This window comes from Bubalus kerabau, chromosome 11 (assembly GCF_029407905.1).
Source record: "Bubalus kerabau isolate K-KA32 ecotype Philippines breed swamp buffalo chromosome 11, PCC_UOA_SB_1v2, whole genome shotgun sequence".
Lineage (NCBI taxonomy): Eukaryota > Metazoa > Chordata > Mammalia > Artiodactyla > Bovidae > Bubalus > Bubalus kerabau.
In genome coordinates, this window is record NC_073634.1 from 14527820 (window position 1) to 15681252 (window position 1153433).

At 40.5% G+C, this 1153433-nt stretch overlaps 5 protein-coding genes, 3 long non-coding RNA genes and 1 pseudogene across 14 annotated transcripts; 3 read left to right on the top strand and 6 right to left on the bottom strand.

Annotated features, from left to right (window-relative positions):
- Positions 1 to 6386: 6386 nt before the first annotated feature.
- Positions 6387 to 23514, bottom strand: EMX1 (empty spiracles homeobox 1). 2 transcript variants are annotated; one of them, XM_055539072.1, is made up of 3 exons: positions 23001 to 23514; positions 16985 to 17169; positions 6387 to 6935 (listed from the first exon to the last, which is right to left on the bottom strand). In XM_055539072.1, exons 1-3 carry the CDS (start codon positions 23512 to 23514, stop codon positions 6768 to 6770), a joined length of 867 nt encoding a protein of 288 aa, XP_055395047.1. In that variant the 3' UTR covers positions 6387 to 6767. The 2 variants fall into 2 exon arrangements, with proteins under 2 accessions (XP_055395047.1, XP_055395048.1); XM_055539073.1 differs by having other exon boundaries at positions 16985 to 17165; positions 22997 to 23415.
- Positions 23515 to 48935: 25421 nt separating this feature from the next.
- Positions 48936 to 57617, bottom strand: SPR (sepiapterin reductase). The gene is made up of 3 exons (XM_055539075.1): positions 57054 to 57617; positions 56149 to 56439; positions 48936 to 49751 (listed from the first exon to the last, which is right to left on the bottom strand). The coding sequence occupies exons 1-3, from the start codon at positions 57373 to 57375 to the stop codon at positions 49561 to 49563; spliced, it is 804 nt and encodes a 267-aa protein (XP_055395050.1). The 5' UTR covers positions 57376 to 57617; the 3' UTR covers positions 48936 to 49560.
- Positions 57618 to 122469: 64852 nt separating this feature from the next.
- EXOC6B (exocyst complex component 6B) lies at positions 122470 to 844058 on the top strand. Of its 5 annotated transcripts, none has more exons than XM_055539668.1 (22): positions 122470 to 122735; positions 214918 to 215083; positions 227672 to 227719; positions 229399 to 229489; positions 229600 to 229645; positions 247081 to 247285; positions 437474 to 437650; positions 465470 to 465538; positions 507999 to 508082; positions 510961 to 511007; positions 512332 to 512452; positions 527775 to 527846; positions 528523 to 528620; positions 530089 to 530194; positions 531243 to 531352; positions 541090 to 541201; positions 567863 to 567997; positions 587711 to 587890; positions 653733 to 653874; positions 684471 to 684544; positions 836428 to 836540; positions 840675 to 844058. In XM_055539668.1, exons 1-22 carry the CDS (start codon positions 122623 to 122625, stop codon positions 840799 to 840801), a joined length of 2436 nt encoding a protein of 811 aa, XP_055395643.1. In that variant the 5' UTR covers positions 122470 to 122622; the 3' UTR covers positions 840802 to 844058. The 5 variants fall into 5 exon arrangements, with proteins under 5 accessions (XP_055395643.1, XP_055395648.1, XP_055395646.1 ...); XM_055539669.1 differs by having other exon boundaries at positions 122494 to 122575; XM_055539673.1 differs by lacking the exons at positions 653733 to 653874; positions 684471 to 684544; positions 836428 to 836540; positions 840675 to 844058 and adding exons at positions 595558 to 595676; positions 601687 to 601840.
- On the bottom strand, positions 307600 to 308007 carry LOC129622674 (ferritin light chain-like). The gene has a single exon (XM_055539256.1). It carries the CDS (start codon positions 308005 to 308007, stop codon positions 307600 to 307602), a length of 408 nt encoding a protein of 135 aa, XP_055395231.1.
- LOC129622675 (heterogeneous nuclear ribonucleoprotein M-like) lies at positions 393267 to 395222 on the bottom strand (annotated as a pseudogene).
- Positions 844059 to 874153: 30095 nt separating the features above from the next.
- LOC129622871 (cytochrome P450 26B1) lies at positions 874154 to 893085 on the top strand. The gene is made up of 6 exons (XM_055539674.1): positions 874154 to 874357; positions 877818 to 878042; positions 886951 to 887226; positions 887496 to 887651; positions 889024 to 889308; positions 889664 to 893085. Exons 1-6 carry the CDS (start codon positions 874154 to 874156, stop codon positions 890054 to 890056), a joined length of 1539 nt encoding a protein of 512 aa, XP_055395649.1. The 3' UTR covers positions 890057 to 893085.
- On the bottom strand, positions 881432 to 890740 carry LOC129622872 (uncharacterized). Its single transcript, XR_008700158.1, has 3 exons — positions 890642 to 890740; positions 887088 to 887241; positions 881432 to 881709 (listed from the first exon to the last, which is right to left on the bottom strand). It is a non-coding gene; the product is annotated as an uncharacterized LOC129622872 (long non-coding RNA).
- Positions 893086 to 961613: 68528 nt separating the features above from the next.
- On the bottom strand, positions 961614 to 964552 carry LOC129622358 (uncharacterized). Its single transcript, XR_008699923.1, has 2 exons — positions 964422 to 964552; positions 961614 to 961873 (listed from the first exon to the last, which is right to left on the bottom strand). It is a non-coding gene; the product is annotated as an uncharacterized LOC129622358 (long non-coding RNA).
- Positions 964553 to 1097249: 132697 nt separating this feature from the next.
- On the top strand, positions 1097250 to 1127565 carry LOC129622359 (uncharacterized). 2 transcript variants are annotated; one of them, XR_008699925.1, is made up of 3 exons: positions 1097250 to 1097831; positions 1108071 to 1108325; positions 1127455 to 1127565. It is a non-coding gene; the product is annotated as an uncharacterized LOC129622359 (long non-coding RNA). The 2 variants fall into 2 exon arrangements; XR_008699924.1 differs by lacking the exon at positions 1127455 to 1127565 and adding an exon at positions 1112965 to 1113100.
- The last annotated feature ends 25868 nt before the right edge of the window (positions 1127566 to 1153433 follow it).

Consider the following 1153433-nt stretch of genomic DNA (forward strand, 5'->3'; position numbering starts at 1 on the left):
GTGCCAGCGAAGGAAAGCAGTGATGAGCGACACTTTCCAAAGCACTGGGGAGCCCAACCTCATGTTCAGGATGGAGCTTCCCTCCTGCCATCTCACCCATCCCACTGCCCTTGATTAGCTCCCCAAACAAGAAAGACTCAGAGTTCCCTGAAAGGCCTCACGCTCCAGGACCTTGCTTCCCTCAGCATCAGGTGTGTCTCTTAGGCAATAGCCCAGAAGTGTTTGCGTTCCACTCCTAGGAAGCTGCCGGCAGTCTGTCCAAGGTCAGAGCCTGGCTCCTTCTCTACAAGGACAGCTCCTCAACCGGAGCTAGAATCTGGAGACCCCACCTCGCTCCAGTTCCCTGGGCCTTGCAGAGGGGAGAAGAGAAGGAAGGAGAGAACAACATGGGGAAAGAGAAGGTGTACAAATGAGGAGACAGACCGAGGCACCAGACACCCCTTGAAGACCCCCACACAAATCCAGCGGGGAAATGAGGGAAGGGTGCTGCCGTCAGCCCCCGGCCGCCCGGGCTGGCTCTCAGCCTCTTCACATGTGTGCACGCAGAGGGACGGACAGTACAGCAGGGCCCTCGCTCTCTTCCAGAGGCTAGTTGCAGGAAGACACTGGAGATGTCAGTGAGCCGGCAGCTGCAACGCCGAAGACAGCTGGAGCCACTAGAGGCTTTAAGTAGGGAAATGGATTTCAGCCGTCAACAGAGCAGAGGGTAGTGTGAACAGGCAAGACTGCTGGGGAGACAGGGGAAGAGACCTCTGTGGCAGTCAAGGTGAGGGAAGATGGACCCTGGACCAAGTGATGGGATGGGGATGGAGAGAAGTGAGGAGGTTCAGGACTGCTTAGCTCCTGCTGATTCATGTGGAAAGGACGGCAGAGGACAGTCCAAGATGGCCCTGGATTCCTGGCTTTGTCAGTTGAGGACATAGATGGTGGTGCCATTTCTCAGAACTAAGGACAGAGAAGGAAGAACATACCTGCAGAGACGATGATGCACTCTGTTCTGCAAGTTACTAGAGGTTCCTGTGAGACAACCAAGTGAAGATGCCAGAAGTCAACTGGGAGTGCCTGTCTGGAGTTCAGGAACAGGGTGGGGTATCCAATCCCAATCGATGCAGATTGGCATGTTGTCCATTATATTGATTCCCTGGAGGCTCAGATGGTAAAGAATTTGCCTGCCAATGTAGGAGACCGGGGTGTAATCCCTGGATCGGGAAGATCCCCTGGAGAAGGGAATGGCAACCCACTCCAGTATTCTTGCCTGCAGAATTCCATGGACAGAGGGGCCTGGTAGGCTATAATCCATGGGGTCACAAAGAATCAGACACTACAGGGGAACTAACACTTTCACTTTTCACCTGGGGCTAAAGGAACAGAGGCAACCACGGAGGTGGGGGGAGGTACGTAGAGGGAGAAGAGGAAGACCTGGGCCAGAACCTCCAGGGGTCCCCATCTGTGAGGACTGCACAGAAGCTCAGCCCCAAGAAAGGTGTTGTGGGCTGAACTGTGTCTCCCCAGTATGTTGAAGTCCCAACCTGCAATATCTCAGAATGTGACTCCATTTGGAGGTACAATCCTTAAAGAGGTAATTAAGTTAAAATGAGATCAATTAGGATGGGCCCAAATCTCACCAGTATGACTACTGTCCTTATAGGAAGAGGAAATTCAGACGTAGTCACGCATAGAGGGAGAGCACCAGGTGAACACGAAGACGGCCATCTGCAAGCCAAAGAGGGAACCCTCAGAAGAAAACAACCCTGCTGGCACTGTGCTCTTGGATTTCTAGCCTCTAGAACTATGAGAAAAAAAGACAAAAACCCTACTGTTTAAGCCACCCAGTCTGTGGTGCTTGTGGCACCCCTAACAGACTAATACAAGAAGAAAGAGGAAGATGAGTAGAGTGTGGCATCCCAGATGACAAGAGATGAGGATGCTTCAAGTAGGAGAGGCTGTCCGGGTATTTAATAGATGCTGAGAGTTGAAGGAAAATGAAGACCGAGGTGTCTCTTGGAAAGACCTGGAGAGAATGGTCTCAGTGGAGTGTGGTCATGGCCACAGATCTCCATGGGTTGAGAACTTAGCAGGACTCCCAATGACTGCCAGTATCACATGGGGTTAAGCGAGGGCTCTAGGAGGGAGACTCTTGGGCAGGTCTGCACCTCTTGGGCAGGTCAGACCCCACCCCAGAAGTGGGGTCCCCAGGGTGGCAGGGAGTGGTAACAAGAGGCAAGAGGAGAGAACAGGTTGGATGCAGGAGGTGTGGGTCTGAGGGCGGGAAGCTGGTGGGGCATTGAGGCTAGCTTCCCTGGCCCCTCCAGATCCACTCTGCAACCGTCTCCCCCCACAGTCCGTCCCAGGAGGCTGACTCATATGGACTTGCTCTCTGGCTCCCGCCGTTGGGAGTCACCGGAAGGAGACTGGAGGATCAGAGGAGAGTGAGACTGGAGCTCTCCCCTCCGAACCCCCCTGCAGTCTGTGGGCTTCATGCTCCTAAAGTCTGTAGCTCCTGTTTGGGGCCCCCTCCATCCAACTGTCCTCTTAGGCCCTGGCACTTGCTCCTGCGCTTGCTTGGCCTCTTCAGGCCTGAAGGCCACATGGGTTCCCAACTGTTGCTAGTCCTGGGGTCCTGCAACATCTCTTGTTGGTTTCCCAAAAGGTGTTGATTCTCCTTTATTTAACTCTCTTCAAAGTGCTCAGTTTGAAGAGACCCTCTCTTTCTACTGGGCCCCTGGCTGATATGAAGGTGCTCCCTTCTACCGCTTCTAGATGGAAGTAAGTTCCTCTGCTGAGGGTAAGGGAGGAAAGGGGTTTGGGGGAGAACCCTGGGGAGAGGTTTGAGACACCCCATGGAGAACAGGAATGGACCTATAAATGGGGTGAAATCTCAGCAGAGGGGCACCATGTAGCTCGCTGGTCTGATGGTCTCATGGACTCAGCTGCCAGGGCAGGTGGGAAAACGGGTTCAAGCAAGTGTGTGGTTTCTCCAGGTGCAACTAAGGAATGGCAGGACCAGGGGATGTCAGAGGATGGAGGGGCCCATGAGGTGAGAGCACAGATGGAGAGGAAAATCACATGAGTGACAGGAAAGAGCATGTGGTCTGAGAGGAACGGACATCTGAACGTGGGATCAGAAAGCAGGTGGGATTCTGGGCTCTGATTTGCCCAAAGAGTGGGTGGTGGTGAGGGACAAAGCGGGTGAGAGGTTGGGGTGCTGGATGGGTGTAGACCCTCAGGTTTTGAGAGGAGCTTCAGGACATCTGGGAGGACCGGGAGCCAGGAGCCACAGTCTTTGACAAATGAGGGGGCTGACTGGGACCCACAGCCACACACCCACACACACCCCCATGGTCACAGTCACATGCAGCACGCCCACAGCCCCACCAGACACTCCCAGACACCCTCACACGCACTCACCCTCACACGCGCCCCAGACAGCAGATGGGGCGCTCGGGTAATTGGTTAAACCTGTTCCGATGTCTGGCTCCGTACTGGCAGCGCCTGTCTGACAGGAAAGCTGGCTGGGCCCTGCACGGCTCAGCCTGCTGGCCTTCCTCCCCTCCCCCGGGGGCTGCCCTGAACAGCGCCCCCAGAGAAGCCTGTGGGCCCCGGCCCGGCTCCCTCCCAGGCAGAAGAACCCAGTTTGTGAGTGAGGGTTCCACGAAGCCCCACAGGAAGAGATCCCAGCACCTGTAGGGAGGAGCCCAACCATGGCTGCAGAGACCGAGGGACCAGGCCTGGAAAGTCCCATGGACAAGGGGACGTGCCAAGATCATGCCCTGGGCGGGAGGCACGCCGCACAGGCCACTAGGCCTGAGGACAGCTCCCTGTGTCCCTCCACCTCAGCCATGTGCCCCTGGGCTTCTCAAGGTGCTGTCAGTAGCTCAGCCTGAGGAACTCCGTGGGCCCCGGGAGGCCAGCCTGACCGAGGGCTGCGACTGAGTCGACTTGCCCAGGGAAGGCCTGCTGAGCGGTCCTGTCTGGCCGGCGGGGCTCGACCTGGTCCTCACCTCCACAGGGCCCTGATCTCCAGCGAGAGGCGTGGTTGGGGGAGGGAAGGGAGCATCATTCCTCGCTGCTTCTCCCCTTCCCGCTGCATCTGTGTCTCTTCGAGAGAGACTTTGGTTTGTTCCCTGGAGAGGGCCCAAAAACTCCCAAATTAGCAAACCTGGCAAGCCCACAGCTCAGAAAATAGTTCATCCTGATTCCATGTTTTTCAGGCTCACAGAAGCCTTTATTAATGAAGTCACAACACCAATATTTACCGTCTGTGGGGAGAGGCACAACATGGGGCATGGATGGGAGTGCCGCGGGGACTCCCGCCCCGCCCCCTGCAGGCCTGGCCCGGGAAGATGGGCAGGTTTCCTTGAGTCCTTTCCAACCCTTTATGGGGATGACAGGGGTGCTCTGCTGTGATCGTCCTGCATCCCCTCCCCCACCAAGTGAGAGAGGAAGAGTTTCCCCATTCCTCCACCCCTGGTGGGGCAAAAAAAAAAAAAGCCTTCTCTTCTTACCTTCACCCCTTCAGCGCATACATGCTCCCCAGAGGTTATCCTGCCTGTCTGGGAGCGAGAGTTCACTGTGAGATTCAACTTGGACTTACCCAGGTTAGGACTTTCAGGCTGTGAGGGAAGCATTTTCCTGGTTGATGTTTGGGAGGGAGGCATTGGGATGGAACACGGCCCTTAGGTTTCTGGCATTGACTGGACCCCCAAGACACTGACAGGCCCCAGCAATAGGACCTTCTGTGCTTAGATCGCTTCGTGTGCCTCAAGCAACAAAGCTTGGCCTTTGACATCTTTTCAACGATTTCAACATTGGTCAACCCCCCAGGACATTCAAGGTACCAAGAATAGGCTAAGGAAAGGCACAGCACAGGCAAAACCCCTCGCTCACTGGGCGACAGGGATGACGTGGGTGAGACGGAAGCAGAGGAAACCAGGAGTGAAGGAGGAGAGGCCAAGGGCAGGAAAGAAGGGAGCAGAGTGGGGGCTGAGCTCGGGGGCGGTGTGCTCCTATTTGGGCTTGGGGAAGAGAGCCCTAGGCACAGCACAGCTCCTTTGAAGTGGGCCTCATCCCTGACATCCACACAAACCTCATTATGCCCTCCTCTCCTCCCCTCCCAACTCAAACCCCTGGGATCCATTTACATTGCTTCCCAAGGTAGAAGAAACCTTGGTTGTTGGCAAAGGTGGGCAGTCCTAGAGAACAGGTAGGGCAATGAGTCAGCTGGGCATGAGGTGCTGGGGGGCATGGGGTGCCGCAGGCAGCCTGCGCGTGGGTCTGCAGCTCAGCAGAGGTCAGCTGGTGGCATTGACCAGGAACCAAAGAGAAGTCCTGGAGGTGGGTGCGAAGGCCCAGGCAGAGGGCACAGCAAGGGAGGTGGTTGGGGCACAGACTGACCCTGGGGTAGACAGAGGGGACAGGACAGGGATAAGGGTGGGGAGGACTCAGAAAGGCAGGAACAGCCATCAGAGGCACTGGGATGAAGGTAGGGAGGGGTGGGGGCGCCTAGGAGGGAATGGCCTAAGATGGAGAGCAGTGAAGCCAGATGGGGGGCATTGAGTTGGGCCAGGGGTGGCAGTAACCATGGGTGGTGACAGTCTTCAATTCCCGCCCAGTGGGGAGGCAGAGGTGGGGAGCAGGGGTGTGGATCACGTGCGAGATGGAGCAGTAGAGGCAGGTCTGGCCATGGTAAGGGCCAGAGGCATGGGATACAGGTTACGAACAGAGGTTTTCTTAGGATGAAGGAAACCTTGCTGCATGACAAGCAGGAAAGACAAGTAAACAAATTGGAGGCAGATGAACTAGAGATCGGTGGGCCCTGCCTCAAGCTCTTGCCCAGGCTGGAAGGCCCTAAGGTCCCAGGAACCAGTTGCAAGCTCAGCCTGAAGCCCTGTCTCTGAAGATTTCATCCACCGAGGGGGGCTTTGCAGGGGCAGGAGAGCATCCTGGTGGGGCAGGACTTGGGGCAGAGGTGGTCACCTCTGGGAAGGATGCCCCCTCTACCCAGCCGCATTTTTCCCTTGACTGGAGAAGTCACCAGAGCTCCATGCATGGAGAAGTATGGATGCTGTCTCCTCCATGAACCACCTGGGCCTGATTCCCACCATTCATTAAGTTTGGGAAGACTTGAGCATAGCCTCCCTCAGAATACAGAGTGGTCCTTCCCTATGTCTAGCCTCAGTTTCTCTTGCTGTGGAGTTGGAGCTAGAAACCAGGGTCAAGCACCATCAAAAGAGAAAAGTCAGTGGATTGAGTCTCCAAGGCCCCGTCCAGATTCCCAGGCCCTGAATAAGCTTGCTCAGCCAGTTCCCCCTGTGGCTCTCAGAGCCAGAACCCACCACCCCAGGCTCACAGGCTCTGGGGTTGGAGCTGGATGCCCATGTCATTAAGAGAGAGACTTTTATTGTTCCCATAGGGAAGGGAGACACAAGGGGATCACTAAGAACTACAGCGGGTGCCTGCAAAATAAATTAAAACAGAAATGCGTCAAAACGAAAAGGAGATAAGAGAAATGGAGAGTGGCTGGGAGGCTGCACTGCCCAGGCGGGCAGGCTCTCCAAGGAGAAGGTCGAGCAGTCCTGGGCCTCAGCCAGCCCATGTCTAGTCCCTCTGTCGGTGGTGGCCCCAGGCTCCGAGCCCTCCGGGGCCGTGACCTGAGGCCTCCACGCAGCCCGGCCGAGGAGTGGCCAGAGTCCTGCTGGGCCCACCGGTGGGGGGGCCTGGCCAGCAGCGCGTGGCACTCTGCCCTGGTGGGGTTGCGGCTGCCCACCCTAGTCATTGGAGGTGACGTCGATGTCCTCCCCGTTGGCCTGCTTCGTGGCAATGCGCCACCGGTTGATATGGTGGGAACCCTTCTTCTTCTGCTCCGACTCGGGCCCTTCCTCCTCCAGCTTCTGCCGCTTGTACTTTGTCCTCCGGTTCTGGAACCACACCTTCACCTGGGCCAGGGAGGGAGGGGCACAGGTGAGAAACACCCAGGAAGCCCCCAGCAGCCACTCAGCCTTCAGGCTGGGCTGGGAGCCGGATGGGGAAACCAAGACCAGGGTCGTCTCCGCTGGCCGGTGCCACCTGATGGGTCTGGAGGTCTTCCCTTCCAGATGCAAATGAGGGGCACAGTGGGCCTGAGAGGGGCTGTTTTGCTGTCCGCTCAACAGAGGGGCAGAAAAGGCAATGGCACCTGACTCCAGTACTCTTGCCTGGAAAAATCCCATGGACGGAGAAGCCTGGTAGGCTACAGTCCATGGGGTCACTAAGAGTCAGACATGACTGAGCGACTTCACTTTCACTTTTCACTTTCATGCATTGGAGAAGGAAATGGCATCCCACTCCAGTGTTCTTGCCTGGAGAATCCCAGGGACGGGGGAGCCTAGTGGGCTGCTGTCTATGGGGTCGCACAGAGTCAGACACGACTGAAGCGACTTAGAAGCAGCAGCAGCAACAGAGGGGAGGGAGGGGGTCTTGGAGCTGCCGCGCATCATGGTTCCTGCAGCCATCACATGGGTCTGGATGGTTGGGGTGAGCCCCACCCCAAGGTCAACCCTGTACTCAGAGCAGCACGAAGAGGCAGAGCGGACACAGCTACTTAACCCGGAGGCGCTGTCCCTGCCAAGGGCAGTGTCCAAGACAGCGGAGCACTCTGAGGCCCACAGACCGCACTGCTGAGGCGCCAGCCTCTCATACCATCAGGTCAGTCTGTCTCACAAGAGGAGCCTGTCTTAGTAACCTCAGGTAGAATCCTCCATCCCGCCTCAGAGGTGGAGCTGGATGGGTGGGGGGTCCTGGATCCTTGGGTGCCAGCTCCTCAGGGTAGTCTGAAATCCACCAACGGAGGCCTCATCCTCCTTACACATCGGGGTGTCTGCATCTCCACCCAGTGCTCTGGACTTGCTGCCCCCACATCACCAGCCCCTGCAGCCCATCCAGATGTGGGAACAGGTCACACAAGGAATAGCTGGGAGAAATACTAGGGGACAGAAGTGAGCTCCTTCTTAAACACAGAGAGCCTCCCAGCTCATGTCAGGCAGTGAGAGCCCTGACAAGGGGAGGGGTCGGAGCCCAGCAACTCTCCTGTGTGATGTGGAGGCAGGGCGGGCCCATGATGCTAAGCCCATCTCCTCTAAGAAGGCTCCCTAGACTCGGTCCCATCTCTCATCATCCATCCCTTCTCCCGCCTCCTCCAGCATTTGCTCAGTGCCCAGCCCACAACAGCCCTTAACATCCTCTCCTGAATGATCTGGGAGGATCGTCCTGGTCCTTCACTAGCTTTATAGTTTTAGTTCTTGAGGACTGTGGAGAAAACCTCACTTTGTCAAATCCTCCTGACTACACAGTCCTTTTCTTGGCCTTGCAGCACCAGGCCAGACCAGATCACCCTCAGAGTTGGTGAGAGGGGTTGAGTGCTGATCATCTGCTGTGTTCCCTCCCCTCTCTGGACTTAAGTCCCTCATGCATAAGAGAGATGCTTTCTGGGGCCCTTTACAGCTTTAGGGCACCTTCTGGGCTTTCGTTCCACAGGATACCTGGGGAAGGTGGTGCCAAGGGGGCAGGGTTATGAGGCATGGAGGGTTTCCTGAAATAATAGCACATTTAAAAAGCAAGTAGATGGGCTTCCCAGGTGGTGCAAGTGGTAAAGAATCCGCCTGCCAACGCAGGAGACATAAGAGACGTGGGTTCGATCCCTGGTTGGGAAAATCCCCTGGAGAAGGGCATGGCAACCCACTCCAGTATTCTTGCCGGGAGAATCCCATGGACAGAGGATCCTGGAGCACTACAGTTCATGGGGTCACACAGAGTCGGATACGACTGAAGCAACTAAGACAGACGCAGACAATTGCAGTTGGAGTGACCCGTGGCGCCCATACAGGCGGTGAGCGGTAGGTCATGTGTGTGGGACAACCGTGAGCACCTCGCTGCAGCAACAGCAGTGACGACTAAAGGGAGAGCCTGGAATCCTGGGGTGGGGGGAAGCTAGAGGCGATCCTCAGAGACACTACACAGATCTGTCCCTGCTCCCTGAGAATGGGTGAAAAGCACAGGCCTTAGCCACAAAGCCCGGAGCTGCAGCCAAAGCTGGGCTGGCATGCAGGCCCAGGGGGCAGCTTCATGCTCAGGATGCCCCGCCTTCCCATCCTGCAGACACTGCCCCCGTCCCCTCCGTGGAGCCCGCCCCCCCAGGGCTTCCATGGCACCACTGGTCCTGCCTGTCAGTTTCCGAGCACCAGGGTGGGTGTGAGGGCAGTCAGTGCTCCGTGCTACACAGAACAGCCACACAGACAGGAAGAGATGACTGGCCTTGGTGGACGGAGTGAGAGGAGGCCTCCTTCCTTCAGTTCCAGGGCTGGATTCAAACCCATTGCCTGCATGTCCCAGCTCAGATAGATGGAGATGGCAGATGCTCCAGGGGCAGGGCTTCTGGATTCCGTGCCCACCTTTCCTCAGGCACAGGGCTGGCTGGGCCCTGGGTGGTTCTCGGCACAACCATTTGGCAGCCAGCCTGGCCCCTGCCCCCCACCCTGGAGCCCACTGTGACTGTGCCAGCCCGTAGGCGGGTGAGCTCGCCCAGCCTGTGCAAGGCGTGTGTGTGACTCAGGCCTGGATGCAGGGCTGGGGCGGTATTCCTGAGAGCCCCAGGGGCTGGCTGAGGGCTAAGCATGGCCAGCCTGGTGATGTACCATCTGGGGCAGCACCAGGAACACAGGGCCCTTTCTGCACCTTCTCCCTCCCCCATGCATTCCCAAGTCTCCTTCCAGAAAGGAGACTCATCTCTAGTGGGATGGGCCTAGCCTGCTACCCTTGCCCAGCATCACTGGCCCAAAGAGTGAAAGCTTCAGTGGTGGAACTTGGGGCACAGAGTATGTTTTCACACCAGGGACAGCTTCCTGGCCAACCCAAATGAAGGGCAATTCTGAATATTTTCTCCATGAAAACTACTAGGGTCAAGGAGGCAGCTCTCTAGAAACGGGGATGAAAACTCTTCCCAGGCAGCCTGGCTATCTTCCGGAGAACAGCCTTGGGCTGAGTGTCCAGATGCTGTTTACAAAGACTGTCATAGCAAGGGGATGCTCATGACTTAGTAATATCAGTGAAAACGGCAGGATGCACAGTTTGGGCACAGTGTGATCACAACCATGGAAAAACAAAGCCTATGCATGGGGAAAAAAGACTAGAAGGAAATATACCCAAAGTATGGGGGACTTGTCTTCTTTCCACACTTCCGACTTTTCTTTAATGCTTACTTATAACAATTAATAGTAATTTTTTATTTGGCCAAAGAAAAGGAACTGGGCCCAAGTGTGGGAAGAGTTAAGAATGACACCCCATGAACTTTCCAGTCCAGCCAGGCAAATCTGGGGTCATCCCAGAACTCCTTCCCTAGAGGACAGAAGACCTAGAAAGGAGCCAGGTCACATAACGTGGCTACCAGCTCAGTGGCAGAGGCCTTGGGAGGCTGCCTGCCCCCAACACTGGCATGCTACTCACCTTTCTTTAAGCCCAAGGCACACTTGGCTTTCTGACCGGGGAAGCCCTCACACACGTCTGAACCCTCTGGGTTTGGAGAGAGGTTCCTTGTGGCCTTCTAAGTCCCTACCACACTCAATGTCTCTCAGTCTTTCTGATAAGCAAGATCCTTCCAAGAGTCTCCACTTTTGTCCAAATTACACCACTGGGATCACTCTTACTTAGCCTTTGAAACTCTGTTCCCTTGTCCCCGGATGTGGCCCGCTGCCTGTCTGTACTTCCTTAGTGCGTTTCTCTGTCTCAGCGACAGTGACTCCAGCAACGTGTTAATTTATTTGCTCAAACCTCTGTCTCCTCATCAGACAGTATGGGAACCTGGAGAACAAAAGTGATGTGTTAGCTGGCTTTGGAGGCCCAGTGGGCATGTTCCAGGTATACTCAGCTGGCAGGGCAGAGGTGAAGTGACTGAGCCCTATGCTCTAGGAAAGAGGCACTTGTGCCAACCTGGAAAACAGGGGAAAATCAATGGTAGAGGGATTGGACTCTTAACTGGAAAAGGGGTTTGGAAATTGCTGACTGCTAGAGAGATGGGATCCTTTCTTGGCTTACTTCAGTGGCCACTTCTTTAAGAGGGTCAATTCCTAATTCTTTCAGCTGTGGACTGGATTAACCACTTCTAGGGGGAAGGTGGAGAGGAAGATCCATTGTTGAGGGGACAAGGGTCAGCTTGAATTAGGCTGACTGAGTGAAACCTAAATTCAGGTATGGATGAATGAATGAATTAATGAATGAATGAAGGTACCAAAGCATTAGTGGACTGATCACTGTATACACTGATGAATGAAGATGTGCGTGAGTGAATGGACAGATGAACTTACAAACAAGCAAACTATAGCTCCAGCCAATGTTTCAGACTACCTTTGAATGAACCAGGTCTGGATCCCTTCTTTTCCTCCACTCCCCAGTCTTAGCCCGTCCTATCTGGGCCCCTGCACACTTTCAGGTGAATACCTGTCCTCTCCTCAAAGAGTTCAAAATCCTCTATCAGGGGCATTTGAGTCTTGTAACTCTGATACAAGAGGTTTCTCCTTATGTCCTACTGTTATCGCCTCTGTTTTAATTTAAGCCCGTGTCCTTCTATTCTGTCTCCCTCAGACACAGAGACACACCACTCTTTCTGGTCTGTCATCCCCAGACTAGACAGATGCTGGGAGGCATTAATCAAGCCACTCCTCAGCGCGCCTCCCTGCCCTCTCCACTGGGGATCCGCTTCCTAACATTTGACCACGTGAACTGCTCCCACTCTCAAGGTCAAGCCCAATGCCATGCTAAGCTCACCCCTCACTCCCCCAAACTGATGTTGCCTCTGGCTCCTCATCAACCAGAGTCCTAATTCTTCCTAAGCTTTCTGGTTTCCTCCTCTCTCAGTCCACCCTGGATGCCTTCACTCTCAGGGAGACATCACAAGATTTGCCTATCTTCTCAGGACCACAGCCTCAGAGAACCACTCCAGCCTCCCTTATCTCTCCTGTCCTCTCCTGCCTCCCACTGGACTCCTGGACTTTCAGAGGTGCAGAAGTTCTTGGAGAAGAGCCAAGACTTAGGGAAGGGATGAATCCATCTCAGAACACACGGTGAGCCAGTAACCTTTCCTAAAAATTCAAGTTCCTTGGATATCTCCCTTTTATCCTTCCCCCAAAGGGAGATATTCCAGGTGGGAAGTCTCTTTACCATGCCCTTCTGGGGAAAACCCACAGGCAGGTGACCACAAACTTCTGCCTCCTAAGATCGCCCCCACCCACGCTCTTGGGCCCTAAGAAGGCAGCCACACTCGATAGCTCCCACACCATCTTAATCCCAAATCCTCCCCCTTTCTTCCCACCAGTCTAGACGGCCCTCCTGTCTCCATGGCTGTGGTCTTCCAGGAGCCTTCCACCCATGTAATCTCCCCTGACCTCCTCAGTCCACAGCTGTGGCTTCAGTAGGACTCTAGTCACTCACCCCTTGCATGCCCTACCACTGTCTGAGGAATCTCCAAGGCCAAGAGACCACATTTCTGCATCCCTTTCCCTCACAATTCAGCTAAACTCAGCCAGGTAGGTCAAGAAACACCTCCTGAACTGTCTGGAGTTGGAGGAGCAGCTAGAAATACTGACAAATCCATCAGCTGGAGCAACCAAATGCTTTCTCTCCCTCCCCCTAAAACTAATGTGCCCCTCCGCCCATGCACAGAAGCACACAGAGGCGCTCCATGCCATGTGTACCTATGACAGTACCTGACCTTTGGGCGCTGATCACACTCAGCCCACATGTCCTCCACATTACGGGCACACATATGTTCGTGCATGTGTGCTAAGCTGCTTCAGTCGTGTCCAACTCTTTGCAACCCTATGGACTGTGGCGCTCCAGGCTCCTCTGTCCATGGAATTCTCTAGGGAAGAATACTGGACTGGGGAAATGGACTAGGCAGAGCTCCCCAAGCAGGCAAATGGGATTTTAGTATTTGTCTCCCTGCTAACTGACTGTGTGACCTTGGGCCAGTTACTTCATGCCATGCCCTCCTCTAGGGGATCTTCTCAACTCAGGGATCAAACCCATGTTTCCTGCATTGAAGGTGGATTCTTTACTGCTGAACCACCAGAGAAGCCTCACACATATGTTACATATGCTCATTACACACACACACACACAAGTTCACTCAAACTCGAGGGTCTGATCTAATCCAGGCCTGAGTCTGCCCCACCGGCCACCAGGATTGAATCTTAGATGGCCTTCACCCTGGTCAGACTGCTGGGCTACGCTACAGCAGAGAGGAGCAAAGGGCTAGAAGGAAGAACTAGCCCTTGCCCAGGGCCCCTCCTTCCTCCTCCTGGATTAACTCACACCATTAATTCCACTCTCAACCAATTTAAAGCCCTATCCCAACTAAAAAGCTCCGGTTGCCTACCCACAGCATCCCATGCTAGAGCTTTGGGCATACAGATACCCCTGAACTCTGAACCCATACACCGATCTGCTTAACCCTCCCTGAAGTTTTATCCATGAATTGGTCAATAAAACTCTATCACCTATGACTGATCAACAATCAGCTATGAAAGTGCAAGGGAATCACAGAAGCAGAGGGACAGAAAGGGAGCAGTGATGCCAAAGAGTAAGGGGAATGACTGATAAAATTAGCATATGGATAAGTATACAAGTCAAGAGAAAACTGCCCACTCATTCAGTACATGTTTATGGAACATCTACTCCTCGCTGGTCACTGAACTGGGCCCTGGGGCACAGCAAGAAAAAGGAAGGCTTGCTCTCTGTCTCCCAGAGCTGAGATGCTCAGGCCTATTGTTCATTAGGATCACCCAGAGAGCTACTTTATAAACTTCCCTGGGTCACACCCTGGAACTCCTAAGAGAACCTCCTGAGCAGGCTCTAGGAATCCGTATTTTAAGATTTCTTTGAGAGATGAATGCAACCAGTGTATATATAGTCTGACAGTTGGCATGGCAGGTTATTAAACAATAGCAAAATCCTACATATATTGTGATATGCAGGAGATATGCTGTGAGTCCTGAGAATCTGGAGGACAGATTATACAGAAATACAGAGAAATAGAATATAGATAAGCCAGATGCTCAGGGCTAGAAAGAACCCTGGAGTTCATTTTATTCAACCTTACAGATCAGGAACTGAGGCCCAGAAAAAAAGACAAAGCAAGAGTTGATGAGATGATAACCATTATAGACGTATGCATATACTGTCAGCTGCTAAAGATCTATAGAGATGGAAGTTTGACATGGATGGTAGATATATAGAAGGTAAAATAGAGTAGATGATAAAGAGATAATCAACAGTTGGGTAAATAGGAATTGTTGTTCAGAGGAAAGATAGAATTAATAATAAATAGGAAATATAAATTAACCAGCTTTGTGGAGGTAATTTAATGAGAGTAGACAGAAGTATATGGCTAGATATAAAATAGCTATCTGTGAGGGACAGAACAGAGAGCTCTGAGAGACAAATATAGATATTGACAGTAGAAATAGATGGCAGGGGGCTGATGGGAATGACTGAAGCTTGACAAATAGCTGATAGCTAGATTTGACAGGTAAGCTTGCCTGGCAAATACAGCGAGATGGATAGATAATTAGTTAATTATATAGCCTAGGTCCAAATAATAGTTACAAAAGGGACAGAAAGCAGCTCTGCTGATGAAAGAGACTGAACTAAGAATCAGTAATTCCAGGTGGAGACCTTATTATAACAATAACTTGACATATTACTTTCAACAAAGGGGAGAGAAGTACTGGGGATGCTAATGAATATTATTTGAGTTCAAGTTAGGTATCTTTGATCCTTAAACCTATTTTCTGAACGATGAAACCAGAACTCAGAGAAGTTGAGTAACTGGCCCAAGGTCACACAGTTAGCAGGGAGGCAAATACTGAAATCCCATTTGCCTGCTTGGGGAGCCCTGCTTAGCTCATTTCTCCATCTTAAAGGCCTCACCTGGAAAGATGGGATTCTACAAGGAGGTTTCTCAGGCTCAAATATCCCACAGTTCTATTATTTTGTTTGTTTCATATGCTTAAACCAGCTCATTTATCGATGCAACAAGATTAGCCATGAGTTTTGATAGTTAACAAAGCTGGATCCATTTTATTTTCTATCTGGTTTTCTTTTAATTTTGTAAAGTTTAAAAATAAAATAAAATTAAAAATAAATATATGTTTAAGCACCTTCTAATAAAAATGAGAGGAAACAAGCATTAGGTTTACTAACTGGCATTGTTAGGCCCAAATATTGACAGGCAGATAAGTTCAGTTGAAAGAAGGTCAATTAAAAATGCTCTCAATTAAAAAAATGGAGGTTTAAAAACAATGACATTATTTCAACAAGTGTTAATCTGTGGGTGGTGGACATAAATGGTTTTGTTTTCTTACACTTCTGCAATTAAATTTAATAACTAATAATTTTAAATGAAGGTAACTATAAATACCATTCTTAAATGACACCTTGTTTGAAACAAAAATTTTAAAACGTTTGCGAAGAGGGAAAAGTGGGTGTTATTTTATTAACTTGTTTTTTAAAAATACCTTTAAAAAAAAAGTTTTTAAAATTTAAGTCCGTTTTTTTGTGAGCTTTGTCTTTGCAGTTAGAACAGACCGGCTAGCAAATCTGAAAAAGCCCGGGTCGTGCCGCAGAGATGGGAGCAATGCATTGATGAAACAGGGCATCAGACAGGTAGGACATGCGTCGTGAGCGGCAAAGAGTGAGGTCGGGGCTGGGGACGAAGTTGGGTTTGGACTCCCACATGAAGCCTTCTATCTAGCCTCGCTACCCAGGAGACCCCAGGCTGCACACACACACCCCAACCCCGCCCCCAGCCCGGCACCATCTCTCTGTCGGGACTCGGGTGGAAGATGGTGGTGTGAGAGGCGAGCAGAAAAAGGAGCGGAAGATGAAATGCCGGCCGCGGGCGAGAGCCGCTGGGCCGCCAGCCGACCTCTCTCTTTGCCAGTATGGAAGCTGTCGGGGACGCGAGGGAGTTAAGGTCTCCCAAAGCCTACCCAGTTACAGAAATTCGCCTCCAGGGCAGCAACCAGCCACCCCAGCGCGCTTGACTCCGGGGGGACCGAGAGCTTTAGCGGTGCTTCCAGACAACATTTATTTATGCCAAAGTCTTTACTTACAATAAGGCCAGATCTGCTTCCCTATACTTCCCTTCTAGTTCTTTAATTCTTTAAAATCAATTACAAAAACACTACGTAGTGATTGTAATTTCATCCAGTTCAAATCCCTTCAATGCCATCGCAGTTTATTCCCTCCCCAACTCAACAGCCCTTCAAGTGATGAAAACAGGCCCTGAATACCAGAATCTACTTTCCCACCCTTTCCAGGTCCCGCCGACGCCCGCACACACACATCGCCGTTTGAGCGTGGTGCCAGTCCGCCTGCACAGAGACCAGGGCCGGCCTCGGACCCCGGGCAAGGGCGCGCACTCCCGGCTAACCTTCTGCTCTTTATAGCCCGGGGACCCGTGGTCTTTCTCCCCACAGCGAGGCCTTCGCCCCCGTCGCCCCTGCATGGCAGCGGAGCCAGTACGGGACAGGCCTGGGCACCGCACACACCTCCGAGCGCCCCCAGAACAGTGGCGGGAGAAGGGCTGCAGTCACCGCAGGGCTGAGACGACACCAGAGGGCCCGGGCGGGCGCGGAGTGACCGCGGCGTGGGTGTTCCGCGCCCGGCCGGCTCCCGAGGGCGCCCGCCGCCTCCTGACAGCTGGCACCTCCCGTGGGCTGTGTGAGCCGGGCCGGAATAAGGTTTGATCCCAGCCTCTGGGTAGGTCCTTAGTACTTAATAAAAGTCCTGTGGCCCCTTAGAGGCTGTACGCAGTCGGAGGGAAGGCAGTCATGGCGGGGGCGCCGCAGGGGTGGCAGGAGGAGCCGGGGCCGGCTGGGGGGCGAGGCCGGCCTCTCCGGCACCCGCCCGGCCCACCTCCACCTGGCCCAAGGGTGCAGCGCGGACCATTCATTACCTGCGTCTCGGAGAGGCTGAGGCTGCCGGCCAGCTGCTTCCGCTCGGCGCCCACCACGTAGTGGTTCTTCTCGAAGGCACGCTCCAATCGCAGCAGCTGCGAGGGCGAGAAGGCCGTGCGGATCCGCTTGGGCTTGCGCGCGAAGGGGCCGTGCAGAAGCAGCCCGTCCTGGGGCACGTCGCTCGCTGTGGCCGCGTCGCCGACGTTAGATACAGACAGAGAGAAGGGCACCGTGAGCTGCGGCCCGTCCGCCCGCGAAGCCGGCCAAGCTCGGCCCTCGCGCCTCGCTCGCACACGCCCGGGAGCGCTCCGTTGCACTCTCCAACCCTTGACACACGCACACCCACGTCTAGGCTTTCCCCTTTGCCGCCCTTTCTTTAAGTCCACTCCTCTCCCCGAAACCTTCTCCTGGCTGAGAGCTATCGGGTCAGGGGACGCCCAGAATCAGCGCTGCGGATCACTGTTGGGCCAAGAGGCAGGCCGGGGTCTGGAGAGGCACCCACACAGGGCCTGAGGAGCCTAAGAGGCCAAGGGAAGCTCTCTTTGTCTGGTATGCCCAGTCGAGTCTCCCTCAAAGTGGACCAGGGGTGGAGACAGGGTTGGGTGTCAGGAAAGTGGCAAGGGGCACAACCTGGCTGTCAGATGTCCCCGTACCAAACGCAGATTCAAGAACTGAGGGTATCTTAGGAACTCTCCCTTCACACCTGCTTAAACCAGCCTTGCAACTAAATGCTCAGGCTACTAGCCCATAGAAAATTCCTGCCAACAAGCGGAGGCTCTGCCTTGCAAGTGGTAAAAATAGGCCAGGGGCCAGGTCAAAATCCAGACAGCATCTAGAGGTCTCCAGTTAGGTTACTTCTTCCCAATAACCCACCTCTTCCCCCCGCCCCCACCAGGTCATCAGATAAAATCCTCTTCCTGCAGACTTACTGCTCTCTGGTGGAAAAAGACCTTGCTTCATCCCTGAATAATCTTGTGCTGAAGAGACATGTGTATAAATAACTAGATGTCATCTTTCTCCCTAATAGATATAGATATATTGGTTTCTGCATGGGCGTATGTAAATATATGCTCCAGCCTCCCTACTGTCTTTTTCTCCTAGAGTGTAACAGTCCCTTGGCAAATGTTGGCCATCATGGGGACTCAGCTGCTACATGCAGGACGAGGGCTGACATTGGGCTGAATAGGGCTGAGGTAGTAGGGTCAGGAACTACAAAAGCTGGAACAAGCTTCCATCCACAGCCCCAGTCTCAAGGAATCCCCCCACTAGGCCCTCACACAACCTCTGGCTTGGTTGCACATGCCAACAAGACTGGAAACAGGCCCTGACACCATCCATGGATTCCCATGCAGTGACACATACTAGTACCCTAACCCACCAAGAATGCAGAGCACTGCACGAAATGTTTTGACAGTTAGCATTTGAGATTGACTGATCCAATTAATTTCTTCAGAAATGGCCACTGGTTTGACTCAATTTGATTTGTTGTTTTGTTCTTAAGACAATTGTTTGGATAATTCAGTTGAGCTCTCCCATCTCTGGAAATATCTCTGTAAGTGAGGCAAGGGCACATAATTGAGATGCTGTTGCTACAACTCTCCAGGTAACTGTTCATGTCCCTCTGCTGGTGGAAACTGCCTGACCTGATTTTCTCCAAGTCTATGGGCTTTGGACATCTACATAGGAAAACTTGATTGCTGGGGTTTTCTGGGGAACAGCATTGCCTAGGAATGAGTGGCTAATGCCTGGGTGGGTGGGGGGAGACAGAGTCCCCTGAGAGGAAGAAGCTACTAACTTCCAGTTGCCTTATCCATTCCAAGTGACTGGATCTATGCTGCTACAAAAGTGAGTGGGATCACATCACAGGAAGATGGAGGGGTGGGGACACCCTGCCCACTGGGTCCTTCAAGGTGGGGGCAGAGCCTCAGGCCTGATAGAAGGAAGAGTTTAGCTTGTGGTGATGGAGGGGACAGATGATTAGGGGAGGTGGTCTGGCAGAGAGGGGTAGGAGGGAGAGAAAGGAGGAGAAGGATCCAGGTGCGGAAAAGGATTACAGCCTCAAGTGGGAGCCAGTGTGATGAGGCCAGAGAAAGGTGGGAGAGGTGGGTGGGAAGCAAACACTCCTTGTTGATGTTAAAATAAATTGCTTCAAAAAACAATAGCATTCCGAGCTCAAGTCAAATACCAACAGTGGTTTTCTCTGGACAAATGAGCTGGAGAGGGAGAGAAAGCCTAGCACACCCCTGTGATCACAGGCTTTGGCCTCAGCAACTTGACGGGGCCCAGGCTGGTCAGAAATGATGTGGCAATGTGGAGACACCCTCGATTTGTGAGTGAATGGGATACAGAAGTGTGAAGGGTAGTGTGGGGCTGAGAAAACAGGACTGCAGCCTGCCTCAGTGTGTGATTTGATGGGTGTTTTATAATTCCGTGCTGTGTGTTGGTCACTTGTGCGGTAGAGTTCTCTGTGTTTGTCTTTATAAACCCAAAGTGGAGGATGGAAACAACAAGCTTCTCTGTCCTGACATACACAGGACCATTTGGCTCAAGTCTGGCTATTTTAGGGGAAAGATAGACTGCTTGCGGTCTTCTTCAGCTGGGGAGAGAATAGCCATTGTAAATTCATTGTAATCCCCGAAGGGGCAGATAGCATGTGTCCTGTAATCTGTGTGTGCATGTGCAGAAACACAGAAGTCCTGACCCAACCAAGAAGAAGCAGAGACCAGGAAAAACTACTCAAGAGGCTGATTACTGATGAAAGCTATGATTTCAAAAGAAGCAAGGGCTTTTTCCTGTAAGGAAGAGTATGTTTAGTACAAAATTAACCATCCTGAGAAATTGATTAATAGTTTCATGTTTCTATAAGAACCAGGGTGGTGCCTATGAGCCTGTGCCACTCTCACTCTGATCTATGGAGAGGGGACCTCAACCGTCCCTACCATGGCTTCAGTTTGCCTTAACTGGACCACAAGGGCAGAACACGCTCTCGGACTGGGGTTGCAGTGTGGCCTGTTTAGAGACAGTCTGTGAGAGTAGGCTGTCAGTTTCAGGCAAGGACAGGTGGGAAAGTGGAAAGGGGCTGGCTGAGTCTTCCCTGTAGCTAGTAACTGAACCCCCCTCTGCCCCGTTTTCCTCCAGCCTCTCTCTTTAAGGCAATGTCTGGGAACTAGCAATCGACGTTCCCAGGACTGAGGTGGCAGGAACTGGGAACTAGGGATTCGAAGGCCTGGGGCCTAAGCTGCAGTGCCTCCTGGAGATGCTATGGCAAGCTGGGGGCTCTGGGCCGGTTGGCGAGGCGGAGAGGCCTGGGGCTACGAGAAGGAGAAGCCCGCCCGGGAACGGAGATAACCTATTCCCCCCTCCTCCTGCCGGAACAAAGGCTCCCTTTGAAGCACCGGCCCATTACCACCACCAGTCCCGAGGGCCTAATCTCCCACGGCCCCCTCCCGACTCAGCTTCCCGGCCTGGAAAGTTCCTGCTGCCCGAGGGAAATAGCATCGATGTGCGGCTAACTCGCTGTCTCCTCCAGCCCCTCCTCTTCAGGCCTCGAAAGCCGCCTTCGGCTTCGGGTTCCCGCCGCCTGGTCCCGACCATTCCGTGCTGACTTTTCTTCTCCCAGCGCCTTGCTCAGCGGAGAAGCCCTACCCTGCGCGCCGGGACCGCACTGTTGGAGAGCGCTGCGCACAGAACGCAGACGTTTTCCTTTTCGTTCGTGTAGGGTTTTGCTTCTTGCATTAAAACGGGGCTGAAATGAGCATCGCAGAGACCCGGTTCTCTAGAAAACGCGGCGCCGGAGGGCCTGAAATGACTCGGCTCACATCCCCGAGGGCCCCCGAAGACGCAAGGACGCTGGGGCCGCAAGGCGTCTGCCCCGACGCTGACCAGCCCTGAAGCCAAAACCTCTCAGAATTAAAAAAGTCATTCCGTGCCCAACGGATTCTCGTGTTCAAAAATGAGACCACATTTGGCTCCATCTCCGCGTCCAGACACAGTTCTTGGGAGAAAAATGCAACCGTTTTTGCAACTAGACAACGTGCCCGCCGGTGCTGAAGGCTCAGGGAGCGGCGGCAATTTCCGAGAGGATTTTGCCGAGGATTTATTCAGCCTCGCCTGACTGGGGATGCTCAGAGCCGGAGCTGGATCTCTTACAAGGCGTTCCCGACCTTTGGTGCCACGGCCCTCGAACCCTAAAAGCCGGTGTCGGCGAGGTCAATGGCGGGAAAGGAAGCGCAGAGGGCATGGGGCGCCCGGTCTAAAGCCGAGGGCGTCGCCGGGGAGGCCATCTCCGAGTGAGCAGAGTCTACAGGGGTCAGGACCGGTTCTGCCCTCTTCTTCGAGCTCCTGTCCCTCCTCTGGCCTGCTAACCTCCGGTCCCTCCGCCGCCCCAGCCCGAGGGTTTACAAACAGCCGCGACTTTCAAATTGGCCTGCAGTCGCCAAGTTTTAGAGACCGGGGACCCAGCCCATGGAGGACCGAGGTGGTTTGCTCAATTTAAAATAATACTTAATTTTATCAGTAAACATTGATTTTAATTGACAGACTTCTTTCCCATAGCGGCTGACACCATAGGCATTTTTTGTTGTTGTTCCGGATGATTTGGGCAAATCTTTGAAATCCCCAGAGCAGACAAGACTTCCCACAAAAATTCTTGCTCAAACAATTACATTACCTTATTTTGTGGGATCTGCTGGGTCAGTATCTATTAGCCAGATGGGACTCAGAAAATTGTCTGACAAATTGGGGTGGGGAAAGCGGCTTTCCATGATACAGTTAAGCATCTATACCCAAAGCTTCAAGAGGTAATTTTCTTCTGTTATCTAGATAATTGTACCAAATACCCAATTTATTTTGACTGTGTAGATCCAGTTTACCACCAGATCAGCCAAAGCTCTAATCACGTCCTTTTCACTTGTTTTGCTAAGAGCCAGTTTACCTAGCTCTGAGTCAGGAAACCTAAGGCTGAGGTCTGGTCTACACTAACAAAACTGAAAACTAAACCAATTACTGCACAAATTAAGACCACTCCAAAAAAAGTGAGGGGGGGGGGAGCAAGAAGAAAGAAAAGAAAAGAAAAAACCAATAAATGCAAAGAAGAAAACGAACTCCAACTAATGGAACTCTTTGCTTGGAGCAAGTCAGACCACTGAAACCTGTGTGTGTGTGTGTGTGTGTGAGAGAGAGAGAGAGAGAGAGAGAGAGAGAGAGAGAGAGAAAGAGAGAGAGAGAAAGAGAGAAGTGGGGGATCTTCCTTACCAATCCCATTGCCCAGTGCAGTGCCTACGACCTTAAAAGCCCTCTGCCCCCGCCCCCTGCCTGGGAGGACTTCAGTCGGTACCCTAGCAGCCTGTCGGTTCCCGGAGTCCTCGAGCGTCGCGGGAAGCCGGTTTGCTTTGGCAAACCTTCCCACCCTGGGTCCGAGAGGCACGTGAGACTTGGAGAAGTCGGGCCGAGGTTGCTGAGAAACATCCCCAAACAGAGGAGCACTGAACACTGAACATTAACTCTCCAGTTCTCCCTCCCCTCTGCCCCTTCTTCTCACAGAATCGGGGCAAGCAAGTGGACTTTCCCCTGTCTCCTTGCGCCAGCGAAGGCGGATCCCTGGGAGTTGGTGGTGGAAGTGCGAACGTAGTATGGTCCCAGGTCCACCTGGGTCGGAGGGAGGGCGGCCGACGCTGAGTTTTCTGGGATGGGGCTGGCTCAGCCTGGAGACATTAAGGCAGGCCGCAGGGAGGACCAGGAGAGGCTCCAAGGATGCGCCCGGGCTTGGCGTCCGGACCGGCATCATTCCTGGAAAAGCCTGGAGGTCCCAACCTGGTTCTCTGGGAGGGAACCCAACGCGGCAGAAGAGCGAATGGATCTGGCGCGGCTCTTCCCTGCTTAGGAATCGGCCTCTGTGGACCTGCAACCTTTTCTGACACAACTTCTGAATGGCCCCGGACTCCCCCGAGCCTTCCCCGCGCCGCCGCAGCGCGGGCGCAGGCCCGCCGCCGAGGCGGGCACAACGTGGGCACTCACCCTGAAAACGGTGGCCGAAGAAGCGGTTCCGCAGCACCCAGGGATAGAAGTGTAGAGGGTCCCGGTGCTGGGCGCCGAAGAAGGAATGCGGGGGCTGCAGCGGGGAGGCGCCCAGCTGGTGCGCTGGGTGCACGGTCAGCGCGTGGTGGTTCATGGCCTCGGGGAATACGAGCTCGGGACCGCCGTAGAGCGAGCGGCCGGCGCCCGCGGCGGCGGGGAAGCCGCTCACGAAGGCTGCTTCGGCTGCGCTGGGGTGAGGATAATTGAGCGCCGTGGGCCGGAGCGGCTCCTCCGAGGCGGCCGCCGCCAGGGGATGGGAGCCTGCGCCGCCGCCGCCAGTGCCCCCTCCAGTGCCGCCGTCCTTGGCCACCAAAGACTCGATGGTAAAGCCGCGCTTGGCTGTGGGCTGGAACATGGTCGCGGCCGCCAGAGCCGAGCGAGGCACCCGGGCTCTGGGGAGCGCTCCGCGTCCTGGCGCCGCCGCCGTGCGGGGTGTGCACCCAGCCAGGCACATGCACACACACCAGCACCCTTCACCTCCCCCGCCCGCCCGCCCGCGCTCAGCCCCTGCCCACAAGCCAGGCGCGGAGCCGCGAGGGGCGTGCGAGCCAGCGAACGCAGAGTCGGGCCACGGCGCGAGGCTAGGCGCGCCGGCCTCTGCGGCCAAGCGGGCAGCTCCCGGCGCCGGTACCGGCGCGGGCTCCGAACGAAGCTACGAGCTGCTTCTACCGCCTGGGGACTGAGCCCGGCCCCTTCCCTTCCGAGTCCAGCCAGGACCGACCCCCGCCCCCGGTCCTCCCAGCAATGTCCTGCCCGGCCTCGGCCACCGCGCTGCTAGGCGAGAGTTAGCGGGCACCTGCCCCGCGCTCGCCCATTGGCCGCCGCTCACCTGCCCCAAGGTGGGGGGCGGGGCGGGGCGGGGCGAGGGACCGCGGGAAGGGAAAGGAGCCAGCAGTCGGAGGCAAAAACCGGACTGGAGCTTGTGCCGGGCGAGCTAGGCCTCCTCCTGCTCTCCCGTCTTTTCGCATCTCTGCCCTTTAGCTGAGTCTGGCGGCAGCCGCAAGCGTCTCCACCCAGGCGGGAGCCGAAGGAGGTGTGTGAGGGGTCTGGGGCTTGGGAGAATCTCCAGCCCCACTCCCCAGTGTGTAAACCAGTTGAACCCTCTCCAGTTCGTCCCGGGATGTCGTTTCAGTTCTCAGATAACTTGAATTCGAGTGCAATGTGGGTGTTTGGGGTCCAACGAATAGATTTCTCCTGAGAACTTGCTCCCCTGGCCGCTAGGACCCTCGGAATCTCCCATCGTCCGTCTCCTGGGACGCAGTCCGAAGCCGCGGCCTTGTTCCTGAGGTTTCTCGTTTTCTGGGTGGTAAGGGGGACAGCTTCGGAAAGCGGACGCGCAGTTATTTTCAGAAGAGGCCAGGCCAGGGAGAGCGCTGGAGGAGCTGGCGGAGTGGTCACCCAGACGTCTCAAGCTGCAGTTCTCCGGGCTTGGAAGCAGGACCTTGGCCCAGCTACGGGCATCGCGACCGGCCCGCAGGGCCATCTGCTTTCCTTGTCTTCTCTGATTGTGGAGCTCAGGTGCAGGCAGTCCAGGACAGGCCCGGGCCTTGAAGACACTGTCTTACGTTGGAGGTGGCCGAACAGTCCACAATCAACGCCTAAGACCCTCCAAGAAGACACACAGATCATCCCGGGAACGTAGCGGCCACCTGGCCTCCTCCGACTCTCACCTTCCACTCGCCAACGCGGAGCAGCGGACTACTCTACTCCAGCCAGTTTCCATTTCGTGCACTAATTCGTCGGGGATGAGAGGGCAGTTGGGAAGGAGAACAAATACTCAGCAAACTTTTCCACCGGGGCCTTCCAATATCCAGGCCTAAGAGGACACTAGGCGGTGATGGGGAGGCTGGGACCCGCACCCTGCCAGTGCACTGCGAGAAGCCGACCTGCTTCCTCGCTGCTGCCCGGCTTAGTCAGAGCGGCCTGGCCGCGGCCCGGGTTCGCGGATCCAGGCAGTGCGTCCCGGCGCCCAGAGGCCAGAAGGTCCTCGTGCCGCGAGGCTCTGCAAGGACTCCAGGCCAGGTCTTGAGAGTGGCCTGCTTGAGCGCCCGCAGTCTCGGCCAGGGAGAGCGCTCCGGGCGCCCTTGTTGCCACAAAGCGGGTTAAAGTCTATTTTCCACTCGACTGGTCCGAAAAGCCCCCGCGCGCCGAAGCCGTTCCGGCCCCCATGGGAGAGGTGGGGAGGAGACGGCGAGGGGGTGGGGGGAGACTGCCGCACCCTGCAGCCGGTCGCGTCCAGAGCAGACCCGGGCGGAGCACCTCGGAGGCGCCCCAGAAACACCTGAGGAAGGACTCGTTACTGAATTCGTGGCGAGGGCTTGTGTCTCTTGCTGGCCCCTCCAGATCTTTCTGGCTAACTGTGCTGGTCTCTCCGTTTCTGGCTAAGGCTGTCTGTCTCTTTCTCCCTTTCCTGCCTCTTTACCGCCCTCTCCCCCCACCACCGCTTTCCCTCTGTTTCTTCCCCCTCTCCCTTTGCCTCATCCTCCGTTCCGGGTAAGGAGAAGCTCCCCTGAGTGGGGATAAGGACCTAACCAGGCCATATCGCTGGGGTGGTGAGGGCGCGAAGCTGGGCAAAGACATGGAACCGAGATTTTCGTTCTATGTGGAAGGAGATAACGTGAATTTTGCTGGAGCAAGGTCCCCGCAGGGAGCCAGGTTTAGCTGGATAAGCATCACCCGGGCCTGTTCTCTGAATGTGCCGAGGAGGGACTAAGTGCTTGGGCCTGTGACCGAGAAGACTGGAGCCGGATAGGGCTGAACTCAGCCCCAGGCTTTGTTCCCCTAGCCGGTGGTGAACCTCACCGGTCTAGCTGCAGGCCCCCACCTCCTACCTCACCGCAAGGCCAGACATTGACCCCTGAACTCACTAAATTGGGCAGGTAGAGGAGCTTGGAATCTACTGGGCCATTCTGGACATATCTACACTGGCCACAAGGACTTTCCTCATCTGGCTCTGGGTATACATCTCCCTGTGTAAATCCATAGACTTTTATAGTAACAACTCCTTCCCTTGTTGTCGCGCTTTCCAAATACTTGGACATCAGTTGCCTGTCATTAACCCTGTTTACAGATGAAGAAACGGACTACACGGGACCAATGACTGGAGTCTGGTCCTGGTCTGGGTTGAGGTGGGACAGTTCAGTGGGCCTGGCCTGGTTCAGGTTCTGCCCCCATTCTACCCCAGCCCCCGCCACTGCAGCTGGACTCTCACAGGATCAGTGATGGGTTACCCAGTGCCTTGGGTGAAGGGGGTTCTACCTTCAGTTTCCCTCTCCTTAACCTCTCCCATTGTGCCTTTCTCTCACTTTCCTTTCCTGTAATTTCATAGTTTCCTTCCTTCCCTTCCCTCCCTCGGCAGATATTTATCTCTTACCTGATTTCCTCTATTTCCATGGCTCTTAGGGCCTCTTTTCCCTTTGTTACCTCCCCTGCAGTAGGTTAAGAGAAGAATTTGTTACCTTCAGGAGGTCTCTAAGTCTCCCTCTGTGTTCTGGATCCAGCATCAATGCGCCCCACCACGCCCCAAGTTTTTCTTTTGCCAGATTCCCTGCTTGGTCCCTGCCAAGCTCCCACAGGTCTCCCATTGCTGACCATGTGCTTGCTTCCTCCCCTCACCAGTGGACAGAAGCCCACCTTACCCCCAACCTGCGGCCCCTCCTCCACCTCTGCTCTCCAGCCCTTCCCCTCCACTTCCCCGTCCTCCCTTTCAGGCTGCTGAGTTCTGCAGGATCCCCCAGGTTGATCATGCCTCCCTCATGCTGGAGCACCTTATAGTCCCACGCATCTGCAGGCTGCTTGCCTTTCACTCTACACCAGCCTTCCCTGGGTTCTCATCTCCCCAAACCCAGCACTTCGCTTTATTCAGAGGAGAAGACCTGAACCATCTGTCCTGGTTCTAGCCCCACATCAACTTTTCTCCCCTCTCCATCTCTGGAATAGACTGGGCTCAAGTCCTGACTCATCCATTTACTAATGGTGAGCCCTGGGGCCAACAATCTTGCCTCAGCTTGCACATCTGTGAAATGGCAAGCCTTTAGTGGGACCTCTGTGGGGATTAAATGAGATAAGTTTGTGATGTCCAGGACCAGTGTCTGACTCCAGAGAGTCACTCAGTGAATGTTGCGCTGTCTGCCTTTGCCTATGCAGGAAACCTGGGACTCATCCTCAAATCCTCATTCTTTCCCATCCTCCTTATCCTACCAGTCACCAGGTCTTGAGGTCAAGTACTTCTCAAATCTCTATCTTCTCCCTTTTTGCTTCTTTGCTGGCTGATTTCATTCATCATAACTCAGTTCAACTTCTCCCAGAACCATCCCCTATCCCCCCCACCCACCTCTCACCACGGGTCATAGCATTCTCCTGGAGAGTGGAGCTGTCTGTGGAGACATTGGTCCCAAACATCCCCAGTCATCTCCCTTTGACCTTCCGTCTTCCTCTTTCCTCTTCAGCCTCCTTCATCTTCATGTCTCCCTGCCCTTGTGTTTCCCTCACCCTGTTAACTTTTCTTCTTCACCACCAGCTAAGTTTTAAATAACGTTTTGTCCCTTTCCGGCTCCCTCATCTCCTTCTTGACTCTGCAAGCCTTTACGACCTGGCTTCCATCCCCATCATATTAGGAATAAGGCTTGTAAAAGCTCCGAAACTTGCATCACGGTGCTATTAGAACAGTAATGTGTGCTTACAGAGACAACAATAAGCACGACAACCTCATCATGTTACTGTCAGATTGAATTAGTTATAATCCCCACCCAATGGGCTTGAAGCAGTACATGTAGTAAGCACTTGATAAATGTTAGCAATTATTTTATAGAGCTGTGTTTTCTAATACGGAAGCCATGTGGCTGTTGCGTGCTTGAAATGTGGATGGCTTCAACTGAGATATTTTGTAAATATAAAATACACACTAGATTTGGAAGGCTGAGTGTTAAAAATGTAAACAATATTAATATTTTCTATGTTGATTACATGTTACAATAATAATATTTGGGATATTTGGGGGTTAAATAAAATATATTATTTTTATCAATTTCTTTTTACTTTTTAAATGTAGCTACTAGAACATTTTAAAGTGCTTATGTGTCTCACATTCCTATTGGACAGAATTGCTGTAGAAAATGCAAGTAATCCAAAAAAGAGAGGAAGAGTAAATGGGTTTGGGGGAAGGGAAAGCAGAGGTCTTGTAATTGTCAAGCCCTCCCACGCCGAAACAGCGTTATGGGATTCTTGCAGTATATCCTTCCAGTTCTTTCTGTCTCTAAGTGTCTCCCTTCAAAAGCAGGGAATCATACTGTACACACTTCTGTAAACTGCTTCTTTGTAACCATCACAAGCATCTTTGTATCCATTAAATATTCTCTATTGTGGGACATTTACGCTGTTTACAAAGTTTCGCTATTTTAAACAAAATTTTGAGCCAGTCTTACTATCAATACATGTACATGGGTATTACTTTTCTATATATTTCTAGAAGTATAATTTCCAGATGTATCTTGATGGTTTGGGGGAAGAAAATGGACAGAATAAACAAGATAAATTTGCTCTCATTTAATAAGTTCTATATGAAGTGCCATGTGCTGTGCTATGTCCATTGTACATTAATTTCCAGATATGCAGTATTTTGATTCTTTTGAGCCACGTTGCTAATTTGGCCCTGAAAATGTTGTACCCATTTATTCTCCCATGAGAGAGTTTAAGGATTTCTCTTCATCCTCTGAAATACTAATCAGGACTCCTTCTTTCCAAACCCAAGTCTTTTTCGTTATAGTTGTCAGTGGGCTCTTCAGCATTTGACTACCTTCAACTTCTAGTCTTTTGGAAATTCTCTCTCCCCTTCATTTTCCTAACAAGTAATTGCCTAGATATGCAGCCTCTGGGAATAGCTCCTTCATGGACTTCCCTTTCTTTTCCTAACAGTGTGTGTCCTTGAGACTTCCCTGTCTATTTCAATCTTCCGATCTACCCATCTATATACCATTATTTACTCCTGCAGCTTCAACCAATAACTGATACAGACTCCTTTATGGGTTTGTAATACCAGCTCTTTATTTTTCCCCAGAGCAAGTCATTAATTTTTCAGATATTTGTGAGATGCCTTCCCACAGGCTCCTGAGACACTCACAATACCCTCAAACTGAGCTCAATTTGCCCACCGAATCTGTGCCCCTCCCTGGCTCAGCTTCCTCTGAAACAGCCCCATCTTTCTCCAAGACATGGAGCAGCTAGGAAGCATCTGTGATGTCTTCCTCTTGGCCAGCACCCTGCACAGCCAGGCTTTGCATCCCTTCCTTTCTTTCCGTGCCCTCTGCCACTGGCGTATTTCCTCCTTGTTACCTATCCCCAGTGATCCTCCTATAGTAATAATTTGTGGTCTCTCCTCTCTATGATTCATATCATATGTGGCTGCCAGATTTCTACAACACAACTCTATCTCGGTAAGATGTTTTCACACAACTGTGGGACGCAGGGCAGCTTCTTTACCTCTCTGTGACTCAGTTTTTTCACCTGCAATCTGCAGATAATAATAACACCTGGAGAAAGAATTAAGATGAGGTGATTCATGTATAGCTTTGCAAACTCAATAAACACCAACTGTTGGTGTCAGTGTCTCCAACAGAGTTCAAACCCCTTAGCTGGGCATTCAAGGACCTTCATGAACAAGAACCTACTAGATCATGTCCTCTGCTCACCTAGGGATAAACTGTGCTGCACAATACTCCTGCCACCCAAGGCATTTATCCAGAGACCCCTTATTCTCTGCGGCATGCTCTACGCATTTCTCCTCCCAAAAAATGTTACTCTAGAGCATATGTCCATCCCTTTTCTGAGAGGAGGAAAATTGTCAAAAGTGCATGAAGTCAACTGTATAGAATGCCAGCATCATGAAAACTGTCATTTATTTTGTTCATTGCTGTGTTCCCAATACCGAGAATAATTGCCTGGCATATATTAGATGCTTATTCAAGACTGTTGACTGAATATAGCAATTTGAAAAACACAATTTAAAGTTATGTTTGTTCTGAGACAGTGTAAAAGTGTAAATTTTCATCACCATAGAACATAAAGAAAAGATGATCCCAACCACTTCAATGGCTGCCTCACTCTTGCAAGGACAAACAAAAGACTAAATTCTTTTTTTTTTTTTTTAAGACTCAATTCTTAAATGGAGCAATTAGAGATCCCATGACTCAGTGTTCTGCATAACGATACAAACATCTTCTCTCTAATAGGATGGTATCTTTGTAGATTACTATTACTTCAGGGAAATATTTCTTTTCAACATATGGATCTAGGCTGCTCTCTCCCTGAAAATTAGAACTCCTTCTTAGGAGTATAGATGTGCTCTTATTCAAATACTTCTATGGAATTGAAGGGCAGGGGAGGCCACACTCTTCACCTCCCACTGATAGTGTGGTCTGGACCAAAAGTGCCAAAGCCTACCCCAAGTTATTGATTCTGGTGAATATCACTCAGAATGTCAGTCCAGAAGGAATATTTTTACTTCTTATTTTAAAAACTTGCAAACATACCCTAAAGTAGACAAAAGTGTATAATGCCTATCCATATTCCCTGTTGCTTAGATTTTATAGCCACTCACATTTTTCCATTTTGCTTCATTCTTTTTTCTCTGGAGTATTTTAGAGTAGATTACAATCATCATGATATTTCACCCTAAATACCTCACTGTGAATCTCCTTCGGGAATTCTTTTTGAAAAACCAATACTTTTTACCATGTGAAATTTCAAACATACTTTTAGAGAGAATGATATGATGAATCTCCACACGTTTATCATTCAACTTCAGTTATCAGTCTTTTGCCAGGCTTAAAAACATCTTTTTGAATGATTGCTGAGTTGGCACAAAAGTAAAGAAAAATAATTGCCCATAAATTATGGAACTTGAATTGAGACAAGGAAGTACATTTTGAAGTTAGAGTTTGTGTTGGAACAAATCCTAGCTCACTGGTGATCCAGAGTTTGGGCTTTAAAGGGCCACAAGTTCGAAGGACAGGGGACAAAGAAGGGGACAGGAAGTCAGATCAAAGACTTTTTTTTTGAAAGGTGACATCTTAGCTGAGTGAATGAGAAAATAATTCACCTGCCACAGAAGGAGGTGGTGGACATATGATTCTGGCTTAGCTTTGGCTCTGTGTGGAAGGGAAAAAAGAAAACATGTTTTCTTGAGAGTTCCTAATCATAGCCCGGCTATACTTGGATTAGGGGCCAGAAATTTTAGCAAGCCTAAAAGATTCCAAGCTGAAATTTAGTATCCACTGGAAGAAGCAAGCAAGCTTCTTTAGAGGAATACACTTGAAAGCCAAACTTTAAAAAAATTTTTTTTATTTTATATTGGAGTATAGTTGATAAACAGTGTTATGTCAGTTTCAGGTGTACAGCAAAGTCATTCAGTTATACACATACATATATATATATATATTAATCCTATTTGGGTTATTACAGAGTACTGAGCAGTTTCCTGTGCTATACAGGAAGTCCTTGTTGGTTATCTGTTTTAACTATAGTGGTGCGTACATGTCAATCCCAAAGGCCTAATCTATCCCTCCCCCTGCCCCTCCCCCCTTCCCTCCCAATCACAGATTTGTTCTCTAAGTCTGTGAGTGTGTTTCTGTTTGAAAGACAAACTTTAAATAACTTCCCCAGACAAAGTTCCAAGGAAGATAAACTCACAATCAAAAATCACAAAATACACAGGGAAATAAACTACCATGAAAGTCAGCAGATACTATAAACTATGAATCAGACCTGTAGAGGCAGCGTATATTAGAACTACCAGGTACAGAATATAAAATAATTATGTATATTATGTTTTTAAAATAAAAGAGAGTATTAAAAAGAAACTAAAAATACCTAACATGGGTGTGGAAATGGTACAACTTCAGAAATTACTTGGCAGGGTTTTGTTTGGTTTTTTTTTTGGCCGTGCCATGTGGCTTGCAGGATCTTAGTTCGCTGATCAGGGATTGAACCTGGGCCCTGGCAGTGAGAGCACTGAGTCCTAAACACTGAACTGCCAGGAAATTCCCTTGGTGGTTTTAAATAAAATTATGATATACCCATTCAGCCATTCTACTCCTGGGTATATATCCAAGAGAAATGAGTGCATATCTACAAAACTTTATTCATAATCATCAAAACCTGGAAACAATCTACATGCCCATCAACAGTAGGGTGAACAGATAAATTATTAGACTCATACAATGAAGTGCAGTAAAAATGAACAATGGATCAGGCAACAACATGGATAGATCTCAGATGCACTATTGGGTTGATAGAAGTCAGAATAACGGTTATCCCTGAGGAATTCTCCAGTAGACTGGAAAGTGGAAGAGTGGAACATGCTGAGGTCCTAGGAACGCTCTATATTTTAACTTTGGTGGTGTTTATACGGATACACACAAACATAAAGGTTCATCATGAGTACACTTATGATTTATGCATTTTACTATGTAAATTATACCTCATATAAACAAAAGGGACAAGCCAATTTGGAAAAGTACCAGGGAGAGATATAAAGTAAAATTACTGAAACTAGAAACTCAATAACAGAAAGTTAGTAGAACAGACATAGCACAAGAGAGAAATTATAACCTGAAAGATCTGAAGAACTGAAGAAATACAGCACAAAGAGAGGCAAAGATGTAAAAACTTTTGAGAGTTTAAGGGATATGGAGGGTTGTCCATTAAAGATTATATCTAATCAAGATTCTGAAAGTAGAGAATAGAGGTCATAGGCCAGAGGCATCATTTGAAGAGCTAATGGCTAAGAATTTTTCAAAATCGATGAATGACACCAATCCTTGGCTTGGGGAAGTCCACCAAATTTCTACAAGATAAATAAAAGAAATCCACACATAGACAGTGTAATTGCAGAATACGTAAGGAAAAGAGATCTTGAAAACAGCCAGAGAAAAAGGACAGATTATTACAAAGACTGACAAGCGACTCTCAGCAGTGGATACCAGGAGTGAGTGGAATGTGTCTCCAAAGCACTGAAAGTAATGTACAATATGGAATTGTGTTGTTAACAAAACGGGCTTTTCAAGATAAGAGTGAAATAAAGACGCATTTAGGCAAATCAAAAATGAAAATTTATACCAACCCATCCTCCCTGAAGGAATTTCAGGCAAAAGAAAAGTCTGAGATGAAAAGATAAATGGTGAGTAAAGTTAATATAACAAATATTGACTGATTCAAAAATGGGCAAAGACTTGAACAGACATTCCTTTAAAGAAGATATATGGATGGCCGAAAGTACATGAAAAAATGCTTAACTTCACTAATCATTAGGGAAATGCAAACCCAAACTGTAATGAGACAGTACCTCATACCCACTAAGATGGCTTCTATCAATAAAACAGAAAATAACCAGTGTTGGCAAAGATGTGAAGAAATTTAAAGGCTTGTGCCTGTTGGTAAGAATGCAGAATGGGGTAGCCATTGTGGAAAACATAGCAGAAGTACTGTATGATCCAGCAATTCTACTTACGGGTATAATACCCAAAAGAATCGAAGGCAGAATTGTGAAGAGATATTTGTACATCCATATTCATTGCAGCATTATTCACAATATCTAAAATATGGAAGCAATTCAAATATCCATCAACAGATGAATGAATAAGCAAAATGTGGTATGTACATATACAATGGAATATTATTCAGCCTCAAAAATGAAGGCAATTTTGCAATATGCTATGATATGAATGAACTTTGAGGACATTATGCTAAATGAAATAAACCAATCACAAAAATTAAATATTGCATGATTTCACTTTTTGGGGGTACTTGGAACAGTCAAAATGATAGTGACAGAAAATAGAATGGTGATTGCCAGGGTCTGGGAAGAAGGGGGAATAAAGAGTTATTTTTTTTAATGGGTAGAGAGCTTTAGTTTTGCAAGATGGAAAAAGTTTTGCAGATGGATGGTGGTAATGGTTGAACAACAGTTTGAATATACTTAATACCACTGGAGGGAAAAGGCAATGGCAACCCACTCCAGTACTCTTGCCTGGAAAATCCCATGGACAAAGGAGCCTGGTGGGCTGCAGTCCATGGGGTCACTAAGAGTCAGGCACGACTAAGCGACTTCACTTTCACTTTTCACTTTCATGCATTGGAGAAGGAAATGGCAACCCACTCCAGTGTTCTTGCCTGGAGAATCCCAGGGACAGAGGAGCCTAGTGGGCTGCCGTCTATGGGGTTGCACAGAGTCAGACACGACTGAAGTGACTTAGCAGCAGCAGCAGCAGCAGCAATACTACTGGAGAAGGGAATGCTAATCCATTCCAGTATACTTGCCTGGAGAATCCCATGGCATAGAAGCCTGGTGGGCTATAGTCCATGGGGTTTCAAAGAGTTGAACATGACTGAGTGACTAACACATAATACCACTGAACTGTACACTTAAAATGGTTAAGATGGTAAATTTTATGTTATGTGTATTCCACCACGATAAAAGTAATTTAAAAATGAATACATAAATAAATAATAAGTAAACGATGGCAATAGTAAGAAATATGTGTATATCCTAAAATATATCTTTCTGGCAAAGTAAAAACTCTGCAACACATCCATCTAAAATATACATATTGATTACAAAACCTCAATGTCCTTGTATAATTTGTAGGACCAAAAAACCACTAAATATTGAACAACAGCACATTAGTTGGGGTGGAGTGGTGACCAGATAAAGCAGTAGTCCCCAACTTTTCTGGCACCAGAGACTGGTTTGTGGAAGACGGTTTTTCCATGGACTGGGGTGGGGGGGTTTGGGATGATTCAAGTGCATTATATTTATTATGCACTTTGTTTCTGTTATTATTACATCAACACCACCTCAGATCAAGGCATTAAATTCTGGAGGCTGGAGACACCTGAATCAAAGCATATTTGAATTGCATATTTTTCTGAAGGAAAGTAAAGATAGTGATTAACGATTTTTGGAAGTTACATGTGCCTGATAAGATGTCTAGGGTAACGCCCCAAAGAACAAAAACAGGATATTATTTCCACGTTACTAAAAAAGGAAAAAATTGAATTTTAAAAATCTAGAATGAAAGACAGTTAAACAACAATAAAACATCTTCTTAATAAAAACTGTAGTCCAGTGGAAAAATCTGAAATTCATGGTTTCTATACTATACAGTAGAATGCCACTCGGCTGAAAGAGCCCTGCTTTGGGACATTAATCTGGTTAGAAAATAACTGAGAAAACATGGAAAGTGTCATAACAAGAAGTGTTAGAGAATCTGTCATTGGCATTCTCTTCTTGGAGATGGAACACAATCACTGAGCAATTCTAAATAAATACTTAAATCACAGGAATTTAAAACATGATGTCAAAACAAAAGTTTGAGTTTCTATTTTTCACAAAAATTTCGAAGAGTTTACCATCAAATTATGATGCCAAATAGAATTGTGAGGAATAATCACATATTTCACCATCAAGAGTTAATCAGGGTTGATGCGAAGATTGGTATAGAGAGTAACACATTTCAAGCCAAGATTCTCTATGTGGTTTGAAATTTATGAAAGAAAGTAATAGGCCTTATCAATCTGAACCTACCTTCAAACTATTGCACAAAATCTTCAAGAAGAATTAAAATATTCTTTTAAAACCTTTATATTCAGATTGATGATGGATGAGACAGAGCATTCTAAAAGAGGTGCTGTTTTTTTAACCCATTCTATGGAATGGGCATTTTGTTATTCTGCTAACAAGAATTCAGGACTGAAAGTACTTGAAAAAAATTACTGGAAATTTCAGGCAACCAGAAACAACATGAAATACATTTATATTGGTATAGTTTTGTAGAAAACATCTACTTTTTGGTGACATTGTCTTTTGTAAACTATCATAGGATTAACTGAAACCTATTGAGGAAAGCAGACTTATCTACAGCTGAAAATGAAAACTGTGTCTATCAGGGGGATAGGGAATCTAATTTGTGAACAAAAGGAAGTATCTTGCATTGGAAATCAAAGAGAAATATCAACTAATTTAAGTTGGTTTCTACAAATTGTTCACACAATATGGATCTTTCAGTGCCAGTTTCCTTTTCTGAAATGGTAATATATCATAGAACCTGCTTGGAGTATATAAATGCAAAGCACATAAAATTGTGTTCAGCACATAGCAAGTATTTAGAATTATTAATAATATAATATAGACATTGTTTCCTTAAACTATGCATGAGATACAAAAAGACAACTGATGGCATAATAACACTAAACTCTGTGCAAGTTTTTTTTTGCAGAAAATGTCCCAGACCATCCTAATTAAGCAGATGTTCCTGGGTGCCATGGCTATGGATGAGCTCACGGGGAGGCTCTTATGTGAAATTATTATGGAAGCTGATTTTAATAAAATGCATGCCTCTATCTACATGGGAGCTGCTGACACAAGTGAAAGATTTAATGTTGTTGCTACAACGTTTACAGAGGATGAGCCAAGAGCTTTATACACACATTGTCATGCACATCTTGGGGATTTAATGGTGTTGAGGTTTGTTGGGATATGAAAGAACTCCACAGTGATCTCAGTACTGTCAATTCTTTGTATGACACTATTCATGCATCTCTGAAAAGCTGGCAAATTTTCAAAACATTTGTAAGTGGAGTGAAGGCATAACATACAGGAAGCTCCAAGGTTGTTGAAAACATCTTGGATTGTTGGTTGTGTCTGAGGGACTTTGCCGATTATTCAAACATGGGAAGTTCTATCAAGCTATTCTTGAAATGCACAGGTGGCTGGTGCGGTGAGGCAGACTCTGGTTTCCAAATTTGAATTCACCTTTGTTTACAAATTTTAACAAATTTTAAACAAAAGGATAAGCATTGCAGGCATTTTTTTTTTTTTTCCTAAAGAGCTTCCAAGGAAGCTATAGACATTTTTCTCTTTGCCATCAAAGTTAGAAGCAAGATTTTATGGTTTATCATCTGAAAGAAGTGATAACTATTTCAAAATCATTTGGGACAGAATAGGGAAATTATGCCAAAAAGTAATCCCTAACGATTTCAAAGTGGGAAAAAATTGTTTTAAGAAAAAAAAGTTTTCATGTTAATTCAGATAAAACATTTCCCCTACTACATAGAAAAGGTATAATAAACCTTTATTTTGAATAAATAGTAGTCATATTGCTAAACTTGTATTTTCAAAAACCAGTAATAGCTGGTTAATAAAATGAAAGAAATTTCAGAAACACTATCTTGTGGAACAGTAGATTAAATGAAGTGAAACATGTACAAGAATTTTCAGTGTTCCTGCCTGCCATGCCCAGAGTTCCACACACCCCAACTGTCCTGGGTGAACCAGGGCCCTCCTCCTGGCCACAGCTGATTGGACTGCGATGGGCACCATAAGCTTGCCCAACACCTTCGGGCTGGGCTCAAACAATGGGATTCTCTCGCAGGCATTAGAGTTAAGTGACTTACAGTGAAATGATGCCTGGTAGTGGGCAGAGGGGCAGAGAGCACTGCAAACCAGGGAGCTGGGGATGGTGGAGGCCCTGCGGGCTGGGCCTCCATGTGAGCCCAGGGAAGCCCAGTCCATGCAGAAAGGCCATCCCGGCTTCCGGCCAAAAGCCTGCTTGCTCTACTGAAGGTCGGGAGCGCAGCCCGCAGCGTGCAAGTGCTCCCCACCCCTGTCTGTCTCCCCGAGTCTTTGAGAGCAGTCCTTATATTGCCTCCTGTCCCCTACAGTAATGTTTGCCAGACTCCCTGATAAATGGATTAATTAGGATCAGAGGACAGGTAGAAAATATCTGCTGGGTGACGGATGTGATGAGCATGGTAGATCTGCAGGAGAGAACTCTTGGCCTCTTACTGGATCTCCTGGAAGGTGGCTGAAGTATTGGTGGGGAGAGGCCTGAAGAAAACTGTGAGAGAGCCTTGAGAAGTCTCAGCAGCCAGGGGCTGAGGACAGGGGCCTGTTAGTGTAGACAGTCATCCCTAGGAGAGCATCCCATGGGAGCCCAGTGCCTCGGCCCCAGTGCTTCAAAGACTCCTGCCGTCCGGCCTCATCCACTCCTGATAGGCCTCGGGACACCCGGCTGGCAGGGGTCCACGTCCTCACACACCACACCCCTCGCTGCTGTGCCGGCCACCGCTCACCAGAGCCAGCCCTGCTCAAGCCTCAAGGCGTCTTCTAACCTCACTTCTCCCAGGCAGCCTTCCCCACCTTTGGAGGCTTCAGGCCTCCATTCACACTTGCATCTGTTAACTCAGGAGAGGCATGTGGCTGGAACCCAGGACTCCCTGGGGCCACAGCACGAAAAGAACAAGACAGCCACTGCCCTTGATTCCCACAGCAGGCATTTAGGCCCTCCTCACCCCTCTTTTGCTTCATTCCATGACCATTCTCCAGTGAGAGAGGAGAGCCACAAGAAGTCTTTTCTCACTCATCCATGCCTGAGTTTCTGGTCCTCCTCCTCCCGTGTCCAGGAAGCCTGCGGTTTCAGCTATTCTCTTTTGTTCTGCCTCCACATAGGTACAGGATGCTTCTCACCTCCACCCACCCCGGGGGCACTCCCTGTGTCTCCCCCAGGTGGCCAACCACCCTTAATGGCACATCACCGCTCAGGTGTGGCGAGCCCGTGATTCTTAGTAAGCTTGGCAGCTCTCCTGGAGACCCCTCTCTTTCTCAAGGGATCACAGACTTAGTGCCCCCGGTTACCGCCGAGTCTACACTGCCCTTCCCACCCTGCTGCCCCCTGCCGCTCAGGCCTCAACCTTGCAGCCCCCTTTCCTGTAGTCTGAGAGGCTGCTTCCAGGCCTTGACTAGCCTGATGTTCTCAGTGCCATCACTGTGATGGGTGGAATTTCTGATTGCTTAGACATGAACCACGAGGAAGGCCAGGACATGCTAAGCCAAGCTGTCCCTTGCTGCAGTGGAATCCCTATCTTACTGCCTTCGGTGCAATTTGCTCTTCCTTCAGGAAGCCTCCCCAACTACTCTAAATCTAACTCCGCTGGATCTGCCAGTTCTCTTCCAGAGAAGTTTGAAGCGCACAAGTGATTTTGTAACATGTTCAACTTTTGCCTATCTATAAAACCTTTGTAAATGTATAGAATGGTGTGGTTATGTGTTTTCCCAGTATTCAACAGATATTTCCTGATCACCTGCTACGTGCCAAGCATTGTACTTGGTGCTGAGGACAAAGCAGTGAGCAAAACGAAGCATGGTTGCCCTGCCATGGAGCTTACCTGGTAGCATGTTGGGTGAGACAGAACGAGCAACCAGGCACTCATGGTGTGAACGGTGTGGAGTGGGTGGCAGGAGGTTTTAGGAGCAACATGGCAAAAGCACAATATCAGAGATGCCAACCGTTTATTGTTCCACCCAAACCCTAATCTGAGGAATCTTTGGTCCAAACAGCCATATTCTGTGTGAGCCACACGACCCCAGAATAAAGAAGATCTGACAAAACAGGCTCTTAGGTCAAGCTTAAGCAGGGAGTGGGATTGGCCAGGGGAAGCCACTGGGGATGTGAGGGATCCAGCAGACTTCACCACCACGAGAGGAGCAGGAGGGAGTCTCCTGGAGGTAAGAGTGCTTGTCCCCATGTGATGAGACTTCCAGGGGGCTAGGCCCGACAGCTGCACTCACTGGAGCATGAGCAAAGCAGTAGGCATTTGAGAAAAAAAGCAGAAGGGCTACATTTGGTTTGAACAGTGTACATTCTTCTATCCCGCCTTCCTTCTTTTTATGTCTCAGCTTATTCTCTCTCTTATTAAATTTTCTTCTAATTGCCAAGGAAAGGAATTTTCATGACAGAAAAATTTTCAGAACACTATAAAGCAAAAAGAGGTACATAAAAATTCTTCAAAGTTCCACCACTCCCATATCATTATTGTAAAAATCTTGGTGTTATTGATTACAATGAATACTTGTTGAGCTCTTTCTAGATACAAGGCACTAAGACTTACCAGGCGTTATTTTATTTAGTTCTCGTGACACTAGGAGGTGAGTACTCTTTGCAACTCAACCTGGCAGATAGAGGAGGATGTTGAGACATGGTCTAAGTAGAAGACAGACTGCAGCATGAATCAGGGCAGGTGACAAGCAAGCTGAATGATAGGCGGTGTTCAATTGTTGTTGTACATATTTATGGTCTTAAAAAAAGATCATAAACAAATATGGACTCCTGTTTCTTTTCACAAATATACTTTGAAGAAATTTTAAGTAAAATATAGTCATACTTAATATACTTTATACAGGTCAAGTCATGTATTTGTGCTGGAGAAAGTAAAAAATACAAGTGCTTGTAACAAAGAAAACAAAAATCATCTGTGATCCTCCCACCCGAAAGACCACCGTTTACATTTAGAATCTTTCCTCCATTCCTGGAATGAATTTAGAATTAGGGACATAGCTGCAGCTCCTAAACAGGCAACATCACCCAGGGAGCCTTTTAATGAGCTGGGAAGCCACATGAGCATGCACTGGAGGGTGTGAGTTACATTCGAGACCCTGAAGAACACTTGTCTGATGGCAGATGAGTTTGTTACAGACTGTAAGGTTAAACACTGCTCAAAGTCTTTACAGACACTCCGGTGGCAGCACAAGGGAAGCTGTACTTTCTCCCCAGAGATGCATGAGCTGGAGAAGTCATTTCCTGTCTGAGCCTCAGTTTCCTCATCTGTACAATGAGCTGCTACCTTTCGAAGAATGAGTGAATGCCAGCAGGGTTTCATTTCTGGGTTATCTGCTGCATTTTGGATGATTCCTGACACAGTTCCCACCTAGCTCTGGCACGAAAAACAAGAGGGCTGGTATTAATGAAAGAAGCTGGGGTCAGGGAACACCAAAGGCTTAAGGATGCCCAAAGGAGGGTGTGAGCGCTATTTCCCTGGAGGGCTGGGCCAGCCAAGCCGATTAGGGCCCCAGAGCAGCTGTGGGCAGAGGGAGGCCGCTGGGAGTGAGGGGATTCAAACAACTCTTTCCCACCCTCTCCCCCACCAGCGTGCTCTGTGTAAAAATTCCAAACTCCCAATCAAACCCCCATCTCTTTCTTCTTTCATTCACCTGCCCATCTTCCTCTCCTCTTCTCTCCTTTTCTATCCAAACTCATAATTAATCGCTCAAGGCAAAAGTAATGAATGTTAATTGGCCATCTGTAGGAAGACTAATTAAAATCTACCACGCTGGGGTTTCAAACATACCTATAGCAACGGAGTGAATCGGGAATGAGGCGACGAGGGACTGAGGTAACAGCTGAAAGACTGCAAAACACCATTGGGCTTAGGTGTGAGGGAACAGCGCCAGAGAGGGGCCGAGACGCTGGAGAGGGAGAGGGGAGAGAAACTTGCTTGATTTGTTCTTACCACTGCAGGGCCTGGCGTTTTGTGGCTTTCTGTTTTGTATTTAACAAACACATGTACACATTTCCTTCTCACCGGACGTGGTTTAAGGGGTGGCTGGAGTTTGTCGACACACGGTTGTCGTTCCTCGGCCCCAGGCCTGAACACACCCCTTTTTCCAAGTACACTTGCCCCATGTCAAAATCACACACACACACACACACACACACACACACCCCACACTCCCACATATGCTGGCTGGTTAAATCTCTTGCACAACTTTGCACAGGTTCAGGCTTGTCACATTATACACGTGCACATTCAGTTATAACCTGAGAGCAACCCAGCGACATGTGGTGACGCATAATCACATGTCATCATGTCTGCACACCGCTCTATGCATGTACGCTTTAAGTGTACAAGCCAACTGTCACACAGATATGAAAGTGGGTGTGCACTCACAGTAGTTTATACCTACACTCAGATTCACGTAATCGTCTTCTAGATACGTGCAGATAGATACCCAGGCCCACAGTTGCCTGCATATACTGTTACGTGGCAAGTTTTACATCAAGAGTTTTATACACAGGTATACTATGGTGACTTAGATGGTAAAGAATCTGTGTGAAATGCAGAGACCCAGGTTCAATCCCTGGGTTGGGAAGATCCCCTGGAGAAGGGAATGGATACCCGCACCAGTTTTCTTGCCTGGAGAATCCAATGGACACAGGAGCCCGGCGGGCTATAGTTCATGGGGTCACAAAGAATCAGACACGACTGAGTGGCTGACATTTTTCATGCATCAGTCAGTCAGTCAGTCAGTTCATTCGCTCAGTCGTGTCCGACTCTTTGCGACCCCATGAATCACAGCACACCAGGCCTCCCTGTCCATCTCCAACTCCCAGAGTTCACTCAGACTCACGTCCATTGAGTCAGTGATGCCATCCAGCCATCTCATCCTCTGTCATCCCCTTCTCCTCCTGACCCCAATCCCTCCCAGCATCAGAGTCTTTTCCAATGAGTCAGTTCTTCACATCAGGTGCCAAAAATATTGGAGTTTCAGCTTCAACATCAGTCCTTCCAGTTGAATAGTCAGGACTGATCTCCTTTAGGATGGACTGGTTGGATCTCCTTGCAGTCCAAGGGGCTCTCAAGAGTCTTCTCCAACACCACAGTTCAAAAGCATCAATTCTTCGGCGCTCAGCTTTCTTCACAGTCCAACTCTCACATCCTTACATGACATAAGCAGAGCCAAATATTAATACTAAGGTGGCAAACAGGGACCCATACATACTTGGCTGGGGGCCAGGGCAGGCCTATGTATGATTCATATGTATCCACATATGTGCATACAGAGGCTCCGGCCCCAGGAAAGAACACACCCTGAATGATGACCACTCGCCTTCTTGGGAACACAGGGCTGGAGCCACAGATGCAAGCACTCAGGCCTCATGTCCTTTTTCACTGCTTTGAGCAATGTAGGCACCTACAACCTGCCTAGAATGGCCCATCCAACCTTCGGGCAGAAAGGATGGTAGATCTTGGGAAGGAGGGAGAGATGACTTGGGAGTCGGGACTGGCTTTGAGGAGGCAGGGCAGAGGTGGGGCTGCTGACGAGTGGGATGGGTGGCAGGGCCTCTGGACTCTCCCTGTGTTGATGGGGTCAGTTATGTGGGTGTGGGGAGGCTTCCACCTCTGGGCCTGGCACTGTGGGAAGAGCTCTGACCTGGGGCGGGGTGCCTTCCACCAGGGCTCCTATTCACTTAGACTCAGAAGGCTGCCCTCCTTTCTGAACGGATTTGGAGGACTCTTCCTCATGACTGTAAAATCCCTTTATGACAAATGTAGATAAAAGCAGAAAGGAGTGCAAATGCACAGAAAAGAACTTCCTGACCCAGGGGCCAGAGTAAGAGCCTGGAAAGGGTCAGTGAAGAGAAGGGGGCCAGCCTCCCCTGCTCCCCACCAGAAAAAGGTAAGCACCCCGGGCCTTAGCCCACGCTCTCTCCTCAGGATCTGAGATTCTCAGACCTCTATGGCCCAGAGTCAGTGTCCCAGCACATCCCTATGCCCAGCGGGGAATCCAGCTGGGAGAAGAACCAGCCAGAGGAAGGCCACGGCTTTGGTGCTCCCAGAGGGAGCTGCAAGCTGGGTGCGTCCCTGGAAGTCAGGAGTCAGTCACTGAAGGGATCCCGGCTCTAGCAAAAGGCTGCGAAGAACTCCTGAGGTCCAGGAATGACGGACATACAGGAGGCCAACACTCACTACCACCCCTGTGGGATCCAGGGGGGTTTGGCCACCCTCCCTCCCTACCGACAAGTAAGGACACCCAGTGGCTCCAATTGCCTGGGGCCGCATGGCTCTAAGAGGCTAAACCAGGCCACAGAAGCCAAGCCCGGTACTAGGCCTCTCGGTGTGCAGGCCGGGAGAGAGTGGGCCTGCTTCCCTGGGTGTGGACTTCCTGGAGAGCCTCCGGGTCCTCGGGGATCTCCCTCTGCCAGGCTGAGGGCCTCAGCATTCTCTGGGAGGAATAGGCACACACATGCACACACTCTCACACTCACACACACAACCCTACGACAGCTTCTACATTTGGAGCTGACAGATGTGCAAGGTAACAGCTCGGTGCCGCCTGTGCAGCTGAGGCCCCACGTCAGAGTGGGATTATTTCCAGCGAGGCTCAGGGCGGCTGCATGAGCGCAGGCCCGGGTGTGTGTGAGTGTGTGACTGCGTGTGAGGGAAAGACAGAGAGAGTGTGTGTGTGTATGTGGTTTCTCTTACTCTCTCCTTCCATCTAAATCTGTCTCACTATGTTGCAAACCTTTCTCTGTTTTCCTCCCTGTGTTTCTGTCTTCTTCTTCTGTCCTGTTCATGCTGTCTCAGCCATTCACCCTTGCCGTCTGAGTTTTGTCGTCTCGACCTGGATGCTTCAGAGAAGAGAGAAGACATGCCTCCCCTCGACTCCCTCACTTAGCCCATCCCTTTCCTGTCACTCCCAGCAGGCCCCGAGGACGGAGTCTTAGAGAAAGCCCATTTCGTCTCAGAGGACGATGCAGCTGTCCCTGCCCTGCGCACAGGGCGCCTGCCTGGGGGACAGGGTGGTGGAAGCTGGGGTGGTCATGAGGCTGGGAGCAGCTCCCCGCCTGACTCCTTGCCTCAGGCACTGTCTTCAGGCTTGGCCTTCTTCTCTACTGAGCCAGCTCACCCCACTGCTCGTCACTTATGTGCAGGCCTCCTTTGCTTCCCAAATGTTCTATCTCCCTCTTGTTATTCCCAACTCCCAGCATAAGCTCAGCCTACCCATGGCCCTGGGCTGACCCCAAACCTGGACTCACAATGACCCTGACCTTGGCCACATATTAATCCTTAATTCTGACCTAGACTAACCCCAACTCTTGAGCCTGACTTTGTCTCTTGAACTTCCCCTTCTTTGAGGGGTTAGCTCCTTTGATCTCTGCTAGTATCACCTGAGTTTACAAGGTTCACAGCTCACCTTTTAAATTAATTAATTAATTTTCACAGCTCATTTTTTAGTACTGTAGCATTGGAGTGGGGACATACTTGGACCCACTGAATTGGAATCTGTAGTAAAGGAGGAACAATGGAGGAGTGAATTTTTTTTTTTTTTTTTTTTACCTTTCTTGGTGATTCTGACCCAGGCCAGTCCTACCCATGTCCGCAATACACACATGAGGTCTTGCCTTTAGGGATTCCAAGGGGGAATCCAAGGGGGTGGGGTTTAACCCCCACATAGGGAAGGTTGGGGTGGGTGGAGGCTTGACTGCCAGGCACCAGTCATCACACCCAAGCCCTTTTAAATGCTTCACTCTACCCCTGGCAGCGGGCCACTATGGCATTCACTTGCTCACTCATTCATTCATCCATTCACTCATTTATCATCAAAGACTCAACAAGGCCTCAAAGAATTAGGTCTGTGTAAGGTCTCTGGGATACACATAGCGCCTTGAGCCTTGGATCCCTGGGGTCAAACTGGGCCTTGGAAGGGCAGGACCTGACAGGAAAGGACTCCACAGCAGCTGGACCAAAACCTGAACCAGAGTATGGACCAGACAGATTTCCGCGGCCCCAAGAGGAGGCACGGGTCTCGAAAGTGGGACCCAGGCCCCTCTCTTCCCTTGTCCTGGGGTTGGGGATGGGGGACATGGGCCTGTGGGCTAAGAGACCACTAGACAGCTTGCAGGCCGGTCAGCTGAGGAATCGTCTGAGCCCCTGGAATCAGCTGGAGGTAGGCCTGAGAGGTGGATCCCTCAAAGGAAAAAAGAGGCTTCCTTTTCCCTTCCTTCCTTTTCCCAACCGCTTCCTGAAAGTCAAAGGTCAGGACTCTCTCAGCTCACACTAAGGGCAGTTAGAGCTGTGGGGTTGGGGGAAATGGGAGACAGAGGGGAGGGTAGGGGAGTCTTGCTGGAGTGGGATAATTTGGGGTGGGAGTGGGAAGGTGGGCTTTACTTCAAGTCTGGGGGATGTCCAGCGTTTAGCCCTGCCTCCCAGCACTGCAGGCAGAAGACCTTGGGGCTGGGGCAGAGAAGCATCGACAGCTCACTCGCTCCTCTGTCCAGCTACCCTCTAACCCCATCTTCAGTGGCCCCAGAGGCTCACAGTGAGTCCTCGGCTAACCTCCCCGCAAGCTGCCTGGTGTCTTCAGGCCCACGCCCCTCTCCGCTACCCCATCACTGTGTGATGCTGCGGGGGCCTCACCCCGGTGACTGGCAGTGCGTTCACCCCCATCCCTGCCACTGCACAGGACCCCGGTCAGGTCCTGTGGTGAGGGCGCAAGGCTGGGCACTGGGAGCGGGAATTACTGCACACACGTCTGCACAGGAGGCTGTGTTCTGCGGGGAGAGGCTGGGCGAGAGGAGGCTGGAGGCAGCAACCCCGAGCCCAGCTCTGAGGTGAGACCCCGGGGAGAGCGGGTGGCACCTTGCCCTAGGAGTGGTCCTGAGGCCAGGTAGGAACAGCTGCTCACATCCAGCCTTGGCCAAACAGTGGACTCAGGCACTAGGCTGAGTGCTAGGGGACGTGCTTCGCCCACTCAGGGGACAAAGGAGAGGAATTGGGGGTGGACAGGGAGCTTCTGACCAATCCAATCCCTGCTGGTCATGCTCATGGACAGAGGTGGGTGCTGGGGCTCCCTGGGGTGTGCCTGGACTATTCCCATCCCCCACTCCCACAGGCCAGCTGCTGGCCTCAAGCTCAGGGGTATTAAACACAAAACCGAAAAACTACCAGCTCATTCAGGCCACAGACAAAGAAACCTTGTTTGTCTTTAGGCTAATCTGAGGCCCGCCGGCCAGCAGCTGAGCTCTGGGCACGTGCAGGCATGTATTGTGTGTGTGTTCGAGTGCGCTCATGTGTGTGGTAGCCAAGGACAGGCCGTGTACTCTAAGAACACACATGGCTGCCCCTGAGGTGGCAGGAAGGCCTCCCTGCCCCAGGGGTGCAGGACCTGGGAGGCTGAGTCCAGCCCAAGAAGCAAGGCCTGGGAAATCCCTATGGTCAGAGCACAGGGATCACTACAGATGCCAGGAGGACCCACCGGGGAGAGTGATCCCGGCTCTTTTTGCCTCCCCAGCTTCCTGGGGGCCCCTGAGAGTCCAGAAAAGTACAGGCAGAGAGAAAGGTCTAGGGTTTCCAAGGCTCTCAAATCCCCCAACTCCGAGCTGAGAGAGGATGTCAGGCGTGGGAGTGCGTTGCCACCTTGTGGGCACATGTGGTACTTCTCCCTGAGTCTTGGTCAACCAGCTTCCTGGGGAGGGAGACAGCCCCACCACACATCATACATTTTGCTGGTGCCCACTGCCCTTACATTCCCTTGGGAGCAAGAGGCCAGGCGAGGAGATCTGTCCCACACTCACCAGACAGAAGTAGCCCAGGCTGGCCCAGCCCCAGCCCCAGCGGCCAATCTGAGAACTGCAGATGCAGCCTGACCACATTTGAAGCACCTTAGAGAAGAGTTTGCAAGAAAGAATTTTAGAGCTCATGTACTCTAAGGAAACTGAAGCCCAGAGACAAGCCCCTGCCCAAGGCCCACAGCATCTCTATCATAGAGGGAAGCAAGACTGAGGGTTCGACTCCAAGCCTCAAGCATTTTCCTGAGGGTCCGGTGAATCCAGGACAAGCTGTCCAGACAGAATCCTAGCCCGAGAGGCCGGGATTACAGGGGGTGCGGTGAGGGCTCTCGCCACAGGCCAGCAATGGAAGGGGCATCTGAGCCACACGATGAGGCTACGCGTGCTCTGGATCTTGAGTTGCTCAAGTCATGTCCGACTCCTTGTGACCCCATGGATTGTAGCCTGCCACGGTCCTCTGTCCATAGAATTCTCCAAGCAAGAATACTGGAATGGGTTGCCATTTCCTTCTCCAGGGTATCTTCCTGACCCAGGGATCGAACCCAGGTGGCTCCTTTACTGGGGACCCATTAGGGACACCCCATCTTGATATTAAAAGGCAATAAATATCAGCTTCTGCGGCCACCTAGTGCAGCGCCAGCACTGTGCTGAACAGTTACAAACTTTAGGTCATTTAATACTCATGATGCCCCTTTGAGGGAGGCACCATTATAATCCGCTTTTTTCAGATAGGGAAACTGAAACAAGAGGAGTAACCTGCCCTGGGTGGCAGAGCAGGGATCTGAGAACAGTGCCTTTGACTCCACTGAGGGCAAAGGCTCAGCTGGGTGAAGAAAGCGCATGAGTTGCTCCCTCCCTCCTAGGGAACCCAGCAGGCCGCTGCCAGCTCTAGCTCAGGGCCTGCCTCCACAGGGACCTGGGCAGCCTCTGGTTCCCCAGGAGGCATGGCTTCAGTGCGCCCTCTGCTGTGCACGAGGAGGAACAAAGAGATCTGTCCAGCAATCAGAGGCAGGGCTGAGGCCCGAGACGGCTGGCAGGGACCATGGTCTCTCTGACCGAACAAGGAGCAGGGACAGAGGGCTGCCTGGCTGTAGACCACCACCACCGCAGAGCTCTCAGCCTGGCCCACACCTACTCATCTGCAGAAGCACACCCTTGGTTTCTCAGGGTTTTTCCCTCTTAGAATCTTGTCTACCTTCCACAAAGGCATGTTGGTCCTATGTCCAATCACCTGAGGATCAGGTCTGTGGGGCAGATGAATGTTACCAGGAGGGCCCATGACAGATCCACTGAAGATCTGGGATCCATCCAGAGCACTGCCATGTGGGTAAAGGGCAGAGTTGGGAATCTAAGAGAGCCAGGGAAACCACCTTTCCCCAAGGGCGGGGGAGCTCTGAGTCAGGCCCTAGAGGCTGGATACCCTTTGAATAGGTCAAGGGTGAGGAAAGGGTAAAAGACTAGGGTAACAATAGGCATAAAGGAGGCACAGGTGTCTGGGCCAGTCACCTAGGACAACTTTGTTTGAACCTGGGTTTGCTACTGAGGGGCGCTCTGTGAGAAGAGGCAGACAGCCCCAAGACGCCCCAGGACATGAGGGCAACACCCCAAGTTTGGATTAACTGCCTCAGGAACACCCCTTGGGTCGAGGAAACCAGGGAGTTAGTCATAGGACCTGTATCAAAACAGAAAGCAGGTATTAACAAAGGACAATCCACATTTTATTTGTATTTGCCTTTAACATGTACAAAACTCTCAGGCTCCTTTCCCCCATCTGGTGGATAGACAGCAGATTCTGGAGGGAGGAAGCATCAGAATGAGGACAGAGAGTTCAAGTGAAGGTCTTGCTACCCTGGGCAAAGAGCATCCCTGTGGGCTGGGACTTGCGCTGTCCTCCTATCCCTCCAGGCCATCTGTCAATCTACGTGGGTCCTCCTGTTTGACACTAGCTCATCCCTCCTTCCCCATGGACTGTCATGGGCCAGAGATCCATCCTTCTTTTCTCAGTGTTTTTAGCTTCCTGTCCTAGTTTTCCCATCCTTAAAACTCTATTTCTAGGGAGAAAGAACACCAACAGCCATAACTTGTCTCTCCCAAGTTCACTCCTAACTCAGGGTGGTCAATACAGATATCTGAAAACTGGGAACTGCAGCCACCCAGGGCTCTCACAGTTGGTTGGATCTGAGGGCAGGGCAGTAAGCACAAGTGCTTATCTGTGTAAGGCAGGGTTGGCAGCGCCACTGTGGCAGCATGTAGGGAGGCACAGGGCTCCTGGGTGTGCCTGTAAGAGGGGGAAGAGAGCCCCTAAAACCAAGGGCATGGTCTTATTCATCGTAGAAGTCAATATGGGCTCCAGACTTGAACTTGTCATTTTGCAGCAAGCTCACAAGTTTCTGGGCTGATATCTTGCAATCCACAAGTTCCCCCTTTCTCTTCAGCTCCTGCAGGCTTTTTCGCAAGTCTGGGTCCACAGAGGTCTCCCGGGCTAACTGCTGCATGTCAGTGTCCAGGGGACCTAGGGGATGAAGAGCAGAAGATGAGGGGACATGGCTGAGGCAGGGGCCCCTGATCTATGTGTGGAGTTGGGTGGAGTCAGGTCTGGCCAGAGGCAACACCTCACCTTGGCTGACACGTGGTCAGCATCACCAAAGGCTCCACACTTCATTATCGAGCTCCAGACTCATCCTATGTCCACTGAACACGGTCCCCTTAGACTACCAAATCTACAGATTCACGCTACCCCATCACTCCCCCTCAAAGTCCCAGAGCAGAGAGAGACACCCTCCCTGTGGGAGGAGAATGAAGTGAGCAACCAACTTCTCAAGGGCTCCCGAGCCAGCCTGCTCCAGCACCAGGTCAACTCCCATGGCTGTAGGTGGTTCCCTGTGCGTTCCCAAAAAGTCTACAAACAATAGGTGCTGGAGAGGCTGTGGAGAAAAGGGAACGCTCTGCACTGTTGGTGGGAATGTAAATTGATACAGCCACTATGGAAGACGGTGTGGAGATTCCTTAAAAAACTAGGAATAAAACCACCATATGACCCAGCAGCTAAAGTAATGCTAGTAAAGTAATGCTCAATATTCTCCAAGCCAGGCTTTAGCAATACATGAACTGTGAACTTCCAGATGTTCAAGCTGGTTTTAGAAAAGGCAGAGGAACCAGAGATCAAATTGCCAACATCCGCTGGATCATGGAAAAAGCAAGAGAGTTCCAGAAAAACATCTATTTCTGCTTTATTGACTATGCCAAAGCCTTTGACTGTGTGCATCACAATAAACTGTGGAAAATTCTGAAAGATATAGGAATACCAGACCACCTGACCTGCCTCTTGAGAAACCTGTATGCAGGTCAGGAAGCAACAGTTAGAACTGGACATGGAACAACAGACTGGTTCCAAATAGGAAAAGGAGTACATCAAGGCTGTATATTGTCACCCTGCTTATTTAACTTCTATGCAAAGTACATCATGAGAAACACTGGGCTGAAAGAAGCACAAGCTGGAATCAAGATCGCTGGGAGAAATATCAATAACCTCAGATATGCAGATGACACCACCCTTATGGCAGAAAGTGAAGAGGAACTCAAAAGCCTCTTGATGAAGGTGAAAGAGGAGAGTGAAAAAGTTGGCTTAAAACTCAACATTCAGAAAACTAAGATCATGGCATCTGGTCCCATCACTTCATGGGAAATAGATGGGGAAACAATGGCTGACTTTATTTTTTGGGGCTCCAAAATCACTGCAGATGGTGACTGCAGCCATGAAATCAAAAGATGCTTACTCCTTGGAAGAAAAGTTATAACCAACCTAGATAGCATATTGAAAAGCAGAGACATTACTTTGCCAACAAAGGTCCGTCTAGTCAAGGCTATGGTTTTTCCAGTGGTCATGTATGGATGTGAGAGTTGGACTGTGAAGAAAGCTGAGCACCGAAGAATTGATGCTTTTGAACTGTGGTGTTGGAGAAGACTCTTGAGAGTCCCTTGGACAGCAAGGAGATCCAACCAGTCCATACTAAAGGAGATCAGTCCTGGGATTTCTTTGGAAGGAATGATGCTAAAGCTGAAACTCCAGTACTTTGGCCACCTCATGCGAAGAGCTGACTCATTGGAAAAGACCCTGATGCTGGGAGGGATTGGGGGCAGGAGAAGGGGACGACAGAGGATGAGATGGCTGGATGGCATCACTGACTCGATGGACGTTGAGTCTGAGTGAACTCCGGGAGTTGGTGATGGACAGGGAAGCCTGGCGTGCTGCGATTCATGGGGTCACAAAGAGTCGGACACGACTGAGTGACTGAACTGAACTGAACTGATGACCCAGCAATCCCACTCCTAGCTTGGTTTCTTACCCTGAGGAAACCAAAATTGAAAAAGACACATGCATCCCATTGTTCATTGCAGCCCTATTTACAATAGCTAGAACACTGAAGCAACCTAGGTGTCTATCGGCAGATGAATGGATAAAGAAGTTGTGGTACATATACACAATGGAATATTACTAAGCCATAAAAAGGAACGCATTTGAGTCAATTCTAATGAGGTGGATGAACCTAGAGCCTATCATACAGAGTGAAGTAAGTCAGAAAGAGAAAGAGAAATATCGTATAATAACGCTTATGTATGGAATCTAGAAAAATGGTACTGAAGAATTTATTTGTAGGGCAGCAATGGAGAAACAGACATAGAGAATAGATTTATGGACATGGGGAGAGTCGGGGAGAGGGGAGGAGAGGGTGAGATGTATGGAGAGAGTAACATGGAAACTTCATTACCATATGTAAAACAGATAGCCAACGGGAATTTGCTGTATGGCTCAAGAAACTCAAACAGGAGCTCTGTATCAACCTAGAGGGGTGGGATGGGGAGGGACATGGGAGGGAGGGTCTAAAGGGAGTGGACATATGTATACCTATGGCTGATTCATGTTGAGATTTGACAGAAAACAACAAAATTCTGTGCAGCAATTATCCTTCAATTAAAAAATAAATATATTTATAGAAAAGTCTACAAACAATAAATGTTGGAGAGGGTGTGGAGAAAAGGGTTAGAATCCTCTTGCACTGTTAGTGGGAATGTAAATTGATACAGTCACTATGGAAGACGGTATGGAGAGTCCTTAAAAACTAGGAATAAAACCACCATATGACCCAGTAATCCCACTATTAGGCATATACCCTGAGGAAGCCAAAATTGAAAAAGACACATGTACCCCAATGTTCTTAGCAGTACTATTTACAATAGCTAAAACATGGAAGCAACCTAGATGTCCATTGACAGATGAATGGATAAAGAAGCTGTGGTACATATACACAATGGAATATTACTCAGCTATAAAAAGGAATGTATTTGGGTCAGTTCTAATGAGGTGGATAAACCTAGAGCCTATTATACAGGGTGAAGTAAGTCAGAGAGATAAAGACAAATATCATATATTAATGCATATATATAGAGTCTAGAAAGATGGTACCAATGAATTTATCTGAATTTACCAACAGAGAAACAGACAGAGAGAACAGACTTATGGACATGGTGGGGGGAAGGAAGGAGACGGTGAGATGTATGGAGAGTAACATGGAAACTTACATTACCATATGTAAAACAGATAGCCAATGGGAATTTGGTGTATGGCTCAGGGAACTCAAACAGGGGCTCTGTATCAACCTACAGGGGTGAGATGGGGAGGGAGATGGGAGAAGGGTTCAAGAGGGAGGGGATACGTATATCTATTGCTGATTCATGTTGATATCTGGCAGAAAACAACAAAATTCTGTAATTATCCTTCAATTAAAATTAACTAATAGAAAGAAAGAAATGATAGCTGACAACTTCCCAAATCTCTGAGGAGATTTGTACATCTAAGTTTATGAAGCTATTATTTCAACCCCAAATTATCTTCTCCAAGACATCAGGACTAGATGGTTTCACTGGTAAATTGTGTCTATCTTTTATGCCAATACCATACTAGTTTGATTACTGTGGCTTTGTAATATAGTTTGAAATCAAGCAGCATGATGCTGGGGATCTTTGCTCTTCTTTCTCAAGACTGCTTTGGCTATTGAGAGTTTTCTGTGGTTCCATATATATTTTAGAATTGCTTGTTCTATTTCTGTGAAAAATGTCACTGGAAATTTGATAGAGATCGCATTAAATCTGTAGATTGGGTTGGATAGTATTGACATTTTAACAATATTAATTTATCCAATCCATGAACATGGCATCTTTCCATTTTATATCTTCTTGAGATTCTTTCATCAATGTCTTATGGTTTTTGGTGTACAAGTCTTTTATCTCCTTCATTAAATTTGTTCCTTGGTATTTTATTCTTTTGGATGCAATTGTAAATGGGACAGTTAATTTCTTTTCCTGATACTTCATTATTAGTGTATAGAAATGTAACTGATTCTTCACATTGTTTTCTCTATTAAGATGATCATACAAATTTTATCTTTTGTTATTGTGGTATATTACACTGATTTATTTGTAGATGTTGAACCATCCTTGCATCCCTAGGATAAATCCCACTTGATCATGGTATACAATCTTCTTTATTTTTGAATTTGGCTCACTAACAATTTTGCTGAGTATTTCTGCATCTATGCTCATCAAGGATTTTGGCCTATAATTTTCCTTCCTTGTAGTGTCCTTGTCTGATTTTAGTATCAGGATAAAGTCAGCCTCAAAAATTGAGTTTGGAGAGTGTTCCCACCTTTACATCCACTTATCCAGCATGTCTTCCACCTGCTGATATGGAAGCAGCCCTCAAGATCAATGTCCAGTTTAGCTGCCTCCAATAAAGCCATCCCTGGTCACACCACCAGAAAGTGCTTCCTTCTTGAACTCTTATAAGTTCACTGATTTTACTTTTAAAAAACATTTATTTATTTATTTGGCTGTGTCGGGTCTTAGTTGTGGCATGTGGATTTTCAATCTCCACTGCAGCATGCTAGATCTTTTAGTGGTGACACGTAGGATCTTTTAGTCATGACAGGTGTGGTCTTTAGTTGCGGCATGTAAACTTTCAGTTGTGGTATGTAGTATCTAGTTCCTGAACCAGGATCAAACCCAGGCCCCCTGCATTGGGAGCATGGAGTCTTAGCCACTGAACTACCAGAGAAATCCCTGTAAGTACTTTCTCACCTGGGGAACCACAGCACCCCAGAATTTGGAGTCAATGGACCTCATGGGCAGAAAATCAAGGAATCTTGGACTTCGAAGAACCACCCTCCTGATCCTCAAATATCTTTCAATCAAATATCAGTGCATCCCCAGTAAGAAGGGATTTGGTCCCTTTCCAAACAGCCCATTCCATCTTTGGACACCTGTTAGGACCTTCTTCCAGAGACTTAAACAAAAACTCAACTGGTCTCTGCCTTCATTCAGGCCCTAAGAGCCCCACAAAAAAGTTCAACTTTCTCACAATGTCCAAGGGAGCTCCCTGAGACGTAAACCAGTCACATGGCATTCTGGAGTTTGTTCTGCTCCTGACTATGGTTTCCACTTGCTCTCTGTTGCCTGAGTCTGAGGCTGAGCTCAGAGTGGGTGCTACGTTGAATGTCAGCTGCAAGAATAACCGTATGTATTTGGGAGGAAGAGAGGGAGGGCTGGGTCCTAGAGATCATGAGGAAGTAGACATGGCACCGATTAGACCTTGGAGGTGAGGCTTGATCGGGCTATGCTGCATCTGGGTTTTGATCAGGTTAATCTACCTCTTTGCCCCTAGGGTTCCTAGGGGAAAAGACTACTGGATCTCCACCTAAATTGCTCAGACAGCATAAACCATCTTCTAATTCCAGCAACCTCAAGCCTAGAATAGAAGCCTCACTCTTAAGTAAGGGGTATAGTAGCATCACGGTAGAGAGATGAGAAACCAGGTCAACTGTCACAAGGCACCCCCCTCCTTTAAATTTCATGAGAATGGGGTTCTATCTTATTTATCACAGCATCCCCCTGTGTTCCAGCACAGTTCAGCATGGGATGGTCAGCATTCAACAATGTCTGTCTGCTCTGCATTCAGCTAACATTCACTGCAGACTGGCTTAGTGGAGTGCTTTGTGAGAAGCTGGGGACAGAAAGATGAATAGTGCATAATCCCTGCCTTCAAGGCTTTCCTATGCAGAGAGAGACTAGACACATTAAGATAATACAGTATGATAAGTCCTATTTAACAAACGCTAACAATTAGATAGTCCTTCACAGTTTGGGATCACTTCTACAAGTTTGACCTCATTCAGTCCTACAAACGGCCCTGTGAAACAGGTAACATCTTCCCTATTTCACATGAAGAAATGAGGCACAGGCCTGGAATTCAAATCCTAAAATCCTAATCATCTCTCAGACTCTAATATCTCAGACTTCCTGTCCCCATCCTCAAGTCCAGGCAGCTCCCCACTCTCAGTCCATATCCACTAACTACAGCTTCCTGCCCGCCCCCCCCCCCCCGCCCCCCACCCCTCAGCCCTAACTTCCTTGGAGCCTGTATTTCCCTTAAGGAGTGATGGGTCATGATTCAAGGACAATATACTCTAAGGGGCCTTTCCTGGAGAAGACAGAGAGGGCTCCTAGCCCAGTCCCCAAAGGGTAAGCAGCCAGTTCTGAGAACAAGCTACTGCTGCTGCGAAGTCACTTCAGTCGTGTCCGACTCTGTGTGACCCCACAGACGGCAGCCCACCAGGCTCCTCAGTCCCTGGGATTCTCCAGGCAAGAACACTGGAGTGGGTTGCCATTTCCTTCTCCAATGCAGGAAAGTGAAAAGTAAAAGTGAAGTTGCTTAGTCATGTCCGACTCTTAGCGACCCCATGGATTGCAGCCTACCAGGCTCCTCCGTCCATGGGATTTTCCAGGCAAGAGTACTGGAGTGGGGTGCCATTGCCTTCTCCGTCTGAGAACATGGATGGCAGTAAAGCCTCACCTACCTGGGCCATAGCTCAGCACCCTCACGCTAGGTTCTTCCGCCGCCAGGACCTGGAACATCATGTTACGGGCAGCCTTGCCAGCACAGTACAGTCCCCAGCCCTTGAAGGGCTGCAGGGCACAGATGGAGGAGATGTTAACCACAGTCCTGCTGAGGCCAGGACTGTCCGGGAAGGCCTTCAGGACACTGGAAGTCAGGCAGAGCGTGGAAGTCAAGTTCAGAGTCCAGTAGTTGGTCACTTCAGTTGGGTCAGTCAGGTCCACCCAACGTTTGGATACATCTCCAAGAGTGCCTGAAAAACCAGACCTTACGAATCACCCAGTGCCAGGAGGGGTTTTCTGTTCTCCCAGCCCTTTTCAAATTCATTCAGATACCCGCTTCCCAACCACAGCTAAAGGAGTCTCTCTAGGGCTCCTGAAGATGGCTCCCTCTTCCCAGCCCTGCAGAGCGACATACCTGGGGAACCCCCTTACCCGACGCCTCAAACTGAGAACGCGCATGCTCTGCTCTGGGGCTGGGTTTAGGGGAACTCTGGGGGCCATTTGGATAAGTGGGGGAAATTTACAACTGCGGAGAGACTCCATGCCCTAACTCAGGTCTCCGCCAGAGGGCGCTGAACAAGAGGATCAGAAAAGTTCTACAGGCATTCTGGAACAAATGGCGCTGAAACAGGAAGGGGAGCGGGGTCGGGGGCGGGGGGGCGGAGTGAGAAGCGGGGAGAATGGGCCGCCCAGGCAGCAATAGGTCTTCCTCCACACCTCGCTGAAACTAGGACTTCCAGGCGTCTTTTCTGACTCCTAGGAGTCACCTTTAAAGTTCCAAGAAGCGAGGGAGATGAAAGAGAGGGAAAACACAACGGGACGCTAAGCAGTATTCCAAGCGATCACGGGCCAACGGGCGTCTTACCCGCATTGTTGATGAGCAGCACTCGCTGCAGGCCTTCGGGCCTGGGGAGGTCGCACAGAGCACCGACCAGTTGCTGCAAGCCGGTCTCGGCGCCCAGGTCGGCGGGCACCCGCACGATGCGCAGACCCGGCTGCTCGGCGCCCAGCTCGGCCTCCAGCTGCCGCAGGGCCTCGTCATTGCGGGCGCTTAGGACCAGCACTGAGCGAGGCGACATCAGCGGGGCCAGGACTTGGGCCAGCGTCCGTCCGAAGCCCCGAGAAGCCCCAGTCAGCACGCATAAGGTGCGCCCCAAGCCGCCCACCTTGCCGACACTGCCCTCCATGCCTCCTACCTGCTAGCTGGAGCCGCTACCGTGACCCGGCAGGGGGCGGGGCGGCCGCGGAGGGAGGAGGAGGAGGCAGCGCCCGGCGAGGGCGGGAACCTAAGGAGAGCGCAGGGGCACGCTTTTCCTTGGTAGCAAGCGGTTAAAGTGGAGGCGACTGCAAAATTAGAGCGCGAAGAGACTAAATCTGAGGCAGGCCCCCCACAGGAAATCTTAGCCCAATGCGGACCGCGGGCCTCATCCTTTGCCCTGCAAACCCATCAGTGCCCCTATGGAATTCATTCTCCTCCCGAGTTCAGACCTAACTTCCTTGTGTAAGTGATTAAGTGTTAGTCGCTCAGTCGTGCACGACTCTTTGCGACCCCATGGACTGCAGCCTACCAGGCTCCTCTGTCCACGAGATTTTCCAGGCAAGAATACTGGAGTGGGTTGCCATTTCCTTCTCTGGAGGATCTTCCTAACCCAGGGATCGAACCCAGGTCTCCTGCACTGCAGGCAGATTTTTTTTACCGACTGAGCTACATGGGAAACCCAGTTTAAGTGATTACCTCCAGGTTAAGCCATCTTGCTTCTTGCTAGACACCTCTGCACGTGCCAGTGTAGGGACTGGGGTCCCTACTAATGTTATAGCCACGCGTTTGCAGATAGAGGAGTGCAGCTTATTACACCAGCGGGCCCAAGGCCGAGTCTCCTCTTAGCCAAGGACCCCGACCAGCATTTGTGAAAATCTTTTATACCCCATGTGTACGTTTCCGAACCCACCACCCCAATTTCCTTGAGACTTACATATAACAAAGGAAGGGTAAATATAATCACAATAACCCCATTATTCAAGTGTTATCAAGTGTTAGATGTTCAAACAGTTAATAAGCCTGCGGTTACACTCCGATAGATACAGAAAGAACTTACGACCTGTCCGGAGGGAGGGGTGATTAGAGTATGTTTTCTCGTAGGGGATGAGTAACCTGGATGTGATCTTCAAGGTTCCCCTGTCTGGAGGGGGTCTTATCCTTCTATTGTAGTTTCCATAGGCACTAAACACAGAGTTCAGAGTCCGTTGGAGAGGTGGCCGAGCATGATCAGCGTGAACAGGCCTAAGATGGGGTCCAGGCCCTATGAATTCCTTCTTCACTATAGGGGAAACTCGCCACCCCAGAACAACCTTTGGGGGAACAGAGTCTTCTCTGTACTGTGTTCACACAGATTCCCCTTGCCTCTCTGAGATTTCTCACTCCTTCTGTCCCTAAAGTTCTGCGTTTGCTGGGATCCTGCACCCACTCATGCCACACTCTTCCTCGTAGGAAATTCTATCCACTCCCACATTCAGGTTTTCAGAAATGAACAGGCCTGTGGTTCATAAAACCCACATTTCTGGCTTTTTTTCACAGAAAGGTCTCAACTTAAAAAAAAAAATTCACAACTTATTATAAGTTTTATTTTATTTGGTGGGAATTTTTAGGACTTCAAGCCAAGGATATAGCATTTCAAGAAACCCTGAAAGAACTCCAAGGAAGCAAGGAGAGGTACTAGGTTATATAGAAGTTTTTGCAACAAATGACAGGTCGTCTAAACATCAAAAGATTATTGTTAATTAAAGAAAACCAGATGACCCAAGTCAAAGAAGTTAGCACTTTTCTGTGTATGGGAAGCTGCAAAAGTCTGGGTTCACTGAAATAATTCCTTTGATACATGCCTTAGCTTTCAAGGGCCAGTATCCTGTTTTCACATCCCTAAGTTCCTCAGGGCTCGCCACAGGGAGTGGCTGCAGTCTGATGGCCACTAGATGGCAGGTATTCTTTCCTTAAACCCTACCCCTAACCCTGAGTTCCCTCAGGGCTCACCAGCTCACATCTGTGGTGGCTGCTGGTGACTATGACGTCCTTGTTTACTGATACGGCAGGAAGTATTCCATCTCTTAGAGGCAAAACGGGAAAGTTGGCAGATGGCCCCAGATCTCCTTAAAAAGCAGTCTCCTGAGAGTTTAGCAAGCATGGTAGACAACCCTCATGGCTCAGCCCAGGTCCACACAGGGCTCTTCCCTGCCCCAGGGACAGACAGCAAAATCGCCTTTCAAGGCTCCTAGAAAAATGCACTTTGCTTCCTTGTTCTTTGGGCTGTCATTGTGAACATCAGAACAATTTGGAAGTTTTTCACTTTCCACTTAGGTGCCTTTACCACAGACTTTTTGTAAAATGTACACCCCAGACTGTAGTACATTACTGTGGACATTATTCTAAGAACAAATGAAACTGGAAAATTTAGTAGATTTATTTGTTTATATAGCATAGCATTATTTTGAAACATGTTAATGTAAAATAGGATAAAGAAAATAAGTATTTATGCTAAGTGATGTTGGGAGTCAAGATTACCAGGTTAGTTAAGGGAATAATCTCTAAATTGAATTTGAATTGGAAGCCAGAAAATGGTAGAATTTACTGCAATTACTTTCACATTTATACAATAACACCAAAAACCTTTTTCCCTTTTGATGTATTCATTTTCCAATACCTGTTGCAACAGAGAAAAACAAACCTGACTCCATATTGAATCTATTCCTTTAGCTCTAACCTTTGTGCTCTGGTGCCTGTGCTTCTGTCATGCTGGCTCTGTACCTTTTGTAAAAAGTGTTGCCTATAGCCTGAAATCGGAGAAGGCAATGGCACCCCACTCCAGTACTCTTGCCTGGCAAATCCCATGGACGGAGGAGCCTGGTGGGCTGCAGTCCATGGGGTCGCTAAGAGTCGGGCATGACTGAGCGACTTCACTTTCACTTTTCACTTTACTGCATTGGAGAAGGAAATGGCAACCCATTCCGGTGTTCTTGCCTGGAGAATCCCAGGGATGGGGGAGCCTGGTGGGCTGTCGTCTCTAGGGTCCAACAGAGTCGGACATGACTGAAGTGACTTAGCAGCAGCAGCATAGCCTGAAATATGTGGGATTGCGCATTCTCTAGACTCTGACTTTTAAAAGCATAACACTTTTACTCATATAGAAACGAAAAGTTGCAGAACAGAGGATAACATTTGTCTTGTTGGAGGTTTATAGGAACATTTCGACCTTATCTACTGGAGACCTACAAGGACAAAGGATTCTAGCACCAAGAAGTTTGCAACTAGCCATACCTACCTTGCCCCTTTTAGTATAAAAGAAACCTGAATTCTAACTTGGTAAGATGATTCTGTGGAACACTCCTCCACCGTCTTCTCAGTCTGCTGGCTTTCTGAATAGTTACCATCTCTTGCCCAACACCTCCTCTCTCAATTTACTGGCCTGTTGCACGGTGAGCAGCACAAGCTTGCACTCAGTAACGCTATGACGCTCCTTTTTAAGAGTTCTCCCTGCAACAGTGGCAGAGATTAAAGCAGTGCCCAGATAAAGTCTGCGCTTGTGTTTTGTTTGGCCAATAGGGCTTTTTTTTTTTTTTTTTTTTAATGTGAGGTGACATTTCTAAAGTGGAAGATTTTACATAGTATCAGAATTTCCAGCTTCTTTGGAGTAATGGGAATGCCTGGCAAGCTGGGTTCTGATTGAGGTGAGCCAATAGCACCTCTTGGAAAGAAGACTGTGCTCCAGTTTGCCAAGATTTTCATCACTCACAGGTGTAGGGAAACATTTCTTTCCCACTAATGGCACATAGCTGAATTCTTGGTTAGTGGTGATGGTCAAAACATTAAAAGCCAGGGCTTTGTGCTGGATTGTGGAGAAGTGGATCTCAGGATGAGATGAGGAGGCTTTTGAGGCTTTAACAAGGACAGGACTCTGTATACCTGTATATCATTTGAAGCTCCCCTGTTTTTCACTTATCTATTAAGGATGGAAGATACAGAGGTTAGATTTGATCACTTCAAAACTAAACTGTCTTGTACTGGGCCAAAGGCCTACTCTTTAAGTAAATTTTAATAGCTTCCCCCGCTCTCCTGGCCTCAGAAAACAGGTTGGTGAAAGCACAGTCCCATCCATCCATTCATTCAGCATTTATTGAATTTCTACCATGTGTGAGGCTTTGAAGAAAGGAGGGAACAATAAAGGGATGGCCTAACCTCTTCTAAACTTAGCAGCTTCTGAGAGGAACTATTTGGAAATAGCACCCAAGGAGAGTATGGTTTGCTTGACTGGAAGAGAGCCTGGAAAAATTTTCTTTTCTGAGAAAAATTGTTATCTGCTGTACCTGTCCTCCCACCTGTCTTATTTCAAGTAATATTTCAGTAATTTATGAATAATATTTCATGGGCAACACAGCTCATAGAATTCGTTTAATAGTAGCACTGCTGCTGCTGCTAAGTCACTCAGTCGTGTCCGACTCTTCACGACCCCATGGACTGCAGCCCACCAGCCTCCTCCGTCCATGGGATTTTCCAGGCAAGAGTACTGGAGTGGGGTGCCATTGCCTTCTCCTAATAGTAGCACAGTGGTTTCCAAATTTGTTTACACACTGGAGTCACTGGGGAACTTCAGTACACTTATGCCTCTATCCCACAGGCCTCGGTTTGGGAATTTTTTATTCTGTTTAAACTAAAGCAAACAAACCCAGTTCACCCATTTCTCCCACCTACACCCCCACCTCTTACTACCACCAATCTGTTCTCTGTACCTCTGTGCTTGGTTTTTGGGTTTTGTTTTTAGATTCCACATATAAGAGAGATCATATGGTGCTTGTCTGACTAATTTTGCTTAGTGTTAATATAATGTCCTCAAGGTCCATCCATGTGGTTGAAAATGCAAGATTTCACTCTTCTTTTTTTATGGCTGAATGATATTCCACTGTATATATATGCTGCTGCTACTGCTAAGTCGCTCCCGTCATGTCCGGCTCTGTGCGACCCCATAGACGGCAGCCCACCAGGCTCCTCCATCCCTGGGATTCTCCAGGCAAGAATACTGGAGTGGGTTGCTATTTCCTTCTCCAAGGCAAGAAAGTTAAAAGTGAAAGTGCAGTCGCTCAGTCGAGTCCAACTCAGCCACCCCATGGACTGTAGCCGACCAGGCTCCTCCATCCATGGGAATTTCCAGGCAAGAGTACTGGAGTGGGCTGCCATTGCCTTCTCCGTGTATATATATATATATATACACCACAATTTTTGTATCCATTCATTCATCCTTTGACAGTTAGATTGTTTCCGTATCTTGACTATTGTAAATAATGCTGCAATGAACACAGTCAGTTCAGTTCAATCACTCAGTCGTGTCCAGCTTTTTGCAACCCCATGGGCTGTAGCATGCCAGGCTTCCCTGTCCATCACCAACTCCTGGAGCTTGCTCAAACTCATGTCCATCGAGTCAGTGATGTCATCCAATTATCTCATCCAATGAACGCAGGGGTGCATATATCTTTTCAAATTAGTGTTCTTGTTTCCTTTGGATAAATACCAAGAAGTAGAATTGCTGGATCATATAGGAGTTCTATTTTTATTTTTTTGAGATACCTTTATACTATTTTCTATAGTAGCCGCACCAATTTGCATTCCCACCAACAGTGTACACGGGTTCTCTTTTCTCCACATCATCACCAACACTTGTTTCTTATCTTTTTGATAGCAGCAGTTCTAACAGGTATGAAGTGATATCTCACTGTGGTTTTGAGTGGCATTTCCCTGATGATTAGTAATGTCAAGCATCTTTTCATGTGTCTGTTGCCCATCTGTGTGTCTTCTTTGGTAAAATGTCTATTCAGATCCTCTATCCATTTCTAATTGGATTGCTTGGCTTTCTGCTTCTGAATTGTATGATATTGTTTGTTTTAGTCCCTTATCAGATACATGATTTGCAGTTATTTTCTCTTGTGCAGTGGATTTCCCTTCTTGTTGTGTTGATAGTTTCCTTTACTGTGCAGAAGTTCTTTAGTTTGATACCCTCTCATTTGTTTATTTTTGCTTTTGTTGCTTTGGGTGTCAGATTCAAACAATCATTGCCAAGACCAATATATCAAGGAGCTTACAGCTTATGCTTTCTTCTAGGAATTTAATGGTTTCAGGTCGTATGTTCAAGTCTTTAATCCATGTTTAGCTCAGTTTTTGTGTATCATGTAAGATAGTGGCTCAATTTCATTCTTTTGCAAAAGGCTGTCCAACTTTCCCGGTACCAATTATTGAAGACACTGTCCTTTCCCTGCTTGATATTTTTGGCCCCTTTGTCATTTTTATTTTATTTTTATTTTGTCATAATTATTTAGCCAAATTTGTGGGTTTATTTCTGGACCCTATTCTGTTTCACTGATCTATGGGTCTGTTTTTAATTCCAATACCATACTGTTTCAGTTGCAAAGCTTTGTAATATATTTTGAAATTGGGGAGAATGATGGCTCCAGCTTTATTTTTTCTCAAGAATTTTCTCTAGGAATTTTCATCTCGCTCCAGATGATTCTAATGTGCAAACGAGCTTGAGAATCACTGCAGTAGCAATTGGCAGTAACATTATTTTAAGGGTATAAACGCCTGAAAGGAAAGTCATATGTTAAAATAGGTTTAAAAGCCTAAACCTGATAAAGGCATTTAAAGGAAAAATTAGTGAAATTTGAATAAGCTCTGTAGGTTAGTTACTGATATTGTATCATTTCCTGATTTTGACTCATTTCTCAGTCAACTGGAGTACCTTGAATTTGTTTTTTTCAGAGAAGATATATAAGTTGTTTCCTTTTTGAGCCCTTAAATATATAAAAGTATCTTCTGTTACATTCTCTTATGAACAAGAGAAAGATATGACATAGAATTATTGACTCATTTTTTATTTGATATTCTGAAATGATACTCTATCACCTTTTAATATTCAGTGTTACCTGCTCCCCACCCCCCACATAAGCCTGGTGTTAATGTTTTTTATTTTGTAAGTAACTCATTCTATCCCTGACTGGGTTCATACAGGATTATTTATTTACAAATTTTGAGTCTATTCGGTATCTTTAGGTGTAGGTCTCATTTTTAATCATTTATTAATCTATTGCACAAAGATTTATCAGGCATCTACCATGTTTCCATGGTAGTTTAGTGGGCACTTTTGTTAGGAAGACAACTCTTTCATCAGTTTAGGAACATCTTTCTCTAACTTATCTCATTACAGTCTTTTCAAGTAGAATTCCCAATGTTTGGTTCATTTAATCTGACTTGTACTCCTTTCCCAATTTGAACCAGTCCATTGTTCCATGTCTGGTTCTGTTTACTTCCTGACCTGCATACAGGTTTCTCAGGAAGCAGGTCAGGTGGTCTGGTATTCCCATCTCTTGAAGAATTTTCTCAGTTTGTTGTGATCCACACAGTCAAAGGCTTTAGTATAGTCCATGAAGCAGAAGTAGATGTTTAACTGGAGTTCTCTTGCTTTTTCTATTATCCAATGGATGTTGGCAATTTGATCTCTGGTTCCTCTGCCTTTTCTAAATTTAGCTTGTATATCTGGAAGTTCTCAGTTCACATACTGTTAAAGCCTAGCTTGAAGGATTTTAAGCATTACCTTGGTAGCATGTGAGATGAATGCAATTGTGTGGTAGTTTGAACATTCTTTGGCATTGCCCTTCTTTGGGATTGGAATGAAAACTGCTATTTTCCAGTCCTGTGTCCACTGCTGAGTTTTCCACATTTGCTGGCATATTGAGTGCAGCACTTTCACAGCATCATCTTTTAGGATTTCAAATAGCTCAACTGGAATTCCATAACCTCCACTAGTTTTGTTTGTAGTAATGCTTCCTAAGGCCCACTTGACTTCACACTGCAGGATGTCTGGCTCTAGGCGAGTGACCACACCTTTGTGGATATCTGGGTCATTAAGACCTTTTTTGTACAGTTCTGTGTATTCTTGCTACCTATTCTTAATCTCTTTTGCTTCTGTTAGATCCTTACTATTTCTGTCCTCAAGATTGCCAGGAAAAATGTCAACAGCCTTAGATATGCAGATGATACCACCCTAATGGCAAAAATTGAAGACAAACTAAACAGCCTCTTGATGAATGTGAAAGAGGAGAGTGAAATAACTAGCTCAAAACTCAACATTCAAAAAACTAAGATCATGGCATCTGTTCCCATCACTTCATGACAGATAGATGGGGGAAAAATGGAAACAGTGACAGACCTTATTTCTTGGGCTCCAAAATCACTGCAGACAGTGCCTGCAGCCATGATATTAAAAGACACTTGCTCCTTGGAAGAAACATAGGTTTCAAACCTAGACAGCATATTAGAGAAGAAACCTGGGTGATAAACCTAGACAGTGTATTACAAAGCAGAGACATCACTTTGCTGACAAGGTCCATATAGTCAAAGCATGGTTTTTCTAGTAGTCATGTAGGGATGTGAGAGCTGGACCATAAAGAAGGCTGAGCATTGATGCCTTTGAACTGTGGTGCTGGAGAAGATTCTTGAGAGTCCCTTGGACAGCAAGGAGATCAAACCAGTCAATCCTAAAGGAAATCAATCCTGAATATTCTTTGGAAGGAATGATGCTAAAGCTGATGCTGGAAAAGATTGAAGGCAGGAGTAGAAGGCAACAACAGAAGATAAGATGGTTGGGTGGCCTCCTCAATGCAATGGACGTGAGTTTGAGCAAAACTCCAGGAGATAGTGGAGGACAGAGAAACCTGGTGTGCTGCAGTCCATGGGATTGCAAAGAGTTGAACACTACTTAGTGATTGAACAACAACCATCATATTGATGTCTTTTATCACTTTTATGTGAACTAATTAAATATTTCTTAAATCAGCCTTTTAAACCACTGTAGCATCAGTCTGTAAGTCATTGCCTCCTTAAGTTTACCTTGTTGAATACAGGGCTTCAGACTGCTTTAAGGTATAAGGACAGAGCTCTGTGTAGCAGTCAAGCTCAGTGCTTTGCAGAATGGATTATTGTCACCTGCTCCGTGTACAGAAGGGTTATAAGTTATATGTGTGTGTGTGCACCTGTGTGCATGAATGTGTGTATGTCTAGAAGGTGGTCTCTAAGTCTGTTTTTGTTGTCCATGGAGAGAAGATGCTGATTGCTTGCAAAGGCATCTGGCCCAAGCACTCCATAATCCTTTGACTTAATAGCAAAACACACAGATATAATACGTGTACAAGGAAGCATTCCGAACCTCTGAACAAAAAGTGGGTTAAGCACACACATTTAACCTTGCTTCCTCCTGAAACAACAACAATAAAGTTGTTATTGTTGCTTTTAATGATACAAACATACTTGGTTTGGGAGATCGGAAAGGAGGTAATTACAAAATTTTGGATGCTAGAAATAACATAGATAACTTAGGAGACTCAAAGACCCCAAATTATTGGTAGCAATGGGGAAAGCTGAGATCCAGCTTAAACTACTGGCAAAATTCTAAAAAGGATCAGAAGTTGGCAACACCAACTATCTCTAAATGAATGATAATGAGGAAGGCTATGATAGCAAGTGAGTAAAAGCCAGTGAGAATCTAAATCCCCTCCTTCGGTCTACACCTGTGGTTGATTAATCCTCTCTCACCTCAGATTATCTGTAGGCTGTTATGGACTAAATATTTACCTCTAAAATTCATATGTTGAAATCCTAGCCCCCGATTCACGGAGAAGGCAATGGCACCCCACTCCAGTACTCTTGCCTGGAAAATCCCATGGACGGAGGAGCCTGGTGGGCCGCAGTCCATGGGGTCGCTAAGAGTAGGACAAGACTCAGCGACTTCACTTTCACTTTTCACTTTCATGCATTGGAGAAGGAAATGGCAACCCACTCCACTGTTCTTGCCAAGAGAATCCCAGGGACAGGAGAGCCTCGTGGGCTGCTGTCTATGGGGTCGCACAGAGTTGGACATGACTGAAGTGACTTAGCAGCAGCAGCAGCAGCCCCTGATTCGAGGTGGGAAGGTAATTAGGTCACGGCAGTGGAGCCCTTATAAGAACGCGAGAGCTTGTCCTTGTTCTCTGCCCTGTGAGACACGATAAAAGAGGGCTGTTTGTAAACCCTCACTGGACATTGGATCTGCTGACACCCTGATCTCGGATTGCCCAGCCTCCTGAACTGTTTGTGGTTTAAGCCACCAGCCTATGGTAATTTGATATAGCAGCCTGAACTGTCAAAGACAAAGACTAAAGGTTTATTTTCCGGAAAGGGAGAAACATAAGATCTCTGGGCTAGAGAATACCAAGTACAGGTGAGGCCATGAACACCCTCATAAATGGAGACGAGGGAATGAGAAGGCAGGGTTAAGTGGACAAATAAGACTGAAGGCTGGGACACCACCCCCCGCCCCTGCCAGGCTTCTTCACCCACTGAGCCCTAAGAATCATGGCAGCAAGATCTTGAACCTTCACACTGCACATTAGAAGAATCTGACCATCCCAAGAGGAAAGACCTAACATCGGGAGTTAACCATCAAATGGTTTAATGAGATCACCTTATAATGAAGTCCAAAGTCAACAAGCTCCATTCACTTACTCAGGGCTTTCAAATAAATTTTTAGTTCCCTCACCTCAAATAGAAACTATCTTATGAATGAAACAAGAAGATACTATGTGAGAACAAAAAAGTTGCTAGAAATTTAAAATAGGATAGCAGAATAGTTATAAAAATTAATAGACTGGTTGCTGTTGCTGCTGCTAAGTCGCTTCAGTTGTGTCTGACTCTGTGAGACCCCATAGACGGAAGCCCACCAGGCTCCCCCGTCCTTGGGATTCTCCAGGCAAGAACACTGGACTGGGTTGCCATTTCCTTTTCCAATGCATGAAAGTGAAAAGTGAAAGTGAAGTCGCTCAATCATGTCCGACTCTTAGCGACCCCATGGACTGTAGCCTACTGGCTCCTCCATCCATGGGATTTTCCAGGCAAGAGTACTGGAGTGGGGTGCCATTGCCTTCTCCTAAAAGACTGGTAGGAAGATAAATTTGAGAACATTTTTCCAGACAGTAGAGCAAAAAATATAAGGCAAAAAGAAAGCTAGAATCCTAGTGGACCAACTCAGGAGATCCAAAATCTGGATGAGAGCAATTTATAAAGAGAGATAGAAAACAAGGAAAAATTAAAAAAAAGTAAATCGATAGTGAAACAATTCTAGAAAAATGTTCAGAATGAAAAGGCATGAATTTCTAACACAAAAAGGACACAAATTTTTACTGTGTACCCAGCACAAGGGATGAAAATTGCCTACACCAAGGCTTATCATTATAAATTTTGAACAATGGAGGTAAAAAAAAATCCTACTAATTTCTAGAGAGAGAGGTAAAAACAAAAAATAGATTATATAGAAACAAAAGATGGTAATTAGAATGTTGTTGGACTTCTGGACAGTCAAACCAGAAATTCTGTAGGAAAATTATTTCTAACCTTGAATTCTATATTCACAAAAACCATTAATTATGCATGAGGGTAGAATCATATGCTTTTCCAGGTACACGTGCCTGCTAAGTCTCTTCAGTCGTATCCCACTCTTTGCGACCCTATGGACCATAGCTCTCCAGGCTCTCTGTCCATGGGATTCTCCAGGCAAGGATACTGGAGTGAGTTGCCATGCCCACCTTTTTTCCAGGTATACAAATCTCAAAATATATCTCTTACATACTCTTGAATATATCAATAAATTAACTGAGGATTATGACACTAAAATAAGACAAACCAATGAAAAAAAGGATTAGGATATAGAAAAGAAGAGCTAAAACACAGGAGAGGAGCAATAGCATCCCATGATAATGGCTGGACTACTTGATGGCAGGTGCAAGTATTTCTCTCTGTCAAAGTAGGTGTGCTCCCCTGGGAAGGTCAATCACTCTGTCTTCCATAAGACTGTTCAGGGGTCCAAATCCTTCTGTCCTATTGGTTTGCCATCAACTAGGATGTTGTCCTTATCTATATGGTCCAGTCTAGCTCACCAACACACCATTTACATTCCAACTTTCAGGACGAAGAGGGCAAGCAGCTTCCACTCATATCCCATTAGCCAGAATTGACTACATGATATATATCCTGGGAAGGGTGGAAACCACGTGCTCCTGAGCTGGGTTATGGAAGTGGATTTTCCTTCCCTACAGCAACATTCCAACTTCATTGCTGTCATTAACAGATAGCTCCTGCCTTTCTTTAGTGGCTTGAGAAAAAAGGGAAAGAAATCAGAGCCAGTCCTCTTGCCCTCATACTTGTCATTACTCCTCAATACTCACCTTTTCTAGACCAATATCATATGATATAACTAATATATGGAATCTAAAAAAATGATATAAATGAGCTATTTACAAAACAGAAACAGACTCACAGACATAGGAAACAAACTTATGGTTACCAAATGGGAAGGGGGAGGATGGATAAATTAGGATTTGGGATTAACATATACACTACTATATAAAAACATATAGTGGACAAGTGCCTGCTATATAGCACAGTGAACTCTCTTCAATATTCTGTAATAACCTAAATGAGAAAAGAATCTGAAAAAGAACAGGTCTATGTATGCATATAACTAAATTGTTTTGCTGTAGACCTGAAACTAACACAACATTGTATTCCAATATAGAATTTAAAAAAATTTTTAACTTACTTTTTCTTTATTGCCTCCTTTGACCTAAGATTCCTCAATAGTTTGTCACCTGGTGACAGTTGCCTTATTTGTATTCTTTGGTTTCTTTCATTCATTTGTACATTCATTCAACAGCTATTTATTGAGTACCTATGAAATACCATGCTTCCAGGATACCATATCCACCCTACATTTAGGCACTGGGGAGACCTCAGTGTAAAAAATAGGTTGAAACTAACATTGTAAATCAACTTTATAGCAACTATACTTCAATTTTTTTAAAAAGGCAAAAATTCTTGTCTTCCCAAAACTTCCTGCAGGCTGGTAGGGAGAAACACACACATTACACGCACACACACACACACACACACTCACACAAAGTAAAACCTGTAGTATGTTGGGGATGGTGATAAACTTCAAAGGAAAATAAAACAAAAATGGTGAATATGGAGTGCTAGGCTGGAGGGTGCTTGCAATTTAATTTAGAGTGGCCAGAGAATGCCACACTGAAAGCACAATACTTGAGAACTGTAGGAGGAGAGAGAGTGATCCATGAAGATAGCCAGAGAAGGAATATTTCAAGCATAAGTATTTCCAAACATAAGTGTTAAGGCTCTGAAGTGGGAGTGTTCTTGGCTTGTAGGAAGAACAGGAAAAAGTCAGGGTAGTTTTATTAATGTTAGAAAGGCAGAGGGAATTTGGAGCAGAGATCAGAGAAATCACGGAAGGCCAGATTTGTATAGGATCTTGTAGGCTTTTCCTCTTATTAAGAGAACTTTGGATAAGCATTTGAGGAATCTGAGCAGAAGGGACCTGCTTAGATTTAGGATCATTGTTGCTTCAGTTTTTAGAATAAACTATCTTCTAGGGAGAAGCAGGAAGACCATTTAGGATATTATTTCTGTAATACAGATGAATGACTGTGGAGTTTTGGGCCAGGGTGATAGCAGGAAGGTCATGAGAGGTGATCCATATGGGGATGTATCTTGAAGAAAAACCCAAAAGTATTTGCTGAGGAAGTAGATTTGGACATATGAAAAAGATAATAATCAATAGTGACCCTAAGGTTTGGGGCCTGAGCAACTGGGAGGATAAAAATTTGCCATTTCCTGGGATGGGGAAGACAGCAGAAGGAACAAGATTCTTCCAGGGGAAATCAAGAGCTTGGTTTTGCATCTAAGTCTAGATGTCTACTAGACATCCAAGAGGTAGAGATCAAGTAGTGGATAATGTTTGGAGTAAAGTAGAGAGGTCTGCATTGGTGATATAAATTTAAGAGTCTTTAGCAGAGAGTTATAAAGCCTTAAGGCAGATTGAGCTCACTTAGAGAGTAAGTATGGATGAACATGGATGGGCTTCCTAGGTGGCACTAGAAGTAAAGAACCTGCCTGCCAATGCAGGAGACATAAGAGACATGGGTTCTATCCCTGGGTCAGGAAGATCCCCTGGAGGAGGGCATGGCAACCCACTCCAGTATTCTTGCCTGGAGAATCCCATCGACAGAGGAGCCTGGCGGGCTACAGTCCATAGGGTCACAAAGAGTTGAACACAACTGAAGGGAATTGGCACATGCATATACTCTAGACCTACTGAGGGTAGAATTCAGCAGGCTAGTTCAACCGATGACTCTTTGACTCTCTAAGGCATTTTGAAGCATGGTATCTGCAATAGGGAACCCCTGCAATAGAGGTGACATCAACCATACCCACTCAGGAAAAAAGTAATAATAAAATTTTTTCATACAATAAAAAAACGAAAGCTTGTAAACTGTAGACAGTCATTTTTCATGTCTTTCTTGGTCAAATAAAATTAGTACCCTAAGTATATATACTCATGGACATCACCAGATGGTCAACACTGAAATCAGATTGATTATATTCTTTGCAGCCAAAGATGGAGAAGCTCTATACAGTCAGCAAAAACAAGACCAGGAGCTGACTGTGGCTCAGATCATGAGCTCCTTATTGCCAAATTCAGACTTAAATTGAAGAAAGTAGGGAAAGCCACTAGACCATTCAGGTATGACCTAAATCAAATCCTTTATGATTATACAGTGGAAGTGAGAAATAGATTTAAGGGCCTAGATCTGATAGATAGAGTGCCTGATGAACTATGGAATGAGGTTCATGACATTGTACAGGAGACAGGGATCAAGACCCTCCCCATGGAAAAGAAATGCAAAAAAGCAAAATGGCTGTTTGGGGAGGCCTTACAAATAGCTGTGAAAAGAAGAAAAGCGAAAAGCAAGGGAGAAAAGGAAAGATATACCCATTTGAATGCAGAGTTCCAAAGAACAGCAAGGAGAGATAAGAAAGCCTTCCTCAGCAATCAATGCAAAGAAATAGAGAAAACAACAGAATGGGGAAAGACTAGAGATCTCTTCAAGAAAATTAGCGATACCAAGGGAACATTTCATACAAAGATGGGCTCAATAAAGGACAGAAATGGTAGGGACCTAACAGAAGCAGAAGCTATTAAGAAGAGATGGCAAGAATATACAGAAGAACTGTACAAAAAAGATCTTCACGACCCAGATAATCACGATGGTGTGATCACTGACCTAGAGCCAGACGTCCTGGAATGTGAAGTCAAGTGGGCCTTAGAAAGCATCACTACGAACAAAGCTAGTGGAGGTGATGGAATTCCAGTGGAGCTATTTCAAATCCTGAAAGATGATTCTGTGAAAGATGATTCTGCACTCAATATGCCAGCTGCTGCTGCTGCAGCTGCTAAGTCGCTCCAGTAGTGTCCGACTCTGTGCGACCCCATAGACGGCAGCCCACCAGGCTCCCCCGTCCCTGGGATTCTCCAGGCAAGAACACTGGAGTGGGTTGCCATTTCCTTCTCCAATTCGTGAAAGTGAAAAGTGAAAGTTAAGTCGCTCAGTCGCAATATGCTAGCAAATGTGGAAAACTCAGCAGTAGCCACAGGACTGGAAAAAGTCAGTTTTCATTCCAATCCCAAAGAAAGGCAATCCCAAAGAATGCTCAAACTACTGCACAATTGCACTCATCTCACATGCTAGTAAAGTAATGCTCAAAATTCTCCAAGCCAGGCTTCAGCAATACATGAACCGTGAACTTCCAGATGTTCAAGCTGGTTTTAGAAAAGGCAGAGGAACCAGAGACCAAATTGCCAACATCCGCTGGATCATGGAAAAAGCAAGAGAGTTCCAGAAAAATATTTATTTCTGCTTTGGTGACTATGCCATAGTCTTTGACGGTAAACTGTGGAAAATTCTGAAAGAGATGGGAATACCAGACCATCTGACCTGCCTCTTGAGAAACTTGTATGCAGTCAGGAAGCAACAGTTAGAACTGGACATAGAACAACCGACTGGTTCCAAATAGGAAAAGGAGTACGTCAAGGCTGTATATTGTCACTGTGCTTATTTAACTTATATGCAGAGTACATCATGAGAAACGCTGGGTTGGAAGAAGCACAAGCTGGAATCAAGATTGCCAGCAGAAATATCAATAACCTCAGATATGCAGATGACACTACCCTTATGGCAGAAAGTGAAGAGGAACTAAAAAGCCTCTTGATGAAAGTGAAAGAGGAGAGTGAAAAAGTTGGCTTAAAGCTCAACATTCAGAAAATGAAGATCGTGGCATCCGGTCCCATCACTTAATGGCAAATAGATGGGGAAACAGTGTCAGACTTTATTTTGGGGGGCTCCAAAATCCCTGCAGATGGTGGTTGCAGCCATGAAATTAAAAGATGCTTACTCCTTGGAAGAAAAGTTATGACCAACCTAGACAGCATATTAAAAAGCAGAGACGTTACTTGGCCAACAAATGTCCATCTAGTCAAGGCTATGGTTTTTCCAGTGATCATGTATGGATGTGAGAGTTGGACTGTAAAGAAAACTGAGCACCGAAGAATTGATGCTTTTGAACTGTGGTGTTGGAGAAGACTCTTGAGAGTCCCTTGGACTGCAAGGAGATCCAACCAGTCCATCCTAAAGGAGATCAGTCCTGGGTGTTCATTGGAGGGACTGATGTTGAAGCTGAGACTCCAACACTTTGGCCACCTCATGGGAAGAGTTGACTCAGTGGAAAAGACCCTGATGCTGGGAGGGATTGGGGACAGGAGGAGAAGGGGATGACAGAGGATGAGATGGTTGGATGGCATCACCGACTTGATGGACATGAGTTTGAGTGAACTCCAGGAGTTGGTGATGGACAGGGAGGCCTGGTGTGCTGCGATTCATAGGGTCGCAAAGAGTCGGACACGATGAGCGACTGAACTGAACTGAACTGAAGTGAAGTATATCTATATCCCATGTATATTATATAATATGTCAGGACAACTAGATATCTTTCTGGGAAAGATAAATTTGGATCCATACCTCACACTATATACATCAATGCTATGCTATGCTATGCTAAGTCACTTCAGTCGTGTCCGACTCTGTGTGACCCCATAGACAGCAGCCCACCAGGCTCCCCCATCCCTGGGATTCTCCAGGCAAGAACACTGTAGTGGGTTGCCATTTCCTTCTCCAATACATTAATACAAACCCCAAATACAGCAAAAATTTACGTGGAAAAATAAAACTATTAAAGGAGTCGAAGAAATATGAGCAATTTCTTTGTAACATTGGAGTGAAAGAGGCCTTTCTGTGATTCAAAGTCCAAAAGCAAATAAGAGGAATTGCTATATTTACCACCGAAAAATCTGATGGCAAGAAACATAGTCAAAGTTGCTGCATGCTCAGTTGTCTCCAACTCTTTTGTGACCCCACGGATTGTAGTCATCCAGACTCCTCTGTCCATGGGATTTTTCATGCAAGAATCTTGGGGTGGGTTGCCATTTCCTCCTCTATGGGATCTTCCTGATCCAGAGATCCAACCCCTGTCTCCGGTGGCTCCTGGATTGGCAGGAGGATTCTTTACCACTGGGTCACCTAGAGTCAGTTACAAGGCAAAGAAATAGGAAATATTTGCAACTCAGAAAACTGACAAAGGGATAATCGCCTCAATATATAAAAAATTTCTTGTTATCAAGACACGAAAGAACACAATATGAAAATAGGCAAAGCATATAAACAGATAATTACCAGAAAAAAGAAATGTAAATGATTTTAAGCACATGAAAGATGCTCAATTTCACTTATAATGTGAGAACTGAAAACTAAAACAAAATTGACCCCCAAATTTGAATTTTAATAACATATTTTTGGCAAGGAACTCTTATGCACTGCTGATTGCAACCCTATGGAAGGCAATTTGAAAATATCTTTCAAAATTACAAATGTTTTTATTCTTTGACCAGTAATCTCACTTACAGAATTTTACCTCAGACTTCCTATGCATTAAATAACTTATGTTAAAGGTCTTGTATTGCTTATAACAACAAAAGGTTAGAGAAGATCTAAATGTTATAAACAGTGGCCTCGTTAGGTATGTTATGGCACCTCTACAAAGTGGAATAGTACACGTGTGTAAAAATGAATGGGACTCTATGTACTGATGTGAGAGGATCTCCAGACTATACTGACTGGAAAGGCAAAGTGAGGATCAGAAAAAAAGTGCATATTATGCTACCTTTTGTGCATTATAAGGGGAGAATAAAAATATACACTTAGATTTTCTTACACTCACGTATTAAATATTAGAAAGATCCCCAATAAATTATAAAATTAGTTAACTATCAAAGAAGAAGAGGAGACTGTGAATATACTCACAGTGTACCTTTTTGTATTATTTTGATTTTTTTAAGCCTTGTAAATATATTCTCTATTCAGAATTAAATTAAATGATTTCAAATGAAAACAAAATGTACTAAAAGAACAAAGAAAGATTATATCAGAATTGTAATCTTTGTAGACTTTCTTGGCATTTTAGCATTCATAACATGAAACAAAATAATCTTTAAGAATTTAATTTTTAGTTATTAAATTTTATTCAGCTTTGAGTCTTTCAAAAAGCTTTGATAACTATTTGGGAATTCTTCACAGCTTGTGAGAATGACTTACAAGGAGAACATCAACTTGGCCATCATAAAAGTTTGTAAGAAGGAAAACTCGAAAATCCTGTAAAGCAATATCTATGCTGAAATAAATCTGACCCAGATAGAACAAAGAATATAGACTATGAATAAAAGGAGAAAATTTCAGAGAAAAATGTGATATCCCACACCCATTCTTCCTTAACTAATTGAATTTCAAAACAACAGACTTTATAAAAACATTTCAAGAAAATAGGTCCTTCTTCTTTTGAGTCTACGCAAAAATTTAAACAGAAAGCTTGAAAAATATTGCTATAGACTACAAACTATTTTTAGTGCTAGAAGATGAAGGAGTTTTGATGTTTGATGAAGAAATAAAATCCTTCTATAAAATGTTACTAAAAACATTTCTTAGAATTAAAGTCTGTGGTGTGTAAAAATGTTAATGATATTATTAAATGTGCTACTTGTGTATCCTGTACATATTCAAAATGAAGAAACTTGAAAACATTTGAAAATGCAGAAATAACTAAAATTCTTTCAAAAATAAGAACTATGGATTTCTGGAAATAAACAGAGTAGACCTTTTCCATACTCTTCTCCAGACAAAGCAAAAATATGATACAGAAGATATTTGGAATTGCTGTTGGACCAAAAGAAAGCCTTGACATTTTCTTTGCAGATAACAACAGCAACACAGCAACAACTCATGGTAGCTTCAAGATAAAGCAGTTAATTTGCTGGACTAGCTGAAATAATCAACTCAGTTGTCTTGTGAAGGCAATATTCCTTTCTCTGTCTGAATTTAACAATAAACATGAGCAGGAAGGAAGGCTAGAATGACCCATGTGATAAAGGATTGGCATTGGAGGTATCAATATGAATTCATATTTAGATTAATATAGACACAGAAGAATAGACAAATAATAATAGATATGTGCTCACACACACACACATATATACATATACACATACACACACACACACACACACACACATATATATATATATATATATATACAATTTATAAGCTGTCTTTTGAGAGGGTCAGAAGCAAAGATTACCCCAGTGGCAGTGAGTATAGTAAGTGTCCAGATCTTGGCTTGTAAAACCATTCTCTGGTAAAAAGAACCAGGGCTCCTTGGAGGAATGGCTGATTTTAGAACTGGTACAAAAAATGGCTTGGAGCATGTAGTAGTGCCAGAAAGTAAAAAAGTGCTTAAAAAATAAAAGCATCCAAAATGACAGGGGTATGTGAAAGAGATATGGGAGCAACTGCAAGTGCTCACAGTTGCCAAAATGGAACAAAGTAAGCAATAAAACCAAGTAGACTGGATTGTGACCCAAAGCATGAAATAGTTTCCCATGAATCTACATGCTATAAACAATTAAGTAATAAACAGAAGGAGTTGAATAGACAAACCTCTCATACAAAACAATTCCAAAGAATTCATGTAGATACTATCACCATAAGGAGTGCAGCATGACTCCCCATTTCTTAACTGTGGCTGTGCATAGTGAATTCCTTCAAATTGTATAGTATATAAGGGCCAGGGGTGAGGACATCACAGTGGAGAAATAATGATGTGATGAGAATGTCACTTTACCACTGAGATCTTCCTCCCCCAAACCCATAATCCCAGAATAATCATGAGAAATATATCAGTCAAACCCATATTGAAGGACATTCTACAAAATATTTGACCAAAACTCCTCAAAAATATCAAGACTATTAAGAACAAAGAAAGTCTGAGTAACTATCATTGTCAAAAGAACACTAAGGAGACATAGCAACTAAATGTAATATTTTATACTGGAAGAGATCTTGGAACAGAAAAAGAATATTAGGTAAAAACTAAAGAAATATGAATAAAGTGTTGACTTTTTAGTTAATAATAATGCATCAATATTGGTTCATTAGTTGTAAACAAATGTACCACACTAATCTAGAATATTAGTAGGGGTAAGCTACATCTAGATATATCATCAAAATATTTTTTGTCAATCTAAAATTACTCTTAAAAAAGAGCCACTCAAAAAATTTCTCTTCTTTTAAAAAATTATCAAACTTAGGTAGATATATTTAAAAATTATTTTATTATTCTTATCATTATTTTATTTATTTTTATTTTTTGGCTGTACCATGCAGCATGTAGAGTCTTAGTTTCTTGACCAGGGATTTAACCTGTGCCCCCTGCGTTGGAAGCACAGAGTCTCAACCATTAGACCACCAGGGGAGTCCTGATAGATGTTTTTAAGTCTATAATTTATTACTTCAAATGCATGCAAAATATTGGATGGATTAATGGAAGGATAGAGGGCTAACTAGATAGACAGGCATGTGATTAAATAAAAAAAGACAATAGTGAATTGTTAATAGTAAAATCTAGGTTGTTGACCAGTAATTCCATTTCTAGGTATTTACTCAAGAGAAATGAAAACATAAGTCTCTGTAATAACTTGCATACAAATATTCACAGTAGCATAATGCACAGTTGCCCCAAAGTGGAAACATTTTAAATGTCCATCAACTTGTGAATGGGTAAATAAATAAAATGTGGTATACATATAAACTGGAATATCACTAAGCAACAACACAGGTAAACTTTATGAAAGAAGCCAGACAAAAATAATTACTTATTATATGAAACTTCTAGAAAGAACAAAACAGACAAAAAGCAAACCAATGGTTACCTAAGACTGAGGGTAGAAGCAAGAATTAGCTCCAAATAGGCACAAGGGAACTTTTTGGAGTGATTGATATGTTCTAATCAAAACATCTATTTCTGCTTTATTGACTATGCCAAAGCCTTTGACTGTGTGCATCACAATAAACTGTGGAAAATTCTGGAAGAGATGGGAATACCAGACCATCTGACCTGCCTCTTGAGAAACCTATATGCAGCTCAGGAAGCAACATTTAGAACTGGACATGGAACTACAGACTGGTTCCAAATAGGAACAGGAGTATGTCAAGGCTGTATATTGTCACCCTGCTTATTTAACTTATATGCAGAGTACATCATGAGAAACGCTGGGCTGGAAGAAACACAAGCTGGAATCAAGATTGCTGGGAGAAATATCAATAACCTCAGATATGCAGATGACACCACCATTATGGCAGAAAGTGAAGAGGAACTCAAAAGCCTCTTGATGAAAGTGAAAGTGGAGAGTGAAAAAGTTGGCTTAAAGCTCAACATTCAGAAAACGAAGATCATGGCATCTGGTCCCATCACTTCATGGGAAATAGATGGGGAAACAGTGGAAACAGTGTCAGGCTTTATTTTGGGGGGCTCCAAAATCACTGCAGATGGTGATTGCAGCCCTGAAATTAAAAGACGTTTACTCCTTGAAAGAAAAATTATGACCAACCTAGATAGCATATTCAAAAGCAGAGACATTACTTTGCCAAGAAAGGTCCATCTAGTCAAGGCTATGGTTTTTCCTGTGGTCATGTATGGATGTGAGAGTTGGACTGTGAAGAAAGCTGAGCATGGAAGAATTGATGCTTTTGAACTGTGGTGTTGGAGAAGACTCCTGAGAGTCCCTTGGACTGCAAGGAGATCCAACCAGTCCATTCTGAAGGAGATCAGCCCTAGGTGTTCTTTGGAGGGAATGATGCTAAAGCTGAAACTCCAGTACTTTGGCCACCTCATGTGAAGAGTTGACTCATTGGAAAAGACCCTGATGCTGGGAGGGTTGGGGGCAGGAGAAGGGGACGACAGAGGATGAGATGGCTGGATGGCATCACCGACTAGATGGACATAAGTTTGGGTGAACTCCAGGAGTTGGTGATGGGCAGGGAGGCCTGGTGTGCTGCAATTCATGGGGTCGCAAAGAGTTGGACACGACTGAGCGACTGAACTGAACTGAACACTGGATTGTGATGATATTTGCACAATTGTAAGAGTTCTCTAGTTTTAGTTCTTAAATTTAAGTTTTTGATCCATTTAGAATTGATTTTTTTGTATGGTGTGAGGTGATGGTCCAACTATGGTTTTTTTTTTTGCCTGTAGATATCCTGTTTTCAGGCTTCCCAGGTGGTGCTAGTGGTAAGGAACCAGCCTGCCAGTGCACACACAAGAGACACAGGTTCGATCCCTGAGTTGGGAAGATCCTCTTGAATGGGACATGGCAACCCACTCCAGAATTCTTGCCTGGAGAATCCCATGGACAGAGGAGCCTGGCAGGCTACGGTCCATAGCATTGCAAAGAGTAGGACATGACTGAAGGGATTTAGCACATGTGCACACATATCCTGTATTCACAAAAATACACTGTTGAGAAGACCTAGACCTGTCTCCCACTGAATGGACTTGGTACTCTTGTCAAAAATCAATTGACCATAGATACGAGAATTTGCTTCTGGGCTCTCAGCTCTATTCCACTGCTCTATATGTCTGTCCTTATGCCAGTGCCACACTGTATGACAACTATAGCTTTGTACATTAGGAAACTAGGAAAGTGTGAGTTCTTCAAGATTGCTTTGGCTCTTGAGGGTCTTTTGAAATTCCGTATGAGTTTTAGGATGGGCTTTTCCATTCCTGAAAAAAAGAACAAGAAATGCCATTGGAATTTTGAAAGGAATGACATTGAATCTGTATATCAGCTTTCCAATCTATGAACATGGGGTATTTTCCCATTTATTTAGGTTTTCTTTAATTTCTTTCAGCAACTATTTTGTAAGTCTAACCTGGGTAAGATAGTTCTTTGAGACACTAGTCCACCATCTTCCCAGTCTGCTGGTTTTCTAAATAAAGTTACTATTCTTCGCCCCAATACTTCTTCTCTTGATTTATTGGCCTGTGGTGTGGTAGTACAGCCTTGAACCTGGTAACCTTTTCTTGCCTAATTGCTCTAGCTAGAACTTCCAATGTAGAAAAGAAGTGGCAAAAATCAACATCTTTGGTGTTTTCCTGATGTTGTTCAGTTGCTACGTCATGTCCAGCTATTTGTGACCCCCACGAACTGCAGCATTCCAGGATTCCCTGTCCTTAACTGTCTCCTGGAGTTTGCTCAAACTCATGTCCATTGAATCAGTGATGCCATCCAACCATCTCATCCTCTGTGATTCCCTTCTCCTCCTGCCTTCAATCTTTTCCAACACCAGGGTCTTTTCCAATGAGTTGGCTCTTTGTATCAGGTGGCCAAAGTATTGGAACTTCAGCTTCAGCATCAGGACTTTCAATGAATACTCAGGGTTGATTTCCTTTAGGATTGATTTGTTTTATCTCCTTGCAGTGCAAGGGACTCCCAAGAGTCTTCTCCAGCACCACAGTTTGAAAGCATCAGTTCTTCAAGGAAAATCTTTCAGTTTTTCACATTAGGTTTTTTTACATGGCCATTATCATGTTGAAGAATTTCCCTCTATTTCTATTCATTGAGTGTTTTTATCTTGAAAGAATATTGGATTTTGTCAAATAAATTTTATGTATCAGTTCAGATATTGATGGTCATTTCCCCCCTCATTCTATTATTGAGATATATAGAATTGATTAATTTTATATGTGAAACCAACCTTCCATTCTTGGGATAAATCCCACTTGGTAATGATTAAATTAATCCTTTTATATTCATAAAGAAATGTTGGTCTGTAGTTTTCTTGTAGTGTCGTTTGCTTTGTTCTTAGGGTAATAGTAAAGGAGATTTGAACAACGCAGTTACAAGTTTGACTTAAAAGATATATACTGTGAACCTGCATGTGTATATATGTGTGTTTGTGTGTATTTCTTTGTGAAGAGAGAGAGAGAATATTTTGTATCCACAACTAAACAACGTTAATCTTTTAATTACCCAAAGAACATAAACATAGAGATTTCTATAAATCCCTCAAAGTCTCTTACCACAATGTATTCACTTGAATTTCTAAAACCATCTTTCCAGATAATTCAGTTCAAAGTAGAAATAAAAATCTGTTCATTAAATAATAACAATGACAGCCCTACTTTGTACACTAGCAAGACCCTTCTCTGAGGAAAATTTACATTACTATGTAGCTTTTATTAGAGAGCAAAAAAGAAAAGAAATGAATGAAATGAGTTCATTGAGTTAAGGATCTTTGTTTGCAAACAACAGAAATCAACTTGGACAAAATAAAACAGAAAAAAATTTGGTTCAATTCAGCACTGAAAGAAAAAGCTAAAAAAACATAGGTCTATAAAGGGCAGAAATCACAGGTGGCTCTGGAGTTGTTTTCTGAACCAGGAAACAGAAAGCAATGAATCAGTACAGGATGAATCAATTACTAGATGAATCAGCTACAGCTGTTCCAAGTCTTATGATTTTGCTTAAGATTTAGTTGCCATGGAGAGAGCATAAAATTAGCCTAGGTCAGGTTTCATGTCTATTTCTTAATCTAGAAAAGTTCAGTGTGTCTTCATTGATGGTTTCACCAAGTAGTATCTAATGGGGACATTACTTCCTCAAGAAAAATTGGAATGGTGCTATCAGAGGAAGGGGCAATGAATATGGTATGACAAAACAGCAAATTGTCCATTATGCACCATTTGATGCTAGATTTTTGCTAGGATGTTCACTACAGCATTTATTTATAGTACCATAAAGTTACTTATCTTTATGGTAAAAAGCATTTATCTCACCATAAAGTTATGAGATCTCAATATTAACTGAACTGATAAATATAGAGTATTTAAGATCATCTATGATACAGCCATTATAACTATGTTTTGGACAAATATGTAAAGAATAGAAAAAACTTACTATGGATAAGTAGAATAAAATCTGTTTGTGAAAGTGAAAGTCACTCAGTCGTGTCCGACTCTTTGTGACTCCACGGACTATGCAGTCCATGGAATTCCCTAGGCCAGGATACTGGAGTGGGTAGCCTTTCCCTTCTCCAGGGGATCTTCCCAACCCAGGGATTGAACCCAGGTCTCCCACATTGCAGGCGGATTCTTTACCAGCTGAGCCACAAGGGAAGCCCAAAATCTGTTTAGAGTCTATGAATTAAATTTAGTTAAAGCATTTTATTTATGCATGTAACTAACTCCTGAGAAAAATATGAAATATGTGTGTGTGTATCCATAAACTAACATCTGAACCTGTAAAGATAACCTTATTTGGGAAAAAGGTCTTTGTAGATGTAACCATAATTAAATGAATGACCTTGAGATCATCTTAGATTATCCTCATGACTTAGATCTAATGACCAGGGTCCTTAAAAGAGACAGAAGACAAGACACAGACACAAAGAAGACATGGCCCTGTGAAGACAGAGTTTAGAGTAATGCGACCACAGGCAAAAGAATTACTGGAGTCACCAGAAGCTGGAAGAAGCAAGAAACTCTTCTCTTCACTCTTGAAAGGAGTGCAGCCCTGCTATAGACAGAAAAAATACACTGGGATCTTACTCAGGACTGTAGCCCAGGACTGTAGCCTTTCAGATAGCCCTGAGGAATTGTTTCTAAGAGGGAAGGGAGGAACAGGATATTTAGGAGTTTTTACTTAAAAAGAATGTATTTGGATGTCGAAATATTACTGCTAATCACAAAAAAAAATCTTAAAGATTATAGTGCTTTTTATGCAAAAGAAGATGCAAGAGTCTGAGCATATTGAAATTATGCTTTTGATATGCATCTTAAGATGCATATCTTGATAGTTAACTATCAAGGACCAGTATTCTGGTTTTTTCTCCATCCTGGATTTCCCTCAGGGTGTCTGCAGTGGCTGATGACTGGATGACTGACAGCTTGACAGTGGACAACAGTCTCTGTTTACTAAAATGTCAGGCAATGTTTTATGTCCACAACACCTTGTCTTGGTCATAAATCCAACCAAAGATTGGGGAGCGTTTAATGACCAATTTGTCCCATGGTGCTAGAAAGACTCACTCCTAGATCAGCAGAGAAGTCTGTTCCTAATCCACTTAATGTGTTAATTTTTGGATTAGACCCTGTTAATAATCTAAAATTCTCTGGATTACTTGTTCTTCTAGTCTACTATGATCCAGGAAATGTTTTCCTTTATTGCTTCTTCCCATGGCTAAAGTTGCTTAATAATATTATAATTATTCTATGTAGAGTTATATATCTGATCAATTGTCTCAAGATATTTAGACATCATCAATTTTGTCAGAGGCTCAGTTACATACTGGGTAATGCAAGAAACAGCAACCTTAGAAAACAGACAAGATATAAGTAATACAACTAGCAATATTAATAAAGTCATATATAACACACAGAGAGATACAAGGCATGAATAATTGGAAAACAATGAAGGAACAAATTAAAACAAGGGTTAAATAGTTGTAATCTGGTTGCAATAAGCCATCAATTCCACAGGTGAACCAACTGGAGAAACCAAATTCCAGAGGGATCAGATATTGAGAAAAAAGAGAAATGCTTCATCTTTGTTTACAAATGTATGTTTTATCAACTGGTTGTAAGTCATGGTTAGCATAGGTGGAAATGTTTTTTGGAAAACAAACGTTTGCTGTTGTTGTTCAGTCACTTGGTCGTGTCTGACTCTTTGCTGCCCCATGGCCTGAAGCACTGCAGGCTTCCCTGTCCTTCACCATCTCCCAGAGTTTGCTCAAACTTATGTCCATTGAGTCAGTGATGCCATCCAACCATCTTATCCTCTGTCATCCCCTTCTCTTCCTGCCTTTAATCTTTCCTAGCATCAGGGTCTTTTAAACAAACCTTAAATACCAGTATATTTCAGAAACAAGTCATAAAATTATAAATCATCTCTATCAGTTCATTTAGTCCCATGTAGCTAATTTCTGTTGATCAGGGAAGTCATCAGACTTTCCATTAGAGTATTGTAATTTCTTACCCAGCTCAGTGCTGTGCTTAGTTGCTCTGTCATGTCTGACTCTTTGAGACCCCATGGACTAGACCACCAGGCACCTATGTCCATGGGGATTCTCCAGGCAAGAATACTGGAGTGGGCTGCCATTTCCTTCTCCAGGGCATCCTCCTGACCCAGGGATTGAACTGGGGTCTCCTGCATTGCAGACAGATTCTCTACCAACTGAGCTATGAGGGAAGCCCACCCAGTTCAGTGATATGATCTAAAAGTCAGAAACTTGTATTTGTCAAAAAGTCCTTTTTATGAATTTTCTTGAAAGTCTTCATTTTATGAAAGCATCAGAGTAAAACAACGACTGATTAAAAATGACAAAAGACTTAAAATGGCCCAGATAAAGATGTGATTACAAAGCAATTGACAAGAAACTTGCTTATTTCTATGACATAACTTTTTAAGTTGATAACTAGAATTATGAATATGTGTAATTAGTATTACACTAGGACATAACAGATTTTTTAGGAACTCCATGTAAATTTTGGGGTATTTACCCACACAGTATAACCTAAGATGATTTTATCACCACTTCTTTGACAATGTTTCCCATGTAATTTAACGTACCAAATAAGCCTAATTAGTTTAAAATCTCTCTTCAAGGTGTTTCAGAGCCCTTTGGAGCATCCCAAAGTTAGATAGAGAACTTTATTAATAAAGAACTATATTTACAATTTGGCTTGAAGAAATTTTTTAGAGATATCAAAGATTTTAAAACACTTGGTCAAGGGAATTCCCTAGTGGCCCAGTGGTTGGGACTCAGCGCTTTCAGTGTCCAGGGCTCAGGCTCAGTCCCTGGTCAGGAAACAGATCCACAAGCCATGTGGTACAGCCAAAACAAACAGAAAAACCTTTGTCAAAAAAGATCATAGGTCTCTGTGAAACAACACTTGTTCATTTAACCAAAGTGGCAATAAAATAATTTAAAGGCAAATACAGGTCATTTAGAAGGCAAAGAAACGCATAATCTATTATCAAACAAAGAAAACGTTCGCTTAACAGAGAGAGAAAACCAAACTTCTGTCCTGCACAAGCTCACCCTCAATAACAAAATTTATTTACTTAATTAAATTAAATTCAGTTCCAACCTGACCATGCACAAAACTCTTTTCTCAGAGCTCCCTTTCTACAAACTTTCCACAACTTTCTATATCTATATCTAATCTATATCTTTATCTGTATCTATATTAGATATATCTACAAAACTTTTGTCTTTTCCAGCTTTAGGACAAAAATCACTTTTCCGCCATAACAAAATGCACTTACATTGCTCATATCTTCTTTTGTTGAAAATACACATCCTACTTTTTGTTTCATACTGAAATGTTTCCTTTATTATTGCAGTAGCTTTCATGGCATATATTACAATTCTAACCCTTTAAAAAACCTCACTATCTAATGAAAACTGAGAAGCAAGTAATGGTGAACTGCTTGCCAAACTAGCATTTCTTGATTGGAAAACTTAGAAACATTCATAACCTCTAGAAATATTGACCTTCTCAGAGCATAATTCTTTCCTCAATGTGGTACAAGCCATATGTCTAGCAAACCCAAACTTTTTTCCTCTCATGAGAAAAAAGTAGGTAAACTTAGACCTGTTTAGTAATTAATGTTCCAATATTTTATCCTAATTGAAATTATCTGGATATTCAGTGAATTCTCATCATTTAACTTAATATGGCAAAACTTTGTAATTTTAACTTACAAAAAATCTGGAGCAAGTATTTTGGTAGACATACTTACACCAGGCCTCCCTGTCATCACCAACTCCCGGAGTTTACACAAACTCATGTCCATCGAGTCAGTGATGCCATCCAGCCATCTCATCCTCTGTCGTCCCTTTCTCCTCCTGCCCCCAATCCCTCCCAGCATCAGGGTCTTTCCAATTAGTCAGCTCTTTGCATCAGGTGGCCCAAGTATTGGAGTTTCAGCTTCAGCATCAGTCCTTCCAATGAATACCCAGGACTGAACTCCTTTACGATGGACTGGTTGGATCTCCTTGCAGTCCAAGGGACTCTCAAGAGTCTTCTCCAACACCACAGTTCAAAAGCATCAATTCTTTGGTGCTCAGCTTTCTTTACAGTCCAACTCTCACATCTATACATGACCACTGGAAAAACCGTAGCCTTGACTAGACGGACCTTTGTTGGCAAACTAATGTCTCTGCTTTTCAATATGCTATCTAGGTTGGTCATAACTTTCTTGCCAAGGAGTAAGTGTCTTTTAATTTCATGGCTGCAATCACCATCTGCAGTGATTTTGGAGCCCCCCAAAATAAAGTCTGACACTATTCCCCCATCTATTTCCCATGAAGTGTTGGGACCGGATACCATGATCTTCGTTTTCTGAATGTTGAGCTTTAAGCCAACTTTTCCACTCTCCTCTTTCCTTTCATCAAGAGGTTTTTAAATTCCTTTTCACTTTCTGCCATAAGGGTGGTGTCATCTGCATATCTGAGGTTATTGATATTTCTGCTGGCAATCTTGATTCCAGCTTGTGCTTCTTCCAGCCCAGAGTTTCTCATGATGTACTCTGCATATAAGTCAAATAAGTGGGGTGACAATATACAGCCTTGACGTACTCCTTTTCCTATTTGGAACCAGTCTGTAGTTCCATGTCCAGTTCTAACTGTTGCTTCCTGACCTGCATACAGATTTCTCAAGAGGCAGGTCAGGTGGTCTGGTATTCCCATCTCTTCCAGAATTGTCCACAGTTTATTGTGATCCACACAGTCAAAGGCTTTAGCATAGTCAATAAAGCAGAAATAGATGTTTTTCTGGAACTCTTTTGCTTTTTCCATGATCCAGTGGATGTTGGCAATTTGATCTCTGGTTCCTCTGCCTTTTCTAAACCTAGCTTGAACATCTGGAAGTTCACGGTTCACGTATTGCTGAAGCCTGGCTTGGAGAATTTTGAGCATTACTTTACTAGCATGTGATATGAGTGCAATTGTGCTGTAGTTTGAGCATTCTTTGGCATTGCCTTTCTTTGGGATTGGAATGAAAACTGACCTTTTCCAGTCCTGCAGCCACTGCTGAGTTTTCCACATTTGCTGGCATATTGAGTGCAGCACTTTCACAGCATCACCTTTCAGGATTTGGAATAGCTCCACTGGAATTCCATCAACTCCACTAGCTTTGTTCGTAGTGATGCTTTCTAAGGCCCACTTGACTTCACATTCCAGGATGTCTGGCTGTAGGTCAGTGATCACACCATTGTGATTATCTGGGTCGTGAAGATCTTTTTTGTACAGTTCTTCTGTGTATTCTTGCCACCTCTTCTTAATATCTTCTGCTTCTGGTAGGTCCATACCATTTCTGTCCTTTATCGAGCCCATCTTTGCATGAAATGTCCATTGGTATCTCTAATTTTCTTGAAGAGATCTCTAGTCTTTCCCATTCTGTTGTTTTCCTCTATTTCTTTGCACTGATCGCTGAGGAAGGCTTTCTTATCTCTCCTTGCTATTCTTTGGAACTCTACATTCTGATGCTTTTATCTTTCCTTTTCTCCTTTGCCTTTAGCTTCTCTTCTTTTCACAGCTATTTGTAAGGCCTCCTCAGACAGCCTTTTGCATTTCTTTTTCATGGGGATGGTCTTGATCCCTGTCTCAGCATTTAATTTCTAAGTGCTTATTTTTAAATCAGTTAAATAGAGCCCTTTTATCATTTAGTTTTGATAATACTATTCATATCATATGTATTATGTATACACAGACATATAAACAGATACAACTGGAGATCTCATAACTTCATCTTAAAACTTAGTTTTGAATCTAGTATTACAATATAAACCCACTAGTTTATAAATAACAGAATAAGTGAAATTTATTTGCTCAGATGACTAAAGTTTTACTATCTGTGGAAAAGACTTTTAAAATTTGTGTTGGTCTTGATACATCCTTAAAGGGGCAATGAATTAGCCTTTGGAACAAGGAGTGGCTTGAGTTTTAATGGCGTTTTCCCCTCAGTTCCAGGTTTCCATGGTTGAACCAATGAGGCTCGGTTTCAGGTCAGTCTGTGGCTGCATTTACATTTCTGATTTGGGGAGATTTGCAAGACAAAGATGGCTGCTTTTAATTTTATAAAAAACTCGTCTCCTGCCTAAATAACTTTAAAAGATTGATTTGCCTAACTATATTTTCTTTAATTTGCTTTTTTTTTTTAATAAAGTAAGAAGATTTCCAACTAAACTAAAAATCAAGAGTTCCATGTTCTACCCCATACATGGTTGGTGGGAATGTAAATTGGTGCATCCAGTGTGGAAAACAGTATGGAGGTTCTTCAAAAAACTAAAAATAGAACTACCATATTATCCAGCAATCCCACTCCTGGTTATATATCCCAACAAAAGTATAATTCAAAAAGATACATGTACCCCTATGTTCATAGCAGCACTATTCGCAATAGCCAAGACATGGAAATAACTTAAATGCTCAACAGATGAATGGACAATGAAGATGTGGTACATATATACAATGAAATACTACTCAGACATAAAAAAGAATGCCATTTGTAGCAATATGGTTGGACCTAGAGATCATCATACTAAGTGATTTAAGTCAGAAAAAGAAAGACAAATACCATATGATATCGCCTGTATGTGGAATCTAACATATGACACAAATGAACTTATTTATGAAACAGAAACAAATTCACAAATATAGAGAACAGACTTGTGCTTGTTGAGGGGTGAGGTGGGAAGGGAAGAAGTGGGAGTTCGGGATTAGCAGCTGCAAACTATTATACATAGAAGGCATAAACAACAGAGCACACTAGTACAGCACAGGAAAATATATTCAATATTCTGCAATAAACCATAATGGAAAAGAAATGAAAAAGTATGCAAATATGGGTATAACTAAATCACTTTGCTGTACTGCAGAAATTAGCACTTGAGTGTAAATCAACTATGCACGCATACTAAGTCACTTCAGTTGTGTCCGACCCTGTGACCTTGTGGACCATGGTCTGCCAGGCTCCTCTGTCCATGGGATTCTCCAGGCAAGAATCTTGGAGTGGATTGCCATGTCCCCCTTAAAGGGATTTTCCCAACCCAGGGATCAAATCCCTGTCTCTTGCGTCTCCTACCAGCACCACCTGGGAAGCCCCAAATCAACTATACTTCAATATGATAATTTTTTAAAAGAAGAGTTCTATGTCCTAGAACTTTAGCGTTCAATATATCATGCATTGAGAAATTTGCTCCCTTCATTAATCACAGCCTTGTTATGATGAAGGGGCTTAGCTTGTATAATTCAATGAAGCTATGAGCCACACCATGCGGGCCACCCAAGACAGACAGGTCACAGTGAAGAGTTCTGATAAAACATTGCCCACTGGAGGAGGAAATGAAAACCCACTCCAGTATTCTTGCCTGGAGAGACTCATGGACAGTATGAAAAGGCAAAAAGATATGACACAGGTCGGAAGGTGTCCAATATGCAACTGGGGAAGAGCTGAATATGATTACTAATAGCTCCAGTAAGAATGAAGTGGCTGGACCAAAGCAGAAACAGTGCTAGGCTGTGGATGTGTCTGGCAGTGAAAGTAAAGTCTGATGCTGCAAAGAACAATATTGCATAGGAACCTGGGATGTTAGATCCATGAATCAAGGTATATTGAATGTGGACAAGCAGGAGATAGCAAGATTAAACATCAATATCCTAGGGATCAATGAAGTAAAATGGATAGGAATGGGTGAATTTAATTTAGATGACAATTATATCTGGGCAAGAATGCCTTTTAAGAAATGGAGTAGCCCTTGTCATCAACAAGAGTCTGAAATGCAGTACTTGGGTGTAATCTCAAAAACAACAGAATGATATCAGTTCATTTCCAAGGCAAACCATTCAGCATCACAGTAATCCAAGTCTATGCCCCAATCACTTTGCCAAAAAAGCTGAAGTTGAATGGTTCTATGAGGACTTACAAGACCTTCTAGAATTAACTCCAAAAAAATATGTACTTTCATCATAGGGGATTGGAATGCAAAAGTAGGAAGCTAAGAGATACATGAGGTAACAGGCAAGTTTGGCTTTGGAGTACAAAATGAAGTAAGGCAAAGGCTAACAGAGTTTTGTCATGAGACCATGCTGGTCATAGTAAACACTTTTTTTTACAACTGAAGAGATGAATTTACACATGGACATCACCAGATGGTTAGTACTGAAATCAGATTGATTATATTGTTTGCAGCCAAAGATGGAGAAGCTCTATACAGTCAGCACAAACAAGACCAGGAGCTGACTGTGGCTCAGATCATGAACTCTTTATTGCAAAGTTCTGACTTAAATTGAAGAACACAGGGGAAACCATTAGGCCATTCAGATATGATCTATCAAATCCCTTATAATTTATACAGTGGTGATGACAGATTCAAGAGATGAGATCTGAGAGAGAGAGCGAGAGAGAGTGTCTGAAGAACTACGGACAGAGGTTTGTAACATTGTACAGAGGCAGAGTGACTAATACCATCCCAAAGAAAAAGATATGCAAGAAGGCAAAGTGGTTGTCAGAGGAGGCTTTACAAATGGCTGCGGAAAGAAGAAAAGCAAAAGGCAGAAGAGGAAGGGAAAGATACAGCAAACTGAATGCAGAGTTTCCGAGAATAGCAAGGTGATATAGGAAGGCCTTCCTAAATGAACAGTGCAAAGAAATAGAGGAAAACAATAGAATGGGAAAGACAACAGATCTCTTCAAGAAAATTGGAGATACAAAGGGAACATTTTCATGCAAGGATGGGCACCATAAAGGACAGAAGTGGTAAGACCTAATAGAACCAGAAGAAATGAAGAAGAGGTAGCAAGAATACACAGAAGAATTATACAAGAAAAGTCTTAATAACCAGGATAACCACAATGCTGTGGTCACTGCCCTAACGCCAGATATCCTGGATTGTGAAGTCAAGTGGGCCTTAGGAAGCATTACTACAAGCAAAGCTAGTGGAGGTGATAGAATTCCAGCTGTGCTATTTCAAATCCTAAAATATGATACTGTTAAACTGCTGCATTCAATATGTCAGCAAATTTGGAAAACCCAGCAGTGGCCACAGGACTGGAAAAGGTCAGTTTTCATTCCAGTTGCAAAGAAAGGCAATGCCAAAAAATGTTCAGACTACCATAGAATTGGGCTCATTTCACGTGCTAGCAAAGTAATGCTCAAAATCCTTCAGCTAGGTTTCAGCAGTATGTGAATCAAGAACTTCCAGATGTGAAGCTGGGTTTTGAAGAGAGAGAGAAACCAGAGCTCAAACTGCAAACATTGGTTGGATCACACAGAAAGCAAGGGAATTCCAGAAAAAGATCTACTTCTGTTTCATTGAGTATGCTAAAACCTTTGTGTGGATCACAACAAACTGTGGAAAATTCTTAAAGAGATGGGAATACAAGATGACCTTACTTGCCTCCTGAGAAACCTGTATGCAGGTCAAGAAACAATGGTTAGAACTGGACATAGAACAGCTGACTGGTTCTGTCAGAAAAGGAGTACAACAAGGCTCTTGTCACCCTGTTTATTTAACTTATATGTAGGGTACATCATGAGAAATCCCGGGCTGGATGATTTACAAGCTGGAAAAACATCAACAACTTCATATATGTAGATGATACCACTTTAATGGCAGAATGTGAAGAGGAACAAAACAGCCTCTTGATGAGGATGAAAGAGGGAGTGAAAAGGCAGCTTAAAACTCAATATTAAAAAAAAACTAACATCATAGCATCTGGTCCCATCACTTCATGGCAAATGGGGAAAAAGTGGAAGCAGTGACAGATTTTATTTTCTTTGGCTCCAAAATCACTGCAGACGGTGACTGCAGCCATGAAATTAGAAGATGCTTGCTATGACAAAACTAGACAATGTATTAAAAAGCAGAGACATCACTTTGCTGACAAAGGTCTGTATAGTCAAAGCTATGTTTTTTTCCCACTAGACATGTATGAATGTGAGAGTTGGACCGTAAAGAAGGCTGAGCGCCCAAGAACTGATGCTTTCAAATTGTGGTGCTAGAGAAGACTCTTGAGAGTCCCTTGGACAACAAGGAGATCAAACCAGTCAATCATATAGGAAATCAACCCTGAATAATCATTGGAAGGACTGATGCTGAAGCTGAAGCTCAAATACTTTGGCCACCTGATGTAAAGAACAAACTCACTGGAAAAGACCTGATGCCGGGAAAGATTGATGGCAGATGAAGAAGGGGTCAACAGAGAATGAGATGTCTGGGTGGTATCGCCAAATCAGTGGAAATGAGTTTCAGCACACTCTGGAAATTAGTGGAGGACAGAAGAGCCTGGCATATTACATACGGTCCATGGAGTCGCAAAGAGTGGGACCTGACTTAGCAACTGAGTAACAACAATAAAAATTTGCACAAGGCATTATTCAACAAAGTTCCTCTTTCCAAGGGTACAAGTTAGATCCACAGGGGGAAAAAATCTCTCTTATTGTTTGTATTAGTCCCTGAATATTAGCTCCCAGTTTTAACATCATTACATGTGGACTGAGGTAACCCTACTGATTTTCTTTAGTACATTTAATAAATATTGTCTAAGAGGCAGTTCTATATGCTCTGTCTTATAATACAAGGCAGAGGAAGCATTCCCCAGTGAGACATAAAGTTTATTCCATAATATATTTAGGCAAAAGAGATGTAATCATCTTATATAAAGCCCATTTTAATAAACCAATTTTTACAAAATTTCATCTCAACTGTATTAGCTTTTATACCTATAACTTTAGTTTCTATTAGGATCCCATCAGTAAGCCTTAGCCTTACAAAACCCTCCAAAAGTCTTTTTTTTTAATCCCTTGGCCATTTTATCTATTTTTATAAAGGCTTTGGGGTCCCCAGTGAGAGGTAGAGCTGAGGGACTCAGGCCTTTTTGTTAATCTCTTAACTTGATTAATTGGTCAGGTATTTCACTGTAATTTCACAAGCAATTTCACAAACAATTTTTGGCAAGATATTTCACTGTAATTTTCTTCCAGCCTTTTAAACATATATAAGTATATTTTCAATATACATATATTGAACAGGGGTAAATAAAGTGGGACTTGTTTGGGGCCTTTTAATGTTGGGATCAATGAAGATCCTTTAAGCCCATCCAATCTCTGGTAGTATTGTATCAAAACCTTTTGTTTTAATTCCATTAGTATCCACTTTATTTTTTCCCATTTCTTAATAAACATCTGAAAATCTCTATCCTATTGGGATGAGTTCCTTTAAAATCTCCATCTTCATGGGAAGAAATCTCTATTTTCCCTCAGCTTCTTCTTATATCCTTGTTAATCAATCTAATTAACACTTAAAATATATATATTTTATTGAAATATAGTTGACTTAACAATGTTTCAGGTGCACAGCAAGGTGATTCAATTATAGATATATAGATATATTATTTTCAGATTATTTTCCATTATAAGGTATTAGAAGATGTTGACTGTAGTTCTCTGTGCTATACAGTAAACCTTTGTTGCTTGATGATTATCTATTTTTTTAAATTGAAAATCTAGCATTCTAGTCACACTAAGCTAAACAAGTGGAATCAAAATGTCATAAATTCTTACAGTAGGCCAAATTTCATAAGTTTTCTAAAGTATATATATTATACATACTATATACATATACACATATGTATACAAAAGTTTTTCTACAATGCTTGATAAAGGCTTGAGAAAGAACATCAAAGGGAAAAAAAAAGGAAGAGCTGGAGAAATTGGAAAACAAGTGGAATGAAATGGGAGCACTGAATATGAAATAGAAAAGGTGTAACAAACTAGATGAAAGTAAAAGATCAGCATATAGTCCAGTTGTTTTTAAACATTGCTGCTCATTAGAAACACATCAGGAGCTTTGGAGAAAAGAAGCATTAATATTTTTTAAAAAGTTTCAAGATAATTTTGATATACATATGGATTTTAAAAAGTGATTACAGGTTTTTGTATTAAATGGCAGTTTTGGTGATATAAAATTCTATCATTTTCTATTGACCAATCATGATAAAATGGTGTTGAATGAGTAATAGTTACATAATCACAATAGTAAAAGATGTTTATTAATTTTCACAATCAATTGCCAGACAAAAATTAAAAGATAATCATATTTGCAAGGCATAATGGAAGCATAATTAACTTAACAATATAAAATAATTACATACAATTTGGGGGGTTAAGTAGAGTGATGTGGTAAGTGAAGGGCAAACATACACATGTTTTCATCTGCCCGGCAGTCTATGTCTTTTGGTCAGTGCATTTAATCCATTTACATTTAAGGTAATTATCAATATGTGTGATCCTATTGCCATTTTCTTATTTGTTTTGGGTTTATTTTCTATAGGTAAGTCTTTTCCTCCTCTTGTTTCCTGACTAGAGAGAAGTTCCTTTAGGATTTGTAAAGCTGGTTTGGTGGTACTGAATTCTTTTAACTTTTTCTTTGTCTGGAAATCTTTTGATTTCTCCATCAAATCTGAATGAGTCTTGTTGGGTAGAGTATTCTTGATTGTAGGTTCTTCCCTTTCATTACTTTAAATATATCACACCATTCCCTTCTGGCTTGTAGAGTTTCTTTTGAGAAATCAGCTGATAATCTTATGGGAGTTCCCTTGTATGTTATTTGTCTGATTGAAGGGCCTCAGCTTGAGCTGAGAATTGAAGGCTGATCACCTCTGCTTGGCAAAGAACTTGAATTCTGGTTCTGTTCTGGTCTAGTCTGGTTTCTGGTAGGGCCAAGTTCTGGTTCTCCCTTCCCTGGAGGCCCAGAGGAGAGCCCCGTAATGCCTGGGTGTCTGCAGGTGGCAGGAGACCTTATAGACGTCTATGAGGTCTCCTGCTTCCTTCCCCCTCTTCTTTCAACCTGGCCTCCTTCCCTCCCTTTGAAATATTTGAAGACCTGAGATATTTCTGTACTTGGATCTGAAGTTCTGTGTCTCTATAGGAGGTTTTCTGAGAGACTGCAATCTTGTATTTCAGGGATTGTCTGATTAGGATGGCTGGGCATGTGTATGTGTTCTATGTTGTGATTTCTGACGGCCATTTTGCTTTGTGTGGCTGCCATTTTGTTTAGACTTGCAGCCATTTTGGTAGAACTTGATTTTCCTTCCCTGTGCCTTGAGACCAGGGCTCTTGGGATCACTTATCTATGACCATGACTAATTCCTGAGACTGAGGGAAAAACAAGACTTGGATCTGAAGTTCTGTGACTCCATAGGAGGTTTTCTGAGAGATTATAATCTTGTATTTAAGGGAGTGTCTGATTAGGACAACTGAGTCTATATGTGTTTCATACTTTGTGTTCTGGGTTGTGGTTTGTGATGGTTAATTTGCTTTGTGTGGCTGCCATTTTGTTTAGACCTCAGTGAAAGTTGGTTTAGGTACAAAGCTTAAAAATTGGTTCGCAAACTGGTTCTTTTTGCATATACATTTAGTAAAAACAAGCTTGATCAAATGGCTTTTTAGAATTCTGACCCTGACTTCAGGGTCAAAATCAAGTAAAACTTGATTTTCTCTCTCTATGCCTTGAGACCAGGGCTCTCAGGAGCACTAATCTAGACCATCTTTAATTCCTGAGACTGAGGGAAAAATAAGAAGAAGCCTTTAAATTTTTATTTATCCCAATTGTTATTTACAAACTAGTGAATTTTATATTGTGATATCCAATTCATGACTAAGTTGTGATCTCGCATTTACCTGTCTGGGTATGTGTATGTCTTAGTATGTGTCTTTGTTTTTGGATAATATTGCTGAGATTAATTTATAAATAAGCTCTAATCTCATTGGGTTAAAGAAAATTAAGCACTTACAGAGCAAACAATTCTAAATACAAGAGAAATTATCCTAAATGAATTTCAGGATTCATGTAGGATTATCCTAAATGAATTTATCCTAAATGAGCTGTCAAATATTCAGTGTCAAATGAATACCTGGTAGTACAGACATGTCTCTAGAACCATCAGTAAATGTAATACTTCAGTTGTACCTAGGTTTGCTAGAGGTCAAATAAGACCATAGTCTACCTGTTACAAATTTGCCAACAAGAAAAGGAACTTGATGTGGAAAAAAATTAAGGGAGTGTTTTCAGTAAAAGAAGTTGTGAGAAATAAAAAGTAATGAAAGGAGTGAGTTATGCATGATCAGGATTTTCGAAGGCTGGATTTCATTTAGTTGGGTAAATGGATTTTGTTAGGAATGACACAACCATAGGAAAACTGGTTAGAACCAACTAGGTCCAAGACGGCCAACTTTCACTGGACTTTGAGCCTCTGTATATACACCCACATATCAGCAAGCTAAGTGACATGCTCACCTGCGTTGGCTGAATCTGACTGAGTGTCCTAAACCCTTTTAATTTTTTGGACAAAATTTCCTAAATCGAATTCTGTTGAAGTTCTTTTGACCTCTAGCTAACTTTGGGATGCTTAAAAGGGCCCTTGAAACATCCCAAAGAGAGCTATTAAGCTAACTGTGTTTATTTGGTTGGTTAAATTACATGGGAAGTATTATCAAATGAGTGATACATCCTCTCAGGTTATATTGTATATTAAATATTACTAACATAGTTATTCTAGAGGTTATGTGGAATTCTTTAAAATCTGATATATCCTGGTAAAATATTATGAGTCATAATTCTTTGAAGGACTGTCTCCAACTGGATGGAGAGACCCTTGTCAGGGCCCCTGCACTGGACTGGCCTATGGAGAGGGTGGCTGACCTCAAAATTACCTTAAAATGACTCTTAAATAGAAAAGAAACTACACAAAGATGATATCAGAGAGAGACAGCTTGCCCAAAATCCTTGATGTGACTCTTATGATCTTTTATAATGTTTTCTTGCCTTTTGGACTTGCATATAAATCAAGTGTATTTCTATCATAGGCATGATTTTCACTTTCATGCAACGGAGAAGGAAATGGCAACCCACTCCAGTGTTCTTGCCTGGAGAATCCCAGGGACGGGGGAGCCTGGTGGGCTGCCGTCTGTGGGGTCACACAGAGTCGGACACGACTGAAGCAACTTAGCAGCAGCAGCAGGTGGTGCTAGTGGTAAAGAATCTATCTGCAATGCAGGAGACATAAGAGATATGGGTTCGATTCCTGGGTCAGGAAGATCCCCTGGAGGAGAGCATGGCAACCCACTCCAGTATTCTTGCCTGGAGAATCCCATGGACAGAGGAGCCTGGCAGGCTACTGTCCTTGGAGTTGCAGAGTTGCACATGACTGAGCAACTGAGAGCAGCAAGGCTCTAATTAGTTGGCCCGGAGGAAATTTACTTTAAAAGGAAAATTACAGTCATGTTCATGTCACTATTGATATTACTAGATGGGAATCACCTCACTCGGCCAATTAATAATATGGGCTCTGACCCTGACCATAAATATGAGTTTTTCTTCTGTTACTCAAGCTCAATCAAAGCAACAAGCTAAGTTTCAGGCAAGGAATAAAATCTCCCACAATTATGGGATGGATTTATGTAGATAACACCAGGCTATGGTAATTTAAGTTGAAAGTCTCTTCTATGTTGGGAACAATTAGATCATACTAAGGATAATCAGTCTAGTAATACCACCAAACTGGGCTATGTGCCTTATGGACAATGCTATTATATAATTTCTCTGAAAGATAATGATTGGTATGGAATAGTCATCCTGGGCTATTACTGGGCTGCACCTAATGGAAGTTCTTGGCTTGATTCTTACTTATGACTTTAATAATACTACTAGCTATGTTATTTGTGTTTCACCTGTTTCACTAAATTGCTGTTTCTTATATTACCAAATGTGTGACTGAGCCTCTGATAAAATAATACATAGGTCCATATGAGATAAATGTTGATAATGGTGTAACTCTAGATATGGGAAGAAGCAACAAGAGGGAATATTTTCCTGGACCAAGAGGCTAATATAGACAGGTGGTCCAGAGAATTTTGGATACTGTTTTATGGCCTGGTCCATAAAGTGGACATTGAGTGGCCTATCAGCAAGATCTCTGCCAGACCCGAGGATGAGCATTCTCAGCACCATGGGACGAAATGATCATGAAATGCCCCCTCAAAATCATGGCCAAGTTTGTAACTATGAAGGGGACCTGCCAACAGGAAACAGGCACTTACCATTTACCTCTACAAAGATTAAATCATGGCCACTGCAACTGCTGACCTTCAACACCCGTGAGAGGAATTCAGGGCAGAGATCAGGAATGAAGCACAAAGTAAAAAGGCCATTTAATTCTTGAAAATATCTCCTAGAACGGCAAGACTCAGGCAGCGGATGTGTTAATTTCTTCCTTTCTTCCATCTACAGGAAGACAGGGTTTTCAACAAAGGCACTTTAGCTTAATAGTCAGGCAAGAGGGGCAGGATTATCTGAGGCAGGCCATTATGTATGAATATAATAACAAAAGCAGCAATAAAACAAGGGTTAAAGTCAAAGAAATGGATCTAGCATGGAAGAGTAAAAATGGACTCTTCTCTGTTACATTGGCTCCTGCCATCCCCATTTGTCTGCGAAGCCAGAATCGTATTTACAAGGAGGGGCTCTTTATACCTTTCCAGTGCCCACAGCACGTGTGGAGGGAAGGCAAGGAAACCCCCACAGTAATGCCCTAGCACTACTATATGATTTACAACACAGAGCAATTGGTGAGTGCTTTTTATTCTCTAAATGCCAAGGTGGGGAGTAAAATTTCTTTTTTTGTGGGGTATGGGGGCAGCCAGGCAGTAGGAACACAGGCCACCTTATTTTTAGAAACTGGGAAGTGGAAACATGTCTTCAGTATTCTAGGTGCCCAGTGCCCCAGATCACCCAACAAAAGAAAGTAAAGAAAGTGAAATCACTCAGTTGTTTTCTACTCTTTGTGACCCCATGGACTGTTCTCCAGGCCAGAATACTGGAGTGGCTAGCCTTTCCCTTCTCCAGGGGATCTTCCCAACCCAGGGGTCGATCCCAGGTCTCCTTCATTGCAGGCAGATTCTTTACCAACTGAGGTATCAGGGAAGCCCAAAGAAGGCGCCATCTAACCCAGTGGATTCTAGGAAGGGTGTAGCTCTCAGTGGTGTGACAGGCAGGCGGAGGATCACTTGCAGAATCAGCATCCACCAAGGAGGGGTTTAAGCCCAGCCTGTCACACCGCCACCAGGTGGCACCAAAGTGCAACCACACCTCATGCATTCGGATTTAGCGGCCTCAGACTGGACAGTTAGGAAAGCAGAATCAGATACTGAGGCAGGTCTCTTGAGAAAGGGTCTTTTCTGTCCTCTGCCCCCAATCCTCAGGGTTGAAACTTCCTTTAGGGGATATGAACCTCTCCCACAAGCCCCCAGTTAGGGCTGTGGGATCTCAAAGTGGATATTTTCTGGGGAGAAGAGGGAGGCAGCAAGTCCTGCATAAGTGAGTCCAGGAAGCCTGGCAAGGTACCAGGATCATCAAAGGACTAGAGGGCCTGAGAACGCAAAGGTTTCACAAAAGTGGGTGGGAGAAGACTAGCAGAATAGAAGTGACCTTGAGCCCTGGGCCAAGAAGTGCAGGTACTAAAACTATGAAGTGTGGGAAACAGTCCCACATAGTCCTGCGTAGTCTGTGGCAGGTGACAGGCTGGAAGGGGAAGTTGATTTCCATCTCAAGGGATGCCAAAGTTGGCTGGTGATGACCACAGGACATTCAGATGACTCTCCCTTAATGCTGCAAAGACTCCCCCTGACTTAGATGTAACCTCCTGTAAGAAGATGGGAAAGGGGAAATTATAATTCACTGGGAAAATCCTGAACAGGTAGAAATGGCTTAATTTATCTGGAAGTGACTAATATTCATGTCTGGTTGTGGGTTTTGCTTTTCTTGGCCATTAGGATTAAAAAAATAACTCAAAATAGAGGAAAAATTGTGTAACAGAAAAATAAAGCTACATTTTGTTTTACAAAACCTGAATCTTCAGCCTGTGAAATGTGTATCAGTTATAAATACTCATAAAAATTGAGTGCATATAAAAAACCTTAATACATTCCAAAAGCAGAAATTGTACAGATTACATTCTGTGGCCATGATATAACCAATAAACATGCCAATACAAAACAAGAAAACCCAGTCACTTGGAAATCATAAAAAGGGGAAAATTATCCTAAACAGCACTAGAGTCATAGAGAAATTAAGTTTACAATATAAGACTCTTTAGAGAAAGAATAAGTAAGAAAGCACAACATATTAAGCCTAAGGTATATGGGCAAAGCTGTGTTTTTGTAACATGCTAGATCTGTTTATTTGACTTGAATTATTCTAAGTTGTTGAATCCAGATACTCTCAGCATCCAATCCCAACACAGAAATACATTTTTCACGTGTCCTATCACCACTGATGAACCCATATTTTGGACCAAGGATTTTGATTAATTCTAACTGTGCATCTGAAATTAAAGGAACTACTCTGATTTCCTGGCCACCTATATCAATCATTTGTAACAACTGACACCATATACAAGGACTCAGTGTCAAACAATCATTGTCTCTGTTAACCCCTTAGCATACAAGCCTAAATAAAGTTTGTAAGACTCTAAAGATACTGGAGTTATCATTGTGCTACAAAAAGTATTATAAATATTTTTGTAATAAAAAGTATTTTAAAGTGATTTTCTCCTATGCTTTTAAAAGTGTTTTTTCTCCATTCTTACTGTATGTATATAAAAAATAATATGTATATCTACCTTGGTCTTTTTAAACCTAAAATCAGGACCCTAGCACTAGAGCATGTGACATCATGTTGTGGTCTGACAGCCATAAGGTGGCAGCAGAATCTGAAGCTTTTTCACTGACATGCAGTCCAGGCTTTCTTGCCTTGTCCAGGTACAGTAGCCCTCCTTGTCCTTTAATCCTTTGGTCTCTAGTCTGGTTTTAGAGCTTGCTTTTCATTGTCTTGCTGTGCTGCTTCTCACAAGTGAGCAAACACAGCACTTGTATAGTCACTGAGTCATGTCTGACTTTTTGGGACCCCATATACTGCAGCACGCTGGGCTTCCCTGTCCTTCACTATCTCCCCGAGTTCATTCAAACTCATGTCCATTGAGTCGGTGATGTCATCCAACCATCTCATCCTCTGTCATCTCCTCCTCCTCCTGCCTTCTTTCTTTCCCAGCATCAGGGTCTTTTCCAGTGAGTCAGCTCTTCACATCAGGTAGCCAAAGTACTGAAGCTTCAGCATCAGTCCTTTCAATGAATATTTAGGGTTGATTTCCTTTAGGATTGACTGGTTTGATCTTCTTGCAGTCCAAGAGACTCTCAGGAGTCTTCTCCAACACCACAATTCGAAGCATTGGTTCTTCGGCTCTCAGCCTTCTTTATGGTCCAACTCTCACAACTGTACATGACTACTGGAAAACTAAAGCTTTGGCTATATGGATCTTTGCCAGCAAAGTGATATCTCTGCTTTTTAATGTATTATCCAGGTTTGTCATAGCTTTTCTTCCAAGGAGCAAGTGCCTTTTAATTTTAAGGCTGCAGTCACTGTCTGCAGTGATTTTGGAGTCCAAGAAAATAAAGTCTGTCACTGTTTCCATTGTTTCCTCATCTATTTGCCATGTAGTGATGGGACTGGATGCCATGATCTTTGTTTTTTGAATGTTGATTTTCAAGTCACTTTTTTCACTCTCCTCTTTCACCTTTATCAAGAGTCTATTTAGTTGTCTTTACTTTCTGCCATTGCCAGGAAAAATATCCATAACCTCAGATATGCAGATGACAGCATCCTTATGGCAAAAAGCCAAGAACTAAAGAGCCTCTTGATGAAAGTGAAAGGGGAGAGTGAAAAAGTTGGCTTAAAACTCAACATTCAGAAAACTAAGATCATGGCATCCAGTCCCATCATTTCATGGCAAATAGATGGGAAAGCAATGGAAACAGTGACAGGCTTTATTTTTTTGGGCTCCAAAATCACTGCAGATGGTGACTGCAGCCATGAAATTAAAAGACGCTTTCTCCTTGAGAGAAAAGTTATGACCAACCTAGACAGCATATTAAAAGGTAGAGACATTACTTCACCAAAAAAGGTCCATCTAGTCAAAGCTATGGTTTTTCCAGTAGTCATTTATGGATGTGAAAGTTAGACTATAAAGAAAGCTGAGTGCTGAAGAATTTATGCTTTTGAACTGTGGTGTTGGAGAAGACTCTTGAGAATCCCTTGGACTGCAGGGAGATCCAACCTGTCAATCCTAAAGGAAATTAGTCCTGAATATTCATTGGAAGGACTGATGCTGAAGCTGAAACTCCAATACTTTGACCATCTGATGGGAAGAACTGACTCTTTGGAAAAGACCCTGATGCTGGGAAAGATTGAAGGCAGGAGGAGAAGGAGATGACAGAGGATGAGATGGTTGGATGGCATCACCGATGCGATGGACATGAGTTTGAGTAGGCTCCGGGAGTTGGTGATAGACAGGAAAGCCTGGCATGCTGCAATCCATGGGGTCTGAACTGAACTGAACTTTCTGCCATTAGGGTGGTATCATCTGTGTATTTGAGATTGTTGATATTTCTCCCAGCAATCTTGATTCTAGCTTGTGATTCATTAGGTTTGGCATCATGCATAATGTACTCTGCATATAAGTTAAATAAACAAGGTGACAATATACAGCCTTGTGGTGCTCCTTTCCCAATTTGGAACCAGTCCATTGTTCCATGTTTGGTTCTAACTGTTGCTTCTTGACCTGTATATAGGTTTCACAACCACTGTTTGGTGGTCTGGTATTCCCATCTCTTTAAGAATTTTCCACAGTTTTTGTGATCCACACAGTCAAAGATTTTAGCATAATCAATGACACAGAAGTAGATGTTTTTCTGGAATTCCTTTCCTTTCCCCATGATCCAAAGAATGTTGGCAATTTGATTTCTGGCTCGTCTGCCTTTTCTAAATGCAGCTTGTACATTTGGAAGGTCTTGGTTCACATGCTGTTGAAGCCTATCTTGAAGGATTTGGAGCATTATCCTGCTAGCATGTGAAATGACTGCAATTGTGTGGTAGTTTGAACATTCTTTGGCATTGCTCTTCTTTGTGATTTCAATAAAACTGACCTTTTCCAGTCCTGTGACCACTCCTGAGTTTTCCACATTTGCTGGCATATTGAATGCAGCACTTTAACATCTTTTAGGATTTTAAATAACTCAGCTGGAATTCTATCACCTCCACTAGCTTTGTTTGTAGTAATGCTTTCTAAGGCCCACTTGACTTCACATTCCAGGATGTCTGGCTTTAGATGAACGATCACACCATCATGGTTATCTGGGCCATTAAGATCTTTTTTGTACAGTTATTCTATGTAGTCTTGCCATTTCTTCTTAATCTCTTCAGCTTATGTTAGGTCCTTGCCATTTATGCCCTTTATTTTGACCATCTTTGCATGAAATGTTCCTTTGGTATCTCTAATTTTCTCTAAGAGATCTCTAGTCTTTCCCATTCTATTTTTCCCTCTATTAATTTGCATCGTTCACTTAAGAGGGCTTTCTGGTCTCTCCTTGCTCTTCTTTGGAACTCTGCATTTAGTTGAGTATATCTTTCCATATCTCCTTTGCCTTTCACTTATCTTATCTTCACAGCTATTTGTAAGGCCTTCTCAGACAACCATTTTGCCTTCTTGCATTTCTTTTTCTTTGGCATGGTTTTGGTTACCGCCTCCTGTACAATGTTATAAACCTCCATCCATAGTTCTTCAGGCATTCTGTCTATCAGATTTAATCCCTTGAATCTATTTGTCACTTCTGCTGTATAATCATAAGGTATTTGATTTAGGTCATACCTGAATGGCCTAGTAGTTTTCCCTAAGCCTCAATTTTGCAATAAGGAGCTCATGATCTGAGCCACAGTCAGCTCATGGTCTTGTTTTTGCTCACTGTACAGAGCTTCTCCATCTTTGGCTACAAAGAATTAATCAATCTGATTTCGGTATTGACCATCTGGTGATGTTCATCTATAGAGTCATCTCTTGGGTTGTTGGAAGAGGGTCTTTGCTATGACTAGTGTGCTCTCTTTGTAAACTCTGTTAGCCTTTGCCCTGTTTCATTGTGTACTTCAAGGCCAAACTTGCCTGTTATTCTGGGCATCTCCTGATTTCCTACTTTTGCATTCCAATCCCCTCTTATGAAAAGGACATCTTTCTTTGGTGTTAGTTCTAGAAGGTGTTGTAGGTCTTCATAGAACCACTCAACTTCATCTTCTTTGACATCAATAGTTGGGGCATAGACTTGGATTACTGTGGTGTTGAATGATTTGCCTTGGAAACAAGCCAAGATCATTCTGTGATGTTTGAGATTGCACCCAAATTCTGCATTTCAGACTCTTTTTTTGATGATGAGTGCTACTCCATTTCTTCTAAGGGATTCTTGCCCACTGCTGCTGCTGCTGCTAAGTCGCTTCAGTCGTGTCCAACTCTGTGAGACCCCATAGACGGCAGCCCACCAGGCTCCCCCGTCCCTGGGATTCTCCAGGCAAGAACACTGGAGTGGGTTGCCATTTCCTTCTCCAATGTAGGAAAGTGAAAAGTGAAAGTGAAGTCGCTCAGTCGTGTCTGACTCTTAGCAACCCCATGGACTGCAGCCCACCAGGCTCCTCTGTCCCTGGGATTTTCCAGGCAAGAGTACTGGAGTGGGGTGCCATTGCTTTCTCCATTCTTGCCCACAGTAGTAGATATGATGTTCATCTGAATTAAATTTTCCCCTTCCTGTCCTTGTTGGAGAGTTCTGACAAAACATGGTCCTCTGGAGAATGGAATGGCAAACCACTTAAGTATTCTTGCTTTGGGAACCTATTGAACAGTATGAAAAAACACAGTCCTGGCTTGCGTTACAATACCACTGTTGCTAACACAGAGTGACTTTCGTAACTTATATAAAACCACTATAATGAGTGTTGTTGAAGCTTAATTCTTTCATAATGTGTTTATTTTGATTTGTTAATACTATAAGTTTCCTAATTTACCACTTCATCGCTTTCTTCAAATTTTGGCAGCTGGTCTTAAGTGAAATCCATGGACTCCCTAGTATTAGCTAAACCTAGGATTGGGAGAAGGCAATGGCATCCCACTCCAGTACTCTTGCCTGGAAAACCCCATGGATGGAGGAGCCTAGTGGGCTGCAGTCTATGGGGTCGCACAGAGTCGGACACGACTGAGCGACTTCACTTTCACTTTTCACTTTCCTACATTGGAGAAGGAAATGGCAACCCACTCCAGTGTTCTTGCCTGGAGAATCCCAGGGACGGGGGAGCCTGGTGGGCTGCCGTCTATGGGGTCGCACAGAATCGGACACTACTGAAGCGACTTAGCAGTAGCAGTAGCAGGATTGGGAGAGCATCCCAAGGGTGAGAAGACTAAAATTCCTGGAAGCTGTCTTGGTGTTGCTGAGGTCTTTCCTCTGAGACTTGGCATGAGTTTTCAGTAGTTTGTGCCTTTTCCTTTTGTTGTATGTTTCATAGGCATGTTGTTGTTGTTGTCATTTAGTCATCAAGTTGTGTCTGACACTGTAGTGAGCTACCATTTCCTCCTCCAGGGGATCTTCCCAACCCAGGGATTGAACCCGTCTCCTGCTTGGCAGGTGGATTCTTTGCCTCTGAGCCACCAGGGAAACCCTTGTTATGGGGAAGTTAAAAGAAGCTATATTGAAGACCGCTAGCCAGAATATCCTTATAACACACAATGGGGCTGAACCTTTGACAGTCCTGTGGAACAACCAGATACTGAATTTGAAGGTTCCTGGAGCTGGCACCAGGGGCAATGGAATGCTCCCCCTCCTCCAGCCCTCCTGACTGTACTCACTTCTCACCATCTTCAGGAAGAAAATGAGGTCTGGCTAGATCAAATGTCTGTGGCTCTGGAAGAGCTACACTCTCAGGAGTGTAGCACCAGGAGGAAAAAAAGCCAGAAGCGTTATCTAGATTTGTTTCTTTTAAAAAAAATCTGTGTAATTCCCTGGCTGTCCAGTGGTTAAGATTCCGTGTTCTCACAGCTGAGGGCCCAGATTCTATCCTTGGTCAGGAAACTAAAGTCCCACAAGCCATGAGGTATGGCCAATAAAACACAATATTTGTTGCTTTCCTGGTGTTCAATTAGGGCAGAGGGTGAGTCTCCTTGTGGCCCCTTCTCACTCATGGTGCTCTTACTGACCAGGGCCCCTTTAGGTCTCTGCTCCTGACCACGATGCTTTCACAGCTGGGTGAAGCCAGCACCCTACAAAGGTTCTTACTGTTACTGCAACCATCCTCTCGTGACATCTCAGACAAGTATTTGGGAACTTATGCTCTGCAGTGTGGGCTTGACTGAAGGGGTGACCCCGCTTTGAAGAAGGAGGGTCCCCACTATGGCAGCCCCTTCTACCACCATAATCTCCCCATAGCCAATTGTCCCAGCCCCTGACAAGCCTCTAGGTTTTTTCCTCTCTGAATTTGTTTATATATATATATCCAGTACTCTTGCCTGGAAAATCCCATGGATGGAGGAGCCTGGTAGGCTGCAGTCCATGGGGTCGCACAGAGTCGGACACGACTGAGCGACTTCACTTTCACTTTTCACTTTCCTGCATTGGAGAAGGAAATGGCAACCCACTCCAGTGTTCTTGCCTGGAGAATCCCAGGGACGGGGGAGCCTGGTGGGCTGCCGTCTATGGGGTCACAGAGAGTCGGACACGACTGAAGCAACTTAGCAGCAGCAGCAGTAGGGTGCCATTGCAGCAGCATATATATAATTATTTTAAAAAACTTATTATTTCTGGCTGCACTGGGTTTTCATTGCTGCATGCAGGCTTTTTCTAGTTGTGGCAAGCAGGGCCTACTCTCTAGTTGTGGTATGTGGGCTTCTCTTGCTGCAGAGCGTGGGCTCCAGAGCATGTGTGGGCTTCAGTAATTGTGGCTCTCAGGCTTAGTTGCTGTGTAGCATATGGCATCTTCTGGGACCAGGGATTGAACCCATTTCCCCTGCATTGGCAGGTGCATTCTTAACCACTGGACCACCAGGGAAGTTCTTTCCTCTGAATTTGATGGTCAAGGCAAATGATCCCAAAACATTACATTCATTTAAAAGACCCCTTAGTTGGTCTAACAATGGCACCCCACTCCAGTACTCTTGCCTGGAAAATCCCATGGATGGAGGAGCCTGGTAGGCTGCAGTCCATGGGGTCGCTAAGAGTCGGCATGACTGAGCGACTTCACTTTCACTTTTCACATGCATTGGAGAAGGAAATGGCAACCCACTCCGATGATCTTGCCTGGAGAATCCCAGGGACGGGGGAGCCTGGTGGGCTGCCGTCTATGGGGTTGCACAGAGTCGGACACGACTGAAGTGTCTTAGCGGAGTAGCAGAGTTGGTCTAAAGGATGAAAAGGAATGAAGAGATAGGTGTTGCAGTGGAGGGAGGAACATCCCACCGTAAGGGGCCAATGTGAGGGACAGCTGAGGTGGCTGGCCCTTGGACAGCGAGGAGTGCCAGTGCAAGATAAGGCAAGGGATTGCTAGGGTTAAACATTTTGATCTTTATCATGATAGTGATGGAGAGCCATTCAATATTTTGAAACAGATTAAGTGATACAAAGTTTGTGCTTTAAAAAATAATCTGCAAAATAATATGGAGCAAGTCAGAAGGATATAGCTATGGCCCAAGTGAGAGATGATGGTGATGGAGAGAAGACTTATTTAGAATCTGGGGGGAGAGGAATGAAAGATGTTCACAGCACAAAGGTAGGGTTGTTTTCCTGTGGCCATGTCTACCTTTCTCTACACATTCACACCTACATTCATACTTTCACTTCACTTTGGAGAGACGGTTTTCTCTGTTAATCATCTCGGAGGGAGAACTCGGGGAACTGGGAGCTTTGGGTAAGGAGATAAACATACAGTAGGTGAGATGGGGAGGGTGAGATCCCAAGGTGTGGATCACTCTAGGTCAACAAAGCTGTTCAATTTCATCTAGCCAGACCCTCACTGAGAACCCTGGAGAAAAGCTATCCAGCTGCTTCCCTGTAGACCCAGAAGCTCCCTGGGTCCCAGTCTCTAGAGAAGTTGCACTAGAGTGCCATGGCTACCGTAGTCATGTGACAGATTACCTCCACCCCCATATCCCTAAGGACCTGGTGCACCACACTTGGAAGGAGTTTTGGGAGCAGGACCCCTGGGTTTTCACACAGGGCCTCTTAATTGTCTTGGTGACAGACACAGCTGAGGTGTGGTGTTTTCTGACTTTAGCCCTCCACAAGGGGCTGGTCTAGCCCAGCCAGAGGGAAGAGTTGATGGGGGCGACAGGCCAAAGGTCAGAAAAAACCTGGAGACCTTGGAGGAAGAAGCCAGGCACCAAGAGAGGGAGATTGGCCACTGGCCTCAAGGTAATAGAATCAAAAGCAAGAAAGTACTCAAAAAAACAAGAGAATGAGAATGTATCAAGAGAACACAGGAGTTGATCTGAAGGAGCTCCCAATGGTCAAAGCTGGAACAATCTGAGCAATAAAATGAATATTTTATTATCCGAAAACATTAAATATATGTACATGCATTCATAGTCAGGAAAATATGTCTGAATAAATAATTAAATGGGGATGGGAGAGAAATCTTGTCTCCAAAAGTTCTTTTAACTTATGTCAATAGTCCCTCATCTAGAAATCGGAGCTTAGTTCCCTTTCCACACCTAAGGGTGAACTTGATACTGTCTGTATTCCAAAGAGAGTTTGGAAAAGGAAAAATAGTAACATTACTATTAGTGGAAGAGTCTGGCAAACACTGCCTTAACCATGTGATCAAAGTAAACATCACAGGTGATGTTGTGTGGGTTTGTTGTTGATTCACTCAGTCGTGTCTGATTCTTTGAGATCACATGGACTGAAGCACACACCAGTCTTCCCTATCCTTCACTGTTTCCCGGAGCTTGCTCAAAGCCATGTCCATTGAGTCGGTGATGCCATCCAATCATCTTGTCCTCTGTTGTCCCCTTCTGCTCCTGCCTTCAATCTTTCCCAGCATCAGGGTCTTTCACAATGAGTCAGTTCTTCTCATCAGGTAGCCAAAGTATTGGAGCTTCAGCTTCAGCATCAGTCATTCCAATGAATATTCAGGACTGATTTCCTGGTTTGATCTCCTTGCAGTCCAAGGGACTCTCAAGAGTTTTCTCCAACACCACAGTTCAAAAGCATCAATTCTTTGGTGCTCAGCCTTCTTTATGGTCCAACTCTCACATCCATACATGACTACTGGAAAAACCATAGCTTTGACTATATATATGGATCTTTGTTGGCAAAGCAATGTCTCTGCTTTTTAATATGTTATCTAGGTTTGTCATAGCTTTTTTCCAAGGAGTAAGCATTTTTTAATTTCATGGCTGTAGTCACCATCTGCAGTGATTTTGGAGCCCAAAAAAATAAAGTCTGTCACTGTTTCTGTCGATTCTCTATCTATTTGCCACGAAGTGATGGGACCGGATGCCATGATCTTCGTTTTTTGAGTGTTGAGTTTTAAGTCAGATTTTTCACTCTCCTCTTTCACCTTCATCAAGAGACTCTTTAGTTCTTCTTCACTTTCTGCCATAAGGATGGTGTCATCTGCATATCTGAGGTTATTAATATTTCTCCTGGCAATCTTGACTCCTGCTTGTGCTTCATCCAGCCTGGCATTTCACGTGATATATTCTGCATATAAGTTAAATAAGTAGGGAGAATATACAGCCTTGAAGTACTCCTTTCCCAATTTTGAACTAGTCGTTGTTTCATTTTGGGTTTATGTTCCCCCTAATGTGATGCAAAGAGAAATGACTTCGTCTCTGTGGTGTTCTTTCCTGAAACTCACAACTCCAGTCTAGTTATGAGAGGAACATCAGCCAAACCTAAATTGAGTGGTATCCTGTGAGATAACTGACCAGTATTGGGCTTCCCCAATACTGCACTATTTTCACAATTTTTTCTGTAAATCTAAAATTATTCCAAGTTATCATTTTTGACTAATTCAGTGAAATTGCCTTCCTAGTTGTTGTTGTTGTTCAGTCACCCAGTCGGGTCCAACTGTTTGCGACCCCATGGACTGCAGCTCGCCAGGCCTCCCTGTCCCTCACTATCTACTGGAGTTAGCCCAAGTTCATGTTCATTGCATCAGTGATGCTGTCCAGCCATCTCATCAACTGACACCCTCTTCTCCTCAATCTTTCCCAGTATCAGGGACTTTTCCAGTGAGTTATCTATTTGCATCAGATGACCAAAATACTGGAGCTTCAGCTTTAGCATCAGTCCTTTCAGTGAATATTCAGGGTTGATCTCCCTTAAGATAGACTGGTTTGATCTTCTTGCTGTCCAAGGAACTTTTAAGAGTCTTCTCCAATGCCCACATCCGAATCCCTAGAATCTGTGAGTGTTATCTTATGTGACAAAAGGGACTTTGCAAATACTATTAAGGGTCTTAGATAGGAGGCTGTCCAGCATATCGCAGGTGGGCCCAGTGTGAAGTTGAGACTGAGCAGGGTTCTGTGTGGCCTTCCTGGGTACAAAAGACCCTCTGTGTTTCCCTGTCTTGTCTGTAGGAAACAGGCTTTAGTCTCCTGGGTCTTTCCTGAGTTCCAAAGGCTACTCCATTTCTTCTAATTGATTCTTGCCCACAGTAGTAGGTATAATGATCATCTGAATTAAATTCATCCTTTCTCATCCATTTTAATTACTGATTCCTAAGATATCTATGTTTAATCTTGTCATCTCCTGCTTGTCCATGTTAAATTTACCTTGATTCGTGGACCTAACATTCCAGGTTTCTATGCAATATTGTTCTTTTCAGCATCAGACTTTACTTTCACCACCAGACACATTCACAGTTGAGCAATGTTTTCACTTTGGCCCACTTGCTTCATTCTTGCTGGGGCTATTAATAATTGCCTGCCTCTCTCCCCCAGACATCTTATGACCTAGGGATTCATCATATCTTTTTGCCTTTTCATAGTGTCCATGGGGTTCTCTAGGCAAGAATACTGGAGTGGGTTGCCATTTCCTCCTCCTGTGGATCACATTTTTTCAGAACGCTTCACTATGACCCATCTGTCTTGGGTCCTCTAGTTTGTCTTTCATTTTTCTGATTATTTTTTTCTCCCATTCCAAGGGTACCTCTCTGCCTTAGGGCCATTTTCATGTCAAGACAGAAATGAAAGTAGTCAGAGGGAAGGCTAAGGTCCTTGATGGGTTGATACTGGGATGCAGAAAGAGTAGTAGCAGTAGCAGTAGCAGCTCAGTCGTGTCCAATTCTGCGATCTCATGGCAAGAATTCTCCAGGCAAGAATACTGGAGTAGATTGCCAAGCCCTCCTCCAGGGGATCTTCCCTACCCAGAGATCAAACCTGAATCTCTCGCATTGCAGGCAGATTCTTTACTGTGTGAGCCACCAGGGAAGCCCTTAGAAAGAGAGAGCATACATCTGAAGGGATAAGACTGAAGTGGAGAGGGCAGAGGGGAGGGAAGAGTTCTGTAAGATTAAGACAGTAACTTAGGGGTTCCCAAACATGTGAGAACCCTGTCCCATTGAGTCATCCGGCAGAAGTGGTGAAATGGTAGAAAGCAAGAGCCACACAGTACCTCCAGGCTCCCTGGTTGCCGTCCCCACCATGCTTCCTAGGGGAAGGGTGGTTTGGAGGCTGTGGCGCTACTTCACACATCCCCCAGGGCTGGACCAATTAGCATCTTACTGCTGCTCCTGAAAGACCTCCTGGGCCTTGCTCAAGCCTGGACTGAACTGAATTTTTATTAACTGGATGGCTGAGGATTTGGAAGTAGATTTAATTTGACTGGAGGGAATTAAAGTAATGCACCATTTCTTGCATATCCAGTTTGTGAAGCAAAATTTATAGCTGCTTTGAGTGTGCTAGTCAACTTTCCTAAATAGATGAGACACTCTCTATATGCAGAGCTTACCTTTTATCATTCATTTGGTCAACAAAGATTTATTGGGAACCTCTATGTGGTAGGCACTGATCTAGGTACCAGGTATACATGAAATAATTCAGACACGGTCCTTGATCTCTTGGACTTACAGATTCATCAGGGAGAAAGAAAATAAACAAAAAAACCAAGCAAGTATATAAGTGTAAATTGGGATGAATGCTATGAAGGAAAAGAACCAGCTGTTCATCTTATAGCTGAGGACATAACACAGAAGCTGGCCCTGAAGCCAGCGCTATCAGGGAGGGGAACCTGAGGCATTAATGTAACCCACGCCTCAGCTCCTCTGCTGGAGCATCACCTCACCAAACTCCAAGTCCTTGGGTCTGATGTTGCTTTTTGTAACGGCCGCACTCGCCTGATGCGAAGACTCATTGGAAAAGACCCTGATGCTGGGGAAGATTGAGGGCAGGAGGAGAAGGGGGGGCAACAGAGGCTGAGATAGTTGGATGGCATCATCAGATCAATGGACATGAGTTTGAGCAAATTCCGGGAGATAGTGAAGGACAGGGAAGCCTAGTGTGCTGCAGTCCATGGGGTCGCAAAGAGTCAGACACAATTGAGCAACTGAACACCACCACCACCTGCCAGATCTTTTCAATTTGAGTGTTTAATATTCAAATACCATAATCAAATCGTCAGTCACATTCTGTTTGCTAATCTGAGGAGTAACTACTGAATCTGACTCATCATGTGGGTCTCAGACATAAATTGCAAACCCTGAAGTTGTCAAGGTTTCGGTTTTTGAGGGACTGAGAAATGGCTGATGGTGCTGGAGGGAAGAACAGGATATAACAAAACTGGGTGCTAACTTTGGGGAAGTTGCGCCTGGCCATGGTTTAAGTTCAAATTTTGTGCTAACTGCAACGGGAGTCATGTGCGGATTTTAAGTTGACAAGTGTCCGTCTAATTTTTCTTTTAAACCATATCACATAGTGCTAGGTTTTAGGAGAAAGGACCATCTATTTGCTTTTGATTTTTTGATGATTCCTTGCCATACTGAATTAAACTAGGAGTTGGTAGATGCAGGGGGAAAATTACTTTATGGAGATGACTTCCTTATGGTTAGTAAAGACTGGTAAGTGAAAAAGTTCCGTGTTGGAGCCTTTTTAAGTTTCCCAGTCTGTGAGAGTCAGAACCTGGAAAAGCTAAGTTGTCCTCGTTTCCTCTTGCTCAGCTTCTCCCTTTTTCAGTCTGAAAAAAACCACTGAGGAACGTTTTTTTTTTGGATAATTCCCGATGTTTCCTTATTTATATTGGTGTGTCAGAGATTCCAGGCAGTGCATGTGTGTGTGTGTGTGTGTGTGTGCGCGCATGTATAGCAAAGTAATGAGTGAGGCTTATGATTTTAGGGGAAAGGCAAGTTATGGTGAAAAACAAAAAGAAAAGGAAGGGACTTCTGGGCAAAGATTAGGACCTCCAAAATCACGGTTAGAAATTGTTTAGGCAGGGGCATGTAGGTCTGAGTTTCTGTGAAGCTCCATGGAACCAAGGGTGACGTCAGTGTGATGTGGCCTCTGGGGCCTGGCGGAGCGGGAGGCTGACATCACTGCCCAGGGGATCTAATGAGCTCAGACTCCAGGGAGGCCTCCTCACAGCCCCCAAAGATGCTGGAGCAGCAAACATGACCCAAACGGACCCTGGGGACTGAGCTGCTTCCATTTGCTATTCAATTATTGTCCTTTCCTTCACAGCTCCACTAGCATAGAAGCTTACCTCAGCACTGGTGAGGGAGAAGGAAGGAGTGTTGATGCTCTGCTCCCAGTAAACTTTAGACCTGTGGGGAGACATATTTTTTCCCTTAAAAGAGAGCCATCAGCTGAGTCAGGCTCCTGCCTGCAAGGAGCTCATGGTATAGATGATGAGACAGAATGAAAACTAATTAAAGCAATAAAGGAAAGCGTATGAGCTCTGAGGTGGGGCCTGGCTTCAAACCTCAGTCTGTCAGTGACTAGCCCTCTGAGTCTGGGCAAGTTATTTAACCATACTGAACTTCAGTTTTTTCCTCAATAGAATGGAGACAACAACTTTTGTCTTACAGCAGGGTAACTGTGACAATGAAATGAGAGAAATAGAATTATGTTCCTGGAACCTAGCAGGTCTTAATAAGCAGAAGCTGATGTTATTGCTACTACTTGAGGTCACATCATGTGACAGGGACAATATCAAGTCATGTAATTAATGCAAGATAGAGGTGTTGATAAAGGATCTACTGTTCAACTGCCTATGTTAGGAAAGAAAGGGTTATCTTCACAGAAGAAGGTCACACAAAGCTGGATCTTGAAGTATAATTTCAGCAAGTGAGGAAGGAGGAGGAAAGGGAAGAGTATTTCATTCAGAAGGAACAGAATAGCATAAGCAAAACCCGAAAAAAGCAACCGGTAGTTCATTTCAGATCAGTTCAGCTCCACTCAAGCTACATGAACTAAGTGCTGTCTATTCTAAGCCATTAAAAAAAAGTTTTTTTTGGAGTATAGTTGACTTACAATGAGTCTGAGTGAATTCTGGGAGTTGGTGATGGACAGGGAGGCCTGGCGTGCTGCAATTCATGGGGTCGCAAAGAGTTGGACACGACTGAGCGACTGAACGGAACTGAATGTCAGGCAGGCCATCTTCACTGGAGTTTTCTACACTAGTCACTCCAAACTCACACTGTTGCTGGTAAAAACTCATGCGAGCTCTCTGGCTGCTGAGTGGGGGCTAGAAATAAAACCTGCTGACAGTAGCAGAAGCTCATTTAATCACTACTGTACATATTTAGTCTACATACCCATCTTCTTCCTGTGATGTATAAAAAGCTTTTTGCTTAGTTAGATGTTAAAATTGATGATTGAAGGGACCAGAGATCTTTAGAAATATGAAAGCCTTCATACTCTTCCTGCCCCTCCTACCTGTGTCGGAAATTGTTTAAGCATGAGTAATGAAACAAGGTGAGACAGCCAGAGATTGCCTAGAAACAGACAGGTTTAGCAACCTTCTCAGTTCCTGGTAAACCAAGACTTGTAACCCATTCTCCTCACTATTGCTTTGTTTATTTATAAAATGTGTTTTTAATTAATAATGACTATTCTTTATTAAAAAAAAGCAGTACATACACAAGGGAAAGAATTCCAAAACTGCATGCATAATAAAAAATATCTTCCTGCTACTTCATGCCCCTTCCTCCCAATATCTGTCCTGGTTGTCACTAATGTTTACAGTTTCTTGGATACCCTTTCAGAAATATTCTGTGAAGTATTTTATACATATATAAGCATATATATGAATTTTTTCTTTGTGACTTTTTATTGAGGTATAACTGACACACAGCGTTACATTAGTAATTTCAGGTATACAACATGATGATTCGATATTTATGTATGTTGTGAAATGATCACCACAAGTCTAGTTAGCATCTGTCACCGTACGTATTTATGGAATTTTTTTTCTTGTGGTGAGAACTTTTAAGACTTAGTCACTTAGCAATTTTCAACTGTGCAATAGAATAAAATTTTTGTTTTTGTCTTTTGTTTTTCATCAAATATTTGTTGTTCAGTTGCTAAGACGTGTCTGACTCTTTGCAAACCATGGACTGCAGCATGCCAGGCTCCTCTGTCCTCCACTATCTCCTGGAGTTTGCTCAAATTCAGGTCCATTGAGTTGGTGATGCTATCTAACCACTTATCCTCTGCTGTCCCCTTCTTTTTTGCCCTCAATCTTTCCTAGCATCAGGGTCTTTCCCAGTGAGCCTGTACTTTGCATCAAGTGGTCAAAGTATTTGAGCTTCAGCTTCAGCACCTTCCAATGAGTCTTCAGGTTTGATTTCCTTTAGGATTGACTGGTTTGATCTCCTTGTAGTCTAAGGGACTCTCAAGAGTCCTCTCCAGCACCACAATGTGAAAGCATCAGTTATTCAGTGTCCAGCCTTCTTTATGGATCAAATCTCACATCCATACATAACTACTGGAAAAACCATAGCTTTGACTATAAAGATCTTTGCCAGCAAAGTTATGTCTCTGCTTTTTATATGCTGTCTATGTTTGTCAGAGCTTTCCTTCCAAGAAGCAAGCATCTTTTAATTTCATGGCTGCAGTCATTGTCCGCAGTGATTGTGGAGACCAAGAAAATAAAATCTGTCACTGCTTTCACTCTTTCCCCTTCCATTTGCCATGAAGTGATGGGACCAGATGCCATGATCTTAGTTTTCTGAATGTTAAGTTTCAAGCCAGCTTTTTCACTTTCCTCTTTCACCTTCATCAAGAGGCTCTTTAGTTTGTCTTCATTTTCTCTATTTGGGTTGTATCATCTGCAATCTGAATCTAAGATTGTTAATATTTCTCCCTGCAATCTTGATTCCAGCTTGGGATTTACCCAGCCCAGCATTTTGCATGATGTACTTTGCATATAAGTTAAATAAGCAGGGTGACAATATACATCCTTGATGTACTCCTTTTCCAACTTTGAACCAGTCAGATGTTCCACGTCTGGTTCTAACTGTTGCTTCTTGACATGCATACGGGTTTCTCAGGATACAGGGAAGGAGTCTGGTATTCCTTTCTCTTTAAGAATTTTTCACAGTTTGTTGTAATCCACACACTCATTGAAACATTCTATCACCTTTTAACACAGATAAATAGAAACATAATATTTAATATAAATAGAATTACACTGAAGTTGAGGTAAAAAAACAAAAACATAACTTTCCTTGGAAAACTATAAATAAGTTGATAATTTCCCATCAGTTTTGCATTAGCCTTCTCTAACTACGTCAAGGTTTATGCTCTTTTAGTATTGTATTTTTTATGCTGATCACATGTGATGTAATTTCTTAGCCAGAAAGAATTCAAAGCAAAAATCAGATTTAGGGTCTCAACCTGTTCTAATTGGTTCTTCAGTTCAGTTCAACTCTTTGAGACCCCATGGACTGCAGCACGCCAGGCTTCTCTGTCCACCACCAACTCCTAGAGTTCACTCAAACTCATTTCCATAGCATTGGTGATGCCATCCAACCATCTCATCCTCTTGTCTCCTTCTCCTCTTGCCTTCAATCTTTCCCAGCATCAGGGTCTTTTCCAATGAGTCAGTTCTTCGCATCAGGTGGTCAAAGAATAGGAGTTTCTTCTTCAGTATGAGTCCTTCCAATGAATATTCAGGACTGATCTCCTTTAGGATGGACTGGTTGGATCTCCTTGCTGTCCAAGGGACTCTCAAAAGTCTTCTCCAACACCACAGTATAAAAATATAAATTATTCGGTGCTCACTTTTCTTTATAATTCAACTCTCACATCCATACATAACTACTAGAAAAATCATAACTTTGACTAGACAGACCTTTGTTGGCAAAGTAATGTCTCTGCTTTTTAATATGCTGTCTAGGTTGGTCATAATTTTCCTTTCGAGGAGCAAGTGTCTTTTAATTTCATGGCTGCAGTCACCACCTGCAGTGATTTTGGAACTCCCCAAAATAAAGTCTGTCACTGTTTCCATTGCTTCCCCATCTATTTGGCATGAAGTGATGGGACCAGATGTCATGATCTTATTTTTTTTGAATATTAAGCCAACTTTTTCAGTCTCCTCTTTCATGTTCATCAAGAGGCTCTTTAGTTCTCTTTGCTTTCTGCCATAAGGGTGATGTCATCTGTATATCTGAGGTTATTGATATTTCTCCCAGAAATCTTGATTCCAGTTGTGCTTCATCTAGCCCAGTGTTTCTCATGATGTACTCTGCATATAAGTTAAATAAGCAGGGTGACAATATACAGGCTTGATGTACTCCTTTTCCTATTTGGAACCAGTGTGTTGTTCCATGTCCAGTTCTAACTGTTGCTTCCTGAACTGCATACAGATTTCTCAGGAGGCAGGTCAGGTGGTCTGGAATGAATTTGACCTTTTAAATATGATATAATTGTTTATGAAAAGTTGCTTTAATAAGTAATAATTAAAATTCTATTGCCTTTTTAAAACTTGAAATAACTTTTGTTTAAAAAAATACAGCAGTAAAGACCGACACATAAACTTTTCACAAAACATACTTAGTCTTTTTACACTGAAAATGTTTTGCACTGAAAACATATTTTGTATTGTCCAGGGACTTATAACGGCCAGTTTCTTTCTCATTTTCACCTTTGTTCCCAGTAAATGTTCTTTAGGTTCCATATTCTGACTGTAAACACCAAGTTCATATTTACTTTCTTCCTGTGGATGGACGGAACCATGTATGAGAATTTTATATCCAATTTGCAACAGTAAATCTTTTAAAGGGAAAATATCCTAATTGACTTGGGCTTCTCTGGTGGTGCTAGTGGTAAAGAATCTGCCTGCTAACCCAGGAGACACAAGAGACACTGGTTTGACCCTTGGGTTGGGAAGATCCCCTGAAACAGGAAATGGCAACCTGCTCCACTAGTCTTGCCTGGACAATTCCATGGACAGAGGAGCCTGGTGGACTACAGTCCATGGGGTTGCAAAGAGTCAGACAGGATTAAGCACACACAGCCAAAGGCTTTAGCATAGTCAATGAAGCAGAACTAGATGCTTTTATGGAACTCCCTTGTTTTCTCCATGATCCAGTGAATGTTGGCAATTAGATCTCTGGTTTCTCTGCCTTTTCTAAACCCAGGTTATATATCTGGAAGTTCTTGGTTCACATACTGCTGAAGCCTAGCTTGAAGGATTTTGAGCATAACCTTGCTCGCATGTGAAATGAATGCAATTATACTGTAGTTTAAGAGACACTGATGTATAGAACAGTCTTATGGACTCTGTGAGAGAGGGAGAGGGTGGGAAGATTTGGGAGAATGGCATTGAAACATGTAAAATATCATGTATGAAACGAGTTGCCAGTCCAGGTTCGATGCATGATACTGGATGCTTGGGGCTGGTGCACTGGGACGACCCAGAGGGATGGAATGGGGAGGGAGGAGGGAGAGGGGTTCGGGATGGGGAACACATGTATACCTGTGGCGGATTCATTTTGATATTTGGAAAAACTAATACAGTTATGTAAAGTTTAAAAATAAAATAAAATTCAAATACAAAAAAAACCCAAAAAACAAAAAACAAACATCCTTTGACATTGCCCTTCTTTGGGATTGGAGAGAAAACTGACGTTTTCCAGTCCTGTGGCCACTGTTGAGTTTTCCAAAGTTGTTGATATATTGACTGCAGAATTTTAACAGTATCATCTTTTAGGATTTGAAATAGCTCAGCTGGAATTCCATTACCTTCACTAGCTTTGTTCATAGTAATGTTTTCCAGGTGGCTCAGTGGTAAAGGATCCACCTTTCAAGCAGGAGATGGAAGAGAATGTGGGCTCGATCCCTAGGTTGGGAAGATCTCCTGGAGAAGGAAATGAAATCCACTCCATAATTGCCTGGAAAATCCCATGGACAGAGAAGCCTGGCAGGCTCCAGGCAGTGGAGCTGCAGAAGAGGGGAATAAGACTTAATGACTAAACAAAAATAAATGCTTTTTAAGGCCAACTTGACTTCACACCACAGGATGTCTGGCTCTAGATGAGTGACCACACCATCAGGGTTATCTGTGTCATTAAGACCTTTCTTGTGTCAGTTCAGTTCGGTTCATTTCAGTCGCTCAGTCTTGTCCGACTCTTCGTGACCCCATGAATTGCAGCACTCCAGGCCTCCCTGTCCATCACCAACTCCTGGAGGTTACTCATACTCATGTGCATCGAGTTGGTGATGCCATCCAGCCATCTCATCCTCTGTCATCCCCTTCTTCTCCTGCCCTCAATCCCTCCCAGCATCAGGGTCTTTTCCAATGAGTCAACTCTTCGCATGAGGTGGCCAAAGTATTGGAGTTTCAGCTTTAGTATCAGTCCTTTCAGTGAACACCCAGGACTGATCTCCTTTAGGATGGACTGGTTGGATCTCCTTGCATTCCAAGGGACTCTCAAGAGTCTTCTCCAACACCACAGTTCAAAAGTATCAATTCTGTGGCGCTCAGCTTTCTTCACAGTCCAACTCTCACATCCATACATGACTACTGGAAAAACCATAGCCTTGACTAGATGGACCTTTATTGGCAAAGTAATGTCTCTGCTTTTCAATATGCTATCTAGGTTGGTCATAACTTTCCTTCCAAGGACTAAGCGTCTTTTAATTTCATGGCTGCAATCACCATCTGCAGTGATTTTGGAGCCCCCCAAAATAAAGCCTGACACTGTTTCCACTGTTTCCCCATCTATTTCCCATGAAGTGATGGGACCAGATGCCATGATCTTCGTTTTCTGAATGTTGAGCTTTAATCCAACTTGTTCACTCTCCACTTTCACTTTCATTAAGAGGCTCTTTAGTTCCTCTTCACTTTCTGCCATAAGGGTGATGTCATCTGCATATCTGAGGTTATTGATATTTCTCCCAGCAATCTTGATTCCAGCTTGTGCTTCTTCCAGCCCAGAGTTTCTCATGATGTACTCTGCATATAAGTTAAACAAGCAGGGTGACAATATACAGCCTTGACGTACTCCTTTTCCTATTTGGAACCAGTCTGTTGTTCCATGTCCAATTCTAACTGTTGCTTCCTGACCTGCATATAGGTTTCTCAATAGGCAGGTTAGGTGGTCTGGTATTCCCATCTCTTTCAGAATTTTCCACAGTTTATTATGATCCACACAGTCAAAGGCTTTGGCATAGTCAATAAAGCAGAAATAGAGATGTTTTTCTGGAACTCTCTTGCTTTTTCGATGATCCAGAGGATGTTGGCAATTTGACCTCTGGTTCCTCTGCCTTTTCTAAAACTGGCTTGAACATCAGGAAGTTCATGGTTCACGCATTGCTGAAGCCTGGCTTGGAGAATATTGAGCATTACTTTACTAGCATGTGAGTTGAGTGCAATTGTGCAGTAATTTGAGCATTCTTTGGCATTGCCCTTCTTTGGGCTTGGAATGAAAACTCACCTTTTCCAGTCCTGTGGCCACTGCTGAGTTTTCCACATTTGTTGGCATATTGAGTGCAGCACTTTCACAGCATCATCTTTCAGGATTTGAAATAGCTCAACTGGAATTCCATCATCTCCACTAGCTTTGTTCATAGTGATGCTTTCTAAGGCCCACTTGACTTCACATTCTTGTATAGTTCTGTGTATTTTTGCTACTTCTTCTTCATCTCTTCTGCTTTTGTTAGGTCCTTACGGTTTCTATCCTTTTCATGCTCATCCTTGCATGAAATGTTCCTTTGATATCGCCAATTTTCTTAAAGAGATCTCTAGTCTTTGATTTGTATGCTTTTGATGCAGGTGGTTGTTAGCCCAGTTGAGCCATTAGAATAAAGTACAAATTTCTGTTCCTGGTATTCCTTTTCCAAGATGCTTTTCTAGCACCATCTCTTGTTGCTAATTCCCTATACATCAGTGCAAATGAAGTTCTTCCTGGTTTTCTAGGTGCTTCTCACATCTTCCTATCACACCTTTTGAAATGTTCGGGCATAGTCTGTCAATGAATTCTTTACTGACAAAAGTGCTTGCCCTGTTTGATTCTCAGAACTTGCTTAGAGGTACATTACACCTTATCTGTTAGTTTTGGGATTTTTAGTTTTGGGCTTTTACCCTTTCATAACTTGTAAGATATCTGTTCAGGGAAACCTAGTTAATCCTTCCTTAATATTCGTGCCTAAAGAGGCTTTTGCACTTTGAGGCAAGGGTCTTCAACAAGAACTGCCTGACAATCGCCGTTGCATATGAAGTTCTTAATTGTTCTTGCCTTACAGTAGAACTTTTTTTTCCCCTGAAAAACAAGTTTATTTATTTCGCTGCACCAGGTCATGGTTGCAGCACATGGGATCTAATTCCTTGACCAGGGAGTGAACCCGGGCACCCTGGCTTGGGAGTAGGGAATCTTAGCCACTGGATATAGTGGAGCTTTTAACACAAGTTTGTGGCTTCAATGAATAATATGTGAAATCAGGCTATTTTTCCCAGAGAACTACAAATCCCAGCGGGCATCGCGCGGAACGTCCGCGGACGTGGTGATGCTAGGGGGCGTGCCCAGTCTGAGGGAGGGGTCGTCCTGCGGGTGGCCGGAGGCTTAGGATCCTTGGGAGCCTGGAGTGAGAGAGAGAGATTGAGAGCGAAAGGTGAGCGGAGCTGAGGGAGGGGACGCGCTGCGGGGCTCCCCGAGTCTATGGAGCGGGTTAAGATGGCGGAGGCGGAGAGCCTGGAGACAGCGGCGGAGCACGAACGGATTCTTCGAGAGATCGAGAGCACCGACACGGCCTGCATCGGGCCCACGCTCAGGTACCCTGGGTACCGGGGCCACAGAGGGGTGGGCACGGGCGGGACCCGGGAGCAGGCTCCCTCGGGACTGTGCGCCTGGCCGGCCTCCTGCAGGGCGAGCGCCGGCCCCTCCCTTCGGAGAACCGGGCAAGCGACCTCCACCCTCGGCGAGGCAGGTCCCCCTCCGTAGCCCCGCAGACCCGACGTGGGGTTCCTTCCCGACCGTCGGCGCCGGCAGCCCCGTTACCCTGTAGGCTCCTTCTGCCTCCCTCAGGGCTGGGGCAGCCTTCGTTCTCCCTCCGAGGCTGGCCGGCGCGGGCAGCCGGAGCGCGCCCGACAGATGGTGGCTCTTAGCAGAGGGTCCCCCTGAGGACATCACCCTTCTGCCCCAGACGCAGGTCCTGCTCTTCAGGCAAAACAGAATTCACCCCACGGTCTGTTGCTCAGGGAGCAAACTCTTGCCTCTTTAAAAATCACAATCACTTCTCAGAAACGAGTTCCTGAAAATCCTAGGCCTGGAAGGAAGGAAGTTTCCTTCAGCTCGCGCGCCCCTCTCCTGGGAGCGGGTACTTGCCGAGCCCTGTCAGGAGGACGACCTCCCCAAAGGTCAGATTCCTGGTGCTCTTCGCCAAAAAGAAGTTATCTCCCTCCGTTCCCCGTGACCCTTACTTTGCCCACACACCCCCATTTCACTTGGAGACGTCAAACTAAGCCGCCACCCACTTCAACTTATTTAACAAACTTAGCTACAACTTACTGTGTACAGCGCAAGATATTTATTAAGAGATTTACAAGTATAACTTATTCAAACCGCAAAACAGCCCTATTAGGTAGGTACTGTTATTACCCTCATTTTACAGATGAAGCCCAAAGAGGTTAAGTGACTTGCCCAAGGTCACAGAGAAAAGTAGGGGAGTCGCGATTCCTGCTCAGGCATTCTGGATCCAGAGTATGCATTCTTAACCCCTCTTGTTCTGCGTCAGTTGGGGATCACCATCTATCCGTACTTTCTGCTAATTACTCAACCAAGCGCAAACTACCTTTCTTTTTCCCCTCAGTTTATTAGTGCCCTAGAACCAACGCATCGTCCTTCCTGTGGCACCTTCTGATCTCCATGCAGCCAACAGAGAGAATGATCTTACCCACCTTGTACAGTCTTGGGAAGCTATTCCTCCCTTCATAAAGATTATTACTCACTGCTTGTTTTTTTCATGGGGAGAAGTTGCCTCATGAAAGTCGTTGAAAGAGGGGGCAGGCTGCAGACTTGGCTTCTCATCTCCACCTCCAGAGCTTCCTTCTCCAGGGCACATGGTTCTCCCAGTGCCATCCCTGGACATGGGACATGACCATCCTTAGTAGTTTGCTTTTTGTCCCTGACTGCGCTATGATCATGACTGTCACGATCCTCTTTTTTCATGTTTTCTTGAACTCTTAAAGGTAAATGACCCTTATTTCATTATCTTTACTTTTATAAAAACTAAGACTACTTACTGGTATTCTATGTGCATTACTATTGGTTATTAATATTTGGTTTTTGTAAAACAAAATATTATTAGACTTACAGAGGATGCTGTTTGAGTATTTTACTAAGAAATTTGGCTGCTGAGCTATATAGCTGGCAGCCAAGCAAAGCTCCCGCTGGAATAGTTGGGATTACCAGAGTTTTTAGGAAGGATTTTTCATCAGAATACCATTAATATTGTCTTGAGTTGGTTGTTTTCAGTTGCTGTTGTTCTTGGTTTATATGATAAATGACTTAATTTAGTGTTATCAATTTAGTTTGTTGTGATTTATTATGTTAGCCCTCCACTGAATAATAATGCATATTTGTTCAGCTGAATTTTAGCCTGTAATTTTCCATTATATTGACTGAAGAATATATACATGTTGTTTAAAATGTTATCCATTTTCCCTAAAATTTGCTGCATTATCACTGAATTCATTGGAAAGTGGGGATTTTTTTGGGCTAAATGAAGTAGAGATCTTTTGTCCTAAGGGGACAGGGTAAGAAAAGTTTTGAGAACTGCTGCACTATCCTACTAGTTTAATTTTCTTTTGTTGACTCCCTTTTTTCCTTATCAGGGGCTTTTCATTTTTGGTGTTGTCCTGTCTTTGATGGATAACCCTAAATCTTAACTATCAGACCCAAGATTCAATCATGTGAACATCCTATAATACAAGTAATATCCACTGTCTTTGTCTTCAGTCTAGCCTGTTCCTGCCTGTATTCATAGGAGATGATCTCATCTTTCTTCCTTATCCCATGCAGAGGCAGCAGCATGCATAGACTTGGTGTTTCAGATCTCATGCTTTACCCTGGGTGCGTGTTCATAATCATTATCTCTTGGTTTTCCATCACAGTCAGTAAACAGGTATGATAAAGGCAATAGGCTCTTCTTCCTACCGTTACCCTCAACTGTAAATCTCAGCCTCTATCCCTCTTCATAGTCTTTCCTATTTCTTCTGTCTTTTGAGGCATTTTTAAGGCTCTTGGTTCTTACCTGTCCCTGAGACAGGTGTTCTAACTGAAGAGGAATTAAATAATAATAATTTGTGGTACCAAATTATTCTTCCAATTTTATCCCTTTTTGTTTGAGGAACCCCAATGGCTTGACTTTTTCATTATATAATTATCCTTATTTTAATCTTGAAACAGTACTTGCAATATTAGTTGATTACTGTTTATCATAAGGAGTGACTTTATTTATTTATTGTAATTCTAAAAGTCCCAAGCTTATCCATACATACAGAGGCTGTTGCCTAGAAGATTCTTTTGGGGAAGTGGCCATCTCTTCTCTGTCTTCATCTCAAAAATTATTTTGTTAGCTACAAGTCCTAATTTTGCAGATGAGGAAAGAAGCCCATTAGATGTAAGGGCATGTCTTGTTTTTAAAATAATATTGATTCTTGCTTTGTAGTGCTAATGCATTACAGAAATTGATCACAAGATATTGTGCTGCTAATACACTGCAAAAATTGATCACAGAATATTGGTCACAAATCACTCATGAACAATAGCTCTATATTCTCATTTTTCAAATCATATCTATGTATCACTAGTCTTCTTTCATATCAGTTATTCAAAATAAGTTGTTTCCTCACTTTGCTCTCTGGGTATTAGCAATTAAGATTCAGTCTTAAGTGTTATTTAAGATTTTAAAAGAGACTTTTAAATTTAGCAGTGAAGTACCTTGCCTTTAAAACAATAGCTTTATTGAGATATTCATATACTGTACAGTTCACCAATTGAAACTGTACAATTCAATGTTTTTTTTTTTAGCAAATTCACAGAATTGTGTAACAGTTACCACAATCTAATTTTAGAACATTTTCGTCAGCTCTGAAAGAAACCCCATACCCATTAGCAGTCACTCTTCATTCTGTCCCTTCCCCAGGCAGTCACTACTTTCTGCCTTCATGGGTTTGTGTATTTTGTTCACTTCGTATAAATGGAATCGTAGAACATTTTGAGAAACTGCCAAACTGTGTAACAAAATTTATGCACCATTTTTTAGTCCCACTCCAGTACTGTTGCCTGGAAGATCCCATGGACAGAGGAGCCTAGTGGGCTGCAGTCCATGGGGTCTCGAAGAGTTGGACACGACTGAGCGACTTCACTTTCACTTTTCACTTTCATGCATTGGAGAAGGAAATGGCAACCCACTCCAGCGCTATTGCCTGGAGAATCCCAGGGACGGGGGAGCCTGGTGGGCTGCCGTCTATGGGGTCACACAGAGTTGGACACGACTGAAGCAACTTAGCAGCAGCAGCAGCAATGTATAAGGGTTCTAGTTTCTCCATATCCTTGTCAGCACTTGTTGCTGTCTCTTTATTTTAGCCATCCCAGTGGATATGAAATTGCATCTCACTGTCATTTTGATTTGCATTTCTATAATGGTTAATCTTTTCATGTGCTTATTAGTTATTTGTTTATGTTATATGTTTTTTGTTTTGTGTATTATGTTTTTTGGAGCAGTGCCTTCAGTTCCTTTGCTCAGTTTTTAATTGGATTATTTTTATTGTTGAGTTATAAGTGTTCTTTATATATTCTGGATATATCTTCTACCAGGAATAGGATTTGAAAATACTTTTTTCCATTCTTTTGGGTGGTTTTTTCATTTTTCTTGATGGTATCACCTGCTGCACGAAAGTTTTAAATTTTGATATGAGGCCAGTGTATCTAGTTTTTATTTTTTTGCTTGTGCTTTTGGTGTTGTATCTACGAAACCTCTGCTTAACCCAAGATTATGAAGATTTGCTCCTAAGAGTTGTATTTTATTTCTACATCACGGTCTGTGATCCATTTTGAGTTAATTTTTGTCTATCATATAAGGAAGGGTGTCCAATTTCATTCTTTTGCATGTTGATGTGCAGTTTTTCCAGCATCATTTGTTGAGTGCCATTTTTTTCTTATCCAGGTATATTTCTGGTTGACTTATTTTGTCTTTTTATCATGAAATTTATGTTCTTTATTTGTAGCAGCAGTGTAACCTTCAAGACCTTGTCATTGTATTTATTGGACCTCCCTTGCTGTTTTCACCTGGGAAGAAGTTTGCTCTATTGTCTTCAGCTAACGATTTTCTCTTTTTAGCTTAGTTGCTGCCTTCCATTTCTAAGGGGTCGGTGTTGTAAGAATGATGTGATTGCTATATTTGATCCTGGTAAAGCACTTTACTGTAGGGACTGAACCTTGTCTTACCATATGGAGTGGTTTTGTTTTATACTGCTTAGTTTTAAGATTAACAAAGGGTATTAATGATAGAATCTTATCTATTTGATCTTTATCACTATTAAAACATTAAAAATTCTGTCAACATTATAAAAATTTTGGAAGCTGTATTAAGAATTACTTGTACTATTGTGACATAGCTGCTGTTGTTTTGATGCATTTCCTTTTAGATGCTTGCTTTATTTATTCTGTTGTTAAAAAGTTGTATTTTTGGTATAGCAACAGTTTCTCTCTTGCTTATTTGGTGGTGGAGGTGGTTTAGTTGCAAAGTTGTGACCTTCTCTTGTGACCCCATAGACTAACCCACCAGGCTCCTCTGTCCCTGTTCATGGCTCCTGCATTGCAGGCAGATTCTTCACTGCTGAGCCACCAGGGAAGCCCAAACTGTGTATAAAGCTGCCTCTTCCAGAAAACAAATATGGGGAATATTTTCAAAAGCTCTTTTGCTGAATGTCATTTGATAATTAAATATGGCGAACTGACCTCCCCACTTACCGCTTCTCTGCCTTTGGCCACATGGCTTTGTTTTCCATCCTTTGGCCTCCCATTACCTGCTACTGCTAAGTCACTTCAGTCATGTCCAACTCCGTGTGACCCCATAGACAGCAGCCCACCAGGCTCCCGCCCCTGGGATTCTCCAGGCAAGAACACTGGAGTGGGTTGCCGTTTCCTTCTCCAATGCATGAAAGTGAAAGGGAAGTCGCTCAGTCATGTCTGACTCTTTGTGACCCCATGGACTGCAGCCCACCAGGCTCCTCTGTCCATGGGATTTTCCAGGCAAGAGTACTGGAGTGGGGTGCCACTGCCTTCTTCACCATTGCCTAAGTTGTACAAAATCCAGATAATCCTTGGTTGATGACACTTTCTCATTATTGGTCCCTGTATGGACCTCTTTAAGCAGTTAATTATTTTTATAAGCAACTTACCACCTGAGTGGGCAATTTTTTTTTCATCTTTAAATGGGGATACCACCTACATTGCAGGAACAATGTTAAAAAAAAGGAGATAAAGCATTCTTCATGGTACCTGCTGCTGCTGCTAAGTCGCTTCAGTTGTGTCCAACTCTGTGTGACCCCATAGAAGGCAGCCCACCAGGCTCCCCCGTCTCTGGGATTCTCCAGGCAAGAATACTGGAGTGGGTTGCCATTTGTAACTCCGATAGTGTGAGTCATATTCTGCCTTTTACCCTTGAGTTTGTAATGAGGACTTAGGTGTTTCATTGTTGTTGTTTAGTTGCTAAGTCGGGTCTGACTCTTTGTGACTCCACAGACTGTAGCCCGCCAGGCTTCTCTGTCTGCAGAATTTCTCAGGCAAGAGTGGGTTGCCATTTCCTTCTCCAAGGGCTCTTCCCCACCCAGGGACTGAACCTGTGTCTCCTGCTTGTCAGGGGGATTCTTTACCACCAAGCCAGTGTTAATTACAAAACTTTGTGTTTGGAGTGATTCTTGACTTTGTTTTTTTACTTCTACTCATATATCTGAGGGGTAAAATATTCATCAATAATCAGACCCTGGAAGTGGTTATTTTGAGATAGATGGAGAACGGAGGAGGAGATAGGAAACAATTTTATAAAAGCAGTTTAGGTGACTCTGATATTCTCCCTCCTTGACATTCAATGAGGGGAAAGAAATGATCTCCTATTTCTGATTGTTTATTTTTTAGTAGTAACTACCCATTCATGAGAAATAGATGGGGATACAGTGGAAACAATGTCAGACTTTTATTTTTTTGGGCTCCAGAATCACTGCAGATGGTGATTGCAGCCATGAAATTAAAAGATGCTTACTCCTTGGCAGGAAAGTTATGACCAACCTAGATAGCATATTCAAAAGCAGAGACATTACTTTGCCAACTAAGGTCCATCTAGTCAAGGCTATGGTTTTTCCAGTGGTCATGTATGGATGTGAGAGTTGGACTGTGAAGAAAGCTGAGTGTGGAAGAATTGATGCTTTTGAACTGTGGTGTTGGAGAAGACTCTTGAGAGTCCCTTGGACTGCAAGGAGATCCAACCAGTCCATTCTAAAGAGATCAGCCCTGGGTGTTCATTGGAAGGACTGATGCTGAAGCTGAAACTCCAATACTTTGGCCACCTCATGCGAAGAGTTGACTCATTGGAAAAGACCCTGATGCTGGGAGGGATTGGGGGCAGGAGGAGAAGGGGACGACAGAGGTTGAGATAGCTGGATGGCATCACCGACTCGATGGACATGAGTTTGGGTAAACTCCGGGAGTTGGTGATGGACAGGGAGGCCTGGTGTGCTGCAATTCAAGGGGTCGCAAAGAGTCGGACACTACTGAGTGACTGAATTGAACTGAACCTTTTAAAAAAATTTTTTATATTTTAATTTATAACTGTAATGTAGTGACTTTTAAAAAGAAGAAACAGACAACAACAATCTTAATCCTACCACCCTGTCACAACTCTTATTTTTGTATATTTCTTTTAAACTTTTTCCATATTAATTTTATTATATTAGAAGAATAATGTCACGTTATATGTTGCTTTTTCAGGTAACGGTTTTATACATTGCTATATATCATTTTAGTGGCTTCATTCATGAATTAATTTATTTGTTTATTCAACAGATATTTATGAAACAACTTCTGTGTGCCAGGTATTCTTCTGGACTCTGGGGTATAATAGAGAACAAAATAGATATGTCCTTGCCCTTTTGGACCATGCATTCTACTAGAGCACTTACAGAATAAACAAACACATAGGCACATAAAATAATAGTGCTATTTAGTGGTTATGTTACATGTGATGGGGTATTGTTTCTGACTTAGGTGTTTAGAAAAAGTTGTTTGAAGTAGAGAGCCATATATCTCTTCCAGACAGCAGGCACAGTATGAAGACCCACAGGAGAAGCATAGTGGGAGGTGATGGCAGGAAATCAGTGAGGATCCAGATAGCATAGACTAAGAAAGAGACTGTTTTTATTTCTAAGTGTCATGTCAAAGTAGAGAAGAGCATTGAGCAGGGAAGTGACATGCACTAACTTAAGTTAAACAAAGAACATTCTGGCTGCTATATGGAGATTGGAGTAAGAGAAGAAACAGGAAAACCAGTCAAGAAAGTGAAAGAAAAGTGAAGGTCGCTCAGTCGTGTCCAACTCTTTGCGAACCCATGTACTGTCCGTGGAATTTTCTAGGCCAGAATACTGGAGTGGGTAGCCTTTCCGTTCTCCAGGGGATTTTCCCAACCCAGGAATTGAACTCAGATCTCTTGCATTGCAGGTGGATTCTTTACCAGCTGAGTCACAAGAGAAGCCCAAGAATATTGGAGTGGGTAGCCTATCCCTTCTTTAGGAGATCTTCCCGATGGGAAGAACTGGGAAGTCTCCTGCATTGGAATGGAACCGGGGTCTCCTGAATTGCAGGCAGATTCTTTACCATGTAAAGAATGACAGGCATCAGAGGCCAATTACTTTAGGTTATGCTTTCAATGAAGAGAAAAAGAAACTCTAAAATTATATATAATTCCAAAAAATAAAATCTTCTGATATGTCAAGGTTTTCAAGATTTTCAGCAGTTTTATACAGTGAAGCTATCAGGGAAGCTTTAACCAGTCAAGGGATATTTGGAATTATAAGAGATGGTTGTAGCATGCAGTAAGCTATTGGGGAGAAGGTGATGAGAAGTAGTTGGTTATAGAATATTATTTTGAAAACAGAGTCAAACTTTTGGGATTACTTATGGGGGTTAAAGAAAGAGAGGAACCAAGCATGATTCCAAGGCTCTTGGCCTAAGTAAATGGGTGAGTAATGGTGGTGCCATTTGTTGGAGTAGAGAATAAAGGGGAAGGAACTTTATTTTTCTTCATAGCACTTCTGCCTGACATATATTTTTGATTGTCTCCTCTATTGGAATTTGTATTCCAGGAGGGGAGGAATTTTATTCCTTTTGTTTGCTACTGTATCCTGGGAACCTAAGAGAGGGCCTGGCAAACAGTTGGTGCTCAATAAATATTTGTTTAATGAATAGAAGAATAAAATAATTGTACCATGAGCTGTTAATTATCTAGGGGATTAATTAACTGATTTGCAGATTAACTGTCTTTAAAAAAGTATGACTAGGCTTTTGAGCTGGAGAAGGAAATGGAAGCCCACTCCAGTACTCTTGCCTGGAAAATCCCATGGACAGAGGAGCGTAGTAGGCTACAGTCCATGGGGTTGCAAAGAGTCAGACACGACTGAATGACTTCACTTCACTTCAGGCTTTTGAGAAAAAATAAAACTGCTGAAAATCTTGAAAATCTTGACATATCAGAAGATTTTATTTTTTGGAATTACATATAATTTTAGAGTTTCTTTTTCTCTTCATTGAAAGCATAACCTAAAGTAATTGGCCTCTGATGCCTGTCATTCTTCAGTATTTTTGCAGTGTTGTTAAAATTTTTCAAATTTAAGTATAACTCTTGAGTAAAATATTATTTTCTAAGTTAAAATATTTATAGATTTGGGAAAAATGGGATAGAAATAAGTTTCAGTTACACTATGGAATTGTTGTTCAGTCACTAAGTTGAGTCTGACTCTTTGCAACCCCATGAACTGCAGCATGCCAGGCTTCCCTGTCCTTCACTATCTCCCTGGTTTGCTTGAACTCATGTTCATTGAGTCTGTGATGCCATCCAACCATCTTGTCCTCTGTTGCCCCGCTTCTCCTCTTGCTCTCAATTTTTTCCCAGCATCAGGGTCTTTTCCAGTGAGTCAGCTCTTCACATCAGGTGGCCAAAGTATTGGAGCTTCAGCTTCAGCATCAGTTCTTCCAATGAATATTCAGGGTTGATTTCCTTTAGGATTGACTGATTTGATCTCCTTGCAGTCCAAGGGACTCTCAAGAGTCTTCTCCAACACCACAGTTCAAAAGCATCAATTGTTCAGTGCTCGGCCTTCTTTATGGTCCAACTCTCACATCCATACATGACTACTGGTAAAACCATAGCTTTAACTATATGGACCTTTATCAGCAAAGTGATGTCTCTGCTTTTTAATATGTTGTCTAGGTTTGTCGTAACTTTTCCTCCAAGGAGCAAGTGTCTTTTAATTTCATGGCTGCAGTCAGCATATGTGTGATTTTGGAGCCCAAGAAAACGAAATCGGACACTGTTTCCACATTTTCTCCATTTATTTGCCATGAAGTGATGGGACCGGATGCCATGATCTTCAGTTTTTGAATGTTGAGTTTCAAGCCAGCTTTTTCACTCTTTCCTCTTTCACCTTCATCAGAGGCCCTTTAGTTTGTCTTTGCTTTCTGCCATTAAAGAGTATTACCTGCATATCTGAGGTTGTTGGTATTTCTCCCTGCAATCTTGATTCCAGCTTGTGCTTCATCCAGCCTGGCATTTCACATGTTGTACTCTGTATATAAGTTAAATCAGCAGGGTGACAATATTCAGCTTTTACATACTCCTTTCCCGATTTGAAACTAGTCCATTTTTCCATTTCCAGTTCTAACTATTGCTTTTTGTCCTGTATTCAGATTTCTCTGGAGGCAGCTAATGTGTCTGGTATTCTCATCTCATTAAGAATATTCTATAGTTTGTTGTGATCCACACAGTCAAAGGGTTTAGCATAGTCAATGAAGCAGAAGTGTATGGTTTTTTGGAATTCCCTTGCTTTTTCTATGATTCAGCATATGTTGGCAATTTGATCTCTGGTTCCACTGCCTTTTCTAAATCCAGCTTGTACATCTGGAAGTTCTTGGTTCACGTACTGCAAAAGCCTAGCTTGAAGGATTTTGAGCATAATCTTACTGGCATGTGAAATGATTGCAATTGTATGGTAATTTGAACATACTTTGGCATTGCCTTTCTTTGGGATTGGAATGAAAACTGACCTTTTCCAGTCCTGTGGCCACTGCTGAGTTTTCCACATTTGCTGGCATGTTGAGTACACCATTTTCACAGCATCATCTTTTAGGATTTGAAATACTCAACTGGAATTCCATCACTTCCACTAGCTTTGTTCATAGTGATGCTTCCTTAGGCCCACTTGACTTCACACTCCAGGATGTCTGGCTCTAGGTGAGTGCACCATTGTGGTTATCTGGGTCATTAAAAGCTTTCTGTACAGTATGAAGTAGGATAATGAATTTTTTTATAGTTTGATAATGTTAGCTTTTATTTTAATAACTTCATTGAATTGTCAGGCAAATTGGAAAAATGAACAAAGCCGTGTAGCTGGTAAGACAGTGTTGGTTTGGTTCTATCAGCAGTGGGCTCCAACTTTGATTTTATTTGAGCTAAACACAAATTTTCATTGCAGCTTTTCCAGTGGAAGGTTATTCTAGTGTGTTATCTGATCAATTAGATTCAAGCCATAGGAAAATTAGTAGTCACAGAGGGAAATTAAATGGGAGAGTAACATTTGGCAATCATTCCTATATTGAATTTGAAGAGTTTATTAGGTATCATCAGATCAAATATGTGATGCTGGTCAAACTCATGTGGAAGTTTTACCTAGTATAATTCTGCAAATAAAAAAACGAGTAGGTAAATTATTTCTGTGGGTTAGAAATATTTAAAAAGTGAAAATAAAAAGGTATGAACCATAAATCTAGTATGTTTCCTATTCTCTCTGTTTTATTAGTTTGTTGCTTATTCTTCCATTGTATTTTATTACAAATATAGGCATATATGATTTTATTTTCTCCTCCCCTTTTATATAATAAATAATATACTGTATATACAATTATGTAGCTTAGTGTCTTGTACTTTTTGTATTATTTCATCAATATATTTTGGAGATCTGTCCATATCAGTATGTAGAGATTTTCCTTATTCTTTTTTATAGCTGCATAGTGTGCCTGGAAAATCTCATAGGCGGAGGAGCCTGGTAGGTTGCAGTCCATGGGGTCGCTGAGGGTTGGACACGACTGAGCGACTTCACTTTCACTTTTCACTTTCCTGCATTGGAGAAGGAAATGGCAACCCACTCCAGTGTTCTTGCCTGGAGAATCCCAGGGACGGGGGCGCCTGGTGGGCTGCCGTCTATGGGGTCGCACAGAGTTGGACACGACTGAAGCAACTTAGCAGCAGCAACAGTGTGACTATATTATGGTTTATTCATCCAGTCCCCTATTTCTGTATATTTGGGTATTTCCAGTCTTCTGTTGGACAAAATGATGCAACTGTGAATAACCTTAAATATCTGTCATTTCTTATTGTACACATTGTACCGTATCTGTAGGATCTATTTTCAGAAGTGTGATTGCTAGATAAAATGATGAATGTATTAAATATTTCTGTTTTCATAGGTATTACTCTCAATAGAGGTTATATCATTTTGTTCTCCTTCTAGCGGCCTATGAGATTGCTTATTTCTCCATAGCTTTTTAAACAAAGTATGTGTGTTAGACTTGAGATTTTTCCAATGTGATATGTGAAAATGGTATTTCAGTGAAGTTTTTATTTGTGTTGTATTTCTTTCTATGAGTGAGGTTTTAATGTTTCTTCCTATATATAAAGGCTGTGTGTGTATGTGTGTGTTTTCTGTCTGTCCGTGTCCTTTGCTTATTTTTCTATAAGGTTGGCTTTTTTTCTTTTTGATTTGAGCACTAGTGAAGAGCCTTTGGACATGAGTTTGAGTAAACTCTGGGAGTCGGTGATGGACAGGGAGGCGTGGTGTGCTGTAGTCCATGGGGTCACAAAGAGTCGGACACAACTGAACAAACTGAACTGAACTGAAGAGCCTTTGATAGGTATACTTTGCTCAAATGCATTAGGAGTATACAAACGAAAATGGGTTGTGATTACTAAAACAAAGAAACTGTTGTTTTTTTGTGGAATGAAATTTTCAAACTTTCCTTTTTATTGTTTTAATTATAAAGGAACATGAATAAACAGACTGTTTAAAATTACAAAAATCTTATACCTGTAGGCTATGATAATTTGAAATCAGAAGGTTTTGGGGGAATGCAGTAACATTATTAGATAATGCTGCTTCATATACAAATGAAATTCTTAGCAAATCAGAGGATGTCAACATTTTAATAAATTCTTTACTTTAAAATGTTATGGTATATATTAAAATGTTTACATAATTTCCAGCATCTGCATAATTTGTATATGAATTAGTTGCAAAAAATTATTGAGAAGGACAGTTGTGTAGTGTGGACAATTATTTTGAAGGACAGTTATTTAGTATGGACATTTATTTAGAAGGACAGTTATTTCGGAAGCAGTTTAGAATTTTAGATGACATTTATGATTTTGCTTTAGTTTGAAATATGATATGTGTAGTTTAAAATATGAATATAGTTTGGAATATGAATATTTTTATGTCATTGAGGAAAATAATATTTTTATTCTTTCCATCATTGGATTTGATAGCTTTTAGCATTTGCTAATGATGTTATAATTGATTGAATCACATATAGGGTTTCAGCTTCCTGCTGAAAATAGCCTGAAGAAATTAAATTGGTGAGTAGCTTCCCTATGAAATGTGTGAATCTAGGTTGAGATGCTGAGCATCTATGATATTTAATATTTGCTTGGAGGAAATACCAAAAATAATAAGGGGGGATGAGTTAGTAAAAACTGAGTTAAAAACAGAGCTGGTCTTAAACACTTGTGACCTGTTGTGACTAAGAACTTAGTTTTTAGAGATAACCTGCTAAGGCTATGAGAAAAAAGAGTAAAGCTTTTTTTTTCGTAGTGTTGTAGTACCTGCTGGAGTATGTAATAGAAAACAAAGAAGACAGTTTGCTGACTAACTGATGTTGCACGAACTTTGTTCGAATATTTGAAATAAGCAGAGGTCAGCTAAGAAATAGAAAATGATAATGAAATATTTTAATATTTTGGCTATTTTAAAAAGCAATTTGTGATATAAATTTGTAAGTTATATTTATGTTATATTTTACATTTATAGATATCCTAAGGATGTTAAATGTTTTCTTTCAAATTGCAGGTAACTTAGCATTAATATTTCCTTTACGTTTTGACTGATTTTTTGAAAGGTAATTAATTTTGTTTTAACTTTGTTTTGTGGTTATTCTCAGTCTCCGTCCCCTCTTATTCTGGTTGACAGATGACTGTTCTCCCCTTCCCTCTCTTTTTCTCTGATTTTCCCCTTGCCTTGTTGTAGAGAGGAATTAGATGGTTTCCAAAAATATATGTGATTTACAAAAATACACATAGTAGATACAGTCGATGGTGGTGAGCAAATTAAGGCAAGGGAAAGCAAAGGTAGGAAAGAATATGAAGTCAAGAGAGAGCTGTAAAAAGATTATGTTTGTTAAAGTAGCCATCGGTTTGGCTCTAGGGTTTCCAGCAGCTAGTGCAAAAATGAGATATGCTTCGTTGTTTGAGTTATGGTGTAAAATTAAAAAGTAGTTACTTTGGAGAAGCACAGCTATTCTTGGTTCTGAATAAGACCAGAGAGCTGTTTATACCATGTGTCCTTATAAAGAAGACCCTGTGTAATGTAGCTTTAATATCCGTATAGGAAATGCAGCAATATGTGACAGGCTGCTTCTTGTATTGTCCTCTAGTGAAAACATACGGCATAACCAAAGCACAATTTAGTAAAAGCAGTTCTGCAGGGAGTCAAGGGAATGAAGGTGTCTGCTTGTCTTGCCTTAATCAGGGCATAGATTTGACAGTACCTACAGTGAAACTTGTGCACTTACCTCCTTTTTTTGATTGTTGATCACTTTGAGAATCTTGGAATGCTATACACCCTTTCCTTAGTAAAATGCTTGTGACCAGTCTTCATAATTTCTAATCTAGAAGAGTGTATGCGTTGCATGTACATTAGTTAATTCTTCCTAAGTACTGCTTTTAGTAGTCAAGGTTTTTGACAATGACAATTATCAATGAGTTCAAGATTATATATATATATATATATATATATATATACTTGCCTTTCTTTCTGAGTGTATCACTTGCCTGTTTTCTTAGTTAAGTAAGACCCATGTGTGCTTTAAAAGTAAACCATCTGTGGATTGGAGTATTTTTATGAAAGTTGAAGAACCTGAATAAGCCACTTTATTCCTTCAAAAGAAATACAGTGAGAGAGAGTACTTAAGGATAGGGCCAAAGGTCTTTGGAAGTTATTTGGGTTGTGTTCTAGAATGACATAAATGCTGTTAAAGCCATAATAATTTTATTCCTAATAGTCTTAAATTTGGTGTTAAAAAAGACCAACCCACCTTGGCCATTTAAAAAATTGCCAGCAAATAAAGTAATCGTAGATATTTTGTCTTAAGTTGTGTAATTCAGAATATACTCTCGGGAAAAGGTATGTGCTATTAATTAATGGAGGCTATTTACCTACAATGTCTGGAACCTAACTTACTGTCAGTTCAGTTCAGTTGCTCAGTTGTGTCTGACTCTTTGGGACCCCATGGACTGTAGCAAGCCAGGCCTTCCTGTCCATCACCAACTCCTGGAGCTTACTCAAACTCATGTCCATAGAGTTGGTGATGCCATCCAACCATCTCATCCTCTGTTGTCCCCTCTCCTCCTGCCTTCAATCTTTGCCAGCATCAGGGTCTTTTTCAGTGAGTCATTTCTTTGTATCAGGTGGCCGAAGTATTGGGAGTTTCAGTTTCAGCATCAGTCATTCCAATGAATATTCAGGACTGATTTCCTTTAGGATGGACTGGTTTGATCTCCTTGCAGCCCAAGGGACTCTCAAGAGTCTTCTCCAACATCACAGTTCAAGAGCATCAATTCTTCAGCCCTCAGCTTTCTTTATAGTCCAGCTCTCACATCCATACATGACTGCTGGAAAAACCATAGCTTTGACTAGATGGACCTTTGTTGGCAAAGTAATATCTCTGCTTTTTACTATGCTGTCTAGGTTGGTCATAACTTTTCTTCCAAGGAGCAAGCGTCTTTTAATTTCATGGCTGCAGTCACCATCTGCAGTGATTTTGGAGCCCTCCCAAAATAAAGTCTGTCACTGTTTCCATTGTTCCTCATCTGTTTGCCATGAAGTGATGGAACTGGATGCTATGATCTTAGTTTTCTGAATGTTGAGTTTTAAGCCAACTTTTTCACTCTCCTCTTTCACTTTCATCAAGAGGCTCTTTACTTCTTCTTTGCTTTCTGCCGTAAGGGTGGTGTCATCTGCATATCTGAGGTATTGATATTTCTCCTGGCAATCTTGATTCCAGCTTGTGCTTCATCCAGCCCAGCATTTTGCATAATGTGCTCTGTGTATAAGTTAAATAAGCAAGGTGACAGTATACAGCCTCGATGTACTCCTTTCCTGATTTGGAACCAGTCTGTTGTTCCATGTCCAGTTTTAACTGTTGCTTCTTGACCTGCATACAGATTTCTTAGGAGGCAGGTAAGGTAGTCTGGTATTCCCATCTCTTGAATTTTCCACAGTTTGTTGTGATCCACACAGTCAAAGGCTTTGGTGTAGAAGTAGATGTTTTTCAGGATCTCTCTTGCTTTTTTGATGATCCAGCAGGTGTTGTCAATTTGATCTCTGGTTCCTCTGCCTTTTTTAAATCCAGCTTGAACATCTGGAAGTTCACGGTTCATGTACTGTTGAACCTATTCTAGATTTATAATTAAAAAGCTGAGATGTATAAGTCTAAGAGCACAGTGATTGATAAAATAAATTTAACCATGTGATATCTATTTGCATAACTGTGGACTGTGACTTAGAACTTTGAAAAACATGTATTGCCCAATTAAACATCTAAGTAAGCAAGAGCTATCACAGTACATCCAGCTAGATTACCTTGATGTGATTTGTGATGATACATATGGACTAGGACTCTGTTAATACATGCCTCCCATTCAGTTTTTTTTTCTTTTTTTAAGATTTTTTTTTTTTGGATAGGCACCATTTCTAAAGTCTTTATTGAATTTGTTATAATGTTGCTTTTGTTGTTTATGTTCTGTTTTTTTGGTTGTGAGGCATGTGGGATCTTAGCTTCCCCACAAGGGAATGAGCCTGCACCCCTGGAATTGGAAAGTGAAATCTTAACCAGTGGACTCTTGAGTCCCCCATTCAGAGAGCTGATGATCATCTCATTGACATGTATCTTGCACTGTAATGAATTTACCTTCAGTTATACGGTAATTTGATAATCAGACTAGATAAAAGCAAAAGCAAAAACAATGACAGTAATAACAGACTTTTAAAAAGAGTAGTTCTATAATTTTTTGAGTTAAATTTAGATGTTTCCTGTGTGGCACCCGCTCCAGTACTCTTGCCTGGAAAATCCCATGGATGGAGGAGCCTGGCAGGCTGCAGTCCATGGGGTTGCTAAGAGTCTGACACAACTGAGCTTCACTTTCACGCATTGGAGAAGGCAGTGGCAACCCACTCCAGTGTTCTTGCCTGGAGAATCCCAGGGACGGGGGAGCCTGGTGGGCTGCCATCTATGGGGTTGCACAGAGTCAGACACGACTGAAGTGACTTAGCAGTGTTTAGGATGCTGGATAAATATTCTTTTGTGTATTAGGTAAGTGATAGGCCATTTGCCAAAAGTGATAATTTGGATTAAAATGAGACTCTTTTGCTGTAGTTGTTTTTGAATAAAAAGCTGTGGAGTAACACAGACTTTCAGTTTTGTTGTTTTTATGCACTTGGAACACGACCGGCTGGGATGAAGCTACATCTCTTGGCACTGTAGTTTTGTTTAGTGAAGCACTGACATCTTATTTCTTGTCCAAGCCTTTGCTCTTATTGTTCTCAGTATCTCTGTATTTTTTTTAATGTTTTTCTCCTTTGCATATTTTGGTTTTGTTTCTTTCCCTATATTTGTGCTTATTTTTTGTATCTCTCTTCTGCTTCCTGTAAACATCAAAGCAAGCAAGAATCATCACAATGCAACTAACTTTCACTTTCTGGGGAAGCTCTGGTGCCAATAAACAATAAAATTTTAAGGGTATTGATATGAAATGTGATCTTGCCAAGAAATATGAATGAATAAGGCCTTCCCTGGTGGCTCAGCAGTAAAGAATCTGCCTACAATGCAGGAGATGCTGGTTCCATCCCTGGGTGGGGAAGATCCCCTGGAGGAGGGCATGGCAACTACTCTAGTATTCTTGCCTGGAGAATCCCATGGTCTGAGGAGCCAAGTGGGCTACAGTCCATAGGGCCGCAAAGAGTTTGACATGATGGAAGCAGCTGAGCACACACGCACGGATGAACAAAAACAGCAGACATTGAGCTTGACTGAATCCATGTTATGAAACATTTTTGGTATGGAGTTTGATTTTTGAGAAAGACGTGTTTGTATAACACATTAAAAAAAAAAGGAAATAAGGGAGCTAGCCAAACATTTTTTTTTGATGAGATAAAAGAATTACTTGACATTTATAAGGGAGAAGTGTACAACAAAGATCTTTTGGCATTGGAGTAGCAAAAGAAAGAGGAAAATGGGATGAGAACAGCCCTGGAAATCTAAAGTAAAATAGGCTATTGGAAGCATTTTAAATGGTAAATGTGGATCTGACTCTATACATTTATTATTTGCATTTTTAAAAAATGTAACTTTTTGTTTTGAGATAACTGGGGATTCAGTTCTAAGAAATTATACAGAGATCCCCTGTACCTTCTACACACTTTCCTCCACTAGTAGCATCTTGAAAAACTGTAGCACAATATATCAGGAGCAAGATACTGGCGTTGTTACAGTCAGAGTACAGCACATTTCCACCATCACAAGCATCCCTATTTTCCTTTTGTCCCTATATGCTCTTTAATCCCTGACAGCCAGTAAACTGTTCTCTATTTCTATAATTCTGTCATCTCAAGAATGTTATATAAATGGAACCATACAGAATGTAACCTTTTGAAATTGGCTTTACTCACTCAGTATAATTTCCTGGAGATTTCATCCAAATTGATGTTTTATATCAAGTTTGTCCCTTTTTATTGCAGAATAGTATTCCATGGTATCGCTGTACCACAGTTGTATAATCATTTACCCATTTAAGGACGTCTGGCTTGTTTACAGTTTTTGGTTATTAAAATGAAACTGCTATAAATAAATCTGTAAAGGTTTTGCATTTTAGTTGAACATACATTTTCACTTCTTTGGGGTATATAACTGGTAGTGGAATTGCTGGGTCATACAGTAACTATGTTTAACCTTTTGAAGAACTACTAAACTTGTTTTCTAAAGTGGTGATAGTATTTTACATCCCTACCAGCAATGTAGGTGGGTTCCATTTTTCCAGATCCTTGCTAGCAATATGAGTGTAAAGCGTCTGTCTACAATGTGGGAGACCTGGGTTCGATCCCTGGGTCGGGAAGATTCTCTGGAGAAGGCAATGGCAACCCACTCCAGTATTCTTGCCTGGAAAATCCCATGGGCAGAGGAGCCTGGTGGGGCTGCAGTCCATGGGGTTGCTAAAAGTCAGACACGACTGAGCGACTTCACTTTCACTTTCACTTTCATACTGCATCGTGGTTTTAATTTGCATTTTTCTAACTGCTAATGATGCTGAATATCTTGTTATGTGCGTATTTGCCATATGTGTATATACTTTGTTGAATTGCCTCTTCATGTGTTTTGCCCAATTTCTAATTAGATTTTTTTTAATTGTTGAGTTTTGAAAACTATATATCCTAGATACTAGTCCTTTATTGTATGTGTGATTTATAGACATTTTCTACCACTCTGTGACTTATCTTTTCACCCTCTTAACAGAGTCTGTTGCAGAAGTTTTTTATTTTGATGAAGTTCAAGTTACCATTTCTTCTTCATATAGAACATATTTTTGGTGTCAATTCTGAGAGCTATTTGCCTAGCCTTAGATCTTGAGGATTTTCCTCTGTGTTATTTTTTAATCCTAAAAGTTTATAGTTTTACTAAAATGTAAAGCGTGTGGTTCACTTTGAGTTGATTTTTTTAATTTTGTAGTTTTTGTATAAGGAGTGACACTTCAAAATTTCTCTCTCTCTCCCTTCTCTCCTCTCCCCCCCCACCCACCATTGATATCCTGTTGTTCCACCTCCTTTTATTGAAAAGGCTCTTTTTCCTCCTAATGAACTACTTTTGTACCTTTGTCAAAAGCCACTTGTGTATTCTGGGGCCTCAGTTTTTCTGTTGATCTATATGTCTATCCCTCTGCCAGCATCATAGTCTTGGTTACCATAACTAAATAGAATAAGTCTTGATAATGGGTAGATTGATTCCTCCCACTTTAATCTTTTTTTAATCAAAATAGTTTTAGTTCATTTATTTCCTTTGCCTTTCCAAATAAATTTTAGAATAATTTTGTCTACATTTATGAAAGTAACATGCTGAGATTTTGATAGGAGTTGCATTAAACCTGTTATCAATTTGTGGAGAGTGGACATCTTTACTTCATGAGTCTTCCAGTCACAGACATGGTATGTCTTTCAATTTGTTTAGCTCTCTTTTCATCACCATTGTGTAATTTTTTGCAAACAAATTCAGCCTATATTTTGTTAGGTTTACACTTCAGTATTTCTTTTTAAAAAAGTGATTGTAAACGGTATTTTTAATTTTAGTGTCATTATGTTCATTGCTAACATGTAGAAATATAATTAATTTTTGGATGTTTACCTTGTATCTTTATAACTTTCTTTATTATTCTAGGACCTTTTTTGTAGATTCCTTGGAATTTTCTATGTGGATAATAATGTCATGTGCAATATGGACAGTTTTATTTTTTCTTTCTAATCTGTACCCTTTTTCTTTTAACTTTTTTTTCACTGTCTAGAACTATGCTGTCAGGACTGTCCAGGACTGGACAGGACTATGCTGAATGAGACCAGCGATTGTGGACATCTTTGTCTTGTTCCTAGTCTTAGAAAGGATCCAGTCTTTCCCCCAAGTATAGTGTTTAAGTTAATACGATTTTTTGCAAATACTCTTTATCATGTTGAGGAAGTTTCCTTATATTCCTGTTTGCTGAGAGTTTTTAATCTTGAAAAATTGTTGAATTTTGTCCAGTGCTTTTATTTCATTGGTTGATATGATCATATGGTTTTTCTTCTTTAGTCTTTTGGATTACATTGATTGATTTTGAATACTGAATGAACCTGCCTTCCTGAAATAAACCTAATTTAGTAATTGTATATATTCCTTTTTATATACCTACTTGTCCATTTTTTCTTAAGAATTTTTATGTTTATATTTATGGGGGATATTGATATGCAGTTTTATTTATTTTTTGTTGTCTTGATTTTGATGATAGGGTAGTTTCAGAAAAATTAGGAGGTGTTTCTTCTTTCGTCTGTTTTCAAGAAGAGGCTTTAGAATTAATTAATTCATAATTAGGTTAATTCTGGTTTAAGCATTTTGTAGAATTCTCCAATTAAACTATCTAGGCCTGGAGACTTATTTTTTGGGAGATCTTATATCAATATTACAAATTCTGGGCTTCCCTGGTAGCTCAGTGGTGAAAAATTCAGTGCAGGAGGTGTGTGTTTGATCCCACGGTCCAGAGAGGCTTTCCTGGTGCCTCAGACAGGAAATGGCAGCCCACTGCAGTATTCTTGCCTGGAAAACCCCATGGACAGAGGAGCCTGGCAAGCTACAATCCACGGGGCACAAAGAATCTGACATGGCTGAGCAGCTGATGCTTTCACTTTATGCAAGAGTGTTGAGAAGATCCTCTGGGAAGGAAATGGCAACCCACTCCAGTATTCTTGTCTTGAAAATCCCAAGGACAGCAGGGCTACAGTCCATGGGGTTGCAAAAAGAGTCAGATATGACTTAGTGACTAAACAACAAGTCGATGGACATGATTTTTTTCTTTTTTTTTTTTTTTTGATGGACATGACTTTGAACAAGCTCTGGGAGCTGGTGATGGACAGGGAGGCCTGGCGTGCTGCAGTCCATGGGGTCACAAAGAGTTGGACATGACTGAGCGACTGAACTGAACTGATTACTAATTGAGTTTCCTTCATAGTTGTAGGGCTAAATTACTGTTTTTTAGTGGGTAAATTGTGATAATTTGTGATTTTTGAAGACTTGGTTTATTTCATCTACATTATCAAATTTATGTCAAAAGAGTTTATAGTTCTCTTTTATTATCCCTTTGATGGCTACAGGGTATGTAGTGATATCTGTGGTTTTATTCCTTACCTTGATAACTTGTTAGATATCTGTTGATTTTGTTGGTGTCTTCAAAGAATCATTTTTCCATTGATTTCATTGTTTTCATTGATTTTCTGTTTTGGTTTTCTGTTTTCTTTTATTTATTTTATTTTTAAACTTTACATAATTGTATTAGTTTTGCCAAATATCAAAATGAATTGTATTGATTTCTGCTTGCATCTTTACTATTTCCTTCCTGCTGTTTGTCTTTTGTTTTTGCTCTGCAGGCTCTTGAGGTATATAGCAGCTTCAAATACCGGTTTGAGATTTTTCCTTTTTTCTAATGATATAAACTGTCTCTCGTGCTGTGTGCGCTCGGTTGTGTCTGACTCTTTGGGACCCATGGACTGTAGCCTGCCAGGTTCCTCTGTCTTTGGAATTTTACAGGCATGAATACTAGAGCGGGTTGCCATTTGCTTTTCCAGGATATCTTCCCAACCCAGGGATTGATCCTGCGTCTCTGGCATCTCCTGCATTGGCAGGCAGAGTCTTTACTGCTAGCACCACCTGGTAAGCCCATCTCTAGTGCTACCTATCTCTATATTTATAATACTATAAATTACCTCTGGTGCTATAAATAGCTCAGCTCTGCTTTACCTGTGGCCCACAAATTTTGATATGTTGTGTTTTCATTTAGTTTAGTGTATTTTTGATTTCCCTTTAGACTTCCTGTTTGACCCATGAATTATTTAGAAGTGTGTTGTTTAGTATCTAAGGATTTGAATATTTCCTGTTATCAATTTCTAGGTTGATTCTATTGTAGTTGGAGAAGATACTGTATTGATTTCAGGTCTTTTGAATTTGTTGAGGTTTGTGTTATGGACTATATGGTCTTTCTTGATATATATTCTACAAACTTTTGAAAAGAATGTGTATTTTGTTGAGTGTGTGTGCTCAGTTATGATCAACTTTTTGCCACCCTATGGACTGTATAGCAAGCCAGGCTCCTCTGTCCATGGAATTTTCCAGGCAAGAATACTGGAGCGGGTTGTTGTTCTGTCACTCAGGCATGCCCAGCTCTTTGTGACCCCATGGACTGCAGCACGCCAGGCTTCCCTGTCCTTTGCTGTCTTCTGGAGTTTGCTCGAACTCATGACCATTGAGTCAGTGATGCCATCCAACCATCTCTCCCTCTGTCATCCCCTTCTCCTCCTGCCTTCAGTCTTTCTCAGAATCAGGGTCTTTTCCCATGAGTTGGCTCTTCACATCAGGTGGCCAAAGTATTTGGAGCTTCAGCTTCAGCATCAGGCCTAAAAGATGATGCTGTTCAAGTGCTATACTCAGTAACTGGAGCAGGTAGCCATTTCCTACTCCAGGGGATCTTCCTTACCCAGGGATTGAACCCATGTCTCTTGCATCTTCTGCATTGGCTTCTTTACCACTGCACCACCTGGGAGGCCCATTCTGTTGGGCAGAGTATTTTATAAATGTTCATTAGATTTCTATTAATTTGTGTTTTTATATATCCATGCTCATATTCTATTTCTCTTAATTGTTGAGAGAGGGGTATTGAAGTCTCTTAATTATAATTGTGGAATTGTCTATTTCTCCTTTCAGACCTGTCCATTTTTGCTTCATATCTTTATCAACTCTTTTGTTTGGTACATATGAATTTAGAATTGTAATGTCTTCTTAATGGACTGAGAATTTCATTGTTTTTTCTCCTGGTAATTTTCTTTGCTGTGAAGTCAGCTTTATCTGATGATAATATTAAATATTAAATTATTAATTAATAGTAAATTAATACTTATTGAAATATTAAATATTAAATCTGATGATAATAGATTACCCATTTTCCTTTTTTACTGTTTACATGATATATAATTTTCCATTCTTTTATCTTTGACCTGCCTCACTGCATTTTAATTTGTGCTGATAGCATGTAGTTGCATTTTTTCACCTGCCCTTTCTGTCAGGTATAATTAGAACATTTACATTTAATGTAATTATTGATATGCTAAATCTTAATTCTGTTGTTTCATTGTTGTTTTCTGATTATCCTCTCTTTTGTTTTTCTGTTTTCTTTTTTATGCTTTTCTTTGAATTACTTGAACATTTTTAGAGAATTTCGTTTTGATTTATCTAATGTTTTTGAGCGTACACTTTTTGGTGGTTTCTCTAGTGTTCATGTTGTTTTTATTTAACTTCCTAACGTTTTACTAGTGTCATCATTTTCTACTTTGAGTGAAGTATGGAAACCTACCCCCCCACACACACCATGTCCCTTTATTTATCACATTTTTGCTTACTGTGTCCTTTCTGATACTCCAAGCTTTCCTTTTTTTTTTTTTTAAATCATTTCCTTTCTGTTTAGAGAACATCCTATAGCCATTCTTTTAGAGTAGGCAAGCTGGCAACAAATTCTCTTTACATGGGAATGGCTGAGTTTTCCTTCACATGAGAAATGTTTTGATTTTTCCTTCATTCCTAGAGGATATTTCTCCTGGGTGTAGGATTCTGGTTGAAAAGTACTGTGCCACTTCTTTTTAGCCTCCATGGTTTCTGATGAGAAGTTTGTTGTCATTCAAGTAATTTTTCCCTTAGAGGAAAGATGTCATTTTTCCTCTGATTACTTTCAAGATTTTTTTTTCTGTCTTTAGTTTTCAGGAGTTTAATTTATAATGTGTCTTGGCGTGAATTTCTTTGGGTTTATCCTGTTTGGCATTTGCTGATCTTTTTGAATTGGTAGGTTTGCATCCCTTGCCAAACTTGGGAAGTTTTTAGCCATTATTTCTTCAAGAACTTTCTTGCCGCATCATTTTTCTACTCTCCTTCTGGGACTTTGGTAACATGGATGTTAGATTTTTGGTACAGTCCAACGGCCCCTGAGGCTCTGTTCGTTTTTTCAGTTTATTTTCTCATGTTGTTCTAATAACGTGATTTCTCCTGTTCTTTTATTTCACTGAGTCTTTTCCTCTGTCCCTTTCACTCTATTCTTGAGTGTAGCCACTAAGTTTTTAATTTCAGTTATTGTATTTTTCAGTTCTAAACTCTCAATTTGGTTATCATTTCCTGTATTTCTTTGTTGGGGTTCTCTTTCTGTTTCAGGCATGTACATAATTATTTGTTGAATCATGTTTATCATGGCCACTTTGTAATCTTCACCAGCTAATTCTTTTCTGTTGTCTCGGTTTTGGCACCTAATGATTGCCCTTTTCATTAGTTTGGCAACTTCCTGGTTTTGGTCTGAAGAATGATGTTTAATTGAAATCTGTACATTTTCGTATTGTGTTAAGCAGCTCTGGCTCTCATTTAAACTTGTTCTTTTAGCTGGCTTTCTTTGATACCACTTGGGTAGGAGAATGTGTGGGTCACTGTTTCAGTACTGCTAGGTAGGGTGCCCCTTGGTTTCTGCTGACATCTGAGAGCGGTTTCTCATCACTGCCGGAGATGGCAGTTCTGACCCTTGGTCTCTGCTGACACTGTGGTGTGGGAGAGGGGGTTGTAACCATTTGGTGGGGATGAAAGTTCCAGATCCCTTCTTGGCCTTCTCTGACGCCCTGACTGGGGTGTTGGGTGCTTTGTCATCACTGTGAGGGTAGATTTCTAGGTTTTCTTTCTGACTGTGGTGGTCTGGGTTATGGGTGGGTCACTTTCCCCTCCCTCCCTTCCCCCCAGCCCTGTGGTGTTTATCTTGAATAGAAGGGTGATTGTATAAATGTTTTCTGTCTTGACTGACTGCCTCTTTGGTCATCTTTTGACTAGAGAGAGCAAGCGTTTGTGGGGGCTTTTTAAAATTTGCACCTGGTTGTGTTTCTGGGTTGCCAGTCTCTTTAGTTCCAAGTCTGAGATATGAGGCAAAAAGAAAGCACAGGGGACTCATCATTGTGTCATGCTTTTTGTTTTGAGATCCAAGCCAGTTTGCTGCCTTCTTTCCGCCTTTCATATTTTCTTATTTTGTTTTACATGTAATGTCTAGAGTTTTAATTATACTAATTGGGAGAAATAGAAAATACTATGTCTGCTACATCTTTCCAGAAGTGGAAGTCTTATTATAAGCCTTTTGATTCTCAGTTTTTTTTTCTTTTTGTAAGTATGATGCATGCTTATTAGTAAAAATAAAATTAAGCAGTAGAGAGAGTATAAAGATGATACAAGTATATATCAGGCAGAAATCTATTTATGAGATATAACCATCATTAACTTTAGGTAAACTTTTTACTTAAGGTGAAAAGTTAGTTTCCATATTTTAGGCAAATTGAATTCCATTCAATTTTAGGCACTATTAATTAACTTCCCATTGTGGAAGAAAAGGGAAATTAGTGCTTTTTTTCCCCCCAGTGGCTTTATTGAAAATAGTTCATGTACTATACAATTTACTTATTTAAACTGTACTATAAAGTGGTTTTTAGTATATTCTAGGCTACATAATTTCTCCAGAAAAGAATCCCCTGATATCTTGTTAGGTGTTTGGCTGCTGGGATCTCCATGTATGGGGTACATGTGTATGGGTTTGACTGTTCTGTATTAACTATTTCAATTCATCTGTTTGTTTTCAGTGATTCCGTTATTCATGGCATTCTAAATCCTGACCTTCTCCATGGTTATGGTTGGTACCTAGACTCCCTTTTGGATTTCATTCCATTGGCAAACAGACTCTTTTTTGTACTAATCTGCTTCATCCTTATTGCCTTTTAGCAGCTTTTCTTCCAGAAAATGTTGCTATATCTTGTTAGCTGCAGGTTCTTTCCTAGTTCTTTTTGGAGTAATAGGCTTACCTTTTCCTTTGGTGGAGTCTTAGGAGGGAGGAAGATAAAATGTATGTTGTTGTTTCATTGAATTGAAACAGAAGTCTGAAAGCCAGAGTTAACTCACACTGCTCAAACTGTTACCCTCTAGGCTGACGCCAGTATACATTAAAGAGTGGATATTCACTAGGGTTTTAAAAATGAAGGAAAGCTCTAAAGATTTCTCATGGCTACTAACTGGCTGTCTTGCTCCCCATCCCTCATTTATCAAGGCTGTTTTCATGTGACGTGATGACCCTCTCCCATGTATGGAACTTTTTCACTATCTCCTAATTTTCTTTTCACATATTTTGCGTCTTTTTCTCCTCTTCCCTTGTTTTACACTGCTTGTCTTTTCTCATCCAGTGTACCTTGGTTTTCTCTGTCAAGATTATCCTATAGAAACCTTATTTATATATGTGTTCCAGTGTTTGCATTTCTTCTTTTTCTTTCATATTTTATAAAAAGTGTATTGGTTGAAGTGATTTTCCTTTAAACTTTATTGTTTTCTATTTTATGTAAAATTTTATGTCATATCTGTGATTGTGTGACAGCCCCTAGGCAATTCTTTAAAATTTTTCTTTTGTTAATCGAGTAACCTTTATGTTCCAGGTACTTTATTTTTAAACAGTAATGACTTTTAAATATTTAAAAATTTTATGTTTATTATAAAAAAGAAACAATTTAGAAGTATAAGTAAAATTCCCTCTCTTCCCCACTCTAAAGTTGTCTCTTCAAAGCATTATTAATTTGATGTGTAGTTTTCCAGACTTTTTTCTATGATTATATAAGCATGTGTATATACATTCTTGCATTCGTATGTACATACACAGTCTTATAGTTTTCTTTTTAGCTCGGAATTATCATTTACACTTTGTTACATATCTTTTTTTTCTATTTAGCAATATGTAAATATGTCAGGTATATTTATGAATTGAAACTTCTAATTCTACTTTTGTTCTTTTTAATGACTGCAGAATACTTTGTTGTAGAATTAAATATTCCTCTCTTGATGGACATTTAGATGGCCTCCTTTTTCTCCTTCCCCACATTGTTTTTACAAAAATTTTTGTTATCAATATCTTTTTATATATCAGTACTATAGAATAGATTCTCAAATCTATTTGAGAATAGATGTGGGATTGTTGAATACAAGCTTTGTAAATTTAAAACTTTGATAAGTACAGCCAGTTCTTGTCATATTCTTTTTTCTTTCCAAATGAATTTAATGTGGAAAATTTAAAGGGTACAAAATTGAAAAAAGCAGTATAGTAAATTCCTGCGTACCCTTCTCACAGTCTTAACAGTTATGAACACACAGCACATCTTGTTTCTTCTAATTCTCTAACTGCCTACCCCTTCTCCCCATCCCCACCCCTTCTCCCCATCCCAACCTTTGCTAATTTTGAAGTAAGTCCTAGACATCATATCAATTCTTCCATAAACATTTCAGAAACACCTGTATTACTTCTGGAAAATTTTGGTTTGATTGATAAATATTTGCTTTGTATATAGACTCCTAGGAACTTATTTATTGAATGAATCAGGGACTGCCTGTAGTTGGTCTGAAATTATCCTTTCTGGCAATAATTAGGCAGCAAGGCCAGTTGTCTAAGGTCATACCTAAAACTGTATAATCAATATATAAGATGTAGCTTTTGTTTCCATTCTCTGCAGGTAGGCATGGGGAGGGTAGAATGAGGAAGAAAAGCATACATTCAGGTCAACCAAAAGAGTTTAAATCTTTAGGGTATAAGACTAAACAACAATAAAAGAAATCTTTGTTTATCTCACCGAGTTATCATCTGATCTTTCAGAAGAGTTTGCCTATAGTTCCCAGCTCCTGCACCAGATTTTAGGAATTGACTCTAAAGAGTTTGAGTTCATAATTTTTTTTACTGAGAATCTTAAGTAAGGAAGCCTAATGCAGTTGATATTCTTTGTTATGATTCATTGCATTCATTGAGGATGCTGGCATGTAATTATAATGGATTACTTAGTATGTACTAATGGATTATGTAGTAATGTACTACTTTTTTTTTTTGTAAACTGAGGATGAGCAAAAGGTTTTTTAAAATAATGACTCAATAAGAAAAATAAAATAAAAATAAAATGAAATAATGACTCAGGCCCTCCTCTCCAATCAGAAAAGACATTGATGTGGAGGAGGTAAATTGGCAAAGTGATTCTTAAATACTGCTGGAGTGAGGAAATCTTTCTAAGGCTTTGTTTAGTTTGAACTTTTAAATCAGTTGTACAGTATGGGGGCCTGTGATCAGTACTTTAAAGTGGCCTTATTTCAACACACAAAGTTCTGAGAGTTTATAAAGCTGGGAAAATAACCTCCCAAAGGTATACCAGACTTAAAATGTTATCATCTCCTTTGTCACATTTGGACAGCATGACCCAGAATTTGCCCTTGTTAACCAGACTTATTAAAAAAAGAATTTATAATAATTAATTCTTAAAATAATTCCCAGGTCTCATTTTCTTGTGGTTTTATTTCCTATGTTATTACATAAACTTGGTCAAGAGTTTTATTTTTTGCTCTCTCTCAGTCTTTGACAAAGTAGGAGGACAGATTCCACGTCACTTCCAATCAGGTTTCTTTTTTTTGTTTTGGCCGTGCTGTGCAGCCTGCAGGATCTTAGTTCCCTGACCAGGGATTGAACCTGTGCCTCCTTTCTTGGGTGCACAGAGTCTTAATCAGTGATCAAAGAAGCAGGGAGAAATTTCTTAAGATACTTGAAGTAGAGTTGTAAAAGTATATCACTGGATTACAAGTTGCTAGAAAGGCTTTGAAATTCCTTTAATCTTTCTGGTTCTCCTCAGTTTGCTAGTCTGCAAAGGCCAATCATACACGGAGATGGCTCCTTAAATAGCTCTTTTAAGTGTTAAATGAAGGAGAAATTGTCATCTGTCTGGTCCAAGAGTGACGAGGGGCTGCAGAATGCTACAAATTGCTTGTATACCTCAGCAGATTTATTTCTGGTATTACTATTTTGCACCATCCCAAGTTAGTAGGTTGTCAATAAAATGATTAGTTGCTAGTAATCAAACCACTTATTTCACCATGGCCTTGCGTACGTGTGTGCTCAGTTGTGCCCAACTCCTTGTGACCCCATGGACTGTAGCCTGCCAGGGTTCCTTTGTCCATGGGATTTTCCCGGCAAGAATACTGGTGTGGGTTGCCATGCCCTCCTCCAGGGTATCTGTCTGCCTGTATTGCAGGCACATTCTTTACCACTGAACCACCAGGGAAGCCCCTCTTCATGGCCTTAGGATGGGCTGTATCAGACCTTTGTCTATTGTGGTGTTTTTGTTTTAGAGATACAACAGATAAAATAGGAAAGCAGATCTATTAAAAAATAGATAAAAATTAAATTGACTCAGAGTCAAATGAAGGATATTAATCTGCAGCAAAATTCTTAAACTAATTTTGCTTTCCTATGTACTAGATCCATAGTCAAAGCAGCATCATCCTGTTTGCTGGAAAAGCCAAGAGTCAGAGGACAACCTGCTGGTCTTTATGTGCTTGAGGCTGCAAGCACAGAGCTATATAGTTTTATCACTAGTTACTTGGAAAGATGAGGTTATAGGTTATGTATGTAGCAGGGAGACTCCTGTCAGTCTAATGTCTTGTCAGCTTTATGATCAGACCTTTTAAAGATTTCTGATTTACTGGGAGGTTCATGTATGGTCTGCTGCTCTAAGTCACTTCAGTCGTATCCGACTCTGTGTGACCCCATAGATGGCAGCCCACCAGGCTCCCCCATCCCTGGGATTCTCCAGGCAAGAACACTGGAGTGGGTTGCCATTTCCTTCTCCAATGCATGAAAGTGAAAAGTGAAAGTGAAGTCGCTCAGTCGTGTCTGACTCTTAGCGACCCCATGGACTGCAGCCTTCCAGGCTCCTCCATCCATGGGATTTTCCAGGCAAGAGTGCTGGAGTGGGGTGCCATTGCCTTCTCTGATGTATGGTCTAAATTAGGTTAATTCTTAAGTGTGTTTGCTTTGTACGTTTGTGCAGGTTGTATAGTGCATAGCTGGGCCATATCAATGATGATGCCATTCATAGCATATGTAATGTAGGTTTGTACATTGATTAGGACAGTTTTCCAGCAGATGGCAGGCAAGTATCTTGAAGAGGAGAAAGATACCATATGGGCAAATGTTTTTTTTTTTTGAGTGTATAAAAATTTCTTGCAAAACTGTAAATGAGAACTTTTTTTTAAGTTGTATTCATAGATGGAGTAATTTTAAGTGCATTGTTCATGTAGTTAACGCCTCTTTCCTGTATTTATTATGTCTCTCACATTTTCCTTATTTTAATACTATGTATTTTTTTCCACCTCTTCCCCTGGACCCCTGGAGAAATGAACTCAAGTAAATGTGCTATGAAAAACTTTTGGACTTATTTTTGGCATATTTATTTTGTTCATAATTAAGCAACTCTGAGCTTTAACATGGATGCTCTTGACATTTTGAGATGACTTAATGCTTGGATCCTGTTAATAGTTCCATTGTATGTTGTATAAACTGCACATCTTTGCCAGAGGTTTGTTCTGTCAGTATGTGATCAGCTGGGATTCTGTTTGTTACTATCTAGAGTTTTCAGAAGGTTGCCCTGGGTAGCACCAGGCTTTTGATAGGATTCACCATCTGAGCTGTTGTTTGTAATGTTAGGCTTGGCAGTTTTGTTATTTGTTCTCTTTGCATCAAGATTAGTCACAGGTCAGGTGGGATTGCTTCTTCATTAATGATATTTTGAATATTTTTGAGGCCTTTATCCCCTACATTTATCAGAAAGAAGGCTCTCTTAGTGGAGATGTCACCTACATTTGTTTGGATTTATGTGGCGCCAACAATACCAAGAGGCGTTTAAATTGGTCTTTCAGCTCACCAGATTGTGAGTTCATCTTAAACAGTGGTCCTCAAACTGGAGAATGGATCAGAATCAACTGGATACAGGTTGTGGGCTCCACCCTCAGATTTTCTAGTTCAGCAGGTCTGGAGTAGAGCCTAAGATTTGTATTTCTAGCTAGTTTTTGGTGATGCTGATCAGCTGCTGGTCACTTTGAGACCATTGCTCTTAAGATAAAATTATCTTATTCTTCTCTAAATTAACAATACTTAGCATCTGTCATGAAAAGAAATAGGTTCATGTCTTTGATAAGATGATCCAAATCTTAGAATTCTTTGTTTTATAGATGAAAAGGGATTTTTTTCCTCTGCGATTTTAAAAATTATATATATATAGTAAAAAAATCAAACTAAGAGGAAAAGTTTAAAGATAAAAGTGAAAAATACTTAAAATCCCATTATCAATACCCAAGCTAATTTTGGTATACTTCATTCCAGATGTTTTTCAATCCATTTACATACATTTATGATCTTACTTAAAACAATTCAGTTTATACCTGACATTTTGTAACCTATTTCTAAAATTCAAAAATATTCATTGACTCAGAAGTACATCAGATTGGTATTCCATTATATAGATTACACAATTTATTTAATCAATAATAATGATAAACATTTAGATTGTTTCAATTTTCTAGCAATTATAAGTTCTTATATTACATCTTTGTACATATGTCTAATCATCTTATGAATTACAAGAAATGGTATTGCTGGATCAAAGGAAATATACATTTAAAATTTTTATAAATATTGTCAAATTGCCCTCGAGTTAAGGTAGTGAATTAACACTTCCAACAAGCTTTCACAGATTTTTCCTGGGAAGTGAAATGGTTTTAAAGATATTAACTTCCTTTATTCTAAGTTCCAATCTTTGTATGGTAGAAAATGTTTTTTCTAAGATAAGTGTTAGTCGCTCAGTCGTGTCTGACTCTTTGCAACCCCATGGACTGTAGCCTGCCAGGCTCCCCTGTCTATGGGATTCTCCAGGCAAGAATACTGGAGTGGGTTGCCATTCCCTTCTCCAGGGGATCTTCCCAACCCAGGGATCAAACCTGGGTCTCCTACATTGCGGCAGATTCCTTACCGTCTGAGCCACCAGAGAAATAGACTTTCTAAAATGAACAGTGTCTATTCTTGGAGCAAATAAATATTCTAATAGTTCTGGGATTGAGAGTCTTTAGTTCTCTATCCCTTCAAATTTCATCATAGTTCTGATTAGATTATTTAATCTTGGTGAGCGTCAAAACACTGTCCCAGACGTTACCTTTATATTCATGATACTGAAAGGACCTTCTGGGATGACAGATGCATTATTTGTCCTTCATTCAAGTTTTGTTGAAAGTTTCTGAGAAGGACCTTTATTGCAGGGTAGGAACAGTCAACATGGTGTTTTTGGAATTCATCTGGTGACCAGTTAAACAGCTAAAAATATCCTGAAACTTTAGGGTGTAAAAGGAAACCTTTAAAATAAAAGTCAAACCATCTTTATAGTGATGTAATTTTTTTTTGCTAAGTTGTCTATATTTTGACCATGTATTCCTGTCAGTAAACAATGAGCACACTTACCCTCTTTAAAGTATATTTATTTATAAATTATGTGCAAGTACTAAAATATTATATATTTTATAAAACATACATTGGAAAATAGAAATTTAAATGGATGAGATTAAGAGATTGATAGTAAGAATGTAAATGTTTTCTTTCTGTACTTCAGTAGAAACTATTGCTCTGTTCAGGCTTTGTTTCTTAAGCATCATTTTCTACAGAGAATAAGGGGGCTTCCTGATTTGAGGCATCTGTATGAGCTTAATTTTTATATCTATCACAGTCCTACGAAGCCCAAGTACCTATTTTGCTAGTTTGTTCCTGAACCTGATGATGCACTTTATGTTTCTTTAGCAACTTCTGGAAAACTTAAGTTACTTGTAATCCAACTCAAGTTACTCATAATCTCCACCACAGTGGAGAATGAGAAGAAGAGGATTTTATTTGATCCTTTAGGTAGATGGAAAAATTCTTTTTAAAATCATTTATAGAGCATATATTACTGTGACTTTAGATCCAGTTCTATTCAGAATCATAGAATTTATAAAAATTATTGTAGGGACTTCCCTGGTGGTCCAGTGATTAAGACTGCCTTCCAGTGCAGGGTTCATGGGTTCAGTGCCTAGTCGGACAGCTTACAATCCCACACACCTGGGAACCAAAAAATAAATCAGGAGCAATATTATAACAGATTCAATAAAGACTTGAAAATGGTCCACACCAAAAAAATCTTTAAAAAAAGTACTGTAGAAATCATCTCATCTCATTTTTCTTTATTATCTAGGTTTTAGTGTGGTAGTTTAGAATCCAGTCCTAGACCCTGGGGTTAGCCTACTTGGGCCCCATTTCAGGCTCTGTTCCTTATTTACTGTGTGATCTTGGGTGAGTCACTTTACCTTTTTGTGTCTTATTTTCCTCATCTGTAAAATGGGGCTGTAAGAGCATTCATCTTATGAGGGCTATTGTGAGAAACAATGTCTCTCTTGTAGTCAGAGCTTCTACTAAATGTTGGCTATTATTACTACTATTCACTCATTGTTATTAATTTCAAAGAAATATGAAATGGAGTATTTAAATTAAAATTAAAACTGAAAAATTTCACTTGTAAGTCTCCTATCAGCTATTTTGGTATTTTATGACAAAATGAAATATCTTTCTGGAGTTCTACTGCTTGGGTTTGAACTCTGGTTTTATTACTTACTAGCTATGCCGCCTTGGTCAAATCAACTTATATTTGCCTCTGGTTTCTCATCATTTAAATGAGTGATAATAATAGTGCCTATCCTGTAAAGTTATTGTAAGAATTAAATGAATGTGTAGGGGTTAGGAGAATGCTTGGATATAATGAGTGGTTATTTTATCCTTTACAGATAGTTAAAAATATATTTGTAAAGTTTAATTTTTAAAGTGGCGGTGGCGGTTTAGTCGCTAAGTCATGTCTGACTCTTGCAACTCCATGGACTCTAGCCTGAGACTCCTCTGTCTATGAGATTTCCCAGGGAAGAATACTGGAGTGGGTTGTCAGTTCCTTCTCCATGGTATTTTCTGACCCAGGGATTGAGCATGGGTCATAGGAGGGCATGGCAACCCTCTCCAATATTCTTTCCTGGGAAATCCATGGACAGAGGAGCCTGGGGGGCTACAGTCCACAAGGTCTCAGAGTTGGACACGACTAAAGTGACTTAGCACTTAGCTCTCCTGCATTGCAGGTAGATTTTTTACCTTTATGACCGACTGACTCATCAGGGCAGCCCTTTATTTTGTTTTAATTTTTAATGTCTCTGATGCTGGTTCAGTCCCTGGGTTGGGAAGATCCTCTCGAGGAGGGCATAGCGACCCACTCCAGTATTCTTGCCTGGAGTAGTGACTGAGCACACACGTGCGAAGGTATTCTTGGTTACCACAGGAAAGAGTTGTTTTTATGTCATTCTCCTATTTAAAAACTTGGTTAAATTATTGCTAACAAAAGAGATTTTTTGGGGGGGGGGGCAGAACCTGAATATGATGAAAGGTATAGTTCCTTTCCCAGTAATAACAACCACGTAGAAATTTTGTAATAGTTTTGGAATGGCCTTTTAGAGGGCTAGCCTGACTTTGAAGACCTTTTCAGTCTAGCCGTAATCTAGCTGTCCTTTTGTTCTGACCCTGTTTCCTAACCCAATTACTCTGTTTTTTTTTTTTTTTTTTAGTTATTGCTTCTCAAACCTGGCTGTACCTCAGAAATGTACATAAAATTATGTATCCATAATTAACTCCTTCCCTTTCCAGGCAAGGTTGAGAACCACTGATACAGACACATTGGATTGTTATATTCCTGGAGAATTTAATCTCTTCCTTTTCTTTTACTCACCTCCTCTAGATAAATTCCTAGTATTTTTTCAAGGTCTGAGTGAGATGGTACTTATTCTGTTATATTTCCCTGACTCAATTCCTATTAGAACTTTTCTGTTATTTCTTTACACTTAGATTTCACACTTTTTATTATTTCTGTTATAACAGTTAACTCATTATGTTTAGTTGTTCACATTTGTATTCTGAGCAGGTTATGAATTCCTTGTTTCTAGCACCTGCTACACTCACTGAGTCATGTTAGGTCAGTTCAGTTCAGTTCAGTCGCTCAGTCGTGTCCGACTCTTTGTGACCCCACGGACTGCAGCATGCCAGGCTTCCCTGTCCATCACCAACTCCTGGAGCTTACTCAAACTCATGTCCCTTGAGTCGGTGATGCCATCCAACCATCTCATCCTCTGTCGTCCCCTTCTCCTCCTGCCTTCAATCTTTATTAGCATCAGGGTTTTTTCCACTGAGTCGTTTCTTCACGTCAGGTTGCCAAAGTGTTGGAGTTTCACCTTCAGCATCTGATGCTGAAACTGATGCTGAAACTGAAAGCTGAAACAATATTCAGGATCGATTTCTTGTAGGATGGACTGGTTTGATCTCCTTGCAGTCCAAGGGACTCTCAAGAGTCTTCTCCAGCACCACATTTCAAAAGCATAAATTCTTCGGTGCTCAGCTTTCTTTATAGTCCAACTCTCACATCCATACATGAGTACTGGAAAACCATAGCTTTGACTAGATGGACCTTTGTTGGCAAAATAATGTCTCTACTTTTTAACTATGCTCTCTAGGTTTGTCGTAGCTTTTATTCCAAGGAGTATGCGTCTTTTGATTTCATGGCTGCAGTCACCATCTGCAGTGATTTTGGAGCCCCCCAAAATAAACTCTGTCACTGTTTCCATTGTTTCTCCATCTGTTTGCCATGAAGTGGTGGGACTGGATGCCACATGATCTTAGTTTTCTGAATGTTGAGTTTTAAGCCAACTTTTTCACTCTTTTCTTTCACTTTTATCAAGAGGCTCTTTAGTTCTTCTTCACTTTCTGCCATAAGGGTGGTGTCATCCGCATATCTGAGGTTATTGCTGTTTCTCCTGGAAATCTTGATTCTAGCTTGTGCTTCATCCAACCCAGCATTTCGCATGATATACTCTGCATGTAAGTGAAATAAGCAGGGTGACAATATACAACCTTGATGTACTCCTTTCTCGATTTGGAACCAGTCAGTTGTTCTATGTCCAGTTCTAACTGTTGCTTCTTGATCGACATACACATTTCTCAGGAGGCATGTCAGGTGGTCTGGTATTCTCATCTCTTGAAGAATTTTCCACAGTTTGTGGTGATCCACACAGTGAAAGGTTTTGGCATAGTGAATAAAGCAGAAGTAGAGGTTTTTCTGGAACTCTCTTGCTTTTTCGATGATCCAGTGGGTGTTGGCAATTTGACCTCTGGTTCTTCTGCCTTTTCTAAATCCAGCTTGAACATCTGGATGTTCACGGTTCACGTACTGTTGAAGCCTAGCTTGGAGAATTTTGAGCATTACTTTGCTAGCATGTGAGATGAGTGCAATTGTGCAGTAGTTTGTTCTTTGGCATTGCCTTTCTTTGGGATTGGAATGAAACTGAAATTGACCTTTTCCAGTCCTGTGGCCACTGCTGAGTTTCCCACATTTATGGCATATTGGATGCAGCACTTTCACAACATCATCTTTTAGGACTGAAGTTCCATCACCTCCACTAGCTTTGTTCGTTGTGATGTTTCCTAAGGCCCACTTGACTTCGCATTCCAGAGTGTCTGGCTCTAGGTAAATGATCACATGTTAGGTACTCAGTGTTTATTTTGATCATTTGTCAAGTAAACTCACTGAACTCATTCATCTGCTTATGTTTAGACCGTAGCATTTCAGCACCTTCTCTAAGAAGTGAGTAAAGGAAAGATATGTATAAAGTGGTAGGAACTGATTAAAGTGTTTTTGATTATTAGTGTACTTTATATGAGTGAACTTTCTTTTTCTGTTTGTAGCTCTACATCTCATCCAAGTATCTGGGTGATGTTCACCAAATTTCAAGGTACCTTTAGGATTGTTTGACATTGTTTTGGGGGAGCTCTGTAGGGAGGATTACCCCAAAACTACACAGTTATCCTTGCAGAGCAGCTGATAGGGAGTTAGGTTAAGAGTCCCATGTGGCTGCCAGTTTGGAGAGTCATGCCATACATAGTTAAGCTGCCATAGATGGAGAAACAGTAGTTTCAAATGTTGGCTCCAAATCAAAGGTCAAATGATGGGTAATATGTGTGTTTTATCAGAATTGAGCTGCTCCTAACAAGGGCAGCTCTATATTGCATGAAACAGAATTTCTCTGTTTATATAATTATTAACGAGTATACTGAGCAATATGGCAGTGGTTAGTGCGAAGGCAATTAGTTGTTGATAAATCAGTATTCATCTCTCATCCCTAATACCACGGAGCACTTCGCTTTTAAAATGAGGTTTAGAGCAGTTCTTGCTGGCACACCATGGCTCCACTGGAGAGACTGAGGCTCAATTTAGTTTTCTCAGCATTCTTTCTCTTTCATTTTATTAATGTGTCTTACATACTGTCTACCAGCTCTTTGCCCATATCGTATTTGTTGTTCTAGGTACATATTATTCCAGTATCTTGTTTTCTAATATACCTTTTTATTTCTAGTGCATCTTAACCTTCCCAGGGGCAAAAGGGGCTCATCTCCCAGTTGAAGTATTCCCCTTTATTAGTTTTTTCCTGACGCTGTACCTAATGATTTCTTTTTACATCTCATTGACCTGTTTGTAAGGGTTGTCCTTTCAACCATTTTCCACCTCAGAGCCAAACCTACTCTTCAAGGCCCACTTGAGGTGTCTTTCATCTCTTTTCTCCTAACTCCTTCAGGTAGTTAAAGTAGTTCATTTTCTTTGCTTCAAAACAACACTGTTCATATCTCTGTTATGGAATTTATAACATTATTCTTGCCTGTCAATTCCTTCTTTCCCCTCAAGACTGGATATTTTACCCTTCTGTGAATATTTGGGATGGGTGAGGCATAAGCCTTTATCTGTGTTACAAATGCAGCCTGTTCTTAGGCAGATCAGTTTTAGAAAGTAGTATATACAGGAGTTATGGGTCTGAGTTGAATTCTTGAGAAACCATATGCCTATTTACTGTTTGGAAACTCTGTGTATGTTCTTTGTGTACCCTTTGTGTAGATATGTGTCTGTTTGAAGATCACTTCCCTAAAGAAAATCTTTAGCTTATACATCAGATTACATGTCAAGGAAATGGTCACATCACCAATGTACGTAATAGTTAAAACATGGAAATGATTCAGATGTACAAAAACAATAGGATGGATGAATATTATATGTTCAGATTGTAGAACAGTATATAATAATGAAAATGGACGACTCATAGGTAAGGTAGAACCACATGGATTCAGCTCATTATTTATGTAATACTGAAAGAAACAGGGCACAATAGAATGTCTTGTATTCAGTTTGTGTAGTATTCCAGAATGAGCAAAGCTAACCAATCTTGTTTATAGGTGCATATGTATATGGTAAGATATAGAAGAGAACAAGAAAATGATTATCACAAACTCGGGGTAGTGGTTACCTCTGGGGAAGGAAAGTGAGATAGTGATTAGGGAGTGATTCTTGGTAGGGCAAAAGTAAGATTATAAGTGACCCAGTGAGTTTGGGCATATTATCTAACCTTTTAACCTCAGTTTCTTTAATTGGAATAATGTAACTACTTTATGAAGATTGTAAGGATTAAGAGAGATAACCTATATAAAGCAGTTAGCTTAGTGTCTGGCTAATAGTTAAAACTAAATGAATGATAATATTTTCCTTATTATATTGTTTCTCTCACCATGACTTGAAGTAAATGCTATAGACTTTTGGTACGGAGGATAAAGTTCAAAAAAAGTGGATGAAATTGAAATAAGAAGAAAATCTAGAAATAATGAAAAGGACAAGGAAACTACATTTAGGAACTACTGAACTACTGTGTCATATGTCTTGCTAGGTGAGTACATTATTTAATCTTCAAAATAACCCTGAGGCCAGATTCAGTTATATTATAATAGCCAGAGTTAACCCGTATCTTGTGGCTTAGGTGTCACTATTACCATTTCATGTCAGATTGGTTAGGTAACTTTCCCAGGGTTCTACAAACAATAAGTAATAGAGCTGGAATGTTAAGCAAGAAATTTCCCCACTGTGCTGTTTTAATGATTAAGTTTAACTTGTAAGTTGCCAGAAGATAGTCTACATTCGTTGTACCTGTAAATGCTCACAGAATTATTTAATGAAGTTTATCCTGAGAGATTTCTCTTGAAGAACATTAGAGTATATTCATTTCCGGAGAGGGACTCCATTTTTCTATGGCTGTGCAACAGAGTCTGGTTAAACTACTGTAGTTTATTCTGGACTTCCAGGATTAATTCTGATTTAATAGGATCAATTCTGGAATGCTGAAGCTGAGTTTTGAAGAAATTATTTGGAATCTAAATTTCAGTGAATTCAACATTAGAAGGCAGAAACTTACAGGGTTGGTTGCTAAAGAATATCTCATGTTGAATTATTGTGCTCACTGTTTTGGCGTTTACTGCAGTGAAGCCAAGTGTGATAGTGTGATATATATACTCCAAGGATTAAAAAGATGACTTAATCAAGAATTGCTTATCTACTAGGGATATATCCTTTGGTTATTGACTCCTTCCCAGTTGTGTTTGCTCTCTTCATTATTATTTCCTAATAAGCATTTATATAGCCCTTAGTTTTAAATTTATTTTTAATTGGCCTATTTTCAGTTCAGAAAGCATGGTTAGTGTTGCTCTCAGTTTAAGTAGATAAAGTTAAGTGGCTTCCAAAAACCACCCAGAGAGATTGTAGTGATATCAAGATGTATATCCCCAGCTCCAGATTGCTTTTAGTGCCAGTAGTAATCATCTCATCTAATTTTCTAGACTCTTGTTTTCTACTGAGAAGTTTTGAGTTAAAATGGGCCACTTTTTTTTGATTGGAGGATAATTGCTTTACAGTGTCGTGTTGGTTTCTGCCATGCAACAGTGTGAATCAGTCCCAAGTGTACACATGTCCTCTCTCGAGACTTCATAAAATGGACCACTTTTATCTTGTCTCCTACATTACTTAAGAAAGGAGCTATGAACAGTTTGTTCCCTCTTTAGCTTAAAAATTTTTGGAGAACAGAGGAAGCTGAAAGCATAGCTTTGTGTCCCAGAAACTATCCGAGAGACCTTTTAATAAGGTGGGACTTCTCTGTGTCCCAGAAACTATTTGAGAGAAATTTTAATAAGCTAATTATTGAACTTTTTAAAAAAATCCGTTTTCGCATTATTTTTGTTTCCTGTTGAAGAGCATATTGTGGATTAGGTCCCCCCTGAAGTTGTGGCATTGATGGCTACTAAATACACAGTTCTTTTCTTACTTCTTTTTAATTGAAAAAAAAAATCTCTCTTTTGCTACTTAGGTTATAGAAACTCACTGCTTCTATGTAACTGCTTTTTCTTAGGCTTATTTAATTTAACTTAGTATTTTCATTCTTGGATTTAAAAATTAAAAAAGTTAATAAAGGTTTGTAGTGTTTTATTAGGAGAAGGCAATGGCACCCCACTCCAGTACTCTTGCCTGGAAAATCCCATGGATGGAGGAGCCTGGTAGGCTGCAGTCCATGGGGTCGCAAATAGTCGGACATGACTGAGCGGCTTCACTTTCACTTTTCACTTTCATGCATATTGGAGAAGGAAATGGCAACCCACTCCAGTGTTCTTGCCTGGAGAATCCCAGGGACGGGGGAGCCTGGTGGGCTGCCGTGTACGGGGTCGCACAGAGTTGGACACGACTGAAGTGACTTACCAGCAACAGCCGCAGCAGCAGTGCTTTATTGGAGTTTTTGTGGTAGAAGCTGGGAATACACTCAATAGACCAATCCATTTCAGCTGACTGTGTTAGAGAGTAAGGGGATTTTTATGGCTGCCAGGTGGAAATTCCTTTTCCTAGTTAGCCTTGTGCTATTCCTCTGAGTGTGGCCTTCTTAAGGGGGTCTATGAACATTTAGGTAGATTGGTATAAGACAACAACATTTATAAAAATAGAAATCAGAAAGATTTTTGCTTTCTATTAGATGGCATAGTTTTCCTCCCCAACTTCAGGGACTGTTAGTGTATGAGTGTGTTAAGTTCTGCCACTCTGCCCTTTGCTGCCCTTTTTTTAAGCAAAAGACCAACCATGTAGATTTAGTAATTAATTATTAGCATTTGCCATATTAACTCTACACAGTTTCCTCTTTGAGCATCAAATTGGCTTTTTATTATATAGTTGAGAGAAAGTTCAGGTTGGTATCCACTAGGTAGTTAGTAGTTCTGATTTTCACATTCTTCCTGAAATGTAGAACATTTTGACTTCTGAATCAGAAAATAGAGCAATTTTCTTTCTGATGTTAATCATGACATAAACATTAAACATATAATCACACCCACAGTTTAGGAACTTGGGAGGCACAGCTAAAATGAGGAAGTTGGAGATGGATATCATTAATTTACCTTCAGCTCAGAAGATACTGAGTTGTCAAGAACCCTAGTGTCTCCAAGCTGTGCCTCAGCAAGTTAAGCAGGCACACCCATCCTAGTCTCTCCAGACTTTTTCATTGTATACTCCTTGGAGGTTGGGATAAAGTAGGGCGAGGAAGGTTAGAAACTAGCATTTATTGATTGGTGCAAGATGTATTATGTATCTTAAGTCATTTAATAATAACAGCAATGTTCTTATAGATATTAGTATCCCCATTTTATAACTGAGGAGACTGAGGTTCAGATAAGTTAAATAATTTGCCCGAAGTCACATACTCATAGTAAGTAGAGGAGAAGTATTTTTGAATTAAAAAAACAACTATGTTGTTTTTAGGTCACTGTGATGACAGTATAATCAGGTACATTTGAATTAGAGATCTCAGATGAAAAATGGTTCATTTAGCATCTTGTGGGGTTTCCCAGGTGGCTCAGTGGTAAAGAAAATGCCTACCAACGCAGGACGCACTGCAGACTTGGATTTGATCCCTGGGTTGGAAAGATCCCCTGGAGAAGAAAATGACAACCCACTCCGGTATTCTTGCCTGGATAATCCCATGGACAGAGGAGCCTGGCGGGCTACAGTCCATGGGGCCGCAAAGAGTTGGACACGACTGAGCACACATGCATGAGCATCTTGTAGTTGGGTAAATTGTTTGTCTCACATGATTGGCAGTCTGGGTGGGATTTGTTATTACTGCTTCGTAGAAGGTAGTTGACAAAGGTCTTAGTTCTTTTGGGATTTGATAGTGCTAAGTGAAGAACTTGTTGACATGTTTTGTGCGTTTCCTCACCCTGATAAAGAAATGGTGGAAAATTACAAGTTAAACTAGTCTTAAATACAGCTGAATTCCATCACATCAGCATTCTCAGAGGAGATGGCGCCAAACATGGCACCACACCCAGAATCAGCCAGGCACACCCAATTAGAGAGTCTAAATCAAGAATTTAGTGGAGAGGTTGTGACTCATCCCAGGATCTTGGAGAAAAAAGCTGACATTAAGCTCTCAGGAGGAAACTCAGGAAAAGAATGGGATTCTTGCTCATTTGCTGGTGGTAGCATTAGTAATATGGGACAGTCTTGATACTACTGAAGGATATATGTTAAGAATCTGCAGCTTCAGAACACTGCTAAATGTTGATGCAGGGTAGTTTCCTGGGCTCATGCACGGGCTAAATGACTAGCCTTCACGCTTATGTTAATACCGACTCATATCAATCTGGTTGGTGATGCCATCCAACCATCTCATCCTCTGTTGGCCCCTTCTCCTCCTGCCTTCAGTCTTTCCCAGCATCACGGTCTTTTCCAATGCGTCAGTTCTTTGCATCAGGTGGCCAAAGTATTGGAGTTTCAGCTTCAGCTCCCGTCCTTCCAATGAATATTCAGGACTGATTTCCTTTAAGATCAACTGGTTTGATCTCCTTGCAGTCCAAGGGACTCTCAAGAATCTTCTCCAACACCACAGTTCAAAAGCATCAATTCTTCCACATTATCCACCCCAAATTTCTCTTTCTTTTCCCAGTCACATGTTATGATTACATGCCCTTGGTCCTTGGAAGTTAGATGTGGCCATGTGAGTTGCTTTGACCTGTGATGTGTGAGCTGAAGTCATCTTAGTCTCTGCCACAGTGACCTGCAGCTCTCTGATAAGGCTGTGGGCCAAATATGGTCTGTTGTCTGTATTTTTAAATAAAGTTTTATTGGAACATAGCCATACTTATTTGTTTATGTATTATCTGTGGCCACTTTTTCACTACAATAGCAAAGTTAAATAGTTGTTATAGAGACCATATGTCCTATAAAGCTGAATATATTTACTATATGGCCATTTACAGAAAAGTTTTGTTGACAGCTTCTCTGGATGTTGGCTCCTTCTTAGAATGAGGATTTTGTAGAGCAGAGACTCCTGCTGACCCACAGTGGAGATATGCATATGCCATCAACAAGAAAAAATCTTTATTCTTTTAAGTCACTGACATTTGGGAGTTGTTTGTTACTGTGGTGTAATCCAGCCTATCTGACAGTTGGGCTGTTTATAGGAAAAATGTTTCAGTGGTTCAGAGAGGAGGAACCCTTATGGATAGTAGCAATGTGGAACAAAGATGGATAGCAGTGTTATGGTAATGTTGTAAAACTGTGAGACTGTTAAGCTCAACTGTTTAGATTTTGTTTAGAATCCTCAGTATGGAATCAAGACTTATGATTTTTTTCAATGGACAGAAGAATAGTATGGTGGGAACTTTATGGTAAAAAGCTTAATCTGTGAATAGTTATCAAAAGGTTGGGAGCCTTTGTTGAATCAGGAATTTGATCTCTGTAAAACGAATGTTCCTGCAAACTGGACTGACAGTGGTTTAAATGGAGTTTTTTTTCTTTTTAATTTAACAATTTGCAGTGACGTAGTTTCTTGTCCTGTTTAATGCTTAATAGCAACCTCAGATTTTCTGAAATTTGAGCTGTTACACAAGTGAGGAAGCCTCACTGTAAAGAGAATTGTGATAATTTAGGGCAAGTTTTTTAAAAAAAAATTTCTTCCTTTTTTCTTTCATTTCCTCTTTTTTAGATAAAGCAAAACATCAAATACTGCCATCAACTCAGTGAACTTGGTGTCACTACCTAACTTGGTGTCAGGTAGCCAAAGGTAGTTTAAATGGAAAAACAGTCACTTTAGAGTTAGATCTTACTGCATCTCCTGTAACTTCATCTGCTATATATCTGCTGAAGGAAACCTTTGTCAGTTTGCCATGTTACATGAACACAGCTCAAGGTTGATGAGTCTAGCTAATGGTTTGTCGATTTGGTTTTTCTCAAAGAACCAGCTTTTAGTTTTATTGGTCTTTTCTATTGTCTTCTTCATTTCTTTTTCATTTATTTCTGCTGTGATCATTTGATTTATTTCCTTCTACTGTGGGTTTTTTTTGTTGTTGTTGTTTGTTCTTTTTCTAGTTTCTTTAGGTGTAAGGTTAGGTTGTTTATCTGTCTCTTGTTTCTTGAGGTAGGCTTGTATTGTATAAAACTTCCCTCTGCATTGCTTTTGCTGCATTCCATAGGTTTTGAGTTGTATTTTCATTGTCATTTGTTTCTATGCATATTTTGATTTCCTTTTTGATTTTTTTCAATGATCTGTTGGTTATTCAGAAGCATGTTGTTTAGTCTCCATGTATTTGTTTTTCATAGTTCTTTTTTTTTTTTTTTCGTGTAGTTGGTGTCTAATCTAGGTTAGAGATTATGCGTTGTGGTCAGAGAAGATGCTTGAAATGATTTCACTTTCTAAAGATTTACCAAGGTGTGATTTGTGGCCCAAGATATGATCTATCCTAGAAAATGTTCCATGTGCACTTGAGAAAAAAGTGAAGTCTATTAGTCGTTGGATAAAGTGTGCTGTAGATATCAATTAGGTCCAACAGGTCCAATGTATTATTTAAAACCTGTGTTTCCTTAATAATTTTCTGTCCAGATGATCTGTCTGTTGGTATGAGTGGGATATTAAAGTCCCCCACTATTACTCTGTTACTGTCCAGTTCAGTCACTCAGTTGTGTCTGACTCTTTTTGACCCCATGGACTGCAACACGCCAGGTTTTCCTGTCCATTACCAACTCACAGGCTTGCTGAAACTCATGTCCATGGAGTTGGTGATGCCATCTAACCATTTCATCCTCTGTTGTCCCCTTCTCCTCCTGTCTTCAATCTTTCCCAGCATCAGGGTCTTTCCAATGAGTCAGTTCTTTGCATCAGGGGGCCAAAGTGTTCGAGTTTCAGCTTCAGCATCTGTCATTCCAATGAGTATTCAGGATTGATTTCCTTTAGGATTGACTGGTTTGATATCCTTGCAGCCCAAGGGACTCTCAAGAGTCTTCTCCAACACCACAGTTCAAAAGCATCAATTCTTTGGCACTCAGCTTTCTTTATAGTCCAAGTCTCATATCCATACATGACTACTGGAAAAACCACAGCTTTGACCATATGGACCTTTGTTGGCAAAGTAATGTCTCTGGTTTTTAATATGCTGTCTAGGTTGGTCATAGCTTTTCTTCCAAGGAGCAAGTGTCTTTTAATTTCATGGCTGCAGTCACCATCTGCAGTGATTTTGAAGCCCCCAAAATAAAGCCTGTCACTGTTTCCATTGTTGCCCATCTATTTGCCATGAAATGGTGGGACTGGATGCCATGATCTTAGTTTTCTGAATGTTTAATTTTAAGCCAACTTTTTCACTCTCCTCTTTCACTAAAGAGGCTCTTTATTTCCTCTTTACTTTCTGCCATAAGGGTGGTGTCATCTGCATATCTGAGGTTATTGCTATTTCTCCTGGCAATCTTGATTCCAGCTTGTGCTTCATCCAGCCCAGCATTTCACATGATGTACTTGGCATATAAGTTAAATAAGCAGGGTGACAATATACAGCCTTGATTACTCCTTTCCCGATTTAGAACCAGTCTGTTGTTCCATGTCCAGTTCTGTCGCTTCTTGACCTGCATACAGATTTCTCAGGAGAAGGTCAGGTAGTCTGGTATTCCCATCTCTTTAAGAATTTTCCACATGATCATGATGGATATTTGGGTGTTGTTCATAATCTGCTTTAGTTCAAGGAGTCAGTCATGCCACATGCTGGACCAGGTAGAGCGATAAGCAACAGGGCTGGTCTGGGGAGGAACAAGTGAGAGGGTAACAGATAGGAAGGCTAGGGGCCCCCAAACAGAGGACATAGGCTGCAAGTGTCAGATTTATCTCTCTCTTAAGCAGCAGGAGGAAGCAAACTACAAGTGTCAGATCTTTTTTCCCTTTCATATACAAAATTAAAAGGAGATTTCTTTTAAAATTCTGTGCTGCCATGACGACACTTGGTTCCACCTGAGCTTAACTTTTCTCAAACCTTGAGCTAACCAATGCATTTTTCTTACATAAATATTTTTTAAGCTATGTTAATGAACTATGTATTTACCCTAGACTCTGTCTTTCTTCAAGTCAATTCCACCTAAGACTCAGAACTGATAATGGCTCAACAAACCAATATGTTTTACTGATACAATTGTTCTTCAATGTATTTTAATAAGACTATGTATTTGCTTGGAAACCTGCCCTTCTTCAAGATTCATGTCAATTGTTTTATGGCCTGTGATGACTCACCTTGTGCCAATGTTATCTCAAAATGCATGTTGTGGGTGAGGGGCCTGGTGCCACTCTCTGAGTTTTGAGACATTTCCTTTCTCTAACTAGCAGCCTGCTAGTAGGTATATAGCAGGGCCCCACCCATCAGAAAAAGACCCAGTTTCCCCCACCGTCAATTTCTCCCATCAGGAAGCTTCTATAAGACTCTTATCCTTCTCCATCAGAGGGCAAACAGAATGAAAACCACAATCACAGAAAACTGATCACATGGACTACAGCCTTGTCTAACTCAATGAAACTATGAGTCATGCTGTGTAGGACCACCCAAGACAGATGGGTCATAGTGGAGAGTTCTGACAATAAGTGGTCCACTGGAGAAGGGAATGGCAAACCACTTCAGTATTCCTGCCTTGAGGACCCCATGAACAGTATGAAAAGGCAAAAAGATAGGACACAGAAAGATGAACTCCCCAGGTCAGGAGGTGCCCAATATACTACTAGAGATCAGTGGAGAAATAACTCCAGAAAGAATGAAGAGATGGAGCCAAAACAAAAACAACACCCAGTTGTGGATGTGACTGATGATGAAAGTACAGTGTGATGTTGTAAAGAACAATATTGCATAGGAACCTGGAATGTTAGATCCATGAATCAAGGTTAAGTTGGAAGTGGTCAAACAGGAGATGGCAGGAATGAATATTGACATTTTAGGAATCAGTGAACTAAAATGGACTGGAATGGGCGAATTTAACTCAGATGACCATTATATCTACTACTGTGGGCAAGAATCCCTTAGAAGAAATGGAGTAGCCCTCATGGTCAACCAAAGAGTCCGAAATGCAGTACTTGGATGCAGTCTCAAGAAACAGAATGATCTCTGTTCATTCCCAAGGCAAACCATTCAATATCACATTAATCCATGTCTATGCCCTGACCAGTAATGCTGAAGAAGCTGAAGTTGAACAGTTCTAGGAAGACCTACAAGACTCTATAGAACTAAAACCCAAAAGAGATGTTCTTTTCATTATAGGGGACTGAAATGCAAAAGTAGGAAGTCAAGAGATACCTGGAGTAACAGGCAAATTTGGCCTTGAAGTACATAATGAAGCAGGGCAAAGGCTAACAGAGTTTTACCAAGAGAATGCACTGGTCATAGCAAACACCCTCTTCCAACAACACAAGAGAAGACTCTATACATGAACATCACCAGATGTCCGAACACTGAAATCAGACTGATTATATTCTTTGCAGCCAAAGATGGAGAAGCTCTATACAGTAATCAGAAACAAGACCGGGAACTGACTGTGGCTCAGATCATGAGCTCGTTATTGGCAAATTCAGACTTAAATCGAAGAAAGTAGGGAAAACCACTAGACCATTTAATTATGACCTAAATCAAATCCCTTATGATTATACAGTGGAAGTGACAAATAAATTCAAGGAATTAGATCTGATAGAGTGCCTGAAGAACTAGGGATGGAGGTTCGTGACATTGTACAGGAGGCAGTGATCAAGACCATCCCCAAGAAAAAGAAATGCAAAAAGGTAAAATGGCTCTGAGGAGGCCTTACAAATAGCTGAGAAAAGAAGAGAAGCTAAAAGCAAAGGAGAAAGGAAAGCTATACCCATTTGAATGCAGAGTTCCAAAGAATAGCAAGGAGAGAAAAGAAAGCCTTCCTCAGTGATCAATGCAAAGAAATAGAGGAAAACAATAGAATGGGAAAAACTAGAGATCTCTTCAAGAAAATAAGAAATACTAAGGGAGCATTTCATGCAAAGATGGGTACAATAAAGGACAGAAATGGTATGATCTAACAGAAGCAGAGGATATTAAGAAGAGGTGGCAATAGACAGAAGAACTATACAAAAAAGATCTTCATGATCCAGATAACCACGATGGTGTGATCACTCCCTAAGAGCCAGACATCCTGGCACGTGAAATCAAGTTGGCCTTAGGAAGCATCACTACGAACAAAGCTAGTGGAGGTGATGGAATTCCAGTTGAGCTATTTCAAATCCTAAAAGATGATGCTGTGAAAGTGCTGCACTCATTATGACAGCAAATGTGGAAAACTCAGCAGTGGCCACAGGACTGGAAAGGTCAGTTTTCATTCCAATCCCAAAGAAGTAAGTAAGTAAGTGAAGTCACTCAGTCGTGTCTGACTCTTTGTGACCCCATGGACTGTAGCCTACCAGGCTTCTCCATCCATGGGATTCTCCAGGCAGGAATACTGGAGTGGGTTACCATTTCCTTTTCCAGGGGATCTTCCCAACCTAGGGATCGAACCCGGGTCTCCCGCATTGGAGGCAGACACTTTAACCTCTGAGCCACCAGGGAAGATAATCCCAAAGAAAGGCAATACCAAAGAATGAGCAAAGAATGTTCAAACTACTGCACAATTGCACTCATCTCACATGCTAGCAAAGTAATGCTCAAAATTCTCCAAGTCAGGCTTCAACATTATATGAACCATGAACATCCAGATGTTCAAGCTGGATTTAGAAAAGGCAGAGGAGCCAGAGATCAAATTGCCAACATCCATTGGATCATCAAAAAAGCAAGAGAGTTCCAGAAAAACATTTACTTCTGCTTTATTGACTACACCAAAGCCTTTGTCTGTGTGGATCACAGCAAACTGTGTTACTGTCCATTTTCCCTTTAGTAGCTTTTGGCATTTGCCTTATGTATTGAGGTGCTCCTATTTTGGGTGCATATATGTTTATAATTGTTATATCTTCTTGGATTAATCCCTTGATCATTATGTAATGTTCTTCTTTGTCTCTTGTAATGGTCTTTATTTCAAAGTCTATTTTATCTGATATGAGTATTGCTACTTCAGCTTTCTTTTGATTTACATTCACATGGAATATCTTTTTCTAGCCTCTCACTTTCAGTATATATGTGTCCCTAGGTCTGAGTTGGGTTTCTTGTAGACAACACATATGGGGGTCTTGTTTTTGTATCCATTTAGCCATTATGTATCCTTTGGTTGGAGCATTTAGCCCATTTACATTTAAGGTAATTATTGGTATATGATCTTGTTATCATTTACTCTGTTGTTTTGGGTTTGCTTTTGTAGGCCTGTTCTTTTTGTGTTTCCTGTCGAGAGAAGATCCTTTAGTGTTTGTTGAAGAGCTGGTCTGGTGGTGCTGAATTCTCTTAATTTTGCTTATCTGTAAAGCAAGTTTGATTTCTCCTTTGAATCTAAATGAGATCCTTACTGGATAGTAATCTTGGTTGTAGGTTTTTCCCTTTCATCACTTTAAGTATGTCTTGCCATTCCCTTCTGACCTGTAGAGTTTCTGTTGAAAGATCAGCTGTTAGCTTTATGGGGGATCCCCTCACATGTTATTTGTTGCTTTTCCTTTGTTGCTTTTAATATTTGTTCTTTGTGTTTCATTTTTGTTAATTTAATTAATTTTGTTAATTTCTTTAATATGTATCTTGGTATGTTTCTCCTCCGGTTTATCCTGTATGAGGCTCTCTGGGCTTCCTGGACTTAGGTGGCTATTTCCTTTCCCATTTTAGGGCAGCTTTCAACTATAATATCCTCAAATATTTTCTAATGGCTTTTCTTTTTGCCTTCTTCTTCTGGGACCCCTATGATTTGAATGTTGTTATGCTTAATGTTGTCCCATTTTATTGTTCAGTTGCTCAGTCATGTCTGACTCTTTGCGACCCCATGGACTGCTGCACACTGGGATTCCCTGTCCTTCACCATGAGGTGAGCTCTGTTGTCCATTAGCTCTCCTCATTACTTTTTATTCTTTTTTTTTTATTATGTTCTGTTTTAGTTATTTCAACCATTATATCTTCCAGCTCTCATCCATTCTTCTGCCTCAGATACTCTACTGTTAGTTCCTTCCAGTGTATTTTTAATCTCAGTTATTGCATTGTTCATTGTTTATTGTTTATTCTTTAATTCTTCAAGGTCTTTGTTAAATATTTCTTGCATCTTCTCAATTCATGCCTCTAGTCTATTTATTTGTGCCTCCAATTTATTTTCAAGGTTTTGGATCATATTTGCTATCATTACTCTGAAATCTTTTTCAGGTAGATTGTTTCCTCTTCATTTGTTTGGTCTTGTGGGTTTTTATTAAGGTGTTAATCATTCCTTTTCTCTTGGGTCTAATATTTTAATAATATATTTCACACAGACCATTTCTTTAAAAGAAATTAATAATATAGAAATTCTTTTTTACATATTTATTGATTATGAAAATAATACATACTTAAATTGCTTGGGATTCTGATTGCATGCGATAGAAACCATGTGAATTAACTTTAGCAAAACAGTTCAGTTTATTAGCTTCCTTTTAGTAGGCATCTGAAGACACAGGGTGAAGCTGGTGTTACGTAAGACTGCAACAAGGGACCCTTGTGTTTTTTTACTGACAATGTGTTTTACATTTTTAGGAAATGTCTTCAATGTAGTTGAAAAATACATGTACAAAAATGTACATTTAGAAATTATATATATATATATACATACATGGGCTTCTCTGGTGGCTCAGATGGTAAAGAATCCGCCTGCAGTGTTGGAGACCTGGGTTCAATCCCTGGGTTGGGAAGATCCCCTGGAGGAGGGCATGGCAATCCATTCTAGTATTTTTGCTATGGATGGAGGAGCCTGGTGGGCTACAGTCCATAGGGTCGCAAAGAGTCGGACACGACTGGGCAACTAAGCACAGCACAACATGTACATGTTTTTATATAACTTGTATATTCATAATGTTATGTTTATTTTGTCATGGGACCACAAGTTGTAATCTGTACATTTCATGTATGTATATTATATATTCTTTTTTTTTTTAATGGGTGGATAGAGAAATAACTGAGTGTGGGATTCTGTATCAACCCTTATCATGGCTCTGTGACTTGGCAAATAATTTGTCTTATCTGTGAGTCTTTGTATGTAAAAATGAAGATAATAGTATTCTCTATCATGGGGTGGCTTTGAGGTTAACAAGATAATAAAGAGTGTTTAGAAGCATCCTTTATAAGTAGTGAACATGGGCTAAATGTTAGTTATTATAAATGCTGTAATGTTTATATTACACTTTTGTTGTTGTTCAGTCACTAAGTCATGACTGATTCTTTCTGACCCCATGGACTTCAGCATGCCAGGCTTCCCTGTCCTTCACTATCTTCCAGAGTTTGCTCAAATTCATGTTCATTGAGTGAGTGATGCTATTTTATCCTCTTCTCCTTTTGCTTTCAGTCTTTCCCAGCATCAGGTTCTTTTCTGATGAGTTGGCTCTTCACATCACCTATCCAAAGTATTGGAGCTTCAGCTTCAGCATCAGCCCTTCCAGTGAGTATTCAGGACTGATTTCCTTTAGGATTGATTGGTTTGATCTCCTTGTGGTCCAAGGGACTCAAGAGTCTTCTCCAGCACCACAACTTGAAAGCTTCAATTCTTCTGCATCCGGTCTTCTTTATGGACCGACTCTCACATCTGTACATGACTACTGGAAATACCTTAGCTTTGACTATATAGACTTTTGTCTGCAAAGTGATATCTTTGCTTTTTAATATGCTGTCTAGGTTTGTCATAACTTTTCCATGGGTTGGAAAACTCAACAGTGGCCATAGGACTAGAAAGGATCAGTTTTCATTCCAATCTCAAGGAAAGACAATGCTAAACAATGTTCACATTACCATACAGTTGCACTCATTCCATGCACTAGCAAGGTTATGCTGAAAATCCTTCAAGCTAGCCTTCAGCAGTATGTGAACTGAGAACTTGCAGATGTACAAGCTGGGTTTAGAAAAGGCAGAGAAACTAGAGATTAAATTGCTAACATTCATTGGATCATGAAGAAAGCAAGGGAATTCCAGAAAAACATCTACTTTTGCTTTACTGACTTCACTAAAGCCCAAGCAAAGAGAAACTAAAGAACCTCTTGATGTAAGTGAAAGAGGAGAGTGGAAAACCTGGCTTAAAACTCAACATTCAAAAAACAGTCATGGATCCAGTCCCATCACTTCATGGCAAATAGATGGGGAAACAATGGAAAAACAGTGACAGACTTAATTTTCTTGGACTCTAAAATCACTGCAGATGGTGACCGCAGCCATGAAATTAAAAGACGTTTGCTCATTAGAAGAAAAGCTGTGACCTACCTAGACAGCATATTAAAAAGCAGAGACATTATTTTGCCAACAAAGGTCCCTCTAGTCAAAGCTATGGTTTTTCCAGTAGTCATGTATGGATGTGAGAGTTGGACTAAAAAGAAATCTGAGTGCCAAAGAATTGATGCTTTTGAACTGTGGTATTGGAGAAGACTCTTGAGATCACTTGGACTGCAAGGAGATCAAACCAGTCCATCCTAAAGGAAACCAATTCTGAATATTCATTGGAAAAACTGATGCTGAAACTGAAGCTCCAGTACTCTGGGCACCGGATGCGAAGAGTTGACTCATTGGAAAAGACCCTGATGCTGGGAAAGATTGAAGGTAGGAGAAGAAGGGAATGACAGAAGATGAGATCGTTGGATGACATCACCAACTTGATGGACATGAGTTTGAACAAGCTCCGGGAGTTGGACAGGGAAGCCTGACGTTGTGCAACCTATGGGGTCGCAAAGAGTCAGACGTGGCTGAGTGGCTGAACTGAACTTGACTGTATGGATCACAACAAACTGGAAAATTCTTAAAGAATTGGGAGTGCCAGACCACCTTACCTGTCTCCTAAGAAACCTGTATGTGGGTCCAGAAGCAACAGTTAGAACTTTACATGTAACAACTGACTGGTTCCAAATTGGGAAAGGAGTACGGCAAGGCTGTATATTGTCCACCCTGCTTATTTAACTGTTATGCAGAGTACATCATGTGAAATGCTAGGGTGGATGAATTCCACCTGGAATTGAGATTGCTGGGCAAGATATCAACAATCTCAGGTATACGGATGATATCACTCTAATGGCAGAAAGTGAGGAGGAACTAAGGAGCCTTTTGATGAAGGTGAAAGAGGAGAGTAAAAAAGCTGGCTTGAACCTCAGTATTCAGGAAACTAAGATCATGACATCCAGCCCCATTATTTCATGGCAAATAGTAATTTGCCATGAAAATTACATCCATACGTCATGTATGGATGTGAGAGTTGTTCCGTAAAGAAGTCTGGGTGCTGAAGAATTGGTGCTTTTGAATTGTGGTGCTCAAGAAAACTATTGTGTCCCTTGGAGTGCAAGGAGATCAAACCAGTCATTTCTAAAGGAAATAAACCCCGGATATTCATTGGAAGGACTGATGCTGAACCTGAAGCTCGAATACTTTGGATAGGTAATGTGAAGAGCCAACTCATCAGAAAAGAACCTGATGCTGGGAAAGATTGAAAGCTAAAGAAGAAAGGGGCGACAGGGGATGAGATGGTTAGATAGCATCACTGACTCAATGGACATGAATTTGAACAAACTCTGGGAGATAGTGTTGTACAAAGGAGCCTGGCACGCTGCAGTGCATGGGGTCTCAAAAAGTGGGACACAGCATACAACTGAATAACAACAATGCGATTGCCTGGTGGCTCAGTGGTAAAGAATTTGCCTGCTAAGCAGGACACCCAGGTTCAATCCCTGGGTTGGAAAGAGGCGCTGGAGGAGGAAATCGCAACCCACTCCAGTATTCTTGCCTATAGAATTCCATGATCAGAGGAGCCTGGTGGGCTATAGTTCATGGGATTGCAAAAGAGTCTGATACTACTGAGCAAGTCAACAACAACGATGGATAGATACATATGGATTTTGTACTGTGCTTTTTTCACTGTTCTGTTTGTTTTCTGTGTTATATTTTTGAACTTTTTTTTTTAATTTAATTTAATTTATATATATTTTTTAATTTTATTTTTAAACTTTACAATATTGTATTGGTTTTGCCAAATATCGCAATGAATCCGCCACAGGTATACATGTGTTCCCCATCCTGAACCCTCCTCCCTCCTCTCTCCCCATACCATCCATCTGGGTCGTCCCAGTAACCAGCCCCAAGCATCCAGTATTGTGCATCGAACCTGGACTGGCGACTCATTCCATATATGATATTATACATATTTCAATGCCATTCTCCCAAATCATGCTACCCTTTCCCTCTCCCACAGAGTCCAAAAGACTGTTCTATACATCAGTGTCTCTTTTGCTGTCTCGTATACTGGGTTATTGTTACTATCTTTCTAAATTCGATATAATGCGTTAGTATACTGTATTGGTGTTTTTCTTTCTGGCTTACTTCACTCTGTATAATAGGGTCCAGTTTCATCCACCTCATTAGAACTGATTCAAATGTATTCTTTTTAATGGCTGAGTAATACTCCATTGTGTATATGTGCCACAGCTTTCTTATCCATTCATCTGTTGATGGACATCTAGGTTGCTTCCATGTCCTGGCTATTATAAACAGTGCTGCGATGAACATTGGGGTACACGTGTCTCTTTCCCTTCTGGTTTCCTCAGTGTGTATGCCCAGCAGTGGGATTGCTGGATCATAAGGCAGTTCTATTTCCAGTTTTCTAAGGAATCTCCACACTGTTCTCCAGAGTGGCTGTACTAGTTTGCATTCCCACCAACAGTGTAAGAGGGTTCCCTTTTCTCCACACCCTCTCCAGCATTTATTGCTTGTAGACTTTTGGATTGCAGCCATTCTGACTGGCGTGAAATGGTACCTCATAGTGGTTTTGATTTGCATTTCTCTGATAATGAGTGATGTTGAGCATCTTTTCATGTGTTTGTTAGCCATCTGTATGTCTTCTTTGGAGAAATGTCTATTTAGTTCTTTGGCCCATTTTTTGATCGGGTCATTTATTTTTCTGGAATTGAGCTGCAGGAGTTGCTTGTATATTTTTGAGATTAGTTGTTTGTCAGTTGCTTCATTTGCTATTATTTTCTCCCATTCTGAAGGCTGTCTTTTCACCTTGCTAATAGTTTCCTTTGTTGTGCAGAAGCTTTTAAGGTTAATTAGATCCCATTTGTTTATTTTTGCTTTTATTCCCAATATTCTGGGAGGTGGGTCATAGAGGATCCTGCTGTGATGTATGTCAGAGAGTGTTTTGCCTATGTTCTCCTCTAGGAGTTTTATAGTTTCTGGTCTTACGTTTAGATCTTTAATCCATTTTGAGTTTATTTTTGTGTATGGTGTTAGAAAGCATCCTAGTTTCACTCTTTTACAAATGGTTGGCCAGTTTTCCCAGCACTACTTGTTAAAGAGATTGTCTTTTCTCCATTGTATATTCTTGCCTCCTTTGTCAAAGATAAGGTGTCCATATGTGTGTGGATTTATCTCTGGGCTTTCTATATTGTTCCATTGATTTATATTTCTGTCTTTGTGCCAGTACCATACTGTCTTGATGACTGTGGCTTGTAGTAGAGCCTGAAGTCAGGTAGGTTGATTCCTCCAGTTCCATTCTTCTTTCTCAAGATAGCTTTGGCTATTGGCGGTTTTTTGTATTTCTATACAAATTGTGAAATTATTTGTTCTAGCTCTGTGAAGAATACCATTGGTAGCTTGATAGGGATTGCATTGAATCTGTAAATTGCTTTGGGTAGTATACTCATTTTCACTATATTGATTCTTCCAATCCATGAACATGGTATATTTCTCCATCTGTTAGTGTCCTCTTTGATTTCTTTCACCAGTGTTTTATAGTTTTCTATATATAGGTCTTTAGTTTCTTTAGGTAGATATATTCCTAAGTATTTTATTCTTTCCGTTGCAATGGTGAATGGAATTGTTTCCTTAATTTCTCTTTCTGTTTTCTCATTATTAGTGTATAGGAATGCAAGGGATTTCTGTGTGTTGATTTTATATCCTGCAATTTTACTATAATCATTGATTAGTTCTAGTAATTTTCTGGTGGAGTCTTTAGGGTTTTCTATGTAGAGGATCATGTCATCTGCAAACAGTGAGAGTTTTACTTCTTCTTTTCCAATTTGGATTCCTTTTATTTCTTTTTCTGCTCTGATTGCTGTGGCCAAAACTTCCAAAACTATGTTGAATAGTAATGGTGAAAGTGGGCACCCTTGTCTTGTTCCTGACTTTAGAGGAAATGCTTTCAATTTTTCACCATTGAGGATAATGTTTGCTGTGGGTTTGTCATATAGCTTTTATTATGTTGAGGTATGTTCCTTCTATTCCTGCTTTCTGGAGAGTTTTTTTTTTTTATCATAAATGGATGTTGACTTTTGTCAAAGGCTTTCTCTGCATCTATTGAGATAATCATATGGTTTTTATTTTTCAATTTGTTAATGTGGTATATTACATTGATTGGTTTGCGGATATTGAAGAATCCTTGCATCCCTGGGATAAAGCCCACTTGGTCATGGTGTATGATCTTTTTAATGTGTTTTTAGATTCTGTTTGCTAAAATTTTGTTAAAGATTTTTGCATCTATGTTCATCAGTGATATTGGCTTGTAGTTTTCTTTTTTTGTGGGATCTGTGTCAGGTTTTGGTATTAGGGTGATGGTGGCCTCATAGAATGAGTATTTTTGAACTTTTAACACCTTTTGGAAAACTCATAAGCCTAAACGAGAGAGTATTTGGAGTTCCTTGGTGATCTTAACTTTCCTCTGAAACATGGCATTTTGGGAAAAACTACTTGAGCATGCTAGCCTTTAACCCAGAGGTGTGATGTTTTCAGAAGGAATGGGAGAAGACTAACACCAAATCTTAGTCATGATTTATGGTTGTTGCTTTAATGTGTCAGTTAGCAAGATTAGTATATCCCTTTTGTGAACTGAAAAGATGATTTTTTGATTTAAAGAGTCGAAAGATCAGCCAGGGACTCTTTACCAGCGATTAAAATGACAGTTTTTCGTTAGTAGTATAAACCATATTGTGATTACATTTTAAGTTTCTGTTTATTTTTGTGTTCTGCAGGATAACCAATTTGTTATTTGCACTACTTATGTGGGATTTATTGTTGCTGCCCGTTTGATATTTTCAGATATGTTCTGTTACCCTCCTAAAGATTGCTAGTACTTTTTTAATGGGATTGAATAGTGATATAATGAATGTGATTTTTTGAATTGTAATGAATTATGTCAACATTTGGGAGACCTGCAAAACTTAGAGAAAGAGTATTCTTCAAATGATCAATGTCTGATGTTACATAATCATACATGGGTAAAAGTTTCATTTGGGGTTTAAGATCAATGAATTTTAATCTAAAACTCATCAAGTTTTGAGGTTGTATCATAAATTTGCATATATATATAATATATAAAGTTTCCTGAAAGGCCTTTAAAAATACTTTGTCCTTTTTCCAACTACATTTGTGCAAGGCTGGATTTTCTCTATATACTGTAACCAAAACATGACATTTATTAGATTTAATGTAGAAGTGGTACCGAGTCCAGATGTCTTCTGTTAAACCAGACATTAAAGATATTTGCACAAATGCAGCACATACTCTTCCAACTATTTTTCAGAATATAAAAATATTGTTTTTCCTAAAATGTATTTTTTTTCTTTTTTTTGAAATTTTATTTTATTTTTAAATTTTACATAATTGTATTAGTTTTGCCAAATATCAAAATGTATTTTTTAACATGTAAATATTGTTGGTTGTTAATATTAAATGAATTAATTAGTATTTTCTAATTTTTAGTTTTAATTTCTAATACAGTAAGTATTAATGTATATAAAATTAATGTAAACAGAAATTATTTAGGGTTATTAAGAATTTTTAATAGTCTAAAGGCTCTTGTGTTTAAAATGTGGAGAACTGCTAATTTGGATGAAAGGAAACAGAAACAGAAGATACATGGCAACTGAATGTAATACATGGTCCTGGATTGAATACTCTCCAGGAGGAAATGAAACCACTCTAAAGACCATTATTGGAGGACTTGCCTGGTGATCCAGTGGTTAGAAATCTGCCTTCTAATGCAGGGGATGTGAGTTCAATTCTTGTTTGGGGAACTAAGATCCCACATGCCATGTGGCAACTAAGTGTGCGTGTGTGTTGCACGCCACAAGTAGAGAGAAGCCCATGTACCTGAAGTAATTATTGATGTAGCCAAAAAAAAAAAAAAGTGGGACCAACAGATGGAAATGGTCCCCTGATTAAAAAACAACAAAAAAGATTATTATTGGGACAGTTAACAGGATTGGACTATGGACTATGAATTAATTATAATTTTATCAATGTAAATTTCTTGAATTTGATAATTGTGTTGTAGTTAGGTATGAGAGGAAACAGTAGTCTTAAGAGTTTAATACATGCAACATATTCTCAAATGGTTTAGAAAAATAAATGTACAAATATACAGGTACATATACCGATGTACATATATGTACATATGTGTAGAAAGAGAAAATGATAAATGAGGCAAAAATGTTACAAATTGGTGAATTCTGTATATGGCTAAATAAGAGTTCTCTATTATTTGTACAATTTGAAAGTATTTCAAAATAGAAATTAAAAACTTATGAAGTAATGTAATGAATCTCTTAGAAGCAGATTTTACAGATTAACTGGTGAGAGTTTTATTGTGCTTGTGAATGACTGAGATTTTGAGCAGTTTATCAGTTCAGTTCAGTCGCTCAGTGGTGTCCAACTGTTTGCGACCCCATGGACTGCAGCACGCCAGGCTTCTCTGTCCATCACCAGCTCCCCGAGCTTGCTCAAGCTCATGTCCACTGAGTCAGTGATGCCATCCAATCATCTCATCCTCTGTCGTCCCCTCTCCTCCTGCCTTCAATCTTCCAGCATCAGGATCTTTTCCAGTGAGTCAGTTCTTCACATCAGGCAGCCAAAGTATTGGAGCTTCAGCTTCAGCGTCAGTCCTTCCAATGAATATTCAGGACTGATTTCCTTCAGGATTAACTGGTTTGATCTTGCTGAACAGTTGATAACTGGCTATGGCACCCCACTCCAGTACTCTTGCCTGGAAAATCCCATGGACGGAGGAGCCTGGTGGGCTGCAATCCATGGGGTTGCTAAGAGTCAGACACAACTTCACTTTCACTTTTATGCATTGGAGAAGGAAATGGCAACCCACTCCAGTGTTCTTGCTTGGAGAATCCCAGGGATGGGGGAGCCTGGTGGGCTGCCATCTATGGGGTTGCATAGAGTCGGACACAACTGAAGCGACTTAGCAGCAGCAGCAGCATAAACTCCTTTGGGGTTGTCACGGCTTTTCAGAGGCCACTCCTTGTGTTCTGCTGCCCCCTAGTGACATTTATGTTCATCAGCATTTTATTGTGCAAGTACAGTAAGTTGGGAATTTATAATAAATCACTGTAGTTATCATTTAAAAGAACTTTAGTAATTTTAATTAAGCAAAGTAACTTTTAAGGGGAGGTTGGGGAAGATACTACTGTGAGGCCGAATCTCATGATCTTTTTTTTTTTCTAATATTTTAAAAATTATATTTTTGTTTTTACAGTTCCTTTCTATTGTATCCTTAATCCCTCCTCTCTCCCACCTCTCTTTTTTGAAGATAGTATTGGTTCCTCATCTGACAGAGATATCTCTAGGATATAGTGAAGGACAGGGAAGCCTGGTGTGCTGCAGTCCATTGGGTCGCAAAGAGTCAGATGCGACTTAGCGATTGAATAGCAACATCTGACAGATATAGTAAAACTTCCTGTGTTTTCTTTTCTGTGACCACAGATATTAGTCAATAATATTATCTTAGTGTTTTACTTTATAGCCTTAAAATGTTTAGAATTCTGCTAGCCCGTAATCTCTCATTTGCAATTTGAAAGTACCAAAGATTTTGAAATCATTTGTTATTAAAAGCTATCTGAATTTATTTGGTGAGAAAACTTAATGTGAGTTGATATGAGATAGTCTTTCTTTATATTTACCACTTGTGTGAATATTCCTGCATTTTGCTGCAGAGTTACTGATGTGATTGATTAGGGAATGTTTCTTAAGACTTCACTGGGGATGTTATATATAAAGCACGCACTATAATTATTTTTTAAAATCTGCAAAAATCTGAATTATGGAACATTTCTGCTCCAAGGATTTTAGATTAGGGATTGTAGACTTGTATCTGATTTGCTTAGCTTTGACTCCCAGTCACTATGTATTAAGCATCACCAGTTTATACTACTTTCTTTTTTCTCTTTTTTTAATTAGTTGTATAATTTTTACATGCTATTTAAAAATTTTTATTGGAGTGTAGTTGACTTACAGTGTTGTGTTATCACATACTATTTTTATATACCATATTTTGTCACTCTTAATCTGATCTTTTTGTCTTAGGGTTGCAGTTAAATATGTTCCCTCATTACTTCCAGTCTTTTTTGTTGAAGTTTCTCGTGTCATTTAGTTTGGTTGGAGTTTCTTCTCTACCAGTTCAGAATGATTCAAACAATAATTTTTGGATTATTAGATTTTCAGAATGACTGCTCTGTAGACTGTATATTCAGAGGACAGTTTCATTGATCTTAAAAATTTGACTCATATGTTGTTTCCCTGAGTATTGACTTCTGGTGTTCAGTGTTGTCCAGTGGCTGCTGGGTTTTGTTTACTTGATTACTGACTGTTTATTTTTTCATTTGATGTCTTTTGGTTCTTCTTTTTCTAATCTACTTCTTATATGAAGTACTTTTCTGAGTACTTCATATTAAGTGTTATATGAAGTACTATTCTGAGTACTCCATATAAGTAGAGTTGTGCAGTATTTGTCTTTTTCGCTTAGGATAATGTCTTCAGGTTTCACTCATGTGGTAGTATGTGTTAGAATTTCCTTCTTTTTAAGGCTGAATAATATTCCATTGTATGTGTACCACATTTTGTTTACCCATTCGTCTGTTGATGAGCACTTGAGTTGCTTCCTGCTTTTGACTCTGGTGAATAATGCTGCTATGAACATAGATGTTTAAATATCTCTTTGAGTCCTGGCTTTCACTTTTTTGGAGTATGTACCCAGAAGTAGAATTGCTGGATTATATAGTAAATTATTTTTAATTTTTTGAGGGACCGCTAAAATGTTTTCTGTAGTAGATGTACCATTTTACATTGCCCGCTTTAACTTTCAAGGGACTTTTTTTTTTAAACTGAGTTTTAGGATTTTAAGCTGGCAGTTTATTTTTTGTTTTCAGCACTTTACTGTATCGTTCAGTTGTTGTTTGACATGTATTTCCTGTTAAACAGTTAGCTCTTAATGTTGTTCCTTTTATATTTTTTACCATGTTTTTGGTTTTCTGCAGTTTTACTATGAGGTATTGAGGTATAGTTTTCTTTGTGTTTATCCTGTTGGGGTTTGTAGAGCTTGAAACTGTGGACTGATGTCTTTCATTAGTTTTGGGAAACAGTTGACTATGATGTTTTCAATATTACTACCACCCCATTATAGAAAGAGTAGACCTCTTTCTGCAGAGTCACAAATTCAAAACTATTTCTTAGTAACCACTAAGATATTATTTACTTTTTTTACTCACATTTCTGTTGGAGAATATAGTGAAGTATCCAAGAGGCTATATGATATGTGAGGACTATCATTGTTTTAATGGGTAATGTAATATATGCTTGTATGTAGTTATATTTAAATTCTTATTCAACTTTAATTTTTAATGTGATAAATGTCAATAAAAATAACCACATATACAAAACTTTTTGGGAACCTTCATATTTTTTAAGAACTTGAAAATATCCTTAAGCCAAATAGTTTGAGAACCGCTGGGATACACATTTTAACTCTATCTCATATATTTCGTATAGTCTTACATATTTTATGGACTTCCCAGGTGGTGCAAGCGGTAAAGAATCCACCTTGAATCTCCATCTGGAGATTCAGGAGATGCATCCCAGGGTTGGGAAGAACCTTGGAGTAGGAAATGGCAACCCATTCCCATTTTTCTCGCCTGGAAAACTCTATAGGCAGAGGAGCCTGGTGGGCTACAGTCCATACGGTCACAAAGAGTTGACACGAATGAGCACACACATGTGTATGTGTTGCATTTTACATATTTTTATTTTCTTCTTTATGCCTTAATCTGAATATTTTCTATTAATTTATCTTCACTAATCTTCTCTTGCTGAAAAACCATTCTATTGGAACTCTTAATTTTAAAAATTACAGTTTTCGTTTCTGATTTTTCTCAGTTTTTAAATAACATAGATTTCAATGCTCTGGTGAATTTTCCATCTTTTCATCTGTTTTGTTCATCTTTTTCTTATCATATTACTCATAGACATTTTAAGTCCTTTTCTCATAATTTCCAATATCTAGATCATCTGGTTCTTGATTTTCAGTTTTATGGTCTTCGTTGGCATGCCTGGTAATTTTGGACTGAATGGGAATTAAAAAAGTCATGGAGGTTCTGAATAGCCTTCTCTTGCTTAAGGTTAAACTGTCTTCCCCTTACCGCTTTCTAAGGTGGATAGAATGGCTGCCAAGGTCCAGCCCCGGCTGATCCAGGGTATTCGAAGGAGAGACGGCTAGGCGACCTATTCAAATGTTAATTAGAGATAATAAAGAGTAATAGAATGAGGATAGCTCAGTAGGAAAATTCAGTGGAGAAAAGAAGCTGAGTGGCTTGGTTTACGCGGAAAATCAATATAACCCGTGACACCAGGTTAGCTCTGACCACGGAGGCCGCAGGCGCCCTCTCGAATAGCGGAAGGTGCCCCACCTTAGACACCTTCTCAAGTGGGTCTTAGAAGCCCAGGCAAATAAATGGTCGCAGAGGATATCCGCGCTCCAGATGGACACTCAGCTGGAAGTTAAAGGGAAGAATGACATGGGGAGACCAAGCGTTGGTGAGCAAGGCCCATAGCTTTATTTTCAACAGGGGCTTTTATACCCTAAGTTACACATAGAGGATAATAGGGGATGCAAAATCAGCAGTCTTTGATGCTTATCAAAAACCAGGGTTTCTTTCCTGCAAATTTATCGTATACAAATGGTTTAGGTGATTTACATCATCTTCTGGCCAGAGGCCTATTAACATTTTATGACTCTTGACAAGCACTTATCAACAAAGACTTATTTTCTCTAAGAGTAATTATTTTAAGGTTTGGCGCCATCTTCCGAAGATAAGATTATGTTCCTATAGGGTGGATGTGTAATGGGTTTACAAAGGAAAGAATTTACTACCTTAAGGGTCTAAAGTTACTAACACCAAGGCCACTACTTATTTTTTCTACATACCAACTATATTAATTAATGCACATTCAAGGATACAATTCAGGGGATGTGAAAACTTGGCAACAAACATTGGCTCATCAATGAAATCTTTTACTAGTTTTATTCTGACAGTTTCTAATTCTCTGAGAGGCTCTAAGCTATTTGAATATCTTAAGCTTCCCGTGCCTCTGGAGGCTGGGAGACTGTAAACAATCGTATGCATAGCTGTAGGTGTCCGGGTAAACTTGTCAGGCGAGTTAGAGAGCCATCTGAGGGGTTTGGATTTAAACACTCCTAATTGCCCAGGAACTTTATTAATTGGAGCTGTAAGTTAACTCTTTGACAGAGAGAGCGAGATGGTGGTGGGGGACAGCCCCCAGTAAAGTCAGAGGTGAGAGCACAAAGCAATAAAGTAGGCAGACTCTGGTTTTTGGGGGGTAGATGCTCGAGAATATCCGGGGGCACTCCCGAGGCTCGATCCCGCCTTTGCGTATGCCGAGCCTCCTTCCTCATGACCTTTGTCACGAGTGGAATGTCTCTCGCCGGCTCCCGGCAAATGGCAGTGATCTCAATCCAGTCAGGGACAGAACTGTGGCTATCTCTGGTTCAGGACTGCCTTTTGATATAAGTAAGTGTAAGTGAAGTCGCTCAGTCGTGTCCGACTCTTTGCGACCCCATGGACTGTAGCCTACGAGGCTCCTCTGTCCATGGGATTTTCCAGGCAATAGTACTGGAGTGGATTGCCATTTCCTTCTGCAGTGGATCTTCCCGACCCAGGGGTTGAACCTGGGTCTCCCGCATTGTAGACAGACGCTTTACCATCTGAGCCACCAGTCTTTCACATATTCTAAAGAGCCTTGAAGTGATGATTAAGTTCCCTTTCCTCAGATGGCGTGAGGTTGAACATTTTTTCTTGTGTTTATTAGCCATCTGTATGTCTTCTTTGGAGAAATGTCTGTTTGGAACTTCACCTCTTAAGTCTCTAATTTATGTCCCTTCAGTGCCACAAAACTGTCATAAGCTAATTTCTCTACCTCTTCTACTTGATTCCTTTAATGGAAACAGCCTCTTGTTTGCAGATTTGGCAAATATCTTGGGAAAAAGTGAATAAAGAATGTTGGTACACCCCTTCCCATTCTTCCCCTGGTCTCCAGCATTTTGTTCCCTTAATTTCTGATTGTCTAGCAGCTCTGTAAGTCAGCCAAGAAAGAACATCACAAATATGGTATGCAGAAAGCCTGAACAGGTGTTAGTTCAGATTGGAGCAGGGGAAATGGGGTCATCAAGACAGAGTTTTCCAGAAAAGGGGGGGGGGGGTTCCAGTATGAAAGGGATGGTAATCTTAGTATACAACCTGGCTTAACAATAAAGAATATTTATATAAACTAATACAAATATTGTTTATTGCCTTTCAAAGACAAAGTATTGGTAAACCATAAAAGCTGCTTTTGATTCTGGTACAGAATATCTATGTTATCAACTCAGTGTATAATTCATTTCATCAATTGGAAGAAGGTGAGGAAAAGAAACCAAAAGAAAGTAATGGAGAGCTAATGCCTCACTTTGCACAGGTAGGGGGTTGAGATAATCTATAGATAATAATGTAAGAATTAAAAGCTTAAGTACATTATTAAGAAATAAAAGCACAATATTAAGCATAGTATATTAATTACAAAAATCTTTAGAAAAACTAACAGTGGTATATGTATATTGAGGAGGGGAGTGTTATGATATGATGAGGTAAATCTGCTCTGATTACAACAGGAAGTAGTCAGTATCTAAGCTGATAAAGGAGCTTCCCGGGTGGCTCAGTGATAAAAGACTCCACCTACCAATGCAGGAGGCTGCAGGAGTCGTGGGTGTGATCCCTGCATTGGGAAGACCTACTGGAGGAGGAAATGGCAACCCACTCCAATATTCTTGCCTGGAAAAGTCCATGGACAGAGGAACCTGGTGGGCTATAGTCCGTGGGGTCACAGAATCAGACATGACTGAGTGACTGAGCACAAACTGATACAAAGAAAGTAGTCTTATCATATTTTTTTTACAGATATGGGTTTACCTCCATAAAATTAAAATCAGAAATTTTAAAAAGCTCAAAGTAATTTCCTCTGGAATATTAGAATGGAAGTCCAAGAAGCCTAAAGATCCTTAAGCAGGATAAACACAGCAACAAAACTATACCAAGACACCATCAAAAGAATCACAATAGCTCAAAAGATGAGAAGAGGAAAATGAAAGTATACTCAGTTAATTACAAAGAAGAAGAGGGAATTATTTATATTAATATAATTACCTATTTGACTAGGTTTAAATTTATTATCTTGCTATTATTCATTGTCCCATCTGTCCCCCTTTTTTCTCTTTTTTTACTCTCCTTAACTAACTTAGATTAACTGAATACATTTTAGGATTCCAATTTTCTCCAGTATTGTCTTATTCAGTATACCTTTTTATTTTATTTATATGTTTTCATTATTCCTTTAGGGTTTATAATATGCATTTTTACTATTTGCTACTGCCTGAATGTTTTGTATCTCTTTAAAATTCATATGTTGTTATCTTAACCTCCCCTTCAATGTGATGATATTAGGAGGGGAGGTGTTTGGGAGTTAATTAATTCATGAGGAAGTGGTGAGAATGAAATTCTCTTGAATGGGATTTGTACCCTTGTAAGAACAGACATGAAAGCTCTCTCTGTTCTCTGTGCAATGTGAGGATACAGTGAGAAGATGGTTGTCTGGTAGACCAGGAACCTGGCTCTCATCAAACATTGGATTTACCAGCACCTTGATCTTAGGTCTCAGTCTCCTAAATTGTGAGAAGTAATCTTTTATTAAGCCATTCAGTCTATGTAATTTGTTATAGTAGCCTGAACTGATTTAGACAACAATCTACTTTCACATGATATCATGGCAGTTCATGTATAACACAAACTTGTAATAGTATACTTTCATTTCCACCATTGGCCTTTGAGTTATAGTTAACATGTAATTTACTTCTACATATCTTACAAATTCCACAATTCATTGCTATAATTTTTGGTTTAAAACCTTCATTTATCTTTTAGGGACTTCTCTGGTCATCCAGTGGCTAAGACTCTGCTTTCCCAATGCAGGGGGCCTCCATTTGATCCCTGGCTAGAGAACTAGGGAGTTCACATGCCACAGCTAAAAGTTTCCATGCCTCAACTAAAAAGATCCCACATGCTGCAATTAAAATCCAGTGTGGCCAAATAAATAAAAGACAAAACCATTCAGTTATCTTTTAAGTAAGTTTAAAAAGTTATAAAAATCTGTATATTTATTGTTACTGTGAGCTTTATTCCTTTGTATGGACCCATATTTTGATGTGATTTTGTTTTCTTTTCACCCGAAGAACTAAACTTTAATGTTTCTTGTAGTGCAGGCATATTGGTTGGAGAAGGCAATGGCACCCCACTCCAGTACTCCTGCCTGGAAAATCCCATGGATGGAGGAGCCTGGTAGGCTGCAGTCCATGGGGTCGCTGAGAGTTGGGCACGACTGAGCGACTTCACTTTCACTTTTCACTTTCCTGCATTGGAGAAGGAAATGGCAACCCACTCCAGTGTTCTTGCCTGGAGAATCCCAGGGATGGGGGAGCCTGGTGGGCTGCCGTCTATGGGGTCGCACAGAGTCGGACACGACTGAAGTGACTTAGCAGCAGCAGCAGCAGGCACATTGGTAACAACATCTCTAAGATTTTGTCTGAAAAAATCTTTATTTTTCCTTAGATTTTGGAGAATATGTTTGCTGGATATAGAATTCTAGGTCTGTAGTTTTTCCTTCAACACTTTAAGGATATCTTTCCATTGTCTTCTTGCTTGCATAATTTGGATGACAAATCTGCAGTCTTTTTTCTGTTCCTTTCTTTGTGTTTTTTTTTTTCCCCCCTCCTCTGTATCCTTTAAGCTATTTTTTCTTCTCCTTTTTGTTTTTTAAACTGATTTTCACCAACTCCAAGAAACCCTTTTCTGATTAATCCAGTTCCACACCAAACATTATGTTGCTATAATGCTGTACAGATTTAGGTATATAGCCTTAAGAGTACAGATTTAAACATTATATTAATTTCTGTACAGATTTATAGTTTATAATTACCTTCAATTGTATTTCCTTGTGCTTTTCTTTACTAATTAAAGTATGTGCTTCCACAAAGAATATGTGCTTCTTGTCTCCTTTTTAGTAAATTCTCAATAAATGCTTATTAAATGAGCCTATGATGTAAAATGTCTAAACCACCTGGTAGAGCCAGTTTCTATTTAACTTGCTGTGGTCATTTCATTTTATTATTTTCCTATTTTATTTCTTTGTAGTCAAATTTCTCCTTCCTTTTAAAGTTTATTTCTTCTAGTTTAGTATATCATGAACATTATTAAAAAATTGCTCCCATTTCCCTCATTAAGTAAACAATCAAGTTACTCCTTAGATTGGACAACCAGAGTATTATAGTGATATTCCATAGTTTTTGGAGGGTGACCTAAACATAATCCTATGGAGAAATAGTTTACTGGTAAGCAGCATTTGTTTTTTCAGTGATTTTTGAGGCCATATTAGATTGTCATTTTGTTGACTGCAGAATTGATCTCTGTAGGGTATCTGATTCTTCAAAGAAGTTATATGATCTAGACCAGATTGATTGATAATATATAATTGATAATAGATGAGTAATGAAAATATGCACTAGATCTCAGGTAGATATCTAATGAATTATATAACAAACTTTAATCATAGGATCATTTCTGAAAGAAAGGCAGTTTACTTTTTCCATAGTTGCCCATTGTACATCTCTTAAATTGAACTAATAATGTGACATTAATGACCTCTCTTCAGAAAAATTTCTCTAAACATATTAAATTAGTCCATCTCCAATCTTTATGTAAGTTTCCTTGTTAGTCATTCTGTTAAACTTTATTTTGTATTGGAACCATTTTCCCATGTAAGTCCATATAGATCAAGGTAGTTTCAGATTTTCTTTTAATCTTTCAGGGTATTAAAAAGAACATCATTTTAGTATCATTTATGTAGTTGAACAGCATATTTTATTTCTTGGTCTAGATATAAAGTAAATGTATTCACTAGAGCAGGTACTAAGATGACTCCATGTAGAGATAGTTAATGACTGAAGTAAAATCTTAATCAAAGACCATGACTAGCATATAAACTAACCCTCTCTTGAACATAAAGTATATAGCAAGGCTGACTGTGATATGCCAGGGCAGTGTTTGGGGATTATGATCCAGATCATTGGTTCTGGATGCTAACATTTGAGAATGATTTCTTGATGGAGCATTTGTGACCTTGGAATTATGAGTTGTCTTAGAATTTCTTTTCAAGGGAAGGAAGCATATGAATGGGAGGGTAAGCAAATATTTTGTTAATAATTTGCTATAAAGATGGTTTATTACAGTTTAATATTAAACAGCTCCGGAGGCCTAAAATTTATCTTGCTTGGTTCTAACTGGTGTTTCTTTCTGACACATGTTGTGAATCAACTGTCCTTCCAACTTGAAAGAGCAGAGAGCTTGCTGACGCAACTCTTTTGTTCTGGGGAATTATTTCCACTGTGCCTTCAAAAGCAAGGGACATTAAAAGCTTTGACTCATAGCAAGTTCTCTCCAAGTTGGTCACAGTTGGAGGGTTGAATGCGGGCTAAAGGAAATGGGTTGATGATTTCTTCTATATCCTGGACTTAAAAAAAAAATTGAACATTTACTTTTTTGAGCTCTCTATTTAACCTTATGTGATTAACAATCCTTTCTGCCCTCTTAAAATGGAATCAGAAATGTCACATGTTGGTGTTTTCCAGAGTTCTCCTTTCTTAGATCCTAGAGTTGCTTGGGTTTCTGCCCTTCCCCATAGTTGAATTACTTTTGTGAAAATATTCATATACCTACTTAACTAAGCAAAACATGAAAAGAGAAGATTCAATGACAAAATCGTGTCTCAAAAGATCTCAGACAAGAAAAAGGATAATGATTATAACAGGTAATAAGTAGTAGATTCAGAATATCAACTGAATGACTATAGCAATATGTTAAAACAAAGATTTTATGTGACTTTAAGCTCAGTGTACATCATGATATACCTGCCAGAAACACTCAAGCATTATTTTTAGGCTGTTTTAATAGAGGCTGAGTAACAAGTTAAAGGCACTGAGTTTTATTTTCCTAGTTTGACTATGTTTGATTTGAAAATTGTATTTGAAGTGTGCTTTCTGTGTGTCATGTACTGTTTTGAATGTTTTACTTATGCCATTTAATCTTTACATAACAACTGTATGAAGTGGTTGCTATTTTTATCTGCGTTTTATAGATGTGGAAACTGAAATAAAGGGAAGTTTAATAACTTTCCCAAGGTCACACAATTAATAACCAAGACTTGACTTCAGGAAGTTTGGCTTTGAAGCCTGTGCTCTTGACTGCTGCACTATAAATGCTGTCTGTATTGTTGCCTTTTAAGAATGTTGACTTCTAGAATGTGTCCAGAGGGTGAAAGTCTGAATTGAAAGGCCTTATGTAGAATAGTTGATTCATTTGGATTCTTGAGTTTGGAGAAGGGAAGGGAGTGACCAAGGACTCATTTTTGGTGGTCCTTAGAGTGTAAAAATAAGATAAATGATGAAAATACAGGAAGGCAAATTTTATTTTTTACAGGAACTTTGCAATAGCTATTGAAATGAGATTGGTTACCTTGTAATGAGCTTCCCTTGACTAGAGATGATCCTCTGGAGGACAATATGGCAACCTACTCCACTGTTCTTGCCTGGAGAATCCCATGGACAGAGGAGCGTGGTGGGCTATTGTCCATAGGGTTGCAGAGAGTTGGACATGACTGAAACAACTTAGCACACATGCATACATGTGATAGAGACATTTAGAAAAAACTGAACTTTTGTCTGTGAATTAAGGCCAGTCATTTCTGAGGTTCTTTTTTTCTGTACATTTCTATGTATCTCTATTAAATAGGGATCTTTCAAATGGGCTAGTGTACGCTGTCCTTAAGCAAATGCTTCTATTAAAAAAAGGCACAATATTGATTCCTGATGGAAACATGGTGTGAGAGCCTGGATATGTTCTCATTTATTTTTGTCTAAAACATGAAGGTTTGTTGCAGATAGTTTTATGATGTTGGTAGGAAGTTCTTTGCGCATCTGTTAGTGGTATAAGAAACAACAGAAAATGGCCTACTTTTCCAGTTCACAGATCAAGTTACTTAAACTGAGTAATAGATCAGAGGTTCCATCATAGTAACCGTTGAGGCTCCCTTCTTCCCCACCATATAAAGGATTATGAAAGAAGGTTAATTGGTGGGGTTCATAGTTGTGATGGAAGGGCTCTGGGAAACTGCTATGTCAATTTGCAAATTAAAAATTTCAGGGTACCAAGTATATCGATTTAAGTGTATTTTGAGGTGATGATCAATAATGAGATGGTTAGAATATAGAAGAGACTAAATTTTAGCAATTCTGGAATTCTGTGGTGGTCCAGTGATTAGGATTCCATGCTCCATTGCAGGGGGCATGGATTCTATCCTTGGTTGGGAAACTAAGATTCCACAAGCTGAGCAGTACAGGCAAAAAAAAGAAAAAAAAAAAAAAAAAATCAATCCGAGGTGATTGCTTCTTGGGTTTGTAGGGATAGATTGTGGGAAGAAATTCTTGTTCTTTTTTTTTTACATAATATTTTGAAATAACTGTTAAAAACGAGGCCCCCAGTTACTCTGAAGTGTTTGTCCTTGTTTGTTTTTTATTTCAATTAATATTTTATTGAGCATCTGCTATCAGATCAGATCAGTCGCTCAGTCGTGTCCAACTCTTTGCGACCCCATGAATCGCAGCACGCCAGGCCTCCCTGTCCATCACCAACTCCCGGAGTTCACTGAGACTCACATCCATCGAGTCAGTGATGCCATCCAGCCATCTCATCCTCTGTCGTCCCCTTCTCCTCCACCCCCAATCCCTCCCAGGATCAGAGTCTTTTCCAGTGAGTCATCTCTTCGCATGAGGTGGCCAAAGTACTGGAGTTTCAGCTTTAGCATCAGTCCTTCCAAAGAAATCCCAGGGCTGATCTCCTTCAGAATGGACTGGTTGGATCTCCTTGCAGTCCAAGGGACTCGCAAGAGTCTTCTCCAACACCACAGTTCAAAAGCATCAATTCTTCGGCGCTCAGCCTTCTTCACAGTTCAACTCTCACATCCATACATGACCACAGGAAAAACCATAGGCCTTGACTAGACGAACCTTTGTTGGCAAAGTAATGTCTCCATTTTTGAATACACTATCTAGGTTGGTCATAACTTTCCTTCCAAGGAGCAAGCGTCTTTTAATTTCATGGCTGCAGTCACCATCTGTAGTGATTTTGGAGCCCAGAAAAATAAAGTCTGACACTGTTTCCCCATCTATTTCCCATGAAGTGATGGGACCGGATGCCATGATCTTCGTTTTCTGAATGTTGAGCTTTAAGCCAACTTTTTCACTCCACTTTCACTTTCATCAAGAGGCTTTTGAGTTCCTCTTCACTTTCTGCCATAAGGGTGGTGTCATCTGCATATCTGAGGTTATTGGTATTTCTCCCGGCAATCTTGATTCCAGCTTGTGTTTCTTCCAGTCCAGCGTTTCTCATGATGTACTCTGCATATAAGTTAAATAAACAGGGTGACAATATACAGCCTTGATGAACTCCTTTTCCTATTTGGAACCAGTCTGTTGTTCCATGTCCAGTTCTAACTGTTGCTTCCTGACTTGCATACAAATTTCTCAAGAGGCAGATCAGGTGGTCTGGTATTCCCATCTCTTTCAGAATTTTCCACAGTTTATTGTGATCCACACAGTCAAAGGCTTTGGCGTGGCCAATAAAGTAGAAATAGATGTTTTTCTGGAACTCTCTTGCTTTTTCCATGATCCAGCGGATGTTGGCAATTTGATCTCTGGTTCCTCTGCCTTTTCTAAAACCAGCTTGAACATCAGAAAGTTCACGGTTCACATATTGCTGAAGCCTGGCTTGGAGAATTTTGAGCATTACTTTACTAGCGTGTGAGATGAGTGCAATTGTGCGGTAGTTTGAGCATTCTTTGGCATTGCCTTTCTTTGGGATTGGAATGAAAACTGACCTTTTCCAGTCCTGTGGCCACTGCTGAGTTTTCCAAATTTGCTGGCATATTGAGGGCAGCACTTTCACAGCATCATCTTTCAGGATTTGGAATTGTTCAACTGGAATTCCATCACCTCCACTAGCTTTGTTCATAGTGATGCCTTCTAAGGCCCACTTGACTTCACATTCCAGGATGTCTGGCTCTAGGTCAGTGATCACACCATTGTGATTATCTGGGTCGTGAAGATCTTTTTTGTACAGTTCTTCTGTGTATTCTTGCCATCTCTTCTTAATATCTTCTGCTTCTGTTAGGTCCATACCATTTCTGTCCTTTATTGAGCTCATCTTTGCATGAAATGTTCCTTTGGTATTTCTGATTTTCTTGAAAAGATCCCTAGTCTTTCCCATTCTGTTGTTTTCCTCTATTTCTTTGCATTGATGGCTGAAGAAGGCTTTCTTATCTCTTCTTGCTATTCTTTGGAACTCTGCATTCAGATGTTTATATCTTTCCTTTTCTCCTTTGCTTTTTGCTTCTCTTCTTTTCACAGCTATTTGTAAGGCCTCCCCAGACAGCCATTTTGCTTTTTTGCATTTCTTTTCTATGGGAATGGTCTTGATCCCTGTCCCCTGTACAATGTCATGAACCTCATTCCATAGTTCATCAGGCACTCTATCTATCAGATCTAGGCCCTTAAATCTATTTCTCACTTCCACTGTATAATCGTAAGGGATTTGATTTAGGTCATACCTGAATGATCTAGTGGTTTTCCCTACTTTCTTCAATTTAAGTCTGAATTTGGCAATAAGGAGTTCATGGTCTGAGCCACAGTCAGCTCCTGGTCTTGTTTTTGCTGACTGTATAGAGCTTCTCCATCTGATTTCGGTGTTGACCATCTGGTGATGTCCATGTATAGAGTCTTCTCTTGTGTTGTTGGAGGAGGGTGTTTGTTATGACCAGTGCATTTTCTTGGCAAAACTCTATTAGTCTTTGCCCTGCTTCATTCCCTATTCCAAGGCCAAATTTGCCTGTCACTCCAGGTGTTTCTTGACTTCCTACTTTAGCATTCCAGTCCCCTATAATGAAAAGGACATCTTTTTTGGGTGTTAGTTCTAAAAGGTCTTGTAGGTCTTCATAGAACCGTTCAACTTCAGCTTCTTCAGCGTTACTGGTTGGGGCATAGACTTGGATTACTGTGGTATTGAATGGTTTGCCTTGGAAACGAACAGAGATCATTCTGTCATTTTTGAGATTGCATCCAAGTACTGCATTTCAGACTCTTTTGTTGACCATGATGGCCACTCCATTTCTTCTGGGGGATTCCTGCCTGCAGTAGTAGATATAGTGGTCATCTGAGTTAAATTCACCCATTCCAGTCCATTTCAGTTTGCTGATTCCTAGAATGTCAACATTCACTCTTGCCATCTCTTGTTTGACCACTTCCAATTTGCCTTGATTCACGGACCTGACATTCCAGGTTCCTATGCAATATTGCTCTTTATAGCATCGGACCTTGCTTCTATCACCAGTCACATCCACAGCTGGGTATTCTTTTTGCTTTGGCTCCATCCCTTCATTCTTTCTGGAGTTATTTCTCCACTGATCTCCAGTAGCATATTGGGTACTTACTGACCTGGGGAGTTTCTCTTTCAGTATCCTATCATTTTGCCTTTTCATACTGTTCATGGGGTTCTCAAGGCAAGAATACTGAAGTGGTTTGCCATTCCCTTCTCCAGTGGACCACATTCTGTCAGATCTCTCCACCATGACCCGCCCGTTTTGGGTTGCCCCATGGGCATGGCTTAGTTTCATTGAGTTAGACAAGGCTGTGGTCCTAGTGTGATTAGATTGACTAGTTTTCTGTGAGTATGGTTTCAGTGTGTTTGCCCTCTGATGCCCTCTTGCAACACCTACCATCTACTTGGGTTTCTCTTATCTTGGGCGTGGGGTATCTCTTCACGGCTGCTCCAGCAAAGCGCAGCCATTGCTCCTTATCTTGGACCAGGGGTATCTCCTCACCGCCGCCCTTCCAGGTACTATTGTAGACTTCTAAAAATACACCTCCTTTTTTCAATTATGTAAAAGCAATTATTGTAAAAGTAATGCATGGAGACTTCTCTAGTGGTTCAGTGGTTAAGAATCTGTCTGACAGTGCAGGGGACACAAATTCAATCCCTGGTCCAGGAACTAAGATTCCATATACCCTGGGGCAACTAATCCCGTGAGTCACGACTACTGAAGCCTGTGCGCCTAGAGCCTGTGCTCTGCAACAAGAGAAGTCACTATGCTAAGAAGCCTGCACACCACAACCCAAGTGTAGTTCCTGCTCACTGCAACCGGAGAAGGCCCGTATGGCATCCAAGACCCAGCACAGCCAAAAAAAATTTTTAAAAGCAATACATGTTTTAGAAAATAAAAAATGTAGAAAAGTAGAAAGAAGAAAGTCACATTTGCCTTATTCAGACACTGCCATTTGTATTATTTTGGTGATTTTCTCTTCTCCCCTTTCCATCTTGTCCTCATCTTCCTGTGTCCCCTTTTCCTTTTCTTCCTTCTCATCCTTTTTCTTTTATCTTTTTCTTGATATAGTTGTAGCAGCCTGGGAAAGGGTAAATATTTTTGTTTCCTGGCAATGTCAGAAAGATTGCTTCATGTGTGAAATGATGATAATAACAGTGGGATTATTTTTTTTAAAAGATTTATTTATTTACTTTTGTAACATATAATAATATATGTTACTATAATTTTGAGCTGGATTTATCATTTAATGTTCTGGGTGATATTGGTGTAATAAGATTTCCTAGACTCAATTGCTGGGTGGTTGAATGACTGGCTTCTAGTTTTCTTTATGAGTTGGTACTGTAAGTGACTTTTTTCACTCACATTCTTGAGCCATCATTACAAACTTAGACATATACCTCAGACTTTTTTCACAACCACAATTAGGCATAAATCAATTTAGCTGTTCCATAAGATGTATGGTAGGATTTCTCTTCATACTACTATGATAACCATTTAATCAGACACTTTATCCAGGTCAAAATAGAGTAGTGAAAAATTGCTAAATAGCAGGACGTTTAGTATTGCTCTGTTCAGCTTTCTGTGATTGTACATTATAGTGTCTGTTCTGGGTATGAGACTGATGTTTATCATTATGATACAGAATTCTTGACTACTTTTATGTTCTACCAGATACAAATCTTTAACAGACTCTATCCTCCCCTCCTCCTTCAAAAAAGAAAGACTTTCCCAGCAGATTTTTCTCTCCTTTGAGAGTTAGCTTTGTAATTTGGAGCATATAACCATGATGTTTGGGAGCTATCTAACTATTTCCACTGTTGCAATCTGGTTGTCCATGGTTTAATCATCAGTAGTTAAGAAAGCAAGCAAAAAAAAAAAAAGTGGCTCCAGGCTGCAGATTACCGTAAAAAATTTCCACTTGGAAGCAATTGTTTTCTAAAAGCCCTTAGGGACTGCTGTCACCCTCCGCCTCTACTGGCAACTAGGTCTAGAAACACCGGTTCCCTTCAGAGCCAGGTTTTGTTGCAATTTAATCATCTTCCTTCTCCTAGCTTCCAGAGAAAGTTTGAGGAAAGCTAGGGAAATAAATTCAGAGAAGGCGATGGCACCCCACTCCAGTACTTTTGCCTAGAAAATCCCATGGACGGAGGAGCCTGGTGGGCTGCAGCGCATGGGGTTGCGAAGAGTCGGACATGACAGAGCGACTTCACTTTGGCTTTTCACTTTCATGCATTGGAGAAGGAAATGGCAACCCACTCCAGTGTTCTTGCCTGGAGAATCCCAGGGAGGGGGAGCCTGGTGGGCTGCCGTCTGTGGGGTCGCACAGAGTTGGACACGACTGAAGCGACTTACAGCAGCAGCAGCAGGGAAATAAATTATTCCCAGACACTTCTCTTCTATGGTAGATTTTCTTGAACCTTCTAAGTTCCTTCTTTTCTTCCTCTAACTCCTCCTTTTTCTGTTAAGCATTTTAGCTGAAGTATAAATTATTTGCACTGCTAGAACTTGAATTTACTTTTGAAGCAAGAATGTTTATTATTAACTCTAGTGCTTGTCTTTGGAGAAGGTCTAAATATTCAAACATTTTGGGGCATTGCTTTAGGCCCTTTGTCACTTTATAATGTTTTCTCTGTGGGAGGTGGGCATTGTTCCAGGTATAAACCCTCAAGCAACTTGTGGTCCTGTAGGAGAGATAGACATGTAAATAAATCATTACTGTGTAGACTGCATTACCATGTAGACTGCTCAATATAGTGCCTGTTCAAAAATATGAACAAATAAACATTTCAAAACAAAAGCATATCAACTCAGCTTTCCATTGGTGAATGTCATTAGAGGTGGTGCCCATTAATTTCTAGGATAATACTATGCATTTGTTCAAGAAGAAAACAAGATGATAGTACTTCTGGTGAAACTTACCTCAAGCCACACATGGGTTAATAGGATCAAGGACGGTTCACATTGTACAGTGTCAAAATGAGGTGGTAAATGAGGATACTGTGGCTATAAAGGAGCCACTTATATCACTTCCTATCAAGGGTAGGTCTGGGTGTTTCAACAGATATTGTTTCCTCATTTTTAAAATTGAATTTTAAATATATTTCTTAAAAGTAGGCTATTACATGCTATAAAAAGCTTTTAATGTAGTTGAAGTTGGCTTCTTTTTGGGAAAGTAACAGAAAAGTAACCTTCAGTATGAATCTTCAAAGAATGGACTCATAATCCTGTTTGGTGTAAATGTCTTGAGAGTGTACAAGTTTAAATTCTTTCTGGTTTTATAAACAGTTTCTTAGGTTCTGCCTAGTTTGTAAGGAGGGGAGTTTCTATATCGGGTTAGAGTAGTTGTAGTAGGAAAGGAGGTTTTAGAGAGTGTTATGAGCTGAATCTTGAAGGACAAGGGGGAATTTGCCACCTAAAGTGATAGTAAGAAGATTGTGGGCAGAGGGATTATATAGTACACTCAAGGAACTTTAAGCAGAGTTGTAGAGTGGTATGGGGAGTACTCAGAGGTAAATCTGTACATGGAGGTGTCTCATATTCTATGCTAGGGAATTTGGATTTGATCCTGAGGCAGAACTTAATCCTAAATTGTGGTGTGTGTTTTATGATCATAGTTCATTTAAAGGTTACTGCAAAAGAAGTATTAAACATGGATTTTTAGGGAAAGATGAAGAGGGAGGTGAAAACAGTTGCTCAGAAAAGAAATAATGACATGAGGCAAGGCGGTGGCAGGGGAGGATAGGGAGGAAGAGAAGCATAGAAAAGCTATTATGGAATTAAATTAGGAGGCCTTAGGGATTGATTAGTTAGAGGCAGGTGCAAGGTGGAGTGAAGTGTCAAGATTAATTTATGTATTTCTAGTTTGGGTAACTGGTTGGCTGGTGTTTGTTTCAGTTGAGATGGTAAATATAGGAGGGACGTGTAGGTTTGGGAAGAAAAGCTAATGGTTTAGCTTTTGAGATGCACAGTTTGAGATGTATTTGAGGATGAATACTGGTTGAATATTCAGGTTTGTGGGATTTGACAGATATTCCTTGTTACGGATTTGGAAACCCAAGATGTTTAATTAACAGTGAAAGCTAAAGTATTGATAGATATCTCTTAGGGAGTTTGAAGAATGAGAAGAGGTGAAGTCTGAGCAGATATTGAGGGCCAGAAGGAAGAAGAATTATTGAAGACTGAGAAGGGGACTATAATAGAAACTCTGGGAGAAGATATTTCAGAAAGAAGAGTTGGTTAGCAGTGGCACATACAAAGAAGGAATCAAGCAAATGATGAATGGAAGAATGAATATTTGATTTGACAGTTAGTAGGCTTTTAGTGACCTTAGTTAGCAAGAATAGGTTCTTTGTGGTGATGTGGTAAGAAACAGGTATGCTGGGTTGAAGAGCAAATCTAACTTGAGGAAATGGAGGCAATGAATATGGACTGCTCTTTAAAGAATCTTAACTGTGAAAGGAGAAAACAGGAAAGAGAAAGGATACCAGATTAAAGTTACTGGAAAAGAGATTTTAATAATAGTACTTCTTAAAAAAAAAAAGAGCCCAGTTGTTTTATTAAGAGGTGGCATGTTTTGTTAAGAAAAAGAAGTCAGTAGAGCTAAAACATGAAAACTATAGACATTTAAAGATGTTTTGATGGGGTACAGGAGAAAGGAGATTTTTAGAACATAGTATTAAAGTAAGGTAGATCATCTATTTTGTTGAAATCAGTTCAGTTGAGTCACTCAGTTGTGTCTAACTCTTTGAGACCCCATGGACTGCAGCACGCCAGGCTTCCCTGTCCATCACCAACTCCTAGAACTCAAACTCAAACTCTTGTCCATCAAATAGGTGATGCCGTCTCATCATCTCGTCCTCTGTTGTCCCCTTCTCCTCCTGCCTTCAATCCTTCCCAGTATCAGGGTCTTTTCCAATGAGTATCAGTTCTTTGCATCAGGTGGCCAAAGTATTGGAGCTTCAGCTTCAGCATCAGTCCTTCCAATGAATATTCAGGACTGATTTCCTTTAGGATGGACTGGTTTGATCTCCTTGCAGTCCAGGGGACTCTCAAGAGTCTTCTCCAACACCACAGTTCAAAAACATCAGTTCTTCAGCGCTCAGCTTTCTTTATGGTGCAACTCTCACATCCATACACGACTACTGGAAAAACCATAGCTTTGTCTGGATGGACCTTTGTTGGCAAAGTAATGTCTCTGCTTTTTAATAGCTTTTCTTCCAAGGAGCAAGTGTCTTTTAATTTCATGGCTGCAGTCACCATCTGCCCTGATTTTGGAGCCCAAGAAAATAATCTGTCATTTTTTCCATGGTTTCCCCATCTATTTGCCATGAAATGATAGGACCAGATGACATGATTTTCGTTTTTTGAATGTTGAGTTTTAAGCCAGCTTTTTCACTCTCTTCTTTCAATTAATTGTGATAGGAATGTACAAATGTTAGGGTATATGGAGACAGAGATAGACTTGAAGATTAAGAAGATTCATGCCTAATATGCCTGAATTTTCTTTATGAAATAGATGGCAAAGTCATTTGTTGGGAGAGTAAATTGTGAAAGTGGAAGAATGAGTTGATAAAAGACATACCAAATGTTTGAATGGTGCTCACAGTTTATCTAATTGTATAATTAGCTCCATCAGTGTGAGGTTCTATATATTACTGTAGTTGAGTCCTGAAGAGAATGACAGCCAGTTCTAAATGTTGATTGATAAAGCTCAACAGAGAGGAGTGCCCTTCCTCTGTTGGAAGACTTATTTTGGTGAGGTTTATAGGTTTGTCTTTTTTATTTCTAGAATAATAACTTCTTTGTATCTTTTATCAATATTGGGAAATCTTCAGCTGTTGCTCTGGATATTAATATTACCTGTTTGTTATTTCTTACTAGAGCTCCCATTAAACCCATCCTATTCTCTATGTTCTTAAGCTCTCTTTAATGTTTTCTGCTATAGGTTGAGTGTTTTGTGTCTCCCATCAAAATTCGTATGTTGAAATTCTAACTCTAAAGTGATGGTATTAAGAGATTTAATGTAGTACCTTTAGGGGTGATTATGTCAAGAAAGTGGAGGCTTCATGGACAGGATTAGTTTTTTGAGCCATTATAAAGAGGCCCCAGAGAGCTTGCTTGCCCTTTCAGCTCTGTGAGGATACAAGTTGGCTGCCCAGAAGAGAGAGCCCTTACCTGACCATGCTAACACCCTGATCTCAGACTTCTACCCTCCAGCACTGTGAGAGAGGAATTTATTTGTTGTTTATAAGTTACCCAGTCTGTGATATTTTGTATAGCCACCCAACAGACTAAGACATTTTACATTTTTTGTCTTTGTGCTACATTTTGTGTAGGTTTTACGTATACTTCCTAGTCAAATATTATCCCTTCCCACTTATTAAATTTTAAAATATCAGTAATTATTATAACTTTTATTCCAAAAGTTCTATCTTTTTCAGTATGTCTGTTTTTGTTTTTGTAGTTCCCTCATATTTATTTAAATGTATTACATGTTTAATTTTAACTTATACATATTTATTTTCAAGTCTTTGCAAGTCTAATTCTGTTATTTTTGTTGATTCTTATTTATCATGCTTTGTTTCTTTGTGTGTTTCATTGTTTTTGATACTTGAGTTCAGCTCAAAGGAATGTTATTTGTGACACTAATTAGAACTATGACTTAAGATGTATTCCTCTAGAGAAGTTTTTCCTTTTCTTCAGTCAGTTTTCTGGGGATACTGACCACCAGACTGGGACGACTTTTAAAATAAATTCTCAGTTTGATATATCTTAGACCACACAGGTAATGGTATGAACATAGGCCCTCCCTTTGGGTGAGAAGGGCCAGCTTGTGGCTTCAAATTATCCCAGGAGTCCATCCCCCACTTCCCTAGCCAAAGCAAGTAAGTTTCCTTTCAACCTTCTGTTATGGGGAAGAATTTTTCTACATCTTTAACTAAGGGAGTAGCTGTTGGGTATCTTGGCTTTATTCATTTGGAGGCCTCTTACTGGACTCTCTGTCTCTTATGGGCCCTAGGTTTTGTCTCTTTTTCTCTAGATAGCTATAAAATAGAAACATTAGGTTATAAGGGATTGGTGGAATCTGGATTCCTCTTCCAGTTTTGTTTTAGCCTCTGGAAATCTTTTCTTTTTTTGCTTAGTCATGCACTAGAAAAGATTTAGAAACTTAATCCAGCAGTTTTAGAAGTTTGATAGTAGGGACGTTTTTCATGGTATATTTAGTCTTGTGTATTGTTTATGGAATTTTATCCTGTTTTGCCTACTTAGTCTCCATCATTTTTTAGGATGGAAACTATTCTGATACCTTTTATCCATCTTCCTTTCAGGGTCTTCACTGCTTAATGAGTCTTAAATTGTGCTCAGTTTTGGCCATGGTGTACAAAATTGAACCAGGAATTGAATGTTATTTTGCCAAGTCAGGTTCTTTTCTCAGAAAATCAGAAAAATGTGGTGTGTGTGTGTGTGTGTGTGTGTGTGTAAGACTACACTCATACATATAGCATACACACTATGTAATATACCTATATGTGTATATGATGTATACCTATGTAAGTATAATAAATATTTACAAATGACATACACATTTACAAATGATGTCAGATTTATTAATGTGGGCCTAACAAAATTCACGGAGAAGGCAATGGCATCCCACTCCAGTACTCTTGCCTGGAAAATCCCATGGACGGAGGGGCCTGGTGGGCTGCAGTCCATGGGGTCGCTAGGAGTCGGACACGACTGAGCGACTTCACTTTATTTTTTCGCTTTCATGCATTGGAGAAGGAAATGGCAACCCACTCCAGTGTTCTTGCCTGGAGAATCCCAGGGACTGGGGAGCCTGGTGGGCTGCCGTCTATGGGGTCGCACAGAGTCGGACACGACTGAAGCGACTTAGCAGCAGCAGCAGCAGCAACAGAATTCAACCAACCCGTTTTCCCAGAATCAGTAAATCATGGAATTTTTCAAATTTTCAAAGTTTTCTGGGAAACTTGGTTGGTTGAATTTTGTTGGGCCCACATTAAATCTACATGCATAAGGAGACCAGAACTATTCACTGAAATGTTTCTAATACCCACCCTTCATTGGTTTGCTTTTCTGTATGAATACCTTTATGGTCCTTGTTATTGAAACCATAATTATAATTTTAAGTGTGGAGAAGCTGAATCATTTCTTCAATTAATAGGCAGTCTTTTAAAATATTTTCAGAGCTCTTCAGAATAATTACTTAAATACTTAAATCTTTTGTAAAGGATCTTGAAGAGTTTTACTAATATACCCTAAATCCAGACGATTATGGTAGTGGTAGACAGTAAGTGAGTCAGTAGTTTTATTTAGTTCCAACTTTGCATGTTTAAGTGTTAAATTTGACACTTTGAATTCCAGGCAATGAAACTGGAGCTTATCTACTGATGTTAATTATAACCCTGTATTTACCAACTGTATCACCACTCTACTTTCAGCAGTTTTCCAGTTTAGATTCAGTCTGTATAACCAGGCCATAGTTGGAGTATTTGTTTTATTTGACAGCAGTATCTAAAATCTAACTTTTAGCTGCCAGATTTTATGACTACCACTGAAAACTACAATGGGATAAATCTTATTACACTTAATACAAATTGATACAGAGGTCAAGATGAAGGCACTAACATATCCTGTAGTGCCTTTATGTCTTCAGTTACTTGTGCTGATTACTTGTTCTAACAGTGTGACATTATCTTGGTAGTAGTTAGAGCATTCTTCGTATCTTTACTTTGGAGTTTCCTTGCTTTTGTATCAAGGCTGTATATTGTCACCCTGCTTGTTTAACTTATGTGCAGAGTATATTATGTGAAATGCTGGGCTGGATGAAGCACAAACTGGAATCAAGATTGCAGGGAGAAATATCAATAACCTCAGATATACAGATGACACCACCCTTATGGCAGAAGGTGAAGAAGAACTAAAGAGCCTCTTGATGTAAGTGAAAGAGAGTGAAAAAGTTGGTTTAAAACTCAACATTCAGAAAATCAAGATCATGGCATCTGTTCCCATCACTTCATGGCAAATAGATGGGGAAACAATGGAAACAGTGACAGACTTTATTTTCTTGGACTCCAAAATCACTGCAGATGGTGACTGCAGCCATGAAATTAAAAGATGCTTGCTCCTTGGAAGAGAAGATATGACCAACCTAGACAGCATATTAAAAAGCAGAGACATTACTTTGCCAACAAAGATCCATCCAGACAAAGCTATGGTTTTTCCAGTAGTCGTGTATGGATGTGAGAGTTGGACCATAAAGAAAGCTGAGTGCTGAAGAACTGATGCTTTTGAACTGTGGTGTTGGAGAAGACTCTTGAGAGTCCCCTGGACTGCAGGGAGATCAAACCAGTCAATCCTAAAGGAAATATTCATTGGAAGGACTGATGCTGAAGCTGAAGCTCCAGTACTTTGGCCACCTGATGTGAAGAACTAACTCACTGGAAAAGACCCTGATGCTGGGAGGGATTGGGGGCAGGAGGAGAAGGGGACAACAGAGGACAAGATGGTTGGATGACATCACCCACTCGATGGACATGAGTTTGAACAAGCTTGGGGAGTTGGCGATAGACAGGGAAGCCTGGCGTGCTGCAGTCCTGGAGTTGTAAAGAGTTGGACATGACAGGAACTGAACTGAATTGCTTTCATTAGTTTATTTCCTAACAGTCTGTTGTTGATTTGACTGATGTTTTGTGACAAGGGCCATTTTCCTGTGCTGTTTAACCAGTACCAGGTTTTTAGTAGGCTCTATGGCTAAGTGCCATTTGAAAGTTCTCCACTCTGTTTTTATCCCTTTAAAAGTAGCTTTCATGGAAGTGGGTTTCCCTCCTGCCTTGCGGGAGAGTTCCATCACAACTTCTTTTGGTTGCATGGGCTATCTTGGTGAAGCTAGTCGTATACCTTGGTATCTGTAAGAGTGGGAAAAGGATCTGAATGTATTTGATCTCCTGTGGCTGTACAAAAACATTTGATTGTGGTCTTCAACTTAGACCTCATCTATTAGCATATCCTTCCCCTGTCATTGATGATAATATACAGTGATCTTCTTTCACCTTTTGCAATCAGGGCATTCAAATTACCTTAGTAAGGCCTGAATTAAATTGATAGACAAACTGAAGCAAGGAAGGGAAGGAACTTTAAACTCTTCTTGACCTCCTGCAGTTTCTCTTGCAACATAATGCTCAGATCTGTTTTTCCATTTTATTTTTAACTTTTGGAATAAACAAGAAATTCTAATGATGCTTTTATGGAGCTTAATGAGAAGAAAATGTTTCATGACTAAAACCATGACAGAAGTTAAAAAACATATATATGAAAAAGAAAAGAACAAACCAAACTCTAAATTTTTTTTCTTGGATTAATCAAAAACAAAAGCAAAATGTTTAGTCCTTTGTGTCTTGAAGTTCTCTTTGGTTCTGAAAACATCTCAACAGATAAACTTTGTTTAATATAATACTTGTTTGTATCTATCTTTGAGGCAATCAGAAACCTACATCTTAGTTTCCTACCCTTCCTTCTCTTTCTCTGTTTTTAGCATATATGGAGGGTCTCCTCTATGCCAGTGTCTGTGCTGTTAGCTGGAGATAAAATGGGTAAGACACAGTCTCAGTGGACAAGGAGATTAACCTTTTGGTATGGGGAAATTGACAAGTGAATGGGTAATCAGAAAAGAATTAAACAAGTTCTGAAATGGCACTAATAACAAAAGAGAAACACATAACAGAGTCTATGTTTAGAGAATGTTTCCCAGTAAAAGAAAGGTGCAAGCTGAGATTTGAAGAGTGAATTGGGAGTTAACTCTTAACTAAAAGAAAATGGGGAAGAGCAGTGTAGGTCCTGGAAACAGGATTCCTTAGCCATATTTAGACTTTGGCTGCTTTGGCTGCTGCTTGTTTTCTTTGATTTGCCTGCTACCTTTGAAGAATGAACAGTGGTAAGCATTTAGGATACTTTCCTTTGCAAGTAGCAGACTATTAAGACAAAGTGGAAATAGGAAGTTTTCCTTAAAATAGAACATTTCTTATCACACATAAAATGAAGACTGGAGATAGGACTATTCAAGGTTCATCATTAAGGACCCAGTTATTTTCTCTCCTCGTTGGAATTATCAAGTTATTGGCAATATCTCCTCTCATCTCTGGATGGTTGCTGCATCCCAAAGCATTCATTATACAGAACAATTTCCAAAGTAGAAAAAGCAGTTTCTTTTCCTGCATCCTTCAGGAAAGAAGCCTTTCTTTGGATCCTTACTCCCAAACTTCCTTTTACTTCATCAGTGAGTTGAGTTGTGTCATCTGTTAATTGGTCACTGACTAGGGGAATTAAATTACTGTACTGGTGTAAATTATTAATAGTTTTAGTTTTACCTCTTGCAGTGGGCTTCCCCCGTGGCTCAGTGGGTAAAGAATCTGCCTGTCATGCTGGAGATGCAGGGGACATTGGTTTGATCCCTGGGTTGGGAAATTCCCCTGGAGGAGAGCATGGCAACCCACTCCAGTATTCTTGGCTAGAGAATCCCAGGACAGAGGGGCCTGGCGGGCTGCAGTCCATAGGGTTGCAAAAGAATCGGACATAATTGGAGTGACTAAGCATGTGTGCCTGCACCTCTTGGAGTAGGATAGAAAGGTGAAATACCAGAACAAATTGGGCCTCTTCCAATAGGAAGAAGAATGGGATAGTTGTTGTGTAGGCACAGCTAATAGATAACTGACTCATCTTAAAGCAGAAGTGTGTATGTGTGTCTTTTTAAAAACCATGCTTCATATTGCATTGTCAGGCTTCATATTGCATTAGTTTTTCCTTTTTTGGGGGGGAGGAGTTGGGCCCAGGTGTATTAGTAACAGGCAATGTAATTTTGATTAAGGCGTTTAACTTTTCTTGATTTCAGTTTCCTCCATTGTACAATAAAGGCTTTGTATTCCATTTGCAAGACCTCTTTCAGCTCTAATGTTTTAGGGGTCCATGTGACTTTCTTGCTGTCCTTTGCTGTAAAAGGAGACAGACTGGTGTACTACAGAGAATACTCTCTAGGAGTGTGGACTTGGCAAGTTACTTCATCTTCTTGGATTTTAGGTTCTTCAGAATAGAATAATGTCTAATTTATAAGGTGCCTAGGATTTACATGAGATAACATATGCTCATTACATTGTATTTTTTTTATCTTTTGACAAACCAGTGGGAGTTGATATAGGCTTTCTCAAGGGATATAATCCTCTTATGATTCAGTACTTGGGAATAAATATTTTTGTTGAATAGAATTCCTGAAGTGTTTTATTTATAAGTTAAAAAAATCTCTGTTAATTTAGGTGCAATGTTTAGAAGTATGTGTCAGATATGGACATTACGATGAAACATTTTAGTTTTCACAGAAGCCCGTGGTTTATTTGGGTGTGTTTTTTGGAAATGACTGCACAAGGCAGTATTTATGAAGTTGAATGAAAATTTAGGCTATACGAAGTTGCTATTTCCAAGCATATCTTCTTGTTTAACTTTCACTAGGTACCAGAATATTTGTTGAATCATCACAAATAATTAAACCCATGGTGCCGTTTATTTTGTAGTCTTGTTTAACTGTGACACACCTGAGGCCCACATGTCAAAAGCATAGAACTTTGTTTTTAAGATTCTACTTTCTATTAGAAATGGACATTTAAACATTAGAGTACTTTATATACAATATCATTTAATAGCAAGTTATAAGACTTAGGCTAGCAAGTATTATAGAATATAGTTTTAGATTTTTAAGCAGTCCTTTGCTTGGCCACATCAAATTTTAAAGAATGTTAGAAATGGGCCATCACTAGATGGCAGTCTTTCTCCAGTTTTAATTCATTTATTTCGGGGAAGGGAAATAACTCTTTGTTCAAGTTCAATGTTGACTACGAGTATTAGATTAATTTCAGGAGATCTATGGCCTTTCCAGAATTTAAGGCTTGTTATTTTTGTTTTTAGCATTTTATATCTGATGGCTGGTTAGCACTAAGTCTGAGATATATGTGAAATGCTGATGTAAGTTGAACTGTTAGGTACTGACTATAATTATAATTGCCTTTTCCTATGTTAGGCAATTTGAAACAAACTTTTAGGTTTTTAACCCTTTGATAACCAGATGAAAACTATTTATATTTCCCTAAAAACTTATATATATGTGCTTCTTCCTATACATACAAAATCCATATAAGATATGGAAATTGTGGTTTTCCAGTTGTGTACTCATGGAACACATGTTAATTAAACACAGTCTAAAACTCCTGTTTTAAGTGTAGGTTTTACATTTTATTCTAACTTTTTAAATTCTCAAGATACTCAGGAGATCCACTATATAAGCCTTTCATATTATTCAACATTATTATAATTAAGAGAGTGTTAGAATCATAAAGGCCCTAAAATAGGAGAAATAGGTGGGGCCTTAGTGATAAGGATGTAGAAAATACATTAACTCTTTACATTGTTCTGAAAAATGTTTGATGTTTACGTTTTTATGACTGGACTTGAAAGTGGAATTGAATTGTAGAAATTTAGAGCTAGGCTGATGCTAAAAAGAATTTATAATTGATTGCTTCCTATTTCCTAAATGAGAAAGCTGAATGTCCTAGAGATTAACCCCTAGTTAATCACATGGCTAAACACCAAGGCCACACAGTCAAGGCAGCTAAAATCCACTTTTCCTTTCTTTCACTTATACTTTTTAAAATAGAAATTTCAGGGAGCTAGGGAGGCACTATTAACATAAATTATGAACTTCTTAACTTTGAGATTTTCTTCTCCTTGAGGTTGTCTTTTGCATATTAATATAGCTCTTTGGAGGGAGAACAATAGAAAGTTTTACATTGTATAAGGAAGTATACTTACTACTTAAAAGTATTGTTGGGTCAAGATATAACTGAATTTGAAACCAAGAGGCTTGTGTCAATATTGAGTAATAATCTTCTTATGCCATTTAGATGGTTGGATTTTCAGTGGTTATTTCTCTTCTTCAAATGGCAAGGAACACTGGTGCCTTTACATGGAAATCTTTTTCTTTCCTTTGGAGGGGGAACAGTTAGGCTTGTTTGAGGTTAGTTACAGATAGCTCATTTAGGCATTTTAATTGTTTTAATTGTCAAAGAAGGGGTTGTTTATAATTTATTTGAAGATCTCTTCCTTTTATTTATTAATAAATAAATGTTCAGAATTTTTACTGTAATCCAAACTTGTATATGTATTATGTTCTATGATTACTGCTGAGTTTTGGGCAATGGAACTTACTTGCTGAATCAGGATGGTAATCTGGTACCTACAAATTACGTGCTGTGTGTGCTCAGCTGCTTCAGTTGTGTCTGACTCTTTGTGACCCTAAGGACCATAGCCTGCCAGGCTCCTCTGTCTGTGGGATTCTCCAGGCATGAATACTGGAGTGGGTTGCCACGCCCTCCTTTAGGGGATCTTCCCAGCCCAGGGATTGAACTTGCATTTCTTGAACTGGCAGGCGGGTTCTCTACCACTAGCACAACCTGGGAAGCCCAAATGGTTATAGAACCAGAAAATGTTGGTAATGAGCAAAAGTATATTTGTTGAATAAATGTCAGAGATCTAAGAGCTCTTAGAGATAATGTTCTTCCTAGGCGGCACTGCTGCTGCTGCTGCTAAGTCGCTTCAGTCGTGTCCGACTCTGTGTGACCCCATAGACGGCAGCCCACCAGGCTCCCCCATCCCTGGGATTCCCCAGGCAAGAACACTGGAGTGGGCTGCCATTTCCTTCTCCAATGCATGAAAGTGAAAAGTGAAAGTGAAGTCGCTCAGTCGTGTCCGACTCTTTGCGACCCCATGGACTGCAGCCCACCAGGCTTCTCTGTCCATGGGATTTTCCAGGCAAGAGCACTGGAGTGGTGCCATTAGTGGTGAAGAATCTGCCTGCCAATGCAGGACATGCCGGAGACACAGGTTTAGTTCCTGGGTCGACGAGATCTCCTGGAGAAGGAAATGACAATCCACTTCAGTGTTCTTGCCTGGGAAATCCCATGGATGGAGAAGCCTAGTGGGCTACAGTCCATGGGGTTGCAAAGAATTGGACACAACTGAGCGACTAAACAACAACAGAGACAACAGTAGTCATTCATTTAGTCAGTGAGTGTTTACTTACTACCTATTACCTATCTGGCATTGTTGTAGAGATAGAGGTGAATGTGGCAGACAAAGTTGTTGCCCTGGAGCTTACAATCTAATTGGGATGGGTTGGGGGGAAGATAACAAACTGAATGATGAGAAGGAGAAAATTGTTTGAAGATATAGGGAATGAGTGTTATTAGCATATGAACAGCAAAAACAAAATGCTTGAGGCAGGAAGAGACTAAAAAAAATCCTCTGTAGCAGGAGCATAGAGGATGGAGGAAGGCAAGGCTAGAGGTGTGACTTAGGGAGAAACAATGTTAGAGAAATAATCAGAGGCTAGATTATGTGGAATGTTATAGGCCATGATAATAAGGATTTATGACTTTTATTCCTTTTGTAAAGAGAAGGAATCGGAGAGTCCGACTCTTGCAACTCCATGGACTGTAGCCTGCCAGGCTCCTCTCTCTGTGGGATTCTCCAGGTTAGAATACTGGAGTGGGTTGCCATTCCTTTCTCCAGAGGGTCTCCCTGACCCAGGAATCGAATCTACGTCTCCTGCATCGCAGGCACTGAGCTATGAAGGAAGCCCCTTGACTAACACAAACAAGAGGGTAACATCTGAACTACTGCTTCATAAAGGCCATTTTTACTGCTGTGTGGAGTATCTCCTTTGGAACAAGAAGTAGTGGGAGTGAGGGGTGCCGAATGGAGAGTTTTAGGAGGCTATTGCTTTGGTCCAGTGAGCCAGTGATAGAAGTTTAGACTAGGGTTTTTATTGGAAATGGTGGGATGGTGGTTAATTTTAAGATATGCTTTGGAGGTTAAGTTGTCAGGACTTACTAGCAGATTGGATGAGGTTTGATGGAAAGAGGTACATTGGGAATGATTCCTGGATTTGGATATTTGACTTGGGCAACTGGACACGCCATTAGCTGTGATGGGTAGCTGAGTGGTAGAGAGCTTTTGAGAGGATCAAGTTTGGGATTGGAGATAGTTTGGTGATAGATGATTTTTTTTATGTTAAAATTCAAGATGATTTTTAAAAATCCAATTGGAGTTGTTAAATAGTAGCTAGGCATTTGAGCCTAGTGCTCAGGGAAGTGCTCAGAATTGAAGGTATAGATTAGGAAGTCTACCACTATAGTAGATGGTATATATTATAAAGACATGGGATTAGCTGTCATTTCTTGGTGAGAGAGCACAGGTAGGTAAGAGAAGAGCTCTTTGGAATATTAAGAAAAAGAATAGAGGAGGAAGAGTCCAGGAAGGAGATTAAGAAGGCATGTCAGTAAAATGATGAAAACCACTTAGTGTGGCATGATTGAAGTCTAGAGAAAAGAGTGTTTCCAGAAGGAAGATATATTAAACCATAGAAAATGCTGCCATTAGGTGCAGTAAGATGCTAACTATTCGGAGGTGAGGAGGTAGAAAGAAATTTTGCTGGGAAGAGGAGCAGTGACATAAGATGGTGGCTGGAGGGAAACGAGTAGGTAAAGATGGATTTTATAAAGTCATGTTTATATATTCATGAGAATGATTTAGTAGAGTGGAAGAGATATATAAATCAGGGTAGGAATGAAAGGGGATAATTGCAGGAGTAAAGTTCTTAGAGACAACAAGAATGACTATAGATAAACACTTGAATTTTTATTGTTACAAGAGGGTGGACAGAATAGGAGTTTTAAATGTAAGCAGGTTGGTTGAGAGGAGATGAAATAATACATATATGGTATATATAGATAACATATATATATATATATTTCTGTGAAATACAACTGAAAGTGACAGAGAGGGTGGACATTTGAGGAGTGGAGAAAGTAAGGTTTTTACACATTTTAGAGACTACAAAGTGATTTTTTTTGGTGGTGGTATTGGGTGGGATAATTTTAATATTATTATCTAGTGATGTTTGGCTGCCCAATTTAAATTTGTCATCAGATGTAGCTGAACTGAGTTTAGCAGCACAGCTGTGTGATTTGTCTCTAGCAATGTCAGCTTCTTGAGTATAATCTTGGAGTAAACGTATAGTTGGGTTTTTCCAAAATTAAGTTTTTCTAGATTAGTTTAACTGAGAAAGGTACAGAGGAATTATAATTCAGTCTTTGTACGATGAGAATTCTATGATGATTACTGTCAAACACTTAAATATTTTTCAATAAATAAGGAAGTAAAATTTTAGATTTTTCTAAAAAAATTCATCAAGCATTGGGGCAACATTAATACAACTGAATTACTCTGTGGTTTATGTTACTTAAACATCTGATTTCCAAATAAATTTGCTTGTGGGTTTGTAATTTTGTTTCTCTTTCTTAAGTATAAATCTGTGTCTAATCTTCATGGCATTTTTTTTTTTTTTTTGGTAAAAGGTCTGTCTATGATGGTGAAGAACATGGACGATTCATGGAGAAGCTTGAAACTCGCATCCGCAATCATGACCGAGAAATTGAGAAAATGTGCAACTTTCATTATCAGGGCTTTGTGGACTCTATAACAGAACTGCTAAAAGTGAGAGGAGAAGCCCAGAAACTCAAAGTAAGGAGATTCTGTCTGTCTTGGGGTTTTGGTTAACATTAAAAGAGTAGGGACTGCATTACAGGTTACATATTTGTGGTAAAGATTTTTGAATAGTAAGAAAGAGATTTGTACTGAAACATAGATAATTGAGATTACAGCTTTTAGCTGAAAAGGATACTCTTTTAAGTTAAAATTTATTGGGGATAACTACATGTGGATGAGAGCTAGTAATAAGAATCAGTTTCTTCCAGATAGAAACTTAATTGATCCTTCAAGTCATCTGTCTACTTCCTTGCTAGATAAAACCCATCACCATTGAATGACAGAATTGCAAGCCATGGCTGCAGAAGTCTTTGTGGCATGGCAATCTGCTGCTGCTGCTGCTAAGTCACTTCAGTCGTGTCCAACTCTGTGCGACCCCATAGACGTCAGCCCACCAGGCTCCCCCGTCCCTAGGATTCTCCAGGCAGGAACACTGGAGTGGGTTGCCATTTCCTTCTCCAATGCATGAAAGTGAAAGTGAAGTCGCTCAGTTGTGTCCAACTCTTTGTGACCCCATGGACTGCAGCCTACCAGGCTCCTCCATCCATGGGATTCTCCAGGCAAGAGTATGGGAGTGGGCAGCCATTGCCTTCTCCGATGGCAATCTGAGGCAGAGGAAAAAAAAATTGTGATAGTTGTGGAGGGTCTTCTACCAAAGTATGGAAGTTCGTTCTTGATAGGACTAACTCAAGTTCAAGAGAGAGGATAGCTGTATTGGTTTTGTCCCTGGTATAGCAAATTTCCTTATCTTGGGTAACTGACTTTGCTACAGAAAAACTACTGTGTTTGATTATGGGATGCTGTCGTAGTGCCTTTTGGGGGGGTGTTATGAAATAAACAATACTGGCTCTGTAAAATCACCCAAATTCTGAAGTCCAAATCACAGTGGGTCTGCAAGGTTTCAGATAGGAATTTATGGACGTATATAACAACTATCCAGTCATCATAAGAAATATTAATGTTACAAAGAAAATTAAATATCTCTTTTTTACCCTTCTCAGTGGCTTTCTTCACTCTACCTTTCAAAAATAGCAAATCTTCTTATTTGTTGTTAATGTTCTTTAATGCTTAACTATTATAATTGAAATTAAATTAATTTCCCAGTCAGCTTACCAAATTTAATTTTAGGTGAATTAAAAAGTTAAATGTAAAAAATAAAACCGTAAAGAAACAAGTAGAAAATATAGATGAATATTTATGTGATTTTGGAGAGTGAGGAATGCATTTCTAAACACAATTCCTAAGCTAGAAAGAAAATATTGATACATACAATGATAGTACAGTGAAAGAACTTTCTACATACAAGTTAAAAATGTAAAGGTAAATAATAAAATATTTACAAATACATATGACAAATGATTGATATCCTAACAGAAAAGATCTTTATAAATTAATAGGAAAAATATGAACACTAATAGAAAACAGAAATGCTTGTTAATACAGTTTACATACAAAGAAATAGAAGGGAACTCTACAATTGAGAAATAATTAAACAAATACAAATTTAAAGAATAAAGTGCCACCTAATACAATAACAAAAATGAAACAAATGTTAAGTAAAGTTGGAGATGATACTTATCAACTGGGGAATGCCTGGTTGGAGTGGAGACTGTTACAACTTAAGGGGAGCAGTTTTATATATCAATACTGAAAACTTCTCATGGATCACTGCCTTGTCATGGTGAAGGGGCTTGCATAACTCAGTGAAGCTATGAGCCTTGCTGTGCAGGACCACCCAAGATGGACAAGTCATAGTAAAGAGTTCTGACAAAATGTAGTCCACTGGAGGAGAGAATGGCAAACCACTCCGGTACTCCTGCTATGAGAACCCCATGAACTGTATAAAAAGGTAAAAAGATATGAAACCAAAAGATGAGCACCCCAGGTCAGAAGGTGTCCAATATGCTACTGGGGAAGAGCAGAGGGCAATTTCTCATAGCTCCAGAAAGAATGAAGCAGCTGGGCCAAAGCGGAGAGATGCTTACTTGTGGATGTGTCTGGTAATGAAAGTAAAATCCGATGCTATGAAGAACAGTATTGCAGAGAAAGCTGGAGTATTAGGTCCATGAATCAAGGTAAATTGGATGTGCTCAGGCAGGAGATGGCAAGAGTAAACATTGACATATTAGGAATCAGTGAACTAAAATGGACGAGAATGGGAGAATTTAATTCAGATGACCATTATTATATCTACGACTGTGGGCAAGAATCCCTTAGAAGATATGGAGTAGCCCTCATTGTCAACAGAAGAGACCGAAATGCAGTACTTGGTTGCAACCTCAAAAACAGCAGAATGATCTTGGTTCATTTCTAAAGCAAACCATTCAACATTACCATAATCTTAAGTCTGTGCCCAGCCACCGATGCCAAAGAAGCTGAAGTTGATCAGTTCTATGAAGACCTAGAAGACCTCGTAGAACAAACACCAAAAAAAATGTCCTAGTCATCATAGGGGATTGGAATGCAAAAGTAGGAAGTTAAGAGATACCTGTAGTAAAAGGAAAGTTTGGCATTGGAGTACAAAATGAAGCAGGACAAAGGCTAGCAGAATTTTGCTAAGAGAATACACTGATCATAGCAAACACACTTTTTCAACAACACAAAAGAAGACTTTATGCATGGATATCACCACATGATCAATACCAAAATCAGATTGATTGTGTTCATTGCAGCCAAAGATGGATACGCTCTATACAGTCAGCAAAAACAAGACCTGGAACTGACTGTGGAACAGATCATCAGGTCCTTATAGCAAAATTCAGGCTTAAACTAAGGAAAGTGGGGAAACCACTAAGCCAGTCAGGTATGATCTAAAAATCCCCTATGATTATAGTTAAAGTTAAGTCGCTTAGTCGTGTCTGACTCTTTGTGACCCCATAGACTGTAGCCCACCAGGCTCCTCTGTCCATGGGATTCTCCAGGCAAGAATACTGGAGTGGGTTGCCATTTCCTTCTCCAGGGGATCTTCCTGACTCAGGGATCGAACCCGGGTCTCCCACATTGCAGGCAGATGCTTTAACCTCTGAGCCACCAGGGAAGCCCCCTATGATTATAGGGAGGTTACAAATAGATCTGGTAGATCTGGTAGACAGAGTTCCTGAAGAACTGTGGACAGAGCTTCCTAATATACAAGAGGTACTGCAAGGAGGCAAAGTGGTCATTTGAGGATGTTTTACAAATAGCTGAGGAAAGAAGAGAGGCTTAAGGCAAGAAAGAAAGGGAAAAGTATAACCAACTGAATGCAGAGTTCCAGAGAATAGCAGGGAGAGACAGGAAGGCCTTATTCAATGAACATTGAAGAGAAATAGAAGAAAACAGAAGGGGAAAGACTAGAGGTCTTTTGAAGAAACTAGAGATATCACAGGAAAATTTCAATGCAAAGATAGGCATTATAAAGGACAGAAATGGTTAAGACCTAGTAGAAGCAGAAGAGATCAAGAAGAGATGGCAGGAATACACAGAAGAACTGTACAAAAAAGGTCTTAATGACCCAGATAACCACGATTGTGTAGTCTCTCACTCAAAGCCAGATATCCTGGAATGTGAAGTCAAGTGGGCCTTAGGAACCACTGCTGCCAATAAAGCTAGTGGAGGTGATGGAATTCCAGTTGAGCTATTTAAAATCCTAAAAGATGATGCTATTAAAGTGCTGTATTCAATATGTCAGCAAATTTGGAAATACCAGCAGTGGCTGCATGACTGGAAAAGGCCAATATTCATCCCAGTTCCCTAGAAGGGCAGTACTAAAGAATGTTCAAATTACTGGACAGTTGCATTCACTTCCCATGCTAGTAAGGTTATGCTCAAAATCTTTCAAGCCAGGCTTCAGCAGTAGTTGAATCAAGAACTCCTAGATGTCCAAGCTGGGTTTAGTAAAGGCAGAGGAACAGGGATCACATTGCCAATTAAATCATAGAGAAAGCAAGGGAATTCCAGAAAAAAACTTCTATTTCTGATTCATCGACTATGCTAAAGCCTTTGATTGTATGAATCATAGCAAACTGGAAAACTCTTAAAGATATGAGAATACCAGACCATCTTACTTGTCTCCTCAGAAACGTATTTGTGGGTCGAGAAGCATCTGTTAGGACCTTATATGGAACAACTGACTGGTTCAGAATTGAGAAAGAGTGAGACAAGTCTGTATATTGTCACCCTGTTATTTAACTTATATTCAGAACACATTATGTGAAATGTTGGGTTGGATGAGTTACAGGCTGGAATCAAAATTGCCAGGAGAAATATCAACAATCTCAGATATGCAGATGATACCACTTTAATGGCAGAAGGTGAAGAGGAACTAAAGAGCCTCTTGATGAAGGTGAAAGAGGAGAGTGAAAAAGCCATCTTAAAACTCAATATTAAAAAAACTAAGATCATGGCATCTGACCCCATCACTTCATGGCAAATAGAAGTGGAAAACATGGAAGCAGTGACAGATTTCCTCTTTTTGGGCCTTAAAATCCCTGCGGAGGGTGACTGCAATCATGAAATTTGAAGACGATTGCTACTTGGAAGGAAACTATGACAGTCCTAGACAGTGTATTAAAAAGCAAAGACATCACTTTGCTGACAAAGGTCCATATAGTCAAGGCTATGGTTTTTCCAGTAGTCATGTACTGATGTGAGAGATGTACCATTAAGAAAGCAGAGCACCAAAGAATTGATGCTTTCAAACTGTGGTGCTGAAGAAGACTCGAGAGTCCCTTGGATCACAAGGAGATCGAACTAGTTAGTCCTAAAGGAAATCAACCCTGAATACTCATTGAAAGGACTGATGTTAATGCTTGGGCCACCTGATGCGAACAGCAGACTCATTGAAAAAGACCTGACGCTGGGAAAGACTAAAGGCAGAAGGAGAAGAGGGCGACAGATGAGATGGTTGAATGGCATCACCGATTCAATGGACATGAACTTGCGCAAACTCCGAGAGATGGTGAGGGACAGGGAGGCCTGGCGTACTGCAGTTCATGGGGTCGCAAATGACGACTGAACAACAACTGAAAACTGCAAACAGCAACAAATGAAAACTATGTTTTCGTTTATTCTAAAGCTACAGGTGCATGTACAGTGATGTGCATGTGATTTTTTTTTTGATGGCTAAAACTTTAAAATGTCCCTAAAAGTCATGTACTAGAGGATTAGTAAAATAAGGCATGGTGTATCCATTTAAAAGAGTAAGAAACTACATTACTGTAGAAGGATATCTGATATGAGAACGTTTGCTTAATGTATAAAAACAGATTAAAAAGTATGACCAATTCGGTTCTATTTAAAAAGTTATACTGAATTTTAGGGGACTGAAAAGCCTCAAGTGGACAGAAGTATCTGAAATACGTGAAAACAAAGATATGGAGCTTCTGCCAGGAGTTGTATGTGCTGTTCGTCCTCACTCAGCTTCCTCATCCCAGCTTCCCATCCACCCTCACCTTGTGCTGTTCTTGATGCCTGTGTTCGAAAACCTCTCTCTCTTCCTCGGGTGCTTTGTCCATGATAGGCAAAAGGGTGCTCTGTCTCTGGTTACTGAAGTAGTCATGTAGTGGAGTACCTGAATGTTACTCATAATGTTCTCAGTTAACACATGGGAGACTGCCCTAGGGGGCATCCTTTCAGCTTGTGTGAGGAGCCTGTGAAAATTCTTGAACTTTAGAAAAAAGTTTAGAAAATGGAAAAGGTTGGCTATTACCTACTGTCAGTATTATTTGAACATAGCAATGAAATTTCTGTGTTCTCTAGGATGCCAGTTATTTTTTTTTGATTCACAGTATGTGTGTGAGTGTGTGTGTAGGTGTGTATAAATATATACACATATCATACATATGTTCTCTGAATCAAGAAGTAGCATTCTAGACAAGCAGTATATAGTAGCCTTTATTGAAATAAACATGGTATGTTTCTCCATTTATTTATATCTTAATTATTTAAAATCCATCAAAGAGGTTTTTTAAAAAATTTTTTAAATTATGAAAGTATGGTAATACTTTTCAGATGACTTGGAAAACACAGAACAAAGTTACATATATTTCCACTATATGTTACAATTATGTTTTAAGTAGATAATTTAAAATTTTTAATTGGAGTTTTAATATCAAACTTTCAGAAATTCATAGCATGAACAAGCAGAAAAGTAGAATACAGTAGACCTGAAAAGCAATATGAACCAATTCAACATAATTAAGATTTATACAGTTTTCACACAATAGCAGGATACAAATTCTATTCAAGTTCCCATAGACTATAAAGCAGGAGACACTAAAACATATCTAGGGACATAAAACGGGGCTTCCTAGGTGGCTCAGTGGTAAAGAATCTGCCAGCTAATGCAAGAGACACAGGAGACTCGGGTTCGATCTCTGTGTTGGGATCAATCCCCTGGAGGAAGAAATGGCAACCTACTCCAGTATTCTTGTCTGGGAAATCCTGTGGACAGAGGATCCTGATGGGCTACAGTCCCTAGGGTCACAGAGAGTTGGACATGACTGAGCACAGACATGCACAAATGCCAAAGAAGGTGCAAAAATTTCGTGGTCTATAGGCATTGGAATCATACAGAATCTGTTCTCTTATCACAGTTGAATTATGTTAGAAATCAATATCAAAAGGTACTCGAAAATATCCCACAAAATATCCCACAATGTGACATTTACCAAGAGAGATCTTGACTTAGCTGTTGAAAGCCTCAATAAAGTTCAGTTCAGTTGCTCAGTTGTGTCCAACTCTTTGTGACCCTATGGATTGCAGCATGCCAGGTTTCTCTGTCCATCAACAACTCCCAGAGCTTACTCAAACTCATGTCCATTGAATCAGTGATGCCATCCAACCATCTCATCCTCTGTCATCCCCTTCTCCTCCTGCCTTCAATCTTTCCCAGCATCAGGGTCTTTTCCAATGAGTCAGTTCTTTGCATCAGGTGGCCAAAGTATTGGATCTTCAGTTTCAGCATCAGTCATTCCAATGAATATTCAGGACTAATTTCCTTTAGGATGGACTGGTTGGATCTCCTTGCAGTCCAAGGGACTCTCAAGAGTCTTCTCCAACACTACAGTTCAAAAGCATCAATTCTTCAGCACTCAGCTTTCTTTATAGTCCAACTCTCACATCCATACATGACTACTGGAAAAACCAAAGGTTTGACTAGATGGACCTTTGTTGGCAAAGTAACGTCTCTACTTTTGAATATGCTATCTACGTTGGTCATAGCTTTTCTTCCAAGGAGCAAGCATCTGTTAGTTTCAATAAAGTTAAAAGACTGAAAAAACACAGAGGGTGACTGTAGAGAAGGAAACATTTAAGTGAGAAATTAATACGAAAATGAGAAATTAATATGAATGATACTTAAAAAAAACACATGTATTTGGAAATTAAATGTGTACATTTAAGTGATGGATGTATCTTAGAAGCCATAAGAAGGAAAATTAGAAAATGTTTATAATAGAATAAAAATGAAAGGAAAATTTATCAGATTTTGTTGCATGCAGGTGAAGCTGCTCTGTGCAACTGAATACAATGTGGAATCTTGAATAAGTTATAAAAAAATGGACACTAGCATAAAATTTTGTGAAATTTGAACAAAATCTGTGCTTTAGTTAATAATACTGTATCATATGTTAATTTTCTGTTTTTTTTTTCGCATCATAGTATTTCTTTATATTCTCAGAATTGAAATGAAAATGTCACGCCTCATTCAAATTGAAAAAAAACATCACAAAGATAATAAACTTTCTAGACTTTTAGCAGTAATACTAGATGCCAGAGTAAGTGGAACTGTATCAAAGTTTTGAATGAATATAAGTTAGAAATCTAGGATTCCATTCATGCTTAAGCAACTGGAGCCAAAATGTCATAAATTTTTTTAGCTAAGCAAAAATTCCTAAGTTTCTAAAATATATATGATACATATTTGACTTTTTCTATGTCATGTTCAGTGCTTCCAGTTTGTTTAAATGCTTTCCAATTTCTCCCTCTTATTTTTTGTTGTTCTTTCTCAAGCCTTTTTTGAGTGCATTTAAATAAAATGGGAGCACTGACTATGAAATAGAAAAAGTGAAACAAACTAGAAAAAAGTAAAAAGTCATACTGTAGTACAGTTATTTTTAAATAGGGCTGTTTATTAGACTCACATCTGAAGCTTTGGAGAAAAAAACAATACCTTGGCATTTGTATTTTATGAAAAATTTCAAGATAATTCTAATGTGCATCTGGATTTTAAAAAGTGATTGCAGGTTTTTCTATTAAATGGTAGTTTCAGTGATATGGAATTTACTATTTTCTGTTGACCAGTCATGATACAATGGTGTTAAAATGAATAACAGTTACATAATCACAGTAGTAAAAAATATTTTATCAGTTTTCATGATCAATAGCCAGATAAAAAATAAAGGATAATTTACAATTTCAAGCTATAATGGCACCATGATTAACCTAACGATATAAAATACTTACCTACAATCTGAGGGGTTAAGTAGAGTGATGTGGTAATTGGAAGTGCATACTTCCAATTGGATGTGCTTAATTCCAAGTGTTTTCATCCACCCAGCCGGTCTATGTTTTTTGGTTGGTGCATTTAATCTATTTACATTTAAGGTAACCGTCGATATATATGATCCTATTGCTGTTTTATTAACTGTTTTGAGTTTATTTTTTGTAGGTCTTTTCCTTCTCTTGTTTTTTCTCCTTAGAGAAGTTTCTTTTCATTTTATATCCTGCTGTTCCCTTCTGCTTGTTCCTTTTGCATTTTATATCATGCCATTCCCTTCTGATTTCTGTTGAGAAATCAGCTGATAACCTTATGGGAATTCCCTTGTATGTTATTTGTCAGTTTTCCCTTGTTGTTTTTAATGTTTTATCTTTGTATTTAATTTTTGTTATTTTGATTGCTATGTGTCTTAGTGTGTTCCACCTTGGGTTTATCCTGCCTGGGAGTCTCTGTTCTTCTTGGACTAGGTTGAATTTTTCCTTTTCCATGTTAGGAAAATTTTCAGCTGTTATCATTTTAGACATTTTCTCAGGTGCTTCCTCTCTTCTCCTTTTGGGACCCTTATAATGTGAATGTTCGTGTTTTTAATGTTGTCCCAGAGGTCTCTTTGGCTGTGTTCTTTTTTTTTTTTCCTTTTTTCTATATTCTGTTTTGTGGCAGTGAGAGCCACCATTCTGTCTTCTAGACCAATGACCTCTTCTTCTGCCTGTTATTCTGCTATTGATTCCTTCTACTGCATTTTTCATCTCTGTTTGTTCTTTAGTTATACTTGGGCTTTGGTAGACATTTCTTATGCCTTCATTCTTTTTCCAAGATCCTGGATCATTTTCACTGTCATTATTCTGAATTCTTTTTCTGGAATGTGCCTATTTCCCCTCTTTTTAGTTGTCTTCCTGAGATTTTATCTTGTCCCTTCATCTGGGACACAATTGTCTGCATTTTCATTTTGATTAACTTTCTATTATGTGGTTTCTCTTCTGGCGGCTGCAGGATTGCAGTTTTCCTTGCTTCTTCTGTCTGCTCTCTGGTGGATAAGGCTAAGAGGCTTGTGCAAGCTTCCTGATGGGAAGGACTGGTGGTGGGAAAAACTGGATCTTGCTCTGGTGGGCAGGGTTGTGCTTAGTAAAACTAATCTGGGGACTTCCCTGCTGGTCCAGTGGTTAACACTTCGGCTTCCAATGCACAGGGTGCAGGTTTGATCCCTGGTCATGGAGCTAAGATCCCATATGCCCTATGGCCAAGAAACCAGATCATAAAAAGCAGAACAATATTGTAACAAATTTAATGAAGACTTAAATTAAGAAAGAAAAAGTAATCCAGTTGTCTGCTTATAGGTAGGGTATTGCACTCCCTCTTTGTTAGTTGTTTGGCCAGAGGCAACCCAGCCCTGGGGTCTACAGGTTCTATGGTAGGGTTAATGGTGACCTCAAAGAAGGCTCACCAAGGGGCGCCTCCCAGGACTGCTGTTGCCAGTGCCTGTGGCCAGCCACTGTTGACCCACACCTCCATAGGAGACCCTCCAACACTAGGTAGGTCCAGTTCAGTCTCCTGTGGGGGGTCACTGCTCCTTTCCCCTGGGTCCTGGTGTGCTCAAGATCTTGTTTATGCCCCCCAAGTGGGTGTCTCTGTTTCCCACAGTCCTGTGGAAGTCCTGTAATCAAATCCCACTGGCCTTCACAGTCAGATTCTAGGGGGATTTCTAGTCCCTTTGCTGGATCCCCTATCTGGGAAGCTTGATGTGGGGCTTGGAACCTTCACAACAGTGGGAGAAGGTCTTTGGTATTATTGTGCTCCAGTTTGTGGGTCGCCTGCCCGGTGGGTATGGGATTTGATTTTATAATGATTGCATTCCTTCTACTGTCTTGTTGCAGCTTCTCCTTTGTCTTTGGATGTAAGATATCTTTCTTTGGTCGATTCCAGCATCCTCCTGTCAATGATTGTTCAACAGCTAGTTGTGATTTTGATGCTCTCGCAGGAGGAGATGAATACATGTTCTTACACTCAGCCATCTTGAACCCCTAGATAAGCTGTGTAGATGTCCTCTCATTGTTATGTTCAAATAGTATTGAAATAGTAATTATCTTTCTATCAGAAGCTTTGATTAGGCTCCTGTGGCTGTTTTAGAATTCTGGTTTGCGTGAAATTGGTTTAGTGGGCCATGATCAGTATTTTTAATAAAAATTGAAATAGAATGGAAAAGGGAACAATAAAGTGTATTATATGCAGTAAGACAAAATTGTTTCTTGAAAATTTTGTTTCTCTGTGTGTGTGTGTATTTCCTATATTTGCGTATCAGGTTGCAATGTAAAATATATTTCTTACAATGAGTTTGAGGTTAAAAAAAAGTTTCAGAAATATCTTTATAAAGTAAACAAGGTATTCTAGTAGAGAGTGTGATGCTGAAATTAGTAGTATTTATGGAAGGTTGAATTTTATGAGATCTCCTGTTTACATGAAAAAAAAATCTAATCATTCTTAAATAACAATCACTCAGGGGCTGCCCACACCACTTTTATTCACATTGTTTAAAAGCTTTTTCTTATATTGAACTGATATTAATCCCATTTTTGAATAACGTCCATATATTGGTTTGAATAATAAGCTCTTCAGTCTCACTTATTCTAGACCAAGAATCAGCAAAGTATATCTTTTAGGCCAAATCCAGCTTGTCTCCTAATTTTGCAAATGAACGTAGAAACATATTGGAACATAGAAACACCCATTCATTTATATATGTATATGGTTGCGTTTTTGCTTCAGTGACAGTGCATGTAGTAATCTGCTCAGAAAATGATAGTCCAGGTATAGCGTATAGTTTTGGGCAAAATTTTCAAAGGTGTGTTCCTAAAAAACTGGTTTCCTGAGATGATCCTCAGTGAAAGGATTTTACATAAAATAAGTTGGAAAACACTGTGTGATATCTCCTTAGGCATTTATAGTGCTATAGAATATTAAATGCTTCACAAGTTCCCAGTAAATGAACCTTTTTAGTATTATTTCCTATACATATTATGTGTGTGTGTGTCTATGTTTGTGTGTATACAGAGTGCAGAGTATCTTTTAGTATAAAATTTGTTGTCATTCTGAGGGACATAATAGAAAATGCTGGGTTAAGGAAATATCTTAAACATAAGGAGAGATTTAGATTCCACCAATTTAGAATTGGTGGAAGTATAGGAAGCCTCTATTAAAGAAAGCTTTAGAAGTTAATATTGCTCATGTTTTGATAATGTTTAAGAAGGTGGGGAAGTTACTATTCTATAAACTTAATTTTTATATCTACTGATTCTTCAAGAGTGGCTACCAAAATGAGTGGTGCCAATTCATGAATTCTATGTAAATTTAAAGCTTGTTTACCTGATTTTTTACTATCTGATGGATAAATTAGAAAAGAGGGAATATGGAAATGTTAGGAACTATCAAGAATTAGTGATCCAAGAAATTAAGATAAAATGTTTTCTAAAATTAGATTATAAGTAGAAATATTTGACCTGAGTTCAGTTCAGTTTGGTTTAGTCGCTTAGTCCTGTCTGACTCTTTGCGACCCCATGGACTGCAGCATGCCAGGCCTCCCTGTCCATCACCACCTTCCGGAGTTTACTCAGACTCCCTTAGTTAAACAATTCAATTTATGCTCAAGTAAGGTTCTTTGTCCCACTCCAGTGTTCTTGTCTGGAGAATACCAGGGACGGGGGAGCCTGGTGGGCTGCCATCTATGGGGTCACACAAAGTTGGACATGGCTGAAATGACTTAGCAGCAGCAAGGTTCTTTGTGGGTTATTTTTTCTATTATAGTTTTTCTTTCCATTTCAAATGAAAGTGTGATCTTTAGTTGTGTTATATAGTTTGTACTATTTCAAACTGAACATATTTTTTAGTAATTTTTTTTTATTGTTCAAAAAGTCATATAGATGTTCAGTAGAAAAGTTAATACAGTTTAATCCCAGGAGAATACAACTAAACCAAAATGTGGTGAAATATGGAAACAATCTGAATACTTACACTAAATATTTTCATTTAAAATCTTCATCTTAATCAAACTATTGTCTAGGTATTTATTCTAAGTTTAAATTGTCTTCTCTCCACAGAATCAAGTGACGGATACTAATAGAAAACTACAACATGAGGGAAAGGAAGTAAGACCAGTTTACCTTTTGAAAAAGTCTTTTCTGTTTCCTGTCATTCTCTTTGATGACTGTGTTCCTGATTTAGTGGCTTGTGAGACCATAAGCTGCACTTTGAAAGGACTTGGACATTATCATTGCTTCTCATGTTTGTCTGCAGTAAATGAATATAATTACTAGAAAGCTTAGTGAGAGTATGTAGCTTTCCTTAGTTGTATTTTTAAATCACTTGAGAAGTCATAATATGGCCAATGCTGTTTCCGCTGCCTAGAATCTTCTTTCTCCAGTGTTTATGCACTTCAGATATTTGCTCATATGTTACTTCCTAATGAGGACTTTACTAACCAACTTATTTAGAATTGCAATCTCACTTTCACCTTTTGTTTTCTTTTTACCTTTCCTGCTTAATTTTTCTCCATTGCACCTATCATGCTCTGATATTATATAGTTTTCCTTATATGTTTGTTTTTTTGGTCTCCTTCCAGTAGAAATTAAGCTCCATGAGGTCAGGATTTTTTTTTTTTTTTTAAATACACTGCCATATCTCCTCTACCTGCCTAAACAGTGACTGGCACAACATGAATGTGCCATAAGTATTTGTTAAAAAAGTGAATCATTGATTCTATTAGTTGATATATTCACCATTTAAATCATAGTTTATAAGATCGCTTGATGTCCATTTTCTCACATAATCCTCATGGCTGAGGATTTGTGACAAAACCTATGACAAAATTAGGACTAGTATTTTATTGACTAGAAGAATAAAACAGATGATTTGCAAAAGTTTACATAGTAATTGATATGGCTGCGACTAAAATCCAAGTTTTCTGACTTATAGTCAGTTACTGTTCCCTGTATCATGTACCTTCCTTATTGCCTAATACTTATTTAATGTTTAATAATCTTTAAGATTAGCCTTTGATTGTCTTATCAGTAACTTAATCACAACCACTTCTCTCTTTTTTTTGGGGGTGGGGGGGCATAGTATTTAAGTAGCTAACATTTTTAGGTATGGATATGGGATGAATTCTATAAGACGCCATGTAGTTTATTGCTTTTTAAAAGTTTGTCTCACATATTTTAAGTTTTTGCAAAGAGCACAGTTTCTTCTAGTTTTATTGTCTATCACTTCAGATGGAAGACTTTAAAACTCTATGAGAAGATACTGGATAAGTACTTCACTAAAGTACTTCACTAAACTAGAATTCTTGGAAAAGCCACAACTTCTAAGTGTGTGGTTTATTCTCTATTGAAATAGAGATTTAGTTAAAGATTATTTTCAAGATTCATTTCAAGCTGTATAAGAAGGACTGTTTTTCTAGGCGTCTAGCACTGATGAAAGAAATATAGGATCTTCTTAGATTGATGAAATCATGAATCATGAAAAGTCTGAATAGGGTTTGGAGCAAATCTGCAAGTTTTTCTTTTTTCCTGGATAGCCCCTGAATTTTAAGATTTCATTTCACCTAGCCTTTCCTAGTGTAGTATGTATGCATCTTGGGGAGAAAGGGGGAAACCATGCAGGGATGTTTTACTGGTTGAGAAAGGCAGTTCCTTAGTCCACTTGGCAGGTCGTACTATGAAACTGTCTGGGATGTTCTGATGAATTGAACATAGGGTGGAAAAATGTGACTGAAAGCTTTTTATTTACAGCTGTTGGTATAATTCAGTTTTTTTTCCCTCTTGCCAAGCTGGTGATAGCAATGGAAGAGCTGAAGCAGTGTCGACTACAACAGAGAAATATTTCTGCCACTGTTGATAAATTAATGCTGTGTCTTCCAGGTGAGAAACTGGATATAGAGTAGAATTCTTGATGCAGTTTCTTTAGCTTTAATTAATCTTTCACTTTCTCTAAATTATTCTAATGTGCTCTTTTTCCCTTCTCTTTGAAGTTCTGGAGATGTATAGTAAACTGCGGGAGCAGATGAAAACTAAAAGGTAAGTTTTTTTAATTGAACTTTGTGTTATCTAAAATTTGTTATTTAGAATTTTTTAAAAAGTCCATATTTAGCATAACCTTTCAAAAATAATTGTTGATAAGACATCTTCTCTAGCCTTTTGTATATCTATTGATTCATCCTGAGAGTTACTGTTATTATACATATGCTAGTGGTATGCTGATGTATTTTGTCATGTATTATGTTTAAGAAAAAATACTACACATAGTTTGATTTTTAGAAGACCCAGTTTTTTAGGGGAAAAGCATGTAACTGTTTTAGTGATAGTTAATTTCAGAAATATGCTTTGGTTTAGAAAAAATAGTTAACTGGTTCTGGAGGTTCTCCATTGAAACAGAACCAATAATGTGTATATCTGTGTGTGTGTGGGGGGGGTGGGGGGAGAGAGAGAGAGAGATTGATTTTTTTTTTTTTTTAGCAAATTGGTTCACATGATTATGGAGGCTGGCAACTCCAAAATCTGCCTAGTAGATTAGTAGGCTAGTTAGTGTCAGGGAAGAGTGAATACTATTGCCTGAGTCTGAAGACAGTCTGCTGGCCAAATTCCATCTTCCTCTGGGGAGTTTAGTCTTTTTTCTATCAAGGTGTTTAACTGATTTAATGAAGCCCACTCGCATTATGCAGACTGTTCTTCTTTACTCAAAGTCTACTGATTTAAGCACTGATAAACTGAGTGACTTCACTTGCACTTTTCACTTTCATGCATTGGGGAAGGAAATGGCAACCCACTCCAGTGTTCATGCCTGGAAAATCCCAGGGACAGGGGAGCCTGGTGGGCTGCCGTCTATGGGGTCGCACAGTCGGATACAACTGAAGCAACTTAGCAGCAGTAGCAGCAATCTTGTGTCAAAAATACCTTCACAGAAATATCCAGAATAATATTTGATCAGATCTTTGGGTACTATGGCCTAACCAAGTTGACATGTAAAATTAACTATCACAAGGGGCAAAGTCAAGGTTAAGCTCAGAGGATTGCTTTCCTATGTATTATTTTAATCTGGTTTTATTTCAGAGGAAACTTTATAGTGACTCTTTGGCTCTTCTTCCCAAACTAGAGTAAGCATCCCCACTGTCTCTACCCTGGGGTACCCTGCAGTATGATGGGGGTATGTGAAGCTTTAAGATAAACAGGACACATTTTCCTGGAATGTTAATTTTACCTAGTTTCGAGGGAAAAAGTACAGAATTAAAATATGTTAATACTGAAATAAGATTAAAAATATTATGAATAAAATTATAAATCCTCAAGACTTTTAAAGTTAAAACATGAGGCATTAGTATTTTTTTAATTTCTTAGGGCTACTTCCCAGACTGTCTTTTCCCCAGGAGAACATATTCATATAAGCGAACACAGATTGAACAGTATGAGAAATTCTGTTCAGAATGATAGAAAGTAGTATTATTTCCCTGATAACCTTTTTATGAAGTTCTAGAATTATAGAGAATTACAGAGATTTAAAAAAAAAAAAACCAAACTTCTGTGTCAACTTCTCTGAATTAACAAATAGTAACAATTCTGGTTTTAATTCATATATATATATAAATATTTATGGCATATATAAACATATGTGATCAGAGAGAGGTAAAGATGTACATTTTAAGAAATTCAGGTAGAGCTCATCCCGTTCCTCAATCCTTTTCCTTTCCTTTCTCCTTTGAGGAAACCAGTATCATAAATCTGGTATTTCCTTCTAGTCCATGTTTTTAATGTCCAAAAATCATATTGTATTTTAAAAAACATTTACATGAATAGTTCTGGTATTTGTTTTTTTGAGATTCATTCATTCATTCAATAAAAATGAATTGAGTACCTACTGTATTGCTAGGCATTGCTTTTAGTGCTGGGGATATAGCTCTGAAAAAAATAGTATCTGCAATCATGGGCTAACATACTAGTGGAGAGCTTATTAAAACTTATGTATTGAGATCTAGTTCACTTATTTTAATTGCTTTATAGTAGTCCATTATATGAACAATCTGCATTTTTCCTCTTAATTCAAGTGATTGTCATAAGTGCTGTTGACCAATATTTCCAGTTCAACCTTTTTCTGTTGCATAGAGTAGGATTATATTTTGGGGGCTCCCTTGAGCTGTATCACCACCACATACTGAGTTGCCCTCCTGTATGGTATCCTCCTTAATCTGTTTGGGCTCTAATACCCAATGTTATGCTTCTGTGCTGCCTGAATGCCCTTCTCATCCCTGTTTGGCCCTGACACAGCTGCCTTCCTATACAGACAGTCTTACTGCACTAGGTCCCTTGTATCCCCTGCTGGTCTATCTTACCCCTTATCCACCAGTATATGAATGCTCTCGTTTATTTGAATCTTCTTTAGCTGTTTTCTGCTTTTTAGTGAACAAGTCTTATATATCTTTTGTCATATTTCCCCCTAATTATTTGGTATTTTTTGATGCCTATTTTCAATGGTATTACTTTTTAAATTTTAATTTTCAGTAATTTATTACTAGTATACTATTAAATTTGTGTATTTATCTTTTATTCTGCAATCTTATTAAATCATTTACTAATTCTAGGAGCTTTTTTGTATATTACATTGAATTTTCTATGTAGCTGATTATCTTATCTGCAAATAAAGACAGGTATATTTTTTTCTTTGCAATTGGGATGCTTTCTTTTTTGGTTTGTTTTTCTTGTCTGGTTGAACTTGTAGAGCCTCTGAAAGTGAAGTGAAAGTGAAAGTTGCTCAGTCATGTCCGACTCTTTACAGCCCCATGGACTACACAGTCCATGGAATTCTCTAGGCCAGGATACTGGAGTGGGTTGCTGTTGCTGTCTCCAGGGGATCTTCCCAGCCCAGGGATAGAACCCAGGTCTCCTGCATTGCAGGCAGATTCTTTACTGTCTGAGCCATAAGGGAAGCTGGTTAGAGCCTCTGGTACAGTGTTACATAGAAATAATGAGGCTAGATATCTTCATCCTGTTCTTGATCTTAGGGGAAAGCATTTAGCCATTAAATCATATGTTAGGTGTAATTTTTTGGTACATGCAATTTATAAGGTTGAAGAAGTTTGCTTCTATTTCTAGTTCTTGAAACTTTCTGTTAGGGATGAATATTGGTTTTGTCAAATGCTTTTTCTATATAAGTGAGATGATCATCATGTGTGCTAAGTTGCTTCAATTGTGTCTGACTCTTTGCAACCCTATGGACTATAGCCGACCAGGCTTTTTTGTCCATGAGGATTCTCCAGGCAAGAATACTGGAGTGGGTTGCCATGCCCTCCTCTAAGGGGATCTTCCCAGCCCAAGGATAGAACCTGCATTGGCTCCTGCACTGGCAGGCGGGTTTTTTACCACTAGTGCCAGGTGATCATATGTTTTTTAAAAAATGCTTTTAGTTTCTTAATATGATGATTTATATTGAATGTTAAATGTTAAACTTGCGTTAATGGAATAAATCCCACTTGGCCATGATATACTGTCCTTTTTAATATGATGTGGTATTTGATTTGCTAAAATTTTGTTAAGGATTTTTGTATCTATGTTCATGAGAAATGTTTATTTGTGGTTTCCTTTTTGTGTTATATTTTTTTGGAATCAGATTCATGCTAGCCTTATGAATAACTTGGAAAGTTTTCCGTCTTTGATTTTCTGGAAGAATTTGTATAGTGTTAATAATTATTTTCCTTAAACATTAACACTTGGTAGAATCTACCATTGAAACCGCTTGACCCAGGAAATTTGCATCTTTTTGGTAAGAAAGTTGTTAACTACAGATTTGATTTAAAAAATAAATACATGGCTGTTTGCATTTTGTGTTTCTTGAGAAAATTTTATTTGTATCTTTCAAGTAATTTGTCTGTGTTGAATTCATTAACAAAAATTGTTAATTGTATTACTCTATGCTTTATTGACTATGCCAAAGCCTTTGACTGTGTGGATCACAATAAACTGTGGAAAATTCTGAAAGAGATGGGAATACTAGACCACCTGACCTGCCTCTTGAGAAATTTGTATGCAGGTCAGGAAGCAACAGTTAGAACTGGACATGGAACAACAGACTGGTTCCAAATAGGAAAAGGAGTTCGTCAAGGCTGTGTATTGTCACCCTGTTTATTTAACTTATATGCAGAGTACATCATGAGAAACGCTGGACTGGAAGAAACACAAGCTGGAATCAAGATTGCCGGGAGAAATATCAATAACCTCAGATATGCAGATGACACCACCCTTATGGCAGAAAGTGAAGAGGAACTCAAAAGCCTCTTGATGAAAGTGAAAGTGGAGAGTGAAAAAGTTGGCTTAAAGCTCAACATTCAGAAAAAGAAGATCATGGCATCCGGTCCCACCACTTCATGGGAAATAGATGGGGAAACAGTGGAAACAGTGTCAGACTTTATTTTTCTGGGCTCCAAAATCACTACAGATGATGACTGCAGCCATGAAATTAAAAGACGCTTACTCCTTGAAAGGAAAGTTACGACCAACCTAGATAGCATATTGAAAAGCAGAGACATTACTTTGCCAACAAAGGTTCGTCTAGTCAAGGCTATGGTTTTTCCTGTGGTCATGTATGGATGTGAGAGTTGGACTGTGAAGAAGGCTGAGTGCCGAAGAATTGATGCTTTTGAACTGTGGTGTTGGAGAAGACTCTTGAGAGTCCCTTGGACTGCATGGAGATCCAACCAGTCCATTCTGAAGGAGATCAGCCCTGGTATTTCTTTGGAAGGAATGATGCTAAAGCTGAAACTCCAGTACTTTGGCCACCTCATGTGAAGAGTTGACTCATTGGAAAAGACTCTGATGCTGGGAGGGATTGGAGGCAAGAGGAGAAGGGGACGACAGAGGATGAGATGGCTGGATGGCATCACTGACTCGATGGACGTGAGTCTTAGTGAACTCTAGGAGTTGGTGATGGACAGGGAGGCCTGGCGTTCTGTGATTCATGGGATCGCAAAGAGTCGGACACGACTGAACGACTGATCTGATCTGATTATTTTAACATGTAGAATCTATAGTGATACTTTCTCTTTGATCACTTACGTTGATGATTTGTCTTTTCTGTCTTTGTTTCAGTCTATCTCTCATTATTTTGTCTAGTTTGTCAATTTTATTGATTTTTTGAAAATAGCATCTTTAGGTTTTATTTTTTTTTTCCCTTATTGTTCTATTTTACTGATTTTTAATATGAGGAGAAGAGGACAACAGAAGATGAGATGGTTGGATGGCATCACCGACTCAATGGACATGAGTTTGGGTAAACTCCAGGAGTTGGTGATGGATAGGGAGGTCTGGTGTGCTGCAGTCCATGGGGTCACAAAGAGTTGGACATGGCTGAGCGACTAAACTGAACTGAACTGACTATTTCCTTTCTCCTATTTAATTGGGGTCTAATTTGCTCTTTTTTTTGGTTGAAGTATAATTGATTTGCAATGTATTAGTTTTAAGTGCACAGCAAAATGATTCAGTCACACACACACACACACACACACACACACATGCCTGACTTGCTGCAGTCCATGGGGTTGCAGAGAGTAGGACATGACTGGGCGACTAAACAGCAACTCTGTCTATATCTATCTGTCTACCTCACATCTTCTTTATCCATTCATCTGTTGATGGACACTTGGGTTGCTTCTTTATCTTGGCTATTGTAAATAATTTGCTCTTTTTTCTAGCTTTTTTAGGTGGAAGCCCAGGGCATTGATTTTGGTTCTATTTTCTAATGTAGCTATTTAAAGCTGTACATTTCTCTTTAACAGTGCTTTAACTAAATCTTACATGTTTTATAATGTTGCAGTTTTTTTTACATTTATTTAAAATATTTTCTAATTTCTGTTGTGATTTTTAAAATTTATTTCACAGACTATTTAGAAGCTCATTGGTTAATTTCTAAATATTAGGAGATTTTCCTGATGTATCAAAATTGATGTATATTTTAGTTCATTGTGTTCATAAATGTAAAATGTATGATTTCAGTCTTTTATATTTTTTGAGACTTGTTTTATGTCCCAGTTTTATGGTCTGTTTTGGTGAAAACTACATATATACTTTAAAACAATATATATTGTTATTGAGAAGAGCATCTTTAACTTTCATTTAGACATACTGGTTGATAGCATTATGCAGCTTTTCTACATCCTAATGATTTTGTATTTGTTATTTGCTGACAGGGGAGTGTTGAAATTGCCTATTGTGATTGGACTTACATATGTGTTCTTTTTATTCTTTCAATTTTTTCAGTGTATATTTTGAAGCTCTCTTATTGGTTGCATACACATTAAGCATTGTTTTATCTTCTTTATGAAAGGACCCATTTATTATTATGGAAAGTTCTTCTTCATCCCTGGTAATATTTTTTCTGAAATATATGTTTTTTGGTATTAATATAGCCAACCACTGCTGCTATCTTTTTGCTTAATTTTTACATTGCCTATTTTTAATATACATTTTTCTAAAATATTTTTAACAGCCTCATTGAGATATAGTTCATATACTTTTCACTTCATTTATTTACAACATACAGTTCAGTGGCTTTTAGTGTACTCAGAGTTGTATGACCATCTTCACAGTCAATTGTAGAATGTTTTTATTCTTCACAAAAGAAACTCTGAGCCCCTTGGCCATCAGTATTCAATTTTTTCCTGTCCCCTGCCTCCCTTGCCAGCTACTGGGAATCACTGATCTGTTTTCTGTTTCTTCATATTTACTTATTCTGGACATTTCATATAAATGGAATCATACAATATAATTGTATGTTTAACATAATGTTTCTCAGGTTAATCCATGTTGTACCATATATCAGTACTTTATTTCTTTTTGTTGCTGAATATTTCATTGCATGGATGTACCACACTTTTATTTATCCATTCATTAGTGGATGAGCATTTGGGTTGTTTAAGTTTTAGGGTTTTACAAATAATGCTTCTATGCATTTTTGTTTACAATTTGTTGTGTGGAAATATGTTTTCATTTCATTTCTTTTGGCTTTCTTGAAATGAAATTTTGCTGGATCATGGTAATTCTATTTAACTATTCAAGGAACTGTCAGATTGTTCTCCAAAACAGCTGTGCCGTTTTACCTTACCCCCAGCAGCATATGAGGATTTGATTTTCTATACATCCTAGCCCGGACTTAGAATTGTCTTTTGATTATGGCCATCTTGGTGAAATGATATCATATTGTTCACCTTCATTTTTGAAATCTATTTTTGATGGATATATAATTCTAAGTTTATAGATTCATTTGTTCTTGAGATGTCTTTTTATTTTTTTTGTCTTCTGGCTTGTATAATTTCTGAGAAAGAAGTATATGAACAGCTTTTTTTGGTCACTCTCCTTATTGTGTATTTTCTCCAGCTATTTAAAAACTTTTGCCTGTAAAATTTGTTCTCAGCAATTTGATTTTGATGTGCTTTTGTATAAATACGTATGTATGCATTCATGTATGTGTGTATTTTTCCTGCTTGTGGTTTGTTTAGTTTCTTGGTTTTGTGAGTTTATAATTTTCATAAAATCTGAAAGATGTTCAGATACTATTTTTCCAAATATTTTTTTTTTGGTCCCTTTTCCATCCTCATTCTGAGATTTCAGTTAGATGTTGGACAACTTCACAAAATCCCGTAGGTGATTGAGGATCTTCTTTTTTTCCAATCTTTTTTCTCTGTACTTTATATGGGATAGTTTTTATTGCTGTGTTCTTTTTCATTGTCAAATCTTTTAATTTCATCCAGTGAAATTTTCATTTCAGATGATATATTTTTCATCTTTAGGAGTTCCATTTGGTTTTATATTTTTAATTTCATTTGTTATTTTTTATCTTTTAAAAATACATGTTATAGTGCTCTAATTTCTCTGTTTATGTACTTCTTTGCTGGTTCTGTCATTTTTGGTATTTTCAATTTCTCTGAAGATTGTTTTTCCTAATTATAGGTCAATTTTTTGTTCTTTTTGTTTCTTGTAAGTTTTGATTAGATAATGGCCATTATATTATGTTGCGGAGTGTTTGAAGTTTGGGGGACTTTTCTTTCTTACAGGATATTGGTCTTTGTTTTGGCAAATAGTTTAGTTGTTTGCAGATCCATTTGAATCCCAGTCTCATCAGACCCCATTTTTAAGCTCGGCTAACTTTTCCTTTTGGGGCTTCCTTGGCGGCTCAGCTGGTAAAGAATCTGCCTGCAATGCGGGAGAACTGAGTTTGATCCCTGGGTTGGGAAGATCCTCTGGAGAAGGGAAAGGCTATTCACTCCAGTATTCAGGCCTGGAGAATTCCATGGACTGTATAGTCCATGGGATCGCAAAGAGTTGGACATGACTGAGAGACTAAGCACAACTTTTCCTTTATTCCAGGGGTCGCTTGGAGTAGTATTCATCTCCTTTGAAAAACTCTGAAATCCCCAAGAGCTCTGCACTTTGGCTGTTCAGAATTCAAATGTTTTCTCTGTCTTATCTGAGCTCCTTGAAGTATTTTATCTTACATCTCCCTTCTGTCTGTCTCTCCTTCCTTGTTCTTCCTGTCTTTCGTTCCCTTCCTTTTTTTCTCTTCCCTCCCTTCTTTATTCCTGTTCGTGCAGAATTTTGCTTTTCCTATGCTTGGCCTAGTACTCAGCAAAGGCTCAAGGGAACACTTGTATAAATTTCTGCACTTCTTTCTGCATTGCTTCCCTTTTTTGAGGAAATTTCTGCACAACCTTAAGGTGCATCATTATTCCTGAACTGCATCTCTGATGCTGACTCTGCTAAGTTGTTGGGCTCTGTTTGGGTTTTCTCTGACTGTGTCCATGATCTAGAAGTCACATTCAGGTAACTATTAAATTCACCTTGTTTGTTTTCCTTTTTTCAGAGACCACAGTTTTGTGTTATTTGATGTTCACTGTCTGAAAGCAGTTGCTTTATGAATTTTAGCTAGTTCCCAGGTGGTGTTAGTGGTGAAGAACCCGCCTGCCAGTGCAGGAGGCATAAGAGGCATGAGTTTAATTCTTGGATTGGAAAGATCCCCTGAGGAAGGGCATGGAAGCCCACTTCAGTGTTCTTGCCTACAGAATCCCATGGCAGAGAAGCCTGGTGGGCTACATTCCATAGGATCACAAAGAGTTGGACATGACTGAAGTGACTTAGCACGCACGTAGCCAGTATTTTACTTCTTAAGAGTGGGAGTTCATTCTCTCTTGTTATTCCTTCATGACTGGAAGCTTAGTTACTTTTTTTAAAGCTATAAATACTGATTATAATACTAGGTTTTGTGCTCCCTGAGGAAAGCTATCTGACCATCTTTCTATCATTAGCTCATAGAAGGAATTGAGTATTTTTTATTAATGATCTTTAATTAGGAAAGACACCAGTGTTTTCTGTGGTGAAAGCTTTTATTTCATATTCTTACCATACTCTGAGTTAAAAAAAAATTCTCATGGGTAGTTGTGAACCACTTTAAAAGATCAATTAGAAATTTAACACCTGTCATTGTGAAAGAGTGCCATGTGCTGTGCTCTGCTTAGTTGCTCAGTTGTGTCTGACTCTTTGAGACCCATGGACTGTAGCCCACCAGGCTCCTCTATCCATGGGGATTCTCCAGGCAAGAATACTGCAGTGGGTTGCCATGCCCTCCTCCAGGGGATCTTCCCAACCTAGGGATCGAATCCAGGTCTCCTGCATTGCAGGCAGATTCTTTACTGTCTGAGCCACTATGGAAGCCCAAAAATACTGGAGTGGGTAGCCTATCCCTTCTCCAAGGGATCTTCCCAACTCAGGAGTGGAACCACAGTCTCCTGAATTGCAGGCAGATTCTTTACCAACTGAGCTACCTGGGAAGCCTGAAAGAGTTCCATACCAAGGCAAAAAAGTACCAAAATTTAATTTGCCTATAATCAACATTCCTCTTTTTAGAATAGCATTCAACCATGTCTAAGTTATTCTGAGCTTAGGTTATCCAATTTTTAGGATTATTTTGACTTCATTTCCTGCCTCATTTTCTAAACAATTTTTTGCTTTTATTTTCATTTACGTTCTTTCTGCTCACATCTCTATTAGGGAATCTGCATGAACTGGGGAGAAGGGGAGAACTAGCACACATGCAAATGAAACTTAGGAATTGGCTTTTGATTCCATTTTAATAATGTTTAGAGGTTTTCAAAAGTAATGTCAAAGTTGTGTTCTAGATTTCCATGGCCCCTGGAAATAGAATTTTATTCTTTTGTTGTCTGCTATAGAGGAGTTTATACAGTCCATGGGGTCGCAAAGAGTCAGACACGACTGAGCGACATTTACTATTTACTATTTTATAGAGGAGTTTAATTGGAGGATCATGGGAATTTGAATGAATGCTATTGATCTATTATTGATGAAATATGAATATGTTAGGGAAAGGACAATGGAGAAATAAAGTAACATTCTTTATTGCCAGAAATCACTGGATTTTATACTAATTAGCCTTGAAAAATGTGGCGTTATTTGACAGACCAGATGTTTCCAGTATACAGCCATGTGTCTCATCAGTGAATGTGCCTGTGTCCGCAGGCAACATTGTTAGATTTTTCTCATTCTGTAAACAGTGTTCCAAAATATAACTAGACCCTAAAGTGTGTTTATCTTTTGGCTTAATTTCTGAGTTTATATCCATTCTAAAGTTTCTCTCTAGAGGAAATGCATTTTATTGCACATAGCTCTTCATACCTAATTGTAGTATAAACACTATTATGTTTACACTAAACCATGTAAATTGTACTGTTTTTGAGTCTGTAACATTTTGATAAAAGCAACCGTTTCAGGTTAAACTATATTTGTAGTTTTATTTCTAAATTTAGGGGAAATAAATTTCTTCCCTTCATTTATTTGGATTAAAATTTTGATTTTTGGAACAGAGGAAGGGAAAACATAAACAAAGAAAACAAGTAAATCCAACCTCTAGGCTTTAGTGTTTGTGCTATTAAGTGCATTGGAATAAAAAGAGTTTAAGTATTTACCATGAAATTCATTCTTAAAACCTAAAGTAGAACTAGAAGTCTTTCACTTAAAGGATCAGAACTGAGTTTTTCCTCAGTTCAGTTCAGTCGCTTAGTCATGTCCAACTCTTTGTGACCTCATGGACTGCAGCACGCCAGACTTCCCAGTCCATTACCAGCTCCTGGAGCTTGCTCAAACTCATATCCATCGAGTTGGTGATGCCATTCAACCATCTCATCCTCTGTCATCCCCTTCTCCTCCTGCCTTCAGTCTTTCCCAGCATCAGGGTCTTTTCCAATGAGTCAGTTCTGTCAGTTCTTCGCATCAGGTGGCCAAAGTATTGGAGCTTCAGCTTCAGCATCAGTCATTCCAATGAATATTCAGGACTGATTTCCTTTAGGATTGACTGGTTTGATCTCCTAGCAGTCCAAGGGTTTTTCCTATACCAGATATATTATGGGAAATGTGGAAATTAAAAACATGAAGAAGAAATTTATTACCTTTAAGGTTTCTATCCGAAGGAAAGAAAAAATCACAGTTAACATTTTTGTATGTATTTTTCTAGTCATTTTCTATGTACTTGTTTGTGTGGGGGCTTATATTTACTATATGTAGCCATACATCGGAGAAGGCAATGGCACCCACTCCAGTACTCTTGCCTGGAGAATCCCATAGATGGAGGAGCCTGGTGGGCTGCAGTCCATGGGGTTGCGAAGAGTCAGACACGACTGAGCGACTTCACTTTGACTTTTCACTTTCATGCATTGGAGAAGGAGATGGCAGCCCACTCCAGTGTTCTTGCCTGGAGAATCCCAGGGGCGGGAGAGCCTGGTGGGCTGCCGTCTCTGGGGTCGCACAGAGTTGGACACGACTGAAGTGACTTAGCAGCAGCAGCAGCAGCAGCAGCAGTATTTTGTTTTTGCTTAGTCAGCTGTATCAATCTTAGTTTCATTTGTTCTCTTATGCTAATAGAAGCTTTCCTACCTAAGAGGTAAATCTTGTCCCTATAAAATTATTATAAAATGTCCTTCTATGTTTCCAACAATATTTGTTGTATATTAATATAGCCATTCAAACACTTGTATGGTTACATTTGGGGTGTATATTATTGTAGCTTTTACTTTAACCTGTTTGTATATGTGACTCTAAAGTGGGTTTCTTATAGGCAACATATAGTTGGATCATGCTTTTTAAATCTACCTTTTGATTAGCAAGCTTATTAGTCCATTTGCATTTAACATAATTATTCATATGGTTGGGTTTTACTCTCTATTCTTCATGTCTTTTTTGTTCTTATTTATCTTTTACTCCTTTGTTGTATTAAATATTTTGTAGTATACTGTTTTAATTCTTCCATAAGTTTTTGTGAAAAATTATTTATTGTTTATTTACTTAGACTGTGGTGGGTCTTCGTTGCTGTGCACAGCCTTTGCTGAGCACAGTTGGGGCTAGTGGGGGCCACTCTTCATTGTGGTGCGTGGACTTCTCGCTGTGGTATCTTCTCTTATGGGGTACAGGCTTAGTAGTTGTGGCACACGAGCTTAGTTGCTCCAGTGCCTGTGGAATCTTCCTGGACCAGGGATAGAACCTGTGTCCCCTGCACTTGGAGGCAGAGTCTTAACCGCTGGACCACCAGGGAAGCACCATAAATTTTTTAACAGTGTATTTTTTGAGTTGCTTGTTTTTTTAGAGGTTACTCTATGGATTATAATCTGCTTCTTCATTTGTCATAGACTATGTGTCATAGTCTATTTTAGGTCATTGCTGATTTACTTTTGGTGTAGTATATAGAAGTAGTTTTGCTTCAACTTAGCTCCATTTCTTCCCTCTTCTTTAGTGCTATTATTGTTATTTATGTTTCATCTATATATTTTATAAAGCCAACAATGCAATATTATAATCATTGTTTTATAAATGTCTTTTACTGTATTAAAAGGAGAAAAGAGAAAAAACTATGTTCAGTTTTTTATATTCAGCAGATATTTATTGTTTCCTGTGTTCTTCTTCTTTCTTTTTTACTGAGAATTCACATTACTACTTGCTGTCATTTCCTTTCTGACTTTCGTTAGTATTTCTTGTAAGGAAGATCTATTAACAAGGAATTATCTCAGTCTTTGTTTTTCCGGGAATATATTTCGTTTTCATTTTTAAGGGTTAGTCATCAGCTAATGATTGGTCCTGGGTGCTCTAAGAAACTTGAGCCAATAAAAGTATCTACCCTTTGTCAGTGGATTTGTTTGTGGATTAGGGACTACATTAAAAATTCAGGCAGTTTTCAACTTTGCTGAGCTTTTATATCCTTCTCCTGGGTGCGAGCCTGAAGCCTACTAGTCAGCCAGTGCTGTGTGTGGTGCTTAGGCCCTTTTAGGTGTTACCTGTGTTTGTGCACAGCCTCTGGGTCAGCTAGGGATATGCAGAGAGCTGTCAGGTTATTTGTATTTCTGAAGCCTGGCTCGGAGAATTTTGAGCATTACTTTACTAGCGTGTGAGATGAGTGCAATTGTGCAGTAGTTTGAGCATTCTTTCGCATTGCCTTTCTTTGGGATTGGAATGAAAACTGACCTTTTCCAGTCCCGTGGCCACTGCTGAGTTTTCCAAATTTGCTGACATATTGAGTGCAGCACTTTCATAGCATCATCTTTCAGGATTTGAAATAGCTCAACTGGAATTCCATCACCTCCACTAGCTTTGTTCATGGTAATGCTTCCTAAGGCCCCCTTGACTTCACATTCCAGGATGTCTGGCACTAGGTGAGTGATCACACCATCGTGATTATCAGGGTCAAAATTCTCCAAGCCAGGCTTCAGCAATATGTGAACTGTGAACTCTAGATATTCAAGTTGGTCTTATAAAAGGCAGAGGAACCAGAGATCAAATTGCCAACATCTGCTGGATCATTGAAAAAGCAATAGAGTTCCAGAAAAACATCTATTTCTGCTTTATTGACTATGCCAAAACCTTTGACTGTGTGGATCACAATAAACTGTGGAAAATTCTTCAAGAGATGGGCATACCAGACCACCTGACCTGCCTCTTGAGAAACCTGTATACAGGTCAGGAAGCAACAGTTAGAACTGGATATGGAACAACAGACCAGTTCCAAATAGGAAAAGGAGTACATCAAGGCTGTATATCGTCACCCTGCTTATTTAACTTATATGCAGAGTACATCATGAGAAATGCTGGGCTGGAAGAAGCACAAGCTGGAATCAAGATTGCTGGGGGAAATATCAATAACCTCAGATATGCAGATGACACCACCCTTATGGCAGAAAGTGAAGAAGAACTAAAGAACCTCTTGATGAAAGTGAAAGAGGAGAGTGAAAATGTTGGCTTACAGCTCAACATTCAGAAAACTAAGACCATGGCATCCAGTCCCATCACTTCATGGGAAATTGCCGGGAGCCGGCATATTGCATATTGAGTGCATATTGCATATTGCATATTGAGTGCAGCACTTTCCACAGCATCATCTTTCAGGATCTGGAATAGCTCAACTGGAATTCTATCACTGCCGGGAGCCAGCGTGAGGAACTCCGCCCATGACAAAGGTCATGAGGAAGGAGGCTCGGCATACGCAAAGGCGGGATCGAGCCTCAGGAGTACCCCTGGAAATTCTCGAGCATCTACCCCCAAACCAGAGTCTGCCTACTTTCTGCTTTGTGCTTTCACCTACACCTCTGACTTTACGGGGGGCTGTCCCCGACTACCTCTCTCTGAAAAAAGAGTTAGCTTACAGCTCCAGTTAATAATTCCTGGGTGTGACAGTGTTTAAACCTACAAACTCCTTTGGAAATCCTCTAGCCTGCCTGAATAGGTTTTTCTGGCCACATGTGATTGTTCAGAGCCTCCCAACTGTGAGAGGCAGGAGATGTTCTAAACTGTCTAAACACAGATTCTTTTGAGTAGTTAAAAGATTGATTAGAAATTGTATTGGTGAAGGGTTTTTCACTTATTGAGCCAATGTTTGCTGTTAAGTCTCCATACTCCTTACCTACTGTGTCCTTGGAGGTGTATTGATTGATATAATGGGTGTATAGAAATGTAAAATGCAGCTTTGTCCAATGCTTTTTTGGAGGCTGGTGCCTGACTTGGGAATAATCACCTTTAGAGAAAAATAAGTTTCTTAAAATGTTAACAGGCCTCCTGGCCAGAAGATGATGTAATTCACCTGAACTTTTGCATATGATAAGTTTGAAAGCCTGGCTTCGATTAGGACCAGGAACTGCTGTCCTTGCATGACTCCACCCCTTCCCCCATTATCCTCTATGCACAACTTAAGGTATAAAAACTACTTTGGAAAATAAAGTGCAGGCCTTGTTCACCGAAACTTGGTCTCCCCATGTCGCTCTCTCTTTCAAATTCTGGCTGAGTCTCCATCTGGAGCGCGGAACCCGCCATGCTTGCTAATTATGCCTGGGCTTCTAAGATCCGACCGGGGAGGCCTCAGTGTCTCCTCTCCTTCGGGAGAACGGAAGGACGTCTGCGGCCCCTGCGGCCTACGTAAGTGGTGCAAACTTCTTGTCTTGAAGTTTTATTGGTCTCCCGCGTAAACCAAGCTACTCAGCTTCTTTTCTGCACTGAATTTTCCTACTGAGCTATCCTTATTCTATTACTCTTTGTATCCTTAATTAAAGTGTAATTAAGCAGTTGTTTCCTGACCCTCGCCTATGCCGTCTCTCCTTCGAATACCCTGGATCAGCTGGGGCTGGACCCCGGCAGGAAATAGATGGGGAAACAGTGGAAACAGTGGCTGACTTTATTTTTTTGGGCTCCAAAATCACTGCAGATGGTGATTGCAGCCATGAAATTAAAAGACGCTTACTCCTTGGAAGGAAAGTTATGACCAACCTAGACAGCATATTAAAAAGCAGAGACATTACTTCATCAACAAAGGTCCGTCTAGTCAAGGCTATGGTTTTTCCTGTGGTCATGTATGGATGTGAGAGTTGGACTATAAAGAAAGCTGAGCGCCAAAGAATTGATGCTTTTGAACTGTGGTGTTGGAGAAGACTCTTGAGAGTCCCTTGGACTGCAAGGAGATCCACCCAGTCCATCCTAAAGGAGATCAGTCCTGGGTTTTCTTTGGAAGGACTGATGTTGAAGCTGAAACTCCAATACTTTGGCTACCTGATGTGAAGAGCTGACTCATTTAAAAAGACCCTGATGCTGGGAAAGACTGAGGGCAGGAGGAGAAGGGGGACAACAGAGGATGAGATGGTTGGAATGCATCACCAACTCAATGGACATGCTGCTTCTGCTAAGTTGCTTCAGTTGTGTCCACCTCTGTGCGACCCCATAGATGGCAGCCCATCAGGCTCCCCCGTCCCTGGGATTCTCCAGGCAAGAACACTGGAGTGGGTTGTCATTTCCTTCTCCAATGCATGAAAGTGAAAAGTGAACGTGAAGTTGCTCAGTCGTGTCCGACTCTTAGCGACCCCATGGACTGTAGCCTACCAGACTCCTCCATCCATGGGATTTTCCAGGCAGTAGTACTGAAGTGGTGTGCCATCACCTTCTCTGCAATGGACATGAGTTTGGGTCAACTCTGGGAGTTGGTGATGGACAGGGAGGCCTGGCGTGCTGCGGTTCATGAGGTCGCAAAGAGTCGGACACGACTGAGCGACTGAACTGAACTGATTAGGTTATTCTGTGGGTCTCTTATTTCTTACTTCCTTGTTAAGTTTTTGATTAGTCCTCTAGTCAGCACTTTGTCCCAACCAAGATGAACATCAGGCCAGTAGATATGGGAGCTCCCACCTCCTTTTTGTAACTGAGTTTGCTACTTTTCCTAACAGCACTAGTCAGTATAGGATTTTCATCCTCTGCTCCAAATCATGTCAACCCCTAATGGCAGAGAAGTTGCTCATTTTCCTGACAAGTTGTAACCAGGGATGTGATGAGGGAAGGTGAAAAGGATGATGGAGGTAGCCCCAGGCAAGAACACCATTAAGTCCCTCTCTGTTTATCAGTTTTCATGAATAAACCCTTCTCAAGCTATTGTTCTACTTTCCAGCGTCCTTTCTAATTTCCAGAGTCCTGAAATGGCTGTTTGCAAAGTTTTATCCAGTTTATATTTGCTTTTTGAGTAAAAGATTTGCTAAGTTCTTCTGTGTGCCACAGTTGAAAGTCTGTCCTTGGGTACTTTATTTTATAGGATGATTTTTATGGCACTGATAGGATCATTTTGTATTTTTCTTTATTTTTGCTCTCTTTTTTTAATCTCCTAGCTGTGGCCTTTATTCTTTATGTAATGAATTTCATTGGTGGATTTTCTATGTTTTCTCTATTCTTGGGATAAAATATTTTTTGATTATAATTTATTAAATCCTATAATACATATATTAGTTTTTAATAATTTGATATTTATTTTTCCATTGATGTTTTTATTGAAACAGTCCTGCATTTGTCTTAATGTAAGTGAAAACTAATTCAGGCTAGAAATTTTCCCTGAGGAATATATCTGTGGCCCTAAAGAAGACTGAATTGAGCTAAAGGTGATGCAATTCCTTTTATAGGCATTATCCTGCACTGAAAACTCTGGAACATCTAGAGCATACCTATCTTCCTCAAGTAAGCCATTATCGATTCTGCAAGGTGATGGTGGACAATATCCCCAAGCTTCGGGAAGAAATTAAGGATGTGTCTATGTCCGATCTGAAAGACTTTCTGGAGAGTATCCGCAAACATTCAGACAAAATTGGAGAGACGGCCATGAAGCAAGTAGGTCTGGGGTTTATGATAGGTTGGCCAGTGACTTTGCAAGTATTCTATTACATAGATTTGTTTTTGCTAAGTGTCTTAATTATTTCTTGTCATTTTAGGGAAGTCCTTCATCTTTATGGGAACACGTGGTTTTAAAATATTTTTTATTTTCTTAACAGAGCAGTGAATTATTTACTAGTATATTGTTTTGCTCTGTAAATGCTCAGTAAATATTAATTGGCTGTTATGGTTTATACTGTTGTTTTTAAGAGGTTTTTCTATTTTTTGAATACTTTTCTAGACTTTGGGTATGATTCAAAGCCCAGGGTTTCAAAAAGTACTACTTATAGTTAATGAGCTAAATTGTGCTGCATATACTTCTGATTGATTATTTACTGTGCAAGCAAAATGTTATATATGAGTATTTCTGTAATTGTTATTCATGTATCAGGGATATCGATGAAAAAAGGCCTGTTGGAAATGGTGTGATTTATGATCATAGAAAGGAATTCGCTTATAACTCATTAAAAAGTAACAAAGTATTTAGATTTTTTCTTTCAGTATCTTCATCTCTAATTTATGAAAGTCACACAGAACATCCAGAAGTACCTTGTTGTTATGAATAAAGAACAGTAGTAATTTGCAATATTATTTGCTCTTTGAAACTTAAGTCATGCTGATTTTATTAAAATTTCTCAGGATACCTTGATGTAACCTAAAATGATAAGTAGTAGATTCATTTTTTTTATGGGAAGTCTCTTTTGGTTCTATAAACAACTATGTTCTTGAATAAGTCATTTGTAGTTTGCATCATTATGTGAGGAAGAAGGGAGTAGGTCATATTTTGGGTCAGATTTTTGGTCTCAGCTATTCTTTTAGGTATTTGATTCTGTAAAAGAGATCTGCCTGTTGGAAATCCCTTTCCTAAGAGAATACAGATATTCTTTTCTCCTTTCTCCTTTAAAATTTTTTTATTATTATACTTTGCAAAGTGCAAAGTTTAAAACTAGTTGATGATAAACTTTGATGGAAATAATCATATCATGTCTTTTTTTTTTAGTGATGTAGAAAAAATTAATCATTGGAAATATACTTTTGCTTTGCTGTGTATATTTTGAGTACAGGAATGAAAGTATCTTGTAAGGCAAGTCTTTATTGTGGTTGAAAATTTTTTACTAACCTTTCAAAATATTGAAGAGTAGAGTTGCTTTTTCTCGGCCTTTGCTTGAGAAATTACTTCGGTTTTGAAGTAAGAGACAAGATTCCATGAAGAGTATTATTATTTCATTTAATGAGATTTTTTGTCTCTCTCCCTAGTTATTTGAAGAAATTATGGCCTAGGGCAGGGAAGTGATTTGCTCAAGTTCAGTTTATAAAGGTCAGATCCTGTAGTATAGAATTCAGATTAGATTGAGATGAATTTATCTGCTCTGTCATTCAGTCTGTGTAAACTGTTAGCTGTTGACTGTATTTTTGTCATTTAAAGAAATGGTAATGAAATCTTTTGTGAATTCAGGACTTTTTAATTAATTGATAACCCTTTATTCCTCCTATAATATTTTTCATCTCAAGTATAGCTCTTATTGCATCTATTACTATCTTATGCTTTAAGATCCTTGAGTAAGGATATCTTACACATTTTAAAATCTTCTGTAGTCCCTAAAAAGTAAGGAAAGTGGGAGGGAGAGAAACTACCACATACCCGCATACTTTGTACATATAGATGTTCAATAAATATTTGTTTGAATTCATGGATGTTGGATTAAAAGGGAGAGGTTATGGTTTATTTCTCTCTTATGTCAAGTCCAAAATGATGTTTCTGATTTGTGATGGTTTTCTTTGCAATGGAGATTTAAGAAATGTCACCATTATATGGCTCTGTCATTTTTAATATGGTTTTGAAGCTTGCTGCAGAAGGGAAAAGACCAAAGAGTACTGGATGTGGTAGGGCTTTTTTTTTTTTTTTTTTTTTTTAAGAAGCTTGTTTATTTTGTTCTTAGCACACATTTTATTATTTATTTATCTTTTTGTTTGTTTCTTTGGCTGTTCCCTGTGGCATACAGGATCTTAGTTCCCTGACCAGGGATCAAACCCATGTGTTTAAGTTCTGGCAATGAAGTCAGTGTCGTAGTGATGATGTGCCACCTCCATGCCTACAGCCCAAAAACCCGACCACAGGGTCTTCCTGGTGGTCCAGGGGTTACCATTCTGTACTTCCAGTGCAATGGATGAGGGTTTGATCCCTGGTCAGGGAACTAAGATCCCGTATGCCACAGGGAACAGCCAAAGAAACAAACAAAAAGATAAATAAATAATAAAATGTGTGCTAAGAACAAAATAAACAAGCTTCTTAAAAAAAAAAACAAAACAAAACCCTGCTGCTGCTAAGTCGCTTCAGTCGTGTCCGACTCTGTGCGACCCCATAGATGGCAGCCCACCAGGCTTCCCTGTCCCTCGGATTCTCCAGGCAAGAACACTGGAATGGGTTGCCATTTCCTTCTCCAATGCATGAAAGTGAAAAGTGAAAGTGAAGTCGCTCAGTTGTGTCCGACTCTTCGCAACCCCATGGACTGCAGCCTACCAGGCTCCTTCGCCCATGGGATTTTCCAGGCAAGAGTACTGGAGTGGGGTGCCATTGCCTTCTCCTTGAAGAGGTCTCTAGTCTTTCTCATTCTATTGTTTTCCTCTATTTCTTTGCATTGATCGCTGAGGAAGGCTTTCTTATTTCTCCTTACTATTCTTTGGAACTCTGCATTCAGATGCTTATATCTTTCCTTTTCTCCTTCGCTTTTCACTTCTCTTCTTTAATGTTCTGAACAAAGATTTATTTAGTCCAGATTTGTGGGTTTTTGGCATTATAGTTACCTCGAAATTTAGTAGACCTCTTATCTGTTTGTTTCCAGTAGGTTCTGTTTAGATAGTGTACCCAGTGTTCTTTTCTATATATAATTTTCAGGAATGATTTTTTCCTTCTTCCCTGTTTGGAGAGGTAGTGGAATTGGGGGAGAATAACTCTTGCCTCATGTCTTTTTTCTTATTTTAATGGCCCTACTTGGAGGCCATTGGAAATAATGAGTAAGAAAACCATACCTGAATCTAATTTTTGCCTCAGAATTAAGTTCAACAAGTTTTTCTTTAGACTTAATTGCTCAAACTTTTACCTTCTTTTTCTTTTACTGTTTGGAATCTGTATGTGTTCAGCTTTCTGACCCTCTGAGGCCCAAGTTTCTGGGCTCAGAAATATGGCCCAAATATTAGTTTGCAAATTGGGAAATTCTGTGCTCATCTCTTTTGTGTAAAACTTTGCTAAAAGCAGAAAGTAAATGCCAAGATACACTATAACTCTCTACATTCACTTGTAGAGCTACAGGCCCAGTAGCCACGTGGTATGCCTTTTCATTTATTACTGGTTTCCGTTTTACCAGTTTTTTTTTTTTTTTTTTTTTCCCCCACAATATCATAGGGCTCTTCAGGCTTTTGACTTGCTTACTAAATATATATATTCTTACTGCCTACTGCCTGACCTCTAAACTGATGCCATTTATTTTAGGCTTTTTTTTATTTTTTGTTATCAACACCATTCTTCCAACTCTAGTGATTGTTTCTTTAGATAATGCTACCTCTTATAATAGTTAAACTCTAAAATCTCACCCTAGAAATTCTATTTTTTTGCTTAGGTGAAGTCTTCAATGGGTATTCCTGGTGGGGTAGCTCTTCTTCAAATGACTATGAAGGGATCTAGGACTTGTGGCTCTATCACTTCAACTTGTGACTTTCAGTGTTATAGCAGTAGGGAAAGGAGTAACAGCATTAGGGACTTTTTTTTTTTTTTCATTGACCAACTTGTGAGTGATACATATGACTGCTGCCAACATTACATTGGCTGAAGCTCACACACTGCAAGTGAGGATTGGAAATACAGTTTATCTGTATGACTGAGAGAAAGAAGAAATAGTTTCAGTGAATAGCTAGCTACTCTGCTACAACCTACTATTACATAGCCTAGAAAAATACATATCTCCATGTTTTTTTCCTTTTTTATTCACAGTTTCATCTCTTTAACATTTCTCCCCTGTATGTTTGCCTTATAATTTACTGATCCAGTTTTTAGCATTGTCTGTGCCACTAATCATCATTTTTAGTTCAACAACTGCAGTTTTGGCCTTAAAACTATGTTCTTGTCCTTTAAAGAAAAATTTAAGTGGCCTTCTTTAGAATTATACAAGAAAACAGATTTGAAAGTATCAATTTTGATAGTTGGTCTAGGTGCTTCTAGCAGTTATGTAGTACATTATGCTTTTTCTTGGTGGACATCTCCCTTTTTCTTATTCTACTTACCCTATCCTGAGTTGCTGCATTGATCCATGGTTGAATTTTGTCCTTTGTAAAATGAAATGTTGGAGGCAGTTGGTAGACTGGCTTCTCTTTGGGATATACCATTTAAGCCACCAGAAGGACTCCACCAAATTGGGGTTTAATGAGCAAAGTAGGCTCCAGACTTTTATCTGAGATTATAATCTCAAAGTGTTTGTTCAATTTTGTCAAGATATATGATGCAAAAATTACTATTTGAGGCTGACGAAAAAATGCCATTTGAGGGATATGTAGTTTTATTCATTTTTCTGTATTCCAAGTATTATATTGTTTCTGGATAAAGCTTTATCTGTAGGAAGATCTTTGCTTTGGTTTCAAGTGGTAGGCAAAATTCTGAGATAGTCTGCAGGATTCCTGCCCCCTGGTCTGTACACCCTGTAAAATATTCTCCCTTGAGTGTGTGAGCCTAGTGTATAAGGTGAGCACCTTTAAAAGAAGGTCTAGAAGTACAGTCAAATGTCCATATAGTCAAAGCTGTGGTTTTTCCAGTAGTCATGTGTGGATGTGAGAGTTGGACCATAAAGAAACCTGAGCACCGAAGAATTCATGCTTTTGAACTGTAGTGTTGGACAAGACTCTTGAGCGTCCCTTGAACTGTAAGGAGATCAAACCAGTCAATCCTAAAGGAAATCAGTCCTGTATATCAGAAGGACTGATGCTGATTCTGAAGCTCCAATACTTTGGCTACCTGGTGCAAAGAACTGACTCATTGGAAAAGGCCCTGATGCTGGGAAAGATTGAAGGCAGGAGGAGAAGGGGATGACAGAGGATGAGATGGTTGGATGGCATCATCGACTTGATGGACATGAGTTTGAGCAAGTTCTGGGAGTTAGTGATGGACAGGGAAGCCTGGTGTACTGCAGTCCATGGCGTCACAAAGAGTTGGACACAACTGAGCAGCTGAACTGAACTGACAGGTTAGATACAGAAATTAGATTAACAACTGCATCTGATGCTTAACTGTTGATCTTGAAGAAACAGATTGCCATGTTTTGGAGAGGGCCATGTGGCAGGAAATTGTAGGCCGCCATGAGTTGCTGAGAGCTATCCCCAGCCACCAGCTAGCAAGAAAATGGGGACCTGAGTTCTACGACCACAAGCAACTGAATTCTGGCAACAGTATGAGTAAACGTAGAAGACCCTGAGCTCCAAATGAAACCACAGGCCTGATTGACATCATGATTTCAGTCTGATGAGACCTTAAACAGAAGACTCAGCACAAACATGCTTAACTTCTGATCTGTGGAAACTCAGGTAATATTTTTGTGTACTTTTAAGTCACTAACTTTATGGTAGTGTATTACACAGCAATAGAAAGTTAATACACTCTTATTTTGGTCTTGAATAGATTTACTTTTTACTGAATTGTACAGTTTAATTTTGCCTTTGGATCTAGGAAACAATGGTATAGTCAGTCTGGTTTAAAATGTGTTAAGCTAGAAGTCTCTGCAGAGAAGGCAATGGCACCCCACTCCAGTACTCTTGCCTGGAAATTCCCGTGGATGGAGGAGCCTGATGGGCTACAGTCCATGGGGTGGCTAAGAGTTGGACACGACTGAGCAACTTCACTTTCACTTTTCACTTTCATGCATTGGAGGAGGAAATGGCAACCCACTCCAGTGTTCTTGCCTAGAGAATCCAAGGGACGGGGGAGCCTGATGGGCTGCCATCTGTGGGGTCACACAGAGTCGGACACAACTGAAGTGACTTAGCAGCAGCAGCAGAAGTCTCTGAGTCTTTCGGTTGTCTTCCAATATACCTGGGAAGCTGTAGAAAATCAAGAGAATGTATAAGTATGGATGTGAGAATTGGACTGTGAAGAAAGCTGAGTGCCGAAGAATTGATGCTTTTGAACTGTGGTGTTGGAGAAGACTCTTGAGAGTCCCTTGGACTGCAAGGAGATCCAACCAGTCCATTCTAAAGGAGATCAGTCCTGGGTGTTCTTTGGAAGGACTGATGCTAAAGCTGAAACTCCAGTACTTTGGCCACCTCATGCGAAGAGTTGACTCATTGGAAAAGACTCTGATGCTTGGAGGGATTGGGGGCAGGAGGAGAAGGGGACAACAGAGGATGAGATGGCTGGATGGCATCACCAACTCGATGGATGTGAGTCTCAGTGAACTCCGGGAGTTGATGATGGACAGGGAGGCCTGGCGTGCTGCGATTCATGGGATCGCAAAGTGTCGGACACGACTGAGCAACTGAACTGAACTGATAAGTATGAAGCTGCTAGGGGAAGCACACTGACTAAACTGTCCACCTTGGCCAGGCTCTATAGTAACCATTGGCATGAGTTATTTTACAGTAGGAAGTCCTGGTAAGGAACACGGACTTAATAAGCCACCACCAACTGGAAGAGTTTGGGAAAGGTCAAAAGGAAATGTTAACGTGTCCTACCACCTTCCAGAAATCCTTCTCAGTGGCATCCATCTTGGCACAAGGTGTGCACCACCAGGCAGGACCCTGAGTCAGAGTGACTGGCCAAAGACAACCTGGAAACTAATCTGATCGCCATAAAACCTGAGGCTGCGAACCGTGTGGCAGAGCAGTTCTCTTGGGTTCCCTTACCTTCCTTCTCTCTGCCCAGTTTCCCCTTCCCAATAAAGTCTCTTGCTTTGTTAGCACATGTGTCTCCTCGGACAGTTCACTTCTGAGTATTAGACAAGAGCCCAGTCTTGGGCCCTGGAAGAGTTTCCCCTTCCTGCAATAAAACCTAGAATAGAAGTTCAATCATATACTGGAATCTGAGGAGGAATTTTAAAAGTGTTCATTCTACTGTTTATTGCCATTTTGAATTTTTAGTTAAGTAGTTTTATTAAAAAAGCAAAACAAAAAAACCCACGTTCATCTTCGTGTAAATCTCTTAACATGAATTGGCTTGAAAGCATTTAATGGACCCTCCTGTGAGTTCTGCCACAAGAAGTAGAGCCATCTTTAAAGCAAGTAGAAAAACCTTCCCTTTTGTCCTGTCCCATTTTCTATGTTGATATTCTTACAGTGTGCTTCCAGAATACTGAGTATGTCTTATTTTGGAATAATCAATTTAGCTTGACCTGAGTTTATAAAAAATGTCTAAAGTATTTCTTTGTTAATTGTATACTGTTTTTTAGTTTTCTTTATGAAATTGATTTCTGTAATTCACTTGTTATGGAATTTGTGCAGGAGGGAAGTTCTGTATTTGTTATTTTGATTAGTTTGCCTTAGGCTTTGTGGGACTAAATAACATTTGTAACATAAACATTCTTGGCTAGGTTGATTTCTATGTGAAGTCCTTTAACAAAAGGAAGAATTTATTTACTTTTAAAATTCTAACTTGGCTTTGCCAAATTATATGGGTTATATAGCTGATGCTTAGAAAAGGAACTGGTTGCTCATAAAAGAAATTGAAGGCTCCCAGGCATTCTTCCTTTAGTAATTAGTTTTAAAGAAACTGATCCTTGGGTAAGATTAGTTTTCACCATGGCTCTTTCCATGGTCTTCCGAAGTGGCCCAGTGGTAAAGAATCTGCCTGCAATGCAGGAGGCTTGAGTTCAATCCCTGGGTAGGAAAGATCCCCTGGAGAAGGAAATGGCAACTCACTCCAGTATTCTTGCCTGGGAAATCCCATGAACAGAGGAGCCCGGCAGGCTGCAGTCCATGGGGTCTCTAATTGGACATGACTACGCGACTGAGCACGCTCATTCACACAATTCTTTCAGCCTTTGACTTTCTTTGGTTAAATCTTGGCTACAGCAAAATGAGCTCTTTTATTTATTGTGTAGAACATCTTTTGATTTAGATCAGGCATGGTACTACCAGCTGAGTTCATGTAGGCCACGTAATGCCTGCCAAGTAAAAGCAGTACTGCCATTGAAACCTCTTTTGTGCTGGGTGCTCTGCAAAACTTCCACAGAATATGGCCTTTGGAGTCAAATAAGTTGATGCTCACTTGGTTTGGTGTTCCTGGATTTACTTTTATTCTCTTTTCTTCTTGATTTTGATATTTATGTATTTGTGCAATTTCTTGCTCCTTACTCTTTGATAATACAGATGGCCTTAGGGTAGGGTAGGGGAATATGGATCTATAAAACAGGGATTCTTGAAGTTGGAACCAATCGGAGTAGCTTATGCTAGATCGTACAATGTTAGAATCTGAAGAGGATAGTAGGCATTTAAGTTTATTGTTCAGTAATGATAATTAACAGAATAGACTTTGCAGTTTGGGTTAGATTCCTAGATTTGCCATTTGCTAGCTGGATGACAACCTGCAATTTACTAAACAAAACATTCAGTCTTCACAGCTCTGTAGTTAAAATTTTTAATCTTCTCTGCAAAGATGTGGAAACGTTTAGGGAAATCAAGGACTTAGATTAGTCCTATGCTTATAATATATGTTAAATTAAAAAGAAAGAACCATCCTAGATGAATGGTGAATATAAATAGATTCTAAGAGTATGGAGAAGAAGATAAACTTGATGATTGAAATACTTTTAATTTTATTCCTAAAATTTAGTTTTCTGTCACAATTGTCAGCCTTGAATTAGATCTCAGTTTTAAACATTTTCATCCTTCCCATAAAAATTATTTCTATTATGTATACTTTAAAATATTTTGCACCTGATTTCAGTTAAAAAGATGAATGTTAAATTTAAAAGGGCAGTGACTCCATTCATGTTGCATGAAAGAACATACAGAATTTATTTCTTAAATCTGAGGACAATATTGAGGCTTGGTTTTGAGTTTTCTTCAGGATAAAAAGGAAACTATGGTGTGTGTGTGTGTAAATATAATAAATGTATTATTTATTTGCCTTGACTAAGCAAAGCATGCTAGCTTATTAGGAGAAATTTTTCTGTTATCAAAGGCAAATTGTCATATGGGTTCTCAATATAATTTGTAAACATGGCCTCATACTGTGCTCATGCTAAATAGACCATTACTTTAGAGAAACAGCAGCTATTGCAATATTTACACAATCTCTCACAAATATGCTACATATATACATATTTATATACACACATATATATGTTTCAGTTATTTTAAGATTGAATTCTTTTGAAAATATTCCTTTTACTGAGCCTTGGCTTATACTGTAGAGCAGTAATACTTAATTTAAAACTGTATGGTATCATAAGAATAAACTGCTGAATAGAATAGAAATACAGAAATTGACCCAAATATATAGTATACAAATTTAATAAGTGATAAAGGTAGTGTTAGAGGCATAGACACAAACAAATTAGCATTATGCCATTAAGTTGTAAAGTAAATTTCCTCAGTAAGCCTTATAGGCAGAAAGGTCAGCACAGTGCACAAAAATACCATCTTCCTGTCATTTTATGAAGGAATCTGATGGGTTCTACTTTGCACTACAAGCAACAGCATACACCTCAGGAGAAGGACTCCGCTCTTGTATTATTGATAGGGAAGCTGAGAGAGGGGGAGGAACATCTAGTCAATATGTTGGATCCTTGTTGGTCAGAGAAATGATTTGGCTAGGGGAATTCTCTTATCAATGCCACTTAGATTAGCTAAAGAGACTTTGTATTCTTCAGATGAACTTACTCAGTCTACTGAACTAGTTCATTGCTAAGCTTTGAGAATGGGAAAGGTAGAGAGTTACTCGGGCCTCCAAGGTAGCATCTCATAGCAAGAAGGAATGCCATCAGTGTAATTGGGGCTTTACTTATCTGTCTTCCCAAACAGCTTATGGTCTCTCTAAGGATAGGGGTAGTTTTTTAGCTTTGTATCTTCAGCACCTTTCTAGCATAGTGCTTGGTCATAGTAGATAGTTAATAAATCAATTAATTACTCTTAATTATGTATTTAATTAAATTTAATGTACCTACACCTTAACATTTTTCAGGAACGCTACCCTTTTTGATATTCTAAGGTATATTCTCTTATTTCAGTTTTATTCTGAACTATATGAAAATACCTAAAGTTGCTCTTTGAATGGATTTTGAAACTATCTGAAAGTTCTCTGGAGGTGCTATAAAGTGATCAAATTAACTTATTAATAAAGATGGTGTGTTGAACACATACATTTCTGTCTTCTGCCTCTCATAAAAACAACAGCTAAGGAAATTTTTTTTAAAAAAGCACAAGCTGTCAAACAAAGAATGTAGAAGAGAAGGTGACAGCACATTTTTTGGAAATTGGAAAGTAAAAGATGTGTGAAAAGTGTCCTAGCATATCCAAGAAAACTCAGTCCTAAATTGGTAGTAGAAGAAAGTGAGAATGATCTAGTTTTAGGGTTTTGCAGAACCTCTATGTTTAAGAAATTGCTGGCCTCAAGGAAAGGGGGGTAAAATTGATGCCCCAAAAGAAAGATTGGTTGAATGTCTATTTAAGAACCAGTTAGACAGAACCATTGATTGAGTGTCTGTTTCAGAATCAATTAGGATTCCTTTCTCAGCTTTTCTTGCCAGTTAACTACCCGATCCCAACTCTAGCAGAAGACCAGAGAACAATAGACACAAACTGAAAACAGCGAGTTTATATCCTAAATATTGAGATTTATCCTAAATCTCACAGCCCTCTTGTCTGATTTAGTTTCCAGAACCAGACTTACACCCTTCAGGTGTGAGACTGGAAGATAATCTGAATACTCTGAATAATATAATTAGCCCAAGAGAAGTATCCTAAAGATATGTCCACTGGGTAGTCACCAAAAAAAAGGGCAAGTCAGATCACTTTGAAGGTCACAGTTGATTAGACTAATGTACAGCCAGAGAAATTGCAGTTAGCTTTTTAGTTTCCCAAATTAAAATTTGAGCAGATGGCTAAGGATCACCAGATACTTGAAAAAAGATTCTAACATGAAAATAGAGTCAGAACAAGTGTGTACAAAGAAGCAGCATGAAGAAGAAAGAGACTATGCAAGAAGAGAAAAACCTAAAAGGCAAAATGAAACAAACTATCATCAGTAGCATTAGAAAGATAAGAGAAAGTAAATTACATGGTAGAAGCAAGATCAGAATGCTACATAAAAGAAGAGCAGAGAACAAGAAGAATGTTTAAAAATTAAAAATATGGCAGCTGAAAACATTTAAAGGAGGGTTTGGAAAATAAAGTTGAAAAAGTCTTTTAGAGAGAAGAGGTAAAAGAATATTAGGGAGTCAGTCCAGGAGATCTAAAATAGCATTTGAATACTAGATATTTTAGAAAAAGGAAGCAAAAAAGAAGGGAAGGAATTCATCATAGAAATAATGCAGGAAATTTCCCCTAATTCTATTAATAAGACACAAACAAGCAGATTAAAGGACCCACCAAGTATCCAACAAAAAGGATGAAAGTAGACTTACATCAAGGCATATTGTAAAATTTCAGAAACCAGAGGACGAAGTGAAAGTTGTAGGTGTCTTTAGAGATTATAGGCAGTATCTTACATGGCTGTGAATTGCATTCATACAGTTATAATAATTAAATGCAAATACTAAAAGTTAACATATCTAATTAATCCATTGATTTATCTCTGTTGTAGAGGGATAGGTGAATGGACACTGCCCAGATATGTGGTACTGGTGTGTTAAGAACGTGAAAGAGACCTAAACCCTCTTCTTCCTTGGTGGAAAGTCAATAGATAATGCTTAAAGGTAAACCATAGTAGCCAAGAGGTAGAAACAACCCAACTGTCCATTGACAGATGGATAGATAAGCAAAAAATGGGTGGAATATTATTTCACCTTAAAAAGGGAAATTTTGACACATGCTACAACATGGATGAACCTTGAAGACATTATGCTAAGTGAAATAAGCCAGGCATGAATGCACAAATACTGTTTAGTTCCACTTAGCCAAGGTTCCTGAACTAGTCAAATTCACACAGACAGAAAGTAGAATGATGGTTTCCAGGGCCTAGTAATAAAGGGAATAAGGAGTTAGTATTTAATAGGAACAGAGTTTCAGCTGGGGAAGATGAAGAGTTTCTGAAGATGGTGGTAGTGATGGTTGTACAACAATGTGAATGTACTTAATACCACAGAACTATACAATTAAAAATGGCTAAAATAGAAAATTCTATGTCATTAATCTTACCACAATGAAAAAGAATCTAAAGAAACAGGCAGTAGCACACACAAGCATGGTATATAGAGATAAAGAGTGGTTGCTTCTGGGGAGCAGGATTTGGGGGATAGAGGAGAGGAGAAAGCAGTTGTTTTTCATAATAAGTCTTTGTGTATAATTTATGCATAGATTTGCATATATAACTTAGATAAGATATATTGAAAAAAAAAGAACAGAAACTGAAGTCAGGTTTGGTATATGTGTGTAATAGATAGGATTTGTTGGTGGTCTGGATATGAGATAGAAAGTGTTATGACTGTCAGGTACAAAGGAAGTATTCCCTTATATAAGGGATTATTTATACTTATTTATGGCATTATTGATTTTCCTTTCTGCTTTGTGTGGGTAATTGAGGAGTCTTCAGAATCATAGCTGTAGCAAGATGGAAAAGGAATTATGTGTTAGATGTAAATTAAATGATTCCATTCAATTCTCTGTTGTATTGTGTGCCTTATTAAACAAGTGAACAGATAAGTCTGATATAATGGACAATAAAGCAAGTGTTTTTTTTAATAATATAAAAATCTTAAAAGTGATGATTGTTGTTGAGTTGCTATGTTGTTTCTGACTCTTTGCTTCCCCATGAACTTCAGTGATGATAAAGATGGCAAATTTGTGATCACCAGAATGATCCCTTCCCCTTGCCTTGAATTCTTAAGATAAACATTAACCCTTGTTCAGAAGAGAATATGAGGTCTTCAGCACTCCCCTTTGGTTACAAAATGTTACACTACCATACCCCTGCCACTATTGCAGGCTCACACGCATTTCATACTTGGTTATGTGTTCTGATGAGTGAAGAGTCCCTATGCTGCTGCAGGAAAAGATGGGGAAAGAGGGAATTAAGAGGGCAGTGAGGGAAAATATTTCTGATAAGTTAGTGTACAAATAATTTGGCTTGGCCTCAGAGTCTTGTGGGAGAGAGCCAGTAGCCTCATTATTATCAATATTTCATTGGGAAACTTAACTTTCTGCTAAATTTAAGATAAAGGAGAATGACCTGCACTGTGAAGTTTTTCTTGGAGGGTTTGTACAGTAACTGAACTTCATTCCATTACAGTGCTTCTAGGATTTCCTACAGCCTCCAAGTATTGTGAATAATTGTGCTGCACTAGTGTGGAAATGAAATTCAGATCATTGAACTCACTTTTGAATTGAGCTTGAGACTAGTCCTTTATATCTAAGTTATGAGGTAGAAACGAATTGATCTCATTGACATAAATAAGATGCTTGCTGTTTGTGTTTTTATTATATAATTTAACCTCTGAAACATGCAAGGATATGAAAAGTTATTTAAAATGATGCATTAATTATAATACAAAAATATACAGCTGTTAAATATTACTATACAGGGGGTCAAGAACAACCACTTTATTATCTTTATTGTCAGATTAAATTTATTTATTGTTATTATTTTTTGAAAAAGCCTTTATTTATTTACTTATTTTTGACTGGACCACGCAGCAGACCCCTGGCAGTGGAAGCACAGAGTCCTAAGCCCTGGACTGCCTGGGAGTGCTCATTACCAGATTAAGTTTAGGTCTGGTCAGACACAGCCTCTGTCTGCCTTTCTAAAAGATGAATGGAAGCAAGATACATTTTTCGTCTCATAGGAATGAACTGTTAAATTTCATGTTTAATAGGCAGTGTTCCCTCATTATAAGACTGAATGAACTAGTATTCTTGTATTATATCTATTTATAAACTTACTCTGCTTATGTATCACTTCAGTTCAGTTCAGTCACTCAGTTGTGTCTTTGCGACCCCATGGACTGCCACACGCTAGACCTCCCTGTCCATCACCTAATCCCGGAGCTTGCTCAAACTCATGTCCATCGAGTCAACGATGCCATCCAACCATTTCATCCTCTGTTATCCCCTTCTCCTCCTGTCTTCAGTCTTTCCCAGCATCAGGGTCTTTTCCAATGAGTCAGTTCTTCACATTAGGTAACCAAAGTGTTGGAGCTTCAGCGTCAGCGTCAGTCGTTCCAATGAATATTCAGGACTGATTGCCTTTAGGATTGACTGGTTTGATTTCCTTGCAGTTCAAGGGACTCTCAAGAGTCTTTTCCAACACCACAGTTCAAAAGCATCACTTCTTTGGTGCTCAGCTTTCTTCATGGTCCACATCTGTACATGACTACTGGAAAAACCATAGCTTTGACTAGATGGACCTTTGTCGGCAAAGTAATGTCTCTGTTTTTTAATATGCTGTCTAGGTTATGTATGGATGGTGTTTTCTCAAGGCAGATATAACAACTGCATGATTGAAGCACAGAATATACATTTTAAAACAAAGACTTTTTGACAGTTAGATGTCTGCCACGTGTGCAGAGTGTGGTAGAACCAAGTTTGAGGTTTGGATTTAGAGCCCTTCCCAAATCCCTGTAGTGTGCCCTTTGACCTGAAGGATCAGTCTTACTGGCCCTGGAGAAATCCAGTTAAGAATTCCTAGGATTGTTATGCTCTCAGTGAGTTCTTTATTCTTGTGTCCTCTGCCAGATGTTCTCTTTACTAAACACGAAAACTCCTTCAAAATAATTATAAGGCAACTGGTATGTGAGGAAATAGAAAGTAATGGCAAGGGAACTGGTATGTGAGGAGACAGGAAGAGAAAGAAATATTCACATTTATATAGGAGGGCCAGAGATGTGGACCTAAGGATGTTCTAGAGCAAGAGGAATCTATTTTGTCACATCCTTCTAAATATCCCTGCTGAAAAGTTTTAGCAAGTAAACTTAAAGCAACTTTACAATTAAAAAAATTACATACAATAAAATCTTTTTTGTTGTCATCCATAAGTTTTTTAACATGCATAGACTGATGTAAGCACCACCACAAACAGAACAATTCCATCATCTTTCCAACTTCCTTTGTGCTCCCTCTTTGTAGTCAAATCTCTCTCTTCCTAATTCCTGGCCATTGATCATGAAGTTTGTCAAAAGTATAGGGTAGGAAGCACATGGAACAGATAATGAGACTACCAGAAACTTTTTAGTTAATTAATTATTGCTAATTTTTATCTCACTGATTGAGAATGTGGCATCTCTTAATTCTTTTTGTTTAAGATCTCAGCACAGAAATGAACCCCAAACTTAAAACACAGAGAAATGAAGTCTTTGTAATTGAAGAGTGACAGGTGACCACCTAAGTTGTTGCTTTTTCTAGGTCTGTGTGATTGTATGCTTTAGAGGCTTTATGACCTTTGACTGTAGTGGGATGGATTCTTTCTGTCTTCATTAGAAAGTGAATGGTTACATGACTGCACCAAGCTGGCTAGGGAATAAACACTAGACTGGGAATATGGAAAGTGGTTAGATCACTAGAGCTGAATTTTTCACTCAGACTCATCTTTGTTCTTTGTAAGTGGCTCCTGAACAAAGCAATGGCAAGAGTTTATACTGTAAGCTCAAAGTTTTCAACTGACTACATTTTATTTGTTTTGAAAGCTTGCAAAAAATTATTTTGTTGAGAGTTCAGGCTACTTTACCTTCTTGACATAACTTTCTAATTGTATATTTATAGCAAATTTAGAAGTTTTCAATGATTACTTCTGTGTATGCATGCAGAGGAGAAAATGCTCGACAGATTAGAGAAGTTGTTTGAGGGGAGAAAGAAAAGACCTTGTCAGGTTGTGGTGCCTGCTTTCACGTGTGTGTTTGCTTAAACTCAGAAGTCAGCCAACCATTGAGGCCTCTAGTGTGGTTAGCTATTAAAACAGAACAGTGATAATGGATCTTTATATAAATGTTTAAGTATTTGGAAATTTTTAAAAATTGAGAAAATTCTGCTTTAGAGAAAATCGGGGTGGGTTGTCAGGGGAGATGATTATACTCTATACCAGTGAGATGTTAATGAGGTTGGGAAGGAAGTAGGGAATTTAAGAGCCCTTATTTTTAAAAAGTCTTACAGTGCCAATGCTTAAGATGTGTTCTGTGGTACACCACCATAAATCACAGGGGACTGACTTGCAGAATACTAGGTAATAAAAGGGATCTGGGGCAGGTGTTTGGAGGAGGGGAACCTAAAGCTAGGATAGAGTCGAGGAAGTGGAACTAAGATGGTAATCATTTACTGGCATTTTCTTGAGAGCATGTGTCTGAATTAGCTTCATTTTTTTGTTCCCATAGAACCTAGCACACTGCATTGTACAGACTTGGCATTCGATGCATTTTTATTATATTAAACATATATACACTTTTTTCCCCTTTGGCAGGGCACTTATGCATTTAAGGACAGATAATTTTCATGGATATTGTAAGCATTTTAATATTTTTCTGGTCTTCTTAGACTCTTAATTTGCTGATGAAACCTTTGACTGTTATGTTCAACTTCGATATCTCAAGATGCAAATTGTCTTGAAGTCCCAGGTGAAGTTTTTCACTTAGGTATAATTTTATTTTGATTCTCCACCAGTGAAAATTTCTCACTTTTGTGCTTTTTTCCTCCTGGAAAAATATGCATAATATAAAATTTACCTTTATAAAATCATTTTTAAATTATATAGTTTTATGATATTAAAAGGTATATTCACATTGTTGTGTAACCATCATCACCATCCATCTTCAGGGCTTTTTCATCTTCTGAAACCGAAACCCTGTAACCAGTGAATCAAAAGCTTACGATTTGTGCTTTAGTACTGACTGAACCAATAAAGTCTTCTATTTATATACTGATCTCTTTGCTGGGAAGAAAAAGAGGCAAAAAGCAAATCTGGAATTCACACAGTAGCTTATTAATTTAATAAGAAGTAGATTATAGTTCCTGAATTTTTATAGATAGATTTTTCTCTTCCTCAGTTTCCTTAAGAAATTTGTTCAGAAGCAACTACTGGGAGTAACTCTTATTCTTCCGAAGTATTTCCAGTCTCCGTGTGTGTATGTGGTGTGTGTGCGTGTGTTTCTGTAGTCTTTGTGTCTAACAAGACACGGAAAGCTATAGTTTTACTTTAGGTTTTGTTTTAGTGTTGTCACTGGCTGGCTTGAACCACAGTTGTCTTCATCTACTTTTGAGGGTTGTGCCCTTGAATATGGTGACTTTACTCTGGTGTCAGAGAATTTAAGGATGTGGAGGATCTTATTTTTTGGTACTGTAATCTTATTTTGTTGACTTAGGCTGAAGTCTGTTATTAATTTTTACCTTTCCCTTGCTTTCCATGTAAACAAACAAGCAAATGTCAAAAAATAGTACAGCCTACTTTCCACAGAATGACTTCAGCTCTCTTCAGTTTGTTAAACATAGGCATCTCCTAGCCTCCCTGATGAAGAGGCTATGGTCTAGCTGGCATGCCTTCTGTTTTGTTTTTCTTGGTAGGTCTTTAAGCAGAGTTGGTCTTTTAACATTGGAGAAGAGAGATATCTATAGCAGTGGTTCATAAACATTTTAGAGACAAAAGCTTACCTTTTGAGAATCTATTGAAAGTCATGAACCCTCTTCTCAGAAAAGTTACTGAGTGAACACAAATTTTTCATAAAGTGTCAGAGCATTTGAATACTCTGTGAAATATATCCTTGTGGGAGCCATCTGGACTATTAAGATCCAGTATCTGTATCAGATTCAGTAGTATATTCTGAGATACTCCATTTTTATTTTCATCATGGTTTGTGAAGAATACATAGTGGAAAAGCTTGAATAAAATTGTAACAGTCTCACAGTTCAGTTTTATGTCCTTTGTGAAATGGATGCTATTTTTACTATAAAACTTTGACAAGTAGGCTTAAGATGTTGGTATACTTTTCTGAGTTGCCCAGTTTAGACAGTAGATAAGTCTCTGAGAATAAGTTGATCTGTATTGTATACTGTGAAAGTTGGATACGGTTATGTTTTCAAACTTTGGTTTGCCTATAATTTCTCATATGTTTCTGTCACTTTTTTTCTTTCTTACTTCTGTTGTATAAGAAGTACAGAAGAAATACAAAAGGGCAAAATAACAGTGGAAAAAATTATTATTATTTTTTTGTAGGGCATAAGAAATCCTTTTTTTTTTAAAATGGACAAAATTTTTTTTTTCAGTTTTATTTATTTATTTATTTTAATTTACAATATTGTATTTGTTTTGCCATACATTGACATGAATCTGCCATGGGTGTTCATGTGTTCCCCATCGTGAACGCCCTTCCCACCTCCCTCCCCATCCCATCCCTCTGGGTCATCCCAGTGCACCAGCCCCGAGCATCCTGTATCATGCATCAATTTTTGACTTGAAACAGCTAGAGATAGCATAGTATGAGTAAACTTAAAGTTGGTATGTTCAGTATGGCTTAAAATTGGTCATATTCTGTATGACATAAAAAGACATTTTGGTGAAGACTAACCTTTTTTTTCACAGAGCAAATATTCCTTTTTCTGTACAGATGATCTTCTTAACCATTGTCATAGAGAAACTGAGGACTTTTAAGCAGAAACTGTCTGGACTTTCAAGACTTATTTCTTAACTATGTGTCTCCACCATTCTTTATTCCTTCAACTCCAGTTTCAGAGGAAGAGGCTATTCCTCCTGTTAAGACTATTTCTTCCACTTGTGCTCATTCTTATTTCTTTGTTTTGTCAAATGTCTCAACTTTCTCTTCCTTCCTTTTTTCTGTTTTTCTTCAATCTTTCCTTTCCAGACTGCTTTCATTTTACATTTGATGTGCTCAGGTCTTCCTTTCATCGGTCATACCACTGTATTTCCTCTTCCTGTCGCCAAACCAGTCAGTGCTCTTCTTCCGTATTTCCTGTCTCATTGAAAGATATCATTGTTCATCCAAGAAAGAAATTTGCCATGCTAAGGATTTTGATAGCTGGGTGGTGATCTAAGTGTAATCAGTAGTATAGTAAGTAAAATATTGTGGGATGAGGGGAGTATACATATATTGTAAGGTAAAAATGCACTGTATTAGTAAAAGCAGAATATTAGAACTATGGAGATTCTTACTTCCTGGGATAGTTTGGAACTTGTAATGTTGAGAAATAGTGTGGACTAAATAGTGGAGCTCTTTTTCCAACTTTTACTGCATGTAGGAGTGCATGATAACTAACTGAAGGTTTTTCAAAAAAATTTGGTACCATCATCTACAAAAGAAAGAACATTTATATCGAGTAGCTGTATATTTGTAAATATAAATTTTATGTATATATTAATTTCAGTAGTAGTATACATATGGTTCTAAACTTTTTGATTATGATTATATACCTCCAGTAAAACTTTTTGTGTATGTATGCATTATATATGTATATGTTATTTATTTATAAGTGGTATACATATGTACTACTCTTTTTTTTTTTTTTTTAACTTTACAATATTGTATTGGTTTTGCCATACATTGACATGAATACACCACGGGTGTACATGTGTTCCCCATCTTGAACCCCCCTCCCACCTCCCTCCCCATCCCATCCCTCTTGGTCATCCCAGTGTACCAGCCCCGAGCATCCTGTATCATGCATTGAACCTAGACTGGTGATTTGTTTTACATATGATAATATACATGTTTCAATGCCATTCTCCCAAATCATCCCACCCTTGCCCTCTCCCACAGAGTCCAAAAGACTGTTCTATACATCTGTCTTACATACAGGGTTATCCTTACCATATTTTTAAATTCCATATATATGCGTTATTATACTGTATTGGTGTTTTTCGTTCTGGCTTACTTCACTCTGTATAATAGGGTCCAGTTTCATCCACCTCATTAGAACTGAGTCAAATGTATTCTTTTTAATGGCTGAGTAATACTCCATTGTGTATATGTACTATACCTTTCTTATCCATTCGTCTGCTGATGGACATCTAGGTTGCTTCCATGTCCTGGCTATTATAAACAGTGCTGTGATGAACACTGGGGTACACGTGTCTCTTTCAATTCTGGTTTCCTTGGTGTGTATGCCCAGCAGTGGAATTGCTAGGTTGTATGGCAGTTATTTCCAGTTTTTTAAGGAATCGCCACACTGTTCTCCATAGTGGCTGTACTAGTTTGCATTTCCACCAACAGTGTAAGAGGGTTCCCTTTTCTCCACACCCTCTCCAGCATTTATTGCTTGTAGACTTTTGGATTGCAGCCATTCTGACTGGCGTGAAATGGTACCTCATTGTGGTTTTGATTTGCATTTCTCTGATAATGAGTGATGTTGAGCATCTTTTCATGTGTTTGTTAGCCATCTGTATGTCTTCTTTGGAGAAATGTCTGTTTAGTTCTTTGGCCCATTTTTTGGTTGGGTTGTTTATTTTTCTGGAATTGAGCTGCAAGAGTTGCTTGTATATTTTTGAGATTAGTTGTTTGTCAGTTGCTTCATTTACTATTATTTTCTCCCATTCTAAAGGCTGTCTTTTCACCTTGCTTATAGTTTCCTTTGTTGTGCAGAAGCTTGTAATTTTAATTAGGTCCCATTTGTTTATTTTTGCTTTTATTTCCACTAATCTGGGAGGTGGGTCATAGAGGATCCTGCTGTGATTTATGTCGGAGAGTGTTTTGCCTATGTTCTCCTCTAGGAGTTTTATAGTTTCTGGTCTTACATTTAGATCTTTAATCCATTTTGAGTTTATTTTTGTGTATGGTGTTAGAAAGTGTTCTAGTTTCATTCTTTTACAAGTGGTTGACCAGTTTTCCCAGCACCACTTGTTAAAGAGATTGTCTTTTCTCGATTGTATATTCTTGCCTCCTTTGTCAAACATAAGGTGTCCATAGGTGCGTGGATTTATCTCTGGGCTTTCTATTTTGTTCCATTGATTTATATTTCTGTCTTTGTGCCAGTACCATACTGTCTTGATGACTGTGGATTTGTAGTAGAGCCTGAAGTCAGGCAAGTTGATTCCTCCAGTTCCATTCTTCTTTCTCAAGATAGCTTTAGCTATTCGAGGTTTTTTGTATTTCCATACAAACTGTGAAATTATTTGTTCTAGCTCTGTGAAAAATACCGTTGGTAGCTTGATAGGGATTGCATTGAATCTATAGATTGCTTTGGGTAGTATACTCATTTTCACTATATTGATTCTTCTGATCCATGAACATGGTATATTTCTCCATCTGTTAGTGTCCTCTTTGATTTCTTTCACCAGTGTTTTATAGTTTTCTATATATAGGTCTTTAGTTTCTTTAGGTAGATATATTCCTAAGTATTTTATTCTTTTCGTTGCAATGGTGAATGGAATTGTTTCCTTAATTTCTCTATTTTCTCATTATTAGTGTATAGGAATGCAAGGGATTTCTGTGTGTTGATTTTATATCCTGCAACTTTACTATATTCATTGATTAGCTCTAGGAATTCTCCGGTGGCGTCTTTAGGGTTTTCTATGTAGAGGATCATGTCATCTGCAAACAGTGAGAGTTTTACTTCTTCTTTTCCAATTTGGATTCCTTTTATTTCTGTTTCTGCTCTGATTGCTGTGGCCAAAACTTCCAAAACTATGTTGAATAGTAATGGTGAAAGTGGGCACCCTTGTCTTGTTCCTTACTTTAGGGGAAATGCTTTCAGTTTTTCACCATTGAGGATAATGTTTGTTGTGGGTTTGTAATATGTAGCTCTTATTATGTTAAGGTATGTTCCTTCTGTGCCTGCTTTCTGGAGGGTTTTTTTTTTTTTATCATAAATGGATGTTGAATTTTGTCAAAGGCTTTCTCTGCATCTATTGAGATAATCATATTGCTTTTATTTTTCAATTTGTCAATGTGGTGTATTACACTGATTGATTTGTGGATATTGAAGAATCCTTGCATCCCTGGGATAAAGCCCATTTGGTCATGATGTATGATCTTTTAAATTTGTTGTTGGATTCTGATTGCTAGAATTTTGTTAAGGATTTTTGCATCTATGTTCATCAGTGATATTGGCCTGTAGTTTTCTTTTTTTGTGGCATCTTTGTCAGGTTTTGGTATTAGGGTGATGGTGGCCTCATAGAATGAGTTTGGAAGTTTACCTTCCTCTGTAATTTTCTGGAAGAGTTTGAGCAGGATAGGTGTTAGCTCTTCTCTAAATTTTTGGTAGAATTCAGCTGTGACGCCGTCTGGTCCTGGGCTTTTGTTTGCTGGAACATTTCTGATTACAGTTTCAATTTCCGTGCTTGTGATGGGTCTGTTAAGATTTTCTGTTTCTTCCTGGTTCAATTTTGGAAAGTTGTATTTTTCTAAGAATTTGTCCATTTCTTCCATGTAGTTCATTTTATTGGCATATAGCTGCTGATAGTAGTCTCTTATGGTCCTTTGTATTTCTGTGTTGTCTGTTGTGATCTCTCCATTTTCATTTCTAATTTTATTGATTTGATTTTTCTCCCTTGGTTTCTTGATGAGTCTGACTAATGGTTTGTCAATTTTATTTATCCTCTCAAAGAACCAGCTTTTGGCTTTGTTGATTTTTCTATGGTCTCTTTTGTTTCTTTTGCATTTATTTCTGCCCTAATTTTTAAGATTTCTTTCCTTCTACTAACCCTGGGGTTCTTCGTTTCTTCCTTTTCTAGTTGCTTTAAGTGTAGAGTTAGGTTATTTATTTGACTTTTTTCTTGTTTCTTGAGGTATGCCTGTATTGCTATGAACCTTCCCCTTAGCACAGCTTTTACAGTGTCCCACTGGTTTTGGGTTGTTGTGTTTTCATTTTTGTTCATTTATATGCATATTTTGATTTCTTTTTTGATTTCTTCTGTGATTTGTTGGTTATTCAGCAGTGTGTTGTTCAGCCTCCATATGTTGGAATGTTTAATAGTTTTTCTTCTGTAATTGAGATCTAATCTTATTGCATTGTGGTCAGAAAAGATTCTTGGAAAGATTTCAATTTTTTTGAATTTACCAAGGCTAGGTTATGGCCCAGGATGTGATCTATCCTGGAGAAGTTTCTGTGTACACTTGAGAAAAAGGTGAAGTTCATTGTTTTGGGGTGAAATGTCCTATAGATATCAATTAGGTCTCATTGGTCTATTCTATCATTTAAAGTTTGTGTTTCCTTTCTGTTTAGTTGATCTATCCATAGGTGTGAGTGGAGTATTAAAGTCTCCCACTATTATTGTGTTATTGTTAATTTCCCTTTTCATACTTGTTAGCATTTGTCTTACATATTGTGGTGCTCCCGTGTTGGGTGCATATATATTTATAATTGTTATATCTTCTTCTTGGATTGATCCTTTGATCATTATGTAGTGTCCTTCTTTGTCTCTTTTCACAGCCTTTGTTTTAAAGTCTATTTTATCTGATATGAGTATTGCTACTCCTGCTTTCTTTTGGTCTTTATTTGCATGGAATATCTTTTTCCAGCCCTTCACTTTCAGTCTGTATGTGTCCCTTGTTTCGAGGTGGGTCTCATGGAGACAACATATATAGGGGTCTTGTTTTTGTATGCATTCAGCCAGTCTTTTCTTTTGGTTGGGGCATTCAACCCATTTATATTTAAGGTAATTATTGATAAGTATGATCCCATTGCCATTTACTTTATTGTTTTGGATTCGAGTTTATACACCCTTTTTGTGTTTCCTGACTAGAGAAGATCCTTTAGCATTTGTTGGAGAGCTGGTTTGGTGGTGCTGAATTCTCTCAGCTTTTGCTTGTCTGTAAAGCTTTTGATTTCTTCTTCATATTTGAATGAGATCCTTGCTGGGTACAGTAATCTGGGCTGTAGGTTATTTTCTTTCATAACTTTAAGTATGTCCTGCCATTCCCTCCTGGCCTGAAGAGTTTCTATTGAAAGATCAGCTGTTATCCTTATGGGAGTCCCCTTGTGTGTTATTTGTTGCTTTTCCCTTGCTGCTTTTAATATTTATTCTTTGTGTTTGATCTTTGTTAATTTGATTAATATATGTCTTGGGGTGTTTTGCCTTGGGTTTATCCTGTTTGGGACTCTCTGGATTTCTTGGACTTGGGTGATTATTTCCTTCCCCATTTTAGGGAAGTTTTCAACTATTATCTCCTCAAGTATTTTCTCATGGTCTTTCTTTTTGTCTTCTTCTTCTGGGACTCCTATGATTCAAATGTTGGGGTGTTTAACATTGTCCCAGAGGTCTCTGAGATTGTCCTCATTTCTTTTAATTAGTTTTCCTTTTTTCCTCTCTGTTTAATTTATTTCTAACATTCTATCTTCTACCTCACTTAACCTATCTTCTGCCTCCATTATTCTACTGTTGGTTCCCTCCAGAGTGTTTTTGATCTCATTTATTGCATTATTCTGGAGAAGGCAATGGCACCCCACTCCAATACTCTTGCCTGGAAAATCCCATGGATGGAAGAGCCTGGTGGGCTACAGTCCATGGGGTCACTAAGAGTCGGACACGACTGAGCGACTTCACTTTCACTTTTCACTTTCCTGAATTGGAGAAGGAAATGGCAACCCACTCCAGTGTTCTTGCCTGGAGAAACCCAGCGACGGGGGAGCCTGTTGGGCTGCTGTCTATGGGGTCGCACAGAGTTGGACACGACTGAGGCGACTTAGCAGCAGCAGCATTGCATTATTCATTATATATTGACTCTTTTTTATTTCTTCTAGGTCCTTGTTAAACCTTTTTTTTGCATCTTCTCAATCCTTGTCTTCAGGCTATTTATCTTTAACTCCATTTTGTTTTCAAGATTTTGGATCATTTTCACTATCATTATTCGGAATTCTTTATCAGGTAGATTCCCTATCTCTTCCTCTTTTGTTTGGTTTGGTGGGCATTTATCCTGTTCCTTTACCTGCTGGGTATTTCTCTGCCTTTTCATCTTGTTTGTATTGCTGTGTTTGGGGTGGCCTTTCCATATTCTGGCAGTTTGTGGTTCCTCTTTATTGTTGAGGTTCCTCTCTGTGGGTGGGGTTGGACGGATGGCTTGTCAAGGTTTCCTGGTTAGGGAAGCTTGTGTCGGTGTTCTGGTGGGTGGAGCTGGATTTCTTCTCTCTGGAGTGCAATGAAGTGTGCAGTAATGAGTTATGAGATGTCAGTGGGTTTGGTTTGACTTTGGGCAGCCTGTATATTGAAGCTCAGGGCTATGTTCCTATGTTGTTGGAGAATTTGCATGGTATGTCTTGCTCTGGAACTTGTTGGCCCTTGGGTGGTGCTTGGTTTCAGTGTAGGTATGGAGATGTTTGATGAGTCCTATTGATTAATGTTCTCTGGAATCAGGAGTTCTCTGGTGTTCTCAGGATTTGGACTTAAGCCTCCTGCCTCTGGTTTTCAGTCTTATTCTTAAAGTAGCCTCAAGACTTCTCTGTCTATACAGCACCGAAGATAAAACATCTAGGTTAAAGATAAAAAGTTTCTCCACAGTGAGGGACATCCAGAGAGGTTCACAGAGTTACATGGAGAAGAGAAGAGGGAGGAAGGAGACAGAGGTGGCCAGGAGGATAAAGGGGGAATCAAAAGGAGAGAGACAGATCCAGCTAGTAATCCGTTCCCTAAGTGTTCTCCACACCCCAGAACACACAAAGAGATTCAGAGTCGGGTAGAGAAGAGAAGGGGGAGGGAGGAGATAGAGGCGACCTGGTGGAGAAAAAGGAGTGTCCAAAGAGGGAGAGAGCAGTTAAGCGGGTAATCTCGCTCCTAAGTAAAAATGGGTACTGAAGATTGGGTTCTTAAAGGTACAAAATTGATAACAAATACCAAAAAGCAAAGATTAAAAATCTAGAGTATTTGTTGCATTCTCAAAAATACAATATTAAAGAAAAAAAACAAAGTCACAAAAATTAAATATATATATATGTTAAATTTGTTTTAAAAAATAGGGTCTTTTTTCTTTTTTTCAAAGTAATAGTAGGTTATAAAAATGAAAATTAAAGGAGTAATAGAGGACTTAAAAATAAAGTTTTTCTTTAAACTTAAAGAATGATAATAGTAAAAATATATCTAGGACTTTCTCTGGTGTTGTTGTGGACATTGTGGGGTCAGTTCATTTTCAGATTGTTCCTTGATCTGGCTTATACTTCCCAAGATCTATAGGCCCCTTCCTATGTAGTCGGTGTTAACTACAGGGTTTTAATCTATTGCACCTGTCACTTCTGAGGCGGTTCCCTCTGTTTAACTTCTTCTGTTTGCTGGTCTCTTCAGTGTCTAATTTCCGCCCTGACACAAGGGGGCGGTGGTTGACACTTTTTTAGGCTCACTTGTTCAGTCATGCTGTGGGGAGGGAGGAACACTGCAAACAAATAACACTGGCATGTGCTCTCAGTGTCTCTGCCGCACTGGGTTTGCCCCTGCTCATGGTGTGTGTGCTTTCCCTGTCTACACTGCTTAGGCTCTAGGTTGCTCTGCCGAGAACTGTCTGAGGCCGGCCCTGGGTTGTATGCACTTCCCAGGTCTAAGCCGCTCAGGTTCAGGTACTGGGGTACTCCACAAAGGCACAGACTCGGTTGGGCCTGCGTTTTGTGCCCTTCCCAGGTCCGAGCAGCTCAGGTGACTAGGTGCTTGGCGAGCGCGGTCTCTGCGACTTATCGCCTCCCCCATCCCTGCCGCTTGGTTTTCTGGGTGTACCACTGGTGCGCCTTCTCAGGTGTGCCATATGTCTCTTCTGGGTAGCTGATCTCTGGCTGCAACCCTCCTGGTGGATGTCGACCGTCCAGAATCCCAAGAAGTCTTGGTTAGCAAGGAAGCCTTCTTGCAGTTTGGTAGATGATGCCGCGATTGGGGGCCCGGCTCTGGCTGCCCTCGCCTGCCTGTCAGTGGAGGGGGATGGTCAGCAGCCAGCTAGCTCTGCTCAGTCCTTTGTTCTGTGAGTGGGACTGATGGTGTCTTAGGTTAGGGCTTTTTGCGTAGCTCTAGTCAATCCTTTGTTCTGTGAATGGGCCTGGCGGTGTCTTAGGTTTGGGCTTGGGGGTAGCTATCCCACAGTCTGGTTTGCTATCTCAAGTTAGTTCCCTCAGATTACCCTCGGGGCATTTAGGCAGGGTCCTTACTCTAAGCAATGCAGCCCACGCCTTCCTGCCTAGCCCCCGCTTGCTAGTGGCAGATGAGGGCTTCTGCGCTGCTTCTCTGCTGGGAGTTACCATTGGGCACGTAATCTGTGGGTGTTAATTATTTATTTATTTTTCCTCCTGGTTATGTTGCCCTCTGAAGTTCCAAGACTCGCCACAGACTCACTGGTGAGAGTGTTTCCTGGTGTTTGGAAACTTCTCCTTTTTTTAAGACTCCCTTCCCAGGACGGATCTCCATCCCTGCCTCTTTTGTATCTCCTTTTATCTTTTATATTTTTTCCTACCTCCTTTTGAAGACAATGGGCTGCTTTTCTGGGTGCCTGATGTCCTCTGCCAGCATTCAGAAGTTGTTTTGTGGAATTTACTCAACGTTCAAATGTTCTTTTGGTGGATTTGTGGGGAGGAAGTGATCTCTGCATCCTATTCCTCCACCATCTTAGGACCGCCCCCCTGTACTACTCTTATTAGCTACTATCTTTAGGCAGGATGTATAGTTAGGGAGAGATTCATTGTTAACAATGTGTTTAAATCCCCTTTTTAAATAGTCATTTTATAATTTCAAATTCAGGGTGTTATTTTCTGTCAGATTTACTTTGATCATCTTTATGTTTGCCACAGGGCTTCCCTGATGGCTCAGTGGTAAAGAAGCTGCCTGCTATGCAGGAGACGTGGATTCAATCCGTAGTGTCAACAAGATCCTCTGGAGGAAGAAATGACAACCCACTCCAGTGTTCTTGCTTAGAGAATCCCATAGACAGAAGAGCTTGGCAGGCCACAGTCCGTGGAGTTGCAAGGAGCTGGATGCGACTGAGGCGACCGAGCATGCATGCATGCATATTTGCCACATACTATATTTTATGGGGAGGTCTTACCAGGTGTATCAGTTAATCTATTTCTCTTAACAAACTACCTCAAAATGTAATGACTTAAAAATAATGCTTGCATATTTTTTATTTTTTTAAATGTTAATTGAGTGGCATCATGATAGAGCTGATGCTTAGAATAGAGATTGGTTCATGTTAACTCTTGGCTTTCTTTTTTCTTTTTTCCCTTGGCCGAGCCACGTGGCTTCTGGGATCTTAGTTCCCTTACCAGGAATGGAACCTGTGCCCTTGATAGTGAAAGCATGGAGTCCTGACCACCAGACTACCGTGGAATTCCCTGATGTATTTTTTTCTTATGATTCCGTGCATTAGCACCTCACACTGGGCACAGCAAGAGAATTTATCTGCTGTCTTCACCTGGAATCACTCATGTGGCTGGCTGGCAGTTGGTGCCAGCTGTTGTCTTGGTTCTGTACCTGAACTGCACCCTGTTACTCTCCCACTGCCAAGTAGGCTAAACTGTGCTTCCTCATAGCATGGTGGTCTTCCTAATAGCATTCCGCATAGCATGGGTTCAGACAGAGAAAGAGAGCTGAAGCTGCTAGACCTCTTAAGACCTGGACTCCAGAATTTGGCAATGTCCATCACTTTCTGTTAGCCAAAAGCAAGTCACAAAGCCAGTCCAGATTGAAGAGAGTGGGGAAATGGTCTCTATCTCTTGATAGAAGCAGTGGAATCACATTGCTAAGGGACATGCACACAGGCAGGCTTGATTCACTGGGGACCAGTATTAAATGTGCTTCCCAGGTGGTGCTAGTGGTAAAGAACCCGCCTGCCAGTTCAGAATGTTGCAAGAGACACAGGTTTGATCCCTGGGTGTGGAAGATGTCTGGAGGAAGGCAGGGCAACTCACTCCAGTATTCTTGCCTGGAGGGTCCCATGGACAGAGGAGCCTGTCAGGCTACAGTCCATAGGATCACAAAGAGTCGAACATGACTGGAGTGACTTAGCATGCATAGCATGCAATATTATAATGGTCTTACCACACTAGGATGCAGATAGGTGTTAACCCTGTTTATTAGTATTCTTTCAAATGACTGTGTATATCCAGGAATATGCTAAAACTATTTCTACAAGTTTAACTAAAACTAGGTAATATAACCTAATTTTCATATATAGCATATGTAATCTATATCACAATAAACTGAAAGAAAATCAACAAATGACAGTATTACTATCAACCACTCTGTCCTGTTTTTTCCTTAATATATATATTTTGAATTCCATGGGTGGTATTTGACTATCAGAGGAAGAGGATATCAGTGTCATTTCTTAAATCAAATGTTAGTAACTTAGTTTCTTTCTTTGTTCTTTTAAAACAAATACAAATATAAGTACTAATGTATTGTTTTTGCATAACCTTGGCAGTAGACACCACCCCACCCTGGAGACCATCGGTCTAACTGATGTGGAACAGTTATGTGCCACAAGTCTGTGTCACTTGTTTATGTTCACCCTGATAGAAGTCAGTGATTCAGCATGACAGCCTTGCCACTGCACTAGACTAAACCGCAGAGTCCTTCGCAGTGGACCAAGCCAGCTTTCAAAAATAGATCATAGATGACACATGAGATAAAATGTGTTTGTTATTCTGGTTATAAGAGATTAATTGCACTTGTGGAAGAGGTAATGTGTTTGTATATTTTGCAGTTGGTGTTTGGAAAAGATCTTTTCAATAGTATGTGTGTGTGTTTTTGAGGGTTTGCTTCAGTAAGTTGGGGAGATACTGCCTTCCATCTCTGCTTTAGTAATTTTCTTTTTTGTTCAATCATCAATGGTAACTTTCCTTTGGTTTCCACATTCAAAGAAATTTAATAGCATTTTAATATATTTTAAACTTGTGTGTAGATGGGAATTGGAAACAAGTGTTTATTTCTAAAATATGAGGTTTGTTTTAATCCTTGGTGTCTACAAAACTCAGATCACAGTTGCACTTCCTGATGTTTGAGAGTTTGCTGATGTGAGTTCTTTACCTTTTGATATATGATTGTCATATTGTGCTGCTGGAGTTTTGGGCTTTTACTAAGGAGTTTACTACTTGAAAAGCTTTGTTACAATTCTGGTGTACTCACAGCTACTTCTCTTATAGTGTGGTTTTCTGTGTCCTGGTGACTCTGGAGAATGCTTCTTCCATGCAGCCAGCAGGATTAACAAATAGCCAAGCTGAACCTAAAGCATTCAGCCTTCTTTCCTGCTTTGACCCCATAACCTCTCCTCTGGTTGGCAGTGTGCTGGTGTTGACAGTTCTCCTGGTTCAGCCAAAGGTGAAAGATAATTGCTTGTGGAGTAGTGGTTGGGATGGTATGTGTTTTTGCAGCAAGCACCCCCACCCCCGTCCGCAGGCAAAGCTTTGGATCTGGTGCACATTTCAAAGCATGTGTTAAACTTTATGTGATACTGATTAAAATAGAGGGCTCCAGGGTGAATTGGCAGAGCCCCACAACTGCATCTGCCAAATGACATACAAAGAAATGTCTTGCTACAAATGGAAGGCCTGAATTCTGTCTATCTTAGCAATAGGTAAGCCTACAGAAGGAAAGGTGACTCTGGGCATGTATACATATACAGGCTGTGGAGCATCCAGGTTTCTTTAGTAACTCCTTTGTTCCTGTGACATTCTAACAGGGGAAAAAAGTCTTTTTATTTTTGTTCTCCTTTAAACAACAGCAGCAAAACCCATATGGAAATAATAGTTCATATTACCATGTCCTTCAGTTTGCCATTTCCATTGAACATTTATTAAAAACCTAACTTGGACTAAAGACACAGAGATGGAAGAGCTATTTACTTTCTGAAGCTAGATTTGAAGCTAGATTTTTGGAATGAGATCCATGAATGTCATTGTTGAAGGAAGCAAGCTTTTACAAAGCAGAGAAGTTTGTGTCCAGAGGTTTTTAGGTTCAAGGTCTCCTCAGGATTCCTTTCTAAAAAGGAGTATGTATTTTTTTTATCATGTGCACAGATCAACACTTCCCCAGAGGGAACATAAATGACAGTATTGCAGGTCACGTTTCCTTAGACATCTTGCCCTGCTTTTATGACAGAGTTAGGCTAGAGAGACCATCAGTTCTTTAAAGAGATTTAGGCATTTTGTTAGGGACAAAGTAAGGAATTTAGAGGCATAATAAGGTTAAGTGGTAGACCTGCAGGAGGAGTTGAAGAGATTGGTGGAAAGAGGTGGATGAATAAAGAGATCAGCCAGGCTGCCAATCCATGGGTGAATCAGAGGGAACAAATATTAGGGATTATAAAATGAGGAGTCGGTATGAAAAATCAATGAAAAGTAGCCACAATTATATTGATTCATGGATTTAAATAACGCCACTAAACATTGATGTGTTTTATCACTTTCATTCTCTTCTCCGGAAAATGAAGAATTGTTTTATTCTTTGCAGTATCCTTTTGTTTTTCAGAATGGCCCAAAGATGACTTGGGGACTTACTATAGGATTTGTTATCACCTAGGTCATATTTGAGGTGGGGAAGGATAACTTGAACAATTTCACAGGAAAAGAAAAGTACTGTGTACAGCAGATCCTGAATTGGGCAAACAATTACATTTTATTGTTCAGATTGCTTTTACAAATGCTATGTAAAAAACAATCATGAAAAAGCAAACACTGTACATATGGATATATTCCAGTTTTCAAGGTGAGACTCTCAGATCTGTTTTGCTTATAACTGTTTTCTATGATGTATCCCATTTCTTTGTTAAATCAAATTTCATCCTCCCCTCCACCTCTTGCTTCTCCTCTCATTTCTCCTCTTTTGTTTTTATTCTTTTGAAACAAAGGTGGAGAATGTACAGGGAACAGAAAGAGAATATACTGGCTGTTTGCCTACTATTTTGGAGCTTTTATTGAATTTCATACAGTTTGTTTTCCTCTGGTTTTAAAGCTCAGTTTCAGTCATGAAGATACTTATTTCTAGAGTATTTTCAATTAAACTTTTGTGTAAGAGTTGTTTGTGGGGTGGGAGATTGGTAATCTGTTTTTCTCTCTGCTAGAGTTTTGGTAGGGTCAAATAGGATTTGCCCTGAGGATATTAGTATTGACTTCATGTAAAAGAAGTTTGAAACCTAAGAGTACACTTAGTTTCCTCTCCTGGGCTTTTGTAGAATATTTTGCAGAGAGAAAAATGCAACTGGAATGTAGTTAGCCACCAGTCTTAGTAGTGAATGCCACTTCTTTCCAGCTATCATTTTAGAGCTTCAAATGGGTCAGTTACGAAATGAAAGCTTCACTTTATATAAAGTAAAATTGATAAAGAATACTATGAAAACAGAAGAGGAAGGTTTACACAGTTCTTTATGTAGTCAAAGTTGTAAAACAGAAGGTGGAATAATAAAGAAGAAATTTGTAACTTGTCAGTAATCACATAGTATTCTTCTTATGTAACACATTCATTTCACTGTTTTATGTGTCAGAGATTATCCTTGTCTAGAAATATCCCAGAATTTGAATATAGTTTAAAAAAAGTCAAGTTTAATATCTTTATATTTTATACTTCATATATTATTTCCGTCAATACATACGTATTGAGTGTGTATTAAAAACAAGTCAGTTTAATTTGTCAGGTGGTGGTATTTGCTATGGAGACAAATCAAGCATGAAAGGGGAAATGTTTAGCTGTTTATTTAGAGGCTGGGTAAAGAATTCAGTCCTTTAATGTTCTATAGTTACTTAAAAATTAATTTTATATATTTAAAAGATTCATTGACTTCACATCAACCAAATCATCATCTCGTTAGAGGAGGCTACCTTTGGGAGGCAGCACTTAATGCTTCTGGTTCTTCAATAGCCCAGATTCTGACTAAGCAACTATTTTAAAGTAAATGGGCATATAATTTTGAATTTGTCTTTGTTTTTCATAGTATCTTTGGCTAGTACAAAGCCAAATACAACAGCAGATCACCAAATAATAATATCCAATTTTTAGAAAAGTTCTTGAAACTTTAAAGAAGTTTTTATGCATTATAAATTTATATATTAGGTCAAAAATGTATTTGGATTCCTCTTTTTTTCTTTCTTTTTTCTTTTTTAAATTATGAAAATATGATAACACATTTACAGGAGACTTGGAAAATACAGAACAAAGTTACATATGGTTCCACTGTATGTTATGGTTGTTTAAGTCGATAAATTAAGATTAGTTGGAGTTTCACTATAAAACTCTCAGAAATTTATAGAATGAATGTACAGAGAAGTAGAAGAATATAGTAGATCTGAAAAGCATTATCAACCAATTTGACATAATTAAGATTTATACAATTTTCACAAAGTAGTAGGATACAAATTCTATTAAAGTTTCCATAGACTATAAACTGGGAGACACTGGAATATATCCACAGACATAAGACAGAAATTTCATGGTTTAAAATCATACAGAGTCTATTCTCTTATCACTGTGGAATTATGTTAGAAATCAATATCAAAAGATATTTGAAAATAACCCATATATTTTCAAGTGCAGTGTGACAGTACCAAGAGAGATCTTGGACTTAGCTATTGATTGCCTCAATAAAGTTAAAAATCTGAAAAACACAGAGGGGGATTGCAGAGAAGGAAGCATTTAAATAAGAAATTAATATAGAAATGAGAAATTATATAAAAGATACTTTTAAAAATTCCATGTATCTGGAAATTCAATGTCCACTTTTAAATGGAGGGTACATCTAAGAAGCCATAGCAAGGAAAATCAGAAAATATTTGTAATGGAATAAAAATGAAAAGAGAATTTACCAGGATTTGTTGCACATAGCTGAAGCTGCTCAATTCCATTAAATACAATGTGGAGTCTTGAATAAGGTAGAAGACAAATAATGGACACTAGCATAAACTTTTGTGAAATTTGAACAAAATCCACACTTCAGTTAGTGATGCTGTGTCATACGCTAAATTCCTGGTGGTGTTTTTTTTTTTTTTACAGCATAATATTTTTTTTTTTTTATATTCTCAGAATTGGATTAGGAGTTTCAGACTTCGTTCAAAATTTTTCTTAATCACTAAGGTAACAGACTTTCTAGACTTTGAGCAGTAATGCTAGATGCCAAAATACATGGAACTTTATCAAAATTTTGAGTGAATATAAATTAGTAATCTAGCATTCTGTGCATACTAAGTCAAATAAGTGGAATCAAAATGTCATAAATTTTTTAGCTAGGCAAAGATTCATAAGTTTTCTAAAATATATATTATATTATACATACTATTTATACTACATATATAAAACAAAGTTTTTCTACTATCCTTGGTAAAGACTTGAAAAAGAACATTAAAAATAAAGATGGAGAAATTGAAAAACAAACTAAATAAAATAGAAGCACTGAATGTGAAATGGAAAAAGTGAAACAAGCTAGACAAAAGATCATCATATAGTGCAGTTGTTTTTAAAGATGGTTGCTCGTTAGATACACATCTGGAGCTTTGGAACAGAAAAAGCAACACCTGGCCATTTGTGTTTTTAAAAAAATTCCAAGATAATTCTGTTATGCATCTGGACTTTTAAAAGTGATTACAGGTTTTTCTATTAAATGGTAGTTTTAGTGATACAGAATTCTATTATTTTGTGTTGACCAGTCATGATGAAGTGAAGTGAAGTGAAGTCGTTCAGTCATGTCTGACTCTTTGTGACCCCATGGACTATAGCCTACTATGCTCCTCTTCCATGGGATTTTCCAGGCAAGAGTACTGGAGTGGGTTGCCATTTCCTTTAAGCAAAAATCACAATAGTGGAAGACATTTATCAGTTTTTGCAATCGATAGCCAGACAAAAAAATCAAAGATAATTACAGTTGCAAGCCATAATAGAAACATGATTAACCTAACAATATAAAACAATTACATACAATATGGGGGGTTAAGTAGGCTGATGTGGTAAGTGTAAGTGCATGCGTGCACATGTTTTCATCTGCCCAACCAGTCTATATCTTTCAGTTCGTGCATTTAACCCATTTATATTTAAGGTAATTATAGATATATATGATCCTACTACTATTTTCTTAGTTGTTTTGGGTTTCTTTTGTGTAAGTCTTTTCCTTCTCTTGTGTTTCTTGCTTAGAGAAGTTCCTTTAGCATTTGTTGTAAAGCTGGTTTGGTGGTGCTGAATTCTCTTAACTTTTGCTTGTCTGGAAAGCTTTTGATTTCTCTGTCAAATCTGAACTAGAGTTGCTGGGTAAAGTATTCCTGATTGTAAGTTCTTTTCTTTCATCACTTTAAATATATCATGCCATTCCCTTCTGGCTTGTAGAGTTTCTGTTGAGAAATCAGCTTATAACCTGATGGGAGTTCCCTTATATGTTATTTGTCTTTTTTCCCTTGTTGCTTTTCATATTTTATCTCTGTCTTTAATTTTTGTCAGTTTGATCACCATGTGTCTCGGTGTATTCCTCCTTGGGTTTATCCTGGCTGGGTCTCTCTGTGCTTCCTGGACTTGGTTGACTATTTCCTTTCCCATATGAGGGGATTTTTCAGCTATTATCTCTTCAGATATTTTCTCAGATCCTTTCTCTCTTTCTTCTCTTTCTGGGACCCATATAATGGGAATGCTTGTGCATTTAGTGTTGTCCCAAAGGTCTCTTTGGCTGTCTTCTTCTTTTTTTTTTTTATTTCATATTCTGTTCTGTGGCAGTGATTTGCACCATTCTGTCCTCCAGCTCATTTATCCATTCTTCTGCCTCAGTTATTCTGCTATTGATTCCTTCAGGTACATTGTTCATTTCTGTTTGTTGGTTCTTAAATTCTTCTAGGTCTTTGGTAAATGTTTCTTGCATCTTCTCCTGGGATCCTGGATCATCTTCACTATCATTATTCTGAAATCTTTTTCTGGAAGGGTGCCTATCTCCACTTTATTTAATTGTTTTTTTCTGGGGTTTTATCTTGTTCCTTCATCTGGGACATAACTTTCTGCTTTTTCATCCTGATTAACTTTATTTAATGTGGTGTTTGTTCTAGCCACTGTAGGATTATGATTCTTTTTGCTTCTGCCTGCATTCTGATGGAGGAGGCTAAGAGCTTTGTGTAAACTTCTTGGAAGAGTTGGGTCTTGCTCTGGTGGGCAGGGCTGTGCTCAGTAAAGCTTTAATCCAGTTGTCTGCTGATAGGTGGGGTTGTGCTCCCTCCCTGTTAGTTGTTTAGCCTGAGGTGACCCAGCCCAGGGGTCTGTGGGCTCTATGGGAGGGTTAGTGGTGACTTGCCAAGTACTTGCCAAGTGGTCTATGTGTCAGACCAGGTTTAGTCAGAGAAGAAGAACCACTGGGAAAGTCTTACCCAATTCCTACAATTGCGTAAGGCAGCCCGTATGCAGAACTGTTATCTTTGTGTCTGATACTGGAGTTTGAAATCCAAAGGGAAGATAAGAGAAAGAAGAATAAAGTAGGGGAGTAAGACAGAACTCACAGGCATGAGCTAGAACCAAAGAGAATGGACTGAAACTCATTCTTACTGCTTCTGATTTTGATGATGTGTACATACTGCAGGAGAAATGGTGCCCTACCTCTGGGAACTAAACACATACCTGGCCTAGGAGAAGCTGAAGGCAGATGCAGGGGAAAGTGGAGTAATTGGCAGGTTTGGCTGTTGTTCTGTGCCAAAAAGCTTAACTAGCAGGTAAAACGTAGCCTGTGAGCTACAAAATAGCTGCTGCTTCATTTCCTCTCTCTACATTTTGCACTGGAATATCTCATGTGTCTCACCATAACTAGAAACACATAGGGAGGGGAATTGTGGGAAATGTAGTTTGGCCTAGCCAAGTTGACTCATAACTATGTGTCTGTTTCCGAGACAATTAAGAACCATTACTCTATAGCAGGAGTTGGAACTACAGCCTTCGGGTGGACCACCTGTTTTTGTAAATAGAGTTTAATTGAAACATAGCCTTGCTAATTTGTTTACATGTTGTCTAATTATGTGCTGCCAAGGCGAAGTTAAATAGTTGCAATAGCCACTGTATGGCCTGCACAGCCTAAACTATTTATTATTTGGCTCTTTAGGAGCAAGTTTACTGACCCTCATTCTGTGGGAACTAAAGGATTCTTTGGATCCCAGAAGGCTCATATCTATCTAGAAACACTTCTCAAAGGCTCCAGAACATTGTATATATCCCCAGGAAGCCTTGCTAGTTTATATTTTATTTTTGTAAGCATTCCTGTTAAATTTCGTTTATCTTTACCTTTGTATTTTTAAGTTTCCTGAAATGTTAATCAGAAATCAAATACAAATTACTCATGACATATTATTGATTGACATTCTTTTAAGAGCTCTATGAATTAACTGCATATTCATCATGGTTTTTCTATAAGCTTTGTAGCTAAACATTGTTGTGTGTTATTTTTTTTTATTGTGATCCTTCAGTTTATAGTTAAATTTCTTAAGGAAGGTGTACTAGTTTCCTCAGGCTCTTATAAGAAAGTAACACAAATAAGGTAGATTAAAAAAAAAACCCAGAAATTCATTCTTTCACAATTCTGGAAGCTAGAAGTCTGAAATCAAGGTGTAGGTAGGGTTGATTCCTTCTTGGATCCTTGGAGAATCTGTTACATGCCTCTCCTGGTTTTTGGTAGTTGACAGAAATCTTTGGCATTCTGTGGCTTGTGGCAGTATAGCTTCAATTTCTGCATCCTTCATCACATGACATTCTCTCTGTGTGTCTGTCCCTTTTTTTTTTCTCATAAGGACACCAGTCATGCTGGATTAAGGCCCAGTCTGATGATCTCATATTAACTTGATTATGTCTGCAATGACAGTTTCCAAATAAGGTCACATTTACAGGTTCTAGGAGTTAGGACTTCAACATGTATTTTGCATGGGACACAATTTGACCCTCAACAGTAGAATTTAAGTTGACTGCGTGCCTGACATGCCCTTCTTAGCAACTTTTTCTCTGTATTGTCATGCCACAAAGAAAGTGTAGAATTGAGCTTTACACACCCTAGAAAATTTTAGCGTAAGAAACTTGTCCTTAGGAAAAACTGATAAAGACTAAATAGGATGTGAAAGTGAAAGTCGCTCAGTCATATCTGACTCTTTGTGACCCCATTTTCCAGGCCAGAATACTGAAGTGGGCAGCTTTTCCCTTCTCCAGGGGATCTTCCCAACCCAGAGATTGAACTCAGGTCTCTCACATTGCAGGCAAATTCTTTACCAGCTGAGCCACAAGGGAAGCCCAAGAATAGTGGAGTGGGAAGCCTATCCCTTCTCCAGCAGATGTTCCCAACCTAGTAATAGAACTGGGGTCTTCTGCATTGCAGGAGGATTCTTTACCAACTGAACTATCAGGGAAGCCCTGATAAGTAGGTATAACAGGTTCTATATTCAGAAACTCAGACTATGTCAGTATATAGAAGATTGGCAAATTGATTAAAAAGACTGATTCATGGTTTGTTACTAGTGTTTGTCAACAAGTCAACAGTGGTTAGTCATTGATATTTTTTATATGACCATTAAGTACAAGGCCTTATGTTAGATGTTGTCAAAACACTCAAAAGAAAGAATCCCTTGAGAACCTTTTCAGGAAATGTGAATTGCTGTGTGATCAACTGATAAAACTATTGAGGCCCCTTGGGAATAAAGGAATGATTAGGTTAGTTTAATTTAGAATATAAGATACTCCTTTATTTCTTGTCCTATGGAAATAAAATTATTGGTATATGCATGGGGATATGAAAAAAGCCATTTGTTAATTTGTCATTAGTTAATTGTAATGTTGCTATCCTTGGCTATCATGTACCCAGAAGATACTCAAATGATGAAAAGATTGTTGATGATATGAAACATCTGTTTAGAGGTTATATAGTTACTGTTGACGTTTTTGTGAAGTAGGTCAGTGTTTTATCTTCTCTGCCTTATAGACTATGAGGAGAAGCAGTGTCTCTGGGCAGGCTGGCTATAGAAACTTTATGATAAACTGATTTGAAATGAAGGTTTAATTCCTGGGTTTTAATAAACCATCTCTGTCACCCTTTTGTGAAGAGTTCAAACTTGTAGAACAGGTTGTCTTGGCAGAATCAGAGCTAGAATGAAAAGTTAGGGAGTATTCCCTTGAATGTCTTATATGTGTTTTGGTCAGATACTCTCTTTAACTGTACCAGAAATCTCAGGGACACTTAAGCAGCAACTAGCTATGTCCCCTATTTGTCTGGTACCTTATGGACCACCTGGGAAAGACAGTTAACACTGTGCACAGTTGTGCATACTTAAACTGAAATAAGGTGATCAGATTGCAAGGAGAAACAGTGGGAGCCCCTGTGAGAACCAAGCATCTGTATAAGGCTCCTGGCAGAGAGAGCCACACTTTGGCACAGGACCTAGATATTAGAAAGGAGCATTGATCCGACCATTCTAACCCAGTCATCTTCCTAACCTCACTCTAGAGCCAAGCAGTTGTATATCCTAGGATATGAAACTGTGAAATTATATCATTAGGAATCCCAATTCTTCTACCTATGAACGTGAATGTGAACGTGAAGTCGCTCAGTTGTGTCTGACTCTTTGTGACCCCCTGGACTGTAGCCTACCAGGCTCCTCTGTCCATGGGATTTTCCAGGCAGTACTGGAGTGGATTGCCATTTCCTTCTCCAAGGGATCTTCCCAATCCAGGGATTGAACCTGGGTCTCCTGCAAAGTAGACAGACGCTTTACTGTCTGAGCCACCAGGGAAGTTTCACTACCCATGAGATACCCATCTTTAAACAAAGTATTTAGAGAAAGGGCATTTCTGTAAAGAATAGAGAGAGTCCTACAAAGTGGACTGCAAGCCAGAGTATGAGGGGAAACTGCAGATAGATGGGGAAAAAGTGGAAACAGTGGGAAATTTTATTTTCTTGGGATCCAGAATCACTGTGGACAGTGACTGTAGCCATGTAATTAAAAGACACTTTCTCCTTGGAAGAAAAACCATGAGAAACCTAGACAGCATATTAAAAAGCAGAGACATCACTTTGCTGACAAAGGTCCATATAGTCAAGGCTATGATTTTTCCAGTAGTCATGTGTAGATTGTGAGAGTTGGACCATAAAGAAGGTTGAACACTGAAGAACTGATGCTTTCAAACTGTGGTGCTGAAGACTCTTGAGAGTCCCTTGGACAGCAAGGAGATCCAACCAGTCCATCCTAAAGGAAGTCAACCCTGAATATTCATTGGAAGGACTGATGGTGAAGCTGAAGCTCCAATACTTTGGCCACCTGATTCAAAGAGCCGCCTCACTGGAAAAGACCCTGATACTTGGAAAGGTTGAGGGCAGGAGGAGAAGGAGGCAACAGAGGATGAGATGGTTGGATGGCATCACTGAATCAATGGACATGAGTTTGAGCAAACTCTGGGAGATAGTGAAGGACAGGGAAGCCTAGCGTGCTGCAGTCCATGGGGTCATAAAGAGTCAGACACAACTTAACGACTGAATCACAACAAAAGAAAAGGCAATTCTATAAAGAATAGAGAGAGACTCCCACAAAGTGGACTGCAAGTGAGAGTATGAGGGGGAACTGAGGTCTAGCTGCTTTGGTAAGTTTTTGAGCCAATGGGTGTAAAGACATTGTTAGAATAGGCTACTAGAATACTTAGATTGCTGGGTCTAGAGGACATTCAGGTTGCATTTACCTTTTGGAAATTTAATATTATGGCCAAGTATGTGTTTTAATTATGGTTACCTAATTGTGAATTAAAGTAATGTGCCTTTCTGGCCAGCTGCTCTGGGCTGAAATTCTTAGAGCTGGGAATTGGCATAATAAATGTGAATGTGAAAGTTAGCAGGTGATACATTTGAAAGTTTAAAATGGGCACCATGAGTTTAGCTTTTAATTTTACCTTAATTTACTTTTGGAACTGCGACATTACTTTGTTGATTTTGACTTGTTTTCTCATTGGTGAAATAGGGATGGTTAATGTTAATCTATGATACAGAGTAATAAGGATAATATCATTAACCCAAATAATGTACAGCTTTGACTAGATAATTTTGTAAAAGTGTTTGGTAATTTTGGGACCCTTATCACTTATTACCAAGTTATTAGCTTTCTAAAAGACAGTAGAAAAGGATCAAGACAGAACCTCCAAGAGACAGTGTTTTACATTGAATAAAATAGTGACATAAAGTAGCTCAATTATTATAATGAATGTAGCAAATGCCATTGTGTTCTGTTTTATATCCCTTTAGACTTACCCTTTCAGTGTGTGCCTACTGAATCTCCAATTCCAGCACCTGCATTTCTTTGCCTAAAAGTTTTCTTTGGATGTCAGGAATAGGGAATTAATTCCACTCCCCACACACTCAATCAGTAACTGATGGAAATTGATGTAAATACTTCACCTCCCCCTAGGATGGTATAAAATACTTCTGAGGCAGGTATTCTATACTATTTCTGTGTACTCTGTGGAATTGTCTCAGTTGACCTAATTTGCTTGATGATAGACCGTTTATTGGCTTCTTTCTTTTCATTGTCTCACTTATTTCTTCATGTCCCTACCAGCCCTTCCTGGGGTCTTCTCCAAAATGAATTCTTTGGACTGAAAAGCTTGTCTCTGGGGGAACTGAAGACAATAATTAATAGCAATGAAAAGTCTGGACCCTGTTTCTATACCTGTTTAGCAGTAAATGTGAGTTTCTTCTGGTCCAAGACAAAGAATATGTACATAGCCACTTCAACTGCCACTGAAGTTATAACCCTCCTTCTCTTCTCCTACCTGTGCAGTAATCTGGATGGACAATTCCTTTGGGGAGAAACTTTTTTGTCAGTATCTTTTGGTGATTTTTTTTTTTTTTTCCTGCTGTTCAAATTATTCCATTTAGGAGATTCTAGAATCCTTCTTGCTTGCCAGCATTTTAAGAAGTCTAAGTGGAAGGAAAAGACTGGGAATTCCAGCATTTAGTAAGTAGACTCTAATGCTTAATCCCTCATTTTCAAAATGATACTCATATTCCCCAGTTCAGAGACTTTCTATCTTTTTGCTGTGGTGAGGGAAGGATAGGTGGTGCCCAGATGAAGTTAGAAAGGGGAATCTGAGAGTCTAATTGTTTCTTAGACATACTTTCAACTTAGCTTATTCAAGCTTCCTTTTCTACTCTCCCTTCCAGAAATACCTAGTACTACCAATGTGGTACAAGTTAGGCTGCCACTTGGTCTTCCCCACTGCTTGCTTTGTCTGCTTACCAACTGGGCCCTCTACTTTGCAACTTCCAACATTTTTTGCTGTTGGTTCTTCTGTACTCCTTGATTTTTGTAGGTTTATGCTTTTAAAGCTCAGTGCACATGCTCAATCCAGTATTCTTACCTGGAAAATTCCATGGACAGAGGGACCTGGTGGGCTGTAGTCCATGGAGTTGCAAAGAGTCAGACACGACTAAGCAGCTATCAGTGTCACTTCACTTCACATGCTCAATCTGCCATCTTTAACTTGAAATCATAGAAGTTAGTTTTCACCAAAGAAAACATAATAAAAGAAGGCTGTATAGCCAGCAGTATTGATTAATATAGTAGATTGTGTATAGTGCTCCCGTAGTTAAACTATTTATTTATTTCTGAGCATCTGAGGAAGAACATTCCATGCAATTATTTCTTTTTGGATTATTCATAAAATGATGTTGAGTAATAAAAACATAGGCAAAAATGAAAGTTGGGGAAAAAACTAAGATCTTATGATTTTAGTGGCATGAGATATATATTCTCTATTTGTGCTGGGTATCATTGTTTGGGATGTAAGTACTATATGTATGTATTGTACAGGTCCTCTTCTTTTATAGTAGGATGAAATAAGACTATAGCAAGAGTACTTACTTCCTATTGCTTCTGGAAGGTAAAGAATCTGCCTGCAATGTAGGAGACCTGGGTTTGATCCCTGGGTCAGGAAGATCCCCAGGAGAAGGGAATGGCTACCTACTACAGTATTCTTGTCTGGAGAATTCCATGGACGGACGAGCCTGGTGAGCTACAGTCCTTGGAGTTGCAAAGAATTAGACGTGACTGAGAGACTTTGGGCTTCCCTGGTGGCTCAGATGGTAAAGAATCTACCTACAAAGCAGGAGACCTGGGGTTGATCCCTTCCATTGGGAAAATCCCCTAGAGAAAGGAATGGTTACCTACTACAGTATGCTTGCCTGGAGAATTCCATGGGTAGAGGAGCCTGGTGGGCTGCAGTCCATGGGGTTGTAAAGAGTTGGACATGACTGAGTGACTAACACTTTCACTTTCCCTATGAGAAGTTCAGTCTTTAAATATAAATAACTTAGAAAATTTGGTTAATTTTAATAAAGAATTAAGAATCTTGCTATGGTTACACAGAAGTCTCCAAACAGAACACTAATCCTTCACTTCTGAAACCTGTACTTCTTCAGGTACTATTCCTTGGCAAAAAATCTGTGCCATATTCAATAGTTTTACAATAGGACTATCAGATCATAATTGTACATTCTAAGATTCCTATTGACTAGTGATTTTTCCCTAAGAGAATGTCTTTCTCCCATCACCCATGGTAGAGTCTATCTTATTGTATCTTAAACTGCATTAACTCAGTTAATTTTGTATGTAGCATATTTGTTAAGTTACAGAATTCTGTGGGTGGTTTTTCTATCATGACTGTTTTGCCTCTTAGACTTAAAAGCCTGAGCCTACCTAAGGAAATTCACTTTTCAAAACTCCAGACTTAACGTATGATGGAACTTAAAAGAAAAACTCTTGGCTGAGTTTGAATGCTGAGAGCCAGCTAAGTGGTTTTCTCTGTCTGGAGAAAATTGGGAAAAGGGAATTATTAAGCCCAGTAAATGTAGTTGCTGATGGAAATGCTGACATGCTGGTCTTGCTTGGTACCACTGTTGTAAGAAGTCCATCAGTATTAGATGCATTGTAAGAGCTGCTGCTTATGTACAAGTTGTGTCTTGTAGACTGTCACACATAAATAAACCCCTTCAAAAGATGTTAAGTGATTTTCATAAAAAACATTTATTTTGTTCTCTGTCGTAAGCCAAATTCTTGTTGTTTATGGCTTCCTGTACCCAACAGTTCCTGATTGTCTCAAAAAGCAAAACATATCCTGCATGGATTAAGCTGCTGAAATGCCTCTCAGGCATTGTTTATGAGTCTGCTCTCTTTATTTTCAGAGAGAAAGCGAATACTTTAATGTCTTCCATATTTCATAAATCTGTCCCATGCTGCAATTCAAAGCTGTGTGTGTTTTTGTTAGAAGGTACTTCTGGTTGTACTTAGGGAAGAAAAGCTGCTTAAGAATGTTAGTGAATATTTGGGTGGTGGTGGCAGACTCCCCTAAAAAGGATTTGTACTGGTTAAAAGGGCTCTTGATTTTTTAGCTCAGGAAAGGAGTCACCAAAGGTGCTGTTAGAGTTAGTAGTAGTGTAGTAGCTCTTTGATTGCTTTGCACCAGTCAGTTTCCTGTTTGGCTCATCCTTTGAGACCAGTTTTCCCTCCAGGCAGGCTTGCTGATTTACCACTTTTGACTCCACTACTAAGTAGCATATTGAGTGTGCTTGTCTAGTGTTGTCAGTAGAGGGAAACTGGACTTCACTTCTCCCCAAAACTCTGTCTCCGGAGACTGAGCAAAATGTAATCTGAGCTGGAGGTCAAAATTTGCTTTTTTCTTAACTTTTCTTTTTTATTTGAAAAAATGTCAAACATGCAGAAAAGCTGAAAGAATTGTACAGTTAAAAGTCACACTTACCTACCACCTAGATTCTACAGTTACCATTCTACAATACTTGTTTTGTTATCTAATCTATTATATTATTCCTCAACCCATCACATCTTTTTTAAAAAAATGAATTTCAAGGTAAATCTGAGACATCAGTACACTTCATCTCTAAATACTCCAGCATGTATAACATTAACTAGAGTTCAGTATTCATTTGACTATTTCTTTGAGGTAAAAGGTGGTGCTAGTGGTAAAGAACCCACCTGCCAATGCAGGAGACATAAGAGAAGCCGGTTCAATCTCTGGGTCGGAACGATCCCCTGGAGGTGGGCATGGCAACTCACTCCAGTATTCTTGCTTGGTGAATCCCCAGTGGACAGAGGAGCCTGGCAGGCTACAGTCCGTGGAGTCACAAAGAGTTGGACATGACTGAAGTGACTGCATGCATGCACGCATGCATAATATGTACAAATCTGAAGTGTGTTTTTAGTAAGTATATACAGTGTTTAACCTAACCCCTGTCAAGACATAGGACATTACCATCTCCTTAGGAAGTTCTCTATACTCCTTTCTCCTTGGTCCTCTACTCTTTTCTTCCCAGAGACAACCATTTTTTTCCATTACAGATTAATCTTGCCTGTTGTAGAACATCATATAAGTGGAATCATACAATATGTATTCTTTTATATAAGACTTCTTTCAGTCAGCATAATGATTTAGACATACATTTATATGGTTACATGTTTAAATAGTTCATTCTTTTTCATTGCTGAATTTTATTCTCTTACATGAAATTAACAGTTTGTTTATTCATTTTCCAATGGATGGACACTCAAGATATTTCAGCTTTTGGCTATTATGACTAAAGGTACTCTGAACACTCTTATGTAAGTCCTTTGTGAACATTTATTTCATTTCCCAGGGTAAATATACCTGGAGGTGGAATTCTGGGTCACAATTTTATGAGACTGACAAACCTTTTTGCAAGTGGTTGTCCCATTTTATACCCTATTAATATATGAAAGTTTCAATTGCTTTTCCTCCTTGCTAACATTTGTGTTTTCATTGTGTTCAACATTTATTTTTGTTTTAATATCAGAATGATAAATAAGAGATGGAAGGGACATAAAACCAAGTTGTATCAGCTCAAATAGTGCATTTTCTGCCCTGATGTTGGATGTGGAGTGAGGAATACACAAAGAAAAATAAAACAGAAAGTTGGACTGATAAGACAGATGAAAAAGGACTGGACAGCCACCAGGGCTGAAGACACTTCAGGAATTTGGGAAAAAGTATAGATGTTAGCTTACAGAGTTAAATTTAATTGATTTTTTCCAACATAAAAATATTTTAATTGTTTTGCTATTCATGGGAGGGATTAATATTCATTATTTAAATATTTCATACACTATATAATGGTATAGGTAATGAGGAATGTGGGAATCATTCCAAAATCCCACAGCTCACAGATAACATTTTGGTGAAAAGATTTTATATTTTCTTTATGGATAAACAAGAATCACTTATATATATATATATATATATATATATATATATATACATGTTAGTATATAGATATTTGCAAAAGTGAACTTAGAAAAATTTTTGTAAACTATATAATCTTTCATTCACATCTTAGACATAGTGCACATAAGTATATCAAATCACTTAAGATGTTTTGTATGGTATTTGTATAATTATATAAATTATTATATATAATGGTATAATATATAATTTTTCCTGTATTTCTGGACATTGGATTGTTTCTAATTTTTTTTCCTTTCTAATATTTTTAAAGTAGCTCTTTTTTACTGTGTAAAACTTTATGCTAGGCACTGGGTGGGCAGGGTTGAGGAAAGCAAAGAATCAAGAATGAAAAAGACATAGTTCTGCCTTCTAGGAACTCACAAGCCAGTGAAACTGAATCAGATGCTAAAAGCTTTCAAAGTATGTGTTTTTCTAACTTTGAGTGTGCAGAGTGTGTGATGGTTTGTGCAAAAACTCTTTAAGTGAGATTTAATATGACTATTGCTTGTCAGTCCTTTGTCATGTACCTGGGCGAAGAGACTGCCAAATTTTGATAGAGTTTGCTATTCTAAGAAGTATTTTAAACAAGTTGCAGTTTAGTAAAAAAAACTCTGCCTGTGGTTTTTCATGTGTGACTCCACAGAACCTTAGTATTGCATGAGATCTTTATGAGGGTTCATTGAAAGAAAGAATAATTTTAGAGAGTGTGTCTTTACCAGTGTTTACATGTAATCCCACAGTAAGATTTCAGTAGGTTATAAAACAAGACCACAGAACAGCTTCATAGTTTCTGCTTTAACTAATGTGAAATCAAGTTGGATTTCTTTCTTATAGATTTCTTATTAGGTATGTTTATAAAGTCAGAGCAAAATCAGTTTCAGTAGTATTATTTGGTAACTTTGTTACCATTTGACTTAAATGTTTTAAAATTTTTGAATGAGTGAACAGTTGGTTTTCTCCTGTGCTTTCTCCTTATCTCTTATAGTTACCCTGTGGTTTATTTTCGAGCCCATCATTTCTCCTTTCAAAAGTACTCTAAAACATATTTTCTTCCAAGAATCTTCTTACAGAGTTTTCTTACAAAAGGGATAGCAAAGAAGATGGAGAAAATGATAGAAATAGAAAAACAATAAAATATGTCTAGGAGTTTGTGCACTTTTACTGTTACTATTCTCTGAATTTTATCTGGTTTAAATTGTGGTCTTCAACTCCAGGGATCTTGTTTCTTGAATAGAATAAATAATGTCAGCCTATCCATTTGTGAAAATGGAATCTTAGGAAGAAAGAGCAGATGGTTGGAACCACTGTGTTTCTTACCCAGCTGGGAAAGATACTATTTTCAAATGTTATTTCCATTGTGTTTAATATGGCTCAAGGGCCTATTTCCAGCACCTTTTTTATTTGGCCATGTGTTTTGCCCAACGCATGGTGCAAAAAGGAACTCTGGTCAAGACTTTGATTATAGGAATTAACCAGGCATTGTGACTAGCAAAATTAAAAGCCTTCACAGACAGATTGTATTAGTTCTTTTTTTTTTAGATACTCTAGTTAGAAATAACTATGAATTTAGGCCATTCTGTTTCATTGCCAGTGGAGAGAAGGGACCTAGAAAGTTGTCATTTTCTATGGTCTATGCCTCTGGCAGCAAAAGCATTTTCAATTGTTAATATTGTTTTTAGCAGATTAAGAGCACAATATTGTTGTGACTGGTGTATATTAGGCAATCAGTGAACATGTGTTTGGAGTAAACGCCCTTTCTTACCAAAAAACAGTGTCATCTACTTTTTCTGAGCTCTGAGGCATGAAGCTGGTTTTTTTAAGATGGAAACTTGCATGGCTAACATTTTACATACTTGGTTAAAAGTATAGATTTCACTTAAACATTAGACCTCTGCTTTGGACAAATGCTTTCACATACTGTTATTATTTAGTAGCTAAATTGTGTCTGAGTCTTTTGTGACCCCATGGACTGTAGCCTGCCACCAACTTTCTCTGTCCAGGAGATTTCCCAGGCAAGATTACTGGAGTGGGTTGCCATTTCCTTTTTCAGGGCTTCTTCTTGACTCAGGGATTGAACCTGCATCTCCTGCATTGGCAGGCAGATTCTTTACCACTGACCTACTGGGGAAGCCCTTTCATATGCTGCTCAATAGATTATCTTGTATCTCATTGAAATTTATGTCAACATTGGAAATTATGTCTATATTGGAATCTCTTGTCAAGATTCTTATCGATTCATTCACTCAGCTCTTATTGAAAGCCTATATCATATCAGGTTTTGTGCTTGAAATTTGAAGACTTAAAATACATAGATCTTGCCCCTAAGCAGCTTAGAACCTAACGAGCATGATAGCCTAGTCAGTGATTACAGTATAATACCATGGTGGAGGTATGCATGTAGGGTTTTGTGCTCTCAGAGAGGCATCTACATCATACTGAGATGTTCTGAGAGTGAAAATGAGATGGCTAGATGAATAAGGGTGAGAGCCTGTTCTAGGCAAAAGAAAATCATCTATGTTAGGGATTGAAGGTAAATAAATCCCTGGTGGCTCAGATGGTGAAGAATCTGCCTGCAGTATAGGAGGCCCACATTCAATCCCTAGCTCAGGAAGATCCCCTGGAGAAGGGAATGGCAACCCACTCCATTATTCTTGCCTGGAGAATTCCATGGACAGAGGAATTCCATGGACAGAGGATTCCAACCAGGTGGGCTACAATCCATGTGGTTGCAAATAGTCGGACACGAGAATTCCATGGACAGAGGATTCCATGGACACGAGAGTTCCATGGACAGAGGATTCCAACCAGGTGGGCTACAATCCATGTGGTTACAAAGAGTCAGACACGACTGAAGTGACTTAGCATAGGGATTGGAGATTTTATTCATAGAACTACATTGAGGCCTGAGTGAAGGGTATATTTGTGGAAGTGTAGAGATGAGAACAAGGAAGTATGCTCTAACTAAATGATGATGGGCTTTATAATAAGTTTAAGAAGTTAGAATCTTATCCTTTTTTTTTTTTTTAAGCTCAGTCAAATTGGTTTACTGAAAACAAAGAAACAAATTCTTCCCCAGTCAGAATCTCATAGCCACGACTCGGCTGGACCACATCACTTCAAAGATATAGGGTATTATTCTTAAAGCTAATATTGAAAAGTTTAAGGACGATCTCAACAGAGTTGTATGTATAAAGAATTACATGTATAAAATCCCCTTTGACAGCCATCAGAGAATAAGATAAAGAATGACCAGCCTGGAGACAGGGATTAATAACTTTGAAGTTAAAAGATGAAACATCATGACTTTTCCCACTGTTTTTTTTTTTTTTTTCTGTAATTAGCTTAGTCTAAGGCAGAGAGTAGTGGGGTGAAATGGGACGGGAGTGAGAATGATGTTTGGAAAGGAGTAATAATAGCAATAATGAGTAAGATTTGAGTGCTTTGTATGTGTCGGATATTATTCTAATAGATGCTTTACATGAATTATCTCATTGTCATTTTATTCTTTACAACAACTTTAGGTAGTGTTATAGTATCCCTATTTTACAAATGAGGAAACAGAAGCAGAGGCAAAGTTAAAAAACTTACTTGTCTAATGTAACAGAGTGACAGAGCCAGAATTTAAACCTAGACAGCCATGCTCAGAGCACATATTTTTAAATACTTTTAAAAATAATATCAGACTGAAAATTTACAGAAGTTGTACAAAGAAGTCTATATACACTTTATCCAGGTTGCTTAAATGTTAGCATTTTACCATATTTGCTTTACCCATCTCTCTCTACATATAGTTAGACATAATATTAGTTTTTTTTCCAAACAGTTACAGACATAATTCCCCCTTTAAAAAATGCATTCTGTTAAAAAATACGGTCTCTTAAAAAAATGCATTCTCTTATATATTCTCATATATTATCTATTATATTCACATTTGCAAAGTCAGGGAATTAATATTCATATTGTTATTGTTTAGTTGCTAAGTCGTCTCTCTTTTGCTTCCCATGGACTGTAGCCTGCCAGGCTCCTCTGTTTATGGGATTTCCCAAGCAAGAATACTGGAGTGGGTTGTCATTTCCTTCTCCAGGGGTTCTTCCCGACTCAGGGTTCGAACTCATATCTCCTGCTTGGCAGGTGAATTCCTTACTACTGAAAGGAAGCCCCCATATCCGTATTATCCAATCTATGCTATGCTAAGTCACTTCAGTCATGTCCGACTCTGTGCGACCCCATAGACAGCAGCCCACCAGGCTCCCCGGTCCCTGGGATTCTCCAGGCAAGAACACTGGAGTGGGTTGCCATTTCCTTCTCCAATGCATGAAAGTGAAAAGTGAAAGTGAAGTTGCTCAGTCGTGTCCGACTCTTAGTGACCCCATGGATTACAGCCCACCAGGCTCCTCCGTCCATGGGATTTTCCAAGCAAGAGTACTGGAGTGGGGTGCCATTGCCTTCTCCGACTTATCCAATCTATAAACCTTATTTAATTGAAAAAATTTAAAGATCTTATTGGCTTTATTCAGTGATTCATGAATCAGGCAGCATCCAGTCTAACAGGTAGACAAGATCTCTCTAAAATTTTATAAAAGAAAAAAAATTGTCCCCAAATCCAATCCAGGATCACCTGTTCAGAGTTTGTGCTCTTAATCTCTACATTGTATAGCCTTCCCACAGGCTGGTCACCACTGCTAGTATTAAATACTACCAGAATCATTGTCTCTAGCTAAGCACTGACTATGTTCCATGTTTCTTTTGAAATCTTCTGTCACCATTTCTGTCAGCTCAAAGATTTAATAATCATGGATCCTGTTTTTCTCTTTTTCAGAATTTTTTTCTCCAGTTAAAAGTATACACTCTACCTTTTCTGTCACTTTCTCCCAATTCATTTTACAGCTTATATACCATCAGTGAAGTCCCATGACATTACCAATTTTTTAGAATTTTACAGAGTTAGAAATTTCATTTTCTTCTAAACTTCCTTTCTTCTCTCCTTGACAACAAACCTCCAAAACCATAATATTTATTAACAGATTATATCTAAGGGACCCACATGTCCCTTATTTACCTTAAGATGTCTTTTTTTTTTAGAACTGGAATTCTCTCTTGTTTTTAATTGAACTATAGTTATTTGCAGTGTTGTGCCAATCTCTGCTGTACAGCAGATTAACTCAGTTATACACATATATACATTCTTTTGTAATATTCTTTTCCATTATGGTTTATCACAGGACATTGAATATAATTCCCTGAGCTATACATTGGAAACTTATTGTTTATCCATTCTAAATGTAATAATTTGCATCTACCAATCATCTACCAACCCCAAACTCTGAGTCCATTTCTCTCCCCACCCAGCTTGGCAACCTCAGTTTTGTTCTCTATGTCCATAAGTCTGTTTCTATTTTGTAAATAGATTCATATGTGCCATATTTTAGGTCCTGCATATAAGTGATATCGTATTGTATTTGTCTTTCTCTTTCTTAGTTCACTTAGTGTGATAATCTCTGGCTGCATCTATATTGCTGCAAATGGCGTTACTTTTGTTCTTTTTTATGGCTGAGTTGTACTCCAACACCATGTCTTCTTTCTTTCTTTCTTTCTTTATCATTGATCAGCAGTGTAGGAGGGCTCCCTTTTCTCTACACCCTCTCCAGCATTTGTTACTTGTCGACTTTTTAATGATGGTCGTTCTGACTGATGTGAGGTTATGTTTCATTGTAGTTTTGATTTGCACTTCTCTAATAATTAGTGATGTTGAACATCTTTTCATGTGCCTATTGGAATTCTTAACCTGTGGCCCATTAACCTGCAATAAGTTTATGTTTTTGCAGATATTTCTGGAGAGAGTGATCTTATCTTTCAATGGAATCTTAAAGTAATTGATAGCTGAGAATGATTTTTAAGAATTGTCCAGTTAGTTTGTTAATTTCTAGAATGGCAAAACTGTATCTTGAGGGGTTGTGTGTGTGTGTGTGTGTGTATGTGTCTTATGAAATCCTAGTAGACAATAAAACAGTCGGTCCTAGCAAATTTTAATCAAGTGCACTTTTTGAAAATTTATACTGGACACTAATTTGATGTGTGCACGTGCACGTTAGTACATCTTTGTTCCTAATTTAAACAGACTGCTATTGTGTATGTTTTAGCTATTAGCCTGTTTCTGTTCCTTAGTAACAGTCCTATCTACTTCTTATTGCTACCTCTTCCAGGGAACCAGTGCCAATCCAGTCACACTATTTTACTACTGGGCAGTGAATCAGATTGTACGCTAGTGGCAGCAGCATTTACAGGCATTGAAACAGAAATTGGTAATCGTATTACAAATGTTCAGTAAGTCACATTTCATGACCAACTTTACAAGAAAATATTGAAAGTGTGAACAGCTGTTGGTACATTGCATTTGCATTTCTGAAATTTCAAGTGAGGATAAAACATTAGCAGCTGTGATAGACGGATTCCTGCATTTGACCTAGTGCCTCAGGGTATGTAACACACTGATGTCATCAGACTGTCAGGGTCCTGCTGAGAAGTGTGGAGAGAGGGAGAATCTAAGAGATGAAAATAGGTTTGTTATTCTTTTAAGCTTTTACTTTTTTTTTGTTTTAAAATCTAGATAGACCTACTGGAATCTAGCAATTCCCATAGTCAGTGAAAGAGCTTTTGATATAGAAATTCCAATAGTTGATTGTCCTCAGACTGTGTATGCCTTAAAAATATTAAATAGTTATCTCTTGTAGATTGACCGTTTTTAAATTTTGTCTGTTCTAAATTGTGTGCCTTTATGAGCTTTTAATTCTGCTTTGAATTTATTTGCGTTTCCTCTTCTGTCTTCACTTAAGGCATTGTTGAGGAACTCTTTTATGAGATCCAAATGCTTGAGGGCTGAATTAAACTTTATTGATGAAATTACTTTAAGCTCACTTCTCATAATATTTATTAATAAATTATTTTTTCTTTCTCCTCTAGGAGTTATGAAATAAACTGTCAAGGAATATACCACTGTTTGACTTTTGGGTCCACTGAAGCTCAATGTGTAATGCTTTGGAGAGGGTCCAGATAAAACTATTCAGCAGGATTTAAAGTGTGAAGAGTAGGCTTGAAGGTGTTGAGTGCCTAGAGCTGTGAAAGAAAGAATTGGGGAGGAGCTGAAAAGGATCAGTCTCCAGTAAGGATCGATTTCTTATAAATTTGAAAGTAGTTAGTTATTCTTTACTGTTGTGCACTCATTGTCCCCATTTTGTTGAACTATAGAAAGGAAGGTCTAGGGTTTGGTCTCTGATAACTGAGAATTAGGTTATAGATTAGGACTGTGTGGATTCTGAAACACTGAAGTATATTCCAAAAGTTAGCAGGTTTTTGGTCCAGTGATACTAGTAAGAAAGGTAAATTTAATGTTTTGTTTGGAATGGTTTATTTTAGAAGACCATTGAAGATATTTTAGTCTAAGATTTAGATTCTTAAACTACAACTTAGTGGATCTTATGGGAAGAACAGTAAGTCATTTGTATGTGTTTTTTGTTGTTGTTGTTGTTGTTTGTTTGTTTCTGGCTCATTTGGATCCAGAGCATCACTCTGATTTGTCATAATGTGGGTTAACACAGAACTTCTTTGTTTAGGGTCTTTTTTTGTGTGTGTATAATTCCTTCCTTGTTTGAAAACAAAAATAGTTTTTCAGTCATTGGTAGTATCTCCTTCAGCTGTTTAGGAGGCAAAAGATCTTGTGATCTGATTGTTTATCAAGAATATATTTGACATCTGATTAAACAAGGATGCTTTTTCTTGCCTTCTTTTAGTTAGAACTTTTGCCTCTGTTTTGGAAATAGCATTTGGTGGTTCCCCCTCCACTCTCAACCACTAGACTTGTTAATCTTATTGAAGTCTTGAGATTTTTATATGCAGCCTGTGCAGGTAGCCAGATGCCATATGCTGTTAATTTCTGATTCCATGAAGGCCAGATCATACAGCTGGAAATGATTGAAAGGAAAAGCATGTTCTTTTGTTTAACAAGACAAAGCCTATTGTGTACTCTGCTTCTGATACTTAAAAGATGTATTTTTTTTTTTTTCCTTACTGCATAGTATGTAGGGCTAAAAGTTTTGAACTCTTCACTTCAGAAATTACTTTTCCAGACAGAAGAGCATAACAATGTTTGTATAAATTGTTCTCTGGAACATGACTGATAGTGTTTACAACATTTCTATGACATTTTGATCCAGTGGGGAGTACTTGGTGAGGTATTTAAAGTGCTTTTCACTAAATCAGATGCTTTGTACTGTTTGAACCTTTAAAAAAAAAATTATTTGAAAGGTTGAGCTGAGAGACAGAAAATGGCCAGGTCCTTCTCTAAAGACTAAGAATGGCTTATCATAAGCAAAACTAATTTTCTTCCCTCAAAAATAGAAAAACAACTTCTTTTTTAACTAGAATGAGATGCATACATATTGGTTCAGAGCTTTTTTATTCATGTCAGCCCTTTCATAGGGGCTGTGTGTAGAGTCTATCTGCCATTCAATGAGAATTCTTTAGAAAAAGCCATTCAGTTGTGTGTGTGTGTGTGTATGTGTGTCTTTTAATTCTACTGCAGAGGAAGTTATAGCTTGATTCAGATATCAGGGACGTATTAGTAGAACATAGAAGAAAGTGCTACATAAGTGTCTCTATTGAGCCAAAGATAGAGTATACATGGAGAAATCTGTGTTTGGAACATTGTTTTTTTCTAATCCTGATGCTTGACATACGAGTTGAAGACATTTAGCTGCTTGAAACTGCCTCAGGGGAGCTTACGAGCTATAAAAACTCCACAACATAAGTATTTAAGTAATTGACTCAGTTTGTATCATCAGTTACTTACAGAGAATCCCAGCTTTTAATGGTGATTTTTTTAAAGGCATTCTGTTTAGACTGCTGCTGCTGCTGCTAAGTCGCTTCAGTTGTGTCTGACTCTGTGCGACCCCATAGACGGCAGCCCACCAGGCTCCCCGGTCCCTGGGATTCTCCAGGCAAGAACACTGGAGTGGGTTGCCATTTCCTTCTCCAATGCATGAAAATGAAAAGTGAAAGTCAAGTCGCTCAGTCGTGTCCGACTCCCAGCGACCTCATGGACTGCAGCCTACCAGGCTCCCCTGTCCATGGGATTCTCCAGGCAAGAGTACTGGAGTGGGGTGCCATTAGTGGAATGTTTTAATGCTGTCTTTAAACTGGGAAGCGATCATTTTCAGTGTCTTATTTTATTTTTATTTTTTAATCAGCTATAGAAATTTTGCATCACAGAATTCCAGATATGAAAGTCAATGCAAAGTTCAAATAACTTAGTGATATGCCCTGATCATATATCATTTATCAGTAACAGACTTTGGGATTGGACTATGCTATGTACATACTTGTATAAATCATCGCAGAGCAAGATATTTTAGTTTTGCCTGTTTTGAGTGGCATATGAAGAAACAGGTCAATCTTATTTTGTAGATGGGCTATATAATGGAGTTGGCTCTTAACCTAAAGATATGAAAGAAATATATTTAAGGAGCATTCCAGCATCATTATTAAGCACATTTATTGTTGTGTATTAGGCAATTTAGACGGAGAAGGCAATGGCACCCCACTCCAGTACTCTTGCCTGGAAAATCCCATGAACGGAGAAGCCTGGTAGGCTGCAGTCAATGGGGTCACTAAGAGTCAGGCACGATTGAGCAACTTCACTTTCACTTTTCACTTTCATGCATTGGAGAAGGAAATGGCAACCCACTCCAGTGTTCTTGCCTGGAGAATCTCAGGGACAGAGGAGCCTGGTGGGCTGCTGTCTATGGGGTCGCACAGAGTCGGACATGACTGAAGCGACTTAGCAGCAGGCAATTTAGATAGTCAAATGGACACTGTCTGCTCTGTAGGCCTTTGTATGCTAAACCAGATAAACATTGTTTGTTTAACATCGGTTTCCAGTCAGATGCACAATCTTTTTAAAGGTACATATATCATTACTACTGGATAGATATAAATGATCAAAATAAATGGACATCTGCAGAAATGCATCTTTGTGTGTACAAGAGTATGAAAAGTAAGTGAAGAACATTGAAAGTTGAGCTAACACTGGTTCCAAGACTATTAATGAAATGCTTTGTATGAGACAAAGTTCCACAACTTTGGATTTGAAAGATTATTAAAGGTAGAGAACTTGATAGTCTATAAAAGACAGGACTTTCCTAATCATAGAGCAAGATCTGAGAAAAATCTCAGAAGAAAGGTGATGTCATTGAAGGGAGATTGGAAATATGCTTGTTTGATAGAGGTACAAAGGACCAAACTAGGGAAACAGGGAATTGGGATAACTGAGACTTCCTAGTGAAACTCACTGAAATGAAGAAATCATAGTTTTGTAAAATCAAAATGGTAAAGGATATAATTTAAGTCATATAATCTAACCTTTCCACCAGTATAAAAGTCTTTCTTCAGTATTACTAATAATCGAAGTGAAGAAAGGAATGTCCCTCAGTTGTGTTCGACTCATTGTGACCCCATGGACTATACAGTCCATGGAATTCTCCAGGCCAGAATACTGGAGTGGGTAGCCTTTCCCTTCTCCAGGGAGTCTTCCCAACCCAGGGATCGAACCCAGATCTGCTGCATTGCATGTGGATTCTTTACCAGCTGAGTCACCAGGGAAGCCCACTAATAATTGAAGGGAAGTTTTAAATGTTTAAAAAACACTTTGGTCAGTCAGTAAATGCTTACTGAATGTCTGCCGTGTGTCACACACTGTACTATTATTAATGTAGATATGAAGGAAATAGATACAGTCTTCTGCTCATGAATTTTACTGTCTAATTGAGAGTTGATGGTGGATGAAGAATAATCTTAAGGGGCTTAAAAACTAAATATATACTTATAACTTTGTGATAAGAATTATTTTCTTTCCAGTTACAGAAACCTAACTCTAATTACCTTCACCAAGAAAAATAGGGGGAACTTGCTGGTATACATAATTGAAAGTTCTAGGAATGGATCTACAGATGGATCTAATGTGCTCATTATATCTACTTTTCTTTGTGATGACTTAAGGAGACTTTTTCTGCCAGGTGGCAAGGATAGCCATGAGCACTTCTAGGCTTACTTAATATTAGACAGTCAATACTTCTCTTAACTTCAGTAAAAGCTCAGAAAAGGACTCAGCTTGAGTCATATGCTTAATCTTAAACTATGATGACCAGACAAATGGGGTACTCTAGCTAGCCAGTGTAACTTGGCAGCAATCCCCAACCTTTTTGGTAACAGGGATGGGTTTCATTATTTTTCCAGGGACAATTTTTCCAGGGATGAGGTAAAGGGTGGGGCTGGTGGGAGGAGAGATGCAGGTGGTACTAAGAGTGATGAGGAGCAGTCCAGGGGTTGGGGACCCCTGTTATATGGGCAACCTTGTGTGGGGAAGACAGAGAATATCACTGACAGTCACATTCATTTATTCCATAAATGCTAATACTCATATGCTCCAGACCATTTGAACCTGAATCAATGAGGATGGGGCCTGGGCGATGGTAAATTTTAAAAGCTTCTCAAGTAATTCTATGTATCCAGTCTAGATTAATGCTGATATAGGCCTTGAGTTAGTATAAAGACTTACTTTTGAGTGAGAAGGAAGCCTTTGGAGGGTTTTGACTAGAAAAGAATTGATCACTTTTTTGACTCTTTGGATACATCCCTCTCACTGCTGTGTGGAATACAGACAAAGAGGGTAGAAATAGAATAAGAAGACCAGGTAGGAGGCAATTTTAATAATGCAGGCATGAGAGGATATAGTTTAGATAAGACTGTACTGCTGGAAAAGGGTTACACTCTGGATTTAGTATATTTTCAGTGTGCAACCAATGGATGGATTAAGTAGGGTTGTAGAATAAAGAGATACCAGGAATGACTCTAAGGCTTTTGGTTTGAATAGCTCAAAGAATAGAATTGCTCTTTACTGAAATGGAGAAGAATGTGGGTGGAGTAGGTTTTGGTGGAGGAGAAGGGACTGGGAGAGGGAGTCAAGAGACAAGGGTTTGATCCTTGTGTCAGGAATATCCCTTAGAGTAGGAAATGGCAACGCACTCTAGTATTCTCGCCTGGGAAATCCCATGGACAGAGGAGCCTGGTGGGCTACAGTGCCAGGGAACACACAGAGTCAGATGCAGCTGAGCACATGCATGCACACATACTACGGCAGAGATGCCTGTAAGACTTGTGAGTACAGTGTTTAGTAGGGTGATGGGATTTATGAGTCTGTGGTTCAGGGGAGCGGCCTCAGGTTGTGATATAATTTTGAGACTCATAGAACTGGAAGGGTTTCCCTTGTGGTGCAACTGGTAAAGAATCCACCTGCAATGTGGGAGACCTGTTCGATTACAGGATCTTTTGGGAAGATCCCCTGGAGAAGGGAAAGGTTACCCACTCCAGTACTCTGGCCTGGAGAATTCCATGGACTATATAGTCCATGGGATCGCAAAGAGTCAGACATGACTGAGTGACTTTCAGATAGAACTGGATGGATCACCTAAAAGGGTAAGCATTGATAAAGAAGACATCTAAGGCCTAAGCTCAGGAACCTCTCCAAAACTGAGAGGATGAGGAAAGGACGTGTAACTAGCAAAACAGATTAAGAATGTGTGTCTGTGTGTGTGTTAGTTGCTCAGTTGTGTCCGACTCTTTGTGACCCCATGGACTGTAGCCCACCAGGCTCCTTTGTCCATGGGATTCTCCAGGCAAGAATACTGGAGTGGGTTGCCATTTCCTAGAAGAGAGTTATTCCAGGTTTTGTTTTGTTTTTATAATGAAGAAAGCTTTTAGTATGAAGGAAAAGAAAGTTTGGAGAAAGAAATATTGTATGACAAATAATAGTACCATATGCTATAGGATCTTGAATGCCATTTTGAAGAATTTGGGCTTCTTCCTTTAGCCCAATAATTTATAAACATCAGGGAGCATGATTAGGTTTGTGTTTTAGGTAGTCTTGCTGGTTAACATTGTGATGGCCAGGTTAAATGAGAAGGGAGAGACTGCAAAATTTCAGGGGAGAGGTGATACAGTTTAATGTACCAGTTCAGCTCTGTCAGACCCAATGCTGCCTTTTTCTAAGAAATATTTAATGCCCCTGTTTACAGTTCTTAGTAAAATAAATAGATAATATAATCTACCTTTGTACATGATTCAGAAACTAACATAGTACCCTAACTCGAGTATAAAGGAGAAATGAAAGTAAGTTGCAATAAAATATTATAACAAAAAAAATTATATATAACTTGACTTGTAAAGTGTTATTACACCCCATCCATGTGTGCATGAGTGAATCTGAAGCAGACACCATTAACACCATATAATTCTTACAGATGTGAATCCAGAAAATAGAGCTGAGCCTGTGTATTAAAAAAAAATGTTTATTAAGCAGCTTATCCAGTGTGGCTCCTACCTGCACTGTAGTATTGTAGTATTAATTGTAGTATTATTGTGGTATTAATTCCTCATATTTTTGAGCTCTGAAGCATATAAAAACAAATAGATAAAAATGGTATCTACCCCCTTTATTGGAGAAGGAAATGGCAACCCACTCCAGTGTTCTTGCCTGGAGAATCCCAGGGACGGGGGAGCCTGGTGGGCTGCCGTCTATGGGGTTGCTTAGAGTCGGACACAACTGAAGCGACTTAGCAGCAGCAGCACCCCCTTTATAAATCAGAATCTTTTTTTTTTTTTTTTTTTTTACTTTGTTTTTCCCTCTTATTTGAGAAAAAAATAAATGATCTTTGTTAGCTTAGATTGCAATTACATTTTGGGTAAGAGAAACTTCACAGTGAACCTCCCACATTTTCATTGAGTGTTATGAAGATTTTTTGACTACCTTTAGTGGTTGGAACTTTTTTTTTTTTGCTGCAAAAACCTTTATTGTTTCCATTTGGTCCAAGGCTTGAGAGAGGGCTCCAGGGTGTTAAAAAGTTGCCTAGTGGCTGCAGAGAGGGGCTTCAGGCAGCCCTGATGTTAGGTGGGCTCCTCAAAGGCCACTGGTTTCCAGACTATCCTAGTCGTGCTTGAGGGTGAGCCTTTCGAAGAGATACTCGCCCAACCCAGCCTGGAGACCAGCCAGCCTATGAGGGTTGGTCAGGTGGTCACCCATTTTCTTGATGAGTTTCACTTCCTCATCTAGGAAGTGGTTCTCCAGGAAGTCACAGATGTGGGGGTCTGCGTGGGCAGAACCCAGGTCATGCAGATCCAAAAGGGCCTGATTCAGGTTCTTCTCTACGAGAAGGGCGGCTTCCATAGTGTCCTGGGTTTTACCCCACTCATCTTGAGATGGCTTCTGCATGTCCAGGAAGAGGACATGGCCGGCACGCTGGTTTTGCATTTTCAAGAGAGACTCCATGCCCTCATGCTTCTCATTGGCCAGTTTGTGAAAAAAGTGATCCACACCCACACATTGTATAAACATTGTAATGTAATGTAATACTCTATTATATATATGTACCACAACTTCTTTATCCATTCATCTGTCGATGGACACGCAGGTTGCTTCCATGTTCTAGCTATTGTAAATAGTGCTGCAGTGAACTATGGGATACATGTGTCTTTTTCAATTTTGGTTTCTTCAGGGTGTATGCCTAGGAGTGGCATTGGTCGTATGGTGGTTTTATTCCTAGTTTTTTAAGAAATCTCTATACCATCTTCCATAGTGGCTGTATCAATTTACATTCCCACCAACAGAGCAAGAGCATTCACTTTTCTCCACACCCTCTCCAGCATTTATTTTTTATAGACTTTTTGATGATGGCCATTCTGACCAGTGTGAGGTGATATCTCATGGTGGTTTTGACTTCTATTTCTCTAATAATGAGTGATGTTGAGCATCTTTTCATGTGTTTTTGAGCCATCTGTATGTCTTCCTTGGAGAAGTGTCTGTTTAGGTCTTTTCCCCACTTTTTGATTGGGTTTTTCTGGTATTGAGTTGTATGAGCTGCTTGTGTATTTTGGAAATTAATCCTTTGTCCATTGTTTCATTTGCTATTATTTTCTCCCATTCTGAGGGCTGTCTTTTTACCTTGCTCATAGTTTCCTTTGCTGTGCAAAAGCTTTTGAGTTAATCAGGTCCCATTTGTTTACTTTTGTTTCTATTTCCCTTACTATAGGAGGAGGGTCACAGAGGATCTTGCTTTGCTTTATGTCGAGTGTTCTGCCTATGTTATCCTCTAAGAGTTTTATAATAATCTGGTCTTACATTTAGGTCTTTAATCCATTTTGAGTTTATCTTTGTGTATGGTGTTAGGAAGTGTTCTAATTTCATTCTTTTACATGTAGCTATCCAGTTTTCCCAGCACCATTTATTGAAGAGGCTATCTTTGCCCCATTTTATATTCTTGCCTCCTTTGTCAAAGATAAGGTACCCATAGGTGCTTGGGTTCATTTCTGGGCTTTCTATCTTGTTGCACTGGTCTGTATTTCTGTTTTTGTGTCAGTACCATACTGTCGCGATGACTGCAGCTTTGTAGTATAACTGAAGTCAGGAAGGTTGATTCCTGCAGCTCTGTTCTTCTTTCTCAAGACTGCTTTGGCTATTCGGGGTCTTTTGTGTTTCCATATGAATTGTGAAATTTTTTGTTCTAGTTCTGTGAAAAATGCCATTGGTAATTTGATAGGGATCGCATTGAATCTGTAGAATGTGTTTGGTAGTATAGTCATTTTCACAATATTGAGTCTTCCTACTCAGGAACATGAAATGTCTCTCCATCTGTTTATGTCATCTTTGCTTTCTTTCATTAGTGTCTTATATAATTTTCTGTATACAATTCTTTTGTCTTCTTAGGTAAGTTTATTCCTAGATATTTAATTCTTTCTGTTGCAGTGGTGAATGGGATTGATTCCTTTTTCTTTCTGATTTTTCATTGTTAGTATGTAGAAATACAAGTGATTTCTGTGTATTGATTTTGTATCCTGCAACTTTGGTAAATTCACTGATTAGCTCTAGTAATTTTCTGATACTGTCTTTAGGGTTTTCTGTGTACAATGTCTTGAGTTTATCTTTGTGTATGGTGTTAGGAAGTGTTCTAATTGCATTCTTTTACATGTAGCTGTCCAGTTTTCCCAGCACCATTTATTGAAGAGGCTGTCTTTGCCCCATTGTGTATTCTTGCCTCCTTTGTCAAAGATAAGGTACCCATAGGACTTCCCTGGTGGGTCAGACGGTAAAGTGTCTGTCTACAATGTGGGAGACCTGGGTTCAATCCCTGGGTTGGGAAGATCCCCTGGAGAAAGAAATGGCAATCCACTCCAGTACTATTGCCTGGAAAATCCCATGGACAGAGGAGCCTGGTAGGCTACAGTCCATGGGGTTGCAAAGAGTCAGACACGACTGAGCGACTTCACTTTCACTTTCAGGTACAGTGTCCTGTCATCTGCAAACAGTGAGAGCTTTCTTCTTTTCTGATCTGGATTCCTTTTATTTGCTTTTCTTCTCTGATTGTTGTAGCTAGGACTTCCAGAACTATGTTGAATAATAGCGGTGAAAGTGGACACCCTTGTCTTGTTCCCTGATCTTAGGGGGAATGCTTTCAGTTTTTCACCATTGAGAATAATGTTTTCTGTAGGCTTATCATATATGGTCTTTACTATGTTGAGGTTGGTTCCTTCTATGCCCATTTTTTGAAGAGTTTTAATCATAAATGGGTGCTGATTTTTGTTCAAGGCTTTTTCTGCATCTATTAAGATTATTGCATGGTTTTTATGTTTCAGTTTGTTAATATGGTGTGTATCACACTGATTTCTGTATATAGAAGAATCCTTGCATTCCTCAAATAAACCCAATTTGATCATGGTGTATGAGCTTTTTGATGTGTTGCTGAATTCTGTTTGCTAAAATTTTGTTGAGGATTTTTGCATCTATGTTCATCAGTGATATTGGCATGTAGTTTTCTTTTTTTGTGTGTGTTGTCTTTGGTTTTGGTATCAGGGTGATGGTGGCCTCATAGAATGAGTTTGGAAGTGTTCCTTCCTCTGCAATTTTCTGAAAGGGTTTTTGAAGGATAGGCATTAATTCTTCTCTAAATGTTAGATAGAATTCTCCTTTGAAGCCATCTGGTCCCGGGCTTTTGGTTTCTGGGAGATTTTTGATAACAGCTCCAATTTCAGTGCTTGTAATTGGGTTGTTTATAATTCCTATTTCTTCCTGGTTCAGTCTTGGACAATTGAACTTTTCTAAGAATCTGTCCATTTCTTCTAGGTTATCCATTTTATTGCCATATAGTTATTCATAATATTCTCTAATAACCTTTGTATTTCTACATTGTCTGTTGCAACCTCTCATTTTTCATTTCTAATTTTTGTTGACTTGATTCTTCTCTTTTTTTCTTGATGAGTCTGGCTAAAGGCTTGTCAATTTTGTTTATCTTCTCAAAGAACCAGCTTTTAGTTTTTATTAATCTTTACCATTGTTACTTTCATTTCTTTTTCATTTCTTTCTGCTCAGATATTTATGATTTCTTTCCTTCTACTAATTTTGGAGGTCTTTTTTTGGTTCTTCTCTTTCCAGGTATTTTAGGTGTACTAAAAGGTTGTCCTTTTGATGTTTTTCTTGTTTCTTGAGGTAGGATTGTATTGCTATAAACTTCCCTCTTAGAACAGCTTTTGCTACATCCCTTAGGTTTTGAGTTGTCGTGTTTTCATTGTCATTTGTTTCTAGAAATTTTTTGACTTTGCTTTTGATTTCTTCAGTAACCTGTTGATTATTTAGAAGTGTGTTGTTTAATCTCCATGTGTTTGTGTTTCTTATGGTTTTTTTTCTTGTAATTGATATTGAGTCTCAGTGTTGTTTTCAGAGAAGATGTTTGATATGATTGCAATTTTCTTAAATTTACTGACCAAGATGTGGTCTATCCTGGAGAATGTTCCATCTACACTTGAGAAGAAGGAGTATTCTGCCTTTGGATGGAATGTCCTGAAGATATCAATGAGATCCATCTTATCTAATGTATCATTTAAGACTTGTGTTTCCATATTAGTTTTCTGTTTTCATGATCTGTCCATTAGTGTGAGTGGGGTGTTAAAGTCTACTATTATTGTGTTACTGTCAGTTTCTCATTTTATATCTGTTAGTGTTTGTCTTATGTATTGAGGTGCTCCTGTGTTGGGTGCATAGATATTTACAATTGTTATGTCTTCCTCTTGGGCCCATCCCTTGATCATTATGTAGTGTCCTTCCTTTTTTTTTGTAATCTTCTTTATGTTAAGGTCTATTTTGTCTGATATGAGGATTGCTACTCCAGCTTTCTTATGTTTCCTGTTTGCATAGAATATATTTTTCTATCTTCTCACTTTCAGTCTATATGTGTGTTTAGGTCTGAGGTGAGTTTCTTATAGACAGCATATTTATGGGTCTTGTTTTTGTATCCATTCAGCCAGTCTGTGTCTTTTGGCTGGAGCATTTAATCCATTTCCATTTACATAATTATTGATATATCTGTTCCTATTACCATTTTCTTAATTGTTTGAGATTGATTTTGCAGATCTTTTTCTTCTCTTGTATGTCTTGACTGTATAAGTCCCTTTAACATTTGTTGTAAAGCTGGTTTGGTGGTACTGAATTCTCTTAACTTTTGCTTGTCTGAAAAGCTTTTTATTTATACACCAATTTTGAATGAGATCCTTGCTGGGTACAGTAATCTTGGTTATAGATTTTTCCCTTTCAGTACTTTAAATATATCCTGCTCTTTCCTTCTGGCCTGCAGAGTTTCTGCTGAAAGATCAGCTGTTAAGTGTATGGGGTTTCTGTTGTATGTTACTTGCTGCTTCTCCCTTGCTGCTTTTAATATTCTTTCTTTGTGTTTAGTCTTTGTTAGTTTGATTAGTATGTGTCTTGGCGTGTTTATCCGGTATGGGACTCTTTGTGCATCTTGGACTTGATTGACTATTTCCTTTTCTATGTTGGAGAAATTTTCAACTATAATCTCATCAAAACTTTTCTCATGCCCTTTCTTTTTTTTCTCTTCTTCTTCTGGGACCCCTATAATTTGAAAGTTGGTGGGTTTGATATAGTCCCAGAGGTCTCTGAGACTGTCCTCAGTTCTTTTCATTCTTTTTACTTTATTCTGGTCTTCAGAAATTATTTTCACTGTTTTATCTTCTAGTTCACTGGTTTGTTTTTCTGCTTTAGATATTCTGCTATTGATTCCTTCTGGAGTATTTTTAATTTCAGTAATTGTGTTGTTTGTCTCTGTATGCTTATTCTTTAATTTTTCTAGGTCTTTGTTAATTGATTCTTGAATTTTTTCTATTTTGTTTTCAAGGTTTTTGATCATCTTTACTATCATTATTCTGAATTCTTTTTCAGGTAGTTTACCTATTTCCTCTTCATTTATTTGGACTTTTGTGTTTCTAGTTTGTTCCTTCATTTGTATAGTATTTCTCTGCCTTTTCATTATTATTATTTTTTTAACTTATTGTGTTTGAGGTGTCCTTTTCCCAGATTTCAAGGTTGAATTCTTTCTTCCTTTTGGTTTCTGCCCTCCTATGGTTGGTCCAGTGATTTGTGTAAGCTTCCTATATGGTGAGATTTGTGTGGAGTTTTTGTTTGTTTGTTTGTTTCCTTTTCCTCTGATGGGCACATCTGAGTGAGGTGGTAATCCTGTCTGCTGATGATTGGGTTTGTTTTTTGTTTTGTTTTGTTTGTTGTTTAGATGATGTGTCCTGCACAGGGTGGTACTTGTGGTTGAGTGATGCCAGGTCTTGTATTCAAGTGGTTTCCTTCCTGTGAGTTCTAACTATTTGATACTCCCTAGGGTTAATTCTGGAGAAGGCAATGACACCCTACTCCAGTACTCTTGCCTGGAAAATCCTGTGGGCAGAAGAGCCTGGTAGGCTGTAGTCCATGAGGTCGCTAAGAGTCGGATACGACTGAGCGACTTGACTTTCGCTTTTCACTTTCATGCATTGGAGAAGGAAATGGCACCCCACTCCAGTGTTCTTGCCTGGAGAATCCCAGGGACGGAGGAGCCTGGTGGGCTGCCGTCTATGGGGTCGCACAGAGTTGGACACGACTGAAGTGACTTAGCAGCAGGGTTAATTCATTTGTGTTTGACTCTGTGACCCCATGAGCTACACAGTTGTTGGAATTCTCCAGGCCAGAATATGGGAGTGTGTACCTATTCCCTTCTCCAGGGGATTTTTTCAGTCCAGGAATTGAACCCAGATTAATTATATTCTTTGCAGCCAAAGATGGAGAAGCTCTATACAGTCACCAAAAAGAAGACTGGGAGCTGACTGTGACTCAGATCTTGAACTCCTTATTGCCAAATTCAGACTTAAATTGAAAAAGTAGGGAAAACCACTAGACCATTCAGGTATGACCTAAATAAAATCCCTTATGATGATCCAGTGGAAGTGAGAAATAGATATAAGGGAATAGATCTGATAGAGTGCCTGATGAACTATGGACAGAGGTTCATGGCATTGTACAAGAGACAGGGATCAAGGCCATCCCATGGGAAAGAAATGCAAAAAGCAAAATGACTGCCTGAGGAGGCCTTACAAATAGCTGTGAAAAGAAGAGAAGCGAAAAGCAAAGGTGAAAAGGAAAGATATAAGCATCTGAATGTAGAGTTCCAAAGAATAGCAAGGAGAAATAAGAAAGCCTTCCTCAGCAATCAACGCAAAGAAATAGAGGAAAACAACAGAATGGGAAAGACTAGAGATCTCTTCAAGAAAATTAGAGATCCCAAGGGAACATTTCATGTAAAGATGGATTCGATAAAGGACAGAAATGGTACGGACCTAACAGAGGCAGAAGATATTAAGAAGAGGTGGCAAGAATACACAGAAGAACTGTACAAAAAAGATCTTCATGACCCAGATAATCACGATGGTGTGATCACTCACCTAGAGCCAGACATCCTGGAATGTGAAGTCAAGTGGGCCTTAGAAAGCATCACTACAAACAAAGCTAGTGGAGGTGATGGAATTCCAATTGAGCTATTCCAAATCCTGAAAGATGATGCTGTGAAAGTGCTGCACTCGATATGCCAGCAAATGTGGAAAACTCAGCAGTGGCCACAGGACTGGAAAAGGTCAGTTTTCATTCCAATCCCAAAGAAAGGCAATGCCAAAGAATGCTCAAATCACCACACAGTTGCACTCATCTCACATGCTAGTAAAATCATGCTCAAAATTCTCCAAGCCAGGCTTCAGCAATATGTGAACCGTGAACTTCCAGATGTTCAAGCTGGATTTAGAAAAGGCAGAGGAACCAGAGATCAAATTGCCAACATCCTCTGGATCATTGAAAAAGGAAGAGAGTTCCAGAAAAACATCTATTTCTGCTTATTGACTATACCAGAGCCTTTGACTGTGTGGATCACAATAAACTGTGGAAAATTTTGAAAGAGATGGGAATACCAGACCATCTGACCTGCCTCTTGAGAAACCTATATGCAGGTCAGGAAGCAACAGTTAGAACTGGACATGGAACAAGAGATTGGTTCCAAATAGCAAAAGGAGTATGTCAAGGCTGTACATTGTCACCCTGCTTACTTAACTTATATGTAGAGTACATCATGAGAAACGCTGGACTGGGAGAAGCACAAGCTGGAATCAAGATTGCTGGGAGAAATATCAATAACCTCAGATATGCAGATGACACCACCCTTATGGCAGAAAGTGAAGAAGAACTCAAAAGCCTCTTGATGAAAGTGAAAGAGGAGAGTGAAAAAGTTAGCTTAAAGTTCAACATTCAGAAGACTAAAATCATGGGATCTGGTCCCACCACTTCATGGGAAATAGATGGGGAAACAGTGGAAATAGTGTCATACTTTATTTTTGTGTGCTCCAAAATCACTGTAGATGATGATTGCAGCCATGAAATTAAAAGACGCTTACTCCTTGGAAGGAAAGCTATGACCAACCTAGATAGCATATTGAATAGCAGAGATATTACTTTGCCAACAAAGGTCCTTTAGTCAAGGCTATGGTTTTTCCTGTGGTCATGTATGGATGTGAGAGTTGGACTGTGAGGAAGTCTGATTGCTGAAGAATTGATGCTTTTGAACTGTGGTGTTGGAGAAGACTCTTGCGAGTCCCTTGGACTGCAAGGAGATCCAACCAGTCCATCCTAAAGGAGATCAGTCCTGGGTGTTCATTGAAAGGACTGATGCTGAAGCTGAAACTCCAATATTTTCTCCACCTCATGCGAAGAACTGACTCATTGGAAAAGACCCTGCTGCTGGGAGGGATTGGGGGCAGGAGGAAAAGGGGACGACAGAGGATGAGATGGCTGGATGGCATCACCGACTCGATGGACATGAGTTTGGGTAAACTCCGGGAGTTGGTGATGGACAGGGAGGCTTCGCGTGCTGTGATTCATGGGGTTGCAAAGAGTTGGAGACTACCAAGCGACTGAACTGAACTGAGGGTTAATTCTTTGGTAGTCCAGGGTCTTGGAGTCAGTGCTCCCACTCCAAAGGCTGAGGACTTGATCTCTTGTCAGGAAGAAAGATTCTACAGTGCTTTATTATGGCATTGCTGCTGCTGCTACTGCTGCTAACTCGCTTCAGTTGTGTCAGACTCTGTGTGACCCCAGAGATGGCAGACCACCAGGCTCCCCCGTCCCTGGGATTCTCCAGGCAAGAACACTGGAGTGGGTTGCCATTTCCTTCTCCAATGCATGAAAGTGAAAAGTGAAAGTGAAGTCGCTCAGTCGTGTCTGACTCCTAGCGACCCCATGGACTGCAGCCCACCAGGCTCCTCTGTCCATGGGATTTGCCAGCCAAGGGTTCTGAAGTGGGCTGTCATTAAGTAAGATTAAAACAAGCATCCAAAAATGAGAAATCAAAGATAAACCCCAAACAAATAGCAGTTACAAAATCAAGCAAATAATAATTAAAATAATGGAATATACATATATACATATACACCCACGAGGAAAGTCAAAACAGTCCACCAATAATAAAGTACAGTAGATTGACCTGGTGAACAAAGGAAATAAAAAATTATATTTACCAGTTAAGAACAAAATTATCTGAAGGACAAACTGGTAAACAAAACTAAAGCAAGGTGCCAAGTGGGGAATAAAGCAGTGAAAAAATAACTGTCAAATATGTTGAGAGAAAAGGAAAGAAAGAAAAGATATGCAGAGTTTAATAGAGGTAGATGAAGAAGATTTATATACATTAAAGATTAACTGCAAGGGGAAAAGAACAGTAGGAAAGGCAAAGGAATACCTGTAGAAAAAATATAATAGGTTTAAAAAAATTAAAACTTAAACTAATATAAAAGAGAAAAGAAAAAAATGGAAGAAGAAAGAAAAAAGGAAATAAAAAAGAAAACTCCACAGAACTGCAGAAGCCCAATGTAGAGGCAGAGGTTTATAACAACAATAAAAAATGTGACTGAATATACACATATACGTATACACCCACAAGCAAAATCAAAACAGTCCAAGAAAAATAAAGTACAATAGATTGATCCAGCAAACAAAGGAAACCAAAAATTTTATCTACCAGAACAAAACTAACTAAAGCACAAACTGGAAAACAAAACTAAAGCAAGGTGCCAATTGGGGAATCAAGCAATGAAAAGAAAACTAACAAATATGTTGAGAGGAAAGGAAAGAAAAGAAAGAAAGAATAGATATGCAAAGTTAAATAAAGGTAGATCAAGAAGATTTATATACATTAAAGATTAACTGTAAGGGGAAAAGAACAGCAGGAAAAGCAAACAAAGGAATAAATGTAGAAAAAGTAATAATAGGTTTAAAAATTAAAGAGAAATGAAAAAAAATTAAAAAGGAAATCTTCACAGAACTTCAAAAGCCCAGTGTAGAGGCAGAGGTTCATAACAACAATAGAAAATGTGACTGAAGGAAAAAAAAAGTTCAAAAGCTTAATTAGATTTCATAATGCCAATAAAATTGACAACTACAACAGATGGGGAAAAAAAGGCAAAAAAAATAGAAAAAGAATCTACAGAACAAGTCAAAACATAAGAATAATAAATGTTTTTCTTGAGTCACTGCTGTCAGAGTCCTTTCCCTCCCTGGGAGTTACAGTCTACCTCACCTCCCTAGGATGCCCTCCAACACTGTGCTGATCTCTGGACCTGCTGTGGGCACAGCTCAGATTCTAATCTGGTCCTACTCCTGTGCGTTCTTGCCTCCAATGTCCACAGCTATCAGAACTAGTGTGTTTTCTTTTGTGGGAGCTCTCAATGAACTTTTATATATCCCATAGACACAGAGTCTGCCTCGTTGATCGTGTGGATTTAATCTGCCAGCTTTTATAGCTGGGGGGAAGGTTTTGGGTCTTCTTTCTCATCCACACTGCCCCTGGGTTTCAATTGTGATTTTCTTTTCACCTCTATGTGTGGGTTGTTCAGCGGGGTTTGCTCCTGAGGTTGCCCTGGAGGGCTTGGGTTTGCCCCTATGAGGGCCAGGTGTGGAGGTGGTGCAGCTGCTTGGGTCGCAGGGGTTCTGGCAGCACCAGGTACTCAGGGGGTTGGCGGCTAGGGCAGCAGAAAATATAGTGCTCTTGAAGGTTATGGCAACCAGTACTGGCCAATATGCGCCAGTATTCTTGCTTGGAGAACCCCCCTCCCTGACAGGGAAGCCTGGCAGGCCACAGTCTACAGGGCTTCAAAGAGTCCAAACACAACTGAAGTGACCCTGTGTGCATAGATACAAGACTTTTTTTGCCTGTGGTAGCTCTGCCCCTGTGAAGGCTGAGCATGAAGGTGCCACAGCTGCTTGGCTTGTGGGAACCCTGGCGGTACCAAGTGTGCAGGGACATGGACTGCCTCTGCTGTAAGAGTAATGGCCCTGTCAAAGTCTTTTTTTGAGCCTCTTGTAGCTGGCGATCAGAAGACCTCTTTGGCCAGTCTTTCTCCGTAGCTTCCCCTGTTCAGGCCCTTAGAGGGCTCCCTTCTCTGTTGTTTGTCAGGTACACAGAGGGCACCCCCCTGGCTGGGGTCCTGTTCTTTAGATCGGCCATCAGACACTTAAAGAGGCACCCTGGGTGGGGTCCTACTCTGTAGTTCAGTGCGTCAGGCATTTGATGGGCCAGCCTGTCTATTGTTCAGCTGCCGATGCTGATGTGTGGGGAGAGAGAGGCTATGGTGATGCCTCCACCCCCTACATGTGACTCAGCCCTATTGCCTTGCTTCCATGACTGCCTGGCTTTCCTCCATGGGCATTTCCCACCACGCTCTCCTCCCTCACATCCCCTCAGTCTGTCTCTCCACAGTCATTAGCAGCCCTCGCCCTGGGATTGCTGCACAATCCCTAACCTCTAGCTCCTAGTCGCTGCGCCTTCCAGGGGACCTACCTGTGTCCCTATCAGGGGTGTATATGGCTGCATCAGGGACTGTCTGATTCTCATTCCATTTAGACTGCCACAGATCAGCTGTTTCACTCTCAGCCTTAAATGTTTCTCCTCTGACTCAGACAATTCCCCGACATGGGGACTGGGCCCCTGCTTCAATTCCCCCACTCACTGAGGGCAGGTCCAGTCCTGTTTTTCCCCCGGTTCCTTCATCCTACTGAGTTTTGCATGGCTCTATCTATTCTTTTCCTCTGGTCATGTACTTTGTCCGCTCTCAGCTGATGTTCTGCATGCACTTCTGTGTCTGAAGGTGTTTTCCTGATGTATCCATGGGGAGAGATGTACTCCACCTTCACCTACTCCTCTGCCATCTTGTTCTCTATTTATCTGCTTTTTAATACACTGTCTAGGTTTATCATAACTATCTTCCAAGAAGCAAGTGTCTTACAATTTCATGGCTGTAGTCACTGTCCACATTGATTTTGCAGTCCAAGAAAATGAAATCTGACAGTTTCCACATTTTCCCCATCTATTTGCCATGAAGTGAGGACTGGATGCCATGATCTTTTTTTTGAATGTTGAGTTTTAACCCAGCTTAAAACTGAATGAATATTTTCCTCTGTAAAACATTTCATAGTTTTAGGTTTTACAACTAGGACTATGATTCATTTTTAGTTAATTATTATATACAATAAAAAGTTCAAAGCTTTCCCTCCCCCACCCCCACTTTGGGCAGAGGGGAACATATGAATGTCTAGGAGATCTATAATCATTTGATGAAGAGACTTTTTTCCTCCAATGAATTCTTTCTGCACCTTTTTCAGAAGTCAGGTGGCCATATTGATGTGAATCTATTTCTGTCATTTCTCTTCCATTGATGTATGTGTACACCACTTTACCAGTAATATGCTGTCTTGATTGTTGTAACTTTAAGTCTTAAAAATCAGATAGTATAGTTCCTTTCACTTCTTTTTCCAAAATCAAGAAAATATTTCAGTTCCTTTGCCTTTCTACATGAATTTTAAAATCAACTTGTCTAATATCTAGAAAAAGTCCTATTGGGATTCTAATTGCAATTGCATTTAATCTATGGTTCAATTTGGGAAAAATTGATGTCTTTGTAATGTTGAGTCTTCTAATACATGGATATGATATGTGTCATCATTTATGTAGGTCTCATTTGATTTCTGTCATTAGCGTTTTGTAGTTTTCCACATACAGATCCTGTATATATTTTGTTATATTTTTACCAATTCATATTTCATTTAAGGTATTGTAAATGACATTGAGTTTTTGTTTTCCATTTATTTATTGATAGTTTATAGAAGTACAGTTGATGTTTGTATGTTGACCTGTGTTTTCCAAGTTTGACAAACTCACTTTTTTGTTGTAGGACTTTTTTTTTTCTCGAAGGATTTGTTACTGTCTAGGTAGATAGTCATGTCACCTGTGAATAGCAAGTTTCGTTTACTTTCTAATCTGTATGCTTTTAATTTCCCAGTCTTGTTTTATTGTATTGACTAGGTATTTTTCAGTTTCCTGGCTTTTTGAAAAAAATCCTCTAGTTATAAAGCTTGGGCTTTTGTTATTCTGCTTTGCTGTGGGACTTCCCACCTGCCCCCTCATCCTGAGACAAACAGTGGAAAGATATGAAGAAGGCAACCCTGGGTTTGGTCCAACCCTCTAGGAACCACAGCCTTACTATATAGAGGGAAAGGTTATACCCTTAAGAGCTTTAGCTCCTGTGGGCTCCTATTAGTGACCAGTGCCACTGTTGCTTAGAAATTCCTTATAGGCTTTGGTGGGATGGAGAAGGGAAAGAGAAAAAACATGAGATACTTCTGTACTCTCTGAACATTAGGTAGTCCCTTTCCTGTTTCTTGACCCAAAATCAGAGGGCAGGTCCTGAAGCTTCATGGTCTATTTCAAAGTTTTTGGTACATTGAGTTCAGGCTAGGAGACACCAGGAGAAAAAAATGTAAATTTACTGTCAGTTTGGTGGTGCTTCAAATTCGGATCTTCTTCTCCAGTCAAGCTGCTACTGTTTCTTTTTAAAGTCCTCAAGTATTCTCTTCTCTGTATAACTCCATGAACATCTCTGAGTGGTCCAGTTGTGGAGTGCATACAAGGAAGTGACTACTGGCTAGCCCACTCTCTCCACTATTGATTCCACCTCATCTCATTTGGGTCACCTCTAACTCCCTCCTCCCACTTCTCTTCTCCATGTAATGCTGTGAACCTCTCTGAGTGACCCTCACAGTAGAGAAACTTTTCATCTTTAACGTAGATGTTTTATCAATGGTGCTGTATAGAAGGAGAAGTTTTGAAACTACTGTAAAAATAAGACCAATAACTGGAAGTAGGAGGCTTAAGTCCAAACCCTGACTCCAGGGAACTCCTGACTCCAAGGAACATTAATTGACAGGAGCTCATCAAACGCCTCCATACCGACACTGAAACCAAGCACCACACAAGGGTCGACAAGTTCCAGGGCAAGACATACCAAGCAAATTCTCCAGCAACAAAGGAACACAGCCTTGAGCTTCAAGATACAGGCTGCCCAAAGTCACCCCAAAACCATAGACATCTCATAACACATTACTGGACATTTCATTACACTCCAGAGAGAAGAAATACAGCTCCATCCACCAGAACATCGACACAAGCTTCCCTAACCAGGAAACCGTGACAAGCCACCTGTACAAACCCACACACAGTGAGGAAACGCCACAATAAAGAGAACTCCACAAACTGCCAGAATACAGAAAGGACACCCCAAACTCAGCAATTTAAACAAGATGAAGAGACAGAGGAATAGCCAGCAGATAAAGGAACAGGATAAATGCCCACCAAACCAAACAAAAGAGGAAGAGATAGGGAATCTACCTGATAAAGAATTCCTAATAATGATAGTGAAATTGATCCAAAATCTTGAAATTAAAATGGAATCACAGATAAATAGCCTGGAGGCAAGGATTGAGAAGATGCAAGAAAGGTTTAACAAGGACTTAGAAGAAATAAAAAAGAGTCAATATATAATGAATAATGCAATAAGTGAAATTAAAAACACTCTGGAGGCAACAAATAGTAGAATAATAGAGGCAGAAGATAGGATTAGTGAATTAGAAGATAGAATGGTAGAAATAAATGAATCAGAGAGGATAAAAGAAAAACGAATTAAAAGAAATGAGGACCATCTCAGAGACCTCCAGGACAATATTAAACGCTACAACATTCGAATCACAGGGGTCCCAGAAGAAGAAGACAAAAAGAAAGACCATGAGAAAATACTTGAGGAGATAATAGTTGAAAACTTCCCTAAAATGGGGAAGGAAATAATCACCCAAGTCCAAGAAACCCAGAGAGTCCCAAACAGGATAAACCCAAGGTGAAACACCCCAAGACACATATTAATCAAATTAACAAAGATCAAACACAAAGAACAAATATTAAAAGCAGCAAGGGAAAAACAACAAACAACACACAAGGGAATACCCATAAGGATAACAGCTGATCTTTCAATAGAAACTCTTCAAGCCAGGAGGGAATGGCAAGACATACTTAAAATGATGAAAGAAAATAACCTACAGCCCAGATTATTGTACCCAGCAAGGATCTCATTCAAGTATGAAGGAGAAATCAAAAGCTTTTCAGACAAGCAAAAGCTGAGAGAATTCTGCACCACCAAACCAGCTCTCCAACAAATACTAAAGGATATTCTCTAGACAGGAAACACAAAAACGGTGTATAAATCCGAACCCAAAACAATAAAGTAAATGGCAACGGGATCATACTTATCAGTAATTACCTTAAATGTAAATGGGTTGAATGCCCCAACCAAAAGACAAAGACTGGCTGAATGGATACAAAAACAAGACCCCTACATATGTTGTCTACAAGAGACCCACCTCAAAACAGGGGACACATACAGACTGAAAGTGAAGGGCTGGAAAAAGATTTTCCATGCAAATAGGGACCAAAAGAAAGCAGGAGTAGCAATACTCATATCAGATAAAATAGACTTTAAAACAAAGACTGTGAAAAGAGACAAAGATGGTCACTACATAATGATCAAAGGATCAATCCAAGAAGAAGATATAACAATTATAAATATATATGCACCCAACACGGGAGCACCGCAGTATGTAAGACAAATGCTAACAAGTATGAAAGGAGAAATTAACAATAACACAATAATAGTGGGAGACTTTAATACCCCACTCACACCTATGGATAGATCAACTAAACAGAAAATTAACAAGGAAACACAAACTTTAAACGATACAATAGACCAGTTAGACCTAATTGATATCTATAGGACATTTCATCCCAAAACAATGAATTTCACCTTTTTCTCAAGTGCACATGGAACCTTCTCCAGGATAGATCACATCCTGGGACATAAAGCTAGCCTTGGTAAATTCAGAAAAATAGAAATCATTCCAAGCATCTTTTCCGACCACAATGCAGTAAGATTAGATCTCAATTACAAGAGAAAAAACTATTAAAAATTCCAACATATGGAGGCTGAACAACACGCTGCTGAATAACCAACAAATCACAGAAGAAATCAAAAATTTGCATAGAAACGAATGAAAATGAAAACACAACAACCCAAAACCTGTGGGACATGGTAAAAGCAGTCCTAAGGGGAAAGTTCATAGCAATACAGGCACACCTCAAGAAACAAGAAAAAAGTCAAATAAATAACCTAGCTCTATGCCTAAAGCAACTAGAAAAGGAAGAAATGAAGAACCCCAGGGTTAGTAGAAGGAAAGAAATCTTAAAACTTAGAGCAGAAATAAATGCAAAAGAAACAAAAGAGATCATAGCAAAAATCAACAAAACCAAAAGCTGGTTTTTTGAAAGGATAAATAAAATTGACAAACCATTAGCCAGACTCATCAAGAAACAAAGGGAGAAAAATCAAATCCATAAAATTAGAAATGAAAATGGAGAGATCACAACAGACAACACAGAAATACAAAGGATCATAAGAGAGTACTATCAACAATTATATGCCAATAAAATGGACAACGTGGAAGAAATGGACAAATTCTTAGAAAAGTACAACTTTCCAAAACTCGATCAGGAAGAAATAGAAAATCTTAACAGACCCATCACAAGCACGGAAATTGAAACTGTAATCAAAAATCTTCCAGCAAACAAAAGCCCAGGTCCAGACGGTTTCATAGCTGAATTCTACCAAAAATTTAGAGAAGAGCTAACACCTATCCTGCTCAAACTCTTCCAGAAAATTGCAGAGGAAGGTAAACTTCCAAACTCATTCTATGAGGCCACCATCACCCTAATACCAAAACCTGACAAAGATCCCACAAAAAAAGAAAACTACAGGCCAATATCACTAATGAACATAGATGCAAAAATCCTTAACAAAATTCTAGCAATCAGAATCCAACAACACATTAAAAAGATCATACACCATGACCAAGTGGGCTTTATCCCAGGGATGCAAGGATTCTTCAATATCCGCAAATCAATCAATGTAATACACCACATTAACAAGTTGAAAAATAAAAACTATATGATTATCTCAATAGATGCAGAGAAAGCCTTGACAAAATTCAACATCCATTTATGATCAAAACTCTCCAGAAAGCAGGAATAGAAGGAACATACCTCAACATAATAAAAGCTATATATGACAAACCCACAGCAAACATTATCCTCAATGGTGAAAAATTGAAAGCATTTCCTCTAAAGTCAGGAACAAGACAAGGGTGCCCACTTTCACCATTACTATTCAACATAGTTTTGGAAGTTTTGGCCACAGCAATCAGAGCAGAAACAGAAATAAAAGGAATCCAAATTGGAAAAGAAGAAGTAAAGCTCTCACTGTTTGCAGATGACATGATCCTCTACATAGAAAACCCTAAAGACTCCACCAGAAAATTACTAGAACTAATCAATGACTATAGTAAAGTTGCAGGATATAAAATCAACACACAGAAATCCCTTGCATTCCTATACACTAATAATGAGAAAACAGAAAGAGAAATTAAGGAAACAATTCCATTCACCATTGCAACGGAAAGAATAAAATACTTAGGAATATATCTACCTAAAGAAACTAAAGACCTATATATAGAAAACTATAAAACACTGGTGAAAGAAATCAAAGAGGACACTAACAGATGGAGAAATATACCATGTTCATGGATTGGAAGAATCAATATAGTGAAAATGAGTATACTACCCAAAGCAATTTATAGATTCAATGCAATCCCTATCAAGCTACCAACAGCATTCTTCACAGAGCTAGAACAAATAATTTCACATTTTGTATGGAAATACAAAAAACGTCGAATAGCCAAAGTGATCTTGAGAAAGAAGAATGGAACTGGAGGAATCAACCTACCTGACTTCAGGCTCTACTACAAAGCCACAGTTATCAAGACAGTATGGTACTGGCACAAAGACAGAAATATAGATCAATGGAACAAAATAGAAAGCCCAGAGATAAATCCACACACATATGGACAGCTTATCTTTGACAAAGGAGGCAAGAATATACAATGGATTAAAGACAATCTCTTTAACAAGTGGTGCTGGGAAATCTGGTCAACCACTTGTAAAAGAATGAAACTAGAACACTTTCTAACACCATACACAAAAATAAACTCAAAATGGATTAAAGATCTAAACATAAGACCAGAAACTATAAAACTCCTAGAGGAGAACATAGGCAAAACACTCTCTGACATATATCACAGCAGGATCCTCTATGACCCACCTCCCAGAATATTGGAAATAAAAGCAAAAATAAACAAATGGGACCTAATTAAACTTAAAACCTTCTGCACATCAAAGGAAACTATTAGCAAGGTGAAAAGACAGCCTTCAGAATGGGAGAAGATAATAGCAAATGAAGCAACTGACAAACAACTAATCTTGGGAATATACAAGCAACTCCTACAGCTCAACTCCAGAAAAATAAATGACCCAATCAAAAAATGGGCCAAAGAACTAAACAGACATTTCTCCAAAGAAGACATACAGATGGCTAACAAACACATGAAAAGATGCTCAACATCACTCATTATCAGAGAAATGCAAATCAAAACCACTATGAGGTACCATTTCACACCAGTCAGAATGGCTGCGATCCAAAAGTCTACAAGTAATAAATGCTGGAGAGGGTGTGGAGAAAAGGGAACCCTCTTACACTGTTGGTGGGAATGCAAACTAGTACAGCCAACATGGAGAACAGTGTGGAGATTCCTTAAAAAACTGGAAATAGAACTGCCTTATGATCCAGCAATCCCACTGCTGGGCATACACACTGAGGAAACCAGAAGGGAAAGAGACACGTGTACCCCAATGTTCATCGCAGCACTGTTTATAATAGCCAGGACATGGAAGCAACCTAGATGTCCATCAGCAGATGAATGGATAAGAAAGCTGTGGTACATATACACAATGGAGTATTACTCAGCCATTAAAAAGAATACATTTGACTCAGTTCTAATGAGGTGGATGACACTGGAGCCTATTATACAGAGTGAAGTAAGCCAGAAAGAAAAACACCAATACGGTATACTAACGCATATATATGGAAGTGTACGAGACAGCAAAAGAGACACTGATATATAGAACAGTCTTATGGACTCTGAGAGAGAGGGAGAGGGTGGGAAGATTTGGGATAATGGCATTGAAACATGTAAAATATCATGTGTGAAATGAGTTGCCAGTCCAGGTTCGATGCACGATACTGGATGCTTGGGGCTGGTGCACTGGGACGACCCAGAGGGATGGAATGGGGAGGGAGGAGGGAGGAGGGTTCAGGATGGGAAACACATGTATACCTGTGGTGGATTCATTTTGATATTTGGCAAAACTAATACAATTATGTAAAGTTTAAAAATAAAATTAAAAAAAATAAAGTCCTCAAGTAGCTGCTCCATGCTTTATGTCCATATTTTATAGTTATATTCAATAGAAGAGATTGGTTTGAGTATGTTTACTCTGTTTTACCTGAAATTTCATTAATGGAATTTTACAGAGATTGAGTCAAGCCATCTCTCTTTTGTATAGACTTTAAGTAATCAAGAATGAATGAGCTCATGATGTTGCTGTAGTTATAACTGAAAATATTCTGTGGTAGATCAATTAATAGGCAAATGCATTGATGGAGACAAAGTTGTTTTTCAGTTCAGTTCAGTCGCTCTGTTGTGTCCAACTCTTTGCAACCCATGGGCTGCAGCATGCCAGGCCTCCCTGTCCATCATCAACCCCCACAGTTTACTCAAACTCACGTCCATTGAGTGGGTGATGCCATCCAACCATCTCATCTTCTGTCGGTCCCTTCTCCTCCCACCTTCAATCTTTCCCAGCATCAGGGTCTTTTCCATCAAATCAGTTCTTCGTGTCAAGTGGCCAAAGTATTGGAGTTTCAGCTTCAGCATCAGTCCTTCCAATGGATATTCAGAACTTGTTTCCTTTAGGATGGACTGGTTGGATCTCCTTGCAGTCCCAGGGACTCTCAAGAGGCTTCTCTAACACCACAGTTCAAAAGCATCACTTCTTCGGCACTTAGCTTTCTTTATAGTCCAACTCTCACATCCATACATGACTACTGGAAAAACCATAGCTTTGACTAGACGGACCTTTGTTGGCAAAGTAATGTCTCTGCTTTTTAATATGCTGCTTAGGTTGGTTATAGCTTTTCTTCCAAGGAGGAAACATCTTTTAATTTCATGGCTGCAGTCACCATCTGCAGTGATTTTGGAGCCCCCCAAAATAAAGTCTGTCACTGTTTTCATTGTTTCCCCATCTATTTGCTGTGAAGTGATGGGACCTGATGCCATGATCTTAGTTTTCTGAATGTTGAGTTTTAAGCCAATTCTTTCACTCTCCTCTTTCACTTTAATCAAGAGGCCCTTTAGTTCTTCACTTTCTGTCATAAATGTGGTGTCATCTGCGTATCTGAGGTTATTGATATTTCTCCCAGCAGTCTTGGTTCCAGCTTGTGCTTCATCCAGTCCAGCATTTCTCATGATGTACTCTGCATCTAAGTTAAATAAGCAGGTGACAAAGTTGTTTTTAGGAGGCATTGAATCATAATAATATTTGTACATTGTTCCTGAAGGGAGTTTCAAGGATACTGTAGATAATTCATCTTTATTATTTATTATTAGAAAGAGATACAGTTCTATAATTTTTTTATTAATCAAAAGAGAATAGGAAGAAACCTAATTATCATAAAGCTGAGAAAGGAGAGCATTTTCTGAATACCAGTCTACAAATGTCTCTGGAAATTTGTGCAGTAAGTATGTATTGTTAACTATATTGAAGATAATTAACTTATTATAGGCTTTTATTTCCCCAGCTTTTTGATTAGACAAGTCAAAGTTTTAAAGAATTAGGATAGTCCTGGCTATCAGCAGACTGAGTTTTAAAAGCTAATCCTTCTCTCTTACTCTAAAAAATGTTTACTTAAAAGAGCGAGAGAGAGACAGTGTAGTAAAGGGAACCATTGTCTCAGATTTATGCTGCGATTTCTCATTTTGGGGTTTGTCCAGACTGATCTACATGGGATAGACCTTTTGCTGTTTTCAGATTGCCCTTAGTAAGCTCAGGCTTTTGAGAGTTTAACATTACAAATACCTTGGGTTCATTGGCATATGCAGAACAAATGTGAATCAAACACAAAAGTGATTTCTTCAGGAATTTTATTTATTGATGTGGTAGCGAAATACTACACCGTTTACAACGGAGAACTAAGTGGGATTTTGGGTATGCTGAGAAGTTGACAGCTGGTGGGTCTTGAACAAAATACTGTCTTTTGTGGGATAAAAGAAGAAAATATTATATTCTTGAAATGATTATTTATAAATTATTTGAAATCTTGTTCTGTTTCCAGCTCAGAAGGTTTTGCCAGCATTGTGGGCACTGCTATAGTGAAATTTTGGATGCAAAAAAATCCTCACAGAATCTGTTTACATTTGAGTAACAAGTTAAAGAACTCTTATGTAGACTCAGGGAAATAAGATATAGATGTGCTCACAATTCTTTCACTTTCTTTTTTATAGTAAAATAATTAGGAATTGGAATTAAAAGTTGAAGGAATTCAGTGAAAAGTGAGTCATGGGTAGGTGGGAAGGATCTTTGCTTGTTATAACGTGGGTAAGAGATTAGCAGTCACTTGATTGAGGAATAGATACCCTGTGAAGAGATTTTCTTCTTGTGTGACTTTATCTTCATCATGGGATGATAATATTTCATTTTTGGCTGTTTTTTGGAACTTGGGCTATAGTCAAAAGACTGCATTGTTTTCATATTGTATATATTCCAGTTTGCTTATTAATTTATTGTATGTTTCTGTTTACTTAAAAAAAAATTGAGGTATGTTTGGAAAAAGACAGACATACAAATAGTGGACATGGAACAACAGACTGGGTCCAAATAGGGAAAGGTGTACCTTAAGGCTGTATATTGTCACCCTGCTTATTTAACTTATATACAGAGTACATCATGAGAAATGCTGGGCTGGATGAAGTACAAGCTGGAATCAAGATTGCTGGGAGAAATATCAGTAACCTTAGATATGCAGATGACACCACCCTTATGGCAGAAAGTGAAGAAGAGCTAAAGAGCTTTTTTGATAAAAGTGAAAGAGAGTGAAAAAGTTGGCTTAAAGCTCAACATTCAGAAAACTAAGATCATGGCATCTGGTCCCATCACTTCACGGCAAATAGCTGGAAAACAGTGGAAACGATGACAGACTATTTTTTTGGGCTCCAAAAATCACTGCAGATGGTGACTATAGCCCTGAAATTAAAAGATGTTTACTCCTTGGGAGAAAAGTTATGACCATCCTAGATAGCATACTCAAAAGCAGAGACGTTACTTTGCCAACAAAGGTCCATCTAATCAAAGCAATGGTTTTTCCAGTAGTCATGTGTGGATGTGAGAGTTGGACTATAAAGAAATCTGAGCACTGAAGAATTGATGCTTTTGAACTGTGGTGTTGGAGAAGACTCTTGAGAGTCCCTTGGACAGCAAAAGATCCATTTAGTCCATCCTAAAGGAAATGAGTCCTGAATATTCATGGGAAGGACTGATGCTGAAGCTGAAACTCCAATCCTTTGGCCACTGATGCAAAGAACTGACTCCTCTGAAAAGATGCTGATGCTGGGAAAGATTGAAGGCAGGAGGAGAAGGGGACGACAGAGGATGAGATGGCTGGATGGCATCACCGCCTTGATGGACATGAGTTTGAGTAAATTCCGGGAGTTGGTGATGGACAGGGAGGCCTGGTGTGCTGCGATTCATGGGGTCGCAAAGAGTCGGACAAGACTGAGCAACTGAACTGAACTGAACTGAAGAAAAGGGGGAAAGAAAGGGAATAGCTAATCAGTAGAGCAGCCAGAGCACACAGAATTAGTAATTAATTTTCCTGTGTATGATCTCTAGTATCCTATATAGTAGTGTACTACTAAGTCCCTTGGACTGCAAGGAGATCCAACCAGTCCATTCTAAAGGAGATCAGCCCTGGGATTTCTTTGGAAGGAATGATGCTAAAGCTGAAACTCCAGTACTTTGGCCACCTCATGCGAAGAGTTGACTCATTGGAAAAGACTCTGATGCTGAGAGGGATTGGGGGCAGGAGAAGAAGGGGACAACAGAGGATGAGATGGCTGGATGGCATCACCAACTCGATGGACGTGAGTCTGAGTGAACTCTGGGAGTTGGTGATGGACAGGGAGGCCTGGTGTGCTGCAGTTCATGGGGTCGCAAAGAGTCGGACATGACTGAGCGACTGATCTGATCTGATCTGATACTACAGTATACTGTAAGTCTAGTACTTAGAGTAGTAATATGGATCACTGACCACAGATCAGTTTAACAAATATAATAATAATGAAAAAGCTGGAATCACTAAATGTGATACAGAGACACAGAGTGAGCAAATGCTATTAGAAAACTGGCACCTATAACCTCATTTGACACAGGATTTGCCATAAACCTTCAGTTTGTAAAACAGCACATTATCTGCAAAGCACGGTAAAGGCATACCTCAATAAAATGAGGTATTCATGTATGTGGAAGGATGTACATAGGATGCAAATACTACATCATTTTTATATAAGGGAACTGAGCATCCATGGATTGTAGTATATGTAGGGGTTCTTGGAATCAGTTTCTCACTGATACTAAGGGATGAATAAATTTGAATATTTATGTATACAATTGTATTTGTGTGTGTATGTACACACACACATGTATTCAAAAGGTCTGGAAGGACATACACGAAAATGATGGTTGTCGTTATCCCTGGGTTGCAATTTTATGTATTAAAAACATTTAAAAACAGTTCTATGATTAGCATCGTGCAATGAAGATTTCAAATTTCCTCAGTAGTGATTGAATGCAGCTTTTTTTTTTTTTCTGAATGCAGCTTTTTAATCTATACTGTTGGCTGCCTTTTTTTCTTATTGAATTTACAATGTATTAATTTCTGCTGTACAGCAAAGTAACTCAGTTATATGTATATATATACATTCTCTTTTATTTTCTTTTCTATTATGATTTATCCCAGCACATTGAATACAGTTCTTGGTGTAGGACTTTGTCATCCATCCATTTTTTATGTAATAGTTTGCATCTACTAACCCCAAACTCCCAATCCATCCCTCCTCTACCCTCCCTCCCCCTTGGCAACCACAAATGTGTTCTATATGTCTGTGAGTCTGTTTCTGCTAAGTGGATACGTCCATTTGTATCATATTTTAGATTCCACATGTAAGTGATATCATATGATGTTTGTCTTTCTCTTTCTGACTTATTTCAGTTAGTATGATAATCTCTAGTTACATCCATGTGGCTGCAAATGTCAATATTTCATTCTTTTTTATAGCTAAGTAGTATTCTACTGTGTATATGTACCACATCTTCTTTATCCATTCTTCTGTCAATGGTCATTTAGGTTGTTTCTATGTCTTGGCTATTATAAATAATGCTACAATGAATATAGGGGTGCATGTATCTTTTGGAATTAGAAATTTGTCCAGATATATGCCTAGGAGTGGAATTGCTGGATCATTTTAGTTCTATTTTTAGTTTCTTAGGAACCTGCATACTGTTTGCTTTAGTGGTTGCACCAACTTACATTCCCACCGACAGTGTAGAAGGGATCCCTTTTCTCCATACTCTCTCCAGAATTTGTTATTTGTAGAGTTTTTGATGATAGCCATTCAGACTGGTGTGGGATAGCCTCTCACTGTAGTTTTATTTATTTATTTATTTTAATTGAAGGATAATTACAATATGTGAAGAGTTTTGTCGTACATGAACATGAATTGGCCATAGGCATACATGTGTCCCCTCCTTCTTGAGCCTCCTTCCCACCTTCCTCCCTATGCCATCCCTCAAGGTTGTCACAGAGCACCAGCTTTGGTGAGGTTCCCCACATCATATATCAAACTCCCACTGGCTATCTGTTTTATATGTGATAATGTGTATGTTTCAGTGTTATACTCTCAAATCATCCCACCCTCTCCTCCCACTGAGTTCAAAAGTCTGTTCTGTATGTCTGTGTCTCCTTTGCTGCCCTTCATGTAGGATTGTCAGTACTGTCTTTCTAGACTCTCTATATATGGGTTAATATATGATATTTGTCTTTCTCTGTCTGACTTCACTCTGTATAGCTGAGGAATATTCCATTGTGTATGTGTACCACGGCTTCCTTCTCAATTCATCTGCTGTTGGACATCTGTGTTGCTTCCATGTCCTGGTTATTGTAAATAGTGCTGCAGTGAATATTGGGGTACATGTGTCTTTTCAGTATGTTTTCCTTAGGGTATATGTCCAGTAGTGGGATTGCTGGGTCATATGGTAGTTTTATTCCTAGTTTTTAAAGAAATTTCCATATTGTTCTCAATAGTGGTTGTATTAGTTTGCATTCCCACCAACAACGTAAGAGTGCTCCCTTTTCTCCACACCCTCTCCAGCATTTATTGTTTGTAGACTTATTGATGATAGCCATTCTTTCTTGTGTGAGATGATACCTCATTTTGGTTTGATTTGCGTTTCTCTAGTGATGAGTCTTGTTTAGCATCTTTTCATGTGCCTATGACCACCTGTATGTCTTCTTTGGAGAAATGTCTGTTTAGGTCTTCTGCCCATTTTTCGACTGGGTTGTTTTTGTTTTTTTTCAGTAAACTTTTTACTGATATAAAAAGAAAAAGAATGATATCTTACTGTTTTGATATATAATGTTTTGACTATTTTATTTCTTCTTTTGTAAATGCCTTTTCTTGTCCCTTGCATTTATTTATAGACATTTTGTTTTATGTAATCATATTTGATGAGCTTTTCCTTTGTTTTCTAATGTGAAATCTTTCACTATTATAAGATTAAATAGTTATTCTTATGGTATGATTATTTTAGTATGAGATAGAAACAGCATTGTATTTTTCACCAAAGTTTATTCATTTATGCCATTTATTAAACAATTAATATTTTCCTGACTGATTTGAAATACTACCTTTATAATTTTAGCTGTTTTTGGACTTTCTAGTCTATTTTTTTCTTCTGCCTAAGGCACACTATTTTTAACTTTAAGTTATATTTCACTTTAAGTTATATATCACTTTAAGTATATTTATCTGATATTTTAGTTTTCCTGTCAGTATTCTTCAATTCAAATTGATTTTGAGCATTTTCATTTATGTTTCTTCATTTCCAACATTATCTTAGAAAACACTGTCATGTTTCACACTAGAACTTTGTTTAAACTTTGAAAAGAATTACCTTATATTTCCAATTTAATTTGTGGGTGAATAGACATTTTACAATAGAGGCATCACATCTAAGAATATGGAATGTATCTTGACTTATTCTGGTCTTTTTTATGTCTATTAAGTTTTGTAGACCAAGATATTATCAGAAAATATGTAATTTTAAACTGGGAACCTTTGCAGAATATCTCAAGGATAGTTAACTAGTTCAGTATTGTTATTCAGTTGATAGTCATGTCTGACTCTTTGTACCCCCATGGACTGCTGCACACCAGGCTCCTCTGTCCTCCAGTATTTCCCAGGGTTTGCTCAAATTCATGTCTATTGAGTTGGTGATGCTATCTAACCATCTCATCCTCTGCCACCTGCTTTTGTTTTCAGTCTTTCCCAGCAATGGGGTCTTTTCCAGTGAGTTGCCTCTTTGCATCAGGTGGTCAGAGTATTGGAGCTTCAACTTCAACTAAATTACAAAGGCACTTTCTACATAAAAATTAAATTTATACTTTTGGTCATTGTGCTTTCAATAATTTTTTGGAATCTATTTTATTAAATATTTTGGTGTTTATATTCAGATGTTAAATACTCATTTTGGGGTTCTTATTATGATTAGTTTTTGTTTATATGAGTGCATCTTTGAATACTTTTTCAGTAAGTTTACATGGAGTGGCATTTATGTGGATGAAAATCTTTTGGAACTGTTGTATAGCTGAAGAATTTTTTTTACTCCTTTTTCTTTTTTTTTTATTTTTTATTTTTATTTTATTTATTTTTTTTTTAATTTTATTTTATTTTTAAACTTTACATAACTGTATTAGATTTGCCAAATATCAAAATGAATCCGCCACAGGTTTACATGTGTTTGTCTCACAATTAACAACTTTCTTAAAAACAGAATTTCTGTGTCATACATTTTTTCCACCCCAGAGGGTATCTATTTTCCTTCATTGTCTTCTTGTATTTATGATAGATGTCTTTATTTATATATGCTTGATTTTCCCTTTTATCTTGTCTCTAAAAAAGCTATGGCTTTAAAGAATTAAGGAAGAAAAAAACCTTGATAGTTTTGAATCAGTTAGCATCGTTATTTGTAATATGTACTTATAAATTTTTTTTGACCTTTATATTCCCCAGCTATTAAGGTGATCATAGTTACAGATATTTCTGCATAAACTTCACTACTCCTAATAGTGCTTTGTGTAGAGTGGTTACTAAATCTCTACATATTTGTTTGAGTTTACTGGTTTTACTGATCCAGTAATTCTGGACTCTGGGTCAGCTAGAAAACCAGATTTGTTTTTCAAAAGATAAATAGAATTGTAAGTAAAAATAATGAATTAATTCTTTATTAGTACTTATATATGTTGTTATTTGTTTTCAAGCAATAGTCCTGTCTGTTTTTTGGGAATTATTTAAGGTAGTGCACGTAGAATAAAACCCAAGAAAACATGTTCAGCCTGTTTTTTGCTTAATTAACATGTAAAAGCATACAGCCAGCTATCTTGCTGAGAGATTTTTGTGGTTGGAGCATTGGGCTATCTGGATATTTGGGTGATAACAGCTGTTGAGTATTATATTTGGGGACTTTGGATTTAAAATAATCCTGCCATAAAGTTGTGTGGTCAAGAAAGGCAAAATGAAAGAAGCAAAGGAAGGATGGAAGGAAGAGAAAGACAGAAAGAGAAAGAAAAACAAATTATTTATCCTTGTGTTCCACATGTAAATATTTCATGTATTCAGAAAGGAAGAAAAGGCACTTAGTTGTTTAATTTACATCTCTAAAGGAGTCAAAGATAGTAAGACACAATCAGAAACTCTACATGGCAGTTTTAAAATCTAATCTCACCCTCAACCCAAATCATTGTTGTTAAAAACTTTGGGTTTTTCTTGGTTAACCCAGGCAATTAAACATGAGAGGAATTAGGAAACTGACTTAAGGACTCGATGTATGAATTCTTTGGGAATAAGATAAGACTTGTTAGAAGACAATTATGAAAGCCTTCTGTGTGGATTGAAAACTGGAAGAAAATCTAATTTAAAAAGTGTGTTTCTAAAAAATTAAAAAGGGTGTTGTGCAGTGGTGTTATCAGAGATAGCCCTGCAATCCCTTGGATGTTATGAATGCATAATATCCTTTTAGATTCATTTCTAGCAATGCTGCCATCATTGCTTATAGAAGTGCTTGGATGATTCCATTGAAGCACATATGTGGGAAGATTTTTATTTGATAAAACCTCTGCTAAATGTTAGGCTCAAATGTTGGATATGAAATCAATAACTTTTCTCAGCCAATTAAAATTATTTCTTCTTTAGAGAGTATTTATAATTCAGTAACTAAAATGGACTAGAATGGGTGAATTTAACTCAGATGACCATTATATCTACTACTGCAGGCAGGAATCCCTCAGAAGAAATGGAGTAGCCATCATGGTCAACAAGAGTCTGAAATGCAGTACTTGGATGCAATCTCAAAAACAACAGAATGATCTCTGTTCATTTCCAAGGCAAACCATTCAATATCACAGTAATCCAATTCTATGCCCCAACCAGAAATGCTGAAGAAGCTGAAGTTGAACAGTTCTATGAAGACCTACAAGACCTTTTAGAACTAACACCCCCAAAAGATGTCCTTTTCATTATAGGGGACTGGAATGCAAAAGTAGGACGTCCATAGGGTTGCAAAGAGTTGGACACGACTGAAGCAACTGAGCATGAGCACACATTGTCTTCTTGCATTTATGGTAGAAGTCTTATGTTTGCTTGGTTTTTGCTTTTAGCTAGAAGTTTAAAGAATATATATAAACTATATGTACATATATATAGCTTATTTTTGTGGAATTTTTTTCATTTAGGTAAGCAATAGAAATTATAATTAGATTGGTGTAGCAACAAGTAAGAAAAAAATTTATCACTATGTCATTGCTGATAGTTGCAATTTCATTTGATTAATCAGGAAAAATCATAGGTAGGAGGAATTCTTTTTCTATCAAAACTGTTACTCTGTGTTACTGGCTAGGAAAAGTGACATTATTTTGGTTAGTGATTTGAGTTATTGTTGAAGCCACTGTGACAGATTTTTAATGTGGTTTGCACTGTGGCAGTAAAATCTGTTGAAAAGTTTGGATTTTTGTGTCTTAGCACAAAAGTTAATCGGCCTTTCCTATCTATAAAGTGGTTATCACTTTTAATTTCCATTAGTTTTCTAACTTTAATATTTTGCAGAACAAGGGGTGGCAAGGAGTTGGTAAGGATTCTGTGGTTGTTGGGTAATTTTGTTACTTAGCTAAATAAATGTAAGTTTGGCATCACATTGAAGAAGCTTGCAGGGCCATTACTGAATAATAGAATTTGAATTTATTATAAAGTCAGAGTAAACTAGAAAGACACATAGATGCAAATTTAATAAGAATAGAGGGAATGGAATGTGTATAGGCTAGGCATAAGGTATAAGGGAGATACAAATTCAGTGATTTGTTAAAAGATGATTTCATTATAACTAAGTAGGGTTTGCAGCAGCAGCAGGGTTTGTTATGGAATATAAATCCTTAATTTTATGAAATAAGACTATCATTATTTCACTATCATTGTCATTTTTTCATTTATCATTATCACTGTTCAACATTTAATAGAAATTGTGTCACTCCAGTAAAAGAATAATAGGAAATGAATTGTGTAAAAAATGAAGAAGGAACAGAATTATTTAACTTGCAATGTAATGCTATTTATTGGAAAGACCCAAGAAAATCAGTTGGAAAATTATTTGAACTAGTAATAGAAAGTAGTAACTAGCTGCACATACATAAAACTTGGTGCTTTACCATATGCAAGAAATAACAGGAAAATAAAATGTGAAGAAAGAGCCCATTTCCAAGAGTACTGACAATAGCTATGTGTACTCAAGTGTATATTTCCTCAGAAAAAGTAAGGCACAGTTAAACAATTAAATTTAACAAAGAAGATATAGAATCTATGTGAAGAAAACAATGAAATATTATTAAGGGACATAAAATAAGACTAATAAATGAAGACACCAAGTTGATAGGTGGGAAATTATAAATTTAACGTAGTTATTATGAAGATTGAAGTGAAATGTGAAATTCTTTTGGATAAAATGAAAAAGTAATTTCAGAATTCACTTGGAGTAACTACTGTTGTTACTATGAATAATGGTGTGCGGCTTCTGTGGAATTTGTGATTTGGTGCTAACATAGGGAAAATATGTGGGCTTCCCTGGTGGCTCAGACAGTAAAGAGTCTGCTTGCAATGCAGGAGACCTGGGTTCGATCCCTGAGTTGGAAAGATCTCTTGGAGAAGGGAATAACAGCCCTCTCCAGTATTCTTGCCTTGTCCAGTATCCCATGGACTGAGGAGCCTGGCAGGCTGCAGTCCTGGGGTTGCAAAGAGTCGGACACGACTGAGCAACGAACACTTTCACTTTTACTAGGAAAATATGTAATTCTATAATATACAATAATATCAGACAGAATGGAAGATTAGAATAAAAAGTATATAAATAAATCCTAGTACATATAAGAAGTTAATATGTGATAGGAAACTTTTAAAATTATTAGTAGGAAGACTGAAGGGGTTTACAGACACTACAAGTGGATTAAAAAGTAAATATAAAATCTGCCAAAGTATTAAACAATATGTTTACTAGTCTTGGGGTCAGGAGGAACTTTTAAACTTGATACCAGTATTTGGGAAAATTTTAGTAAATTTCATTATAACATTAAAAACCTGTGTCTTATTTATTAAAATCAAAAGTAAAAGACAAAACAGACTAAGGGAGAATATTTCATATCTGATGAAGGACTTATATCCAGAATATACGAAGAACTCTTAAAACTCAGCATTTAAACAGAACACTCAATTAAAAAATTCCAGAAGAGCTGAACAGATACCTCACCAAAGATATTTACATAAGAAAATTAGCCTATAAAAAGATTCTCTACATCATATGTCATTATGGAATTGCAAAGTTAGACAACAACGAGGTACCACTACACGCCTACCAGAATGGCCAGAATCCAAAACACTGACAATACCAAATGCTGGTGGTAATGTGAAACAACAGGAGTTCGTATTCATTGCTGGTAGGGATACAGAATGGTTCAGTCACTCTGGAAGACTGTTTGGCAGCTCCTTATAAAGCTACACATACTCTTACTATATGATCCAGCAATCATGCTCCTGGGTATTAACTCAAATGAGTTGAAAACTTGCATTCACGCAAAAAAACCTGCATGCAAATTTTATGGCAGCTTTATTCATCCTTGCCAAAAGTTGAAAGCAACCACGTTTTCCTTCAGTTGATGAATGGATAAATAAACTATGGTACATCCAGCCAATGGGAAAATTATTTAGCACCCCCCCATGTCCCAAGAAAAAGCCTGTTAGGTCATGAGAGACATGGATAAACCTTAAATGCATATTGCTAAGGGGATGAAGCCAGTCTGAAAGGCTACATGTTATATGATTCCAACTATATATATTCTAGACAAGGCAAAACTATGGGAGAAGATCAAGGATTGGAGTTGGGGTAGAGGATGAATAGATGGAGCACAGCAGAATTTTAGGATAATTGAACTGTTTCTGCATGATACTGTAATGATGGATGCATGCATGCATGTGTGCTCACCCGTGTCCAACTCTTTGCTACCCCATGGATTGCAGCCTGCCAGGCTCCTCTGTCCATGGGATTTCCCAGGCAAGAATACTGGAGTGAGTTGCTGTTTCGTTCTCCAGTAATGATGGATACATGTTATACTTTGTCCAAACCAACAATTGTACAACACAGAGAGTTGAAGCTTAATGTGATCTTTGGACATAATAATTTATGATTACTGGTTTATCAGTTGTCACAAGTGTACCCCACCAATGCAAAATATTAGTTTTTAAAAAAATATCTAGGAACAAACTCTTTGACATAAATTACAGCAATATCTTTTTGGACTCATCTATTAGAGTAACAGGAATAAAAACAAAAATAAACAAATGGGACCTAACTAAACTAAAAAGCCTGTGCATAGCAAAAGAAACCATAAACAAAACAAAAAGACAACCTACAGAATGGCAGAAAATATTTGCAAATAATGTGATCAATAATCACTAAAATATACAAACAGCTCTTACAGTTCAATATCAAAAAAACCTAACAATCCAATAAAAAAATGGGCAGAAAATCTACATAGACAGTCTCCAAAGAAGACATACAGGTGGCCAAAAGGATCATGAAAAGATGCTCAACACTGCTAAAATTGTTATAGAAATATAAATCAAAACTACAGTGAGATATCACCTCACACTGGTCAGAATGCTATCATAAAAAGTCTACACATAATAAATGCTGGAGAGGGTGTGGAGAAAGGGGAACCCTTCTACACTGTTGGTGGGAATGTAAATTGGTACAGCTATTAGAGAGAACAGTATGGTGGTTCCCTAAAAAATTAAAAATATAGTTTCCATATGATCCAGCAATCCCACTCTTGGGCATATACCCAGAGAAAAACGTAATTTGAAAAGATATATATACCCTCATGTTCATTGTAGCACTGTTTACCATAGCAAGGACATGGGAACAACCTAAATGTTCATTGACAGAGGAATGGATAAAGAAGTGGTATATATGGAATACAGCTCACTCATAAAAAAGAATGAAATAATTCCATTTATAGCAACATGGATGGACCTAGAGATTATCATACTAAGTGAAGTAAGCCAGACAGAGAAAGACAAATATCATACGAGTTTGCTTATATGTGGAATCTAAAAAAAATATGAATGAACTTATATGTAAAACAGAAATAGACCCACAGACATAGAAAACAACCCTATGGTTACCAAAGGAGAAAGGTGGACGATGGATAAAGTAGGAGTTTGGGATTAACAGATAGATACTACTATATGTAAAATAGATAACCAATAAGAATCTATTTATAGCAACAGGGAAATATTTTGTAATAACCTATAAAGGAAAAGAATCTTAAAAAATAGATATGTATGCATAACTGAATCACTTTGCTGTACACTTGAAACTAACACAACATTGTAAATCAACTATACTGCAATTTAAAAAAAGCCTAAAGTGAAAGGCAGAGCAACTGGAAAACATTTGTATTGTGGAAAGCAAATAAATAGTTAATACTTTAGTTTTAGAGAATTCTAAAGACAAAGGGCCTCATAAGATGGGCAAAGAACATGAACAAAAGAAGACAAGCTTAGTAAAAAATAATAGATATGTGCATGAAAGCTCTAATATGGGCTTCCCTTGTGGCTCGGTGGTAAAGAATCTGCCTGCCAATGCAGGAGACACAGGTTCCATCCCTGGTTTGGGAGGATCCCACATGCCATGGAGCAACTCAGCCTGTGCACCACAACTGTCGAGCCTATGCTCTGGAGCCAGGAACCGCAACTACTGAGCCTACGTGCTGCAAAACTGAAGCCCATGGGCCCTAGAGCCTGTGCTCCACAACAAGAGAAACCACTGCAATGAGAAGTCCACGTGCTGAAACGAAGAGTAGCCCCCACTTGCCACAACTAGAGAAAAGCCCTCGCAATAACCAAGACCCAGCACAGCTCCCCACCACACACAAAAAAGAAAAACCTCTAATATGATGTTATTTGCCGCCTGGAAATTGGCAGAGATATTCAAAAAGTGATAGTGTACCATGACTAAAACATTGGGAAACAACTTTTTTTTTAAACTTGGAGAACGTATTAGAGAGTGAAAGAAAATTTGAGGATACACATCAAAACTTTAAAGGCTTTACCTAGAATTTGAAGGTTGATTATCCCAGTTAAATGATCAAGGGTGTGTGCAAAGATCTGTTTATAAGAATATACTCTGCCCTAGGTCAATAAAAATTGGAAACTGCTTAGATCGCCGCCATTAAATAAGTCATTGTGTGTTTATACAGTAGAAAACTGTGCTGAAATGGTTTTCTAGACAAGTGAGTTTTCAAACTTAAACGTGCTTCAGAATGACTGGAACCTCATCTTCAGAAATTCTGTTCTGTCAGGTCTGAGGTGGGGCCATGAATTTGCAATTGATCAACATCTGCTCATCTGGGGACCATATTTTGAGGACCACTTTTTAAAGATAAATATTTAAGGAAAGAATACAGATTATCAAAGTGTTTATAATGTGATTCTACACTTGTAAGTGAAAAAAATAACATTTATTTGTAAAAGTGTTGAAATACTATACACCGAAATGTTTGTATGGTTGTTTTTGTATGATGGAGATATGGGTGATTATGTTTTCTGCTTTTTGTTAATGTGTGTTTGTAAAACTTTCATAATGAAGAAATTTTTAAATAACGGAAAAATTGAAACAACTTAAAAAACAAAAAGATGAGGTAGAAGACTTAATTCTTTTCAGGTTGAACATGAGAACTAAAATCTCAAGCTGTAAGTGGTTCCTTTCTCCTCTACCATCTCCCACTTACAATTAGTTGTAAAGATGTATCAATTTTACTTTATAAATGTTTCTTTAATCTTTTCTTATTTTGTCATTCATTCAGCCACTACTTCATTTAGTTTGTTATCATCTCACTAAGAAGAGGTGGCAAGAATACACAGAAGAACTGTACAAAAAAGATCTTCACGACCCAGATAATCATGATGGTGTGATCACTGACCTAGAGCCAGACATCCTGGAATGTGAAGTCAAGTGGGCCTTAGAAAGCATCACTACGAACAAAGCCAGTGGAGGTGATGGAATTCCAGTTGAGCTCTTTCAAATCCTGAAAGATGATGCTGTGAAAGTGCTGCACTCAATATGCCAGCAAATTTGGAAAACTCAGCAGTGGCCACAGGACTGGAAAAGGTCAGTTTTCATTCCAGTCTCAAAGAAAGGCAATGCCAAAGAATGCTCAAACTACCACACAATTGCACTCATCTCACACACTAGTAAAGTAATGCTCAAAATTCTCCAAGTCAGGCTTCAGCAATACGTGAACCCTGAATTTCCAGATGTTCAAGCTGGTTTTAGAAAAGGCAGAGGAACCAGAGATCAAATTGCCAACATCTGCTGGATCATGGAAAAAGCAAGAGAGTTCCAGAAAAACATCTATTTCTGCTTTATTGACTATGCCAAAGCCTTTGACTGTGTGGATGACAATAAACTGTGGAAAATTCTGAAAGAGATGGGCATACCAGACCACCTGACCTGCCTCTTGAGAAACCTAAATGCAGATCAGGAAGCAACAGTTCAACCTGGACATGGAACAGCAGACTGGTTCCAAACAGGAAAAGGAGTATGTCAAGGCTGTATATTGTCACCCTGCTTATTTAACTTATATGCAGAGTACATCATGAGAAACACTGGGCTGAAAGAAGCACAAGCTAGAATCAAGATTGCCGGGAGAAATATCAATAACCTCAGATATGCAGATGACACCACCCTTATGGCAGGAAGTAAAGAGGGACTAAAAAGCCTCTTGATGAAAGTGAAAGAGGAGGGAGGAGGGAGGAGGGTTCAGGATGGGGAACACATGTATACCTGTGGCGGATTCATTTTGATATTTGGCAAAACTTATACAGTTATGTAAAGTTTAAAAATAAAATAAAAAAAAAAAAAAAAGAAAGTGAAAGAGGAGAGTGAAAAAGTTGGCTTAAAGCTCAACATTCAGAAAACTAAGATCATGGCATCTGGTCCCATTACTTCATGGGAAATAGATGGGGAAACAGTGGAAGCAGTGTCAGACTTTATTTTTTTGGGCTCCAAAATCACTGCAGATGTTGATTGCAGCCATGAAATTAAAAGATGCTTACTCCTTGGAAGGAAAGTTATGACCAACCTAGATAGCATATTCAAAAGCAGAGACATTACTTTGCCAACAAAGGTCCATCTAGTCAAGGCTATGGTTTTTACAGTGGTCATGTATGGCTGTGAGAGTTGGACTATGAAGACAGCTGAGCACCAAAGATTTGATGCTTTTGAACTGTGGTGTTGGAGAAGACTCTTGCGAGTCCCTTGGACTGCAAGGAGATCCAACCAGTCCATTCTAAAGGAGATTAGTCCTGGGTGTTCATTGGAAGGACTGATGCTGAGGCTGAAACTCCAATACTTTGGCCACCTCATGCGAAGAGTTGACTCATTGGAAAAGACTCTGATGCTGGGAGGGATTGGGGGCAGGAGGAGAAGGGGACGACAGAGGATGAGATGGCTGGATGGCATCACCGACTTGATGGACATGAGTAAACTCCGGGAGTTGGTGATGGACAGGAAGGCCTGGCGTGCTGCGATTCATGGGGTCACAAAGAGTTGGACACAACTGAGCGACTGAACTGAACTGAACTGAACTGAACTGAATCTCACTGGAATAGAATCCTGTTGTGTTTCCCTTACTTCCATTCTTATTCCCTTCCAAATCCATTCTTTACTCAGCAGCCAGAATAATCTTTATAACATTAAAAATTGAAGGATTAAGCATATATTGTGTTTTAGTTGCTTGAGTAAAATCCAGACTCTTACCTTACCTCTCTTGCTTATCTTTCATAATTCTCCACTTCTGCTTTCCAGGGATTTTGAGCTCCTTTTATTTTAGATCATGTAAGATATATTTTAGTTTCACTGTTCAGGTCTGAACACTTTTCCCCCAACTCTTTGTGTGTCTTATCCTTTCACTTCACCCTTGACCAACTAACTCCTACTGATTTCAGCATCAATGTTGTTTCCTTTATTGAGTTTTTTGTAAGGTGTTTCTTCACCATACTACTTCCTCATTCTATTAAGCACCGTTTCTGTGTACTTACATGGCATTCTCATCAGAAGACCTTCCACACTGCATTTTAGTTGCTTCTTGTCTGTATTGCTCATTTGGCTGTAAACCTCAGAGGTAGAGATCAGTGCCTGGTACAGAGAGGGAGCTTAAGAAATAATTAATTGTTCATGACTGAGTGAATGAAGGAAGAATGAAACATGAAAATCATGTGTAGAGATGCACTGATGTATAAATAAGTATAACTCATGTAACCTGCTCTGGCTAGACTGGAATTCTCTTCTTTGTGTTACCAGAAGTTAAACTTCGAAAGAATTTGGAGGAGAATTACCCTAATGATTATGAGCTAGAAAGAAGAACCAATGAAATGAAGTTAAAGGAACTAAGAAAATTATGAGTAGCTTGAAAATTAGCAGTATGATCTAAAGCTGTATATAAATATATGCATGCACAATTAATTTTCTAGAAATATATTGATTAGCTGGCTATTCTCCACCTTTTCATGAGGAAAGATAATTTGATTCTATAGCAGAATTTACATTCAGTAAGAAAACTTAATGGCTGCCAATAAATCCTGAATTTATTTTACAATTTGAAGCAATGGGATGTGCCAGCTTTTGTTTTAATATATAAAAATCCTTGTAAGTTGAGAAGTCTTGTTGAGAAAGATAAAGGTGGTTTCTGATGTTCATTTTGTCAGTAAATAAAGTACATATAATAGTAGTGCCTAAATATTATGGAAATGTAAAACTAAAATTTCTCCTCCAAAAAAGTTTTTCAGAATTGAGTATCGTTGATACGAAATAATTTTCTGACTAATCTTTGGAATACCCTCACCAATTTCCCCTCAAGATTTAAGAAATTTTAGCCTTAAATCTATGGGGAAAAGTCTGTCAAAATCTGAGATGTTAATAATCAATATATGAAGAGCTATTTGGGGAGTAACATGAGCCTAGAAATGTTGACTTGAAGAAGTGAGTGATGTGTATCCTATATAATCAACAGAATGTAAGGTTTAGCTTTCTATGCAGCTGCTGGCGACATATTTAATTAATACTGAAGCAATTATCTTGACAAGTAAATCAAACTCAGTTAGATCTCAATTAGAATATTAACATTTTCTAAAATATTGTATGGTTGCCAGATGGTTACACTTCTTTTTAGCCTCCTACCCCCTTTGTTCTTTTAAAGATTGACTTTCCCACTACTGTGTCTATTAGGTATAATCACTTGGTTTTGTTTACTTATTTTGGGGAGGAAATTTGAAATTTAAGTGTATATCAAAATTCTCTTCCTAGCAGTGTGTAGTTTTGTTTTATTGAAGATTGCAAAAGTAACAGATACTCACTTATAGAATTAACAAAATCTAATTAGAGATTTTAGATTACTTAGGAAGAGGTTTTTAGAAAGTATTTAATTCATACCCTTGCCAGAAGCAGCACAAATTACAACTGAATCTATATATCATTTGTGTCACAGTTATATTTTCTCTCTGAGTAAAATGGAATCATAGTATTTTTAGACTCCGTAAGTGTAGGTATTCCGATGACTAACTGTTATATAATGCCCAATAAATAAGAAATTATAACATCTTCTACTCTTCAGTTAGTTAATCTTAGAACAACTGTGTCTTCAGAGGTGTTCTTTTTTGAAGGTCAACTAAATTTATATATTCAGGTCCAGCTATTTCACCTCAATCTTAAACTTAATTTCTTGCATCCCTACTTGTCTGAGGAGGCCCTACAAATAGCTGTGAAAAGAAGAGAAGCGAAGGAGAAAAGGAAAGATATACCCATTTGAATGCAGAGTTCCAAAGAACAGCAAGGAGAGATAAGAAAACCTTCCTCAGTAATCAGTGCAAAGAAATAGAGGAAAACAATAGAATGGGAAAGACTAGAGATCTCTTCAAGAAAATTAGAGATACCAAGGGAACATTTCATGCAAAGATGGGCTCAATAAAGGACAGAAATGATATGGACCTAACAGAAGCAGAAGATATTAAGAAGAGGTGGCAAGAATACACAGAAGAACCGTACAAAAAAGATCTTCACGACCCAGATAATCACGATGGTGTGATCACTCATCTAGAGCCAGACATCCTGGAATGCAAAGTCAAGTGGGCCTTAGGAAACATCAGTAAGAATAAAGCTACTGGAGGTGATAGAATTCCAGCTGAGCTATTTCAAATCCTGAAAGATGATGCTGTGAAAGTGCTGCACTCAATATGCCAGCAAATGTGGAAAACTCAGCAGTGGCCACAGGACTGGAAAAGGTCAGTTTTCATTCCAATTAAAGAAAGGCAATGCCAAAGAATGCTCAAACTACCACATAATTGCACTCATCTCACACACTAGTAAAGTAATGCTCAAAATTCTCCAAGCCAGGCTTCAGCAGTACGTGAACCGTGAACTTCCTGATGTTCAAGCTGGCTTTAGAAAAGGCAGAGGAACCAGAGATCAAATTGCCAACATCTGCTGGATCATGGAAAAAGCAAGAGAGTTCCAGAAAAACATCTATTTTTGCTTTATTGACTATGCCAAAGCCTTTGACTGTGTGGATCACAATAAACTGTGGAAAATTCTGAAAGAGATGGGCATACCAGACCACCTGACCTGCCTCTTGAGAAATCTGTATGCAGGTCAGGAAGCAACAGTTAGAAATCGACATGGAACAACAGACTGGTTCCAAATAGGAAAAGAAGTACGTCAAGGCTGTATATTGTCACCCTGCTTATTTAACTTATATGCAGAGTACATCATGAGAAACACTGGGCTGAAAGAAGCACAAGCTTGAATCAAGATTGCCGGGAGAAATATCAATAACCTCAGATATGCAGATGACACCACCCTTATGGCAGAAAGTGAAGAGCAACTAAAAAGCCTCTTGATGAAAGTGAAAGAGGAGAGTGAAAAAGTTGGCTTAAAGCTCAACATTCAGAAAAAGAAGATCATGGCATTTGGTCCCACCACTTCATGGGAAATAGATGGGGAAACAGTGTCAGACTTTATTTTTTTGGGCTCCAAAATCACTGCAGATGGTGATTGCAGCCCAGAAATTAAAAGACGTTTACTCCTTGAAAGAAAAATTATGACCAACCTAGATAGCATATTCAAAAGCAGAGACATTACTTTGCCAACAAAGGTTCGTCTAGTCAAGGCTATGGTTTTTCCAGTCGTCATGTATGGATGTGAGAGTTGGACTGTGAAGAAACCTGAGCGCCGAAGAATTGATGCTTTTGAATTGTGGTATTGGAGAAGACTCTTGCGAGTCCCTTGGACTGCAAGGAGATCCAACCAGTCCATTCTAAAAGAGATCAGTCCTGGGTGTTAACTGGGAGGACTGATGCTAAAGCTGAAACTCCAATACTTTGGCCACCTCATGCGAAGAGCTGACTCATTTGAAAAGACCCTGATGCTGGGACAGATTGAAGGCAGGAGGAGGAGGGGACAACAAAGGTTTAGATAGTTGGATGGCATCAACTACTCAATGAACATGAGGTTGAGTGGACACTGGAGCTTGGTGATGGACACAGAGGCTTGGTGTGCTGCAGTCCATGGGGTTGCAGAGTCAGACACATCTTGCTGAACTGAACTTGGGTGGAACAGTGGAATGGAATAGAACTGCAGGTTTGATCAGACTGCCTGAATTTTGAGTCCTGGCTTTTCCACTTCTTAGTAGTGAAGCTTTGGCAAGCAAATTCTGTGATCCACAGTTTAAGGTGATAAACTTAATTTAAGGTATAGTTGAAGGTTGAGTAAAGATTTGGTGTTGTTTTATTATTCTCCATGTACTTAATCATTGTTTTTCCTCATTCACTTTTTCAATGAATACTTGGGTAATACTAGTCTCGGTGCATGAATGCTGTCATTTCACTCATGTCCAGCTCTTTGTGATCCTATGGACCCTCCAGGCTTCTCTGTCCATGGAATTCTCCAGGCAAGAATACTGGAGTGGGTTACCTCGTCCTCCTCCAGGGGATCTTCCCAGCCCAGGGATTGAACCTATGTCTCTTGTGTCTCTTGCATTGGCAGTTGGTTCTTTACCTCTAGTGCCATCTGGGAAGCCAGTACTAGTCTCTAGATCACACTGATTCTTAAATTTAAAGATTTTTGATTTTATTAACTTTGCTTATGTTAGCATATATGTAGGATTTTCAGGAAAGATGAAATAGTCTCAAATTATTTTCTTGTTTCTGTTTTGTCATTTTTCTATCCATTCTCCATATACTCTACATCAGGTGTGGACATATATTTTGTTTCAAGGGCAAGAGGGCAAATACTAAATGTAAATATTTTAGGCTTTGGGAACCACATAGTGTCATTTATGTATGATATATATATATATAAATTTCTTACTCTTGAGATATAGATTTACAGAAAATTGCAAAGATAATCTAAAGAGGCCTCATATACCTTTCACACATTTTCCCCAGCGATTACATCTTACATAATTATATGACACCAGGGAGTTGACATTGGTATATGTGTGTAGAGTTCTGTGGTATTTTTTCACATCTGTGGATTTCTGTACTTACCACCTCAATTTGCAATCAAGATACAGAATTATTGTATCAATTGCAAAGAACCTCATACTTCTCCTACTTATCTCACCATCCCTAACTCCTGGAAATTTGTTTATAGTCTTGTCATTTTGGGAATTTTCTATGAATAGAATGATATAGTGTGTGACTCTTTGGGACTGACTTTTTTTGTTTGTTCTTGAGACAGTGTTTCATGTTATGATGTACCACTTTTTGTTTCTTGTGTGTAGTTTTTGAGGAGTTGGTTCATTTCATCTAAGTTGTGTAGAGTTGTTTGTACAGCAGTATGGCCTACATAATCTGTGGTGATATCCCCTAGTTCATTCCTAATTTATGCCTTTTCTCTTTCATTGTCAGTCTTGTTAGAAATTTTTCAAGTTTGTCAATTTTACTAATATTTTCCAAGAACCATCTTTTTTGTTTTATTGATTTTTCTGTATTATTGCCCTGTTCTCAATTTAGTTGATTTGTGTGTTTGAAATTATTTTCTTCGTTCTGCTTGTTTTGGGTTTATTTTGCTTTTCTCATTTCTTGAACTTAATTGATTTGAGATTTTCCCTCCTTTCTAATGTGTACATTTAGCGCTATGAATTTACCTACTACTTTAGCTGTCTCCCACACATTTTGAAGCACTTTATTTACATTTTCATTCAGCTCAGTGTACTTTTGAATTTCCTTTGAGGCTTTCTCTTTTCTCATGTGTTGTTTAGAAGTGTTTTGCTTAGTTTCCAAGTGTGTGGAGATTTATTATTTTCAGAGATCACACCATCTGATTTCAGTTATTTTAAATTTGTTTACATGTGTTTTATTGCCCAGAATATGGTCAGCCTTAGTCTGTGTTTTGTGAGTACTTGAAAAGAGTGAATATCCTGTTCTTACTGTAAGGAGTATTCTAAGAATGTCAATTAGATCTTATTGGTTGATGGCATTTTGAGTTGTTCTATATCCTTGTTGATTTCTTGTCTGCTTGTTCTATCAGTTGTTGAGGTAGGGGTGTTGAATCTCAACATATAACTGTGAAACGTTTCTCTTTCCATTCTATCATATGGTCTCCATTGACACTGTGCAGGGGGATTCCTTGTGAGTGCCCTGGCTCCCTACTCTGCCTTTTCTGACAGCATCTGTAAATGAGGGAGGAGTTAGAGCACCTCATTAGAGTCTGGAGGGGTGGAAGTCTTGGCTCCTTGGTAGGCTTTTGATGAGGTGGTGGTGAGTGGGGCTGCAGTTTCTTCTGTGGTGTTTGGCTAGAACAGAGTGGTTACTGTGTAAGTTTTCTGTCTTGGTAGAATGCTCCTTTCCTGGTCCTTTGGCTAGAGACAGGGAACTTTTGGGCTTTCTTTTGGTCAGCTTTCATTGACTTTTCCAGGTTGCTGGCTTCCCTAGTATCCAGTATGGTATATAGAAGTCAAAATAAAACCCAGAGAACTTACTGCCATGTTGTTTGTTGGGCCCCTTGATGGTCTACTGCATTCTTTCCTCCTCTAACAATCTCTATGTAATGTCTAGAATAGCTGTAGTTAGCAGCAAGAATAGGAAAAAATACATCTGTCTTTCTGAAAGTAAAAGCCTGTTTTGTTTTACATTAATTTCTTCTAAGATTTTTTTTTGGGGCAGTGTTTGGTTCACAGCAAAACTGAGAGCAGGCTACAGAGATTTCTCATATCTGTGCTATTGCCACATGTGCATAGCCATCACCTCCATCATCAGCCACCTCCGTTACCCTCTACCATTTCAACTGATGGATGTATATCAACACCTCATATCTCTCGAAGTCCATAGTTTACATTATCGTTTGCTACTGTACATTCTGTGGGTTTGGGCAAATGTATAATGATATATATCTACTATTATAGTATCATCCGGAATATTTTCACTGCCTTGGAAATTCTCTGTGCTTTGCCTGTTCTTCACTCACCCCTGCAAGCTTTGGCAAACGACTTATCTTTTTATTAACTTCATCATTTTGCCTTTTCCAGAATAATGTCATATAGTTGTAAAGTATGTAGTCTTTTTAGATTGATTTCTTTTACTTAATAATATGAATTTAAGTTTCCTCCATGATTTTTCATGGCTTGATAGCTCATTTGTTTTTAGTGCTGAATAATGTTCTGCTGCTTGGATTTGTCACAGTATATTTATCTACTGAAGGACATCATGGTGGTTTCAAGTTTGGGCAGTGATAAATAAAGCTGCTGCAAACACTTGTGCAGGTTTTTGTGTGGACATAAGTTTTCAGCTCCATTGGATAGATACTAAGGAGTGCAATTGATGAATTGTATGGCAAGGGTATGTTTAGTCTTGTAAGAAATCTCCGTAATGTTTTCCAAAGTGTCTATACCATTTTGTATTCTTGTGCATGCGTGCTAAGTCACTTCAGTTGTGTCTGACTCATTGTGACCCTATGGACTGTGTAGCCCACTAGGCTCTTCTGTCCATGGGATTCTCCAGGCAAGAACACTGGAGTGGGTTGCCATCCCCTCCTCCAGGGGATCTTCCTGACCCGGGATCGAACCCATGTCTCATGTCTTCTGCATTGGCAGGTGGGTTCTTTACCATTAGCACCACCTGGGAAGCCCTTTGTATTCCTATCAGTAATGAATGAAAGTTCCTATTACTCCACATCTTCCTCAGCATTTTGTGTTGTCATTGTTCAGGATTTTGACCATTCTAATAGGTGGATAGTGGTGTCTCATTGTTTTATCATGTTTTTTGTACAATCCTTAAAAATGTTAAAAAATATTCTTAGCTCTAGGACTGTGTGAAAGACTATGGAGTGAATTTGGGTCATGGGCTGTGGTTTGCCCATGTGATATCTGCCTCTAGTTTTAAAGTCTCATCTTGAGTCTTTCTCGTGATTGCTCAGTATATTGCACTGACTGGATTATTATTATTATTTTAATCTGCCAATTCTTTGCTGTCTTTGGACCTTCAATCATACACTTTTGTTTTTTAAAAACTTATTTATTTTTTAATTGAAGGCTAATTGCTTTACAGATTTTTTTTGTTTTCTCTCAAACATCAACATGAGTCAGCCAAAGGTGAATCATACACTTTCTTGGTGGAGATTGTTCTCATCTTTTGTCCCCTTCCATGTCTCTTGTTTATCCTTTAGACTTTAGCCTAAATATCATCTTTTAAAAACAGTCTTTCTTGACCCTAAGCAATCTAAGTTAGATTCCCTACACTATTTAATAAAACTGTCCACTTTTCTTTTATAGTGTTTATGATGATATCTTACTCTAAATTTTATCAGTGTGACTATTTATTTAAACTTTGTTTTTAGTCTTACAAAATTGTATGTCCTTCACTGGAACAGACCTCCTACACCCTCATCTGTTTTATTCACCAGCTTACACTGCTCTGGAGCAATATTTCAGTGCTTAACCCAGTAGTTGACACTTCAGCAATTTATTAAGGGGAAGTTGAAATTTTCATTTGGGTCAGCTCCAAGATATTGTTCTAGGTGTTTTACCGATGTTTGCTAATTTTCTGTTTATAGAAATGTGTAAGGCAGACATTGTTATTCCTTTTTTATAGGTGAGGATGCTGAAGTTCTAAGAGCTAAAGACATTTAATGCTGGAGAGTTAGAAAGGACCAGAGTCACGTGGTCTGAATCCAGACTTTTTTTGTTTTTAATTACACCAGTGGTTCTCACTGAGGCCTCAGAATCTTAATGGCAATAGGAATGGAGTGATATTAAAATAACACAACAGCAAAATGAAATGATACATGATCCTAATTATTTTCTTCACCAGTTTGGGGGCAGGAAGTCAGGTGGCCAGGAATGTCCTCTGGTGTTTAGAATCCCTGCACTTCCACCTATTGGAGAAGGAAATGGCAACCCACTCCAGTATTCTTGCCTGGAGAATCCCAGGGACAGAGGAGACTAGTGGGCTGCCGTCTATGGGGTCGCACACGACTGAAGTAACTTAGCAGCAGCAGCAGCAGCACCTCCACCTGCTGGCAGACAGAGCACTTTTTGTTAAGGGACTTAATATTTGGTCTGAGAGTCAAATTTTGTATTTTATAATTTGCTATTGAGCTAATAAGTTAATACTGCTACTGCTGCTAAGTTGCTTCAGTCGTGTCCGACTCTGCGACCCCACAGACGGCAGCCCACCAGGCTCCCCCGTCCCTGGGATTCTCCAGGCAAGAACACTGGAGTGGGTGTCCATTTCCTTCTCCAATGCATGAAAGTGAAAAGTGAAAATGAAGTCGCTCAGTTGCATCCGACTCCCAGCGACCCCATGGACTGCAGCCCACCAGGCTCCTCCATCCATGGGATTCTCCAGGCAAGAGCACTGGAGTGGGGTGCCATCGCCTTCTCCAATACGTTAATAAAATGCTCTTAAAAAAAAAAGGACATATCAACGGATATACCAAAGAGAGTACAATTCATTCTCGTTGGACAGTTTAAAGAAGTTTGTTCACGTCCCATTGGGAAGCCGGGGTGTAAATTAATTACAAAGCTTGGGATTTACTTCCAGGGGCCAGTTAGTGTAGACTCTTACCGGATGTAATGTATGGGTACTAAGTAGAGGGTATACTAAGAATGTAAAAGGCTACTATTATTAACTTTTTGCTTGTTTTCCTCAAGAATTTTGTTGTCCATGGCTATGCTTCTATAAACATTCTCAATCATACTATATATGTAGTTGTGTATCTTATTGTATACATTTACTTATAAGTGTTTTCATGTTGTCTATTCCACATCACTTATAATGAGTGTTTTTTATTCATGTAGAAAGTGATTATGCTATATGTTAATTATTTTTACTAAATGATGGATGTTTAGATTGTTTTTAGTTTTTTAGAATTGATTTTTAGTTTTTTTAATATTAAAATATCAACAATGTGCCCATAGCCTTTTCCATATTAAGATCATTTCTTGAAGATGGATTCTGAGTAGTGGAATTATTGAGTTAAACAACATAAATATCGTCAAAAGTGTTGCTCACATTAAAGAATTGTTTTCTAAATTGATTTTTCACACTTTACTGATATTTTCAGAGAGTTTGTTTTTTTGTTTTTTGAAAAATGAATTGTTTTTTCAGCATTTAAAAATTTAATAGGCATTGCTTTACTTTGCATTTCTCTAATTGCTAGTTACAAGTAAATATTTTAACATGTGTTTATCCATTAGTTATATTTCTTTCTTGTGAATGTGTGTTCATTTCCCTTGTTCATGCTTCTGTTCTACTGGGAGATAGTACCTAGGTTTTTTTTTTTTTTTTTTTTAATCATTAATTTGTGTTTACTTCACAGTGTATCTTCTATTCTTTTTTCTTTGTGATTTATTCTTGTTTTTATATTTAGATATTTATATTTGATCCAATTTTTTAATAGTTTGAGTGTTTTTATCCCTTAATTTAGCTCTTTAATCCATTTGGAATTTATTTTGTTGTGCACTGTAAAGTAAAAATTGAAATTGCTTTCCAAGTTAGCATCACCATTTATTGGATAATCCTTATATTGTATTATGAATTTGACTCCTGTACACATTTGACTCCTGCCCATGTGTTTGTGCATTAAACATTACAACTGGATACAGTGAGGAGTAAAGCAGTAGAAGTTCTATATAATAATGATGTGTGATTATGGATAATTAATAACCTTTGACTCATTTAAGTTACATTGTTTTATATATATATATATACACATACATCTGTAAACACATAATTTTTGCTTTAGAACTATGAAGAAATATTAGCAATGCTATTTTGCTCTTTTACACTGTGATATATTTTCCTTTATAAAAAAAGTTGATTTTTGTAGGATGTTGTGATTAGTGATAGTATTGCAAAGTCATGATGAATGTGCTATTGTGTAGTTTGCTATGTTAGGACATCACTTTGGGATTATTTAGTTTTGTTTAGTGATTTGATATGGTGCCAGCATTTTTCCTTTAGGGTTGATTGGTGTAGCATTGTTACTCATATTGCTCTTTCCTCTTGAGATTTTCACTTGAGAATTAGAATTTTTTTTCCAGGGCAAAAATATAGTTAATATGCTTTAGATTGCCTTTTCTTCTACTGTAATTGTTTAATTAGCTAGCTTGGGAGTTCTTTTCTCTCTTACTTAGCTTGAGAAGTAATCCTGTATGTCCTAAATTCTGAAAGCATTATTTCAAAAATGTAAAAAAAAATTTTTTTCTGCTTGGAAACATATACACACATTTATTATACAATACAGAAGAGTACGTAAGAGTATGTAAGAGTTGATGATCACAGAAGAATATTTCAGAGGTCACAGCGGAGGTTGGAGGACGAGGTAATGGACATGGACAGGACTAGGTTGTCTTGGGACAGATGTCTCATAGTCAGTAAACTCCAGGAATTGAGCAGGTGTGTAAATAAGTGTGGTGAGGATTGTGCAGTTCTAAAGGGATTAGCTTCTGTTAGGTCCATACCGTTTCTATCCTTTATTGAGCCCATCTTTGCATGAAATGTTCCTTTGGTATCTCTGATTTTCTTGAAGAGATCTCTGGTCTTTCCCATTCTGTTGTTTTCCTCTATTTCTTTGCATTGATCGCTGAAGAATGCTTTCTTATCTCTTTTTGCTATTCTTTGGAACTCTGCATTCAGATGTTTATATCTTTCCTTTTCTCTTTTGCTTTTCGCTTCTCTTCTTTTCACAGCTATTTGTAAGGCCTCCCCAGACAGCCATTTTGCTTTTTTGCATTTCTTTTCCATGGGGATGGTCTTGATCCCTGTCTCCTGTACACTGTCACAAACCTCATTCCATAATGGTTCATCAGGCACTGTATCTATCAGATCTAGGCCCTTAAATCTATTTCTGACTTCCACTGTATGATCATAAGGGATTTGATTTAGGTCATACCTGAATGGTCTAGTGATGTTCAAGCTGGTTTTAGAAAAGGCAGAGGAACCAGAGATCAAATTGCCAACATCCGCTGGATCATGGAAAAAGCAAGAGAGTTCCAGAAAAACATCTATTTCTGCTTTTTTGACTATGCAAAGCCTTTGACTGTGTGGATCACAATAAACTGGAAAATTCTGAAAGAGATGGGAATACCAGACCACCTGATCTGCCTCTTGAGAAAACTGTATGCAGGTCAGGAAGCAACAGTTAGAAATCGACATGGAACAACAGACTGGTTCCATATAGGAAAAGGAGTTCGTCAAGGCTGTATATTGTCACCCTGTTTATTTAACTTATATTCAGAGTACGTCATGAGAAATGCTGGACTGGAAGAAACACAAGCTGGAATCAAGATTGCCGGGAGAAATATCAATAACCTCAGATATGCAGATGACACCACCCTTATGGCAGAAAGTGAAGAGGAACTCAAAAGCCTCTTGATGAAAGTGAAAGTGGACAGTGAAAAAGTTGGCTTAAAGCTCAACATTCAGAAAAAGAAGATCATGGCATCCGGTCCCACCACTTCATGGGAAATAGATGGGTAAACAGTGGAAACAGTGTCAGACTCTATTTTTGTGGGCTCCAAAATCACTACAGATGGTGACTGCAGCCATGAAATTAAAAGACGCTTACTCCTTGGAAGGAAAGTTATGACCAACCTAGATAGCATATTCAAAAGCAGAGACATTACTTTGCCAACAAAGGTTCATCTAGTCAAGGCTATGGTTTTTCCAGTCGTCATGTATGGATGTGAGAGTTGGACTGTGAAGAAGGCTGAGTGCCGAAGAATTGATGCTTTTGAACTGTGGTGTTGGAGAAGACTCTTGAGAGTCCCTTGGACTGCAAGGAGATCCAACTAGTCCATTCTGAAGGAGATCAGCCCTGGGATTTCTTTGGAAGGACTGATGCTAAAGCTGAAACTCCAGTACTTTGGCCACCTCATGCGAAGAGTTGACTCACTGGAAAAGACTCTGATGCTGGGAGGGATTGGGGGCAAGAGGAGAAGGGGACGACAAAGGATGAGGTGGCTGGATGGCATCACGGACTCTATGGACGTGAGTCTGAATGAACTCCAGGAGTTGGTGATGGACAGGGAGGCCTGGCGTGCTGCGATTCATGGGGTCTCAAAGAGTCGGACACGATTGAGTGACTGATCTGATCTGATCTAATCTGAAAGGGATTAGCTACTATTCAGCTGTAGCTGATTATTTCATTGGGGCTCAATGTTACTAGACCTTAATTTTTTTTCCCAAGAGATATTGGAAACATGGATTTTGCGTGAATTCTCTTAATTTCTGAATATTGGCAAGTCATACAATTGTGATCACTTAGGAGATCCCACTATGTGGGAATAGTCATTCCCTTTTCCAGCAGATCTTCTCAACCCAGGGATCGAACCCAGGTCTCCCTCATTGCAGGCGGATTCCTTACCAGCTGAGCTATGTGGGAAGCCCGAGAATACTGAAGTGGGTAGTCTATTCCTTCTCCAGTGGATCTTCCCGACCCAGGAATTGAACTGGGGTCTCCTGCATTGCAGGTGGATTCTTTATCAACTGAACTATCAGGGAAGCCCTGGTTGGCATTTTAGTCACTGTTTATATACAGTGAGGCCTTCCCTGGTGGCTCAGATGGTAAAGAATCTGCCTGCAAAGCAGGAGATCTGGGTTTGATCCTTGGGTTGGGAGGATCCCCTGGAGAAGGAAATGGCTACCCACTCCAGTATTCCTGCCTGGAAAATTCCATGGACAGAGGAGCCTGATGGGCTACAGTCCATGGGGTTGTACAGAGTCAGACACGATAGAGAGACTTAAGCTTTCATACACAGTGAAGAAGTTTTAGTTGAGTATAAAGACCAATAAGTAGAAACTGGTTGAATATAAAGTACAATGGTGAATGAATCTGTACAAACAGAAGATTGCTGCTATTGTATAGTAGGGTTCTTTGTGTTGATTATTGACTTTTTTTTATCAGACTAAAGATATAATGAATAGGATGAATATCAGAAACAAGATTCTGAATACTCTTTATAGGGTGATAAATCTGGCTTCATCCAATAGAATAAATTTTGTCTTGAGTTGAAATTTTATCTTGAGTACGTTGCAGTGCTTTTAAGTCTATAATAATTAACTGTTAAGTACAGTATGAGAAGTTTATAAGCAATGTGTGTGTATGTGTGTGTAGGAATCTGGTCATTTAAAAAAAAGGCTGCATGAATAGTTTATTATTGAATGAGTGTATTCTGTTTGGAATACACGTGGAATGTAATATTTAAAATAGCTTTTAGTGCAGCACTGTAATAGGCGAGCAGTGAAGCAGAGCACCTTCAGGGAGGTGGAAGTAGAGTGACTATTCAACAAACACCTCTGGCTCTGAGGAGTAGTTGAAGAGCTGAAAGACATTTTAAATTTGGAAAACAGAACTTTGGGGGCCATTGGTATGACTTTATATTTTGAAAGGGTTAAACATGGAAAGTTAATTAGAATTGTAGTGTTTTGGCACAGATAATAGCATTAGATAGATAGAAGCTTTAGGGTTGGGGATAGATTAGGATAAAGGGGAAAAGTGCAGGATAGGAACTAACATTTCACACTTTAAATGTATTATATCATATACTCCTATAAACACTGAATACATTAAATATTACTTGAAGAACTTAATTTTATGTATAAACATTTTTATAATATAAAATATTTTTACAAGTTTGCTGATCCCACATTTGCTTAAAACAGCATTTAAAAGCTAATCTAGTAGTTCAGATGACTTCTATATGCCGCATTTACAAAACTAATGAAGAATAACAAATGTATCTACAAAAATACATTTATCACAAAATACCACAATAAAAAATGAGAAACCATGCAACCTGAACCTTCTATACACTACCTCTTTCTGTTTCTTGTGAGCAGATTTTCCTAACTTGGCATTTTCTGATTAAAAGGATGTAAAGTACTGGGGATACACTATATCATTTTCTTTCAAAAATAAAAGAAAAGATAGATTTGCTAGGCCTCTGCAGAGTACATTTGCTTCCTAGGTAGCCAGATTGTGTGTGGCAGTTGAATAACACAAACAGAAACAACCAATACTTTTCATTAACAACTCAAGTAAGAACTTTTATTAGTAACTTCATTGATTTTTTTCTTTGAATATAAAAACATAGTGTATTCTGCTTGTGGCTGTCTCCATCCAAAAGCTTTTCCACCTTAGAAGTGATTTCTGTGGATGGTGTGCTGGTTGTATAAGAGTGTACAGCATAGTCTGTTAAATTACAAAAGTTCTGTTCTGTGAGTGGTAAATTATAATAAAGTTGGGCAGTGATCTCTAATGTGGCACCAGTAAAGGGAATACTGCTGAAATGGAGAGTGTTTTTAATATGTACATTTTAGGGTCTTCAACTCAATTAGAGAAGGAATTGGTTTGTAGTTTGCCCTGACTTTCAGTAACCTGAGAAGCAGGGATGAAGAAAGGAATAATTTTATATGCAGAACAGCATTCAGAGCAGCTAAAGAAAAATAATAGGACTTTGATTTTTCTGTGTGCTTACTAAAAGGCTGTTCATGAATTTTGTCCTCACCCATTGTCTTCATAGTAGCTAAGAGGGCAGTCCTTCCTTGCTGCTGCTGCTAAGTCGCTTCAGTCATGTCCGACTCTGTGCGATCCCGTAGACGGCAGCCCACCAGGCTCCCCCGTCCCTGGGATTCTCCAGGCAAGAACAGTGGAGTGGGTTGCCATTTCCTTCTCCAATGCAGGAAAGTGAAAAGTGAAAGGGAAGTCGCTCAGTCGTGCCCGACTCTTAGCGGCCCTATGGACTGCAGCCTACCAGGTTCCTCCATCCATGGGATTTTCCAGGCAAGAGTACTGGAGTGGGGTGCCATTGCCTTCTCCGAGTCCCTCTTTACTCAACTACAAAATATATGATATTCATCTGATACTGCTTTCTTCCTTAAATCATCAACAGATCCACCCTGTGCAGTAGAATACTGTATAGTGAAAGTGAAAGTGAAGTTGCTCAGTCCTGTTCGACTCTTTGCGACCCCATGGACTGTAGCCTACCAGGCTCCTCCCTCCATGGGATTCTCCAGGCAATAGTACTGGAGAGGGTTGCCATTTCTTTCTCCAGGGGATCTTCCCAACCCAGGGATCGAACCTAGGTCTCCCGCATTCCAGGCAGACACTTTAACCTCTTAGCCAACATAGGTAGTCTCAGAATACTGTATAAGCCACATTAAATAGAAAATTAAAATTGCTTCTGAATACTAATATCTATCCAATAAGGTATATACTTAAATGTGAGAAACCTCTTTTTACTTTTTTTTTTTTTAATATGTTTATTTTAAATATGTGGACTAACATTTGCTCCTTGCTGGGCAATGATCTTGGGATGATTCTGATCTATACCTTATTGGATAGATATTAGTATTCAGATGCAATTTTAATTTTATATTTAATGAGGCTTAGGTACTCTTGCCTGGAAAATCCCATGGATGGAGGAGCCTGGAAGGCTGCAGTCCATGAGGTCGCTGAGGGTCAGACACGACTGAGCGACTTCCCTTTCACTTTTCACTTTCATGCATTGGAGAAGGAAATGGCAACTCACTCCACTGTTCTTGCCTGGAGAATCCCAGGGACGGGGGAGCCTGGTGGGCTGCCGTCTATGGGGTCGCACAGAGTCGGACACGACTGAAGTGACTTAGCAGTAGCAGTAGCAGGTAGTCTCAGAATACTGTATAACCCTCATTAAATAGAAAGTTAAAATTGCTTCTGAATACTAATATCTATCCAATAAGGTATAGATCAGAATCGTCCCAAGATCATTGCCCAGCAAGGAGCAAATGTTAGCCCACATATTTAAAATAAACATATTTTAAAATAATAAAAAAGTAAAAAGAGGTTTCTCACATTTAAGTATATTATGGGGATATCAGGAAAACAAAAAACTCCTCCTTATACTTAGCAATATTTAATAGTATGTGTAAAGTACTGTGCAAGTTCAATGCCAAAAAATTATTAAAAGCTTAAGATATTGCCTTTAATATTATTATAGTCTACGTGGAAAGACAAAGCTATTATGTGTAGAAAGAAACTAAAATGGTAGTATATAAATAGCAAGTAAATATTTTAGGCAATGTGTAGTAAAGGTTTTCAGTACAGGGAGAGATCACTATTGGTGGAATGGTCAAGGAAAGCTAAATTGGAGAATTATCAGAACTTCATAGTTTTTAAGGACCTACAAAAGTCATCTTGTCTAATAATCCATTTAAGAGTTGACTAGTCTACAGTCAAATACCTCTAAAAATTGAAAACGTAACCTCTTTCCAGTTTTGGTCGATGAGGTCGAATCATACAACGGGACTTCCCTTGTGGTTCAGTGGTAAAGAATCTGCCTGCAAATGCAGGAGACCCGAGTTTGATCCCTGAGTTACAAAGATCCCCTGGAGAAGGAAATGGTAGCCCACTCCAGAATTCTTTCCTGGGAAATCCTATGGACAGAGTAACCTGGCGGACCATAGTCCATGAGGTCACAAAAGAGTCGGACACGACTTAGTGACTAAACAAACAGCAACAACAATAAAATCATAAAATATCCCTCAAAATATATTTGGGAGCTATTATGCCATCTATTGATTATCTTAAGAAGAACTACATACTATTAGGAGTCTTTGGTATTCTCTTCTAGATAACCATTTAGTGCTTATTCTCCTCTTGAAGAATCCAGCTAGGTCAGTTGCTGAAAGACCTGATCATTTCTGTAGTTGACTATGAATGAGTTCATCTGTAAGAATGAATTTAGGATATTTTTATATTTCATCATCTTATTTTTTTTAGTGAAAAACATGTTTTTTGGAATTTTAAATGATTTTTTTTCGAGATTTGATGAGGTGTTCTGAGAAACGGGGAAATGCATATCTTTAAGTTACTTGATTTATGCTGTTGTTCTGATATAGGAAAGGAAGGGCTACTGTTTAAATTCTGAATGAAGGTGAATTCAAAAGAGAGGTTTATATAAGCAGAAACTTTGAAGAATAGCCAGAATATCTAAGTTTAGACTCTGAAACCATAGAAAAGTTAAAATAATTTGGTAAAATCCACAATAAATTCAGTGAAACCATTGTTTTCTGTAAATGATGATGAAACATGAGTTGAAGATTAGGGCATTCCTGAAGTTAAATTTGTAATGGATCCGCTGTGGTGGTCCTGTAGCAGTGGAAGGAGAATAGGAATATCCACTGATACTTATATGATTCAGTAAAAGACTTAAGAATCCCAAGAGAATGCATAACATTTAGAATCTGTAACAAGACTGCAGGAATTTGGAGGTAATTGGTATGGCCTGGAGCCTTTCTGGGTATATGTTAGCAAATTTTGGGAAAAAAATGTTCTCTTTCCAGATGTGTTACATGGGAGAGTTTCTGGAATGAGGACAATAGAGGAAACAAGAAACTGATGTTTCCTTGCCTTCCTTTGATGGACAGGAGAGGGGGCCAGTTGTTCCTCATTCAGAGTCTGGAAATAAACTTTTTGTGAGAGATAACTAAAATTAGTGAACCCAGCAGAGCTGTAGTTAAGAGTTTTGGACATATATTTGACTATATGATTACAGGCAAATATGAAAAAACTGTCTCGTTTGAAATTTCATAAGTGAACAAATTTTGAACAGTATTGAGTCTTTTTTTAATGTCTCTTTTTATAGAAAAGAAAAACTGTATGTTCCTGAGCATGGAAAAAGATGTGCAAAGACAGACCACTAGGCTATAATCATTGGTTAGAAGGTAGAAGAGTGTAGTGGTTAATACTACATAATGGACTCTGCAGCCAGACAGTATGTTTCAGACCCTAACTCTGCCACTCTGTGTGTAACATTCCTAACCTCTTGGTGTCTGTTTCTTCAGGTGATGTGAAAATTCAATCAGGTAATACTTTAAAGTACTTAGAATGGTGCCTGGCAGATGGTCAGTACTATATAAATGCTTTTTATAATAAAATAGAGTAAATAAAATTTTCTTACCTTGATCTGTAGGGAGAAAATATAGAGTTACTCTTTACATCTTTGTTTTTCATTTCTACTGAGGTCTGAACACAGTGTATTGTTAAGTGATTTTGTCATTATATTAATGTGCTACAGTTCATGGAACTGTTTTTATACTATTGGATATTTAAATTGTTTCCAACCTAAATCTTAGGGTCTTTCAAAGATCTTATGTATATATTAAAAAGTTGTAAAAAAAATAGAATCTGAATCCAGCTTTAATATTTATATAGATATACTTTTAATTTAAAAATATCTGATGGCTTTCATTGAGACTGAGTAAAAATCAGTTTTCTTAACCTTAAGAATATCTGATTTTACCTTATTTTATCCTATTGAACTTTATTCCCAGAAGTGAATTGTGGTTTTTGAGAGAGCCAATGTAGTGCAAAATTAAAAAAAAAAATTTCATAGTTATCTCCTGTGGAAACTTCATGTTTTTTTGATTGAAAGACTAATGAAGAGGATATATATGAAACTGTAGTTTTGTGCCTCCTTTCTGTACTGTATCCAAATACTTAAGCAGATTATATTTAAATAGCAAATTATCACTGTTTCCACTCCCATAAATGAGACAGTAAGATTAGAACTTTTCCTAAAATTTTAATTTTTGAGTCTAGGTACAATGAAAGTTAAATTGCTACATGAACCTTAGCCAATAAAATTTAGTTTAGCCCATTACCCTGAATAATGTTTCTGTCTTTGTATTAATTAATGTTTATTAAACATCGACAAATAACACCATCTTTATTGATCTCTAGCTTAGACCTTTTTTGCCCTTTGGTTTTTTTAACCATTTAAAAAAAATCACCCTAATTTCTTTTAGTTATCAAAGAACTTTCATTTTATTTCTTTTATCCTTTGAAAATTTTATGGGTTTATAATCAAATGCCCCTTAGATTTAAAAAGCTGAGTCAAAAAACCAAGTACACAGTTGAGAAAATAGTGACAGGCGATGAATTATTGAACTCCTTTAAGCTCAGCTTCAGCAGTTTGTGGAACTGAGAACTTCCAGATATATAAGCTGGGTTTAGAAAAAGCAGAGGAACCAGAGATCAAATTGCTAACATTTGTTGGATCATGGAGAAAGCAAGGGAATTCCAGGAAGACATCTACTTCTGCTTCACTGACTACACTTTGACAGTGTGGATCACAACAAACTGTGGAAAATTCTTAAAGAGATGGGAGTACCAGACCACCATACCTGTCTCCTGAGAAACCTGTAGGTGAGTCAAGAAGCAACAGTTAGAACCACACATAGAACAACAGACTGGTTCCAAATTGGGAAAGGAGTACCTTAAGCTGTATGTTGTCACCCTGCTTATTTAACTTCTATGCAGAGTACATCAGGACAAATGCAGGGCTGGATGAAGCACAAGCTGGAATAGAGTTTGCCTAGAGAAATATCAACAACCTCAGATATGCGGAAGACACCTTAGGCAGAAAGTGAAGAGGAGCTAAAGAGCCTACTAATGAGGGTGAAAGGAGAGTGAAAAAGCTGGCTTAAAACTCAACATTCAAGAAACTAAGATCATGGCATCTGTTCCCAGCACTTCAGGACAAATAGAAGTGGAAAAAGTGGAAGCAGTGACAGATTTTATTTTCTTGGGCTCCAGAACCACTGTGGATGGTGGCTGCAGCCTTGAAATTAAAAGATGCTTGCTCCATGGAAGGAAAGATATGACAAACCTAGATGGTGTATTGGAGAAGGCAATGGTAACCCATTCCAGTACTCTTGCCTGGAGAATCCCAGGGATGGGGGAGCCTGGTTGGCTGCCGTCTATGGGGTTGCAGAGAGTTGGACACGACTGAAGCGACTTAGCAGCAGCAGATTGTGTATTAAAAACCAGAGATGTCACCTTACTGACATAGGTATATGTATCTTGTATATCCTTTAACTATCCATGTAGTCAAAGCTATGGTTTTTTCCAGTAGTCATGTTCGGATGTGAGAATTCATAAAGAATTCTGAGTGCTGAAGAATTGATGCCTTGACTGTGGTGCTGGAGAAGACTCTTAAGAGTTCCTTGGACTGCAAAAAGATCAAACCAGTCAGTTGTAAAGGATTGAATATTTATTGGAAACTTGAATATTTATTGGAAAGACTGATGCTAAAGCTGAAGCTCCAATACTTTGGCTACCTGATGTGAAGAGCTGGCTTTTTGGAAAAGGCCCTGATGCTGGGGAAGATTGAAGGCAACAGGAAAAGGGAGCAGCAGAGGATGAGATGGTTAGATAGCCTTACCGACTCAGTGGACATGAATTTGAGCACACTCTGGGAGATAGTGGAGGACAGAGGAGCCTGGTGTGCTGTAGTCTATGGGGTCACAAAGAGTCAGATGAGACTTAGCTACTGAAAAACAGCAAAATATTTAAAAGTATTTATTGTTTTTTTGATATTTCTTCTTCGAGATTTTCATCATTTGGACATGTATGTAGAAGAAACATGGCTTCCCAGGTGGCACTAGTGGTAAAGAACCCACCTGCCAGTGAGGAGACAGGGATTCAGTCTCTGGGTTGGGAAGATCCCCTGGGAGAGCACATGGCAACCTACTCCAGTATTTTTGCCTGGAGAATCCCATGGACAGAGGAGCCTGGCGGCCTGTGGTTCATAGGGTTGTAAAGAGTTGGACATGACTGAAGTGACTTAGCATACACGCATGCACATAGAAGATACATGGGGAAAAGAAAAGGTTAATGCTACCTGCTTTCCAGGAGTATTACTGCTTTTATGTAACAGGACACTGCTTTATTGTATCATGCTGCTACTGCTGCTGCTAAGTCGCTTCAGTCGTGTCTGACTCTGTGTGACCCCAGACGGCAGCCCACCAGGCTCCCCCGTCCCTGGGATTCTCCAGGCAAGAACACTGGAGTGGGTTGCCATTTCCTTCTCCAATGCATGAAAGTGAAAAGTGAAAGTGAAGTCGCTCAGTCATGTCTGACTCTTCGAGACCCCATGGACTGCAGCCTACCAGGCTCCTCTGCCCATGGGATTTTCTAGGCAAGAGTACTGGAGTGGGGTGCCATTGCCTTCTCCGATTATTATTATTATTAATATTATTATTATTATTATATTATGAGTGTTCTTCAAATTTTCTCAGGTTGGAGTCCTTCCATTTTTCAGTCTTCTGTACTTACTGAAATTTGCCTAAAATTTAATACTCTGATATCTTTTTTAGCCATATCATTTGTATTTCCTATATGAGTGGTATTTTTTCTGAATATAAGTTTTGCCATACTGTTAATGAAACTTTATTCATAAGTGTTTGGACTTATTCCTAAGATTTCCATTGGGTATAGAATAGTTTCATATTACATAGACCAGCCATCAAGGTTGTCCACAGCTTGTCACATCCTATCTTTCTTATCTCATTGTCTTTTTCTCCTTTACTCAGATATTCTTTTCCTGCCTAGATTATGCTGTGAACGTATCAGGACCTCGGTTAGCCTGTACTTGTATGTAAAATCCAGCACTATATTCAGATCCTGGTCATTTACTACCTCCTTTATATAGGTTTCTTGGTATCTTCAGTTAACTTTCTTTAAATTTTTAAATAATTAGAATGACAAAGACTGCAGGGATAGTATGAAGAAGTCCTGTGTACTGTTTACCCATTTTCTCCACTGGTCACATCTTACATAATTATAGTACAGTATTAAAATCAGCAAACTGACATTGGCACAGTGTGTGAGTGTGGACTAGTTATGTGCCATTTTATCATTTGTGTAAATTCTGTATTTTTGCCACAATCAGGATGTAGAACTGTTCCCTCACCACAGACATTTCCTGATATCAGTGTTTTGCCAATTAAAGTGTAGGAATCTTACCTTCTCCATGTCTTTATTATCCCTTGAATAATAATGTAATGGTCTTTAAATTTTTCTCTCTATAAGTTTGAAATCTCTACCAGACAATATTGTATTTTTGCTTTGATCATTGAATATAATTTAGGAAACTCAAGAGTAGCAGGAAAGTCTATTTTACTTATTCAGGCTTTTTCTCTTTCTGTTATTTTTCCTTTTTTCCTGATGTTCTAAGACTCACTCATTTATCATTTCCTTTCTTTTTAAGAACATCCTTTAGGCATTCTTTAGGGTAAGTCTGTGGGTGACAATTCTCTTAGTTTTCCTTCATCTTTAGTGTTTTGAGCTATTCTGATAGCAATATGGAAGACACAAATTCCCCTTTAGTCATTTTTTTTTCTTTTTACTATATATCCATGTTTATGGAGGTATAGTTGATTTACAGTGTAAAGTTTAGGTGTATAACATAGTGATGCACAGGTTTTAAATGTTATACTCCATTTATAGTTATTCTAAAATACTGACTATATTCCCTGTGCTGTACAATATATCCTGTACCTTATTTATTTTCTACATAATAGTTTGTACCTCTTAATCCTCTACCCCTATTTTCTTTACATGGTTTTTCTCATCTTCACAGTCTTCTTATGACAGCTGACACTAAAATGATTGTTTTGTGATTTTATCACCTTCCATGACTATGAGAATATAACATACTCCAGGGGATAAAGAGAAGGAAGACCGGAAGATATCAACCTCTGTTTCACCTTTTATCTCTTGAGAATACCTTAGTTTACTAAATTACCTGTTTGTTGACCTTTGTTGATCTTGCATGGAAATGATCAATGCTATATAACATCTGTAGACAGTTAATTACAAATTTGTACAGTATGTTTTTTGCGGTCAAATGTTTTTGCCTTTATAAAAGGCAGCAGCAAATTTTTTTCTATATCTAATTTTTTCTGCATAGAATTTCACTTGTGGGTGGTTAGAATAGTTCGTTACCCACATCTTTTGTTTTTTGATGGGGCTCTTGGCCTGAGAACACTGTGACCATTTCAGTATTTCACTATTTTCTAAAGTACTCCAAAGGCTACAATATTGGAACTTCCCTTATGTAGAACATAAAAGTGTTGTTGTTGTTTTTAAAATTGCAGCCATATTTTTAAATTAAAATCAGTTGCAATTCCAGAGAACAGTAAGTCACAAAATTTTCCAAACACTGGCCTTGAGCTGTTGTTTCTGTTTTTAACTTCATGGAAACTAACTTTTTTTCTTCTTATTATAAAAGTAATATATATTCATTCTAGAAAACTTGGAGAATGTTGAAGTACAATGAAGAAATACACATCAATAATGATGTATCAGCCAAGAAAGAGATTAACATTCTGACAGGTTTTATTTTTTTAAAAGATATTTAAGGACACATTTATTTATCAAAAACATTGACATCATATTTATAGACTGTTGGGCATAGTTTACTATTTGTGTTTTTCATTTGTTATAAAATAGAAAATGTAATAAAATATGTAATATATGAAAATTGTAAAATATAAAAATAAGTATCTTTGTATTACTCTCCAGCTTAAGATAGATATTAGCAACTTAGAAGTCCTCTGAGTAGATCAATTTCATCATATCCCTGCCTTTTCCTCCACAAGAAATACCTAGTGTGCTGTATTTGGAGTATATAATTTACTTCTGTTTTCTGTAGGTATGTCTAACTATATATAATGTATTGTTTACTTTTCTTTGCTTTTGACTGCTGTGAAAAGGGTAACTAACATATCTGAGGCTTGTATTTTACTCTCAACATTATGTTGCTACAAATCATTTATGTCTTTGTGAGTCATTTACTTTCATTGCTCTAGGAAAATATCTTAAGGTATACACTCCACCATTCTTCTGAAGGTGGACATTTAATGATGGCAAGTTTGATGACTTGAAAGTAGTACAGTATGGTTTGGTATGTAAAATTATATATATAAAGGTTATGTGTGTGCATTATACTAAGTGTATTACTATCACTTTTTGTTTTATTTATTAATAGTTTGAAGCTGTGTTCTTAGGCGTTTGAATCTTATTGTAAGATCTTTTATCTGTAGTAATCGTTTGCCTGATATTTTGTGTGATATTAAATGAACTATGCTAGTATGTGTGTATATATGGTTAGTATTTTTATTATTTTCAGGGTTTTTTTGAAAATAAATTTTTAAATGTGTCTCTTGTGAAGAGCATATTGCTGGACATTTAAAACAATCCAGTTGGATCCATTATCAGTGTTATTGTATTTACTAACAGGGGCATTCAGTTTACATATAATTTATTGTTAGTACATTTGAATTTTTGTCTGTCATCTTAATTTGTATTTTCTGTTTTTTGGCTCTTCTTTGTTTCTTTCTCTCCTTTTCTTGCCTGTCTTTGGATTGATTTTTAAAAATCCTTTATCCACTGTCTCTCAATTATTTCTCCCTCTTTGAAAGTTATACACACTTTCTGTTCTTTCAATGCTGACCCTGTAAATTATAACATATATTCTTAAGTTATGAAAGTCTAAAGCTAATTAAACTTCTACTTTCCTGATGGGTAAAGACCTTAGAACACCAAAATTCTGTTTAGCCTCCACATGATTTGTGATATCATTGTTCTATATTTTAATTTTCTTTGTATTCCTGCTAGACCTTATTATAGTTTCACAAAATAAGTGTTAGTTTATATTAGCAGCTTGCATTTCGGCTTTTTATTCCTTCTTTCCTTCGATCTCAGACCTTCCATTTGAGATCACTTACCTTCGGCCTGAAGAATGTCCTTTGTAATTTCCATTGATGAAAGTCTCTCTGCAACTAACATTTTCAGGTTTTGTAAAAAAAATTTCTGTTGTTTGGCTTGAAATTTCTTTATTTCACTCTTATTTTTAAAAGTAGGTATGTAATTCTGAGCTTGCAATTATTTTCCTGTAGTACTTTACACACAGTATTTCACTGTCTTCTAGCTTTGTTTTTTGATGGTTTAAAATTAGCTATACATCTGATTTCCACTTTGAATGTAATTTATCTTTCTTCACTTGTCTGCTTTAAAATTTTCTCCATATCCTAGACTTTCAGCTGCTTCATTGTGAGATGTTGGTGAACAGATTTCTCTTTGTTTATATATTTTGGATTTATTGCATGTTTGAACCAGTGGATTAATGTCTTTCATCAGTTCTGGAAAATTCTCAGCCATTTTTTCTTTAAGTATTTTTCTTGCCTCAATCTTTCTGTTTTATCTTTCAGGAGCTTTAATTAAATGTGTATTAGATTAATTTCACTCTAAACTCCATTTTGTTATTTTCAGCTGTATAGTTTTCATTTTTCTCTGACTTGATTCTGTGTAATTTCTTCCAATTTATTTTCCAGTTAGTTCTTTCTTCTGTTGTGTTTCATTATCAGTAATGTAGACTGAAATTAAAATTCAGTTTTTCCCCCCCTTTTCTAGGATTTCTGTTCTTTCCCCAAATCTGGGTGTACGTGTGTGTGTGTGTGTGTATCTACATATCTATCTATCTATATATATGTTTTTCATATTCTTTTCCATTGTGGTTTAGTACAGGATATTGAATATAGTTCCCTGTGCTATACACTAGGACCTTGTTGTTTATCCATTTTATATCTACCAGTTTAATAGTTTTCTATTTTTATAAGGTATTTTCAACAATTTTATTTTCTGAAAACAGGTAAAGAATAGTTGTAATATCTTTGCCTATTAATTCTAACAGCTGAAGTCTTGTGGGTGTTTTTCTGCTAGTTCATACTCATAGATCTTTATTTTCTTTTTTGCCTAGTTTTCTTTGACTCTGTCATGGCTATTACTTTTGAAAAAAAATGTGTATTCATGTGTGTGTTTGTGTGTATTCCTTGAAATCTTGAATGAAAGTTTCTTTCTCCAGGGCTGAATTTCGTCTGTTTCTGTCAGATACCTAGTAACACTGCCAATAAAGGACTTTTTAAACCAAACTCATGTAGTCTACCCAGATATGGGCTGCAAATTCTTTTGAGGCTTTGGGTATGAATACAGCTTCTTCAGAATGTTGTTTATTTTAACTCCTCTACTCCCTGATCCAGCCCCCTCACTTTCTTTCTTTCTTTCTTTCTTTTTTTTTTTTTTTGTAATATTGTATTTTGCTCTGCACCAAGGTAACTTTCATTGGACTCCCCTCTGGATGGTAAGGATTTAGTGATCTATTCCTACTTCTAGAGTGTAGTTATTCTTTGAAACTTCATATGGGAGAGAATCTTGGATTCTTGGATGGATTTGACCCTTAAATTCTGCTTTCTTTGCCCTTTTGGGCTCCCAAGATGAACCTCACATTTTTGGAATTGTAATTGAGAAATATCTTCAGTTCAAAATCAGTTTAGTGCTCTAGTATTCTCCTTATTTCCCTGGGTATCAGGTTTCTTCTAAAACTTGTCCTGGTGTTTTCACAGTAGCTTATTAACACTTTGCTGTTTTTCATGTGATGCTTTAATGTTTTAGCTAACACATATTTTAAGAAGAAATGTTGGTTTGAGTAACTGTATGATTTGTTGTTGTTTTTACTGCTAACTCAGTTTCTTGGGGACTTTATTTATGGGTGCTCTTGTTCTTATGAGAAAACTGTATTAGTAGCTGCACAAGGGGTGGGGAACATTGATTACTTGATATCAGTGTAAACTAAATTTTCACTTTGGTAGTTTTTCTGCCCCTGATCCATATGTAGACTATGTAGTAGCTACAAATGCCCAAGGGAAGTCTTCTTTTTACCTGGTCCCCTGCCCATGAATATTTATTGTGTAAGTAGGCCTGGGTCCATGTTATATGATTTTGTGGGATATATATTTCTCTAGTTTGCTTTTGATTAAGGGTGTATCCCTTTGTTCTTATGCCTTTGTACCACATCTCCAGTTTAATTCCTTGCCCTGTGTGAGCCAGAGGCTTTGTTTCCTGTCCCCCTTGTGTATTCATTAAAAATGAAGCTATTGGCCAAGAGTTGGCAAACTTTTTTTGTGAAGGGCCAGATAGAAAATATTTTAGACTTTTCAGGTCATACAGTCTCTGCTGTTGTGAAATGAACATATCTGTAGACAAGACTTAAATGAATGAGCATAGGTATATTGTAAAGAACTTCATTTATAGACACTGAAATTTGAGTTTCATATAATTTTCATTTGTTAAGATTTCTTCATTTTTATTTTCAACTATTAAAATTTAAAAACTATTCTTAGCTTATGATTATAAGCTGGATTTGGCTTGTGGATTATAGTTTTCGGACTCCTTCTTTAGGCCATTAAGATAGCTTTCCTCCTTGCTGCTCTCATTCCTGGCCCTTTTAGGATTTTTCTCACTTCCATGCAAGCTTAGGAAAGCTTAATATTCATTTTAATATGAAGTTACAAAAGCAAATTTTCTATTTTATCCAGCATTTTGGGTTTTTTGCAGTAGGAACATTTCAGAATACACATACACATTGCCAGATTCATGTTTATTTCATCATTTCATATTTAGTAATATATAGTAAAATATGAACAAAAGGCCAAACATTCCATTTTCGATTTTATGACCCTGTCTGATCCTTGTTTTGCATTCTTTGTTTTATATAACTTTAAGAGTGTATGTACATTGTTTTTGTTCTGTGCTTTCAATTAATGTTCTTCTGTATGCATAACAATCTCCATACTTATTTTTTGAGTATATAATATTCTTTGTCTTGTCGTACTACAATTTCCTTAATTTACTTCCTTATTTGGAAATTGTGGGTCCCCCCCCCACTTCAGGTATTTGTTTTTGTTGTTGATTGCAACTGAGTTTCTGCTGACAAGTGCTGAGTAGTGTCTGACTGTCTGTAACCCCATGGGACTTTTCCAGGCATGAATACTGGAGTGGGTTTCCTTTTCTTTCTCCAAGGGATCTTCCCAACCCAGGGATCGAACTGGGTCTCTTGCATCTGCTGCATTGGCATGCAGATTCTTTCCCACTAGCACCACCATAACTGAGTACAATAGCAATTAAAAAAAGTGGAAAATGTTTTTGTTTCCCATCATGATTCATTTCATTAAGACTGTTTAAAACACTTAAAGGAAGATGCTTCCTAAAGAGGGGATCTTATTTTGTTCCTTCTTCACTCCAGATAACCTCTGCACAGCAAATGCCTATTCAGTAAAATGTTTTGTTACATGAAAACTAAGTCATTAAATGAGAGTAAATTGAGAGGTATACCTCTGATTGTATTGTCATTGTTTTAATGATAAAACAATTCAAGCTGTTTCTCCTTAGCTTTCCCCCAAACACGAATGGAACATTTCCTCTTCTACCTGTCCCAGGGAACCAAAGCCAGTAGGTACTGTGGCTTGAAAAATACCAAATACAGCTGAGTTAAATGACTGTCTTAAAAATAGATTTTTGTTCTCTTTTCAAGAGGACAAATAATAAGAAAAATTGGCATATAGCCATCAGTTCTTTACTATGTGGATTGTATACATGTGCTCAAAGAGACAAAAATGGCATTTAAAAAGAGAGGGTTATATTTCTCTTTATCACAAAGTAAGGTGGTAGGCAGTTCAGTGCTGATGCAGTTGGGGCCCAGTCTTCTTCTATATTTCTGCCCAGAAATCCATAACATGTAGCTTTTACCCATATGTGTTTTCTTCTCATAATTTCTCTCTCCAGCGTTATGTCAAGAAGAAGAGTAAGAGGTGAAGGGGGATGCAAACCGAGCTGAACCTTTACTTTTTTAAAGAGCATTCCTAGATGATTTTTGTATACAATTTCAAAATGTAGTTTTTTAATCTAAGCACACTGCTACTTCTAACAAAATCGGAAATCTTTTCTTTTTCTTTTAAACTAATTTATTTTTAATTGAAGGATAATTGCTTTACAGAATTTTGTTGTTTTCTGTCAAAGCTCAACATGAATCAGCCACAAGTTGATTCATACATCCCCTCCCTTTTGAAACTCCCTCCCATCTCCCTCCCCATCCCACCCCTCTAGGTTGATACAGAGCCCCTGTTTGAGTTTCCTGAGCCATACAGAAAATTCCCGTTGGCTGTCTGTTTTACATATGGTAATGTAAGTTTCCATGTTACTCTTTCCATACATCTCACCTTCTTCTCCCCTTTCCCCATGTCCATAAGTCTATTCTCTATGTCTGTTTCTTCATTGCTGCCTTGTAAATAAATCCTTCAGAACCATTTTTCTAGATTCCATACATATGTGTTAGAATATGATATTTATCTTTCTCTTTCTGACTTACTTCACTCTGTATAATAGGTTCTGGGTTTATCCAAACTGACTCAAATGTGTTCCTTTTTATGGCTGAGTAATATTCCATTGTGTGTGTGTGTGTGTGTGTGTGTGTGTGTGTGTGTGTGTGTACGGCAGTTTCTTTATCCATTCATATGTCGATGGACATCTAGGTTGCTTCCACGTTCTAGCTGTTGTAAACAGTGCTGCAATGAACAATGGATACATGTGTCTTTCTCAATTTTGATTTCCTCAGGGTATATGCCTAGGAGTGGCATTGCTGGGTCGTATGGTGGTTTTATTCCTAGTTTTTAAAGGAATCTCCATACTGTCTTCCACAGTGGCTGTATCAATTTACATTCTCCATACCTTCTCCAGCATTTATTGTTTGTAGACTTTTTGATGAGGGCCATTCTGACCAGTGTGAGGTGATATCTCCTGGTAGTTTTGATTTGTATTTCTCTAATAATGAGTGATGTTGAACATCTTTTCATGTGTTTGTTAGCCATCTGTATGTCTTCCTTGGATAAGTGTCTGTTTAGGTTTTTTCCCCACTTTTTGATTGGGTTGTTTGTTTTTCTGATCGAGTTGTATGAGCTGCCTGTATATTTTGGAAATTAATCCTTTGTCAGTTGTTTCATTTGCTATTATTTTCTCCCATTCTGAGGGTTGTCTTTTCACCTTGCTTATAGTTTCCTTTGCTGTGCAAAAGCTTTTAAGTTTAATCAGGTCTAACTTGTTTACTTTTGTTTGTTTTTTTTTTTTTCATTTTATTTTTTTTAAATTTTATTTTATTTTTAAACTTTACATAATTGCATCAGTTTTGCCAAATATCAAAATGAATCTGCCACAGGTATACATGTGTTCCCCATCCTGAACCCTCCTCCCTCCTCCCTCCCCCCTCCCCACACCATCCCTCTGGGTCGTCCCAGTGCACTAGCCCCAAGCATCCAGTATCTTCTGTTACTGTAGGAGGTGGGTCATAGAGGATCTTGCTTTGATTTACATCATTCAGTGTTCTCCCTATGTTTTCCTCTAAGAGGTTTTTAGTTTCTGGTCTTATATTTAGGTCTTTAATCCATTTTAAGTTTGTCTTTGTGTATGGTGTTAAGAAGTGTTCTAATTTCATTTTTTTACATGTAGTTGTGCAATTTTCCCAGCATCATTTACTGAAGAGGCTGTCTTTGCCCCATTGTATATTCTTGCCTCCTTTGTCAAAAATAAGGTACCCATAGGTGCTTGGGTTTATTTCTGGGCTGTCTATCTTGTTGCATTGGTCTATATTTCTGTTTTTTGGCCAGTACCATACTGTCTTGATGACTGTAGCTTTATAGTATAATCTGAAGTCAGGAAGGTTGATTCCTCCAGCTCCATTCTTCTTTCTCAGGACTGCTTTGGCTATTTGGGGTCTTTTGTGTTTCCATATGAATTGTGAAATTTTTTGTTCTAGTTCTGTGAAAAATGCCATTGGTAATTTAATAGGGATTGCATTGAATCTGTAGATTGCTTTTGGTAGTATAGTCATTTTCACAATATTGATTCTTTCTACCCAGGAACATGGAATATCTCTATATCTGTTTATGTCATCTTTGATTTCTTTCATTAGTGTCTTATATAATTTTCTATGTACAGTTCCTTCATCTCCTTAGGTAAGTTTATTCCAGATATTTAATTCTTTTTGTTGCAATGGTGAGTGGGGTTTATTCCTTAATTTCTCTTTCTGATTTTTCATTGTTAGTATATAGAAATGCAAGTGATTTCTGTGTATTGATTTTGTATCCTGCAACTTTGGTAAATTCACTGATTAGCTCTAGTACTTTTCTGATACTGTCTTTAGGGTTTTCTATGTACAGTGTCGTGTCATCTGCAAACAGTGAGAGCTTTACTTCTTTTCTGATCTGCTGCTGCTGCTGCTAAGTCGCTTCAGCCGTGTCCGACTCTGTGTGACCCCATAGACGTCAGCCCACCAGGCCCTCTGTCCCTGGGATTCTCCAGGCAAGAATACTAGAGTGGGTTGCCATTTTCTTCTCCAATGAATTCATGCATGCTAAGTCGCTTCAGTAGTGTCTGACTCTGTGTGACCCTATGGACAGCAGCCCACCAGGCTCCTCTGTCCACAGGATTCTCCAGGCAAGAATACTGGAGTGGGTTGCCATTTCCTTCTCCTTTCTGATCTGGATTCCTTTTATTTGTTTCTTCTCTGATTGCTGTAGCTAGGATTTGTAGAACTATGTTGAATACTAGTGGTGAAAGTGGACATCCTTGTCTTGTTCCTAATCTTAGGTGGAATTAAGCTTTTCACCATTGAGAATAATGTTTGCTGTAGGTTTATAATATATGGACTTTACTATGTTGAGGCCCATCAAGAAAAAAAGAGAGGTAAATCAAATCAACATAATTAGAAATGAAAAATGAGAGGTTACAACAGACAATGCAGAAATACAAAATATTATAAAAGAGTATTATGAACAACTATATGGCAATAAAATAGATAACCTGGAAGAAATGGACAGATTCTTAGAAAAGTTGAATCTTCCAAGACTGAACCAGGAAGAAGTATAAATTATGAACAGCTCAATTACAAGCACTGAAATTGAAGCTATGATCAAAAATCTCGCAAAAAACAAAAGCCCAGGACCAGATGGCTTCACGGAAGAATTCTATCAAACATTTGGAGAAGAATTAATGCCTACATTTCTGAAACTCTTTCAAAAAATTGCAGAGGAAGGAACACTTCCAAGCTCATTCTACGAGGCCACCATAATCCTGATACCAAAACCAGACAAAGGCAACACAAAAAAAGAAAACTATAGGCTAATATCACTGATTAACCTAGATGCAAGAATCCTCAACAAAATTTTAGGAAATAGAATTCAGCAAGACATCAAAAAGCTCATACACCTTGATCAAGTTGGGTTTATTCCAGGGATGCAAGGATTCTTCAATATATGCAAATCAGTGTGATACACCATATTAACAAATTGAAAGATAAAAACCATATGATCATCTCAATAGATGCAGAAAAAGCCTTTGAGAAAATTGAGCACCAATCTATGATTTTCTTCAAAAAATGAAAATCTTTTAGAATGGAAGGAGATAATTGATCTCAGATAGGCAAATGTCAGCATCTGTCTCATTTAGGATGCTACTTTTGTAGAAACTTCAAAAGAAAGGTCATAGAATTAAAAATTTGACCTCAAGGCATGTGATACTCAACTTTTATGGTGCAACAAGAAGAGAGTTTTTCAAAACTCATGGAGAATTTGTAAAAACTGTCAGAAATGCTTTAATTTACATTGTTCGTTTTTTTATTGCATTACTGCCAGTGTTGTACATTTTACAAGAATTAAATATTATTTAAATAGTTTTTAATATTGATTTTCACATTTAAAACATTATTTATTAAGCTTTTACCACATTGTTAAATTTCCTTTTAAACATTTTTTAAGGTTACATACAGTGTCTCATGATATAGGTATATCATATATAAATATATGATAATTTTTTTACCAGTTCTCTTACTATTAAACATTTACTTATTTAGTCTGATTACGAATGGATGCTTTTGAATTGTGGTGTTGGAGAAGACTCTTGAGAGTCCCTCCTCTGCAAGATCAAACCAGTCCATCCTAAAGGAAATCAGTCCTGAATGTTCATTGGATGGACTGATGCTGAAGCTGAAACTCCAATACTTTGACCACCTGATGCGAAGAATTGACTCATTGGAAAAGATCCTGATGCTGGGAAAGATTGAAGGTGGGAGGACAAGGGGCAACAGAGGATGAGATGGTTGAATGGCATCACCGACTCCATGAACATGAGTTTGAGTAAGCTCCGGGAGTTCATGATGGACAGGGAAGCCTGGCGTACCGCAGTCCATGGGGTCGCGAAGAATCGGACATGACTGAGTAACTGAACTGCACTGAACTTGCCTGTTTAATTATACTTTAGGGGAAATAGTTTTAGATTTACAGATAAATTTCACAGATAATACAGAGTGTTCTTATATTCCCCTTACTCAGGTCCCCCATTGTTAGCATCTTACATTTACACTTGTCAAAACTAAGAATCTAGCATGGATACATCACTGATAACCAAACTCCAGAGTGTCTTTATATTTCACCAGTTTTCCCGTAAATTTCCTCTTTCTGTTCACTGATTCAGTTTAGGATAGCACATTGTTTAGTTTTGTGCTATTGTTTTGTCTCCCCATTTTCCTGTGACCTATGATAATCCCTCACTCTTTCCTTATTTTTCATGACCTTGACAGTCTTGACAAGTTTCGACTAGGTATCTTGTAGAATGTCCCTCAATCTGGGTTTGTCTGATAATTTTTCTTATAATTAGATTGGGATTGTGGGTTTGTGGGAAGAATACCACACAAGTCACCTGTCCTTTTTAGTATCATCATATCAGGGAGTGTGTGGTATCCACATGACAACACTGGTGGTATGACACTTCATCACTTGGGTGAGGTTACGTTTGCCAGGTTTCTTCACTAAGCAGCCACGGTTTTTCCCTTCTTCCTCTTTGGAAGTGAGTCACTAAGTTCAGCTTACACTTAAGGTAGTGTTGTGGGGTGGGATGGGGAGAAGCAGATACTCTTTCACCTTCTGGCAGGAGTATGTATATAAATTACCTGAAATTCTTCTGTAAAGAAGATTTGTGCCTCCCCACCACCATTAATATATTGGTTCAATGATTTATTTATATCAGCATGATCTTATGTATATTTTACACTTTGAATTGTAATCCAAAAGTGTATTTTTTATTTAGATGCTTAGATCATTCTAGTTTTGGGCATTGTGAATTCTTTAAAGGCTGCTTTCTATATACCTTTGATATACTCCCATTAATTTTAAAAAAAAATCAGTTTCTTAACTTTTTATTGAGATGTAGTTGATTTATAATATTATGTAAGTTTCAGTTAAAGTATTGGCTATATTCCCTGCACCATATAACTTTGTAGCTTATTTATTATACATAATAGTGTGTACCTCACCATCCTCTATCCCCTTTTCCCTTTCCCTTTTCTTCTTCCCACTGGTGACTACTAGTTTTCTATATCTGTGAGTCTCATTTTTGTTGTACTCAGTAGTTTGCTTTATTTTTTAGATTCTACATATAAGTGATAACATGCAGTATTTGTCTTTCTCTGCCTGACTTATTTCACTAAATATAATATCCTCCAAGTCCATCATGTTGTTGCAGATGGTACAATTTCATACTTTTATATGACTGAGCAGTATTACATTGTCTATATCTACCACTTCTTTTTTAATTTTTAAAAAACATTTAGTTATTTATTTTAATTGGAGAATAATGACTTTACAATATTGTGGTGGTTTTTGTCATACATCACTATGAATCAGCCATAAGCATACATGTGTCCTCTCCATCCTGAAACCCCCTACCGCATCTTCTTTTTCTGTTCATCTGTTGATGGACTCTTAGGTTATTTCCATATCTTGACCATTGTAAATAATGTTGCTATAAACATTGGGGTGTATGTATCTTTCAAATTAGTGTTTTTGTTTTTTTCAGATATATACTCAGGAGAGGAATTGCTGGGTCATTTGATAATTCTATTTGTAGACTTTTTTTTTGGCTGTGCCACATGTCTTGTGGGATCCCAGTTCCCCGACTAGTGATTGAACTTAGGCCCTTGGCAGTGAAAGTGCAAGGTCCCAACCACTGGATCGCCAGAGAATACCCTCCTGTCTTTTAAGGAGCATTGATACTATTTACCACAGTGATTGCACCAGTTTTCATTCCACCAGCAGTGTATAAGGATTTCCTTTTCTTCACAGCCACATCAACATTTGTTATTTGTTGTCTTTTTGATGATAGCCAATCTGACATCGGAGAAGGCAATTGCACCCCACTCCAGTACTCTTGCCTGGACTCTGTAGGCTGCAGCCCATGGAGTCGCTAAGGGTCGTACACAACTGAGCGACTTCACTTTCACTTTTCACTTTCATGCATTGGAGAAGGAAATGGCAACCCACTCCAGTGTTCTTGCCTGGAGAATCCCAGGGATAGTGGAGCCGGGTGGGCTGCTGTCTATGGGGTCTCACAGAATCGGACACGACTGAAGTGACTTAGCAGCAGGAGCAGCAGCAATCTGACATATGTGAGGTGATACTGAGAATTTGAATTGCATTTCTCTGATGATTAACAGTGTTGGACATCTTTTCATGTGCCTGTTGGCCATTTGTATATCTTCTTTGGAAAAATGTCTATTCAAGTCTCCTGCCCATTTTTTAGTCAAGTTGGATTTTTTTTTTTTTTTTTGTATTGAGTTGTATGAGGTATCCATATATTTTGGATTATTAACTCCATATTAGTCATACCATTTACAAATATTTTTTCTCATTCAGTAGGTTGTCTTTTCCTTCTGTTGATGGTTTCCTTCATTATGTAAAAGCTTTTAATTTAATTAGGCCTTATGTGTTTACTTTTCTTTTTGTATTATTTCCCTTAGGAGAAAGATTGAGAAAATTATTGCTGGGATTTATGTTGAGGAGTGTTCTGCCTATATTTTCTTCTGTGTCTTTTATTGTTTCTGGCCTTACATTTAGGCTTATAATCTATTTCAAGCTAATTTTTGTATATGGGATAAGGAAATGTTTTAATATCATTCTTTTATATGTACATGTCCAGTTTTCCCAGCACCACTTATTAAAGAAACGATTTTTCTCCATGTGTATTCAATGCCTCTTTTGTAATAGATTAGTTGACCACAAGTGTGTGGGCTTATTTCTGGGTTCTCTACTCTGTTCCATTAATCTATGTGTCTGTTTTTACGCTAGTACCATACTATTTTGATTACTGTGGCTTTGTAGTATAGTGTGAAGTCAGGGAGTGTGGTATCTCCAGCTCTGTCCTTTCTCAAGATTGTTTTGGCTTTGGGGTCTTTTGTGTTTTCATACAAATTTTAAAATGATTTATTCTAGTTTTGTGAAAAATACCATTGATATTTTGATAGAGATTGCATTGCGCCTTCAAGCTGCCTTTGATAATATGGTTATTTTAAAAAATATTCTTCCACATCACATTCATGAACATGATCTATCTTTGCATGTGTGTGTGTCCTCTTCAGTTTCTCTCATCAGTGCCTTATAATTTTCTAGTACAAGTCTTTTACTTCCTTAGGAAGTTATTACTAGGTATTTTAATTCTTTTTGATGTGATTGTAAATGGGATCATATCCTTATCTTTCTGATAGTTCATTGTTAGTGCATAAAATGCAGTATATTTCTGTATATTAATTTTGTATCCTGCAGCTTTAACAAATTCATTGGTGAGCTTTAGCAGTCTTTTGGTAATATCTTTAGGATTTTCTAAGTATAGTATATATGTATAGTCTGCAAAGAGTGATGTTTACTTCTTTCTTTCCAATTTAAATTCCATTTACTTCTTTTTATTTTCTGATTGCTGAGGGTAGGACTTTCAAAACTATGGTGAATAAAAGTGGTGAAAGTGGGCATCTTTGTCTTGTTCCTGATGTTAGAGAAAATACTTTCAACTTTGTATCATTGAGTATAATGTTGTTGTTTAGTCCCTAAGTCATGTCCAATTCTTTTTGCAATCCCATGGACTATAGCCCACTAGGTTCCTCTGTCCATGGAATTTCCTGGGCAAGAATACTGGAGCGGGTTGCCATTTCCTTCTCCAGGGAATCTTGCTGACCCAGGAATCAAACCTGCGTCTCCTGCACTGGCAGATGGATTCTTTACTACTGAGCCACTGGGGAAGCCTGAGTATATTGTTAGCGCTGTGCTTATCATAGATAGCCTTTATCATGTTGAGATCACCTCTATACCCAATTTCTGGAGAATTTTTATCACATATGAATGTTGTCAAAATGTTTTATGCATCTGTTGATATGCTTATATGATTTTTCCAAACTGTTAATTTGTAGTATAGTGTGAAGTCAGGGAATGTGTGATATCTGCAATTAACATTGCAGATTAAAAAAATTTTATTGAGGTATAGTTGGTTTATATTATTGTGTTAGTACTTTGCATATATTGGGCCATCCTTGCATCTCTGGGATAAATCCCACTTGATCATGATGTATGATCCTTTTAATGTATTGTTGAATTTAGTTTGCTAATATTTTGTTGAGGATTTTAGAATATATTCAGTTCAGTTCAGTTCAGTCGCTCAGTCGTGTCCGACTCTTTGCGACCCCATGAATCGCAGCACACCAGCCCTCCCTGTCCATCACCAACTCCCGGAGTTCACTCAGACTCACGTCCATCGAGTCAGTGATGCCATCCAGCCATCTCATCCTCTGTCGTCCCCTTCTCCTCCTGCCCCCAATCCTTCCCAGCATCAGGGTCTTTCCCAATGAGTCAACTCTTCTCATGAGGTGGCCAAAGTACTGGAGTTTCAGTTTTAGCATCATTCCTTCTGAAGAACACCCAGGAATGATCTCCTTTAGAATGGACTGGTTGGATCTCCTTGCAGTCCAAGGGACTCTCAAGAGTCTTCTCCAACACCACAGTTCAAAAGCATCAATTCTTCAGCGCTCAGCTTTCTTCACAGTCCAACTCTCACATCCATACATGACCACTGGAAAAACCATAGCCTTGACTAGATGGACCTTTCTTGGCAAAGTAATGTCTCTGCTTTTGAATATGCTATCTAGGTTGGTCATAACTTTCCTTCTAAGGAGTAAGCGTCTTTTAATTAGGTTGGTGCAAATATAGTTACAATTTTGGACTGTGAATTTTAAATCATTATAACTAGGCTCGAACACATCTTTATTAATCAAAACAGAAACCATTATAACAAATACGTTTTTGCCAACAAGAAATGTTTGCTTATTCCTTTAGCATAGAAATCTATGCTTCAGGATTTGACAAACTCTTGGAAAGCATTTTCTGCATCCTGCTGGTTGTGAAAGTGTTTTCCCTGAAAAAAGTCATCGAGATGCTTGAAGAAGTGGTAGTCAGTTGGCGAGAGTTCAGGTGAATATGGGAGATGAGACCAAAGCTTCATAGCCAGATTCATTCAACTTTTGAAGCATTGGTTGTGCCATGTGTGGTTGGGCATTGTTTAGAGAATTGTTGGGCTCATTCTATTGACCAATGCCAGTTGTAGGCATTGCAATTTTCAATGCATCTCTTTGATTTGTTGAGCATACTTCTCAGATGTAATGGTTTCACCTGGATTCAGAAAGCGTTAGTGGATCAGCTGGGCAAGAGACCACCAAATAGTGACCAGGACCTTTTTCTGATGCAAAGTTGACTTTGGGAAGTGCTTTGGAACTTTTTCTCAGTTCAGTCCATCCACTGAGCTGGTCATCACTGGTTGTCTTACACAACCCACTTTTTGCTGCACATCACAATCCAATGGAGAAATGGTCCATTGTTGTTGTGTAGAATAAGAGAAGACGACACTTCAAAATGGTGATTTTTTTGATTTGCAGTCACCTCATGAGGTACCCACTAATTAAGTATTTTCACTCTTTCAGTTTGCTTCAAATACTGAATGACAATAGAATGATTGATGTTGAGTTCTTAGGCAACTTCTCATGTAGTTGAAAGAGGATCAGTTTCAATCATGGCTCTTAGTTTTCATTGTCAGCTTCTGATGGGCCAGGACTGCATTCCTCGTCTTCAAGGCTCTCATCTCCTTTGCAAAACTTCTTGACCCACCATTGCACTGTATGTTTGTTAGCAGTTCCTGGGCCAAATGTGTTGTTGATGTTGTGAGTTGTCTCCATTACTTTATGATCCATTTTGAACTCAAATAAGAAAATTGCTCAAATTTGCTTTTTGTCTAATGTCATTTCCATAGTCTAAAATAAATATAAAATAAACAGCAAGTGATAAGTCATTAGCAAAAAAACATGAAGTGAGAAATGTGCATTAAAATGATGTATAACATAACCACATTTATTTAAAATGTATTCCAACATCAAATGGCAAATTTCAACAATGCAAAACCCATAGTTACTTTTGCACCAACCTAAGATATTCATCAGTGATTCTAGCCTGTAATTTTCTTCTCTGTGATATTGTTGTCTGATTTTGGTAAAAGGGTGATGGTGGTATCATAGAATGAGTTTAGAAGCATTCTCTCCTCTTCAATTTTTTGCGGTAAGTTTGGGTTGGATAGGTGTTAACCTTTTAAATATTTGGAAGATGTCACCTCAGAAGTCCTAGACTTGTGTTTGTTGGAATTTTTGAAAATTTCTGATTCGATTTTGTTGATTGTAATTGGTCTGTTCATATTTTCTACTTCTACCTGTTTCAGTCTTGGGAGACTGTACATTTCTAGGAATTTGCCTGGTTCTGCTAGGTTGTTCATTTTATTGGCATATGTTAATTGTTGTTCATGGTAATCTCTTATGACCCATTATATTTCTATGGTGTCAGTTGTAACTTCTTTTTCATTTCTGGTTTTATTGATTTAGGCTCTCTCTCTTTTTTTCTTGGTGAACTTGGATATGGGTTTATTGATTTTGTTTATATCTTCAGTAAACCAGATCTTAGTTGCATTGATTCTTTTCTCTTTTTGTTTGTTTGTTTGATTTTAGTATCTATTTCATATATTTCTGCTCTGATTCTTTTGGTTTCTTTCCTTCTACTAACTTCAAGTTTTGTTTATTCTTTTTCTAGCTACTTTAGGTGTAATGTTAGGTTGTATATTTGGGATTTTTCTTGTTTGCTGAAGTGAGCTTATATTGCTATGAAGTTCCCTCTTAGAGCTGATTTTGCTGTGTCCTATAGATTTTGAAGCCTTGTGTTTTTGTTTTCATTTGTTTCAAAGTATTTTTTGTTTTTTTCTTTGGTTTTTTGGTTGATCCATTGGTTGTTTAGTAGCAGATTTTTTAGCTACCATGTTTGTGTATTTTGAAACATTTTTTTCTTGTAGTTGGTTTCTGTCTCACAACATTTTGGTCCAAAAAGTTACTTGATATGATTTCAGTGTTCTTAAATTTAAGAAGGCTCCCTTTGTGGCCTAGCATGTGACTTATTATGGAAAATGTTCCATGTGTGTGTTGAAAATAATGTGTATTCTGCTGCTTTGGATGCAGTGTTCCATATATATCATTAAATCTGTCTGATGTAGTGTGTCACCTAAGGGCAGTATTCCCTTATTAATTTTCTGTTTGCCTGATTTGTCCATTGATGTTAGTGAGGTCTTAAAATCTCCTACCAATTTTGTGTTACTGTCAACTTCTTTTTTTTTATGTCTGTTAATACTTGCTTTATTCATTTAAGTGCTTCTATGTAGTGTACATATATATTTGTAATTGTTATATCTTCTACTTAAATCGACCCCTTGATTATTATGTTATGGCCTTCTTTGTCTTGTTCAGTAGTCTTTGTCTTAAGGTCTATTTTGTCTGAAATAAATATTGCTTTCTTTTCGTTTTTGCTTGCATGATAAAACATTTTCCCATACCCTCACTTTCTGTCTGTGTGTCTTTACATTTGCAATAAATCTTGTGTAGGCAGCAATGGGTCTTTTTTTTTTTTTTTTGTATCCATTCAGCCACTCTGTGTCTTTTGATTGGTGCATTTAGTTCACTTATATTTAAAGTAATTATTAATATGTACTTTTTCTGCCATTTTGTTAATTGTGTTTGTAGTTCCTTTTAGTTCCTTTCTTCATCTTTTTTGTCTTTTTTTTATTGTGATTTGATGACTATCTTTAGTATTATTTTTGGATTCCATTCCCTTTGTGTGTTTGTATGTATATTTGTTAACAGATTTTTGGTTTTTGATTACTGTGAGAGATATATATGATAGTTTTAAGTTGCTGATCTCTTAATTTAAAATTAATTTTAACAGTCCTGCATTTGTAGTCTCATCCCCTCATGATTACTGTCTTTTGACATTTTATTTTGCATCTAATTGTTTTGCGTATCCCTTAACTCCTTTTTGTGGGTAAGAATGATTTTATTCCTACCTTCCTACTGACTTTGTGTGTGGTTGATTTCCTATCTTACCCTATATTTTCCAGTACTCTTTCATAATTTCATGTTTCTAGTTTTGGCCTTTCCTTTTTTGCTTAGAAAGTCCTTTAAACATTTCTTATAAAATTGGTTTGGTGGTGCTAAATTCTTTTAGCTTTGCTTGTCGGTAAAATTTTGACCTCTCCATGAAATCTAAATGAGACCCTTGCTGGGTACGGTATTCCTGCTTGTAGATTTTTAAATTTCATCAATTTGCATATGTTGTGCCACTGTTCTGATCTGTAGAGTTTCTACTGAGAAGTCAGTTGGCAGCCTAAGGGGAGTTACCTTGTATGCAACTTGTTACTTTTTCCCTTGCTGCTTTTTATATTCTCTCTTTATCTTTCATTTTTGCCATTTTAATTAAAATGTGTCTAGCTATTCTTTCTGGACTTGAATGTCTGTTTCCATTCCCAGATTAGGGAAGTTTCCAGCTATTATGTCTTCAAATATGTTCTCTGTCCCCGCCCTTTTTTGTCTTTGCTTTTTGGGACTCCTCTATTGCAAGTGTTATATGCTTGATGTTGTCCTAGAGATCTCTTAAACTTTTCTCATTTGTTTTTATTTTTATTTCCTTCTTTTTGTTCAGGATCAGGATTTCCACTGCTCTGTCTTCCAGCTCACTCATGGGTTTCTCTGTATTGTTTATTCTGCTTTTGATTTCTACTGTGTATTTTTCAATTGTTTTATTCTTCATCTCTGGTTGGTTGCTCTTTATATTTTCCAACTCTCTGTTACAAACTTCTATCTTCTTGCTCCATGTCCATTCTTCTCTCAAATTCTTTGATTATCTTTACAGTCATTACTCTGAACTCTTTCTCTAATAGTTTGGTTATCTCCACTTCCCTTAATTCTTATGGGCTTTTATCTTATTTGGAACATATTTCACTGTTGACTCATTTTGCCTAACTTGTTTTATTATCTTGTTACTTTATTTCAAACATTTTTATTGTTGACTCATTTTGCTTAACTTGTTGTTTTATTTCTATGTATTTGGTAGATTGGTTATGTTTCCCAAGTTTGGAGATGTGGTCTTTTGTAGGGGACTTCCTGTGTGTACCAGCAGACCACTCTCCATTTGGCCACCAGAGCTATATGCTCTAGGGATGTCCCCTATGTGGGCTGTGTGAGTACTTCTGTTTTGTTGAACTGGCTACTGTGGGTGGTCTGGTAGGCTTGGTTGGTTCCCAGTTTGATTGCTTGCCAGGCCCTGCCTTGTACAAAGGTTTCTGGCACCTCATTGGCAGGGCTGGGTCACACTGCAGCTGGCTGAATAATCCTGTGGGAACCTGGGGCTAGTGCTGACTTACTGGTGGGTAGAGTTGGTTCCACGAGATCCCCAGGCTGGTACCACTGATGGGGGAAGCCAGGCACCAGGGCTAGTGCTGGCCCCCTGGCAGGTAGAGTTGGGTACTGGTGTCTAGCTGCAGAGCCCAGAGGCTCCAGAGCCGGTGTCAGACTGCTGGTGGGTGGGCTGGTTCCTGACACAGTTGTCTGTTTGGTTCATGGTTCCTGAACTTTATGTTGGCCTGCTGGTTGGTTAACTGTGTCCTCAGGCTTTGGGGCTCTAGTTGTCCTATGGCTGGTGTTCTCTTGCTAATGAGTGAGGCTACTCCTGATGCTAGAGACAACTTGCTAGTGACCAGGACCAGAAATTCTAGTTCCTGTCCACCGTTGTGTGTAGGTGGGTCCCGTGGTCCCTGGCAGCAGATTCCCATGGATCCCAGGTTTCGCGTCTGTACAGTGGTATATAGGTTCAGTCTTGGGCCTTTTGGGCAGGGGCAGCTGTGGGCTCAGGGGCCTTAAGGCAGCCTTTGTGGTTGGATGGAGCCGTGTACTTACCTGCGTAGTTAGGTACTTGGCCTGAGGTGTCCCAGTACTGGTGTCTGTAGGCCATTGGGTAGGTACAGGTCTGGATTCTGAGGCTCATAAGCTAGGGGGAGGATTCTAAATTTTTTTTTGCCAGCACCAATGTCCATGTGGTAGAACAAGCTCCCTGAACTGTCTGCTGCCACTTTCTCTTTCCCCAGGGTAGGCTCCAGTTGCCTTCTATCTCTCTGGGAAACTCTCAAGATCAGCAGGTAGGTGTGACTTGGGCATCTTTCAAATTATTGCTTCTGCCTTGTATCCTGGAGCATATGAGATTTTATGTGCACTTTTTAAGAGTGGAGTCTCGATCTCTAGCCCTCTGGAACTCCCAACAGTAGGCCCTGCTGGCCTTCAAAGTCAAATGTTTAGGTAACTTGTTTTACTGGTACAGGACTTTTGGGCTGGGAAGCCTGCTGTGGGGCTTAGATTCATCACTTTTAGGGGAGAACGTCTGCAGTTGTAATTATTCTTCCATTTATGAGTCACCTATTTGGGGTATGGGCCTTGACTATACTGTGTCTCTGCCCCTCCTGCCCATCTTGTTGTGGTTCCTTCTTTAATATCTTTAATTTGTAGAAGATCTCATCTGATAGGTTCCAGTCATTTTCATCAGTGGCTGTTCTGTAAGTAGTTATAATTTTGGTGTGTCATTAGAGCAGCCGAGCTCAGGATCTTTCAATTCTGCCGTCTTGGCCGATATCTTATGCATTTTTAATGTTAGCCTCTCTGTGTTCTTTAAAGTGTGTCTCTATTACATAGCATAGATTTAGTCTTTCTTTAAAAAAATTTTTTTTGTAAATCCATTTTGACAGTATCTATCTTTTACATGGTATTGTTAGTTTATTTGCATTTATCATAAATCCTCATATGGCTGCATTTAAATTGTATGTTTCTTCTTTATTTGTTGTAGCTGTTCTTTATTCATTTGTTCCTCCTTTCTTTTATGGGGTTCATTCAGCAATTTTTAGAAATCTATTTCATCTTCTCAATGAGCGTTTTGCTTTAGTCTTAATTTTTATATATCAATTTTTTACTGGGCTTCTTTGGTGGCTCAGATGGTAAAGAATCCACCTGCAATCTGGGACACCTGGGTTCGATCCCTGAGTTGGGAAGATCTCCTGGAGAAGGGAATGCCTACCCACTCCAGTATTATGACCTGGAAAATCCCATGGACAGAGGAGCCTGGCAGGATACAGTCCATGGGGTCTTCTTTTAATAGCAGTAATTTTTTTTATTAGACAGTCTAAAATTTTAATATATATGTTTCAATATTTGTAGCATATCCATATAGTGTGTATGTGTGTGTGTGTGTGTGTGTGTGCTCAGTCACTCAGTCATGTACAACTCTTTGAGACCCCATGGACTGTAGCCTGCCAAGCTCCTCTGTCCATGAGATTTTTCAGGCAAGAACACTGAAGTGGGTTGCCATTTCCTTCTCCAGGGGATCTTCCCGACCCAGGGATTGAACCTGTATCTTTTGAGTCTCCTGCACTGACAGGGAGATTCTTTACCACTGCATCACTTGGGAAGCCTGTCTAGTTCTAGTTAACAATTTTTATACTTTCAGTTCAGTTCAGTCGCTCAGTCATGTCCGACTCTTTGCGACCCCAAGAATTGCAGCACGCCAGGCCTCCCTGTCCATCACCAACTCCTGGAGTTCACCCAAACTCATGTCCACCGAGTCGGTGATGCCATCCAACCGTCTCATCCTCTGTCGTCCCCTTCTCCTCCTGCCCCCAATCCCTCCCAGAAGCAGGGTCTTTTCCAATGAGTTAACTTTTCGCATGAGGTGGCCAAAGTACTGGAGTTTCAGCTTCAGCCCCAGTCCTTCCAAAGAACACATAGGACTGATCTCCTTTAGAATGGACTGGTTGGATCTCCTTGCAGTCCAAGGGACTCTCAAGAGTCTTCTCCAACACCACAGTTCAAAGCATCAATTCTTTGGCGCTTGGCGCTCAGCTTTCTTTACAGTCCAACTCTCACATCCATACATGACCACTGGAAAAACCATAGCCTTGACTAGACGGACCTTTGTTGGCAAAGTAATGTCTCTGCTTTTGAATATGCTATCTAGGTTGGTCATAACTTTCCTTCCAAGGAGTAAGCGTCTTTTAATTTCATGGCTGCAGTCACCATCTGCAGTGATTTTGGAGCCCCCCAAAATAAAGTCTGACACTGTTTCCATTGTTTCCCCATCTATTTCCCATGAAGTGATGGGATCGGATGCCATGATCTTAGTTTTCTGAATAACTTTTTTACTCTCCTCTTTCACTTTCATCAAGAGGCTTTTTAGTTCCTCTTCACTTTCTATACTCCACTTACCTGCATTCTCTTTTTTGTGCTATTGTTATATATTGTATTTTATTCCTGCATATTTTATAAATCCCTTAATATGGTATTACCACATTTTGTTTAAATTCAAAATCCTTTAAATATATTTTGCAAGAAGTCTTTTATATTTATCCACCTATTTAAACTGTTTGGTGCTCCTTTTTTCCTCCTTCATAACTGGGTCTCCATAACAAGGATCATTTTTCTTCAGCCTGAAGAGCTTACTTTTATATTTATTATTGTGCAGGCTTTCTGGCAATAGTTTCAGCTTTTATTTGTCTAAGTGTGCATTTATTGTACCTTCATTTAAAAGGATATTTTTCACTAGATATAAAATTCTACATCTATTTAGTTTTTTGTCTTGCCCATAACTTTAATAATGTTATTTCATTATCTTCTGCTTGTATTGTTTTTGATGAGAAACCAGCTGTGAATATCGTACAATATCACTTATACGTGGAATCTCAAAAATGGTACACAGAAACTTATTTGCAAAGCAGAAATAGAGTCACACATGTAGAAAACAAGCTTATGGTTACGGGTGGTAGGGAGGGAATGGGAAAAACTGGGAGTTAGAGATTGACATATGTATATACTACTATGTGGGGTTGCCAGATGGCTCAGTGTTAAAGAATCTGCCTGCCAGTGCAGGAGTTGCAGGTTTGATCCCTGGGTTGATCTCCTGGAGGAGGAAATGGTAACCCACTCCAGTATTCTTACCGGAAAAATCCTATGGTCAGAGGAGCCCGGTGGGCTACAGTCCATGGGGTCACAAAGAGTTGGACACAATTGAGCATGCGCACACTTACTCATCCTTGCACACATACATACACTACTATGTATATAATAGATAACTAATGAGAACCTACTATGTAACACAGGAAGCTCTACTCCTCTATGGTAACTTAAACAGGAAAGAAATCGAAAAAAGAGTGGATATGTGTATATGCATAACTGATCTGCTTTGCTGAACAGCAGAAACTAACACAACATTGTAAAACATCAGTATTCCAGTAAAAATGAACTGAAAAAATCAGCTGTGTTTCTGTTGCATCCCCTGAATGCAATGTGTATTGTTTTTCTAGTTGCTCTTAATATTTGTTGTTGTTGTTGAGTTTGTGTAGTGTTCAGGAGAGGATTTTGGGGTGCGTGTGTCAGTTTTTTCATTCTTGGGGTTTACTGAGCTTCTTGGACCTTGGTTTGGATTTTTCCTTTATGAATTTTGGGAAGCTCTTATACTTGATCTCTTCAAATATTTTTTCTGCTTCATAATTTGTCTCTTTTCTTTTGGGAATCCAGTTATGCTTTTTTTAAATTTGATCATTTGTCTCTGATACTTTTTTTTCTCCTTTGATAGTTTGATTTCATTAATGCTGTCTTCTCTTTCATCTATCTCCTTTTAAGACCATCCAGTACGTTCCTCATTTCAGATACCTTATGTTTCAACACTGAAATTTCTGTCTGACTCTTTTTAGATTTCTCATTGCTGAATTTCTTCTAGTCTTCTAAATTCTTATATTTAGTACTTATTTTACTGTTTTTGTCTGCTAATTTGGACAATTAGCTCATCTGTGAATCTTCTATTACTGTTAATTTTTTGATATATAAGTTGCTTTTCCCCCCTTTTATTACATGTCTTCTCATAATTTCTGATGCTCTGTTCTTCTAGCAGGGATCTAGTATGTAAGAAATGTGAAGCTCTAGATTTCCCTGTGTTTTCTGGTACCATCCTTGTCTTCCCACATGTTGCTTACTCAGTAAATATAGCTCTGTGAGCAGAGGTGGGGTGAAGTGGTAACTGGGTTGTGAGGATTATGAGCTTTGTGTTTGGAACATTTCTAGATTCTAATCTTTCACATCACCCTAAGTGTTAATATTAAAAATTTGAATATTTTCTCCTTACTGCAAAATGTTGCTCTAGGCTTATTTCTCTTCTCACCTGTGACCCAGACTTGACCACTTTCCCAACTGAGGATAATGGATGCTATTCTTTGCTAATCTGGAGAAGAGCTTGTCTCTTTCTAGTACTTTGTTCATTTAGATGTTTTTCATTTGTATCTCCTGTATGTTTTTAAAGAAAAAAGTATATGTTAACTTTTTGGTATGTATTTTCACTGTTATTATTGATATGGTAAAGGCAGTAGTCTTTTGTGGCCTTCTATAGCACAAGATTGGAGAAGGCAATGGCACCCCACTCCAGTACTCTTGCCTGGAAAATCCCATGGGCGGAGGAGCCTGGTAGGCTGCAGTCCATGGGGTCGCAAAAAGTAGGACACGACTGAGCAACTTCACTTTCACTTTTCACTTTCATGCATTGGAGAAGGAAATGGCAACCCACTGCAGTGTTCTTGCCTGGAGAATTCTAGGGACGGGGGAGCCTGGTGGGCTGCCGTCTATGGGGTCACACAGAGTCAGACACGACTGAGGCGACTTAGCAGCAGCAGCAGCATAGCACAAGATTGAATTGAAACTCCTTTTTCTTCTTTGAATTTAGTTTTTAAAAATTTCTTTCAGATTTTATATCCCTTGCTAAAACATTAATGTGGGGGAGAAGGTAGCCCCAAATCTCATGGTTAATGTGTGAGTGTGTCTGTATATATGTCTCTGTATGTGTGTGTTAGTTGCTCAGTTGTGTCTGACTCTTTGTGACCCCATTCACTGTAGCCCACCAGGCTTCTCTGTCCATGGAATTCTCCAGGCAAGAATACTGGAGTGGGTAGCCATTCCCTTCTCCAGGGATCTTCCTGACACCCAGAGATTGAACCTGGGTCTCCTGCATTGCAGGCAGGTTCTTTACCAACTGAGCCACAAGGGAAGTCCCTGTATGTCTATGTATATATAATAAAAAAAGAAATTGTAAAGATTCTTTGGTTCAATAATGATTTTGAACATAAGTGACTGTTTTGGAGAGAAGAGATAAGGCTGGGTTTCATAAAAAGAACTAAACCATTAAACTAAGTAAATACAAAGGTGTTACTCAGTGATTTCTAATGAATCAAAATTCATTGCTCAAATGAAACTACTCGGTGATCTCTAAGACCAAAGATCTTTTCACTCCTTTTAAGAAGGACTTTCTGGAATTTTTTTTTTTTCCTCCTAGGAACTGATATTTATTATCAAAGTCATATTTGATGTCAACAAGATGCCACAATTCCAAAAACAAAATTGCACACATTGCAATCTCAATGCAGTCAAATGGAGCCCCAGTCATTAAAAAAGTAATTCAGATTACTCCAAAGAGCAACTGAATTTTTTAAACATCTTTATACATCCAGCCAACAAATTAAAATGGTTAATAAGAAAAAATACAAATTCAGAGGTCTGGTATAAATGTTTTAAAAAGGCAACTGCGTAAGCATTTCTATTGATTTGAACATCAGTCTTTCTGCCACTCAGCTTCATCCCATTCATCATCCGGCAGGCTCTCTCACCCACCTCTGGCAACTCAAACTTAACCACACCGCACCCCTTTGGCTTCCCATTCTCCATCTTGAAGTCGGCATACAGCACGTGGCTGCATTCTTTGAACCTGTCTTTTAGCATCTTCCATGTAAAATCAAATGGGAGATTTGTCACAAATATCTGGCACGCCTTCCTGGCCACCCCAGGGGCATGGCCTCCAGTTCCACCAAAGGAGTCTGCAAAACTTCCTCCAAAGTTGCCATGCTCCATCTCGATGGCATGGTCAAAGCTGACACTGCCACCGCCACCCATGGCCAGGCCCATGAGCTCAATGCCAGCATGCAGGGCTGGGCCCATGACAGGACCCATGAGTTCCAGGCTGTTGGTGCCCATGCGCTCCAGGGCCATATGCTGGAGACTGTTGGTGCTCATATGCCCCAGGCCCATGCACTCCAGGCTGGTGGCTGTGTGGTCCATCACAGGGCCCATGCACTCCAGGCCTGTCTCCATGCCTGAGGGCACTGTGTACTTGATGGCAGGGCCCATGCGCTCCACACCAGAGCCCATGCGCTCCACACCAGAGCCCATGTGCTTGATGGTCTGGCCTACGCGGTCAATGGGCGTGGCCAAAGACCATGCTGGCACACATGCGCTCCATGCCAGAGCTGATGCGCTCCATGATCTGGCCCATGTGCTCTAGGCCCAGGGGGTCCATGTGCTCAATGCAAGAGCCCATGTGGTCCATGACCAGGACCATGCACTCAGTCTCAGAGCCCACATGATCCATGCCGTGGCCTAGGCCTGCGCCCATGCGTTCCATGCTGTCTGCCCCACTCCCAGCCATGCGGTCAATGTTGGGGCCCATCCTCTTGATTCCAGGGACACTGCCTCCACCTCCACCATTTATTCTGCCCATGTTCGTCCCAGATCCAAATCAACCCATGTTTTTCATACCACCACCAATAGGTCTTTCCATGCCTCCCATTTTATTTGTTCCAAATCCTATGCCTTCCATTCCCATTCCTGCAGGTCCCAGGTTGCCCATTCAAATGCCTTTATTCAAATGGTTGGCATCAGTAGGCTGCCCTCCTGGTCCTAACCCCATGCGAATACCACCAAGTCCATGGGGAAGTTGTTGTGGATGCTCAGGAGGGAAAATATCTCCCTTTGGTAAGGCCCTCTTATCCATTTTCCCGTGCATTGGTCTCAAACAGCAGCTGGCCACTAAACATAGATACATAGATATAGCTTGCATGGCTTCAGTAGACTGTTCAAAAGTAACAGTGCCTATTCCGTGACTTTTTCCATCTTTATCCTCAAGAATGTCTGCTCCAACCACCACACCAGCCATACTAAAAACTTCCTTCAGTTTCTACCAGCCAACTTTATAATCCAGATTTGCTACAAATACTGTGCTTCCCAGTCTTCCAGCCTTTTGCACTGCTCTCCTGGCATGTTCACCATCAGGATCTTCTTTGACTTTCAGTGGTCTTCCACTCAGACTATGCTTGTTTAGAACTTCAGCAGTGTTTTTCATGCTCTCTTCCATCTTGAATTCAACAACAGCTCATCCCCTTGACTTTCCTTCAGCGTCCATTAAGAGCTCCACGTATGTTACCTCACCAACTTTTTCTTTAACCAGATCTTTATGTGACTGCCATTTCACATCAAAAGGTATGTTTGTAATGAAGGCTTCGTATCTTTTAGTTGGATTGGCATATGGATCAAAGCGATTGCCTCTCTTTTGATGTTTTTCTCCTTCCTCTTCTCATTGGAGCAGGTTGTTTTCCTTCACCTTTCGGGCCTGGAGTGCCGTTGCCACTTGGCATGCCGGCGCGCCACTCTCCTCCTCCATCTTGGGCTCGGTCGCCGTCACCTTGGCTGGCGTTTAAACACATACTGCCATTTTCTGCATGTCGAGGCTTTTGACTTTCTGGAATTTAATTACCTTTAATATCTAGAAATCTTGAAACTTTATTGTTTGTCCCTTATTCTCTGCTTTTTGCAACTGTTTCCCTTTAATATCTTCTTTGTGATGGTATTGAGTAACTTATTAAGTTCTTAAGGGATTTCAAAGTTCTTTAAAACTCTGGGTTTTTGTGTTAAATCTTAATGCTATTTATTCTCTGAGACCCATAAAACAAGAAATCAGGGAGGTAATTTTTAGGATATTTTATTTTGTGTTTTTCGTTTATTTAGCACTGTTTGGTTCATTTATATGTTATTTTTGATAACGGTCCTTCATATTTATTAAACATATATAAAACTGTAATTTTTTTCCAAATAATATTCCCTTTGTTTTGGCACAGTTTTGGTAATTTACTTGACCATATCCTAGAAAATCTTAAGTATAGTTCTATCTGGTATCTTTGAAAATTGGGTAAATGTTAGAAATGATCTGTCAGCTAGAAGGCTAGCTGTCTAACAGTATTGTAATGATGTTTTCTTAGATTGTCATATTGAATACTATCAAATATTTGCTTTATCATATGTTGGTTCATTTTTTTAAACACATATTTCTCTCTTCACAAATGGACATTTTTCAGCTTTATTGAGGTATAATTGATAAATAGAATTGTAGGATATTTAAAGTGTACAACATGATGACTTGATGTACATATATAGTGAAAGGATTCCTTCCATCAAATTAATGAACACATCCATCACCTCACATATTTACTTCTTTGTTTTCTCCTGCTGCTGCTGCTGCTTCTGCCAAGTTGCTTCAGTCGTGTCCGACTCTGTGCGACCCCATAGACGGCAGCCCACCAGGCTCCCCTGTCCTTGGGATTTTCCAGGCAAGAACACTGGAGTGGGTTGCCATTTCCTTTTCCAATGCATGAAAGTGAAAAGGGAAAGTAAAGTCGCTCAGTCGTGTCTGACTTTTAGCGACCCCATGGACTGCAGCCTTCCAGGCTTCTCCATCCATGGGATTTTCCAGGCAAGAGTACTGGAGTGGGGTGCCATCGCCTTCTCTGTGTTTTCTCCTGAGAGCATTTAAATTCTACTTCCCTAGCAGTTTCAGTTATACAATGCAGTGTTGTCAGCCACAATGATGTTATAAATTAGGTCCTCAGATCTTATTCATCTTATAGCTGAAAGTTTGTACCCTTTCAACAACCCCTTCCTATTTCTCCCACCCCCACCCTGCTAACCACTTTTCAACTCTGGTAACTACTGGTAACCACTTTTCTACTCTGTTTCCATATGTGTGTGTGTGTGTGTGTTTAATTACACATATAAATGATACCAACACATGGGTATTTGACTTACTATGTTTGAAGAATCTTAGAAAAATTAATTTATATGTAAATTTTTATGAAGTTAGAAGAATTTATCATGTTATTAATTATCCAGTTGCTGTGTAAACCTCATTAAAAGGGAAGATTGATTTTTTTTCCATCTGTGGACTAGGGAATGACTGACTGGACTCTAGGATATAGCATACATTTTCAAGTATCCACTTAAAAACAGATTGAGCATTATACTGTATCTGTGAAAATATTATTATGTCTTAGGAAAGAGTTTCTGGGTGATTGGGTATAGTCATTATTTTCAATGGTTATGAGACATAAGACTGTCCTAATTATTTGGGGAAATAACTGGATATTTAGAGTTAGATTTAGTGCATATCTAGCTGTATTTGGGGAATAGGTTTTTTATATTGTAATTTATGTTCACTTTGAATCTGAAAAATATTTAATTCTCGTTTTCTGATTCATTCCACTGATGAGCTGTAGAGGGCATTACATGAATAGTAAATATAGCTTTGTGTTTTCAGTTTTCATCTGAAGTCATTGTACAAGGTGACTAGATTCTGAGTTATTATTCACTTTCTTTGATATGACATAAATATCAATATTATCTTCAGTGATATTGGATTAAGATAAAAATATTTATGAAACTTAATTACCGTGAATTTTTCATTAAAATAATATTTTTCATTAGCTGTGTTTCATTTTTTCTGAGGGCTAAATGAAAAAAAATGTGTTTAAAGGGATTTTGAGAACATATAAATAAAGCTTCTTAAGATATGTTTGCCTAGAATGGATTAGTTAATGAATCAGGCTTTTAATGTATGTGTGCTAGTCTAGCCTTTCCTAAAATGCTACCTGAGTGATCCTTGCTATTTTAGAACAACAACAGGTGAATAAAGGTTGTTTTTTTTTCCCCCCTTATTGCAGACATTTTGTGAACTTAAATTGTGAAGAGTTTAGTTCTTCTTATCTCTGAGACAAGTTAATATAATTTAATGAGAACTAGTAAAAACTTACAAAATGCTTTTCCTCTGGCCTAAGGGGCCAACTATCTAATCAAAATAAGAATGGGAAGACATTACTAGATGGGACTGGAAGTTGTGAAGCCCACCTTGCTTTCTTTGTAAACTAAGTGACATGCCTTCTTATCTTGGGGTTTTAGTGTTCCTCTCTGTAAGTTGGAGATTCTTCAGTGTAACCTTTATAAGATAGTGTTTTGCTTTCAGATTTTATGAGGTTCTTAAGGACATTAAGAGATGCTTATGTTCTTGTACACACCACTGAATAATCAAATACCTAGTGCTACCATTTTCTTTTTTTATGGTGTCAGTAATTGGGAAACTGAGTAAATGAATGAGTGAGTCTAAAAAAGTAATTTGTGTAAAAGCTTATCTTGACAGTATAGAAAGACTTTTTGCCTAGAATTTTAAAAATAATTTCTCTCATCCTTTGGTATAATACATGCCAGACTTGGAATTGCTGTTCAGTCACTAACTCATGTCCGACTCTTTGTGACCCCAGGGACTGCAGCACGGCAGGCTTCCCTGTCCCTCATCATCTCCTGGAGTCTGCCCAAACTCATGTCCATTGAGTTGGTGATGCCGTCTAACCATCTCATCCTCTGATGTCCTCTTCTCTTTCCTTCAGTCTTTTCCCATCATTAGGGTCTTTTCCAAAGAGTCGGCTCTTCACATCAGGTGGCCAGGACTTGGGATTAAAATACTTTCAATATAAGATAGCCTGATATGATCAGCAACAGGTGATCTATTATTATGCAGATGAGAATATAGTTGTAATGATTATGTGTACAGCCATTATTGTTAGTTTGCCTTCAAATCTTAGTTGTGCTACTCTCTGGAATTTGTAACCTATGGTCACTTAAATAGCCTTTCTAAACTTTAGATTCCTCTTCTCTAAAGTGTGAATAACAAAAGTATCTATTAATACTCTATAGGGTTGTTTGTAGTTTAAATACAATTATCCAGTTTATGTGTTTAGTATTATAATACTTGGTGCATAAAGAGTATACATAAACATTATTATTATTATTATAGAATTCCTTTTTATAATTTTTTAAGGCAAAAAGTGTTGCGATTTTCCTCATTTTAATGGTAAAGTGAAAATATTAAAGTATCTTTGAAGGACCTGAAACCTGAGTTTATTCACAGGTCTTTTTTGTAGTGAATTTAAGACTATGAATAATACTAACTCTCATGGGGAAATCTCCAGACATCTATGAGATCTATTTCAATAACACTGACTTTAGGTTTTGTATTATACTTCCTCCTAAGGTGGTTAGAGTCAATAAATCATTTGGGGAATCTAGACGATTAGTGTGACAGAAACTTACATCAGCTCCAAGTGACCAGGCACTAATAAATCTAAGATTTTTTTTCTGGCACAATTAATAATTCAGAAACTCTTGATGGAACATATAAATGAAAAAAAAAGTTGTTTTTTTTTTTTTTTTAACATATCAGGAAACCACTCTTGATATTAAGGGGGAAAAAATGTCCAGGACCGTGAAGGGAAAAATGTGAGTGGGGGAAGTCCTTGAAAACTTGTTAACTTGAGTAAGGGAAATACCAGTATCTCTGTGGTCTTTCAGGAACAAAAAACATCTTTTGCAAAGGGCCTTGTGCTTGAGCCAAGTTATGAAGTGACCTTTGTGGCTGGCTGGCTCAGCCTCAGATTTTCCTAGGGAGAGTTGGTCAGCATTGCTTCAGTGCTTGTCAATGGGCAACAGATCACTTATCAGTGGGAAGCAAGGAAATGATGGTTGAAGCAGGGAATGACTGTTATTTCTCACCAGCAGATAGGTACACATCACTTGCTGAAATGATTCAGCAGTTTAAAGTTGAGTTGAGACTTTGTGAGTTACCACATGGGGAACACAGGACCCAGGAGGGTCAGCTGTGTTGGAATACTTCTGGGATTGCTCTGTTCCCTTCTGCTTTGAATCACAATTGTAGGCTTTTTCTTCTTTTTCTCCTCACTCCTAACCCTACCCCCAAAGCTCCCTAATAACAGAGTATTATTCTAGCCAGCAGCAGGTAAAAAATTTTCAGTTGTAGTAGGAGTGTGAGGGGTGGGGGAGGGGGAGAAGGAAGGTGCTTCATGTATTTCATTGGTGTTTAAGATACTTCCATCTTTTAAAACTGACACAGTTCTGTTCTACCCTCACTGCCAGAAAAGAACAGGCCTCTTGTCTGGATCTTTTCCTTTTAATGATTTCCATGAAAAAGCTTTTACCCAGTCTCTGACATGACTGTCAGAACACACATTTAAATAAATGTGAGACTGCTTTAAAGGTTATTGATATTCCCTGGTGGAAAAGAAAGGGCTTGGAAAAAAAAAAAAAACCCCATCTCTCCATACACAAGTTAACTCAGGCTGTTTATTATTATCTCCATTCTTGCTTTCTCCCTTTCTTCCTCCTTTCCTTCCTGTCTTTCTTTCCATCTCTTTTTCTCCTCCTTGCCTTCCTCTTCTTTTTCCCCTCTTTTTACTCAAAGACTCAGTTTAAAGGCAGGTCATTTGTTTCACAAAATTCTTGTGTTACTGTGTCTTAGAAGCTGTCATTTTTATACATTGGTGTCTCTGATTAATTTAATCCACATTCAAAGATGTTGAATGGCAAGGAAGAATGCTGAATTCTAAGGCTGCTGTTTAGTTTCTGTAGACTATTCCTTTTGCCTATAGGGTTCATTTCTGTTTGTGTGTCTCAGATTTGTTAGCAGAACTCAGTTATCTGTGTGATAAAAAGATGGTATATACAGCAGGAATTTATACATAGTATTTATAATAAAAACACACTGGGCATTAAAAAATATATTGGGCATCAAAAAAGCACATTGGGTATGGATTTACTAAGAATTAGTGGGAATTAAAGTTCCTATCAGATTGCTGTACTACATAAACCAGTCTTTCATAGCAAATGGGTTCTCAAGTAACAACCAGATATTTGGTAAGATTTCAATTATTTGATAGGCATGAGAATATGGAGTTGTTAACATGGTTTGTCTATTCTGTTTTGAGAGAATGTTTTAATTACTATTAACCACTGTGTTCATTGTTCTCTTTTCCTCACATGAAGTACGATGATTTTATAGAAGAAGCAAGAGCTTAAGGTAGTAAATTTCATAAGAAAAAGCATTTATGGCTACTTATAAATACTTAATTATCTCACAAGTCCTGATTAGTTTTTCTGTGGTGATTATTGTAAATTTTTTTTCATGTTACTCAGTACCACAACTTTACCTCTGTTCTATATTTCAGCAGATGATCCTTTATGTAGAAAGTGGACATGATTAGGTAGAGGTATAAAAGACATCTAGGCCATTTAGAATAACTGTCTCAGATTTCTTTTTTTCTGTTTCAAATTCCCTCTGGGTCATCACCTCCCTTTGCTCTTTCACAGAAAGAAGTGCATAACTTCCATAAGGCTAATAGCTACAAGCTTTTTGATCTCGGTTCTTCCTAATTTTTCTAAAACATTGTTTCTATAGTATTATCTGTCTTTTTCTTACATTTTCAGTCCCATAGTTGGCCCTTTTGCCACCAACTTGGTCTTGTAAGTTATAATAATAGAGAAAAAAATTATTCTAGCTATGCTTCCCTCTTGAATGAAACTTTAGCTTTATAGTTCTTTTTTTTAACATTTATATAGTTTTTTGTTTAAACTAAAATTTGTTTACGGTGTTGTGTTGATTTCTGCCATATAACAGTGCAAATCAGCAACAATTACACATACACTGCCTCCCTCCCCAGCTTTCCTCCCTTCCCCTCAGCCCATCCCTCCAGGTCATCACAGAGCACCAAGCTGGGCTTCTTGTGCTACACTTACTCGCCAGCAGCTTCTCACCAGCTATCCATCTTACACTGTGTAGTGTATATATGTTGATGCTACTTCCTCCATTTGTCCCACCCTCTCCCTCCTCTGCTTTGTCAACAAGTCCATTCTCTATGTCTGTGTCTCCAGTTCCTTGCAAATAGGTTCATCAGTACTATTTTTCTAGATTCCATGTATATGTGTTTATATACTATATTTCTTTTTCTAACTTACTTCACTGTGTATAAGAGGCTCTAGGTTCATCTACCTCACTAGAACTGACTCAAATGTGTTCCTTTTTATGGCTGAGCAATATTCCATTGTATATATGTACTACATCTTCTTTATTCATTCGTCTGTCAGTGGACATCTAGATTGCTTCCATGTCTTTGCTATTGTAAATGGTGCTGCTGTGAACATTGGGGTACAAGTGTCTTTTTCAGTTATGATTTTCTCATGGTATATGCCCAGTAGTAATGCTTTAGCAGTGATATTTTTAATGTTTTTCAATGAAATTCAGTATTTACTGAGGACTGCCTACTGTGTGCTCAGCACAAAGATAACCGAGTTTTGGCCTCTGTCTTCTGAAAGTTTATGTATATGTTGGTTTGGTGAAGATGGGTAGATCTAGTTATAATAATAAGTTGTAGGTGCTTTAACAGAGATACGTACTTAGCGCTACAGGAGTTTATTCTGGCATTTCCAGTGTGTCCTCAACTTGGCTTTTCACTTTTCACAACACTCTAAATGTTGAATACTTAATGATTCTCCCAGTGGAGGATAAAAGAATTAATGCCGTTATACTGTGTCCTTTTTCTTTTATTCTCATTTATTCTTATCTTTTCTGTTTTGGAGTTCTTGAGTTCTGGTTATAATTAATTATTTTATGTGATATGAAGTTTTACAACATATTATAATCTCCATGTAATTTAAAGCTTCTACTTTTTATAACAGTTTCATGTAGTCTTATGAATGTGAGGTAAATTATTTAGAGCCAGTTCAATTTTAAAAGAATTGGTGCTTCTACTAATCCTTTCATAGCCAACTTCCTCAGTCACAAGTACTTTATTTTAAATCAAGGCTAGTTGAATTTCTAACTTCAGGTAGAGTTTTCAGGAAGGGTTCATAAAATGTGATATTTTCCCCATGGATTAAAAAAAAATATGAATATATCCCCCTGAAAGTGAAAGTCTCTCAGTTGTGTCCAACTCTTTGTGATCCCATAGACTGTAGCCTGCCAAGCCCTTCAGTCCATGGAATTCTCCAGGCCAGAATAGTGGAGTGGGTAGCTGCTCCCTTCTCCAGGATATCTTCTCAACCTAGGGATTGAACCCAGGTCTTCCTTATTGCAGGTGGATTCTTTACCAGCTGAGCTACCAGGGAAGCCCATATATCCCCCTGATAATATGAGCAAATAGAATGTTCTCATATGCTGATTCTCTCCCTAGTGCAGTTTCCCCTATTATTAATATCTTCCTTTTGTGGGGTATTTGTTACAATTGATGAATCATTATTGATTTTTTGAGACATAATTGTGTAAGTTTAAGGTGCATAGTGTGTGGACTTCTTCCTTTTATATATTATAGTATGATTACCACCATAGCTTTAGCTAACACCTCTATCGTGTTCCATAATTATAATTTCTTTTTTTGTTGTACTGATAACATTTAAGATCTAGTCTCTAAGCAGTTTTGAAGTTTATAATGCATTATTGTTGACCATAATCCCTGTGCTCTAGGACTTACTTATCTACTGATTGTAAATTTGTACTCTTAAATAGTATCTCTCCAATTCTTCTACTGCCGGCCCCTGGTAACCACCATTTTATTCTCTGGTGTTAAAAATTTAGCTTTTTTAGATTCCATATATAAGTAGTATCATACAGTATTTGTCTTTTTCTAACTTACCTTGCTTAGCAATAATGTTCTCAAAGTTCATCCATGTCGTTGTTAATAGCAGGGTTTATCCAAAGGAAAGGAACACAAGATATCAAAAAGTGATTGTACTCCCATGTTTATTGCAGCATTTATTCACAGTAGCCAAGATATGAAAGTAACATAAGTGTCTGTCAGTGGATGAATGGATCAAGAAGATATGATGTGTATGTATATGTGTGTGTGTATAAATAAAAAAGGAATATTATTCAGTCACGAGAAAGAAGGAGATCCTACCATTTGTGACAGTATCCACTCCAGTACTCTTCCCTGGAGAATCCCATGGACAGAGGAACCTGGCAGGCTACAGTCCGTAGGGTCGCTAAGAGTCAGACATGACTGAAGCAACTTAACACACACAATACTATATTATTGTTAACTAGGTTTATACTTTAAATTAGGGCTTATGCTTTGTTCTGTACAGTTCTGCAAGTTTGAGTCATGCATAATGTCATGTATCCATCATTGTAATATTGAACCAAATAGTTTCACCATGCTAAAAATTTCCTGTGCTTCACAACTATTTATTCCTTCCTCCAACTCCAAGTCTCTGCAACCACTAATCTTTTTATTGACTCCATGGTCTAGTTTTTCACCTAGACTGTCATATAATTAGAATCATATGATATGTAGCCTTTCAGACTGACTTTTTTCACTTGGCAGTATGCTTTTAAGGTTCCTCTGGGTCTTTTTATGGTATGATAGTTCATTTCTTTTGATTTCAAATTAATATTTCATTTTATGTATGTGCCACAGGTTCTTTATCCTTTTACTTAATGAAAGACATCTTGGGTGCTTCCAAGTTGGGCAGTTATGAATATAGCTGCTATAAACATTTGTACCTATGTAAATTTTAAACTCTTCTGGATGAATACCTAGGAGTGCACTTGGTAAGTGCATATAGAAAAGTATATTTAGCTTTGTAATAAACCACTAAACTGTCTTCCAGAGTGGCTGTGTCATTTTATATTCTCAATAGCAATAAATGAGAGATCTGATTGCTCCACATCCTCACCAGCATTTGGTATAGTTAAGGTTTTTTTCCCCCTTTTTTTGGTCACAACAGGTCTGTAGTGGTATCTTGTTTTATTTAGCGGTTCTCTAATAAGAGATGATGTTGAGCAACCTTTCATATGCTTAGTTGTTATCTATATATTTTCTTCGGTGAGGTGTCTATTCAGAACATTTACTCATTTTTAAATTGAATTGTTTTTTTTTAATTGAGTCTTAAGAGTTCTTTATATATTTTGTATAGCAGTTCTTTTATTAGATATGTGTTCTGCAAAAGTTTTCTCCTAATCTATGAGTTATCTTTTTACTCTCTTAGCAGGGCCTTTCACAGAGAAGATGTTTTTAATTTTAATAAATTCCCGCTGGCTAATTTTGCTGTCATGGCTCATGCTTTTGGTATTGTTATCTAAAAAGTTATCACCAAGCCCAAGGTCACCTGGATTTTTCTCTATCATGTAATAGTTTTACATTTTTTGCATTTTATATTTAGATCTACGACACATTTTTTTTTTTTTTTTTTTTTTGGTGAATGGTACTCAAGTTTATGTCTATATTAATTCTTTGGCATGTGGATATCCAGTAGTTCTAGCATCATTTGTTGAAATGACTATTTCTTTTCTATTGAATTGCCTTTGTTTTATTGTCAAAGATCATTTGACTGTATTTATCTGGGCCTGTTTCTAGAATTTGCATTCTATCCTGTTGATCTGTCTGTTCTTTTGCTCCTACTGCTAAGTTGCTTCAGTCGTGTCCAACTCTGTGTGACCTCATAGACGGCAGCCCACCAGGCTCCGCCATCCCTGGGATTCTCCAGGCAAGAACATGGGAGGGGGTTGCCATTTCCTTCTCCAATGCATGAAAGTGAAAAGTGAAAGTGAAGTCGCTCAGTCGTGTCCGACTCTTCGCCACCCCATGGACTGCAGCTGATCAGGCTCCTCCGTCCATGGGATTTTCCAGGCAAGAGTACTGGAGTGGGTTGCCCTTGCCTTCTCCGTTTGCTCCTACCATCCTGTAATTATTACAGTATCTTTATCCTAAGTCTCAAAGTTGGATACTATGAAACCTCTTACACCTTTCTTTGTCTTCAGTATTATAATGACTACTTTGTATCTTTTGCTTTTCCATAAATTTTAGAACCAGTTTTGTGATATCCACAAAATAACTTGCTGAGATTTTTTATTGGTATTATATTGAATCTGTAGAACAAGTTGTGAAGATATCTTAACATCATTGAATCTTCCTATCAGTGAACATGGAATATATCTCCATTTATTTAGATCTTCTTTGCAGGCAGATTCTTTACCGACTGAGCTATCAGGGAAGCTATCATCTTATATCATAGTCTTGTCATTTCCTCTTATAGGTATTATACAGTGAGATTTATACCCAATATTTCTTTTGGGTGCTAATGTAGGTAGCGTTGTGTTTTAAATTTCTAATCCCAATTGTTCATGTCAAGAATTTAATGAAGCAGTTAACTTTTGTATATTCACCTCTATCATGCAACTTTTTTGTAATCGCTTACTAGTTTTAGGAGGTTCTTTGTTTGTTGTTGTTTGTTGGTTTTTTGGAAATTTTTACATAATCATGTCATCTTCAAACAAAGACAGTTTTATTTCTTCATTCTTAATTTTTATTCACTTTATTTCCTTTTCTTGCCATATTGCATTAGGCAGGACTTCCAATATAATGTTGAATAAGAGAGAACATGCTTGCTTGATTCTTGATCTTAGGAGGAAAGCATGTAGTTTCTCAACATTAACTATAATGTGCTATAGAAGTTTTTAATAGATGTTCTTCTTTAAGTCTAGGAAGTAAGTTATTAAGTAATACCTTCTTTATCCTTGATACTTTCCCTTGTTCTGTAGTCAGCTTTATCTGAACACATATAGTTACTTCATTTTCCTTTGAAATAGTGATAGTGTGCTCTGTCTTTCTCCATTTCTTTACTTTTTCAACTTGTGACTTTATGTTTAAAGTGGATTTCTTGTAGGCAACATATAGTTGGGTCTTGTTTTTTCATCCAGTCTTTTGGTCTTCGTATTTTAGTTGGTATATTTAGATTGACATTTAAAATAGTTATTGACAGATGGCTTAATATCTACCATATTCGTGATTCTTCAATTTATTGCATTTGTTCTTTGTCTCTATCTTAAAAAGCCTCTCTAATTCTGCCTTCTATAGTTTTGAGTATTTTATAATTCCATTTTCTCTCTTCTTTCAGCAAATAATTATATTTTCTCTAAGTATTTTTTGCTGGTTGCTCTAGCATTTGCAATACACATTTGTAGTAAATCCACTTTCAAATAGAACTTCACAGGTTGGGCAGATATCTTAAAAGAGAGTATTCCAGGTCCTCCTTCTATCCCATATATTATCATTGCTCTTGTATATTTCCCTTACCCATAAACTGTGATAACCCAATACACTTAGCTATTATTTTAAATTAAAAAAAAGTTTTAAAAATTGAGGTTAAATTCAGATAACATAGAATTAACCATTTTAAAGTGAATGATTTAGTGGTATTTAGTACATTTACAATGTTGTGCAATCACCATCTCTATTTACTTCCAAAACATTTCTATTATCCCAAAAAGAATCCATACTCATTTTTTCCATGTTTCACTCTTTTTCTAGAAGACATGATGTGTCATATACTAGGAACTAAAGAAAACAGGATTTTAATGTGAGTGTTTATGTGTATCACAGGAGTTGCTGCTGCTGCTAAGTCACTTCAGTCGTGTCCGACTCTGTGCGACCCCACAGACGTCAGCCCACCAGGCTCCTCTGTCCCTGGGATTCTCCAGGCAAGGACACTGGAGTGGGTTGCCATTTCCTTCTCCAATGCATGAAAGTGAAAAGTGAAAGTCAAGTCGCTCAGTCATGTCGGACTCTTAGCGACCCCATGGACTGTAACCCACCAGGCTCCTACATCCATGGGATTTTCCAGGCAAGAGTACTGGAGTGGGGTGCCATTGCCTTCTCCGATCATAGGCTTTATTTAGTGTTTGCTTTACCTCTAGTTGTTAGAGGCTCAAATTTTTTGTTTTGCTTTTGTTTGACCTTTCATCTTTGGGTTTCCCTAGTTGCTCCTTTTAAAATAGAGTCTTTTTCTTGTAACTCTCTCAGCTGTAATTCACTGTAATTATGCTGGAACCCTGTTTATGTGGTGGTAAAGTATTAGGGAATGGAAGTAGTCTATAGTGTTAAGATTATATCTCCATTTTTTGTTTTGTTTTAGATTGGACAAAATCTCAGAGCTGTGACCTTCAAAGTTTCTTAACTTTTCTTTTTTAATCGTCTTCTTTGATAAAGAAGGCTAGAGGGTCCTATTTCAAAACGATTGCTTTTCCTTTTCCCCTGTTGTAAGTATAAGGGAAATTTTCTTGGTTGTTCTCCATGAGTACCTTGTTAAGCTTCTGGAGGTAAAATTCATGGATGTGTAAGGATCCTTCTATCACTGGGTCCTCAGGAGTCTCAATTTTCAGGCTATCTCAGACCCAGCCTCTAGGAATTCAATGTATCATTTAAGTTTTCCTACCAGTTACTGGTTTGGCTTTAGGCACTTCTGTTTCTGATAAGCTGTGATTCTCTGTGTCTGCTTCTTTAATTTTTAGATAGCAGTCTGCCTTTTGATCTCAGTTCTCTAATGGATTTAGAGAAGTCGGTTTGCTTTCTTTTTTTCAGCTTTTTTCTTCTTTTGAGAACAGGAGTGACAACTTCAAGCTCTTTGCTCTTTGGAGCTGCAATTGGAAGTCTATTGCATTTTAACTTTTTATATTATCTTTGGAACAAGTCCTTCCTTCACTTTCTTTCTTAACCCCTCTATATTTTGACATCTTTTGTTATTGAGAAGAAGCCCAAGATCTACTTGACTTTTCTTTTTTTTTCTTTTTAATGATGCAGTGTGCTTCTTTTGACTTGATAATGATGAGATCTTTAGACTTAAGCTTTTGAAATCTTAGACTGTAACTTGATGTTGATTATTTTGGAAGAATATGGTAGTGTTCTTTGATATAGAAATTTAAAACTTTTTTATCCTTCAACATTTTTGAATTCTACTTGTTTTTTCTCTTAGTCTGAAAGCATTTCATTGTTAGTTCTTCATATGTATCATCATTTCACTAATTGTTTCATATCTTTGTCTCTTATCTTATTATGTATATATGTATTTTTTCTTTAATTGATGTCAGCTCTCTGCTTTTTGTGCCTAACTTGTTGTACTGCTGCTGGCTTCTAATATGCTTTCAATTATGTAATGGTTTAATATTTTATTCAGTTTCTTCTACTAACTCTCATCACTCTTAAAAAAAAAAGGCACTTTTTTGACATTTTCCTTTTTTTAGCATGTTGTTTCTTTTCTTTGATCACTTGTTTTATAATACTTATGTTTTCTTAATTTGTTTGCCTTTTGCTACATCAAATTATTTTTTGAAAATTTTTTCTTTTAACAATATTATTTTTATTTTAAAAATTATATTATTAGCCCATCCTTTGATTTTATGTCTTTCCTTTTTTTTTTTTTTTCCTCCATGCATGACTTCTCCACTTACTATCTTTGAGTTGAAGTGTTTATTTCTAGAACTGTAATTTTCCAAAAAATATTGTGAATAGATTCTCTCTGACTTCTTTCTTTCTTTAACTATGTACTATTGAAATCATCCTTTTGAACTTGAGCTACAGAACTCAAAACTGTTTTCAATACTACTCTTGTGGTTTAGGGTTCTTATTAAGTAAAATAAAGGTTATTGAACACAAGCACTCTTGATTCCGTAAAACAATCAATATGATAACAGAGATGAGTACTAACTGACTAGTGGGCAGGATACGCTGGACAAAGGGATAATTCATCATGAGCAGAAAGCAGGATAGTGAGAGATTTAATAATGCTACTCAGAATGGCATGCAGTTTAAAACTTATGGATTGTTTATTTCTGGACTTTTACACTTAGTATCTTTAGACCTCGTTTCAGTGCAGATAATGAAACCATTGTTCACTTAGGAAGGCTTTCTAAGTGAAACAGTGAAAAGAAATAAGGAAAACAATAGAATGGAAAAGTTTGGAGATCTCTTCAAGAAAATTACAGATGCCAAGGGAATGCATCATGCAAAGATGGGCACAATAAAGGACAGAAGTGGTATGGACCTAACAGAAGCAGAAGATACTAAGAAGAGGCGGTAAGAATACACAGAAGAGCTATACAAAAAAAGATCTTAATGACCCTGATAATGACAATGGTGTGATCACTCACCTAGAGCCAGCATCCTGGAGTGTGAAGTCAAGTGGGCCTTAGCAAGCTTCACTATGAACAAAGCTAGTGGAGGTGATGGAATTCCAGCTGAACTATTTCAAATTCTAAAAGATGATGCTGTTAAAGTGCTGCATTCATTATGCCAGCAAATTTGGAAAATTCATTAGGCCACAGATGGAAAAGATCAGTTTTCATTCCAATCCCAAAAGAAGGGCAGTGCCAAAGAATGTTCAAACTACTGCACAATTGCACTCATTTCATATGTTAGCAAGGTCATGCTCAAAATCCTCCAAGCTAGGCTTCAATAGTATGTGAACCGTGAACTTCCAGATGTACAAGCTGGATTTAGAAAAGGCAGAGGAACCAGAGATCAAATTGCCAACATCCACTGGATCATAGAAAAAGCAAGAGAATTCAAGAAAAGCATCTACTTCTGCTTCATTGACTATGTTAAAGCCTTTGACTGTGTGGATCACAGCAAACTGTGCAAAATTTTTCAAGAGATGGGAATACCAGACCACCTTACCTGCCTCTTGAGAAATCTGTATGCAGGTCAAGAAGCAACAGTTAGAACCATGTTGAAGTTTGACAGAAAACAACAAAATTCTGTAAAGCAATTATCCTAAAAAAAAAAAAAAAAAAAAAAAAGGAACAGTTAGAACTGGACATGGAAAAATGGACTGGTTCCAAATTGGGAAAGGAGTACGTCAAGGCTGTATATTGTCACCCTACTTATTTAACTTATATGCAGAGTACATCATGTAAAATGCCAGACTGGCTGAAGGGAAATCTGGAATCAAGATTGCCCAAAGAAATATCAATAACCTCAGATATGCAGATGATACTACTCTTATGGCAGAAAGTGAAGAGGAACTAAAGAACCTCTTGATGAAGGTGAAAGAGGAGAGTGAAAAAGCTGGCTTAAAACTTAACATTCAATAAATGAAAATCATGGCATCCGGTCCTATTCTTTCATGGCAAATAATGGGGAAACAATGGAAACAGTGACAGACTTTGTTTTCATGGGCTCCAAAATCACTGCAGATGGGGACTGTAGTCATTAAATTAAAGGACAAAAAGCTATGACAAACCTAGACAGCGTATTCAAAAGCAGAGACATAATTTTGTTGACAAAAGTCCATATAGTCAAAGCTTGGTTTTTCCAGTAGTCATGTATGGAATTGATGCTTTTGAAGTGTGGTGCTGAAGAAGACTATTGAGAGTCCCTTGGACTGCATGGAGATCAAACCAGTCAATCGTAAAGGAAATCAACCCTGAATATTCACAGGAAGGACTGATATGAAGCAGAAACTCCAGTACTTTGGTCACCTGCTGGGAAGAGCTGACTTTTTGGAAAAGACCCTGATACAGAGAAAGATAGAATGCAGGAGTAGAAGGGACAACAGAGGTCAAGATGGTTGTATGACATCACTGACTCAATGGACATTAGTTTGAGCAAACTCTAGGAGATGGTGAAGGACAGGGAAGGCTGGCATGGTGCATTCCATGGGGTTGCAAAGAGTTGGGCACAACTGTTCTACTGAACAACAGCTATAAATGAAACCATGGAAAGTGAAATGCAGTTACAGCAGGGACTGTTGGCAACACTTTCCTGAGTTCTGTGAGCCAATCTAGCAAATTTTGGAACCTGAAGATGGAATCATGGGAACTACCGATTTGTGGCCAAATTGGACAGAAGTGTGTGTTTGCTGGGCACCCTGTATTTGTGGCTGGCATCTGAAGTGATGGCAGTTGCATGAGACTGAGACCTTAAACCTGTGAAGTCTGATTACTAATTTCAGGTAGTTAGTGCCAAAATTGAGATGAGTCATAGGACACCCACTCCAACTCCAGAGAATTAGAGAACTAGTTGGTGTGCGGAAAAACCTCATACATTGAACGTCAGACCATTTGTGAGTAAAAACAGATCTTGGCCTCAAATTGCATTCCGAAGAGAAACCCCGTTTGGTTATGACGTATTAGCATCACACACACACACAACACACACACACACACACACACACACACACACACACACTTCTATTGTTTGATTGAGTTTGCTGTTAGTGTTACATGTTTATATGTCTGTTTTTACAAGGGATGTATAGCTGTAGTTTTCTAGAATGGTTTTTGTTTGGTTTTGGTGTCAGGATAATACTGACCTCTTAAAATTAGTTTGGATATATTCTATTCTCTTCTATTTTCTGGAAGCGTTGTGTGATATCTAGATAGATATAGACAAACATATACAATATAGATGTTTGATTGAATTTAATAGTAAATTTTGCTTTCAGTTTTATTTGTTGGAAGATTTTTTTCTACAAACTCCATTTCTTTACTATTAATAGATATAGGACTATTCAGGCCATTTCTTTCTTCTTGAGTAAGTTTTAGTAGTTTTTGAATTTTTCCATTTTGTCTAAATTGTTGAATATCTGGGCACAGAGTTGTTCACAATATTGCCTAATCTTTTGAATGCCTGTTAGATCTGTAGTGATGTCCTGCTTTTGCATCTTTAAAGTCTGTAGTCTAATGATTATAACTTTTAGAACTTGATTATATTTTCATCTGTTTTTTTGCTCTCTGTTTTTTATTCATGTAGTCTCATCTCCTTATGTGCTTGTTCACTTTTGATTGTGTGCAAGGCATTGAGTTTTTAAATTATTTTAGGAAGTTTAAAATGTAGGATGGTGATATCCTTCCTTGGAGAGGAGTCATGTTTGCTTTTATCAGAAACTTTGTTATTGAGTTGCTCAGTCTTGTCCAACTCTGCAACCCCATGGACTGCAGCATGCCAGGCTTCCCTGTCCTTCACTATCTCGCAGAGTTTGCTCAAACTTATGTCCGTCAAGACAGTGATGTCATCCAGCCATCTCATCCTCTGTCATGCCCTTCTCCTCCTGCCTTCATTCTTTCCCAGCATCAGAGTCTTTTCTAATGAGTCAGTTCTTTGCATCAGGTGACCAAAATATTGGAACTTTAGCTTCAGCATCAGTCCTTCCAATAAATATTCAGGACTGATTTTCTTTAGGATTAACTGGTTTGATCTCCTTGCAGTCCAAGGGACTCTCAAGAGTCTTCTCCAACATCACAGTTCAAAAGTATCAATTCTTCAGTGTTCAACTTTCTTTATAGCCCAACTCTCACATCCATACATGACTATTGGCATAGCTTTGACTAGATAGACCTTTATTGGCAAAGTAATGTCTCTGCTGTTTAATATGCTGTCTAGGTTTGTTATAGCTTTTCTTTGAAGGAGCAAGCCTCTTTTAATTTCATGGCTGCATTCACTGTCCACAGTGATTTTAGAGCCCAAGAGAATAAAATCTGTCACTGTTTCCATTGTTTCACCATCTATTTGCCATGAAGTGATGGGACCAGATGCCATGATCTTAGTTTTTTTAATGTTGAATTTTAAGCCAGCTTTTACATTCTCATCTTTCTCTCTTTTATCAGACACTAGTAGACAGTATTATTCTAAGTTATTGGTTGACAAGTAGCACTTTAGGATCACTTTAATCCAATTAATTGCTTAATTTGAGTCCCTACAAGAGCCTGTCTAATTCTGGCTTAACCTTTTCAAAGGGCAGCGTTCAACCCGTTAAGAAAGGTATACCCAAGGCCAGTCCTCCCTTGTGGCACTTGACTTTTACTCCAGTTTTCTAATTTTTCAGTATTTCACATAGCTACCCTTTCAGTATTGATAAATGCGCTTAGGAAAAATGGCTACAAATGTTGATGTCCCTTCCTCATGTCAATTCCCTTTCCTGGATTCTGGGCTACTTAATAAGTTTTTCCATCATGTTAACTTTCTGAAGTCTTTAAGCAATTGACTTTTATATTTTGTTCAGTTATTCATATCTAATTATCCAGCTTACCATAGTTTAAGGTGCCTATTCCCATACAGTTGTTTATATCCACAAATGTTTTATAAAATTTTGATCATATTGTCTATATTAATTATATCTCTTACTTTTTATACTTATTATTAAGAATATTTGTCCATATGACTAAATATCCTTTAAAGACATGCCTTTAAAATATTTATTGGATAATATTTCTTTACATTCTTGTTGAATGCATGTGTGCTTAGTCACTTAGTCGTGTCTGACTCTTTGTGACCCTTTGGACTGTAGCTCCTCTGTCCATGGGAATTTTCAGGCAAGAATACTGGAATGGGTTGCTGTGTTCTTCCTCCTCAGGATCTTCCTGACCCAGGGATGGAGCTTGCATCTCCTGTGTCTGCTGCACTGCAGACAAACTCCTTACCCACCAAGCTCTCAGGGAAGCCTCTTTTATGTTGTATAATTTCCCATTAGTTTTTCTGATCCAATTCTCTATTAGTAAACATTTTATATTCCCTCTTTTTATTTGCTACATAGTGCTATTTACAATTCCTCTGCTTTACACATTTTATAAATATAACCTTGGTCATCCTTACTGGAATAGACATGTGATGTGATAACAAAATTGAATTCTTGAGGGAGGATGCATAAGAACCTTTAATATCTTGAGAAACACCTGGTTGTTAAATTAAAACTGGAAACAGAAGCTTGTGTAAATGTATAGTTTTACACCTAGCAATAAGAGAATACATGTCCTTCTGCTCTAAGGATGATTTTATAAGTTTCAAATGGGTCTTTGTGCCTGAGCCCTTCTTGCTGTCATTTTTTGTTAACTTTGTTCTCTTTTTCTTCTTATACAATGCCTTCTTTTTGTAATATTTTTAAAAAATGTAATTCCAATATATTGTAATATTAACATATTAAAATAGTATATCTTTACAGCTATATCTTTAACATATAACAGCTATATCTTTAACATATTAAAATAGTATATCTTAGTCCATTAAAAAGACTCATAAAGCATCATAACTTAATATATGCAGTAAATAGAACCACAGAGTTAATCTTAACTTTCTTCTAGCTATTTCATAGTCAATTACTTGGCAATGATCATCACCAAGGAGCAAAATTTTTTTTTTTTAAACAAGCGTCACTACTTTCTTTTGTGGATAAGAACGAGACATTTAATATCACATTTCTTTGATGGAGAGTCCAAATTGGAAATTTTAATAATGTCACTGAGATTAAATCTTACAGTTTACTGCTTGATTTTTGCATGGCATTTGTAGTGGCCTGTTAGTTTATTTTCATAAACTAGATTATATTTGTAAAGTTGGGTCTTTCATAGAGTGGCTAAATTGCAGTTATTGCTATTCTTTTTTCTGTGGCACTTAAGAGTAGGTAATAGAAATACATTCTCTTTATTCTGTAACAGTCTACTATGGTTTATCAAAACTCAGTGTTGCGAGAAATTGTGTTCAATTTTTTAATTTGTTTATGAACGAATTTATGGTTTGTGGTTGTTATATTTAGCAGTCTTTTGTAGGTTGACTACATTATAATTATGCTGCTCCTTTTCCTGCTGCACTTCTTAAAGAAGTGGGTAATAGAGATACGCTCTTGCTGTACTGGTATTTTTTTTTTTTCCCAATAAAGATGAAAAACATGAGTTTGAAAATCAGCACTGTGCCCATCCCCCCACCCCTGCAGCTTTCCAGTAGATGAAGCTGTCATGGCATTCATGTGGAAAAGGTTAGCCCATCTAGAAAGGTGGTGCTAATGAACCCATCCACAGGGCAAAAATGGAGATGGACACATGGAGAACAGGCTCCTGGACACAGTAGGAGAGGGAGAAGGTGGGATGATCTGAGAGAGCAGCACTGAAGTATATATACTCCATATGCAAAATACATACCCAGTGGTAATTCACTGTAAGGAAGAGAGAACCCAAAGCCAGTGGTCTTGTGACAACCCAGAGGGATGGGATGGGGAAGGAGGTTGGAAGAAGGTTCAAGAGGGAGGGGACATGTCACCTATGGCTGATTCACGCCGATGCATGGCAAAAACCATCACAATGTTGTAAAGCAATTATCCTTCAATCAAAAAAATAAAATCATCATGTAGAAGAAAAATAAAGAAAAGGTTAACCCAGGAGGCCTACATTGTCCTAATTCTACAGCTTCTAAATCTTCAAGACTGGCTTTTGATCAGTTCTTGGAAGAAAACCTCTGAGCCATTGAAATATGCAGCCTGATAAGCAAGTCTTTGCATGCCTGGGGCCATGTTGGATTGTTGATACTGACAGTGCCATATATGGGGAATGCTTGCTTTTGTTTGCCTGGGGCCCTGGGCCATGCCAAATAAGTTTGACTTCTTGGGGAAAAGGGAGTTGGAGACTGAATAGCTAAGTTCAGTCACATGGTTGCTTCCTGCCTACATGACCCCCAATAAAAACCCTCAATATTAAGTCTCAAAGGAGTTTTGTTGGTTGACCATAGTTCATATGTATTGTCACATACTGTTCCTGGGACCATGATGGGTTGTCTGTTTGATTCCACTTGTAGAGGAACCTGAAAACTCATGCTTGGTTTCTCCTATACTCTGCCTTATACCCTATACACCTTTGATTTTTAAAAAAAATTTTTATTGAGGGATAATTGCTTTACAGAATCTTGCCGTTTTCTATCAAACCTCAACATGAATCAGCCATGGGTATACATAATATCCCCTCCCTTCCAAAACTCCCCCTATACCTCCCTCCCCATCCCACCCCTCAAGGCCGACACAGAGCCCCTGTTTGAGTTTCCTGAGCCACACAGCAAATTCCCACTGGCTATCCACCCTACACATGGTAATGTAAGTTTCCACATCACTCCTTCCATACATCCCACCCTCTCCTCCCCTCTCCCCATGGCCACAAGTCTATCCCCCATGCCCCCACTGTTGCCTGCAAACAAATTCCTTGGCACCATCTTTCCAGATTCCGTACATATGTGTTAGAATATGATGTTTATCTTTCTCTTTCTGACTCACTTCACTCTGTATAATAGGTTTTAGGTTCATCCACCTCATTGGAACTGTCTCAGATGCGTTCCTTTTTATGGCTGAGTAATATTCCATTGTGTGTGTGTGTGTATATACACACACACACACACACACACACACATATATATATACATCACAACTTCTTCATCCATTCATCTATCAGTGGACATCTAGGTTGCTACCATGTTCTAGATACTGTAAATAGTGCTGCAATGAACAGTGGGATGCATGTGTCTTTTCAATTTTAGTTTCCTCAGGGTATATGCCTAGGAGTGGGATTGTTGGGTTGTGTGGTGGTTTTATTCCTAGTTTTTTAAGGACTCTCAATACCATCTTCCATAGTGGCTGTATCAATTTACATTCCCACCAACAGTGCAAGAGTGTTCCCTTTTCTGCACACCTTCTCCAGCATTTATTGTTTGTAGACTTTTTGATGAGGGGCATTCTGACCAGTGTGAGGTGATATCTCATGGTAGTTTTGATTTCTTTTTTCTCTAATAATGAGTGATTTTGAGCATCTTTTCATGTGTTTGTTAGCTATCTGTATGTCTTCCTTGGAGAAGAGTCTGTTTAGGTCTCTTTCCCACTTTTTAATTGGGTTGTTTGTTTTCCTGGTATTGAGTTGTATGAGCTGCCTGTATATTTTGGAATTAATCCTTTGTCAGTTGTTTCATTTGCTATTATTTTCTCCCATTCTGAGGGCTGTCTTTTCACTTTGCTTATAGTTTCCTTTGCTGTGCAAAAGCTTTTAAGTTTAACCAGATCCCACTTGTTTACTTTTGTTTTTATTTCCATTACTGTAGGAGGTGGGTCACAGAGGATCTTGCTTTGATTTATGTCATTGAGTGTTCTGCTTTCCTCTAAGAGTTTTTTAGTTTCTGGTCTTACATTTAGGTATTTAATCCATTTTGAGTTTATCTTTATGTATGGTGTTAAGAAGTGTTCTAATTTCATTATTTTACATTTAGCTGTCCAGTTTTCCCAGCACCATTTACTGAAGAGGCTTTCTTTGCCCCATTGTATATTCTTGCTTCCTTTGTCAAAAATAAGGTACCCATAGGTGCATGGGTTTATTTCTGGGCTTTCTGTTTTGTTGCATTGGTTTGTATTTCTTTTTTTGTGTCAGTACCATACTGTCTTGATGACTGTAGCTTTATAGTATAATCTGAAGTCAGGGAGGTTGATTCCTCCAGCTCCATTCTTCTTTCTCAGGACTGCTTTGGCTATTTGGGGTCTTTTGTGTTTCCATGTGAATTGTGAAATTTTTTGTTCTAGTTTTGTGAAAAATGCCATTGGTAATTTGATAGGGATCACATTAAACCTGTAGATTGCATTTGGCAGTATAGTCATTTTCACAATATTGTTTTTTCCTACCCAGGAACATGGAATATCTATCTGTCATCTTTGATTTCTTTCATAGTGTCTTATATTTTCTGTGTACAATTATTTTATCTCCTTAGGTAAGTTTATTCCTGGATATTTAATTCTTTTCATTGCAATGGTGAATGGGATTGATTCCTTAATTTCTCTTTCTTATTTTTCATTGTTAGTATATAGAAATGTGTGATTTCTGTGTATTGATTTTGTATCCTACAACTTTGCTAAATTCACTGATTAGTTCTAGTAATTTTCTGATACTATCTTTAGGGTTTTCTATGTACAGTATCATGTCATCTGCAAACAATGAGCGCTTTACTTCTTTTCTGATCTGGATTCCTTGATTTGTTTTCTTCTCTGGTTGCTGTAGCTAGGACTTCCAGAACTATGTTGAATAATAGTGGTGAAAGTGGACGTCCTTGTCTTGTTCCTGATCATAGTGGGAATGCTTTTAATTTTCACCATTGAGAATAATGTTTGCTGTAGGTTTATCATATATAGCCTTTACTATGTTGAGGTAGGTTCCTTCTAGGAGGATAGGTTCCTTCCTCCTATCTAGACAGATATTCTTAATACCTGTCTAGTGTGGTTCATGAAAAGCATATCTTCTTGTTGATAGAAAGTAATTGATAAAGCAAGGAAACGTTATTTTATGGAAGGAAGAGATAAATTGTTATTTTCAAATGTCATTGCTCATTTTACCCTGTGCCAGTTACAGTGCTAGGGACTCTCATGTAAACTGAAGGAAATATTTTGCTTAGAACCTTTGACATTTTAATGAAAAATTGTCAAAGTAGTTGAAGCTTAGTTTTGGAAATGTTAATTTTTGCAGTGTTTTCTTTGTAATTTTCATTGTTTCTGGAGTAAGTGAATCAAGCGCAGAATAGTAGTTTATGGAATTTTGGGGGAAATATTCCTATTCTTCAAAGATTAGCTCTCTTTATAGTTTTTTTTTTTTTAAGCAATCTTTATATTAGAATATGGACTTAAGCTTAGGGTTTTCATAACTTTTCTATTTGTATTATAAACTACAATGTTCTCTGTATTATTTTTCCAGATTGGCTTTATTACCAATAGTTTATACTGTATATGAATTTTACTAGGATCATAACTGAATTTTTCCTTGTATGGAGTTCTTTGGTATGAGCAATTGTCCTATATACATTTGATTCCCCATCTTTGATCTCATTATCACTCTTCTAGCCAGTGAGTTATACCCAGTAACCTTAGTGCAGTCCCAGAATCGTGCCCCAAAATCAAGGTAATTTACAGGATAGGAGAAGCATACCATGTCTTTCCTAGTAAACCACACTAAAAGTATGGGTTTCCTCTGCTAAAAATTGGCTTCCTTCATCATTCTCCCTTCTTTAGAGGGCAGTTTAGAGTATTACCCTTCACTTTGATGTGGTCTTTACATTTCTTTTCTTAATTGTACTTCTTACAGAAATCTTTATTTGAAACAGAATGTTGAAATCTAATTGTGGGTTTGTAACACATAATTTTTTTTTTCATTCAATACTATGCCAAGTAAGTTGAGTTGGATCTGCTAAATCATTTTTTTGATGCAGAGCCATGAAGAGAAAAGCATATGTAGGTAGACATGGGAAGTAGTTCTAGTGACTTAATGCCCGTACTTAGAGCAACTTGTTTTTAGACTCCTTAATTTTGCTAGGGGAATATTAATACTTAGATAGACAGTATATCTTACTGGATCTATTAGATACAAAGTATACAAATATACCTTAATATTCTACTCCTTTTCAAAATTTAAAACTTTTAACAAAGGAATAATTTTCTTTATCTAGTCTGTGTTCCTGTTTTAAATATTCAATGTATATTGTTGAATATTTTCTATTTGATAATATTTAAGAAATCCAGAGCACTTTGTAATACTTTATAGAAGAAAATGGAAGGGTAAAAATTTGCTATTTACTTAGAACTATGGTTACTATTTTGATTCAAGCTTTTGCATGTTATTATAGCAGTTATTAACTTTGTATCTTCTGTCTTGGTGGAGAGAGTTCTGGTACTTAGAAAAATGGATCCCTTTACTTTTTAGTTTTCAGAGTCTGATAATTATTTCTTCTATCCCCTTTTAAATGAGCTTGTTGTTTCAGGTGTTGAAATAATCAATATATATCTTTAGAGACTCGAAATTTTCATTTTCCTTTCAGCAAACCAAAATCATATAGGGTCATGTAAGCGACTGAGCGATTTCACTTTCACTTTTCACTTTCATGCATTGGAGAAGGAAATGGCAACCCACTCCAGTGTTCTTGCCTGGAGAATCCCAGGGACGGGGGAGCCTGGTGGGCTGCCGTGTATGGGGTCGTACAGAGTTAGACACGACTGAAGTGACTCAGCAGCAGCAGCAGCAGCAGCAGCAAGTATTGAGTAGCACTTAGAACTACAAGTTAAATCTCATAATTCTGACCAGTATTTTTTCTTTTTAGTCATGCCATTTTGTTTTGTCATAGTAATGCCTTAGTATTAACTTCCTTGTTGAAGAAATCTGTCTTGAAAAAAATTCTGACAGACAGTTCAAAACTGGGGCCTAATTGGATTCCTCTTTTTGTGATAGGTTACTGCTGAGAGAAAACCATAATTGTACATTTGAAGGGAAGTGTTATATTGGATTAGAATCTTCAATATAATGTTGGAATGGGAAGCTTTTGTCCTTTGGGTTCTATTAGTAGTGATATAAAAGTTTTTGTTTTTTAGATTTACCTAACATTATTATCCCTTCTCCTACTCTCTACCCTTCTCAGACCCCTTCTCACTGTCACCTGTACTCAAACAAATAACAAACAATCATGAGAGTTTGGAAGGGATGAAGAAATATGGTAACAATACTTATCTTTGTGTAAATGACTTGTACCTCAGACATTTTGGAAAGATCGGTATCTCCTCTACTTCTGATAGCTGTTGAGACTCTAATACATTTTATTACATGAATACATTTTATTAGAAATTCATTGAAGAATTTAAAGGCTTGGGTAAAAGTCACAAATTACCTAGTTTCCTGGAAGGAAGGCATAAAGGATAAAGACTGGTAAAGATACATATAGAATTACTATTTTGTTGAAAGGGTAAATCAGTAGAAGAGATAATTTTGAAATAATTCTTCCTGTTCAAGAGTAAATCCCAGGTTCTCTTGATTTTATTTATACTTTCTACCACACTTCTTAATTTTATCCTGTTTTTGTGTTTCTTACCTGGCTTTTGACTATAGGTATTTAAGTAAACCAGAAAAAAGAAGACATTTTCTCTGTAAGCCTAATATAGAAGAAATGAAAGGGACATTGAGAATAATAGCTTGTTGTCTACCTTGGAGATATATTGTGACCTTGTGTTACTTAGTGACACTTTCTTTCATTGAAATATAATTGACATGCAATCTTAGTTTCTGGTGTACAACATAGTAGTTTGACTTGTGTATACATTGCTAGATGAATACCATAGCTTTGGATACAATCTATCAACATACAAAGCTAATACAATATTATTGACGTTATTCTCCATGCTGTACTTTACATCCCCATGACTTATTTATTTTATATCTGTAGGCTGGTACTCCATGATCCTCCAGCCTCATCTCCAGTCATGCCTCCCTTCCCCCACCCTATGGTAACCACCAATGTCTTCTCTGTATCTATGAGTCTGGGTATTGTTTTTTTGCTTGTTTGTTTTGTTTTTAGATTCCACATATAAGTGAATTCATGTGGTATTGTTTTTTCTCTGTTTGACTTATTCCACAGCATAATTCTGTCCTCAAGGTACATCCATATTGTCACAAATGGAAAGATTTCATTCTTTTGTCTGACTGTGTGTGTGTGCCTGTGTGCACAGGACTCAGTTTCTAAGTCTTGTCCTACTCTGTGACCCCATGGACTGTAGCCCGCCAGGCTCCTCTGTCCGTGGGATTATCCCGGCAAGAATACTGAAGTGGGTTGCCATTTCCTCCTCCAGGGGATCTTGCCAACCCAGGGATTAAACCTGTGTCTCCTGTGACTCTTGCATTTGCAGGTGGTTTCTTTACCACTTGAGAAGCCTCATGACTGAGTCCATTACACACACACACACACACACACATGTACTTTATCCATTGATTTGTCATCTATCAGTGGTCAGTTAGGTTGTTTCCAAATCTTGTTTTTTATAAATAATGTTGCAATGAACATAGAAGTTATATATCATTTCAAATTATGTGTTTGTTTTCTTTAGATTGGTATTCAGTTGTGGAATCGCTAGATCATACAGTATGTCTATTTTTCTTATTGATGAAGAACCTTCATACTGTTTTCCATCGTTGCTGCCCCATTTACATTCCCACCAACAGTACATGGGGGGGTCCCTTTTCTGTGCATTCTTGCCAACACTTGTTATTTCTTGTCTTTTTGATAGTAGCCATTCTGACAGTTTTCAGATGATATCTCATTGTGGTTTTGCTTTGCATTTCCCTGATGATTCATGATGCTGAACATTTTCCCGTGTGCCTGTTGACCATCTTTTTATCTTATTTGGAAAAATGTCTATTCAGTTTCTCTCCCCATTTTTTTTACTGGACTGTTTTTTTTGTTGTTGTTGTTGATATATATGTGATCTTTATATATTTTGGATGCTAACCCCTTGTTGGAAATATGATTTACAAATATCTTCTTCATTTTGTTGATTATTTCCTTTCCTATGCTGAAGCCTTTTAATAAATGTTGTCCCATTTATTTATTTCTGCTTTTGTTTCCCTTGCCTTTGGAATCAGGTGCAAAAAACATCTCTAAGACTGGTATCAAGAGGCTTAGTACTTGATATTTGTAGGGGTTTTACAGTTTCAAGTATGTCATTTAAACTTTAATCCATTTTAAGTTATTTTTTGTGTGTGGTATAATATCAGCTTTTGTATGTGGTGTAACTTCAGTTTCATTCTTTTGTGTGTAGTTGTCCAGTTTTTCCAACATCCTTTATTGAAGGCGACTAGAGTTTCCCCGTTGTATATTCTTGCTTCCTTTGTGTAAATTAATTGACCATATATCTATGGGTTTATATCTAAGCTCTCTTTTTGTTCCACTGATCTACGTGTCTGTTTTTATGCAAATACTATGCTCTTTTTATTACTATAGCTATGTAAAGTAGTTTGAAATCAGGGAGCATGATACCTCCAGCTTTGTTCTTAGATCCCAAGATTGCTTTGGCTATTCAGGATTTTTTATGTTTCCGTACAGATTTTGGAATTATTTGTTCTCATTATTTGAAAAATGCCATTGGAGTTTTGATAGGTGTTGCATTAAATATGAATTTTGCTTTGGTGAGTAGGGACCTTTTTTTTAAAAGGAAGTGTGGACATTTTAACAATATTAATTCTTCTAATCCATGACCATGGGATGCTTTTTATGTATTTGTGTTTTCTTCAGTTTTCAGATCTTTTACCTCCTTGGTTAAATTCATTTATAGATACTCTTTTTGATGCAGTTGTATTGCATCACAATTGTTGGCTGATTTCTCTTTCTGATAGTTTTTATTTATGTATAAATATAACAGATTTTTGAATATCAATTTTATATCCTGCAGCTTTAGTGAAGTCATTTATTAGTTCACATAGTCTTTTGGTGGAGTCTAGGTTTTTCTACATATAATATCATGTCATCTGCAAATAATGACAATTTTGTTTCTTCCTTTCCAGTTTGTATGTCTTTTATTTCATTTTCTTTCCTAATTGCTGTTACTAGGAGTTCTAATACTATGCTGAATACAAATGAGGAGAGTGGGCATCTTTTGTCCTGTTTCCGATCTTAGAGAAAAAGCTTTCAGCTTTTCACTGTTGAATATGATGTTACTTGTGGGTTTGTCATATATGGGTTTTATTTTGTGAGGCAAATATTTCAGTAACATGTTTAATTCCATGTTTTAGTGTTTTGTATTTTTTTTTTAGTTTGTTCCTTATAATTAATTTTTATTTTCATTTCATAGTGGTAGGAAAAGATACTTCAATTATTTCAGTCTTCTTAAATTTACTGAAATTTGATTTTACTGAAATGTGATTTATCCTGGAGAATCTTCCATGTGCACTTGAGAAGAATGTGTATTTTGCTGCTTTTGAATGAAGTGTTCTATATAAATCTATTTTGTTTATCTGATCTGATGATATTTTCTTATTGATTTTCTGCCTGGACAATGTATCCATTGCTGTAAGTGTGGCGTTAAAGTCTCCTACCATTATCATATTGCTGTTAATTTTCTCCTTAAGTTCATTAGCATTTGCTTTATATATTTTGGGTCTTCTATGGTGGATGCATACATATTAATAAATGTTATATCTTCTTGTTGGATTAGCCCCCTTATTGTTATGTAGTTTCTCTCTTTGTCTTTTATTACAGTCTTTCCTTTAGAGATTATTTTTTCTCACATGAGTATAGCTATACCAGCTTTCTTATCATTTCCATTTGCACAGAATGTATTTTTCCATCCTTTTTACTTTCAGTCTGTTTGTGTCCTTACTTATGAAGTGAGTCTTTTGTAGGCAACGTATAGATAGATGGGTCTCTAAAAGAAAAATCCATTCAGCCATTCTGTATGTTTTGATTGGAGAATTTAGTCTGTAAAAATAGGTGTCTATATTGATAGTTATAACTGAAACTGTTGGTTCAGTTGAAATAGTGATTGAACCAACAGTTTAAATTATAACTATTTCTGGCCCTTTTCTGTTGAAATATGGGGTGCTCCTTGGAGGAAACCTTGCTTAGATATGACATCTTTTCTGGGAGACAAGGTTAGTAAAACATTAAGCAGCTTGGCAATTATTTTTCTTCCCAGGTTTACTTATATTTTTTATATTTGGGGGTCATTATTATAACCACTTAAAATTGACATTTATAAAAAGATATAAAATTCAAACTGATATGTGATAAAAAAAATTGTGGAGAAAAGTTAATGCTGTTTTCAAAAATAATGTTAAAGATTATCTTGAAATTTAGTTTATCCATTGACCAGCTATCTTAGAATAATGTGTAAATGATACTGAGTGATCATTTAGTGTGTTAGACATGTAGCAAGACTACCATAACATGCCTATCTTCAGGTTGTGTGTGTGTGTGCATGCTTAGTTGCTCGGTCATGTCCGACTCTTTGTGACCCCATGGAATGTACTGTCCAACTCTTTGAGACCCCATGGACTGTAGTCCACCCTGCTCACCGTCCATGGAGTTTTTCAGGCAAGAATATTGAAGTGGGTTGCCATTTCCTACTCCAGGGGATCTTCTTGACCCAGAGTTCAAAACCTATGCCTCTTGCGACTGGCAGTGGCAGGTGGATTCTTTACCACTTCACTACCTGGGAATCCAGGTTATTGGCATTCTGAAAAGAATGTTGTGTTTGAAAATGACTAAAGGTTTCTTGAACTATTATTAACATGTTAGATATTGTCTTTCTAGATATTAGAATATATAATAATGTTTTCAATAGTATAAAATATACGTAGGAATTCAAGATTAAAATGTTGTTCACATGCATATCTATTTTCTTAAGCCTCTATGATTATTAAATAAGTACTAATGTCTGAAATGCAAATGCCACTTTATGAAAGATACTTTCCTTGATCACTCTGTATTAGAAAAGCAGCCTCTCTTTTCTTATGACTGCTAGACTATTTTGCATTTTCAATTCTATTCATTCATTTCTGGGAATCATTTACTGGAATCATTTGCTTTCAGCCTGAAAAACTTCCTTTAGCACTTTTATAGTACAGATGTGTTGGTCTTAAATTGCCTTTATTTTCTTTTATCTGAATATGTTTTCCTTTTGTTTTCATTCCGATATTAGTTTTCTAGGGCTGCCTTAACAAAATACCCAAAAGTGGATTTTTGTTGTTGTTCAGTCACTCAGTTGTGTCTGACTCTTTGTGACCCCATGGATTGCAGCACATCAGACTTCCCTTTCCTTCACTATCTCCTGGAGTTTGCTGAAACTCATGTCCATTGAGTCGATGGCGCTGTCTAACCATCTGATCCTCTGTCACCGCCTTCTTTTGCCTTCAGTCTTTGCCCCCTATAAGAAATGTTGAAGTCCTAAACATCTCAGAATATGATGTTATTTAGAAATAGGATAACTGCAGATGTATTTAAGATGAAATAATATTGCAGCAGGCTGAGTCTTTAATTCAATATGATTGGTATCCTTTTAAGATGAGAAGAAGACAAAGATAGAAGATATAGAGGAAAACATTAGGTGATAATTGAGTCATTTTAAAGCAATTTAATTGCAAACTAAGGAATGCTAACATTGTTGGCAAAACACGAGAAGAAAGGAAGACACAAGGACACAGGACCCTACTGACACTTTGATTTTGAACTTGTAGCATCCAGACCTGTGAGACGGTATATATTTTTTTATTAAGCCATCCAGCTCTTTGGAAGAGAGTGAAAAAGCTGGCTTAAAACTCAACATTCAAAAACAAAAGATCATGTCATCTGGTTCCATCACTTCATAGTGAATAGATGGGGGAAAAATTTTTAAACTTTTCTCTCGATCTTTGATTTTCAGTAGTTTGACTGTGGTGTTCCCTTTGGGATTCATTAAGCTTCTTGACTCTGGTACTTTATGTCTTACATAAAATGTGGGAAATTCTCACCTATTGTTTTTTCAGATTTTTTTCTTCACTATATTGTTTTTCCTTTTTGTTCTAGAACTCTGGCACTACTTAGGTTAGACTTTTTGATAGTGTCTTCCATATTATGCAGGCTTTGTTTTTCATGTTTGTTTGCTTTTTTAACCTTTTATTTATTTTTTTCCTAATTTGATAATTTCTATTGATCTATCTTCAAGTTCACTGACTATCTCTTTTTGACTGTTAAGTGCTTTAAATGGTGAAATCTTTATTTCAGGTATTTTATTTTTCAGTCATAGAATTTACTTTGGTTGTTCTACATAGTTTTTATTTTTCTGATGATATTTACTGTCATTTCATTAGTTTATAATGAGAATGAACAGGGCATAATAAATCTTTGGCAGAAACAGAGTTGAGGTACATCTAATGTCAAAGTGTCTACATATGTTAAACAAATTACTAACAGTTCTGAAGGAAGAAATAGACAGCAATACAATAGTAATAGGAGGCTTAAATACCCCACTTGGACAATGTATAGCTCTCCCAGACAGAAAAATCAGTAAGTAACCATTGGACTTGCACTAAACCTAAGACCAAATAGACTTAAAAAAGCATATAAAGTTTATTCCACCTAACAATAGAATGCATATCCTTCTGAAGTGCACACAGAGTGTTCTGCAGGGTAGATTATATGTTAGTTCACAAAACAAGTCTAAGCTAATGTAAGAAGACTGAGATTATACTAAAGGATATTTTTCATACTATTATAAAATTATACTATGTTTCTTATCACAATGGTATGAACTTTGAAGTCAATAACAGATGGAAAACTGGAAAATGTATAAATGTGTGGAAAGTAAACAACACACTGCTGAACAACTTAGCAATAATGAGTCAGGAAGAACAGGAAATTTGAAAGGATCAATTTTGAGTAAGGAGATTGAAACTAATAAAATGCCTCCCAAAATCTAGAGAAGAGTTAACATCAGTTGTTCTAAATTCTTCTAATAAATTGAATAGGGAATACTCTCAAACTTATGTTACGAGGTGTCTTAATAAGTTGAAAGTGAAAGTCACTCAGTGTGTCTGACTCTTTGTGACCCCATGAACTAACTATACAGTCCATGGAATTCTCCAGGCTAGAATACTGGAGTGGGTAGCCTTTCCCTTCTCCAGCATTTGCTTATGGCCATTCTAATCAGTATGAGGTAGTACCTCATTGTACTTTTGTTGCATTCCTCTAATAATTAACAATGTTGAGCATCTTTATATGTGCCTACTGGCCATATATATGTCTTCTTTGGAGAAATTGCTATTGAGGTTTTCTGTCCATTATTTGATTAGGTTGTTTGTCTTTTTGTTATTGAGATGTATGAGCTGTTTGTGTATCTTGAAATCTAACCCCTTGTCATTCAAATCACAAACATTTTCTTCTAGTCTGCAGGTTTTTTGGTTTTGTTTATGGTTTCCTCTAGGCCTCCCTGGTGGCTCAGAAGATAAAAAATCCACCTGCAATGAGGGAAACCTGGGTTTGATCCCTGGGTTGGGAAGATCGCCTGGAGGAGGGCATAGCAACCCACTCCAGTATTTTCACCTAGAAAATCCCCATTGCAGAGGAGCTTGACAGGCTAAAGTCCATGGGGTCCAGTGAGTCAGACATGACTGAGCAACTAAGCACATGGTTCCCTTGGCTGTGCAAAAGCCTAAAATTTTGAAAAGGTCCTATTTGTTTATTTTTGCTTTTATTTCTATTGCCTTGGGGGACAACTGAAGAAAACTATTGGTATGATTCCTGGCAAGCTTTGTAATATTTCTATATAATAAACCAAATTTTTAATTTTTAGGATACCAATGAATTTTTCAAACATATTATTTTGTTTTCTACCTTATCTGCTCCATCTAGCTAGTACTTTTTATTGTTGTTATTTGTTTTCTCATATTGGTATTTTGTATCTCTTTCCAGTTGGATATTTTCCTCAAATATCTATTGATCCTTGGCCAGTCACTCATATTTAGTAATAAATTACTTAACAGTTTACAGGAAAGTCTATGGGCATAGAAGACTTGTCAAGTAGCAAACTTCATGGAATTCTATAAAGGAAATCACATCTTTGATTGGGAAATATAAATAGCCAGGACATGGAAGCAACCTAGATGTCCATCAGCAGATGAATGGATAAGAAAGCTATGGTACATATACACAATGGAGTATTACTCAACCATTAAAAAGAATACATTTGAATCAGTTCTAATGAGGTGGATGAAACTGGAGCCTATTATACAGAGTGAAGTAAGCCAGAAAGAAAAACACCAATACAGTATACTAACGCATATATATGGAATTTAGATAGATGGTAACAATAACCCTGTGTACGAGACAGCAAAAGAGACACTGATGTATAGAACAGTCTTATGGACTCTGTGGGAGAGGGAGAGGGTGGGAAGATTTGGGAGAATGGCATTGAAACATGTAAAATATCATGTATGAAACGAGTTGCCAGTCCAGGTTCGATGCACGATACTGGATGCTTGGGGCTAGTGTACTGGGACGACCCAGAGGGATGGAATGGGGAGGGAGGAAGGAGGAGGAGGGTTCAGGATGGGGAACACATGTATACCTGTGGGGGATTCATTTTGATATTTGGCAAAACTAATACCATTATGTAAAGTTTAAAAATAAAATAAAAAAAATAGTACTTTGTGGCAGTTCTTTGTTAATTTCTCTAGAAAAAAATTTTCCAATCTCCCAACTAAGAATATAAGTGCAAACGTTCATTGCAAGCGAGTTGGATGGCTAGATCATATGGCAACTCTACATTTAGTTTTTTAAGAAACCTCCATACTGTTTCCCACAGTGGCTATATTGATTTACATTCCCACCCAGTGAAAGAGATGGGAATACCAGACCACCTGACCTGCCTCCTGAGAAATCTGTATGCAGGTCAGGAAGCAACAGTTAGAACTGGACATGGAAAAATAGACTGGTTCCAAATTGGGAAAGGAGTATGTCAAGGCTGTATATTGTCACCCTGCTTATTTAACTTATGTGCAGAGTACATCATGAGAAACGCTGGGCTGGATGAAGCACAAGCTAGAATCAAGATTGCTGGGAGAAATATCAATAACCTCAGATAAGCAGATGACACCACCCTTAAGATCATGGCATCCCATCACTTCATGGCAAATAGATGGGGAAACACTGGAAACAGTGACAGACTTTATTTTCAGGGGCTTCAAAATCACTGCCGATGGTGACTGCAGCCATGAAATTAAAAGACATTTACTCTTTGAAAGAAAAGTTATGACCAACCTAGACAGCATATTAAAAAGCAGAGACATTACTTTGCCAACAAAGGTCTGTCTAGTCAAGGCTATGGTTTTTCCAGTAGTCATGTATGGATGTGAGAGTTGGACTATAAAGAAAGCTGAGTGGTGAAGAATTGATACTTTTAAGCTGTGGTGTTGGAGAAGACTCTTGAGAGTCCCTTGGACTGCAAGGAGATCCAACCAGTCCATACTAAAGGAAATCAGTCATGAATATTCATTGGAACGACTGATGCTGAAGCTGAAACTCCAATACTTTGGCCACTTGATGTGAAGAACTGACTCATTTGAAAAGACCCTGATGCTGGGCAAGATTGAAAGTGGGAGGAGGAGGGGATGACAGAGGATGAGATGGTTGGATGGCATCACCAACTCAATGGACTGAGTTTGAGTAAACTCTGGGAGTTGGTGATAGACAGGGAGGCCTGGCACGCTGCAGTCCATGGGATTGCAAAAGAGTCAGACACGACTGAGTGACTGAACCGTAACTGTGCAGTGGTATATTTGTAGGGCAGTTTGCTTCCTTCATCCCTGGACTTCTGAGATGCCATATGGAACTCACTGTGGGCGGCACTAAATGGGGAGTGTATCTGGCCGCTCTCTGGTCAAGTTTGCCTCACTTCTGGGTTGAGAATCATGAATGCTAATTAATTGTTGTGGGATTCCACACTGTGATGTCTGCAAAACTTCTGGGTAGGAAGCTGGAAGTGTGGCGTACATGCTATGTTGGTTTCAGTTTAAACTATATGACACTTTGAAGGCTTCCCAGAACTGGTTGCTGATATTATACTTGAAATAAGAGCTGAACATGAGAGGCTGTGAGGTAGAGTACAAGAAGTGTGCAGTACAGATATCTAATAGTTGCAGTATAGTACAAATACAAAATTGAATGGCAGTGTAAAGAAATATGAGATAACATTAATCATTGTGTATCTAAATATTGCTAGATCTTTGATACTTCCAGAGTAGAGAGTGAAACAAGATTCCTATCTCACATTCAGAGGAAGACAGGTGGAACTTAAAATTTTAGTGTTTTTTTTTTTTTTTCTTTTAAAAAAATGTACAACATAATAAATATAATTAGCTCTGCTCTATGTTATATAAAGTTGATAAGAGTAAATCCCAAGAAGTCTCATCACACAGAGCAAAACATTTTTCTATTTACCTAATTTTTTATCTGTATAAGATAATGAATGTTCACCAACATTATTGAGACAATTATTTCATGATTATGTTAAGTCAAAAACTTTTGCTTAGACGTATCTTTTAATTCAGGATCATTTACGTGGGGCTTTCTTGGTGCCTCAGGGGTAGAGAATGTGATTGCCAACAGGAGACACAAGTTTGATCCCTGATCTGGGAAAATCCCACATGCCACAGAGCAACTAAGCCCATGTGCCACAGACTGTTGAGCCTGTGCTCTAGAGGCTGGGAGCTGCAAGTACTGAGCCTTCGTGCCACAAATACTGAAGTCCGAGCACCTTGGAGTGCAACCTCTGCCACAAGAGAAGCCACTTCAGTGAGAGAGAGGTCCACCCACCACAATTAGAGAGTAGGCCCCGCTGTCTGCAACTAGAGAAAAGCCCCTGCAGCAAGAAGACCCACCGCAGCCAAAAGTGAATAAATAAGTAAAATTATTAAAAAAAAAAAAATGAGTGAACGATTAGGCATGTAAATTAAGTGTCATTGAGCTTAAAGCCTGTTTCCAAACACAGTACTTCTGCACATTAATTAAAAAAAATTTTTTTTAAGATAATTTGCGTGTATTTTTAATTTAATCCTTGTGGCAGTTTTGAGTAGATGGGATGTTGCATTGAGAAGAACCTATCCATGGTTATATAATTAATATATCACAGAGCTTAGATTTAAACATATCTTACTCAACGAAGGTTTTTTTCTTCTTCATTTTCTTTTCAGATACAGCACCGTGTGATTGAAGTCCATGTTAGGTCTCAAAGCTATAAGCCTAGGCCTCTCTCCGTTTGTATTTATTCCTTTAGTCCACTAGAGGTCAGTATTGGGCAGATAAAGAAAGGAACCTTTGTTTTTTTGATTCACAGAATTTTGAGTCTTATTGCTAGGTACCCTTGGAAGTTGTATTTGCAATAAAACTTTATTTAATGGCATGTGTAATGACAGCTGTAAAAATTGTAATAGCTACATTTTTAGGTGAATAATTCAAGTTAGGTGATTCTTATGCCCCCCCCACCCCCACCCCTTTAAATAAAGAGGAGAATATTCAAATTATGTCTTTTACAGATATCCCTCTCTTTTGTTGGGCCAAATCTCATTCTTACATAGTTTTTTTTTTTATTATTTTTTCCTTTATATAGTAAGCATTTATCTGAGTTTTCTGTGTATATGTCATTGTATCTGGACTTGGGGGATTCTAAGAATAGGCAAGTATGTTTTCTATCCTGAAGAAGAGAAGAGTTGAACTCTGAAGTGCTGTACTGTCATTTTTTATCTGAATATCTGACAAGTTTACTTAACTCATCTTCTCTATCCTGCCTTTAACTTACTATTTCCACAGTTCCTATTTTTTGGAATGATCCCATCATCTAGTCTTAAAGACCAGAATATTTGCGGTTATTTTTATTTTCTTTCCCTCTTCCACATACAACATTTAAATCAGTAAACTATATTGCTTCTGCTTTTTCTGTATCTGCTGCTACCTTAATTCAAATTCTCATCATTTTTATTTGGACTCCTTTCAGTTCAGTTCAGTTCAGTTCAGTTGCTCCGTCGTGTCTGACTCTTTGCGACCCCGTGAATCGCAGCACACCGGGCCTCCCTGTCCATCACCAACTCCCAGAGTTCACCTAAACTCACGGCCATCGAGTCATTGATGCCATCCAGCCATCTCATCCTCTGTCGTCCCCTTCTCCTCCTGCCCCCAATCCCTCCCAGCACCAGAGTCTTTTCCAATGAGTCAACTCTTCGCATGAGGTGGCCAAAGTACTGGAGTTTCAGCTTCAGCATCATTCCTTCCAAAGAAATCCCAGGGCTGATCTCCTTCAGAATGGACTGGTTGGATCTCCTTGCAGTCCAAGAGACTCTCAAGAGTCTTCTCCAACACCACAGTTCAAAAGCATCAATTTTTTGGCGCTCAGCTTTCTTCACAGTCCAACTCTGTGATCTGTATTGATTTTCCTGTTTCTAGTCTTTATCTTCTCCCAGTTGACCATTGCTCAGCTCCCAGAGGATGTGCCCGAATTGTAAAGCTGATCGTTTTCTTCCCCTGCTCACATTCTTCTCTTGTTCCTCCATTGCCTACTAGCTGGCCTTGAAACTACTTTGTATGGCATCTTTAACTTTGTCTCTTATTGCTGTTCAGTCGCTAAGTCCTGTCCAACTCTTTGTGACCCCATGGACTTGGGCACACCAGTCTCCTCTATCCTTCACTATCTCCCAGAGTTTGCTCAGATTCATGTCCATTGAGTTGGTGATGCTATTCAACCATCTCGTCTTCTGCCGCCTCCTTCTCCCTTTGCCTTCAGTCTTTTCCAGCATCAAGGTCTTTTCTAATAAGTCCGCTCTTCACCTCAGGTGGCCCAAGTATTGGAGCTTCAGCTTCAGCATCAGTCCTTCCAATGAATATTCAGGGTTGATTTCCTTTAGGATTGACTGATGTGACTATCTCTTGTTAGTCCTTCATAACTTATGTTCTTATACAAAATTATTTATTGCTTGAGTGGATAGTGTTATTTCACATGTCTTTTCTTATGCAGTTTCTTTCTTCTGGAATGGTTACCCTTTCTACCTATTTCCCTTTGTAAAAATCATATTCACTTTTTTAAATTGGAGGATAATTGCTTTCCAATGTTGTGCTAGTTTCTACCGTAAAACATAGTGAATCATCGATAAGTATACGCATATCCCCCTACTTCTTGAGCCTCCCCACTTGCTACCTTTTCCTCCAAGTTCCTGAAATCCTCCTTGCAGATATGATTACTTTCTGCTAATCATCGTACCCATGCTTATTTCTATCATTATACTCATTGCACTGATTTCAGCCACTTGTTTGCTTATCCATTTCTTAAAATGATGTGAGGTTCAAGAGTCAGAAAATCTGTTTTATTTGTATAGTCAACACAATACTGGGCTCAAGTGGTTGTTCAGTACATGTTTGACTGAAAGTAGGGATATAGGGAGAAAGCACTGTGAGTTAAAACAGTGAGAGGAGGCTTTCTCAAGCAAAAAGAATTTTAATTGGGTTTTGGAGGAAAGATTGAGTACAGGTAGGGAGAGGTCATCTAGAAGAGAAATGGCTTAAGCAAAGATATAGTAGTGAAAATATTCTTAGTATATCATGAGGTAGATTCTGTTCCAAGTAGAAATTCATGTTGGAGAGTATTGGAAAATACATTGGGACAATCAGGTTCACCTCCCATTAACTGTAGTGAGAAGGTGATGAGTTCCATTTTAGGTAAGTAGTAAGTGAAGTGATGGTAGCACACACAGTAGTAATATAGAACTAGAGCTACGCTATTGGATTCTGAGAGAGTGGAAAGAGTGGTAGAAGAGTAGGGGTTGAGGAATAAACTTGCTTTATTTCTATATATTAGGAAAACAGAAGAACATATGTGAGGGAGTCTTGAGGAAGAGGTGGTTAAATGTGTAAAGATTATTCACAAAGAGAATGAACAAAGAAGTTAAAAAAGAAGCCTAAATGTTTTCTAAAGTCTGTTTGTTTGCTTGATACCCTGTTACCTGCACTCTAGGCAGCAAAAGTCAGTCAGCTGCTTCTCTGTCTCCAAGGTTGTCCTTGGAGGGACAGAATAAATGGTTCTGGTGAGATGGCTTAGCATGTTAGAAAAGAGCTCTGAAGAACTCTTGTTTGTTGTATGGACTTTAAAGTCACATTTTAATTTTTACATATATTGCATATATTTACATATTTTTATCTCTGTTTACTCTTCTCTACTTCCTGCCAGTCCCATAACATAATTTTGAATAGATGGTGGTTTTCATTTGCTTTCTAATGGGTAATATCTGAGTATGTATTTCATTATTCTACTTGTTTCAATATTTCCAACTTGATTAGTTCTTGCTTGGCAGATCTGCCCTGACTGCTCCTTTATAAATGGAAAAGGCTTGATAATTTTGACAGAGACCCCAAGTGACTATTGAGCCTTGGAATAAAACTTACAGTGCTCTCATTTCTAGTGTAGGGTATGTTGATTTGGCCTAAGCTACTTTGTGCTCCATCAAAGTGATTGGTAAACCAGGCACAAAAAGAACAAATCATAGATGATCTAAAATTACTTCCATAGGGTTTCTTTCAGATTTGTATTATTTGAAGTATAAGTGATACTACTTAGATGTGGCTCCTCTCAATTGCTTTTGGTACATTGATAGTATTTTATTGATTGTGAAAGACAAATATTTAACTTTGGATTCAATAAAATAAGACCAACTTATGAAAGGTTTTTAGTTTTGCTGTACTGAGAGAAAGAATAAAGAGACAAGTGATCATTCTCTAGTTGAGGGCTTGCTTTTCTAATATGAAAGCTTTAGCTTTCTAGAGTCCTCAATCTCTTATTGTGTGGTTTACATTGAAAATAAGCGAGGGGGGGAACTTCCTACCTTTGAGAGGAGTAGGAAGAATGTTTTGTCGAATTTGGGATCTCGAATGCTTAAAGGATATATATTCTTGTTTACAAACATAAAGTAAATGTTATTGGGTATCTTCCCTCTCAGTTTGGTTACTGAAGCCATGTATTTTATGTAAGTCAAATCAAAATATCAACAAGTACTATGCAGAGAAACAAGTTAGTCCATTGATTCAAATCTCTGGAATGTAGATTCTTTTCATTTTCTTGGCAGAGTCTAGCTCACATAGTTGAAGTTTTTCTCTGTCCTGTTATAATTGTCTTATTTAACTAGTACCTGGACTAACCCTTATACTTAGCATTTATCTAGAATTCTTAATCTCATTCAAAATATTTGGAGATTCTGGTTTTTCTCTTGAATTAATTTCTACTTGTTGCTGAGTAGAAGCATCATATAGTGATTAAGGAATGTATATTCTGAGAAGTCACATTTCTTAAGCTTTATATCTTTGGATGATACTAAGAATTAATATTATTGTTTTTAAAAAGAAAAGTTCCATTGTGAAACACTTTTGGAACATGCTGGATTAAAGCATGTTAAATAACTATTTTCTTAAAATAGGACTTTTCCCAGTTTTTATTCTGTTAATGTATTATACATCATATGTCTAGAAGAAGGTTTGCATAACATGGAGTGTTTCACATTTATTTGACTGCAGAACTCTTTTTGGGGGGACAGTTTTTGTCATGCTTTATGGGACTGTTGGTGTAGTGGGAAGATGACTCATACGGAATTTAGGAGATCCCACTTTGGGCTTCTGATTTACCACTTACTAACCTTGTGGCCTCATACGATCCTTTGTCTTCCAGTGTATTTCCTGAGTGGTGATTAAGGTCCCTTCCAGCTCTGATACTTGGGTCTAACTTCTGATGTTGACTCTGTATAGTCACACTTTCCACCTCTTTGGATGTATGGAAACCACATTGTTATTTGAGTGTACTTTGTTAAGCTGAGGGAATTACACTTTTCTATAAAAGTTTAGAAAAAGAAATGCTTAAAACTCTGATTTCCTCAGACTAAGGTCATGAAATTCTGTTGGATTCATTAGTTCATATTACTCTATTAAGATATTTCATTCTCCTGATTAAAATTTATTGATCTCATATATCCACATATCTGTTTTTAAGAGTACCCTAAGCTTGAAGACTCCTGTCCCTTTTCTCCAAACCACAGTCGTTCTAGTATAGCACTTATCTTTTAAGAGATAAATATTTAGTCATTTGCACTAATCTCTTCGCTGCTGTGCCATGCTAAGTCACTTCAGTCGTGTCCAACTCAGTGTGACCTATGGACTGTAGACTGCCTGGCTCCTCTGTCCATGGGATTCTCCAGGCAAGAATACTGGAGTGGGTTGCCATGCCCTCCTCTGGGGAAATCTTCCTGACCCAGTGATCCGGCCCGCATCTCTTAAGTCTCTTGCATTGGAGGGCGGGTTCTTTACCCCTAGTGCCACCTGGAAAGCCCCAATCTCTTGGCATATCAATAGATTTCATTTTTGTGATGACAGTGTGTGTATTTAGAAAATCTTCCCAGGTGGCAGTATTGGTAAAGAACCCTCTTCCAATGCAGAAGACTTAAGAGATGTGGTTCGATTTCTGGGTTGGGAAGACCCCCTGGAGGAGGCCATGGCAACCCACTCTAGTATTCTTGCCTGGAGAATTCCTGGCACAGAGGAGCCTGGTGGGCTGCAGTCCATGAGGTTGCAAAGAGTTGGACACGACTGAAGTGACTTAGCTCTCACTAAGTGATTATCTTTTTTTTTTTTTTTCCTATGTGCTACATTAATATGTTTGGTTTTATTTCTGGTACTAAAACTTTATGTATTTTAAGGCATTTCTTGTATTTTCTTTTGATACCAATTAATTCAAAATTAAAAGTTCTTTGAATGCTTAAGTTTTGTTTCTTCTTTTGTTTGTTTATTTGTGTGTATTTATTTCTATCCTAGGCACAACAACAAAGAAACCTGGATAACATCATCTTGCAACAACCCAGGATAGGTAGCAAGAGAAAATCTAAGAAAGAAGCTTATACAATTTTTGATACAGAAATAGAAAGTACTAGCCCCAAGTCTGAACAGGATTCAGGAATTCTGGATGTTGAAGATGAGGAAGACGATGAAGAGGTAACTAACATTTGAACCGGGGCAGTGAACTTATTGTTCCTTTAAATATAGTGTGTTTGAGATGTGATGAGGAATTTATCAATGTAACATAGCTTGTGTGATCTTCAGGATATTAAAGATCATTTAAAATACAAATGGTGCCTGATTTAAGGAAACTGAAGATGTATGTACTAAGATATCTTAGGTTCTAAATCTTTATATTTTAAATATACTCATCCATTTTTTGTTTGTTTGTTTGTTTGTTTCAGTGTTTTTGATTGTATACTGAGTACTTCATTAAGGGAAGAATAGAGTTTACCTGACCTAGAGATCTAGATGACCTCTGCTGAAGCTGGAACAAATTACTTGAGACAAATAAAAGATGTTACTTTAAACAGTGGAGTGTAAACAAAGAGCTTTCTTAGCCTTGAGAAATGGTTCAGATTGTAATTACTAAATGGTTTCAGAAAGTTGAGAACATATTTCTAGAAGAAATAAATGCATATATGATTATAGAGTATCTGGGAATTTTGAGACATGTCCATGCTGTCTTAATTCTGTGACACTTTGAGGTAAAGAATAAGATTAAGTGGCTTAACTAGTATATTTTTATATCTTTCTTTGTTGTTAAAAGTATATTTAATGTATTTTTAAAAATAAAACTACTGTGATATTTGAGATTTCCAGTTAAAATACTACTTATTATTTGCATAAACTGGATCATTTTTTGTGTAAGTATAGTGGTTAAGGTGACAATATACAGCCCTGACGTACTCCTTTTCCTATTTGGAACCAGTCTGTTGTTCCATGTCCAGTTCTAACTGTTGCTTCCTAACCTGCATATAGGTTTCTCAAGAGGCAGGTCAGGTGGTCTGGTGTTCCCATCTCTTTCAGAATTTTCTACAGTTTATTGTGATCCACACAGTCAAAGGCTTTGGCATAGTCAATAAAGCAGAAATATATGTTTTTCTGGAACTCTCTTGCTTTTTGGATGATCCAGCAGATGTTGGCAATTTGATCTCTGGTTCCTCTGCCTTTTCTAAAACTAGCTTGAACATTATTTAACTTATATGCAGAGTACATTATGAGAAACGCTGGACTGGATGAAGCACAAGCTGGAATCAAGATTGCAGGGAGAAATATCAATAATCTCAGATATGCAGATGACACCACCCTTATGGCAGAAAGTGAAGAGGAACTAAAAAGCCTCTTGATGAAAGTGAAAGAGTGGAGTGAAAAAGTTGGCTTAAAGCTCAACATTCAGAAAACGAAGATCATGGCATCCAGTCCCATCACTTCATGGGAAATAGATGGGGAAACAGTGGAAACAGTGTCAGACTTTATTTTTGGGGGCTCCAAAATCACTGTAGATGGTGATTGCAGCCATGAAATTAAAAGACGCTTACTCCTTGGGGAAAAAAGCTATGACCAACCTAAATAGCATATTGAAAAGCAGAGAGATTACTTTGCCAACAAAGGTCCGTCTAGTTAAGGCTGTGGTTTTTCCAGTCGTCATGTATGGATGTGAGAGTTGGACTGTGAAGAAAGCTGAGCACCGAAGAATTGATGCTTTTGAATTGTGGTGTTGGAGAAGACTCTTGAGAGTCCCTTGGACTGCAAGGAGATCCAACCAGTCCATTCTAAAGGAGCTCAGCCCTGGGTGTTCTTTGGAAGGAATGATGCTAAAACTGAAACTCCAGTACTTTGGCCACCTCATGCGAAGAGTTGACTCATTGGAAAAGACTCTGATGCTGGGAGGGATTGGGGGCAGGAGGAAAAGGGGACAAGAGAGGATGAGATGGCTTTATGGCATCACTGACTTGATGGACGTGAGTCTGAGTGAACTCCGGGAGTTGGTGATGGACAGGGAGGCCTGGCGTGCTGCGATTCATGGGGTCGCAAAGAGTCGGACACGACTGAGTGACTGAACTGACTGACTGATAGTGGTTAGGTGCATGAACTTTAAAGGCTTATGGACCATTCAGATATTGATTTTGCTATTTTATTTTACTTAAAAATTATGAGTAATGAGCATATTATTTACTTTTCAAATGCTCACTGAAATGAGCAAGAAACCATTTACTACTGTTCTCAGTAACCTGTTTTATCTTTAATTATTTGTCTCCTTTTTATGTTTCCCCAGATAAAACTAGATTCACTGTTTCTTCCCCATCCTTGTTCTTTGTTATATCCTTACTACGGTTCTTACTCTTCTCTCTCTGCTGAAACTACAGCCCCAAACTTTTCACTAGCTTTGTAATCTTAGATATTGTTTGGAACTTCTTACTATGTCTTCTCACTTAGTCTTCCAAACTAAAGTTTGGAACTTTAGTGTCTTTGGAACAAGTGCCTCTACTATTAAAGGTGGTCAGCAAATTTCAATACTCTTCCTTGCTGATTTCTCTTTCATATCATTATTATCAGAGTGCCTGCCCTTATTATCATTACTCTTTTTGCTTCAGAAATTAAATTGACACTATTTAAATGGGGCTGAAAAACAAATAAATGGATTACTTACTTATTGTCTAAGTCATTAGCATTTAACTGTCATTGCGTATCTGAGAGACTGTCATATACATAAGGTACTACATTCTTTTATATAGTTTTTGTTATTGATGGGATACATTTCTATAATCAAATCAATAATTTTATGTACAGTTTATCAGGTTGTGTTTAGTATGTGAATGGGGTACATCGATATTTCACTGGGCATCCCTGGTGGCTCAGATGGTAAAGAAGCTGCTTGCAGTGTAGGAGACATGGGTTCGATCCCTGAGTTGGGATGATCCCCTGGAGAAGGGAATGGCTACCCACTCCAGTATTCTTGCCTGAAGAATTCCATGGATTGAGGAGCCTGGCGGGCTGTAGTCCATCAGTTTGCAAAGAGCTGGACACGACTAAGCTACTACACAATAGTTAATTAAATTTGAAAGTTTCATTTTAATCCCTAATGTACTTGGATAAAAAGAACTTGTAATAATTCTAAGATATAGAGTTAAGGAAAAACCAGACATTTCCCTGATACCCATGGAAATAGAACGGGGCAGAGAAAAATTGATCCCCTGAGTATTTTTTAGCTTTCTCTCTAGCTTGGAATGACTCGTATGGTTGGATATGGATCCACCCAGGAGACCAGATTGTCAGGGGTTAGACTCATCACAAGTAAGAAGTTTATTAGCAGTAAAATAAAGCATCAAGATCAGGATGAGGTCCAGTTAACATTTTAAATTTACATTTTAGATTCCTATTAAGGAAGTTAAATTCTGTCAGGCACTATGGCTTAAGGAAAGAAGTTAAACATAGTGTATGCCCCTGGATAATACACACCCCAAAGAGAGGGTTATGTGATAAGATGAAAGAATGAAAGATGTACACAGTTCTCATATATTAGTGAGAGCCTGCTGGATATGAGCCATTCTTTATTGTTAGCTCGCTGAAGATGCTGGGCAAGTCCTTTTTAAATTTTTGTTCCGTATTTTTTCATTGTTTTGTCTTCTGACGTCCAGAGAAGATGAAGAAAGCCTGACTAGTAAAATATGTTGGGGTTCCTCATAAAGGAAGTATTATAAGAATGTACTTGGAAGTTAGCATTTTAAAATGGTTATGTATCCCAAATCAAACAGAATTTGTATTAGAGATTTGCTGATTGCGCTCTTACAATAAGAATTCAGCACTTTGCTGTCATCTAATGGCATCCTATCTTAAAAAAAATCCTACCTTATATTTATTTACTTCTCAGTTTGAATCTTCTTCAAGTGCACATTCTTAATCTCAAACCTCATGTAGAGAATTATTTATTTAGATGTCTCCAAACTGGTTTCTTGGCATAGTTCTTGCATGGTGTGAATAAATTCTTCAGATAAGGTCTTCCATGACCCACTGTGACGTTCTGACCTTCATTCTTGTCATTCTTCAACAGACCTCATTGAGAGTAGCATAAATAGTTTTTGAAATATTTTGACTTTAAACTGTGGCATAGAATTGAGTAGTTCTTAATCTATTTGGAGGTCATATTTTCTGTGAGAGTTTAATAAACTATATGGACTTTACCCTTTACTTTACTGCTTTACCCAGTGAAATCTATGTACATTCACTCACAAAAAATTATGTATAAAATTTTAGGGAATTTGTGAAACTAATGTTGCCCCTAGGACGTAAGTTAAGAACCTGTGTTGTAGAGAGAGTGCTTCTTGAACTTAAATTTGCATAGAAATCAACTTGGAATCACATTAAATGCAGATTCTGATTGTGTAGGATGGGGGTGAATCTGAAAGTCAGCGTATTTAACAAACTCCCAGTTAAGAACTGTGCTTCTGGTCCCTGGGCATACTTTGAGTTGCAAGGCTATAGTGGACCATGAGGAAGCATTTTTAGTGCATAAAGCAAACAAATTCATGAATGTTTAGGTGTCTTACTGATTTTTCGTTAATGTGTCCTAACATTTTTCCAGCAAAGAATACAGTACTTGAATCAGTTCAGTTCAGTTCAGTTGCTCAGTCATGTCCAACTCTTTGCGACCCCATGGACTGCAGCACGCCAGGCTTCCCTGTCCATCACCAACTCCCGGAGCTTACTCAAACTCATGTCCATTGAGTCTGTGATGCCGTCCAACCATCTTATCCTCTGTCGTCCTTTCTCCTCCTGCCCCCAATCCCTCCCAGCATCAGGGTCTTTTCCAATGAGTCAGCTCTTCGCATGAGGTGGCCAAAGTATTGGAGTTTCAGCTTCAGCATCAGTCCTTCCAATGAACACTCAGGACTGATCTCCTTTAGGATGGACTGGTTGGATCTCCTTGCAGTCCAAGGGACTCTCAGGAGTCTTCTCCAACACCACAGTTCAAAAGTATCAATTCTTTACCACTCAGCTTTCTTTTTTTTTTTTTTTTTTTTTTTTTTTTTTTTAATTTTATTTTATTTTTAAACTTTACATAACTGTATTAGATTTGCCAAATATCAAAATGAATCCGCCACAGGTATACATGTGTTCCCCATCCTGAACCCTCCTCCCTCCTCCCTCCCCATTCCATCCCTCTGGGTCGTCCCAGTGCACCAGCCCCAAGCATCCAGTATCGTGCATCGAACCTGGACTGGCAACTCATTTCATACATGATATTTACATGTTTCAATGCCATTCTCCCAAATCTTCCCACCCTCTCCCTCTCCCACAGAGTCCATAAGACTGTTCTATACATCAGCTTTCTTTATAGTCCAACTCTCATATCCATAGATGACTATCGGAAAAACCAAAGCTTTCACTAGATGAACCTTTGTTGACAAAGTAATGTCTCTGCTTTTTAATATGCTGTCTAGATTGGTCATAAATTTTTTTCCAAGGAGCATCTTTTAATTTCATGGCTGCAATCACCAGCTGCAGTGATTTTGGAGCCCCCCAAAATAAAGTCTCTCACTGTTTCCATTGTTTTCCCCATCTATTCACCATGAAGTGATGGGACCAGATGCCACGATCTTAATTTTCTGAATGTTGAGCTTTAAGCCAACTTGTTCACTCTCCTCTTTCACTTTCATCAAGAGGCTTTTTAGTTCTTCTTCACTTTCTGCCAAAAGTGTGATGTCATCTGCATATCTGAGGTTATTGATATTTCTCTTGGCAGTCTTGATTCCAGCTTGTGCTTCATCCAGTCCAGCATTTCTCATGATGTGCTCTGCACATAAGTTAAATAAGCAGGGTGACAATATACAGCCTTGACATATGCCTTTCCCGATTTGAATCCTGTCTGTTGTTCCAAATCCAGTTCTAATTGTTGCTTCCTAACCTGCATATAGGTTTCTCAAGAGGCAGGTCAGGTGGTCTGGTATGCCCATCTCTTTCAGAATTTTCCACAGTTTGTGGTGATCCACATAGTCAAAGGTTTGATGTAGTCAGTAAAGCAGAAACAGATGTTTTTCTGGAACTCTCTTACTTTTTCGATAATCCAGAGGATATTGGCAATTTGATCTCTGGTTCCTCTGCTTTTTCCAAAACCAGCTTGAACATCTGGAACTTCACAGTTCAAGGACTGTCGAAGCCTGGCTTGGAGAATTTTGAGCATTACTTTGCTAGCGTGTGAGATGAGTGCAATTGTGTGGTATTTTGAGCATTCTTTGGCATTGCCTTTCTTTGGGATTGGAATGAAAACTGACCTTTTCCAGTCCTGTGGCCACTGCTGCATTTTCCAAATTTGCTGGCATATTGAGTGCAGCATTTTCATAGCATCATCTTTTAGGATTTGAAATAGCTATTGAATAGAAAGAACTTGAATAGAAAATCATATTTTGTTTTCTAAAATCTGTTGCTTTCCAGGCCGCACTAGTGTAAAGAACCTGCCTGCCAATGCAGGAGATGTAAGAGTTGCAGGTTCAATCCTTGGGTTTAGAAGATCCCCTGGAGGGGGGCATGGGAACCCACTCTGGTATTCTTGTCTGGGAAATCCATGGACAGAGGATCCTGGCAGGCTATAATCCATGGGGTTTCAAAGAGTCAGACACAACTAAAGCAACTTAGCATGCACACATAATAAATTAGAGCATTATTTTTCATGAAATTTTATAATTCTGATTTCACATACTTCAGTTTAGGTATTTTTTTCAACATCTGAAGAATGTTTTGCCCATTCCTGTGTTTTTAGTGAAAATATACTTACTATGTTTTTTGAGCCAAGTGACATTTGTACCTTATTTACTATGTCTTTAGTTTGATAATAATAGTAGACTATAGAATGAGATGGGTAAGGAAAACTGAACACCTGCAAAATAGGTTTCCACATAGTAAACAGATTGTATATTTTTAAACTGAAGTAAAGTTTCTGTCAGACATGGGAAAAACTTAATAGCCTGGGGATGAAAAACTTAATAGCCTGAAGATGAAGTCGCAGTAGTAAGTTGTCATCTTGGATGAAAAAAATGATTAAATGTTGAACTGACCGCCAGAGTCAGTCTCTTGATTGCTAGTTGCAAGAAAACTATTCCCCTGTAAATTCTCTCCCTATTTGTATTTTATTTTTGTCTATGTTAATGAAAGGGTCACCTTAATTAATGTAAGTTTTTTATTTTAACTTGTCATATATATATAAAGTTTAACTATATAAACTGCTGGTATTTGCCCATTTTTTGACCAATAACTTAGTTTTCAGTGGAAGTATGTATGAATTTTAGAATTAAAAAATATTTATATTTCAATTATATGGCATTATAATTTGAGATCTGTAACATTACAAAGTGATCACTCCCCAAAGGGTCACTTCTGTCACCATACTGCTGACCCCTTGAATGCCTTGAAGCCCTCCTCCAGGCCCCTTCCCCTCTGTTGACTACTGGTCTGTTCCCTGGAACTATGTGTTTGTTTTTGTTTTATTTAGTTTTATATTCCACATATGAATGAATTCATACATTATTTGTCTTTTTATTTCTGATATTTCACTCAGCATAATCCATGGAACCCTCAGTTCCATCCATGTCATCCCAGTTGGCAAGATTTCATTGTTTTTATCTAGTTGATTAGTATCTACCTATATGCCAGATCTTTTTTATCCATTCATCAACCATTAATGGTCATTTTTCCCTATCTTATGGCTATTGTACAAATAGCTATTGTAAATAATCCTCCAGTGAACATAGGGGTACATATATCTTTTTGAATTAGGTTTTCATATTCTTTATATATGTATATATACACCCAGTAGTTGCAATACCTGGATAATATGGTAGTTTTATTCTCAAGTTTTTGAGGAATCTCTGTACTGTTTTTCATAATAGCTGCACCAATTTACAATCCCACTAACCATATTTGAGTGTTCCCTTTTCTCTATATCCTCTCCAGTATTTGTTATTTTTTAACTTTTTGTTAAAGTTAAAGCCATTTGTTAAAGCTTTAACAAAAGCTTTTTCATTCTGATGAATGTAAGATGATATTGTGGCTTTTATTTGCATTTCTGTAGTAAATAGTGATGTTGAACATCTTTTTATGTGATTTTAGCCACCTGTATGTCTTTAGAAAATTGTATATTGAGTTTATTTTCCCATTTTTTAAATTGGACTGTTTATTTTTTGTTGTTGAGTTGCGGGTTCTATATATGTTTTAAATATTAACTCTTTATCAGATATGTGATTTGCAAACATCTTCTTCCATTCAGTAGGTTGTTTTTTGTTTTAATGATGATTTCCTTTGCTGTGCAAAAGCTTCTTAGTTTGATATAGTCCCATTTGTTTACTTTTGCTTTTGTTTCCCTTCCTTTTGGAGTTAGATCCAAAAATCATCACTAAGACAGCAGTCAATGAGATTACCTCTTGTGTTTGTTTTCCAGGAATTTTATGGTTTCAGGTCTTACATTTAAGTCTTTAAACAGTTTTGTGCTAATTTTTGTGTGTACTTTAATATAGTGGTTCGGTTTCATCCCTCTGTCTGTAGCTGTCCAATTTCCCAACACCATTTATTGAAGAGACAGTCCTTTCTCCATTGCATTATATATTCTTTGCTTCTTCATCATAAATTAACTCTTTATTGACCAGGAGAGTTTTGCAGAAACTAATGCCTGTGGCCAGTGATTTGTTATATAAGTGAATATTGAAAAGTCTCTGGTCGATAATGTTTGGGTAACAAAAGATGTTTTCATATGTCTCTGCTCAGTAATGTGATAACTGTCCACATATGTGTAGATAGTTTTTGGGCTCTTAATTATGTTTCATTGGCCTGCATGTCTGCTTTTGGGCCACTGCCATTTTGTTTTGATTACTATAGCTTTGTAGTATAGTTTGAAATCACGATCATGGTCTCTCTGGCTCTGTTGTTTTTCAAGATTGTTTTGACTATTTGGGATCTTTTGTGGTTCCATACAGACTTTAGAATTGTTTTTTCTAGTTCTGTGAAATATTCCATGGGAATTTTGATAGGGATTTATCTGCCTGCAATGAGGGAGACCTGGGTTTGATCCCTGGGTCGGGAAGATCCCCTGGAGAAAGAAATGGCAGCCCACTCCAGTACCTTTGCCTGGAAAATCCCATGAACAGAGGAGCCTGGTAGGCTACAGTCCATGGGATCACAAAGAGTCAGACATGACTGAATGATTTCACTTTCACTTTTCATTGAATCTGTAGATGGTTTTGGATATTATGAACATTTTAACAGTGTTAAGGCTGTATATTGTCACCCTGCTTATTTAACTTATATGCAGAGTACATCATGAGAAACGCTGGACTGGAAGAAATACAAGCTGGAATCAAGATTGCCAGGAGAAATCTCAATAACCTCAGATATGCAGATGACACCACCCTTATGGCAGAAAGTGAAGAGGGACTAAAAAGCCTCTTGATGAAGGTGAAAGAGGAGAGTGAAAAAGTTGGCTTAAAGCTCAGCATTCAGAAAACGAAGATCATGGCATCTAGTCCCATCACTTCATGGGAAATAGATGGGGAAACAGTGGAAACAGTGTCAGACTTTATTTTTTTGGGCTCCAAAGTCACTGCAGATGGTGACTGTGGCCATGAAATTAAAAGATGCTTACTCCTTGGAAGGAAATTTATGTCCAACCTAGATAGCATATTGAAAAGCAGAAACATTACTTTGCCAACAAAGGTCCGTCTAGTCAAGGCTATGGTTTTTCCTGTGGTCATGTATGGATGTGAGAGTTGGATTGTGAAGAAGGCTGAGCGCCGAAGAATTGATGCTTTTGAACTGTGGTGTTGGAGAAGACTCTTGAGAGTCTCTTGGACTGCAAGGAGATCCAACCAGTCCATTCTGAAGGAGATCAGCCCTGGGATTTCTTTGGAAGGAATGATGCTAAAGCTGAAACTCCAGTACTTTGGCCACCTCATGTGAAGAGTTGACTCATTGGAAAAGACTCTGATGCTGAGAGGGATTGGGGGCAGGAGGAGAAGGGGACAACAGAGGATGAGATGGCTGGATGGATGGCATCACTGACTCGATGGATGTGAGTCTGAGTGAACTCCGGGAGTTGGTGATGGACAGGGAGGCCTGGCGTGCTGCGATTCATGGGGTCGCAAAGAGTCAGACACGACTGAGCGACTGAACTGAACTGAACTGAACTCTTCTATTCCTTGAGCATGGAATGTTTTTTTCACTTACTTGAGTCTTCCTTAATTTCTTTCATCAGTCTTAGAGTTTTCAGTGTACAGGCCTTTTATCTCCTTGGTTAAATTTAATCCTGGATATTTTATTCTTTTTGATGCAGTTGTAAATTGGATTGTTTTCTTAATTTCTTTTTCTGATATTTCAATACTGTTGTACAGGCTTTCCTGGTGGCTCAGACGGTAAAGCATTTGCCTGCAATGCAGGAGACCCGGGTTCGCTTCCTGGGTCAGGAAGATCCCCTGGAGAAGGAAATGGCAATCCACTCCAGCACTCTTGCCTGGAAAATCCCATGGACGGAGGAGCCTGATAGGCTACAGGAAATGCCATGGATTTCTGTGTATTGATTTAATATCCTGGAACTTTGCTGAGTTCATTGATTAGTTCTGATTTTTTTTTGGTGGGGTCTTTAGGGGTTTCTAAATATAGTATCATGTCATCTGCAAACCTTGACAGTTTTACTTCTTTGTTTCTAATTTGGATGCTTTTATTTAATTGCCTTGCCTAATTGCTTTAGCTAGGACTTTGAATACTTTTTTGAATAAAAGTGGTGAGAGTGGACATCCTTGTTTTATTTCTGATCTTAGAAGAATAACATTAAGCTTTTCACTGTTGGCTATGGTGTTAGCTGTGGGTCTGTCATATATGGCCTTTAGTATGTTGAAGTATATTCCCTCTATCACTGGACAGAGGAGACTGGCAGGGTATGGTCCCTAGGGTCACAAAGAGTCACATGTGACTGAAGTGACTTAGCACACAGGCATATTCCCTCTACACCCACTTTATCGAGAGTTTTTATGGTATATGAACCTTGAATTTTATTAAAAGCTTTTTCTGCATTGAGATGATCATATGTTTCTCCTTTATTTTGTTAGTGTGATGTATCACATAGATTTTAGATGTAGAACCATCCTTGATCCCTGGAGTAAATCCCACTTGATTGTGGTGTATAATCCTTTTAATGTATTGTCAAATTCAGTTTGTTAATATATTGTTGAAGATTTTTACCTCTATGTTCATCAGGGATATTAGCCTGTATACAGGTTTTCTTTTTGATGTTGTCCTTGTCTGGTTGTGGTGTCAGGGTAATCATGGCATCATAAAAAGTGCTTGGAAGCATTCCTTCCTATTCTTTTTTTTTTTTTGGCAGGGATGGGGGGAAGACTTTGAGAAGCATGCATGTATGCTAAGTCACTTCAGTCATGTCTGACTCTTTGTAACGCTATGGACTATAGCCTGCTGGGGCCTCTCTCCACCAGATTCTCCAGGCAAGAATACTGGAGTGGGTTGCCATGCTCTCCTCCAGAGGATCTTCCTGACTCAAGGATTGAACCCTTGTCTCTTATGTCTGGTGCATTGGTAGGCAGTTCTTTACTGTTAGCACCACCTGGGGTGCCCGAGTTTGAGAAGGATAGGTATTGAATCTTTTTCAAATATTTAGGATGATTCACCAGTGAAGCCATCTGGTCTAGGCCTTTTGTTTATTGGGAGGTTTTTGATTAGTATTCAGTCTCCTTGCTAGTAATCAGTCCATTCAGCTTTTCTGTTTCCTCACTATTCCATCTTGGTAGACTATATGTTTTATCTGTTTCTTCTAGGCTGTCCAATTTGTTGGCATATTATTGTTCATAGTATTCTCTTACCATTCTTTGTGTTTTTGTGGTATTGGTTATAATTTCTCTTTATTCCTGATGTTATTTGACTCCTTTTGCTTTTTTTCTTGCTTTGTCTAAAGGCTTGTCAATTTTATTTTTCTTGTTAAAGAACCACCTCTTAGTTTCATTGATCTTTTCTATTGTCTTTTTGCCTTTACATACTGTTCATGGGGTTCTCAGGGCAAGAATATTGAAGTGGTTTACCATTCCCTTTTCCAGTAGATCATGTTATTTCAGAGAATGAGACAGTTGGATAGTCAGCATCACTGACTCAATGGACATAAGTTTGAGCAAACTCCAGGAGATAGTGAAGGACAGGGAAGCCTGGTGTGCTGCAGCTTATGGGGTCTCAAGGAGTCTGGTATGACTTAGTGACTGAACAGTTGTCTTTTTAATTTCTATTTCATTTATTTCTGCACTGATCTTATTATTTTCTTTTATCTACTAACTTTGGACTTTGATTTGTTCTTCTTTTTCTAGTTCCTTAGCATTAAAATTAGATTTCTATTATTTCTTGAAGTAGTCCTGGACTGCTGTTGACTTCCCTCTGAGAACTACATTTGCTGCATCTTAAAGACTTCAGTATGTAATATTTCCATTTTTCTTTGTCTCTAGGTATTTTTTTTAATTTTACTTTTGATTTCTTCAATGACCCACTGGTTGTTTGGTAGCATATTGTTTAATTCCCACATTTTTCTGGGTTTTTTGGTTCAGTTTTCTTCTTGTAATTGATTTCTGTTTTCATAGCATTGTGACTGTGAAAAATGCTTAATATGATCTCAATCTTCTTAAGTTTATTCATTTAATTTCTTTTTTAATTGGAGGAAAATTGCTTTACAATGTTGTGTTAATTTCTACCATATAACAGCACAAATCAGTCATAATTATATATGTATTGGGTACATTCCACAATTCTAAATTTTTACTACCCCCACCACATTTTATGTTTTTGATGTCACATTTTGCATCTTTTTATTTATGTTTCCTTAGAAAATTATTGTATTTTTTTTAGCTAAGTTTACTTCTTTTGTCTCTTAAGCTTTATGGTAGCTTTATAAGTGCTTGATTGGCTACCTTCTTTTTTAAAATTTTTAATTAATTTATTTATTTTAACTGGAGGATAATTGCTTTACAGTGTTGTGATGATTTTTGCCATACATCAGCATGAATTGGCCACAGGTATACATGTGTCCCCCGCATCCTGAGCCTCCCTCTGACCTCCCTCCCCACTCTATCCCTCTGGGTTGTCCCAGACCACTGGCTCTGGCTACCTGCTTCATGTATCAATCTTTCACTGGCCATCTGTTTTACATATAGTAATGTCCAGGTTTTAATGCTATTCTCTCAAGTCATCCCATTCTCCCCTTCTTCCACTGAGTCCAAAAGTCTGTTCTTTACGTCCGTGTCCTGCATGTAGGATCATTGGTACTGTTTTCCTATATTCCATGCTGCTGCTGCTGCTAAGTCGCTTCAGTCGTGTCCAACTCTGTGCGACCCCATAGACGGCAGCCCACCAGGCTCCTCTGTCCCCGGGATTCTCCAGGCAAGAATACTGGAGTGGGTTGCCATTTTCCTCTCCAATTCATGAAAGTGAAAAGTGAAAGTGAAGTCGTTCAGTCGTGCCCGACTCTTAGCGACCCCATGGACTACAGCCTACCAGGCTCCTCCGTCCATGGGATTTTCCAGGCAAGAGTACTGGAGTGGGGTACCATTGCCTTCTCCCCTAAATACCATATATATGTGTAAATATCAGTATTTGTCTTTCTCTTTCTGACTTGCTTCACTCTGTATATTAAGCTCCAGGTTCATCCACCTCATTAGAACTGTCTCAGATGCATTCCTTTTTGTAGCTGAGTAATATTCCACTGTGTGTATGCACCACAACTTCCTTGTCCATTCATCTGCCGATGGACATCTAGGTTGTTTCCATGTTCTAGCTACTGTAAATAGTGCTGGAGTGAACATTAGGGTACATGTATCGCTTTCAGTTCTGGTTTCCTCAGGGTGTATCTTGCTTACGTTTTCCCATGAGATTTTTACTTTCCTGTGTTTTCTTTTTATCAGTTAATGTTGTTTTTTTTTTTTTTCAACTTAGGGAATTCCCTGTAACATTTCTTGTAAGTCCACTTTAGTGGTGATAAACTTCTTTGCCGTGCTGTGCTTAGTTGCTCAGTTGTGTCTGACTCTTTGCGACCCCCGTGGATTGTAGCCCTCCAGGCTCCTCTGTCCTTGGGGATTCTCCAGCCAAGAATACTGGTAGCCATGCCCTCCTCTAGGGGATCTTCCCAACCCAGGGATCAAACCCAGGTCTCCTGTATTGCAGGCAGATTCTTCACAGTATGAGCCACCAAGGAAGCTAACTTCTTGAGCTTTTGCTTATTTGGAAAACCTTTACCTCATCTTTAATTTTGAATGACAAACTTGCCGATTAGAGAAATATTGGTTGGAAAAATTTTCCTTTTAGCAATTTGAATACGCCATGCCACTCACTTATGGCCTGTAGAGTTTCTTCTGATAAATCTGCTGGAAGCTTTATAAGGATTTTTTTTTTTTGTATATAATAAATTTTAAACTGTGGAAAATTCTGAAAGAGATGGGAATACCAAACCACCTGACCTTCCTCTTGAGAAACCTGTATGCAGGTCAGGAAGCAACAGTTGGAACTGGACATGGAACGACAGACTGGTTCCAAATAGGAAAAGGAGTATATCAAGGCTGTATATTGTCACCCTGCTTATTTAACTTCTATGCAGAGTACATCATGAGAAATGCTGGGCTGGAAGAAGCACAAGCTGGAATCAAGATTGCCGGGAGAAATATCAATAACCTCAGATATGCAGATGATACTACCCTTACGGCAGAAAGTGAAGAAGAACTAAAAAGCCTCTTGATGAAAGTGAAAAAGTTGGCTTAAAGCTCAACATTCAGAAAACTAAGATCATGGCATCTGGTCCCATCACTTCATGGGAAATAGATGGGGAAACAGTAGAAACAGTGTCAGACTTTCATTTTTTGGGCTCCAAAATCACTGCAGATGGTTATTGCAGCCGTGAAATTAAAAGACGCTTTGCTCCTTGGAAGGAAAGTTATGACCAACCTAGATAGCATATTCAAAAGCAGAGACATTACCTTGTCAACAATGGTCCGTTTAGTCAAGGCTATGTTTTTTCCAGTAGTCATGTATGGATGTGAGAGTTGGACTATAAAGAAAGCTGAGTGCCGAAGAATTGATGTTTTTGAACTGTGGTGTTGGAGAAGACTTTTGAGAGTCCCTTGGACTGCAAGGAGATTCAACCAGTCCATCCTAAAGGAGGTCTGTCCTGGTTGTTCATTGGAAGGACTGATGTTGAAGCTGAAGCTCCAATACTTTGGCCACCTGATGTGAAGAGCTGACTAATTTGAAAAGACCCTGATGATGGGAAAGATCGAGGGCAGGAGGAGAAGGGGACGACAGAGGATGAGATGGTTGGATGGCATCACTGACTCAATGGACATGAGTTTGAGTGAACTCCGGGAGTTGGTGATGGACAGGGACGCCTGGTGTGCTGCATGCAGTTCATGGGGTCACAAAGAGTCAGACTCGACTGAGCGACTGAAATGAAAGAATGAATGAAGTTGTTTTTCTCTTATTGCTGTTAGAGTTCTCTCTTAGTCCTTACTCTTACCATTTTAATTATAATGTGTCTTGGTGTGCTTCTCCTTGGTGTCATCTTTCTTGGAAGTCTCTTGACTTCTAGACCTGAATGTCTGTTTCCTTCCCCAGCTTGGGCAAGTTTTTCAGCCATTATTTTTTCTGACCCTTTTCTAAGTTTTCTGACCCTTTGTCTTATCTTTCCCTTCTGAAACTTCTATAATGTGAACATAATTCCACTTAATGTTGTCTCAGATAAACCCTTGAGGTATATTCACTTTTTAAGATTCTTTTTTCATTTTTCACCTTTTTCTATGTGATGTCCATGTTTTTCTTCCAGCTCATTGATTCTTTCTTATGTTTTAATCCAATCTGCTGTTGAATCCCCAAAGTGTATTTTTCAGTGAGTTATAACTGCTGTTTAGTACTTTCTTATATTTTCTATCTTTTTGTTGAGGATTTCACTGTATTCATTCATTCTACTCCTGAGTTTGGTGAATATCTTTAAGACTGTTACTTTAAACTCTTTATCAGGTTGGTTGCTTATCTCTGTTTCATCAAGGTCTGTTTCAGGGCATATGTCTCCTTATTTGGTTTTGGAATATGTTCCTTTGTCTCTTCGTTTAGCCGACTCTCTGTTTGTCTAAATGTGTTAGGTGAAACAGCTGTCTCTCTCAGTCTTAAAGGAGTGTGCTTTATAAGATATGATCCATGTGGCCTGGAAGCACAGTCTCCCCTGGCCACCAGAAAACCAGGTGCTCACAGGCTGTCCCTCATGTGGACCATGCATGCCCTCCAGTTGTGATGGGACCTTCGCTGCTTCGTGGGGAGAGTGGAGAGTGGTGCACTTGTCCGGCCTGGTTTTGATGTTAGAAATTTGTTTTGAATCTTTATATCTTACTGTGGTATATTCAGATGTTATTGCTTATTTCTAAATGTCTAGACAGAACTTTAAAAATCCTTAGAAGTAGTGAACAGTTTAGTTTGAGAATGTATTAGAGTCATCAGAAATATTATTTTTGAAATATTGGAAGATAGAGTGCAAAGAACCATTTAAGATGATATATTATTTGTGAGAAAGTGGCCAGTAATACCTACAGAGAGTAGGGTTGTTGTGAGGATTGACTGAAGTAATTTATATAATGTTTTGTCATAGTGCTTGGCACTTACAATCCTACCAGTATATAATAGTTAACATTGTAGCATTCTGACTGTGCTTTTTTTTGCAATAAAGATGAAATATATCTTGATATATTTTTTGATGATGTACCAAAAAATGGTAATGATACCATCTATTGTAAACAAACAAACAAAAATCTATTGAAATAAAGCAATATTGATTGAGTAAGACATAGTTTGAAGAAGCAGGGCCTATGATTTCTGCTTTGTCCTAAGGTTACTTAGAGCTTCTGCATTCTTAGAATACTTCATTGTTGCCACATTTCTGGCACATCTCATATTCCAGTTTGTTTGTTACTTCTTTTAATTTGTTTACGTACTGTTAGTTAGGTAAACTGCAAGGTTGCTACAAAGGATATGGTTTTCCACTAATCCACAACCCCTGTTGTGTCTGCATGTTGGATATTGCTGTTTCTCATCTTATTTGTGCAGGTGCTGAGGGAAATATATTATTGCTTTTAACAAGTGTGTAATAAAAATAGGAAAATGGAAGATATACTGTCAGGACCACATGTTTGGGAAAAAATAATGACAATATAGTTAATTGTAAAAATGAGTAGTAGTCCAGTATATCTGTTAAGAGAATACACTTTAATGTGCTGGCCTGCTTTGCTGATTGCCTGTATCCACTAACCCCTGCTGGCTTTGCATTTTCCATTTCTGTTCTTGATGAAAACTGGTCTGTTAAGGATAAATGTAGTCAAACGAAAAGTAAGTACCTATATTTATAAACAAGTGGCAATAAAGACAGTTGACAGAGTTGAATGAAAGCAGTGTGACATGCTTTATGTATTCTATTTTGCTTTTCTCATTCCTAGTGTTTGATCTTTTAAGTCTATCCATTGGCAAAAATTTATTATGGCTTACATTGATTTAGGATCTTAAAATTTTTTTCATTTTCTGATAGTATAAAAGTTTTGTTTTGAAATTTTTTGCCTTAATTATAAAGGTTTACCTATCTTTTCAGGTTTTCTTGAATATCTACTTTATGTACTTGTTGCTTTTTCAGCCACCACTTTAACTATGTGCGAAGTTGCTATTAACCCCGAATAGGGAATGTACTTTCCCCCATTCCGTCTCTGTAATACCAAATTCTACTTTTCCATGAGGACTAGTTGAATCTCACCTCTTCTGTACTTATTTATCTTTTACTTATTTATAAGAATTTTTAATTAAATATGCTACATGTCAATTAAAGTATAATTGACATACAGTGTGATGTATTGAATACACATACACACACACACACACATACACACAGACTCTTCACTTAATATTCCATTATTAAATTTAGAGCCTTTTCTCTCAGAAAAATGATTTTGAAAGTCAATTTTATTCTTCATTCTTCCCTACTGTCCCTGTTAAATCTGTCATTTGAAGGAAAGTGGTATATTTTATCCATCATATTTGAACTCTCAGTACATTGACTTGTTTTCTGAGAATGACATCCTTCCACATTATCACAATAAAATAATCACACTCAGGAATTTAATATATAACTTATATACAAATTTCCCCAGTTGTCCCAATATTATAGCAGTTTTTTCTTTCATTTTTTTCCTGCAATCATATGTAGACATGTATCACATGTTGCATTTAATTTTTATGTATATTTATTCTCCTTTAATGTTCTTGTATTTAGGTACATATGGTACACCCCCATGATTAGATTCAGGTTAATAATTTTTGGCAAGAATATTACAAAAGAAGTATTATGTTCTTTTCAGTGCATCATATCAGGAAGTACACAGTTGATTAAGGTGGTGTCTACCAGATTTCTCTACTGTTTTTCACCTATTGGTTTTAGAATTGATTGATGATTCTTTCCTGAATCATGTATTACTATGGGAATTATAAAATAGTGATTTTTCTATCTTTACCATTTGATTCACATTGATTGGTTGGCATTCTTCTAAAAGAAGAAATTTACTTTTCTCCCTTTCCTTTTTTTTTTTTTTGTCTCCGTGTTGGCACTTATATATTTTAGTATACAGCTGCTTATAGTCCATTCTTGTCTTTCATTTTGATTCTCCATTTGTTCCAAACTCGAGTCTCATTCATTGTGCTCTGCTGTGTCTCTGTCAGTTCTGAGCATCTCATTCATTTTCTCGCACAGGATGGGTTCACTCCAGGTTTTGCCCCAGCCCCAGCATTAGCTGTTTTGTCAAAGAATTCTTGTTCCTTTTACTGGAGAACGGTATTTAGAAACCAAGATACAGGCATTGGGTGTGCTCCTTTTGTGGACAGAATTAAGAAATATACATACTACACTGGCAGAGATATTTTTATAAATTGTAAGTTAAGTCTGATGCTTCTAATTTAAACCTGATATCATAGCTCTTCCTCTTCTGTTGCATATTTGTGTCTGAGAATTCTGGTTCCCAGAGTATTAAAATATTTACTCATTTGCCTAATTATAATGCCCAAAATAGTTTCAGAATTTCTATGCATATATCACTAAAAGCAGTAAACTTACTAAGTTCAAGATTTCTTTGCTGTTCTTTTCATCTTAAATGCAGTGGAGCTATATTGTTCAAAATGTTTTGTTCAGATGTTTGTTGGCTATTTTAGTTTCTTGTGTGTGCTCATTATCCAATTTATATAGTCTTAGGCTCATTGATTTCTTTTTTTGTAATTTTTGGAGGTTCCCTATCCTTATTAGTTTAATTTTTTGACTATATAAAATATGAACATGGTTCAAAAGGCAGAGTTATATAAGACAGTATGTTCACTTGAAATCCTACTCTTCTCTTTATCTCTCCCTCCTGATCTTACCCACCCTTTGTAAGTAATCAATATTGTGAGTTTGTGTTTGTGGCGTGTATACATACTCTTTCTCATACCTTATATAACATTAACAGCATAATGCATATATATATGTTTTGTACTTTGTTTTTTCATTTGAAAATATATCCTGAAAATAATGATTTTTATATCAGTTCCTGGAAATTGTTCTCATTCTATTTTTACTACTAAATTGTACTCCATTTTTGAATGTACCATAGTTTATTCAGCTAATCTCCTGTATGTAGGAATTTAATGATTTCTAATCTTTTCCTGTAAAAGTATAGTGTTTCTGTTATAGAGCTATTTTAATTAGCTCAACAAAATACTAACAATACCAGGTACTGGCAGGGTGCAGGACAGCTGTGCATTTGCTGTAAAAATGCAAAATGGTTCAGTCAGTTTGGAAAAGAGTCTGTTAGTGAATTTATAAAGTTGAACATACACTTATCATGTGACCCAGCAGTCTCACTCCTAGGAATTTACCCATTATGTTTACACAGTAACATCTACCTGAATTTTTATAGCAACTTTATTCATACATTGCAGAAAGTAGAAGCAACCCAAGTGTTCTTCAGTGAGTGAAGAGATAAAAATGAACCATGGTATATCCATAATTAGAGTGTCACTTTGAAGTAAAAAGAAGTAAACTATAGATACATGAAACAACACAAATGAATCTCAAATACTTTATGCTGAATGAAAGAAGCCAGATTCAAAGGTTATATACGGTATGAGTCTCTTTATATGACATTCTTGAAAAGGCAAAACTCTAGGGACAGGAAATGGATCAGTGTTTGGCAAGGGCTGAACATTATGGAGTAATTTGACTACAGAGGGACATGATGGAAATTTTGGGGGTGGTGGAACCTTCTTTTAAAATCTAGATTGTGACAGTGATTATAGGACTAGATGGATTGTTTTAGAACATTAAGTTGTTCTAGAAAGTTGTCACTAGACAGGATGAATTTTCCTCTATGCAAAATACCTTAAAACTTAAAAAAAAGTTTTATAGTAAACCCCCAAACCTGAGAATTGTTTTATATATAGTTGGAGATGTTTCTTCAGGGTAGGTTTCTAGATTGCTGATTCAAGGGATAAATGCATGTGTAGTCTTGTTGGATAATGTGAAATTCTGCTCTATAGAGGTTGAACCATTTTCTGCACCTCCCCACTACCAGCCATGTATGAGATGCTTATTTTCTTACAGCTTCTTTCAGGGAGAATTTTGTTAAGTTTTTTATTTTTTGCCAGTTGCATAAATGAAAGATAGTATCTCTGTATAGTTTTAAATTTGCATTCCTATTACTATGGGTGAAATGTGGTATCTGAGAAGTTTGAGAGGCATTTGTATTTTTTTCCCCAGTAAGCTATCTGTTCGTTTTTTTACCCATTTTTTTCTGATTTTTTTCCCCTTCAATTTTTATGATTTGCTTATATATTAGGGATATTAGTTCTTTACCTATAATAAGATTTTCTTCTACCTACTTTTGATCAGCTTAACTTTTCCTCCCCTTAGAACTTTTATATTTAATACCACATTCATGCTAAATTTCCTTTTTGCCTGATAGTTTAGAGTTTCTTAGCATACAGTCTCTCTCTCTCCCTTCAGTTGCTAAGTCATGTCCGACTCTTGTGACCCCCATGGACTGTAGCCTGCCAGGCTCCTCTGTCCATGGGATTCTCCAGGCAAGAATACTGGAGTGGGTTGCCCTTTCCTTCTCCAGGGGATCTTCCCAATCCAGGAATCGAAGCCAGGTCTGCTAGACCTGGCAGATTTTTTACTGACTGAGCTATGAGGGAAGTCCTAGCATACAGTAGACCATTGTTAAATAAAGATCAGTTCAATCTTTATTTCCTAGTGTTCAGGTTCAAGCAGAGAATTCTTAAAGGACTCTCATTTGATTTGGTCGCAAGGTTTTTTGTAATGCCTCAATAAGGAGAAATGCTGTTATCTTTCCTGATTTTCTTCTGTTTAGTGCAAACATGAATTAATTAAGTGGTAATCTACTTAGGGATTTTTCAGGAAGAAGTTGAGTAATTTGTGAGATGCTCAATAGAAAAAAATGCTATACTTTTAGGGTAGGGCTCTGGTCAGGGTATTCTTGAGTGTTCAAAGGCTTAGAATGTTTTTTATCCTTTTACTCACCCTAGTCACTTAGAGTCCTATCTTCTAGTTTGTTGGTGTGTCTGTGGTGTTAGTCCAGCTCTATTAGAGCTTATGTCCAAATGAATTTTACCCTTTTTTTTCTCTGAAATTTGTAAGTCAAATAGTTCAGAAATGCACACTGGTAAAAAATGTCTGCCAGGTACTTCTTGGCTTCTGGACATAATATAGGCAGTCACAGTTGATCTTCTGAATTCAAAGGCAGTGCCCCTTTAGCTAATCATTTGTTGTTTTCTCTCTTGAGAAAAATACCTGGTACATTTTAGTAACTTGAGAGTCAAGTAATTTTCAGAAATAGGTACCAAGTCCCTACATTCATTTATCAATACCAAGAAACCAAAGTACCAAAATTCTGTTTTATGTTAAGTGGTAATCAAAAAGTATTTTCAAGATCAAGAATGACCCAAATAATTAGTGAGAAGCATATCTAAATTTTTTACAAACTTCTGTCATACTCTTTTTGGAAGGTCCACCTGCTTTGAAAGAGTTCATGAGAAAAAGATAAATGATGTAAATGATGTGTGTGTGTGTGTGTGTGTGTGTGTGTGTGTATGTGTATGTGTGTGTGTATCTCCCGGGCCTACTTAGAGGGAAAGCAGGTAGATTTATCTGAATGTTACCTGCAGATACTCTTTCCCCCTCCTCCGTTCACTAGTGAGTCTTTGAAGCTATGGAGAGAGCTAAATTTTAACTCCTTTTTTTTGAGGGGGAAGGTTGTGTTATAAAACTATTAAGTGAATATATCTGATAAAGCTTGAGTGTCATTATTTTAAAATAAAAATCTCCTTTAAAAAAACTAAATCATTTTCCTTATCATTTATGAGACTAACTTATCCACTAGCCTTTCCATTTTCAGAGATTTCCTTTGACTTGAAATAAGATATATTAGAAAACAAGAAAAACGTATCATAAAACCAAATCCTGATGTTTTGCAAGAATTTTCATAATGAGAAATACTCTTTCTTTTCTTCTTGATATCTAATATTCCCATTTCTCCTCTGAATCTTTATATCTTATCTAATGTATGTTGTGTACAGAGGTTCATAGACTATTTTTTTCTAGGTGCTTTTCATTAATCCTATTTACAGAAAGGTTAGCTTTTCTTTTTTTCAGTATCCTCTGTCTCCAGACTCTTTTTGCCATCTATGTAGTGGCATCATGTGACAGCTGGTGTATTGATGGATATAATGGTATTTAACAACAAATAGTCTATACACAATAATTAGGAATAATTGCTTTGACTAAAGCTGTTAATTTTTATCATAAGTATATAAGGTTGAAACAGTCAAATTAGCCTTATAGATTGGTATCTAATGGCACATATCTCTGGTGGGTATGTGAATGTATAATTGTTGAATGTAGTTGTTGCCTTGATGATATCTCTCTGTGGATGTGGTAGGCCAGTCATCCATAGATTATTTTAACAGCTGATTATTATCTGTTAATTTAAAATATATCCAAGTTTTCTTAATTTCATGGGCTTCCCAAGTGGTGCTAGTGATAAAGAACCTGCCTGCCAATGTAGGAGACTTAAGAGATGCAGGTTCGATCCCTGGGTTGGGAAAATCCCCTGGAGAAGGGAATGGCAATCCACTCCAGGATTCTTGCCTGCAGAATACCATGGACAGAGGAGCCTCGAGTGCTGTGGTCCATAGGATTGCATAGAATTGGACATGATTGAAGTGACTTAGCACTAGCACTCTCTTAATTTATATAATTTATATTGTGCTCTCTGTACCTGCCACCTTACTGGCCTCCTGAGAAACCTGTATGCAGGTCAAGAAGCAACAGTTAGAACCAGACATGGAACAATGGACTGATTCAAAATTGGGAAAGGAGTATGTCAAGGCTGTGTGTTGTCACCCTGTTTATTTAACTTATATGCAGAGTACATCATGTGAGATGCTGGGCTGGATGAAGGAAAGCTGAAATCAAGATTGGTGGGAGAAATATCAGTAACTTCAGATATGCAGATAACACCACCCTTATGGCAGAAAGTGAAGAGGAACTAAAGAACCTCTTGATGGAAGTGAAAAAGAAGAGTGAAAAAACTGGCTAACACTTTTTCAACATTCAGGAAATGAAGATCATGGCATCTGGTCCCATCACTTCATGACAGAAGGATGGAGAAACAGTGGAAACAGTGATAGACTTTATTTTCTTGGGTTCCAAAATCACTGTAGATGGTGACTGCAGCCATGAAATTAAATGATGCTTGCTCCTTGGAAGAAAAGCTATGACAAACCTAGAAAGCTCATTAAAAACCAGAGCCATTACATTGCCAACAAAGGTCCATCGAGTCAAAGCTGTGGTTTTTCCAGTAGTCATGTATGGATGTGAGAGTTGGAGCATAAAGAAGACTGAGTGCTGAAGAATTGATGCTTTTAAACTGTGGTGTTGAAGAAGGCTCTTGAGAGTCCCTTGGGCTTCAAGGAGATCAGACCAGTCAATCCTAAAGAAAATCAGTCTATTCATTGGAAGGACTGATGCTGAAGCTGAAGCTCCAATACTTTGGCCACCTGAGGCGAAGAGCTGACTCATTAGAAAAGACCCTGTTGCTGGGAAAGATTGAAGGCAGGAGGAGAAAGGGACGACAGAGGATGAGATGGTTGGATGGCACCACTGACTCTATGAACATGAGTTTGAGCAAGGTCTGGGAGACGGTGGACAGGGAAACCTGGTGTGCTGCAGCCCATGGGGTTGCAAAGAGTCGGACACGACTGAGTGACTGAAAAACAGCAAATAGTGTGCTCTCAGGCATACATTTCTTGGTTGTGTGTGTGTTAAGTCAGTGCAGTGTGTCTGACTCCTTGCGACCCTATGGACTATAGGCCACCAGGCTCCTCTGTCCATGGGATTCTAGGCATGAATACTGGAGTGGATTACCATGCCCTCCTCCAGGGGATCTTCCTGACTCAGGAATTGAACCCATGTCTTTTATGCCTCTTTCATTGGCAAGCGGGTTCTGTACCACTAGCACCACCTGGGAAGCCCGGATTTCTCATTTACATAATCTAAAATTTTACCTACTATTTGCTCCTTCCTGACAATAAAGAGGTTTGAAGGGACTCTCTTCAGAAACTATATAGGGAATTAGGCAGCTGCTGTCCTTGGTGATGAAATTATTTCATGTGAATTCTTAAGGAAAACAACTAGTTAAAAAAGTGGGATAATCTTAAGTGCATTGTTTGTGACTACTGTTGGTATGAAGATAGATCTGTTTGAACTAGAAAAATACAGACTGCAGTATCTTAATGTCTTGAGTTCCTGACTGCCATGCAGAGGAAATGTTTAACTATTTTAATCATGTTTCTGTATCTCAGAAAGAAAGCCCTTATGAAAGGAAATGACAGCGTCCTACCACAAAGTTATCTCTTATCAGTTATAGTCTTAGTCGATAATGATTTGTCAAAGTTGGACATGTGTAAAATGCAAGGGCTGTGTTATTTACTTTGGAAAGGAAAAATTAGATGAAGCTGATAAAGACGGAGTCATGGCTTTTGTTAGGAGACAGAAACCATTAAAGGCAGTCATTGTTAGCTTAGGAAAGTGTCCTTGGACCCCTCCCTCTGTCCCAGCTGAAACCTAAACCTGCTTGAATCATTCTTTGCAACTTGAGGGGAGGGAGGGACAACTGAGGGGAAGAAGAATGAAGACAGCTCCGACAGAGATTTAGCAGTTTAAATGGGGAGCAAAATGTGGACCTTGAGGCAGACTATTTATTTGAGTCAGGAAACACTGCCTTTTGTTCTGGTACTCACTCCCATTTATTTCGGTTTTTGAAAGTTCATTTCTTATCCTTCCAAACATGTAGCATTCCTTCACGTACAGTGTACGTTGCTCTCCTCCTTTCACCTTTCTGTAGATGTGATTCTTTTTCATTAGTGGAAGCAGAGAAAACACATTTAGCTCAAAGCAACATGAGTCAGTGCATGCTTTACATACCTTTCTCCTCACAGCACTCTTCTGGTTTCCTCACAGTGTTCCTAGTGTTCCTCACAGAAGGGAGCATGAAGGAAAAATTATCTCTAAATAGTAGACTATTTGGAGGGTGGAAGTAAAGTTTGTGAACTTAAGCCCCATTCTGCTCCTTTTTATCTTGATTTCTGTGTACCACCTTCAAGGCAGGAAAGCATGTCCTTAGGAGGACTTAACTGGATTATGATTTCAGAGGCTAGGAAATAGCGTTGATGGCCCTTCTGCGTCAGAGTACTTTAAACAGTTAGAAGCTGAATATGATGATGTCAAGACAGCCTCACAGAGAATAGATTTGGTTGTAAATATTTGGTGGAGATGACAGAAAAGGCCTTTGTCTCTTCTCTAATTATATCTATTTTTCAGTTGGTCCAGAAAAACCAGTCTTCCCATGCCATTAGTAAAGGGCCCCATTAGGTTATTTGTCACAGATTTCTTGGGAAATTGTCCCCTAAGGTGGGATGTTCATTCTTTAAGGATGGGTCTGACATGTGAAAGGGCTAAGACTCTGACTGAGCAATGGCTAGAAGCAGTTTCCTTTTGAATGAAAGGCTTTGAGTTCAAAGCAAAACAAAATAAACTGTATGAAGAACATAGAAACAAAGTTGTGATTAAATTTGTTGTTTAAAATTAAGTAGAATGTTCTTAATATTTTTAAAGGTATATACTTCTAAAAATAACTTTATAATCATTAATTCTAAATAAAAGGGAAAAGTTTAATTTTCCACACAGATCAAAGTAATTTTTTTAATGCATTTCTGTTCTTGTCTTTTTCATGTACACATGTAATTTTTAGGTAATTTAAATACTATTGTAAATATAATTTTATGGGAATTTTCTATATTTCTTCTTTTGAAATTGTTTTTCACTTAGCTACAGTTTTCACTAGTAGGCTCTGATTTTCCGGAAAAATAAAATAAATTTCCTTGAAATCTCCACTTCAGAATCAAAGAGGAGCGACTGTAAAGGTGCTTAATGTTGCAGTCATTTTAAAGAAGAGGGCCTGTAATGATCACCTATTGCCCCTTGTTGTGTTAAGATGAAAATGAATGTCCATTTGTATCCTTAAAGTTAGAATTTTTACATGCTTTTTAATCATACTTTTCTTTACCTACATGGTGCCTGTCCATGAAATGTTTTTCTTGGTAATTTGGCAGTGCTCGCTAACTCTTCTAGATTGTTTTTTTTTTTTTTAAGTAAAACTATGCTTTGGCCATGGTGTAGGATCTTGAGCACCTTATCAGTCTTTGGAGTCACAAAAACGTTTGTTTGGAGTGCTTATAGATACATAATATATTGAGTGAGATTCCTAAACATAGAGGTTTAATTTCTGATCTCATGGATGCAAAGCAAATAAACAGAATAGCCAATAAATTTGAACCAATACGTAGAGACATGTGATGGTTTTGAAGGGAAAAGAAAGTGGATATTGTACTATTGAATTGCAGGATGAATAGGTTTCATTAGAAACAGCATCTTGATGAAGAATCAGTTCTCCCAAAGAAGATATGAGGTTTACTTTTATGAAGTAAAGGAAACTGACCTTATAATCATGAATCAGCCCAATCCAATTTAGATGTGCCTGCTGCTCGCATTCAGATAATCACAGTTACTAGTGTTGTACTAAAAACTTTAGTCTTTGTCTTTATTTAGTCTTTAGTTTTTATTTTAGTCTATATTTTGACTGCTGTATATCTTCATGTAATTGTGTCTTTTCTTTTTTGTTCTGTTTTGCTTAATACTTGCTTTCTAGTGTTTCCTTTTATTCTTATTAAATTTATTTAGGTCAACTAATATTTTTCTTTTTCAGATGAGGAAATTGAGGTCAAAGAACATTGTGACTTATTCATCATCACAATTGTAATGCATCAGTTTTAGCACTGTGACTGTATTGCAGTTCTAGTTTTTTGTTTTACTTTCCTTGTTTGATGTCTAGGATTAATCTGTATGCATTTTTCATACTATAATTTGTTGATACTCTAGGTTTGATTTTTCCTTTCATTATCTTATTTTTTAAAATATCATCTCCCCTCTCTTCTTGGAGTATTTCTGTATTTGACTGCATGCAGTCTTAAATATTCACAGATTCTAATGCCCTTTCCTGCTTTTTTTCTGCAGCCTCCAAGTGTATCTCTAAAAGCATATGCAAGACCAGAGACACCTGTTACTCTTCTCTGTTATCTGTTCTTCAGTTCTGTGTCCCAACCTTGGTGATAGCCTCACTGTTTTTTAATCTATGACTGAAATGCTAAAACTAGGTTTCTTGAAGCATACTTTGTTTTGTTTTAACACTTTAGTATTAAAAATGAGTGCTATTGCTCTTTTTAGCTTTGTTTGAATATTTTGTGACAATTTTGGTTGTTTTGCAGGTACCTGGGGCCCAAGATTTGGTTGATTTCTCTCCTGTTTATCGATGTCTACACATATATTCTGTCTTGGTGAGTCTTTGGCTTTGCCTAATAAAACTCTATATTGAATTCAAATCTCTGCTTTCTCATATTTGATAGTTTTTCTTCTTATTGTTAAGGAATAAGAAACTATTATTAAGGAATTGTTATTGTTATTCAGTCACTAAGTCATGTCTGACTCTTGAGACCCCATGGACTGTAGCACACCAGGCTCCTCTGTCCTCCACTATCTCCCAGAGTTTGCTCAAATTCATGTCTGTTGAATCAGTGATTCTGTTTAACCATCTCATCCTCTGCCGCTCCCTTCTCCTTTTTTAAAGGAATATCATTTATTAAAAAATAATCTTTTCATTTCTTCCTGAATCTTTTATTTATCTTTGCCATGTCATATGTGGTAACTAGTAACATTAATTTCTGTCAGTCATCAACAGATTATTAGATTATAGCTAAAAATAGTGACACACAAATTTGAATTTCTACTGTTAATTTAAAAATGTGTTATTCATATAACAATAGCCTATCTTCAAATATTAAAATAAGATTTTTTATTCCTGATGGTAATTACTCCTTTGTCATGTAACACATATGGAAAGAGGAACTTCTCTGAGGAGAAATACTGTGGATATCAATGTCATTCTAAGAAAGGCGCTTTATCCTTCATGGTAATATACCTACGTGCAGACACACAGATACATACAATCAGTAAAAAAATTAAACTCTAAAGTATCATCAAAGACAAATTGATTAGAAAAGTTCATTATCAATACATTTTATAGCAAAATTCAGTGAATCTTCTATCAGGTTTTCAGTCTATTTGAATATGTCTTATTGCCTAGTGTGTTATCCATATTCTTTCCTTATATATTTACCAAAGTATCATTACTCCAGATAGTTTGGGTGGACTTTATAGCCTGAAGTGTTTTTGGTAACCTCCAGTAGCTTGAGAGCTTCCCTGGTGGCTCAGAGGGTAAAGTGTCTGCCTGCAATGCAGGAGACCTGAGTTCCATCCCTGGGTCGGGAAGATCCCTCGAGAAGGAAATGGCACCCCCACTCCAGTACTCTTGCCTGGAAAATCCCATGGGCAGAGGAGCCTGGTAGGCTGCAGTCCATGGGGTCGCAAAGAGGTGGACATGACTGAGCGACTTCACTTTAGTAGCCTGAGAAAAGAACTGAAAGCTTCTTCTCCTCTTCCTCCTCTCACTTGTTGCTGTCTGTTTCCCTCTTCACCTCTCCCTCTTTTCTCACTCTCTATTCCTTTTCTCTGTTCATCATTCTTTTGTATAAAAATGGGGCTTCCCTGGTGGCTCAGCTGGTAAAGAATCCGCCTGCAGTGCCAGAGACCTGGGTTTGATCCCTGGGCTGGGAAGATCCCCTGAAGAAGGGAACGGCTACCTACTCCAGTATTCTGGCCCGGAGAATTCCATGGACTGTATAGTCCATGGGGTCACAGAGAGTCGGGCATGATTGAAGCAAGATATAGATAAAATTGTATCAAAACATCTGAAATAAGTTGACTACTTCTTTTTAATATCATGTGTGTGAAAGTCACTCAGTGTGTCCGACTCTTTACTACCGCATGGACTGTAGCCTTCCAGGCTCCTTCATCCATGGAATTCTGCAGGCAAGAATACTGGAGTTGTTCGCTATTCCCTTCTCCAGGGGATCTTTACAACCCAGGGATCGAACCCAGGTCTCCCTCATTGCAGTCATATGCTTTACCCTCTGAGCCACCAGGAGAATTAAATAAATTATTTACATCTTAGTTTGTGACATGCTTTTTTTGTCATCTCATACAAGGTCCCCTGCTGTATTGCATTTTATCATGGTTTTTCCATTCATCCCCTGTCCATAACTCCACTTGTCTCTCATCCCCAGTTGTACTAACTCTATTATGTTTAACATATGATTGTGGTTATGTTTTTGTTTTTGAAAAGTATATAGTAACTTTGTATTTGATTTTAACTTATTCAAATAGTATTGTCTTATGGACCTAGTTCTATTTCTTATATCTTTTGTTTAGTCCTATTTTTAATATCAGTTCCTCATTATAGTTTGTATATTTGGTTCATTGCCTCCTGCTTATATGTGATATTTAATTGATCCCATTTGTATTTGCTGTGTTTTAATTATCTATTACCTTAGTATGTGTTAGTCATTCAGTTGTGTCCGACTCTTTGTGACCCCTTGGACTGTGGCCCACCAGGCTTCTCTGTCCATGGGATTCTCCAGGCAAGAATGCTGGAATGGATTGCCATTCCCTTCAATCAACTCTTAAACTGCCTAGTATATTCTGTTGTAACAAATAAATGCCCTCCTATGGACTTGTAAGTTTCTATACTTTAGGTATGAAATTCTTGGTTGTAAGGTACATGTATAATATTTAATTTTACCAATTTCTAATTTCTGATAACCTGATGGATATTGATATCATTTTCATTTGCATTTCTCTGAATACTGGTAACATTATACTTCTCTTTTTGAACCTGCTGCTACTGCTGCTGAGTCGCTTCAGTCCTGTCCAACTCTGTGTGACCCCATAGATGGTAGCCCACCAGGCTCCCCGTCCCCAAGATTCTCCAGGCAAGAACACTGGAGTGGGTTGCCATTTCCTTCTCCAATGCATGAAAGTGAAAAGTGAAAGTGAAGTTGCTCAGTCGTGTCTGACTCTTAATGAACCCATGGACTGCAGCCCACCAGGCTCCTCTGTCCATGGGATTTTCCGGGCAAGAGTACTGGAGTGGGGTGCCATTAATCCTTTAAGATTTTTCTTCTCTGAACTGCCTACTTTTAGTCAGTTGAAGTTATAGATAAATTTTGGGAAAAAATGATCACTTTATAATGCTAAGTCATCCCATTTATGGAAGAATAAGGTCTACTTTAAAGTTATTTAATTAAGCTTTATTTTTCTCTGTTAATAGTCTTGGGCACTTTTTGTTTAGTTACTAGCAGAACACTTAGTTTTTGTTGCTATTTTCTGCTTTAATTTCTAAAATTATTGCTGATATTGAGAAACACTATTGGTTTTTACAAGTTAACCTACATCTGGCAACCTGCTCAATTCTTTTGTTAGTTATTATAGTTTGTTTTTTGGTTTATGATAGGTTTTCTGTGTGGTTGATCATAGCATATGCAGATATTTGTTTCTTTTCTTCCTAACCATTTATCTCTGTTCTTTCTATTGTGATGTTGTATTGACCAGGATCATCATTTACTGAACTGTTCAGTAAAGTGATAATGGACATCCTTCTCTGATTTCTAAATTCAAAGAGAGAGTATCTAAAGTTTCTCCATTAACTGATGTTTGCAATAGGATTTTGGTAAATATTCTTTATCTAGTTATTCCTAGACTTATATTTTTTTTTATAAAACCATAAATGAGTATTGAATTTTATTGAATTTGTTTTCCAAATATATTGATAAAATGCTGTGGTTTTTATTCTTTAATTCATGAAGGTGATGGCTTTCATTGGTAGATACTTTTGATAGTAAACAATTCTTTTATTCTTAGATAAATCCAACTTGTTAAGGATGTAAATCACTGCCTTTCTTTAACTCCCTGTGGAATTTGACTTCTTTTTGTCTATTTTATTTTTAATCTTTTTTGTATTTATGTGTATGGCTATGAGTAACACAGGCCTAGTGTTGTTCTTACTCTTCTTCTTTTTTTTTTTTTTTTTTTGTATTTTCCTGTGTGGTTTGTAAGTCAGTGTTATTTTAACCTCATTAGAATTGTTGAACATCCTTCCCTTCTTTTGGTCTTATGAAATGATTTATGTAACATAAAAGTTATCTATTTATTGAAAGTTGAGTAGAAATCACATTCAGTAATATGCATTTTTCATTTGCCACATACTTCCTCCTCCTTTTTCCCATATTATCTTACTTCTCTGACCCACTCCAGTATCCTTATCTGGAAAATTCCATGGACAGAGAAGTCTGCTGGGCTATAGTACACAGGGTTGCAAAGAGTCAGACATGACTGAGTGACTAAGAGCATATGCGTCATGATTTTGTTTACTCTCTTCAATAGAATGTATAGCTAAAGAACCATATTTGCTTATATAAAATTTTAAATTTTATTATAAGCCTCATAATTGTAAATCAAGTGAATATTTCCTCATAAAGTATAGGAAAATGGGTAGTTTGTTTGATGTTATATCCTCAGTACCAACAAGAGTTCTTGGTGTAGGTACTCAATAAATATTAGTTGAATGAATAGATAAATAAGTAGTACGTGAAGATGGATAGGGCTTCCCTGGTGGCCTCAATCAAGGATTTATGCTTTTACAAAATTATAATCTGTCAGGAAATAAGTTACAACATTTGAATGACTATAATATGACAGCACTATATCTTATCACTGTGTGTATATTAGTTCCTCAAGTGAGAAATCTAGTAGTGAGTCATAAGAGTACTAAAGTAATTTGTTTACATAGTAGTGGTGTTAAGCAAGTTACCCAGATCTCAGCTTTCTCATATATAAAATGTGATAATAATGTTCAGTTCCATCTTACTCTTTGGGACCCCATGGTCTGTAGCCTGTCAGGCTCCTCTGTCCATGGAATTCTCTGGGCAAGAATATTGAAGTTGGTAGTCATTCACTTCTCCAGGGGGTTTTCCCAACCCAAGGATTGAACCCAGGTCCTCTGCATTGCAGGCAGATTCTTTACCATCTGAGCCACCAGAGAAGCCCAATAATTACCTACTTAGTGCAGTTATGGTATGGTGTGAACGTTGCCTGGCTTAGTTGGCATTAAATAATTAGTTGGCATTTAATAAATGGTAGTTAATATGTCAAAAAGTATGTGTCTCTGATGCTAGTCATGAGACATGTTATAGGTATTTTTCAAAGTATATGACAAAGTATAGACATGTTGATAGAGGTTGTAGTTTCTGCCATCAACATGCAATCTTTATCAATTATTTAAAATTCACACATTCTTAAATATACAAAGTCTATATAGTCTTAAATTATAAGAACAAAAAAGAGGGCCTTAAACTGCCCATTTCAAAATACATTCAATAATATTGAAATATTTAGTGTTTGTTAATTTTAATGTGGGGCTTCCCTGGTGGCTCAGATGGTAAAGTGTCTGCCTGCAATGCTGAAGACCCAGGTTTGATCCCTGGGTTGGGAAGATCCCCTGGAGAAGGAAAAGGCAACCCACTCCAGTACTCTTGCCTGGAAAATTCCATGGACAGAGGAGCCTGGTAGGGTACAGTCCATGGGGTTCCAAAGAGTTGGACACGACTGAGCAACTTCACTTTCTTATGGCAGAAACAAGCCTCTTTCCCCATTTGTAATGTTTCTTACAAGTTTTGAAAGGTACAACCTTCAACTAGGGTGGTAAGAAGTCAGCTATGTATTTTTTGGAATACATGTTTAGTTTTTAGATGTTGCTGTGCTCGACCTATACGGACTTTAAATAAGAACCCAGTTATCTCATTTGCTAAAACAAGAGCCAAATCATGTATAACTTCTAGGGTTGAATCTTTTCTCAGGTTTTTGGGGGCCATAATTTATCACTTTTCTGTATTTGTTTCCTTATTCTCAAGTCACTAATTTGTATTATTATGTGATAAAAGGTAGTTCCTCATATTATTAATGACAATGATATTTAAAAATAGATTACTTACTATAAATATTTGTAACATAAATATTTTCTTATTTCCTGATATAGTTCATATTAGCATTTTACTTGTTGTTATTTAGTCTCTAACTCGTGTCTGGCTCTTTGTAACCCCATGAACTGCAGCGTGCCAGGCTTCCCTGTCTTTCACTATCTCCCAGAGTTTGCTCAAACTTATGTCCGTTGAATCGGTGATACTATTCAACCATCTCATCCTCTGTTGCCCCTTTCTCTTCCTGCCTTCAATCTTGCCCAGCATCAAGGTCTTTTCCAGTGAGTTGGTTCTTCATATGAGGTGGACAAAATTTTGGAGTTTTGGCTTCAGCATCAGTCCTTCTAATGAATATTTTGGGTTAATTTCTTTTAGGATTGACTGCTTTGATCTCCTTGCAGTCCAAGGGAATTTCAAGAGTTAGGCTTTAAGAAAAGATTTAGGAATAGAGAAATGAGGAGTGAGGAGAAACTAAACCTTCTCTTTCTCATTCTTTTCCATTTCTATACTTGTCTCGACTTCTTCACTTTTCATTCTTTCATCAACCTAGTGTATTTATCTTCTGTTTATACCACTACCCTGAATCTGTATGTTACTGGACTTTTTAGCAGTTTATGACTTTGATAGTTTACAATCTAAAACTAAGTTAACTGCTGAATCCCTTCCTATTTTAATAACGTATCCAGATCTCAGATCTTCCAAGTGTTACCTCTTAGGTGTCATTTTACTTCACCTTCTCCTTTCCTAAAATGATTGCTCTAGTTTAGATTCTCATCAAGATTACTGAAAACTGTCTCCTAACTGTTCTCCCTACCTTGTGTCTTAACCCCTCACTCACTTCTCACTGTAGTGTGTTAATAATCTATCATATAAATCTGATCAATGATGTCTGTGTAAAATGCTCTAATTGGTCATCTGTGGAGTAAAATGTAGAGGTATAGAAGAAGACCCAGCTTATGAAAGCATAGTAGGTTTTCTATGTCCAGTCTGCTGTTTTTCCTGCTGGTTCCCACCTTCCTTTACTGATACTGAAATGCTTCCGGTTCATTGAATATACCATGCTGTTTCACGGAGCTCATCCTGTCTTCATGCTAGTGCTTCTGCTTGAATTACTCTTCCCATTGTATTTTACAGATTCATATTTATTTACTACTCAAGTCCTCTAGCAAATTTTCCTGATGTTTCGGGTTAAGCACAGTGGATGCTGTTTCTCTTTGCACTACTATAGAACCTGGTGCATATTTACATTAGTGCTTACTATATTATATCATTGTATTCTCAATAGGCATCCTTTTTCTACAGTAGACTATAACACTTAGTCTTAATACTTATAATACTATAGCACTTAATACTTAGTATTAGTAGAATATAATGCTAAATACAAGTTTTTTATTTTGAAATATAACTACCCTCCTTTTGACCTGCAAATGAATCCAGTATCCTAGTCTCGGTCAGTGTTATACAATATCAGAGCTGGGGCTTATACAAGGGAAAACAGTTCTATTGGTGTCCAACGGAAGGATCATAACAGAAGTAACAAAAAGTTCTAATATTTGTCATTTACAATAGTGTTTATCTGAACTTTTGGCCTGGAGGATAACAAGGCACACTTTGAATAAACATGGCAATATTTATTATTTTTAGTGAAACCGACCTTCCATTCACCCCCCTTTTATGGCTGTGCTGCTTATAAATTCCCAAAGGATTATTTGAAAAATCCTACTTATATCTGCCAGCCTTATCAGTAGGGCAGGAGTTCACGTATTGTAACAGGAGGTCAGATTTCGGTCATGGTCTTATAGATGGGGCCAAGCACCTGTAAATTCTTCCTTTGGTGACTAAAGTGAAGTACAATATCAAACAGGCTGTGAGACTTTTCTAGGAAGTGCTGAACTTTGGCAGGAAGGGCAAACTTTGGCAGGAGGAGGGGAGGGAAGAAAGTGAACAAGGGTCAGATAGTGGTTAATTGAGACTTGGTCCCTGGTGTAGTAATGCAAATGGAAGTGTACAAAGCAGAGGTAGGTATATTTTATAGAATTGTTTTAAAGAGCTTAAAGTGTTTAAATCTTCCTGTACAGTTTAGAAATGGGCAGGTAAGGGATAGGATATAAGACATCTCACAGTCATTAAGGATAATTTTTTAGGAAGGGAGAAAATAGCATAAACTAAAAATTTAACTGGAAGGGAAATGATGAAGAAAATAATCTGAGATTCTTGTACATTGTGTAGTTTTAGTTTAAAAGATGGATAGTTGTCTGATGAAGACAGAAACAAATCTGTCTTGCAGATTTTTTAATAACATTTTATCAATCCAGTGATGTCTGCCATGTTTATGGGCTTCAAGCCTTGAATTCCAATCAACTTGGACAAAGATTTGTACATACTTCAAGCTTCTCTATGTACTATTCCATCTTTCTGACTCTTCTTCAGATTCGTTGCTCACTCACCTTTCTCTCACTTAAAGGGTGTATATATGCCCCATAACAAGGATCTTGGGTATCATTAAGATACTAGGGGAGCAAATCTGTAAATATAACCATAACCCCTAGTTTGTGGGCCTGATTTATAATCTTCTTGTGGTATATTGGTTGTCAGTGATCTATATCATCTGCTCATTAACAATTTAAAAAACTACCAGATTAAAAAATGTTGACAAATGTATACCTTTGATTTATGTACTTTTCTGGATGTGTATTACACAATAATGAAAAAAATTATTTTAAACATTTCTGACATCTCGGGCCCAGGGATAGCAATTATAGCAATATATGGATTTTTTTTGGTAGGCAGTAACCCCTCAGTAGTACCTAAATCATCAAAACCTTAGTTTCATATAATTGTCCTTCAGTCACTAAAGAACAATGTAGTATTTTTAAAAACTCTCTTCAGCAGGAGGCCTCTGAGAATTAGATGAAAGCTGAGAACCCTTTCCCGAGACAAGATGTGCATATGTCCATGTACTTTGTATTCTGCTTAGAATTTCAGAGGCTTCCCTAACTCCTGAATCTCATCCAAAGACCTAAAAAGAATAATTCATCTAAAGGGAGCTACAAGTTGAGTTAGATTTCAGGTATCTACTGACTACAGACCTATGCCCCAGAGTAACTTATCCCAATTCGATTTGAGTATCCCCTTTTATAAACTCCCTAAGGACTCCCTACCACCTTGTCTTTTTCTTAGACTTGCAAACCTTGCCAAAATCTAACTTTAAAAGCATATTTCAAAGTAACCTTATTTCTTTGTCATAAATCTTTATTCCCTGGGAAGCCATTATACATGGCAAGTGAGTGGACCTGTTTTTCTGTTAAGAGTAAAGTTAACATCAGCATCTAAACTAATAGTTTTATTCCCCTGAATTCTTCAGCTTAGAAGGATACAGAGCAGAGATTTAGAAATAATATGAAGACTGTAGTTAGTAGTTTATCTTCCTGAATATAACTGTGGTAAATTTCAGAATATGTTACCTCTTACTTGTATTTAACAGTATCTCTTTTTAAGTATTTGGCCATAATTAGAAGAGGTGAGTCAGCAGCAGAGTTAGAATTTACCCACAATCTCTTTTAAGTCCTTCATTCATGATCATTGTTGACGCAAGAGATGGGGGAAGTTTGGGTGGGCAGAAACATTCCTGGAACATGTTTCTCCCTTTATAATCTGAGGATTTCTGCTGGTATGGTCTGTACTGGCAGCTGGGAGAACTTAGAAAACCCATGGTCATGTAACTACAGATTATACTAATAGTAAGGAAAGGATTTGGAGAGTGGAAAAAGGAAAAGCTATAAGCAGTTTTAAGTGACACAATTTTTCTGAGCTATCAAGGGAATTATTTAATGAAATCAGTTAAAGAACTTTGTGGTAGCAATTGGCTATTATATAGAAGCACTTGAGGAATAAATATTTGAAGAGTCTGAAATTTTCAATTAAAGAAAAATGATTAGTTTTGGCATTCTTAAGGTTAAAGATCCTTTTGAGTAGTGGTCGTTGAAGTGTTGTAGCTTATACCTGTATTTATAATTTTATCATCTTGGATTTTATCTAATACTTCGTTCAGCAGTCTCATAGTGCTATATGCAAATTTAACTACATCAGATAAGTGACTCATTCATATGGTAAGTATGAGGGAAACACCTTATTTCATAAAGACTAAGCTCACTCTGAAATAGTTCTTTTATTGCTACCAGAGGTAAGGTTTTATGTTTCTTATTTCTGTAGTTTTATCAAAAAGTACTTTAACTGCCAAGTGAATTTAGTAGAAGGCTTCCCTGGAGGCTCAGTGGTAAAGAACCCGCCTGCCAATGCAGTAGACACGGGTTTGATCCCTGGGTCGGGAAGAGGCCCTGGAGGAGGAAATGACAACCCCTCCCGTATTCTTGCCTGGGAAATCCCTTGGACAGAGGAGCCTGGCGGGCTACAGTCCATGGTGTTTCAAAGGAGTTGGACATGACTTAGTGACTAAACAACAACAAATTTAGTAGAAACAATTAGATCATAGACTTAAAGGAAATCGGAAGGATGGGGTATATTTTTGATGGTCAGATTTTTTTAAATTGTTATTTTTTAAAATGAAACCCCCTTTAAAAAAAACAAAACATCTCTGCTACACTTTGATTTTAAGATAATTGATTAGCAAATTAAAAAAAAAAGATATTCAGGTATTAACCTCACATAGCTTTTGACAGTGCTTCTCACAGATCATTGACCTGGCAATGGGTGTGTGTTTGCTACGTTGCTTCCGTCGTGTTGGACTCTGTGCAACCCTACTAACTGTAGCCTGCCAGGATCTTCTAGCCATGGGATTCTCCAGGAAAGAATACTGGACTGGGTTGCCATTTCAGTGAATTTGATAAATAAAGCTCTGACTGATTATTTAGTTTTCATTACAATTGATTGTACTTTTACAGTAGCCTAGTTTGTAAAATCTATCCTGATTCTACTTTGAACAGTTGATTTGTATTAATTTATATAACTGTAGAAAAATCCATTATTTAAACTCTTTCAATTTCTTACAAAGAAACTTGAATTTAAATTTTGGTTTGGATATAAATACAAGTGCAGTCATTTATTAATATTACTGCAATGGTAGAAATAAAAACAAATGGATAAGGCCTATATGCAAAATTCTTGGTGCTTAGAGTTAGTGGATAAGGTTGTTTTTGTTTTTCTCCTTGTTTGACATTCGCAAAGATGGTGGTACAGAGAGAGGGAAATATCAGTTGATTTTGCCTGTCACACAGAATTGGAAATTGTGGATATAGAATTTCAGCATTGTCAGAGGCAGATAGGATCTAAGTCTCCTTACAGTTGTTTCTGGAGCTGTCTTTCTGGGGAACCCCAGTTTTATCAGTTGATCTGTTTTGTTTTGTTTTGTTTTTTCTGTTTGAAAAAAAAGGAGGGGAGCCCTATTTCAAATGTCTTTGAAACTCTGTGTACTTCACACTAGTATATTCAAGTATATTCTGAGATCTGAAAATAAAAATGTTATATTTCACTCAAGCAAGCATTTCCTAATTCAGTGGAATATGTATAGATGATCAGGATGTTTCCTGATCATCAAATTTTTGATGATCAAAAAATTTATAATTTGATGAATCTAGAGAAAAGCTCCTTTGTAAGAGACTCTGAAGAGGTCTGTTTTTTTGTTTGTTTGTTTTTAATTCATTATGTTTAGTTGAAATATGTATACTTACTTTGGGAAGTAAGAAAAGAAAGTTGAGTTTTTAATCAAAAAGCCTTCCAGAGAACCATAATTTGAAATGAGTAGGTACTATTTTCAAATCTTTATACTGTTAGAACAGAGCTGAAAGCTTTCCTGATTGCTTCCATGGTGACCTTGAGTACTTCTGGGCAATAAGAATGTATTTTAAGTATTTTCTTTAGAGATATTTTTTAATGTGGAAAGTTTTGCCCTGAAATACTTGGTGACTCCTAGTCCATCTTTGACACTTAACAGATTGTCTCATCACTATCCTGCCATATCTCACTGTCTCCTAGTTTTACTGACCTACCAGTGCCTGGTGAGGGTAGATAGGCATAAGCACTACATAGATCATAGCGAAAAGCTGAGGGTGAGCTACTCTGTGCGCTGCATTGATAAGGGCACAGGAAAAGCCATGTATAGTGATAACTTTACTGTAGTAAGGGCTAATGGGTCCTGGTTTGTAGTAGCTGTAATCTAACTTTTTATAATTGTCATATTGCTCTTTTAACCTGGTGACCTTATTACTCATGGGCATACATATCATTTGGCTTTGAATAAAACAAGAGGAAAAAAAGTGATTAAAAGTGTTTTTTTCTAGACATGCTTGTGTTTGTTTTTCAGAATGCTTACTTTGGGAACATGGAACTTCTCAAGTGTGCTTACATTTTTTAAAACAAGAATATCTCACTTAAACAGCTTTAGATACCACAATAATGTAACTGTTTAAGTCCTGACAAAATGAACAAGAAATAATTCACTTTCCTTATAACACACAGTCATCTTTCTAAACACAGTTTAAATCATATAAAAACTGTGCTTTAAATACTTTAGAGTCTTATTGTTCTCAGAGTAAAGTAAACTACTTAACTTGGTCTGTATAGTTTTCCATATTGTATCCTTGCTTATCTCTCTTACCTCATTCTTAGTGCTCTTTTCCTCCTGCCTGCTCCAGATGTACAGACCCCGGTGTCCTTTCATAATGATGCCTTGGCACAAGCAGTTCTTTCCTGAAACATACTTCATCTTTTCTTTCTTCTTTTGATGTTTCTTCCTATTAATTATGCCAAATTTCTTCATTGCTGTGATCTCGATTTGGCATTTATAGTCTTCTTTCCCTCATCTCATATATCCAGATCTCTTATATCTTTTTCTTCCTTTTCCTTCTTTCTTGGTTGTGACTGCCAGGTATTTTTTTGCTTTTAAATTAAAATTTTTTAGTTTGTTTTGTTTGTTTCTCTAAAATGGCTTCTATACTAGGTACTCAGTTTAATACATTGCCCTAATAGTTGGGGATTCTGGAGGGGGGGCATAAATAATTGTTGCCAGAAACTTGTGATCTAAGTGAGAGGGCATGGAAGGGAGGAATTTCCTTTTGTTTTAAAGGTGAAATTTGGTCATTCATTTATGTAAATTACATGTGCCAAAATGATCTTCGCATCAGAAACAAATACTGGAGCTCATGTTTATCTGTGATTGGTTGTAGCAGGTATAATGAAGAGTTTTTTTTTTCACCTATGAATATTAATGGATTTAGTTTAAATTGTGCGGCCGTGCATACAGGCTCACTCACTCAGTCATGTCTGACTCTTTGCAACTCCATGGACGATAGCCCACCAGGCTCCTCTGACCATGGGATTTCACAAGAGAAAACTGGAGTGGGTTGCTGTTTCCTTCTCCAGGGGATCTTCCTGACCCAGGGATCAAACCTGTGTCTCCTGCATTGCAGGCAGATTCTTTGCTGCTGAGAATTGTGGGGGATTCAAAAAGCTGAGTTAAAATAGAAGTGGATTCTCTTTTTCTGATTCCAAAACTCAGATCACAGTCTTTAGGTAAAGTAGTCTAGGACTTTGACATTGGCGTGGAATTGCGTGTCCACACCCCTGACTTTCTCAGGGAATGTAGGCAGTTTAGTTTCTTTCTTCAGTGTCTTTAACTGGAATTTCTTGAAATCTCAGAATACTGTGTCATTCACACCTCACAGAAGGAGCTTAGCAAATAATTTTAGAATTAATAAATGAACAAATATCATCAAAATATGTCAAGAAAATACTGTAAAAAATAAAAGGACTATGGTGGAAAACTGAAAGCATTCACCCTAAGATCAGGAATAAAATATGCCATAGAGTAAGATTTAGATGTTTTAACTGAAATTAATACAGTTAACCTATTGATTATATACAGTGTTATCATTTAAGATTTGGAATTTTGTCTTGTCCTAAATTGCCAACATCTGCTGGATCATCGAAAAAGCAAGAGAGTTCCAGAAAAACATCTATTTCTGCTTTATTGACTATGCCAAAGCCTTTGACTGCGTGGATTACAATAAACTGTGGAAAATTCTTCAAGAGACGGGAATACCAGACCACCTGACCTGCCTCTTGAGAAATCTGTATGCAGGTCAGGAAGCAACAGTTAGAACTGAACATGGAAAAACAGACTGGTTCCAAATAGGAAAGGAGTACGTCAAGGCTGTATATTGTCACCTTGCTTATTTAACTTCTATGCAGAGTACATCATGAGAAACGCTGGGCTGGAAGAAGCACAAGCTGGAATCAAGATTGCCGGGAGAAATATCAATAACCTCAGATATGCAGATGACACCACCCTTATGGCAGAAAGTGAAGAAGAACTAAAGAGCCTCTTGATGAAAGTGAAAGAGGAGAAAAAAATTTGACTTAAAGCTCAACATTCAGAAAACGAAGATCATGGGATCCAGTCCCATCACTTCATGGGAAATAGATGGGAAAACAGTGGAAACAGTGTCAGACTTTATTTTTGAGGGCTCCAAAATCACTGTAGATGATGACTGCAGCCATGAAATTAAAGACGCTTACTCCTTGGAAGGAAAGTTATGACCAACCTAGACAGCATATTAAGAAGTAGAGATATTACTTAGTCAACAAAGGTCCGTCTAGTCAAGGCTATGGTTTTTCCAGTAGTCATGTATGGATGTGAGAGTTGGACTATAAAGAAAGCTGAGTGCTGAAGAATTGATGCTTTTGAACTGTGGTGTTGGAGAAGACTCTTGAGAGTCCCTTGGACTGTAAGGAGATCCAACCAGTCCATCCTAAAGGTGATCAGTCCTGGGTGTTCATTGGTAGGACTGATGCTGAAGCTGAAACTTCAATACTTTGACCACCTCATGCAAAGAGCTGACTCATTTGAAAAGATCCTGACGCTGGGAAGGATTGAGGGCAGGAGGAGAAGGGGACGACAGAGTATGAGATGGTTGGATGGCGTCACCAACTCGATGGACATGGGTTTGGGTAGATTCTGGGAGTTAGTGATGAACAGGGAGGCCTGGCGTGCTGCAGTCGCAGAGTCGGACACGACTGAGTGACTAAACTGAACTTGTCCTAAAATGGAGTGTAAGATATGTTAATGTATTTTTTAGATGTGAAAAACTAAGTCATTTATAATGTTTAATGATGATGTTTGTAGCAGTGCAGATTGTATTTGTTAACGTGTTTCTAAAACCCAAGCATAATTGTTTAAATGAATATAGAGTTTGTTTCTTTATATATGATAAAGAAGTCCAGATGTAGGCAATTCTATATTGGTATGGTGACTTACACTGTCATTAAGGCTTAGGTTCTTTTAGTTGTTGCAGTTCTCCTTTAGCATGTAATGTGTCTTCCATTTTGCAAAGTGGATCTTTTTCATATTTCAGAAAGAAAGCAGGTGCGAAGGCCAAAGTGTAAAAGCTGCATCCCATCTGTATCTGTTTCTGTTGTCAAGAAAACAGTAGCTTTAGTCAAAAAATAAAAGGTTCTGCAAAAATGATGAATTATTTTGTAATTTTAAAAACAAAAAATTGGGAACAAATCAGACAATCTTGAATCCAGATCTTGATCTACAATGTGTTAGTTAACTTCTTATAGCTTCAGTTTCCCATTAAAAATGCAAATAAGAGTGTTTATCTCACAGTGTTTCTGTGAGAATGAAGTGAAAGAGTATATGTAAAAAAAAAATACCTGGCATACTAGCTCGATCTGAAAAGAAATATTTCTCCTTCTAACTTGTACATGTTCTGCTTACCCCCATCTCCTATCACCAAATTCTTATAAGGATGTGATACAGATGGAGGAAGGGACTAGAAACTAGACTGATGCATGTGTAATACATATGCAGAAAAGAAACAATTCAAGAAAACCCATACAGTTCCTCTCACAGCCCATCCCCATTTAATGTCGTCATTGTTGTTTACTTGCTAAGTCATATCCAACTCTTTTGCAATGCCATGGACTATAACCCACCAGGCTTCTTTGTCCATGGAATTTTCCAGGCAGGAATACCAGAGTGGGTTGCCATTTCCTCCTCCAGGGGATCTTCCCAACTCAGGGACTGAACCCGCATCTGGCAGGCTGGTTCTTTACCACTGAGCTGCCAGGTAAGCCCCATTTAATGTTACCTTTATAAAAAGTCTAATCTACAGATTAAAAGCCATGCTATATTAAGAGGAGAAAGACCTTTGTATACCTTTTCTTTTAATCATCTTATTTCCCAGAGGGGGGAACCTCGGTCTAGGGCAGTTGAATTACTCACCTAAAGTCACCTATTGCTAAATAGCAGAATTGAAACTAAAAACTGGAAATACATCTCTGTCTTGTGTTCTTTCCTCCATCAGTTTTCATTATCATTAAAGCAGTTAAATTTATCATCCTTTGTGTGATGCCCTATTCTAAGCACTTAAAAGTGTTACTCAGTAAATTATATTGTACTCTAATTTGGTAGAGAATAATTATATGAAATTTATAAACCTAATTAACCTATGGTTTTTCTTATTCTACTACAGTTAGGGACTAGACTTGGTTTCCTGTCAGTAATGATTGCAAATAGCGATGCAAAGCCTTTTGTATTTCTTGTCTATCTTAATTTTTTTCTCTTTCAGCATTTTCTTTGCTATATACTTTAACTATTCTGTATTCTCAATTCTTATATGACCATATTTGTCAAAATTCTTACTCTGGTTGACCAGAGCCATGTTACAGGGAAGCCTAATGATCATAGTTGTTGTAGGGAAATGACCATTTTCCTTTCTTAAACAGTAAGATCAGTTACTTTTCTTCTATGAAAATCATCTGTCTCCTTTTTTAAAATTTTTTCCCCTGTCTTGTAACATAAGAAATGCCATTGAAACCAGTATCAATGAGAGATTGAATAGTCCACACTAGACCACAGTTGGCTGCAACTGGTTTGGGGCTAAGCAATCAATAGCAGCTACTTGTGAATTTTTTTAAGCTATTATTCAGGTTTTTAGGAGGGTCCTCAGTCCATTCTGAAGGAGATCAGCCCTGGCATTTCTTTGGAAGGAATGATGCTAAAGCTGAAACTCCAGTACTTTGGCCACCTCATGCGAAGAGTTGACTCATTGGAAAAGACTCTGATGCTGGGAGGGATTGGGGGCAGGAGGAGAAGGGGGCGACAGAGGATGAGATGGCTGGATGGCATCGCTGACTCGATGGACGTGAGTCTGAGTGAACTCTGGGAGTTGGTGATGGATAGGGAGGCCTGGCATGCTGCGATTCATGGGGTCACAAAGAGTCGGACACGACTGAGCAACTGATCTGATCTGAGGACACTTAAATCTTAAGTTTTAGTTGTATTTGGCCTCTTGTCTTTCTGGATTTTCCTAAATTATTCAGAAGTTCACAAACATAATTTCTTCCATCAAATGACACAATAGAGTTGGGCTTTAAAATCTTAATGAAAAATAGAAAAATTTATGAGTATAGGTATTTTCATTGGGGAAAAATCAGAAAACTATGAGTCTATACTGATAATAAACAGGTATATAAATGAATAAACCATTACATATATACATTAAGTACATACACAAATAGAGAAAAGGCTGTGATCTTACTCATAGTAGGATGCTGCATCTTGACTGATAGGAGACAATTATGGGCGTCTTGTGTCTTTCTACATCTTGTGAGCACAGGCACTGACTTTGTTCTGGACTAGGTGTTCAGGGATGTTTGTGTAGTCAACAGGTTTCTAGAGGAGGGATAATGTCTCTGCTCAGAGAAAAAAGCAGGTGTGCTTCCAAGTTTGGAAGACTGAGATTTTGTTTTTCTATGGAATAAAAATATTTGGGTTCTCCACACTCAGGGATTCTCTCCTTTAGAACAAACCTAGATTCTTTCCCATTGGTGTGTAGAAATTGGGACTCTGGGAACTGGTGCAAGTATAATTGTTGATACCCTGGCCACCGCTGTTGATACTAGTAATGAAGTCCTTTGTCTCTGATCCAGGGATCCAGCTTTTTTTTTTTTCCGCCTTCTACTGCTGCTGCTGCTGCTAAGTCACTTCAGTTGTGTCCGACTCTGTGCGACCCCATAGACGGCAGCCCACCAGGCTCCCCCGTCCCTGGGATTCTCCAGGCAAGAACACTGGAGTGGGTTGCCATTTCCTTCTCCAATGCATGAAAGTGGAAAGTGAAAGTGAAGTCGCTCAGTCGTGTCCGACTCTTAGCGACCCCATGGACTGCAGCCTACCAGGCTCCTCCATCCATGGGATTTTCCAGGCAAGAGTCCTGGAGTGGGGTGCCATTGCCTTCTCCACCACCTTCTACTAGCATCCATGAAACTGTGGCATGCTAATTTGTTGGCTTATAAGTGAGTAAATCTCAGATTCTTAATGGTTCTTCATTTGCAGACATTATAATAAAAACTTATTCAGGAAGAAATCATCAATAGATACTAAATTTATTGGGATAATTGGTAAAAAAAAAAAAAAGTTTATTTGTGTGGTCTTAAATTGTCTCCCCAAGATTGTTTATTAATAGCAAGACAAAAATTGTAACTAGACACTACCTTTGCCAGGTGATCAAAATTAGCATGGTAATTGAGGATCATTGAGTGCCTCTGAATGAGAAGCCCTGAGAGGGATGTACTATTTTGACCTGGATGTATATCCTGAATCTAATTTACAAGGAAACATCATAGCAACTTCAAGTGAGGAACATTCTATTATGAAAGAAAGAAAGAGTGAAAGTGAGAGAGAGAAAAATTTTCAAAACTATCAGTCATAAAAGATAAATGCTTAGAAACTATTTTAGACTAAAGGAAGCTAAAGAAAACATGAGAACTAACCAAATGATCTAGATCTGGGATTGGCAAACATTTTCTCAAAAGGACCTGACAATAAGTAATTAAAGCTATGAAGGCCACAAGGTCTCTGTCACAACCACTCAAGTTTATTGTTACAGCTCAAAAACAGTCAGACACAATGTGTAAATGAGTGAGTGTGGCTGTATTCTAATTAAACTTTATTTGCATAACAGATAATGGGATGTATTTGACCCGTGGGCTGTGGTTTACTGATCGCTGTCCCATATTCAATCTTGTGCTTGAGGGAGAACATGCTATAAAGAGCATTTTTGGGTCCATTGACAGAATTAGAACATGGACAGTAGGTTAGGAAAATGTCATATTTTTCTGAAATTGATAAATATTCTGTTATTATGTAAGAAATTATTCTTATTCTCAGAAAATACACAATGAAATATTTAGAAGGAAAGAGATCTGTATATTACATACATTCAAATCGCTAAGGAAAAATATATGCAGAAAGAGCACATGAAAAAGAATATGGGGCAAAATATTAACAGTAGGTGAATCTGGGTGGAGTATATGGGTGTGGTTTTTTTTTTTTTAATTTTATTTTATTTTTAAACTTTACATAACTGTATTAGTTTTGCCAAATATCAAAATGAATCCGCCACAGGTATACATGTGTTTTTTGATACTATTCTAACTTTCCTATAAATTGAAATTGCTTCCAAATTAAAAGTTAAATGAGTATATGTGTTTATATATGTAAACTTATAGGTGTGTACATAGCCCATAGGGAGAGAAAAATGTAAAAGATTTGGTAGCTTCTTTACACTCTCTTGATACCTATTAAAAAAAAAAAGGGAGAATTTAACCAACACATGAATTGAAAATGAAAATCTGTGGTTGATCTAACAAGGGGAGCCAGCAGACATCATCTTTGGCCTAATCTGAATGCACTTAGTTACCAAGTGGCTGTAGTCTAGGGGCCAGAGGTTTTTAGTGCGGTCTGAAAACGATGGTGGGAGCCACATTTTCCAGACTATGAAACACAGGGCACCTTGTTTAGTCAGCACAGTTTAGGTCAAATGTGGTTATGAAAAACAGATGAATTCTGGTGATCAAGTTGTACTTTGACAAATATTCCATTGTTTGAACATGCAGTAATTTCTGAAAAATGTGAAGCAGCTTGGACTGCAGAGATTGAGTTCTCTCTTCTCAACTCCCTTGCCTGCTCACAAAGGTCTTGTCATCATGGGGAGTAAAAATAACATGGCAGAAGAAGTATATTAGATACCACTCCCCCCACTTTTTACCCTTTTCTTTGCTTTACTGGTAAATCAAGCAGTTTTGGGCAGGCTGTTTTGTCAGCTGGAGGTCTTACACTTACTCTGGGCTTTGGGTACAGCTTTTGTGCTTCAGTTTTATCGATAGTGGTGTGTTCTAGTGAATTAGATACTTTGAGTTTATCCCATTAATAGGAAAATGGTACTTGAGGTTTAGTGAGACGTTGTTGTATTTCACTGGCTCTTCTGGTCATGACCTAAGAGTCATTATTTCATCTAATGTCTAACCCTAGCTCAAGAGGCTTATCCCTAGAGCTCTGTTCCTATAACTTAAGAATTATAATAATAGTATAACAGGCCAGAGCTACTTGATGCAGAAAATTTCACATAGAATCAAGTCTTTGATGGCTTATTTTTCCATTTTTGTGCTTGTGTTGTATTTTTTGTTGTTGTTGCTTTATGGTGTTTGTCTTACTTTACTCACTTGGTTCATTTATCCATTCAATAAATATTTATTGCATACTTATTGTATACAGAATACATGATCCAGCCTTCTGCCTTTGAGTAGGATTTTCATTTTGGATGATTTGGACTTCTGGTGTTTAATATGGTAACCATCAGCCACATGTGGCTTTTGAGCACTGGAAACGATGGATAGGCTGAATCAAGATATAAGTATGAAATATGCATCAGATTTCAAAGACTTAGCATGAAAAAAGGAGTGAAAATTATTTTATAAGTAATTTTTATATTAATTAGTTCAGTTCATTTCAGTTGCTCAGTTGTGTCTGACTCTTTGTGACTCCATGGACTGCACCACGCCAGGCTTCCCTGTCCATCAGCAACTCCCAGAGCTTGCTCAAACTCATGTCCATCGAGTCGGTGATGCCATCCAACCATCTTATCCTCTGTCATCCCCTACTCCTCCTGCCTTCGGTCTTTCCCAGCTTCAGGGTCTTTTCCAGTGAGTCAGTTCTTCACATCAGGTATCCAGAGTATTGGAACTTCAGCTTCAGTATCAGTCCTTCCAATTAATTACAAATTGAGATGATATTTTAGATATATTAAGTGTATTATTAAAAGCTAATTATATATATTATATTAATACATTATTAAAATTTATATCACTTTTTTACTATTACTTCTAGAAAATTTAAAAATTGAATATGTTGCTTGCAATATATTTCTGTTGAACATTGTTGCTCATCATGTATGAACTCTGAGTATTTTTCTCCTCTCACATGAAGCTATCTTGGTCTTTTCTAGTATTAGTATGTTTAGCATTTTTATATAAAAACTAATCAGCCATAGCTATTATACCTTCAGTTTTTTTCTTTCAGTTTTGATGATGATCAGCACATATAAAATATACCATCAGTTTGTGTCAAATTGGTATATAATTTATGAATAAATTTGTAATCTTAATGAATATTTCTGAGCATCTAGATAAGCTTCAGAGAAGGCAATGGCACCCCACTCCAGTACTCTTGCCTGGAAGATCCCATGGATGGAGGAGCCTGGCAGGCTGCAGTCCATGGGGTCGCTAAGAGTCGGGCAGGACTGAGCGACTTCATTTTCACTTTTCGCTTTCATGCATTGGAGAAGGAAATGGCAACCCACTCCAGTGTTCTTGCCTGGAGAATCCCAGGGACGGGGAAGCCTAGTGGGCTTCCAAATCTATGGGGTCGCACAGAGTTGGACTCGACTGAAGCAACTTAGCAGCAGCAGATAAGCTTAATAACAAGCTGACATTTGTAACAATAATGATTATTGGTCAGAAATCTTGAGTGTAGTGTTCTTATGAATTCTGCTAGAATTTTTATATAAGCTACTGAAATCTTACAGGAAAGTTTCCTTATTTTTTTTTTTTAATTATTCTAGCTACAGGAAGTAAGTCTTGGTAGTTGCGTGAGCTGTAAAATATGAAAGAACTCATCTCTAATCTGAACATTTAATAATTTTTAAAATTCTGAGTAAGTATAAAATGGTGCAGTGCATGTTTAATACTTATTTGTGAAGATTACTTTTTGTTGCTGAAATCTTCAGTGCATTGTGCTTTGAGAATAGACTGAGGAAATTTTTCAGATGACTGTCTGGCTGTATCTTTGAAAATATTGGTTCTTTCATGCCCTGGGAAGTCTGCCAAGATATAAGTATTGCAGTGCCCTACAGATAGCTTTATTTTTTAGAAGCTTGAAGCTAAATCTTCATGGTATATACTGGTGTTGGAGCTCTGCAAGTGTTTGCGGCAGTATTAACGTCTTTTGTCATTGGATCCCCATGGTTTGGATTCCGATTGCCTTTTGTTAGGTAAGTCATATTTGGTGTTAGTGGCATACCTGAATTTGGGAAAGTCTTTAATCTCTTGAAGTCTCAACTGTGGTATAGATACTTTTCAGGGCTGTAGGGACTTCTGTGACTTGAGATGCCATCAGGGAACACACAGTCCTGATGAGGAATGAAGTTGTGGGCAACTTTAAGGGAGGAGAGAAACAAAAAACTCCTGCTATAGAATTGCTTAAGCAGAGGGTGGAAGCATAGATTTTAGCCAGGAAGAATCATATTCATCTGGATAAGGTGAGATCCACAATAGGAAGCCAGAATGGTAATTATCATTCTTTCTCTCTCCTCTTTTTTTTTTGTTACCTTGTACTGATACATCTTTGAAATGAGCTAATTAGGAAAAAGGCCTATCAATCTGAGACTATTGTTTTTACTGTGTCTTATACTTTGAGGAGAGACCAAAAAAATGGGTCATATTCTTATATTCAAGAAAAATTGATATACTGGAACTGCTTTGGTGGTCCAGTGGTTAAAAGTCCCCGCTTCAAACTCAGGGTGGTATGGGTTCGATACCTGTTATGGGAACTAGGATCCCACATGCTGTGCAGTACAGCATAAAGTAGAATAGACTAGAATAAAAGAGTAAGGTCAAATAAAAATAACTTCCTTGAAAAAAAGAAAAAAAAAGGATATAGATAAGACATGAGATGAGTACCAGTATGTATAGAAGTTTTTAAATTTGGTAAGGGGCATTTATGAAAAATCCACAGCAAAGATCAAAATGACTGAACTTTACAATGATTTCCAATAAGTCAAGAAGAAGACAAAGACAAATACTAGGCATGGAAAATACATGCCAGCATCATGATCATTATTCCCAAGGTTCTAGGCCAAGAAAAAAAGAGAAAAAGATAGATTTAAAAAAGTATACAACATACCCAATAACAATTCTTTAAATCAATTATACTCATCAAGAAGATACAATTGAAAATAAATAAACCCTTTAAAATAGGTTATATAGAAATTAACCTGAAAAATGTACAAGTCCTTTATGATGAAAGTTTCAAATTTCTATTAAAGGACATGTAGGTGTCAGAAGTACTGAATAAATGAATAGTGAGATACTCTTCCAACAGAATGTCTGAACATTGCAAAATTATCAGTTTCTCCCTTATTTAATTAGTTAAGTCAGTGAAATTCCTATAGTAATCACAATAGAAAGGTTGTGGTAATGTTACAATCCTCTTTTTAATTCATCAGAGTTGCTGTGCTGTAACGTATAGGCAAGTGACTTATTGTCAAGACTTGAGGCTGCCACATTGTAATGGCCTCTATCCCATAAAAAACTCTCCTTTATTCCCACAAGGTTGCATTTATGACGGTTTTATTTTGGCATTGTTGAGAGTGGTAAATAGTGGAGACAATCTAGGTATTCATTACCCAGGAACTAGATGAGTAAAATTCGTACTTATCGATGATTGAATGTAATATGACAAGCATTGTAAATGATGAATAATACTTATATATAAGTACATATATAAGTACAATGCTTGTACATAACAAGCATTGTAAATGATAAATAATACTTATATATAACAGTATGCTATAAAGATTTCAGAAATACAATGCTGAGGATCAAAGTAAGAAACAATACATTTGATAGCTCAGTATCATTTATATAAATTAAAATTAATGCATAAACTAGTACTGTACATACTTACCTCAAAGATGCAGTTTTAGATAAATAACTATGAAAGATTCATATGAATAACAGGTTATATATAGTAAGATAGGTGTTTGTGTTGATAAGGAAAGTGATTTAGGAATGGAGTATAAAAGAGAAAAAAATTTAAATGTGTAATACTGTATACTTCAACAGTTACATTTTGAACTGGGATAGTATTATAATATAAAGTCAGTTCTTTGGAAGTGATACCCTATTATAATACTCTTAAATTGCTTCTACCTGCATGTCACATTATCAGATAAATTCCATTCAGTTGAGTTGCTCAGTCGTGTCAGACTCTTTGCAACCCCATGAATTGCAGCACGCCAGGCCTCTCTGTCCATCACCAACTCCCGGAGTTCACTCAAACTCATGTCCATCGAGTCGGTGATGCTATCCAGCCATCTCATCCTCTCCTGTCCCCTTCTCCTCCTGCCCCCAATCCCTCCCAGCATCAGGGTCTTTTCCAATGAGTCAGCTCTTCGCATGAGGTGGCCAAAGTATTGGAGTTTCAGCTTTAGCATCAGTCCTTCCAGTTAACACCCAGGACTGATCTCTTTTAGAATGGACTGGTTGGATCTCCTTGCAGTCCAAGAGACTCTCAAGAGTCTTCTCCAATACCACAATTCAAAAGCATCAATTCTTCGGCTCTCAGGTTTCTTCACAGTCCAACTCTCACATCCATACATGACCACTGGAAAAACCATAGCCTAGACTAGACGGACCTTTGTTGGCAAAGTAATGTCTCTGCTTTTTAATATGCTGTCTAGGTTGGTCATAACTTTCCTTCCAACAAGTAAGCGTCTTTAAATTTCATGGCTGAAGTCACCATCTGCAGTGATTTTGGAGCCCCCCAAAATAAAGTCTGACACTGTTTCCGCTGTTTCCCCATCTATTTGCCATGAAGTCTTGGGACCAGATGCCATGATCTTCGTTTTCTGAATGTTGAGCTTTAAGCCAACTTTTCACTCTCCTCTTTTAACAACTGAGCTATCAGGGAAGCCCATAACTTTTTTTTATAATCCTAAGAAAATATACTTTAAAGAGTTGTTGAGAATAGAAAATGGGACACTAAAATTGTTTTTATAAAGCATATAATAGGTGTAGTGGTTGCTCCCACATGCATGCTAAGTTGCTTCAGTCATGTCTGACTCTTTGCGACCCATAAACTGGCTGACCAGGCTCCTCTGTCCATGGGATTCCCAGTCAAGAACACTGGAATGTGTTGCCATGCCCTCCTCTAGGGGATATTCCTGATCCAGGGACTGAACCTGTTTCTCTTACGTCTTCTGCATTGGCAGACAGATTTTTTACCACTAGTACCACCATACTTCATAAAAATAAGCTCCACTTAAGAGTCTTGAGGGCTTCCCTGGTGGCTCAGACAGTAAAACGTCTGCTCACAATGCAGGAGACCCAGGTTCAGTTCCTGGGTCGGGAAGATTCCCCTGGAGAAGGAAATGCCAATCCACTCCAGCACGCTTGCCTGGAAAATCCCATAGACAAAGGAGCCTGATAGACTACAGTCCATGGGGTCACAAAGAGTCGGACACGACTGAGTGACTTCACTTCACTTCACTAAGAGTCTTGAACAGGTAGGAGTTGGATTTAGGATTTGATGAAGTAAAAGAGGCATGCTTAACAAATGCTTTATTATATACCATCTTATACCATGTAATTTTGTTATATGCTTTTTAAAACCTGAAGCATAGATTATTTTCTCTATTTTCAGAATAATTAAAATTATTTGTTGCTTGTGGTTTCTATGAAATATCCTTTGTGAAAATGGCCAGCATGGAGGATCCAGTTTAACTTTTAGAGCTATATCTATCTTCTCAAATTTCTTACAAATATGAAAATAGAGAAGGATCAAATTTTAGTCCTCATTAGAAGAAAGGATAGTTTTTGTCTTTTTTTCTCCATTTGAAAGTATTACCTATGTGTGTGTTAGTTGCTCAGTTGTGCCTGACTCTTTACGACCCCATGGACTATAGCCTGCCAGACTCCTCTGTACATGGAATTTTCCGGGCAAGAATACTGGAGTGGGTTGCCATTTCCTTCTCCAAATATTACCTATAGCTGTAAGGTGTTCTACAGTCAGTGTCCAAACTGCTGCATTTTTTTTTAAGTTTAGGATACCAGTCTGACAAAAGCAGGTTTATAGTCAGCATCATATATTGACTTGGTAGTTGAGGGAACTGAAGTTCAGCAAGATTAACTGAACTGCCTAATGGATCATGTACTCTGTATACATCATGTGAAATGCCAGGCTAGATGAAGCACTAGCTGGAATCAAGAATGCTGGGAGAAATATCAATAACCTCAGATATGCAGATGACACCCCCTTTATGACAGAAAGTGATGAGGAACTAAAGAACCTCCTGATGAAGGTGAAAGAGGAGAGTGAAAAAGCTGGCTTAAAACTCAAATTCAGAAAATTAAGATCATGGCCTCTGGTCCCATCATGGCAAATAGATGGGGAAAGAATGGAAACGGTGGCAGACTTTATATTTTCTCGGGCTCCAAAATCACTGCAGATGGTGACTGCAGCCATGAAATTAACAGACTCCTGCTCCTTGGGAGAAAAGCTGTAACAAACCTAGATAGCATATTAAAAAGCAGAGACATTATTTTGCCGACAAAGATTCCTATAGTCAAAGCTATGGTTTTTTCAATAGTCATGTGAGAGTTGGACCAAAAAGAAGGTTGAGAGCCGAAGAATTGATGCTTTTGAACTTTGGTGTTGAAGAAGTCTCTTGAGGGTCCCTGGGACTGCACGGAGATCAAACCAGTCAATTCTAAAGGAAATCAATCTTGAATATTCATTGGAAGGACTGATGTTGAATCTGAAGCTCTAATACTTTGACCACCTGATGCAAAGAGCCAACTCATTAGAAAAGACTCTGATACTGGGAAAGATTGAAGGCAGGAGAAGAAGGTGATGACAGAGGACAAGATGGTTGGATGTCATGACTGACTCAATAGACATGAGTTTGAGCAAGCTCTGGGAGATGGTGATGCTTCTGGACAGGGAAGCCTGGCATGCTGCAGTCTGTGGGGTCGCAGAGTTGGACACAACTGGGCAACTGAACAACCACACTGGATCACAGTGCTAGTGTTTTGCAAAAATAGGAGCTAAGTTTGTTTTTGCATTGTATTTGAAACCTTGTATTACTTTTCTGTATTATTAATGTTTCTGTTGCTGGGGCAAAAGTTATACAGTAAGTAAACAAACTTTTTCTATAACTATACATTCTAAACATACTACTAAAAAAAATAGATTGACATTATTTTGCATTCATATCTGGTATTTGAAATTTGAGGAAAAAGAAAAAATTATAAAATTCTTAAGAAAGCAATGCTCTTGGTAGTTTTGGGAATTTTTTTTTTTTTAAATAATAGTCATGCCCTTCCAGGCAAAGCCCTGGAAATCAGATATAAGGACATAGAGAAACTCAGTCATATTAAACCACATATGTATTGGCTTAGAAAAATGGCTGCAGTAGAGAGAGAAGGTAAACAAATGTGTTTAATATTTTGCCCTTGGATTAGGAGTATTGGCTTATAAAGTGAAGTCACTCAGTCGTGTCTGACTCTTTGCGACCCTGTGGACTATAGCCCACCAGCCTCCTCCATCCGTGGGATTCTCCAGGCAAGAATACTGGAGTGGGTTGTCATTTCCTTCTCCAGGGAATCTTCCCATCCCAGGGATCGAACCCAGGTCTCCTGCATTGCAGGCAGACGCTTTAACCTCTGAGCCACCAGGGAAGCCTAGGAACTCTAATAATGTGTTAGTGTCGTCATGCAAGGTCTCTTTGAACATGTCAGAGTTTTGCAACTGCCATGTGCAACTGCAGCCTTGCTGGGGTAGTTCTGCACAGTTCATCCTAAGGGTTTATTTTTAATTAGAAATTATCCTGCGCTCACTCTCTGCTCTTCACTCTAAACCTGGCTTGGGAAATTCAGGAGGGGAGAGGCAGGTGATAGTTTTAAAAGGATCACTGCCAGCCCTCAGTTAGGCAAAGCCAAGCTCACTCTGGACTAGTCTTAGGATAGATCATCCTTCCTTGAGTTGCCAAATAGCCCTTCATAATGCCAGGTTATTGTGCAGTTTGTTCCAAGATCAAGCTTCACTTGGACCCTCCCATTCAGAAAAGAGCAAAAATTTTTCTCTTTCCAGGCATAGTTTTTTTTACTCTTTTAAGGGAAATTTTCAAACAGACGTTCTGTTGAAAGTTTCTACAGTGCCAGATATCTTCTGTCTGAAATCTCCCTGTACAGTTATTATAGAGTTGTATACTTGGTTTTTACAGGAAGGAGTCTTCAGATAGGCAGCCACCTTGTCTGTAGGCAGAGTGGTAGATGGCACGGTCCCAAAGTATCAGTTTTATGGTTTTCTTATTGCTACAGGATGGTGAGTTCCTTTCCAGGTGCCAGCTGTTACTCTAACCCTGTCCAACTCTAGACATAGCACAGGAACCACTTTTATTCTCACCTATCAACTTTGAAGAAAGCACTTATTTTTTTTTCTCTTCTTATGTTCTTTATCTCGGGATATGGCAGTTTCTATACTAATCATTCCAGTCTGTCCTAGGCTCTTTCTACCCTGACCTGGTGAGGTCATGGACACTGTGATGCCTTTGATATTTATTTTTCACCTAAATGTCATTGTTCCTTGTTTTAAAAAGTTGAAAAATTTTAAGAAACCAAATTACTTGTAATTTCCCCACAATTTTGGTCTACTTCCATACAGACATTATTCTTTGGACACATTTGATATACTTTTTACATAAATTTAATTATACTGTGTGCATTTCTTTATACTTTGCTTCCCCCTTCCTTTAATATGTACATTATCACAAATATATGTTCATGTCATATGTTGTCATATGATGTTACAGATCAACATTGTTGTTTTTATTTTCACTATATAGGTTTCCTTAATCTAATATTGTAATTAATCATGATAGTCATGAAAAACAGTAATGATGATGGTGATGATGATGATGATGTCAGTGTCTACCATTTATTGAGAGCTTAGTATATGCTAGGCATCATTTTGTATGATTTGCATACTTTGTCTTATTTTATCCTCTTAGCAATCCTGGCAAGTATATATATTAATATTCCTATTTTTCAGGTGAGGCAGTTGAGACTTAGATTAAATAAATTGCTTAAGATCACAGAGTTAGGAATAAGCCAGGGTTCTAACCTATACTGTAAGAATGTGAACCTGAGTTCTCTCAACTGTGCACATTTTAAGCATTTTTTTAAAAAATTACTCAGCCGTTAAAAAGAATACATGTGAATCAGTTCTAATGAGGTGGATGAAACTGGAGCCTATTATACAGAGTGAAGTAAGCCAGAAAGAAAAACACCAATACAGTATACTAATGCATATATATGGAATTTAGAAAGAAAGTAACAATAACCGTGTATACGAGACAGCAAAAGAGACAATGATGTATAGAACAGTCTTTTGGACTCTGTGGGAGAGGGCGAGGGTGGGATGATTTGGGAGAATGGCATTGAAACATGTATAATATCATATATGAAACGAGTTGCCAGTCCAGGTTTGATGCACGATACTGGATGCTTGGGGCTGGTGCACTGGTACGACCCAGAGGGATGGTATGGGGAGGGAGGAGGGAGGAGGGTTCAGGATGGGGAACACAGGTATACCTGTGGCAGATTCATTTTGATATATGGCAAAACCAGTACAATATTGTAAAGTTAAAAAATTTAAAAAAAAGAGTTTAAAAATGAAAAAAAAATTACTCATCTAATGCTTACTTTAGGTAAAATGATTAAAGTGAGTTACAGGGCAGACATATTTTTAGCTTCCTGATAATCTCTCAAAAATGTCATGACAATTTGCATTCCTTAAGAAAAGAATTTAGGATTGTGATTTTGCCATATTTTCAATGATACAGAGTATTGTCTTTTTTCTTTTGCTAACTTTGTAACAGGAAAACAAATGGTACAGTGGTGAATTTTATTAGTATTTTAAAAATCACTATTGATTTTGGGCTTTTTTAAACAAAAATTATTCTTTTTCTTATTCTCACATTGTTTTTTTTATTGAAATATATTTGATTTACAAAGTTGCAACAGTTTCAGGTATATAGAAAAGTGACACATACATATACATACATATGTATACACACATATATCCTTTCCTTTTTAGATTATTTTCCATTATAGATTATTACAAGATATTAAGTATAGTTCTCTATGCTATACAGTGGGATTCCCAGGTGGTGCTAGTGGTAAAGAACCCACCTGCCAATGCAGGAGACATAAGAGACACGGGTTTGATCCCTGGGTTGAGAAGATCCCCTGGAGTAGGAAATGGTAACCCACTCCAGTATTCTTGCCTGGAGAATCCAGGACATGGACAGAGGAGCCTGGTAGCTACAGTCCAGAGGGTCGCGTAGAGTCGGACACGACTGAAGCGGCTCAGCACACGTGCTGCACAGTTGGCCTTTTGCTTGTTTATATACAGCACCGTGTGTCTGTTAATTCTACATGCCCAGTCTACCTCCTCTTCTGCTTTGGTAACTCAGTTTGTTTTCTGTGTCTGTGAGTTTATTTCAGTTTTTTAAATATGTTCATTTCTATCATTTTTTAAGACTGCATATAAATGATATCATGCAGTATTTGTCTTTCTCTGACTGACTTTAATTAGTATGATAATCTCCAGATCCATCCATGTTGCCACAAATGGCATTATTTCATTCTTTTTTGTGGATGAGCAATATTCAATTATGTGTGTGTATGTGTATATATACACATGTGTATATAGCACATCTTCTTTTTTCATTCCTCTGTTGGACATGGAAGTTGTTTCTCTGTCTTAACTATTGTAAATAGTGCCACCTTGAACGTCAGAGTGCATATATCTTTTTGAATTAGAGTTTCTCTGGATATATGCCCAGGAGTGGAATTGCTGGATTATATGGTAGCTCTATTTTTAATGTTTTAAGAAACCTCCAGATTGTTCTCCATAGTGGCTGCACAAATTTACATTTCCACTAACAATGCAGGAGGGTTCCTTTTTCTGAGCACCCTTTCCAGGATATTATGTTTAGAGTTTTTGATGGTAGCCATACTGACTGGTGTGAAGTGATACTTCATAGTTTTAATTTGCACATCTCTAATAGTGATGTTGGGAATCTTTTCATGTGCCCATTGCATGTCTTCTTTGGAGAAATGTCTATTTAAATCTTCTGCCAATTTTTTTGGGGGGGGGGTTTGATATTAAGCTGCATGAGCTATTTGTATATTTTGGAAATAAGCCCTTATTGATCACATCATTTACAATATTTTCTTCCATTCTGTGAGTTGTCTTTTCATTTTGCTTATGGTTTCCTTTGCTGTTCAAAAGCTTTAATTTGGTGAAGAGGGTTAAGAGGTACAAACTTTCAGTAATGACAAAAAATCCTGGGGGTGTAATGTACAGCATATAGACCATAGTCAGTGATATTGTAGAGAATACTTGAAAGTTGCCATGAGAATAAATCCTAAAAATTAAGCTTGTGTGGTGATGGATGGTAACTAGACTTATTGTGGTGATCATTTCACAATGTGTGCTATCTAATCTGAAACCAAATGACGTTATATATAAGACATAGCTCAATGGAAAGCTTTTTTTAAAAAAAGAAAGATGTATGGAATTGACAAAGGGCTACACAGACCAGAGGGACAGAACAGAAAATTTAGAAAGATAAAAATATGGGAGGAAGTTGCAGAAGCAGTTCAACAAATGGTGCTAGAATAGTTGCACATTCACACAGCAAAACAGTGAACCTGCAGTTACTTCTCACATTTTGTACAAAAAGTGACTCAAAATGTGTTATGATTTAAACGTAAAATGCAAAACTAGACAACTTTTGAGAAAAATAGAAGACCCTCAGACTCTAGAGGTAGACAGAGTCCTTAGACTTTACTCCAAAAACACTTATCGCAAAAAGAAAATAATTGATAAATTGAACCTCATCAAAATTAAAAGACCCTGATAACAGGATGAAAAGCCAAGTTACAGAGTGGGAGAAAATGTTAGCAAATGGCGTATCCAAAAAGGACTAGTATCTAGAATGTATATAAAGACTTTTCCAAACTCAACCATAAAAAAGCAAACAATCCACTTATGGTATGGACAAAAACCACAATAAACTGTTTACCAGTGCATATGGGCAGATGGAAACTAAGCATTTGGTAACATCTTTTGTTCAGCATCGTTAGTTATTAAAAAGAATTAAAGCCACCATGAGCCATCATTACATTCCTTTACAATAATGACTACACGAAATACCATTACGATTGCTGATGGGCACATATATGGTGCAGGTCACCCTAGAAAACAGTTTGGCGGTTTAAAAAACTCAGCATGAAACTATCATGTAACCCAGCAATTGCATTCATGTTTACTTATCCCAGAGAAAAGAAAGCTTATTTCAGGTATTTTACTTCAGGTACTTTATAGCAGCTTTGTTCATAATAGCACCAAACGGGAAACAACCCTATAATCTTGAAGGAGATGAATAGTTAAACTATGGTCCATTTATACCATAGCATCATGACATATTACTCGGCAATACAAAGGAAAGAACTACTGATATTTGCAGCAACATAGATGAATCTTCAGAGATTTATGCTGAGTGAAATAAGCCAATCTCAAAAGGCCGCACACTGTAAAATTCCATTTACATAAGTCTTAAATGACAAAAATTATAGGAATGGAGAGAACATTCACATCAGATCAGATCAGTCGCTTAGTCGTGTCTGACTCTTTGCGACCCCATGAATCTCAGCACGCCAGGCCTCCCTGTCCATCACCAACTCCCAGAGTTCACTCAGACTCACGTCCGTTGAGTCGGTGATGCCATCCAGCCATCTCATCCTCTGTCGTCCCCTTCTCCTCCTGCCCCCAATCCCTCCCAGCATCAGAGTCTTTTCCAATGAGTCAACTCTTCGCATGAGGTGGCCAAAGTACTGGAGTTTCAGCTTTAGCATCATTCCTTCCAAAGAAATCCCAGGGCTGGTCTCCTTCAGAATGGACTGGTTGGATCTCCTTGCAGTCCAAGGGGCTCTCAAGAGTCTTCTCCAACACCACAGTTCAAAAGCATCAATTCTTCGGCACTCAGCCTTCTTCACAGTCCAACTCTCACATCCATACATGACCACAGGAAAAACCATAGCCTTGACTAGATGGACCTTTGTTGGCAAAGTAATGTCTCTGCTGAGAAACGCTGGACTGGAGAGAACATTAGTGCTGACCAAAAGCTCGGTAGAAGGTAGGGATGGAGGGAAGTGGGTATGGCTATAAAAAGGACACTTGTGACATCCTTGTAATTTTGGAATTGTGCATCCTTGACTGATTCTGTCAGTGGCCCAGTTGTGATAGTGAACTGTAGTTTTCTAAGATGCTCACCTTTGGAAAACCTGCTTAAAGGCACATGGAATCTCTCTCTATTAATTTTTTTTATAATTACATGTAAATCTACAGGCCTCTCATAATAAAAAGTTTAATTAAAAATTAGTATTGAAGCAAGGTTTATTTAACTTTTAGTTTCATTTTTTCTCTTAATCTATATTCTTATATTTTTAAGCAAACATCAGCTGAATATATTTATCTTTTTTTGTTTTTAGATATTCTGCCTGTTTTTTTGAATATCTGAAGTTCAGTGTGACAGATTTTTTTTATTCTTATATTCTAAATTTGTCTGTTTCTGTACAGTTTCTGTTAATGGGGGAGAAAAGGCATAGATTTATTTATACAAAATTCCTCCAGTTGTCACTTAACTATATAAAGGGCTGTTTTGGGAGGTGGCTTGGCAAGTTTGATTTTGAAAGGCAGGGAGCAGCCATGTGTCTTTAATAAAACAGCTATTACATACATTTATATATCATAAAAATAATGTGTATAACTCATTCAGTTTATAAACTTCTTAGACTGAGCCTCAGATTTTTTGCTTTTCCTGGTGTTGACTTCCTCTAATATACTTGAGAAGTCACTTGAAAGCTATATGCCTAGTCTTCTTGTATAAAATCTTGTATTGCACCTTCTGTTAAGCCAGCAGTTTCTATTTACTTATTGTCAATAGTGAGAACTATTAATAATATCGCATTGCCTTTCATGTCCATGAAGTGATTGTGTATAACAGCTGTGACATGATGATATAATTTTTATTTACATTTTTAGATGGTACCTTTTTCTGTGTGCTCTTTAGTAATTGTTCAAAGCCCTATTCATTTTGGCAACATGAAAAAAGATTAAGAGATTGGGAAATTTTAAAGTTTTAAATTTTGAAGCACTTCAGCAGTTGAAAAGATTGACAGTTGTGAGTTAGAAGAGGCTTCTAACCATCATAATCAAATCACCATACTGGATGTCTTAAACTTGCACAGAGATGTAAGTCAATTATTTCTCAGTAAAACTGGAAAAAGAACATGGGAAAAAAAAGAATTCTCTTGCTAATTGTCTACAAATTGATTAAATTGTATTATAGTATACAATTAGCACATTATTTGTGCATGTAATTGTGCACAGTTATATACAGATTATTCAACTTATGTTTTTTATAACAAAATGGGACACTTACCTTAAAAGTGAAATCCAAGTCTTTTCCTGATCAATTACCTTAATCATAGAGGAAGTCTGGGTTTCTGTTCTATCCAGGTAGGTAGGTTGTAATTTTAAGCAGTTTGGTTTGCTAAGCATGATTAAGACACTGTTCCCTTTGAGGTTTACCCTTTCGCTTCTAAGGTACAACTGTTTATCATCTTGGGTCAAAGGTTATAAAAAGTAGTCATCAATTAAAGCTTTATTGGTTGTAATTGGTAATGCTATGAAAGGAGGCAGCCAAACTGAATCTAATAATAAAAGACTCTTTGTTAAAATATTTAATAAATTAACACTCTCTCATGGAAGAGGGGAAGCTAATTACAAAGCCCAAGATTGTTAATCATAATGTTTACTTTCTTCAAAAGCACAGACCCAACTATCCATAATCATTAGACATTAGATTTCTTTCTTTTTTAAAATTCTGTAGACTTCTGTCATTCCCGGAGGGGATGTTCTTTTCTATGGCTCAGACTTGGTGTATGGGAGAAAGAGGAAATGCCAAGACAAACATAAGTTATAAGGGGCATCTTAAAAATAAACAGGATTCTGTTAGAACATCAGATTACTGTTGCTCTTCAAAAAGGGTCAGAAGTTTATGTAGGTTTACTCTGTAGGCTAAGTGAGTAATAGCAAGAATCGGGGCATTTAGAAAGTAATGGTTTTTTGTTTTTTTCATGGTTAATTATCTACCAGAGCAATTATCCTTTCCACATCTATGTTGTGAACAGTGTGGTTCTTGAATTTTAGACATTTTTCAAAGCCATAATGTAGGTAAGTGGAGCAGTGACACAGTACTACCTTCACAACTCTTGAATGATCTTGCCATGAGAACTGTGAATGGGCTTTCACATCTGAGAATCAAACGATCAAATGAATGTTTCTAGATTTAAGAAATAGGGGACATCTTGGGTTTGTTCTTTACATGTGTTTCTGTAGTCTGATCTTTAAGTCACTTCTAATGAAAGAAAATCCTGCTTTGGGCCTGCTGTTCAAATTAGCCATATGGTGAAGTGTAATATCCCGCTGAATGTCATTACGGTGCCCTGTGATATGTGCTCCCCTTTTCACATGGAAGCAAATTAAAATAGCCCTTTCAGGTGTTTTTTTTTTTTTTTAAACACTCTGAATAAACCTGTCTTCACTTGGATGTTGGGACAGTTAAAAGGGTGTTCTCCAGCTGCAGTCAGGGCAATGAAATTATAGGCTTTGTCCAAGACCAAATGGAAATATTGCTTCCTGTAGGCAAAGCCGGAAGAACCCTGTATGTGATTCCCTTCTTCCATTTCTCTCTCTTGTTCTCTGCATGCTTGTCCATAGTTGTTTCTCAGTCCAAGGGTTCACTGTGTTTTGTTGTGATGGATGGGAAGGATTCTGTCTACTTTCCAGTGAACCTCATATCAGTCTCTACCATGGAAGAGGCACTAGATGAAAAGCTGTTTAACCAAATCATGGCATAGTAAATATTTAATAAAGAAAATAGAAGGTCTTTTCCTCCTTCTGTTATGTAGACATATTGCCCCTATGAGGAAGTATTGTCCCAGCATAAGCTTTTTTTCCTATGAAACTGGCCATGTTTCCACTAACATTTGGAGACCTGGGGATCAGTAATTGTATGAAATGTTCAGGGTGTTTCTGCATATAGGATACATTGTTACCTTTTATGAAGGAAAGAAATTCAGGAAAGGTCATTCATCTGGCCTTCTCTTTTCCCACTAAGAGCAAGGATCACATGATCCTGACTTATTTGATTCCTGGTGTGACCTACTATAGCAACTATAATTTGACTTTGAGCTTTGTTAGCAATGAATTTTATCACTTTTATTTATATACGAAAACAAAAGGCCTTACTCATTTGCCCCCACTGAATGGCAATACTGTGGTTTTTTTTTTTTTTAATGTTTATATTCAGACAAGTCTAGACATGTGGGAAATTCAAAATCATCACTTGTGTTTTTATTTTTAAACATTTATTCATAACTCATGTTTGTTCCGGCATTTGTATGGCAGTCTGTAGCATGTGTTTGAAGAAAGGCAGTTGGAACAGTGTTGTGCAGTAAAAGTGGATCATACTGGATTATGATGTTCTGGAAAAGATTTTTGCCTGGAAAAGTCAGTGAAAAGAATATGTATACTATGATACATGATCCTATTTATAAATGTGTTACATGCACATATGTGTGTAGGTAAAATATCTGTTTAGAATAGCTTCCCTGGTACCTCAGACGGTAAAGAATCTGCCTGTAATGCGGGAGACCTGGGTTCAATCCTGGGGTCTGGAAGTTCCCCTTGAGAAGGGAATGGCTACCCACTTCAGTGTTCTTGCCAGGAGAATTCCATGGACAGAGGAGCCTGGTGGGCCGCAGTCCATGGGGTCGCAGAGTCAGACACAGCTGAGCAACTAAGCACACACACACGCAGTAGTAAGCAGTAGCTGTCTCTAGGAGATGGGGATTATGCATGAGGTTTTTAAAAATTAAAGGTTGATTTATAATATTATCAACATATTAGTTTCATGTATATAATATATAACATAGTGATTAAACATTTTTATAGATTATAGTGCATTTAAAATTGCTGTAAAATATTGCCTATGTTCCCTGTGCTGTACAGTATATCCTCATAGCATGGTTATTTTATATGTGTGTAGTGATTTGTATCACTTAATCCCCACACATGTCTTGTCCCTCCTTCCTTCCCTTTACCTATTGGTAACAATTTGTTCATTCTCAATATCTGCTAGTCTTCTTGTGTTTTGTAATATTCAATTGTTTTATTTTTTTTATATTTCGCATGTAAGTAATAACATGCAGTATTTATCTTCCTTTGTCTAACTTACTTCACGAACCATAATACTCTCTAGGTCCATTCATGTTGTTGCAAATGGCAGAATTTCATTCTTTTTTATGACTGAGTGATATCCAATTGTATATATTTGCCATATCTTCTTTATCCACTCATCTGTTGATGGACATTTATCAGATCAGATCAGTAGCTCAGTCGTGTCCGACTCTTTGAGACCCCATGAATCGCAGCACGCCAGGCCTCCCTGTCCATCACCAATTCCCGGAGTTCACTGAGACTCACGTCCATTGAGTCAATGATGCCATCCAGCCATCTCATCCTCTGTCGTCCCCTTCTCCTCCTGCCCCCAATCCCTCCCAGCATCAGAGTCTTTTCCAACGACTCAACTCTTTGCATGAGGTGGCCAAAGTACTGACATTTAGGTTGCTTCCATATGTTGGCAGTTGCAGATAGTGCTGCTGTGAACAATGGGATGCATATATCTTTTTGAATGATTGTTTCTGTTTTCTTCAGATCTGGATATATAAATATATAGGAACACGTATATCAGGCAACTCAAAATTTTTACCACTCTCTGTATGTCTGTGTATGACTATGAAAGTGCCATGTGTTTTGATTTTGAGACTACCCATAAATTTTAGCAGGCAGACAAATTTGCAAATTAGGAATCCATGAATAATAACTGACTGCATTTCCTCCTGATTCCTCTCTTATTAAATGACACCACCAGCCAAACTAGTTACCTAGGTTAGAAATCTCATGTTAGTTTTCTTTCCTTCATATCCTTTACCACATATATCCAATTGGCTTGTGCCTATTTAAGTATATGTCAGAGTTTTGTAGCTAATTTCCCCTTCCTTTATAGTGCTTACTACATTACAGCTTCCAGGTGTCTAAAACTAGAGTTGAAGTCCAAATATCTTATCATGATTCACAAAGTCCCCTGGCCTTGTCTTCTATCATACCTCTCCCTTACACACTGAAGTTCCAATTGTGAAGAACTTTCAGTTCATGGAGTGTGTGATATCTTTTTTCATTGAATCTCTCTGTCTCTACAAGGAACATTTTTCCCCCCTTTCTGTTTACCTGGCTTATTCTTCTGAGTCATTCTTCAATTATGAGTATAAATGTTATTTTTTTCCTGAGAATCTTTCTCTAACATTTATCCCTCCCCCATTCATGTGCATGCATACACACACACACACACACATGCACTCGGTTATACATTCCACTCCAATCCATAGGATTTTATTGTTTATTTTAATATAATTGCTTATTTAATTTCTAGTCTTCCACAGTAGACTATAAATTCACTGAGGAGATTCTTAGTGTCTTTCACATGGTAAGCACTTTATATACTTTGTAACTGATTTTTCTGTGCCATTGTATGTATTAATTAATTATCGTATAGTCTTTGGAGCACTGTCATTCTAAAGACATAAAATGAAAATGAAAACAACTTTTGCCTTGCCTTCCTGTTGTTTTGTATCTTTTTGTTTATACCTTTATTAGCTGTTCAGGTGACTTTTTTTGGTTTGTGTTTTGTTTTTTTTCATTTGAGTGGTTAAAGGAGCTTGAGGCCGAGGTGGCAGGACTCTATAGAGCATTGTCTATTGACCTATTTGTGAATAGGCAGGCACTTCCTCAATTACTCAGCTGTATTGGGCAGACATCTATTTCTCAATTTCTTCCTATAAGCATTGAGTTGACAAAATTGGCAAAAGAAATAGAAAAATCAGAGGTGAATTTCTTGAACATTCACTAGGGAAAATCTAACTCAATTTTGTAAATGGAGAAGCCAGACCTATTAGATAAATTGGTCTTTTCTTATGTTTTAATTTTATTAAAAAACAAAATGTATATAGGTTAGAATTAAGTAGAAGTTCATGATTTGGTTTTTATATAGAATTTCATCTTGTTTATTTTCTATCATTTATGACAAATAATTAAATTAGTATGCTACTGCTAAGTCACTTTAGTCGTGTCCGCCTCTTTGCTATCTTATGGACTGTAGCCTTCCAGGCTCCTCTGCCCGTGGGATTCTCCAGATAAGAATAGTGGAGTGGGTTGCCATTTCCTCCTCCAGGGGATCTTCCTGACCTAGGGATCGAACCCATGTCTCCTACAGCTCCTGCATTGAAGGTGGATTTTTACCACTAGGCCACCTGGGAAGTCTCGGTTAGTCCTGGTTAGTATGCTGTGTCCTAATTAACAAGGCTTTCTCTAAATTCTCAACTAAGTGTATCTTGGCTCAAAAGTATGTTGAAAGTGTAATGTCACACTCACATAATAAAGGGCCTTTTAGGGCTGTTAACCTTAAAATAAAATGTCCTTCACTGTGTACAAAAGATAATTGACCTTTAATAATACCACGATGCTGGAAAGTGGTGACAAGTAGGGAAGAACTTTAACAAACCAACAGGTAATTTCCACTTCTTATTTCTTAAATATAATTATTTGCTACCTCACTAGCTTATGGACTAAGAAAGTCTTGAAATAGCTGTCTTAAGGTTTGTTTTCATTTTTTAGACAGAAAAATTCAGATGTATACAGTTGTCAAAACCTTAGTGTGTTAAAATATTTGATTTTAAGCTATACCAAGAGTTGTCAAACCATGACTCTTGTGTTAAGTCCATCATATTGCCTGTTTTTGTATGACCTTGTGAACTTTTACATTTTCAAATAATGGGTAAAAAATCATTTTTTATCCATCGAGGACTAATATTTTATGACAGGTGAAAATGGTTTAAAATTCTAATTTCAGTTTCTACAAACAAGGTTTTATTGGAACAGAGTCATACTCATTTATATATTGTTTCTGACTGCTCTTACACAACAGCAGCAGTGTTGAGTAGTTGCATCAAAGACTGCATGGCTCAACAAAGACTATTTACTATTCTACTCATTACAGAAAGCATTTGCCAACCACTGAGCTACACTATCAAGTGTGCATGATTTAGTACCTTAAATAGCTTTTCTAGTTTAAGGATAACAAAGAAGTCATGTTGAGTAAGATTCTTCAGACTTTTGGGAAGGTAAAAAAAACTGAAGGTAGATAGTACATGGAAAATCTTCCTTCTGTGCAGGGGACCCGTGTTCAATCCCTGGGTTGGGAGGATCCCCTGGAGAAGAGAATGGCTACCCACTTCAATATTCTTGCCTGGACAGAGGAGCCTGGTGGGCAATGGTCCATAGAGTCTCAAAGAGTCAGACATGACTGAAATGTTCAACACTTTCACAGTAAACTTTATCTTCACATGGGTGGGGCTTTCACTTTCATCACTGATTTCATATTATGTTTTAAATAAGTATTTACATAGTGGTTATTATTTATCTAGACAGTATTCTAAAAGCTTTATAATGCTTCATAATCTTTATAACAAACATAGGAGGTTGGCATCTCTACAAATAAGTAAGCCATAGCATGTCTACTGCTGCTGCTGCTAAGTCGCTTCAGTCGTGTCTGACTCTGTGCGACCCCATAGACGGCAGCCCACCAGGCTCCGCCATTCCTGGGATTCTCCAGGCAAGAACACTGGAGTGGGTTGCCATTTCCTTCTCCAATGTATGAAAGTGAAAAGTGAAAGTGAAGTCGCTCAGTCGTGTCCGACTCTGGCGACCCCATGGACTGCAGCCTACCAGGCTTCTCTGTCCGTGGGATCTTCTAGGCAAGAGTACTGGAGTGGGTTGCCATTGGTAAAGAGTTAAACAGTGGAAGGTAAATTAATGACAGGGAAATTATATAGCTAGTCATATGAGTTATACTGTAGGAGGAAATGGCAACCCACTCCTGTATTCTTGCTGGGATAATCCCATGACAGAGAAGCCTGGCAAGCTACAGTCCATGTGGTTGGAAAGAGTCAAACACAACTGACTGATGGAGCACATGAGTTACACAGTTAGTAAGGGCTAGGCCATGATTGGAGAAGGCAATGGCACCCTACTCCAGTACTCTTACCTGGAATATCCCATGGACGGAGGAGCCTGGTAGGCTGCAGTCCATGGGGTCGCTAATAGTCGGACACGACTGAGCGACTTCACTTTCACTTTTCACTTTCATGCATTGGAGAAGGAAATGGCAACCCACTCCAGTGTTCTTGCCTGGAAAATCCCAAGGACAGCAGAGCCTGGTGGGCTGCCGTCTATGGGGTCGCACAGAGTTGGACACAACTGAAGCGACTTAACAGCATTAGCAGGCCATGATTGGAATAAATTCATCTGGTTCTAAATTCAATACTGTTAACCGCTGTACAATGCTGTCTCTCCCTTTCTACTTTAGTTTCTTTAGAAAAGTCTTGGGTTGTGAGTGGAGTTTAATAAAAGGGGAGCATCATGTTTTAAAAGTTTTGAGTTCATATCAGTTTCTAGGGTTGTTATAATCAAGTACCACAACTCAGTGGCTTAAAATAAGAGAAATTTCTTCTGTCACTGTTTTGGAGAGTAGAAATCCAAAATTAGGATGTTAGAAGGCTGTCCTTCCTTTGAGATTCTGGGTAGAATCCTTGCCTCTCCACAGCCTCTGTGGTGGCCAGGAGTCCTTGGTGTTGAGATGTATCAATCCTATCTCTGTTTGTGGCTCCATGTTGAATTCTCCCTGTGCTGTCCTCATATAGCATTCTCCTCTTCTTATGAAAACACCAGTTATGCTAGATTAAGGATCACCCTGTTATAGTATGGCTGCATCTTAATTTAACGAATTACACCTGTAAAGACTATTTCTAAATGGTCATGCTGTGAGGTCCGGGGAAGGACATTAATTTCGAGAGGACACTATTCAACCCCAGTTATAGAGCATATAAATCAGCTCTTGTTTTCTAGAGTACCTTTCAGTTTAAGCCCCAAAACCCTGAATGAAAAGTTACAGGGCTTTGTTTCTTCCTTTTTGGTGTTAATCCTGTGCTAGATAATACTCTGAGAAGACTGACATTATTCTCAATTTCTGCCTTTTTCTTGTCTTCTTTTGGCCTCTTGCTCATGATTGATTTGAGGCTAGATTTTATTCTGGAATTTTCTTCTGGGATGGTCTGTGATTTTTTTTTTTTTAAGGATCATTTTCTCAACTGTTATTATAACCTACAAGAATGTTGGTTTGTTTTTTTCTTGTAAATTTGTGATAATTAGTTCAAAAACCAACTTTGGTGTTTTTGGAGGTTGAGTTCTGACAGTTTCCTCTGAATAATCTTGTGTCCATTTCTGTTGGGATTTGTAAGTTAGGTTCAGTAAGTTCTAATAATTTTTTTTGTTTTTTCAATGGTTATTATTGTTAAAATGACAGATTGTGAGAAATGTGGGACTGCCTTAGCTTCTGACCTGGGAGCTTCTCTTTTCCCATGAAATACTAGAGTGGTTGGCCCAATTGTGTCAACCTATTTCCTTTCATTTGTTTTGCAGGGGGCCCGGGAAACATTTGAGAACTACTACCGAAAACAAAGGCGAAAACAGGCTCGTTTGGTGCTCCAGCCTCCGTCTAACATGGTAGGATAACCACTTTTATTTTTCTCCCTTTTTCATTTTTCTTCTATATCTTTTAATTATTTTCCACTTGTGATTCCCACCGCCCCCCCAAATTGTCATTCGGGGACCACTTTTGGTGGCTGTGACTTGCACTAAGAAAGTAGCAACTACATTTCTTGATTGCTATGTTTCAGGCATTCTTCTAAGTACTAGATATGTATTGTCTCATTTCATCCTCACTGTAATCCTATAAAGATAGGTTGTTGTTGAGTCACCCAGTCATGTCCGACTCTTGGCAACCCCACGGACTGTAGCACACCAGGCTTCCCTGGGCTTCACTATCTCCTGAAGTTTGCTCAAGCTCATGTCCATTGAGTTGGTGATGCCATCCTACCATCTTGTCCTCTGTCAACCCCTTCACTTCCTGCCCTCAATCTTTCCCAGCATTAGCGTCTTTTCCAGTGAGTGAGTGCTTTGTGTCAGGTGGCCAATGTATTGGAGCTTCAGCTTCAGCATCGTCCATCCAGTGACTATTCAGGATTGATTTCCTTTAGGATTGCCTGGTTTGATTGCTTTACTGTCCAAGGGAATCTCAAGAGCCTTCTCCAGCATCACAGTTCAAAGGCATCAATTGTTTCACGCTCAGCCTTCTTTATGGTCCACCACTCACATTGGTACATGACTATTGGAAGAACCACAGCTTTGAGTATATGGACTTTTGTCAGCAAAATGATGTCTCTGCTTTTGAATACACTGTCTAGGTTTGTCATAGCTTTTTTTACAAGGAGCAAGTGTCTTTTAATTTCATGGCTGCAGCCCCCATCTGCAGTGATTTTGGAGCCCAAGAAAATATAGTCTGTCACTGTTTCCCCATCTATTTGCCATGAAGTGATGGGACTGGATGCCATGATCTTTGTTTTCTGAATGTTGAGTTTTAAGCCAGCTTTTTCACTCTCCTCTTTACCTTCATCAAGAGGCTCTTTAGTTCCTCTTCACTTTCTGGCATTAGGGTGGTGTCATCTGCACATCTGAGGTTATTGTTATTTCTCTCGACAATCTTGATTCCAGCTTGAGCTTCATCCAGTCCAGTGTTTCACATGATGTACTCTGCATATAAGTTATATAAACAGGGTGACAATATACAGCCTTGATGTACCCCTTTCTCAATTTGGAACCAGCCCATTGTTCCATGTCCAGTTCTAACTGTTGCTTCTTGACCTACATACAGGTTTCTCAGGAGGCAGGTAAAGTGATCTGGTATTCCCATCTCTTGAAGAATTTTCTACAGTTTGTTCTGATCCACACAGTCAAAGATTTTAGCATAGCCAGTGAAGCAGAAGTAGATGTGTTTCTGCAATTAGCTTGATTTTTCTGTGATCCATCTGATGTTGGCAGTTTGATCTCTGGTTCCTCTGCCTTTTCTAAATCCTGCTTGGACATCTGAAAGTTCTTAGTTCATGTACTGTTGAAGCCTCACTTGAAGGATTTTGAGCATTACCTTGCTACCATATAAAATAAATGCAATTGGGGGGCAGTTTGAACATTCTTTGACATTGCCCTTCTTTGGAATTCAAATGAAAACTGACATTTCCAGTCCTATGACTACTGCTGAGTTTTCTAAATTTGCTGATATACTGAGTGCAGCACTTTAACTACATCATCTTTTAGGATTTAAAATAGCTCAGCTGAAATTCTATCACCTCCACTAGCTGTGTTCATAGTGACGCTTTCTTAGTTGCACTTGACTTCCCATTCCAGGATGTCTGGTTCTAGGTGAGTGATCACGCCATCGTGGTTATCTGGGTCATTAAGACCTTTTTTGTATAGTTTTTCTGTGTATTCTTGACACCTCTTCTTAATATCTTCTGCTTTTGTTAGGTCCATACCATTTCTGTCCTTTATTGTGCCCATCTTTGCATGAAATGTTCCTTTGGTAATTTTCTTGAAGAGATCTCTGGTCTTTCCCATTCTGTTGTTTTTCCCTGTTTCTTTGCATTGTTCACTTTAGAAGGATTTCTTATCTCTCCTTGATATTCTTTGGAACTCTGCATTCAGCTGGGTATGTATGTTTTTTTCCTTTCTTCTTTTTACGTTTGCTTCTCTTCTTTTTTCAACTATTTGTAAGGCCTCCTCAGACAACCATTTTGCCTTTTGCATTTTTTTTTTCTTGGGGATGATTTTGATAACTGCCTCCTGTACAATGTTAGGAACCTCTGTCCTTGGTTCTTCAGGCATTCTGTCTGTCAGATCTAATCCCTTGAATCTATTTGTCACTTCTACTGTATAATCATAAGGGATTTGATTTAGGTCATCCTTGAATGGCCTAGTGGTTTTCCCTACTTACTTCAATTTAAGTCTGAATTTTACAATAAGGAGTTCATGATCTGAGCCACAGTCAGTTCTCTATCTTGTTTTTGCTGACTATATAGAGCTTTCCCACCTTCAGCTGCAGAGAATGTAATCAATCTGATTTTGGTACTGACCATCTGGTGATGTCCATGTGTAGAGTTGTCTCTTTCTCTTCTGTTGTTGTAACAGGGTGTTTGCTATGATAAGTGTGTTCTCTGTCGGTGTTTGCCTCACTTCATTTTGTACTCCAAGGCCAAACTTGCCTATTATTTCAGGTATTTCTTGATGTCCTACTTTTGCATTTCAATCCCCTATGATGAAAAGGATATCTTTTTTTGGACACCTTGTTAGTTCTAGAAGGTCTTGTAGGTCTTCATAGAACTGTTCAACTTCGGCTTTTTCAGCATTAGTGGTTGGGGCATAGATTCGTAGGTACTCTTATTGTATTTACTTTATCGTCTTGGGAATTGAGCCTTAAGAAATGAATTAGCTGATTTGTGTCTTTATCAAAACAAAAACAATAACTTCTTTCTTCTTTGCTTTTTTGTAGCATGAAACTTTAGACGGCTACAGGAAGTATTTTAATCAAATTGTCGGGTGGGTATTTATGTGTGTGTCTTAAATTTATACACTTTCAATAGTTTGTACACTTTTCCTGAGACTTGGAAAAGTATAGAAAGTGTTCTTTGGGAATTTATTTTTCTTTTCTTTATTTAAATTCTTAAAACAAGATTTGGTTTTGAATATCTGATAATTTTAAAGGAACATCTATTTGTTTCAACATTATATTGTTGGAGAATACTTTTTATGGAGAAAGGAAGAATAATGTTGAATTATAACCTTATTATATGTGATATTTTGCTTTTCCATTATTGTTAAGAGAGAACCAAACAATCAACAAACGTTGGCACTTTTTTTCTAAAAGAGCCAAATGGTAATGTGTTTTAGGTTCAACAGACCAAACAGTTTCTGTTGCAGCTATTCAGCTTTGTCGCAGTACAAAAACAGCTATAGACAATATGTACATGAGACACAATTGGTGTGTTCCAATAACACAGCATTTATAAAAATAAGCAATGTGCCAAACTTATTCCATGGACTGTGTCGTTTGCCACTCTCATCTTGAGAATACATACTAGTTTGGAATTCCAGTTCCCCAATAAGCTTCCCAAATATAGGCAGCTTATTCTTATTGTAAAATAGTGATTTTGTAGTGAAAAAAAGGAAGTAAGTTGAATTGTTCCATGAAATTTCTTTCTTTTTCAAATTCAGATTGTTATAATGTAATTGATAACTTTATTAAAGTGTTATCATGAGCAATTCTCTAAAGAATTGTTTTAATTAGTATGAATATTTAGGTAAGATAACTAAAGATAATTTCAGATGCATAAAAATTAGGACACCACAGCAGAATGTTAAAAAAATATGTGTGTATTTTTTTACCTTTGTGCTATATCTTTTCAACACTTGGATGAACAAGTTTTGTATAAAGGGAATTGTTTTAATATTTTGTGTGTTGGATTCTTAAAATAATGGGTGTTTTAACTTTTGTTGTTTTTTGTAAAATGTTTTAATGGCCTGGTATTTTTACTGTAGTGAAACTAGTCTCCTTTATCTATAAACATTTTTTTCTTCCCTTTTAAATTCCAGGATAGCATGGTTAACATTTAATGCAAATGTAATTCCAGTTTACAAATGTAATTCCAGTTTATTGAAGTTTTATTAAAATGATATCATGATCAAAGGTATAATTCCAAGTCTAATAAATCTGATTTTGTTTGTTATACCAAATAACTTTCTTTAAGAAAAACACTAGTATTGCCTTTAAATTTAATGGCAGCTCTTAATGTTTGTGACATGCTGAAAATAGTAATCAAACTATTTTCTGACAGCTGTGCTTTCTTTTTTTCCTCAATCTTAGCTTTTTTGTGGTTGAAGATCACATTTTACATACAACACAGGGCTTAGTAAATAGAGCCTACATTGATGAACTCTGGGAAATGGCACTTTCAAAAACCATCGCAGCACTCCGTACTCACTCGGTATGTAAGACACCCAAGAGAAATTTTTACTTCAAGCTAATTTTCTCTATAGTATTCAGTCTTCTACAGCTTTAAATTCATCCTATGAATACCATTTACTCATGAAAGATGTATGGAAGTAACCACTTCAAACTGCATGTTCTCTAATGCTAAGCCCTCTTTTGTGGATGTTCTTTGCATTAAGAAAACCACAGCTAACATTTACTGATTGTCCTCTATGTCTCAGGCACTGTTATTGTATTGTTACTGTGTAGTGCATATATATTTCATCTTCACTTCATCTTTCTAAGGCAGATACTGTTTTTATATTTGTCATGTAGACTGCAGAACAACCTCAGGGAGGTTAAGTAACTAGCCCAATATCAACCAATAAGTGGTAGAGCTTGGATTCGAACCTTGACAGTATGGCTGCAGACCCTGTGTTCTTAGCCACTACACCACTGTGCCTTTGTAATGCCTATTAATACTGGTTTGGAGTTCACAGGTTTATTCTTACTCCATAACATTTCAATAAGTTGCCCGATTTTCAGTGTCCATGTGCTATTGATCTGTTTTATGATAGCATCAATTTTAAATGGTAATCTACTTTATTACAGGTGGGGAATCCTGGCTCTGAATTATTCATTTGTTCATTCATTCAATATTTCTTGAACAAGGATTACATGTTGATGATAGCAATACAAGAATGAATAAGACTAAGGACTTTGTTCTCAGAGAGCTGTATTATGATTGGGGAGATTCCCAATAAACTAATCAGTATCAGACAGTGATAATGCAATGCAATTAAAAGAGAGTGATATATTAGGACAACAAGGTGTCTGATTTTGATAAGACATAGCATTCTGAGATATAAATATCAAGGAGTCAGTATTTGTGCAAAAATCAATTAAAAGATCATACTAGGTATAAGGAACAGTAGTGCGAGGACTTTGTGGCATTATTATGTGTGAAAGTGTTTCAGGAACAATAGTGAGAAGTTAATAATAAAAGATAATTTGGTATTTTAAAAATTTCAAGAAATGGTTCTAGTATGCATATTATTTTGTTAACCAGAAGCTTAAAAGTCATTCATAACCCTACAAGTCTCTATCTATTCATTATCAGGTGTTCCAGAGTAAATATCATGTCTAAAATCTAGAATTGAAGGGAGTGTAGCCACTTTAAAGCATGAACAATGCTCCAAGTGGTTAGAACATAAGACATAGAACCCTAAGGAGGTATGGTAAGAAGTAAGAATTAAAAAAATAGGAAGATTTCACATTTTTTAGGGCCTGTTTGACCCTTTAAGCAGTGAGTTAAGTGGAATATGTGTGTTCGGGACAGGAGTAGAGTAAATTGGAGTGAGAAGATCAGATTTCTATTTTTAAAAGATTATTCTAGCTAAATAATGGATGAGGGATGAGAATGGATGTGGGGAGAAGAGTTATTGGTAGGCTGGTCTAGTATTCCAGATAAGAGGTGATGATTGCTGGACAAAAGTGATGGTAGATATGGAAAGAGGTGGATGAGTTTGAGAGATATTTAGGAAGTAAGATTTATAATACTTTGTGATGGACTAAATATAAGAGATAAGGTTAAAAGAGGTATCAGGGCCTAGTTTACGGTTTTCTTCCTTGGATGATAGTGTTGGTATTGATGGTTTGGAGTGGGAAAGTCATAAGTTACTTTTGGATATGATTACTTTAGATGCTTTTGTGCAATTAAAGTAGTAGGCTCTGTTGTTGTGGGTCAGTCACTGAGTCATTTCTGACTCTTGTGACCCCATGGACTGCAGCACACCAGGCTTCCCCGTCCATCACCAACTCCCGGAGCTTGCTCAAACTCATGTCCATTAAGTCAGTGAAGCCATTCAACCATCTCATCCTCCATCATCCCTTTCTCCTCCTGCCTTCAGTCTTTCCCAGCATCAGGGTCTTTTATAATGAGTCAGCTCTTCACATCAGGTGGCCAAGGTATTGGAGCTTTAGCTTCAGGATCAGTCATTCCAATGAATGTTCAGGATTGATTTCCTTTAGGATTGACTGGTTTGATCTCCTTGCAGTCCAAGGGACTCTCAAGAGTCTTCTCCAACACCACAGTTCAAAAGCATCAATTCTTTAGCACTCAGGCTTCTTTATGGTCCAACTCTCACATCCATACAAGACTACTGGAAAAACCTTAGCTTTGAGTAGACAGACCTTTATTGGCAAAGTAATGTTTCTGCTTTTTAATACACTATGTGGGTTTGTCATAGCTTTTCTTCCAAGGAGCAAGTGTCCTTTAACTTCATGGCTGCAGTCACTATCTGCAGTGATTTTGGAGCCCAAGAAAATACAAGTAAATTTTCTCAGCAAGAAAATACGCTGTTTTCTTCATCATACAATCATATTTATTATCATTAAGAATAGGACACATTGCAAGTGTGCTGATTAAAGTGTATATCTATGGAAAAAATTAATTTAATTTTCATCTGTGGATCCACTGTATATTCTTTTGAACTGAAGGGAAAATGACACAACTACTTTTAAAAAAATAGTTCAGCATCAGTCTACAGAGGCATAAAGAAATTAGTTGTCTCTTAGGGCTGAAAGTGGGTATGAGGAATAATGAGGTGATAGTACTCTTGCCTGGAAAATCCCATGGATGGAGGAGCCTGGTAGGCTGCAGTCCATGCGGTCGCTAGGAGTTGGACACGACTGAGCGACTTCACTTTCACTTTTCACTTTCATGCATTGGAGAAGGAAATGGCAACCCACTCCAGTATTCTTGCCTGGAGAATCTCAGGGACAGGGGAGCCTGGTGGGCTGCCGTCTGTGGGGTCGCACAGGGTCGGACACGACTGAAGCGACTTAGCAGCAGCAGCAGCAGCTTAAGGGGCACAGGGTTTCTCTTTGAGGTGATGAAAATGTTCTAAAATTGATTATGGTTATATTTGTACCTATCTGCAAAGATATTTTTAAAAATGTAAAAAAAACATTGAATTATATACTTTAAATGGGTGAATTGCATGGTATTGGAATTGTATTTCAACATAACCATTAAAATATAACTCAGCATTACATTCATTTACCCACTGAACCATATTTATCCATTATGAGATAGTATAGTTGATGCCACATATACCAGTTCCATTCTATGATACTATTTATTGTATTATATTTTCAGCAAGAAAGACAGATAGACAACCCAAACATCAAAACAAATCTCAAAAGGAAACATTTTATCTGAGTGGTTATTTTTTTATAAGAATTCTATATTCTTCCAACTTTCTGTCACTAATTAAAACTCTTCATATTTTCTAATTGAATTATCAATCTTTGTATAAATTAGAAACATTTTGAAAGGTATATTATTCTCAATGCTGATTTCAAGAAAAATCTTATACAATCCATTTCACATAGATTTCAAATTTAGCAGTACCTAATACATTTTCTCAGCAAGAAAATACACTGTTTTCTTCATCATACAATCATATTTATTATCATTAAGAATAGGACACATTGCAAGTGTGCTAATTAAAGTGTATATCTATGGAAAAAATTAATTTAATTTAATTTTCATATGTGGATCTACTGTATATTCTTTTGAACTGAAATAATATACAGTATTCTTGTTTTAAAATAATAATATGCTAATACAGAGTTCATATAAGAAATGGTTTCATATTAGAAGATCTGTTAATATAATTGCTAGCCTGACTGCTAGTAAAATGATAGGCAGATCATCTGATAATACTGGAAAAATACTTTTTTATAGTTTAAATTATGGAACAATGTAATCTATAGGCAAAAATCCTCATGTTTTATAGCTGTTAAACATTAGACATCTTTTCTTATTATGTGATAGGCAGACAAGAGTGTGTACTGTGATAGTAGTTTGATACACACCCACAGCCATATTCACCCTCTCACACACCCGTTTTTGAATCAGAGGGTATACTGAGAATATGTGTCATTCAGCTCCCCTAACCAAATTGACATTGAAATAAAATGTAAGAAAAACTAAAAGGAAAAACAGTTCAAAGTGTACCTCTATAGGCTAGAAAATTTGAAAAATTTCTCTGAACTTAGAAAATCAGATGGAATCAGAATAATGACTCAGCCTGAGGAAAGAAAATATTGGATTAAGTATGAAGTAGAGGGTTTTGTGGCAACCCACTCCAGTACTCTTGCCTGGCAAATCCCATGGATGGAGGAGCCTAGTAGGCTGCAGTCTGTGGGGTAGCTAGGAGTCGGACATGACCGAGCGACTTCACTTTCACTTTTCACTTTCATGCATTGGAGAAGGAAATGGCAACCCACTCCAGTGTTCTTGCCTGGAGAATCCCAGGGACAGGGAAGCCTGGTGGGCTGCCGTCTCTGTGGTCGCACAGAATTGGACACGACTGAAGCAACTTAGCAGCAGCAGCAGCAGCAGCAGAGGGTTTTGTTAAAGCAGGAAATGTTCCAAATGGAATCTACTGCTAAGTCACTTCAGTCGTGTCTGACTCTGTGTGATCCCACAGACGGCAGCCACCAGGCTCCCCCGTCCCTGGGATTCTCCAGGCAAGAACACTGGGGTGGGTTGCCATTTCCTTCTCCAATGCGTGAAAGTGAAGTCGCTCAGTCGTGTCCGACTCTTAGCGACCCCATGGACTGCAGCCTACCAGGCTCCTCCATCCATGGGATTTTCCAGGCAAAGTACAATGGAATCTAGGAACACTCTAAATTCAGTAAACAAATGTCATGAGCAGGAATGAGGCTGGGAGAAATCTTGGTGGAAATAATTTAGAGATCTGCCTTATATGCAGAATACATCCTGCAAAATGCTGAGCTGGATGAATCACAAGCTGGAATCAAGACTGCTTGGAGAAGTAGCAGGAATCTCATATATCCAGATGATACCACTCCAGTGATAGAAAGTGAAGAGGAACTAAAGAGCATCCTGATGAAGGTGAAAGAAAAGAGTGCAAAAGCTGGCTTAAAATTCAACATTCAAAAAACTAAGATCAGGGCATCCGGTCCCATCACTTCATGGCAAATGATGGGGAAACGAAGGAAACAGTGGCAGATTTCATTTTCTTGGGCTCCAAAATCACTGCGGTTGGTGACTGTAGCCATGAAATTAAAAGGTGCTTGTTCCTTGGAAGAAAAGCTATGACAAACCTAGCTGCTGCTGCTGCTACTAAGTCGCTTCAGTTGTGTCCAACTATGTGCGACCCCATAGGGCGCAGCCCACCCGGCTCCCCTGTCCCTGGAATTCTCCAGGCAAGAACACTGGAGTTGGTTGCCATTTCCTTCTCCAATGCGTGAAAGTGAAGTCGGTCAGTCGTGTCTGACTCTTAGTGACCCCATGGACTGCAGCCTACCAGGCTCCTCCATCCATGGAGATTTTCCAGGCATGAGTACTGGAGTGGGGTGCCATTGCCTGCTCCGTGACAAACCTGTATTAAAAAGCAGAGACATTACTTTGCTGACAAAGGTCCATATAGTAAGCGCTATGGTTTTTCCGGTAGTCACACAGGGATGTGAGAGTTGGACCATAAAGAAGGCTGAGCACCAAAGAATTGATGCTTTTGAAATGTGGTTCTGGAGATAACTCTTGAAAGTCCCTTGGACAGCAAGGAGATCAAACCAGTCAATCCTAAAGGAAATCAACCTTGACTGTTCTTTGGAAGGACTGATGCTGAAGCACCAATGTTTGGGCCACCTGATGTGAAGAGCTGACTCATTTGAAAAGACCCTGATGCTGGGGAAGACTGAGGGCAGGAGGAGAAGGGGGTGATAGAGGATGAGATGGTTGTATCCATCATCACCTAAATGGACATGAGTTTGAGCAAACTTTGGGAGATAGTGAAGGACAGGGAAGCTTGAAGTGCTGCAGTCCATGGGCTCACAAAGAGTTGGACAAGACTGAGCGAGTGAAAAAAAAAAAAAAAAAAAAGACTGAGCGAGTGAACAACAACATTTACATGATATAGAAGACATTAATAATTAAAATGAATAGCTATTCTTTAGCAAAAACAAGTAATTCATGGACTAGGAGAAAAATTTATGAAATAACAATCATTTCTCATTTTAGGAATATAGGAGGCTAGATTATTCATAGCAACTGTTCAGCTTGAAACAACTAAAAGTACTGTAATATGTAATATGCATCATATAAGACATTAAGTCTCAGAGTGCTTAGTAAGGTTATTAAGGAATTAATCAGGCCAAATCCAGGGGAAATTGAGAGTCCAGAAGTTCAGAGTGATACGCTGAAATACGTAAGCTGCCTTTCCCTTGAGGTTGCTTGTTAGTCCAATTTGTACTCAGATTTTATAGTCTCTTGGGCCTACCTGAGATGAAGAGTCTAGTATGGTGCCCTCCCCACATTAAGCTGGAGAAAACTATTCCTTTCAGGTTAAGAATGTATCTGAAGTAAGTGATAAGCAGTCACAGTTCTTCCCTCAAAAAGATCTTCAGGTTTGGGGAGTTTTATCTTCAATTGTTATCTTATATAAATTCTTGGAGAACAGAAAAGGAAGATACTCACTAACTCATCTTATGAGTTATATGAGGTGTGAGTAATCTTGATAATGAAGCCAGAGAAGGATAGCATAACTCATAAGCCCATAAATATACAGGCTTATTCATAAATATAGTTGTATTTAGTAAAGATAGAAATATAAATAAAAAATAAACCTTTGAAAGGAAAAAGCAAAATTGTCATTTTTGCTGATGATATATTTTAGTATATTGAAAATCCAAAGAAATTTACAGAAAAATTATTACAATAAATGGAAGAGGTTAGCATATTCTCTGTTGCAAAATTAATTGTCTCTTTATATCCAGGAATAAAATTTGAAAAATTAAAAATTTTAAAAGATAAAAATGGATACAATAACATACATTAAAAGTAGTAGAAATATACCTAACATAATATGTCAAGACCTAAATGGAGAAAATTCAAAAATATTTTTGAGAGATGGAAAGGAATTAAAGAAGACCTAAATAAAACTGAGAGTAATAGCATGTTCAGTGATTGGAAGAGTTTTTGTAGATATCTACTGTCTTAAAATTTATCTATAAATTTAATTCAATGCTAATTAAAATCTCCATAATCTTATTTTTGGAAAGATGAGTACCTTTGCAATTAGATTCATAATATTTTTAAGCCAGTACACAAGCAAAGAATAGCTAAGAGACTCCTTAAGACTGAAGGCAGGTGGTTTTTCTCTACCAAATATGAAGACTCAATTTAAAAATCTTACTAAATCAATACCAGACACTCTGGTACTGTCATTGGATAGATAGAACAGAATATAGTCCTCAAAAAAATATTTGATATTTATCAAAGACTGTTTCTGGTCAGTGGGTAGAGAACAGACTTTTAAATGAATAGTACTAGAACAATTGATTATCAGTATGGGGGAACTGGAGAAGGAAATGGCAACCCACTCCAGTATTCTTGCCTGGAGAATCCCAGGGACAGAGGAGCCTAGTGGGCTGCCATCTATGGGGTCGCACAGAGTCGGACACGACTGAAGTGACTTAGCAGCAGCAGCAGCATGGGGGAAATAATTATACCAAAAAAAGTTTCAGGTTGATAAAATACCAAAATGTGAAATGTAAGACCATAAATTCTCTACAAGATAGTGTAAGATAATATCTTTGTGGTTTAGGATATGGAAGAAATTCCTAACTAAAATACAAAAGAGACACTAACCATAAAGATTCATACATTAAGCTACATTAAAAGTAAGAAAAAAACAAAAAAATTAAAGATAGTAGATAAAATAAGATATGATGAGAAATGATATCTTCAACAGAATATCAGCAAAGAACTAACATAAAATATATAAAAATTTTCACTATACATCATCACAATAGAGACAAACATCTCAGTAGAAATAACAAGCAAAAGATTTACAGTTATTTCATTAAGGAAGAAATTCACTTGGCTGAGAAACATGTGCTCAACTTCAGTGCATCGGTGAAAGGCAGATAAAAACAAAATGAAATAGCATGTAAAAATTAGTAATACAACTGTTGATAAAGATATGAATCATTCAGAACTCTTATATACTACTAAGGGAATAAGTTTAAATTGATAAAACCCTTTGAAAAAAATAGCATTATCTTCTAATCAACCATCCACATTAACCACAAATTCTTTTACTAACTATATTCCCTTGAAAAACTTGCCCTAATGCACCATAGTACACATGCAAGAATATTCATTCCAGCATTGTTCAGTTTTCAAAATTAGAAATGACTTAAATGTCCATGGTTGGATAGCATCAGCGACTCAATGGACATGAGTTCAGGTGAGCTCTGGGAGATGGTGAAGGACAGGGAAACCTGGTGTGCTGCAGTCCATGCGGTTGCCAAGAGTCGGACACCACTGAGCATCTGGACAACAAAATGTCCATTGGTAATAAAATGAACAATCTGAGTTAAACTCATAGCATGAAATATTATACAGCATGAAAATGCCCACCCTGCAGCCATATACAGTAGCATAGATGAATTTCACAAGTATAATGTTGAATTAAAAAAGCAGGTCAGAAAATTATACATACAGATTTTTATCCATTTACATAATGTTGAAAAAATATTGAGTAAGGCTAAATATTTAGATGGTTACAAAACAATGAAATTAAGAGAATGAACTGACAAGCCACAGATCAGGAGAAAATCTTTGCAAAACACATACCTGATAAAGGCCTGGTACTGAAAACATATACAGAACTCTTAACACTCAGCAGTAAGAAAACAACCCAATTAAAAAGTGGACAAAAGTTCACCACAGAAAATACTCAAAGATCAAGAAAGCATGTAAAAAGATGCTTAACAACATATGTCATCAGTTCAGTTCAGTTCAGTCGCTCAGTTGTGTCCGACTCTTTGTGACCCCGTGAACCACGGCACACCAGGCCTCCCTGTCCATCACCAACTCCTGGAGTTTACCCAAACTCATGTCCATCGAGTCGGTGATGCCATCCAACCATCTCATTCTCTGTTGTCCCCTTCTCCTCCTGCCCTCCATCTTTCCCAGCATCAGGGTTTTTTCAAATGAGTCAGCTCTTCGCATCAGGTGGCCAAAGTATTGGAGTTTCAGCTTCAACATCAGTCCTTCCAATGAACACCCAGGACTGGTCTCCTTTAGGATGGACAGGTTGGACCTCCTTGCAGTCCAAGGGACTCTCAAGAGTCTTCTGCAACAACACAGTTCAAAAGCATCAATTCTTCTGTGCTCAGCTTCCTTTATAGTCCAACTCTCACATCCATACATGACTACTGGAAAAACCATAGCCTTGACTAGATGGATCTTTGTTGGCAAAGTAATGTCTTTGCTTTTTAATATGCTGTTTTGTTTGGTCATAACTTTCCTTCTAAGGAGTATGCATCTTTTAATTTCATGGCTGCAGTCACCATCTGCAGTGATTTTGGAGCCCTCAAAAATAAAGGCTGACACTGTTTCCACTGTTTCCCCATCTGTTTGCCATGAAGTGATGGGACCGGATCCCATGATCTTCATTTTCTGAATGTTGAGCTTTAAGCCAACTTTTTCACTCTCCTCTTTCACTTTCCTCAAGAGGCTCTTTAGTTCTTCTTCACTTTCTGCCATAAGGGTGGTGTCATCTGCATATCTGAGGTTATTGATATTGCTCCTAGCAATCTTGATTCCAGCTTGTGCTTCCTCCAGCCCAGCGTTTCTCATGATGTACTCTGCATAGAAGTTAAATAAGCAGGGTGACAATATACAGCCTTGACGTACTCCTTTCCTGATTTGGAACCCATCTGTTGTTCCATGTCCAGTTCTAACTGTTGCTTCCTGATGTGCATACAGATTTCTCAGGAGGCAGGTCAGCTGGCCTGGTATTCCCATCTCCTTCAGAATTTTCCACAGTTTATTGTGATCCACACAGTCCGAGGCTTTGGCATAGTCAATAAAGCAGAAATAGATGTTTTTCTGGAACTCTCTTGCTTTTTCGATGATCAGCGAATGTTGGCAATTTGATATCTGGTTCCTCTGCCTTTTCTAAATTCAGCTTGAACATCTAGAAGTTCATGGTTCATGTATCGGGGAAGCCTGGCTTGGAGAATTTTGAGCATTACTTTACTGGTGTGTGAGATGAATGCAATTGTGCAGTAGTTTGAGCATTCTTTGGCATTGCCTTTCTTTGGGATTGGAATGAAAACTGACCTTTTCCAGTTCTGTGGCCACTGCTGAGTTTTCAAAATTTGCTGGCATATTGAGTGCAGCACTTTGACATCATCATGTTTTAGAATTTGAAATAGCTCAACTGGAATTCCATCACCTGTACTAGCTTTGTTCGTAGTGATGCTTTCTAAGGCCCACTTGACTTCACATTCCAGGATGTCTAGCTCTAGGTCAGTGATCACACCATTGTGATTATCTGGGTTGTGAATATCTTTTTTGTGCAGTTTTCTGTGTATTCTTGCCACCTCTTCTTAATATCTTCTGCTTCCGTTAGGTCCATACCATTTCTGTCCTTTATTGAGCCCATCTTTGCATGAAATGTTCCCTTGGTATCTCTAATTTTCTTGAAGAGATCTCTAGTCTTTCCCATTCTATTATTTTCCTCCATTTTCTTTGCACTGATCACTGAGGAAGGCTTTCTTATCTCTCCTTGCTATTCTTTGGAACTCTGCATTCAAATGGGTATATCTTTCCTTCTCTCCTTTGCTCTTCGCTTTTCTTCTTTTCACAGTTATTTATAAGGCCTGCTCACACAGCCATTCTGCTTTTTTGCATTTCTTTTTCTTGGGAATGGTCTTGATCCCTGTCTCCTGTACAATGTCACGGACCTCTGTCCATAGTTCATCAGGCATTCTGTTACCAGATCTAGTTCCTTAAATGTATTTCTCACTTCCACTGTGTAATCATAAGGGATTTGATTTAGGTCATACCTGAATGGTCTAGTGGTTTTCCCCACTTTCAGTTTAAGTCTGAATTTGTCAATAAGGAGTTCATGATCTGAGCCACAGTCAACCCCTGGTCTTGTTTTCACTGACTGTATAGAGCTTCTCCATCTTTGGCTGCAAAGAATATAATCAATCTGATTTCAGTGTTGGCTATATGGTGATATACATGTGTAAAGTCTTCTCTTATTGTGTTGGAAGAAGGTGTTTGCTATGACCAGTGCATTCTGTTGGCAAAACTCTATTGTCATATGTCATCAGGGAATTACAAATTAAAACAGCAGTTAACTACTGCCACATGCCCAGGAGAATGATTATAATGCTGAAAACACCAAATTCTGGAGAGAATGTGGACAACAGGTACTCTCCTTGCTGATGGGAATGGAAAATGGTACAGCCAGCTTAGAAGAGAATTTGGAAGTTCATACAAAATGCAACATAGATATAAGATGCAGCAAGCAGGTATACACTATAGGTATTTGCCAAATGTGTTGAAAATGTATGTTAACACAAAAATCTGCCCACCAGTGTTTATAACAGTGTATTCAAAATAACCAAAACCTGGAAGTAACCAAGATGTCCTTTAATAGGTGAATGGATGAACTCTAGTACATCCTTATAATTGAATATTACTCAATGGTAAACAAAAGAAGTAATCTGTCAACCCACAAAAAGACATGGAGGAAGCTAGGTGCATATTGCTAAGTGAAAGTACCCAAACTGAGAGGGCTACATATTCATACGATTCCAACTATATGATATTCTTGACAGGGCAAAATTAAGGAGGCAATAAAAAGATAAGGGTTGCTAGGATTTGGGAGAGGGCTTGAGGGATAAATAAGTGGAAGACAGGGAATTTCTAGGGCAGGCAGTGAAACTATTCTGTATGATATTATAATGGTGGAATACATCATTATGCTCATGTTAAAACCCATGATTATATAACACAGAGAGGAAACTCTAAGTAAGCTATAGAATTTAGTTAATAATAATAATGTGGATAATGTGTCAGTATTGGTTCACCATCTGTACCAAATGTCACCACACTAAGGGAAAATGTTATAATAAGGGAACCTGTGCATGAATGTCTGTATGAAGGGATATATGGGAACTCTGTACTTTCTGTTCAGATTATCTTTAAATGCAAAACTGCTCTAAAAAATAAGATCTATTAAGCTAAAAAATACAAAGAAAAAAGAATGAAAGAAAGATATGTAACGATTATAATAAATGTCATGATAATGTTTTCCTGAGTGGAAAGGAAAGAAGCTGTTTTCGAGCTTCTGATATGCTGGTGCTGTTCGGTTATGTTTGCCTGGTAAAATTACATATATAGGTTTTATTTATGTATACTATATTCACAGTTATACAAAATGTGAGAAGGAGGAAAAGGAAGGAAGGAAGCCACAGCAGAATAGAAATCAAAGATTAATGTTGTTTTCTTGAGATTTATGACTACCATAATAGAGAAATTTAATTCTAAGATTAAATAGATAAAACTGAATGAATATCATTCTGTGATCAAGAAGACAAAGTCAAATACAGAAGCCCAATATAGAGCAGAGACACAAAGAGATGGAAAATATGAATGCAAAGTTAAGAAACATGGATAATTGCTGTAGGTTTTGGTTGTATTTAGTAGAGATTTAGAAATAAAATATAGTCACAAAGGAGGGACCTTAATAATTAAATGAAAGAGGGAAATTTCCCTGCAGTAGAAAACGACTAGATTATTACAGCTGAAAGGGTGCATCTTTTTGTCAGGCAGAGTAAATGAGGCAGACAGTTTTCTCATGTCTGAAATTGTGTATTTTAGTTTGAGTGCAAAAGAAAGACATTTCCAAACACATGAGGATACAAAGTTTATTTTTCACCCATCCTATCTTACTGATGTCTTACCAAAAATAAAAAAGAAATTCAAAATACGAGATGGGGTGAGAATAAATAAAATGTGTGCAAAAAATGAGACTAAAACTCATAGATAAATCTAAATAACTGATCAGTTGTTTGTAAGTGAAAGTCACTCAGTTGTGTCTGACTTTGCAACCCCATGGACTGTACAGCCCATGGAATTCTCCAGGCCAGAATACTGGAGTGGGTAGCCTTTCCCTTCTCCAGGGGATCTTCCCAACCCAGGGATTGAACCCAAGTCTGCCGCATTGCAGGTGGATTCTTTACCAGCTGAACCACAAGGGAAGCCCCCCAAAATACTGGAGTGGGTAGCCTATTCCTTCTCAGGGGATCTTCCCAATCCAGGAATAGAACCAGGGTCTCCTGCATTGCATGCAGATTCTTTACCAACTGAGCTTTCAGGGAAGCCCATTGTTTGTAAAGTTTAATGCTATTAAGAATTCCTACAAGAGGAGTGGCTTAATGTTTAAAACATTTTTAAAATGACACTACAGATTATTTCAAGTAAACAGTGGACAGAAAGTATCAATTCAGTTCAGTTCAGTCGCTCAGTCGTGTCCGACTCTTTGCGACCCCATGAATTGCAGCACACCAGGCCTCCCTGTCCATCACCAACTCCCGTAGTTCACCCACACTCATGTGCATTGAGTCGGTGATGCCATCCAGCCATCTCATCCTCTGACAGAAAGTAAATATGTTATTAATAACCAGTATAAGATAATTTGAAAAAACTAATCCAATGAAAAACATGAAAGGATACAAAAAAGAAAGAATAAATCATTGAAAATAGAAAACTTAAAATAAGATGGCTAGAATAGGTCCAAATATGTCAATATTCATGAGAAACATCACAGGTAGAAAGTATTATAGTTTGGTTACTAAGAGAGATTTCTGCATTAAGATTATATAGAAAGATTAAAAATGAAGAATGGGGAGCAGAAAGGGCAATATTCTTCAAGAACACTGGATTGAAGTTAAAGATTGTTAAACGGGAGAAGAGAGCAACATTTTGTTTTGATAATACTTTTAACCCATCAAAAAGACCGTAGCCCATTTACTGGAAACAAGCAAGCATCAGATCGGATCAGATCAGATCAGTCGCTCAGTCGTGTCCAACTCTTTGCGACCCCATGAATCGCAGCATGCCAGGCCTCCCTGTCCATCACCAACTCCCGGAGTTCACTCAGACTCACGTCCATCAAGTCAGTGATGCCATCCAACCATCTCACCCTCTGTCGTCCCCTTCTCCTCCTGCCCCCAATCCCTCCCAGCATCAGTCTTTTCCAATGAGTCAACTCTTCGCATGAGGTGCCCAAAGTACTGGCGTTTCAGCTTTAGCATCATTCCTTCCAAAGAAATCCCAGGGCTGGTCTCCTTCAGAATGTACTGGTTGGATCTCCTTGCAGTCCAAGGGACTCTCAAGAGTCTTCTCCAACACCACAGTTCAAAAGCATCAATTCTTCGGCGCTCAGTCTTCTTCACAGTCCAACTCTCACATCCATACATGACCACAGGAAAAACCATAGCCTTGACTAGACGAACGTTTGTTGGCAAAGTAATGTCTCTGCTTTTGAATATGCTATCTAGGTTGGTCATAACTTTCCTTCCAAGGAGTAAGTGTCTTTTAATTCAGTATGTATATAAACAAAAACTGATAGTAGGAGGAGGAGAAACAGAGGCCACACCACTTTGGGAGAATTCAACATGCCTTCTTTAGGAATTGAGGAGTTAAGTAGAGAGCAAGTAATCAAATTATACTTAAGAGAATTTGAATATCAAAAGTCACTGAAAAATAGTGACATAATAACATCTTTGTAAAGAAGATGCCTTCCAAGTCATTTCAGTTTTCAAATTTGTTAAGAGATTATACATTAAATTTGTAAATTTTATTTTCTTCTGTATTATATTTATTTTTTGTGTTCCTTGCATTGTTGTTTCTTTTTGTTGTTTAATTGGACTTACCTGTGATTTGTCTCTCTTAATGATTTTATGTTTAACTTGAGTTTTTGGTTTCATTGATCAAATCTTACATGTCTTCTCTGTGTCATTAATGTCTGCTTTTTATTTTATCAATTTTGTTCTCTCATTCATGGTTTATTTTGGCTTTTTTGGCCTGCTTCATGAGTTGAGTTCTTAGTTTATTATAAGTCTTTTATGTTTTCTAATGTTCACATACATTTTTTAAATAGCATTAGCTGTATTCTATAAGTTTTGATATGAATTTTTTTGTTTTTTTTTACTGTTTGTTTTAAAATAATCTGCAGTATCAGCTTTGATTTCTTCTTTAACCAGACAGTTATTTGGAAGTGTGTTTTTAGATTTCCAAAAGTTAAAAATGTAGGTCATGGATTATTGGAGTCTTTACTCGTTCTCCCCTGACTGTATCTGGTGTTAACATTAAACCAGGAAGGCTTTCCAGAGAACCTGCACCAGGTGAAGCATTATGTAACTGAGTAAATCAAAAGTTAGTTTTGTTTTTAATAAATATGTTTTTCCTCATTGTCTTTTATTTCCTTTAGTCTTACTGCTCTGATCCAAACCTCGTGTTAGATTTGAAGAACCTCATTGTGCTTTTTGCTGACACACTTCAGGTTTGTGGCTCATATTTATGTAATCTTAACCTAGATGAGTGTTTCATCAGCTCTATATCCTTTGATTGTCTATCTAAGCTTGAGTAAGTATCTTAGTTGTGTTTCTTCTTTTCCTAGAGCTAGATAATTTTTCTCTCTTTGTAGCATTTCCTGGTCATCACCTTGTCTATTATAGTCTCAGAATTTGTTCTCATCCCCCCTTTTTTTCCTCAAAGCAAATTGATTAAATGAACTCACTACATTAGTTCTTAAACTATTTTTTTACCTACTATTTTGAATAATGATTATTGATATGAACCACATGTTGTATTCAATAGAATAACATTAGAAGTGGGTAAGATTGGTAGTATTCTCATTTTCTGACCCTACTCTTAAAAGTTGCTAAGAGTTACAGAAGGAGTTATAGGGAAAACTTCATTGACAGTTATATCCAATATATATTAATTTTAATGTTCATCTTTTTATTATTTTCTGACTGGCTCAAATATTTTGGTATATATCTTTTAATTATTGAGGATAAACACTAGATATTAGGTGGGAATGGAAGATTCTTGTATCATGGTTTTATTTAAATTGTTGTCCAAAGAACAAAATTATCTTTCAGTGCCTAATCTGTCTCATGTTGTTTAAAAAACATCACCTTATAAAATGAAACTTTTTTCTTATTTTGTTTCAGGTGTATGGTTTTCCTGTAAATCAGCTTTTTGACATGCTATTAGAAATCAGAGACCAGTATAGTGAAACTTTGCTAAAGAAGTGGTCAGGTATTTTCAGGTGAGAGATTATCTATAGTTGTGTGTGTGTGGGCATGCGTGTTTGTACACTCATCTTTATACATACGGGTTTTCAGGTATAATAGGCAACAAGTGTATGTGGCTTATTTTTTTTTAGGTCTGATTCCAATTATGATTGGGAATTCAATTAAATAGTGATGGTATCCCAAATAAAGTTCCCAAGATATTCAAACTCTGGATATTAGTACCTTCTATGTGAGGAGTCCCCAAATCCCCAGATTTGTTTCATTGAATAAATGGCAAATACCTTGGTTCACACCAACCAGATCACCTTGTGTCATCTTAATTTGATTTTTTATTTTCTCTTTGGGGATCATGCCTAATCTATGTCTCACTTGTAGCATAGTGGCTTTTGAACCCTTTTGAATAATTTAGCTTTTTTGGAACTTTTTTGAAGACTCACTCATGTTATTCCTCATCTTCTTTATTCTCCATACCCAAAGAAGAGATCTATTACAATCTAATATTTGAAGCATATTATTTAAATAGTTATTGTAACATGCATACAACAATAAGAAAATTATTGTATTACATCTCCACTTACAAATATTTCCTTGGACATGTTTTCCTCACACATAACTCGTGTCAACTCACTTGCTGCTTCTTTTAAAGTGATCTTTCTGCTTACTGCAGGACCACTTCCCCAGATCAACTTACTTTGTTTTCAAGTTCTTATAGCTTTAAGGTATTACATTGTCCCATTAATCTTACTCTTCACATTTTATAAACATATAGCTAATAATTATGTAGTGTAACTCATTAGTATATTCATATAAATATTTGTATTTCTAAAAAGTCCTGTTTATTAATGATATAATTTCCTTTAGGGGATATTATCTTTGAAAATTAGTACCATGATATATCCAAGTGCATCTGATCTGAAGCCTTCAGTAAATTTCTTTTTTGATTTTGGTAGTATGGTCTCTGCTCTGGAGAATTCCTAGTCTAGTTAAGGACACAGAACCTTTGGATGAAGAAAAGTCATTCTTAATATAGAGCAGTAGATGAAGTACATGAACATAGTTTGGTAAAATAGAAAATCTAGCCTAGAATGAAAGAAAAGTCTTTATTTTTTTTTTTAAGAAAGCATATAAAACCTCTTTGCCTTTTCCAGAGCTCACATTTTTTTTGTTGTTGTTGCTTCTCATTTGCCTTAAGGCTTCAACATGTTGCCTTGAAATTTTCTGTCTGAGCTATAAATCTCAAATACTATGAGGTCATCTTTATATTTGTGTCTCATTTGTTTTAGAATGCAATTTTCCTTCTGTGTTTTTTTTAAGATGTCCTTACCTAAGACCAAATAGCTGTACTGTAAAAGGAATAGATTAGGGACTAAGAAATGTTTATTCTGAAAGTTATTTGTGATCACTCTACTGATGAACTCACCTGTCTTTCCTTTTTTACTTTATCCCTCCCTCCTTTCCTTTCTTCTTTTATTTTCTTTATAGAAACATACTTGATTCTGACAACTACAGTCCTATCCCAGTAACAAGTGAAGAGATGTATAAAAAGGTGATAGGACAATTCCCATTCCAAGATGCAGAGCTGGAAAAGGTAAGGAACACTAAAGTGAACTTCTCTGATTTGACATCCTCTTAAAGCTTTCTTTGTATCAGTCTCATTAAAGGCATAATTTCTAACTTAATGAATTAGGAATCTAAAACAGTTTCAAAGGATGATTTTTGGGCTTAGAGGAACCGAAGTTCCTGTTTGGGGAATCAATCAGTAAATGGCTTTGGGGTATTGTCACCTCCGAAGTGTTTAGGAGATTTCTGGCAGTGTTTCCTTTTGACTTACACGTTGAAATATTTGCTTTTCTTATACTTTGAGGACATTTTATCCCCAAAATATACAGTAAAATTTACCTTGCTGTATAATTGTATTGGTTTTGACTGTGCTTTGTGGTGTACGTACTACCACAACAATGTTGCAGAACAGTTCCATGATTCCCCCAAATTCCCTCATGCTATACCTTCTTAATCCATTACTCCTCAAGCCCCAGCTTTTGGCAATCACCTATCATTGCTATCCATCTGCTTTTACCTTTTCTAAAAGGCCTTATAAATAGAATTATATAGTGTGTAACCTTTTGAGATTGGCTTCTTTGACTGAAGACAATGCTTTTGAGACTCATCTAAGTTACTCATTCCTTTTTATTGCTGAGTATGTATCAGAATTTGTTTATCAGGTTTTACAGTACGTTAGAATCATTTATTTAATTTAATCTTATTCTTTTTAGTATTAGAAAACTTTCACAAATATGTTTTTAAAATGTAGAGTTGTTAAGAAGGCAGTTCCTGGTGTGCAAGAAAATCTCTTTTGTATTTTAGTTAGTAGGTATTTTCTTTTATTTTTTTTTATTTTTTATTTTTTTAAATTTTATTTTATTTTTAAACTTTACATAACTGTATTAGTTTTGCCAAATATCAAAATGAATCCGCCACAGGTATACATGTGTTCCCCATCCTGAACCCTCCTCCCTTCTCCCTCCCCATTCCATCCCTCTGGGTCGTCCCAGTGCACCAGCCCCAAGCATCCAGTATCGTGCATCGAACCTGGTTGTATGCTCATTTGTAACTTTCATTAATTCTTGCCTTTACAGCAACCATTCCCAAAAAAGTTTCCATTTTCTGAATTTGTGCCAAAAGTTTACAACCAAATTAAAGAATTTATCTATGCCTGTCTGAAGTTTTCAGAAGATCTTCATCTAAGGTATAGTATGAAATAATGGAAGTGCAATAGATACTGAGAGTATGGCTCTATATACATAAATATTCTGGAATACTTTTGATGTTCCCTTCAGTTCCAAGTTTGAAAGTCTTAATATTAGCCTTGTATGGTATGCCACTGCCCTATTTATATGGTCAGGTTATAAAAAGGAAGCTGGAAACTCTTGAATAATTTCTTTTCATATTACTTACTTTATTCTCTACTGTTTTCTTTACAGATTTGCATTTCTAGTGAGAATTCACTAGAAAAGAGTAGTATAATATTCTGGTTTTTACATTATATTGATGAAATGTTAAGGCCAGTAGAGGAGTGGCATGTGAAATTCTTGCTGTGATCTCCTTGCTATCCAAGGGAATCTCAAGAGCCTTCTCCAGCTTCACAGCTTGAAAGCATCAATTCTTCGGCACTAAGCCGTCTTTATGATCCAGTTCTCACATCTGTACATGATACTGGAAAAACCATAGCTTTGAGTATGCGGACCTTTATCAGCAAAATGATGTCTCTGCTTTTTTAATATGCTGTCACATGAGGTTTGTCATAGCTTTCCTTCTTGGCTCTTTGATTCCTTCACTTTCTGCCTTTAGAGTGGTATCATCTTCATATCTGAGGTTGTTGATATTTCTCCTGGTATTTTTGATTCCAGTTTGTGATTCATCCACCCTGGCATTTCGTATGATGTACTTTGCATATAAATTAAATAAGCAGGGTTTTTGTTTTTTTTAATGGTGTGGATGGGGAAACAGTGGAAACAGTGGCTGCCTTTATTTTTCTGGGCTCCAAAATCACTGCAGATGGTAATTGCAGCCATTAAATTAAAAGATGCTTACTCCTTGGAAGGCAAGTTAGGACCAACCTAGACAGCATATTAAAAAGCAGAGACATTACTTTGCCAACAGAGGTCCATCTAGTTAAGGCTATGGTTTTTCCGGTGGTCATGTATGGGTGTGAGAGTTGAACTATAAAGAAAGCTGAGCACAGAAGAATTGATGCTTTTGAACTGTGGTGTTGCAGAAGACTCTTGAGAGTCCCTTGGACTGCAAGGAGATCCAACCAGTCCATCCTAAAGGAAATCAGTCCTGAGTGTTCATTGGAAGGACTGATGTTGAAGCTGAAACTCCAATACTTTGGCCACCTGATGCGAAGAGCTGACTCATTTGAAAAGACCCTGATGCTGGGAAAGATTGAGGGCAGGAGGAGAAAGGGACCACAGAGGATGAGATGGTTGGATGGCATCACTGACTCAATGGACATGTGTCTGGGTGGACTCCGGGAGTTGGTGATGGACTTGGAGGCCTGGCATGCTGTGGTTCATGGGGTCACAAAGAGTCGGACATGACTGAGTGACTTACTGAATAGGTCTCTCATGCTTTCTTTACAGTTTTTCTCTGTGCTCCTCTTTCTGTTTTTAAATGGCCTGTTTTCTAATGCCCTGATTCTTCTGCATTATTTAGCCTGCTGTTGATGCTCTAAGAATTTTTCAGTTCTTTTATTGTATACTTCAGCTCCAGAATTTGAGTTGGGTTTTTTTTTATAGTTTCTATATCTTTATTAAACTTCGCATTTTATTTATGCATTGTATTCCAGATTTCATTTTGTTGTCTCTCTGTGTTCTCTTGCATATTATTGAGCTTAATACGATATTTCAAGTTCTTTTTAGGGCAATTTGTATGTCTCAGTTTCTTTGGGATTCATTAGTGGAACTCATATTTGTTTTCTTTGGTGGTGTCAAGTTGTTTGTCTGATTCTTTTTGGTCCATGTAGCTTTGTATTGGTGACTCTGCCTTTGTGCTTCTCTGGGGACATGGAGATTTGTGTCTCCCCCAGGTCCCAGGGTGGCAGGACTATTCCTGTACCATGCCTGAAGGGGCCTGGAGCCAAATCACAGGTCTGCTTCGGGGTTTCACAATTAGAATGACTGATAGATTGTGGCTCTGCAACTGCACTGAGGAATTCATTGCTCATTGGGGCGCTTCTGGGGTTTCCTTCTGGTGGGTTCCTGGAAAAGTAGGGTTTCTCTTAGATCATAGTTGGAAGTGACTGAAGCCAGATTCCAGAGCCACTTCAAGATCCACAGTGAGACTGAGGTCACTGGGCCTATATCTAGGGGTACATATAGCCATGTCTCCTGTTGGATCCCTGGCAGGTACAACTGCCTCCCATCCATGGGTACAGTGGGCTAAAGCCAGGTTGTGCGGGCACATTAACCTCTGCAGTCAAATTTGAGATTGGCGGCCCTTCCTCCAGGTGCATGGAAGGTTATTGCTCCAGCAGGTCTCTGAGTAGGCAGGAGTGTTCCTGGTCTGTGGCTATGAATATATGGGGTAATGTTACAGGGATTTTTTTAGTATTTGCAGTCAGACAAAGGTTGGAGAACTTGCCTAGATTCATGAATGAGCATGCCTCTGCCCAGTCATAGGCAGGCAAGGTGGGCAGCTAATAGGAGCTGGAGTTGGGTCATGGAACAATTCATTGTACAGCTGGAACTGAGGTTGGGGGACCGATTATCCAAAGCATAGGTTGGCATGACCCTTCCCGGGTTGTTTTCCAACTGGTGATGTTGGCAAGGCCGAATAGGCCATGTCCATAGGCTGTCAAGGGTCAGGGTCTGTTCCTGGGTCTGTAGGTAGGACTATGGTTAGCAGGTGTGCCACATGAGTGAGTTTATGCTTGCCTTCTAAAGCAACCCTCCTTGCTCTTGGATGCTACCAGATTTTTACAGTCTTCTTTCTTCAATCCAGAGTTTCACAAAAGTACTTTTGTCTCTGCTTGCCTGCCAAATTATTGTTGCTGAGAAGGAATATGAATGCAGGACTTCCTGTTCTGCTATTTCTAATGTCATTCCTCTATTTTTAATTGGTCTTACAGAAAATTGCTTGTGTATGTGAAAAATAATGATAGTATCTGATAAAGAAATGTAACTATAAAAGTAAATATATGATAGTAATAGGACAAAGAATATGAGAGAGGAATGTGATTTACTATTTAAGGATTTTACATTATGCATGAAGTAGTATGATCTAGAACAACCACTGAAAAAATGGTCAAAAACATGAAAGAAGTAAAAGTAATAAGCCAATAATGAAAATGAAAAGGAATCATGGAATGAATACTCAATCCAGAAACAACCAACTGAAGAGTTAAATAGGCTGTAGAACAGGTGGAACAAATAGAGATCAACTAAGAAAATGGTACATTTAAATCCAGGTACAATAGTGTTCCATGTATATTTGAATAAAATCTGTATCTTTAGTTGTTGAATGTTGTATTCTCTAAATGACAACTGGATTAAATTTGTTAATATTATTGTACAATTTTTTGTATCCTTTCTTTTTTAGGTCTGCTTTTTCTGTCAATTACTGAGGAGTGTTCAACTGTCCAAATATGATTGTAGATTTGTCTGTTTCTCTTTTGAGATCTCTCAAGTTTGCTTCATTTATTTGAATATATCTTTTAAGTTTATGCACAGTTTGAACTATGATATCTTCTTGTTATATTCATCTTTTTAATTTCATGAAATGTCCTTCTTTGTGTTAAAAATTATAATAGTCTTTTTTAATGCACTTATTTATTTATTTTTTAATATAAATTTATTTATTTTAATTGGAGGCTAATTACTTTACGATATTGTATTGGTTTTACCATAAATCAACATGAATCTGCCACAGGTGTACACGTGTTCCCTATCCTGAACCCCCTCCCACCTCCCTCCCCATCCCATCCCTCTGGGTCATCCCAGTGCATCAGCCCCAAGCATCCTGTATCATGCATCGAACCTGGACTGGCAATTCACTTCACATATGATATTATACCTGTTTTAATGCCATTTTCCCAAATCATCCCCCCACCTCTCCCACAGAGTCCAAAAGACTGTTCTATACATCTGTGTCTCTTTTGCTGTCTCACATACAGGGTTATTGTTACCATCTTTCTAAATTCCATATGTATGTGTTAGTATACTGTATTGGTGTTTTTCTTTCTGGCTTACTTCACTCTATATAATAGGGTCCAGTTTCATCCACCTCATTAGAACTGATTGAAATGTATTCTTTGTAATGGCTGAGTAATACTCCATTGTGTATATGTACCTCAGCTTTCTTATCCATTTGTCTGCTGATGGACATCTAGGTTGCTTCCATGTCCTGGCTATTATAAACAGTGCTGCGATGAACATTGGGGTACACGTGTCTCTTTCCCTTCTGGTTTCCTCAGTGTGTATGCCCAGCAGTGGGATTGCTGGGTCGTATGGCAGTTCTATTTCCAGTTTTTTAAGGAATCTCCACACTGTTCTCCATAGTGGCTGTACTAGTTTGCATTCCCACCAACAGTGTAAGAGTTCTAAAAATTCTGTTGTAGAGTCTCTTTGTCCTTAAGATTCTGAAATTCCAAAGCTTCTATCCAAGGGCTTATCTCCGATTTTAACAGGATTTGAGTTGGGCTGGGTTTCAGCTTTGATTGGTTTTTACTCTCCTTTGGATTGAATTGCAGTAGAACCTTGGACTCTAAACCCTTTGCAAAATGTGCAACATTTCTCTCTGATTTCTAGCACTTCCCACGCCCACCCGCCATTTCTTATGGAACAGAATTTTGTTTTAGGGAAGAATTGTTGGGTTAGTATGTTTATTTTTGTTTAGAGGCTCTTCCAAGATTACAGTCCATAATAGCAGCCCACACTATTAAAGGATTGTGTGGTTTTTTCTTGTTGTTGTTGCTTTTTTTTTTTTCATTCCACCAAAGTCTCTCAGCATATAACTGTTTCACTCTCTCATCTCTGTGTATCTAGATTAGACAACTGGCCTTAGATATGAAAGTGATGGCTGCTTTTTGCTCATCTTTCAAGAGCTTTATCTCAGTGTGCAGTTTAATTCAGTTATGCATCTTTGTGTATATTATACTTCATTAATATTAAAGGAAAATACAACTTTTAGCTTAGACCTAGCTTTCTTCTGCTTTTGAAGGTAATAACAGTGTTTCTTGATCTTTGACATCATATCTAAGAATAGAATTTCTACCAGATCTTCTTAAAGCATAATAGAAATATGTAATATAAGTAGAGATGCTAGGTGGGTGATTACTATCAGAGTCACCAGATTATTTTGGGCCCCTGTGTTCATCACTTTTATAGCAACCTGTACTTATTCATTACTCATACTGTAATTGATATGATATAACTGTGAGTCTAACATATGAAGGCAGGAACCATGAATATTTCTTTGCCATTGTAAATTCAGTATTCCATCAACACAAGTGTAACTTCAATATCTCTTCACCATTGTAATTTCAATACTCCATCAACACATTTTTGTAATGAAGTTTTAAATTCAGTAACATTTTTGGAAAGGGTGGCAATAGGCCAGAGGTTATCATTCAGTAAATATATCCTGTAAGAATATTTTGAAGTATCTTTTTTTCCCCTAACTGAATTTCCTGCCTGGATTCCTTGCAGTCTTATTTATTTTGAATAATTTTCTCTTCTGCATAATAGACAATCTAATTTGTGTACATATTTAGTAATTTAAGATTTTTAATTGACCTATATACTAAGGCTCTGATATTCTGTAGAAAGAGAAATCAATAAGATAAAATTTGTGACCTTTGCTCACAAGCAATAAATTATTGAAAAAAACTGCTTACAAGTCTTTCAGATCAGATCAGTCACTCAGTCGTGTCCGACTCTTTGCGACCCCATGAATCGCAGCATGCCAGGCCTCCCTGTCCATCACCAACTCCCGGAGTTCACTGAGACTCGTGTCCATCGAGTCAGTGATGCCATCCAGCCATTTCATCATCTGTCGTCCCCTTCTGTTCCTGCCCCCAATCCCTCCCAGCATCAGAGTCTTTTCCAATGAGTCAACTCTTCGCATGAGATGGCCAAAGTACTGGAGTTTCAGCTTCAGCATCATTCCTTCCAAAGAAATCCCAGGGCCGATCTCCTTCAGAATATACTGGTTGGATCTCCTTGCAGTCCAAGGGACTCTCAAGAGTCTTCTGCAACACCACAGTTCAAAAGCATCAATTCTTCGGCACTCAGCCTTCTTCACAGTCCAACTCTCACATCCATACATGACCACTGGAAAAACCATAGCCTTGACTAGATGAACCTTTGTGGGCAAAGTAATGTCTCTGCTTTTGAATATGCTATCTAGGTTGGTCATAACTTTCTGTCCAAGGAGTAAGAGTCTTTTAATTTCATGGCTGCAGTCACCATCTGTAGTGATTTTGGAGCCCAGAAAAATAAAGTCTGACACTGTTTCCACTGTTTCCCCATCTATTTCCCATGATGTGGTGGGACCGGATGCCATAATCTTCGTTTTCTGAATGTTGAGCTTTAAGCCAACTTTTTCACTCTCCACTTTCACTTTCATCAAGAGGCTTTTGAGTTCCTCTTCACTTTCTGCCATAAGGGGGGTGTCATCTGCATATCTGAGGTTATTGATATTTCTCCCAGCAATCTTGATTCCAGCTTGTGTTTCTTCCAGTCCAGCATTTCTCATGATGTACTCTGAATATAAGTTAAATAAACAGGGTGACAATATACAGCCTTGACGAACTCCTTTTCCTATTTGGAACCGGTCTGTTGTTCCATGTCCAGTTCTAACTGTTGCTTCCTGACCTGCATACAGATTTCTCAAGAGGCAGATCAGGTGGTCTGGTATTCCCATCTCTTTCAGAATTTTCCACACTTTATTGTGATCCACACAGTCAAAGGCTTTGGCGTAGTCAATAAAGCAGAAATGTTTTTCTGGAACTCTCTTGCTTTTTCCATGATCCAGCGGATGTTGGCAATTTGATCTCTGGTTCCTCTGCCTTTTCTAAAACCAGCTTGAACATCAGGAAGTTCACGGTTCACATATTGCTGAAGCCTGGCGTGGAGAATTTTGAACATTACTTTACTAGCGTGTGAGATGAGTGCAATTGTGCGGTAGTTTGAGCATTCTTTGGCATTGCCTTTCTTTGGGATTGGAATGAAAACTGACCTTTTCCAGTCCTGTGGCCACTGCTGAGTTTTCCACATTTGCTGGCATATTGAGTGCAGCACTTTCACAGCATCATCTTTCAGGATTTGGACTAGCTCAACTGGAATTCCATCACCTCCACTATCTTTGTTCGTAGTGATGCTTTCTAAGGCCCACTTGACTTCACATTCCAGGATGTCTAGTATTATTGCAATACTGACTTTATTTGAAGAAATATTTGTCTCAAAAGGGTATCTTTTATAGAGAGACATCTTGGGTGACACTTTTAGGGGCTTGTGAAAGATACATAGTTCTGGAATTTTGTTTGTTGATTGTAAGATTTATTTTTAGAACTTTGCTTGTAAAGATAGTTTTGGAGTTATTTTCTTTATGTTTAGTTTCCTTTACTGAATAAAAAGTATCATTATTGATCACTTTCGGAATAGTAAGGTTTATAAAACATTTAGGTAGAATTACATTATTGGTTTATTTTCAAAGTCAGGGGAAAAGGGAGTGCCAAGATAGATGTAGGGAATTAAGAAGTACATACTACTGTGATTGGACTAATAAGCTACAAGGATAAGTTATACAGCACAGGGAATATAGCCAATGTTTTATAACTTTAAGTGGAATATAATCTTTATAAATTTTGATTCATTTTGTTGTCTACCTGAAAGTAATAAAATCTTATAAATCAATAATAAAGGAGAGAAATGGTAGAGACCTAGATCAAGAAGCGATGGAGAGAATCCACAGAACTGTACAGAAAAGGTCTTAATGTACTGGATTACTACAATGGTGTGCTCAGTCACCCAGAGCCAGACATTCTGGAGTGCAGAGTCAACTGCTGTTAATAAAGCTAGTGGATGTGACAGAATTCCAGTAGAACTATTCAAAACCCTAAAGGATGATGCCTTCAAAGTGTTGCATTCAATATGCCAGCAAATCTGGAAGACCCAGCAGTGGCCACAGGACTGGAAAAGGTCAATCCTCATCCCAATTCCCAGGAAAGTAGTATTAAAGACTGTGCTAACCATCAGACAGTTGCACTCATCTCCCATGAGGTCATGCTTAAAATCTTGCATGTTAGGTTCAGCATTATGTGAACCAAGAGCTTCCAGATGTCCACTCTGGATTTAGAAAAGGAAGAGGAACCAGAGATCAAATTGCCAACATTCTCTGGGTCATAGAGAAGGTTAGGGAATTCCAGAAAAACATCTACCTCTTTTTTATCGACTATGCTAAAGCCTTTGACTGTGTGAATCATAAAAAACTGTGGAAAGCTCTTAAAGAGATGGGAATACCAGACCATCCTACCTATATCCTGAGAAACCTGTTTGCAGCTCAAGAAGCAACAGTTAGAACCCTATATGGAGCAACTGATTGGTTCAAGATTGAGAAAGGAACACGACAGGGCTGTCTGCTGTCTCCGTCTTTGCTTAACCTATACACTGAGCACATCATGAGAAATGCTGGGCTGGATGAGTTGCAGACTGAAATCTAGGTAGACAGGAGAAACATCAACAACCTCAGATATGCAGATGATACCGCTCTAATGGCAGAAAGCGAAGAGGAACCTCTTGGTGAAGGTGAAGGAGAAGAGTGAAAGAGCCTGCTTAAAACTGAGTATTATAAAACTAAGATCATGGCATCCAGCCCTATACTTCATGGCAAATAGAAGGGGAAAATGTGGAAACAGTGACAGAATTCCTCTTCTTGGGCTCTAAAATCACTGTGGATGGTGACTGCAGCCATGAAATGAGATGATTGTTCCTTGGCAGGAAAGCAATGACAAATCTAGACAACATGTGAAAAACAGACATTGCAGTACCGACAAAAGTCTGTAGAGTCACAGCTGTGGGCTTCCCAGCAGTCTCATACAGCTATGAGAGCTGAACTGTAAGAAAGGCAGAGCACCACAGAATTGATGCCTTCGAACTGTGGTGCTGGAGAAGACTCCTGAAAGTCCCTTGGACAGCAAGGAGATCAAGCCGGTCAATCTTAAGGGAAATCAACCCTGAATTCTTGGAAGGACTGATGCTGAATCTCCAGTATTTTGGTCATCTGATGCTAACAGCCAACTCATTGGAAAAGTCCTTGATGCTGGGAAAGATTCAGGGCAGAAGGAAGATAGGGTGTCAGAGGATGAGGTGGCTGGGTGGAATCACCAATGCAATGGACATGAACTTGGGCGAGCTTTGGGAGATAGTGAGGGTCGGGAAGGCCTGGTGTGTTGCAATCCATGGGGTCACAAAGAGTTGGACATGACTGGGCAACTGAACAACGAGAAGACATAATATGAAAGATGATGACATAGGAGCAGAGATATTTTTCTTTTTTTTAGGAGTCTTTATCAGCTAATTGTGCAGGAAGGCTACAGAGAGATCAGCTTGAAAACTTATGAATATTAACTGTGAAGGAATTTGAATGTGTGGGAGAAATAAAGGTTTCAGGACACAGAATCATGTTAGAGGATTCTCTCATGAGAGGTAGCGTAGTATAGTGTTTAAGTGTTGCAGGCTGTAGATCTAGACTGCCTTATTAAAATCTTTTTTTTTTTTTTTTTTGCTATCTGCTCAATACTAAAATTATTTCACATGGTTATTATGACGGTTGAATTTTTATACATTAAAGTATTTAGAACGTAATTTCTGAAGTACAATAAATATTTCCTGCAGTTATTATTAGTATTATTAAGTACTACTGGAGCCTTGTTTGCAAAATAATTCTCCTACCTATGACTGACTCTTGATACTTCCTTTTTAGCTCAACTGAAGTTGATGACATGATTCGTAAATCAACAAACCTGTTGCTAACTAGGACTCTAAGCAACTCTCTGCAGAATGTCATTAAAAGGAAGAATATTGGACTTACTGAGGTAACTCTGCTCTTATTGGAGGCAGTCAAGGCAATATGTGACTAGATCTCCTAAGCCCTGGGGCTTGTGTGTTAATTAATTACAATTTTCTGTGTGGTCTGTCATGTTCTTCATGGGATCATGGTGAAAGTGCAAAATAAATTCCTTGTATTTTTCATTTGTTGCCTTGGAGAAATCCAGCATTTTTTGGAAAAGTCACTTTTTTCTCTCTCTCTCATTATCTTCACTAATTTAACTGGTTTTCCTTTCTGAGGTTCTTGGGTTAAATTTCTATTATTTGCCATTGATTATATATTTTAAAAATTGTTGATTGGAGAATAGAGTCAATGTCAGGATCCTGTTTAAAATAATGGCACTTTAGTACAACATACAATATGAAATCACATTTTGCCTACATAAGTCACTGATGCCAGGGATATTAACATTCATAGTCATTGGTTAGTGTTAGATTCAGATTTTGTTTTTGAGATACATTAGGAATATGAATAGTAAATTACTCTTAATTAGCATGTAACTGGGAATTTAGGATTGAGGAAATGTGAGAGAAAGGCAGTTGTCTCATTTCTGTGGAAGCTTACACAATCTCACAAAGGATGAAGGGATATTGTACATATGTTGAGAACAGTATCTTTGCAAACTGAATATCTGATGCATTGTCTTAAGTCCTAAAATTTAGAAAGATGTGAAATTGCCTTTTCTTAGAAACCCAGGTTTGTGTAGGAGCCTCAACCTGCCATTTTATGGAAATCATAGTGCCAAAAATGAGAGATGGGAGGAATTTTCTTCACAAGCAAAGGGAAAGGCTGTTGGCCATCTGCTTTACCTATGTAGATGGTGTAGTTTCAAATTCAGTTGGTCTAGAAAATTGACATTTTTAGGTATATGTTACCAAGGATGAACATCAGAAAGTAATTAACGATACTGACCCATAGGTAAATATAGCTGGAAGCCAGGTGAACATCTATTGTTACTTCTGATTTTGGAGTGATTGTTTCTTTCCCTGTGTTAATATTTTAAAATACTGTATTATAATATATAAATAGTGTATTACAAAATGGGACATTGGCAGTGATTGAATTCTATCTACTTATAACCAACTTATTTTTATAGTTTAAAGTCACATTTGACATTATTAGACAGTCCCTTCACTTTGCAGTGCTTTGTTTCTGTTGCCTGATCTAGAAGTGTTAGTTATTCTCATTATGTGTCTGAGGATAGGCTAACTTCTTTTGTAATCAGGAACGCTACAAAAAACCAAGTTCGACTGAAAATTTGGCAGTCCTTCTATTTTGTAGACTATTCTGTTCTCCTTTTCTGAATCCCAAGTAAGACAAGAAATTTATTTATTTTATGAACTACTTCTGCATTAACGCTCTTGATATAATTCTGCTTCTTGCCATTTGATTTAGCAGTCTCTTAAAAGCCGTTTTATTTAATTATTTAATTTTTATTGAAGTTTAGTTGATTTATACTACTGTGTTAGTTTCATGTATTAAAAAAAAAAAAGAAATCCATTTTAAACAAGTAGCATAGCAGGAATGTGGTGTGGTAGAAAGAGCTTTGGCCACAGAAGACTCTGGATTTAGTTATGACTATGCCATTGATTTACTGTAGTGTCTTAAAAGAAGACCTAACTCCTTAGCTCTTCAGTTTTTCTAACTCCATTGTTCTTTTCAAGGGTACTGTACAGATCAACTAACAACAGGAAGAAGCAGTAGGAGCTTGTCAAGAAGGACTGTATCACATTTCTTGACATTACTTCACTGAATGCTAAATGTTATTGCTAAGTCATTGGATCGTTTTAGGAAAAAATACTTTTGTTATCAAAATCTTTGCATATGCATGAAGGAACATCCACACATATTTATTTATTTTGGCTATGATGGTTGTGTGTACACACAACTAGTGATTTTTTCCATCACCAAGTAAATCTTTGACTAACTTCACCTTTTATGAAAGGGAGGACATTTTATCTTCCTTTATAGGTAACTGAAGTGATTTTTACATCTGAAATCATCATCATAATAGGCAATGTTTGTGTAACAATTTATATTCTTCAGGGGCTATTCACATATAATCACCTTATCTAAATAAGGTGATTTAGCACAATAACATTTGAAGCAGGTTGGGCATATATTATTACTTCCTTTTTATAGAAGGTATAATTAAAGTTCAAGGAGAATGCCTAAGTGAGCAAAATGATAGAAATGAGGCTTGGTTCAGGTTATTTTTTCCCCATACTTACTAATATTTACTATATTGTATTTTCTCCCATATTGGCTTAATTATTCTATCATAACAAGGATAGAGTTTTTTTTTTTTAATTTTATTTTATTTAACTTTACAATATTGTATTGGTTTAGCGATCCAAAAGTCTACAAGCAATAAATGCTGGAGAGGGTGTGGAGAGAATGATAGAGATTTTTATAGGAGGTCCATGGTAACATGGAAATGGTTCTACTTATAGATGATTTTCCAAGATCAGTTGAGATCAAGTGCGTTCAGTGGCAGAAAGCAAAGAGGAACTAAAAAGCCTTTTGATGAAGGTGAAAGAGGAGAGTGAAAAAGTTGGCTTAAAACTCAACATTTAGAAAACGAAGATCATGGCATCTGGTCCCATCACTTCATGGGAAATAGATGGTGAAACAGTGGAAACAGTTTCAGACTTTATTTTTGGGGGCTCCAAAATCACTGCAGATGGTGACTGCAGCCATGAAATTAAAAGACGCTTACTCCTTGGATGAAACGTTATGACCAACCTAGGCAGCATATTGAAAAGCAGAGACATTACTTTGCCCACAAAGGTCCATCTAGTCAAGGCTATGGTTTTTCCAGTGGTCGTGTATGGATGTGAGAGTTGGACTGTGAAGAAAGCTGAGTGCTGAAGAATTGATGCTTTTGAACTGTGGTGTTGGAGAAGACTCTTGAGAGTCCCTTGGACTGCAAGGAGATCCAACCAGTCCATTCTGAAGGAGACCAGCCCTGGGATTTCTTTGGAGGGAATGATGCTGAAGCTGAAACTCCAGTACTTTGGCCACCTCATGCGAAGAGTTGACTCATTGGAAAAGACTCTGATGCTGGGAGGGATTGGGGGCAGGAGGAGAAGGGGACGACAGAGGATGAGATGGCTGGATGGCATCACTGACTCGATGGACGTGAGTCTGAGTGAACTCCGGGAGTTGGTGATGGACAGGGAAGCCTGGCGTGCTGCGATTCATGGAGTCGCAAAGAGTTGGACACAACTGAGCGACTGAACTGAACCGATAGATGATTTTGTAATATATCCAGTCAAATGATAGAAGTATTGTAAGCACTCAAAACTCACAAGAGTCCTATTTTTGGTTACCAGACAGACAATGCTTTTAGCATTTAAAAGCTCACATAACTTAATGTCTTCCTGCCTATCTTGATTCGCGATTATATTCCATCTCATCTCTTTATTTTTTTCTGTCCATATACTCTATCCTTTTATCTCTTTCTCTCTATAAACTAGCTTTTATACCTTTCACATGACTTCTTTACTTCCCCGCGTTAAGCCAACTCAACATTACCTTTTATTTCTAGCCCCTACTGTAACTTGAATGCCCTAACTCTCAGAACCTAAGTGATGATCTACATACAGTTCAGTCAGCACGTACAGCTGTTTCCTAGGGATTATTCTTCCAGGTCTGTGAGAAGGTCAGCTGAGCAGCAGTCAAGAGTGTATGTTCTAAAGCAGACTGCGTGGGTTCCAGTTCTGGTTTTCTTTAATAAATATGGTCCTGGGTAGATTACTTGGGTTTATTTGGAAAATGGGGACAATAGTAGCATGTATTTCATAAGATTTCTGTGAAGATAAAATGAACAGATAAGTGCTTAGAATAGTTCCTGGTTCACAACAAATACTCAATGCATATTGCCTATTATTAAAAAAGAGGTCTGGAAGATAGGGTAGTGGTTAGGGCTAATACAGAAGTGGAGTTTTTCAGTTAAGAAAAGTCAGAAGACTAGAGCAAGATGTCGTATTAAGGTAAATAATTTTTAAAATTAACTTTAGAATTTTATCAATTTCCTACTCTGTGTCAGGCACTGATCTAAGTCTTAAGAATAAATAAGTAAAGAACAATAAGAACAACAACAAAAGAGATTTTTGCTTATATTCTAGTGGCAGAAAACAGATAATAAAGAGTAAATAAGTAAGTAAATCATCTAGTATGATGAAAGGTCGTGAATTCTATAGATGAAGAGAAAGAACCTGGGTTAAGGAAATCAGGAGTCTGGTGGAGGTTCAAGGTTGGTCTTACCAAAAAGAGCAGCATATTGACAGTAAGTTATCATTGAAGGAGAAAGGGTATTCTTGGCAGAAGTTAGAACTAGAGCAAAGGTCTGAAAGTAGTTAAGTTATTGGCAAGTTTAGGGAATAATAAGGAAGCTAAAGTAGTTGGACTGGAGTGATCTAGGGGAAGAGAAAGAGGAGATTAAATCAAAGAGGTACCAGGGATTTGTGCTAGGCCATTAAAATGTGTTTGACTGTTGTTCTGTATGAAAAGGGATGCCATGGCAGGATTTTGATAGTGGCATGATCTGGCATAGTGGCATGATCTGGCATATCCAGAAAGGATCACGTTGACTATGGTATTGAGAATTAAATGTATGGTAAAAACAGGGAGACCAGTTAGGAGGCTATTACAGTAATCCTGCAAGGTTTGATGGAAGCTTGGGGATAGAGGTGATGACAAGTGGTCCTATTTGGACTGTATACTCAGTATGGTTTCCTGATGGTTAGATGTAAAGAAAGCAGAAAATGAGAAATTGATACTTCTCAATATTTTCATGTGAGCAACTAGAATGCTGCATATAACATGTGCTTTGATAGGAAAAATTTGAAGTAGAGCTAAATTGGGGGTAGAGGAAGATTGGGAATTTGGTACTGGATATATTATATTGGTAGTGTTATTAAACATAGTTTGAGATACTGAGTTAACAGATGTATATATGAATTTAGTTTGAGAAAGTGATTTGACCTAGAGATAAAAAGGGGAGCATAAAAATTATGTTTATAACCACCTGACTGTATAATATTGCTTTATTTGTAAAGATGCAGAGAAATAGAAGAAAACAATAGAATGGGAAAGACTAGAGATCTCTTGCAGAAACTTAGAGATAACAAGGGAACATATCACACAAAGTGAAAGAAAGTGAAAGTGAAAGTTGCTCAGTCATGTCCAACTCTTTGCAACCCCATGGACTATAGAGTCCATGGAATTCTCCAGGCAACAATACTGGAGTGGGTAGCCTTTCCCTTCTCCAGGGGAACATCCCAATCCAAGGATCAAACCCAGGTCTCCCACATGGAAAGATGGGCACAATAAATGACAGAAACAGTATGGACCTAACAGAAGCAGAAGATATTAAGAAGTGGCAAGAATACACAGAAGAACTATACAAAAAAGGTCTTAATGACCCAGATAACCATGATGGTGTGATCACTCACCTAGAGCCAGACATCTTAGAGTGTGAAGTCAAGTGGGCCTTAGGAAGCATCACTACAAACAAAGCTAGTGGAGGTGATGGAATTCCAGCTAAGCTACTTCAAGTCCAAAAAGATGATGATATTAAAGTGCTGCATTCAGTTTGTCAGCAAGTTTGGAAAACTCAGCAGCGGCCAGAGGACTGGAAAAGGTCAGTTTTCAAAGAAGGGCAGTGGGAAAAAATTCAAATTACCACAAAATTGTACTCATTTCACATACTAGCAAAGTAATACTCAAAAGTCTTCAAGCTAGGCTTCAACAGTATGTGACTGAAGACTCCCAGAAGTTCAAGCTGGATTTAGAAAAAGGCAGAGGAACCAGAGATCAAATTGCCACTCTCCATCGGATCATAGAAAAAATAAGACAATTTTAGAAAAAAATCTACTTCTGCTTTATTGACTACACTGAAGCCTTTGACTGTGTGAATCACAACAAACTGTGGGAGATTCTTCAAGAGATGGGAATATCAGACCATCTTACCTGCCTCCTGTGAAACCTGTATGCAGGTCAAGAAGTAACAGTTAGAACCAGGCATAGAACAATGGGTGGTTCTAAATTGGGAAGGGAAAACATCAGGACTGTATATTGTTATCCTGCTTATTTAACTTATATGCAGAGTACATCATGTGAAATGCTGGGCTGGGTGAAGCACAAGCTGGAATCAAGATTGCCGGGAGAAATATCAATAACCTCAGATATGCAGATGACACTACCCTTTTGGCGGAAAGCAAAGAGAAACTAAAGAGTCTCTTGATGAAAGTGAAAGAGGAGAGTGAAAAACTTAACATTCAAAACTCAACATTCACAAAACAAAGATCATGGCCTCTGGTCCCATCACTTCGTGGAAAATGAATGGGGAAACAGTGACAGACTTTATTTTCTTGGGCCCCGAAATCACTGCAGATGGTGACTCTAGCAATGAAATTAAAAGACGCTTACTCCTTGGAAGGAAAGTTATGACCAACCTAGACAGCATATTGAAAAGCAGAGACATTATTTTGCCAACAAAGGTCCATCTAGTTAAAGCTATGGTTTTTCCAGTCTGTATGGATGTGAGAGTTGGACTGTGAAGAAGGCTGAGTGCCGAAGAATTGATGCTTTTGAACTGTGGTGTTGGAGAAGACTCTTGAGAGTCCCTTGGACTGCAAGGAGATCCAACAAGTCCATTCTAAAGGAGATCAGCCCTGGGATTTCTTTGGAAGGAATGATGCTAAAGCTGAAACTCCAGTACTTGGGCCACCTCATGCGAAGGGTTGACTCCTTGGAAAAGACTCTGATGCTGGAAGGGACTGGGGGCAAGAGGAGAAGGGGACTACAGAGGATGAGATGGCTGGATGGCATCACTGACTCAATGGACATGAGTCTGGGTGAACTCCGGGAGTTGGTGATGGACAGGAGGCCTGGTGTGCTGCGATTCATGGGGTCACAAAGAGTCGGACACGACTGAGCAATTGATCTGATCTTATCTGTAGCTCAGCTGGTAAACAATCTGCCTGCAATGTGGAAGACCTGGCTGCAATCCTGGGGTTGGGAAGATCCCCTGGAGAAGGGAAAGGCTACCCACTCCAATATTCTGGCCTGGAGAATTCCTGGACTGTATAGTCCATGGGGTTGCAAAGAATCAGACACGGCTGAGTGACTTTCACTTCACTCACTTCAGATAATAGTAATGTACTGATGTTAGTTCCTTATTTATGGCAAATGTACCATAGTAAAGGTCTTCCCGGTAGGTCAGTGGTTGAATAATTATCTGCAATGCAGGAGATGTGGGTTCGATACCTACATTGGGAAGATCTGGAGAAGGGCAGGGTAACCCACTCCAGTATTCTTTTTTTTTTTTCATTTTTTCATTTTTAAAAAATTAATTTATTTTTTATTGAAGAATAATTGCTTTAGAGAATTTTGCTGTTTTCTGTCAAACCTCAACATGAATCAGCCATAGGTATAAATATATCCCCTCCCTTTTGAAACTCCCTCCCATCTCCGTCCCCATCCCACCCCTCTAGGTTGATACAGAGCCCCTGTTTGAGTTTCCTGAGCCATACAGCAAATTCCCGTTGGCTATCTATTTTACATATGGTAATGTTTATTCCATATTCCTCTTTCCATACATCTCACCATCTTCTCCCCTCTCCCCATGTCCATAAGTCTATTTACTATGTCTGTTTCTCCATTGTTGCCCTGTAAATAAATTCTTCAGTACCATTTTTCTAGATTCTGTATATGTTTGTTAGAATACAGTATTTATCTTTCTCTTTCTGACTCACTTCACTCTGTATAATAGGTTATAGGTTCATCCACCTCATTAGAAATGACTCAGATGCATTCCTTTTTATGGCTGAGTAATATTCCATTGTATACATACATATATATATATATATATATATATATATATATATATATATATATAGCAGAACTTCTTTATCCGTTCATCTGTTGATGGACAAAGAGGTTGCTTCCATGTCCTGGATATTGTAAATAGTGCTGCAATGAACATTGGGATACATGTGTCATTTTCAATTATGGTTTTCTCGGGATATCTGCTCAGTAGTGGGATTGCGGGGTCATATGGTTTTCTTATTCCTAGTTTTTTAAGGAATCTCCATACCGTCTTCCATAGTGGCTGTATCAGTTTACATTCCCACTAACAGTACAAGAGTGTTCCCTTTTCTCCACACCCTTTCCAGCATTTATTGTTTGTAGACTTTTTGATGATGGCCATTCTGACTGGTGTGAGGTGATAATTCATTGTATTTTTGATTTGCATTTCTCTAATTATGAGCGAGGTTGAGCATCTTTTCATGTGTTTGTTAGCCATCTGTATGTCTTCTTTGAAAAAATGTCTGTTTAGGTCTGTTTCCTACCTTTTGTTTGGGTTGTTTGTTTTTCTGGTATTGAGTTGTATGAACCGCTTGTATATTTTTCAAATTAATCTTTTGTCAGTTGTTTCATTTGCTATTATTTTCTCCCATTCTGAGAGTTTTCTTTTCGCCTTGCTCATAGTTTCCTTTGCTGTGCAAAAGCTTTTACGTTTAATCAGGTCCCACTTGTTTACTTTGTTTTAATTTCCGTTACTCTAGGAGGTGGTTTATAGAGGATCTTGCTTTGATTTATGTCATTGAGTGTTCTGCCTATGTTTTCCTCCAAGAGTTTTATAGTTTCTGGTCTTACATTTAGGTTAATCCATTTTGAGTTTATCTTTGTGTATGGTGTTAGGAAATACTCTAATTTCATTCTTTTACATGTAGCTGTCCAGTTTTTCCAGCACCATTTATTGAAGAGGCTGTCTTTGCCCCATTGTATATTCTTGCCTCCATTGTCAAAAATAAGGTACCCATAGGTACCTGGGTTATTTCTGGGCTTTCTATCTTGTTGCAATTGTCTGTATTTCTGTTTTTGTTCCAGTACCATACTGTCTTGATGACTGTAGTTTTGTGGTATAATCTGAAATCAGGAAGCTTGATTCCTCCAGCTCCATTCTTCTTTCTCAAGACTGCCTTGGCTATTTGGGGTCTTTTGTGTTTCCATATGAATTGTGAAATTTTTTGTTCTAGTTTTGTGAAAAATGCCATTGGTAATTTGATAGGGATCACATTTAATCTCCAGATTGCATTTGGTAGTATAGTCATTTTCACAATATTGTTTCTTCCAACCCAGTACATTGGAATGTACTCCATCTGTTTATGTCATCTTTGATTTCTTTCATTGCTGCTGCTGCTAAGTCACTTCAGTCGTGTCCGACTCTGTGTGACCCCATGGACAGCAGCCCACCGGGCTCTGCCATCCCTGGGATTCTCTAGGCAAGAACACTGCAGTGGGTTGCCATTTCCTTCTACAATACATGAAAGTGAAAAGGGAAAGTGAAGTCGCTCAGTTGTGTCCGACTCTTAGCAACCCCATGGACTGCAGCCTACCAGGCTCCTCCATCCATGGGATTTTCCAGGCAAGAGTTTGTGTACAGTTCTTTAGTCTCCTTAGGTAAGTTAATTCCTAGATATTTAGTTCTTTTTGTTGTAATGGTGAATGGGATTGATTCCTTAGTTGCTCTTTCTGATTTTTCATTTCAGTATATAGAAATGCAAGTGATTTGTGTATATTGATTTTGTATCTTGCAACTTTTCTAAATTCACAGATTAGTTCTAGTAATTTTCTGATACTATCTTTAGGGTTTTCTATGTACAGTGTCATGTCATTTGCAAACAGTGAGAGCTTTACTTCTTCTTTTCCAATCTGGATTCCTTTTATTTCTTTTACTTCTCTGATTGCTGGAGCTAGGACTTCCAGAACTATGTTGAATAATAGTGGCAAAAGTGGATATCCTCATCTTGTTCCTGATCTTAAGGGGAATGTTTTCAGTTTTCCACCATTGAGAATAATGTTTGCTGTAGTCTTATCATATATGGCCTTTACTTTGTTGAGGTAGGTTCCTTCTATTCCCTTTTTTTGAAGAGTTTTAGTCATAAATAGGTGCTGAATTTTGTCAAAGGCTTTTTCCACATCTATTGAGATGATCATATGGATTTTATCTTTCAATTTGTTGATATGGTGTATCACATTGATTGATTTCTGTATACTGAAGAATCCTTGCATCCCTGGAATAAACCCAACTTGATCATGGTGTATGAGCTTTTTGATGTGTTGGTGAATTCTGTTTGCTAAAATTTTGTTGGGGATTTTTGCATCTATGTTCATCAGTGATATTGGCCTGTAGTTTTCTTTTTTTGTGTTGTCTCTGTCTGGTTTTGGTATCAGGATGATGGTGGCCTCAAAGAATGAATTTGAAAGTGTTCCTTCCTCTGTAATTTTTGGAAAGAGTTTTAGAAGGATAGGCACTAGGTTTTCTCTAAATCTTCGATAGAATTCTCCTATGAAGCCATCTGGTCCTGGGCTTTTGATTTTTGGGAGATTTTAGATCACAGCTTCAATTTCAGTGCTTGTAATTGGTTTGTTCATAATTTCTATTTTTTCCTGATTCAGTCTTGGAAGATTGAACTTTTGTCAGAAGCTGTCCATTTCGTCCAGGTTATCTATTTTATTGCCATATAGTTGTTCATAATAGCCTCTTATGATCCTTTGTATTTCTGCAATATCTGTTGTTACCTCTCCTTTTTCATTTCTGATTTTGTTGATTTGATTCTTCTCTCTTTTTTTCTTGAAGAGTCTGGCAAGGGTTTGTCAATTTTTTATATCTTCTTAAAGAACCAGCTTTTAGTTTTGTTAATCTTTACTATTGTTTCTTTCATTTCTTTTTCATTTATTTCTGCTTGGATGTTTATGATTTCTTTCCTTCTACTAATTTTTTTTTCCTTCTTCTTTTTCCACTTGCTTTAGGTGTAAAGTTAGGGTTGTCTGTTCGATGTTTTTCTTGTTTCTTGATGTAGGATTGTATTGCTATAAACTTCCCTCTTAGAACTGCTTTTGCTGCATCCCTTAAGTTTTGAGTTGTCATGTTTTCATTGTCATTTGTTTCTAGAAATTTTTTGATTTCCCTTTTCATTTCTTCAGTTACCTGTTGGTTATTTAGAAACATGTTGTTTAATCTCCATGTGTTTGTGTTTCTTACAAGATTTTTCTTGTAATTGCTATCTAGGTTCATAGTGTTGTGGTTGGAGAAGATGCTTGACATGATTTCAGTTTTCTTAAATTTACTGAGGTTTGATTTGTGACCCAAGATGTGGTCTATCCTGGAGAATTTCCCATGTTCACTTGAGAAGAAGGTGTATTCTTCTGCATTTGGATGAATGTCCTGAAGAAATCAATCAGATCCATTTAATCTAATGTATCATGTGAGACTTGTGTTTCCATATTAATTTTCTGTTTTTATGATCTGTCCATCGGTCTGAGTGGGGTGTTAAAGTCTCCTACTATTCTTGTGTTACTGTCAGTTTCTCGTTTTATGTCTGTTAGTGTTTGTCTTATGCATTGAGGTGCTCCTATGTTGGGTGCATAGATATTTACAATTGTTATGTCTTCCTCTTGGACTGATCCCTTGATTGTTATGTACTGTCCTTCCTTATCTCTAGTAATCTTCTTTATATTAAGGTCTATTTTGTCTGATATGAAGATTGCTACTCCAGCTTTTTTTTGCTTCCTGTTTGCGTGGAATATATTTTTCCACCCTCTCACTTTCAGTCTGTATGTTTCTTAAGGTCTAAGGTGGGTTTTTTGTAAACAGCATGTATGTGGGTCTTGTTTTTATATCCATTTAGCCAGTCTGTGTGTTTTGGTTGGAGCTTTTAATCCATTTCCATTTAAAGTAATTATTGATATATATGTTCCTATTGCCATTTTCTAACTGTTTGGGGTTGATTTTATAGATCTTTTTTCTTCTGTTGTATTTCTTGACTATCAGTTCAGTTCAGTTCAGTCACTCAGTCGTGTCTAACTCTTTGCGACCCCATGAACTGCAGCATGCCAGGCCTGCCTGTATATCACCAACTGCCGAAGTCTGCCCAACCCCATGTCCATTGAGTCAGGGATGCCATCCAACCATCTCATCCTCTGTCATCCCCTTCTCCTCCTGCCCTCTATGAGTCAGCTTTTTGCATCAGGTGGCCAAAGTATTGGAGTTTCAGTTTCAACATCAATCCTTCCAATTAACACCCAGGACTGATGTCCTTCAGAATGGACTGGTTGGATCTCCTTGCAGTCCAAGGGACTCTCAAGAGTCTTCTCCAACACCACAGTTCAAAAGCATCAATCCTTCAGCGCTCAGCTTTCTTTATAGTCCAACTCACATCCATACGTGACTACTGGAAAAACCATAGCCTTGACTAGATGGACCTTTGTGGACAAACTAATGTCTCTGTTTTTTAATATGCTGTCTAGTTTGGTCATAACTTTCCTTCCAAGGAGTAAGTGTCTTTTAATTTCATGGCTGCAGTCACCATCTGCAGTGATTTTGGAGCCCAGAAAAATAAAGTCAGCCACTGTTTCCATTGTTTCTTCATCTATTTGTCATGAAGTTATGGGACCAGATGTCATGATCTTCGTTTTCTGAACGTTGAGCTTTAAGCCAACTTTTTCACTCTCCTCTTTCACTTTCATCAAGAGGCTCTTTAGTTCTTCACTTCCTGCCATAAGGGTGGTGTCGTCTGCATATCTGAGGTTATTGATATTGCTCCTAGCATTCTTGATTCCAGCTTGTGTTTCTTCCAGCCCAGCGTTTCTCATGATGTACTCTGCGTATAAGTTAAATAAGCAGGGTGACAATAAACAGCCCTGACGTACTCCTTTTCCTATTTGGAACCAGTCTGTTGTTCCATGTCCAGTTCTAACTGTTGCTTCCTGATCTGCTACAGGTTTTTCAACAGGCAGGTCACGTGGTCTGGTATTTCCATCTCCTTCAGAATTTTCCACAGTTTATTGTGATCCACACAGTCAGAGGCTTTGGCATAGTCAATAAAGCAGAAGTAGATGTTTTTCTGGAACTCTATTGCTTTTTCCATGATCCAGTGGATGTTGGCAATTTGATCTCTGGTTCCTCTGCCTTTTCTAAAACCAGCTTGAACATCTGGAAGTTCACAGTTCATATATTGCTGAATACAAGTCCCTTTAACAATTTATTATAAAGCTGGTTTGGTGGTACTGAATTCTCTTAACATTTGCTTGTCTGAAAAGCTTTTTATTTCTACATCAATTTTGAATGAGATCCTTGCTGGGTACAGTGATCTTGGTTGTAGATTTTTCCCTTTCAGTACTTTAAATATATCCTGCCATTCTCTTCTGGCCTGCAGAGTTTCTGCTGAAAGAGCAGCTGTTAAGTGTATGGGGTTTCCCTTGTATATTATCACTTCTCCCTTGCTGCTTTTAATATTCTTTCTTTGTGTTTAGTCTTTGTTACTTTGATTTGTATGTGTCCTGGTGTGTTTCTCCTTGGGTTTATCCTGTACGGGACTTTTTGTGCCTCTTGGACTTGATTGGCTCTTTCCTTTTCCATGTTAAGGAAATTTTTATCTATAATCTCTTCAAAAACTTTCTAGTACCCTTTCTTTTTCTCTTGTTCTTCTGGGACCCCTATAATTCTAACATTGGTACCTTTGATATGTTCCCAGAGGTCTCTGAGAGTGTCCTCAGCTCTTTTCATTCATTTTACTTTATTCTGCTCTTCAGAAGTTATTTCCACCATTTTATCTTCCAGCTAGCTCACTGATTCATTCTTTTCCTTCAGATATTCTGCTATTAATTCCTTCTACAGTATTTTTAGTTTCAGTAATTGTGTTGTTTGTCTCTGTGTGCTTATTCTTTAATTCTTCTAGGTGTTTGTTAACTGATTCTTGCATTTTCTCCGTTTTGTTTTCAAGGTTTTTTTTTTTTTTTTACCATCTTTACTATCATTATTCTGAATTCTTTTTCAGGTTATTTTCTTAGTTCCTCTTCACTGATTTGGACTTCTGTGTTTCTTGTTTGTTCCTTCATTTGTTCAGTATTTCTCTGCCTTTTCATTTTTTTTTTTAAGTTATTGTGTTTTAGGTCTCCTTTTCCCAGGCCTCAAGGAAAGTTGAATTCTTTACTTGAAGAAGGTTGAATTCTTTCTTCCTTTTGATTTTTGCCCTCCTAACTTTGGTCCAGTGGTTTGTGTGAGCTTCATATAGGGTGAGATTTGTGCTGAGTTTTTGTTTGTTTGTTTGTTTTTCCTCTGATGGGCAAGGGTGAGTGATGTGGTACTCCTGTCTGCTGATGATTGGATTTGTATTTTTGTTTTATTTGTTGTTTAGATGAGGCATCCTGCATGGGGTGCTACTGGTGGTTGGGTAACGCTGGGTCTTGTATTCAAGTGGTTTTCTTTGGGTGAGTTCTCACTACTGGATACTCCCTAGGGTTATTTTCTGGTAGTCTAGAGTCTTCGAATCAGTGCTCCCGCTCCAAATGCTCAGGGTTTGATATCTGGTCAGGAACGAAGTTTCCACAAGTTGTTTGTTATGGAAGAGAAAAACAAATATTTAAAAATGAGAAACCAAAGATGAATCCAAGGCCAATGGCATTTACAAAATCAGGCAAATAATAATTAAAATAATGGAATATACACATATACATATACACCCATGAACAACATGAAAATGATCCAACAAAAATCAAGTACAATTGATTGATCCAGCGAACAAAGGAAATCAAAAGTTATATTTACCAGTTAAGAACAAAACTAACTTAAGCACAAACTAAGAAACAAAACTAAAGCAAGGTGCCAAGTGGGGAATAAAGGAATAAAAACAAAAGTAACAAAGCAAAAGAAATTAAGCAAAGGAAATTAAGAAAAGAAAGAAAGAATAGGTATGCTAAGTTAAATAGAGGTAGATGAAGATTTATATACATTAAAGATTAACTGCAAGGAGAAAAGAACAGTAGGAAAGGCAAATGAAGCAATAAATGTAGAAAAAATATAATAGGTTTTAAAAAATTAAAATTAGAATAAAAGAGAAAATAGAAAACACTTCAGTATTCTTGCCTGGGGAATCCCACGGACAGAGGAGCCTGGTGGGCTACAGTCAGTAGGGTCACAAAGAGTTGAACACGATTCAAACGACTGAGCACGCATACATGTACCATGGTAATGTGAGATGTAAACAATAGGGGGAACTGGGTGCGGAGTATTTGGGAACTCTTTGCAACTGTCTTGTAAATATAAAACGATTCTACATAAAGTGTTTGTTTATATCAATATTTTTAAAGAATGGAAAGAGAGGAATTGGAGACAGTGTGTATAAGACAACTCTTCCAGGAAATTTTGTTACAGAGGTAGGTAAGGAAATGAGGTCATAGCTGTCAGTGGAAGTCGGTTAATTAAAAAAAAATTTTGTAATAGCAGAAGTAACAGCATGTTATTTATGGTGAAAATAATACAATAGAAAGCAAAAAGTTGATGATGTATGAGAAAAGGGGAAATCTCCGGAATGCTGTACTTGAGTAGGTGAGAGACTTTAGAATCCCATGCACAATGAAAGGAATTGGTTTTAAGTAGTATGAAGTTCACCTCTGATAACAGATGAGAATCACAGTTTGTGGATGCAGATGGTGGTGATTGTGTATATGTTATGATGGAATTTTCCAAGTGCTCAGTTTTTCCACTGAAAGAAGTGTCTTTAGCTAAAAGTGGATTTCTAGTACAAATATTGGGTTTAAGTTATCTCTGAAGAAGAGAAGGTATCTCTGGGCACTGGAAAAGAGAATTACTTCATGAACAGTAATGTGGTTATTTCATAGCATTATATGTACACTTTGGCTAGTGGATATGAAGTAAAGTGAGGCTAGCCAGCCTAGTTATATATTTTATTCAGCCATATAAGCCATATTTAGCTGAATCTGTATATAATAAGCAGTAAGTCCATATCAATAATAAAGTTCCCATGAATTTAGTACATTTTATACTTGATACTTTATTATTTATATTGTTGTTGTTGTTATTCAGTTGCTAAGTCTTAGCTGACTCTTTGCAACCCCATGCACTATAGCATGCCCAGCTCCTCTGTCCTCTACTATCTCCTGGAGTTTGCTCAAGTTCATGTCCATTGAGTTAGTGATACTCTCTGACCATCTCATCCTCTGCCACCCTCTTCTCCTTTTTATTTTTAAAATTTATTTTCTCTTCTCCTTTTGCCTTCAAAAAATGAGTTGGTTCTTCACAATAGGCGGCCAGTGTATTGGAACATCAGTTTTAGCAACAGTTCTTCCAGTGAATTTTCAGGGTTGATTTCCTTTATGATCGACTTGTTTGATATCTTTGTTCCCAATTTGGAACCAGCCCATTATTTCATGTCCCGTTGTAACTACTGCTTCTTCACCTGAATACAGATTTTGCCGGAGGCAAGTAAGGTGGTCTAGTATTCCCACTCTCTTGAAGAATTTTCCAGTTTGTTGTGATCCACACAGTCAACGTCTTTAGTGTAATCAATGAAGCAGAAGTAGATGCTTTCTGGATGTGGAGATACCATATTATCCTGCAATCCCATTCTTGGGCTTATATCCAGAGAAAATCATTCTTTGAAAAGATACATGGACCACCCCCCCACCTTGTTCATAGCAGCACTATATATAATTGCCCATGGGAACAACCTAAGTGTCTATCAACAGATGAATGGATAATGAAGATATGGTATAATTGTACAAAATATTACTCAGCCAAGAAAAGAAATAATGCCATTTTTAGCCACAATGATGGACCTAGTGATTATCATACTAAGTGAAATAAGTTAGAGCAAGACAAGTAATATATATATCATTTATGCATTGAATCTAAAAAGTGATACAAATGAACTTATTTTCAAAATTGAAACAAATTCCAGACTTAGAAGCTTATGGGTACCAGAGGGGGATGGTGAGCAGAGGGTATCAACTAGAAGGTTGGAATTAACATACATACACTACTATATGTAATATATATAATCAACAGACATCTACTGTATAGCCCAATGAACTTTACTCAATGCTGTGTAATAACTTACATGGGAAAATAATCTGATAAATATTATATATATGTGTGTGTATGACAATCACTTTGATGTATGCTTGAAACTAACACAATGTTGTAAATCAGCTGCATTTCAATTTAAAAAAATTTGAAGTAAGTTTTAAAATAAGGTTTTTTTTTTTCTAAGCCTTTTCTTTTTTACTGCAGAAATTTGAAAACAATGTTGTAAAGAAAAAGGAAATAAACCACAAGTTTGTTAATCTCAGGATATCAGAGAATTAATTAAATTTGAAAGGTTTTAAAATGAATCAAAGGATATTCTTTCTGTATTAAAAATGTACTTATAGGCTTAAGGTATAAATTAGACTTAAAATTATTTATTTATCACATATGGTAACAATATATCTTCAGTTAAGTCCCTACTCAAATATTATTTCCTTAAGGAGATTTCCTTGACCACCTATTCTCAGAATAGCTCAGATCTCCCATCCCCATATACCTCCTTATCCTTCCTTCTATTAATAATATTCCCAGTGCTTATTGCCACCTGTTGTTGTTGTCATTCAGTTGGTAAGTCATGGCCCACTCTTTGCAAGCCCATGGTTTGCTGGTTTCTCGGTCCTCTGCTGTCTCCTAGAGTTTTCTCAAATTCAAGTCCATTGAATTAGTGATACTATCTAACCATTTCATCCTTTACCACTCTCTTCTACTTTTGCATTCAATCTTTTGTAGCATCAGGGTCTTTTCCAATGAATCAACTCTTCACATCAGATGGCCAGAGTATTGGAGCTTCAGCTTCAGCATCAGTCCTTCCAAATGAATATTTAGGGTTGATTTCCATTAGGATTGACTGATTTGATCTCCTTGCAGTCCAGGGGAATCTCAAGAGTCCTCTCCAGCACTACAGTTAGAAAACATCTCTTCAGCACTGATCCTTCTTTATGGTCCTGCTCTCACATCCATACATGACTGCTGAAAAGACCATAGCTTTGACTGTATGGGCCTTTGTTGGCAGTAATATCTCTGCTTTTTAATACACTGTCTAGGTTTGTCATAGCTTTCCTTTCAAGGAGCAGGCATCTTAATTTCATGACTACAGTCACCATCTGCAGGGATTTTGGAGCCCAAGAAAATAAAATCTGTCACTGTTTCTACTTTTTCTTCTTGTATGTGGCATAAAGTGATGTTAGTTTTTGTAATGTTAATTTTCAAACCAACTTTTTCACTCTCCTCTTTTACCCTCATTAAGAGGCTCTTTAGTTCTTCTTCACTTTCTGCCACTGAAATGGTATCATCTGCATATCTGAGGTTGTTGATATTTCTCCTGGCAGTCTTGATTCCAGTTTTTGATTCATCTAGCTCAGCATTGCACATGTTGTACTCTACATATAAGTTAAATAATCAGGGTGATAATTTACAGCCTGATTGTACTCCTTTCACAATTTTGAACCAGTCCATTGTTTCATGTCTGGTTCTGTTACTTCTTGACTCACATACAGGTTTCTCAGGAGACAGATAAGGTGATCTAGTACTCCCATCTCTTGAAGAATTTTCAACAATTTGTTGTTATCCACACAGTCAAGGGCTTTAGCAAAGTCTGAAGCAGAAGTAGTTTTCCTGGAATTACTTGGCTTTCTCCAACATCTAATGAATGTTGCAATTTGATCTCTCTTTCTTCTGCCTCTTCAAAACCCAGCTTATACATCTGAAAGTTCTCAGTTCATGTACTGCTGAAGCCTAGCTTGAAGGATTTTCAACATAACCTTGCTAGCATGTGAGCTGAACACAGTTGTAGTTGGGACATTCTTTGGCATTGCTTTTCTTTTGGATTGGAATGAAAACTTGACTCTTTCCAGTCCTGTGGCCACTGCTGAATTTTCCAAATTTGCTGCATTTGAGTACAGCACTTTAACAGCATCATCTATTAGGATTTTTAAATAGCTTAGCTGTGATTCTGTCACCTCTAGCTTCCTCATAGTAATGCTTCCTAAGGCCCACTTGACTTCACACTACAGGATGTCTGACTCTAGAAGAATGGTCACACCATCATGATTATCTGAAATTCTTCTGTGTTTTCTTGCCACCTCTTCTTAATCTCTTCTGCTTCTGTTACATCCTTATCAATTCTGTCCTTTATCATGCTCATTCTTGCCTGAAATGGTCCCTTGATCTCTTCAGTGTTTTTGAGGAGATGTCTTTGCCCTTCTATTATTTTCCTCTGTTTCTTTGCATTGTTCGTTTAAGGAGGTCTTCTTATCTCTGCTTGCTGTTGCCTGGAACTCTGCATTCAGTTGGCTGTATCTTTCTTTCTCCTTTGCATTTCTCTTCTCTTCTTTCTTCAGCTATTTGTAAAGCCTCCTTGGACAACAACTTTGTTTGGGATAGTTTGGGTCACTGACCCCTGTATAGTGTTACAAACCTCCATGCATTGTTCTTCACACACTCTGTCTACCCAATCTAATCCCTTGAATCTATTTGTCACCTCCATTGAATATAATGTAAGAAATTTGATTTAGGTCATACCTGAATGTCCTGGTGATTTTCCCTACTTTGTTCAATTTAAGCCTGAATTTTGCAATAAAGAGCTCATCATATTAGCAATAGTCAGCTACAGGTCTTATTTTTGCTGACTGTATAGAGCTTCTCCATCTTTGGCCTCAAAGAACATAATCAGTCTGATTTCAGTATTGATCATTTAATGATGTCCATGGGGCTTCCCAGGTGGCTCTAGTGGTAAAGAACCCCTACTGCCAATGTAGGAGATGCAAGTTTGACCGCTGGGTTGGGAAGATCCCTTGGAGGAGGGCATGGCAACAAAGTCCAATATTCTTGCCGGGAGAATTCCATGGACAGAGGGGCCTGGCAGGCTACAGCCCATATGGTCGCAAAGAGTCTTACATGATTGAAGCAACTGAGCAACAGGGCAGTTGTAATGTCCATGTGTAAGGTCATCTCTTGGGTTGTTGGGAAAGGGTATTTGCTATGACCAGTGTGTTCTCTTGTCTAAACTCTGTTAGCCTTGGCCCTGCTCGTATCCCAAACCAAACTTGCCGATGGTTCCAGGTATCTCTTGATTTCCTACTTTTGTATTCCAGTCCCCTGATGAAAAGGACATCATTTTTGGTATTAGTTCTAGAAAGTAGGTCCTCATAGAACTGGTCAACTTCAGCTTCTTTGACATCAGTGGTTGGGGCATAGACTTGGTTTGCTGTGATGTTGAATAGTTTGCCTTGGAAATGAATTGAGATCATTCTTTCTTTTCAGGTTCCACCCAAGTACTGCATTTTGTACTCATTTGTGGACTGTGAGGGCTACTCTTCTTCTTCTAAGGGATTCTTGCAGATAGTAGTAAATGTAATGAATTAAGTTTGCCCATTCATGTCCATTTTAGTTCACTCATTCCTGAGATGTTCTATCTTGCCATCTCCTGCTTGACCATATCCAGTCTACCTTGATTCATGGACTTAACACTACAGGTTCCTATGCAATATTGTTCTTTACAACACTGAATGTACTTTCACCATCAGGTACTACCATAATTGCTCATCGTTTCCACTTTGTCCCAGCTGCTGCATTCTTTCTGGAGCTGTTAGTTATTGCCCTCTGCTCTTCCCCAGTAGCATATTGGACACTTTTCTACTTGGAGGGCTCATCTTCCACTGTCCTATCTTTTTGCCTTTTCATACTGTTCATGGGGTTTTCCAAGCAAAAATACTGGACTGGATTGCTATTTCCTCTTCCAGTGGACCATGATTTGTCGTAACTTCACTATGACCCATCCATCTTGGGTGGCCCTGTACTGCAAGGCTCATAGCTTCATTGAGTTATACAAGCCTCTTTGCCATGACAAGGCTGTGATCCATGAAGGTTTTACAGTGAATAAAAGGATATTCTGTTTCTTTATGAAAAATGTAACTATAGAAAGGCTTAAAATATAAATTAGACATAAAATAATTTATTTATTACACATGACAGCAATATACCTTCACTTAAATTCCTTCTCAAATATTATTTCCTTAAAGAGGCCTCTTGACCACCCTATCTTCAAGTAGCTCAGATAGATTAATACCCTCCCCTTATACCTCCTTTTTCTCTCTCCTATTCCCAATGCTTACTACCACCTGCTCTTATACTATGTATTTGTATGTTTATGTGTTTACTATAATCTCCATGAAACCAAGGACTGTGTTTTGTGTATAATTATGTACAACCCTATCCCAGTTCCTGGGCATATAGGAATTATTAAGTAATGAAAGAGAGAAGAAGGGAAAAAAAAAAAAAAGAAAGTAGTTAGGTAGGTTTTCAGTGTAAAGTTAAAGAAATTTAGAGGGGCTGGTAGTTATACCATATTGAACACATATTTTTATGATTATAGTCATGCCCCAGGGGATCTGAATAAATGACTGATGCTTTGCAATCTCCTTTTCCTTTTAATATAGTTTAGGTTGATGACCATTCCTATGTTATCTCCCGCATATCATTTGTCTCCATCCCCTGTTGTTAACAGCAACGATATTGCTAATATTATGTTAAAACATTGTATACAGAAGTTTTTCAAATATAATCTTTGTGTTAGTCCTTTGAATTTGAAACCAGTAATTCCAAGTATTTTAATAGTTTAGGTATTTACCATAGAGATGGTATAAAATGGGTAGCTGACACAGCTTTTTATACCCTCTTGCTGAGGTGAAATGGAGATAAAATTCCTTGAAGTCTTCAGTTCAGTTCAGTTCAGTCACTCCGTTGTGTCCGACTCTTTGCGACCCTATGAACCACAGCTCACCAGGCCTCCCTGTCCATCACCAACTCCCGAGTCAACCCAAACCCATGTCCATTGGGTCGGTGATGCCATCCAACCATCTCATCCTCTGTCGTCCCCTTCTCCTCCTGCCCTCAATCTTTCCCACCATCAGGGTTTTTTCCAATGAGTTAACTCTTCGCATGAGATGGCCAAAGTACTGGAGTTTCAGCTTCAACATCAGTCCTTCCAATGAACACCCAGGACTGATCTCCTTTATGATGGACTGGTCTTAGGGATAGCTTATATTTGTGAATGAGAAATAAGACTGTTATTTAGTTTTTAATCTTTTCTATCAGTAGTTGAGGGGCATTGGTGGGTGGAAAGAGTCATTTTCTTGGCTTGGATTAGTCCATTTGGAGCTTCAGTATACTAAATTATCTGTTTTGGGGGACAAGGTAATGTAATATATCAGAAGTAACTTATAATCAGGAACCGAAACCTCTTCTTGGAATTTAAGGCTTAGTTTTGAAACTGTTAACGATTATGAAGACGTTTTCTTTCCTGGAGTTTGTCAGGAATATGAACACCTATCTGTGATCATAGTTCAGCTTCTGCTGTGGTGTTTGGAGCAAAGTTGAAGAAGTGATGCCTACAATTTACTCTGTGCCTTCTTTATTAGATTCTCTCTGATTTTAGGAAGGAAAGAGCCCCCCCCCCAAAAAAAAAAATTCCTGTTTCTTAATGGTTTTTAGTCTAAGTAACTTCTGTCATTTAGTTGTGGAGGTGTTTATTTGCTTTTGGTGTTTTTGTGTGTGTGTGTGTACAGTTTTCATGGAAATCCACTTTATATGAGATATAACCAGTATCTTAATACATTGCTGGTTCCATGTTCTTGAAACAATAGGACAGTTTAGATTGCTGCAGTGATATATTTTTAAAAGAGAGTGGGTCGTATGGGTTAAAAATATCAAAGGAGCTCAAACTCTGATGGAAGTTGATATAAGAAATTGCTTCATTTCACCCTTAAGTTCAAAATAACTCCCAAAGCATCTGGCTTCACATTTGTAAATGCCCTTTTAAGGATTTTGGTTAGCTGTCATTCAGGAGTAGAGATCACTTAGACCTCATTAACAGACAAATATTCCCTTTGAAAATGACATGGTATCTACTGTAATCCTAGAGTGTTTTAATAGTCTCTTCTATGCTCAGCAATGAAACATTTCAAAAGTGACTGACAGCCAATTGATGTAATTCATGGTGATCTTTTGTGTTGACAGATCTTTAAAAAGTCATGGGAAATTACTACTGTACCCAGTGAAGCCGCCTCCTTTTTTTTAAAACTGCCAATATCCTGCAAAACATGACAATTTTCTCTTTGACTGCCACTGTTTTTTATTTCTATAACATGACACGATTCCTCCTTATTATTAGGATTTCTTTTGATAGATAGAATGTGTTCCCTATTGGTAATGCTCATTTTAAAATAGAAAATTTTTGGTTCCCCAAATTAACTCTCTTACTTTTCTAGCTTCCACATCAAGACAACCTTTCCAGTAGCCACATTCCCACTCATGAAGAAGAATGATTTAATGTATAAAATTTAAATTTTTAAAGTGATTTTAGTCCTTCTCTGAAGAAGAAACACATTGAAAGGAAGAGGGTGAGAAATCACTTATTTTTTTGGGTGTTTTTCCCTAAAGCACTCTCAAGTTAAAAAGCTGATATTTTGGGTAATTTTATAGGTGACAGAATTTTTTTTCCAAAATTCAAAGTGTCCAAATTCTAACTATTGAATGAATGGAAAGGACCTGGGTATGTGCTAAGTTGCTTCACTCGTGTCTGATTCTTTGAGACCCCATGGACTGTAGCCCACCAGGCTTCTCTGTCCTTGGGAATTCTCCAGGCAAGAATACTGGAGTGGGTTGTCATTCCATACACCAGGGTATCTTCCTGACACAAGGATTGAACCCGTGTCTCTTATGTCTCCTGCATTGGCAGTCGTGTTCTTTACCACTACCCCTACCTGGGAAGCCCAACCCTGGGATCGAACCCAGGTCTCCCACATTGCAGGCAGATTCTTTACTATTTGAGCCACCAGGGGAGCCCAGAAAGAGCCTAATGATTAATATGATCTTGTCTGATGAATTGTGGGAAATAGTAAAAGACTTAGTCCCATTGTTGCCCTAACTTATCTTTCTTGGAACTGGGTCTTTTACCTTTGCCATTATATTTCAAAAGTAGCTGTTTTTGGCTGATCCTTAGTGGGTAGAAGTTACCTTTTCCCTTACTTGAATCTATTACTAAAGCATTATTATGAGTTGACATGTATTTTTGGAGAATGAATTGTGTATTTGGCCCTGTGCTGTGTGCTGTTTGAGGAGGTTGTTGTTGTTCAGTCGTGAAGTCATGTCCGACTCGTTGAGACTGCTTGGACTGCAACACACCAGGCTTCCTGTCCTTTGCTATCTCCTGGAGTTTGCTCAAATTCGGGTCTGTTGAATCAGTGATGCTATCTAACCATTTCACTCTCTGCCGCCCCCTTCTCTTTTGCCTTCGAGCTTTACCAGCAGCAGGGTCTTTTCCAATGAGCAGGTTTTTCAATCAGGTAGCTATAGTATTGGAGCTTCATCTTCAGCATCAGTCCTTCCAATGAATATTCAGCATTGATTTCCTATAGGACTGATTGGTTTGATCTCCTTGCTGTCCAAAGGACTCTCAAGAATCCTCTCCAGCACCACAAATTGAAAGCATCAATTCTTCAGCCTTCTTTATGGTCCAACTTTCACATCCATATATGACTACTGGAAAAACCATAGCTTTGACTATATGGACCTTTGTCAGCAAAGTGATGTCTCTGCTTTTGAATACACTGTCTAGGTTTATCATCAGTTTCCTTCCAAGGAACAAGTGTTGTTTAATTTCATGGCTGCAATTACTGTCTGCTGTGATTTCGGTGCCCAAGAAAATAAAATCTGTCACTATTTCCGCTTTTTCCCCTTCTATTTGCCATGAAGTGATGGGATGGGATGCCATGATCTTAGTTCTTTGAATGTTGAGTTTTAAGCCAGCTTTTTCACTCTCCTCTTTTACCTTCATCAAGAGGCTCTTTAGTTCCTCTTCACTTTCTGCCATTAGAGTGTTATCATTGGCATATCTGAGGTTATCGATATTTCTCTCAGCAATCTTGATTCTAGCTTGTGTTTCATCCAGCTCGGCATTTCTCATGATGTATTCTGCACATAAGTTAAATAAGCAAGGTGACAATACACAGCCTTGATGTACTCCTTCCCCAGTTTTGAACCAGTCTGTTGTTCTGTGTCTGGTTCTAACTGTTGCTTCTTGACCTGCATACAAGTTTCCCAGGAGACAGGTAAGGTGGTCTGAGACGTACTCATATCTCTTTAAGAATTTTCCACAATTTGTTGTGATCCACACAATCAAAGGCTTTAGTATAGTATTTCTGATTATGGTCCTATTAATAATTTAATTTAATATTCCACAGCATAATACAGTCACTTTTACTGAAGTACAGTTCTATCTTTTAAATATTGTTTTCGAATATCATTTGATTTAAAAATGTGTAGTACCTCCCTTCATCTTTAACTCCAGTTTTCCCCTTCTGTCATCTACTCACTTCTCTGGATTATTATCTCACTAGACTAAAAGAAGATACAAGTTCATTCATAGCCTTAAACACCAAAACTCCCCTGCCTACCACAACCCCACCCCTAGACATATTCTTGTGAAAATGAAAAGTTAAAGATGTAGAAAAGAAAGGTAAAAAAAGGTTCCATTTTACTTTCTCTTTGTATTTCTTTTTGGGGAATGTGAATAGTTTTTTTTTTTTTTTTAATATGAATGTATTTATTTTAATTGGAGGTTAGTTACTTTACCATATTGTATTGGTACATAGTAGGTATCAGTCATTAAAATTTTTAACTTAATTTTTTACATAAGGTAGAATCAAAGCATGGAGATGTATGGTTGATGTCAGCCCCTGAATCTGATAGTTCAGCCTAATATACATAAAAATGTAGTACTCCAGGGCTGCCATCTTAAGCTTATGCTAAAAGGCGCTGCCTGAAATCATTAAGATGAGACCGTAATTTGAAGGTTGATGACTTGGATTTGAATCTCAGTTTAATTTCATTTTTTGTTTCTCTTATGGTAGAATGGAAGTAATAAGTATGCCCACTTAACTTATTTCTTCAGGTTGCTAGGAGGGTGATGTAAGAAAATGAACTGTGAAATGGTTTAGAAAGTTTAATTCTACAGACAGCAGTTTTCTTCCTCATCTTGCTCTTGAAGAAATTTAGAGATGGCTTTTTATCTTATCAGTACTGCCTTCTTTAAGGATCTCTTCTGTAAGAAAAGGAAAATAGTATTAACAAAAGAATATTTAGTCTTCATAATAAGTGTGAGTTAGAAATTATTATTAATATTTTACTGGTAAATAAATAGGCTTAGAGAAGTCAAGAAACTTTGTCAGTATCAATAATTTGTAAGTAGTTGCTCCCTGGTTTCTCTGATTCCTGTGCTCATATTTTTTTCTTTCATAGAAACTGATGTAGTTTATTTATATATTGCAACTGTTCCAAAATTCCTATGTTCACTGTGCCTTATTTTGAAATTTACTGTCCTTTACTGTCTTATTCTTTTAATAGGAGTTTATTTTATTCATTTGGCAATTATTTATTTCCAGGTTGTATGCTAAATACTATCAGGTTTTTATCTTAGCCTAGTCTTTATTTTGAACCAAAGATACGAGTTTAAAATAGTGACATTTACTCCTATAGTAGGGGGAAATGCTAGATTCTTTGGGAAGTCAGGGAAGTCTTCATAGAGGGAGTGACACCTAATCCTGTGCTTTCACTTTAACATTTACAGAATACAGATGGCCTCTGCCATTATGCCTTTTGTTTTTCTTGTACCAGTAGATTCATAATGAGCCATGCATCCAAGGTTAAATAGTCAAATGACCCTTACATGTTCTTGTTATTTTCTAGCTTGTCCAGATTATTATCAATACAACACACTTGGAGAAATCCTGTAAGTACTTGGAAGAATTTATCACCAATATCACTAATGTCCTTCCAGAGACAGTCCACACTACCAAGCTGTATGGCACCACGACTTTTAAGGTGAGAAAGTCCTGCAATACTATAGAAGTGCTTCTGGTGTGCTGGGGCTTTATACCTAACCTTGCTTTGTTTCTCCCATAAGTCATACATGGTCTTGAGAATAAGTCCTTATTATTTCCTTAGGAAAACAAATACCAATTCCTATTTTGGGGTGTTTAAACTAAAAAGGGTCTATAGTCGTATTCACTGAATCTTCCTTATATTTCATACGTAAAAATGACTGTTTTCCTCTATTGACTGCCTAGCATTCAAGAAGTCTAAGTTTGGTCTAGAAAATGGTGGTTATAGCTGAAATCAACAGCAATTAAAATTTAAATTTAGCCACCTTCTCTTCTCTGTGTCCTATTTCTAGTCTTTTTTTTTTACCTTACTAGAACATGTATGTTTTAGGATTCTGTTGTTATTATTTGATGATTTCAGTTTTGGAGCAAATATATGTTTTGAAATCCAGAAGTTGATATGAATTAGATACAAAGTTATAGAATTGAAATTTTGTTCTCTATTTCTCTTTATTGGTACCTTCCCTTGAGAATAGATTTAAGAGTACGAGTCAAATTTGATTCATGTTGCTCATTATATTTTATGAGATATAAAAATTGTTAGTATGATCTACTTTTTTCTCTTCTAAGAAAAAAGATGTGAAAGAACCTGTCCAAAGCAATCTTGAGAGAGAAGAACAAAGCTAGAAGCGTTACATGATCTGATTTCAAAATGTATTATAAAACTATAGTAATCAGAACGGTATGGTATTGACATAAAAACAGAGATATAGATCAATGGAACAGATTGCAGAGCCCAGAAATAAACATGCATATACGGTCAATTAATTTATGACAAAATGGCCAAGAATGTATAATGAGGAAGGAATGGTCTTTTCAAAAAAGTAAATCAAAACCACAATGTGATAATGCATCACACATGTTAGAATAGCTATCAGTAATAATACAAGAGATGATAAATACTGGTGAGGCTATGGAGTAAAGGGAACACTTGTACACTGTTGGTAGGAATGTAAATTGGTATAGCCATTATGGGAAACAGTATGGAGGTTCCTCAAAAAACTACAAATAGAGCTTGTAATTTCTTGAAGAATCATATGATCTGGCAATTCTGCTTCTGGGTGTGTATTCAAAGAAATTGGAAAATTGTATTTCGGAGTTCTATATAGTTCCATGTTCATCGCAGGAATAATCACAATAGCTATGATATGGAAATAGTCTTCAGATAAATGGATAAAGAAATGTTTTATATATATATATACACACACACATATATTCTCCATATATGTATTGATATTGATATGTGTATATATATGAATATTATTCAGTTATGAAAAATAAGAACATCCTACCATTTTTGATAATGTAGATAGACCTAGAGGGCATTATGCTAAGGAAAATAAGCCACACCAAGAAGGACAATTACTGCCTTTATATGAAGAATATTTTTAAAAAATTAGTAGAAAAGTGGTTGCTAGGTACTAGAAGAGTGGGTTAGGCAATAGAGAGAAGTTGGTAAGGAGGAACAGACTTTCAGCTTTAAGAGGAAAAAGAGTTAAGGATCTAATGTAAAGCATGATTCCCGTAGTTGATAGTGCTGTATTGTTGATAAGAAAATAGAACTTAAATGTTCTTATAGAATAAAAGGTAATATGTGAGGTGATGAGTATGTTAAATAACTAGATGATGGAAAAGAAGTACTCTCACAATATATATGCGTGTTAGATCACCACAATGTATGGTTTTAAATATCTTATGATTTTGTTTTCAGTGAAGCTGAAAAAAAGGAAAAAATGGGATGTGTAACAACCGGTGTATTCTTTCTCTATGTTTATCATTACATTGAGTGCTAGATGAATTACACATTTATGATGTGACCTTGGGTTATTTCAAATTATCTGTAAAATTACTTACAATAGAATTCATTATACATGATTTATATTTGTAGCTTGTAAACTTTTCAATAATGTCTCATTGTATTAATATTGATTCTCTTTTAGTGATGGATACTGAGCGACTTCACTTTCACTTTTCACTTTCATGCACTGGAGAAGGAAATGGCAACCCACTCCAGTGTTCTTGCCTGGAAAATCCCAGGGACGGGGGAGCCTGGTGGGCTGCTGTCTATGGGGTCGCACAGAGTCAGACACGACTGAAGCAACTTAGCAGCAGCAGCAGCAGACTTATTTTATAAAGAGGCCCCAAGTATTAATATGAAAATATGACAAGAGATTTAAGAGTTTTAGGATGACTTTCCTTAGGTAATTTAATAGGAATTATAAATATTCTTAAATATTATCGTTATTATGGAACATGGGCAATAATTTTATCAAAAAGTATTTCTACATGATTTCTACATGTGGAATCTAAAATTTCTCCTTGAAAGAAAATGAGGTAGGGACTTACAGTTGAGTGTTGAATAGAAAATAAGAGAGAGAATGTGATGTGCATTTATAGTTGTTTCCCCTATGTATGTAATATAATTACATACATATGTATGTACGAATATGTAATATGTACTACTATTCTTCCTCTAATCCATTTCAATTTTCTTATTTCAAGGGCTTTTCAAATTATGGTTAGAAATCCTCCCAGAGGATGACTTGTGTATTTTGTTGTTGTTCCAGCATTAAAATTGCTGAGGGAAAATTAAAGGCAGACAGGAAGGCATAGAGATTGAAGAGCCAGTTAAATACTTAGTAAAGGAGAAGTTCTGGAGACCACTAAAGGTCATGTTGACAGTGCTTATTGGAAACACTGATTGCTTAAAACACATTGAAAGTTTATTTTTACCAGGACTGTTTCAAAGCATCTAACCCAGAACTCAGTATAAACATGGCAATTATAAGAGCTTCATATTGTGTATTTTCCTAAGCTACTGTTTCCAGAAAACTTCCCCTAGCAGATGGAAACCTTAATGCTGAAAATGGGGCAAAAATAATCAGAAGGTCTTCAAGGTATTTTCTTGCAGAGTTCCTTCTTGTTTTTACCATATGTGACCTAATCAAGCTGATATTCTTAGCTTTCCTTGTTTATAAGAATTCCCTCACTCACTGACAATATAAAATGAAGGTATTTTACATCACAAATATTGCCTGTGTACCTACTATTAAATAAGGTAGATTTTTGGGTAGAAGAAGAGAAAATACTTAGTCCTTTAATTTAGAGTTTATAATCTATAGGGAAGACAGTCACTGTAAATTCTGTAAAGAACTGTGCCCCCCAAAAATGCTATAATAATACAATAAATACATTAAACTTCTCCCTTTTCTAAAAGTTTTTATAAAGCATTTGTTACATACCAGGCAATAAACCAGTGTCCTGGCTTGACATAGCTTATATTCTAGTGATGATAGATGGCATACAAACAAAAAATTTAATATAATGTCAGGTAGTGTTAAGAACTAGGAAGACAAAGAAATGATCTGAATGAAATCAGAAATTGAATCACTTGGATTTCTAATAGATAAGCATTCTAGTCGGAGCTAGGGCTTGCTAGGTGGCTCTAGTGGTAAAGAACCAACCTGATAATGCAGGAGATGTAGGAGATGTGGGTTGGGAAGATCCCCCGGAGGAGAGCGTGGCAACCCACTCTGTTCAATAGTATCCCATGGACAGAGGATCCTGACAGGCTGCAATCCATACTGTCTCAAAGAGCCAGACAAGACTGGAGTGACATAGCATGCACTCATGCGTGCACGTCAGAAGTTACAGTATAGTTCAGTTCAGTTCAGTCACTCAGTCGTATCCGACTCTTTGCGACCCCATGAATCACAGCACGCCAGGCCTCCCTGTCCATCACCAACTCCGGAGTTCACTGAGACTCACGTCCATCGAGTCAGTGATGCCATCGGAGTTCACTGAGACTCACGTCCATCGAGTCAGTGATGCCATCCAGCCATCTCATCCTCTGTCGTCCCCTTTCCTCTTGCCCCCAATCCCTCCCAGCATCAGAGTCTTTTCCAATGAGTCAACTCTTCGCATGAGGTGGCCAAAGTACTGGAGTTTCAGCTTCAGCATCATTCCCTCCAAAGAAATCCCAGGGCTGATCTCCTTCAGAATGGACTGGTTGGATCTCCTTGCAGTCCAAGGGACTCTCAAGAGTTTTCTCCAACACCACAGTTCAAAAGCATCAATTCTTCAGTGCTCAGCTTCCTTTATAGTCCAACTCTCACATCCATACATGACCACAGGAAAAACCATAGCCTTGACTGGACGGACCTTTGCTGGCAAAGTAATGTCTCTGCTTTTGAATATGCTATCTAGGTTGGACATAACTTTCCTTCCAAGGAGTAAGCATCTTTTAATTTCATGGCTACAGTCACCATCTGCAGTGATTTTGGAGCCCAAAAAAGTAAAGTCTGACACTGTTTCCACTGTTTCCCCATCTATTTGCCATGAAGTGATGAGACCAGATGCCATGATCTTCGTTTTCTGAATGTTGAGCTTTAAGCCAACTTTTTCACTCTCCTCTTTCACTTTCATCAAGAGGCTTTTGAGTTCCTCTTCACTTTCTGCCATAAGGGTGGTGTCATCTGCATATCTGAGGTTATTGATATTTCTCCTGGCAATCTTAATTCCAGCTTGTGTTTCTTCCAGTCCAGCATTTCTCATGATGTACTCTGCATATAAGTTAAACAAGCAGGGTGACAATATACAACCCTGACGTATTCCTTTTCCTATTTGGAACCAGTCTGTTGTTCCATGTCCAGTTCTAACTGTTGCTTCCTGACCTGCATACAGATTTCTCAAGAGGCAGATCAGGTGGTCTGGTATTCCCATCTCTTCCAGAATTTTCCACAGTTTATTGTGATCCACACAGTCAAAGGCTTTGGAATAGTCAATAAAGCAGAAATAGATGTTTTTCTGGAATTCTCTTGCTTTTTCCTTGATCCAACGGATGTTGGCAATTTGATCTCTGGTTCCTCTGCCTTTGCTAAAACCAGCTTGAACATCAGGAAGTTCACGGTTCATGTATTGCTGAAGCCTGGCTTGGAGAAGTTTGAGCATTACTTTACTAGCATGTGAGATGAGTGCAATTGTGCGGTAGTTTGAGCATTCTTTGGCATTGCCTTTCTTTGGGATTGGAATGAAAACTGACCTTTTCCAGTTCTGTGGCCACTGCTGAGTTTTCCACATTTGCTGGCATATTGAGTGCAGCACTTTCACAGCATCATCTTTCAGCATTTGGAATAGCTCAACTGGAATTCCATCACCTGTACTAGCTTTGTTCGTAGTGATGCTTTCTAAGGCCCACTTGACTTCACATTCCAGGATGTCTGGCTCTAGGTCAGTGATCACACCATCGTGATTATCTGGGTCGTGAAGATCTTTTTTGTACAGTTCTTCTGTGTATTCTTGCCACCTCTTCTTAATATTTTCTGCTTCTGTTAGGTCCATACCATTTCTGTCCTTTATCGAGCCCATCTTTGCATGAAATGTTCCCTTGATATCTCTAATTTTCTTGAAGAGATCTTGTCTTTCCCATTCTGTTGTTTTCCTCTATTTCTTTGCATTGATCACTGAAGAAGGCTTTCTTGTCTCTTCTTGCTATTCTTTGGAACTCTGCATTCAGATGCTTATATCTTTCCTTTTCTCCTTTGCTTTTCGCTTCTCTTCTTTTCACAGCTATTTGTAAGGCCTCCCCAGATAGCCATTTTGCCTTTTTGCATTTCTTTTCCATGGGGATGGTCTTGATCCCTGTCTCCTGTACAATGTCACGAACCTCATTCCATAGTTCATCAGGCACTCTATCTATCAGATCTCGGCCCTTAAATCTATTTCTCACTTCCACTGTATAATCAATCAAAAGGGATTTGATATAGGTCATACCTGAATGGTCTAGTGGTTTTCCCTACTCTCTTCAATTTAAGTCTGAATTTGGCAATAAGGAGTTCATGATCTGAGCCACAGTCAGCTCCTGGTCTTGTTTTTGCTGACTGTATAGAGCTTTTCCATCTTTGGCTGCAAAGAATATAATCAATCTGATTTCAGTGTTGACCATTTGGTAATGTCCATGTGTAGAGTCTTCTCTTGTGTTGTTGGAAGAGGGTGTTTGCTATGACCAGTGCATTTTCTTGGCAAAACTCTATTAGTCTTTGCCCTGCTTCATTCCGTATTCCAAGGCCAAATTTGCCTGTTACTCCAGGTGTTTCTTGACTTCCTACTTTTGCATTCCAGTCCCCTATAATGAAAAGGACATCTTTTTTGGGTGTTAGTTCTAAAAGGTCTTGTAGGTCTTCATAGAACCGTTCAACTTCAGCTTCTTCAGCATTACTGTTTGGGGCATAGACTTGGATTTCTGTGATATTGAATGGTTTGCCTTGGAAATGAACAGAGATCATTCTGTCATTTTGGGGATTGCATCCAAGTACTGCATTTCGGACTCTTTTTGACCATGATGGCTACTCCATTTCTTCTGAGGGATTCCTGCCCGCAGTAGTAGATATAATGGTCATCTGAGTTAAATTCACCCATTCCAGTCCATTTTAGTTCACTGATTCCTAGAATATCTACATTCACTCTTGCCATCTCTTGTGTGACCACTTCCAATTTGCCTTGATTCATGGACCTGACATTCCAGGTTCCTATGCAATATTGCTCTTTACAGCATTGGACCTTGCTTCTATCACCAGTCATATCCACAGCTGGGTATTGTTTTTGCTTTGGCTCCATCCCTTCATTCTTTCTAGAGTTATTTCTCCACCCATCTCCAGTAGCATATTGGGCCCCTATTAACCTGGGGAGTTCCTTTTTCAGTATCCTATCATTTTGCCTTTTCATACTGTTCATGGGGTTCTCAAGGCAAGAATACTGAAGTGATTTGCCATTCCCTTCTCCAGTGGACCACATTCTGTTAGATCTCTCCACCATGACCTGCCTGTCTTGGGTTGCCCATAGTAGAAGGTATTACGTAGTCAAGGTGATCAGTATGCAGAGGGGTCAGTCTGGCAATGCTGTATGTATCATTTGTGGTAGGAATGGTAAGAGACAAGATTTTGAATCGTATGATTTCTGGATTTTAGGCCACAGTAAGGACAAGGCGATGGCACCCCACTCCAGTACTCTTGCCTGGAAAATCCCATGGACGAAGGAGCCTGGTGGGCTGCAGTCCATGGGGTCGCTAAGAGTCGGACACGACTGAGCGACTTCCCTTTCACTTTTCACTTTCATGCATTGGAGGAGGAAATGGCAACCCACTCCAGTGTTCTTGCCTGGAGAATCCCAGGAACGGGGGAGCTGGTGGGCTGCCATCTATGGGGTCACACAGAGTCGGACACGATTGAGGTGACTTAGCAGCAGCAGCAAGTATTTTTTATTTTATTTGAAATGAAATGTGAGGCCATAAGAAGACTGGAAATGGTGGTAATAACCTGATTTTATAATGGGTAACACTGGTTGCGATGTGGAAAATATATGATAGGTCAATAAGAGTGGAAGAAGGCGCCCAATCTGAAGGTCATTACAATAGTCTAGGTAAGAGAGACTGATCATCTGGACTATAGTGGCAGGGACAGAAGTGTAAAGAAATATTTTTGAAGGTAGAGATGGCAAGTTTTACTGCTAGATTGGGTATGAGGTTATAAGAGAAAGCATGGAGTCAAAAATTATTCTAAGATATTTAAGCTAAGCAAACTAGATGAGTAGTGATGCTTTTACCTAAGATAGGGAACAGTGAGAAAATAACAGGTTTGGGGAGTGGCAGTAGAATCAAGATTTGCATTTTTAATATATTATTTTTCAAGTATTTAGTAGTCATTTATCATAGAGATATTAAATTGACAGGATAAAGTCATGCTGCTAAGTCACTTCAGTCGTGTCCGACTCTGTGCGACCCCGTAGACGGCAGCCCACCAGGCTCCCCAGTCCTTGGGATTCTCCAGGCAGGAACACTGGAGTGGGTTGCCATTTCCTTCTCCAATGCATGAAAGTGGAAAGTGAAAGTGAAGTCGCTCAGTCATGTCCGACTCTTCGCAACCCCATGGATTGCAGCCTACCAGGCTCCTCCGTCCATGGGATTTTCCAGGCAAGAGTACTGGAGTGGGTTGCCATTTCCTTCATAGTTGTACATAAAACTTTAAAACTTATATATATATATATATAAAGATGGTATTTATTATCATGGAGCTGGCTTTCGGCTGGGAATTGAATATAGATAGAGAAAAGCTGAAGAACAGGGAAGCCTGTAGTCCACAGGGTTGCAAAGAGTCAGACTCTTGCTAAGTCAGACTTAGCAACTGAATAGCAACAACCAAAGAAAAGGTATGAGGTTTGAGCTCTAAGTAAAATCAACTTTAACAGGTCTATAAGAGGTGAATGGTACTTATCCCAGCTATGAAACCTTCAAGGAGGACTTACCAGAAAAGGCTCAGTAGGAGGTGTCCAACAGGAGTATCTTTGGACCTGCAGAATGTATCCAGAGAAAGGATGAGGAAAGGATAAGGGACATTTTTAGGTGAGGCAACTTCATGTACAAAAATGAAATAATGAAATAAAATTGTACATGTTCCGTGTCAAATAAGGATAGCAGTGACTTATAGAAGTAGGTAAATGTCAATTTGTGAAGCACTGTGCTTTATAATGATAGATAATTTGGATTTCATCCTAATAAAATCTTTGAGAGACTTTAAGCAAGGGTATGTCACAATTTAAAAAATAATTGTTTATTTTGCTTAATTAGAAGGAAGGAAAAGGACACTTCCCTGGTGGTCCAATTGTTAGGAGTCCTCCTTGCAGTGCAGGGAATGCGAATTCAATCCCTGGTTGGGGAACTAGGGTCCCTATGCCTCGGAGCAACTAAGCTAACTCCATGCACCACAACTAAGACCTGAGTCAGCCAAATAAACAAATAAATGTTAAAAAAAAAAAAAAAGGAAGGAAGGAAAGAAGGAGACAGGAAAGAAGTATTGAAAAAAGGATAAAGAGCAGAAAGGAAAGGAGAAAAAAAGGAAAAAGGAAGGAATAAATAAATCACAATTACTTGAAATTCATAATCAGAAGAAATGAAATATATCTCCAGAATATGTTTTATAACTCTATGCTAATAAATTTGAAGATCTGTTAGAAAATATGTGATTAATAAATGATACAAGAAAATACAGAAGATTGGCATAACTATGAAAGAAAAGAAAATATTGTTAAGTATTTCTTGAAAAGAGGAAGGAGTCACATGATTTTATAAGGGAATTCATTTATGCTTTCATGAAACAGATAACTTCTGTATAATTTAAAATACTATAGACTATAGAGAAAAAAGAAAAATACCTCAGTTAATTTTTGTGAAGTCAACTTAGCAATGATTCAAAAACTAGAGGAACCACAAAAAGCCCTGAACAATTAAAGACAAGTATTATATGAAAATCACAAATAATAAAATATCAAACAAGATCTGGAAGTGCATAGAAAATAAGGATAAACTAAGATTATGAATGCAATGATGATTAGTACTAGAAAATTATATAAAATTTTTCACTACTGTAATAGATCAACTGAGAAAAAAGGCATAGGTATTTAAAAAGGTATTTATTAATATATAAGACAGATTTTATTCTCTTGGGCTCCAGAATCACTGCAGATGGTGACTGCAGCCATGAAATTAAAAGACCCTTGCTCCTTAGAAGGAAAGTTAATACAAATCTAGCTAGCATATTAAAAAGCAGAGACATCACTTTGCCAACAAAGATCCATACAGTCAAAGCTATGGTTTTTCCAGCAGTCAAGTACAGATGTGAGAGTTGGATCATAAAGAAGGCTTAGTGCCAAAGAATTGATCCTTTCAAATTATGGTGCCGAAGAAGACTTTTGAGAGTCCCTTGGATTCAAGGAGGTCAAACCTGTCAATCCTAAAAGAAATTAACTCTGAATATTTGTTGGATGGACTGATGCTGAAGCTGAAGCTCCAGAACTTTGGCTGCCTGATGTGAAAAGCCAACTCATTGGAAAAGACTCTGATGCTAAGAAAGAATGAAGGGTAAAGGAGAAGGGGTGACAGAGGATGAGATGGTTAGATTGCAATGACCGACTCAATGGACTTGAATTTGACCAAACACTGAAACATAGTGGAGGACAGAGGAACCTGGCATACTGCAGTCCATGCGGCTGCCAGGAATCAGACACGACTTAGCAACTGAACAATAACACCAGCATATGTAAGACTACATCTCTTCCTGGTAAAGTCTCTTAGTAAACCCCTCTATCAGCAATTGAAAGATTATTAGCAGAAAATTAGTAAGGCTGGAGTTTAACTGAATGGTGTTATCGATCAGCTGGATCAAATTGACATTTATAGAATATTTCATCTAGTAACAACATAATACATATTCTTCTCAAAAGTCATAAGAACATTCACCAACACAGATTATGTTCTGGGTATTAAAACACATCTTAAAAATTTTAAAGAATAAAAATCATATGAAACTTGCTCTCAGGCCAAATGGTATTAAACTTTAGAAATAAATAGTAGAAAGATAGATAGAAAATCCTCAAATATTTGGAGATGAACCTACACACTTCAGAAAAACACGAGTCCAAAAAATTTTTTTTCAAGAGAGATTAAGAAAGACTTCAAATTATATTGTATGACCCCCATGAACTGTAGCCCATCAGGTTCCTCTGTCCAAGCAATTCTCCAGGCAGGTAAACTGGAGTGGGTAGCCATTCCCTTCTCCAGGGGATCTTCCCAACCCAGCAATCGAAACCCAGGTCTCCTACATTGCAGGCGGACTCTTTACCATCTGAGCCAGCAAGGAAGCCCAAAATAAAGTGTAACTTATTAAAATTTGTGGCATCAGAGAAAGCACTGCTGATAGAGAAATTTACAGCATTAATCACATAAATCAGAAAATAAGAAATTTCAAAGTCAATAATCTAAGATTCTGCTTTAGGAAACTAGGGAAGGAAGAACTAATTAAATCTGAAATAGCCAGAAGAAAAGAAAGTTAGAATAGAAATCATTGAAAACAGAAAGGCAGGGGGGAGGAGGGTTCGGGATGGGGAACGCGTGTGTGCCTGTGGCGGATTCATTTTAATGTATGGCAAAACCAATACAATATTGTAAAGTTAAATAATAAAATAAATAAATAAAAAAAAGAAAACAGAAAGGCAAAGGAGAAAATCAAAGACATCAAATACAGATTTTTAGAAACATCAATAAAATTGATAAACTTTGAGTTAGACTGACTAATAATAAAAGAGAGAAAACAGAAGTTATTAATATCATAAATAAAAAAGGGGCCATCACTAGTGATTCAGTGGATTAAAAGATTAACAAGGGCATATTATGAACAACTCTGTACCCACAAATTGACAGTCTACATAAATTAAACAAATTATTTTAAAGACACAATTTACCAAAACTCAAAAAATGATACTCTAAGTACCCTTATATCTATTGAAGAAATTGAATCAATAATTAATAGCTTTTCAAAATAGAATTAATATGTTACCAATATCCAGACTATCCAAAGTGATCTGCAGATTCAATGCAATCCTATCAAAATGATTATTTTTAATAGTATGATATTTTTATAGAAACTTAAAAATCAATATTAAAATCTGTATGAAGGTTCAACAAACTCTGGAAATTCAAAACAATCATGAGGAAGAACAAAGCTGGAAGAATCACACTTCATGATTTCAAATTATATTATAAAGCTATTGTAATCTAAACAATATGGTATTGGTATAAAAGCAAACATATTTATCAATGAAGCAGATGGGATCTCCAATACATATATCACTTGTATATATCTCCAATACATATATGGGATCTCCCATACATATATGGTCAAGTGATTTATGACAAAAGGGCCAAGAATATACAATGAGGAAAGGATAGTGTCTTCAATAAGTGGTTTTGGTAAAACTGGATAGCCATATGCAGAAAGAATGAAACTGGATCTCTATCTTATATCATAGGCACAGATTGACTCAAAATGGATTATAAACTTGAATGTAAGACTGAATCCATAACACTCCTAGAAGAAAACTTAATGTGTAACTTCTTTGACATTGATCTAGGAAGTGTTTTTTTGGAATTTACAACAAAAGGAAAGGCAATAAAATAAAAAATAAACAAGTGGGACTTCATCAAACTAAAAGCTTTCTGTATGAATTTACAAAACAGGAACCAGAGCCACAAACATTGAAAACAAACTTATGATACCAAAAGGGAAAGGGGATGGGGGAGCTATAAATTAGGAATCTGGGACTAGTAGATACAAACTGCAATATATAAAATAAATAAATAACAAGGTCTTACTGCATAGCACAGGAAACTGTATTCAGTATCTTGTAATAAAACATGTGAAAAGGAATATATATATGTGTGAGTTTGTGTAAACACACACACACATACTTGGCTGAATCACTTTACATAAGAAACTAATATAACACTGTAAATCAACTTTCTTTTTATTAAAGAAAAGAGCATAGATGACAAATGCTGCCAAGGATTTGGAGAAGAGGGAACCCTTGTATACTGTTGGTAGGAATGTAAGCTGATACAGCCACTGTGGAAAACAATATGGAAGTTTCTCAAAAAATTAAAAACAGAGCTACTGTATGATCCAGCAAGTCTACTTCTTGGTATCTTTTCAAAGGAATCAAAATCATTATCTTGAAGAGTTATGTATACTCTCAAGTTCATTATTACATTAATTAAAATAGTCAAGATTGGAAACAACCTAAGTGTCTAATGGATGAATGGCTAAATTACACACACACACACGCGCACACACCATACACACAATGGAATATTATTCAGCTATAAAATAGAAGGAAGTACTGCAAAAACATGGATGAACCTGGAAGGTATTATGCTAAGTGAAATAAATCAGATAAGGAGGGACAAAAACTTCATGGTGTCATTTATATGTAGAATCTGAAAATAAGTTGAACTCATAGAAATAGAGAATAGAAAAATTATTGCCAGGACTGTTGGGTGACAGAAGTAGAGATTGATAAAAGAATGTAAACTTTCAATTGTAAGATGGCTAGTTTGAGCACCTAGTGTATAACAATGTGACTGTAGTTGATTGCACTGTATTGTACTAATGGTAATTACTAAGAGAATAGGGGCTTCCCAGATGGTACTGCTGCTGCTGCTGCTGCTGCTAAGTCGCTTCAGTCTTGCCCGACTCTGTGCGACCCCATAGACAGAAGCCCACCAGATTCCCCTGTCCCTGGGATTCTCCAGGCAAGAACACTGGAGTGGGTTGCCATTTCCTTCTCCAATGCGTGAAAGTGAAAAGTGAAAGTGAAAAGTGAAAGTGAAGTCGCTCAGTCATGTCCCACTCTTCGCGACCTCATGGACTGCAGCCTACCAGGCTCCTCCATCCATGGGATTTTCCAGGCAAGAGTACTGGAGTGGGGTGCCATTGCCTTCTCCGCCAGATGGTGCTAGTGGTAAAGAACTCGCCTGCCAATGCAAGAGTCATGAGTCAAGAGTTAGATCCTTGGGTGGGGAATATCCCCTAGAGGAGGGCATGGCAACCCACCCCAGTATTCTTTGCCTGGAGAATCCCATGGACAGAGGAGCCTGGCGGGCTATGGTCCATAGGGTCACAAAGAGTCAGACATGACTGAAGTGACTTAGCGTGCACACATGCTATGAGAGTAGAACTAAAATGTTCTTACACAAAAAAAGTAAATATGTGAGGTGATGGATGTGTTAATTAACTTGATGTGGGGAATCTTTTTGCAGTGTGTCCGTATATTTAATCATTATGTAGTGCATTTTAAATATCTTGTAGCCTCTCAATTATATCCTAATTAAGCCAAAAAAATTCTATCTAATATTTAAGGGTAAAATTTCACCCCTTCTCTATAATATTTTCTAGGAAGCATAAGCAGAGGAAATACTACCTAACTCTTTGTAGGCATGCATGTGTGCTCAGTTGCTCAGTCATGTCCCACTTTTTATGACTGTAGCCTGCCAAGCTCCTCTGTCCATGGGATTATTCTGGTAGGAATACTGGAGTAGGTTGCTGTTTCCTTCTCCAGGAGATCTTTCCGACCCAGGGATCAGACCCACATCTCCTGCAGCTCCTGCATTGGCAGGTGGATTCTTTCCCACTGAGGCACCTGGGGAGCCCTAACTCATTGTATGAGTTCAGTATTATCCTAATACCAACCAGACATTGTATGAGAGGAAAACTACAGAACAGTAGTTCTCATGAACATTGATGTAAAATCCTCAACAAAATATTATTAAATTGAGTCCAATAATGTATCAGAATTATACATGACAGCCAAGTGGGATTTATTCTAGTTCTTCAAGGCTTATTCAGCATCAGAAATCAAGTAATGTATTCGTCACATCAATGGGCTGCATACAAAAGAACAATTAGATTAATAGAATCATATCAATAAATGTAGAAAATGTGCTGACAGAATCTAACAGCTATTCATGATAAAACATCTCAGCTAACTTTAATAGGGGCAGGGGAAAATTTCCTCAACTTGACAGAGTACATCTGCATGAGTCCTATAAATAACTTCATACCTGCTGATGAGAAGCTAGAAACTTTCCTGTTAAAATCATGGGAAAAAAGGCAGGGTTGTTCTTTCATGACACTCTTCTTCAATGCTCAGTAGACCTTGATATCAAAGATTTACAAATTGGGATGTTGCTGTTTAGTCACTGAGTCTGTCCAACTCTGCGACCCCATGGACTGTCACCCACCAGGCTCCTCTGTCTATGGATTTCCCAGGCAAGAATACTGGAATGGGTTGCCATTTCCTCCTCAGGGGATCTTCCCAAACCAGGGATCAAACCTGCGTCTCTTGCACTGGCAGGCAGGTTGTTTACTACTGAGCCACCAGGGAAGCCCCTTAAAGATTGGGAAGATAGAAATAAAGCTGATCTCAGTTACAAATGACATGATTGACAACGTAGAAACTATAAAAGGGTTAACAATAACAAAAAGACTACTGGAAGTAATAAAAGGTTCAGATTATAAAAGTGATATACAAAAGTCATTTGATCTTTGTATCAGTAATGAATAACGCATTTGTAATTGAAAATGCAATACTATTTAGATTAGCATTGAAGTAGGATAAAAATATGCATAAATCTAACAAAAGAAACAGTATCTATGTGAGGAAATCTTTAAAACTCTGATACAAAGTAGTCAAAAAAGTAAGATCTAAATAAATGGAGATATTTGATTTATAAATTTTCATGGATAAGTAGATTTAGTATTTTATGAATATATCAGTTGCTTTCAACTTAATCTAAAGATTCAGTCCCAGTCAAAATTCCAGCAAATATAATTTTGTGGATATTGGCAAATTGTATCTGAATTTTATATGGAAATGCAAAACACCTGGTACAGCCAACACAGTATTGACAGAGAAGAACAGTGTTCGAGAACTGACACTCCTTGACTTCAAGATTTACTCTAAAGCTACAGTGACAAGACAATGTGATAATGGTATAAAATAAACAAATAATTCAGTCAAGGGAACAGAATAGGTAGCCCAGAAATAGACTCGCACATATATATAATCAATTGATTGTTGACATGGAATAAACTCAGTTTAATGGAAAAATGAAAAGCTTTTCGATAAATGGTTTTGAAACAACTTGTCATCCACATGCAAAAGAAAAAGAAAGAAATCTAAACACAGATGTTACACTTCAAAATTGAGTTAAATTTTTAAGGATTTTTCTCCTGAAATTTTTAAAAAATTTAATTGCAGGATGATTTCTTTATAAAATGTGTTGTTTTCTGCTGTACAGCAATGTGAATCAGCTCTAAGTATACATATATATCACCTTTCTCTTGAAAAAAAAATTTCAGTTTGAATTAAACTCAAGAAATTTGAGTTAATTGACTTAAAGATTAACACAAAAGGGATCACAGACTTACAGGTAAAACACAACACAATACAACTCCTAGAAGATAATATAAAGGGAAATGTTGCTGACCTTGACTATGAAACTTTTAAGGTTCAGTTCAGTTCAGTCGCTCAGTCGTGTCCGACTCTGTGACCCCATGAATCGCAGGACACGAGGCCTCCCTGTCCATCACCAACTCCGGAGTTCACTCAGACTCACGTCCATCGGTGAGTTGGTGATGCCATCCAGCCATCTCATCCTCTGTTGTCCCCTTCTCCTCCTGCCCCCAATCCCTCCCAGCATCAGGGTCTTTTCCAATGAGTCACCTCTTTGCATGAAGTGGCCAAAGTATTGGAGTTTCAGCTTCAGCATCAGTCCTTCCAGTGAACACCCAGGACTGATCTCCTTTAGGATGGACTGGTTAGATCTCCTTGCAGTCCAAGGGACTCTCAAGAGTCTTCTCCAACACAATAGTTCAAAAGCATCAATTCTTCGGCACTCAGCTTTCTTCACAGTCCAACTCTCACATCCATACATGACCACTGGAAAAACCATAGCCTTGACTAGACGGACCTTTGTTGACAAAGTGATGTCTCTGCTTTTGAATATGCTATCTAGGTTGGTCATAACTTTCCTTCCAAGGAGTAATTGTCTTTTAATTTCATGGCTGCAATCACCATCTGCAGTGATTTTGGAGCCCCAAAAAAATAAAGTCTGAAACTGTTTCCACTGTTTCCCCATCTATTTGCCATGAAGTGATGGGACCAGATGCCATGATCTTAGTTTTCTGAATGTTGAGCTTTAAGCCAACTTTTCATTCTCCACTGAAACTTTTAAGGTGCAACAACCAAAACATGATCCATCAAAGAGAATACTAAGTTGGACTTCATTAAAATGAAAAACTTCTGCTGTAGAAAAGATACTATTAAGAAAATGAAAAGACAATCATAAAATATTTGTAAAAGGCTTATCTAATAAAGGACTTATATCTAAAATATAAAAAAAACTGGTAAAACTCAACAATAACAAAATTTAAAACTGGGTTTAATATGGGTTCACTCTAAAAATGGGCAAAAGATCTGAACAGATATCACACCAAAGCATGGAAAGGGTATTATAAATTAAAACAACAGTTAGATACCATTGTATAGTTCTTAAAATGACTAAAACTCAAAATAGTAACAACAATTGCTAGAGCAATAGCAACTTTCTCATTCATTGTTGGTGGTAATGCAAAGTTCAGTTCAGTTGCTCAGCCGTGTCCGACTCTTTGCAACCCCATGGACTACAGCACGCCAGGCTTCCCTGTCCATCACCAACTCCCAGAGCTTGCTCAGACTCATGTCCATTGAGTTGGTGATGCCATCCAACCATCTCATCCTCTGGTAATGCAAAATGGTAATGTTATTTGGAAGGCAGTTTGTCAGTTTCTTACAAGGCTAAACAGAAATAGTCTTCCTATGCAATTGATCAATCATGTTCCTTGGTAAGGGGTGAATTGAAGTCTTAATCCACACAAAAACTTACACATGAATGGCCACAGCAGCATTGCTAATAATTGCCTGCATTTTAAGACTACCAAGATGTCCTTCAGTAGATGAATGAGTAGACAAACTGTGATGCATCCTGACAATGGAATATTATTCAGTGATGAAAAGGAGTGAACTATCAAGCCACAGAAGACCTGGAGGAAAATTAACTGCACATTGCTAAGTGAATTAAGGCAATTTGAAAAGCTACATGCATGATTCTCAGTATAAGACACTCAAGAAAGTTAAAATTTTGGAGAAAAGTAAAATGATCAATTATTTCCAAGATTTGGGGGATAAGCAAGGTAGGGATAGTTAGAGCAGAGTAGATTTTTAGGGCAAGAAAACTCTTCCATATGATTCTGACTGTAATGGCGAATACATGGCATTACCCATTTGTAAGTACCCATGGGACTGTACAACATGAATAGTAAAACCTGGTGCAAACTATAGACTTTATTTAATAATAAAATATCGTTATTGGTTCATCTGTCGTAACAAATGTTCCGCACTCACTCACGGGTTTTTTAATTGGGGAAACAGTAGGAGGGAGACAGGGATGCAGCATCTGCGAATGCTCTGTGCTTTCTGCTCAAGTTTTCTTCAAGCCAGATTTTCTAGAAAATAATGCTTATTAAAAGAAAATTTAGTAAAATGGGAATTCAAGGATAACATTAGATTATCATACAAGCAAGTCAATAAGCAAGTAATCAGAGAAATGTTTTTGAAACTGTTCATATAAGTAAACATAGTCAGTGCCTATATTAGAGTATGTAAATACCTTGCAAAATTATGCAGGTATTAAAAAGGTGAAAATGGAGAAGAGGTTATGAGTTAGCATAAAATTTGTAGGTTAGAATTTATAGGACATAGTGACTGACTATGGAGGAATCAATGGAATCTAATATGTTGCTTAGATCTCTGCCTTGAACTGAAATGAACAGATGAAGAGTGGTTCAGTTCAGTCACTCAGTCGTGTCCGATTCTTTGCGACCCCCATGAACCGCAGCACGCCAGGCCTCCTTGTCCATCACCAACTCCCGGAGTCACCCAAACCCATGTCCATCGAGTCGGTGATACCATCCAACCATCTCATCCTCTGTCGTCCCCTTCTCCTCCTGCCCTCTATCTTTCTCAGCATCAGGGTCTTTTCCAATGAGTCAGCTCTTCGCATCATGTGGCCAAAGTACTGGAGTTTCAGCTTCAACATCAGTCCTACCAATGAACACTCAGAACTGATCTCCTTTAAGATGGACTGGTTGGATCTCTTTGCAGTCGGATTATAATTATTCTAGTCCTGAACTTGGAATAATATTTAAAGTTTCTGTTAACCATAATGCAGGAAACAATCAGTTATATGTGTCTTGAACAAGAATGGGTTTGGACAGAGATAGTGAATGAAAGGCATAGGAGGTGATGAAATCACTCAGCAAAAGTGAGAGGATTAGAGGCCAGAAAAGTAAAAGAAAAACTATGTCCTGAAAGCCAAAAAGGAACAGGGTTATAGCAGAGAATGTTTAACAGAGGATGGTCAAGTAAGATCAGCCTGAAAAATGAATATTAGATATGGTAGCCTGGCAAATTACCCTGGACCAATCCATGTTGATGGATTGTTAGCATTTCAGTTTAGACTGCTTTGTCCTAAACATGTTTTTCTTGGAGCCTTAGTCCCATGACACTTCTTAGCACTTTTTATATGCCACTGTACATCACAACTCTTTAAAATAGAGTTTCTCAAACTTACTTGATTTAGGAACATTTTTTGTTATTGTTTAAGTACTTTTCAGGACTATTGTTAATTAGTCCTGAAATTCTTAATTTTTGTAAATGTGTGCCCATTTTTGAAGAAACTTCATTATAAAGAATCCAGAAAGGTGGGATAGTAACTAGTGGAAACAAAGAGCATTAAATTTGGAACTTCAGGAAACCTACAATAAGGAAAGTGAAGAGACTAGCAATTTTAAGAGAGGTTGGTATTGTCAGGAGGGAGGTTCTTGGAATCCCAGAAGAGAAGAGAACAGGATCCTGAGAATGAGTATGGTTTTGATAGTTTTTATGATAGATAGTTGAGTATAGTTTGATGGATAAGAAAGAAAAAAGGATGCAGATAGCTGAGAGCAGTGAAGGCAGTTTCTTATTTGGTAAATCTAAATAATAGCTTGTTGTGCAGACATAAAATAGAAAAGATTCTACTGAGCTTTTGGAAAAAAGAAAAATTAATGGAGACTGTAATATTACTTGATATTCTCAATTATGTTACTTAGTTTGAGATGTTTCCAAGCAGAAATTTCTGGTTTGTTTGTAATGCAATTCTGAATGATTATTAAAATTTCATATTTCATAGGATGCCAGACATGCAGCTGAAGAAGAGATTTATACCAACTTAAACCAGAAGATTGACCAGTTTCTACAGCTGGCTGACTATGACTGGATGACAGGAGATTTGGGCAGCAAAGCTAGTGATTATCTAGTGGACCTCATTGCCTTTCTACGTAGCACCTTTGCTGTATTCACACACCTTCCTGTAAGTGACAATTGCTTTTATTTTCTCCGTCATATAGAAAAAAGATTTCTTAAAATCTAGGTTGGTGAAAGATGTTTGTTTCTGCTGTAACTAGCCAGGAAGCAATGGGTATAAAATCTCACATTATAATTATCCCTTAACAATATTTACAGACTTCTTCCATCTTATTCTAAGACCTCTTTTTTTCATTGACATTTGCATTTTGTTTATTCTGGAAATGATTCCTAATATTTTGTCTGCTTATATATCCCTACTAACTTCAAGGTAATTAGTACAACACATGATGGATGCCTTGGTGGAAGAAAAATAGAAAATTAGGAGTTAGAATTTCCGATATGTATCTTTTCATTCTATAATATTGATTTAATTTTTTTTAATATCCTCAAATTCTCTGGTAAAATTCTCCAAGATTTTTCTAAATTGTTTATCTTTTCTCTATTCGCTTAAGCATATGTATCACAGTCTTTTAAAAATTGAAGTATAATTTATTTGCAGTATTATAGTAGGAACTTCCTTGGTGGTCCAGAGATTAAGATTCCTTGCTCCCAATACAGGGGGCACGAGTTTGATCCCTCACTGAGGAACTAAAGATCCCACATTTCTCACAGCACACCCAGAAGAAAAGTTACATTATATTGGTTTCAAGTTTACAGGATAGTGTTTCAGTGTTTTTACAGATTATACTCTAAGATAATGGCTATAATTCCATGTGCTATATGGTATATCCTTGTTGCTTATCTGTTTGATACACAGTAGTTTGTGTCTCTTAATCCCTTTCTCCTGTCTTGCCCCTCCCTCTTTCCCTCTTGTTTATTGATTCCCTATTGTTTGTTTATCTCTGTTTTATTCATTTTCTCTCTAATCTTTATTATTTCCTTCCTTCTGATGACTTGACTTTGTTCATCTTTTTCTAATTTTTAAAACAGTGGTGGGTTAGGTACTTTATCCGAGGTTTTACTTATTTCTTGAGAAAGGCCTGCCCTGCTGTACACTTCCCTCTTAAGTACTGCCTTCTAAATGCCATAGATTTTTGGAGTTTTGTGTTTCCATTTTCCTTTATCACAACTGGTTTTCTGATTTCCTCTTTGATTTCCTATTCAATTAGTTGGTTTTTTAGTAGGATGTAGTTGTCTTCACATTTGTGCTTTTCCCATTTTTCTTCCTGTAATTGATTTCTAACTTTATACAGTTGTAATGATGGAAGATGCTTGATATAATATCTATCTCCTTAAATTTGTTCAGACTTATTTTGTGGCCTAGCATGTGATCTGACCTGGGGAATGTTTCGTCTGTACTTGAAAGGAATGTGTATTCAGGTACTTTTGGATGAAATGTCCTGTCAATAGCCTTTAACTGTTCAAGTGTGTTAGTTAAGACCACTGTTACATGATAAATTTTCTGTCTAGATGGTGTGTTCACTGATGTAAGTGAGGTGTTGTTGTTGCAGCCCTATGGGCTATAGTCTGCCAGGCTCCTCTGTCCGTGAGATTTCCAGGCAAGAATACTAGCGTGGGTTGCCATTTCCTTCTCCAGAGGATCTTCCAGACCCAGGGATCAAACTCATGTCTCCTGCATTTGCAGGCAGATTCTTTGCCACTGAGCCACAAGGGAAGCCCAAGTGAGATGTGAAGTCCTCTTTTGTTATGGTATTATTGTCAATTTCTCCCTTCGTGTCTGTAAATATTTAGGTACCCTTGGGTTGTGCATATTAATGCATATAATATCCTTGTCTTGTATCGATCCCCTTATCATGGAATAATACCCTTCTTGGTGTTTTGTTATAGCCTTTGTTTTAAAGTCTATTTCATCTGAAGCAAGTATTGTTACCTTGGGTTTCTTATTGTTTCTCTTTGCATGAAATACCATTTTCATTTCCTCACATTCTTCCTATATGTGTATTTTACTTTGAAGTGAATCTCTTAAGCAGCATGTAGAAGGGTCTTCTCTTTTCATTTAATCTGTCACCCTATATCTTTTGATTGGAGCATTTGTCCACTGATATTTAAAGCAATTATTGATAGGTATATAGTTACTGCCATTTTGTCGCTTGTTTTCTGATTGTTCTCCTAGTTCTTCTCTGTTCATTTTTTCTTCCCTTTGTATCTTCCCTTGTGGTTTTGTTGATTTTTCTTTAGTAGTATATACCAGAGAACTCTCAGACTGTTTTGAATTTTTACAATTTGCTCTTTTTTTTTTAACTGTTGAGATTGGGCGATTTCCTTTATTTTACCAGATCACTTACATGTTCCTCTGTATCAATTAGTTTGCTATTCATTTTTCCTAGTGTGTTTTTAATTTCAACTATTGAATTCCTCATTTATTATTGGGCCTTTTTAAATAGTTTCTAGTTTTTTCATTAAAATTATCACTGTGTAGATATAGTCTTTCCCCTAATTCAATTAACATTTTTTATAACCAGTGGTTTGAATTCTTTATCAGATGAATTATTTATTTATGTTTTATTATTTTTTCAGGTGTGTTTTCTTGTTCTTTCAATTGATAATGGTTCTTCTGCCATTACATTTTGCTTAACTTATCTGTTTCTATGAGTTTAGGTGAAACAGTTACCTGTTGTGATCTTGAAGGGGTGTTCTATGTGGCAGCAACCCGATGCGTGCCCTGTGCCTTTGGTGTGAGAGCTGCATTTGATGGGAAACAAGTCACAGTGATAGCTTTCCTCAGGTTGTGCTGATAGCATCAGCTTGGTAGAGAGTGGGGCTCCAGAGGGAGGAGCCAGGGTCTGTTCCGGGTGTGAAATGGGACTTGCCCTCTGCTCAGTGGGCATCAACATTCTATGGGGGTGGGGTCTGATTCCAAATTCCTGGAACAGAAGTCCTGAGGACCTGGCCTGGGCCAGCTCTTTCCCTTTAACTGTGTGTTTCCCATTTTTTCCACACTGGGAGCCTTACCTGAGTGGTGGGAACTGCTGAAGTAAGTTGGGTCCTTGGGGGCTCTTGGCTTGTGTTGATTACAGGCAGAGGCTTAAGCCCCTCTTATGTGCTGCCTGTATGGGATCCCACATTTGTTTCCCTTACTCTGCTCTGACTCAGCCACAGGTCCAAGTCCTCTTTGTCTCTCACAGCTGATCACTGCCCTCTGTCCCAGCTCCCCCTCTCTGTTCGGGAACCACATTATAGTGTTGTTGCCTATGTTGACTCTCAGTGTGTGTCAGGAGGTGAACTATGCTTGAGTGCTACCATCAGAGATCTGGGTTGCTTGTGATGTTCTGCTTGAGTAAGCATCAACAATGACCCCATCCCCCCACCCCTCAGGCTCCCCCAAAAGACCAGATTGCTTCTGCCTCCCAAGATCGAGTTTTCTCCCTGGTCATGACCACCCCAGATGTAATACCCTGCTGAGATGTGAATAGCCATGGTGCACTGGCTCAGCTTGGGCTGAGTCACACACTGAGGTGGTTGTGGGAAACCTGGCAGCCTCTCGAGCATACCCCTTTCCACCCTGTCTTGGGGTATGAATGTGTTCCTCATGAATGGAGTGCAGACTTCCCACTGCCCTCCTAGTAGTGCCAGTGGCCCTCAAACCAGCCAAGAAAGCTTATCTCTCCTGCATAGGACCCCAGACTTGGGCATCTAATTTATGGCTCTCACTGCTCACTCCCCTGGGCAGGTGTCCACCCGTATATTCTCCCTTTTACTCTGAGTCACCTCCCAGGAACACATCCTTCCTGATTACTTGTGTATTTTTCTTCCAACCTTTTTCATACTAGATGTCTTCTGTCAGTTTCCAGTTTGTTTTCAGTGAGAATTTTTAGACTTGTTGATGTATTTTTGGTATGTTCATGGGGGGATATGAGCTCCATGTCCTCTTAATCCACTATCTTGATCCTACTCCTCTGCAGTTGTTTTAAACATGTTTATTAATGCCTACATATAATTCACCTACATATTGGTTAGATTTGTTTCTGAGTTTTATTGTTGTTGTTGCTGTTCTCAGTCGTATGGTCCTATCTCTTCCTATCACTTTTTGGTATATGGTAGACATTGTTTTTTTTTGTTTTTTGTTTTTTCTTTTTTTTTTTTTAAATTTTATTTTATTTTTAAACTTTACATAATTGTATTAGTTTTGCCAAATATCAAAATGAATCCGCCACAGGTATACATGTGTTCCCCATCCTGAACCCTCCTCCCTCCTCCCTCCCCATTCCATCCCTCTGGGTCATCCCAGTGCACCAGCCCCAAGCATCCAGTATTGTGCATCGAACCTGGACTGGCAACTCGTTTCATACATGATATTTTACATGTTTCAATGCCATTCTCCCAAATCTTCCCACCCTCTCCCTCTCTCACAGAGTCCATAAGACTGTTCTATACATCAGTGTCTCTTTTGACATTGTTTATAAAATATGTTTTAATAGATGTTCCAGATAATATCTTCTGCCACCAGAATTGTTTCGTCCTTTCCCATACTAAGTAGTTAAAATGAGTGGGTGGTTTGTGGTTTGAACCTCATCACCTTAATCCAATTATGAACTGATCTGGGTTGAGCTTGGGTTGCAGTTGTATTGTACCTTTGGTTTACATTTGTTGCTAGGATGTGGTTCTTCAGAGCTTTTAATGAGAGCCTGGCACATTATTGTCTCTTCAGTACCAAGAGGACTGTGGAAATTTCCACTTTTCATATAAACTTAGCTCTTCAGCTTCCTGCTTTTTACAGTCTTAAAATTTGGCTAATATCTTGAGTAGGTGTCTTACCCAGATCAGCAATTGCTAACAGTAAAAACTGTGATTGGAGATTGTCGATATCAATTCATTAATCCCTCAAGAGCTTTCAAGTTGCCACCTGTGATTCTTATGAACACTCCCACTAGTGAGTTGTTTTTTCTGAAACATTGTGAAACTGCAGGAAAGCTTACTTTGCTTTTGAAAGGTTTTGGCTTAGACTGTTATTTTCCTCGGCTGTATAGCTTTAGAATTCAGAAAATGTCTTGAGGAGAAAACTGGCCCTGAGATCTCTAATTTTGGCACTTCAGCCCCATGGAAGCAACAAAAATTCAGTGATTCTTTTTTTTTTTCCACCAGGGCAGTTACTTTCTGCCTGGACCTAACCCAGATTCTCAGTCTGTTACTGCTCCTAGGTTTGTCAAATGCCTCCAGGGACAACTTGAGATCCTCAGCTCACCTTTAACAGGTCTGCCCTCTTTGCAATTTTATTCCCTTACGTTTTCATTACTTCCTTGCCTTCTGGTTTTCTCCAATTTTTTAAATTACCTTTCCTAATTTTTGGTGGAAGCACTAACCTATAAAAAACTAGGCCATTTTATCTATTTTATCTTGATACCAAAGTCAGAGAAAGTAGCCCAAAAGACAAAACTATAAATTAATCTCACAATTATAAATAAAAAACTTTAGCAAATCTATTCCAAAATGTTTCAAGAAAATAATTTAGCATTAGTATGTAGGATATACTCTAGAAATGCAGAGATAGTTTGATATTTAAAAATCTAATAATATAATTTATCATAATACTAGGTGAAGGAGATAAAGTATATGATCATCTTTATGTAATTCTAAAAAGATATTGTATAACATCCAGCCTGCTTTTCAAATTTTTTAAAAAGGTTTAAATACAAGAAATATTATATTTCAATAGCATGATAAAGAGCATCTATATGAAATTCAGCAGCCACCAAAGATTTAACAGTAGAACACTAGGAATATTTATTTGCATCAAAATCTGAAGAATAGTGAAGACATCTCACCATTACTTTAGATGTTCTATAAAATAAGGTAAAAGAGAAGTAAATTACAAATATTACAATGATCCATGTATCTTATCATTATCCTTATGTTAGTATTGTGTGGTTGAAAACTCTAGAAAATCAACTGAAAAATAATTAGGACCAATAAAACTTTTGATTACAGAGTACACTTAGAAAACAGGTCATCTTCTCTTACCTTTGCAAAACCTTCATGGAAAATATTGTCCTAAAAGTATCCTATTTGCCATTGATGCATATTATATAAGGTCTCTGTGAGTATATTTTAACAAGTCATATATAGCATCAGTGTGGAAAACATGTCACAGAATAATTTAAAAGATACTTTATTATGATCAGATATGTGCAGGGTTCTAGGATGAGAAAACAAGGATCGTGGCATCTGGTCTCATCACTTCATGGCAAATAGATGGGGAAGCAATGGAAACAGTGAGACACTTTATTTTCTTGGGCTCCAAAATCACTGCAGACAGTGACTGTAGCCATGAAATTAAAAGACACTTGCTCCATGGAAGAAAAGCTATGATGAACCTAGACAGCATATTAAAAAGCAGAGACATCATTTTGCCAACAAAAGGTCCATATAGTCAAAGCCATGGTTTTTCCAGTAGTCATGTGTGGATATGAGAGTTGGACCATAAAGAAGGCTGAGTGCTGAAGAAGTGATGCTTTCAAACTGTGGTGTTGGAAAAGACTTCTGAGAGTCCCTTGGACTGCGAGGAAATCAAACCTGTCAATCCTAAAGGAAATAAATGCTGAATATTCATTGGAAGGACTGATGCTGAAGCTGAAGCTCCAGTACTTTGGCCACCTATGCGAAGAGCCAACTCATTGAAAAGACCCTGATGCTGGGAAAGATTGAAGGCAGGAGGAGAAGGGGACGACAGAGGACGAGATGGCTGCATGGCATCACTGACTCAATGGACATGAGTTTAAGCAAACTCTTGCAGATGGTGAAGGACAGGGAAACATGGCATGCTGCAGTCCATGGGGTCGCAAAGAGTGGACACGACTGAGTGACAGAACAACAAGGATGAGAATAGTAGTTTTTCCAAAATTAATCTAACTGCAGTGAATCCGAAGTAAATTTGGTGGTGGGTTATCTTAACAAAATAATTCTACAGTTCATTCAGAGACAAAAATGGACAATACTTGGCAAAAAAAAATATGGAAAAGAAAATTAATGAGTGTAGTCCCTTCGAGTATAGAAATGTTATTATCAATGAAAATAATTAATATCCCTCCTATACAGGACTGGACTGATAGAATAAAGGAACAATTAAAGAAAATATCTATAAATATTTCAAAGAATATATGGGCTTCCCTGGAGGCTCAGACAGTAAATAGTCTGCCTGCAATGCGGGAGACCCGGGTTCGATTCCTGGGTCGGGAAGATCCCCTGGAGAGGGAAATGGCCATCCACTCCAGCACTCTTGCCTGGAGAATCCCATGGATGGAGGAGCCTGATAGGCTGCAGTCCATGGGGTCGCAAAGAGTTGGACATGACTGAGCGACTTCACTTTCTTACTATGTGATAAAAATGGCACTTAGCAATTGCTGTTACCAATGCTGTCTGCTCGTTGGGTAAAAAGAATATTAAGTCTATACCTCATATATCAAAATGAATTTTAGATCAAAGGCATGTTCATATTTTTAAAAAGAAAGAAACTATGGGAAAACCAATAAAAATATTAGCAAATATTTCTATAATCTGAAAGTGACTTACTATCATAAGGATGACACCAAAGACTGAAATCATTAAGGAAAAGGTTAATAATTTGACTACAGAAAATTATCTATAATGTTCCTAAAAGGTATTAGTTAGAAAATAGAATGTAAGATTATCAGTAAAAACATTTAAAGTAAATATTCCCAAAGGTTAATATCTATAATGTATAACAATATAACACATTCTTTCAATTTTAATCAGAGGAAGATACAACTTGAAGAAAAATTTGCAAAAGTTGTATTAAGGCAATCAGAAGAGGAGAAAAATCAAAGACTAATAATAACATGAATAAAGCATGTAATTCTAATAATGACATACAGGTATGTATGTGTGTGTGTATATATATATATATATATATATATATAAACATTGTGGGGTATTTTTGCCTATAAATTTGCCAAACATAAATAAGCAATGACAGCCTTCAGTATTTGTGATTAGTATTTCAGGAACTACGTATTCTGATACTTTGGTGGTAGGTGTTTAAATTGGTATAGTCTTCTTAGTACTTAATTTTTCAGTGTCTCTCATAAATGTTTTAAAGTTTGTGTACCTATTATGCTGAAATCCCATTTATAGAAATCTAACTTAATATACTTAATCTAACTTAATGTTCAAGCTGGTTTTAGAAAAGGCAGAGGAACCAGAGATCAAATTGCCAACATCTGCTAGATCATCGAAAAAGCAAGAGAATTCCAGAAAAACATCTATTTCTGCTTTCTTGACTATGCCAAAGCCTTTGACTGTGTGGATCACAATAAACTGTGGAAAATTCTGAAAGAGATGGGAATACCAGAGCACCTGACCTGCCTCTTGAGAAATTTGTATACAGGTCAGAAAGCAACAGTTAGAACTGGACATGGAACAACAGACTGGTTCCAAATAGGAAAAGGAGTACGTCAAGGCTGTATATTGTCACCCTGCTTATTTAACTTATATGCAGAGTACATCATGAGAAACACTGGGCTGGAAGAAACACAAGCTGGAATCAAGATTGCCAGGAGAAATCTCAATAACCTCAGATATGCAGATGACACCACCCTTATGGCAGAAAGTGAAGACAAACTAAAAAGCCTCTTGATGAAAGTGAAAGTGGAGAGTGAAAAAGTTGGCTTAAAACTCAACATTCAGAAAACGAAGATCATGGCATCTGGTCCCATCACTTCATGGGAAATAGATGGGGAAACAGTGGAAACAGTGCCTCTTGATGAAAGTGAAAGTGGAGAGTGAAAAAGTTGGCTTAAAACTCAACATTCAGAAAACGAAGATCATGGCATCTGGTCCCATCAGTTCATGGGAAATAGATGGGGAAACAGTGGAAACAGTGTAAGGCTTTATTTTTGGGGGCTCCAAAATCACTGCAGATGGTGATTGCAGCCATGAAATTAAAAGACACTTACTCCTTGGAAGAAAGTTATGACCAACCTAGATAGCATATTCAAAAGCAGAGACATTACTTTGCCAGCTAAGGTCCGTCTAGTCAAGGCTTTGATTTTTCCAGTAGTCATGTATGGATGTGAGAGTTGGACCGTGAAGAAGGCTGAGCACCGAAGAATTGATGCTTTTGAACTGTGGTGTTGGAGAAGACTCTTGAGAGTCCCTTGGACTGCAAGGAGATCCAACCAGTCCATTCTGAAGATCAGCCCTGGGATTTCTTTGGAAGGAATGATGCTAAAGCTGAAACTCCAGTACTTTGGCCACCTCATGCGAAGAGTTGACTCATTGGAAAAGAATCTGATGCTGGGAGAGATTGGGGGCAAGAGGAGAAGGGGACGACAGAGGATGAGATGGCTGGATGGCATCACTGACTCGATGGACGTGAGTCTGAGTGAACTCCGGGAGTTGGTGATGGACAGGGAGGCCTGGCGTGCTGCAATTCATGGGGTCGCAAAGAGTCAGACACGACTGAGCGACTGAACTGAACTGAACTGAACTTAATGAAATTTCCTTCATGACTTATAGCCTTGATGTGATGAAGTGATTTGTGTAACTCAGTGAAGCTATGAACCATGCCATGCAGGACCACCTAAGATGGATGGGTCATAGTGAAGAGTTCTGACAAATCGTGGTCCACTGGAGGAGGAAATAGCAATCCACTCCAGTATTCTTGCCTGGAAAACCCTATGAACAGTATGTAAAGGCAAAAAGATGACACTGGAAGGTGTTGGAAGGTCTCCAGTATGCTACTGGGGAAGAAAGAAAAGTGAAGGAAAGTGTTAGTTGCTCAGTCGTGTCTGACTCTTTGTGATCTCATGAACTGTAGCCCAGCAGGCTCCTCTGACCATGGAATTCTCCAGGCAAGAATACCAGAGTGGGTAGCCATTCCCTTCTCTAGGGTTTCTTCCCAACCAGGGATTGAACCCAGATCTTGTGCATTGCAGGTGGATTCTTTACTATCTAAGCCACCAGGAAATCCCTGGGGAAGAGCTGAGGGCAATTACTAATAGCTCCAGAAAGAATGAGGTGGCTGGGACAAAGCAGAAATGACATTCAGGTGTGGTTGTATCTGGTGGTGAAAGTAAAGTCTGATTCTGTAAGGAAAAATATTGCATAGGAACCTGGAATGTTAGGTCCCTTAATCAAGGTAAATGGCACATGGTCAAACAGGAGATGGCAAGATTGAACACTGACATCTTAGGAATCAGTGAATTATTAATCAAATGGACAAGAATGGGCAAATTTAATTCACATGACCATTATATCTACAACTGTGGGCAAGAATGCTTTAGAAGAAATGGAGAAGCCCTCAGTCAACTAAAGAGTCTGAAATGCAGTATTTGGGTGCAACTTCAAAAATTACAGAATGATCTTAGTTCATTTTCAAGGCAAACCAGTCAACATCTCAGTAATCCAAGTCTATGCTCCCACCACTGACACTTAAAAAGCTAATGTTGACCTGTTCTATAAAAACCTACAACACCTTGTAGAACTAACACCAAAAAGATGTCCTTTTTATCATAGGGGGTTGGAATGCAAATAGGAACTCAAGAGATACCTGGAATAACAGGCCAGTTTGGCCTTGGCATGCAAAATGAAGTGGGGCAAAGATTAGCAGAATGTTGTCAAAAGAACACATTGGTCATAGCAAACAGTGTTGTTCAACAGCCCAAAAAATGACTCTACACCTGGACATCACCAGATGGTCAATATTGAAATTAGATTGATTCTTTTCTTTGCAGCCAAATCTGGAGAAGCTCTATGCATGCTTATGTGCGTGCTAAGTTGCTTTAGTCGTGTCAGACTCTGTGCTACCCTATGGACTGTAACCTGTCAGGCTCCTCTGTCTCTGGAATTCCCAGGCAAGAATACTGGAGTGGGTTGCCATGCCCTCCTTAAGGGAATCTTTCAGACCCGAGGATTGAACCCTAGTCTCTTTCATCTCCTGTATTGACAGGCATGTTCTTTACCGCTAGTGACATGTGGGAAGCCCTGGAAAGGCTCTATACAGTCAGCAAAAACAAGAACTTCAGCTGACTGTTGTTCACATCATGAGCTTCTTGTTGCAAAATTCAGGCTTAAATTGAAGAAAGTAGGGAAAACCACTAACCATTCAGGTATCACCTAAATCAAATCCCTAATGATTGTACAATGGAGGTGATTAATAGGTTCAAGGGATTAGATTTGGTAGGCAGAGTGCCTGAGAAACTATGGATGGAGGTTCATAACATTGTAAAGGAGGCAGTGACCAAAGCTGTCCCACAGAAAAAGAGATGCAAGAAGGCAAAGTGGTTGTCCAAGGAGGCTTTGAAAATACCTAAGGAAAGAAGAGAAGCAAAAGGCAAGAGAGAAAGGGAAAGATATACCCAACTGAATGCAGAGTTCAAGAGAATAACAAGGAGAGATAAGAAGGCCTTCTTAAAGGAACAATGCAAAGGAATAGAGGAAAACAATATAATGGGAAAGACTAGAGATTTCTTCAAGGAAATTGGAGATATCAAGGAAGCTTTTCAGGCAAGAATGGGCATAATAAAGGACTGAAATGGTAAGGACCTAACAGAAACAGAAGAGATTAAGAAGAGATGGCAAGAATACACAAAAGAGCTATATAAAAAAGGTCTTAATGACTGGGATAACCACGATGGTGTGGTCACTCACCTAGAATCAGACATCCTGGAGTGTGAAGTCAACTGGGCCTTAGGAAGCGTTACTATGAACAAAGCTACCTGCAGTGATGGAATTCCAGCTGAGCAATTTAAAATCCTAAAAGATGATGCTGTTAAAGTGCTGCATTCAGTATGCCAGCAAATTTGGAAAATTCTGTGGTGGCCACAGGACTGGAAAAAGTCAGTTTTCATTCCAATCCCAAAGAAGAGCAATACCAAATAAAGTCCAAACTAGCATACAGTTACACTGATTTCACATGCTAGCAAAGTTATGCTGAAAATCCTTCAAGCTAGACTTCAGAAGTACATGAACTGAGAACTTCTGGATGTATAAGCTGTATTGTATAGCTGTATTATATAAAAGGCAGAGGAACCAAAGATCAAATTGCCAACATTTTCTGAATAATGGTAAAAGCAAGGGAATTCCAAGAAAACATCTACTTTTGCTTCATTGACTATGCAAAAGCCTTTGACTGTGTGGATTACAAAGAACTATGGAAAATTCTTAAAGAGATGGGTATACCAGACCACCTTACTTGCTTCCTGAGAACCCTGTATGCAGGTCAAAAAGCAACAGTTTGAACTGGACATGCAACAATGGATTGGTTTCAAAATTGGGAAAGTAGTATGACAAGGCTATATATTGTCAGCCTGCTTATTTAATTTATATACAGAGTACATCATGCAAAATGCCAGGCTGGATGAATCACCAGCTGGAATTGAGATTGCTGGGAGAAATATTAACAACCTGAGATGTATAAGACTCTGATGCTGGGAGGGACTGGGGGCAGGAGGAGAAGGGGATGACAGAGGATGAGATGGCTGGATGGCATCACCGACTCGATGGACGTGAGTTTGAGTGAACTCAGGGAGTTGGTGATGGACAGGGAGGCCTGGCGTGCTGCAATTCATGGGGTTGCAAAGAGTCGGACATGACTGAGCGGCTGGACTGAACTGAACTGAACTGAGATGTATAGATGATACCACTCTAATGGCCGAAATTGAGGAGGAACTAAGGAGCCTCTTGATAAAGGTGAGAGAGGAGAGTTAAAATGCTGGCTTAAAACTCAACATTCAAAAAACTAAGATCATGGTATCCGATCCCATCACTTCATAGCAAATAGAAGGGAAAAAAGTGGAAGCAATAGCAGATTTTATTTTCTTGGGCTCCAGAATCACTGTGGATGATGACAGCAGCCATGAAATTAAAAGACGCTTGCTCCTTGGAAGAAAAGCTATGACAAACCTAGACAGAATATTAAAAAGCAGAGATATCATTTTGCTGACAGAGGTAAGGTTTTTCCAACAAATTATATATAAATGTGAGAATTGGACTCTAAAGAAGGCTGAGTGCCAAAGAATTGATGTTTTCGAATTGTGGTGCTGGAGAAGACTCTTGAGAGTCCCTTGGACTGCAAGGGGAAAGAAATCAAGAATAAATATTCATTGCAAGGACTGATGCTGAAGCTGAAGCTCCAATACTTTGGCCATCTGATAAGATGAGCTGACTCATTGGAAAAGACCCTGATGCTGGGAAAGTTTGATGACAAAAGGAGAAGAGGGCAGCAGATGATGAGATGGTTAGATAGCATAAATGACTCAATGGACCTGAATTTGAGCAAACTCAGGGAGATAGTGGAGGACAGAGGAACCTGCAAGTTGTAGTCCATGGAGTCACAAAGAGTGAAAAACGACTTAGTGACTGAACGACAACAAAAAGAAAGTTAATGAAATCACCATGGATGTATTTTAAAATAAGATATAAATATGTTCACCATTGCATTACTTCCCTGGTGGCTCAGACGGTAAAGTGTCTGCCTACAATGCAGGAGACCTGGGTTGGGAAGATCTCCTAGAGAAGGAAAGGGCAACCCTCTCCAGTATTCTTGCCTGAAAAATCCCATGGACAGAGGAGCCTGGTGGTTTATAGTCCCTGGGGTTGCAAAGAGTTGGACACGACTGAGTGACTTCACTCACTTTGTATAGTAAAAAGTTGGAAATAAATTAAAAATCTAGTAACAGATGTACTAGCTAAATAAATTATTATATATTCATATAATGTGATATCAGTGATTCACTAAATTAATGTAAATGATATTTACTTATTTAAAAATATGTTATTTGTCTCTTAATTTGAAAATTGAGATTACTTTTCAAACTGGTTGGAGAGAAGGTGAAGTTCAATGATGTTTTTGATTTTAACTCCAGATTACTCTTTTATTCTTAGATAAAGAAGACTATAACCAAAAAAGAAAGGACATCCCTGCAGTCTGGTTGTTAGTACTTGGCACTGTCCTTGCCGGGGCCCAGTTTCAATCTCTATTCAGGGAACTAAGATTTTATTAGCCTTATAGCATGACCAAAAAAACACCCAAAATACAAACAAAAAACTGTAACAATATGACCTCATTTTTATTAATATAATTATAGGGACATTATTCATTATTCATTGATACTAATGTGTTATAAAATACAATGTGTAATAAAAAACTAGAATTAAATTACTCTCTAGTTTAACTGTACTCTGTATAGTCTGTGACTTTTCCCTTTTGTTTATCTGTATTAGAAGTTTTTTTTTTCCCCGTCATGAAATCATGAAATGTTTATAATCCTGGGTTGGTGGAAGGTCATGTTTAGAATCTATTTTATTATTTTATTTTATTTTACTATTTTATTATTATTTATTATTCTCTATATCAAGATTATTTTATGATAATTAATTCATATTAAAATATTTTTATTAATGAAACATTATTTTTAAATATGTTTCACATTTCAATAGGAAAGTGGCCAGCAGTATTTTGGTCATTATGTCTCCCCCAGTATTGTACAATTCTTTGACTAAGATTTTGGAGTATCATAAGGTAAAAATGCAGTATGCCAGGAGAAGGCAGTGGCACTCCACTCCAGTACTCTTGCCTGGAAAAACCCATGGACAGAGGAGCCTGGTAAGCTGCAATCCATGGGGTTGCTAAGAGTCGGACACGACTGAGCAACTTCACTTTCACTTCTCACTTTCATGCATTGGAGAAGGAAATGGCAATCCACCCCAGTGTTCTTGCCTGGACAATCTTAGGGATGGGGGAGCCTGGTGGGCAGCTGTCTGTGGGGTCGCACAGAGCCAGACACTACTGAAGTGACTTAGCAGCAGCAGCAGCAGCAGCAGCATGCTATTCTTAGTGGCCAAGTCATGTCCGACTCTTTGTGACTCCCATGGACTGTAGCCCACCAGGCTCTTCTGTCCATGGGGATTCTCCAGGCAAGAATCCCAAAGTGGGTTGTCATGCCCTCCTCCAGGAGATCTTCTCAACCTAGGGATCAAATGCAGGTCTCCCACATTGCAGGTGGATTCCTTATGGTCTGAGCCACCAGGGAACCCAAAGAATAGTGGAGTAGGTAGCCTATACCTTCTCCAGGGGATCTTCCTGACCCAGGAATCGAACCAGGGCCTCCTGCATTGCAGGCAGATTCTTTACGAACTGAACTACTGGGGAAGCCCCCAAAATACAATACTTCTAGTCAAAACCATTCTGTACAGGTGTTCTCGGTGTTCAAATTTCTTTTTATTTTCTGTTTTTAAAATGTAACAAACAACTTATACCAAGTGTTATTGTTCATACATGCCATATAATACAGTGGTTCTATATATACAGTAACTATCATATGTCAATACCATACTTACTTCAATGTCCAGGCCATTTAGAAGTAGTACTTTGAATTAAATTCATGTTTGTCTGACTACAGGTACACACTTTTTCCACTTGTGGAGTTGTAATCTTTGTTATAGGATTATATTGTAAGTATTTAATTGAGGGTATTTTTTTCATTTTTGTTTATTCTGAGGTGCCATTACTTTCTAAATATTATACAGTAACCTCTCAGTGTAGATTCAGTTGATCCTACCGTTCATAATCACCTTACCACTTACCACTAATAATTGAACTCAGGTAGTTCAGAGTCCTGAATCGTCAATATCACTTTCATAATTGCCCTATTTTTGTCTTGTCTAATATAGAGATGTCTTTCTGAAGTCATAATTTAAAAACTTAGTCATATTGACCAACTTTGTATTCGATAAAATAAAATTAGTATGACTTTATAAAACTACCCCTTGTTCTAATTTTTCACAGCGATCACTCCACACTTATGTTCATGTTCCCAGCATGCTAGATAACTTCTCCGTGGAACTTTATTTCAGTAAAATGTATTAGCAAAAATAGCTGTGTCTGAGATTCACTGTAGTGCGTTATTAGTGAACAATGAGAGAGGAAGGAGCTAGGTATTTCTGAGAAAGTGCCAGAGTTGTCTGTCTTTTCATAAATGTAAATACTTCTTTTCATTTAAAAAATTCCCTGATAAGAATGACTGTATGTCAAAGAGGGATTGAATGATATGAAATATGGATATGGAAAGAACTGTAAAGAAAAAAAGCAGAGACTATCTTGTTCTTTTACACTTTGAAATCCCCAATTTTTCTTAGTTCTCAAAGATGTTTTATCACCACAATAGCAACAAAGCTAAAGGGTGTGTCAGTGACTGACTGTGTGTGTGGTGGGGAGGGGAGATGATGTCCTGGATTAGATTTATTAGATGGTGAATGATCAGGGGAAAATTATTGAAATTTGCAACGATTTTCTCATTGAAATTTTGATGACCAAGGTAGCTTACCTCTTTTCACATGTATTGTATCGTGTGTGTGCTCAGTCGGGTCTGACTCTTTGTGGCGCCATGGACTCCTCAGCCCATGGAATTTTCCAGGGAGAATACTGGAGTGGGTTGCCTTTTCCTACTCCACGGGATTTTTGTTGACTCAGGGATCAAACCCACCTCTCTTGAGTCCCCTGAATTGGCAGGCGGATTCTTTACCACTGAGCAACCTGGGGATGATTTGTGGGTACCTCCTAACTCTTCACGAGACACCCACAAATCAGTAATAATAAGATTTTCCACAGTTAGACTTCTAAAATGTTGCTGTGTCTTTTTAATTAACAAATGAGGTAAACAGTATTTTTTCAGCCTCCAGTTGTGTAATTTACACTTGCATGCATAGCTACTCATTTTGCATGCTCAGCGTAAGAACATACTTTTGAGAGTTTATCCTTGTTGTTCTGATAATTATCTTTCAGAAATGCTTGAGAGAGAGGAAATACTGTCTCAAGTATCAGACCCAGAGGAGGGAATCTTGAATTAGTTTTCTCTGTCTGCTGTTAATGTTAATTTATATGACCTTGGACAAGATCTCTCTTAACCCACCTTGGTTTGCCTTAGTTTCTTTGTCTGAAAATACAGTGATACCTGTCCTTGGTCATCCTTCCTTGGCAGTTACTTGATGGGTCATCTTTAAGGGGAAGTTATTTTCTATGTGCAAGTTCCTGAAATTCTTCTAAAATCCTTTAAAAACGGACATTCCTCTCAGCACAAATGGATGGACCTAGAAGGCAATGGCATCCCACTCCAGTACTCTTACCTGGAAAATCCCATGGATGGAGGAGCCTGGAAGGCTGCAGTCCATAGGGTCGCTAGGAGTCGGACACAACTGAGCGACTTCACTTTCACTTTTCACTTTCATGCATTGGAGAAGGAAATGGCAACCCACTCCTGTGTTCTTGCCTGGAGAATCCCAGGGACAGCGGAGCCTGGTGGGCTGCCGTCTATGGGGTCGCACAGAGTCGGACACGACTGAAATGACTTAGCAGCAGCAGCAGTGATTATCATACCATGTGAAGTAAGTTGTCAGAGAAGGACAAGTATCATATGATACAGCTTGTACGTGGAATCTAATTTAAAGAAAAGATACAGAAGAACTTATTTCCAAAGCAGAAGCTGACTTGTAGATATCAAAAACAAACTTAGGACTACCAAAGGAGAAACTTTGGGGGAGGAATAAATCAGGAACTTGGGGTGAACACATGCATGCTACTGTATATAATATAGGTAACCAGCAAGGACCTTCTGTATAGCACAAGAAACTCTACCGTATGTACTCTGATAACCTACCTGTATGAGAAAAGAATCTAAAAAGAATAAACATATGTATATATACAACTGAATCACTTTGCTGTATACCAGAAACTAATAATACATTATAAATCAACTATGTATATGTGTGTGTGTGTGTATTAAGTCACTTCAGTCATGTCTGACTCTTTGCGGCCTATGGACAGTAGCTTGCCAGGTTCCTCTGTCCATGGGATTCTCCAGGCAAGAATGCCAGGGTGGATTACCATGCCCTCCTCCAGGGGCTCTTCCTGACCCAGGGGTTGAACCCACGTCTCTTACGTCTTCTGCATTAGCAGGGAGGTTCTTTACCACTAGCGCCACCTGAGAAGCCCAAATAAAATATTAAAAACCTTCATTACTGAATTGAAAAGGAAAAATAAGATAATAATAATAAGTCCAAATACATTAAAGATCACAGTAACTGTGAAACTAGTACAATTTCCTTTTCAACTTAGAGATTGTCAAATTTACTTTATGTCAGAATTTGGCTTTGTGTTGTTTACAAGAAAAAACAAATTAGGCAAAATAGAAAAATGCAAAATAAGTGTGAGAAATAGTCTAGGCTAGGAGCAGAAGAGATTAAGAAGAGGTGGCAAGAATACACAGAAGAAATGTACAGTAAAGGTCTTAAAGACCTGGGTAACCACTATGGTGTGGGCACTCACCTAGAGCCAGACATCCTGGAATGTGAAGTCGAGTGAGACTTAGGAAGCATCACTACTACAAACAAAGCTATTGGAGGTGATAGAACTCAAGCTAAACTATTTACAGTCCTAAAAGATGATGCTTTTAAAGTGCTGCAATAAATATGCCAGCAACTATGGAAAACTCAGCAATGTCCATTCCTATGGACATTGAAAAGTTCAGTTTTCTTTCCAATCCCAAAGAAAGGCAATGCCAAAGAATGTTCAAGGTACTGTACAATCATGTTTATTTCACGTGCTAGCAAGGTAATACTCAAAAATCCTGCAAGCTAGGCTTCAACAGTATGTGAACTGAAAACTTCCAGATGTACAAGCTGGATTTAGAAAAGGCAAAAGAACCAGATATCAAGTTGCCAACATCCATTGGACCATATAAAAAGCAAGAGAATTCCAGAAAAACATCTAGTTCATTGACTGCACCAAAGCCTTTGACTGTGTGGATCACAACAAACTGTCGAAAATTCTTCAAGAGATGGGAATACCAGAACACCTTACCTCCTCCTGAGAAACCTATATGCAGGTCAAGAGGCAATGGTTACAACTGGATGTGGAACAAAAAAATGGTTCAAAATTGCAAAAACGGTACATCAAGGCTATATATTGTCACCCTGCTTATTTAACTTCTGTGCAGAATACATCATGCAAAATGCTGGGCTGGATGAATCACAATCAGCAATCAAGAGTGCTAGGAGAAATATCAACAACCTCAGATATGCAGATGGTATCACCCTAATGGCAAAAAGCAAAGAGGAATGAGCCTCTTGATGAAAGGAGACTGAAAAAGCTGGCTTAAAACTCAAAATCACAGATATGTCATCCAATCCCATTACTTCATGGCAAATAGATGGAGAAACAATGGAAATGGTGGCAGACTTGATTTTCTTGGGCTTCAAAATCACTATGAATAGTGACTGCAGCCATGAAATTGCTCCTTGGAAAAAAAGCTATGACAAATTTAGACAGCCTATTAAAAAACAGAGACATAACTTTGCCAACAAAGGTCCATATAGTCAAAGCTATGGTTTTTCCAGTAGCCATGTATGGATGTGAGAGTTGGACTATAAAGAAGGCTGAGCACCGAAGAATTGATGTGTTTGAACTGGGGTGCTGGAGAAGACTCTTGAGTCCCTTAGACAACAAGGAAATCAAACTAGTCCATCCTAAAGGAAATCAACCCTGAATATTCATTGGAAGGACTGATGCTGAAGCTGGGGGTCCAATACTTTGACCACCTGATGTGAAGAGCCAACTCACTGGAAAAGATCCTGATGGTGGGAAAAATTGAGGGCAGGAGGAGAAGGGACTGCAGAAGATGAGATGGTTGGATGGCATCCCCGACTCAATGGACATGAGTTTGAGCAAGCTCCTGGAGATAGTGAAGGACAGGGAATCCTGGTGTGCTGCAGTTCATGGGATCACAAAGAATCAAACACAACTTAGTGACTCAACACCACCACCAAGACAAACCGCATATATAGCATTATTAACATTATATGGTTAGCAGACATTTTTTCCTTTCTGAAATGTTCATAAGAAGTTAGGTTCATGCCAAAAGGTTTTAATATTTGGTCCTATTCAAAATCACTTTTCATGCCCATGGGCATTTTGGATAGGACCAAATTTCAGAGACTTTTGGGCATCAACCAAATGTGTTTTCGACACTTTAGACAATACCAAATGTCCTACAAAGCATTATATACCATAGAAGTTACGTTAGACAACCTCAAAACTAGAAAAAATAGGTATATAGTGTAGTATAAAAAATTGCACTACCAGGCAGATTAAAAGGGAAAAACCGTATATTCATATAGTAATGAAAGGAATAATATTTTAACATGAAATTAACAATTTAACATTGAATATATAGCCATTCCTAATAGAAGCTGAACAAACTAATATTAGACTGAAACTTTTGTCAATTTAATAGCTGCTGTCTATCAGAGACTTGGAAAAAACATCATGTTTAATGGTGAAACACTAGAATCAATCTCGTTATGCCAGACCAAAGAAATAAAAAGACTATTGTCACCACTGCCGTTCAGTGTTTTCAGGGGATCCAAACCAATGCAGTAAGACAAGAAAAATAATAAGCAGTAGGACTGTTGGAAACCAAGTGAGAAAGCTTCAGTATGCAAACAGTGTGATTATGTAAAACAGTCTTAAGATAACAATTGTGGACTGACTAGAATTGACGAGAGTTTAATAAAAATGACTGACTGCAGTATTATAAATCATATTCTTCAGCTTTTGTGTGCCTATAACATATTACGAAATGTAATGAAATTGGTTTGCATTCACAACTGCCAGAAAAATAATAAAACTTATAAATATACATGACAAAAAGTATGTTAGACTTATAGGAGGAAACTTTGAAAGTTTAATGAGGGGATCACTAGAAAACCAGACTAATAACAGGAATACAATGTTTCTGGACAGAAAGGTTTGGGATTTGAAATTACTAGAGTGTAAAGCAGTAATAACTAAAACAGTAATGTGTACTAATAGAAAAGAGAACAATGACCTAGAATGGGAACCAAAATTATTTTAAAGTGCCTCATAAAATTGAAATTTGTGTATGATATAAGATACTGCATAATAAAGATAATTCTAGATAAAGACTGAGGAAATATTTATAACAAAGATTAATAATTAAATCTTACAAATTATTAAGAATAAGCTTAATAGAAAAATGGGAAAAGTATGTGAATGAATATTTTACTAAATGACTGGTAATAAATGAAAAGAGATTCAGTCCTTACTTCAGAAAAATGGAGTTTAAAATCATAGTAATAAATATTTTTCCTATCAGATTAGCTTAAATGATAAAGATTGATAAAATACAAGAAAACCAGCTCTTGCATATATTTTTGATGATAAGCTCTTTTGGAGCACAATGTAACAGTATCTAGCAAAACTTTTAAGTACATACTCAGAGTCAGCAATTCCATGTTATACTCATAAATGAAGATCAATATATATATATAAATATTCATCATAACAGTGTTGTATGAAAAATTAAAAAGAACCCAATTGTTCATTAATAGGGGGCTTGTAAAGTAAATTCTAGTGAGTACTGTAGTAAACAATTAGACTAATATTTAATCTTTTAATATAAAGCAATGATGCGATAAGTTGCTATTTGAAAATTTAAATTGCCGAGCAATAGATACATTATGACTTTATGTTTTAAGAAAAGATATATGTGCTTGTGCAAATGTATGAAAATGTATAAAAGCCAGACTGGAAGAATGTATTCCGTGCTGTTAGTGAGTATATGTGAAGAAGGACTTACACATTTTGCTCTATTAAATTCTTAATTATTTTGAGTCTTTTATAGTGACAGTGTAATGAAAAATTAGAAGGAAAATGTTCAAATGACAAAAAATACACAAAGTACAATAAGTAAACTTATTTGCACTCTTAATTATAGAAACACACGTAAAAACAGTGAGATTTTTCATCTATCATATAAGGAAAGGTTGAAAAGAACTCAGTCTTGGGAAGGTTGTGACCAAAATAGGGCCGGATATACCATAGGTTAGAATATAATTTGACTTATCATATTATGAAGTCAGTTGACTTCATCTAATGAAATTCTATTTTTTTATTTAGCAATCTCATTCTTATATATTACTTTAAAGACACCTCTTCAAAAGGCAACAGTATATCTCTAAAAATTTTTTTAAAGCTTTTTCAGTTATTCAGTTTTTACAATGCTATGGAAATAATCAGCAGGGACTTAAATTTTAACACATTCATATGTCGAAATTTGTCCAAGATACACATTAAGGTTGTTTTTTTTTTTTTTTTAAGTTTGATCTCATTTTTCCAAAATGTGTGTGTATTCGCAGGGTATTTTGGTTAGGAAAAAACTTCTAAAGGTAAGCCAGAAAGAAAAACACCAATACAGTATACTAACGCATATATATGCAATTTAGAAAGATGGTAACAATAACCCTGTGTACGAGACAGCAAAAGAGACACTGATGTATAGAACAGTCTTATGGACTCTGTGAGAGAGGGAGAGGGTGGGAAGATTTAGGAGAATGGCATTGAAACATGTAAAATATCATGTATGAAACGAGTTGCCAGTCCAGGTTCGATGCACAATACTGGATGCTTGGGGCTGGTGCACTGGGACGACCCAGAGGGATGGTATGGGGAGGGAGGAGGGAGGAGGGTTCAGGATGGGGAACACATGTATACCTGTGGCGGATTCATTTTGATATTTGGCAAAACTAATACAATTATGTAAAGTTTAAAAATAAAATAAAATTTAAAAAAAAAAAAAAAAGGTAAGTAAAAGGTTTGAAATCAGTAATCCCTGCAGTGAAGGAAAAGGGACTTGCTCTTTCTTACTTAAAGATTTCCATGATGTTTGATGATTTTTTTTAGCTACAATTATGCATTGCTTCATCAGGGAACCACAAATATGGCAGTTGAGCTATCGAGAATCTGTCTTCCTATTAAAAAAACATTCTGTGATTTTTAGGAGTTGAATAAGTAAAAGTCTTTTCTTGTTTTTGTTCACTTTTCATCCCTTTGTTATCAGTAGTAACAAGAATATCTAATGTTTATTCAGTGTGTATTTTGTCAGGCACTGCTCATGACAAATAGCATTTATTTTAATCCTCAAAATCCTTGAATCATTATTATTATTTGTGCTTTATAGTGGCAATTTTCAAACTTTTTGGTTTCAGGATCTATTTGTATGCCTAAAAAGTATCAGGGACCCTAAATAACTTTTGCTTATTTGTGTTATATCTGTATGATATATGCCATATTAGAAATGGTCTTGAGTAAGTCGCTCAGACTATAGCCTACCAGGCTCCTCTGTCCATGGGATTCTCCAGGCAAGAATACTGGAGTGGGTTGCCATTTCCTTCTCCAGGGGATCTTCCCGACCCATTGATTGAACCCAGGTCTCCTGCATTGCAGGCAGATGCTTTACCCTCTAAGCCACCAGGGAAGTCTAGAAATGGTCTTAGACATCTTTTAAGTATTATTTTATTTCAAAGAGCAATAATAGATCTAATATGTTAATATAAATAACACTTTTATGAAAAATTACTATTTTCTATGCAAAAATTTACTCTTTTGAGTAGCACTATTTTACATTTTTGCAAATCCCTTTACTTTCTGGCTTAATGGAATACAGCTGAATTCTTCTACATTCTGCTGCATTCAATCTGTTGTGATTCATTATTTTAGTAGATTATATTATTTCCAGTTATTCAGTTCCCTTCCCTGTGTCAGGCTTGGCCATGTGACTTGCTTTGGCTACTGAAATGAAAATGTTTCCTGTATTACTTTTCAGAATAAGCTTTAAGAGCCATTTTGTGGTTCTTCATCGCTCTTTTTCCTCTGCTGTGTGCATAGAATGTCATAAAGAGTAGCTGCTTCATTTCTAACTTTGTTCTATGATAAAAATGTCATGAAGCAGAGCAACTGATCCCTAGCCAACAATAACTGAGGGAGGATTAAACCTTAGTTGTAAGAAACTGAAATTTGGCAGTTATTTTGTTATCATATCATAGCTGAGTATAAGGTAACTGATACAGAAATTGATAAAACTCTATGAGATACTGAAGTGATAAACACACGTACAAAAATAGCTAGATTATATGACACTGACTTTGGGGCTAAGCAAAAGTTGATTCCCATGATAAAACTTTTGATGAAGTTGTCTCTTGAGATAACTGGAAATCAGATACTATACCAGACGAGTGTACCAGCAAAGAGTTTGGGAACAGAATATGATCAATATTCTTTGGTTTCTCTTGGTTTCATTTGATTACAAAATAAAGATAAGCTCAGGAACAAATTGACCTGTTTATAATCAGAGGGTAAAGGGAATGGAGAGAATCTAGAAATTTCAAGAATAACAGTCAAACTGTGAAACTTTTTCTCATTTTCTCATTTTTGGTAATATACATAACTAAAAATTATATGAATGGATAGAAGTCTATTTCAGCTATCTGTCAAAGATAACATGAGGATTAAAGCCAGCATATTTTTGTAAAAAACCTTAGATTCAATTAAAGTAGGTACCCAGTAAATATTTTCATTTGATTGAAATGTCTCAGAAGGCAAAACAATACCAAGTATGTGGTTATACCATAGAAACTTGCTCACTTCAAGGAACTTGTAATTAAGTCTAGAGTAAGAGGCGTATCCTGAAAATATTTGTAAATATGGGTACTGGCATAACAAGATGACTGCAATTATTAATAAGTAAATAAAATTTCAAGAGTGTTGTACTGCCAAATGAGCTAGTAGGTTCCACTAAAATAGATTTGTGATTGTTCATAACTTGTGTGCCTTCTACCTTCTGTGAATTAAAAGTAGCCTGAGAAAGCTGCTCAAATCACCAAGGAAGTAGTAGTGAGTCATATTCTGCAATACCTTATCTATAGATCTAATGAGGGTCAAAGAAAATGAACAGCCTCTTACAGGCTGAGCCAGCAGCCTCAAAGAACAGTGAGTTAGGAAGGTACCCCAAGAAAGTAAAACCAGGGCCCAAGGAAGGTATGCTCCCCACTTCAAGGGCAAGCGGCCCGCACAAGTTCTGAATTGATACGGATACGTGCTGTGTGTTTCCCATTCTTCCCCTTTCCAAATTGGAGATTTAATCCAGTTGTGTTTTTCCCCTTCTCCACTTATATGTTGGATATTTGAGGGGCAGCTCACTTGTTTTTTTAGTTTATTGGTCTACAGAGTAAGAGGTGCCACATCTGGGTTTGGTATTGAGTCGATTGCCATGTCCAGAAAGGACTTTGAGGTTATCCCTTCTGGGAAACAGGGTATGTGTAGTTCATGTGCAGAAGGCAAAAGCAAAGCTAACTGATTGGTTATCAGTTAGCAGACTGTGGTGTTATTATTTTATCCAGTTATCTGCTGCCTCTCCCTGTGACAGAATTATGATTCTGCATTCAGTGATTGGAGTGGCTGCCACAGTCACAATCCACACAGTGATTGCCTGTGTCCCGGGTAATGTGAGCAGAAGGGAGGAACGTCACCTCCAAGCAGAATCTTTAGAAACATTACATTGTTCTGCCATGGCTGTCTTTCCTTTGCCATGAAGTTAGCATGTCCATGAAAAGGGGCTGCTTCTGCAGCTGACATGGAACATGGGTAGAAAATAAATCTTTGTTGCTGTAAGCCACAAAGATTTGGGAGGTGTTTGTTATTGCAGCATATAGTGTAAGCTGTCTGACAAATAAGTATTTGGCTGAAGTTTTTTGTGTGTACTGCAAGAATCCTGAAGATGCCAAGACTCCAAAATCTCCCGGAAATCATGTTTTCTCTGCACTTTACTACCAGAAGATATACAGTAAAAAGTATGATTGCTGTTTGGCACTGTTTCGTATGTAGTCTCTGTTGGTGGTAGCAGTGATGTTCAGTCAGTAAGTTGTGTCTAACTCTTTGTGACCCTGTAGACTGTAGCACGCCAGGCCTCCTTGTCCCTTACCTTCTCCTGGAGTTTGCCCAAGTTCATATACTATATATATACAGTTGTTATTTTTTTACAGTTCTAAGCTCCAACTTGTTTTGTCATAAGATCAGAAATTTCATTTTTTGCTACCTGTTTCCCCTTATAAGCAGAGTGAAGCAGTGTCCTGCAACAGTTTTATTCCGTTGGCTTTTACATTGGCATGGTTAATTCTAGAAGCTGTGATCTAAATTGGTTTATCATACTTTGGACACTTAAATACAATGAGTTGTAGCAGCTGTCTGTGATTGAATACAGTCAAAAAAACACATGGAAATGTCTCCACACTTTTCAAACTACAGTGTCAGTACATTTTTAAGAGTTTTCAGGGTCCTTTTCAAACTTAGGTTTTTGTTTTTTGTACCCTGAGAAGACCTTGCTACTTTCCCCCACTGCTTTTTGTTTGCCACAGCTACAACGATTTGGCCTTTGATCAGTGTATTCTTTGGAGGACCCTAGGCTCAGCATCTTTTTCCTTTTTGTTTGCTCTTTGACTTGTAAGCTTTCAGAACTCTGAGCTATATTTGGGAGACTGGGGCAAAAGCTGCAGTCAGGAAATTTGTTTAATTTAGCTGAGTTGTAGAGACTTAAGGTTCATTATCTTTCCTGACTTCAAAATATGAATGTGTACCAGGGTTTTAAGAATCTTTCTGGATTGCTGCAGCCATTGATTGTGTTTAATACGAGAAAGATATATTAAAAACTCCACTTGTTCATATCCTTTACAAAAACATTTTCACCAAGTAAGTGAGAGGGGAATGCTTCTGACCAGGTTAATTCAGCCGAGGCTGTGGGCATAGTCTTAAATTAGGTAAGGGAAAAAAGGACTGCCATAAAATAGACTGTAATCTGCTAAATTGTCTGACTATTGATCCTCTGCTAACCAGATCAACTTGAGGTAAGTACGAGCAGAGCTGAGCAATTTTAATGATCTGGTAAATTTTTATAAACTTGAAAATTGTATTCTTAGGATTTATCTTAAGTCTGTCAAATGGACTTGAATTCAATGTAATGCTCAAGAAGTTGGCACAAAAAATAAGCAAAGCTATGTAAAGGTCATTGATTTCTAAAGTTTAACCAGTTGACACTGAGTGCATCAGATCCTTGCAAGAGTGCTCTTGAACATATTAATATCCTTGCAAAGAGGGCCTCTGGCAGTATTGTGTGAAATTGGTAGGATTCTCTGTCTTCTTGTCACATTAGCTAACTGGAGTCAAGTGCTCAAATTTGAAAGTAATTCTTTTTTTTGTTTGTTTTTGGTAAGTATTTATAGGGAGAAGGCAATGGCACCCCACTCTAGTACTCTTGCCTGGAAAATCCAATGGACGGGGGAGCCTGGTAGGCTGCAGTCCATGGGGTTGCTAGGAGTCGGACACGACTGAGTGCCTTCACTTTCACTTTTCACTTTCATGCACTGGAGAAGGAAATGGCAACCCACTCCAGTGTTCTTGCTTGGAGAATCCCAGGGACGGGGGAGCCTGGTGGGCTGCCGTCTATGGGGTCGCACAGAGTCGGACACGACTGAAGCAACTTAGCAGCAGCAAGTATTTATAAAACTGTCTTTTTGGATGACTCATAATTAGACAAATAAACTATTCATATAGTAGTGAGGGAAGCCTTTAGTTTTCAAGGGTTTTTGGAAAGCATTATATAGTTGATTCATTGTTTTTTAACATCCTTAGAAATTCTGTTAAGAAAATTAAAAAAAATAATTTGTAGAATGCTCAGTCCAGAGCCTTTAAGTTCTCTTAATGTCAGGTAAAGGACACCAAGATACCTTTAACACTGATGTATAGAACAGTCTTATGGACTCTGTGGGAGAGGGAGAGGGTGGGAAGATTTGGGAGAATGGCATTGAAACATGTAAAATATCATGTATGAAATGAGTTGCCAGTCCAGGTTCGATGCACGATACTGCATGCTTGGGGCTGGTGCACTGGGACGACCCAGAGGGATGGAATGGGGAGGGAGGAGGGAGGAGGGTTCAGGATGGGGAACACATGTATACCTGTGGCGGATTCATTTTGATATTTGGCAAATCTAATACAGTTATGTAAAGTTTAAAAATAAAATAAAATTTAAAAAAAAAAAAAAAATAAAACTGGCATGCTTTTAAATTAGAGATGACAGAGATCTGGAACTCCTCTTAGCTTAATGAACTAAAACTAAAATATAAGAAATAATACACTCCCTTCATATATGAATATGTTACTAATGGTCTACCTATGTAATGTGCATTTTGTTGATTACCTCAGTAGAGATGGAAAATAAAGAACAGGAATGTTTAGTTGGTTATTCAAATCAATTGTGCTTGTTAAAAAAAGGCTTGAAATCTTGATAAACGCAGAAATATAGATCAATGGAACAAACTAGAAAGCCCAGAGATAAATCCACGCACCTATGGACACCTTATTTTTGACAAAGGAGGCAAGAATATACAATGGATTAAAGACAATCTCTTTAACAAGTGGTGCTGGGAAATCTGGTCAACCACTTGTAAAAGAATGAAACTAGAACACTTTCTAACACCATACACAGAAATAAACTCAAAATGGATTAAAGATCTAAACGTAAGACCAGAAACTATAAAACTCCTAGAGGAGAACATAGGCAAAACACTCTCTGACATATATCACAGCAGGATCCTCTATGAAGGATAGAATATTGGAAATAAAAGCAAAAATAAACAAATGGGACCTAATTAACCTTAAAAGCTTCTGCACATCGAAGGAAACTATTAGCAAGGTGAAAAGACAGCCTTCAGAATGGGAGAAGATAATAGCAGATGAAGCAACTGACAAACAACTAATCTCGAGAATATATAAGCAACTCCTACAGCTCAACTCCAGAAAAATAAATGACCCAATCAAAAAATGGGCCAAAGAACTAAACAGACATTTCTCCAAAGAAGACATACAGATGGCTAACAAACACATGAAAAGATGCTCAACATCACTCATTATCAGAGAAATGCAAATCAAAACGACTATGAGGTACCATTTCACACCAGTCAGAATGGCTGTGATCCAAAAGTCTACAAGCAATAAATGCTGGAGAGGGTGTGGAGAAAAGGGAGCCCTCTTACACTGTTGGTGGGAATGCAAACTAGTACAGCCACTATGGAGAACAGTGTGGAGATTCCTTAAAAAACTGGAAATAGAACTGCCTTATGATCCAGCAATCCCACTGCTGGGCATACACACTGAGGAAACCAGAAGGGAAAGAGACACGTGTACCCCAGTGTTCATCGCAGCACTGTTTATAATAGCCAGGACATGGAAGCAACCTAGATGTCCATCAGCAGATGAATGGATAAGAAAGCTGTGGTACATATACACAATGGAGTATTACTCAGCCATTAAAAAGAATACATTTGAGTCAGTTCTAATGAGGTAGATGAAACTGGAGCCTCTTATACAGAGTGAAGTAAGCCAGAAAGAAAAATACCAATACAGTATACTAATGCATATATATGGAATTTAGAAATATGGTAATGCTAACCCTGTATGCAAGACAGCAAAAGAGACACAGATGTATAGAACAGTCTTTTGGACTCTGTGGGAGAGGGAGAGGGTGGGAAGATTTGGGAGAATGGTATTGAAACATGTAAAATATCATGTATGAAACGAGTTGCCAGTCCAGGTTCGATGCACAATACTGGATGCTTGGGGCTGGTGCACTAGGACGACCCAGAGGGATGGTATGGGGAGGGAGGAGGGAGGAGGGTTCAGGATGGGGAACACATGTATACCTGTGGCGGATTCATTTTGATATTTGGCAAAACTAATACAATTATGTAAAGTTTAAAAATAAAATAAAATTAAAAAAATAAAAATAAAAATACCCTGTGATAAACCATAATGAAAAAGCAAAAAAAAAAAAAAAAGAAGAATGGAACTGGAGGAATCAACCTGCCTGACCTCAGGCTCTACTACAAAGCCACAGTCATCAAGACAGTATGGTACTGGCACAAAGACAGAAATATGGATCAATGGAACCAAATAGAAAGTCCAGAGATAAATCCACGCACCTATGGACACCTTATCTTTGACAAAGGAGGCAAGAATATACAATGGAGAAAAGATAATCTCTTTAAACAAGTGGTGCTGGGAAAACTAGTCAACCACTTGTAAAAGAATGAAACTAGAACACTTTCTAACGCCATACACAAAAATAAACTCAAAATGGATTAAAGATCTAAACGTAAGACCAGAAACTATAAAACTCCTAGAGGAGAACATAGGCAAAACACTCTCTGACATACATCACAGCAGGATCCTCTATGACTTACCTCCCAGAATATTGGAAATAAAAGCAAAAATAAACATATGGGACCTAATTAAAATTAAAAGCTTCTGCACAACAAAGGAAACTATAAGCAAGGTGAAAAGACAGCCTTCAGAATGGAGAAAATAATAGCAAATGAAGCAACTGACAAAGAATTAATCTCAAAAATATACAAGCAACTCCTACAGCTCAATTCCAGAAAAATAAACGACCCAATCAAAAAATGGGCCAAAGAACTAACTAGACATTTCTCCAAAGAAGACATACAGATGGCTAACAAACACATGAAAAGATGCTCAACATCACTCATTATCAGAGAAATGCAAATCAAAACCACAATGAGGTACCATTTCATGCCAATCAGAATAGCTGTGATCCAAAAGTCTACAAGCAATAAATGCTGGAGAGGGTGTGGAGAAAAGGGAACCCTCTTACACTGTTGGTGGGAATGCAAACTAGTACAGCCACTATGGAGAACAGTGTGGAGATTCCTTAAAAAACTGGAAATAGAACTGCCGTACAACCCAGCAATCCCACTGCTGGGCATACACACTGAGGAAACCAGAATTGAAAGAGACACGTGTACCCCAGTGTTCATCGCAACACTGCTTATAATAGCCAGGACATGGAAGCAACCTAGATGTCCATCAGCAGACGAATGGATAAGAAAGCTGAGGTACATATACACAATGGAGTATTACTCAGCCATTAAAAAGAATACATTTGAATCAGTTCTAATGAGGTGGATGAAACTGGAGCCTATTATACAGAGTGAAGTAAGCCAGAAAGAAAAACACCAATACAGTATACTAACGCATATATATGGAATTTAGAAAGATGGTAATGATAACCCTGTATGCGAGACAGCAAAAAAGACACAGATGTATAGAACAGTCTTTTGGACTCTGTGGGAGAGGGAGAGGGTGGAATGATTTGGGAGAATGGCATTGAAACATATATAATATCATGTAAGAAACGAATTGCCAGTCCAGGTTCGATGCAGGATACAGGATGCTTGGGGCTGGTGCACTGGGATGACCCAGAGGGATGGTATGGGGAGGGAGGTGGGAGCAGGGTTCAGGATGGGGAGCACGTGTACACCCATGGCGGATTCATGTTGATACATGGCAAAACCAATACAATATTGTAAAGTAATTAGCCTCCAATTAAATAAATTTAAATTAAAAAAAAATGAGTTGAGAATTTGAGTTGACTGCAAATTCAGGTTAAGTAAGCAAGATCTACTAAACAGCTTAATTGTTCTAATATTTTATTATAGAAGAATAGTATCTAACAGTTTTCAAAATGTAGTACCTGGAACAGCAATGTCATAATTTTGTTAAAAAATGCATGACCTCAGGCCCCTCCCAGACATACTGAATCAGAAACTTGGTTTTTGCCCTAGCGATAGGTATTTTAATACGTCCTCCAGGGAATTCCTGATATATGCTAAAGTTTAAGAACTACTGATCTAGAACAAAATCCTCTTCTACTTGATGCTGACCAGAGCATTTCTAGATCAGTTGTTTTGCTTTTTTTTTTGTAGTCTAAAAAGGATGCTGAGCAGTGGAGTCCTCTAAAAGAAAATGCTGTGTGGTGTACAGTATACTAACGCATATATATGGAATTTAGAAAGATGGTAACAATAACCCTGTGTACGAGACAGCAAAAGAGACACTGATGTATAGAACAGTCTTATGGACTCTGTGGGAGAGGGAGAGGGTGGGAAGATTTGGGAGAATGGCATTGAAACATGTGTAACATCATGTATGAAATGAGTTGCCAGTCCAGGTTCGATGCACGATACTGGATGCTTGGGGCTGGTGCACTGGGACGACCCAGAGGGATGGAATGGGGAGGGAGGAGGGAGGAGGGTTCAGGATGGGGAACACATGTATACCTGTGGCGGATTCATTTTGATATTTGGCAAATCTAATACAGTTATGTAAAGTTTAAAAATAAAATAAAATTAAAAAAAAAAAAAAAGAAAATGCTGTGGTGTAGAAAGGACTAGAAACTAAACCGTATAGGGATATTTGAAGATGCTATTTAGCTTTGAGAAAAGATCACTTAGAGGCTCATGGCGTATACTTATGGCCTTTTGTTAGCTAAAGGGCTCTTTTAGCTCCAGAAGGTGAGGTTTAGCTGAAAAACCTTCTGACCAAAGTTTTATTTGATGTCCTTTTGATTTTGTGATCTTCACTTCTCTGGAGGCATTTGTGTAAGTTGTAGACACCCTCTTAATGGCAGTACTGTAGTGGTCATTTATGTAGTGGTTGGAACTAGATGCCACTAACTAAGGTCTTTTCTATATTTAGTTAGTGGCATCTGATTCTAACCACTAAACTAAACTAAATGAACTAAAATGGACCGGAATGGGTGAGTTTAACTCAGATGACCATTACATCTACTACTGTGAGCAAGAATCCCTTAGAAGAAATGGAGTAGCCCTCATAGTCAACACAAGAGTCTGAAATGCAGTACTTGGGTTCAGTCTCAAAAACGACAGATTGATGTCTGTTCATTTCCAAGGCAAAACATTCAATATCACAGTAATCCAAGTCTGTGCCCCAACCAGTAATGCCAAAGAAGCTGAACTTGAATGGTTCTATGAAGACTTATAAGACCTTCTAGAAATAACACCAAAGAAAGATGTCTTTTTCATCATAGAAGACTGGAATGAAAAAGTAGGAAGTCAAGAGATACCTGGAATAACAGGCAAATTTGGCCTTGGAGTACAAAATGAAGCAGGGCAAAGACTAACCAAGTTTTGCCAAGAGAAAGCATTGATCATAGCAAACACCCTCTGATCAAATGCCTTCACTGATCTAAGACTAGGTTTTTGTTCATATTTTAGCTTAGGGCTTCCTGTACTACATTTGTATTGTAAATTCTGACAGCATATCAATACTTAGATTTTTATTTCTCATGGGAGGCTATTTTTTTTTCCAGTGCAAAATGTCACTTTAATCTCATTCCTTTTGACTCAAAGTATAGCCTTTTTGAGGTCTCAAAAGTGCCCACGCTATGGACTGAATATTTGTGCCCCAGTGAAATACATATGTTGAAATCTAACTCCATGTGATAGTGTTTGGGAGTCTTTGGGAGGTAATTAGGAATGAAGGTGGAGCCCACATGAAAAATTGATTAGTATTAGTGGGCTATAGTCCATAGGGTCTCAAAGAGTCGGACACAACTGAAGCAACTTGATATGCACACGCACACATGCCTTTATAGGAGACCAGAGAGCTAGCTTGCTCTCTGCTCACCCTTTGAGGATACAAAGAGAAATTGGCAGCCTGCAACCTTGCAGAGGGTTCACACCAGAACTCAGTCATGTGAGCATCCGGATCTTGACCTTCCAGTCTCCAGAACTGTAAGAAATAAATGTCTGATGTTTACACACACTCAGTCTATGGTACTTTGTGGTAGTAGTCTGAAGTGACTAAATGGGAGTCTATTTTGTATCCCCATTCCTTCTGCAGATCCCAAGGTGTACTGCTCTGTTGATATTAAACTCCTGTACGTAGCTATGATCCCTCAGAAGAAATGGAGTGGCCAACATGGTCAACAAAAGAGTCTGAAATGCAGTATTTGAATGCAGTCTCAAAAACGACAGAATGATCTCTGTTCGTGTCCAAGGCAAACCATTCAGTATCACAGTAATCCAAGTCTATGCCCCAACCAGTAACTCTGAAGAAGCTGAAGTTGAACGGTTCTATGAAGACCTACAAGACCTTTTAGAACTAACACCCTAAAAAGATGTCCTTTTTTTTTTTTTTATTTTCAGTGTTACAGCTCTATTTTATTTAGAAGATAGCAGGAGAGTGAGAGAGAGAGAGAGAGAGAGAGAGAAAGAAAAGAGTGCATGCACGTGGGAGAGAGAGTCCAAGAGAAAGCGCTTTGGCTCCTCCTTTTATATGTTTTGTCCTCCACCTGGGCCTGCCCTATGCAAATTGGGCTTAGCCAGGAGTGCTGTTTGTTCTGCCTGAAGTCTTCACTCTGGTCCTCGGACCTTCCTTGTCTTAGCCACCGCCATTTTGGACTCCTTTTCCCTATTCTACCTACCTAACATTCCCCCCTCAAGAGATGGGAGGCCCAATTCTTTGGGAATAGGGGCGTCGAGGTCTTTCTGCCTACTTCCTGCTGAACTGGGGCGGTGAGGTGTATTGGGCCTCCCCCTCTTGCTAGTCTCAATCCTCAGAGCCCTTATAGCGGTGTCCAAGGGTGTGTGATATAATCCGTGGTTAGCTGTAGTTTTATATCTTTGTTGAACTGGCACTGCATGTTGTAGCTGGTTGACCTGGACAGAGACATTATAGGGGACTGGAATGCAAAAGTAGGAAGTCAAGAAACACCTGGAGTAACAGGCAAATTTGGCCTTGGAATAAGGAATGAAGCAGGGCAAAGACTAATAGAGTTTTGCCAAGAAAATGCACTGGTCATAACAAACACCCTCTCCAACAACACAAGAGAAGACTGTATACATGGATATCACCAGATGGTCAACACTGAAATCAGACTGATTATATTCTTTGCAGCCAAAGATGGAGAAGCTCTATACAGTCAGCAAAAACAAGACCAGGAGCTGACTGTGGCTCAGACCATGAACTCCTTATTGCCAAATTCAGACTGAAATTGAAGAAAGTAGGGAAAACCACTAGACCATTCAGGTATGACCTAAATCAAATCCCTTATGATTATACAGTGGAAGTGAGAAATAGATTTAAGGGCCTAGATCTGATAGATAGAGTGCCTGATGAACTATGGAATGAGGTTTGTGACATTGTACAGGAGACAGGGATCAAGACCATCCCCATAGAAAAGAAGTGCAAAAAAGCAAAATGGCTGCCTGAGGAGGCCTTACAAATAGCTGTGAAAAGAAGAGAAGCGAAAAGCAAAGGAGAAAAGGAAAAATATAAACATCTGAATGCAGAGTTCCAAAGAATAGCAAGAAGACATAAGAAAGCCTTCCTCAGTGATCAATGCAAAGAAATAGAGAAAAACAGTAGAATGGGAAAGACTAGGGATCTCTTCAAGAAAATCAGAGATACTAAAGGAACATTTCATGCAAAGATGAGCTCGATAAAGGACAGAAATGGTATGGACCTAACAGAAGCAGAAGATATTAAGAAGAGGTGGCAAGAATACACAGAAGAACTGTACAAAAAAGATCTTCATGACCCAGATAATCACGATGGTGTGATCACTGACCTAGAGCCAGACATCCTGGAATGTGAAGTCAAGTGGGCCTTAGAAAGCATCACTACGAACAAAGCTAGTGGAGGTGATGGAATTCCAGTTGAGCTATACCAAATCCTGAAAGATGATGCTGTGAAAGTGCTGCACTCAATATGCCAGCAAATGTGGAAAACTCAGCAGTGGCCACAGGACTGGAAAAGGTCAGTTTTCATTCCAATCCCAAAGAAAGGCAATGCCAAAGAATGCTCAAACTACCGCACAATTGCACTCATCTCACACGCTAGTAAAGTAATGTTCAAAATTCTCCAAGCCAGGCTTCAGCAATATGTGAACCATGAACTTCCTGATGTTCAAGCTGGTTTTAGCAAAGGCAGAGGAACCAGAGATCAAATTGCCAACATCCGCTGGATCAAGGAAAAAGCAAGAGAATTCCAGAAAAACATCTATTTCTGCTTTATTGATTATGCCAAAGCCTTTGACTGTGTGGATCACAATAAAGTGTGGAAAATTCTGAAAGAGATGGGAATACCAGGCCACCTGACCTGCCTCTTGAGAAATTTGTATGTAGGTCAGGAAGCAACAGTTAGAACTGGACATGGAACAACAGACTGGTTCTAAATAGGAAAAGGAGTTCATCAAGGCTGTATATTGTCACCCTGTTTATTTAACTTATATGCAGAGTACATCATGAGAAACACTGGACTGGAGGAAACACAAACTGGAATCAAGATTGCTGGGAGAAACATCAATAACCTCAGATATGCAGATGACACCACCCTTATGGCAGAAAGTGAAGAGGAACTCAAAAGCCTCTTGATGAAAGTGAAAGTGGAGAGTGAAAAAGTTGGCTTAAAGCTCAACATTCAGAAAACGAAGATCATAGCATCCAGTCCCACCACTTCATGGGAAATAGATGGGGAAACGAGGAAACAGTGTCAGACTTTATTTTTCTGGGCTCCAAAATCACTACAGATGGTGACTGCAGCCATGAAATTATTATTTTTTTAATTTTATTTTATTTTTAAACTTTACAAAATTGTATTAGTTTTGCCAAATATCAAAATGAATCTGCCACAGGTATATATGTGTTCCCCATCCTGAACCCCCCTCCCTCCTCCCTCCCCATACCATCCCTCTGGGTCATCCCAGTGCACTAGCCCCAAGCATCCAGTATCGTGCATTGAACCTGGGCTGGCAACTCATTTCATACATGATATTTTACATGTTTCAATGCCATTCTCCCAAATCTTACCACCCTCTCCCTCTCCCACAGAGTCCATAAGACTGTTCAAAGACGCTTACTCCTTGGAAGGAAAGTTATGACCAACCTAGATAGCATATTCAAAAGCAGAGACATTACTTTGCCAACAAAGGTCCGTCTAGTCAAGGCTATGGTTTTTCCTGTGGTCATGTATGGATATGAGAATTGGACTGTGAGGAAGGCTGAGCGCCAAAGAATTGATGCTTTTGAACTGTGGTGTTGGAGAAGACTCTTGAGAGTCCCTTGGACTGCAAGGAGATCCAACCAGTACATTCTGAAGGAGATCAGCCCTGGGATTTCTTTGGAAGGAATGATGCTAAAGCTGAAACTCCAGTACTTGGGCCACCTCATGCGAAGAGTCGACTCATTGGAAAAGACTCTGATGCTGGGAGGGATTGGGGGCAGGAGGAGAAGGGGACGACAGAGGATGAGATGGCTGGATGGCATCACTGACTCGATGGACGTGAGTCTCAGTGAACTCCGGGAGTTGGTGATGGACAGGGAGGCCTGGCATGCTGCGCTTCATGGGGTCGCAAAGAGTCGGACACGACTGATCGACTGATCGACTGATCTGATCTGATGTAGCTATGAATTAACTCCAGCCTCATGTCCTCCTGGGATCAGGGCAACAAAATACTAGCAAAGTGAATCCAACAGAATATTGAGAGTGTTGTGTCCCTGGACCAGCTGGGATTTTACCTAGGAATGCAATAGTGGTTCACTGTAAGGGGGTCAATAATTATAATGCAGTATATTAATAGAATGAAGCACAAATACCACGTGATCATCTCAGTTCTTGCAGAAAAGTGATTTAACAGAATGCAACACCTTTTTATGGAGAAATGATCAGTAAACTAGAAATAGAAGGGTACCATCTTCAGTATGATGGAGCATTTTTGAAAATTCCACAGCTAACATCTTACTCAGTGGTGAGCGACTAAAAGCTTTCTCCTTAAGAGCAGGATCAAGACAAGCATTCCTGTTTTCACTGTTACTGCCCAACATTATACTGGTAGTTCCAGCCAGGTCTCTAGATGAGAAAAAGAAGTAAAAGCCTTCGAAATTATGACGGAAGAAGTTAAAGTATCTCTAAAGCAGATGATGTGATTCTCTATGTACAAAAATTAAAGAATTCACAGAAAAGTTATTATAGCTAATAAACAAGTTCAGAAAAGTTTCAGGGTACATGATAAACACATGAAATCCTGTTACTCACAATGAACAATACAAAAAAGAAAGCAAGAAATTCGTTTACAATAGTGTCTTTAAATATTTCACTCTCAGTTTATTTCCTATATATTTGTAGCTAGTGGTTAATTGAATGATTTTTGGTATATACACTTATTAAGTTAATAAATTTCTTGATATTCCAATGATTATGAATATTTTTCTCACCAGTTACTGAATTCCTCACTTTCTTTTCTTACATTTTTTGAGAAAAGTATGTGATATTTCCCCCTTTATTCTGTTACAAGATAAGTTCCAATCTTGTATTCCTGGAACAAACTGATTGTGATACATTTTTACATGAAACTGGATTTCATTTGCTAATATTTTGTTTAGAATTTTGTTTCTGTATTCATGTGAGAGATCGGCCTATGCTTCTTTGCTATAATGTCTTCATCAGGGTTTGGTATGAGAGTTATTCTGCTTTAGAGAGCAAGTTGGGAAATGTTTTATTATCTGGAAGTATTTGTGTAAGATTGTTATTATTTGTTTCCTTCTTGTTGTTGTTTAGTCACTATGTTGTGTCCAACTCCCATGGACTGTAGCTTGCCAGGTTCCTCTGTCCATGGGATTTCCCAGGCAAGAGTACTAGCGTGGGTACTCCAGGGGATCATCCCAGTCCAGGGATTGAACCCAGGTCTCCTGGATTGCAGGCAGATTCTTTACTACTGTCTGAACCACCAGGGAAGCCCTGTCTGTAAGTATTTATGTAAGATTGGTATTATTTGATTCTTTACTGTTGGAAGATTCAGAGAAGCCCCCTGCGCCTTTGCTTTTAAGGAAAGTTTAACTGGGATAAAATTTTTAATTGCAGTATCAATGTACTTCAGGGCTATCCAGATTTTCTTCTTCTTGTGTCACTTTTGATTAGTTGTGTCGTTTGTTTCATCTACCTTGTTAATTTTATTGATATTTATTTGTTAATAATATATTATTCTTTTTAATGTCAGCATTTATAGTGATGTCCTGTTTTTCAGTCTTCCTGATGCTATTGATTTCTTAAATGCTCTTGTTATTATTTATGTTGACCATCAAAAATTTTTAATCTTTTCTTGTTGTTTGTAATTTGATTTATGCTTTCAAAAGCCAACTTGTGGTTTTATCATTTTCTCTATTGTGTTTTTCCATTTCATTTGTTTTTTCTCTTATTTTTATTATTTACTATTGATATGCTTAAAAATACATTTTCGTACTGTTTGTTTTTTGAGATGAATACTTACATAATCAATGTACGGCCTTTAAAACAATGCATGTTTAAGGCTGTAACCTTAAGCGTATCTTTAGTTACATTGCTCAAATTTTGATGCATTATATTTTTATTGTGGTTCAGCTCAAAGTAGTTTTTAGTTTACATTGTGATTTATTTCTTGGCCAATAGATTATTGTTGCTTGATTTTCAGTTTCTGTTGTTACTTTTGCTGTTGGGAGGGGATTTCTTTTTTAGGTGTCTTTTCTCAAAATCCATTTCTTGCTTACTTCCATTCTGGTCAGAGACCAAAATCTATATTAAATTTTAATACTATCAAATTCATAAGGACTTGCATTATGACTATGACTAAGAGTTATATGAGCTCTTGAAACACATATATATTCTGAAGCTGTTACGTTCTGCATTATTTTATATATATCAATTAGGTTAAACTTTTTCATTGTGACATTTAAATATTCTATATTATTTTGGTTTATTTGAGTTAGTCTTTTTTTAGTTTTCTTGTTTTTGTTTAATATATTTGAAGCTAGTAAGTGCCTATAAACTTAGATTTATTATATCTTTTCATTGGATTAACTTTTTTTATCTATGGGGATATTTTCATACCTTATAATCTTTTTCTGATATTTGCTAAGGTACACAAACTTTCTTTTAATGCTTAGATAGTGTATCTTTTTCCATCTGTGTGTCCTAACTTAAAGGTACATTGCTTTCAAGTAGTGTATGTATATATTATTATATATTTTAAAAAACTATTTTGACAATTTTTTCTTTAAATTGTACTGTTTATTTGACATACTTCTAATATGATTACTGTAGCATTTCTATTTAAATCTACCACCTTACTTTTTGCCTTCTCTTGGTCCCATCTGTTTTTTGTTTCTATATTCTTATCTTTGCCTTATTTGAATTTAATCAATTCTTACTATTCTCTTGTTCTATATTAGCTTGTTCTATAACTTTATTATTTTAGTTGTTTCACAAGAGATCACAGCATGCATTTAAAAATTGTTTAAAGGTACTTCAAACAAGGAATTTTGCTAGTGCCTGAATAATGCAAGACCTTTATAATACCACCATCCCGTTGCCTTCCTTCTGCCTTTTGTGCTACCGTTGTCACATATATTAATCTCACATTTATTTCAAAACTTTTAAAACCTTATTATTACTGTTTTTCAGTCTATGCATTAACCTCATTTATAATTTCTTTTTGCATTATCTTACTTCCATCTTGGTATTATTTATGTCCTGGGTAACTCCCTTTAGTACTTTTTGTTTTTGTGAGTCTACTGGCAGAAAATTCTCTTCCTTTTGTGTGTCAAAACTTAAAAAAAGTTTTCTTCAGTTTTGAAGGATTTTTTTTAATTTAATTTTATTTTTAAACTTTACATAATTGTATTAGTTTTGCCAAATATCAAAATGAATCCGCCACAGGTATACATGAGTTCCCCATCCTGAACCCTCCTCCCTCCTCCCTCCCCATACCATCCCTCTGGGTCATCCCAGTGCACCAGCCCCAAGCATCCAGTATCGTGCATCGAACCTGGACTGGCAACTCGTTTCATACATGATATTTTACATGTTTCAATGCCATTCTCCAAATCTTTCCACCCTCTCCCTCTCCCACAGAGTCCATAAGACTGTTCTATACATCAGTGTCTCTTTTGCTGTCTCGTACACAGGGTTATTGTTACCATCTTTCTAAATTCCATATATATGCGTTAGTATACTGTATTGGTGTTTTTCTTTCTGGCTTACTTCACTTTGTATAATAGGCTCCAGTTTCATCCACCTCATTAGAACTGATTCAAATGTATTCTTTTTAATGGCTGAGGATTTTTTAATTTTTATTGGGGTATAGTTGCCTTACAATGTTTTGTTAGTTTCTGCTGTGCAGCAAAGTGAATCAGTTGTACATATACATATATCCACCATATAAAAAGATTTCCTTCTAAGTTTCCTTTTAGATTTCCTTTAGATGACCATTAGGTCGTCACAGAGCACTGAGTTGAGTTCCATGCGCTATGCAGTAGGTTCTCATTAGTTATCTATTTTGTACATAGTGGTGTATATGTCAATCCCAATCTCCAAATTCATCCACCTCCGTTTCCTCCTTGGTAGCATAAGTTTGTTCTCTACATCTGTGACTCTAGTTCTCCTTTGCAAATGAGTTCATCTGTACCATTTTTCTAGATTCCACATATAAGTGATATTATCCAATATTTGTTTTTCTCTTTCTGACTTACTTTGCTGTGTATGACAGGCTCCAGGTCTTTCTATGTCCCTACAAATGGCACTATTTTGTTCATTTTCGTGGCAGAGTAATATTCCATTATGTATATGTAACACCACATATTCTTTTAACATTCCTCTGTAGATGGACATTTAGGTTGCTTTCATGTCCTTGCTATTGTAAATAGAGCTACAATAAACTTTGGGGTGCGTGCATCCTTTCAAATTCTGGTTTTCTCTGGATATAAGCCTGGGAGAGGCATTGCTAGGTCATATGGTAGTTCTGTTTTTAGTTTTTAAAGGAGTCTCCATACTGTTCTCCATAGTGACTGTGCAATTTTACATCCTCAACAACAGTGTAGGAGGGTTTCCTTTTCCCCAGATCCTCTCCAGAATTTATTGTTTGTAGATTTTTTTGATGGCACTCATTTTCACAGGTGAAAGATGATACCTCATTGTTGTTTTGATTTGTAAGTTTCTAATAATTAGTGGACGGCATCACTGATGCAATGAACATGAACTTGGACCAGCTCCAGGAGATGGTGAGGGACAGGGAGGCCTGGTGTGCTGCAGTCCATAGGGTCGCAAAGAGTTGGACACGACTAGACAGCTGAACAACAACAGCAACAGTTAGTGATGTTGAGCATTTCTTTCTGTGTTTGTTAGCCATCTGTATGTCTTCTTTGGAGGAAAAAAATTGGGAAAGAAGAGGTAAAACTGTCTTAGTTTAATTTTTTTCTTGGCTCCCCTTTGCAAACATCAGTTGATCTGGTATTAACTTAATCTTCTGTCTTCAAATTGATCATCTCTGTTATGATTTTTAGCTTCATACTAGTTTTCTAAGTTCTGGGAAAATGTTTCATGTTTGTTTTCCAAATAACTTGGGTAATTTTTCATAGCATAAGTCCTAAACTTATGCCCTCTCCTTTGAATCTTAAACTAGTTACTGTGTTTTTGGTTTTTCTTAATAACTCTTCATCTTATTCATGTCCCTGTATATTTCTATTTGATTTTTTTATTTATCATGTTATTATTTCACTTCACATTATTCTCTTCTTATTTTCTTGTGCTTCTCTTCTTTAATGGTATTCTTTGTTTTTATTTTTAATTGGAAGATAATTGCTTTACAATATTTTGTTGGTTTCTGCCATACAACAATGTGAATCAGCTAAAGTATACATACATTCCCTCCCTTGGAGCCTGTCCCCAACCCACCCCGCCCCCGTGTCATCCTTCTCAGTCATCACAGAGCACCAAGCTGAACTCCCACTAGCATTCTCCCACTAGCTATCTATTTCACATGTGGTAATGTATGTAATTCAATTCTACCCTCTCAGTTCATCCCACCCTCCCTTTCTCCCTCTGTGGTTCATAAGTCCATTCTCTACATCTGTGTCTCTCTATTCCTGCCCTGCCCATAGGTTTATCAGTATCATTTTTCTAGATTCCATATATATGTGTTAATATACAATATTTGTTTTTCTCTTTCTGACTGACTTCACTGTGTATAACAGGCTCTAGGTTTGTCCACCTCGGTTCAACTGACACAAATTTGCACCTTTTTATGACTGAGTAACATTCCATTGTATATATGTACTGTAACTTCTTTATCCATTCATCTGTCAGTGGACATCTAGGTTGCTTCCATGTCCTGGATATTGTAATAGTGCTGCAGTGAACATTGGGATACATGTGTCTTTTTCAGTTACGGTTTCCTCGGGATATCTGCTCAGCAATGGGATTGCTGGGTCATATGGTTGTCTTATTCCTAATACCTTTCTCCATACTGGCTCTATCAGTTTATATTACCACCCACAGTGCAAGAGGATTCCTTTTTCTCCACATTCTCTCGAGCATTTATTGTTTGTGATTTTTTGATGGTGGCCATTCTGACTGTTGTGAGGTGATACCCCGCTGTAATTTTGATTTGCATTTCTCTAATAATGAGTGATGTTGAGCATCTTTTTATTTGTTTATTTGCCATCTGTAAGTCTTCTTTGGAGAAGTGTCTATTTAGATCTTCTGCCCATCTCAGGGTTGCTTGCTTTCCTTTTCATGGAAATGGTTTATTTTATACTCTAGCTGATGATGCCATAGAGTTGTTTGAAAAAAAATTTTTTTGATCCTCTAATACATAATTTTATTAAGCTTTATAATTTTCCTAGTCTTTCAGATATTGTATTAGTCAGGATTCTTCAGAGAAATAGAACCAATAAGTTATGTGTATATATATCTAAGAGACTTATGAGGAAGGGGCCCATGCAGCTATGGAGGTTGGGGAGTCCCAAGGTGTGCATTGGCAAGCCTGAGACTGAGGGATTTGATAGAAGTTCATGGCCGAGAGCCAGCATACTGACGGTCCAATAAGAGCCATAATTCAGTTTGGTTCTGAAAACTGGAAAGACTGATGTGCAAGGTCAAGGCAGTTAGGCAGAAAGAATTCCCTCTCACAAGTGGATAGCCTTTTTATTCTACTCAGGTCTTCAACTGGTTGGATGAGGCCCATTCACAATAAAAAGGGCAATATGTTTTACTCAGTCTACTGATTTAAATATTGTGGTTGTTCAGTTGTGCAGTCATGTCTGACTCTTTGCAACCCTGTGGACTTCAGCACACCAGGCTTCCCTGTCCTTCACTGTCTCTCAGAGTTTGCTCAGATTCATGTCCACTGAGTCGATGATTCTATCTAGCCATCTCATCCTCTGTCACCCCTTTCTCCTCCTGCCTTCAGTCTGTCCCATCATCAGGGTCTTTTCCAGTGAGTCAGCTCTTTGCATCAGGTGGACAAAGTTTTGGAGTTTCAGCTTCAGCACCAGTCCTTCCAATAAATATTCAGTACTGATTTCCTTTAAGATTGACTGATTTGATCTCTTTGCTGTCCAAGGGATTCTCAAGATCCTTCTCCAACACCACAGTTCAAAAACAATTCATCGCTCAGCCTTCTTTATGGTGCAACTCTCACATCTCTACATGGTTACTGAAAAACCATCACTTTGACTAGATGGACCTTTGTCAGCAAAGCAATGTCTCTGCTTTTTAATATGCTGCCTAGGTTTGTCACAGCTTTTCTTCCAAGGAACAGGCGTCTTTTAATTTCATAGCTGCAGTCACCGTCTACAGTGATTTTGGAGCCCAAGAAAATAAACTCTGTCATTGTTTCCATTTTTTCCCTATCTATTTGCCATGAAGTGATGGGACTGGAAGCCATGATCTTAGTTCTTTGAATGTTGAGTTGTAAGCCCGTGGCCTGCATGGGGGTCACTGGCACTGGCAGCAGCAGGCCTGGCAGGCACAGGGTGCTGGCACAAGTCCTCTTGGAGGAGGTTGCCCTTACCCCTACCTTAGGGCCTATAGCCTACCACAGAGACTGCAAACTCTAGAGGCCAAACTACAGGGAGGGAGCACAGCCCCGCCTTCAGCAGAAAGTTGGATTAAAGATGTTCTGTAGTTTCTTAATTGTCCACCCTATGGCTCTGTGGTGGGACTAATGGCGACCTCCTCCAAGAGGACTTACACCACACACAGTGCCTCCCAGAACTTCTGTGGCCACTGCTCTTGTCCCCGCGGCAGGCCACTGCTGACCCGTGCCTACACAGGAGATAGTCAAGCACACATAGACAGGTCTGGCTCAGTCTCTTGTGGCAGCCACTGCTTCTTTCCTTGGGCCCTGGGGCACACAAGGTTCTGTTTGTGCCCTCCAAGAGTCTCTGGTGGAAATGAGGTTTGATATTAAACACGATTGTGCCTCTCCTATTGTCCTGTTTCAGCTTCCTCTTTGTCCTTGGACATGGGGTATCTTTTTTTTGGTGGGTTCCAACATCCTCCTTTCAATGGTTTAGTTCAGCAGCTAATTGTGGTTTTGATGTTCTTACAGAAGAAGATGAGCTCATGCCCTTCTGCTCCACCATCTTGCTGGTGTATGATTTAAATATTAATTTCATCCAAAAATACTTTTACAGTCACATTCAGCATAATGTTTGACCAAATCTCTGGGCAGCTCATGACCTAGTCAAGTTGACACATGAGATTAACCATCACAGAGTTTGTACCCTGTCCTTTGTTTTATAGTATTTTTCCTTGGATTGTATGTTAGTATTTTTACCTTCCTCCTTACCTGAGGAAGATATAGAAGTCTTTTCACACTGTATACTTGTCCAAAAACAAAGTAAGTAGATAGCCTTTCATCCCTTTCTTCAGACTATCCATGTGTACATCTCTCATCCAATTTCCTAATTCTATTGGCTTGGACTGTAGCCCTCCCAACTCCTGTCCATGACACTTGCCAGGCAAGAATAGTGGAGTAGATTGCCATTCCCTTCTCCAGGGGATCTTTCTGACCCAGGGATCAAACCTGCATCTCCTGCATTGGCAGGAGGATTCTTTACCACTGAGCCAGCAGGGAAACCCAACTGTCTATATAGCCAAGGATTATTTTGTTAAGGTAGAAGAGAGCATGGATAACATATAGGCAGCTAACATATTCTGCAAGTATATTCTTTTTTCAATGCTAGCATATTTTTCCTATCACCAGTGTCTGGTTCTCTGAAAATTATCTGAACTTGTGGAATATAATGTGAATGATTAATATCTAGTATGTTCTGTTGTAGAGTTCCATCTACAAGGGCAGTTAGGGACACTGCTCAAGGAACTATACCAGTATCTCATCAATATCTGCAGCTTCTGATTAAATATGAAGCTAACCAGGCAGCAGGTAGTAGGTGAGGAACCCACTAGGAATAGGAAGAACCACATTTTAACTTAATGGCTAGGCGTAGCGAAGTATAAAGAGGAGCAGCTTCCCAGTTCTGTGTTATGCAACGCTTAGGGTCTGTGAGAACAAGGGATAGATGGAAGAGCACTTTACAAGAATGTTTGATGTCTCATATTCTGAATTTATAGGAAGACTTTTCTCAAGTCAGCTTCTGCCTTCTACGTAGTATAATTTCCTTTGTGGGTTTGTCAATTATGGTTTTAGCATTGTTGTGGCTTTTCATGTTTTTCTGGGTCTTTACTATTGTAAATGTTTGTAAAAAGCTATATTGAGGTTGTTAGCCAGGCAACCTGTATTCAGTGGGTACTTATTTTAATAGCCATTTGGTTTCATTACTGTTTAATGAGCTTTTTGATAGTAAGTTTCTTAATTAACAAGGCAGTCTTTCAGATTTCCTCTTTTCTAATTGTTAACATATTTTGGTGCTTTCACATAGATATACTGTGATGAAAAGTTTCCTCTTTTATAGCTCCTGTTGGACCATTCAGAAGGGAAAAAGACAGGGATGGGAAGAATGTACAGCATATTTCCCTGAGATATAAATGGTTTAAGAGCATTTATCCTTTCAAACTGAGACATAGTCTTGCTTTTTGCTCAATTTCCTGCAGCATGATTAAGTCAGTGTGAATTTCTAGCTGTATGGAAGTTGATTAAGTTCAACTCACATTCGAATTTGTATGTTGAGTTTTTATATAACCACGTTTCCCTGGGACCCAAATAAATTTTCCCTTTAAATTTTCTTTGATGTATCGGCAGTACTGCTCAAAATGACAGGGATATTTTATAATAAAGTATCTACCATTCATTGAGCCTCTGCTGTGTGCCAGACACTGTACAGGGCTCTATATTATATGACCTCAGATATTGCATATGTTTTCTGCATAGTTGATATTACTATATTCATTTCTCTGATGAGGAAGTTGATTCTAATGAAGATTAAACTTTCCTAAGAGTCACACAAGTGATAGGGCCAGGATTTGAGCCTACATTAGTAAGAACCAAAGTTATTGCTCTTTGTCTATGTCTTACTTCCACTCTGGTCCTATCTTGTTTTCACTATTACTTACCATAAAATGGATATAATGGTTCATGCACTATTCTCCCAGTAGTGAAATTAATTAGAGCTAATTTAATTCTTGTAAAGAAGATCTTAAATTGTTTCTGTCAGAGAAATCTGAGGTTTTAAATATTCTGAAATGAAGCATATGTTATTGGCAGAAAATAATGAACCAAAGCACCTACAGGATACATTAGCTCAAAAAAGCAAAAAAGAGGCAGGCTAATGAGGTGTTTGGGTGGAGAAACGCTCTTATTTAGAGTATTGACCAGTTAGGGATTGAGTAATAAGTTGTATGTGGAAGTTAAAAGCAACTGGCTGGCAGACATTCAGGCGTCTGTAGCATCGTGTTTTGTAAACTTTCTCCTATGGCTGTGGTGTGTTTTTTCCAGGCCCATTTAATTTTTTATGAGGTTTATAAAGGTCTTGAATAAACAATTGAGATTATAGAGGTTTTCCTGGAAACTTTGGTTAATATTTTAATATGATTTGCTTTGTCACATTATTAAATGGCTTATTGGAAAGTTTGAAAGAAAAAGGTTTATTTTTTACTTTTCCTATTTTTCTTCTTTTCTCTCCCCCAGCCTTTTTTTGTTCTAGTAGTTAAATATCAAAACTGGCTTTAATTTTTAGCTCATTCCCACTCTTCTTTTTATTTTAACTTTATTCCTCTACAGATCACCCTTGGGTTGGGAATTCAGCTTCTGGGAGGCCTCCACTTAAAATGCACTTCCAGTGAATTACAGTTTAGAGGGTATATATCTTGAAACGAAGCCAATGACTGTAAATGTGTGTAGTAAGAGAGGACTGGAGAAAGGGAGAAGGAATTGGATAGGGTCAGAAAACAAGAACTAATGGAACTTTGGAGATTACTTCATCATGACCTTTTGCTTATTAATATTTGAATCTGATTCTTTGGCATCTTGGTTGCAGTCTGGTGAAATGTCAAACATGACAAAGACTGAATACTCTTACAGATATTTCTGTGTTAATGAGATGGCTTGATGAAGTTGAACTTTAACCTGAACAGGAGTTGAGAAAAGGGAAAGGAAAAGTTTTTATTTCTCATTAAGTGAAAAGTAAAAGTGAAAAGTAAAATTGCTCAGTCATATCTGACTCTTTGCGACCTCATGGACTGTAGCCTGCCAGGCTCCTCTATCCATGGAATTCTCTAGATAAGAATACTGAAGTGGGTAGCCATCCCTTCTCCAAGAGATCTTCCAAACCCAGGGATCGAACCCAGGTGTCCTGCATTGCAGGCAGATTCTTTACAGTCTGAGCCACCAAGGAAGTCATTTTGTAGAGGTTTGTCTAAATAGTAATAATTGTTGTTATTTGTAAAATGTTTGCCTCATTTCAAATCGGAAGCCACTTAAATATTTCTATGTTGTTAGGATGAAATGACAGTCACCCAGCAAGTCCTACCACTTTTGTGAAGTCTTCTTTGATTATTTTGGCCTCATAGTCTTTTCTTCTAAAATCATATAGTACTTAGAGTTTATTCTGCTCTATTTAGCACTTAATTGTATGTTATCCTTGATTGCTTCAGAATAGGAAGTATGCTTTCCACTTTTTTGTGTGACAATTTTTGGTTTCGAAGAAAAAAATCATATGACTCTATAAAAGGCATAAGTGATTAGTAAAATATTATGTACTTATAAAATACTTATATTTTAAGTAAGTATACCCATTGTCTTTTTCAACTGTTTTTCATGTTCAGGATCATAGAAATAAAAATTAATCATAATCACAAGACATTTGCTGAATAATTAATATAAGACAGGTACTGCAGTAAATACTACATAGGAATTATTTTTATTTAACCATTATAACAATCATATTGTTCAGGTGATGAAACTGAGAAAAAGATTAAATAAAGTTAATGCTCCAGGACATTGTATTTAATTTGTATGTTGATTTTCATTAAAACACATATCTGTACTTTCTCCATTTACCTTTATATAGTTTTCTTTGTTTTGCTCTGACAATGTTTTGATCTATGGCAGTAGAACATACAAGCTAAGATTTTGGCCTTTGGTGGTTTTGTTGTTTGATGATATGCATGTACTGATTATTGGCTATACCCTTTATCCCTTATTATAAATTTGCGTTCAAAAGGAACATATATGTGTGCATTTGCTTTATAAAGCAAAAATGATGGCTAAGATGATAAAGGAAATCAGGACTAGGGCATATAAAAATATTGACCAGAGAGACATTCTTTATTTTCTATACTATTCTATAATTTGACTACTGTAGTTTTTTCTGGTTGATACAGATTGGTAAATGATTTTGGGGGGATTCTAGTTGTGACGACATAGCGAGTATCAGACTTATCCTCTAGCCATCAACAATTATAAAAACTGGACAAAATATAAATCAGAATATTGTCAAAAGAATGAATCAGATGTTTGGGATTCCATAAGAATTGGTTATTGAGAAACAGAATACTAAAGAAGAAGGAGACATAGAAGAGGGGCCCCCTCAGTGTCTGTATAAAATTCTCCTTCAGTCCTTGGCCAGTTTCTAAGCTGAACATGACTACAGCATACTATGGACTTAAGAAGACATCAGTTGCTAAGTTATTGATAGCTGAACAAATATTCTAGAAGTTACATAGTGGAAACATTGCAGATTGAACCCACACAGTGACTAGGTGAACATAAGGTTCAATTAAGGTCAGTTCATTTGCGTCCAATTCTTTGTGACCCCATGGACTGCAAAACACCAGGCTTCCCTGTCCATCCCCCACTCCCGGAGCCTGCTCAAACTCATGTCCATCGAGGCAGTGATGCCATCCAACTATCTCACCCTCTGTGGTCCCCTTCTCTTCCTGCCTTCGATCTTTCCCAGTGTCAGGGTCTTTTCCAATGAGTCAGTTCTTTGAATTAGGTGGCCATAGTGTTGGAATTTCAGCTTCAGCATCAGTCCTTCCAATGAATATTCAGGACTGATTTCCTTTAGGATGGACTGGTTGGAGCTCCTTGCAGTCCAAGGGACTCTCAAGAGTCTTCTTGAACACCACAGTTCAAAGGTGTCAGTTCTTCTGCACTCAGCTTTCTAATAGTCTAACTCTCACATCCATACATGACTAGTGGAAAAACCATAGCTTTGACCAGACTGACCTTTGTCAGTAAAATAATGTCTCTGCTTTTTAATATGCTGTCTAGGTTATTCATAGCTTTTTTTCCAAGGAGCAAGCCTCTTTTAATTTCATGGCTGCAATCACCTTCTGCAGTGATTCTGGAGCCCAAGAAAATAATTCTGTCACTATTTCCATTGTTTCCCCACCTATTTGCCATGAAGTGATGGGACTAGATGCCATGATCTTGGTTTTTTGAGTGATTGAGTTTTAAGCCAACTTTTTCACTCTTTTACTTTCATCAAGAGGCTCTTTAGTTCTTCTTTGCTTTCTGCCATAAGGGTGGTGTCATCTGCATATCTGAGGTTATTGATATTTCTCCCAGCAATCTTGATTCCAGCTTGTGCTTCCTCCAGCCCAGGATTTCTTATGATGTACTCTGCATATAAGTTAAATAAGCAGTGTGACAGTATACAGCCTTGACCTACTCCTTTCCCAATTTGGGACCAGTCTGTTGTTCCATGTCCAGTTTTAACTGTTGCTTCTTGACCTGCATACAGATTTCTCAGGAGGCATGTCAGGTGGTCTGGTATTCCCATTTCTTGAAGAATTTCCCACATTTTGTGGTGATCCACACAGTCAAAGTCGTTGGCATAGTCAATAAAGCAGAAGTAGATGTTTTTCTGGAACTCTTTTGCTTTTTCGATGATCCAGTGGTTGTTGGCAATTTGATCTCTGGTTCCTTTGCCCTTTCTAAATCCAGTTTGAACATCTGGAAGTTCTCAGTTCACATACTGCTGAATCCTGGCTTGGAGAATTTTGAGCATTACTTTGCTAGCATTGGAGAAGGCAGTGGCAACCCACTCCAGTACTCTTGCCTGGAAAATCCCATGGACAGAGGAGCCTGGTAGGCTGCAGTCCATGGGGTCGCTAAGAGTCGGGCACGACTGAGCGACTTCACTTCACTTTCACTTTCACTTTGCTAGCATGTGAGATGAGTGCAATTGTGCACTAGTTTGACTACTCTTTGGCATTGCCTTTCTTTGGAATTGGAATGAAAACTGACTTTTTCCAGTCCTGTGGAGTTTAAATATCTGTAAAGTCGTTTGAAGGGGTTACGGACAAGGTCCTAAGTATAAGGGAAAAATCACTGTAATTTTTAAAACAAGCCTGACTATATCAAGATGATCCACTAATAATTTAACTGCCTGCCTAAACAAAACTTAAAATTCTATTTAGGAAGGTAAGATAATCTAGAGCCTCTATAGCATCTTATTTGCCATATGAAACAAAATTTCTTAACAGGATAATAAGCAGAAAAAACTGAACCTTAATCAAAACTTGAAACAGTCAATAGAAGCAGATTATTAGATAATCCAGATATTTATGCTAGAAAACAATGATTTCACAGTAACTATGATTAATATGTTAAAGAGGAACGAATGGACAAAATACCAAAGAAAAAAAGATTATACATTCTTTGTACAGATATTAAAAAGCAAGTGTGTATTCTAGTATGCTGTACCATGCTCAGTCATTTCAGTCATATGCAGCTCTTTGCGACCCCAGGGTGGCAACCTGGACTGTAACCTGCCAGGGTATTCTGAGGCAAGAATACTGGAGTGGGTCACCCATGCCCTTCTCCAGGGGACCTTCCTGACACAGGGATCGAACCCCTATCTCCTGAATTATAGGTAGATTCTTTACCAATGAGCCCTTGGGAAGCCTGTATTCTAATATATAGCAAAATACAAAATCTGTAATGAAGAACTCATTAGGTGAAGTTTTTACAATGCATTAAATGGGTTTAACAACAGACTCAACAAAGTAGAAGTCAAGATTTGTAAACTCAGAGATCTAATATTAATTTTTTTAAAAAAAGTAAACTTAAACACATATAGAAAAAAATAAATTTTTAAATTTTAAAACTGGTCAGGAGCATAAAAGAGAGATGCAACATAGTTGAAAGGTATAATCTGTATGTCTTTGGAGTGTCAGAAGGAGAGGAGAATGAAAATGGTACAGAAGCACTACTTAAATAATGCTTAAGCATTTTCTGTATCTGAAGAATTGTATCAGTCCACAGATTTTTGGAGATCAATAGGTATTGGAATCCCCAGAGGCTTTGGCTAAATATTAAGTGTTCATGCATAGGGTGAAAAAAATCCATGAGGTTAGGCAAAAACAACTTCTGGGGCACAGAAGCTGAGCACAATTGCCAGAATTCACATAAGGAAGGGAAATGGTCAAGTTCCTACTTGTAAGATGGAAAAGTAGAACTTCCAGAAGAGTAGAGACTCTAAAGTTTAACCACAGCTTGTCTTAAGCATTGAAAACCTGAGACCTCATCTCACCATTAGGACCAGAGCAATGTTTGGCAGGGGCTTCCCAGGTGACTCAGTGATAAAGAATCTACCTGCCAGTGCAGGAGACACAGAAGAACACAGGTTCGATCCCTGGATTGGAAAGATCCCCCGGAGAAGGGAATGGCAACCCACTCCAGTATTCTTGCTTGGAAAATCCATGGACAGAAGAGCCTGGCGGGGCTACAGTTCAGGGGGTCACAAAGAGAAGACAGGACTGAGCACACACTCACAACAAGGTAACTGGAGAAAAGATGATTTCTAATCCCTACATAAGTTTGTATGCCAACAAACCTCCAAATTGCAAAGTGAAAGAAAAAAAATGGAACTGTTTGCTTCAACAAAAGTCAACGCTCTTTAAAGAAATTCATAAAGAAGAGAGACTGTAAAAGGTTAAAGATGCATATTATAAACCCTGAAGTAACACTACATATATAAAACAAGGAGCAGTAGCTAATAAGCCAAAAAAGGAGTTAAATAGATTCATAAAAATTTTCAGATAATTCACAACCAAGATAATCACGATGTTGTGATCACTCACCTAGACCCAGACACCCTGGAATGTGAAGTTAAGTTGGCCTTAGAAAGCATCACTATGAACAAAGCTAGTGGAGGTGATGGCATTCCAGTTGAGCTATTTCAAATCCTGAAAGATGATGCTGTGAAAGTGCTGCACTCAATATGCCAGCAAATGTGGAAAACTCAGCAGTGGCCAAAAGGCCTGGAAAAGGTCAGTTTCATTCCAGTCCTAAAAAAAAGGCAATGCCAGAGAATGCTCAAACTACCGCACAATTGCACGCATCTCACACGCTAGTAAAGTAATGGTCAAAATTCTCCAAGCCAGGCTTCAGCAATACATGAACCATGAACACTCCTTCAGTAATTGATAAAACAAGTAAAGATAATATCAGTAAGGACATTGAAGACCTGAACAGCAGTATCAAATAATTTGACTAAATTGGCATTTATAGTTCCAGTAAACAGAGCATTCACTAAGCGAGAGCATATTCTGGACCATAAAACAAGTCTCAATAAATTCAAAAGGAGTAAAATCATATGACTATTTTGCCATCCACAACAGAAATAAATTGGAAATCAGTAACAGACACATTTATATAGCTATAGTGCATCATCTTTTTTTTTTAATATAAAGGCTGGACTTGATTTTTTATTATTATATTAAATTTTGTGTGTCTTTATGTGAGATACTGTTCTATAGTTTTCTGTTTTTGTTTTGTCTTTGCCATTTATTTTTCTGAGTAATGTTGATTTCATAAATAAGTTTATAAATATTTCCCCCCATCTATTTTGTGAAAGATTTTGTTTAGAATTGGTTTAATTTCTTCAACAGAAAGATATTTAAATACAAATTAAATTTCTTTATTAGAAATAAGCTCATTCAGTGTGTGTGTATGTGTGTGTCTGTGTGTACATGTGATCATCTCAATAGATGCAGAGGAAGCATTTAATTGAATACACTTTCATGAAAAAGAGACTTTCGGTAGACTAATCTAGTCTTTTCTAATCTGAAAAAGGGTATCTATGAAAAACTTACTGCTAATATTTTAGTTAATGGCAAAAGACTGAAAAAAGCAAGATTGGAACAAGGCAGGGTATGTTTGCTCTTACCATTTCAATATAGTATCCTGTTGGAACTAGTAAGTGCAATATGGCAAGTAAAAGAAATAAAAAGCATATTACTTAAAACGGGAAAATTAAGCTTTTTTCTTTTTTTAAAAGATCACACTATCTTTTTATTCTTACAATATATTTATTGAAATAATAAGGAAACCACAAGAGAAAGACTCACAAATTGGACTACATAAAAAAGAGACACGTGTACCCCAGTGTTCATCGCAGCACTGTTTATAATAGCCAGGACATGGAAGCAACCTAGATGTCCATCAGCAGATGAATGGATAAGAAAGCTGTGGTACATATACACAATGGAGTATTACTCAGCCATTAAAAAGAATACATTTGAATCAGTTCTAATGAGGTGGATGAAACTGGAGCCTATTATACAGAGTGAAGTAAGCCAGAAAGAAAAACACCAATACAGTATACTAACGCATATATATGGAATTTAGAAAGATGGTTAACAATAACCCTGTGTACGAGACAGCAAAAGAGACACTGATGTATAGAACAGTCTTATGGACTCTGTGAGAGAGGGTGAGGGTGGGAAGATTTGGGAGAATGGCATTGAAACATGTAAAATATCATGTATGAAATGAGTTGCCAGTCCAGGTTAGATGCATGATACTGGATGCTTGGGGCTGGTGCACTGGGATGACCCAGAGGGATGGAATGGGGAGGGAGGAAGGAGGAGGGTTCAGGATGGGGAACACATGTATACATGTGGCGGATTCATTTTGATATTTGGCAAAACTAATACAATTATGTAAAGTTTAAAAATAAAATAAAATAAAAAAAAATTAAAATTTCTGCATTACCAAGTACACAGTACACAAAGTGAAAAAAATCAAGTCTCAAAATCAAAGATTTGCAGCGCATAAAACCAACAACAACAACAACAAAAAAAATGCCCACTGTTGTCTATATAGAAAATCCTAAGAGATCTACAAAAAAGGATATTAGAACTAATAGTTTAGCAAGATCATAGAGTACAAAGTCACTATGCAAAACAATTCTATTTCTAGGTACTAATAATGAAATAATTAGAATCTAACACTAAAAATCAATATAATTAAATAGCATCAAAAAACTGGAAGTACTTTGTAATAGGCAAAATATGTACAAAACTTATACACTCAAAACTGCAAAACATTATTAGCAAAATTAAAAATCTAACTAAGTGGAAGCATATACTATGTTTATGGATGCAATATTGTTAAAATGTCAGTCCTCCCATTACTAATCTGTGGCAGTTCTTCTCCAGGCTTCTGAGTGAGAATTAAGCCTTAATGCTCTAAGCCATCCATTATATGTAATAAATTAATATTTCTTGCATTCATGTAAAATCATACTAGCTATACCAATCTAGAGGAAATTGAGTATACGTGTTAACAAGCTGATTTCAAGATTTATATGAAAATTAAAAGGACCTAAAATAAAGACTATCATGAAAAAGAAGAATAATGTTTGGAGAACTTTATGCTGCCTGATTTCTATATCTACTCTAAAGTTTGGGCTGTTAAAGACAGTGAAGTATTGGCATAAAGATAGACAAAAAGATCAATGGACCTGAATAGGGAGTCTCAAAATAGACCCACATGTAGTGGTCACTTGATTTTCAACAAAGGTGCCTATGCAGTGGGAGGAAGATGAGTCTTCTCAATAGATGTGTTCAAGCAATCCAGTATTTGAATTGACAAGAAAATTAGTACTGACATCTACCCCACACTATTAATTAAGATGGATTATACAGCTAAATGTGAAAGCTAATATAGTAAATTGTCTAAAAAATGTATGAGACTATCTTCAAGACTTTGACTTAAGCAAAGATTTCTTAGACAAGTCATAAAGGGTATTAGCCATAAAAAGAAAAGTTAATACTTTATCAAAATCTTACATTTCTGATCATCAAAAAAAAAACACAACACCATTAAGAAAGCAAAATGGCAAGCCAAAGAACATGTGAGAATATTTTCAGTACTTGTAACAAATCAGTCATCCAGAAAATACAAAGACCTTGTACAAATCTCTAAGGAAATGTTAGTTCACACTTTCACCTACCCCCAGTGTGGACAATCAACTTAACTGGTACTTTACAAAAGAGGATATACATTTGCACAATAGGCCCACGAAAATATGCTTTAATAGACTTACTCACAAGGGACTGAAGATTGAAACTGCAATAAGATGCCACTATATGCTGGTAAAATAGGAATTAAAAAGACTTATAATACCAAGTGTCAAAGAAGATACAGAACAACTCTCAATACATAGCTGGTAGGAGAATGAAATAATACAATCACTCTGAAGAACTTTGACAGTTTCTAATAAAATTAAGCATACTACCAACAAACTCGGAGAAAGCGATAGCACCCCTCTCCAGTACTCTTGCCTGGAAAATCCCATGGAGGGAGGATGCTGGTGGGCTGCAGTCCATGGGGTCGCGAAGAGTCGGACACGACTGAGCGACTTCACTTTCACTTTTCACTTTCATGCATTGGAGAAGGAAATGGCAGCCTACTCCAGTGTTCTTGCTTGGAGAATCCCAGGGACGGGGGAGCCTGGTGGGCTGCCGTCTATGGGGTCACACAGAGTCGGACACGACTGAAGTGATTTAGCAACTAACAAACTATGATTCAGCAGCTTCACTCCTAGATAGTTTTCCAAGGAAAACAAATAGTTCCATTTGAAAGACTGTTCACGGGGCTTCCCTGATGGTCCAGTGGTTAAGAATCCACCTGCCAATGTAGGGGGCACAAGTTCGATCCCTACTCGGGGAAGATCCCACATGCCACAGAGCAACTAATCCTGTGTGCCACAAGAACTGAACCGGTGCTCTAAAGCCCACAAGCCACAACTACTAAGCCCTCATTTCACAACTGCTGAAGCCCGTGCGCCCTAGAGCCTATGCTCCACAGTAAGAGAAGCCACTGCAATGAGAAGCCCAAGCACTGCAACAAAGAGTAGCCCCCACAGCTAGAGAAAGCGCATGCATAGCCATGAAGACCAAGTAAGGCCAAGTATAAATAAGTAAATAAATCTTAAAAAAAAAAAAAAAGAACACTCCTTGACATAAATCATAGCAATATTTTAAAAGATAATTCATAATAGTGCCTACCTAGAAATAAACCAAATTGGTATCAATAAGAAAAATGAATAAACAAATTGTGATTTATTCATACCTGTAAGGTTTTTCTTTTCTTTTTTTAATGAATGAAGTTCAAGAAACAGGCAAAACATATCTATGGGCTTTAGAAAAGTTATGTCATGGTGTCAGTGGATCTACTGATTTGAAAGGGGGATGAAGAACTTTCACGTTTTGTGGAAATATTTCACATCTTGATCTGAATGTCAGTTTTAGAGGGTTTTACATATAAAGGTCATAAATGGAAACAGTGACAGACTTTATTTCCTTGGGCTCCCAAATCACTTAGAAGGTGACTGCAGCCATGAAATTAAAAAGATGTTTGCTCCTTGGAAGGAAAGCTATGACAAACCTAGACGGCATATTCAAAAGCAGAAACATTACTTTGCTGACAAAGTTCCGTATAGTCAGAACTATGATTTTTCCAGTAGTCATGTATGGATGTAAGAATTGTACCATAAAGAAGACTAAGCATCGAAGAATTGATGCTTTGAACTGTGGTGTTGGAGAAGACTCTTGAGAGTCCCTTGGACTGCAAAGAGGTCAAATCAGTCAATCCTAAAGGAAATCAAATTGCCAACATCCTCTGGACCATCAAAAAAGCAAGAAAGTTCCAGGAAAATACCTATTTCTGCTTTATTGACCATGCCAAACCCTTTGACTGTGCAGATCACAATAAACTGTGGAAAATTCTGAAAGAGATGGGGATACCAGACCACCTGATCTGCCTCTTGAGAAACATGTGCAGGTCAGGAAGCAACAGTTAAAACTGGACATGGAACAACAGACTGGTTCCAAATAGGAAAAGGAGTACATCAAGGCTGTTTATTGTCACCCTGCTTATTTAACTTATAGCAAAGTACATCATGAGAAAGGCTGGACTAGAGGAAGCACAAGCTGGAATCAAGATTGCTGGGAGAAATATAAATAACCTCAGACATGCAGATGACAACACCCTTATGGCAGAAAGTGAAGAGGAACTAAAAAGCCTCTTGATGAAAGTGAAAGAGGAGAGTGAAAAAGTTGGCTTGAAGCTCAACATTCAGACAACTAAGATCATGACATCCAGTCCCATCACTTCATGGCAAATAGATGGGGAAACAGTGTCAGACTTTATCTTTTTGGACTCCAAAATCACTGCAGATGGTGACTGCAGCCATGAAATTCAAAGACACTTACTCCTTGGAAGGAAAGTTATGAACCTAGACAGCATATTAAAAAGCAGAGACATTACTTTGTCAACAAAGGTCCATCTAGTCAAGGCTATGGTTTTTCCAGTAGTCATGTATGGATGTGAAAGTTGGACTATAAAGAAAGCTGAGCACCAAAGAATTGATGCTTTTGAACTGTGGTGTTGGAGAAGACTCTTGAGAGTCCCTTGGACTGCAAGGAGATCCAACCAGTCCATCCTAAAGGAGATCAGGCCTGGGTGTTCATTGGAAGGACTGATGTTGAAGCTGAAACTCCAATACTTTGGCCACCTCATGCAAAGAGCTGACTCATTTGAAAAGACCCTGGTACTGGGAAAGATCGAGGGCAGGAGGAGAAGGGGATGACAGAGGATGAGATGGTTGGATGGCATCACCGACTCAATGGACATGAGTTTGGGTAGATTCTGGGAGTTGGTGATGAACAGGAAGGCCTGGTGTGCTGTGGTTTATGGGGTCGCAAAGAGCTGGACACGACTTAGTGGCTGAACTGAAAGGAAATCAATCCTGAATATTTATTGGAAAGACTGATGGTGAAGCTGAAGCTCCAATACTTTGGCCACCTGATGCAAAGAACTGACTCATTGGGAAAGACCCTGATGCTGGGAAAGATTGAAGGCAGGAAGAGAAGGGGATGACAGAGGCTGAGATGGTTGGATGGCATCACCAACTCGATGGGCATGAGTTTGTGCAAGCTCTGGGAGTTGGGGATGGACAGGGAAGCTTGGTGTGCTGCAGTCAGTGGGGTTGCAAAGAGTCAGACACAACTGAGTGACTGAATAACAAAGGTCATCAAGCTGTATATTCTTAAGATCTCCATATGTACTGTTTGTGATCATACCTCAATAAAACCATGGGTAGCGAAAAGTTTTTTTAAACAGTTTCTTGTGTTTCTTAAAAAATGACTGAGAATAAGAGTGAAACAGGTGGATGAGTCTGAGAACCAGGTTTATGGCATCTATTACATCCCTCCTCTGACACCTCCTTCCATCTACATCCTAGTTTTCTTTTGACTCTGCTTTTTCATTTGAACTTATTAATTTTTTTCATGAGAAATTGATTAGGGATTATTTCCCCTTATTTACTTTGTGTTGTGTTTTTCTTATTTTTGATTTACTAGAGGTTCACCATCTCATTGTAGACTCTACTAATGTCATCAAATAACACCACATACCTTGCCTAGGATATTTTAACTATCACCCTTGGGCTTAATTTTCTTTAGTTGTTAGGGAATATTTGTTTATCTAAAATAGGGCTTTGTGAATCTTTTGATGAGTGGATATTTATATAGATTCTCTAATTGAATTTGAGATTGCTCTTTAAATAGGATTATAATCCTTCCTAAGACATGGATACAGTTGTAGAAAAAACTACTTGGACAGGCTATGTGATTTTTAAGATGGTTTAGATATAAAGACTTTGCCATGGGGTTTCTGCAGCACATAGGAAACAAAGTTCAAAACATGGGTCCCAGATAACAGGAACATATGGGATGATCCAGAACTCTGCTCTCTGAATGTGGCTTTTAGAATATCCATTCTAAGTAAATGGGAAGTGTAGTGCTCTGGGAATGAAGCAGCCATACCCGTGTCTATGGGATACTGAGGAAAAGGAAACAAGACAACATGCCTGTTCAGTGAAGAAAGGACAGCCGGAAGAAACTGTCTACAGTCGTGGTCAGGGCAGAAGGTTAAGGAATTAGAGGCACGGGTACACAGAAAGAATGAGCAGTGTATAGGGTGGATTTACTTCTCTCTCAGTAGTTCTTACTTGCCTTGCTAGAACAGTTTCTGTGTCTGAACTTTTCTCTTTCACAGTGAAATAACTCTTTAAATAACTAGAGAAAGATAAAATTTGACACATTATACTGTAAGCAATGGAGTGTTACTCAGAGAGCAGAGAAGAAAGTTGGTGTGAAAAGACAGCTCTTTCATAGAATAGTTCCTCGCCTTCTTTCCTTACTTTGAAACTTAAGATTATCCACAGAGAGAAATTTGGCTTTGACTACTTAAAGTCATATAGTTAAGATTCTTGATGATCCGGAGGTCAGATCTGATCCCAGTAGGTTGACAGAGAGCTGTGGTTGGGATTCGTTCTAAACATCTGTGAATCCAGTGTTCTGTGGATGCTTTCTTAGATGGAGAAGGGAGAAAAAAAAAGTTTTCTTCTTGTCCTCTTCATTCCCTTACCAACAGTCTCAAAACTACAGAAAGACAATATAGTAAGTATCACAAGGACTTTGACTGGGAGGCAGAATCAAATGATAAGAGCCTTTGGAGTTTGACAAGGCTGAATTCACATCTTTGGTCCACAACTCAGAAGGTATTTTCATATGGCTTAACTTCTCTACCCTTATCTATAACGAGAGGGTTAAATACCTCATGGGGTTCTGGTGAGAATTACATGAGAAACTATTTTCAAAACACTTGGCACATAGTCAGTGCTCAACATATGGAAGCAGCTGCTCTGGTGATGGTGGTGGGGTTTGTGGTGATACTGTGGGTGATGATGCTTTCTCTAAACTGTTCACCTCTACTCGTTTTTACTACTATGACATAGCACCAAGTATTGTATAATTGAAGTACATAGTAATTGAAAGTTATGAATACTAAGCTTTCTGTATTTATTTGAAATACGTGAGATTCCTATGTATCTTTCTTAGTTGCATTTAGTTATATCTATGTATGAAACAGTGGATGGCATCTCCCTTTTTGTAGAAGAGAATGAGACAGCCCCAAAGCATAGAGTTGGATGGCAGTGTGTACCTACTTTGCAGTCTAGAACTATTGCTTCATTTAGATACACCAAAGTTTTAAATGCCATAGTGTCTTTCCTTGCAAATCACATAAATGTCAAGGAAATGTAGATGCATGAAATGACACTGCAGTAAATCATTTAGTGCAAAGTTTTATGGTACAAGGGAGACTGTAAATAGAGAATAGGAGGTAGATGGAATAATTCAAATTAGATGATGTGAATCTGCATATATTTGTGAAGGAAGTGGGTTGATGTGGTTACTAAAGAGCTCCATGGTGAAAATCAAAAATGTATTATCACAGATATTAACTTATGCCCAGTGAGGGTCCTCACTATAGTAATAAGCCTGACTTTGAATTTACAATATGAATTTTCACCATGGTACTTTTCTTGGTTTCCCAAAACTTTTTTTTAAAAAAGGTATTTTAAATGAATTGATAAGTAGTATGAACTATTTAAGTCCTTTGGTAATTTACTTTCAGTTCATTTAGTTGATATTTATTGACTCTCTTGGAATACGGAAATATTGTAGGTGCATCAAGAGGCAGTATGATGTTGCCTATAGAGCTTTTTATAAGACTGCGTGACTCAAATCTCCCTGCATCCCAGGTTACTCATATATTCAGAATATGATGATAATGCTTAGGTCATTTTTCATCTTCTCTGACATTCTATTTCTATTCATGTGTAGTCTCTGTACACTAAGAGTATCATAGCCTCATAAGATATAACCTAGTTGTGATTATCTAGGTTGTGATTTGAAAGTGTTCCTGGGGGTATCCAAAGGCAGTTTTGGTCAGATTAAGTTTTTTTATGTTCCAGATTCTTATCCTGGTCCTAGAGTTTGGTGGTTCATCCCTAGAAAGAATCTACTTCATAAACAGATTACTTAATGAAGAGGGTGAAAGCACCAATTTTTATTGCTTAATGCTTTGATTATTATTGCCTGAGTTTCTGTTTATCCTTTCTTAGAAAACCTATGGATGCTGTGGTAACCAGAAGTAAAAAGGGAAATGGGAGAATGAATAGTTAGACTGTGAATTAGCAAAGCTCCAAAATGCTTTCTAGAATTAGAAAAATGTTTAACAATGAAAATATACATTTCTGCAATTATCACTATGTTTGGAAATAAAGAATTAGCTTGAGTGGGAGGAAATGGGGTGGAAAGTGATTGGAGGACAGTTAAGTAATTCAGTATGTTAAGGTAGTATATAGCATATGGTCAAGTATAAGTGCCTTTGGCTCTATTGATATAAACTGATAGATTTGTTTCTTATTAATGCTAAAGTTGATAAGCTATTTAATATTTTGAGATAAATAAAAAGTGATGGAGATAAAAATTCAAACCTTGGTCTTTCTGATTGTGAGCTATCTTATTTTAATTTTATTAGGTCAATTTTGCTTCTCCTTGGCAATCTGTTTTGACTGCTCGAAACAAGCTTTTCAAATGTTATCTTCTCAGACTCCAGCTTAATTGGACTTTTAGCTGTTTAATTTTTACAACATCTCCTTGTTCAGTTTGTCAGGACCTTTAAATATCAATCTTGGCCTAGATAATTATTTTGGACTTTAAGTTAAAAAGCATGCCCCAGCAGATACGCAGAATCTGAAGAGTTGGCTCCTGAGCTACTACTGTCCTACCTGTTTGGACTTAGTTTTTATGTCTTGGATAACCTGTCAACCCTGTTATTATCTGAACCTGTTTCTGCCCAACTGTTCCAGTAGAAGACAATGTAAGATTTACTGTTGCTTTTTAGGTAATGATTTACTGGAAAGATACAGATTTAGGATTGGGTAGAAGTAACAAATAGCTGTATGAGTTTGTCTAAATTTCTTAACCTCACAGAGAGGTGAGGTTTATTCATCTATAAGAAAGAATAATGCCAACTTCTTGGGGTGATTGAGAGAATTAAGTGAAATAACATAAGATGTCAGCTGCCTAAGACAGAGTGTCTTTCCCTTTTCTCTGCCTTCAGTGTTATCTCTGGACTTACATTTTAGTCTTTCCTAATTGCTTCACTGCACTCCCACTCTCATTGTTGAAAAGCCATAGGGCTTCTCACAGCTTTGATCTGCTGCCTCTGAGTATTCACATGGGACATAGCCTAACAACTGTGTTGAATTATATGGCTTCTTGGTGGCACCTGTTCTAGGTTTCCAACATGCCATTTAATGTGGATTTCTTTTTGTGACTTTTCTCTTTAGGCTACTTTATGCTTCCATTGCCTCATTCTGACTTGGTCTCTATTCCCTAACTTAAGTATTTCCATTTGTTGTCTAAATCACCTACAGAGTATGGGTCTTCAGAACATACAAACAGAACCATCTAGAGGAGGAACATTTTTAGAATGTGTAATTTCACTGTTTATTAGTTATTTTTTATTCTATAAAATAGTTTTCAATCAAATAAAATTTATAACATTTCTTTTTTTTTTTTACTTTCTCAAAGATAGAAGCCAGACATACAAATCATAAAATATCTCTTATTTAATTGTGGAAAAAATGTTATAGTACTCATGCTGGTGATTATGCAACTATGTGACACTCAGGAATATCTAGGAACATTGTAAATCAGAACATACCGTAGGCAGAGCTATTTATAGTTAGGTATTTGGAAATCTGGCTTCTATCCGTGTTCCTCTTCATATATACACATGTACATTATGAATCATTCTCATTCTAGTAGATTCAAGAAATAACCTTAAAGGAATTATCTGAAGTATATAAAAAGGCATGCAAATTTAAAACTTCATTCTGGTATTGTTTGTTCTATTTGTTCAATTTAAAGCCTGCTACTTTTGTAAAAGGGCTTCCCTGGTGACTCAGTGGTAAAGAATCTGCCTGCCAATAGAAAGGGGTTCAGTCTCTGGGTTCTGAAGATCCCCTGGAGAAGGAAATGGCAACCCACTCCAGTATTCTTGCTTGGGAAATCCCATGGACAGAGAAGTCTGGAGGGCTGTAGTCCATGAGGTCGCAAAAGAGTCAGACGTAATTTAGCGGCTAGACAACAGCAACAACTTTTGTAGACGGCCCTGGCCCAGAGAAACATGTGGAAAAAAAAAAAAAAATATATATATATATATATATATACACACACATATGAAAACTATAGTCAGAATCTGGCATAATAGGAAAAGGAAAAAAAAAAAAACAAAACATAAACCATCAACAACAGAAGAATGGACAAATGAATTATGGTATAGTCCTAAAATGGGATACTGTGGAATAATTAAAGGAATAAACTACAACCACATGTATTTCATTAAAAAAAAATTCACATTCATAACATTGAGAGCAAGTTGTAGAAGGATATCCTGTGTAGTAATAGAAAGTTCCAAATACATAAAATAAGATGTTGTTTTTTATCATATACTTGTCATATAGTGTTTTTATAATACAAATGGTATACTTAACACAAGAAATGGTCACCTCTGGGGAGAGGGAAGAAAATGATTTAAGGAGGCCTATAGGGCTGTTGGGAGAAGGCACCAGCACCCCACTCCAGTGCTCTTGCCTGGAAAATCCCATGGATGGAGGAGCCTGGTAGGCTGCAGTCCATGGGGTCGCTAAGAGTCGGACATGACTGAGAGACTTCAATTTCACTTTTCACTTTCATTCATTGGAGAAGGAAATGGCAACCCACTCCAGTGTTCTTGCCTGGAGAATCCCAGGGTCGGGGCAGCCTCGTGGGCTGCTGTCTATGGGATCACACAGAGTCGGACACGACTGAAGCGACTTAGCAGCAGCAGCAGCATAGGGCTGTTGACTATATTTCTAATGTTTAGTGGATATGTGTGCTTGTCATAAAATTATATATATTTTTCTGTATGACTGAAATACTTCATTATTTCAAAAAAGAAGGATCCACTGAGTAATATAAAGAGTCAGACGTTTAAAAACTTATCAGGCTTTTCAGACCAGATGATAAATAGCAGAAATAAAATGAATATTCATCTGGGGAAGAAATGGATATGTCCTCCATACTGTATAACTCAGACCTGGGACTAAAATATAATTCACTAGTGTAAAAATGAATCTTTCAAAGAAATAGCAAATTACTGATTTTGATATCAGTGTTTTAAAAATTAGCTTAGAGTGTGTGCTCATAAACTTCAGTGCTTATTTTTTGAGAAAATTTACCCTTTTATTAATTTTTTCAGAAAACTCTTTTGTTTTTAACCATTCTTTTCATTTTATATGTGTTAAATCATAAAGTAGTAAACACTTTGGTTTCTAGATAAGTTAGGAAATTGTTTTCATTTGCTCTTCAAGAACTACAGTAGTTTTGAAGGGATTGCTGAAATTTATTCTCTCTGGAAACATTCCTTCTCAGTTTAATTAAGATTTTGAGTATTGTTTATCTATTGTTTATTTAGGGGAAAAAACATTTTGTGAATGAAGAGCTGGGATTTATGAATTTTAGCTGAGTATTATAGTGACATGACTAATGGTGATGGAACTAATATTTAAGATGTTTGCCATCAGGTGCTATTAATTTCAAAATTATTTGAAAGGAAGGGTTATCATGATGGAGAAAACCTTTAAAGAAATTCCTAATTGAAGAATAAATTATTTTAATTTTTGTTGGAATTTCATTTTAATCCATCAACCTTATGATTTGCTTTCTTGTATTTCAGGGAAAGGTGGCCCAGACAGCATGTATGTCAGCTTGCAAGCATTTAGCCACATCTTTGATGCAACTTTTGCTGGAAGCTGAAGTAAGGCAGCTCACCTTGGGAGCATTACAGCAGTTCAACTTGGATGTCAGAGAATGTGAACGTAAGACAGTAAACCATCTCTTTGTTTATTTGTTTTACCTGCCTACTCACTTCTGCAGGAAAAAAGTTTTAGGTCTGTGGGGTTTTGGTCCTAATGGAGTCAAAAAATATCTAAGTGACAGAAATAATTTGTAGGTCTAAAAGTAAGAGTCTGTCAGCAAGCTAATTTGAACACCCAAAAGTGCATAGGCCCACATATAGGAAAAAGACCTCTGGCCGCATGGAAGTCTAGGGGGAATACAAGGCAGACATGCATTTCATACACAGCAAAGGAAACCTGATTAGTTCATAGATTTCAAAAGAATGCAGTTCTCAACCATTTGCTTTTTATCTCGTAATTTAAAATTATTTTTTCATCTTATGTGCAAACTCTTCTTAGTCTAAAGAATAAATGGAGTATACATTTATCAGTCAGAAATGCTTTCTATGACAGGTAGAAACAGAAAACCTTAGACAGAGTAGTTAAATAGGTTTTGATTTTCTCAGAGACAGTGGGTTGCTGTACTAATTTAGTTGTTCAGTGATGTCATCAAGGACCCAGGCTCTTTTGTTCCCTCTCCTGTGTCACACTTAGGAATATAGAATTTTCCTCCTCATCTATATTATAGTCAGAAAGGACTCACATTCAATGGACAAAAAAGGTGCCAAGATCACCTAGTCTTTTTTATTTAAAAAATTAAAATCTTTTCAGTAAACCCTTAACAAGCTTTCCTGTATGCCTCGTTGATCAAAATATAGTTGTATAATACTGAAGAAGTGAATGAGTCTTATTTTCGTGTGTAATTAGTAGATTTATCACAGTCCAGATTCTAATCTAGTTTCATAAATAAATAAATTATTCATTAAATGCAAAATATATATATATATATATATATATATATATATAGTTGTATGATCACCTCCAGCTCTCAGGGAGGCTGGGGGATTGAGTATCTGGCAGAGTGAAAGAGGAGCATCATTCCTGACATAGTTCATTTATCATGAATCATCTACTTGGAATTAAACATAAAATCAGGCTTTGGTTAGCAAAGAAGGAAGGGATGAAAAGTGTTGTAGTGTTCACTGTGCCATCGGTGAGAAATGAAAATGAACTAAAATGATATGACTTCTGGAAACTTCTGTTTCTAGAAAAATTAAAATAGTGAAAAATTACGTAAGTGTACTAATACTTCTGCCTCACCTTTTTATTTTTCTACTGCTTATTGGTTTCCTTTGGTGGACATTTTTTTTTTTAATGTACCACACAACCACAGGATCTTAGTTCTCCAACCAGGTATTGCACCTGGGTTCCCTGCACTGGAAGTGTGGAGTCCTGACCACTGGACTGCCAGGGAATTTCCACCTCTTGGTTGACTTTTGATGGCTGGAAATTAAGGCTATACTATTTTTAGTTAATTAAATAAGACTTCCAGTTCCAGCATCATGGTGTAACAGCTATCAAAGTCACCCTTTTGCCATAAACAGCTCTAAAACTGGATTAACTGTATGAAGCAACCTTTTTCATGCATTAGACAGCAGACAGCACATGACTATGATCCTTCAAAGGGGAAGTGCACAAGGTAACCTTGACATTTGCTCTTGTTTTCTGCCTAAGGGCACTATCCAGACACAGCACAGAAAAGTAGAACCCCTATAAAAAGCTGTGTTTTACATAGGAAAATACCCAGAGATTGACATATAGAACTGTTGAGACACCTTAGCTTAGGTTTATGGACCAAGGTACCATAGAGCAAGGAGTTGTTTAGAGAAATAGCTCTAGAAATATGCATTGGAGATCCCTTGCATCTTTGATCAAAAACTAATTTGTCATGTGTGGTGTAAAACTCTGGGAGGCTTAGCAGAGAATAGCCACTATGGAGCTATGAGCTGAATAGGAATGCCAGATGTCACAGAATGCTAGGAAGCTCTGGAATTCTGACCAACCAGAATGGAAAGACCACCTTAACATATTGTGCATTCAGTAATACCCTTGAAAGTTAGGCATTAAGAATACTTTTCAAGCTCTGGAGTAAGAGCTAATCTTGATCCACCCTAATAAAGCCTAATAACAAGACTTGACAAGATGAAGGTAATCCGCCAGTAAAATAACTGCCTGCCAAAACATTCAAGAGTCTTTGAAGGAAGAGGAACATGAAAAAGTTTTCAGAGTCCCACCATCTAGCATCTACAATTTCACATCAAAAAACTAAAATTTGGGACTTCCCTGGTGGTACAGTGGACAAGAATCCACCTGCCAATGTAGGAAACACAGGTTCAATTCCTAGTCCAGGAAGATTCCACATTCCGCTGAGCAACTAAAGCCTGTAAACTATGACTGATGAAGCCCATGCGCCCTAGAACCAGCAGGCGGCAACTGCTGAGCCTGTGTGCCTAGAGTCCGTGCACAAGAGGAGCCACTGCGATGAGAAGCCTGCTCACTGCAGCGGGGATGAGCCCCCGCTCTCTGCAAGTAGAGAAAGCCTGTGTGCAGCAGTGAAGACCCAGTGAGACCAAAAAAATAAGATAAACATTAAAAAATTAAAAAAACCCTAAAATATGACAAACAAATATGTAGGGAAATATGACCCATAACAAGAAAAAATGAAAAATAGAAATAGACCCATTGATTATACAAATGTTGAAAATAGTGGACAGGGCCTTTAGAAAACAGAATATAGTCAATAATATAAAGGAAAAGGTGGAATGACTATAGCTGAAATCTTTTTCAGGTTCGATTAAAAAAAGTGTTAACTCACTGATTTAAAAAGCTTAACAAATTTTTAGCAAGATAAACGTATAGCCACACCCAGGCACATTATGGTCACTAAAAATAGCAATAAAAGAGAAAATCTTCAAAGCAGAAGAAAATACACATTACATAATAAATAACGATGATAAGAATTAGAAACAGTGCAATCCAGAAAGCAGTAGAAGGACATCTTTACAATACTGAAAGAAAAAGAAAAAGTCTGTTAATCTTAACTCAAAAATTCTTTTTCTTGTGAAAAATATCCTTCAAAGATAAAGGTAAAATATAGACATTTTCAAATATGGAAGTTGAAAAAAATTGTCACCAGAAGATCACCGCATTTAAAAGTTGGTTTTTCAAGTTGGAAGGAAATTATACTACCTGTCTGTCACCCCAGCTCTGCAGTGAAGATAACATTGTTCAAAGATGTAAACCACAGTATCTCTTTCCTCACATCTTTTTGTAGAATCTTGACACTACTAAGAATTGACATCTGTTAGAGGAAAGTGCGCAGTATTGTATGCATGTTCAAAATTATTTAATTGAAAAAATAATCAACATCTAATTCCCCTTCTCTTGAATATGGGCAAGCTTGTGACTTGATTGTAACCCACAGAATGTGGCAAAAGTGGCTTTTGTGGCTGGATCATAAAAGACAATGCAGCCTCCATGTGCTTAGCTGCTATATAACAAGTCCCTCTACCCTGAGGCGTCCATGCTGTGAGGGAGCCTAAACCAGCTCATGTGGACAGACCACATGGAGGAACTCTGGTATATGACATATAAAACTGTATGCTGTTGCTACTGTGTTTTGTTGTACTCCTTCAAATAGTGCTAGATTTTGTTCTGACCTAGAATTGCATTACTGGTTGGATCCTTTTGAGATTTGTTTTTCATTTATTTTAGGTCTAGAGCAACCTTTTGTCTCAGTCAGATTTAACCCCAAATCTAAAGCAATGCCCTTTGAAATATTCTACCTCATTACCCCAAGTATATGAAGATATTTCAACTCTGGCTGGTGGAAACCCAAAGTATGCCTGGCTATATAAGAACTCCACAAATTATTCCGCCATTTCTTTCTCATAATTCTTTGCCCAGCCTTGGGTAGTTTCTTCTCATCCGTGTACATATAAATCTTCAGCCAGGTATTCAGTGGGACCCTTTTATAGTTTTCCTCTTGTAACTCTCTCCACGTGGTCATTGGCACTGCAAATGCTAGTTGCCTTGGCATCCTGGACTACAGTCTCTGACTTTTGAACTCAGACTAGCATGTTTATTTGGGTTCCCTCCCTTTGCCCACTATGCATCATACCTAGAAACTGCTGCTAGACATGCTCACCTGGATTGTTTTCTGTCAGGGATCCCAGCCCTGCATTGATTGTTATCTAATATCTAAAACCATTCTTTCAGATGCTTTGGCCAGTTTTCCAGGCTTTTGTGTGTATATATGTGCACAGTAAGAAGATGAGTCTTCTTCCTATTACTCTTTCATGAAATCAGGTGAATTCCATCATGACATTAAGTGAATTCTATGGTGGAATTAAGTGAATATCTTTTCAAGGTTTTACTTTTTAATTTATATGTTTTTGGAAGTAATATCTGCTTTTTTTAAATTTCCAGGGTAAAAAAGTACAAAAAATTATCATAATCTCATCATTCAAAAATAAGTACAATTCCAGGGATTGCATCCAGGCATGATAACATCCAGCGGCTAAGTCCGACTCTGTGCGACCCCATAGACGGCAGCCCACCAGGCTCCCCTGTCCCTGGGATTCTCCAGGAACACTGGAGAACTCCAAGAACACTGGAGTGGGTTGCTATTTCCTCCTCCAGTGCACGAAAGTGAAAAGTGAAAGTGAAGTCACTCAGTCGTGTCCAAGTCTTAACGATCCCATGGACTACAGCCTTCCAGGCTCCTCTGTCCGTGGGATTTTCCAGGCAAAAGAGTACTGGAGTGGGGTGCCTTTGCCTTCTCCGATAGCATCCAGCAGCCATAGAATTTTTTCTAGAGTTTGTTCAGCTTTATGTCCATTGAGTCCAATGATGCTATCTAACCATTTCATCCTCTATTACCCTTCTCTCCTTTTGCCTTCACTCTTTCCCAGCATTAGGATCTTTCCCAACAAGTTGGTTCTTTGAATCAGATGGCCAAAGTATTGGAGCTTCAGCTTCACCATCAGTCCTTCAATGAATATTCAGGGTTGCTTTCCTTTAGGATTGACTGGTTTGATCTCCTTGCTGTCCGTGGGACTCTTGAGTCTTCTCCAACACCACAGTTCAAAAGCATCAATTCTTCATGGTCCAATTCTCACAGCCATACATGACAACTGGAAACCCCATAGCTTTGACTATGCAGACTTGTCAGCAAAGTGATGTCTATGCTTTTTAATACACTGTCTAGGTTTGCGATAGCTTTCCCTCCAAGGAGCAAATGTCTTTTAATTTTATGGCTGCAGTCACCATCCACAGTGATTTTGGAGCTCACAGAAATAGAGTCTGTCACTGCTTCCACTTTTTCTTCTACTTGCCATGAAGTGGTAGGACCGGATGCCATGATCTTCGTTTTTTTTAATGTTAAGTTTCAAGCCAGCTTTTTCACTCTCCTTTCACCCTCATCAAGAGACTCTTTAGTTCTTCACTTTCTGCCATTAGAGTGGTATCATGTGCATATCTGAGGTTGTTGATGTTTCTCCCAGCAATCTTTTTGATTCCAGCTTGAGCTTCGTCCAGCCTGGCATTTTGCAGGATGTACTCTGAATATAATTTAAATAAACAACCAGTACCATTGGTTGAATAGGAAAATTGAATGATTGGGAATGACTTGTGACTGCATTTTTGATAGAGCTAAAAGGTAAAGAGGGATGAAGGGTGATAAGCTAAAATATATTAGCCTTGAGGAGGAGGAGCACTGAGAGAATAAGGAAAATGCCCGTCTTATAGCCCAATTCGGAAATTTATTTTATATGGAAGAATGAACAGTTTCTACTTTAGACAATTTATAGGTGAATTGGTATCCTTAGTAGAGAGCCATATTTCAGTTAATATTGAGGAAGAGAGACCATTTAATGAAAAGTTGGAAACTGTGCAAATAGTTTGTTAATTTTGCAAAAGGAGTTCCAGGGGCCAGTGTCTTATCTGAAAAGCCATTCAATATCTGTAATAGCCCTTTGTAATTGGGATCAGCTTGAAGCTAACATTTGTAAAGCGTGACAGTGCCTCTAATAACCCTATTACCACTGAAATTTTTTCTCCGTATATTGAGGAGCCTCTAAGGTTCATTGATTTAGAATTTAATGTTTCATTTCTGATTGGCATTAATTTGTCTGTCAAAAAACTTTTCATGGACACTTATTTTAATTTAAAAGAAAGAATTCTATGTCTTTTGCTATACCATCCCCCTCATTTTCTTCTTTAAATGCTCAGTGGTCTATAAAAAATCTTAAAGAAATGATACATAAGATTCACATAACTATACAGAGGCGTATTAAAGCAACTCCAAATGACAAGATAATTAACACTTACATCTTTCTACCCAGTGGTGTGTACGTGAGGTATTTTTGCTATTGTCTGTGAGTCCTTGGAAGAACTGTGTATAGGTCTTAAATAAAACTTTGGACAAGATAGAATGTGAATGTATCTTTAGTGTTTGACTCTGAGGCCTGGCCTGCCACTTTGTTAGATTCAAATACTTAGACGAATTGTATGCATACAAGCATGAGATAATCAATTAGTATAGTGTAGTCATTAAGAACTCAAATTTTAGAGTCAGCTCAATCAGATGGATTCAAGTCACTACTTCTTTTTAGTGTGATCGTGTATAAATTATTTAACCTCTTACAGCTCCATTTATGAAATAGGTACAATAATAGTACCTAATATTACAGGAATGGGTTCAGAATTAAATGAGATAATGCATGGAAGAGTTTATTTCATTACTGGCAAAATATTAAATATGCAGTAAGGAATAACTTCTCCTATTGTTATCATTGTCAGCAGCCACAGCAGTTAATAAACATCCAGCAACTCTCAGAAGGTCCTTTGCAGACCATGCAGACCTTTGTCTGTAGTTTGTGAATCAGTTAGGTTTGGAGATGCCCTTTTATTTGATTTATGTTGTGCTTTTTTGTAGCTGTCTGTCAAACTTTCATATTTATTTGGAAAGTTATCATCCAGAACTGATAATTTTCTAATTCTTAGCTTATGCTTTTGCAAGAAATCAATTTCAGATGTTTACTAGAGATGGTACCTACTGCTTTGGATACCACCATCTAGGAATATTGTTGATTTCTTACTGACAGACTGTCAAACCAAGTACCTTTAAGGTGACAATTATTAGGACTTAGGAGATATGAAGAAAATATTCCTTTTCCTTTAAAAATTGACAGTAATCTCTTGGTATTTCTTCTCTGTTTGAGTTTCATCTTATATTCTCCATATGTTTGTATGTCTTATATGTAGTTTTGGATATTGGAACACTGGATCCCAACAGAGAAACTGGATTTTGAATACTAGCAGGTCTTGATGACCTAATGCTTACCTCCTTGATAAAACTTGGGCTATTGTAACTTTCGTACTAGGATGCTCAGTCTGTGTCCAACTTTGGAATTTCCAAACCTTTTACTTTGTATATTCTAAAAATATGGAGGTCTAGGTTCATATTCAGGCTCAACTACTTGTTAACAGCACTAATTCAGTAATTTGTTCATTTATTCAACAAATTCATGTGAAGCCCCTACTCCATGCAAAATACCATGCTGGAGGCTTGAAACAAAATGGGAAACCACTGATGTTAAATAGGAGGGTAATGAATCTAAATTCATTAGATATGTGGTTTGAAAAGGAACTCTCCAATTTATCAGGAGCCTCAGAGATCTGTTTTAAGTCTGTTGCAGTAATCCATAATAGAGATGATTTGGAAGCTTTAGCATATTTGTGCATCATAATTCAAGCCATTGGAGTGAATGAAGCAACTCATCTAACCTCTCTGAGTCCATCAGTAAACTGGAAATGCTAATCCCTGTGTATTTTTCTCACAGTATTGTTATGAAGTCAAATGAGATACTATACATAAAATCATTTGTATACAGCCATGGAAAATTTATTTATTATAGCTGTCATTTCTTTATCCATATGCTTTCATATGTTTTTATCTTGTTTTCTTTCCCACTTCCACTGTTATATGATTTATAATGTTAAATATTTTCAGATTTTAATAATCTGTTCACATTGCTAAATTATTTGAAAGATTGGTGTGTTAAAAATATAACAATTAAACCAAATCCAGGGGACATTTGGTTGTGAGGAAATACAGCAGCAATTGCATCTTTTTAAATTTGCCATAATCCATCTTTTCCCAGGGCCCATAAACCTTTTGCACAGAATAGACCAAGTCCTTGTACAGAAAGGTTAATAGTATGCATCTTGCCAAATTCCCAGTTCTTTGATGGTCAAGTTAACCAGAGCTCGGTTTGCTATTTTGGAAAGGAACATGGACTCCAAAGCCTTGTATTTCACCCTTCTTACCATAATAGCCCTTGCTTTACAGGTCAAGAAACCAATGTGGAGAATCTGCCTAAACTCAGGACTTAACAAAACAATTTCAGGTTAGATTCATGACTTTACTGAGCGAATTATGGTATAAAATATTGGCAGAACACCATTTGTCACTTAACTCCATAAACCCCACTCTAACTGAAAGATCAGATCACTTTCTACATTCCTAGAGAAGTAGTTTTAGCTCAAAGTCAGGATCAAATAAGCCCACTACTGAAAAGTCTGAATTTTCTATCTCTTAGTATATATTTACTAAAACAAATGGCTGCAAGTTTCCCTTGTGGTATAGCAGGCTCTCCTCTGACTCAGGTGTGAGATGTTTTAGCAAATCTTACTGGGACAGACCTTAATAGGCTTGCTTATGATTTTGCAAGTGGATCTTCTGAACTAAAGAATCTTTATAAAGTTATCTTTCTGAATTTTAAGCACTAAGCCCAAATAACCTGCCATTTGAGGTAACTGTAACTCACTTTTTATTTTTTCTGTTACTTGGGTCCAGCTATCCTTGACTGTCCACCTCTGTATAGTTAATCATCCCTATAGACTCCCTAAAAGAGTCTGAGAACTTTCAGGCATCCCTTTACCAATCTCTTCCTGGTGAGAGGGAGACAGAAGAGAAGTGAGTCCTCAGGACCCTGGTCAGAAGCATCACAGAACCATATGTGACAGCTCTTATATCCATTCTTCTCTTACAACCTTTGAGGTTTACATTTGCAAAAGGAATTTTGATCTTGAATAACTACGCCAGTGTTAAACTCCCTGGTGGCTCAGATGGTAAAGACTCCACCTACAGTACAAGAGACATGGGTTCAATCCTTGGGTCAGAAAGATCCCCTGGAAAAGGGAATGGCTGCCACTCCAGTATTCTTGCCTGGAGAATTCCATGGACAGAGGAGCCTGACAGAGTACAGTCCATGGTGTTGCAGAGTTGGACATGACTGCACAACTAACACTTTCACTTTTCATATTTTTCAAATCCAAACTGCATCAGCTAACCAAACCGTACACAGTGACTACTAGCTCATATATTAAATCAAGCCTCTCCAGTGAGACGCCTTATAGTAATTAACTTGTCATTCAAAATTATGTTTAGTTGTCCTTGAATAAGTAGTAAAAAATGCATATCCACACCGTTGTTTCCCCCCTCGCCCCCGCCCTAGAGATTCCTTAGAAAACTCTTCCGTTTCTTTCTGAATGTATTCTCTACTCTTATTTAGCATATCACTATGCTAAATATGCAACACATTTAAGACCGTGTTGTATTTAGATCCTAGTCATGGGACAATATTCAGTAAGGGGTAGAGCAGAGCAGAGTGCTACTCTTCTATGGCAAGGGAGACACAATGGAAAGCATTCTGGAGAAGGCTGAGGAATCAAGGTTTCAAAATTTCTCTTAGCACCCTTGCATTTTTCAAGGAAATGTGGTGAAAGTATGAAGACAGATGGTGTATCAGTTCATAACTTGAAAGATCAGTTTGTGTCCCATTTTCATTGCCCAGTGTTAGTAAAAGCTTTTACATGAAAACTTTTCATATTCTTCAGTTTACTTAAATTGAACGATGTCAGGACAACCTGGAGAAGGAAGTGGCAACCCACGCCAGTATTCTTGCTGGAAAATCCCCTGGACAGAGGAGCCTGGTGGGCTATAGTCCATGACATCTCAAAGAGTTGGACAAGACCAAGCAACTAATTCTAAATTCTAGGACAACCTAGTCCTCCAAAGCTTCACCTTCAATGAGAACTTGTTCCCAGGTGACTCAAGATAATACCTTAATTTTGAGCTTGGCTGCCATATTCCACTGACCATTAACTTCTCATCCTAGGAAATGAAGGGATGTCTTAATGCCCTTTTCCCTGCCATCACCTGTTAATAAATACCAAATATTCTACTTTTTAAATAAAGTCTTTGGATTGCCAACTCAATCTTCAATCATCTGTCTTAATTAAATTATGCTTATTTGCATAAAACAAAAATTTATTCAAAATAGTTCAAAAAAAGAGGACGGCTTGCTTTGAATACATGGATTTCATAGGACCCCAGAAAAAGATAAATAGATCATTTAGGTTAGGGATCATGTCTGCTCACGCCTGTCTCCTTAGTCTCTTACATAGTACCTGACATGTGGTACTTACTTAATATTTATTTATTGAATGAATAAAAATGATTCAGCAACTCCCCAAGTTTCTGGATCTTTCTGGTCAGCTCTGACGATGGAAGGGAATAGAAGTAAGAAGTGGCTTGGAATGGATGTCATGTGATGTGAACAGCAAGACAAACAGGGATGTAGTTGGAACCCTAAGGAATATTCTCTTAGGAGAATGGACAATTGGCAACTTGAGTACACATACCCTACCAACTTCTATGGATTATAAAGCCATTCTTGCCAACAACAGTCACTTTTTGATGTATCACCTATATAATATATAATAATTAAAATCAGAGGTGATGCAAACAGATTGGCCTTTGACATCAATCTGTTTCTATCACTTCTGATTTTTATCATTATATATTATATTTAGTAGTTTGGACATATTTTATTCCTCTTCTAAACCTCAGCCTCTCTACTTATAAAATGAATTTACAATTATACTATCTCACAGACTTGTTCAGTTAATTGAGTAATTAATACATAACAAATGCTCAGTAACTGCTAGCTGCTATTCTCGTTGTCTATGTCATTATCATTGTCATAGAGTATTAACCTGGAAGGAAAGTTGTATTATGACCTCAGTTTTGCCACTAATTTGCTGTGTGATCTTGGTAATTCATTAAATCTGAATTTGGGCTTCTTGTTTATAATATGAGAACACTTGGCTAGACTGTTTCTGAGTTTCTATTTAGTTCTGGCTTCCATGGTGGCTCAGACAGTAAAGAATCCACTTGCAATGTGGGAGACCTGGGTTCAATTACCGGGTTGAGAAGATTCCCCTGGAGAAAAAAATGGCAAACCACTCCAGTATTCTTGCCTGGAGAATTCCATGGATAGAGGAGCCTGGTGGGCTATTTAGTTCTAAGATATTACAGTTTATCATGGGAGGGAAGATTGTGTGGATATGTTTATATGTATGGACAATTGTTATAATTTATATTGTTATATTAAATGAGATAATGTAATGAAATGATTTATAAATCCTAATACATACATATTTGTAAGCACCAGTAAATATTAAATATGTTTCTTGTAGTTTTTATTATATTATGTATGATGCCGTGTTCATCAGGGAACTTGATAACATGTTCATCAGGGAACAGAGTATATGGAAGTTGAAAGCAGGCTTTGAGTGATTGCCATTAAGGGTTCTTATAAACTTAATGACCATTGGAATAGGGTCAGTGATTTTTTTTCTCAAAGAAACTTTCTGTATGATTAGGACATGATTGTCCCAGGCTGCTTTGTGCTATTTACTTTGGATAATATTAGTTTAGGAAGAAAGCAAGCTGTCTAGTCAATACCTAAAGCACTATGAAACAGTGAAAGTGTTAGTCACTCAGTTGTGTCCAACTCTTTGCGACCCCGTGAACTATGTAACCCGCCAGGCTCCTCGGTCCATGGGCTTCTCTGGGCAAGAATACTGGAGTGGGTTGCCATTTTCTTCTCCAGGGGATCTTCCTGACCCAGGGATTGAACCGTGGTCTCCTTCATTGCAGGCAGATTCTTTTACCATCTGAGCCACCAGGGTATCCCCTAGAAATGTCAGTGTGGTTTTGGGGAAAACCAGAGTTGCCGTGGTGAAACGTGTTAGCAGTCCTGAATTTCAGAAGTCTAAAGAGTATGATTACATTTCTTTTGGGAACTTACTTACTAGAACCTGAGTACTAATATAGCACTGATATGAGAAATAGATTTTTAAAAATTGGCTTTCTATAAGATTTATTTTAATCTTAGAAATATTAAACTATTGTAGCAAATGGTATCATTATATATTATGAGATTCTTGTGAAAAGTCTTGAATTTACTTCCTTTCCTATTAAAGCATAGGTTTTATGTTTTATCCAGAAGACACTTTTCAAATTGTATCTTAATTATTTTAATTGTACCTCTTCAAGTCTTAAAAAGAAAGCCCTGTTAAGCCCTCTTAAGAATATAAGGCTTGAAAAGAGACAAATGGAGAAAGGTTGAGCCCAATAAAATTTTAAACCTCATCTTCCTAAGTTATATCAAAATAATAGATGCCTCCTTTGTTTGAGGATATGTAATGCCTGAAGATGCAAATTTCCTGTTGCAGACTACTGAAGGACATTTTGTGTGTTTCAGTATCATTAATTTCGGATCCCTTAGCTTCTATCCTTGGCCTCATCTTTCTAAATTGCAGTTTTAAAACAAGCTTTCCTGTTCTGCCCTCTTCCATCTGAGAAACATTACAGTGGAAAGATTGATGATAGACTTCGAGTTTGTATGCAGAAAAATAAACTTGCTTCCTATAATTTGCAGTGTTCTGCACATGTGAAAATCTAAGGATAATTAGTTGTTATTGCTTTAATGTGGGAGACAATAACTTGTTCTATGAGACAAGCTCCATGGCTAATGAATTTTGTCTTTTGGTTGATTGACTGGTTAATGGAATCAGAAAGAAATATTTTATGTTTCTTCTTCAAAAAAATGCTTTCATTATCTGTTGGAAATGTACAGGGATTTGGGTGGCCACTCTTTGTTAGAACACATCTTTCTTTATTCTATCATTTGTATTCCCTTTTTCTCAGTTTTGTTCTATATTCTTGTTTCTCATTCTCATTTTGACTCAATATTTGCAATGAAACTCACATTTGCAAGGGAAAATCATTAAGTTGGCAGTTATATATGTATATGTATTAAATATAGTTATAGTTATCAATATTTCATTCATTCTCTTCATTCCTTGTTTTCTCTGCAAGACCTGGAACACTGTAGATGTTCTATACAAGAAATCAAATTTAAAACTAAAGTGCAGTGGGAATTTGTAGGATGAAAATAGAGGCCATTTTTCTGAGAGGTACTTTCTCAGTCACACAGCTCTCAATCAACCTATGCAAAGGCTTCCCCAGAAACATACAGGTTGTGTGGCTTTGTCTCTCTCCCTCTTCCCAGGCCCTTACTAGTTCTTTTTAAAAGTAGTTTGGCAAATCTAATACAGTTATGTAAAGTTTAATAAAAAAAAAAAAAAAAAAAAAAAAATAAAAGTAGGATTGAGCTTGAATTCTTAGATCTAAAATGGTGTGGGAAGAACACAACTGCAGGTATCTTCCTTCTGTCAAAAATAGGCAATACAAAACCCTGCTTTGCTTGCTGTTGTCTTCCCACACCGGCAACGTTTGTCATGCTAGGTGCTGTGCTGTTATGACGTGCCTTTCTTAGCCACGGAAAACCCAAACAGAAGGCTTCACTGCCGTTTAAAGGGCCATGTCACTTCTCTTTGACTATGGATGATGGACCCTGTACCCTCTGAAAGGACTTTTCCCAGACATGGATCAGTGAGTAGTGCCCACACAGCAGTTATTTTGGTTTATGGGCTGAAGTTCCTTGAATTCCAGGAGATAAGACACTCATTGTCTCTGTGAGCCCATTGCCAGATGCCTAGTCGTTTGATAGTATGTGCTGCCAACCTGAGCGCTGAAGGCAGGCAACCTGCTCTTCCTCACCATGGCGAAGATGCCATCCCTGTCAAGAAAATGGAGATGAATCATGCTGCTCTGACCTGGTTATGCATCACTGTCAAACCCTGTTGTTGGCTTCCAGACATTGGCCAACAGAGACAAAATACTTTTTCTGGTAGCAAGTGTGACCTTGGATTGTTTGTGAGCATTTAAGTGATGAGGAAGTACAAAGGACCTGCTATGTGAAGAATCATACTACTCAATTAAGCTTTTTTATTTGTGGCAAACTTAATACTCTAAATTCTGTTTGGCTGTTTGGTAAATGTGGTACTTATCCCAGCTCTAAATAAGGACAGGGACTGATTCCTCTTTGAAATTGTTTAGATTTTTCTTCCCAGCTTTGTTTCAAGAGATATTTGGAGGGAGGAGGATAGAGGTGGTAGGAGGAAATTAACTTAAATCAGCTGGTAGCTTCCAGAAGTCCATTTTTGTGCTGTATGATTTTGAAAAGAAGACCAGATGTTTTTTAAAGTGATATTCCAAACTTGGTGCTCCTTTCTTCTTTTTCTACATTTTATATTTTAGCTGTTTCAGATGTAATTACTTATTTTTTCTCAACTTTGAGACCTTCTGCACTTTGGAAGTTTCAGAGACTGGAAAGATTAAGAAATGCCATTTCAAAGAAGTAGAAATTTAAAAATATATTGTCGTTATTGCTATTTTCCTGTTACTTAACCCTGGTTCCAGACCCAGTAAAACAGATTTTTCTTAAAGTTAAAAGAGTATGTTATAGCAATTTCATAATCTCCAAAGACTTTTTACTATTTCTCTATTAGAAACTTTAAAAACAATTACTTAAAAATTTTCATGAGTCCTCATAATTTGCTTGAAAATACCCAGAAACATTTTCATGGAGAAATGAGCCCACTGAAACAACAGTGTTTCTTAATCATTGCGAACCAGAGACCTCACCTCACCATTAGCACCAGAGCAATGTTTGGCTGAGGTTTCCCAGGTGACTCAGTGGTAAGGAACCTGCCTGCCAATGTAGGAGATGGGGATCAGCAGGTTCAATCCCTCGGTCGGGAAGATCTCTTGGAGGAGAAAATAGCAACCCACTCCAGTATTCTTGCTAGGATAATCCCATGGACAGAGGAGCCTGGTGGGCTACAGTCCATGAGGTTGCCAAGAATTGGACACGAATGAGCCACTGAGCTTGACAATGTATGTACGGCTGGCCATCTCTTTCTTCTATATCAACTATATCAACTACAAACATCACCTCAGGTGAAGAGTTATTTCTTCAGCATCGCTGCCTCATTCCATCAAGGCATTTGCACCTCCCTTTTATTCACATAGGCTAAAATCCTAATATTTGTACTAAACCAGACTCTCCTAAGAACATCTGATGCATTTACTGTTCTTGTCTCCGTGTGATTATGCTGAGACATTGTGTACGTTTTCTGTTTTCTTTGGCCCTTACTTCCTGTCTTTGGGGTTGAGGCCAGTAAACTATTTATTTTAATTAGGCCATTTTATAGGGTGTAAACCAGAAAATCATATTAAATACAATGTATATTTAAAAATTATTTTAATTTGTTGAAAATTGACAGACTTGGGCCCACAAAAAATGCCTGTAACATTCTCATCCACCTACTGCCTTTAGGTGGAACAGTACCATATACATCTCAAAAAGTTGATCAAAGTCCTAATTTTTATGAAACATTTTAAAAGAAAAAACTTTCTTTTCCATTATCACCTGCTGTAACATTTTAAGAGTTAACAGATTCTGATTTGAGTTCTAATTTGAGTTCTGAGTTGATTTTAATTAAACCATCTATCTGATCTAGTTTTTCTAAAATTTATTACAAATTTTAGAAATTTATCCTTTCTCTCTTCCTCTCTTCTATGTGTGTGTGTATGTATGAGAGAGTGGCACCACACAATTCCCTTAGCATTCCCAATTTCTTTTTTCTAAGATTGGAATTTAGAAAATATGAGTAAAATGTCACTGCCAACACTTCTACTTAGAAAAGCTGAAGTTTTCAGAAACTAGTGAGACAATGAATAGCATTTTTAAAGTCTTACCTATAATGTTCTATAATAGTAGTTGATCTATATTTTGCTTCTATTTTCTACTCCTTTCCTGGGAGGAGAAAGTAGTATATATTAGGGTCATTGGTGGGATAATGTACACCTACCAGTACTTTGGATGGGTGAATTGAGGCCTGTGTCTTTGTCTTTGTTTGATCACTAAGTAGCTGTGAGTTTGGACAGCACACTTAATCTCTTGCAAAACCTTTTTACTCATTTGTTATATGTGAATGATTTGGACTAGGATATTCCATTGGACAGCGTGGCTAGGAATTAGCCATTCAAGTAGGATGAGGTAGATTGGGAAGGGTGTTCTGACAAAGGCAAGTATTTGCATCAATTCTGGGAGGAAATAAAGAATATAGCATATTAGGGAAATAAAACTAGTTCATTTGACTAGAAAATATAGGGAAATGAACTGGGGTATCCAGAAGGAAACATGGAAATATAATTGTTACTATTGGAGCCAAAGCAGATTTTAGAGAGCACACTTTTAGTGGAAGTAGATGATGGACCAGATTGCTAGGAGTTGAGAAATGAATGGAAGACAAATTGAATCAGTGCTTGTAAGAGACTCTCAGAAATTGACATTGAAAGAGAGGAGAGAAAAGGTTGTTTATTTCATTGCCTCCGTTAAGCCTGATAATTGAGACTGTTTAATTGTAAATAACAGCAAATATTTTGTATAATGTAGCCAAGAATAAAAGAAAAATAACTCTTAAATTATTTTGTCGGAATCAGTAAAATTTCCCTAGTAATCTTTGTCTTCTTTCTCTGCCCTTTTTTCCTGAATGATGTGCCTTTCTGAAATTCAAGCCTCCTCAGTTTTTCACCAAATCCCAGCAGTCAGGCTTAAGGGCCTGCCATTCCCTCTGGCTCACAGAATCTCTTTGTCAGCTGTCTGCCTGTCAATAGATGGAAACAAGGTGTAGCATCAGCTCCTGCCCAGACAATTAACCAGGGAAAAGAATGTGGTTCTGTACTCTCCTGTAGAAAAGCATTTCGAGAGCTTTTAAACATTTTAAAGACAGGAGTGCTTTTAATACTTGAGATGCTCATTTGTCTCCTATACTTCCTATTTGTTAGGATAGTCCTTTCAAAGCACCAGTTTATCATGGAAAGAAGTTGCTTATGTACCTAAAGAAACACTTACTTCCATTTCCTTTTTTTCCAACTGACTTAAATTCTCTTAAAACACTAATCTCCCCCTTTCTTACCAGTGCCTCCAAGTTAAAGGCCTAACACTGCCTCTGGAGTTCCCGGTTGTGTCTGCCTTCAAGTCTTTGGTCTTACAACCACCAGCTTAAGGTATCAGGTTTCACTGACAGAGAGTCTCTTCTTCACCTTCTTTTGTTTTTGTTTCCTTGGTTGTTTGTTTTAGGGGAAAAAAAGAAAAGGGAAAACACACCTCAAACTGAGCTCTTAGTGGCAATGTTTATATTCTTTAGTAAGATAGATCCTGAGTGTAGATCTTGACCTCTGAAAACAAATTCATTAGTCTGTATAACTGTAATGGCAGACCAGTATTTATGTTCATACTGATCTAATGCAAACATTTAGTGTGGAAGTGGATCATTGTTTTAATACTTAACATTATAATTCCATTTGAGGAGGTGAAATTCCCAACTAATACTTGAACAAGTATATGAAGTAAAGCTAGAAAGTGTAGAAAATGTTATTGTTCTCTGAGAAAGATATGTGAAACCTTTTATTTTGCCATGTCAAAAATAATCTCTTCTAACGAACACTCACTTTAATGCAATATCTTTAAGTTTTTTGATTTATTGAAGAAGTGGCCATGTAGGCAAAAAAAAAGCATATCATTATTTTATTATATCCGTTTCCAGTTAATTTCATATTTGTTATGCTGGGACATATCTGGCTATAACCTAGATACTAAAATGTACCAAATATCAAGTTGTATTGTGCGTGATCTGAGTTGAAACTTGTGTTCCAACAGCAATTCTTCAACACCAACTGAGTGAGGAGTAAAGTTGCTCAGTTGTGTCTGACTCTGCAACCCCACTGACTATACAGCCCATGGAATTCTCCAGGCCAGAATACTGGAGTGGGTAGTCGTTCCCTTCTCCAGGGGATCTTCCTAACCCAGGTATCAAACCCAGGTCTCCCACATTGCAGGCGGATTCTTTACCAACTGAGCCACCAGGGAATCCCAGAAATAGCTGGGTGTTCTACAATTCAATCCAGTTCTAACAGTAACTACCTGGAGTTAGTAGAGATTCTACACATTAAGGGTTCAGTCCCACAAGGCTGCCCCTCTACAGATGTCAGCTACAAGCCTCAGATGTCCTCAAGCCACTCCCACTTCTTTCTAGCTGACTACAGATTTTGGAGGCTTCCATGGTGGCTCAGATGGTAAAGCGTCTGCCAGCAATGCAGGAGGCCTGGGTGCGATCCCTAGGTTGGGAAGATCCCCTGGAGAAGGAAATGGCAGCCCACTCCAGTACTCTTGCCTGGAAAACCTCATGGATGAAGGAGCCTGGTAGGCTACAGTCCATGGGGGTCACAAAGAGTCGGACCCGACTGAGCGACTTCACTTTCATTTTTTACTTTCACAGATATTGAGCTCACCACATCCCCTTTCAGTTCAGTTGTTGTTGTTCAGTTGCTAAGTCACGTCTAACTCTACGGGATCCCATGGACTGCAGCATGCCAGCCTTCCCTGTCCTTGACTATCTCCTGGAGTTTGCTCAAATTCGTGTCTGTTGAGTCAGTGATGCTATCTACCCATCTCATCCTCTGCTGTCCTCTTCTCCTTTTGTCTTCAGTCTTTTCCAGCATCAAGGTCTTTTCCAGTGAGTTGACTGTTCACATCAGGTGGCCAAAGTATTGGAACTTCAACTTTAGCATCAGTCCTTCCAATGAATATTCAGGGTTGATTTCCTTTAGGATTTACTGGTTTGATCTCCTTCTCCAGCACCACAATTCAAAAGCATCAGTTCTTTGGCCCTTAGCTTTCTTTATGTTCCAACTCTCACATCTGTACATTCAGTTCAGTAATTCACTACAAAAACTCACATAACTCACCAAAAATGCTGTACTTATGATTGCAGTTTTATTATAAAGGCTATAACTCAGGAACAGCCAAATGGAAGAGATATACAGGATAGGACCCTGGGGAGGAGGGTGGCAAAACAGAATTTCCATGTCCTGTCCTTAAGGAATCAGGCATGTCAACCTTCCAGCACATCAGCATGTTCACCAAATCAGGAAGATCTACTGAGTTTCAGTGCACAGAGTTTTTATATGAGGGTTTTATTATGTAGTGAAGTGAGTCGTTCAGTTGTGTCCAGCTCTTTGTGACCCCGTAGACTGTAGCCTGCCAATTAATTAATTAATTAATTAATTCCTGTCCATGGAATTATCCAGGCAAGAATACTTTAGTAGGTAGCTGTTCCCTTCTCCAGGGGATCTTCGGAACCCAGGGATGGAACCCAAGTCTCCACATTGCAGATGGATTCTTTACCATCTGAGTCACCAGAGAAGCCTGAAGCATGATTGAATAAATAACTTGCTACATGATTGAAATTGACCACCATCCCTTCCCCTCTCTGGAAATTGGGGGTGGGGCTGGAAGTGTCAACCTTCTGGTCACAGGCTTGGTCATTCTGGTTTGTGCAGCCCCTCCCTTAAAACTACTTAAGGGCCCTCAGGAGTCAACTTCTCAGCATAAACTTAGGTATGATCAAAATGATTCAATTATGAATTGCTCAGGAGCTTTCCTGTTGCTCAGGACCTTTGGAGGATATAAAACTCCTGTCAGGAGCAAGGACCAAAGACCAGGTATATTCCTTGTTATATAATAGGCCTCAAGAGTATATTTGATTCAGTCCCATAGCTTTAAGCAAGTGAAATATTATTGCCTTCATTTTACAGAGGAGACATCTGGCACTAAAAACTTATATGATAGACCCAAAGTCACATTAGTAAAATCTAGAAATATTGGAATCCCAGTTACCTTAGCTAATGATATATCCATTTTCTGTGAACACCAATCAATGTAGACTGAGACTCAGTTTTCCTAGCAAATTGTGAAACTATCCACGAAACTTATACCAAAGAAACATTATATATTCTAAACAAAGTTTAGAAAGAATTACGACTAACTTAAAAAAAGTCTAGCTCTTTTAACTTAGCAAACATCGTCTGTGAAACCTACCTTAATCATTTCTCCTTTGGCGCTTTTGGTACCTTTGTATGGTGCGCCTCTGCCCTGTTCAGGAGCACTGACAGTGTCCTGGTACTTTTCCTTTTAATGAAAGCATTTGTTTTGTGTTGTGGACTTACAAAACATTTTGCAGTTATAAGTCAGGATTGTTATTGTCATCACTTGCTGGGGAACCTGAGAGTCAAAGAGCTTTGTCTGGAAACATATGCTGGTCAACTATCAGTTTTTTAAATATACCTTAATCATTCCAAAATGATTTGAGACTACTTTCAGTAGGATAAGTTGAAAAAATTAGTAAATTAGATATTAAGAAAAGAAAATGAGATGAAGAGAAGAAAGGAAAGAATACTAGCATAAGAATTAATAGAGAGGTACTGTAAAAATTTATTGACAGACATAGTGAAGAATATACAAAGTATATAGCTGCGTCAGAGGGTGGCATATTTTAAAAATATGAGCTGAAGAGAAGCCATTGTGTAGTACCAGGAACATTTGTTTCGATCCTAATTTCATAGTCAATGTAGAAACAATGCATATTGCTATGAATTTGGAGAGTGCTCTTTCCTTGTCATTTCAAAGTCTGAACTCATTCTTTGCACATTTCATCTTAGCTTTCATTCTTTACAGTCAACATCATCTGAAGCTGTGCTGTCCAAAACTATAGTCACAGCCACAAGTGGCTGTTAGAGCATTTGACACACAGCTCAAATATGCGTTGTACTCTAAGTGAAGAACACATCCTGGATTTTAAAAAAACCCTCATGAATAATTTTTAAATGCTAGTTTTATGTTGAAATTAAAATATTTTAGATATATTAAGTAAAATAAGATATGCTATTATTAATTTTTAATTGATTTTTATTTTCTTAAGTGTATCTACTAAAAATTCTAGAATTACACATGTAGCTCTTGTTTCTATTTGGACAGTGCTTTTCTAGAGAATTTTTTACCTTATGTTAAATGCCTACAGAATCCTTCTCAATGTAAAATTTCAGATAAACTTAATTCTTTCTTGTGTCCATACAACAGAATGATCAGTGCTGAACAAACACATGGATAAGATTAAGTCCTTGAAAGCATAGTAAAAATATCAAGGATATAAAGTTACTACTTTAGAACACCAGTCTTTCTCATCTCTCAGGAAACCCACGCCTTTCATTGCAAGTTCTCAGCTTTCTTTAAGATTATGCACAGAAGCACTGCTGTTTGCTAATTGGCAGAGGCATCTTTTCACTATAGTATTAAAAAATCTATTATGAAATTGGCCTTTATTTTGCAAAATTGCAAAACTTCAGAAGAAAATTGTGATTTTACACAGATCTGTTTTTTATGAAGTCATATTTTTATGACTTCATTGTTATTGAAATGAAAAAGATATACACACATATATATGCATATATATGAGGAACATGTAAAGTAAATATTTGCTTTCAGACACTATAGGTCAGGGATGCATATTGAAATAATAGGGGAATTAGGTTTTAACTGGTTCACCAACTTACTCTTTTTTTGGTTTTAATTTTTTCATCTGTAAAAGTCCTCAGCAATTACAAATGCTCCTTTCGGCTTTAGGATTCTTGGTTGTACACTCAAGTCCTAGGACATTTTGTGCTGTGTTTTTGGCAATTATTTATGGAATATTAAGGGAACGTCCAATGCCATGTGGCATGACATTGTTCTGCCACTTGTTATGGGTCTTGGCTTTCCTTAACCTTCTTCCTCTGCAATGCAAAAGGTACTCTGTTTAATTTGGTGAATACATCTAACGTGTTCTTATCCACCATTTAGAATACTATTTCCTCAAACAAAGAACACCACTTTATTTCTATAGAAGCACCCAGTGGCACCTGGAATCCATGACATGGTAGGAATTTATGTCATCTCCTTCTTTTAAATCTTGAATAAAATTATTTTCTAGTTTGCTTTGCTAGAAATCAACCAATTAATTTCATTAAACTGTTTACAGATTCTTCTTCTATGTTAGAGATGTTAGTAGGGCATAAAAATCAACTTCTCCAATTTCCTAGGTTTATTCCACGTAAGACAGCTGTGTCCAGGGGAGTGTGTTCTGTCATTGACACCAGTCTCTGCCAGTATCTGAACCCTCGTTTCCTTTCAGTGGTACGGCATAAGGGACAGACACATGGAGACTGATTGGCTTATTTACTCAGCGGCATCGTGGAAGTTCCTTCATGCTTGTGGCCATTTTCTCTCTTACAGTGAATTAATCTTTTATTAATTAAAAACCTATATTTATCTGTCCTAGTTTTCAATTGTCTTTTAAAGCAAAAGAAGCTAGGAGAATTAAACTTTGAAAACAATTTATGAGTCTATTTTGGTGCTGCTTTGGCATTTGCTATCAGACTCTGTTATTATCAGTTTTAATTGTATTTCTCACACAGAAACTCAGAATAGGTTAGATTGAACTTTACTCTGCCCTTCTTAAGGCAGAAGGTCTAGTGAGTTTAAAATATATGAAAACAAAGAAAATTTTATGTCACAGGATTATACTCTATGTAATTAAAGGTGACTGTTTTTTATGATCACATGTTCATACAAACGCTTACACAAGTATAGTCAGCTGAATCTTCAAGGAACTTGTCCCTCCCCACTCCCGCCCCAACCCCCGGGCCTCCCTTCCTTTTTCTGTCTCCTTGATAGCTCTCTCATCTATACTTACTTCCTTATGTTCTGGCCTACCTTTCTCTGACCATCAGGGCCTTGAGTGGAGTCCCTGTGGAGTCCATCAGCTCTTCTTCGTAATTAGCTTAGTGGAACCACTGTGAAGTGATGCAAGAAGGCTTTAACTTCCCCAGAGCTACACTTCATAGTCTAGCACACTCCTTATCTGTTGCCCCAGGGACCCAATACCAGGAAACCGTTATATTAATACAGCAACAGCAGCTCTTATTTGTTTTAATCCCATAAAAACCGCATGTGACCTGACCTGATCTCAAGATATAAACAAGTACTCAATATAGTTTGAGTTCCAGAATACTGATTTTTCTTTCTCACCTGACATTTTGGCCAAAAACAAAACCCTGATCTGTTCAGTGGAGCTGGTGGTGCTATCTTGTCCACTGTCTAACTTGGAACTTCACTGAAAGCAGTAGTATATTATGCTAACCAGGAATTTCTGGTTAAAAGTTTGCCCACTGCCTTTTCAATTTTCTCTTATTTGAACAAATTAGCTTTTCCTCTAAGAATTGCTATTTTACCTACTTCCCAGATACTGTACTAGTTTTGATTTTTTTAAATAAATTTTGCCTTGCTCATCGTCCTTTGAAAATTATTCTTGTTTTACGGACAATTTGCAAAGATTCAGAGGAATTTCTTTTCTATTCTGTTTCCCACAACTTGCTTTTGATAAGTTCTCAAATGTCCTGTCTGATTACAGATTACAGACTAAGGCAGCCTTTTTTTGGTGGGGGGAGCTGTTTTATTTGGTGACCTTGTTGTTGTTCAGTCGTTAAGTTGTGTCCGACTCTTTGGAACCCCATGGATAGCAGCACACCAGGCTTCCCTGCCCCTCTCTCTTGGAGTCTGTCCAGACTCATGTCCATTGAGTTGGTGACGCTATCTAACCATCTCATCCTCTGCCACCTCCTTCTCCTCCTGCCCTCAATCTTTCCCAGCATCAGGGTCTTTTCCAATGAGTCAGCTCTTCGCATCAGGTGGCCAAAGTATTGGAGCTTCAGCTTCACCATCAGTCCTTCCAATAAATATTCAGGGTTGATTCCTTTAGGAGTGCCTGATTTGATCTCCTTGCAGTCCAAGGGACTCTCAAGAAAACTATCTAGCACCACAGTTTGAAAGCATCAATTCTTCCGCGCTCAGCTTTCTTTATGATCCAACTCTTACATCCATACATGACCACTGGAAAAACCATAGCTTTGAATACTGAGAACTAAAGCCTGGGAGGCACCTCTCAGATAAAACTGTTCCAAAAAGGTAAGGGAGGAGCCTGAATATATAGGAATTTTTGCTGAAAAAGAAAACATAGAGCCAAACATCAATCAGATCAGATCAGTCACTCAGTCGTGTCCGACTCTTTGCGACCCCATGAATCGCAGCACGCCAGGCCTCCCTGTCCATCACCAACTCCCGGAGTTCACTCAGACTCACGTCCATCGAGTCAGTGATGCCATCCAGCCCTCTCATCCCCTGTTGTCCCCTTCTCCTCCTGCCCCCAATCCCTTCCAGCATCAGTCTTTTCCAATGAGTCAACTCTTCACATGAGGTGGCCAAAGTACTGGAGTTTCAGCTTTAGCATCATTCCTTCCAAAGAAATCCCAGGGCTGATCTCCTTTAGAATGGACTGGTTGGATCTCCTTGCAGTCCAAGGGACTCTCAAGAGTCTTCTCCAACACCACAGTTCAAAAGCATCAATTCTTCGGCGCTCAGTCTTCTTCACAGTCCAACTCTCACATCCATACATGACCACAGGAAAAACCATAGCCTTGACTAGACGAACCTTTGTTGGCAAAGTAATGTCTCTGCTTTTGAACATGCTGTCTAGGTTGGTCATAACTTTCCTTCCAAGGAGTAAGCGTCTTTTAATTTCATGGCTGCAGTCACCATCTGCAGCTATTTTGGAGCCCAGAAAAATAAAGTCTGACACTGTTTCCACTGTTTCCCCATCTATTTCCCATGAAGTGATGGGACTGGTTGCCATGATCTTCGTTTTCTGAATGTTGAGCTTTAAGCCAACTTTTTCACTCTCCACTTTCACTTTCGTCAAGAGGCTTTTGAGTTCCTCTTCACTTTCTGCCATAAGGGTGGTGTCATCTGCATATCTGAGGTTATTGATATTTCTCCTGGCAATCCTGATTCCAGTTTGTGTTTCTTCCAGTCCAGCGTTTCTCATGATGTACTCTGCATATAAGTTAAATAAATAGAGTGACAATATACAGCCTTGACGTACTCCTTTTCCTATTTGGAACCAGTCTGTTGTTCCATGTCCAGTTCTAACTGTTGCTTCCTGACCTGCATACAAATTTCTCAAGAGGCAGATCAGGTGGTCTGGTATTCCCATCTCTTTCAGAATTTTCCACAGTTTATTGTGATCCACACAGTCAAAGGCTTTGGCATAGTCAATAAAGCAGAAGTAGATGTTTTTCTGGAACTCTCTTGATTTTTCTATGATCCAGCAGATGTTGGCAATTTGATCTCAAACATCAATAGATTACAGCTAATCACAGAAGGCAGACATCTCAAATTAATGATTTTGGTTCTTGTCTATAGATGGAAAGATGCAAAAGTCTGACTCATAGAATTTATTCCTTTGATGTGTATCCTAACTATCTTGGGCCAATATCCTGTTTTTCTCCATCCTGAAATCCCTTCAGGGCATACTGTCTAGGGTAGCTGCAATGGTTGATGGCTTGATGGTGGACAACATGTGATTTTTACCAGAATGGCAGGCAACATTTTTGTTTATTGAAATGGCAGGCAACATTTTTTTATCCATATTGATGTTAAAACTTAGAAGTGTTGTATCCTGGGAACCCTTCAAGCAAGAGGAGGGAAAAAAGGAGACATATAAGTCAAGCTTTTCCAGGCCCCCACCAGCCAACTTCACCTATAATCATTTAAGGTTTAACCTTTCTGAGTTTAATTCACTTTCCTTTACTCTCTCAAGGCCTTGAACTCTGAAAAACTATAATTCTCTGGCTATAAGGCAATCGTTTTGACTCCTCAAAGCCTCTTCTAACTGTGACTCTCCCATTTTTTCTAATTAGGGTTCTATGCTTTTTTTAAATTAGGGTTCTATGCTCTTTATCAAATGTATATTTTGTTTTCCTCAGCGAAATGTGAATGTACCAAGTAATTTTAAAGTTTATTTAAACATTTTTTTCCTCCCCTCTCTAAGTACTAGTTCATTTTAAGAAACGCCTTCAAGAAGTCTAGAAAGCATTTTGAAATTAGTTGAATTCATCTATTTTCTACTTTGGTAATTTTTATTTCAGTAAAATATGAAGGTTATTAGAACTGTAAACCTGTTGGATATTTTTGAGAAATTAATATTGATTTAAAAATATTGTCACACCTCATAAATTTAAGTGTGTATGAGAATGTGAAAAAATGTTGGATATGTGTTAAGTAAAGGTGAGAGGTTTTTTGTGTGTGATTTTCTTTCCCTGTTTATACCTTCACTTAACAGTATGCCACCTTTCCTATAATTTGTATACCTCCCTTTAATTTTTTTAATGAAATATTTATTTCATTAAAATATTTTTTATACTTGCAAATTGGATTTGAGAGTCAGGCTCTGATAGCAGTTTCAACTCTTGAGAAACCATACTGTGATTAAGGGCAGTAAAAAGGAACTGGGGTGAGCCAAGCTCTCAAAAAGATGGCTTGGCCAGAAGCTCCAATAACCTGAACAAGTCTTTTAAGAGGAAGCTTTCTTGCCAGCCCATTGGAACCTTTTTTCAGTCCCCAGATAACATAAGATAGTCAAAGGTAGGATTTGGTTCTCTGTGAAGTGGAACAAGCACCTTGATATTCTTGTGAGGCTGGCGCCACTCTGCAGAACTCCAGGCACTGGCTTAAGCCACTTAGAGACTGAAAACCTACTACAGATCTTGGAATGCAGAGACAAGTCCAGAAAGAGGCATCTTCACTGTCCCCCATTCATCCGTTGGTTCTACTTGGCCGCTAGTACAGACATGTACTCCTTTTCCTTTGTGATTATAAAGGAAAGCTTCTCTGTGTTCATACAGTCAATCTGTGTATGTTTCAATGGACTGGGGGCTGCTGCACCCCTCCCGTATGTGGTTGTTATCATCTCTGTTAAGCAGCCTCTGAGAATATGGGTGTGCAAATCTATCCCAGTTGCCTGTAATGCTAAATCCTGAACAGGTTATAGCTCTTGTTACTAGAGAAAATAGCACTGAATAATTTGGGGATGTATGTGGTCTTCTATTTCCTATTCTCTGATTATAAAAGTGGTCTGTACTCACTTTTAAAGTTTATAAAATGTAAAGGAGAATAAAATCCCGTGTAATCGTTCTCTAACAGCCTCAGTTAACATTATGAGATGAATGCTTACTGTCATGTGTTTCACTGTTACTGTATTTTACATAGTTGAAGATAAATGCAAATTTTAATTTAAAAATGTTCACACTTTCTTATGCTATTAACATTTTTAATATATGTAAAAAATTGACTCTATAGGAACAGTCCTGTTTTAAAGGAAATATTGAATCACAAAATTATAGGAGATCTGCTTAATATATTTATTGATTTTCTAAAATAATACTCGTGAAAATTCCTGTGCTGTGGCTAATACACTGGTAATTAGTCATATCAGCTTCCTTTAAGTGAATCACTTAAATATTTGCCCATAAATTTCAATACCAACTCACTAACTTACAACTGAATGGAAGCTGAATTTTCTTCTAATGTTTTGTCCTGGATATAAAACAGTGTTTCTTTACATTTGTTTGGTCACCCACTCTCTGAGAATTCAGTAAAACATACCCACCTTCTTCACAGGGAAACGCATAGTCCCACAAAAAACTAATTGTAATGATAATCAATTATGATATGCCAGGCACTCTACTCTGCCAGTTGCTTTACATGTTATTTCATTTAACCCTCATAGCAGCAGTGTAAGGAATACACTGCCACCCTCATTTTTGAGATAAACATATTGAACCTTTTAGGAGATTAAGTAGTTTGCACATATCCATAGAGCTAGTAAGTAGAACTCAAACTCTGATTTTTAAAACCCCAGAGCCCATCCCCTCAATCATTGTGCACCTAATTTTAGGAAGCTCATATATTCCTAAAGCCTACTTATTGATACTCATGTTAAGGACACCTTACTATTGCAATCCAAAGAGTTTCATTGGCAGTAAAGAATATGTATAATTAATTGATCTTGTTATTTCTGTAAAGTATAGGTATTTGTTGGACATCTACTGTTTTGAACACTTTGCTGTGTTCTGTGATATGGTCCTTACCCCTAAGAATTTTACTGTCTACACGAGAGGATAAGAACTACATTCATAAAATAATGAGAAAATATAAATATGAAGTTGAATATATAGTATTTAATATTTCTATATTAAATAATTAATCTCTTAACTTTGTTGCGCCTGATGCAATTGTCATTTTCTGATTTATAAAATTAAAATCAAATCTAAAAGGCCACTGTGTCCTCTGGGAACCTGGAAAATTGAGTGTGTCATAAAATGAGATCTATAAAGTGTGACTTACTAAATATGTATCAGATCCAGATACCTGAGTGGTTTCATCAGCGTCATGTCAGCCCCAGGGAGCATGCCCAATAACGAGATTCAGGAATGTGTAGCCAGCTCTCAAGCATTCAACCCGTGTATCACAGGGCAGTCCTGTTGAACTGAACACGTGTAGGTCAGCAGAACACCTTGGCAGTTGCTGTGTCTTGACTTGTGGGGTTCCTACTGACAGAGGAAACTTCAGTACTTCAAATGATGCAGCATAAGGCGTATGTCATATGGGAGTAACAGTGATAATCTACCAACACTGGATGAAATCGTCAGACATAGGAGGCTTATTTAAGCTGACCGTGTGACCATCAAGGCTGTCAAAACGAGTGACTGTGGCTATGACTCCAAGAGCTGCTTTCCATAGAAGCATAGTATGAGAAAGCTGTGCATGTGATCGAGCAGCTGTTATATGCAAGGTTATCACAGACGATTGCTATGAAGGATGGATTATTTAAGCTTTTATTAACATGGCTCTCATCATGTATTTGTACAGTTTTAGAACTTTACCCTTTTAAAACTTTAATTATCTGTGCTATACATATAATGGAATTAATTTATAAATGACATATAAATTTTCTTTCCAAAGTAAATAGAAACTTAGTATGCTGTCATTCTATATAGTTTATCTCCTTCCATTTGAGTTATTTTTATTTGAAATCTCTAAAATAAGACTATTTTGTGAAAACTCCAGGATAAGAATTTTTTTTTATTTCACATTTGTGCTCTATATAATTAGTTTAGTAAATTGGTATAAATTTTATTTCATGTAGTGTTTTTATATTCCCTGCAACTTAACTTGTTAACATTACTTTTTAAAGTAGGGCAAGGAATTTATGAAAACCTATTAGACATTTCCTAGATGGAAAATATTTTTAAAGAACAGGAATATCTGTTGTTCATAAATCATCATTTGAAGCTATCCAGTTACTAGTTGTTTGAAGGAATTTTCCGGACATATATGCAAATATCTTGGTAGATTTTATTTAATTGCAAAAGAAAATATGATACCAACTTCCTGTAATTTCTTAAATTCATTCCTGGAGAAAAATAAAATCAAAAGGAAAACATCCCTTTTCATATTTGTTTTGAGCAGATATTTGAGTTGTTTTTGAAGTAAATAGTAGATTGATGTTAAATGTTTATCTTGCTTTGTTTGACTTCACAGATAGAATTCAAGGGATAGTAACTGTACAACTTTTGAATTTTCTCTGTGTCTATTTTGTCTGTATATAGGGGCTTAAACAAGACCTTTCGATTTCATAATAAGCAGGGCTTAGGGACAATAAAACTTGACATTCTTAACTGTTAACTAGTGTATTTCCCTATAGTCCTGTGCGGTTACCTTCTTCTTAATGATGTAGAAGCCAGAGTCATAAACTAAGCGTGTACCCAAGGCACTATGGTAAATTGCAAATAGCATTCATGTGTCTCTTTGACCTAAAACTCAATTGGAGTAGAGGAAGAGAAAAATAATTTTTAAGAGTGAAATAGAAGTCAAAAACAAAGAATACACTAGGAGGATGGACATATACAAAAATTTCCTAAGTTTTTGCAGTGATATTTATTTAGATGGGTCTTTTCATATCTGCAATACTCTTTTACTGAAGAGCCAAGCACTAGATTGGGGCAGCCTCTGCTGCTGGTGTGTGTGTTTGTGTGTCTGTGTGTGGGTTGGCAATAATGCACTCATGAGATAATACAAATAATCAGTGAGGGAATAATTAATGATGTGGCAGGGAATATTTTTTGATAAATGCTTGGGGAATGAGGTGACAGGCGTGAAATTAGAAAATTCCTTCAGCGATCTAAAATATAAATAGCTTTCGGAACTGAAAAGAGTTTCACAGCTGAAGATTTTATTGTGTTGAGAGGAAAAACTTTTTTCTCTCCCCCACTCCCTCCTCCTTTGCAAGTTGTTTGTCCATTCACAAAACAAATACTCTGAAGCCCAGCGCAGCTCATGGGAATAAATTTCAGGTCGAATTAGTACAGTTTCCTTGCTGTCAGGATGCTGGAATTAATGGTGTTTTGATGACACGAATTTTGAAGGGCAAACAAAGAAGCTGAAGGGAGAGAGACATGACTCCTTAGAAGCTTGGTCCTCCTCTCCCCCAGCCTCTCTTGTCTTCCCTGTCATCCGTCTGCCAATCTCCCTGTCCATGGTTAGTTAAAGGCGCTTTTTATCCTCTTTTCTTTCCCACAGAGTTTGCCAGATCCGGCCCGGTGCCTGGGTTCCAGGAGGACACGCTGCAGTTGGCCTTCATCGACTTGAGACAAGTAAGTCTTTGTGTTTTTGTTTTTTGTTTTTCTTTTAAGATGTGTGACTGAAGACCATCAGGTCTTAAGGAAAAGGAGAGGGGAGGGGCGTTGGCATTGGCGATTCACACTGGAGACCTAAGGGCTTTTCCCTGTGTTTGAGGCCACCTCTTTTATTTAGCTATCTGGGATCCTTAGCTATGGTGGAGTTAAAGGTTTTGTGGATGGAAGGAAAGGGAGGAGGTGGAAGGAGGGCCCCAGAATGTAGCGGGACTCAAGTGACCCTCAAGTGATGTGACCCATTGTGCTATAGTTGGCTTTTGCAGACACAGCAGAAAAGATAACTCGGCAAACTGATGCTAAGCAGGTGCACTGATGCAGACTGCCTGCTTAGAGAACTTCTGTTTACAGATAATGAGGGCAGTAACAGTTAATAAAAATGAAATATTTTACATACTGGATTGTTGGTTTGGTTTGTTGACTTTTTTTTTCTGTTCCCTTAAGTCTTCTCATCCGCACCTTTGTAGAATGTGGTCAGCCATGAGTGACTGAGTGGTCATCGTAGATGACTAGTAAAGGCCCTGAACAGTCATGGTAACCTGACAGGTAACCCTACTGAAGTAGTGTGATGAAAGCAGGTACTTAGGTATACCTGAGGTTTGCAAGCCCATCAGACAGAGTCATTCTGTAGAGCTGTTGCTGGCAGATTGAAAAGGGTGGGTCGGTGGGTCTTGGTGGATTTGGTACAGAGGAGCAGTATGGGTGGGGGCCGACAGAGGGAGAGGGTTAACTGGGCTCTGTCATCTCTTCACTCTGAAGATGGATGGGGTTGGATAGAAAGTGTGAATGAAGTAAGAATCAATGACTGATGCTTCTCTCCTATTAAAACAATCTTTTTTTTTTTTGTCTGTTTTTAAAAGGGTGCTGGCTTTGTTTCTCCTGCCATAATGATGCAGTGCCTCTTGTTTTCAGAGCTGACAAAGTTTGCATTCTGAGAACTTTTAGATGCCCAGGGTATTTCTTAAAACTGTAGGACCCCTTGTATTGGTAGTCTCCTTACCACTGTGACTCGATTCATGCTAGCACAGCTTTTAACCCATAATGGATGGCCTGAGCTACCCCTTAATCCTTGTGGATGGGTGGTGTAATCTGTCATCTGATGACAATTCTGGAAAGCCCTGTTAAGCAGAAAACAGAAAATTGTGTCTCTATAGACCCACAAAGTTTGAGGATTCAGGCCGTGTCCCAGAAACGTGTGTCAACTTAATATTTAGGAGATGAGATGGGGGTTCTCTTAAACATAAAGGCTTTCTCAGCATGGTCCCAAATGGAGCTGAGAATCTCTTTCCACCCTTTAGACCTTCCACCTGTGGATTCAGCAACTCAACTGAGGCGTTCAGGTTTTAACCCCTTGACTGATGTTAAGGCTGAAAGGTTGGGATTTTGCTTTGGAGTTTTGTGGTATGGTATCTGTTTGACTATCCCAGCACTGTTCTTTCTCAGAGACTTCTGAGCCAATTGGCTTTTCTTGGAAAGCAGAAATTTAATTTCGTTGGAAAAACACATCCAAGGAAAAAATTTTCTCTTCTCACTGTTCATGAAAAGGAAGTGTGGTAATTCTCTCAAGTTTGTGGTTTTGGTCCCTATGGAAAGTAACTAGTGTTCACAGAAAATGTTAACTAAAGGAGTAAGTTAGAAAGCACAGCCAAAATAAGGTGGATCTGAGCCGGGATGAATGCTGAGTTCTCAGTGAGCACTGTTGTTTATGCTTAAGTTCCTTTTTCTGTTACTTTTTTGTTCTCAGAGTTCCTTGCATGAAATTTTTAGGAGTAGAAAAAAACTCTAAAACTCACTGAATCATGAGAGTATGCCTCTTCCTATTGAATCTATCGCTTAATTTCTATTTATGTCTATCTCTATTAAGGCAGCTTAAATTCTTCTTAGATCATATAAAAAACTTCCCTAGCTCATTATTAGCAGGCCTCAGGTAGGTTAAATCAGTGTGACAAAAATGATCTTTCCTCATCCCATGCTGAAAATGCATATCTCTTTGTAGTTCATCTTAGCCATTCTCATAAATTAATTAAAGTGAGCATTGTTTTTAAAGGGAGCAGTTTATGAACTATAAGAGATGTTCAGATTATAAATAGAAAGCCTGGAAGCATGTTTTCAAATAAGACATGATTAGGTGTCCTTTAATATATGTCCCTTTGCCTGCACTCTTTGGACTCCTAAAATAGAGTTACAGAATTTGGGGGCTACGCTGGGTGCTAATCTTAAAAATCATGTAAATGTATCCTGATTTATGGAGCTTCCATCTGCTAGTAATTGAATCTTTTTCACACATAACATCGTTACCCATTCTATATCTAGTTCTTATGTGGTTGATTTTATACACCACAGCTGAAGGTTTCACTGTCTTTGGACAGTGTTTTCCTCTTAAGACATTTTATTAACAAACCAGATTTTAATCATTAAATCATTATTTAATAATTAGTCATTTCATTATTTATTTAGCCTGTCTAAACCTTTAATGTCTTGACTCAGTTATCCACCTTACTACTTGATTTGACTGTTATGTCCCTTATAAGTCAAAGATAACAGTATTGATCAGAAATGGCTGAAGTTAAAGAAAGAAGTTAAAGCATGTTATAGGATACATATATGCACCCATGGAAAAGGGGGATTTGTGCCTGTTCAGTGCAGCAAGGATGTTCTTTTACTGTCATTGAGTTTATTTTGTTCACTGGTTTATGAATATATTCATGCTGATCATGCTTTTCATGTCCTTTTGCTTTAGAGTGTTTCAGACTATCAACTGAATGATAATTTTGAAAATATTCAAAACATAGAATATTTGATGAAATCATCTCTGTACAGACTATAATAGCAGAGTGTCATTTGAAAGCCATAGCATTTTATTAGGAAGCAAATTAGATGTGGATAGCAAAACTATTTATCCTTTCTGAGCCATCCTGTGTACTCTGATTTTTCTACTTCCTTTTTTTTTTTTTTTTTTAAGCATTCATCTTTTTTTTTTTCTCGTTTTTTTTTTTTTTTTAATTTTATTTTATTTTTAAACTTTACAATATTGTATTGGTTTTGCCAGATTTTTCATGGAAAAGGTGGAGAGTTAAACCGAGAGGAGAATTAAATTGAGAGTAGCTGGATTTAAGTACTGTTTGGAAAAATCTGTGCATGTGTCTGTGTGTTTGTTGTTAACCAGGATCTAACTGTCTTTCTGCCTTTAAGTATTAAGCTCATCTCTTTAAATACCATTTTCTTGATTTCTCTTCTTTATTCTTTGTTTTTACTTTTCAGCTTCTTCTTGGACCTCTTTTTATATGTTCTGTATCTCCTCATCAAATGCTGTTTATTACAAGCTACCCTGAAACATTTCACATTTCTGTTATTCCTTTCATTATGAGAGTCTTAATTTCCCCTGATAATTATTACATTATTTATTTAATTTTTAGCTGTTCACCTTCCATTTCTGACCAATAGGGAAAGGCTTGAATGTGTTCTTTAGCAATGTCACATTATTTTCTGTTCTTTGGCATCAACAGTTATTTACTTCCAATATACTTAAGTTTTATAAAGCTGAATGAATTAGGTTGTGACATTGCATCAGATCTCCTGAATGGAGCTTGTTGGCAACGACTCTTAAACAGCAAAGCCATCCCAAGATATCTGTGGCTTTTTTTAGATTGAGTTGGTGACATTCCCTCTAGGCCAGTTATTCTCCAATTTCTAAACCTTCTGTCTAAAGTAAACACAGTGCATTTCCATTGCAGGCACTTAACGTGCCTTAAAAACAACTATAGGACCTAAGTGAAATAATTGTAAATTTCTTTGGAGATATTGAACAAATTCTGGTATTATACCTGTTAGAGATATATAGGCAAAATCAATAAGTTAGCCAACATCAGGTAGGGAAACCTGAGAACCATCCAAGAATCTTACTGTATAGAACTGCCCCTTTTATTTCCCCTCCTATCTTGATCCTGTTCAATAAAATTTTGTCTTTTTATTATATTTACTTTCTGTCTTTTTTGGCCTATCCCCAAGTTTAATGAACAGTATTCCCATTAAGAGGAATATGTTCCCTTTGCTTGACTGCTGTTGGCTCTTATAGAAAAAAATCCTAACTTTGCTTTATAATCACTTATATTTTAGCCTCAGTAGAATATCCATTTATATCAAAAAAGTGCTTTTGTCTAATATCAGATCAGATATAGCATATATAAAATGATACTTAATAGAATTTATTTTATATTATTTCACCCTAACCAGACTAAACAACCCCTAACTAGATGATTAGGAGGCTAGGCTAGGGGGGAGGCATGAAAGGCCTCAAGGATCAGTCTTCATCACTGATCATTTCTTCCAGTATTAAACTGGAAGAAAGCCATCTCCCGCATGTACTTCTTAATAGGGAGGGGTGGTAGCCTGTAGTTTTCCCATGTATTTACTGAGCAGTTGTCAGTAAGTGGTGGTAAAGAAGGGAGGTGTGGGTGTGGATAGATAGGGGAAAGTTTTTATGAAAGGATGTTCTTGGTGGAGGAAAATAGAGACCGTGGTGTATTAACCCTCTAGTATTGAAGTGTGTGGATCAGTAATGTGGTCAGTAGAAATACTCTCCAGGTGCTCAATTGAAATAGTTTGTGGGTATTTAATAATGACCTATAAAACTGGGAGTCATCTGCTGCTGCTGCTGCTGCTAAGTCACTTCAGTCGTGTCCGACTCTGTGTGACCCCATAGACGGCCTCCCACCAGGCTCCCCCATCCCTGGGATTCTCCAGGCAAGAACACTGGAGTGGGTTGCCATTTCCTTTTCCAATGCATTAAAGTGAAAAGTGAAAGGGAAGTCGCTCAGGCGTGTCCGACTCTTAGCGACCCCATGGACTGCAGCCTACCAGGCTCCTCTGTCCATGGGATTTTCAAGGCAAGAGTACTGGAGTGGGGTGCCATTGCCTTCTCCAGGGAGTCATCTACACCAGAGTTATTAATCAAATAGTTTGATAACCCCTGAAATTGGAAGATGTCATTTCTATAAATGATGTGAATGGTGGGGTTGGAAGGATGGTTTAAGACATTAATTGAATTATCTAGGAAAAGATTATCTGCACAACCAATATGATAGCATATGTAACCTATCCCTTGGACAGTAGGGAGATCAAAGCAGTATATCCTAAATTTAGTAAATCCTAAAGGAAATCAACTCTGAATATTCATTGGAAGGACTGATGCTGAAGCTGAAACTCCAATACTTTGGCCACCAGATGTGAAGAGCTGACTCATTGGAAAAGACCCTGATGCTGGGGAGGATTGAGGGCTGGAGGAGAAGGGGAAAACAGAGGATAAGATGGTTGAATGGCATCATCAATTTAATGGACATGAGTTTGAGCAAACTCAGGGAGATAGTGAAGGACAGGGAAGCCTGGCTGCTGCAGTCCATGGGAGTCACAAAGAGTTGGACACGACTGAGTGACTAAACAACAGTGTAGGTAGATGTCATTTCAGGAATGAAATCCAGGGTTATCATATTCCAAAGGCATTTGCTGATTAGAAGAGGTTGTAGTATTAATAATATATTGGAACACCTTCACAAATCTATGCTGATACAGAGCTACTAAAAGTTCCTGCAGGCTATAGTCCATGTTTTGACATAACCATGGCAAGCACTTGAATGTTAATATAGACCTCCCTAATCAGAAAGTATTTATTCATTCATTCATTCAACACTATGCCTAGCACTGTTATAGTGGGTATAGTGGTATAGGGGGTATAGGATAATGAATAAAATATGATCCCTGCCCTTGTAGAGCTTATATTCTGGTATAGTTTGCCCATGGTTGTAAAATAGGCCTTTTTAACGTTCTGCCCTTCCAGAAATCTCTCTTCATGTGACCCTGGTGCTTTGAGAGAATGCCATTTTGTCTAGATAATCTATATTTTGTATTGATGCTGTATTGGTCAGTTTTAGGGACAGCTGTAGAATTTTCTGTAAAGATCCCCAGGACAAGGTGAAGTCTGCTGCATATTGATAAGCAGGCTTTCACAAAAGATTATTTAGGTATGGTTGGCAGCCTGGCATAAATACATCACAGCAGGATCCTCTATGACCCACCTCCCAGAATATTGGAAATAAAAGCAAAAATAAACATATGGGACCTAATTAAACTTAAAAGCTTCTGCACATCAAAGGAAACTATTAGCAAGGTGAAAAGGCAGCCTTCAGAATGGGAGAATATAATAGCAAATGAAGCAACTGACAAACAACTAATCTCAAAAATATACAAGCAACTCCTACAGCTCAACTCCAGAAAAATAAATGATCCAATCAAAAAATGGGCCAAAGAACTAAATAGACATTTCTCCAAAGAAGACATACAGATGGCTAACAAACACATGAAAAGATGCTCAACATCACTCATTATCAGAGAAATGCAAATCAAAACCACTATGAGGTACCATTTCACACCAGTCAGAATGGCTGCTATCCAAATGTCTACAAGCAATAAATGCTGGAGAGGGTGTGGAGAAAAAGGAACCCTCTTACACTGTTGGTGGGAATGCAAACTAGTACAGCCACTATGGAGAACAGTGTGGAGATTCCTTAAAAAACTGAAAATAGAACTGCCTTATGATCCAGCAATCCCACTGCTGGGCATACACACCGAGGAAACCAGAAGGGAAAGAGACACGTGTACCCCAATGTTCATCGCAGCACTGTTTATAATAGCCAGGACATGGAAGCAACCTAGATGTCCATCAACAGATGAATGGATAAGAAAGCTGAGGTACATATACACAATGGAGTACTACTCAGCCATTAAAAAGAACACATTTGAATCAGTTCTAATGAGATGGATGAAACTGGAGCCTATTATACAGAGTGAAGTAAGCCAGAAAGAAAAACACCAATACAGTATACTAACGCATATATATGGAATTTAGAAAGATGGTAACAATAACCCTGTGTACGAGACAGCAAAAGAGACACTGATGTCTTATGGACTCTGTGGGAGAGGGAGAGGGTGGGAAGATTTGGGAGAATGGCATTGAAACGTGTAATATCATGTATGAAATGAGTCACCAGTCCAGGGTCGATGCACGATACTGGATGCTTGGGGCTGGTGCACTGGGACAACCCAGAGGGATGGTGTGGGGAGGGAGGAGGGAGGAGGGTTCAGGATGGGGAGCATATGTATACCTGTGGCAGATTCGTTTTGATGTTTGGCAAAACTAATACAGTGTTTCAGGTTTAAAAATAAAACTAAATTAAATTAAAATAAAAAAATATATATATACTGCTAAAATCTCTATATGTCAACAAAGAAATAAAAGAGGAAATCAAAAAATACCTTAAACCAAATGAAAACACTGTTTTCCAAAATCTATGGGACTCAACAAAAGCAGTTCTAATAAGGAAGTTTATAGCAACACAGGCATACTTTAAGAAATAAGAAAAATATCAAATAAGCTAATCTATCATCTAAAGAAATTAGAAAAAGAAGAAAAAAGCCCAAAGTCAGCAGAAAGAAATAATAAAGATCAGAGAGGAAGTAAATAAAATAGATCAAAAACATTAATGAGAAAAAGAATTGCATTTTTTGAAAAGATGGACAAAATTGATAAATCTTTAGCAGGCTCATTAAGGAAAAAGAGATATATAAATACACAAAATGGGGGGGGGAGAAATACTTCAAAAAATAGTCCTTTGGTTTTTGAAGGCAGGTTTTTCAAATTGTATTGACAAAATTCTTTTGCCCAAGCTGTTTTGACAGACGCTCATAACTTTCACAGTGATACCTCTAACCTTAAAGGAGGTTCTGACAGCAAATAATTCCTATTATGAAGTAGGAGAAAGCTAACACTCTTGGGTCTCTAAGTGTAAGTAAGTGAAAGTCACACAGTCATATCCAACTCTTTGCGACCCCATGGACTATACAGTCCATGGAATTCTCCAGGCCAGAATACTGGAGTGGGGAGCCATTCCCTTCTCCAGAGAATCTTCCCAACCCATGGATCGAACCCAGGTCTCCCCCATTGCAGGCAGATTCTTTACCAGCTGAGCCACCAGGGAAGCCCTTTTGGGTCTGGTTCTGTAGAAAAAAGAAAGTAAAAATGGAAATATTTCCAAGAATAGACTCTACTGAGCTAGACTTTTGACCTCAGCTAAGTCAATGCTAGATCAGCATACACACAGATGGGGCACAGGTGAATAAGGTCTTCAGCTACTGCAGTGTGGCTGTAGCTTTTGCAAGCCAGGTATATCTCCTTACCTTCCTCAGGACAGTATTAACTAGAGCTGTCACAGAAGCTTTACAGAAGGAATTGCCAGTAGGATGTCATACATTCTAGGATTTACTGAATGTTTTTGGTTGGTTGGAGAATTTATTCTAGAACTGTTGAGACTTTGTCTCACCTAGACCAGCCTCTTACCTGGGGAGGAGGTGAGCTCAGAAATTCTGTCTTAGGGCTCATTTCTGATTTAACACAGAACCCATTTTTTCTAGACCAGGGTTTTATGAAATAATATCCAAGTAGAGTACAACTCTTTGGTAATAGAAAATCATATAAGGAATCACTTAAGAACTAGGAAAAGACCCAGATATTTAATGGGCCAGATGACATTATAGCGTGTTAGGAAAACCATTACCTATTTATTAGCCTCTCTCTATGGAGATCATTTTAGCAATTCAGAGGTCTAATTTCTTAAAGTCTCATGGAATCATTTCAGGAGGTCAGGAGTCAGAGGAGAGGGAACAAATATTACTGGTTGATCCTCACTGCATTGAGACCATGGTAGTCTCAGAAGAAGGAGACTCCTCAATGATTTTTTTTTAATTTTATTTTATTTTTAAACTTTACAAAATTGTATTAGTTTTGCCAAATATCAAAATGAATCCACCACAGGTGAAGTGAAGAATAGTTGGTGTCCTTGAAGGGAAGATGGAAGGGTTAATGAGCTCCACTGTGTATTTGCCAGGGGCTTTGCTTTTCCTCTGAGAGGAGGCATATCCACTTAGCAAAAATTTAGGCAACAGAAACTCTCTGCACAGTTGTGCTTGGTGGAGAGGCCTCTTAGCTTCTTTAAGGGCCTCCTCCTGTAGATAGTTTGTGTGTCGGAAATGCTGAATTATTAATAATAGGATATTAATGGCAGATACATGGAAATAAGCAATGGATGAAGAACCTTCAGTTAGAGGGGTTGTGGACAATCTTTTGGGTAGCAGGAGATAAAACACCAGGCTTTTGATGTGTTTTCCCACAAATAATACATTGGATTTGGCCTTTGACTTACAAGCTGGCCAGGCTAACGTTTTCCATTGTTACTGGCAACTCATATTGATACAGTCCTGGGTTAGATGGCTCATCTAATCTAAAGCTGGTCAACAGAGTTGTCCACTACTTCCTACTTTAAACTGGAGGCAGAGAGATCTGCCAGCTAGAGGTTCTACCCTAGTATAGAATAGCCTTTCCGGAAGAGTGAGTCTATAGTCTGTGACAATCCTCCTATTCCTTTGGTCCAGTAAAATCTCTATAACATTTAATATGGGCATGGTGCCAGCATCACTCCAGATAGCCCCATAGTGAAATATGTCAGTTCAGAGGCTAGTTTCATTCCCTTTCAACTCTTATGTGAAGAGTGAATAAGTGTAGCATAGTAAGCCACATGGTTATTTCTACGTTGGCTCATAGACAACATTTGTGATCCTCATGCTAAATCATGAAAGACCTAGGCAGTCTGTGAGACTAGCTACTAGGCTGACCTGAGGCACTGCACCACTCTCTACTTCTCAGCAAGCCAAGCCTCAGAAACAGGAGATTTCTCCCTTACCTCCAACACAGTGTGGATATGCATATGCATAAACCTGGAATTTGTGAATTTCTTAGATAATAACATCTTCAAGAGAAAGAACAGGAAAGTCATCACCAATGAATTTCCCTGGGAGTAACAGTGGAGTCAGAGGCTGTTGTTGGTAGTGCTGGCTGAGTTGCAGCCTGGTGAGCTCCCAACACAAAGCTCATCTGCATTAACTACACTGTCTAGGCTACACCTATTAGAGGACACTCACAGGCCAGAGGGCAGTAGAGCCAGTGCGTGCGTGCTCAGTTGCTATGTTGTGTCCGACTCTTTGTGACCCCATGGACTGCAGCCCACCAGTCTCTGCTGTCCATGGAGTTTCCCAGGCAAGAATACTGGAGTGGGTTGCCATTTCTTGGAACTAATTTTTAACAGGGCTTCCCTTGTAGTTTAGTCGGTAAAGAATCTGCCTACAGTGCAGGAGATCCAGGTTCGATCCTTGGATCTGGAAGATCCTCTGGAGAATGAAATGGCAACCCACTCCAGTATCCTTGCCTGGAACATCTCATGGACAGAAGAGCCTGGTGGGCTGCAGTCCTTGGGGTCGTAGAGTGTATCCTACTGGTAGCCGCTGGAGGGCAGCAGAGAGTGACAGCAAAGGGCTAGATTTGGGGAATTGGGGCATATTTCATTTTGCCAAGAAAGAAGCCGCCATAGCTGTAAGAGAATTAGCTCTCTGGGAGCCACCATTACAAGCATAGGCTCATGGCGAACAAGGAACAAAAAGAACATCCAGAACCTGATCTGAAGGTTAAAACCCTTTATTAGGCAAGTTCAGAAACCAGGATTTGGTAAAGAAATGAAGTAGAATGAACTATGAAAGGGAAACCAGACATCAGTAAAGATAGGGAACCAAAAGAGTTGTCTAAAGTGTCAAGTTCAATGAAGCAAACAAAGATGGAACAGGAACCAAGTGAAAGAAACAACTATAGTGGGACGCACGCCAGAATGAGTGCACTGAGGCAAACGGACAGTCAGGAACGACTGACTCTCAGGCAGCCGTACAGGAAGGAGCCTTTTGTAGGACACCTATCAGCAAGCAGGGAGCTGCAAAGGAATTTCAGACACAATCACACAGCTATATCAATGGGATGCTCACCTCATAAAGTAGTCCCTCCTTGATTAGCCAGGATTATTTCTTGTTTTGGTCTTTGTTAATTTCAGGAGCCAGATAACCCATTGAGAATGTGGAGAGAGAGAAATGATAAGGCATTTTAAGATGTGACCAAGGAATTATTATATATGAAATGTTAAATTTGGGCATGAAGCCCTTCTGAATAGTATTGGTGTCAAAGGACAGCTCACTTTCCTAGTATAGCCTCTGATGTTCCCTTTTGGTATTTTTACACTGTAACATTTGCTGAGAATATCCAGTGGAAAAGAAAACCAGGCTCTTGACTAGTTATATAGGCAAGATCCCAATCAATCCAAGATTTGGGATCTGTTCCCAGTAGGTTAGCAGAGAGCTTTTTGGAGTCTATTCTAATTGCTATGTAAGCAGATTTCCAAACCTCTTAAGTATGGAGAAAGAAAACTCTTTTTTGGCCTGTTAAAATTCTAGTGTCTCCCTTTGTTTCAACTCCTTAAACATCAGGAAAAGGAAATTCTTGTACCTGCAAATTACAGTAACCTTATAGTGGCTGTTAAGACAGCATAATGGTTAAGAAATTTGGAATCAAGAAGACCTGGATTTCTAGCTGTGATATTGGCAAATTATTTGACCTCGCTAAGATGTAGTTTCCAACTATCTTTGATTATACGCTTACCAAATACTGTGATGTAATTACAATATCTTATTTAGTGCTTACTCCAGCATTTTTAATCTTATAAGCTATAAAATCTTCATTTTTATAGACTAAGAAATGTTTCCAGTAGGTTAGTTCATAAATATAACAGGTGAATAAATTATGCTATGCCCTATATTAAAGAAATATCTCTCATCAATAAAAAGAATAAACTACTGATACATCCAATTCTAGAATTTATGTAAAATTCCAGAAAGGGAATTTCATACAGCATATTTGAGAGTCATCCATGGAGTAGACGTATCAATAGTTCATTCCTTCCTTATTATTGATGAATGATATTCTTTATATGGATATATTGTACTTTATTTGATTTTTCACTTCTTATGAACATTTTGTTTCCAATTTTGCACTATTGTAAATAAGGCTGATGAACATTCATGTACGAGTACTTGCATAGATACATGTTTTTATTTCCCTTGAGGAATTATTGGAGTATATGTTTGACTTTATTTTTTTAAGGTCAAACTAGTTCCCAAAGTGGTTGTACTATTTTCCATACCTGTCAGCAATGAATGAGAGTTCTGGTTGTTCCACATTCTCTTCAACACTTGGTGTGACAGTCTTTTATTTGTTTGTTGGTTTGTTGAGGCATAATTAACATGTAGTAAAAATTCATCCTTCTTAGATATACAGGTCTATAAATTTTTACAAATTTGTGCAATTGTGTAACTACCACCAAAATCAAGATACAGAATATTGCCATTACTCAAAAAATTCCTTTATACTTCTTTGCAGTGAGTCTCTTCTTTCTACTTTCAGCTTCTGACAGTGATTGTTTTGATCTCTGATGCTACAGTTTTGCCAGTTAAAAGGAATAATACATATAAATGGACCCATAGGTTGCATTTGACATCTTTCACTTAGCATGATGCTTCTGAGATTCATTCATATTGTTACATATATTAGTAGTTTCATTTTTATTACAGACTACTATTCTGTAATGGGGATTATTTATTTACTCATTCACCAGTTGGTAGATATTTGGATTGTTTCCAGTTTGGGGAATATTATGAAAAAAAAAAAACCCACAATAAAGATATGTGTAAAAGTTTTTATGTGGACATGTGTTTTCATTTCTCTGGAGTACTTAGGAGTGGGGTTACTGAGTCATGGTAAGTATATGTTTAACTTTATAAGGAACCATCGGACTGTTTTCAAAGTTGCTTTACCATTTTACATTTTCACCAAAAATACTTGAGAGTTACAGTTGCTGTGCACCCTTGCTAACATATGATAGTGTCAATTTTCTTTTCATTTTTAACATTCCAATAGGTATATATAGTGTATCTTGTGGTTTTTATTTGCATTCGTGTAATGACTGTTGATGCTGAACATTATTTTGTGTACTTATTTGACATCTGTGTTTCTTCTTCTTTTGTGAAATATTTGTTCAAATCTTTCATCCAGTTTTAAAAATAGTTATTATTGAGTTGTAAAAGATTTTTACATATTCTTTTTTTTTAATTTATTTTTTTTAATTTTATTTTATTTTTAGACTTTACATAACTGTATTAGTTTTGCCAAATATCAAAATGAATAGCAATTCTATTAGATATGTTTGGCAACTTTTTTCCCTAGTCTGTAGCTTTTAATTTTCTTAACAATATTTCTTCAAAAGTTTGAGATTTTTACCTTAATAAAATATAGTTCACAGTGACATCAATTTTTTCTTTTATGGCTCATGCATAATGTAGAACATGAAGCTCTTTGTTAAGAAATTTTTACCTAACCCAAAGATACAAAGATTATCTCCTGTTTTTTCTCTAGGACTGTTATATACAGTTCAGAGTTCTGTTTTGTTATGTTTGTTTGTTTGTTTACATTTGCATCTCTGTTCATACTTTCTGAGTTAATTTTTCAATATAATGTAAAATATGGTCAAGGTTCATATTTTTATATAGAATGTACGTGTTTTCTAGCCCCATTTGTTAAAAAGACCATACTTTTTTATTGATTTGCCTTGAAACCTTTATCAAAAATCAGTTGACCATAGATGTACTGTTCTATTTCTGGGCTCTATACTTTGTTCTGTTCATCTGTGTGTCTCTTGTTTTACTCTGTCTTGATCTTGCTTTTATATTGTCTTGAAATGAGGCAATATGGTATGTCCTCCTGTATTTTTTCTTTTTCAAAATTGTTTATTTACTCTAGGTCCTTTACATACATATTCTAGAATCATTTTATCGATTCCTACTAAAAAAACTCTTGGTGGAATTTTGACTAGGATTTTACCAAATTCATAGGTTACTTTGGAGAAAATTGACATTCTGACAATATTGAGTCTTCTAATCTATGTACATAGCCTGTCTCTCCATGTATTTATGTCTTTGATTTCTTCTATTAGTGCTTTGTACTTTTTCAGATAATGTGCACATACTTTGCTAGAATAAATCAAAGTACTTCATGTTCATTTTAAAAGCTATTGGTTTATATCAATTTTTAATTGTAAATTGCTAGTATATAGAAACCCAACTGGTTTTTGCATGTTGATCTTAAATATCAAAAATTTTAAACTCACTTATTATATCTAATAGTACTTTATGCATCTTTGGGATTTTTTAGGTAGACAGTTATGGCATCTGTGAATAAAGACAGTTTTACTTCTGCCTTTCCAATTGATGCCTTCTGACTTGACTAGTTGCACCAGGACCTCCAGGACAATCTTATGTAGAAGTGCTGAGAGCGGATTCCTTGCTTATTCCTGATCTTAGTGGGAGAATATTTGATCTCACACCATTAAATGTAATGATAGGTGTAAGTTTTTTTATGCTTCTCATCAGTTGAGAAATTTTCTTTTAATTCTTAATTTGCTTAGAGCTTTTATTATGAAAAATATATCAATTTTGTTGTTGTTGTTTAGTCACTAAGTTGTGTCTTACTCTTTATGACCCCATGGACTACAACACGTCAGACTTCCCTGTCCTTCGCCATCTCCCAGACTTTGCTTAAACCCATGTCCATTGAGTCAGTGATGCCATCCAACCTCTGTTACCCCCTTCTCCTGCCCTCAGTCTTTCCCAGCATCAGGGTCTTTTCCAGTGACTCAGCTCTTTCCATCAGGTGGCCAAAGTATTGGAGCTTCAGCTTCAGCATCAGTCCTTCCAATGAATATTCAGGATTGATTTCCTTTAGAATGGACTGGTTTGATCTCCTTGACATCCAAGGGACTCTCAAGAGTCTTCTCCAGCACCACAGTTCAAAAGCATCAGTTCTTTAGCACTCAGCCTTCTTTATGTTCCACCTCTCACATCTGTACGTGACTACTGTAAAAACCTTATTTTTTACTATATGGACCTTGGTTGGCAAAGTGATGTCTTTGCTTTTTAATATACTGTCTAGATCTGTCATAGCTCTTCTTCCAAGGAGCAAGCGTCTTTTAATTTCAGTATCTCATCATTTAATTAGTCACTATTAGTTTCGGAGAAGGCGATGGCACCCCACTCCAGTACTCTTGCCTGGAAAATCCCATGGACGGAGGAGCCTGGTAGGCTCCAGTCCATGGGGTCGCTTAGAGTCAGGCACGACTGAGCGACTTCACTTTCACTTTTCACTTTCATGCATTGGAGAAGGAAATGGCAACCCACTCCAGTATTCTTGCCTGGAGAATCCCAGGGACAGAGGAGCCTAGTGGGCTGCCGTCTATGGGGTCGCACAGAGTCAGACATGACTGAAGCGACTTAGCAGCAGCAGCAGCAGTTTTGGACTTATGTTATTACTAGTGTTTTTTTATATATTTAAATTATAATGTGTTCATACATAAAGCCTTCTTTTAATCTGAATTTTTCCTTAAGGTAATTTCTTTATGCAAGAGTTATAAAAACATTTTTATGGCTTTTAAATATATTGCTGGTTCATATAACAAAGTAACTTAAAGTACACCTAACAGTGTATTCATGCACTAGTTTTTCAGCACCCTCATCAATATTGAGTCTATAAATTATAAATTTTAAGTGTTTGGTTAACACAATAGGTATAAGAGGGTATTCTTATTTTTTTATTCCATGTCTTTTTTATGTTGCACATTAAAAAAATGAGTAGCCCATGAACATCAGTAAGGGCATGAATTTACCATTGTCTGGTTTTCAGTTCTCATTGCCCTGTCCTGTGATAGGTTTTTGGTAATCTGATTTGATGGATCTCCAATTCAGCTTTTAGCTTATTACAATCTAGTAGGAAAGATAAACCTGATATTTCTAAAAAGTAGCATATCATTGACAAATTAAGTATTGTGCAAGCATTACGGGCATTTGAAAGGGAAATATTGCTGAGCCTTTAGGAGTGATAATTCTTGCCTTTCTGGTTAATGGGTCAGTAGGAGATGATTTTGTTTCTTAATTTTATTTTGTTTACTTGGATTCATTTTTATATTTGGCAAAACTAATACAATTTTGTAAAGTATAAAAAAAAAAAAAGTGTTCTGTGACCAGTGCATTTGAGATTCACTATTTATGGTGTCTCTAAAATTGTGTGTGAAATTTAATTCCATGCTAATAATAAAAAATGTTCAAACTATTGCTTACCTCCAATGTTACTGTAAAAAGATCAAATGAGCCTGCTCTTGACTAGAAAAACTAAGGTGTGACTTTCTCTATTTTCTAGATTATGCTAAAAAAACAATATGCTCCAGAGATTTTATCTAAAGATTGAGGTGCAGGTATTCACCTAAGTTAAACATCAATCAGAAAAGACCTATCAAATTCTTCCCAGAGTTCTGATGCTTTGGGCCTGGTGAAGACAAGTAGCAGGTTCTCTGTCATAATGTTTTGGCTACTTTGAAAGATACTGCGAGTATAGTCTGTGGTATTCTGTGACTTGGGACCACAAGAGACTTGGAGAGACAATGGGAAAAAGTAGTTCTCAGGATCTACTGGTACACCAAAGCTCTATTTAAGAGAACAATAATGAATTAGCAGCATCACTGAAAGTGAATGTATGTTAAGAGGGAAAGGAAGGTGTATCATTCTTTTTAGAGTGTATATTGCTCACGATTTGTCAATACAACATTTATAGTGTATGTGCTTCCCTGGTCTAAATCCAAGTGTGATTAGAGTTACATTGTTGTTGTTGATCAGTCACCCAGCTGTATCCGACTCTTTGCAACCCCTTGGACTGTGGCACGCCAGGCCTCTTTTTCCCTCACCATCTTCCAAAATTTGCCCAAGTTCATGTCCATAGCATTGGTGATGCCATCCAGCCATCTCATCCTCTGACACCCTCTTCTCCGTCTGCCCTTAATCTTTCCCGGCATCAGGGACTTCTCCAATGAGTCAGCTGTTCACATCAGATGACCAAAATACTGGAGTTCCAGCTTCATCAGTCCTTCCTGCGAGTATTCAGGGTTGATTTCCCTTAAGATTGACTGGTTTGATCTCCTGCTGACCAAGGGATTCCCGGGACTCTTCTCCAGCAACACAGTTAGAAGGCATCAATTCTTCAGCCAAGGTCCGTCTAGTCAAGGCTATGGTTTTTCCAGGGTCATGTATGGATGTGAGAGTTGGACTGTGAAGAAAGCTGAGTGCCGAAGAATTGATGCTTTTGAACTGTAGTTTTGGAGAAGACTCTTGAGAGTCCCTTGGACTGCAAGGAGATCCAACCAGTCCATCCTAAAGGAGATCAGTCCTGGGTGTTCATTGGAAGGACTGATGCTGAAGCTGAAACTCCAGTACTTTGGCCACCTCATGCGAAGAGTTGACTCATTGGAAAAGACCCTGATGCTGGGAGGGATTGGGGGCAGGAGAAGAAGGGGACGACAGAGGATGAGATGGCTGAATGGCATCACTGACTCAATGGGCATGAGTTTGGGTGGACTCCAGGAGTTGGTGATGGACAGGGAGGCCTGGTGTGCTGCAATTCATGGGATCGCAAAGAGTTGGACACGACTGAGCGACTGAACTGAACTGAACTGAACTGAATTCTTCAGGGCTCCACCTTCTTTACAGTCCAACTCTCACAACCCTATGTGACCCCTGGGAAGACCATAGCCTTGAATATATGTACCTTTGTTGACAGAGTAATGTCTCTGCTTTTCAACACACTGTCTAGGCTTGTCATAGCTCCCGTACCAAAAAGCAGCAGTCTTCTAATTTCATGGCTGCAGTCACCATCTGCAGTGATTTTAGAGCCCAAGAATAGGAAATCTGTTGCTACTTCCACCATCTCTCCCTCTATTTGCCATGAATTAATGGGTCCAGATGCCATGATCTTAGATTTTTTAATATTTAGTCTTCAGCCAGCTCTTTGACTCTCCTCCTTCACCTTCATCAAGAAGCTCTTTAGTTCTTTCACTTTTTCCCATTAGAGTGGTATGTCAGATATCTGCATATTTGAGGTTGTTGATGTTTCTCATGCCTATCTTGATTCCAGCTTGTAACTCATTCATCATTTCTCATGATGTGCTCAGTGTATAGACTAAACAAACAGGGTGACATTAGACAGCCCTGTCATACTCCTTTCTCAGTCTTGAACCAACCAGTTGTTCCATTCAGGGTTCTAACTGTGGCTTCTTGACCTGCATACAGATTTCTCAGGTAAGATAGTCTGGTATTCCCATCTCTTCAAAAGCTTTCCACAGTTTATTATGATCCACATAGTCAAAGGCTTTGTTTGGTGTAGTTGATGCAACAGAGGTAGATGTTTTTCTGGAATTCCCTAACTTCAACTATGATCCAGTGAATGTTGGCAATTTGATCTCTGGTTCCTCTTCCTTTTCTAAACTCTGCTTGAACAGCTGGAAGTTCTTGGTTCATATAATGCTGAAGCCTAGCATGCAATATTTTAAGCATGACCTTACTAGCATGGGAGATGAGTGCAGTTGTTTGATGGTTAGCACATTCTTTAGTACTACCCTTCTTGGGAATTGGGATGAGAATTGACCTTTTCCAGTCATGTGGCCACTGTGGGGTCTTCCAGATTTGCTGGCATATTGAATGCAACACTTTTAAGGTATCATCCTTTAGGGTTTTGAATAGTTCTACTGGAATTCTGTCACATCTACTAGCCTTATTAATAGCAGTGCTTCCCAAGGCCCACTTGACCAAACCCTCCAGAATGTCTGGCTCTGGGTAACTGACCACACCGTTGTAGTCATCTGGTTCATCTGGATCTTTTTTGAACATAGAGTTCCATATGATGCTGTTAATTTAATTTTTCCTTCCATTATAACCTCTGATAGAAATCATTAAAAGAGAGAAAGTGGTTTTTCTTGTGTTTTCTTGGAAGAACGTAGCAAGTTCTTTCCAACTTCCTATGTCTATCTGTGTGAACCTCTTTTCCTTCACTGTCTGATTGATTAAATGATAGTGAAAGAAGACAGTTTCATTGGAGGAGGTAATGATTGACTTGGAACATAAGTGGATAGTGGTTATGTTCATGATACTTTCTGTTAAGTATGAAACTATTTTATTGTCACTTCTTCTCTTGACCTGTCTTATGCTGCTACCATTAAAAATTTCTTATTTCTTTTTTTTCATTCTGCTACCTACTATTTTTAAAAACTACAGTTATCGTTATGTCATTTGCTTGCTTATAAAGCCTAAGAGCTCTGTTGCCCAGAGAACAAATGAAAAACTCCCAGCAAAGCAAGTCTGGTCCCAGCTTGTCTCTCTAGTCTCCTTTCCCTGTCTTTTCCCCATGTAACCTCTAATGGGACCACTCTTTACACCTCCCTGATCCAAAAACTGGACAAGCTTTAGGCCCCCTCTGCCTGTCACAGACTGCTCTCTTGATAAAGTGACAAACTCCTTCCCTTCCTTCACAGCTTGGCTCAAATGTCATCTCCTTTATAAATTCTTCCCAACCTCCTCAGACAGATTTAATTGTTCCCCCTTTGGGTCCCTGACATTTTGTATGTCCCTTCATTACTAATTCCTTTGTAATTACTTGTTTAATCATCTGCCTTCTCCATTAGATTCTGAGTTCACCAAGGGCAGGATCTCTGTTTTTATTTATCCTCAAATTTCCCCTGCTCCAGTGGGTAACATAGTTCCTATGAGGTATTATGCTTTCATAACTGCTTTCTGAATGCATTGACTTAATATTGTTTTGTGCCATTTTAGAAGTAAATGGAATTAGATTGAATTTCTGATAATATTTGTACTCAAACTCCCTTAAATAAATAGTATTCATTATTTTCCTCCCACACCATGCTCTTCATTTTCACTTTACTTTAGTTCTGTTAAATGAAGTGCAGAGGTCACAGCCCTGAGGAAGGTAGGACCAAATATAGGGAGAGGGAGCATCACCGGTAGTCCCTGTGACCCAAAATAGGAAGAGCTTCACTTCCTATAGTGAGAGTCATGAGGGAAGCCGACCTAGAAAGAGAGTAGCTCCTCGTCTGGTAAATTATTCTTATTACTTCAACAAGAGATGACTTCTTAGATGAAACACTTGGTCATATTCCTCCAAACTTAATGAGCACCTGGGTTCAAGTATCAGGTGATGCCTTTGTATTTCTATGCCCAGATGGGTGTCATTTTTTCTCAATGCAAATGTTCTGTTAGAGTCCATCCAGCATTTCATCCTTGCTATATCCCTCTGAGATGCATGTATCCCCTGTAACTGAGCTCCAAAATTAGGCCAGAATGTCAATACAAATTCTGAAACCAATTCACAATGTTGACATCTATTTTTAGAATGACTTCTAGTTTACAAATAATTCCTATTGAGGCAGTGAGGAATTGTGAATCAAAGTGATTATTGCATTGAAAATATAAATATGGCCTTATTCTCCAAGCCAGAAATATACTATCTTCATCTTATATAATAATTTAAAAACTCTTAATATGTTATATCCTAATTTTAAATGTCCTGAAACTAAGTTCCTGATTCCCCCTCACCCTCGCCCCATAAAACCAGGCTTCCCAGGTGTCACTAGTGGTAAAGAACCTACCTGCCAATGCAGGAGAAGTAAGAGATGCAGGTTAGATCCCTGGATTAGGAAGATCTCCTGGAGGAGGGCATGGCGACCCACTCCAGTGTTCTTGCCTGGAGAATCCAACACACAGAGGAGCCTGGTGGGCTATAGTCCATAGGGTCATAAAGAGTTAGCCTTGACTGAAGTGACTTAGCATGGCATCCTCAAAAAAACCTGTTCCTTCTGTAAGGAACATGTTCTTCACCTCAACTAATGGCAATTCTGGTCTTGCTTGTAGGAATAGATATCTTGAAGTCATGTTTGACTCCTTTCTTTTTCTAACCTCCTACATCTAGTCTGTCATGAAACTGTGTTTTCTCTCCCTTCAAAATATATCCAGAAACCAGCCATTTAGAACTATCATTTTTCTCGTGATTCAAGTAATAATTATTTCTCATTGTATTCTTACAGTAACTTCCTAACTAGTCTCCATGATTGTGACTTTGCCCCCTACAGACCATTTTTTGCCCCCTACAGACCAGCATGAAACAGAACAGAAGTCAGATCATATCAGTCCTCTGTCCAAAACCTTATGATGATTTCCCATTTCACTTTAAGTAAATACCTGAATTCTTTTAATGTTAAGTTGCTCCAGTGGTGTTCAATTCTTTGCAACCCTATGGACTGTAGTCTACCACGCTCCTCTGTCAATAGGATTCTCCAGGCAAGAATACTAAAGCAGCTGCCATGCCCTCCTCCAGGGGATCTTCCTGACCCAGGAATGGAACGCTTATGTCTCTTATGTCATAAGAACTCTTATGTCTCTTGTATCTCCTGCATTGGTAGGTGGGTTTTTTACCACTAGCACCACCTGGGAAGCCCTTTTAATGACCTACAAGCTACTGTAGAATTTTCGTGTGCGCACGCACACACACACACACACACACACACACACAACCCACTTGACTGTCTGGCCTCACCTCTGCTGCTTTTCCTCTCACCCACTCTGGCTCTGACAGCCTCCTTGTTGTCTCTCCACTGTGTCAGGTACAGGCCCAGCTCAAGGCCTTTGCACCTGACATCAACTCTTCCTAGAAGGCCCTTTACCAGATACTTGTAGTGTTTGCTACTTTCTCTCTTCAGGTCTTTATTCAAGTCATTTAAAATTCACCTTTACATGGAGGCCTTTTTTATTTAAGATTGTAATGTCACTCTCCTGCTACCCCTGCCTCCCTACCAGCAAATCAAAACCAAATTAAAACTCTATCCTTTTCCTTGTTTTATTTTTGTCTGAAGAATTCATTATCTTCTAGTATGTACCTTACATATCTTGCTTAATGTATTTTCCCTTCGCTAGAAAATGATTTCATGAGGGTAGAGATTTGGCCCATTTTGTGAACAACTTTATTCTTAGTTCTAGAACAATTCCTAGTACATGGTAGGCCTTCAGTAAGTATTGTTGAGGGGAAAAGTGTAGCCTCTACATGTTTGCTTTAGTTTTGAGTACTGACAGGTTAATATCGTTTTAGACATGAACTTTTCTACAAAGCAACCTTATACTATTATACTTATATATATAATATAATTATACTATTATAAGCAACCTTATAGGGATTTCAAAAAGCTGTTGATCAGTAGTTTAAAAGTTGTACATAGTACAACATACTTTTAAACTACTGATCAACAGCTTTTTGAAATCCCTATAGTATAAGGTTGCTTATAATAGTATAATTATATTATATATATAAGTATAATAGTATAAGGTTTACAGATGACATGATCCTCTACATAGAAAGCCCTAAAGACTCCACCAGAAGATTACTAGAGCTAATCAATGAATATAGTAAACTTGCAGGATATAAAATCAACACACAGAAATCCCTTGCATTCTTATACACTAATAATGAGAAAATAGAAAGAGAAATTAAGGAAACAATTCCATTCACCATCACAATGAAAGGAATAAAATACATAGGAATATATCTACCTAAAGAAACTAAAGACCTATATATAGAAAACTATAAAACACTGGTGAAAGAAATCAAAGAGGACACTAATAGATGGAGAAATATACCATGTTCATGGATTGGAAGAATCAATATAGTGAAAATGAGTGTACTACCCAAAGCAATCTATAGATTCAATGCAATCCCTGTCAAGCTACCAATGGTATTTTTCACAGAGCTAGAACAAATAATTTCATAATTTGTGTGGAAATACAAAAAAACATGAATAGCCAAAGCAGTCTTGAGAAAGAAGAATGGAACGGGAGGAATCAACCTGCCTGACTTCAGGCTGTACTACAAAGTCATCAAGACAGTATGGTACTGGCACAAAGACAGAAATATAGATCAATGGAACAAAATAGAAAGCCCAGAGATAAATCCACGCACCTATGGACACCTTATCTTTGAAAAAGGAGGCAAGAATATACAATGGAGAAAAGACAATGTCTTTAACAAGTGGTGCTGGGAAAACTGGTCAATCACTTGTAAAAGAATGAAACTAGAACACTTTCTGACACCACACACAAAAATAAACTCAAAATGGATTAAAGATCTAAATGTAAGACCAGAAACTATGAAACTCTTAGATGAGAACATAGGCAAAACACTCTTCGACAAAAGATCTAAATGTAAGACCAGAAACTATGAAACTCTTAGATGAGAACATAGGCAAAACACTCTTCGACATACATCACAGCAGGATTCTCTATGACCCACCTCCCAGAATATTGGAAATAAAAGCAAAAATAAACAAATGGGACCTAATTAAAATTAAAAGCTTCTGCACAACAAAGGAAACTATAAGCAAGGTGAAAAGACAGCCTTCAGAATGGGAGAAAATAATAGCAAATGAAGCAACTGACAAACAACTAATCTCAAAAATATACAAGCAACTCCTGCAGCTCAATTCCAGAAAAATAAACGACCCAACCAAAAAATGGGCCAAAGAACTAAATAGACATTTCTCCAAAGAAGACCTACAGATGGCTAACAAACACATGAAAAGATGCTCAACATCACTCATTATCAGAGAAATGCAAATCAAAACCACAATGAGGTACCATTTCATGCCAGTCAGAATGGCTGCTATCCAAAAGTCTACAAGCAATAAATGCTGGAGAGGGTGTGGAGAAAAGGGAACCCTCTTACACTGTTGGTGGGAATGCAAACTAGTACAGCCACTATGGAGAACAGTGTGGAGACTCCTTAAAAAACTGGAAATAGAACTGCCATACGACCCAGCAATCCACTGCTGGGCATACACACCGAGGAAACCAGAATTGAAAGAGACACGTGTACCCCAATGTTCATCGCAGCACTGTTTATAATAGCCAGGACATGGAAGCAACCTAGATGTCCATCAGCAGATGAATGGATAAGAAAGCTGAGGTACATATACACAATGGAGTATTACTCAGCCATTACAAAGAATACATTTCAATCAGTTCTAATGAGGTGGATGAAACTGGAGCCTATTATACAGAGTGAAGTAAGCCAGAAAAAAAAAACACCAATACAGTATACTAACACATATATATAGAATTTAGAAAGATGGTAACGATAACCCTGTATGCGAGACAGCAAAAAAGACACACATGTATAGAACAGTCTTTTGGACTCTGTGGGAGAGGGAGCGGGTGGGATGATTTGGGAGAATGGCATTGAAACATGTATAATATCATATATGAAACGAATCACCAGTCCAGGTTCAATGCAGGATACAGGATGCTTGAGGCTGGTGCACTGGGATGACCCAGAGGGATGGTATGGGAAGGGAGGTGGGCAGGGGGTTCAGGATGGGGAACACATGTACACCCGTGGTGGATTCATGTTGATGTATGGCAAAACCAATACAATATTTTAAAGTAATTAGCCTCCAATTAAAATAAATAAATTTAAAAAAAAGATTAAAAAAGAAACCAAAAAACAAAATACAAAAAAAAAAAGTATGTTGTACATATTGAACATAAACTCTTTCAATGAAGTAGAGAAATGATATTTCCTAAGTGTTCTTGGTTGTGTATTTCTTTGCTTCATAATATAGATTGATGGATACTGGCTGAGAAATCTCTCTCTCCAATAACCTATTCCCAGGATGATGATGATGGTGATGATACTGTCTGGAGAGGTAAACTGTAAGCCAGGAGCCATAATTTCTGATCACAAGGTAGCAATGAAACTTAAGGCAACCCTGCTTATCAAGAAATGCAGAAGTCACTTTACAGTGGCCAAAGTAAGTCAGCAGAACTTGATGAGAAGCAGTGTTTTCGTAAAGGGAAAATTGACTCCTGATTGCAGAAGTGTGTTGTGACTTTTACAGAGGACTTTTAATGTTATATAGGGACATTATACGGAGAAAGCAATGGCACCCCACTCCAGTACTCTTGCTTGGAAAATCCCATGGACGGAGGAGCCTGTTAGGCTGCAGTCCATGGGGTCGCTAAGAGTCGGACACGACTGAGCGACTTCACTTTCACTTTTCACTTTCATGCATTGGAGAAGGAAATGGCAGCCCACTCCAGTGTTCTTGCCTGGAGAATCCCAGGGACGGGGGAGCCTGGTGGGCTGCCGTCTATGGGGTTGCACAGAGTCGGACACGACTGAAGTGACTTAGCATAGGGACATTATATATTCTTTTTCCAGCACAATACAGTGGAGAATAATGAGATATGGAGAGTTTGGGAAATCAAAGGATACCAGGTGAATATGACACCCTGGATAATCAGCATGACTACACCAAGGAGATAGAGAGGCAGAAGTCCTCCCTGCATTGTGATAATCCACATACTCTATTTTGTATAACAGCAACAACAGCAGCAAGAGATATTTAAACTGTGTAATCAATAATTAGAATCTATAAATTCAGTAGCTCATCCTGAGAAGTGGCAGAGAATTCTGAAATTAGATTTCCCTTCATTTTCGTCACCTTTTTTTCCTTCATCTCCTTTCTCAATATGGTTATATGTCAGTGTCCTGGAGGGCGTTAGGCTCATAAAAACCCAGAGAAAGAAGGGTGATCTGTGGAGGATCTAGCCTGCAGAAATCTCCCACTTCTTTTACAAAGGGCAACTGCCACAGTTTACTGTCCTTAAGCAGCACATTGCCTGGACAGGGATCATAGGATTTAATTATTAAATCTGTGACTGGCTAATTGCATAGATGCTAAGGTTGGGTGGCCTAGATAGGCCAACTGACTCCTTAAAATGTGAGATTTTTTTTTTTCATTTCCCTGTCTGGAACAGAAGAAAATAGCTGTGGTTTTATGTGAGTTGCATCCTGTAATGTGCTGGGAAGCATGAGTTTCAGAGGTTTCTTTATTGTGGCTCCCACTTTTTATGAGGTAATAGAACTAAAAAAAAAATAAGTCTTGGCAAAAATCAAATGTGGGAGAGGTGAGGTGAAACCATTCACCTTTTTTCCTACTTTCTCTTTCCCATTTTCATTCCCCAGAATCCAGTGGTGGTTTTACATTCACACACACACCTCAAAATCTCTTATGCAGAGCTATTGAGTTTTGAGTTGTGTACTGTCTCTTGGTTTTCTAGACATGCTAGCCCCTGGGAGACACCTGGAGTTCACTGGTTTTTAGAAGTCATCCCCTAGAAGAAAAGATGTTATTTAGACTCAAATATCCTAGAAGTGACTTTCTAGTAAATTGAGGCTAGAATTGCTTACAGTGTTAAAGCACTGTGAGTGGCAGTGTTTCACCCACGTTTTGGTCTTCCTCACTGAGGCCCCAGAATAAAGTAACTGAGTAAAAGAATCCATTAAGGAACTGGAAGTAGATCTACCCTCTATGGACAATCCTAGGATGCAGAACATTAAAGGGGAAGTCAGGATAGCTCTGATGTTGCAGCAACTAGGTTATTTTAGAAAAGTCCCTTCCTTGTATTTTAATTTCCCAAATGTAAAATGAAAAGATTAGGTTAAATCTTCATGTTCTCTTTGATCTCTTGTGTCCTGTGATTTTCGATCATACTTACTAGCTTTAAATTTCTCTTCAAGATGGTTTCTTCCTTAACTTCTCATATGTACTTGTTTAGAATTCCTATATTTCAGTTTTAGAAGATAGCATGTATTTGATAGGGAGCTTTTTGGCTTTATCAACACTGATAATCGTCAGCTTATAACACATAATCCACCGAATCTTGTAGTTAAATTAATACTTATTAATCCACAAATCTATATCTCATAGAACTTATTGACTCAGTTGCAGGGAGCAGGGTGGGGGTTGGGGGAGGTGGAGAGTAAGTACTGACACCAGGAGATTCCCTACTTGGTCTCTCCTTTTGAAAACCTGAGGTCAGGATCTTGCTTGCCAGCAATGGAATCTGCCATCAAGGTACTGCAGCTTTCCACAGCTACCTTGCTTTAGAGAGTTCTAGCATGATCTATTATTCTATTGCCTGGAGCAAGATGTTCCTGGAAAAGAGGTCTCTGAATGTTCAGCCAATTTAGCAATTCATTGGCTCAGTGTTAGAGATATTTCAGTATACTATGTGCAAAACTGAAATTTGTCTGGTCACTGCCCAAGAATCAGCACCATTAATGATGACTGGATTAGGAGGTAAAAGACTGGGCAAAAGAGCTTTGGGAAAATAGCATGTTAAGTGATGTTTCCAAGTTAAAAAAAAGGAAATCAGTAAGTCAAGAGAAGACAAAACTTCACATAAGAATCTTTAAGATACCTCAGGATCTACCTCTCTGACTGTTTCCCAGGCTCTCTTTTTGCAGGAGGCGGGAGAGGGGTTTTTTCTTCTGCTTATCCTTTAGTATCAGCATCTTACTTCAAGGGCTCAACCAGTCTTCTGTCAGATCTGCCAGTCCTCTGTTCTTCTTATTCTGTATATTTACCTAGCTGAGGTGAAAATATAAGGGTGTGTGTATATGTGTGTGTGTGTGTGTGTGTCAGAATAAATGCCCTGTTCCTCCAAAGATGTCCACGTATTAATCCCTGGGACATGTCCATGCTACCTTTAAGACAAAAGAAATTTCACTGATGTGATGTTAAGGACTTTGAGCAGATTATCCTGAAATTGTCTGGGTGAGTCCAGTCTAATCCCATGAATCTTTAAAAGCAGAAGAGGGAGGCAGAAAAGTGGGTCAAAGAGATGAGATGAAAGAAAAAAGAGAGATTCAAAGTGTGAGAGGGATTTGATAAACCTTGTTGGTTTTGAAGATGGAAGAAAGAGGCCATGAGCAAAAGAGTACAGGTAGCCTCTAGAGCCTAGGACTGGCTAGGAATAGCTGACAGCCAGCAAGGAAATGGGGATCTCAATCCTCTAACAACAAGACACTGAGTTCTGTCAACAATCCAAATGAGCAAGGAGCAGCCTCCAGAAAGGGATGCAGCCCTGCCAACACCCTGATTTTAGTTGGTGGACACCCATGTTGCATTTCTGACCTATATAGAGCTGCTGCTGCTGCTAAGTCACTTCAGTCGTGTCCAACTCTTTGTGACCCCATAGACGGCAGCCCACCAGGCTCCCTCGTCCCTGGGATTCTCCAGGCAAGAACACTGGAGTGGGTTGCCATTTCTTTCTCCAAGTGCATGAAAGTGAAAAGTGAAACTGGAGTCGTTCAGTTGTGCCTGACTCCTAGCGACCCCATGGACTGCAGCCTACCAGGCTCCTCTGTCCATAGCATTTTCCAGGCAAGAGTACTGGAGTGGGGTGCCATTGTATATAGAGCTAGAAGATAATAAATTTGTGTTGCTTAGGCCACTAAATTTATTATGGAAGCAACAGAAAGCATACATTCCCTCTTTTGTTACCAAAATCAAAAACTTTACATTATGCTATATAATAATGAAATGCAGTACAGTAGAGAAAAAAAGAGTGTGGTCTGTACAGTTAGACAAAGCTGGATTTGAATCTTGTCTCTATCATTTCCTACTGAATGACTTTGAGAAAATTCCCTTTTTGAACTTTTTTTTCCTCTAGAAAATGGCCTACTACCAACCAGGTTAGAGAGAGGGAGAATGAGAGTAACAGCAAGAAAGGGGCAGGGGGAAGGAAATGAAAGAGCACATGTGAAATGCCAGCATGTGGTTGCAATTTGATAAATTGTAGTGATTAATATAATAAAAATTAAAGCCAAAATTGACATATTTTAGCTCTCAAAAGAAGCACCACAGTTAAATATGATATCAAAGAAACAAGCAACAAAAGAAACATAAATTAGACTTCATTACGATTGAAACTTTTTGTTTCAAAAGACACTAGGAAGAAAGTAAATGACAACTGATACAATGGGAGATAATATTTGAAAATCATATATCTGATAAGGGGCCAGTATCCAGAATATACCAAAGAATTTACAACTTAACGATAAGAAGAAAATCCAATGTTAGAGTGTACAAAGGATTTAAATAGACATTTCTCCAAAGAAGGTATACAAATGCCCAATAAGCACCCGAGAAAATATTCAGCACCATTAACCATTACAGTTCAATATTACTCTATACCTACAGGGTAACTGTAATCAATAAAATGGAAAATAACAAATGTTGGTGAAGATATAGAGAAATGAGAACCCTTATACATTGCTGATGGGTGTAAGATGATGCTGCCTCTGGAAAATAGTTTGGTGGTTCCTCAAAAAGTTAAAAAGAATTACCATATGACCCAGCAATTTCATTCCTGAGCACATACCCCAAATAATTGAAAACAGATGTTTAAACAAAAACTTGTACTTGATTATTCATAGCAACAATATTCACCATAGCCAAAAGGAGAAACAACCCAAATGTCCATCAACTGATGAATAGATAAATAAAAGGTAGTATATATACAATGGAATTATTATTCAGCCAAAAAAAGGAATGAAGTACTGGTACAACATAGAGGAACTTTGAAAACATTATGCTTAGTGAAAGCAGTCAGATGCAATAGGGTCACAAAGTGTATGATTCCATTTATATGAAATATCCAAAATAGCCAAATTCATACAGAGAAAATGCAGGAACCAAGAATGTAAGGATGAATATTCAGACTAATTTTCAATAACTCCACATTTTAGTGAGGGGTATATTTCAAGAGGTTCACTTGAAAACAAAGTTTCTGAAGAGATTAGAAGAGCATTATTAACTTAGCATCAAATGGTGGGAGCCAAATGAACCCCCTATAGCAGCCAGGTCACTTTCTCCTCATTTTAAAGTTCTCTTTCCTATTTACCTGGGTTTTGTCCCTCTTTTCTTGTAGAAAAAAATTTTAGGTGGCCATTTAGGATCAGTCACAGAAAAAGAGAAAAGTAAAAGCAGAAACACTTCAGGGCAGTTTTATACTGCTGTAGAAAGCAACATCCCCTGTTGGTCAGAGGGAGTCTCAGTATCTTAGGGCTGGCCCAACAAAAATACTACAGACTGGATCTCTTAAACACCAGACATTTATTTTTCACAGTTTTAAAGGCTGCAAAGTCCAATATCAAGGAATTGGCAAATTTGATGTCTGATGACAGCCTGCTTAGTTCATAGATGGGCATCTTCTTGCTGTGTCCTCACATGGCAGAAGGAATAAGGAAACTGTCTGATGTCTCCTTTATAAGGACACTAATCCCATTTAATGGACAGCAAGGAGGTCAAACAAATCAATCCTAAAGGAAATCAACTCTGAATATTCATTGGAAGGACTGATGCTGAAGCTGAGGCTCCAATACTTTGGCCACCTGATGTGAAGAGCTGACTCATTGGAAAAGACTCTGATGCTAGGAAAGATCAAAGTCAAAAGGAGAAGGGGGCAACAGAGGATGAGATAGTTGGAAGGCATCATCAACTCAATGGACATGAATTTGAGCAAGCTCTGGGAGATGGTGAAGGACAGGGACATCTGGTGTGCTGCAGTCCATCAGGTCACAAAGAGTAAGACATGACTTAGCAACTGAATAGCAACCACCATCATCATGACCTAATTGTTTCCCAAAGGCCCCATTTCCAAATACCATCATTTCATTATCGGGGGACTCAAAACATACAGTGTACAATGTAAGGTTATCTATCCCTTGCTTCTCCATGATTATACTTGAGATAACTTATTTCCTAAGGTTTTTATTACTTTTCTGTCAGATTTGCCATTTTTTTATGTTAGTAGAAATTATTTTTTCTCATGACAATTAAATCATTTTGACTTAAGTACTTCCTTTATTCATTTAGAGTCATCATTTTCATTAAATGACAGAAAATAACTTTGTTTTCCTACTAGTAAAAAATAAAAGTAGACAAAAAATTTTAACTAAAATAGTTTTAGATGTTATGAAGAACTTCCTATTAGGATAGGGAAAGTAACAAAGTTGGGATATTAGAAACTTCCCTAGAAATGTACATGTATAGAGATTGTTATCAGCCATGAGTAAACTGCTGCTGCTAAGTCGCTTCAGTCGTGTCCGACTCTGTGCGACCCCATAGATGGCAGCCCACCAGGCTCCCCCATCCCTGGGATTCTCCAGGCAAGAACACTGGCATGGGTTGCCATTTCCTTTTCCAATGCATGAAAGTGAAAAGTGAAAGTGAAGTCGCTCACTCGCGTCCAACTCTTCGTGACCCCATGGACTGCAGCCCACCAGGCTCCTCTGTCCATGGGAGTTTCCAGGCAAGACTACTGGAGTGGGTCGCCAGTGCCTTCTAAGACGTCTCTTATTAGCCCAAAATGCTGGCTCATGTTTTTATTTACTTAAAGTCTTAACTTCCAACTGCCTAATGAGAAATGAAAAGATAACATAATAGTGCCAGGCACTAAGCATTTTGAGTGATTAACTCATTCATTTCTTACAATACCTCTGTGAGGTGGATACTACTGTTACTCTCACTGCAGATGTGCTCTCAGTAGTATAAGTTGATCAGTTAGAAACATCGCTTTACTTTAGCGTGTTCCTTCTTATCAGCTCCATAGCCGTTTTGTTACTTATTTATTCCATAGCTGTTCCTCTTGCTACCTTTCTTTGATCTCTTTGTTTAGGCTTTCAGTGTATCTACAATAAAAGAGAGTTGATTTTGACAGTTAATAATGCCATAAAACAAGAAAAACCAAGGATGAGATGTTTAAAGTATGATCCACTGTTGTAGAAAGGAGCTAGTGTTTAGGAATGATAGTTCTGCTTGAGCAGATGCCAGTGGACACATGGGCATTTCCTGGAGACTTTAGGATTATTTAATGAAGTAAGTGTAGAAAGCAGAAAATATTTATGTACTGTGATCTTTGCTGAATTTTCCTTCTTTGAAGTTTCTGTAGAGAAGATTTCTTCACTTCAAAGTATGTAAAGGACTCAACTTATTTAATTTTGTAAATCTTTCAAATGAGTCAACTATTTTAGCACAGTGTTTTGATAAATTTTCAACAATGACTCTGGAAGCCCCGATGGCTATGTTTTTGTGATGTATGATTGCCTCTTCTAGTTTATATTCTATTGTATAAACATATTTATAACGTTTTATGGTGAAATATTACAGAGTATTTGCCAGACACAGACTTTACTAAGTTTCTTCTTTGTATTACATCTTGATATGAATCCACTGAACACATAATTGAGTGTAAGATGCTGTGCTAAACCTTGGGTGGAAGAGATATATAAAAACCAGCCCTACTAGCCCAAGTTATTTCCCTCAGATTGCCCTCGTGGCATTCAGGCCCAGTCCTTACTCTAAACAATGTAGCCCGTGCCTCCCTGCCCAGCCCCCTTAACAAGTGGTGCTGGGAAAACTGGTCAACCACTTGTAAAAGAATGAAACTAGAACACTTTCTAACACCATACACACATGAAAAAAACTCAAAATGCATTAAAGATCTAAACATAAGACCAGAAACTATAAAACTCCTAGAGGAGAACATAGGCAAAACACTCTCCGACATAAATAAAAGCAGGATCCTCTATGACCCACCTCCCAGAATATTGGAAATAAAAGCAAAAATAAACAAATGGGACCTAATTAAAATTAAAAGCTTCTGCACAACAAAGGAAACTATAAGCAAGGTGAAAAGACAGCCTTCAGAATGGGAGAAAATAATAGCAAATGAAGCAACTGACAAACAACTAATCTCAAAAATATACAAGCAACTCCTGCAGCTCAATTCCAGAAAAATAAACGACCCAACCAAAAAATGGGCCAAAGAACTAAATAGACATTTCTCCAAAGAAGACCTACAGATGGCTAACAAACACATGAAAAGATGCTCAACATCACTCATTATCAGAGAAATGCAAATCAAAACCACAATGAGGTACCATTTCATGCCAGTCAGAATGGCTGCTATCCAAAAGTCTACAAGCAATAAATGCTGGAGAGGGTGTGGAGAAAAGGGAACCCTCTTACACTGTTGGTGGGAATGCAAACTAGTACAGCCACTATGGAGAACAGTGTGGAGACTCCTTAAAAAACTGGAAATAGAACTGCCATACGACCCAGCAATCCACTGCTGGGCATACACACCGAGGAAACCAGAATTGAAAGAGACACGTGTACCCCAATGTTCATCGCAGCACTGTTTATAATAGCCAGGACATGGAAGCAACCTAGATGTCCATCAGCAGATGAATGGATAAGAAAGCTGAGGTACATATACACAATGGAGTATTACTCAGCCATTACAAAGAATACATTTCAATCAGTTCTAATGAGGTGGATGAAACTGGAGCCTATTATACAGAGTGAAGTAAGCCAGAAAAAAAAAACACCAATACAGTATACTAACACATATATATAGAATTTAGAAAGATGGTAACGATAACCCTGTATGTGAGACAGCAAAAGAGACACAGATGTATAGAATAGTCTTTTGGACTCTGTGGGAGAGGGAGCGGGTGGGATGATTTGGGAGAATGGCATTGAAACATGTATAATATCATATATGAAATGAATCACCAGTCCAGTTTCAATGCAGGATACAGGATGCTTGAGGCTGGTGCACTGGGATGACCCAGAGGGATGGTATGGGGAGGGAGGTGGGAGGGGGTTCAGGATGGGGAACATGTGTACACCCGTGGCGGATTCATGTTGATGTATGGCAAAACCAATACAATATTGTAATTAGCCTCCAATTAAAATAAATAAATTTATATTAAAAAAAAAACAGTCCTTATCTTTGGTTTACACTCTAGTGGGGAGACAGAATATACAATATCTAGCTCTTAAACGCCTGAGGTAAAGAAGGCTTGCTTACTGCTCACGTGAAAAAAGTCTGCTCTTACAGAGTTTTCTACAGTTCATTAGAGAGATCAGATGTTCAGTAAGCAATTTGAATAAGGTGAGCTGATTAGCGAGGAGCTTTAACCTAATGATAGATTTTAGTGACATTTAAGAGTAGCTTAGTAAAATTTAGCTAGGAGAGGGAAGGTCAGTCCCTTGGTGCATGCATTTGAAGTCTTGATCTTAAAATGTGTGCTAAAGTGAAAGTTAGTCAGTCAGTCATGCCCGACTCTTTGTGACCCCATGGACTGAAGCCCACCAGACTCCTCTGCCCATGGAATTCTCCGGGCAAGAATACTAGAGTTGGTAGCCATTCTTCTCTTCTCCAGGGAATCCTCCCAACCTAGGGATCAAACTCAGGTCTACTGCATTGCAGGCAGATTCTTTACCATCTGAGCCTAAAGTGAATACCTAAAAAAGCAACATGAGAGGAATCTCATTTATAAAAGAGATGTAAATATCTTAAATAAAATAGAATTTAGTTTTAATAGCATTATCTAGAAGCTCATGTGTAGTAATGAGAAACCATTATCACATTTCCCCAGAATTACAGATATTGAGAGCATATGGAAACTCACTACCACTTACAAGAGAGGACTAAGATTTGGGGAGAAGTAGGCTTAGATGTGGAGAAGGCAATGGCAACCCACTCCAGTACTCTTGCCTGGAAAATCCCATGGATGGAGGAGCCTGGTAGGCTGCAATCCATGGGGTCACTAGGAGTCGGGCACGACTGAACGACTTCAGTTTCACTTTTCACTTTCATGCATTGGAGAAGGAAATGGCAACCCACTCCAGTGTTCTTGCCTGGAGAATCCCAGGGATGGTGGAGCCTGGTGGGCTGCCGTCTGTGGGGTCACACAGAGTCGGACACAACTGAAGCGACTTAGCAGCAGCAGCAGCAGCAGGCCTAGATGTAATTGAGTAAATTGCCAGTGTTTTTTGAAGAGAAGTTTAGCAATAAACAATGAAGATCATAAAATGGGCACTATTTTTGACCTAAAACTACTATTTTCATAAAATTACCCAAAGAGGTTAGAAAGAACTACATATTTATAGCTTCACCATCACTATTTTTAATAAAAATGAGAAAAAGTACAAATATCTAACAGTTGAAAAGTGTTAGACTGTTGTATGTTAATAAAAATTGAATATTGTAATTGAAATCACAGAACTGTTGACTGTGTTAATGCATGTGAGGAGAATAATACATATAAAATGTACAATAAAGTAATGTTTAAAAAAATCAAAAAATGGCACACCCATATGATACAATTATATAAAATGTATTTTTAATAGTAAAGATAGGAAACATAATTTATGTTTCTTAGACTCAGTTTTTTTTTTAAGTTATTTTTACTTTTGGCTGCATTGAGTCTTCATTGCTATATGTGGATTTTTCTCTAGTTGCAGCAAATGGGGGTTACTGTCTGCTTGTGTGCAGGCTTCTCGTTACTTGCAGTGGCTTCTCTTGTGGAGCACAAGCTCTAGGCACCTGTGGACTTCGGTAGTTGTGGCGTGAGGGTTCTAGACCGGCTGCTCCGTGGCCGGTGGGATCTTCCTGGACCAGGGAGCAAACCCATGACCCCCGCATTGGAAGGTAGACTCCCAACCACTGGACCACCAGGGAAGCCCCCTTAGATTCAGTTTTGTTAACTGTAAAATGAGAATGTTGGATTACAAATGTATACATTTTCTTTTCAATTCTGATCTATGAAATATTTATCCCCTTTTTTGTAAATATATTTAAGTGGGCAATATATATGAGTATATCTTGAGATATGTCTTAAGATGAATCAGCTTATTCAGAGTAGGAAAGTTCCTCCTTTCCTTCAACTGAGCCTGCTCTTCCCAAGAGGAAAAATGTATTCAGAATTTTTAGGTCTCTGGGACCATGCTGCTTGCTCCCCCTTTTGGAATAGAAGAACAAGACAGGAGCCCCAGCCACGTGCTGTGTAAATTAGAACAGATTTCTGAGCCTTAGAATTGTAATCTTTTAATTTTACTAGCTTCTTGAGATCTTTTGAATCTTACCAGCTAGTGTTCAGAGTTTTAACAAACCTAAATTAATTTGAAGTCAGTAGTAGAGATTAGTTTCCTAAATATCTGGAGGATAATAATATATTGAAACTTGCTACTTACTAGAGCAGACAAGGAATTTGGTGGAATACATTAGAGGTGGAAACTTTGTGTAACTATATGCTGGAAGTATCTTCTTATAACTCTTTCATGTTGAACACAGCATCTATTTTAGCAGTGTAATCTACTTTGCAGTCTTAGGTGGATAATTTGACTATATAATTTTAGTATCCACAAGGACACAGTTAACATTCCGTGAAGACAAATATTCTAACCTTTCTTCACAGGGTTCAAAAGGAACAACTAGCTCAGTGTATAATTGATCAAACATCAGAAAGGAACAAAAACAGCATCATATACACACCTATAAGCATGCACTCACACCCTCACTCTTATACCATATATTTTTTTCAACTTAATTGTCTTAGGCATTCCTGTGAAATCATTCCTCCATTAGCCTCAGAGCCAAAGCCAACCTGGCTTTACCTACTTACCTACTTACCAACCTACTTTACCTATACTTAGCAATATAACCCTGGACAAGTTCATAGCCATTCTGTGCCTCAGTTTCTTCACTTGTAAAACACAGGTAATAACAGTAGCTGTTTAGAAGCTACCTCATATGCTTGTTGTCATGATTAAATAAGTGTATCCATTCAGAGTGCTTAACGTACTACTTGTCATATGATAAACATTCAGTAAATGTTTGTGATTTGTACTTGTTCTGATTTACTGTATCATTCAGAAACTCCTTCATCCTTTAGGCATGTTCACATTGGATTTGTTGAAAGAAAAAAATGTATGATGCATGTTCTCCCAGGCTCTCTCCCAGATGTCTCTGAATGCCCACTTTTCTTAAGAAACCTTGTTCTCAGTCTCAGCTGCCTGATAGCAATTCAAATAACCTAACCCCAATCTTACTGAATTTCTTCCTTGTTGTCTAGGGCCCTTGCACCTTAAAGGCGGTCAGGTTCCCAAACATTAGTTTTACATTTGGGGTAAAGAGGTCAGTAATAATAGAACTGATATGACCAAAAGTAAGGGTTCTGTTGAATGCAGAGCTGATTAACCTTTTCATATCACAAAAGAGATTTTGTATTAGAGGGATCATCTTCAGGTTGACTCTGCTACATAAAATTCACTCCATCTACTCCAGTCTATTTAGTGTAGCTTAACTTTTGAGAGCCTTACTTACTGACAGTCTAGAAAAAGATGGGTGGTAGGCAACAGACAGATTATCAGCTAACACTGAAAGGTGTGTGTTTGTTTTAATTTTGCTGCATAAAAAAATGAGAAATTACCTGTTTTGTCCTCGTTTGGATCAGCTGGATTTCTCTCTTCAGCATCTCTCTAAAACAGTAGTCTAGAACTCAAGGAGTGCTATTGGCAAATTAGGAAGTGAGATATACACCTCATCCATGATGAAATAAAGCATAACTGTCCTAGAGTTATGCTGGGTATTTTGTTGTTTGCTTTGGTATTTTATTTTAACCTGCTGCTGCTGCTGCTAAGTCGCTTCAGTCGTGTCCGACTCTGTGCGACCCCATGGACGGCAGCCCACCAGGCTCCCCCGTCCCTGGGATTCTCCAGGCAAGAACACTGGAGTGGGTTGCCATTTCCTTCTCCAGTGTATGGAAGTGAAAAGTGAAAGTGAAGTCGCTCAGTCGTGTCCGACTCTTCCTGACTCCATGGACTGCAGCCTACCAGGCTCCTCCGTCCGTGGGATTTTCCAGGCAAGAGTACCTAGATAGGTTTAATTTGGAGATAAAGGAAGGATCAATTTCTTGGTTACTGAACCTGATATTTCCACTGCACATTTTATCTTATATATTTCCCAAAAATTATTGCTCAGAACTGCCCGCACCCCCACTCTTCTTTCTTAAAAAGAAATAATACAAATATTTATTAGAGAATTATAGAGCTTACTTTCAATATACTAACATTAAAAGAAAAGAGAAATAGAAACAGCAGAGTATACATCACCAAATTGGATTTTGACCAACATCCAGACTTACTCAGCACAGGGAAGACCCGTGTCACAGCACATCTGGAGCCTCAATTGGGAAAAGGTCCCAGGCAGCACGTCCGATCTGTGGGTGAGACTTCAAAGGTTGCAGGTCAGGATTCCCATTTATAATCCCAGGATGCCAACTGATTTCATTATCAATCTGTGACCAAATTGCAGCTCTGGTTTCATGTTAATGCTGTAGGTTTTGTCATGTAAAGTTGGAATGCTGCTAAGCCTGGGGCTTGGTTGCCCAGGTCCCCTCCAGGGTCTCAACAATCTTAAAATCCCTCCCCCATCTTATCTATGGCGCTGGAAGTCTTGCACTCACAGCAGGCAGTTACTCACAGTCAACTCACAGTCAGGGTAGTATCCAGGCAGGTTAGAAGCAAGGTTAGAGGCCTACTCTGATTTGTCTCTGAAGCCTAAGCAAGACTATTTATTTAATTTCCCCAGGATTGTTTAGGCTGAAGAGAACAGGAACAAGGCAAAATAAGATAAGCAGTCTTATTAAATCTACAAGTAACAATGTGGAACATATTGTAGGTTTTAGTGAAAACAGTCTATTCACAGTAATTGATGCAGTGTTCTAATAAATAGCGTTCTCAAATTTGAGACTTTGGTTCATAGCAGTTCTTCCATAGCCGTGTCACAGTCTGTCAGTAAATGGGTGCAGTTGTCAAAGTCTAGATAATTTAACCACCTTTGCAAGAGTCTATGATTTTATGCTTCTTTTGGCCAACTGTAGGGCAGGTGAACTTGTCTTGCCAACCCCACTCTTGCCCAATACTCAGTTTATACCTGAACCACAAAGAAAACTTCCTGGGTGAGGGGGCAGTGACTATCCTTTGCTATTCTCTCCTTAGCAGAAAGAAAGTGCATGAATGACTGGCTTTTGTTGTATTATTGTATATTTTCTTGCTATTTTGCTTTTTTTTCCTCTTTTACTCTTTGGCCTACTATGTTTTCATTGTTTTTTATTTTTGCTGGTAAACAGAAGATTTATGTTACACTTTTATTTCTACTGGTTTTTATTTTCCCATACTTAATTTTGTTTTCTTATTCATGTATGAGACAGAAATTATTTATTCATTCATGCTCCACTCCCATAAGAGTAAATAAGCATTATTTTTCTTCTCTTAATTTTTTCTTTCAACCTTGCTTTTGCTATATTGATACTTGTGTATATATAATGCAGTAGTATACATATGGTAGTATACATATAGTATTATGGAGTTGAGTGCATACCTACTTAGTGATGTTCGACTCTTTGCGACCCCGTGGACTATAGCCCTCCAGGCTGCTCTGTCCATGGGATTTTCCAGGGAAGAATATTGGAATGGGTTGCCATATCCTTCTGCAGAGGATCTTCCTAACCTTCCTAACCCAGGGATCAAACCTGTATCTCTTACATCTCCTGCATTGGTAGGTGGGTTCTGTACCATTAGAGCCACCTGGGAAGCCCTCATATAGTAGTATACTGATATATAAAATATATCTATATCTATGTTAGCAGTAGGAAGTATGGAGAAGAGGAAGGTTAGGTAAGTGACAGCAGCTGAGTGAGGGGACTGGAAGGTTGAACAGGAGATGACAGTACAGTATGACAAACGCTATAAAAAAATCACGGTGCACAAAGTGCACACCTCGCCTGAATTAGGGAAGGGAGTCCTTGCAGGGAACAGTGTCGGCATTTGTTCCTGTCTTATATTTATTATAACAATTTTTAGATTTAACACGTTTGGCTGATTTCTTTGTTCACTACCAGGACACAGAACACATTGACAACATAATTTTTCCAGAATTCTTGAATGAGTGAGGGTCTTAGGCTAGTGAGTGTCTTTGGGTAATGTTTTCAGGGGTGATTTGAAGTAGATTTTGTAGGTCTTTATATACTTGAAAATCTCTCTTTTTTTTTTTTAGTTTCACATGGCAGTAACAACCTGAAGAATATAAATTTCTCAGGTTATATCCTTTTTATCCTCTTGGACATTGCTTTGTGATCAGCTTGATTTTTGTTACTAAAAATTTACCTCTTACCTTTTGTTGCTAATAATTTACCATATATTTGTAAACTTATTTCCTTATCATTGAAGTTTAACAAATTTCCCAGGATATATATTCAGGTATTGATCTCTTTTCCTTAAGTTTTCTAGTTATATGGTGAATCTTTCCAATCTGTATGCTTCAGTCTTTGCGCTGCTCAATCTTTTTTCTGTTGTATTAATTTATTTCCTATGTTCTTTTCTTCCTCATGGATATGAATAATCTATATGTCATAAAAAATTTTATATTCACTATTATGTGCCTCTTTCTGTCCTTTCCTCTATTTTCAGAGGAAGCATCTCCTCCAATCAAAGGATTAAATCTGTTGGGTTTTTAAATTTTCACTTTGTAGGATAGATTGTAGTTTTACTTGCATTTTTATTTCTTTATCATCTCTTGTGACATCTACCTCATTTTAAAGTTCCATGAAACTAACAGTTTTGTTCAGTATTTTTATCTTTCAACTCTTTCCCCCAGAGAATCTATCGTTCCTTGAAGTCTATTGAAAATATTAAATTTCTGTCCATGCTTAAGTTTACTTCTATAGTTTACTGTCTTTTTATTATAAACTCCTTTCCTCATCTTCCATGATTCTTCACTTCCTTTTCCTTAAAATTATGTACCTGACTCTGAAAAGAAAGGTCTATTTGGATCTACCACTTGCTTGTGAAAAGGTTGTCATGTAATTACCTACGTGGGGTCTTTACACCTCTCATCCAGGAATTATTAGAACTGTAGAATCTCATACCCTACTGTGGACTTACTAAATCAGAATCTGCCTTTAAACAAGATACTCAGGTGACTGATATACATATTAAAGTTTAAAAAGCACCATTCTACATTAATGCTATTAGAATACATATAATCTCAAGTTAGAGGGGTGATTGATGGAAGCATCATCTATTCCCATTTGATTAATTGTTTGATTATCTTTATATGGGATCACAATCTGCAGTTCTGCTTTAGCCATAAAAATTGGGGGAGGAGCAGGAATCAGTAGCCTACAAGATACACTACTCTTATGAATTTTCCAAGCTCATCTCCTTCTTGTTGACAACTTTTCACTGAGAGATGAAGCTCTATTCTTTTACTATTTCAGTCTCAAACTATGTTTTATTCCCTGTGTAGAAGAGGAAGTACTTTAATTCTATACCCTGAGGTTCTATTTTAGGGCCTATAAATTAAACTGAAAGAGGATAGACTAACAAGAGAACAGACATATACATTTTAATATATTTTTTGTTGTTTGTTTTTTCTTGTAATATATTGATTCTTTTTTAATTTATTTTTAATTGGAGGATAATTGCTTTACACTGTTGTGTTGGTTGCTGCCATACATCAACATGAATCAGCCATAGGTATACCTACCTCTGACCCCTCGTGGCCTCCCTCCCTCCTCCCACACCATCCCACTCCTGTAGGTTGTCACAGAGCACTGGTTTGAGCTCCTTGAGTCATACAGCATTTTTATATACATGGGGGCTTCACAGAAAAGAATTGGAAACCCAAAGAAGGAGCTAGATTCATTGTATTATATATACCATTTTAACAAAGGGTGATAAATTGTGGAGAAGTGTCTAGATAAAGGAAAGGGGATTTGGGATCCTAGGGGTGGTGAATTTGGGGACAGTGGTTGGGAAATGTATAATACAGCAGACTCATCTGGTGCCATATCTGTCTTCTGAGCATAGGAGGGTTTACAAATGGAAATTTATGTCATCTTTACAAAAGAAAATTTATGCCCTGTTCTTGGGCCAAAGGTGGAAAAGCAGAGTATTCTTCTGTATAAATTGTTTCTCTTTTGCCTTCAGCTCAAAACAATCCTAAATAATACTAAAGTGGCATATTTTGGAGTAGCATATTCTAACCCCCTTTACAGGGAACCATGGTCCTAAAATGTCCTTTTGGGACATGCTTTTACAGCCTTATCTATGCTTTGAACAATATGAATTCTTCCTGAATCCTGACAAGTAAGTTTCTTAGTTTTCAGTCAGGTTGAAACTTGTCATCACTTGCTGTAGTTTCATGAGAATTTTAATGGGAAGCTGAGGAAGGGCTAACACGGCATTGTTAACATTCCCATCATTGAACAAGGAGCTCTCACTGTAAAAATGCAGACGCCAGATGGCCACTTTTGAGAATGCTGTATGAAGAATTCCTCCCTGATAGAAGATTGCATGGATGACTTTGAGGTGTTCTCCCACCCAAACAGATCATCATTTAGCAGTCCTTTTGTTGCATGTAGTCCAATTTATATCCCTCTCTTAATATGGAGTAAAGTGAAGGTTTATAAAGGCATACAGCTTACGGAATGTTTAACTATAAATACCATTTTGGGCTTAGTCTTTCTTAAATTATTTAAAATGTTGAATTGTTTCTTGTATTTAGTTTATAATTTACACATACTATGTTAATTTATGTTACGCTTTTGAGTTACATTTTACAGTTGAATTAAAATGTGGCCACAAAGATTAAGCAACTTGTTTAAAATAATTTAGCTGATAGTTGCAGAACCTCAACTACTTACTGGCTGTGTAAACTTCTCAAGTAACTAACCTGTTTGTTTTTCAGTTTCCTCATTATAACAAAGGGATTGCACCTTACTGCAAGTAGTTCTTGTGAAGATTAAACATGTCAGTGTATGTCAAAGCATCTAGTATCAGTTCAGTTCAGTTCAGCTCAGTCGCTCAATTGTGTCCAACTCTTTGCGACCCCATGAATTGCAGCACGCCAGGCCTCCCTGTCCATCACCAACTCCCGGAGTTCACTCAAACTCACATCCATCGAGTATAGTGTCTGGTAAATCGTAAATGTTCATTAACTGTTTATTTTTTCCCTTTTCTGCAGTTATGGTTTCCCAAGCACACTTTGTGCCTTTCTGATTTCGTATCTCTACTGCCTCTTCTCTTTGCCACTAATCTGTCCATTGAGAAGGCACCCATTTAATTTAGGCTAGAGAAGTAATCACACAACTGGACAAAGTTGTATGTACCAAGAAGTTTGTCACAGTATTGTTTGTAATGGCAAACATTTGGCACCGTTTTGATTTATTTAATCCAAGTTTGGATTAAATTATTGAATCAAAATTTGATTTCTTTAATCTGATTAAATAAATTATGATACATACATACCATATGGTATGGCACATACCTCAGATGTAATGAAGATTGAGTTGATATTTATAAAGCACTTCAAACAGTGCCTAGTACAATCACTATGCTTTTTTAAAATGGTAAATTCAAACCACAGAATGTGATACACTTACTAGAAATGATTTTTATACCTGTGGTGGATTCATGTTGATGTATGGCAAAACCAATACAATATTGTAAAGTAATTAACCTCCAATTTAAATAAATAAATTTATATGGCAAAAACCAATAAAATATTGTAAATTAAAAAAATAAAAGAAAAGAAAAAAATTAAAAATCTACTTTTATTTACATTCAAATTGGCCACAATATATTGTTAAGATAGAAAGTAGCTCATAGTACAATTATCTATAATATATTTTTTCAAGCGTATATAAATTTTTTACTGAGTACAGAGCCAGAAATATAGCCTGATTTTTTTCTGCCTGACTTCCTTGGCAGTAAGTCAGGATGGGATTATATATGACCTTGAGAGATTTATTTAATGGTGATAAGTTTTAAGGTCTTTACTTCAGCTCCTCTTAGTCCATGTGGCTGTCCAAGTAGATTCTTATGATGAGATTCTATAGCTCAAACTGATCAGACTTGCTTACTTGGAAATTAAGGAGCTTTGGGGTTAGAGGACAAGTGGCAACTTGCTAAACTCACCTTAGGTGGGGGTGTTTAGATATAACTAACAGATTACAAAGTTCCTTAAAGGGAAAACCATCAGGATGTCCTTTCTGTGAAAATGCTATTTGGGGAGACTAATTTCACTTATCCCTTATGGGGTTGATGTGAGGATTAAATGAATTAATATATTTAAAATACGTAGAAGAATATCAAGCATACAGTAAGCACTACATATATATTTCTTAATGTTTATGTGTGTATGTTTTTTGAGCCAGTATTTAAATGGAGCAGAAGTTCTAGTGAAGTATCTCACCTGGTGACTGTTTTCACTTAACCAAAAGACAGGGAGGAATAATGTTTCTTTTCTCAGTGTTTTTGACTAGGTATAAAAAAATATATATATATTAGAAAGGAGGAAATGAAGGTGTCCTTATTAACAGTGTATATCATCATCAACCTGAACATTTCAAGTGAATTGATTAAAAAACAATATTCTAATAAAAAATGATAAGCAAATCTGTCAGGCATAAAATTAATATACTAAGACAAATGCTTTCCTGTATAATAGCAAACACCTATAGAGGGGGAAAAATCCCATTTATAATAAGAATAGAATCAGTAGAATAAAATAGTCCATGGAAATTTAACTTATTTATGATTTAGAGACAATTTAAACTCAGTCAGAAAAATGTTGGTAAATGGTGCTGAGTCAACTCACTGTTTCTTTAGGGAAAACCCTAAGTTAGATCACTCCTTCATAGCATTGCCCAAAATAAATTCCAAATGTATTAAAGGCCTAAATGTAGAAGATATTTAAGAAAAAAATAGGAGAATGTTTTTAAATGCTTAAGGTAGAAAAAGACTTTCTGACTGAAATACAAAATCTAAAGCCATACAATAAAAGAGTGATAAGATTTGAGATTTTAACATGGTACAAGTCAGTATAAATAAAGTTCAGTCACAATCTGAGAGAATAATGGTAGTATCTATAATGAAACACTGATTAACATTCAGAACATATTTAAAACTTTGTGGACTCAATAAGAAAAATTGCTAACAACCCAGTAAAAAGTGATCAGAGAATAATCAATAGGCAGTTTTAAAAATAAGTGCTCTGTGACAACCTAGAGGGATGGGATGGAGCAGAAGATGGGAGGGAGGTTCAAGATGGAGGGGGTATATGTATACCTGTGACTGATTCATGTTGATGTATGACAGAAACCAACACAATATTGTGAAGCAATATCTTCCAATAAAAATTAAAAAAAAAAACAAAAAAAAACAAAAAAAAAACTAAAGACTTGCATGGTGGTCCAGTTGTTAAGAATCCGCCAGCCAATGCAGGGGACATGGGTTCAGTCCCCAATCAGGGGAGATTCGACATGCCACAGGGCAGCTAAGCCCATGAGCTGCAACTGCTGAGCCAGTGCCCTAGAGCCTGCAAGCTGCAACCACTGAAGCCCATGCGCCCTGGAGCCCATGCTCTGCAACAAGAAAAGCGTCTGCAATGAGAAGCCCCTGCACCGTAACTGGAAAGTAGCTCCTGCTTGCTGCAGCTAGAGAAAGCCCCTGTGCAGCAATGAAGACTTAGTGCAGCCAAAAATAAATAAGCAACTTTTTAAAACAACTAAAAGTCCCCCTCCCCTACAATGAAGACAATTACCTTCATTATTAATGGAAATTAAAATTATATGAGGTACCAAAAAATGAGGTACCATTTTTTGATTATCAGATTAGAAAAAAGTTTTAATTTACAGTATCTAGCTTTGCCTGGAAAATCCCATGGACAGAGGAGCCTAGTAGGCTGCAGTCCATGGGGTCGCTGAGAGTCGGACATGACTGAGCGACTTCACTTTCACTTTTCACTTTCATGCATTGGAGAAGGAAATGGCAACCCACTCCAGTGTTCTTGCCTGGAGAATTCCAGGGACGGGGAGCCTGGTGGGCTGCTGTCTATGGGGTCGCACAGAGTCGGACACGACTGAAGTGACTTAACAGCAGCAGGTTTGCAAAAAGGAGTGAAGAAACTGACACTATTTTGAAGCTGTAAATTACTGTGTGAATTAATGTAGCTTATTTGAGGACAGTTTTGGAAATAACTATCATTATTTTAAATTACACTTTCTACTTGATCTCTAGTAATTTTACTGCTAAGAGTCTATTCGAAAGAGTCAGTCATGTTTCCAAGAATATGAGTGTAAAATATTCATTAAAGTATTCTATGCAAGGGTGAGGAATTAGAACAAATATCCATTAGAAGAAGAATGGTTAAATGATGAACCATTTCTAGTTGGGATATTATACATCCCTTGAAAAGGCTGAGGCAGTCATATACATATTGGCATGAAAAGATCTCCCAGACATACCAAGTTTAAAAAGATAAGTCACCAAACAATACTTACAGTAAAATCCTATCTACACCTAAAAATCTGTCTATATTGTGCATATTTATCTATGTTAACAATTAAATTATTCTTTCATCTTGAATATGGGAGAAAAGGGAGAATTTCAACTTTTACTTGATATCTTTCTTTAAAATTTTGAGAATGCTTTCACATATTCTTTGCATACTTTTTCAAAATGCAATTAAGAGGTGGATAAATTTAAAGGTGGAAAATTCTGTAGAATAATATTGTTCATGTCTTTCTTCTTTCTGCAGGTGTATTCTCTATAGAATAGTATAAAAAGATCAGTCTTTCACATGACTGTGCACCATCTGCCCCAGGGAATTTAGTTCACAAGTAGAAATTTAGGAAAACTCAGAAAAGCTTTCTTTTTACCCTGCATTTTCCTTTGCCTAATTTCGTCCCATTAACACAGGGTTAAAGTCTCTTTAGATGTTACTTCTGTCTCCTTGATAGTCACATTCATGAAATACTTGGAGAATCATCATAGAATCATGGAAATAGAATGTCTTTTCTATTTCCATTTTAAAAGCATTATTGTACACATATCTTTTATCATGAAATACCTAGAACACTTTTTTGGAGCAGACAAAATAGATAAATAATCATAATAAATCATGATATCTTCATCTATCTGCTCTACTCTCATCTATTATTTAAATGTATACTATACATATAAGAGATCCTGGATAAATACTGAATGAATTATCTTTAAATATTTAAGGGATTCTCTTGAACTCCCCTTCTTCCCTGTCCATGTCTGCTCTAAAGAGAACAGTGGTATTATTAGGAAGGCCAAAGAAATTGACCTTATGGTTTTGGCAACTCAGAAGGCTTTTCCACTGGAAAAATCTGAATGTCCCATGTTTCTTCTCCCCCAAACATATCCAGGTATCATTTCAGCTAACTCAAACTATATTACATTAGAAAGTTCCTGTTTTATATTGGAAACTTCCAGAATGAATATAATCTTACATTCAGCACTTCAGTAGTACATACTCATTTATTCCAAAGCATATCTATTGTTTTTAATATATTTTTATTTAATATCATGTAAAACGGAGACTTAGAGGAAATGGAGTAGCCATCACAGTCAACAAAAGAGTCCGAAATGCAGTACTTGGATGCAGTCTCAAAAATGAGAGAATGATCTCTGTTTGTTTCCAAGGTAAACCATTCAGTATCATGGTAATCCAGATCTATGCCCCGACCAGTAATGCTGAAGAAGCTAAATGGTTCTATGAAGACCTACAAGACCTTTTAGAACTAACACACAAAAAAGATATCCTTTTCATTATAGGGGACTGGAATGCAAAAGTAGGAAGTCAAGAAACACCTTAAGTAACAGGCAAATTTGGCCTTGGAGTACAGAATGAAGCAGGGCAAAGGCTAACAAAGTTTTGCCAAGAGAACACACTGATCATAGCAAACACCTTCTTCCAACAACACAAGAAAAGACTCTACACATGGACATCACCAGATGGTCAACACTGAAATCAGACTGATTATTTTCTTTGCAGCGAAAGATGGAGAAGCTCTACACAGTCACCAAAAACAAGACCAGGAGCTGGCTGTGGCTCAGATCATGAACTCCTTATTGCCAAATTCAGACATAAATTGAAGAAAGTAGGGAAAACCAATAGATCATTCAGGTATGACCTAAATCAAATCCCTTATGATTATACAGTGGAAGTGAGAAATAGATTTAAGGGGCTAGATCTTATAGACAGAATGCCTGATGGACTATGGATGGAGGTTCATGACATTGTACAGGAGACAGGGATCAAGAACATCCCCAAGAAAAAGAAATGCAAAAAAGCAAAATGGGTGTCTGAGGAGGCCTTACAAATAGCTGTGAAAAGAAGAAAAGCAGAAAACAAAAGAGAAAAGGAAAGATATACCCATTAGAATGCAGAGTTCCAAAGAATAGCAAGGAGAGATAAGAAAACCTTCCTCAGTGATCAGTGCAAAGAAATAGAGGAAAACAATAGAATGGAAGAGACTAGAGATCTTTTCAAGAAAATTAGAGATACCAAGGGAACATTTCATGCAAAGATGGGCTCAATAAAGGACAGAAATGGTATGGACCTAACAGAAGCAGAAGATATTAAGAAGAGGTGGGAAGAATACACAGAAGAACTGTACCAAAAAAGATCTTCACGACCCAGATAATCAGGATGGTGTGATCACTCACCTAGAGCCAGACATCCTGGAATGTGAAGTCAAGTGGGCCTTAAAAGCATCACTACAAACAAAGCTAGTGGAGGTGATGGAATTCCAGTTAAGCTATCTCAAATCCTAAAGGAAAATGCTGTGAAAGTGCTGCACTCAATATGCCAGCAAATTTGGAAAACTCAGCAGTGCCCACAGGACTGGGAATGGTCAGTTTTCATTCCAATCCCAAAGAAAAGCAATGCCAAAGAATGCTCAGACTACCACACAATTGCACTCATCTCACATGCTAGTAAAATAATGCTCAAAATTCTCCAAGCCAGGGAGAGTTTGCATGAACCGCAAACTTCCAGATGTTCAAGCTGGATTTAGAAAAGGCAGAGGAGCAGAAATCAAATTGCCAACACCCGTTGGATCATTGAAAAAGCAAGAGGGTTCAAGAAAAACATCTGCTTTATTGACTACGCCAAAGCCTCTGGATGTGTGGATCACAACAAACTGTGGAAAATTTTTCACGAGATGGGCATACCAGACCACCTGATCTGCCTCTTGAGAAACCTGTATGCACATCAGGAAGCAACAGTTAGAACTGGACGTGGAACAACAGACTGGTTCCAAAGGCTGTATATTGTCACCCTGCTTATTTAACGTCTATGCAGAGTGCATCATGAGAAACTCTGGGCTGGAAGAAGCACAAGCTGGAATCAAGATTGCCTGGAGAAATATCAATAACCTCCGATATGCAGATGACACCACCCTTATGGAAGAAAGTGAAAAAGAACTAAAGAGTTGGCTTAAAGCTCAACATTCAGAAAACTAAGATCATGGCATCTGGCCCCATCACTTCATGTCAAATAGATGGGGAAACAGTGTCAGACTTTATTTTTGGGGGCTCCAAAATCACTGCAGATGGTGACTGCAGCCATGAAATTAAAAGACGCTTACTCCTTGGAAGGAAAGTTATGACCAACCTAGACAGCATATTAAAAAGCAGAGACATTACTTTGCCAAGAAAGGTCCTTCTAGTCAAGGCTATGTTTTTCCAGTGGTCATGTATGGATGTGAGAATTGGACTATAAAGAAAGCTGAGCACTGAAGAATTGATGCTTTTGAACTGTGGTGTTGGAGAAGACTTTTGAGAGTCCCTTGGACTGCAAGGAGATCCACCCAGTCCATCCTAAAGCAGATCAGTCCTGAATATTCATTGGAAGGACTGATATTGAAGCTGAAACTCTAATATTTTGGCCACCTGATGCGAAGAACTGAGTCCTTGGAAAAGACCCTGATGCTGGGAAAGATTGAAGGCTGGAAGAGAAGGGGATGACAGAGGATGAGATGGTTGGATGGCATCACCGACTCAATGGACATAAGTTTGGGTAGATTCTGGGAGTTGGTGATGGACAGGGAGGCCTGGCATGCTGCAGTCCATGGGGTTGCAGAGTCAGATATGACTGAGCGACTGAACTGAACTGAACTGAAAAACGGAGAAATAACATGTTCAGGAATCTGTTACGATTCTCTTTCTGTGTACCCTTGGACAAATCCATAACTGTCCCTGTCCTTCAGTTCTTCATCTTTAAGAGTATATCTGTGTATTTATTTTACAGAGAAATTTTGAAGCAGAGTTCTTATTATAAGAACTCCTTATAAAGATTTAACTTGTTATTCAGTCACAAAGTCATGTCTGACACTTTGCGACCCCATGGATTGTAGCACACCAGGGTCCTCTGTTCTCCATTCTCCTGGAGTTTGCTCAAATTCATGTCTGCTGAGTTAGTGATGCTATCTAACCATTACATCCTCTGCCACCCCCTTCTCCTTTTGCCTTCAATCTTTCCCAGCATCAGGGTCTTCTCCAATGAGTCAACTCTTTTGCATCAGGTGACCAAAGTATTGGAGCTTCAGCTTCAGCAACAGTCCGTCCAATGAATATGCAGGGTTGATTTCCTTTAGGATTGACTGGATTGACCTCCTTGCCATTCAGGGGATTCTCAAGCGTCTTCTCCAACACCACAATTTGAAAGCATCAATTCTTTAGTGCTTAGCCTTCTTTATGTTCCAACTTCTTTATGGTCCTTGTCCTTTATACAGTATCTTTTTCTATGTTAAAAAAAAAATTACATACTGTAAGTCTGCTTTTCTATATTTAATTTGTTTTATGCTCAGTTGTCTTTTACAATAAATATTCTGGAAATGGCTTCAGTATATCATCTGGTCTAATAATTGGGATCTCTGACTCAGTTTCCCATAAAGCTGGAGTCATTTCAAAGCTCTCTTGGGAAAGATTTACTTCCTTGCTTACTTAGTAGTTGGTTGTTGGAGGATCCATTTTCTTATTGGACTGAGACCTCAGTTCCTCAGGAGCTCTTAGCCAAGACCTTCTTTAGTTCCTTGACACATGGGTCTCTCCCTAACATATCTCGTAACATGGCATATTGCTTCATCAGAGCAAGCAAGTGAATGGGTAACAGAGTATAATAGCAAGACAGAAATCAGTCTTCTGGAACCTAACCAAAGAATCCCCTCACTTGCCCCATATTCTACTTTTTTCCTTCTTGTCTGGGTTTAAGGAAGTACTAATAACTGATCTGACATGTACAGACATGTGACAATAAATATCCAGTTGTTTCCTGTCAAAACAAAAAATTTTACCTGTAGCTGTAGACATTTAAGATCTACACCAATTTTTAGGCAGCTGAATTCACACCTGGGACCAGGATTCAAACTAGGGGTTGATTCAAGAATCACCTGACAAAACTTTGAAACCAAATACTCCTCATATCTTCCGTTTTTTCTCTTGATACCTAAAAGGTTGGATAAAAGATAAACTGAGGCATATGTGTCTTAGAAGTAATACAGAACCTTATATAGATGATGAAACGTCTTCATTCAAACTAGATGAATATATGTTGAAAGCTAGATCTGTTTCTCTCCTGCAGAAAGTTATCACCTGTAATGAACCAGGCAGTTAGCATTGGAAGATGTACATATGAAAGAAGAAAGCAAATCACATCAGTTTTGGTAAGGAAGGGGATTCCTGAGAAATAAAGCAGGGGAAACACTTTTTCTCTAGGTCATACTGAAGTTTTACCCAGTTAGGAAATTAAAAAAAAAAAAAAAAGTCGCTCAGTCATGTCCAACTCTTTGAGACCCCATAGACTATAGCCTACCAGGCTCCTCTGTCCATAGGATTTTCCAGGCAAGAATACTGGAGTGGGTTGCCATTTCCTTCTCCAGGAGACCTTCCCAGGCCAGGGATTGAACCCAGGTTTCCTGCATTGTCAGTAGATGCTTTACCATCTGAGCGACCAGAGAAGCCCAAGGAAATTAAGGTGGCAGTTTATTAGGTGGGAGGGAATGGTTTTCACTGTCTTTGAGGATAGATGTTCTACAGTTTCATGATAGCTTTATTACAGTATTTTCAACTCTTCACTTAAAACCTGTTTCTTATTATTCTGGCCTTGATTGAGTTCACAAGTCATTCAAAACCGTTATTGCATTAATTTTAGATCACAATTGGAAATGGACCCACATACCACTGTGTATACATAAACAGGTACCATACAGTTAGGGAATTTTCCTCTCACCCTTTCTTCTCCAGGTTCAAATAGCCCCAGCTTCATTAGCCTCTCCTAGGACCTATGTTTATCTATTAAACCTTGTGACTTCAGACCTTCTTTGAGTTTTTAATGTAGTTTTTTTTTTTTCTTTCTCTGTGAATTTGACAGTCTTAATTTCAGGTATTTTACAGATATTTCATACAAAAGTGATTTTTGTTTTTTGTTTGCAAGCCATTTTTATCCAGTCCCTTATTCTAATTTTCCTCTCTTTTTTTGGTTAATAGAGAGGGATTACAAGATTACATTGGTCCTAGCCATCCCCTCAAATATATAAATAATTAGGTAATTATAAATATATAAAGAGAAATATATACATAGAAATAAACACCTAATAAGGATTTTATTCTGGCAAATTTGCAATAAATTTAGGAGAGATGAAAAAAGAGGCAAACCAAGGATGTCTGCTCTCAGAGGTTCACTGGCTTGTCCTGACTTTTTGTCCTTTTGGCTCTGATCACAGTGATCAGTGGTCCCACTAGATTATGCTGCATCTTTGTCTGGATTTATTAGGAGTCCCAAAGCTCTATTTTCCTGGTAACTGATTCCTTATCTCTCCTTCTTTCTCCTCCTACCATCTGGAAGACATACGTTTGCTGATATAATTTCAATTCCAATTTCTTCTTACAGTTCCAGTTTAGTGAAAATGAGAGCCCTACCCCCTAGAATCACTGAAAGCTTCATGCGTATCGTTACATTACAAGATGCGTACGGATCTTTCTCTATGCCTTTTCCAGTCAACTTACAGAAGCAAAGATTGAAGTTATTACTCTTCATTCTGTATACCAGCTGGATTTGTCATACTCATAAAAAATCATAGAACCTTTAAGATTCACCCTAAAGTGAATCTTTGTTTTTACATTCAATGGAATAGGACGTGGGACAAATATTTAGGCCTGCTTTTATTTTATAGAAAAACCAAGTTTTCTACTAATAGAATGAGCATGCCAAAAGAAATTAAGCAGCATCTCAGAGATTACATACTTTAAAGAGCGCATGTTTGGTCATTCTGGTTTTAAAATACTCATTGACACTCTAGTTTTATGGTTTTTAAAAATCACAGTAAATAATGACTACATATCTACCAGATTTACGGTCAAGTCTCTTTTATAAGGGGAATAGGAAAGTGGAGAACCTAGACTGTGCCTCTCACTTCATGTATTGTCATCTAACCTTAGAAAAAGGCTGAATCCAGTCACACTGGCCCCATACTTTTTCTCTATAGCAACAGTTGGCAATCTGTGGCCCACTGCCTGTTTCTAGAAATAAAGTTTTATGGGAACATAGCTATACTCATTTGCTTACTGTCTGGGGCTGCTTTCACATTACAATGGCAGAATTGAAGACTTAATTCAGAGAATAAATATATGGCCCAGGTATGTAAAGCATTTACTCTCTGGCCCTTTACAGAAAGTTTTCCACCTCCTGCTCAACAGAATTAAATGCAAGAAAGTGAAAATCTTTACAAACTTAAAATAGGATAAAATTCTCTATAATAGTAATCAAGTTGTTCATGTTTTTGATCCATGGAATTTTTTTTTTAATAAGAGGATGTGATTTTATAAAAGGACTGGTAGGGAAAATTAAGCTATTTTTAAACATGAAGTCTGAGTAAATTTTGAGAGACATTTTTTAAGATACTTTTGAAAAAAAAATAAGATACTTTTGTATGTAAATACTTAAAAATAAGAAACTGGGTCTGAAATCCCTAATAATATCAACCATACTGAGAGATGAGAAGTGTAGGGCTAATAATGCTCTTTTAGTCTTGTCACTGATAATTATGTTTATATTTTAAAAATTGAATTGATACTGTATACATTCTAAATCATTATCAAAAACTAATCAAAGAAAATTTCTGTGTAGCAAAGGAAACAACAAAGAAGAAAACAAAGCAAAAGCACAAAAACAAATAATGCAAGGCCAAACATACTCATTATGATAATAAATATAATTAGAGTAAATGTTCTACTAAAAGGCTCAGATTGGCTTTTTAAAAATATCAAAATATGAAAAATAGCTCTGAGATGTTAAAAGACAAATAAAAGGCAAAAATTCAAGCAAATACAATTTAAAGGAAAGTGTAAGTTGTAGTTTGATTATCATGTTAAGAGTTAGTATATTGATTTTTTTAATGGGGCTTCCTAGGTGGCGCTAGCCTGCCAATGAAGGCAATAAAGGAGACTCAGTTTGATCTCTGGGTTGGGAAGATCCCCTGGAGTAGGAAGCGGCACCCTACTCCACTATTCTTGCCTGGAAAATTACATGGGCAGAGGAGCCCGGTGGGCTGCAGTCCCTGGGGCCACAAAGAGTCCCAAATGACTGAGCAACTCAGCACCAACATATTGATTTTTACTTGAAGAAATTACAGTGCAACTGCATTTAATTTCATTGAACATTGTTATTGAGTTAGCAATGAAGCAAGATTATTAAGGTCTATCATTGTAGTAAACATGTATGTACTCTCTGGACATTAAAGTATATTGTATTTTGGATTAGTATATAAATGTGTAAAAGAAGAAGAAAATCTGTTTAAGATATATCCAAGTTTCTGAGGAAAGAAAGTCAGACACAGGTGATTATTGCTTATCTTCAACATGTACCTTGCTAATTCTTAATCCATTGAAATTAGAACCACATTGGTCAAAATCCCAGAGCTAAGCAATTGTTATCAGATTCTCAATGATCTATTTCTATTATGAAGAATCAAACTGAGGACAGGAGAAGAGAATGACTATAATGTTACCTAGTGGAGAGTAAACACTAAATAATTGTTTATTCAGTTCTTAGATCTTGTCTCCCCATACAAATCATTTTCTTTGTTTCTTTTCTTTTTTTTCTTTTCATTTCAGCACTCATTAAAGTTATTCAAGTTTGTCCTTCATATCTGTTATTTAAGTTGCTGAAGTTGTGATCATCATTACCTTCAATATTTATTGAAAATTCTACTATTGCAGGTTTTTTGCATTGTTTCCACTATCTCCCTTAACATAAACTTTCATTCTGGACTTCTGCTTCCTTGCATTGTATTGAGAATGCAAATTAGTTTTTATTTTTTTAATTTCTTTCTGGTTTCTATACTTTTAAAAAAAATGTGCCTTTTCTCTTAAAGAATCATAGTCCCTTCTGTGATCCTGGAGTATTTTTCCACAGTTTTTTTTTCCCCCCCCTGATTATCCATCATTGAAGGAATATTTAGATGCATTCTGCATATCAACAGACAGGATATGTCATTCACTATATATGAACGACATATCCTGTTTCTTGGGTTTGTTTGCCATATAGTATCCCAAGAAATATCAGGAAAGGAAGTTCATGTTCTTGTATCTACATTAGGAGTCAGCACAGTAGCATGTTTTATAAGCCGAGAGGAAAAAAAGTGTTGGCTTATAGGCTACATTACCATAAGCCATTTTTAGGCCAAAAGCCATTTTTATACCAAACTTTCAGTTTTAAAAACCAGACATCTATTTACCTTATTCTTGAGTGTGATTAGCCTCATCTCAGATCCATAGCTGGAGAGTGCATTGATATACACAATTCCTATCCAAGTACCTCACCATTAGCAGTTATTCATCAAATGCAACGTGATTTATTGTAAGCCTATACTCTCATTGTATCTTTCTCTAATATTAACCAAAGAATGAATGGAAACTCTGTTGCCCTAATATGTCCTCTTACTGGGCTCTTTAATTTGTGCCCACATCATGACTCCATAGTATTTTGCATCACTTAAGTCCTGTTGCCTTCTGCCATGTTATAAAGGCATAAGCTAAGCTAAGTCACTTCAGTCGTGTCCAACTCTGTGCAACCCCATAGATGGCAGCCTACTGGGCATAAGGGCTCAGAAAAAAGGATATCCAGCTTTGTGTACCTCAGGAAGCATGAGGTAAATGAAATGCTGGTGAGAATGCAGCACAATTGACTCTCTCGTGTATATATTACTGGTGGGGATATAAAATGGTTCTGTCACTCTGGAGAACAGCCTAGCAGTTTCTTATAAAATTAAATATATCCTTGTCATATAAACCAGCAGTCACACTCCTGGGCATTTGTCCTAGAGAAGTGAAACGTTTACCAAAAAAAAGAAAAACCCTGTATGTGAATGTTCATAGCAGCTTTATTTGTAATAACCAAAACTGGAAGTGTACTTCCAATGTACAGTCCAAATGTACCTCAGAGAATGAATGGATAAATAATCTGTGATACATTTGTACAATGGAATACTACTTGACAGTAAAAAGACCGGTCTGTTGATATGCGTGCAAAAACTAGGATAGCTCTTGAGGGCATGATGCTAAGTCAAAACTAAAAGTCAAATTTTATATACTGTCTAATTCTACTTATGTGACATTCTCTAAGTTACAAAATTATACTGATGGAGAACAAATCAGTGGTTGTCAGAGGTTAGTGCTGGAGAAGGTTTGACTAGTAAGAAAGAAAATAGAGGAGTTCCTTAATGGTGATAGAACAGTTTTGCATTCTTGATACAAATCTACATGTGATAAATTTTTGTGCAGCTGCATGCATACAAGTGTGTGTCTGACGCTGTGCGACCCCATGGACTATACAGTCCATGGAATTCTCTAAGCCAGAATACTGGAGTGGGTAGCCTTTCCCTTCTCCAGGGGATCTTCCCAACTCAGGGATCGAACCCAGGTCTCCCACATTGCAGGCTGATTCTTTACCAGCAGAGCCACAAGGGCAGCCCAAGAATACTGGAGTGAGTAGCCTGTTCCTTCCCCAGGGGATCTTCCTGACCCAGGAATCGAACCGGGTTCTCCTACAGTGCAAGCAGATTCTTTACCAACTGAGCTATCAAGGAAGCCACATATAAAACACACATATACAAAAATGTGTGTGAAAACTGGTGAAATCCAAATAAGGTCTACACCTGAACTCATAGTATTGTACCAGAGTCAATTTCCTCATTTTGACAATGTGTTCTGGTTATATAAGATATTATCATTGGAGGAAGCTGGTTGAAAGGTTTATGGAAACCTTTGGTATTATTTTTTGAAGCTTGTCATGAGTATTTCAAAATTTTTTAATTATGTTTTTAAAAAAATAGCAGCAAGTATGCAACAGAGCAGTATCCAGTTTTAGTAATTGCTATAGACCAGTAGTTTTCAAACCTGGGAGATCATCAGATTCATTTAGTGTTTTATAAAAAATATTCACTTACAGACAACTCCCCCTACTCCCCAACTACCCAAACTAGACCTTGAATTAGGATCTCTACAAATGGAGCCAAAGGATCTGTATTGCAGAAAATCGCCGGATGTTGAAAAGTACTGTTGTAGAGCCTAGTTTCTGACCTGGGGGTAGGAGTAGAGAAGACTGGTGAGTCTGTTCTGTATGAGTCCTGAACTGGGATTCTCAATTCTGCTCTCTTCCTGTTCGTTTGAAAATCCTTCTGAATTTTGGGCATAGTTTAACCATTCATTTTAGAGTTTAACATTGTTAAGAGTTTCTACTTTTTTCAGAAGTTTTTATGGCCATTTCAGTGGGAAGTGTCTTGGTGCTGTATCTTTAACTCCTAATCAGTTGCCAGTGTAAACCAGAAGCAGGGCAGCAGTACTTTTGTAGGTGGACCCTGTCTTTGCCTTATCCACATGTGAATGGTGACTTGCTTCCAGCTTTCCCCAGTTAGGCTACAGAGTTCTACTTTACTTGATCAGATTTTCACATTGATGTGGCGTCAGTGTAAATCATGCTTCCCCCAAGACTGGCTAGTAAGTGGAAGACAGCCAAGGCACACCACAGTGAAGACATCAGTTAGGAAAATTACATCCAAAACCTGAAAGCAGCTGTCACTGAAGTTTTTGTTTATGAAAATTGGAAAAACTCTCCTCTCTCAACCACTGACATCCCTGATTTATTGTTTCTCCGCTGAAAATTATCCAAAGATGTTTTCAGACATTAGCTGGTGAAAGCCAAATTTACTGAAGGTGGAGGAAAATATAAAGAACCATTCTATTTGTGAATTTCTCAGTCAGATATGGCAACTTTTAAATAGCTAGAGATGACCAGATTCTTTTTGTGCATGTAAAAAAAAGCCTTGAGGAGCTAATATGACTGATCGTGCTAGAAGGGACAGGTATCTTAGGTGGTGGTGCAAAGAATTCTAGCCCAATAATCAGGACACTTGAATACTTACCCTAACTCTGCTGCTAACTAAAACTGTATTCTTAGTTGAATTGCTTGACTGCTCTGGGTCTTGGTTTCTGTATCTGTGATATTTGGAGGTAGATATTAGATCCAATTCTACTTATATGACCTGTTGTTTGGAATTTTTAATTTTGAATATTGAAAGCTAGTATTTTTAGTATTTAATTTCAACTTGTGTTTCTAAATATTATAAGAAAAGGTCTTTCATGCTAGTAAGTGCAAGTAATTCTCAGAAATAAATGTCAACACAACTAATCTTAAATCCTGATAAATATAAAGGCAAATTAAACATATTTCCTCTTTTTAATATTAAGTTTAAAAAGATTAAGACTATGTACATTGTAAGGAGTCTGATCAATTAATGCGATTGCGAATGCGAAATTAAGATATTTCAGACTTATTTGCAAAATTGTGATAATTTTATGGCCTTTATGTATTTTTATTTTTTCAGTATTTCTTATGTTTTCTGCCTTTAACAAATGATCTATTATAGATAAAAATTAAGCAATGTATGAGTGTATTAGTCAGAGTTCTCCAGAGAAATAGAACCAATAAGATATATGTGTATGTAAATGTATGTATGTATACTTAGTTACTTACTTATAATGAATTAGCTCGTGTGATTATGGAAGCTGGCAAATTTCCCTAGATCTGCAGATCCATTAAGCTGCAGACGCAAGTAAAGTTCCGTTTTAAAATGCTAGCAGATTTGAGACCCAAAACTCATGTTTTCATTTCAGTCAAGGCCAGAAAAGACTGATGTTCCAGCTTAAGACAGTTAGACAGGAGGAGTTTCCTCTTACTTGTAGGAGGGTCAGCCTTTTGATTCTATTTAGTCCTTTACCCAACTGGATGGGGCCCACTCACATGAGGGAGAGCAATCTGCTTTACTAAGTCTATCAATTAAAATGTTGGTATTTATCCAGAAATACTCCCACAGGCACACCCAGAGTAATGTTTGACCTAATTTCTGGCCCAGTCAAGTTGACACATAAAGTTAACCATCACAATGAGAACAAATGAAAACATTTTCAAGTTTTATGGTGGTAAAAATACACACACACACACATTTGTATCACAGAACCTAGCTGTGTCAGCTAGGGGGAAAACCAACCCAAGACTCTGGATCTGTGAATACAGTCTTCTAAATTCCTTTCGCTATTCATGACTTACTCTAAACCCACTTAGAGGATCTGAAGCAATACAGATTTAAAAGAGAAAAATTTACAAATGAACTTGTTTACAGAGCAGAAGTAGAGTCACAGGAGTAGAAAGCAAAGTTATAGTCACCAGAAGGAAAGCAGAGTGTGTAGGGGAGAAGGGATGAATTGGGAGACTGAGACTGAAAAATACACACACTACTATATATAAAATCAGAGCTTCCCTGATAGCTCAGTTGGTAAAGAATCCACCTGCAATGCAGGAGACCCCAGTTTGATTCCTGGGTAAGAAAGATCCACTGGAGAAGGGATAGGCTACCCACTCCAGTATTCCTGGGCTTCCCTTGTGGCTCAGCTGGTAAAGAATCCACCTGCAATGCGGGAGACCTGGGTTCAATCCCTGGGCTGGGAAGATCCCCTGGAGAAGGGAAAGGCTACGGACTCCAGTATTCTGGCCTGGAGAATTCCATGGACTGTATAGTCCATGGGATCACAAAGAGTCAGACATGACTGAGCAACTTTCACTTTCATATATAAAGTAGATTACTAATAAGGATCTACTGCAGAGCACAGTCTTCTCAATACTCTGTAATGACCTATATGGGAAAAGAATCTAAAAATGTGTGGAGATACACATATATATGTATACTAATCTATGAAACTAATATACATTGCTATACAACGGAAACTAACACAACATTATAAATCAGCTATACTTTAATTAAAAAATGTTTTAAAAGACAGTTCATGTCTACTTTTTTTTTTAAATTTTATTTTATTTTTAAACTTTACATAATTGTATTAGTTTTGCCAAATATTCTACCCATGAAGAAAAAAAAATTGAGGAAAGTTAGAATATTCCTTTTATTGACATTTTAAAGTCAAGGTTATTGTAGAATAGAAAAAGCTGTAAATTATAATTGTGCACCTTGGTTTGTCTTTGTAAAGCGAATGCACCCATAAAACCCAGATAAAAAATTACTCATTCTTGGGAATGAACATTCTCATTATTCCTGTTCCTAGTCCCTAATTCCTCTCATCCAATAGTAATCACTATACTTATTTCTATCAACACTGAATAGTTTGACCTGTTTATGAGATTCATCTAAACTGTTGCATGAGGCGATAATTTATCCTTTCTCATTGCTGTAAAGCATTCCATTATATAGTTATGCAGATATACAAAAAACTCAGCAGTGGCCATAGGACTGGAAAAGATCAGTTTTCATTCCAGTCCCAAAGAAGGGCAGTGCCAAAGAATGTTCAAACTACTGTGCAATTATGCTCGTTTTACATGCTGACAAGGTAATGCTCAAAATCCTTCAAGCTAGGCTTCAGCAGTATGTGAATCGAAAACTTCTAGATGTACAAGCTGGGTTTAGAAAAGGCGGAGGAACCAGAGATCAAATTGCCAACATTCGTTAGATCATAGAAAAAGCAAGGAAATTCCAGAAAAACATCTACTTCTTTTTCATTGACTATTCTAAAGCCTTTCACTGCATGGGTCACAACAAATTGTGGAATTTCTTAAAGAGGTGTGAATACCAGACCACTGTACATGTCTCCTGAGAAATCTGTATGCCAGTCAAGAAGCAACAGTTAAAACTGGACATGGAACAATGGACTGGTTCAAAATTGGGAAAGGGTTGTCAAGGCTGTATATTGTCACCCTGCTTATTTAACTTTGATGCATAGTGCATCATGTTAAATGCCAGGCTGGATGAATCACAAGCTGGAATCAAGATTGCTGGGAGAAATATCAACAACTTCAGATATGCAAATGATATCACCCAAATGGCAGAAAGCGAAGGAACTAAAAAGCCTCTTGATGAAGGTGAAAGAGGAGTGTGAAAAAGCTGGCTTGAAACTCAACATTCAAAAAACTAAGATCATGACATCTGGCCCCATTACTTCATGACAAATAGAGATGGGAAAAAAGTGGAAACAGTGGCATATTTTATTTTATTGGGCTCCAAAATCACTGCCAATCATGACTGCAGCCGTGAAATTAAAGGATGCTTGCTCCTTGGAAGGAAAGTGATGACAAACCTATTAGTGTATTAAAAAGCAGAGACATCACTTTGCTGACAAAGATCTGTCTAGTCAAAGCTGTGGTTTTTCCAGTAGTCATGTACAGATGTGAGAGTTGGACCATAAATAAGGCTGAGTGCCAAAGAATTGATGCTTTCGAATTGTAGTGCTAAAGAGGACTCTTGAGAGTCCACTGGAGATCAAACCAGTCAGTCCTAATGGAAATCAACCCTGAATATTCACTGATGCTGAAGCTGAAACTCCAGTACCTTGTCCATCTGATTCAAAGAGCTGGCTTGTTGGAAAAGACCCTGATGGTGGGAAGGATTGAGGGCAGGAGGAGAAGGGGGCGACAGAGGGTGAGACGTTTAGATAGCATCACCAACTCAATGAACGTGAGTTTGAGCAAACTTCAGGAGACAGTAAAGGACAAAGAAGGTTGGCACACCGCAGTCCATGGGGTCTCTAAGAGTCGGACATGACTTAGGGACTAAACAACAACAACAAATACAGATAAGCCACAGTTTAGTCATTCCTGTTTGATTGTTGATGAACATAAGGGATATTTCTTCACTGGGGTTTTTATAAATAGCACTGCCTTAAACAGTCTTGTATATGCTTTTTGATGTGCCATTTTCTGTTGGATATATACCTAGGGTTGAACTGCTAGTCATTTGTTAGGATATATGCGCCAGCTTTAGTAGATACCACTGGTTTTTCAGTGATTGTAATCAGTTTATACCAACAATGATGGTAGTTCAACTTACTCCACATCTTCAACAATGTGTGGTATTGTATTCTTCCTAATTTTAGCCATTCTGGTGGGTGTACTGCTATTTTTTTGAGTTTATTGTGTAATATAATTATTAGTAATATTTCTCTAATATTTATGATATTAGGCAATCTTTGTATGCTAATTAGCCTTTTTGGTATCTTCTTTTGTGAAATGCTAGTTCATCTATTTTTCCCAATTTTCTGTTGGGATTTTCTTTCTTTTAATGGCCTGTGGGGGTTTTGATATCAAGGTTATGCTAGTCTACGAAAAATACTTGGTAAGTTTTCCCTCATTTTCTTTCTTAAGAAGAATTTGTGTAAGATTAGCTTTATTTTTTCCTTTAATATTATGAAGATGTCACCATATGGACCAGGAAATTTCTTTCTGGGAAACTTATTATAGACTCAACTTCTTTAATCCACAAGTGTCCAATCTTCTGTTTATTCTTGTGTCAATTTTGGAAAATTGTGTTTTCCTAGAAATTTGTTTCATCTAAACTTCCTAATATGTTGACATAAAGTTGTTCATAATATTCTCTATATTTTTTAACAACTCTAGGATATGTAGTTATATGCTTCTTTTCATTTTGAATACTGGTAATTTGTGCCTTCTTTCTGTTCTCTTTGATTATTGTTAATGCAACGTTTTGTCATTTTTAGCAGCCTTTTCAACGAGCCATTTTTTCCCTTTATTGATTCCACTTTACATATATATTCTACTTCTCTTATTCTGCTATAAGCAGCAGCAGCAGTTTGCTATTCTTTAACTTCTTGAGATACATATTTAGATCTATCTTTTTTCTTCTTTAGTTTTTCTTCTCTTTTAAGGTATTCATTTAAGGCAATAAAGTTCCCTAGAGATACCTTCATCACAGAAATCTTTGTACCTCATATTTTCATTAACATCTCCAGATATTTCTGATTTCCATTTTGATTGCTTCTTTGACACATGAGTTATTTAGTAGGGCATTATTTTCCATTTTTTGATTTCCTGGCTGTCTTTGTGTTGTTGATTTCTACCTTGATTCTGCTGTGGTCAGAGAACATAATAGAATGATTTCCAGTCCTATGAAATTTGTTGAGACTTGACATTTGGCTCAGCATATGGTCAGTGTTGGTAAATATTCTGTATGCCCTTTAAAAATGTAAGTTGTGTTTATAATTACTGTCTGCAGTGTTTCTATAAACATCAACTAGATCAAATTTGTTAATTACAATGGGTAAATAGTCTATATCTCTATCAATTCTTTGGTTTTATTCTAATTATTCCATTGGTTGTTGAGAGTTGTATGCACCCCTCCAATTATGACTGTGAATTTATTTCTCTTAGTCCTGTCCATTTTTGCTTCATATATAATATAACCATATATTACTAGGGGCATATAAATTTAGGATTTTTTATCTTCTTGTTAAATTGACTTTTAACATTATATTATTATATATATATAAAATGTTATAATATAATAATGCTCTTTGCCTTAAAGTATACTTTGTCTGATATTAGTATAGCCACATCAGCTTTCTTTTTGGCTAGATTTGCACAGTATATGTTTTTTCATCAGTTTACTTTCAACTTTTCAGGATTCTTATAGTTGAGGTGTGCTTTTATAAGTGGCATGTAGAATGTTTGTTCAAACAAATTTTGCTTTTTATTGGAGTATTTAGTAAATTTTCATTTAAGTTAATTACTGATATGTTGGGATTTATACATAGCATTATACTTGCTTTCTATTTTTGCCCTTTCTATTGTTTTTGTTTTGTTTTCCTTCTTTCTTACTTTTTAAAAATTAATTATACTTCACTACTCTACTTGTTTTCTCCATTATCTTGTTTGTTATACAGTCTCTAAGTGATTCCTCTAAACAATACAACCCACACCTTTTACTTACAAAAGTCTGATATAGCTTAAACCCCACAAAAATGCTAGAAATTAAAGCAACTTTAATTTACTCCATTCCTACTTTTTTTTATTATTGCTAACATTTTCACTTCACAAGTATTTTAAGTCTAAATCAACATTAATATTATTACTGATAACATTTATTTATATGTATCTAATATATTTGTATATGTTTCCTTGCACATTGTTTTTAATATATCTTTTAGTATGGATCTGCTAATAATAAATCATCTTAGCTTTTGTCTTGAATTTATTTTGCCTTCGTTATTCAAGAATTTTTTTTACTGAGTGATGAATTTTAAGTTGCCAGTTATTTTCTTTTAGCATATCCATGTGTGGTTCCATTGTTTTCTGATTTTCATCATTTTTCTTGATGAAGTAAAGTGTAAGTCTTATAGCTGCTCCTTTGAAAGTTTGTCTGCTTTTGACCATTTTACTCTAATGTGCATAGTGTGGTTTCCTTTGTATTTTTCCTCTATGGAGTGTAAAATTACTGTTAAATCTGTAGATAGGGTTCTTTTGTAAGTTTTAGGAATTTTGCAGCTATTATGTCTTCAAACTGTCCTTCCCCTATTCTCTAGCTTCTGCTTTTGGGGACTCCAGAAAGACATATTTGGCTCTTCTCACTATGTCCCATATGTTCTGTCCTTTTGTTTCAATCTAGCTATTTGCTTCAGTCTAGGTATTTTGTACTCATTCCAATTTATTAATCTTCTCTTCAACTGTGTACAATCTGCTTGTCAACCCACTATTTTATTAATTTTAGTTATATTTTTCAATGCTAGAATTTCTTCTTTTTTAAATATTTCAGCTGTATGGTGCAGTTTTGCATTTTCTTTTGCATTTTATTATTTCTTAGTCATGTAATGTAAGTCACAGTTTTTTTTAAGCCCATTTCTGATTTTGTTCATCTGTAGGACTGTTTCTATTGTCTAGTTTTCTCTTGCTCCTGTTTTTGGCAAATCTAAATTTTTATTGAGTCCCTGTCATTGTGAATGAAAAATGTTGCTGGTTCTAGACGACGACATTTTACTCCAGAGATGCATCTTGTCTTTTGGCAGGTATCAGGAGTGTGGGTGACATCACCACAGTCTGCTCAGAACCTTTGCAGACTTGCGTCTGGGACATGGTTCAGCCTACACTTTGCTCATGCCTACCATTATACGTATTCATCTTTGTGTCCCCGCTGAGCGTCCAGGGCATTTTAGTAAGGCTTCTCCTAGGCGGACCTGAACTCTTCATTTTTATTTCCTCAGCACCAAGAATCTATAGAAAACTCTTCTCTACTTTTTAGCCATTATCTGCTTGGCTTCTCAGGCCCTACGTTCTACAGCTTAGCATCAGCACATACCAGTAGGCTCACTTTTCTGTCCCTCTCCAGCCCTTTGAGTTTTCTAGAAGTTCTCTTAGCTTCTCTGCCTTTCTCCCAACACCAAGAACCTGGTGTACAGAATTCTGGCTTCATCTCAAAGAACTTCTTTTTCTTCCCAATCTTGTCTTCTCAAATCCTGTATTCCTCAGCTGTTAGCTGATTTTTTGCTTCTAATCTTTCTGATTGTTTTTGGCAGAAGTGTTGGTCTGCTACAAGTTACCTCATTATATTCAAAAACCTGTTTATTGATTTAAAATAGAAATTCTTACTGATGCCATTACCACCTTGAACAATTTGAAACCTCAGGAATTCCCAAACACGTCTATGACTACATGATTTCTGAGTGAAAGTGAAAGTCGCTCAGTTGTGTCTGAATCTTTGTGACCCCGTGGAAAATACAGTCCATGGAATTCTCCAGGCCAGAATACTGGAGTAGGTAGCCTTTCCCTCCTCCAGGGGATCTTCCCAACCCAGGGATCGAACCCAGGTCTCCCACATTGCAGGCAGATTCTTTAACAGCTGAGCCCCCAGGTATATTTAATTTTAACTTTTTATTTTAAATTAAAATATACTGAATACTTAAGGCATATTTAATTTTAACTTCTAATATTAAATATACTGAATACTTAAGGCATATTTAATTTTAACTTCCAATATTAAATATACTGAATACTTAAGGCATATTTAATTTTAACTTCCAATGATTCTTTCATATAAACATCAAGAACTTTGATACCTATATCAGTGTATGGGAAATGGTCATTTCTTTTTGCTTAATTCTAAAATCTGTTCTCTCAGGTTTCTTTATTTTCAAAAGGGTTATGAGCACAAAAAAAAAAAAATGTGGAAAGAGAAAAAAATAGAGTTTCCATGTTTAAAATATATTTGAATTTGTGCACCAGTCATCAGCAATGCAGGCTCCCAGAAAAGAATATGAGATTTAATAGGGAAGTAAAAGTACAGAAGGAAATGCCAGGGTATGATTTTTGAATCTATGTCATAAAAATTACTTTGTTCTAATGCCACTTTTTAAGTACAGAAAAGGAGAAAATAGCCAAATTGAACTAGAATGATAAGAAGAAATTAAAAATGACCAGAGATTATAATGACTAAGACCCTATGCAGATTGAGTACTTGATACATGGTTGCTATGAGACAAATGAAAGATGTCCTTTTAGAAAGCATTTCTTGGTTCAGTAAAGCAGGATTTTTATTGTTGTTGTCGTCATCGTGGTTGATAATGATGTTCCTCGGCCGTCTGACTGCTTCTCAGTGAACCTTTAGGAAAATTACCTGTTTTGCTAGTGCACTGTTGATCCAAAAGGAAAAGGTAAGTTTAGCTTAACTGAAGTTCCTTTGTCATCACAACTTTTTAGAGGAATAAAAAATGAGTTCCAGCTCACAACTGTATTTTATCACATAAAACAAGAGTTCTTTAGCATTTGAAGCCTTATATAATTTTTATGTGGATCAAGGTCCAAATTTTCTAAACCGCCAAGTCCCTTACCCTAGCCATCTTGACTGTCATCTAAAGGTATGGATCATAATATCCCTGAGGGAAATCTAAAATGTGACTTTGTGACTCCCGAAAGTTTGGCAGAGGAACAATTAACTAAAGGTAAAGATCTTAACACTGGTGATAGGCCTATGACTTCTACACTTCTGAGAGTATGTAGTTGTTCTACTTCCAGTTCAGCCCTGACTCGGGTATAAAAGAAGAAAGAAGGAGGACTTCCCTAGAGGTCTGGGAGTAAAGACCCTGTGCTTACACTGCAGGGAGCATGGGTTCAATCGCCGAACTAAGATTACACATGGCGTAGGGCATGGCCAAAAGGAAAAAGAGGGAAGGAGGAAGAGAATAAGGGATAGTGCTGGGAAAGATGTGGTGATTGAGATGGAAGTCCTTTTCATGTTTTTAATCTTAGTAATATTCTGAAACCAATTCAGTTTGATATATCCTGGGATTTATCTTTTGGCTTCCCTGGTGGCTCAAATGGTAAAGAATCCGCCTGCAAGGCAGGAGATCTGGGTTTCATCCCTGAGTTGGGAAGATCCCCTGGAGGAGGGCATGGCAACCTACTCCAGTATTCTTGCCTGGAGAATTCCATGGACAGAGGAGCCTGGCAGGCTACAGTCCACGGGGTTCCAAAGAGTCAGACACGACTGAGCGACTAAGCACAGCACAACATAGGGGCTTACTTTGGAACAAACCCAGGGCTCTGGATTCCCCCTACCCCACTACACAACTTTAATTCCCTAAAGTTAAACTTGTACACCTGTACCCCTTGGATACTAAATTACAAGCTGCCTGGGTGTTCACCTAATGGCAGTTGATTTACAAAGTCAAAAATATATTTCTTTCTTATCTCTCTTTTGAACACTTAGCATACTTAGGATCACACACAGGATCCTGAATCAGTTATAAACCAGGAACAGTGCTTGATAAATCTTATCTTTTATATCTTGAAAATAATCTTGTGAGGTAGCAATTATTATTCTACTTAAAGAGGTAAGGAAATAGAGGCAAGGTGCTCTTAGGCAGTATCTTATTGCTATGAAGTAGCAATGTGGCACCCCACTCCAGTACTCTTGCCTGGAAAATCCCATGGACGGAGGAGCCTGGTAGGCTGCAGTCCATGGGGTCACTAAGAGTCGGACAGGACTGAGTGACTTCACTTTCACTTTTCACTTTCATGCATTGGAGAAGGAAATGGCAACCCACTCCAGTGTTCTTGCCTGGAGAATCCCAGGGACGGGGGAGCCTGGTGGGCTGCCGTCTATGGGGTCGCACAGAGTCGGACACGACTGAAGTGACTTCGCAGCAGCAGCAGCAGCAATCTTAAATTTGGACTCCAGTGTTCTGACTTCAAGTTCAATGCTCATTTTAGAAACACAGTGTGTTAGTCGCTAGTTTCTCAGTTGTGTCCGACTCTTTGTGACCCCATGAATTGTAACACACCAGGCTCCTCCTTCCGTGGAATTCTCCAGCCAAAAATAATGGAGTGGGTTGCCATTTCCTTCTCTTGGGGTTCTTCCTGACCCTAGGATTGAACTGCATCTCCTGCATTGCAGGCAGATTCTCTACTGTCTGAGCCACCACATGATCAGGATATCAGTAAATACTTGGTTAATTGGTGACTGAGAAGGAACAATTTTCCTAAAATAGAAGGCAGACTTTAAATGACTTCCTTGGCTTGATTTAACACTCATTATACCTCCTTTTGAATTTCAGGCAAGGGAAATGATTAGTTTGATTATTGCCATTTTTAAGTAGAGACCAGATAAGCTTTATTGAAGCCCTCAACTTTCAATTGTCATTCTACATTTCTCATTAAGGAAAGTTGAGATGTGTGGAGGTTGTCATCTTGTTTGAAGATACGAGGGAGTGTTTCAGTGGTGACTGCTATGGTGGCTTGTCTCTTGTGATCTCTGTGATGATGTGATGACTAGGGATTTCTGAGTGAATACAGAGTGAGGGAGGCGAGAGGTATCATTTCTGCCCCCTTAAAATGTTCTACACAGAAAATAATTTTTTCCAATCTGAGGCAAGGCATTGTAATGCAAGATTTATTAAACATTTAGGATTAGCTAGGTTTTATAGGGAGTATAATATAAACAAGACAAAGCTCTTGTCTTCAAGAGATAGTCTTTTAATAGAAAAAAGTTCTAACATGGTCATTCATATAGTTCTGATTTAATTAAGTTTGAGGAAATGATTTGCCACTTACAAATACCTATTTCCTAATTACTACCAACACCATGTCTTAGAAGCTTCTAAGCTGTGTTGGGTGGTAGCTAGTGGTTCTATTGAGTTCCCTTGGGTGTGATTCTATACTGTGCTGGTAGAAGTGGGGGAAATTGTGGAGGTAGACGAGCTGAGCTGATAGGTCTTGGGGTGATTTATCCTAAATCTGCCTAAGCAGCTTTCATATTACACATTTCATATTTTGGGCTTCTTCATAAGATTCATTTGGGAGAAGCAAACGGGCTCTGCAACTAAAAAATTTAAATCACTGCGTTATGCAACAGTAACAAAACCTCAGGCTTTATGGTGGGGCACTCATCTAAATGCTTTGTGGTCCTGCAGGAACTAGAAATTACCTCCCTCATTTGAAAAGCACTATTGAAATAATGTGTGGTTAACTTTTGAGAGTGAAAAGGGTTGTCATACCACCCACTTATTTGCCAAGAAAGGATCCTCTGAAGAGGGAATAAGTGAACATTATAGAAATTGTCCTTTCATTTTGTCAAAAAGGATTGACAAGACAGATCAAGCTGTAAGAAAGCAGATGCAGCCCAGCCAAGTGGGATCTAAATGCCAGGGAAGACTGCTCTTAAACAATTTGAGACAAAGTACCATACAACTAATAATTGTTTCAAGGGGAATAAATGGCCAAGAATAAATGGGGTCTCTATTTTTTTATCTCTCCAAAACAGTTTGTAGTATGAACCATAAATACTAAGCAGTTGAACATTTAGATAGTTTGAAAAAATAAAACAAAACAAAACAAACAAAACATGGCTAAGCTCTGTGAAATGGAAAATGAATTTTCCATACAAATGACTGATGAGTTATGCAAAAAGCATTCCTGAGCAAAAGCTTTAGGACCACTTGCTTTTAGTTTGGTTTGGTTTTTAAATGGGAAAATGGGTCAGTTGGTCTTATTAAAAAAGTGAAAGTTGCTCAGTCCTGTCTGACTCTTTGGGACCCCATGGACTGCCAGGCTCTTCTGTGCATGGAATTCTCCAGGCAAGAATACTGGAGTGGGTAGCCGTACCCTTCTCCGGGAGATCCTTCCAACCCAGGAATCTTATGAAACATCCCCACAAACCTTGTCATTCCAACATGTGATACCGTATAGACAGTAGAGATGAGAAAAATCATGTCTGAAATGATTCCTCTCATTAATGTTACCTGGGCTTGTTCAACCTGATTTGTAAGATGAAGAGCCTTTGTCTGTAGAAAACATTTACCCTTCTGAGAACTTCCATTTCTGCTCCTCTGTGTGTGTGTGCTTAGTCGCTCAGTCATGTCCGATTCTGTGACCCCTTGGACTGTAGCCTGCCAGGCTCCCCTGTCCATGGAATTCTCTGGGCAAGAATATTGAAGTGGGTAGCCATTCCCTTCTCCAGGGAATCTTCCCAACCCAGGGGTAGAACCCAGATCTCCTGCATCGCAGGTGGATCCTTTACTGTCTAAGCCACCAGGGAAGCCCTTTTCTGTTTCTGCTCACTGAGAAAGAGAAGGAAATCAGCACTGTCTCAGTTGCCATCAATGCAGAATCAAGCTTCCACTGTTGTGGTCACTTCAGAATGAAAATATAAGGCTGCTTTGGAGCCAGTTTTGTTTCTGGCAGTGATGTAATCAAGTAAACACTAGAAACTCCTGAAAGGCTCCACCTCAAAAGTGTAGAGCGTTCCCCCACAACCCAGAATCAGCCAAGATGGTCATTGGTAGTGAACCTCTCAGAACTGCAGAAGGCAGGAACCATGGCTCTGCTTCCCTCTTCTACCCTCTCCTTTCCTTCTCCCCCACTCTCTCCTTCCTTCAGAGCTACTAAGTGCTCTCTCTGGAATGTTTGAAGATGAGGATTTAGGTCTGGGCAACCTGTTAAAAATATGAATTGTTACCATGAACTCTGAGTGGCCTTTCGGCTTTGCTGACAGAAATTTACTCCATGTAGACACCTCCCTCCAAAAAAAAAATTAAGCAGGTAAGGTCATTTGGAGTTGAAACAAGCATGCAGTCGGTGTGTTTGAAATGAAATTATAATTAACCTACTGATGGCTGTGAGGTGTTACCTTGAACTCTGTGTGGCCTCTTGGCACAGCGGCTGAACTTACTTTATTGAATACCCAGAGACCTGAACAGGTGAAATCAGGATATGTCCAGGGCCAATTGTACTTTTAGAAAAAAGGTTATTTCTCTTTTAGTGCTGATTATAAGAGAGTTGAGGATTAATTGAGCAACACTAATCAGAAAATAAAAATGAGTTTTGACCATTCATGTCTACATGAAACATAAAATTGGTTAAAACTGCTGAGGAAAATGAGTTTACTTGCCCACTTTGTGAATTGATTCCTGAAGTGATGAGAAATTACTAGGCCTGAATAGTGGCCTAGGAAGATTATTGCAATTTGGAAATCATATATTATCTACATGTTTAGGAAAACATTATAATTACCAGCTGAGAGATATGAAGTGTTGCTCAAAGTCCAAGTGGTCTGTTGACACATGGGCTGGACAACTTTATGGAGCTATTCAAAATGAGGTAGGTAAAATTATACAGCAGTAACTTAGCATTGTTAATGACAAGGAAGGATGGTGAGGTCATTTATGGAGTAGAATGAATGAGTCAGAGATAAACTTTAACTCTCTCTTGTCCATGAAATATTATTTTAACGGAAGTGTGCAACTTACTGCCTTACAGAATCAACAAAATTGAATAATGGGTACTGCAGTTATCAAGTATGTACTAGGTTAAGGGAATAATATAAACAATTTATTGACAGAGTTGGTTATAAGCTATACCTTGTCTTGGCTTTAAGCTGACAAGAAATCCCTTTCACCCCTTGTGACACTGAATAAAAAACAACTGCGTTATTCTTTTGCTTCCGTCTTCACATCTCTTCCCTCTCATTATCTAATATCATTGCATGGTAAAGTCACAGTTCATAAAAGCAAAAGTTTGGGGATCCTGCTTGTTTTGGCTGAGAGCACCTATTGTTCGACTAAACAGAGTGTTTGGTTCATTTTGTGCTTTTGACACACTAGCTGGAATGAATGCTCTTGTTGGTTTAATAAACAAAGAATAATAATCCAAAATGGGGTTTGATTACTATGTGGAATTTCTCGTTCACAGAATGATCTAATTGTTCACATCTCTGCGTAGTGTTAAGCAGTAAAGTATAAGTAATATGGAGGTTTTTCTATTTGAAAAGAAGTTTCAGTTAGGACACACGTAAAAACACTCCTGGCCTTCCCAACTCCTTTTTTAGTAGGAGTTGTCATCATATACTCTTCTGTTTCTTACAGAACACTTAAGTGAAGTAGAAAGTTCACAAAGTACTAACCAGTAATCCAGGTTCATATCAACTTAATGGGATTTCACTTGGTTGATGACTAAGGTTCAATATTGGTAACAGACCAGAGAAATCTATCTTTTTGGAAGTAAATGCTTTGTATTTATTTGCCCAGCATGTTTCATCTCCATCTAATGCACAAACTTAGAAATGGACTAAACCCCCCACAATAGTTATAGGTACGATCATGCAGCTCAGTGTCGACAGTGCTTGACTGCCTAGTCCTGCTTTGGGGTGCCATGTAGATTTTGGTAGACTTCAGTGTAACTTAATATACCTGCCTAAATGTATAAGGCCTTGGATAATTTTATTTCTCTTGTTTTCCCCAATAGTCTGATGTTTTCCAGTACACAGATGCATCATGGTTCTATCCTGTATTTAGAGGCATCACACTTTATTTGAAATATTTCTGCAGTCTGGGATGGTCATCCTATTACAGCTTCAGTTGTATCTGTCTGCCTGCCTTCTCCTTAAAGCCTTTCCTTATCATCCCATTCCAGTCTCTGAACTCTTATTATATTGATTTTCCATAACACTCATAATGGTGGCAGATATATGACAAAATTTAAATAAGTATCCACACTTATATCAGCGCTTTTAAACTTAATCATACTAATTCTACATACTTGTCTCAGAGTCCCCTCTGCTTTTGCATGGTAGCTACTCCCTTCTGATTACTGCCAAAGTGATCTTTCTAAAATATAAATTTGATTGATTATTCTTCTGGGTCTGCCCATCATCTCCAAAAAAGGAAGAGAAAGCCCTTGCATATTGCTGTCTTTTTAAGCCAGCTCCTACCTACCTTTCCAACTGCGTCTTCTACCATTCCTTTGGTATACCCACACTTGGTTGCTATTCACCCAACATGACATAGCAGAGTTTCTTCCTTTTAGCTGGGCACTTATACCCCTGGCAAATATTTACTCAACTTTTAAGACTCAGATGTTTCCTCCCCTTGGTAACTTTCCCTGACTCTTTCAGGCAGGAGCTGGCCTGCCCTCTGCACCTCTTTAACACCATACACAATGCTCTAATACAGTATATCTTATTGTACTATTTTTATTTTCCCATATGTCTCCTCTTCTAACTGTACACTATTTAAGATAGAAACTGTTAAACTGTTACCTTCCTTACATTTATATCCTAGCTCAGTTCCTGCCACATAGCAGCTGCTCAATAAATGTTTGTCAAATGAATGAACAAATGAACTTTTTTAAGAGAAAAAGTTTAAAAGCCAAGTACTCTCCAATGAGAGAGATGCTTTAAAGTATTTTATATCCATAAATATCCTTCCTTTTATGTCAGTATATCAGAGAAGGCAATGGCACCCCACTCCAGTACTCTTGCCTGGAAAATCCCATGGATGGAAGAGCCTGGTAGGCTGCAGTCCATGGGGTTGCGAAGAGTCGGACATGACTGAGCGACTTCACTTTCACTTTTCACTTTCATGCATTGGAGAAGGAAATGGCAACCCACTCCAGTGTTCTTGCCTGGAGAATAGCAGGGACCGCGGAGCCTGGTGGGCTGCCATCTATGGGGTCACACAGAGTCGGACACGACTGAAGCAACTTAGCAGCATGTCAGTATATGAACTACTTGCTAAGGAGCCTGGGTGCATACCCTCTGTTGTCTTTCAGCAGGTAATCCAGTCTGTTAAAATATGTCTTGACCATGAATACTTTGATTGGAGAAAGTCTTCTAGTTTGAGTAGAAGTGATTATTGCTATTGTTGATCACAGCTAGATTCCAAAGTAGATCAGATAGGTGTGAGGACAATTTGACTGTAATAGGGTAGAGTTTTTAGTCTTATCTTTTACCTTCTCTTTACTGCAAAGTGAGCTTCAGAAAATTAATACTATTCCTTAGTGTTGACCTTAACAGGGAAGAATGAGTCAGTATTCCCGCCTGCTTTGTAACAGTTCACATAAGACCCAAGCAATGGCCAGTTCTATCCAAAATTAACATAAAGGAACAATGCCGCTAATACCCTATTCAGCGACAGCCATAGGGCCTCCCGATCAGCCAACCCTCAGCCCCCGAATCTGGAAGCACAAACTTGAAATTTGATATTCTGTTTCTTTTTCTGTTCCTGAGACTTAGGTGTTCTACTGGCCAGGGCTCTTTAAGCAGGTAATAGAAGCAGTTCAGGAATAAAGAGTAAGAACTGCCATTTTATAGGAGAATACAACAAGGCACGCCAAGGTTATCCAGATTGTGAAACGATGTTGGGAAGGTTCGGGTACAGGTCAGTGCAGTGCTGAGGAAAGCACCCAGGTATCCTTGACAGGTACCCGGGCTAAATACCCGACTCTTCCACCCTGGGCAGTTTAACTTGTGCCAGCAATCCCATGGATTTTCTGAATGAATTACCATAATTGGATTTAATTCAGGAGGGGGATGTTTCCTGTACACACCAAACAAGCTGCATACTGGATTCTTTTGCCCCTATGACAGGGAGAAGAAACCCAACAGGAAATACATCTTTGCAAATTAAAAAAGTTGATGAGCTAAGTCCTTCAATATTGGGCACTTATCCAAAGTGAACTCCTAGTGACCCCCTGGCACCTTGGCTCACCTCACCACACTTCACAGCCAGAAGCATACCAGGTGGATTCCCGCTCTTCCCTCCCTGATAAGGCAGCAGGACCTTGCCACACCCACACTCACATCCAGTCGCCTTCCCTGCTTCCGCTGACCCCAGGTCTGATGGAAATCCAGGGTGATAATGCTATTGAGGTACAGGCCATAAACCATATCAGTATGTACGTAAGTGGAGGGAGGGGAAATGGGGAGGAAAAAGCAAAAAAGGCCAAATGGAGAGTTCAGCGTCACCTCTGGGTGACCTTGGCAGCATGTAGAGTAGAAGGGAAATTGCCAGGAACTTGCAGTCTTTTGTTGAGCATTGTTTTGACTTGGCTTTGCTACAGAGCAGCTTTGGGGGACTGGGGCAAAAAATAGGTCATTGTGAGTATCTATGTAATGTAATGTATATGTAATGTTGCTTTGTGGGTTTTCTAGGTTTATGTATGTAGATCATGCTGTGTATCATTCTGTTACATTATTTTTCCGGCTCAATAGGTAAAGAATCCGCCTGCAATGTGGGAGACCTGGGTTCAATCCCTGGGTTGGGAAGATCCCCTGGAGAAGTGAAGGGCTACCCACTCCAGTATTCTGGCCTGGAGAATTCCATTTCAGTAGTATTTTCAGAATTTCTTCCTCCTTATAGTGAGATCTAATTTGTTCCTTTTATCTGTAACATAGTTCTCCATTGATTACTCTGCCACTTTTTATTTTCCATTCTGCTATTGATGAACATTTCAGTTGTTTCTGTTTTATTATTTTGTTTCCAAATAGCATTTCATGGAACATTCTTAATTGCTTCCTTGTGCATACATATGTGTGTTTCTTGAAAGTTTATTCCTAAAAGCATGCCTACAGGTAAAATGACTGGCTCATTAAGTTGTCTAGCCTTTTTTTAAAGCTTTTTATTTTGTATTGGGATATAGCCAATTAGTAATGTTGTGATAGTTTCAGGTGAAGAGCTAAGGGACTCAGCCATACATATACAAGTATCCATGAGTTGGATATATATGTATTCTTGAGTTGTATTCTTGAGAATATACATGTATTCTTGAGTTGTCTTGTCTTGATGCACATGAGATTTTTATATGTTGAGATAAATCCAAGTGAAACTATCAGTGTGTGTTTACAGGAGGAGAGAAGAAAGGTAGGGATAGTGTCAGTGTAGAGTATAGACATGAGAGACTGGCTCTCATGGCTGTCGGTAGCATTGTTCCACTTCAACAGACAGAATGTCAGTCTTCAGCTCTACTGGCAGGAGAGATCACTGTGGTTCAGTTGACTATATATGTCATCTTCTCTTTATTGGAATGTTTCCCCTTATTGATACACTCTGGGATAGGCCCATTCCTTAATTCAGAAAAAGGAAATAAAATGTTTTATGCTCAAAATTCAAACATCAGCCAGCTCTGTGGTATTCTAAGGAAACTGCTTTCAGGATCTTCATAATATCCCAACTGTCTGTCAGAATGCTTTACTGTGGTGCCTGCAGCAGAACCTGAAAGAAAGAATTTCTCTTTGCAGGAGTGGCTGAGAACGGCAAGACTGTGCATTGTCTGGATGTTCTGCTGTACTTATTAAGTATTTATTTACTTTATTTAGTGGCAAAAGCTGTGACTCTCTTCTTCTAGCTCATTTTCCAGTGTAACAGGATAAGACCATTCCTGCCATTATGATTTACCATGCAGTAAACAATGAGGGCTTTTGGACTGCATTTTACAGAATTGCTTTATTCGGTTCTCCTTCCAACCCCTTTGGGAAACAATTGACAATTGATATTTCTCTTTTGGATTTCTTGGTGAATTCAGCATTCCTAGATTTGGTTTCTGTTTGTTATTGTCTTGTAAAATCCATCACTTTGGGGATAAGAATGGCCTATGTCCAGCCTAACAGCTTTTTGCTTACTAGTCTACCTAGTGACAGGAGGGAAAGCGCAACGTGGCTTGCCCTGGCCCTGTCTCAGTTGTGCTTTTGGTATCTACTTCAAACATAGCAGTGCCTGTCTCCCAGACAAACGACAGCTGGGTGTCACCTTTGACCATGGAGCATAGTCCTGTCCCAGGAGTTCATCTTCAGTCATGGAAAGTTCAGGTATCTCAGAGTCAAAATTCTACAGAATTTATCAGCTCATCCTAGTCTCTCTGTCCTCAGTCATGCCCTACTCTGCAACCCCATGGACTGTAGCCCGGGGATCCTTTCTCCATAGAATTCCAGGCAAGAATACTGGAGTGGGTAGCCATTCCCTTCTCCAGGGGATCTTCCCAACCCAGGGATTGAACCCGGGTCCATTGCATTTCAGGAGGATTCTTTACTGTCTGAGCCACAGAAACCCTATCCTAGGGGCCAGTTAATTTCACAGGGCATGTTTATTATGCTGATAGAAGAGGAGTTTCTGGTTCTTTTGTGTTTTGAGGCTTTCATGTAATTTTCAATCTGATGTCAAATGTAAATTGATCCCAATTTTAAATTATCCCCCAACTTTGGATCTGGCTTTCAGAGGAAAAGATTGAGTATAGGTGCGTTTTTATTTTATGCATCCATTTTTTCCTTGTATCAGCATAGCTTCTTTGTTATCCGCATATTTGTCTTTTTAACATTAGTTGCTGAGTTCCTTTAAGGCAGGCCTCATTCTTTTTTATGTGTGTGAATTTCAGTTCTCAATGCCTTTTGTCTTGTTGATTTGCACTAAGTAGATATTGAATTAATTCCATATGTATTTTCAGGGGTGAATTTGGAACTTATGGGGGGTAGGAAAGATACAAAGAAAGCACATAAGCCAAAACCCAACCATTGTGCAACAGAATGCTATTTTGCCCAAAGCTCTCAAACTCAATTTTAACTACTAGCCCAGAAGTAATATATACATCACTCCATTCTGCATCTTTGCTCTATATATTTTATATTCAAAATTCTGATTAAAAGGTGAGTATAGTTTATATGCCAGAGCTTTACCCACTACCACTCAGGCTGATATTTAATTGTCTTAAATTTATAATTTGTCTTTAATGTCAGGGGAGTAAGTATTGGGATTTCAGTTGGGAGGTATAAGAAACCCTTCTGGATTGCACCAAACCTCTTAAACAAAGACCAGGAGGTGCTCACTCATGCTTTGATCCTTTGCAACTACATCCTTTGATACCTGTATCCAGAGAGAATACATTTTTGTTTTCCTTTGTGGACAGGAGTAGAGACCCGAATAAGGGAATTAAACTGGCCTGTAAGAAGGAAGTTCTTCATCCTAAGACTCATTGCTTTCCATTCATTCCTTTTGCAATCACAAAAATTCTGTTATCCATGTTGAAGAAACATATTTTTCCTATATTACAGATTATTTTCAACGTGATATAGAGAAAGAATTCTGACCTGAGAATACAGAGATCCATTTCTTATTTCTGTCTCTATTTCTTTTTGATTAAATGTGAACAAGTAATCTAACCTTTCTTGTCAATTTTCATTGGAGGCAGTTAGCTATGATAATAAGCCCATACCTAAGGCATTGCGTTTGATTTGGAGTACCACATGTTGAGCAAGACACTGATAAAGTATGTTTAGAAGATAAAATTAATCAGATTATCAAGAGATCTGGAAATCCTGTTTAAAGAACTGTGGATATTTCAACCTAGAAAAGAGAAGGCTTGGGTGATTTATGATACCCAGTTTCAAACATATGAGGACCGCACTTGTTAAGAATTGTGAGTAGACTTACTTCTGTTTTGCTAACTAGAACCCATGGTTGAATGTTAAAAGGAAGCAGATTTCCTCAGTATTAGAGAAAAACTTGTCAACAGTTAGAGAACTCAAACATTTTAACAGACCACATTTCCTATGAGGCATGCAAGCAGAAAACAGATTCATATTTATAAGGGGATATTTTATATTGGGTAGCGAACTCTACTAAATGATTCCCAAGGCCCCTACCAAAGCTAAGTCTATGATTCTGTGAGTAGACACACTCAAATTCCTTCCACCCTTCACTTCTATAATCCTAAAGGATCTATACATTTTAACAAACTTTTCTTAAAATCAAGAGAAAAATAGATAAAGCATGTTATTTCGTTACTTTAGAATCTGGCAGAATTTTGAAGTCTGATATGATCACAAGTTCCCTGGAGGGGGTGCTCCAAGCTTGTTCTTCCTCTGCTGGTTCTCCCTCCCTCCAAGCACATCTGCCACATTTTTTTTTTTTTTTCTTCTTCTTCTTAGTGATTTTTGTATTTCTTTGAATCTTTACAGGTGGTAGCAATTTTGGCTCATCTGACTTGATGGTATGAAATTCTAAATAGTTGGGGGTCATTTGGAGTGATTACTTTTTTCTTTGTATTCTGGGAGCCTGGGGGAGTGTGTGTGGAGCTGCTTAGTTTATAGTCCTTGTCAACATAAACTCTGTATTCATCTTCCCATCTCTGAAGAGCAGACAGAGGAGGTTCATGATATCACAGATGTCCTGCAGCAGACACATACAGAGTCAACAGAATTACAGTAGTCTCTAAACTGGACAAATTTTGTAACTTACTTTTTTAAGTCAGTACTTCGGGTGGAGGGGGAATCTATAGATTATCACCAGATAGAAAATAAGACCTCCGTTTTGATGGACAGTGTCTCTAATAGGAAATTTGTCAGAATATGCTCTTGCATGTGGGAATATCTTCACCTCACCATCCCCCCAAGGATTAAGTTACTGAGAATTGCAGCTATTACAATGAAATTGCCAAGATCTTCTCTGTTCTCTTATCAAATTATCTGGATGACTGGGTTTTTGTGTTTTTGTTTTTGTTTTTTTTTTCCTTACTTCCCATACTCCTCTTTCTGAATTCTGCTGGAGCCCACATTTTATATGAGATTCTTCCCCATTACGCTTTCCGAGTGTTTGAAATCCTGTCTAGATTATTGGCCATGGGGCAGGGAAAGAGAATCTTTGAACTTAATCTGTGTGGCAGCATATTTTAAAACAATCTCTTCCAACTTCACAGAGATTGTGCTTGTGACCCTCTGCTCATAATTGTTTCTTCACATAATCAAAACTGGATATAACTTCTGTTATCCTACAGACTTGTTCCAAAGCAAATTTTCAAAAGTAGATTGCCATTCTTTCATAATGTCCCAGTCAGCCTCAACTAAGCCTGTGATAGTGATGAGCGCCTAACCGTCTCCATGGGCCACAGCATTCCCCTTGGATATGCCCACACAGTTCAGTTTCCCTTCATACATCTAACTTTTCTTTAAGGCCTAATTAAAGATTGTTGTAGTTGTTTAGTTGCTAAGTCATGTCCAACTCTTCTACGACCCCATGGACTATAGCCCTCCAGGCCCCTCTGTCTTTTCCTAGACAAGAGTACTGGAGTGGGTTGCCATTTCCTTCTCCAGGAGATCTTCTCAATCCAGGGACTGATCCCTGTCTCCTGCATTGGCAGGGAGATTCTTTTCCACTGAGCCGCCAGGGGAGCCCTTAATTAAAGATACTGCTTTACTATTATCTATAAACTTTATTAGCTATATACTTAAGGGGGAGCTCAACCACTGCTACTCCTCTAAGACAAAGGAATCCAGAATGCCATGCTGGGATGACACTGCTGCTGCACTAGACACTATAATAAAAATGTAAATTATGAAATTCAGGGGATGAGTATATAGTTGTTTATTGTTTAATTGTTTCAACTTTCCAGTATGTTTGAAAATTTCTATAAAATGTTAGTGAGAATAGTTGAGAAGCATTAATAACCACAATGACAAGAAAAGCCAAGCTTAAAGTTTTCAGTGGAGTAATTACTGTCTCAGTCTGTATGTGTTAGAGCCTTCTAATACTGTTATTGTTATTATTTTTTATTATTGTTATTATTATATTCACTCATACACTTATTCAGCAAGTGTTCGTAGAGTACTCACAAGTTCTGGTCTTAATGCTGGTAACAACAGGATAAAAGAAAGATAAACCCTGCCCTTAAAGAGCTCACAGTCTAATAGGGTAGGGGAGCTAAGAGATACTTCCATGCTGTTCTGGTAGCTCAGACCTAAAGAATCCACCTGCAAGCAGGAGACCCAGGTTCGATCCCTGGGTAGGGAAGATTCCCTGGAGAAAGAAATAACTACCCACCCCAGTATTCATGCCTGAAAAATCCCATGGACAGGGGAGCCTGGTGGGCTACAGTCCATGCGGTTGCAAAGAGTCAGACATGACTGAGTGACTAACACTTTCCATGCTTTTCATACTTAACTTCTCAAAAGAAAAACATCTCTGTTTCCTTGCTTCTTTGTCTTAGTAATCTGAGAATTTAAAAATGAATAATTGAAAGACTGTATAAAATCTAAGCAAATATAGGATTTTAGTTATAAAGTACTTAAAGACTCTAAAGGTGAAATCTAGTGAGTGAACCAGCCTCCTCCTGAAAATCCCAGGATAGAAGTTCCCAGAGGGTGTAGGATATAACACAGAACCGTGGGAAGAGTCCCAGTTGCCTGAATGAGATATTTGTGTGCCCCTTTAACTTTAACTCTTCAAAGAGTCTTTAAAGAGACTGGTGGTGTAGAAACTAGAATGCTATCCGGGATGATGTGATTCCTCTCCATCAGCCTCATACTGCCCTGTGACTGTAGATTGTGAAGACTAGCCCAGCCCTGGGAAATGGGGTGGTTGGAACAAACAGAAAAAATAACTCCTGCTTTGATCTTCCTCAAGATAACCAGGGATCTGTGTTTCATTGATCTTTCTAAGTTGTCCAAATTCTGCAAAATCACAAATCCTGTCTCCATAAGGATCTTCTGCAGCTGACAGACATGTAATTCAGGCTCTATGTGTTGACAAGCCTTGTTAACACATGGTATTCAGCAAATAGTAAACACCAGAAAAATACATTTCCTTCTGTGTTGACTTCATGACCAGAGAGTCATAGTGATTTTTAATTCTGCTAAGATTGTGTTTACTCAGGATCAATGAGTTTTAATGATTACATTTAGGCTCTAATACACATTAAATTTTTCCACACCTACTATTGCAGTTAGACATTAAATTTAGGAGACAAAATATGGTAAACTTGAGAGCCAAGAAGATAACTCAAGCCTAGATTTAAATGCAAACAAAAAAACCGTATATAGTCAAGCTGGGCCTTTTTCTAAGAAGGAGGATGTGTTTTCTTTTCTTAAAGCTGTGTGACTTCTGAAAGATGGAAAAGATTTTGTGAATATTATTCTCAGATGTGACAAATCCATGTTGGCAACACTAGCTTGTATGCAGACACTTTGAATGATACCTGTTTCACTTGGCCTGTGTTGTGTCACATATGTGCTTTCCCTTTGTGGAGAGAAAACACTTTACACAATCATCCTGTTCACAGAACACGATGAGATGCGACAGGAAGGAGTCAGCCAGGGACAGTGACTGGTTATGCAGAACAAAGATATTAAGAGTTATTTTAGGCCCAAATCCCATGCCCCTGGAACCTGGGAATAAATAGGTTCCAGATACTTGCTTTTACATTCATCCTCTTTATGTTCACAGATACACACAGTCCACGCCCCGCATATATTTAAGTGTTGAAAACTATGGGAATAGGTCTCTAATCCAATATAAAACATAGCACCAAATGAGATTTGATAATCATCTCACCTTGTGATTCCCAAACTTGGTGATCTTTAATTAGCTGGGAATTTTTAAAAGATAGATTTCAGAGCTGCAGTGATTCTGAATTAACAGGTTGGACAGGGGTGGTGTGATAAAGGCTGGGAGTCTATAGTAAGTCTATAGGAAGCTTTTTATGTAAGCTTTCCATGTGATTCACATGACTAGCAAGTTTTGAACTCTCTCTCTATATTAAGATATATATTATATATATTAATATATATATAATATTTATATATAATACAAATTAAGTATATATATATATATAATACTCATCATCCCCACTCTCACTTTTACAAATGAGGCAGCTAATCCCAGAGAAGTTATGACTTGTCCAGAGTCCCACAGCTAACACCAGAACTAGAGCTCCCACCTCCTCACTTTGATTCCACTGCCTTTTCACCCTACCTTGAAGCAACAGTTGCAAAGACCATCTGTTTCATGCTTTTTCTTTAAACTGAAATCACTTAAGTTCTTTAAACTTTAGTTACCGTAGCTGCAAAATGCTGTCTTAGTTGTATAAGTTTCCTGTGGCTACAGTAACAAGTTACCACAAACTTGGTAGCTTGAAACAGCAGAAATTTATTTTTTAACATTTCTGGAGGCAAGAATTCCAAAATCAAATGTAAGAAGGGTCATGCTGTCTCCAAAGCCTAGCAGAAAGAATCTTTCCTTGCTTCTTCCCCTTCTGGTAGTTCCAGGGAGTCCTTAGCTGTGGTTTGCATAACTCCAGTTTTGGCCTCTGTGTTAAATGACTTCTCTTCTTCTCCCCATGTCTTCTCCTCTTTTGTCTCTCAGAGGATATTTGCCATTAGATTTAAGGCTCATCTGTTTAATCCAGAAATAATGTTTTCTTAAGACCCTTAACCAAGTTACATCTGCAAAGATTCTTTTTCCAATTAAGGTCATATACAGAGACACTTGAGATTAGGACCTGGGCATATCTTTTTGGGAATCATCATTTAACCCACTAACTTTTACTTTTTGGCTTTAAACAAATCAAATCTATCCCACATGAAAAACACATTCACCCTGTTCCAACATCTACAAAAGTTCAACCCATTACAACATTTTCTCTAGATCTGAAATCTCATTTAAATATTATCAGCTCAAGAGTCACAAATTTTATCATCTAAATGATCTGTGTCAGATGTAGGTGAGAATCTAGGTATGATCATTACTCCGGTAAAACTCTTCTCTATTTATGGCTCTATGAACCTAGAAAATAAGTTATCTGTTTCCAAAATTACTGTGATGTTTCAGGCACATGATAGACATTTTCATTCCACAAGGATAAAATGAGAGAATAAAGGGGTTACTAATCCCAGAAACTTTGGAATACAGTAAGTAAAATTCCATTAGATTTCGGGGATTGGGACTTGCTCTGTGGCTCTTAGCACTGCCCTCTGGGCCTCTGACTCCAACCTCCACATCTGTGGCATCTCTATCAGCTTTTGCTTCTGCATCTGAGTCTGTCCTGGAAGTCATTCTTTCCTTTCCTTGAATGGCAGCACATGTTTGCAGTTGGGTAGCTCTATCAGCACATTTCCTGCTTGTAGAATTATGGCAGTGCAACAATCTTTCTTCACTTCCTCCTGTCTTAATCTCCTTCAGTTCAACCTGACAATGCTTCTGCTGATACCCTATTCCTAAATATTGTAGAAAAGATTACTGTGTATGTCACAGGAAGCCTGATTTTTTGACAGTGTAATAATGTGTGGATTGTTCTTGTTGTTCAGTCACTAAGTTGTATCTTACTCTTTGTGGCCCCATGGACTGAAGCACAGCAGTCTTCCCTGTCCTTCACTGTCTCCCGGAGTTTGCTCAAACTCATGTCCATTGAGTTGGTGAAGCCATCCAACCATCTCATCCTCTGTTGCCCCCTTCTCCTCCTGCCCTCAATCTCTACAGTCTTTCCCAGCATCAGGGTCTTTTCCAATGAGTCTGCTGTGCGCATCAGGTGGCCAAAGTTATTGGAGCCTCAGCTTCAGCATCAGTCCTTCCAATGAATATTCAGGGTTGCTTTCCGTTAGGATTGACTGGTTTGATCTCCTCACTGTCCAACTGACTCAAGAGTCTTCTCCAGCACCACAGTTCAAAGCATCATTTCTTCAGTGCTCAGCCTTCTTTATGGTCCAGCTCTCACATCTGTACATGACTACTGGGAAAACCATAGCTTTGACTCTACAGACCTTTGTCTTTCAAGAAGCAAGCATCTTTTAATTTCATGGTTGTAGTCACTGTCTGTAGTGATTTTGAAGCCCAAGAAAATAAAATCTGTCACTGCTTCCACTTTTTCCCATCTATTTTCCTTGAAGTGATGGGACCGGATGCCATGATTTAAGTTTTTTGAATGTTGAATTTAAAGCCAGCTTTTTCACTCTCTTCTTTCACCCTCATCAAGAGGCTCTTTAGTTCCTCTTCACTTTCTGCCATTAGAGTGGTGTCACCTGCATATCTGAGGTTGCTGATACTTCTCCCAACAATCTTGATTCCAGCTTGAGTTTCATCCAGCCCAGCATTTTACATGATGTATCCTGCATATAAGTTAAATAAGGGTGACAATATACAGCCTTGACGTTCTCCTTTCCTGATTTTGAACCAGGTGTTCCATGTCTGGTTCTAACTGTTGCTTCTTGACCTGCATACAGATTTCTCATGAGGCAGGTAAGGTGGTCTGGTATTCCCATGTCCTTAAAAATTTTCCACAGTTTCTTGTGATCCACACAGTCAATAGCTTTAACTGAGTCAATGAAGCAGAAGTAGATGTTTTTTTTGGAATTCCCTAGCTTTATCTTGGAGAAGGCAGTGGTACCCCACTCCAGTGTTCTTGCCTGGAGAATCCCAGGGACAGGGAAGCCTGGTGGGCTGCCGTCTGTGGGGTCGCACAGAGTTGGACACGACTGAAGCAACTTAGCAGCAGCAGCAGCTTTATCTATGATCCTGTAGATATTGGCAATTTGATCTCTGGTTTCTCTGCCTTTTCTAAATCTAGCTTGTACATCTGGAACTTCTTGGTTCACATACTGTTGAAGCCTAGCTTGAAGGATTATGAGCATTACCTCGCTAGCATGTGAAATGAGTGTGATTGTACAATAGTTTGAACATTCTTTGGCATTGCCTTTCTTTGGGATTGGAATGAAAGCTTACCTTTTCCAGTCCTGTGGCCACTGCTGAATTTTCCAAATTTACTGGCATATTGAGTGCAGCACTTTAACAGCATCACCTTTTAGATTTTGAAATAGCTCAGCTGGAATTCCATCACCTCCACTAGCCTTGTTCGTAGCAGTGCTTCCTAAGGCCAACTTGACTTCACAGTCCAGGTGAGTCTGGCTCTAGGTGAAGGACCCCATCAAAGTGGTTATCCAGGTCATTACGATTATTTTGTAGAGTTCTTCTGTGTGCTGTTGTCACCTCTTAATCTTTTATGCTCTTGCTAAGTGAAGTGACCCCGTTGTGACAACTCTTTGTGACCCCATGGACTGTAGCCTGCCAGGGTCCTCTATCCATGGGATTTTCCAGGCAAGAATACTGGAGTGGGCTGCCATTTCCTTCTCCAGGGTATCTTCCCAACCCAGGGATTGAACCCAGGTCTCCCGCATTGCAGGCAGATTCTTTATTGTCTGAGCCACCAGGGAATCTTATGCTTCTGTTAGGTGCTTGCCATTTCTGTCCTTTATTGTGCCTGTGCCAAAGAATAAGATATGTGTTTTTTTTTCTGTGCCATTAACATAGTTATTTATTTAAACTCTTGTTTATTTAAACTTAGTTAAATTTTATTTGTTTATATAGCATTATTTGTGTAAACTAGAAATGATTATAAGAAGCAAATAAAACCATTGGCTAATAGTTCACCCATTTACATTTATCTGTATATTCAGCAGGTGTTTATTGAGTACCTTTTCTGTGCTAGGCAGGGATATAATACTGAACCAGACAGAGTAAGTCCCCAGTCTGTTTATAAGCTGATGGAAACAGACAAACAAATGACCATACAAATAAACAATAAATTATCAGGTGGTAGTGATTAGTTTTATGGTGAAAATAAACCCATATGCATTTGACTTTTGATGCTGGTATAAGAGATATCCATTTGGAAAAATTTTACAAATCAGTTATAAAATTAAAGAACCCTATATACTTTTTTGTCCACCATACAAAAAATGTCTCTCCTAGAAATCAGTACCAGGAAAATATTTGACTATTCAGATGAATTCTATTGAAACTAGAAATTTTGTGTGTTTTTCTTTTTGTTTGGCAGCTAAGAAGCCAGTGAAACTGTTTAGCACTCCATTACAGTGATGAATTTACCCAGATTCCCAGTTCATCTTTCTTACTTTCTCTTCTATCTTTTCATTTTCTAAAATCTGACTCTTTTCTATTTATATGTATTTAAATTTTTATTGTATTTTTATTACTTCTGTTATTCTATTATTTAATGCATTTTTACTATATACATATATTCACAATGTTTTACTATTTCTACTATTAATTTTATTTCCACTTTTTCTTATTTTCTGTTACTTTTAAAATCATCGTATTTTTTACTCTTTATATCAATTAATCAATCAATACTTTGACCACCTGATGCGAAGAGCCAACTCACTGGAAAAGATCGTGATGCTGGGAAAGATTGAAGGCAAAAGGAGAATGGGAAGGCAGAGGATGAGATGGTTAAATAGCATCACTGACTCAGTGCACATGAATTTGAGCAAACTCCAAGAGACAGTAGAGGATATAAGAGACTGGGGTGCTGTAGTCAATGGGGTCAGAAAGAGTTGGACACAACTTAGTGACTGAATTACATATGTTTTAATGTTACAGGCAACCTTATGTCATTTTTGGTAGTAAATAAGGTATGAATAATAATTTAACTAACTCTTAAGACACACCACTTTCTCATTTTTTCTACAAATACCCTTATATGAACAAACACTACATATGGCACTGGTATAAATTGGGTGAACTTTAAGCTAAAATGCCTCTGCCTGCAAAGGGCTTAAAATTCAACAAATCCAGATGTAACTGTTATTTCTTAAGTGTCTGTAAGTGCTGTTTACAATAAAATGATGACTTATCACACCTACATCCTACCTTCAAAGATGGTCAGTCTGGTTGGTAAAAAAAAGAACAGAAATCTAAGATTAATGTTAACTGAAAATGTAGTACCTATATCTGTCATGGGATATAGAATTATAATAATAAAAATGTTCTAACCTATTTTTAGATGTTGTCATTGTTTTTGTGTTATCTAAGTAATTCAGAGTCTGGAAGAGAGGGTCGAGTAATGTGGAGATGCCTCCAGAAGGATTAGAGAACAGGCCAGTGTCCCAAGGCCACTGGCAAACATAGGCACCAATAGACTCACTGTCTGATTAGATTGTATATTGTTGTAGAATCTTTAGTGAAAGGCTCTTCAGGACAAATTAGCCCATCTCGCATTCTCTAGGCCTCCTCTCCATATACCATTAAAAAGATAGATAACCACCTTTTTAAATCCCCAAGATTCTTTATTTTTTATTTTATTAAAAAAAATTTTTTTATTATTATTATTTTTTTTACTTTACAATATTGTACCAAGATTCTTAAGAAAGAGATTGAAATTTAGATTCAGAACATTTTAATATGCTTTCCAAACTTTTTTCATAAATTGAGTCAAAACAAATTACTGACCAAAAGTATGAACTTTGAGAAAACTACTAACCATTCTTCCCCTGTCCCCCACAAAAAGAGTCTCATCTATGAGCCAGTCATCATGTTCTGACAAATTCACAAATTTCCCATATTTGCCTTCCAACACAGCTGTAGAAAAGGAGATGGGAGTTTACATGAATAGTTACAGTCATAGACTTCAGTCTGCCAAAAAGTGTCTCAATTTCATAGCAGATCTGAGAGGGAGGACTTTGACATCTGGATGGAGCTGGAAAGGCCAGAGGCCCATCATCAGGTCAGCACAGTATATTATCCTTGGAAAACCCTGGGAGAAGAGCTCGAGGAAGACTAGAAACTTTTAAAAGGCCCTAAGCAAACAAACACTTCTTCCCTGGTGGCTCAGAGGTTCAAGCATCTGCCTGGAATGCAGGAGACCCAGGTTCGATCCCTGGGTCTGCAAGATCCCCTGGAGAAGGAAAATAGCAACCCACTCCAATACTCTTGCCTGGAGAATCCCATGGAGGGAGGAGCCTGGTAAGCTACAGTCCATGGGGTCGCAAAGAGTCGGACACGACTAAACGACTTCACTTCAGGCAAACAAAGGAGTTCCCTGGTGGCTCAAGTGGTAAAGAATCTGCCTGCAACGCATGAGACCTGGGTTCAGTCCCTAGGTTGGGAAGATCCCCTGGAAAAGGGAATGGCTTACCCACCCAGGTATTCTTGCCTGGAGAATCCCCATGGACAGAGGAGCCTGGTGGGCTACAGTCCATGGGGTCACAAAGAGTCAGACCCAACTAAGTGCAGCACATTTTTATTTTTTTATTTTTTATTTTTTTGCATTGAGTTTATGAGCTGTTTGTATGTTTTGGAAATTAAATCCTTGTCAGTCATTTGCAAATATTTTGTCCCATTTTGTAGGTTGCCTTTTCATTTTGTTTATGGTTTCCTTGCTGTGCAAAACCTTTTAGGTTTGATTAAGTCTCATTTGTTTACTTTTGCTTTGGGAGATTGACCTAAGAAAACATTTCTACAATTTCTGTCAGAGAATGCTTTGCCTATGTTCTCTTCTGGGAGTTTTATGGTATCATGTATTATATGTAAGTCTTTAAGCCATTTTGAATTTATTTTTGTGTATGGTGTGAGAGTATCCTAACGTCATTGGTTTACATGCAACTCTCCAGCTTTGCCAACACCGTTTGCTGAAGAGACCATCTTTTCTCCCTTGTATATTCTTGCCTCCTTTACTGAAGGTTAATTGATCGTAGCTGTATGGGTTTATTTCTGGGCACTCTATTCTGTTCCACTGATCTATGTGTCTGTCTTTGTGCCAGTACCACACTGTTTTGATTACCGTAGCTTTGTAGTATTGTCTGAAGTCTGGAAGGGTTATGTCTCCAACTTTGTTTTTTTTCCTCAAGATTGCTTTGGCAGTATTGAGTCTTTTGTGGTTCCATATAAATTTTAGGATTATTTGTTCTTGTTCTGTGAAAAATGCCCTGGGTAATTCGATAAGGATCACATTAAATCTGAAGATTGCTTTGGATGCCCTCATTATTCCTGATAATTTTCCTTGACTCTGAAATCCACATTGTCTGAAATCAATAGGTTTTATTCCAACTCTTTGGTTTTAATCTGTCTGTGTCTTTGTATTTAAAGTGAGTTTCTTATGGGTAACATATAATGGCATCTATTAAATTTATTTACTCTGTTACTGTTCATCTTTTAATTAATATTTAGATCATTCATTTACATTTGAAATGATTGTTGATATAGTTAGAGTAATATCTACCATATCTGTATTCTCTATCGTTGCCCTTGTTCTGTGTTTGTTTTTATTTTTATTTTTTTTTTGTTTTTCTCTGTCTTCTATGGTTATAATTGAATGTTTTAAAGATTTCTTTTTTCTCCTCTTGTATCATATCAATAATAGTACTTTTTTTAGTGGTTGCTGTAGATTTTGAAATATAAATTTACAATGAATCCAAGTCCATTTTCAAACAGTCTCCCTTCATGGGTAGTGCAAGTACATCATACCAAAGTATTCTCAATTTTGTCCTGCTATTTCTTATAACATTGCTGTCAATTTATTTCATTTACCCATAAGGCATATATAATTCCCTAGTATGATATTGCTATTATTGTTTTGAACAAACTGTTAGATCAATTAACGTTAAGAAAATGAATTTTATATTACCTTAGTTTATTGCCACCTCATGCGAAGAGTTGACTCATTGGAAAAGACTCTGATGCTGGGAGGGATTGGGGGAAGGAGGAGAAGGGGACGACAGAGGATGAGATGGCTGGATGGCATCACTGACTCAATGGACGTGAGTCTGAGTGAACTCCGGGAGATGGTAATGGACAGGGAGGCCTGGCGTGCTGCGATTCATGGGGTCGCAAAGAGTCGGACACGACTGAGCAACTGAAGTGAACTGAACTGAACCTATTCCTTCTCTAATGCACTTTATTTAGAGTTGATTTTCTGATGTATATAAGTTTCTTCTTTTTAAGAACTTCATTTAAAATATCTTGTAAAGAACTGGGTATAGGATTCTAGGTTAGGGTTTTTTTCTTTCAGTGCTTTAAATATTTCATTTCACTGTCTTCTTGCTTGCATGGTCTTCTGAGAGAAGTTAGAAATATTTCTTGTCCATACTCCTCTATAAGTAAAGGCTTTTTTTCTCTTACTTTTTTCAAGATTTTCCCTTTGTCCTTGATTGTTTGCAGTTTCAGTATGATATGCGTTAAGTGTGGTTTTAGATATTTATTCTGCAGGTTTTCTCTGAGCTTCTTGTATCTGTGACTTGAGGTCTGTCTATGATTTTGGAAAGTTCTCAATCACTATTACTTCAAGTATTTCTTTTCTTTCTTCTTTCTTTTCCTTCTGGTGTTCCCATTACACTTATGTTACACCTTTTGTAATTGTCCCGCAGTTCTAAGATAGCAATACTCCCCACTCTCTGAAACTTCACATTACGCCATTTGCTTTTACAAAAAATCTATGTTGATACTTCTTTTCACTAACCAAAATAAATCCAAAGGGAATTTTTTGTTTAACAAATAAAAAATCATTACCATACTAACATTGGTCTTTTATGAAAGTAAAACGGCATGATGTGAACTTTTAGCAAGCATGGGATACTGTCTGCTTTATGCCAGTTTGGCATATAAAAGTTTTCATAGGAATGCTCTGCCTTCAGGTCCTGGGAGAGACCTGTGTTCTATTCTTTTCCTTTCTCTTTACATTTCAATTTTGACAGTTCCTATTGACATTTCTCCAAGCTCACTGATTCTTTCCTCAGCATGTCCAATCTAGGGATGAGCACATCAAAGGCATTCTTCATTTCTCCTCCAGAGGGCTTTTGATTTCTAGCATTTCCTTTAGATTTTTTCTTAGAGTTCTTATCTCTCTACTTACGTTACCCATCTGGTTTTGCATGTTGTCTACATTCCTGACTAGAGCCCTTAGCATCCTAATCATAGTAGTTTTATTCCCAGTCTGGTAATTTCAACACTTCTGTCATATATGAGTCTGTTTCTGGTGCTTGTTCTGGCTTTTCAAACTGTGTGGTTTGCCTTTCAGTATGTCTTGTAATTTTTTTATTGTAAGCCAGACATGATGCAAAAAAACTGAGGCACTAAGATGTCTTTAGTGTAAGGTTTTATGAATATCTGGATAGGAGTCAGGTTGTATTTACTATTTGTTTAGATCTGTCAGAGGCTAAAATTTTCTCTGATGTCCTTGTTTTTGTCTTCCTTGTCTTTGGATTTCCCTAGAAACTTCTTTAAAAAAAAAATAAATAACACCTGAGATATGTTGTTTGTTCAGTTATATTCCTCTTTTGTTATGCAAGAGCTCTGTTGTTATGGCCATGAGGTGTGGGGAGAGGGGAAGTGTTCTGTAGTCCTAGCGTTTGGTCTCAGTCTTTCAGTGAGCCTTTGCTCTTGAGATATTACCGTCACAAGCACATCTTAGCTCTCCCCACCCACTCTGATGAAATAAGAAGGCTGCAGAGGGCTGGAGTCCAGTATTCTCCTTCCCCCAGGCTGGAAGGAAATACTTGGAACAGTCTGGAGCATTTCCTTTCCCGAGGATTGTTAGGCTCTGATAAAATCCCAGTTAGGTTCTTATAAAATAGTTTTTCTTGAGAGCAGGCCTTGCTGAGAACAGGATGCTCTGGGAGTATTTCAAATTGACTACTGAAAATAGCTACAGGGTTTCTTTTTAGAGTGATGAAAATGTTCTAAAAGTGATTGCAGTGCTTGATGCACAGTTAATGTGAATGTCATAAAGACCATTGAGTTATACACTTTTAAGTGGGTGAATTATATGATATGCAAGTTGTATTTTAGCTAAACTGTTAAAAAAAAATGCTTCCTCAAGTCCAAAAGTGAAAGAAATTTTTGCTTCCTTTTTTCTTTGGCCTTGACTCTCTCCTGTCTCTTCTCCACCCACACTTCAAGTCAGTAGCCTCCAAGGAGCACTCAGTTTACAGCCCCTGCTGCCACAATGTCAAACTCTGTAGAAATATGTTATGCAGAGCAGAAATCAAAAAGTCATAGTATGTGAAGTCCGACAGAAACTGGCAATTGCACAGACACTTAGAGGTCAGGCAGGGGACGAGGGTAAGAAGAAGGACAAGCTGACTCTGGAACATGTTTAAATTCTCTTTGTCCTGTAGCTTGTTTTATATTGTCTGCTAGAGGCTTTACTTCATTTATGTTCAAGTTTCAAGTTTTCTATGTGTTTTGTTCATAATCTACATGTTGATTTCTTTTCATATTTTTATTATGCATATCTGTTGAGTCTTGTGCCCCTGTCATATTGGCCCTCTTTTTCTAGAAGACATGTATGGTTGAAATTTGTATGTGTACATTTTCAGCGTCATGATTGTTTTCTCAGAGAGAGGACTGTATTTGGCTGATGATAAAACTATTGATCAGAAATAAAGGAGACAGCATCTCAGTTATAAGCTGCCTGCCATATAGCACACGTGCTTTCCTAGTTTGGTCTTTGCATTTACTCATCCTAGTGATAGATTTAACTTTGGAAAATAACTTTCCAAAAATTATTCCAGCTGTTAAAGGAATGTAATAGTTTGCATCTCCACTACTTAACATAATGCCTGGTCACTCTTAATGCACTCCATAAATATTTATGAATGAATGAATTCATGAATGAACTACCTTGTAGCCTCTACTTAGTACTGATGCTTCCACTCGCTTCTTTCTCTGGTGCGTTTTTCTTTTCCAAGCCTACCTTTCTACCTTGAAGTCTCAGGAAATACTGACTCTCTTTAGAGTCTATAGCTGTGTCATCTGTCTGTCCTGCAAGTAGAAAATCATTCTGAAAGAAAAGAAAAACTTGATTACTATTTCTCTGTGTCTAAATATGAGACTAGTCATCTGCTGTTGACAGTGATCAGAGACAGCATTGACTTTGCCAAAGAGCAGTGGAATCACCTGAAATTGTCTGGGAGAAATTGAGACCCTTTGTGGTCTCCTTAATTTTGATGTCACTCTTTGCTTACAATTCTATAATATATCTTTTTGCACCAGATCTGGCTAAATGACAGTTAAGGCAAAAATTACCAGGGAAGTAACTGCATCTTTCAAGATTCTCCTGCTGAGTCACAGAAATCTCACCACTTTGCCTATGGAATAGCATCACTGATTGATTGAGTCATCATGGGCCAAACATGTCCAAACAGTTCAAAGACAGGGACAATGCTGGAATGAAGTTTCCAGGGCATTCTGCAGAACCTAAGAATATTTGAATTTATTGGCAGCTGTTTTACAGGAAAGTGTGAGGAAAGTTAGATTGTATTTGAAAACCAAATATTTAGTGATTTGAGAAGTCTAAATTCAAGACAGTACTGACAAGTCAGTGCCAGGATCTGATTTACTTCCCTTTGCCCTTAAAATGGTGTATCCAGAAAGCTATTTTCCAAGCTCAGAAAAAACTAGGATTCTGAATATTTCAAATCACTTCATCTCCTCTTGTGGATGAGTACCCTAGTATTACAGCCCTATTTTCCAACTGCCATGTGCCTGCAAGCATAAAACAATACCAGCTGTGCTGGTAAGCAAGCAGTGGTACTGAAGGGATTAGTTACTTTGATTTGCCAAGAGGTTGCTTGATCTGGTCAGGAGAGAAGCATTCTTAGTTCCCTTTAGGTTCAGTTCAAGAATATGAGGAAAGTAAGTTGGCTCTTGTAGATGTTAATTCGTATATCCATAGAATGTGAGTAGGAATACCTTCTTCACAAGAATTATCAGAATGGTTAGATGTTAGCATTTGTTAGATGTTTTAAGCTCTGTCATCAGCTGATATCTGTATATATGATATCTGTATGTATGTGTGCATTTGTATGGTTGTGTTTACAATCTTCTTGATATGGGTGGCAAAATATACCTGTACAAAGATAAGCCAAAATAAAAGGTAGTGTTCAGTTCAGTCACTCAGTCATGTCCGACTCTTTGCGACCCCATGAATCGCAGCACGCCAGGCCTCCCTGTCCATCACCAACTCCCAGAGTTCACTCAGACTCATGTCCATCGAGTCAGTGATGCCATCCAGCCATCTCATCCTCTGTCGTCCCCTTCTCCTCCTTCCCCCAATCCCTCCCAGCATCAGAGTCTTTTCCAATGAGTCAACTCTTCGCATGAGGTGGCCAAAGTAATGTATGATAAATGCCAAATAAATGGTACAAGCATTGGGAAGAAGAGATGATAGCAGAGGCTGCAGTGATGTAGAAAATCTGCTTGGAGAAACAGAGAGCCTTACTAATGCAGCAAAGGGGAGGACAAGGACTGCACTGTAGAAAGAAGGACAAGGCATCCAAAGAACGTGGCTGGGAAAGAGACTGGAGTAAAGGAAGTTAGAAACTGAAAGACCTGTATACCTGTGTCTTGGTCCCATTTTAGCTTTTATAAGAGTGGGGTTTGTTTAGTAGGGTTTATTTCCCTGAGTATAAAAGTAGTACATGTTTATTATAGAAATTTTGAAAAATATGGGTAAACTATTGGAAATTTATAATAACCTCATGTTTATTGCCCATGTTTCATAGTAACATTATATTCTTATCAGTTATAGCTCTTCATATAGTAGAGTTATTACTTCTTTGTCATATATACCGAAGACATTTTCTGTGGTTTCTTTGCCTTTTGTTTTTTTTATATGTATTCTAAAGCTGTAAATTTGTATGTATTAATAATAATTTGTAATTTCTCCTATTCTTCAAAAGTCTTTACACAATCAGAAATAAGATGAATACTGTCATTTCTTCTTTATTGTTTCATTTTTTAAAAAGTATATTGTAAATGCATCTAGAATTTATTTTGGAGAAAGACCTGAAATTAGGATTTATTTTTGTCTCATGCAGCTAATTTTCCCAGCGCCCTTGTTGATTAATCTATTTCCCCAGATTTGGCAATCTGGTCTTTCACATTTATAGTGCTGTTTACTTAAAGAATGTGTGTGTGATATTTTCATGGAAAATAGGAAGTTGGGAAAGTTGGGAAAATCTTCCACCATGTTAAACCAGAACGAGGTTCTATTTTCAGTGGGAACTTCTAAATCAAATAATCTCAGTGGATTTAATTTTTTCAAATTTTTTCAAATCAAAGCTATTCTTTATTTCCAGCTGTTCTCATTGATGGAAAAAGATTGTAAGTTTTCCTTTTTGATTGTTTTAACCTCTGTTCTCTGACACATACCTGTAAGGCCTGTTCCTTCATTCTTAGGAATGTGCCAGCTTTTTTACTGCTTTAATTCATAGTGCTTTTTGCCTGAAAGGTCCTCTTTCTAGTCATCTTCCAGTAGAACTTCAATACCCAGATCAAATCCTAATTCTTCCAGCTTGTTTTGTTTGGTCCTCTAAACTTCAGTAACATTGATGATCTGTATCTAACATTTGAGCCCTTTCATTCATTTTATCCCCTATGTAAATCTTGTTTTACAAGATATTGTAGGCTTCTTGCAGAGACTATTTATCTTCCTTAATACCTAACACTAAGATTTTCTTTTAATCTCATTTTAATATATGGATCAGGTCAATAACTAAAATATTAGAATGCAGAGAATCACAATAACTAAAATATTAGAATGCAGAGAATCAAGTGTTATATATTTACCATCCTCTCTACCATCATCTCATACAGCTAGTATCAGGGTGTCTGTAAGACCAAGGCAAAATAAATTACTTTCCCTACTTGACACAAGAAAGAATTGTAATGCAAAAAAGTACCATCAGTTATTTAAAGACATCACTCAGAAATAAGAACTCCCAACTTCAATCTCCTTGTCTTTCTACTAGTTCTTCCCTTTCCAAAGCTACTTTGTTACCAAATGATTATTTTAATTTAGTTTATATTTGTCAAAGTATGTTCAATAGAACCATAGTTTCATAGCATGCTAATAAGTGTTTTGCAATGAGAGTTCCATAGTAAATAAATTTGGGACATACTGAGTTAAATTTCAAATGAGATTTTTACAACAGAACTTCTCAAAATCCTATACTTGACATGGTGGGTTTAACTTTTAGACTGCAGAATTCTTTTTTGTTTTTCACAGAGAATCTGTGAACATACTTTGGGAAATAGTGCTACCCTGTTACTTTACCTAGGCATTTACCTCTCTCTTGCCTGCTTTTTATATTCCTTTTTTTGGTTTTTGTCTAGGGTATAGTGTACAGTAAGGTGACCCTGCCTTTAAAAGATACTTTGAGATAGGGATGCCTGTCAGAAAGAATCCCTTGTCTTGATATAATTACATCTAGTAACACAAAAATAGCCAAAGCTTTATCATTTTAAGGAATGTTATTAAGTGGCATGTGGTATCTATTTATTTGAAATAGGCAGCTTTTCTAAAAGAAATGTTTTGAGTTAATGTACCAAAATTTACCAATTTGAATCTTTGTTGGGAATTTAGGTGATTTATCATTTTTGCTATTGCAAGTGACTCTATGATACACATTTTCATGCAGTTTTAACTATAGAAGAATGAAAATGAAACAGATATTTGAATTTGTAAATTGTCTTTCTCCTTTCTTCCCTTTGTGTGATGCTCTGTAGCCTCCATTGGGGGAACTCCCTACCTTGACCTCTCTGATAAATATACTTGATTTCTTCCAGGCCTGGGAAGAGATGTCTTGCTTATCATTATAGGCAGCAATGGTTGGACTAAACCTGTCATGTTGTCATAAAGATTGCAAATGGCAGACTGATTCTGGGTGCTCAGTTTCTGCCAACCTGAATCTGTCTGACCTCTAATCGTCACCTGCTTTCTCTTTGCTTAATTCTGCTTCCTCTACACTCTCCCATCACTGTCAGAGTTAGATCTTCTTCAGGATGTCCCACTAGTACTCCAAATGCAGTGTGTCCTAAATGTGATGCTTTATTTTTACTCTTTTACTTTTTTTTTTTCCATTCCTTCACTGCCCAATCCATCATTCAAACTAAAACATCTTTAATTTACCCTTGATTCCTCTTTTTCTCCCACTTAACTATTCATCCTCCTGGATATAGGGCAAATTTTCAAGTAATGTCAACTCAATGTCCTTACAACTGCTGCTGCTGCTAAGTTGCTTCAGTCGTGTCCAACTCTGTGCGACCCCATAGACGGCCTCCTACCAGGATCCTCTGTCCCTGGGATTCTCCAGGCAAGGACACTGGAGTGGATTGCCATTTCCTTCTCCAACGCATGAAAGTGAAAAGTGAAAGTAAGTCGCTCAGTCGTGTCCAACTCTTAGCGACCCCATGGACTGCAGCCCACCAGGCTCCTCCGTCCATGGGGTTTTCCAGGCAAGAGTACTGGAGTGGGGTGCCATTGCCTTCTCCGGTCCTTACCACATCTCAGAGCAATTATTTACTCTGTCTCTTCACTGCTTCTACCCAACTGAAGCTCTTTGAATTTATCACTCTCTTCATTATGTCTTCAATGTATTCCATCCTCCACAATGGAGTAGAATGATGAACGTTATCAACTCCACACTTCGACACCTTTGATCACTTCCCTTTATCTAAATGGTAAAATCCAAACTTCCTTCTTTGGTATAAAATCCAAACGTGCTGACTCCAGTCTGCTTTCATACCCTCTTTCCTACTTTTTCCCTCTCACCCTATGTACGCTGTAATCATACTTTCAGCCTGAATGTCTTGCTTTTTCACCACTTTACCTTTACAACCTTTGTTCTTCCACCAGCAATACTCTCCTTGTTGGCCTGATGGATTCTATTAATGAGCAACCTTAGTTATGTAATGCTGAAATGAAGGTATCACCTCCTTAGCTTTTGCCCAGCCGAGTTGTTTTTCTAAGTTGAGTAAAATCATTAGCTTCCTGATGAAAGATTGTCTTGTTTAAAAAAAATACATGCAGCTTCAAGTTATTTGTTTATAATTCTATTGCCCTAATACAAAGAATGTGGTATTTTTTGAGATTTGCTTTATAGCATGTTTCTGACCTAGTTTTGTAAACACCCCCTAGGTGCTTGTAAAGAATATGTGTTTTCTCATAAATAAATGCAGGGTTATATAGCCAGTGAATCAAACTTAATAATTGTTCTCAGTCATCTGCATCTTTACTAATTTGTTTAAAACCTGCTTTATCCAATTACCAAAAAAGAGTCTTAAAAACTCCCTCTATTATTGTGGTGTATCAGTTTATTCTTATAATAGTGTCAGTCTTCATTTTGTATATTTTATTATATAGTCTGAGATTATGGTCTGGGTACATAGAAGTTTAGAAGTTTGACGTCATGGTGAATTTTTCTTTTACCAGCGTATTGTGGCCCTCTTTATTCCTGAAGACTGCTTTTTTGTCTCATAGTCTGTGTTGCACTTACCTTCTCTTTAGTTTTTACTGTCTGCTCAGTATGTCTTTTGCCATTGCTTGACTTTGCGCTTTCTGTGTCCTCATGGTTATCTTTAAATTTATCTTTTATAAGCAGCATACAGTTGTATTTACTTACTAATGCATGAAAACGTTTACCTTCTGACTGTTTTAATTTAGATCATTGCAATCACATTTTTGTTTCTAACATCTTATTTGTGCTGTATGTACCATGCTTTTTCTTAGTTTCAATTTGTTTTTATTTTTTCCTGCTTTCTATTTCTTATTTTGGTTTTAAAATATTAGCATTACAAATATGAATTTATAGAATGCAGATTTTTTTTTTTTTTACACGATTTTACCCTTGGAATTGCTTTCGGTCTTTGACGCACATATCAAGGATTATATCTTTTGTTTGTTTGTTTGTTTTATATAATGGCTGCTTCCTATTTACCTGACAATTCGACTGCTTCTTATTTACCTGGAAAAATAAACTGACAATTTGCTTCTAATTAAGAAGGCAGAGAACATGCCATCCCTAATTTCAAAGCGTTCATTTTTCCCTTTGCTATTATTTATTTGAATGACAGAGCTATGAAATTTAATATAATCATCACCAGTTGGCTTTTCGTGTACTTCGCACACCAGTTCACTGATGAACCAGGGCTCCTGACTTACTGGATGAAATCAGCCCCTGTGCAGTTACTACCAGAACGACCGTGCTCTGGTGATGGTCCTCATCGTGGTGCGTGCCTGCGTGCGGTCATGTCTGACTCTTTGTGACCCCATGGACTGTAGCCCACCAGGCTCCTCTGTCCATGGGATTATCCTGGCAAGAATACTGGAGTGGGATGCCACTTCCTCCTCCAGGCGATCCTTGCGATCCAGGGATCAAACCCGCATCTTGTGGCACCTGTATTGCAGGCGGGTGGTTTGCCACGGCGCCACCAGGGAAGCCCTTGGTGATGGTATCAAGAGCTAATCAAAGTGAACAGAAAATCTAAATTCTTATTTTTTTCTTTAAAATGTGAGAACCTAAGTGAACCTCAACCAATATATTTTAAAGAGATATTATACAAAAAGGAATAATAAATTCATACATCCAGAGCTGCACCTTGACTCTCCAGTAACACCAGGCTGCCTCTAGTTCCTTGCATGGATGGTGCTGTTTCCCTCTCTATGTCTTTGTTTACACTACCCTCCTCACCTGCTGGAATGTCCTTCCCCTTTCCCTTGTGTTTTATGTAAAATTTGGGGGAGAATATTTTAGATACACAGAAATGTTACAAAGATTATCAGAGAGTTCCTGTATGCCTTTTAACCAGTTTCTCCTAATGTTAACATCTTTCCTCTTACTGTTGTATATTTGCCATACTAAGAAATCAACATTGGCATACTATTATTGACTAACTACAGACTTTATTCACATTTCATCAGTTTTCCCACTAATGTCCTTTTTCTGTTTCAGGATCCAGTCCAGGTTACTACATTGCGTTTAGTCGTTCTGTCTCCTTAGACCCTCTACCTTCTATTTGACTTAAAAAAATAATATCCTTTCCCTCTTTTTCCCTTTGCTGTGATGGTTTTGCATTCTATTTCTGTCCTTGTAGAAGTTACCAACACACCATGTTTCCTGAGATATGGAGGGACCATCACATATAGTCCTGTGGTGGTATAAATTGACACAACTTTTAAGGAAGAAATATAGTGTGTACATCTTTTAATCCAACAGTTCCTCTCCAAGAATATAGTCCTACAGCTTTATATACTTGTGCACATATACTAGGTTATTTACTGCATCATTATTTATAATTGTTTAATAGGACACTAATTAAGAAGTTTTATAGACTGATAGGAAATAATGCCAAACATATTATTGTTAAATGGGGACAGGGGAAGCAAAACTCAGAACAGTGTGTTTAGCATACTCTGACCAACAGATGCCCTTATCCCTGCTGGATTGGCTTTCTGGTCGCCCTTTTACAAAGTTTCAGCTCTTGAAGAGCCTTGTCTTCACACAGCAGTCTCAGTTCTAACCTGGCTGCATAGACAGGTCCAAGTCATTGTCTCCAGTCCCCATGTGGGCTTGAAAACCCAAGCTTCAGGCACCTCCCTGCCCTCTCGGACAACTAAATGAATTTTTCATTACTACCTGGTTTTGATAATGACTTTTTATATTAATGTAAAAAACTACCACTTAGGAATATGAAAATTAAATAAAGAATAATGTATGCAAAGAATTTAGCTCAATACCTGACCCACGAAGTACTCAATTAACTTTAGCTATTGTTGTTGAGTAGCTTTTCTGGATACTGTCAGACTTGCTACTGATATTAGATTGATATTTATCAAGCTTTCTTTACTCATACCTCTTCTTAGTAAGCCAAAACTATCATATCCTGTTTAATATTGTTTAAAATGATAAGATAAAGCAATTTTATGTCTAAAAGACAATAAAAGCATTGGTAATTTCTAATATCCTTTTCAAACTACATATGTATTTGGTTTCTTTCCTCTTTCCCTCTGATTCTGATATACTTTCTTCCTCCATAAAAGGGTGCTGGTACCATAGTTGATAGCCAGTGATTTAACTTCTTTCCAATTTTGTGTTGTTTGGTTTCCTTTTTCCCCTGAGAATTCTGTTATATACATCTTCATGCATATAACGTTTTTAGTCTAGTAGATTATTCCCTTCATATAAATTTCTAGGAGTCGAATCAATTGTGCCAGAGGTAGAAATATTTTTGTGATTCTCAAAACATAAGGTAGTATTTCTTCCTAAATTATTTGCTATATTATAGTGCTTTATTTGCAATGCATGAGTATACTGATTTTACCAAAACCTTGCAAGCATGAAGTTAATATTTAATGCATTTAGCTAATTCTTAGGTGTAAAATGGAAACTTCTCATTGTTTTAATGTCAGTTTTCTTGATTACAAGTGAGTGTAAACTAAATGTCTATACAACATACATTTTTGCTATCTTTTATTCCCTTAATGAGAATCACCAGGCATTAATCTAAAAAATTTCGTATTTAGGCACTCTGAAAAGATTTGTAGCTTAAACAAACTGAAACAAAGGAGAGAAATTAAACTAGAAAGTGGCTGTGTTTATAAACAAGCAGTCTTGAAACACAAGACCATTGTGGTAATTGGAATGGTCTGTATCCCAGAATGTCCTTTTTAGTAGATGCCAAGCTTACCAACTAGCTGGGAAAAAGCAGAGCAGTGTGTTTGCCCCCAAGGTGTTCGGATGAGGCAAATCTGAGTTCCTAAGCTCCACAATTGCTCTCTGCCCAAAAACTTACCATGGCCCCCACCATCTAAGTGTTTACGTTAAGGATTCTGTTTTTCTGACGTGTTACAGGATTCTGGCTCTTTAAAAAAAAAAAAAATCCTAAAATACAAAAAACAGGCATCTACTAGATCTGAGAACATTTTCTTTCTTTATAAATGTATTTAATAATAAAATAGAAACACATGTTCTTTTTCCAAATACCATGTTAATTCAAAAAAGGCCTTTTCATTAGATGATATATACACAGGGCTAAAGATTACAAAGGAAAAAAATTAAATTGTAAACTATACAAGGATGCTTAGGAGAAAACCTTAACAGGGGCCATAATCAGAGATCCTATCCTTTCTGCTTGCTCTGTTTGCAATCTGACATTCATGGGGAATACTGTCTAGGGAGAGCCCGAAATGGTTTCATAATCTGTAACCACAAAGGGATGACTCAGATCTTTATCTTTTATAAACTGCACCCATAACTTGGTGCTGTACTCACTTTCCCAACATCTAAATGTTTGGTCAAATGATTTAAAACAAGTTGAAGGAATCTTTTTGTTTTGGGTTTTTTCCCCCACTGCATTTCCTGAATAGTGGTTTCTCAGTGGCTATTAGCCATTGAAATCGGTTAACCCTCATAACTTTATCTTCCTATGGGGCTTTTTCTATCTTCTTACCAAGTTAGAGTAGAGCCTAGTGACCAAGGAAAAGACAGTGGTGTTCTTTGCGGACAGAGGTGCAGGGTAGAGGGGATGGAGCTCAGATATGCTGAGCACAGATGATGTTGCCACCATTCATTTTTAGTCCTGGTGACTCACATAGAAAGCAGTCAGTCTCTGAAGAGAGAGAGTGTGCTGCAAGGACTCACGTGAAAGTAAGTGTCTCTTCTTCTTCTCCTGGTATCTTGGCCACCAGCCTCACCTTATTGGTTGAGTTACTAAGAAATGGTAAATACTTGAAGGGACCCCTAGCATTAAAGTCTCTTCTGCCCAATTAGGGTTCAGAGTACCTTGTGATGAGTTATTTGAAGTGTTGTGCATATGTTAAGTGATATATACAACTCATCGTGTAGTCATAGCATTTACCAGGGGAATTGCTCATGTAGCCAGGCAGCCCCATGACCCCTCTCCGACGTAGGCCAGTATCAGATATTTCCTGAGAAAGGTACCAGTGAGCTCAGAAGGACTCAATTACAAAATCCTCCATCACAAGAAGAAAGGCTGTGTGCTCCACGTGCTCTCCCCAGCTGATAATTAGCTCAGCTTCCAGCCTAGGGCTGTTTGTTTTTCAGATCCTATAACTAGGTACAGTGCCACTCAAATATATCATCAAGTTTTTGTATTAAAAACGATTGAGAAGTTTCTTGAATAAATTGTCCTATGCCTTAAAAATATAGTTATTGCAAAGTTTTTATCATGTCTACACAGAGATACTTTCTTCCATGCTTTAAGGCCTACGTTTCCTGTAGAAAGGTTTCTCTGATAAATTGTGAACACAAAGATGGCCTTTGAACTTTTCTCATACATGGTGTTTCTGTACTGCAATAAGTAGGTATTAGTCAGCTTGGTATAGCACTTCCCCTCTTTTCTTAGATCTGATTCTGTCTTCCAAGGGAAATCATAGAATTCCCCGTGTCTTATAGGACTCATTATTCAGGTGCCTAGAACACACCAGGCAGCGAGGTCCAGCCAATAAAAGGATGGATTTCAATAGTGAATCTCCTAGGTTCTGAGAGGCTTTAATGACGTCTCTCGTTATTATGAGACTACTGGCTATTTCTCAGTTATTCTAAAATCTCTGGTTAGTCATATCCCTTGGCTTTGCCCAGCCTCACTTCCCTAGCTTGACCCTTTTACCAGCTAGTTAATTCATAAAGGTTTTCCAAAGCCAAGGAGAAGACAGATGAAAGAAGGCAGTCACAGAGTATTTATGGGTTTCAGATACATATGTCAAATGTGTTTTCAGATATTTTCTGGGCCAAAACTCTGAGTTGATTACAGGAATACACAGAAGAAGGTAGCCTCTGCCCTAAAGTACCTTAAAAGTAAATTATTCCTAGAGGTTCATTCATTCATTCATTTTTTTCAGTAAATATTTGCTGAGCCTCTGCTGTGTGCTGGGCACATGAAATAAATCAGTGAACAAAACAGACTTCTGACTTCATGGAGCTTACAATTTAGGATGGAGAAGTGAGTAAATAAATAAATAAGGAGAATAATCCATCAACTGTGTACTTGTAAGTGGGTAATAAGCTCCATGCAAAGAATAAGAAAGTAGAATAAGGGAAAGGTGGGTGCGAGTGTGGAAGTCTGGGGATACAAGTCACAGTATTAAAAGAGATCAGGTAGGCCTTGTTGAGGGTGAGATTTGAGCAACGCCTTGTGGGAGATGATATAATTAGCCAAGCAGGTACCTGAGAAGAGCAGCCTTACAGGTGATGGGAGAGCCATGATTTATCATTTAAAATTTGCAGGCATTTTTAAATTTGGTAATTTGATGTAGATTGTTTTATTCTTCTTTTTCAAGGGAAGAAACTGGATATACCAGCTGAATATCAGCTCTGGCTTAAAGAGATTGTCAGTTGAGATAGGTTTTAGACAGAGGCCATTGTCTTGGTTTTACAGATGGGAAAAAGTAAGACACAGAAAGGAAAGAGGAACCAAATTCCTTAGAGTCATGAAACTGAGCAACATGGAACAGGCCACAGTCTTTTAGATTAGCACTGCGATAGTATATCATCACAGGGTTTGTCTTCCCTGGAGCTTAGAGATTTCTTTCCTTGTACATTTATTTCAATTATTTTATTTGATGTATTACATTTCATCAGTTTCTCTATGTGATAAGATGTACTTTCATCTGTTGTAAAGCATGTTAAATGAATTTCAGTGAAAGGTGGTGGAGCGGTGGGAAACTCTAATATGAAGACCTTGGACATAGGCCTAGGTCATTCCTAAGCAGCATTGCCACACTGTACATGCTTTGAATGCCCTGGAAATTATTAGGATGTTTTCTTAGAGGTCAGAGTGCCCATCTGGAAGGTCTGTAGGGAATCTGCTTGTGATCATCTCTGCTGCTTCAGGGGGCATGAAGAGCCAGCCCGCCTGCAGTATTTTCTCACCCCTGGCTGGATAGAGAGCAACCATCTGCTTTGGTTCAAGTGAGGAGGGCCAGCACAGTGAGGGCTTGCAAGCAGCAGGGCCGTCACCTAGGAGCAGTTTAGAAAGAGCCGGGCATGTTCTCTAAGCTCAGTCCAGTTGATATACTTTGTAGAACCCTGAAAAGTATAAGCACTTAGAGATAAATTCAGTTCATTTCCATGCATGGGTACCTAATGGAGCCTTAACATACAAAGTTAGTTAAAACATTTATGTAACACTTGAAATCTCCAAAACCCTTTATAGTTATGTACTGGCTGATTAAAATCTGCAGCTTCCCTGGGAAATAAGTTGGTACTTTCATCCCCATTTTAGAGATTAGACACAAGTAGTTTAAGTGGCTTACCTGAGGCTGTAGTGTGAGTTGGGTCCCCAGCATTCCACAGTACATGAGCCACTATTCAACCATGACCCCCCAGCGTAAATCACTTAACCTCTCTGAGCCTTAGATTTTTCATGTATGTATGAGATACTAATGATCTTCGTCCTACCTATTCTGAAGAATAGGTGTAAAAATAAGTCATTGTATCATTCAGCAAACTCAAAGTGCTATAATGCTTGTTATAATTAGGTAATGGATTAAGGCAGAAAGAATCAGCAACTTCATTACTTAGTATTTAGGGAGTGCTATTCGTTTGGGGCCAGAGTGGAAGAAATGGGGAAAGAGACCAGCTATCGCTAACCCTTTAAAAAAACTGAGTCCTCCTACTTGTTTGACTCAGCCTTGATTAGAGTAGGGAAGAGAAGGAAAACAGAGTAGTGAACTAAAGATTGAAAGAGTGAGTAAATGCTGGGAGGAGAGAAATGAAAGAGCCAAGACTGCAAGTCTTCCCAAGATTAGCAATGAACTGCTGATCTCAGCCTAAGAATCACTGTCTGAACTTGGGCAGTATTGCAGCGTACAGGGAGAGGCTTAACATTCCAGTACAGAGGACACGAGCTGGATTTTGCTGTCTAAACCATTGGTCCATGTCCCAGATCTGGTAATGATCTAAGATCGTGTAGTCCTGCACTCCTTCCCTCCCTACTCCCCACCTCACTCCCTCCTGCCACTGCCTAAGCCAAGCTTCAGAAAATGAGACCATTACTTGGTTGTCAGTATCCGCACACCGGCTGACCACTTGATGATTGCAGCTGGCGTTCCCTTCAGCCCTCTCGAGTCTGGCTTGGAGAATTCCAGACCAGCCCTTTCTTTCCGTATAATCACAGGTGAATGCAGGTGTCCCTTGTTGCATGTATAAAGCAAGGCCCCCAGATACAAGCGACTGAAGGTACAATCAAGTTGCTAAAACTTTAGCCTTCTTTTCATTCTCTATGGTTTTTTTTTTCATTCCTTTTTCTTTTTTAAGTTGGTCCATATAAGAGCAGAACTGAAGGTTTAAGTAAACATAAAAACTGAAGTAAGTCGTGTGGAATAATGCAAAAGAAGAGATCCTGGGAACAAATGAAAACTCAGCAAGGTGATGAACAGTGTTGGAGGACAGTGGACAAATAAATCATAGCTAATCAGGTTGTTTGTTATGGATGTACATGCATACACATGTGTGTGCACTCACACGCACACCATGTTATGATACCTTTGTTAAATGATCTCCTTATTCTAGGTTGAGCCCCTAGAAATTAAGATAGAGTCAAATAATTTATTCATGTGCATAAAAGCTAAAGTGTAAAATGTCTTATGCTTAGGATTAAAGCTCCATAGCTACTGGAGCAGGAAGCAACCTGAAAAATTCACCTTACTGAGGAGCTGAACACTAAGTAGCCGCTCTCAGGCGTTACTGCACATATCCGCAAAAAAACGAACACATTTATGAGATATTTTCTTGATTGACACAAGGCAAGTAATATTTTTCCTCTGAGTACACACTGACTGTTTATGGCAAAGTTTTCTTCCTTCATTGTTCCCAGTAGCGTGCATTTTCCTTTTCCAAAGAGTCCTTCGGTGATTTAGAACAAGTTACTTAACCTCTCTGGCCTCATTCTCTTCAACTATAAAGTGGGCTTATTAATAAACCCTGCCTCATAGGGTTGTTTTGAGGATAATTAAAATGATATATAAAAATGCTTCACACAAGGTCTGGCGTGTCATTTCCATATTAGCACTTATCACTTCCTGAATGCCTATTATGGGCTATGTTCTTTTCAGGGCAGTTGAGGCACAAAGGAGGTAAAGCATAGTCAAGGAGGCTTACAGATGCTCATCCTCTCTTCAATTCCTGGAAATTCCTAACTAAAAATGCCTGATATCAGTTCTTTGAAGCAGACGCAATGTGCCTAAGCACTCAGGCACCCTCACTCACACTGCGATTTTCCGGCCTCTTTTTTCCTGTCTCCCACTCTTCTGTCCAGCCTCTTAAAGGCAGTTCCCTCTATCCCACCTTGACAAGGAATGCCCCTGTGGTGGGAGACTGTGTCTTGGCCACTAGGCCATGATCTCCTCTGTTGGAGCGCTTTTCATTCCTCTGCTTCAGGCGCCTGGTGTCTTACACACTGAGCGCTCGGAGTGCATCCACTCCTTTCACACCAGCTCCATTTTGTAGCTGAGGAGTGTGTAGCTCCACATGCATTTGGACCAATACCTTCACTCCATGTCACTGACTTTGGAAGTCCACCTTGGGTATCCATGCTACCCCAACTCAGGAAATCCTATTTCTTGATCCTGCTCTGTTTGTTGTGTGTTGGTTCCTTATCCTAATTCAAGTAAAGGGACAGAAAGTAGCCAAGAGGGAGAGATTGAGAGGCAAAGATTGGTATTATCGATGGTGGACCTGCAGTGGGAAAATATGTTATAATAGTAGGATTCTATGGGAAGCATAGTTCAATCCCTGGGTTGGGAAGATCACCTGGAGAAGGGAAAGGCTTCCCACTCCAGTATTCTGGCCTGGAGAATTCCATGGACTGTATAGTCCATGGGGTCACAAAGAGTTGGATACAACTGAGTGACTTTCACTTCACTTCATGGAAATCATGCAATGTACACCTTTAACCCCCTAAGTTAGGCCTATAGGAGAAGAGGAAGACACCGCAGTTCAGACCACCTTAATCCCTTAATCACCCCATTTGCTGCAACTTTCCTTCATGGTTTCTGCTCCCAGTCTTACTGTCCACTGGGTGGTGTTCTCCATGTTGCTGTTAGATCTCTCACTGCTCAGAGACCCCATAGCCATAGGTCTCTCCTTTGACGGTTAGTGCTTTCTACCTTGTGTGTAGAACTGTGTGTGAATATCCTGTCTTTGCCAGATTAGAAGGTTACAAGGTCACTGGGCTACAATATCTTTCTCTTCTTTGATTATCAGTCTTCTTTATTTTATGAACCGCCCAGTCTATACTAGGCTATGGAATCAACTGCCTCTGTTTAAATCCTGGCCCTGCCACATGCTAGCTGTCTGATCATGAGTTAACTTTTCAGTGCCTCAGTTTCCACATTTATAAAAAGAGGGTGATAACAGAATCTTTTAGAGCTACTAAAGATCAAATAAGGAGGTACATAAATAATACCTGGCATATAGTTAATAGTTTATAAATGAAGCTGCTGCTGCTCTGCTGCTTGTAGTCAGAGGACAGTGCTTTTCCCCAGGGCTTCTGAGGTTCCGTGCTTGCTTCTAAGGTGACAGCTGTCCCGTAAAGAAGACTCATTCTTGGTCATGGGTGAGAGTGCCTGCTCTCGTACCAGCTCTTTAAAAGCAGGATCTGTCGTTACTTAATTCTTCGTTCTTTAGGGTGCTGTGGAAATAGACGCTGACTTATGTCTTACGGTTTAGTTTTCCAATTTTAAAACTTCTAAATGCTCATTAAATAAACTTAGAGAATGTGACATATAATTCAGAAAGAAAAAATATTACCCATTTTTGTGCAACTCAGAGAGACTCACTGCAAATATTTTGATGTGTCTTCCTTCCTCACTAATATGGAATATGTATGATTGAGCTGATTCTATATATATAGTTTTATATGCTGATTTTTTTATACTGACTATTTTAAGAATATTTTCTCCTATATTTTTATAAACATAGCTAAACTTGTTGTGGCTTTCCTTTATTAACATTCCTTTATTGTTGAATGTTGCTAATTTTAAGCTTAATGAAGAAGTCTGTAATGATCAATTTGGTTAAAGCATGTCAGGGTACTCAGTACTTTGAGCTATCAAGAATAAAATTATAATGTCAAAAAATATAAGTGTCAATATATGAAATGTCAATTTCACTTTTGTTTTCAACATCTGTTTTCTTCGCTTTTGTGAAAGTTGAGACATTTGGTCAACTCTAGGCTTCAGTCATTCTTCTTATTTTTTATATATTATAGTCCTTAATCATTTATATATTTGAAAAATAAAAGGTGAAGAGGCATCTGCAGAGGAGTGGCCTGGCAGGTATGTCAGGGTCTGAGCCGGATGGGAAGGATGTCTGCGTAGAGGGTGGCCTGGTGCAAGGACTCAAGGCCCAGGAAGTGAGGAAAGCATGCCCACAGAGAGGTGGCCGGGGGTGGGCTGTCGGAGCCCACACAGAGTGAGGTCAGAGTGTGTGCTTGGGGGCAGTCTGGTTCCAGGGGTCAGAACCCGTGCAAGTAGAGGAGAGCGCACACTTGGAGGAGTGGCGTGGTCTGGGCCAGCAGAGCACAGGAGTGGCATAAGAAGGGCTTGCACCTGGGAGAGCTGTTCAGAAAAGGGAGTCAGAGCCAAACAGGAAAAGCGGGTATCCACATGTGGGAGAAGGTAGAAACTGAAATAGGAAACTCTTTACATAAAGGAAAATTGATTGAATAAATAAGTGTATATATTAAGGATAATGGAAGCCAGTTTCTGTCAGAGAAGGGGTTTATAGATATAGAAAGGGAAAAAAGTCAAATGAACCCTATAGTGTGAACTCATGGTTTTTTATTATAGATAAATATAGAAGTAAGTAAGTATATGTGTTATGTATGCATTCCCTAAGTTTGTCTGGGAATAGTAATACCCCCATGGAAATGAGTAAGCTTGTCTAGTGCTATATCTTGACCTCTCAGTGTAATTGTCTACTAAAAAGAATCAGTGCGTTTTGGCCAAATGACTAATTCCTGGGTTGTGAGTCTGTTTCTAGGCTCATCATGAGCCTAGAACATCTTCTTGCACCAAAAATGAAGTGCTCAAAGAATATGGAGGTACGTCAAAATGATATCAAAGCTGCCTAAAGGGGCCACCACTGGCTAAACTGGCGACAATTTGAGCACTTAATTAAATAATTAAAAACAAATTGTTATAGTAACAAATTATGTTGAAAAAATAAGAAATCACAAGGCAGTACAAATACAAACAACAAACTGAATACGTTGAAAGTTTGATGAAGAATGGTGTATTTATGTAATTTCAAAGTATGTATCTCCCCACAAAATACTTACTAGTTAAGAGTGAGAAAATGTGCCATTACACCAGAGAAGCCTAGCAGATAGTGCCTTAATCAAGTGATCAAAGTGAACATCATCAGTAACAGGGCAATTTGAAATCAGTTGATAGAATTTGAAGTCTTCTTCCCTAACCAAGAAACCTTGACAAGCCACCTGTACAAACCCACACAGAGCGAGGAAACGCCACAATAAAGAGAACTCCACAAACTGCCAGAATACAGAAAGGACACCCCAAACTCAGCAATTTAAACAAGATGAAGAGACATAGGAATACCCAGCAGATAAAGGAACAGGATAAATGCCCACCAAACCAAACAAAAGAGGAAGAGATAGGGAATCTACCTGATAAAGAATTCCGAATAATGATAGTGAAATTGATCCAAAATCTTGAAATCAAAATGGAATCACAGATAAATAGCCTGGAGACAAAGATTGAGAAGATGCAAGAAAGGTTTAACAAGGACCTAGAAGAAATAAAAGAGAGTCAATATGTAATGAATAATGCAATAAAAGGATGCAATGAGGAAAAAAGCAAGATCACTGATATAATATTATTGACCAAAATGAATCATCTGAATCTAGTCATAGGAGAACATCAGATAAATCCATACTGAGAGACATTCTACACAGTAACTGGTCTGTAATCATCAAAAAATCAAGGAAAATCAAGGAGCTAACAGTTCCAAATCTAAGGAGTCTAAATAAATGACAATTAAATGCATGCAACTCATAATTCTCAACTGAATGCTTCTGGTGTAAAAACACTGAGACAACTAGTGAAACTTGAGTGGGATATAAGGACTAGATGATAGTAACTTACTGTAATTTTCTGACTTTGATAACTGTACTGTGCTTATGTAGAATAATGTCTTTGTTTATAGGAAATATAAACTGAAGTATTTGCTAGAGAGAGGGAATCAGATTGGCATTTTACTCTCAAATGGCTCAGGAAATTAAAAAAATTGTACTGTATTTCCAACTTTTCTGTAAATTTGTGATTATTTATCAAAGTATAAAATATTAATTCAAAAAGGGAAAAAATAAAAGATTCAAAAATTACATGAAACCAAAATAAATTAACCTAATTGTGTATTAAAATGATAATATAAAATGAAAGATTCAAAAATTACATGAAACCAAAATAAATTAACCAAATTGTGTATTAAAATGATAATATAACCATGTGAGACAAATAGTAATTTCAAGTTACTTTTGAAAACAGTTCTATTCTTTCCACAAAAGAACTGCAAAATGTTTTTAAATTTTTGCTCATAGGTTCATTATAGTTGGTAATATTGATGTTATACTTTGAATCAACGTTATGTATATTACAAGTTAACAACTAAAAGATCGATGTTATTAGAAACAAAGATTTTTACCAAAAGAAAAAAACTAATTTAAAATAAGTAAAAGAGGCTTGAGGGCTGAACAGTCCTCTGACATGGTTTTTTACCATATATTTAGTGAATAATCTTATTTAATGTATTCCTTTACAACACTATTTAAATTATATCAGAATTTAAGAAAAACAGAACATCTTCCCAGTTCACTTTTTTTTAGTCTAATCAAATTAGACTAATTACAGAAGTTGCATTTCCAGAAACACACAAACAAATATTTTAAATTAGAACATTTATTTTTTTAATCTGAAGTAAAATACTACTGAGTGAATTCAACAGCATTTTAAAAGAATAATCTGTCTTGACCAATAAGATTTATCTGAGAAACACAAGGATATTTCACATTATCAGTAGATGAAAATAGAAAAATTAATAAGTAAGATAATTAAATTGCTAAATAAGAATGCCCACTGTCACCAGTATCATGGTACTATATTTTCCAGTTAATGAATATGACAAGCAGAAATAAGAGGCAAGGAAAAGAAAAAAATTGTCCTTAATTATAAACAATATAATTGTCTGCTAATAAAACATATGGGAATAAATTGAAAACTAATTGGAGTTTAATGAAAACTTATAAACCAGAGTTAAAATACAAGTAACAGACTAGAAGAAAATATGTTCATATCTGTAATTGGCAGAAGATTAACATTCAGAACATATAAAGAGCTCTTACTAATCAATAGGAAAAAGACTACAGAAAAGTGGACAACAGATGTGAACATGTGTATATATATTGTTGTTGTTTAGTTGCTCAGTCATGTCCAACTCTTTGTGACCACATGGACTGCAGCGTGCCAGGCTTCACCGTCCTTCACTGTAGCCCAGAGTTTGCTCAAACTCATGTCCATTGAATCACTGATGCCAGCCAACCATCTCATCCTCTGTTGCCCCCTTCTCATCCTGCCTTCAATCTTTCCCAGCATCAGTGTCTTTTCCAGTGAATCAGCTCTTCGCATCAGGTAGCCAAAGGATTGGAGTTTCAGCTTCAGCATCAGTCCTTCCAGTGAATATTCAGGGTTGACTTCCTTTAGGATGGACTGCTTTGATCTCCTTGCTGTCCGGGGGACTCTCAAGAGTCTTCTCCAGTACCACAGTTTGAAAGCATCAATTCTTTGGCTCTCAGCCTTCTTTATGGTCCAACTCTCACAACCATACATGACTACTGAAAAAACCATAGCTTTGACTATATGGACCTTTGTCAACAAGGTGATGTCTCTGCTTTTTAATACATTGTCTAGGTTTGTCTTAGCTTTTCTTCCAAGGAGCAAGAGTCTTTTAATTTCATGGCTTCAGTCATATGTGTGTGTGTGTGTGTTTCTGTATGTATATATGTATATATATATATATGTGTGTATATATATATATATATATAGTGCAATACTGCTGCTGCTGCTAAGTCGCTTCAGTCGTGTCCGACTCTGTGCAACCCCATAGACGGTGGCCCACCAGGCTCCCCTGTCCCTGGGATTCTCCAGGCAAGAACACTGGAGTGGGTTGCCATTTCCTTCTCCAATGCATGAAAGGGAAAAGTGAAAGTGAAGTCGCTCAGTCGTGTCTGACTCTTCGCGACCCTATGGTCTGCAGCCTACCAGGCTCCTCCGTCCATGGGATTTTCCAGGCAAGAGTACTGGAGTGGGGTGCCATTGCCTTCTCCAATATAGTATACTAACACATATATATGGAATTTAGAAAGATGGTAACAACAACCCTGTATGCGAGACAGCAAAAGAGACACAGATGTATAGAACAGTCTTTTGGACTCTGTGGGTGAGGGAGGGGGGATGATTTGGGAGAATGGCATTTAAACATGTATAATAAGAAACGAATATAAGAAACGAATCGCCAGTCCAGGCTCGATACAGGATACAGGAAGCTTGGGGCTGGTGCACTGGGATGACCCAGAGGGATGGTATGGGAAGGGAGGTGGGAGGGGGGTTCAGGATGGGGAACACGTGTACACCCGTGGCGGATGCATGTTGATATATGGCAAAACCAATACAATATTATAAAGTAAAAAAAAAAATAATAATAATAAATAAATAAAATTTTAAAAATAAATAAAGCATTGGGGACACACACACAAAAATAAGAATTTTGAGAGAAGTGTTTATCCTGTATTATCCAGGTTGGCCCTAAATGCAAACACATGTAGGAATTTTTGAAACATACAGAGAGAGAGGAGGTGGTGGTGTGAACACAGTAGCAGAGATTGCAGTGATGTGTAGGCTAATGATGCTTCCAGAAGCTGGAAGAAGCAACAAACAAATTTTCCTCTAGAACTTTCAGAGGGATATGCCAGCATCTTGATTTTGAGAAGGAATAAATTTCTCTTGTTTTAGGCCACCCAGTTTATCGTAATTTATTACGGTACTCATAGAAAATTAGTATAATGACTATACAGTTCTTCCAGCAGCATTTGTGGAGAAAGCTCTCCTTTCTCTATTGAATTGCCTTTGTACTTTTATCAAAAACCAGTGACCACACATATGTGTTGGGTCTACTTCTGATCTTTCTGTTCTAATTTACTGACCTGTATATCTGTAATTTCACTAATACTACTTGGCATGATTACTGTAACTTTATAGTAAGTTTTGAAAGTAGGTAATGTGAATCTTCAAATTTTGTTTTGTTTTCAAAACAGTTTTGGCTTTCCTAGTTTCTTTGCTTTTCTGTATAAATTTTAGAATCAGCTTATCAATTTCTGCTAAAAAGTTCCTGCTAGAACTTTCACTGGAAATGTCAGTCGGTTCAGTCGCTCAGTCATGTCTGACTCTTTGCAACCCCATGAACCACAGCACACCAGGCCTCCCTGTCCATCACCAACTCCTGGAATTTACTCAAACTCATGTCCATAGAGTCGGTGATACCATCCATCCATCTCATCCTCTGTCGTCCCCTTCTCCTCCTGCCCCCAATCCCTCCCAGCATCAGGGTCCTTTCCAATGAGTCAACTCTTCACATGAGGTGGCCAAAGTATTGGAGTTTCAGCTTTAGCATCAGTCCTTCCAATGAACATCCAGGACTGATATCCTTTAGGATGAACTGGTTGGATCTCCTTGAAGTCCAAGGGACTCTCAAGAGTCTTCTCCAACACCACAGTTCAAAAGCATCAATTCTTCGGTGCTCAGCTTTCTTCACAGTCCAACTCTCACATCCGTACGTGACCACTGGAAAAACCATAGCCTTGACTAGACGGACCTTTGTTGGCAAAGTAATGTCTCTGCTTTTGAATATGTTATCTAGGTTGGTCATAACTTTCCTTCCAAGGAGTAAGCATCTTTTAATTTCATGGCTGCAAAATCACCATCTGCAGTGATTTTGGAGCCCAAAAAAATAAAGTCTGACACTGTTTCCACTGTTTCTCCATCTATTTCCCATGAAGTGATGGGATCGGATGCCATGATCTTCGTTTTCTGAATGTTGAGCTTTAAGCCAACTTTTTCACTCTCCTCTTTCACTTTCATCAAGAGGCTTTTGAGTTCCTCTTCACTTTCTGCCATAAGGGTGGTGTCATCTGCATATCTGAGGTTATTGATATTTCTCCCGGCAATCTTGATTCCAGCTTGTGTTTCTTCCAGCCCAGTGATTCTCATGATGTACTCTGCATAGAAATTAAATAAGCAGGGTGACGATATACAGCCTTGACATACTCCTTTTCCTATTTGGAACCAGTCTGTTGTTCCATGTCCAGTTCTAACTGTTGCTTCCTGACCTGCATATAGGTTTCTCAAGAGGTAGGTCAAGTGGTCTTGTTTTAAGCCGGCTTCATCTCTTTCAGAATTTTCCACAGTTTATTGTGATCCACATAGTCAAAGGCTTTCGCATAGTCAATAAAGCAGAAATAGATATTTTTCTGGAATTCTCTTGCTTTTTCGATGATCCATCAGATGTTGGCAATTTGATCTCTGGTTCCTCTGCCTTTTCTAAAATCAGCTTGAACATCTGGAAGTTCACGGTTCACGTATTGCTGAAGCCTGACTTGGAGAATTTTGAGCATTTCCTTACTAGCGTGTTAGATGAGTGCAATTGTGTGGCAGTTTGAGCATTCTTTGGCATTGCCTTTCTTTGGGATTGGAATGAAAACTGACCTTTTCCAGTCCTGCAGCCACTGCTGAGTTTTCCAAATTTGCTGGCATATTGAGTTCAGCACTTTCACAGCATCATCTTTCAGGATTTGAAAGAACTCCACTGGAATTCCATCACTTCCACTAGCTTTGTTCGTAGTGATGCTTTCTAAGGCCCACTTGACTTCACATTCCAGGATGTCTGGCTCTAGGTGAGTAATCACACCTTCGTGGTTATCTGGGTCATGAAGATCTGTTCTGTATAGTTCTTCTGTGTATTCTTGCCACCTCTTCTTAATATCTTCTGCTTCTGTTAGGTCCATACTATTTCTGTCCTTTATCAAGCCCATCTTTGCATGAAATGTTCCCTGGTATCTCTTATTTTCTTGAAGAGATCTCTAGTCTTTCCCATTCTGTTGTTTTCCTCTATTTCTTTGCATTGATCGCTGAAGAAGGCTTTCTTATCTCTCCTTGCTATTCTTTGGAACTCTGCATTCAGATGCTTATATCTTTTCTTTTCTCCTTTGCTTTTCACTTCTCTTCTTTTCACAGCTATTTGTAAGGCCTCCTCAGACAGCCATTTTGCTTTTTTGCATTTCTTTTCCACGGGGATGGTCTTGATCCCTGTCTCCTGTACAATGTCACAAACCTCCATCCATAGTTCATTAGACACTCTATCAGATCTAGTCCCTTAAATCTATTTCTCACTTCCACTGTATAATCATAAGGGGTTTGATTTAGGTCATACCTGAATGGTCTAGTGGTTTTCCCTACTTTCTTCAATTTAAGTCTGAATTTGGCAATGTATTTATCTACAATTTGGGAAATTTTGACCTCTTACTAATCTTGAGTCGTCTAATCCATAAGTTTGGATATTTACATGTTCTTTGATTTCTTTCATCATTTTATAGTTTTCATCATACAGATCTGGTACCTAAGATCATGGGTTTTGGTTTTTTTAAAATAAATGTACTTAAATTTCCAAGTATTTATTTATATAGCATCAGGGTACATCTTTCTATAGAGTGACCCTGTGTCCTGTCATCTTACTGAATTTGGTTACTAGTACTAGTAGCTTTTTTTGTAGACTTGGGGGAGATTTTCTCTGTAGATCATCTTGTCATATATGAGTAGTGCTATTTCTCCCGTTCTTTCATTTTTTCTCCCCTTGCCTTATTGCACTGCCAGAAACCTCCACTGTAGTGTTGAAGAGAACAGGAGTGGCATCCTTGTGTGGGTCTTTGCTTTCTGCTTCATCTCCGACTGTGTCTCCTCAGCAGTCTACCACTGCTGTTGGCTGTTTGTTTCTTGCTGGTTTGGAGGCGAGGAGTCAACGTGTTCACATTTTCTATTCTCAGTGCTCCGGTCCCTCCCTCAGCAGTAAGGGCTGTCTGATGACCTTGGACACCCTCCTTTTTCTGTGTCTCCCCATGGATCCAGGGCATCCATGGGAAGGGTATTCCCTTCCCCCAGCTGCACTGGATCTCGTCCTGTGCCCTAAATTCTGCCCCTTCTTTCCTAAATGGCTCAGGGCTTTCTTTTTTCCAATTGAGAAAGGGTAGAAGTACCGAGGACAGAACTCTGATCCTTTCTTGAAATGGCCACCACACGTCTTCCCAGGCCTCCACAGTGGAGGAAGCCTTTTCTCGTCTCTCCTGTTCCAATCCCAGTCTCTCTTGAGTGGTGACGTCTGTGAGAAAGAGTCTCCTAAATTCCTCTGGTGTATACTGTTCCCAGAAGTTCTGTACTCTGGCTGGTCCATACTCAGCCTTTAGGAATGTGTTAACAATTTTAGCTGACTTCTTACCAGCTTGCCTGGCACCCAGCTTATGCTGCAGGTAAGCATGTGCTTGTCTTCCCTGTCTGCTTGAAGCTGCCTGTCTTTCCTTAGGTTTCAGGCTGGTTAGTTCTGCAATCTCAGCTATCTGATAGATTCAAGAATTGTTCCTTCCTTCGACGTTTTTACTCTGCTTTGATTTTCTTGGGCATTTTTATGTAGTATGATGGTTGCTTTCTTGGATATAAGTTTAGTTAATAAGCATGGTGTTTAGTAGGGAGTGAGATGTGTTGCAGAGGTCATGTGAGGCAGAAGATGCATCTGCTTCGGCCTTCTTGATTCCTGGAGGATGTTAGGGTGGTGAATCAAAGAGGTGTGATGAAACTCGTGCCTGGCCAGGCCAATCCCAGAGTGAAACAAGATTTCTCTCTACATTTTACCTCAATGGAGAGACATGATACTATAAGACCTATTAGCTTGAATGTCCCTGCCTTCGTTCTGTGCCCAAGCAGGCAGGTGGGAAGGAGATGAGATTATGTGGCCCTCTGTCACTATGCCGCCAGCTCATAGTTTGAGCCTCATAAGTAGCTCTTGCTCTCTATTTCCAATGTAAGCCAGACTCCTGTGATTAATGTGATGGGGCATTCACCAATGCTTTTAAAAGATGGATCATTGTGAAAAGGCCCAACCCTGTTTGCTGCATTTCCTCCCTAAAAGCAGTCAGTCTTGACAGAAGCTATGCGAGTCATCCTGTCTCCCATTAACAATGACCTCAGCTGTTTGTTTTAAAGAGTTCACAACCCCAAAGCAAAATTTTCACATACAGAAAAACATAGCACGAACCAAACCTTTTGGGAAAGCTTCTCCTGAGCCCTCAGCCTGTGTTTCTGCTCATTAAATCAAAAAAAACCCCTTTATAGTGGGTGGGACTCTCCCACCAGTGGTATACCAATGATCTTAAAGGAACTTGCCAACGGCCACCTCTCTATGTGCCTGCAATCTAACTGCACATCAGCTGATGAGTGGAAATTATGGCAGAAAAGAAATAGAAGAGGTGATTCCACAGAAGCAGGGTTGATTGGCTAGGGATTCCTAGCCAGAAGCAGACTCTGATAAGGGGCTTAGGCTACCACAGTGGTGTGTGGTAACAAATAGTCATCAGGGATGGTACTCATGAAACATCCTGTGCCCTAGGCACCAGTAACAGTTCTCAATAATAGCAAATGATTGGATGAACAGAAATGGTGCATTCTTGACTTAGGTTTTCCACAACAGGAAGAGACTCATTTGAGGGTGTGGTGGACAAAAGAGCATCATCAGAACCCCTTTTTGAGCATGAATGGAGAGTTTCTGTTTCAAGAGCTACCAATCTACAGATAAAGTCAATTTTTCCTTGAAGGTTAGTGCCATCCAGAAATCCTAACAAGACTTACTATCGAGAGTCTAAAGGAATTCATTCCTCCTTTTTCCCCATGTTGAGTGGATTGGTAAAACCAGAAAGGTGAATTTGAGGCTTCAAACTGTCTCTGAGTTCCCAAAACAATGACTATCTAACTTGTTCCTATAATTGATCTAAGAGGGAGATTTCCACCTGTTTTGATTTTCATTTGCTAATGTTAACCATCTTCCCCCAAATGTAGTGACTTCAATCAACAATCATTTTATTTGTTCACCATTCTGGAGGTCACAGATTTGGCCAGGGTGCAGCTGGGCAGTTCTGCTTTACATGGTATTAACTAGTGTCTTTTGTGAGGCTGCAATCAGATGGCATCTGCGGTTGGAGTCCCAGAATGGCTTTACTCATAAGAGTGGCACCTTGGGAGGGCTAACTAGGAGGCTAGGATGTCTCTGCTTCCTCGCATGGATCGCTTGACTTCTTTGCATGACACCTAGATTCTAAGAATGAGTATTCCAAGTAGTGAAGCAGAAGCTATGATCTCTTAAGGCCCAACTACAGAAGGTACATACACAGCATCACTCATGATAATCTTTCGATGAAAACAAGTCCTAGGGCTAACCCATATTCAAAGGGAATGTGGGAAGTGGAAGGGTTACTACGCAAAAGAGCACGTGGCATGGGGGATATCATTGCAATCATCTTTTGAAACGCAGTCTACTACACCACCTAATGCTCTCCTTCCACCGCCTCAGATTCTGCTCTGTAAGAACTGTTTTGTATTTAACCAAGTGTTATGTACTGCAGTTGGCATTCATGCTTTTTGTTTGGAGAATATGGGAGTCATTGCCCCTCCATACATCCCTTAAAGACTGATTATCCAATAGACTTGAACTCTGCTTAAGTAAGATTAGGAGTTGTGAGATATAACTTGGAAAGAAACAAGATGCAGATTCCTGCTTCATTTCCCCCATTGCTATCTACATCAAATGCATTTTTATTATTATTAAGTTAAAGGTGTTTTATTATCCACACAGGGATTTTCAGTTCAGTTAATATGCTTGATACTGACATTTAATTTTTTTTTATTACCCTATTCTTTTATCCCTTCTCAGTACCAGCAACTCCAAGTCCTCTTTTATAGGGCTGTTATTTTCTAGGGTTATTCTATTCCTACGTGTGTTAGAAATTGGGTTTATTTCTATGAGACATTAGTAATTAAAGCAAATCTCTACAACAAGCCATAAAATAGCCTGCCCTGCCCCAAGAAACTGGAACTATGGAGGGGACTAAAAGTTGAATCAGACAAAGATAAAGAGTTCTGTTGGTAGCTGATCCACCTACCATCACATCCTTTGAAACAGTTTCTGCTCCCTGAGTCTAAACATGCTTCAGGCCCCCTTTCAGGCAAAGATGTCACCTTTCTGCAAAGAGAGGCACCAACCTAGGCCAGACTCTACCTTTGAAACAGCACTCATTTTAACTCAGTATTCTTGGGCCAAGGGGAGAAACACCCTCAGCATATTCCAAAGCAATGGAGCCTTTTTTTTTTTTTTTCCATCTCAACACACCTAAGGGATTCCACACACTCCTATCGGTAGAGACTCATTAGGGCAGTGAAGGGCTTTGTGGTTTGGGAAAAGTCCATTATTGAGACTCACAGAAATAAAACTTTAAATAGCTTAGGGTAACACTGGATGGCAGAGAAAGCCAAACCAAAGAAACAGCCAACCAAACTGATACACAACCTCCTAAATCCTTCACACAGCCTCTGAGGTTAACAAAACAAAGACTACTTTTATCCAGAATCACATTGGTTTCCTAGTAATCCTTGATTATGCTACCTGACCACATAATAAATTCACAATGAGAAGTGGGAACTTGGGTAATTAAAAATCATTCATAACTCTGCTCATCACCTTCTAGTAACCTTGCCAGGCACAGTGCCTCATTAAAATCTTCATAAAACCTGCCCTGTGGTGGGTGTGGTCTAGTGTTTCATCTCAAGCAGTGACCAAGTTTTTGTTTCTGTTACGGCTTCGCACTCTTGGGGCAAGTGGTAGGTCTTCATTATGGGCCTTCATTAATGAGTAGATGAGAAAATGAATGCATGTATGGAAATAACTCTGCCAGCCTTAGTCCTGACCTTGTACCTGACTTTTCTAAAGGCTTTACTTTCCCTGGCAGTACAGCCTTAGTAGAAGAGGAAGGCTCAATTTCCCACCTCAATCTCTCATTGGAGAATATGGCATATGTAAAGATTAAGTTTCAGAGCTCGAAAAGGGCCCTTAGAAATCAATTAGCTCCAAAACTTCATTTTACAGATGGAGAAATTGAGTCCAGAAATATTATGACTTTGCCCAGCATCACCTGTCAGTACATCTGTAACTGAATCTCTGCTAGGGGGCAGGGGGAAGCATATAAACTGGTTCATTGAGGACTGAGTCTTAGAGGGCACAGGTGCCCAAGCATTTGGTGCAGACAGGACCCATTTCAGGTGGAGAGGGAGGAGAATAAAATGGCCCACCCTTTCCTAGATCAGCTCTGGCAAGAGGAAGCAGCGGCTGCCTGGGGAGGGTGAGAGGTGGTGTGTTTGCCTTCTACCGAGACCATCTGACTCAGCCTGCTACTCTTTCGTCATCAGCACTCTCAAATAAGTTCTAAGTGAAAACACTTTGAGAAAAAGCCTTTGTAAACTCGGTTGCTCTCTTGTAACCCAGACATCATCTCAAAGGTTTTGCGGCTGAATGCCCTCTCCCGGTCTGCAAACTGCTGATAGGGGTGCGAGCCACGGGGTTTCTAAAGGGATGTGTGTATGCTTTGCTGAGGAAACAAGCCTCTCCATTGCAGACCACAAAAAAAAAAAAGAAAAAAAATTCTCATTAGTAGTGCCAACCAAGCCCCTGTGGGCTCTGTCCCTGGAGAAGCAGTGCACGCTGACTTGTTACGTGAAGCATGTCCCCCTCTGGGACGGCTGCCAGAAAACTGCACAACCTTATGGAAATTGTAATGACTTGGGGGCCCTTTGGGAAAGGTAGATGTCCTGGAAAACACCTGGTCCCTTAGCTTTGAAATAGATGGCAGGGCAGGAGAGGGGGGAATTCAATCTATAAATATTTATTGGGTGTCTATTATGTGTCAGGCACTGTTCTAGGAAATAGGTATCTAGTATGAACCAGTGTTATTGTCCACTGTTCTTCCTTTCTAAACCTTCTGTAGTGATCCATATCTTCCTGCACAATATGCCTATCTTATTTAGCATCAAAAGAAAATTAACAATATGCCATCCATGAAATAGTATTTGTATTGACAAATACATTGGTCAGGATGCCCAATTAAATTGTAGCCTCCTTGAGGGCAGAGGTAATATTGTCTATTTCCTTTGTAGTCCTCACAGCATTTCACATGATGGTGAATGTAGAGAAAATATTCAATAAAGGGTAACTGACTAGATCCCTAAGAAATAATATCTGAATTATTAATAAGAATTAGGGATAGCAAGCAAAAGTTTAGGATCCGAAAGAGAGGGTATCTAGAGAGACCCACCAAAAGAAAGCCTTACTGTTTACAGTAACTTTAGCACCATCATTGGGTCCATCACATTCAATTGTAAAGAGCAGTCATAAAATACATCACTGAAGAACAAAATTAAATACCATTTATTTTAAGAAAGAAGGATTGCCGTGATTATGGCCATTGTATTCAGGTGCTCACAATTATATTTTCAGTGCACTTGGCTTGATTTTAACCCTGAGGACACAGGTTATGGCACTCATTCTCTGATGCAGACATAAGCCTTTACTTCAGAAATATTGTAATGATCGGAAATGTAACTACAGCCCCATTTCTTAAACGAGCCACTTGTTCTTTTCTTCTATGAGCTTAAGTCTGCTTTGGCTCTTTGAAACACATATAGCTTCTGATCGAGTGGAATTCTTACACTTCCTATTAGCAGGAGAGTATGCTAAGATGGAGACATTTAGAGGTCCCGAAGACATCAGGCTGAACTTTCCTTCTTCAGAAACCTGACAAATGAAGAAAGAAAGGAGTTACTATGGAATAGAGAGAAATCACTGTGATTGTAAGATAAAATCCAAAGGGAAGATGGTTCTGAATCCTCGATTAGTGGCAGTGGAAGACAAGAGAACCTTAGAGAATTCTTCATGATTTGCAACGAAAGGTGTGGGCACCCTGAGTTTATAGCATTGTGAGGTGCAGGGCTGGGTCTAAGATCTAGAAAAGAGTTAAGAGGAGACTAGGCATTCATTTTATTTTGTAACTTAATCATCCTTTGATTGTTCTAGTTGGAGAATATGAGTTTTCATAGCCAATAACTTATTATTGTGGAAAAGTATTGTTTATACTTCAAAATGAGAATATATTTGAACACATTTTACAAATCATAAAGCACTAGATAAATGGAGGTTAGCACACTCCTTCCAGAATATTCCAGGTATTTTCAATGCGTTCTCTGGATTTTCAGTACATATATATGATTTAAACATCAGGGCAAGAAAGCATGGGATCTTATAGTAGATAGAAACCATTGAGGTTCCTAACACTTTCCATTCATCTAGGCTCTATTCAGTTATTTCCATTCAAAAACACTTTGATATATGTTAATGGAGAGTAAGTCGATACGCCATTTTGGAGGACAGTTTATCAGTGGATATCAAAAACTGTGACTGAGAATTCTGCTCCCAGAAATTTATCATCAAATATCATTATCAACATCATTATAGCTAACACTTGTTGTGCATTTACTCTGTGAAAGGCACTGTTCTAAATGCTTTGCATGAATTTATTCAGTCCTCACAGCATTGCTATGGTGTGTGTTATTATCCCTGTTATATAGATAATGAAAAACTGAATTATAAAGAAGTTAGATAACTTGCCCAAGATCACAAAACTGGTAAGTTGAAGAGCTAATAATCTAAGTTAGGCTGTCCAGATCAAGTCAATGCATTTAACCACTGTACTATATTAGGACTTGTGTTATTTCCTAAAGAACAATTGAAGAAATGCACAGTGATGTATATTCAATATTTCATCAAGGCATTGAGTAACATAGGAAAGGATTAGGGGGAACCCAAAATATCTGCCAGCAAGGCATATGTTCAACTTAGTATGGTGTATAGCCATTAAAAACAGATACTGGTGTCTTTCAAATGATTAAGTTCATCAGTATAACTTCTTTTGACTATCAGTAAAAGATGTGCTGTATTAGTGAAAAAATCAACCTTTGAAAGTACATGTAATTTGCTCTGTTTTGGTAAGAACATAGTCTTGAAGGCTAGATACCAAGTCATTATCAGTTATTATCCCTCCGAGATAAGATTATGGATGATAGGTTTTTCCATTGTCTTTTTTTTTTTTTTTTTTTTGAGTTAAAGAAGTTTTTCTTGAATTTTTATGGAAAAAATTATACTCAAAAGAAGTAGGTGTCATTCTACTCCCACATACATATCCCTTACAGCCTCCACTCCAGCACAGTCTGCTGGTAAACAACTCTCTTTGTTATAAAGTGTTTCCTCACTTTGTACACTAAGAGATTTTGTTGGTTTCTGGGGGCTTAGTCACAAACGTGTCGAGGCCCCACTGTGTGTGCCTTGCCGTGTCAGGCATTCTGGATCTTAGACTGCAGAGAATTGACTTTCTATTCTGGGAGACTTTATCTCCTTAGGTTTGGGTTTGTCTCTGTATCAACATCTGGTTACTGACATAATCAGCTATTTGGTTGCGAGGGACAAGTAGTTGGAAGAATAGAAAAGTATGTGACATGTGACACAATGCTTCCTGTACACATAAACAATAGGTGCAAATGGAGTTCAGAGAAGGGATAAATCTAAGAAGCCGATAGCAGTATTCAAGTTTTCCTAAAGGAGATAAGGACTTAAGCAGGATCTTGAAGGTTGATAGGAAAAGGAGGACATTTTATCCAATCTCACCAACTGAACTTTTGTAGATTTCCTTCCTGGTTCTAAGATTCTGCTCTCATATTTAAAGATGCATTGAATCAGATAAACCTGAGTTCAACTTCTGACTTGTTTCATTAGCAGTGAACTTTTAAGCAGTTGTTTATTTGCTCCGTGCCTCAGTTTTCTTATCTATAAAATGGGCATGGTAATAGTATCTTCCTCTTAGAATAAAATTAGATGAGACAGTGCCAAAAAAGCATTTAATATAATGCTTGGCCCACTTTCAGCTCACAACAAATGTAATTTTATTATGCTTCCCAAACCCTCACCCCCAAGTTGCCACCCAAGGGTATAATTTCTTATTTTCTATCTCTTGGAACATAGTTGCCTTTCTTCCTCCGCGAGTTGACTTTTTCAGTTCCTAACTGACTGTTGAGTCTGTCTCCTTGCCCTTGGCTGGTATCTATGTGTTATGCAACTGTTTGCCTGATTTCAGACTGTCAGCTTCGTTACAGCCTCCTGCTTGCTCACTCTCCTTTCCCGTGATTCTCATATCCCAGCCTCCATATGTCCAGACTCCAGGACTCACCACCAAACACAGAACTTGAACTGAGAGGCAAGAACCTGTTTTCATTCTTCTCCAAGTCCAGGCTAAAACTTTGGATACCAGTTGCCCCCGTGACTAGAAGCTGACTTCAGAATCCCCATGCCAAACTTGAATATCCCCCAGTACTGTCCTGGCTCCATGGCCATTTCACTTCTCCACTCAGCTCTGAGTGTCAAAGGCAATGCCAAAGCATTTCTGAAGGCCTGATTCTTCCGAGCAGTGAGAGGTCTTGCCTAGAGTGGAAGCTGAGCTAAGCCACCAGCTGCTTTCCTCATGTCATGGACCCTGGGTTTTGCAGCTTTTATGGTCAAGGCCTTGCCAACTGTAGAAACAATGAGTCTCTTTAGCACCCGTGTCTCTGCCGTAGGGTAACCAGAGACAGAATGACTCCTTTCCAAAGGTGACTTTGCTGGCCAGAGCCTATCACCTCAGTCTGGGCTTCCTGACCACATTTTACAATTCTTTTGGATCAAACAGAGTACTCTGTGGCCTTTTCTGGTTATAGAGGTCTCATTGTTTAATGGTCAGTACAGGCCTTTTACAAACGTATCCTGGCTTTGGAATCTTAGAGGATTTAGCAAACTTTACTTCAGTGGAATATCCATTTTTTTCCCTTTAACCATGAAACAGTGAATCATAGAAATAAATGTTCTTGGGTCATCTGGTCAGTCTCCTGGGTACAGCTACAGAGTGTTTCCTTTAGAGTATGGTCTAGTCTTTGTCCAGTCACCATTTAAACGTCCCAGATGTCAGGGCATCCTCATCTCCCATAACAAAATAAGCAGTGTTTTCTTTCAGGCTTCTCTCTCCTGCCTGCTGCCCTTCAGTTTGCCCCGTACTGTACAGCAGACCCAAGGAAGAGCATCTCTCATACAGGCAGAAGTGTTACTCCAGGAATACCCTTTATGACAAGCCAGGAGTCAGGGCAGAACAGGCTCGTGTTCACCTGCGAACTTGCAGATTGCCTGAAAATGGGACCAAGAGCAGCTCAGCTCTTCTGTTGAGTTTGGGGCTTTTGGAGTCTTCTAGAGCTTTAATTTCTCTCACATGGTCAGATTTCTTTCCCCTTCTTTCTGGGATACCTATGCAGTGTTTTCTCTTTTGTTCAGAGCTGTGAAAAGGAACTGTTTGTTTGAGTTTCCCTTTTTATAACTCCCCCCCCACCCTAAACCCATAGCTCTCTTCCTCTCCCAAAGAAGAAAGAGGAAAGCAAGCCACAATAATACTTCTGTAAATTTATGGCCACTCTGTAATGTTTAATCACAGCTACGTGACTGGGGGCTTCAGAGCAGGCGTACAAGTTCAGCGCAAGGTGAATCTTGTCTGAGATAATCTGAAAGTTCATTCAGAGGTGAGGGCAGCAGCCTCTTGCAGACGGGTGAGGTTAACAGGAGGTCACCTGCTTTTTTTTTTTTCTTCTGGTCTTCTCCCCTTTAATGTGTAAACAAAGGGAAAATGTAACTTCCAATGAACTTGGCATATGTTGTGCTCACGCTAATCTTGGCCTGGCCAACTGTAAACAGTCCAATATCCTGTGGCTGAGCCTTTCCACCCATTCTCCGCCCTTTGGAGAGCATGGAGAAACATCAGCAGAGAGCACAGACCAGCACCTTGTGGAGGCAGACTCCAGTGCCCCCAGAGAAGCACCAGGAGCCCAGCAGGGAGGCCCTGGCCAAGACTTCAGACTGATGTTTCTGCTGTGATGTATTCAAGGGCCTCCAGCACATGTGATGCTTTCTGACAGCCATCAGTCAGCATGCATTTACTGAGCTTCTTTTCTGCCCCAGTACACAGCGCTAAACTCTAAGAAGTAAACAGGCATGGGCCCTAAGGTGCTTTCAGGTTGAAGGCAAGAATGCCTATGATCTGGCCCTAGAGGTATGAGGATGAGGGAGGGACACTGCTAGTATCCAGAGAAGGCTGACCACAGCTTCTGGATAGAACCCTGTCAGAAGCCCCCTCCATTGTAGGGCTGTGCTTTGGTTTCCATCCCATTTGTGGACAGACACGTCTCAAGGCTAGAGGATTCCAGAAGCTTATGGAGGCAGTATCTGTGGGCTGTATGGGGACCCATAGCCTAAGCATTAGCAGCTTACAGTAGAGCAGGGGTTATTTGATGATTTGTTACCAGCTCTCATTTGCCATAAACCCAATTCCTTGGGCCAATATAGATGTGCTCGGGGAACATACCTCTGCTGTACCTCAGCAGCTCTCTTGGGAATGTGGGAATGTAATTAGTATTCCAATATTGAGAACAGGAATTACTAATTAGTGAATTATTTGTTCAGTTCAGTTCAGTTGCTCAGTCGTGCCCGACTCTTTGTGGCCCCATGGACTGCAGCACGCCAGGCCTCCCTGTCTATCACCAACTCGCGGAGCTTACTCAGACTCATGTCCATCGAGGCAGTGATGCCATCCAACCATCTCATGCTTTGTCGCCCCCTTCTCCTCCTGCCTTCAATCTTTCCCAGCGTCGGGGTCTTTTCCAATGAATCAGTTTTTCACAGCACGTGGCCAAAGTATTGGAGTTTCAGCTTCATCATCAGGCATTCCAATGAATGTTCAAGACTGATTTCCTTTAGGATTGACTGGTTTGATCTTGCAGTCCAAGGGACTCTCAAGAGTCTTCTCCAACACCACAGGTCAAAAGCATCAATTCTTCAGCATTCAGCTTTCTTTATAATCCAGTTCTCACATCCATCATGACCACTGGAAAAACCATAGCTTTGACTAGACAAACCTTTGTTGGCAAAGTAATGGCTCTACTTTTTAATATGCTGTCTACATTGGTCATAGCTTTTCTTCCAAGGAGCAAGCATCTTTTAATTTCATGCATCTGCAGTGATTTGGGAACCCAAAAAAATAGTCTCTCACTGCTTCCATTGTTTCCCCATCTATTTGCCACAAAGTGATGTTTGACCAGATGCCATGATCTTAGTTTTCTGAATGTTGAGTTTTACACCAACTTTTTCACTCTCTTCTTTCACTTCCATCAAGAGGCTCTTGATGAAAGACAAACATGAATTATCTGTTCAGTTCAGTTCATTCGCTCAGTTGTGTCCAACTCTTTGCGACCCCATGAACCACAGCATGCCAGGCCTCCCTGTCCATCACCAACTCCCAGAGTCCACCCACACATGTCCATCGAGTCAGTAATGCCATCCAACCATCTCATCCTCTGTCGTCCCCTTCTCCTCCTGCCCTCAATCTTTCCCAGCATCAAGGTCTTTTCCAATGATTCAGCTCTTCGCATCAGGTGGCCAAAGTATTGGAGTTTCAGCTTCAACATCAGTCCTTCCAATGAACACCCAGGACTCATATCCTTTAGGATGGACTGGTTGGATCTCCTTGCAGTCCAAGGGACTCTCAAGAGTCTTCTCCAATTGCTGCTGCTGCTGCTAAGTCACTTCAGTCATGTCCGACTCTGTGCAGCCCCATAGACGGCAGCCCACCAGGCTCTGCCATCCCTGGGATTCTCCAGGCAAGAACACTGGAGTGGGTTGCCATTTCCTTCTCCAAGGCATGAAAGTGAAAAGTGAAAGTGAAGTGAACACCACAGTTCAAAAGCATCAATTTTTTGGCGCTCAGCTTTCTTTATAGTCCAACTCTCATATCCATATATAACCACTGGAAAAACCGTAGCCTTGACTAGATAGACCTTTGTTGGCAAAGTAATGTCTCTGCTTTTTAATATGCTGTCTAGGTTGGTCATAACTTTCTTTCCAAGGAGTAAGCATCTTTTAATTTCATGGCTGCAATCACAATCTGCAGTGATTTTGGAGCCCAGAAAAATAAAGTCTGACACTGTTTCCACTGTTTCCCCATCTATTTCCCATGAAGTGATGGGACCAGATGCCATGATCTTCGTTTTCTGAATGTTGAGCTTTAAGCCAACTTTTCCACTCTCCACTTTCACTTTCATCAAGAGGCTTTTGAGTTCCTCTTCACTTTCTGCCATAAGGGTGGTGTCATCTGCATATCTGAGGTTATTGATATTTCTCCCGGCAATCTTGATTCCAGCTTGTGCTTCTTCCAGCCCAGCGTTTCTCATGATGTATTCTGCATAGAAGTTAAATAAGCAGGGTGACAATATACAGCCTTGACGTACTCCTTTTCCTATTTGGAACCAGTGTGTTGTTCCATGTCCAGTTCTAACTGTTGCTTCCTGACCTGCATATAGGTGTCTCAAGAGGCAGGTCAGGTGGTCTGGTATTCCCATCTCTTTCAGAATTTTCCACAGTTTATTGTGATCCACACAGTCAAAGGCTTTGGCATAGTCAATAAAGCAGAAATAGATGTTTTTCTGGAACTCTCTTGCTTTTTCCATGATCCAGCGGATGTTGGCAATTTGATCTCTGGCAAGCATTAACTCTTAAACCAGCTTCTAGAACCCCTTACTCATTTGAGGAGTATTTAGGGACTGTGGGCTTTCCAAACATTCAGCCAGCATATGACTTTTTGAGTGGTATGAGACAGTAAGAAAAGCTCAGAAATCCTGAGCTGCCAAGAAGACACAGCCTTCAGCTGGGAAATTTCCTGTGTACTGTGCTTGCTACCACCCTGTGACCAGGAAACAGAAACCTCTGTAACTATACTTAATATCAAGTATTTCATAGCTAACATGGGCCCAGGCTTGTGTCGGGTAGAAGCAAAGGGAAAGATCCTGTGCTTAAGGAGCTTATAATCTCCCTGAGGAGGCAAGACAAAAAATATTAATAATATTTAGGAGTTTAAGCTGGGTTTTGACACTATCAGGTGAGCCATTGTACCTGGAGCACCAATAACAATTAGGAGTTTAAGATGGACAATGATACTACCAAATGAACTATTGGGACAAAGACTTGTTAAGGGTCTCTTTAGAAAAGGAAAGGTCTGGATGGGACACAGAGAAAAGGGGAGATATTCCACATGAGAGGACAGCATGAGGGCATTGTGAGGGCAGAGATGAATTGGTCAGCTTTGTTGTCTTCTTCTTTTCCTTCTTTCATCATTATCATCATCATAACTAATATTTGCTGAGCATTTACTGTGTGCCAGGCACTATGCTAAGTACTTTACCAAGGTAGGCATTAATATTTCCACTTCCATGAAAGCTCAGGGCCACAGAAGTGAGACACAGTGGAAATTCTGAACTGTAGCTCCTAAGCAGATTGACTTGGATTTGGCTCAACACCACTCCTCTTTATAACTCTGAAGATCTCGTAATCCCCCCCCCCTCTGCTCTCAGCCCAGTGCTGTAAAGTGTTTGATCTTGAGATCCATAATGGGGACAGGGGAAGGTGCTGGGAAACTTTAGCTGCTGAAGAGGACACGTTCAGTCAGAAGCGGGGCTAGTCTGTGGAGAGGACTAGTTAAGGGCTGACAAGATGGCGATGATTTGCCAGTGCACTGTGGTAGCTCCTTTGGGGTTATTTTCTTACAGACATGTAAAAGGTCTCAGGTAGAGAACTAGATTGTTTTTCCCACAGCTTACCCACTGTATTTAAAGTGTGGGTGGTCCCCTCCTAAAAGCCACTGCTTATAATCTGGCCCTTGAAGGAACTCTGCTTCGAGGAAACAAGCCACATGGACAAATGCTAATCTGGAGAATGTCCATCTGCCCCTGGCTCACAAATAATATGGATGTGAAAGCCCTGGGGTCAGGGGAAGGGAGTTGTAGCTTGAAAGAAAGCCAGGGACTCCAGCCTATATTACATTGAAGCAAAATTTAGACAGTTTTTGTTGCTTTAAAGTTCATGAAGGGTAATGTTTAGTTGCTTTTTAGAAATATCTTTGAATAGTAATGACGCCCTGTGTTAAGAATGTTATTAACTATAATAACAATGTGAAATTTTCAAGTGGTTTCACTATGTCTCTTTTCATACCTTTATTCAATAAATTGGAGCAGTTTTTTGTTTTTTTTTTTTTAACAAATTCACATCACTGATTGATTCAGAAAACCATAATGATTTGTTTGAGACCTTACAACAAGCCATACTATAACGCAGAGGTAGTAAACAGGAAGATCTTCTGTAGGATAAAAGCCCCCATGCCATCAAGGACCTTATTACTCTGGCCATACAAGAAACCAGAAGGTTGATTTATCTTTGCAAAATAACAGAAGAATTCTTTCCATTCTAGGATCTTGGAGAATGACACTAAATTCTCCCCCAAGGAGGCTTCTTCTAATTTTCTTCTCCTAATTTCTGCTTCCCACCAAGTCAAACAGTAGCTAATGGGCATTTAGGTGCTTCAAGTTCGAGACAGAAGAAAATGGCTACTGAAGCAGAGTTTGCCATTCTCTGCCATCCCAGGTCAACCTCATCTTTGAAAATACTGTAGAAACTTCCTGGTCCATTCCCAGAGGCTCAGAAATGAGAATGTAACTTCCTGACTTTACTATTCAGGGAAGAATTAGTTTGTTTATCTTCATTCTAGCCTGAGTGGGTGTGCTGCTTTCTTTATTCCTCTGCATGTTCTTTCTCAAGGAGAGATGGCGCCCTTCAGTTACTCTTTAAGAGCCTTGGCCTGGACCAGGATTCCTCTGTGCCACTGGCTGTGGTGTCAGAGTCAGGAAGTGTTTAAGTTGGCTCGTTAAGTGACAGGACACTTTGCCATCATTTCAGGTACGTGCGGTGCTAAGGATGAACTGACAGCCCTTTCTCACTATACTCACCTAGAATGCTGTGTATTCCTTGCAGACGCTACAGATTCCCTATCAGCCAGAAACATAGTTGTGCACATTCCCATCAGTTAATGAGTTTGATAAATACAGTGTAGTATATTTAAATATGCTTATACAGTGGAGAATATTCTTTAGCAGTCAAAAATCAGTGAACTAGGTTTACATGGATCAACGTAGGTAGATCTTGAAAGCGTTGTCTTTTTTTTTACTTGGGGTATAGTTTCTTTACAATGTAGTTTCTGCTGTACAACAAAGTGGATCAGCTATATGTGTGCATATATCCCCTCTCTCCTGCCCACCACCACCCCCATCCCATCCATCTGGATCATCACAGAGCTCCAAGCTGAGCTCCCTGTGCTGTGTAGCATGTTCCCACTAGCTATCTGTGAAAACAAAATACTGAATGAAAAAAATAACTTACAGAGTTTTGTATACAATGTTTTAATATATATATAAAGTAAAACACAAAACATTACCATATATCGTCTCTCTAGTTGTTGTTGTTTAGTCACTAAGTCTTGTCTGAGTCTTTGCTACTCCATGGACTGCAGCACACCAGGCTTCCTTGCCCTTCACTATCTTCCAGAGTTTGCTTAAACTCCTGTCCAGTGAGTTGGTGATGACATCCAACCATCGCATCTTCTGTCACCCTCTCCTCTTCCTGCTCTCAATCTTTCCCAGCATCAGAGTCTTTTCCACTGAGTCAGCTCTTTGCATCAGGGGGCCAAGGTATTGGAGTTTCAGCTTCAGCATCAGTCCTTCTAATGAATATTCAGGGTTGATTTCCTTTAAGATTGATTGGTTTGACCTTGCTGTTCAAGGGACTCTCAAGAGTCTTCTCCAGCACCACAATTCAAAAGCATCAATTCTCCGGCACTCAGCCTTCTTCACGGTCCAGCTCTTACATCCATACATGACTACTGGAAAAACGATAGCTTTGACTACACAGACCTTTGCAAGCAAAGTGATGTCTCCTTTTTAATATACTGTCTAGGTTTGCCATAGCTTTTCTTCCAAGGAGCAAGCAACTTTTAATTTCAGTCACCATCTGCAGTGATTTTGGAGCCCAACAAAATAAAGTCTGTCACTGTTTCCACTTTTTCCCATCTATTTGCCGTGAAGCGATGGAACTGGATGCCATGATCTTAGTTTTTTGAATGCCAAATTTTAAGCTAGCTTTTTTATTCTCCTCTTTCACCCTCATCAAGAGGTTTTTTAGTTCGTCTTCACTTTTCTGCCATTAGAGAATTATAATCTATATCTGAGGTTGTTGATATTTCTCCCAGCATCTTGATTCCAGCTTGTGTTTCATCCAGCCCAGCATTTTGCATGATGTACTCTGTATATAAGTTAAATAAGCAGGGTGACAATAGACAGCCTTGACGTACTCCTTTCCCAATTTTGAACCAGTCTGTTGTTCCGTGTCCAGCTCTAACTGTTGCTTCTTGACCTATATACAGGTTTCTCAAGAGGAAGGTCAGGTCGTCTGGTATTCCCAGCTCTTTTAAGACTTTTCCACAGTTTGTTGTGATCCACACAGTCAAAGGCTGTAGCATAGTCAGTGAAGCAGAAGTAGTAAAAGCGTAAAAGCTTGTGCTGTGTGTATGTTATGTCTCTTCAGTCGTGTCCGACTCTTTGCGACCTTGTGAACTGTAGCCCGCCAGGCTCCTCTGTCCATGGGATTCTCCAGGCAAGAATACTGGAGTAGGTTGCCAGGCCCTCCTCCAGGGGCTCTTTCCCATCCATTGATAGAACCCGCATCTCTTATGTCTCCTGCATTGGCAGGAGTGTTCTTACTGCTAGCGCCACCTGGGAAGCTCTTAAAAAAAAAAAAATCTAGGAGATTACATAATTAAATCATGATGGTAGTCTCCTCCAAGAAGGCATAAAGGAGGGGGATTTCACCTTTACTTATGTTTTATTTCTTGAAAACAGAGGATCTAAACTAAATTAGACAAATTGTTAACGTTTGTTCACTAGGGCTAAGATGGACTTTATATATTCTTTTTTACTTTATTTTTTAATTTAAAAAAAAAAAACAAAAAACCTCTTTCCTTCTCATTCACCTGATCTAGGCATTTGTTCTCATAGATTTTGGTTCTTCACCCGCTGGTTAAATTGCACCACATAACTGAAAGAAAAGTCGAGTAGAAATCAAGGGCTTATGTTCTAATCCTGCCTGCATTCACGGAAGCTTTGCCTGTGATCGTGAAATCTTTCTTGACCTATTTCCTCCTCTGCAAGACAAAGAAATGGTCATCTTCTCTGCAGTTCCTCACAATTTGCCATTTTAGCAGGCTCATTCCTGCTAAGTGATGAGAATTACTCTCTGTCCTATAGTTGTTTACTTCCCAATAAGGAATTCTCTGAGTTTAGAATCTTAGAGCTAGAAGGGACATTAATGTTTCTGGTCATCAGTAAGTATGATTTTTAGGGGAATCCTACTTTGTAGTAGGACTGTCTGCTATTGGCGGATCCAGGGCTATGATGCTGGACCCTGATTGATTTTCCTCAAAATTAAACGAAATAAGATGAGTAAGTTGCCTGGCCCAGCGGAATCTATCACATAGTAAGTGTTCAAGAAATGTCTAGTTCATTCTTCCCTTGAACACATCTGAGCTATTCCCCTTTCTGCGCTTTGACTTCCACTAGTCTTTTTGTCTGAAATTCCCTCTGTCCTCTTCTGTATTTGATGTAAACTGTGCCCATCCTTTTGAAAGACTGAAACTTGAAATCATTTGGGCCTCTCCCATCTTTCCTTGTCCTGAATGCCTTCATTTGGCTCCCAAGGACAAGTGACATGCTTCACAGCACTTTTTATCAAATTTGTTTAATTCCACCTATTTCCAAAATGACCTTGAGGTGGCTCATTAGAATGATACATAAAATATAATTAGGAAAATAGGATTGAAAGGAAGGAAAGAAATTTAATGAAAAAGAACCAGCAAATACCCCAACCCCATGGGGCTGAGTCTCTAGCCTTCCTAGGAACTAGTGTTTACTTCACACAGTCTTTAGGAGGCAGAGAACCCTTTTGTGGTTTGGAGTGGTGGTTGAAAACCATTTATCATCTGATACTTCTTTAACTGGTCTATTGATCAGCTCCAAAATTTGGCAGTGGAATCTGAGTTGCAATTTTCCTCGATCTCCAACGCCTCACACACAGAACAAAATAGATTTTAAATGCATACCTTTCTGGGCTAAAGGCCTTCAGAAGCTAGCCTTCTAGTGCTGAGCCTTTTGTCCAGACCCATGCATATTTCCCAGACCACTGAGATTCCAGCTTATTCTAAACTTATCCAGGGTATAAGGATGCTTCCTGCTTAACTACCCTTTTGATGTCAGATATTTTTTCTTAGGCCAATCAGGAAGTTCCTGGACTATAATTTGTAATGACTCATATAAGACAAGAAATAGTGTTCTATAACTAATGTTTCTAATTTATCCACTTACAAAGGAGAACCCAAACCATTTTCATTATGAATTTTGATAGTTTTTCCTGCAGGTTATCTAACCAGTATCTCCAAACTTTTTGATTGGCCACTACTGCTGACACACCCCAAATATATGTATAACAATTTATTAACAAACTGTAATTAGATACTGAATGGCTACAAAAGAATAGTCCCACACACGCCCTTCTCCCCACCTCAGTTTAAAAAACAGAAATTATATTACCTTTGAAAGTCTATGTGTATGCCCATGTGCGTGTACATACTCATATTACTATCATTAATATTTCAAGGCACAATATGTACTTAGGCTAAGTTAAGTTCATTGTTCACAGTAGTGGATATGAATCATGTTTTAAATAGCCTTTTTATAATTTCAGGTTTGGCAAACTGCTTTATCGAAGCTAATTAGTCATCATTGTTTTTACTTTGTAGTGTGGATGATAAAGACCTTGCTCATGATCTGCAGACTTGTGTGCTCTGCCACTTTCTTGATGCTGCTTACACTTTGTGGTTAATATTATCTTCAATTCATGGTGTCTTTACAGGGGTATTTTTAAACCACTTATTTATTTTGACCAGAGAGGGAAGAAGAGTAGTTTAGTTAAAAACTCAACAGTATAGTGCCCAATCCACCTACCTAGCACACTTTAACAGATCACAATATGCTGAAAAGGAACTGGGCCCTGGCTCCCACCTCCTTCTACCACATCTATGGCAGCAGTCCATCCAAACCAACACCTGCCTGCCTCCCTGCTTCCCCATCCCAACAAGGGGCAACTCCGCCCAGGGCAGTCTCCCGTCCTCCCCTTGAACATGTATGTACAGTATGATTATTATCACCCTGCAGCAGGATAGATGCTGTCATGAATGAGAAATGGCCTTACAGTACAGTCTCTGACACAAAGGAATGCTTAGTGTTAAAATGTTTTGAATTTTGGGACTCTTCCCTCAGACACCAATCGATAACAATGGGAGAGCCGCAAGCCTCCCTGTCTTTCCTTTTCTCTTTACCAGGGTAGTCTCAGAGGTGAAAAGTTTAGATAGCAAACCTATAAACCCATATTTATGAGGCAAATAAATATTTCCCAGAGTGACGTTCCCTTCCAGGCGAAGCTGCTGACATGTAATGGGTTTCTGATAAAGAGCTGAGTGAAACTTCCATCCACCTGGCAGCTGGGCTGGAGGGAAAACAGGGACCTGCATAGCCACGGTTTGCCCCTTGCCTGCTGCACTCATCCGGGGGAGAAAGAGGAAGAAGGCAGAAGTTTCTGGGAGGCCCCAGTGCCAGCCTATAGAGTGACCATTGTTGCAAAACTCAGGTTTAAGCCAGATCCCTTTAACCTATAGAGATCCGGAGAAACTTGGAACCTCTCCCCACCCCAGTTTCATAGCCTGTGAAAAATCCTAAGACCTCTTTCAGATTTCTGTGCATCCCTAGATACCTCCAGTCTTCTTGTTTCCTGGGGTCCCCTTTCCACAGTCTGTCTATGCAGCTTTCTAGGTGTGAAACTCAGCCTTTAAAAAAAAAAAAAAAAAAAAAAGTCATTCACCCAAGCAATTAAGAACAGATCTACTGAATTGTCTTAAGATTGGGATTGAGGATATGGATTTTTAGGGGCGGTTTATATCATACACTACACAGCAAACAGCTTTGAAAAAGCCAGTTAATCAGCCATCCCAGATCTCCAAAGTTGTTTGGGGCCATACTAACAATAACAATAGGAATTCCCTTCTTAGCCCTTCTCGCACACGTTAGTCGTCTCCTCTCTTTAGATTAACTCCCTGCCTCTCAGAAACCAGAGCAACAAATTCTGTCCCCTTTCTCCACTGCATGTCTTGGCACCCTGGGGGATCTCACAAAGCAAGGTATTTCCCCCAAACACATTTTTCTATCCTATGATGCCAGATGTTAAGATAATGAAGTTTTTGCCATTCACGTTATAATCAAAATTGTCTCCCTGAAGCCATTTTGTTTCCTTCTTTTTTTTAATTTAGTGGCTATTAGACATTTTACACCTGAGAAAATTTCAGACCACTCTGTCCTCCCTGGCCTGAATCTAGAGGCAAATTTTCTCTGTAAAGGACTAGGTGGTGAATATTTTCGGTTTTTTAGGCTGTAATGGTCTCTGTCACAACTACTTAATTCAGCTGTTACAGCACATAAACATAGACAATATGTTAAGCAATGAGCATGGCTATGTTCCAATAAAACTTTATTTGCAAAAACAAGTGGTGGCTGTAGTTTTCCATCCCATGATCTAGAAGAAAGCAGATAGCAGCTTTGATGAAAACAAGTAGAGAAGGCTCCAGGCTAAAATTCAGTCTCCTTAGCTTATTAGCATATGAGGCCATTTATCATTTGCTTCATTGGTCCTACTTATTACTAAGGCAGTCTCCACCTACCTGGCTCAGGCTTAGATGCCCTTCTTCTGAACTTTCTTTGCACCCTGTTAGAGTACATCTCCTAGTGCTCACATCACTCTGCATCTGTTATTTACTAGACTGAGTTTCTCAGAAGTAGGAGTGTCTGCTTCATCCTTTCATGTGCCTAGAAGAGTAGCTGATACTTTGTTGGTACTCGGTTTGTGTTTGTTAAAGTAACTGCTGCTTTCCCTTCCCTGTGTTTGCCCAGATTTCTGTGTCAGGAAGTATGGGAGGCAGACAGGTGGTCTGTGAATGAAAGTGGCCCAGCACCAAGGACAAGGAGTTGGGGGAACCTTGGGCAATAAACACAATGAGTCCGTAGTCAAGTCTGTGCTTTTTGGTGGACTTTCTACAGTTGTTCTCTTCATCTGCCCTCAGCTATTGATAGGAGCTCTTGTGTTTCCCTATCCAAATGAGAAAAACAGATTTGGTGACTTACCTGGGGTCACACTGTCAGTTGGGGGACCTCCAGCCTGAGGGTCTTTTATTGTGTTAAACTGCCTTTTAAAAGGCACCTGGGCATTGGATGTTTATGAAAAATACTTTGTAGTGATATGATTGGTTTCATCCTGTTAGAGGCTAGAAGTCGACCAAAAAAAAAAAAAAAAACCTGGCTTAGTGTTCTATGTTTGAAAAATGAAACTGAAAGTGTTAGTTGCTCAGTTGTGTCTGACTCTTTGCGACCCTATAGACTGGAGCCTGCCAGACTCCTCTGTCTATGGGATTCTCCAGGCAAGAATACTGGAGTGGGTTGCCATTCCCTTCTCCAGGGGATCTTCCTGACCCAGGGATCAAACCTGGGTTTCCCACATTACAGGCAGATTCTTTACCATCTGACTGCACTTTATATGGTAGCCACATTCTGAAGAGGTAGCATATTTAGAATTTTGTCATTTAGACTGTATGTTAAGCGTTCCAGAGGAGCATGTATTTGAAATCATTTTGTCATCTAACCTGTTTAACATGAAGGTTTCTTCTGGAGTATATATAAAGTGCAAGTTCAGATCTTCATGTATCAAGTTTCCTTCAAGGACGTACTTTGGGAGCACAGCTCTCTACATGACTCAGTGTGCCTTTTCAATAGAAAATGTAAACAGAATTGCTTCTGGGCAAAAGAGGCGTGGCTGTGGTCAGTATGGCTTTGCGTCTGTCTGTGTGTACCTTCAGTGTGTACCTGTGGTCCTTTGCTGCCCGTGTATCTTTAAGAGGAAACTCTCCCTAACATGAGGTAGGCCCTATGCTGCCTGCTAGAAGCCAGCCCAATTAACTCGTTGAAGCCAGACATCTGCTGAGTTCCCATCACTAGTCACAGGATCTTCCCCTTCGTTCCCACTCATCTGTCATAGCTCTTATCACTCCCGTTTGATGTTTCCTTCTTCCCCAGACAACCTTGTTTCTAGTGCTGGTCAGAGGGACCCTAGGTTTGGTCTCTTTGTAAAGTTTGTTCTGAAAAACAAATTATAAGTCCGTCCCACCATCCCCAATATTGTTCCTATAAAATGTCAGTTTTACCTAGCTTAATTCTATTTAATGTGCTTTTACTGATTACCTGCTGGTAACCTAGCCCTATGCCGGTCCATGTTCTGGAGTAGTCAGAAGGAGGAAACATGATCTCCATCCTTGTGAAGCTCCCCATCAACATGGGAGATGAGATTCATATCTCAAGAATTAGCAGTGAAGGTGAGAATATATAGAACAATTCTCCTCACCAAAAGTAAGCATGATGTGAACTGGTTTAGTAAAAAATACTAGTCTAGCAAACTTTGGGAGATAGGACAGGGAAGCCTGGCACGCTGCAGTCCATGGGGTCGCAAAGAGTTGGACTCGACTTGGTCCTAAACAACAGCAGTGGGAACATGCAGGGCATTCTTCACTGATCTTTTCATTTTTACTTTCTGAGTTGGCGGGGGGGCGGGGTGGTAATCCTTTCTGCCTGTGAGAACACAGGAGCACCCTCAGGACCATTTGCTCGAATATTAACCTGTAATTCTCCTTTACCCATGAACAACTCATCCATTTGAATCACTTCTGCATGTTCTGTGGGCGAAGTATGTATGTTGATATGCGTGAACAAGTATGTATGTTGATACGCTTATCTTAATACCTCATTTCTACGGTCTTTCCTAGGAGTTTGCATTTGTTCCACTATTATGATGCTATCCACACTCTGCCAGTTAGCTCACTGTCTGGCTTTGAACTAGCTTGCACCTTGACTCATTTGAATTTTGCTAGTCTTTCCTAGCTACCATTGCAAAACAATGAAAGTCTGTTCAGGACTTTGACCTAGCCTTAGGCAAGTGCTTTACCCAGAATCAATGACGATTTTTAAAAATAGACAGCTATGGCGTCTTAGGGAGTAGAAGTCATCGAGCCATGTCTACTACTTGTCTTCTTTGTGACTTTCAGCAATTTACTCATCCTTTCTGGGTCTTTGTCCTCCCCCTCCTGCCCACCCCCTGTCACCCCATGAAATCAGAACTGTAATTTGAGTCCTAGAAAGCCATGAGCATGTTCTGAAACAATGAAAATGTATTAGAATCAGGTTTAGAATTGCCAAAGCCCTAGTTAGAAGTCATATAGCTTAAATTCATCGAAGAGGGGAAAAAAAGAAGATATTCCTAGAATTAATAGCTTGTTTAGTATAACCTGATATCTTTCCTTGTCATATCCTTTACCACTTGTACACAGTTTTGTATAATAGCCAATAATCACATAATTTATAATTTTTATTAACCTTTTTTCTTTGTAGCTTATAAGATGTCACATCAATTACTACACTAGTTTCTCTGATAAATACCATAAACAAATAACTCTGTGTTAGAGGTCAAAGCATCATTAATGATTGGTTGAGTTTGCTTTTGTTTGAAGAAGCCGTAACATTTATCAGTATGTTCTACTCTGAAAATATCCAATACTCCTGTTCCACCAGTTAAATGATAAAAATGCCCCCCCAAATAATGTCTGATCCATCCCTTGAAAATGGCTTATATAGTTTATAAAAACTGCACTTATATGAATAAATCAAGAATATGATTAATAAGGAATTAGCATCTTTGGTGTGAGTCCTAGGAGTACTGTTAAGTGAAAAAAGCGAAAGTGCAGAGGAGTATCTATAGCATGCTACCCTTCCGGTGAGAAGGAAGAGGATATAAGAACACACACGTATAACTTCTCATTTGTACAAAAAAAGAAGAAGAAGGATAAACCAGAAGCCATATTGGTTACCTGTGAAGAGTCAATAGAAAAGATGTAGTAAGAAAAGCAGAGAATAGAGCAGCTTAGTTGGGATGAGGAAAGAATGATACTTCTGAGTGTACTTTTTCTATAGCTCTGATTCATTCACCAAAATAAATGATTTAAACCAACTAGAATGTGAGGGGGTCAAAAATGGAACACAAGCAGTGAAAAATAAATCTTAACTAAATTGTGAGAGAATAGCATAATCATACTGAAAGGAGTGAGGAAGAAAAGTAACCTAAGTAATTTTGAGATGGCTGGATGGCATCACTGACTCAATGGATATGAGTCTGAGCAAATTCAGGGAGATAGTGATGGACAGAGAAGCCCGGCGTGATGCACTTCATGGGGTCACAGAGTCAGACACAACTTAAAGAACTGTATAAAGTACTGAACTACAGGTAGTAAACCCATTTTTCTCACATGGGTATGGATTAGCAGTTCTGAAACTACTTTAGACTGAACCAGGATGAAACCAGTAAGTAAAATATAATGAGAGCCAGGTTTCTCATTGTCAGAGAAAGAAGTGATAAATAAGGAAAGAGGGAGAGGTAGACTGAATCCTGTGGTGTTGGCCTGGAATATGAACTAACATAAAATATGAACTCGTGATTTTAAAATATATTCACAAAGAGATATAGAAATAAATATGATGTGTTAATAAATATACATGTGTTTCCTAGCTCTGTCCATTAATAGAGCTTAGAAACAATAACACCACAATAGGAATGAGCATGCTAAGGGTCCAGATCTTGGTTTCTAAATCTATTCTACAATACAAGGAACTGGAGCTCCTTGGAGAAGTGACTGGTTCCAAAGCAGGGGCAGGGAATGTGCAAGATGAGCTTGGCACATCTTATAGAGCCAGCAAGTAAGGAATTGTTCAAGAAAGGATCAGTTCAGTTCAGTTCAGTCGCTCAGTCGTGTCCGACTCTTTGCGACCCCATGAATCACAGCACGCCAGGCCCCCTGTCCATCACCAACTCCCAGAATTCACTCAGACTCACGTCCATCGAGTCAGTGATGCCACCCAGCCATCTCATCCTCTGTCGTCCCCTTCTCCTCCTGCCCCCAATCCTTCCCAGCATCAGGGTCTTTTCCGATGAGCCAACTCTTCACATCAGGTGGCCAAATTACTGGAGTTTCAGCTTCAGCATCATTCCTTCCAAAGAAATCCCAGGGCTGATCTCCTTCAGAATGGACTGGTTGGATCTCCTTGCAGTCCAAGGGACTCTCAAGAGTCTTCTCCAACACCACAGTTCGAAAGCATCAATTCTTCAGCACTCAGCTTTCTTCACAGTCCAACTCTCACATCCATACATGACCACTGGAAAAACCATAGCCTTGACTAGACGGACCTTTCTTGGCAAAGTACTGTCTCTGCTTTTCAATATGCTATCTAAGTTGGTCATAACTTTCCTTCCAAGGAGTAAGCATCTTTTAATTTCATGGCTGCAGTCACCATCTGCAGTGATTTTGGAGCCCCCAAAAATAAAGTCTGACACTGTTTCCACCGTTTCCCCATCTATTTCCCATGAAGTGATGGGACCATTATGCCATGATCTTTGTTTTCTGAATGTTGAGCTTTAAGCCAACTTTTTCACTCTCCTCTTTCACTTTCATCAAGAGGCTTTTGAGTTCCTCTTCACTTTCTGCCATAAGGGTGGTGTCATCTGCATATCTGAGGTTATTGATATTTCTCCCGGCAATCTTGATTCCAGCTTGTGCTTCTTCCAGTCCAGTGTTTCTCATGATGTACTCTGCATATACCTTAAATAAGCAGGGTGACAATATACAGCCTTGACGTACTCCTTTTCCTATTTGGAACCAGTCTGTTGTTCCATGTCCAGATAGATAGATGGAAAATACATGGGAGAGCCAGTCTGCAGGCATCCCTGACGACCATAGCTGGAACAGTTCAAACAACAGCATGAATGATGATTATATTAGATTATAATCCACAAAATAAATACCTCTGAGGTCATACTGATATAAATAAATGGACAAATAAATGGAGGAGAAGGGACAACACTTTTCCTCACAGGAGGATTTCATTTAATAACTGTATATATATATGTTAGCATTATTAATTTAACATTATTAATAATGAATGTTGTTATAGACAAGATCTACCAATGGATGTTAACATTAGTGGACAAAAGTTTGAGGAGAAACAGGATATTTTCTTAGTATCAAAGTATATCTCCGACAAAAAAATATTAATTACAAAGGTAAAAATAATAATTTTGCAATAGAGAAACTTAACCACTTAAACTAAGTGACCAAGTGATCATTATTGGTTAATATCACCAATAGTGAAGTATGTGGATATCTTGTACACCTGATATGATACACTAAGAAGGGGACAGTATCACTTCTGTAGTGTTTTTGCAAAACAAAAAGCACACAACCTCAATCCAGAATTTCTTAACCATGGCACCGCTGCCATTTGGGCTTGGTAATTCTTTGCTGTAGGGGCTGTCCTGAGCACTGTAGGATGCTTACCAGCATTCCTGGCTCCCTCGATACCGGAAACATCACCTCCATGACCACCACCAGCCTTGTTACAACCAAAAATGTCTCCAGACGTATTTCCAGGTGTCCCATGTGAGGCAAAATCCCCCTCACTAGAAAACTACTGCCTCAGTCTAACCAGAAGCAAATATTGAGTGAGTGAAGTCGCTCAGTCGTGTCTGACTCTTTGCGACCCCATGGACTGTAGCAGGCTTCTCCGTCCATGGGATTTTCCCAGCAAGCATACTGGAATGGATTGCCATTTCCTTCTCCAGGAGATCTTCCTGACCCAGGGATTGAACCCGGATCTCCCACATTGCAGACACTTTACCCTCTGAGCCACCAGAGAAGTCTAAGCAAATATTGGGCAGACTCAAATTAAGGGACCTTCTGCAAAATAAATAACTAAGAGTAATTTATAAGTGTCAAGGTCTTCAAAGATAAAAATGAGAAAATATACTGGAAGAGTCGTAGGAGACATGATGATTAAATGCAGTGGGATACTGAATGGGATCAGAAAAAAGACGTTAGTGGAAAATCTGGTGAAAGTAGAATGAAATAGTTTAATAGCATTGTACCAATGTTGATTTCTTGGTTCTGATCATTGTAATATAATATGTGGACATTAGAGAAGCTGGGTAAATCTGGACGTTAGAGGAATTGTTTAAACTATTTTTACAACTTGTATGTAAGTCTAAAATTATTTCAAAACAAAATTTTTTAATTTTGTTTAACAAAATCTGTGACTGATGGTAATAATAAAATGCAGGCAAATTTCCGTATCTGACTCAATGACAGAGATATAATCATAACACATTTGTTTTTGCTGATGTGATTCTAATCACCTCAAACATTGTCTGATAATCAAGATAAATTTAAACCCAATGTGTGTGTGTGTGTGCATTCTGAACCACAGTTTATATATGCTGTTTAAATTTTGTTACAAGTGAAAAACCTTGTAAACTGTTCATGTGATAGTTCAAAAAGAAGAGGAATACATCACTTAATAGCATTAAAATCATTTGGCTTGGATTGCAGTTATTTGTGTTTTTCTTTTATTCTCCTATGTGGGGGGAAACCACATATCTTAATATCACTTGAAAAGCCCATCCCTGTCCTTCCACATATTAGATGCTTCTAAAAACATTTGCTGAATGTTTTTAGAAGAAAATGGCTAATGTCTTCATTAAGACAATCTGAGACAAGAAAATATGCTTTATTATTTATGATTCAAATCCTATGAGTAAATATTAGAAGAAGCCACTCACTTGAAGTTTTAAACTTAAGAAGGTTATAATTTTTATGCAACTCTTAAGAAATATAAATAGAATGAACATGGTGCAGGCCCACAACATGGTTCTGTAAATTCAATGAGAAAGCATCACATGGAAAAATCAAGAATTTTAACAATGTTCTGACACAGAAGTAAGAATTCATCAAAAGTCGATTACGTGGAAACCCACTCTCTAATGAGGGTTCCCGGGGATGAGAGAAGTGAACTATTCTTGTGGTTGTGTTAGCCTGTCGCCCCAGCCCATGTAGCCTCCCAGGTCTTACCAACCAAACCAGACCTTTGGCTGTGGACCCTGCTGACCATCCCAGCACAGAGGGCCCAGGTGTGCTCTGATCCTCTCTCATAATGAGACTAATTCTTGCTGAAAACATCTGTTACAGGTACTTCCCTGTGCCCATACACCACTTAACACTGGTGCAGGCACGCAGTCATCACTCAACTCCTGGCTAAAGCCACAAACTAATACCAAAACAGAGGGTAAATGGAGGGCTTCCCTCATAGCTCAGTTGGTAAAGAATCTGCCTGCAATGCAGGAGACCCCGGTTCAATTCCTGAGTCGGGAAGATCTACGGGAGAAGGGATAGGCTACCCACTCCAGTATTCTTGGGCTTCCCTGGTGGCTCAGCTGGTAAAGAAGCTGCCTGCAATGCAGGAGATCTGGGTTCGATCCCTAGGTTGGGAAGATCCCCTGGAGAAAGGAACGGCTAGAGAATTCCATGTATAGTTCATGGGGTCGCAAAGAATCGGACATGAATGAGCAGCTTCCACTTTCACAGGTTGGATGGAATAGCGGAGTTACGGAAGGCCATCTGAAGTGGCACTTGAGTTGTTGCTTCAGTCGCTCAGTCACGTCTGAGTCTTTACAACCCCATAAACTGCAGCATGCCAGGCTTCCCTATCCTTCACTATCTCCCAGAGTTTGCCCAAATTCATGTCTGTTGAGTCATGATGCTACCCAACCATCTTATTTTCAGTCTCCCCACTCTCCTCCTGCCCTCAATCTTTCCCAGCATCAGGGTCTTTCCAGTAGGTCGGCTCTTTGCATCAGGTGGCCAAAGTATTGGAGCTTCTGCATCAGTCCTTCCAATGATTATTCAGGGTTGATTTCCTTTATGATAGACTGGTTTGATCTCCTTGCAGTCCAAGAGACTCTCAAGAGTCCTTTCCAGCACCACAATATGAAAGCATGATTCTTTGATGCTCAGTCTTCTTTATGGTCCAACTCTTACATCCATACATGACTACTGGAAAAACCATAGCTTGAACTAGATGGACCTTTGTTGGCAAAGTGATGTCTCTGCTTTTTAATACGCTGTCTAGCGTTGTCATAGCTTTTCTTCCAAGGAGCAAGCGTCTTTTAATTTCATGGCTGCAGTCACCATCCACAGTGATTTTGGAGTCCAAGAGAATAAAGTCTGTCACTGTTTCCACTTTTTCCCCATCTATTTGCCATAAAGGGATGGGACCTGATGGCATGATCTTCTTTTTTTGAATGTTGAGTTTTAAGCCAACTTTTTCACTCTCCTCCTTCACTCTCATTAAGAAGCTCTTTAATTCCGCCTTTCTTTCTGTCATTAGAGTGGTATCATCTGCATGTCTGAGGTTGTTATTTCTCCCAGCAGTCTTGATTCCAGCTTGTTTCCAGCTTGTGATTCATCCACCCCCACATTTTGCATGATGTACTTTGCATATCTAAACTGAGTACAGGGTGAGATAGTACCGAGATGCTCATTAAACACAGAGTCATTGTTGAACGAAAGCTATCCCTTTATAGTCTTTGGGACAACAAAGCAAGTATCTCATTGTTGTGCTGATGTTTGAGTTATCTTCTATTTATGACAAGTTAGAATGGTTTCCCATTTATGATAGTGGTGTAAAGTGTTCTTTTAAATTTTTTAATACCAAAATATGAATCAATGCAAAACTGTTAAATTAATAATTACATTTGTAGCATGAGGATATGGTAAAAATTACGAATTGATACTCAATAAAGTTTGAAGACTAGTTCAGTCTCCTGCCTTTGACATTCTTTTTTCTTCTTCTCCATCCCCCTCCTGCTTATAAATGTGAAGAAATAAAATATCTTAAAGTGCATACATAGTATTCTACTTTCTGTGAAAGAAAGAAGAGGAAATAAGGAAGCAAACGTGTATCTGTTTATCTTTACAAATAGAAACATATTGGAAGGAAAGTTATGACCAACCTAGATGGCATATTCAAAAGCAGAGACATTACTTTGCCAACAAAGGTCTGTCTAGTCAAGGCTATGGTTTTTCCTGTATGGATGTGAGAGTTGGACTGTGAAGAAGGCTGAGCGCCGAAGAATTGATGCTTTTGAACTGTGGTGTTGGAGAAGACTCTTTAGAGTCCCTTGGATTGCAAGAAGATCCAACCAGTCCATTCTGAAGGAGATCAGCCCTGGGATTTCTTTGGCGGGAATGATGCTGAAGCTGAAACTCCAGTACTTTGACCACCTCATGCGAAGAGTTGACTCATTGGAAAAGACTCTGATGCTGGGAGGGATTGGGTGCAGGAGGAGAAGGGGACGACAGAGGATGAGATGGCTGGATGGCATCACTGACTCGATGGACGTAAGTCTGAGTGAACTCCGGGAGTTGGTGATGGCCAGGGAGGCCTGGCGTGCTGCGATTCATGGGGTCGCAAAGAGTCAGACACGACTGAGCGACTGAACTGAACTGAACTGAACTAATGAATATAAACTATTAAACAGTGGAAACCCATGAATTTTTATGGGTTGAATTAATAGTGGAGCAGAAGCGAGCACTTGCTTATGGTCAAATGCTGAGTGACAGCTGATAAACTTGGAGGGAAGGATGGAATCAGTTTGAAACTATCATAGTGAAGACTAAATTGGAGAAACATCTTCAATAGATGCTAAATCTAATAGAAAATTTTAATCAGGAACAGTATGTTCATGTGATCTCCTAAACTGCTTGCTTGTTACAAAAGAAAAAATAATACTTAGACAGTGGAGAAATCAGACGACATCTTACCTTGACTGGGTGATCAAAATTAATGTCACCGTTGAGAGACACGTGAACATTTGCACCTCCAGATGTGATGCCCTGAGGAGGACACAGCATCACATGTAGGATTCTGGCCAGATATGCATATCTTATATCTTATTATGAGAAAGAGTTAGGAAAGTCAAAACGTAGGATGAAAAAGGAGGCAGGGAACTTTTGAAGAGTTAATATTATTAAAAAATGTCAATATCATATAAGAAAGACTGTGGAAATAGTCCAGATTAAAGGAGACTCAATAGCTAGCTAAATGTAATACCTGATCCTGAACAAAGAAGCTATACAGGACATTATTGGGTCAATTTATAAAATTAGAGTATGAACTGTATCAAAATTAAATTTATTGAAGTTAAAAACCATACTGTGATTATGTTTGAGAAGAATGATGAAATATTTGGGGATAAAGGGCCATGATCTGTGTAATTACTCTCAAGAGACTCCAATAAGAAATACTGTATATGTGCAAAAAAAGAAAGAACACAAATGATGGAGCATGCTGGGTAAAATGTTGATGATGCATGGATCTGGGAGGAGGGTATATAGTGCTCCTTATACTACGCCTCTTCTTAGAACTTTCTGACAGATTTAAATTATTTCCAAAATGGAAACTTTTAGAGATAAAAAATTAAGATGTGCTCGTGATGACACACGTTCAGTGATGACAGAATGTTCAGCGTCCTCAGGAGAGACTTTATTGAGATCTTACAAGGCAGTTGCACACAGAGAACTAGGCTGAGAGGCCTAATTCACCTTGGAATATCATAGTCTGGAGATCCAAGTGCCGTGATAAAGAGACCTACTGGTTTTCTTACTCTCTTATTCTAAGTCTGATCTAAAGAATCCAGTAGAGCTGCACCCCAGAGCAGGTTAACTTAGCTAAGTCTTACCCAGACTCTAGTCTATGTCCATCTGTCTCAGAGGAGACCATCAGATCTAGGTGCAGGCCACAAAAAGGCCTGTGGGAAGCAGCATAGACCCCGAGTGTGAGCCGCAGGCTCGTACTGGTTGAGCTTAGTAGAGCTGTGTGGTTTCCAGGCCCAGCGTGGGATAAACTAGCTAGCTTGTCATCCCAGAGGTCGTAGGCTAAGTACTGGCATTGAGAGAGTTTGGCAAGAATTTAAAAATAGGAAATCTTGGAACTAAGTTATGAACTGCCCTCCATGCCCTATTGGTGATTTACCCAGGTTTCATCATCCAGAAAGACATGGTGTTCTTTGCAGTAAATCAGAAAATGCTGATACCATCAGTTCCATCACTGAAATTAGGATTCTATTAGTAGAGAACAAAAATGAAATTAGTTTTATGAAATGTATATATATATATATGTCCACATCTGAGAAATAATATCTAAATAGCTTTAAGAAATCAGGTTTTCAAATTTTTCCAATTAAACTTATTTGTTATTCTTTCATGCTTCTTTTGTTAGGTCCCTAGCATGCAAACAGCAAAAAGCTCCCAACATTTTTTGTTTAGTTTTCTAAGAGAAAAAAAAAACTAATTAATAAAATGCTCTCTTTTCCCATAGTTTTTTTCCTTGGGGTTTGAGGGAAAAGCATAATCTTACTTGTAGAAGACCTTTAGAACAAGGGACACTCCAAATGTCTATCATGTTCCTTAGGAGGAATGGTCTCGAGCAGTCTTTAGGCTGGAAATACCAAGATTAGGATAGGAAGTCAGGGAAATTTTTCTTCTAAAGGAGAGCTCTGTGAGGCCTTGAGGCAGTGAAAGGAAGTGGTAGAAGCCCTTTTACTTGCCAACTAAAACTAGCATGACCTAAAAGAGGCCTGAGAGGGCCGTTTGGGGCCTTGCTGACCCAGGCCAACCAACATGTCTGTCTCTCTCCCCGTCTCCTCTCGTATTTAGTATCCCTTTCTTGGCTGAGGGTATAGGGGCTTTTCTCTGTTTTAGTTTTGGGACTTTAGCCAATATGCATCCTGAGGAAGTTCTTAACATCTATTCTAAGAGAATGGATAGAAGAGGAGATTTGGCCCACACTGCCTGTTTGCCCAGCTGCACAGTGGGGAAGACAGAGGAGGAAGGTATGCCTAAGAGCCCAGACTCCAGCATTGAATTTGATTCTTGGCCTCTCCGCCTTAGTTCTGCACAGAGAGATTGTGGTCTGCTTACCTTCATCAACTGTTATCTCTTGGAAAGGGAGAAGTGGGGAAATGCCCTGAGTCCAGAAGCACTTGTGTGCATCTCATGGCTAGAAAGACTGCTTGAAGGCCCTTCTTCTGTGTGATGATGTGAGTCTGGGGCAGTGACCCCCGGAGGTTTATACAGGGGGCTACCAGCTTCCCTTCCGTCACCCCTACCCCACCTTTGAAAGGCACTGATTTTTTTCTTTTTTAGTTTTATTTAGTTATGAGTTTTCAATATTTGTTAGACTGATACCTGAGGCTAAAGCTGGCTGAGAAGGAAAGCCTTTGACAAAATGTAATTAGTTAGCAGATTTCTATCTGTTCAACCAGTGTCCACATAGGTGTTGTATATTGCCTCATGTAAATAGTATATGGTCCATTTATGTCTTGGTTCAGTGTGTTTCTGTGCTGTCTGTGTGTCCTGTTTGTTTTTGGCATGTGTCTGTATCAACTGAGTAACTTAGCAAAGTCAACACAGCAAGTCATGAAATTCATACTTGAACCCAGACCTTTTAACCTGAAAGCTCATATAGTTGCATATGGGGCACTGGACACACCCACCTTTATTTGTTCATGGTTGAATTCTGAGCTCCTAGAATGGTACTTGGCACATGGAAGACATTTCGTAAGTATTTATTAAGTGAATGAGTGGTTTTTATGATAGTCTGGTGTTCTGATTCAGTCCAGTGCCAGTTTCTTTCCAGGCCTGCCTCTGAGAGCTCTCTCCCGGCATCAGCAGTGCAGTGCTTCCGGCAGAGATGACTCTGCCTTACGGTGATCACCCGTTCGTTTTCTTAGTTTTGTTACTGTAGCCATTCTTTCTCTTGTGTGTGTGCTAGTGGCTGAGTCGTGTCCAGCTCTTTGCGACCCCATGGGCTGCAGCCCGCCAGGCTCCTCTGTCCACGGAGTCTCCAGGCAAGGACACTGGAGTGGGTCACCATCCCCTTCTTTGGGTGCTCTTCCCAACCCAGGGATCAAACCCGGGTCTTCTGCATTGCAGGTGGATTCTTTACCATCTGAGCTCTCAGGGAAGAGTCATACTCTTTCTCGTATTACAATTTTAATTTTATTTTTCAAATCTAGTGGGTAGTGAAGGGTGCTAGGAGTTTTTGAGATCCTGATTTGTCTTATCTGTCTGATTAATCACCGGAGTGGGGGTTTGGATATTTTACAGCTTTTGGATCTCTTCATCCAGTGGGATTGGTCAACCTACCTTGCTGACTACGGTCAGCCCACCTGCAAGTACCTCCGGGTAAACCCTGTGACAGCCCTGGCCCTGCTTGAGAAGTGAGTACCCATCCCGTGGTGATGCGGAGGGGACGCTGATACAGAGGAGAATTTTGTCTGTGCCACTACCTTGAAAAGATGGCAAAGAGGCCCCACTCTAAAGCCGCCACAGGTGTTCTCAGCAGTTTCCATTGCTGGATTTGGCGGTTCAGTCTTCCTTTTGGAGCCTCTTCATCCCTGAGCCCCAGCAAGCTAGGGAAAGTGTGTGTCAGGGGAACTGTGGCATTACCTACAGATGCTTACCTACAGATGACAGGAAGAGAAAGGAAGATGCCTTAGCCTGGGGCTCAGGTCAGCCTGGTGAACAGAGTGAGCCAGACCCAGCCATCTGGGGTGTGATGATGGATGGAGAGCATCACCACAGAACAGATGGCTTCTCTGGTTCCTGGCAAAGAAGCTCCTGAAATTATTTCAGCTGCCCTACCAACCCGTGTCTCCATCAGATTGAGCTTTCTTATGCTGAGTAGCCCAAGAAAGCTGCATTGGAAGTGTCTAACTCTTGCCTTAAGCAGTCACTAGCCAGCAAAGTGGCTGCCATGGGACTTTTGCGTCTCTGAAGCAGAGGTGCTGCCGCTGAGGTTGAGTTAGCCAGCTCCAGAACATCTCACTAACCAACATGTCACCCAGATGCTGGAATCTGCACTGCGTTGTAACCTGGGCCTGGCTTTAGCTTACCTAGTTGAGAGCTGGCAGACCAGAGACAAAAGACCCATGTAAAAAGGAAGCTTTCTCTTGTCATCAGACTAGATTAAAACCCTTGGCTTCTTAGAAGAGCGCCCTGCATATGGACAAGTGTAGCAAGTCTACATATATAGCCAGTCAGGCAGGTCTCAACTCCTAAGAAGGCAAGAATCCAAGTCCAGGAGGCCAGAGTGAAGCCTTAAGCAGAAGGAGAGGCTGAGGGGTGCCTTCCTACTGAAGGCTATAATGGGGGAGAGAAGGGGAGGAGGTAGAGAGCAGGCGCGAGCAGAAGGCAGAGGTGTGTGTCTGGAGCCAAGCCACTAAGAGCCCAGAATTGACTTTTTCCAGATCAAGACAGACTCATGTTTCCATTTTAACTCTGTTTCCCATGATTCTCTCTCCCAATGACCTTCTTCCCTAGGATATCTAGAGAGTAAGTATATTATTCACTTGGGCCTTTTCCACTACTTTGAGGCAAGTCCTTCTGGTTTCCTCATTGACACTAATGACTACATTAAAACCCTACCCTGTGAGTTGTCCCCACCCTGACATACTAATCTGCTAAACCAGCTCGGTGCCAGCTGGCTGGCTGCCTCCTCTCTCCTTGGTCCTTCAAGTGACCCTTGGCTTACCAGTTCCCTTGGGGCTGGGAGTGGTGACAGGGATTTTCCCCCATCAGTGCCAGGTAAAAGGTTGCTCCCGCCCACCTTCCTGGCACACTCTCGCTAGTCCAGGGCCTGAAATCCAGCCCTGACACAAGGGAGCTTCCTCAGCAGTCTTCCCGCCCTCCCAGTGGTGAGGCCCTGGCTTCAGGATCTCCCACAGAAGACTCTTTCTTAGAGGCGAGGCCTCACCCACATTCTCAGCACCCTACTGGCTTTTGCGCTGCTGCTCGGGTGTCCTGTTCAGATGGGCTCTGGGATTCCCTTCGGCCAGTTGCCTCTCTCAACAGTTCTTACGCCTCTGTTCCTGAGAATCTCACATCCAGGAAGTACTGGCTTATCTACTTCCTGTGGATCAACAACAGGCTAAAATAATCAGCCTCTCAGTAGCATTCTGGAGGCCTAGCCAGTGATAATGCCATGTACTTACCCCGGGTGATCAGCAGGATTTAAAAGCCCCCTTCCAAACACAGTAGGGCCAGAGGCCACCCAGATCACTAAAATCCACATTTCCCAGCCTCATAGGAATCAGTCTCTCGATTTGACCCTCACCTGCTCTCCCCACAGCCAGCTCTACCACCAGAGCTCAATACTCTGTCCTTTCCAGCCTGACACTTCTTAGTGGGATGAGACATGGAAAGACACAAGGACATGATGAGGACTTGGAAAGAGAAGAGGCCCCTGTGTCTTTGAGAGGTGTCCAGGGCCAGAAAGATCCAGATCCTGGGCTCACAGAATGTGATAGGGGATGGGGGCTCTCCTTTGGTTTTTGAGCATTGCAGGGTACACACCAGCATGCCACCATCAGCCCTCAGGGCACCTGAGTTTCTCCTTCAAGTAATCCCCACTCCAGGCCTTAATGGCTAAGAAATCCTGGCCTCTGGGGCCCAGAGACTACCCTCTTCTCCTGTTCCCTCCTTCCTTCTTTCTGGACCTCCCCAAAGGGAGTTGAAAGCCATCTCTGTCTTTGGGCTGCTTTGAGGAGTTATGAAACGAGTGACCACATAGGATGTTAAATTAAGTGTCCTATAAAGGTCAGAAGTGCTTTTCTTCCTTTATTATTCTTTTTTTTGTTTGTTTAGTGTTGGTTTTATTTCGATTTATAGTATATCCAGCAAAGGAGTTGCTGTCTGGGATAAATAATCCTAAGTCAAGCCAGTTCCACAAACATCATGGTGCAGTTACTGTTTGAGGGACCAAATACAGTAATCATCATAGCCTTGAGGTCCTTTGCGCTTTCTTTTCAACCTAAACCTCTAAACCTCTGTCATCTCTCCTTCTTCCTCCCTTTCAAGCACAGACCTCCACATGTGTGTGGTTGTACCTTATATGCAGTGTCTCAGTATGCTTGATGAGTAATTCCAGGCTCAAGGCCCTAAAGCTTAGATCAGAGAGAGAAGTCTCAATTCGTTTGTGGCTGTCACCATCAGCCAGAGCCATAAAGCTGGGATGCTCATCAGAACCTCCCTACCATGTGGATATAAACGTCCTTATGGACTCTCTGACCTTCTGGCCTCTCTAGTCCATCCCTCTGCACGGGGCCTCCCCACAGGAAAAAGTGGTCCAGGATTAGCCAAAGGCCCCTGGGAAGTCTTCCTGGGAGTAGTTTACTCCCTGGTGCCAGGTTCCTTCTCTCCCCTCTCCTCGCCCATCTGCATGCAGGGCAGGGGGCTGTGAAGTCAGAGAGCCAGCCAAGCTCCTGAGGGATGGTGGTAAGGAGCCACCTAGGCCGCCCCAGGGACAAATGGGTCTGGGCAGAGTCCTTCTTTCTCTACCATGAGAACTGTCTGTGGGCTGGAGATCCTATGTGCAGAGGCTGGGGCCAAAGTTGACAATCACCAACAAATACCAGGGGCTGGGGCGCCTTTCAGGGGAATGAAAGGTTCCTGGGATCTGTCATGATGGCTAAGTCAGGCTTGGGGTTCCTCTGGACCTCGGCGTAGCCTTGCCTTTCTCCATCCATGCTTTCCAGTTAGGTCTCTCTCTCCATCTGCGGAATTGACGGCCAGAACTGCCCATGGTTTGTGCTCTAGGAATACGCCGTCTTGGGAGCTTTAGCAGCAGCCAGTTAAAAAGCTTTCCAAAGGTCAAGATCTGAAGGTGTCGCAGCCATTGAGAACTCAGGGGCTTCTCTTGCCTAAAGCCCTGGTTTTTCAAGTGAGAAAACGGCTCAGCCTTTTGGCACCTGCTTTCCTCAGCACCGTGCCCTCTGAACCACCTCACTGCCTCTGGGCCCCTATTCTGAGGGAAGGGAAAAGAGATCAGTCAAGCCCTTGGTTTTGTTAGGAGAAGGATAGAGTTACCAGCTAGAGTAATGTTTAGAAATGCATAGTGGCTTTCAGTACTCGTGTTCTTTTGAAATTGCTCGTTAAGAGCATTGTCCTGCTTTCCTTTTCAAATACCAGCTGTAAGGTCACAGCAGGATTTCAGTAGGTTCAGGGGGTAATGAGAAGACCTTAGACATTCTCTGAGGTCCTGTTGTCCATCAGGGCTGCAACAGGTGCCAGACACCTATGCTAGGCTCAAACCTGGGCGTAGAAAGGAAGGAAGTAGGTAGGGTGAGCATGGATAGTAAGGGGGCTGGCCATGGCTGGCTCTCAACTGTTTTCCAGAGGTGACTGAAGTTGGGAGGTATGGAGGTGCCAACAGGGCAACTTTCTGAATAGTAGGTGAGTATGGGCCTGACAGTGGAAACGTTCTGGACTCTCTCAACTCCGGGTGGTTGTTAAGACATACTGGCCACCATTGCCGCCTCGAACACTTTGCTGTCTTTCTTCCCCTCTCTGTTTAGGATGAAGGACACCAGCCGCAAGAACAATATGTTTGCACAGTTTCGGAAAAATGAGCGAGACAAGCAGAAATTGATTGACACCGTGGCCAAGCAACTCCGGGGACTCATCAGCAGCCACCACTCGTGAAGACGGGCCTCGGGCCCACAGAGGCTGCTGGCTGCAGCCCCAAAGTCCGGGACCCAGCACTGGCTGGCCCTGCATTTGTGCATTCTTCTTCAAAGAGAACAAATGTATTTTTTTATAATAACCTATGTACAGTATTCGCATAACCTTTCCCTATAGTAGAAGAGGCACAAGAGTAAGCAAGTCCAGGAGATGTTGCTAGGCCGGGCTTCAGGGGAAGCCACTCTACACTGTATCTTCCTAGAGACGGTGGTGTCCTCGGTCCAGTGCGAGGAACCCCTTTCACCCGTGGCTCTAGAGCTTAGGTCTGGGGCTCAGAAACTGCACAGACAAAATGGGCACTTGGCACTGGGAGGTAAGGTGATAGGCAGAAGGATAATAAAGTACATCCTGTTCACTCCTAGGTGCCCCATTCACTGCGTAGGTGAGGCTGGTTGTTTTTGATGCAAGGAAAGGGCCTGGAAGACACTACTCCTTGGTCTATGAAAGACCAACACACAGCTGTGGAGTTCCAGAGGTTTTTCTCCTCAGTCCAGAGACTTTGCCTGAGCAGACAGCAAGCACGCCACTGTGAGCAGATGACAGCTTCGCTGCAGCGCCCCCCGGGATGGCATCTTGTAGCCTCAATCTGCCCCCAGTGCTTGCAGTCCTGCTTTTTCTGGGGCATGGCAGAGCTGAGTACGCAGTGGGACTAACTAGACTATGACTAGCTGTAGGTTGCCCCCACGCCAGGAGGAGTCTTGAAAGCCAGTGTGAATGGGGTCAGAGCCCAGCGCCTTCCCCATTCCTCTCACTTCCCTCTTTCCGGCTCAGGCGCTTGGTTCGGGGCATAGGTCCGCAGTTACTCCACAGACAGAGAATCTCAGGTGTGGCCCCCGCCAGCACTGTCACTGGGACACTCAGCTTGCAGAAGCCTGAAAAGTGACCTCTTGCTTTCCGCTTAGGTAAAACCTGAAGGTTACTTGCAATCGCTCCTTTGTGTTTTAAAACCAACTTTCTGGCCAGCACCTCTATGGGAGATGCCAGCAGCTCTGCGCTGTGGGGAGCGCTTTCGCTGGACCTGCCTCTGGGATGGACCCGCTGTCGCCGTGAGGTAGGGCAGGGCAGCCCTGACTAATGCTCTGTCACCCCGGCCATCCCTCACCAAGCCATACCCTGGATAAGAAGCTCCTGCTCAAGCCTAAGCTTCTGTCCCCCTTTGAGGTCCCCAGAGCTATCTTTTGGCTTTGTCTGAGAAAGATTGCCTGTAATCCTATCCTTCAAGCTCTGGAGTTTGCAGAGGAGCCTGAACTGGCTATGTCCTCTGTCGCAAATGGGCTCCTGTGACTTAATGCAAAGGCTTTGCTATGAGGTCAGTCATTGGAACCTGCCCTTTAAGACACTTCAGGAAGACGCTATTAAGGCTACTGGCGAGAGTATAATTGTGCATCACCAAACAATGACAAATAAGCCACACAGGCCTTTCCAGCTAGGATTAGTGGGAGGAAAGACTCATCAAACAGAATTCACTACCTTGGTCAGCTGTTGAGTTGCTTCTAGGGCGGGCAGTGCTTTTCACCACCACCCCCACCCCCTGCCAAATGTTATGTCACAACTTGAAAACCATGGGGAAGAAAATATGCACACAGACACACAGACTTCCTCAAAACTGGAAAGACCAGGCTGCTTGAGGCTCTGCAGAGCTTTCTGACGCTCATCCTCAGGGCTAGTCATCCTGAGGGCTTGGTCCACGGTCTTAGAATGAGGCTCAGAAATGAGTGCTGCCACTCCGAACTGCTATAGCCAAGGGAAGGCAGGGGTCCAAGGGAATGAGACCTAAAATGCCATCTCCCAAATTCTGGACTTTATTAGAAAGGAGCAAGAAATGATCACTCTAATCCTATTGCTTAAGAAGAGCCCCCAAACACCCTGCTTCACTAGACCCGTTACAGCAGGATCCCTTCTGCTTTTTGCATTCCACTCTAACTTTGAAGTGGAATGGAGAGAAGCTTAAGTATGTCGCTTTATTTTTCAAGCATTATCATTGTCAGTCTGGTCTCAGACCTGTACCCTGGAGAAACAGTGTTACAAAGAGAAAATGAACAGGGTAGAGGAACGAGGGTCACCCTGCCCCTTGCACACAGAAGCCCGTCTGTAGAAAACACGTACTCAAGCCCGAGACTCACAGGGCAGATCCTTTGTTAGAGCCCTTCTTTCCTCTTGGTCTGCCTCCAGCCTTCCCTAACAAAACCAACCTGCACCACTGAGTTGTCTGTGGAGACACACTCTTGGTGACCAGGGAAAGGTGGAAAACAGGGACTGGCAATGTCCAGACTGTCTGAATTGGTGAAGTCAGAGTTTTCAGTTTTGTCTATAGGCCTCAAGCTAGGTCAGCCCTTGAGAGGACTTGGACGAAGCATGGGTTGCCTGTGTCCCCCAGAATCCTGAGATCTGGCCTCAGATGCCCAGAGATGTAGATGCACCCCAGAGGCCTGAGGAAGAGGCGAGAAAAAGGGTGCTTAGAGGCTTTCCATCTTCTAGTTGGCTGAGTTCTTGGGAAAACCAGCTCCATATTCCTGAAGGGACAGTCAGGTTTGGGACCCTAGTGGGTTGCAAGTAGTAGCTGGAATAGTTTGAATGTATCACATGGCAAAATCTCTGAGTAGAATAAATGAAGCTGCCAATGGTGGGGAAGAACAGGACGTGAAAATTGGAAGCAGCAGAGAGTTCCCATTGGTAAAGGGCATATATAGCCTCCAGGGAGCAGTGCCCAGCATTTGCGTTGTCTTCCAGGCCTCCAAGTCAGCCTAGCTTCACTGCGCACTTGACAAGTGCTTGCTCAGCAAGTCCCAGACCCAGGCCCTTTATCCCCAAGGTTGGCATTGGCCGTTACTCTGCCCATGAGGCCTCTGAGCACACTCCCCATGGCCTGCTGCAGAAGCCCCTCACCAGAGCCGCGCTTCTCCCAGGACGCTGCACCTGGCTGCTTCTGGCGCCTCTTTTATCTTTTTCCTTTGCCTGAGTTTGCAACTACTTTTTCACTAATGTGTTAGAAATGGCCTTTTTATTTTGCACAAATAGTTGCACATTTATGAGGGAAATTTAGGAAAGTCCATTTTTAACTCTAAAGGGAACTTTTTTCTTTAAAACTCAACCAGTAAAGCTACTGATACAGATGGGCCTCGTGGCTAGTAGAAAACCTCTCACGTGGAAAGAGCATGTCTACTCCTCCTGTATGTTCTCTTTTAATTGCTATTAAATAAGGGAGCCTACGCACCTGCTCACCGTGTTGTCTCATGGTTTTTGTTCTCCCGCCCCTTTCACACCATGGAGCGTGGTTGGTGATCTGGATACAGACACTGCACCCCTTCAGCCGCACTGGGGACTAGAGCAGGCAGAAGCCTGCTGGGGAGGAGAAAGCTGCCTGCTAGGCAAGGCGAGAAATCGAACTGTGGCCTTGGAAACATTCCAAACCACCGGCCTAGGCTTTCCTGCCTGTACCATTAACACTGGCATTGTCGTCATCAAGAGGAATAACCCTTGAGTTGCCTGATTTATGAGGAGTACCTGGCTAGGCAACTAGGGGCTCATGGTGTTCTGAACACTGGCCCTGCCATGGAATGGCTCCTGGTTAAGACGGAGCCAGGAGGGATTATCTAGAGGAAGGAGCGAAATGAGCCTGTGTTAGAGCTTGGTGGGGAGAGGGACAGGCATCACAGACTGCTGTGGGAACGGCTCTCATCAGGGAAGCAGCACAGAGAAAAGTGAAAGTCGCTCAGCCGCGTCCAACTCTTTGCAACCCCGTGGACTATACAGTCCATGGAATTCTCCAGGCCAGAATACTGGAGTGGGTAGCCTTTCCCTTCCCCAGGGGATCTTCCCAACCCAGGGATCGAACCCAGGTCTCCTGCACTGCAGGCAGATTCTTTACCAGCTGAGCTACAAGGGCCCAGAGAAATGGAGATGTTAATTAGCTGGACCTTGAAGGAATTAAATCCAATGTGGGGCAGACCACGTTAGAGTGAAAAGTTGGCACAAGTCTGGTGTGTGCACAAGTCTGGTAGGCATACCTGAAACCACGGTGAGGAAGGCCTGAAATGTCTGTGCAGCAGCACCAGCCTTCCTGGCCCCAGGCTGGCGTGGAATGGGAATAGGCTGGAGACAATTGCTTCAGTAACAAGTCTGACCACTGCAACTGGGCTTCAATGCCTGAGAGACCTGGGCTTCAGTTCCTGCTGTACCAATACCAGCTGAATGACCTTGAACAGTGAACTCTCTGAATCTCATAATCCTTATCAGTGAAAGCAGAACCATAGTCAGGCCTAATGTACAGGCTTGTTGTGAAGTGTAACTGGGCTACGGATGGTCAAAAGGCCCAGCCATTTCCTAACCACACACACAAGCTCTTCCAGGCCTTTCCCTCCCTCGCCTCCAATTCCACAACAGGCGGTGACACGTCATATAGAATTGTCCAGAGCATCGCTGCCTCCCGGGTTCCCCTCCCCAAGCCCATCACAGGCTTCATGGTCCCTAGGTCCCCTGAGCTCCTGAGTATACACTGAGATACAAGCCTTCACTTCAGACAGCCAGTTACCTGGCCCAGAGTAGAGCCAGTCCTTCAGGTGGGATCTGCCCCTCAATTCCACTTGGAACCTCTTCTGCCAAAACTTACACCTCCTTCTAAAGTTTAGGAGTTCTTGACCAGAATTCTGTGAACCTTTGGAGTGTGTATGTGGGGGAATATATGTACAAACACACAGGCTTGTATCCACTCAGTTTTCTGGCTAGAAGGTACATGGCTTTCATCAATGTCTAAGGAAGATTCAGGACTAAAACCCTGAATAATAACCAGATCCCTTTGGAAGTATAGATCTCCCTGTAGGAAAAGCCAGACACTGAGCAGTCACCTCCTCTCCCTGCCTCACAGAGTTCTGGCAGGAGATTTTTCAAGACCTGCAGCCCTGCCTCCGACCCTCCCACCTCTCCCGGGAGCCTCCACATGAACCTCGGTTCACACCTAAAAACCAGTACAACCACCATTCCTAGCTTGACCTCCCTGAACCAGTTTAGGGTACCCAGGGGCACGCAAAGATCCTGTACTTCTGAGAAGAGAGACTTCCAGCTGGTTGAGGGAATCGCAAGCAAGAAGGTCCAGTCTAGAGACTTGGGATGTGGAAGCTGAACCGAACCCAGACTGTTTCCCAGCTTCTGAGTCTGAGCGCTGCTACAAAATCTCACCCACGGCTTTGTCCTGAGAGGGCCCAGCAACCCTTGTGGTACGTATGCACTGCGGGGAACCACACCAAACCAGGGACAGATGGGAAGCTGTCTCTAGCTTGCCCCTTGTCTGATCTGCTCAGCAGGCAGACGAGGGTGGGGAATAGCCAGTAGGAGATAGGGGGAGGGAGGAGAAAGAGTTGCCAGACCCTTTACCCCGGAGGCCTCAGCTTTGATTTAACGGACACTGTTCGCCGGGAATGAGAGAGCCTCCAGGCCCAAGAGACCAGAAGACAAAAGGCTCTCGAGGAAGTGCAGGGAGGGGAGGGGAGTGGTGGGGGCCAGGCATTGTGCTGGAGCACCACCCTTCTATCTGTTTCAATCACTGCTAGGGTTAGGGTTACCCTGCCTTTGGGGCCCCCGCTCCTCTGTGGGGTCTGTGACATCAGCTGTTGTGATGTTAATGGAGCCCCCCTCCCCGCCCCCCACACAGGGGGTACCCCTGCACTGGCCAGCCCACATCAGCTCCTGGGGAGGATCCCAGCTCCTATTCCCTCAGGGAGGGGGCAGTCTGTGGGGCCAGAACCCAACCCAAGACAACAGCCCCCCTCCCAGTCTGAACCCACTGCTAAGTGTACCTTCCAAGCCCAAGCTGTGACCTTCCTCTCTCCAAAGCTCCAGAAAAGGAATGAAATCTGAACATTGAGACGCTTTTCTGGCCCTAAACAATCCTTCCATTCTCTAGGCTCAATGATGGGTCTATTCCCTCCTGTAAATGGGTCTCGTAATCTTCAACTTTTACCTTTGCTTCTAAGGGTAATTAATTGCATCTCCCTCTTGTTCTCCCCACACACTCCCCTCTCTGTTACAAGGCTCAGGTTAAGCTGGGTGGATGGCTTTTCTTTCTTTCTATTCCATAGAGTGCTTATTTTTAAAGCTGATGGAGTCACGCCCTGCCCTCTGCAGTGAACCTCTTTTCCGGAGAAGCCTGCCGGGGAAACACCACTTCCCTGGGCACAGGAAAGGGGGCCTCAGACTGCCCAGCTTTTCAGAGAGCCAGCTCTGAGCTACCATTTCACTCCTCCCAAGCCCCAGATATGTTCCCAAGGTTTTAGGAAAGACATTTTCAGGTACCACTCAGGAGCAAAGTGGAGGGTTAAGCAGTGATCTGGGAAGTAAAGATGGGCACGGAAGAAAGCAAGAACAAAGGGTCAGAATCTCTTTTTTTCCAGGATGAGGAGAAACAGTAAGGTTCAAGTGCAGGGCAGCCTGAGGACACCAGGATGGAGGTGAGAGTAAGACCCATGAAGGCCAGCTGGCAGAGAGACTGCCGTGGTGGAGGCAGGTCGTGCAGGCAGCAGGTTGAACCCCACAGGGACTGCTGGTTTCTGGTGTCGGTGTCCTTGGCTGATGCCTCTGCTCTTCGAAGGTGGGAAAGACATCACAGGCCTGTCTGAGGCCCCCGCAGCACCTCACCCAGCAGATGGCATATGGGCTCTCGTGGCCACATCAGGTCACACTTAGTGATTCGCTACCGAGAGTGGGGACTGTGAGGGCAGCACCCCTTGCTAAGAGGAATTCTCTGTCACTGACATTCTTGAGAAAGCATATGGTGATAATAAAAAGCAAACCAACGTTTAGCCAGGTTTATTACCGTGTAAAATTCTCTGCAGATATGTTCCATTCCACTCTTGGTATGCCACAGAATAAGGAACAGGTTGAAAACAGATTGAGTAAGGTGAGAAATCAAAGTAGCATTTTAGTTCCTGATGGGCGGGATGTGGTCCTGGTGATGATGGTGAACGCGTTCATACATGCCTGCGCACACGTGCACACAGAGACCCGACAGCACTGCTTCAGGGCTCCCCCCTGGGCCCGAAGGCCGTGCCGCACGCTGAACCGCTGCTCGCGGGATGGTGACGTTCTTTCAGATCGTTTTACTACATACATACTGAATTTTTTCACAAAAACATTATGATGTATTAAACTACAGGTTGTTTGTTTGTTTTTTTTCCTACACAGTGTATCTTAAACATTTTTGTGGCAACATACAGGATGTCTTCATCCTTTGTGAAGCTCATAATTATTTCTATTGCATGGATATACCTTGAGTTTGTTTAACCAATTCCCAATTGATGGATATTTGGGATGTTTCCAGTATTTCACAGGCGTTTCACAGTATATCAAGACATCTGTATACGTCTTTGACTTGTTTAGGTATTTCTGCGGCATACAGTTTCAGGAGTGAAATTGATTGGTTAAAGGCTATAAATACCATTAATATTAATAAAAAGTGTGTCTTACTTTCTAGCAAATCACCAACTTATACTGTCTCCAATACTATATTATGAGTTTGCGTGTATTCTCAGCCCTAAGGAATTTCAATATCCTTCATTCATTTTTTTACGAGAGTAAAAAAATCCTTTCCTTTTGTTTTATTTATACTTCCTTATAGTAAGCCTAGCATCACTTATATTGTTTATTGCTCATTGTATTTCCTCTTGTATGAAGTAGCCATCCATTTATTGTGCCTTTAAAAAAATAGGTTGTTTCCTTGTTCATATGATTTGTAAGTCTTTGTCTATATGGGCTTTCAATTATTTGTCTTTTGCATAGCAAATATTTTCCCCAGCTTTTCTTTTGAGTTTGTTCACAGTCCATATCTTTTAGAACTCTTCATTCTACAAGTGAAAAAAACCAGCTCATAAAAGGAGATCTGTTGATTGAAAGTCCAAAGTTAGTTCAAGGCTGTTTTGTTTCAATGACTGAAAAATATCAAGGTTCTTTCCTTCTCTCTACTATCTTTTCAAGTAGCAAGGCCGTCCTAAATTTCACTATCCTTCTGGTGGCTGACTGTCCTTTTTCCAGGTTTCATGTCTCCACACCACACTGTGTAGAAACTGACTTCCACTGGCCCTCCGAGCTGAGTGAGGAACCTTCTGTCCCATACGCCTCCCCTATTTGGAGACCTAAATTTAATTACATGTCATTCTTTTTGATCAGGACCAATTCATGAGTTTACTGCTTAGGCCAGAGTGACTTGTACCGATCATGGTGGCAAAGGCAACAAGGTTACCTTGGTAGATTAAACCAATCAGTTCTTACCCCTAAAATTTATAGTAAAGAGGTATTAATACTCACCACGAAGCAAACTGCAAGACATCTGTGCAATGGGGAAGAGGCGGAAGGAATGTGGGGAGACAGGCCACAGGACTTGCTGCACCGTGCTTCTTTGTCATATAGAAAGTTTTTTCATTTTTGGAACGTTCATTTATCAGAATTTTCATTTATGATGTTTAGATTTCACATCATACTTAGATTTTCCCCTCTTCAAGTAAAAACATTGACCCACGTTTTCTTCTGGTATTTGTGTTTAATATAGCAACCATTTATCAGTTTGAATTTTACTTAGAGGTGAAGAATGTGGCAGAGATCCAGCTTTTTCTTTTTTTCCAAATGGCTCACCAGTTGTCCCCCAACATCACTGATTTCTTTTTTTAATGTTATTTTTATCATATATAAAATTCCCACGTATTCTTGGGTCTATTTCTGGACTTTCTATGCTGTCCCATAATCATTCTGTTTCTGAGCCGTTACCATATTGCTTTAGTTACCATTGTCTTTGTAATTTGTTTAAATATCTAGTAACCTACATCGAGGAGGAGGAAATGGCAACCCGCTCCCGTATTCTTGCCTGGAGAATTCCACAGACAGAAGCGCCTGGCGGGCTACAGTCCACGGGGTCACAAAGAGCCAGACACGGACTGAGGCTGCTGAGCACACACGTGTGCATGCAGCCTGCATCATGGTTGTCTTTTTTCAAAATGTTCTTCCATATTTGGATACTTATTCTTCCCAAGTAGTTTTTTTTTTTAAATTGAGGTATAATTGCTTTAAAATGCTGTATTCTCCCAGAGTAGTTTTAATCTTTTAAAAAAAATGTTTAAAGGTATATTGTGATTTTGACTGGAATTGCACTGAATTATAAAATAATTTACAGGTAAATGACACCTTTATAACGTAAAGCCTGTCTATGCAATGATGAAAAATGTTTATTTACTCACCATATGTATATTCCTCTGGCAGTTTTTAACATTTTCTTCACTTAGATTCTTTGCATTTCTTATTCAATACAAACAGATGTTTTATGTTGTCATTATTGTTATAAATGGAATCTCTCCTTCCATGTTCTATATTTTCTTCGGCTTTTAATTACAGAAGTAATATATAAACACCTATAAAATTAGCAAAACTCCTGAAGTCTGATATTACCTAATATTGGTAAGGATATGGAAAAACATTTGTAGGAAGATAAATTAATACAACTACTTTAGAAAGTAGTTTGATGATGCAGATCCAAACCCCTCATCCACAACTCAGAAACCCAAAGAGCTCTGAAAACTGAACTGTTTTTCCTAACTCATCTGGTGGCAAATCCTGACCTGCTGTGAAGCTAAGTGTCATCTTTATTTGTCTCACTTAATGTGAATATTCATATTTTTCACCACAGAAGAAGTAATACATTTGATTATAGAATACTTTCCCAAACCCTACTGAAAGTGTTATGTATGCCATATATACTATATTACCTTTCTAAAATCCAAAAAATTCTTATCCTGCAACGTACCTGACCATAAGGGCATTGAGCAATGCATTGTGGGCCTGTATCTAAGAAAGATGCACATACCCTAAGACCCAGCAATGTTACTTCTGAGAATATTCCCTTGGGAAATCAATCCTGTGGGCACGAGGAGACATAAGATGGTTCATTCTAGCCTTGCTTGGAATGATGAAAGACTAGAAATTAACTAAAGGTCCACCAAGCAGTGAGTAGATAAATTGTGATATATTCATCTAATAGAATATATCACAGCAGGTAGAATGAACTATAGTTACATAAGTCAATATGAATATATCTTTTAAAAGTTGTTGAGTCAAAAAGCAAGTTGAATAACAGTGCCTTGCCACTCTGAAAACACGCGGGAGAGCAATCAACATAAGTTCCTTCTGAGGCAGGAGGAACAAAGCAAGGTCCACTGGGGCACACAGGGCTTTTTTACTTTATAAAGTCTAATTTCTTTTTAGAAAATCTGAAATGAACATGGCAAAATGTTGAAATGTTTTTACAAATAAATTTGTAGTCTACATAATGATCCTAACCCTTTTTGTGGCTGCATAGTATTCCATGATGGGACTACTCCTTAATTTAGCCATTCCCTTACTATTTATTGATATTTAACTTGCTTTTACTTCCTTGTTATAACCCAAACTGCAGAATCAAGCACATTTGATATCATTTTGCATTTATACAAACATCTCTTTAAGATTGCTAGTAATTCCTAGGAGTGATGTTAGTAGGTAAAGGGTGTACATTTTACGGGCTCCCCAGGTGGCACTAGGGGTAAAGAGGCTGCCAGCCAATGCAGGCTACACAAGAGACATGGGTGTGATCTCTGGGGCAAGAAGATCCCCTGGAGAAGGGAATGGCAGCCCATTCCAGTATTCTTGCCTGGAGAATCCCATGGACAGAGGAACCTGGCAAGCTACAGTCAATGGGGTTGAAAAGAGTCGGACATTACTGGAGCAACTTAGCACACACATATTTTATATTTTGTTCAGTTCAGTTCAGTCGCTCAGTCGTATCTGACTCTTCGTGACCCCATGAATCGCAGCATGCCAGGCCTCCCTGTCCATCACCAACTCCCAGAGTTCACTCAGACTCACGTCCATCGAGTCGGTGATGCCATCCAGCCATCTCATCCTCTGTCGTCCCCTTCTCCTCCTGCCCCCAATCCCTCCCAGCATCAGAGTCTTTTCCAAGATGATGCCAATTGTCTTTCCAAAAGGCTGTACTAATTTACTTTCTTACCAGCAATGTAAGATTATCAATTTCCCAACATCATCAGTGAAACTCAAACTGGAGTGAGGAGAAATGGTGTATTAATTTGCAGTTGCCAATTTCTGTTAGGCTGAATCATCTTTTCCTATCTCATTAGTCATTTATAGTATTCTCAAGAAATTGCCAGTTGATACTGTTTTCAGTTCAAAGTATGTTCAGCTACAAGTAATGGAAAATGGACAATGACTTTGGTAAAGAATAAGGTAGGGATTTTTTTTGTTCTTCACTTGGTTTCCATGTTTTATTTTGACTAAGAAGAATTCTGGAGGCTTAGCTCAAAAGCAGTACAAGGCTAGAGCAGCAGAGCAGCAGAGACCTAGGCACTTCCTGTCTTCCTGTTCTGTCTCCTTAGTATGCTCACCACTTCATAGGCACAGGCCAGCTGTGTCACCTACAGACAGCATGTCCACCTTCCAGGATGGAGGAAGGAAACAAAAAGAGATAAAGGCCTGTTCAGGTCAAATCTGCCCCTTTCATATGTGCATGCGTGCTCAGTCACGTCTGACTCTTTGTGACCTCATGGACTGTAGCCTCCAGGCTCCTCTGTCCATGGGATTATCCTGCCAAGAATACTAGAGTGGGTTGCCATTTTCTCCTCCAGGGGACTTGCCTGACACAGGAATCCAACCCGTGTCTCCAGCATCTCCTGCACTGGCAGGTGGATTCCTTACCACTGAGCCACGTGAGAAGCCTGTCCCTTTCCTAGAAACCTGTAATTTTCATCTTTCTTTGGGCTTGAATATTACCCTAAAATTATGCATTCTCAGAATTATTTAAATTGCTATTTAACATTATCTCTTCATGTTACCTCCCCTTACATCATATTGGTCAAAATGTGGCCACTAAACCAATCATGACCAAACAGAGTGTGACTACGGTTTAGACCAATGGTGGTTCATTCCCTGTGAGCTCCATCAGAGCAGAGTGTTTTGTTCATAGACTTATCCTTAGTATCTAGAAGAGTTTTTGCCACATAGACTATGTTCAATAAATTTTGCTGAATAAACTATATGCATGAATGAAAAGATAAATGGAGCTGGGATGGGGTGGGAGATCAAGGGATCTGTAACAGCATTTGAGCCAATCTGAGTCCTGTCCGCAGGAAGTCATTAGGAATAAATACTCTCAAGAGAGGGGGTCTATCACAATATCCTGGATCCACTGAGCCAACTGATGCTAACTACCGATGTGTTTGGGCAACTATTGTCTCCCAGTCTTTCATTTATTTTTTAAATAAACTTAATTTTCAAATAATTTTAGGTTTACAGAAAAGTTGCAAAGTGGTACAGAGTTTATACCACTCACCCAGATTCCTCTGTTAACATATTATCGTGTATACGTATGAAAATGTTAAAAACCAAAAGCGTTTCCTAGCTCCTTAGTCTCCTCTGGTCCATGACAGTTTCTCAGTCTTTCCTTGCTTTTCATGCCCTTAACAGTTTTAAGGAGAACTGGTCAAGTATTTTGTAGAATGTCCTTCAAATTTGCGTCTGTCTGGTGTTTTTCTCTTGATTAGCATAGGGTGATGGGTTTTATGAAAGAATACCACAGAGGTGAAATGCACTTCCCATTGCGTATCAGAGCTTACACGATGTCCGTGTGACATCCCTAATGATGCGAACCTTGATCACTTGGGTAAGGCAGCGTCTGCTCTGTTTCTTCACAAGGAAGTCATTATTCATCCCTTCCCATATTCTGTTATTAGAAGCAAGTCACTAATTACAGCCCACACTTAAAAATGGTGACAGGGAGAGGTGGAGTGTTTTTGCCTAAAAGGTACCTAAATAAATTCTTTGGAATTCTTCTATAAGGATTTTTTTCTTTTTATTCTCATTTATTATTTTAAATTATTCATGTATTTCAGTGTGAATGCACACTCATTTTAGGTTTTTTTCTTTTTGTAACTTTTTATTGTGATATAACTCACAAAACGTAAAGTTCCTCATTTCAAAGTAACAATTCAACGGATTTTTGTATACTCTCAATGTTGTGCGGCTATCACCATCTGATTTCAGAATAGTCCCATCAACCCAAAGGAAACACTGTATTTATTAGCAATCACTTCTAATTCCCTCTCTCTACCCCAGAATCTACTTTCTGTTCCTGTTCATTTGCCCATTCAGTACATTTTCTGTAAGTGGAGTCAAATAATATGTGTCCTTTTGTGTCTGGCTTCTTTCACTTAGCAAAATGCTTTCAAGGTTTATATGTGTTGTAAAATGTATCAGAACTTCATTCCTTTTATGACTAAATAATATTCCATTCTATAGATATGACTACATTTTGCTTATCCGTTCATCTGTTGATAGAATTTGCCCATCAGTGAATAGACAAACAAGTCCAACAGAAGGATAAACAGCGTGTTTCCACTCCGGGGCTCTTGTGGACAATGCCACTGCGACCATTAGTGCACAGTTTTGTTTGGACATGTTTTTAATTCTCCAGATACACACCTAGAGGATCTGCCGGGCCATATGATAGATCTATGTTTAACTTTTTGAGGAACTGCCAAACTATTTTCCAAAGTGTCTGCATTACTTTATAGTCCTACCAGCAATGCATGAGGGTTCAAATTCCATCATATATTTGCCAGCACTTGGTATTTTCTGGTTTGCTTTTTTTTTTTATAATTGCCATCCTGGTAGGTATGAAGTGATATCTCACTGTAGTTTTAATATTCATTTCCCTAACGACTAATGATGGAGAAGGCAATGGCACCCCACTCCAGTACTCTTGCCTGGAGAGTCCCAGGGACAGAGGAGCCTGGTGGGCTGCAGTCCATGGGGTCGCGAAGAGTCGGACACGACTGAGCGACTTCACTTTCACTTTTCACTTTCATGCATTGGAGAAGGAAATGGCAACCCACTCCAGTGTTCTTGCCTGGAGAATCCCAGGGACGGGGGAGCCTGGTGGGCTGTCATCTCTGGGGTCGCACAGAGTCGGACATGACTGAAGCGACTTAGCAGCAGCAATGACTAATGATGTTGAGAATCTTTGCTTGTGCTTATTAGCCATTTGTATATCTTTGGAGACATGTCTGTTCAAATCATTTGTTCCTTTTTAAACTGGGTCATTTGTCTTGTTTTTGAATTGTAAAAGTTTTTCATATATTCTGGATATTAGACCCTTATCATATACATGATTTGCAAATTTTCTCCCATTCTGTGGAACTTTTCTCATTTTGACACTGCCCTTTGATGCAAAAAAAGTTTTAAATGTTGATAAAGTCCAAATTTATCTTTTGTTTTTGTTGTTGCTTGTGCTTTTGGTGTGATAGCTAAGAATCTAAGAAAATGTTGCTTCATCCAAAGTCATGAAGATTATGCCTCTATTCCAAGAATTTTATAATTTTATCTCATGTTTAGGTCTTTAATGATCCAGTTTGATTTGAATTTCTGTATGTGGTGTAAGTTAGGGGTCCAAGTTAATTCTTTTATGTGTGATATCCAGTTGTCCCAGCACAATTCATCGAAAAGACAATTCTTTCCCCATGGAATAGTCTTGGCACCCCTGTTAAAATCAATTGACTATAGATGTATGGGTTTATTTCTAGACTCTCAGTTCTGTTCCATTGATCTATGTATCTACCCTTTGGGCTTACATATTTATTTCACCTTTTAGGTTATAATCAAATACTATGTTATTTATTTCTTTTATTGCTCAGATTATTTCAGGTTGGGAGCTCTTTTGGGTTGTCTCCAGAGTACCTTTGCTAAACCCCTATTCTTTTGTTAAAAACATTTCCTTGCTTTATCAAATTACAAGATGCTACAAGTTTATCTTCTCTTTTCCCTGTTCCAGCCCTAGAATTCACCAGTTTTTCATGGAGCCCTGATTCCTTTTATGAAAGAATGATTTTTAGAAACTAAGATTTGGGTGCGTGGTGTGCTCACTGCTATTGAGATGTCATTTTTTATTTTTTGGCTCTCAGCAGACAGAGCTAGATACTTTATTATATATGATATCCATATATACACATGGTATTACTGTTCCTATATCTATACATCTGTGTGTATATATGTAAGGTATGAGGCTTATGTGTTTATTTATACTATGCATCAAACTCTAGTACCAGAGAAATAATTCTAACCTTTCATCATTGCTTATCTCTCTCCAACAGTGAGAACCTGGCTCTCATCATCTACCAGCCGTTAACTTAATTTCAACCCCAGTACACAGTTTCAGAATTGTTAGCTCATACACGCACTTTTATCTATTTTCATTGTTTATACTGGCTTTCCTCATACAGAATTTTGAAATTTGACATAGTTTGTCGATTCTTTCTTTTAAAAAGGAAGCTCCTGAGTTTTGTATCTTGCCTAGAAGAGCTTTCCCACCCACCCCCAGATTATAAAAAATTTTAGTTTTGTTTTACATTTAGATAGTCTTTCTGAATTTTATTTTGGGATTATATAAGATGCAGATCTAATTTTTTTTCCCCCAAAATGGTGATCTGAAGATCCTAAACACATGTTATTATGAGCCAATCCTTCCTTACTGATTTGTAATGCATGGGTCTATTGATAGTCTACTGATCTATTGGTCTATTTCTGTGCCAATAGGAAACATTTTAATTTTCGTAATCTTAAAATACATCTAATATCTAGTAGAGAAAGCCTCCCATCAGCAACCTTCTCTGAAAATGTCTTGGTTCTTCTTGTATGTATATTCTCATAGATGAGTTTTAGAATTATTTTGTAAAGTTTTATTTTTAAAATTCCATGGGAATTTTGATTGGGATTACACTGAATTTATTCAACATTGGAGAAACTGACTCCTAACATTGTGAGTCTCTATCTAGGTCTTCTTTTATGTCCTATGTAAAGTTTTGTGTTTTCTTCCCATAACTACTGAATTCATGAATTCACTTTATTTGCATTAATTACATAAATCCACAAGAGTATTCATATTATTTATTATATATTTTAAATTAAATTTCCAAATTTAATAATGTTAACATACATGAAAGCTATTGATTATATATTTGTCATGTATCTGAACAAGTTACTGCATATTTTATTCAACTGAATAGGTTTTCAGTTGATTCTCTGGGATATTCTATTATAGGCAGTCCTAATATCTGCAGATGACAATTTCACATTTCTTTGTAAATCAAAGAACTGTCTATTGGTGGGAGGAGGAAACACACAAATCACTAAGCAAACCTAAAAAATCATGGAAAAACAATGTAAAAAAGTACAGATACTACTATCCTTATTTCTAAATAAAACTAAGAAATAGGAAGTGGAAATTACCACTGAAAAGGGTTTAAATAATAATTTAAAATAATAGTTTAACTATAAGTAATGCTGCACTCAATATGCCAGCAAATTTGGGAAACTTAGCAGTGGCCACAGGACTGGAAAAGGTCAGTTTTCATTCCAATCCCAAAGAAAGGCAATGCCAAAGAATGCTCAAACTACCACACAATTGCACTCATTTCACATGCTAGTAAAGTAATGCTCAAAATTCTCTAAGCCAGGCTTCAGCAATACGTGAACCATGAACTTCCTGATGTTCAAGCTGGTTTAGAAAAGGCAGAGGAACCAGAGATCAAATCGCCAACATCCGCTGGATCATGGAAAAAGCAAGAGAGTTCCAGAAAAACATCTATTTCTGCTTTATTGACTATGCCAAAGCCTTTATCTGTGTGGATCACAATAAACTGTGGAAAATTCTGAAAGAGATGGGAATACCAGAGCACCTGACCTGCCTCTTGAGAAACCTGTATGCAGGTCAGGAAGCAACAGTTAGAACTGGACATGGAACAAAAGACTGGTTCCAAATAGGAAAAGGAGTACGTCAAGGCTGTATATTGTCACCCTGCTTATTTAACTTCTATGCAGAGTACATCATGAGAAACGCTGGGCTGGAGGAAGCACAAGCTGGAATCAAGATGGCCGGGAGAAATATCAATAACCTCAGATATGCAGATGACACCACCCTTATGGCAGAAAGTGAAGAGGAACTCAAAAGCCTCTTGATGAAAGTGAAAGTGGAGAGTGGAAAAGTTGGCTTAAAGCTCAACATTCAGAAAACGAAGATCATGGCATCTGGTCCCATCACTTCATGGGAAATAGATGGGGAAACAGTGGAAACAGTGTCAGACTCTATTTTTCTGGGCTCCAAAATCACTGCAGATGGTGACTGCAGCCATGAAATTAAAAGACGCTTACTCCTTGGAAGGAAAGTTATGACCAACCTAGACAGCATATTAAAAAGCAGAGACATTACTTTGCCAACAAAGGTTCGTCTAGTCAAGGCTATGGTTTTTCCTGTGGTCATGTATGGATGTGAGAGTTGGACTGTGAGGAAGACTGAGCGCCGAAGAACTGATGCTTTTGAACTGTGGTGTTGGAGAAGACTCTTGAGAGTCCCTTGGACTGCAAGGAGATCCAACCAGTCCATTCTGTAGGAGATCAGTCCTGGGATTTCTTTGGAAGGAATGATGCTAAAGCTGAAACTCCAGTACTTTGGCCACCTCATGCGAAGAGTTGACTCATTGGAAAAGACTCTGATGCTGGGAGGGATTGGGGGCAGGAGGAGAAGGGGACGACAGAGGATGAGATGGCTGGATGGCATCACTGACTCGATGGACGTAAGTCTGAGTGAACTCCGGGAGTTGGTGATGGACAGGGAGGCCTGGCGTGCTGCGATTCATGGGGTGGCAAAGAGTCGGACACGACTGAGTGACTGAACTGAACTGAACTGAATGTTGAGAATAATTTATGTAATTTTGTGCAAATAAGTCCATAAACCCAAAGAAAGATGACTGATTCTGCTACAAGAGTGTGTATTACCAAGAGTGACCCAGGAAGGGAGAGAAAACCCCCAAGATCAGTAAATGGGAAAGAAGTTGAAAAAGTTGTCCAAGAGCTATCTCTGGCATTTATGCACTTAAATTTTTTATTTACCCTTGCATTTCTGATTTTTTCTTCATTTAATTAGCTAAGACAACCAGACAGTGTTGCCCATTAGTGGTAATGGTAAGAATTTGTCTCTTTTCTTGCTTTAACCAAAATCCATCTAATGTTTAGTTATTCATTATGAGGTTTGTTGTAGGCTTATAAAGTTAAGGGAGTTTTCTTGTATTCCTGGATATTATAAGAAATTAGTGTTGAACTTTAATAAGTGCTGCTTTTTCCAGCCATTCCCTTCACTCATTCATACAGTTAAGTACTAATGTTTCAACATTTTGGTTCATTTATGGGTTCAACCCCAGTTGGTCGTCATGTCTTACTATTATGAACTTCTGAGTTTTATTTAGCAGCATTTATTTTAGGATTTTTGTATAAATATTTAGAAGTAAGATTTGTCTGTACTAACACTGTGTTTATACCACCTTCAAAAGGTTTGCTCTGGTCCTCAGGAAGATTTTTTGAGAGATCTTATCTTCCTTTTTGCTTTGGTGTATCAAGGGTTACCTGTTCCTTGACATGACTTGTAAAATTAACCCCATCTGTGGCAGGTGGAGGCAGCTAGCGTGCTGGTCATTGAGGTTTGTGGTTCCTATCAGCCACCAGATGAGCGTGGATGGGTAGAAGCAGTTAGTTAGGGTGGGAAGTAAGCTGAGAACATAGGTTACCAGCAGCCTTCATTTGTATATACTGTCTTCTCCATTCTGAAGCTTCCTCTACTCTGAGGACAGTGGAAACGGGAATGGAGATGAGGGGTATATTTGAGAACCAACGTGGAAGGTGACTCAGTTGACTTGGTTAACTAAACAGCCAGGGAGACGGGAGATATCAAGTTAATATCTTCTTGATTCACTGGGAAAAAATAACAGGATTGCTGGAAACAAGAGATTCCAGAGGAGATTTAGTTTTAGGGAAGATGAGAAATTCAGTTTCGGATGTATGTGGAAGATATCTTTCAGAACTTGAGGAAGGAAAGAGATTGGGCACAGAATGTTATCAAATGGTGAGTGTAACTCTCACAACTCATTTACATCTGATGTACAGACTGCTAAACCAGAGGCCTGGAAAGATTGAGTTCTTCAAGTTCTTTTAATTCTAAAAATCATGTTCTCTTCAATGCATCCTTTATGAGATATCAGCTTAGGGTTCATTGGCATCAAGGGAAAGACTTTTCAGGCTAAGAGAGATATTGGTTTGGTCACAGGCAGAGGAAAGAAACATTTAGAAATGAATAGAATAAAGTTCGGAGAAGGCAATGGCACCCCACTCCAGTACTCTTGCCTGGAAAATCCCATGGACGGAGGAGCCTGGTAGGCCGCAGTCCATGGGGTCGCGAAGAGTTGGACACGACTGAGCAACTTCACTTTCACTTTTCACTTTCATGCATTGGAGAAGGAAATGGCAACCCACTCCAGTGTTCTTGCCTGGAGAATCTCAGGGACGGGGGAGCCTGGTGGGCTGCCGTCTACGGGGTCGCACAGAGTCGGACACAACTAAAGCAACTTAGCAGCAGCAGCAGCAGAATAAAGTTGCTTGAAGTCTGAGTGAGGTCCTGGAGTACATAAGACGGGACTTAGTTAGAAAAATACTTATTGAGAGTACAGACAGAAAAAGAATGTGTCGTGATTGCCCGACTTCCCCATTCTCACAGACACAGCCCACCCGCTCCTTCACTCTTCCTCCTCTCTCCAACGGTTCCAAAAGGCAGGAAACTTTTCTGCCTTAGCGGCCAAGGCGGAGGGTGGTGTGTGAGTGAGAAAGAGAGGAAGGACTCTGGTGAGATGGTAAATGCTAGGGTGGTACGTACCGAATGTTCCGGAGCACCAAGGAAAGGTTGACAAACTGGAAAACTCCACACAAGGATATAGTTCTTAAATTGGTTTTAAAAGACAAGTAGACGTTTACTAGTCAGTGAAAGGGGGGTAGTCAAAACAGTGGTAACTGGGATGTGTGAAGGCTTCAGAGACTTCATTCTGATCAAACTGGCAAAATTAGAAATGAGCAGAATGCAAGAGTCATTTACAATGTGAGGAACCAGGCACCTTTGTGCACTGCTGATGGACGTGAGCCAGTGCGGTCTGCCTGGAGTCACACAACAAAACTTCATTTACATCTGCACATTCCCTAGGATGCTCTCATTCCTGGTTAAATGCCCAGAGAAAATACATTCACTGCACAGTGTGTGCAGAAATAGGAAGCTGGAAGAAATCTGGGCATCTGTTACCAAGGTAAAATGTGGTAGATACATATTTTGGAATATTTTACAGCAGTTACAGAGTAACAAACTAGAAATACACAAAGCAACATAAACAGAATTTTTAAATGATGTTAAATTTTTAAATCTGAAATAAGATCTACATTGCAAGATCATTTGTGTTAGTTGAAGACACATACATACAAAAGATAATACTATTTTCAAAGATGCATACACATCGCCAGACATATACCAACATAATGGCAGGTGGGTCTGGGGGTGAAGGTGAGGGTCAAAAGGAGGGCTGGGAATCAGAGGGGAAAAGGAAATGAGCAGAGGCTGTACTGACCAAAATGTCCAGGAACTGGCGCATATGGTGATCAGTTTCCTGTCCTTAAAGTCCAAATAAAGGATCTAGAAGTGTAAAAGTGGATGGCGTGCCTTTGCCACAGAAGAGGCTGGGTAAGTTGGAGGGAACCCCAGAGCTGAGGCTGAGGGAGAGACTGGAGTCAGAGCGCCAGCCTGAGACCCATCCCGAGGGCAACAGGGAGCTGCCGACAGCTTTTAAGGAAAAAAGAACATTTTGTTTTAAAAGATCCCCTCTGGTGATCTAGAGGACAGACTGGAGACAGTGGAGTGTTTAGAAGTCTACTTTAAAATGACAGGAGAGAGACACGGAGATCAGAACGAACGTGGGTAGATGAGGCTGCATGACTGTGGGTGGTCTGGAGTGAAGGCCATCTCAGGCCCCTGTGGGAACCTGCAGCAGACCACGTCCTCTTTGAATGGAAGCGGTCATCGGCCTTCCTCTTCTCAGGAGAACAGCAGAGAGGCCAGAGTAACGTCGTATCTCCTTGCCTAGTCTCATTCCCTCCTCCATCTCTGGCTGCAGCTGTGCAGAAAGCAGGAGACTCAAGTGCTAAGTCTAGCTCTTTCGGTTCCAGAAGTGACCTTGGACAGGTCACACCTTCTCTCCTGGCCTCACTTCCCCTAGCTTCTTTCCATTCTGCATTTTTTTTAGTTCCATATGATTTCCCTAGTAATAACCCCCAACAAGGAAATCTTGCCCCCCACCCTCTGCAGTCCCCCCCCAGGTGTCTCCGAAGTCCTGACGTCCTCCTTAATCTTCCAGCTCCACTGCCCCGCCCTGGTGAGGAGGAGCAACAAATTGGTATAGTAATGGCCCTGCTGATCGCATTATGGGTGTCTAATGCAATATGCCCTCATGAGGACCATCCATCAGAGCAGAGCCCCTCCCCAGGCCCCTGCCACCCCAGTCACGTTAGTCAGGCAGCTCATTCATCACTCCCGCGCACCTCCATGGAGACTGGCCTAGACAGATGAGGGGCCAAATCAGATTTATGGGGAGGAATCCTGGAAAAAATCGGCCCCATCCATCTCCCAGACACTGAGGAGGGAGTCCTGTGTCCCCACTCCCTCCAAGGCTCCTCAGGGAAACGGGTGCTAATGGAGAAGCCGGCCAAGTTGCTTTTGTTTTCCTGAAGGCCCATTCTTGAGCCCCGGGGTTGCCTAGCACAGCCCTAGAACTAGCTTCCCTAGGAGTTCATAATTTTTGGAGCAAAGTCTCTGCCAGGACTAGGACACAGTGCCCAGAATTCCAGGGAATTCATTTAAAGGGGTCCCAGCTGGCTTAACTGCTGTGAGCCAGAATGGGGTGCAGAGGCCCTCAGCCTGGCTCAGGGAGGCAGCTGTCCCAGGGCAACCAGCTCGGGGAAGGTGACGGCGCCTGGAATGAGGCCTTGCCTGGGGCTGGTTTCAGCTCTGCCCACCTGACGGGGGCATTCTCCTGTGCCTGGGAGGCAGTGAGAGACTTGAGGACAGGGTGGAGCGGGAAGGGGAATGGCTACCATCCAGGCCCCAGGATTTATGAAACCCTAAACCTTGGGGACCCTCTTGAAGAAAATAATGCAAAGTATAAATTGCCAGGGCTTCTCAGGAGCCTAGACAAGTGAGAAACCCAAAGCTTCCTGGCCTTCCTGTGGCTCTGTCCCGGCTCTGAGCCCGCCACTGTGCCAAGTGTTTCACATGGAATATCTCTGACATTTTTATCAATGTCATCACTGCCAACTGCCCAGTAAGGCAAGACTTCTTTTCCCCATTCTTATAAGATTGAGCCTGAGGGGTGAAGTGACTTGGCCAGGACTGTACATCCGATAAGCGGCAGGAATGACTCCCTGACCTGTACTCCTGTTGGCTGGTTGGTTCCAGGTCATCCTCAAACTGTAGACGGGGTGTGTCCTCTGCCCTGGGGATCCTGATGAGGGACCAGTCACAGGGACAGGCCAGTAGAAAAAAAATCCTTGTACCACAGAGCCCCAAGGTTCAGTGATGGGTGCTCTGAGCCCCTGCCCTAGAGCAAGTATTCTTTCTTCCTCTAAACCGACTAGGACCCCGTGGAGCTGGGTCCCTGTAGAGGGGGCTCTGGGGTTAAGGGACCCGGCAGAGAGCCACAGAGTCCTTCTCATGTCACTGTAGCCGTCTCTGTGTAGCCTGCCCCACGCCCCAGCCTCACCCCTGGCCTTCTCCACTCCACTGAGGCTCTGAGCTGTCCCTCTCTCTGCCGGCCAAGCCTGTCACCGCTCATGTGAGTTCTAAGGTGCCAAGAGGGCTGGGTGGCCCAACCTTCTCCTGCCAGGCCAGAGGTGCCAAGGCCATGAAGCTCCGTGCCTGAACCAGCTGTGGGGAGATGGGAGGGGGCTGGGCATGCGAAGCTTCGGGGCGGGGTCGGGGGGCGCCGGAAGAACTCGTGTCTCCGTGAGCAGGCGTGAGTGCCGGAGAGCACCTGTGAGAAAGGAATGTGAGCATCCACCCTAGAGGGGACTCTCTGCTGAAGTTTCCATGAGCGTGTGCTCTCGGCTGGATGGTTGTGCAGGGGAACTTGCCCACAGCTGCCACTTGCCTCTGAGGGCAATGCCTTGTCTCTCCACAGAGGGCAAGCCTAGCCTAGGGCTGTCTGAGCTGGTGCTTTCATAACTAGTGTGGGGAGACCTAGCCTAAGCACCTCCATCCTCCTCTACTTCCCTCACCCTTCTCTCCCGGTTGGCCCAGGCCCCTCCAGGGGAGCTTGGCAGCCCTGCTTGCCCGGCCCAGCACATGGACTCTCCCTGATGGGTCAGGAGAGCAGTGGGAAGAGAGTCCGTCTCTCTCTCGCATTGCCTGGCTTTCTTCCCGTGCTTCCGCCGTTCCCCGTTCCCACTTGGTTCCCACATGGCTTTCAGTGTGGCCTCTCCATCTGGTGCGTTCTGGCCCTTCTTTGGACCTCACTGGATCCTCACACTCCCTGCTCCCACAGAGGCCCCCTTCCTGTCTCAGCCCTGAACAAACAACAGAAGGCTACCCAGTCAGGTAGTGTTGTCCGGGGGACCCGCAGTCTGCTGCAGCACGCCGTGCAATGGGGAGCTCTGCCCTGACGTGCAGCCTGGGTGGAGTGCAGTCTGTGGCAGGCAAGATCCAGACCCACTAGGAGGTGCCCCTGAAAGTGTTACGGCACTGTACGACACGGTGGAAAGTTCAGTGAAATGGATGGCTTTATACACAAGATGTCAACAGTAACTCAGCAGCTAGATTCAGAATCCCACCAATGACCATAGGTCAGGAAGCTCTATGCGTGTACGTGTGTGTCTCTAAGTTATGCGGGGGTGAAATTACTAACCTGAGTACCTTGATTACCCTGAGCTTCTAAGTGGTAAGTGGAAACAAACACGTCGGATCATCAGTCTCGGGTGAGGTTAACACTAGGGCGTGAGTTTGGGGCAAAGAAGAGAGGCCCCTCTTTCCCAGACCCCTTTTTCTCTGCTTGTGCCTTGAATGTTGGTGTCCTTGGGGCTCTATCCTAGGCCCGGTTCTCCTCCCGTGTAGGCTTCTCTACTCCCACGCCTTCCATTATCATCAGAACCCAGATGACGTTTAAATCATTTCTAAGAGCCCACCAGAAAACTCCATTTGAATATCCCCTAGTCACCTTGGGACTTCCAGGGCAAAACCAAACTCATCATCTTGTTCCCTGAGCTTCCAGCTCAGTAGGTAATTCTGCCATGCACCCAGCTACCCTGCCTGAAATCCTAGACACCCACCTTCCTCCCCACCTAATCAGTTGCCAAATATGTCAATTTTTTAATTGGACACTCCTAAAATATGTCCGGATTCCCTGGTGGCTCAGACGGTAAAGAGTCTGCCTGCCATGCAGGAGACCTGGGTTCCATCCCTGGATTGGGAAGATCCCCTGGAGGAGGGCATGGCAACCCACTCCAGTATTCTTTCCTGGAGAATCCCAGGGACAGAGGAATCCACTTTTCTCCATCCTCACTGCAGCCAGCTTGGTTTAGTCCTTAGTATGCTGGATAAGAGCCCTGGCTAATGCACATTCCCTGGGCTTGAATTCTAGAGGAGATTAAATCTAACCCCCAAAGTGCAACAGGATTCATTTGGGTAAGTTGTCAAAACATTTGGTGCCTCAGATTCTTCGTCTATGAAGTGGGACTATGGTATCTACCTCCTGGGGTTGATGTGAGGATTAAATGAACTAATATATGTGAGGTGCTTTGAAACGCAGCAGGCACATAGGACTCAGTGGTAGCCTTTGCTGCGGTGTTATTGCTATCACTGCTGTTACTACTGTTATTGCTCCTGGGTTATCACCAGTCTTCTAACAGGACTCCCGCCTCAACCCTCATTCCCTTCTAATCCAGTCACCACATTGGAGACATATCCGAGGCTCAGATGACCAGCGCACACGGGAATGAGCGGTGGAGCAGGCTCAGCGCCCAGGTCTCATGGATTCCAGAGCCAGTATTCCGAGTTACAGGCCACTCTGCCTATTTGCTGCAAGTATGATGAGTGAATGGATTTGGAAGAGCAGGGCAGGGAGGAAGGAAAGAAACCAGCGGAGGGAAAATTAAAAGAGAGAGGAGCTCCAGGTTTCCCACACAGAAGGGATTTCTCAAGAGGCAATCTAGTTGTGGGATGGGAGACCAGGGGGTTGGTACTGAAGCTTGGTTTGAAGAGGAAGCCTAGAGTTCTGGTGGGCATGCTGATGGAGAGACTGTGTAGGAGGGGCCCAAGTCCTCCCACGAACTTTCTGGTGCCTCCGGGTGGTCAGGAAGGGGAAATCCTGGTGGGAGCACAGGTGCAGGCTAGAACAGCCCCGGACTTCAGGACGGCGGACCCCAGGGCGTCTTGCTGGGAGCGCCTCCTCTCATCAGCGTCTGGGGAAGAATCTGGGGAGAGCCGTGGCATCTGGGACCACTTCAGCTCGGAGCTGGGGTGGACGGTGGGGTACAGGTGTGAGAAGAAAGGGGGGTGGACTTCAGGTGGGCGGCCATACAGCCCCCCTGCTCTGTGTCTCCTCCAGCTCCTCCTCCAAAGAGAGCCCACAGGAGCCACAGCGTCACGCAAGAGGAAGGGATTTGGACTCAGGGTTGGGGAGCTCTGCCAGCTAGCTTCTCGGGTGAGCTCTGCTCGCTGAGCTTTCTGAGCAAGGCTGCCAGTCAGCTGGCCGGCCGGCCTGCTGGGAGGCTTCTGGGCCCGAGCCAGCTGGGAATGGGAAGGCTGGTAGGGGTGGACTTGTTCTGGGCACTTTCTCTGGATGAAGGGATATTCTTCCTGGCTCCTTCGGCTGTGTCTGAGGCTGGCGACTGGGTTGCTGCTCTCTCCCTTCCAGCCCCCAAAAATGGAGACCTTTGGGAAAGCAGTCCAGTGACCCCATGTACTTTGCTTCAGGCCCCAAACTGCCTTGACAGTTAATCCAGCTCCATCTAGCAATCCTCTGAGTTCAGGTGCAGGGTAGAACTTTGGCAAGAAAAAGCCCACCTAATCCTTGTCCCAGCCAGACCCAGGGAGAGAAGCTGGCTGCACAGGCCCGGATTGGGGGAGGGCAGAGGGCACTGTACCTCTGCGAGTGACTCCTCTGAGCAGGCTTCCCAGCCCTCCCCTGGCATGCGGGGCTGGGAAGGGCAGCCCTGGAGGGAGGAAGCTGTGCTCCAGCTTGCCTGGCTCAGCCCATGTGAAAATGAACAGTGTTCCTTTTAAAAATCAACCATCTTTGCAATTTCTAGGATCTCTGGGATTTTTGCAGCTGAGGTGGTGGGTGGGGGGAACAGTTTTTAACACCAACAGCATGAAGGCAAAATCACTTAGAGCCACCCGACCACATCCCAGCCTTTGACATCGGTGTTTTACCCTCCACAAAAGCCTTGGGTTCTCTGTCATGCCTTTCTTTTTTCCTCCTGGATCTCCAATTGTCAAGCCTTCAAGAAAATGCACTTCAGTCCTTTGTCACTGAGTGTAATTTGATAAACTGAGCAGAAACACACTGCTCTCCCCATCCTTTCAAAAACTGTTACTGCCAGAGAAAGAGGATGAGGGAAAGAGATCTGAGGTCTTTGAATGGAAGTTTAAGCACGAGCGCACGCGTGCGCGGACAGACACACACAGACACACTCACACACACACACACACACGACTCTCATGCACATACCAGGACATGGAGTTGCCTGGGATGGGAGGAGGTTGAATCCCAGATTCTTGTGCATGCGGCCTGGCCCTGGGGTCCTGGGGCGCATGCCCTTCCAGCTCCTAGCGACTCCCCTGGTTGCAACCGCCCAGTGGGCGGTGCCAGGGCAGGTTTCAGGCTATAAAGGGCTCCTGGCTCCCAGGGCCTGAGGGAACGCCATCGCTGCAGCACTGTCCCTGCCAGCCACAGCCCGCTTGGGGCACTGCCGGCCGGTGTCCCATCGCCACCGGGCAGGCTACTCTTTTCCAGGCAGTGCCGACTTGGACACTGCCAGCTGCATTCCTCATCCCTACCTCGCTCCTTCCATCGGCAAGTCCCTTTTTTGGTTGCTTTGGTTTGGGTTGGGTATGGGGTAGGAGGAAGGGGGCTGGCTGTGGGGGCTTTGACAGAGGAAGATGGGGATATTTCCATTTCTCTGAAAAAATTCCTTCTGGGGCAAGTGTCTGAAGCTGCGATTTCTGAGATGAGGTATGGGGTGAGGCTTGTTCCATATTCAGGCAAAGGAGGAAGCAGCAAAGTTCGCTCCTAAGGGCTGCCTGCCTGCTTCCCAGTGCTGCAAGGGGGTGGGTGAGGGGCTCCCTCCCCCAGCCATGGGTCTCGGAACAGCTGGCAGTGAGGTGCCAGGCTGTGTCTGCATCTGGCCCCTGCCAGGTAGAGACACTTGGGGGGTTATCGATAAAATAAAACAAAAACAAAAGAGTCTAAAGAGCTAATGATGAGAGGGTACTGGGGGTAATGTGGGAGCAAGTCACACTGAGGGACAAGGAAGAAGAGGAAACCTTTAGGAAATAAATAATTAGAATCCAGAATCTAGCTCTGCTTCGGAAGCACCACAGGCAGCAGGATGGTGGCTCCAAAGAGGTGGGGGGCCTGGCTGGGACTCTGGCAGGTAGTGGTTTTGAAGGGGCCCATAAATGTTCTAAACAGTTCAGAGCCTAACTTGGGGGGTGGAGGGGTGGGGAGTGAAGGGGAGCTTAGTCCCTGGGGGCTCTAGGAAGGCAGCATCCATGGCACTCTGGCGATTTCCAAATCGAGCTGGGTTACGTCTGCAGCCCCGCCCGGCCCGGCCAGCAAGGGACCCAGCCCCTCGCAGAATCACCAGCGCAGTCTGGGACTGCCCTCTACGCTGTCCTTGAAGACTGGGCACCCGAGAGGCATGGCCGGCCTGGCGATGCCCGATCCAGAGGGAGGACGTGGAGGGGAGAAGTGTTAGCTGTCCTTGGGATGAATGTCCGGGGCCACAGCTGGGGCCCAGGGCCAAAGGGGTGCTGCTAATGTGCTGGGGTGGCACCTTCTGCTCCAGTTCTAGAAAGCAATGGAAGAGCATGACTTAGTACGGCCTGGTGGCCCAAGACAACCTCTCTTCTTCACCCCTCAGAAACAGAATGTCACTTCCCCTCAGGACTTGAGGTTTCTCAGGCAAGGAGCCCTGCTTCTGCCATGCGTCTACAGAGAGGCCTTAGAATGAAATGGGGACCAGCCTGAAGCCCTGGGGAGGATGAGGAGGAGCAAAGAGCTGACTTCCAAGGGTGCCTTGGTGCCAGCAAGGCAGGAGAGGGCAGCTTTATTTCTCAGGCTAGACTACCGTGGACCCAATGGGAGGCCGGCAAAACCCTGCAGCCTCTCTTTGACCCCTGAACAGTAGCCCTGCTTCCTACCCACAGCCTCCTGGTCTCCACTCTGGACACTGGCCACCTTTTATCATGGGCTTCTTTTTTTTTTTTTTTTTTTGCCTCTTTCCATTTGGCTCCAGTTGGAGGAAGCAGAGGTAGTTTTAGGGAAAAGAAATTACTGCAATAAATCAGCATCAATTTTAAAAATTCAGGGCCAAAACTATGCAAAATTAGGTGTAAAACTAACAACTCCCTCCGTTGTCAGCTTTAATGGTCAGAAGTATGGATGTTAAACAAAGGGGCAGCTGCCATGTGGGACAGGAGCTCGCGTCTCAGGGGCCTGTGTGCTTGACGGGGGGAGAGGGGCAAGGAGAATACAATGGAGATGGGGAGGGCCACTCTGGGGCTCAGCTTTGTCTTCAGTACAAAAAGTTATATGTAAATCTAATATCTAAAAATAGTGTTTTCTCACAGGGCTGAGTGGAGATGAAATAAATAGTAGCTGTGGAAGAGATGTTGGCCCTACAGGGCCGCACACATGGAAAGGATTTGGAAAGTGCAATGTCGTTATTTCTTTGGGCACAGAAAGGCTGGGATACTCCTGGGGAGCCCTGTGCCTCTGTGAGGAGCTGACTTGCCCCACAGATGGGTGTTTCCTGAGCCTGGGAGGCGGGTGCAGAGCCTGTGCCTTGCCCGACTGGCTACATAGTCCAAGAGTGTCTGATGTCTGCCCTCTGCGTTCTTTCAGCCCCTGTGCCAAGCATTGCAAAGTTCATCCAGGCAAAGCTCCACTTGAACTGGCATGATTGATCCCCCAGTCTGTTCTGATTTCAAGGTGCACAGAAGGCCACAGAGACGTGGGAGGCAAGCTGTGAACCCAGGCTTCAGAGCACTTCAGGCAATAGCTGAAGCCCCATGGAAAAGGGTTGTAAGTGGGGTGGGGGTAGGAGGGAAATAGTCTATCTTACAGCTGGATCTCACTCCCAGAGCCTCTGGGCTGAGCTGCGTCCCATTGTTGGGGAGTCCACAAGGGGCCAGCCATACTCCTCTCGCCAAATGCAGGGTCGGATGATGCTTGAGAGGATTGGGGTTCAGTCTGGGGTCAGGGACAGGGTCCTGACCTATGACTCCATGACCAGGATAAAGGTCAAGCTGGGATTAAGCTTGGGGATCTGTTTTAGGTCAGGGTTTTGGGTCAGACTGAGGTCTGGATCAGGGCTTGTTCTAGGGTCAGGGTCAGAGGAACATGTGAAGCGGATGAAGGCATGTCCTCAGTTGGAATCTGTTGAAGATGATTGCCAACCTTTCTCTGTCCTAGTCCCACTCTTTCTGAGGCTGCTCCACAGCCCCAGGATTCCTATTCTCCCCAGCACCTCTGGCAACATAGATAATTACAATACTATGGCTTTTCTTTTCTTTCTTTTTTCTTAAGTACTCTGTGATTTGAATAGAGAGATGGTTCCAATTAGGACATCCAGGGACTATTGCTATGTAGTCATGCTGTCCCTATGGGCATTCCCCAGGACCCCACTTGGTGGCTGGACAATAAAGACTCAGAATGACTCCCCCAGGGCCCCTCCCAACTCCCACCAGAACAGGAAGAGAGGATGAAAGTGCTCCAAAGCCAACGGTGAAGCAGGAGAGGGGTAGGGGAAGACAGTAGGTTCCTGGAGACTTCTGAGGCTGTGATCTCTGCAGAGCAGCCACCTTCTATGGTCTCTTGAGGTTGGAGGCAGGTGTTGTGTGAATTTGTTGACAGTGATTCTCTAAGTGTATGTGTCTGTGTCTCTCTCTGTGTGCACACTATTCGCCTGTGCATCTATTTGCGTCTCTGTAAGGCCATGTGTTCCTCCTTTCAGAGGTTGATGTTTCTGGAGGTAGGTTCCCAGGGTGACTGCCCATTCTGCCACCTTCTGGGAGTGCTGGGTCTAGGGGTCAGGCTAGATCCTTAGGGCTCTTCAAAACAGCAGGGCCTCAATAATCCACCCCCCTCCAGTCCTCACCCGAATCCCCTCCCCGCATGGGGAACACTGTGGTTTTGGTCTCACAGCTCCTGTGTTCCCAGTTCAGAGTTGTCCTCCCTGTTGTGAGGATGTGCCCCAGCTCTCTACTTCTGGGGTCGCAACGGTCCCAACGAGGACTCCGTGTGTCTGGGTCCCAAGCTGCTTGACGTGACAATCTGAGGGCACCGAGGCAGGAGTGGAGCCACTTAGGAGCCTACAAGCAGGCCCTTTAGAGCCAACCTTCCTCTGCGAATGGAGTCAGGAAAGGGGGAGCCGGAATCGCTTCCCCCTGGATCTGTAGTGCTACGACTGTCCACCAGGTGGGGTTCCAGGGCAGAGAGAGAATTGAGATGACCTAGCGCTAGAAGCAAGAGACCGAGCTTTTAAACCTCCGCCCGCCACATCAACCTCGGAAGCGCTCGCACAGGGAGGAACAGCACAGATGCTCGCCCCTTAGACACTCACATACATTCTCTTCCGGTGAACTCTAAAACAGAACCCGTATTCGGTGCAGGGGACGTGTTAAAAGGGGAGTCGAGTTTCACTTACACACATCATCCTAACCGAAGGTTAGGTCTTCTGCTCTGGGAGTGCCAGAGTGAACGACGGAGAAAGGGGGCCGGGGGAACAGGACGCGCGGGAGAGGGCGAGCCAGGCGCGGGCTAGACCGTGTCGGGGTTGGCACGCACAGCTCCATGTATCACAGACAGCAGGAGGAGAGACCAGATGACAGACGGATGCACGATGCACAGACACACATTCAGCACCAGAGAGAACGCACAAACCCGCAGACACGCCACGCAGCTCCACAGACGTCGGGCCGACCCGGGACACACGCGCGCGCACAGACGCGGCCCCGGGCCACACGCACACCTCGCACAGGCGCGCGCGTTGGGCCCTCAGCGGCCGGCTGGGAGAAGGTGGCCGCTCTCACCTGACATGTTTATTTATTAATACTAATTTATCAATGAATGTTTGTATGCTACTCCTCCCGCCGCCGGGTGCCGGGGCCGCCGCATTGGTTCTCTTCGCGGGACATTCACCAGCATCGGGGTTCCTCTGACGCTGCGGGGCGAGGAGGGGGCGGAGGGGACTACAAAATGAGGGAGTCTCGAGGTGTCCGAGGGGAAGGCTGCAGCGTCAGCTGCCCAGGACGCGGACGGGGAGAGGGGCACATCGGGTCCTGTAGGGTAAGAGACGTATAGAAGGCGGGGGGAAGGGACCTTGGCCTCCAAGGTCTGAGGATGTCGGGATGCAAGATGGGGACTCCCCGCTAGAAGGAATTGGGAGTGACAGTTGAGAGGACTGAGGGGTTCCGGGAGACGGGAGCCGGCGGGGTCCCGCGGGATAGGAGCTGGAGATCCCAAGCACAGGTTCAGGGGCTTTTGGCGCCCCTCAGTCGAGAAGCGGTCCGCCCGAGACCTCAGCTGTTGGGGCGACAGCCCACGCGGGACTGCCTGGGGGCGAGAAGGGGGCCGGGGGCCCGGGAGGGGGGAAAGAGGGAGGGAAATAGCCTAGCAGCCAAGCGGGCACCATGCGAGCGCTCACCGTGTTTGTGTGTGTGTGTGTGTGTGTGTGTGTGTGTGTGTGTGTGTGTGCGCGCGCGCGCGCGTGTGTGTGTGTGTCTCATCTCGTCCGTCTGTAGGTGCCGGGCTCAGCGAGACGCCGGCGAGAAGGAAGAGGAGGCGAGAGGTGAACTGAGTTTGATCCTGCGGCGGCTACAAGTGGGTCCGCGGCGGGCGGCGGGCTGCGGGCGGCCGGGGCGGGGCAGGAGGCCGGCGGGCGCTCACACGCTCCGGCCGCCGGCCTCTCACCACGCCTCCGGCTTCGAGAGCGCGGCGGGGGGGTGGTGGGGAGGGTTGGGGGGTGGGGGTGGGAGGGGGGGGCCCTGGCGGAGCGCCCACGGCGCAGCCTCCCGCCTCTATATAAACACACGCATCGCCTGGCTCTCAGAGGCACAAATTCACATTGAGGGAAGCTTTTAAAACCATCAGCCCTGAAATCCTGCCTCCGGCTTTTCCCCCCTCTTTCATTCCTTTTGCCTTCCTTTCTTTTTCCCCCCTTTCTTTCCCCAGCAGCAACTCCAGAGCCGAGAGACCGCGTCCCGGGACGGACTGCCTTTTCTTAATTGATACAATAGCCCAGCTCGGGTTTTCACCTCCTCCCCCAACCCCACCCCGCCTCACCCCTCCCGCCCGCCGCCGCCGCCGCCGCCCCAGCGCCCGCCCGGGGCTCTGTCGCCGGCTGCGTCCCGTCCGGGCCGCGGGCCGCCGGCTCCGCACCCGCGTCCGCCTCGCCGCCTCGCCTGCCGCGCCCGCCTCGGGGGTGCAGCGGCGGCTCCGGGGCTCCGGCGCGCCGCCCCGGGCAGCCCAGAGGCGCTGAGCTCGGCCTCTCCACTCGCCTCAGCCGGGGAGCCTTCCCCCTTGCACCCAAAGTTTCTGGGTTCGTTGGAATTTGGGGATTCAGGATTTTTTCCTTTTTTTTTTAAACCTAGGAATTTGAGGGGAAAACTTTTGACAAATCCATTGCACTTTCTCTCCGCTAGTTCTCTGTCCCCCTTCTTCTTTTTTTCCCAAACAGGGGAAGGGGCTTACGAGAGAGAGGCTCCCGCTGGACAAAGTTTTCCCCAAGTTTTCCGAGTGTGATGGTTGCGGGGAGAGCCAACCCACCAGCTTGATTCACGACTTCGTCTCGCCACCCCTCGAGCAACCCCTAAGCCCGCTATAAGGGAACAAACAAACAAACAAACAAACAAAGTTACACTCCGAGTCGCCTCGTGTCTCCTCTCTCTCTTCTTTTAGGCGATTTCCCGCCCCCCTCTGCTCTTCCCTTACAACCTCCACTTCCCTTCCCTCGGCCCCTTGCTCCTTCTCTGTTTCGGCTGGAGGTGCCAGGACCCCCGGCCGAAGCCTCCCCTCCCCCGCCGCTCGCGTCCCTTCTCGTCTGGCCCTCCCCTCCCCCGCCGAGGCCCGCACAGCCAATCCCCCGAGCGGCCGCCAACATGCTCTTTGAAGGCTTGGAGCTGGTGTCGGCGCTGGCCACCCTCGCCGCGTGCCTGGTGTCGGTGACGCTGCTGCTGGCCGTGTCGCAGCAGCTGTGGCAGCTGCGCTGGGCTGCCACCCGCGACAAGAGCTGCAAGCTGCCCATCCCTAAAGGCTCCATGGGCTTCCCGCTCATCGGAGAGACCGGCCATTGGCTGCTACAGGTAAGGGCGCACTCACTCCGTTGCTCTCCAGGTTCCGCTAACGGTGAGCACCGGGCGGATGGAGCCGCGGGCCGGCCAGGGGGCGCCGGGAGCCTGAAGGCACCAGTCCCCGCCCCGCCCCTTCCCTCCTCTCCGCCTGAGCCGCCCGGGCTTCCCCGGCCCGCCTGTGGCGTGGTTCTGAGCCCGCTGGCGCCGGGTGCGCAGGTTCAAGGGGGGTGGTAAGAGAGGTCCCTGGATCCCAGAGGGCTCCCAAGACCGACTTTTTCCAGCCGCGAGCGACTCAGCAGGGGTGCGTCTAGCGTCCCGGGGGCTTCCCGAGCCGCGCGAGTCGGAGGGGGCGTCCCGTCTTGAGCCGCTTTCGCCTCTCCTTAGCGTTCCCGTCCCAGTCGCTGTCGACTTCCCCGTCTTTGTCGGTGTACCTGGGACCCGAAAACCGAGTCAGGGAAAGAAAGAGTGGGCCAGTGGCAGCCGGGATTGCCGCTTTAAGACCCGGGCTCTGTTCCCGCCGCGTCCCGTACTGGCCAAGCCAGGTACTACTGCCCTGGTCCACGGTGCGAGAAAGTGTGTGTGTTTTGTGGTGGGGGAAGAAGGAGGTAACCCATGGAAAATGAGAAGCCTGAGACCCGAGGTTTCTCGACTTTCGGAGAAAAGGGTCTATTTACTTACTGGGTGGGGACAGTTTAGCAGGGGAGAGGAACTTGGGAGAGGTGTGTGAGATCCATAGAGAGCGTTTGTGTTTGTTGTTAGACGCCTTACAAACCACACTGCCGGCGATAATGGGGGTGGGCCTGTCGGGGACCAGACCCAGGTAGGTAATGGGGAAATTAATCTGGAATTAACCTCCTCAAGCGCTAGACAATCGCTTTTGCAATGTGTTAAACAGCAGGTTTTTCTTTGGGATGGGGGTCCTCTGGGTTAACCGCGGGAGGTGTGTTGCGTGCGCGTGTGCACGCGGGTTTGTCTGGCAGATGCTGATGAGAATTAGAAGGATGGCTGTACTGAAACAGACAGTCCAGGTCCAGGAAAGCTGAGGCGGGAGGTGAAGGCAGAGACCTGTGGGTTTAGAAGTGCGAAAGCTTGGCTTGAAATTAACAGACGCGTGCAATCCGCGCGTGCACACACAGACACCCAGCGCAGCCCCGCCCCGCCCGGAGCCAATTGACAGCAGAGCTGGGGTGGGAGGGGTACGCGAGGTTCCTCTCCCCAGTGGTCTTCCCAAGTCCCGAATCAAACTCATCTCTTTGGGGTTCGTGCAGCAAGGTGGGGTTCATTTCAACCAGTGAGACCTACACCCCCACCGCCCCCACCGCCATGAAGAAATCCCCAGGGCCTCTCCCGTGCCAACACACTTAAAGGGTTAACTGCAGCGGTGGTCTAGGCTTTTGGCCGAGAATTTAGGAAATAAAATAATTCACAGGGGCGTCGGCCCCTGCCTTGTTATAGCCAATCTGCCGAATTCGCGGTCTGGCCCCCCCTTTTCTTTACCCCCCTCCCCCGGCCACCAACGTCCCCCTGACCTTTTCTCCGAATCCCACAAGGGCCTCTGGGGCTCCGCGTCTAACTCGCACGTAAGATGGGGAGGGGGAAGCAGGCCTACGCCTCCCCATCCGTCCGCCCCCGGGGGGCCCTTGACCCTCCCGGCTGGCGGGTAATGAGAGATGCGTGTAGAGGAGCAGTGAAGGGGTTAATGGGAACCCTCTGAATCCCAGCTTTATTTTTTCGGAGTCATTTATCAGATTTTACTGGGGGACCTCCAAGGGCTCTCCGTTTCCACCGTGCGCCATCTAAACAGAGCCCAGGGCTAAAAATACAACATTTTTGTATAAATTGGACTCGCGGCCCGAGCGGCCGCCCCTATGAAAGTCCTCTTTGTGAAGACCGTGGAAACGGCGGACAAATAACCCTTTATTAATACCACAAAAAACGCACTTTAATTATAGTTAGGCAGATCAGAGGCGGGGGGGTGGTGCGGCGGGAGAAAGGCGGCGGCGACCTCGGAAAATTCACAACCCAACTTTTGTGTCGAAAGAAAAGAAAAACAGAGGAAACGCAGGAGAGGAGCGAAGGAGAGTCAGACGGAGTGAGAGACCGGTACCTCGGGCAGAGCGAAGGAGCCCCGCTCCACAACCCCCTTTGGTCGCACCTCCACCCTCGCCTTGATTTCTCTTAAAGGGGTAGACGCCGCCTAGAAGTGCCGCTGAGTGGCGGGAGTTCTCCCCCACCCGCCAACCTGGAGGCGCGGGCGCTCCGGGCTCGCTCCCTGTCGCGCGCCTGGGCCGGAGGCACATGTGGAAAAGTGATTAGGGCTCCGGGTTCTGCAGAGTCACTTTTCGGCGGGGCTGGGGTGTGTACACATCTAACTGGCGAATACTTTTCCGCCGAAGAAAGGAAAGTGAGGAGGGGGACCAACCGGGGAAAAGAGGAAGCCGAGGGTCCCTTCGGGGGATGCATGACCCCGCAGGTCTGGAGCCCGCATCCGCACGTCTGCTGGCGGGCGGGCGGGACAGCCTGACAGGTGGCGCCCCTCCCCCTTCACCCGGTTGCAGCCGCGGCCGGAGAAGGGTTAATACGGGGTTGGGTGGCGAGCAACGACGTCAAAGGTGAGCGGGACGCCCCTGCCCCCGCCCCTCGTAGGTCCCCTCGGTTTCCGGTACCCTCGCGGGGCCAGCACCGCCAGCTCCTCCGAGCGCCCGGCCCGGGCCGGGGCCTGGCTCTGCTCGGCTCGCGCCGCCGCCGGGGATCCGGTTACCTGTGACGGCCGCCCAGCCCCGCCCCGCCCCGCCCCGCGGGAAGCGCCTTCCTCTGCGCTCGAGTTCCAAACTCCAAGGCGGCGACGAAAGTCCTGCTCAGTTATTTCGGGGCAAATTGCATTCGAAAATCGCGGCTCCGGGCCCGTGACTCTACCCTGCGGAGCTCTCAGAGGGCCGCCGGGTCCCTTCGAGGCCCACACCCGCGAACGGAGGAAACCCCAACCTCCATCTGTAGTGATTGCCTCGGGGCACCGACCGCTCGCCGCTATAAATAATCTTTGGCCTGCGGCCACCCCGCGGGGTCTCGCCAGCCCGTGGCCGCGAGCCTGGAAATATTTATTCCGAGTCTCCCGAGCGCGAGGCGAGGGAGGGGGGAGGCGGAGGCTCTAGTTTAGGGTCTCGCGGTCCGTGATACCTTTTCCCTCCCTCAAGTCATTACTAAAAAGCCTCCCGCGGGGTGCCCTGGGCCTCTCGCCCCCTTGCATTATTTATTATCCTCTAGGCCCCACTTCCCAGTTCTCGTGCATGCTATGAAAAATAAAACCTACGTGCGTGCGTGCGTATGTGTGTGAGTGGGATAGGGGAGGGCAGGGAACTGGTGCCCGAGGTGGGGTCCTTCGCCCCTCCCCCGCGGGCCCTCGAGGCTGGGCCTCCTGGACGTCCCATCTAGCGCTGTGGGCCCTGAGAAACTTCTTGCGTGGCCCCTGCAGGGTTCTGGCTTCCAGTCGTCGCGGAGGGAGAAGTATGGCAACGTGTTCAAGACGCACTTGCTCGGGCGGCCGCTAATCCGTGTGACGGGCGCAGAGAATGTACGCAAGATCCTCATGGGCGAGCACCACCTCGTGAGCACCGAGTGGCCACGTAGCACACGCATGCTGCTGGGCCCGAACACGGTGTCCAACTCCATCGGCGATATCCACCGGAACAAGCGCAAGGTAAGAGCTCCGCAACCGTGCTCTGATCCTCTTCTCGCGTGCACCCCCTCGGAGTAAGGAGTTCTTGGGGCCCCGGGGACGTCCCCACCAGAATCCGCACCCGTATTCGCACACCATGCGGGAGAATCCCGAAGCTCCCTGCCTAGACAGCTGCGACCCCAGATCCAGGGCCTGCACAGGCCTCCTCCGGGTCTGCCCTTTTGCTGACCCACAGCACCGTGCGCGCTATCAGGCCCAAAGGGAGGGTCATTGGGAGTTGGTTTGGACAACTTGAACATGTGGCGATAGGGGCGTCCAAAGCCTGTCCTCGCCGTGCTCCACAAACCTGGACAAAAAGAGAGGGCGGAGGGTGGCCAGCGCTCCTCCTTATCGCCCCTTGGAATCCCGAGGACTAGAAACGGCTCATTCTAAAATCACACCTAGCCTCCCCTACTGCAGGTTGCTTTAAGGGCACCGCAAGCAGGCGCGGGCGGCTGGGGGCACCTTGTGACAGAGGTTGCTGGGCCTTGCCTGGAAGGGGCGAGGTGAAATTTGGGCCACCGCGCTCGGATCTGGCCGAGGGGGAAGTACGAGGGGTGGGATAACAGCCGAGGAGGCGGCGGGGGATCAAAGCGCACCTACCCCCCTCCCATAAAGAGGAAGAGAAAGTGGGTGTTTATCCTGTGGATTTCCCGAGCGCCTGGAAGAGGCGAGGAGGAGGCGAGCCAGCGCGCACGGAGCAAGCCTCCCCCGCCCCCTCCCAGAGCTGCGCCGCCGCCGCGGCTCCGAGCGCGGGCGGCACGTGCTGTTTGAACTGCAGTAACCCGAAAGCTGAGCCGCCGGCGGGCGGGGCGCCGGCCCGCCGGCTTAAAGCGGCCGCGACAGGGGAAGGCGGCGCTGCACGACCTCCCCTCCCTTCATTTTTTCCACTGGGTCAGAGGACTCACCAGGTTTGAAACCTAGAGGAAAGGGAGAAGCAGCGTGTGATTTCCGGGAAGAGTGGCAGAGCCCGGGAGACAGGAGAGGGCCACGGTGGGCAGCCCCCTCCGCCGGAAGTCTGTGTGTGAACGGAGGAATTCATCTCATAGAATTCGATGTCTTCCGAACGGCCCGCGAAGAGCAGTTCTTCGTAACAGACAAAAGGAGGAAAAATCAGAGGGGACTGGTCTGCACACACCCACCCCCACCCCGCCCCTGAAAAGCACGCATTTCAGGGGCTGGGAAAAGGGCTTCTGAAGTAGTCTGTCCAGCTGCTTCACTGGAGCCGGAAGCAGCTAACAGAGCCCGGGGGCAGATGGCGAGGGTTCTCGGGAGTGGTGGGGAGGGGGCTGCCAAACACCTCTTTTTTTCTTTTGGTGTAACTCCACCAAAAGTTTATTTTAAAGAGTTAGGAGAGAGCCCGAGACTCAGAAACCCAGCTCCAAAGAATGTGGCTTAGAAAGCCATTTTTGTCCTCCGCCCACAGAAGAGGACCCTGAGGCTTAGAGAGGTTGAGGGACTTGAAACAGGTCAGTTCAGTTCAGTTCAGTTCAGTCGCTCAGTCATGTCCGACTCTTTGCGACCCCATGGACTTCATGCAGCAGTCCAGGCTTCCCTGTCCATCACCAACTCCCTGAGGTCGGGAAACAGGTCGGGAAAGAGGAAAAGGCAGGGCAGGGCCTGCAACACTGGCGTCTCTGGGAAGAGCGTTTCCAAGTCACCAAGGAGAGCCTGCTCAGCCCTAACCACACGCGGCTGCCAGAAGCTGAGGGTGGAGATGGAGGTTGGGGTGGGGGCGGTGCTGGGAGAAAGCAAGCTTGGTCAGGACCTGAGTGTGAGACCCTGGGGATGTGGAAGGTTTGCGGGGAGGCTCTTGCCTTGCAATTGCATTCACCCTCTGCCTGACTTGGCTGTAGGCCTTCAGGTGGGGCAGGGCCCTCCTGGAAAGCCCCCGAGGGTTTTGCTTTCTGTGGTCCGTTTGGAAGAAGGGCAGGGAGGGTGGGGGAGGGGGGACACAAAGAATGCTGCTGGAGGAATACTCAGGGAAGGAAGCCTGAGGGACAGGGTTAGGTGGTGGGACCTGAGAGTCCAGAAAGCTGGATCACAGAGGAGCCATGGATAGTGTCCTCTGCCTGGCACCCTTGCCCTCTAGCTCCTTGGGGGTCGGGAGCAGCCAAAGACCAGCTCATCCTGACAGAGACTTGGGGACCCTCTGTGTGTACAGGTGGTGGTCTTGTTATGTGGCATGTGTGTGTCTTAAGTTAAAAAGACAGATGAAAAGGTCCTTCTCCCCCAGATCATTAATTGGTGTTCCGTCAGCTTAAGTTTACTGAGTTAAATAGCAGGGCTTGGGCTAGAAACAAACACAGAAGGTAGGTAGGTATACAAACATAAAGGCAAGGTCCTTGCCCTTGAAAAGTGGAATCTAGCTGGAGGGATGAGAAGAGAATACTCAGGGGCACACATGTGGGTCCTGGAGAGAATGGCCTGTTTGCTGGACCCAGTGCCTGGTAGACCCAATTTGGCCAGGGTTGGGGCTGCCCTGTGGCACTCCTGCTGCCTTATCCAGCCTGCACTGCAAGCAGGGACCCTGCCGAGGGTAGCATGTACTCTCAGGCAGTGGGGCCCAGGTGTAGTGAGGCCCTGCTGGTGGGGAACTAGGAGCGTCATTATTTCCATTGGGGCAGGTACCCCACCCCTTCTCTGGGAGGTCTGACCAGATGTGTTGGGAAGGGGTTCCTCACAGTCATTGCTGAAGTCCAGGTGTTTGTCCAGGCTGCCCTGGTGGTCTAGGGCCCAGAAGGGTAGGGCTGCCCGGGAGAACACCTCGCCCAGTCTAACAGAATCCTCTCTGGACTCCAGGCCAGTGTGGTCACAGCCACCACCGGAGATTGCGTCCCCCTCCTCTGTTACGCCTCCCCTCCCTGGGGCCTAGGGAGTCTCTGATTTTGAGGGGAGGGACTGCATCTGTCTATGTATGTGGAGAGGCTGGGTTGCCCTGGAAGAGTGCATGGAGAGAAGTAGAGAAGATCAGGGGAGGGTTACCAGAGACACAGAGGAGGGGGACAGGGAGTTGTCGTGTGTCATCCTGGAAGCATCCAGTGCCGAACCCCACACACCAGGATCAGACATTTCCTCTTTTTCTTTGGAGCTAGGGCCTGGCTTCTTTACACCAAAGAGCCAGCATCTTCAGGGCATTTCAGGCAGTGGCCCTGAGATTCTGCCAGAGAACTTGGAGTTCTCTGCATCAGAGTGCATCCCAGGGATGAACTTAGCTTTGGAACTCTAGACTGGAGAGACCCTAGGAGTGGTCTTCTTGCCCCTCCTACTCTGACCCCTGGCTCAGGGACTTCTGTGGCCATGACTGAGATAGGGGAACAGCTTCTCAGGTTTTGGGGGTAGGAATTAAGAAACTCTGCCCACCCACCTAGGGCTCCTCACAGACTTAGCCTTTCGGCCCCCTGGGTGGGGATGGAGCTCAAGCTCAGGCTCATTGCACTTCTCTCAGAAATCCTGTGTGTGCTGGGATTTGTGTCAGGATAGAGAGACCAGGAGGTGCTTCGGCAGGAGGGCAGAGCCAAGAGGGCCGCGGTTGCGGGATCCTGAGGGAGGCCAGCTCAGACCGGCTCCAGGTGGTCTTTGAACCAGTGCACAGCCTCTGGCTCCAAAGTCATGTCCATCAGGGTCGGCTCAGGGCAGAAGCTCCTACCTGGGTTGAATGGGAAGGCAGTGAATGGCCAGGCAGCCCTGCTCCTGGGAGCTGACCCGCCTCCCCCACCTCCGGCGTAGGCTCAGAGCCTTTGTTTGGCCAGCGGAGGTCCTTCACCAAAAGTTACTGTAGCATCAGGGGCTTCTGAGGGGGCGGTTGACAGGAGCGGATGTCTCTGAAGGTCAGCGGGGGAGGGTGCCCACGGCTGGCTGCCAGGGCGCCTGGGAGTGGTCTCCTCCCTCTGTGTACCCTTGTGTCGGGCAGAGGCAAGTGGTGTGGGGGCTGTCCTCTCCCTTCCCTCTCCCTCCTGCGTCCTCCTCCCAGGGAGGGATGGATCCAAGACTGTGATGCTGAGGTATGTGCTCACTCTCCCAGCCTTGGGAGGCAGTTGTGGCCTTGGCCGGCAGCAGGGAGGCTTGGCCGGGGTCTGCTCCGGCCCTGAGCCCTCTATGCCGGTTGCTGTATCTGTTCCAGGTGCCCCAGGCTGACGGGCAGAGGTTGGGGGTGTCCCCCAGGGGCTGACAAGGTTTGAGAGTAAACCAGAGTAGCCAAAACAGCTGGCCTTACCCTTAGAATAAACTTGGGCCCTTGAGGAGCGTCCCCTTCAGGCTCATAGATACATTGGAGTCCCCAGGACTGGTAGAGCCTGGCTCAGTGGGTTTGGAGTGGTGGGAGACTGGGTATTCAGGGACCCTGGTGAGTGTGGCCAGTCATGCCCGGGACTGTGACCTTGGGAGGCTCTTCCTGCTTTGGGCCTCAGCTTTCCAAGGGGGTTTGTCTCTGGCTGGAGGAGGGATAGAAGGGTCTGAGAAGACTGTCTCAGAGTCTGTGGCCCAGCAGGGATGTACCAAGTGCTGCCCTCCCCTCACGCACTGGGTGCTTTTGTTGTGTGTGGAAGAGTTAGGGGAGACGGTCAGAGCTGTTCTCAAACAGGGGACAGAAACTCTGTTCCCACAGGTGCTGAGGACCCAGAAGGGCATGCACAGACTGGGCAGGGCGGGGGAGGGGGGTGTCTGGCCAGCACCTCCCCATCAGAGGGTCTGAGTGGGGCCTGACTCAGGAGGCAGCCAAGGTGAAGTGGAGGTCCAGTGGAAATGCCAGGCAGCCAAAGGGTGACGTCCTCTCCTGTCCTCCCCCTTCCTTGAGTATAAAGTACACACCTTGGCGTCACCCCTGTGCTGTGCGGACAGCTGCCTCAGCGGCTGCCCGCCCTCTGTTATTCTTTCCAGTCCGCAGGCTGCGGCTCCGGTGGCTTGGCGGGGTGGCCTGCCCGGGCCCCCACCCTCCCGGGCAGCCGCTTCCATTCCTCCCAGTCTGAGTCACTGGCCCGGGGAGTGGGTTCCCTCTCCGGCTCTTCCAGCTTCTGAGGCTGCCCATCTTTCTCTGCATCCATCCAGTTGTGAAGGGGCAGTTATCTGGCTGAGTGGATCAGCACAGGGCTCTGGGGGCCTGGGGATCTACTCTCCTACCAGGGTGAGATGTGGGGACGGGGGCCTTGGGGTGTGAGGGAGACATTTGCAGAAACAATCACAGGGAATTTGAGCCTTGACAAGCCCCCTGGTGGTTACCCCAGCCCCCGCTGTGGAATCCACTTTTATTCCAGGGAGAGGAAGAACCAGGGATGGGGGTTCTTGAGCCAACTGCATTGCTGGGAAAGCCAGTAGAGGTAGGGGGAGGGTTTCCAAGCATATCATCCTTCAAGGCTGGAGCCCATCCTGCTCAGGCGTCTGTGCCTGAAGTTCCCAGGTCTCCTGCGCCCTGCCCTCCCAGCACCAACCCCATGGGGCGTTCCCTACCTGCTGCTCTGGGCTCTGCAGAGCCGGCTGGTTCCTGGTGACCTTTGTCCAGCATTCTTGGCTCACTTGTGGGAATTCCCAGGGAAGCCCCAGAGGGAAACAAAGCAGTGCTGGCTCCCGCTGCGACTGCGGTCAGGCCATGGACTCTGGGGCCTCGGGACACCCTTCCCCTCCTCACCCAGAGCTGCTCCGCCGGCGCCTTCCCCAGTGCCCGAGTGCTGACCCTGCCCGCCCCCATGAGCCCCGGCCTTCCTCTGCCCTGGCCAACACCTCCGCCTCCTCCTGGGCTTTGTGGTGGGCGGTGGTTTCTGGGCTGCCCCAGCTTTGGGAAGCGCCCGCGTTGTTAACCCTGGGCACGGTCCCAGGGATGAGGCCCTGGAGTTTCCCGGCGCCTGGGAGGCCCCGATGCCTGTGGAACAGCTGAGCAGGAGGCAAGAGCATGGTCTTCATGACCACGGAGCAAAGCCCCTTGAGCTTAGAGTGCCCGCAACCTGCCTTTGCTTAGCTTCTCATTTGGGTAGTTTTTCCCCTTCAGGGGCCCTCTAAGGAGAATCATGGGACTGCCAGGAGTAAAGGGATCCCAGAGCATCCACTTAGACTCCTGGATGGGTCAAGATAAGGGCCCTGGTTGGGGCTGCACTTCTTTCAGAAGCCCCACCTCAAAGAGCCTGCAGATTCAGGCATCCTGGGGTCATTTCAGCTTCTGGCCTTGCTCAGGGCCCCTTCCCACTTGGACGTCAGGTGTGGACCCCCTGCTCTGGAATCGCTCTGCTCAGTCCCAGGTCCCTTTGGGTCCCTCCTGTTGTCCGTGGCTCCCAAGGCTTGAGTAGGAGCAATTCAGCCAGCCATCGCTAGAGGGCGCAGGGAATGTAACCTTTGGGACAGGGCAGGGCTTGTCCCTGGGTCCTGCCTGGCCACTCCTTGGGGTGCAGTGGGGTCCCTCAGAGCTCCCTTTTTCATAGCCCTGGAGTGACCCCTCCTGAGCCACTGTAGCCCATACAGAGTGTGTGAGTAGGGGCCCAGCAGGCAATTATACCACGTGATTATACCAGATTCTGGGCTTTGAAGGGATAGTGTCTACTTAGGGACACATGGATATTGGTGTTTATGTGATTTGTACATTGAAAGGAACCTCAGAGGTCACCTGGTTCAGCCTCACCAGTTTACAGATGAGGAAACTGAGGCCAGGAGGTGATTTGGGCATGATCCTACAGTGAGCTGGTGGATGATCTGGGATTAAAACTCAGGTTTCCGGGTGCCAGGCCTGCCTTTTTCTACCACCCACTGCATGGACAGAGGAGCCTGCCAGGCTGCAGTCCCCAGGACCGCAAGAGTCGGGTATGACTTAGCGACTGACCCGCCACCACTGCATCTTAGGAGCCTCGATGGCTTTGACCTTGGCTGATCCTCGTCAGCGTGGTCCTCGGCTTGCTTCCCCCTCCCCCTCCACATGCCCACTTCTGTGGCCAGGTGTTCTGTGTGCTGGGGGCCCTGGCCAGCCACCGCTCCGTTTCCTTCAGGGTAGTGCCCTTGACTCTGCTCTGCACTGGCTGGCTCTGGCCAGGCATGGTGCCCCCACCGTCCCTGCCTGCCCTACCTCCAGCCTCCCCACAGAGGCCTGGCAGCCACAGAATTATCATCCTGTGTCCCTCATGAGCCTGCTTGGCTCCCATGGACCACTTTCTGTGGGCTCTTTGCTATTTTATAAGGGCCCCTAGTCAGCTGGTGCTGGGTTCTGGGGCAGTGCCCTGCTCCTACCCATAAAACTCTTGGACCAGGAGTGGAACCTGGAATCCTAAGAACACCAGGGTTGGAGGGGGGTTGCTGAGGCAGAGAGCACGCTGGAGGGAGGTGGCCCTGGAAATTCCCCGGGCCCCCACGGCTGAGCAAGGTGTGAGTGACCTGGCCAGGCCTGGGCTGCCCCTGCCACCTCCCCTCATCCTGCTACATTTCAGCTGTCCCTTAGTAGCAGGAGCAGCCCCAAACAGTGCTGGTTTTTCTGCCCCTCACCAGCCTCCCTCCCCCGCCCCCCCCCCCCCCCCCCCCCCCCCCCCCCGCCTCCGCCCGCCCTTTGCCCACCGGGAATTTCGGAATGAAAGTGCTATTGTGAGCGTCTGGCTGGGCCACTGAAGGGCCAGCCCTGTTATTTCTGCAAACCAGCCCTCCCATTAGCCATGCAGGGCCAGGGCCAGGAAAATGTTACCTTTTCCTTCTTGAGCTGACTGCAGGGGAAATTCTCACATTTACAGTTTGTGCGGTGGTTGTGTTTGGGGGCAGGAGGGGAGGGCGGGCGCGTGTGTGTGGTTGCGTGGGGCTGATTGGGGGTGGCTAGAGGGATATTTGTCTCCTTTCTCTGCTCTGCCCCTCCCCTCTCTGCCTTTCCTGATGACCTTTCCCTTGGCATTGGTGGGAGCACCCCTTCTTTCTTTCTCCAGGGGTTGGGGCTAGAGGTTGTTGGTTGCCAGTGAGACCCACAGGCCACCAGTAAATAAACTCACATCTCACCCTCTCCTCTACACCTTGGGCAGCAACGTGAAACCATGCACAGGGGCATCTGGGTAAGGCGGGGCAGGGGGGCTAAGGACTTCTTTGCTCAGGAATTGCGAGGACAGAAAGCAAGGGAAGTGGAAGCAGAGACTCACTGGCTACTTAAAATGAACTGGGAAGATGCAGGGAATTAAAAGACCTTCTGTTTGGCTTTCTGATCTTTTGAGGTGAAAAGCCTTACCTCCATTCCCCTGCCTCCAGACCCGGTCACAGTGAAGACTTCTGGATGGCACAGTAACAGACTCCCTAGGATCTCCACCCAATAGGTGTTTCGCAGGGAGTGAGAGCAGCCTTGGGTCTCAGGAAGTTCTACTTGCAGTCTAGCCTTAGATTCTCTTGTTCTCCCATCAGTGGAATAAAAGAGCCGCCTCCTGCTTTCTACCTCTTCCTCGTGCAGTCCACTCACCTGTGTTCTCTTCCTGCTGGGCACATCTATGCCATGGCCTAGGCATTCGGGAATGGCCCCTGCAGTGGAGGGGTAGCCTCCCCTCCAGCCCTGCCCAGCCCCCTCTTTTTTGCCCCTCATGCTGGTATGGCCACATGGCCTTGCAGACCTGTTGGCAGCTGGACTGCCGGGTCTCCGGGCTTTGCCATTGTTTGGAGCACATGCTTTCTGGGGCTTCAGTAAGGAAGGACAGCTCAGGTCACCCTGTGAGTGATGTTGAATGTCCCAACTCTGTGAACTGTTTTAATCCCGTCCTTGTCCTGCCTTCCCTTCAAGACTTGGGCAGTGGGAGGGGGGCTCAGAGCGGAGGAGCCAGCAGAGGGACTGTGACTGAAGATTGGAAGGCCTGAGGCTAGTCAGGGCAAGGACCTGGAGTTTCCCTAATCGTGGTCATGGGGACTGCGCTTTGGCTGGGCAGGCTCGAGTCCATCTAACCAGTTCACTCTTCTGCAGGTCTTCTCTAAGATCTTCAGCCACGAGGCCCTGGAGAGCTACCTGCCCAAGATCCAGCTGGTGATCCAGGACACGCTGCGTGCCTGGAGCAGCCACCCCGAGGCCATCAACGTGTACCAGGAGGCTCAGAAGCTCACCTTCCGTATGGCCATCCGCGTGCTGCTGGGCTTCAGCATCCCCGAGGAGGACCTGGGGCACCTCTTCGAGGTCTACCAGCAGTTTGTGGAGAACGTCTTCTCTCTGCCCGTTGACTTGCCCTTTAGTGGCTACCGGCGGGTAAGCACCCAGGACCTGGGAAGAGAAGAGATGGGCATCCGTGAGCTCCCCTCAGGGAGGGGCAACTGACCGCTAAGCTGGTCACTGGTCACATTGGCAGAGAGGGGTTTCAGTGGGAGGGCACGGTGGACCCTTCACCTGGGGTCTCTGCTGCTTAGATGGGAAATTCTCAGAGGATTCCCTACCACACCTTGCCAGACCTTGGGAGGAGGCCCTTGGTGACCCTGCCCTTCCCCTTGGGTAACCAGATGGCCTCCTCCCTGCCTCAGGGCATTCAGGCAAGACAGACCCTACAGAAGGGCCTGGAAAAGGCAATCCGGGAGAAGCTGCAATGCACGCAGGGCAAGGACTACTCGGACGCGCTGGACATCCTCATCGAGAGCAGCAAGGAGCACGGGAAGGAGATGACCATGCAGGAGCTGAAGGTGGGGCCCCCCAACCCCCGGCCCAGGCAGCGCAAGTGCCCGAACTCCACCCCAAGACTGCATGTGCACCCATATGGGTGGGGCCGTCCCTTCCCTCCCCATGACTTGCTGTGCACAGAGTCCTGGTGATGAACTGGTCCCCACAGCAGCTGGGCCCCAGGCTCTCCCTCTCACCACAATTCCCTCTACCATTTTGGTAAAGATGCTGGAAATTGGATCCTAGAAATCCCTAACAGTTGTGGCGTCAGGGGCATTGTCGATGCCCTCATCTGCTCCTCACTCCCAGCCCTTCCCTGTCCAGTATTCACTATCGCAGTGCCTTTCATGGTCACTGTAGCCTTAGGAGCTCACCTAGGGAAATGAGGCCCAGCAGGAGAAGCCACTTGTTGGAGGGCGGCCTCAGCCCTTGGGGAGGAGCAACCTTTTCAAGTTGGAGTCACAGCCTGCCTGGCACTGGCCAAATCCAGCTGGGCTGCCAGCTCCGGGACTGTCCTCTCTGGGCTCCAAGAAAGGCTTCCTGCCTACCCTTTCTTGAGGCGGATGTTCATCCTCACTTAGACTCTGCTGCCCACATGCTTCCCAGGTGCCCGTGTACACTGAACTGCCGATTGCTCCATCCCTGTCTCTGCTTCCCCTTTTTTTGGTTGTTTATAAATCTCTGATGAGCCAGAAAGGATCTCAAAAGACTTCCCCATCTCATAAGAAGTTTTGTGACTTGTAGGTAGTGCCATGGCAAGTAAGGGACATACTTGTTCACTCTGCTCTCTGGGCGCAGCGTCCACATTTGTAAAATGCAGGGCTTGGAATGAGACGGTTTGGGGAGGCCTTTTCATGGGGCACCATTGCTCCCCAGAGGGCCCTGGAGGGGCTCTAAGTCCTCGGGGGGCCACCTCGCCTCAGCCTTCTCACTGCAGGTCCCATCCCAGGTCCTCCTGCCTCCTTAGTCCCTCAGCTCTCCTGACCACCTGCCACCTCCCTCCGTCTCCTGAGGAGGGAGGAAGAGCTGGGGCTGCCAGTCTGGAGGCCCAGCTGGAGACCCTGCAGCACACTCTACTGGCCCAAACAGTGCCTGCTCCCTGGGATTTGCTCTTTTTCCTGTGAGCTCACTGCACTGATGAGGGCTGATGGCCAGCCCTGGAATCCAGCAGTGAGTGGGAAGCAGCCGTGCCCCAGGGGACTTTTAAGCTAGTGCCTCTGCCCAGCCAGGGGACTGGACCTATGTCCGCCGTGGCCGACGCCCCAGCAATGTGAGGCTCAGAGGAAGCACCAGGGCTCAGATAGATGGCCCCAGGGTCGGGGGGATATGGGTGGAGAGGGGCTGCCGCCAGGCTGAACCCAGGTTGCAAGCGGCGCCTCCTCTCCGCTGCTGCAGGACGGGACCCTGGAGCTCATCTTTGCTGCCTACGCCACCACTGCCAGCGCCAGCACCTCGCTTATCATGCAGCTGCTGAAGCACCCGGCCGTGCTGGAGAAGCTGCGGGAGGAGCTGCGGGCTAAGGGCCTCCTGCACAGCGGCGGCTGCCCCTGCGAGGGCACGCTGCGCCTTGACACGCTCAGTGGGCTGCACTACCTGGACTGCGTTATTAAGGAGGTCATGCGCCTGTTCACGCCGGTCTCCGGCGGCTACCGCACCGTGCTGCAGACCTTCGAGCTCGACGTGAGACTCCCATGGGCTGTGGGGCGGGCCGACGGGAAAGACCAGCTCCCCGTGGGGTACCTCAGTCTCAGTCTCATGGGGAGATGATGCTGACTTTCAGGGAGCTTTCAGGCTGGTGGGAGGGTCTTTGCCCCAAATGCTGGCTCAGATGCAGCCCCCCTGGGTGTCCTGTGAAGCTGCCTGGAGACATCTATAAATAGGTGGACTGACATGCCCAAAGGAGAGCCTGGCCAGGCCCCTGGGACCCCAGTGGGAACATCTGGGTGGAGGCTGGCAGGCAGAAGGTCCTGGGTCCTCTGAAACCCCCTCTGGTTCTCACTACCCGCTCCCGTCCCTTCCCCCACCTTGCCTCCAGGGTTTTCAGATCCCCAAAGGCTGGAGTGTCATGTACAGCATCCGGGACACACACGACACGGCGCCCGTGTTCAAGGATGTGAACGTCTTCGACCCGGACCGCTTCGGCCAGGCGCGGAGTGAGGACAAGGACGGCCGCTTCCATTACCTCCCTTTCGGCGGCGGTGTCCGGACCTGCCTAGGCAAGCACCTGGCCAAGCTGTTTCTGAAGGTGCTGGCAGTGGAGCTGGCCAGCACCAGCCGCTTCGAGCTGGCCACCCGGACCTTCCCCCGCATCACCTTAGTCCCCGTCCTGCACCCTGTGGACGGCCTCAGCGTCAAGTTCTTTGGCCTGGACTCTAACCAGAACAAGATCCTGCCAGAGACCGAGGCCATGCTGAGCGCCACGGTCTAAGGCTCCAGGCCTCGGGGTGGGAGCGCTGGAAGGGTATAAACCTGTGTGCGGGTGGGGCTGGAGCCCGGGGAAGGGGTAGGCCCCCAGGCCTTGCCCTCCCCTGTTCCCCTACCTGAAAACCTGCCCCAAGTCAAAAGGGGGCCAGCCTCCGGGGTGGGGCCCTCCCCCGACCCCTGCCTCCCTCCAGTCTCTCTGGTTCCCAACAGCTTAGTCCCCCGGGAAAGGGCCCCGGCCCCCCGGGGCCCCGCATGCCCGTCACAGTGTTAACCGTCGGCTGTGCTGCAGCCTTTGCTTGTGATGTTCTGAACTGGTCTCTCCCCTCCCTTTTCTTTTGGACTCTTTTAGTTTGAGGTCAGGTGGTTGCCATGGGGAGGGAGAAAAAGAGGTGCCCCCTGTGGCCCTTTCTTCAGCACCCGCCCCCGCTGCCCCGGCTCAGACAGACGAGTGCCCCTCCCGGCGTGGCCACCCGTGCCTGCGGGGAACAGCATTGTGGGTAATAGAATGCCAGTCACCCTTGGCAGAGCGGGGATGGGTTGTCACCAGCCTGGAGGCCCACCCCCTGCCATTTGGGACGTTTGAAATTACCTGTTGCTGCTACTTTTTCTCTCTTCTGACCTTGGGGCAGAGGAGCCCCAGGCCCTGTCCTCCCAGCATCCTCCCTGGTGGCCCTGGGCATGCGCACTGACACCCCCACCTTTCCACCAGGCGGCTCAGAGCCCACCCTGCTCCCTGTACACCCACGCCCAAGGCCCTCTGCCCATGGGCTGACCCCCGTACCCCACCCCCCGTATTTATTCACTGGTATAACCGACTCTTGGTGTTACTGGGACTGGAACAAGCATTCCGCCATCCCCTGGCTTCCATCCCAGCTGTCCCAGGCAGGACTTCTGCAAGTGGTCAACCCCCAGCCCCTGCCCCCGCCGGCCGAGGGTCAAGCAGCCCCCCAGGCACCAGACCTTCTGTGGGCTCAGCCTCGGAGCCTCACCCCCGAGGTGAGATCCAGTGGGTGTGCTTGTGTACCCGGGGGGGATGGCGCACTGCCTCCCTGCCGCTCTGTCAGAAACCGCTAGCACAGGGGCCTGGGGCTGCTGCCGGCTCCCACGTGGTCACTGTCCACTGCGGTGCCCCCCACGCTGGCTGGTGAGTATGGAGAAGGATACGGGTTCTTCTGACGGGGAGCCAGGGCCTCCGTCATCCCTCCCTTGACCCTTCCCTTTGCCCTTGGAAAGGTGTCCCTGAAGTCCCTTCCCACCTCTATGCCACTGTCTGCTTAGCCCAGCTCAGGGGTGTGGGGACCAGATGGAAGCCAGGGGAGGTGAGAGCAGAAGGCAGCCCTCCCTCGGCCGTGGTGGCGGCTTGAGGTGGCTGTGGGGAGCGCTGCAGCGAGAGCTGAGGAGGAGGGTACGTGCGACTTGTCAAGTGATTTGGTGGAAAATGAGCGGTCAGGGGATGGAGGAGGAATAGCTCCTGCCACTGGCATTTTGAGTGTTGGCAATTAGGGATGCCTCCCGGGATGGTTTTGGGCCTCTGGTGAGTCTCTCAGTGATTTTGTCTGTTTCCAAACTTTTCTTTGATTTTCATGTTTCTCTGTTGGTGTTTGATGTTATAAAAGAAATGAATCCTCTTTAGGAGAAAATGAAAAACACACAGAAGAATAACGCAGGGCACCAGTGCCCCCACTGGGCTCTCCGCAGCAGTGACTCAGTGGCTTCCCAGAGGCGTTCAGAGGGCAGGTGGCAGACCTCCACTCCTGCCCCCGCTCACACCTACCTTGTGCTGGGCTTTACGGGAGTGGTTTGTGCCCACGGACTGGTCTATGACACCCATTCTCAAGTATTTCATTCGGTTCCTACCTTTTCATCATTTAAAAAGCCAGTGCAGCACAGACATTATTGACAAAACTTGACATTAAAAAAAATAGTAAAATTCTCAATTTCCCCCCACCCCATTCTGAAAAACAGGCAAAAAATACCCCACAAAAAAACGTGTTAAGGACTCATCAAAGCTTGCGAAACAGCTGCATGGTGCACCAAAATTTATCCCCTACACAAAGCCCAGTCTCTGGAAGGTCCTTGCTCCTCTACGCTGACCCATCTTATCCCGAACCAATTGTTTTTTGACTGCTTTTTGATTGCAGTAAGTGCAGATTCACCAGGAAGCCCGCCAGGCCTGGCCCTGGCAAGGAGCAGGGAGCTGGAGGGCTGTGGGAAGCTTCAGTGGTCTTCAGTTTCGGCCACCAGCCTGGGAGGGGCAGAGAAGGCAAGACAGAGGATCCCTGTGAGGGAGGGAAGAAGGATTACTTACCCCACTGGGTCTCAAAGGGGTTAAGAATAGAACTGAAGAAAGCTCTTGACTGGCTGACAGGAGGGTTTCCATGTCGAGGCTCATCCATCTCTCCTCTTTACATCCATCTGTGTCTGTGTGCTTGTCGTAGGTCTTAGAGTGGTAGCATTAGATGGGTGACGTGTCCTCACTTACCATTCCTACTATTGTAACTTGACATTAAAGAGACAGAACCCCACAGAGCTCTTCACGCCATGGGCTTGCGGATTGAAGCACTTTCAATGTTGGGCGCTGGCATCTGTGTTCTGGGCCTCATCTTGACTCTGCCCAGATCGCTCTAATTTTATACACAAAACTTGTTTTTTCATAAATGTTATAATTTTGTGTCTGTCTTTATAAACTATTATAATTACTATTTTTGTTATAATTCAAAATAGATATTTAGTATAAAGTTTTTGCTGTTAAATATTTGTTATTTAGTAAAATATGAATTGTTTCCTCTATTGTAAACATGGTTCAAAATATTAATATGTTTTTATCACAGTTGTTTTAATATTGAAAAAAAGCACTTGTGTGTTTTGTTTTGATATGAACCTGGTGCCGTGTGAGTGTTGTTGCCGTCATGTGGTTTCACTCTGTATATAATATTCCATGTTGCATATTAAAAAAATGTTGTGCATTTTGTGATTTTGGAAATACTCAATGTGGCTCTTTTATAGGCTTCCATAATAAACCATGAAGACTCACCCTCGTTTGGCTCTCTGGCCTCTGCTTTCTCAGCTCCCTGAAAGGGTCCTCCTGGCCACCTACAGTCCCTTCGTCGACACCCAGTCCCACCCACTTCTCAGGGAGGAAGATCTTCCCCTCAGGGTTGGCCCTGAAAGGCCACCCCCCCCACCAACTCCCCGTGTGAAGGCACACAGAGGTCTGTGGCTGTGTCCTGGGAGCAGCAGGTCCCCCGGGGAGTGGAGGGTGTACTTGGATGGTCACTGGCCCCAGAAGCCTGATGTGGGATGGAATGACTGGGAGCTGAGTCCTGGCCGCGTGGCTGGGCCAGGTGTCTTGGCAACCAGAGTGCTGCAGAGTCCGGCTTGTTTACACAAGTAAGGACATGGATGTTCACAGCCACATGACAAATAGGAGAGCAGAACTCAGTTCTCCTGACTTCCAGTCTCACACTCCATGAGGCACTTCTCAGGGCTATTTCATGGGTGTCACAGGAACGCATTGATTCTGGGACCAAATCAGTTTGCAAAAGGGCTTAAACAGAGTCAGACACGCTAAGGGCTGGACAGTGAAGAGCTCACAGGCTACCCCTAAGCCCACTTGATGACTAAAACCATGTCCTCTTTGCCCATTCTCACACTCTGTGACTGTCATAGAGCCCAGAGATGACTCTGCAAAAGACACATCGTCCAGTGCCAGACAAGGAACGTCCAGGGCAGTCCCTAGAACAAGGGGCTGGGGGTGGGGAGGGAGAGAGGGCAGTGAGTAGCAAAGCCGTGGCCCCTGGAGCTACACCAGGCACCGGGGGGCCCAGCCCTGGCAAGCACCAAGCCTCACAATGCTCAGGCCAGTCCCAGACCCTGTCTGTGCCCAGGCCCTTCCTCAGAGCCTGGGGAGTGAAAGTCCCCACTGAGCTGGCCTGAAAAAGGCCGTTTTGTGGCTGCAGTGTTTCTTTTTGATACAATCAGTCAGACCCAACCTCAGCCCAGACAGGGCATCTCACAACCTGGGTCACAGAGCTGGGCCACCCAGAGGGGCATCACCAGCATCTCCTGGGCAGTGCCACCGGTAGGCTGCTTCACCCTTGCTCTGCTTCCCCACCCCGATCTGTACTCCCCAAGCCCTAACCTCTACCCTGGGGAGGGGAGAGCAAGGTGATCCCCCGTTTCCTTAAGCTGAAGCAGAGTCTCAGCATAGCAGGGATGTTCCCAGAGCCATGCAGAAGCAGAGGATGTCCTGTGCCAGAACGGGGGCCACCTGGCCCGAACAGCACAGGCCCCACCCAAGGGCTCTCTCAGACTGAGGCCTCCAGGGTCAGCAAGAAGCAGCAACAGACACCCCCAGCTTCCCTCAGGAAGTGTGCCAGTGGAAGGCAGTAGTTTTTCAGAGTGTAAATTCCATCTCTCCCGGTGGAATGTCCTGTGTGGCAGCAGAGGTGAAGGAAGCCTGGTCCTCGGGCTGCCCTCGGTCTGACCGCCCTGCCACAGGGTGGGAGGGCCCGGCTGGGCGGGGGGCTGGCCTGTCATCACCAAGTCTGTCCTGGCCTCTCCCCCGTGGGCCCAGCGGGCCAGTGACGTCTCCCGCACGGCTGCCTGCCCCTGGGATCTCCTGGCCTGGAAGGAGAACACAGGCCGCTGTGGACAGGCCAACACGGCCGGTGTTTGTCCAGGGGTTGGGGCGCCAGGTTGGAGGGAACTCACAGACCGCACATTCTGCCACCTCCCAGCACTTTTCCAAAACAGCCTGCCTTGGTTGGGCCTGGCTGCCTGGGGTGGCCGGGGGCTGGGCGCCAGGAACAGGGCAGGGGCAAGCAGGGCCTCAGGGCCAGCGAGTGAGGTGGCCAGGTGAGGGCAGAGAGAGCACTCTGCCAGAGCCAGTCTGTGGGCTGGGTCTTGGACTGGGGCAGGGGGAGGGGGAGGAGGACTGTGTGTGTCTGTGTTGGGGGCTAAAGGAAAAACAAGCCTGACTAGCCTGAGTACTCAGCTGAGCCAGCCAGGCTCTGTTCCTCACAAAGGCTCTGAAGCCCTGAGCACGGTGTGGAGGTGGTGATGGCGAAGCAGCAAGCTGGGACTCAGGTTCCGCTGCTTATCTCCTGCCCCACTTCCCTTTCACCAGATTGGTCTGCCCCACTGGCCTCATCCACTCCCAGGGACTCTGGCCTCCCAGGAGATCCTTATTCTAGTCCCTGCAACCTTGGCCTTCCCATGATGAGAATGCCTCTCCATAATCCTCCTGAACCCTAGTGCTCTAAGCCTCTGTCCCGCTCCATCAGACCCCCATGCTGCACAGTTAGTGGAGCTTGTGTGAGCTCACAGAGACTTCCACGGGAGTGTGGCGCTAAGACACCAAATTTGGAAGCAGCTGGGTCTGCCCCGGGGGGCTGTCAGAGGCACAGTGGGGGATCCTTGGCTGCTGGCAGCCCTGTGGCCAGGTTGCTGGCCCACGTGAGGGCATCATGCTCCTGTGAGGGAATGTGGGTGGTCTGGGAGGCAGATGTGCCTGGGCAAGGCCCACCTGCTTGGCTATAGTCCTCTCCTTCCTGGCTTGTCTCCACCCAGAGAAGCCCTTTTTGCCTTCCCTCGTGTAGACTTGATTTTTTTTTAGACTTTGACATTTTGGTAAGTCCTTCCTTCCCACAGCTTTTTTCCTCTGGGACTCACCCTTAGATTCCCTCTGAGAGAAATGTTTTGTAGGACACATTGTGAGTGGTGCCCTCAAAGGTATGCAGCAGCGAGAATGCTCCACCCTGAACCCATAGGACAGTTTTCACATAGCAACTCCCTGCGAGGTCTCTGATTGGTCCAATATGAGTCACATGCTCATCCACTGGGAAAGAGGATGGCTACCTCTGATTGGTTACCTTGCCGTGGGAGCAGCGACATCGCATATGATTGGCAGCCCAAGGTGGAGGTGTGAGGGAATTGTTGGAGGGGACAGATGGAAGTAAAATTTACTCCAGAACACAGTCGAGGAGGGAGAGAAAGGAACAAGCAAGATGGAGGAAGATCCTGGCTGCCGAAGTGATGTGCCAGGACTGTAGAAGGAGGATGTGTGACGAATGATAGTTCAAGAGAAGAGAAGCTCTTAAGTGGCAGACTCGCACACTTCTGGTGAGAATGCATGGCTATGATGTCAACTCCTCGTCCGTCAGAATAAAGTGTGCCATGTTTCCAAGGGCTTTGTGTGACAGTGCATGTTGGTGTTTTATTTTGAAATGATTACAGATGCACAGAAAGTTGCAAAGATAGTACAAGAGAGGTCCCATGCACCCTGCATCCAGTTTCTCCCTATGGCTTCTTACATAATTATAGTACAATATCCAAACCAGGAAACTGACGCTGCACAGTGTTTGTGTGCAGTTTGATGCCATTTTATCAACTATAGATTCATATAGTCATCAGTGATATCAACATACAGAATTATTTCACCACCACAAAGATCTATATAATGCTTTATAGTCACTCGTGGTATACCTCCCCACCAGTCCCTTCTCTCTCTAAGCCCTGGCCACCGCTAATTTCCCGTGTCTATAATTCTGTCATTTCAAGAAGGTTAAATAAGCGGAATCATTCAGTGTGTGATCTTTTGAGATTTTTTTCCCCCTGACAAATCATAATGCTCTGAAGAACCATCCAAGTTACTGTATATATCATTAATTTATTTCTTTTTGTTGCTGAGTAGCATTCCATGGTAATGATGTATAACAGTTTGTTTAACCATTCACTTGTTGAAGGATATTTGGGTTGTTTCCAGTTTTTGGCTGTTTCAAATGTTATGTTGAGGTTATTTCCTTCTATTCCTAGTTTGTTGAGTTTTTACAATGAAAAGGTGTAAAATTTTGTTAAATGCTTTTTTAGCATCAGTTGAGGTGATACTGTCATTTCCCCACAATCATTCCATTAATGTGATGTACTACATTGATTGAATTGTCAAACTATCCTTGCATTCAGTGAATAAATCCCACTTGATCATATGGAATTTATTATGATATTGAATTTTGTTTCCTAGTATTTTGTTAGGATTTTACTTCCATATTCATCAGGTATATTGATCTATAGTTTTCTTTTTTTGTAGTGCCTTTGACTATCAGATCAGATCAGTCGCTCAGTCGTGTCCGACTCTTTGCCACCCCATGAATCGCAGCACGCCAGGCCTCCCTGTCCATCACCAACTCCCGGAATTCACTGAGACTCACGTCCATCAAGTCAGTGATGCCATCCAGCCATCTCATCCTCTGTCATCCCCTTCTCCTCCTGCCCCCAATCCCTCCCAGCATCAGAGTCTTTTCCAATGAGTCAACTCTTCGCATGAGGTGGCCAAAGTACTGGAGTTTCAGCTTTAGCATCATTCCCTCCAAAGAAATCCCAGGGCTGATCTCCTTCAGAATGGACTGGTTGGATCTCCTTGCAGTCCAAGGGACTCGCAAGAGTCTTCTTCAACATCACCATTCAAAAGCATCAATTCTTCCATGCTCAGCTTTCTTCACAGTCCAACTCTTACATCCATACATGACCACAGGAAAAACCATAGCCTTGACTAGACGGACCTTTGTTGGCAAAGTGATGTCTCTGCTTTTGAATATGCTATCTAGGTTGGTCATAACTTTCCTTCCAAGGAGTAAGTGTCTTTTAATTTCATGGCTGCAGTAACCATCTGCAGTGATTTTGGAGCCCAGAAAAATAAAGTCTGACACTGTTTCCACTGTTTCTCCATCTATTTCCCATGAAGTGGTGGGACTGGATGCCATGATCTTCATTTTCTGAATGTTGAGCTTTAAGCCAACTTTTTCACTCTCCACTTTCACTTTCATCAAGAGGCTTTTGAGTTCCTCTTCACTTTCTGCCATAAGAATGGTGTCATCTGCATATCTGAGGTTATTGACTATAGTAACAGGGTAATGCTGGTCTCATAGCATGAGTTTAGAAATGTTTCCATCACTTCAATTTTGGGGAAAGGTTTGAAGAGGATTGTCACTCTGCTTATTTAACTTATATGCAGAGTACATCATGTGAAATGCCAGGCTGGATGAAGCACAATCTGGAATCAAGATTGCCAGGAGAAATATCAACCTCAGATATGCAGATGACACCACCCTTATGGCAGAAAGCAAAGAAGAACTAAAGAGCCTCTTGATGAAAGTGAAAGAGGAGAGTGAAAAAGTTCGCTTAAAACTCAACATTCAAAAACTAAGATCATGGCATCCAGTCTCATCACTTCATGGCAAATAGATGGGAAAACAATGGAAACAGTGATGACTATTTTCTTGGGCTCCAAAATCACTGTGGATGGTGACTGCAGCCATGAAATTAAAAGATGCTTGCTCTTTGGAAGAAAAGCTATGACCAACCTAGACAGCATATTAATAAGTAGAGATATTACTTTGCTACAAAGGTCCCTCTAGTCGAAGCTATGATTTTTCCAGTGGTCATGGTATGGATGTGAGAGTTGGACCATAAAGAAAGCTGAGCACCTAAGAATTGATGCTTTTGAATGGTGATGTTGGAGAAGACTCTTGAGAGTCCCTTGGACTGCAAGGAGATCCAACCAGTCAATCCTAAAGGAAATCAATCCTGAATATTCATTGGAAGGACTGATGCTGAAGCTGACTCCAATACTTTGGCCACCTGATGTGACGAAATGACTCATTGGAAAAGACCCTAATGCTGGGAAAGATTGAAAGCAGGAGGAGAAGGGATGATAGAGGATGAGATGGCTGGATGGCATCACCAACTTGATGTACATGAGTTTGAGCAAGCTCTGGGAGTTGGTGATGGACAGGGAAGCCTGGCGTGCTGCAGTCCATGGGGTCACAGAGTTGGACACAACTGAGCGACTGAACTGAACTGAACTCAGGATTTCCTACCCATAGTATCCTGTTACGTTATCTGCAACCAATGACAGTTTTATGTCTTTCTTTCCAATCTGATTTCCTTTTATTTTTTCTATTATCTGACTGCTGTGGCTAGGACATCCAATAATATATTGAATTAAAGTGGCCAGAGTGTGTATCCTTGATTTGTTCCTGATCTTAGAGGAAATAGTTTCAGTTTTCACCATTGAGTATTGAGTTTTAGCTAGGGGTTTAAAACTCAATGAAACTATCAGCCATGTCATGTAGGGCAACCCCAGACATACGGGTCATGGTGGAGAGTTCTGACAAAACGTGGTCCACTGGAGAAGGGAGTGGCTAACTACTTCAGCATTCTTGCCTTGAGAACCCCATAAACAGTATGAAAAGGCGAAAAGATATGACTCTGGAAGATGAACCCCCCAGGTTGGTAGGTGTCCAATATGCTACTGGGAAAGAGTAGAGAAATAGCTGCAAAAATACTGAAGAGGCAGAACCAAAGTGGAACTGACACCCAGTTGTGGATGTGTCTGGGGGTGAAAGTAAAGTCTGATGCTATAAAGAACAATACTGCATAGAAACCTAGAATGTTAGGTCCATGAATCAAGGTAAATTGGATGTTCAAAAAGGAGATACCAAGAGTGAACATCAACATCTTAGGAACTAAAATGGAGGGGATGGGCAAATTCGATTTATATGATCATTATATTTACTACTACTGTGGACAAGAATCCCTTAGAAGGAATGGAGTAGCCCTCATAGTCAACAGAAGAGTCCGAAATGCAGTACTTGTGTGCAGTCTCAAAAACGGCAGGATGATCTTTGTTCATTTCCAAAGCAAACCATTCAACATCACACTAATCCAAGTCTATGCCCCAAACACTAATGCCAAAGAAGTTGAACAGTTCTGTGAAGACTTGCAAGATCTTCTAGAACTAACACCCAAAAAAGATGTCATTTTCATCATAGGGGAAATGCAAAAGTAGGAAGTCAAGAGATACCTGGAGTAACAGGCAAGTTTGGCCTTGGAGTATAAAATGAAGCAGGGCAAAGGCTAACAGAGTTTTGCCAAGAGAACTCACTTTTCATAGCAAATACCCTCTTCCAACAACCCAAGAAATGACTCTACATGTAGATGTCACCAGATGGTCAATACCAAAATTAGATTGAAAATATTCTTTGCAGCCAAAGATGGAGAAGCTCTATACAGTCAGCAAAAACAAGACCAGGAACTGACAGTGGCTCAGATCATGAGCTCCTTATTGCCAAATTCAGACTGAAATTGAAGAAAGTAGGGAAAACCACTAAGCCATTATGGTAATATCTAAATCAAGTCCTTTATGACTATATAGTGGAAGTGACAAATAGATTCAAGGAATTAGGTCTGATAAAGTGTCTGGAGAATTATGGACAGAGGTTTGTAACATTGTACAGGAGGTGGTGACCAAAACCATGCTGAAGAAAAAGAAATGCAACAAGGCAAAATGATTGTCTTACAAATAGCAGAGAAAAGAAGAGAAGCAAAAGGCAAAAGAGCAAAAAAACAAAAGGCAAAATAGACCCAACTGAATGCAGAGTTCCAAAGAAAAGCAAGGAGAGGTAAGAAAGCCTTAAGTAAACATCACACAGAAATAGAGGAAAACAATAGAATAGGAAGGGCTAGAGATCTCTTGAAGAAAATTAGAGATACCAAGGGAGCATTTCATGCAAAGAGGGGCACAATATAGGACAAAAATTGTACAGACCTAACAGAATCAGAAGATATTAAAAAGAGGTGGCAAGAATACACAGAAGAACTGTACAAAAAAGGTCTTAATGATTCTGATAACCACAATGGTGTGATCAGTCACCTAGAGCCAGACATCCTGGAGCATGAAGTCAAGTGAGACTTAGGAAACATTACTACAAACAAAGCTAGTGGAGGTAATGGAATTCCAGCTGAGGTATTTCAAATCCTAAAAGATGATGCTGTTAAAGTGCTACACTCAACATGGCAGCAAATTTGGAAAACTCAGCAGTGGTTACAGGACTGGAAAAGGTCAGTTTTCATTCCAATCCCAAAGAAGGGCAATGCCAAAGTATGTTCAAACAACTGCACAATTACACCAATTTTCCATGCTATCAAGGTTATGCTAAAAATCCTTCAAGCTAGGCTTCAACAGTACATGAACTGAGAACTTCCAGATATACAAGCTGGATTTAGAAAAGGCAGAGGAACCAGAGATCAAATTGCCAACATCCATTGGATCATAGAAAAAATTAAGGGAATTGTAGAAAAACATTTACTTCTGCTTCACTGACTATGCTAAAGCCTTTGACCGTGTGGATCACAACAAACTGGAAAATTCTTCAAGAGATGGGAATACCAGACCACCTTACCTGCTTCCTGAGAAACCTGTATGCTGGTCAAGAAGCAACAGTTAGAACTATATATGGAACAACAGACTGGTTCAAAATTGGGAAAGGAGTATGTCAAAGCTGTATATTGTCATCCTGCTTATTTCACTTATATACAGGATACATCATGCAAAATGCCAGGCTGAATGAAGCACAAGCTGGAATCAAGATTGCTGGGAGAAATATCAATAACCTCAGAAATGCAGATGACACCACTGTAATGGCAGAAAACAAAGAGGAACTAAAGAGTCTCTTGATGAGGGTGAAAGAGAAGAGTGAAAAGCTGGCTTAAAACTCAAGATTCAGAATATGAAGATCATGGCATCTAGTCCCATCACTTCATGGCAAATAGATGGGGAAACAATGGAAACAGTGACAGACTTTATTTTCTTGGGCTCCAAAATCACTGCAGATGGTGACTGCAGCCTCCAAATTAAAAGACACTTGCTCATTGGAAGAAAAGCTATGACAAACCTAGACAGTGTATTAATAAGCAGAGCTATTACTTTGCCAGCAAAAGTCCATATAGTCAAAACTATGGTTTTTCCAGTAGTCTTGTAAGGGTGTGAAATTTGGACCATAAAGAAGGCAGAGTGGTGATAAATTGATGCTTTCAAATTGTGGTGTTGGAGAAGACTCTTGAGAGTCCCTTGGACCGCATGGAGCTTTCCTGGTGGCTCATGTGGTAAAGAACCTACCTGCAATGTGGGAGACTGGAGTTCAATCCCTGGGTTGGGAAAATGCCCTGGAGAAGGCCATGGCACCCCACTCCAGTATTCTGGCCTGCAGAATTCCATGAACTCTATCGTTCATGAGGTTGCAAAGAGCTGGACGCAACAGAGTGACTTTCACTTTCACTGAACTGCAAGATCAAGTCAGTCAGTCGAAAAGGAAATCAACACTGAATATTCATTGGAAGGACTAATGCTCTAATCCTTTGGCCCCTATTACGAAGAGCCAACTCATTGGGAAAAACCCTTGATGCTGAAAGATTGAAGGCAGGAGGAAAGGGGGACGAGAGAGGATGAGATGGTTGGGTGGCATCACAGACTCAATAGACATGAGTTTGAGCAAACTCTGGGCGATGGTGAAGGACAGGGAAGCCTGGTGTGCTGCAATCCATGGGGTCACAAACAGTCAGACACGACTGAGCGATGGAATAGCAACAATTTATCTTTAATTTTTGCTGTGTTAATTACAGTGTGTCTTGGTGTGGTCTTCTTTGGGTTGATCCTGTTTGGTAATCTCAATACTTCTTGGACATGGATGTCTATTTCCTTTCCCAGTTCAGGGATGTTTTCAACTATTATTTCCTCAAAATGTTCTCTGTTCTTTGTCTGTCTCTTATCCTTCTCCTCCTATAATGTTAATGTTAGTAGACTTGATGTTGTCCTAGAAGTCTTTTAAATTGTTTTCATTTCTTTTTATTAAATTTTTGTCTGTTCAGTCAGAGATTTCCAGTATTCTGTCTTCCAGCGTGTTGATTTGTTCCTCTGTATCATCTAACCTGCAATTGACGTCTAGTGTATTCTTCACTTCCGTAATTGTATACAACTTCATCTTTGTTTGGTTCTTTTTTATATTATGTAACTCCTTGTTAAAATTTGTAAATTCTCACTGTTATCCAACCTTCTCTCGATATATCTTTAAGTATCTCAATATACGTTTAAATATATCTTTAAGTTCTTTAAATATCTTTTTGATCAGTACCTTGAACTCTATCCTTCACATAGCTTATCTCCACTTAGTTTTTCTTCTCAGGTTTTATCTTTTTTTATTAAAGTATAGTTAATTTATAATGTGTTAATTTCTGGTGTACAGCAAACTGGTAAACGGATTCAGACATATATCTATATATATTCTTTTTAATATTTTTTCTATTATAGTTTGTTATAAGATGTTGAATATATTTCCCTGTGCTATACAGTAGGATGTGGTTATCATCTGTTTTATATACAGCAGTTTGTGTCTGCTAATCCCAAACTCCTAGTTTGTCTCTCTCCCCATCTTCCCCTTTTGGTAACCATAAGTTTGTTTTCTATGTCTCTGAGCCTGTTTCTGTTTTGTGAATAAGTTCATTTATATCAAATCTTAGATTCACTATATAAGTGACATCATATGATATTTGTCTTTCTCTGTCTGACTGATTTCACTTCATACGATAATCTCTGGGTCCGTTCATGTTACTGCAAATGGCATTATTTTATTCTGTTTTTATGGCAAAGTAGTCTGCCACTGTATGTATATATGTGCTATGCCATGCTGTGCTTAGTCGCTCAGTCGTGTCTGACTCTTTGAGACCCCATGGACTATAGCCCACCAGGCTCCTCTGTCCATGGGGATTCTCCAGGCAAGAATGCTGGAGTGGGTTGCCATGATCTCCTCTAGGGGATCTTCCCAACCCAGGGATTGAACCCAGGTCTCTGACATTGCACCTGTATTCTTTACTGTCTGAGCTTCCAGGGAAGCCATGAATACTGGAGTGGGTAGCCTATCCCTACTCCAGGGGATCTTCCCAACCCAGGAATCAAACCAGGGTCTCCTGCATTGCAGGCAGATTCTTTATCAGCTGAGCTACCAGCAACTCCCTGTATGTATATGTGTGTGTGTATACATATGTATATACACACACCATATTTTCTTTATCCATTCACTTGTCAGTGGTCATTAGGTTGCTTCTATGTCTTTTTTGTTGTTGATAGTGCTGGTATTAACATTGGGGTGCATGTTTCTTTTCAAATTAGAATTTTCTCCAGATGTGTCCACAAGAGTAGGATTGCTGGATCATATGGTAACTATTTTTAGTTTTTAAAGAAACCTTCATATTGTTCTCTATAGTGGGTGCACCAGTTTACATTCCCACCAAGAGTGTAGGAGAACCCCAGTTCTTCTGGGGTTTTATCTTGTTCCTTCGTTTGGAATGTATTCCTCTGTTGCCACATTTTGCCTCGTTTGATGCTTTTATTTCTATGTATTGTTAGGTTGGTTATGTTTTCCAACCTTGGAGTTGTGGCTTTTTATAGGAGACACCCTATGTGTCCCAATAGCACACTCCTATCTGGTCACCAGAATTATATACTCTAGGGGTGACCCTTACGTGGGTTTCTGTTGTGGGTCCTTCTGTTGTGGTGGGTTGACTGCTGTGGGTAACCTGGGAGATGTGGCCGGCACTCGTCTGGTTGGTTGCCAGGCCCTGCCCTGAGTGGAGGCTGCTGGCTTCTGGCTGGTAGGGCTGTGTCACCAGGCAGGTGACTGCAGAGCCCCAGCAGGTCTTGGGGCTAGTGACAGTAAGCTGATTGGTTGAGCCTGGTTCTGCCCATGGTTGCAGGGTCGGGGATCCTGGGTTTAGTCTTGGCTGGCTGGTGGGTTGGACTGTTTCCTGACCCTACTGGCTGCGGATCCAGGGTGCCCCAAAGCTGGCCTTGCCCCATTGGAGATTGGGGCTGGATCCTGAGGTGATGGGCTGAGTGGTCCAAGGTGTCTCAGAGCTTGCTGGTGGGTAGGGTTAGAGCCCAGTGTTCCCAGGGCTAGTTCTGGCTCACTGGTGGGCAGCACCTGGTTCTTGAGTCTCTGGCTGCAGGACCGTGGTTGACCTGGTGGCCAGTGCTGTGGCCCAGGTGGTCTCAGGGTTGGAGCTGGCCCACTGATGGGCGGGCTGGGTCCTGATATGGCCACCTGCAGAGCTTGCTTTGGTCCTGGGGCTGGGGCCTGGAGGATTCCCCATGCTGGTGCCTGCCTACTGGTGGGTGAGGCTGGATCCTGCAGCTACTGCTGGCCCATTGGTGGATGAAACTGAATCTATGAATCTATGGTTGCAGGTCCCTGGGGGTCCTGGGGGTGGTGCCTACCTACTGTTAGAGGGAGCCTGATCCCAGGGTGTCTGGCTGCAGGGCCTTAGAGGCCTAGGGACTTGTGCGGAGGCATTGGTGTTTGGAGCTGAGTTCTGGGCCCTGCAGTGGACAAGGCAAGCTCCCGGGGCTAGCCAGTGCCCTTGTGGTTGGTGTGATCCTGGGGCAGCTGGGGGCTCAGAAGGTCCTAAGGCAGCCAGCCTGCTGGTGGGTGGAGCTGTGTCTCTGCCTGGCTAATTGCTTGGCCTGGGATGTCTCAGTACTGGTACCAAAAGGCTGCTGGGAGGAGTCAGGTTCTGGTATTAATAAGCCAGAGAAAGGACTCCAAAATGGTGCTTGCCAACACCAGTGTCCATGCGTTGAACGAGCTCCCTAAAATGGTTGTTGCCAGTGTCTGTGTCCCCAAGGTGAGCTCCAATTGCCTCTTGCCTCTCTGAAAGGCTAAGATCAGCAGGTGGGTCTGACCAAGGCGCTTTTCAAATTACCCTTTCTAACCTGGGTCCTAGAGCTTGTAAGATTTTGTGTGTGCTCCTTAAGAGAGGAGTCTCTATTTCCCACCATACTCTAGCTCTTCTGAAAGTAAACCCTGAAAGTAAGTTGCTTCAGTTGTGTCTGACTCTGTGCAACCCTATGGACTACAACCCATCAGGATCCTCTGTCCAAGAGATTCTCCAGGCAAGATTACTGGAGTAGGTTGCTGTGCTCTCTTCCAGGGGATTGAACCCACGTCTCTTATGTCTCCTGCATTGGCAGGTGGGTTCTTTACCACTAATGCTACCTGGGAAGCTGAAAGTAAGCCCATTGACCTTCAATGCCAATTCTTCTGGGGGTAAGTAGAAGAAATGAGAAAGTGAAAGTCATTCAGTCGTGTCCAACTCTTTGTGACCCCCTGGACTGTACAGTCCATGGAATTCTCCAGGCCAGAATACTGGAATGGGTAGCCTTTCCCTCCTCCAGGGGATCGAACCCAGTTCTCCTGCATTGCAGGCGGATTCTTTACCAGCCAAGCCACAAGAGAAGCCCAAGAATTCTGGAGTGGTTAGCCTATCCCTTCTCCAGCAAATCTTCCCAACCCAGCAGTCAAACCAGGGTCTCCTGAATTGCAGGCGGATTCTTTACCAACTGAGCTATCAGGGAGAGACCCCAGAGACCTCAGAGAGGTCTCTCATCTCAATTTATCTATAATGTTTTTGACTGTATTTCTTTATGGTTTGCATTTCTTGGTGGTTGCTCTGGGTATTTTAATATATATGTCACTTATAGGGTCTGCTGGTATCAACATTTCAGCAGTTTGAGTGAAGCATCGAGACCTTAAATCTATTTAAGTCCTTTCACCTAGTTCACTTTTAAATATTATTAGCTTGAGTTTCAGGGCTTCCCTGGTGGCTCAGAGGTTAAAGCGTCTGCCTGCATTGCAGGATACCTGGGCTTGATCCCTGGGTCAGGAAGATCCCCTGGAGAAGGAAATGCAACCCACTCCAGTATCCTTGCCTGGAGAATCCCATGGACGGAGGAGCCTGGTGGGCTACAGTCCACGGGGTTGCAAAGAGTTGGACACAACTGAGCGAATTCATTCAGATGGTGTTATATGTTTTGTTTCAGTAATAAAATATAGTTTAGAAAGCTTACAAGGAGAGAATAGTTTATTGTATATTCCCATATTTATTTTGTTCTATCGTTTTATTTTCCTTCCTGATGTCCCAAGATTCTTCCTTATATCCTTTCCTTTCCATTTGGAGAATTCCTTTTCCCATTTTAAGTCATATGAGAAGGCATATATCTCCTTTATGCACGAAAGACAGTTTTACCCAGTGTAGGCTCCACAATGGACAGATGTTTTTGCATTTGAAAAATATTATGCCACCTCCTCCTGGTCTCAGCGGTTTCAGGTGAGAAACTTGTTTTTCAAATTGGTGTTCCTTTACAGTTAATGTACCATTTCTATTTGACAGTTTCAAGATCCTCCCCTTTTCTTTAGTTTTCGTAAATTTAATTATGTATCTTGGCCTGGATTTCTTTTGAATTTATCCTTTGGTGTTCATTCAGCTTTTTTGATCTGTGGGCTTATGTCTTTTGCCAAATTTAGGATTTCAGCTTATTTCTTTGAGGACTTTTTCAGCACTTCCCCTCCTCTTTTGCTTCTTGGATGGCAATTATATGAATATTGGGTCTTTTTTTGTCATTTTCACATAGGAGAAGCTCTGTTTATTTATTATATTTTTAGTATTTTCCCTATATGTTGTTTGGACTGGATAAATTCTATTATTATGTCCTCAGGCTCACTGATTCTTTTCTCTCTCAACTCTATTCTACAATTTAGCCTATCCAGTGAGATTACAAAAAATTTTTATTTTTCAGTTCTATGATTTCTATTTGCTTCTTTTTTATAGTGTCTATTTGCTGAATTTTTAAAATTTTTTCATTTGTTTCAAGATAATTTATAATTGCTGTTGAAGCAACTAATGCCTCAAAAATCTTACCAGATAACTTATCTTATTTGGACCTCAGTTCATTGTCTTTCCTCGCTCAAATTGTAATTTCCCTGACTCTTGGTATGCTGGGTGGTTTTTTATTCTATCTTGTATGTTTTGGCTATCGTGTTAAGAGACTGTGGGTTTTATACAAATTTTCAATTTCAGTACTTAGTTGCTCTGTTTAGTACAGAGGTCTTGGCTTGTTTTTGTGAGTTGTAGCTTCATTGAAAATTTAAATTTCAGAGTTGTTTTGGTCTACTTGGTTTATCTAGGTGTCTCAGAGGTAAAAAGAATCTGCCTACCAAGCAGGAGACCTGGGTTCTATCCCTGGGTCAGGAAAATCCCCTGGAGAAGGAAATGTATTTCCCACTCCAGTATTCTTGCCTGGGAAATCCCATGGACAGAGGAGCCTAGTAAGTTACAGTCCATGAGGTCACAAAGAGTCTTTGTAGCTATATAAGTCTTAAACTTGGGTAGAATTATTTCTTCTACATTCTTCTTTTTCCACATTGTTTTAGCTATTCCGATTCTTTTGCTCTTCTATACAAAATGTAGAATAATTTTTTCTGTATATCTACAAAAATTCTTTCTGGGATTTTGATAGGTCTTACACTAAATTTGTGTATCAATGTGAGGATAAGTGCATCTTGGCAGTCCAAGGTCGAGATGGGGTGGAATAGGGGAAAGGGACAGATGGAAACTAACATTATTCCAGAGGAAGAGGAAGGAGCTAGCGAGACAGTGAGTAGGAAAAAAAAAAAAAAAAAGGACAGCATGTGGGCTGGGAGTGGGAAATGACATTTTAAAGGTGGAGAAGCTCTAAGATGAAGCTGTTGCTGCTGCATGTGAAATTATTTGAGTTATTATGATGTCAAATCTTCCTCTTTCAAAATTAAGTCTACCATGTGCCAAGGGCTTTGTGTAATTTTGTGTGTGTGTGTTTAAAACATTAAAGCAGGATTGAGTCTTACATCAGTGTCTCTGAACACAGAGGTGTTAAGTGGCACTAATGATAAGGAACTTGCCTGCCAGCGCAGGAGACATAAAAGACTCAAGTTTGATTCCTGGGTTGGGAAGATACCCTGGAGGAGGGCATGGCAACCCACTCCAGTATTCTTGCCTGGAGAATCCCATGGACAGAGGAGCCTGGCCGGTTATAGTCCATGGGGTCACAAAGAGTCGAACACTGAAATGACTTAGCGTGCAAGATACATAGGAACAGGAGTCCAGGCCCAAGGTTAGAGGGTAGGCAGAATGTATGCCCCTGGGAACCCCAGGGCTTGTCACTTATAACTCCAGTGTGGATGGGAGATACTGAGGGGTTTTTTTTTAAACCTATTTCTCAAGAGCAGAGGAAGCTAGCTGACCTCTTTGATTTGCTCCCATTATTCTCCAAAAACAACCAGAATTGGAAATTCCCCACTAGTCTTCTACTAGTGTGAAAAGTAAATGGGGAAAAAGAGGGTGAAATTCAGTCAGATGTGACCGAATGCTTTCTATTAGGGACAGAAAGAGCCTTTCGGAGCTGGTAGCAAGCCTGAAAAATCATCCTCAAGTCTGAACATCCTTGCCATTTCTGCCCTTTGTGGAGGTTGGAAGATGTATCAACACCCTCCATGAGACCAGCCACCTGGCAACCCTCCCCAAGTTCAGGCCAACAGATGCCAAGCTTGCCCCATGGTCTTGAGACATAACCCATACCTTTTTGCTTGCCATAGGCATCATAACTTATGAATAATTTCATCATTCACATCATAACTCATGAATAACTCCCTACCTCAATGCCCCACTTAGTGAAGGAGTTGGTTCTAAAAAGCATTACAAATTTCTAACTGCAAATGTATACTCTTTAGCCAGTCAAGATGATGTCAGGGCCCATAGGTAGGAACAGTGCTGGCTGAGAAAAGAGCAGGCCCAGAAAACACTGTCCAGAACTCTCCTTTCTGCTTACCTCTCCCCTCTCCTGTCAACATTCAGGGCAGTTCCGAGCAGGTGGCCGGTGGAGGGGCGGCGGGGAGGGGAATGTCCAGAAGCCTGGCCCTGTCCATGGGCACCTGGGCACTCTGATTCAGGCAGGTGGTCCTGGGAAGATTAGCATAGTGGGGAGAGAAGTCTAAACTAATCTTTCCTAAGTACGGAAAGGCCCAGAAGTGGAGATAAGCAAGCAGGGAGCCCTAAAGCAGAGGTCACCAGCTTAACTGGTTCCTCCTGGCTTCTGGGGACATTTGACACAGGACATACTCTCCTCTGCACTGCTGAGCAATGGCTGAGCAAATCAGTGCCACAGGAGGGGCTGTTCCTGCCACCCTTGGTGGTATAGCTCTCTGGACACACGGAGAAGGCCCAGCCCTCCGGTAGGATCCCCCCAGTCCTCCTGGCTTCTGTGTAAGTAAGCACCCACCCCTATTTGCCCAGGTCAAAAGTCCTGTCTCCTAGGAAATGCTTCAGTCCTGGGCAAACCGGGACAGGTTTTTTTGTTTTTGTTTTTTTACCTGATTTCTGTGAGTGGCTGTGAAAGTCATTTCTAACCCACTTGAGGGGCAGCCCTGAACAGCCTGCCTGGGGCTCACAGTTTGGCTGAATACAATATAGAGGATTCCTCAGTAATGAAGGGTATCCAGCATGATGGAAAGTGCTGCCTTCTAAAGCAGGGGTCAGAGCATCCCCACGTGGGACACATCCCTGGACCCAGTCTGCACCCAGGCTAACCCAACCTCCTGTCTCCTGGAAAGGCAGGCAGATCCTGCCCACCTGTCACTAGGACACCAGGGGCCGCCTTCCACAGCTTCACAGCTTTTCCTTGGGAAGCAGCTACTGCTCTCTTCACCTCCCTGCCTCTCCAGCTCCAGGCACTGCTCCTCTTGAACTTCCATGCTGGGGTGTGCTAAGGCCGCCCAGGCAGGAGCACTGGCTAAAGTCTGGCAGCTCAGAATGTCTCTCTGATGTCCTCACAAGTAATATGTCAAGGATTCCAAGAGACCTCACAGACCACTGAAGGTGTGTATTTCCCCTCCCTTTTGCCTGTGAGGAATCCACCGCCCAGGTCACTCGACAGTACAGAAATTGTCAAATACCCTCCAGGCGGCTTCATCCCTGGCTCTCTGTGCAGTCTCCTTTGTCTCTAATCTGGGCAGATGCACAGGTAGCTTTTCTGCATCAGGACCTAGAGCTAAAAACCAAATCTAATGTAACCATTACTGCCCATGCCCTAGAGGTCTGAACTGGAGAGCCTCCCCCAGCCTCTTACTGTGCTGGGCACTAGAAGAGGTGGTCTGATTTATGAATGCTTTTTTATATTTATATATTTCTGTGTGCTATTTTCATTGGTCTGGTATAGTTCACACACAGAAAACTTAACATTCAAAAGAATGTGAGATTGTCCCAGGTAAGAGATCAGTCCTGGGTGTTCATTGGAAGGACTGATGCTAAAGCTGAAACTCCAGTACTTTGGCCACCTCATGCGAAGAGTTGACTCATTGGAAAAGTCTCTGATGCTGGGAGGGATTGGGGGCAGGACGAGAAGGGGACGACAGAGGATGAGATGGCTGGGTGGCATCACCGACTCGATGGACGTGAGTTTAAGTGAACTCCGGGAGTTGGTGATGGATAGGGAGGCCTGGCGTGCTGTGATTCATGGGGTTGCAAAGAGTCGGACACGACTGAGCGACTGAACTGAACTGAACTGAACTGAAGAGCTACAAAGGAGCAGGGCGTGGGACCACATCCTTCCGAGGACAGCCACCTTGCTTGGAGGCACGTGGCCAAGATGCTGTGGGGCGGCAGGAGCCTGGTGGGAGAGGCACGCCACACGCCCCACAGGCCAGCCCTTGCTCTGCCAGGAGAGCGGCTGCCATGTCCAGGCCCTGCTTAGAATGGAGAGCAGAGCCCCGTGCACTTCTTTCTGCCTTGCACGCCCCTGCGAGTGTGCTCCCGGATGGGCCAGCTGGAGCACAAGTGCTCTGTTGTGGGCCCAGCATGACCACTAAGGCTGGCCTCAGATAGCCCTGAGCGCCGAGCCCCACCCAGACTGCATCTGTGGAACAGATTTCCAACGCAGGGGCAGTGGAGGGCTGCAGGGGCCCCTCAGCCTGAGCACTGCTTCTGCAATGTTTGTGTGGTTGCCTTCTTCGAGGAGGGAGGTCATAACCTCCAGAGCTTTTCAGGGGGCCCCAGATCTAGAGAGAAGTGAGGGTTGGTGCTCTGCGCTTCTGCCGGCAAGAGTAAAACAAGCAGAGACCATCCTGACTCGGCTCCTTCTGTGTCCCAGGCCCCATTCTCTCTTTTTTCAGAAAAGGAAACTGAGGCTTCGAGTGCTGGGCGCTTTGTTCAGGTTCTCACTGTTGGAAAGTTGGAGTCTTCAGAGGCGGTTTCTCATGGCTTTCTCCTGGAGATGGGGGAGCAGGCTGGGCCCTTGTGCAGCTCGCAGGAGCCTCTCCTGGCTCAGGGCAGACGCCACGTTGGGATGGCTGCCCATGGGCCTGGGGCGCTGCTGCAGAAGCTCCAGGTTGGTGCAAAGCCGTCAGGCATGGCTCCTCCCTTCCCTTCTGTATGGCGGCAGAGAAGGGGCTAAACAAAGGGGCAAGTAGGCCCCTCTGAGGGCTCTGAGATAGCAGGGGGAGGAACAAATCCATGCAGACCCTTCTCTGGCTTTTAAGGGGCTCTGGGAGCTCTGGGGCTGGGGGTGACCCTGGGGGCTCCTCGGAGTGGCAGGCTGGGCTCTGCGCCGGGAGGCTGGGAAGAGCGATGTGAACACAGAGAAGAGTCAGGGCATGTGTGGGCTAACACTGGAGAAACAGCATGAGGTGTGTCCTGAGGGGCCGAACCCGGAGCGTTAATACAGGGTGGGAGAAGCCGGTGAGGCACGCATGCTTAAGAAAACGACCTGGGGGTCAGGGCTGGCCCCACGCTGGCAGTGAGCAGCACTTAGAGAGCTGCTTGCGGGGTGGGGCCCATGGCAGGGTGTGGGCAAGCTGAGAGCCAGGAAGTGATCTTTCCTCAGCCCTCAGCATCAGCCCCACCCTCCCTGGAGTGTCCTGTCCGCTGAAGGGCAGGCTGTTGTCCGGCCTGGAGTTGGGGACCACCAGTCTGTTGCCGGTGTGTGGAAAGGGGGTGCCCTTCTCTGTCCCTCAGGCATCCCTCAAACGCTCAGCCTCTCAGACTGAGGAGGGGTGTGAGGTGAAGGAGTGAGTGAGGAGGGACACGGAGGGCCCCCGGGGCCGGGCCTGGAGGGTGACCTGTGTCAGGAGCCTGCCCTTGGTGCCGCCCTTTCCCGGCACTTTCACTGCCTCTTGTCTGTCGGTCCCCTGTCAGTCAGTCAGCAGGCTGAGTCAGAGGTGCTCCGGGGCTGGGGGCCGCCTGCCAAAGGCCTGACTCACTGAGGATGGCTGACTGATTTCCCCACCTCTGCACCTCCCTGTCATGACACGCTGAGGGGTGAGGGCCGGGGGAGCACAGGGCTTCTCTCTCCCAGGAGGCTCCTCCAGACAGCAAGGAGCACTGGGCTTCCCCGACAGGACCACCCCCTGCCACTGGGACTGCAGATGGCTGGCAAAAAGGCCCTCCTGCCACGTGGGCTTCTCCCCACTCCAGAGTCTGACACGGATCGTGCACGTGCTCGGAACCTGTGTGGTGACTGGATGCATGACGCCCTCTTCACTGCGGGAGGAAAATGACACTCCACCCATTCAGGATCGTGTGGATCCCAGCTTCCTCAATTCCAGACAGTGGGAAACCCTCATTTGTGTGCCATGGTCCAAAAAGACATTTTCCTAGCATTAGTCCCATCATTAGTTCTGATTTCACATTTTATGTAAATGAGAAATAACTCCCAAGCTAGCATGCTAAGGAGACAAATCGAATGAAGGGTTTGGGCAGGGAGTGAGCCTCTGAGTGTACGTGCTCAGGTGCAGCTCTTCAGAGCAGGCTGCATTCCCGAGGTGGGGACCTGGAGCTCCAGGCTGAGACCCGGCAGCCAGGCTCGTGTACAACCCAGCCCCTGGCACTGGCGGGTGCCACGTCTGCTCTGAGCTGCAGGGAGGGCCAGTCTAGGACCACGGTCCTCACCATGGGGAAGCCAGGGCTGCAGGGCCACGGGTTCTGCGTGGTGGGTGAGGCCGAGGAGCCAGCGTGTTGCAGTGACAGCTGAGGAGTGAAGGTCCAGGTATGCGGCATCCTGTGTGTTAGAGCTGCGTCAGTCAAAACTCCTTCATTTACAAGCAGCGGGAAATAGGACCCACTGACTCCAAGTCTAGCTCAGGCACACCAGGTCTGGGGTTCAAATAGAATCCCTCATCTGAGTATCTGTGTTTGGCTCCATTCTGAGCGAGTAGAGGGCAGGTGGTTGGCCATGTGCTGTCCGGTCCTTGCAGCCCTGGTGGAAGAAGAGCTCTCTCGCTGTTGATACAACAGTGCAAGGAAGGTTCTGGCTGGAGGCAGGGACTGAGTCTGTGGTTAGGGTCACGTCCGAGCCCCCTTGGGGTGATGGAGGGTGTGGACTGTTGGCTCCACCTGGAATGCCTGAGGAGAGATGACTGAGGGGGCGGCAGGAAGCCTGTCTCTCCTAGCCTATCTGGATGCTGGGCCTGTGCACGTGGTCATTTGCGGCTCTGACCCCTTCTAGCTGTGTGCCTGAGTGAGCTCTGACCTGCTGAGAGGCTAATGGTTCAGGGAGGTAACAGACCTAAGGGGACATACTGGGAGACTGCAGCAGGACTGCTGTCTCCGTAACAAAGAGAATTTCAACCCACTCCTGGGCATACAGCCTCTCCCAGGGAAACCTTTCCCCTTGTGTCCAGCAAACCTATGTACACTTGCTGGGTCTTCTGGGGGAGATGATTGTGGGGAACCTCCAGCCCCAAGGCCAGCTGGGGTGATTGAATTCTTGTCACTCACCTCACTGGGGGGCAGCAGGGCCAAATGCGGTGTCTGGGAGAGGACCATCCCCACTGGGGAATGCAGCTCTCTGCCTCATCCGTCTTCTTCCGGAACTAACCCTCAGCACTGGGCCCTGCAGGAGGTCAGCTCCCCTCTGAGTGACCAGGCCATGGCATGTTTCTCACCCCGCACTTCCCTCCCTTGGCCCAGGCACAAACCACCAGGTCCTGCATAATCATCTCCCAAACACCCCGCCAGTGCCTGATGGAGTAGGTCAGGTGGCTTGGAGCCTCAGTGTTCTGTCACGGGCTCTATCAGCCACTGCTGCTGCTGCTGCTGAGTCGCTTCAGTCGTGTCCGACTCTGGCGACCCCATAGACGGCAGCCCACCAGGATGCCCTGTCCCTGGGATTCCCCTATGCAGAACACTGGAGTGGGTTGCCATTTCCTTCTCCAATGCATGAAAGTGAAAAGTGAAAGTGAAATCGCTCAGTCATGTCTGACCCTCAGCAACCCCATGGACTGCAGCCTTCCAGGCTTCTCCATCCATGGGATTTTCCAGGGAAGAGTACTGGAGTGGGGTGCCATTGCCTTCTCCATTATCAGCCACTGAATGGGGTCAAATGCAGCACCTGCCAGAGGCCTGGTATTAGAATATCCTGCAGCTTTCCTGCAGATTAAATACTTGGGGAGTGGCTGAGGGCGACGCTGCATCCTGCAGCCATTAAGAGGGCCTCTTGCTTGAGGAGTGGAAACAGCACCCCCTCCCTGAAGCTTCACACACACCCCCACCCCGTGGCTCTACAAGTTTCTGTTCCCTGCTGGCCTGATGCTGCACTCGGCCCGTGGTCTTCCAGACCTGACTCGCGACTCTCCCCGTCCTTGGCTCTGGCCTTCTCAGACCTCTCTGAGCCCCTAGGACACTCGGCTCCGGGGTTGTTGCCCGCTCAATGCCCTCCCCAGTGGCTGGTCTCGGCGCCCGTCTGCATTTGTGCTGGGGACTCTGCCCTTGAGTCGGCCTCTGCTTGTAGTGCTCTTGGCCTGCTGTGTGTGGTCCTGTCTCCTCAAGGAGAACACAACCTCTTTAGAGATCCTGCTCACTAAAGTCACTTGGCCACTCATCAGTGACACTTGTACCAAGTGGGGACCATGGTTACCAAGTGGGGACCATGGTTACCAAGTGGGGACCATGAGGTTAAAAGGGGTATGAACTTCACTTGGTCCAAACCTCCCACTTGACAGATGAAGTAACTGAGGACCGGGCAGGAAAAGCAACTTGCCTGTAACCAGCCAGCAGCTGAGGCTGGGACAGGCTGTGAGACCTGACTGTCCTGGGTCTCAGGCCAGTGTCTGCCCACCTGCCCCTGCTGCCCGGGGAACTGATTCAGTGAATGAGTCCCCTCAGAACCAGCCACATGAAGGATCAAATACAAATTCTCAGACCTTCCCGTAAATGTCACAAAGGGCCATTTTGAGAAAGGCTTAATAAGCAAACACTTGTGTATTAGTCCGGATTCTTTTAGTTACAAATGACAAAATACCCACTCAAAATAGTTTATGCACAAGAGGGACTCTATTGCCTCCTGTTCAAGGCAGTCCAGGGAGGTGCTGACCAAGAGGTGTCAGGCTGGTGCCAATCTGGATGGATGGAGGTGCTGCTTGAGACTGAGGACCCGATCTTCTAATGCAGCTTCTCCTAGGGAGAGGGGTGGGGGTTCTTGGCAGGGGGAGGGGCGCTGCTGTGTGACTTGAAGAGGGAGGCATGAAAAGGGGAGCAAATGCCAGTGGCGGAGTCTGGAAGGAGCCCTCAGTGTAAAGTCCTGAGGCATGAAGTTGTGAGAATCTTTTCGATTTATAACATTGTGAAGCACTGATATTTCTTACATATTAAAGAGCATTAAAGAATAACAATAAAGCAAACACTGTGGAACCACCACTGGGGGTGGGAAAATGAACTCTGCCAGGTCTGGTAGCAACCCAGTGAAACTCACCCCAACTGCACACAATTACCTTCCAATCCTTCTCAATTTTGAGTTTATTACTCTGTTTCCTACTTGGGAGTGTAGCCTTGAGCAAGACAATATTTAGCGTTGCTGACCATTTTGTAAATGGAATCCTTGTTCTACCTGTTTCTTTTGCTCCATGTTATGAATTTTGAGATTCCACAAAATTATGTTGATATGTGGAGTTGTGATTAATTTTTTCACTACTTTATGACATCCTATTATATATGAAAATACACCTCGATCTATTTATCCATTCTACAGTGGATTATCTCCCATGTTTTTCTACCGTAAGCATGCTACTGTGAATATTCCGGTGGCCCGAGGAACAAATTCCAGAGTTTCTTTAGAAGTAGGTTGTAGGATACATGGGTGGGAGTGTTCAGCTTTACAAGATGATGCCAAGACGGCTTCCCAAAGTATGTTCTTCCTGTGTGGTTGTTCCTTCCTGATACTGTCCTCATGCTTCCATTGAGACCCTAGCTTAACACTATGGTCAGATGAGTTAATTTGGTGGAGATTAATGGGGGAGGCATTTGGCTCTTGAATGCCCTGGAATGTGAACTTGTTGGGGCCTGTAGTAGCCCCTCATAGATTCAATATAGGTTCTGGGGAGATCTATACCAAGCAAGAAAGAAGACCATTACTATGACCCTGTGGCTGGCCAAGATGATAAAAAGGATGTCTGGGGAGCTTGTTGGCTCTAATATCTGGGAGCTGGGAGAGGTCCTTGCTACCACCAACACTCCAGTATGGCCATACAGAAAGCCCTTCCGCACAGTGAGGAGACACCTGGCACCAGGCTCACCAAGCCGTAGAAACTTCTGTATTCATCAGTGACAAATAGACCTCTTGACTGGAAAAGTAAAGCCACAGAATAGCTCAGCCTTTCTCTTCTCCTTCCTCTAGGAGGAAAGAGTTGAACAGAGACCCACATGCTTTTAGCACCACCTATCTCAAGCCCCAGTACTGGAAAAGTAACATTTATTGAAATGACCAATCAGTTCAAAAGAAGGGGGCTCTATCAGTTATCTATGGCTACCTAACCAATTATCCCAAAACTCAGTGGTGTAAAACAATAATAAACACTTATAATCTCTGAAATTTCTGTGAGTTAGCAGTTTGGGAGACCCATGGAGGGGTGGTTCTGGCCTGGGGACTGTCATGAGGGTGGTCCTCCAACATGCTGATCAGCTGCTATCATCAGAAGACTCGATGGGTTGGGATGATCTTCTTCCAAGGTAGCTCATTCACACAGCTAACAAGTTGGCACTGGCTGCTGTTGGCAGGACTCCTTTTTTCCTTTCCAGGTGGACCTCTCCCCAGGGTTGCTTGAGCATCCTCATGACATGATGGTGGGCTTCCTCCAGAGGGAGAGATCCCAGAGGACCAGGAGGAGATCACAATGCCTTTATAACCTAGCCTCAAAAGTCAGGCACAGTAATGTCTGCACTGTGGTGAGACACCACTGGTCTCACAGGTTGCCCTGGTTCACTGTGTTGGGGGAACACAGAAGGGCAGGAAGAGCAGGAGGGAGATATCTCTTTGGGAGATATTTTGGAGGCTGGTTAGAAAGAGGAGGCTTCCCTTATGGCTCAGCTGGTAAAGAATCTACTTGCAATGCAGGAGACCTGGGTTCAATCCCTGGGTCAGGAAGATCCCCTGTAGAAGGAAATGACAAGCCACTCCAGTATTCTTGCCTAGGAAATCCCACAGACAGAGGAGCCTAACAAGTTACAGTCCATGGGGTTGCAAAGAGTCTTTATTATTGTAGCTATTGATTGTTCAGTTGAAAAAGAATCTGCCTGCAATGCAGGAGATCCCGGTTCATTTCCTGGGTCAGGAAGATCTGCTGGAGAAGGGATAGGTACCCACTCCAGTATTCTTGAGCTTCCCTTGTGGCTCAGCTAGTAGTAAGGAATCCACCTGCAATGTGGGAGACTTGATTCAATCCCTGGGTTGGGAAGATCCTCTGGAGAAGGGAAAGGCTACCCACTCAAGTGTTCTGGCCTGGAGAATTCCATGGACTGTATAGTCCATAGGGTCACAAAGAGTCAGACAAGACTGAGCGACTTTCACTTTCACTTAGAAAAAAGGAAACTGAACAAATATTCCCCTGTGGAGCAGAACTACTGCAAGAAACAAGAGAAAATAAAATGGAATGAAATAAAATACTATATCTCTCTTTATAGCTTTTACAAATTTCATTGCACCTGTGAGAAAAGAGTAATTACAATTACAAAAATTTATTTTATATGAAAAATTGCTATTATAAAAGTATGAGAAGTGGATAGCATAATAACAAATATTATTAGAAAGCTAGCTTGAAAATTTCTATTAAATACCAGAGGAGAAGGCTAAAGGGATGAAGGAAATACAGGTGATGGAGCATTTGTATAATTGAGAGATGAAGGGAGCAAAGAAGGAGGAGAAAAAGAAGATTCATTCATTCATCCATTTGTCATTCATTTAACGTATACTTATTGAGTCTATCATGAGTCAACAACTAGCAGAGACTTTTTCTGTTCATTTAAAATTTCTAGTCAAGACAGAAAGACAAATACTATATAATCTCACTTATATGAGGAATTAAAAAAAAAAAAAGCCAAATTCATAGAAGATGATCTGGTTACCAGAGGTGGGGCTCGTGAGTGAGGGGACTGGAAGGAGCGTCAAAGGTACAAAATTTCTGTTATAAGAAAAATAATCTCTGGCGATGTAACGTAGAACATGATGACTATAGTTAACACTGCTGTATGGTATATTTGAAAACTGCAAAGAGAGTAGATCTTAAACATTCTCATCACAAGGAAAAACATTTTCTCTTTCTCTCTTTTTCTGGCAATGATGTGAAATGATGGATGTTCAGTAAACTTATCGTGGTAATTATCATACAATATACGCAAATTGGGTCATTATAATGTACATTTTAAACTTTTCCAGTGCTGTATGGTGGCAGTGTTAGTGGCTCAGTCATGTCCTACTCTTTTTGGGACCCCATGGACTGTAGCCTGCCAGGATCCTCTGTCCACGGGATCTACCAGCCAAGAATACTGAAGTGGGGTGCCTTTTCCCTCTCCAGGGGATCTTCCCAACTCAATGATTCAACCTGGGTCTCCTGCATTGTCGGCAGATTTTTTGCCATCTGAACCACCAGGTTCAATATATGTAAATCAGGTCATTATAATGTATACTTTAAACTTACAGAGTACTGTATGTTAATTATATCTTAATAAAGTTGAACAGAAAAAAAATTTTTTTAAGTTCTAAAAATGTTCTGTAATTTACTATTTCTATAATCAAAGAATTAATAGAAAACTTCTCTGATGTGGAGGGTGTAAGCCATCAGATTTAATGGCTGAAATTAATGTAAAGGGACCCATGCGTATCTGTGTCTTTATAAAATCTCAAGTTTCAAAGATAAAGGAAAAATGTTTTCATGTTTTTAGGAAAAACAGTTTATTCACATAGAAAAGAATGGACTTGTCCTAGACTTTATTAGGTAACTCTCAATTCTAGAAGACAATGAAGCAATATCTGCTGAATTTTTAGAAGCAACAAATGTGAAGAATTCTTTAAGTAGCCATGATGTCATTCATACATGGGTCAAGAGAAAGACATTCTTAGACATGTAAGGACTCACATTATCTGCCTGAAAAATAATGCTGTCAAAGGTCCACCAATTAACCGAGAAATGAGTCAAAAAAAAGAACCCAGGAATGGAAGAGGTGGTACAAAAGAAACAACCATGAGTAATTAAGCCAGTAAAGAATAGTTAATGTCTAAATCATTGTTAGGAACATGGTTATGAAACCAAATGCAAATGTCAGAAATAATCTTTAAGGGAATTATTCTGACAAAAATTTAAGATGAGGGAAAAGTAAAGAAGGAAGTGCCCTCAATTTCTCATCCAATTTGAATACAGTTGTAGATATTGTTTAATTCTTGAAATGGGTAGAATTTTTTTTTAAACATTTTGTCTTATTCTATAAGAATACACAGAAGAACTATACAAAAAAGATCTTCATGACCCAGATAATCACAATGGTGTGATCACTCACCTAGAGCCAGACATCTTGGAGTGTGAAGTCAAATGGGCCTTAGGAAGCATCACACGAACAAAGCTAGTGGAGGTTATGGAATTCCAGTTGAGCTATTTCAAATCCTAAAAGGTGATGCTGTGAAAGTGCTGCACTCAATATGCCAGCACATTTGGAAAACTCAGCAGTGGCCACAGGACTGGAAAAGGTCAGTTTTCATTCCAATCCCAAAGAAAGGCAATGCCAAAGAATGCTCAAACTACCGCACAATTGCACTCATCTCACACACTAGTAAAGTACTGCTCAAAATTCTCCAAGCCAGGCTTCAGCAATACATGAACCATGAACTTCCTGATGTTCAAGGTGGTTTAGAAAAGGCAGAGGAACCAGAGATCAAATTGCTAACATCCACTGGACCATCAAAAAAGCAAGAGAGTTCCCAGAGGACCAGGAGGAGATTCCCAGGGGATCCAGGAGATGTGGAAAATTCTGAAAGAGATGGGAATACCAGACACCTGACCTGCCTCTTGAGAAACCTATATGCAGGTCAGGAAGCAACAGTTAGAACTGGACATGGAACAACAGACCAGTTCCAAAGGCTGTATATTGTCACCCTGCTTATTTAACTTCTATGCAGAGTACATCATGAGAAACGCTGGCTGAAAGAAGCACAAGCTGGAATCAAGATTGCCAGGAGAAATTATCAATAACCTCCGATATGCAGACGACACCACCATTATGGCAGAAAGTGAAGAAGAACTAAAGAGCCTCTTGATGAAAGTGAAAGAGGAGAGTGAAAAAGTTGGCTTAAAGCTCAACATTCAGAAAACTAAGATCATGGCATCCAGTCCTGTCACATCATGGGAAATAGAGGGGAAACAGTGGAAACAGTGTCAGACTTTATTTTTTTGGGCTCCCAAATCACTGCAGATGGTGACTGCAGCCATGAAATTAAAAGACGCTTACTCCTTGGAAGGAAAGTTATGACCAACCTAGACAGCATATTCAAAAGCAGAGACATTACTTTGTCAACAAAGGTCCGTCTAGTCAAGGCTATGGTTTTTCCAGTGGTCATGTATGGATGTGAGAGATGGACTTTAAAGAAAGCTGAGTGTCGAAGAATAGGTGCTTTTGAACTATGGTGTTGGAGAAGACTCTTGAGAGTCCCTTGGACTGGAAGGAGATCCAACCAATCCATCCTAGAGGAGGTCAGTCCTGGGTGTTCATTGGAAGGACTGATGTTGAAGCTGAAACTCCAATACTTTGGCCACCTCATGCGAAGAGCTGACTCATTAGAAAAGACCCTGATGTTGGGAAAGATTGAGGGCAGGAGGAGAAGGGGTCGACAGAGGATGAGATGGTTGGACGGCATCACCGACTCAACAGACATGAGTTTGGGTTGACTCTGGCAATTGGTGATGTACAGGGGGGCCCGATGTGCTGCAGTTCATGGGGTCACAGAGAATCAGACACGACTGAGCAACTGAACTGATAGGTATATAACTTTCAAATTATTACAGAAAAGCAAGCCAATAAAAATTGATCAACTAACCAAAATTCAGAAAAAGAAATGGCAAAGGAAAAAAAGCAAGTGCAAAATAATGTTACAAAAATAATACCAAACATAAACGTTTCATTTAAATATGAGAGCATGAATTCTACTATTAATAGTTGAAAACTTTTAGATTGTATTGAAAATTAAGGTATTTTGTTCTTCAGAAACATAAGATGTTATGCAAAAGTGAAAAATACATGAATATAAAAGTATTATACTCAGGAAATGCAAACAAAAACAGCAGAAGTAGTGATATTGAAAGTATATGGGGTAAAATTCAAGAGAAAATACCAATAAGAGAGTGTTAATAGTAATCAAAGTGGGTTTCCCCCCGGTTCAGTGGTAAAGAATTTTCCGCCGATGCAGGAGATATGGGTTTGATCCCTGATCCTGGAAGATTTCACATGCCACGGAGCCACAGAGCTCCTGCTCCACAACTATTGAGCCTGTGCTCTAGAGCCCAGGAGCCACTCTCAAGCCTGCGCTCCTACAGCCTGCATGCCACGACAGCAGCCACCCCAGTGAGAGGCCCACGCCCCAAAACTAGAGATAGCTCCCCCTTGCCACAACTGGGGAAAGCATGTACAGCAATGAAGACCCATCACAGCCAAAAGTAAACAAATAAATATCACCCCAAAAAATGATGATCAAAGTGTCAATCTACATTGAAGATACATGGTAAACTTTTATGAGCCGAGTCACGTCTCATTAAAAAAACAGAAGACAAAAGCTATTACAGACAAAAGAAGAAATTCACAAACCCATCATATTAGTGGGGATTTAAAACATATGATCTTTGTATTTGACAGAGTGAGGAAACTTTTAGAGCTATAGAGAAATTGAATACTATGAATATAACAGTAAAGGGGGTAGGTGGAGACTCCTGAGGTTTCATTTGAATAAGGAAGAATCACCTTTTAAGGTTGCACTGCTCCCTTCAGCGTTTGTTGGGTGAGAAAGGAACACCAATACTTCATCCTCAACCTAGCCCGAGACTTTGTTGTGGGATTAAATCATACTCTCGCCTTAGTGCCTTTACTCCAGCTTTCCCTTAGTTTGGAAAAACCTGACCTCTGCCTGACCCGTATTTACTTGACTCATCCTCACTGCATTTTCTTGAAAGCTCAAAAGCCACCTGCTCAAAGAGGCCTTCTACTTCTCCTCATGATAGGATTCTCCCTGTTGGCTCTAGGCCATCATTATTTCTTATTGTGCTTTCTTTGTTTATTTTCTGCACATACAATTATCACTATTTGACATTATATTATTATATAAACATTTGGTTTGCTCACCTGTATATCCCCAGTTCTAGAACTCGGTTTAGCGCTGGCTCAATAATATAATTTGTAAATGAATGAAGTTACAAGTGTAAAAAATTTTAAACTTCTTCAAGTTCTTTGTGTTGCTATAAATCAATGGTTCTTGACTAAAGGTGATTCTGCACCCTCCCCCCTTCTCAGAACATTTGGTAACTTCTAGGGAAATTTTTGGTTGTCATAACTTGGTAAGGGTATTTCTACCTGCCAGCAGCTAGTAGGTAAAAACTGGGGATGTTGCTAATATCCTACGCTCCCACCACAAAGGAAACTCAGCTTGTTGTGTAATCGCTAAGTCAGCTATAGAGCCCTTATCGCCTTTCTTTGGGACGATACCTTCTTAGGATTTAACAAATTATGAACATGTAACAAGATTAAGAAAAGAATGGCAAACCACTTCAGTATTCTTGCCTTGAGGGCCCCATGAAGAGTATGAAAATTCAAAAAGATATGACACTGAAAGATGAACTCCCCAGGTCGGTAGATGCCCAATATGCTCCTGGAGAAAAGTGGAGAAATAACTCCAGAAAGAATGAAGAGACGGAGCCAAAGGAAAAAACAGTGCCCAGTTGTGGATGTGACGTGATGGAACGAAAGTCCAATGCTGTCAAGAACAATATTGCGTAGGAAACCGGAGTGTTAGGTCCATCAATCAAGGTGAATTGGATGTGGTCAAACAGGAGATAGCAAGAGTGAACATACACATTTTAGGAATCAATGAACTAAAATGGATTGGAATGGGAGAATTTAATTCAGATGACTATTATGTCTACAACTGTGGGTAAGAATCCTTTAGAAGAAATGGAGTAGACCTCATAGTCAACAAGAGCCTGAAATTCAGTACTTGGGTGCAATCTCAAAAATGACAAAATGATCTCTGTTCGTTTCCAAGGTAAACCATTCAATATCACAGTAATCCAAGTCTATGCCCTAATCACTAACGCCGAAGAAGCTGAAGTTGAATGGTTCTATGATGACCTACAAGACCTTCTAGGACTAACACCCAAAAAAGATGTCATTTTCATCATTGGGGACTGGAATGCAAAAGTAGGAAGTCAAGAAACACCTGGAGTAACAGGCAAGTTTGGCCTTGGAGTACAAAATGAAGCAGGGCAAAGGCTAACAGAGTTTTGCCAAAAGAATGCACTGGTCATAGCAAACACCCTCTTCCAACAGCACAAGAGAAGACTCTACATATGGACATCACCAGATGGTCAATATTGAAATGAAATTGATTATATTCTTTGTAGCCAAAGATGGAGAAGCTCTATACAGTCAGCAAAAACAAGACCGAGAGCTGACTGTGGCTCAGATCATGAATTCCTTATTGCCAAATTCAGACTGAAATTGAAGAAAGTAGGGAAAACCACCAGACCATTCAGGTATGAACTAAATCAAATCCCTTATGACTACACAGTGGAAGTGAGAAATAGAATTAAGGGACTAGATCTGATAGACAGAGTGCCTGATGAACTATGGATAGAGGTTTGTGACATTGTACAGGAGGCAGTGATGAAGATCATCCCAAGAAAAAGAAATGCAAAAAGGCAAAATGGTTGTCTGAGGAGGTCTTACAAATAGCTGAGAAAAGAAGAGAAGCTAAAGGCAAAGGAGAAGAGGAAAGACATACTCATCTGAATGCAGAGTTTCAAAGAATAGCAAGTAAAGATAAGAAAGCCTTCCTCAGTGATCAGTGCAAAAAAATAGAGGAAAACAATAGAAGGGAAAAGACTAGAGATCTCTTCAAGAAAATTAGAGATACCAAGGGAACATTTCATGCAAAGATGGGAACAATAAAGGACAGAAAATTTACGGACCTAAGAGAAGCAGAAGATAAGAAGAGGTGGCAAGAATACAGAGAAGAACTATACAAAAAAGATCTTAATGACCCAGATAACCATGATGGTGTGATCACTCACCTAGAGCCAGACATCCTGGAATTCAAAGTCAAGTGGGCCTTAGGAAACATCACTACAACCAAAGCTAGTGGAGGTGATGGAATTCCAGCTGAGCTATTTCAAATCCTAAAAGATGATGCTATGAAAGTGCTGCACTCAATATGCCAGCACATTTGGAAAACTCAGCAGTGACCAAAGGACTGGAAAAGGTCAGTTTTCATTACAATCCCAAAGAAGGGCAGTGCCAAAGAATGTTCAAACTACTATACAATTGCATTCATCTCACACGCTAGCAAAGCAGTGCTCAAAATTCTCCAAGTGAGGCTTCAACAGTATGTGAACTGAGAACTTCCAGATGTTCAAGCTGGATTTGGAAAAGGCAGAGGAACCAGAGATTAAATTGCCAACATGTATTGGATAATCAAAAAAGCAAGAGAGTTCTAAAAAAATATCTACTTTTGCTTTATTGACAAAGCCAAAGGCTTTGACTGTGTGGATCACAGCAAACTGTGACCATTCTTAAAGAGATGGGAATACCAGACCACCTTACCTGCCTCCTGAGAAATCTGTATGCAGGTCAAGAAGCAACAGTTAGAACCAGACTTGGAACAATGGACTGGTTCCAAATAGGAAAAGGAGTACGTCAAGGCTGTATATTGTCACCCTACTTATTTAACTTATATGCAGAGTACATCATGAGAAATGCTGGACTGAATGAAGCACAAGCTGGAATCAAGATTGCCAGGAGAAATATCAATAACCCCAGATATGCAGATGACATTACCCTTACACCAGAAAGTGAAGAAGAACTAAAGAGCCTCTTGATGAAAGTGAAAGAGGAGAGTGAAAAAGCTGGCTTAAAGCTCAACATTCAAAAAACTAAGATCATGGCATCCAGTCCCATCACTTCATGGCAAATAGATAGGGAAACAATGGAAACAGTGACAGTCTTTAGTTTGGGGGGCTCCAAAATCACTGCAGATGGTGATTGCAGGCATGAAATTAAAAGATGCTTGCCACTGGAAGAAAAGTTATGACCAACCTAGACAGCATATTAAAAAGTAGAGACATTACTTTGCCTACAAAGGTCCATCTACTCAAAGCTTTGGTTTTTCCAGTAGTCATGTACAGATGTGAGAGTTGGACCATAAAGAAAGCTGAGTGCCAAAGAATTGATGCTTTTGAACTGTGGTGTTGGAGAAGACTCTTGAGAGTCCCTTGGACTACAAGGAGATCCAACCAGTCAATCCTAAAGGAAACCAGTCCTAAATATTCATTGGAAGGACTGATGCTGAAGCTGAAGCTCCAATACTATGGTCACCTGATGTGAAGAGCTGACTCATTGGAAAATACCCTGACGCTGGGAAAGATTGAAGGCAGGAAGAGAAGGGGACGACAGAGGGTGAGATGGTTGGACAGCATCACTGACTCAATGGACATGAGTTTGAGCAAGCTCCAGGAGTTGGTGATGGACAGGGAAGCCTGGCGTGCTTCAGTCCATGAGATCACAAAGAGTCAGACACGACTGAGTGAATGAATTGAACTGTTGCTGCTGCTAAGTCATGTCAGTCGTGTCCAACTCTGTGCAACCCCATGGACAGCAGCCCACCAGGCTCCCCTGTCCACCGGATTCTCCAGGCAAGAATACTGGAATGGGTTGCCATTTCCTTTTCCAGACCTGAACTGAATAAGATTAAAAATCAGTTTTAAATGGTTGCAAGAGATTAGGAGGTAGAGAGGGATGAATAGGCTGAGTGCAGAGGACTTTTAGGGAGCAAAACTACTTTTATGATAGTTGTGAATATTAGTCATTATCCTTCTGTCAAAACTGTACAACAAGAGTGAGCGCTACTGTAGATTATGGACTTTGGGTGATTACAGTGTGTCAGCATAGATTCACCGTTTGTGTGGGATGTTGATAATGACAAGCTGTGCCTGTGTGGGGGCAGGAGGTATATGAGAAAATACTGTGCTTTCTACCCAGTTTTGCTGTGAATGTAAAACTGCTCTAAAAATATAAAGCCTATAAAAAAAAAAGCAGAGTTTTACCAAAACACATTAATATTCTAGCTCCTTGATGCTCAAATCATGGTCTTCAGACCAGATATGTTACATCATTTGGGAGTGAGCTTGTTAGAAATGCAGACTCTGGACCCCAGGCTTACTATTTAATGGCGTCCTGGGCCCATCACAAGCACATGAGTTTGAGAAGCACTGGGCCAGGACACTGTTCTCATTCTTGGCTGTTCATTGGAACCACCTGGAGAGTTTTAAAAAAACCTCAATGGCCAGGCCACATCCCAAGCCAATTAAATGAAAATCTGGAGGCGGGGGTGTAGGTATTACTATTTTTACAAACACTTCGGGTGATTTCAGTGTGGACCCAAGTAGTGTAGCATTGCAGGGATCATAAGCAGAAGTGACTAAAGACAGTTAAAAAATTGGTTTTGTGACTTGGGCCCTTTACAAAAACCACTGGTGAGGGCCAGGTGGTGAGGGTTGGAGGGGATTTGAGAGGGAGGGTCTCCTTGGAGAATGTGGGCATGTGTGAGCCTCCGGCTCCCCTCACCTCTGGGCCTGGGAGACTTGGCTGTGCAGCCTGGGTGTGGGCATGCAGTGGACTGGGTTCTGACTTCTGCCTGAGAAGAGGCAGAGTGAGGCCGGCCACAAGGAGACTGAGCTTGCTTCCACCCAGGACTGATCTAGGGGCGCCATTTCTCATGAAATCAGAGTGAACCTCGGGGTGAGAACTCACCAACTGGCTTAAGGGAAAATGTCTCCCGCATCCTCTTCCCACTTTCACTGTGACTGGAAAGGCTGTGGGAGAAAATGCATCTCCCTTCAAAGCAAGTGCAGCAGGGGATTCCCATGGAGGTGCAGGCTCAGAAAGTCACCTTTAAATCACAGTGTAAAGCATTCTTGCAACAGTACCTGTCAGGTGGGTACTCTGCTCTCGCTCGTATCCTTACTCCTCCTTCCTCTCCTTCCTCTCAAGACCCCCAGTCCTGGAAGGACAGATGCCACAGCTACTGGCCAAGGAGGTAGAGGAGCACCAGATAATGAAAGAGAGAACAAGTCATATGCCTAATGCCCACCCCAAGTTGCCCCCTATGCACAGCACCCGCTTCCTACATGGGAGTGAAAATAAAAATCAGGTTTGAGGATTTTATTCTCAGTTGGGGGCCTGGACACTTCCAACTGAGTCAGTATTTGGAACTTCAAGTGATTTTTATTATTTGAAAGTGAGATACAGAAAAAAAAATAATGCTCCAATGTTTAACCCAAGGCTTTGGGATTAAATAACATTGCTCACTGAATAGATCATGAAGGGCTGATGATGGGAGATGCGAGTAATGGAAACTACTGAATTCGCTGTGTAATTCCAGCCCAGTGGGCGGGCTACAGGAGGGCTCAGTCTGGAAGCAGGGGTGGAATTTCACCAAAGAAGGCTACATCCTTCCATGTAATCGAGTGTAACAGAGCACAGAAGGAGGGGTCTTGGGGTGAGGGTCTGAGAGAGAGCGCTGGGAGAAGGGACTCAAGTGCAAGGCAAGGGCACAGGCTAGTTCCTGAGAGACGCAGGCCAGGGGCCCTGCATGCTGGGCGCGCCCCAGTGCACCGCTCTGAGAGTCACACAGGCCACGCACATGCATGTTTGGATGCTAGAACCGTGTCACTGTACTTTGGCTTTTTCTAAGCAAGACAAAGCAGTTGAACCAAGGACATTAAGGTTCTCTCTTTCTTTGAGTTCCCTGGCACTTTGGACTTCCCTGGTGGCTCAGACGGTAAAGCGTCTGCCTACAGTGTGAGAGACCCAGGTTCGATCCCTGGATCAGGAAGATCCTCTGGAGAAGGAATTGGCAACCCACTCCAGTCCTCTTGCCTGGAAAATCCCGTGGATGGAGGAGGGTGGTAGGTTACAGTCCATGGAGTCGCAAAGAGTCGGACACGACTGAGCGACTTCACTTTCACTCACTGTCTTTGAGTTCGTGTCAGGATTAAATGACCCCTCTCTTCCCTGAACCCCCCACTACCCACTGTCACACTTAAGGGAGAGAGGCCAGTGAGGAGCAGACCTCTTCTCAGCAAGTCTGGCTGCTTCCTTGAGGGTCCGCTTGGCCTCTCAGTCTTTCCCTGTTCAATAAGCAGGCAAAATCGGGCCCCCAAGGCGCAAAACAATGCTCTTTGAGGGGCTCCTGCGTGTCCACTCACTGTCTGCCCTGGGTGTCTCTAGTAAGAACTTCCAGGCCCCTGGAAGTTGGGATGGTTTTGGACAGCTTGGGAAGGTTTCCCAGCTCCTCCTGTGCCTTTGCCATCCACAGACTCCCACCCTTGGTCTCTTTCTAGTGTTAAAAAAGCTGGTTTGACTGTCCTGGCGGGGATTGAAAGTCATGGTTTCTCTATCCTTCAAGCTTGCTCAGGGGTCATCTGAGAGAATCCTACAAGCAGGGATATACACTCTCTTCAAACTGTCGAGAACATTTTCGGAAATTATTTTTATTCCAGGTCACAAACACGTTATCAATAACCTCTAAAATGTACAAACTGCATAGGTTACATTCTCTGACTAGAATTTAAGAAAACTAGGAATTAAAATTTGTGTGATAAATAATCAACAAAATTACTGAACCACTTGGGAAATTAAATATCACTTTTCAAAGTCACTCTTGGGTCTGGGGGGAATACAGACAGACATCCCTAACGAGAAGTATAGAACCAGTGATCATGATGACAACATAGAGAAGTAAATGAGCCAAACATTTATTTCCAGATGCCAAAAAGAGATGAAAGCAAACTACCACCACCGCAACCCAAAGAAACAAGACGGTGAAGCTAATAGCAAAAGCCCCAGAAATTAATGAATTAGAAAATGGGAAACACAAATTGACAAATGCATTCCGAATCTGGCTCTTTAAAAAGGCCGATGACTTAGAGAAGCCATTGGCAAGGCTAATCAAGAAAAGGAAAACGTGATTGGGCAGAAATGAGAAATGGTATGCCATTAAAGAAAAATACAGAGGAGTAGGTTTTACAACTTTATATTAATAAGCTTGAAAATCTCAATGAAGATGATAGTTTTCTGGGAAAATAAAAATTATTGAATTTGACTGAAGAAGTGGTAGAAAAGATGCATAGATGAAAAATCCTAGAAGAAGCTGAGAAAGTTGTCCAAAAATGTATTACCCAGACCATTTCACCAGAAGTGAATCAACAAACTGATCATCTCCATGCTGTTTAAATAGGGTTGCTAAGTCACTTCAGTCATGTCTGACTCTGTGCGACCCCATAGACAGCAGCCCACCAGGTTCCCCCGTCCCTGGGATTCTCCAGGCAAGAACACTGGAGTGGGTTGCCATTTCCTTCTCCAATGCATGAAAGTGAAAAGTGAAAGTGAAGTCGCTCAGTTGTGTCCAACTCTTAGCGACCCCATGGACTGCAGCCTACCAGGCTCCTCCATCCATGGGATTTTCCAGGCAAGAGTACTGGAGTGGGGTGCCATTGCCTTGTGCGAAAAGAGGGACGGCCCAAGTCATTTTAGTAAGCCAGCATTGCACACCGCTACCCCACCCCCCAACAAAAGCGAACCTGTCAGATGGACAAAAGAAGAACTGCAGCTGAGTTTCACAGTATAGACACAAAATAATAGAAAATTGAATGCAACCAAATGTGTAAAATAACAATACACTATTGTACAAGCAGGACTAATGTCAGCAAAACAGATGTTATTGTATCGCTGATCCTGTTCGTGATGCCAAGTCGCTAAACTCAGGGTAGGCAAGGCGCAAGCGGGAAGCTGGAACAAAATTCAAGGAAGCGCAGGAACTGCAGACATGTTTATTCTCTCCTGGCTGGCACGGCAGCTGCAGCAGCAGACATGCTATATTCTCCCCTCGTGTGCTTGACCCAGTGGACACAGCCGTGATGCAGCAGTAACGCCACCACTTTTTAGGTGGAGCTCACACATCAGTACCACACAACCCCTGACAAAGGGAGTAACTCGTGATGTGCATGCACAGTGCTATAAGCGCACTCAACTGTTACATAGTCTTACTTACAGAATGTGGGGCAAGAGCAAGGCCATGGGGTGAGAGAGCCTGACCACGCCATCTTGGCTAATTTGCTTTTCCCTACAGTTGTACAGTATCAGGAAATCTCTTAATGTGATCAATTATGTTAGTAGATCAAGGAGAACAACCACATTATTGCTGTCTTAGGTTAGGTTTTGAAATCAGAAAGTCTGAGTACAAATTCTGTCTTTTTTCAATTCCTAACTGTGAATCTTGTACCCTTTCCCTATCTTCAAGTTTGGAAAATATCGTCTGAAGTCAAGGTCGTATACAGATTAAATTAAATAATGAATATAACTCTTGGCACAGTGCTGAATGCATAAGCAGAGCTTAGTAAATGAGAATTTTAGAAAAATTCCAAGATATTGCCATCCATTCCTGGTGATGTTTTGTAAATAAAACAAGAATTGAAGAACAGTCCTTTAGTATTACAAAGATAGTCTCTCTCAAACCAAAGTAATAATTAACTGTGGAAAAATTAGTGACATCCTAGTTAAACTCAGGAACAAGATAAGGATGCCTTTGTCTCCCCACTACCACTTATTAATGTTCCAGAAGTTCTAATAAATGATCTAACAAGAGAATAAAATAAGAGTCACAAATATTCCCAAGGAAGAAATATTATCATCATAATTTTCAGGAGATATGGGGTGTTTTTTGTAATTTGAACCTCTCAAAAAAATGGAAAAAGCCATAGAGCTAACAAGTGAGTTTAGTAGGGTAGCAGTCACAAAATATAGAATTAGAGATGTAAAAACAAATACTTTTTTTTAATGATAATAAGCAAGCTGTTAGGAACATATCATGGAACTATATCACATTTACAGCAGCAACAAAATTTATGGGAATTAACTCAACAAGAAATGGACAAGATTTACACAAAGAAAACAGAAAGACCTTTACAAAGAAATTTAGGATGAAACTTAAAAGGAGATACAAACACTCTTTTCTAAGAAGAGTCAACAATGTAAGCTTTCAGCTGTTCCAATGAATCTACAAATGAACAAATTCCAATCTAAGTCTCAATGAGGTTTTTTTTTTTTTTCCTTAGGGAAATCTTGACAAAATTATTGTAAATTTACTTGGAAGACTAAAAGTGTGAAGAGGAAAATGGTGCGGGAGAGCAAGGTGGATAGACTGGCCCTACCAGGTATTAAATATAATTAAAGACTCCAACAATTAAAACCGATTCACTGGTACATAAAAACAGACAGGATTCATGGGACAGATGAGGAAGGGAGGAGCAAATCCAAATGTGCATAAAAATTTATTATTTCATAGACCAGTCAATAAGCAAATCTCAGCTTCTACTTATGTATGTTTTTATTTTTGATCTTTTGTTTTGAAAAAATTTCAAGATTTTTTTTTTAAGGTGCAAGAAGAGTACAATAAATTTCATTATCCCTCATGAGATGATTCACCAGTTGTTAATACTTTACAATTGTTTATAACTTTAAGCTAATAAACTTATAAATCTTATGAATTCAAATCCTGGCTTTTTTCCACTTCCTGACTGTGCCATGCACACACACACACACACACAGACACAAAGGAACACATTTTTTTCTGTAACAATTGAGAGTAAGTTTCAGACCACATGTACTCTTTATCCTAGAGTGAAATTCTCCAAAGAACAAGGGTATTCTTTTGTGTAACCATAACACAATGATCAAATTCAGAATATTTAACATTAAGACAATACTCCAAGGTGGCTCAATGGTAAAGAATCTGCCTGCCAAGCAGGAGACATGGGTTTGGTCCTTGCGTCAGGAAGATCCCCTGGAGAAGGTAACAACAACCTACTTCAGTATTCTTGCCTAGGAAGTTCTACGGACAGAAGAGCCAGTCCATGGGGTCTCAAGGTGTCGACACAACTTAGCAACTAAACAATAATAACAACAAAATGTTTAGTCCATATTCAAATTTTGCTGTTTCCCATTAATATCCATTTTGGATACCCCCTTCCTCTATCCAGGGCTGGAATCTGGGGTCACTCGTTATATCTAGTTGTCACGTCTTTCGTTTCCTTTGATCTGGAGTAATTCCTCAGCCTTTCTTTGTCTTTCATGCTGCTGATATTTTTTGAAATATACAGAGCAGTAGTTCGGAGGAATCTCTCTCCATTTGTGTATATCCAGCACTTCTTCATAACTAGAATCAAGGCCTGCATTTGTGTGGGGACACTGCACAAGGTATGTTATGTCCTTCTCGATGCTGCACTCTGGGAGGCACGTGATGTAGGTTTTCCATTATTGGTGCTGTCAACTTTGATTGATCACTTGGTGAAATAGTGGTTAATGGATTTCTCCACTGTGCAGTTATTCTATCTTCTTTTGTGATAAATACAAAATCTGTGACATAATACTTGGAAGCTATTTAAATATTTGTTACTCATTTTGGCTAAATTAGTTGCTGCTAGGGTTGCTGTAAGGTGGTGATTTTCCAATTCTGTTATTCTTTCTGTATTTATTAGTTGGCCCTTATTGTACAGAAGAGCTTTCTCTCCCTGTTTTCCTCTCTCCCTCTCTTCTCTCTTCCTTCCTTTCTTTCTCCTCTGTCAGTGTGGACTCGTGGATTCTTATGTTATTCAATGGGCCATCATCCATTATCATCATAATTCATTTTGATGCTGAAATTGTCCCCTGTTTGGCAGCGGGTCTTTTGCCCCTGGGACCCGTTCCCATCATTTTTAAAGCTCTCCTTTGCTTTCTGGCACAACAAGATGTTCCAGGCTTATTTTATACTTTCTCTGTCCCAGACTTGGAGTCAGCCATTTCTCTAGGGAACTTTGGTTCTTTTTATTGGGAAATGGTATTGAAAAATAAAGATCAGGGCATAATTAAATATAAAAGTTAAATCATGAAAGAACCAGAGATGAAGAGTTATATAACCTTTGGGTGAGAAAGAACTTTAAAATATACTATCAAAGCCAAAACTCATAGATTTATCTATATATAAATTTAGGGCCTTCTCTAGGAAGTCATCATAAACAAATATTAAAAGGTCCAAGCTCGTTCCTTGGATTTCTTCTCTTCTCTTTCCATACTCCTTTCCTTGGTGATTATGTGATGTTATGGCTTTAAGGATTAGTATATTCTGATATGTAACAAATTTGCATCTCTAGCCTGGATCTTGCTCCTGGATCTCACCCTTGTGTGCTCAACTGCACATTCAGGATCTTCACTTAGATGTCCACTATGAATCGCAAACGTCTCTACCCCACCCTCGCTTACTCATATCGCATCACCCCTCCATCAGAATCCCCATTGCCCCTTGGCTCTCACACCACTTGGAAGAGAAATCCAAGTCCTTATAACGGCCTCCATGCCTCAGTGTCCCTGGTTCTTAACTATGGCTACACATTAGAATCATCTGGAAATTTTAAAAGAAGTAGAGATGCTTGGAATAGGGCCAATTAAATGAGAGTCTCTGAGAGTGGGCCATCAGCATTGGGAGTGTAGGAAAGCCCTTTGGGGTCCTAATGAGTAGATGGAGTGGAGAAGCCCTGCCCTTCACCTTCTACTGTTGCCTCTCTGGCTTCATCTTCTATAATTTCTCCTTTCTCACTTGCTTACTCCGTTCCAACTGAACTGGCTTTACACTGATCTTGAGCACACCAGGCAAGCTCCTGCCTCAAGGCCTTTGCACAGGCTGTTTCCTCCTGCTTGGAACCTATTCCCTCAGACATTGGAGTGGTTTGGCTGCCTCATTTTCTTCAAGTCTTGCCCTGACTTGAAGACATGCCCTTACTCAGTGAGATCTCCCTTGTTTAGAGTTGCAGTCCCTGTCTCCCTGCCAGTACACTTTGTCCCTCTTCCCTGCTTTATGTTTTTTTTTTCTCTAGCACCTCAATAATTTGACAGTTTATATATGTACATTTTTATGTACTCATTGTATGTCTCACTCCTCTAGAGAAGAGGTTAGCAAGCCACAGCACATAGGTCAAATTCAGCTGCAGCCTGTGTTTTTATGGGTCAGCTCAGTAAGCTAAGAAAACCTCAGAGCACCTCCTGCACCCATTTCCCCCTTAGCCTCCAGGGACTGCCTCCCTTGTCCCACCTCCCAGGCCCCCAAGATCCTCTGGTTGACATCTCTGTGCTCTTGGCAATAACCAGGCACTGAGTGGTGGAAGGAATATCAGTCTGGGAGAGAGTGACTCAGCCAGCAACCCCCACCTCGACCCCCCCCCCCCCCCCCACCAACCGCTGCTCTGGTTGAGATGGCAGATTTTCTTGGAAAAGCAAACTGTTTTGAGGTTTGGTTGTCACTGGAGCAGAGGGTGAAACGCTTCATTGCGGCTGCACCCACTCTTGTCTGACATCCCCTCCTTGAGATGGTCACTCTTCTTCCCAAGAATGTCTGCAGTGGATGTCCACCAGCGCCATTTGGGCCCATCACCCTGGCAACTGGGGTAGGGTGGGGAGGAGAGGGAACTTTATCATTATATAAGTACCTACTTCAAAATTGTCTACTAATCTAAAGTATTTAGTATTATCTAGTCCTTTTCACGGAGAAGGCAATGGCACCCCACTCCAGTACTCTTGCCTGGAAAAATCCCATGGATGGAGGAGCCTGGAAGGCTGCAGTCCATGGGGTCGCTGAGGGTCGGACACGACTGAGCGACTTCACTTTCACTTTCCACTTTCATGCATTGGAGAAGGAAATGGCAACCCACTCCAGTGTTCTTGCCTGGAGAATCCCAGGGACGGGGGAGGCTGGTGGGCTGCCGTCTATGGGGTCACACAGAGTCAGACATGACTGAAGTGACTTAGCAGCAGCAGCAGCAGCAGTCCTTTTCAAAAAAAGTTTAGGACGTTTGCCCAAGTTTCATGAGGTCATGTCTTTTTAATCTTATTTTGTTCACTAATGATATTTCTGCATCTATTAGAGTGTCTGGCACATAATAGGTACTTAGCAAATATTTATAGATGAACACAAACCAAATAATAAACTAGATGATAAAGCAAATGATAAGTATATTAAATATCACATTATCACATGTAATGAAAAGCCTTAAAATATAAAGAGCCAGCATGTACCATTAAGAAAAACTTGAACATACTATGAAAAAAAATCAAGTAAAGACAAGCAGATAAAGATTCACAAAGTAGAAATACAATGACCAGTAAACATGAAAACTTTAATAGCAATCAAATAAATCCAAAATAGGAAAAGATTTACTTCTCAGGTTGGCAAAGACTAAAATGATGAAATAGCTGGTTTTAGGAAGGCTGTTTGAACTGCTTAGTGTATTAATTTCTGGGTAATGAGATTATGAATGTGTTTTTTTTCCTCTTTATCTTATAAGAATTTTTGAAAGTTTTATACTGAGCACATATTACTTAAGTAATGATCTAGAAACTTATTAAAGAACAAGAGGAGTTGCTGGGACAGCTGAATATCTATTAGGAAAAAATAAATCTGCACATTTACCGCTTTTTAGGATAAAAGTTAATCCTAAATGAGTCATAGACCTAAAATAATAAAGTTTCTAGAAAAAAACACAGGAGAAAATATTTGTGACATTGGCTTAGGTAAAGATTTCTGAAACAGAACATGACAAACACGAATCGTAAAAGAAAAATGTTACAATGAATTTTATCAAAATTAAAAAAATTTGCTTTTCTAAAGACATCATTAAGAAAATGAAAAGGCAAATCACACAATGAGAGGATATATTTACTAAACATGTCTGGCCCAGGACTTGTATACAGAATATTCAAAGAACTCGTACCATTTAGTAATAATACAAATTACCCAATTTAAAAGTGAGCAAACAATTGAAGAGACACTTCACTAAAGAACGCATATGACTGATCAGTGTGTGTCCTTAATTGCTCAGTGTGTCCAACTCTTTGTGATTCCATGGACTGTGGCCCAACAGGTTCCTTTGTCCATGGGATTCTCTAGACAAGAATACTTGAATGGGTTGCCATTTCCTCCTCCAAGGGATCTTCCCAACCCAGGAATCAAATCAGTGTCTCCTGTACCTCCTGCATTGCAGATGGATTCTTTACTACTGAGCCACTAGAGAAGCCTGACTGATGGATAAGCGCATGAAAAGATGTTTGACATCACTAGTCTTCAGTGAAATGCAAATTAAATCCACAGTGAGTGACCACTATCTGCCTGCTAGACTTAAATTTGAAAGATTGACCATAGCAAACATTGTTGAGGACAATCAACTAACAATCAGATTCATTACCTGGGAATGTAAGGTAATGCACCCACTTTGGTAAACGGGATGGTTCACCTTATCACAGAACCAATCGTGTCTGACTCTTTTCGACTCCATTGTCTGCAGCCTGCAAGGCTCTCCTGTTCATGGAATTTTCCAGGCAAGAATACTGGAGTGGGTTGCCATTTCCTACCCCAGGGGATCTTCTCCCCCCAGGGATCAAACCCGCATCTCCCACCAGCAGGTGGATGCTTTACCACTGCGCCACCTATCCAGTAATCCCACTCCTAGATAGTTACCCGAGAGAAAGAACATTTGTCCACTAACATACTTGTAAGAGAATGTTCACAGCACCTTTTTTTCATACATGTCCCAAACCAGAAACAGCCTAAATGCTCATCAGCTGGCAAATGGGTAAACAAATTGTGGAATTTCTGTGAGGTAAACTTAGCAATAAAAAGAACAAAATATTGATACATAAAATAGCATGAATTAATCTCAAGAGAATTATGCTAAATAAGAGAAGTAAAGTGTAAAAGACCAGGTCCTATGTGATTCCTTTATGTGAAATTCTACAAAATGCAAGATTATAGTGACAGAAAGTAGATGAGTGACTCTCTGAGCCTGTGGGGCTGGGGGAGGGGATTGATACAAAGAAACACCAAGAAAATTCTAGGTGGATGAAAACACTTTTTATCTTGATTGTAGCAGTGGTTATATGACTGCATATAATTTCCCCAATTGATGAAGCTTTACACTTAAAATGAATATTAATGTGTATAAATTATACTCTAATAAGGCTGGTTTAAAAATCATGTGGGAAAAATAGGAAAATAATAAGAAGGACATTCAAAAAAGAAGGACTGCAAGGAGACCTCTTGCTCATCCTTAGAGTGGCAGGGGATCACTGGAACCCGAGTGATATTGTGTCCTGAGACAGAGAGCACAGTGATTTTGGTAAGAAAGTGGTCTTAGAGTAATGCCTAAATTAAAGCTGTCAGCTGTGGCCATACCGCACCAATATAATTCTCAAGAAAAATGCTGGCCTAGACAGAATTTTCTCCCTTCGAAGGGGAAATAGTAAACAGAAAGGAATCATCAAGAAAATTGGTACAACAGAGAAGGGAGAAAAGACACATGAAAGTAAAAAGTTGATGACAAATGCATATCAGAAAAAGAATTACTCCTGGAAATAGAGGAACATTTCAGTAAAATACTCTGTCCACGATCTCAAAGAAATTAATGAGAACATGAACACTTAGGAGGGAAATGGAAGACAGAGAAGAGATAAAAGATTGAACAAGCAACATTAAGATAGTGGAGAGAGAAAAAAAGTGAGCCAATGAAGATTAAAAAATAGAAATATAAGATAATAATGTGTTAGAAAGTCAAAAATCTTATCTACAACACACAAAAACTGAGCATACTTTTGAAAGCAAAGTAAGTATAGTGTCTACTATCTCATACATAGTAGATAAGTATGAGAAAATTTACAAAATGAAATGAGAAGAGCAAATATAAAAAATAGATTAAATGCTCAAGATAGATCAAAGGACTGCAGCATGTATGCAATTGTTGTTCCATTAAAAGTGATACAGTAAAAGGAATAAGAAAAATTCAAAAGTAAATGAAAACTGTCCAATTAAGGAAGACCTGAATGTGCAGTTTGAACAGGCACGTTTATGTTCCTGAAAGAACACATCCTGGTGAAGTAATTAGGTATTAAAGCTAAAGAATCACTTGGGCAACCAGGAAGAAAAAGCAACTCACTCAAAGGAGAAAATAATATTAGCTGGCCTGAGGCTTATCTTCAGTGACATTCAGTAGCAAAAGAGAGTGGAGTTCTGTCTCGAGTTCTGAGGGAAGTGTGACCCAACAAATTTTCACTCAGCCAAATTGTCACTCAAGTCTACAGGCAATAGTCATTCACAAACCTGAAAATACGCCAGGACTATTACATCCTGTATTTCTTGATAAACTGTCTGGGGTTGGAATCCAGTTAATTAATGGAGGAGTCTAAATAAAGAACCCAGTGGAATTGAGAAACCATTATATTAGGTGGTGGGTGATGAATATTTAATAATACATTTATGTATAGAATTATTATGCTTATATTTAATGTTTTAAATAATGTTGCAAATGTAAAAACTTGTTGCAAGCACCACTGAAATTTAGGGATTTCTTGTTGCTGCAAGGTAAACTAGCACAAGCTAATTGATACACCAGTATTGGTCTACTAAACCAGAATTTATTTGAATGAGAGACTGAGGGGATTTGGGGGAAAGAATATGCCCTAATATTATAAAGGTCTTGGTTGGTCTTAAAGAGGCTAAGGGAGTATAATACAGGGTGATGTGTATTACTTAAATATGTTCTTGGCCACACCCCATGAAGTTGCATCTTATCCCTGGGGGAAAGAGAACTGCAGTACAAGTAAAAGCAAAATGTTTCACTAAAAATCTAAAAGGTATTGTGACCAGAGCAATGAGCTTTGAGATTTTCTCCCAGAGGGCAGCACGATGGCAGAAGAAAGAGTCTGTCTCTCCACCCTGATCCTCTGATGACTTTGCATCTTGAGGGTACCAGAACACTGGTGTCTGTGCCCACTGGGAAGTGCTGTGGATAGGAGTCATGTTCAGGGGTGGAGATTAGAGTCCAGTGGGAAAAAGCATAGTCCAGTGCTTGTGTAGGGTGTGTTAGATGCTGGATGTGTGCTATACAGAAAATGAAAGTGCAAGTAGCTCAGTCATGTCTGACTCCTTGCATCCCCATGGACTGTAGTCCATGGAATTCTCCAGGCCAGAATACTGGAGTGGGTAGCCTTTCCCTTCTCCAGGGGATCTTCCCAACTCAGGGATTGAACCCAGGTCTCCCACATTGCAGGCAGATTCTTTACCAGCTGAGCCACACAGGAACTCAAGAATACTGGAATGGGTAGCCTATTCCTTCTCCAGAGCATCTTCCTGACCCAGGAGTCACACTGGGGTCTCTTGCATTGCAGATAGATTCGTTACCAACTGAGCTATCAGGGAAGTCAGAAGACATAGCAATGATGCAAATAGCAGGATTGTTAACACTGAAAACAATAAAGGATATTGATAGACAGTATATGTAGATGTCCAGCAATGCAGTGAGATAAATCAAGTCACTTGGGACTTTATTTCTTTTCATCTCTCTGTTTTGGATGAGATTAGCTTCCTCCTTCAAATGCGTCCTCTTGAGTTTGCAAGTTGGCTAGGCTACCTCCAGTTCCTTGGTTGACACACATAAGTAGGTGAGAAAACGAGATCACTGAACATAGCTCTGCTACTGCTAAGTCACTTCAGTCGTGTCTGACTCTGTGCAACCCCATAGATGGCAGCCCACCAGGCTCCTCCATCCCTGGGATTCTCCAGGCAGAATGTATCTCTAGAGCTTCATTCTAATTGGACCATTTACCCAAGCTAATAATGTGAGAATGAGAGAAAAAGAATAACATTATGCAATTGGCTTAAACCAGCAGTTTTCAACCAAGGGCAATTTTGCCCCACAGAGGAAATTTGGCAGTCTGAAGGCATATCACAAGTGGTGTATGTGTATGTGACTGGCGTCTAGTGGATAAAGGCCAGAGATGCTGCCAAACACACTACAATGCACAGGCCAGCCCCACTCCAAACGAAGAACTATCTGGCCCCAAATGTCAATAGTGCTGAGGTTGAGAAACCCTGGCTTGGACCAATCAGGATCCTCTTTAGAGTTGAGGTGGGGTCAGGACCTTCCAATTACCTGCCTGTTGCATGCAGGAAGGATGAAATTGATGTTGAGAAGGCAGCATGATTATCCACCCCCCACAACAAGTGTAGATGGACCACTAGAGGGAAACTGGACTTGTGTGTAGCCATGGTCGATTCATGGGGCCTCCCAGAAATACTTGGAATGGAGATTGTAAGATGCCAAATTCTTGCATGACATGGACCAGAGAAATCAGGGTTATTATCAATAGGGTGACTTCATTTGTTCCCAGAGGCTAGTGAGGCCTTGGCCAGCCCAGGTTACACAATTGTAGGATTTTAGAGTAGGAGCTGGAGGCTTGGGTACAATTACCTGCTTAAGTTGGGGAGAGTAGTCTAGGGATGAGGTCTGGGGCAAAGGAGGAGCTGTAGAGGTGGGCAGCTTCAGAATATGAGGGTTGGAGGCCTGGCCAGGGACGGCCATCTTTTCCTAAAGATGATAAGGATCCCTTGTGAAAGTGAAAGTCACTCAGTCATGTCCGACTCTTTGTGACCCCATGGACTATACAGTCCATGGAATTCTCCAGGCCAGAATACTGGAGTGGGTAGCCTTTCTCTTCTCCAGGGGATCTTCCCAACCTAGGGATTGAACCCAGATCTCCCACATTGCAGGTGGATTCTTTACTAGCTGAGCCACAAGGGAAGCCCAAAAATACTGGAGTGAGTAGCCCATCCCTTAATCCGGAGGATCTTCCTGACCCAGAGTGGAATCAAAGTCTCCTGCATTGCAGGCTGATTCTTTACCAGCTGAGCTACCCGGAAAGCCTCAAGGATTCCTTAAGAGATGTTCAAAAGGGGAATGACAGGGACTTTCCTGGTGGCTCAGTGGTGAAGAATCCGCCTGCCAATGCAGGAGACACAGGTTCAATCCCTGATCAGGGAAGGTCTCACATGTGGAGGAACAACTAAGCCCATGTGCCATAACTATTGAGCCTGAATTACTGAGCTCTGAAGCCTGAGAGCGGCATGTACTGAGCTAATGCTCTGCAACTCCTGAAGCCTGTGTAGCCTAGAGCTGGGCTCCACAACACGAGAAACCACTACAGTGAGAAGCCCTCATGTCGCACACAACTAGAGAGTGGCCCATGCTCTACACAATTAGAGAAAAGCCCATGCAGCAACAAAGGCTCACTCAGCACAGCCAGTTCAGTTCAGTTCAGTCACTCTGTCATGTCCAACTCTTTGCGACCCCATGAATCGAAGCACGCCAAGCCTTCCTGTCCATCACCAACTCCTGGAGTCCACCCAAACCCATGTCCATCGAGTTGGTGATGCCATCCAAAGATCTCATCCTCTGTCATCCCCTTCTCCTCCTGCCCTCAATCTTTCCCAGCATCAGGGTCTTTTCAAATGAATAGTTCTTCTCATCAGGTGGCCAAAGTATTAGAGTTTCAGCTTCAAAATCAGTCCTCAATGAACACCCAGGACTGATTTCCTTTAGGCCAGAGTGGTTGGATCTCCTTGAAGTCCAAGGGACTCTCAAGAGCCTTCTCCAACACCACAGTTCAAAAGCATCAATTCTTCGGTGCTCAGCTTTCTTTATAGTCCAACTCTCACATCCATACATGACCACTGGAAAAACCATAACCTTGACTAGACGAAGGCTTATTGACAAAGTAATGTCTCTGCTTTTGATATGCTATCTAGGTTGGTCATAACTTTCCTTCCAAGGAGTAAGCATCTTTTAATTTCATGACTGCAGTCACCATCTGCAGTGACTTTGGAGCCCAGAAAAATAAAGTCAGCCACTGTTTTCACTGTTTCCCCATCCATTTGCCATGAAGTGTTGGGACCGGATGCCATGATCTTCATTTTCTGAATGTTGAGCTTTAAGCCAACTTTTCCACTCTCCTCTTTCACTTTCATCCAGAGGCTTTTTAGTTCCTCTTCACTTTCCACCATAAGGGTGGTGTCATCTGCTTATCTGAGGTTATTGATATTTCTCCCAGCAATCTTGATTCCAGCTTGTGCTTCCTCCAGCCCAGCATTTCTCATGATGTACTCTGCTGCTGCTGCTGCCACTGGTAAGTCACTTCAGTCATGTCTGACTCTGTGTGACCCCATAGATGGCAGCCCACCAGGCTCCACTGTCCCTGGGATTCTCCAGGCAAGAACACTGGAGTGGGTTGCCATTTCCTTCTCCAATGCATGAAAGTGAAAAGTGAAATTGAAGTCGCTCAGTCGTGTCCAACTCTTAGCGACCCCATGGACCGCAGCCTACCAGGCTCCTCCATCCATGGAATTTTCCAGGCAAGAGTACTGGAGTGGGTTGCCATTGCCTTCTCCGCATGTACTCTGCATATAAGTTAAATAAGCAGGGTGACAATATACAGCCTTGATGTACTCTTTTTCCTATTTGGAACCAGTCTGTTATTCCATGTCCAGTTCTAACTGTTGCTTCCTAACCTGCATATAGGTTTCTCAAGAGGCATGTCAGATGGTCTGGTATTCCCATCTCTTTCAGAATTTTCCACAGTTTATTGTGATCCACACAGTCAAAGGCTTTGGCATAGTCAATAAAGCAGAAATAGATGTTTTTCTGCAACTCTCTTGCTTTTTCGATGATCCAGCAGATGTTGGCAATTTGATCTCTGGTTCCTCTGCCTTTTCTAAAACCAGCTTGAATATCTGGAAGTTCACGGTCCACGTATTGCTGAAGCCTGGCTTGGAGAATTTTGAGCATTACTTTACTAGCATGTGAGATGAGTGCAATTGTGCGTTAGTTTGAGTATTCTTTGGCATTGCCTCTCTTTGGGATTGGAATGAAAACTGACCTTTTCCAGTCCTGTGGCCACTGCTGAGTTTTCCAAATGTGCTGGCATATTGAGTGCAGCACTTTCACAGCATCATCTTTCAGGATTTGAAATAGCTCAACTGGAATTCCATCACCTCCACTAGAATAATAATAAGTAAATAACATTATTGAAAAGGGGAATGACATCATCAGTTTGCCTTTGTAAACATCACACCTTGTGTTGAAGAAGAATTAGGTGGAGGACACAAGGTGGACAGGATGGTCTCCAGCTAGAAGGCTACAGCAGCAGCCTGGGCGGGGCCAGATGGCGCCTGGGATCAAGGAGGTGGATGGGTTTGAGAGCCCCTAGGTGGAGGCAGTTATAGGATTTGGATATGGGTTGAATGCGGGATGTAAGAGAAGAGTCAAGAATATCTCCCACACTTCTAACCAAAACTGCTTGTTGGGTGATGGAACCAACCGACGGAGACGGAGTACAGAGGAAGCACTGGCTTGTTGATATGGGGAGGAGACGGTAGGTTGGGTTTTGAATCTGTTGGGTTTGAGGGCCTTTTAGGATTTGGGTCTGGAGCTCAGGAGTGTCATCCTCTAATCAATGGAACTGAATTGGTGGGAGGGGAATTGCGTGTAAAGGGAAAAGAAAGCAACTCAGGAGAGAAAGTTGGGGAAGCCGAACTTCTAAGGACAGGCTAAAGAGAGCCTGAAAGAGGGCTAGGAGGAAAATCAGAGAAGGAAAGACACTTGGGAGAAGCAGGTAGTTGCCAAGAATCAGACACTACCAGGAAATCATGTACAATAAGGCTTGAAAGCAGCTGTTGAATTTAGCACCAGGAGGCCGCTGGCGACCTTGGAAACCAGTTTTCTTGAAGAGATAGAGTGGAAGTCAGGTTGCAAAGCACTGGGGAGAGGATGGGAGGTGAGGAGATAGAGAGGGTGAATCCAAACCCCTCTAAGGAAAAGCTTGACTGGGAAGAGAGCCAAAGGAGATGATGGCAGGAGGAAGGGAAAGTCAGATAAACAGAAAATTCAGAAAAACCTGAAAGCTGCTTCCATTAAATCTAAAAACCAAATAATTTTAAGAACGTTAACGGTGAACTAAATTGCATTGATAAATGACTTCCTTTGAAGGAAAAAAGTGAGTGTTAATACAGACTTTAAAAAAATCAATGGTTGTAAGCCAATAATTTTAGCTTTTGTTATGTAATCTAATATTTTCTTATTGCTAATATAAAAGTAGTACCGAGAGTAGTTCTCCTGGGTTCCCTATCTTGCTGCTCTCCACTTGAGCTCCCCTTTCCAATAAAGTCTCTTGCTGTGTCAGTAAAGAAAAAAGAAAGCAATATGTGTTACTTAAAACTTTAATTTATATAATTTATATTAAGAATAATTTATGGATATATTACATACTTATAGATTTAGTATATATTGAATTATTTTATACTTTATATAATTGTTTCTCTCTTGGTTATTTTCATTTATTTAGATGATCAGAACTTTGATGCTAAGGGAAAGAGTTAGTGGAGGGGAGGAGAAAATGAAGTGCCCTGTTCCAAGTTCATGATCCCCCTAGGAGACTGAAACCTCCTCTTGCCAGCTCAGGAACCCCTTTAATTTCTCACACATTTTGAGGAAGCGATAACTAAGGTCAAAGGATGAGCAAGCTCTTGCCAGTGGAAGTCACCATCCTTCTCCAGTGCCCAAGGCTTCCCACCTTCCAAGTGAGATCATTTTCCGGAAATTTACTGCATTTGCTTTACATCCATGTTTCCAAATGTGCATTGTCAATACACTGAAAGCCCATAGAGCCCAGTCATTTCCTCACACGAGGCGGAGGAGTCTGGACTTGATCTTACAATATGAGTGAGAAGTTGGCTCCTATGCTAACCGCCCCCTGGTGTAAGCAGGCCTTCTCCTGCTGCCTCTGGACTGAATCTTCCCTCCTCCTGGGTGAACCATCCAGAACAAATGCAAATGTTCAATTCCATCACTGCCTTTTTGAACTGATGACTCAGATGATACCCAAACATCACCCCAGGATAATCAATCAATGTGCTGATATCCTGTAAGAGGCAGCCAGGACTGCAGACCCAGAGACAGCCGTGGGATTGCACAACTCTAAGTCATCATGGAAGCTGAGAGGGGATCAGGAAGCCTGGCCCAATGCCATCCTGAACTTAAAAACTGGAGAGAAGATGGGTTATGGCAGAAGGTATTGTGGATGGGTGAAAAAAGAAAGTGGACAGTGCCAGGAACTGCTTTGGCTCTGCTCAAAAACATCCGTGAAATTCCTTCATGTTCATTTTTGAAGGATTATGAATTAAAAGGAAGGGGCAGGCATGCCCATTTTACCTGGAGTTTTTCAGGTCACCCCTGTAGGGTCAAATGGTGGCCCAGGAGCTGGGATGACCTATCCCTTCTCTGACCAGCCTCTTTCCTTCTCTTACAGCTGAAGCCAGATGGATGGATGTCCAGCTATATTTATATTTATTTAGGAATAATTCCCTGGGAAATGTAATGAGCTCAGTATGGATTTGGTTAAGTCAGCACAATTACCTCTTGTTTTCAACATGTTCTGATTGAAAGACTCAGATTCAGAGATTAGGGACATCCTTGAACTCAATCTAATATAAGGTCTCTCTTGTCCCTGAGACCTTTCAGGAACTCTGGTCCATCCACATGTTGGGTCTGTGGGTTTGTGTCTGGTCCTTACCAGTCTGCTGCATCCCCTCTTTCCAGAGAAATGTACACAGTCTGTCCACCAGGACTGCCAACGTCTGTGGCTTGGTCCTCTCTTGGGCCCTCTTCTTGCCAGGCCTCTCCAAGGCTGGCCCAGCCTTGGCAGTATCTACAGCCAGTCTACTCTCTTTCCGCTGGCCCAAGCGCACTTCCTGCCCCCATGGCAGCTGATGTGTCCCAAGCAAACGGCTGTTCCAAAGTCATGTCTGGTTTCTGATCCCAGCGTTTCTACAGCCTGCTCCTGTTCTCACAGGTTGGAGACAGAAGCACTAGTCTGGGGGACTCCAAGTGCCTGCCATTCCCACTGCCTCCTTATGAGGAGAGTGGCCTTGGGCAGCTGCTTGCAAGTGAATACTGGCTGTTATAGTCTGGGACCTTGCTCCTCTATGGCCACGTGAATTGGCCCAGGAATTAGGACTTGAGCCCAAGGAGCCATTTATTGGCTGGGCATGGGGAGACTAGAATCCCGTGAACCAGCCTGGAGGTTAAGATTTTGCTTTCAGGACAGTTGCATATTAGACAGTGACCAGCAGGCTCAATCAGATCTCTCTTGGGAATTTCGATCATATAAGTCAGGCAGTGAAAAGGAGAAACAAAGGCAAAGGAAGTGCAAGAGAGCTGCTTACTTCCGAGGTGGGGAAGATGCCTTCTGCAGCCATGTTGAGCCTTCCTGGGTACCAGATAGCAGTCTGTTCCTCCACCTGGGAGCCAGACATGACTGAGACCCTGTTGGGGCAGGTTTTCCTCTCTTTTCCATCTCCCAAGGTTACACTGAGCCAAGCTTTATTCCCAGCTTCTTCAGGAGTGAATGGCCACACCCAGAGGGTAATTGAGGAAATGACTGTGGTTAGATGGAGGCAGTTTTCAGCAGAATGTCCTGGCTTGTTATTGATTCTAGTAGCTAAAGAGATGAGATGCAGATGACATGTTTAGCGAATGAAGGTGTGACCCAGGACTGAGCAGGACAGTGAATGGGTATCAGGGTCAAAGATCAAAGAGGCTTTGTGTCAGGCTGGAGAGATGGGCCAAATGCAATGAGATGACGCTCCAAGGACAAATAGGAACGTCTTCCCCCACCCACACGGTAGCAGTACAGCTCTTTAAAAATACTTGGCGTGTCTCATTGGCTGCGGGAAAAATAGCCCACAGAGTGAAGGAGTTGCTCCAAAGCCAGACCAAAATGTTTGAATCCTATAATAATGAGAGTATGGTCTCTGGTTCAACCTCCACCTGGAACAAAATGCCATGAGGCCCTATGGGCTATTCTAGTAGTGAGTGGAGCTTTCCATCAGAGGGATAAAGGGGCTGATGGTGCCCAGGGCATCATCCTAATCTTTCCTTCCTAATCCTTCCTTCCTTCTTTTCTTCTTAAGCCTTACTTTCTAAACCTTCTTCCTTCCCTTCCTTTCTTCATCCCTTCCTTCCTTCTCTCCTTCCTTTCTTCCTTTATCAAACACTGAGTGAACACCTCAGATCTGGCACTATGATAGGTATTTGGTCTCACAGGAGAACAAAGAGGTCGAAGAAGTTGTACAGAGAAGTTTGTGTCTGGAGAAATGAGTAGGAGTTTCATTTAGTCAAGCAGATTTAGGAGGAGGTGGGGAGCAGGGGAAGGTCATCCCAGTTGAACGGTGAGAAGTTTAAACTGGCTGGAGTTTTGGGAATGGAGAAAGAGAAGTTACGATCCCACAGTGAAAGACATTACATATAGTGTGCCAAGGACTGTGGTCTTTATCCTGAGGTTGATTATTAAGAGTTTTTGAACAGGGACAACACAACCAAATCTGAGATTAAAGAGATCTCTCTGGTGGCAGGACAGAGGATGGTCCAGAGAGGACACAGATTAAGAGCAGTGAGATCCAGTTAGCTAGCATGGCAGTCTTCCTCCTCTTGCAGGCAGAAACCACTCCCTGGTAAAGGACTAAAAAGTCAGACACTGGCTTTCTCCACCTCCTTTGCAGCTAGACATGAACATATGACCTGGATTGGCCAATGGGACCAGGGAATCCTCCTGGGGACAGAGTTTCTGGGGGAAAACTTTTTTCCCTGATAAAAAGAGAAAAATGAGGTGAAAAATGTCTTCTTTGCCTTTAGACTTTGCCTTGTGCAAATGTGATGTCAGAATCTGTGGCCATTGTCTCACACACTCAGGGGAAAGCCACGGGAATCAAGGGGCATCTGATCCCAATCCCTAATATCTGGCTGGCTGAGTTAGCCAGTCCTTCTTGCCTGCCTCTCGGCTACCTCTTGTGGAATAAGGGAGGCCAAAATTTATTGAGTGCTAGCTCAAAAAATGTGCATGTATTGATTCTTTAATTCCTGATAACCTCATAGGGAAATTTAAATATATATATGTGTGTGTATTATCATCTATATATTTAACACGTGTAGGTTATTATGTATACCTTACAGATGAAGAATTGGATACAAAAGACCAAAGTGACTTGGACACAGAGAATGCAACAACGAATAATGAAAGAACCAGAATTCAACATTTCACTTGGTTAAGCCCCTGATGGCTAGGCATTTTGTAATTGACAAACAGAGGCATGCTGTGGTCCAGGGAAGACAGGGTCAGGTGAGGCAGGACACTGGCCCTAGCATAGTAAGAGAAGACGGATGAGAGAGAGATTTGAGGGGTAGATGATCAGCCTTGGTGCCCTACTGGGTGTGGGAAGTAAGGGAGAGGAAGGAGTAAAGAAACTTCCTGACTGCCTGGTGAGGTTTTAGGGAGTGACAGGCAAGGAGGGGGGTTCTCTGGAGGCAGAGGAATTTGGTTTGAAACAGTTGAGTGGGGTGTCCCTCTGGAGTTGTCAGGTAGCACTGGGGGTCCAGCAGGCCCTTGAAAATTCTCCTGTAGGAGGAGGGATGGAACTCTATGCTGCAAGCTGTTGACACAGACAGGGAGCTATGCTAGGCGGCTTGAAGTTATGCAGAATTGAAGGTTTGGAGGTGGGGTGGTTCCTCGAGATGAACCTTCTTCTCACCTTCTCCCCCACTGTGCACTCTCTCCCCTCTCCTTCTCCTGCCCCTGTCCGTGAGGGCTGCCAGGGCTTGAGGGAGCCATCAGACCAAAGTGGTGCTGGGAATGTAGCCTGGGCAAAGGGCAACTTCCTCCAGGCAGCCTGCCCAGGTCGATGGGGAGCTGGTGGGCTCCCGCACAGCTTCAGCTTGCCCAGTGGCCTCACTGCCCAGTACTTGGCCTGACTACTTCATGTCATTACTTTCAGGGATCCTCGCTCTTCCCTTGGCATTTCTGAAGCAGATAGATGTCTGTCTGTGAAGATGGGTTTCTCTCCCAAGACTGGATCTTCCTTTCTCCTCAAGGCACATTCTGGGAGGGAAGTGGACTTGGAGGATGGCTGTCTGGGCAACCTCACAGGGGTTTACTGGAACTCCGGGGCAGAGTTCTCATTAGGAGGTATCAGGGAGACTGAAGGGAGGTGAGATGTACTTCCAGGGCTATGGAGGTCCTGAGTCCCACCTTCTGCCTCCGAAGCCTGGGACTTGGCTGAGTTCCACGGCTCCACAGCTATCCTGGCTTGGGGGAGCCCTTGATGCTCCAGCCCCACCAGGTACCTGTCTGGAGGAGGTCATCACGGGGTCAGCCCTGCTGGGTGGGGCACAACATATCACCCCGCTCTGGGGCTGTCAGCCCTTCCTGCCTCTCAGTCCACATCCGCTGAACAAGGGAGAACAAGGTCCTGCCCACACTTTCCTCTGTGGGCAGCAGTACTTAGTGCAGAATAAATCCTGGTCCCCGATGGGCTCGGAGTCAGACCACTTGGGTTCCCAAGTTCAAATCCTAGCTGTGCAGGTGCCAACAGAGCAACTTAAACCTCTCTGAGCTTCAGTTTCCATTTGTAAAATGGGGTTAATATTGTACCCAATCTACAATGTTAATGTAAGGATTTAAGTGAGATGATCCACAAGCCAGGTGCTGTGGTGTTCTGTCCCTTGGTGCCCTTGTTGGGACAGCCCTGACCCTGCATGTTCAGGGCACCCCCATCCTGGGGAGCAGACAGACAGGAGACAGCTCCGTCTGAGGAGGACTGTGCGTGTGTCCAAGAAGAGCTGATCCGTGAAGCGGAGCCTGGAATTCCCTACACTCATCTGCTGGATCCCAAATGGAAACAAATCCAAAACCTCTCTATAAACAAAGACGGCATCTTAAAAAGAGAACAAACCAATGAGCCAGGCTGAACTGGAACTGAACCTCTGGGTTTTCTATCTAAATAGAAAACTCCTCTCCCCGCAGTGCCCTGTCCTGACTGTCCTCCAGGCCTGGATGCCGGTGGCTGGAGCGCCTCCTCCCACAGTCCAGCCACGTGCCGGGAACTCGCCGGCTGTGGGAAATTCTTCCAGCAGCTTCTCTTCCAGGCCCAGCCGGCTCGGAAGGGAGATGATGTGGTCCTTGCCCCTTGAGGGACTGAGGTTAGTGGATGCATTCCCCGACTAAGGCGTCCCTCCCAGGTCAGTTCTCCACTCTGCTGTCTCCCTTCCCCATATAGCTCTGATTGCGTTCCTGTCCCTGTGTGGCTCCGCATCTTCAAGAGAAGAAAGTCAGGGTCCTTAGCTAGTGTTCAAGACTCTTTACAGTCTTTCTAATTTTCACTTAAGGCTCCTGCTCCCCCACATGCTGCCCACCAGGCATCCTCCTCTGGACCATCAAACACTCTGAACACTCTCAAGGGGCAGCAGGCCTGTACAGCCACTGCTCCCAAATCTGGCTGTCTTATGTCCAGGCTCATTATGTCTTATGTCCAGGCCTCAGCTCATTGTTCTCCAAGTGCAGTCTTCTCTCATACACCCAGCCCCAGCCCCCGACATGGGACTCTCCTGGAAGACATGAAACCAAGGCAGACTGCAGGGTCCCTGGGCCCCATACACTCAGAGCCTCTGGAGTCACCTCTTAAGCCAGCTGCCCTGGTGGTGTTTCTGGTTCTTGCAGACCTTTGAAGAGCCCTGTGGACATTGACGGAGACTGAAGGCTGGCGAGGGGCTGTTTCTCTTGGCTCTAGCTCTCAAAGCCCAGCGCAAACTCAAGGAAAATCTCAAAATCAAGAAGTCAAGGAAAATCATGTCCCACAGGAGACCTGAGCTTCCAGGGGTTGAGTCTGCCTGCGGGTGGGAACACGCATGTCAGCAGTGACTGAGGAGGGCCTTAAATAGCAGGGACCCTCAAAACACCAGTTTCCTTAATGGAAGGGAGAGGATGGACAAGAGGTCTTCCAGGCCAGGATCCATGCAGGGAGCCACCACCTATTGATATCCCCAACCCAAAGGGTAAAGGACACAGTCCTCATCTTGGGGGTGCAAACTGGAGAACACACCCATGAATCAGTTTTTCTGAGAAGGTGACACATGTGGGGTCTCAGGAGGGAGGGACCAGCTATCAGCGGTTCCGGAGTGGCTCCTGATGGTGGCTGATTCCTCCTCCAAGCCAACTGTGATTACCTGTGAACAGGTGTAATTGCACACGCCCACTGCAACCCCCACTGCTAGAGGGAGGCTGCAACCAGGTAGGTGCAAGGTGGGCTCCTAATGCCCTGGGCCTGAGGTGGTGCTGGCCTTCTGTCCTCCAACCAGTTTCTGCCATCCAGTAGCCCAGGCTCCATGGGCCGTCACTCCCCACAATCCCTCTCCCCTGAGGCCTGGCCCACTCTAATCCTTTTCAGCACTCCATCAGGGCCAGAACCACCGTGGTTACCGGCAGCACTCAGAGCAGCAGAAACAGAACAATGCATGATTCAGAGTTCCACACTTCTGTTGTGGGTTCTAATTTTAGGCCATTGTTCCATTCCTCCCTTTGCCTTTCCCAGAATTCTAGCGGGTGGGGGCAGACTGGCTTGCCAAGATGGAGACCACGGCTGGGATGGGGTGCAGGCCTGAGGTGGGACTGAGGCATTGCTCTGGGGGCTGGGCGGAGAGCAGACAGTGAAGAAAGGTGACCCTTGGGGAAAAGGGACTCCGCCATCCTCCAGAGAGCAGCTCGAGGGTGGGGAGACTGGTGGCTCTGATCCTTGTAACCTCTCTGTGATTACTCAGCAATGCCATTTGAGCTACAGGGAGGGAGATCTGGAAACCTCATAGCTCTGAGTCACTTGGGTTCACAGGCCAGTGAAAAGCCCCACAAATCTCAGAACGACAGCAGGCTCGTGCACTAGTGGGTGAGCACGGGTGTGCCTGTGGTTCATGCGCTCTGTGGCTGCAGGGCAGCTGAAGAACAGCTCCATGGCCCCTCATTTTCCTCATCCCATCCACAGAGGGACCAGCAACAGCCCTGCTCGCCAGTGGTCCAGGCATGAGGTGGATACTGGGGGTGGGTCTGCACTGCCAGGAAGCCATCTGGGCACTGCTTCCTTCCTGGGCTCTGAGCATCAGTGTTCATGATGAAGGGAGGCAGAGAGCTGGTTTGGAGTCTGACTGTCTGGTGCTCCTGTGTTTTTGGAAAGTTTTTCAGAGCCTGCATTCCCCTGAGCAGAATGTGGTATGTGATTCATAGCTCTTTGCAGTCCGATACGTGTGTGTGTGTGTGTGTGAGCGTGCATGTGTGTCCGAGTGCGTGCACATGCATGCCAGCACAGTAAGCTCCCTCCCTGAATTGTGAATAATCATGGTCCTTCCTGGAAATCATCTTTGAGCTGGGATGTGAACCTCCTCATCTGAACTCACCTCTCCTTTCTACCCTTCACTTCCTTTGAAGTGATTACCTAGGTGTAACCTGGTAGAAAGAATAGGGCTGGGTATCCAAGAAGCCTTGCATCCAGCTCCACCCATGGACTGGGTGTGTGGCCCTGGGCAGTTTCTTGTTCACCCCGCACTGGTTCTCCTGGAATCAGGAAACTTGTGTGCCCTTCTTTCCTCCTCAGAGAGCTTGGAAGGGTGGAAGGGCTCTGAGGAGAGCTGGGCGCCCCACTATGTGCTCTGGGAGGGTTTCCCTGGCAAATGAGGGTGGTCCTTCTCTTCCCTTGCTGACTCAGGCAGGGGACAGAGCAGACTGGATGCCTAGAACCCCACAAGGGCTCAGGATGCTGGTGCTCCTCTCTGCCTTCTTTCTGCTTTCTTCCCCTGAGCTCTCTGCCCCTTTACCCCTGGTTCAGGGAGGCTCTTCTGGCCCACATGCATTCTGGACTCCTTCACCAGCTATGCCCCCTCAACCCTTTTCATCAACTTCAGGGCTCATTTTCTCCCAATTCAGTGCCCTTACCTTTAGCCTGCTTTCCTCCCCTCAATATCAGAAACATTTCACTCCGTCTCTTCCTCTGTAAATCCCCTGTGCCCCCCAATGTCAATACAAACCATGTCTCCATTCACTCCAGTCCACAAATATGTTTTGCTCTTATCCTCTTCCTGAGTGGCCTGCCTCAGCTATCTACTGCTGTGTAACAAACAACAAAAGCAACCATTGTTTTGTTATACATCACAATTGTGTGGGTCGGGAATTTTTGGATGGGGCTCAACTGGACGATCCTTTCAATGTTTCCCATGATGTTGATTAAAATCTCTTAACAGTCCTTAGCTGATAAGATGGGCGGTCTGGAGGGTCTAAAATGCTTCATTCAGACATCTGGTACTCTCAGCTGACTTGTCCCAGAGTGAGTGTTCCAAGAGACTTGGATGGAAGCTGCCAGGCTAAGATCAGCTGGGGTTGTCACCTGGAACACTTACAGGTGATCTCTCTAGCCTGGTGGTCTCAAGAGTGACAGCCTCAGCTGAGCCAGCCCATAGTCAAGAGGAGGGATTAGATTCCACTCTCACTGCAGGGACTAGCAGAGACTTTCAAGTCACCTTTCATAGACCAGCACATCTTTCAGGTCTTGCTCTGAAGCCTCTCATTTTGCCCTTGCAGATGAGGTGTTGCTCTGTGACTCTTTCCTAGGTCCTTGATAGTCTTGGTTTTCCCAGCTGGGCTGTACACTCTTCCAGGCAGGGAGGAAGGGGAGGTGCTGGCCAGGTGCTGCAGGCAGAGGCTATGCCCAGCAGATGCTTAACAAAGACAGCAGGAGAGGCTCTCAGGAGCTGGAAGATGAGTTGTATAGGTTAAGCATCAGGTCAATGACACGTATTATCCATAAGCTGTCCTCCAAACACCAGCAACAATCATGGGACCAAGAAATCCTAGCTCAGCGGCCTTGTTAGGGAGCAGGTATTTGGGCCCCCAGGCGGATGAGACAACAACCACCTGGTCAAAGTGGGCAGGGTGAGGGCTGTTTTGACGATGGCCGTTCTCATTCACAGGCTCTTGGCTCCTGCAGATTTGAAGTTGGCTGACTGAAGGAGGATAGAAGCTTGTGAATTTCACCTGCTTCAGCATCAGAGAGCTGTACAGAATGAAGCATCAGCGCGCGGGTGCTGGAACAACAGTGCTACACAACAGCCTGATTAACCTATCATTGGTCTCTCTCAACAATTTGTTTGAGCTTCAGCTTTACAGAACCTATTGTCAGTTACCGTTTGGTTATCCACTTTCACCTTTCAATGTTTTGTGACTGCTTACTCTTCTATTTGTCTTTGTGGGTTTATACCTAAAACATTCACTTTTGTATTAGTGAGACTTCCAGTTCAGTTCAGTTCACTTCAGTTGCTCAGTCGTGTCCGACTCTTTGAGACCCCATGGACTGCAGCACACCAGGCTTCCCTGTCCATCGCCAACTCCTGGAGCTTACTCAAACTCATGTCCATTGAGTCAGTGATGCCATCCAACCGTCATCCTCTGTCACCCACTTCTCCTCTTGCCTTCAATCTTTCTCAATGTCAGGGTCTTTTCCAATGAGTCAGCTCTTCGCATCAGGCAGCCATAGTATTGGAGTTTCAGCTTCAGCATCAGTCCTTCCAATGAATATTCAGGACTGATCTCCTTTAGGATGGACTGGTTAGATCTCCTTGCTGTCCAAGGGACTCTCAAGAGTCTTCTCCAACACCATAGTTTAAAATCATCAATCCTTCTGCACTCAGCTTTCTTTATAGTCCAGCTCTCACATCCATACATGACTACTGGAAGAACCATAGCTTTGACTAGATGAACATTTGTTGTCAAAGTAATATCTCTGCTTTTGAATATGCTATCTAGATTGGTCATAACTTTTCTCCCAAGGAGTAAGCATCTTTTAATTTCATGGCTGCAATCACAATCTGCAGTGATTTTGGAGCCCCCCAAAAATAAAGTCTGTCACTGTTTCCACTGTTTCCCCATCTATTTCCCATGAAGTGATGGGACCAGATGCCATGATTTTAGTTTTCTGAATGTTGAGTTTTAAGCCAGCTTTTTCACTCTCCTCTTTCACTTTCATCAAGAGGCTCTTTAGTTCTTCTTCTCTTTCTGCCATGAGTGTGGTGTCATCTGTGTATCTGAGGTTATTGATATTTCTCCCAGCAATCTTGATTCCAGCTTGTGCTTATCCAGCCCAGCATTTCTCATGATGTACTCTGCATATAAGTTAAATAAGCAGAGTGACAATATACAGCCTTGATGTACTCCTTTTCCTATTTGGAACCAGTCGGTTGTTCCATGTCCAGATCTAACTATTGCTTCCTGACCTGCATACAGATTTCTCAAGAGGCAGGTCAGGTGGTCTGGTATTCCCATCTCTTTCAGAATTGTCCACAATTTATTGTGATCCACACAGTCAAAGGCTTTGGCATAGTCAATAAAGCAGAAATAGATGATTTTCTGGAACTCTCTAGCTTTTTCCATGATCCATCAGATGTTGGCAATTTGATCTCTGGTTCCTCTGCCTTTTCTAAATGCAGCTTGAACATCTGGAAGTTCATGGTTCATGTACTGTTGAAGCCTGGCTTGGAGAATTTTGAGCATTACTTTACTAGCATGTGAGATGAGTGGAATTGTGCAACAGTTTGAGCATTCTTTGGCATTGCCTTTCTTTGGGATTGGAATGAAAACTGACCTTTTCTAGTTTTGTGGCCACTGCTGAGTTTTTCAAATTTGCTGGCATATTGAGTGCAGCACTTTCACAGCATCATCTTTTAGATGAGACTTCCAGAGAGAGTGGCTAAGTCTGCCATGTTTAACTGGAAGTTCCAGGGTGCATTATTTAGTCATTTTATATGGTGCTAGTGGTAAAGAACCTGCCTGCCAATGCAGAAAATGTAAGAGCTGTAGGTTTTATCTCTGGGTTGGGAAGCTCCCCTGGAGGAGGGCATGGTAACTCACACCAGTATTCTTGCCTGGAGAATCCCAAGGACAAAGGAGACCGACAGGCTCCAGTCCCTCGGGTAACAGAGAGTTGGACATGACTAAGCAACTTAGCATGCAGGCATAATGAAGAAACTTAAGCTCACAAAGGATGTGAGTTGTGTAAAGACCACAAAAACAGTGAAAGAACTTGAACCCAGATCTGGTTCTAAGTCTGGTGCTGTTTCTTGACCTACCCTTCGGTCATGCCTCTAATGATCATCTCTCATAAGACAGTTTTGTGCAACACGTTTTGCTAAAGGTTCAAGAGGGTAATAACGGAAGGAGAGCTACATCACAGGGTATACAGCTCAACACTGAGCATTAGGTATTTTAATAGTCAGTTCTTCCCACAACTGAGAATTTATTTCTAACTACTTTTTCTCCTTTGGCTCCCTAACTGCTGTCTTCTTTCTTCTATTTCTTTCTATATTTCAGGTGGCCTCATTATCCCTTTCTCAAGCTACCCATGAAAACTCAAAATTTCTCTCCCAGTTTTCTGCACAATTGAACTACTTCTTCTGTATTCTCTCCGTGCCATGGAAGTAGTAGGAAGATAGGGAATGGGGAAGAATTAATTTTGACTAACCAAAAATCTCATTGTATTAGTTAAGGTAAAAGGGTAAACTTCTGGAAAAAAAGGAATCCAGTTTATAGGACTGAAAACAATTTATTTCTCTTGTGTAAGGGTATTTGGTGGAGGTCTGTGCACACCCCGTCCAATCCTTCAGGGAACCAGGCTGACGGCAGCTCCGCCAGCTTGAGTACTGACTTCCAGGGTGCTCTGGTACTTGACATCTCAGTAAGCTGAAGGACTGTGCAGAAATGAATGAGCAGGGCTCTCACCTACCCCACTCTCCTGGGCAACTGGAAGCCACTCTTAACAAAAATCTAGCAGAATAAAAGCAAAGAAAATAACCTTTTTGACCAGGATGAAACAATTTGGATAGGATCCAATACCTAAATTATTGCTTATTATTACAAGTCCTAGTCCTGAACAAATATGTACATCCTCTCTATAGGCAAACAAAAATCACCAGATACATTAACAAATTCAGCAGCTCCCAGCAAGGGATTCATTGAAAAAAATAACACAATCTGAAACCTATTTAATCCTTTAAACCCTAACTTTAAAAAGAAATAATCTATATTTATATTTCCAGGGAGAAGTAGTCTGAAATTAGTTTCCAACAGTAACTGAATCTCTCTTTACCTTTTATTTTTTTTCTCTATCTTTACTTGGTAGTCAATATGTTTTCTTTTTTGGCAGGATCCATGTGCTCCTGATTGCATCTTCTGTCATTGTTCAGCTCTGCAGTTACTTTGGAATGGCTTCTTTCTCAGGTAGCCTGTTTGCATGGTGGCCCAAAAGGCTATCAGCAGCTCTGAGACTTTGCTTTTATAATATTAGCTTGATGCAAAAGTAATTGTGGTTTTTGCACTGTTGAAACTTGCCATTTGATATTGGAACACATTCTGAATAAATGTGGTTATATTATACATCATTTTAATGCTCATTTCTCACTTTATTTTGTTTTTGCTAATGACTTATTACTTGCTGTGTATATTATATTTTGAACTGTGGTGTTGGAGAAGACCCTTGAGAGTCCCTTGGACTACAAGGAGATCCAACTAGTCCATCCTAAAGGAGATCTGTCCTGGATGTTCATTGGAAGGACTGATGTTGAAGCTGAAACTCCAATATTTTGACAACCTGATGCGAAGAGCTGACTCATTGGAAAAGACCCTGATACTGGGAAAGATTGAAGGCAGGAGGAGAAGGGGATGACAGAGGATGAGATGGTTGGATGGCATCACCGACTCAATGGACATGAGTTTGGGTAGGCTCCAGGAGTCGGTGGTGGACAGGGAGGCCTGGAGTGCTGCAGTCCATGGGGTTGCAAAGAGTCGGACATGACTGAGGGACTGAACTGAACTGAACTGATATTATATTTATTTTAGACTATGGACATAATGTTAGACAAAAAACAAATTCAAGCAATTTTCTTATTTGAGTTCAAAATGGGTCATAAAGTGGCAGAGAAAATTCACAACATTAACAATACATTTGGCCCAGGAACTGCTAATGAATGTACAGTTCAGTGGTGGTTCAAGGAGTTTTACAAAGGAGACAAGAACCTTGAAGATGAGCAGTGTAGTGGCCAGCCATCAGAAGTTGACATTGACAATTGGCAGCTATCATAGAAGCAGATCAGTCCTCTTACAACCACGTGAGAAGCTGCCCAAGAACTCACTGTTTACCATTCTATGGTCCTTCGGCCTTTGAAACCAATTGGAAAGGTGAAAAAGCTCAGTAAGTGGGTGCCCCATGAGCTAACTACAAATCAAAAAATCATTTTGAAGTGTCATCTTCTCTTAATTCTATGCAACAACGAACCATTTCTCCATCAGATTGTGACATTCGATAAAAAGTGGATTGTTTACAACACCTGTCGATGACCAACTCAGTTGCTGGACCAAAAAGAAGCTCCAAAGCACTTCCCAAAGCCAAACTCAGCACCAAAAAGAAAAAGGTCATGGTCACTGGTGGTCTGCTGCTGGTCTGATCCACTACAGCTTTCTGAATCCTGGCAAAACCATTACATCTGAGAAGTATGCTCAGCAGATTGATGAGACGCACCAGAAACCGCAATTGCCTGCAGCTGGCATTGGTCAACAGCATCGGTTCAATTCTTCTCCACAACAACACCCAAACACATGTCGCACAACCAAAGCTTCAAAAGTTGAACAAATTGGGCTATGAAGTTTTTGCCTCATCTGCCACATTCACCTGACCTCTTACCAACTGATTACAACTTCTTCAAGAACCACTTTGCAGGGAAAGCACTCCCAGAGCCAGCAGGAGGCAGAAAATGCTTTCCAAGAGTTCGTCGAATCCCGAAGCATGGATTTTTATGCTACAGGAATAACAAACTTATTTCTCATTGGCAAAAATGTGTTGATGGTAATTGTTCCTAATTTGATTAATAAAGATGTGTTTGAGCCTAGTTATAATGATTTAAAACTGCCAATTACACTGAAACTGCAATTACATTTGCACCCACCTAATAGTTCCAGCAAAATCAATCTCATTGTCCTGGCGTCAGTCAATGCCTACTACATTACCTATAAGGTGTACCTACTACATTACCTATAAGGTGGCCGAAGAATTGCCATGCTGTTATTGTTATATATCTGTTCACCCATAGGATCTGGGGATAGAGTCTCATTCACTCAGCCCACATGAATGCAGAAGGAGGAAGAGGTATTTCCTTAAAGGAAGAGATGGGTGCTGGACCAGCAGAAACAACTTTTCACTTACTCAACCTAATTACTGTTCATGTGGAAGACAACACAGAGACATTCTTAGATACACTGGGATTCAGAAAGTAAGTTATCTATTGTTGTAATTCACTAAGTCATGTCCGACTCTTTGCCACCTCATGGACAGCGGGATGAGAAGGACACCTGTCCTTCACTGTCTCCAGGAGTTTGCTCAAAGTCATATCCATTGAATCAATGATGCCATCCAACCATCTCATCCTCTGCCATCCCCTTCTCCTCCTGTCTTCAATCTTCCCCAGCATCAGGGTCTTTTCTAATGAGCCAGCTCTTCTCATCAGGTGGCCCTAGTGACTGGGAAGAGCCAATTCTGACTGCATGTTGGATCTGTTTCTTTTACTTGCATTTTGTTGCTTTTGCTCTTATGAGAGTGTTAGTCACTTAGTTGTGTCTGAATCTTAGTGACCCCATGGACTATAACCTACCAGGCTCCTTGGTCCATGGGATTCTCCAGGCAAGAACACTGGAGTGGGTTGCCATTTCCTTCTCCAGGGGATCTTCCTGACCCAGGGATAGAACCTGGGTCTCCCACACAGCAGGCAGATTCTTTGTCTTCTGAGCCACCAGGGAAGCTCTTTGTTCTTGTAATCGTACATAATGGCTTGCCTCAGGGAACCCTGCCCCTCTGTGCATGCTCAGTCACTTTAGTCCTGTCCAACTCTTTGTGATTCTATCCAGACTCTCTGCCCATGGGATTCTCCAGGCAAGAATAACTGGAGTGGGTTGCCATGCCCTTCTCCAGGGGATCTTCCTGACCCAGGGATTGAACCCTTGTATCTTATGCCTCTTGCATTGGCTGCTAGGTTCTTTACCACTAGTGCCACCAGGGAAGCCCCTCTGCCTGAGGGAGTAAACTCAAGTGGCTTTGTTCAGTTTACAGAGGGACAATCTGACCCTTCCTATCTGTGAAAGGATGTAGAAAAGAAGAAATTAACATACATCCCTTCCTGTTTTGCAAGATAAATGGCCTTTTTTTACTTTAATTCCTCAACACCTCTCCCTTTCTGTTGTATTAAAAAAAACAGATCCTGATAAGAAATTGGTAGTAATAACTGACACCCAAACGACTTTGGATCTAGATCCTGATAAGATGGTTTTTTGGCGACACTAATCTACCATCTTTTCAGTCTACAGGCTTTCCAAATAAGGTCATTATTCCTTGCCTCATTGCCTCATTTCCCAATTCATTGGCCTGTTGTGCAGCAAGCAGAGTCTGGACTAGGTAACACTCGAACAAATTGCAGCAAACATGATGCCTTGAGACAACATACATTTATTCTCTGGCAGTTCTAGAAGACAGATGTCCAAACAGCTCACTGGAATAAAATCAAAGTATAAACATGGCCATAATAATTTTGGAGGCTCAAGGGGAGAACCCATTTCTTGCTTCTTCCAGCTTCTAGAGGTTACTGGAATTCCTTGACTTGTGGCTGCATCACTCCAGCATCTTCTCCCTGCTTAGTCTGCACGTCTCCTTCTCTGCTGTGTGTGTCAAATCTTCCTCTATCTCACTCTTATAAAGATAATAATAAATGGGATTGCATTTAAGGCCCACCATAATAATCTAGGATAATCTTCCCACCACAAGATCCTTAATTTAATCACATCTGCAAAGATGTTTTTGTAACTTTTACAGGTTCTAGGGATTAGTATCTGAATATCTTTTAGAGGGCTTTTTTTTTTTTCCAGCCATAATCTCAAATTGGAAATAATCCAAATTTTTATGAACTGATGAGTGCATTTTGGTGTATCCATATGATAGAATACTATTCACTTTTTAAAAAAGAAACAAACTCCTGATATTTACATGTGTGAATCTCAAAAACATGTTGAGAAAATGAAATCAAATATAAAGCACAAATTTTATCTGATTCCATCTCTGAAAAATTCTAGGAGAAGCACAGTTACAGTGATAGAAATCAAATCAGTGGTTGCATGGGGCACAGGTTGGAAGAGGATATTGATTGTAAAGGGGCCACAGGGAACTTTTTTGCATGATGGAAATGCTCTATATTTTTGGTGGCGGTTACAAGAATGCATTTATTTGTTAAAATCCATTAAACAGAACACTTAAAATGGGTGAGTTTAAAAGTGTAAATTGTACTTAAAGCTAATATTTAAAAAGAAAGACTAAAGGGCCAAGAAATTTGAAAATCTAGATGAATTGGTTGAGTTTTAAGGAAAATATAACTAAAATAGAGTCAAGAAGAAAAATAAAGTTTGAACAGAGCAATCAACATGGAATAAATCAAGAAGTTTGTGAAGAACTTTGGTCCGTTTCCCAATATCCTCGAAACTGCGTCATAGGAACAGGGAGTAAATCTGCTTGTTTGTGATTTATTTCACACCTGAGAGAATTCCTATGCGATTAAATTGCTCTAGTGAATAAATAAAGAAGGAAAAGCTTACCATTTTTAAAATAAAATTTATTTAACCTTAATACAATACCTGTAAAACTTCACAAAGCAGAAAGCTACTGAATTATATGTACTTGAATAAAACATTAGCAAATTAAGTACATTCCTGTGTAAGAAGAATAACACCACTAAATTAGAGTTCATTCCAGACATGCAGCATAAGTTTGAGGAACTAAGAAAAATAGGTAGAGATTAACTTTGGACTTTTGCTTCCAACCTCACCCTCTCCAAAGGTGCAAGACAGATGGTCTCTATTGGGTGGGTGGGAAGTGGGGAGCTGTTTCTAGGGTACAACAGGTGAATGAAGCCCAGCCCCAAAGAGCTGTTTTGTGGTGTGGGTAGTGATTGAGATAGATTTCTCCTTAGTGCATTTCTTCTTCACCCAGATGTCTTTTATCCTCTCAGCTCACTGGGACTCACATAGATAGGGATCTGGCTTTGTACTGACTCAGAGACCACAACATCCTCAGCAGTACATAAGCTGAGGTCCAAATATTACAGTTTAGAATCACAGTCATTCCAAACAAAAAATAACATATAATTGGAGTACAGGTTCCTTCAGAAGGAGAAGTATTAGAACAGACAGACAAATAATTTAGAATTAGACTAAAAGTGATAAGGGAAGATATTAGCAGTATCTAACATCTTAGGATAAAAATAAGAATAAACTAAATATATAAGAAACTAAATATACTAAACTAAATAAACTAAATATATAAGAATATAAGAATAAACTAAAAGTGATAAGGGAAGATATTAGCAATATCTAACATCTTAGGATAAGAATAGGAAGATAAAGACCAAGCAGAAATACTAGTATGAAAAATGTGGCAGTTGAAATAAATGATAGAGCAGCTTAGATAAATAGCAGACAGGATCTATGTGGAGGGGATACATTAATGATGTAGAAGGCTAAACTGAGCTCATCCTCCCTTAAGGAAGAGGGAAATGACAAACAAAAATTATGAAATGAAAAGCCAAGACGTATGGAAAAATAAAGTTGAAGTGCTAACATTCAGCAAATAGAAGTACCAGAAAGAAAGAAAAAATGGAGAGGAAGACATATTTGAAGAAATAATAATGATACAATTTCCAAAGTAGAGGGAAAAGAAGAGGAGGATAAGAAGAAGGAAGAGAAAGAGGAAGGGGAAGGGGAAGGGGAGCAGACGAGAAGGTGGAAAAGAAAGTCTTTGGATTGAAAGAAACTGCAGAGAATAGATAGGCAAGATGGGATGAAAGTGAGAGTGAGAGTCATTCAGTCTTGTCCGACGCTTCGCAATCCCATGGACTAGACAATCCATGGAGTGAATGTGATTTTAAGAATAGCAAAGTTGACCAGAAAATTCTAAAATTTTCCAGAGAGAAAGAATAGTTCACACACAAAAAAACAAGAGTTAGATTGATCTTGAGAGATTTTTCAATTAAGCACTGGGTACAGGAAATCAGAAGATTATCATTTAAAAAATATTAGAAGGAAAGAACTTAGACTCTAGAATTTTATATTTAGCTAAGACACATATGAGGGCATGATAAAAATATTCTTAGTCCCAGAAAGCTTCAGAAGATTTGTCACAAAAAGATCCACACTGAAAGCTGTTTTGGATGAAGCATATAAAGAGGAAATACAAACCCAGATTTGGCTACCATATTGAACAGCACAAGTATAGCTTCTTGCTTTTCAAAGTGTCGTGTTTTGAACCAGCATCAGCATCACCAGGGAGCTTGTTAGAAAAACTCACATCCCACATCAAAACATGCAGAATCATAACGTACCTTTTAACAAGAATTATAGATGCTCTGAGACTTTAAGAAGCACAAGTCTAGATATATCATTATGATTGGAGTTAGGTTGGAGGGAAAACTAAGGGAATATAAAAATGTGCTAAAATGCTTGTCAAATTAGAGGGCAAAGGATTGAAAAGAAACATTGTCAGACGACTGAAAAATTAAGATGGTAGAAACTAATCCAAATATATAAAAATAAATGTGAGTGGACTTAACTCACAAGTAAAAAGCAAATGTTGATAGATGGAATTTAAAAATTCAGATGTTATGTTATTTACAACACAAACTTAAAAAGCTAAATGCAAGCCCAAGTTAATAATAAAAGGGAGAAAAAATGATATATCAGCAAATATTAACCTAAATACAATAGTTATAGCTATATTGGTATCCAAATATCTATATCTATCTATATTATATACATACATATAAAATATAGATATATTCATATACAAAGAAATAAAATTGACTTTAAGGCAAAGGGCATGATTAGGGATGGATAGAGCACTACCTAATGTAATGATAAAGTGTTCTTTTTTGCCAAAGAGATATAGCAATTTTAATGATGCGTCTAACAAAATAACCTCAAATAGCTATAGAAAGCAAAAACCAATAAATAAAGAGCTCATAAATCTACCACCATACTGAGAGATCTCAACTTTCTCAATTATATCAACAAAGATATAAAAATATGAATAACACAAAAGATTATCTAATGGGCATTTATGACGTTCTGAATAAAAAATTGGAAAGTACACATTTTTCTCAAGCACACCAGAAATACTTACAGTTTCAAATAACAGATAAAACTCAGAACATGATCTCTAACCACAGGATATGTAATTCTGGAGTAACCAAAAGATAAACAAGAAACCTTACATATTTGAAAACTTAAAAAATACACTGCTAATTAATTCATAGATCAAGAGAAAGTCATAATAGAAGTGTAAAAATATTTAGATCTTAAGTTCGGTTCAGTTCAGTCTCTCAGTCGTGTCTGCCTCTGCGACCCCATGGACAGCAGCATGCCAGGCTGTCCATCACCCGGTTGTCCATCACCAACTCCCAGAGCCTACTCATGTGCATCCCGTCTGTGGTGCCATCTAACCATCTTATCCTCTCATCCCCTTCTCCTCCCGCCTTCAATCTTTCCCAGCATCAGGATCTTTTCCAATGAGTTGGTTCTTTGCATCAGATGGCCAAAGTATTGGAGCTTCAGCTTCAGCATCAGTCCTTCCAAAGAATATTCAGGACTGATTTCCTTTAGATCTTAAAAATTGTGAAGATACTAAATATCAGATCTTTGGAACTTAAAAAAAAAAAAGTGTAGCTTTAGCTATGTATATAGGAAAACAAGACAGCCTCAAAGTTAGTGAGCTGTATGTCTAACTTAAAAAGGTAGGAAAAAAACAACAGAATAAAACAAAAGGAAGGGGAAACAGATACTATGAATGAAAAGGGAGGAGTAACTTCACATAGAAATTTAAAGATAAGAATATACTATCAGCAATTATATGCCAACAATTTTGAATCTGGAGTCAAAATAGACAAATTCTTGGAAAATTGAAAGTGCTGCCTAAAAAGTAAAAACAAAGCATCAGTCCCAGATGGTTTTACAGATGAGTCCATCTTATATAACTTTCATGTAGTAGAAAAAGAAGGATTATAACTTACTCTATGAGGACTGCACCACCCTGATACCAGAGCCAAAGACATACTGAGGAAGGGAAAAAGGGAAATCTAATCTGAAAAAGCTATAGACAATATGGTTCCAATTCTGTGATATTCTTGAAAAGGCAAAACTATCAAAACAGTAAAAAGATCAGTGGTTGCTAGAGGTTAGATTAGGAGGGGTGATGAGCAGGCAAAATCCAGAGGATTTTTGGAGCACTGAAAGTAGTCTGTATGACAGCATAGTGATAGATACTCATCTTTATACATTTATCAAAACCCATAGAACATGTAATAACAAGAGTAAACACTAGTGTATATTGTGGATTTTGGATGATTGTGATATGTCAATGTAGGTTCATTGATTGTAACAAATGTCCCACTCCAATAGGGGATGCTAATAATGGTGGAGGCTATGCATGTGTGAAGGGAGCATGTGGGAAATCTCTGTACCTCCCCTCAATTTCACTGTGAATCAAAAACTGCTGTTAAAAAAAAGTCTTAGAAAAAGAGAGAGAAATTAAAACAATATGGAAAAAAATTAATTAAGAATTTAAGTTCTATAAAAGATTTTTAAAATAAAAGAGAAAGTCAATCTAGAAACTGAGAGATGATCTTTGCAATATCTGCTGATGGTAATGAGTTTGTATCAAGAATATATAAAGCACTCATACAAAATAATAAGAAAAGCACGTGTAACCCAATAGAAAATTACCCAAAGATATGAAGAGACATTTCACGGAAGAGGAAACACATATCACTCACAGATAGATGAGGAAATGGTCAGCATCATTAGTGACAAGAAAATGCCAATTAGCACTACAATGAGAAGCATTTAATACTCATCTAACTGGCAAAAATGAAAAAAAATCTGACAATACAGAAAGTTGGAGTGGATATGATTCCAGAGGATCTCTTTCTTAAACATTGCCAGTAGGAATTTAAATTGATATAACCATGTGGTTTATGGGGTCGTGAGGAGTCAGACATGACTGAGCGACTGAACTGAACTGAACTGAACCATGGTAGAACACAGTTCAGGACGAACTCCTAAAGTTTATCATCTCTTTTGAGCCAACAATTCTACTCCTAGCTATACCAGAAATTCTCATATGTACAACATGAGAAATTCACATACGTACAACAGGAAGTATCCACAAGAGTGTTCATAGCAATACTGTTCACAATAGCAAAAATCAGTGAATGATTAAATGGAGATACTTGGATGAAAAAGAAGCACATGACCTACAAAATAAATGAACTAACGTGATACACAACTATATGGATGAATCTTAATAGTATACTATTAAGTGAAAATTGTAAGGCCCCAAAGATTAATAACCTCAGATATGCAGATGACACCACCCTTATGGAAGAAAGTGAAGAGGAACTAAAAAGCCTCTTGATGAAAGTGAAAGAGGAGAGTGAAAAAGTTGGCTAAAAGCTCAACATTCAGAAAACAAAGATCATGGCATCTGGTCCCATCACTTCATGGGAAATAGATGGGGAAACAATAGAAACAGTGTCAGACTTTATTTTTTTGGGCTCCAAAATCACTGCTAATGGTGACTGCAGCCATGAAATTAAAAGATGCTTACTCCTTGGAAGGAGGATTATGACCAACCTAGACAGCATATTCAAAAGCAGAGACATTACTTTGTCAACAAAGGTCCGTCTAGTCAAGGCTATGGTTTTTCCAGTGGTCATGTATGGATGTGCAAGTTGGACTGTGAAGAAAGCTCAGCGCCAAAGAATTGATGCTTTTGAACTGTGGTGTTGGAGAAGACTCTTGAGTGTCCCTTGGACAGCAAGGAGATCCAACCAGTCCATTCTAAAGGAGATTAGTCCTGGGTGTTCATTGGAGGGACTAATGTTGAAGCTGAAACTCCAGTACTTTGGCCACCTCATGCGAAAAGTTGACTCATTGGAAAAGACTCTGATGCTGGGAGGGATTGGGAGAAGGAGGAGAAGGGGATGACAGAGGATGAGATGGCTGGATGGCATCACCGATTCGATGGATGTGAGTTTGGGTTAACTCCGGGAGTTGGTGATGGACAGGGAGGCCTGGCGTGCTGCGATTCATGGGGTCGCAAAGAGTTGGACACGACTGAGCGACTGAACTGAACTGAACTGAACTGAAAGATTACACTTTTTTAACAAAAATAAAATATGTTCAATTTTAACAAATATATATGCAATCAAACTATACAGAAAGAAAGTTTAAAGAGTGATGAATACCAGCTTATGAATGATGGTTAACTTGAGTTGGAACAGAAGGGGAACAGAATACAGAGAGATCATGCAATTTTGTTGTTGTTCAGTCACTAAGTTGTATCCCACTCCTTGCCACCCCATGGACTGTAGCATGCTAGGCTCCTCTGTCCTCCACTATCTTCTGGAGTTTTCTCATGTTCATTGAGTAGGACATGCTATCTAAACATCTCATCTTCTGTTGCCCCCTTCTCCTTTTGCCTTCAATCTTCTCAGCATCAGGGTCTTTTCCAATGACTTGGCTCATTGAATCAGTTGGTCAAACTACTGGAGCTTCAGCATCAGTACTTGCAATGAATATTCAGGGTTGATTTCCCCTAGAATTGACTACTTTAATCTCATCGCAGTCCAAAGGACTCTCAAAAGTCTTCTCCAGCACCACAATTTTAAAGCATCAATTTTTCACCCCTCAGCCTTCTTTATGGTCCAACTCTCACATCCATACATGACTACTGGAAAAACCACAGCTTTAATTATATGGACTTTTGTTGCCAAAGTGATGTCTCTGATTTTTAATACACTGTTGAGGTTTGTCGTAGCTATCCTTTCAAGGAGCAAGTGTCTTTTATTTTCAAGGCTGCAGTCATGGTACAGTGATTTTGGAGCCCAGGAAAATAAAATCTGTCACTGCTTCTACTTTTTCCCCTTCTATTTGTCATGAAGTGGTGGGACCAGATGCCATGACCTTAGTTTTTTGAATGTTGAGTTTCAAGCCAGCGTTTTCACTCTCCTCTTTCATGCTCATCAAGAAGCTCTTTATTTCCTCTTCTGTGTAGTTAAATGCAGGTTATTTTTAAGGCCCAAGCTCTTGTTTTGGATGTTGTGTTCACAGATGCTTGTGTAATTATCAGAACTAAATAACCAACTAAGTAATTTACTATCCATTTCAGTTATTTATTATTGCCTAACAAGTCACTCCAAGGTAAATGGCTCAACAGAACAGTTGCTATTATCACACCTCGTGCTTCTCTGAGTTGGGAATTTAGACAGTGCACAGAGGGGCTTGTTTTTGTTCCACAATGGCTTGGGTCCCTTGAGATGAGTTCAAGTAGCAGGGGGTGGGAACAGAGAGGGGCTGGCCAGGAATTTCTCTTTTTATCTCCATGGGGCTAGGCGTCCTCACAGTATGGCAGCCCCAGAGTAGCTGGACTTCTTCTGCAGTGGCTGAGGACTCTAGAGTGACTAGGTAGAAGTTACAAGGCTTCTTTTGATGTTGCCTCATAAATCAAGGAAAAGGCAGGAACAGACTCCATCTCCCTCCACCTCTGGAGAGGCAGGAAGGATGAGGAAGAGAGACATTGATGGCAACCATCTTCACATACAAGCCTGCAGGAAGACTGTATCATAAATAGATCTATTCTCCCCTAATTAACCTATTACTTTGATATGTTTCTCAGCAGAACTCAAAGATCTAAAATTTATACAAAGGTTCAGTAAGATAGAATAGTCAAGAATATTATAAAAAAGAGAAGTGATGAGAAGATACTTTTTCATCCAGGTATATAATGTATGTTCTTGGGGAGAGGGAAGGGAGAGGGGTAACATAAAGACAGGGGATTAACAGGTGCAAACTATCCTGGATAAAATAAGCTACAAGGATATATTGTAAAACACATATATTTTATTTTAACTAAATATTTTATTATAACTAAAATTGGGGTAGGCTTCAACAATATGTGAACTGAGAACTTCCCAAAGTACAACATGGACTTACAATATGGCAGAGGAACCAGAGATCAAATTCTCAACATCCTTTGTACCGTAGAAAAAGCAAAGGAATTCCAGAAAAACATCTATTTCTGCTTCATTGACTATGTGAAATCCTTTAACTATGTGGATCACAACAAACTGTGGAACATTCTTAGAGATGGAATACGAGACCACCTTATGTGCCTCTTGAGAAACCTGAATGCATATCAAGAAGCAACAGTTAAAACCCGACATGAAACAATGAACTGGTTCCAAATTAGGAAAGGAGCAATGGCTGTATATTGTCAAGGCTGTATATACAGTCAAGGCTGTATATTGTCACCCTGCTTATTTAACTTATATGCAGAGTACATCATGTGAAATGCTGGGCTGGATGAATCACAAGCTGGAATTAAGATTTCAAGGAAAAATATCAACAACTTCAGATATGCAGATGATATCACCCAAATGGAACAAAGCAAAGAGGAACTAAAGGGCCTCTTGAAGGTGAAAGAGGAGCGTGAAAAAGCTGGCTTGAAACTCAGCATTGAAGAACTAAGATCATGGCATCCAGTCCCATCATTTCAAGGCAAATAGACATGGGAAAAGTGGAAACAGTGCCAGATTTTATTTTCTTGGGCTCCAAAATTGCTGACGACAGTGACAGTAGCCATGAAATTAAGACACTTGCTCCTTGGACGAAAAGCTATGGCAAACCTCAACAGTGTATTAAAGAGCACAGACATCACTTTGCCGACAAACGTCCATATAGTCAAAGCTATGACTTTTTCAGTAGAAAAAGTGATCTCAGTTCTTTCCAAGGCAAAGCATTCAAAATCACAGTAATCCAAGTCTATGCCCCAACCGCTGATGCAGAAGAAGCTCAAGTTGAATGGTTCTACGAAGACCTACAAGATCTTTTAGAACTAACAACAAAAAAAGATATCCTTTTCCTCATAGGGGTTTGGAATGCAAAAGTAGGAAGTCAGAGACACCTAGAGTAACAGGCAAGTTTGGCCTAGGAGGACAAAATGAAGTAGGGCAAATCCTAACAGAGCTTTGTCAAGAGAATTCACTGGTCATAGCAAATACCCTTTTTCAACAATACAAGAGATGACTCTACACATGGGCATCACCAAATAGTCAATATCCAAATCAGACAAAAATTATATTCTTTGCAGCCAATGATGGAAAAACTCTATACAGTCAGCAGAAACAAGACCTGGAACTGACTGTGGCTCAGATCATGAACTCCTTATTGCAAAATTCAGGCTTAAATTGAAGAAAGTAGGGAAAACCACTAGGCCATTCAGGCATGACTTAAATCAAATCCCTTATGATTATACAGTGCAGGTGATGAATAGATTCAAGGGATTAGATCTGGTAGACAGAGTGCCTAAAGAACTATAGACAGAGGTTCGTAACGATGTATAGGAGGCAATGACCAAAGCCATCTTAAAGAAAAAGAAATGCAAGAAGACAAAGTGTTTGTCTGAGGAGGCTTTATAAATAGCTGAGGAAAGAAGAGAAGTGAAAGGCAAAGGAGAAAGGGAAATATACGCACAACTGTATGCAGAGTTCCAGAGAAAAGCAAGGAGAAATAAGAAAATCTTCTTAAAAGAACAATGCAAAGAAGTAGAGGAAAACAATAGAATGGGAAAGACTGGACATATCTTTAAGAAAATCAGAGATATCAAGGTAACATTTCATACAATGATTTGCACAATAAACGACAGAAATGGTAAGGACCAGAAGCAGAAGATTTTAAGAAGAGGTGGCAAGAATACACAGAAGAACTGTACAAAAAAGATTTTAATGACCCAGATAACCACGAAGGTGTGATCACTCACCTAGAGCCAGACATCCTGGAATGAGAAGTCAAGTGGGCCTTAGGAAACATTACTATGAACAAAGCTAGTGGAGGTGATGGAATTCCAGTTGAGCTATTTCAAATCCTAAAGATGAAGCTGTTGAAATGCTGCACTCAATGTGTCAGTACCTTTGGAAAATTCAGCAGTGGTCACCAGAATGGATAAAATCAGGTTTCATTCCAATCCCAAAGTAGGGCAGTGCCAAAGAATGTTCAAATTACCATTCAATTGTGCTCAGTTTTACATGCTAGCTTCCCTTGTAGCTCAGCTGGTAAAGAATCCACCTGCAATATGGAAGACCTGGATTCGATCCCTGGGTTGGGAAGATCCCCTGGAGAAGGGAAAGGTTACCCACTCCAGTATTCTGGCCTGGAGAATTCCATGGACTCTATAGTCCATGGGGTCACAAAGAGTCAGACACGACTGAGCGACTTTCATGTTCACGTTCAAAGTTATGCTCAAAATTCTTCAAGCTAGGCTTCAGCAGCTCCTGAACTGAAAACTTCCAGATGTACAAGCTGGGCTTAGAAAAGGCAGAGGAACCAGGGATCTAATTGCCAACATTCACCGGATCCTAGAGAAAGCAACGGAATTCCAGAAAAACTACTTCTGCTTCATTGACTATGTGAAAGCCTTTGACTGTGTGGAAAATTCTTAAAGATATGGGAAAGCCAGACCACCTTACCTGTCTCCTGAGAAACCTCTATGCAGATCAAGAAGCAAAAATTAGAACTGGACATGGAACAACTGACTGGTTCCAAATTGAGAAAGGAGTACATCCAGGCTGTCTATTGTCACCCTGCTTCTTTAACTTATATGTGCAGTACAGGGTGTTAAAAAGCAGAGAAATCACTTTGCCAACAAATCTTCCAATAGTCAAAACTATGGTTTTTCCAGTAGTTATATATGGATATGAGAGTTGATCCATAAAGAAGCCTGAGGGCCGAAGAATTGATGCTTTCAAATTATAGTGCTGGAGAGGGCTCTTCAGAGTCCTTTGGACAGCAAGGAGATCAAAGGAGTCAATTCTAAAGGAAATCAACTCTGAATATTCATTGGAAGGACTGGTGCTGAAGCTGAAGCTCCAATACTTTGGCCACCTGATGGGAAGAGCCAACTCATTGGAAAAATGATGCTGGGAAAGATTGAGGGCAGGAGAGAAAGGGGAGACAGAGGATGAGTGGTTAGATAGCATCACCAATTCAACGGATTGAATCTGAAGAAACTCCAGGAGATAGTGAAGGACGGGGAAGCCTGGTGTGCTGCAGTCTGTGGGGTCACAAAGATTCAGACATGACTTAGAGACTGGACGACGGCAACATATTGTGCTCATGTAACTTATATAATACTGGACATCAACTATATTTCAATTAAAAGAAATTAAAGCAAAAAAGTGGAGTAAATAGAAAGTTCAGACCCAAACAGATCTTTATAATGATTTAGCATAAGATAAAGATGAGGTTTCTTTCAATAAGGAAAGGACAGGCTATTGGCATAATTGACTTCTTTTTTAAGAAAAAATATGGTTGGATTCTCTTCCTTTTTACTTACTTTAAAATAAACCTCAAAATTAATACATATTTAAATAAAACAATTAAAAGAGAATGTAGAATATTATTTTCACTGTTTCAGAATGGGGAGGACTTTTTACTCTTGATGGTGAAAGCAATGAAACAAGATACTGACAAATTTGTCTACATAGAAAGTACAAATTTGTGCTCTAAAATTATCATTCTGAAACAATTAAAAGATATCAAAGTAGAAATTTTTTTGCAATAAAAGTACATAAAGAGTTAATATTCTCTATATACAGCACTCTTAAAAATCAGGAAGAAAATGAATAGTATAACTGTAAAAATATTGACAAATTACACAAGCAATTTACCAAAGAGGCAACGCATGCATGCATGCTAAGTCGCTTCAGTTGTATCCGACTCTGTGCAACCCCATAGACAGCAGCTCACCAGGCTCCTCTGTCCACGGAATTCTCTAGGCAAGAGTACTGGAGTGGGTTGCCATTTCCTTCTCCAAAAGGGGCAATAAATATGCTAAAAAAGTTAATATTCACTTAAAAATGCAAAATGAGATATCGTCTCCCCTAACAGATTGACAAAGGTTAAAAGGAGTAAAACTGCACAGTGCTTATCAGAGTATAAAGAAATGGTCACATTCATACCCCGTTGGGGAACTTAAAAAATGGAGGGCGTTTAGACCATCTCTACCAAAAGTCTTAAAATGCAAGCAAGCCCTTTGACAAAGTAATTCCACTCTGGGGAAGGAATTTATCTTAATAAGGAGATAATTGGAGAACTTCAAGTTAAACATGGTGGGTTTAAAAAAAAAATGGGTTTATCCCTGCCCTTCTCCTGAAACCACACTAGACTGATACAAAGTTAAAAGAGAAGTGTAAAGTAACAAGGAGATGACCTGTCAACATAGCTTTGGAAGTTGAGAATGGATGAATGAACAGAGAATGGCAAACTGAACACATGCATTTAATTTTGTTCTCTTCCAAATATCCCATGAAATCTACAGTAAAAGGATTGTTTAAAAGGACTTGAACCCAGAAGGGTGGGGAGAATAGGAGAAGAGAAAGGAGGAACACACTTTTGTAAGCTAGAAAGTCAATGAATGAGTCATAATTTACTTGGTGAATCTGAGAAAGCTGAGAACTCACCTGGTTTATACCACAGAATCTTCAAAGGACACAAGAATTGGAGGCCCCAGTTCCTCTGGAAGGAAGTGCGGGAAGGAATGTGTGTGACTAACATAGGGAGGATTGTTTGAAAGCCACTTAAGAGGCAATTAGATCCCTATGCCCCCTCTTCAACTCTGTGTCACTGAGTTCCTGCCTCTCCCCTATGCCAGCAGATGACTGGAGGTTTATTCTGCCTGGAGAAGGCTGTTTGGACTTGTGGCTATATTATGCCAGTCTCTGCTGCCGCGGTCACACTGCCTCTTCCTCTTCTGTGCCAGTCTTCCTCTGCATTAGCATACTTATGATAGCATTTAAGTGAAAGTGTTAGTGGCTCAGCTGTGTCCAATCCTTTGTGACCCCATAGACTGTAGTCAGCCAGGCTTCTCTGTCCATGGAGTCCTCCAGACAAGAATACTGATGTGGGTTACCATTCCCTTCTCCAGGGAATCTTCCCCACCCAGGAATCGAACCCGGATCTCCTGTATTGCAGGCATATTCTTTACTGTGTGAGCCACCAGGGAAGCCCATGATAGCATTTAGGACTCACTTAAATAACCGAGGATTATCTTTTCATCTCAGAATCCTTGACTTGATCTCACCTGAAAAGATTCCCAAATCATGTAACATTTATAGATTTCAGGAATAAGGATGTGAGTATCTTTTAGGGGACAATTTTTCATCCTGCCAAATATGCTAAATTAAATTGATTAATTTGCAAATGTTAAACTAATTTTCCATTTTTAGAATAAACCCTATTTTGATTGTACTGTATTACCCTTTCTGAAAATACATTGTTGGATTCAATTTACTAAAAATGTTAATGGATGTTTTCTAGGCCAAATATGACTATCACAAAGGACATTTGTCTAAAACTTTCTTTACTCTCTGTTAGGTTTAGATATCATGGTTGTGATGTCAGTTTTCATTTCATGTACTGTGAATAACCAGTTTTTGGTTTCATTGATTTTTCTTCATCGTTTTTTTACTTCCTTCTAAAAATTTATTTCTGTTCCTTATTATCTCCTTCTCCCTTTTAACTTGGGTTTAATTTGACTTTTGTTTGTTTGATTATTTTAGTTTCTTAAACTTAAGCCATTAGTTTCCAACCATTTCCCACCTTGTCCCCTCATATAAAATCATTTAATGCTACAAATTTCCCTCAAAAGAATGTTTTACTTGTAACTTAATTATTTTGATTGACTGTATTTTCACTTTTATTTAATTCAAAATATACTTTTATTTTGCTTGTGAATTCTTTGAAAGATAGGTTATTTATAACTGTGCTATTTAATGTCCAAATATTTGGAAATCTCCCAGTGTTTTTCTGTCGCTGATTTATAGTTTAATTCTGAGTGGTAAGATGTATTAAATTTATTGAGATTTCATTTTATGGTCCAGAATATAGTCTATCTTCCAGGACTCCATATGCCTTTGAAAAGATTTGTATTTTGCTATATTAGATGGTGTGACCTATAAATGTAAATTAAATCAGAGTAGTTGACTTAAGTCAAATCTTCCATATTATTAATTTTCTACTTGTCTTATTTAGTTACTGAATGAGGGCTGTTGGAAAATTATAGTTATCTCTTCTTTCAGTTATATACTTTTATTTCATCTGGTTTGAAGATTTTTATGTTCTGTTGACAAATTTGTCCTTTTATTCTATCTTTATCTCTGGTAATATTCCTGCTCTGAAGTCTACTATATATGATATTAAGAGAGCGACTCCAGCTTTCTTATGAATAGTGTTTGCAAGATACATCTTTTTCATAATTTTGCTTTTAACCTGTGTTTTTGTATTTACAGTGGGTTTCTTAAAGAGGATATATTATCGGGTCTTGCTTTAAAAGAAAAATCAAATCTGATAGTCTTTTCTTTTTAACTTGTATGCATAGATTATTTATAATAAATGTACATTTCAATATTTTTCAGCTTAAATTTACCAACTTCCTCCTTGTTTTCTTCTAACTCCAACTGCTATTTATTTCTTTTTTTCCCCTCTTTTCTTCCTTCTCTGGTTTAAATTTTTAAAATTGTATCCCCACTTGGCTTTTTGCTCTATCTCTTTGCTTTATTTTTTAGCTATTGCTCTATGGTTTGCTATAAATGTCTTTTACTTATGCTTAATATATTATAGTATAATTAAAAGTAATACATAACCTCACATGTATTTGTAGGAAACTAGAAATAGTATATTTTCATTACCCTCTCCATCCTTTATACTATTTCCCATAATTTTCCTTATACGTATTTGTAAATGGAATAATACTCCAGTATTCTTGCCTGGGAAATCTCATGGGCAGAGGAACTTGGCAGGCTACAGTCCATGGGATCACAAGAATTGGTCATGACTTAGTGATCACCACCACTCATCCTAAAATTTATGTGAAATTGCAAGGGACTCTGAGTAGTAAACAATTTTGAAAAAGAAGAGCAAAGTTGGAGGTCTCACATTTTGTGATTATAAAACTTACAACAAAGCTACAGTAGTCAAAACAGTGTGGTACTTCAGACATATTTAACAATGGAATAGAATAGACAGCCCAGAAACAAACCTTTGTATGTATGGCCAAAAGGTTTTCAGCAGGGCACCAAAACCATGGGGAAATGTCAGCGGTTTCAACATGTAGTGCTGGGAAAACTGACATCCACACGCAAAAGAATGAAGCTGGGCCTGTACCTTACACAGTATATGCAAATTAATAAACATGGATTAAAGACCTAAATATAAGAGCTGAAACTGTAAAACTCTTAGAAGAAAATATAGAGTAAAAGCTACATGACTTGATTTGATTATGATTTTTTGAATATGACACTAAAAGCACAGGCAATAGAAGAAAAATTAGGTAAACTGGACCTAATAAAAATTAAAAATGTTTACACATCAAAGGACATTATGATCTTAGTGAAAAGACAACCAATGGAATCGGAGGAAATATTTGCAAATTGTATACTTGATAAAGGATTAATATCCAAATTATATAAAGAATTTCTATAATTGACAAATTAAAAGCAGACAATTTTACTAAAAAACAGAACACTTTAATAAACAGTTCTTCAAAGAAGGTATATAAACTGCCTATAAGCACATAAGATGATGCTCAATACCAGGAATCATCAGAGAAATGCAAAACAAAATCTCAATGAGATATCATTTATACCCATTAGCATGACCTCTATATGACAACAAGAATCCAGAAAATAATGAGCATTGGTAATGATGTGAAGAAATTGAAATCCTTGTGCATTCTTGGTGGGATATAAAATGGCACAGTTCAATGGAAAACAATGTGGTTCCTCAAAAAAGAGGGCACTCTATTAGCTATGACCTAACAATTTCACTCTAGGGTTATACTCCAAAGAACTGAAAGTAGAAACTCAAACAGATACTTGTACCTCTACATTCATAGCATCATCATTCACGGTTGCCAAAAGGTGGTAGTGGTTTAGTTGCTAAGTCATGTCCAACTCTAGCGACCCCCATGAACCCCCTGCCAGGCCCCTCTGTCCAAGAGGTACTCCAGGCAAGAGTACTAGAGTGGGTTATCATTTCCTTCTCCAGGGGATCTTCCCAACCCAGGAATCAAACCCAGGTCTCCTGCCTTGCAGGCAAATTCTTTACTGACTGAGCTATGAGGGAAGCCCTGCCAAAAGGTGAAAATAATTCAAATGTCCATCAACAGATAAATGGGGAAGCAAAATTTTATACACACAATGGAATATTTTAAAAATTCATATTTTCAATTCAATATTAAAAATTAATATTAAAATTATTTTGATATTAAAATACTTTAAAATTAATGGAATATTAAAAAAATTCTGACACAGGTCATGATATCAGTGAAACTTGAAAACATTATACTGATTTTTTTTATGAAAAAAAAAAGCCAATTACAAAAGGATAAGCACTATATGATTTCACTTATATGAGGTACACAGTGGAATAAAATTTTTAGAAATAGAAAGTAGAATGGTAGTGGACAGGGGTTGTTTCACTTTGGGGAGATGAAAAGAGTTCTGGAGGTGGATGATGGTTATGACTATATGAGTGTGAATATTCTTATAGCCACTGAATTGTACAGTTAAGGATGCTTAAATGGTAAATCTTATGTCATGCATATTTTACCACAGTAAAAAAAAAAAAAAGTACATTTTGCACTGGACCAGGGGAAATTTCTTACTAAAAAATCTATGCCCATCCTCATTGAAGACCAATTAAATCAGGTTCTGGAGTATCAAAATATATGTTTTAAATCTCTGCCAGTGATACTAATGTAAATCCAGTATTGAAGACATCTAACTTGCCTTATAGATCTCAATGATGGGAGAATTGTTTCCTGACTTTATTTTTATTTCCTTATGCTTTTGAGTTTGGATATAAAATATAAATTGTGTTTATAGTAATTTTTCTAGGATCTGGCTGTATTTTAGTAGGAGGCAACTTTAAAATATAAATTTAGAATTTTATATCCAGAGAAACTATTCATCAATCTTGAGGGTAGAATAAAAGTAATTCAGACACATACTTTTTCAAAATTTTTATCTGCTATTTTTCCTGAAGAAACCACAGGACATTGTGTTCCAACAAAATAAGAGACTAAACTAAGAAAATAAAAATAAGGGAACTAGGAACCAGGCTAGCCAACATAAGAGAGAAGCAAAGTGGTCACAAGATAATGAAAGAAATACTAAAAAAGAAATGTATTAGATGCTGTAGAAGTACATACAGTGGTATGAAGTGCTCAAGAGCCAGATCAGACGAGAAGAGTAGGGTAAATAACTATTTGAGGTGTTGGTCTTATTTAGAAAATTTTCATGGTTTTGTCAGAGAACTTGAGAAGAATTAGCAATAAATATTGAGAAAGTGAAGTAAATTTTAAAAATGAGGCAATTATTAACTCTGGGAAGAATTGAAACTTTTACAGGAAAAGAAATGTAATCCTAGTATATTACAAGGCTCAGATTTAAGAATGTTGTAATTTAACCCTACTGGAAGATTGAGGAGCAGGGAAATGTTTGTGTGTGGCAGTACAAAAGCACTCCTTGCCCACCTCCCACAGTAGGAACTAAATAGACAATGTTTAAACTTGATTAATTAAAGAAAGTAGAATATTAAAAATTTATATGTATACAGTTAAATACCAGGAAAACCACTAAAAGAACTGTGAATGTCTTGGTGGAGGGGGAGAAATGAGACAGAACATTGCTGGTTTTCATTATGAGATTTTTTGACTTTTAAAATTATGTTAGGGTATTCCTTTGGTTGGAGAGAAGTTCTTCAAGTATATAAATGCATAAAGATTTATTTATAAGGATATTCGTCTCAGCCTTGTTTATGACAGTGGAAAAATTACGTCTATTTGTGGAGATAATTCGAGTATATACCTTACATGCAATCATTCTGCCAAGGAAAATAACTGTGGAAGAAGACAATAGAAGAAATGTTTATGATTAATGGCCAGCTTGATTGTTAAGTTACATGGTTGCAGGATTCCACAAGAGAGAAAGAGCCTTCTGGCTGTGTTTGGTTTGGGAAAGTAGATGATGTCTGTGTTTGGCTCAGGGGCCTCTGAAGTTGGGACAGGGGGTATCAAAGGCCCAGAAGAAGACCAGGAACCCGGGGTCAGGGAAGAATGGGCACACTTGCTTAGCAGGTTGGGGGAGGGAGGATGGTGAAGAGAAGAGACCCATTCATGTAGGATGTTAGGGCTACACTGAAGAACAAAGTCTGTGGATGACTGGCAGCATGGACCCACGTGCAGCCAAGTGTCATTCCCACCAGGCCCTGCAGCAGGGTTCTCAGCGGTGTTTCTCTGGAAACACCTACATGCTCTTTTCCTCTACCTTTGAGATCAAACATGCAGTTCTGAAGTGGCCAGTGGCCAAGATTAGGCTCAGTGAAGCTGAAGGAGTTGGGATTAGGGTAAGTCTGAGGACAGATTTAGCGGTGAGTCTTGGCCAGGGTTAAAGTTCAGTTTGAGGCCAGGTCTAGGGTTCAGCCTGCGATCATTGTTAGGGTTTGTCAGCAGATGCTGGTTTCTGATTGGATCTTATTTTTCACCCTGTCCATAAATGTTGCTTAAGTTCACGGATGAATTGCAAATTCTGGCCAGCTATCCTTCTCAAAGCTTTTCATACTGCCCCTTCTTTTGGCTTTCTGTCTCTCTCTTACCACACCACACATACAGGCATCTCTCCCAACCCTCCCCAGGTCCAAGCTGCCCTAGTCTCAACCCACCACCTCTCCCCGTCCTCATTAGCTAGGGTCCAAGCCCTCAGGTGCCTGGCCTGTGTTGTAAGAAAGAGTCTGCATGGTGAGAGGTGGTGGCGGGGCTCTGGTTCTCCTGCTAGAGGAGGCTGGCCTGCCCACCTCACCCCAACCAGTGACTGGTGGCTCTTCCCCCCTCATCGTTCTAGTTGCCGGCCTTACTCAGTGCTCAGGAATCCTGGCTCACGCAATGCCCGGTGCTTTCGAGGCAGGTTACTGAAACTTTAATCCCAGCTTTCCTTTCATTCCTGATCCCCCTGCCCCAAGTGCCATGGTCTGTCAGGTCCCTCCCTTTCCCTGTCCCCAGCAGACACTCAAGGCCGACCTTGGAGGAGGACTCCTCATCCAGCCCAGTTCTGCCCTCTGGGTGAGGGACTGTCCCTTGGCTAGGTTGGGGTGGAGTGGAGGTGTGATGGTGGGTGCCACGGGGCAGGGCAGTTTCTCCTTGACCCAACGCCACCTCTCTGGGTGCATGCGTCCCTGGCATTCTGGTCCTCGGCTGCCTTCCAGTTTGGCTGCTTTCCTTCTGCCTTCGTGCTTCAACATGCAGGAGTTTCAGGAGTGGCTTTGAGGATGCAGAGCCCAGCCTGGCACTGAGGCAGCCAAGGAGGGAGGGGCCCACGCTCTGGCTACCCTTCTGCCTCTCTCGGCTTCGCTTGGCCTTCCTCTCCGTTGCCTTTGTTTGCGCTCTCTGGATCCCTGCCGCACCCAGGCCCTGGCCTCTTCCTGTCTCTGCTTGCCCCTCTCCTCTTTCCCTGACCCTACGTCTGTCTATTCCTGTCACTGCCTTGCTCCTGCTCCGTTTCTCTGCCTCCATCCCTCAATGGGCTTTAGCCCCTATCTTGTTGCTCTTTGTGTTTTCTGTCTGCACCTCTTGCTTGCAGATTTTTCACTCCATCGTCAGATTGGAGGGGCAAGTCTCATCCTCAGTTACTTGGCAACAGAGACGTATGACAAATATCTGTTGGTGATGATCATAATTTGAGGGACCCTTCCCGTAACCTCACCCCACCCAATGATCCCCATATAGGAAACCTCGTCACCCACTCACTTCTTGGAGCTAAGGAATTCAAAACCACAGACTGTTCTCCACCAGGCAGGTAACAGCACTCTACTGGGGGTTGGAATATATTAGTAAGACAGACCTCCAGCCTCTAAGAGTTTGCAACAGAGGAGAGGTGGTGGTGAAGAACACAAATGCTGATGAGAGAAATAGCAATCTACGATGAAAGTGACTGTTGGAGGCAATAATGAGACTTCTAGTGGAATGTGCAGGTCCATCTCCCCTACTGTTTTGAGGAGTAAGGAGTCATCATGGGCTGAGGGAGCTTGTGGGAGCTGGGTGGAATTCATAGATGATGTGATTACACCTGGGGAGTGAGGTGGCCATTCCAGGGTGAGAAACGTGAGCAATGCTGCAGAAGTAGAAATGTGCTTGGAGCCTGAGCCCTAGGAGGTTAGCTTGCTGAGACCTTGATGTTAGTGTTTGTGGACAAATGGGGAAAAACTGACAGGCCACTTGAGCTCAGATAGTGGACTCAGACTGGACCCACTGGGCATTAGGAAGGCAAGGCAGCTGCTCGAACACAGGGCTGATAGGCCTCAAGTGACCACCAGCAAGCAACTCCAGACTGCCGTGTGCATCCTGCTTCTTCCCTCGACAGACAGGCTTGGACCTGGGTCCATGTGGACCATGGCCACAAAAGCAGCTGTGTAGGTCCTGGTCTCCACTGAGACCAAACAAGGCCACAGTGTCTGTCTCCAGTGGGAAGTCTGCAGGTGTGAGGACCACTGGGCCTAGGCCCAGGTAGGTCAGGAAACGTGATGGCTGTGTCTCCTGTGTTTATGCCCTTCAGTGGCTTCTCCTGGGCCTGGAATAAAGCTTAGAATCTGTGCCGAGGTCACAGGCCCTACCTGCCTGGAGTTGGGTCCTGTTGTGCCTCCCCCATATGTTTAGACTGTCTCCCCGGGGACTCTCAGCCCACTCCTTCCCACCAAGGGCTTCTGCAGTGAGACCTACCCTACCCATTGCAGGTGACCTTGGTCCTGCCCCTGCGTCACACTTCGAGAGTCTTGGTTCCTCTGCAGGCCCCATCGGGTGGGGCATCTGGTGGCTAACTGGTGCTTGTAAAGCACTTGAAAACATAAAGGATAACACCAGCGAGGAATGCAGCTTCTAATCCCAGTGTCTCTTGAGTCAGAGGACAAACTGGGCAGGGGACAGTCCCAAGAAGCTTCTGGACTGGTTTCTTTTCCATCTTCGGGAGACATGCCCCTTCAAGGTCTACACGCATGTGGAGGGTCCCAGGAGACCCTCTTCCCAGGAAGCACCCCTGAGCACTGCACTGGTCCTGGTTGCTTCTGAGGTGGAGAGAGGACCTAGTGCAGGGTCAGGAGACCCAGGCTCTGACTTCTAGAACGTCTGTGAGTTCATTAAAAGACGCCTCTTGTATTTGAACCACCATGGCGACAAGTAACTGAAGGCCTGCCTCAAAGCAGCCTCAACAAGAGGGCTTGTCTTCTCACACATCAGGGAGTCTCTGACATATATATCTGATATACAGGGTGACCCCAGGCCAACTGACCTAGCAGGGCAACTGTCCCTCAACCCTCAGGGATCTGGTACCTCTCATATTTTCTTTGCCTAAAAGCAGCCATTGGCAGTGCTTCCCTCAGGGTGGTAAGTAGCAAAGTGGTGTCTCGCTTTTCAATATGAGAGAATTTCCCCTTACACCCCTCCTCCCAGGTCCTATTGACCAAGATTGGATGACAGGGGAGTGAGACCCCGCCCTGCTGGCTCTCAGAAGCAGAGCGTGGTGCAGGGTGGTTGTCTTGGTGATGTGGATGCTCTGGCATTTGGAGGTGGGGGGCTAGGGATGGCCTGCAATGCAGGGGATGGTTTGCATCCCCTGTGACTTTTGACTGTCTCACAAGTCATTCGTGAAGGTGAAAAACCTTACTTTTACTGTTCAAGCCTAGGCCCTAACTCCATGTTATAAGAAGTGTTCTTGCCCAAGATTTACCACATATATTGAAGGAAAATTCTCCATGGCTTAGAGTCATCCACCACTTTGGAAGATCCCAAAACTCAAGTGTGGCTGGATGGGCACAAGTGACCACCGCCCCTCTGGCCCCTGCCTTTGCCGCTATCCCAGTACATCCTCTTGGGTGATGCTGCTTGACCACGTAATGTATCAAAACACAATTATCTTATTGGAAATTGCTTTTCATGTGTTCCTCCTTTATGTTAGGTATGGTGCTGTGTTGATTTTTTTTCTTCAAAATTGTATTATCTATGGATTTCATTTCAGGGATAGAAAAGAGCCTGGCTCAAAGTGTCTGCTCTCCAAAGAGGGTGTAAGGTTTGAGAGGGTTGTGAGCCTCTGCCTTAGGCTAATAAAGTTTGTCCCTGAGGCATAGAGCAGGCATCCTCCTTGGGCACCTGAGATGATAAACTTCAGGACAAAATTGGGAGTTCCGAGCAACACACCTTCTCTGGGGTGGGGTGGGAAGTCAGGTGAGAAGCTGTACTTATCCCATGGGGCCTCAATTTGCTCATCTGTGGAACAGGTTGATACTTTCAACTCTGTTCACCTCCTCCCTTGTGAAACTAATGGGGGGAACCGTGAATGTTTCTGGAGAAGAGTAAAGTGCTGAAGACTAGGAGGGCCCCCTGTGTCTTATGGATCACTGTTCCTTCCCTCAGGAGCCCATATCTTCACAATCCCATATTTTAGACCCAGAATCATTAGTGCCATTAATGTCAAACAGAAAGGCTGTTACCCGACATAGAGCACAAACTTGTGGTTACTAAGAGGGACGGGTATGGGGAAGGGATGGAGTGGGAGTTTGGGATTAGTAGATGCAAACCAGTATATATAGAAGAATAAGCAACAAGGTCTTCCTGTGTAGCATAGGGAATTATTTTAAATAGTCTATGATTGGAGCTTCCCTAGTACCTCAGTGGTACAGAATATGCCTGTCAATGCAGGAGACACAGGTTCAATCCCTGGTTGGGGAAGATCCCACATTCTGCAGAACATCGAAGCCCAGGTGCCACAACTACTGAGCCCGTGCTCTAGAGCCTGGGAGCCATAACTGAAGCCCACACATCTAGAGCCCGCGCTCCACAGCAAGAGAAGCCACCACAGTGGGAAGTCCATGCACAATGGAGAGTAGCCTGCACTCTCTGGAGCTAGAGAAAAGCCCACGCAGCAGTGAAGACCCAGCACAGCCAAAAATAAATAAATAATAGATAAAATTATTTTTAAATTTATGATAAGCCATAAGGGAAAAGAATATGAAAAAGAATGTATATGTATATATGTATGTATATATGTATATGTATGTATAACTGAAATTAATACAACATTGTAAATCAACTGTATATCAATAAAAAATAGATAACAAGTCCTACTATGTGGCACAGGGAACTATATTTAATATCCTTTGATAAACCATAATGAAAAAGAATATATATGTAAATATATATATATATAAAAATATATAAAACTGATCCAGGGTCGAGGATGGCATGGCAACCTGGAGGAGGGCATGGCAACCCACTCCAGTATTCTTGCCCTGAGAATTCCCGTGGACAGAGGAGCCTGGCGGGGTACAGTCCATGGGGCTGCAAAGAGTCAATCACGACTTAGGGACTAAGCCCGCACACAGCATATATAACTGAATAATCACTCTTCTATACACCAGAAACTATTATAAAACAACATTGTAAATCAAGTATACTTCCATTTTAAAAATTAATTAATTAATTTGAAAAAAACATAAAAAAGATAACAAGTGAAAGACAAAGGAAAGGAAAAGCTGTTATAACAGCATCCTCCAGTCCATGGTGTTTCTCCACCTGGCTCCTCAGGAGGCTGGCACACGCTACTGGACTGCCCCTCCCAGAGCAGAAGAGCGCCGCGGACCCTGTGCTCCATAGAAAAGAAAAAAAATGAAGATGGTGAAATTCCAGGTACCAGAAAGTGCGGAGATGGTGCCATTGCTGCTGGCTGGCATCCACCTCTCTCCCCTGGGCTTCACTCCTGGAGACTTAGACACTGGCTCTCAGTTTCTTCCAGGAGGCAGGGGTTGGGGGGATGATGGGGACCATGGAGTGGGGCAGGGGGTGGTGGGGTGGGGACAGCTTTGGCAAAGTCGCAGCTTGCTCAAGTGGGGATGGGGTGGGGTCAGTCTCAGCCTTATGGGCATATGGTAATTAAGAGCAAGGCCAACCACTTGGATTTAAAACTAATGCCTGGATTGAAATGCAGGAGCCACATTGTGCCTCAGTTTCCTCATCTATAAATGGTATAATAACCTATATTGGAGTAAAAGAAACAATGTGTAAAAAGCCTTAGAACTCTGCCTGTGCAGTATGACTTCACCATGAGCTGACTTGCTGCTGACGCATGAAGTTCTAGGGTTGAGAGGAACGTGCTGCTGGGGTACCCTCATCCTTTGCTGGGCCCAGGAGCTGTAGGGATTATGACTCACAGGCACTCTGGGGGAGTCACCTCGGAACCTCTGCTTCCCCTCCCAGGCCTGGGGTGGCTGGGCCCAGGGAATGACCTCAGCCTGGAAGAATGAAGAATCTAAAGGGCTGCTTCCCCCTAGGGCCTTCTCGACTCCGCCTGGTGCCTGCTTCCTAGCAGGTGACCCACAGGCTGTAGATTCCAGGGGTCACCCCAACGACTCACTGAGGCCTCTCCATCCACACCCAGTGCATGGGACCTCCCTCAGCCCCTCCCTTCTGCAGCCAACTCCAGTCTCAGATACATTATTGACTTTGACTTCTAGCTGACATCTCAATTCTGCTCTGAATGATGTGTGACCCTGACCTTTGACTGACCTCTGACTCTGGGCACAGACTGACTCCTGGGCTCAGGCAGTTCCAGTTCTAGTCTTTGGCTGAGTTCTGGACCTGGCTTGGGCCTGAACCATCTCCCAGGCATGGAAGATGGTTAGGAGGCTCCTGGGATGAAGTCCCTCTCCTGGCACCACTTGCCTCTCCCTTCTGATCCCTGGGCTCTGGGCAGGCACGCTCCATCTGCCTGGTAGTCTGACTCCCTGAAGGTGAGGAGTGCATGTCTGGCCCCCCTTGCTGGGAGTGGTCACACAGAGAAGGGACCTCACCCTGGGAGGAGTTCACTTCTCAGTGATACCCGCCGGGGAACATCCTTCCGCCTTCTGACTACAGCTCCCAGATGGAAGGGAACCACCCTCCCCATACCACACCCCCGTTAGCTCAGGAGCTCCCAACTGGACCAGGTTTCATAAGGAAGAACGGTGTCTCTTCCCTCAGACTGGGGCATCCTTCAAAGCTGGAGTTCTGTCTCAGTCTAGAGATTGAGGGGTGTCTTCAAGAAGGGGATTAGAGCGACTTTGGTGCTGGAGTTGTACAAACTTGGATTCAAATCTTGACACTGTTCATTAGCCTGTGTTCTTGAACCAGTCCTTCAACCTCTCTCAGCTCAGTTTCTTCACCAGCAAAATGAGGCCAGTGGTATTACTTACCTCGTAGGGTTGTGAGGATTAAATGAGATGAGTTTCAGGAAGTGTCTGCCATTTGTAAGTGCTCAGGAGACATCAGAAGTCACGGACATTGTATCATGTTAGGGGTTGTGCAAGTGCTGGTAGGCTCAGTGAAGCTGAGATCTTTGCCTCCACCTCTCAAACCAGGTTTTTGTCACTGGCGGGGGATCAGATGGCAGTGTCTGGGCTGGCCTCCCCTGCCTCCCTCAGGGACTCTGGGCCTATAGAGCTTGGTCCAGCCTCTCTGCAAATCTCCTCTCTGCCCTTTGCTGTAAGAAGGCTTCTCCTTGGCTTCACTCCTCTGCATCTACTCATTCTTCTTGGGTTGCTGGCCCAGCCCAACCTCTTTAGCAAGCCTCTTGAAGTTGACACCTGCCAGGGCCTAGATCTCTCAGGCTAAGTCACAGAAGCCAGGGCTGATCCTCCACTGCCGATGGCCTTGCTGTGATCCCTGGCTGTCTGTTTCCAGAGACAGTGAGGATCTGGGGCCAAGCCCATCCTTCCCATCATGGACTCTAGGGCAGGTCTGGGGTAGAGGCGGGGTAAGTCGTCTGAACATGAGACACTGTGCGGCAGACATCTCTAGCACTGGTAACCCAAACAAGTGCCCAAACTGTCCTTGAGAGGGTTTGGTTTTTCCTCTCTTTTTAATTCAGCAAATCAATTAAGTCATTTTGAATCATTCCAGTTAGCCACTTGGGGCTCTCTCTTTAGTGAAGCCTGATTCATTAGGGTAACAGGACAGGTGCCAAGGTCAGCCGTGACTTCATGAGCCCAGGGCATACTTCCGGTGGGCAGGCTAGGGGGTTCTGCCCACAGACCATTACTCAGGAGAGAGAAGAGCAAGGCATGCCCCATGCATGCCCCAGGACTGACCTCTGGAGGAAAACAAGGATGTGATGCCCAATGGGATCACTTGGCCAAAGCAAGGTATGAACTCAGACCACCCCAGAGACTGGGGAATCCAATTTTTCAATCAGCCACAAGCATTGCTTTGACAGTCTTCTAGATGCAGGTTTGGCGGAAGGTGAAAAAGAAAATGGCTCTATGACTCCTAAAGACTCCCTTTTTACCTTGGCGGTTGGAGAGCTCAGATATTAATTTAATCCTTAATCACAGTGATCTAGGTCAGCCTCTGTGTCTGACATATTTGTATCTTTTTCCTCTCGAATTTTGATTTTGATTTACTAGTATTATTTATTAGTAGAAGCATAGTATTATGCATGTATTTTATTGTAAGTTACCTTATGTCCTCTCTGGAAGTAAGTCGAGTATAAATGGAAAATCAGGGTGGCTCCAGTGGAGCTCAGACTATTCAGGGAGACTTGTGGGATCTTGTATCTTTAATTCTTGGTGGAAGGTGACCTCAAGCTAAAGCGTTGGATAAAGTCAATTTTCTGTGGCCCAAGGATCTGTAAACAAATTTCCAGGGAGGGCCTTGGCTCTCTGTAGAGGGAAAATGGTCTGGGTTCAGGGCCACAAGCCCTGACTTTTGGCTCCAGCTTCACTCTTCTGTAGCAGTGGGACCTGGGACAGCTCCCAGTGGGAGCTCCAGTGGGCCTCTGTTTATCTGGGTGTCAAATAGGTATGATGGAGGCTGATGGACTTTGGCTTTCATGATGCTCTTCCATGGCTCCCCTGAGCCAATGGGCAATTTGAACAATTTTTCTGATCAGGACTGGTTTATACACTGCCCTTGCTGCTCAGAGAAGGAACAAGAAGGGTTTTCTCAGACTTCAGGGCTAGAAAGGCCCCCTACTCCCAGCTCCTAGAGGAGGAATACATGTGTTATAAGAATAATTGCTTCTGGCACCAGAAAGACCCACTCCTCACCTGAGGCCTAGTCCCCTCTGCCCACTGCCTCCCCAGGGATACTGGCCTTTAGCCCTCTATGTCACATTCCCAGAATCTGATGGTGACCCAGTGTCTGTGCCATAGCTGCCCAAATTCCTTGGAGCCGCAGCTGGCTTCTCAGCCTGGGGTGCCCTCCTGGGACTCTGAACAAGAGGACTTTGCTGAGCAAATTGACAAGAGCTTCCACGAGGATCTCTAACCTGGAAATGGTCCAAGTGGACTCTGACCCTCCTGCCTCCCAATGATTCTGAGCAGATGATATCACGGGCACAGTCAACATTTACTGAGCCCACATCATATGCCATCTGCTGAGCTGAATACCTTATTTAATCCACACAACATACCTATGAGTCAGGTATCATTATTAGCTCCATGTTACAAATGGACAAACCAAGGCACAGCAAGGTCACACAGTTAGGAAATGGTGAATTACCCAAGTTCTCTTAACCATTACAATCTACAGACTCTCATTCATTTCACAAGGGTTTATTACATGTTTGTCACGTGCCAGGAGGTAATGATCCATTAATGTGTGAACCAAGCTGGGAGTCCTGCCCACCTGGAACTAACATTCCAGAGTGGGGAGAAAGACAATAAATAATAGAATACAGTAGACAAGTAAATTGTATAATACGCTAGAGGGTAGTAAGTGGTATGGAGAAAATAAGGAAGAGTAAAGTGAATGAAGGATGCTGTGAGGGTGGGGGGAGTGTTGCAATTTAAGGAAGGCCTCACTTTTGGGAAGACTTGAAGGAGGTAAGGGAAGGAACCCTGGGAGGAAGACGCACACGAGCCTGGGGGGGACCCTGGAGCGTGCCTGTGTATAAGGACAGCAGGGGGTCAGGTGTGACTGCAGGGAGGCTGAGGGGCCTGAGGACAGAGAGGGACTGGGGGACAGGGACCCTGTGTGCAGGCGTCTGATGGCCATTGTAAGGCCTTTTGTGTTTTTTTTTTAAACCAAGTTGGTTTTATTACACAAATAGGAGGATGCCTGCATTGTCAGGGCTTTGGTTCTACTCGGAGAGTAACGGGTAGCCTTGGCAGAGTTCTCAGCCCAGAGGAACCTGCTCAGACCTCCTATTTACAAAGGCCCCCTCTGACTACAATGAGGGGTGGAGCTGAAGGCAGGGGTTCAAGGGCTGGGCTCCTGCAGACCCTGGGGCCTGGTCTGGTAAGGAAGGGGAGGTGCATTGAGGAACAGTGGGATTCTGGGTCTATTTTGAAGGTGAAGCCAAAGGATTTGCCCCTGAGTTGGATGTGGATGGGAGGGAACGACGGGAGTCAAAAATGTGTGGCCTGAACAACTGGTAGGATGGGTTGCCATTTACTGAGATATGGGGTGGAGAATTTCTTTTTTGGGGTTTGCGGGATGATCCAGAGTTCAGTCTTGGGCATGTTGAGTTTGAGCTGCTTTTCATTGCAGCCCAGGCCGAGCTACTGAACTGGCAGCTGGACTTAGGGGTCTGGAGTCCAGGGAGAGGCCAGGCTGAGGCCTCGTCCCCAGGTGTCCTAGCGTCAGAGCTTAGGGACTGCTGAGGACCAGGAGCGGTGGGATGTCAAGCCCTGCAGTAGGCAGATAGCGGGGCTGGGACTGTCACCCTGTGCTGTCCCCAGGAAAAGGGCCAACTTCATTCACTGCCTCTTAGTGACAGCCAGGTCAGGGAAGATTTGTGGCTACTGAGCCCACCATGCCCTGTGACACAGAAGGGCACTCAGGCCCACATAACTCGCCTGGGCTGGCAAGGGCAGGCGGCAGAGCTGGACCCTAGGCCTCCCTGACACAGGATTCAGAGATCTGTGCGTGACAAGATAGCACTCGTGGAAGCACCCTAACAGGTCTGGAATGTGGGAGTGAGTGCGGTGGTGATTATTATTTGCCCCATTGGCTTGCCAGGGGCGCATTTCAGCAGGATTGCCCTCTCACCCAGAGAGCTCTAAGGACCGGCTCATGCGCTTCCTGCTGGGAGAGGCCCGATCCCCTGGGTGGGGGCCCAACACTCAGTACCTGCCTCCCTGATTCATTCCAACTCTCCTGGCAGCCTGAGTCACGTTCCGGGCGAGAGTGGCTGCCTGTTGGCCAAATCCCTGAATCCTGGAGGGAGCAATGGCAACGAGAGCCCAGGGTTAGTCCTGTGTGAGGCAGGCAGCCACCCACACCTGCCCTGGATGCCTGTCTCAGCCTGGAATTCACTCACTTGTCTCACTAGCCAGCCAGCAAATGCTGAGTGACCATCTCTATTCAAATGCTCAGTATTGTGCAGGTTACAAACCACTTTCAAATTGTCCTATTTTGCAGATGAGAAGACCAAGGCTCAGAGAGAGGAAAATGCTGGTTCAAGAGTGCCCGGCTAGTTAACAGAAGAGCCAGGGTCCAGCCCTACCTTTTCCGACTCCAAAAGCTCTTCTGTTTACATCCACTACTGCCCCCAAGCCTGGCTGCCATTTTCCAAATCTTGGCCCCGATTCTCTGCTCTGGGAGGCAAACCATGACCTTGGGGAAATCTGTGGATTCGCCTTGTACTTTGGGTAGACAGTCTCTTGGATGACTGTGCAGCTGGAGCTGGACAGAGGCTCTGGGAGAAGTCTCTGGCAGAAGTCTTGGTGGGTGGGTACTTAGGAGCAGCTCCATGGAAGCAGTCAGAACATCAGAGAAAAAGTCAGCTTGTAGAAGGCACTCTAGGGAGGGAAATAACCAGAGGAATATACAGAAATGTATTCAGGAGCCAGGATCATAGGGTCTGTGTGTGGGTGAGGGAAGGTCAACTTGCAGAAGTTCCGGAATGCCTATGGAATGCTCTGGGCAGTACTGGTGAGGGGCTAAAGCGCCGCTTCTCCCAGGAAGGCATCCTGTGTAAACTCTGCCGGCTCCTCTGGCCAGTCAGCTCTCCTTCCTTCCCTGGCATAGCCTGTGCTTCAGAAGGAAAGCATGAAATTTCCTGGGTCATGCTGTCTCTCCCAGAGAACAGGGCATGGGGCAGCTCCCAGGGTACTCGTGTGACTGATAGAAACCAGAGACTTCCCCAAGAAGGAGCGAAGCTCAGAAGGAGGACAAGCCGCAGGACAGGTGCGTTGTGTTTTACTTGAGGTATATTCAGACGTCTCTCCAAAGAGCTCCAACCAAACATTATGTGCCTGGAATGCGAGATGTGGAGACTATTTTGGATGAAAGCACATCCCTTATCCTAGGCAGATACCCAGGAGAAGGGTGTTATTGTTCCCATCTCTATGAATGCCACAGTTTAACACTTTCCTCCCTGGTTGGGTGGTGAGGGTGGGATGGGGGAGCAGAGAAGAAGAGGGTGACCTGAGACCCCCCATAGGAAGGCTGGGTGGCAGAGGCACCTCTGGCCACTTCAGACCTGTGGCGTGGGTCTGGGTCTGTTGGGAGGCTTCACAATAATCCATTCCCATGTTCCACTGATACCCCGGCAAGTACATCAACTTCTGCCGTCCTTCAATAAGACTCTTGGTGGATCCTGGTCTTCCTTGTTATAGGGCTGTATAGTGGCTGATTTAAGGGGACCAAGATGAGGGGTCTTGGAATCCAGTGCCCCTTAGCAGACAGAGCCTAATTCAGGGAAAGCAAACCTGGGCACCTGTCAATCTGTAGAGGGTACAAAAGAGTTAAATTGTAAAATGATGCCCTCTCAGGTTTCCAACTGTGACCCCATCCATAACTGCTCAATGCAAATTAGCTCTACTCCTACTGAAATGGACAGTGCCCTTGAGCAGAATTAAGAAAAAAAATACCAACCTATCCTGATATGTATTTCTGCAATAAGTATGCACATACTGCATTTGCATGTCACACCTCTCACCCAAAAGTCAAAGCTGCAATTTTGCAAAATCTTGCAACCAAGCAATGTATGGTGGATACAGCACGACTTCTAGGGAAGGAGGGATTTGTTTTCTTATATAAAGTTAAACCTTTTGATATGACTCTCAAAAGCAAGTCTGGTTTAGAAAAAAGCAGTCTGAAAACTTGAGGAATGTGGCCAGTGGATGACCACAAGCCAGAATAAAAAAAAAGTTTAAATATGTTGTGAATAAGGCTTAGTAATGATAAGTATATAAGGTATTGCGTGTGTGCTAAGTCACTTCAGTCATGTCCAAGTCTGTATGACCCTACTGTAGTCTGTAGTCTGTAGTCTGTAGACTGTAGTCTGCCAGGCTCCTCTGTCCATGGGATTCTCCAGACAAGAATACTGGAGCTCTAGTTGCTCCCTCTGCCTGTCATGCTCCTTGCTCAGCTCTTGCTCAGACATGACTTTTGCCAGGAACCTCTGCTGCTCTCTGCAATGCCCCTGTTCTGTGTTGGCTGATCTGCTTAGTCTAGATTATGATAACGTGATTTTATCTCTCACATGGAGCATGGATGGAGGTCCTTTGATGTGACGAGGGAGGCACCGGGAGCATCCTGCCATCTGGGACTGAGCAACATTGAGGGAACCCTGGCTCGAGGCTTGTACTAATTTCAGGAGCTAATGGAGCACTGGGAACCCAGGACCTTAGACCTGCAAGGAAGAGGGGAGGAAGGTGCCCACGTAAAGCTCCCCCTGTGTGGGCTCTCTTTACACCATGATCTTTAATCTAAAGCCCCTGATGCAGTTGCAATTTCACTTTTCTTTGATGGAGATCATTTCCACACCCAGACTGAAAGTTCTGAGGAGGCCCAGATGGTGTCCGTGCCTGGCCCCTCGCCTGAGCCTGGCACACAGCAGAGTTCAGCAGATGATAGACGTGAGACTTCTCTCTGCCCAGCTGGCAGGCAGGAAGAGCCGTGCCTGCTCACAGCTTCCCCAACTTCTTCAGAATCTGCACCTCTCAGCTGGGCTTACGTGGATATTTCCCCACTAGCCTGCAAGGTCATGGCTTACTCGTTTTGCAGGAGGTTACCAGTGACTCACACCTGGTGTGGCTGGGCCTGGCTCCGAGGGAGCTCCCCGGAGACTGAGTAGCTGCTCAGGAGACATGTGCCGAGTTGAGTGTCAGCCAAGCTTGGAGGCAGACGGTGGGACAGGATGGCCTGGTTGGAGGAGCATGGGCCCTCAGAGGAGAGGACAGACAGGACAGGTGCCTGAGGTCAGGGTTCAATTCAGGGTCAGGTGGCGGGGCCCAGACTCAGATGCTGGGGAGTCTGGGGAGTTCCACGTCCCATGATCTGGGCTGGGTGCTCCAGATAGGATTCTGGCACACCCCCAGCGACCTGCCCCCACCTGCTCCTGGGGCGGGGGTAGCAGGTGGGGCCCACTTATCGCCAACCAGGCCAGCAGGCGGAGCTGGCCCGGCTCCGGGGAGATGACAATCACCCGGCACTCCTCAGTGGAAAATCACCTCACTGCACAGCCCCTTCCTGGGAATGGGGACAGAAAGAACCTGGGAGACATGGGGGGCAGAGGGCCCCATCAGGCGTAGGGTCTGCAGAAGACACTCAGACTCCTCTTGACCTGGAGGCAGGTGGGCTCCTCTCTGTGGGACACATAGGTGGGCAGTGCTCAGACTCTCCTCGGGTCTTGGGAAGCAATTGTAGCCTCCTTCTAGGCCCCTGGGGGGTCTCTAAGATCACCTCTAACCAGTAGGCCTGGACCAATTTCAGTCATGGCCTCCTGAGGTCTCCTTAGATGTGACAGCTCCCTTGTCCAGGGCCAGCTTGAGAGCTGAGTGCTTCAGATACTGTTTAGGGGGCTGAGGTTGCTGGTCTCCTTACATTCAGGGTTGGCAGGCTGAAGAATGTCCACATAACTTACTAACTGGCTTAAAGACAAAGACTTTTACATAAAACATGTGAATGTACTGAGAGCATCCACTGGTATGTGCTTCCTCACACACGTCCACAAAGGAAGACATGCTCTAGAGTGACCACAGACACAATCAGGCTCCTGTGCACCAATGCAGGGTCTTCATGCAGCGGTGCATGCATGTACCAGTCTCCACTAGCCCAGTCCTGTTCAGGAAGGTGAGCAGTCATGCAGATCTTCCGGCCTCTTTTCTCTACACTTAAAAAACATATGTGCAGTTGAACTGTTTGCATGATTTTGTAGCTCATGTCATGAAACACTTTTTAAAAATGTCATTTTAAATTATTGCATAATCTACTGTCACATACCTGGAGAAGGAAATGGCAACCCACTCCAGTATTCTTGCCTGGAGAATCCCGTGGACAGAGGAACCAGTGGGGCTTAAGTCCATGGGGTTGCAAAGAGTCGGACATGACTGAAGCAACTTAGCACACTGTCGGCAGACCATAATTTATTAAAACCAATTCTGTGTTATTGAACACATTGCATTTCACAATCATTTTCAGCTATTCACAGGACAGTGCATAAATCTCTATCCACCTAACAGACGATTTCCTTGGGCTGAATTTCCACAATTCACAATACTGTCAGAGGGTAAGATTTTCCCCCTCAATTTTATTGAGATACAATTGATATATAAAATGGTATGATTTTTGTAAAGGCTTTTGACAAATATTGACAGATTTACTTAAATAATCAATTTACATGTCCTCCAGCAGTGCTCATGTCCACCTGCAACTGCTCACTCCCTTGCCAAGCCTAGAAACTCTTATTTAAAAAACTATTAACTTCATGTGCAAAATTGTTTTTTGTCATTCTTGTAGTTTACCTTTGTAAATTATTAATGATTACAAACCTTTTTCTGTGTTCTTAAGCCATTTATACTTCTACTTTTTTTTCTATTTAAGTCCTTTACCATTTATGTATTTTGATCCTAGCTTTTTAAAAATATTGATTTATAAGAACTCTTTGTATATGAAGGACACAACTCTCCCTTTAGTGGCCATAGTTATATCAAAGATTGTTTCTGTGTTCCTTCTTGGTTTTATATTTTGCTTATTTTTTGACATAGAGAAGACATGCAATCTAAGCTATCAAACTTAACATGTTTTTCTTCAGTTTAAGAATGCTCTTGCCCAATTCTAAATAGATGTTGATTATTAATTCTGTTTTCCTGTTGTGTTTGTGTGGCTTCATTTTACATACAGTTCTGTAATCATTCGGGAAGCAAGGAGGAGATGACATTATCCCTTCCCGAAAAGGAGCTTGAGGGGACAGAGGAGAGGGAGTACCAGCCTGTGTTATCTCTGTTTTCGTATGTACCAGTGACAGGATGCAGATAGGGGTTCAGTGAAAGGAGAAGGAAGCTGAATGGAAGACACTTTATGGAGTCCTCAGAGTTGCACTGGGCTGAGAGAGGCTCTATTTATTTTTCAGACACATACCTAGAATTATTATGTGACAGGCATTGCTTTAGTGCTTTATGAATTTTAACTGATTCAATTCTTGTAACAATTTAGAATGATTATCTTACTATTACTATCCCCATTTTACAGAGTAGAAAACTGAGGCCCAAAGAGTATAAATTACCTACCCAAGATACTATACAAGGGCTAGGATTGGAACTCATGAAGTCTGGTCAGATTGGAGGGAAACAGGGCTATTTAAGACTAAGGGACCTGAATGTTCAAAGGAAGAATTTAGACCAGTGTTTGGCCAGAAGTTGTCAAAATTTTCCTGTAAGGAGCCAGATATTTTAGACTTTTCAGGCCAAGCTAAAAAATTGAGGATATCATAGGTACTTAAATAATTCGAGAGAAAACAATTTCCCACAAAAGTTTTGATGTAATTTAATAATAATAATAATAATAATAGCCTATAATTTAAAAAATAATACAGTTCCACTGATGTGAAGAATGGAATTATTTTGGAGGGAGCAGAAGATATTAAGAAGAGGTGGCAAGAATACATGGGAGAACTATGCAAAAAAGATCTTCATGACCCAGATAACCACGATGGTGTGATCACTCACCTAGAGCCAGACATCCTAGAATGCGAAGTTAAGTGGGCCTTAGGAAGCATCACTATGAACAAAGCTAGTGGAGATGATGGAATTTCAGTTGAGCTATTTCAAATCTTGAAAGATGATGGTGTGAAAGTGCTGCACTCAATATGCCAGCAAATTGGGAAAACTCAGCAGTGGCCATGGGACTGGAAAAGGTCAGTTTTCATTCCAATCCCAATGAAAGGCAATGACAAAGAATGTTCAAACTACCGGACAATTGCAATCATCTCACACGCTAGTAAATTAATGCTCAAAATTCTCCAAGTCAGGCTTCAACAGGAAGTTCATGGAATTAAAAGATGCTTGCTCCTTGAAAGAAAAGTTATAACCAACCTAGACAGCATATTAAAAAGTAGAGACATTACTTTGCTACAGAGATCCATCTAGACAAAGCTATGGTTTTTCCAGTAGTCGTGTATGGATGTGAGTTGGACTATAAAGAAAGCTGAGCACCAAAGAATTGATGCTTTTGAACGGTGGTGTTGGAGAAGACTCTCGAGAGTCCCTTGGACTGCAAGGAGATCCAACCAGTCAATCCTAAAGGAAATCAGTCCTGAATATTCATTAGAAGGACTGATGCTGAAGCTGAAACTCCAATACTTTGGCCACCTGATCTGAAGAATGGATCTCATTGGAAAAGACCCTGATGTTGGGAAAGATTGAAGGCAGGAGGAGAAGCAGATGACAGAGGATGATATGGTTGGATGGCATCACCACCTCAAAGGACATGAGTTTGAGTAAGCTCTGGGAGTTGGTGATGGACAGGGAAGCCTGGTGTGTTGCAGTCCATAGGGTCACAAAGAGTCAGACATAACTGAGTGACTAACTGAACTGAACTGAACATTTTCCTTAATTGGGATTTAAATTTAGTGGTCCCAATCATCTAACTGTAAGCTGTTGTTGTTCAGTCACTCAGTTGTGTCCAACTCTTTGCAACCCCATGGACTGCAGTACTCCAGGCTTCCCTGTCCTTCACCATTTCCCAGAGCTTGCTCAAACTCATGTCCATTGAGTCAGTGGTGCCATCCAAATATCTCATCTTCTGTCATCCCTTTCTGCTCCTGCCTTCAATCTTTCCCAGCTTCAGGGTCTTTTCTAATGAGTCAGCTCTTCGCTTCAGGTGGGCAAAGTATTGGAGCTTCAGCCCAGCATCAGTCCTTCCAATGAACATTCAGGATTGATTTCCTTTAGGATTGACTGGTTTGATCTCCTTGCAGTCCACAGGAATCTCAAGAGTCTTCTCCAACACCACCGTTCAAAAGCATAAATTCTTCGGTGCTCAGCCTTCTTTATGGCCCAACTCTCACATCCATACATGACTACTGGAAAAACCATAGCTTTGACTCCATGGACCTTGATTGGCAAAGTGATGTCTCTGCTTTTTAATATGCTGTCTAGGTTTGTCATTGCTTTTCTTCCAAGGAGCAAGCGTCTTTTAATTTCATGGCTGCAGTCACCATTTGTAGTGATTTTGGAGTCCAAAAAAATAAAGTCTGTCACTGTTTCTATTGTTTTCCCATCTATTTGCATGAAGTGATAGGACCAGATCCCATCTGTAAAATCCACTCTCAGCTTGTGGGACCTTAGGAACACAGACTTGGCCTTGCACGTTTTCTGCTGACCTCGGCATGGACCTTGGTGTGGACCTATTGTTGCAGGGCTGATCTGCATGGAGAAATGATGGGTGGCCTTGAAGAGCTGTGCACTAGCTACTTCAAGGGCCCAGGGGTCCACCTGGGGCTAGGGCAGTGTAGGTGGGGAGGCAGGACAGATTCACTCTTTTGTTGCAGGGAAAAGCCAATTCTGAATCCTTGTTGGATCTGTTTCTTTGACTTTAACTTTTGCTTTTCATTGCTTTTGTTATTATAATCATGTATAATAGCCTGCCTCAAGGAACCCTGCCCCTCTACCTGACTGATAAAGTGCCTTGTTAGAGATAGTCTGACGCAGTCCATCTGTGAATGGCTGTGGTAAAGAAGAAATTAACCCCATTTCTACTTCCTCACCTCTTCTCTCTCTGTTCTCTAAAGAAAACTGGCATCCAGAAGCTGAAAAGAAGGTTATTTGGGGACATTAGTCTGCCATCTTCTCAGTCAGCTGGCTTTCTGAATAAACTTGTATTCCTTGCCTCAACAACCTCATCTCTGATTTTATTGGCCAGTCATGCAGTGAATAGAGTAAGATTGGACTCGGTAACAACCTTTCTGAGGCTCCCAAGTGACTAGGGGTGGGGAGAGGGCCCCACAGATAATGTGGGGTGCTGGGTATGATCCAGCACAGGGAAGCACAGTCCTGCCCACCAAGTCAGAAGTACCCCGGCACTTACCTTCTCTCAGATGGCTCAGGGGAGTCCATCTGGAAGCCTAGGCACAGGGCCAAGACACCAAAGAAGACAAGAAGGCCATTCCTGCTCTGGTGGGGTCATGCTGCTGCCGAGCACCAGGAGGACCCCGCTCCAGGAATAGTCTCCACATCTGCTGGTCACAAGGCCAGTGATCTCATTGCAGAGAGACCTCTCTTGGGCTTCAGTGCTGCCCCTTCAGAATCCTTTCACAGAGTGTTGGGGCATCCAGTCCTTCCCTTTCAGAGAGAGGTGAGGTTAGGGGCTGTATGGTGGATAGGAGAGTGTTGCTGAAATGGGGGGGAGGAACAGAGAAAGGGGATGCAAGGCAGTCTGAGAAAATGTCCCCTCAATGGTCATGGTTTTGACTGAGGCAGGTCCCACTATTGGGAAATGTTCCATGATTTCTCTCCTCGATACCTCCTTGGGAAGCACAAGCCTGCCCCCACCTGTGCTCCGTGTGGGGGCGGAAGGTGGCCACTTACTGTGGCCGGGCTCTGTAATTAATTCTGTAGCAATGGGCGAGGGATCGGACAGATCTCATCCCAAAGTTCTTGCCATCAATGGGCTTAAATGCCGACAGGTGCTTGCGAAACGCTCCTGAGAAATCACTGCGGGTGAGCCCAAGCTGTACCAGATGCAAACAAGCCTGAGGGACAAACACAAGGCACCTCTGCTGTGGGTGCAGTCAGTCTTCCTGTCCTTAGGTCCGGGGGGACTGCGGAGAGCAGAGTTAGAAGGCTGAGGTCTGGGTTAGGGAGGGAGTGGTTCCTGCCCACGGGCAGTCAGCACTGTGCTGAGAGAGTCACTGTTCACGTGCAGGGCAGTCCCTTAACCCTGACTTCAGAGTAACCCTGTTCTAGCCTGACTAACCCTTGACCATGGCCTCAGCCAGAAATGTAATCTTCTTTCCTCTCCAGACTGACCTTTGAACCCTATTCATCTTAAAAACAAAACTTCTTTATGCTGAGATTGGGCCCAGCAGTGTGGCCTCCCCATGTGCATCCAGAGGGACCCAGGCCACAGCCTGAGTCTTAATGCCTGGAGGGTGGGTTGTGGATGGCCTGGAAGGTCACTGGACTGAGAATAGGGCTCAGCCTTCTCCCCTGGCTCCCACTCAACTCGATGACTCTTGGTAACTGTCCAGCGGGTATATGGATACCACAGGGCACGAGGAGAAGGGGACAACAGAGGATGAGATGGTTGGATGGCATCACTGACTCAATGCACATGGGTTTGGGTGAACTCCGGGAGTTGGTGATGGACAGGGAGGCCTGGAGTGCTGCGGTTCACGGGGTCGCAAAGAATCGGACACAACTGAGCGACTGAACTGAACTGAACTTGCCATCTCCTGAAGTAGGTGTGAATGTTCAATGTGGAGATGTGGAAGTGATTTGAAAACCATGGAATGAACTTGATTGTATCATAGCCAGCTATGATACAAATCTGAAGTATTAAAATGAGAAAGATTGCTTGCATGGACTGCCTGTCATCAGTCTGTGCTTCCCAGCCCTGTTGCATATGATAACTTGGTTATACATTCCTTTTCTTTAAAATTTTCTGTTTTCTCCATTCTTTTTCCTTTTAGTATTCATTGAGAAATGTTCCAAATATAATGTACTCAAAAGTAAATGTTTAATGAACTCTTTACATGGTAGTCAAGGGAGCATGCTTAACAGACCTCTTAGTGCAGGGGCCGTAACTGATCTGGGGTTCAACTCCTGGGATCTGGTGGTGCAGAGGCTGTACCTCCCCAGGGCTGGACCCTGCCAGCATGGCAGATACATTAAGGCCACTGCATCTTGAGACATGCGGGCTCCTCTACTAGCAATTTTCAATCAAGTGCTCCCCTGTGGCTTTGTGCAACTGTCCTCAGGCTCCATGTCAGCCCCGAGGTGTCAGATGCACCTCCCCAACCTCTCCTCCCTGCTTCATTCAGGGGCAGACCTGCGTGTAGAATAACAGCTCTCCCAGCCTGTCTGCCCTTTCTCTGTTCTCTTTCTCACCGGCATTTCCTCTAATAAAATAAAAACCTTTAATCCCATCTTGGTGTCTGCTCCTTGGAGGACCTGGACGAACAGAAATGAGATCTCATATGTCCATCCTCCAAGGTCGACAGTTATCAGTATTTTCCCGTATTTGCTTCATCTTGTCTTTCCTCATCTTCCCCCCGCCCCCAATGAAGTGATTTACAATAAATCCTAGACAATATGCCATTTCACTCTTAGAACACTTATTGCTCATTCTTCATGAATTCTGAATTTGCAAGTTCACTGACAGCCAAATTTTATTTGTAAGGCCAAAATCAATACTGCTGTGCTTTCATGGTCATTCATGAATGTGCACAAGAGTGGCAAAAAACCTGAGTTGCCAGCTGTCCTCAGCTGAGGCCAAACCAGCCAATGTCCTGGCTTTTTGCTTTCTGTTTTTTCCCCAGCTTTATTGAGATATAATTGACATATGACATTGTGTAAGTTTAAGGTGTACAAGGTGTTGATCTGATATACTTACATATTGCAAAATGATTACAGCCTTAGAATTAGCTAATACCTCCATCACATCATATAATTACCCTCATTTTGTGGGAAGAACACTTAAGATCTACTCTTTTAACAATTTGTTCTGCCTTTTTGTTTTGGCTCTCATACCTTAGCAAGTGGCCTTTTCACAGTCTTTCTGGTTGCACAGTTTTTGCATTTTTGTGCTTTTTTTTGGTGATTTTTCTGTTTAAAATGGTCCCCGAGCATAGTACTAAAGCACTGTCTCAGTACTTTTGAATTAAAGAAGGCTTTGGTGTGCCTTAGGGAGAAAATGTATGTTAGATGAACTTTATTTGGGCTTATGAATTATTCACTTTCATGAATTATACAGTTATTGGTCAAATTTAATGTAAATAAATAAATATATTAAATAAGATGTCTTTGAACAGAAACACACTTAAAACAATACTATGTATTGATCAGTTGATGAAAACATGGCCAGAAGCTCACAGGAACTTATCTTGTATACACCCTAGGAACAATGGTTTAGTATTCAGTTGTTCAGTGTTTTGGTGACTTTATATAACATAACTTCCAAAGATAAAGAAAATCAACAGTTCATGTAGAATGAACATTTTTTCACAGGACCAGAATGTCATAATCACACCTAACAAAATTAATACAGTTTCCTTGATAACACTTACGACTCAGCCTCTTATCAAACTGCTTCAATTGTCTCAAAAATGCTTTTTTATGATTGGTTTATTCAAATTTGGCAAGATCCAAGCATCTCATATTTGGTGGTTATTATTTTTAAGTTTTTGAATACAGAGCACTTCTGCCTCCCCTTTTAATTTTTCTTCCATGCCACTGACTTGTTGAAGAAACAAGCCAGTTGTCCTATGAAATGTCTCACCTTCTGTGTTCTGTCTCTTTGCCTCCTTCTGGTATCATTTATCATTGAATGTTGTGGAATTTATCTCTAGAGGATTCTATTAGTGGTGGGGTACTGGTAGCTCAGCTGGTAGAGAATCTGCCTGCAATGCAGGAGATCCTGGTTTGACCCTTGACTCAGGAAGATTCCCTGGAGAAGGGATAGGCTACCCACTCCAGTATTCTTGGGCTTCTCTGGTGGCTCAGACGGTAAAGTACCCACCTGCAATGCAGGGGACCTGGGTTTGATCCCTAGGTTGGGAAGACTCCTTGGGGGAGGGCACGGCAACCCACTTCAGTATTCTCGTCTGGAGGATCCCCATGGACAGAGGAGCCTGGCAGGCTTCAGTCCATGGGATCACAAAGAGTTGGACGTGACTGAATGACTAAGCACAATGCAGGATATAAAGGGTGAATGGTGACAATTGGGGTTGGAAGATGGGGTTTTATTGAACAGGGTGACATTAGGGTTGGGTTGGGTTGAAGTTTGAATTCAGGGCAGAGCTACCTCTGGCAGGACGATCCAGTGGTTAGCAGACTCAGGACTTCTGGGTACAAATTGTGCTCTGTCACTTAATAGCTATTGACTCTGAACAAGTTATGTAACTTCTCTGTGTCTTAGTTTCCTCATCTATAAAATGAGGATAACAAGAATCCTTACGTCATAGGGTTGTTGTGGAGTTTAAATTAGTTAATATATGAAAGCACTGGGTTGGTGCCTGGCACATGGTGATTGCTACATTAGGGTTAGTTACTCTGTTGTTATTGGGGTTAGACTAGGGGTTGGGGATGGCTCAGTTGTATGGTAAGAGTGATTTCTAATTCATGATTCCACCCAGTACTGGAAGCTCCACCTCATACTTAGGAGGGGTTTGGAGGTGGTGAGTGCTGAGACCACCCCTCTTTGGATGGCCTTCCCTCATTCCCTCTCTAGAAACCTGTTTGGGATTGAAGGGGGAGCAGTGTGGCTCCATCTTTCCCTTGGAAGCTTTCCCATTTCATAACCAGTTTTGACCCTGATCCTTCTTCCTTGCCCATATGCCAACAGGACTGTGGATGTTCTTTGATATAACCACAATCCTGAATGGGAAGTTAGAAGGGTGGGAGGAAGTAGGCCTGGCCCTTTCACTCATTTCTGAGAAGGACATTTTGTAGGTTGGGGACACTCATGTGGACATTTGAATCAGTTACATAGGGGTACAATGAAGTGAAGTGAAGTGAAGGGAAAGTCACTCAATCGTGTCCGACTCTTTGTGGCCCCATGGACTATACAGTCCATGGAATTCTCTAGGCCAGAATACTGGAGTGGGTAGCCTTTTCCTTTCCAACTTAAGAGTAAAACAGATTGTACAGTGGCCACTAGAGGTGTTGGTGGACATGCATGGAGTATTCATCTATCCATCTATGTTGCATGCATCCGTCCATTTATTCATCTGTTCATCTATCCATCAGTACAGTAAACGCCAGGCACTCACTCAGTCAGGAACATCCTCCTGGCACTCAGGCAGCTCATTGTCTAGTGACGAGCACCATGTGTAATGACTACATGCTGTGCAAGTAGAGTGATGTACAATATGTGAAGAGATTTTTGGAGAGGGTGGAACCATCCATGGCTGGGACCAGGGGCTAGAAGGGAGGCCCCCTCCTTTCTTCTTTGCATCTGGTTCTTCTGCCCTGGTGACAATTCCTGTCCCAGGGCTGGGTTCAGTGGCAGGCTAATTCTTCAGTTTCCTTGTTCTATATCACCAGGCACAACTGGAGAAGAGAACTGTTCCTTCTGGGAAGGAATTTTGGAGTTCAACCAGTCTACCACACCTGGCCAGGCACCCTGAGGCTGTAGTCCACATCTTTAGAGACAGGCTCTCTTCCTCATGAAGACTCCCTGGGAAGATGTGGACGCAGTGTCCACACCACTTTCACCCACTAGACTGGCTGGATACGGTAGTGCTGTTCCCAGTTTGGAACTGCTTCCTTACTTAGGGCAGTGGAGACTGGACCGGAAGTCCATCTTGTGTCCTTCTTCTCTGCTGCCTTGATCCCAGCCTAATGCTTGGCCTTTGGCTTGGGTCTCTTATTAATGACTCCTCTCAATCTTGAGTATCCTGATTGGGGCTATTTTGCCTCTAAGTAATGGCAGGGTCCAGAATCAGATATAAGGAAATGTGATTCCCCCAGAGGAGACCAGGTTCCCCATGGCTGCAGCATGGTGCAGCCAATCTTTTTGCCATTGGCCTGGGGGTCAAATGGCAGGGGCTGTGTCTACTCCATCAGCCTAGCGCAGGGAAGAGGCCTCACCCTTCACGTCTTCCCAGCTCCAGAGAAGCAGCAAGCCCACAGAGCCTCACAGAGTGGCCTGTTTTGGGGGAAAACCTGCCAGGGCCCAAGACAGTTTCAGCACACTCTCCCTCCCTCTGTCTGTCTGACTAATGTTCCCATAAGCAAGCCCCAGGTGAGAGACGGCTGTGTCTCCTGCGGCTGCCCCAGGGAGAGGTTGTGTTTGTGGTGTAACTGCCTGATGGTATCACAGAGGGTGGCTTGGGTGAGGTGTCTCTTGGGAATATCTGCCTGTTGTTTGCCTGAGCCCCCCACCTGGCCCCCACCCCAGCCCCTGCCTGAGCTCACTGCATTATTCATAGAACTCTGGGCCCAGCGCCTCTGCCCCTAGCACTGTGAGACCCCTCCCTGGTTGATGCTGGTGTTCGTGTGTGTTTCAGGGGAGAAAAGTCCTCTCTGCACGTCCTCCTGAACTAGCCCCGGGATTTCTCTTCTGACAAGTCCCTCACTAGAGGATCTGAAGACATTGCTGCTGCCAGAGTGTCTCTGGGGATGAGAGGCCTCATTTCCATCTTCCGCATTATAGACATCCCAGCAATGAGTGCTGAGGTCTGACTCCCCAATCCTGAATGGCCCCTAAACACTCTTTTCTGCACTAGTGGGTTCCCAGATCCTTATTCTGGGAGATTTTTCTCGGCTCCACCAGTGGAAGAGGGCCTCTTCCTGGCCCCAAGTCTCTTCCCAGTAAGAGAAGATAGGGGACAATGCCATTAACAGAACTCGGTTCCCAGCCCGGCTCGACCCCTGCGACCAGCTGTGTGAACCACAACCACCAACCCACCCCTCCCCCTGTACCAGTTTCCCAAGCTGTAAAATGGAAATAATAGAAGAAGAGTCCCTTTGGGGTTAAAAGAGATCATGTATGCAAAATGATGGATGCAGGAGTCCAGTGTCTTAACATTCTTCCTCTTCCTGACTGTCCTGGCAGTCCTATATTCCCTAAGGACTGTCTCCTGGGCTGTAATCGTGCCCAGAGTATATTCAGAGAAGAAACAGAAACACAAGTAATAGAAGGAGAAGAACCCCACCCTACGAGATCCTCTGAGCTCATGGGAGAGAGAACTTTCTGGCAGGGAGCTGTGTGTGTGTATATGTACACACGGTGGAGGCGTTGTCTAAGCAGAGGAAGGGAGCCCAGATACATGTATCTAGGTTAAACCAGTGACTGTAGTGTCTTTTTAGTAAGCAAGACCAATCAGCAGATTCATTAAGTTCCTGTTTACCATCAATCGTCAAAGCTAATAATTTAACTAAGCTGATTATCTTCATTAAAAACCATTAGTTCCCTACGTAAATGTTCCCGTGCTTGCATTTTCATAATTGTGTTGACATTTCACAACTTGCATTTCAAAGGAGTCCTGTGCTCAAAGTCCTCTTCCACGCCAGCCTGCCTGGCTCTCTGTGTTTATCTCAGCCCAGGAGCCATGTTAGGTGTTGGGGAACAGTGGGGAACAAGACAGGCCTGGTCATCCTTTGCCTGCAGCCCAACTTTGCTGTCTCTGGTGTTCTGGATGAGCCATGCCCTTCTGTCTGTGAACAGGACCAAGATCAGCCTGACATGCAGTTTTAAGAACCTCCTGGTGCCTGGTTGCCTAACTGAGTCCCTTAGAAGTGGGACAGCCCTCAATACAGCCTTTCAATGTCACCATTCATTGACACACCCACCATTAACTCGGGGAAGGAAGGCCCTCGGTACCGCTTCAGGGAAGAGGAAGGAACCAGTGTTTGTTGAGCACCCACAGCTGCCAGGTGCTGACACTGTGGTTCCCTCTTTAATACCTCCAGTAACATAGCAGCATCTCCATTCTACAGGTGATGAAACTGGGACTGGGGGAGGTTGAGTAACCCAAGTTCACACACCAGGAAGAGCTTCGGTTCTGGATCTGTACCCCAAGCCTGTGCCGTTTCCACCCCGTCACATCTTCCTTCCCAAGAGAAAGGTAAACATGGCCCCAGGCACTCTTCGTTCCAGATTCCGTAAGGTCCATGTGCTGGCTTCCCCAGCAACATCTGGGTCTACACTGCACTCCATGAGCGTGGGACTCAAGGACCCTGGCCTTCCTCCACTGTGATTTTCCCTGTACCACAGGTCCTGGCCTGGCCCCAGGAGGCACCTGACTGCGAAAAGAATCTTGTGCATTCTGGGTCCTGGGCGAGAGTGCCTTCCCTCCCTTCTCCCCTGTGGCCTGAGTTCCCGAAGCCCACAGGCAGACTATGCGCAGGGCAGCAGGAGCCCAGCATCTGTCCTCCTACCTCTCTGACAGGTGCCCTGGTGGGTTTTCCTAGATTCCCACTGCCCTGGAGCAAGGGCCAGGGTCTGGGCTGGGGAAGCATGGAGGTGGCACTCGCTTGGAGGACGAGGACTCCAGATAGCAGAGGAGTCCGGCGTTGTAACAACAGCAACCAGGGACGATATCCACAGAGCACCAGCATGCACCTAGGCCCTGTGCTAAGAACTTCACCAGCGACAGGCAGGAAGATGTGGCTCTTGGACCCTTGGCATCCCTGTCTCCATGCTCCCACACAAGGAAGTGTGTCCTGTGGGAGCAGAGAGCTCTGGGCTTGGATTTCTTGGTGCTGTGGACACAGCCTTCCTTGGTCCTGGACTGGGATGGAAGGGAACCTGTGTCTGTCAGGGTCTCCCTTGCAGGTCCTGGGAGTGGGGGCGAGTCTGAGCCTGGAGGAAGGAAGGACTCTTTCCCAAGGGCCATGTGAGGGCCCAGCTGTGTTTGGCATCGCCTGCTTGGCCCTCTTCCCTCCCTCCCATGCTCTGCTTCCTTTTGCTGTGTCCTGGCTTCTTGTGGGGGGCACCTCTCCTCTACCCTATCTCTCCTCACCCCTTCTCTAACCTGCTTTTCCCAGGCCTCACTTGGGAGTGCTGTTCCCAAGGACACCCCCCTGCCCCAGGGTGCCAGAAACCAGCTCCACAGCCCCTCCTACAGCACGATCCCTCCCTGGGACCTTGGGGCCCTCCTTTCCCTTGCCTCTTGCCTTCCCATCCCACCGCTGCTGCCCCTTCTCTTTCCTCCTTCCTTCTTCCTGCCTTCCCAGCTCCGCAAGCCACCTTCCTGTGAACGCCTCCTGCCCCATCTGTGCTGTCTCCTGCTACCCACCCTCCTTGACCTTTGCTCTATTCTGGATCTCCCCACTGCCCCCCCCCCCCCCCAGCCCAGAGCCACCTCTACACTTGCAGGAGACCGAAGCTTCTAGATGCCACATGGGAGGAAGCCCAGGGCCTGGACTGAGGAGTCAGCAGTCTTGGACTTTTGGAGGAGCCAGGGGAGCCCAGCAGAGGAGACAAGTGTTGCTCAGAGACCCGAGGGAGCCTGTGGCACTTTCTTTGGTGTGTCTTCCTATCGTAAATCTCCTGCCCCCCTTTGAGGACAGCAATGACTTTTTAAAAAAATGTAAATTTATTGTGACGCAGATGGTGAGTGAGGTGAGTTAGAGAAGGCAATCTGGGGCAGGAACCTGGGTGTGGCCATAAAGGAAGACCGCTTTCGTGTGCCGTGTCAGATCAGATCTGCTCTCCAGGGGTGGTCCAGAGCCACAGCCAGCCTCCCTGTCCTCCAGAGCTCACATCCATGAGACAGGTTACCTGAGGGCTGCGAGAGTGCTTCTGCGTATGAGAGAGAACAACTCGGTTCCTAGTAGGGAGAAGACAGATTGCGATGTGCAAAGCCTTAAAAGCTTCTGCTGCTAGAACATGAAGGGCTGGGAGCCTTGGTGCCAGGGAAGCAGGTGTAAGGCCCACTGGATTTGTGTTCCAGCATCACCGTTTTCTACTGTAACATGGGCATGTAACCCTGAACATGTGACTCTCTGGAGCTTAGTTTTCCCACCTTTAAAATGGGAACAATATTCAGACTCATCTCACAGTGTTCTTGTGAGGCTCAGCAACTGAAAGTGTTCAACATATTTTTGCTTTAAAGAAGGACATTTCTAAAGTGTCCCAGCTCAAGAACATTTCTGAGTGAAGCACAAGTAACCTCCCAAGCAACTGCACTTCCAGCCATCCTCTGGAGCGCCCGAACAGAGAAGCTGGACTCTTCTTTGTCTCTGCCTCCCGCCTGCTATGTGCCCATCTGCAAAATGAAGAGGCTGTAAAAGATATTTCTCAGGTTCCTGCAGGTTGACATTATTTCCTTAAGAATCCAGTGTTTTTGTCACTGGCCCCGTGGCAGTGGGAACAATCAAATGGGGGCTGGGGTGAGGTGAATGAGAAGAAGGCCCCCTTCCAAGAGCCTGGATCCAGGAAAAACAGACCAGATAGGAGAACTCTGGTCTTGTCAACTTCTAGAAGGAATTAGGGTCCATGCATGCCCTAGGGCCCCAAATCCAAATATTTGGAGGCTTCCACACTTGGGGTGTGATGGGGTGAGTCACCCAGTAGGGAAAAAAACAGGGAAAAATTCCTCTTGTCCCCTTCCCTTCCCTCTCCTGGGCTCACGAGCAGGGAGGCTGAGCAGGATCAAAGCCACACACACCTCCAAGGGACAGATGTTGGCATATCTGTCACCCAGGCCCAGGGGTGGGGGGCAGGGAGGATTGGGAGATGGGGAGTCCTTCCGTGTCGCAGGATGTAGCAATGAGAGTGTGCACACACTCCCTCCCCACCATCTGGCACCAGCTTTATTGAGCAAAGCTACAGCCCTTTAAGCAGCTCACGTCCATCCACGTCCGAAAGAAAGCACTATTAATAAGTCGCCCTGGGCAGCCAGTGATGATTGTCAGTGGTGGTGAGCCAGGGTACACGAGGGCACTGCAACTTGAAAGGGAGAATTTCCCAAAGGGAGGTGATAGGTCCTGATAATTGTTATAATAACAGCTCAGCGGCCCTGCGTTGGTTCCTTTCATCCTGTGAGGTCATAAATTGCTTTCTCTACCAGGGAAAGGACAGGGCCTCCACCCACCACAAACACGCTCTTGCCCACACTCACCCAGCTGGGGATCTGCCCAGCTGTTATTTCTGAGCTGGGAAAATGTCGGGATTGTTAACACAAGGTGAGCTAATCAGGCCTGTGTGCGCCCTTCTCCCCAGATGGGAGTGGAAATTCCACTTGGCACGTAGGTTCTTGAGCCCTCTGCCAGGAAGCCTGGCCCATTATACTGGCTCTGTTGTCTCACGCACACACCTGGACTGTGCTGAGTAGTCCCCGCTTCACGTGCCGCCCGAGTGACCACAAAATGCATGGCGGGTTAACTCTCCTCTTCTCCTTAGGTGTGCTTACACTTGAGGAGTTGAACGTTGTCTGCTGAGGATGGGAGGATTAACACAACTCTGACTTGTATCTTTGTTGGGCTCAAGGCATCTCTTTAGGACTCTACCAATGAGCACCTCACAGTTCCAGCAGGCAAAGGGTGGGATGGCAATCAGAGTGCCAATAACTTGCTTGTAGATGTTGTCCAGACCGGGTATTTATTTAAAGCTGTTGGTCCTCTATGTGTTTTATGATGGTTTGAGACAGCGAGATGACAAGAGCATGGGCCAGTGTGTGCCAACCTGAGACCACGGTACCCTGGGCCCCCCCTCACCCTGCTAATTCCCCTCTGGAGGAGGCAGCCGTATTCACGGTCACTTGGTTAAAGAAGATGGTGATGGGAAGTGGGACTTGGAAAGATCAGAGTTCAGCTCCTCCACTTTCACAACCATAAAAATAATAATGATTACTACTGTAGCTGATAGTCCACGGTCCAGACACTATTCTACATGTTCTTCCTACACTAACTGATTTTATCTCCTCATAATCCTGTGACGTACATCTCTTATTCCCATTGTACAATGGAAGAAACTAAAGAGCAAAGGCAAATAACTTGCTCAAATGGGAGCATCAGAATCTGAACCCACGTTCCTAAGCTCTCAAAGTAGTCACCTCCACTTTGCCTCTGCCCTGGTTCAAAGCTGCCTGCCCTCTGTGTGATGTCTTCCCAGCCCTCAGGGGTCTTCGGCTCCTAGATACTGGCTTTGCTGAACAACCATAACCTGCCCTGAGAGCCTATTAGAAACACACATCCCGAACTTTCCTGTGAATCTTGACTCAGTGTTCAACCCTTTGTCAGGCACTGGGCCATGTTTAGAATTTGGGAAATGGTCCCTTGATCTTCCACACCAAACTGTGTCACATATGTAGATGCCGTGTGGCGCTACGGGCATTCATGAAGCATGTAGACTTGATTTTTTTCACATTAAGTTCTGTTCTCTTGTCTGACTACACAGACCTGGGCACAGAAAGGGCTTCTGGAAACTGCTGCTGAGATTGGAGAATATTTGAAGATATGCAGGTATGTAGAGAGTTTAGGAACATGAGTTCAATTTCTGATCCTCCCATTTGGCAAGTTATTTGCCTTTGCTCCTTAGTTTCTTCAACTATACAATGGGAATAAGACACATAACGTCATAGGATAACGAGGAGATAAAATCAGTTAGTGTAGGAAGAACATTTAGAACAGGGCCTGGGCCGTGGACTGTCAGCTGCGGTAGTAATCATTATTATTTTTATCGTTGTGAAAGTGGAGGAACTGAACTCTTAGCTTTCCAAATCCCACATCCCACAACCGGGGCCTGCATGATTCACAGGTGTGGCATGAGCTACCTGCAACCAGCAGACAAGGATCTTGTTAAAGCCTCTGGGACCATCCTTAACTCATATAAGTTTCAGCCTTCCCCTGTCAGGAATTCCCCTTAGATCAGACTTCTAACCTGCATGCTGCTGCCAAACCACACCTCTGTACCTCCCTCATGCTTCACGTAGAGGAGGAGGAAGGCCCTTCCTCATAGCCAGTCTCCCAGGCTATGAGGTATCATGTGGCTATGAGTTGCCCAGTGACTAGAGTCTAAAAGATGGGGATAATACCAGGGTAGTCCCTGGGCATGCCAGCCTGATAGCCCAACATCTATGGCCTTTGTATTCAGCCCTTAGAACAGGAGCAGCCACTCCAACACCTAGACAGAAGGCCCATAAGGGCTTTGTGTACAAATCTTCACTGTTTATCCACCTCTCACCCCAGAGCAGCCTCTGATTGCAAGGGCCACATAGATGTTCCTTCACTGTGACTTTCCCTACTTCACCTATGGCTCAAGGAAGGTATGTTCTCCTAAACAGCAGTTCTCCATCCATATAGGTGCCACTGCAAAGAGTGTTTTCTTTGCTCTGTGCTGACTCCCTCTCTTGAATTCCTCTGGCCCTTGGAATTAATATGGGATAGGCCAAAGGTTTATCAGGCTCTGTGCCACCCTCCCACCTCATGCCTCCATGATGGCTGAAGTCTGGCCAGGATGAAGTGACAGAGCACCATACAATCTCTTCAGAAGCCAAGGAACAGACCTGCATCCCTGCCCTTGAGGAGGTGGATCTTCCCTGCACAAGGGTGTGATGGAGCCCTGGCCACATCTGCTTCTGGGTGGAGGGGGAGAGTCACTGGACCTCACTGTGAACTTGCATTGGAATGCTTACAGGATTCAAAGTTAAGGGCCAGGATAGGGGCACACAAGTTGGCTTACCCCTGCATTAGGTTTGGAGATCAAGTGCCAGGAGAACGCTTCTGAGAAGCACCAGTGTCTGGTGAAGACTGCTTTGTGCCGGAGTGCTTTTGATTTCCCCTTGCCCCTGCTGCTGTGTCTCAAGTCTTTGTGCCACTGGTCCTCAGCCATCTCTTAGGGCAAGCTCACAAAGGTGCCTCACACGTCCACCAGAGGAGTGTGTGGACCCAGCCTTGGCACAAAGAGCCTTCTGCTCCCCTCTGATCCTGCCCCCAGATCCCAGTCTAAGATTGAGTCTGCACACCGCCAGAGCAGAGACTGGCCAGCTGGCCCCCAGTATCCATTTTCCAGGTAGATACAAGCAAAGTCTTAAGCCTGAAACGCCAACCTGCCAAGGCTCCCCCACACTCTGGATCATGCTGAAGTGAAATACCCCCTTGCTCACCACACTCTGGATCATGCTGAAGTGAAGTCCCCCCTTGCTCAGAGGTTACTTTTCTTTTTAGTCTCAGACCATCTACATCTTCAAATGGAAAAGAGAGAAAATAATTGCCTTCCAGGAGAGGAAAACCAGGGAGTGCAAGACAGGAAATGACCAAAGGACTGTGACCCAGTGTCAGCCTCTGGGGTGGCCAAGCTGTGACCTCTGCCTTTCCTGCCGAGGCTCTGACTTGGCAGCCTCAGGGAGCGAAGGAACCACCTTAGGTAACCATAACCAGGCAGGGAGCTGGGATGGTGGATAGAAAGGGGTGACACAGAAGTCAAAGGTTAGGAGAGGTGCATGCAGAATGAGACCGCCACCCTGAGGCAGGAATCCTTTCCCAGATCCAGGCATCTCCCTTTGCTTCCTGGCTGGACACACCTTGTCTCTCTCCGGGGATCTCCTTCCCCTCAGGAGTTTTCACACACAATGGTTGGCAGATTCTGACATTTGTTTTCATCACCATTTTTCAGGTGAATGACATTTGTCACATCCCTTCCTTGATGGCTTTGATGTGGGGATTTTCCCACTCTCTAATGACAGGTGAGGAGCTGACACCCGGCCCCTCTGGGCGGCTTGCCATCTCCGCCAGACCCGGTTCCCACAGCAGTTGCCTCTGTTCCCGGGCTCTTAATTAAGATCCTCTCTAATGATGGCGGGGGACTTCTCCTGCGATTATCTCCTTGTTTTTCCAGCTCCCGTAGGCTCTGTCTCTCCCTCCTTCTCCTGGGTCTCACGGGCTCTGCTCCTCCTCACCCTGATGTGAGGAGCTGAGGACACAGTTTTCCGGAGGATCTTGGGGGTTCACACGAGGGTTTTGGGAATGTTTAGACATTCCAGCGATGCTTGAGTGCAACATAATAATAACATGCAAGATAGTTTTAATGCCTGTGCCCTAGAGAAACTGTAAACCTGCAGTATAGCCCAGAGCCTGGTGCACAAACGGAACTTATTACATGTGGGTTTCTTCAGTGAAATGAATGAAAAGATTAGCGTGTGGGTGAGTTTAGTACTGAACACAAATATGGACATTTGGGGCAGAACGCCTCTGATTTTCTGACCAGAAATAAGTCTTGGAGTCTGAGTCTCTCTCCATGAAGCTAAGTGTTGGTATCCGTCAAGTATGGGACATGGAGATCCGGTCATGATGGGGGTGTGTTGGGGCCAAGCCACACAGTGGGGGCAGCACTGATGCCCTGCCATCCTTGCCTCTCTCCCAGGTCCACCCTGACTTCACTTTTCTGCCTCCATTTTCTTGGCTGCAAATTTTCTCAACCCCAGTCACACAGGTAGATTGTGAAGCAGTGACCAGAACCAGCCTGTAAACAATGTCTGGCAAGAGCCATTTCAGGATGGTTCAAGTTAAAGGTGGGCCTTGACTTCTCGGCCTCACCGAGTCCCACGCGGCCCACGGCCTGCGCTCAGCCTCCTCCTTGGCCCAGCGCTCCTGCTCCTCTTCCCCTCAGGGTCCCGTCTCTCCGCCCTCCTCAAGGGAGCCTCCCACCTCAACCCACCCTTTTCCTTCTGACAGCCATGGAGGGGCAAGCAGCCTCATCACTTATCTCCAAGGAGATATCGAAGGGAATTCTGGAGTCATATGAGGAACCGAGGACCCAAAGACTAGGATTCATTCAGATCAACTCCTTCATGGTAAAGGCTGAGCATAGGCTCTCAAAGGTGAAAGGGCGGGAGTTGGTCATCCAGTTGGTCAGGTCTCAGGGCTGGAAAGAACTGAGGCCCCACCTTATGTTCTTTCCAGAAGCTAGTGGCCAGGACTCATACAGGGCAGCATAGACATGTGGGAGTGGCAGGGCAGGTGTGTGCGTGGCTGTGCGAGGCTGAAGGGAAATCCCATCATGCCCCGCGTCTAACTGGGTCCTGCAGTTTGCTCATGGCGCGGGCGCTCTGGGTAGAAACACCCAGTTGCTTCCCACCCTCTCTGCCACCCTCAGTGTGTCCGCATCTGTAAAGTGCAGGGTTACAATAAGAAAACTCTTGTGTTGCCTCTGGCTGGGTCACTCCCTGGCACCATTCAGTGAAGCAGGAAATGTGGTAATTTTGTGTCCCAGAGAACCCCTTCACCCACCCTCTTGCCTCACCTCCCTTACACACACCTGTCCACTGTGTGCTCCAGTTGCCCTTCGGGAGGCTGATCGGTCCTGAAAAGTGGCTGGCTTTGGCTGGGGGTGGTGAGTTGCAGGCTGAGAGTCTGGAGTTTTGAGCTCTGTTGTTCATCTGGAAACTCACTTGTAGCAAAGCTGTGAGAAAACCAGGGGATGATTTTTGAGCCTAATTCTTTATTTGCAAAATTGAGACAACAGTTAGCCTTCAACCACCCACACCCTAGTGGCTGTGGGGCAGATCTAAAGAGTACCAGTGAGGTGGTTATTATGATGAACGCCTAAGGGCCAGTGAGAGGGTGAGAAGGTGGAGAGAGTGCAGTCGGGTCAAGCCCAGAGAACAGAGCGGGCGGAGAAATGGTCGAGAGGGGCCAGGCTGAGCCTCTGTAGAGGCTGCTTCTGCACAAGATTGTGGACGTGGAGCCGCAGCTCAGGCAGAGCCGGGAAGCTGCATGGTGGCCTTGGGTGAGCCCGGGGCTTCTCAGGGCTCCAGGTATGTCAGACTTAGGCCAGTGAGTGTGCTCAATATTTGTGGATTTGATAGCATGTTTTCATCTGTGTCAAGAAAGCTTCAGTGAAGGTTCTAGAAGGCCCACCAACCCATTTCTTTGACCTGGTCCCAGAGCTGAGAACTCTGTTTCAGGAGCTGGGGCTTGAGAGGTGTAGAGGGCCTGGCAGCCTGGAGACTGCCTTGCCATTCAGGTCTGCCTAGAGGTCTTCACCCAGGGCTTGGTTTTTATTTGCCTAGTGCCTTCCTTCCCAGGAACTCAGAGGAGGGGCACTTTGTTATCTTGGAGACTTTCAACATCCAGGGGAGGCAGGGAGGTGACTGGGATCCTTATCAGGGGTGGGGCCCAGGCCTGCGGAGGGGCCACCCCATCTCTGTTCAAACTTCCGGCAGCCCAGAGCTTAGATATTCTGGGGCAGCTTGATTTCAGCATCTGGGCCCAGGAGACAGCTAGCCTGCTCTCTAATTGTTGCCAGAAAGGAAGACCTCAGATCAAATGCTTTATTAGCAAAACCATCATTTTTGTTTCTGTCCCTCAGCTTTTAATGCCAGATCATCCCACACAGGTCTCCTCCAAGTTACCTTGGGTTGCACTTTGCAAACAGTTTATCTTGGAAGTTTAGTAGGAAGGAGACTGCTCAAAACTATGCATCCAGGAGACTTCACTGACTCTTAAAAAAGGTGGGTTGATGTTTGACTGATTTTGCTCTAAAATGTTCCCAGGCTCAGGTCACTTGAAGCATGTTTCATTGAGTCCGTCATTATTTTCAAGGAAGAATCTTGGTCCTTGTTAGGCCTCTTTGATTTTCACAAGAGGATGTCCAAACTTTCCCCAGTTTGACATCTGGTGGGTCACTGGGTCTCATGCAAAATTTTATCACTTAGAAGGGCTTCAGTAAAGAGAACTTCTAGTCCCCATTGTCTGCCTGAATCTGGCCCAGAGACTTTCTCCTTCAAAAACATTATTTTGGGGATCTGTAGACAACACCCTCCATTGTTTGCATCGACGTCTACCCCGGGACGAAGTCAGATCATCTGGAACACGTGTAGCTGTACCAAACCTCACATCCCCAGCCTCACAACTAACTGCATTTCCCATTAGGCGCACTCTGCTGTGCCCCACGATGAACGTAAGAAACAAAGCTCACAGCTGCGCCTGCTGCAGAGACGCCTCTGAGTGCTTTGCCCGTTGCCTTATCCCTTGTCCTCTTTGTGTGTGCGTGTGTTGGGGGAGAAGCTAAGGAGACATTTCTTTCTGTTCTCTGGGACATCAGGAATGCTGGTGTTTCTCCTAGGCAAGTAGCTTGCTTTAATCTCAAGGATCCTGGCAGTTGTGCAGCTGATCGTGTTTCATCTTGGCACTGGCTGTTAGAGGTTTTAGAGCCAAATTTGTGGCCCACCCCTAGCAAATGGATCAAAGTTTATGGTATGTTTACTTTGTATTAGTCCCATCCTTGGCTCCATTTTATGGCTTTACCCTTGCTTTTTCATTTTTTTTTTCTTTCTCACCTGCTTCTAATTTATGTCATCTTGCTGAATTTTATGCATCTTTGTAAACTGACTTAAATCCTTCTGTGAAACAAAGAGGTATGTATATACACAAACAGACAAACAAATGAATATTCTCCATCACTGGACAATGTATAACTTTTTTGGTTTGGGAAATCGGGTCCATAACGTTCCTGCTTTCCCCAGGGTCATCATTATTCCACAAGGCCAGCCAAACAGATCAACTGTGAATGAAGCTCAGTATGAATTCCCCAAAGGATGGAGAGACAAAAATGAAAAAAATAAGGACACAAAGTCAGGTGATGCTAAGGGCTGTGATGAAGATAAAGCAGGGCAGGGGGACTAGGGTGCTGATATAGCTTGGCCAGAGGTGATCTGACTGCGAGGGGATTTTTGAGTTGAGCTCAAGGAAAAGAAAGAGGTAATCTGGTATCCATGGTAGAGGAGCATCCCAAGCCAAGCACCTGGCTAGTGCAAAGCTTTGTGGCAAGTTGAAGGTATTGGAGGGACTCAAGTGAGCTGATGTGCCCAGAGCTGAGCAGTGAGGAGAGTGTCAGGAAACTGAAAGCAGGGCCTTGACCTGGAGCCATGGTAAAGACTTGATAATCTTCTGAGAGGCGAAGACCGGTGGGTCTGGGCAGAAGTGTGACATGATCTGATTTAAGTTGCAGCACAATCAGCGCGATGATCAGGTCAAGGCTGAAGCAGGGTGAGGAGCTAGGAGGTCTGTAGGAGAGCTGTGAGCATTGAACTACAATAGCAGTGAGAGAAGAGGTAAGTGGTCTGATTCTGGATCTTTCTCCACACTGTATCACCAAACTCAAAATCCATTCTCATCTACTTTTGTTGTCTACATGTTCTCGACTGTTTCGTTCTTGAACAGTGTGAGCCAGCCGCTGCCCCCGGCCCCTCACAGTTCGTCAACAACTCCTCTGCATGATGGGTGCTCTGGGGTCCTCCCTTCTTTTGTTTCTGCAGCCTACCTCTCCTTCGTCTCCTCCCCCTGGCACAGGGGCTTCTCTTGTACCACCCACCCCTTTCAGCTCAGTACTTCAGAATATTTTGTCTTTGTCCCTCTTACCTGCAAAAACTGCTACATAATTATGGGGAGAGAGGTAACTAGCCAAGATGGCGTGTTCAGGCTCTCTCATCCCGTTTTGTAAATAATGACTACGTAACAGCTGAAATCATTTATAGCACTGTGGATGCACGTCATGAGGTACTCGCTTGGTCACGGGTTACTTTGTGCTCTACGGATGTGTGAGCTCCGCCTAGAAAGCAGCAGCATTTTGCTGCTGCATCACTGCTATGTCTGTTGGGTCAGCCATGAGAGGAGAGAATGATGGTTCTGCTGCTGCGTCAGCCAGGAGAGAATACTGCTATGGCTGCCGTGCCAGCCAGGAGAGACTAAATGTGTCTGCAGTTCCTATGACTCTTTGAGTCTTCTTCTAGCCTCTTAGCTCATGCCTTGCCTTCCCTGGGTTCAATGAACAGTGTGCATGTGAGATACAGTGAGACAATTCATGTCACAAGCAAGATCCGCAAGACAATAATTTACAGGGCCCAGTGCAAAATGGAAATGTGGGGCACCTACTTTAAAACTTAAGAAATCCAAGATTGCAACAGCAGAGCATTAAACCAAACATGAGGCCCTTCTGAGCACAGGGTCCTGTGTGGTCACACAGCTATGAAGCCAGCTTTGCTCACTCTGTGTGTTCCCAGGACAATCTCATCCATGTTGCCATTAACTACCACACGTGCTAATGACTCCCTGATACATCTTCTTTCTTGAGTCACAGACCCAACTGCTGCCTCAACCTATTGTCACTTTACAGGCAACTTAAAAGCATTGAGTTCAAGGATGAACTCATTAACATCCCCCCAAACCTGCTTCTCCTCCTGTATTCTCTATCTTGATGAATAGAAACATAATCCCCTGAGTTGCCCAAACCAGAAATCTCTGAGTCATCTCTGACTCTACCCTCTGCTTTACCCCTCATATCCAGTAGGTCTCCAGGTTTGAGTGATTTTAGTTCCCTGTTATCTCTGGAACCCATCTGGTGCTGTCAATGTCCCAGGCCACTGCCCTAGTTCAGGTGCTCAGCAGCTCCCACTTCCTCTGGTGCAGTGGTTTCCTCCCCGCCTCCGCTCCTTAGCATTCCATCCAACCTCCTCCACACTGTCATCACAATGATGTTTTTAAAGCACAAAACCCAATTACCTCACTGCCATTTCTACAACTTCCAGAGTCTATGGAACAATGCTCAGACTCTTTGGCATCTTATGCCAGCTCTTCAAGATCTGGCCTCTACCAACCAGCATCTCCCAAACTAGGCCACACCCTTTCAACCAATGATACTGATGGTCCAGCTGTTCCTGTCTCCTCTTGACAGGCTATGCACGTTCATATGGCTTACCTTTGCATATCTTGGTCTCCCTAGCTGCCTGAGTGCCGTACTCCTGCTGGACCATCATGATGCAGCTCCAGGATGGCACTTCTCACCTCCAAAAGATGCACTGAAATGACCAATGAGAACAAGAGTTAGGAAAAGTCCATAAAAACACTGATAATCAGAGGAGGCTGCTATGAAAAGAGAAGGCATTTATAGAGATTTCTGGAAGAAATGAAGCAGATAATTCCATCTAAAAATTAACAACAAAGAAAACAGTATATCAGGACTTATGAGGTGAAGCCAAATCTGTACTCAGAGTAAAATTCATTGTCTTAATTATTTTATTAAAAATAAAAGATTGGAAGGGACAGTCTGAGAGTTTTGTTTCAAAAAGTAGAAAAGAAACAATAAAACATCAAAAAATAAAAGTAGGAGAAAGAAATTGGTGCATTAGAAAGAAAAAAAAAAAGAAAAGAATTGACATAAAAAGGCAAAACACAACTCTATTGATTTACCTTGTCAGTAATATTTTTTGCCTGCCAAACTTGCGCCAGGTACCGCACAAAGCCCATGCGGATCCTGAGATGAACAGAGCAGATGTGATTGCTATTCTTGTGGACTTTTTTTGAGAAGTTTTATAATACAGAAAAAAATCTCTTTCAAGACTGGCAAGAAAACAAGAAAGGAAAAGAGTGAAAAAGAATACAAACACAATTTTTTAAATAAGAAAGTAGATATAATTACATATATGGAGGAAAAGTTTTTTAAAATCAGTGTTATGTATAGATTTGTGTCTATAAAATTGAAATTCTAGATGAAGTGGGCACTTTCCATGCAAATGTAAATAGCAAAATTGGTTCAAGAGAGAACAGAAGACTGAAAAGCTCAAAAAGCACTGAAGAAAGTATAAATATAATAAAATATGTAACCTCAGGCCAGATAGTTTTACAAATGAATTGTATCTATCAGATCTCCCAAAGGCAAATATTTCTTATCTATATTTAGAGATAAAGCCCTTCCAGATTAGTTTTATAAGACTCATTTAACCCTAATAATAAAAATCGGACAAAGATAGGACTAAAACATGAACAAATTTATGGACATGTAAAAATCTTAAATAAATCATTGAAAATTTCAATATAGCCACATAAGGTTTTTTTATTAATTTATTTTAATTGGAGGATAATTACTTTACAATATTGTGGTGATTTTTGCCATACATTGACATGAATCAGCCATGGGTAGACAGGTGTCCCCCATCCTGAACCCCCCTCCCTACTCCCTCCCCATCCCATCCCTCAGGGTTGTCCCAGTGCACCTGCTTTGAGTGCCCTGTTTCATGCATCAAACTTGGACTGGTGATCCATTTCACATATGGTAATATACATGTTTCAATGCTATTCTCTCAAATCATCCCACCCTCGCCTTCTCCCACAGAGTCCAAAAGTTTGTTCTTTATATCTGTGTCTCTTTTGCTGTCTTGCATATAGGGTCATTGTTACCATCTTTCTAAATTCCGTATATATGTGTTAGTATGTTGTATTGGTGTTTTTCTTTCTGACTTACTTCACTCTGTATAATAGGCTCCAATTTCACCCACCTCATTAAAACTGATTCAAATGCATACTTTTTAATAGCTGAGTAATATTCCACTGTGTATATGTACCACAGCTTTCTTATCCATTCGTATGCTGATGGACATCTAGGTTGCTTCCATGTCCTAGCTATGTAAACAGTGCTGCAATGAACATTGGGGTACACATGTCTCTTTCAATTCTGGTTTCCTCGGTGTGTATGCCCAGCAGTGGGATTGCTGGGTTGTATGCCATCCCCTTCTCCACAGATCTTTCCAGCTCAGGGATCGAACTCTGGTCTCTTGTATTGCAGGCAGATTATTTACTGTCTGAGCTCCCAGGGAAGCCTGTCAATTCTTTCTAAAGCAGAGATCAAATCATATTGATCCCCCAATTTATTAGTCACTACCTCATGGCTTTTGGGATTAAACAGAAGCTTAAAAAGGCATTTAGGGACTTCCCTTGTGGTCCAGCAGTTAAAAATCCACCTTGCAATGCAGGGGACACAGATTTGATCACTAGTCTGATTGGGGAACTAGGATTCCCACGCCTTGGAACAGCTAAGGTCATGCACAGCAGCTAAAGAGTCCATGTGCTGCAATTAGGAAGCCCTCATGATGCATGATGCAACCAGAGAAGGCAATGGCACCCCACTCCAGTACTCTTGCCTGGAAAATCCCATGGACGGAGGAGCCTGGTAGGCTGCAGTCCATGGGGTCGCTAAGAGTTGGACACGACTGAGCGACTTCACTTTCACTTTTCACTTTCATGCATTGGAGAAGGAAATGGCAACCCACTCCAGTGTTCTTCCCTGGAGAATCCCAGGGACATGGGAGCCTGGTGGGCTGCCGTCTATGGGGTCGCACAGAGTTGGACACAACTGAAGCGACTTAGCAGCAGCAGCAGCAGCAGCATGGCAGTTCTAGTTTCAGTTTTTTAAGGAATCTGCACACTGTTCTCCATAGTGGCTGTACTAGTTTGCATTTCCACCAACAGTGTAAGAGGGTTTCCTTTTCTACGCACCCTCTCCAGCATTTATTGTCTGTAGACTTTTTGATAGCAGCCATTCTGCAAGTGTGAGATGGTACCTCATCGTGGTTTTGATTTACATTTCTCTGATAATGAGTGATGTTGAGCATCTTTTCATGTGTTTGTTAGCCATCTGTATGTCTTCTTTGGAGAAATGGCTGTTTAGTTCTTTGGCACATTTTTTGATTGGGTCATTTATTTTTCTGATATTGAGCTTCATGAGCTGATCGTATATTTTTGAGATTAATTCTTTATCAGTTGCTTCATTTGATATTATTTTCTCCCATTCTGAAGGCTGTCTTTTCACCTTGCTTATAGTTTCCTTTGTTGTGCAAAAGTTTTTGAGTTTAATTAGATCCCATTTGTTTATTTTTGCTTTTATTTTCATTACTCTGGGAGGTGGGTCATAGAGGATCCTGCTGTGATTTATGTCAGAGAGTGTTCTGCTTATGTTTTTCTCTGAGAGTTTTATAGTTTCTTGTCTTACATTTAGATCTTTAATCCATTTGAGTTTATTTTTGTGTAGGGTGTTAGAAAGTGTTCTAGTTTCATTCTTTTACACATGGTTGACCAGTGTTCCCAGCACCACTTGTTAAAGAGATTGTCTTTCTCCATTGTAAATTCTTGCCTCCCTTGTCAAAGATAAGATGTCTGTAGGTGAGTGGATTTATCTTTGGGCTTTCTATTTTGTTCCATTGATCTGTATTTCTGTCTTTGTGCCAGTACCATACTGTCTTGATGACTGTACCTTTGTAGTATAGTCTGAAGTCAGGCAGGTTGATTCCTCCAGTTCCATTCTTCTTTCTCAAGATTGCTTTGGCTATTCAAGGTTTTTTTTGTATTTTCATACTAATTATCAAATTATTTATTCTAGTTCTGTGAAAAATACAGTTGGTAGCTTGATAGGGATTGCATTGAATTTATAGATTGCTTTGTGTAGTATGCTCATTTTCACTATATTGATTCTTCCAATCCATGAACATGGAATGTTTCTCCATCTATTTGCGTCATCTTTGGTTTCTTTCATCAATGTGTTATTGTTTTCTATATATAGGTCTTTTGTTTCTTTAGGTAGATTTATTCCTAAGTATTTTATTCTTTTTGTCACAATGGTGAATGGAATTGTTTCCTTAATTTCTCTTTCTGCTTTCTCATTGTTCATGTATAGGAATGCAAGGGATTTCTGTGTATTAATTTTATATTCTTCAACTTTACTATATTCATTGATTAGCTCTAGTAATTTTCTGGTGATGTCTTTAGGGTTTTCCATGTAGAGAAGCATGTCCTCTGCAAACAGTGAGAGTTTTATTTCTTCTTTTCCAATCTGGATTTCTTTTATTTCTTTTTCTTCCCTGATTGCTATGGCTAAAACTTTCAAAACTACATTGAATAGTAATGGTGAGAGTGGACACTCTTGTCTTGTTCCTGACTGTAAGGGAAATGCTTTCAATTTTTCACCATTGAGGATAATGTTTGCTGTGGGTTTATTATATATGGTTTTTATTATGTTGAGGCATGTTCCTTCTGTGCCTGCTTTCTGGAATTTTTTTTTTTTTAATCATAAATGGATGTTGAATTTTGTCAAAGGCTTTCTCTGCATCTATTGAGGTAATCATATGGTTTTTATCTTTCAATTTTTTAATGTGGTGTATCACATTGATTGATTTGAGAATATTGAAGAATTCTTGCATCCCTGGGATAAAACCCACTTGATCATGATGTATGATCTTTCAAATATGTTGTTGGATTCTGTTTGCTAGAATTTTGTTGAGGATATTTGCATCTATGTTCATCAGTGATATTGGCCTGCAGTTTTTTTGTGTGTGTGTGTGGCATCTTTGTCTTGTTTTGGTGTTCAGGTAATGGTGGCCTCATAAAATGAGTTTGGCAGTTTACCTTTCCCTGCAATTTTCTGGAAGAGTTTGAGTAGGATAGGTGTTAGCTCTTCTCTAAATTTTTGGTAGAATTCACCTGTGAAGTCATCTGATCCTGGGCTTTTGTTTGTTGGAAGATTTTTGATTACAGTTTTGATTTCCATGCCTGTGATGGATCTGTTAAGATTTTCTATTTCTTCCTATTTCAGTTTTGGAAGGTTATACTTTTCTAAGAATTCATCCATTTCTTCCACATTGTCCATTTTATTGTCATATAGTTGTTGATGGACATGACTGAAGCAACTTAGCAGCAGCAGCAGCAGTAGTCTCTTAAGATCCTTTGCATTTCTGTGTTGTCTATTGTGATTTCTCCATTTTAAATTCACTCCTTTTCTTGATTTGATTCTCCTCCCTCTTTTTCTTGATGAGTCTGTTTTATTTGTCTATTTTATTTATCTTCTCAAAGAACCAGCTTTTAGTTTTGTTTTAAAAGAGAAAAATAGGGGGCAAGGAAGGATGGGATGAACTGGAGGATTGGGATTGACATATATACATTACTATGTATAAAATAGATAACTAATGAGAATCTACTGTATAGCATAGGGAACTCTACTCAATGTTCTGTGGTCACATAAATGGGAAGGAAATCCAAAAAAGAGGGGATACTTATGTATACATGTAGCTGATTCACTTTGCTGAACAGCAGAGACTAACCCAACATTGTAAAGCAACTACACAACAATAAAAATTAATTACAAAAAAAACATTGAATTTAATCCCCTTATCATCCTGTGGTCAATGTCTAACCTTTTCCTCTAATGTTAATTCTTGCTAATTTACTTATTTTGAGGTGAGGACAGAGGGCTTCTGGCTTCATTATTTACTAATTACATGACTTTGGACAAGTTAGTTATTTTTTGAATCTCAGATTTTTTACCTACATTATGGAGACAGTAATACTTACATCATAGAACTTCTGTGGAGATGGAAAAAAGATAATAAGTCTAAGGTATATAACACAGAGGTGTGCACACAGTGGATGAATTAATACTACCTATTACTATTATATTACTACTACTACTAACAATAATGGCTAGCTTCCCTCATAACTCAGTTGGTAAAGAATCTGCCTGCAATGCAGGAGACCTGGATTAGATTCCTGGGTCGGGAAGCCCCTGGAGAAGGAACTGGAAACCCACTCCAGTATTCTTGCCTAGAGAATCCCCATGGACAGAGAAGGCTGGCAGGCTACAGTCCACCGGGTCGCAAGAGTCGGACACGACTTAGCGACTAAACCACCACCACCACTAACAATAATAAAAACTGCTAAAATTTATTAAAATATTTCTTTGTGCTATAAACTTTCTAAGTGCTTAGTAAATATTAACTGATTAAAAAGAGAGAGAAATATCAAGTTTAAACATTCCAAAATCCTTACGCATGCTCAAAATCCTTCAGGCTAGGCTTCAACTGAAAACTTTCAGATGTACAATCTGGCTTTAGAAAAGGAAGAGGAACCAGAGGTCAAAATGCCAACATTTGTTGGATCACAGAGAAAGCAAGAGAATTCCAGAAAAATATCTGTTTATGCTTTATTGACTAAGCTAAAGCTTTTGACTGCATGGATCACAACAAACTCTGGAAAATTGTTAAAGAGATGGGAACACCAGTGCACTTTAACTGCCTCCTGAGAAACCTGTCACTTCATGGCAAATAGATGGGGAAACAATGGAAACAGTGAGAGACTTTATTTTGGGGGGCTCCAAAATCATGGCAGCTGGTGACTTCAGCCATGAAATTGAAAGACATTTATTTCTTGGAGGAAAAACTATGACCAACCTAGACAGCATATTAAAAAGCAGAGACATTACTTTACCAACAAAAAGGTCTGTCTAGTCAAAGCTATGGTTTTTCTAGTAGTCATGTATGAATGTGAGAGATGGACTATAAAGAAAGCTGAGTGCTAAAGAATTGATGCTTTTGAACTGTGGTGTTGGAGAAGACTCTTGAGAGTCCCTTGGACTACAAGGAGATCCAATCAGTCCATCCTATAGGAAATCAATCCTGAATAGTCATTGGAAGGACTGATGTTGAAGCTGAAACTCCAATACTTTGGCTACCTGATGCGAAGAACCGACTCATTGGAAAAGACCCTGATGCTGAGAAAGATTGAGGGTGGGAGGAGAAGGGGATGACAGAGGATGAGATGGTTGGATGGCATCACTGACACAATGGACATGAATTTGAGTAAGCTCCGGGAGTTGGTGATGGACAAGGAAGCCTGATGTGCTGCAGACCATGTGGTCGCAAAGAGTCAGAAATGACTGAGTGACTGAACTGAACTGAACTGAGAAACCTATATGCAGGTCAAAAAGTAACAGTTATAACTGAACATGGAACAATGCATTGGTTCAAAATTGGGGAAGGAGTACATCAAGACTGTATATTGTCACCCTGCTTATTTTACTTACCTGCAGAGTACTTCATGCAAAATGCCAGGCTGGATGAATCACAAGCTGGAATCAAGTTTGCTGGGAGAAATATCAACAACCTCAGATATGTGGATGATATCATCCTAAAGGCAGAAAGCAAAGAGGAACTAAAGAGCCTCTTGATGAAAGAGGAGAGTGAAAAAGGTGGCTTGAAACTCAACATTCAAAAAACTAAGATTATGTCATCCAGTCCCCATCACTTCATGGCAAATGGATGGTGAAAAAGTGGAAATAGTGATAGATTTTATTTTATTGGGCTCCAAAATCACTGCAAATGGTGACTGAAGCCATGAAATTAAAAGATGATTTCTCCTTGGAAGAAAAGCTATGAAAAACCTAGACAGTGCATTAAAAAGCAAAAACATCACTTTGCCTACAAAGGTCTGTAAAGAAAAAGCTGTAATTTTACCAGTAGTCGTGTATAGATGTGAAATTTAGACCATAAAGAAGGCTGTGTGCTGAAGAATTGATGCTTTCAAATTGTCATGGTGAAGAAGACTCTTGAGACTCCAGTGGACTGCAAGGAGATCAAATCAGTCAAGCCTAAAGAAAATCAACCCTGAATATTCACTGGAAGGACTGATGCTGAAGCTGAAGCTCCAATACTTTGAGCACCTGAGGCAAAGAGCCGATAGAGTGGAAAAGACTCTGATGCTGGGAAAGATTGAGAGCAGGAGGAAAAGGAGATGACAGAGGATGAGATGGTTGGATAGCACCATCAACTCAATGGACATGAATTTGAGCAAACTCTGGGAGAGAGTGAAAGACAGGAAATCCTGGCATGCCACAGTCCATGGGGTTGCAAAGAGCTGGATAATACAACTTAGTAACTGGACAGTAACAAAGCGTTCCAGACACTCAAGGGTGATTCAGTATTAGATAATTCAATCATTTATGTTAATAGATTAAAGAAAAATTATGATCTCAATAGATGGCAGAGTATTATGTGACAAAAATTAAATTCTGAGCTTGATGAAATTCCTCATAATTCAGGTGGGTTTCCTAAATATCAACAATAATCTGTTAGAAAATAAAAGTTTAAAAAAAGTCATTCAAAGAGTATGCTTAACTAGTAACAAGTTTAATAAGAAATGTATATGATGTATATGAAACAAATTATATACTTTTTAAAGGAGTATAGAAATTTGAATTAATAAATGGAGAAACAATAAGTTTTTGGATGGGTAGATTTAAAAATTGTATGACAGATATACAGAAAAAGTTGATTTATCAAAGACAGTAGAGAGTATAAATATAGATGGATGTACATACACATATAAAATAAGTGTGAAAAGGTTGAAATCATATTAGTAGGGGAAGAATCTTTTAAATAAATGATGCTTAAATATGTAGCTATCCATTCACTTTTAGTGATGTGGATGAACCTAGAATCTGTTATACAGAGTGAAGTAAGTCAGAAAGATATAAGCAGCTATTGTTATTAATACATATATAATGGAAACTAGAAATCTGGTACAGATGAATCATTTATACAACATGAATAGAGACACATAGGTGGAGAACAGACTTGCAGACACAGGGAGGGAAGAAAAGGGTGAGACAAACTGAGAGAGTAGCTGTTGACACTATTCCCGTTACTGACATAGTGGGAAGCTAATGAATAGCACAGGGAGCTCAGCTCAGTGCTCTGTGATGACCTAGATGGCTGGGTTGGGGGCTGTGGGGGGAGGGAGACTCACGAAGGAAGGGATATATATACCTACAGATGTTTCACATTGTTGTACAGAAGAAACAAACACAACATTGTAAAGCAATTATGCTCCAATTAAGAAAAAGTAATAATAATAAAAGGAAAAAATAGTGTCTAAGAGGAGAGTGAAAAAGCTGACTTAAAGCTCGACATTCAAAAAAATGAAGATGATGGCATCCAGTCCTATCCCTTCATGGTAAATAGATGGGAGAAAAGTGGAAACAGTGTCAGATTTCATTTTCTTGGGCTCCAAAATCAATGCGGACATGCTGCTATGAAATTAAAAGATGCTTGCTCCTTGGAAGAAAAGCTATGAAAAACCTAGATAGCATATAATCATACTAAAAAAAAAAAAAAAAAAAAAGCAGGGACATGCTTTCCCGACAAAGGTCTGGAGAGTCAAAGTTATGGTTTTTCCAGTAGTCATGTATGGATGTGAAATTTGTACCATAAAGAAAGCTGAGTGCTGAAGAATTGATGCTTTTGAACTGTGGTGCTAGATAAGACTCTTGAGTGTTCTTTGGATGGCAAGGAGATCCAACCAGTCAATCCTAAAGGAGATCAGTCCTGAATATTCATTGGAAGGACTGATGCTGAAGCTGAAGCTCCAATACTTTGAGCACCTGAGGCAAAGAGCCGATAGAGTGGAAAAGACTCTGATGCTGGGAAAGATTGAGGGCAAGAGGAGAAGGGGTGACAGAGGATGAGATGGTTGGATGTCATCACCCACTCAATGGACATGAGTTTGAGCAAGCTCTGAGAGATAGTGAAGGACAGGGAAGCCTGGTGTGCTACAGTCCATGGGGTTGCAAGCAGTAGGATGTAACTTACTGACTGAACAACAACAACATAGCTATTTGACACCATATACAAAAATAAATTTTATTAAGTAATTAAATATAAAGCATCTTGGAGAATACTTGCATAATCTTTTAATTTGAAATACTTCTCTAAGTATAACTTAAAATCTAAAAGTTATAAAATGAAACAATGTCAGATTTTATTAAACATTTCTGTCCAGTGAAAGACCTAAATAGACTTTAAAAGATAAATGCAAAACTGTAAATAACATTTGTAATACATATACCAGAAAAATCATTAATACTCATATATATTAATATTAATATATCAGAATATATAAATAAGTTTTACAAAATATTGATAACTCATAGAATAAAGGGAAAGATTATGAAAAGTAATTCAGTAAATGTAAGAAAAGATGCACAAGTGTACTAATAATCAAAGTAATTCAAATTAAAATGTAAATCTATTAGTTTGATAGAAAAGATTAAGAATACTGAAGTGAATTGTTAAGGAGACTAAATTTGTAGCATCTGTCCCTTATACTCAGCAATTCCATTTCTGAAAACTTAACCTATAAAAATGGGCTTCCTAGGTGGCTCAGTGGTAAAGAATCTGCCTGCCAATGCAGGAGATGCAAGAGATATGTGTTTGATCCCTGGGTCAGGAAGGTCCCCTGGAACAGAAAATGGCTACTGGTCCAGTATTCTTGCCTGGAAAATTCCATGGACAGAGGAGCCTGGCAGGCTACAGTCCATGGGGTTGCAAATAGTCGGACACGACTGAGTGACTGAGTACACACACATACAACCTATACAAATATTTACATAAGTGCCTACTAGTTATATATATGGATGTTTATATGTATGGTTTGAAATAGTAAAAATTGAAAATAACCTGAAGTTTTGTCAATTGGGGACTGATTAATTAAGGTCAATTCAAGTGCCAAATTATGCAAATGTGTACAAGGCAGTTTAGGAATGGGAAGGAAAATCTGACAGGAAATAGTTCTATGTTTGAACATCATACTCTTGATTCTGCAACCCAGAGACCATACTCCACTTGGATACTAAGAAAGAACTTGGAGATGTAGATAAAACGCTTTTGTTTTTCAAGATGAGGAATTTGATCCTGATAAATATTTGAAGACCTTAATTGGACACCCTGGTAGAAAATCTTTCTTAGGTAAAGCAAATCTGACTCTCTGAAACCTGTTTGTCATCAGAGAGCAGCTGAGGAGACTGGAAAGATGGATGGGAGTCAAAGGAGACAGAGTTCAGTGTAATGAAGAAAATCTTTAGGATTGACTGAAGGGGCCCTAGTGGGGTGACTCCTGGGAGACACTGTAGAAGGAATGTAGACGTTATTTGTGGAAGTTGGTTAATTGACCATTGAGCCTTGATATCTCATGATTCTATGATTCCACTCATTGGATTCAGTTTTGTCCTTTGAAGAAATACAGATTTAACCTGATATCTGTCTGTTTACACCCTTTGGTTAACTGTAGAGGACTCTCCAGTTCACTTCTCGTGTTTTCTTCCTTAGGCTCTACATTTCCAGTTCCTTCTTTTTTTTTTTTTTTTTTTTTAGTATATTTTGACTTACCTCATCGGCTGTTCTTCCTCCTGCCCAATTTTCTTTGGTCTTTTTTAAAATCTTGAACCATGAAACCTAGAATTTAGCCATGAATTCCAGCCATGGTCTAATACAGAATAGAGTGAGATTTTTCATTTTCCTTACTTGGGACATACAGGTCCTGTTTTGAAGTCCTAAACTACTTCTTTGACTGCCATTTTACAGAACTGGATCCTACCAGACTCACACAAGGGGTGCTCTAATACATTGCGAGTTTACATACTGCACAACTCTAGGGGGCTCTGTTTACAACAGATTGTAGATTTACATATTTGTTATAATAATTTCCAGCAGATGGCAGTAAAGTGTCTGAGGAAGGGGGTGCCTTTTCTATTTCATATAGAGACCTTCTATGGACTAGCAATGACCCTGGATTATGATCAATCATTATTAGTCAAGAAAAGCAATAGATATTTTTAATATGAGTTCACAGTCTTTATAGCAGACTCCTCAAGATTCATCTCGTTCCCTCTTCCTTTCTAACAAACCCAGTTTTGCTCACATATCCACCCCCTACCCTCCACCCCCATGAAATTGGGAAGGCAATCCTTTAATTCCCTTAGGTCTTGTTGTTAAGTCTCTCAGTCATGTCCAACTCTGGGATTTTTCTGGGCAAGAGTATTGGAGCAGGTTGCCATCTCCTCCTCCAGGGGATCTTCCCAACCCAGGGACTGAATTCGAGTCTCCTGTGTCTCTTCCATTACAGGCGGATTATTTACTGCTCTGCCACTGGGGAAACCCCCAGGTGTAGATTACTCTAAATCTGAGTTTCTTAGCCCTATTGACATTTGTGCTAGATAATTCTTTGTTGTGGAAGCTGTCCTATACTTTGTAGGATTGTTTACACCCTTGGACTCGCTCTCCCCATTAAATACCAGTAGCACCCCCCCGCCCCCACCAACAACCCCCTATTGTGACAACCAAAAATATCTCCAGACATTGCTAAATATTCCCTGGGGGAAACTATGCCCACCCCTCCCCCATTGGCTGAGAATTATTTTACTTTCAGGGAAGTACAACTTTCACACTTCACACTTTCATACTTTCCCTCTATTTCTTTGTTATAGGAAATGATAACTTGCCTTATCTGTCGTGAACATGTGTTTTCATTACATGCAGCCCAAAGCATGCCCATCTAAAATGAGGAATTACTACTAACTCATGTCAACTCTTACTGTGCTTATATTAATGCTTTCTTGTTACCTAAATGAAGAACTTTTCATTACTTCCATTCATTTTGTCAGTGAATTTTAGTTCATGTTCAGTCTATCAAGAGACTTCAGAATCCCAATTTTGTCATCTAAATTATTAGTTATCCCTCCCATTTGTCATTCTTTGCAAATCTGATAGGCATGTCATAGTCTTGTCTGAGTTGTCCTTTAGGGATAGTTATTTAGTCAGTTACATGTTACTTAATGGATCAGTAACCAACTCACATTTCTTTATCTCATATACTAAAATTTCCAGAGATACTTTGGCAAATGCCTGACTAAAGCCAGGAGAAGCCTTGCCCATAGTGGTCTCTAACTCATAAATCAAATAATCAAGTGGAAATAGACTTTCCAAGTGTCACTAGTGGTAAACAGCCCACCTGCCAATGCAGGAGACATAAGAGACATGGGTTCCAATCAAAAAATGGGCCAAAGAACTAAACAGCCATTTCTCCAAAGAAGACATACAGACGGCTAACAAACACATGAAAAGATGCTCAACATCACTCATTATCAGAGAAATGCAAATCAAAAGCACAATGAGGTACCCTCTCACACCGGTCAGAACAGCTGTTATCAAAAAGTCTACAAACAATAAATGCTGGAGAGGGTGTGGAGAAAAGGGAACCCTCTTACACTGTTGGTGGGAATGCAAACTAGTACAGCCACTATGGAGAACAGTGTGCAGATTCCTTAAAAAGCTGGAACTAGAACTACCATACGACCCAGCAATCCCACTGCTGGGCATACACACCGAGGAAACCAGAATTGAAAGAGACACGTGTACCCCAGTGTTCACTGCAGCACTGTTTACAATAGCCAGGACATGGAAGCAACCTAGATGTCCATTGGCAGATGAATGGATAAGAAAGCTGTGGTACTTACACACAGTGGAATATTACTCAGCTATTAAAAAGTACACATTTGAATCAGTTTTAATGAGGTGGGTGAAATTGAAGCCTATTATACAGAGTGAAGTAAGTCAGAAAGAAAAACACCAATACAATATATTAATGCATATATATGGAGTTTAGAAAGATGGTAACAGTGACCCTATATGTGAGACAGCAAAAGAGACACAGATATAAAGAACAAACTTTTGGACTCTGTGGGAGAAGGCGAGGGTGGGATGATTTGAGAGAATAGCATTGAAACATATATATTTATATGTGAACTAAATTACCAGTCCAGGTTCAATGTATGAGAGAGGGCACTCAGGGCCAGTGCACTGGGACGACCCTGAGGAATGGGATCGGGGGGGAGGTGGGAGGGGGGTTCGGGATGGGGAACACAGGTACACCCATGGCTGATTGATGTCAATGTATAGCAAAAACCACCACAATATTGTAAAGTAATTAGCCTCCAATTAAAATAATTAATTAATTAAAAAGACAGAGAGAGATATGGGTTCAATCCCTGGATAGGGAAGATCTCCTGGAGAAGAGCATGGCAACCCACTTGAGTATTCTTGTCTGGAGAATCCCATTGCCAGAGAAGCCTGACAGGCTACAGTTCACAGGGTCACAAAGAGTTGGACATGACTGAAGTGACTTAGCATGCATGCATTTGGTGTGAGCTATTCATTCCTCGGGAACCCATGTTTATGCATAGTAATTTAGTGTGAAGAATCTGTTTATTAGTTCATTCTGGTGTTTTGCTGGTAACAGGTGTCACAATCATCAGTCTGCAATTCCCACATACCATCTATCTTTCCTACATGAAAAATATTCAACATCTGTTGGTCTCCTGCTTTGTGCCCATCTCTTGTTTTCTAAGAATTCTCAAACATTATCGATAATAATCACATTTGCAATGGTATTTTGTGTGCTGAGATTTAATTCATCTATGACATGAATTCATTCAAAATCACCTCTTGTGTAAAAGATATTAAGTAAAGGGGCACTTACTTGGGCTTCCCTGGTGGCTCAGATGGCAATGAATCTGCCTGCAATGTGGGAGACCTGGGTTGGATCCCTGAGTTGGGACGATCTTCTGGAGGAGGGCATGACAACCCAGTCCAGTATTCTTGCCTGGAGAATCCCCATGGACAGAGTAGCCTGGCAGGCTACAGTCCTGGGGTCGCAAAGAGTGAGACACGACGGAGCGACTAAGCACACCAATACCAAGATGAAAGGAATGTCTACTAAACACAGTGTTGATGGGCCTGATTAATAAATACCATGAAGAGCTGACAGACTCCACCTCGGTATCCAAAACAAATAGTCAGGATGTTTGGTAAACTAAGAGGAAAAGAGAACCCTTGGAGAGCTCCATGGGAATGAGAAAAGACTATTGAGAAAGCAAAATAGAAATGAATCAAGCTGGCAACTTCTATGGAGTTGAATTGAATTCCTTTCTCCCCTTCCTGCTTAACAATCCCTTCCCCCAACTTACTCCTGCAGGCTCCAGAGAGACGCTGTTGACAGGAAACTGCAGTGATGTCAGGACCAACTTAGCTGTCAGGAGTGAGCATCTGCAGCCTTGGGGGATGAGCCAGACCCAGAAGAAATAACAATGTTGAGAAGTGGACCAAAGGGACCACACTTAGTGATTCCCCTTGAGAGTGGGGAAATGGAAGACTCATCACAGAGCTATCTCTAAGAACCATGGAGGGACTTGGACTTCTCAGTCTGCATCAGGAGAATGTCATGGTATCCATAGTCAACTGTGGAGCAAGAGTGAATCTTCAGTGACTTTCCTCCCCAGTCTGGGTTCTCACTCCCCACCTGTAGGCTGCAGTTAAGGGGGCTGGAGCCAGACTGACTGGGTTCATCTACTGCATATCCAAGTTATCAGCTATGGGATCTTGGGAAAACCACTTAACCTCTCTGAGTTTCACTCTCTTTGTTGAAAAACAAGAGAGTATGTGTGGTATGGTGCCTGGCACCTAGAATGCAGGGATGTGAGCAACCATCACTTTGTGGCCATCTGCTTTGGAAATGCCCCCCTTTCAGAGATTTCCTCTCTTGAGGGAAGAGAAGGCCAAGACATTCTAAGCTTGATCCTCAAACTGAGAATTGGTCCTGGAGTTTACATTGTCTTGGTAAAAAGGATCAAAGCTGGAACACAACTGTGGTTGTGTTTCTAAGGTTCACCCGTGATTTTCTTTGTCACTAGAGGTAGGTTCTTAGATTAATTATTGGGCAATAGCCCTGTGATTAAGTAAAGCAAAAGGAATAGATTTCCAAAGAGCTAAGTCTCTGCATAACAATGTTAACAGGCTATCCTGGACAAGAATGATGGAGGTGGCAAGGGTGGACAGAGTTACACCTCTGCTGAAACACTTCCTTTAAAGAAATACCTCTTTCACAACTGCTGGATTAGGTTGTCTTTCTTGGTATAATATCCCTTGTTCTCAGGAGGCATTTCTTGGAGGAGACCCTGAAAATGACAGAAAGCCTGTGCAAGTCTGGTCAACACGTTGCTGGAGAAGAGGAGAAAGGAATGGTTTGGTTTGGATTTTTGATAGTTCACAGATGGTATTTTTTTTTTTTAACACTAAATAAGTTAGAATTTGGGGAAGATCTTGATTTCTAACTTGGGTTCAGATACCTTTAAAGGTCAAAGGGCAAGATCATATCCTTGTGGGTTGGGTTGGGCTTTTCTCAAAGGAAGCTAATTTCTCATTGTCACTCATGCTTGCAAAAGGTTAATCACAGGGTTAAAAAATAAGACCTTGGAAGGTGGGTCCTAGAATTGAGTGAGGGAAAACTGCCTCCTGGCTGCAGGTCTCAGGATATGGCTTAATTGGATCTTGGGTTGGGCCATCATGCTCAAGGATACTTCCTTTGGGGTAGATCTACTAACAGGTGGCAGATGGGGGCAAGGCAGAGAGGCTGGCTTCTGGGCCAGTATCAAGAGAAAGAGCAGGGCAGTAGTGGGTCTCTGTGAAGGGGTCTGGGCTTGTGGCCTTAGGGGAGCCATCACTTACACTGGGTATAAAATGTTTGTGCAGAAATGCCACCTGTCACAGCCTATATTTCAATCAACAGAGGAAAGACAGGAAGGCTCTTTCCACACTTGGGGAAAAGTAGGTTCCTGGAGAAGGGAAGCATCTTGAGGGAAGCTGATCCTGAGTCTATAAAGACAACATTCAGAAGAGTAAGGAGTGTTCCAGGGGCACATGACACCTAGAGGTGGGAAGAACTCAGGAGGCATTTGGTGAGCACAGCAGTGTTCCCCAGGAAGTCCAGACAGAGCTGGGGAGGGACAGTAGCTTAGAGTTCTATGAATCAGGGATTAAAGGGAAGCATAGCAGGTGTGGCTTCCTGAATCTGTAAAGCCTGGGATGTCAGGGAATGCAGCTATATGACCTTCTGGCTTCATAGCTTCATGTGAGTTGCTTATCCTTCCAAGTCTGTTTCTTCATCTGGGAAATGGGGGTAATAACCTTGACTACCTCACAGGATTCTTGTGAAAATCAAATGACCTACAGTAATTACTCAATTCACAGTAATTATTGATACTAACCCCCAGAGTGCTGGGAAAGCGTGATTAGTGCACTAAGCAAAGCCATTACCACTAATTGTCAGGATTCATGTAAGGTGTACAGATAGAACTTTTACATAGGGAAGAGGAGTTCTCAGCTCATCACTGACTCAGAGATGAGAAGACAGCCCTGACCCAGGGATCTGATGTACCAATGGCCCTCAGAAGCTCTCTTCAGATGAAAACCACCAGAACTGGGTCCTGTATCAGCATCTCACCCTCCCGGAGAAAAATTCTCCTTGCTGGGACCCAAATATAATTTAAAAGAGAGTGCTAACTCAGAAAACTCTGCTGGAAACGGGTGTTGAGGACTTAGTACCATGTTGCCCTGACCCATTCTTCTCAAGCTCAACTTTGGTAGAGGCAGCAGAACAAGAGATCTACGGAAATTCTACCTGGACCCCTCAGTGGACAGTCAGCTGTGTCTGTGCTGAAGCGACTTGATACTGAGCTTCATGCTGAAACCATTTCTGGGTCATCTTTGTCAGACTTCCTCTCCAGCTGCTTCCAGCCGAGCGCCCTGTGATACTCCCTTCAGCACCCTGACTCCAGTCATGGGACCCTACTCACTACACCCAGAGCTGTTCCCTCCCAGCCTTGACATCTTCCCTCATGGGATACTGCTTTCTGGAAGTTTCCACACACCTGTACTTCGTAATATACTGAATTAGGAATGACGTGCCCCTCCACGGCACTCCATTCATCTATCATGCTTAGCACTGTCATATTGCTGTGACTTTACCTCTTCTCCAGTTGGAATGTTTGCTACTTTGGGAGAATGGGTTATGTCTTCTTTCCTTCTTTGTTCCTATTTCTACCTCAGTGTGTATTCCTATTTCTAGCATAGTAAAAACTTTTTAAATATGTGCTAGATAAATTCTTGAGCAAATGAATTCAAGTATAGAGAAGTCAAACTAGAAAAGGTATTCATTAAATTAAATTCACTCAAGCATTGATTGAGCACCTACTGTTTGCCAGACACCCCTCCAGACACCGGAGACACAGTGGTAAACACGAGACCCGAGCTCTGCCTTAGCGCCCGCAAATTCTAGTCAGTGTGCAGAGCTGGAGCTAAGTGAGCAGACGGTTGAGCTCCCAGTTGGCAACGTGTGCTGTGTTTTCAAATAACGCAAGGAAAAGTGGGGCAAACCATGAGCATCGCATCGAACATTTTAAAGACAAACAATTTAAGTAAAAATGTTTTAAATATTAAATAAAAATAAAATGAAGATAAATAGCTCAATCATATTTAGAAGCAAATATTGGAGTCACAACCCCGGATTAAATTTTTTAATGTTTAAAATGATTAGAAACACTTTAGACACTTAAACCTTTCATATTTTTCTCTATGTGGTCATTTACATATGCATGCACATACACACATTATATACATAATAAAAGGTTTTGTTTCCCTGTCATTTTTTAATAAAAATGTAAAGAGGAAATATATTTATCCTTTTCTACCTCTTGCTCAACGCAACCTCATGTAAGTCTCTCTAGGGCAAAATGTGTATTTCTAATACTGTTTTTAAAAAACAGCTGCAAAACTTAAAAGTTTTTGCACAATGAAGGAAACTATAAGCAAGGTGAAAAGACAGCCTTCAGAATGGGAGAACATATAGCAAATGAAACAACTGACAAGGAATTAATCTCAAAAATATACAAGCAACTCCTGCAGCTCAATTCCAGAAAAATAAGCAACCTAATAAAAAAATGGGCCAGAGAACTAAACAGACATTTCTCCAAAGAAGACATACAGATGGCTAACAAACACATGAAAAGATGCTCAACATCACTCATTATCAGGGAGATGCAAATCAAAGCCACAATGAGGTACCATCTCATGCCGGTCAGAATGGCTGTGATCCAAAAGTCTACAAACAATAAATGATGGAGAGGGTGTGGAGAAAAAGGAACCCTTTTACACTGTTGGTGGGAATGCAAACTAGTACAGCCACTATGGAGAACAGTGTGGAGATTCCTTCAAAAACAAACTAGAACTGCCATACGACCCAGCAATCCCACTACTGGGCATACACACCGAGGAAACCAGAATTGAAAGAGACATGTGTACCCCAATGTTCATTGCAGCACCGTTTACAATAGCCGGGACGTGGAAGCAACCTAGATGTCCTTCGGCAGATGAATGGATAACATAGCATATGGTGGTACATATACACAATGGAATATTACTCAGCTATTAAAAAGAATGCATTTGAATCAGCTCTAATGAGGTGAATGAAACTGGAGCCTATTATACTGAGTGAAGTAAGTAAAAAAGAGAAACACCAATACAGTATACTAATGCATATGTATGGAATTTAGAAAGATGGTAATGATGACCCTATATGTGAGACAGCAAAAGAGACACAGATGTAAAGAACAGACTTTTGGACTCCATGGGAGAAGGTGAGGGTGGGATGATTTGAGAGAATAGCATTGAAACATGTATATTATCATATGTGAAATAGGTCTCTAGTCCAGGTTCGAGGCATGAGACAGGGTGCTCAGAGCTGGTGCACTGGGATGACCCTGAGGGATGGGATGGGGAGGGAGGTGGGAGGGAGGGTCAGGATGGGGGACACATGTACACCCATGGCTGATTCATGTGAATGTATGGCAAAAACCACCACAATATTGTAAAGTAATTAGCCTCCAATTAAAATAAATTTTTTTTTAAAAAGCTGCAGAATATTCCGTGATATGGCCAAATCATACTTTCTCAGTTATTCCCCTATTTATAGGCATTAATTTTGTTTCCAGTTTTTCTTCCACAATAACAATGATGCTATAAATACCTTTGAATATATGTCCTTAGATACACTTAATGTTATCTAAGATTCCCAGCAGTGAGAGTACGAGGTTATACGTGTGTATATATATATAGATATATATATATAGTTTAATTTCATAGGTTGCTTTTCATACTAGCTATAAATTTTCATATTGTTATCAGCAATAGGTTAGAGTTTCTTTTCCTCCACATGTCCTCTAGGAATAGATGTTCAATGAAGTGACATTTCATTATTACTTTAATCTGTATTTCTCTGTCTACAGGTGATTTAGATTTTTTATTTGGGTTTTAGTAATTCAATGAATATCATTTTAAGTAAACTTTTTATAGAAACACAACAAATATGCAGATAAGTACATAAACCCTTGTGTGCAGTTCAGTGAACAAATCCTTAAAATCAGCATCCAGATCAAGAAATAGAATATTACCAGCCCCCCAGCAGTCCCTTCATGACCCCTACTAGTGACTAGCCCCTGTGCCTCCAAGGGGAATCATTATTCTGACTGCTATCATCATAGATTAGTTTATTTTTGAAACATATATTTTTGAAATCCCATATTCTATACTCTGGCCCAATAATATTTTATGAGATCTCTACTGTTGCATGAAGCAGTAAATCTTTTACTCTCTTTGCTATAAAGATTTACATTATGTAAATATACCATTATATATCTGTTCAATTGTTGATGAACATTTGGGTTGTTTCCAACTTAAACTATTATGCATGTTGCCGCCATGAGTATTTTGGTATGTCATGATATCCTATTGATACATATCTAGCAATGGAATTGCTGGACCATAGATGTATCCATGTGTTCACTTTTAGCAAATACTGGCAAAGATCTACTGCTAAGGACCACTGCCAAAAATAATTCTTACAAATTCACACTACCCCAGCAGTGTCTGAGAGTTCTAGTTGCTCTGTATCTTTGCAAAATTTTTTATTTTTAGCCTGTTGGGTGTGTTTTTGATTTGCATTTTCCTTATGACTAATGATACAGCATACCTTACCATGTTTATTGTTCATTTAGACCACCTTTTTTACGATATGCCTATTTAAGCCTTTTGCCCATTTCTCTGGTTCCATGATTTACAAGAGTTCTGTATATATTCTGGAAAAATATTCTTTGTCTTCTTTATCAGATATTTATATTTTAATGTCTCCTCCCATTCTGTTGCTTGTCTTTTCTTTCTCTTAATGGGGTTTTTTGATGAATGAAATGAAAATGAAATGAAAGTCACTCAGCCATGTCCGACTCTTTGCGACCCTACGGACAGTATAGTCCATGGAATTCTCCAGGCCAGAATACTGGAGTGGGTAGCCTTTCCCTTCTCCAGGGGATCTTCCCAACCCAGGGATTGAACCCAGGTCTTCCACACTGTAGGCAGATTCTTTACCGGCTGAGCCGCAAGGGAAGTCCATGAAGTGAAAGTGAAAGTGAAGTTGCTCAGTCGTGTCCAGTTCTTTGCGACCCCATCCTATCAGGCTCCTCCATTCATGGAGTTTTCCAGGCAAGAGTACTGGAGTGGGCTGCCTTTTCCAGAGGATCTTCCCAACCCAGGGATTGAACCCAGGTCTACTGCATTGCAGGTAGACGCTTTACTGTCCGAGCCACCAGGGAAGCCCTTTGATGAATAGAACTTCTGAATGTAGGCTGATTTATCTTTTTTTTTCCTACCGGATTTAGTGCTTTTTGTATTTGTTTAGGAAATCTTTGCCTACCTCAAAATCATGAAGACATTCTCCTGTGCTTTTCTCTAGAACAATGTTTCTCAACTTTTTTTCCCATCACTTGTGATGAGTAGACTGCAAGGTGTCCCCATAATTCCCACCTCCCAGTATTCATGCCCTTGTAAAATCTCCTCCCCATGAGTGTGGGAGGGACCTGTGATTTACTTCTAGCCAATAGGAAACAGAAAAGGGGACAGGCTGTCACTTCTGCCATTATGTTACCAAAGATTGCTAGGGAACTTACCTTTGATGGTTTTGGACAAGCAAGCTTCCATATTGTAAGCTTCCCAGGAACAGAGAGTACTCGCTAGATGATAGCCAGGAAGAAATTGAAGTCTTCAGGCCCAAAGCCTGCAGATAACTGAGTTCCACCAACAACCTTGTGAGCGTCAACATTGATCCTTCCCCTACACAAATTTTCAGATGAACCAGTCTGGTTAGTGGTTTAATTGCAGACTTTAGGGGACTGTCTAAGCCATCCCTGACTCCTGGCCCATAAAAACTGTGACGGATGCATGGCTTTAAGTCACTGAGTTTGTGTTAATATTGTCTTGTAGCAATTTGTTATTGTTCAGTTGCTCAGTTGTATCCGACACTTTGCGACCCCGTGGACTGAAGCATGACAGGCTCCCCTGTCCTCACCATCTCCTGGAACTTGCTCAAACTCAGGTCCATGGAGTCTGTGACGCCATCCAACCATCTCATCCCCTTCTGACATCCCCTTCTCCTGCCTTCTATCTTTCCCTGCATCAGGGTCTTTTCCAATGTGTTGGCTCTTTGCATCACGTGGTCAAAGTATTGGAGCTTCAGCTTCAGCATCAGTCCTTCCAATGAATATTCAGGACTGATTTCTTTTAGGACCAACTGGTTTGATCTCCTGTCCAAGGGACTCTCAAGAATCTTCTTCAATACTCCAGTTTGAAGGCATCAGTCCTTCGGCCCTCAGCCTTTTTTATTGTCCAGCTCTCATATCCATACATGACTACTGGAAAAACCATAGCTTTGACTACATGGACCTTTGTAGGCAAAGTGACATCTCTTCTTTTTAACATGCTGCCTAGGTTTGTCAGAGCTTTTCTTCCATGGAGCAATCATCTTTTAATTTCATGGCTTCAGTCACCATCTGCAGTAATTTTGGAGCCCAAGAAAATAAAGTCCATCACTGTTTCTGTTGTTTCCCCATCTATTTGCCATAAAGTGATGGGACTGGATGCCATGATCTTTGTTTTTGAATATGGAGTTTTAAGCCAGCCTTTTCACTCTCCTTTTTCACCTTCTTCAAGAGGCTGTTTAATTCCTTTTTGTTTTCTGGCATAAGGGTGTTGTCATGAGCATATCTGAGGTTATTGATATTTCTCCTGCTAATCCTGATTCCAGCTTGTGCTTCATCCAGCCTGGCATTTTGCATGATGTACTCTGCATATAAGTTAAATAAGCAGGGTGACAATATACAGCCTTGATGTACTCCACTCCCAATTTGGAACAAGTCCATTGTTCCATGTCTGGTTCTAACTGTTGCTTCTTGAACTGCATACAGGTTTTGCAGGAGGCAGGTAAGGTGGTCAAGTATTCCCATCTCTTTAAGAATTTTCCACAGTTTGTTGTGATCTACAAAGTCAAAGGCTTTAGAGTAGTCAATGAAGCAGAAGTAGATGTTTTCCTGGAATTCTCTAGCTTTTTCTGTGATCCAACGGATGTTGGCAATTTGATCTCTGGTCCCTCTGCCTTTTCTAAATCCAGCTTGTACATCTGGAAGTTCTCAGTTCACATACTATTGAAGCCTTGCTTGAAGGAATTGGAGCATTAGTTTGCTAGCATGTGAAATCAGTGAGACTGGGCAGTAGTTTGAACATTCTTTGGCATTGCCTTTCTTTGGGATTGGAATGAAGACGGACCTTTTCCAGTCCTGTGGCCACTGCTGAGTTTTCCACACTTGCTGGCATATTGATTGCAGCACTTTTACAGCATCATCTTTTAGGAATTGAATTAGTTTAGCTGCAATTCCATCACGTCTACTAGCTTTGTTTGTAGTGATGTTTCCTAAGGCCCACTTGACTTCACATTCCAGGATGTCTGGCTCTAAGTGAGTGATCACTTAGATCACCATCATGATTATCCAGGTCATTAAAATCTTTATTGTGTAGTTCTCTGTATTCTTGCCACCTCTTCTTAGTAGCTTCTGCTTCTGCTTGAATAGATAACTAAAATATCACACCCCCAAAGGAGACCACTTTGACTTTTTTTTTCATAATCACTACAGCCCCTCCACTGTGCAACTTTAATACTTGTTGTTACTGGCTAAGTTGTGTCTGACTCCTTGTCCCCATGGACTGTGGTATGCGGGCTTCTCTGTCCTCTGCTCTTTCCCAGAGTCTGCTCAGTTTCATGTCCATTGATTCAATGATGCTATCTAACCATCTCCTCCTCTGCCATCCCTTCTCCTTTTGCCTTCAATCTTTCCCAGCATGAGGGTCTTTTCCAATGAATCAGCTCTTCACATCAGGTGGCCAAAGTATTGGAGTTTCAGCTTCAGTCCTTCAAATTAATATTTAGGGTTGATTTCCTTTAATATTGACTGGTTTGATCTCCTTGCTGTCCAAGGGACTAACAAGTCTTCTTTAGCACCACAATTTGAAAGCATCAATTCTTCAGCCCTCAGCCTGGTTTATGGTCCAACTCTCACATCCATATACGATTAATGGAATAATCATAGCTTTGACTATAAGGACCTTTGTCAGCAAAGTGATGTCTCTGCTTTTTAATATGTTGTCTAGGTTTGTCATAGCTTTCCTTCCAACGTGCAAGCGTCTTTTAATTTCATGGCTGCAGTCACCATCCCTGTGATTTTGGAAACCAAGAAAATAAAATCTTTCACTGCTTCCACTTTTTCCCTTCTATTTGCCATGATGTGATGGGACCATGATCTTAGTTTTTTGAATGTTGAATTTTAAGCTACCTTTTCACTCTCCTTTCACCCTCATCAAGAGGCTCTTTAATTCCTCTTCACTTTCTACCATTAAAGTTTATCATCTGCGTTTATGAGGTTGTTGATATTTCTCTGCACATTCTTGATTCCAGCCAGTGATTCATCCAACCCAGCATTTTGCATAATGTATTCTGCATAGACGTTAAATAAGCAAGGTGACAATATGGAGCCTTGTACTCCTTCCCGAACTTGGAGTCAGTCAGTTGTCCCACATCTGGTTCTAACTGCTGCTTCTTGACTCTCATACAGGTTTCTCAGGAGTCAGGTAAGGTGGTCTGGTACTCTCATCTCTTTAAGAAATTTCCACAGTTTGTTGTGATCCACACAGTCAAAGGTTTTAGTGTAGTCAATGAAGCAGATGTTTTTTTGGAATTCCCTTGCTTTCTCCATAAGCTGATGAATGTTGGCAATTTGATCTCTGGTTCTCTTGCCTTTTCTAAATCCATCTTGTACATTTGGAAGTTCTCGGTTCGCATACCCCTGAAGCCTAGCTTGAAGGATTTTGAGCATTACTTTGCTAGCATGTGAAATGAGCATAGTTGTATGGTAGTTGAAACATTCTTTGGCATTACCCTTCTTTGGGATTGGAATGAAAACTGACCTTATCCATTCCTGTGACCAGGAATGGATTTCTGAGTTTTCTAAATTTGCCCACATATTTAGCATAGCCTATCTTTCAGGATTTGAAATAGCTCAGCTGGAATTCCATCACCTCCACTAGCTTTGCTTATAGTAATGCTTCCTAAGGCCCACTGGACTTAACACTCTAGGATGTCTGGCACTAGGTGAGTGACCACACCATCATGGTTATCCAGGTCATTAAGACTTTTTTGTGTAGTTCTTCTGTGTATTCTTGCCACCTGTTCTTAATCTCTTCTGCTTCTGTTAGTTCCTTAACATATCTGTCCTTTATCATGCCCATCCTTGCATTATATGTTCCCTTGATATATCCAATTGTCCTGAAAAGATTTCTAGTCTTTCCCATTCTATTGTTTCCCTCTATTTCTTTGCTTTGTTCATTTAAGAAGATTTTCTTATCTCTCCTTGCTATTTTCTCGAACTCTGCATTCAGTTGGCTGTATCTTTCCCTTTCTCCCTTGCCTTTTGCTTCTTTTCTTTCCTCAGCTATCTGTATAGCCTCCTCAGAGAACAACTTTGCCTTCTTGCATTTCTTTTTCTTTAGGATGGCTTTGGTCATTGCCTCTTGTAAAATGTTATGAACTTCTGTCTATTGTTTCAGAAACTCTGTCTATGAGATCTGATCCCTTGAATCTATTAATCACCAGCACAGTATAATTATATGGGGTTTGATATAGATCATATCTGAATGACATAGTGGTTTTCCTTACTTTATTTGATTTCAGCCTGAATTTTGCAATAAGGAGCTGATGATCTGAGTCACAGGCAGCTCCACGTCTTGGTTTTGGTGACTCTATGAAGTTTCTCCATCTTTGGCTGCAATGAACATAATCAATCTGATTTTGATATTCACCATCTGGTGATGTCTATGTGTAGAGTCATCTCTTGGGTTGTTCAAATTCTTATACATCTGTTATGTACTATCATTTCAGTTCAGTAACTCAGTAGTGTCCAACACTTTGTGACCCCATGGACTGCAGCACGCCAGGCCTCCCTGTCCATCACCAGCTCCAAGAGTTCACCCAAACTCATGTCCATTGAGTTGGTGATGCCATCCAACCATCTCATCCTCTGTTGTTCCCTTCTCCTCCTGCCCTCAATCTTTCCCAGCATCAGGGTCTTTTCAAATAAGTCAGCTCTTTGCATCAGGTGGCCAAAGTATTGGAGTTTCAGCTTCAACATCAGTCCTTCCAATGAACACCTAGGACTGATCTCCTTTAGGAAGGACTGGTTGGATCTCCTTGCTGTACAAGAGACTCTCAAGAGTCTTCTCCAACACCACAGTTCAAAAGCATCAATTCTTCGGTGCTCAGTTTTCTTCACGGTCCAACTCTCACATCCATACATGACCACAGGAAAAACCACAACCCTGACTAGATGGACCTTTGTTGGAACAGTAATGTCTCTGCTTTTTAAGATGCTGTCTAGGTTTGTCATAACTTTCCTTTCAAGGAGTAAGTATCTTTTAATTTCATAGCTGCAGTCACCATCTGCAGTGATTTTGGAGCCCCCAAAATAAAGTCAGCCACTGTTTCCCCATCTATCTGCCATGAAGTGATGGAACCAAATGCCATGATCTTCGTTTTCTAAATGTTGAGCTTTAAACCAACTTTTTCACTCTCCTCTTTCACTTTCATCAAGAGGCTCTTTAGTTCTTCTTCACTTTCTGCCATCAGAGTGGTGTCATCTGCATATTTGAGGTTACTGATATTTCTCCCGGCAATCTTGATTCCAGCTTTTGCTTCATCCAGCCCAGTGTTTCTCATGATGTACTCTGCCTTGACGTACTCCTTTTCCTATTTGGAACCAGTCTCTTGTTCCATGTCCAGTTCTAACTATTGCTTCCTGACCTGCATATAGGTTTCTCAAGAGGTAGGTCAGGTGCTCTGGTATTCCCATCTCTTTCAGAATTTTCCACAGTTTGTTGTGATCCACACAGTCAAAGGCTTTGGCATAGTCAATAAAGCAGAACTAGATGTTTTTCTGGAACTCTCTTGCTTTTTCGATAACCCAGCAGATGTTGGCAATTTGATCTCTGGTTCCTCTGCCTTTTCTAAAACCAGCTTGAACATCTGGAAGTTCATGGTTCATGTATTGCTGAAGCCTGGCTTGGAGAATTTTGAGCATTACTTTTCTAGCATGTGAAATGAGTGCAATTGTGTGGTAGTTTGAACATTCTTTGGCATTGCCTTTCTTTGGGATTGGAATGAAAACTGCCCTTTTCCAGTCCTGTGGCCATTGCTGAGTTTTCCAAATTTGCTGGCCTATTGAGTGCAGCACTTTCACAGCATCATTATTTAGGATTTGAAATAGTTTAGCTGCAATTCCATTACCTCCAATAGCTTTGTTTGTACTGATGCTTCCTAAGGCCAACTTGACTTTGCATTCCAGGATGTCTGGCTCTAGGTGAGTGATCATACCATTGTGATTATCTGAGTTGTGAAGATCTTTTTTGTGCAATTCTTTTGTGTATTCTTGCCACCTCTTCTTAATATCTTCTGCTTCTGTTAGGTCCATACCATTTCTGTCCTTTATTGAGCTCATTTTTGCATGAAACATTCCCTTGGTATCTCTAATTTTCTTGAAGAGATCCCTAGTCTTTCCTATTCTATTATGTACTATATGTGTTCTTATTCTTTTAATGCTTTTTTCTTTACTCCTAGAGAACTATTTTCAACCCTCTGAGGGAAATATTGCTTTTGTTGACAATGCCTAAGTTGGCAATGGCAAATTAAAACTTACCACCAGTTTGGAAAAAAGTTTTATTGAACACAGCCATCCATGTACCTTAATATATTGACTATGCCTGGCTGATTTTGTGCTGCAATAGGAGAGTTGAGTAGTTGCAACAAAGACCATATAGCCTGCAAAACATTTAGTATTTACCATTTAACTATAGAAAATATTTGCCAGTCACTGTTCTAGAAGTTCACAGTCCCCCTGAAATTTAATCTTTGCCAATGATATTAGGTAAAGGTCAAGATTCTTTGTTTTCCATGTGGATTCCCAGCTTACTCAGCATTATTTACTGAAAAACCATCGTGTCCCCACTGCAAGGTAGTGTCACCTTTATCTTAATCAATGACTGTGTATATGTGGGTCTCTGATGAGTACATGATTTGCAGATAATTGATATCTTTATAATATTGAGTTTTCTAAAAGTTGACATGATATATACTTCCATTTATTTAAATCTTTTAATTTTTTCTCAGTGGTATTTTTACTTTTCTTGTAGAGGTCATATATCTATTATATTAGATTAAGTCCTTGATATTTGATTTATTTGAGCAATCATCAGGTCAGTTCAGTTCAGTTGCTCAGTCGTGTCTGACTCTGTGACCCCATGAATCGCAGCACACCAGGCCTCCCTGTCCATCACCAACTCCCAGAGTTCACTCAGACTCACGTCCATCGAGTCAGTGATGCCATCCAGCCATCTCATCCTCTGTCGTCCCCTTCTCCTCCTGCCCCCAATCCCTCCCAGCATCAGAGTCTTTTCCAATGAGTCAACTCTTTGCATGAGGTGGCCAAAGTACTGGAGTTTCAGCTTTAGCATCATTCCTTCCAAAGAAATCCCAGGGCTGATCTCCTTCAGAATGGACTGGTTGGATCTCCTTGCAGTCCAAGGGACTCTCAAGAGTCTTCTCCAACACCACAGTTCAAAAGCATCAGTTCTTCGGCGCTCAGCCTTCTTCACAGTCCAACTCTCACATCCATACATGACCACTGGAAAAACCATAGCCTTGACTAGACGGACCTTTGCTGGCAAAGTAATGTCTCTGCTTTTGAATATGCTGTCTAGGTTGGTCATAACTTTTCTTCCAAGGAGTAAGTTTTTAATTTCATGGCTGCAGTCACCATCTGCAGTGATTTTGGAGCCCAAAAAAATAAAGTATAGTCATTTCTATTCTTTAATGGTATGCTGCTAGTGTATGGAGGTACAGTTGATTTTCTTATATTAATTTTGCTTTTAATGTCTTTGGTAAGTCCATTACTAATTGTAATAATTTACCTGAAAATTATTTATGATTGTTTATGAGCACAATCATGTCATTTTTAAATGACATCTTTATTTCTCCTTTTCTAATTTTCAAATCTTTGAATTTACTTTTATTTTCTTACCTTAACTCATCAACTAAAATTATCAAAACATTAAATAGAAGTGATAGCAGATATCTTTGTCTTATTCTGGATCTCAGTTGGGAAAGCTTTTAATATTTCATCATTAAGTATGATGTTTGGTAAAAGTCTTTCATTGAAACTAATTATCAGATTAAGGAAATTCTGCCCTACTCTTAGTTTCTAACAATTTTTATTTTATTTTATCATGAATATGCATATTAACCTTTATAATTTTTCTATATCTATGATATAATCACTTGATTCTTCCTATATATTGTAATTAATGTAGTAAATTACATTGCTTGAGTTTAACATCCAGTTAAACTTTCACCTTGACTTCTTGGACTAAATCCACCTTGGTTTTTTATACACATCATTGGATTCACTTTTACATAATTGGCTTATTTTTTACATCTATCTTCATAAAACAACTTGGTAAGTACTTACTCTTTTTTTTCATTCTTTGAAACAGTTTCTAAAACATTGGTGTTAACCATATTAACAAAAAGATAAAAACTGTATGATTATCTCAATAGATGCAGAGAAAGCCTTTGACAAAATTCAACACCCATTTATGATAAAAACTCTCCAGAAAGCAGACATAGAAGGAACATACCTCAACATAATAAAAGCCATATATGACAAACCCACAGAATACATTATCATCAATGGTGAAAAATTGAAAGCATTTCCTTTAAAACCAGGAACAAGACAAGGGTTTCCACTCTCACTACTACTATTCAGCATAGTTTTGGAAGTCCTAGCCACAGCAATCAGAGAAGAAAAAGAAATAAAAGGAATCCAGACTGGAAAAGAAGGAAAACTCTAGCTGTTTGCAGATGACATGATCCTCTACATAGAAAACCCTAAAGATACCACCCCAAAATTACTAGAGCTAATCAATGAATATAGTAAAGTTACAGGATTTAAAATTAATATACAGCAATATCTTGTATTCCTATCCACTAACAATGAAAAAACAGATATTAAGGAAATAATACCATTTACCATTGCAATGAAAAGAATAAAATACTTAGGAATACATTTACCTAAAGAAAGAAAAGAACTATATATAGAAAACTATAAAACACTGATGAAAGAAATCAAAGATGACACAAATAGATGGAAAAATATATGATGTCTGTGGATTGGAAGAATCAATATAGTGAAAATGAGTATACTACCCAAAGTAATCTACAGATTCAACGTAATCCCTATCAAACTATCAACAGTATTTTTCACAGAACTAGAACAAATAATTTTGCAATTTGTATGGAAACAAAAAAGCTTCAAATAGCCAAAGAAATCTTGAGAAAGAAGAATGGGCCTGGAGCAATCAACCTTCCTGACTTCAGACTATGCTAATAAAGCTACAGTCATCAAGACAGTATGGCACTGGCACAAAGACAGAAATACAGATCAATGGAACAAAACAGAAAGTCCAGAGATAAATCTACACACCTATGGACATCTTAAAGAGCCAAAAATATAAAATGGAGACAAGACAGTCTCTTTAACAAGTGGTGATGGGAAAACTGGTCAACCGCATGTAAAAGAATGAAACTAGAACACCTTCTAACACCATACACAAAAATAAACTCAAAATGGATTAAAGATCTAAACGTAAGACCAGAAACTATAAAACTCCTAGAGGAGAACATAGGCAAAACACTCTCTGACATACATCACAGCAGGATCCTCTATGACCCACCTCCCAGAGTAATGGAAATAAAAGCAAAAATAAACAAATGGGACCTAATTAAACGAAAATTTTTGCACAACGAAGAAAATTATAAGCAAGGTGAAAAGACAGCCTTCAGAATGGGAGAAAATAATAGCAAATGAAACAATTGACAAAGAATTAATCTCAAAAATACGCAAGCAGCTCCTGCAGCTCAATTCCAGAAAAATAAACAACCCAATCAAAAAGTGGGCAAAAGAACTAAACAGACATTTCTCCAAAGAAGACATACAGATGGCTAACAAACACACGAAAAGATGCTCAACATCACTCATTATCAGAGAAATGCAAATCAAAACTGCAATGAGGTATCATCTCACACTGGTCAGAAGGGCTATCATCAGAAAGTCTACCAACAATAAATGCTGGAGAGGGTGTGGAGAAAAGAGAACCCTCTTACATTATCGGTGGGAAAGCGAACTAGTACAACCACTATGGAGAACAGTTGAAGATTCCTTAAAAACTGGGAATAGAACTACCATCAGTTCAGTTTAGTTCAGTCACTCAGTCGTGTTCGACTCTTTGTAACCCTATGAATTGCAGCACGCCAGGCCTCCCTGTCCATCACCAACTCCCGGAGTTCACTCAAACTCACATCCATAGAGTCGGTGATGCCATCCAGCCATCTCATCCTCTGTCGTCCCCTTCTCCTCCTGCCCCCAATCCCTCCCAGCATCAGAGTCTTTTCCAATGAGTCAACTCTTTGCATGAGGTGGCCAAAGTACTGGAGTTTCAGCTTTAGCATCATTCCTTCCAAAGAAATCCCAGGGCTGATCTTCAGAATGGACTGGCTGGATCTCCTTGCAGTCCAAGGGACTCTCAAGAGTCTTCTCCAACACCACAGTTCAAAAGCATCAATTCTTCAGCGCTCAGCTTTCTTCACAGTCTGACTCTCACATCCATACATGACCACTGGAAAAACCATAGCCTTGACTGGATGGACCTTTGTTGGCAAAGTAATGTCTCTGCTTTTGAATATGCCATCTAGGTTGGTCATAACTTTCTTTCCAAGGAGTAAGCATCTTTAAATTTCATGGCTGCAATCACCATCTGCAGTGATTTAGAAGATAATAACTAAAAAATAGGGATTTCATTTTGATGTTATGAAAATGTTCTAAAACTGACTGTGGCGATGGCTGTCCCTATATGTGAAAATACTAAGACCATTGGATTGGACCCTTGAAATGGATGAATTTAAGTGATAAGGAAATTATAGCTCAATAAAGCTGTTAAAAATGTATGCGAAAACAAAAGAACCAGAGAATAGCCAGAACAAATTTGAAAAAGAAGAATAAAGTTGGAGGAACCACACTTCCTACTTTTAGGATTTACTACAAAATTTTTAAATTTACTGAAGCTACAGTAATCAATAGTGTGAAATGAAGGAAGAGGTAGATTTAAAAATCAATGACACAATGAAGAGTTCAGAAATCATCCACCACAAATGTGGCCAATTGCTATTCTCGTGTGTGGTAAAATATGCATAACATAAAATTACCATTTAAATCATTTAAAAGGCACCATTTATGGGCAATTAATACTTTCACAGTGTTATGCAATCATCATTAGTATCTAATTCAAGACCAATTTAATCACCTCAAGAAGAAATGCTGTTCCTGTTAAACGTTCTTCATTACCTTCTGGCCCCAGACCCTGTCACCACTAATCTGATTTCTGTCTCTGTGGATTTGCCTATTCTGGATATTTATCTAAATGAAATCATACAATATATAGCTTTTTCTGTATGACTTCTCTTACTTAACACAATGTTTTCAAGGTTTATCCATGTTGGAGCATGTATCAGTACTTCACTCCTTTGGATGACGAAGTAATGTATCATTGTATGGATAGGCCACATTTGTTTGTTCATTCATCCTTTAATGGACATTTCCACCTTTCGGTTGTTGTGAGCAGTGCTGCTATGAACCTGAGTGCACAAATTGTGTTTGAACATCTGCTTTCAAGTCTTTTGATTATATACCTAGAAATGGAATTGCTGGGTCACATGGTTACTATATGTTTAATCTATTGAGGAACTGATAAACTGTTTTACATAGCTGCTATATCTTTGTATATCCCACCAGCAGTCAATGAGGGTTCTAATTTCTGTACATCCTCACCAATAAATATGATTTTTTAGTTTTGCTTCATTTTTTTTTTTTTTATGGGCACCCTAGTCTGAGACTGAAGTAGAATCTTATTGTGGTTTTGATTAGCTTTCCCATGAGACTAGTGATATTGAGCATCTTTCCATGTGTTTATAGGCCATTAATATATCTTCCTTAGAGAAATGTCTGTTCAGATGCTTAGCCCATTTTTAAATTCGGTTGTCTTTTTATTATCGAGTTATGAGAATTTTTTTTAATGTATTCTGGATTCTAGACCCATATCAGATATATGATTTATAAATACTTCTCTCCTATTCTGTGGGTTGCCTTTTCACTTTCTTGATAGTGTTCTTTGATGCACAGAAGTTTTTAATTTTCTTGCAGTCCAATTTAGTTTTTGTTCTATTGGTTCTGTTTTGTTGTCATATCTATGAACCAAGGTTATAAAGACTTACAGTCATCTTCTTCTAAGAATTCTGTAGTTTCAACTCTTAAATTTATATAGATTTAGGTATTTGGCCCATTTCAAGTTAGTTTTTATATAAGGTGTGAGGTTGGTTAATTGATTTTTGACAAAGGTGCAAAAGCACTTCTATGAAGAAAGGATCATATCAGATCAGATCAGTCGCTCAGTCGTGTCCAACTCTTTGCGACCCCATGAATTGCAGCACACCAGGCCTCCCTGTTCATCACCAACTCCCGGAGTTCACTCAGACTCACGTCCATCGAGTCAGTGATGCCATCCAGCCATCTCATCCTCTGTCGTCCCCTTCTCCTCCTGCCCCCAATCCCTCCCAGCATCAGAGTCTTTTCCAATGAGTCAACTCTTTGCATGAGGTGGCCAAAGTACTGGAGTTTCAGCTTTAGCATCATTCCTTCCAAAGAAATCCCAGGGTTGATCTCCTTCAGAATGGACTGGTTGGATCTCCTTGCAGTCCAAGGGACACTCAAGAGTCTTCTCCAACACCACAGGTCAAAAGCATCACTTCTTCGGCGCTCAGCCTTCTTCACAGTCCAACTCTCACATCCATACATGACCACAGGAAAAACCATAGCCTTGATTAGACTTGGCAAAGTAATGTCTCTGCTTTTCAATATGCTATCTAGGTTGGTCATAACTTTCCTTCCAAGGAGTAAGTGTCTTTTAATTTCATGGCTGAAGTCACCATCTGCAATGATTTTGGAGCCCAGAAAAATAAAGTCTGACACTGTTTCCACTGTTTCCCCATCTATTTCCCATGAAGTGATGGGACCGGATGCCATGATCTTCGTTTTCTGAATGTTGAGCTTTAAGCCAACTTTTTCACTCTCCACTTTCACCTTCATCAAGAGGCTTTTTAGTTCCTCTTCATTTTCTGCCATACGGGTGGTGTCATCTGCATATCGAGATTATTGATATTTATCCCGGCAATCTTGATTCCAGTTTGTGTTTCTTCCAGTCCAGTGTTTCTCATGATGTACTCTACATATAAGTTAAATAAACAGGGTGACAATATACAGCCTTGACGTACTCCTTTTCCTATTTGGAACCAGTCTGTTGTTCCATGTCCAGTTCTAACCGAAGAAAGGATAGTCTTTTCAATTAATGGTTTGTAAAAAATGGGTATTCAAATTCAAAACATTAACCTCAACCTATACCTGTACCTTAAGAGAGAGAAGTCCATAAATTTGCTCAAAGAGAAACTTAAGAGAAAACACCAGCATCCAAAGTTGTTTGGGGGTCAAGTGGCAATCAATGGAGAAGGAAGTTATTCTCTTCTTTTTTACATAAAACTCAGCAAAGCTTTGTTACCCTAAGGACTGGAGACTTCAGCAGTGCGTGGAATATGCACCTTGGCATGGGGCTTATTCTGGACAACAGCAGTGACAATTTTACTGTTTTGGGGGATGGGATAATTTCATAGTGCACCATTCAAAGTGCTGGTCCAAAGCAGACCTCTGAAAGTAAGCCCAGGAAAGCACCAATTGGAGCCTTCATTAAGTGATAATGACAAAACCAATGATATCCAAGAACTGGATGCATTTACTAATCCAATCCATTTTCTTCAATCCTTGAAAAGCATCAAAACAGTCCAAAGTTTCTACAGTTCTTTTCTCCTGTTGCTCACCAATGGTATGCAGAGAGAAATAGGAATCCCACTGGGGAATGTCAGTTCCTTTGAATCAAGGGAGTTGTAAAGAGGGTGTCTGGCAATGGCATGTGAGTCATAAATATTTGACTATGTGCATGATGTACCTTAGTCTTCCAAGGCCTATTTCTTTGACAGCAAGAAGCTGAAGTTCTTACATTTCCTATTACTCATAAATCCCCAAAGCCAAGAGCTCCTGGCCATTCCTCAGAACCACAGAATGAAGTCCAGTTGTAAACAGCAGTTGCTGTGATGACAAGATGTTATGGTTTATTTATTTGTTTCCCAAAGGCACACAGGTTCTAGAGAATATGAGGTGATTAAGGTCTTTACATAAGCTTACCCTTGGCCCAGTTGGGAGTCTCTTTTCTGTTCACTCATCTTCAGGAGATTGCCATGAAGGGAACCTGGGTTTTGGAGTCAGATAGATACACCCTGTTTCAAACCTCAGTCTAGTCAGGGTTTTAGCTGTGTGACTCTGAACAAACTTCTTAAGCTAACTGAACCTCAGTCTCCTCTTGAGTAACAGTGTGGATAATAGCACCCATTTTGCAGAACTGTTGAGTGGATTAAATGCAGTAATACAGGTGGAAAGTTAGAGAAGTCGCTCAGAAAATGTTAATTTCTATTTGTTTTTCCTCTTTAAATGAATGATGGGAATTCTGTTCTTTGATATCTGCAATAGTTTGAAACTAGCTTTGGGGTAAGACTCCAAATACAGTAGATTAAATTTAAGAGAGAAGCTTATGTCATTTCTATTGATGAAAGCTAAAACAAATAGGGATTTATTAACAGTGTGGAGTCTTTGTGCTGGACACCTATGTTCCCCTCTGGATCCACTCTTCATTTCCTTGCTGAGCTGAGGCCCAGGAGACTGACCTGTAGGGGCCACATTGACAGTTTCCTTGCCCTTATTGCACTTAGGTTTGGCCAATAGAAAGCTCAGCAGGAGATTGAAAGGTTGTAGGAGGCTGAGACTGGGCATTTAGTTGCCCAGAAGCCTTCCTGCAAGGGTGTCACAGATAGTCTCTGTCCCTCCCCTGAGCCTGCCTTTTCCATATGGGAGCTCATTCCATATGATTGCTCCCTATTTCCAGGTTCCCTTACAGGTTGTCACCCTTGCCCCTTTCAGCCTAAGGAAGATAATGGTCCCCTGCTGTTTCTAGCCCTAGGCTGCTGTACTACCACTGTGGTTTTTCTACAGTGGGACCACACCTTGCATATAGTTTATTAAATCTTCTTCAAATTACCCAGTTAGAGTGGGCCATCTGTTCCCTTTAAGAACCCAGATGATGCCTAATGCCCCAAACACTACAATGTCAAAAGACACAAGAAAAATCTGTCAGAATTATAGAACAAGGTTTATAAAAGCAGACTTTTTTGAGATATTTTTAACCAACCATTATCCGTCTAAACAATTTAAGGAGTAATGTAAAATTTGCATCTTAGATGAAAAGAATATGTACTATTTTCAAAAGCCCAATTTAGATCATTGAACAATATGTTCAATAAATATGGATAATGTTCTTAAATCACAGAGAACTTGGAAACAAAGTTACAAAAGGTTAATAAGCACATTAAAAATTTTTTAATATGACTGGTAATCAAAATATGCAAATTAAATCATAAAGTATCTTCTTTAACCTATCAAATTAACAAAGACTGAAAAAAATAGTGCTTGCAAGAGTGTGATATGACACTGTTACAGCTGGTGAGAGTATGAACTGATAAAAATTTTCTGGAAAGAAATCTGTCCTCTATGTATCAAGGGCCTTATAAATATTTATAGTCTTTCAAACCAGCAATTCCACATCTAGAAATTTATTATAAAGAAATAATAAATAGTACAGAAGTGTTTATGGAGGTTTAGCACACATATTTATAAGAGAAAAATGGGAATAGTCTATATAATTGACAATAGTTGATGGTTACTTTGTTACGTCCATGGAGAAATAAGGGCTTTCCAGGTAGCTTGATGGTAAAGAGTGCGCCTGCCAATGCAGGAGATGTGGGTTCGATCCACTCCAGTATTCTTGCCTAGGAAATCCTATGGACAGAGGAGCCTGGCAGACTATAGTCTATGAGGTCACAAAAACAGTCGGACACAACTTAGCAACTGAGCAACAACATGGAAAAACACAGAGACATTAAACTAGGGTTTTATAAAAAGTTAAATGCAACAGGACAGTAATCCCCAAATAATATTAACTTATCATAGTGAGACATAAAACTGTAGAAACAGTTTAATTCTTAAGTTTAAAATATGCATACAAATATTAACAGTGTTCATACAAGTAGTGAATTACAGATAATTTTTACATCTCTCTCCCTTTTTCTGCATGTTCCAATTGCTCTACACTGAGTATTACTTTCATCACACTATGTAATTTTTCACGAAAAATAGTGAAAGGTCCAAGCTACCTAAAAAGTATGTCATTTCCACAAAACTATGATGTCCCAGGAGCCAAGTGATTCTGATGTACAACATACCCTTTCCACCTTTGTCACTCCACACACACTGCACTCTCTTGGGAAAACACGTTCTTCTCACCCGGGAAGAGATTTTGAGCTGTCTCAGTCCAGTTCATGTTGAGCATGTTAGTTGCCGGGGTGAGTGAGTGGTCAGGAAAAAGGAAGGGGAAGGAGGACAAGGGAAGAAGGACAGGAGGGTGTGGCTCAGAGAACTAGGGGGTCACTTAAACAGCATGGCTGGGTGTGGGCCAGGTGAAGCTGTGAAGGTAGTGTAGGCCAAGAGCAGGTGTTGTTTAGAGCAACCCAGGTGAGCAGAGGTCAGCAGCCTGAGCAGATTCACAGGAACATATATGATACCCATGGGTGGGTCTTAGGAATGCCTGACAGGTGGGGCTGCTGCTGCAAAGACTGGGACTTTATATATTGTAGTTACTATTCTTTTACTACTTTTCTTTAGAAATCAGTCTCTTGTCTAAATTCTTTTTTATATGCAAACATCTTTTTTTTTTCCCCAATTGACATGTTTTCATTATTTTAGCTCTAAAGAAATCCTTTAAAATTTAGTTTTAATGCCTGCTAATACAAATTCATCCTATAGAACAAAGACATACCCAAAGATATATTCAGACAGAAATATGTAATCCTAAATATTTTCATTGATAACCAAGAAAAACTAAAAGTGAAAAATTTAAAGCTAAACATTCAAGAAGGTAAGTGTTTTAAGATTTATTAAACAGTAACAGAAAAAAGACAGTATCATATTAGCATAATGGTAGACATACAGATCAATGAAACAGAATAAAGAATTTAGCCAAAGACCCACACATATATGACCAACTGAGTTGAAACAAAGAGGACAAGCTAATTACTACGGGGAAGGATAGTCTTTTCAACAAATGGCACTGGATCAGATATTCATGCAGGAAAAATATTAACCTCAACCCTTACCTCACACCATACTAAAACATTCCTCAAAATGGGTCAGAAATCTAAAATATAAAAGTGAAAGTGATAAAACTTTTCAAAGAAATCATAGAAGACTTTTGGGTAAGCAAAAAGCATGAATGAACCATAGGAAAAAAATTGAAAATTTAATCATCAAAATGAAAAATCACTGCTTTTAAAAGGATAGGGAACACATGTATACCTGTGGCAGATTCATTTTGATATATGGCAAAACCAATACAATATTGTAAAGTTAAATAAAATTAAATTAAAAAAATAAAATAAAAGCAATAGGATGAAAAAAAAAAGGAAAATGAAAAGAAAAGCCACAGACTGGGGAAAAATATTTGCATATCTGACAAAGTATTTATGTCAAGAATAAACAAAGAACTCTTAGGATCTAATTGTTAGAAGGAAAATAACCCAATGAAAACCTACAAAATATTATATTTTTCCTTTATTCTTTATCTGGCTCCCAAATATTTGAACAGAGTACTTTATAGTACATTCCCAATACTAGACAAATATATTATTTTTAACATTAATGGCAGAAAAGGAATATTGCTAGCAAAAAAAAAAACAACAAAGAGTCAGACCACTTATTTACCACCAATGGGGTGCAAAGTGGTACAACCTTTCTGAAAGACAGTTTTGGTTTTTAGAGATTTTTCTAAGAAGCTATATTTCTAGGAATTTGTTGTAAGATAAGGATTATGTGCATAAAGATTTAGCTATACAAAAATTATAAGAAGTTAGATGTTGCCTAAATGGCCCCAGGAGAGAATGTTAAATAAATGATAATACATACATACAATAGAATTATATGTCAATAAAAAATATTGCCATAGAAATATAAGCATTGACATGAAAAGATGTTTACATTGTTGTTAAGTGAAAGGCAAGTTATAAAAGAGTAGGTAAAATAAGAATAAATTTTTGCAAAAAATATAATTTTTTAAAAAGTAATGTGAAATTTAATAGTATCACCTCTAGCAACTGTGATAACAGTTTATTTTTCTTTTTGCACCTCGATGTTTTCTTTATTTTCCTTATCTATTAAGCTAGTAACTCTATCAAAGAATGAGCCATGTTTCTCTGGCCCTTAAGGATGAACACTTATTTCCTAGAGAAGCTAGTCTAGATCTCTCTACCAGCTCCTCCCCTCAGTTCACCTAGCTCATCTGACCAATCGTGGTTCCCTTTCTATGCCTTCCTGTCCTTGAGGAAAGAATGCTTTCTGGCTCTTCTGCGGGCAGAGAGTCTGGATTTAGTGTGACCTCATTTTCAAGACACAACTTGGCAACTGAACAACAACAACAATTTCAAGTGGGGCTTGACACACTAATTATCTATTTTCTCTTCTCTTTTATCCTGCTCTGGGTTTCCCTGGTAACTCAGATGGTAAAGAATCCACCTGCAATGCAGGAGACCTGGGTTCAATCCCTGGGTTGTCCCTGCATTGGGAAGATCCCCTGGAGAAGGGAACGGCTATCCACCCCAATAAAGCCACAGGATTGGAAGAGGTCAGTTTTCATTCCAATCCCAAAGAAGGCAATGCCAAAGAATGCTCAAACTACCGCACAATTGCACTCATCTCACACGCTAGTAAAGTAATGCTCAAAATTCTCTAAGCCAGGCTTCAGCAATACGTGAACCATGAACTTTCAGATGATCAAGCTGGTTTTAGAAAAGGCAGAGGAACCAGAGATCAAATTGCCAACATCTGCTGGATCATGGAAAAAGCAAGAGATTTCCAGAAAAACATCTATTTCTGCTTTATTGACTATGCCAAAGCCTTTGACTGTGTGGATCACAATAAACTGTGGAAAATTCTGAAGGAGATGGGAAGACCAGACCACCTGACCTGCCTCTTAAGAAATTTGTATGCAGGTCAGGAAGCAACAGTTAGAACTGGACATGGAACAACAGACTGGTTCCAAATAGGAAAAGGAATACGTCAAGGCTGTATGTTGTCACCCTGCTTATTTAACTTATATGCAGAGTACGTCATGAGAAACGCTGGACTGGAAGAAACTCAAGCTGGAATAAAGATTGCCGGGAAAAATATCAATAACCTCAGATATGCAGATGACACTGCCCTTATAGCAGAAAGTGAAGAGGAAGTAAAAAGCCTCTTGATGAAAGTGAAAGTGGAGAGTGAAAAAGTTGGCTTAAAGCTCAACATTCAGAAAACGAAGATCATGGCATCCGGTCCCATCACTTCATGGGAAATAGATGGGGAAACAGTGTCAGACTTTATTTTTCTGGGCTCCAAAATCACTGCAGATGGTGACTTCAGCCATGAAATTAAAAGACGCTTACTCCTTGGAAGATAAGTTATGACCAACCTAGATAGCATATTCAAAAGCAGAGACATTACTTTGCCAACAAAGTTTCCTCTAGTCAAGGCTATGGTTTTTCCTGTGGTCATGTATGGATGGGAGAGTTGGACTGTGAAGAAGGCTGAGTGCCGAAGAATTGATGCTTTTGACCTGTGGTGTTGGAGAAGACTCTTGAGAGTCCCTTGGACTGCAAGGAGATCCAACCAGTCCATTCTGAAGGAGATCAGCCCTGGGATTTCTTTGGAAGGAATGATGCTAAAGCTGAAATTCCAGTACTTTGGCCACCTCGTGGGAAGAGTTGACTCATTGGAAAAGACTCTGATGCTGGGAGGGATTGGGGGCAGGAGGAGAAGGGGACGACAGAGGATGAGATGGCTGGATGGCATCACTGACTCGATGGACCTGAGTCTCAGTGAACTCCAGGAGTTGGTGTTGGACAGAGAGGCCTGGCGTGCTGCAATTCATGGGGTCGCAAAGAGTCGGACACGACTGCGCAACTGATCTGATCTGATCTGATCCACCCCAATATTCTTGCCTGGAGAATCTCGTGAATGGAGGAGCTTGATGGGCTGCAGTCCATGGGGTCGAGAAGAATTGGACACAACTGAGATACTAAGCTCACCTAATCATTTCCTATTTTTCCCTCCCTCGTATGTTATTCTTCGCAGACATCTTCTGTGGTTCCCCAGACTCTCAACCTATAAATCACATGGTTTGTGCCCTGAGCCTTCCCTCCTTCATCCTTCTCATGTTGCTTATCCTGGATGCTCAGGCTTTCTGGTCTGTGTTCAAAGCTTTTTTTGAGAGTATCAGAGGAGCTCTTGATTCTTTCTCCCCAGCATCGCTCACCCACTCCCTACTTCCAAATTTCCTGTGATGTCACAGTCATGCAATGCCATGTAGCCCATAGTGTTTTGGTTAGGCAATGAAATGTGATGCAAGTCGATCAATCAAAGCCTCTTTCTGAGAACGCCCTTTTCCTTCATGGGCGAAAGCTACAAGGAGGAGTCTGGAGTTTGCCTGTGGCCAGGTAGCCCATCCTGTGTGAAAATCAGGCTGAGAGAACCTAGTTCATACACAGAGAAGAGACACATGAAAGAAACAGTCCATACACCATGACCAAGTGGGCTTTATCCCAGGGATGCAAGGATTCTTCAATATCCGCAAATCAATCAATGTAATACACCACATTAACAAATTGAAAAATAAAAACCATATGATTATCTCAATAGATGCAGAGAAAGCCTTTGACAAAATTCAACATCCATTTATGATCAAAACTCTCCAGAAAGCAGGAATAGAAGGAACCTACCTCAACATAATCAAAGCTATATATGACAAACCCACAGCAAACATTATCCTCAATGGTGAAAAATTGAAAGCATTTCCTCTAAAGTCAGGAACAAGACAAGGGTGCCCACTTTCACCATTACTATTCAACATAGTTTTGGAAGTTTTGGCCACAGCAATCAGAGCAGAAAAAGAAATAAAAGGAATCCAAATTGGAAAAGAAGAAGTAAAACTCTCACTGTTTGCAGATGACATGATCCTCTACATAGAAAACCCTAAAGACTCCACCAGAAAATTACTAGAACTAATCAATGACTATAGTAAAGTTGCAGGATATAAAATCAACACACAGAAATCCCTTGCATTCCTATACACTAATAATGAGAAAACAGAAAGAGAAATTAAGGAAACAATTCCATTCACCATTGCAACGGAAAGAATAAAATACTTAGGAATATATCTACCTAAAGAATCTAAAGACCTATATATAGAAAACTATAAAACACTGGTGAAAGAAATCAAAGAGGACACTAACAGATGGAGAAATATACCATGTTCATGGATTGGAAGAATCAATGTAGTGAAAATGAGTATACTACCCAAAGCAATCTATAGATTCAATGCAATCCCTATCAAGCTACCAACAGCATTCTTCACAGAGCTAGAACAAATAATTTCACAATTTGTATGGAAAAACAAAAAACCTCGAATAGCCAAAGCGATCTTGAGAAAGAAGAATGGAACTGGAGGAATCAACCTACCTGACTTCAGGCTCTACTACAAAGCCACAGTTATCAAGACAGTATGGTACTGGCACAAAGACAGAAATATAGATCAATGGAACAAAATAGAAAGCCCAGAGATAAATCCACGCACATATGGACACCTTATCTTCGACAAAGGAGGCAAGAATATACAATGGATTAAAGACAATCTCTTTAACAAGTGGTGCTGGGAACTCTGGTCAACCACTTGTAAAAGAATGAAACTAGAACACTTTCTAACACCATACACAAAAATAAACTCAAAATGGATTAAAGATCTAAACGTAAGACCAGAAACTATAAAACTCCTAGAGGAGAACATAGGCAAAACACTCTCTGACATACATCACAGCAGGATCCTCTATGACCCACCTCCCAGAATATTGGAAATAAAAGCAAAAATAAACAAATGGGACCTAATTAACCTTAAAAGCTTCTGCACATCAAAGGAAACTATTAGCAAGGTGAAAAGACAGCCTTCAGAATGGGAGAAGATAATAGCAAATGAAGCAACTGACAAACAACTAATCTCGAGAATATACAAGCAACTCCTACAGCTCAACTCCAGAAAAATAAATGACCCAATCAAAAAATGGGCCAAAGAACTAAATAGACATTTCTCCAAAGAAGACATAAAGATGGCTAACAAACACATGAAAAGATGCTCAACATCACTCATTATCAGAGAAATGCAAATCAAAACCACTATGAGGTACCATTTCACGCCAGTCAGAATGGCTGCAATCCAAAAGTCTACAAGTAATAAATGCTGGAGAGGGTGTGGAGAAAAGGGAACCCTCTTACACTGTTGGTGGGAATGCAAACTAGTGCAGCCACTATGGAGAACAGTGTGGAGATTCCTTAAAAAACTGGAAATAGACATGCCTTATGATCCAGCAATCCCACTGCTGGGCATACACACTGAGAAAACCAGAAGGGAAAGAGACACGAGTACCCCAATGTTCATCGCAGCACTGTTTATAATAGCCAGGACATGGAAGCAACCTAGATGTCCATCAGCAGATGAATGGATAAGAAAGCTGTGGTACATATACACAATGGAGTATTATTCAGCCATTAAAAAGAATACATTTGAATCAGTTCTAATGAGGTGGATGAAACTGGAGCCTATTATACAGAGTGAAGTAAGCCAGAAAGAAAAACACCAATACAGTATACTAACGCATATATATGGAATTTAGAAAGATGGTAACAATAACCCTGTGTACGAGACAGCAAAAGAGACACTGATGTATAGAACAGTCTTATGGACTCTGTGGGAGAGGGAGAGGGTGGGAAGATTTGGGAGAATGGCATTGAAACATGTAAATATCATGTATGAAATGAGTTGCCAGTCCAGGTTCGATGCACGATACTGGATGCTTGGGGCTGGTGCACTGGGATGACCCAGAGGGATGGAATGGGGAGGGAGGAGGGAGGAGGGTTCAGGATGGGGAACACATGTATACCTGTGGCGGATTCATTTTGATATTTGGCAAATCTAATACAGTTATGTAAAGTTTAAAAATAAAATAAAATTAAAAAAAAAAAAAAAAAAAAAGAAACAGTCCAGATGGTATTTGGTCCCTCAGCCCAGTTCTCCCTGAAAGCCAGTTCCATTCCCAACCTCACTATGAGTTGGTTACACGAATTTCCCCTTTAACATTTTGAATCAGTTTGAAATGAACTTCTGACACTATCAACCCAGTGTTCTAATGTAACTATTCCAGAGCTCTCAGAGTCCCCATGATTTAACATTGCAATAGTCCTTTGCATACCTCCCACTGGAAGCTGTCTTATTGGTCTTCATATTCTCAGCACCCATCCCTCTGCAGGTACAGAAGTTCTGGACTCAGAATGGAGACCAGAATTCTACCACTGTCAGATAGAAAGAGCTAGCAAAAGCTGTGTGAGCTTGAGGATAGCCTTGAAGTGTGTGTGGGTCTCTATCCCCTCATCGATAAAAGAAGACTTGAATTAGATGAAACCTAAAATTCTTTCCAGCTCTACCATTTTTAAATTTTATGATTCCGAATTCTCTCTCTCTAGGCTGATTTAGTCAAAGCTCTGGTCCAAAACTGGCCTGCATAGTGTTTGCAGTTTTACCTCCCAACATGATTCCAGGCTCAAAAACTCTGAAACCAGTCATCATTTGTCCCCAACAACGTGCTATTTTTTGTTTCTGCCAATGTGAAGTGATCACCAATTAATACTATTTCTTCCTTTAAAAATTCTTGTAGTCATCCTGTGTTGGGTTCTTTGTGCTATTTGTTAAGATCAATCTAGGTCTATCTATCTCAGTCTCTATCTCTGTTTCTCATAGATAATTACATTGATATTTGTGTCTGTATTTATGTCTACATCCACATCTACATTTATATCATCTGTATCCCCAGTCTCTGCCTTAAGTTTCAGGCCCATATCTTCAAATATGTATTGAAATGTCTCCCTGGCTATCGCTCAGGTGTCTCAAACTCATTATCCTCTTCTCAGATATCTACTTCTTTCGTGTTACATGTCTTGCAAGGAGTTGTCATCATGCACTGGATTTCCCAAGCTATAACCTTGGACATAACCTTAATTACCTCTCTAATTCCATGAGTTTTATCTCAGAAATGGCTCTCAAACCTTTCGCTAGTCTCTTGAACCTACACCCCCTTCAAATTACCATAGGTCAGACTTCTGTTATCTCTCACTGAAATACTGCAACAGCCTCTTAACAAAACCCCTGCCAAAGTTCTCAGCCTATCCTATTCTCCACATTGATGTCAGAGAGTACTTTTCAGGGCATTAAATCCACCAAGTTTATCTACTGCTTGGCAACTTTCAAAGCTCACCCTTTTCCTATAGGATTAAATCCAAATGTCTTAACATAGCCTGAAATGACAAAATGATAAGAACAGGGTGTTCTAAGATGGGTAGGAGGTGTTCAGAAATTATTTTGAATGGTCAAGCTCCCAAAGGAATTCTTTCATGAACAGAGATAAAATAAGACATGAACAAAGATGGAGACTGGTGCAGCCAAGGAAAACCAGATTTCAGGAAGGACTCGGGCTTGAAGAAATGTGCAGAACACTAACTTAACTATTGATCTTTAGTGGAAGGACCAGGCTTTTATCTGATTTTTTCCCTCCTGTAATGAGGATCGGAGAAGGCAATGGCACCCCACTCCAGTACTCTTGCCTGGAAAATCCCATGGATGGAGGAGCCTGGTAGGCTGCAGTCCATGGGGTTGCGAAGAGTCGGACACGACTGAGCAACTTCACTTTCACTTTTCACTTTCATGCATTGGAGAAGGAAATGGCAACCCACTCCAGTGTTCTTGCCTGGAGAATCCCAGGGACGGGGGAGCCTGATGGGCTGCCGTCTATGGGGTCGCACAGAGTCGAACACGACTGAAGTGACTTAGCAGCATAATGAGGATACTCAAGGTTTAAGACTGCTCCACAGGGCCAGAGGCATGGTCTGCTTTCTCTCCTGAGTTCAACGGTGACTTAACTTTCACGGGAATGGCAAGTTGGGTAGATCTGGTGATGCTCCTACTGCCGGGGTGGGCCTCCGGATCACTGCTGATCTGGGTTCTAGGGCCAACATCTTCTTTACTGCACACCCTCCTCTTCTTCCCTGGCCAGAAACGCTCAGAATTGCCCTTCCGCACATGGCAACAGCTCCAGGATCTGAGACGGGGCTCACCTGGAGAGAAGGTCCCAGGGTAGCCAAGGGACACCTGGCTCTGCCCTGCGCTGGGGTCTGGGGCAAAGTCCCTACTAGAAACAAAGGGGTCCTATGCCTAATTTTGTCTTCTTTGTGCTTATTTTCCCTTTTGGAGAGTCTGGGGAAGGCATATTGTTGAAAGCCAGACTAGGGAAGCCATACATAGGCCACTTATGTCTCCATGAGCTTCTCAGTATGTCATTCTGATACAGTTCAAAACTTTCATGATTACTTTGTGTCAGACAAAGCAAGAGGAATAAGGAAGGGATAGGAACATGTTTTCTGGCAGATGGTATCTGGGAACAGATGACAAAGAGAAGACAGGTCAGTCAACTCCTACTGAAAGGAAAAAATTGGCTTTCTGTACCCAAGACAGAGATCTTCATTCTTGGAAGTGTAGAACAAATGTGGTCAGAAAGGAATGTGGATGTAAAAATAGAAGCAGGTGGTAAGAGAGCAATTTATTGCTTTTGAAAAATATTTAATGGTAAAGTTTTTTTTTTTAACTTTAAAGAGCAGTTTGAAATTGAAATGTAGAAAGAAGGAAAGTCACTGCTAGCCCCACCAGCCATGAAATTTATTAACAATTATTATCAAATGCCTCCCATACTCCACTTATTTTAACTGTACATATATTTTTACTCTTTTTATTTTTCAAATTGCAGTCTTAATAGACACAAAATTTTGTATTCTGCTTTTTTACTGGAATATTATAGAATAGTCATATTTATGTTCCATTGCACAGCATATACTCATCAAACACCTACAATGCCCAGGTATGGGCCAGTCACAATGAGGCCTCTTCCCTCATGGCATTAACAGTCTAGTGAAGCACTGAGGCATGAGGACACGAAGCCTGCAGGTGCCCATGTAAGACCAGGGCCAGGGAGGGGGTACAGGCTCTGGGGGAGCATGTACCAAGGGCGCAGATGTCTGTGGGACGACTGTCACAGAAGCTTCTTGGAGGAGGCGGTGGCTAAGCTGAGTCCTGCAGGGTGAGTAAGACTTGGCCAGGAAAAGAAGGTGAAGGAAAAAAAGGGTGTCCGGGGGTCTGGGAGAGAGCGAGAGCAAGCGCAAGTGGAGGAAGTTTGCTCTATGGAGCATATGGAGAGCCGGGGGTGTGAGCACAAAGGGGGGTGGTCTTCATAAGAGGGAGGAGCAAGAGGGGGCCCGGTGTGGGAGAGAGGCACGACAGTCCCTGCCAGCCTTGCCCAGGAGTCTGCTCACTGTCTGGAAGGCAGTGGGGAGCAGGAAGGGCTTTAAGAAAGGGAGTGACAGGTTAGGGCTGCGTTGCGGAAAGATTGCCTAGGCTGTGCTGTAACGGGCACACCAGGGTGGGGTGAGAATAGTCAGGGAGAAGGCCCAGGACCCCCGGAAGTACTCCGGTGAAAGCTGGTGCATTTCTGACCTGTCTCCTCCCCTTCCAGCTCAGCTCCCCACCATGTGTAGAAGAAGCAGCCTTCCACAGGCTTCTCCACAGACTTTCCTTGGGGCCCTCTCCTGGCTGGGCACACCTGAGTCTGGGGACTGTTTGGTGACTTTCTTCTGATCTTCCAATTCCCCCTTTAGGATTGCTGCCCCCTAGATCCCCCCACACCGCTGTAGTGTCTTATTCCTATAGCGAACCCCCATTTCTTAATGCTCACAGCCCCTCTGCTTCCTGATTCATCTTCACGAATGCAGCCCCCAGTCATGCTGGCCCATGACTCTGTTGGCTCTTATCCTGCATGGAGTGGTCTTGTCTCCCCGTACCGAGTGTGTCTCTGCCACACCGTGAAGCCCCCAAGTGCAGGGGCTTGATCTGTTTTGTTCCTGGTTCATGGTAGGTATACAGTCTGTTTGAGTGAGTGAGTGAGTGCATGAAGGAGTGAGTGTGTAGCTCAGGAGAGAGCTCTGGGCTGTAGATTAAGGTTCTAGTCACTTAGGCCATGGAAGTGAGTGAGATCACCCTTTGGAGAGTGTGGAGTGAAAAGGGAAAAGGAGGAGGGTCAAATCCAGAATTCTGAAAAGGGCGCACGATGGAGGCACAGCCAGAGGCAAGAGCCAAATCGAGGGCTGTGCCAGAAAGATAGGGGTAGGAGCACTGGAGCTGGAGAGGCTGGGGTCGTGTGCTGCTGAAATCGGATCCAGCAGCAAGAAAGCCTTTGACTTCGGAGAGAGAGGTTTTGGGAAAGTGGTGGGGACAGAAGCCACACTACTATGGACCGAGGAGAAAGTAAAAGTCACGGGAGGAAAGCCAGCAAGTGTGTGTGCTTCCAGGAAGTCCGCTGTAACAGGGAGAAAGCAGGGAGGGTGGCAGGTGGCACTGTGCTGCTTTAACATGGCAGATGCTTTAACATCATAAATGCTGATAGGAGGGGCAAATAGTTGTGCCGTGCTTAATCACTCAGTCATGTCTGATTCTCTGTGACCCCATGGACTCTAGCCCACCAGGCTCCTCTGTCCATGGGGATTCTCCAGGCAAGAATACTGGAGTGGGTTGCCATGCCCTCCTCCAGGGGGATCTTCCCAACCCAGGGATCCAACCTAGGTCTCCTGCAATGCATGTGGATTCTTTACCATCTGAGCCACCAGGAAAGCCCAAGAGAGCAGAGATTAAATCATGCAGGGGGACTGGGGTGCTAATTGCAAGAGGGATGGCTCCCAGGAGGCAGAGAGGACACCTGTATGACTCTCAGTGGGGATGTAGCCCTGAGGGAGCAGAGGCTTGGGGCAGACAGCTCCCCCATGTTAACTTGAGTGGAAGACCAAGGTCGTGATAGGCTGGGTGCAGGGAGCCCTGTGTGTCTGGGGACAGGAGCTCCGGGGAATTAACATTCCTCTGCTTCCCCTCCCCGGGAGGTGGGAGCCAAGGCCATCTGCTCCGAGAGCTGGGCAGTGGTGGGATAAATGTTTTTGGCTCCTGTCCCATTAGTGTACTGAATTCTTCCTAAGGACGGCATCTCCTGTGGCCAGAATGTCGCTGGTCCCTCAACTAGACCTTGAAAGTGTTCATTCCCATCCAGAGTCTAGCCAAGAGCAGTTTCCCCATTTTTAGGAAAAGACCATTTCTGGAGCTCTTCTGAGCCTCTGCCCACGCTTCCTCAGGGGATAGCTGAGGGCCTGGCCCACCCTCCCACCGGGGGCAGTCCCCAGAGAAGACGTTCTCACAGGTGGGCCCTGCTGTGAGGAGCCCCCTTGTGAGATGACTCTGGCTCTCTAAACTGGGGCCAATAAAAGAATTTGCCAAGAGGTCTTTGAAGTAATGACCTCCCTAGTTAGTGCCTTGAAACATATTTTTACTTCTTGAGGAGAGATTATGAGCTGGGGGGCCCAAGAGCCGTGGGAGGGTGAAAGACCCCTGAGGGTGGCAGAGCTTGGCTCCTGTCCAGCGGCCCCACCGGGCGAGCCACGGCTGCTGCTCCTAGAGGGCCCCGTGGCCTAGGGAAGTCAGCTTCACAGAAGTCTACGTGTCTAAGCCCCAGCTCCTGTGCAAAGCGAGGTTTGTCTGGATGAGATCTGTTTATTCTCCACAAGCCCAGCCCAGGTGGGCTCCGTGTGGGGCCCAGGCCAGCTGAAGCTGCGTGGAGCAGACCCTTTCCCTGTATCCCATGAGGATGAGCAAGGTGCGGGCAGCAGTGTGGAGGCGATGTGGGGAGATGGGCCCAGAGGGATGCTGACCCACGTGGCAGTAAGGATCTTTCGCACGATCTAAAAAATTGTCTCATTTTCCCATTCATTCAGTCCCCAAATCTTTATTGAGCACCTACATATGGCATGCTCTTTGCAGAGTAAAATGGGTCTGGTCCTGGGCCCACAGAGCTGACATTCCGTGGGAAAGACGCATCATAAACAAACAGGTGTGCTAGTGTGTAAGGAGGACTCTGAAAGAGCTACAGAGAGGAACAGCTGTGGACCAGGAGAGCCTATAACCAGGACCCTGCAGCGTGGAGAGGGCAGTGGCTGGGGCTCTGGGGAGCTGGGACATGATGCCTAGGTGACATTCACCAGGGGTGTGTGTGTGTAGGATTTGAAGCTGAGGGAACAGCACGTGGAAAGGTCCTCGGGGGCCAGAAGTGGGCTGTTCCAGGAAGCAGAGGGCCACCAGGACAGCGGGACACAGAGATGGAGCGGGCTGGAGGAGGAGGAGACGAGGGAGGCTGCAGGGGCCAGATCACACAGGGCCTTGTGGGCGGCAGTGAAAGGTCTGGATTTTATTCTGGGCGCAAATAGGAAGCTCTTGGCTGCCATGCCGTAGACGGCAGAGGTTTGCATGTGGAGGCCTCCTCCTGGCAATGACAAGGTGACCCATCTTGTCAGAAAGTAGAAACAGAAGTCCGCCCCACCACTCCCAGCCTCCCTTTCCATTTGATTTCTCTCCACCCAGGAATGCCTTCCAGGGAACAGCTGGAAACAGGAGGACCCCGGGTTTCCCCCTGCTCTGGGCTCTCAGGCTCCCCTGCAGGATTGCAGCATTGCCTGCAGGCAGATGCCGGGTGGGGTGAAGGGCTGGCCTCCTGTGGGTTTAGGGATGTACAGACTGACGTGGGAGGCAGGCGAGAGCTCTCAGCTCCCACGGGGTATTCGAGGTGCCAGAAATGCTTCACCCAGAGGCCTCAAGGGCCTCCCACCTGCATCTTTGGTGAATCTTTACTGTGAGCAAAATGCTGTAGGAGGAAATAAAGCAGACAAGATGTGTGTGTGTGTGTGTGTGTGTGTGTGTGTGTGTGTGTGTAAAGAGGCTCAGAAATGTAATGCTATTTCTTTGGAGAGTCTCGAAGTCCTCTCAGCAAACAGACCCACATCAATATGTTCTGGAATGCAGGATGAACTGGCAGGGTGGAGAGGTAGGAGGCAGGGCCAGTAGTGCTAAGGCTGCTGCGGTCTAGGAGGGAAACAGTTAAGTGTGATTATGGTGGAGGCAGGGAGGTTCGGGAGGAGTAGAGGCTGGGGCACTGCTGGCAGAGGCCCCAGTGAAACTTGTTGAGAGATGAGTGGTGTGTGTGTGTGTGTGTGTGTGTGTGTGTGTGCGCGCGCGCTGGTGCTTGTGTGAATCTTAAAGGATGCCAAGGCCCCGGACACTCTTAGATGATTGTGGAGTTTGGTCCAGGTGTGGGTGAGAGGTGTGGCTGACTTTGACCAGGCTCAGGTGCTAATAGATTCAGCTCAGGGAGCCAAGTGGAGAATTGGTAAATTAAGCCTGGAACTCAAAAGGGAGGCACTCTGGGGTTAACTAGCTTCCGGTATGAATTCATCACCAATTAACTTATTATCCTACAAGCAAAATGCCTCCTCTGTGAATTCCCACACTTCCCAGTCAAACCCTGCCACCCCAGTTACTGAATTTTGACTTGTCATTCCTAAGGTCAACCCCACCCTTGACTATCAGTAAGAACATTAGTTCATCCTTCATTCTCTACACCTCTACCTTCTCTTCCAACTCTGGGTGGAAACATACAGGGAAACTCACCTCTTAAATCCCATCTGATTTATCTCCTGAGCTTCCCTAAGGTTCCATTGCAACCCCAGGGAAACCCACGTGGCCCAGTCCTTTACGTTCTCACCAACATTTTTGTTCATGTGTTTGGCCCATCATGGTGCTTCTTCTGGGATGTCCGCCCTTCTCCTGGCTTATCTCAGCTTTCCCAGGTGGGCAGTCCTTGTAGGTTGAAAACCACAAGGCTATGTGAACCCTACCCATTTTCCAAGGCCAATCCCTAGTTTCCCCTCTTCCAGGGGCTCTCCCATGATTATGCTTTAGCCAGCTCCCCTTGCAAGACCAGGAGGGTGCCCAACTCTGTATCACATGGATTGCTTGGGTTGCATATGGCATTTGCCCAGCAAGCTAGAACTTGGTCTTATTCAGCCTGATTTTGCTGCTCCCTGCTCATTTCGTGCAGATGGGCTGTGCTAGTCTGACTAGCCTGGAAGGTCGGACTCTAGGGGAGGAAAACCTTCACCCTGAAATCTCAGTAGCATCACATAATGCAAGTTTATTTCTTGCTGATGCTCAATGTCCCCTGTGGGCTGCTGCGAGGTTCTGCTCCCTTTTCACTTGAGGACCTGGGCTGATAGTGACTGAAATCTTGGAGCTTCACCACCTGGGATGGTGTTTTCCAGTAGAACTTTCTGCGAGGATGGAGATGTCCTGGATGTGCTGTGCGATGCCATCTCTGCACCTCGGCTTGCCACTGTAACTATCAAGAACTTGAAATGGGGCTAGTGTGACTAAGACACAGAATTTGAAATTCCATTTAATTATAAGTAATTTAAATTGCCACACATGGCTACCACATTTGGCAGTGCAGAGCTGTGCTATGAGGTCTCCGTGTTTACCTTCAGGAGGAGAGAGCATGTGGAGGATTGTGCCTGCCTGTCTGTGCTCAGCCAAGGAGTCATCATGGGTCAGAACTGGACACCAGGCCCAACCTAACTGCAAGGCTTCTAGAATAGGTGTGGGACCCCATGAACATTCAGAGAGCAAAAAATAGCTTCGCCACAGAACTCTTCTAAGTGCAGTCAAAACTTTCTGAGGCTAAGATGCATGCAACTTTGCAGGGAGTGCAGACTGAGATACTCTGGGTGGCGAGGAAGGGTGGGGGTGGACTGAGATAGTGCAAAGGGATTATAGCTTAGAGATGCAGAGACAGGCCCAGAGAGGGCAAGGAGTACACACAGCCAGGCTGGAGTCTCGAAGTGCTGGCTCAGGGAAGAGGGAAGGGGAAGGTGGATGCTGTATATGCCCTTGGGGAACAACAGCCCTGGCTGGGACACATCTAGTCTTCCATTCTGCATCCCTGGGAAGGGAAGAGTTCAGAGCTGCCAAAGGTCTGTTCTTGAAGCCCTTGGATGGAAAGGGCCCCACAGGGCTTCAGTGTTCAAATGGCCTTGGCTCTCTCCCCCTGAGGTGAGTCACCGAGCTGCCTGCCGAGAGAAGAACAGATGAACGGCTGAGCAAGAGCCCAGCATGAGGTCATCTGGGCCACACTTCCCTCCTGACCCTGGCCCTGGGGCCAAGTTCAGGGAGTTTCCAAGGCCAGCAAGGAAGGGGGTCATGCCCTGACTATTGTAGTGCTCCAGCCACTGCAAAGTGGGTGGAGGTGGGTGGGATATGTGCTGTTAGGGTCAGGGCCCAAGAGCTGTGGAATGGATCTCAGCTGAGGTGGGGAACTGAGACCCAGAGAGAGTCCCCAAGACACACTGGGGGTTGCAGTGGAAGGCCCTTTGCACCCCACATGCAGAACCTCTGAGGCAGTCTTGCCCAGATTTCATCTTCACCGTTTCCAGGTTGGTGCTTGCTCCAGCTGTTTCTATTTTTCCTAGAGACCCACATAACTTAGGCTCTGTCCACTTCTGATTTAAATCTTTGCTGCTGTTGGAAACCATTTCTCTCCCTCTCACCACCGCACCCCGCCCCCGCCCCCCGCCACCACAGGACAGACGGCAAAGCTCCAGATGGAAGAGAAAAACCCATGTGAACAAAGAAACTGGAGCCAGGGAAGGTAGCCTCTGGTTCCCCTGACCAGGCGGACACAAATCTGTATTTAAAAAAAAAAACTACAGCTGGAGAAATTCTTCACTTCACAAGCTACTCTTCACTTTAGAGCAGACTTTACCATAGGAGTCCATTAAAGCAAGGAGTTCCTGGTGTATTTCATATGGAATTTGATTCACAAACCGTCTAATTTCATCAGCAAAATTCTATTAACAATTACCATCTGTAAGACACCAGAGTTTTTAAAAAATGTGGCATCTCATTAAAGCCAGGCCTGTCTGTGGGTTCTTCAAGCTTCAGGGAACCCCAAATCAATTTGGACTATGCTGGCCTCCAATCTGCCCAAATTGGGAGAATATAGCCCCCATTTCATAAAGCAAAAACTGATGTTGGAGTCAAGAATTAGAGCCAAGACCAGGCTCTACTGTGCAGGGAAGGGTGTGCTGGGAATCTGGTCCAGGCAAAGCTTCTTGCCTGAATCCTCTCATCTAGTCCCATGAGTCCTGTGGGCTGGGGCTCCCATTGTGTCAGAGACCAGAGTGCATTCCAGAAACAAATTCTCTTGCCCTCTTTCTAAACACTGCTCAGAAAGCCCAAACCACAGTCCAATTTGACCTGCCCTCTGCTGGTATCTGTGGCAGATGGTATTTTTCAGAGACTTCCAAATATCTCTGATGCACCTGTCCTACTCGGGGACCATGCCACACCCGCATGGACCGTGGAATCTAATTCCTTTTCCCTTGTTTCTTATTTCCTCCCCTTCCCTTGATTGCTTGAACAATAGAGCACAGTGAAAGTGATGCTTCTGAGGCTGGGTCAGAGAAGGTGATGCAACTTCTGCCTATTTCCTATAACTTAGGGGCTCGTGGAAGAAATCCAGACACCTTGAGGCTAGCCGCCAGGCTAGGAGGAAGCCAAGCCACGTGGCGAGGCCCCATGCAGGTGTTCTGGCCAATGGTCATGGCCCAGGTGCCAGACAAGTGACTGAGAGCCATCAGATGAGTCTAGTCCCAAGCCATAGAGCCACTCCCTGCCTTGGGATCTACCCAGCTGAACCCCAGACAGCGCAGGGCGGAGACTAGCCATCCCCTCCAGGCCTTTCCAATTCCCAGCCCACAGAGTCTGTGAGCATAACAAATGGTTGTCTGAAGCTACAAAGTTATGGGATCATTTGCTCCATGGCCACAATAACTGAACGAGACCTCGTTCTCTTCCATAGCACGAGGTGCAATGGTAATTAATGACCCCACTATCAGGCGATTTCTTCTTAACTGTCTGTCCCATTTGACTCTGAGTTCCAGGAAGACAAGGGATGCTGTCAGACTCATCACTGCACTCCTCGGGAGTCAGCCAGGGAGACACTCAGTGACTGTTTAATGGATGACTGATCTTAACACTGTCCCCGGATTGACCCCTAAACTTGACCTCGGAATGACTCTGGCCCTGAATTCAGACTGACTTTAACCTTGGCCGCAGACCAACCCCTGATTCTGGCATCGAAGACCTAACCCTGGCCACAGCCCCAGCACAGCCTCTTGCTCTGGTGCCTGCTCACTAAGCCCAGCCTTAGACTGACCCTTAAACTTGACCTCAGAATGACCCCTGGCCTAGCCATAGCCCAGATGGACTGGCCCCAGCCTGCCTCTCCTGGCTCGCCTCTCCTCTTGTACCCCCCTCCACCCCATGTTCCTGCCTCATGAGCCTTCTTTCAGTCGCTTCAAGGAATAAAGCTCCTCCAGGAGTCGGAATAAAGCTCCTCCAGGAGTCAGAATGAACCCCAGCATATACTTGCCCCTGCCAGGAACACTTTCCCTGCTAACTCTGCTCTTTCTTTCAATCTTTCCTTCAGGATCAGCTCATTTCAGTTAGACCCCTGTACCTAGAATTAAGTAGACTGCATGTGGCTCAATGGCCAGGGGTAGAGATGTGTGTGGTATTTGTTCCATCTATTAAATATTTATACATGAAAAAATAAAAAATAATGAGACCCCTTTATAAATGCTGTTAGCATTTTCACACTTTATAACTATATATGTGTTTGCTATTTGCTTGATGTCCCTCTTCCTAGAGACTGGACTCCTTCCATGAGTACAGGAACCACATCTGCTTTGCTCACCACTCCATACACAGTATACCCAGCACAGGGTCTGGCACCTATACCGGGGCTCCTAATTAACCGTGGGATGACCAAAGGAACAAATGACTGGTTTACATCTTCCAGGAGGCCATCTCTGTGACTTCTCCTGGCCCTGGTCGAGCTCCTGTTCTTCCCTGTTTCCCTTCTCTGGGCCCCACAAACAACCCAGTGGGAGCGCTCAACCGGGAGCTGGGTGATTTTCATGCCTTCCTGTCTCTCCCGCCAGTGTGTGGCCTCCTCCAGTCCTGAGCCCGGCCTCTCCCCTCAGCAGCTCCAGCACGCACAGGCCCGGGCAGCTCAATAAATGTTGATTGAACTGTTGAACTAAACCAATTCCTTCTCTCCAGCCTCCTTTCTGGCCTTGGCTCTCGACTGGTTCATGTAAGGGGCCATCAGCAGCAGCGCTTCAAACAGAGCAGGAACAAACGAAACAGCTGAGAAATCGGCAGGAGGAGACAGGCGGGGACATTCATCTCCTCCTGCCCTCTGTCCTCGCCATCCCCTCGAGGGTTGCAGGCAGTCAAAAGTTCAGGCTCCACATTTTCTGGAAGAGGGAGGGAAATCTGTGTGTGGGGGATAAAAAAAAGTCCCCAAACTCAAATCACGCACACAGAACAACAAGCCATAAAACAGAACACCATTGGGAGAAGATGGGGTCACATGGTGGGAATCTGGATTGCAACGGGGTGGGGGGGCGGGGTGGGGGCAGCACTTGAGAAAACGCAGCCTGCTCAATGGGAACCAGATGGGCTGCGTGTTCTTAAATAGAATCCCAGACTCGCAGCGCGGGCGGGAGCCGGGCTGGGGGCTCTCCCCTTGGCTCCTTCATGGGCACAGGGTATGTGGAGACGGAGGGAGATGGTGGCAGGCCCCGAGGCTGGGACAGGGTGGCATCTAGGCTTGGTCTCCTGGCTCTGGGTCAGCGCTCCACTCACCCTGCCACGCTGTCTCCCAGCCTTTTGCCAGGATCTCCAAATTAGAAGCATATCGAGAAGCAATACTGTCATTTCCCCCCTTTTTCCATCCTTTCTTTGAATTCTTTCTCTTTGCCGTATAATTTTAGAGGTGCCAGGAAGTCCTCCTCTTCCAATATCCCTACCCTGCACCCACCCCATCCACAGAACACACAACAAGACCTGAGATGGGCACTGAGGGGTGGAGGTGGGGGGCTCTACAGCTCTTGAAGTCCTCCCAGCACCTGTGGGGGGTGGGTGTTGGTCTATTAGTTCACCATCTTGCAGGATGGGAGGGAGGATGGGGTCAGATATTGCCTTTTTGCCTTTTATTGACCACTTAAGATTTAGTATCTTAACCAGAGATTTTTATAACAACAACAACAAAAAAAACATAAAATAAAACTGTCCCTGCAGAAACCACTGTGTGAAGACATGAAAGTGGCCATGCATTCTCTTTCTTCCCTGCCCTCTCCTCCCAGGATAAAGGCATCATTGGTCTCTTTCCCAGCTCCCCGAAACAGACTCTAGCAATAAGCTCCGCGGGCTGCTACAAATGGCCCTGTATGCCCAGCAGCCCCAGGGGCAGCATTCAGTGATGTGAGTGACACCCCCGGCCCCTCACAGAGACTTCCTGCTGCCTGCACAGGCAGTAGGTGGGACCTCATCCTCCTTAGGGCACGGTGAGGAAGCCCTGCTCATCTAGGGACTCAGACGAGTCTGGGTCTCCTGACAGGAGGGGTAAAAAATTAGGCATCCACTTATATTTGAAATCTTTGTCCTCTGGGTTTCCCTGGGGCTGGAAATCCTTCATTTTTAATCCCCCCAGGGGTGAGAGTATCTCTCACAACCAGCCACTCAGTCATCCAAACAGTGGTGGCCAGCACCTTGCAGTGTGTTCCTGAATTGTGGGTGAACAGGCTACCAGATACAGAGCCTCAGGGTGGGTGTCCTGACAGAGGAAGGGTCAGAGCAGAAAGGCCAGGGGCGAAAGGGCTGGACTGCACGGGGGTGAATGTGGCTATGGCACAGGGAGCAGAAAGGGCGGCAGTAGGGGAACAGGGAGGTGTGAGGTTGGAGCAGGCACCGGCCCAGGAAGGGTCTGGAAGGCTGTGGCCAGGAGTCTGGACTCAATTTGAAGAGTGGTGGGGACACTTTGAAAGGCTCTAAGCTGGAAAGTGACGTGACTGACATTTTTGCAGCATCCCTCTGGCTGGAGTGGGTTAGGAGAAACAGAAGTGGAGCAGAGCATCATGAGAGAAGACTATTTCAGGGCTCCAGGTGGGTGGAGAAGGTGGCTTGGACAAGGGCACTGCAGAAAGGAGTGGATGGATTTGAGGACATGTTGGAGAAAGACGCCTGAACTTCCTGTGGGATTGGATGTGGGTGTGAGGGATGAGGAGGGTCCTAAGTTTGGGGCCTGGATAAGCAGGGTAGCTGGAGGGGCCCTTCCTTGGGACAGGAAGGTCACCTCCTTCCCTAACTCCCATCTCTGCTGCAACCCGTGACTCCAGCAAGTGAGTAACACATGCTGTGGCCTCTCTCTGCTCCCTTCCTTGCAAAACAGATGGCGAGAGAAGGAAGAAGGCCAAGCCTCTGCTGCTGTGATTGTACTTTCCACTTTTAGCTCAGCAGTTGGGAGCCCGTGGCCTTGCCATTCCTTGCCTCCCACTCCTGGTTCTCCCAGATCTACCCTAAATCAAACTCGCCTCAGAATTGTTTACCAAGCACCTGCTCTGGCTCAGCCACATGAAGGCACTCTAGGCTAAACAGGAGAAGAAGTATGGGGTCCAGCCATTATGGCCTGAGGACAGCTAGGGGCATGGGGCAGAGAAGGACTGAGCAGCCAGGGAGTCCTTCCTGGAGGAGGCAGGTATTTGGGTTGGCATGAGAGATGGGTGTGAGCTGAGCAGCAGAGGGACCAGGAGGGGAATCCCCATGAAATTACTTCCATGGAAGAGAAAGAGAGTCCTAGAAAGCTGTGGACACTTATTTGAGGTCAAACAGTGGGAACTGGAGGAAGAGTCAGCAGTTCGGATGAGCCCCTGAGGCAGGGAAAAGCTAGTGCCAGTTCCATTACATGCACCCTCTCTCTTTCTCTCTCTCACTCCACACACACACACACACACACACATATGCATGCACCCACATGCATGCACAAGCATGCATACTTCCAGGAGGCCACCCCTGATTTCTCATCTCAGCCATATGCCTCCCTGTTCCCCAGTGGGGTGGGAAGAAGGAAGGAGATGGACAGGTCAGTTGTCCACTTGTCTGCCTCACCATCCCAGACCACCTCCAGAGGGTCAGCTAAAAGATCTTTGAAGACAGCCGTTTGCTGACCTTCTGTTCTGAGCTTCCCCACATGGCAGGTCAGCTTGTCCATACCCTCTAGAAAGCTCCAGCAATTCTCAAGGTGTGGACCCAGATCAGTAGCATCAGCATCAACCTGTGAACTTGTTAGAAACAAACATTCTCGGACCCCACCCCAGACCTGCTGAATCAGCAACTCTGGGGCCTTAGAATCTGTGTTTTCATACACTGCCCCATGCCCCTGGGGGTGGGGAGCAGGGGTCCTGAGACAAAACTTCCCCAGAAAGGGGGGATGTTTCTCTTCTGCTGCCGCCCCCGAGGGGAAACTCCCACGTGGCCCTCCAGGGCCTAATCCTGCTCCTCCCCAGAAGTCATTTCCGCCCAAACGGACTCTTTAACTCTTCAAGTTTATTGCCCACTCCCACCCCAGCCAGGGCTGTGGGAGAGAAAGCCAGGTGGCTGCATCTGCTGCCTTCTCCCCCAACCCAGCCTGTTCTGCCACATCCATGCAGGGCCCGCAGAGAAGCCAGCTTTGTCCATGGAGAACATTCCAGGCAGTAGAATAAATGAGATGGCTTGTGAAAAAGGAAGTTGGGTACCCCGATGGCCCCTTTCCAGTTCAGTTTATCCAGTTCCCCCTTCTTCCCCAGAACCCTGCTCCTCACCATGGAGAGGGGCAACACCAAGCCATTGGCATGGTGCTGGGCTCCTGTAGATTAGAGATGACAGGCTGGTGTGCACCACAGACAAAATCAGTTGTCTGCTGGCTGCTTCCTGGGATGGGACAGTTTCATTGCCCCTAGGCAGCTCGTATGACAATGTTAACTCCAACTAGGGGCCCTGTTTTCTTTAAAACCACAAGCAGTAGTTGCCCACCGAAGGGTTACTCCTTCCTGGAGCCCCTGTTTGGTGGGATTCTTGGCTGAGCCCTACGGGAGGCACTGGGTGGCGATGGGGGGTTTGGTGCTATACTGGGCAGAGCTGAGCAGACAGAGAAGGCTGTGTGTGTGAGCAAATATGTGTCCAACCAGCCCCTGTTGGCAGAAGAAGAAACCAGGGATTATAGCCCACGCTCCATTGCCAATAGACTGAGTGGCTCTGGGAGAGTCAGCCTCTTTGGGTCTCAGTTTACTTGACAGACAAATGGGAACAATACTAGCTCTGTCTCCCCCTCAGGATTATCATGACATCCAAATGAGCTCATGTCTAGAATGGCCTTGAAAATACTGATGGCTACATAAAATAAGACAATGCATTCACAACAAGGTCATTGCCTCTTCCTTGCAGGCAAAGACTGGTTTTCCCGTGTTTTCTATTCCCCAGGGCGCCTGGTACCACCCTAGCAGGTGGTCAATCAGTGCTTGTTGAATGGATGAAATAGAAGACATGGTCCCTGTCTCCATGGAATTTAATATCTGGCTGGTAGACAGCGGTGGGGATGAGAAACACATAAGGGAAGGAACTTAAGAAGAGTATAGAGGCTCTTGCTCACTCAGACACCTCTAATTTAGAACTTGTGATGCTTTCTCAGGGCCAGAGAGGAATTGGACCCTGCTGATTGGAACACGCAGGCACAGGAGGGCTTAGAGGAGCTATCCCATGTTGAAGGTCAGGAAGGGCAGTGGTGAGGAGATACCCCTCATCCAAGGTAAGGAGCAGCGGCTGCGCTTTGCTGGAGCAGCCGTGAAGAGATACCCCACACCCAAGGTAAGAAAAACCCAAGTAAGATGGTAGGTGTTGCAAGAGGGCATCAGAGGGCAGACACACTGAAACCATACTCACAGAAAACTAGTCAATCTAATCACACTAAGACCACAGCCTTGTCTAACTCAATGAAACTAAGCCATGCCCGTGGGGCAACCCAAGATGGGAGGGTCATGGTGGAGAGATCTGACAGAATGTGGTCCACTGGAGAATGGAATGGCAAACCACTTCAGTATTCTTGCCTTGAGAACCCCATGAACAGTATGAAAAGGCAAAATGATAGGATACTGAAAGAGAAACTCCCCAGGTCAGTAGGTGCCCAATATGCTACTGGAGATCAGTGGAGAAATAACTCCAGAAAGAATGAGGGGATGGAGCCAAAGCAAAAAGAATACCCAGCTGTGGATGAGATTGGTGATAGAAGCAAGGTCGGATGCTGTAAAGAGCAATATTGCATAGGAACCTGGAATGTCAGGTCCATGAATCAAGGCAAATTGGAAGTGGTCAAACAAGAGATGGCAAGAGTGAATGTCGACATTCTAGGAATCAGCGAACTCAAATGGACTGGAATGGGTGAATTTAACTCAGATGACCATTATATCTACTACTGCGGGCAGGAATCCCCCAGAAGAAATGGAGTAGCCATCATGGTCAACAAAAGAGTCCGAAATGTAGTACTTGGATGCAATCTCAAAAACAACAGAATGATCTCTGTTCGTTTCCAAGACAAACCATTCAATATCACAGTAATCCAAGTCTATGCCTCAACCAGTAATGCTGATGAAGCTGAAATTGAATGGTTCTATGAAGACCTACAAGACCGTTTAGAACTAACACCCAAAAAGGATGTCCTTTTCATTATAGGGGACTGGAATGCAAAAGTAGGAAGTCAAGAAACACATGGAGTAACAGGCAAATTTGGCCTTAGAATATGGAATGAAGCAGGGCAAAGACTAATAGGGTTTTGCCAAGAAAATGCACTGGTCATAATCAACACCCTCTTCCAACAACACAAGAGAAGACTCTATACATGGATCACCAGATGGTCAACACCGAAATCAGTTTGATTATATTCTTTGCAGCCAAAGATGGAGAAGCTCTATACAGTCAGCAAAAACAAGACCAGGAGCTCACTGTGGCTCAGATCATGAACTCCTTATTGCCAAATACAGACTTAAATTGAAGAAAGTAGGGAAAACCACTAGACCATTCAGGTATGACCTAAATCAAATCCCTTATGATTATACAGTGGAAGTGAGACATAGATTTAAGGGCCTAGATCTGATAGATAGAGTGCCTGATGAACTATGGAATGAGGTTCGTGACATTGTACAGGAGACAGGGATCAAGACCATCCCCATGGAAAAGAAATGCAAAAAAGCAAAATGGCTGTCTTACAAATTACAAAATGGAGGCCTTACAAATAGCTGTGAAAAGAAGAGAAGCGAAAAGCAAAGGAGAAAAGGAAAGATATAAGCATCTGAATGCAGAATTCCAAAGAATAGCAAGGAGGTATAAGAAAGCCTTGCTCAGTGATCAATGCAAAGAAATAGAGGAAAACAACAGAATAAGAAAGACTAGAGATCTCTTCAAGAAAATTAGAGATACCGAGGGAACATTTCATGCAAAGATGGGCTCGATAAAGGACAGAAATAGTATGGACCTAACAGAAGCAGAAGATATTAAGAAGAGATGGCAAGAATACACAGAAGAACTGTACAAAAAAGATCTTCACGACCAAGATAATCACGATGGTGTGATCATTGACCTAGAGCCAGACATCCTGGAATGTGAAGTCAAGTGGGCCTTAGAAAGCATCACTATGAACAAAGCTAGTGGAGGTGATGGAATTGCAGCTAAACTATTTCAAATCCTGAAAGATGATGCTGTGAAAGTGCTGCACTCAATATGCCAGCAAATTTGGAAAACTCAGCAGTGGCCACAGGACTGGAAAAGGTCAGTTTTCATTCCAATTCCAAAAATAGCAATGCTAAAGAATGCTCAAACTATTGCACAATTGCACTCATTTCACACTCTAGTAAAGTAACGCTCAAAATTCTCCAAGCCAGGCTTCAGCAATACATGAACCATGAACTTCCAGATGATCAAGCTGGTTTTAGAAAAGGCAGAGGAACCAGAGATCAAATTGCCAACATCCGCTGGATCATGGAAAAAGCAAGAGAGCTCCAGAAAAACATCTATTTCTGCTTTATTGACTATGCCAAAGCCTTTGACTGTGCAGATCACAATAAACTGTGGAAAATTCTGAAAGAGATGGGAATACCAGACCACCTGATCTGCCTCTTGAGAAGTGTGTATGCAGGTCAGGAAGCAACAGTTAGAACTGGACATGGAACAACAGACTGGTTCCAAATAGGAAAAGGATTACATCAAGGCTGTATATTGTCACCCTGCTTATTTAACTTCTATGCAGAGTACATCATGAGAAACACTGGGCTGGAAGAAACACAAGCTGGAATCAAAATTGCCGGGAGAAATATCAATAACCTCAGATATGCAGATGACACCACCCTTATGGCAGAAAGTGAAAAGGAACTAAAATGCCTCTTGATGAAAGTGAAAGAGGAGAGTGAAAAAGTTGGTTTAAAGCTCAACATTCAGAAAACGAAGATCATGGCATCTGGTCCCATCACTTCATGGGAAATAGATGGTGAAACAATGGAAACAGTGTCAGACTTTATTTTTCTGGGCTCCAAAATCACTGCAGATGGTGACTGCAGCCATGAAATTAAAAGGCACTTACTCTTGGGAGAAAAGCTATGACCAACCTAGACAGCATATTCAGAAGCAGAGACATGACTTTGCCAACAAAGATTCGTCTAGTCAAGGCTATGGTTTTTCCTGTGGTCATATATGGATGTGAGAGTTGGACTGTGAAGAAGGCTGAGCACCAAAGAATTGATGCTTTTGAACTGTGGTGTTGGAGAAGACTCTTGAGAGTCCCTTGGACTGCAAGGAGATCCAACCAGTCCATTCTGAAGGAGATCAGCCCTGGGATTTCTTTAGAAGGAATGATGCTAAAGCTGAAACTCCAGTACTTTGGCCACCTCATGCGAAGAGTTGACTCATTGGAAAAGACTCTGATGCTGGGAGAGATTGGGGGCAGGAGGAGAAGGGGATGACAGAGGATGAGATGGCTGGATGGCATCACTGACTCGATGGACGTGAGTCTGGGTGAACTCCAGGAGTTGGTGATGGACAGGGAGGCCTGGTGTGCTGCAATTCATGGGGTCGCAAAGAGTCGGACACGACTGAGTGACTGAACTGAACTGAACTGATTGGAACATGCACTGAACAAACTCCTAGTGGGAACGAGATAACGACAACAGGAGCCCCCAGCCTCCGAGCTCAGGTTGTGTTCCAGATGGCAGAGAGAGGGCCGTGCCCTTCGGCAACACCTGATTGCAAGGAAACAGTTAGCATGCCAATCACTAGTGAACTCTGACCTCATCTCTGAAGCAGCCAGCACCTTTCCTTGACCATGTTTTGTTAATGGCCGTTTAGGGTGACTTCATGTATTTAAGGAACATAAAACTTTATTTTGCTAAGACTAGACCATGCTGGCCTCCCTCTGCCTCCTCCTAAGCATCTCAGATCCATTCGCAATTTTCAAATAGATTTGGTGACAGGGAGCCTGAAATCCATTATATCTTATCTTCCCTGGAGGAGCAGACATGGGTTCCCTCAGCAGCAACTGGAGGGTTTGTGGGCCTGGCAGAGAGCGCTTGTCTTCTGGGACTTGAGCCAGCCACTGGCCCTTCTGGGCTACAGTTGCCCCAATAAAAAGAGGAGGTTGGGTCAAATGAACCTCAAGGTAGGTGCCCGCCACATTGGACCCCCCTGTCCAGTGTTAGAGGATGACATTCCCTCTGCCAGCTGCTGCCTTCTTCTGCCCTGTTCTCTGGCCGGGAGGCGAGGCCCTGCAGGCTAGAGACAGATGGCTCAGGTAGTTTGTCTGTCCTTCCTGGTCCCAATGCTTGGGCCAGGCTCCCAGTGAACTGGGCTCAGGTGGAAGGAGTGCCCAGTTAAGCCATGCCAACAGGAGTGTTGGAGAGCATGGGTAAACGCATGAGCATTGGCATGGCAGTGGGAAGGCGAGAGCTCAAGTCCCTGCTGGAGAGAGCACGTGGTGGGCAGCGTGGAGATATAGTAATGGGATGGGATGTGAGAGTTCCAGCTTCAGGGAGAGGGGCTCAGTCTTAACTGGTAAGAGGGAGTCATTGCCTGTTGTGAGCAAGGAGGGCCTGTGATCAAGGTTTGGCGCGATGGTCTGCAGCCGCTTCAGTGAGTCAAGCTGGAGCCCGAGGCTCTGGGTGTGAGACCTCGGGGGCTGACTGGCTGCAGAGGTTCAGCCGCACTGCAGGGCAGATAGTAGATGTGCAGAGCTGGAAATCCTTCTAAGCTCAGAATTGCTAACTAGTTAGTGGCAGCTAGAGGGGCCCTGGGGAGACTCCTCTGCCCAGAAATATCTCACACAACTGAGAGTCAGTAACCCCCAAGCCCACAGGCATCTACATCTCATTTCCCTATTGAATCCTCCCACAGCCCAGCAACACACCATCATTATCACCATCTCGCGAGTGAAAACACCCAGACTGGAAGAACTAGCAACATAACTGGAGGTCATAGGCTGGGAAGGGTCTGAGGCAGGTTTTGAACCCCTGCCTGTCTGACTCTAGAGCCCCTGCTCTTTCCATCACACTCCCCATGACCATGCCTGGAACAGCCCCCAGGCCCAGAGCTGGCATGGGGATTGGACTTCTAGGGAGGGTCTGGCACCCGCTGGGCAGAGGGTCTTGTCCCACACCCCAGCCCTGGAGGCAAGCTGGACCCTATCAGAGGAGAAGCTGGGTCTAGTCCTGATGGACACCACTGTGGAGTCTCCAGGTCTGAGTGCAGACAAGAGTCAAGTCACGCCCTGTACTAAACACACCCTGTGCTTTCTGCTCTTCATGCCCTTACTCAATGCTTTCTTCTGCCAGTTCTGCCTCTTTCTGACTGAGCTTCCACACAAGTGTCCTCACATATCGTCACCCCTCTGTTTTCTCATCAATAAACGAGGGCTAATAATAGTGTATCATGAGAGAATCAGTGGAGTAATATACGCTGAAGTTCATATTGTAAGTGGACCGGCTTTGTACAGGGAGCCTTATCTGCAGGCTTCTCCCCATTTCCCCTTGTCCACCTGTTGCACATTCCACTCATCTTTTAAAGCCCAGTGTAAATGCCTCTCATCCCTCTTGGCAGAATCTGTTTCCCTGATTTCTGTCCTGCTAGAAGCTTGGTAACAGCTTTATTGCATGATTTATCTAGGTCTGGGTGTAATCAGTTGAGGATATGTCTGTCCTTCCAGACAGCACGCCCCGGGGACAGGGCCTCTACTCACCTTGTTTGCTTTCGCCTCCTTGGCTCAGGAGGCAACAGCTGTCGGGACAGCTCCCAGCAGTCCCCAGACACATGCCCTTTGGCCATGCCCACCCGGGATCCCTCCTTCTTTCAAAGCAAAGGCCTCTAGTCTCAACCCTCTGCTTCCTTAAGGCCTCCTCAGCCCCCCAACAGCCTGCTCCCTGCCTCTCCAGCCACCTGTGACCCTCATAGCTATTCTTTATTTGGCTCACTCTTTCAATGCCTGATAATGCAGACCACTCCCTATTTCTAGAAATAAATGTTTCCTTTTGTCTGTGTCACTATCTTCCTAGATTTTTCCTTGCTCTGGCCACTCCTTTTTTCCATCCTCCATAACAGAGATGGAAATTCATAGCACTTCAAGGTGATTCCAGCTCAAGGCAGCTCTGAGAAAGGTGCCCCTTCGCGGACCTCCCATGTGGCTGCCCGTCCACCACGCCCGCACGTTCTGCTTTCCTGCCATCACATAGTTACACCAACTGTGCTGAGCCGTCAACACAGAGTGAAAGACAGTCAGCGTGTGTATATTCAGAATGGCAGAGATGGTGATATGTTCTCCAGGCCTCACTCCCTCTGCCTCCTGGACCAGGCATCTCCCACCTCCTCGTAGGGACTAAATTCTGACCGATGTGATATGAGCAGACATGATGGAGGGCACTCCAGGCCTGGCCCTGAGAACCTCCCTGACAATATTCCATCCTGGCTGGATATGGAGAGTCCAGCAGAGAACTCTGGAACTACGGAGTTGGCAGATTCCAGGTCCCTGAATCACAATAGAAGGAGAGTCACCCAATCAGCAATGCTTGCATTGGATTGGATTGGATTGTTATAGTAGTGAGAAAGAAACTCTAATTTCTGTTAAACCATTTTCAGTAAGGTGATCCCTACGCTGATTACTACAACCCTAAGAGTACTTACACAGCACACACACACACATGCGTACATATGTGTGCTTCCATCCTGGAATCACCTGGGCTTCCCAGGTGGTGCTGGTCGTAAAGAACCTGCCTGCCAATGCAGGAGATGTAAGAGAGGCTACTTCAATCCCTGGGTCAGGAAGAACCCCTAGAGGAGGGCACAGCAACCCACTCCAGTATTCTTTCCTGGGGAATCTCCACAGAGGAGAGGAACCTGGCAGGTTACAGTCCATAGAGTTGCACAGAGTCGTACATGACTAAAGTGATTTTTAGCATGCATGTATGCATGCCAAGGATAGAGATATAAGCACTTAAGGACTTCCCTGGTGGCTTAGGCGGTAAAGTGTCTGTCTACAACGAGGGAGACCTGGGTTCAATCCCTGGGTCGGGAAGATTCCCCTGGAGAAGGAAATGGCAATCCACTCCAGTAGTATTGCCTGGAAAATCCCATGGACAGAGGAGCCTGGTAGGCTACAGTCCATGGGGTCGCAAAGAGTCGGACACGACTGAGCGACTAGAGAATAGAGAAAGGAAATCAAGATGGGGGCAAAATAGACTGGGGAGATAAGATGATGTAAAGAGTAAAAGAAAGGCAACAAGTCTTGCTAATCTTACAGAAAAAGAATAATATTCCAATAGAATAATGAGACAAAGGCTCTGAGCAGATAGCTTCCAAGTGAGTTAGCTCTAAGGCCAGTGCATACATGAAAAAGATGCCCCTGAGTAATTAGAGAAATGCAGTTTAAATAAAGAATGCGATAACCACTCCTTCAAGGAAATGCCAAACTATTAATCTTGGCAAAAACTAGACATTGTGATGATACCCAGTGTTGGTGAAAAGAGGGAGGAATAGGAATCTGGGTCTCTTGATGGGAGGCTTAATAGCTTCAACCTCCTTGGACAACAATTTGACAATATCTGGAAAAACTGAAGATGAGCCCCCAGCTGTTCTATAGGAACTCTCACACATGCACAGCTGATACAGAAGGGATGCTAATCTGGCTCTGAGCTTCCTACATGCCAACGCAAACAGGAGCTGATGATTAATTACAAGATTCTCAATGCCCACGTAATAATAAAAGGCTCCGGCTTTTGGCCATGAGGTTGGAGAAAATGTTCTCTGAATTGCTCCTGGGAGCAGTGTGCACTTTCATAGAAAAGATCTTATGCAACCTTCCCATAATAAATAGTAAATTGGATACCACTAGGTTTCAAAGCACATGTGCAGTCATATGAAACTTACTATCAATTATAGGAATGAAATTCAAGCAGAGGCTCAAAAGGCAATTCTGTATCAGCAATTATGAGAGAGAGTTCAAAGCCATGAGGTCCGTGTATGAGCTCTCCGGTGGCTTAAGATATCCTGGCTTAATTCAGGAATAAGATTTTAGTATTACCAGGAACCTCACTCCCTGCCCCCATGATGACTATTTCTTCAAAGCAAGCTTCTGAATAGAGCTAAATAGCAGAGAGTTCAGGTTATAATATCAGGCAAGCAAACACAGTGAAGATATCCTCTACTATTGATTTAAGGCATTAACCATGAGCTGTGTAAATGACATAAGCAAGAAAATGGCTGTCTTTTCATGAAAATGAAGAAGTCCTCAGGGGGAACAGTGTCTAGAAAGCTAGCCCCAGATTCAAAGGTGTGTGTTGTTGCTGTTCAGTCGCCCAGTCGTGTCCAACTCTTTGCAACCCCATGGACAGCAGCTCAGCAGGCTTCCCTGTCCCTCGTTATCTCCTGGAGCTTGCCCAAGTTCCTGTTCATTGCATTGGTGATGCCGTCCAGCCACTCATTCTCTGATGACCTCTTCTGTTTCCACCCTCAATCTTTCCCAGCACGAGGGACTTTCCCAATGTGTTATCTGTTCACATAAGATGAGCAAAATATTGGAGCTTCAGCTACAGCATCAGTCCTTCCAGTGAATATTCAGGGTTGATCTCCCTTAAGATTGACTGGTTTAATCTCCTTGCTGTCCAAGGGCCTCTCCAGCACCACAGTTCGAAGGCATTGGTTCTTTGGCGTTCTGCCTTCTTTACAGTCCAGCTCTCACAACCATACATGACCACTGGGAAGACCATAGCCTTGACTGTATAAACCTTTGTCATCAGAATAATGTCTCTGTTTTTCACATGTTGTCTAGATTTGTAATTGCTTTCCTACCAAGAAGCAATCGTCTTCTGATTGCATGGCTGCAGTCACCACCTGCAGTGATTTTAGAGCCCAAGAAGAGGAAATTAGTCACTACTTCCACCTTTTCCCCTTCTATTTGCCATGCAGTAATGGGGTCAGATGCAATAATCTTAGTTTTTTAATATTCAGTTTTAAGCCAGCTCTTTCACTCTCCCCCTTCACCTTCATCAAGAGGCTCTTTAGTTCCTCTTCGCTTCCTGCCATTAGAGTGGCATCATCCACATATCTGAGGTTGTTGATGTTTCTCCCACCTTTCTTGATTCCAGCTTGTATCCAGCCTGGCATTTCTCATGATGCACTCAGTGTATAGGTTAAGCAAACAGGGAAACAGCAGACAGCACTGTCGTACTCCTTTCTTGACATGACCCAATCAGTTGTTCCATACAGGGTTCTAACTGTTGCTTCTGACCCGCATACGGGCTTCTCAGGAGACAGGTAAGATGGTCTGGTGTTCCCAGCTCTCTAAGAGCTTTCCATAGTTTGTCATGATCCACATAGTCAGAGGCTTTAGCGTAGTTGATGAAACAGATAGATGTTTTTCTGAAATTCCCTTGCTTTCTCTATAATCCAGTGAATGTTGACAATTTGATCTCTAGCTCCTCTTCCTTTTCTAAATCCAGCTTGGATACAAGTAAGTTGTGGTTCGCATAATGCTGAAGCCTAGCATGCAAGATTTTAAGCATGACCTTACTAGCATGTGAGAGGAGGGCAATTGTCTGATGGTTAGCACGTTCTTTGGTACTACCCTTCTTGGGAACTGGGATGAGGACTGACCTTTTCCAGTTCTGTGGCCACTGCTGGGTCTTCCAGATTTGCTGACATAATGAATGTGGCACTTTGATGGCATCATCTTTGGGGATTTGAATAGTTCTGCTGGAATTTCATCACATCCACTAGTTATATTAACAGCAGTGCTTCTTAAGGCCCACTTGACTTCACACTCCAGAATATCTGGCTCTGGGTGACTAACCACACCGTCGTAGTAATCCAGTTCATTAAGATCTTGTTTATACTGTTCTTCCATATATTCTTTCCATCTCTTCTTGATCTCTTCAGCATCTACTGGGTCATTACCATTTTTATCCTTTATTGTGCCCAACTTTGGGCGGAATGCTCCCTTGGTATTTCCAATTTTCTTGAAGAGATCTCTAGTCTTTCCTGTTTTTATTGTTTTCTTCTATTATTAAGCACTGCTCATTGAAGAAGGCCTTCTTGTCTCTTCTAGCTATTTTTTGAAACTCTGTGTTTAATTGAATGTACCTTTCTCTCTCTCCGTTGCTTTTTACTTCTCTTCATTCTTCCGCTATTTGTAAAGCCTCCTCAGATAACCACTTCACCTTCTTGTTTTTCTCTGGGATGGTTTTGTTTGCCACCTCCTGTACAATATTACAGACCACTGTCCAAAGGTCTTCAGGCACACTGTTAACCAGGTCTAACCCCTTGAATCTACTGTTATCACTACTGCGAATTCATATGGGATTTAAGTCGTACTTGGCTGGCCTATTGTTTTTCCTAGTTTTCTTTAGTTTAAGCCTGAATTTTGCTATGTATAAAAGGCCAAAATAAAAGGCCAGAAGTGTGTAGAGGGGATATAAGTAAATAAGGGAAAGCCGTATCAGGAAATCACAGAACTGCAAGCTATGGCTGGTTCCTAATCACAAACTCCCTTACAGCCTAAGGGAAAATGGACAGTGACCACACACAGTGCTGTCTTACGTTACTTCTCCACAGGCGCTCACTGACATTTGTTCTGAAAGATCTAGGTCATGGTCCAAGTGCCCATAGTTCGTGAGCAAGGCTAGGAGCCCCTAGAGGAATGAGTACTTGCCTTGTTCTTTTAGCTCAGTCTTTTTAATGGTCAAGACAAAAGCTGTAACCAAATACTTGGTTCAGGGCAAGGAGGTGCCTCGAAATCAGTCTTCCTTTATCGCATTTCAAAAAGGGACACTGTCTGTCAGATGGTTACTCCTAGGACTCCCAGTGTGGTAGGATGGTCAGAGAGGTTATCAGGGCATACCCAAGCCATACTAAAACCACCTAACTGGCCCCAACGTGCTTCTGCCTAGGAGTTAAAGAAAAAGACAGTGGGACCCAGACTAGGAAGAGGATGCCCTGTTTTTAGCTGTTGCCCATGTTGGGTAGAAGAGGGTGATGGGCATCAGCGAGAGGGTATTGCCATCCCAGATTTGGAGCTTACAGAAGAGGACTGTCCACCTCCTGCTAAGCTTGAAAGCAGCTCGAAAGCTTGAAAGATCTGTTAGGTCTGATACATAGAGAAGAGCTGTCCCTTCCTTTGGTGATATGAGACCCTGCTTTTGGCTCAGCCTTTGTTACTTACCCAGGATGCAGAATAGACAGTTTGCAGGAATTTGGCTCCACAATTTAGGGCAGAAGTTCAAAAGCTCTGAAAGCACAGAGGTCCTTCAGTGGCATTCCTCAGCTCCAGGAAGCAATCTTTAATCAATGACATCACCAGGTGAGAAGGATGATTTGGGGCTCCACCCAATGCCCTTTGCCAGTTCTTTGTGCCCGTCTCATAGCTCTCGTGAACTTCATTCTAAGAGTTGGCACCTTTGAAGGCTACCATTGGATCAACTAGAGCCACATCACCAGGACTCCTAGAGATCTGGAAATGCTGAGTTTCTATTTCCCCTGGGGCAGACTGAAGCTACTGCCTAACTGCTTGAGGAATATGGCAGCCTGGTTTCCTTATCTCTGTGAGGAAAAACTCTGTGATGTAATTTATGCCCCAGAGCTCCCTGCAGGATCAGGCAGAGGCTGGGACTTAACCTGAAATTACACCGTTATTGAACTTCTCTCTGACCTTCATGAATCACTTGTACATGACTCTCCATCTCAGCAGGTCCACGAAGGGGCCTTTCTGGGGCCTGACACAGAATGAAGAAGGAGACCTAGGCTTGCACTGACTTGTCCCCCCGCACTTCATTCCTCTCACTCTGCCTGGGTCAAGGGCAGCAGGGTCCTGGGGTGTCCATAAATTGCCAGTCTTTCATGATGCAGCCAAGGACCTCCTCTAAGACCTGTGACAACTGGCTGGGTGTCGGGGCTTTTGAGAAATGCATTGCTCATCAAGTGACTGAGATGCAGTGCATTCTGGCCTCTTCCACTGTGTTCCTCTGGGGCTGCCCTGGTAGGCTTGCCAGGGGACTTCTGGATTCCCAGAGAACCTCGTAAAACAAGAATTTTATAGCCAGAGTATGCTGCCCAGATCAGGGAAGTCAGACAGACAATCAAGCAGCCCCACTGGTGCCGTGTGGCCACAGGGAAAGCACCATGGCGAGGCCCAGCAGTGACCACACATCGACCCCTCAGATGCTGGGTGGTCCCAACCTCCCCAGGGTCTTCATGACCGCCTCACTGGGCCTGTCCAGGTCACCCAGAATTGATCCAAGTCCACCCATGTGCAGAGGGATTTTGTGAGAAGATGGGCTTCTTTTTTGGAACCCTCTAGAATGCCCATGTCAGAGATATGGCAATTGCACCATCAAAGACACCAGCCCTTTGGCTGACCTGCGAGCCCATTTCCCATCAACGTGTGTGATGGGCTGTGTTGAGCAATAATGTGTCAGTTGGATCAGACGGCCCCCTTCAGTCACGATGACTTTCTCAGAGGTGTGGCCCATAGGGAGACAGTCTTCGCAGGCAGCTTGCCCAAAGATGGGGTTCAACCTGGGCCTTTGAGCCAGTATTCCTGGCACCCAGGTCACTTTCAATTAGCATAGCAATCAGGAGGGAGCTGGATGGGGAAACTGGGACCCTGCACCCAAGGAGCCTCCCTTGAATGGCAACAAAGGAACACAGACTCTGAAACTGGTCTTTTCCGGCTCAATCAGGTGCCTGATGTCCTCCAGGGGCAGGGCAGCGGCTGGCCAGCTGGTCACCTTGTCAGCCACTGGCCGGCAAAAGCAGAAAATTCAGGGTTCTTACAAAGAGCATCAGCTTGGAAAGAAGGGCCTGGGACTCCCCACACATTCTAACCCCACCCACTCCCTGCCCTTCCACCAGTTGGGCACAGCCCTCCTCCTCAGGTTCAGAAGCACCTTCCTTCCCATTTCAGAGGAAAAATTGTCTAGCGTGTTCTCCAAGGCTGCAGGGGCCTTCTGCTCTGAGAACCAGCCTTCTGGGGGCTTCTCTGAGACCTTGTCCCAGCACGTGGTTTTGTGATCCAAGTCAGCAATGTTGTTCCGCCTGTGATGTCAATCTCATTCCCAGAGTGACACACAGGACCAGTCTGTCCCCCGCCACTGAGGTCTGGCCTCTGCTCTGTTCACTCTCCCCACAAAGGCCATTTGTGCCCTCTGCCACCGGGGGTGGAGGCGTCTCAGTCGTCAGTGCCTTGTCCTCTCTCAGTCTTGGTCACTGTTGGACACGTCCCCCTTCTTGACACCACCTTCTCTGTCCCCACCACCTCCTGACTGTGCCTTCTCATCTTTTGCAGGCCCTTTGTCCCCTGCTCTTGGCCTGGGCTCCTCTTGCCTCACTGTTCTCACTCTCCCTGAACATGAATGACTGGGCTCTGACCTGACACCAGTCACCTTCTCTGTGAATGCAGCTCCCTGTGCTTACTCCTGACAGCGTCCCTACCGGACATGCCCCTGGAAATCTGGCAAAGTCTTGGCCAGCTCACCTGCCCTAAACGAAACCCATCTAATCCCCACTTTCCCCCAAACCCACTCTTCCTCATTAAGCCCATTATATTTTGTACACACCTAGCTCCTTCTCCCCCAGCATCCCCATTCACAGCTAACAGCATCACTGACTGTACAGGTGTTCACAGCAAAAACCAGGACACTGCCCCCATCCCTTGCCCTTTCACTCCTTGGCCCTGCACAGAACCCTGTTGGGTTTCCCTACACATGACTTGTCACTTCTGTCCTTAGTCTCTGTGGCCAGGGGCCTGGGCTCTACGCAGGCCCCATCTTCCCCTTCCAACCCCTCTCAGAGAGCTTTTGCCTCTGAGTGCCCAGAGCAGGGTGCCTGCTCCTTCAGAGAGATCAAGGGCAGGGCTAGGAGTGGGCCACAAGCCTAGCTCCTTGCTAATGGCACCCAAAGAAATACTGCTGGACCCAGGTTAAGATCCCACAGTCTCTCCAGAGTGATGTGAGCCTTCCTGTGTTGACTGTATGTGTGCAGAAGCCTTGCACCCAGGCAGACTCAATCCTGGGGGTGTCTTCACTCCATGGCCATGCAAGGGACTTGGCTGGTGGGTGGAGGAGCGGGGTGGGGTCCCCGGCTGTGACCTCATATGGATGCACACTGCCTACACTGAGCTCGTGCCTTTCCACAGCATGGATAGTTCTGCTCTGCCCATGCCAGCACACCAGCCCCTCAGCGACACAGGCCCCACCCCAGATCATTGTCCCCTAGCCCAGCCACTCCCGAGTCTCCAAATTGATTGTTTTAAAAATCCTGAGCCACCCCTGGCCCAACCACCAAATGTCCAACTTCTTGGAAAAAGAAGCCTCTTCTGCACCTTCACTCCCGAATGAACAACGCTGGGGCCTCGGGAGCATCATGAGACCCCTGGTCCTTCAGAGGAGTTCCCTGTGGTAGTTTATCTTGGGGAACCTATCTTGCTCCCCTCCAAACCCTCTGATGAGGCACAGCACTTCTAGGAATTCTTCATTTCTCTGGGGCAAATGCCCTTGCGGGACAAGTCCCATAGGTTTGTCAACAGCCATGACTGACCCTGCAGAGAAAATGGACTGTGGCCCAAAAGGTGTGCGTGTGTGTGTGTCAAGAGGAGGCGTGGAAAGGCAGGGAGCACCCCGGAGACCTGTGGGCTGAGGGGGTGCCGTGTGGACACGTCGGGGCCACTGGGAAGTTGGGGAGCTGAGACAATCCCTGGGCCAGGCCGGCTTTGGGAACCCGGCGCGGGGACCTGGGGGAGGGGGAGGAGGAGGAGGCCGGTGGGAGAGAGGCTTTCAGACTTTCAGGGAACGTAAATTTTACCCCCGGCTACTTTCTCTGGGATTTATTTCTCGGTGAACTTGAGACTTTGCCTAATTACGTTTGGGTCTCTTTCAAAGCACATAAATTGCATCCAGTTCTTCTGCCTCCTTCTTAGGAATAAATTGTCCCTGTGTAAGGAGGGGTCTGGGGGAGAGAGTGAGACTTTATTAATTCGACACAGAACTCTGTTCCCCTGCCCTCCCCTCTGCCCCCTGTTGAATAATAAAATAATGAAGATTTGACTTGGACCAGGATGTGTGGATAAATATATTGGTGACATGAATGGAAATGGATTTATTACATAAACAGGAGACTTCATCAATTTAAACCTGGCCTCCTTTCAATGGGCATAAATTACATTTTCTTTTCCTACCAGTTGCTGTTTTTTTTTTTTGTTGTTTTTTTTTTTAAGAAACTGGATTTATCGGAATTGAGATTTCACTAATTTATTTCATGGAGCCTCATGCTTCCTCTTTCTGCCCAACTCGTTAAAGACAGGTTTTCTTCCAGCCATCCTACTCGGGTCTCCTCCACCTCAGCCCCAGAGCAGCTCTATGGCCTGCTGGGATGCCGGGGTCATGCCTTTACTCACTCTGGAACTATTCAGTCCACCTTAGGAAGGATGCTGGAACAAGGTGGCCAGCCCAGAAGCAGAAGAAGGTCCCTTTCCAGGCCCCGTGGAGAGCCAAGGATGAGCTTGGCTGGTCCCAGGATGGGTCAGCAGGCAGTGGCAAAGAGGTTCTGCCAACAGGATTGCAGGAAGAGCTTTGGTGTGCTTGGCCAGGAGACCCAGGTGAGGTGGGGTGGGAGGAGTGCAGAGAGTACTAGAAGGTTCCATCAAAGACTGACGGCAGAATGCTCACGCACAGAAGTTGATTTCGTACAAGTTCCAGGTCCAGTTTATATAGACTCCCTTCATTCCCCTCCTCCCCCTTCTCCTGCTGCTTTCCCTTAGCAAAATGAAGATTCAGAGCGGCATCAGCGAAAATGTTTGTTTGGAGCAGGGAATATAACTTGAAACTGCCTTATAGTAGACAATGTGGCCTTTGGCAGCTGACTTGGTTTTTCTGTATCTTTGCTGGCATGTCAAGGTTATACTGACATGGGAATTCCACGTATGGAGCCTCCCACCTTCCTCACCCCAGATACCTCCATTCCAACTTACTGTCGCAAGTCTTGAATATTCTCATCGACTTAGAGTGGTAAGAAGCTCACTATGTTGACACTTCTGGGAAATATGGATGATAAAGAAGTGTGGCTGCCATCCAACTTAGAGAACCCAAAGAGGGCAATGACGAACTCAGGGGGTGACTTCTGGTGGCGGGCAGGGCTGGCCACCACAAGAGAGATTCCAGTTCACTGAGCCTTCCTGACACCCGAGTCCCACGTGACAACAGGAAGGGTGCTGCCTTGGCAACGCTGGCCCTGTGGGGGCTTAGGGAGGAGGGGAGAGGGATGGAAGACACGACCCCCACCCAAACCCTTACCCCCATCTCCCGTACCACCCTTTTCACCAGCCCCAGGATGGGTGTGGGGGGCAGCGGCAGCTCTGCAGGCTGTCATTCACCAGGCCCGCCGTCTGGCGCAGGTGTTTCTAATAAGGGCTCCTTCAGGCTTGCTTCATCCAGGAGGATGTTTACAAGAAGGTCTGATGAGAAATTGTCTCCAAATGCTGTCTTGTAAGCAAGACGTTAAGAAGCGGGTGGGGGTAGTGCCTCAGGCTGTAAGCAGGCAGGGCTCCTGGAATGGGGCCTGGCCAGTGCGCCCTCCACCCCCAGTCCTCTTGGCCAGGCCTGGCAGGCTGGGGCCTGGGCAGGTCTGGGCCCACTGCCAAGGGTGCTGAATGCCATGGGGGTTGGGTTTCAATAAACAAAAGCAATAACGTTGGAAGAGCCTTTACACTAAACAGAGACTGGGGCATCCCAATATTGCTAACCCAAACCCTGAGGCTTTTTCTCTGACCCTGTGATCTTTCTTCAGCCCCTCCTCCACAGGTTGGGGGCAGGCAATCACAGGTTTTATTATCAGCATAATGAACCATCCACACATTATTAAGGAGCATCTTTTTGAGAAGCGCAGAACAGGAGGGGAGGTCTCCTGCATTCACACACAGACTTCTCCAGTGTGGTTAGACCTTCTGGGAGGAAGGTGGAGGATGTGTATCAGAGGTGGCACACTTTTTCTGCAAGGGCAGATAGTAAATCTTTTTGACTTTGAGCCCCATATTGTTTCTGTTGCCACAACTCAAGTCTGCAGCTGGTGGGGGAAGGCAGCCATAACCAACAGGTAACTGAGAGGGAGGGCATGGCTGGGTCTGCTCCAACTGTAGTAGTCTGCTGACCTCTGAAGTACAGGAGGGCTTTCCTGGTGGCTCAGACAGTAAAGAATCTGCCCGCAATGTGAGCGACCCGGGTTCAATCCCTGGGTCGGGAAGATCCCCCGGAGAAGGGACTGACATCAAGTGAGTTCCAGGGAGGTGAAGTGATCAGCTGAGATCACACAGCCTGTGGGCAAGTGAGCAGAACAGTTGTCCAGGTTCCTGACCCCTCACCCAGGGGTGGCCGTGACCCAACTCAGTGTAATGCCTGAGATGGCTCCCTGGAGACATGGACTCGACATCAGGAAATTGTAGCCCATAGAAGAGGTCAGGATGCTCAAAGCTGGAGAGAAATTTGAGACTTGGTCTCATTGGAATTAGAAATAGGAGGAGGAATGTAGCCGGCAGCCTCAGTGTTGCTGAGTAAGAACTTCTGGTGCCTTCCCTGGGTCACGGAGCTGGGCCATAGGAAGAACATCAGACCCTCGGTCTAGGCGTCGCTGCCCACAGGAGTCTGAGAGAAGCCCTCTCTGCACATCATCCCTGTGTGTCCTGGACTGCGTGGGGTCACAGGACCCATGGGACAAGGTTGTGTTGGAAAATAGGGTACAGTTGAACCTGGGTGGTCTCTGTGAAGATGGATCTCAGGTCCCTTCAGGCACGCGTGAGGTTGAAGGGCGCAGAGTGAGGCTGGGCTGGCAGTGTTTTGTGGAGGGTTGGTGTGTGGATGGGATTTGAAGGCCCCACGTAGCTGGGGGACCCAGTGAACAGTGTGTGAACTTACAGTGGTATCAGAGTGCCCTTTCTCTCTGGAGGGGCAGTGAGGTTTGGAATGGGGTGTTCAGCTTGCAGTGAGGTTAGGGGTTCAGTTTAGTTCAGTTGCTCAGTCATGTCCAACTCTTCGTGACCCCATGGACTGCAGCACGCCAGGCCTCCCTGTCCATCACCAACTCCTGGAATTTACTCAAACTCATGTCCATTGAGTCAGTGATGCCTCCAACCATCTCATCTTCTGTTGTCCCCTTCTCCTCCCACCTTCAATCTTTCCCAGCATCAGGGTCTTTTCAAATGAGTCAGTTCTTTGCATCATGTGGCCAAAGTATTGGAGTTTCAGCTTCAGCATCAGTCCAGATTGGGGGTTAGGGTGGTGTTTGGCTCTGGGGTCAGCATGTCTTTGCTGGCTTGGGCTGGGGTTAAGAGCATAGAGGGAGGGTGGGGGTCAGTGTATGCTTGGGACATGGTCACTTTGAAGTTAAGTTTGGTGGATCACACTTTGTTGGGGCTGAGAGGGAGATGAAGTTCTGCAGTTGAAGACAAGGCCTGGTTTGGGGTTCTGAATGGCTGGTTTGAGGTAGCTAGGATTGAGGTCTTTGTTTGGTTGATGTTCCTGGCTGGAATTCAAGTCATTGGTTGAAGGTCATGAGCTCAATGAATATTCAGGTTGGGGTGTCTATGCCAGTGGCTCTAACTGGGTGGTGGGCATCCATGTGGGGCTTGAGATAGGAGTGACAGGCAGTGATTGGGATGGGGGTCAGCTTGTGGTTGGAAAGCTGGCAGTCGGCACTCTTTGGGCTTTAGTGGATCAGTGTCATGTTGCATTGAGAGGGTTAGTGTATGTGCTGTTTGAAAGTGAAAGGGAAAATGTCTTAGTCATGTCTGACTCTTTGCCACCCCATGGACTACACAGTCCATGGAATTCACCAGAATACTGGAGTGGGTAGGCTTTCCCTTCTTCAGAGGATCTTCCCAACCCAGGGATCAAGCCCAGGTCTCCCATATTGCAGGTGGATTCTTTACCAGTTGAGTCACCAGGGAAGCCAGAGAATGCTGGAGTGGGTAGCCTGTCTCTTCTCCAGTAGATCTTCCTGACCCAGGAATCGAACCAGGGTCTCCTGCATTACAGGTGGATTCTTTACCAACTGAGCTCTCAGGGAAGCCGTGTGCTGTTTGGTACTGGTAAACTGATGTGTCTTGATGATCCTGCCAACTACACCAACTGTCTTGCTGTATCTCACTGTTCGTTGAACGCAGGGTAGGCAAGGCGCAAGCAGGGAAGCTGGAAGAAAATGCGAGGAGCTGTAAGAACTGCAGACACGTTTATTCTCTCCTGACTGGCACAGCACCTGTAGCAGCAGCCATGCTGTATTCTCTCATGGTTGAGCAAGTGGACGCAGCACAACGCAGACACACACAGCCATAACGCAGACACACACAGCCATAACGCAGACACACACAGCCATAACGCAGACACGCACAGCCATAACGCAGACACGCACAGCCATAACGCAGACACGCACAGCCATAACGCAGACACGCACAGCCATAACGCAGACACACACAGCCATAATGCAGACAAAACACAGCCATAACGCAGACACACACAGCCATAACACAGATACAATACAGCCATAACACAGACACACACAGCCATAACGCAGACACACACAGCCATAACGCAGACACGCACAGCCATAACGCAGACACGCACAGCCATAACGCAGACACACACAGCCATAACGCAGACAAAACACAGCCATAACGCAGACACACACAGCCATAACACAGATACAATACAGCCATAACACAGACACACACAGCCATAACGCAGACACACACAGCCATAACGCAGACACGCACAGCCATAACGCAGACACGCACAGCCATAATGCAGACACGCACAGCCATAACGCAGACAAAACACAGCCATAACGCAGACACGCACAGCCATAACGCAGACACGCACAGCCATAACGCAGACAAAACACAGCCATAACGCAGACACGCACAGCCATAACGCAGACACACACAGCCATAATGCAGACAAAACACAGCCATAACGCAGACACACACAGCCATAACACAGATACAATACAGCCATAACACAGACACACACAGCCATAACGCAGACACACACAGCCATAACGCAGACACGCACAGCCATAACGCAGACACGCACAGCCATAACGCAGACACACACAGCCATAACGCAGACAAAACACAGCCATAACGCAGACACACACAGCCATAACACAGATACAATACAGCCATAACACAGACACACACAGCCATAACGCAGACACACACAGCCATAACGCAGACACGCACAGCCATAACGCAGACACGCACAGCCATAATGCAGACACGCACAGCCATAACGCAGACACGCACAGCCATAACGCAGACACGCACAGCCATAACGCAGACAAAACACAGCCATAACGCAGACACACACAGCCATAACGCAGACACACACAGCCATAACGCAGACAAAACACAGACATAACGCAGACAAAACACAGCCATAACGCAGACACACACAGCCATAACGCAGACACGCACAGCCATAACGCAGACACACACAGCCATAACGCAGACAAAACACAGCCATAACGCAGACACACACAGCCATAACACAGATACAATACAGCCATAACACAGACACACACAGCCATAACGCAGACACACACAGCCATAACGCAGACACGCACAGCCATAACGCAGACACGCACAGCCATAATGCAGACACGCACAGCCATAACGCAGACACGCACAGCCATAACGCAGACACGCACAGCCATAACGCAGACAAAACACAGCCATAACGCAGACACGCACAGCCATAACGCAGACACACACAGCCATAATGCAGACAAAACACAGCCATAACGCAGACACACACAGCCATAACACAGATACAATACAGCCATAACACAGACACACACAGCCATAACGCAGACACACACAGCCATAACGCAGACACGCACAGCCATAACGCAGACACGCACAGCCATAACGCAGACACACACAGCCATAATGCAGACAAAACACAGCCATAACGCAGACACACACAGCCATAACACAGATACAATACAGCCATAACACAGACACACACAGCCATAACGCAGACACACACAGCCATAACGCAGACAAAACACAGCCATAACGCAGACACACACAGCCATAACGCAGACACACACAGCCATAACGCAGACACGCACAGCCATAATGCAGACACGCACAGCCATAACGCAGACAAAACACAGCCATAACGCAGACACACACAGCCATAACGCAGACACACACAGCCATAACGCAGACAAAACACAGACATAACGCAGACACAACACAGCCATAACACAGACACAACACAGCCATAATGTGGACACAAGGGCTTTGCAGGTGGTGATTATATAGGACCACACCATGATGTGCGTGCGCAGTGCCACAGATGATCTCAGCTGTTACATAATCATTATCTACCAAACGTGAGGCCAAAGCGAGAGGCCATGGGGCGAGAGAGCCTGACCACTGCCATCTTGGCTAATTTGCTCTTTCCCTACAGTGTGTATCAGGGGTTGGGGTACCACGTGTGTGACTGCGTTCAGAGATAAATGTGTGGCTGGGCTATGTATTGCAGCGGGGTTGTGTCTGTGGGTCAGTGTAGCCAGGGATGGCACTGAGGCATTCATGTGTGGTTGGTGTTGGGGGAATCAGTGTGGTTTCGGGTCATTCATGGTTGAGAATTCAACATATAGTGGGTCTTGCAGTGTGTGGGTCTTTGCAAGTTGTGTTATTAGGTTGGAAGAACAAAGTGCAGGCAGGTCTGAGTGGTCATTGTGGGCTGGGGATCAGTTGGTCATTTTGAGTTCCTGTGGGAGCAGTTAGGATGTGGAAGAAATTGGGATGGGGATGGATGAATGGTCTCCCCGGAAGGTTCCCAGAGGAAGGGAGCACTGTAAGCAGAGATTCCAAGGCTGTGCCGGCATCAGTTTGTGATTTTGACAGTAGGTTCCACACGCAGTGAGGTTTACAGGTCAGCTGGTCAGCATGTGACTACGAGGGCAAGAAAGGGTCCTAGGAGTTGGTAGAAAGAGTGTATTTGGAGAGTCAGTGCCTTGTCTGGGGTGGAGAGTTCTGGGTGTGATCTTTTCAAACTGAGCTTAGAGTGTGCAGAAACCAGGGAATATATAGAAGTCAAGTTTACTTGAATATTTGGGTAAAAATACTGTAATAAATTATACCATTGCCCTGCCCATACCCTCTGGTATTCACCATTCCTTATACACTGATGGCTTTTGCACCTGCAGCTCTGCCTGGGCGTGTGGTCTAGCTGTGGGAGCAGGTTCCTTTCTCACCAGGCAGGTGCCCTCAGTGACAGCCCAACACTCATGACGGGCAGGAATTGAGAGAGAGATACCCCTGCTTCGGGTCCTCAGCAGGACTGAGCCCCTTTCCTAAGGAGCCCCTTGCTCGTGAGGCACCCTGTGTGGGCTTCCTCCCCTGTCCTGGCTCACATCTCAAGTCCCCACTCTCCTATTGTTCTTCCCAGGATCACATGAACAACTTGCCCTCAAATCCTTGTCCTGGGTTTGCTTCTGGGGAACCCAACACAAGAAGAAACTTTTTTTTATAATAAAGCTAACAAAGGTACATAATGAAGCATGAATTTCACACGACTTTTCAAGTTAAAGCAAAAACTAGGATAGAGTTGTGCATGCTCCCGGCGGCTCACCAAAGTGAAAAGTGTTATTCACTCAGTGGTATCCAACTCTTTTTGCAACCCTGTGAACTGTAGCCCACCGATTCCTCAGTCCATGGGATTCTCCAGGCAAGAACACTGGAGTGGGTAGCCATTCGCTTCTCCAGGGGATCTTCCAGACCCAGGGATCGAACCTGGGTCTCCTCCTGCATTGCAGGCAGACCCTTTATCATCTGAGCAAACAGGGAAGCCCTCACCTCACCAAAAGGAACTCTAATTTAGGAATCTGGTTGTAAGTCAGAGGGCAAAGCGGGCCATAATGCAGTCCCTAGAGGTCAGCTTCCTGAGCACAGAAAGCACAGAGAAGGATGGGGCAGGAATCTGGCAGCAGGGGGTGGGGGATTGGAAAATTCTGAGCACTGCTGTGCACTTGGGTCTGCAGGTCAGCATGTGGCTGGGGTACAGTGAGTGTGACAGTGAGATTTCCTCTTCCATTTCTTCTATTGTAGAGTCAGTTGGGGACTGAGGTGGCTCGGCTTAGAGAACAGTTACATTTGGGGTGGTCTGTGTCCTGATGACCTTGTAGGAATCGATATGCAATTGCTATGGGATGACCAGATTCGGTCATTATGTGGTGAGTGGACAATCAAGGACTGAGGGGATCAGCAAGTTTCTGATGTTAGGACTTGATGATTGTCATGAATTTTGCTGGTGGAAGGGCTGTGAAATTTGGGAGTACAGTGAGTCAATGGATTTGGGAGTCAGTATCTGAAGCAGTTAAGGTAGAGATCTGGATTTGCCCAAGGGATCTGTGAGCATGGCTGCCAATCACACAGCACCTTTGTGTGGGTTCTAGAAATGCCCCGCTCTGGGCAGATGTCACCCTGCCCAAGGGGACAGGTGCAGTGAACAGAACGTGGGTGGACTTCAGCCCTCACTTCTGTTTGTGTGGGTACCTTCAGGCAGTGACCAGAGTGTATGTCAGCTCTGGGGTCTCTGAGCTGGGGATCCCCACTGACCCAGCATCCTCCACCCCTCCCCCTACCATCCTGACCTTCCAGAGGAGGCTGGGTAGGTTTCTGCAGCGTGAGCCCCTGCACCCTGTGAGGCTTGGGAGCTGGCTTCCTGGAGTGAGGGTCAGGGTCAGAGTTCGAGTCCTGGCCACGTCGTATATGTGTCAGAATGAGCAATGCCTTTTTAGGTCACATATACTTTGGACTTCAACACTGCTTTATGTAGGCCGTAAAATTAATAGGTGGGAACGGGATTTATGGGCCCCACTGGGCTGTTCTTTGCTTGTTAGGTTAAACACACTGATTTCCTGGTACAAAAGTGCTTGTTAAAATAATCTCCCCCAGCATGTTCAGAGGGGACATATCTGTCTTGTTTGGGGGGTGGGGAGAAGACCAAGGCGCCCCATCCCCACCTCCCTGGCTGGCCCACCTGTCATGGCCTCCCCCAGCCCCAGCTGTGTGTGTGATGGAATGAATAATGATGTTTCTGGGTGGGGGCGGGCCAGAGAAGGAATGTGCCTCTGTGCAGATAACGCTAGAGCCAGACGTGCACTCCCGTCACCCCCGCCCACCCTGAAGAGCCGCTCGTCTTTGTTCTGGCCATATCTTGAGAAGGAAGGCTAGAAGCACGGGGCATATTTGGGGGAGTCATGTTGGAGCAGATGGGAGGATGTCCGCTTCTAAATATTCGCAAGTCAGAAATGGAAGCAGAGAGAAGGAGTGGCAGGGCCTGCTGCCTGAGCGCCTCTCTACATCTTCCAGCTCAGGTGGCACCATGTTCGCAGGTACATAGGGCTTGACCCTGCCTCTGTGTCCACTGTCCCTCACCTCCCACAGTGCTCAGGGGCGGGCATCCCCTGAATGACTCAGCCACCCCAGGGAGTGGAGACTGTCTTGTCATCTCCTGCCCTGGTGGATACCCCTCTCCTCCTGCAGGTGTGATGGTGGAGTGGATTGTGCAGAGCATGTAGAGAACTTCTGAGAGGTCCAGGTTACTCACAGATGTGAGGGGCAGAGATGGGAGATGGGCCTGGATGGGGCCCCTGTGGGTCTGATACAAGTGATGGCAAGACGGTGCTGTGGACATCTGCTAGGACAATCTATAATACACAAGAAAGACCCGGGCTGAGCCAACACAAGACTGGTGTCTGGTCTTTAGGAGGCCCACAGAATGCTTGTTAAACCATGGGCTGCTGGCTGGGGCGCTCCGAGTCCTCCACCTCCTTGTTAGAGTCTGGCTTGCTATGAGACCCTCTGAAGATCACATTCCCCAGCCTGGCTTCATGGGACAGAAGGGCACCCCTGGGATCCTCACCCTCCTGCCAATAACCTGCACCTGGGAAACTCGTCTCATGGCCCCTGCTGTGGACACTCTTTGCCTTTCGTGTTTGATTATTTGTGGTCATTTCAGTAAAGCACACAGCCTACTCCATGCCTGATGCTTCTGCCACTTGACCCTGTGAGGTGTATATTATACCTAATTATAGACAGATTAAAAAACTGAAGGCCTGAGACATCTGTCAATTACCAAGGCCACCACCCCACAGTGAGCAGAGGAGCCAGACTTGAACCAGGTCTGAGGACCCAGTGTCCGGCCCCTTAGCTGCTGCCTACCTCCACCATCCCAGAGAATCAGAGTCTGAGTGGGATGCTGTCTAGACCACTTTGGGGTGTCTAACCCCCAGCACAACACTTAATCCATGATGAAAATTCAGCATATGCTGTGGACTGAGGCATGATGTTACATCTGTATAGAGTTTAGGTCTGGATCTGGAGTTGGCTGCCTGGGTAAGAATCTGAGTTCCAGTACTTCCTGGCTCTGTGGCTTTGAACAAATTACTAAACCCTTCTCGTGTAAAATGAGGCTAATAATAGTACGTACATCACTGAATTGTTGTGAAGGTTCAGTGAGACGCTCTGTATGAAACATTTGTGACGATGCCTGGCACATAGTACGAGCTCAGTAACTCCTCTTTCTGCCACGGTCCCAAGTTGTCACCTTCTTGTTCTGAAATACTGCCACCTGCTGGTAGGTTTCTGGTGCAACCACCCTGTACCGTCAGTGTCCAGAGCCTCTGAGCGCCCTACTCCTACTGGCAGGGTCCTTGACGCATCCGTTTGGACCATCCTGCTCCCCTCCACAGTAAGCCCTCCTCCTCTTCTTCTTTCAGGGCCTGCATGGCAGCAGCTCCTTCTGGGAGCTTCCTTGTTCATCAACCCTGCACAACAGGAGCCCAGAGCCACCTCTAGCTTCCCCGCTCTATCTACCCATCCTGTTTCTTTGGTTGCGTGGATTTTAGAGCCAGAAAGATGCGGATTTTGACCCTGGTGTCAAAACCTAGTAGCTGGTGACACCGAACCTTTCTGAGCTTCCTGATTAAAGGACCTCCCCGTAAAATGTCACGAGTGGCATTTATCTTCTGCCCCCTTGTCCCATTCAGTCCCTGATGTCCCCCCTCAGGTCCCCACAGGGCACTACTCGCTTCCTGCCAGTGCCAAAGGGGAAAGGGAGCAGCATGCACACAAAGAAGGGGGTTATTGTCCCAGTTACAACGTATGTCATCGTGGTGGTGACCCAGAAGGACTTGGTTCCCACTCTCTTGCTTCCATTCTCGCCCCCATGTGTTTCATTGTAGGCGTTGCTTGGAAGGAGCCAAGCCTTCCTGGTGTCTTCTGACCACACCCTGTGCTCTTCCAAAGTGGCAAGCTAGTGGAGCAAGGAGCTTGGCTTACTGAAAATCCTTCTGGAGGAGGATCTCACGGGAATTGATCTATAAACATGCGGGCTGAACCTCAAAGCTCTCAGAGGTCTTTCCTAGCTCTGACATGCTTTGCGTCTGAGACAACCATTTTTGGCTGAATGACTCCCAAGTGTCTGCTTGGGAGAACTTGCCTTTGTACACATAGTTGACACTGAGCACCACCCACATTGACTCAAGAAAACCTTCTGGGCCTGGTGGTGATGAGTAGGTGCTTCCTGATGAAAGACAGTCTCTTCATTCAAATCCAGTGCAAGCTGTCTTCTCAGCCAAATCCATGAGGCTGAGAAGTGATGGGAGAGACAGATGTGGGCAACAAGGCACCCTGCTTCTTCCTCTCATCACTTCTTCTGAGATGGGTGCAGGTCCACTGTGATGGACCCCCCACACAGGGCACTTGGCCCCCAAATGTGCTTTCTCTGCCTGGAATCTCACTGTTCATGTCTTTCTTTCGAGTTTTCCTCTACAAGCTCATCTCAAACCCAGCCTTACCCCAGGGAGGATGGCACATTTGAGGCCCCTCCCCATACCATGTGAGTTTCCCAGACCCTCACAGGCAGCCTGAGTTCCCAAGGAAATGGAAGATAGTGGGGAAGGGCTCCAAGGGGGCCAGGCCAGGGAGTGTGGTTCAGACAGCTCTCGTCATGGGCCAGAGCCTGAGTGCAGGCCTGGTGGATTAGAAGGGGTGTTTGGTGAGCCCACAACCAGCCCGCAGCAGTGGGAGCTCTGCTCAGGCTTTGTAGACCATCCAATGGTCTCTTTCAAAACAGGGTTTTGATGAGTTAAGTGTAAATGAATCAGAAACACATGGGTTGGATTTCCCTCCAAATGCAATGGGGTTTGAACACAGCTCTGGGAGGGTAGGGTGGGGGAAAGAAGGGGAGCTTGGGGGAAGAAAGACATGTCTTTCTTCCTTTCTTCTTTCATGTCTAATCAAACAGGTCTTTTCTTTTTCAGTTAACATTTGCCACCAGTGCCCCAGGGCTCCCTGTCCTCCACCATCTCCCCCACCTCAGCTCCAGGGGTGGGAGGCTGGGGTCTACGCTGTCCATGCTCAGCAGTGGACCTGGGGCCAGCCCTGCCGGCGTCAGGCTCAGAAAGAGATGGATGCTCCCAGCCTCCCTCCAGGCAGCCGTCCAGGATGACTGGCAGAAGCAGCTGGAAGGCTTTTCTCTGGAGACTGTGTTTCTCAGCTCATCCTAGACTTCTGAGGTGGGTGACCCCAGGTAGGAGGGCAGAGCCAGGGAGTGTGCAAGGCCCTTATAGGCTAGCCCCCAGGGACACACAGGGACTAGACCCCCTCTTAGAATGTCGTGTCTCATGAGGAGGCAATTTTTCCAGGTAAGACCGGGTCTTCACCTATTTAAATCTCATGTATTAATTTACTTCTTTTTATAAACACTTTTTTCTTTTGGTATAAATCTTAAAAGCATAGAAAAGTAAAATAAAATTCTCTGTAACCCCACCAAAATGTGAGTGTGTTAACATTTTGGTGCAGCTGCTTCCAGGCCCATATTGTATGTATGCGAGACAGCAAAAGAGACACAGATGTATAGAACAGTCTTTTGGACTCTGTGGGAGAGGGAGGGGAGGATGATTTGGGAGAATGGCATTAAAAAATGTATAATATCATATAAGAAACGAATCGCCAGTCCAGGTTCGATGCAGGATACAGGAAGCTTGGGGCTCATGCACTGGGATGACCCAGAGGGATGGTATGGGGAGGGAGGAGGGAGGGGGGTTCAGGATGGGGAACACGTGTACACCCTTGGTGGATGCATGTTGATGTGTGGCAAAACCAATACAATATTGTAAAGTAAAAATAATAATAATAATAATAAAAATAAATAAATAAAAATGCAGATTCAGAGTCATGCAGGATGCAGACAATAAAGCATACTGGTTATAATTGGGGTCCAGGACGAGACAACCTTGGTTCAGATCCAAGCTCCACTATTTGCTGCATGTTAGATCACTTTTCCTAAACTTCAGGTCCTGGATCTCAAGCTAATAACAACAACAATGACAATAATAATATGCTAGTTGCCAGAACTGAATGGGATAGCATTTATAGACCACTCAGAGGAGTCCCAGCATATAGTAACCACACGACAGTTGTTAGCTTTTAGTGTTTCTGTTGTGTATCCTGTCTTTTCCTCCTATATGTATGACATCAACATTTCCATATGTCATTAGTATTCTCTATAACATGATTGAATGGCTGTATTCTTTTCATACATTATTTGACCAACTTTTTCCCTTAAGCATTTATTATAAAGAGGGCAATGATGAACATCCTTCTGCATTCTAAAAGGGCAAAAACTTGAGTTTAATTTGTTGTCACACAAGTTTATTTTTGTATAAGTTAATTTGCCTGAAGAAAATTTAACTTGGAGAATATTTATGCTTATGAACTGGGAGGATATATTGGAGATTTCTAATCCCTACAGTTCTGCCTTTCCTAGAATGTCAAATAAATGGAATCATATTGTACACATTGTTTTGTGTCCGGCTTCTTTCACTTTGCATAATATTTTTAAGATTCACTCATATCATATCAATACTGCATTTCTTTCTATTGCCATGTAGTATTTCATTATATGGATGTAACATAATTCGCTTATCCATTTACTAGTTGATAAACCTTTGTATTATTTCCAATTTGGGCCTATTATTTTTTAAATTTTGTTGAGATATAGTATACAACATTGTGTTAATTTCTTCTGTACAGCAAAATGACTCAGTCATGCACACGCACCTTCTCCTTCATATTCTTTTCTATTATGCTTTATCACAGGATATTGAGTGTAGTTCTCTGTGCTGTGTAATGAGACCGTGTTGTTTATCTACCCTATTATAATAAATTACATCTGCTAATCCCAAGGAGACGGCAATGGCACCCCACTCCAGTACTCTTGCCTGGAAAATCCCATGGATGGAGGAGCCTGGTGGGCTGCAGTCCATGGGGTCGCTGAGTCAGACACGACTGAGCGACTTCACTTTCACTTTCCACTTTCATGCATTGGAGAAGGAAATGGCAACCCACTCCAGTGTTCTTGCCTGGAGAATCCCAGGGACGGGGGAGCCTGGTGGGCTGCCGTCTATGGGGTCGCACAGAGTCAGACACGACTGAAGCGACTTGGCAGGCAGCAGCAGCTAATCCCAAACTCCCACCCACCCTCCTTGGCAACCATAAGTGTGCTCTCTGTATCTGTGAGCCTGTTTCTGTTTTGTAGGTATGTTGATTGGTGTCGTGTTTTAGATTCCACATGTCAGTGATTATCATACGGTATTTGTCTTTTTCTGATTTACTTTGCTTAGTATGATAATCTCTAGGTCCATCCGTGCTGCTGCAAATGGCATTTTATTTCATTCTTTTTGATGGTTGAGTAATATTCCATTACTTACTTTTACACACACACACACACACACACACACAACATCTTCTTTATCCATTCAGATGGGCATTTAGGTTGCTTACATGTCTTGGCTATTGTACATAACATTGCTATGAACATAGGGGTGTATGTATCTTCTCAAATTATGGTTTTTTTCTGTGTATATGCCCAGGAGTCGGATTGCTGGATCATATGGCAACTGTATTTTTAGTTTTCTGAGCAACCACCATACTGTTTTCCATAGTGGCTGCAGCAATTTATATTCCCACAAACAGTGTAAGACGGTTCCAATTTGGGCCTATTATAAATAAAGCTCCTAAAAATTTACATTCCAGTCATTGGGTAGACATATGTTTTCATTCTTCTTGAGTAAATTCCTAGGAATAGAATTTCTGAGTCACATATAAGAGTAAATGTATCTTTTAACTTTATAAGAAACTGCCAAACATTTTCCTCAGAGGCTGTATTATTTTGCATTTCCACCAAAAAATGTTTCAGACTTCTGATTAATCATATTCTTCAGCAGCACTTGGTATTATCAGTTTTTAAAACTTTAGCCATTCTAATAGAAATGGTAGTGGTACCATATTGTGTTTTTAATTTACTTTTTCCTAACCATTAATGATGTTGAGCCTCTGTTTACGTGCTTATTTGCTATCCATACATGTTCTTTGGTTACGTGCTTAAATCATTTGTACATTTTTTGATTGGGTTAATTATTTTCCTATTATTAAGTTATAATTATTCCTGATATATTCTAGACACAAATTCTTTATTGTATATGCATTTTGCAAGTATTTCTTTACAATCTGTGTCCTGGCTTTTCATTTTCTAAACTGTGCCTTTTGAAGAGCAGAATATTTTAATTAGATAAAGTTTAATTTATTGATTTTTTCTTTTATGAATTGTGCTTTTTAGGTTATAGCTATAAAATCTTACTCAGTCCAAAGTCACAAATATTTCCTCTAATTTTTTTTCTAGAAGTTTTATAGTTTTAGAATTTATATTTAGGTTTATAATACATTTTGAGTTAATTTCTATATGGAGTGAAGTAAATTATTTTGCATATAGATGCCTAATTATTTCAGCACCATTTGTTGAAAAAGCTATCCTTTATCTAATGAATCATTTTTAATCCTTCACCAAAAATCAATTAACCGTATTTGTGAGGCTGTATCTTTATTCTGTTCTGTTGATCATAGTTTCTGTCTTTTCACCAACATCACTATCTTGATTACTATAGGTGTATATGAATCTTGAAATCAGATAGTGGGAGTCTTTCAACTTTCTTTTTCAAAATTATTTTGGCTATTTTAGTTCCTTTGCTTTTCCATATATAGGCATACCTCAGATATATTGTAGGCTTGGTTCCAGATCACCACAATAAAGCGAATATCTCAGCAAAGCAAGTCACATGAATTTTTTGGTTTCTCAGTGCACATAAAGTTGTATTTACACTATACTATAGTCTAAGTTATGTGTGTGCAATTCTTGCATTGGTAAGAAGAAACTCCCCATCCATGAAAAGCTTTATTATGAAATTACAGAAGTTCAGCCACAACGTCAGTCTCCACTTCTAATTCTACTTTGCTTGCTATTTCCATCACATGTACAGTTGCTTCCTTCATGGGAGTCTTGAGTCCCTCAAAATCACCTGTGAGGGTTGGCATCAACTTCTTCCAAACTCCTGTTAATGTCAATATTTTTACATCTTTCCATGAATCACAGATGTTCTTAATGACATCTAGAATGGTGAAGCATTTCCAGAAGACTTAAAATTTGCTCAGATCCATCCAAGGGATCACTATCTATGGCAGCTAGAGTCTTATGAAATGTATTTCTTAAATAATAAAACTTGAAAGTTAAAATTACTCCTTGATCCATGAACTGCAAAATGGATGCTGTGGTAGCTGGAATAAAAAGATTAATCTATTGTATATTCAATCAGATCTCTTGGGTGGCCAGGTACATTATCAGTGAACAATGCCATTTTGAAAGGGATACTTTTTTCTGACCAGTAGGTCTCAGCAGTGGGCTTCAAATATCCAATAAACCATATTGTAAACAGATTTGCTATCACTCAGGCTTTGTTGTTCTATTTCTAGAGCACAGACAGAGTAGATGAGCAAAATTCTTAAGGGTCCTGGGATTTTCCATTTGGTAAGTGAGCATTGGCTTCAACTTAAAGTCACCAGCTTCATTAACCCCCAACAAGAGTGTCAGCCTGTCCTTTGAAACTTCAAAGACAGGCATTCACATCTCTGTAGCTATGAAAGTCCTACATGGTTGCAAGGATGTTTCATCTACATTGAAAATCTGTTATTTAGTGGACCACCTTTGTTAGTTGTATTAGCAGGATTTTCTGGAAAACTTGTTGCACCTTCTGCATCAGTACTTGTAGCTTCCTCTTGCAATTTTATGTTATTAATATGGTTTCTTTTCTTAAATTTCAGGAACCTCTGCTAGCTTCAAACTTTTCTTCTGCAGCCTCCTCGCCTGTCTTCACAGTATTGAGGAGAGTTAGAGCCTTACTCAGGATTAAACTGTAGCTCAGGGGAATGTTGTGACTGGTTTGATCTTCTATAAAGGCCACTAAAACTTTATCCATATCAGAAATAAAACTGTCTCACTTTCTTATTATTCATGTGTTCACTGCAGTGGCACTTTTAGCTTCCCTCAAGAACTTCTTCTTTGCATTCACAAGTTAACTTGATTAACTTGTGCAAGAGGCCTAGCTTTTGGCCTCTCTCAACCCTTGACATGCCTTCCTCACTAAGCTTAATCATTTCTTGCTTTCGATTTAAGGTGAGAGACACAAAACACTTGAATGTGAAATCAAGTGGGCCTTAGAAAGCATCACTACGAACAAAGCTAGTGGAGATGATGGAATTCCAGTTGAGCTATTTCAAATCCTGAAAGATGATGCTGTGAAAGTGCTGCACTCAATATGCCAGCAAATTTGGAAAACTCAGCAGTGGCCACAGGACTGGAAAAGGTCAGTTTTCATTCCAATCCCAAAGATAGGCAATGCCAAAGAATGTTCAAACTATCGCACAATTGCACTCATCTCACATGCTAGTAAAGTAATGCTCAAAATTCTCCAAGCCAGGCTTCAGCAATACGTGAACCGTGAACTTGCAAATATTCAAGCAGGTTTTAGAAAAGGCAGAGGAACCAGAGAGCAAGTTGCCAACATCTGCTGGATCATGGAAAAAGCAAGAGAGTTCCAGAAAAACATCTATTTCTGCTTTATTGACTATGCCAAAGCCTTTGACTGTGTGGATCACAATAAACTGTGGAAAATTCTGAAAGAGATGGGAATACCAGACCACCTGACCTGCCTCTTGAGAAACCTGTATGCAGGTCAGGAAGAAACAGTTAGAACTGGACATGGAACAACAGACTGGCTCCAAATAGGAAAAGGAGTATGTCAAGGCTGTATATCATCACCCTGCTTATTTAACTTCTATTCAGAGTACATCATGAGAAATGCTGGGCTGGAAGAAGCACAAGCTGGAATCAAGATTGTCAGGAGAAATATCAATAACCTCAGATATGCAGATGACACCACCCTTATGGCAGAAAGTGAAGAGGAACTAAAAAGCCTCTTGATGAAAGTGAAAGAGGAGAGTGAAAAAGTTGGCTAAAAGCTCAACATTTAGAAAACGAAGATCATGGCATCTGGTCCCATCACTTCATGGGAAATAGGGAAACAGTGGAAACAGTGTCAGACTTTATTTTGGGGGGCTCCAAAATCACTGCAGATGGTGATTGCAGCCATGAAATTAAAAGATGCTTACTCCTTGGAAGAAAAGTTATGACCAGCCGAGATAGCATATTGAAAAGCAGAGACATTACTTTGCCAACAAAGTCCGTCTAGTCAAGGCTATGGTTTTCCAGTGGTCATGTATGGATGTGAGAGTTGGACTGTGAAGAAGGCTGAGCACCAAAGAATTGATGCTTTTGAACTGTGGTGTTGGAGAAGACTCTTGAGAGTCCCTTGGACTGTAAGGAGATCCAACCAATCCATTCTGAAGGAGATCAGCCCTGGGATTTCTTTGGAAGGAATGATGCTAAAGCTGAAGCTCCAGTACTTTGGCCACCTCATGCGAAGAGTTGACTCATTGGAAAAGACTCTGATGCTGGGAGGGATTGGGGGCAGGAGGAGAAGGGGACGACAGAGGATGAGATGGCTGGATGGCATCACTGACTCGATGGACGTGAATCTGAGTGAACTCCGGGAGTTGGTGATGGACAGGGAGGCCTGGGGTGCTGCTATTCATGGGGTCGCAAAGAGTCAGACACGACTGAGTGACTGAAGTGAACACACAATTCTTCCTTTCACTGGAACAGTTAGACGCCATTATAGGAGTATCAGTTGATCAAATCTCAATATTGTTGTGTCTCGGGGGATAAGGGAAGCTCAAGAAGACGGAGAGAGATGGAGGAACAGCCAGTTGATGCAGCAGTAAGAACTCATGCAACATATATCAATTAAGTGTACTGTCTTAAATGGGCATGGATCATGGTGCCCAAAACACTTCTAATAGTGGCATCAAAAATCACCGATTACAGATCACCATCACAAATACAATCATAATGAAAATATTTGAAATATTGCAAGAATTACCAAAATGTAACAGAGACATGAAGTGAGCAAATGTTGGAAAAATGGCACTCTTACGCCTGCTCAGTGCAGGGTTGCCACAAGCCTTCAATTTGTTTAAAAAAAAAAAATACAATATCTGCAAGGCACAATAAAGAAAAGCACAACTGAACATGGTATGCCAGTACATTTTAGGGCTATCTTGCCAATTTCTGCCAAAAACTTACTGGGATTTCTGTTGGGATTTCTTTTTAATATTTTTTCTCCAAGTTTCTTGACTCTATGGTTTGTTGTCCTTCAATACTTTGGAAAAGTTCTCTGCCACTACCTCTTCAAATATTTCTTCTTGTAAGTTCTTTCTCTCTTCTTTTGTAACTCAATTTGATACTATCCTAAGGCTTTAGAGTATTGTTTATGTTCTCTCTGCACCTCAGTTTGGAAAGCAGCTGTTGACCTACCTTTAAGTTCAGTGATTCTTTTCTATATCTAGTCTACCGATTAACCTATCAAAGAAATTCTTCTGTATCTCTGATGAATAATGTCCTCCCCACCCCAATATTTCTACCTGATTTTTGAAATAGTTTTCATCTCTATGTTTAAACTCCCCATCTATTTAAACATGCTTTTCCCACTAGATCCTTTAATGAATTAATCAGTTATTTTAAGGTGATCATTCCAACATCTGGGTCATCTCTTGGTCTGGTCCTATGGATTGCCTTATCTCTTGACAATTTTTTATAGCTTTTAAAAATGCACCTTGTAATTTTTTGTTGAATGTTGGACATGGTGTGAAGAAAGCCACAAAGAACGAGACAAATAGTTCTTCTGCCTGAGATGGACATGACATTTTCTGTGAGACCATTAGTATATGTGTGTGTGTGTGTGTGTGTGTGTGTGTGTGTGAGGGGAAGCTGTTGAGTTAATCTAATTTCTGTTTGAACTGGGTTTGAGTATTTCTTGCTGTAGTTGTCTTCACAATATCACATCTTGCAAATCCCTCTAGCGGTGGACCACTGCTTCTCGTGCAACCGCCCCTTTCTTCTGCCCTCTGCCAAAAGGAAATCGTTTGCATATTCCATTTCTCCTCAAATGGGCTTTTCACTCTTTGATATCTAGTTCATGTTGTCACCTGTGACATCAGTTCACCGATGGGTCAGGTAGACTGATAATCTTATAGTTTATCTGGCTTTTCTTAAACCATTTTTTATGAGGGGAAGCAGTGTTCCCTTGTCATTTTCTGCATCCCAAGAGAAAGCATATTTTTCTTGCCTTTTCATATCTATCATAGGATTTTCTCCTTTTGCCTAAGGATGCAGTAAATTTTATTAATGTATTGTGTGTGTGTCAGCTGCTCAGGCATATCTGATTTTGCATGTGACCCCATGGACTGTAGCCCACCAGGCTCCTCTGTCCATGGAGTTCTTAAGGCAAGAATACTGGAGTGGGTAGCCACTTCCTTCTCTAGGGGATCTTCCCGACTCAGGGATTGAACTGAGGTCTCCTGCACTGCAGGCAGATTCATTACCATCTGAGCCACCAGGAAAGTCCATATTAATGTATTATTTCCTATTAAATCATATTTACTCATTTGAGTAATGCCCATTGGCACATATTATTCCTTTACTGTAGTATACTGGATTTCATTTTATAGTGCTATTAAGTAATTTAGGTTTGTTACTTTATTTATTGTGTTTTTGTATAATAGTTATCTACATTGATAGAATAAACTGTGATCTTTTGTACCTTTTTCTTTTTCTCTCAAAGTTTATGTGGCACGTAAATCCTCCGTTCAATGAACTGGTGAAGCTTTCAGGTCATTGCACCATTCCTGGAAGTTGTTCTACATCAATCTTCTCCATTTGTTCCTTAATTATTGGTCTTTTAAGGCCTTATATTGCTTTAATTCCTGGTGGCAATATGCATTTCCCAAGAAAATAATTTGTCTTGTTGACAAATAAGACAAGAAAATTGGAAAATTGGAAAAATTGGAAAATTATTTTTCCCAAGGAAATAATTGTCTTAATTTGTAGACTTGACTGAGTTTGTAACCCTCAGCTCAGCATGAGAAGGAAAGAGAGCTGAGACAGAGGCTCTAGGAGCATCAGTATTTAAGAGCAGAGGAGGAAGAAGTATTAGAAAGGACTGTGAAAAGGAACATCCTGAGAAATATGGAAAATCAGGAGGTCTGGGACCAAAGGAAGAAGAATTTCTCAATACTGACGGTAATCAAGCTGGGCTCATATTTCTTTGCCATGTTAGAAAGCAGAAGAAACTAGAAGTAACCTATCCAGAATTTTTAAAGCAAAGTTGAGATTCAAGAATTCCATATGAAAGGTAAGATGCCATTGTGTATGAAGGCAGTCGAAATAAATTCTCAGTTACACACGTTTTCAGGAAAAATACCACATCTATGTTTTATGGAAAAGTACTTATTTAAAAATATAAACCAGCTAACAAGGAGATAAAACAAGAGTTCACAAATGGGGAAGTCATGATATAAAAGAAACCGTAGTGATTGTTGAAGTAATGTGGACACAGAACAGTCTAAATTATTGTCATTATTGTTTTGAAGTGAACTCCTTACTTAGTTGATTTTGAAAAGATAACAATGTAAAAACAATAATGACTTGACAATGATAAAACTGAGGCAAAATTACCAAATCCTTTTGACAAATATTGAGAAGAGGAATTTAGGGGAAATCTGAAGTAAATGTGTACCAGTTCTTTATCTTTCGTAGGGATATCTTAATAGATATTATTTTTAAAGATACATTTCTTTGGGGTATAATTTATTATGATAAAACACACATTTTAAGTATATGGACCAATGAGTTTTGTCAAATGTATAAAGCAATATGACTACCACCACAGACAAGATATAGGGCATTTTACTTGCCCTAGGAAGTTTCCTTGTGGCCTTTCCCAGTTAATCACTACCTTCTACCCCTCCCTGACCTCAGGAAACCATTAGTTTGTTCTCTCTCTAGTTTTCCTGGAATTTAATATAAATGGAAGCATGTAGTATACACTCTTTTGCACCTGGCTTCTTTTCTTCACTATAAGTAAGATTCGACATCAAGTATTATAAGTTCTCCAACTGTGTTCTTTTTTTTTTTAGCAAAATCATTTTATCTATCCTAGTTCCTTTATTTATTTATGTAACTTTTAGAATCAACTTGTCAATTCTATTTTTAAAACCTACTAGAATTTTGGTCAAATTTCCTGTTGAATCTATAAATTGATTTAGGCAGAAAATGCATCTTAACATCCTGAGTCTTCCAATACATGAATATGACCTCTTTTTTATCCACTTAGTTAAATTTTCTTTAATTTTTCTCAGCAGTGTTCTACATGTTTTAATTTTGTGTCTAAATATTTCATATTTTAAGGGTGATAGAAATGATATTTTTAAAAGTTTAATTCCTAGTAATCCACTGCTAATATATGAAAATACAATGTATACTTGTTTATTGACATTTTATTCTGAAACATTTCTAATTTGCTTATTCATTTCAGTAGGATTTTTGTAGATTGACTCCTTATTTTATGAACCTAACTATGTCATCCATAAACAGAGCTTAACTATGCTTACCAAAACTATATCCCTTTTGTTTCTTTTTATTGCCTTATTGTATTTGCTAGGAGAAGAGGGCAACAGAGGATGAGATGGTTGGATGGCATCACTGATTCAATGGACATGAATTTGGGCAAACTCTGGGAGATGGTGAGGACAGGGAAGCCCAGCATGCCGCAGTCCATAGGGTTGTGAAGAATCAGATATGACTTGGTGACTGAACAACAACAAACTTACTCGGATTTCTAACCAAGTGCTAAATATAAGAGGTGAAAGGGAATATCATTGCATTGTTTCCCATGTTAGGGGGTAAGAATCATCATTGTTATTAATAAGCATTATTTAAGGTATAGGTTTTTTTTAATTTTATTTTATTTAACTTTACAATATTGTATTGGTTTTGCCATATATCAAAATGAATCTGCCACAGGTATACATGTGTTCCCCATCCTGAACCCTCCTCCCTCCTCCCTTCCCATACCATCCCTCTGGGTCGTCCCAGTGCACCAGCCCCAAGCATCCAGTATCGTGCATCGAACCTGGACTGGCAACTCGTTTCATACATGATATTTTACATGTTTCAATGCCATTCTCCCAAATCTTCCCACCCTCTCCTCTCCCTCAGAGTCCAAAAGACTGTTCTATACATCAGTGTCTCTTTTGCTGTCTCGTATACAGGGTTATTGTTACCATCTTTCTTTTTTTTTTTTATTTTATTTTTAAACTTTACATAATTGTATTAGTTTTGCCAAATATCAAAATGAATCTGCCACAGGTATACATGTGTTCCCCATCCTGAACCCTCCTCCCTCCTCCCTCCCCATTCCATCCCTCTGGGTCGTCCCAGTGCACCAGCCCCAAGCATCCAGTATTGTGCATCGAACCTGGACTGGCAACTCGTTTCATACATGATATTTTACATGTTTCAATGCCATTCTCCCAAATCTTCCCACCCTCTCCCTCTCTCACAGAGTCCATAAGACTGTTCTATACATCAGTGTCTCTTTTGCTGTCTCGTACACAGGGTTATTGTTACCATCTTTCTAAATTCCATATATATGCGTTAGTATACTTTATTGGGTGTTTTTCTTTCTGGCTTACTTCACTCTGTATAATAGGCTCCAGTTTCATCCACCTCATTAGAACTGATTCAAATGTGTTCTTTTTAATGGCTGAGTAATACTCCATTGTGTATATGTACCACAGCTTTCTTATCCATTCATCTGCTGATGGACATCTAGGTTGCTTCCATGTCCTGGCTATTATAAACAGTGCTGCGATGAACATTGGGGTACATGTGTCTCTTTCCCTTCTGGTTTCCTCAGTGTGTGTGCCCAGCAGTGGGATTACTGGATCATAAGGCAGTTCTATTTCCAGGTTTTTAAGGAATCTCCACACTGTTCTCCATAGTGGCTGTACTAGTTTGCATTCCCACCAACAGTGTAAGAGGGTTCCCTTTTCTCCACACCCTCTCCAGCATTTATTACTTGTAGACTTTTGGATTGCGGCCATTCTGACTGGTGTGAAATGGTACCCCATAATGGTTTTGATTTACATTTCTCTGATAATGAGTGATGTTGAGCATATTTTCATGTGTTTGTTAGCCATCTGGATGTCTTCTTTGGAGAAATGTCTATTTAGTTCTTTGGCCCATTTTTTGATTGGGTCATTTGTTTTTCTGGAGTTGAGCTGTAGGAGTTGCTTGTATATTCTCGAGATTAGTTGTTTGTCAGTTGCTTCATTTGCTATTATCTTCTCCCATTCTGAAGGCTGTCTTTTCACCTTGCTAATAGTTTCCTTTGATGTGCAGAAGCTTTTAAGGTTAATTAGGTCCCATTTGTTTATTTTTGCTTTTATTTCCAATATTCTGGGAGGTGGGTCATAGAGGATCCTGCTGTGATGTATGTCAGAGAGTGTTTTGCCTATGTTCTCCTCTAGGAGTTTTATAGTTTCTGGTCTTACGTTTAGATCTTTAATCCATTTTGAGTTTATTTTTGTGTATGGTGTTAGAAAGTGTTCTAGTTTCATTCTTTTACAAGTGGTTGACCAGATTTCCCAGCACCACTTGTTAAAGAGATTGTCTTTAATCCATTGTATATTCTTGCCTCCTTTGTCAAAGATAAGGTGTCCATATGTGCGTGGATTTATCTCTGGGCTTTCTATTTTGTTCCATTGATCTATATTTCTGTCTTTGTGCCAGTACCATACTGTCTTGATAACTGTGGCTTTGTAGTAGAGCCTGAAGTCAGGTAGGTTGATTCCTCCAGTTCCATTCTTCTTTCTCAAGATCGCTTTGGCTATTCGAGGTTTTTTGTATTTCCATACAAATTGTGAAATAATTTGTTCTAGCTCTGTGAAGAATGCTGTTGGTAGCTTGATAGGGATTGCATTGAATCTATAGATTGCTTTGGGTAGTATACTCATTTTCACTATATTGATTCTTCCAATCCATGAACATGGTATATTTCTCCATCTGTTAGTGTCCTCTTTGATTTCTTTCACCAGTGTTTTATAGTTTTCTATATATAGGTCTTTAGTTTCTTTAGGTAGATTGTTACCATCTTTCTAAATTCCATATATATGTGTTAGTATAGGTTTTTTTGGATTCATGTTCACAGCAAAATTAAGAGAAGCATGAAGAAATGTCCTATACTGACTACCTCTCTCACATGCAAGTTGCTCCCTCACCATCTTCTACCAGAATGCTACGTTTGTTACAACTGATGAACTTACATTGACACATAATGACCTCAAATCCATAGTTTACAGTAGGATTCACTCTTGGCTTTTTATAGCTACATGCTTGAATATTCATCATTGTACTATCATTCAGAATATTTTCATTGCCCTAAAATTCCTCTATGCTATACCTCTTCATCTCCCATAGCAATCATTGCTAGCAATCCATAGCAATCACTGATTCTTTTTAACTGTCTCCATAGTTTTGCTTTTTCTATGATATTATATAGTTGGAATCATACACTCTGTTGCCTTTTCAGATTAGCTTCTTTCATTTAGTAGTATGCATTTAAGGTTTCTCCAGGTCTTTTCTTGGCTTGATAGCTTATTTATTTAGTTCTGTATATTATTCCATTGCCTAGATGTTCCACATGTTTATCCATTCACCTACTGAAAGACATATTGGTTACCTCCAACTTTTGGCAATTATTAATAATATTTTTATAAACATTTATGTGTAGGTTTTTGTGTGGCCACAAGGTTTCAACTAACTGGGGTAAAGGCCACAGAGTCCAATTAGTGGGCTCTATAGAACTGGACATGGAACAACAGATTGGTTCCAAACAGGAAAAGGAGTATGTCAAGGCTGTATTGTCATCCTGATTATATAACTTATATACAGAGTACAATATGAGAAACACTGGGCTGGAAGAAGCACAAGCTGGAATCAAGATTGTCAGGAGAAATATCAGTAACCTCAGATATGCAGATGACACCACCCTTATGGCAGAAAGTGAAGAGGAACTAAAATGCTTCTTGATGAAAGTGAAAGAGGAGAGTGAAAAAGTTGGCTTAAAGCTCAACATTCAGAAAACGAAGATCATGGCATCTGGTCCCATCACTTCATGGGAAATAGATGGGGAAACAGTGGAAACAGTGTCAGACTTTATTTTAGGGGGCTCCAAAATCACTGCAGATGGTGACTGCAGCCATGAAGTTAAAAGACGCTTACTCCTTGAAAGGAAAGTTATGACCAACCTAGATAGCATATTCAAAAGCAGAGATGTTACTTTGCCAACAAAGATCCGTCTAGTCAAGGCTATGGTTTTTCCTGTGGTCACTTATGGATGTGAGAGTTGGACTGTGAAGAGAGCTGAGCACCGAAGAATTGTTGCTTTTGAACTGTGGTGTGGGAGAAGACTTTTGAGAGTCCCATGGACTGCAAGGAGATCCAACCAGTCCATTCTTAAGGAGATCAGCCCTGGGATTTCTTTGGAAGGAATGATGCTAAAGCTGAAACTCCAGTACTTTGGCCACCTCATGCGAGAAGTTGACTCATTGGAAAAGACTCTGATGCTGTGGGGGATTGGGGCCAAGAGGAAAAGGGGACGACAGAGGATGAGATGGCTGGATGGCATCACCAACTCGATGGATGTGAGTTTGAGTAAACTCCGGGAGTTGGTGATGGACAGGGAGGCCTGGCGTGCTGCAATTCATGGGGTCTCAGAGTCAGACACGACTGAGCGACTGAACTGAACTGAACTGAACTGAATGACATGTGATATGGAGCATTTTGTCATATGCTTATTTTCTATCTGTGTATCTTCTTTGGTGAGATGTTAAGGTATTTGGCACATTTTAAAATCAGGTTGTTTCTTTTCTTATTGTTTTACAAATTCTTCATGCATTTTAGATAATAGTTCTTTATTAGATGCATCTTTTACAAGTAATTTTTCTCAGTCTGTGGCTTGTCTTTTTATTCTCTTGACAGTGATTTTTCACAAAGCAGACATTTTTAATTTTAACAAAGCCCAGTTTATCAATTATTTATTTTGTGAGTTTTGCCTTTGATGTTACGTATAAAGAGTAAGTGCCATACCTGATGTCATCTAGGTTTTCTCTCTTGTTATTTTATAGTTTTGTTTTATGCTTATGTTTATGATCCATTTTGAGTCAATTTTTGTGAAGGATTTAAGGTCCGTGTCTAGATTAGTTTTTTCATGTGAATGTCCAGTTGCATATACCAGCACCATTTGTTGAAAAGACTATCTTTAACTCATTGCATTGCCTTTTCTTCTGTGTCAAAGAGCAACTCATATTGTCAACAGGGTTCTATTCCTGGACTCTATTCTGTTTCATTTGTCTGTTCTTCTGCCAATACCACATGTCTTGATTATTGTAGCTTTATAATAAGTCTTCTTGCAGTAGCATCTGTCTTCCAGTTTTGTTCTTCAATACTGTGTTGGGTGTTCTGGGTCTTCCATCTCTCCATATAAACTTTAGAATTAGCCTGTTCATATCCACAAAATAACTTGCTGTGATTTTTATTGGGATTGCATTGAATATATAGATCAAGCTGGAAAGAACTAACGCCTTGACAATATTGAGTTTTCCTATCCATGGACATTGAATATCTTTCTATTTAGTTTTAAAATTTTCTTCTTCAGAGTTTTGCAGTTTTCCTCATACAAATTTTATACATATTTGCTAGATTATATACAAGCATTTAAGTTTTGGGGGTCCTAATGTAAATGGCATTATGTTTTTAATTTCAAGTTTGGCTTGTTTATTGCTGGTATATAGGAAAGCAATGGACTTTTGTATTGATATATTAATCTTCTATCTTACAGCCGTGCTATAATCATTGACAAATTCCAGGATTTTTTGTTGTTGATTCCTTCAGATTATCTACATAGACTATCATGTCATCCGTGAACATTTATAATTTTTCCTTCTCAATCTGTATGCTCTTCCCCACTCTTTTCTCATCTTTAGCTAGTACTTTCAGTATGATGTTGAAAAGGAGAGGGGAGTGGGACTTGCCTTATTCTTGATCCTAATGGGAAAGCTTCTATTTTCTTACCATTAAGTGTGACATTAACTGTACGGTTTTTGGGTAGATATTCTTTGTCAAATTGAGGGATTTCCCCTATATTCCTAGTTTACTGAGAGTTTTTATGAAGAATGGGTACTGAATTTTGTCAAATGCTTATTCTGCATCTATTAACATGAGCATGTGATTTTTCTTTTTTAATCCATTGATGTGATGGATAATTGATACATAATTGTATGTATCAATATGCATTGATATATAACTGTATGTATCAATATGTATCACAATTATGTGATACATAATTGATTTTTGAATGTTGAACTAGCCTTGCATATCTAGATAAATTCCAGTTGATCAAGGTGTACAATTCTCTTTATACATTGTTGAATTTTATTTGCTAAGCTATTGTTGAGAATTTTTACACTATGCTCTTGAGATATACTGGCATGTAATTTTCTTTCTTTTTTGTAATGTTTTTGTCTGGGTTTTGGTGATATGGAATTCTATTATTTTTCTGTTGATCTATCATATGATGGTGTTAACTGAGTAATAGTTACATAATCACAATAGTAGATGCTTATCAATTTTCACAATCAATAGCCTGACAAAAAATAAAAGAGAATCACAATTGCAAGTCATACTGGGAACATGATTAACCTAAAATATAAAATAATTACACACAATTTGGAGGGCCAAGCAGACTGATGTGCTAAGCAGACATGCATGCATGCACATGCTTTCATCTGCCCAGCCAGCCTATGTCTTTTGGTTGGTGCATTTAATCTATTTACTTTTAAGGTGATTATCGACAGGTATGATGTTATTACCATTTTCTTAATTGTTTTGGGCTTATTTTCTGTAGGTCTTTTCCTTCTTTTATGTTTCCTGCCTAGAGAAGTTCCCTTAACATTTGTTGTAAAGCTGGTTTGGTGGTGCTGAATTCCCTTAACCTTTGCTTGTCTGGAAAGCTTTTAATTTCTCCATCAAATCTGAATGAGTCTTGCTGGCTAGAGTATTCTTGGTTATAGGTTCTTCTCTTTCATCACTTTAAATATATCATGCCATTCCCTTCTGGCTTGTAGAGTTTCTGTTGAGAAATCAGCTGATAACCTGATGGGATTCCCTTGTATGTTATTTGTCATTTCTCACTTGTTGCTTTTAATATTTTATCTTTGTCTTTAATTTTTGTTAGTTTGATTAGTGTGAGTCTTTGGCTGTTCCTCCTTGGTTTATCCTGCCTGGGTCTCTCTGCACTTTCTGGGCTTGGTTGACTATATCCTTTCCCATGTTATGGATATATTCAGCAATTATCTCTTCAGATATTTTCCCAGGTTCTTTATCTGTCTCTTCTCCTTCTAGGACCTGTATAATGTGAATGTTGGTGCGTTTAATGTTGTCTCAGAGGTCTCTTAGGCTATCTTGATTTTTTTTTCATTCTTTTTTCTATATTCTACTTTGTCAAGTGATTTCTACCATTCTGTCCTCGAAGTCACTTATCCCTTCTTCTGTCTCAGTCATTCTGCTATTGATTCCTTCTAGTGTGTTGTTCATCTCTGTCTGCTTGTTCTTTAGTTGTTCTAGGTTTTTGGTAAACATTTCTTGCATCTTGTCCATTCTGTTTCCGAGATCCTGGACCATCTTCACTATCATTATTCTGAATTCTTTTCTGAAAGACTCCACTTCATTTAGTTGTTTTCCTGGGATTTTGTCTTGCTCTTTATCTAGAACATAACTCTATTTTTTCATCCTGATTAACTTTCTGTAATGTGGTTTTTGTTCTAGCCACTGTGGTATTGTGGTTTCTCTGGTTTCTTCTGCGTACCCTTTGGTAGATGAGGCTAAGAAGCTTGTGTAAGCTTCTTCTTTTTTTTTTTCACAGTCTGGATGTATTATTTATTTTTTTTTATTTTATTTTTAAACTTTACAAAATTGTATTAGTTTTGCCAAATATCAAAATGAATCTGCCACAGGTATACATGTGTTCCCCATCCTGAACCCTTCTCCCTCCTCCCTCCCCATACCATCCCTCTGGGTCATCCCAGTGCACTAGCCCCAAGCATCCAGTATCGTGCATTGAACCTGGACTGGCAACTCGTTTCATACATGATATTTTACATGTTTCAATGCCATTCTCCCAAATCTTCCCACCCTTTCCCTCTCCCACAGAGTCCATAAGACTGTTCTATACATCAGTGTCTCTTTGTGTAAGCTTCTTGATGGGAGGGACAGGATGGGAAAATCTAAATCTTGCTCTGGTAGGCAGGGCCTTGCCCAGTAAAGCTTTTAATCCAATTATCTGCTGATGGGTGAGATTGTCTCTCTCTGTTAGTTGTTCTGCCTGAGGTGACCCAGCCCTGGAGTCTACAGGCTCTATGGTACTGTTAATGGTGACCTCCAAGAGGGTTTACACCAAAGGGGATCTTCCAGGAGTGCTGCTACCAGTGCCTCTGTCCCTGAGATGAGCCCCTGCCAACACATGCCTCCATAGGAGACCCTCCAACACTAGCAGGAGACCAACCAACACAGCAGTTTTGGTTCAGTCTTCTATGGGGTCACTGCTCCTTTCCTCCGGGTATTGGTGACCACAAAATTTTCTTTGTACCCTCTAAGACTGGAGTCTCTGTTTCCTCCAGTCCTGTGGAAGTCCTGTATTCAAATTCCATTGGCCTTCAAGGCCAGATTCCCTGGGATTCCCAGTCCATTTTTGGATCCCCAGGCTAGGAAGCCTAACATGGGGCTCAAAACCTTTACAACAGTGGGAGAGTTTCTTTGGTAATACTGTTCCCCAGTTTGTGGGTCATCCACCCGATGGGTATGGGATTTGATTTTTTCCAGCAGACTCCTGTCAATGGTTGTTCAACAGCTAGTCGTGATTTTGGTGCTCTTGCAAGAGGAGATGAGCACACATCCTTCTGCTCCACCATCTTGAACCTGAAGACTTTTTCTGCTTGCTTTTGATTTAGTTTGTTCTTCTTTCTTCTATTTTGCTAAGGTGGAAACTTATATGATCTATTTTAGATCTTTCTTCTTTCCTAATATATATTTAATGCTATAAATATCCTTCTAAGTACTGCTTTCATTGTATTCCACAAAATTTGATAACTAGCATTTTCATTGTCATTTAGTTTAAAATATTTTTAAATTTCACTTGAGATTTCTTCTTTGACCCATGTGTTATTTAGAAGTATGTCATTTAATCTCCATGTATTTTGGGGTTATCTAATTGTCTTTCTTTTATTAATTGCAAATAGATGTGAAAAGAAGAGAATCGAAAAGCAAAGGAGGAAAGGAAAGATATAAGCATCTGAATGCAGAGTTCCAAAGAATAGCAAGGAGATATAAGAAAGCCCTCTTCAGTGATCAATGCAAAGAAATAGAGGAAAACAACAGAATGGGAAAGACTAGAGATCTCTTCAAGAAAATTAGAGATACCAAGGGAACATTTCATGCAAAGATGGGCTCGATAAAGGACAGAAATGGTATGGACCTAACAGAAGCAGAAGATATTAAGAAGAGGTGGCAAGAATACACAGAAGAACTGTACAAAAAAGATCTTCACAACCCAGATAATCAAGATGGTGTGATCACTGACCTAGAGCCAGACATCCTGGAATGTGAAGTCAAGTCGGCCTTAGAAAGCATCACTACGAACAAAGCTAGTGGAGGTGATGGAATTCCAGTGGAGCTATTTCAAATCCTGAAAGATGATTTTGTGAAAGTGCTGCACTCAACATGCCAGAAAATTTGGAAAACTCAGCAGTGGCCACAGGACTGGAAAAGGTCAGTTTTCATTCCAATCCCAAAGAAAGGCAATGCCAAAGAATGCTCAAACTACCACACAATTCCACTCATCTCACACACTAGTAAAGTAATGCTCAAAATTCTCCAAGCCAGGCTTCAGCAATACATGAACCATGAACTTCCAGATGATCAAGCTGGTTTTGGAAAAGGCAGAGGAACCAGAGATCAAATTGCCAACATCTGCTGGATCATGGAAAAAGCAAGAAAGTTCCAGAAAAACATCTATTTCTGCTTTATTGACTATTCCAAAGCCTTTGACTGTGTGGATCACAATCAACTGTGGAAAATTCTGAAAGAGATGGGAATACCAGACCACCTGACCTGCCTCTTGAGAAACCTGTATGCAGGTCAGGAAGCAACAGTTAGAACTGGACATGGAACAACAGACTGGTTCCAAATAGGAAAAGGAGTACGTCAAGGCTGTATATTGTCACCCTGCTTATTTAACTTATATACAGAGTACAATATGAGAAACACTGGGCTGGAAGAAGCACAAGCTGGAATCAAGATTGTCAGGAGAAATATCAGTAACCTCAGATATGCAGATGACACCACCCTTATGGCAGAAAGTGAAGAGGAACTAAAAAGCCACTTGATGAAAATGAAAGTGGAGAGTGAAAAAGTTGGCTTAAAGCTCAACATTCAGAAAACTAAGATCATGGCATCTGGTCCCATCACTTCATGGGAAATAGATGGGGAAACAGTGGAAACAGTGTCAGACTTTATTTTGGGGGGCTCCAAAATCACTGCAGATGGTGACTGCAGCCCTGAAATTAAAAGACGCTTACTCCTTGGAAGGAAAGTTATGACCAACCTAGATAGCATATTGAAAAGCAGAGACGTTACTTTGCTAACAAAGGTCTGTCTAGTCAAGGCTATGGTTTTTCCAGTGGTCACATATAGATGTGAGAGTTGGACTGTGAAGAGAGCTGAGCACTGAAGAATTGATGCTTTTGAACTGTGGTGTTGGAGAAGACTCTTGAAAGTCCCATGGACTGCAGGGAGATCCAACCAGTCCACTCTGAAGGAGATCAGCCCTGGGATTTCTTTGGAAGGAATGATGCTAAAGCTGAAACTCCAGTACTTTGGCCACCTCATGCGAAGGGCTGATTCATTGGAAAAGACTGATGCTGGGAGGGGTTGGGGGCAGGAGGAGAAGGGGACGACAGAGGATGAGATGGCTGGATGGCATCACCGACTCAATGGACGTGAGTCTGGGTGAACTCTGGGAGTTGGTGATGGACAGGGAGGCCTGGAGAGCTGGGATTCATGGGGTGGTATAGAGTCGGACATGACTGAGCGACTGAACTGAACTGACTGAATTGTCTTTCTTTTATTAATTGCTAGTTTAATGTCACTGTCATCCAAGAGTGTACATTGTATAATTTTTATTCTTTTATATATGTTAAGGTGTGTCTTATGGCCAAGAATATGGCCTTTCTTGGTTAATGTTCCATAAACTCTTAAAAAGAATGCTTATTCTGCATTGATGTATGTTTCACTATAATGTCAATTAGGTCATGTTGCTCAGTAGTGTTATTCAGCTTTTCTATATACTTTCTGACTTCCTGCCTACTTGGTTTTTTTAAACTGAGGAGAAATTGACAAGAATAATTTTATGTATTTAAAGTGTATGATGTGATGATTTGATACACACATGCATTGTGAAATGTTACTAGTATCAAATTAGTTAACACTACATCATCTCACATAGTTAACTACTTTTGTTTATGTAATGAAAATAATTAAGATCTACTCTCAGCAACTTTCAAGTATACAGTATTATATTAACTATAGTCACCGTGATATACATGAGATATCTAGAACTTATTCTTCTTATAATTAAAAATGTGTGCCCTTTAATTTACCCACTTTATTTCCCCCTACCTCAGATTCTGGCAACAACCTTTCTATTCTGTTTCTATAAAATTGACTTTAAAAATACCACGTATAAGTGATGCCATACAAGATTTGCTTTTTTTTTTGGTCTGATTATTTCACTTGACATAACGCCCTCCACATTAATCCACGTTGTTACAAATGACAGGATTACCCTTCTTTTTTTATGGGTGAATTATATATTGCTTCCATATCTTTACTATAGTATATAATGCTGCGGTGAACATGGGTGTGTAGATATCTCTTTGAGATGCTAGTCTCAATTCCTTTGGATATATATACCTAGGAGTAGGATTGCTGGGCCATATAGTAGTCAGTTTTCCTTGAGGAACTGCCATACTGTTTTCCATAATCATTATACCAATTTACATTCCCACCAACAGTGTGTAAATGTTCTCTTTTCTCCAATTCTTGCCAACATTTATTATTTCTTCTCTTTTAGAAAATAGTCATTTTAACAGGTGTAAGATGATATCTCATTGTGATTTTAATTTTTGCATTTCTTTCATGATTAGTTGAGGAGGGCATGGCAAGCCACTGAAGTATTCTTGCCTGGAGAATCCCATGGACAGGGGAGCCTGGTGGGCTATTATTCATGGGGTCACAAAGAGTCAGATGTGACTGAAGTGAGTTAGCACACACACATGCATAACTCATTATGTTGAGCAGACTTTCACATATCTATTGGCCATTCATATGTCTTCTTTGGAAAAATATCTATTTAGCTTATTTTCCCATTTTTAAATTGGATTGCTTGCTTTTTTGCTATTGTGTTGTATGTCATTGATCAGTCGTAAAGATATGTCCAACAATTTGTGACCCCATGGACTGCAGCACAGCAAGCTCCCCTGTCCGTCACTATCACCCAGAGTTTGCTCAAATTCACGTCCATTGAGTCAGTGATGCTATCTAACCATCTCATCCTCTGCTGCCCTCTTCTCCTTTTGCCTTCAATCTTTCCCAGCATCAGGGTCTTTTCCAATGAGTTGACTCTGCATTAAGTGACCAAACTATTGGAGCTTCAACTTTAGCATCAGTCCTTCCATTGAATATTCAGTATTGATTTTCTTTAGGATTGACTGGTTTGATTTCCTTGCAGTCCAAGGGACTCTCAAGAGTCCTCTCCCACACCACAATTCGAAAGCATCAATTCTTCAGTGCTCAGCCTTGTTTATGGTCCAACTCTCACATTCATACATGACTGCTGGAAAAGCCATAGTTTTGACTATGCAGACTTTTGTTGGCAAAATTATGTCTCTGCTTTTTAATATGCTGTCTAGTTTTGTCATAGCTTTCCTTCCAAGGAGCAAGTGCCTTTTAATTTCATGGCTGCAGTCACTGTCTGCAGTGATTTTGGAGCCCAAGAAAATGAAATCTGTCACTGCATCCACTTTTCCCCTTTCTATTTGCCTTGAAGCAATGGAACCATATGCCATAATCTTAGCTTTTATTAATGTTGAGTTTTAAGCCAGCCTTTTCTCTCTCTTGTTTCTCCACTCTCTTTTCTGTGTTGTGTGAGTTCTTTATATATTTTAGATATTAACCACTTACAGATATGTGGTTTGGGATATTTTCTCTCAATCTAGTTTGTATTTTCAATTTATAGATTGTTTCCTTTGCTGTGCAGAAGCTCTGTAGTTTGATGTAGTTCCACTTGTTTGTTCTAGTTTATGTTGCTTGCGTTTATAGTGTTTTATGAAAAAATCATTACTAAATCTACTGTCAAGTATATTTGCCCCTATGATTTCTTCTCAGGGATTTACGGTTTCAGGCCTTACATTGGAGTCTTCTATTCAAGTTAATTTTTTTGAGTGGTGTAAGATAGGTGTCTGTTTATAATTTCTTGCATTTGGATAGCCAACTTTCTCAGCACCGTTTATTGAAGACACTTCATTTTCCTGCATGTGTGCTTAACGCTCTTGCCAAAAATTGAGTGTACATAAGTGGACTTATAACTGGCTTCTCTATTCTGTTCCATTGGTCTATGTGCCAACTTTTATGCAAGTACCATACTGTTTTGATAACTAGCTTTGCAATATAGTTTGAAATCAGGAAGTATGATACTTCCAGCTTTGTTGTCCTTTCTCAGAATTGCCACAGATATATGGGGTCTTCTGTAGTTCCATGCCAATTTTAGGATAGTTTTTACCTATTTTGTGAAAAAAATGTCATTGAAATCTTGATAGATATTGCATTGAATCTGTGTCTTGCTTTTGGTAGTATGGACATTTTCAGTGTTCATTATTCCACCCCAAGAACACAGGATACTGTTCCATTTTTTTGTGCTGTTTTCAGTCTCTTTAATCAATGTTGTATAGTTTTCAGTGTACTTCTTGATTAAATTTATTCTTAAGTGTTTTATTGTCTTTGATGCTATTGTAAGTGATATTGCTTTATTAATTTCTCTTTCAAATAGTTTGTTTTTGGTGTATAGAAACACAGCTGATTCCTATATGTTGAGTTGTATCCTGCAAATTTGCCAATTTTATTTATTGACTATATTAGATCTAACAGTTTTTGGTAGTGTATTTAGGATTTTCAGTATATAAGGACATGTCACCTGAGTAAAACAGAGATGATTTTACTTATTCCTTTCCAATTTGGATGCCTATTATTCTTTATTCTTGCCTAAGTGCTCTGGCTAGAACTTCTAGCACTGTTGACCAGAAATCAGAGTGGATATTCTTGAATGGTACTTAATCTTAGAGAAGTGACTTTTACTCTTTCACTGTTGAGTATGATGTTAGCTGTGGCCTTGATGTGGCCTTTATTATGTTGAGGAACATCCCTTATATACCTAATTTGTTGAGAGTTTTTTTCATGAAAAGATGTTGAATTTTGTCAAGTGCATTTCCTGCATCTATTGAAATGATTACCCTATTTTAATTTTTCATTTGTTAATGTGATGTATCATACTTATTGGCTTGCATTAAGTTAAACCATTCTTGCATATCAGGGATGACTCCCACTTGATCATAGTGTATGATCCTTTCACTATGCTCTTGAATTTGGTTTGCTAACATTTTGTTGAGAATTTTGCATCTCATTTCATCGGAGATATTGGTCTGTAATTTTATTTTCTTGTATTATTCTTCTGGCTTTAGTATCAGGGTAGTGCTGACCTCACAAAATGAATTTGTAAGTATTCCTTTCTCTTCAGTTTTTTTGGAAGAGTTTGAGAAGGATTGGTATTAATTATTCTTTAAATATTTTTAAAATTTTAAAGTATTTAAATACTTTAAACAGAACTCACCTGTGACATTGTCTCATCCTGAGCTTTCATTTGCTGGGAGATTTTTCATTATAAGTTCAATCTCATTGCACATTATTGATCTGGTCAGTTTTCTGTTACCTCAAGCTTCTATCTTGGTAAACTGTGTTTTTCTAGAAATGTATTCATTTTTTCTAAGTTTTCTAATTTGTTGGCATATAATTGTTCTTACTAGTTTCTTATGGTTCTTTGTATTTCTGTGGTGTCAGTTGTAATGTCTCTTCTTTCATTTATAATGTTATTAACTTGAATCATCCTTTTTTTCTTAGTCTGGCTAAAGGTTTGTTAATTTTGTTTTTCTTTTCAAAAAACACAGCTCTTGGTTTTTGTTGGTTTTTTCCATTGTGATTCTAGTCTCTAATTTGTTAATTTCTGCTCTAATCTTTACTCTGCTAACTTTGGGTTTAGCTTTTTCTTCCCTTTTTAGTTTCTTGGGATGTAAGTTTAGTTTTTCTACTTAAGATCTTACTTTTTCTTAATTAAATATTTGTTGTTGCAAACTTCCCACTTGGGACTACTGCTGCTGCATCCCCAAAGTTTATTGTGTTGTGTTTCCATTTTTGTTTTTCCTCGAGATATTTTTGAATTTTTCTTTTGATTTCTTTTTTGACCCATTATTTATCCATTTAATTTCCTCATATTTGTGAATTTTCCAGCTTTCCTGCTGCCATTGATTTCTGGTTTTATACCATTGTGTTCAGAAAAGATACTTGATATGATTTCAATATATTAAAATTTATTGAATCTTGTTTTGTGATTTACACAGGATATGTTTCAGGTGGGTTTGAAAAGAGTATATTCGCCTGCTGTTGATTGGAATGCTCTGTATATGTCCATTTGGTATAAAGTTTAGTTTCAGTTCAGTTCAGGTCAGTTGCTCAGTCGTGTCCGACTCTTTGCGACCCTATGAATCGCAGCATGCCAGACCTCCCTGTCCATCACCAACTCCAGGAGTTCACTCAAACTCACGTCCATCGAGTCAGTGATGCCATCCAGCCATCTCATCCTCTGTCGTCCCCTTCTCCTCCTGCCCCCAATCCCTCCCAGCATCAGTCTTTTCCAATGAGTCAGCCCTTCGCATGAGGTGGCCAAAGTACTGGAGTTTCAGCTTTAGCATCAGTCCTTCCAAAGAACACCCAGGACTGATCTCCTTTAGAATGGACTGGCTGGATCTCCTTGCAGTCCAAGGGACCCTCGAGAGTCTTCTCCAACACCACAGTTCAAAAGCATCAATTCTTCAGCACTCAGATTTCTTCACAGTCCAACTCTCACATCCATACATGACCACTGGAAAAACCGTGACCTTGACTAGATGGACTTTGTTGGCAAAGTAACGTCTCTGCTTTTCAATATGCTATCAAGGTTGGTCATAACTTTCCTTCGAAGGAGTAAGCATCTTTTAATTTCATGGCTGCAGTCACCATCTGCAATGATTTTGGAGCCCAGAAAAATAAAGTCTGACACTATTTCCACTGTTTCCCCATCTATTTCCCATGAAGTGATGGGACCAGATACCACGATCTTTGTTTTCTGAATGTTGAGCTTTAAGCCAACTTTTTCACTCTCTTCTTTCACTTTCATCAAGGGGCTTTTTAGTTCCTCTTCACTTTCTGCCATAAGGGTGGTGTCATCTGCATATCTGAGGTTATTGATATTTCTCCTGGCAATCTTGATTCCAGCTTGTGTTTCTTCCAGCCCAGCGTTTCTCATGATGTACTCTGCATAGAAGTTAAATAAGCAGGGTGACAATATATAGCCTTGACGTACTCCTTTTCCTATTTGGAACCAGTCTGTTGTTCCATGTCCAGTTCTAACTGTTGCTTCCTGACCTGCATATAGGTTTCTCAAGAGGCAGGTCAGGTGGTCTGGTATTCCCATCTCTTTCAGAATTTTCCACAGTTGATTGTGATCCACACAGTCAAAGGCTTTGGCAAAGTCAATAAAGCAGAAATAGATGTTTTTCTGGAACTCTCTTCCTTTTTCCATGATCCAGTGGATGTTGGCAATTTGGTCTCTGGTTCCTCTGCTTTTTCTAAAACCAGCTTAAACATCTGGAAGTTCATGGTTCACATATTGCTGAAGCGTGGCTTGGACAATTTTGAGCATTACTTTACTAGCGTGTGAGATGAGTGCAATTGTGTGGTAGTTTGAGCATTCTTTGGCATTGCCTTTCTTTGGGATTGGAATGAAAACTGACCTTTTCCAGTTCTGTGGCCACTGCTGAGTTTTCCAAATTTGCTGGCATGTTGAGTGCAGCACTTTCACAGCATCATCCTTCAGGATTTGAAATAGCTCCACTGGAATTCCGTCACCTCCACTAGCTTTGTTCATAGTGATGCTTTCTAAGGCCCACTTGACTTCACATTCCAAGATATCTGGCTATAGGTGAGTGATCACACCATCGTGATTATCTTGGTCGTGAAGATCTTTTTTATACAGTTCTTCTGTGTATTCTTGCCACCTCTTCTTAATATCTTCTGCTTCTATTAGGTCCATACCATCTCTGTCCTTTATCGAGTCCATCCCTGCATGAAATATTCCCTTGGTATCTCTGATTTCCTTGAAGAGATCTCTAGTCTTTCCCCTTCTGTTGTTTTTCTCTATTTCTTTGCATTGATTGCTGAGGAAGACTTTCTTATCTCTCCTTGCTATTCTTTGGAACTCTGCATTCAGATGCTTATATCTTTCCTTTTCTCCTTTGCTTTTCGCTTCTCTTATTTTCACAGCTATTTGTAAGGCCTCCCCAGTAAATACTTTATTTTCGTATTGATTTTCTGTCTGGAAGATCTATTTGTTGTTGAAAGTGCAGTACTGAAGTCCCCTACTATTATTTCACTGCTGTCTACTTTTGTCTTCAGATCTGTTATTAATTTTTTAATAATTTTCTGGGAAACTCTTTTCTTCTCTTTCATTTCTGAAGGACAGCTTTGCTGAGTAAAGTATACTTGGTTGACAGATTTTTTTCTTTGTCTCTTTGAGTATCCCATTCTCTCCTGAACTGCAAGGCTTCTGCTTAGAAATTTGCTGATAGCCTTTTTGGGATTTCCTTGTTTGTGATGGGTCTTTTTCCTTTTTCTGCTTTCAAAATTATCTTTGTCTTTGATTTTGAGACCTTGATTCATTGTGTCCCAATGAAGATCTCTTTCAGCGAAACTCTGAGTTTTGAGCTTCATGTCTCCAGTTGGCCACATCTCTTCCCATATTTACAAAGTTTTTAGCCATTATTTTTTTTTTAATTTTCTGTCTCTTTCTCTCTTATCCTTCTGAGACTCTCATAAGCATATATTGTTTTGTTTGACGGTGCCTCATAATTTATGTAAATTTTCTTTACTCGTTTTAATTCTAAATTCTTTTCTCTCTGACTAGATAGTAGCAACAGAACTGTCTTCAAGTTTACAAATTCTTTCTTTTGCCTGATTGAGCTTGTTGTTGAAGCTCTCTATTGCCTTCTTCATTTTGTTAATTGCATTTTTCAGCATCAGAATTTGTTTGATTCTTTTCATGATTTCTATCTCATTGTTGAACTTCTCATTTTATTCATGCTCAGAGCAGCAGTGACTGGGGTAGTAATAGTGGAACAATGCATGGGGGGAGGGGCACTGAGCAAAAGCTGCTTCATTTGCATATATGGTGAGGTGTTATAGCATCCTGATCCTGGAGAGGCAGGCATAGAGGCAACTGGGCCCCTGAGGGCAGGTATCACTTCAGCAACAGTTCCAGTCCCTGGGAAGAGATGCAGTGGCAGGAACTTTGCACAGCATCAACAACTAGTATCAGTGTTGGTAAAGAATGTAGAGTGCTCCGATACTGGATGCTTGGGGCTGGTGCACTGGGGCAACCCAGAGGGATGGAATGGGGAGGGAGGAGGGAGGAGGGTTCAGGATGGAGAACACATGTATACCTGTGGCGGATTCATTTTGATATTTGGCAAAACTAATACGATTATGTAAAGTTTAAAAATAAAAAAAAAAAAAAAAAAAAAAAGAATGTAGAGTGCTCAGAATCAAAGGCTGCAAATGTCCACAAGGTGAGATTTGCTGGCATTTCCCTCTCTTCTTCATCTCATGGGGTAAAATGCCTCTAAGGGGATCCCTGTTGGCTATGAGATACTCTGAAATAGGAGAGGTGGTAATGCAGGTATAATGAGTGCTATACTTTTCTATGTGTCTATCCTCAATTTTTGAGCTCTGCACGATTTTTGTTGATGGTTATGTAGTCCTGAGGTATTTTCATAAGTTTGAAGTTGTTTCTTTATTGGTTTCATAAGAGAAGATGAGCATTGGAACCTTTTTACTCTCCAACTTGGTAATGTCACCCTCCTTGTTCTTTCAGTTACTGAGAAACATGTGTTCAAAATTCTAATTAGTAATGGATTTCTCTATTTTTCCATTCATTTCTGTTAGTTTTGGCCTCATTTATTTTGATGCTGTGTTGGTGGGCATCAGAACATTTAGGATTGTCATAACTTTTTTATGCATTACCTTTTAATCATTATGAAATGCCCTTCTTTATGTCTGATAATGTTATTTCTTATTAAGTTAAACTTGTTACTCAAATAGCTAACCCAGCATTCTTGTGATTCGTGTTTACATGGCATATATCTTTTCATGCATATATGGCATATATCTTTTCATTATTTTGCAACTGGTGTGTTAGTCGCTCAGTCATAACCAACTCTTTTCAACCCCATGGACTATATAGCCTGTCCATGGAATTCTCCAGGCAAGAATACCAAAGTGGGTTGCCATTTCCTCCTCCAGGGAATTTTCCTGACCCATAGATCGAACCTGGACTCCTGCATTGCAGGCAGATTCTTTACCATCTGAGCCACCAGGGAAGCCCTCTGGAATTTGTATTTTAAATGGTTAGAGCATAATGTTGGAATTTGATTTTTCTTCGAGACTGAAATTTTCTGTCTTTTGTTGGAACTGTTTAAATTAGAAGTCAGCAAACTATATCCTGACAATTGTGATCATTCATTTTCATATTGTCTATCACTACTTTTATGCATTGACCACCTGTGACATTGACTGTATGACCCACAAAAGCCTAAAATATTTACTGTCTGGCCCTTTAAATAAAGTGTTTACACACTCTGGTTTTGACAATTTACACTGAATGTGATTATCAATACAGTTGTATATAAATCTACCATCTTAACATTTGTTTTCTTTTTGTCCCATTTATACTTTTTTGTCTTCCTGTAAGTTAATTATTTTTTAAAATTCTACTTTGCCTCCACTATGGTTCACTAGCTATGCTTCTTTGCTTTTAAAGATTGCAGTAGTGTTTTTTTTTAATATGTGTCTTTAACTAATCACAGCCTGCCTTCAGATACCATGTGTGCTCAGTTGCTCAGTTGTGTCCAACCCTTGGCGACTCTATGGACTGTGTAGCCTGCCAGACTTCTTTGTCCATGGAATTCTCCAGGCAAAAACACTGGAGTGGGTTGCCATTTCCTCCTCCAGGGGATTTTCCCATCCCAGGGATCAAACCCATATCTTCTCTATTTCCTGCATTGGCAGGGAGATTGTTTACCACTGAGCCACCTGGGAAGCCCTAAGATACCATTACACTGTTTAATGTATTACATAAAACCCTACAAAATACTTCCTATTTCCCTATTCATTGTGTTGTTGTTGGTATGCCTTTTACCACCTTGTTGTTGTTCAGTAGCTCAGCCGTGTCCAACTTTTTGCGACCACGTGGACCACAGAATGCCGGGCTTCCCTGTTCTTCATTATTTCCCAGAGTTTGCTTAAACTCATGTCCATTGAGTCAGTGATGCTACCTAATGAGTTATAAACCCCACATTACATTCTCATTGTTTTCAACCAATCAATTATATTTTAAAGAAATTTAGTTTTTCCTTCCAGTTTTATTGAGATATAATTGATATACAGTACTGTATACACTTGGGCTTCCTGGGTGGTTCTAGTGGTAAAGAACCCTCCTACCAATGTAAGAGATGTAAGACTCAAGTTTGATCCCTGGATTGGGAAGATCCCCTGGAGGACAGGGCAACCCACTCCAGTGTTCTTGCTTGAAGAATCCCATAGACAGAGGAGCCTGGCAGGCTAGTCTGTAGTGTCACAAAGAGTTGGACATACCTGAAGTGATCTAGCATGCATGTACTGTACACAATTAAGGTGTATAGCATGATAAGTTGACTTACATACATCAAGAAATGATTATCACAAGTTTGGTGAGCATTCATAATCTTATACAGATACAAAATTAAAGAAATAGAAACAAGATTTTCTTATGATAAGAACTGTTACGATGTACTTTCTTAACAACACTCATATGTAATGTACAACGGTGTTAATTATATTTATCATGTTGTACATTGCATCCCTAGAACCAATTTATCTTATAGCTGGAAGTTTGTACCTTTTGAATGCTTTCATCCACCACTTCCCACACACACCCACCTCTGGTAATCACAAATTGATTTTTTTTTTTTTTTTGTCAATTTGTTCACTTGTTTTTGAAGAATAATTGACCTACAACACTACGTTGTTTCTAATTACACAACATAGTGATTCAATATTTCTATACATTTCAAAACAATGATCACAATGAGTAGTTATGATATGCCTCCATTCAAAGATATTACAGTTGCTGATGATATTACCCACACTGTACATTTCATCCATGACTCATTTGTTTTTCAACTGGAGTTTCACCTGGACCCCTTAATCTAATCTACCTCACCTATTTCTTTCCTCCCCCACTCACTGCACCTCTGGCAACCATCTGTTTGTTCTCTGTACCTGTAATGATGTTTCTGTTTTTCTATATTTGTTCATTTGTTTTGTTTTTTAGAGCCCACATATAAGTAAAATCATACAGTATTTATCTTTTTCCATCTGACATTTCATGTATCCTCTAGGTCCATGTATCCTCTAGGTCCATGAATGTTGTCACAAATGGCAAGATTTCATTCCTTTTTAAGGCTAATATTCACATATATGTATATATATATGTATGTATAATGCATATAACACACACATATATATGTATATGTGTGTGTGTGTGTGTGTGTGTGTGTGTGTATATATATATATTTAGGTTGCTTCCATATCTTGGTTATTATAAATAATGCTATAATGAACATAGGGATTCACATATCTTTTCTAATTAGTATTTTTGTTTTGTTTGGATAAATTTTCAAGAGTGAATTGCTGGATTATATGGTGCTTTCATTTGTAATTTTTGAGGACTCTCCATAACCTACGCTACATACCTTTACATTTCTACCAACAGTGCGTGAGGTCTTCCTTTTCTCCATATCCTCGCCAACACCTGTTATTTGTTGTCTCTGATAATAGTCATTCTAACAGGTGTGAGGTGATATCTCATTGTGATTTTGATTTTCATTTCCCTGCTGATTAGTGATGTTGAGCATCTTTTCATGTTCCTCTTGACCATCTGTGTGTCTTTTTTGGAAAACATGTATTCAGAGACTTCCCACTTTATTTTTTAATTTCTTTTTATTGGAATATAGTTGCTTACCCTGTTGTGTTAGTTTCTGCTCTACAACAAAACAAATCAGCCATAAATATACATCTATCCCCTCTTTTTAGGATTTCCTTCCTATTTAAATCACCATGGAGCACTGAGTGGAATTCCCTGTGCTATATAGTAGGTTCTCATTAATTATCTATTTTATACATGGTAGTATATATATGGGACTTCCTTGTATGAGCCATGGGACTTCCCTGTAGTTCAGATAGTAAAGATTCTGCCTGCAATGCAGGAGACCTGGATTCGATCCCTTGGTCAGAAGGATCCCCTGGAGAAGGAAATGTCTACCCACTCCAGTATTCGTGCCTGGAGAATTACATGGACAGAGGAGCCTGATGGGCTAGAGTCCATGGGGTCGCAAAGAATCAGACATGACTGAGCGACTAACACTCACATTCTAGCTCTAGTGTATACATGTGAATCCCAATCTCCTGATTTATCTCCCCTTGATATATGTGTATTTGTTCTCTCTATATATTTGTTCTCTAGGTCTATATATCTATTTCTTCTTTGCAGATAAATTTATCTATACTATTTTTCTAGATTCCACATATATGTGTTAATATACAATGTTTGTTTTCCTCTTTCTGACTCACTTCACTCTGTATGACAGTCTCTAGGTCCATCCACATCTCTGCAAATGACACAACTTCATTCTTGTTTATGGCTGAGTTATAGTCCATTGTGTATATGCATCACATCCTCTTTATCTGTTTATCTATTAATGAGCATTTAGGTTGCATCCATATCTTGCTTATTATAAATAATGATACAATGAACATGGGCTTCCCTGATAGTGCAGAAGACCCTGGTTCAATTCTTGGGTCAGGAAGATCTGCTGGAGAAGGGATAGGCTACCCACACTAGTATTCTTGGGCTTCCCTTGTAGCTCAGCTGGTAAAGAACCCGCCCACAATGCGGGAGACCTGGGTTTGATCTCTGGGTTAGAAAGATCCCCTGGAGAAGGGAAAGGCTACCCACTCCAGTATTCTGGCCTGGAGAATTCCATGGACTGTATAGTCCATGGGTTCGCAAAGAATCAGACACGACTGAGGGACTTTCACTTCACTTCACTTACAATGAACATAAGGGTGCATATATCTTTTCATAATTAATTATCTTTGCTTTCTCCTTGGATAAATATTCAAGAGTAGAATTGCTGGATTATGTGGTACTTCTATTTTTAGTTTTTGAGGATACTCCATAGTAGCTGTACCAATTTACATTCCCACCAACAGTGCATGAGGCTTTCTTTTTCTCCACATCCTCACCAACACTTGCTATTTGTTATCTTTTTGAGAGTAGTCATTCTGACAGGAGTGAGGTGATATCTCATTCTGATTTTGATTTGCATTTCCCTGATGATTAGTGATGTTGAGCATCTTTTCATGAGCCTGTTGGCCATCTGTGTGTCTTCTTGGAAAAATGTCTATTGAGAGCCTCTGCCCATTTTAAAGTCAGATTATTTGTTTTTTGCTATGACCAGTGTGCCCTCTCAGTAAAACTCTGTTAACCTTTGCCCTGCTTCATTTTGTACTCCAAGGCCAAATTTGCCTGTTACTCCAGGTATCTCTTTACTTCCTACTTTTTCATTCCAATCTCCTATGGTGAGAAAGACATCTACTTCTATTTTGTTGACTACACTAAAGCCTTTGACTGTGTAGATCACAACAAACTTCAGAAAATTCTTAAAGAGATGGGAATACCAGACTTTACCTGCCTCCTGAGAAAAATGTATGCAGTTCAAGAAGCAACAGCTGAATAGGACTTGGAACAATGGACTGGTTTCAAATTGGGAAAGGAGTACATCAAGGCTGTATATTGTCACCCTGCTTATTTAACTTATATGCAGAGTACATCATGCAAAGTGCTGGATGAATCACAAGCTGGAATCAAGGTTGCTGGGAGAAATATCAACAACCTCAGATATTCAGGTAATACCACTCTAATGGCAGAAAGCAAAGGAGCTTCTTGATGAAGGTGAAAAAAGAAAGTAAAAAAAGCTGGTTTAAAACTCAACATTAAAAAAAACTAAGACCATGGCAGCTGGTCCCATCACTTCACAGCAAACAGATGGGGAAACAGTGAAAGACTTTATTTTCTTGAGCTCCAAAATCACTGCAGAGAGTGACTGAAGTCATGAAATTAAAAGATGCTTGCTCCTTGGAAGAAAAGCTATAACAAACCTAGACAGTATATTAAAAAGCAGAGACACCACTTTGCTGACAAAGGTCTGTATAGTCAAAGCTATAGTTTTTCCAGTAGTCATGTATGGATATGAGAGTTGGACCATAAAGAAGGTTGAACACAGAAGAATTGATGTTTTTGAATTGTGGTGCTGGAGAACATTCTTGAGAGTCCCTTGGACTGACTGCAAGAAGATCAAACCAGTCAATCCTAAAGGAAACCAACCATGAATACTCATTGGAAGGACTGATGCTAAAGTTCCAATACTTTGGCCACCTGATGTGAAGAGTCAACTCATTGGAAAATATCCCAATGTGGGAAAGATCAAGGGCAGGAGAAGGGGATGATAGAGGATAAGATGATTGCATGGCATCACCGACTCGATGGACATGAGTTTGAGCAAACTTCAGGAGATAGTGAAGGACGTGCTGCTGTCCACGGGATCTCAAAGAGTCAGACATGACTTAGCAACTGAGCAATAAGAAGTTTGTTTCTAATGTTGAGTTGTGTGAATTTTTTGTATAGTTTGGGTATTAACACTTTAACAGATGAATCATTTGCAAATATCTTCTCCCATTTACTAGGCTACTTTTTGTTTTGTTTCCCTCACTGTGAAAAAGCTTTTTAGTTTGAGATAGTCCCATTTTTTTATTTTGTTTTTCTTCCCTGAGGAGACATATTTTAAAAATGTTATTACGACCTATGTCAAAGAGAGTACTGTTGTTCTTGAAGTTTTATGGTTTCAGGTCTTACATTTAAGTCTTTAATCTGTTTGTAATTTAGTTTTGTGCATGCTGTGAGACAGTAGACCAGTTTGATTATTTTGCATGTAACTGTCCATTTTTCCCAACACTATTTCTTGAAGAGATACCTTTTGTAATTGTATGTTCTTGCCTCCTTTATCACAGAGTAATTGCCCATAAAAGTGTGAGTTCCCATCTGATTCTCTCAGAATAGTCTCATTAATCTGTGTGTCTATTTCTGTACCAGTACTATATCGCTTTGATGACTGCAGCTTTGTAGTAAAGCTTGAAATCAGGGGGCATGATACCTCCAGCTTTGTTCTTTCTCAAGAAAGTTTTGGCTAATCAGAATCATTTATATTTCAAAACAAATTTTAGAATTATTTGTTCTAGTTCTGTGAAAAATGCGATTGGCATTTTGACAGGGATAACTTTTAATCTGTAGGTTGCCTTGGGTAATATGGTCATTTTAGCAATATTAATTCTTTCAATCCATGAACACAGTATATCTTTCAAAGAAACAGCTTTTGCTTTCATTGACCTTCCCTATTTAAAAAAAAATCTTTATTTTTCTTCTGTTCTGATCTTTATGATTTCTTTCCTTCTGATAACTTTGGGTTTGTTTGTTCTTTTTCTTTTCAAAGAAACAGCTTTTGCTTTCATGGATCTTTTCTATTTTTAAAAAGTCTCTAATTTTCTTCTGCTCTGATCTTTATTATTTCTTTCCTTCTACTAACTTTGGGTATCATTTGTTCTTTTTCTGGTTCCTTTAGGTGTAAAGATAGATTGTTTATTTGAGATTTGTGCTTCTAAACTACCCTCTTAAAACTTCTTTTGTTGCAGGCAATAGATTTTTGGATTTTTGGATTTCTTTTTTATTTTTTTGGTGTGCCTCCAACTATTTCTTTAATTAATCTTGGATTTCATCACTGACCCACTTGTTTAGTAGCATATTCTATAGCTTCTGCATATTTGTAGGATTTGCAGGGGTTTTTTTCCTCAAAGTTAATTTCTATTCTCGTAGTGTTGTGGTCAGAAAAGATGCTTGATATGATTTTAGTTTTCTTAAATTTATTGATATTTCATATACATATATATATATATATATATATGTCTATGGTTTAATACACCATTTAAGGCCAGTGTCTCCTTGTTGATTTTCTGTCTGGATGGCCTGTACATTGATGTAAATGGTGTTAAAGTGCCCTACTATTATTGCATTACTATCAATTTATCCCTTTATGACTGTTAATGTTTGCTTTAGGTATTTAGGTGCTCCTATGTTGAGTGCATTGGAGAAAGTAATGGCACCCCACTCCAGTACTTTTGCCTGGAAAATCCCATGGATGGAGGAGCCTGGTAGGCTGCAATCTGTGGGGTCGCTAAGAGTCGGACATGACTGAGCGACTTCGCTTTCACTTTTCACTTTCATGCATTGGAGAAGGAAATGGCAACCCACTCCAGTGTTCTTGCCTGGAGAATCCCAGGGATGGGGGAGCCTGGTGGCTGCCGTCTATGGGGTCACACAGAGTCGGACACGACTGAAGTGACTTAGCATAGCATGTTGAGTGCATATATATTTACAACTGTTACATCTTCTTGTTGAATTGATCATTATGTAATGTCCTTCTTTATCCCTTGTCTTTGTTTTAAGGTCTGTTTTGTCTGATGTAAGTATTTCTACTCCATCTTTCTTTTGATTTCCATTTGCATGGACAGCTTTTTCCATCCCTGTTCTTTTAGTTGGTGTGTATGTTTAGATCTGAAGTGAGTCTCCTGTAGGCAGCATACATATAGATCTTGTTTTTTATATCCATTCACCCACTGTAGTCTTTTGAATGAAGCATTTAGCCATTTATATTTAAAGTAACTATTGGTAGGTATGCACTTATTGTCCCTTCATGTATCACAATTTTGCCATGGAGAAGGGGCTTGTGTCACTCAGTGAAGCTACGAGCCATGCTGTGCAGGGCCACACAAAACAGACAGATCATAATGAAGAGCTTGACAGAACGTGGTCCACTGGAGAAGGAAATGGCAAGCCATTCCAGTATTCTTGCCTGGAGAACCCCATGCACAGTATGAAAAGGCAAAAAGATATGACACTGGAAGATGAACACCCCAGGTCAGAAGATGTCCAATATGCTCCTGGGGAACACCGAAGGACAATTACAAATAACTCCAGAAAGAATGAAGTGGCTGTGCCGAAATGGAACACTGTTCAGTTGTGGGCGTATCTGGTGGGGAAAGTAACGTCTACTGCTATAAAGAACAATATTGCATAGGAACCTGGAGTGTTAGTTCCATGAATCAAGGTAAATTGGATGTGGTCAAGCAGGAGATGGCAAGATGGAACATTTGCATCTTAGGAACCAGTGAACTAAAATGGACAGAAAAGGTGAATTTAATTCAGATAACCACTATATCTACCACTGTGGGCAAGAATCCCTTAGAATAAATGGAGTAGACTTCATGGTCAAAAAAAGAGTCCAAAATGTAGTAGTTGGGTGCAATTGCAAAAGTGACAGAATAATCTTATTTCTTTTCAAGGCAAACCATACAACATCACAGTAATCCAAATGTATGACCCAACCACTGATGCTGAAGAAACTAAAATTGACTGGTCCTGTGAAGACCTACAACACCTTCTAGAACTGACCCCCCCCCCTCAAAAAAAAAAGTCCCTTTCATCATAAGGGATTAGAATGCAAAAGTAGGAAGTCAAGAGATACCCAGAATAACAGGCAAGTTTGACCTTGAAGTACAAGATGAAGCAGGGCAAAGTCTAACAGAGTTTTGTTCAGAGAACACACAGGTCGTAGCAAATATCCTTATCCAACAACACAAGAGATGACTCTATACATTGACATCACTAGATGGTCAACACTAAAATCAGATTGATTATGTTTCTTGCAGCCAAACATGAAGAAGCTCTATACAGTCAGTAAAAACAAGACCTGGAGCTGACTGTGGCTCAGATAATAAGATCCTTATTGCAGTTTTCAGGCTTAAATTAAAGAAAGTAGGGGAAACCACTAGGTAATTCAGGTATGACCTAAATCAAATTCTTTATGATTACACAGTGGAGGTGATGATTTAGATTCAAGAGATTAGATCTCATAGACAGAGTTCCTGAAGAATCATGGACAGAGGTCCATAGCATTGTATAGGAGGCAGTGACCAACATCATACCAAAGAGAAAGAGATTGTCTGAGGAGGCTTTACAAATAGCTGAGGGAAGAAGAAAAGTGATAGGCAAGGGGGAAAGGGAAAGATGTAGCCAACTGAATGCAGAGTTCCAGAGAATAGCAAGGAGAGATAAGAAGGCCATCTTAAATAAACAGTGTAAGAAATAGAGAAAAACACTAGAATGGGAAAGACTAGAGATCTCTTCAAGAAAATTGGCAGTATCAAGGGAACATTTCATGCAAGGATGGGCATTAAAAAGGACAGAAATTGTAAGGAACTAACAGAAGCAGAAGAGATTAAGAAGAGGTGGCAAGAGTACACAGGAAAACTCTACAGAAAAGGGCTTAATGACCCAGATAACCACGAAGGTGTGGTCACTCATCTAGAGCTGGATGTCCTGGAGTGTGAGGCCAAGTGGGTCTTTGGAAGCATTATTATGAACAAAGCTAGTGGAGGTGATAGAAATCCAGCTGAGCTATTTCAAATCCTAAAAGATAATGCTGTTAAAGTGCTGCACTCAGTATGTGAGCAAATTAGGAAAACTCAGCAGTGGCCACGGTACTGGAAAAGGTCAGTTTTCATTCCAGTCCCAAAGAAGGGCAATGCCAAAGAATGGTCAAACTACCGCACAATTGCACTCATCTCACATGCTAGGTCTCAGGCCTTCTAGTGGATAGTGCTAGGTCCCAGGGCTTCTATTCGCTCAGGCATCTTAAGCATTCAGTCTGCCTGTGAGTAGGGCTGTGTCCCTGCCTGGCTAGCTGCTTGATCTGAGGCATCCCAGTCCTGGTGAGTGGGACTAGGTCCAGACACTAATAAGCTAGAGGGAGATTCCAAAATGGTGTTTGGAAACGATCTCAAAATGATCTCGGCCAGCACCAATGTCCTCATGGTAGAATGAGCTCACAAAAGTGACTGCCTCCAGTGCCTGTGTCCCCAGGCTGGGCTCAAGTTTCCTCCTGCCTCTCCTCCTCCCTCTGCTTCCACCTGACCCAGGTCCTTTCAAATTATTGTCTCTGCCCTGGGTCCCAGAGTGTGTTGGATTTTGTATGTGCCCTTTAAAAGTGTAGTCTCTATAGATTCCCACAGCTCTCTGGCTCTCCCAAAAGTTAGACCCACTGGCTTCCAAAGCCAAACTTTCTAAAGGCTCATCTTTCCAGGGCAGGACATCTCCCAGCTTAGAGAGCCCGATGGAAGGTTCAGCCTCCTCACTCCTTGGGGAGAACCTCCACATTTGTAATTATCTTTCTATTTATGTGTCACCTGCCTAGGAGAATGAGGCTTCACTGTATCATGCCTCTGACCCTCCTACAAGCCCCACTGTTGACCCTTCTTTACATCTTTAGTTGTAGAAGGTCTTTTCTGCTAGTCTTCTGGTTTTCCCCATCAATAGTTGTTCTGTAAATAGTTGTAGCAGGGGACGACAGAGGACGAGATGGTTGGATGGCAGTACCGACTCGATGGACACAAGTTTGAGCAAGCTCTGGGAGTTGGTGAAGGACAGAGAAGCCTGGCGTGCTGCAGACCATGGGGTCACAAGGGGTTGGACATGACTGAGAGGCTGAACAACAAAAGCAGTTGTAATTTTGGTATGCCCATCAGATCAGATCAGATCAGATCAGTTGCTCAGTCATGTCCGACTCTTTGCGACCCCATGAATCTCAGCATGCCAGGTATGCCCATGGTAGGAGGTAAACTCGGGGTTTTCCTACTCTGAAATCTTGGCCACTCCCCCTAAAGAAATTTAAAATAAGAAAAATAATTTATGTTTATACCTTTTTCAGTGTTCTTCATTCTTTTGTATAGATTACAATTTCCATCTGGTATCATTTTCCTTCCACTTGAACTACTTCCTTTAACACTTCCTGTAGTGAAGTATATAAATAATGAATTATCTCAGCTTTTGTCTAAAAAGATTTAGCTGTGCTTACAATTTTAAACTAAATATTCACTGAATTTAGAATTCTAGTTTTACACTTTGTCTTAGCACTTTAAAAAATCTCATTTCATTGTTTTCTGGCTTGAAAAGTCTTTGATGAGAGATGTGTGATTATATGCTTATCTTTGTCTGTATATAATGTATCTTTTTTCACTTGATATATTTAAGATTTTCTCTTTAACATCACTTTTTAGAAATTTTATAATGGTTTTTCCTTTGTATTAATCTTTTGTGAAGTCTGTTAAATTGTGGGGAAGGACTGTGGGTTTATAGTTTCCATCAAATTTTTGACATTTTAAAATTATAATATCATCAAATACTTTTCCACCCCCTCCTTTTTCTTTGAGATTCTATTAGCATATGAGTATGTTATGCTCTTGATCCCTTGATATTACCTCACACAGCACTAAGGCTCTATACCCTGTCCCCTGTTTTCTCTCTCTGCTTCATTTGTAGCTTCCAATCTTCAAGTTTGCTAATTTTTCTTTTGCTGTTTCTAACACACTATTAATCTCATTCAGGAAAATTTTCATGTCAAATATTCCATTTGATAGAAATATATTATCTATTTATTCCATTTTATTTAAATTCTCGAACATATTAATAATATCTCCTTAAGCATCCATCATCTATACCATCTGAATCTCTTTCTATTGAGTGTTTGGTTTTTTTTGCCCCCCGGCATGGATCATATTTTTTACTGGAGGCTGGATGTTTGTCTTCCTTTAAAGAGCACTGCGCTTTGTTGCAGTAACATGAGAAATCCCTAGTGTCTTAGCTCATCCTCTCAAGATTTATTTTTAAGCATTTTTCTACTGAGCCTTTAATCTAGGTTTAGTCCTACTATTAATGTGTGAGTCTTCTTAGGTTGTCTGCTAAATGTTATACATGCTCAACAAGGACTTTTCCTGTCCTGTATGATATCTTAAAACTGTTCAGTGTATGACTTCCTGATTATTCTTTTCCCACTCTCATGGAACTTTACACATAACCATCTTCAGTTTAGTTCAGTTCAGTCACTCAGTCATGTCCGACTCTTTGTGACCCCATGAATCGCAGCACGCCAGGCCTCCCTGTCCATCACCAATCCCCGGAGTTCACTCAGACTCACATCCATCGAGTCAGTGATGCCATCCAGCCATCTCTTCCTCTGTCGTCCCCTTCTCCTCCTGCCCCCAATCCCTCCCAGCATCAGTCTTTTCTAATGAGTCAACTCTTCGCATGAGGTGGCCAAAGTACTGGAGTTTCAGCTTTAGCATCATTCCCTCCAAAGAAATCCTAGGGCTGGTCTCCTTCAGAATGGAGTGGTTGGATCTCCTTGCAGTCCAAGGGACTCTCAAGAGTCTTCTCCAACACCACAGTTCGAAAGTATCAATTCTGCAGCGCTCAGTTTTCTTCACAGTCCAACTCTCACATCCATACATGACCACTGGAAAAACCATAGCCTTGACTAGATGGACCTTTGTTGGCAAAGTAATGTCTCTGTTTTTCAATATGCTATCTAGGTTGGTCATAACCCTCCTTCCAAGGAGTAAGCATCTTTTAATTTCATGGTGGCAATCACCATCTGCCATGATTTTGGAGCCCCCAAAAATAAAGTCTGACACTGTTTCCACTGTTTCCCCATCTATTTCCCATGAAGTGATGGGACCAGATGCCACGATCTTCGTTTTCTGAATGTTGAGCTTTAAGCCAACTTTTTCACTCTCCACTTTCACTTTCATCAAGAGGCTTTTTAGTTCCTCTTCACTTTCTGCCATAAGGGTGGTGTCATCTGCATATCTGAGGTTATTGATATTTCTCCTGGCAATCTTGATTCCAGCTTGTGCTTCTTCCAGCCCAGCGTTTCTCATGATGTACTCTGCATATAAGTTAAACAAGCAGGGTGACAATACACAGCCTTGATGGACTCCTTTTCCTATTTGGAACCAGTCTGTTGTTCTGTGTCCAGTTCTAATTGTTGCTTCCTGACCTGCATAACCATCTTAGTATTCATCAAAAACACAGAGGACCCTACATATGCAAATTTCTCAAGCTCTTTTCTAGATTGCTTACTCCATCTGGGAATTCTTCTCAGTACTCCGCTACCTCAGACTCCCTTAGCTCAAATCTCTGTTTTCTGTTCCTAGTGAGACTGCCATACACAGCTTGGGACGCCCCTCCCTCTTCTGTGGTCCAGAAGCACCTCCAAGCAGAGGCCAGTGCAATCTTACAGGTCTCCTTATTTGTTCCCCGCCTCCCTGGGGCCACAGTCTTGAGCTGCCTGTTGTTCAAAATCTGAGAGTGGTTGTGTCATATATTTTTCTAGTTTCTAGTTGTTTAAGGTAGGAGGGTAAGCCCTATCCCTGTTAATCCATCATCACTGAAAGTGGAAGAGTAGATATTCTTTTCCTTCTTGACTTGGATAATCATGGAACTATAGAGTTAAATAAGTTGCAGAAATTGTTGATTTCTTGTGATATTTACTATAAATATTACCAAAATACAGAAGTTATTACAAACATAATAACCACTGTTAATATTTTGATGTGTTTCTTCACAACTATTTTCTGTATTTGGTGACACTCATAGATATGGCTTTAGAACTTTAACTTTGTAGTATAGTGTACAAGCCTTAGTAATTAAACAAAAGAAAAATAAGTAGTATAAATCTTGGAATGGGGCTGGAAATGTTATCATTATGTACAGACGATATGATTGATTTCCTATTTAGAAAACTCAAGAAAATAAAAATGATTGGAGATGGTATGATTTTGCAAAAAGAAGATTTCTATATGTCAATGTTAACTAATTAGAAAATATAATGTGATAAATATCTTGATTATAATAGTAACAAATATATGTAATAACACATATATATATGTAAAACTCAAAGTTCATTTGAATGTTTAATTAATGAGGGAGAACATTATGTTCTAATTTGGGAACATTTAGTAGTGGAAAGTTGTCTATTTCCCATGAATTAAGCTATAAATTATTTGAAATCCTCACCAAAATCCATATGGGATTTTTTTTTAGAAAAAGACAAAATGATTCTAAAAACCACTGAGAAAATAGTTTGAGAAGATCCAGAGGGGATTTGAAGGAGAGTTAATGATATGGGAGTTTCCCTACCAGATATTAAAATGTATAATAATAAAGTTGTAATAATCACAATCATATGAATCCAGTGCAGGAATATAAAACAGATCATTGGAGCAAACGACAAAGACCTGAAAAAGTCCAAAAATATTCAAGAAAGTATTGCAAGTTAAAAGTAGCATTTTAAGTCAGTGGAGAAAGGATGAATTTATTTAACAAACAAATTTGAATTTACTATCTAAAGTATTTTGGGACAGGGAATATGTAAGGAGTTAATGCATAATTTATGTCAGAATAAATTCAGGTAGATTAAAGGCTTAAATGTAAAATATTAAGCTTAAAGGGGGTGGAAAACAGGCACTCTCATATATTTTTGGTGAAGAGCAATTTGTATAACTCTTTGGAGGACAATTTGGCAATACCCAACAATTCCTCTTCTGTTAATTCATCTGGTACTTTCTATAGATATACTGGTCCATATACACAAATAAATATCCTCAGGCAAGACTACTAGTAACAGCATTATTTATGATAGTGTAACATAATATTAGAACAGAACTCTTCTTGGCTCAGAATACCAAAGTGAATGTGCCATAAACTCTGCCCTCTCCATAAATTGGCAAAGAAATTTGGCCAAGAATCTGTTCAATGGTTCTTCAACTGCTCAGCCACATCAAGGATGAAAACAAGCTCTGAGACTACAAGGGTGGGGCATTTCAGGAGGACAATTTGTAGAGAGAAATGTTGCCTTTTGGGGTCCTCATTGACATTTGGGGCACCAGTGAGGAAGGCTACTGTCAAGACTAGGAAGGGGATTTAAAGAACCTCTTGGAGAGCTTCCAGAGGCTGTACCAGCAGTGGGAGACACAAAGGACTGATGTCTGGCCCAGGATTGGGGATGCTAACGTGGCCTGGGGCCAGGGGCTGACTTTCCCAAGAAATTCAGAAGTCAAGGAAGGCCTTCCTTATGGGAGCAAAGCCCTACAATTACCACTGTGTTGGGATCAGAGATTTTCAGGACAAGGGATACATGAATGATTCAAGGCCAGTTATGGGTCATGTGCCAAAGAGAGGGCCAACATGGGGTTCCCTGGGTCTGGTTTAGTAAAGCTGCCCAGAAGGCCAAGGTAGAACAAGGGTGGCAATACCTCCATATGCTCACACCAAGGAACGAGTCCCAAGGGACCATTAGGCACAGGTCAGGAAAACTTCAGGGAAGAGGGGCTTTCTAGGGGGCCGCCAATGATGCCCCCAAAGCTCCCGAAGAGAAAGAGGTAATATGAGCCATCTGCTAGGGGCACAGAACTCAAAATCACCCCCACCAAATGATAACAACCATCTCATTCCTTTACTTTTCCTTGTTCATTTTCCCCCTACTTTCATTTTGACTCTTTTGGGGAATAAAGCAGCAACTAGTGGGGCGATGATGAAAAGAAGCAGATGGACCAAAGCCCCTTCTCCACTGCAGGCTTCCTTTTGGAAGCTGGCCAGTGTCTGGGGGAGGGAAGAAGATATAATATTAAGTCAAGTTCAGAGGGTTGGTTTATAATGTGGGAATGGATACTATAATTTCTGAATTGAGGCCGTGTT

What these genes read in the sequence shown, in the direction of transcription:
- EMX1 (XM_055539072.1), bottom strand. Translation starts at nt 23,514, where the DNA reads ATGTGCCTGGCTGGGTGCACACCCCGCACGGCGGCGGCGCCAGGACGC. An exon ending in CTTCGGCCACCGTTTTCAGG is followed by an intron (nt 17,170 to 23,000) that starts GTGAGTGCCCAC and finishes ACGCGGCCACAG; the next exon opens with CGAGCGACGTGCCCCAGGAC. An exon ending in TCAGCCTCTCCGAGACGCAG is followed by an intron (nt 6,936 to 16,984) that starts GTAATGAATGGT and finishes TCCCTGGCCCAG; the next exon opens with GTGAAGGTGTGGTTCCAGAA.
- SPR (XM_055539075.1), bottom strand. Translation starts at nt 57,375, where the DNA reads ATGGAGGGCAGTGTCGGCAAGGTGGGCGGCTTGGGGCGCACCTTATGC. An exon ending in GCTGCTCATCAACAATGCGG is followed by an intron (nt 56,440 to 57,053) that starts GTAAGACGCCCG and finishes CTGGTTTTTCAG; the next exon opens with GCACTCTTGGAGATGTATCC. An exon ending in GGTGCTGAGCTATGGCCCAG is followed by an intron (nt 49,752 to 56,148) that starts GTAGGTGAGGCT and finishes TTCATCCCCTAG; the next exon opens with GTCCCCTGGACACTGACATG.
- EXOC6B (XM_055539668.1), top strand. Translation starts at nt 122,623, where the DNA reads ATGGAGCGGGTTAAGATGGCGGAGGCGGAGAGCCTGGAGACAGCGGCG. An exon ending in TCCAGCCTCCGTCTAACATG is followed by an intron (nt 508,083 to 510,960) that starts GTAGGATAACCA and finishes GCTTTTTTGTAG; the next exon opens with CATGAAACTTTAGACGGCTA. An exon ending in AAGATGCAGAGCTGGAAAAG is followed by an intron (nt 530,195 to 531,242) that starts GTAAGGAACACT and finishes TTGCCTTTACAG; the next exon opens with CAACCATTCCCAAAAAAGTT.
- LOC129622674 (XM_055539256.1), bottom strand. Translation starts at nt 308,007, where the DNA reads ATGTTTATACAATGTGTGGGTGTGGATCACTTTTTTCACAAACTGGCC.
- LOC129622871 (XM_055539674.1), top strand. Translation starts at nt 874,154, where the DNA reads ATGCTCTTTGAAGGCTTGGAGCTGGTGTCGGCGCTGGCCACCCTCGCC. An exon ending in TCCACCGGAACAAGCGCAAG is followed by an intron (nt 878,043 to 886,950) that starts GTAAGAGCTCCG and finishes ACTCTTCTGCAG; the next exon opens with GTCTTCTCTAAGATCTTCAG. An exon ending in TGCAGACCTTCGAGCTCGAC is followed by an intron (nt 889,309 to 889,663) that starts GTGAGACTCCCA and finishes CCTTGCCTCCAG; the next exon opens with GGTTTTCAGATCCCCAAAGG.